Source organism: Mastigoproctus giganteus, chromosome 5 (assembly GCF_048544385.1).
Source record: "Mastigoproctus giganteus isolate SK-2022 chromosome 5, ASM4854438v1, whole genome shotgun sequence".
Lineage (NCBI taxonomy): Eukaryota > Metazoa > Arthropoda > Arachnida > Uropygi > Thelyphonidae > Mastigoproctus > Mastigoproctus giganteus.
In genome coordinates, this window is record NC_143579.1 from 79905155 (window position 1) to 80963509 (window position 1058355).

Below are 1058355 nucleotides of genomic sequence, written 5' to 3' on the forward strand. Positions count from 1 at the left end.
TAGATTGAAGGTATGCAAATGTCTCTCCTATTTGCTTGGTTTTGTTTCGGTTTTTTTGGCACACAAGCTTCTAAGGCTATAACGCAGCAAGTCCATCTCCTATTCACAGAGGGGGGTGGGATCAAAGGGCAAAGTGAGCAATTATAGCACAAGGTACAGCTTGACCTCTGTATCTTGGGAAAAGAATGAAATCAGTGGTTAAAGTAGTACTGCAGGGTTATCTTGAAAGGAATGCAGTTATATGGAAATCACAAAATGGATTTGTTAAGGAATAATCTCATCTGACCAATCTGATTAGCATAAGGGGATATAAATTTAAGTTAAAAATGGATCTATAATGTGCAAAAATTTGTGTTCTGCCAGAGAGTAACTGGTTACTAGAGCAAACTTAAATCTGGCATTGAGGAAGTGTTAATTTGAATAAATTTAAGGAAGAATTAGACAGATTCTTAGAGGGGAGAGAAAGAAAAGGCAGGGTTATGTTTTTTTTGGGGAGGATCTGTAATCTTTACAGAAACATGGCTTGAAACAGCACAAGAAGTGTGTGTGTGTGTGTGTGTGTGTGTGCGTGCGTGCGTGCGTGCGTGCGTGCGTGTGTGTGTGTGCGCACGCGCGCACCACCTCGTAGAGTACAGGGTCTTTTTCATATCTTGTTCATGCTCAAGGGGAAGAAGTGCAACTAGGCTTATAAAAGATGTAAAAGCATAAGTTGTGCATTCCAGCTTCTAGCCAGACCTGTGCTATTTCAAGTCTTAAAAAAAAAAAAAAAAAAAAAAAAAAAAGTCAATTGCAGCCATTATCAACCCACTGCAGGACGGAAGCCTCCTCAACAATTCATGTTGAGAGAAATGGACCATAATCTGCCATGCTGGTCCAGTGCGGGTTAGCAGATCGACCATATTTGGCAGTCAGGGGCTTGAACCCCGGTCTACTCAAGGAGCGTATGGTACTGCACTCCCACTCCTGACCACTCAGCTACGGAGACCTAGTTTTCAAGCCTTACTTGTCACAATTAAGATCAATATCTCATTAATTGATTTAGAAGTAATTTTCATTCCATCTAGTCCAGAAGAAGAAAATCAACTCTGCAACAGGATGACTGATGAATTGGCTGCATAGGTCAGTCTACCATATAATTTGTTTGTGGCATGACTAAATAAATTTCTGGAAGTTATGCTCAGAATGATTGCCAATACTAGCCTAAAATTAATAAATAATCAACCAACCAGAGGACAGAATAGACTAGACCTAATCTTTACCTCCACTGATTGTAACTTAGACCCTAAGCCTGAGACTGCATTCATGTTAGACTACAAGCCAACTGTTTTCTTTTTTACTGGTACCAGCACTAAATTTCAACATCACAGATGCAAAAAGAGTTTGCTCTCCAAAATTCCTCAACACTGAAAATATCTCCCAGAAGCACACAGCATCCCATTAAATATGCTTGAAAATTATCTAGTAAATTTTGTGGTGGATTTCATAGCAAAATAGCTAAACACTTTTGCATTATTTGCAGTATCAAGAAACTTCAACATTACACCTAGTCCAAGGAATGGTGGATCCCAAAACTGAAGGCCTGAATTGCCCAAAAACAAACCCCTCTACAAACTATGGAACCAATCAGGCTCAATAGAAGACAGGTATCACACTCAAGAGCATGGATAGCCTTCAATAGGCACTAATTGGCAGCTACAAAGTAACGTATGAAACACGATACTAATGAAAGAGTAAAAAACATATGTGAACAACTCTCAAAATTTACCTACAAATTTATACCTAGAAAAGATGATGAATTTCATTGATAGATATTCTGCAGACCCAGATGGAATTAACAATTTTATCCTGTCACAGAACCAAACCAACTTTGTCAAACTCAACACAATCCAATTTCACATACAGCATATATAATCTTTGCCACAAATTCCATTCACCAATGGATCTGCAGGAATACACAGGATAGGAAGGGAGGAGGGGTTATGCTATCAGATAAGAAACATATTTTATTGTGAAATGCCTGAGGTCATACACAGTCAACTCACTGGTAAGCATTTTCAATGCAATTCATCATCCATTAGACATCAATATTAACAGTATATTAATAGATTAACAGTAGCCGCATGCAGAGGTGAAAGTAATTCTCGCAGTGGTTCTGTTAGAATGAGCAGCAACCTGGAAAGCGAAGTGCTGGGTATTTCGAGGACTGCTGGGAGTCATCATGGAATAAGTAATTACATGGGCTGTGTTAGGGTAACTAAGAGTAAGAACAGGTGCATGTATAATTGCATGTACACCAATGCTAGAAGTATAGTTAATAAATTTGATGAATTTTAAGTGTGGTCAAGACATCAAACGTTGATATTGTTTGGATATCAGAGACGTAGTGTCACACAGATATAAAGAACACAGAATTGGAATTTGGGGAGAACAATGTGTACAGAAAGGAGAAACAGGATAGGAAGGGAGGAGGGGTTATGCTGTTAGATAAGAAACACTCAAAATCTAAGGAAGCGCATCCAGTTGACACGGGTGGACATTGCAATGTTGAGTCAGTTTGGTGTGACATAAGCATTGGGAAAGCAACAATGAGAGTAGGAGTGTGTTATAGGCCTAATGACTCTGATCAGTACAATCAGCACAGACAAATAGAGTAGGCCAGTAAATAAAAATGTAAATAAAAATGTAAAAATGTAAATAAAAATGTATTAATCACAAAGGAGATTAGGCAAGCGAGGGCAGATTATGAGAAATCTTTGGCAAAGGAGGCAAAGAAAAACAGTAAAGACTTCTTTACTTATGTAAACTCTGGAAGGAGGAGGATGAGATTGGTACAATTGATATCAATGGTTCAACTGTCGATGACCCTCCTCAGGTAGCTGACACTGTGAATGAGTATTTTGCATCTACATTCAAATGAGAAATTCTATAAGAAGGTGAAGACCAGAAGCTAATCAAACTCTAACAGGAAGCTAAATGATTTTGGAATAACTGAGAGCAAAATGGAGGAGAAATTGTTGAAGTTAAACGTAAGAAAGGAAACCAGGGGTAGATGGGATTTATCCAGTTATATTACAGGAGGCAGCAAAAGAAGTAAGCAAACCCTTAGCCATAATTATGGGAGCATCCTTGGACATGGGTGAGGCATCCACGGACAGGAGATATGTAAATGTATCCCCAATTCACAAAGGAAGGATCAAAGGGTGATGAGTAATTACAGACCTGTTAATTTAACTTCAGTTCTAAGGAAAATAATGGAGTCACTAGTTAAAGAAGCATTGCAGGATCATCTAGACAAGACTGAAGTTATAATTCAGACACAGCATGGGTCTCTTAAGGGGGAAGTCTTATCTGATACCATGATAGAAGACTACAGTACAAATTGGAGCAGTATGGAATTAAGGGCAATTTGCTGCTATGGATAAAGGGATGGTTAATTGAAAGAAGACAGAGTTGTCATCAATGAGCACTGCTCTTTGTGGACTAATGTTATTAGTGGAGTACCCAAGGTTCAGTGCTCAGTCCATTGTTGTTTTCAATATTTATCAATGACATTGATGAAGGTATATCAGGCTTAATGTCTAAATCTGCAGATGATACAAAGGTTGACGCCTTGAATGATGTTCTGTTCAAACAATACAAAGATGCTGGAATAAATTGTGGCCAGAAATATATTCAACTGATATAGAATCCATTCCAAAAGAAACTGAAATTTTGCAATTATGTTTAAATGTTCCTGGTTTTAAAAATATTTCGATGGAGAAAGTAAATGATTGGCTGGATATGGACAAAATGGACATCAGATGCAATATTTTAGACGACAATGAAATTGTGCAAAGAGTGATGACAAGTTTGGAAGATTCTGAAACTGAAGAAGAAGAAAAGGCTGCTGCTGATGAAAGAGCAAACATAATCACCACCATGAAGCTGAAACTATGTTGTCAAAGCGCATTGAGTAGTTTGAAATACAAGAAGAAGCAGATGCTACGCATATTTCTTTTGCATACAATTCGTAACATTGTCTCCCAAAAGACTCGTGGGGTAACGAAACAAAAGAAATTGATTGACTTTTTTTAGAAAAGAAATTTAATTATGTAATATTGCTTTCTTTTAAATTTCTTTAATGACATTAGAACAATGTTGAAAAGAAATTTAATTATGTAATATTGCTTTCTTTTAAATTTCTTTAATGACATTAGAACAATGTTGAATGTATGTAATCTTGTTTTCTTTTAAATTTCTTTAATGGCATTAGAACAATGTTGTATGTATGTATGCAATATTGTTTTCTTTTAAATTTTTTTATGATATTACTAGACCAATGTAAGTCAAAATATTAAAAATAGGTATGTATGTACGATTTTTTGATGACCCGATAATAATTAAAGTATAATTAAATTTTATTAGGTTATGTATTACGTAATAAAATAAACAAGTTAGTTGATCCGGTCTATTGTATGTACTGTATAATGTTTTTAATGTACATATTCTATTATTCGTCTGGTCTCAGTCCTGTACCCTGACAGATAATTGAAGTTCTACTATACCTACAATGTAGCACCACATCAGGTAAGGCCCATACCTATATCAGCAGGAAAATGCTGATATAGGTTCCTGTTCTGTCTGTAGTGCGACAGACTGGTTTGAGGATATGAGCATGCATCGCAAAGTTGGACTGGCTAATCCCAAAAAACAGTTCTGGTTGCCACTTTGAAGACCACTTTTTTTTTACAGAAAACATCAGAGGTCATTTACAAAACACTGGCAGAGAGTGTTCCACCGAGACTAGAGGCTGTCAAAAAGGCTAAAGGTTTCAGAACACATTATTAGTTTTCCACATATAAATAAAAGTTATTTATAGATATGCAGGCATCCAGATATCAAAGGTAGGGAAGTGTGTGTGCGCGCGTGCGTGCGTGTGCGTGTGTGCGTACAGGGTGTTTCAATTAAAATACACTGTCTTTCTTATTTTTAGGTTTAGGCTATTTGTTGTCTGGACCTTCTTTGCCATATTTGGGCTGAAATTTTTGAATTTAATGTTAAAATTGGCCTAAGTATTACTATTTAGATTTTACAATTTCTAAATTTAAATTTAGTCTAATCAACTGTCTTTTTCTCAATAGGAAATTTGTCCCCCATCCTCATTTATGTCTAAAAACATGATCGGTGTGCTTCTCAAGGAACATGAATCGATTTTATTTGAACAAAAAACAAACATGAAGGTATATAATGGTTGCTGTTTGATTGGCACATTTAGATGGGTCAAATGAATAGCTGTATAATGGGAGTTATGTGTCATATCTCCTCTACCAAATAATGACAAAGAAATAATTCAAAATAATTATTTTAAAATAAATAAATAAAATCTGTGATGGAAAGTAGCAATTTCATACAAGAGAAACTGAAGGAAGAAAACAAACACATAACAATAAATTCAATTTTAGGAAATTAAAAAAAAAAGGATAAATAAAACAGGACTGGATATTTTGGAGCTAAACTTTGCAATTTTGGTCATTTTTTTAAATCAAATATTTGTTATCGGTAATGTAGAACAATAGTGTATGGCTGCTGCTATTACTTCCACAAACAAAAGGAAACATGTAATAACAATAGCAGATTCAAATAATTTTAATCTTATAACAAACAAATAATTTACAACACATTGTTTATAGAAAAGAATGGCACATCAAGTAATAATTTATATGATAGAGCCAGTACAGTTTTTTTTGATTTAAATGAGAGTTGTCAGTTTCAACGTCCCAAGAATTTCCACTTTTTTGGTAGTCACTAGTGACAAATACTTTATAATACAGAATTTAGGCAAATATGGATACAAATTGACCCTCGGTTGGCACAGCAAAATCCCGAATATGCGCTAGCAAATGTTGGAAGCATGAAATTTACATAACAACAGTGTTTGTTGAGCTACATACACTGAATGAGTACCACAGCAAAATTCATTACAACTTCTTTGTTTATTCACATGTACATTTGTAAAATCATGCAAAAAGCATGTTATCCTAAAATAATTTAAGCAAGATAGTATTTTTTTTTTTTTTTTTTATGAAAACCTCACACACGAGAGGAATAAGACTTACTGTGCATGGGTTGGAGGTTGAGAGGACGAAAGAAGATATTTGTTGACTTGAACTTCTGTAGACTGTAATTTTCAGGAAATACATATGAAGGAAGGTTGTTCCAGAAAACGGCAGTTGAATGAATAAATGAAGAAGATGAAAAGTTGGTTCTATGAGTTTGAAGATGACAGTAAATGGACGTTGGCTGGTGGCAGCATGTGTTCAGACTGTTTTGAAAGAGAGAGAGAGAGAGAGAGCAGGAATTATAGAAGCCAATTCAGAAGAACAGTGCCCATGGAAGTATCTGTAGAAAAGGCATGCAGCAGAAACAGTATGTCTATGAGACAGAGAGAGATGAGTCATTAATTAACCTAACTGCCCTCTTCTGAATGGAATCTAGAAGCCTGAGAGAGGTTTTGGGAGCATCGCCCCCAGATGTGGGAACAATATTCCATGGTAGGGTGGATTTGCAATTTGTACATAGTGAACAGCTGTTTGGAAGAAAAGTAACAACAAGAGTGAAAGAGAAAACCACTTTTTTAGATGCAGATGAAGCAATATTTGCAATGTGTTTGCGCCAAGAGAGATTAGAAGTCAGGGTAATCCCCAAAAGAAATATATTAACTTGCCTAGAAATCACATACAACACCAGCAGGACGAGGATGCCAAAATGGATGAATGTGGAGCTGGCCGGTCAAATAGAGCAGAAAAAGACAGCATGGGATAGTTATAGAGTGATGTACTGAAGCCTACAAAAGCTACAAGTTGATTTGTAATAGCACCATAGATAAGGTTAGAGAGGCCAAGGCTGTGTATGAGAAAGAACTGGCTAAGAGAGCAAATAATGGGGACAAGGATTTTTCATGTATGTGAATACAAGGAAGAAAAAAATCTAATCAGATTGGACTCTTATTCACTGGGTGTGGGAGTCTTAGACAGCCCAGCTGATGTTGTCGATGAAAAATATTGATACTTTTCATCTGTCTTTACTGAGAAAAGACCCTTCGTGCTGAGACGAGGTTGTGCAAATGAGGTTGAGTCATATGAAATTAGTGATTTTGTAATTACAGATGACTGTTTATTTGAAAAACTTTTGAGCATACAGTCAAGTAAAGTTCCTGGAATTGATGGCATATACCAGTAATTTTGAGGTAGATCGCTATGGAGTGTATTGAATCACTGAAGTTAATTATATGGGCATCTCTGGACTTAGGAGCGATTCCTTTGGATCGGAGAAGTGCCAATGTATCACCAATACATAAAAGCAGTTCTAAGAGCAAAGTTAATAACTACAGACTGGTTAGTCTGACTTCAGTGGTAAGGAAAATCTAAGAGGCAATGATTAAAAGTGCAATCCAGGTTTAAATAGATATGGCATTCTAAATAGCACACAACATGGTTTTGTTAAGGGAAAATCATGTTTAACTAAACTGATAAGCTATTTTGACCCAGTTAACTCGTGCTGTATGTAGCGAACAATCATGACATGGTTTATTTGGATTTTAGAAAGGCATTTCACTCAGTCCCTCATGAGAGATTACTGTATAAGTTGGAACACGGGATTACTGGAAAAATTCTAAAATGGATTGCTGGGTGGCTGCAGGACAGAAGGCAGAGGGTTGTTATTAATTGATATTCTTCAGATTGGTGTAAAGTCCGAAGTGGGGTTGGCCCGCCAAGGGTCAATTCTTGGGGAAAAACCCCATCCTTGAGTTGTTGTCCAAGGACTGAACTGATCAGAATGAATTGAACAGACTGCAAGAAGAGCCAGAAAAGTGACAACTTTTCTGACTCTTTTTGCATTTTGCTGCATTAAAACTGTTTTAATGCATAAAAAGGTCTTAAACTTGTGAATGGTATTGAATTGAATTGTTGAATTAAAACCAGCCGAGGAAGAAATGGATCTGAGGGTTATAATAGAGGCAGATATGAAGTTTTCTGGGCAGTGTAAACAGGAAGCCAGAAAAGCCCATAGTGTCCTATCGATGATTTATCAAACACTATCCTACAGGGCAGGGGTCGGCAACCTGCGGCTCTTTAACTTTTAGCCCATATGGAGCACAATTGGAAATGGAGTTAGAGGACTTAAAAATCAAGGACATGAGGAGTGCAAGACTAAAATGCCTTAAAACTGAAATTGAGGATTTGGAGAGGCAAAAGGCTGCCCTTGCAATTCTACACAAATGGACAATGAGAGATGAGTTGAAAAAGCAAGACCAAATTGTGTTCGATGCGTGGAGTGTATTGAATATACTTACCAGACACGTATATAAATTTGAAAATATTTGCGTTTGGACTTCTCTCAGATTTTGGTTTGATGAATTTCTGGGGGCAAATATTTTTGAACATGAACTATATTAAAAATAAATCAATAAACTGTCTGAACAATGCGAGTGTCTCAGCATGTTTAAAGATGAAAATTACGGCATACTTGCCTGATGTTGAGAGACTCGCTCAAGAAGTTCAGCAGCAAAAGTCACATTAATCTGTACCTTGTTGGATGATGTTTGTTACGTTTTTTCAATATTAATAAATTATTTATTTATTTTTTTTTTTTAAATAAAACACCTTCCCACTCTTCCATTTTTTAAAAAACTCCCCCCACCCCTTCCTCTCCTCCCAGCTTGAGCTGAGGTGCAGCTCTTCGGATTGTCATTTTTTTTTAATTAGATCAAAAATACTCAAAAAATGCCAAATCCTGCTGTAGGGATATGCAGGTCATAGTCCGACCATATAAAGCAATTGTAAGACCCCCATTTGGAATACTGTGTTCAAGTATGGAGACTTCATCTGAAAAAAGACTTCCATTTTACCTTGAAAGAGTCCAAAGACGGGCAAGTTGCATAGTGAGATTGGCAAAAGGGTGATAACACAAGGAAAGAATGATTTTGTGTGCTGCAGAGCTTGACAACTAAGCACCTCAGAGGTGACCCGATTGAGGTTTACAAGGCTCTCAGAGAGAGAGGTAGCAAAATGAATGAAGGAGGAATTTTCACTGTTATAGAGAATTCTGGAACTTGAGGTATAAATTCAAATGACAGGGGAAGAGGTTTAGACTAGATTATAGGAAGTTTTCTTTTAGCCAATGAGCCATTGATTGCTGAAGCAGGTTGCCTTCACAAGTAGTTGAAGCTGACAGTTTGAATAAATTCAAAGGTCAACTGAATAGTTACCTATGTAAGGAGAGAAGCAAATAATTCGTATTTTCTTATCTACTTTTTTCTTTTTTTTTTGGCAAGTGCAGCAAAAGCCTGGCTTCCATGCACTATATGGCTATTACTATTACATGTGTTGTGAATTGCTTTATGCTAATTGGAATTGTGATGCAAAAAAAGAATACAAATGTGTGCAGAATCTGGAAGTTGTTCATGAAGAAACTGTTGTGGCCTTTTTCCTGTCACATCCAACTAGTAGTGTCCGGGACATTTCTTCTACACATGGGATCAAGCATGTGTAGATTTGGAGGATCCTTCAAAAAAACAAACTGTGTTCCTATCATTTGCTTTTGCAGCAAGGTTTACATGAAGATGATAATACAAAATGCTTAGAGTTTTGTAATTTTCTATTAATCAAGGTGGAAGAAAATCCCAGTTTGCTCAGCAATAACCCTGTGGACTCAAAAAAGGCCACATTCACTCAACATTGCTTCACAACAAGCACAACCCTGCTATTGGTCTCCTATCCATCAAAGCGAAAACAGTTGCAGAAGCACCTGCCATCAGATGAAATGGTCTGTTAGATTGTGGTGTGGAATATGGGAGGATGAATTTGTCAGCCCAGTTTTTCATGATGGCACACTGACTGGGGCAAAATATTATGAATTACTTTGCATTAATGTATCTGACTGGTTAAAAAGTTCCATAAACTTCAAAGCCCAACAACATCTTTGGTTCCAGCATGATAACATCCAACCACACAAAACTAGAGCAGTACAACAGTAGGTACAATTAGGGCTTACAATACCGGGATCCTGGTCATTTTTTTCTGGTATTGAAATACTGGTTTTTCAGTACTAATTTAAAAAAATAATTGTTTATAATTTAATCACATAAAGGTTATAAAATCACCTTTATGTGATTATGATGTCGTTATCTCTACTAGCAAATGTTCGATAAATCAATAGGACACCATGCAACATTGCAACCTGTCCACAATTCTTGGACAACATCGTGTCTGACCGTATCGTAACTCCCAAGTCCCATTCCTCCACTACTGACTTTAGTTCAACTCCACCAAATGAATAAGTCATTTTGGGGTTGCTGTTCCCCAGGTGTAAGACCTTGCATTTTGCTGAATTAAAGCATAGCTGACACTTTTCTGACCATCCCAGAAGTCCATCTCGGTCACTCTGAAGAAGCTCTGCTTGGCGGCGATCATTAACTACTCTACTGATCTTTACATCATCTGCAAGTTTAGACCACATGCCCTATATCCCTTCATAGATGTCATTTAAGATAATCAAAAACAACAGTGGTCCCAATACTGATCCTTGGGGAACCCCACTACTTACATTAACCCAATCTGAGGAATAACCGTTTATCACAACCCTCTGCCTGGTGCCCTCAAGCCAACGTGCTATCCATCTAAGGATTTTCCCTATGATTCCAGCCTGCTCCAATTCCAGCCTGCTCCAACTCATGTGGGACTGGGTCAAATGCTTTGCTGAAATCCAAATAAACAATGTCGAAATTATTCCCTAAATCCAGCTCATGAGTGACCTGTCAAAACGGCTAACCAGATTTGTTAAACATGATTTTCCCTTTACAAAACCATGCTGTGTATCCTACAGAATTCCATTTCCATCTAAATGATCCTGAATTCCACCCTTGATCATTGCCTCCATGAATTTCCCTACTACTGAAGTTAGATTGGCCAGTCGGAAATTTCCTGCTACACTCCTAGAACCTTTATGTTCCAATTTACACCAATCCAACGGAATTTCTCCTGTCTAGTGATGCTCTCATAACTAGCCTTAATGGTTCTTGCCACCTCCTTTAAGATTATAGGGTATATGCCATCAACCACAGGAGCCTTACTTGCGTGTAGGTGCAAAAGTTCTCATTAAATAATCATTTGAAATTTCAACAACATTAATTACATTTTTTTCAACTTCACTTCCATAAAATCTCATTGACACAAAGGGTTTTTTTAATGTAAATATCAATGCACAGTAACTGTTGAGTTCATCTGCAACTTCAGCTATGTTATCTAATACTATCCCAAGTCCATTACATAAGGGTCCAATCTGATTTGTCCTTCTGTTCTTTGCATTTATATATGTGAAGAATTCCTTAACTGCACTCTTTGCCCTCTTCTTTATTCCTTATCCCCACTCTTTGTTTTCTCTCTCTCAGACTCAGTAAAGATACTATTGTGAAAATTACACTTCGCTTAATAAAACATCTTTCTCCTTCAGAAAATGATGAACATAATTCAACCATGAAAGACCAACTTCTTTCCAAAATGAGAAATTTACCGACTCCAGTGAGATTTTAAAAGATGACCTTGAGTCAGAAATTAATGAAATACTTTTAACAATTTTTGCTAAAAAGTTCAAAGTCCATTCAAAAATATGGACTGAGATCATCTACGATTATCTCAGTACAATAGTACCAGAATAGAATCCGAAAGGGCGTTTACTGCCGCTAATCAAATACTGATGCACCAAAATTAGATCCATTTTAAACAATCATACTATTGATTGCTTATGTTTCTTAAGAGTTCACTTTATTTGGTCAGGTAGTGTGGATGCTTAAACATAACTAAACTTTGCAGTAACAATATGTATTTCTTTGTTTTTAGAATAACTGTATTTTAATGACTTTTTTCAAAATATTTATTATTGCAATAAAAGTTTATTTAAAACATGAATTCAAGTAATTACAGTACTTGTTTTTTTTCCTTACTTTATTGCACCTAATTGTCATCAAAATTTATTGAGAAAAACATTTGTTTTTGGAACACAGCTATTAATACCAGTATCCTGGTTTCATAAATTAAAAATACCGAAATACCGGTATTAAGATTTTGACTGGTATTGAGCCCTAGGTACAATGTATATTTAAAGATCAGGGAATAGGATATGGGAATGATGTGTCTTAACCACCACATTCTTCCAAGTTTCACCCATTTAGACTTTTTCCTTCAGGGTTTTGTTAAAGAAAAAGTGTATGAAACACCACTGACAATTCAGACAATCTCAAATGAAAAATATGTAATGCATGCGCTGAAATTAACAGTATTATTCTTTAGAATAACACTGTTAATTTCAGTTAAGACTAAAGAATGTTTGTTTTAATTTATTATGTAAGTTACTGTAGAAGAAGGAGGCCACATCAAGTTTATGAATAACATTTAAAGCACATTTACTCTCTTTTGAAACTACATCTTTCTATAGTCTCTTCTATAAACAATGTTGAATGTTGTAAATTATTAGTGTGAAGTGTATCTGCTGTTCTGTTATAAGATTAAATTTATTTGAATCTGCTGCTGCTGTTGTTATTAGTTACATTGTTACCTTTCATTTGTGGAAATAATAGCAGCAGTTACAGAATCTTGTTTAAAGTAAATGATAACTGATGTCCGATTTAAAAAAAAAAAAACTGTCACAATCACAAAATTAAGCACTGAAGTATCCATTCCCTTTTCAGTTATCCTTTTTTTTTTCCTGACAATTTATTATGCACATTGTTTTTTTAATTAAACTTCTATTTCACAAAATTCCTACTTTCCCACCACACATTTTTTTTTTTAATAATTCTTTTAAATGTTATTTCTTTTGTCAAGAGATGTGATACAAGAGGAACTGCCCTTGTACAGCTATCTGTTCGACACAGCTGAACATGCTCACTGAAAATCAACTAACACATACAACTGCCATGTTTGTTTGTTTGTTTATTCTCCAAATAAAATTGATTTATGCTGTTTTTAGATTAAACTGAGGATGGAAACAACTTTCCCACTGAGAAAAGAACTGACAGAAAAATTTAAAAATTTAAATTTAGAAATCATAAAACTCAAAAATTTTGGCCCTGATTTGACAAAAAAAAAAAAAAGCCCAGATAAACCTAAAATAAATGAGAGAGACTCTGGTGCATTTTAATTGAAACACCCTCTATATGAGGTTCAAGCCAAAAGGTTCTGGACTGAGGCAATAAAATTAATTAAGACTTACATTAGTTATACCTTGCTATTGTTTCCTTCAAAGTAGTTCCCACCAAAGTTTATATATTGATCCCAGCACTTCTCACATTGTCTGAAGCATCTCCAAAACCCTGTTCGTAATGTTATCCAACACTTTCTATGATTCAGCTTCATTCTTTGTCCTTTTAATTGGTTTTTCATTTTGGGGAACAGGAAGAAGTTACAGGAAGCCAGGTAAAAAGAATAGGGAGGGCGTGGGTCCATTGCCATTTTGTTCTTGGCTAAAAATTGCTGAACTGACAAAACTATGTTGACTGGTGCATTGCAGCGATGCAGAAGCCAATCCTGAGTGCACCATTTGTCTGCATTTTCTTCTGACATCCTCCCTCAAACATCTTAGAACCCCAATGTAGATGTGGTGCTTTACAGTTTGGCCTAACAGAACGAATTGCTGATGAACAATTCCCCCACTGACAAAGAAAACAATTAGCATGCCCTTAAAATTTCATCTGACATGCCCTGCCTATTTTGGATGCAGAGGTGGACTTTTCACTGCATGGACTGCTGCTTTGTTTCTGGGTCATAACCATAAACCCAGTTTTCATTCCCTGTTATGACTTTGAAAAGGAAGCTTCTGTCTTTTCTAGCTTGTGCTCACAGGTCACTGCACATAGAAATCCAGTTCTGTTCTGTTCAAGTTTCCCAACAAATGGGACACAACTTTTGCAGCAATCTGTCTTGTGTTTAAAAATTTCATTTAAAATGTGTCAGCACGTGCCATATAAGTCCAGATTCAATACGCCTAGAATGTCCTATTGAAATATCGTAAATATCGTTAATTGTACACCATCTATTCTTATGGCAACTTGATGCACTCTCTCAACATTTTCAACAGTCCAACTTGACATTGGATAATCTGAGCACTCAAAATCCTCAACTGAAGTTTGGCCATCTTGAAAATCGAATACTATTCAAAAGTTAGTGTTCTATCCAGAGTTTGTTTTTTGTAGGCTTTATGGTGCAAGGCCATAATGCGCCTACCTATTGTGATCTTAAATACATAGTTATATCTGTATATGTTATTCAAGTTTATACTGCATTGTACAGTTTTATTTATTTGAGGAAACTAAAAATTTTGGTCACGTGGCATTTCAGAAATTCTGAAAGAGATATTCGTTGTGGAAAATGAGGTAAACATAGCTTTTTGCTCAGTATCATATTTGGGATAATCAATAAGTAGATGTTGGACAGTGAGCTGACTGTTGCACTTTGTGCACTGCAGTGGAACAGTGGCCACAAGCAGATAAAGATGTGTCAGGTGTGTGTGTGTGGATTATCTATAATCGGACTAATATGGCTTTATGTCGGTTCTACTATATGCTAGATCTCCAAGGTTTTAGATCTTTTTTTTTATACTGAGTAGCTTATTGTTGCCTTGGCTCTGCCAGATGTGTTGCCATTGTTCAAGACATCGTTTCCTTATAATGTACTTGTAGTCAGATGCAGGTGTAGTAAATGATTGGTCTATAGGATCAGTAGCAGTTTTGGCAGCTAGGTTGGCCTGTTCGTTTCCAGAAATTCCAGCGTGACCAGTGATCCAACAAAAGAGAACTTGTTGCTTCTTCTGGTTTAACTTAGTCAGAGTATTCCAAATCTGTATGAGTAAGGGGTTAACATGATTTTTATTCCGCTGTATATCTTGGATGGCACTAATGGAGTCAGTGTATATAACGCTGTGCAATATGGCTGTTGAGAGTATGCAATTTAAGACTATGCGGATAGCACAGAGATCTGCTACATTCAGTGGGGAACTTCTTGGATATGACAATGTTGGGAAATAATGCTTCTGCACCAACATGATTGTCAGTTTTAGACCCACCACACCAATACACACCAATCTACACAGACTGGCCATGTTGGGTTCTCAGTGTGGTATGTATTTGTAGTATATTCTGTTGGGACATGGTGTGTTTTCCCCCAGGCTGTGAATGAAAGTTCACACAGCGGTATATGATATATCCAAGGTGGGATTGTATGAGAGGCAGTAAGCTGTATCTTACTAAGGTCAATTTGTCATTCAGTCTGTAGTGAGCAAAGACATATACCAGTTGATGGGTAAGCTCTATAAAGGTTTTCCCATTTAGGAGAGAAAAGTCCATTCCAAGTGGGGTAAATTTGGATGCCCTTTGAGTTTTGCTGCATAATTTAATAAAAGCATTTGTCTGCGTAGCTGCAAGGGCATTTCATGCGCTTCAGTGTATAGGCTCTGAACCGGTGATGTGCAGTATGACAAAGAGCAATGTGGTGTACATGATCAAGCCAATGTAAGGCGCTTGGTCTGGCAGAGCTATAGACTACAGAACTGTAGTACAGACATGACTGTATTAATGTATGGTACAGATGTATTAGTGTGTAACAGTCATGTTGTGCCAGATGGAACTCTTAAGATGTTATGCTTTTTAAGACAGGAAATCCAGAGGGATTTTATATGTCCAAGGAAGGTGAGTTTTTGGTTAAATATCACACCAAGAAAGAGGACACTGGGGACAACTGGTATGACTTGATTTGCTAGTTGAAGTTCTGGATGTGGATGTAGGTTACGCTTCCTACAGAAGTGTATCCCAATCGTTTTTTGGTGCGAGAGATGAAAGCCATTGTTTTGGGACCATTTAGCTATTTTGTTGATGGCACATTGCAACTGTCTTTCTATCATTTACATATTAGGCAAATGGCAGGCAATACTGAAGTCATCAGCATACAGGGTAGTAGATACTGTTTGTGGTAGGTCATGTGTTATTGAATTCATTATTATATTAAAGAATTCGGCACTTAGCACTGATCCTTGTGGTACTCCTTCTTCCTGGATAAATTTTGAAGATAACTGGTTGTGAACTCTAACTTGAAATGAGCGGTGGTGTAGGAAATTTCTGATAAACTGTAGTAAGTATCCGGGTAATCCCAGATCATATAGATTTTGCATTATACCATATCTCCAAGCAGTGTCAAAGTCATTTTCAAGAAGACCATGGCAAGGTGTTTTTTCTTTGTGCACCAGTGATGAAGGCGTCACAGATGTTTATTTCTATCTTAATCAAAAGGTCAAGAGTGGATCTACCTTCACAGAAGCCACACTGCACTGGATTTATAAGGTCATTTCGAGCTAGAAACTAGGATAGTTGGGCATTGCCCACTTTTCCATGACCTTACACAAACAGCTGGTGAGTGCGATAGGTCGATAATATTGAGGAATTGTAGAATCTTTTCCTGGTTTTGGAAATGCCAAAGTGTAAGCAGGCCACCAGTTGTCAGGGTTTGTTTGTTTGTTATTTGGTTTTTAGGAGAATTAGCAACTAAGGCCATATTGCTCCGGGATATGCGGTGGTCATTCCCTGACCTTTCCGCATCCTCCGTATTTGGTGGTGAAGGGCTCGAACCCCGGTCTAATCAAGAAGCGTGTGCTACGCACTGCTGCTCCTTCCCACCTGGCTACGGAGGCGCCTCAGTTGTCAGGGAAAGTGTTTTCTTTGAATATTCTGTTGTAGAGCAATAACTTGAGGGGTGGTTCAGTAAGTTTTGCTATCATGATGTAATGTATTCCATCTGGCACTGAGATTAGTGGATGCTAGCACATTGTGAAGGGGAGATTGTACACAGCACTAGATGCTGATTCAAAATTGATTAAGTGTTTATCAGCTTGTGCTTTGTGTGATTGGAAATGTGGTGAATATGATGGCACAGCTGAGGTTTCCATGAATGATCTACCTAGAGTGTCTACAGGCGTTTACTGTATATTTTACATGGTTAGCATGGAGTGCTAACCATGTAAAACCATGTCGCATAGCAGTACACCATTATATGCAACTGAACTAATTCACTGCAAGTTAGTGTGGCGAGTTTCATGCCAATAGGACATTCTGCTTTTGTGCAGTTGGTGTTTAAGAGTGTTTCTGTTAAATGTGTCTTGTGATTTTTGTAATCAAGTAAGATTTCATTAAGAAACACAAATTTACATAAAATTTTGTTATAAACTTGGGAAAATAGCTGTAGACTTACAAAATGCTTAAAAAAATGTTTAGTGATAATGCTCTTGATAGAGGCTCCAGGTGCCAAGCGATTTTGTGATCAAGTGTCTTTGCCAGTGAATTGGGGGGGGGGGTCCCCATGGACTGGAGATGTGCAAATGTGTCCCCAATTCGCAAAGGGGGATCTAACTTCTGTTTCAGGGAAAATAATGGAGTCACTAGTTAAAGAAGCATTGCAGAATCTTCAAGACAAGACTCCAGTTATAGTTCAGACTCAGCATAGGTTTGTTAAGCAGAAGTCTTGTCTGACCAATTTAATTGGATACTACGATGTGATCACAAAGGAACTGGAAGGAACAGAAAAGCTTTTGATGCTGTTGCATGTGAAAGACTGCTGTAGAAATTGGAGCAGTATGGCATTGGAGCAGTATGGTATTAAGGGGCTTAGAGGGGAACAGGTATCCTGTATGTTATCAGACATTCATCTTAAAACACTGATGGATACAATATCTCTCTATTACAGAAGATTTAGGAGAAGTCCGGTTGGCCTGCCTCCCTAAAATCCACTCATGCACACCTTCTCGATGGTAAGCCCTGTTACGTCACTTAGGTGGCAACGAACGTGTAGAGTGGTTCTCTTCAAGACGCCTGGTCAGCGTGAAGAGGAAAAGACCAAACCCTCCAGCATATAACAGCACAACAAAACAAATGGCTCTCAGTCCCCAGCAGCTTTCACTCCCCCTCTTACGACAGCGAGAGGATCAGAGTGCAAGCAGAGGGTGCTAAGAATCTCTGGGTACGACCAGGCTGCCATGCATGGAAACTGAACTTGGCCTGTTATAACGTAAGATCACACCTGTTATAACGTAAGAAGACAGGATATTAGAGCTGGAAAAGGAATTAGAAAATGTGAATTGGAATATCATCGGTTTGGCTGAAACAAGAAGAAGAAATGAATCACTTATAAGTTTATCAAGTGGAAATCTGCTGTACACCAGTGGAAACAGTGAAAGGATTGAAGGTGGAGTTGGGTTTATGGTCCATATAGATTTTAAAAACAACATTTTGGAATTCAAAAGTACGTCACCAAGGGTGTCAAGACTAATATTCAAGATTTCTAAGAGGTACAAGCTAAAGGTTATAATGATTTATGCACCAACATCGAGCCATGATGATGAAGAGGTTGAAGAAATGTACACCGAAATTGAGAGTCTTCTAGATGAGCAGAAAACCCACTACACTATTATTATGGGGACTTCAATGCTAAGGTTGGAAAAAGACAAACCAACGCAGAAAGGGGAGCTATAGGAAATTTTGGAATTGGTGAAAGAAATGAAAGAGGCGAAAGCCTTGTGGAATTTGCAGAATCTCAAGGACTGTCACCCAAGAAAACGGTGAACAGAAAGTGGACATGGAAGAGTCCAAATGGATTAACAACTAATGAAATCGACTTCATCCTCACTAACAGAAGATATATTGTGAATGATGTTACCGTCCTGAATAAGGTAAATGTTGGAAGTAATCACAGAATGGTAAGATGTACACGTGATATAGATGTAGGAAAGGAAAGGAAAAAACTGACTCGAGTAAATAATACAAAGGTCTTTGAGATAACAGAAGAGGAGAAAAAGCAGTATGTACTGGAACTTAAGAACAAGTTTGAGCTTCTGCAGACTACTCAAGGACCAAGATATCGACGAGGAATATTACAACTTTCTGAAAGTGATAAAGCCCAAGTAACCTATAGGGAAAAAGAAATCTAAAGAAGAAAAAATTAGTCAAGAAACACTTGTCATGATGAACCAAAGACGACAAATGAAGAGCAGGAAAAACACTGACAGGGAGAAAATTGAGTATACTGAGTTATGCAAAGCCATTAGAAAGAGACTCAGAGAGGACATAAGAAGATTTAACACAAGAAAAGTAGAACAAGCATTAAGGGAAAACAAAGGATTTAAATCAGCAGCCATGAGCAGTAATACAGAAAGACAAATGATACTGAAACTGAAGAATAGCGATGGTGTACTTATAAACAGCAGAGAAGGCATAATTCAAATAGCAGAAGACTACTATACAGAATTATACAAGAATGATGCCAGCAGTGGAGAAGATGGATTGCAAAGTAACAACACATACGACATACTCGATATTCTTTCTGATGAGGTAGAACATGCATTGAAGAAAATGAAGAATCAGAAAGCCCCGGGGGAAGATGAAGTTACTGTAGAGTTGTTAAAATTGGGAGGAAGAGACATAACACAAAAACTGACAAGGCTCTTCACAAAATGCATTAGAAAAGGTGTGACACCTAAGGAGTGGAATAATGCAATCATAGTTTTGCTGCATAAAAAAGGATATAAATCAGAAATTATAGACCAATTAGCTTGTTTTCCCACATCTACAAATTGTTCAGAAGGGTCATTACTAACAAATTAGAAAGAATACTTGATGAGAATCAACCGAAAGAGCAAGCTGGCTTTAGTACTGGATTCTCAACTATGGATCACCTTCATGCAATATCACAGCTAACAGAAAAAGCAAATGAATATAAAACACCATTATGCCTGGCATTTGTGGATTATGAAAAGGCATTTGACTCCATACAGCATAAGGCAAAGTTTCGGGCACTGGAAAGACAAGGCATAGATACCCCATATATTATGATTTTGAAGAAAATATACGAGAGTGCTACCGCCTTTATTAGACTAGACAAAGACAGCAGCAAATTTAAAATCGAGAAAGGAGTTCGACAAGGAGACACTATCTCCGAAGCTGTTTACTGCTGCCCTTGAGGAAGCTTTCAGAAGACTAGACTGGTTGCAGAAAGGAGTCAATGTGAACGGAGAGTACCTAAACCATTTACGATTTGCAGATGACATTGTGGTCATGAGCCACGATCCCAAAGAATTAGAGGAAAATCTTAATCAGTTATGCACAGTTAGTAAGGATTTTGGACTAAAGATGAATATGGCTAAAACAAAAGTAATGATGAACAAGTATGCCACTGAAAGGGAAATAATGATTGAAGGAGCAGTAATTGAAAAGGTGGAGTCATATACTTATCTGGGACAAGTCATTAACTGTAATAATGATAAATGGCTGGAAGTCAAGAGAAGAATAAATTTTGGATGGATAGCATTCAGGAAATATAGTCACACAGTGAAGAGCAATATCCCAGTTTGTCTGAAATGTAAAATAATGAACCAATGTATACTCTCCACCATGACTTATGGAAGTGAAACTTGGGCACTCACCAAAAGAATGGAAGAGAAGCTGAGAACTACACAGCGAAAAATGGAACGAATTATATTGGGAATCAGACTGTTAGATAAGAAGAGAAACACATGGATCAGGCAGCAAACTCAAGTAAAGGACATTCTTATCAAAACTAAAGAACTGACATTCTTATCAAAACTAAAGAACTTGGGCAGGACACATAGCTCGAAGACATGATGACAGATGGACTAAGAAAATAACAGAATGGTACCGAAGAGGAGCTAGAAGAAAACCTGGAAGACAAAGGCGGAGATGGATAGATGAAATTCATGAGTTTGTGGGTAGTAAATGGATGGCCAGTGCTCAAAACAGAAGGAACTGGAAAGTTGCTGGAGAGGCCTTCATCCTGCAGTGGATTGAAAATGGCTGATGATGATGATGATGGCATTAAGAGCAAGTTGCTGCAATGGATAAAGGGACGGTTGAGTTAGAGAAGAGAGAGAGTGGTAATCAATGGACACTGCTAATCACGGACTAATGTTATTAGAGCAGTCCCCCAGGATTTGGTGTTGGGCACACTGTTCATTTCTGTATTCATCAATGATAACGATGAAGGTATATCAGGCTTAATGTCCATGTTTGCAGATGATATGAAGGTTAGCTGAGTTGTTAATGACAGTAAGCTACTGCAATAGGATCTAGAAAAGTTGAACAGCTTCTCTGTTCAACTTTTCTAGAAGTTGAACAGCAAAGAAATGGCAACTGAAGTTTAACATTGACAAATGCAAAGTACTGCATATGGTTAGCAGTAACTTTCATCCATGGGTCTTGTCAATGATATACAGGAATTTTGCTAGCAGTGATAAGGAGGTGATCATCCCTTTGTATAAGGCAATGCTCAGGCCACACCTTTAGTAATACATACAGGTCTGGAGGTTTCATTTTAGGAAGAATGCAGAGCTGCTGGAACGAGTACAGAGAAGGGCAACAAGATTGGTGAGGAGAACGAAGGGGTGGTCTTACCAAGGAAGGCTTAAATTCTGTAAATTGCGACATCTTGAGACTAGGCACCTGTGAGGTGATTTGATTGAGGTGTATAAGGCTTTCAATAGTTTGAGCAAGTTCAAGGCTGATGAGATTCTTCCTCTTGTTCAGATTATGTACATGAGGGGACATAAATTCAAATTGAGGAAAGAATTATAGAATAGATGGGTGGAAATTTGCCTTTATCCAGGCAAATTACCACATGATGAGGGTAGTTGATTGCTGGAACAAAATTCCATGTCATTGTGGAAGTTGATAGCTTAAATAAATCATTCTGGAAGCTGATAGCTTAAATAAATTCAAGGAAGAACAGGAAAAACGTTTGGAGCAAATGGATGGGTGAAATGGGAAGGGTGTTTTTTTTTTTTTTTTTTGGTTGATACTGTATGAGCTTGCTTTCTTGCATCACATACTTCTACTAATGCTAATGTTAAAAGGAATTCTCTGCCTGCTCCTATGCTTATATTTGATGACACTCTAATTTCTAGGCAAATCATATATCTCTGTTGGGGATTACCCTCACTTCTAATCTCTCTCTTGACATAAGCACATTACAAATATTGCTTCATCTGCATCTAAAAAAGTGGGTTTCTCTTTTGCTCTTGGTGTTACTTTTCTTCCAAACAGCTGTTCATTCTGCACAAATTGCAAATCCACCCTACCGCAGAATATTGTTCTAACATCTTGCGCAGTGCCCCCAAAACCTCTCTCAGGCTTCTAGATTCCATTCAAAAGAGGGCAGTTAGGATTAATTAATAACTCGTGTCTAACAGAGTCTCTCAACTCTCTGTCTTATAGACATTCTGTTTCTGCTGCATGCCTTTTCTATAGATACTTCTATGGGCCCTGTTCTTCTGAATTGGCTTCTATAATTCCTGCTCTCTCTTTCTTCCAAAGTAGTCCGAAAAAGTACCACAACCAGTCAACATCCTTTTATTGTCCAATTTCAAACTCACAAAACCAACTTTTCTTCTTCATTTATTCACTCAACTTCCATTTTCTGGAACAACCTTCCATCTTTGTATTTCCTGACAATTACAGAAATTCAAGTCTAATGCCAACAAGTATCTTCTTTCATATTCCAACCTTCAGTCCATGCATGGTACTAAGTGCCATAGGTTCTAATACCTCTTGTGTTTGGAGTTTTCATAAAAAAAAAACAAAAAAAAAACACAAGCTATAGAGTTTGATAAGTAGGCACATGGGGGGGGGGGAGCATCATTGAGGTCTACAAGGCTGAGAGGAGACAACAAGATGAACAGAAGCAAAATTTTCAAAATTATAAATGATGCTAGAACTGCTGCAGGAAGTTTTGTTTAGCTACTAAGTTGTAAGTCACTGGAATAAGTTACCCCTGAGAACAGTTGCAACTGATATTTTTGGAAAATTCAAAGGTCAGCTGGATCAGCGCCTACATGATGAGCAGAATACATAAGAAGATTTTTATTTATTATTTCTTATTGATTTTTTATTTTATTTTATTCTGCTGGTGCAGCAAAAGCCTAAGTGTTTTTTTTTTTTTTTTTTAGCAGCTATAATAACTGCATGTTTCATATGCCCTTCAACATACATATGAAAAACTGATAATATAAATAATATTGATACTGGAAAAAATAAAAAGATACAAAAAAATACCAAAAATCATATCATGTAATTGCAAGTAAGAACAGTTGAATGGCAAATAAAGTCCACCCTGTGGACTTTTATCTGCCATTCAAAAATATTTGGATATGTTACACAATGCTAATACTGTAAATTCAAAATGGTTAATTAATAGTGAAATATACAATGTGACCATTTTATTAGGACCATCAAGGTTTGGGCTATATGCAACAATCTCTCCAAAAATATAAATCAAAGAGGTTACACGGTGTGTGATATGCAGGAAAGTGCTAGAAAGCCACACCACCTGACTAGTGCCCAAATCAGTTCACCAGCAATGAGGAATGGACAGGATTTCTGAGACTAGCAAAGAGATATAATTGCCAGTGTGCAAGTTAGCATAGAGAGAACCTGCACTTGCTGGGTGTTAAAAGACTAGTGTCACTTGAATTTTTACAAAATGGAAAAATGTCTGAAAAACATATGTGAAGAAATGGAATTGTAGGAAAAGGTGTAGCGTGACGGGGCAAGTTGATCAACAGCTGGAGTAGGCATAGCTGCTAACACTTTTGATTTTCAAAAATCTGGAGATCATGCATTTTTAAGTAGAAGGGAAAATAGCAGATTTTTGGAACAAAACAGGCAAAGTATTTTGCAAAGAGGCAGTAGTGATTCCCAAAAAACAGGATGCAAACAGATTTCTTTGGAAAAAACAGGATGGTTTTCTTTAAAATCCACACTTCAATAGAAATTAAATTTCACTGACAAACATACACATTTTATATTAAAATATAAACATAAGATTGTTTACCAGAACAATATGCATTCAAACATAAGCTCAACTAGGACTTCGAATCTTGATTTCTTCAAGAAAAATAGCTACTACCAGACATAGGCCTCTTCAGAAATGTTGAGTCAAAGTTTTATTCATAGCAATAGCCTTGCTGTCAAGACTTGGTTGTCAAGAGCATTTCCAAAGTTTCATCATAAAGAAAATATTTTAGTATTAAATCAGCTCACACCAACCATAAGAATAAGTATTTACTGTAACTAGAATATTTATTTACATATTAAAATAAAATAAATATTTACAAAAACTGCTATTATATTAAATATACATGTAAAAACATTAAAACTGTGATAAAATCCTTGAGATAAAATACACTAAAATAAACCGGATTAAAAGCGATAAAAATCTCTGGAGCTTTCGGAAGCTTGCGCTCCCTTCCTCAGCAGTAACAAAACTTCCTGCAGCACGTCCATATATAACAGGCTCACGGTACCTATACACGTGGTGCAGTCGGCTGATTCAACTACTGTTCATCTCAGATACCCAAATTATTCGCTGTATGATTCCTTTCGGTGGTACTTGTGCATATGTCCGTTCTGATATTCCCTGTCAGAGACTTGGCAATTTGGAATCTCCTCTCTTTGATCTTCTCTGGCTTAAAATCTCTCTACCTCATTGTGTCAAATTCATCTGTTGTCTCTACCGTTCTCCCAACTCCACTAATCACTTGGAGCTCTTTGACTTCCTCTCGTTGCAACTTGACTTTCTCCAGTCCAACTTTCCTAACAGTGAGGTAATTTTCCTTGGTGATTTTAATGTTCACAACTCCAGCTGGCTTCCGTTTTCTAGTCACACCGACCCAGCAGGTCGAGATGCTGAGGCTTTTGCAATTACTAATGACCTAGCACAGATTGTTCATTTACCTACAAGAATACCGGACAATCCTAATCATACAGCCAATACGCTTGATCTTTTTCTCACAAACAACCCTTCTAAGTACACGGTCGAAGTGAGAGGTCCTTTAGGCACTTCAGATCACAACTTGGTGATTGTCTCTTCTCCAATGGAACCTTTATCTCATGGCTATTCCCAACCTCGTGTTGTTTGGCATTACAAGAATGCAAAATGGGATGACCTGCGAGACTTCTTTTCTTCTTTTCCTTGGTCGGATTACTGTTTCAAAACTCCTGATGTCAACGTTTGCTCAGATCGTGTCAGTGAAATTATTCTTGCAGGAATGGAATCCTTTATCCCACACTCCACTTTAAAATCTCGTCCTTTATCTAAACCTTGGTTTTCCAATAAATGTGCTAAGGCTGTTCAAGAGAAGAATGTTGCATATCGTAATTGGCTTGTTTCTAATTCTTCAGTTTCATTTTCTGCCTACACCAAAGCTCGCAACAATTGTAAAGCAGTTATTAATCAGTCCAAACTAGAGTTTGAACAGGCTAAGAGTAGAAAACTTGCTTCTTGCCCTAATGGTAGCCGAGCATTCTGGTCTCTTGCCAAAGCTATTGGCCACAACTTTTGCCCATCTCTGCTTCCACCTCTGACCAAACCAGATGGTTCTGTTGTCACTTCAGCCAAGGATAAAGCTGACCTGCTAGCATCCCATTTTTCTTCCAGCTCATGTATTAATGAACTTGGTAAAACACCTCCCACCATTCCCAACACGCTCCATTCAATGCCTCCTGTGGTCTTCCGTCAAAAGGATATCAGAAGGATTTTGATGAATCTTGATGCTAAGAAAGCTCCAGGTCCTGATGGTATTTCTCCACTTGTTCTCAAAATCTGTGCTCCTGAACTTACTCCTATTCTTTGCCGCCTTTTTTCATTTTCTTATTCCAAAGGTGTTTTTCCTTCTGCTTGGAAATTTGCTCATATCCAGCCAGTTCCTAAAAAGGGTGACAAATCCCTCCCATCCAATTATCGTCCCATTGCAATTACTTCTACTCTTTCTAAAGTAATGGAGAAATCAATTAACCGCCAACTCTTAAACTACCTAGAAACCTTCCGTCTGATCAACGATCGCCAGTATGGATTCCGTCGGTGTCGATCCACTGGTGATATTCTGGCTTATGTTACCCATTTATGGACTACTTCAATGGAAAGGTTCGGTGAAACACAAGCAGTTGCTCTTGACATCTCAAAGGCTTTCGATCGTGTTTGGCATAAAGGTCTTCTAAACAAGCTTCCATCTTATGGTTTGCCAACTGTTTTTAGTAATTGGTTATCCAGTTTTCTCTCTGATCGCTCACTGAGGGTGATGGTAGATGGCTCTCTGTCTTCTAACTTCTCCACTAATGCCGGTGTCCCCCAAGGTTCAGTTCTTTCCCCCACTCTTTTCCTCTTGTATATCAATGACCTTCTTCCATTGACTGGAAATCCTATCCATAGTTTTGCCGATGATAGCACATTGCATTCAACTTTCCATTTTGAGAAACCTTGCCCTGCTCAATCAGCTTCAACTTCTCGAAAATCTGCTACCAATTCCTTAAATGCCGATCTTCAGGTAATTCTCCAGTGGGGCAAAGACAACTTAGTTGATTTCAACCCTTCTAAAACTCAGTCTTGTCTTATATCTCGCAAAAAGGATTCTTCTGCTCCTATGCTTATCTTTAGTGACACTCCAATTTCTAGGCAAAAGGATATATCTCTTTTGGGGATTACCTTGACTTCTAATCTCTCTTGGCACAAGCACATTACAAATATTGCTTCCTCTGCATCTAAAAAACTTGGTTTTCTCTTTCACTCTCGGCGTTACTTTTCTTCCAAACAGCTGCTCACTCTGTATAAATCGCAAATCCGCCCTGCCATGGAATATTGTTCCCACATTTGGGGTGGTGCCCCCAAAACCTCTCTCAGGCTTCTTGATTCCATTCAGAAGAGGGCAGTTAGGTTAATTAATGATTCATCTCTAACAGAGTCTCTCCACTCGCTTTCTCATAGACGTACTGTTTCTGCTGCATGCCTCTTCTACAGATATTTCCATGGGCACTGTTCTTCTGAATTGGCTTCTATAATTCCCGCTCTCTCTTTCAAAACAGTCCGAACACGTGCCGCCACCAGCCAACATCCATTTACTGTCCAACTTCAAACCCACAGAACCAACTTTTCATCTTCCTCATTTATTCATTCAACTGCCGTTTTCTGGAACAACCTTCCTTCATACGTATTTCCTGAAAATTACAATCTACAGAAGTTCAAGTCCAATGTCAACAAATATCTTCTTTCGTCTTCTCAACCTCCAACCCAAGCACGGTACTAAGTACTATAGGTTCAATACCTCTCGTGTTTGGGGTTCACATAAAAAAAAAAAAAAAAAAAGTCGGCGCATGGTCTGAACTGGAAGCGGAAATAGCTCGGGAACGTGTTAAGCAAAACCGTTCATCCGTACTTAATTACTATCCGTAAACCGTTCATCCGTACTTAATTACTATCCGTAAACCGTTCATCCGTACTTAATTACTATCCGTAAACCGTTCATCCGTACTTAATTACTATCCGTACTTAAGTACGGATGAACGGTTTTGCTTAACACGTTCCCGAGCTATTTCCGCTTCCAGTTCAGACCATGCGCCGACTGCACCACGTGTATAGGTACCGTGAGCCTGTTATATATGGACGTGCTGCAGGAAGTTTTGTTACTGCTGAGGAAGGGAGCGCAAGCTTCCGAAAGCTCCAGAGATTTTTATCGTTTTTATCGCTTTTAATCCGGTTTATTTTAGTGTATTTTATCTCAAGGATTTTATCACAGTTTTAATGTTTTTACATGTATATTTAATATAATAGCAGTTTTTGTAAATATTTATTTTATTTTAATATGTAAATAAATATTCTAGTTACAGTAAATACTTATTCTTATGGTTGGTGTGAGCTGATTTAATACTAAAATATGAATTTTCCCAACCTCAGAGGCCTTTTTCAGGATAAAGAAAATATCTGAACTCAGAGTTTGTTTATCTTACCTGGATAAACATTATCTCACACTCAGCATTGCTATGTGGAATTGTTAAAATGCGAATATAACAAATTATCAACTTATGATAATTTGTTATATTTCCAAGATCCCTTGTGTACTTTTTAGTTTTCACCAAGGACCAATACACGTCAATTATTTTTTCTTTCATAATAGCATCTGGTAGGTTCTCGCAATGAAAGTGAGAGAACTAATGCTGCAAAATGTCTACTGTTTCATCTATTTCTTTATCTTTAAAAACACCAAAAAGTAAAAAACCTATCCACAAAAAATTTCAAATTTGAAAATTATGCATTGCTAGCTGTTGAAATTTGTGCTACATCAGCATTTATAAGAACATCACTTTTTAATCAGAAATTGTGAACCATGCTGTAATATTCACCAACAAATATTCATATTCACTACCAACTTCCTCATTGAACTACAGAAGAACAGAATCTTTTCCAGTTACTAAATGGCATGACGTGGACAGGAGTGTCAGGCAATACAATTCTTCGCACTGCATCAGTACCCATAAAACTGGTTTTTAAAATCATTTGTTTCCCTGTCCCATTCTATATCTTCCATCCAGTATGGAATGGAAAAATTTATCTTTTAGTTTGACTTTTGTCCATATTTAAAAACAATTATATAAAACTGACCTTTGGCTGTTTCTTTATGTAATCTTCAATGGCATCAACAGCTTCTCGAAACCCCGATGACTTGTTTTTCTTTATCTGGTCTTCTTTATTTTCTTCATAATGCTTAATGAACTCCTCCTGTATCCAGGCACTAAAACATTATGTTTCAATCAAAAGAGTAATATGAAAATAACAAATGCACATATTCATATATATACAATAGATTTATTATTGCTGAATATTATAACATTCAAGAAATTAAAAAAGACTTGCTAATATTTTAGCAAGAAGTGAAAGAAATGACATGGAAATGAACAATTAAAATTAAATGAATACCAGGTAACACATTTTGGGAGTGACAATTTACCCTATAAAGATGAGAAACCCTATAGTAAGAACTGTGTAATGAACTACTATTTATTAGGCACATTAGCATAAAGTGCATATTGTCTTCACCACATCTGGCCCACACGTAATAACTGGAATCCCGGTGGATGGATTTTGGTAAAGTTTTATATTTTCACTCCCTTCAAAAGATTTGTCAAGCCATTCCAAATTATTTCTTTGCCCACTGTCCAAATGCAACAACTCAATTTTCAGCGGATGAAATTTCATTAAATTTTATATTTGGCTCTTTTGACATGATTTATTTATAGTCTTCTCAAATTTCATAAAAATTGTACCATGAGAAATCCATCAATTATTTATTTATTATTATTTTTTAATACATATTACACAAGTTATTCACACAACATATACTGTACCAGGCACACTAGATATTATGCTTTTTGCCTTGTGGTAATTAAAGGAATGAACAGGCAATATGGCAGAAATTAAATGTTCTTGATTCACTGAAAAAAATCTGCATTTTTGCTCTTTTTTTTTTACTTCTTTTCTTTTCTTTTTTTTTTTTTTTTTTTGTAAATCATGAAAGATTACTACTTGCTAATGTGCCTGAAATATAATACAGTGCACACATTAACTTGTTTATTATTTTGGAAACATTTTGAAATTATGTTCAATTATAGAGAGATAAATTAAAAGAAAAGACATTACTAAATTTTGAACTGTGATTGTAATTTTTTTTTTTTTTTTATGGCAACCCCAAACACAAAAGGTGTAAGAACCTACAATACTTTATAGTAATTATTTATTAGTAATTTCTGTGTATGGCCTGAATGTTGACATCCAAGATGAATTTCTGTAAACCGCAATTTTCAGAAATACCTGTGAAGCTGGGCTATTCCAATGAGCAGAAATAGAAGGGATAAAGGAGGGCAAGTTAGTTCTGTGGGTTTGGTATTGGACAATGAATAGATGATTACTAGCTGAGGCACTTATCTGGACCAGTTTAGAAGAGTGGTGTAATTATAGACGAGAATTCAAAAAGAACATAGAAATATGCCAATGGAAATATCTATAGAAAAGGAATTCTGCAGATAAGGCTGTTCTATTAATTCAAGCATTCATGATGCATTTATGTTAATGAGGTAAAAATGCATTATGAACTAATGAAATTTTTGGATGTGCTATACATCCAGCAAGAACATACCCACAACAGTGGCCCCATTCACATTTTACAGAATTTCTCCAGCCATGGACTGGTAGAGCAGAGGCAGTAAGGTTTATAAATTAACTGATCCGGAGGATATCTGTAGCTCTAGAAGGATACGTTATCTTCCTAGAGATACAAATAGGCTATCTAGCAGCCAGCCTGCAGAAACATGCATAAATTTTAAAACTATACACTCAAAAGCTAAGAAATACTGAATCTCACCATGATGCATGTCATATTCTCAAAAGACATGATCTACACTGCATAGCAGAAGAGAGATGGAGAAATGCCAGAACAACATTATATGAGGGGTTTCCGAAAAGTAAGGTAACACATTATTTTTTCTCTCAATGATGTTTAATAATACAAAGTTGAAATTACACATCAAGAAATAAGTAAACAACCATTACTTCTCCACAAAGTCTCCAGTTTTATTGATGCACTTGTCCCAATGATGGATCAGTTTATCAATACCAGTACTGAAGAAGACCCTGCCCACATGCAGTAAACATCGCACCGTCTGATGAACTTCCTCATCCGTAGTGAAATGCTTTCCTAAAAGGTGTTTTTTCAGAGGGCTGAACAAATGGAAGTCTGAAGGCACTAAGTCTGGGCTGTAAGGGAAGGATGTGACAGAGTTTCCCAACAATTATGGCGCAACCACTCACGAGTGGTGTGGAGTTGCGTTGTGCAACAAAATAACACTGCTTGTCAGGAGTCCTGGTCGTTTGCATCGAATGTTGGCTTTCAGTTTTTCCAACATTGCACAGTAAAGCTGTGCATTGATTGTTCCTCCCGTCGGCAAGAAATCCACCAACAGAACACTGTGGCCATGACTTTTCGGAAACTGGAAACAGTTTTGAATTTTTTGCACACAGGAGATTGTGGATGTTTCCAGGTCATGGAGCCTTGTTTGCTCTCCAGGGTAAAGCAATGAACCCACATTTCGTCTGCTGTGACTATGTGAGTGAGAAAATCCTCTCCTTTGTCGCTGTATTGCAACAGGTTCTCCAGACACATCCCCATGTGTTTTGCTTTGTCCTCCTCTGACAATTGTTGTGGCACCCAGTGACAGCACATCTTTCAAAAGCCAAGGACATTGTGAACAACAACATGAACAGTCGACTTACTCATGTTCACTATTTGTGCAATTTCGCGCAGTTTCACTTGCCTGTTTTCAATGCCCTTAATGTGCGAAACATTGTCTTCTGTCTTGCTCAATGAAGGCCTGCCCACCCGATGTCGATCTTCAATGTCAACAAGGCCCGCTATAAATTCATTGCACCAAAAACACACCTACTTCTTTGTCATCACCTTTTCGCCATATACAGCAACCAGTTCATGGTGAATGTCACTTGGTGAAGACCCTTTTGCTTGCAAAAAGCGAATAACTTCGCGAACACCTGTTTTGGACCACACTCGCACAGTAGCCACCATTTTGCAACTGTAATCTGCTGTGAGGTGACAGTACCGCAACACTGCACTGGCGGTCTTTTTGAACATTATTAATGGGTCTATCTGTCCACCGTGTTTCATCTCATTCCCTTTCACCATTATGAAAGGAAAAAATGTGTTACCTTACCCCTCGTGGACACTTTGCCCATACAGTCGAGTAAATTAGTGCTCTGTTATTTGAGTTAAATTGAGTTAATTATTTTGCATTTCTCGGATTAAATTCTGGTATACTACAATCCATATGAGAAGGTGAGTCTTTTGGTGTGTCTTTTTCATGCTGAACTTCTAAGGCGTTGAACAGAAATGGAGATTTTAAAATTTTCGCATCATGTCGTTTTTCTCTACGACGTGCACTATGGCGACGCCCTATAGGTTCGGTCGTTGCTCTTCAGATTCTAATTAAGTATAAATTAGAGTTGCTTCAGAGGAAATAACTATAACCATTTTAAATCTTCTAATAGAACTGCAATGCCTTTTTAAATTATGTATCCTGTGAGTTTATCATTGTGTACTCGTCCAGTTTTTTTTTTTTCCCCCGGGAGCTGCTAACTGCTTAGAAAATACAACCACGTGGAGGTGGCCATTCCTTCTTCCCTAGTTGAAGAACAAAGGGGTTAGTCTGCGGTGCTTCTTTCACGTAACTCAGTTCCCATTGGCTGACAGTTCGGAGGTTGAAGTAGCGTTGGATAAATTATTTTAGTAATCAAACTGAACCCAATCTAATGATGATATCACGATATGGAATTAATAGTTGATTTTTATTAATATTGTATTATTGGCATCTATTAATAATGATTTTTGATCTTTAATCGGGTGCTAATTAGTGCTAGTTTGTACTGACGTCATACTCCACTGAACTCGTATTACAGTGACGTGTCTTCTAACAGAATACTGAATTAACTATGGTAGATTATGACGTCCCCTTCTGAAAGTAATTGGAACTAATAAATACCAGAAGTAAATCTTTAGCCTAAAATAAATTATCTGGAAACCGACACTAAAATTGGTAGACTGCGCTACCTTATCGGATTTTCATCCAAACCAGCACAAACATAACGTATGAGTTCTCGAGAAGAGTCCAGCTCCTCAGCTCCAGAGGATGTTCCTCAGGATGCGGGGGATGAGGCTGAGGCTTCGGGCCCCCTCCTCCCTAGGGCACCAGTAAGAACTGCTTCCAGGAAGAAGAAAAAGAAAACTAAAAAGAAATCCAAGTACTGGGAGCCTCGCTCTCCCCCCCTCCGCTTCCCCTTGATGATAACAGTAAGTCTCATTGTGCCGAGCCCCCAGATTCTGACCCAGACCCGCTGATGTCATCAAAATTAGAATTTAGCATGTCAACACCAGTTGCCAATTCAACTACTAAAAATCCAGCTTCAGATTCTTCTCATCCACAAGCCTCCCCACCACTTCTGAAACTGGCCACTAAGGCTTCTTCTGCATCTCCAGCAGCCTTCCAACTTGCTGCAGTTCAACCGATATTGCCAACCCCAAAAGCAGCTTCCGCATTACTCTTAGCAAGCGATGCTACCCCAGTTCCTGCAGTAACTAGCAATACAGCCTCTACTGCCCAACCAAGCTATTCAGCTGCAGCCACTCATGCTACTCTAACTGCGGCTGCTCTGACACAATCGGCCCTTGATCAAACTATAATGGCTGGAATTCAAACCTCCAGCAAGCTGGCAATTCCATCTACATTAGTCCCAACTCTGACTGTCAACACTGATAATACTTCATCTCTATCCCTGCATCAGGTAGTAGCAATGCTACACAAAAAACTGGTTGCGTTCCTTAACCAAGACTCCAATAGGATTACAAAGTCAGCTAGCAATATGGTACAAAAGCTTTGGAATAATTTGGAGACTATCTCCACAGCTCTCCTAATAGATAATGAGAAACTAAAAGCAGTTAATGCTGAACTCAAGTCCAAAATCCAGCTATTAGAAAAAGTGGTTGATACAGTCTCCAAGTTCTCACCAAATCTCTCAGAGAGTTCTGAACAAGACATGAGCCCTCCTTTGGAAATTCCGCTGGCACGCACCTATGCTGCTGCAGTGAAAACACAGCCCTCCGGAACCAGACCAGAACCAACCTCCAACCTACGGATAAATAGATCAGAAATGCAGAGCCCACAACATGTCCTACTCTGAGAGCCATTGAAGATTCTGAGTTAAAAACAAGTAGCGCAGTAAAGGACCTTGTTCAAAACACCTTGAAGAATGAATTTAAATCAATCAAAGTCAAGTCACTGCGCCCTGTAAGAAACAGAGGAGTTATTATTGAAACTGCCTCAAAACAGGACATGGAAAACATCTCTACAGCGAGTTCATTTCAAACTGCTGGGGTTACAGCTGGTCCTCCAAAGATGAGTAACCCATCAGTGATCATCTATACTATCCCCAATTCAATGACCAACGACGAGTTGGCAGAAGAGTACCACAAAAACCTGGTGGACTATGGAGTCACCTTGGATGAAATAAAGAAAGGAGTAACATTCAGATTCTCCACAAGTGCGAAAGGCAGCTCTACTGCCCATAGAGTCATAACACTAGACCCCTATCTTTACAAAAAAGTTATATCACTCAACAGAATTTTTCTGGGCTGTAGTTCCCACAAGTTCAGGCCATTCACTGTGGTAACCAAGTGCTTCCTTTGCCTGGGCTATGGACACACTTCTGTCCACTGCACCCACACTTCTCCAACGTGCAGACACTGTGCCCGAAGCGGACACGTTCATGCTGAATGTCCGTACCGAGACGAACTTCCAAGCTGCATCAACTGCAAATGGAGAAAGAAAGACCATCAACACTCAGTTAGAGAGGTAAATTGCCCAGAGTATCAACGAGCTCTAGAAACTGCACGGCAAAGGACCACTAATGGATAAGAACCTAATTTCTCAACAACAGCTCACCAGACCTGCCCCGGCAGCATCATCCTCAGCAGCCAGTAATAGTCAGAACTCCAGCCAAATTAAATTACGCATCATGCAGATAAACGCTCACCATTCCCGCACAGTTGCGGATGAAATAAGACAGGCAGCCGAGACTCACCAAATCTACATAATTGCAATATAGGAGCCATACACCATCAAAGTCCCAGCAGAAAACACACACAAGATAGTGGGCTATTCAATGCAGACAAGACTCATACAGCCAGCTAGCACTGACCCTAAGACCTGCATAGTTGTACTCAATAAGCAAATTGATATCCTTATAATTCACGGGCTCTGCACAAAGTTTGCTACTTGCATCCAGGTTAGGTTCTTTTCAATCACACTATATATCATCTCCCTCTACTGTCCACCTTCCAGGGATATAGATGACTTCCTAAGATATATTGAGTTTGCCACTGACCTTCTTAACTCTAACAGTATACTAATAACAGCAGACGTTAATGCCAAATCCCCATTGTGGTTCTCAACTTCCTTGGATGCACGTGGGCGACTTCTAGAGGAATTAATTCTGAACGGAAATTTAACCATCCATAACCTACCCAACAATCTTCCGACATATTGTAGCACCACTGGACAATCTAATATTGATGTCACACTAACCACCAATGACTTACGGACATGCGTCTGGGATTGGGTCACAATACCGGACTGGACGATAAGTGACCATCGGGTCATCTATTTTCACATTGGGACCAGGCGCCTGCCGACAACTACTAAGGAAAGAGTGACAGAATTAGTAAGGTTTTCCCTAAGAACAGTCGACTGGGATGCCTTCGACTTCTCCATCAATAGAGACTTTCCAACACATGACCCTCTCCAATATGAAGAAGCAACACCAGAAGAATACAATGAAGTAATACAAACAGCAATTACCAGAGCTTCGTATAGAGCAACAAGGAAGAAAGTCCCATGCAACAGACCTTGTACATAGTGGAACACGGAACTTATGACACTAAGGAGGGAAGTCCACCGCGCACGAAAGCAGTATCAGAACTGACGAAACTGGCCAGCAGCAGACGTCGAAAGGCTACACAGGGAATACTTGAATAAAAGAATACATACACCAAGGCAATAGCAACTAGAAAGCGAGAAACCTGGGCTACATTCGTCCTAGAATCTGGAAATTCAAACCCCTGGGGGTTACTGTATAAAATCACACAGGGAAAAACCTTCACAACAGATATCTCTGGCACTGTCCAGGCTGATCAAAATGAAACCACCAACTGGACTGACTCTGTCAGTGCCATCATAAATAAGCTCTTCCCGCACGACAACCCTCAGAATGACTTGCCGGAACACAAAAGTATCCGGAAGAAGAATGCCGAATATATAACACAGACCCAAGCTGAACCCTTCACCGGTCTGGAATTGAATCAGGTCCTCAAAAAAGTAAATACGAAAAAGTGCCTGGGACTGGATTTAATTGAATATGCCTTCATCATTAGATTTCACAAATTAAAGCCAGAACATCTTCTATTATTGTACAATAAATGCCTCCAAAAATCAAAGTTACCCCAGCCCTGGAAGGTTGCACTTCTCCGCCTAATACCAAAACCAAATAAATCAATAACAAACCCTCGTTCATACAGACCAATTGCCCTGCTGGCAAACCTGGGCAAGACCTTGGAAAGACTAATGGCCATCCGAATCACGAATCTCTTTCTCTCCAAAGGTATGATTTCACCAACTCAATATGGATTCATCCAGGGCAGATCATGTGAAGATGCCCTCTCTGATTTGATCCTGCATCTGGAAACTTCGCAATCCAAATATGAACTCGCTCTGTTTATTGACTTCGAGGAGGCCTTCGATAATGTATGGTGGGAAAGTGCATTGGAACGTCTTCGCACAGCAGAATGTCCAAACAATCTTTACTGGCTGTTCAGAAGCTACTTCTCACAACGTACAATAGTAGTTAAGTCAAAATATCGCCAAGTCCTTAAACCCATCCACCACGGGTGTCCCCAGGGCTCTGTCCTGGGGCCCTTGGTGTGGAATATGGTGCTCCAGAGTTGGCTCAGTAACAGTTTTGAAAAAACGAAAATCATAGCATTCGCCGACGACCTCACCACCATGGTCGCTGGTCATTCAAGAGCAGCCCTCGAATCCACAGCACAGCGAGTACTCAACCATCTCTCTCTCTACCTGGACAACAATCAACAAACTGCAAATCAACCCTGCCAAAACTAAGATGATGGTGTTTAAAAACCGACTCGACTTACGAAGGCCTCCCCAGGTCAAAATCAACGGAACCCAGCTAACCTTCATAGAACACACAAAAGTCCTGGGAGTAGTAATAGACAACCGCCTGTCTTTCTTCCCCCATCTACAGCATCTGAGTTCCAAGATCAAAAGGTTCTCCGCCGCAATTATATGGATCTCAAGAAATGAGTGGGGACTATCAAAACGAACCCTTCTTCTTTATTATAAAGCTGTCTTTCTCCCAATAGTAACCTATGCTGCCGGGGTCTGGTTTCACAGAGTTCCAATCATTAAGATGAAAGAAAAACTAAACTCTATTCAAAGAGCTATGTTACTGGCGACCCATCGAATCTGCCATATAGTCTCTACAGCAGCTCTCCAAGTTATAGCAGGCACCCTCCCTCTCGACCTTTACACAATCTACAAGGGGCTCTGCTATCGAATTAAAAAAGGTATTCCAGCAACGATCCTGGATATAGAACTCTCACTAACTACGGATATAAAGCAGGAGAAATCTCGATATCTCAAACTCTTCAATGTATGGCAGACCAGATGGGATTCTTCTACTGTAGGGGTTGTAACTCGGAGTTTTCTTCCGGAGGTAACTTTTGCAACCACTAAAAATAACGCCCGATGGTTCTCCCTCAGCCTCGAATCTTCCTTTCTCATTACCGGACACGGTTCTCTAAATGAGAAACTGCATACACTGGGACTCATCGACACTCCCTACTGCTTTTGCGGACAAAGTGAAAGTTGGAAACACTTGCTTCTGGAGTGTGTACATCACAACGATATCAGAAACCGTCTCCAGAATAAGATCCAGGACTTCCCACCAGCAGATCTGCATCAACTGATATGTACCCAGAACAACCTCGAAGCCTTCCAGACCTTTGCAGCTGAGGTATTTGCTGATCGCCAATCACCGACGTGGAAATGCCGATCATTAATAATTCCACTGCCAACTGAAAGTCACCCCTTCTACTGACTATTTTTTTTTTTTCTCTAACCTCCATTCTGCATTGTTTCCGGGTCCTGCCCTGGAACTAGGAGCAGCTATGGCTCACCTTTCTTCTTTCTCACTCTGTGCAAGATAGATAACCACTCTCCCATTTTTTTTTTTTTTTTCATTCTCTCTCTGCTGGCACCCGATTTACATCTTTCTCTTCACTGTAGCCAGGGTGTGGGATTAAAATTATTTATTTATTCTTTAATTATTTTTATTTTTATTTATTTTTATTATTTTTTTTTTTATTTATTTATTTTTTTTTCATTTACTTAGCTACATTTCCCCCCCCCCCTCTAACCTGCGTTCTGCACTGGTTCCGGGTCCTGGAACTAGGAGCAGCCTTGGCTCACCTTTTCTTTTTTCTCACTCTGTGCAGGATAGATAACCACTCTTACATTTTTATTTTTTATTTTTTTTTTTCTTACTCTCTCTCTGCTGGCACCCCGACTTACATCTTCCTCTTCACTGTGGGATTAAAATTATTTAATTATTCTGTAATTATTATTTATTTTTTTTTTTTTCATTTACTTAGTTTCATTTTTTTTTTTTTTTTTTTTTACTCATGCTCTATTCTGACACCTGGGATGTGGACTTATCATTGGTGCCAGACAGCTCTCCTTTTTTTTTTTTTTATCACAGGGAATTTATTTTATTTTATTTTTCTTATTTTATTTATTTATTTATTTTATTTTATTTTTTTTTTGTTTTATTTATTTATTCATTATTATTTTTTATCATTATTTTATTTATTTAATATATTTTCTTTTTCACCACGGGGAATTATTATAATTATTTATTTGTTTATTATTATTATTTTATTTTATTTATTTATTTTTTTTTTTTTGCACCACGGGAAATATATTTTGTTTTTGTTTTTAGTTTATTTAATTTTTATTTATTATTTTTTATTTATTTTTTTTTTTTCCCCTCTCTGGAGTGGCCCCCAGAGAAATCTGGCCTACCTTTTGGCAACATCAGGTGGTTCAGAGTCTCGTATCGAGACAGTACGTGCTCCATTGGGACTGGCCCACCTTCCCGTGGTGTGGATGAGTACCCAGAATCATCTGTCCAGGTGACTGATGCTTCTGGGTAGCCAAGAGGCCAGAACAGAACAACAGAACACACACACACAATACACACAAACCGATGTCACACACATCTGGCCCATTTGTAGTAATACTGTTCTTCACAGAGATACGAGGCAGAGTTGAACTAACGTTCTAGGAGCCGCCCTTTACAAAAACACATGTCCATGTTACCTTACTTTTTGGAAACCTCTCATACTATTAAGTAAATTTAACAGCATAAAGTTGATTCCAAACTACTTGAATAGTAGACTTAAAACTATCAACTGGTTCCATTGAAGAGAATTTTAAAAAGGTATAAGGTCACTGTAATCACTTCTGCAAAAGTAAAATTCCTTCCTTTTGCTTGGCATTTGTTTTCTTTGAATAACTTCTGCATTAATACACCATGACCACTGCCAACCTAGCAGTTCATTTACCAGAAGATTCTTAATATAATGTGAAAGCAGTCACCCATAAAATCCCTAAAGTTTCTGTTATTTAGTGAGCAACCAATCCATAACTTCCATTTACCAGAGCCAAACATAGCCAAATGACTGTACTGGGTAATTGTGCAGTCAGATATGAAGGTTACTGAGCAGTGCAACAGGCTGCAAGAGTAGCTCATGGGGTCTTGTCAAAGATATACAAGAATTTTGCTAGCAGGGATAAGGAGCTGATTATCCCCTTGTATAAGGCAATGGTCAGGCCATGCCTTCAGTACTGTATACAGGTCTGGAAGCCTCATTTTAGGAAAAATGAAGAGCTGCTGGAATGAATACAGAGAAGGGCAATAAGATTAATGAGTGGAACAATGGTTGCAGTTACCAAGAAAGCATTGGCATTACTATTAGCATAGGCATATGATGTAAGAAAGAAAACTTATACAGCATCAGCAAAAAAAAAAAAAAAAAATCCCATTTCACACATCCATTTGCTCTAAAATGTTTGTCCAGCTCTTCCATGAATTTATTTAAGCTATCAACTCGCTGGCTAAAGGCAAATTTCTGCACATCTACAACTGTCTTCCTTCAATTTAGATTTATGCCCCCTCAGGTGTAGAATCTGAGCAAGAGAAAGAATCCTATCAGCATCGAGCATGCTCAAACCATTCAAGGCCTTATACACCTCAATCAGATCACCTCGCAGTTGCCTAGTTCCCAGTTAGTGCAATTTTCAGAATTTAAGCCTGAAATAAGACCAGCACTTCCATGTGCAACAGTATCGAAAGCTTTCCTGAAATACAAGTATATGATATCATAATTATATTTTGCATCCTGTTCCTTTGTGACCACATCATAGTATCCAATCAAATTTGTCAGACAAGATTTCCCCTTAACAAACCCAAGCTGTGTCTGAACTATAATTGCAGTCTTCTCTAGATCAGTGCTGCCCAACCTTTTTCGTGCCATGGCATACTTGGGAACTTATAATTTTCGTACGGCACACAGAAATAAACTCGAGCAGATTTTGCGGTGTCCATAAGGACTTTTTGAAAAAATGTATTACATTTGCACATTATATTATATGTAATTATGATAAGAAAAGTAAAATACAAAACTACGGAAGATATTAAATATTTAATACTAAATTCATACAAAACTTCAAAATAAAATGTTTTCAAATACTGTGAACATAACATTTTTATATCAGGTTTTATTCTTGAAATGGCTATACGTAACTCCTGATCCAGACTTTTTAATGATGATCTCTTCGAATTCTTGATAGTCACCATCAGAAACTTTATTTGCACAAATAGGTGGTAGCAAAGGAAGAAGAGTGTCAATTGCTTTTTCTCCGATTGAAGGAAACTCCTTTCTTGCCATTAACCAAATTTCGAATAATTTGATTTCTTTAATTTTTACTTGAAGGGTGTGATCATTTCTTAAATCTAACAGCTCTTCTTTTTCTTTCATTGATAAATGTAATGCTGGAATTTCTAGGGATAATGCGAATGGATTTCGAATGCAATCAAATTTTTTTACATCAAGTATTTCAAAATAGTGATGAAGTTTATCCTCAAGCAAACAACACAAATGTTTTACTAATCCCAGTAATTATTCTCTAAGATTTAAATTATAACACTCTGACATCCATTTATTCCAAAACCTTGACAGTATTTCTTAGTTAGTATGAATAGCCCAGTAGCTTCCAAGATTAATTCCTTGAAGGCTTCCCATTTAGAATTTGCTGTTCTTAACATCATCAGTTGATCCCACTGTACAGAATTTAAAAACTATCTGAGACCACCACAGTCACCTTTAAGAAAACAAAAACCCTTCCCTTTACTCTTCATGGTAGTTACATCTTTAAATAAATCCCGCATCAGTACACTTTGATTACTGTCAACCTAGTGGTTCCTTTATCTGCAAATTCTTAATGCATGAATAATCACTGCTGATAATGAGATCAACAGTATTAAATAAATAAATAAATTTTCTGTTTATACTCCGGGATGACCAAACGGTCAGAGGAGTTTACAAGATACACAGAATACAAGAAGCACCACTGTATTCTGCAGTCACGGGCTTGAACCCCGGTCACTCAAGGCACGTGTACTTATGCACCCGCGTGCCTGACCACTAGGCTACGGCGGCCCTATTGCTCCCTCTGGTTGTCCCTTGAACATGTTGCTGGAGAAAACAATCCTCCAATAACTCCAGAAAAGTCTTGCTACCGTGTGAGTGACCAACCCACAAGTTCCCGTCAATATCTGGAAAATTAAAATCCCCCATTACAAGACATTCTGATTTACTGGCCTACTCTATTTCTCTATACAATTATACTCGTCATAGTCACTAGGCCTATAACACACACACTCCTACTCTCATTTTTGCTTTCCCATTGCTTATGCACTCCAAACCGATTCAACATTACACTGTTCATCTATATCAATTGGAAGCACTTCATTAGATTTTATGTGTTTCTTAACTTCTTAAAAAGGTTTAAGTTCTGCAAATTGCAGAGACTGGAGCCTATGCACCAGCAAGGTCAGGCCTGGCCAACCAGTGGCACACCACATTATTTTTTGCAGCCTGAAAGATCATTTGCATACTACTAACAACATCAGTGGGAAATCATTCACTAGCTGCACTAAGCACGATAAATAACGAGAAATAATACTAGACCAACTGTACTTCCCTGAATCCCCACCACTCATTCCCTTCTTTGAACTGGAAACTCTGCAGATGGAAGTAATTGATTTACAGTGCAACAATGAATTAAAACACATTCACGCCATGACATCAAAAATCAACTTTGACAACACATATGTGACAGTGGAAAAGTATCCCAAATTAAGATTTTTTGCACAAAAAATTGTGAGCACCTTCGGATCCACATATGTTTGTGAAACTTTCTTTTCAAACATGAAATATATTAAAAGTAAATCTTGAGTTTCAATAACAAATCAATTAAGATGTGCAACTACCAATATTGAAGTAGATTTTTAAAAAAATTGAGTGATCGCAAAGAAAAGCAAATATCTCTCATTGATATAGATATAAAATAATAATGAATAAATAAAATAAATTTTTATGGCATTTGATTTTTTATTTATAAAGGATTGTTTAATTTTATAAGTGGCCTGTGAAAATTTTGTAGTTTGTCAAAGTGGCCTGTGAAAAATTTGTAGTTTGTCAAGGTGGCCTGCAGAATGATTTGGGTTGGCCAGGCCTTGAAGGCCTCTCATTTTTGTTTCATACAGAGCTTATAAGGACTTGAAGCTCACATTCTGCACCTGAGGGGGCATAAATTCAAATTGAGGATAGACAGTTATAGAATACATGTGCAGAAATTTGCCTTTAGCCAGCAGGTGGTTGATTGCTGGAACCAACTTCCATCGTTCATTGTGGAAATTGACAACTTAAATAAATTCAAGGCTAAACTATACAAACTTTTGGAGTGAATGGATGGGTGAAACAGGAACTACTAATGCTAATACTATCACACTCCACACACAGAGCTTATACGTCACACCAGACTGATTCAAATATTATACTGACAACTCTTGTTCTACTGGATGCACTGTTTAAGAATTCAAAACAATTCTACTCATCATATTTATGGCGAGTACAATTATTTCTGATGTCTGTTATGTCAGCATTTGATGACTTAAAAAAAAAAAAAAAAAAAAGACTTCAAATTCATCAAATTTAGCCACTAAGCCCCTAGCATTAGTGTATAACTAAGTACATATTTGTCTATTTGTATGCTTAGTAAAACCACACAAATAACTGCATGTCCTATGTTCCCAGTAGGTCTTGTAATCCCCCAACCTTTCATATTATTGTATACTGCCACTAAATTATTAGTCTATGTATTTATGTATTTCCCTATCCTACAGATATGCAGTTTCTGAACTACCTTTCAGTGTCTCAATAGCATTGTTCTTTCACTTCACCTATTCAAAGTATTGTGTGTCTATAAACACAATCTCCTGTGTGAAGTAATTTAAACCGCACTGATAAAAATTATACAACAAACACACCTTGCACTATATATCTAGACCTGAAGTGATTGACAAGATCCTTATCATTGATGCCCTCCACCACATCTGGACAAAATTCCAAATGTTTTTAAATTTATCCCGTATTCATGGCTTTTCAGATTGTTGTTGTTGTTGTTGGTTTGAAATTTTACTGGTGCATTAGCAACAGTGGCTATTATGTGCCAAGAAAAAGGTAAAAATAGATTCTGGTAACTTTGAAAGAGGTTACTTGGTCAAAAGATTAGGTGTAAGTTTAAAAGGTGGTTCTAAAAATATAAAGCTTATTTTATATACACGTATATAAATTAGTAAGCTGTAAAAAATAAAAAAAGGTGACACCCTGTCATCCTCAGATAAATCTGACTGAGTGTATAAGGTTCAGTCACACAGTTAAAAGCGGTAAAGCGCATATTATTAAAATCTGGGCACTCAATTAAAATATGTTTCGGGGATAAAACTGTATCACAGGACTCATACATAGGAGGGTCATCAGCCCCCAGTAAGAAAGAATGTAGTAGTAGTAGTAGTAGTGGCATGTGATGCAACAAAGCAAATGTATGAGTTTATGCAGCATCAGCCAAAAAAAAAAAATAATAAATAAAAATCGCACCATTCCCTCCAAATGCCTGTCCAGTTCCTCCTTAAATTTATTCAACCTATCAACTTCCGCAACGACAGATGGAAGTTTGTTCCAGCAATTAACCACCCGCTGGCTAAAGGCAAATTTCCGCACATCTATTCTACATCTGTCCTTTCTTAATTTGAATTTATGCCCCCTTAGGTTCGTAATCTGAACAAGTGGAAGCATCCCATCAGAATTCAGCGTGCTGAACCCATTCAAGGCCTTATACACCTCAATCAGATCACCGCGCAGATGCCTAGTCTCCAGCCACTGCAATTTGCAGAACTTAAGCCTCTCTTGATAAGAGGATCCCTTCATTCCCCTCACCAATCTTGTTGGCCTTCTCTGTACACGCTCAAGTAAATCTGCATCCTTCCTGAAATGAGGCCTCCAGACTTGTACGCAGTACTCAAGGCATGGCCTGACCATTGCCTTATACAGAGGGATAATCACCTCCTTTTCTCTGCTAGTAAAATTCCTATATATCATTGACAAAACCCCATGACCTGCCCTGGCAGCCTGTCTGCATTGCTCAGAAAACTTCATATCTGACTGCACAATTACTCCCAGGTCTTTTTCATTTTCTACCACCTTAAGTGTAGTACCACACAGTTGGTACGTTTCTCTGGGGTTACTTCGACCCATATGCAGTACTTTGCATTTGTCAAGGTTAAACTTCAGTTGCCACTTCTTAGCCCATCTGCCCAAATTATCTAGATCCTGTTGCAGTAGCACACTGCTATTACTGTCATTAACAACCAGCCAACTTTGTATCATCTGCAAACTTCGACACTAAGCCTGATATACCTTCATCAATATCATTGATAAATATACAAAACAACAGTGGACCCAACACCGAACCCTGTGGGACTCCACTAATAACATTAGTCCAAGAAGAGCAGCACCCATTGATTACCACCCTCTGTCTTCTCGCACTTAACCATCCTTTTAACCATTGTAGCAACTTACCCTTAATACCATTCTGCTCCAATTTGCACAATAGTCTTCCATGCACAACAGTGTCAAAAGCTTTCCTGAAATCCAAATATATGATATCAAAATTATTTTTTGCATCCAGTTCCTTTGTAACCACATCATAATATCCTATCAAATTTGTCAGACAAGACTTTCCCTTAACAAACCCATGCTGTGTCTAAATTATTGCTGCAGTCTTGTCTAGATGATCCTGCAATGCATCTTTAACCAACGACTCCATTATTTTACCCGGAACAGAAGTTAAACTAACTGGTCTGTAATTACTCGTGTCACCCTTCGAACCCCCTTTGTGAATTGGGGATACATTTGTACATCTCTAGTCCGTGGGAACCTCCCCTGAGTCCAAGGATGCTCTCATAATTATGGCTAAGGGTTTGCTTAGTTGCTTTGCCGCCTCCTTTAATATAACTGGATAGATCCCATCCACCCCAGGTGCTTTTCTTATGTTTAACTTCAACAGTTTCTCTTACACTTTGCTCTCAGTTATTACAAAATCATTAAGTATCCTGCTACAATTTGATAACCTTCTGCAATTTTCGAACCTTAATAATTCCTCATGTGTGAATGTAGATGCAAAATACTCATTCAGTTTGTTTGCTACCTGAGCAGGATCATCAACAGTCGAACCTCGATGTCAAGTGGACCAATCAGATTCATCCCCTTCCTTTTAGAGTTTATATAAGTAAAGAAATCCTTGCTGTTTTTCTTAGCATCTTTTGCCAAGGATTTCTCGTAATCTGCCTTCGCCTGCCGAACCTCCTTTGTTACCTGATTACAGATTAACTTATATCTGCCATAGGCTTCTGAGTCACTTGATAATTTATATGCATCCCATGCATTTTTCTTCTCTGTTACGAGTCTCATTAGTTCATTTGACAACCATTTAGGCCTAAACCTTGAACAATATTTCTTAATAGGTATGAAACTTTTAGTAACATCCACGATTAATTCCTTGAATGCTTCCCACTTAGAATTTACTGTTGGTAACATCGTCAGTTGATCCCACTGTACAGAATTTAAAAACTGTCGGAGACCACTGTACTCACCTTTACGGAAGCAAAAACCCTTTCCTTTAGCCCCGATGGTAATCAAATCTTTAAGTAAATCCCACGTCAGTACACTGTGATCACTGCCACCTAGTGGTTCTTTTATCTGCAAATTCCTAATACATGAATGATCACTGCTGATAACCAGATCAAGAGTATTACTTTCTCTGGTTGCCTCTCGAACATGCTGCTGCAGAAAACAATCATCCAATAAATCCACAAAAGTCTGACTAGTGTGTGAGTACTCAACCCACAAGTTCCAGTCAATATCTGGGAAGTTAAAATCCCCCATTATAAGACATTCCGATTTACTAGCCCACTCTATTTCTCTGTACAATTGTTCATTGTACTCATTCGAGTCATTAGGCCTATAACACACTCCTACTCTTATTTTTGCTTTTGCAGTGCTTATGTCACACCAAACTAACTCAACAGTGCACTGTTCATCTATATCAACTGGATGCACTTCTTTTGATTTTATGTTTTTCTTAATTAACAGCATAACACCTCCTCCCTTCCTATCCTGTCTATCCTTTCTGTACACATTGTACTCCCCAAATTCCAGTTCGGCATTCCTTATATCAGTGTGACACCATGTCTCTGATATCCCAACAATATCCGCCTTTGATGTCTTGACCAACACTTCAAATTCATCAAATTTATTTACTATACTTCTAGCATTGGTATACATGCAAGTATACATGCTCCTACTCCTATTCCTAGTTACCCTAACACATCCCATATACCCACCTGTTTCACGATGACTGCCACCCGTCCCTGAAACCCTCAACACCCCTCGCTCTAGGTCGCTACTTATTCTAATAGAAGTTGTGCAAGAATCACCTTCACCTCTGCCTACAGCTACTGTTAAACTATTAGTCCTTGTATCCCCCCAAGCTATCAGTTTTCTGACCCACCCAACACTGCCTCGATAGCATCAGCAAATATTCTTGCACCCTTTCTATTTAAGTGTATCCCATCCCTGTAGAAGCAGTCTCTCCTGTTAACAAGTACAGTCCAGGCTGAAAAAAATTCTATCCCTTGAGCCTTGCAATCTTTCCAGGGCCGAATTGATCGACAAGGCTCTCATCATATACTCCCTCCTATCGTGTCTGGGCAGAATTGCAGACACTTTCAAATTCAACCCTAATTCTCGGCTTTTTTTCATCAGTGACCTGTACTTGTTAAGTAATTCTGCCGGTCTCCTCTCTTGATATCATTAGTGCCAACGTGTACAACTATATCACCTTTTGTGCCCTTAAAAGATGATATCCATTCTACAACGTCATCAACCTTTGTCCCTGGCAGACATACTCTGGTCCTGTTCCACCTATCCTTTTTACAAAGGATGTTTCCTGTTTCCCTGACAATAGAGTCACCAAGAACTACTAGTTCCTGAGGGACCAGCGCATTCTGCCTTGGGGGTTACCGCTGTGTTGCGTGATGACCAAGTGCAAGCTCTGGCGTTGATGTGGGCAGCTGAGAGCCTGATGGGCCCCTTAATTTAGATCTTTCAAGGGCATCCACCCTGTCCTTCAAACTCTCATATAGGCCCATAACAACGCTGAGTTGTCGCCTGATTTCCTTACACTCCTTACATCGCGCACACACACAAAGACATCCCCCATGGCAATATCATGTTCCGTTCCAGATAGCTCGGCAAACATTTCACAAGTTGCACATTTTTTTAGGCTGTGATGCGTTGGAGAATCGTCCCCCCTCAGTTCTCCCCCGAGTCACAGCACTCCTGCCACTTTGTGCCCTTTGCTTTGCTGCTCTAGTTTGGGGCATGATACTTTAAATTAATAAATCAATAAATTAAATTAATTTATTGATTAATTTATCTATGTGTCAGATGACTGTGTCCTATGTGGGTCCGTGCTAAAACAACTTCCTCCTTACGATTTCTGCACAGACTAGACTGCAACGGTTCAATTACAGGCTTTATCTGATGTAATTTATTGGTTGTCTGTCTATTCCATGTATCTTGCCACAAGGTGTGAATCTTTTTGTGTATTACTTGCCTGTAGTCTGTATAGGGGACTGACAGGCAACAATTATTAGAAGGAATTGCTGATTTGGCTGCGATGTCAGCCAAATCTTTCCCCTAATCCCAATGTGGCTTTTTCAGAAGATTGCCTAATAACTCTGAAGCAGAGCCTCAATTTATTAACATCTACTCCTATGATTAACATCTGTACTGCTCACATGTATATTGTATTGCAATATTAACCGTCGCACAGTGAATTGCCATTGTGCCTGTACAATGTGCTGCATCCTTTGCTCATCATGCATATCCACCTTGCGTAATCTTTATAGTTCTGAAAGTGGAAGGTGGTTTTAACTGTTTAACAACATTCTTTGCACACAACAACCACTGTGGTTAAAGTGTACAAAACCTACAAGAGCAACTGACAGGACGGGATGATATAGAAGCACCTGATGCATGAGCTCCCACAACAATGCCTTTTTAAAACTCTGTGATATTTTTAATATGTCCCATAACTGCTACTTTATCACTTTGATTTGCACAACAAGATGAAAATTACCACTATTATAGCATACAAAGCCGTTTGGCTTTTATACTGTGAGCTACGTGACATAGTCTTTTACAGATGGGGTGGTCACAATTCAGAGTTCACTGAGTGTATATACAGGTAACCCTCGTATAACATGGTAGTTAAGTTCCTATAAAATCTTGTGTAGTGCGAAACCGTGTTATATGGGACTAAGAAGCAATATAAAAATGGGGGTTATGTTCCAAAAGGTAACAAAAATATACCATTTTTTTATAACTATAGGAAACTTAATTTTTATTAAAAATAGTAATAACTGAAGAAACGTCTTACGAACTGTGATACATATATATATGCCAAACTTACGTTCATTTAATTTTCTTTCTCATCATCACTGCTATGCACAGTCAAATGAAAACATTTTCTCTGTTTCAGAATATCTTCAACTTCTGAACTTCCTTCTGCAGCATCTAGATTTCATGTATATTCTGCACTCTTTAAAAAATCAGTAATCAGCGTTTGTTTGCTTTTGCTTGATAGATCTTTGTAAATTTCATGGTATAGAGCTAAGCATTTTTGAAGCTACCTTTTGAACTTTGTGCTCCTTCTAGTCAAAGGATCTGCATTAAAAAAATAAGATTCTAATTGCTCAGCTAAGTTTAAGACTTCCCGTATGCTTTTTAGTGTAAAATTTGGAACTTCAGAATTTTCATATGCACTATCATCCTCTGAATTGATTTGGTTTGCCTTCCATGCCATTTCCACCAAATCTGCTTCACCAGCCTCTTTTTCTACCATTAATTCTTTAATGTCTTCAGTAGTCATATCATCAAAACCTTCCCCTCCTACCGACTTAGCAAGTTCTACAACCGCACCGATTTCATTTTCTGCCAGTTCGACCATATTTTCTGAATGAACTGACTCTAGCCATACATTTTTCCAACACGCATTTAATGTTGATGGTTTTACTTCTTTGAACAATAAAGCTATGATTCCGATACAGTCCATCACTTCAATAGATTCGGAATCAATTTTTTCCAAAATCCATTGTAACAATTTTCTGATGTAATGAGTTTTAAAGGTAGATATAATGCCTTGATCTAATGGCTGAATTAAAGAAGTTGTATTAGGTGGCAGAAACATTATAACAACATTCGGATGACTTAAATCTGTTGGATGGCCAGGCACATTATGCAATAGTAATAAAACTTTGAAATCTAGATTTTTCTGCTTTAAATAGTTTTCCACAGCTAGCACAAAAAAATTTCAGAAACCATCTTTAAATAAATTGGCAGTTATCCATGCTTTTTTATTTGCTTTCCAATATACAGGTAACCCTTTTTTATTTACACCTTTCATTGCACAAGGATTAGAGGATCTATAAACTAGCATAGGTTTTATCATGTAATCTCCTGATGCGTTACTGCACATAAGTAATATTACACGATCTTTTGATGCCTTAAAACCTGGTGCAGTTTTCTCTTTTTTTGAAATAAACATTCTGACGGGCATTTTTGTCCACCAAAGACCAGACTCATTTGCATTGAAAACTTGTGGTATGTATCTGTGCTCTTCAATAATTTTTTGAAATTCCTCTGCATACTTCTTTGCAGCTTCATTATCAGCTGATGCACTTTTTCCTTTAATTCTTATGTTATGTAATGAGAAGTGGTTGTTAAATTGCTCAAACCAACTGGCAACAAACTACAGGTTTACTGGCAACAAACTACAGGTTAACAGAAGATTCTCCATTTTCTTTTAAATGATTATAAATTTTTAGTGCCTTTTGTTTAATTACATTGCCATCTAATGGGATCCATTTTTTACTGCTACTGTCAATCCAAACACAGGTTGACTGTCACTAATCCAGTAGTGTTGGGACCTGTGGAGTGCTGGATTAGCGAGTTTGAAATACCGGTGGTTAGATTAGCACATACAGTTTACCCAACAGCTAACCACCTCATCCTACCTTGACGTCAAGCTAGTTTAAGAAAAAAATTCCCCCAGGGGCCAAAAAATATTTAGCAAATAATTTGATTAGTAATTCTAAAATAAATATTGTAATGTCAGTGTTGTCGTTTTTTCGCTTAAAATATCAAAAAAAAAAAAAAAGTATTTTTTTGTGCAATGGGCCACATCAGCCATTGCGCACACAGTGAGCACTGCGATAAAACTAATTTTCCTGGGGGGGGATGAACACAAATTTCGATGTGGGCTCTTTCCTCAAGGCCTTTGTCCACCAGCCAATGTGAAGCCCCTGGCATTCCTGCTGTGAAGGATACATTGTATACATCCTTTGTACACAATAAAGATTATATATATATATATAAAATAAACAATAAACTCTCAAACGGCACAACAAGTTTGTCAATATTGTTAGATTTTGTGAAAACAAGTTTGTTAGCGCACTGCATTATCCATCATATTGTGTTGTGTTTTTCCGCAAGCTTGTACAACTGTGTTGTAAAAAAAATCTAAAAAGGAATGTCTAAAAGAAAAAATTACTGAAATAAGAGAAACTGAGAAAAATTGCTGGAATTTATAACTAAGCAGAGTTGAACTTTTCACAGACACACCGCTATAGAGTTTTTTCAGAAGTTAAACTTTATCTGTTATGGACAAAGTATGGTGTTTGTGCTTTACACCATGATTGTTATTATTGTTATTTGGTTTTTTTTTAGGAGCATTAGCAACTAAGGCCATATTGCTCCGGGAATATGCGGTGGTCATTCCCTGACCTTTCCGCATCCTCCGTATTTGGTGGTGACGGGCTCGAACCCCGGTCTAATCAAGAAGCGTGTGCTATGCACTGCTGCTCCTTCCCACCTGGCTACGGAGGCGCAATAAAATGGCTTTTACACCATGAGAAGCACTTCCTTTATGCATTGGAACCACGGCAGGGGTTAAATGTGAGCAGGTTATAATAATAAATTCAGAAAAACAAGCAGGAATGGCTTGCCAGTGTTTACGACTTTGTGCCAACTGCTGATGCTGCAACCAACGACACCAAAACAGTAGCAGTACGTCGGTGTGCCAACCAGGGAAATTTGAAATTACGTTCGGGGAAATTATGTCCGAATTAGCAGTGGAACCAGATTACCGGTGGCCGGATTAGTGATGGTCGACCTGTACTGAATTCATTTTCCATTTTCTCAATTACTGGGGCTCAGGGATCAACTGTCATATTTGTGGAAATGAAAGATCCTGCAGCAACAGCAGTTTTAATTTTCTGTTCAATTTTCTTTATGGATTTTATTTCACATTCCAGATTGTTGCTTCATTTAAATTTAAACTTTTTGCAATGTATGGCCTTTTCCCCTTTTTAAGATGATCCAAAATTTGTATCTTTGATTCTAGAGAAATAAAGTTTCTTTTGAGCTGTGCTTTTTTACTTTCCTTATGCATAATTTAGAGCTGGAATTTAATCCACAACAAAGAAATTATCCCAATTCGGTTCTTAAGAACAAAGTTTACTAATACATACTGGGAAAAATTTATAAACAAAAAATAAAAACCAAAATAAGCTTACAGAAACCATAAAAGTCATGAACTGCACACTTTGAAGTCAATTTTTTATGGTCTCATACAAGCACAAGTTCAATAGCACAGACCCTAACGCTGCGACTTCCCAACAAAATAAAATACAGGGATTTCCCAATAATTTTTTTTTTTTTTGCATAACAACTAGTGAGTCAATGGTGGGATTCACAAAAAAGAATGGAAATGTTGAAAATTTACATCCAACATAATAGCAGGGTTCCCCTGCAAAAGGTCAAAAATATTGTGTTATGAGGGGTTTGCCGTCATAGAGCAAAACCATGTTACCACGTTGTGCGAGGATTACCCTAAAAACAGAGTTGCTAAGAATAACTACCTCCTGTGGGACCAGTGCCTGGTGCTCTTAGTTATACCATCATACTGCGAGATGCACAAGGGTTAGGCTTTAGAATTAAGGCAGCCCCCGATTTAATTCCTTCAAGGGCATTAACATTTTCTTCAAGTACTTGATTTTGCTCATCATTTTTATCGGTTACGTGATACAATAACTAATCATTATTATTATTATTATTATTAGAAAATACATACTTTTGCACCATGGAGACGTTGGGAGGAACACACACAAGATACAGTCAGTCCTCGTATAACACATGTTTACACTACACGAATTCGATCATACACGATTTATAAATATGGGAACGATATCGTATATAACACAAACCGAATTCGCTTATGCACGATTCGCCTTTGTGTTTATAAAAAATGGCAGTCGAATGCGGAATCACCCCAACTGAACACAACACGATAGGAACGAAGAGAAGATTCTGAAAATGTATTTATGTTTTTTATATCAGTGAAGGGGAAACACATTTCACCATAATAGCGTAAAAACCCATTTTCTCAATTACTGCTGATGAAACCCATTTTCTCAATTACTGCTCAATTACACACAATTCCAGCTATCGGTATTATCGCAAATGCAATTAGATCGAGTTTATAACAGATTCTACTAGCAGAAAAGCAGCTGGAAATTGTTTTTATCATTTTATGGTAGTAACCCTCAGAAATGTGCTTTAGTAAAATGTGAGCTAGTGAGGTGTTCATAGTGTGTCTCTGCCTTCGGTGTTGTTTATTCAGTTGCTACACGTGCGCAGCTTTGTGTATGTGTATCACACATGCCTCCTCATTTTGTAATTGTGCTTTATTTCCTAAAAATGGGTAAAATACTTAAAAGGTGTGAAAAGGAAGTGTCCTGGTGAAGACACTACAGATTCAGAGAGAAAAAGAAAAGCAATATTGATAAACAGAGGCGGACTGGATCAAAAATTCTTACCCGGGAAAATTTGTAGCGGCCTCATACTAGCGTTTATGGCCAAAATCACACCGGCCTCCGGCCCACCTGGGTTTCCCTGATAAGGCTTATGGCCAGTCCACCTCTGTCAATAGAGGAAAAATATGAAATTGTGAAATGCTTTGAGTGAAATGAAAGACCATGTGGTACTGCACGTGCTACAGGCCTAAATGAGGCAACAGCGAGAATTACAAAGAATGCAGAGAAAATGAAAACAACTTTCATGGCAGGAACAACTCAAAGTGTAATTAAAATCCATTAGATTAAGACAAAAGAATTGGAAGAGATGGAACGGCTGTCATCTGTTTGGATAGAAAATCAAACAAAAACAAGTTTACTTACGATAGAAGCAAAAGCAGTAGCAATATTTTATTACGTAATAAAATACGTATTTTATTATGATTATTTATTATATTTGGCAATGTTTTCATTACAAATATGGTCAGCACCTAACCCCATTTTTCCCATAGGGCCTGTTGTTTATATTGCACGATTTTGTATTGCACGGGGGTTTCTAGAAACACAACTATCGTGCTATAAGAGGACCAACTGTATTTTGCATGTATGAAAATATTCTCTTGAGTTGGCTCTGATCATCAGCAATGTCTTACAGATTGAAGCTATACTGGTGTTGACGCGATTAAATTATTTAAGGAAATTGAAATAACTGTTTTGTAATTAGACAATATATTTACTTCTTTAGTTGTTGAAGCATTATTAAATTAAATGTACTCTTTCAAATTAGTGCAGTTGATTTAACAATACTTTTAACTTTGCTAGTCTCTGCAGAAATGAGAGAAGCACAATTCAGGTTTCAGGATGGCTATTATACTGATAAAATATAAATTTTCAATAAATTATATCTTGCTACTTTAAATTCAATATCATGTTCAAATAAAAAGTAATTCTGCCAATAGTATCATAAAAATAGAGTGCAGAGTATTAGTATTGACAAAATAATGAAAGGAAGCAGAATTTACACAGCAACAGCCATAATCTACCAAACACTTTCTAGTTCATTTCACAAATATATGTAGTCTCAATTCTAATCTCAACAATGTCCATTTCCACATGCAGTCTGCCAAACCCCCATGTTTTTTTTTTCTGACAGAATCTCCGTTAGCGGTTGATTCAACTACTGCTCATCTCAATTGCCCAAATTATTCACTACATGATTCCTTTTGCCTCAAAGGTGGTACTTGTGCATATTTCCGTTCCGATACTCCCTATCAGAAACTTGGTAATTTGGAATCTACTCTTTTCGATCTTCTCTGGCTTAAAATCTCTCTACCTCATTCTGTCAAATTCATCTGTTGTCTCTACTGTTCTCCCAACTCCACTAATCACTTGGAGCTCTTTGACTTCCTCTCTTTGCAACTTGACTTTCTCCAGTCCAACTTTTCTAACAGTGAGGTAAGTTTCCTTGGTGATTTTAATGTTCACAACTCCGGCTGGCTTCCGTTTTCTAGTCACACCGACCCAGCTGGTCGAGATGCTGAGGCTTTTGCAATTACTAATGACCTTGCACAGATTGTTCATTTACCTACAAGAATACTGGACAATCCTAACCACAGAGCCAACACGCTTGATCTTTTTCTCACAAACAACCCTTCTAAATACCCAGTTGAAGTGAGTGGTCCTTTAGGCACCTTAGATCACAACTTGGCGATTGTCTCTTCTCCAACGGAGCCTTTATCTCATGGCTATTCCCAACCTTGTTTTGTTTGGCATTACAAGAATGTAAAATGGGATGAACTGAGGGATTTTTTTCTTTTTTTCCTTGGTTGGATCTCACTCAAACCATCCCTTTCAGGGCCGTGCCAAGTCATTTTAGAATGTGAGGCAAGAATGAAAAATTCTGCCTTATCCTAAAATATTTTAAAAAAATGACTTATTTAAAATACATTTCAGGTAAAAGTTTTAATAAAAAATAAAAACTGAGGTAATAAAAATGATGAGCGGAGCAAAAACCACAGTGGCACCCTAGATAGTGCTGGCATGCAGAGCTCAGTATCTATACAGTGGTGTGACAAAGATTTTTATCTTGCAATAGCAAGATGATAAACAGATTGAAATAATCAAAACATAATATCAAAAACATTGGCAATTATTTAATCTTTCTTTTGGCGCCCCTTTCAGCTTTTAACCTGAGGCAAGAGCCTCACTCGCCTCACCCTAGGCTCAGCTCTGATCCCTTTATCCATAGCAGCAACTTGCCTTTAATGCCATACTGCTCCAACTTGTACAGTAGTTTTCCTAACCACAAAAAAAGCTTTTGATGCAACAGCATCAAAAGCTTTCCTGAAAGCCAAGTATATGACATAAAAATTATTTTTTGCATCCAGTTCCTTTGTGACCTCATTGTAGTTATCCAATCAAATTGGTCATACAAGACTTCCCCTTAACAAACCCATGCTCTGTCTGAACTATAACTGCAGTCTTGTCTAGATGATCCTGTACACCTTTAACCAGTGCCTTCATTTATTTCCCCAGAACAGAAGTTACACTAACAGGTCTGTAACTACTTGTATCACCCTTTTATCCCTCCCCCTTTGTGAATTGGGGTCACATTTGCACATCTCCAGTCCATGGAGACCTCCCCTGAGTCCAAGGAAACTCTCATAATTATGGGTAAGGGTTTGCTTACTTCCTTTGCTGCCTCCTTTAACATAACTGGATAGATCCCATCCACCGCAGGTGCCTTTCCTATATTTAACTTTAACAATTTCTCCTCCACTTTGCTCTAAGTTATTACAAAATCATTTAGCTCCCTGCCATTGTTTAACAAACGTCTGGCATTCCTCTCCCCAAATAACTCCTCGTGTGAATGTAGATGCAAAATACACATTCAGTTTGTCAGCTACCTGAGCATGGTCCTCAACAGTCGAACCATCGATATCATGTGAACCAATCTGATCCATAAAGTAAAGAAGTCTTTACTGTTTTTCTTATCATCCTTTGCCAAAGATTTTTCGTGCTCTGCCTTTGCTTGCCTAATCCCTCCTTTGTGACTTTATTACAGACTATCTCATGTATCTCCTGATAATTTAAATGCATCCCATTCATTTTTCTTCTGTGCCACAAGTTTCATTAGTTCATCTGACATCCATTTATGCCTAAACCTTGAATAGTATTTCTTAGTTGGTATGAAAAGCTTAGTAGCCTCCAAGATTAATTCCTTGAATGCTTCCCATTTAGAATTTGCTATTGGTAACATCTTCAGTCGTTCCCACTGTATAAACTTTAAAAACTGTCTGAGATGATTGTAATCACCTTTATGAAAGCAAAAACCTTTCCCTTTACCCCAAAAGGTAGTTACATCTTTGAGTAAATCCCACATCAGCACACCGATGTGGGATTTACTCTACAGATTCTAAATGCATGAAGAATCACCTGATAATCAGATCAAGAGTATTACTTGATCTGATTATCAACCAGAGTATTCTGGTTGCCTCTCGAACAGGCTTCTGCTGCTGCAGTAAACAATAGAGCAATAAATTCAAAAAAGGCTTGCTAATATGCAAGTGAACAACCCAGAAGTCCCAGTCAATATCTGGGAAGTTAAATTCCCCCATTAAAAGGCAATACATGCTCCTATCCGATTCCCAGAAATGGAAGGCTAAGTTAACCTTCCACTCCGGTTCCTTCCGGAAATGGAAGGTTAAGTTAACCTTCCAGTCCGCATGTTAGCGTTTCCTGCTCTTGATATCGACTTGATGTCTGTGGATTCTTTCGAACCAGTAATGTCTCTATGTCGATTGTTAAGCTTTAGTTTTAGTATTATAATTCTCCTGTGAGAATTATAATTCTCACAGGAGAATTATTATACTTTTTCTAGTTTTCTCAGGATTTGGAAAAACATAAATTTCCTGAGAAATGCCAGGAAGGAATTCCCACATGGAAACACTAAATATAATATACTTTAATTTGACTGTCCACTATTTCTTCATCAATAAAAGTCATCAATAAAAATGAAACTGTCATGTTTCTGGAAATCCATACAAACCATTAAAAAAAAAAAAAAAAATTAAAGTCCAGAATTAAAAAAGGGATAATTATCTACAACAAAACAGTCAGATTGGTAGGTGTCAAAATAGAGTACTTTCTTCCACAAATTTACAACACCAACAACCGTAAAAACTGTACAAAAGTAACACAATAAGCAGCGTACACTGTACGAAAAAAAAATAACAGCAAAAATTTAAGTTACTACTTAACTCCTAACTTGGACTTGTTATAATCCACAGGAGCATGAATTTATTGATAAGCATTGTTTATTGATGTAGAGTGGAAATGTGTACATAAAAAGGTGGAAATGGATAGAAAGACAACAATAAAATCAAGCAATATAATGCCGACCGGGCTAGCCGGGTGGGTAAAGCACCTGCCTAGCAACCCAAAGGTCGCGGGTTCGAATCCCGCCTCGGGCTTGGATCAAAGTACTGCAAAAACCTTGGGAGGTGCATTATGGCCACAGAAACCAATGCGCCAACAACTACCGGAAAAAAAAAAAAAAAAAAAAAGCAATATAATATACTTTAATTTGCCTGTCTTCTATTTCTTCAGCAATAAGAGTCATCAATAAAAATGAAATTGTCATAATGTTTCTTGAGATCCATACAAACCATTAAAAAATATATACATTGTAAAAAATAAAGGGAAGCTATTCGATTTAAAATCGACATTGTAAAAAATAAAGGGTAGCATTGTATTGAACGCAAGTAGTATGTGTTAAGTTTTTTCATTTTTTTTCTGTGGTTAACCGCGGGTAACTGAATCAGCAGATATGGGAACATACTGTACATGTAATTATCTTTTGGTGGCCTGGCTGTCTTCTATATCTGACATTGCTGATGATTCCTCCATCCTAGTACATAGTAACTCTGGTTCCCAATTGGAACACATTAACTCCTACTCAATAACTTACTGGATTAGACTCTGAAAAATAAATTAAGGATTTCACCATCTAAAACTAAGATGATGATATTTCATGGAAAACTTTATCATAGTAAACCTTCGGTTGTCAGGTTTAATGGCATATCTTCGCCACTTGTCACCATCCACCAATAAGCACTTGGTATTATATTCAATGAAAAATTGTCATTCTTACCACACATCCAAAACCTTTCAAAAATGTTAAAACTTTTACAGTAATATTGTTCAGAAACTCTCAGCAGTATTAGGGTTTAAAAAGGGTCCTCTTAGAATTCTATATCACACAGTTTTAATCCCAATCGTCACATATGCCACTAGCATATGATTTCATAGAACAAAACTTATCAGAGTTCAAACCAAACCAGCTCTTCTGAGACCTTGCAATAACAGTTTCAACTGCATCTTTACAAGTTCTTGCAGCCTTATTACCTCAGAATCTCTATCTTATACAAAGGTTTTGCTTATTATACTTGTAAAAGATATCCTCAAACTTTTTCTGATTTGTCCTATGATCCCACTGCCAATCCAATCCAATCCAAAGAATGAAAAAGCAAAATATTGGACTGCAGATAGAATTCTTCAACCAAAGGAGCAGTAATAAAGTGTTTTATACCTGACATTAAATCCACTACCTCAAAAAATAATCGGCTTTACTTTTACCACAAGCCTTCTTACAGCATATATTTTAAATGGCCACGGTTCTTTGAGGACCTGTCTTCTTAAAATTCAAGCTAGTCATGTCAGATGCTTGTTTTTGTGGTGGCCCTGAAGGTTGGAGCCATGTCTTATACTTTTGCATGGTTTACCAAGGTTTAAGACAAATACTATATAGTACAGTACACAATTTTTCACCAGCAAATAAAAAATACCTTATTGTAAATCCAAATACCTTCTCAGCCCTACAAGAATTTGTAACACAGATTTTTAATAAATGGCATGGATTACTTGACACCACCTCTTCTGAAACACTATCAAATTATAATTTTGACATATATCCTTTTACTGATATTTAATTTGCCTGAACTTATCAGATTGATTCTGCTAAATATAACTAATAACTGGGACAGAAATCACTGACTTCTAATCTACATACAATGACCTGACATACACTTACTTTTGGGCTACCCTGTTCAATTGTGATTGAACTGACTTCTGGACTCACTACTTTGACGACCTGACTTGAAGTACAGTTTTATTTACTTGGGCATAATTTACTTCCTTAGAGCAGCTTTAACTTTATATTATAATTTTGTTTTTTGTAATTTTATTTTATGCTAGTCCCTTTGGGGACAAGAGGTTTTTTTTTTAATGCTAGACCCTTCAGGGCAGGATTTGCTATCTCTAGTTTGCTAGAAATGAGATTATTCACCTGCTGGTACCAAGACTTGGCTTTCTAGGTACAGGAGCTGCTGGCATCCACTGGTTTGAAGCATCACATCCCTCTCATAGAAGATTACTGGCACCAATAGGACTTGTTGGATATAGCCTATTTAGAATGGTCAGTATTAGTAGTTGTGGCCTAGCTTCTCATGTTATGGATAGGTATTGGGAAGCAGCCTTCGTGATCGTAGCTTCCTGGTAGGAAAGTGACCAGAAACAACTAAATGACATAAACTACACAAGTAAAAGTAAAAAAGGCATACGTGCTCTGGATTCATTACGAAAATTTTATTTTGTTTCTCAGAGCAAACTAAACTAGAATTACAATTAATAAGCTTTCGGCTGGGAGGCAGCCTTCTTCAGATTGAATACATGAATGGAAGTGGAATAGAGATGTGCACTGCCAGGATGGTGCGTGAGGCGCGTGGTTAATTGTTTGTTGATGTTTGTGGCTGTGACATATGGTGGTGACGTGGCCAGCGTTTGTCCATGGATAGAATTACTGCCTCTGTGATGGGGTTAACTTGGCAACCACTGTTCCTGTTCCTGTTCAAAGAGGCATCCGAGCATTTTATATTTAACGATTCCAACCAGGTGCGCTTTAGGTAATGGTGGGACCTGTCCACAACCACGACATCGCGGTGTGGGTCGATGTCGTGGCGGGTTGTCCAGACATGCTCGGCGATAGCTGAGTGTTCTACATCTGCCAAACGGATCACCCTTTTATGTTCTGAGAGGCCACCACGCGGGGCCACCTCCTCTCCACTGCCCGAACCTTGCTAACTCGCGCCTGGACACACTCCAGCTCCGCAGATGAGAGACGCAAAGAGATCACAAGAGTCAAAGTAGACCTTACGAAGTGTGGCTATCCCATCGACGTCCTTGACAGGTGTGATCTACAGGCACGCGACAACGTGATGACCAACAGCAACGCCAACAGTGACGAGTCATCCACGGGGGCATTTATCCCATACTACCCCAACCTGTCACAACAGATCGGTAGAATCCTAAAATCATATGGGATAAAATGCATCCAACTCCCAGGCAAGAAACTGCGTTCTCTTATCTCCAACGTAAAACCACCCGTCCCCACTTTTCTACACAGCGGTTTGGTCTATCGCATCTCTTGCCGTGACTGCACCAGCTGCTACTTTGGAGAGACTGGATGTCGACTCGAGAAACGTCTCTCAGAACATAAAAGGGTGATCCGTTTGGCAGATGTAGAACACTCAGCTATCGCTGAGCATGTCTGGACAACCTGCCACGACATCGACCCACACCGCGATGTCGTGGTTGTGGACAGGTCCTACCATTACCTAAAGGGCACCTGGTTGGAATCGTTAAATATAAAATGCTCGGATGCCTCTTTGAACAGGAACAGTGGTTGCCAAGTTAACACCATCACAGAGGCAGTAATTCTATCCATAGACAAACGCTGGCCACGTCACCACCATATGTCACAGCCACAAACATCAACAAACAATTAACCACGCGCCTCACGCACCATCCTGGCAGTGCATATCTCTATTCCAACTGCCATTCATGTATTCAATCTGAAGAAGGCTGCCTCCCAGCCGAAAGCTTATTAATTGTAATTCTAGTTTAGTTTGCTCTGAGAAACAAAATAAAATTTTCGTAATACACTACACAAACACAGCACTATACCCATTTCTGGCCATTGTATAGAGTTTTGTATATCATCACACAGAACCAATGTTTAGGAACCACACTACATAACACATATCCACATATTATATGCAGAAAAGATAATGATAAGAATATTGAATAGAATCGATAACAAGGATGGAGGAAAACATGGGAGGGCAGTTTGGTTTCAAGAATAGGTGTGATGAGAATGCTGACTGAAAGACATCTGGAAGTGAACAAAAGTGTATGCAAAAGTATTTGCCATATAGTGCAAGGATGACACAGGCATTTGCTGCACTGGCAAAAAAAAAAAAAAACAAGTAGATAAGAAAACACAAATCACATGCTTCCCTCCTCCCACAGGTAACTATCCAGTGGACAGTTGCCAGAAACATGGTGCAATGCAGAAATTGGTAGTGATGAGTTTCACTCAGTATGTATAATATTTAGGAAAGATAGGGAAGATAGAAAGGGTGGAGGGTCATGCTTCTTATCAAAAGCAGACTGAGCATGAAAACAGCTTCTGCTGAGTCTGAAGTTACATCTGCCAGCATAGAAACTGTGTGGTGTGAATTAGTTAGAAGCAAAGGAACAATGAGAGTGGGAGTAATCTACAGACCAGAAGATTGTGAAGAATATGACGAGAGTCTTTAAATGCATATGGAATGGGAAAGCATGCATGAATTTCTTATTACAGGTGACTTTAATCTTTAATCTGACCCAGATTGATTGGAATAAGTGGGAGGGAAACTTAAGGTGGAGAAAAACCTTTTTTTAAATAAACTAGATTTTTTAAATAAACTAGTGGGAGGGAAACTTAAGATGGAGAAAAACTTTTTTTAAATAAACTAGATGATTATTATTTGTACCAGCATGTTAGAGAAAGTACTAGGGGCGAGAATATTCTTGACCTCGTCATTACTAACAAATTAGATGACATCACAACACTTAAAGTACAGGAACCATTGTAAGGAACTGATCATGCAATCATCAGTTGGAAGATGAAAAAATATGCTGCAGTAGTTAAAGGCAAAGGTAGGCGCCTCCGTAGCCAGGTGGGAAGGAGCAGCAGTGCGTAGCACACGCTTCTTGATTAGACCGGGGTTCGAGCCTGTCACCACCAAATACGGAGCATGCGGAAAGGTCAGGGAATGACCACCGCACCAGAGCAATATGGCCTTAGTTGCTAATGCTCCTAAAAAAAAAAAATCAAACCAAACCTTAAAGGCAAAGGCATGGGTTTTAACTTCAGAAGAGGGAACTTTGACAGTTTAATGCGTTATATGGCATCTGTGAACTGCGCAGATTGCCAAGGGATGGCAAATACACTTGAATTATGGAATACTTTTAAAGCAAAAACAACAGAGGCCATGAACACATACATATCTTTAAGAAAATATTACAGGAGGAGGATGCCGAAATGGACAACAGTTTTTCTACTGTATTTGATCAGCTAGCTGATCAAATACAGTGAGAGGCCAAGGCTGCATATGAGAAATAACTGGCTAAGAGTTGTTGTTATTTGGTTTTTAGGAACATTAGCAACTAAGGCCATATTGCTCCGGGGATATGCGGTGGTCATCACCTGACCTTTCCGCATCCTCCAAATTTGGTGGTTACGGGCTTGAACCCCAGTCAAGAAGCATGTGCTACGCACTGCTGCTCCTGCCCACCTGGCTAAGAGAGAAAATAATGGGGACAAGGAATTTTTCATGTATGTGAATACAAGGAAGAAGAAAAAAGCAAATCAGATTGGACACCTATGCACTGTGTGTGGAAAAGTCGCAGACAACCCAGCTGATGTTGCAGATGAATTAAACAGGTACTTTGGATCTGTCTTTACTGATGAAAGATCCTTCATGAGATGAAGCAGTGCAAGTGAGGTAGAGCCATATGAAATTAGTGCTGTTGTAATTACAGATGATTGTTTATTAGAAAAACTTTTGAGCATAAAGGCAATTAACGTCCATGGCATATACCCTGTTTTGAGGGAGAGTGCTGAACCATTGAGATTTATTATGAGGGCATCTTGGACTCAGGAGAGATTCCTTTGGCTGTTGTTGTTGTTGAAGTAGAATTTATTGGCGCAAGGGCTGCTATGGCCAAAATGCATCTATAACTTAAAATTGTTGGTCAATATATGAAAGGAATTGTTCTAGAAGTGACTGTATAGGTTTATCATTTTTAGATATTTAAACAGCTCTGATAGATTGGCATCATCTCCAAGTATATGAGCTAGTTGCAAGGGTTTTTGTGAGTCGATTAAAGATCTGAAACATTCAATTCTAGCTGAATCATAGTGTGCACATTCAATAATAATATGTTTTACTGTAAGAATGGAACTGCAATGCGAGCAGAGAGGAGGCTCATCTCCTAGCAGTAAAAAAAGATGCGTTAGGTGCGTATGGCCAATTCGTACTCTTGCAAGCACGACCTCTTCGTGCCTGCTTAATCGGGAACTAGATCTCCATAGCTGTGGGTTTTGTTTTATTTCAAGGAGTTTGTTTGATATCTGATTATGCCACTTTTCAGTCCACACCTCTGTACATATCCACCGTATGATTGGCTTGTAATCAGAAAAAGGAACTGGGATGGGATCGAAGCAAGCAGGGTGTTTTGCTGCTTCGTCTGCACACTCGTTTCCTGGAATTCCAACGTGACTGGGTATCCAGCAGAACGTGACAGTCAGCTTATTTTTATTGAGGTGACATAACTGTGATCTGATTTGTGTGAGAAGTGGGTGGGAATTTTGTGGTTTTTCCTGTAGGGCACTCATTGCACTTAAAGAGTCTGTGTATATTATGACCTGGGTATTTAGAAGATCATTAAGGAGATTTAGAGCCATTTTGGTTGCATATAATTCGGCAGTAAATACACTGCATTCACATGGTAATTGTACAGAAGGAGTGGATGTAGGAGTGATTACTGCAGCTCCCACGGATATATCGGTTTTGGATCCGTCTGTGTATATCTGAAGATTGTGAGTATTGGTCAATGCATGATCCGCATGTAACTGTCTAAGATTGTGATTTGATAGGGAATGTTTTCCCCACTGTAGAAAATAGTTATCGCAAAGAGGTATATACATTGCCCATGGTGCTTGTACTACATCTGCAGCTTGAGAGATGTTTCCCAGAGAGATGTTCCAATGTTTGGTTAGCTCTTGTAGCCGGATGCCAGCAGGTTTGTTTTCATTGGGTTTATTTTTATACAAATTTTCCCACTGAGGTTCAAACAGATATGTCCAGATGGGGTGAGAAGGGAGGCTATGTAATTTGGCTGCATAGTTAAAGAGCAATACTTTTCTCCTAAGATGTAGTGGAGGTTCATTGGCATCTATATACAAACTTTGCACTGGTGATGTCTTAAAGGCTCCTAAAGCAATCCTGAGAGCACTATGCTGGACTGGATTGAGCCGGGCTAGTACTGTCTTATGTGCAGAGTCATAAACTGGGGCTCCATAATCTAGACGAGATCTTATTAAAGTACGATATAAGTGTAAGAGTGTGAAGCGATCGGCTCCCCATGTCATAGAAGAGATAACTTTGAGAATATTCATCTTTCTCATGCACTGAGTTCTCATTTGCATTATATGGGCCTGAAAGTTAAGTTTAGTGTCCAGTACTAAACCCAAGAACCGGATATTGTTGCAAAGTGGTATTGGTTGGGCTCCTAACGTTAGCTCAGGATCTGGATGAAGTTGTCGCTTTTTACAAAAGTGAATAGCAGTTGTTTTTGTTCTGGAGAGGCGGTAGCCATTGTGGGATGCCCATGACTCTATTTTGTTTATTGAGAGTTGCAGTTGGCGTTCAATGGAGCGCATATTAGTGAATGGCAGGATATTGTAAGGTCGTCTGCATATAGATAAGTGTCGACATTAGGCGGAATATTATCTGTTGTATTGTTCAGCCTAACTGCAAAGAGCGTTGAACTAAGAACTGATCCTTGTGGGACTCCTTCTTCCTGAACAACTTTTTGAGACAGCGTATTGCAGTAACGCACCTGAAATGTTCTATTTTGGAGAAAGCTCTGTATGATTAGTGGTAGCTGGCCCCGAAGTCTTGTGGCATAGAGATTTTGAAGAATGCCATAGCACCAGGTTGTATCAAAGGCTTTTTCAATGTCCAGGCAGACCATGACGAGATGTTCTCTACGGATAAAAGCATTCCGTATGTTGGATTCTGCCTTGATCATAAGGTCTAGAGTTGACCGATTTTTCCTAAAGCCGTACTGATTCTTGTCCATCACTGAATAAGATTCTAGAAACCAGACTAATCGAGCATGAATCATTTTTTCCATTACCTTACCAAGGCAACTGCTGAGACATATTGGTCGATAATTTTGTGGATCTGACTGATCCTTTCCAGGTTTAGGAAAGGCTAAGACTATTGAGTGGTGCCAAGAACGAGGGAAGTAACCTTCTGAGAATAGCCGGTTGAAATATGCCAGTAGTGAATTCAGAGCTTGATTGTTTAGATGTTTAAGCATCATGTAGTATATTCCATCAGGCCCTGGTGCAGAATTCGCTGACCGATTTAGGGAGCTCTCTAGTTCCAGTAAGGCGCCTCCGTAGCCAGGTGGGAAGGAGCAGCAGTGCGTAGCACACGCTTCTTGATTAGACCGGGGTTCGAGCCCGTCACCACCAAATACGGAGGATGCGGAAAGGTTAAGGAATGACCACCGCATATCCTGGAGCAATATGGCCTTAGTTGCTAATGCTCCTAAAAACCAAACAACAACAACAACAACAACAGTTCCAGTAATGTAAAAGGTTGGTTATATGAGAGAGATGCCGTTGTATGGAAATTCAGTTTATACTTTTCTGCGTTGGCTTTATGCTGTTTGAAGGCAGGTTCATATGCTGATGTGGCTGATATTTGAGAAAAGCATTCTGCCAGGGCATTTGCAATATCCACTGAAGAGGAAAACTCTTTACCCTTCCAGCTTAGAATAGGCATTAGTTCTGGGAGGTATTTTCCATTTAGCTTCTTTATTTTATTCCATATTTTTCTGCTCTCAGCATTTTTAGTGATGGCAGAAGCAAACCGGATCCAAGAGTCTTTTTTTTTGCTTTTTTTTTTCTGCACGTAACGTGCCTTGGCTTTGCGTTTCTTAAAATTAATTAGGTTGTCGGTTGTTGGGTGCTTGCGAAAAAGATTCCATGCCTTATTCCGTTCTTTTTTAGCATCACAGCAATCACCATTCCACCAAATATTGGCATATCTATGTGACCCGATTGTGACTTTGGGTATGGCACTGGTTGCAGCTGTTATTATTTGTGTAGTAATATGGTCGGTAATATCATCAATAGGCTGGTTTTTAACGACTTGATCATCAAAGGAAATTGCATTGGTGAACGTGTTCCAATCAGCTTTGGAGAATTTCCATTTTATGGGACTGATTATATGTGAGGTTCTGTTTGTTTGCAATTTGCAAATAATCGGGTAATGGTCGCTGTTCGGTGGGTTATTTGTGACTGACCACTGAATGATTGGGAACAATTTTGGGGAACATATTGATAGGTCTATGGCAGTAGATACTCCGGTGGGAAAGTGGATATAGGTGTCAGCACCAGTATTTAATAATGTGAGATTCTGGTTATCAATAACTGTTTCAATGAGTTTTCCTCTTTTGTCTATTTGGGAAGATCCCCACATAGGGTGGTGCCCATTGAAATCTCCTAGCAGAATAAAAGGAGATGGAAACTGCTTTATAAATTCCTCCAGCTCTTTCACAGTGAATTCTTTGTTTGGGGAAAGGTACAGTGAGATTACGGTTAACATAACACTCAGATCAATTCGTACTACTACAGCCTCTAATGTGGTCAGCAGCGGGATCTGTTTTGTTGGAACCTTGATGTCGACAATTATGGCTACGCCTCCTCTTGTTGAATTAGTATTGTTTCTGTCCTGTTGATAGATACTACAATTTTTGATCACTGGAGTCACTTGTGGGGTTAGATTGGTTTCTTGCAGGCATAGGATAACTGGACTATATTGTTTGATTAGTTCATAAATATCAAAAATATTGCTTCTTAGACCTCTACAGTTCCATTGTATAATGTTGTGCATTATTTAATTTTAGAAGTTGTGTATGGTTCTGTCTGTTTTTTATATCCTGCCTGTTTGCCTCGGTCTAGTTTCATCTTTTCTTTTTTTGGAAAAGTGGGGCGTCCAATTTCCATATCATCTTCTGCATGTAGATCTAGTATTGGCTCATTCTGTAGGGTACCAGAATCAATATCCATATTTGCTGAGCATGGTTGGTCTGAACTGTTTGTGGGTGATGCTTTTAATTTGGCAGTTCCTTGTAGGGTATCAGAAGCAGTTGGAGGGACTGTTAGCGGGGTATTGCTAGCAGAAGTTACTTTACATTGTTCTGTAGGTGACTGCTGTGGGATTGATAGCACTGATCGAGCCCAATCAGCAATTGAAATAGATGGTGGTACTGTTACTGCCGTTTGTGTTGCTGTTGACTGTTATTTTTGGGTTGCTGCAGCATAGGTGATTTTTGGCATACTGAGCATAACTTGCTTCCTAGCTTCCTGATAGGTGACCTTTTCTTCGACTTTATACTTCTGGATCTGTTTGCCTACTTTCCAGAGTTTGCAATTTTTTGAATACGCTGGATGCTGGCCTTTGCAATTTGGGCATTGTGGCTTTTCTGCAGTGCAGTCAGTTTGTGCATGATCTTTGGAGCCGCAGTTCGGGCATGTAGTGTCCCCTCGACATACTGTTTGCGAGTGTCCAAATTTCTGACACCTAAAACATCTGATTGGGTTGGTAATGTACGGACATACTCGGCAATTTAGGTATCCGGCTTTCACACATGATGGTAAGGTAGGTGTACCGAATGTTAGAATAATGTTTCTAGTTGGAACAAGTTCACTATCCTTTTTAATCATTATTCATTTTGCCTGGACGACTTTTTGCTCTTTTAGTTCTTCGACTATCTAATTTTCAGCAACATTCATCAGGTCCCACTCAGCTATTACCCCTGTGGAACTATTTAGTGTAGCATGAGGGGTGACCTGTATAGGAATTCCTCCAAAATTTGATAATTTTAGTAGAGCCTGAGAATACTGATATTTCGCTGTTTCAATTAACAGATCTCCGGATCGGAGTCTTTTCACCATTTTCGGTGAACCAGCCACGCTTTCTAAACATTTCTGAATTAGAAATGGTGAAAGGGCACTCATAGGCTTGGATGAGAGAGAGTGGAATATAAGGAATGTTGGGAATTCCTGCTGATTCTCATTTCTATGTTGTCTTTTGGTTTGTGATACGTCATGTTCGGGTTCAATCAGGTCATGAGTTGCGCGTTTAGGCTCAAGTGCGGGATAATTGTCAAAATCCATGGTTGCTCCTTTTCGCCCTGGAGGATAACTTTTTCCCCAGGTTACCGGCCCCGCCACGTGGAGGCAGGAGCGGTGCCACCAGTGACCAAGCGATCAGAGGTTAGTGGTTAGTGTGTTATATAAATTAGTTCAATATACAAGAAGAAAGGTACCTTTCCTTTCTTTTTTGAAGAGCTAGCTTCTTTATTCAGAAGAGCAGAAATTAAATAATTTTGGAAATAAAGACTTAAATTCTCAGTAATCTGCTGATTCTGGAGAAGTCGCTGTGAAGTTCACTTTTTAAATTCGCTTTGATCACTCGCTTGGCACTCGGGGCCGATTCCTTTGGCTTGGAGAAGTGGCAGTGTATCGCCAGTACATAAAAGTGGTTATAGGAGTGAAGTTGGTAACTACAGACCAGTTAGTCTGACTTTAGTGGTAGAAAAATCTTAGAGGCAATGATTAAGAGTGCAATCCAGGAACATTTACATAAATACAGCATTCTGAAGGACACACAATGTGGCTTTGTTAGGGACAAATCATGCTTAACTAACTTAGTAGGCTATCTTGACACAATTAATCATGAGATAGATTTAAGGAACAATTTCAACATAGTTTATTTGAATTTTAGCAAAGCATTTGACCCAGTCCTTGATGAGAAATTACTGTATACGCTTGAACAGGTTGGGATTACTAGTAAGATTCTAAAATGGATTGCTGCAGGGAAGGCAGAGGGTTGTGATTAATGGATATTCTTCAGATTGATGTAATGTCAGGAGTGGGGTCCCTCAAGAACCGGTTCTAAGACCACTGTAATTTCTCATTTTCATAAATGAGATTGACGAAGAGACAAAAGGCATGATGTCAAAATTTGTAGATGACATAAAGATTGGCACTGACTAACATATAGGTTAGTGCGAAAGCATCATTTTAACGTAGCCATCTACCAAAGTAGTTAGTTCACAGTATACTTCATAACTGGGTTGACACTATTGCAACACCAGGGTATCTGCCCACCCACCAAGGAGAAGCCAACAAGCTTTGAAACGGTGCCATCTGGGTGGTGGTATCTGCTGAGAATAAGTAATGGTAGTCTTCTCCACTGGTGAAGTGTTACTTATTCGAGGTAGTACAATACCATGGCAACTCGTTGTGGAGGCATTCACAATATGAGATATAACCAAAACGATGCAAACTTAATTAATTAATTTAACTACTTTGGCATATGGCTACATTAAAATGATGCTTTCGCACTAACCTGTATGTTAATCATTCTAGCTCGTAGCATGAGGCCTTTACCCTTAAATATTTTATAGATTGGCAGAGTTGTTAACGATCAGTAACAAGCATCGCTACTTCGTGTTGACTTGAACAGACTTCAAAGATGGTCAGAGAAGTGGCGGAAATGTTTTAATGCTACTAAATGCAAGGTCTTACACTTGGGGAATAACAACCAACAAATAAATTATACACTTGGTGGTGATGAATTAAAAATGGTGGAAGAGGAAAGGGATCTGGGAGTTACAGTACGGGTAGTTATGAACTTTTCTGAACAGTGTAAATAGGCAGTCAGGAAGGCCACGGTGTCCTTTCAATGATTTATCGAATATTACCCTGTAGGATTATGCAGATCATAATCCCACTGTATAAGGCAATTGTAGGACCACATTTGGAATACTGTGTTCAAGTATGGAGATCTCAAATGAAAAAAGATGTGCGTCTTAAAAGTGTTCAAAAATGGGCAACTCAAATGGTGAGATCGACAGAAGGATGGCCGTATGAGGAAAGACTCCAATTATGTGGGCTACAGAGCCTGGCAATCAGGCACTTCAGTGGTGGTCTGATTGAGGTTTATAAGGCTCTGAGAGGGATTAGTAAATGAATGAACATGGAATTCTCACTGTTATAAAATATTCCAGAACTGGGAGTCATAAATTCAAATTACAGGCCTTGAAGTTTAGATTACATTGTAGGAAGTTTTCTTTTAGCCAGCGAGCTGATGCTGGACAAGTTGTCTTTACAGGTAGTTGTGTTTTTTTTTGTTTTTTTTTTGCCAGTGCAGCAAAAGCATTTGGCTTCCTTGCACTACATAGCAAATACAAAAACAAGATGCAGGATATTTCAGAGACTGCTGGAAGTCATTGCGGTACAAGTAAACACATGGGTTGTGTTAGGGTAGCTAAGAAAAAGAACAGGTGCATTTATACTTGCGTGTACACCAATGCTAGGAGTTTGGTAAATAAATTTGATGAATTTGAGGTATTGCTCAAAGCATCAAAGGCGGATATTGTTGGGATATCAGAGACATGGTGTCACACAGATATAAGGAATGCAGAACTGGAAATTGTGGAGTACAACGTCTACAGAAAGGATAGACAGTATAGGAAGAGAGGAGGGTTATGCTATTAGTTAAGAAACACATAAAATACAAGGAAGTGACGCCAGTCGACATAGCTGGACAGTGCAGTGTCGAGTCAGTTTGGTGTGACAAGCAATGGGAGATCAAAATTGAGAGTAGGAGTGTGCTATAGGCCTAATGACTCTGATTAGTATAATAAGGAACTGCACAGGGAAATAGAGTGGGCCAGTAAATCAGAGAGTCTTATAATGGCGAATTTTAATTTCCGAGATATTGACTGGAATTTGTGGGTTGGTCACTCACACACTAGCAAGGCTTTTGGGGATTTATTGGATGATTGTTTTCTACATCAGCATGTTCGGGAGGCAATTAGAGGGAGTAATACTCTTGATTTGATTATCAGTAGTGATTCTTCATGCATTAAGAATCTGCAGAGAGAGGAACCACTAGGTGGCAGTGGTCACAGTGTGCTGAAATAGGATTTACTTAAAGAGGTAACTACCATCAGGGGTAAAGAGAAGGGTTATTGCTTTCGTAAAGGATTACAATGGTCTGAGACAGTATTTAAATTCTATACAGTGGGACCAACTGATGATGTTACCAACAGCAAATTCAAAATGGGAAGCATTCAAAGAACTTATCTTGGAAGCTACTAGGCTTTACATACCAACTAAGAAATATTGTTCAAAGTTTAGGCCTAAATCGATGTCAGATGAACTAATGAGACATATGGCAGAGAAGAAAAATGTATGGGATACATATAAATTAACACGTGACACAGAAGCCTATGATAGATATAAGCTGGTCTGTAACCAAGTTACAAAGTAGGTTGGGCAGGCGAAGGCAGATTACGAGAAATCTTTGGCAAGGGATGCAAAGAAAAACAGCAAAGATTTCTTTACTTATGTAAACTCTAGAAGGAAGGGGATGAATCAGATAGGTCCACCTGATATCGATGGTTCAACTGTTGATGATCCTGCTCAGTTAGCTAACAAACTAAATGAATATTTTGCATCGACATTCACACATGAGGAGTTACTCAGCAAGGGTATTGCCAGAGGTGTATTCAACCCTGGCAGTAAGCTAGAGAATCTTGTAATAACTGAGAGTAAAGTGGAGGAGAAATTGTTGAAGATAAACACAAGAAAGGCATCTGGGGTGGATGGGATCTATCCAGTTATATTAAAGGAGGCAACAAAGGAAGTAAACAAACCCTTAGCCATAATTATGAGTGCTTCGTTGGACTCTGGGGAAGTACCCATAGACTGGAGATGTGCAAATGTGACCCCAATTCAAAAATGAGGATCAAAGACTGACACAAGTAATTATAGACCTGTGAGTCTAACTTCTGTTCCAGGAAAATTAATGGAGGTACTAGTTAAAGAAGCACTGCAGGATCATCTAGACAAGACTTCAGTTATAGCTCAGACACAGCATGGTTTTGTTAAGGGGAAGTCTTGTCTGACCAATTTGATTGGATACTATGATGCAGTCAAGAAAGAACTGGATGCAGGGAATAACTTTGATATTATATACTTGGATTTTAGAAAGGCTTTTGATACTGTTACACATGGAAGACTGCTGCACAAATTGGAGCAGTGTGGCATTGGAGGCAAATTGCTGCTATGGATAAAGGGGTGGTTAAAAAGGGAGGGTGACAAGACAGAGAGTGGTAATCAATGGACACTGCTCATCGTGGACTAATGTTATTAGTGGAGTCCCTCAGGTTTCAGTGTTGGGTCCATTATTGTTTTCTGTATTTATAAATGATATTGATGATGGTATATCAAGCTTAATGTCCAAGTTTGCAGATGATACAAAGGTAGGCAGGGTTGTCAAGGACACTACTGACGCTATGCTGCTGCAACAGGATCTGAAAAGGTTGAGCAGATGGGCTGAGAGGTGGCAAATGAAGTTTAACATTGACAAATGTAAAGTACTACATATGGGAAACAGCAACCCCAGAGCAACGTATCAAATCTGCGGTACTACACTGAGAGTGGTAGAGAATGAAAGGGATCTGGGGTGGTTGTGCAGGCAGATATGAAGTTCTCTGAGCAGTGCGGATGGGCTGCAAGAGTAGCTCATGGTGTCTTATCAATGATATACAGGAATTTTTCTAGCAGGGATAAGGAGGTGATTAATCCATTGTATAAGGCAATGGTCAGGCCACACCTTGAGTACCGTATACAGGTCTGGAGGCCTCATTTCAAGAAGGATGTAGAGCTGCTGGAACAAGTACAGAGAAGGGCAACAAGGTTAGTGAACGGAACGAAGGGTTGCTCTTACGAAGAAAGGCTTAAGTTTTGAAAATTACAGTGTCTGGAGACTAGGCACCGGCGAGGTGATCTGATAGAGGTGTACAAAGCCTTGAATGGTTTGAGCATGCTCAATGCTGATGGGATACTGCCTCTTGCTCAGAATAATCACCTGAGAGGGCATAAATTCAAATTGTGGAAAGACAGATTTAGGATTGATGTGCAGAAATTTGCCTTTAGCCAGCGGGTAGTTGGTTGGTGGAACAGACTTCCATCCCTTGTTGTGGAAGTTGATAGCCTAAATAAATTTAAGGCTCAGCTCGACAAGTATTTCGAATGAATGGAGGGGTGAAGTGGAAGTTTTTTTTTTTTTTTTTTGGCTGATGCTGCATAAGCTTGCTTTCTTGCATCATATGCCTCTACTAATGCTAATGCTAATACTATTATATCAGCATTAGTTAGCATTAGTAGCATTAGCATTAGTAGAGGCATATGATGCAAGAAAGCAAGCTTATTCAGCATCAGCCAAAAAAAAAAAAAAAAAAAACACACCACTCCCATTTCACCTCTCCGTTCGCTCGAAATACCTGTCCAGTTGAGCCTTAAATTTGTTTAGGCTATCAACTTCAACAACAAGTGATGGAAGTTCGGTTCCACCAACCAACCACCCGCTGGCCAAATGCAAATTTCCGCACATCTATCCGACATCCGTCCTTCCTCAATTTGAATTTATGCCCTCTGAGCTGATTATTCTGAGCAAGATGAAGAATCCCATTGGCATTGAGCATGCTCAAACCATTCAAAGCCTTATACACCTCTATCAGATCACCTCGCCGGTGCCTAGTCTCCAGACTCTGTAATTTGCAAAACTTAAGCCTTTCTTCATAAGAGCAACCCTAATCAGGAGTCAAATTCAGCCATTTTATTGACAACACTTCTAACATTACTGTAAACACAGTGGGGAGTATATAATCTTCTGTGGTTTACTACCTTGAAACACTCTTTGAAATTATTTTGGTTTGTATCCCAAGCTTTATCTTCCCTCTCATTTGAAACAATACTACCCTCAAAACATATTAAGTGTTATTATTAGTAGTAATAGAGGCATGTGATGTAAGAAAGCAAGCATATCGGCTTATGTAGCAGCAGCCAAAAAAAAAAAACAATTTCACATATCCATTCCCTCTAAACATTTGTCCAGTTTCTCCTTGAACTTATTTAAGCTATCATCTTCCACAACGACAAATGGAAGTTTGTTCCTGCAATTAACCACATTCTGGCTAAATGCAAATTTCAACTCATCTATTCTACAACTGTCTTTCCTTAATTTCAATTTATGGCCCATCAGGTTCGAATTTGAGCAAGCAAATGAATCCCATTAGAACTCAGCAGCCTCCGTAGCCGAGTGGGCAGGAGCGGGAGTGCAGTAGCACACGCTCTTTGAGTAGACTGGGGTTCAAACCCCTAACTGCTGAATACGGTTGATCTGCCAACCCGCACTGGACCAGCGTGGTAGATTATGGTCCATTTCCCTCAACATGAATTGTTGAGGAGGCTTCCATCCTGCAGTGGGTTGATAATGGCTGCACTTTACTTTTTTTTATGCTCAACCCATTCAAGTCCTTATACACCTCAATCAGATCACCTCGCAGGTGCCTAGTCTCCAGATGCTGCAATTTGCAGAATGTAAGCCTTTCTTGGTAAAAATAGGATCCCTTCATTCCCCTCCTCTGTACATGTTCAAGCAACTCTACATCCTTCCTAAAATGAGGTCTCCAGACGTATGCAGTACTAAAGGCAATTGACAATACCCCATGACCTGCTTTGGCCACCTGTCTGCACTGCTCAGAAAACTTAATATATGACTGCTCAGAAAACTTAATATATGACTGCTCAGAAAACTTAATATATGACTGCACAATTACTTCCAGATCCTTTTCATTTTCTACCACCCTAAGTGTAGTATCACACAGTTCATACATTTCTCGAGGGTTACTTCTACCCATATATACAGTACTTTGCATTTGTCAATGTTAAACTTCAGTTGCCACTTCTCAGCCCATCTGCCCAAATTTTCTAGATCCTGTTGCAGTAGTATAGTCATTAATGTAATTAACAACCCTGCCAATCTTTGTATTGTCTGTAAACTTTGACAATAAGCCTGATATACCTTCATCAATATCATTAATAAATACAGAAAACAACAATGGACCCAACACTGAACCCTGGGGGACTCCACTAATAACATTAGTCCACAAAAAGCAGCGTCCATTGATTACCACTCTCTGTCTTCTCCCACTCAACTTTTATTTATTGTGGCAACTTGTCCTTAATGCCATACTGCTCCGATTTGTATAGTAGTCTTCCAGGTGCAACAGTGTCAAAAGCTTTCCTAAAATCCAAGTATATATCAAAATTATTTTTTGCACCCACTTCCTTTGTAACCACATCATAGCATCCAATCAAATTTGTCAGACAAGACTTTCCCTTAACAAACCCATGCTGTGTCTGAATTATTACTGCAGTCTTGTCTTGATGATCCTGCAATGCATCTTTAACCAGTGACTCCATTATTTTCCCAGGAACAGAAGTTAAACTAACTGGTCTGTAATTACTCATGTCACCCTTAGATCCCCTTTGTGAATTGGGGATACATTTGCACATATCTCCAGTCCATGAGGACTTTCCCCTGAGTCCAAGGATGCGTTCATAATTATTGCTAAGAGTTTGCTTACTTCCTTTGCTGCCTCTCTCAATATAACTGTATAGATCCCATCCACCCCATTCTTGTGTCTGTTGTGGCAATAAACAAGAATTCATGAGGTGATTGCAAGCAATACTTTGACCCATTTCATCATATATCATATAAACATAGATGCAAATTACTCTTCTCATCCCTAACTAGCAGTTTCCCTGAACCCTTAGTGTATCCTCCACGATACTAGCAAAAATCCCTGCACCACCTTTGTTCAAATGAAGACCATCTGTACAAAATAAATTCCTTGATCCTTTCCCTAGTTGTCTGCCAAGTCACATTCCAACAATTTGCTTTACAGTGAGCCAGGTTTTCATTACCTTGTGTTTTTGCAGTTTGCTAGAAATATGTCAGACAAAAGAATCAAACAACGAATCAACTTCCAATTTTTTAATAAAATTAAACAAAGCACCAAATGAAAGTTATGAGTAGTTACGTCAAGTTTAATGAGGAAGATACTATGTCAAAGGCTTGCATGTTTGAACAGCATAAAAGATTTTTAGATAGAAGGAAGAGAAAGAATATGGAAGACGATGATGACTAGGCCATCCAGTACCCATGAAACTAATGAAAATGTGGACCAGGCAAGGACAATAATTAGAAGTGATCATTGTTTAAGAATTACAACAGTACCATCAGAACTCAGTATGGATAAAGAAACAGTTACACAAATTTTAACTGAAATTTTAGACACGAGAAAAGTAAGTGCCAACTGGGTGCCAAAAATTTTGAATAGAGATCAAAGAATGAGAAGATTCGAAATTTGTGAAGATGTTTTGAAAAATACTGAAGAAGATGCACACTTTCTGAGTATTGTAATCATTTGAGATGAAAGTGGGCTGCCCCAGAAACTAAAACACAGTCAATGCAATGGAAGACAAAACAATCCCCTAAACCAAAAAAACCAAGAATATCAAAAATGAAAACCATACGTCTTGTTTTCTTCACTATTGAAGGAATTATTATGGCTGAATATGTACCACCAAATTAGACAGTCAATCAAACACACTACTTTGAAGTTCTGACAAGGCTGCATGAAAACATTCAAAGAGACCTGAATTGTGGATGGATGGTTGGAGGCTCCATCAAGACAATGCTCCAGCACAATATAAGCAATAGCATTAGCACAGGCTTATGATGCAAGAAAGCAAGCTTACAGCATAAGCCAAAAAAACCCCCTTCCCATTTCACCCATCCATTAGTTCAAAATGTTTGTCTAGTTCTTGAATTTATTTAAGCTGTCAACTTCTACAACAGATAGAAGTTTGTTCCAGCCACCTGCTGGCTAAAGGCAAATTTCCACACATCTATTCTACGACTGTCTTTCCTCAATTTGAATTAATTGTCGTCTCAGGCAATTAATCTGGGCAAGAAGAAGAATCCCATCAGCACTGATGGGATTCTTCTAGAAACTAGGAGCAGGTGCCTAGTCTCTAGAAACTATAATTTGCAAAATTCAAGCCTTTCTCCGTACGAGAAATCCTTTGTTCCATTCACTAATCTTGTTGCCCTTCTCTGTACTCATTCAAACAGCTCTACATCCTTCCTAAAATGAGGCCTCCAGACCTGTATACAGTACTCATGGAGTGGCCTGATCATTGCCATATACAAAGGAATAATCACCTCCTTATCCCTGCTAGAAAAATTCCTGTATATCATTGACAAGATACCATGAGCTACTCTTGTAGACCATCTGCACTGCGCAGAATACTTTATATCTGACTGCATACTTACCCCCAGGTACGTTTCATTCTCTACCACCCTGAGTGTAGAACCACACAGCTGAAACGTTACCTTGGGGTTACAGCTACCCTGCAGTACTTTACATGTGTCAATGTTAAACTTCACTTGCCACTTTTCAGCCCATCTGATCAACCGTTCTAGATCCTGTTGCAGTAGTGTATTGTCATTAATGTAATTAACAACCCTGCCAACCTTTGTATTGTCCGCAAACTACACATTAAGCCTGATATATCTTCATCAATATCATTAATAAATACAGAAAATACAACGGACCCAACACCGAACTCAGAGGGACTCCACTAATAACATTAATCCATCAAGAGTATGGTCCACTGATTATCACACTCTGTCTTCTCCTACTCAACCAACCCTTTATCCATAGAAGCAATATGCCCTTAATGGCATACTGTTCCAATTTGTACAGTAGTCTTCCATGTAGAACAGTATATGATACCAAAATTATTTTTTGCATCCAGTTCCTTTGTGACCACATCATAGTATCCAATCAAATCTGCCTGACAAGACTTCCCCTTAACAAACCCATTCTGTGTCCGAACTATAAATGACGTCTTGCCTAGATGATCCTGCAGTGCATCTTTAACCAGTGCCTCCATTAATTTCCCCAGAACAGAAATTAAACTAACAGATCTGTAATTAATTGCATCACTCTTTGATCCTCCTTTGTGAATTGGAGTGACAGTTGTATATCTTCAGTCCATGGGTCCCACCCCTGATTCCAAAGAAGCTGTCATAATTAGGGCTAAGGGTGACTTCCTTTGCTGCCTCCTTTAATATAACTGGAGAGATCCCATCCACCCTGGGTGCCTTTCTTATGTTTATCTTCAACAATTTCTGCTCCACTTTGCTCTCAGTTATCACAAAATCATTCAGCTCTTTGCCAGAGTTTAATACAACTCTGGCATTCCCCTCCCTGAATTACTCCTCGTGTGTAAATGTAGATGCAAAATATACATTCAGTTTGTTAGCTACCTGAGCAGGATCATCAACAGTTGAACCATCGATATCAAGTAGACCAATCTGATTCGTCCTCTTCCTTCTAGAGTTTACATAAGTAAAGAAATCTTTGCTGTTTTTCTTTGCATCCTTTGCCAAAGATTTCTTGTAACCTGCCTTTGCCTGCCTAACCTCCTTTGTGACTTGATTACAGACCAGCTTATATCTACCATAGGCTTTGGTGTCGCCTGTTAATTTTTATGTATCCCATCTACATTTTTCTTCTCTGCTACGAGTCTCATTAGTTCATCTGACATCCATTTAGGGTTAAACCTTCAACAATATTTCTTGGTATGAAAAGCCTAGAAGTTTCCTAAATTAATTCTTTGAATGCTTCCCATTTAGAATTTGCTGTTGGTAACATCATCAGTTGGTCCCACTGTAGAGAATTTAAAAACTGTCTCAGATGACCACAGTCACCTTTACAAAAACCCTTCCTTTTACCCCTGATTGTACCTCTGAGTAAATCCCACATCAGCACACTGATCACTGCCACCTAGTGGTTCCTTTATCTGCAGATTCTTAATGCATGAAGAATCACTACTGATAATCACATCAAGAGTATTACTCCCTCTGCTCGCCTCCCGAACATGCTGCTTTTGAAAACAATCATCCAATAAATTCGCAAAAGCCTTGCAAGTTTGCAAGTGACCAACCCACAAGTTCCAGTCAGTATCTGGGAAATTAAAATCCCCCATTATATGACAATCTCATTTAATGGCTCACTCTATTTCTCGGTACAGCTGTTCATTATACTTATATGCTCTCTGTTTGGCAGTTTCTGGCCAAAAAAACAAAATCCCTGGGTGCATCCTACTTACCAGATCTAGCCCCTTGATTTTTTTCTCTTCCCTACATAGAAAAGTGTACTTAAGGGAACCCATTTTCAGAAAAAAACAGACAGTGTTTGATCAGCTTACAGAAGATGTCTTCCAAAAAAATTTCCTGTGCTTTAAAGAGAACATATGGAACGTGTGCAAACCCAAGGCAATTATGTTGAAGGGGATAACTTTTAAGGTACAAAATATTTCATTATAATTATTTCATTGCAACATTCTTATTTAATAGCCACATTTTGTACATAGCATCAATAAAGTACTCCCAAAGATTTCAGATAGTAGTAGTAGAGATATGTGATGCAAGAAAGCAAGCTTATGTAACATTAGCCAAAAAAACCATTTCAAACATTCATTCCCTCTAAACGTTTGTCCAGTTCCTCCTTGAATTTTCCACAACAACATGTGGAAGTTTGTTCCAGCAACCAATTGACCACTAGCTAAAGGCAAATTTCTGCACATCTATTCAACAACTGCCTTTCTCAATTTGAATTTATGCCCCAGGTTCCTAATCTGAGCAAGAGGAAAAATCCCATCAGATATGAGCCTTCTCAACCCATTCAAGGCCCTATACACCTCAATCAGATCACCTCACAGGTGTCTAGTCTCCAGACGCTGCAAATCAATTTGCAGAACTTAAGCCTTTCATGGTAAGAGGACCCCGTTTGTTCCCCTCACCAATCCTGTAGCCCTTCCCTACACTCACTCAAGCAACTCTACATCCTTCCTAAAATGATGCTTCCCAACCTGTACGCAGTACTCAAGAAGTTGGTTGACCATTGCCTTATACAAAGGGATAATCACCTCCTTTTTCTACTAGCAAAATTCCTGCATATCATTGACAATACCCCATGACCTGCTCTGGCAGTCTGTCTGCACTGCTCAGAAAACTTCATATCTGACTGCACAATTACTCCCAGGTCTTTTCCATTTTCTACCATCCTAAGTGTAGTACTACACAGTTAGTATGTTTCTCTGGGATTACTTATACCCATATTTAGTACTTTGCATTTGTCAATGTTAAACTTCAGTTGCCACTTCTCAGCCCATCTGCCCAACTTTTCTAGATCCAATTGCAGCAGCGCACCACCATTATTGTCATTAACAACCCTGCCAACATTAGTATCATGTGCAAACTTGGATATTAAGTCTGATATGCCTTCATTAATATCATTGTTAAATATACAAAACAACAGTGGGCTCAACGCTGAACCCTGGGAAACTCCACTAATAACATTAGTCCACGAAGAGCAGTGCCCATTGATTACCACTCTCTGTCTTCTCCCACTCAACCACCCTTTTATCCATTGTAGTAACTTGCCCTTAATACCATACTGCTCCAATTTGTACAGTAGTCTTCCATGCGCAACAGTGTCAAAAGCTTTCCTGAAATCCAAGTATGTATCAAAATTATTTTTTTTTTTTGCATCCAGTTCTTTTGTAACCACATCACAGTATCCAATCAAATTTGTCAGACAAGACTTTTCCTTAACAAACCCATGCTGCTTCTGAATTATTACTGCAGTCCTGTCTAGATGATCCTGCAATACTTCTTTAACCAGTGACTGCATGATTTCACCTGGAACAGAACTTAAACTAACAGGTCTGTAATTACTCGTGTGACCCTTTGATCTCCCCCTTTGGGAATTGGGGATACATTTGCACATCTCCAGTCCGTGGGGACTTCTCCTGAATCAAAGGATGCTCTCATAATTATGGATAAGGGTTTGCTTACTTCCTTTGCCACCTCCTTCAATATAACTGGATAGATCCCATCCACCCTAGGTATCTTTCTTATGTTTAACTTCAACAATTTCTGCTCCACTTTACTCTCAGTTATTACAAACTCATTAAGCTTCCTGTTAGAGTTTAATAAGCTTCTATCTTCCACTTCCCTACAGAATTCCTCATGTGTAAATGTAGATCCAAAATACGGATTCAGTTTGTCAGCTATCTGAGCAGAATGATAAACATTCGAACCATAGATATCAGGTGGACCAAACTGATTCATCACCTTCCTTCTAGAGCTTATATAAGTAAGGAAGTCCTTGCTGTTTTTCTTAGCATCCTTTGTCAAAGATATCTCATAATCTGCCTTCGTCAGCCTAACCTCCTTTTTGAGTTGATTACAGACTAGCTTATATCTACCACAGGCTTCATTGTCACCTGACAATTTATATGCATCCCATGCATTTTTCTTCTCTGCCACAAATCTCATTAGTTCATCTGACATCCAGTATCTGATAGATGCTGTATTACAAATATATAATATATAACTCTGTAATATGTGGCTGAAGGTAAAATCAAGGTATACCAAGAGGGTTACTACAAAATACAGCAAGCTAGATATTTATAGTTGAATTAATTTGTAGTAGTAGTAGTAGTAGTAGTGGCATGTGATGCAAGAAAGCAAGTGTATGAGCTTATACAGCATCAGCCAAAAAAAAAAAAAAAAAAATCACACCATTCCCTGCAAATGCCTGTCCAGTTCCTCCTTAAATTTATTCAACTTATCAACTTCCACAACGACAGATGGAAGTTTGTTCCAGCAATTAACCACCCGCTGGCTAAAGGCAAATTTCCACACATCTATTCTACATCTGTTTTTTCTTAATTTAAATTTATGTCCCCTTAGGTTACTAATCTGAACAAGTGGAAGGATCCCATCAGAATTCAGCGTGCTCAACCCAATCAAGGCCTTATACACCTCAATCAGATCACCACGCAGGTGCCTAGTCTCCAGCCACTGCAATTTGCAGAACTTAAGCCTCTCTTGGTAAGAGGATCCCTTCATTACCCTCAACAATCTTGTTGTCCTTCTCTGTACATGCTCAAGCAAATCGACATCCTTCCTAAAATGAGGCCTCCAGACCTGCATGCAGTACTCAAGTCGTGGCCTGACCTTTGCCTTATACAGAGAGACAATCTCCACCTTCTCCCTGCTAGTAAAATTCCTATATATCATTGACAAAACCCCATGACCTACCCTGGCAGCCTGTCTGCATTGCTCAGAAAACTTCATATCTGACTGCACAATTACTCCCAGGTCTTTTTCATTTTGTACCACCGTAAGTGTAGTACCACACAGTTGGTACGTTTCTCTGGGGTTACTTCTACCCATATGTAGTACTTTGCATTTGTCAAGGTTAAACTTCAGTTGCCACTTCTTAGCCCATCTGCCCAAATTATCTAGATCCTGTTGCAGTAGCACACTGCCATTATTGTCATTAACAACCCTGCCAACTTTGTATCATCTGCAAACTTCGACACTAAGCTTGACATACCTTCATCAATATCATGGATAAATATACAAAACAACAGTGGACCCAACACCGAATCCCATGGGACTCCACTAATAACATTAGTCCACGAAGAGCAGCACCGATTGATTACCACCCTCTGTCTTCTCTTGTCTATAACATCCATTAGCATTGCCAGAGAAACTTCATGGACACTGCAAAAGATTACTTAAATGCAACTGCAAGGCAAAACCTCTATTTGTGTTCTCAATATTTATATAACTATATTTTTAAGACATTACTTATTCAGAAGAATTTTTTGGCATTATTTGTAGACAAATAATAATAGAAATACCCAAAACCTGTCAAATCAATTACAGACAACACCTGTATAACATGGTACTTCTACAACATGGTTTCGATCTAACAAGACTGATAAGTTGCAGAAATCCTCACACAACATGGTACTTATATAACACGGTTTCACTCTAACACAGTTAAAGAATTTCGGCAAACTTCACATAACAGAGTATTTTTGAGCTTATGTTAGATGTAATTTTTCAACATTTCCATTGCACCCCCACTGTTGACGTGCTAGTCAAAAAAAAATTATTGAGAATTCCCTGTCTTTTATTTTGTTGCGAAATCCCAGTGTTATGTTCTGTGCTATTGAACTCGTGGAAAAATTTGGATTTCAAAGTTTTATTACTATTGGATAGCACGCCAGACCATCCAAAAGATTTAAGTCATCCAAACGTTGAAGTTGTTTCTACCACCACAGTTGTACTAGGTTAATATAACTTCTTTCATTCAGCCATTAGACCAAGGCATTATATCCACCTTTAAAACTCATTACATCACAAAATCATTAAAATGGATTGTGAAAAAAATTGATTCCAAATCTATTGAAGTAATGGAGGCATGGAAACATTTCTCAATTTTGGACTGTTTCAGAATCATAGCTTTATCGCTCAAAGAAGTAAAACTGTCGACGTTAAATGCGTGTGGAAAAATGTTCATTCAGAAAATATGGTCAAACCAGCAGAAAATGGAATCGGTGTGATAGTAGAACTTGCCATGTCAAGGGGAGGGGAAGGTTTTGATGATATGACTACTGAAGCCCTTGTGGGTAGCACAGTTGAGAGAACTGCCGTCCTCCTCAGACTGGGTGGAAAAGACCTGCGTTCAAATCTCGTTAAGACGAGAGGAATTTTTATGGGTCTTTTTCACAAAGTGGCTGAGTTAGTCAGGCTCAGGCAGCACTGTTTTTCCCCCGAAACTTGTGTTTTTCATCCAGCAAAACAGAAAATCGACCTCAGGACACACGCAATTTATAGACAATATATGCAAAGTAACACAGCCTTAGTTGCCGATGCTCCTAAAACAATAAAAAAACAATAAAAAAATATATGATTACTAAAGACGTTCAAAAATTACCGATAGAAAAAGAGGCCGGCAAAGCAGATTTGGTGGAAATGGCATCGGAGGCAAATCAAATCAATTCAGATGATGACAGCACAGACGAACATTCTAAACTTCCAAATTTTACACTAAAAAGCATACGGGAAGGCATAAAGTTAGCCAAGCAATTAGAATCTTATGTTTTAAATGCAAATTTCTGAATGAAAGAAGCCCAATGTTCAAAAGGGAGCTGCAAAAATTATTAGTTCCATACGATGAAATTCACAAAGATTTATCAAGCAAAAGATAACAAAACCAGATTACTGATTTTTTAAAGAGAGCAGAAGATATACAAAATCTAGAATGGTGTATTTTTGTTAGTTTTGTTAACATTTTGTTAACTAAATAGTGTATTTCTGTTACTTAATTTTTTAAGTTAGTTTTTGGAACTTAATCTCCCTTTTTGTACTTTTTATTAGTCCCGTATAACACGGTTTCGCACAACATGACATTTTAGTGGAACCTTACTACCATCTTATACGAGGGTTACCTGTATTGGAAAATGCAATCCTAATTTATACCATTCTGTTAATTTCATCCCAATATAAAATAAAGCTTCTGTTTACTCTAATATAGCCATGTGCTAAAAACAGTATTAAAAACTTGGTATTATGGCAGCCAGACACAATACTATAAGACAACATGCAATTTTCCTGGTAGCAAGATTATTAAACGTACAATGAGCATACCTGCAAAAAAAGAAACTAAAACATCACATTTTCAAGAAACAAATTAGTAACATTATTCAACATTGGCTTCTATTACAATTTCAAAATCATTTATCTAAATTATAACATGTAAAATGTGATGACTGAACACAATAAAATTACAAATTATTGACTACAAATACAAAATTTATAAGCATATATTTGATCATCCAAGTTTCTTGTGATGACCAACTAACTGGTTAAAACAAATTTATTAAAATAAATAAATGATATATATACATAAGATAAAACAGAGATAAAATAAGTATCTTATGTATATATCATTTATTTATTTTAATAAATTTATTTTAACCAGTTAGTCAGTCGTCGTAAGAAACTTGGATGATATGCAACCCAACGCGCAAGGCCTGTTAACAGTTCTAATATGTTTGATCTACAATTTCGTAGCAACTGCATGAAATCATAAAAAAAAAAAAAATACTGCCACTTTGAGGATCATTTTGACCCAATTAAATAAATTTTTTAGATTTTTAATAGAGAATTTCACCTGAAAAAACTAATCTTAAAAAATATGGAGAGTTATTCCCAAGCAAATAAAACTGTTTCAAGTGCAAAAGAGAAAATAAAAAAGAGTGAGTCAAAATGATCACATCTGACCAAAAATGGGTTAAAAAAAATTTATAAATGCTGAAATACTTACTAATTATCTGATCCAAAAAAGAAGACATACTGCATTGGTTTCTTAAGAGCTGGTCGTTTAACTTCTTTTTTAGCTTCAACAATCTTGAGAATGGGGGGGGGAAAGAATACTATAAACAGGGACTGAATCTGACAACAGCCTTTAATCTAAACATTTTTTTAAAAAAAGACAATTTAAATGCACTCACTTCTAATGCCATTATATTTCAATACAGGAATCAGTTATAATCTGTGCACTTATTTCTTAAGGAAAATATGTGTACATAGTCCTTTGCATTCACATCTCTAACTCCATGAACAAATTTAAAGGCTCATTCTTCTCAATCAAATATCTACATGCTAATGAAATTTGTTATTCAATTGGTTTCCACCATTCTAAAGTTTTAGGCCTACCAAGTTTATCTTTATGTTAAGAAATAAGCACTGACTAATAAAAAAATTACTATCCCACCTTGTTTTACTCCTTATTGTTTGCTATTTGCTGCATGTGAGTGTCTCTTCCACAGTGAATTTTCAATAGCTGCAGTCTCTGTGCAGTATGTTTTTTGTTTTGGGGAGTTTTGAAATTTTGCAAAAACATGTGCTTAAAGCTTTTTGTAATTTATGAGATTGGCAGTTGTTGGATTCTTTCCAAACTTTCCATTCTTTCCATGCCTTTTCTTTTCTCTCTTGGCAGCATTACATACAGAATTTCACCGGTAGTTGATTTGTTTGTGTATTTGATTTGAGGTTTTCAGTAGCAGCAGCTGCTAATATCTGTTTTGTAGTGTGCTCAAAAGCATCATCTATTTCGATGTTGAATGATATGATAATTTAGTGTAATGCTGAATGCATATTTATTCCAGTCTGCTATAGATAATTTACAATTTGCTTGACTTCTTACTGATAAATTTCGCTATTCACAGAGCTTACAGATAATAAGGAAATGGTCACTATTTAATGGTTTGTCTAAAACTATCCAATCAAAGTCTGAAAATAATGTGGAGGAGCCCATCGATGGGTCTATAGCAGAAGTTGAGCCTTGTGGAAAATAGACATGTGTGAGAGCCTGTGTTTAGCAGCATGAAGTTATTGTTTTCAAGAAAGGGCTCTATTATACATCCTCAGTTATCTATCCGTACTGATCCCATAATTGGTGATGCACATTAAAATCACCCAACACAGAGAAATTCGTTGATAATTGTAGGATAAGATCATCTAGTCCAATCGATGAGCATATCTGATTTGAGGAGATATGCACTGGTGTTCAAAGAAAGTGAATCACCCCTTAAAATTGTAACTGTTGTCCGAAGAACATAAGTATATGGCAATATTTCTTAGAGACTGCATAAGATAAGACTGATGCATAGGTGATGATGTAATATTGCATCAGCTGTTACTTTCAGCTATATAAGCAGGCTCTGCAAGAGTTGCAGTCATTCCTTGCTTGTGTGAGGATGGCGAGTTATGTGCAGTTGATGCCATGAAGAAAGAGTGCTATTGTTGCTTTACGAGAGGAAGGATGTTCTTCACATTATATTGCTTATAGAGTGTCTTGAAATCAGTTGGCATTGAGTTGATTTCTTTCCAAACTCGAGAATACTGGTTCTGCTGATAGGAAAAAAGGCACCAGACGTAAAAGAGTCTATGCCAAAACAGGACTGCATTTTGAAGCGCTTAGGACTTAAAAACTGTAAAGCTTCTTTGTGTGAGCTGAAAAGAGAATGGTAAGAATATATAGGAGCAGTAACAATCAGAAGACGCCTCTTCAAAAATGGACTTGTAGCCCATCATCCTAAGAGGCCCCTACTCACACAAAAAATGAAAAAGGCTCAATCAATTTGGTGTAAGGAGCATGTCAAATGGACCCCCGAACAGTGGAAGTCAGTTATTGTCTTGGACGAAAAGAAATTCAACCTGCATGGCTCTGATGGGAGACAAATGATTCACCATAGAAGAGGTGAATCCAGACCGTACGGTGTCTACGGTGAAATTTCCTACCAGCCAAATATGTGGGTGCATTTCGTATCGCAGAGTAGGTCATCTGCCGTTTATAAAGGGTTCTGTAAATGCTAATGGAAACCTGGCTATATATTGGAAGGCAAATTGTTGCCAACCATTAGAAACCATTTCAACCTGCCAAGTAACTACATCTTTCAGGATGACTCTGCTCCTTGTCATCGGGCGAAAAGTGTAAGTAGGCACTTCTGTAGTTACTTTAGCTTCATTTCTGCATTAGAGGTTCGACAGTAATGTGTTTACATTTGTTACAGGTGAAAAAATGGTTGCAAGACCGGTCCATTACAACTCTTAGCTGGCCAGGAAACAGCCCAGACCTGAATCCTATAGAGAACTGTTGGCATCGTGTGGAATCTGCAGTTGCCAGAAAGAAACCAAAGACCCTTCGTGAACTTCAGGAAGCCATAATTCCTGTTAACCATGAACTATCAGTTTATTATCTTCAGAAATTTATCTTGTCAACGTCTCAACGGTGTGCTGCTGTCATCAGGGTCAGTTCAACTAAATATTATATTCATTTGCACTTGGTGAACTTTTCATTTTGTTTTCCATTTAAAATGATAAATTGAAGCAAATTGAGGGCTTCTAATATATCCTATCCTATCCTATCCTATCATAATTTCAGCCATAATTGTCGTGTTTACCAAAACTGTTGTATAAAGGTTGCAAATGCTCATTTTGGAATATTTTGAGAGCACCTCTAATATTACTTACCTTTGCCTTAACTATTAATAAATATCTTTTGTTTATATTTCTATTTGTGATGCTAGTCATTAAGGTAACATACCATCGCGAAAAAGGGAATGGAAATGTGAAATTCTTACGTGATGCACTTTCTTTGAACACCGGTGTATATGAACACAAGAGTAATAGTTATTTCAAGCATAACTACTCCTAAAGAGATTTGTATAGGAATATGTGTGGAAGGAATTTTAGAAAAAATGGTTGCAAGTACAATCCAATATAGATACACCACCATGTGAATTACGGTAGTGATCCTATCATGCCTGTACAGTGTAGTTTCTAAGAGACATTTGTGGAGAAAGATTCATTTCTTGTAGACACATTCCTAATGGATGACACTGATTTATCAAGTCATAGATATTGTCAATATTGCTACACAGACCTTTACAGTTCCATCGAATGAACTAGTCCATTGGAAGAATGGTTTTGTCAAGGTTGGTGGTGCCATCAATTTCCATGTCTATGGTTTAATTCTGACCAATTTGATTGGATACTATGATATGGTCACAAAGGAACTGGATGCAAAAACTAATTTTGATATCATATACTTGGACTTCAGGAGAGCTTTTGATATTGTTGCACATGGAAGACTACTGTACAAATTGGAGCAGCATGCCATTAACAACAAGTTGCTACAATGGATAAAAGGATGGTTGAGTGGGAGAAGAAGAGTGTGGTAATAAATGGACACTACTCTTCGTGGACTAATCTTATCAATGGAGTCCCCCAACAAGGTTCAATGTTGGGCCCATTGTTGTTTTGTATATTTATCAATGATATTGATGAAAGCATATCAGGCTTAATGTTGAAGTTTGCAGATGATACAAAGGTTGGCAGGGTTGTTAATGACAGTATGCTACTGCAACAGGATCTAAAAAAGTTGGGCAGATGGGCTGAGAAACTTAACTGAAGCTGGCAACTGAAGTTTAACGTTGACAAATGCAAAGTACTGCATATGGGCAGTGGTAACCCCAGAGCAATGGAAGACTACTGTGTGGTACTACACTCAGGGTAATGGAGAATGAAAAAGACCTGGGAGTAATTGAGCAGTTAGATATGAAGTTTTCTGAAAAGTGCAGACAGGCTGCCTGAGCAGGTAATGGGGTCTTGTCAATGATATACAGGAATTTTGCTACCAGGGATAAGGAAATGATTATCCCCTTGTATAAGGCCAGGGCTGTAGTGGAGAGTATACACAGTATACCCTCTGGATTTTTTTTAGGTGAATAGTGTATACACCTTCTGGTTTTTGAAAGACTTTTAAAAAACAAATATTATTAAAATATTTACTGAAAATTAAAAAATAAATTATATTAGAAATTGATTCTTAGGCAATACTTATAGTTTTATTATTTTTAATAAATGTGCCATATATATAAGTAAATAAATATGTTGTGCGTGCGTGTGTGTTACCTAAGTCGAGTTTTACGTAACTAAATGACTTGGAAATGACTAATAAAATATTGCTATTATATCCCTGATATGCCAAAGTTACAAAAACCACATAATATCCTCTGAAGAATGAAGAAAAATAGTTATATATTTTTGATTAGTTCAATTAAAACCTTTATCTGGGGATGGTGAAGTAGCCAAAGTAGCACATAAGAAAAGAAAACATAAAAGGAAGAAACAAACGTATGTTATTGTACTGTAAAAACTGATTTGTATTTCATAGCCTTGGTTATTATAGTTAACTTCATTGGTGCCAATCACTTCAACACTTCTTGTATTGTTTTTCTACTTTATTATTGTGTTCACCATTGCAACTGACAAATCTGAATTCTGCGCGATACTTGTTAATGTTTGGCCTTTTTCATACATCCTTATTATTTTAATTTTCTAATCCAAATCGATCGCTTTCCTTTTCTTGGTAGATTTACTAGTAGCACTGTCACTTCTTCTCTTAGTCGGCACCATGATAACAGTCAAAATTAAATTTTCTAAAAAGAACTTCACTCGATTAAGGCGAAAACTCACTATTATCACTTCATGCAAGCTCGCATTTTACTAAAGCACATTTCTGGAGGTCACTGCCATAAAACAATAAAAACAATTTGCACTTTCCGGGTTACTGGGCTTTTCTGTTAGCGTAATCTATTATAAATGGGTAGTAAACTCGATTTTATTCATTTGCAATAATACCAACAGCTGTAATTCTGTGGGTTTTTATGTCATTATGGTGAAATCTGTCCCCTTCACTGAAATCTTCAGTCATATAACAAAAATATAAATAGCGTAACATAAGTCGGGGACTAACTGTATCGAAAAATGTTCAGCAACCTACGTAAAAAGTATAACGAAAGATAAAAAACGAAAAAACTTACCACACACTACTCATGTGTCCAATATGTCAGTATTGTGTATCGGACAAGCATTTATTTTTTACGATGTTGATTTTAAATCTAATGGCTTCTCTCTATTTTTTACAATGTTGCGTATAGTTTGGTCACCAACGTTATAATGGTTCATTAGAGATTTAACAGATGCACCATTTTAAAACTTTTGAATAATTTCAAGTTTTTGTTTAATTGAAGGCACAACTGTTGCATTTGCCCATCATTTTTGCGATTTCTAAACAAGAAAAAAAAAAAAAATTCCAATATCCTTGACATAAATAATGAAACAAAATTTGTCCTTTAGCATTGTGACAAAACACAACAATTGACGCAACGCACTAAAAGAAACTAAACTTTTTTTTCTTTCTTTTTTTTTTTTTTTGAGCTGGTGGTGTGTGAAGACAGCGGGGTAATAATAATCTCCCAATGACAGCTTATAATGCCGCTTCTTGTCACTTATTTACGACTTGCAAAACATCTGTTTATACCTATTCTAGTTATTAGTTGAATTTTATGATTTCTGGTTGATTTTTTTTTAAATTTGAATTTGAACTGTCCCAGTTAATCCGATCTCGGTAAATCAAGAGTCTGCTACATATATAATTACTATATGTAAGGGAATAATAGGTACTATATATGTACTCAAAGTGTATTAAAACATAGGCATAAAAGTATACAGCCGGCCGCAAGGCCAAGAGAACCTATAAAGACTAAGATAGCCTGTATTGCTCTACACTGCCATACCCTATAAATAAACATAATTAGCAATAATATAAATATATAATATAGAATACAATGATTATGTTTTTTTTTTTTTTTTTTTGTTAGTTGTTGGCACATCGGCTTCTGTGGCCATAATGCACCTCCCAAAGTTTTTGCATTTTCTACTCTAATCCAAGCCTGAGGCGGGATTCAAACCCGCAAGCTTTGGGTTGCCGGGCAGGCACTTTACCCACTCGGCTAGCCCGGTCTGCAACGATTATGTAGCTATATCCGAATATCAATAATTAGCAATACAACGATATAGGTACATACATAGTACCTATTATTCCCTTACTATAGTAATTAGATTACAGACATGTAATGTTCAATCCACTACTAATGGCATTAATCTGATCTGACATAACTTTTACATTTATCCCAATTTTTCATAATAGATTAAATACAGTACACCCCCGCTATTCGCGGGGGTTATGTTCCTGAGAAATTCCGCGAATACCGAAAACGCGAATACTGAGTTATGGCTCCCATGGTAATAAAGGGATTCTGTTCCAAAGTATGAAATATATAAGAAAAACTAGTCTAAAATTTTGTCTCTGTTTGTATTTTATGTACCTTCATAATATGACTATGTACATAGACAGTACATAGTGAAATGCAAGCATATGGCATCGAAATGAAAATAAGGAACAATTTAATATTAAATGTAATATTTATTAGAAATTTTAAACCAGCGTCTTTGCTAACTAAAAAACTTATCCCGTCAGTGCTATCACCAGTTTCGCTAAAGTGTTGATAAAGGTGTTTTGCCTTTTCACGAATAATGAGTGAACTTAACGGAATTTTATTTTGAGTTCGGTCTTCTATCCACAGATTTAAAGCATTTTCCATTTTTTCTAATTTAACATCACTAGTTACAGAGCAAATTTTTGAAGCAATTAGCGCGTTTTCACAGACACTACAGCAGATTTTTTTTTCCAATTTTTTGATTGATCGTACCGTTGACTCCTTGATTTTATAATATTTTGCCACTGAGGAGACACTTTCACCATTAGAAATTTTATCTAATAACTCAATTTTATTCGCTAATGTCATCACCTTTGATCTTTTCACATTTCCCTTGTTATTCGTAACCATATTTTTGAAGGGATTAGAAAGAAGTTGTCCAAATAAAGTCACTTTCTTCCGTTAACACACTCGGAAAAGTCTGTTTTACACTGCAAAACAGGAGATTTATCACTTTTGTAAGCATATCAATTTATAAATTGATAAATTTATTCAATTTATAAGCATATAAATTAAAAGCAAATGACGAAACCTTCCATGACAAGCGCATAACACATAACTGAACAAGGATTAGCAAGAAACATCCACGCTCGCGATTTTGTCACCCCTCTCTCCCCCGCCACTCACTGAGCGCTGTTTTGACCGGGAAAGATAATTTTAGCCACGCCCATGTTTTTTTATGGCGGAAAATGTTCACGGCGCTTTAAAATTCACATTTTTTCAGGTTTTATTTTATGTTAAATCAGCGACCGCGAATACGCGAATACAGATACCACGAATAGTGAGGGTTTACTGTACATATATAATTATATATACCAGGATTATAAAATAGGTTTTCCTATTCAGGAGACCCTAGTGTCAAAACGGTTAGAGTTAGAATTGTGAAAATCAGTGGATATGTCATATAGGGTATCGGGAAGTGATTTGTAGAAGAAACAAATTTAGTTCGATTTTCCGCCACCAGGGGGAAAATGGCAATGCGCATACATAAAACTTGTCATTTACTTCCAGACACACTGCTTACACAAATGACACCCTGTTAGATAAAAGGAGAACGGCCAATGCCACCATCAATAACCATTATGCTCTTACAAAAAAAAGAGAACGTACTCTTTTAGTAAAATTGTTCTACCAGAATAATAGTAATGCTAATGCAGCACTACATGAATATCGGAAACTTAAAGGTTTGCGTAAAGGACCTTTGATGTTGGTGGGGCTTTGAAAACTAATAAAGAAATTTGAAGCAACTAGGGAGTTAGGAATAATTCCAGGCAGGGGACAACCACATATCGGAACGGAGGTAGTGGAGGTTGCAATGGCCACCAGGTCAGAATGCAAAACACTATCAGTCAGTAGTGCTAGAGGTGTGTCAAGAAACTTGAACATTCCTTGGTCTACTGTATGTAAAGTGCTTCGAATAATTTTGTTGTTGTTGTTATTTAGTTTTTAGGAGCATTAGCAACTAAGGCCATACTGTTCCGGGAACATGCGGTGGTCATTCCCTGACCTTGCCGCATCCTCTGTATTTGGTGGTCAAGGGCTCGAACTCCAGTCTAATCAAGAAGCATGTGCTACGCACTGCTGCTCCTGCCCACCTGACTACGGAGGTGCCTCGAATAATTTTACGCAGTTTCCCGTACAAGATTCATGTAGTGCAAGAACTAAAGTCTTGTGATCAGCAACAATGAATAGACTTTGCTCTGTGATTTCTAGCTCATATGGAACTTTACGATACATGGGATCAAATGATCTTGTGGTCTGATGATGCACATTTCATTCTTCATGAGGCTGTAAATACACAAAATTACTAAATATGGGGAACTTCTCGTCCATCTGCTGTGCATGAAAGACCACTACAAAGTCTATATGTTACAGTATGGTGTGGATTCATAGCAGAGTTTATAATCGGACCATTTTTCTTTGAAGAGCCTACACCTCGTGGCCCTGTAAGGTGTACAGTAACTAGCGCACGGTACTGAGCTCTTCTAAGAGATTCCCACTCTGCAAGAAAGGCAATGTTTGGAGACCATAGTGTTCATGCAAGTTGGTACCCCTCCCCACATTGGTCGACAAGTGAAGGAACTGCTCTGTTCAACATTCAGAAATGATCGCATCATTTCTAGAGACTTTCTGCAGTTCTGGCCAGCCCGATCACAGATCTCAATCCCTGTGATTTCTGGCTATAGGATACCTGAAAGACAGTTTACCATGATGGCATACAGATGCTTCTCGATTTGAAAGCAAGCATTAAACAGCATGTAGCCATCATCCCCAATGAGATGCTACACGAAACTGTGTCGCACGCAGTCCTCCGTTTTCAAAATGTCATCTCAAGTGAAGGAAAGCACATAGAACAATATCTGTATATTTCTAAGTTCTGATATTAAAATATAATCCTAAGTTAAGTATTCCATCTCATGTTTACAGTGCTAATTTCTCCACTGGTGGCAGAAATTTGAACAAATTTTTTTTTCTTCTACAAATCACTTCCCCATACCCTAAATGACATACCCACTGATTTTCACAGTGCTATCTCTAACTGTTTTGACACTAGGGTCTCCTGAATAGGAAAACTTATTTTATAACCACCCAGTATATACACAGGTGTTCAAAGAAAGTGCATCACCCCTTAAAATTGTAATTTACATCCAAATAACGTAAGTATATGGCAATATTTCTTATAAATTGCATCAGATAAGATTGACATGTGTGGGCGATGATGTAATATTGCATCAGCTGTTACTTTCAGCTATATAAGCACGCTCTGCAAGATTGACTGTGTCGGGATGGCAAGTTGCATGCAGTTGATGCCATGAAGAGAGTTTTTTTTTTTTTTTTTTTTTTATGAAAACCCCAAACACGAAAGGTATCAAAACCTATAGTACTTAGTACCATGCATGGGTTGAAGGAGAAGTATGGTGGGAGGGGGATGCTGGAAACTTTGCTCTAGAGACTAAACATGGGTTTCACCACTTCAAGCCTCCAATAAGCAAAGTGGTGGTATTTCACCGGTTGATGAAAGTCATCTACCACCTGCACTACTGTTGCTTTACGTGAGGATGTTCTTCCGTCATATTGCTTATAGAGTGTCGTGTAATCAGTCAACAGTGAGTAGATTTCTTTCCAAACTCAAGAATACTGGGTCTGTTGATAGAAAAAAAGGAACCAGACGCAAACGATTCTACGCCAAAATAGGACCACATTTTGAAGCGCTTAGGCCTTAAAAACTGTAAATATTCTTTGTGTGAGCTGAAAAGAGAATGGAAAGAACATATAGGAGTGGTAGCAAATGCAGTAACAGTCAGAAGACACCTCTTCAAAAATGGACTTGCAGGGCATCATCCTAAGAAGCCCCTCCTCACATAAAAAATGAAAAGGGCTCAATCGATTTGGTGTAAGGAGCATGTCAAATGGACCCCCGAACAGTGGAAGTCAGTTATTTTCTCGGATGAGAAAAAATTCAACCTGCATGGCTCTGATGGGAGACAAACGATTTGCTGTAGACGTGGTGAAGAATACCATCCAGACTGTATGGTGTCTACACTGAAATTTGCTACCAGCCAAATGATATGGGGGTGCATTTTGTATCACGGAGTAAGTCATCTACAGTTTATAAAAGGTTTCGCAAATACCAATGGATACCTGGCTATATTGGAAGGAAAATTGCTGCCAACCATTCGGGACCATTTCAACCTGCCAAGTAACTGCATCTTTCAGGATGACTTTGCTCCTTGTCATCGGGCGAAAAGTGTAAGTAGGCACTTCTATAGTTACTTTTTGCTTCATTTCGACATTAGAGGTTTGACAGTAATGTGTTTACATTTGTTACAGGTGAAAAAATGGTTGTAATAATGGTCTATTAGAACTGTTAGATGGCCAGGAAACAGCCAGATCTGAATCCTATAGAGAACTGTTGGCATTGTGTGGAATCGGCAGTTACCAGAAAGAAACCAAAGACCCTTTGTGAACTTCAGGAAGCCATAATTCCTTTTTGTAACCATGAACTATCAGTTGATTATGTCAATGCCTCGACTGTGTGCTGCTGTCATCAAGGCCAGAGGCGGTTCAACTAAATATTATATTCGTTTGCACCTGGTGAACTTTTCATTTTGTTTTCCATTTAAAATGTTAAACTGAAGCAAACTGAGGGCTTCTGATAACATTTAAGCCACAATTGTTGTGTTTACCAAAACTGTTGTATGAAGGTTGCAAGTGCTATATATACACAGTGTATATATACACCGGGTATACGGCATATATATATATGCCGTATACCTTCTGGTATTCGATTAATAAGCAGAGTACACTCTCTGCATACGTAACATTCACAGAGTATACCGTCTGCTAATTTTACAACTTTTTTTTTTTTTTTAGGAGCATTAGCAGCTAAGGCCATATTGCTCCGGAATATGCGGTGGTCATTCCCTAACCTTTCCGCATCCTCCGTATTTGGTGGTGACGGGCTCGAACTCCGGTCTAATCAAGAAGCGTGTGCTACGCACTGCTGCTCCTTCCCACCTGGCTACTGAGGCGCCTTAATTTTACAACTACAGCACTGCACAAGACAATGGTCAGGCCCATCTTAAGTAGTGTGTAGAGGTCTGGAGCCTCATTTCAGGATGTAGGGTTGCTAGAACGAGTACAGAGAAGGGCAACAAAACTGGTGAGGGAAACAAAAGGGTCCTCTTACCAAGAAAGGCTTAAATTCTGAAAATTGCAGCATCTGGAGACTAGGCACCTGCGAGGTGATCTGATTGAAGTGTACAAGACCTCGAATGGGTTGAGAAGGCTCAATGCTGATGGGATTTTTCCTCTTTCTCAGATAACGAACCTGAGTGGGCATAAATTCAAATTGAGGAAAGACAGTTATAGAATAGATGTGGGAAAATTTGCCTTTAGCCAGCAGGTGGTTGATTGTGTTTTCCATTTAAAATAATAAACTGAAGCAAATTGAAGATTTCTGATAACATTTCAGCCACAATTGTTGTGTTTACAAAAACTGTTGTAGGAAGGCAGCAAGTGCTCATTTTGGAATATTTTGGCAGCACTTGTCATTTATTACTTAGCTTTGCCTTAACTATTAATAAATATCTTTTGTTTATATTTATATTTGTGATGCTAGTCATTAAGGTAACATACCATCACGAAAAAGGGTTAGAAATGTGAAATTCCTAGGTGATGTACTTTCTTTGAACACCAGTGTATATATACACCGGGTATACGGCATATATATATTTGCCATATACCTTCTGGTATTCGATTAATAAGCAGAGTACACTCTCTGCATACGTAACGTTCACAGAGTATACCGTCTGCTAATTTTACAACTACAGCACAGTACAAGGCATTGGTCAGGCCCCACCTTAAGTACTGTGTAGAGGTCTGGAGCCTCATTTCAGGATGTAGAGTTGCTAGAACGAGTACAGAGAAGTGCAACAAGACTGGTGAAGGGAACAAAGGGGTCCTCTTACAAAGAAAGGCTTAAATTCAGAAAATTGCAGCATCTGGAGACTAGGCACCTGCAAGGTGATCTGATTGAGGTGTACAAGACCTTGAATGGGTTGAGAAGGCTCAATGCTGATGGGATTTTTCCTCTTTCTCAGGTTACGAACCTGAATGGGCATAAATTCAAACTGAGGAAAGACAGTTGTAGAATAGATGTGGGGAAATTTGCCTTTAGCCAGCGGGTGGTTGATTGGTGGAACAAATTTCCATCTGTCGTTGTAGAAGTTGATAGCTTGAATAAATTCAAAGGAGAACTGGACACACTTTTAAAGCAAATGGATGGGTGACATGGGAATTTTTTTTTTTTTTGGCTGATGCTGTATAAGCTTGCTTTGCTTTCTTGCATCATATGCCCTGTTATGCTAACTCTTTCATGAGTTAGAGTTTTTCAATCTCTCAGTATCTGAAAGGGTTGGAATAGTAATTGGTGATAGTGACTGTGGAATTATTTGCTTGATCTTTGACATGTTTTTTAAGGGACTGCTGCAAAGTTTCTAACACAGTCCAAGCCCAATCAGAGATGGATGTGGATGGTGGCACAGATACTTCAGTTTGGGTTCTTCTGATATGTATTTTTACATTGCAGTTGCATGTGAATATTTGGAGACACTGAGTAAAACTTGTTTCCTTGCTTCTTAGTAACTCACTTTATGTCCTATTTTATACTTTTGTATTTTCTTTCCTGTTTTCCAGGTTTCACAGACTTTCAAATAAGCTGGATGGTTACCCTTACAGTTTGGACATACAGGTGTTTGTGCTGTGTGATCCAACAAGTGTTTGTTGGATCACCAATTTTTGGTGATCCAACAGCATTCTCAAGATATTTCTGAATAAGAAATGGAGAAAGTGCACCAACAGATTGGCTTGTTTGAGAATGTATTATTAGGAACAGAGGCAATTCCTTTTAGAATACTTCTATTTTTTGTCTCTTAGGATGGGATGTGTCAAAGCATGTTTGGTATACACTTAGAGAAGTTCAGCCCAGAGATGACGGATAATTTTTTGTAATCCACATGAGCTCCTTTCAGCCTTGGCATATTAACTTTTCTGCCAAGGTTTAGAGCCCTGCCAACAGGGAGGCAGGAGCAATGCCTGGTGTGACCAAGCGAAATTTAGTAGGTGTTAGTAATCAAACTATGAAAAATAAAGGAAGATGACTTTCCTTCCTTGCTCTCTACCAGTACTTTTGAAACATTTGTTAAATAGACTTAGTACAATATTAGGAAATTTAGAGTGTAGTTTAAAAATGAATTCATTCTCGGTGAGGTCAGCACGAGACAACGATTAAGCTTTATTTTTGCAGTAGCTGCAGAAAGTTCATCAAGGGTGAATGGAGGAGCAAGCAACTGAGATATTAAAATATTCCTCATTAGCCCTTCTAGTAGCTTTGTGGATAGGCATACCAGTTCTGTTTTTGTCAGGAAGAAAAAGAGCATTTAAAATTGTTTTAACTGTGAAAGTCTAAGAGGTAAATTGAATAGAATCAGAGATAACAAAACTATAGATGGTAGGAGAATTAAGATCTCTCAAGCAATCTTATATAAAACACCCCACGAATCCTTACTACTAGTGCCAAAGACAAAATTTCTTTAAGTTTCTGTTTTATGTTTAATTATTAACTTCACATATTGTTATACCAAATGAATAATTCTCTCAACCCATTGGAATATGCAGCAAGCCAAAATTGCTAATATCACTGACAGGCCTTTCTAGCAAGAGATACCTCTCTGCGAGCTGTTGTTATTGTTGTTATTTGGTTTTTATGAGCATTAGCAACTATGGCCATATTGCTCCGGGATATGCTGTGGTCATTCCTTGACCTTTCCGTATACTCCGTATTTGGTGGTGACGGGCTCGAACCCCGGTCTAATCAAGAAGCGTGTGCTACGCACTGCTGCTCCTTCCCACCTGGCTACGGAGGCGCCGCCTCTCTGCGAGCAGTAGAGAGTTTAGCCAACCAACAAAGGTTAATATTTTTGACAAATATTCTTTTTCTTAGTAGTGCTTTTATAAACTGCCTTCAAAACAGATTTTTGGACATAAAGAACACGATGTTAAGGGGACATTTCAGCAAAAGAGATTTCAAAATTGGAAAACTCAGTGATTAAGACATTAAAAAGTAGTCCCATTTTATTTTCTGTAATGAAAATCAGATGAAGGCATAACTGTATCTGGATTAGGGGAAGATATGTAAAAACAATGGCTCGGTGACCTGAAAGAGTTCAGTTTTCACAAATACCCCATGAGTTGATAAAAGAGACCACTGAAGAAGAGTTAGATCAATATGATCAATTCCTGCACTCCTGACCAGTAGTGCAGGAATAAGTAAAAAGAATGATAGGTTGATTAATAATGGAAAGCTGATGTTGCAAAATGAAGTTACCAACAGAACATCCACATGATCAGTTATTATACTATGCCGAGATGAAGATTTAGCATCAATCTGCACAAATAAGAAAGTTAGGAAAATCAAGTAGTCTAAAGCAGTGTTCCGGTGTGCTGCCACAAGATGACAGGTGTGCCGAAAACTTTGCTCAAGCTGTATACCTATAAATGGGCTTGCTTTCTTGCATCGTGTGTGCTCCTGCTAATGCTACTTATTATTGGCAACTTTAACCTACTTCTTATCAATTGCAAATCGTGAACTAGTAGAGTATCATATGGAAACAGTTTTTTGAACCATTGGGATGATTGTTATTTATTCCACATCAGAAAAAGTACAAATGGCTCAAATATCCTTGAGCAGGTTCTCACTAAGGAGCCAAACTAGATCCAAAATATTCTGTTTGTTTCAGTGGAGAAGCTTTGCAAAAGAAAGATGCCAAAATGGATGACAAGAGAAATTAGGAGTTTGGGCAAAATTAAAAAGCATGGGATAGTTACAGACTATTCTGAGATGCTGATTTTTATGAATACTTTAAATGTATATGTAACAAACTACTGATGAGGCAAAATAAAGGAGAGTGAGAGAATTGTGTTTTTTGAATGAGCAACTTGTGTCTGGGAATGGGGAAAAACATGCATCTTTCTTCTAAATGCGCCTTTCACTTGTACGTAGAAGGAATTTGTTTTGTAGAGACGGGATACACTTAAACAAAGGTGGTGCAAAGGTTTTTGTCAGTATTATTGAGGATACCTTAAAGGTTCAGGGAAACTGCTAGCTAGTGGGGGATGTGGGTAATACTGACACGTGTTTATCTGATAATATTGATCAAAGTAACTCTTGCACATACCTCAAGAGTTCTTATCTGTTACCCCAACTGGACATATTATCTAGATGTTCTGGGGGCAGAAAAGTTTCAAGTGAGCGGGTAGCTAATCAAGTGAGTAATCAAGTAAGTAGCTTTCAAGTGAGTTTCAGTACGGCTTGTACTGAATACATTAGTATTTAGGAAGGGTAGGGTAGATAGAAGGATAGTGGGGTAAGGCTTCTTATCAGAAGCAGCCTGAGTGCGACGATAGCTTTCCCGGATGGCACGTTTTCGGACTGTTTTGAAAGAGAGAGAATGAGAATTATAGAAGCCAATTCAGAAGAACAGTGCCCGTCGAAGTATCTGCAGAAAAGGCATGCAGCAGAAACAGTATGTCTATGAAACAGCTAGTGAAGAGACTCTGTTAGAGAGGAGTCATTAATTAACCTAACTGACCTCTTCTGAATGGAATCTAGAAGCCTGAGAGAGGTTTTTGGGGTACCACCCCAGATGTGGAAACAATATTCCATGGTAGGGCGGATTTGCGATTTGTACAGAGTGAACAGCTGTTTGGAAGAAAAGTAACGCCAAGAGCGAAAGAGAAAACCAAGTTTTTAGAGGCAGAGGAAGTAATATTTGTAATGTGCTTGTGCCAAGAGAGATTAGAAGTCAGGGTAATCCCCAAAAGAGATATATCATTTAGCCTAGAAATCAGAGTGTCACTAAAGATAAGCATAGGAGCAGAAGAATCCTTTTTGCGAGATATAAGACAAGACTGAGTTTTAGAAGGGTTGAAATCAACTAATTTGTCTTTGCCCCACTGGAGAATTACCTGAAGATGGGCATTTAAGGAAATGGTAGCAGATTTTCGAGATGTTGAAGCTGATTGAGCAGGACAAGGTTTCTCAAGATGGAAAGTGAAATGCAATGTGTTATCATCGGCAAAACTATGGATAGGATTTCCAGTCAATGGAAGAAGGTCATTAATATACAAGAGGAAAAGAGCAGGGGAAAGACCTGAACCTTGGGGGACACAGGCATTAGTGGAGAAGTTAGAAGACAGAGAGCCATCTACCATCACCCTCAGTGAGCAATCAGAGAGAAAACTGGATAACCAATTACTAAAAACAGTTGGCAAACCATAAGATGGAAGCTTGTTTAGAAGACCTATATGCCAAACATGATCGAAAGCCTTTAAGATGTAAAGAGCAACTACTTGTGTTTCCCCGAACCTTTCCATTGAATTAGTCCATAAAGGGGTAACATAAGCAAGAATATCACCAGTGGATCGACACTGACAGAATCCATACTGGCGATCGTTGATGAAACGGAAGGTTTCTAGGTAGTTTAAGAGTTGGCAGTTAATTGATTTCTCCATTACTTTAGAAAGAGTAGACGTAATTGCAATGAGACGATTTATTTATTTCGTATGATGTGATCAATACATGAAGGAACCAGTTTTTTCTTGCTTCCTTCGTGTATCGTGGCCGGGATATCCAACCAACCGGTTGGTTCGGCACCATTGTGATATCCAGCCCAAGGCGGGAATCGAACCCGCGACCTTTGGATTGCCAGGTGGGAACATTACCTACCCGGTTAGCCCGGTCTGCAATGGGACGATAATTGGGTGGGAGGGATTTGTCACCCTTTTTAGGAAATGGCTGGATATGAGCAAATTTCCAAGCAGAAGGAAAAACACCTTTGGAATAAGAAAGTGAAAAAAGGTGGCAAAGAATAACAAGTTCAGGAGCACAGGTTTTGAGAACAAGTGGAGAAATACCATCGGACCTGGAGCTTTCTTAGCATCAAGATTCATCAAAATCCTTCTGACATCCTTTTGATGGAAGATCACAGGAGGCACTGAATGGAGCGAGTTGGGAATGGTCAGAGGTGTTTTACCAAGATCATTAATACATGAGTTGGAAGAAAAATGGGATGCTAGCAGGTCAGCTTTATCCTTGGCTGAAGTGACAACAGAACCATCTGGTTTGGCAAGAGACCAGAATGCTCGGCTACCATTAGGGCAAGAAGCAAGTTTTCTACTCTTAGCCTGTTCAAACTCTAGTTTGGACTGATTAATAACTGCTTTACAATTGTTGCGAGCTTTGGTGTAGGCAGAAAATGAAACTGGAGAATTAGAAACAAGCCAATTAGGATACGCAACATTCTTCTCTTGAACAGCCTTAGCACATTTATTGGAAAACCAAGGTTTAGATAAAGGACGAGATTTTAAAGTGGAGTGTGGGATAAAGGATTCCATTCCTTCAAAAATAATTTCACTGACACGATCTGAGCAAACGTTGACCTCAGAAGTTTTGAAACAGTAATCCGACCAAGGAAAAGAAGAAGAGAAGTCTCGCAGATCATCCTATTTTGCATTCTTGTAATGCCAAACAACACGAGGTTGGGAATAGCTATGAGATAAAGGTTCCATTGGAGAAGAGACAATCACCAAGTTGTGATCTGAAGTGCCTAAAGAACCTCTCACTTCGATCGTGTACTTAGAAGGGTTGTTTGTGAGAAAAAGATCAAGCATATTGGCTGTATGATTAGGATTATCCGGTATTCTTGTAGGTAAATGAACAATCTGTGCAAGGTCATTAGTAATTGCAAAAGCCTCGGCATGTCGACCAGCTGGGTCGGTGTGACTAGAAAATGGAAGCCAGCTGGAGTTGTGAACATTAAAATCACTAAGGAAATTTACCTCACTGTTAGGAAAGTTGGACTGGAGAAAGTCAAGTTGCAAAGAGAGGAAGTCAAAGAGCTCCAAGTGATTAGTGGAATTGGGAGAACAGCAGAGACAACAGATAAATCTGACACAATGAGGTAGAGAGATTTTAAGCCAGAGAAGATCAAAGAGAGGAGATTCCAAATTGTCAAGTCTCTGACAGGGAATATCAAAACGGACATATGCACAAGTACCACCTTTGAGGCGAAAGGAATCATACAGCGAATAATTTGGGCATCTGAGATGAGCAGTAGTTGAATCAACCGATAACTGAGATTCTGTCAGAAAAAGTATATGGGGTTTGGCAGACTGCAAGTGGAAATGGATATCGTTGAGATTAGAACTGAGACCACGTATATTTGTGAAATGAATTAGGAAGTGCTTGGGAGATTTAGATCTTTTTGCAGATAAGCTAGCTCTCTTAGTTTGACAATTCATGGTGTATTCAATAGTACGAAAAAGTGGGTGGGACATGCTGTATGAAGTAATGACATTTTTGGATAGGGCGTACATATGGTAAGAACACACCCAGATCCTTGACATAACGTGGCCTCGACAATGCTCCCCGCATACACACTACTCGGACTCCTTCCAGTCACTATCTGGCAGAGTAGAGGTAGCAAAATCCTAGCTGATCCAGAAGCCTCCTAGAGAGTTACCAATAGGTTTGGTCCGGTGTACTAACTAGCGGCAGGCCTGCGAACACCGTTTTAGAGCTGTACCCTTGAAATGTAAGGAATATTGGATCTTGCCACGATGTTCATCATAATTTCAAGTCATCAATCATACAGCATGATGGAAGAGATAGGGAATGGTTTACCGGAACTTAGCTCTAGAGACTAAACATGGGTTCCACCACTTCAAGCCTCCAATAAGCAAAGTGGTGGTATTGCACCAGTTGATGAGAGTCATCTACCACATAGTACGGCCTGGTAAAATAGAGGGGCGGCGTTCCTCCATGTGGTGTGGGTGCCACACTTCGAGCCCTGCTTACGTTGGTTCACACCTGGGTGGTCACCCACCATGTACTTGTGCATGGAGGTTATTCCCAGAATTACAAACAGTTCCACCATCGTGAAGGTGCAAGCAGAGGATCTGGCTATCACAGACCGTCCGGACTTCGCCAAAATTGGGTTTGTTTTTTTGTTTGTTATTTGGTTTTTAGGAGCATTAGCAACTAAGGCCATATTGCTCCGGGGATATGCGGTGGTCATTCCCTGAACTTTACGCATCCTCCGTATTTGGTGGTGACGGGCTCGAATCCCGGTCTAATCAAGAAACATGTGCTACGCACTGATGCTCCTGCCCACCTGGCTACGGAGGCGCCCCAAAATTGGGTCCACTTGACTTGTGTGTCACCTGAACATCAGTTCCATCAGCGTTTTAGACTCCCAGGTATCAAGTACAGCTTGTCTGGCACATCTAAGAGAATGTCTGTGACAACCTCAAGGACCAAATTGTTATGGGTGATTTCAATTATGGTGATTTCAATTTGTCTCTAATTGATTGGAGTAAATGGGAAGGAAACTCGACATGGGGAACAAAATTTTTATATCAACTAATGACTGCTATTTGTATCAACATATCAGGGAAAGTACTAGAGAAAATAATATCCTAGACCTCATCATCACCCATGAATCAGATGACATAACAGGGCTGACAGTAGAGGAAGCAGTAGCAGGAAGTGATCACGGAGTTCTACGGTGGATGATGATGAGAGAGGTAGCAGTAGTAAAAGGCAAAGGAATGGGTTTTAATTTCAGAAAAGGAAATTATGATGCCTTAAGGTACTACATGGCCCCTATTAACTGGGTAGATATCACACAGAGAATGAATACAACTGAACTGTGGTATGCTTTTAAAACATTAATGACAGATGCCTTGAATGCGTATTTACCATTAAAAAAATACTTCACGAGGAGGGTTCCAAGTTGGATGAATAGTGAAGTTGCCACATTACTTGAGCAGAAAAAGGTGGCATGGAAAGGTTACAGAGCAATAAAAAGTACTGAAGCCTACAACAGCTACAAGATGATCTGTAATAAATGAAAAAACTTTCAAGCCTACAGGCCAGTAAGGCTCCTGGAGTTGATGAAATATACCCTATAATCTTAAGGGAGGCAGCAAGTGAGTGCATTGAACCATTGAGGCTAATTATGCAAGCATCACTAGACTCTGGGGAGATTCCCTTGGATTGGAAAAGTGCCAATGTATCTCCCATACATAAGGGTGGCTCTAAGAGTGAAGTAGGAAATTATCGACCTGTCATTCTGACTTCAGTGGTAGGGAAAATCATGGAGGTAATGATCAAGGGTGGAATTCAGGATCATTTGGATCGAATTGAAATTCTCAAGGATGCTCAGCATGGTTTTGTAAAGGAAAAATCATGTTTAACAAATCTGGTTCGCTATTTTGAAAGGGTCACTCACAAGCTGGATTTAGGGAATAATTTCGACACTATTTATTTAGATTTCAGCAAAGCTTTTGCTTCAGTCCCACATGAGCGGTTGCTTTATAAGCTGGAACAGGTTGGAATCACTGGGAAAATCCTTAGATGGATAGCAGGATGGCTTCAGGGCAGGAGGCAGAGGATCGTGATAAATGGCTATTCCTCAGATTGGGTTGATGTAAGAAGTGGGGTTCCCCAAGGATCAGTATTAGGACCACTGTTGTTTTTAATTTTCATAAACGACATCGATGAAGGGATAGAGGGCGTGATGTCTAAATTTGCAGATGATGTTAAAATTGGTAGAGTAGTTAATGATCACTGTCAAGCTGAGCTTCTTCAGAGAGACCTAGATAGACTTCAAGAATAGTCAGAAAAATGGCAGCTATGCTTTAATCCAACAAAATGTAAGGTATTACACCTGGGAAACATTACTCCCAAAATAACTTATTCACTTGGTGGAGTTCAACTAAACCCAGTACTGGAGGAAAGGGACTTGGGCATTACGATACAGTCAGACATGAAATTCTCTGAGCATTGTAAACAGGTTGCAAGGAAGGCCCATGGTGTCCTATCGATGATCTATCGAACTTTTGCAAGTAGAGATAGGGACGTGATAATCCCATTATATAAGGCTTTTTTTAGACCGCACTTGGAATACTGTGTTCAAATATGGAGACCGCACCTAAAGAAAGACATCGAGCTTCTTGAAAGGGTGCAAAGACAGGTAACTTGCCTGGTGAGATCGGCAAAAGGGCGTCCTTATGAAGAAAGACTTTGAATATGTGGGTTGGAGAGTTTGGAAACTAGACACCTTAGAGGAGATTTGATTGAAGTGTTTAAGGCTCTGAGAGGAATCAGTAAAATGAATAAGGACAAAATTTTCAAGATTATAAATGATGCTAGAACTAGGGGACATAAATTCAAGTTACAGGGGTAAATGTTTAGATTGGACTGCAGGTAGTTTTATTTTTGCCAGCGAGTTATAAATTACTGGAATAAGTTGCCTACATGGGTGGTAGAGCTGACAGTTTGGGGAAATTCAAAGGTCATCTGGATAGTACCTTCGGGTGAGGGAAGCGCATAGGATGATAGGTTTAATTTCCTTTTCTTTTATTAATTATTATTATTTATTTTTAATCATTGTTTTATTCGGGGTTTTTTTTTTTTTTTTTTTTTTTTTTGCTGGTGTAGCATAAGCCATAGGCTTTCTTGCACCATGCGGCCATTTCTAATACTAATACTAAATAATACTATACGTATTATGATTAGACAACTGAGAACTTTTTCCTACTGTAAGAAATTAACTGTACATTATTTACTCCCAATTATAGTTTTTATATATACACTGGTGTGCAAAACTTAAGAACAAGTCAGGTTTTCACCTATAGCTTATCATAGGAGTGGCCTGGATTTGGGAAAAGCATACCAAAGGAACCTCGTGAGGTACAGAAATGATGAAGGAAACAACACCGACACAAACACAACAACGGAAACAAAAACAGCACAGAGTGACTTTATTCAAAAATGGCAAAATGGCATAGCACTGACTGCCATGATACAGATGCATCACTGCCAAAGATGGAACAAAGGGAAGAGGTGGTCCTCAGTAGGAGATACGATCATCCTCCCTAATGTTGATGCAGGCTTTGCACCACCTGTCCATACTTAGAACAATGTTGCTGATAAGTTCTTGCAGTAACATTGTCCATTCCTCTGTCAGTGCCATCTTCAGCTGGTGAACATTTTCTGGTGGGTGTGTATGTGCCGCTAGGCATCTCCCCAGAGCATCCATATGTGTTTGATGGGATTTAGATCAGCGGAACAGGCAGGCCAATCCATACGAACAATGTCCTCACTTTCCAAAAGCATATCAACAGCTGCAGTGTGATGGGGTGTGGCGTTATCATTCATAAACATGAACTCGAGGCCAATGGCACCTTGGAACAGACGTACATGGGGAAGGATTACCTCAATACAGTAGCATGCACCAGTTACAGTACCGCCTTCCAGTATCTGGAGTTGTGTACATCCATCCAAGATAACGCGTCCCCAGACGAGAACACCTTGACGGCCATATCGATCCCTTTCAGTGATGTTTGCGGGGTGATACTGTGTGCCAACCTCTAGCCAGATTAGCTAATGTCCAGAATCGCTGCTGAGATTGAATTTACTCTCATCAGTAAAGAGTATACTTTACTCCACTGCACTGTTGTCCAGTCCTTTGTTCAATGCACCACTGTAAACAGTGTCTCTGATGGGCAGGTGTGTTGTTGTGGAAGCTGATAGCTTAAATAAATTTAAGGCTGAAGTAGACAAACATTTGGAGTGATCGAATAGGTGAAATGGGAAGGGTTCCCCCCCCCCCTTTGGCTGATGCTCTATAAGCTTGCTTTCTTGCATCATATGCCTCAACTAATGTTAATGCTAAATGATAGTAGAGCATCTGCATAGTGTATAATATTAGTAATTGCTGGGGCTTATAATAGCATTGTTTCTTTCACATTTTTCCAATACTAAGTGTACATATATGCACCTTATGTGTGGTTGTAACAGAAATTTACTTGAAGCAAGATAACTGTACCATGAAGAGAGTCATAACAGAAAACTGCCAAACTATTGTTCCACCTTTTTCTCAAATAGCCACGTTTGAGGCTATTGATTGGCATTTGAGGAAGAGTGGCACAATCTGTCATACTGCAGGGCTTCCAGGGCAATCACAAACCCACCATCAAGAGGCTAAAAATAAAATTTATGACATGCTACAAGATCCACAGACAAGTAGCTAACAAATTGTACTACTCTATAGGTTCTGCATAGGTCAGTTTGGTAATACATTCTTCAGAAACTGCAACTGTACCCATTCCATCTGCAGCAAGTGCAACCACTGCCACCAGCATACTACCCCTCAAAGACAACAGCTCTGTCAATGGCTCCTCCAGTGTCATGAACAAGACTATGGTTTTGTGAGTTGGATACTGTTTATCAATGAAAGCTTTGTGATAAACTTTGTAATAAAGATGGAGTCAGCAGTTCACACAACTTGGACAAATGGGAGGAAGAATATCAACGTGGTGTAAAACTAAAGTGGCATCAAGAGTAATTTTCTTATTAATATCTTGTGCAGTATTTTTAGTTAACAGTTAATCATGTAATAGATTTTCCCACTGTGACCAATAACCATGCTTACCAAAGCTTTTTGAAAGGTATCTTGCCAGTATTACTTGAACGTACTCCTTTCCAGATAAGACGTTACATGTAGTTCATGTATAATGGCATTGTCACCCAATTCAGCCAACAAGCTAGGATTCACCTCAATGCTATCTACAGACAGACAGACAGGTAAGGAAGGCAGAGTGTTATAATATTTTAATTCTATTCAAATATTATAACACTACACATTCTTCTGACCAAATAGAAAGTTGTGACAGTTATCTTGATCAAAACAAAAAAATCTGTGTTACTGTCATGTTTTTGTAATGATGCAACTGCAAGATTACAATCTCTAAAACAAAGAATAAAATATCCATTAATTGTATGATCTGCAGACTATATTAACAATAAACAGACTGTAAAAAGACATTTGAAATGCTTTCCATTTAAGTATCTAGAAGCTCTATTGCTTGATAAGCACATTAAGTTGGCCTGTTCACCACCTTGACTACTTCCTGTGGATTCATTTATAGTTTGGTACAAGTTATAAGAACTAAAGCAACTAATTGGTAGTTGCTTTAGTTGTAAAACTTCAACTTACTGGTAGAAAACTTCTAGCTAAATTGGAAGAGTTGGCCCATATGCATCTAGAGTTACAACAGTTGAAAGTTGTGCATTTACTGTGTCAGAATTGGAGAGGAATGACTGCAGTTGTATGATAACAGATATACTCTCATTTTTTCAAATCTCTATGTATATGTAATTGTCATATAAGTGAAATTTATTATTCTATTCCAGGAATGCAATACAGATAAAACAATGACTCAAGTGAAAGAGAAGAAACTGTTGCTTGGTAATTTAGGTTATCTTACTTACTTTTAATGATATCACTCACAGTGAAAATTATTATTTATATTTGAAGATGTTCCTTTCCAGATAAGATGTTACACATACAGTTGGACCTCTCTTGAATGAACTTTCACATAGCAAATTTTTCTATGTAGCAAACTTTTTTGATTTCCCCTTGGTCATCACATTGAAAATAGTTTCCATATAACGAAAAAAATTTCCATATAAATAACTGATTTCGAGAGACCTGGGTACACATTGTTTGCACCTCTGGCCTTTAGGCAATAAAGCTGATGCTGCAGAAAGCATGAATTAAGAGCTAAAAGGATTAAGAATTAATCCCTTTAGCTCTTAGATGCTAAAGGGAGTTAAAACTAAACATCCACGAATTAAGAGCTAAAACATTCTACAATTTAGTGATGCCAATAAAACCCTGCAGGAGAAAACTTGCCAACCAAGGTGTGGGACAGAAAAATATGGAAGGTTTTGGGCAAGGGCTTTGCCCAGCAGCGGATCAGCAACGGTTAAAAAGAAGAAGAAAAACGTATACACTACTGTACCAAGAAGTTGTGCTGGTTAACTGCTATCTATGTATCCACAGCCATTGTCTACTATAAGCATTGGCAAAGATTAGGGCATATTCTGGGAATATGCCCCAGGCTTTGGTCAACCTGTTTTCTACTGTAAGCATCTCATTAGAAAATTAGGAGAGTGTGATTTTCCTTTATTCCAGAAATTCATCTGTTGTTTCGAAGAAATGAGTCATCCACACTTTCACTAAATTTCCCCTGTCTCTGTTTACATGGTAGGTAGAAGTGGTCCCTAAATCAGTTTTGTTTTAGGTGCTGTTCAAGTAACCTTACAGTGTCTGAGAGGAAATCCTTGAGTGTAGTGGAAAAGGTGTAAGTTCTTAATAGTGTATAACGAGGCATAAAAAAAAAAGAAATTCTTTTAAAATTTGGTATTCCTGCCAGTAGTGTGTTGACCATTCTGAAAAACTGTTTCGTTTTCAAACTGTTTAAGAAAACAGGACCCAGTTGGAGGCATGCGAAATTATACCTGTGTAAAGATGTAGATGAAGCAGTTTTTAAGTGGATGAAGTTGATTTGAGATCAAAATGTGCCAATATCAGGGCCATTAATAAAAGAAAAAACTATGGAGTATGCATCTTTTCTGGGGCATTAAACATACCAAGCCAGTTCTGGTTGGCTGGACAAATTTAAAATCAGCATGGCTTACTCGAAAAAGTTATTTCTTATGAAAGTGGAGTTGCAATTGAAGGAGACTATATCCATTGGAAAGAAACAGTTTTGAAAAAAATTATGGAGAACTACGAACACAAAGACATATTCAATGTTGATTAAACAGGTCTATTTTTTAAATGTTTGCCGAACTGACTTTTAAAGGTAATAAATGTTTAGGTGGTAAAAACAGAGGAGGGAATTACAGTCTTGGTTGGTGCAAATATGGCTGGTAATGAAAAACAAGCATTTGGTAATAGGAAATAGTAAACAATCCTGATGTTTCAAAGGAGTCAAGTCATTAGAGTTGAACTACAGCAAAAATCTTGGATGACAAGTGAAATTTTTGAGAAGTGGACTTTAAATTTCGATAGAACACAAAAATCGCGTTGATTGTCGACAACTGCACTGCCCAACATCACTCAGTAATTTCTAAACTTACATGTGTGAAGCTTGTTTTCTTTCCTGCGAATACCTCTTCTAAATTGCAGCCAATGAGACAAGGATTTGAAAATGCACTACCGAAAGTGCATACTGAAAAAAATTATACTGAGAATAGAAACCAACCAACCTATAGATTCTGTTATAGATTTGCGGATGTGCAAATCAGAGTTCACAAAAGTGTGGAATCAAGATGTGAGTGAAACGATGATTAGGAATTGTTTTGCTAAAACTCCAATTAACAGTGATGAACAGGATGTACTACTACAAGACATTGACTAATCTTGGGAAGAGTTCCAAGCGAGGTTTGATCAGTGGAGAAATTGTTCTTAACAAATTCTTAGGAGTTGATAATGATGTCATAGTAGCTGAATATCCAAGCGATTCCAACATTTTGGAGCATATTTAAAGAACTAGTGACAATATCGACGATGAGTTGGATGAAAATGAGGGCAAGGTTCTTCCAAACAAGAAATGTTGGCAAAATTTGAAACTTTGCATTTCAAGGAATGCAATACAGATAAAAACAAAGACTCAAGTGAAAGAGAAGTAACTGTTGCTTTGTAATTATCTTACTTTTTATGATATTACTCACAGTGAAAATTATTATTATTTATACTTGAAGGTGTTCCTTTCCAGAATCGGACCTTCAGTGAGAAGAAAATGTAACAGAAAATATATTGGAGTGTTTAAACAAATGCAAACATTTTTATGAACAATGTACAGTAGAATCCAGTGTACAACAAAAAATAACCAAATATTTTATGACGTAATTCTTAAAAGTGTACTAATACATTGTGTGCATCATGTAAGTAGTCATCTCTTAATATGTGTGTATTGATAAATTAATAATTAATTTATTCATTCCCACTTATTTCTGATTTATTTCCCATCTTTCACTATATTTCTGAATTTTCAGTATTTTTCATTGTTGAAAAGATCACATTTCTTTATAACAAAATTTCTGTTTAACCAATTTTTTGAAGGGAACTATCGATTTTGTTATATAGAGGTCTGACTGTACTTTCCACCGTAATGTCCTCCTTTATTTAAAATTATGAACCAGTACACGGCATACCCACTCACTAAATTTTTGATATGCCTGGTTTGAGGCTAAATAGTAAATTTATGATTCTGGAAGTACTGAATAAAACTTATATTTATAAATTCCACTTTGTTTACATAAAAATATAATTTGTTAGTAACAGGCACTAACAATAAGAATGAAGAGCTCAATTTTATTAGAACAAAGGTAGTGCATATCAAAAACTGTCAAAGATTTGAACAGATTTAGCCCTAATTCATGATTACTATATCTTTTGATGTTGAGCATTCTATTCATTATGATAAAAATTCTCATTTTAACCTTATTTTTATCAAATGGATTAAAATAATTTCTCTTTTTGTTGACCTACCTATTAACCCTGCCTCACTGGTCATCCCCACAGAGGGACAAATCAATCAGGTGGCACTATATTATATTGTATTTTTATTAATTTAAGAATTCAATTTTAGCTTTCCTCTTGGACTGAAAACATTATTTTTAGTAATTAAGACTGATAACATAATTTATCCCGCTTTTTATTGTTTGAAATTGTTTGTGTTCTGTGCAATTTTTTACTCATCTCCCCTCAATTCCTGGCCATCAGTACAGATACATTACCGTAGCTGAAAACACATTCTATCACATGGCATCTGTCTGACACCAACAAACAGTTAACTTAGCATTAACTCAAACAAACTGAAACGAAAACAGCAAATACTATTTCGCAATTTAGACAAAATTTGTGAGGAAATATTGGAGAATACGATCTTATTCCCAAATTTAAAAAAAAATTAAAAATTAAAAACTGATGTCTGTCAGATGCCAAGCAACCAACAAGAGTTAAAAGAGGTTGTTGAATCACAATGATAAAACTGAAATCAGCAGATCTGATTTAAAAAATGTGGCTCTAAAATTTTCCTTTTAAGACTTGCGACCTGTTAGGATTTGTGTACTATTCTTCACCATAAACAATAGTGCATTACTCTTTTAGAAGAAAAATCCCATAATCCAATGTTTCAAACAAATTTTACCACAGTGTCTAAAAGAAACTACTCAAATGGAATTACCATATCTTCAAAATAAATAGCGGTTATTCATTTATTTACAGATAATTAAAAAAAAATTAAAACTTGGTTCTCCACAAAATAATGTTTTTTTTTTCTTTACATACATGTGTGTGTGTGTGTGTGTGTATATATATACATATATATATATATATACACACAAAAAAAAACTTAAGCACCATAAGAGATAAAATATATATAATTAAAATATAAGCATATATATATATATATATATATATATACACACACACACAAAGTTTATGCTCACCCTGGCAGGCCACGGTGAAAATCCTTTCATTTTGGCCCTGAAACAAGAAAATATTTAATTATAATACAGCAAAAATGTCACTTGTGATATTTTTTTTGATAGAATAACAACATATATACGCATTCTCATGCTTAGATTACACCATACCAAACCAAGTCCCCTGTTTCGAACTTCATCCCTGCCGCCATCTTTCAACAACGCTTGGATTTTAAACTCAAGCGGGCAGCTGCCTTTTCATTTCATAGATGGCAACAGTATTCTATCCTTGTGACTGAACAAAAATATCGTAGATATTTTGGCCAAAAATATGACAGTTCTTAAACGTTTCAAATATTTAGTTAAGTAGCACAAGATCACTATAAAAAAAATATTTTTAGCTGAATTTCATTGCCGGTTTCCAACATATATATATATATATATATGAAATTTTGTGGTAACAGGGTTTTAGGAGCATCAGTGACTAAAGCCATAATTCTCCGTATATAATGCCTGTAAATTGCTTGTGTTCTTTAGTCGATTTTCTATACAAAAAACCCAAGGCTACGGGAGCAAAAACCAAGCTACCGAAAAAAACATCGCCTGAGACTAACTCAACCACGTTGTGAAAAAGTCCATTAAAAAATCCTCACGTCATCGATGGTACTAGAACTCAAGTCTTTTCCACACGGTGTGGGGAGAAAGGCGATTCTACCAACTGTGCTACCCACGAGGGCATATATTGGAAATGGATGTTGGTTGCAGGTGAGAGCCTATTGATGTATACAGCCGATAATTTAGCATTATTAACTTTCCTATCTCTTTCTCTATATGTTTATTTGATCTTCTTTCGCTTATTCATTTGATTATATTTCTTTTTCACTACATTTTGATAAAATTTTGCAGCCAGCTTTGTAAAGTGGCATGATTTTAGACACTGGTTGATGGCAGAGAGAGAGAGAGAGAGAGAGAGAGAGAGAGAGAGAGAGAGAGAGAGAGAGAGAGAGAGAGAGAGAGAGAGAGAATGTAGGTACGTTACGAATATAAATTAAATTAAGAGAGAATGGTTAAGAAAATGCTGAAAAACTACGACTTGCGAATGGAAGGAAAAGCAGTAGTATACAAAGAGGAGACAAGGGAAGAGGGGAATCTCACTGTTTCTATATATTTTATTGTATTAGCAAATCGCAGGGCTTTCCAATTCTGCTAACTAACGCTGAATTTAATTTCCATTTGTAATGCACTGCAACGCCAGTACTTGTCTATCATTATTTTTTATTCTTCAGTATCTCTTCAATTAAAATTAATTTCGATCCATCAACCTACCAAATAGTGAGTAGGCCTATCTTCAGCACTCAGAACACATCAGCTTCACTATAGCATGGACTCAACAAGTTGTCGAAAATGTGCCAGTAACTCTGGCCCGCGTTAATTCAACTGTTTTGACAATTTTTGCAATGGGATGGTTGTGAATATCACAATGAAGATGTTATTTTGAAATTTCTCAATTGGGAAACCGCCGCAATAGTATTACAATTAGTATTAATATTGTAAAACGACATGAGAAAGGAAGCATATATAAATTATTTCATTTGAGTAACCCGAATACGTCGCGTTTTAGGGCAAAAGCCTCAAGTTGCATAGTGAATTCACATGCTTACAATTTAGTGCAAATGCATCAGATCTGCTCCAGCCTACTAAATAGTTATAAGTTATAGCCAATCTTATAACTATTTACTACTACATAGTTATAAGATTGGCATAATTATGTATAACACATATTGTGAGTACCTTCACAACGAGTTGCCATGATATTGCACTACCTCCAATAAGTAACTCTTCACCATAGGAGAAGACTATTGTTACTTATTCTAAGCAGATGCCAGTACCCAGGCGTCCCCCTTGGAAATATTGTATGTAATGAAGATCTCTATTATCCTCATACTGTCCCTATTAGACTCAGGAAAGCAAAAAGGATGTAGGAAGGTGATACTAGAAGAGGAAGGGGAAGAAATGCCGTCGAAGGAAGAGTTACTCCTTCAACTCACACCACATAAAAGCTCCTGGAATAGACAACGCTTCCCCGGTATAGAAGATTGCTGTTACCTATTCTCGAAAACTCCATGGCCATCATGCCCCCAGACGGCACTGTTTCAAAGCTTGTTGATTTCTTTTCGGTGAGTGGTCAGGTACCCTGGTGTTGCAATGATGGCAAGGCAGTTGCGAAGTATAACTGCACAATATGAGCGATGCCTGATGGTGTGTAGTAATTTGAATTACGTCGAGTTTTAGGGCAAAAGCCTCAAGTTGCGTAGTGAGTTAACATGCTTACAAGTTAGTGCAAATGCATCAGATCTGCTCGTAGCTAAATAGTTATAAGTTTTGCATCATTTTTGTATATATCTCATATTGTGAATACTTTCACAATATGAGATATACAAAATAGTTGCCATGATATTGCACTACCTCGAATAAATAACTCTTCACCATAGGAGCACACTATTCTCAGTGGGCGGATGCCACTACCCAGACGGCACCGTTTCAGAGCTGATTGACTCCTCTTCGGTGTGTGGGCACGGTGCTTGGTTAGATTCGGTGGGTGCCTGACCACCCACCGAAGAGGAGCCAATCAGCTACAAAACGGTTCCGTCTGGGTGGTGGAATCTGCTGAGAATAAGAAACAATAGTTTTCTCCTATGGTGAAGAGTTACTTATTCGAGGTGGTGCAATATCATGGCAACTCGTTGTCAGGGTATTCACAATATGAGATATACATAATCATACCAATTTTATAACTATTTAGTAAAGTGTAAAGTATATAGGGTGTAACAGCACTAGGGGTTTCCCCATCTCCGCGTTGTATGCTGTTCCACAGGCTTTTCTGTTACAGTGTGTTCTTGCCAAACAACATTCTCTGTGAACCACTCGGCTTCCGTCAAGATCAGACACTAATATTTGCATCCAGAAAACCTGGGTTTCATATGATCGTCTAGCAATTTATATTAGGACAATAAATCCTGTGCCCTCAAGACTCACTCAGATTGACACTGAGAGCCAGCTCACAGCATCGAAGATTTGAGTTGTGTCTATACTTTGGGCTCCTTTCTATGTTATTGGGCTCCAAAGTACCGCATAACTATGGTTCCTTTTCAACATTTTGTTCAGTGGATTATGTGTAACTAGAGAGAATAGTCAAGACGCAAAAAGATAGGCAAACGAAACAAGATTTATTAAACATAAACACATATTACACTAAATGAATATAAGGAATTAGCATTAGCATTAGCATTAGTAGAGGCATTTGATGCAAGAAAGCAAGCTTATGCAGCATCAGCCAAAAAAAAAAAAAAAAAAAACCCACTTCCACTTCACCCCTCTGTTCGTTCAAAATACCTGTCCAGCTGAGCATTAAACTTATTTAGGCTATCAACCTCCACCACAAGGGATGGCAGTCTGTTACACCAACCAACCACCCGCTGGCTAAAGGCAAATTTCCGCACGTCTATCCTACATCTGTCTTTCCTCAATTTGAATTTATGCCCTCTCAGGTGATTTTTCTGAGCTAGACGAAGAATCCCATCAGCATCGAGCATGCTTAAACCATTCAAGGCTTTATACACCTCTATCAGATCACCTCGCTGGTGCCTAGTCTCCAGACACTGTAATTTGCAAAACTTAAGCCTTTCTTCGTAAGAGCACCCCTTTGTTCCATTCACTAATCTTGTTGCCCTTCTCTGTACTCGTTCCAGCAGCTCTACATCCTTCTTGAAATGAGGCCTCCAGACCTGTATACAGTACTCTAGGTGTGGCCTGACCATTGCCTTATACAAGGGAATAATCACCTCCTTATCCCTGCTGGAAAAATTCCTGTATATCATTGACAAAACTCCATGAGCTACTCTTGCAGCCCGTCTGCACTGCTCAGAGAACTTCATATCTGCCTCCACAATCACCCCCAAGTCCCTTTCATTCTCTACCACTGTCAGTGTAGTACCACAGAGTTAATACGTTGCTCTGGGGTTGCTGTTTCCCATGTGTAGTACTTTACATTTGTCAATGTTAAACTTCATTTGCCACCTCTCAGCCCATCTGCTCAACCTTTCCAGATCCTGTTGCAGCGGCATAGTGTCAGTAGTGTCCTTGACAACCCTGCCAACCTTTGTATCATCTCCAAACTTGGACATTAAGCTTGATATACCATCATCAATATCATTTATAAATACAGAAAACAATAATGGACCCAACACTGAGCCCTGAGGGACTCCACTAATAACATTAGTCCACGATGAGCAGTGTCCATTGATTACCACTCTCTGTCTTGTCACCCTCCCTTTTTAACCACCCCTTTATCCATAGCAGCAATTTGCCTCCAATGCCACACTGCTCCAATTTGTGCAGCAGTCTTCCATGTGTAACAGTATCAAAAGCCTTTCTAAGATCCAAGTATATAATATCAAAGTTATTCCCTGCATCCAGTTCTTTCTTGACTGCATCAGAGTATCCAATCAAATTGGTCAGACAAGACTTCCCCTTAACAAAACCATGCTGTGTCTGAGCTATAACTGAAGTCTTGTCTAGATGATCCTGCAGTGCTTCTTTAACTAGTACCTCCATTAATTTTCCGGGAACAGAAGTTAGACTCACAGGTCTATAATTACTTGTGTCAGTCTTTGATCCTCATTTTTGAATTGGGGTCACATTTGCACATTTCCAGTCTATGGGTACCTCCCCTGAGTCCAAGGAAGCTCTCATAATTATGGCTAAGGGTTTGCTTACTTCCCTTGCTGCCTCCTTTAATATAACTGGATAGATCCCATCCACCCCGGGTGCCTTTCTTGTGTTTATCTTCAACAGTTTCTCCTCCACTTTACTCCCAGTTATTTCAAGATTCTGTAGCTTACTGCTAGAGTTGAATACACCTCTGGCATTCCCCTTGCTGAATAACTCCTCATGTGTGAATGTCGATGCAAAATATTCATTTAGTTTGTTAGCTACCTGAGCAGGATCATCAACAGTTGAACCATCGATATCAGGTGGACCAATCTGATTCATTCCCTTCCTTCTAGAGTTTACATAAGTAAAGAACTCTTTGCTGTTTTTCTTTGCATCCCTTGCCAAGGATTTCTCGTAATCTGCCTTCGCCTGCCTAACCTCCTTTGTAACTTGGTTGCATATCAACTTGTATCTATCATAGGCTTCTGTGTCATGTGTTAATTTGTAAGTGTCCCATGCATTTTTCTTCTCTGCCATATGCCTCATTAGTTCATCTGACATCCATTTTGGCCTAAACCTTGAACAATATTTCTTAGTTGGTATGTAAAGCCTAGTAGCTTCCAAGATAAGTTCTTTGAATGCTTCCCATTTTGAATTTGCTGTTGGTAACATCATCAGTTGGTCCCACTGTATAGAATTTAAATACTGTCTCAGTCCATCGTAGTCGCCTTTACGGAAGCAATAACCCTTCCCTTTACCCCTAATGGTAGTTACCTCTTTCAGTAAATCCCACTTCAGCACACTGTGATCACTGCCACCTAGTGGTTCATTTATCTGCAGATTCTTAATGCATGAAGAATCACTGCTGATAATCAAATCAAGAGTATTACTCCCTCTAGTTGCCTCCCGAACATGCTGATGTAGAAAACAATCATCCAATAAATCCACAAAAGCCCTGCTAGTGTGTGAGTAACCAGCCCCCAAATTCCAGTCAATATCTGGGAAATTAAAATCTCCCATTATGAGACACTCTGATTTACTGGCCCACTCTATTTCCCTGTACAGTTCCTTATTATACTCATCAGAGTCATTAGGCCTATAGCACAATCCTACTCTCAATTTTGATTTCCCAATGCTTATGTCACACCAAACTGACTCAACACTGCACTGTCCAGCGATGTCGACTGGCTTCACTTCCTTGGTTTTTATGTATTTCTTAACTAATAGCCTAACCCCTCCCCCCTTCCTATCCTGTCTATCCTTTCTGTAGACGTTGTACTCCCCAAATTGCAGTTCTGCTTCCCTTATATCTGTGTGACACCACGTCTCTGATATCCCAACAATATATGCCTTTGATGTTTTGAGCAATACCTCAAATTCATCAAATTTATTTACTAAACTCCTAGCATTGGTGTACACGCAAGTATACCTGCACCTGTTTCTATTCTTAGCTACCCTAACACAACCCATGTGTTTACTTGTACCGCAATGGCTCCCAGCATTCTCTGAAATACCATGCATCTTGTTTTTCAGGCTTCTGCTCATTCTAATAGAAGCAGTGCAAGAATCTCTTTCACCTCTGCCAGTGGCTACTGTCAATCTATTGGTCTTTGTCTCCCCCCAAGCTAGCAGTTTTCCGACCCACCTAACACTGCCTCGATAGCATCAGCAAATATTCTTGCACCCTTTCTATTTAAGTGTATCCCATCCCTGTAGAAGCAATCTCTCCTGTTAACAAGTACAGTCCAGGCTGAAAAAAATTCTACCCCTTGAGCCTTGCACAATCTTTCCAGGGCCGAATTGATCGACAAGGCTCTCGTCATATACTCCCTCCTATCGTGTCTGGGCAGAATTGCAGACACTTTCAAATTCAACCCTAATTCTCGGCTTTTGTTGAACAGTGACCTGTACTTGTTAAGTAATTCTGCCGGTCTCCTACTCTTAATATTATTAGTGCCAATGTGTACAACTATATCACCTTTTGTGCCCTTAAAAGATGATATTCGCTCTACAACGTCATCAACCTTTGCCCATCAACCTCTATACCTTTGTCACTATATACTGAAAGTTACACAATGTACTGAGGGTTAAAATATAAATGGTACATGTATATCAATTGGTTTGCATTCTTAGTGTGACATTTGTAAACAGCCACTGCTCGTACTCTCAGGAACTGACAAACATCTTGCTGTTCAAGTTTTTGGGCGGTGCTAGTGTCTAATTAACATGTGAGTTCAACAATGATTAACAATATTACATTTAATAATGGGTCGAATTAATAATACTTTTTAAGGTTCAAGTGCTATAAAACTCAACATTCGTCATAGTGTATACCTAGGAGGAGAAATGTCTGTTAGGGGCTTAATATTTAAGTAAAGTGTAGGACTTGATGTTGGTCAATTTAGTTTGGTATATGCGATCAGGCAACGGGGGATGACTCACCGGAAAGTCTTTACCTCATTTCAGAGATTTCAGGTTCCTCACAACGATCCATCGGATATTCCCCTTCTTCCTTCATACACTACGCCTTTCTCTCCCTAAAAACTTCGCAACCGCTTTCCACAACCGCTTTCCACAACCGCTCTAAGACATCAAAAAAAAAAAAAAAAAAAATGCAACCAATCACCTCCCTTTCTTTGTCTTTCCTCAATATATATATAGGTCCCCCCTTTTCTAATTTTGAATCCTCGTATTGGTCAAAAGGCTAATTCCGTGGGGAAAAGCAATTCCCAGAGACTACTGTGCTGGAAATCTGACGCAATCAAAGTGGAATTCATGAGGGGCAAAGGGGAACTTCATATTTTTATCAGGTTGCTTCTCTACATTGTCCAGCGGTAATCACGAGATCTAAGGTCGTATCAGTTCTACTTATTTTCAGACAACAATCACAAATAACGGCTTCTCGCTACTAACTAGCGGACACGTAATGGTGGTGTAATGTTTCACAACTCTTTCTCTGGTGCGGTATCAATTGAAAACGAAAGTGAAACACAGCCTTCTCCCGATCGTTTTACACATACAGCCAGTGACACAAGTATGGGGCGTCTGCTCTCACTCTAAAGATGAACCAAACTAGGTAAAATAAAGACATTTTCACAATGCATTGTTTGTGAAACAGTAATCTGTGGAGGCCCGAGATTTAAAAAGTATATGGGTATTGTCACTGGAGGCTCGTGACTGTGATGTTTGAGGGTGCTGCTTCTTAAAGTTACATTAAATTGCCTTGGTTATAAGACATGTAGATATACACAGTAGTAATAATAATAAGTGAGTTAAAAATACTGCAAAACATTAACTAGACATTTACCATTAACAGACTTGAACTTTTATTTAAAAACAAAATCCATTCTTCGGTTTTTTTTGTTGAAAATAGATTAAATTTTTCATTCAAATTTGGTGCACTGTTGACCAAGCTTTTCTCTATTGAAAGCATTGCTTGAGCATTTAGCCTTTCCTGATTCATAGTGCTCCTCAAAAATGTTTTTATTCTTTTTAATGTCGAATGGCAGCATTTGGGCTCCGAAGTAGTCATCGCAATGGTCAACAGAACTTTTATGAGTTTTGTAAGTTCACCAAGAACTTCAGCTAGATTATTTTCTGAGATAAATTTCAGCAAGTCAGTTAATTTGCAATAAATGTGTAGATCATGTCTGCTATAGAAAACTTGTAATTCCGTTAAGAAGCTTTCCTCTTTCAATTATGGGATATGCCTCATGGTGTCCCATTCCTCTTCCATGGGCATTTTCATACGAAAAATAACAAAGTTCTCCTTGTTAAACAATTTAGCAGCAATTAATTGCTTTGTAAAAGAATATCTCTCACTTATATCAACTTTTATATAATCGCATACTTCCTTCGCTTCAATCATGAGTGTTTTTGAACGATTTTCACAGTACATTGAATTCCTGATTTTTAGAATGGCATTCTTAACTTTTGCTATATGTTGATGTATTTTAACTGCCTCAATTTCTCGAGATTGAATTTGATTATAAATAACTTCCACGTGAGTCATTATCTGATGGAAAAGTTCTAATCAGAACTTGAATTTTTCATTACTCAAGACGTACAAAATTCCAGTTGCTTCTGAAATCGTCTTATCTGCGTTTGCTGTCGCTTGTAGTTCCTCCATGCACTTTTTTTAAGGATTCAAAATTTTCATAAACGCTGTTCACGGTGCTTATTCTGAAGTACCATCTTGCAGGTAGGGAAAGGTCGGACAACACAGCTTTCTGAGAATAGAGAGACGCTGTGGTGATCTCGAGTAAAATGTTGGTATCGAGATGAGGTTCGAAAAGAATTTTCTTGAATCTCGGGTACTACTTGCTGCATTCCTCATCATCAGATTCAGTTGGTGTGCATAGCAGTGAATAAAGTATGTATTTTTGTACACTTCTTTTATTTTAGCCTGAATTCCCCCTTTAGCATTAGCATTAGCATTAGCATTAGCATTAGTAGAGGCATATGATGCAAGAAAGCAAGCTTATTCAGCATCAGCCAAGAAAAAAAAAAAAAAAACCCTCTCCATTTCACCCCTCCGTTTGTTCGAAATACCTGTCCAGTTGAGCTTTAAATTTGTTTAGGCTATCAACTTCAACAACAAGTGATGGAAGTCGGTTCCACCAACCAACCACCCGCTGGCCAAAGGCAAATTTCCGCACATCTATCCGACATCCGTCCTTCCTCAATTTGAATTTATGCCCTCTGAGGTGATTATTCTGAGAAAGATGAAGAATCCCATTGGCATTGAGCATGCTCAAACCATTCAAAGCCTTATACACCTCTATCAGATCACCTCGCCGGTGCCTAGTCTCCAGACTCTGTAATTTGCAAAACTTAAGCCTTTCTTCGTAAGAGCAACCCTTTGTTCCATTTACTAATCTTGTTGCCCTTCTCTGTACCCGTTCCAGCAGCTCTACATCCTTCTTGAAATGAGGCCTCCAGACCTGTATACAATACTCAAGATGTGGCCTAACCATTGCCTTATACAAGGGAATAATCACCTCCTTATCCCTGCTAGAAAAATTCCTGTATATCATTGACAAGACACCATGAGCTACTCTTGCAGCTCGTCTGCACTGCTCAGAGAACTTCATATCTGCCTGCACAATTACCCCCAGGTCCTTTTCATTCTCCACCACTGTCAGTGTAGTACCGCAGAGTTGATACATTGCTCTGGGGTTACTGTTACCCATGTGTAGTACTTTACATTTGTCAATGTTAAACTTCATTTGCCACCTCTCAGCCCATCTGTTCAACCTTTCCAGATCCTGTTGCAGCAGCATAGCGTCAGTAGTGTCCTTAACGACCCTGCCAACCTTTGTATCATCTGCAAACTTAGACATTAAACTTGATATCCCATCATCAATATCATTCATAAACACCGAAAACAACAATGGACCCAACACTGAACCTTGAGGAACTCCACTAATAACATTAGTCCACGTTGAGCAGTGTCCATTGATTACCACTCTCTGTCTTCTGCCACTCAACCATCCCCTTATCCATAGCAGCAATTTGCCTCCAATGCCACACTGCTCCAATTTGTGCAGCAGTCTTCCATGGGCAACAGTATCAAAAGCCTTTCTAAGATCCAAATATATAATATCAAAGTTATTCCCTGCATCCAGTTCTTTTGTGACTACATCATAGTATCCAATCAAATTGGTCAGGCAAGACCTGCCCTTAACAAAACCATGCTGCGTCTGAGCTATAACTGAATTCTTGTCTAGATGATCCTGCAGTGCTTCTTTAACCAGTGCCTCCATTAATTTACCTGGAACAGAAGTTAAACTAACAGGTCTATAATTACTTGTGTCAGCCATTGATCCTCCTTTGTGAATTGGGGTTACATTTGCACATCTCCAGTCTATGGGTACCTCCCCTGAGTCCAAAGAAGCTCTCATAATTATGGCTAGGGGTTTGCATACTTCCTTTGCTGCCTCCTTTAATATAACTGGATAGATCCCATCCACCCCAGGTGCCTTTTTTATGTTTATCCTCAACAATCTCTCCTCCACTTTCCTCTCAGTTATTACAAAATCATCCAGCTCACTGCCAATGTTCACTTTACCTACATCATTCTCCTTCCTGAATAACTCCTCATGCGTGAATGTAGATGCAAAATACTCGTTTAGATTGTTAGCCACCTGAGCAGGATCCTCAACTGTTGAACCATCAATATCCAGTGCACCAATCTGATTCATCCCTTTCCTTCTCGAGTTCAAGTATGTAAAGAACTCCTTTCTGTTTTTCTTTGCATCCTTTGCCAAGGATTTTTCGTAGTCTGCCTTTGCCTGCCTAATCTCCTTTGTGACTTGGTTACAGACCAACTTATATCTACCATAGGCTTCCATGTCACCCATTAATTTGTATGTATCCCATGCATTTTTCTTCTCTGCCACATGTCTCATTAGTCCATCTGACAACCATTTAGGCCTAAACCTTGAACAATATTTCTTAGTTGGTATGTAAACCTGGTAGCCACCAAGATTAGTTCCTTGAATGCTTCCCATTTTGAGCTTGCTGTTGGTAACATCATCAGTTGGTCCCACTGTATAGAATTTAAATACTGTCTCAGACCATCATAGTCGCCTTTACGAAAACAAAAACCCTTCCCTTTACCTCTGATGGTAGTTACCTTCTTGAGTAAATCCCACTTCAACACACTGTGATCACTGCCACCTAGTGGTTCATTTATCTGCAGGTTCTTAATGCATGAAGAATCACTACTGATAATCAGATCAAGAGTATTGCTCCCTCTTGTTGCCTCACGAACATGCTGATGTAGAAAACAATCATCCAATAAATCCACAAAAGCCTTACTAGTGTGCGAGTGACCAACCCACAAATTCCAGTCAATATCTGGGAAATTAAAATCCCCCATTATAAGACTCTCTGATTTACTGGCCCACTCTATTTCCCTGTACAATATATTATTATACTCATCAGAGTCATTAGGCCTATAGCACACTCCTACTCTCAATTTTGATTTCCCTATGCTTAAGTCACACCAAACTGACTCGACACTGCCCTGTCCATCGATGTCAACTGGCTTCACTTCCTTTGACTTTATGTGTTTCTTAATTAATAGCATAACCCCTCCTCCCCTCCTGTCCTGTCTATCCTTTCTATATACATTGTATTCCCCAAATTCCAGTTCCGCATTACTTATATCTGTGTGACACCACGTCTCTGATATCCCAACAATATCTGCCGTTGATGTTTTGAGCAATACCTCAAATTCATCAAATTTATTTACCAAACTCCTAGCATTGGTGTACACGCAGGTATACATGCACCTGTTTCTATTCTTAGCTACCCTAACACAACCCATGTGTTTACTTGTAACGCAATGACTACCAGCAGTCTCTGAAATATCCTGCATCTTGTTTTTCAGACTTCTGCTCATTTGAATAGAAGCAGTGCAAGAATCACTTCCACCTCTGCCAGTGGCTACTGTTAATCTATTAGTCCTTGTATCCCCCCCAACTAGCAGTTTTCCGACCCACCTAACACTGCCTCGACAGCATCAGCAAAAATTCTTGCACCCTTTCTATTTAAGTGTATCCCATCCCTGTAGAAGCAATCTCTCCTGTTAACAAGTACAGTCCAGGCTGAAAAAAATTCTACCCCTTGAGCCTTGCACAATCCCTCCAGGGCCGAATTGATCGACAAGGCTCTCATCATATACTCCCTCCTATCGTGTCTGGGCAGAATTGCAGACACTTTCAAGTTCAACCCTAATTCACGGCTTTTTTTCAACAGTGACCTGTACTTGCTAAGTAATTCCGCCGGTCTCCTACTCTTAATATCATTAGTGCCAACGTGTACAACTATATCACCTTTTGTGCCCTTAAAAGATGATATCCGCTCTACAACGTCATCAACCTTTGCCCCTGGCAGACATACCCTGGTCCTATTCCACCTATCCTTTTTACAAAGCATGTTCCCCGTTTCCCTGACAATAGAGTCACCAACAACTACTAGTTCCTGTGGGACCAGCGCATTCTGCCTAGGGGGCTGCCCCTGTGTTGCCTGATGACCAAGTGCCAGCTCTGGCGTTGATGTGGGCAGCTGAGAGCTTGATGGGCCCCTCAATTTATTTCCTTCGAGGGCATCCACCCTGTCCTTCAAGGTCTCATAAAGGCCCATAACAACGCTGAGTTGTCGCCTGATTTCCTTGCACTCCTTACATCGTGCACACACAAAGACATCCCCCTTGGCAGTATCATGTCCCGTACCCGACCGTACCCGCAAACATCAAGCAAACAGTGCATTTTAATAGACTGTGATTCAGAGGGCAACTGCCCCCCTCAGTTCTCCCCTGAACCACAGCACTCCCATTAGCTTGAGCCTTTTGCTTTGCTGCTCTGGTCAGAGTCATGATTCCAATTTAATTCAATAAAATTTAAAACAAAAATTAAATCCTTAAGTTATATCCCAAAACAGTTAAGTTATATATATATATATATATATTTTTTTTTTTTTTTTTTTTTCGGTATCTAGTGTTCCCTTTATACAACTTCCGTATCACGTGTACCACTATAGTTATGTATTAATTATTTGTTACGATTAAGTCGTTATATATATTTATAGAGTTAAAAATACAATTTAATTGACAATAAAGTTTATCAAGATTAATAGATTTACTGATTAATTGACAATATTATATTATGCAGTATACTACACTAAGCTTATGCTATCGTGTAAAAATGGCGGGAATTCACGAACGGTATTTCTACGGACTCGTAAGTATTGATTAGCTTCGAAATCTCGCTATCTCAATTTAGAATAAACTAAGGATCCTGACTAGGTCTATAATCTACTTATAGAAGATAATTTGATATAACAATTGGTTAATAAATCGACTAAATTTGGTTAAAAGACCTCTCGTTCAATTTGTGACACGTGGATTTGATACCGTTACCGATACTAAGTAATATCTACGAAATCTCTGTCTAAGTTAAACTTTAAACTAAGTATCGTAACTAGGAATATAAAGCTACTCTAGAAAATAAGTTAATATGACAATTTAAACTAATAAAGCTGAAAATAAATCAGGAAAAACTTCTCTGTTTGAAGAGCTTTAAGGAGCATGGTCTGCACAGGCTAACCTCGCACCCAGTCTTCAAGTCTTTCTTCCCTTCCCAGTCTTTCTTTCTTCCCAGTCTTTCTTCCCTTTCTTCACACTTGCACCATCAAATGTCTGAGCAAAGAGTTTTTAAGTATTTCCTTCGAAGATTATGTCTAACTGACTAGAATGCACTTCGATATTCCATCTGCCGTTTTGTTTTCCGGAATGAAAAACCCCTATAAACGCTCAAAAATGTCTCAATTCAGTTCATATCTCAGAAGAATTACCATTGTATAGGTTTTGAAACTGTTGTGTCATCAGCCATGACAGCTACGAATGAAACTTCTTTAATTTCTCTTTTAATTTCATCGCGGCATATTTGCAGAAAACAGTCAAGAATATCATTGTGAATAGTTTTTGAAATGCCTTTAAACTGCATTACTTTCTAAATGGTTCTTTATGGAATCTAATGTACAGGCGAAATTTATTAATCCTCTCGATACTCCTGAATTTTTAGAATCATCTTTTTCGTCATGTCCACGTGAAGAATTTCAAACTGTCCACAAAATTTAATGCACTCTATTATTTTAGATAATTCCTCAAGATTCTTGGTAACTTTTCTGTTATGTTTGCAGATCGAAAGTCTGCAGGCCTCACTAAGCGGTTCTTTAATATTTACGCTTCCTAAAAGCGATAGTAAAATCACATTATCAATATGTTTCTTCGAACTCTCATGTTTTAGATTTTTTTCTTTCATTCTGTTTATGTTTGTAAACAGAATGAAAGAAAGAATTGTTATATTTTTGTTTTATGTTTTCTTATTATTACTTATTCCCCGCTGAGAAATTTGAATCTTTGGTATGGGACGGGCCTGCCTTTTTAATTGCCTTTTTTTCTTGGAGAGATAATTGTGAAAATCTAAGTTGCTGAAGTTTATTCACTGTCACACGATTTACTTCATGGGGAAGCATGGAGACCATGATCGAATCAAATTTCACAAAATCGTGTGTGTCGTAGAAATAATGTTTTACTTACACATCACCTCATAATATAACTTCAACTTACCAAATTCAAGTTCAATTCGCAATTAAGCTGAAATCCATAATTATGCTGTTGAATGTTGAGTATTGACTTAACACTGATATTATTTAGTTACTTAGTGGAAATCGGGGCGTATAACAAAATACACCGATATTGTGGCTACACACCTATCATGGTCACAATGAAATCTACACTGCGCGCTTTACAGTGACTTTGATTCGTTTCACATATAAAAAATGCATATTGGCTAGTTGCCAATGGCAAACAGCTACCAGATATTCACTGGAATCCAAATTTGTCTTACTGCCTGGCGCACACTGAGGCCTACGGTTAATTAAACTTCAAAGTTGGAAACGATTTCGTGTTTTCATTCGTTTATTATTGAAATGATTACTGGAAATAGAGGATGCGTATACTATATGCCGGTCCTGTTAATAAAAATATTCATTGCGTTGCATTGTTCACAAAATTTCATATAACTCCGTTCACTGTATATCTAGATTTAAATAGCTGGGGGAGCTGCAGTGCCTATGGAAAGCCGCCCCTGGGTATTGTTCTGTAGTGTAAAGTCGTGGTGCGTTGTATCTTCTGACCATTTAACCGTTGGGTCCCTAATGGAATCCACCGTTGCTCACACTGTTCCACGAGGAGGCAGGTCAGATACCCAGTAAATTATATTTCGTAGTCTGGCAGGCCTTTTTGCCACCTAGTTTCCGTAGATTTCATTGGCAAGGGCCTATCGTAAAAAAAATATATAAATAAAACGCTAGAGTTTGATTGGGCGGAATTGGTTTAATAAGAGTGAGGTTTGAATTTCAATGATAGTAATTTGGTAATTTGGTAGTGTTAATGCTTCGTTTTATTTAGAGTAGGAGAAGACTGAAAACTCGTGGAGACAGACAGAAATATGGGGACTATAGAGAAGGCGACCTCAGACAGATCAGTTGGGACATGCCCCGCCAGGAGCACGCCCCACCAGGGGAAGAAGGGGCGAACGTGAGGGGAGGAAACAGAGTCCACCCACTGCCCAGGGGGAGGAATAAAGGTACCAAGCAAGTGAGTCGGTACGAATCGCCAGAATAGCGCTCGCAGCAAAACAGCAGACGTCATAGTTAAATCAAGTAGGCCAAGTCCGGTTACAGTTCCTGGGACTGTGCGGTCACATCCAAGAGTTGTCACGTTGGTTTTTGGTCATGCATAGGAATATTGTCCCGTCCATGAAGTCCATTTTTGTGGTATTGCTGAGTCTCCAGGCCATTGTGCTACCCCTACATTGGGCAGTGTAATGTTTGGAATCGGAGTAGTCCAGTGTTGAGTCCTCTTTGGTCAATCAAATAAACCCGGCGGTTTTTAACAGGAGTTACCAATTTGCCACTACGAGGGCTTTTCTTCGTGCGAATAGCGCTTGCGCAAACTTCGTAAAGGCTTTATATTCATCCTCCATGTCTGCGCGGTAGCACAGTGGTATCGTCACCGTCCTGCCTACACCGGCTGAAAAAGGCCTGGGTTCGAATCCCGTTGATGACGCGAGGAACTTTAATTGGCTTTTTCCACTTCGCGAATGAGTTAGTCGGTCTCAGGCGTAGATAGCAAGGTTTTTCTCCCCAGTAACTGGGGTTTTTTCGTCCAGCGAAACAGGCAAATCGACTATAGAACATACGCTATTTACAGACACAAATACGGGTTAATATATTTAATTACGGACAACCCTAAAATAATAATTTGATTTTTTTTTTTTTTATTCATCCTCCGTGTCCAGTATGTGCGATTCCATGTTTTGTGGCATGTATGTTATTTTTGTGATGAGACTGCATTTGATGTCTTTGTAGAGTTCGCAGTGAAACACGTGGCAAAGTCCAGGCAATGGTGGGCCCCTAATGAGACCAACCGTTGCCCACACTTTGCCATGTGGAGGCAGGTCGGGCACCCAGTAGATTTTTAAGTACTCTGGCAGGACCTGCTACCTAGCTTCAGAAGATTTTAGTGGCAAAGACCTATAGAAAAAAAAGGGGGAGCATTGCAGTGAATTTACAGCCAAATTGGGGTATAGGTTTGAGTGAGAGGGGTTAAATTTTTCACTAGTTCAATTAAGTTACTTTGTGGGCATACTCGGTAAGATAAGTTTGAGTAGGGGGAGAGACTCAAGGCTGGGAGAACAGAGAGAGATAAGGGCACAACTGGGAAGACGTCCTCCTGAAGATCAGTGGGGAAAGGCCCCACCAGGAGAAGCGGGGGAGACGAGAATCGTTCACTCCTCCCTGCCTGGGGATGGGGATTTAAATAAACCAGGTTAAAGCACCCGGTTTAGATCACCAAATGGCAGAAGGTTTGATTCAGGATGTGGTTCTTCTTAATTAGTTGGTATTTGTCATACTTCAGTTGTATTTCCAGTTCTTCCATTTGCTAGTTTCAGTTTTGGTGGGAAAACTTGTAATATTACTTGCCGCATTATGGGTGGTCAGTTCTGTTCCATCAGAAATTAGGCTCATTTGGGACATGTCTATCATCAGTGCCGTGTCGCCGTAGGCATCCTCCTCTTTGTTCATTGCCTTCTCTATTTAGTAGCGTCAAGTTTAGGTGTCATTTCTGGGTGTTCAGTCAGTAAGGATTTGTTGATAGGGGCACCATTCCCTTACTTAGGTTTATCGCTTCTCTTTTCTTCCTCATTTGGTGCGGCCCTATGGTCTGCTTTGTTAATCTCCTGCGTTGCTATACAGGGCAATCAATATCCTCCTCCTTGTGAAAAGAACCTGCGCGAACTTACTGAACGCTTTGTATTCTTCTTCCGTGTCCAGTAAAAGGTGTTTCCAGTTACGAGGAAGGTATGTAGTCTTGGTTATCAGGATCCTTCGAAGATCCTCATAATATTCACATTCATACGTTGTGTGTTGCCAAGTCTCTATCTCTCTGCCTCCACAATTTGGGTCGTCTACAATTCTCATATTATTTAGCTTGGAATTTATGGCACCATGGCCGGTCAATAGGTATGTAGTGTGTAATCCTGGGAAGAACCAATGTGTGGTTCTGAGGTAGACTCTACTGATTTCAGGTATAAATTTTCTTGTGGTTTCTCCTTTACAGGATTTGAACCATCTCTCTTGCCATACCTGCCGCAGGTGCAGTACCAGCCGGGTTTTTCCCTGTTTCCGATTATTCGCCGTATCTGTTGTGTACCCTATGAACGTCGTTTGGATTCCTCTAGAGAGCATATCCCCGTTCTGATTACTCGATCTCCCGCTTCGAGCGGGAGAGCCCCCGCCATGCCTGTAGAGCGTGGGTGCTTATTGTGCGGCAGGCGCGGGTGACGGTAAGTAGAACGATTCTTTGGATTGTATCCAGAAGGGGTTTGTTGAAGAGGTTCCAGAAAGCCACTACTGTAGGTGGCTTTGTGCAACCAACCTGCAGAGGCATCAGTGATACCAAAATATGATATTAGGGTTCTCCGTAAAAGATTACATCTATCCATATATATATATATATATATATATATATATATTTTTTTTTTTTTTTTTTTTTTTTTTTTTGTCAGTAAATGGTGTGTGTCGATTTTCCTGTTTGCTGAACGAAAAAACCCCAATTTCTGGAGGGAAAAAAAACCTTGATATCTCTGCGTGAGACCGACTAACTCAGCCTCGTAGTGAAAAAATCCCACTAGAGTTTCTCGCGTCATCGACGGGATTCGTACCCGGGCCTTTTCCACCCGGTATGGGGAAAACGGTGAGGATACCACTGTGCTACGCGCGCAGACAGGCGTAAGTTATTTATTATTTTTATTAAAAAATAAAGGCTGCACCCAGAACATAAGTTCAAATCCACCTAACAACTCTCAACTGTGTATCTTACAACTTTTATAAAATAAATAAATACAACACTGTAAAAACATATAATATATAAATTAATTAAAACAAAAAAAAAACACATAAAATTTGCACTAGCAACTCATCCATATCTTCTTGGTGAAACGAATCTTATTGTGCATTTATCTTCAGACTTGATTGATCTGGGGCAGAACCGGGTTCGCCCACAGAATAAGCCTCTTCCCTTGAGCAAAAACTTCTTTTGCATGGGCCTGCAGTGCTGCAAGATTACTTGCTGTTTGAATTAGCTGTTCCACTGCTGTTGAGGAGAATACCTGGACGTTATTTCTCAGCTTTTCTCTGGATTCATTATACATGTATATTGAAGAAGAATAAGAAGAACTCTTTATTATATACAGAAAGCACATTGTTGTATACAACTCCCTTCACTTCTACAAGCCAGGGGTTTACATAAAAGAAATCACACAACATAATAAAAAGTAAAAAGAAAAAAAAACCATTATGACTCGTGAAAGGTTTGAACACTGGGATGATGGATTCAATGCAGTGATGAATAGGTCTTCGGGAGCAGGTTCTACTGTCCTCTGACGTGGTCCTGGGAAGGAAGTCGACCGAGTACTTTCTGTCTATATTCCTTGTTGACTGCGAATTTGTAGAGGTCGCCGTCCAAGAACTGTATGTCTTGCAGGATTTGCACGGGTAGGAACCGATCAGTTAGCTTTGGTTTGGAATGGCCTGTAGGATTGGATTAGCCCTAAGGCTTGGGACCGGGATCCTCCATCCGCAGTTAGCCCAGAAATCTGGTACTGATATAATGCAGACCTCATTTTGATGGCAAAGACGAGTCTTCTCTTGTGAATGATGGCAGGAAGACGTCTGATGTCGAGAGCTGCCGCCATCTTGGTGGTCCTTGGTGCAGGGGGAAGCCGAAATTTCCATATGGCCCACTTCAGTAGCCAGAATTCCCCAGCGAAAATCTGTCAAGATGGGTCGTAGCAGTTGAAGTCCAGACTTCTGCACCATAAAGTATTACCGGATAAACACATGTCTTAATATACATGTATCTGCACCCAACAGCCTGATCATGGACGTGCATTAATTGTTGTTTAATCATCCACTGGAGTTCGACAGAACTTTATTTGCAAGTGGTCTAAGTGCGGTAGAAAGGAGAGCTTTTGATCAAAAATAACGCTCAGATCTGTATGTTATTGGACGGTAGAAATCGCGCATCCTCTTAAAATGGGTTGTATTATTGTTGGGCTCCGTTTGAGAGAGAAAGTCAACTGTTTTGACTTCTCAGAATGGATTTGTAGTCCTAAACCGGAGAAGAAGGCCTCAAGGTTCTGGATTTTCTGAAGGATTAAGGTATTGATGTATTCAACCGTGTCTTCAGGGCTGATGGGAGTAAACAGTTTTATGTCATCGGCAAAGGTGAGGATATCAGTTCGGCCTGTCACAAATGGCACGAGAATAGCTGAGAACAAGATTCTGGACAAGACCCCCCCCCCACCTTGTGGGACTCCAGCTGTAATAGTCCTGGTATAGCGCAGATTGCCATCGCGAACAATAATGGTCCTGTTCTCCAGCATTGTCTGAATAAACCAGAGCACGTCTCCACCAATGAGGTAATACTCACTTAGTAGCCTTGTCAACGCTTGAACAGATACGGAATCAAATGCTGCCTGGACGTCGATATACGTAACGGTGATTTCCGAACGGTGCTCAAATGCCTCAAGGGATCTTGGTAGCGGTGGTGACTAGATTTGTAGCAGTGGATCTTGACTGGGTAACATAGTGGATCTGCGGTATACTGTTGTGGCATAATATGGATGGTTAATGTTCTTAGAAGAGATTTATCAAAGAGGTTTAATAGGCATGATGCAGAGGAAATTGGACGGAAGTGACTGGACTGAGATGTAGAGCGTGTTTTCGGCAGCATTCTTACTAGATAGGCATGCTACATAGGAGGAAAAAATTTTTGATTAAGGATCTTGTTAAATAACGACAGGATAGGATCAATAACAAATATAATGAGGCATTTCAGCATAAACTGAGGAATTCCGTCGGCATCTGATGCGGTCGTAGGTGCTAAGCTATTCATTGCGTCGATCAGCTGGTGTTTGGTGAGGTGAACTGAATTTAAGGGGTCTGTCGAAATCAGATTGATTGGGAAGTCCATTGGCGTAGTGGATTCTGGCTGAGCAGCGAACCTAGATATATGGTCGAGCCAGCTGCTCATATTGAGTGAGTCAGTGGTGTCCTCTGATTGGATTCTATGGAAGGGCTTCCCTTATTTATGGTATCCTCTAGGTGATGTTTTATCGCCTCCCTCTTGTTCCGAATGAAAAACGCCCAAGCTCGTTAATAGGCAGTTCTGTTCGAGGGTGAGCCGGAGTTTTTCCACTTTTTTGTGCAAATTCTGTTTAACATGGAAACTTTCAGAGACTTTTGGATTCCACCAGGCCTTTGAATGCTCTGTGATGGTTAGTTTCTTCGTTGCAGCATAAAGAGAAACAGTGGCTATCCATCTTGTCATCAAGTCAATCCCGAGTTCGGGATCGCATTCCTCAAGGACACCCCATGGGATTGCTTGAGCCGCATAAACACACTTTTCAGGATTATGGTATTTGGGCGCTGTAATTGTTTTGGTTGTGACTTTCCTTCTTCCAGAAGTAATGGATATTTCTATTTGCTACGAGAGAATGATGGGGTTACGATCAGACTGTATGTTGCTTGTAGGGTTTTGATTAGCCACACAATTTGCTGATACGAACGCAAGGTCTAATGTGCTTTCGCCCCACGTGGGTGGTGTGCTTACCAGTTTGAGACCTAATATACCTAGACGCTGACTCAGTCTCCTCTTGAGGTTTCCCTGAGTATTCCGGAGACTGAAATCCACACACACGACCTGTTTCAGTGATGAATGGAGATGGTTAGGCAGCCAATTGAGGAGTTCATCAACTACTTGTGCGTCTGGAACCGGTGGGATACACACTGCGACAATGTCGAGAGAATTGTTCTGGCTGTTATTGTTTTTAGGTTTTATCGTAACTAGAACTGCCTCGAAAGAATCAGACTGGCTCGATACTGAGTGGAGGATAAAAAATACCTGCTCATTGAAAAAATTGCAATTCCTCTTCCCTCCTGTTTTCTCTAAACGTGCACACCATCTGATACCTTGCAGGCCAAGTAGAGGAAAGTGTTTCTTCATTGGAGTCAAGCCAGGTTTCTCCGAAGCTAACCACGTCTATTGAACGGGACAACAAGAGCTCCTCAAATTCATTCAGTTTATATAAACTCTGGAGAATTTTCTCCCTTTAAAAATTGAGTCCTGAGAGACCCAAAAGAGGAGAAAGGATAACTGAAAAGTTCAATAGAGCCGAGACAGGAGAGTGGAGAGTGTCGGGAGATGTCATCGAAGCAGTTTTTGATCATTGTGCGCGAAAAATGTCGTGATTGTATTTCTTTGTGGTATGGTGTCTGTGTCGTCGCCGAGGAGAAGGCCACCGCCCAGTTCCTCCGGATGAAGTTGCCTATGAGAGGACAGCAAGGGAGCAAGAGGAGAATGGGGTAAGTGAGAATCCCTCTTTAAGAGTGAAAGGATTGTGAGGAAATGATAATTGAACAGAAAATATTCATGTTAATTCTTACCCATAAGGAACGATGATTTCTTCCTAAAAATATATTTCTTCTCAATGTTATGCCTAGTATATTTTGTGTTTCTTAGTATTCTGACAACTTAATAGATATGGCTAATGAATTGATATTTCCAATAACGCGTTTTCATTGTAAAGCAATAACAATGGATACTTATTTGAAATTACTATTATACGGGCTCAAACGAGTGACCACTATAACTAATTATTATGTTGACTTATTCTCATAAATGTAGCATATGTTATATTACAATGCTTGTCTTTAACCTTCTTGGATGGAAGTTGCGATGTATGTTTGTTTATTAATTTGTTATATTAAATGTTTTGTTTGAAATAATTGTCTCTCTGCTAACTGTTCATTTACACCAGTAAAAAACCAGTTGTAGAATCAAGAAAGGTTTTTGTGGCGGTAGAGATTTTAAGCTAATTTGCATAACTGATGTCTGTAATGTAATACAAAAGAGCCATTTTCCAGACCTTGGGAAAGAAACCTTCCTGGAGGCATTTATTGTACAACAGGAGGAGGTATAGCGGTCTTAGTTTAAACAGACGCTGTCTAAGTCTGTTTAAACTAAGACCGCTTAAACTAAGGTCTATATAAATGATATCGATGATGGTGTAGTAAGCCTATCTGACAAACCCACTCACCCAAAAAGGACTTTTCTACAATAGACACAAGAACTCCAAGCAATCCTCGAGCCTCATGAATCCATGTGCCTCTTCTCATCCCCTAAGAGAAGATTATCCCAGTCCTCTACCCTGTGGGACACTGCTCATTCCCTAAAAGTCACCCTTGGATGAAGAAGATTAAATTGCTGACACTGGGCCCCTTGCCCAATGTGGGACCCACTCACTTGCTGGCACCTCTTCTCTTCAAGTTGTAGGACAATATCTGATTTTCCTACTTGTGTAGGAACTCATAAATACTCCTCTGGGAGTGGGACTGGCATTTGACATCAAATGCAGGGTCATGCTATTAGGCAATCTGATTTCGTGGGTCACTTGACCTCACAATCTTTTCTCTTCTTCCTGAGGTAGGGTGAGCTCCCCTTTGGGGTGGCCCACCCTACCTCGCCCTCTTTCTTCTGCTTACCTTCTTTCTTCACCTCAATCTCTCACCCCTTCTCCTATTTCAAAAAAAAAAAAAAAAATCAGGCGAAGAAAGGGAAAGGAATGGGGTAAAAAATGACTGTACAAGGGGGCACAGATATGATCGCCATTTGGCGCCTCTGTCATTGACATTGGGTGATGTCCAGTCCAGGGGTTTAATTCATTCTATGGTAGCTTTCAAACTCCAATCGTCGGATAGTTGTCCGTTTGATGGTGTGGCAGTCAAGTTCATGACTGTGTAGTCTTGATGAAAGTCCATAATGGTCTCAGATCGTGTGTTGTCTTCTTTGTGATCGTTGTGGTGCCGGTACAGGAACTGTAGATAAGGATTTCCTTTGGCTGAAGAGCTCTTGTGCGAAACGCGTAAAAGCTGTATATTCCTCCCTACTATCAAGCAGGTGTGTTTCTTGGTCTTTGGGTATGTAGGTCAAGGAAGTGATGAAGGTGCAGTGGAGATCCTCATACAGGGGGCAGTCGTACATAAGGTGTGACCAACTCTCAGTCCCACCACAGGTGCAAGTGGGATCATCGATGATTCCCGGGGCTGTGTTTGCCTTTTAATGATCCATGGCCAGTTAACAGGTATGTAGCATAAAGGCCAGGTGAAAACCAAGGGGGAAGCCTGGGGAACACCCTGTTAATGTAAGGAAGAACTTTCTAGTGATTTCGCCTTTGTTGGAAGTAGTCCATCTCACTTGCCACGCCTGCTGTAGATGTATGAGGAGACGCTTCTTTTCTGTTGTTCTGTCGTTTGCGGGGTCTGTTGTGAAGTCGAGGATTGTCTTGGAATTTGCTTTGGAGAGGTGCAAGAGTAGTCCACAGCGGATCACCTCCAGGTCCAGTGGCATGGCGCCTGCCAGTGCAGAGCATAGGTACTGACAGTGCAGCAGGCACGGGTAGTAGCAAGCAGGATGTTTCTTTGCAGAGAGTCAAGGATTCTTCTACCACTGACAGTGATTGCTTTCGGGTACCAGATGCCTGCTGCGTACGTTATAATTTCGGTAAATATCACTTTATAGAATAAGGACAGAGTGTGTCTATTGAGTCCCGTGACAAGGGCGGTGTAATTGCGTATCTTTCTTCTTAGGTGTTTAAGATGTGGCTGGAAATTTCGTTTGCTGTCAAGTATAACTCCTAGATACTTAAGTTGAGTGGAGAATTATATGGTCCTGTTGTCGATTTTTATCTGTGGCGGTCTGGCTTCATTGAGACTTCCTTTGAGAAGAATGGAATCTGTTTTGGTGGGAGAGATGGTGAGGTTATGGTGTTTAGCTCAGTCCTGTAGCTTCTGTAGTGCATTATTCACCAAAGTCTCCAGTCGTGCCCTAGAATCGCCGGTAACGGTGATAATAAGATTATCTGCATAGGCCTGAGAGGTGACCTCTCCCAAGTCCATGCCACGGAATTAATCAAGGACAAGATTCCACAAGAATGGGCCCAGAACCGAGCCCTGTGGGCATCCTCTGTAGACCTGTCTGGTGATTTTCATATATGGAGCATTGACAGTGATTGACCTGTTGGAAAGGTAACTTTTGATTGATTTATATAGGTTTACTGGAAGCTTTGATTGGCGCAGTCTGCCTACGACGCTCGGCCACCAAAATGAGTCGAATGCCCTAGCCAAGTCGACAGCGATGACCAGAAAGTATTTCTTTTGGGTAATTCCTAATGCTTCAAGGAGAATGCGGAGTGCATCCACAGTGGAGTTCCCCGTTTTGAATCCAAATTGTTTGTGAGAAGCCATGTTTGCATTGTTGTAGTGTTTGAGAAGTCTGTAGTAGAGTAGCCTTTCATAGTGATGGGACGGTAGGAGTTCGGGAGTTCAGGTGGTTTCGTCGGGTTCATCAGGATTAGTTTTACGTTGGCCGACTTCCAATCTGTTGGATAGTGATCATCACGTAGACAGGTATTGAATAGATGAAGTATTAATTCGGGGGAACACTCCACTGTTTTCTTTATAATCTCCGGCTCCAGCAGGTCCGGTCCTGGACATTTTCTATCTTTGATTAGGGCCGCAGCAGTTTGTAGTTCTCCTAAGTCAAAGGGAGATTCCTGCTCTTCAGTTTGAGGAGGGGTGACAGGGAAGGGAGGGGAGGAGACGGAAAACCGTCACCCCCGATGGGGAGGAGGGTATAAAGTAAATCGAGACAGGGAGCTCGATTTAGATCGCCAATAAGGCGCTTTGCAGCAGAGCTGCACTGTCAAGTCCAGTGGTATCCGTCTAGCCTCCACAGAGATCTGATCAGGTAGTTGTCGTTCATGAGATTCAGGTCCCGTCCATTCTGTCTTGATTATAGTCTTTGCAAATGGTAGTCAAGTCCAGTGTTTGTCACGTTTTCACTACTCTTGTCCGGGAAGTGGAGTTTACTTGCCAGTCATCCAGTAGCCGTGTTTTAGTTAGTCACATTTCATGATGACTTGCTGGGGTAGTGGAGTTCTCTCCAGGCTTCGTTGCATTCTGTGGTCAGTCGCCTCCAAATTTGAATCACATCCGGGGATGGGTATGTCTTAATCTGGTTTGCTTCGTGAGGGCATCATCTAAGTTATAGATAGTGTAGAATGTAGAGTGTGTTTAGTGTCAAACGGCACTGGGGGTTCCCCCATCTCCGCGTAGTATACATTGTCGTTGTGAAACAGAACACTGTCAATGGCAGAGGTTTAAAAGTGTATGGATTATGTATATTTGTAGTGTCGTGTACCATTGTTCCTCTGGTCATTTAGCCGCTGGGCCCCCCAATGGGACCCAATGTTATCGACAATCTGCCTCGTGGAGGCAGACCAGGTACCCAGTAGTTTAGATATTATTTACTCTGGCAGGCCCTGCCACCTAGTTTCCTGAGATTTCAGTGGCTAGGACATTAAAAAAATAATAAATAAAATTAAATTAAAATAAATAATAATAAAAAATGATTAAATAAAATAAAATAATAGGAATAAGGGTGGCGTTGTTTTAAAGTGACAGGGTTCGCCTGTTGAGGCTCGAGTCCCTTCTGGAGACTCTAGCGACCATCGCCGACTATTTCCGAATCGTGTATCTGATGTACATTTGATGTGGTCGGAAAGGGAGATGGGTTTGTTTGTTTGTTTTGGAATTTTTTCGGCGAATCGGCGTCTATGGCCATAGTGCGCCAAGGGAGATGGGACTCCAAGGTAGCCCCCCAGGTATTTAATTTGTGTGGACAATTTAATAGTTTTACCTTAAATTTTAATCTGTGGTGACCTATGGGGGTCAAGGGTTCCTTTGAGCAGCACTGATGAAGTATTTTTATGTGACATCCTGAGGAAATGGGTCGCAGCCCAAGTTTGCAACAAGTCGTGTGCCCTACTTGGCATTATCTCCAGCTGGACTTGGGAGTTCGCCTCAATGGTAAGAATGAGGTCGTCTGCAAAAAAAAAAAAAGCTTGGGATCTCATTTCTCCCAGGTCCAGCGCCAGGAATTCGTCTAGGGTGAGGTTCAAAAGGAGTGGGAGAACCCCCCAGGACAAAGCCCTGGGGGGGTTCTCCCTGAAGACCTATCTGGTGAGCTTTCTGTAGGGAGCGTTTACTTCTATATTCCTGTTGGATAAATTTTGATGGCATTACACAGGTTGATTGACACGCATGCTTTTCCGTCTGGCAAGGACACTCGGCCACCATATGGTGTCGAATGCCCCTGCGAAGTCAATTGATATGACCAGAAAGTACTTCTTGTAGGAGCTTGTAGCCACATTTATAAGCATCTGAAGGGTGTCAATGGTAGAGAGGCCTGGTTTGAAGCCAAATTGTTTTGGCGGTGAGAGATTCACTTCATTATAGTGTCGTTGAATTCTGACGTGCAACATCCTTTCTAATAGTTTTATAGCAACCTGGAGCAAGGCAATCGGACGATAGAAGTCTAGATTGGCAGGTGGTTTGGTTGGGTTCTTCAAAATCAATTTTAGGTCCTTGTAGAGGTCCCAATTTGCTTTGCTGGTGGTAAATCTGTTTAGCTGTTGCTTTATTATTGGCGTTCTAGTTAGGGATCGGAGTATTTGAAAGGTAAGCACTGTAATCAGACGTGGTCCAGGTATTTGGAACCGTCCATTCGGAGATGTAACCAGTGATGTTTCTTGTAGAAAGGGTGACGTCAATGTTCGCTTCCCACAAAGTGTTACAATAGGTAGAGAGTTGATTTGGCGTGGTAAACACAGTCAATAGAGAGCTTCCTAGGTACTGCTGAAGGAACTGGCCATTTCTAGTTCCTCGCAAATACGGGCTGGTGCTGTGCCATATGGGTGACCGACAATTGACATCCGCCCTAACAATAATTCTCTGGTTTGGGAGTGCATCCATGAGACTCTAGGTAACTGATAGCAAACATAATTTCGTCACTTGGTCGGGAGTACAAGGCAACAACATAAAATGTTTCCAGCGTGCTGATGATATGGGCACATGCAGCCCAGGCCGTATAGAAGTTTGGTTTAGTCTAGTTACTGTGCGACTAGGATTACGCACGACAACAGCCGCCCATGGGATGTCATCATCCACTTGAATGACTTTATAAGTCGTGGGATAGCCTCTGACCTGTTTAGTGTGGGTATAGGACTCTTGCAGGATGTCTACATTTTCCTCCTCTGCTTTCTTTCAGAGTTATTCTGCCACTGCTCTTGCCGTCTATGCGTTTTGTTAGAAGAGTTTTAGCATGGTGGAGTTGTAGTTTTTAAGGCGTATCCCCATAATCTATTCTTTTTTTGGTGGAAGCGCTTTTTCTTGCTGTACGTAGGGAATTTCAGGTCCTTAATTGAGTGGACGTGGTCTGGTCAATCTTCAGGGATTTGCAATTTGCACAGGTTTTCTCTTTTGTCTTATTCGGGCAGTTGGTGAAATCGTGCCCCTTCTCAGAGCAGTGACCGCAAGTGAAGGTGACCTGTGTGCATGTGTGGGAAGTGTGGCCGAATTTGCAGCAGCGATAACATTTAAGAACGGCCACATTTTCCTGAAGCGGTAACTTCCCCATTCGATGTAGATCCTGGACTGCTGTTTAAGTACTTGCCAGGCAGGTGCTGTTAATTCCACAATCCAGTTTTTGTTTGTACCGGCAATTGTCTTGGTGGAATATTTTGGTTGAACTAGGCTTTTTTGCGTTCCCTGTAGGATAATGCCTTGGAGGTTCCGTTGAAAGATTTCCTCGGGCAGTTGTTGCAGTGAGAGGTCTTTGTCGACATCAAATATTAATATGGAGGGACCTTTCCTTTTCGGTGGTTCTGCAGTGAGTCCCAGGGAAGGAATTTTTGGATTTGCAATTATGATGTCTATGTCAGCTTTCATCTCAGTTTCAATTATTGTTCCTACGTTTCTAGTTTTCCTGATCGCCCTGATTTTAGTAGTTTCAAAATCATTTTTGAGGTTGGTCATAACTTTAGCGTTTATCTCTTCACTCGTATCAGTTTCGTCGTTCTCATTGGTCTGAGGATGACCATGTTTGAAATTCTAAGCAAAGGCGCTTTTCTTGGTTGTTGTCCTTTAGGCACTGTCGTCCTGTTATTTTGGTTCCTGAGCGCTTCTTCTTACGAAAGGGCGCACTGTGTCATTTGTTTTGCCCTTCCTTCCAGAAAGGCTTCAAGTTTGGCTTGCGCCTTCTCCTGCATAAGGTATTCATTGACAAGTAGTGTCTCCATCTTGTTCCAGATAGTAATTACCTCGCCATGAAGTCCTGTCGTTATCCTGCTGGCAGGTTTAGCCATTAGCTGTTCGAGCTGCATACACAGAGTAAGCATTTTCCCTCAAGTTGTTCCATCCGGGAGGGTTGGATCAATCGGGGGGGGGGGGGGCTGCGGGTTGTTTGGCCCCTTCCTCCAAGCAATTTGGCGGGGCACAACTAGTGTCACTGGGATCCTTAGGTTCAGTCGCACTTCTTGTGCGACTGAACCTAACTTCTCCCGGTCACTCTTGGAAACTATAATCTTGTTGCACTTTTTATATGCTTGCTCTGGCTTACTATCATTAGTGTTACATCAATCGCCTCTGCAATCTGTTCTTGTAGTTCTTAAGAAACACGATTTCAGGGTAGGCCATTTTTCAGAAAATCGAGGGTTTCAGGAATATTGAGGTTAAACGTTACGACTAGGAAGAAGTTTGCAAATGGAGTTGTTTGGTACTAACCACAAGTCTGTAGCACAATTTAGAGCTGAACAGTCCTTCAGTAAAGTTTTGAGCTAACCACTACAGGCTACGTGGGAGGAAACGCCCAAGTGAAGAAAAGCCCCTAGGAGAACGGGACTACTTTCTTCCAATGTTTTCTGTGGCGATGAACACAGTGGTGATCCTTATTTTACTGTTAGAAAAGCAGAAATAAAGTTGGTCCATCCCCAAGCAAAGTTTATGAAGGAGGGGGAACGAAGAAGAGATGATTAAGTTCAGTAAATAGCACGTTTCAAGTCGCAAAATAGTTGGGCACTCTTGCAGCAAGTCCACACACAGGGGGAAATCCTCCCTAGTCAATAGAAACCTTGCATGTGGATTGAAGAGTTATAACTTCACCCTCTTCAGTGGCGGTGTAATGACCCGACCGTGCTGGTCTATGGCGGTGTAGTGACCCCACCCATAGACAAAGCCTCCAGATAAGTAACGTACAAGATATCGAAAAAATCTCCAAAATAAAATCAAAAAATCTCACCACTGATGAAACTGTAACTTTTAAGACACAGTTTAACGGAGCGACGAGCAACGTGGCCGTTTACGAAGGCAGCTATATTTGCGATCCCAGCAGATAAGTGTAAAGTGTAAAGTATTTGAGGTCTAACGGCACCAGGGGTTCTCCCATCTCTGTGTGTATGCATTGTAGCTGTAACACAGAAGTCTGTGAAAGCGAGAGATTTACAAAAAGTATATAGGCAGTGTCCTGTAGTGTAATGTCAACGATATGTTGTATCTCTGACCATTTAGCCATTGGGCCCATAGTGGAACCCCCGTTGCCCACACTTTCCCTCTGGAGGCAGATCAGGGTACCCAGTAGATTAATATCAGCACTCTGGCAGGTCCTGCCACCTAATTTCCATGGATTTCAGTGGCAATGATCTAAATAAAAAAATTGAATGATTTTCGCTTGAGGAGAACTAGGCCGAGAGGTTTAAGACTGATTAGATTTTGAATTCAATTAACTTTAGACTGTGGGCAAGACGAACATGGTGCAAAGAAAGAGTGGGGAGGAAGACTGAAGAGGGGAGGGTAATAGGTAGAAGTATGGAGACAAGAGGGAGGTGTCCCCAGGTTGAGCAGTGGGTGGCCCCACCAGGAGAGTAAGGGTTAGTGAGGAGGGGTGACAAGTCGTTTCCTCCTTCTCTCAGGGGTTGGGAAGGAAAGTGAGCCAGCTAGGGTGCTAGGCTCAGATCACCAATAGGTGGGAGGTCTATTGGTGATCAGGGATATTAGGTGTATTTGTACAAATGTCTAGGGGCCACCAAAGACAATAATAATAAATAAATAAATAGGCGGGAGGCCAAAGCCTCAGTAGTAGTTCCAATGCTGGGACTAGGTTCTTCAACTGTCATTTTGGTTAAGATTTGGTCTGTCTTTAGGCGGCTTCTCCTTGTTTCTTATGGCAGTTGTGGTTGATTGAGTCGTTGTTGTGTCATCAGGCTGAGCCTTCTCTTGTAGAGGTTTTCTGCAAACTTGGAGAAGGTTATGTATTCATGCTGGCTGTCAAGGAGATGATTTACTCGGTCTCTACGCAGAAAGGTGATGCTGGTAATAAGCTGGCAGTGGAGGTCGCCATAGAGCAAGCATTCATGCATAAGGTGGTGCCAGCTCTTTATGACTCCACAACTTTCTGAGCCAAACTCACTGAGTCTGGCTCAGAAAGCTCCATGCCCGGTGAACAAGAAGGTTGTATGTAGTCCTGGTGCGAATCATGGCGGCCTTTTCGAGTATAGCTTGTCCACGTTTTGGAGGAATTTTTTGGAATTTCACCTTTGATGGTGCCGTCCCTTCTGGATTGCCAGATTTGTGTGAGATGGGCGGTAAGTCTCTTCTTTTCGTTCAGACGACCAGTGGCAGGGTCCGCATTGAATCCCATGAAAGAACAAGTATTCCCTTTGGACAGTTCATAAAGGATTCCCCATCTGGCCACTTCGAGGTCGAGTGGAAGTGCTCCGGCCAGTACCTGCAGTGCATGGGAACTCACTGTGTTGCAGACCAGGGTAATAGGTAGTAACATAGCTCTATGGATGGAGTCAAGATTCTCTGGTTGGTTGCCAGGGTAACTTTTGGATACCATGCTCCTGATGTGTATGTTGCTATTGGGATGAATGCGGCTTTGTAAAAGAGCTTGAGTCTTTTACAGTTCAGTCCCCAGTCTTTTCTTGCGACCGTGGTGATGAGGGCGGTGTAGGATCTGATTTTTTTCCTGATGTAATTAAGGTGCACCTTGAAGGAGAGCTTGGTGTCAAGCATTACCCCCAGGTACTTGAGCTCATTAGACAGTCGGAGTGTGGTTATGTCGATCTTGATTTGACGGGGTATTCTGAAATCAAGGGTTCCCCGTAGGAGGATGGAGTCGGTTTTGGTTTCAGAAATCGTGAGGTGGTGGGTCTTGGTCCAGTTTTGCACAATTTGGAGGGCGTAGTTTGCCTTCTCTTCCAGTTGCGTTCTACTGTTTGCAGCGACCATAAGAATAAGGCCGTCTACAAAGGCTTGTGAGGTAACTTCGCCGATATCAGCGCTGAGGAACTTGTCCATGACTATGATTCCCTGTGTTGCAACGATGCTTAGAGTGTTCCCATGAAATACGGTTTCTACTTTGGATTATCAATTCCCTGGACTGTGACGACCATTTCAGTGGATGCAGCATAGCTTACCCTACCTGCAGGTAAAATTTTATCATTTTATTTAATGTGAGAAGGCCATTTTACAAGGAAGTGAATATATCGTTGTATCTTCCCTATGGAAACCCACGTGGTCGCCGTAGCGAAAGTGACACTGAGACAGTGAAACCTGTAAACTGTGAAATTGACTGGGAGCGGAGTTCTCCCAGCAAACTTTTAAACTGGTCACCTCACATACAACGTCTTTATTTTAAATTCTAGCAGTTCATTTTACCTTTTACCATGTTTATTGCCAGTCTCCTTTGTTCGCCACCATATTTCACTTAGCGAACCTACGTTTTTCGAGTTGGCACTAAGACGCTTCCTGCTAATTGGCTATAAATTCTAGCTGTTTTGAACAACTTAAAAAAAATAATAATAATAAATAAATAAATAAGGTAATAATGGTAGTAATAATGAATAAATAAATAATAATAAATAAAATAGTAATAATAAACAACAATAAAATATGTCAAAAATTGAATCTCAAACGGGAAACAGTACTCCCGTAGTTGTGCTATTGCGCCCTTCATGAAGAGAACGGCACACCTCGAGCAACGAGGAATTACTTTAAAACACTTGCCCAAACTCAGCTCTGATTAAACGGCTGAACAACAAACCAGCTAAGTTTAGGCACTTATATTTCCTCGCAACGGGATTCAAATAATAGTAATATTATTGTTGATGAGGAGGTCGCGAGTGTGGACACCAACACGAACAACTCCACCCCTCCAGCTGAGGGAAAACGGCTAAAAACCAAAAAAAAGTCAAGAAATCCACTAAAACCTGTTCTCCTTCAGCTGCTCTCTGGGAGAACCTAGAAGAAGAACTGAACATGCAGTTCTCACTAGATAACGATTGCTCTCACTTGGAGAAAATTATGATCCTCAGGTCCATGATGGAATGCTGCCATCGCTTTGAAGGAAGTAGAGTAATCAAGCGAGCTGCCCAAAAAGTTACAGGCTGCTGGAGTACCCTCGAGAAAATGTTACATGACTTAATACTACAGAATGAGCAATCAATGAACAACTGAGGGAAACAAATTATACCTTGACAAAGGCCCTCAGCAGTCCAGCTCGGACCAGCCATAGCACTCAGAACTCTTTCCTCCCAGATCTGACAGCACAATCAAACCGCCAGACTCGGCCAGCACTTCTCCCTACACCTATCTCAGAATCAACTTATGATGCTATGGTACAGCGGCCAAAAATTAATGCCCATCCTCCCAATCACACTGCCTTACCACCAGCCAATATTGGCTGCCACCTTATGGACAGTGCACCGAATATCACGGTTAATGATTATCACCAGAAAAAGAACCGGGAACCAAGTGAAATGCCACAGCGCCCCCGGTCCTATTCAGATGCGCTGAGGATCCAACCAATGGCAGATAAGCTATTTGCCCCTCCCAATACCAGACAGAATAGAGAACAAAACCTAGTCATCCTTCGCGCGACCCAGGAAGGTTGCTTCACTTCAAGCGAGGCTGTCAAGGAGGTTGTTACTACCAACCTGAAACCTCAAATGAAAACCATAAAAATTAAAAGCCTCAGGAAAATCCGTAATTCTGGGATCATCATTGAGACTGCCTCCAAAAAAGATGGAGAAAACATTATCCAAATCCCACAGATAAATGAACTTGGTCTTAGTGCTGAGATACCCAACCCGAAAGGCGGATCTATTGTAATCTTCGATGTCGAAAAAGGAATTTTCAAAGATGACCTCCTGGAGGAAATATATGACAGGAACCTTGCTGATCATATCGCTAGACATGAAATTCAAAGTGAATTTAAAGTCAAGTACTTGACCAAATCCAGATCGGGTACTTGTTGCAATTGGGTAGTCGAACTCTCCCCGAAGATACGGAAAATATTATCCCAACAACAACGAATATTTATTGGCTGCAGCTCTTGCCGGTTCAAGGAGCACATACCTAACATCAAGTGCTTTAAATGCCTCCGATTCGGACACACATCCCATGTCTGTGCCCGACAAGACTTCACCTGTGGCCACTGTGCCGAACGCGCACACACCTACAACAATTGTCCAAAAAAAATCGAGCCCCTAACTGTGCCAACTGCAAAGAAGCAAAAATGGATCCGAATCACTCCGTCCGGGATGTCAAATGTCCAATCAATTTAAGGGTATTGAGAACCATCCAGAACAAAACCGACTATGGCTGCACACCATAATCGCCATTCAACCAACGTCCTCAAGGTTCTCCAACTGAATGCCCAAAGAGCCAGAAATGTAATCGAACAAATTAGAATGAAAATGGATGAAGAAGAAATTGATATCCTCTGTGCTCAGGAGCCCTACACCCACAAGGGACGGGTACAGGGCTGCCCTCGAGCATATAGGATCATTGAGACAACCACAAATACTCCATGGGCAGCCATCATTATTAGGAATACTACAATTACAGTCACAAAGATCGACTCCTTATGCACCCCCTTTGGTGTTTGTGCACACATTATCTGCCAACAAGGCTCTCTGCATGTAGTCTCGTTGTACTGCCGACCACGAACTGATATTTCACCATATATTGAATATCTCCAGTCAGTCATAACTCTCTTACCTTCCAGCAATATCCTAGTAACTATGGATGCCAATTGTAGATCTCGCTTGTGGCATAGCCGGGTGGATGGCCACGTAGTTTCCCAGAATGGACAGCGAATAGAAGATTTCCTTTCATCTTCTACATTTGAGGTCCTTAACCAACAACATCACCTTTCTACCTTCAGCAATACCCTGTGGGAAAGCAACATTGACGTTACCCTCGCCACACGGTCCATAGCACAAAAGTTCTCATCATGGATGGTTCATGAGGCTTGGACCACCTCAGACCACAGGGCCATCTCCCACCTATCTAGACAACTTGATAGTACTCCTCTCATATACCACGATATCATCAGATACTCCACCAAAACAGCTGATTGGAACGCCTTCAAGGACAATATAAATTCAAAACTACAAATGGATACATCCCAACTAAACCATCTTGATCCACAGGAGCACCTCTCCCTCTTAACAACCACAATCCAACAAGCATGTGAGAAAACTATGAAAAAACGTCAGAAGCACCTAAAAGCAGTCCCTTGGTGGTGCAGGGAACTAGAAAACATAAGGCGCCAAGTCCACACTGCCCGAAAAGCCTTCCAGAGAGCGAGGCACTCCTGGCCTCCTGCTGAGGTCTAGGCTCTACGGGAAATATATAGAAGATATCGTAACGAATACACAAGCCTCATTCGGCAGAAAAAGAAAGTGTCTTGGCAGAACCTTGTGACAACTACTGGTAACACAGATCCTTGGGGGGTTGTTTATCGCATTGTTATGAACAAGCTGCCCAGGGGAGAGATGTTAAATGCAACCCTGACTCCCAATGGCAATCCAACACAAAAATGGCTGAATCCATGAATAATATTCTGAATGCCCTACTTCAGACTGATGAGAGTCCTGTCAATAATGAACAAAAGCAAATTAAACAAGACAACCAGGCCTTCTCCAACAATAAAATAGAACCTCCTTTCTCCTCTGAGGAAATGAACAAAGCACTTGACAGAACAAAAATAAATAAATGCCCTGGTCATGATAATATTGAGGCTGAGGTCATCAAGAAAGCAGCAACACATTTCCCGAACCACCTATTAACACTGTTCAACAAATGCCTTGCAAAAGGAATTTTCCCTGATTCCTGGAAACAGGCGGTGCTTCAACTCATCCTAAAAGGTCCAGATAAAGATCCTACTCAACCCAAATCTTACCACCCCATTGCTCTTCTCCCGGTCTTGGGAAAGGTAATGGAGGGGCTGCTTCAATCCAGATTATCCACCTACTACCAGACAGCCAACTTAGACTCTCCAAAGCAGTATGGCTTTAAGCCAGGATGCTCCACTGAAGACGCTATGAACAATCTCCTCAACACAGCAAACTCAACCACAGAAAAATATCTACTGGCTATCTCCATTGACTTTGCTGGTGCCTTCGATTCCATCTGGTGGCCCAGCATTGTCAGGAGATTACTTCGACTCAAAATTCCACTCAACCTCTACCGCTGTCTCCAGAACTACCTCTTCAACCGCTCAGTAACCGTTCAAACAAATTTTCAGAAAAACCTCCCGACCAGTTGTTAGAGGGTGTCCACAGGGCTCAGTTCTTGGGCCCTACTTCTGGAACTTAATACTAGATGAATTTCTTCTTATGGATCTGGTGGCCCAGCATTGTCAGGAGATTACTTCCACTCAAAATTCCACTCAACCTCTACCGCTGTCTCCAGAACTACCTCTTCAACCGCTCAGTAACCGTTCAAACAAATTTTCAGAAAAACCTCCCGACCAGTTGTTAGAAGGTGTCCACAGGGCTCAGTTCTTGGGCCCTACTTCTGGAACTTAATACTAGATGAATTTCTTCTTATGGATCTAGGTCCTGTGGACTGAATGGCCTATGCAGATGACGTCATCCTCATTATCAAAGCCGATTCTAGAACTCAGCTTGAGCAAATTGCCTCCCCTTACTTAACGATCCTCCAAAATTGGGCAAACAACCACAAGTTAGTCATCTCTGGGGAAAAAACGAAGACTATCCTCCTCAAAGGATCCTTGGACATAAGAAGACCGCCACAAATTAAAATCTCTGGGCAGACATTGCAACTCAAAACAGAACTAAAATATCTAGGAGTAACCTTCGACTCTCGATTAACATTCTTACCTCATCTTAATTACCTCTCCAACAAAATACGTCGTTATACTGCCATGATCGTAAGAATTAGCAGAGCAGACTGGGGTTTGAAGAGGAGGACTCACATGCTACTTTACAAAACCATCTTCTTACCAGCTGTGTGCTATGGTGCAGCCGTATGGTTCCCTAATGCCATCATTGCACGTAATAAAGCAAAGCTGCATTCAATTCAACGCAATATCCTACTCACCGTGACTAGAGCTTGCCGCACAGTCAGTAATCCTGCCCTGCAGGTCTTAGCAGGTACTTTTCCTCTGGACCTGGAGGTTATTCGTCGCGGCCTTGCATACCGCATAAAGAGAGGAATTCCCAACACCATTCTGGATATAACACTTGATCTAGCTAATGAAATGAAACAGATTTACTCTAAGCTCTTCCAGCATTGGCAAAGATCTTTGGAGCAAACAACCAAAGGTGAAACAACTAAAGATTTCTTCCACAAGTTATGATAACTGCACCAAAACCTCCTCCGTGGTTCTCACCAGGCCTTCACGTCTCGTTCTTTCACACTGGTCATGGATCGTTTCGCGCCAAGCTGCATGCCCTGGGTCTCACCGATTCTCCTCTCTGCACATGTGGTGACAATGAAGACTGGATTCACCTCATGTATAATTGCCCTCTTTATGATTTACCCAGAAGTCTCCTAATTACCAGAACTGGAAATATACCCAGTGGGCAGGAACATCTCTACATAATTCACGAAACCAACTACAAAGCCTTCAATACTTTTGCCCAGACTGTATTTGAAATGCGTCAAATTCACCTACAGCAAACTGTTCAGCGCACCCCCAACTTATAATGAACCCAAAAACTCAATTCACAGAACATATCCTGAATGGAATCAAAGAAAACACCAACAGGATATTGATCTTTATCCTGTCCTAACAGGAATCTCTCGACGTTCACAAAGGAAGCTATCTGACAAACCCACCAACCCAAAAAAGGACTTTTCTACAGTAGACACAAGAACTCCAAGCAATCCTTGAGCTTCATGAATCCATTTTCCCCCTCTCATCCCCTAAGAGAAGATTATCCAAGTCCTCTACCCAGTGTGGGACATGGCTCATTGCCTACAAGTCACCCTTGACTGAAGAAGATTAAATTGCTGACACTGGGCTCTTGCCCAATGTGGGATCCACTCACTTGCTGGCCCCACTTCTCTTCGAGGTGTAGGACAATACTGATTTTCCTACTTGTGTAGGAACTCACATAAATACTCCTCTGGCATTTGACTTATCAAATGCAGGGTCATGCTATTAGGCAACCTGACTTTGTGGGTCACTTGACCTCACAATCTTTTCTCTTCTTCCTGAGGTAGGGTGGGCTCCCCTTTGGGTTGGCCCACCCTACCTCGCCCTCTTTCTTCTGCTTACTTTCTTTCTTCTCCTCAATCTCTCACCCCTTCTCCTATTTCAAAAAAAAAAAAAAAAAAAAAAAAAAATATATATATATATATATTTTTTTTTTTTTTTAATTAATTTATTTTTTTTTATTATTTTTTATTTTTTTATTTTTTATTTTATTTATTTATTTATTATTATTATTTATTTATTTTATTTTTTATTTTATTTATTTTTATTTATTTACTTTTTTTTGACCCTCCCTGGGAAGCTCAGGCTAATCCCAGGATCGGCCAGCCAGAGTTCTCTTCCCACTTACCTGGTCCAGCTCCCAGTGCCAGTGACGGTAACGAGCAGTCTGTGGTGTTCCCCAGACCCTAGGCTAAGCGGCCAGATGAACAACATAACCTGCACTAAGCAAACATGAACATACACTAACATATGCTATCTGGCCTTGACAGTACTGTCTTACTTCACAACAGATTCAAATGCGGAGTTGTGCGAAAGCACCGGTGCCGCCTGTCAAAAAACGCTATGTCACTATGTCACTATGTCCATGACTATGTTCCACAGCGTCGGTCCCAGCACAGAACCCTGTGGGCAGCCTCTCTGTGGAATCGCCTCAAGAGCCCTCTAAACGGGGTATTTATCTTGATGCATCTGTCTGATAGATAGCTTTTCACTGTGTTGTATAGGTTGGCCGGCATGACAGTCCTCCGAAGTCGGGCCGGGACCTTCGACCACCAAAAGGCGCCGAACACCCCGGCAAAGTCGACAGAAATGGCCAGGAAGTATGTTTGATCAACGGCTCCAGCCTGTGTCAGGAGATTTCGGAGAGCGTTGACCGTTGCCATTCCCTGTAGAAAACCATATTGTTTTTGCAACGCCACGTTGGCTTGGAGATAGTGGTTTTAGATTCTGTTTAAAAGGAGCCTTTTTAAGAGTTTGCTGAATACTGATAGCAGGACCATCGGCCTGTAGGAGTTTGGTTTTTCTGGGGGCTTATTTGGACTTTTAATGATTAGCTTAACGTTGGCTGTCTTCCCTTCTCTGGTGAAGGTTCCGTATCCCGTTGATGAGGGATGCAGCCGCTTGGAGTACCTCCAGTGCAAAGGCTCGCTCCCTGGTGACTGTCCGGTAGTTGTGGTTCTCTTGGCATATCAAGATTTGTTCTGGCGTTTGTGGGTTAGTATGTCGGTGGAATGTGATATCCAATATATTGTTAATTGATTCCTCCCAAGAGTTTGTGTGTTCCCCCAGCGGGTTCTTGGTAGTTGCCGTCACTTCCCCTCTGGGGAGCATTGGTCACCTTATAGACCACTCCCCAGGGGTCAGAATTTCCGGTGATTTGGACCAGGTTCTCCCAAAGTTGCTGCTTATTTCGGTGGATAAGTAGGGTCTATGCATTCCTTGATTCCTTGCAAATTTCATGGAGATGATCCACTTCTGGAGCAGGCCACGAGTGTCTGACTCACTCGAAGGCCTTCCTTTTGCTTTGTATTTCTTTCCGAAGCCGTTGAAGCTCTGAGTGCACCAAGGGATGGCGCCAGGGCAGATTTTTTTCTCTTAATTGCGGGGTTCGCTGCTTTGGTAATGATTGTAGTAACTGTTTGTTACAGTTTATCCAGGTCTTGGGTTGTTTCGAAGTCTGGTTTGTGGGCATATGTTTCGGTGTTTATGATGTCTTGGAACAGGTTCCAGTCATCCTCCATATTTGGTGGTTACGGGTTATCAGAGAAGAGCAACACGATTGGTGAGGGGAATGAAGGGATTCTCTTACCAAGAGAGGATTAAGTTCTGCAAATTGCAGTGGCTGGAGACTAGGCATCTGCACAGTGATCTGATTGAGGTCTTTAAGGCCTTGAATGGGTTGAGCACGCTGAATTCTGATGGGATCCTTCCACTTGTTCAGATTACCAACCTACGGGGACATAAGTTCAAATTAAGAAAGGACAGATGTAGAATAGATGTGCGGAAATTTGCCTTTAGCCAGCGGGTGGTTAATTGCTGGAACAAACTTCCATCTGTCGTTGTGGAAGTTGATAGGTTAAATAAATTTAAGGAGGAACTGGACAGGCATTTGGAGGGAATGGTGTGATTTTTTTTTTTGGCTGATGCTGCATAAGCTCCTACATTTGCTTTCTTGCATCATGTGCCACTACTACTACTACTACTACTACCTCATCGAAGAACAGAAACAATGATTGCTAACCTGAAAGATTATTTCTAGAAAAAAACAACAACACTCCACCAGGCCATAAGGAAGATAGAGTTATTTAATACATCATTCTAAAGATATTTAATATATGCCTCCAAGCAGGCACTTTCCCGGATGACTAGAAATCCGCAAATTTAAAGCTTATACTCAAGAACCCGAAGAAACCACCAGATCTCCCAGAGTCTTACCAGGCAATCGCCCTGTTGCCAGTACTAAGTAACTTTTCGAATGGTTGCTGCATAACAGAATAACCCAGCACTAGGAGATCACTGGCCATCACCAACCTAATTCAGCGTTAGACCTGGCTGCTCCACTGTGGATGCACTACAGAAACTACTCTCTATGGTGGGATATACGGACAAGAAATACTATCTTTTACTTGCTATTGATTTTGCCCGGGCGTTCGACTCACTCTCGTGGTTCAGCATTCTAAGCAGACTCCATAAAGCCCTGGTTTTCTGAAATCTCTACGAAACCATATAGACTTAACTTTCCAAAAGAAGGGTTGTGGTGAGCGCACCATACCAAAGAGTGACCAGAAATTTCTTTCGTGGCTGCCCGCAGGGGTCGGTTCTGGGCTCTCTCTATTAGGAACGCCATTGTGGATGAGTTTCTCTTCATGGACCTGGAGGAAGCTAATTCTCAGGTATATGCGGATGATTTAATTATTACCGTGGCTGCTAATACCCGTGCCCCGCCGGAGTTCCTGGCTAACCAACCATGCACTTTCCATCCTACAGTCCTGGCAACCAAACACAGCTTGCTAATCTCCAAGACCAACTCATTACTTCTGAAAGGAAAACTGGACATTAAACTACCTCCCCAAATCAAAATACAAGGTATTACAGTAAAATTCCCCACAGAGCTTAATTCCTTGAGCGTAATCCTGGATTGCAAATCTCTCCTTTAAACCACACCTCCAATGCTTGAAAACTAAGATCAGGAACTACCCCGCTTTGATTGCCAGGGTCTCTCGTCGCAAGTGGGATTTGAACAGAAGAACGTTATGCATCTATTTCAAAGCCGTTTTCCTCCTATGTCTTGGGAGTTTGGTTTCCCAAAGTCACCGGTCACTAACGGGAAGGTCTTAGACACAATCTAGCGCTCAAACGTGCTTATTTACACCCGTGCCTGCTGCACGGTGAGTACTCCTACTTTGTAGGTCCTGACTGTAGCCCTCCCTCTAGACCTGGAGATTGTGTTTTATCCTAATATTTTTGTAATACTTTCTAGAAAGCTGTATATAGCACTTTAGAAAGATGAATTTAAATATAAAACTTTAAATTAATTCGTATCGAATTTCTTTCTTTGTTTTTTATTTTCAACGGAATTACAAGTTTGGTTACTTGAGTATTCACCGCTAGATACCACTTATTCCTGTTCTTAGCATGGAAAAGTTGAGCATGTTTAGTATTGACGAATTTAGAATTGTCTTGAGCTTGTATTTTCCGGCTTATTGAAGATGTTTTTTCAGTGATGGTGAGCACGAACGTGATGCGCCATATATTCTTTTTAGGTAGGAGCATTCATTTGAATTTGTATATTTGTACTATCAGCTTTTCCGTTGTGCATTGAATTTAGTGTGCAGGGACGGGACGGGATAGGACAGGTATCTGAAAATGCCGGCATTTGATTCTAACAAGGCGCCTCCACCCGCGGATAAAGAGCTAGAGGAATTCTTTTTGGTGGAACAGCAAAAAGCCCAGTTTCAAGCACAGGTAAGTCTTGTTTAAGACATTGCCGCAACGTCATAATAGTAATCCATAGTTTTTTTCCAGTACTTGTCGGTTATTTGCAGATGGGTTTATTTCTACGTAACATGTAATGCATATGATGAAATGAAGCAAAGCATATGTAGCATCTATATATGATCAACGAAAAAAAAAAAAAAAAAACCCGCAAAAACGATGAACCGTTTAACCTGCGGGCCGATGATTACTTAGAGAATCATTTAATCTTGTATTAAAATTAGTTTAATTTTATTGAGGTGTTTGTGGATTTGAATGAATTAAGCAAGCCCAATGCTGTTGGGATTCTCCCTCTCTGTTACTCAGACTATGCATGTGATATGAGGGGGGCACAAATTCAAATTGAGGAAGGAAGGTTACAGAATAAATGTGCAGAAGTTTGCATTTAGCCAGCAGTTAGTTGTTGAAACAAATTTCCATCTGTTGTTGTAGAAGTTGATAGCTTAAATAAATTCAAGGAAGAACTAAACAAACTACTGTATTGGAGGGAATGGATAGGTGAAATGGGAATTTTTTTTAATTTTTATTTGTAATGCTGTAAGCTTGCTTCCTTGCATCATTTGTCACTATTAATGCTATTTATTCATAGATTCTGTAATTTTTTCATTACAAAAATAAGTCATTTGGAAGGTTAAATAAGTCATTAGGTTTAAGTCAATAAGTCATTAGGTTTTTATCTAAGCTTCCAAAAGCACTTACAGGGGCAACATGGACAACTAAACGTGAGACTACGTGACTTACCTTTAGCGATGACAAGATGTGATGCCAACATTGATTGGCAGAAACAAGCCACATCCCACACATAAAACCAGATTCGAAGCTGTGGCTCTCCAGCTTTCAGAAAAGCAGACAAGAAGAAGTAATTCTAGGAAGGCCAAGAATTGGGCATACCTGACACACACCTCCATCAATTAACGAATGACAGTGCTCCTCAATGCATATCATGTCATGTACAACTGACTATTCGTCATTTATTAATGGACTGTCCTCAACTTCTCAATCTCTGCTCAAACAGCTTTAAATCATGTGCCAATGCAGTCTTCATTAACATTATTGCAGATTCTTGGAGATGACCCTGATAAAACAGTTTATAATTTTTTTTTATTTAATTAATCGTATTTTTTTTAAATTTTTTATGAAAACCCCAAACACGAGAAGTGTTAGAACCTATAGTATAGTACCGTGCATGGGTTGGAGGTTGAGAAGACGAAAGAAGATATTTGTTGACATTAGACTTTAACTTTTGTAGACTGTAATTTTCAGGAAATATGTATGAAGGAAGGTTGTTCCAGAAAATGGCAGTTGAATGAACAAACAAGGAAGATGAAAAGTTGGTTCTGTGAGTTTGAAGTTGGACAGTAAATGGATGTTGGCTGCTGACGACACGTGTTCGGAATGTTTTGAAAAAGAGAGAGAGAGCAAGAATTATAGAAGCCGATTCAGAAGAACAGTGCCCATGGAAATATCTGTAGAAAAGGCATGCAGCAGACACAGTATGTCTATGAGACAGAGATGTGGAGAGAGACTTTTTTTTTTTTTTTTTTTATGAGAACCCCAAACACGAGAGGTATTATAATCTATAGTACTTAGTACCGTGCTTGGGTTGGAGGTTGAGAACACGAAAGAAGATATTTGTTGATATTGGACTTGAACTTCTGTAGATTGTAATTTTCAGGAAATACGTATGAAGGAAGGTTGTTCCAGCAAACGGCAGTTGAATGAATAAATGAGGAAGATGAAAAGTTGGTTCTGTGGGTTTGAAGTTCGACAGTAAATGGATGTTGGCTGGTGGCGGCACGTGTTCGGACTGTTTTGAAAGAGAGAGAACGAGAATTATAGAAGCCAATTCAGAAGAACAGTGCCCATGGAAGTATCTGTAGAAGAGGCATGCAGCAGAAACAGTGCGTCTATGAGAAAGCGAGTGGAGAGACTCTGTTAGAGATGAATCATTAATTAACCTAACTGCCCTCTTCTGAATGGAATCAAGAAGCCTGAGAGAGGTTTTGGGGACACCACCCCAGATGTGGGAACAATATTCCATGGCAGGGCAGATTTGCGATTTATACAGTGTGAGCAGCTGTTTGGGAGAAAAGTAACGCCTAGAGCGAAAGAGAAAACCAAGTTTTTTAGATGCAGAGGAAGCAATATTTGTAATGTGCTTGTGCCAAGAGAGATTAGAAGTCAGGGTAATCCCCAAAAGAGATATATCATTTTGCCTAGAAATCGGAGTGTCACTAAAGATAAGCATAGGAGCAGAAGAATCCTTTTTGCGAGATATAAGACAAGATTGAGTTTTAGAAGGGTTGAAATCAACTAAGTTGTCTTTGCCCCACTGGAGAATTACCTGAAGATCGGCATTTAAGGAATTGGCAGCAGATTTTCGAGAACTTGAAGCTGATTGAGCTGGACAAGGTTTCTCAAAATGGAAAGTTGAATGCAATGTGCTATCATCGGCAAAACTATGGATAGGATTTCCAGTCAATTGAAGAAGGTCATTGATATACAAGAGGAAAAGAGTGGGGGAAAGAACTGAACCTTGGGGGACACCAGCATTAGTGGAGAAGTTAGAAGACAGAGAGCCATCTACCATCGCCCTCAGTGAGCGATCAGAGAGAAAACTGGATAACCAATTACTAAAAACAGTTGGCAAACCATAAGATGGAAGCTTGTTTAGAAGACCTTTATGCCAAACACGATCAAAAGCCTTTGAGATGTCAAGAGCAACTACTTGGTTTCACCGAACCTTTCCATTGAATTAGTCCATAAATGGGTAACATAAGCCAGAATATCACCAGTGGATCGACACTGACGGAATCCATACTGGCGATCGTTGATCAGACGGAAGGTTTCTAAGTAGTTTAAGAGTTGGCGGTTAATTGATTTCTCCATTACTTTAGAAAGAGTAGAAGTAATTGCAATGGGACGATAATTGGATGGGAGGGATTTGTCACCCTTTTTTAGGAACTGGCTGGATATGAGCAAATTTCCAAGCAGAAGGAAAAACACCTTTGGAATAAGAAAGTGAAAAAAGGTGGCAAAGAATAGGAGTAAGTTCAGGAGCACAGGTTTTGAGAACAAGTGGAGAAATACCATCAGGACCTGGAGCTTTCTTAGCATCAAGATTCATCAAAATCCTTCTGATATCCTTTTGACGGAAGACCACAGGAGGCATTGAATGGAGTGTGTTAGGAATGGTGGGAGGTGTTTTACCAAGATCATTAATACATGAGCTCAAAGAAAAATGGGATGCTAGCAGGTCAGCTTTATCCTTGGCTGAAGTGACAACAGAACCATCTGGTTTGGACAGAGGTGGGAGCAGAGATGGGAAAAAGTTGCGGCCAATAGCTTTGGCAAGAGACCAGAATGCTCGGCTACCATTAGGCCAAGAAGCAAGTTTTCTACTCTTAGCCTGTTCAAACTCTAGTTTGGACTGATTAATAACTGCTTTACAATTGTTGCGAGCTTTGGTGTAGGCAGAAAATGAAACTGAAGAATTAGAAACAAGCCAATTACGATATGCAACGTTCTTCTCTTGGACAGCCTTAGCACATTTATTGGAGAACCAAGGTTTAGATAAAGGACGAGATTTTAAAGTGGAGTGTGGGATAAAGGATTCCATTCTTGCAAGAATAATTTCACTGACACAATCTGAGCAAACGTTGACATCAGAAGTTTTGAAACAGTAATCAGACCAAGGAAAAGAAGAAAAGAAGTCTCGCAGGTCATCCCATATTGCATTCTTGTAATGCCAAACAACACGAGGTTGGGAATAGCCATGAGATAAAGGTTCCATTGGAGAAGAGGCAATCACCAAGTTGTGATCTGAAGTGCCTAAAGGACCTCTCACTTCAACCTTGTACTTAGAAGGGTTGTTTGTGAGAAAAAGATCAAGCGTATTGGCTGTATGATTAGGATTGTCTGGTATTCTTGTAGGTAAATGAACAATCTATTCTAGGTCATTAGTAATTGCAAAAGCCTCAGCATCTCGACCTGCTGGGTCGGTGTGACTAGAAAACGGAAGCCAGCTGGAGTTGTGAACGTTAAAATCACCAAGGAAAATTACCTCACTGTTAGGAAAGTTGGACTGGAGAAAGTCAAGTTGCAAAGAGAGGAAGTCAAAGAGCTCCAAGTGATTGGTGGAGTTGGGAGAACGGTAGAGACAACAGATGAATTTTACACAATGAGGTAGAGAGATTTTAGAGATGAGTTAGAGATTTTAGAGATTTAGAGAGACTCTCTAAGACTCTTAGAGATTTTAGAGTCTCTCTAGAGATTTTAGAGAGTTAGACTGTTAGAGATGAGTCATCAATTAACCTAACTGCCCTCTTTTGAATGGAATTTAGAAGCCTGAGAGAGGTTTTGGGGGCACTGCCCCAGACGTGGGAACAATATTCCATGGTTAGGTGTATTTGTGATTTGTACAGAGTGAACAGCTGTTTGGAAGAAAAGTAATGTCGAGAGTGAAAGAAAAATCCAAGTTTTCTAGATGCAGAGGAAGCAATATTTGTTATGTGCTTGTGCCAAGAGAGATTAGAAGTCAGGGTAATCCCCAAAAGAGATATATCATCTTGCCTAGAAATTGGAGTGTCACCAAAGATAAGCATAGGAGCAGAAGAATCCTTTTTTGTGAGATATAACACAGGAAGTTTTAGAAGGATTGAGATCAACTGAATTGTCTTTGCCCCAGTGGAGAATTACCTGGAGATAGGCATTTAAGGAATTGGTAGCGGATATTTGAGAAGTTGAAGCTGATTGTGCAGGGCAGGGTTTCTCAAACTGGAAAGTGGAATGCAATGTGCTATCATCGGCAAAACTATGGATAGGATTTCCAGTCAAAGGAAGAAGGTCATTAATAATAAAGAAGAGGAAAAAGGGTGAGAGAAAGAACTGAATCTTAGGGGAACACCAGCATTAAAAAGTGGAGAAGTTAGAAAACAGAGAGCCATATACAATCACATGCAGTAAGCAGTCAGAGAGAAAACTGGATACCCAATTACCAAACACATACCATAAGATGGACGCTTATTTAGAATTCCTTTGTGCCAAACATGATCAGAAGCCACCGAAATGTCAAGAACAACTTTGAATTTCACCAAACTTTTCCATTGAATCTGTCCTTAGATGGGTAACGTAAGCCAGGATATCACCTGTGGATCAACACTGACAGAATATATACTGGCAATTGTTGATCAAAAAGGTTTCTAAATAGTTTAAGAGTTAGAAGTTAATTGATTTCTCCATTACTTTAGAAAGAGTAGAAGTAATTGCAATGGGACGATAATTGGATGGGAGCGATTTGTCACCCTTTTTAGGAACTGGCTGGATATAAACAAATTTCCAAGCAGAAGGAAACAACTTTGCAATAAGAAAGTGAAAAAAGGTGACACAGAAGAACAGGAGTAAGTTCAGGAGCACAGATTTTGAGAACAAATAGAGAAATACCATCAGGACCTGGACCTTTCTGAGCATCAAGTTTCATCAAAATCCTTCTGACGTCCTTTTGATGGAAGACCACAGGAGGCATTGAGTGGAGTGCTCTAGGAAAGGTGAGAGAGGTGGTTTACCAAGATCATTAATACATGAGTTGGAAGAAAAATGGGATGCTAGCAGATCAACTTTACCTTGACTGAAGTGACAATAGAGTCATCTGGTTTTGACAGAGGTGGGAGCAGAGAAAGGCAAAAGTTGCAGCCAATAACATTTTTGACAAGACACCAGAATGGTTAGCTACCGTTAGGGCAAGAAGCAAGTTTTCTACTCTTAGCCTGTTCAAAATCTAGTTTGGACTAATTAATAACTGCTTTACATTTGTTGTGAGCTTTGGTGTAGGCAGAAAATGAAACTGAAGATTTGGAAACAAGCCAATTACAATATGAAACATTCTTCTCTTCAACAGCCTTACCACATTTATTTTAAAACCATGGTTTAGATAAAGGAGGAGATTTTAAAGTGGAGTTTGGAATAAAGGATTCCATTCCTACAAAGAATAATTTCACTGACACAATATGAGCAAAGGTTGACATCAGAAGTTTTTGAAACAGTAATCCGACCAAGGAAAAGAAGAAAAGAAATCTCGCAGGTCATTCCATTTTGCTTTCTTGTAATGCCAAAAAACACAAAATTGGGAATAGCCATGAGATAAAGGCTCCATTGGAGAAGAGACAATCACCAAGTTGTGATCTGAGGTGCCTAAAGCACCACACACTTCGACTGTGTACTTAGAAGGGTTGTTTGTGAGAAAAAGATAAGCGGATTGGCTGTATGGTTAGGATTGTCCGGTATTCTTGTAGGTAAATGAACAATCTGTGCAAGGTCATTGGTAATTGCAAAAGCCTTGGCATCTCGACCAGCTGGAGTTGTGAGCATTAAAATCACCAAGAAAAATTACCTCACTGTTAGTAAAGTTGGACTGGAGAAAATCAGAGTTCCAAATGATTAGCGGAGTTGGGAGAACAGTAGAGAGAACAGATGGATTTGACAGAATGAGGTAGAGAGATTTTAAGCCAGAGAAGATCGATAAGAGGAGATTCCAAATTACCAAGTCTCTGACAGGGAATATTGGAACGGACATATGCACAAGTACCACCTTTGAGGCAAAAGGAATCATACAGTGAATAATTTGGGCAACTGATATCAGCAGTCATTGAATCAAGCTATAACTGTTATTCTGTCAGAAAAAGTAAATGGGTTTTGGCAGACTGTAGGTGGAAATGGGTATCACTGAGATTAGAGCTGAGACCACGTATATTTGTAAAATGAACTAGGAAGTTTTTGGGAGGTTTAGACCTTTTCACATATAAGTTTGCTCTATTAGTTTGACTATTCGTGGTGTATTCAATAGTAAGAAAAAGTTGGGGGAGGAAAAGCTGTATGACATAATGAAATTTTTGGATATGGCATACACATGGTAAGAATATACCCAGATCCTTGACATAAAGTGGCCTTGACAATATGCCCCGCATACACGCTACTCGGGCTCCCTCCACTCACTATCCGAATGAGTCGAGGTGGCATGATTATACACTAGCTGATTCGGAAGCCTCCTAGAGAGTTACCAATAGTTTCGGTTAGGTGTACTAACTAGCGGCCGGCCTGCGATCACCGCTTTAGAGCTGTAATCTCGAAATGTAAGGAAGTTTGGATCTCGCCATGCTGATCACCATAACCTCAAAGGACATCAGTCATAGTGCATGTTGAAAGAGATGGTGGAAGGGTTGACCGCAACTAATAAATCTTCAGTTCGATTATCCTGAAAAATTTGACTATCCGGAAGATGTCTGACCTCAGTTATTCCAGATGACTGATGCTCTACTGTATTGCCAAGAAAGTGAGAAACTATGCCAGAATGATAACAAGAATGAGCTGCCTAAAGAGGAAGACACTTGTTCTTATTTGTGTGTCTTTCTCCCAGTCATTACTTACACTGTAGGCATATGGTTTTACAGAGCTATCTTGGATAAAAATAAAAGGAAGCTGGACTATACAACGGATTATACTACTAATTATCACAAGACCTGTAGGTCCTGGCAGAAACACCAGTGTTCTCCCCAGGAACTATCGAATGGGCTCACTGCCCAGTGAATTTAACTGACCGCCCAGCTGAAATTTAAGTGATTCTCATGGTACCATATGGTATTGCTTAGCGATCTCGATCAATATTAATATTAACATACTATGCGATCGGGATCAATGTGACAGGAGCATATAATGTTAAATTATGAAATTAATTTTTACTCTGGATCACTTAAGTCACATTTTTAAATAACAGAAAATTTTTTAATATTGCAAATTTCACTTCCCCACCCAGCTGGCAAAATTTTCTGGGGAGAATACTGAGCACTGTCACTAGATCTAGTAATGAGAGGCCTCAATTATAGAATTAAGAGACAAATCCTAACTAATATTCTTAGGGATTACATTAGATCTTGAAGCTGGTTTCAGAAAAGAAAAGAATAACGACCACACTCTACTGGCAATGGCAACACAAGGTAAGAGTCAACTAAAGGAGAAGTCTAGGTGGTTCCCACCTCAGGTAACCCTAGTTTCCTCCAAACAATCCCCCTGGTTTGCCCCAGGACTATATGCTACCTATTTGCTTACAGGGCATGGTTTCTTAAGTGCAAAGTTATGCCAACTGGATCTTACCCAGGATCCCAAATGTACCTGTGGAACTGATGAGGATTGGGCTCATATCCTAATGACTTCCCCAATTACTATCCCCACAGATGTAGACTTATGGCCTAAATTGGACCCATAAATCGTAGGAGTGTCTGTCTGAGGAGGGGGAGATGAGCAACTGCTCATCTCCCCCTCCTTAGACAGACACTCCTACCTAATTGTGACATTTACTGGTAGTGACAAACCCAAATGTGGCTGGCCTGTTAAAATGTGTTTCTCACCAGCAAAAATGTTCATGTTAGAAATTGTATTATTTTGTGTTTGACCTCTATGCATAACTTCATGTGCATATTTCCATAAATATATACAGCAGGCCCTCGTTATAACGCAGTTCGCTTTATGCTTCCCATGCCGACTTGAGAAATTTTCCCACACTCAACTAAATTTTCTCGCATGCTAATTTAATTGCAGTACAGTGACTTGTTACGTAGTTCCAAGATCAACATTTCAAAAAATGATCAAGTATATTGCTTGTAATATTTGCATTATATGCATTTATCCGAAGTCTAATCATCACTCAGTACAGTATTAGACATAGTGCATAACAAACATTGTATCATAATTAATACAACTAACACAGTTACATTTTGGAAGAGTTAATAATGGTGGATAAGAATGAAAAAGCAACAATGTTTGGATGTAGTACAAATGTATGAAAAAGACTGAATTCGAAAATTAATTAGACGTTTTGAAGCGAATCGATTCTGGTCAACCGCAAGCAAATGTGTGCCATAATTTAGGACTTGCAGGTTTAATTGTAAGAACAATTATAAAAATAAAGAATTAATTTGAGCAGCGAGAAAGACAACTTCCACTGCAAGCAACTAGGGCTAGGCCGGCTATTACGATTGAAATGGAGAAACCTTAACTAATTTTATTGAAGATAATATCTGACGCAGAATTCAGTTAAGTTAAATATTATTAAAAAAAAAAAAAAGAGATTAGCCTATATGGTGATCTGAAAGAAAGTTCACCTAAAAAAAAAAAAATGTGAAACCATTTAAAACTAGTAAGGGTGGTTGAATAGGTTTAAAATCCAGGGAGAAGTCGCAAGTGCAGATCAAAGAGTCGAAACTTTCAAAAAAGAACTTGTTAAAGTTATTGAAGAGGGATGCTATACTTCTCAACAAGTTTTTAACATAGATGAAGCAGGAGTTTTTCAGAAATGAATGCCTAATTGAAAGAAGAAAAAACATACCAGGTTTCAAAACGGAGAAGGATCAGTTGGCTTTATTGTTGGATGTTAACACTGCGGGGGATTTTAAATTAAAACTCCTTTTAGTTTACCACGAGAGGGCCAAAGTACAACCCAAAATCAAAACATTTTTCATGATTAAATTCATGAATTAAATTAAATCAATTTAGATCAATTAAATTCATGATTTTAATTGGAATTTTAAGTTTAATTTTGATACATAAGTAGTTATCGCATAATTATATACGTATGTAATGCAGAATATTTTATATGTACAAATATTTGAATATTAAATATTTTGACCGACATTTGTGCATCATTTTACTACTGTTTATTACTGATTAGAAAATATGCTATGGCACTGACCGCAACTCACAAATACATATGTTACCTAATGGGAATGTGGTGCTCGCTTAGCGCGGATTCACTTAGTGCTCTGTTTTTCTGGAATGAATTTTCAGCATTAAGCAGGGGTTACCTGTATGTTGTATGTTTTTATAACTAATTCAGGTGTTATATTAACCATATAAATGTTATGGATTCATAGTGCTTAGTTCATTTGCTATTAGTGCACTTATTTTTGAGAGCATAATTATGTGTGCATGGCTGTTTTGCTTGATTGGGGGTGTCTGTCGCATCTGCATTGCTGGAAGCGACAGAGCATGTGTATGAGTAATGAGCAGTGGTGAGCTATAGTGGACTCGCAAGAGCCCATTGTTATTTTGCTTGAAAATATGCGAGCCCATTGTTGACATGATCATTTATTTTACAAATGAAATCCTGAATGCAGTTATTGAGTATTCAGAGCCGAAGCTACAGTGGGCAATCGGGCGACTTCTCCAGCATTTTAATGGTGCAATTGATCAGTTATGTATTTTAAAATTGCTTCATTTTTGATTTAATGGCAGTTGGACTTCTGCTTAACCAACTTCTTTATAGCATTTTTTTTTTTTGAATAATTAATTGCATTTAATTGGTAATTACATTTAAAATAGTTTTTGTTGAACGAAGAAAATTTCCATATAACAAATGGATTACGAGAGACAACTTAGTATGCATTGTTCTCACCTCTGGCCTTTAGGCAGTTTAGGTAATTAGAAAGCATGAATTAAGGGTGAAAGGAATTATCTTTTCACAATGGTAATAGTGTCTGTAAAACCTATGCTGTCGCATACCGAGAAGTTGCACTAGTCAATATGCTTTCCATAGCCAGTCAGAAGATTAAGGAGGTAGGAGGTTCCCAACACGGATAATAGCCTCTTGTCAACGCGTGTTGTGGTTCCCCTTTACTCCGTCAAACAGGTATGTTTTTCGGAGAAGTGAGTGATTCATGCCTTCCAGTAAATTTCTCCTGTCTACGTTTACATGGTCATAGTAGCTGAATATCCCTGTGATTCCGACATTTTGCACAGTATTCAAAGAACTAGTGACAGCAACATAGGGGGGGATTGAGGCAACTAAGATGTTATATAAACTTGACGAAGATGAAATGTTGGCAGATTTTGAAACTTCGTTGAGGCTTTCACTGTGTAGAAAATGTTCTGAAATATAATGGCATACAGGGAATAATTAAAAAACAAAACAAAAACAACTGTATGCATTATATCAATAATCTCCAAAAAACTAGCACAGATTAAGGATGATTGCGTTCAGGTCATGGTGAGCAGCTTGTAGCTTGCAGATGGCAATTGTGGGTTGGAGGAATTATCCTGCTTTGCGCAAACATTTTGAATCAGAAGTTAAATATTTCGGATTATTAAATCGACTTTTAAATCTGGAATTTCTTAACTATTTAGCACTAATAATCGACATCCTGCAGAAAGCTCTCTTACCTTTCAGAAGCTTTACAAAATCACTATGGTAAAAGCAGATAAATTAATTATTCGAACTATCAGTGCTATTGTTAATTTGAAAAGTTTGAACGAAATTATAAATCTAAAATTGATAGCAGGTTGAAATGGAAAGAATTTGAAGGAATCAAAATCAAAAGTAAGAACACATTTAAAAAATTACCTTGTGACAAGTTATTAATGCAGCTGAGTGATTTTAAATTAAATAAAGAAAATAATGATACCATTGACGACGAGGAATTGAAAGAAATTTTTAACATGTTACCCGAAATCGTGGAATATGAAAGAACTTTCATCTTGGTGGCAAGACGGTGAAAACCGAATAAGAAATTTAAGTTTTCTGATAAAATATGAAATAAAAATTGATTTTAGAGATTTTGTCAAACACAGTTTATCTTTAAAATCAAGTGAAATTCCCTTTTCAATTAAGAAAGCCAAAAATATTTTTGAAACCATTGCAATTAGCAGTGCTGAAGCTGAGCGAGCTTTCAGCGTAATGAATAATGTTGACAGTTAAACACGTTGCAGATTATGGTAACCATACACCTAAATGGAACGCCATTGCTTCAATTTAATCTGGATCGTTGCATCAAATTATTTCTATGTAATCATTGCTCAGCTATTGAGATCGACAAAAAATATTAATAAAGAAGTAAATTGTATATGGAAACTTTTAGAATAAATTTTCTTGAATATTTGTAATTTTTTTTCATGTAATCTGTGATTTTTGTGTACTTTTTCTAGAATAGTTTGTGTTTTATGTAATATTTATTTTTATATTGTGGAATGTTTTGTGATAGTTTTAATGTTATTTGTGATATGAGAAATATTTCATGTTATTTGCAATATTAAAATATTATCATGAAAAAAAAAAAACAAACATAGGTGTGCCCAGCATGTGTGGTAGATGGTTTATGAGAAACATTCTTCATGTTTCTTTTAGGTATTTTGATTTGTATATATTGATTACGAAATAAGAGCTTTTTTATTGTAAATATTTTATTGATCATTCACAAATTTTCATAATTTCTGGAAGACAAGATACAACAGATTTATGATAACTAAAGTAAGAGATGTATACTTGCAATTGCTATTGCAATATATCTAAATGTCTTTGGAAAACAGCATCGATTGAAGTACCGATCCTTAATTGAAGCGACATATGCAGCTGTTATGGTCACCTAACAATGAAATGTAACGAAAATGCGAGACGAAAAAAAGGGATTGTTGACAAATATTTGTATTATTGCAGTCATATGACTTGTATTGTTGTAATCATACTTACCGCAGTAGTAACTTCAGGAAGTATGATTGTGACATCATACTATTCAAAAATTCTAAAAAGTTAGAACTCTAGACACTATTGTATCCAGTATCATTGTAAGGGAGGCATGACGACCAGGTTTTTAAGTTTTTTTTTTTTTTTTTTAGATAGACCTAGGAGCATGGTTGAGGGGGTAATAAGTCCCATCTGTCTACCCCTGACTCGAAATATCATACCGGTCATGAAAAATGCATCACATGCTCTAATCACACCACTAATAGTGAGAGTGCGGGAGGTGCTTCTGGTGGAAGCCGCGGATGATGTCACTTCTGTGACCAATCAAATTTACTTGGTAGAAAGTCGAAAAAACTGCGAACCCATGGTTAAAATATTCACAGCTCACCACTGGTAATGAAGGAAAATGTGTGTGGCAGTGTGCGCTTGCTAATGGCTCTCAGGCGCACCGTGCTGCCGGACGTGACGAAGAGCTGTAGTCTGTTTTTGTATCTTGGAGTGTGTATGAGTAGTGACTGAGTAAAAATGTGTATGATAGCGTGTGTTTGCTAATAGCGCTCTGTTGCATCTGCATTGCCGGACATGATGGAGATCTGTAGTCTGTATATCTACATCTTGGTGTATGTGTGGAGTAGTGAGCAAAAAACATGTATGGCAGTGTGGGCTTACTGGCAGCTCTCAATCACAGCTGTGTTGTTGCAGTTGATTGTTATGAATTTGCCAAAATATATTCCATTTCCCCTAATGCATCGAAACAAATGCATGTTTTCTTTAAAAGTAAATATTGTGGATTAAATGTAAAAATTAATCATGTAAACAAAGTGATAGTCTAAGTATGTGTGGGTGATTGACTGTCTATCTGTGATTATATGTGTGTGAGAAAGTATGGGAGACTGATGGTTTTACTTGTGTGTTTGTGATTGTACATATGTGTATAAGTCAATAAGTATCATATTTCCCCATGTATAAGATGCACCTTAATTTTGGGGCCCGAAATTTGAAAAAAAAATGTATTACATGATATACCTTCATCAATATCATTGATGAAGGTATATACAAAACAACAATGGGCCCAACACTGAACCCTGGGGAACTCCACTAATAACATTTGTCCACGAAGAGCAGTGTCCATTGATTACCACTCTCTGTCGTATCCCACTCAACTATCCCTTTATCTGTTGTAGCAACTTACCTTTAATGCCATACCTCACCAATTTGTACAGCAGTCTTCTGTGTGCAACAGTATCAAAAGCTTTCCTGAAATCCAAGTATATGATATCAAAATTATTTTTGGCATTCAGTTCCTTTGATACTATGACCACATCATAGTATCCAATCAAATTGGTTGGACAAGACCGACCTTTAACAAACCTATGCTGTGTCTTAACTCTTACAGCAATCTTGTCTAGATGAAAGTTTTATTCATCATAAAATTCATGCAACTCTTCATCACTGTCAAAACTCCCATCCATTAGTTGTCCTCATATGTGTCTGATGACGAATCACTGTCTTCATATATTGCCTCGTCCTCAGTTCCATCTATGGCATTTGAAATGTCACACTTCTTAAATGACTTGACAACGATCTCAATCTTGATATTATCCCAGGATCTTTTCACCCAGACTTCTCCTATAGTTGGTTTCTTCACTCTTCCTGCTAGTGTCAAATGGCTTAGGTATCTGAGGTTCACCATGAGAATTATTTTAGTGATGATGGCTAAGGCCCTAACACTTAAGTTTAAAATATGTTATAGGTGACCAGCCAAGCTCAAACCACGTGTTGACGTGTGGCATGCATATCCCAAAAAAAAAGAGGTATGATCAAGCCTCTGTGCAAGACATACTAGGAAACACATCACTCATTGCAATACCATCACTTTGTTTATTAGAGGCTTAAAGTCATCAAAATAATTTGGCCCCCAGAACAAAGCTTTGACCTCTTTCCATTGAGATCAGTAAGGGTTTTCTTTTGATGTTGTGATGGGCATCATAGTGAGACTGAACTTCCTTACATTTTGAGTGTACTGCTTTAAACTTCAAATATTTTAGAAATCCTGAATTAAAACGATGCATTAAAACAACTTTGGGTTGTATAAATGATGTGTGTATGATATGTATGTGGGTAGTATATATGATTAACCCATGCATACATGAACTGCTTCATATCTGAGGCTTTAGCCAACAAATGTCTTTTAGACTAAACCATTGTGCACCATCAGGCATCTCTCATATTGTGGAGTTATACTTCATAACTGGGTTGTCACTATTGCAACACAAGGATACCTGCCCACCCACCAATGAGAAGCCAATAACCTTCGAAATAGTGCCGTCTGGGTGGTGGTATCCGCCGAGAATAAGTAACAATAGTCTTCTCCATAAGTGAAGCGTTACTTATTCAAGGTAGTGCAATGCCACGTCAACTCGTTGTGAAGGTATTCACGATATGAGATATAATTAAAACTACCTTGGTGGTATAAATGATGTGTGTACATTAACTCATTCATAAGTAAACTCCTTCATACTCTGTGGCTTTATCCAACAAATGTCTTTTAGAATATTTCTACATGTTCTTAACACATGATACAAACTTAACCTATATTTTGTGTTGCCTTTTCTGCCTGCATGGTCTTATATTCAATCAATTCCTGAAAATAGTAACAAACCCCACCTATCTAATTATTGTCCAATTATGCTTACTTCAGCCACTACTTATACTTACTTTGGCTGTTTCTTAAGTATTGGGAAAATTCACAACCACTTTGTATACTATCTTAATGTGATTAATACTTGCCAATATGGATTGTGTATTTTTTTGATACACTGTGATATTTTCGAATTAATACTCACACTTAACACTTAAGCAGTTGCCTCAACATCTCTAAGCAAACTTTGTTTATCTCTTTGGTTGCTATGGTCTGCCTTCTGATATTTTCATTTGGGCAGACAGTTTTTAATCTGCCATGCCCTGTGTGATGGGTAAATGGTGTAATCTCTCTCATTTCCAAACTAATGCTAAAGATTCCCAAGTTTTTTTTTTTTTTTTTTTTGTCCATTCTCCTCTGTTCTTGCTGGTTTTGGTGTATTATAGCCTTAGTTGCTATTGTTATTTGGTTTTTTTTAGGAGCATTAGCAACTAAAGCTATATTGCTCCGGGAATATGCGGTGGTCATTCCCTGACCTTTCCGCATCCTCCGTATTTGGTGGTGACGGGCTCGAACCCCGGTCTAATCAAGAAGAGTGTGCTAAAACCAAAACCAGCCAACCAGCTTCCGCCGCATATCAATTACTCTGTTTGCCATCTTTCATCAATAGGTGGTAGACAACTCTCATCAACCGGTGCAATACCACCACTTTGCTTATTGGAGGCTTGAAGTATTGGAATCCATGTTTAGTCTCCAGAACTAAGTTCCAGTCAACCCTTCCCCATCTCTTCCATCATTCAGTATGACTGATTTTTGAGGTTATGATGGATATCATGGCGAGATCCTTTCTTCCTTACATTTCGAGGTATAGCTCTAAAACGGTCGGCCGTTTTACATTTCGCAGGCTGGCCACTAGTTAGTACACCGGAGAGAACCTATTGGTAACTCTATAGGAGGCTTCCAGATCAGCTAGTATAATCTTGCTACCTCTACTCTGCCAGATAGTGACTGGAGGGAGTCTGAGTAGTATGTATGCAGGGGACATTGTTGAGACCACTTTGTGTTAAGGATCTGGGTATATTCTTACCATGTGTACACCATATCCAAAAATTTCATTACTTCATATAGTACCCTTCACTTTTTCTTACTATTGAATACACCATGAATTGTCAAACTAATACAGTAATCTTATCTGCAAAAAGATCTAACTAAACACATCTTAGTTCATTTCACAAATATACGTGGTCTCAGTTCTAATCTCAACGATGTCCATTTCCACTTGCAGTCTTCCAAACCCCATATACTTTTTCTGACAGAATCTCAGTTATTGGTTGATCCAACTACAGCTCATCTCAGTTGCCCAAATTATTCGCTATATGATTCCTTTCACCTCAAAGGTGGTACTTGTGCATAGGTCCATTCCAATATTCCCTGTCAGAGACTTGGTAATTTGGAATCTCCTCTTTTCGATCTTCTCTGGCTTAAAATCCTCTTTACTTCGTTCCGTGAAATTCATCTATTCTCTCTGCTGATCTCCCACCTCCACTAATCACTTGGAACTCTTCCTCTCTTTCTCTCTTCCTCTCTTTGCAACTTTACCTTCTCCAGTCCAACTTTCCTAACAGTGAGGTAATTTTCCTTGGTGATTTTAATGTTCACAACTCCAGCTGGCTTCTGTTTTCTAGTCACACCGACCCAGCTGGTCGAGATGCTGAGGCTTTTGCAATTACTAATGACTTTGCACAGATTGTTCATTGACCTACCAGAATACCGGACAATCCTAACCATACTGCCAAAATGCTTGATCTTTTTCTCACAAATAACCCCTCTAAATACACGGTCGAAGTGAGTGGTCCTTTAGGCACTCAGATCACAACTTAGTGATTATCTCTTCTTCAATGGAGCCTTTATCTGATGGCTATTCCCATCCTCACGTTGTTCGGCATTACAAGAATGCAAAATGGGATGACCTGCGAGATTTCTTTTCCTTGGTCAGATTACTGTTTCAAAACTTCTGATGTCATTGTTTGCTCAGATCATGTCGGTGAAATTATTCTTGTAGGAATGGAATCCTTTATACCACACTCCACTTTAAAATCTTCTCCTTTATCTAAACCTTGGTTTTTCAATAAATGTGCTAAGGCTGTAAAAGAGAAGAATGTTGCATATCATAATTGGCTGGTTTTTAATTCTTCAGTTTCATTTTCTGCCTACACCAAAGCTCACAACAATTGTAAAGCAGTTATTAATCAGTCCAAACTAGATTTTGAACAGGCTAAGTGTAGAAAACTTGCTTCTTGCCCTAATGGTAGCTGAGCATTCTGGTCTCTTGTCAAAGCTATTGGCTGCAACTTTTGTCCATCTCTGTCAAAATGAGATGGTTCTGTTGTCACTTCAGCCAAGGATAAAGCTGACCTTCTGCCATCCCATATTTCTTCCAACTCATGTATTAATGAACTTGGTAAAACACCTCCCACCGTTCCCAACACACTCCATTCGATGCCTCCTGTTTTCTTCCGTCAGAAGGATTTTGACGAAACTTGGTGCTCAGAAAGTTTCATGTCCTGATGCTATTTTTCCACTTGTTCTCAAAACCTGTGGTCAAGGACTTACACCTGTTCTTTGCTGCCTGTTTTCACTTTTTTATTCCAAAGGTGTTTTTCCTTCTACTTGGAAATTTGCTCATATCTAGCCAGTTCCTAAAAAAGGTGACATCGCTCCCATCTAATTAGCATCCCATTGCAATTACTTCTACTCTTTGTAAAGTAACGGAGAAATCAATTAACCACCACCTAGAAACCTTCCGTCTCATCAAAGATTGCCGGTATGGATTCCATCAGTGTTGATCCACTGGTGATATTCTGGTTTATCTTACCCATCTATGGACAAATGCAATGATAAAGTATGTTGAAACTCAAGCAGTTGTTCTTGATATTTCAGTGGCTTTTGATCATGTTTGGCATAAAGGTCTTCCAAACAAGCTTCCATCTTATGGTTTGCCAACTGTTTTTTTATAATTGGTTATCCAGTTTTCTCTCTGATTGCTCACTGAGGGTGATGGTAGATGTCTCTCTTGTTTTAACTTCAACTATAACTGGAGTCCCTCAAGGTTCAGTTCTTTCCTCCACTCTTTTTCTCTTGTATTTTAATGACCATGACCTTCTTACTAATAGTCTAACAATCATGTTTTGGAATTGTTTTCGCCTCCACTTCAGCGATTTTAATCCTGTAGTTGCACTGCCCTAAAAACACGAAGGGACTATATTGACATACTTTTGCAGCATAATATTTCTTATTACATTTTGTTAGTTTGGTTTTGTGGCAGTCAACTGCAGGATTGCACTCGCTGAAGAAGCAGAGGATAAAATTATTGTTAGTTTTACTCAAAACCACCAGTTTAGTGGTTTCATTTCTAGTGACTTGAATAAGTAAAGTTCCATACAAGAACAATTACTAGCATTAACTTTGGCATGAGCATTTTACAAAAAAAATTGCTTCTTCTGTATTAAAAAAAGTTGGCTTTTTTCTTTTCTCCTAAACAGCTGCTAACATTATACAGGGTGTTTCATAAAGGATGCAACTGTATTAAAGGAATTTTAAAAATCACACAAAAGGAAATAAATTACACATACTTTTACCTTTACAACAAAAAGAAATAATACTTCTACAACAAGTGTTTGAAATGGTTTCCACTCGGCTGGATGCAGGTTCGTACCCTTTTCATGACATTTACAGCCACCTTATGTAATGTTTGCAATCTCTCTTTCAATTTAGCCTTCAATTCGTCAAGAGTATGAGAATTGTCCCCAAAGAAAAAAATCTGGTGGAGTAAGATCTGGAGATCTTGGGGGCCAAATTTTTTTGAGATCAAATGACCTCCGAAAAATTCGGAGGTTGCTTGATCTGTAACATGGCCATCGTTTCAATTGCTGTATGGCAGGTCCTACCATCTTGTTGAAACCAACATTCTCGTTCATTCACCTCCAACAATGCATTAACTGTTGGATTATGTTACGATAAACTTCTCCATCCACAGTTTTGTCAAAAAATATAGGCCCTGTAACAGGATGGCACGAGATGGCACACCAAACCCCAATTTTCAGGGTATGTAATGATCGTTTGTGATATGCATGTGGGTTTTCACTGCTCCATATTCAGCTGTTCTGACTATTCACATAACCATCCAAGTGGAACCAATCCTTGTCACTAAAATAAACACGATCCAATTCCATTTTCATCAACAAATGAACAAAATCAACGACAATACTGTACATATTTTTCATGGTCAGGTTCTTTCAGTTCCTGAACGACACCAATACGGTAAGCATGCAATTTTAACCTCTTTGTGGCCCTGAAAACAGTAGTCGGTGACAGTCCGGTTTGAGAAGATAACTTCCTAAGCAATTTTCTTGGTGAGTGGGTTAAATGTTCATTTAGACTATCCAGAATGTTCTCAGTTAACAGTGGTGGCTGACATGGGCTCTTTTTGTCCTCCACACTCCCAGTCTCACGAAATTTTGCAATTATATCAATATTATTGACTTGTTGGGGACAAACGACCGAGCAACTTTCATCTGAAACTCTTCTTGCACACATTTATAAGATTTATACGTGAAGTAAGACTCCACAATAAACACACACTTTCTTGGAAAACGACATGGCCGACACAAGAGAACAAACTGGATGTCTGACTGAGACTAATGCATGTCATGGTCATTCACCTGCTTACCTCAGGTAAACTTGGGTGCACTTACATTTCAAACTTGACATAACATTTGCCTGCCCGTAAGTTATACCTTCTTCATTTTAGGGTTGTGTCCTTTATGAAACACCCTGTACAAATTGCAAATATGTCATATTGAAATGTGATGTTTGTGGAGCAGTCAGGAATGGGACATGATATTGCCAAGGGGGATGTCTTTGTGCGCGATGTAAGGAGTGCGAGGAAATCAGGCGCCAACTCGGCATTGTTATGAGCTTATATGAGAGCTTGAAGGACAGGGTGGATGTCCTTGAAGGATTTAAATTGAGGAGCCAATCAAGCTCTCAGCTGCCCACATCAATGCCAGAGCTTGCACTTGAACATCACACAACACAGCGGCAACCCCCAAGGCAGAATGCGTTGTATGTGACTCTATTGTCAAGGAAATGGGGAACATATTGTGCAAAAAGAATAGAAGGAACAGGACCAGGGTATGTCTGCCGAGGGCAAAGGTTGATGACATTGTAGGGCAGATATCATCCTTTAAGGGCACAAAGGGTGATATTGTTTTTTAGGGTTTAATGATATTAAGAGTAGGAGACCGGCAGAATTACTTAACAAGTACAAGACAATGCTAAAAAAAAGCTGTGAGTTAGGGTTGAATTTGAAAGTGTCTGCAATTCAGCCCAGACACGATAAGAGGGAGTATATGATGAGAGCCTTGTCAATCAGTTCTGCCCTGGAGAGATTGTGCAAGGCTCAAGTGGTAGAATTTTTCTCAGCCTGGTCTGTGCTTGTTAACAGGAGAGACTGCTTCTACAGGGATGGGATACACTTAACTAGAAAGGGTGCAAGAATATTTGCTGATGCTATCGAGGCGGAGTTAGGAAGGTCGGAAGACTGCTAGCTTGGGGGGATACGTGGACTAATAGATAACAGTTGCTGCTGGCAGAGGTAAAAGTGATTCTTGCACTACTTCTGTTGAAATGCAATTGAGTAGCAACCTGGAAAGCAAGGCAATAGGAATTTCCAGGACTGCTGGGAGTCATAGTGGAACAAGCATATACATGGGCTGTGTTAGGATAACTAAGAGTAGGAACAGCTGCATGTATACTTGCATGTACACCAATGCTATTAGTATATTTAATAACTTCAGTGAGCTTGAAGTGCTAGTCAAGACATCAAAGTTAGATATTGTTGGGATATCAGAGACATGGTGTCACACAGATATAAGCAGTGCAGAACTGGAATTTGGGGAGTACAATGTGTAGGAAGGGAGGAGGGGTTATGCTGTTAGTTAAGAAACATAAAATCTAAGGAAGTGCATCCAATTGATGTGGGTGGACAATGCAATGTTGACTGTTTGGTGTGACATAAGCACTGGGAAAGCAACAATGAGAGTAGGTGTGTGTTATAGGCCTAATGAGTATAATGAGCAATTGTGATAATGACTCAACAATTCACTACATCTAGATGCACTATCTTAGATTTTATGTATTTCTTAAATAAATAAATTTTCTGTTTATACTCCAGCACAACAACCAAGTCAGTAGAGTTTACAATAAATCGTCAATATTTAGTATATTTAGTAGTTACGGGCTTGAACCCCGGTCCACTCAAAGAATGCGTGCTATGCACTCTCGCTCCTGACCACTGGGCTATGTCAGGTCTTAATTAAGAGCATAACCTGCTCCCCCCATCTCTGTTCTTTCTGTATTCGTCGTACTCCCCATATTCAAATTCTGCATCGTTTATATCTGAATAACACCACATCTCTGATATTCTCACAATGCCTGCATTTGATGACTTGACCAGCACTTTGCATTCATCAAATTTATTTACTATGCTCTTAGCATTGGTGTACATGCACCTGTTCTTAACTCTTAGTTACCCTAACACAGCCCTTATTCCTTGAAAACTCACTGCAGGCCTTGAATTCCCTGTACCTTGCTTTCCTGGCTGCTGTATAGAAATAGTGCAAAAATCACTTTTATCTCTGCCTGCTGCTGCTGTAGTTAATCTATTAGTATATGTATTCTCCCCAAGCTATCAACTTTCCAACCTGCCTTACTGCTTCAATAGCACCATTAAATTTCTTGCACATTTTCTATTTAAGTGTATCCCATCCCTGTAAAAAACAGTCTGTCCTGTTAACAAGCACAGACCACACTGAGAAATATTAAACCGCATGTGTCTTTCCAGGGAATGATTGATAAGAATCTCATCACTGAAATGATTGATAAGAATCTCATCATGTACTCCCTCCTGTCATGTCTGGGCCAGAATTGTAGACACTTTCAAGTTTAATCCTAACTCAGTACTTGTTAAGGAAGTCTTCAGATCTACTCTTAATGTCATTAGTGCAAACATGTATCTACCACAAATAAACCTTTTATGCCCTTAAAAGATGGCAACTTTCCTAACAGTGAGGTAATTTTCCTTGGTGATTTTATAACTTCATTAACTTTTGCCCTTGGCAGGCATTCCCTGGTGCTATTCCACCTATCCTTTTTACACATTATATTTCTCATTTTCCTGACAATAGTCACTGACAGTAGTTGCCTCCTGCCTTGGAAGTTCTGCCATTGCCTGATGTGCAAGCTCTGGTGTTGAGGTGGGAAACTGAGAGCTTGATGAACCCACTATTTAATTCCTTTGAGGGCATCCACCCTTTTCTTCAAGCTGTCATAAATGCCAATTAGAATGATGACTTGACCCCTAATATTCTCACTGTCTTTCCATTGAATACACATAAAGACATCCTTCTCTTTATCATGTCCCATTCTAGATCAATCCACAGACATCAAACAAGTAGTACATTTCATAAGGCTGTTGGCCTTGGACCACATTAAATCTCACAAGTACCAAAGATGTATGGTTTTTACTGACTCTCTCTAAGTATATGGCAGGCTTTATCAGGAGCGAGGTATAACCCTCATCCATTCCTGACCCAGATCCAGCAGATGTTACACTCACTTTCTGAGTGCTCTTTTGGCCTTCGTTTCTGCTGAATCCTAGCCCACTTTGGGATTGGGGGTAATGAACTGGCAGATGCTGCGGCCAGATCACCAGAACCCCACAACACTCTTTGCCTGTTAGTCTCCTATACAAACTACAGGCAGCTAATACGTGATAAATTATTCTCCCAATGGCAAAAATCTTGGCATGAGCAGGTCACAAACAAGCTGTATCAGATAAAGCCTGTAGTCCAACATTGGCAGTCTAGTCTGTGCAGGAACCACAGAGAGGAAATTGTTTTAGCTCGCCTCCGCATAGGACACAGTCATCTTACGTATGCATTTCTGCTGAGGGCAGATGACTCTTCACTGTGTGAGAATTGACACCTTTTTAACTGTTCAGCATATTTCAACTGTGTTCAGTCTAAATCACGTTTTAGACTGAACGTGATTTATATTTTACCACTCTTTTAGTCAACTGGCTGTGCCTTATACATTCAGCCAGATATTGTCTGACAATGACCATGTGTCTGCTATTTTTAGCTATTTAAAATCAGTAAACATTTTTTACTCGCATTTAAAAATTTACCTTTTTATCATTACTTCTTTATTGATCTATGTCTTATACGTTTTATACCTGTTTTATTATTATTATAATATATTATATTATATTATATGGCACTAATGATATTAAGAGTAGGAGACCGGCGGAATTACTTAACAAGTACAGGTGACTGTTGAAAAAAAGCCGTGAATTAGGGTTGAATTTGAAAGTGTCTACAATTCTGCCCAGACACGATAGGAGGGAGTATATGATGAGAGCCCTGTCGATCAATTCGGCACTGGAAAGATTGTGCAAGGCTCAAGGGATAGAATTTTTTTTAGTCTGGTCTGTACGTGTTAACAGGAGAGACTGCTTCTACAGGGATGGGATACACTTAACTAGAAAGGGTGCAAGAATATTTGCTGATGCCATCGAGGCAGTGTTAGGTGGGTCGGAAAACTGCTAGCTTGGGGGGAGACAAAGACTAATAGATTAACAGTAGCCACTGGCAGAGGTGAAAGATATTCTTGCACTGCTTCTATTGGAATGAGCAGAAGCCTGAAAAACAAGATGCAGGATATTTCAGAGACTGCTGGAAGTCATTGTGGTACAAGTAAACACATGGGTTGTGTTAGGGTAGCTAAGAAAAAGAACAGGTGCATGCATACTTGCGCGTACACCAATGCTAGGAGTTTGGTAAATAAATTTGAATTTGAGGTATTGCTCAAAGCATCAAAGATGGATATTGTTGGGATATCAGAGACGCGGTGTCACACAGATATAAGTAATGCAGAACCGGAATTTGGGGAGTACAACGTCTACAGAAAGGATAGACAGGATAGGAAAGGAGGAGGGGTTATGCTATTAGTTAAGAAACACATAAAATACAAGGAAGTGAAGCCAGTCGACATCGCTGGACAGTGCAGTGTCGAGTCAGTTTGGTGTGACATAAGCATTGGGAGATCAAAATTGAGAGTAGGAGTGTGCTATAGGCCTAATGACTCTGATGAGTATAATAAGAAACTGTACAGGGAAATAGAATGGGCCAGTAAATCAGAGTCTTATAATGGGGGATTTTAATTTCCTAGATATTGACTGGAATTTGTGAGTTGGTCACTCACACACTAGCAAGGCTTTTCTGGATTTATTGGATGATTGTTTTCTAAATCAGCATGTTCAGGAGGCAACTAGAGGGAGCAATACTCTTGATTTGATTATCAGTAGTGATTCTTCATGCATTAAGAATCTACAGATACAGGAACCACTAGGTGGCAGTGATCACAGGGTGCTGAAATGGGATTTACTCAAGGAGGTAAATGCTATCATGGGTAAAGGGAAGGGTTATTGCTTTCGTAAAGGCGACTATGATGGTCTGAGACAGTATTTAAATCCTATACAGTGGGACCAACTGATGAAGTTACCAACAGCAAATTCACAATGGGAAGCATTCAAAGAATTAATCTTGGAAGCTACTAGGCTTTACATACCAACTAAGAAATATTGTTCAAGGTTCAGGCCTAAATGGATGTCAGATGAACTAATGAGACATAGGGCAGAGAAGAAAAATGCATGGGATACATATGAATTAACATGTGACACAGAAGCCTATGATAGATATAAGTTGATCTGTAACCAAGTTACAAAGGAGGTTAGGCAGGCGAAGGCGGATTATGAGAAATTTTTGGCAAGGGATTCAAAGAAAAACAGCATGGAGTTCTTTACTTATGTAAACTCTAGAAGGAAGGGGATGAATCAGATTGGTCCACTTGATATTGATGGTTCAACTGTTCATGATCTTGCTCAGGTAGCTAACAAACTAAATCAATATTTTGCATCTACATTCACACATGAGGAGTTATTCAGGAAGGGGAATGCCATAGATGAAATAAACACTGGCAGTGAGCTAGATTATGTTGTAATAATTGAGAGTAAAGTGGAGGAGAAATTGTTGAAGATAAACACAAGAAAGGCACCTGGGGTGGATGGGATCTATCCAGTTATATTAAAGGAGGCAGTAAAGGAAGTAAGCAAACCTTTAGCCATAATTATGAGAGCTTCCTTGGACTCAGGGGAGGTACCCACCGACTGGAGATGTGAAAATGTAACCCCAATTCACAAAGGAGGATCAAAGGCTGACACAAGTAATTATAGACCTGTGAGTTTAACTTCTGTTCCAGGAAAATTAATGGAAGCACTGGTTAAAGAAGCACTGCAGGATCATCTTGATAAGAATTCAGTTATAGCTCAGACACAGCATGGTTTTGTGAAGGGAAGGTCTTGCCTGACCAATTTCATTGGATACTGTGATGTAGTCACAAAAGAATTGGATGCAGGGAATAACTTTGATATTATATATTTGGATCTTAGAAAGGCTTTTGATAATGTTGCACATGGAAGACTGCTGCACAAATTGGAGCAATATGGCATTGGTGGCAAATTGTTGCTATGGATAAAGGGATAGTTGAGTTGCAGAAGACAGAGAGTGGTAATTAATGGACACTGCTCATCGTGGACTAATGTTATTAGTGGAGTCCCTCAGGGTTCAGTGTTGGGTCCATTGTTGTTTTCTGTATTTATAAATAATATTGATGATGGTATATCAAGCTTAATGTCCAAGTTTGCAGACGATACAAAGGTTGGCAGGGTTGTTAAGGACGCTACTGACGCTATGCTGCTGCAACAGGATCTGGAAGGGTTGAGCAGATGGGCTGAGAGGTGGCAAATGAATTTTAACATTGACAAATGTAAAGTACTACATATGGGAAACAGCAACCCCAGAGTACGTATCAACTCTGTTGTACTACACTGACAGTGGTAGAGAATGAGAAGGACCTGGGGGTAATTGTGCAGGCAGATATGAAGTTCTCTGAGCAGTGCAGACGGGCTGCAAGAGTAGCTCATGGTGTCTTATCAATGATATACATGAATTTTTCTAGCAGGGATAGGGAGGTGATTATTCCCTTGTATAAGGCAATGGTCCGGCCGCACCTTGAGTACTGTATACAGGTCTGGAGGCCTCATTTCAAGAAGGATGTTGAGCTGCTGGAACGAGTACAGAGAAGGGCAACAAGGGTAGTGAATGGAATGAAGGGTTGCTCTTACCAAGAAAGGCTTAAGTTTTGCAAATTACAGTGTCTGGAGACTAGGCACCGGCGAGGTGTACCAAGCCTTGAATGGTTTGAGCATGCTCAATGCTGATGGGATACTGCCTCTTGCTCAGAATAATCACCTGAGAGGACATAAATTCATATTGAGGAAAGACAGATGTAGGATAGATGTTCGGAAATTTGCCTTTAGCCAGTGGGTAGTTGGTTGGTGGAACAGACTTCCATCCCTTGTTGTCGAAGTTGATAGCCTAAATAAATTTAAGGCTCAGCTGGACAGGTATTTCGAACGAACAGAGGGGGTGAAGTGGAAGGGTTTTTTTTTTTTTTTTTTGGCTGTTGCTGCACAAGCTTGCTTTCTTGCATCATATGCCTCTACTAATGCTAATATCTTGATTTAGTTACCTAATCCATTAGGTCTCTGAACGTTTCACTTTTATGATCTGGTTTTGGCGCATTATAGCCTTAGTTGCTGATGTGCCAATAAAACCCAAACAAACATAAAGCCGTGATCCAGAGGACAACTGCCTCCCTTGGTTCTTTCCCAAGCTGCAGTACTCCTTCAATTTTGTACATTTTGCTCTTCTGCTCTGGACTAAGGCATGATTTCTGTCAGCTTCAATTTAATCGAGAATATTACGCTAAACCAGAGGTTCCCAAACTTTCTCAGTTCATTAGTGTCCAAATAATTTTTTTCACGGCACTCCTAGGCCAAAAGAAATACCTAACACAGTGGTTTTTGACATTTTAATAATCCGATTCCCTCTGTGTGTATATATAATATTTTTAAAAAAATGTTATATGATAGTTATTATAATAATTTTATTCTTTATGCTCCTCCGTAGCCAGGTGGGCAGGAGCAGTAGTGCATAGCAAACGCTTCTTGATTAGACCTGGGTTCGAGCCCGTACCTACCAAATACGGAGGATGCGGCAGGTCAGGGAATGACCACCGCATATTCCCACCCCGGATAAAGGGTGTGGGTTGGCGTCAGGAAGGGCATCCGGCCGTAAAAATTGTGTGCCAAAACAATAAAAACAATTACCCCATATAATAATGGGAAAAGGTGAGGACAAAAAAAAAAAAAAAAAAAAATTCTTTATGTAGTGGTACTAAATTTTTGCAGATGATACAAAGGTTGGCAGGGTCGTTAAGGACACTACTGACGCTATGCTGCTGCAACAGGATCTGGAAAGGTTGAACAGATGGGCTGAGAGGTGGCAAATGAAGTTTAACATTGACAAATGTAAAGTACTACATATGGGTAACAGTAACCCCAGAGCAATGTATCAACTCTGCGGTACTACACTGACAGTGGTGGAGAATGAAAAGGACCTGGGGGTAATTGTGCAGGCAGATATGAAGTTCTCTGAGCAGTGCAGACGAGCTGCAAGAGTAGCTCATGGTGTCTTGTCAATGATATACAGGAATTTTTCTAGCAGGGATAAGGAGGTGATTATTCCCTTGTATAAGGCAATAGTTAGGCCACATCTTGAGTACTGTATACAGGTCTGGAGGCCTCATTTCAAGAAGGATGTAGAGCTGCTGGAACGGGTACAGAGAAGGGCAACAAGATTAGTAAATGGAACAAAGGGTTGCTCTTACGAAGAAAGGCTTAAGTTTTGCAAATTACAGAGTCTGGAGACTAGGCACCGGCGAGGTGATCTGATAGAGGTGTATAAGGCTTTGAATGGTTTGAGCATGCTCAATGCCAATGGGATTCTTCATCTTTCTCAGAATAATCACCTCAGAGGGCATAAATTCAAATTGAGGAAGGACGGATGTCGGATAGATGTGCGGAAATTTGCCTTTGGCCAGCGGGTGGTTGGTTGGTGGAACCGACTTCCATCACTTGTTGTTGAAGTTGATAGCCTAAACAAATTTAAAGCTCAACTGGACAGGTATTTCGAACGAACGGAGGGGTGAAATGGGAGAGGGTTTTTTTTTTTTTTTTTGGCTGATGCTGAATAAGCTTGCTTTCTTGCATCATATGCCTCTACTAATGCTAAAAATGCTAAAAACTCCAGGATCCTTACTTGTCTTTATGCTTAAAAGCTTTTCTAATAAACAATCATTTGTAATTATGACATTACTAATTTCATATGGCTCAGTCTCATTCGCACAGCCTCTTCTCAGCATGAAAGTTCTTTTGTTTGTAAAGACAGATGCAAAGTACCTGTTTAATTCATCTGCAGCACCAGTTGAGACCTTCCCACACCCATTGCCCAAGAGTGATCTGATTTTCTTTTTTCTTCCTTGTATTTGCTTACATGAAAAATTCCTTGTCCCCATTTTTTGCTCTCTGAGCCAATGCTTTCTCATATGCAGCAGGCCTTGGCCTCCCTAATCTTATTTGTGGTACTATTACATATCATCTTGTACCTGCTGTAGGCTTCAGTACTAGGCGCCTCCGTAGCCAGGTGGGCAGGAGCAGCAGTGAGTAGCACACACTTCTTGATTAGACTGGGGTTCGAGCCCATGCCCACCAAATACAGATGATGCGGAAAGGTCAGGGAATGACCACTACATATCTCCCGAGCAATATGGCCTTAGTTGCTAATGCTCCTAAAAAAAATAACAAATAATAACAATAGCTTCAGTACTTTTTATGCTGTGTTTGACCAGCCAGTGCCGTAGCCATCCATTTCGGCTTCCTCTTCCTGCAATATTTTCTTAAAGGTATGTATGTATTCATGGCTTCTGTGATTTTTGCTTTTAAAGTATTCCATAATTCAAATGTGTTTGCTATCTCTCGGTAATCTGTCCAGTTCACAGGTGCATATAGTGCCGTAAAATATCAGAGGCTCCTCTACGGAAGTTAAAACCCGTGCTTTTACCTTTAACTACTGCAACATATTTCTTCATGTTCCAACCGAGGAAGTTAATTGTAATAGTTAATAAAATTATCTGTTAATGCCAACTTACATGATTCGAACTTTCAAAGATACCTATTTATCACAATTAAAATACTAGAATTCCCCTACCATGCACTACAGTACAAGTTACAAGATGTGATATTTGCTCCAAATCACCGATATAAAGGTTTTACCAATATTAAGTCATAACATAAAATCTCTAGCTAAATTGGAAATAAACTGTTTATAGAATATCATGTAATATGCTATTTAGGTAAATACAACATCAAAATTTTTTAAAAACATCCATTCCCATTCCATTCCTTCCAAACATCTATTTCTTTTGCCTCAAAGGTGGTACTCATGCATATGTCCATTCCTATATTCCCTGTTAGAGACTTGGTAATTTGGAATCTCCTCTCTTCGATCTTCTCTGGCTTAAAATCTCTCTACCTCATTGTGTCAAATTCATCTGTTTCTACCTTCTCACAAGTCCACTAATCACTTGGAGCTCTTTGACTTCCTCTCTTTGCAATTTGACTTTCTCCAGTCCAACTTTCCTAACAGTGAGGTAACTTTCCTTGGTGATTTTAATGTTCACAACTCCAGCTGGCTTTCGTTTTCTAGTCACACCGACCCAGCTGGTTGAGATGCTGAGGCTTTTGCAATTACTAATGACCTTGCACAGATTGTTCATTTACCTACAAGAATACCAGACAATCCTAATCATACAGGCAACATGCTTGATCTTTTTCTCACAAACAACCTAAGTACACTGTTGAAGTGAGTGGTCCTTAAGCACCTCAGATCACAACTTGGTGATTGTCTCTTCTCCAATGGAGATTTTATCTCATGGCTATTCCCAACCTCATGTTGTTTGGCATTACAAGAATGCAAAATGGGATGACCTGCGAGATTTCTTTTCGTTGGTTGGATTACTGTTTCAAAACTTCTGATATCAACATTTGCTCAGATCACGTGAGTGAAATTAGTCTTGTAGGAACGGAATCGTTTATCCCACACTCCACTCCAAAATCTTGTCCTTTATGTAAACCTTGGTTTTCCAATAAATGTGCTAAGGCTGTTCAAGGGAAGAACGCTGCATATCGTAATTGGCTTGTTTCCAATTCTTCAGTTTCATTTTCTGTCTACACCAAAGCTCGCAACAATTGTAAAGCAGTTATTAATCAGTCCCAACTAGATTTTGAACAGGCTAAGAGTAAAAAACTTGCTTCTTGCCCTAATGGTAGCTGAGCATTATGGTCTCTTGCCAAAGCTGTTGGCTGCAACTTTTGCCCACCTCTGTCAAAACCAGATGGTTCTGTTGTCACTTCAGCCAAGGATAATGCTGACCTGCTAGCATCCCATTTCTCTTCCAACTCTGGTATTAATGATCTTGGTAAACCCCCCCCCCACCACCATTCCTAGAACGCTCCATTCAATGCTGCCTGTGGTCTTCCGTCAAAAGGATGACAGAAGGATTTTAACAAATCTTGATGCTAAGAAAGCTCCAGGTCCTGATGGTATTTCTCCACTTGTTCTCATAACCTGTGTTCCTGAACTTACTCCCGTTCTTTGCCACTTTTTTTTTTCCCAAGAAGAAGGAAAAAGGTGTTTTTCCTTCTTGGAAATTTGTTCATATCCAGCAAGTTCCTAAAGAGGGTGACAAATCCCTCCCATACAATTATCGCCCCTTTGTAATTACCTCTATGCTTTCTAAAGTAATGGAGAAATCAATTAACCGCCAACTCTTAAACTACCTAGAAACCTTCCATCTCATCAACGATCGCCAGTATGGATTCCGTCAGTGTCGATCCACTGGTGATATTCTTGCTTATGTTACCCCTTTATGGACTAATTCAATGGAAAGGTTTGGTGAAACACAAGCAGTTGCTCTTGACATCTCAAAGGCTTTTGATCATGATTGGCATAAAGGTCTTCTAAACAAGCTTCCATCTTATGGTTTATCAACTGTTTTTTGTAATTAGTTATCAGTTTTCTCTCGGATCGCTCACCGAGGGTGATGGTAGATGGCTCTATCTTCTAAGTTCTCCACTAATGCTGGTGTCCCCAAAGGTTTAGTTCTTTCCCCCACTCTTTTCCTCTTGTATATTAATGACTTTCTTCCATTGACTGGAAATCCTATCCACAGTTTTGCTGATGATGGCACATTGCATTCCACTTTCCATTTTGAGAAACCTTGCCCTGCTCAATCAGCTTCAACTTCTAAAATATCTGCTACCAATTCCTTAAATGCCGATCTCCAGGTAATTCTTCAGTGGGGCAAAGACAACTTACTTGATTTCAATCCTTCTAAAACTCAATCTTGTCTTATGTCTTGCAAAAAGAATTCTTCTGCTCGTATGCTTATCTTTGGTGACACTCTGATTTCTAGGCAAAATGATATACAGTGGTACCTCGGGTCATGAACTTAATTTGTTCTTTGACTCCGTTCACGAACCGAAACAATTTTTCCCATTGAAATTAATGCAAATCCAATTAATCTGTTCGCCCGCCCCAGAAACATATTGTTTTTTGACTTTTTTATGGATTTATGTGTGGCAAAAATATATAATATAAAATATACAGTATAACTTTACCTTTGTTGTTGATAGTTGCTGGCATAGGTAGATGGTAGAGGAGGAGGACTACTCCTTTGAAGGAGAGTTCCATTCCATAATAATGTCGGGCATTTCTGGCATTTTTTCTCTTGTTTGTATCCTGGGAAGTGGTTCAATTGCTGGCTTGGTGGGTGGTGTTTTCACAAGATAATGATCCAGAGACATTTGTCTTTTTCTTTGTTGGATAATTTTCCGAAAATGGGACATCACATTGTCATTTAAAATGTCCACTGCTCTGCTGGTCACAGTTTTGTTAGGGTGATGCTTCTCAATGAAACCTGCACTTCACTCCACTTGCTACAAATTTCTTTGATCTCAGCACTTGAAACATGTACCACCTCTTCCTCCTCCTCTCCTGAGTGCTCCTCCTGCATAACTTTCATCTGTTCATGTTGCAACTGAACAAGGTCTTCTGTGTTGAGTTCTTGTCTGTGGTCCTCCACCAGCTCCACCACATCCTCCTCGTTGACCTCCAAGCCCAAACTCTTGCCAATGGTCACAATCTCATTTACTAGAGTTACATCTGTCTCCTCGAAGTCTCTATCAGGCACACAACCTGGCCAAAGTTTCCTCCAGGCAGATTGAAACTGCGGTTAGAGACATTATTCCATGCCTTGTCAATGAGGTTTATGCAGTGGAGGATATGGAAGTGATCCTTCCAAAAATCACGCAGGGTCAAATCCGTGTTGTTGGTCACCTGGAAAAAAAGAGCCTTTGTATATAACTTCTTGAAGTTGGGAATTACTTGCTGGTCCATGGGCTGGATGAGAGGAGTGGTGTTAGGAGGCAGAAATCTGACTTTTATGAAGTTGTATTCAACATTAAGGTCTTCTTCCATACTTGGAGGATGGGCAGGAGTGTTGTCCATAACCAGCAGACACTTAAGGGGCAAATTATTTTCCTCAAGGTATTTCTTGACAGTTGGCGTAAAAACTTCAGTCAACTACTCCATAAAAAGTAATCTTGTTACCCAAGCCTTGCTATTCGCTCTCCACAATGCCAGAAGTTTACCCTTTAGCACTTTATTGCGTTTAAAAGCGTGCGGATTTTCAGAGTGGTAAACTAAAAGAGGCTTAATCTTACAATCCCCACTTGCAATTGCGCACAATAAAAGTGTAAGCCTGTCCTTCATTGGTTTGTGGCCAGGCAGTGACTTTTCCTCTTGGGTTATGTAGGTCCTTCTTAGCATTCTTTTCCAAAAATTCCGTTTCATCGCAATTAAAAACTTGATGCGGTACGTAACCTTCAGAGTTGATAAAGTTTGCAAATTCCTCCACATAGGCATCTGCTGCTTTTTTGTCTGAACTAGCTGCCTCTCCAAGCCTGACAGCACTATGAATTCCAGTTCGTCGACGAAACTTCTCGAACCAGCCTCTACTTGCTTTAAATTCGTCAACGCTAGCATCACTTGTATTCGGCGTTTTCGCCACTAAATCACTGTGCAAAAGTAAAGCCTTCTCTCATATTAGGGCCTCGCTAACACTATCTCCAGCAAGCTGCTTTTCATTAATCCAAACTAACAATAATTTTTCTATTTCTTCTAACACTTGAGACCTTTGCTTCGTTAACATAGTCACTCCTTTAGCCACATCAGCCGTCTTTAGCGCATGTTTGTTCTTTAAGATAGTACAGATCGTGATTTAGCCATGTCATACTGTTTGGCGAGATCGGAAACACGAACACCATTCTCGTGTTTAGTTATTATTTCCTTCTTCGTTTCTTCTGTAATACGCTTAGGCTTCTTTACACCACTGTCATTAACACTTTTCACTTTCTTGGGAGCCATAATGAGGGTTAATTTAATGCAAAAGGCAAAAAAAAATTGTATCAAGAACAACGCAACGACAAACAATGTTCACAGCGCGCAAACCTGAGTACAACTGATGCTGTTCGTGAGCCGAAAACATGGCTTTGGCGCCATGTTTGTTCCTGCACCGTGTTTGTGTGTTCCTGTTCAGGCATTGTTCGCGGGTTGAGTCAAAATTTGTTGGGAAATTGTGTTCTTAGGCCGATTTGTTCATGACTAGAGGCATTCATGACCTGGCTATTACCCTGACTTCTAATCTCTCTTGGCAAAGCACATTACAAATATTGCTTCCTCTGCATCTAGAAACCTTGGTTTAACTTTCGCCCTTGGCGTTACTTTCCTTCCAAACAGCTGTTCACTCTGTACAAATCGCAAATCCACCCTACCATGAAATATTGTTCCCACGTCTGGGGCGGCGCCCCCAAAACCTCTCTGAGGCTTCTAGATTCCATTCTGGAGAGGGCAGTTAGGTTAATTAGTGACTCCTCTCTAACAGAGTCTCTCCACTCGCTGTCTCATAGATGTACTGTTTCTGCTGCATACCTTTTTTTACAGATACTTCCATGGACACTGTTCTTCCGAATTGGCTTCTATAATTCCTGCTTTCTTTTTCAAAACAGTCCAAACACATGCTGCCAGCAGCCAACATCATTTACTCTCCAACTTCAAACTCACAGAACCAACCTTTCATCTTCCTCGTTTATTCATTCAACTGCTGTTTTCTGGAACAACCTTCATACGTATTTCCTGAAAATTACAGTCTACAGAAGTTCAAGTCTAATATCAAAAAATTCCCAGGAGCTCAAAATTCTTCGAATTCACAGTTCATTCTCTAGACTCAAGATGTATTCAGGGGGACTGTATCAGAAGCAATGTGTGCCTTTACAAAGTATGGAAAAATAAAATATAATATGATGAATTATGGCAGAAAATTGAAGATGACTGAGAGACCACTGAAAAAAAATTGAAACCCAAACACACAAAACTACTGCCTGAAAAATAACTACTGAATTAATATCTGTCTCAGCAGTCCAGTTTCTGGAAAACAGTTTGGCAGGAACTTCATAAAGTGGAATGACAGAGTTGCTATTGCCAAACCACTTATTACTGATGGTAATGCTGGAAAGAGGATGCAGTGGTCTAAGGTTTACAAAAACTGAACACTTGATGATTGGAAACATGTCATATTTTCAGACAAATCGTCATTCACACTTTTTCCAACATCTGGGAGCATTTACATTTGGAAACTGTCAAAGTGCAGGTGTCTCTGTAGCCAGGTGGGCAGGAGCAACAGTGCATAGCACACACTTCTTGATTAGACCGGGGTTCGAGCCCGTGACCACCAAATACAGAGGATGCGGAAAGGTCAGGGAATGACCACTGCATATCCCCAGAGCAATATGGCCTTAGTTGCTAATGCTCCTAAAAAAAAACAAATAATAATAACTGTCAAAGTGCATCATCCTGTCTTGTGCCAACTGTCAAACATGGAGAGAATTAACAATGGTTTGGGTAGCAATATCTTGGTAGTCTTTAGGTCAAGTCATCACCCTGAACAGGCAAATTGCTGCCACTGATTACTTTGATATTTTGGGTGACCGGCTTCATCCTATGGTGTTAACGTTGTTTCCCACAAATGATGCCATGTTTCAAGATGATAATGCTCCGATACATACAGCTAGATATATCCAATCTTGGTTTGAGGATCATAAAGCCGAGGCAAACAATTCCCATGGCCTGCACAATCACCAGACTTAAATGTTATTGAGCCACTGTGGGCATATTTGGAGAGGAGAGTGAAAAGCAGATTTCCAACACCTTCACTCATGGAGCTTTAAACATTCCTCTGTGAAAAGTGGTCCAATATTCCTCTTAAGACATTTCAAGATTTATTTGAATCTATTCCGTGTAAAATGCAATCTGTTTTAAAAGAAAAGGGTGAATCATCATCATATTAATGCATGCTAATAATGCTTATCACAGCTGTTTCCATTATTTTATCCACTGTGTATGTCTGAAGTCCCATGTAATAAGATATTCTAATTTAATTACCCACTCCATCTATTTACAGGTTTAGTTGATTATCTTATTTAGTGATTTTTGCACTGACACTAGTTTTGAAACACACTGTATATCCTTTGATGTTGGGGGGGGGACTGTTCAATTCCCCCCATAAGTTCTGAAATAAAAATATATCTGGTTATTTGCAGTAAATCTGTGTTTCATTACTGTTAAAGTAGTTTTGAATAATTCACACTATTTAAGATTTTGTGCATCCACATGCAGTAAACTCTTTAAAATCTGATAGACTTGGGGGTTGAGAGTTGCTGCATTTTAAAATTTTCTGTATACGAGAGATGTATATCCAGTGTTTGAGCAGTTGTAGAGGAGCACATTTCAATAAATAATGACAAACAACTGAACTTATTTACATCTGTGAACATTTATAATGACTAGCTTGTTATTTTATCCGCTTTTGCAACCAGCGTGATTTAAAACTGCGGTAATGCAATAGTCTTAATTCTCACATTGGAACAGATTTGCCTTATAGCAGGTTGGCCTGGTATTGCACCACTTTCAACAGCTTTAGCTGTATTACAGTATTGAACACTGATTTTGTATACTGCATGGAAGCTTTAACAACTTCTTTGCAACTGTTGTGTGTGCTGTCACTAGAGACCACCTGCTACCTAATGAGAGACCAGGTAATCCCAAAAAAGCAGTCTCATCTTCAAAATCTCTTAAAAATCTTCATCCTAAAATAGCCAGTCTCATCTTATAAACCGAGCCTGGCCAAGCCAAATTGTTCTGCAGGCCACCTTGAACTACAATTTTCCGTAGGCCACACAAAATAAAACAGTCATTTTAAAAATAAAAAATCAAATGCCATAAAAATTTCTTTCATTCATTCATTTTTATTTTATACCATGTACCGTACTTAGCAGCAATAAAGAAGTTTATTTATCTACATCAGTGAGATATTTGCTTTTCTTTGCGATCACTTAATTTTTTAAAATCTACTTTTATATTGGTAGTTGCACTTAATTGATTTTTCAGATTTTCATCTGTTATTGAAGCTTGATTTACTTTTAACAAATTTTATTTTTGAAAATAAAGTTTCACAAATATATGTGGATCCAAAGGTGCTCAATTTTTGTGCAAAAAAATCTTAATTTGGGATACTTTTCCACTGTCACATGTTATAAAAGTTGATTTTTGATGTTGTGACGTGAATATGTTTTAATTCGTAAATCAATTACTTCCATCTGCAGAGTTTCTGGTTCGAAGAAGGGGAGGAGCAGTGGGGATTTGGAGAAGTACAGCTGGTCTACTATTATATTTCTCATTATTTATTATGCCTAGTGCAGCTAGTGAATGATTTCCCACTGATGTAGTCAATAGTATAAAAATCATTTGGTGAGCTGCAAAAAATAATGTGGTGGGCCGCGGGTTGGCCAGCCCTGTTATAAACAAATGGCTTTTAGAGAGGTCATCTGCTGTTTGAAAGTACTGCAATACCAGGGCAACTCCTTGCAAAGGCAAGTTTATTCTGTGAGAATTAAGACCATTATATTATCTATGCAGTTTAAATTCTACTGGCTGCAAAAACAGAGGAAAGAGCCTGCAAGCATCTTAAAAGAAAGAAAATGTCACTATTTTACATAGATTCTTAATTAAAGACAAATGTGATTTTTGATGCGAATGCCTGATTGCTTTTTTTTTTTTTTTTAATATTTAGGGATGGTAAATTGCTGATTTTTATTATTATTATTTTTTTCCTTTAAAATGTACCAGATTTTGAGGAGTTTACTGTAATTGTATATCCTGCCTGTATTATAACTTGTTTGGTAATCTTATTTTATTTATATGCTTAATTTTATAGGTACATCATCTTAACGATATATGTTGGGATAAATGTGTAGACAAACCTGGATCAAAGCTAGACAGTCGGACTCAGACATGTATTACTAACTGTGTGGAAAGATTTATAGATGCTTCTTTAGCCATTACCAATAGATTTGCTCAGCTGTTACAACACTCAGCAAATAGAATGTAGCTTCTTTGAAACTATTAATAAATTATGTTTGCTTTCATGAAATCCTGTTTGCAAAGCAGGCTAAGTACAAGGGAATACTTATCCCAAGCACTTGTCTGTTGTATTTTTGTTGTTAGTCACAAGTTTTGTTTTTCGTGCATGTTGAAAGTTACTACACTGTATTATAATTATTGAATAGTTTAATTATAAAATTCTTGTAGAGTTTTATAAACTAGTAGATGAAAAATTCCAGTGATATACATGGTTTAATTTCACTCTGAACTCTTGTATTTTTATATAATCTTAGTTACCTAAGATTTTAAGTAACTTAGTTAGATAAAATTTTATATAATCTGGTTAAAATAACTCCCTTATTGTTCTTCAACATTTTCAATGTATTTCATCACTGTTTAATTCTTTCCATAAAAATATCAGATATCATTGCATTAAAAAGAAATTAATTTACTAGGCATTCAGTACTGTGACCTTTTAGACCTGTTACACTGAGGTTAGTAATACTGCCACTGTTAAAAGCATTTCTGAAGCTACTGGTTTGATCTCCTTTAAAATAGACTGCAATTTGTTTATGTATCTTTAGAATATGAACTCTCCACCTCTTCAATACAAATTGTAGGTTTGAAATCAAAAGAAAATGATCTGAAGAATACAGCGAGCAAGGACCACAACCATGTTCCCCTTGGCCAGAAATTGTTTCGTGTTGAGGCTGTTGTTGAAATAGTCAGGTTGAATGTCAGGTGCAAGTTGATCATGTTTTTAGATATCAGTGGGATTGTGTGTAAAGCATATGTTCTACTGAGCCAAACTGCAAATTAGCACTGTTACATTGACTAACGTTCTGGGGAACTTTTTGCAAAAAACGTCTTAAAAGCTGATCTCGTTACAAAAATGCCTGAATGTGTTACTGTAGCCTAGAGTACTTCGATGTGTGATCCCTTGCATTCACTAGATCTAGCTCAGTGTAAATTTTTCTCATTTCCGAAACTAAACTTCTGTTCTCGAAGGATGGCAATTTCATTGTACTGTATTTCAGGAACTTTTGAAAAATCATCAGTCAGATTTTAGTGGTATGCCTAAATTTGCATGAAAATCACTATCAAGTCTGATTTAGAATCATTTTCTAAATCAGACTTGAAACACCAATTTTTGATTGGTGTTTGATACTTACAAACAGTGACTTCTGCTCTGGATTTAATATAGCTTCAAAGAATATTCCACGTGAAATCACCTAGGTTAGGTTGGGTTGGGTTGGGTTGCTTAACCATTTTATTTATTATTTTTTTTTTATATATTGTCACCATAGTTAATACTACTGTTAAGTAGACCAAACCAATTTATTTTTTTCTGCCTCAGCAAGCAAAAATAAGTGTTTGTAAGGGTCCTTGGAAAAGGTTGTTATTACTTAAGTATTTAAGATAACTTATTCCCACTTTTATTTCCTGAAAGTGAATATTTTGGACAAATGGGTTTAAATTCAGCTAATGTGTAGGGAGCAAAGTTGCTATTTTCAGACAGCCATAAAGCAGAATGGGTTTAAAACAAACTGGATTTTTTTTTTTTATTTTTTTATTATTAACTATGCATAAGTAAGTTTTAGCCTGTGAAGAAGAAACTTAATTTTTTTCAAGCCCTCCCTGCTTTTTTTTTTTTTTTTTTTTTTTTAACCCTGAAGTTATGAAATTAAAAAAAAAAAAAAAAAAAAAGCATATTTTAAGGTCAGATATCTTAAAAAGGGTAATGGCTGAAAATTCCAAATTCTGTGTATGAGATTACCTAGTGGTGCTCTACAAATAAGTTTCATTTTGTGGTTCAGTCTGGTTCCAGAATTATGAGGATTGCATTTAATTTAAAATTAGCATTCTGCAATAAAATAAATAAATTTTCTGTTTATACTCCAGAACGACCAAACGGTCAGAGGAGTTCACAAGATAGATAGAATACAAGAAACAGCACTGTATTCAGCAGTCACGGGCTTGAACACTGGTCACTCAAGGCACGTGTACTTATGCACCCGCGCGCCTGACCACTAGGCTATGGCGGCCTGTAATACTTATAAAACAATGCTTTTATTTCTAAAAAATAATAATTATAGTGAAAAATGAATCTAAAATATAATATTTATGCTTCCGTTATGGTTTGGTCAACTTTAAAAATTAATACTTAATTTAAAAAAATTAAGTGAAAACCATTACACTAAAATTAAACAGGAAGGAAGGAAAATCGTTTTGAATATTTTCGTTTGATTCTTTTAATTGCGTTAATTTGATTTTTAATTGTTTTATATTGATTTGAATTGTGTTAAATTGTTTATTTAATTATTTATATTTTACTCTAATGTACCGGTAAGTTGTCGATTTTTTTCGTTTTTTCCATTTTAATTTCTGGAGGTTATCATACGGAAGTGTTCTACGCACTATATTGAGGTAAACTCCCCTTATTATTTTACTAAAATTAAACAATATAGATTACATAAAAACACAAATTTATTTCAATAAACTAGTTTTTCATTTCAATTTATTTTGAAAAACATTTACAAAGTACTTTGCTTACTAACAACAGCAATTTTAATTCTGCTTAACCCTCCTTTAGCCAAATGACATGACAGGCTAAAAGTGCAACATTTTCTACATGATTTTTTATTTTTTAAGTGGCTCAATAACTTTAAAGAATTCAGTATTTTTCCATGTGAGATGCAAGTCCTTCCTGTAATAGTTTTAAACTCAAGTGATGTTAGAGTGTCTAAGATATTTCTCATTGGAACCCAAAATTTATCACTTTTATCTAAACTGGAAGTTGTGGCAGGGCCAATTGGATGATAAAACATAACCCTGACATCATCACCTTCTTTTGAAATTTCCATGACACTTCCATTTTTCACCATAAACACACAATATTATCCTTTTCATTGATATTCTTCACACCCAACACACAAGAATCAAAGATCTTAAATTCAAAGTGTTTGTCACTAGCAGAACCTGAAGTTCTGCTGATTTGCAAATTGGAGTCATCTCTGGGAAGTAAACATTGATTTTTTCCTTGTGTTCGGTACATGTTTAGTTTCCAAGAACCTTTCTATAAAATTTGCCTCTTCCTTTTCAATATCTTCTTGGTACTCTGTGTAAAAACATATTCCTGTTAAGTTTTTACACAATTCTCATATATCTTAACTGTAAGAATATGGTCTTTAATTGTCTTTTGCATACTTGCCATTGCAACAAGCCTTTTGGCAGTACCCCTGATTTCATCGCAGGAACCTTTCCCATTTTTTGTGGCAAAGAAGTGCCACTCTGCATCCACTCTCAAACCTGCCTTGTGTTTGCACAATTTAGAAAATTTTTTTATATTTTTTGTATTGGGCTTCTGTCCCATCCGAAAAGTTTTTTCTGAATTTTTTTTAAGCTTTCCTTTTGAGATAGTATAAAAGGGATCTGCTTTTCTTTCTTTTTTTTTTTTTTTTTTTGGGAACTGTATACAGCAGTTGTGTTGCATGTTAAACAATCACTTAAAAAGCACAAGCTTTTATTGCACAGCAGTTCTACTCTCTCTTTTTTTGTTATAAATACAAAATGGATGTATTCTTGCTTGCAAATTCATCCAGTGGTAACTATATTTTGTCCTGGATGATGAAAGTAAAATTTCCAGAGAAATCTCCAATCACGATACATTCATCACTTTTAAATATTCCTTTCTCATTTTTAAAAACTTTGATTGGCTTTTTGAAATGAAGTGGTGGCTTTCCAATTCCTGAAGTTAACAAAAAAAGTTCTCTTTAAAGTCTGAGTAAGGTCAATAAGTGTTACAAGGTTGTGCAAGTTTGTTGCCACCCTTTGCTGATATGTTATCATCTCTTCATCATGATCAGGATTGAATTACTTCAATTCCTGGGCACTTTGAACAATTTCCAAACATGCAGTCTTCATTATCAATGTCACATTCTGTTTTTGAAATAGGGTTTTTGCAATCATCTACCTTTGCTGCATTGGCCACCATCAATTTTGTGTTCCGGTGAATTGAGCAGACCCACAGTGGGTGCCACTGGCTCCAGCAAGTATACACCATTTAGGGCAAAACTTGGAAAATCCTATTTTGAGCCCTGGATGTTCTTATTAAAATATTTTGTAGAGTTCCTTTAAGTTACAAAGTATCAATTGTTTCTGTTTCATTTCTTTTTATCCATCTTCAAGATGAACTGATTTGGTATCTTTCTTTCCAGGACACATTCTGTGCTTATTTCATCACTTTGATAAAAATTTATAACTAAGTTCTGTAATTTCTTTTATTAGTTTTTTTTCCCAGGTTTCCCAAAATTTATTTCTGGTATAATTCCAGATTTCTCCACTAATGCTTGTGATTTTTTGACTAGATACTTACATCAAACTCTTCTGTTGTTTTCTTTCTTGACCAGCTATATGGAGCTATACTAATACTTTATTTTTTTCAACATTTGTGAATTGGAGGATTCACAAATGTTGAAAGAATCTGATAGTTTTTTCTTAACAGCACTAGATTTTTTTTTACTATTCTCTTTACTCCTGTTTCTTTTTATCACTCAGTTTCAATATTTTCATTGGTGATGTGCCTAAAGGACAACCAGCATCATTAAGAGATCCTAAAACAATTTTAGGTGCAGTGAAAGGCACTTCATCTTCTTCAGTATTTTAATCTTCAACTGACACACAAAGTTTTATTTATTTATTTATTTTTTTTTTTGTGTGTGTGGCAAGTACAACAAACAGATTTGCCTGATATAAGTGACAGTGAGGGCCACTTTTCATTTAATTCTATTGTTACTTCTCTCAACTATTTTTTAATTACTTTTTTGTGATATGAAAAAAGACCACAATATGCAGTCCCAAATAAATATCTATATTTATCAACATATTTTTTGAAATGATATGTACAGAGTAATTATTTCATCACACTTAACTCTTTTTTTTTTTTTATGAAGACAATATCAAATTCTTGGAATTCTTCTACTTGTTGGATTTTTGAAATTTCATAAATTATTTTCATAGTATTCTTTAAAAAAGTACCCACAGAACATGTTCCTGCATTTTTCTGTGCAGTCATTTACTTATAGGTGTAATACTCACTCTGAAAAAAAAAAAGAAAACACTTAAATTACAAAACAAACATAAAATAGTAATTTTATGCCTTACTATTATGTAGAATAACACTTATTTAAATAATGTCACTCATAGGCAGTTCAATGAACTCATGTGAACACTGTGGTGCTTGATTATAGACTAATAGATGTTTGCCTTTGTTGTTTGACAGACAGGTAGAGACTTGTTGAAACATGTCTATGCAAGAAACAGCCTGTCCTCTTACATTCATGTGGCAACTGTAAGTCACCTAGTTTGCTCTTCTAGGTACTTGCAGTTCCCACAATGTAAACAAACATATATCCGGGGCCTATCATTGGATTGTTTGGGTCCTAAGCAAAATATTTTCCAAGGGGTCTTTACACCCTACTTTAATAATTAAAAAAAATTAACACTATAATCCGAAAATCCGACATTACAGTCAGTAAAGCAAATAAATTTGCATATATTTCTAAGGAAATGTTGCAAATCTGAACTTATTACCGGCACACGCCTTTTGACCAGAAGCCACAACATTGCAATTTGAAAGTGTATTTGATTTGCAAATTTTTTAAGGAACTGAATGTGCATGCTCATCATTATGCTACTGGATATCATTGATTTTGGTTGTGTCCATTGCCATTTATAGGCCCCTGTGCACATGCTGAGTTTGCATGTGCATAACCCCCCCCCATGCCGCACGTATACCATACACTGGGATTAACCAAATAAATAACTCTTAGTTAATTTTTTTATTTGTTACGTACATGACTTATGAAAGGAAATTTCAAGTACAAAAAAAAGACTAGAAAACAAATTACAAAATGAAATTTAATGGCAGAAAAAATACAGCAAAAGAGTAAAATTTTATTTATGATTTTGGTTTTTTCCAAATTTTTTGTATTTTTGCTACAAGGCTATTAATTTTTAAAGTGGACTGAACCATAAAAGAAGCATAAATATTACATTTTTGTTTAATTTTTCACTATACAGTAGAGCATCGATAATCCGAACTAATTGGGATGGGGGTAGTTTGGATTTTCGAACTTATCAAAAATACCATTCTGGAGGGGGGGAAAAGATTTAGTGAGTTTAGAAATAAAAACAATAAGTACTTATGTATTTTTATTCATAGGTAACAAAACAAATAGGAACTCTTAGCCACAATGACACATGTATAGGCCTTTAATGAAAATAATTACTTGTTTTTTGCTGCACCATTTTTGAACTTTTTCTTTGCTGCCAAATCTATCTTTTCAGCAAGAGTAGTTGAGAGTTGGGTAGCATTCGATTTGTTGATTGTTTGTCGATTTAATTTGTTTGTCAATTTTCACGTATCATTTTCATATCTTCATTTTTATAGCCTGTGGATAATATTCCTCTGATTTTTACTTATTCGAATTGCCATTTAATAGAATCAAAATTCAATTCGCAAACGTGGTCACAATAACCAGTGCTTACAGTAATTATTTTATGGCACCAGCATAAAAAATAAATAAATGCTGCTTGTTCGGATTATCAGCTTTTCAAATTTTTGACATTCGGATTTTCGACGCTCTGCTGTAATTACTATTTTTTAGAAATAAAGGCATTGTTTTATAAGTATCGCAAAATGCTAATTTTCCATTGAATACAATTCTCATAATTCTGAAACCAGATTTGAACCACAAAATTAAACTTATATCATTTGTAGAGTATCACTGGATAATCTCCTATGCAAAATTTGGAATTTTTGGAAGTTACCCCTTTTGAGATATTTGATGTTAAAACATGCTGTTTTTCAAATTACACAACTTCAGGGTTAAAAAACAAAAGTATAAAGGGCTTGAAAACATGAAGTTTTTGATTCACAGACTAAAATCTACATATGTATAGTTAATAATAAAAAAAATTCCAGTTTTGTGGTTTTAAGCCCTTCCTGCTTTGCAGCTGTCTGAAAATAGCAATTTTGCTTATTGCATTAGCTGAATTTAAGTCCATTTGCATCTTTGTTGACCAAAGAGCTATATATGACTCAAGTTTTCTAAAAATAAAATATGAAAATATAATTTATTATTTAATAAGTTATATTAAATAATTAAGTAATAACATCCTTTTCCGAGAACCCTTGCAAACACAAATTTTTTCCTGCTGAAGCAGATAACAATAAGTCCAGATTCAAAATGGCAGCAGGTAAAAAAATAACAATAAATAATAATAATAAATAAATTGCTTTGGTCTACTTACTAATGGTACTAACTGTGGTGAGAATATAAAAAAGTAATAAAATTATCAAGCAACTATTTATTTTCAAACTGGGTGATATTTCAAAAAATCTTTGAAAAATCATTTATCAGGTTTTAGTGGTATTCCTAACTTTGCATGGAAATCAAACTATCAAATCTGTATTTAGAAACATTTTATCTTTGGTTGGTGTTTGATACTTACAAACAGTGACTTTTACTTGGGATTTAATATAGTTTAAAAGAATATGCACTTCTGAAGAAAAGTTATTCAATATTTTGTGTATATAATTTACAATTGCTAAAGATTCAAATTTGTGCATAGTCATGTATGAAATTTACAAGCATAAAATAGAGGAATGTGTGAATTTCCCTGGAGAGAGAGAGAGAGAGAGAGAGAGAGAGAGAGAGAGAGAGAGAGAGAGAGAGAGAGAGAGAGAGTGAGTGATTCAGCTGTTCTTTTTGATTTGGTGCTTTGTAATATCTTTACACAAATACAGCAATACCCCGCTTTGCACTGATAATTGATACCGAAACTGTTCCGTGTTATGTGAAACCGTGCTGATTGAGGTATAATTGTAATCGGTTTTAATTGAATGCATACCAGAGAAACAGTCTATAAACAAATTATAATAAATTTATAAACAATTTGAGCTTGATAGCCAATTAAAAGGATTTGAAATAAAAAATATTGCAAAAATGTTATTAATGAAATGGTAACATCATGAAAGATGAGGAAAAAAAGCTTTATTGTTTATTTTGGTATTTCAGTAATTAATGAAGTCTGAAGTCATCTCTTCTTTTTCCTGGTGTACAAGTGTTTGTAGCATCGAACCCCATCTTGTAAAATTTGACTTATTTTGATGCTACATTCAACATTCGGATCTCCATTCATAATCACCTCGCAGGCATGTCAACACCCCCCTGAAAAACTTTCTACAAAATTCTTTTGGTGCCACATCAGAATTGTTTTCCTCTTCTTCATATGCAGTTTTCTCGTCAATTTCAAGGAGAGTTGCGTTATCTAAGTCATTTCCATGTGATTCAGTGCAGCCACATACATTAGCAGTGTCCAAAGTTTTCAATCCCAAGTCTTTTCCGATCTTCACAATGTCATCGAGATTTGCCTGAACTTGCGATTTAAAACCAGTGAAATCATTTGCCAGATGGGATGAAACATGCTGCCAAACAGAACGCATGTTGTTGGCAGTGATTTCTAGCCAAAATGCAGATTTATTTTCGATCTTATTTAAAGGGATAAAAAATAAATTGTGAAATGAACTGTTTGAAAAGCTATCACGGCAGGATGGAATTCAGAATACTGAACAGTGTTGTTGCATGTTGCCACCGACTGCCTGAGGGGAGCTTTTGGCACATGTGCATATGAGACATATGTGTCTAGGCTGTTGAATGAGTTTTAATATGTACAGTAAATTTTCGGCTTAAACTTAATTGAAAACCGTGTTATAGTGAAACCCGTGCTAAGTGAGGTATTGCTTTATCTGCAAGAATCTAATTGCTAATGGAGAATTTCTTACAAGAACTCTGATGGCATATAACATTTAGAAAGCCACTGCATAATATATTGTGCAGCCCAGCATGAATGATATCAGAAAATGCTGTAATTGTTCATAATTTTAGCTCTTCAGAAGCAATTATTAGTGCAGATGAGGCAATTTCGAAGGATGAAACCGGAGTTTGTTGCAGATATACTTCCAGTGATGACACCTAAGGCTGCTACTTTGATCTAAACACTGATGTTCAGGTTCCACTTGTGAGTTAAGTGGACGGAAATTTGTGTAAGTCCAATCATTCTGACAGAATCCTCTACTGGCATCTTCATGATGGTGAAACTTAGTAACTCTAGGTGTATCTTCACATACAAAGTCTAAAAATGTTCCAGCTTGTATAATGGAAATGACCATCCATTTGTGAAATTGGCAGCTTTAAAATGTTTTACACAGGGCATCCACTTAGTAGTCCACTAGACCAAACCAGTGGACTATCTAGGAAGCACCTGGATTAGCTAGTGTATTGTAGATATGCATGTTCCGTCAAGTCATGTTTCAAGCAACAATACAGAACAACAAAGTAAAGAAAAAAATCAAAGTATATTGGGAAATAGAGGAACATTCACAAGTTCCAGTAACATATTTGAACAATTGATCCATATCCAAAAATTGTGTAAATAACTTAAATATTGAGCAGTGTGTCTTGCATTTTCATGTGGAAATCAGCAGTGAATTGAGTGGCCTTACTTTGGGAAACTAATATGTTCCTCTCCTTTTTGATGTATATCAAAAGGAAGCTCCGTAGCCGAGTGGTCAAGAGCGGGAGTGCAGTAGCACACGCTCTTTGAGTAGACCGGGGTTCAAGCCCCCTGACTGCTGAATATGGTCGATCTGCCAACCTGCACCGGACCAGCGTGGCAGATTATGGTCCATTTTCCCTCAGCATGAATTGTTGAGGAGGCTTCCATCCTGCAGTGGGTTGATAATGGCTGTACTTTACCTTTTTACTTTGAGAAACTAATATGTTCCCCTCCTTTTTGATGTATATCAACATAACTATCCTAGTCGTAGTAAAACATGCAACTATCTTTAGCATTATGGTTATGTTGTTCCATTTAATGGACAGTGCTACTGTGTGTGACAAGTACTTCAACTATATGGAAAATAGACATACAAATTAAGGCTACTTACTTTTTGTGTCTTACTTGTAAAAAAAAAAAAAAGAAGGAAAACTCATAACTGTGAAGACAAATTAAATTTACTTTTCCCAAGCAGTTATACTAGTATTAACAATTTTTACTTTCACTGCTTCTTTATATTTCTAAACAATTGACTTTCTCTTCTCTTACTCTAGCACCACGTGACATTCAGTTTCAAGTCTGTGGAAAATAATGTACAAAGCAGTGTGTGCCAGACACGTTACAATAATGTGTTACCAGCTATTGGAGTTTGGAAAGTTATTTGAAGTAAAATTAGTCATACAACTAAATACATATGAAAGCTAATATAATGCAAGCACAATAATCTGTCTTCATGTCAAACAGATAATTTATAGTTTATAAATTATTTGTTTATAAACTTATAGTTTAAAAACTTTCTTCGGGCTCTACAAAAATATAATTGGCAAAACTAGGTAAATAGATTAATCATTCTATAGTATACTCTTGCTGCCTCTACGCTAACTGATGACTGGAGAGAGTTCAAGCATGTATTCTGGTGGGGAATACTGGAATCATGTTATATCAAAGAGCTGGGTATATTCTTACTATTTCATGCCATATCCTAAAATTTCACCAATTCATTAATTGAAAACACTTGAATACATTATTCCAAGTGTTGTCTAACAATAGCCTTATATAATGGGATTATGACATACTTATCTCTACTATAAAACGTTCGATAAATCATCGATAGGATGCCATGGGCCTTCCTTTCAACCTGTATACTATGCTCAGAGAACTTCATGTCTGACTATATTGTAACTCTCAAGTCCCTTTTTTCCATAGGCAGATTCAGGATAGGAGCACCGGAGAATGCCCCCCCCCCACCCCACCCCCATGCGCATCCTTTTTTGGAGCATATGCACCAATCAATTAAATTACCTTTTAGCTTACAAAAAAAATTTTTTTTTTTTTTTTTTTTATTGTTAACATAGGATTTTATCAATTTTTGCATTGTGGCTCAGCTATTTTCAAATGACTACAGTTGACAACACTGATGCTGATGTGATTGCCATTCTAGTTCGAGGCATCACGCAGTTTGGTCGTGCGTAATGTTTACTTCGAAGTAATTCAGACTTTAGCTGTGTGCCTGTGTCTGCCAGTCAAATTGTTTGAGTGTCATATTTGTTTTGTTCTGTGCATTATTTTGTGCATTGTGCACAAAATGGTGCCTCTCCTGTCATTTTTTTCTGGATCTGCCACTGCTTTCTTCCACTACTGACTTTAGTTCAACTCCACGAAGTGTACAAGTTATTTTGGAGTTGCTATTCCCCAGGTGTAAGACCTTGCATTTTGCTGAATTAAAGCATAGCTGCCACGTCTCTGACCATCCCTGAAGTCTATATAGGTCACTCTGAAGAAGTGGCCTAGATAGACCACTTGATGGTGGTGATCATTAATTACTCTACTGATCTTTACATCATCTGCAAATTTAGACATCACGTCCTCTATCCCTTCATCATTGACATTTAAGAAAATCAAAAACAATTGTGGTCCCATTACTGATCCTTGAGGAACCCCACTTGTTATATTAACCCAATCTGAGGAATAACCATTTATCACAACCCTCTGCCTCCTGCCCTGAAGCCATCCTGCTATCCAGCTAAGGATTTTCCATATGATTCCAACCTGTTCCAGCTTATAAATTAACTGCTCATGTGGGACTGAGTCAAATGCTTTGCTGAAATCTAAATAAATAATAAATAATTTATATAAATTATTTATAATTTATAATATAAATAATAAATAAACAATCTAAATAAATAATGTTGAAATTATCCCTAAATCCAGCTAATGATTGACCCTGTCAAAGTAAGCCAACCAGATCTGTTAAACATGATTTTCCCTTTACAAAACCATGCTGTGTGTCCTTCAGAATTCCATTTCTACCTAAATTATCCTCAATTCTACCCTTGATCATTGCATCCATGATTTTTCCTACTACTGAAGTTGGACTGGCCGGTTGGTAATTTCCCACTACACTCTTAGAGCTGCCTTTATGTATTGGCAATGCATAGGCACTTTTCCAATCCAATGGAATCTCTCCCGAGTCCAGTGATGCTCATAATTAGCCTTAAGGGTTCAATGCACTTGTAAAATTATAGGGTGTATGTCATCAAGCACAGGAGCCTTACTTTCATGTAGGCTCGAAAGTTTTTTTTCATTAAATAAGCATGTGACATTTCAGTATCATTAATTACATATTCTCATTGACATAAAGGGTTTTTCTATTGTAAATATCACTGCAAAGTAACTGTTGAGTTCATCAGCTGGGGGTATCTAATACTATCTCATGTCCATTACATAAAAGTCTGATCTTTATCCTCACACTTGCTCTCTTTACCCACAATTTCTCATAATCTGCCTTTGCGAACCTAATATTTTCTGTGGCACTATTACAGGTCAATTTGTAGCTGTTATAGGCTTTGGTACTTTTTATTGCCCTGTAACTTTTCCATGCTGTCTTTTTCTGCCCAAGTAATCTGGCAACTTTGTTATTCATCCAACTTCGAATCTTCCTCGTGGAGTATTTTATTTAATGGTATATACGCACTGAAGGCTTCTGTGATTAATGTTTTAAAGGTATACCATAATTCAATTGTATTTGCTCTCTGTGCGATATCTACCCAGTTAATAAAGGCCGTGTAGCACCTTAAGCCGTCATAATTTCCTTTCCTGAAATTATAAACCATTCCTTTGCCTTTAACTACTGTTACCTCTCTCATCATCATCCACCGTAGAACTCTTTGATCACTTCCTGCTGCTGGTTCCTGTACTGTTAGCCTTATTATGTCATCTGGTTCATGGATGATGATCAGGTCTAGAATATTCTTTTCCGTAGTACTTTTTCTGACATGTTGATACAAATAGAAATCGTATAGTTGATTTAAAACTTTTGCCCTCCATATAGTTTCCTTCCCATTTGCTTCAATTAGTTAAAGGCAGTTAAAATCATCCATAATAAGACATTCCTGCTTACTTGCCCATTCCATTTGCATGTAGAGGCTCTCATCATAGTCTTCACAATCACCTGGCCTGTAGATTACTCCCACTCTCATTATACCTTTGCTTCCAACTATCTCACACCATACAGATTCTATACTAGCATGCAAAACATCTAAATCCGGGAAAGCCTTCATCTCATTCAGGCTGCTTTTGATAAGAAGCATGACCCAATCACCCCTTCTATCTGCCCTCTCCTTCCTAAATACATTGTATACACCATACCGAAACTCGTTATCTCCTGTTTCCGGGTGGCACCAAATTTCCGTATGTCCTATTATGTCACCGTTACTTGTCCCATCCAGAAATTCAAATTCGTTCAGTTTTTTGACGATACTTCTGACATTATTGTATAAACAATTAAGACTTGGTGTTCTTGTATAGTTAACTACCATGACACATCCCTTGAAGTTAAGCTGCCCTCAGAACATCTTGCTAATATGATCTGTTTTGGTAACAAACAAGGACTCTTGAGTTATATCAAGTGTGTTCTTGTATAGTTAACTACTATGACACATCCCTTGAAGTTAAGCTGCCCTCAGAACATCTTGCTATTATGATCTGTTTTGGTAACAGACAAGGACTCTTGAGGTATATCAAGTGTTACTTTGACCAATATCATCAGATAAATGTGTATCTATTACCCTTGTCCCCTCAGACTAGCAGTTCCCTTGTACCCTTAAAGTACCCTCAGTAATACTGGCAAAAACCCTTACACCACCTTTGTTTAAATGTATCCCATCTCTACAAACATTCTTTATACTTACAAGTAAGGGCTAAGCTGATAATTTCTCCCCAAAAGCCGTGCAGAGTCCTTCACATTTTGAGTTAATCCACAAGGCTTTCAGTATATAATCCCTCCTATCGTTCCTGGGCAGAATTGCAGATACAGACATTCTGACCTATCTCATGATATTTCTTCAGCATGGTCCTATATTTGTCTTACAAATTTTCAGATCATGTGTACTTAATGTCATTAGTTCCCACAAGAATAATATTCTCTTTACTCCCTTAAACTCTGGCAATCTGTTGGTGACATCATTAATTGTTGCTCCTGGCAGACATACCCCTGTTGTAGGGTATGCCACCCAGTAGTGTTTTCGGGCCGGAATGCACCAGAACAATGTTCCGGTACTTTTTCTAAATGTCATAATAGAAAATCATTAAATTTATACACCTAATATTATGAAACAATGGCATAATCAAAGGGGAGGGAGAAATATCTATTTTACCCATTGCTACTAAAAATAAATATTAATAGATGCCTTTAAAAATTTATTTAAAAACAAAAATATAAATTTCATAATGAAACTTGAACGTTTCTTACTAAAGTACAATGTGTTAGATAAAGAAATCCAACAAATGAGATATACTGTGATGCATGCGAAGCTACATTTTGATTCATCGTGAGCTGAATGCTAGAACTAGTTGTTCTATGAACCATGAATCTGAAGTCTGATTCAGTTACTGTACAGTCAATGTGACGTTATCATATAGTCTTCTGGAGAACGAGCGTTCCTGTACTATTTTTTTTTAGCAATACACCTCTGATGCCACCTATCCTTATTACAAACTACAGTCTGACCTCTATATAATGAAATCGATCGTTAACGATATAACAAAAAAATTCGTTATAAAGAAGTATGGCCTTTTCAACAATTAAAAATACTGTAAATTCAGAAATATAATAAAAGATGGGAAAGAAGTGGGAATGAATAAATTTTCTAATATTTTAAAACAATTTATTAATACACTTTTAAGAATTATTTCTAAAATATTTGGTTATTTTTTTGTTGTACACTGGATTCTACTGTACACCGTTCATAAAAATGTTTGCATTGGTTTAAACTTTAAACACTCAGATATATTTTCTGTTACATTTTCTTCCCACTAAAGGACTCGATGCAAAGTTTCAAATGCTGCCAACATTTGTTGGAAAGGTTTAATATGGCCCTCATTTTCATCCAACTCATTGTCGATATTGTCACTCATTCTTTAAATACGCTCCAAAATGTTGGACTCACTCGGATATTCAGCTATTATGACATCATTATCAACTCCTAAAAATTCGTCAAGAACAATTTCTCGACTGATCAGAACTTCGCTTGTAACTCTTCCCAAGATTGCTCAATGGCTTCTAGTTCATCCCTCTCATTTCTGTTAATTAGCATTTTAGCAAAACCTGCTTTTGCGAAACAATTCTTAATCATTGTTTCCATCGCATCTTGACTCCACACTCTCGCCAAGTCTGATATGCACATCCACAAATCTATAACAGAATCCACAATTTTTTTCAGTATGCACCTTCGGTAGTGCATTTTCAAATTCTTGATAATGCCTTGGTCCATTGGCTGCAGTTAAGACGAATTATTCAGAAGGAAGAAAACAAACTTCACACTTGTAAGTTTCGAAATTACCGAGTGATAGTGGGCAGTTGGTTGTCGACCTTCAACTTGATTTTTCTGTTTTCTTTCATCTTTATATTGAAATTTAAAATCCACTGCTCAAAAATTTCGCTTGTCATTCAAGGTTTTTTGTTGTAGTTGTAATCCGACTCTAATGACTTTACTCCTTTGAAACATCAGGGTTGTTTATTTTTGACTATTACCAAAAGCTGCAGTTTTTCATTACAAGCCATATATGCAACCAAGAGTGTAATTCTCTCATTATTTTTACCACCTAAACATTTATCTCTTGTTAGGCAAACATTTAAAAAATAGACATGTTTCGTCAATGTTGAATCAATGTTTCATAAGTGTCTTTGGACTCGTAGTCCTCCATAATTTTTTTCAAAACTTTCTTTCCAATGGGTATAGTCTTCTTTGATTGCAGCTCCACTTTCATCCATCAGAAATAACTTTTTCAAGTGAGCCATGATGCTCTTTAAATTTGTCCAGCCAAACAGAACTGGCTTGGAATGTTTTGTGCCCCAGAAAATATATGCGTACTCCATAGCCTTTTCTTTTATTAACACCCCTGATATCAGCATGTTTTAGTCTCGAATCAACTTCATCCACTTAAAAACTACTTCATTTACATCTTCTCAAAGGCATAAATTCACACGCTTCCGACTGGGTCCCGTTTCCTCAAACAGCTTGAGAATCGAAACAGGATTTTTCAGAATGGTTGACACACAAATTTTAAAGCGATTTCTTTTTTTTTTTTTTTTAACGCCGCTATTTACACTATTAAGCACTTCCACTTTTTCACACTACACTCAGGGATTTCCTCTTAAGACACAGTAAAGTTACTTTCACTGCAGTTAAAACTAAGCTGAAATTATGTACCACTTGTAGCTACCACGTAAACAGAGACAGGTGAAATTTAGTGAAAGTGTGGATGATTCATTTCTTCAAAACGACAGATGAATTTCCAAGATAAAGAAAAAATCATTCTCTCCTAATTCTCTAATAGGATGCTTACGGTAGAAAATAGGTTGACTAGAGCCAATGCCCGCGTCGGGAATATGCCTTAATATTTTCTAGGCTGTGGACAGGAGACCAGCGGGACTTCTCGGCATGTTACTCTATAAGTGGTATAGGTTTTACGTCTTTTCAGCCATTGCTGACCCACTGCTGGGCAAAGGCTTCTCCCAAACTTCCATCTTTTTCTATCCCATGCCATGGTTGGCCAGTTTCCTCTTGCAAGGTTTTACAGGCACCATTAAATTATAAAATGTTTTAGCTCTTAATTCGTGCTTTCTAAAGCTTCAGCTCTTATGCCTAAAGGTCAGAGGTGCAAACAATGCATACTCAGGTCTCTCAAAATGAGTTCGTTATATGGAAATTTTCCTTGTTGTAGGGAAACTATTTTCAATGTAATGACCAAGGTGAAATAAAAAAAGTTTGCTACATAGAAAATTTTGCTATATGGAAGTTCGTTAAAGAGAGGTCCGACTGTATTTCCTGTTTCCCAACGGAGTTCTCTTAATAGAACTAATCCCTTTTCAACCAGAGCAGTTTTTGTACTTGATTATTCTATACTAGGGCCCCAATCAGGAGTGCATCACTTGATAGATTACTAGTCTTGAGTCCCTGACTAGCTCCAAGTCACATTTTTTTCGAGGGCAAGTGACTCAAATTCTTCTAGCAGTACTCCAAATTTTAACTTTAAATCAGTGCACTCCATACAATGGTGACAGTGTTTATCATGATATGATAGCCTCTGACCTTTTGGTGATTGTGTGGGAACAAAAGATAAATGCTGATATCCACCCTAACATTTATTTAAATTCTGTGCTCCCTATAATGTTTCTGTTCTTTGCTCCAAAAGGATAGTGTTCCATACCACTGGTGCTGTTCAAGAATTGTTCATAGATATGAATGTACACGTGTTGGACCTTTTTTTTTTTTTTTTTTTTTATGAAAACCCCAAACACGAGAGGTATTAGAACCTATAGTACTTAGTACCATGCTTGGGTTGGAGGTTGAGAAGACGAAAGAAGATATCTGTTGACATTAGACTTGAACTTCTGTAGACTGTAATTTTCAGGAAATACTTATGAAGGAAGGTTGTTCCAGAAAACGGCAGTTGAATGAATAAACGAGGATGATGAAAAGTTGGTTCTGTGAGTTTGAAGTTGAACAGTAAATGGATGTTGGCTGCTGACAGCACGTGTTCGGACTGTTTTGAAAGAGAGAGAACGAGAATTATAGAAGCCAATTCAGAAGAACAGTGCCCATGGAAGTATCTGTAGAAAAGGCATGCAGCAGAAACAGTATGTCTATGAGACAGCTAGTGAAGAGACTCTGTTAGAGAGGAGTCATTAATTAACCTAACTGCCCTCTTCTGAATGGAATCTAGAAGCCTGAGAGAGGTTTTGAGGGTATCACCCCAGATGTGGGAACAATATTCCATGGTAGGGCGGATTTGCGATCTGTACAGAGTGAACAGCTGTTTGGAAGAAAAGTAACGCCAAGAGCGAAAGAGAAAACCAAGTTTTTTAGAGGCAGAGGAAGTAATATTTGTAATCTGCTTGTGCCAAGAGAGAGAGATTAGAAGTCAGGGTAATCCCCAAAAGATATATATCAACTTGCCTAGAAATCAGAGTGTCACCAAAGATAAGCATAGGAACAGAAGAATCCTTTTTGCGAGATATAAGACAAGATTGAGTTTTAGAAGGATTGAAATCAACTAAATTTTCTTTGTCCCACTGGAGAATTACCTGGGGATCGGCATTTAAGGAATTGGTAGCGGATATTCGAGAAGTTGAAGCAGATTGAGCGGGGCAAGGTTTCTCAAAATGGAAAGTGGAATGCAATGTGCTATCATCGGCAAAACTATGGATAGGATTTCCAGTCAATGGAAGAAGGTTTTTTTTTTTTTGGTTTTTTTTTTTTTTTTTTTAGGAGCATTAGCAACTAAGGCCATATTGCTCCGGGATATGCGGTGGTCATTCCCTGACCTTTCCGCATCCTCCGTATTTGGTGGTGACGGGCTCGAACCCCGGTTTAATCAAGAAGCGTGTGCTACACATTGCTGCTCCTTCCCACCTGGCTACGGAGGCGCCCGGAAGAAGGTCATTAATATACAAGAGGAAAAGAGTGGGGGAAAGAACTGAACCTTGGATGACACTAGCATTAGTGGAGAAGTTAGAAGACAGAGAGACATCTACCCTCACCCTCAGTGGGCGATCAGAGAGAAAACTGGATAACCAATTACAAAAAACAGTTGGCAAAACATAAGATGGAAGCTTGTTTAGAAGACCTTTATGCCAAACACGATCAAAAGCCTTTCAGATGTCAAGAGCAACTGCTTGTGTTTCACTGAACTTTTCCATTGAATTTGTCCAAAAATGGGTAACATAAGCCAGAATATCACCAGTGGATAGACGCTGACGGAATCCATACTGACGATCATTGATCAGATGGAAGGTTTCTAGGTAGTTTAAGAGTTGGCGCATATATTTGTGAAATGAACTAGGAAGTGTTTGGGAGGTTCAGATCTTTTCGCAGATAAGTTTACTCTATTATTTTGACAATTCATTGTGTATTCAATAGTGAGAAAGTGTATGGGACATGCTGGTCATTCCCTGACCTTTCCGCATCCTCCGTATTTGGTGGTGACGGGCTCGAACCCCGGTTTAATCAAGAAGCGTGTGCTACACATTGCTGCTCCTTCCCACCTGGCTACGGAGGCGCCCGGAAGAAGGTCATTAATATACAAGAGGAAAAGAGTGGGGGAAAGAACTGAACCTTGGATGACACTAGCATTAGTGGAGAAGTTAGAAGACAGAGAGACATCTACCCTCACCCTCAGTGGGCGATCAGAGAGAAAACTGGATAACCAATTACAAAAAACAGTTGGCAAAACATAAGATGGAAGCTTGTTTAGAAGACCTTTATGCCAAACACGATCAAAAGCCTTTCAGATGTCAAGAGCAACTGCTTGTGTTTCACTGAACTTTTCCATTGAATTTGTCCAAAAATGGGTAACATAAGCCAGAATATCACCAGTGGATAGACGCTGACGGAATCCATACTGACGATCATTGATCAGATGGAAGGTTTCTAGGTAGTTTAAGAGTTGGCGCATATATTTGTGAAATGAACTAGGAAGTGTTTGGGAGGTTCAGATCTTTTCGCAGATAAGTTTACTCTATTATTTTGACAATTCATTGTGTATTCAATAGTGAGAAAGTGTATGGGACATGCTGTATTAAGTAATGAAATTTTTGGATATGATGTACACGATAAGAATATACCCAGAATCTTGAAATAACATCACCTTAACAATGCCACCCGCATACACACTACTCGGACTCCCTCCAGTCACACTCAGGCAGAGTAGAGGTAGCGAGATTATACGCTAGCTGATCCGGAAGCCTCTTAAAGAATTAAAAGAATTACCAATAGGTTCGGTCCAGTGTACTAACTAGTTGCCAGCTTGCGAACACCGTTTTAGAGCTGTACCCTCGAAATGTAAGGAAGATTGGATCTCGCCACGATGTTCATCACAACCTCAAAAGTCATTGGTTATACTACATGATGGGGACGGGTTGACTGGAACTTGGCCCTGGAGACTAAACATGGGTTCCACCACTTCAAGCCTCCAGTAAACAAAGTGGTGGTATTGCACCGGTTGATAAGAGTCATCTACCACCTAGTACTGCCTGGTAAAACAATTGGCGGCATTCCTCCATATGGTGTGGCCATCACACCTTGACCCCTGCTTACGTTGGTTCACACCTGGGTGCTCGCTCACCCACTGTGTGCTTATACATGGAGGTTATACCCAGGATTACTAACAGAATTTAAAATCAACTTCTCATTCAAGACAGTCCGGACTTTGCCGAAATTGGATCCACTTGACTTTAATGTCACCTGAATATCAGTTCCATCAGCGTTTTAGACTCCATGGCTGATATCTGGTGGACTGGCTGATGTCTGGATTGTTGGGTGTGTCGGGTGAAGGTCAGGCCAACACATCCCACATTACTGGATCAACTGGTTTTTAGGAAGAATGAAGGACTGTGCGGGCTGTAGTCTATTGTTTGTTAGTAAAAAAATATACTGAGAAGAATAGAGTCTGCTGTAGCAGCAAAAGGGGGGGGCCTGAAGTGCTACGCAGTGAGTAGCACAGACATCAGTGTGACTGGATGGGGTAGTCTTTGGACAAAGTCAATTGAAAAGTCTGCTGAAACTTGAGCATAAGACTATATTGTTAATGGAATCCGAACCATATAGGCACCTCCGTAGCCAGGTGGGAAGGAGCAGCAGTGCGTAGCACACACTTCTTGATTAGACTGGGGTTCGAGCCCGTCACCACCAAATACGGAGGATGTGGAAAGGTCAGAGAATGACCACCGCATATCCCGGAGCAATATGGCCTTAGTTGCTAATGCTCCTAAAAACCAAATAACAAACAAACCGAACCATATACTTTTATATCATATTTGGTTTAAAGTTCTTCTAAATAGGCTCGTATTTTTGGTTTGACTTCTGTTTTGTCGCAGTTAGATAGCCAGCTCTCTCTCTCTCTCTCTCTCTCTCTCTGACTAAGTACTGTCTTTTGACCTCTTAGCTAATGCTGATATTCCAAAGGTTCGTAGGAGAAAGAACTAAAGAAATTCAGAGATCCACAGCCTGAGTTGAGCTCTGAATTAAGTTCCTTTATTCTAGTCAAAAGAGGACAGTCAGGTTAATTTGCATCTCTTGCAGGCCCTCTCTGCTGTCTGGTATATACATTGGTGTTCAAAGAAAGTGCATCACTTAGGAATTCCACATTTCTAACCCTCTTTCGCGATGGTATGTTACATTAATGACTAGCATCAGAAATATAAATATAAACAAAAGATATTTATTAATAATTAAGGCAAAGCTAAGTGATATTTGACAGGTGCTCTCAAAATATTCCAAAATCAGCATTTGCAACCTTTATACAACAGGTTTGGTAAACACGACAATTATGGCTGAAATGTTATTAGAAGCCCTCAGTTTGCTTCAGTTTATCATTTTAAATGGAAAACAAAATGAAAAGTTCACCAGGTGCAAACGAATATAATATTTAGTTGAACCGCCTCTGGCCCTGATGGCAGCAGCACACTGTCGAGGCGCCTCTGTAGCCATGTGGGAAGGAGCAGCAGTGCGTAGCACACGCTTCTTGATTAGACAGGGGTTTGAGCCCGTCACCACCAAATATGGAGGATGCGGAAAGGTCAGGGAATGACCACCGCATATCCCAGAGCAATATGGTCTTAGTTGCTAATGCTCCTAAAAACCAAACAACAACACCGTCGAGGCATTGGCAAGATCAATTTCTGAAGATAATCAACGGATAGTTTGTGGTTCCAAACATGAATTATGGCTTCCTGAAGTTTACGAAAGGTCATGTTTTTTTCTGGCAACTGCAGATCCCACACTATGCCAAAAGTTCTCTATAGAATTCAGGTCCTTGCTGTTTCCTGGCCAGCTAAGAGTTGTAATGGACCGTTCTTCCAACCATTTTTTCACCTGTAACAAATGTGTTTACGTTTGTTACACCTGTTGAACACATTTGTTACATCTGTTGAACCTGTAATGCAGAAATGAAGCTAAAGTAACTACAGAAGTGCCTACTTACACTTTTTGCCTGATGACAGGGAGCAGAGTCATCCTGAAAGATGCAGTTACTTGGCGGGTTGAAATGGTCTCTAATGGTTGGCAACAATTTGCCTTCCAATATAGCCAGGTTTCCATTAGCATTTACAGAACCTTTTATAAACGGCAGATGACCTACTCTGCAATACGAAATGCACCCATATATCATTTGGCTGGTAGGGAATTTCACTGTAGACACCATACCTTGGTCCTTGGGGTTGTCACAGACATTCTCTCAGATATGCCAGACTAGCTGTTCTTGCTACCTGGGAGTCTAAAACGCTGATGGAACTGATATTCGGGTGACACTTAAGTCAAGTGGACCCAATTTCGGCGAAGTCCGGACGGTCTATGACAGCCAAATCCTCTGCTTGCACCTTCACGATGGTGGGACTGTTAGTAATCCTGGGTATAACCTCCATGTACAAGTACATGGTGGGTGACCACCCAGGTGTGAACCAACGTAAGCAGGGGTCGAGGTGAGGCGCCCACACCACATGGAGAACGCAGCCCCTCTATGTTACCAGGCAGTACAGTACTAGGTGGTAGATTACTCTCATCAACCGGTGAAATACCACCACTTTGCTTATTGGAGGCTTGAAGTGGTGCAACCCATGTTTAGTCTCTAGAGCTAAGTTCAGGCCAACCCTTCCCTATCTCTTCCATCATGCAGAATGAGTGATGATTTTTGAGGTTATGATGAATGTCGTGGCGAGATCCAATATTCCTTACATTTCGAGGGTACAGCTCTAAAACGGTGTTCGCAGGCCGTCCGGTAGATAGTACACCAGACCAAACCTACTGGTAACTCTCTAGGAGGCTTCCGGATCAGCTAGTGTATAATCTTGCTACCTCTACTCTGCCAGATAGTGACTGGAGGGAGTCCGAGTAGTGTGTATGCGGGGAGCATTGTCGAGGCCACGTTATGTCAAGGATCTCGGTATATTCTTACCACATGTACGCCATATCCAAAAATTACATTACTTCATACAGCATGTCCCACCCACTTTTTCTTACTATTGAATACACCATGAATTGTCAAAATAATAGAGCAAGCTTATCTGCGAAAAGATCTACACCTCCCAAGGACTTCCTAATTCATTTCACAAATATACGTGGTCTCAATTCCAATCTCAACGATGTCCATTTCCACTTGCAGTCTTCCAAACCCCATGTACTTTTTCTGACTGAATCTCAGTTATCAGTTGATTCAACTACTGCTCATCTCAGATGTCCAAATTATTTGCTGTATGATTCCTTTCACCTCAAAGGTGGTACTTGTGCATATGTCTGTTCTGATATTCCCTGTCAGAGACTTGGCAATTTGGAATCTCCTCTCTTTGATCTTCTCTGGCTTAAAATCTCTCTACCTCATTGTGTCAAATTCATCTGTTGTCTTTACTGTTCTCCCAACTGCACTAATCACTTGGAGCTCTTTGACTTCCTCTCTTTGCAACTTGATTTTCTCCAGTCCAACTTTCCTAACAGTGAGGTAATTTTCTTGGTGATTTTAATGTTCACAACTCCAGCTGGCTTCCGTTTTCTAGTTACACCGACCCAGCAGGTCGAGATGCTGAGGCATTTTGCAATTACTAATGACCTAGCACAGACTGTTCATTTACCTACAAGAATACCAGACAATCCTAATCATACAGCCAATATGCTTGATCTTTTTCTCACAAACAACCCTTCTAAGTACAAGGTCGAAGTGAGAGGTCCTTTAGGCACTTCAGATCACAACTTGGTGATTGTCTCTTCTCCAATGGAACCTTTAGCTCATGGCTATTCCCAACCTCGTATTGTTTGGCATTACAAGAATGCAAAATGGGATGACCTGCGAAACTTCTTTTCTTCTTTTCCTTGGTCTGATTACTGTTTCAAAACTTCTGATGTCAACGTTTGCTCAGATCGTGTCAGTGAAATTATTCTTGCAGGAATGGAATCCTTTATCCCACACTCCACTTTAAAATCTCGTCCCTTATCTAAACCTTGGTTCTCCAACAAATGTACTAAGGCTGTCCAAGAAAAGAATGTTGCATATCGTAATTGGCTTGTTTCTAATTCTTCAGTTTCATTTTCTGCCTACACCAAAGCTCGCAACAATTGTAAAGCAGTTATTAATCAGTCCAAACTAGAGTTTGAACGGGCTAAGAGTAGAAAACTTGCTCCTTGCCCTAATGGTAGCCGAGCATTCTGGTCTCTTGCCAAAGCTATTGGCCGCAACTTTTGCCCATCTCTGCTCCCACCTCTGTCCAAGCCAGATGGTTCTGTTGTCACTTCAGCCAAGGATAAAGCTGACCTGCTAGCATCCCATTTTTCTTCCAGCTCATGTATTAATGATCTTGGTAAAACACCTCCCACCATTCCTAACACGCTCCATTCAATGCCTTCTGTGGTCTTCCGTCAAAAGGATATCAGAAGGATTTTGATGAATCTTGATGCTAAGAAAGCTCCAGGTCCTGATGGTATTTCTCCACTTGTTCTCAAAACCTGTGCTCCTGAACTTACTCCCATTCTTTGTCGCCTTTTTTCACTTTCTTATTCCAAAGGTGTTTTTCCTTCTGCTTGGAAATTTGCTCATATCCAGCCAGTTCCTAAAAAGGGTTACAAATCCCTCCCATCCAATTATCATCCCATTGCAATAACTTTTACTCTTTCTAAAGTAATGGAGAAATCAAGTAACCGGCAACTCTTAAACTACCTAGAAACCTTCCGTCTGATCAACGATCGCCAGTATGGATTCCGTCAGTGTCAATCCACTGGTGATATTCTGGCTTATGTTACCCATTTATGGACTAATGCAATGGAAAAGTTCGGTGAAACACAGGTAGTTGCTCTTGACATCTCAAAGGCTTTTGATCGTGTTTGGCATAAAGGTCTTCTAAACAAGCTTCCATCTTATGGTTTGCCAACTGTTTTTAGTAATTGGTTATCCAGTTTTCTCTCTGATGGTAGATGGCTCTCTGTCTTCTAACTTCTCCACTAATGCCGGTGTCCCCCAAGGTTCAGTTCTTTCCCCCACTCTTTTCCTCTTGTATATCAATGACCTTCTTCCATTGACTGGAAATCCTATCCATAGTTTTGTCGATGATAGCACATTGCATTCAACTTTCCATTTTGAGAAACCTTGTCCTGCTCAATCAGCTTCAAGTTCTCGAAAATCTGCTGCCAATTCCTTAAATGCCAATCTTCAGGTAATTCTCCAGTGGGGCAAAGACAACTTAGTTGATTTCAACCCTTCTAAAACTCAGTTTTGTCTTATATCTCGCAAAAAGGATTCTTCTGCTCCTATGCTTATCTTTAGTGACACTCCGATTTCTAGGCAAAATGATATATCTCTTTTGGGGATTACCCTGACTTCTAATCTCTCTTGGCACAAGCACATTACAAATATTGCTTCCTCTGCATCTAGAAAACTTGGTTTTCTCTTTCGCTCTCGGCGTTACTTTTCTTCCAAACATCTGCTCACTCTGTATAAATCGCAAATCCGCCCTACCATGGAATATTGTTCCCACATCTGGGGTGGTGCCCCCAAATCCTGTCTCAGGCTTCTTGATTCCTTTCAGAAGAGGGCAATTAGGTTAATTAATGATTCATCTCTAACAGAGTCTCTCCACTCGCTTTCTCATAGACGTACTGTTTCTGCTGCATGCCTCTTCTACAGATACTTCCATGGGCACTGTTCTTCTGAATTGGCTTCTATAATTCTCGCTCTCTCTTTCAAAACAGTTCGAACACGTGCCGCCACCAGCCAACATCCATTTACTGTCCAACTTCAAACCCACAGAACCAACTTTTCATCTTCCTCATTTATTCATTCAACTGCCGTTTTCTGGAACAACCTTCCTTCATACATATTTCCTGAAAATTACAATCTACAGAAGTTCAAGTCCAATGTCAACAAATATCTTCTTTTGTCTTCTCAACCTCCAACCTAAGCACGGTACTAAGTACTATATAGGTTCTAATACCTCTCGTGTTTGGGGTTCTTATTAAAAAAAAAATAAATAAAAAAAATACAGTCTGGATGGTATTCTTCACCACGTCTACAGTGAATTGTTTGTCTCCCGTCAGAGCCATGCAAGTTGAATTTCTTCTCATCCTAGAAAATAACTGACTTCCATTGCTTGGGGTCCATTTGATATGCTCATTACACTGGATTTATCGGGCCTTTTTAATTTTTTGTGTGAAGAGGGGGCTTCTTCTTAGGATGACGTGCTGTGAATCCATCTTTGAAGAGGTGCCTTCCGACTGTTACTGCACTTGCTTCCACTCCTGTATGTTCTTTCCATTTTCTTTTCAGCTCAGACGAAGAAACTTTATGGTTTTTAAGGCCTAAGCGGTTCAAAAAGCGGTCCTGTTTTGGCATAGAGACTTGTTTGCATCTGGTTCCTTTTTTCCTATCAGCAGGACCAGTATTCTTGAGTTTGGAAAGAAATCTGCTCACTGTCGACTGATTACAAGACACTCTATAAGCAATATGATGGGATGAACATCCTTCCTCACGTAAAGCAACAATAGCACTCTTTCTTTGTGGATTGACACAAGCAAGGAATGACTGCAACTCTTGTAGAGTACTTACCTACGCATGTCAATCTTATCTGATGCAGTCTGTAAGAAATATTGCGATATGCTTGCGTTATTCGGACAACAATTACAATTTTATGGGGTGATGCACTTTCTTGAACACCAGTGTAATTGTGAACATGTCTTGCATGCAAGACATGAACAATTATTTACATGCCTTTCCTATTCATATTTCCATAGGGTTTATTCTTCTGAATTGGCATCTGTATTCCCACCTTGCTTTATCCCTTTTAATTTTCTTCTTTAAACAACTTTCTTTCATTTATTTCCTGAAAATTATAGTCTACAGAAATTCAAGTGTTCACTCTTAAATCAATATAGGTACTAAATTAATATAGGTTCTAATACCTTTTGTGGTTGAGGTTGCCATACTCAAATACAAACACACACGCGCACGCACACACACACACACACGCACGCACACACACACATGAAAGTTAAAAAATGGATTTCACAAGTTTTTGGAGAATTGCAACGATATTGAGATTGATGCATTATATCACTTTGGGACTATAGTATAGTATACCTGTCTGATAATATCACTTTGGTACTATTTTCATAAGTACCCTCAAAATTTGAATATATATTTGAATAAACAAATGATTAAAAAAAAATTATGACCATTTTTTTTTAATAGCAATTAAAAAAAAATATATATATATATATAGTTAACCAGATACTCTTTTTCCAGGGTGAGATACACTGCAATAGAAAGAGTGCAAGAATATCTGTTGATGCTATCAAAGCAGTGTTAAGTTGGTCAGAAAACTGCTAGCTTGGGGAGGGGATAACAGACTAAATTTATTTATGCCACCTTAATCAGAAATTAAAGTTATTCTTGCAGTACTTTTGTTGACACATGCAGCAGCCTGAAAGAAAGATGTCTGAGATTACAAAGGCCTGCTGAGGGTTTTCATGGGACAAACAAATACGTGGGCTGTGTTAGATTACTAAAAGCAAAAAGCAGGTTCATGTATATTTGCATCATACACTAATGATAGGATACTGGAAACAATGCCATTCAGATGTAATTTGGAATATGAATATGGTGAGTACAACGTATACAGAAAGAATAATCAGGACATCAGGAAGGGAGGGAGGAAGGAAGGTAAGAAAGAAAGAAAGAATAATGCTCTTGGTTAAGAAGCACATGGAATCCAAGGCAGCACACCCAGATATGGATGGTCAGTGCCATGTTGAGTCAGTTTGGTGTGACATCAACACTAAGAAAGCTAAAACAAGAGTAGGAATCTGCTATAGGCCAAATGATTGTGATGAGTATAATGAACAGCTACACAGACAGGTAGAGTGGACCGGTAGATCAGAATGTGTTATAATTTGGGACCTTAAATTTCCAGATATTGACTGAAACTTGTGTTGGTTACTTGCACAGTAGCAGAAATTTTCTGAATTTATTGGATGACTGTTTACTTCAGTGGTTTTCGACCCTTTTTTTAATAACGGCACCCCTAAGTAATTTATTTTATTTTGCAGCACCCCTGTTCAATTTTCAGCCTCTTAGGTCCAATTCTCTCTCTCTGTATACTGTACTAATATTACTATGTCTAATATTTTTAAAAAATGTTATATGGTAGTTATTACAATAATATAACTATAAACAAAATTACAATTCATAATATAAATTATATATATATAATAATTTTCTTCTTTATATAGAGGTACTAAGTAAACATCAATTATAGATCACCACAAAATTAAAAAGATACTATACACCTTTTCATAATGAAATAAATATATAAATTTAAAACTAATAAGTTTAAGTAACTTAAACCCAAATTACATGGCACCCCTGGAATGTTATTGCAGCACCCTAAGGTGCCACGACACCCCGTTTGAAAACCACTGGTTTACTACATCAGCATGTTAGAGAGGCAACAAGAGAAAGCAGTACTCTTGATCTGATTATCAGCATTAACTCTTCATGCATTATGAATGTCTAGATAAAGGAACAACTAGGTGACAACGATTATAATATATTAATGTGGGATCTACTTAGATTTAACTACTGTAAGGGTAAAGAGCAGAAATTTTTTCTTGTAAAGGCAACTACTGTGGCCTTAGATATTTTTTAAATTCTTTTCAGTGTGACTAACTGATGATGTTACTGTAAATTCAAAATGGGAGACATTTAGGCAAGTAATCATGGAAGCTACTTAACTTTTTATACCAACTGAATGATATTGTTCAAGGTTTATTTTAACTGGCAAGGATTGTTTTTCTACATAGCTTAGAATTCTGACAGCTTCTGGCAACCGGTAAGGAAGCTTGTTATGACCTAAATGGATATCAGATGAGCTGATAAGACTAGAGGCAGAGAAGAAAAATATGTGGTATGATTATAAATTTGCTGGGCACATGGAATCCTCAGAAAGTGCAAGCTAGTCTGCAAGCAGGCTACTGGGTTGGGGGGGTAAGCAAGCTAAGGCAGATTATAAGTAAGTAGTCCTAAGCTAAAAATGCAAAAAAAAAGTAGAAAATAATTCTTTGCTTATGTTAAAACTAGAAAGAAAGATGACTAAAGTTGGCCCACTAAATATAAACAATATAACTATTGATGATGTTTGGATTGCTGACAAATGGAATAAATATTTTACATTTACATTCATGTCTGGAAAAAGTTTTAGTGACAAGCATACCAGAAGCATACGAACTGCTAATTGGGAGGTAAATGATTTAGTGATAACTGAGAGGAAAGCGAAAGAGAAATTGTTGAGGCTAAAAGTAAATTAGGCAGCTGTGGCCTATCCAATCATATTATATGAAGTGCCAAAAGAGGTAACAAACATTTAGCCATAATTAATTATAGCATACTTGGATTCAGGGGAGGTTCCTATAAATTGGAAGTATGCAAATGGCTCTCCTATTCACAAAGGTGAATGAAAGGGTAGGGTGAGCAATTATAGATCTGTAAACTTGATTTCTGTTCCAGGGAGAATAAAGAAGTACTGCAGAATCATATGAACAGGAATGGAATTATAGGGAAATCGCAGCATGAATTTGTTAGTTTAGCTACTGTGATGCAGTAACAAAGGAATTGGATGCAAAAAATAATTTTGACACCCTATATCAGTATTTAGGTTTCAGTAAAGCTTTTGACACTTTCACATGAAAAATTGCTGTACAAATTGTAGCAGGTGCATTAAGGGCAAGTTACCATTACAGTTAAAGGGATGGTTGAGTGCCAGAAGGCAGAGGGTGGTTTTAAATATGCACTACTCTTCTTGGAATGTTATTAGTGGATTCCCTCAGGATTCAGTGCTGGATTCCTTACTGTTTATATTGTTTATTATAAACAACACTGATGAAGGTATATCAAAATTGGTAAGTTTGCAGATGATACTAAAGTTGGCAGGATAGGGAATCAAGGCATACTACTGCAGGAAGACCTAAAAAAAATTAGCAGATGTGCTGAGAAGTGGCAGTTGAGGTTTAGCATTGGTAAACAAAGGGTACTGCATATGGCCAGTGGTAATCCCAGAACCTCACTCAGGTTGGTAGAGAATGAAACCTAGGAGTAATTGGACAGTTTGATATGAAGTTCTCTGAGCAGTGCAGAGAACTTCATGTCAGTTTTAACAGCTCTGTCAGTGATATATCAGAACATTGCAGCAGGGACAAGGAGGTAATTATCCTACTGTATAAAAGCAATGAATAGCACCTTGAGTACTATATACAGTTCTGGAGGCCTCTTTTTAAGAAAGATATGAATCCCTTGAAATGGATGCAGAGAACAGCCAGCTTAGTCAAGAACACAAAGGGGTACTCTTCTCACAAAAGATTTTGGTTCTGCAAATTGCAATGCTGAGAAACTGGGCATTTGTGAGGAGACATGATTTAGGTGTTTTTAGTCTTTAAATGGATTGAGTAAACTTAATGATGATTGGTATTCCTACTCTTTCTCAAGCAACAGACACAAGGGGACAAACTGAAATTTTAAACAGATGGCTGCAGGACAGAAACAATATGAAATATTGAAAAAATAATGAAAAAATTTACTTTCAGCCAGAGAGTGATTGTTGGAACACGCTACCATCTGGTGTGAAAATGGGTAGCTTGAATGAATTTTAGGAAGAATTAGAGGTGACGGAGAGATAAAGTGGGTAGAGATTGTTTCCCCATCATCTGGTTATGCTGTATAAGTTTGCTTCCTTGCATCAGTTGCCACTACTACTACTAACACACACACACTGTATATATATAATTGAAACACGTTGAACCCTAGAAAACAGGCCTTGAGCGTCGGGCTGCATCACTATTTAATTTCTATTAACGACCGACAAATGCAATAATGTGTTGAACAAATAGTTCAAGAAATAAAGCAAAGCCATATAAATGAAAAAAATCTTCATTATACTTGTGGGAGTTTGTCTGAGTTGTAACTTGTCTGCCAGGATTTTTCATATTTCGTTATTCGATTATTGATGTATATTTCTTTTTATGCTGGGCAGTGTCTTTTTTGGTACCGTTTGCTGCTGCTTTTTTTTTTTTTTTGTGCGTGTGCATATGGCTATTACTTTATGAAATGGCCTTAATTTATTTAATGCTATTTTTAAGATTTTGATTTGTTTGTTCCTTGCTTTCATATCATTACAAGTAATTAAAAATAATTTTTTTTTTTCTTTGAGCAGACATACATCCAAAAATTTTATATGACTGAGTGATGCAGTGGTTACCATTACAAAAAATAACATTTTAATTGTTAATGCAGTTTTCACTTTTAGCAAGTTATAAGAATCATGCAAGCACACTCTTCCAAGCACATAAGCTATTTGACAGCACTTGGCTTCAAATATTCTATACAAAGACTTTATCAAGTTGTTCCATTACTAACAACTTTTGCAAGTTGTTAGTAATGGAACAGTATATGTTTTATGTGGCAGAAAAATAAATTATAATAAAGTTATAAACTAAAAAAGAGGACACCTTTTCAGATAACTTGTGCAATTTTTATTCTATCCTAATAAAAGCTGAATCCTTTATAAAGCTGTAATTTTTAATCATTCATGTAACATGCTGTAATAGAATGCCCTGGTTGTTTAAAGTATCACAAAAGATGAGACATCAGATGAGGCACCAATTTCAAAATATTTCATATGTGAATACAGAAAAACTTTGTGCAATATTGCAGAAAATAAAAATAGTTCTCGCATGTCATTCAGTTTTCATTGTGGCACTGTAAATTGTCCTTTGTTAATCATCTAGCAACCATATTGGTGTCTTCCAGTAACCATGAATCCTGGAATGTTTCCTTTATGGGTAGTTGAGGCTGACAGCTTGGGGAAATTCAATGATGAGCTGGAAAATCACCTGTTCTGGGGAGTACATGAGTAGGTTATATGTGCAGTAAATCTCCAGGTTCAGATGTTGAAACCCCGAAACTTCATGTGATGATTTAAAGTGCAAAAACAAACTTTCACCCATCTGCTGTTTCTTTTTTTTAACTGTTTATTTGGTCAACTTGTCCTTAAACTTTGAAGATGAGGTCTTAGAAATGCACCTCCACCCCATCATCACTACCAATAAAACTCTTTGCAGCATGGAGAACAATCGGCCTATTTCTGTTACCAAATAGGAATTATCCGGGAAACTGATCAAGGGGTTAGATTAAATGGTTAGCCTACTTGTGTAATGTTTTGGCATGCATGCAAATATGCAAACCTCATATTGTTAATTATATATAAAACCGTACTCTCTGGTGAATTTTCATGGAATTTTATTTATATTTGAATCTTTTGGGAATTTCTCCACAATTTTGTTAAAATTGCATCAGGAAATCTTGGGATATGTATATTTATTTATTTTATTGTTGTGTTTTTTTTTTTTTTTTTTTAATTTCAAGTTTTCTTCACAACTTGATAAAATGTAATTGCCATACATAACATGATTTCATTTATTTGTATGGGCAGGACGTTTTGATTAAAATGCATCGAGATCTTCTCACCCGTTTTTAGATTTAGGCTATTTGTCATCTGGGCCTTCTTTTGTTGTATTTAGGTTGGAAGTTTTGAATTTCATGTTTAAACTGGGCTAAGTGTTTTTCATTTAGATTTTAGGATTTCTAAATTAAAATTCTGCCCAATCATCCACTTTTTCCTCTGTTTAGTTTTAAAACTTCATTGATGTATTTCTGTAATGAACATAAACTGATTTTATGTGAAGAAAAAGAAATTAACACAATGGTTGTATGTGATGGTTGGTTTTTGTAAGGTTATCTTTGTATTTTTGTAAGGTTGGTTTTTGTAGTAGCCACTCTATATTTTAGAGAGGAAGGACTAAAATGGCAAGAGATTTGACATATGGCCTTAAGCCAAAGCGTGTGAAGAACCCCAAAATATTTAATTGCATACAGATTTTAGTTCTCACAGATGGAACTGTAATCACCCCCCCCCCCCCAATAGCAATGCCCAAGCCATTGCTCATTTGTTTTATGCATCTGTCTCGCACTGATGCCAGTTCTGAAAAATGCAGTAATTCAAATATAATAAAGAATTGATATTTTGAATTGATAAGAAAATTGAACTCAGATAACAGAATTTTTTGAAATTCATAAGTCTAAATATTCATATTGTAAATCATATAATGACTTTTACATTGAAAAAATAATAGTGCTGATTCAGTTTTTGCCCTTGTAAAAACCTTTGTCAACAGATTACTGCCTTTTTGGTTTATATAATGAAGGAAACAAAAGAGGATTTCATCTAGAGCAACCTTATTATCTATTACTTTCATGTAATTGCATGGTTAAATCATACTTGGTTACCTCAGCCACCTACTACTACAACTATATGATACGTTGCACAATCAGATGCACTTATTATCTCATAGATGTTGGAATGAACAAACTGAACTGGTAGGTAGTTTTCAAGCCATCAAACTGCAAAGGGCGAGGCCTGACTGTTTGGTCTCGTGTTAAATCCCAGTAGGCAGTGCCAAATTTGGGTAGTCTGAGATTCTGGTACACATTTTTAAAATATCCTAAAGTAAGTTGGGGGACCCTAAATAACAGAGATTATTGCACGTTCCAGGGACACATGGTTTCTCCAGGATCATCAATTTGTGATCCTGGAGCAAACATGCCACTGCATCCCATAAAGTCAGCCTTGTTAGTGGGTAACACTGTGGTTACTGTCATTTATGTTGTACAAATGGCTTCAATTATAATCCCTTCAAGCTGAGAGGAATTATTATAAGATTTTTCCCACCACATAGTCAAGTTTATTATTATTATTAGCCATATAGTGCAAGGAAGCCTGAGGCTTATGCTGCACCAGCCAAAAAAAATTTCTGAGTTACCCTGTGTGTGTGTGTGAGAGAGAGAGAGAGAGAGAGAGAGAGTAGAAGGAAATCACCAAGAAAGAGAAGAATGATAATATCCAGCTCAGGACCCAGGGTGTGCCAAGCCCGTACTCACCAGTGAGACCCTGGGGTTACGTTAGTTGGTCTCAGGCCAAGGCTGCATGATTTCATACCCTAGGAATGCAAAGTAAATGTGCAGATCATCCAAGCAATATAGTAAATCTTTCACAGAATACATGAAGTTTACAGACATATACTCTATGAGCTGATCTCCTTGGTTGCTTTGGTGCAAAAAAAAAAAGTTATAGTGCATTTTCTGTTGCCATCCTAGTCACACATAAAAATATTCTCCTTGATAAATTATCAAATGCCTGGATGAGAGGGGTTGCTGATTGAAGATAAACATACATATGCATTCTGTTTTTTGTCTACTTGCATATTCTTTGGGTTCAATGAATGCCCACAGATTAATTCATTTAAGATGCAATGAAACTAGTGCTTGTTGGTATATTTGAAATAAATGTTTAATTCAAAGAGAAATGTGTGCCACCAAGATCATTAGACAGTTTATTAATGAAACCTTGAGCAACCTTAAGCTAGAATTTTATTAGAGATGCCTTAATTAGGAAGTGCATTACATTACCAGCTGAAATTTATGTTGTTGATTATGTGAAAATATCTACGTTGTATGGGATTTACTTCTGAGTATAGGTGCAAAGTGTTTGACCAGAAATGTTTGGGGGGGGGGGGGATATAAGCAATCCGAACAGTTTTGCATAAAATATACATTTTTAGATTAATTTCTAACCAAAAATAATTAATTTGCTAAATAAAAAATGTTATTTTTTAGGAAAAATTGTTAAAAGGCCTTTTGTGATAACTGTTTACTGTAGATTTCTAATTTCCAGTTTAGGAACTTAATACAATATTTTAAAACAATGGTTGGCAAATGGTGAATTGCATTTCCTAGAGATAAAAATATAGAATTTTCAGGAGAACATCAATGCCATCTCATTAATTACTTACCCATTAGTGTTAAGTTCACTTCAAATTTTTGTGTGGCTGTATACCTAATGTTTTATATATATATATATAATAATAAAAAAACACTTGTGACATCAATCTTGTGACCTTGTTTATTTTCAAAGTAGCCAGTATGGTTGGAAAGGCTGCTGCCCCCCTCAGTTAAAGCAGTGTGGTATATGACTCAAGACTTAAATAGTGTCCTAAGTATATATTCTAAAAAAATAATAACACAATAATATCACTTTCACCTTAAAATGCAATGAAAATTTTAATTTTTCTCTATCACAGAAATTACAAGAAAATCCAGAGTTGGTAACTCCACTTCTGGGCAACCAAAATGCCCACCTTGTCGATCTGGCATAAAAAGAAGGAAAAAAAATAGTGATTACTTAATTTTCAGCATGATAAATAAACATCAGTTTATGCTTCTGATATATACACTGAGTGAGCACTGAATTATGACCACCCCTATGAAAACTGAATGCGACCCGTTGACCACGTGAGGTAGAGTATGCAGTTAGTCAACCTACATAGCATAGATAAGGTGTCAGTGGTTCAGTAGTTAGTAAAATTCTGAGTGTGCTGGGTAAAAGGAAGGATTTATCGAACTTTGATAAAGGAGAGATTGTGAGTACTCAACGAGCTGGTGCCTTGATTTTCCAAACGGCTGAACTGGTGGGGTGTTTGAGAGCCTCCATAGATAAAGTGTACCAGGACTGGCATCAAAACAGTCAACAATGACCCGACAACAAATCTTCTAGAGTCAGCGAAAGGTTAATGTTAGAGGTGAGCGCTCGGTACGACAACTTGTACAGGCAAAAAGGCACAGCACTGTTGAAGAGTTGACTACCCAATACAACATGGGCCAACCCGGAACATTATCTGGCATGACCATGTGTCACACGTATGGGCTATACCAACAGAACCCCTAAAGCATCCTCTCCTAACCAAAGTTCATCAGCATAAAAGACTCGCTTGGTGCAAAGAGCATGCAAGTTAAAAGACTGGAAGAAGGTGTGTGTGCTAGTCGGATGAGTCATTATTCACTCCACACCATGGATGGTGTACAGATTTGGCGACAACAACGTGAGGCTCTTCATCCCTCCTGCACGGTATCAAAAGCAGAGGCAGTTGTATGGTGTGGGGCATGTTTCACTGGCAGGAACTTGGAACCCCCGGTGCATGTGGAACAATGTATCAGTGGTCGCCTCTATTGTCAACTGCTTGCTGACACTGTACACCCCGCTATGTTACACTTTTTCTCAAATGGCAATGGTCTAAGGTGACAATGTGTCAAGCTGTCAGCCACTTGATGCGCAGGAATGGTTTGAGAAACAGTTCTGACTTCCAGCATATCGATTGGCCTCTAAACTCTACCAATATCAATCCCATAGAGCACTTGTGGGACAATATGGAAAGGTATATCAGTCATCTGGATACACCAATCACCTCCATACCTGCACTGCTGACCGCATTACACACAGTTTGGTTGGCCATACCTCCCAAACGCTTCCGACATCTTGTTGAATCAATACCACATTGGATAGCTGCTGTACTGAGCGCAAAAGGAGAACTTACTAAGTAATCAGTAGGTGGTCATAATTCAGTGATCACTTAGTGTATATATACCAAAGTCAATTGGAGCATTCCATCACATTTACTAATATGTAATCTGTATAGCAAGCTTATATATAAAAGGTCAGCGAGAATTAGGTCATCCTATGATGCAGCTGCACCAAGGCTTGGGGGGGGGGGATGTTCAAAAGGAATAAGAGAAAGATGCACAAAATAAATTGGTCAACTACTGAGTGCCAAATGGTAGTTAGTGTTTCTCAAATAGAGCTTAAAAAAGTTTCTAGTACTCCGGCTTGGCCTAAAACTGAGGAACTAACGAAAATGTCTATTTGAGTCTTTCCAGTTGTGAATGACAAGAGTAGGGGAAGAACTATTTAGCAACCTTTTTGTTACTAAAAGGAGAGTTACTTAGTACAAAGAAGCACACTATTGAAGTTCAATATATTTTTTTTTTTTAACACAAAAAGTAAATGATAGGTTTCAATCAGAATAGTTTTCCCTCGATAAGCATCGAATAATGCATAGAGAGTACACAGTGTCGGGAGAAAGGCGCCTCTGGTAGTTTCCCACATCTGTGCCATGTAAATTCTGTGGCGACAGTATCACTGTGAAAGCCAGAAAGTGATATGTTGTAAATGAAGTATTGTGCTTGGTTCTGTTGGGTGTCCTGGCTTTTGGCCACAGGGCCCCTGGTGAGACACCATGTATTACCTGCACACACCATTAAGAGGTAGCCAGGCTGCCCATAATTTTCAAGTGACCTGAATGTCAAGTCCAGTGGGTAGAAGTGGTTACAATCTAGGTGAAGATGTTCACAGTCAGGTTAAGACAGTCAAATATGAGGTGGTGATGTTCAGTATATGAGAAAAGGGTATCTATCAATGACGTGTATTAGTTCCAGGGTGCTGTACCAGTGATCGGGTGAAGAGATCACTAGCGAAGGCAGAGAAAGCGTGGTTCTGGTCTTCCTCACTGATAAGAAAATGTTCATTTCTTCGAGGCAAGGCATATATATTTTTGTTATGAGCAACGTTCACGTAGAGTGGGAAAACATAGAATAGGTGATCCCGGTCTTCGTTTTCACCACAAAAACAGCGAGGGTCATCCACGATGTTCATAGAGGCAAGTTTGTGATTTATGGATCCATGGCCTGTAATCAGGAAAGTGGTGTATAAGCCAGGGCTGTACTATACTGGAGCTTTAAGGTTAGATCTGGGCTATTTGAGGTAAGAATTTTTTAGTGATGTAGCCTTTGGGGGTGGTATTCCCTCTTTTGCCAAGTGTTAAGAAGGTAGACTGCAAGTCTACCTTCTTAACACTTGGCAAAAGAGGGAATCACATTATAAGAAGGTAGACTGCAAGTCTACCTTCTTATAATGTGATTTTTAAATTTTTAGCTCCATTAGCAACGGGAATAGGGGTGGTGGGAGACAATTACATTTTCCTGTCTGGCGCCGCCATTTTTAATTTAAAAAATATTTTAAAATTATAGTTTAAGCCTACTCGTTGAGCTCTTTCCAATGGTGTATAACAAGCTATAGGCTGTCGACGATGTTTTTGTCCCCCCCCCCATTTCTCACAACTTTTTGTTAACAATGATCATTATGGTGTTATGTTGGCCCACATGATGTATAAACTCATGCAAAACTTCAAGTCAATAGGTTGAGTGGTTCCAGAGATACAATGCTGTGACAGACAGTGGAGTGATATAAAGGTCCTTCGTTAGACCACTGTGCATAGAGGTGTAATCTATCCATCTTTATTTCTTGCATTCTTGTTGAGAATAATTACAGATGGATAATGTGTGCATGTGAGCATATAATTTGTAATTTCTTCTCTTGGTTTTTTTTTTTTTTTTTTTTTGCCAGTGCAGCAAAAGCCTGTGGCTTTCCTTCACTATATGGTGAATACTATTAATAGTAGTGGCAAATGATACGAGAGCATCGCCAAAAAAAAGAAAACTACACATTCGCCCATCCTTACCCTCCAAGAATGTGTCTAGTTTTTCCTTGAATTTATTCAAACAACAACAAAAGGTGGAAGTTTATTCCAACCAACAACCATCTGCTGGCTGAAGGCAAACTTTCGAATATCTGTCCTGCGACCATTCTCAATTTGAACATATGCCTCCTCATAAGTAGGATTTTCAGAACTGAAGCCTTCCATGGTAAGTGTTCTTTTGTTACCTTCACCCAGGGGTATGTTCAGGGATATATGCCCACCCTTAACCAAAAATTTGAAATTAAAGAAACAGCGCAGTTGTTCTAAAAAAAACCCTCAAAAGTCTGGTCGCCATTTCCCCCTTACGATGCTACCTGGATACACCACTGCCTTCAATCTAGTTGCACTTCTCTGCACCCATTGCAGCTGATCTACATCCTAAAGTGATGCCTCAAGACCTGTATACAGTACTTGAGATGCAGCCTAACCATGGCCTTGTACAAAGGATAATCACCTCGTTATCTCTGATAGCAAAGTTGCTGTATATCATTGACAAAATCTAATGGCCTCTCCTAGCAGCCTCTGCACTTCCCAGAGAACGTTTCTGACTGCACAGTTAGTACCCAGCACTTTCATTTTCCACTATCCTGAGGGTAGTAGCACAGTATTTTAATTTGGAATTACTGCTACCCATATTAATTTGGAATTACTGCTACCCATCAACTGTCATTTCTAAGCTCATCGACATTTTTCTTAATGTTGCACTCACACACCCTGATTATGATTATTGTCATTCACTGCCAATCTGTATTGTCTGTAAATATAGACATTAAGCCTGGTATATCTTCATCGATATCATTTTGAAAATAATGGCCCAGCGTGAAAACCATGGGGATTCCGCTAATAACAGTCCATGAAGGGCAATGCCCATTGATATCCAATCTGTCTTCTACCACTCAACCAGTAATACCACATTGCTCCAGGTTGAACAGCAGTCATTTAGGTGCAGTAGTATCAAAAGCCTTCCTGAAATCCAAGTACATCACATCAAAATTATTTTTTGTATCTAGTTCCTTGGTCACTGCCTAATAGTATTCAACCAGATTGGTCAAGCAAGACCATTAACAAGTCCATGCTGTGACTGCAGTGAAAGTGCATTCCTGCATAGGTCCTGCATTTTTAACTCATGACTTGATTATATTCGTTGTTAGAGAAGTTAACAGATAACTAATGACTCGTTTCACTTTTTGAACCCTGCCCTCTGAATTGGAGATGCATTTGCACATCTCCATTCCATATAGACCTTCCTTGAATCCAATTATGCTCTCATAATTATGGCTAATGGTTAGCGTTAGCTTACTCTGTTTTCTGACTCCCTTAATATATAATTGAATGAATTCCTCCTGGCACCCTTTTATAATTAGATCCAACAACTACTCTTCCCCTTTTCTCTCATCGAAATCATGTAGCTTCCCATTAGATTTTGTTATACCCCTTGCATCACATTCCCTTGATTGATTGATTCCTACATTGGCTGACATGCCTATTGCAGCTCTTCATAGCAAAAACAAAAGTAAAGATAAGCGGGGACTAGAGCAAGATTAATGAAGTAGAGCAGTTTCAAAGGCCATTTAGAATATTGTAAAGTTTGTTTTCATAAGTTTTTTTTCTGTAATAGTTTGATTTTTTTTAATATAATATAATTTTTTGAAAGTTTCTTTTATTAATTAGTAATTTATAATGGTTATTACCAGATCCGCCTTGAACACTTTGTCAGAGGGTACCAAGACTCGTACGGAAATAGCCGACGGCGATTCCCGGATGAGTCATGATTTTATCCTTTGCAGAACCTGTGGCATTTATTCCAAGATCGACCTAGTGTATAATCCTACCTCACGTAGAGATACTTTTCTTTGTCACCGTTGTAAGGAGTGCACCGATCTTAAGTTAAAATTTGGTGAATTGCTAGAACAATTTGAGTCACTGAAAAAAACAGGTGCTTTCACTCGAGAATAATATATCTGGAAGCTCATAAAGGAATCGAGACTCTTGTGACCCACAAGTGATGCACTGTCGATTCGCACTCCAGAACCAAGTGCAAACCAATCTGGTTCAAAAGGACTTAGTTTTATTAGGAGACTCCATTGTCGGGGAAATGGAAAATATTTTTTGTAATAAATATAGGTGGATTACAACCAGAGTAAGTCTGCCGGGAGAAACTATTAATGATGTCACCAACAGACTGTCAGATTTTAAAGGGCGGTAAAGAGAATATTTAGTATTCATGTGGGTACTAATGACATTAAGCAAACACGAGCTGACAATTTGTTAGACAAATATAGGACATAGTTACCAGACAATACTAGTTGGTAGATGACTCTCATCAACCGGTGCAATACTTTGCTTATTGGAGGCTTGAAGTGGTGGAACCCATGTTTAGCCTCCAGATCTAAGTTCCGGTCAACCCTTCCCCATTTCTTCCATCATGCAGTATGACTGATGACTTTTGAGGTTATGAACAACATCATGGTGAGATCCAATCTTCCTTACATTTCGAGGGTACAGCTCTAAAACGGTATTCGCAGGACGGCCGCCAGTTAGTACACCGGACCGAACTTATTGGTAAGTCTTTAGGAGGCTTCCAGATCAGCTAGTGCATAATCTTGCTACCTCTACTCTGCCAGATAGTGACTGAAGGGAGTACGAGTAGAGTGTATGCGGGGAGCATTGTCGAGGCAACGTTATGTCATGGATCTGGGTATATTCTTACCACGTGTACGCCATATCCAAAAATTTCATTACTTCATACAGCATGTCCCATCCACTTTTTCTTACTATTGAATACATCATGAATTATCAAACTAATAGAGTAAGCTTATCTGCAAAAAGATCTAAACCTCCCAAACACTTCCTAGTTCATTTCACAAATATACGTGGTCCCAATTCTGATCTCAACGATGTCCATTTCCGCTTGCAGTCTGCCAAACCCCATGTACGTTTTCTGACTGAATCTCAGTTATCGGTTGATTCAACCACTGCTCATCTCAGTTGCCCAAATTATTCACAGTACGATTCCTTTCGCTTCAGAGGTGGTTCTTGTGCATATGTCTGTTCCGATAATCCCTGTCAGAGACTTGGTAATTTGGAATCTCATCTTTTCGATCTTCTCTGGCTTACCTCATTCTGTCAAATTCATCTGTTTTCTCTACCGTTCTTCCAACTCCACTAATCACGTGGAACTCTTTGACTTCCTCTGTTTGCAACTTGACTTTCTCCAGTCCAACTTTCCTAACAGTGAGGGGATTTTAATGTTCACAATTCCAAATCTCTTCTGTTTTCTAGTCACACCGACCCTGCTGGTTGAGATGCTGAGGCTTTTGCAATTACTAATGACCTTCCAAAGAATGTCCATTTACCTACCAGAATACCGGACAAACCTAACCATGCAGCCAACACACTTGATCTTTTTCTCACAAACAACCATTCTAAGTACATGGTCGATGTGAGTGGTCCTTTAGGCACTTCAGTTTACAACTTGGTAATTGTCTCTTCTCCAATGGAGCCTTTATCTCATGGCTATCCCCTACCCCCTACTGTTTGGCATTACAAGAATGCAAAATTGGATGACCTGATTTCTTTTCTTCTTTTCCTTGATCGGATTGCTGTTTCAAAACATCTGATGCCAACGTTTGCTCAGATCATGTCAGTGAAATTATTCTTTGTAGGAATGGAATCCTTTATTCCACACTCCACTTTAAAATCTCGTCCTTTATCTAAACCTTGGTTTTTCAAAAAAATTGCTAAGGCTGTTCAAGAGAAGAACGTTCCATATCGTAATTGGCTTCTTTCCAAATCTTCAGTTTTATTTTCTGCCTACACCAAAGCTCGCAACCATTGTGAAGCAGTTATTAATCAGCCGAAACTAGATTTTGAACAGGCTAAGAGTAGAAAACTTGCTTCTTACCCTAATGGTAGCCAAGCATTCTGGTCTCTTGCCAAAGCTGTGGCGTCTCCGTAGCCAGGTGGGAAGGAGCAGCAGTGCTTAGCACATGATTAGGCCGGGGTTCGAACCCGTCACCACCAAATACAGTATGCGGAAAGGTTACGAGAATGACCACCGCATATTGCCGGAGCAATATGGCCTTAGTTGCTAATGCTCCTAAAAGCCAAATAAACAAGCCAAAAGTGTAGGCCGCAACTTTTGCTCATCTCTGCTCCCACCTCTGTCAAAACCAATTGGTTCTGTTGTCACTTCAGCCAAGGATAAAGCTGACCTGCTAGCAACCCATTTTTTCTTTCAACTCCTATATTAATGATCTTGGTAAAACACCTCCCACCAATCCCAACACGCTCCATTCAATGCCTCCTGTGGTCTTCCGTCAGAAGGATTTTTACGAATCTTGGTGCTCAGAAAACTCCAGTTTCTTATTGTATTTCTCTACCTCTGCTCTTGAACTTGCTCCTGTTTTTTGCCGCCTTTTTCACTCCCTTATTCCAGAGGTGTTTTTTTTTTCTGCTCATATCCAGCCAGTTCCTATAAAGGGTGACAAATCCCTCCCATACAATTATCGTCCCATTGAAATTACTTCTACACTTTCTAAAGTAATGGAGAAATCAATTAACCGCCAACTCTTAAATTACGTAGAAACATTCCATCTGATCAATGTTCGCCAGTATGGTTCTGTCAGTGATATTCTGGCTTATGTAACCCATTTATGGACAAATTCAATGAAAACGTTCGGCGAAACATTAGCAGTTGCTCTTGACATCTCAAAGGGTTTCGATCGTGTTTGGTATAAAGGTCTCCTAAACAAGCTTCCATCTTATGGTTTGCGAACTGTTTTTTGTAATTGGTTATTCAGTTTTCTCTCTATCCTCTTACTTTTACACTAATGCTGGTGTTCCCCCAAGGTTCAGTTCTTTCCACCACTCTTTTCCTCTTGTATATTAATGACTTTCTTTCTTTGACTGGAAATCCTATTCATAGTTTTGCCGATGATAGCACATTGCATTCCACTTTCCATTTTGAGAATCCTTGCCCTGCTCAATCAGCTTCAACTTCTCGAATATCACTACCAATTCCTTAAATGCCGATCTCCAGGTAATTCTCCAGTGGGGCAAAGACAACTTAGTTGATTTCAATCATTCTAAAAATCAGTCTTGTCTTATATATCAAAAAATGCTTCTTCTGCTTCTAGACAAAATGATATACATGTATCTCTTTTGTCGATTACCCTGACTTCTGATCTCTCTTAGCACAAGCACATTACAAATATTGTTTCCTCTGCCTCTAAAAAACTTGGTTTTCTCTTTCGCTCTCGGCGTTACTTTTCTTCCAAACAGCTGTTCACTCTGTACAAATCGCAAATCCGCTCTACCATGGAATATTGTTCCCACATCTAGGGGTGGTGCCCCCAAAACCTCTCTCAGGCTTCTAGTTCCATGAATTTAGGTTAATTAATGACTCCTCTCTAACAGAGTCTCTTCACTCGCTGTCTCAAGGACATACTGTTTCTGCTGCATGCCTTTTCCACAGATACTTCCATGGGCACTGTTCTTCTGAATTGGCTTCTTTAATTCCTGCTCTCTCTTTGAAAACAGCCTGAACACATGCCATCAGCCAACATCCATTTCCTGTCCAACTTCAAACTCACAGAACCAACTGATCATCTTCCTTGTTTATTCATTCAGCTGCTGTTTTCTGGAACAACCTTCCTTCGTACGTATTTCCTGAAAATTAGTCTGCAGAAGTTCGAGTCAAATGTCAACTAATATCTTCTTTCGTCTTCTCAGCCTGCATCCCAAGCACGGTACTAAGTACTATAGGTTCTAATACCTCTCGTGTTTGGGGTTTTCATAAAAAAAAAAAAAAAAAAAAAAACAGTAGCAGGAAGTGATTACGGATTTCTACGGTGGACGATGCAGGGATAGGTAGCAGTTGTTAAAGAAAAATACGATGGCTTAAGATGCGGCATGGTCTCTTTTAACTGGGTTACAGTAATATCACAGAAAGCGAATACAATTGAATTATGGTATATTTAAAACATTAATCACAGAAGTCTTGAATGCTTATATACCATTAAAAAAAGAAAATACTGCATGAGAAGGATTCCAAGTTGAATGAATAATGAAGTTGCCAGATTATTTGAGCACAAAACGACGGCATGGAAAAGTTAGAGCAATAAAAAAAGCTGAAGCCTATAACAACTACAAATTGATTTCTAATTGTGCCACAGAAAGAGTTAGGCTGGCAAAGGACAAGCCAGATCGGACCCTTTATGTAATGGCGTGGATTACTATTATATACCCCAGCTGAACTTGCAGATGAACTCAACAGTTATTACTTTGCATCGATAATTACAGAAGAAAAACCCTTTACGTCAATGAGAAATTATGGAATTGAAGTTGAAATAAATGTAATTAATGATGTTAAAATTCCCATGTTTATTTAATGAAAAAACTTATTCTGATTATAGGGTATATGCCATCACCCCAGGAGCCTTACCGGCCACAGGCCGGTAAGGCTCCTGGGGTGATGGCATATACCCTATAATCTTAATGGAGGTAGCAAGGGAGAGCATTGAACCATTGAGGCTAATTATGAGAGCCTCCGTAGCCGAGTGGGCAGGAGCGGGAGTGCAATAGCACACGCTCTTTGAGTAGACCGGGGTTCAAGCCCCGGACTGCTGAATACGGTCGATCTGCCAACCCGCTCTGAACCAGCGTGAGAGATTATGGTCCATTTCCCTCAGCATGAATTGTTCAGGAGGCTTCCATCCTGCAGTGGGTTGATAATGGCTGCACTTTACTTTTACTTTATGAGAGCATCAATGGACTCGGGTGTGAATCCCTTTGGTTGGAAACGTGCCAATGTATTTCTAATACATAAGGGCGGTTTTAAGAGTGAAGTGGGAAATTACCGGCCGGTTAGACTAACTTTAGTAGGGAAAATTATGGAGACAATGATCAAGGGTGGAATTCAGGATCATTTAGATAGAAACGTAATTCTGAAGGATACTCAGCATGGATTTTTAAAGGGAAAATCATGTTTAACTAATCTGATTAGCTATTTTGACAGGGTCACTCAAGAGCTTGAATTTGGGAATAATTTCGATATTGTTTATTCAGATTTCAGCAAAGTATTTGACTCATTCCCACATGAGCGGTTACGTTTTATAAGTTGGAACAGGTTGGAATCGCAGGGAAATCCTTTGGAGCCTGGATGGCTTCGGGGCAGATGGCAAATGGTTGTGATAAACGGTTATTCCTCAGATTGGGTTGACGTTAGCAAGTTCCTCCAGATCAGTATTAGGACCATTGTTGTTTTTGATTTTCATAAATGACATCGATGAAGGGATAGAGGGCGTGATATCTAAATTTGCAGCTGGTGTAAAGATCGGTAGAGTAATTAATGATCACCGCCAAGCAGAGTTTGTTCAGAGTGAACTAGATAGACTTCAGGAATGGTCAGAAAAAATGGCAGCTATGCTTTAATCCAGCAAAGTGTAAGGTATTGCACCTGGGGAACAGTAACCCCATAATAACATACACTTGGCAGAGTTGAACTAAAGTCGGTAATGGAGGAAAGGGACTTGGATATTACGATACGTCAGACATGAAATTCTCCAAGCAGTGTAGACTGGTTGTAAGGAAGGCCCGTGGTGTCCTTTCAATGATTTGTCGAACAATTGCGAGTAGTGATAAGGACGTCATAATCCCATTATATAAGGCGTTTGTTAGACCACACTTGGAATACTGTGTTCAAGTATGGAGACCGCATCTAAAGAAGACATTGTGCTTCTTGAAAGGGTTATAAGACGGGTAACTCGAGTAGTTAGATCGGCAAAAGGGCGTCCATATGAGGAAAGACTTCGAAAAAGTGTCTGCAATTCTGCCCAGTCACAATAGGAGGGAGTATATGATGAAAGCCTTGTCAATCAATTCGTCCCTGGAGAAATTGTGCAAGGTTCACGAGTTAGAATTTTTTTTCAGCATGGTCTGTGCTTGCTAACAGGAGAGACTGCTTCTACAGGGATGGGATACACTTAAATAGAAAATATGCAAGAATATTTGCTGATGCTATCGGAGCAGTGTTAGGTGGGTCGGAAAACTGCTAGTTTGAGAGGGATTCACAGACAAAAAGAGAAACAGTAGCTGCAGAATGAGGCGAAAGTAATTCTTGCATTGCTGCTATTGTAATGAGCAGCAGCCTAGAGAGCAAGTTGCTGAGGATTTCAAGAGCTGCTGGGAGTCATCACGGAACAAGAAAATGCGTGGGCTGTGTTAGGGTAACTAAGAATAAGAATGGGTGGATGTATACTTACATGTACATCACTGCTAGAAGTATATAGTAAATAAATTTGATGAATTTGAATGCTGATCAAGGCATCAAAGGCAGATATTGTTGGGATATCAGAGACATGGTGTCACACAGATATAAGCAGTGCAGAATTGAAATTTTAGGAATACAATATGTACAGAAAGGATAGACAGTAGAGTAAGGTAGAGGGGTGGGGTTATGCTGTTAGTTGAGAAACATAAAATCTGAGGAAATGCATCCAGCTGACATGGGTGGATAGTGCTATAGGTTCTAATACCTCTCGTGTTTGGTGTTCACATAAAAAAAAAAAAAATATTGAGTCAGTTTGGTATGACATAAGCACTGGGAGAGTGAGATTGGGAGTAGGAGTGTGTTGTAGGTCAAATGACTGATGATTACAACGAACAGTTGTGCAGAATAATAGTGGGCCAGTAAATCAGAATGACTTGTAATGGGGGATTTTAACTTTCCAGATATTGACTGGAACTTGTGGGTTGGTCACTTGCACGCTAGCAAGCCTTTTGTGGATTTATTGGAGGATTGTTTTCTACAGCAACATGTGAGAGGGGCAACTAGGGGGGTGGTAATACTCTTGATCTGATTATCAGCAGTGATTATTCATGCATTAAGAATTTGCAGATAAAGGAACCACTAGGTGACAGTAACCGCAGTGTACAGATGTGAGATTTACTTAAAGATGTAACTACCATCCAGGGTAAAGGGAAGGGTTTTTGCTTTCATAAAGTTGACTACAGTGGTCTCAGACAATTTTTAAATTCTATACAGTGGGACCAACAGTGAATTCTAAAAGCCCATTTAGTAATTTTATTCCTAATAAATAACATTGAACAAATTATTTTTTTAGTTAGAAAGCTATCTGAAAAACGGGTCTTTTATAGGACAAGCTCTTAGGATTGCTTTCATTACCTAGTTGCGGACTGTCTCAGGCGATCGGGTAACTATAAAAAAAATCTGTAATAGTAGAACCACCCGAGAATTACCTCATTTATCTGTGTATATTATGTTTGTAAATTACGTGTGTTGTCTAATCTGTTTGCTTGTTTTGTTGGAACGCAACGCAAACAGGATTTTGTAGAGGGGGTGAAAAACCTTCCTATCCTCACCTGAGGAGTGAAAAAGAGGAGCGACAAAAGCCCACAAAGGTTTCTTGCATCATTGACGGGATTGAATGCCGGGCCTTTTTTACCTGGTGTGAAGAAGACGGTGATTATAACCATTGTGTTACTCTCGAAGCCTTACTGGGTGGCGATACTAATACCAGATTCGGGCTCTCAACTAATAGCCATGATATTAGTGATTCAGAATTTGTGGATAACAGTGTTGCCGGTTCTATTACATTCACATATCACACTTTCAGAGAAGTCGAGTTGCTATCTCACTCAGTCTATGTGCATATCAAAGCTCTCTCTCTCTCTCTCTGGTTATAAATAATCTGGTCATTAATGAGACTTAGCTAATAAAACCTTTCTCCAGTCAACTTAAAAATCCTGTGAAAGTATACACAAAATATAAAGAACGTAAAAAATCATGACATTTCACAGAGAGTTACCGACTTGCGTAAGGTTCCAGACCTCGATCCTGTACTTCGAGGTTCATGTAAAAAATATAAATAGACATTGAGCGGTTTCAGAAATTTTAATTAAAAACAGATGCTAATAAACTAATTTCAAAGCTGTTCATTTAAGACTGAAATTAGAAAGATTTTCATGGATATCTCTAGTTGTTTATACTTCACTCCTCCCCACCAATACGATTGCTGATATCTGCTGAGAATTTTTTTACTTGGAATTTAAGATATGAAATAAAATCTGATTATTTTTTTCTTGCGCTTATAAGATGCCTGATTCTACTTCGAAAGTTTAAAATTCTTTCGTTTTTCATCAATTTGACTCGGTGGCTTTAAACTCATTATTTTTCTCCTATAATGCCAACATCCTAAAACCAAATTCACAAATAAATATTTCCCTTTTTATTCATAGGTGACCACGTATAAGCTCAGAGTAGTTCAAAGATAGATAGATGTTAGTAGGCGGCCGATTAAATCTATTGAATTATATTACATAAATTATAAATATGGAAGAAATAAAATATTGGTATAAATCATAAAATAAAATTTTGCAATTGAATTTAGTTTTAATACTGATATAATCAGATACAGCAGTGCTAACGTTAGTTGTGGCTGTGACATTGATTATTTCCATTGCAGAGAAGAGCAACAAAATTGGTAAGGGGAGCAAAAAAGAGTTTTCTTACCAAGAAAGGCTTCGGTTTTGCAAGTTGCAGCATCTGGAGACTAGGCACCTGTGAGTGGATCTGATTGAAGTGTTTAAGGCCTTGAATGAATTGCTTAAGCTCAGTGCTGATGGAATCATTCCTCTTATTCAGACAATACACATGAAGGAGTATACATTCAAATTGAGGAAAGATGATTGGAGGATAGATGTGTGGAAGTTTTCCGTCAACCAGTGGGTGGTTGATTGTTAGAACAAACTTCTGTATGGTGTTGCGAGAGTGGGTTGTTCCAATAAATTCAAGGAAGAACTAGAAAACTATTGGAGAGGATGGAAACGTGATTAATAAATTCTCAGAAATGCACAGAAATAAATTACACGTAATAATTCCTCCTTATCCTCTCATCAGAATTAAAATAATAACATAATTAATTATTGTATTTCTATTTTTTTTTAAATCTATTTTCATTTGAAATATTTTTAAAGCTTGATTTTTTTTTTCCCTTCCAATTTGCCACCCTGACGACCGCCAAAATTTGCCTATGTGCAATTCCGGAGTTAGATAATGTGGCAACCTGGTGCACACAGATCTAGAGGCCTTAAAAATGAAGTCGCAGAAGACCCTGAGCCAATAGTAATTGCATTTTTTCCTGTGATCCGGAACAACTGCGCCACTGCACCTCGGTAATTCTGATCAATAAATAGTGAATAGCCTAGCTTATATGTACATGCTCCCTCAAAATTGTCGCCTATGGACGAGTCGCCCCTGCATAGAAAGCGCTAGCAGTATGAATCGGATCACTTAGCACTTATAAGCAATTTAAAGCTATTTTCTTATTTTTGTAAAATGATCCATTTATCCTCCAGGTCGGGATAAATGAATCATCGGAATTTTATTTAGAGCAATCACATTAAATTGGTAAATTACGAATCCCTAGACAAATAAGACCGTTGTCTAGGACTCATAATTGAAAACGTCCAGCCCATGTTCTGTTGAATTAGATTTTCGTCTGAAATTAGGCGAGCCATTGCTTTAGCCCACACGAAAAATGACATGTAGCAAAGCCACATGATATAATAGGCCTGGCTAGATACTCCTCCACTCGCGTAATGACAACGAGATCGAACTCAACATAGCAGCTCCATTTTATATGTATCTTAGAATCAATCAAACTACACGCACTGGTAAAAAAATAAATAAATAAATACGAATCTTTATTCGGTATCGAATCGGATCCCCCCTTTGTTTCGAATAACAGCGTGCGTTATTGGTGTTTTATTGCGTTTTTGTCTAATTGTAACCATTCTTCCAGCAAAATATTGCGCAGTTGCGACAAAGTTGAAGGACTTCGTTGTCGAATAGATCTCACCAGCATATGCCACACATTCATGATGTAAAGGTCAGGTACACTCTGAATGACGTTCGACCTTCCACCGATATCAACGGACCCAGTCCGTGCCAACAAAACATTCCCTATTCCATGAGACTACCTCAGATGTTTGGGTTGTTTTAACAAGGCAAGCAGGTTCCATCGCTTCGTGAGGTTCTCGCCACACTCTTTGCTTACCATGAGCGAAAAACCAAGTGCATCGTGATTAGTCTGACCACATGACTTTCTTCCATTGTTCCACTGTCCAATCACGACGTTCTCGGCACCACTGCAAGCGTATTTTTCTGTTTTTCTCTGAAACAACTGGCTTCCAAACAAGCAGGCGACTGTAAATACATAGTTTCTTCAATTCCATGCGCATGGTACTAGTTTAAATAGCGCACTTCTGGTCTTGGTTGAATTTTTTGCACACTGCATGGCCTATTTTTTTGTACAGTCCTCCTTTGAGTACGAAGGATTCGGGCTTGAAATATTGCTTTGCTGCCACAATTACGCCATTGAAATGTGGAAGAACCGCTTGCTTTCCAGTCATTAAAACCTTTGAGATGAGCGCTTTGGAGAAACCAGTTATGTCTTCATTTAAATTCCACCTTTATTTATTTAAATGCAGTAGATACGAAAGGGATGCAAAATAAATACGAAGAGACCGGGCCTCAGATATAGAGGGAGAGGGTAAAGTGTTTGTTTAGTAATAACGATGCAGGAGCCCCAAAACCAACTATGCAGCAGAACCCAAAATATGATTGCATGTAATGAGTGGGCAAGACGGAACATAGTGATATAAAAATAGATCTAAATCCTTGCGGAAAGTTCTACGATACCCAAGAGTAAAGTCGAACCAGGCATCATCCAGTGGCATAGTGGAAGGTCTCTTATCTGGAGGAGGTGGGTGACAGTAGTTTTATAAATACTATAGAAATAAAATATTTAAAACTTTTCATGTAATTTTATTGAAATGTGAAATGCAGTAAGTTCTGCTTAAAGCTAAGAATATTTTAACACATAAGTTGAACATGGTTCTAGCTGATGTGCAAATTATTAGTTGTAAAATTCTTCTGGCTATTTTATTAAATAAGCATGGCAGGGTGCTCCCTTGGCTTTTTTTTTTTTTTTTTTTTTTTTTTTTTCAGCAGGTAACGTAGTTGGTTAAGCCCCGCAACGCCAACATGTTTTATACAAAAAACTTGAAAGTTTTATAAGCCATAAAGCAATATACATGTTCACATAGCTACTAATGTCTCAAAGAGGTATCACCAGGCCCCGAGCGAAAAAAGCACTTCTGCCTGGGCCATATAATTGTTAATAGACACAGACCCTATGAGTGGGAGGATTAGAGATATACAGTACCTGGATCCGAATTCAAGGAGCTTGGCCGAGACCTCTTTTCGCGATTGCATCACTACTACATAATAACATCCATTATTACAGGGACTCACATCTGTTGAGTATGGGCTTGGCACACCCAGGGTTGTCAGCTGGATATCATCATTCTTCTCTTTCTTGATGATTCCCTTCTACTTCTGACTTTTGTTTTCTCTCTCTCTCTCTCTCTCTCTCTCTCTCTCTCTCTCTCTCTCTCTCTCTCTCTCTCTCTCTCTCTCAGGGTAATTCAGATTTTTTTTTTTTTTTTTTTTTTTTTCGGCTGGTGGTGCAGCATAAGCCTCAGACTTCCTTGCACCATATAGCTAATAATAATAATAATTACTGTCCTTTAAGTTAAAACCGAAGTTTGTACATTAGGCATCATTATTATAATATCTTATATTGTGAACTCCTTCAAAACGAGTTGCCTTTCTCTTATACTTAGAAAAAGTAACGCTTTCCGATTAGAAAAGTCTACTTGTACTTATTTTAGTTCAGTTTTGATTTTTAAACAAAAATAACTCCCAAAGCATAGAAGGATTCAGATAGACAGCAGACGAAAATACAAAGTTCATAGAAAGGAAAGATAGACAGACAGATACGAGACATGAAAAAGCCGTCCGAAACAGAAAAAGCCACACAATTCGCACTCGTGCAATTAGCAAGCATAGCTCACACACTGGGTCTTAATGCCCAGTCTGATATCAACGCCTATCACTCCGTGGAAAGCTCGGCTCGAGAACTGCACAGAATCAGCAGCCTGTTGTAGGCCTGCCCTGTCCCAATTCACGAACCCTACACCTCTTTCACTCTTTAAACCTTTCATAGAGTTAGGTTAATGCGGAACATCGCAAGGCAGCAGTACCAGCACCAAGCGAAGAGGAACAAAGAGCACGCTACGCTAGTAGGAGACTCTTACGGAAGCCACTGATCTCGGACATCAATCGGAAAATGTAGGTACATTAGTACCAAGAATGCAAAGGAAGGACGCAGGAACATTTAAGTCATATAATGTGGTCCAATGAGTCCCGATTTATGCTTTACTGATAATACCCACTGGAGGATACTATGAACGTTGAGCTTTACACCCTGCAAAATTGCACATTTATCTCTAGAGACAATTATACTTTCAAGATGACAATACAACCATCCACCATGCCAAATGTGTGGAAGAGATTTAAGGACCACTGGGAAGACTTCGAGCATCTGCTCTGGCTTGCCCAATCAATGGATCTCAATCCGCTTGAGTATCAGTATGATAAGCTATAAAGGTCTGTTCGTCAGCACAGTTCTCTGCCCACATTACTCCTGGAATTGAGGATAGTTTTTTTTACATAGTTAATTCACAGAAGCTCTTTTACAGCATTTTGTTTACTCCATGCCACATGGTGTCAGAGCAGTGAATCGGGCTAAAGGTAGCACGCTGTTCATTCTTTTTCTTAATAAAGTGTTCACAACAATAGTATATATACATTATTTGTCGTTGCGTGCGACAACATGTGTTTTAACCTTACAAAGTCAACTGTAGCTGATGTAGTGAAAAGATGTAAGAACCAGGGCGCCGCAGGTGTGTGTGTGTGTGTGTGTGTGTGTGTGTGTGTGTGTGTGTGTGTGTGTGTGTGTGTGTGTGTGTGTGTGTGTGTGTGTGTGTGTGTGTGTGTGCGCGCGCGCGCGCGCAGATGTAACGTTAGCCAAAAATCTGTCAGATAGCAATCATTAACCCCAAAGGAAACTTTAAAAGCGAACGAAGTGAACAGTGGCCGTATGCTATAGTCTAATCCACTTCGGAAGGAAGGCAAGGGTAGTGACCCAAATGCAACAAGCACTGGGAAATTTCTTAATTTAATAAGAAGTTTTTAAAAGGTGGTGTGGAGAAGCGAGGGTGGCACCCTGTGAGCTATTGTACGGACCTGCTCAGCATTGGTTTCTTATGTCAGATCTACTGCTCCTAAGTTCCACGTCACACCAAGCAAACGTTAAGTATCGTTTGCTTGGTGTGTAGCTTACTGGTCTTGGAACACGGAACCGGGAAACGGCGCTATGGAGAGAAGAAATCGATTACACAATTTTCAAATCAGGTGTTCGAGGGGTATCATCTACCGAAGTTTATTGTGCTCAAAAAAATAAAAAAAAAAATTTAAGGAGTCAGAATCATGATGCGGGACTGCTTCTCGTGGTTCGCACTCAGACCGCTAGTAGAAAAACTGTCAAGGCCGAGTCACACTAGCATCTTGAACAGTTTATGGTGCCCATATTCTGACAGTTCTGTGGAATGGGCCCCCATGTTCCAGAGTGGCAATGCTCTTTTGCTTACAGTGAACACCGTAAAAATCTGGTTTGAGGAAAAGTAAGTCCATTAACTTGCCTGGTAGGTCCAGAATCCAGGCCTGAATCGAATTTAACACCTTTGGGATGATCTGGAACGGGTGATCAGGTCTCGTCAGTTCTCTTACTGCTGGACTGGCGATGGCACTCAAGGAGAAACAAGTTAGGTTAGGTGTGTGTTAAGTGCCAAAGCAGCTAAGGCTATAAGTCGTCTGTAATTCTTTGTTTGGTTTGCTTTGACAAAAAACCTTTCCGTTTTTTTCCGCGATTAAAAACTGTATAACCCTCGCCTAAGACAGACTCACTCAGCCACATTATGAACGTGCATAAAAATTCTTCGCGTCATTGATGGCATTCGAATTCTTTTCGAGAGTCTGCGCGGGTAGCATAATGATATCGTCACCGTCCTCCCCATACCGGGTGGAAAAAGCCCAGGTTCGGATCCCGTCGATGACGCGAGGAACTTTAATGGGTTTTTTTTCACTCAGTGGCTGAGTTAGTCGGCCTCAGGTGAGGACAGCAAGGCTCCCCCCCCTTCCCTTCCCAGAAACTGGTTTTTTTTTTTTTTTTTTTTGTCTAGTAAACAGGCAAACCGACCGGAGAACAGCCGCCATTGATGGACATAACGCTCATTTGCAAAATGGGATTATCCTCGGGTGGCCCTAACATGGCAGTTTTATCCTTTTCATGTTTGTCCTAGCGGTTAGTACAGTGGTTATAATCACTCTTCTCTCCAACCAAGTGGAAAGGGCCTGGGTTTGAATCCCATCAATGATGCGAGGAACCTTTTTGGATTTTTTTGCTCCATGGCTGAGTTAGTTGGTACCCAGTAGCGAGTAGAAAGGGTTTTTTCTATTGGAAATTAGACCAACTGTGTGGTCCAGGAAAACTGGTAAATCGACCAGAGAGCAGACGCAGTTTATGACATAATGCACATGGATGGACGAGGTCCTTCTTGGGTAATCTTAATATGACAATTTTTACCCTTTTCATGAAATGGAGAGTTCCTTCAGTAACAGCATCAGGTGTTCGTATTATCCAATTAAAGCATTTCAGGATATATTGAGGATGCTGTGTGGGTGTACACAATTCTGTGTAACAATGAGCAAGACGAATTATTTAAATGACTTTGAACGCCGCATGGTAGTCAGTACCAGACGCGCAGATATCAGTATCTGGGAAACTGCAACTCTGGTGGGATTATTGTGTACGGCTGTTTCGAGATTGCTACATAACGAATCTAGCCAACAGCAATTGTGTTTTGGAAAACAACTGTTGATGCGAAAGGACAACTGGGTAATTGTGTTTTGGAAAGCAGCTGTTGATGCCAGAGGACAACTGGGTAATTGTATTTTCGAAAGCAGCTGTCGATGCCAGAGGACAACAGAGGCTGACAGCAATTGTGTAGGGTAACAGGGAACGGCTATTAGTACTAGTATTAATAGTGGCAAATGATTCAAGAAACAAAGCTTATACAGCATAAGCCAAAAAAAAAAAAAAAAAATCCCATTTCACCTATTCATCCCCTCCAAAGTTTGTCCAGTTCTTTCTTTAATTTACTCAATCACCTCTTGTATGAAAACAAACTTCTGCACATCTGTTCTGCAACCCTCCTTCCTTTGAATTTATGTCATGTACATAGTTTAGGCAAGAGGAAGGATCCCGTCAGCATTAAGTTTGCTCAAGCCATTCAAAGCCTTAAACACCTCATTCACATCATCTCGCAGGTGTCTAGTCTCCAGACGCTGTAATTTTTAGAACTGAATCCTTTCTTGGTAAGAGCACCTCTTTGTTCTTCTGACCAATCTCGTTACCTTCTCTGTGCCAGTTCCAGCAATCATATATATTCTTCCTAAAGCGAGGCCTATAGACACCTGACCATTGCCTTTTGCAATGGGACAATCACCTTCTTATCTCTGCTAGAAAAATTCCTTTATATATCATTGCCAAAACTGCTGAACATCCTGGCAGTCTGTCTGCATTGCTCAGAGAACTTCATACCAGATTGCACAATTTCCCCGAGTTTTTTTCATTTTCTACTACCCTGAGTGTAGAACCACACAGTACATACGTTACTCTGCGATCTGTTACCCATATGCAGCAACTTGCATTTGTCAATGTTAAACTTCAATTGCCATTTCTCCGCCCATCCGCTTAATTTTTCTAGATCTTGTTACAGTAGCATACTTTGATCAAGATGGTATATCAAGCCTGATATACCATCATCAGTATTATTAACTCAATGTCTGTGAAAATAAATCTAAAAATCCACCAATTTAGTCGGGTGGAATTTTGCACTTTACGGACATTACAGGCCTCTTCTACAAGAAGAATAACAGTTATAACCACTGTGATAGCCAGAAAGGCCTGTCTTGAAAGAGGAATATATGTAAAGCTCTGGTGACTGATATAATTTACATTAAGCCCTGATAAAACAGCTTTCTGGTTTAACCATACGTTTGTACTGTATCAAGAAATGCTTGCTGAAGTGGCAACTTCTTAGAAAAGAGATTGATCATAATTGTAATTAAAATATTAAGATTTAATTTAATGTTAATGTTTTAGATTATAATTCTAAAATTAATTAACTAATAATCATAAGCCATTATATAATGGATATAGAAAACGTTTAAACTATTAGAACATTTCCAATTAAAGCTACTAATATTATTTCTAAATCTAAACTGGGGTTTTCGTGTATTAACTGAAACTGAAGATTGAATACGGCCTATCCCTTTTATAATTAAAAAAAAAGAGTTCAAGATGAATCGATTTTCACCGAATAAATTTTATTATATTATCTAGAAATTATAATATTTCTAAATAATTTAAGAAAATTATTTAAAAATTAAAATCATTATACTGAACTTCAGTTTATAAACACAATTAGAAAAGTATTCTTCTCTTTCTTGGTGATTCCTCTCTCTCTCTCTCAGGGTAATTCAGAAATTTTTTTTGGCTGGTGCAGCATAAGCCTCAGACTTCCTTGCACCATATGGCTAATAATAAGTACAATAAAGGATTTTCACCTTTAAAGGAAAGGAAAGGAAACTAATTCACTCGATTAGTTGAATAAATATATTTTATTTATTTTATTATTATTTTTTTTAATGTGGGATTGTTTTATTCCTAATAATTGTGGTGCAAGCAAGATATGCCAAGGGTAAGGATATAAATATAACTGTGTGTATCGTATAAAGTAATCATATAATGAAATTCATTATCTACACAATACAGTCAACGGGAATAAATTAAAAAGGCTTTGTAAATAATAAATTACTAAGGGGGAAAAAAATTGTTTGCATATTATTTGCTGATAATAGGACTTTAGCTATTTATATTATCTGTTTCGAGGGTTTGTATTTTTAAAATATAAATTGATTTGAAGAATATTAAAAATCAGCGAAGTAATTAAAAATCAAATAAAATTATTTCAATAAACTCGACTTGACAAAGGACGGAACGAAACAACTTACGTTAGGTATTTATTTTAACAAGTGTAGATCGAAGTTGTATCTTCTAATCATTTTCTCATCCAAAGTACGTTTCATTTATAATTTATTGAAATTAAATATCGATTTAATGACATCATTTGAAGTAAAATACTTAGAATATTCCCAAATTATTATGTCGAAGCGGATGCAATTTTTAAAGAAATTACAATTTTATTTATAATTTACACTGTTTTTATATTTCATATTTCTCACATTCATATTTAGTGTCATATTACTCACACTTAGCATTTACATTAAATGTGAGTAATATGACATTCATTAAAACTGTAGCTAGCATCAGATAAGGGTGGGTAAATTTGGCTATAAATCAAAAAGGGGAAAGTAAATATACAAATAAATCTGATATCAGCAAAATAAAAGTTGATACATGATCAGGTATTTCATATATCAAAGGTCTTTAGATCTTCGCTTTATGCGACTTTATAACTAGAATGCACATTAATAACTAACTACCTATAAACATCTCAATGCATACCTTCAACTATATATTAACATCCAGGTACATATATCTTTTAACTATCTACAAACATCCTCATGTATATATTTATATACATACACACCTTTTAACTACCTATATACATCCACATGTAATCAGTAGTGCGTAAATGCATTAAGTATAACAGTGTACAGATTAATAAGCAGTTTAGAAATACAAATGGTGCCTTTTGTTTCTCACAGGGGAAGGTCGAACCTCTCTTGAAGGCATGCAGTTTCACCGATAATTTGAGTTTTTCACTTATTTAGAATCCCGATTTTGGTTTCGTCTGCTTAAAAGTTTTCTTCATAGATTTTTGATCTATTTTTATGACTACGTTATTTATTTTAGTATGCTTTTTTCTTTCTTTCTTTTCTTTTTTTTTTTTTTTTTTTTTGCCATAGAGGCTTTGTCAACTGTAACGTAATCAGTAATATAAAGTTCTTAATTTAATTTATCTTGTTATTTGTTTTAGAAATATTATAACCGTATGTTTACGATTCCCATTATATGCGACCCAGACTATCGTATGTTGTAAGCAGATAAATGAAATAAATAGATGTTTAAATATCTATAAATGTAGCAGAATTTCCTTTTCGTTTTCTCCCCTCTTCATTCATTCATTACTGCAGAATTAATACACAGATTGTCAATGTGCTTTTTAAAGCCATTAGTTTTCGTAGAATCATTAAATTATATTTTATATTAAGCATTCAATGCAAATAGACAACCACGTATCATCGAATTCATGCTGATAATGAACACATTTTTTTAATAATGTAAAACAACAACTGCTTTTATTAATTAATTAATAAAAGCAGTACTTACTAGTACTACTGTTAAAGAACTGTACAAGTATCGAATTAGTTGCTACGAAGCATTACGAAAGACTAACTACAGACAACTTACCTTTATTGCTCTATATTGTTTCCGATGCTACCTGTATCGACCGGCCTGTTGGAGTGGTATGAATGAGTGCTAGAGTTCAAGGCATTTACTGCTGCCTCCCGCAACTTGTCGAAGAGATGGCGGGGAGCACAACAAGAGGTTCGTTCAGGTTTCAACGACAACGAACATCCTACATATTAAAGTGTTCGCACGTCGTAAAACCTGGACGATACCTCCTTAATCCTGCATCATATATCCAGTCTGAATAGCTCGTAAATACATTAATACTGTCTTGATACTGTACCATATGTTATCCATTGTCTATTTCTCTAGCATCTTACCTTATTCTTTCACTGCAGTTCACAGAGACTCTTCTTTTTTTCACTCGAGAAACTTAGCCTTAAGAAGGAGCTATATGATTTATAATTATCGATATTTTCTAATTTCAAAGAGCGTAAGTACAAATTCTTCGTATAATCCCCTGAAAATCCGTTTTCATTATCCAGCAGTATTGTTATGAGGGACTGCTCGCCTATGGTTGTTATGAGGTCGCCATATCTTGCCGGTCGAAACCCCCTACATCCCTTCTCTGTGATGTCAGAAGAAGCATAGAATCAGACGCAGCCTCACGCACGCGCTTGTGATACGCCACCGCGTAACGTCGGGGAAGGCGTGGGGGTGACAGAGAGCAAGAGAGACAGAAAGAGATGACCGAATATCCTAAATAAGCAAGAGATGGATACTGGAAGAGGAATATGCTGAAGATCATCAGGTTTACAACCAGCTGGTCTCTTATTGAGGATCACCTCTAGTGACGCTAAAGCGCGAAACTATCCTACCGTTCTGAACGAGAGTAGCAACCTGTGGCGCGGTGGCACGTGCATTGTGACGTCATTCGGTTAAAGTAATTTAGTCAGTGACAGCTTCCTTATGATGAGATCTATTACTGAAGGTTCCTTTCCATACCTGTCTATCTTAGCTTAGCTGTCATTGCTGAGAAGTGAATAACAGCAAAGACACCAAGGATAGAAATCATTCTATTTCACCTGATTTTTTTCAATTATTATTACAGTACAACAGAAATGTACGTAAATGAAATTTAAGAATTTGAAGCTTTTATCAACAAGCTTATCATTAAACAAAATTATCACGCTGTTACACTAAATTAATCCCTTCTCCCAAAAATTTACAGGAAAAATATGATCACAATAAGTGATCTCACACTAATACTGGAACTCCTATGTTCCTGTATTAGTGTGTAAATATCTTCTCATATAAGTTAATATGAGAGTAAGTAAAGGAATTTCTTATTGAAAAGTTAACAAGAGATGGTAAATTATTAATTATGTAATTAATAATTAATAATTGCAACTTCTGTTGCAATTCTTGTATATACAACATTGAAACAAATTACAGGTTCTTTAGATTATGATCCATACTGTTGTTTTCTCCTACGGGACTCTTTATTATATATCAAGGGTTTTATTAACTATATTAAATCTTAACTGTGTGCTTTTTAGATTTTCAACAAGTTGTTTAAAGATCACCGTTCTTATTTGGTTTCTTTAGCCCATGAAAGATAGTTTTTATAGGATAGTAGAATCTTCTATTCTTCTCGAAAACCTAATTTGAAGTAGATAGTAGAAATAAAGCTAAGGTGAAGACCCAGTTCACCTTAGATATCTTTTTGCTATCGGCTTCTAGTTTTTCACCTCCTGAACTATTCGGTTTATGAACGGAAATTTATGCTTTCTTGTATGACATAGTGCATACTAAATCCTCTGGTGCTGCTGGACTCTCTACCCGATGAACCTCCATAGGAATTCTTTACTATGAAATTACTCTTTTAGCATAAAAATCACTTCTAGCCTATCAAATTATGATATCTACATTCAGCATTCAGTGACAGCTGCAGATGTACGAACTGGTGTGGCATTTACTCATACATATATATATATATATATATATATATATATATATATATATTTTTTTTTTTTTTTTTTTTTTTTAATAAATATAAGTATAATGATGGAAGTTTAAGTTACACAGGATGCTAAAAGGAAAAGGATAAAGATAAGTAATTAAAATGTGACCTGTAATATAAAAAATAAAGGCAACGGTAGCTAGCATCAGATAAGGGTGGGTAAATTTGGCTATAAATCAAAAAGGGGAAAGTAAATATACAAATAAATCTGATATCAGCAAAATAAAAGTTGATACATGATCAGGTATTTCATATATCAAAGGTCTTTAGATCTTCGCTTTATGCGACTTTCTCAGCTTTTACTTCCGAGTTTTCATTATTTTGTTACAATTTTTTTTAACGTAGATCTTTACCTTGTTCTATTTTAATTTTAATTTAGCTTGATTTTCATTATAATCACTTATTTTTTTAAATTTTCTCTCCAATAGTTATGGACAAGTATAGAAACGCAGTCCTTTCATGCATGATCAGATGTAGTTCCCTAATGAAATACCTGATCATGTATCAACTCTTATTTTGCTGATATCAGATTTATTTGCATCCCCCCCCTTTTGATTTATAGCCAAATTTACCCACCCTTATCTGATGCTAGTTACCATTACCTTTATTTTTTATATTACATGTCACTTTTTAATTACTTATCTCTATCCTTTTCCTTTTAGCATTCTGTGTAACTTACACTTTCATCATTATATTTATATTTATTTAAAAATAAAAAATATATATATATGTACATTTACATTCTTTACTGATGCTTTGCGCACTTTTGTCATATCCAGTTTATTTATTTTTATTTCCTCAGCTTTCCTGGTTTTAACTCATTATTGTATTAATACATCGTATTGATTAACACATTGTATGGACTGCGTGATAGGCATTTTGTATATTATGTTCTTATTTATACCCCGGCACGATCACCAGATCCTTCCTTTTGCAATAAATATTGAGTTTGCAATAAATCAATCAATACAAACGTTAATTGCATTTAGCAGTCGCGGGCTTGATCCCCGGTCCACTCAAGAGCGTGTTCTGCTACATTTGCGCTCCTGACCACTCGGTTATGTCAGGCCTAGTTTCTTATGTACATTTTAACATTAAGGATTTTCATAAGTTGTATGGCTAACCAGGTATTCTCTACTCTTCACTGGTGCTAATATATATACTCTAACATATTACACTATAGGTTTCTTCATGGTGTTAGTGTAATTCGTGATTTTTAATATATAAACACACACACACACATATAAATTTTTAAGAGATGTAAATTTAAAGAAAACTACGTAAATGTATGCTATCATGCGTTCGCAACGACTGTCATGTTCACGGATACACCGTGCAAACTTTGTTATCTCTATAAACTCAAACTAGAGTCAAGCTAAGATTATTTTGTGAATCTCTCCAAACCAGTTAAGTTTAGCAGTTAATTTTGAAGTTTATTCTGTAACACTTCTTATCCTTAAAACCGAATAGTAAGAATTCTTTGCTAATGTTAACACAAGAAGGAAAGTGAGATGAAAATTACCAAAGCTGTGACTTTAGTAATTTTTTTTTAAATGGTAGTAGCAAGTTCAAGTTGAAAATAATACGGAGGGCCTAAGAAATCAACCTTTGATGTTCCGACACATATCCTGCACTTTTGAACTTTTGCTGTTTGCCGCCTTTTGAATTTCTTCAAACTTCAAAAGGCAGCAGTCTGCATTCCATACACTCTTGCGTTGTTAAGAAACATATCGGTTTTCAAAATTAGAGAAAAACAAAGATCGTATTTTGACGTTACAATTTTGAAAGTTTTTTTCAGTTTAAACACAACAACAAGCATTAAACCAAATTCAAAAAGATGAAAACGTTTGCACAGATATTGGCAATCCCCAACTCCTTCTCGACTATAGAGCAGTGGTTCCCAAACTACTGAGATCTACGGACCCTTTCAAAAATCAAAAAATGGTTTGCGGACCCCTATATACAACATGCATATGTTATATGCACATATATAGGTGTATATATATATATGGTCAACCACCGTTTCGCGGATCCCCTGGAACTGGTATACGTACTGTGGGGGGTGGAAAACAAGGATGATGATTTATATATTTAGTTATTGTTTTATTGTTCTTATTTTTATTTCGTTTTTTGTTTTGTTCCCTATTATGTGTTTGTCCACTTTATTCTTATTTCCCCCACTTACGCATCTGACTTTGCTTTACTAGAAGAATTCCAGATTCGTGGGAACTTTTCAATTATGTATAATTCCCTTCGGAAAGGCTGAGTGTTCAGGAATAACAAACTCACAAATTAATAAACAACAAAGTTTATTTACATATATATATATACAACATAATATACAATTGAATAAAAAACATGTAATATGCATACAAGGTTAAGTCAAGGATACCTTGCATATATTATTCTTATATTAACAATCAATATGCTATTTTCATCATTATACTCTGTGTTCTCGCCATTCTGTTACAATACACTGAAGACCAATCTTAAATTTCCTAAAGTCTCTGTTTGTTATTAGTCTTTCAGTTGGACCAACAATTCTTCATTAATACAAACACTATGTTCAATTACCTATCCTTAAAACATAATCAAAACTTCTCATAGGATTCAATTATCTGTCCTTAAAACATTCAAAGTTTTTTTATATAGTTCAATTATCTTTCTAACATATTATAATCATCTGAACAACAATTTAATCTATTACTTATCTTTCGTTTCTCTTGCATTTTACAATAACCCTTTTGAATTAATTAAACTCTGTTAGTATATATATAATTTACTTAAGAGATAATTTATCTATCAAGTTACTTCTAGTGCTATCTCTGTTTTTCATTAATTAATCACTATACTGTTTCACTAACAGTCCTTGTTAACTTATAGTACTTAATAATATCTCGCCTACTTCTATCTTTTTTCTTTCCTTTCCGGGGAGATTCCAAGCTTTCCTGGCTCTCGGGATACCTTCTGGGGATCTCTTTCATCAGCTACACCTGAATTTGCTACAGATAATTTTTTTAGGAACTCTTTGCTGCACTGGGACTAGCGTTCTTTCTCCACCTTATTCGGGCTACCATCCATTCGCTGCTTCCTTCCTACTCATAGAGCTACTAATTTCGCATTTTCGCTCCTTTCTCTCGAGCTACTGATTCTGCGGATTTCGCTCCCTTTCTCTCCACCTTCTTAAAACCTATCACAAGGAAAACTCATAGGGCATCTCACACTAACCCCTTCTCCACTCCACTTTATTAAAACTTATCACAAGGAAAAACTCATAGGGTGCTACCCTCGTTTTTCCGCTCCACCTATTAAAATTTTTTTTTTAAGAAGAAAACTTCCCAGGGCGCTCCCTTCTCTTTTCCCACCATGACCAAACACTCAACTGTTAACTGACACATATTTCTTATCACAACAGAATTTTACTTATCTCGACGAAAATCTCGACTGCTGTGTCCGCTGACTATTTCATTTTCCCTAGCACCAACAAAAACTCAACTTAGAATCCCACTAACCCATTTTCCTAAACACCCACATAACTCAACTCGGGGATCTGTCACTAACTCATCTTCGCAAAACACTCCCAAATTCTCAACTCTGTGTCCCCTCTCTCCCTGTTCACTCACTTTTTGTTCATCTCCTCTGTACCGCCTACATATGTCAAAGTCGCCCTAGTTTTCTGTTTTTTTTTTTTTTTTTTTTATGAAAACCCCAAACACGAAAGGTATCAAAACCTATAGTACTTAGTACCGTGCATGGGTGGAAGGAGAAGTATGGGGGAGGGGAGGGGGGTGCCGGAAACTTTGCTCTAGAGACTAAACATGGGTTTCACCACTTCAAGCCTCCAATAAGCAAAGTGGTGGTATTTCACCGGTTGATGAAAGTCATCTACCAAGTCTGCATGGCTTGTCGCGCAGTATGATGATGCACTACAGATGTTAGCAGGTGTGGCCCTAGTTTTCAAGTCGATGCACTTTTTACTTGCAAAAAGGAAGAGGGGCTGCCAATTGCAGCGCTTGTGTTTAACCAATCTTACTCATTTTATCAACTTTCTCTCTCTTCTTATTTGCCCATTTTATTTTCTCAAGCTGATTCCTTGTTGCTCGATCTAACTTCTTATTTTAAGAAATTTGTAAACTTTCTCAGGTTGTCTGAACCTTTGAAGTCAGCCGCTTATAGTTATACTGTAGCAGGCTAATTTCCCACGATCTAAAAACTTGCCATCACCGACAGTCAGACAGACTTAAATCTAATTCCCAGTATTTGTTCCGTTTTTACCACCTTATTATCCTCTTCAGGTGTCACCGATTAAAGAAATGTCCCGACAACACATGGTCCACCGCGCTATTGTTTACCAGAGTTGACCCTTCTACTAATAGCAGTTGCTACTAGTTTCTATTGTTTGGTTTGTTTGTGTGAGCTGAGAGTCGAGTGTCCCTAGGTTGCTAATAGCTTTTCAGTTACCGCTCCCCTTGTATAGACGTTGTCTAATTTAATCCCTTGGCTTGTAAGGTTCGCTCCCTCATATTGCCATATTATAAGTTTTACTAGAAAAGAATAGCGAAAGCTTAAAAAGTTTTTAAGTTTTACTTTAAATAAATCTCACTTTTCTATAAAATAATATATTTGTAAGATTTTACATCTTACAGTACCCCAGTTTGGGAAACGCTGCTATAGAGATTAAGAGTCCAAGACACCTCTTCTAACCTGTGAATGTGCAATTCTAACTTTTATTCTTGTGTTGAGAGTCAAAATGTCTAACTTAACGCTGGTAATTTATACTCTAACATCTTGTGTTAACAACTAAAACCACAAAATTAGAGAGAGAGAGAGAGAGAGAGAGAGAGAGAGAGAATCAGAGAGAGAGAGAGAGAATCGGATAGCTCGAACTATGTGTGTTATGTGTTTTAATCGTAATGCAATTTCATAATGTCGCAAAAAATTTCTTTCATAGTGAGAAAAAACACATTTTGTTCTTTTTCTGTGATTTTAAGAAAACCGAACAATTTTAAATAACCATTTTATTCCTATATTTTGTTGATTTTTACAAGTTCGTGAAATGAAAAATTAGTCAAATTTAAATAAAATGTACCGAATTATAGCCCGCGCTTTAATTCTTTTAATTCGGAAAATTTTATTGCAAAAGTTATAAACAGTAAAGGAAAATTTTATAAATATTAACACGAAGAAATGTTTTACATAATTGCTTGCAATACACATTCAATAAACTTGATTTATTTTATCAAAAAGAAAATATTTACCTAGCCATACTTTTTATTTGAGCGAATTTTCTTTAAAGTTTTTCATTTTTTAGTACATAATACGTAAAATTCTTTGCATGACATATTGTGATTGGTTTTCTGCAACAGTTCTCCAACATTATTTAGGGCTGATTTATTTCTATCCTTTTTCCACGCGTTTAACATTGAGCTAAATACTCGCTCACTCATTGCATTTGAGTGAATCAAAGCAAAAACAAAATTAATATTTTTTTCTGTATTACGTACTTCGTTACGCATTTAATTTTTTTATTGAAACATCGGAGGTATTTTTGAAGTCTTTTGTCTCAATACAGTATTTCTACGGAATGATTTCAACAGAACATATTCTTCATACAGCAAATCGATACTGATATTGGGAATTTTAAATTAAAAAAAAAAGTTTGTTGCCTGAGCCTTAAACCATTACAAAGAAGTCAAGTAGAGTGTTTGTTTGTTTGTTATTTGGGAGCATTAGCAACTAAGGCCATATTGCTCCTGGACATGCAGTGGTCATTCCCTGACCTTTCCTCCGTATTTGGTGTGCTACGCACTGCTGCACCTTCCCACCTGGCTACGGAGGCGCCCAAGTAGAGTGTAAAAGGGTACAAAGTAAGCATAATATAAATATTCTGTAACCCCTTTGTAAATAGGATAAAACGTTGTTTTTTGATTCTTTAAGGGCGCATTTCAATAACTTTATCGTCAGTTAATTCTTTCTTCCTAAATAATCATCTCAACAGGTTGTTTTATGATTTCTGCTTTTTTCAAATTCCCCATTTCAAACGTTAAAAAGGGGGCATCTTGGAAATTTGATTATAATTCCAAAAGGGTATTTCTGGCAACCTGTAACGTTGTATATGTGTCATTCTCTTCGAGGAAAGCTGAAGCGAAATGAATTGCCACAGTTCATCCTCCTCTTCAGATTTCGAAGAAGGTTTAGAAAATGCATGCGCTTTTCTTATAGCCGAGAAAACAAAAGCGAGTACGCAATGGATACACGACATCAACTGGAAGAGAACAGAAAAGGGCGAATTCCATCATTTACTGTAGGACTTAGAAGGAGATGAAAATCGTCTCAAGATGTACTTACGGATGGATAAAGAAGAATTTAATTTCCTATATAATCCAATTAAGGATGACATTCATTGGCAAAATACGCAATTTCGAAATTCAATCAGTGCTAAGGAAAAATTAGTTGTATGTTTAAGTAAAGTTGAAATACTGCAAGTTTAATTTTGAATAAGGATGTATTCTGTCAAAATACGAAACAAAATTTTTTAATGAAATTTAATTATAACGAAAAACTTCTTCTCAACCCCAAAAATTGAACTTGTAAGAAATTGTTATGTATGAGTTGTTCAAATTGAAATGATCGACTTGTTCGTCTTCTCAATTTGTTAATTGGAATTCTTTTGATCTATTTTCCTCCTTTGGCCAATTTTGAGTGTCCCCGTGACTGGACATTTGCGGTAAGTATGCCGAGTAGCTGGTCGATCGAAGAGGTGCTTCGGAATAGGCACAAGTGCAATGTCCTTGATGTTGTTGTTATTTGATTTCGGATATTCTTACTTGTGCGCTCAAAACAGATTATTTGCTTCAAGTTTAATTTTCTATTAGCATTTGCTCCATTTTCCTCTTGTCACGCGGTCACGCCTAACGAAATTTCTGTTTGAACAGAAAAATCTGACTCCCTGACAATGTCATGCGGCCTTTAAGCCAGACGTGTTATCTTGTGAATTCAGCCAATCATAATGGTGCTCTCCACCGTTGTGATTAGCACTACACTAATTGTTAAATATAGCTCCCCCACATTTGACTCTAGACATGTATACAAGTAAAGGCACGTGAAGTGGTAATATTTCTATGGAATTAATCCTTCAGGGACCCTTTATTTGTCCTGCCTTAGCACAGTGTCTGTAGTGCCTAATGGAAAAGGTGGCCACGTGTCCCTGGGATGCTTTGACAACCCCTCCCCACGCATATTTTTGTCGTTCAAAATGTCGAACTATAGTTCCCCAATTGCCGAGTTGTCTGGTAAACAGATCTTTTCTGAAGTTCCGGACACAAGTTTCAAGGAACCGCTAGTTATGTTGGAGAAAAACCTGGAAGACAAATTTTCCCCTGTTCAACGACGTTTAAACTCTACTTATAATGATTCCCAAGACTCTGAACAAACTGGTAGTGCAGCTGTTCTTGACTATCTGTTTGGATTAAAAGCAAATATGCTAAATGCTTTTATAGAGGGCTCCACTGTGACACTTCTTATATGTCCAAAAATTGGAACAATATGGAAAGGTTAGTGTTAGATCTAACTATAGAGAATAAAAAGTTAGGACAAAATTAAATGATCTTAATGTTGAGAGGAAACAACAAAATATCTTGCCAACCGTTTTGAAATATGGTATGGGATAAAGATATCAGCTATCCTCAATATCCGTATAAGACTGAGCAAAGAAAAAAAGAGGTAGGAAAGTGATAGTAAGAGAGTGAGAGGAAAAGATGCCGTAGAAGAATGAAAGGGATAATTAGTTATAATTCGTACCAACTCAGAGCTCCATGCCCAGGCTGGGCAATGCGTCCCCCTGACGGGGACTGTTATTACCCAGTCAGAGTCCTGCAAAGATGATTAAGATCTTCCTCTGGTGCCGTTTCTGGCTCTTTAGCCTTCACCAGTGGGTAGATAGGCGTACTGGTTAGACCAGACGTGCTTTCCAGTTTCCGGATATTTCTATGGAATTAATCCTTCAGGGACCCTTTATTTGTCCTGCTTTGGGACTATCTAGTGGCCTGTATGGCTTAAAAAAAAAAAAAAAAAAAAAACCGAAAAGGGACAGCGCCCTTATTCACTCATCTCTATATGACTCAACCCAATTGGGCTGCTCACTCGTCCACTGATACACTCCAAGGAAGGCCCAGTCCATGTGACCACCAAGTTGGCGGCTGCCTGGAGTAGGCTTGCCTTACATGGGTTCTAGGGTCATCCCCCTCTTACACACTCCTTTTACCACCTGCAGGTTTCAAATCTTAGCCACCGTACATACAGGAGAGAGACCAAATGCCAAATGACTTCGTCCCTATCCCTAATAACTAAGCTAATCTGGTTGGTATGTAACACCCCTAGCCTAGACTGATCATTACCATCTAAGCTGCACATATATGTTATTATCTATTAGTCGACATAGAGGTGTGGGGAAGCACCATAACTGTAAAAATCTTTGCCTTCCGAGTTGCAGTAACTCTAGTACCAAGAATCTTCTTATTGCAGCATCCATCATTCGAAGGGCGCATTTTGACACCTCCGCTGCAGAGCCTTCTTCTTTTCTTTTTCTGATTTTCCAAGCTTGATATTTACCTTCATTTAGGAGGTATATCAGGATGCTCGTTGCTCTGGAAATCGGGGCTGGAAACTGTAGAAATAGTACTTGTTCCATATCTTGCCAACCGTTTCGGCTCCCACCTATGCGAATGTGGTTGCCTTAGGCGCAGGCAAACAATCTCAGAATCATATTAACTTACCGGATGTTCAAACAAAGGAGGTGTACGTACTTATAATTAAAGCAAATGCAGTTAGTAATTGTAAAATTAGTGAGGAAGTTAAAGCTGAAATTTCTAAACACCTTAAACCTGAATTTAAAAAATTAATATTAAATCAATGAGAAAAATATGAGATAAGGGAATTTTAATTGAAACTGATAACGTAAGGATCTTAATAAACTTAAATCATGCCCCAAGTTCAAGGATTGTCGGCGCAAATTGTTGGCTTAAGAAGAGGAATGCAGACCATTCCTTCAAGGATGTTAAGTGTCCTGAATTTGTGAAAGCCCAAGAGCTAACAAAAATTCGACCGACTTTACTTAACTCTGAAGTGTCTTGTGTTTATACTTTGCATTTAAACTGTCAACGATCTGTATCGGTTCTGAACGACCTTTCTAAGTTAATGGTCCAACACAAACTTCAACTTTTAGGGTTACAAGAATTATATCCTATAAGGGTGTGGACAAAGGCCTCCCTCTCAGCCGTAGCCTAGTGGTCAGGCGTGCTGGTGCAGAAGTACAGGTGGCTTGAGTGACCGGGGTTCAAGCCCGTGACTACTCAATACGGTGCTGTTTCTTGTATTCTATATATCTTGTAAACTCCTCTGACCGTTTGGTAGGCCCGGAGTATAAACAGAAAATTTATTTATTATTATTTCCTCAAACCCTGTTACGGTCGATGAACGGGGGAACGCGACTACCAGAGTCTGGGCTGCCCTAGTGGTTGCTGACCCCCCCCTCATTACTGTAACAAAAAAATCGAGTCTTTGCTCCGCATGTGCACGCTTGGAAGGCTGTTTCGGAAAAAATTATGTGATCTCATTGTATGCGCAATGCAGTCAGGCCGGACAGGCCATTGAGCCATTTCTAAATTATATGGAAGACGTTCTGATCCATTTGTCTGGTTTTCCTTTAAAATTTATGATGGATGCTAATGCCCACTCTCGGCTTTGGAATAGACATGTATAGTATCGTATGTAAGGCGGCTCCCAAACTCTAGTTCAGCTCCACCGTGGTACACTGTGATGTTGTAAAAACTCTGCAGAAAGGCCAGAAATGTGTAATGCTATGTTTGTGCCGTTTTTATGTTTGTTATGTTGTTTGGTTGTTTCTGGCCGCTTTGCTATTAGGAAGGAACAAGCACCAAGGTGGTGAATCCTGATACCCGTCTACGCCTCGAGGAGGCGGACCACAACTGAGCGCGAACCGCAGCAAACCTCGAGTGTCGCGTACTGAATGTTGAAATCATTCAAAATATGAGCAAATAAAATCAAATTTAACAGTAAATTAATAAAAATCAGAAAAATTAAAGATAAAAGATTAAAGATTAAAGATAAAAATAAGTAAATGAAATAAAAAAATCAGAAAAAATAAAGATAAAAATAAGTTAATAAAATGGGGGAAAATAATAATAAAAAAAATTAAAATAAAATAAAAAATAATTTTAAAAAATCATCCCACACCAGTGTAAGGTGGTGCCAGCAGATGACCCCGCCTCACGACCAGCCTGAGGTTAGCAGGAAATAGAAGTCAAGAAGATACAGCAATGTCACTCGGCATCATACAAGTTTGTTGACCAACTGTCCAAGTCAAACATGGTGGTGAAGATGGTATTTGAGATAAAAAAAAAAATGGTGGTAGTGACGATGGCGGTGGTGTAAAGTGTAAAGTGTATTGATGTCTAACGGCACCAGGGGGTTTCCCCCATCTCCGCGTTGCTTTCATTGTAGGTGAACCAGTTCACTGGGAAGGCCAGAGATTTAAAAGTGTGTGGATTTTGTATATGTGTAGTGTTGTGTATCGTTCATCTGGCCGTTTAGCCGCTGGACCCCTACTGAGGTCCAACGTTGTCTACACTTGGCCTCGTGGAGGCAGACCAGGTACACTGAATGAAGTTTTACTCTGGCAGGCCCTGCCACCTAGTTTCCTGAGATTTCAGTGATTAGGGCCTAAAAAAAAAAAAAAAAGCTCGGTAGGTGTGAGCGCTGGAATTAGAAAAGCCAATTGAGGTGTATGCGGTTTAATTTGGACGAAGTTAAGTTTTTGCAGTTTGTGTGGGGTTATACGCTAGCGTATTAGGCAGAGTAGGGGGGAGACTGAAGGCTGGGGGAAAAGACATTGTAAATAGCCTTTATGTATCATTATCATTGTCAATAGCCTTTATGTATCATTATTATTGTATATAGTTGCTTTAAATTGTACACAATGTATACTGTTACCTTTTAGCGGCGAATAGGAGAAACCCTGGAGCCGGCAAAAAATTAATAAAATACTCTGACTACTTTGGATACTTTGCTTATCATGAGTTAGGGAGTGTTTTACTGAAAATGCGATTAATGACTTAGTTAATTTTAGTATGCATTCTTGGAATTCAACAATGGAATTCAGTTTTGAAATTCAAAAGTACATCACCAAGGGTGTCAAAAATAATACTCAAGATTTCTAAGAGGTACAAGCTATAACGATTTATGCACCAACGTCGAGCCATGATGATGAAGAGGTTGAAGAAATGTACACCGAAATTGAGAGTTTTCTAGATGAGCAGAAAACCCACTACATTATTATTATGGGGGACTTCAAAGCTAAGGTTGGAAAAAGACAAAACACGCAGAAAGGGGAACTATAGGAAATTTTGGAATTGGTGAAAGAAATGAAAGAGGCGAAAGACCTGCGGAATTTGCAGAATCTCAAGGATTGTCAGTAATGAACACTTTTTTCAAGAAAAGGGTGAACAGAAAGTGGACTTGGAAGAGTCCAAATAGATTAACAATTAATGAAATCGACTTCATCCTCACTAACAGAAGATATATCACGAATGATGTTACTGAGAAAAATCTGAGTATTTTCAGTTATTACAAGACTTTGTAAAAAGAGTTTTTCGGTAAAGGAGGCAATTAGCTATTTTTGTAAATTCTGATTAGTTTAACCTTGTGTCAGTTGCTACTGTACATTTTTATTTATATATTATTATTTTATTTTATATATATATATATATTTTTTTTTTTTAACCTTTCCTCCCCCAGGCTTTTTTTTTTTTTTTTTTTTGGCTAGCATCAGATAATTTACTGATGCGGGATTATGTCTAGGGTTTGTGGGGGTTGGGGATTAGGTTTTTCTTTTTTTGAGAGGGTTTTTATTGCTTGAGTGGTTTTTTTTTTTTTTTTTTTTTTTTTTTGCATCAGAGAGTTGGCTGATGCTGGATTAGTCCCTCTTTGCGAGAAATGAGGGAATTTTTATTTTTATTTTTTTCTTATTTTTATTTATTTATTTATACTATTTTTTTAAAATTAATTAATTTATTTATTTTTTTAAATTATTTTTATTTTATTTAAATATACATTTATTTATTTAGTATTATTATTTTTATTTTATTTATTTAAATATACATTTATTTATTTATTATTATTATTTTTATTTATTTTATTATTATTATTTTTTTCTCTCCTGGTGTGGGCAGCCAGGGGATGGTGGTGGTGGCTCCCAATGGTATTACACTCCATCCATTGGGAGCAGAGTTGGTGCTTGATGCACAGTTAGTAAAGTAGTAATGTTTGCTGCCTGGTGCACCGTCCTTGGGCTCTAATAAGCCTGGAGATGGGGTATCAAGTGGCAAAAATCGCCTGTGGGTGGTTTCCCCCTGGTGGCAGAGTGGTTTGTTTGTTTTTTGTTTTTTTTTAGATTTCATTTAATACAGAATATATGGTGGAGATGGACACTTATCTAGTTGCCACCATAGGCAATTACAAATACAACAATGTTTGCTTCTGATGAATATTTGCGTGCGTAGTACAGTGGTATCAACTCCGTCCTCCCCACACCGGGTGGAAAAGGCCCGGGTTCGAATCCCGTCGATGACGCAAGAAACTTTAACGGTTTTTTTTTTTTTTTTTTTTTTTACACTCCGTGGCTGTGTTAGTCGGTCTCAGGCGTAGATAGCAACGTTTTTTTTTTTTTTTTTTCCGGAAACAGGTTGTTTCGTCCAGCTAAACAGGCAAATCGACCAGAGAACACACGCAGTTTACAGACAAAATACATATATGCGCAAATGTATTAAATTATCGGGTCACCCGATAATTGTTTGGCTTTGGCTTTTTTGCTTCCCATGAGTACAAATGGCGCAGTTGTGGGAAACCCAGTCACGTACGCTTCTCCGGACGTGACTGAGAGCTTATATCCGTGTACATAGTTGATGAATAATGAAAATTCCCCACCCTACCACGGAATGTGTTTCTCCATTCCAAAGTGTAACTGAAAGTCCAAATCTGAAAATGAGGGCAAGAATGTGTAAACGTATCTGTTCCCCCTTTTATGTACATGTGAAAGACTGACTATAAATGTATTTGTGCGAGTGTAGGTATGTTTTACGTGAGTGAATGTGTGTAAGTATATATGTCAACATGCGTATGCCTGTTTGCACTGGATGACAAATGTGTCACCTTGACCAGCAACAACAACAAAAAAAAAAAATAATAATAATAATAAAATTGGTTTTGCCAGCCTATTTATGGTACTGTACTGAGTGTGATAAGTGTGTGAAAATGAAGAGTGCATTAGAGTGTCCATTAAGAATCAACTGTTTTCAAATTGTACCCATAATTTATACAGGGTGATTCAAAAGGAATATTAAATGTTTTGGGATGTTATAGTATCGATTATTCTGAGTAAAAAAGTTCATATGTCCAATTCTCGACGGATACAGAGATACAGAGATACTTCTAATAGAATAAGAAGCGACCTGGAGCGAGGGGTGTTGGGGGTTTCAGGGACGGATGGCAGTCATCATGGAATAGTTGGGTATATGGGATGTGTTAGGGTAACAAGGAATAGGCATAGGAGCATGTATGCTTGCATGTATACCAATGCTGGAAGTATAGAAAATAAATTTGATGAATTTGAAGTGTTGGTCAAGACATCAAAGGCGGATATTGTTGGGATAGCAGAGACGTGGTGTCACAAAGATATAAGGAATGCAGAACTGGAATTTGGGGAGTACAATGTGTACAGAAAGGATAGACAGGACAGAAAGGGAGGGCGCAGGGAGGGTGTTATGCTGTTAATTAAGAAAAACATAAAATCAAAGGAAGTGCACCCAGTTAATATAGATGAACAGTGCTCTGTTGAGTCAGTTTGGTGTGAGATAAGCACTGCGAAAGGAAAAATAAGAGTAGGAGTGTGTTATAGGCCTAATGAATTGAATGAGTACAATGAACAATTGTACAGAGAAATAGAGTGGGCCAGTAAATCAGAATGTCTTATAATGGGGGATTTTAACTTCCCAGATATTGACTGGAACTTGTGGGTTGGTCACTCACACACTAGTCAGACTTTTGTGGATTTATTGGATGATTGTTTTCTGCAGCAGCATGTTCGAGAGGCAACCAAAGAAAGTAACACTCTTGATCTGGTTATCAGCAGTGATCATTCGTGTATTAAGAATTTGCAGATAAAGGAACCACTAGGTGGCAGTGATCACAGTGTGCTGAAGTGGGATTTACTCAAAGAGGTAACTACCGTCAGGGGTAAAGGAAAGGGTTTTTGCTTCCGTAAAGGGGAGTACAGTGGTCTCAGACAGTTTTTAAATTCTGTACAGTGGGATCAACTGACGATGTTACAAGCAGTAAATTCTAAGTGGGAAGCATTCAAGGAATTAATCGTGGAAGCTACTAGACTTTATATACCGATTAAGAAATATCGTTCGAGGTTTAGGCCTAAATGGTTATCAAATGAACTAATGAGACTCGTGACAGAGAAGAAAAATGCATGGGATGCATATAAATTATCAGGTGACGCAGAAGCCTGTGGCAGATATAAGCTAGTCTGTAATCAGGTCACAAAGGAGGTTCGGCAGGCGAAGGCGGATTACGAGAAATCTTTGGCAAAAGATGCTAAGAAAAACAGCAAGGATTTCTTTACTTATATAAACTCTAAAAGGAAGGGGCTGAATATGATTGGTCCACTTGACATCGATGGTTCGACTGTTGATGATCCTGCTCAGATAGCAAACAAACTGAATGAGTATTTTGCATCTACATTCACACGTGAGGAATTATTACAGTTTGAAAATGGAAGAAGGTTATCAAATTGTAGCAGTGTGCTTAATGATTTTGTAATAACTGAGAGCAAAGTGGAGGAGAAATTGTTGAAGTTAAACATAAGAAAGGCACCTGGGGTGGATGGGATCTATCCAGTTATTTTAAAGGAGACGGCAAAGCAACTAAGCAAACCCTTAGCCATAATTACGAGAGCATCCTTGGACTCAGGGGAGGTTCCCACGGACTGGAGATGTGCAAATGTGTCCCCAATTCACAAAGGTGGATCGAAGGGTGACACGAGTAATTACAGACCAGTTAGTTTAACTTCTGTTCCAGGTAAAATAATGGAGTCACTGGTTAAAGATGCATTGCAGGATCATCTAGACAAGACTGCAGCAATAATTCAAACACAGCATGGGTTTGTTAAGGGAAAGTCTTGTCTGACTAATTTGATTGGTTATTATGATGTGGTCACAAAGGAACTGGATGCAAAAAATAATTTTGATATCATATACTTGGATTTCAGGAAACCTTTTGACACTGTTGCGCATGGAAGACTACTGTACAAATTGGAGCAGAATGGTATTAAGGGTAAGTTGCTACAATGGATAAAAGGATGGTTAAGTGGGAGAAGACAGAGGGTGGTAATCAATGGGTGCTGCTCTTCGTGGACTAATGTTATTAGTGGAGTCCCACAGGGTTCGGTGTTGGGTCCACTGTTGTTTTGTGTATTTATCAATGATATTGATGAAGGTATATCAGGCTTAATGTCGAAGTTTGCAGATGACACAAAGGTTGGCAGGGTTGTTAATGACAGTAATGGCAGTGTGCTACTGCAACAGGATCTAGATAATTTGGGCAGATGGGCTAAGAAGTGGCAACTGAAGTTCAACCTTGACAAATGCAAAGTACTGCATATGGGTAGAAGTAACCCCAGAGAAACGTACCAACTGTGTGGTACTACACTTAAGGTGGTAGAAAATGAAAAAGACCTGGGAGTAATTGTGCAGTCAGATATGAAGTTTTCTGACAGTGCAGACAGGCTGCTAGGGCGGGTCATGGGGTTTTGTCAATGATATATAGGAATTTTGCTAGCAGGGAAAAGGAGGTGATTGTCCCTCTGTATAAGGCAATGGTCAGGCCACGCCTTGAGTACTGCGTACAGGTCTGGAGGCCTCATTTTAGGAAGGATGTAGATTTGCTTGAGCGTGTACAGAGAAGAGCAACACGATTGGTGAGGGGAATGAAGGGATTCTCTTACCAAGAGAGGCTTAAGTTCTGCAAATTGCAGTGGCTGGAGACTAGGCACCTGCGCGGTGATCTGATTGAGGTCTATAAGGCCTTGAATGGGTTGAGCACGCTGAATTCTGATGGGATCCTTCCACTTGTTCAGATTACCAACCTACGGGGACATAAGTTCAAATTAAGAAAGGACAGATGTAGAATAGATGTGCGGAAATTTGCCTTTAGCCAGCGGGTGGTTAATTGCTGGAACAAACTTCCATCTGTCGTTGTGGAAGTTGATAGGTTAAATAAATTTAAGGAGGAACTGGACAGGCATTTGGAGGGAATGGTGTGATTTTTTTTTTTTTTTTGGCTGATGCTGCATAAGCTCCTACACTTGTTTTCTTGCATCATGTGCCACTACTACTACTACTACTACTACGCTGTTTGAAACTAGTACGCACAGCTCCCTGAATCAGATGTGACCAAGAAGCAGTTATAACTTGAAGCTGTTTGGTGTTAGAAGTGTTGTTATGAATGCCGCACATCTTCACACATGCTGAATATGCCGATATGGTGTTTTTCTACGGTTTTTGTGGTGGAAGTATTTCTGCTGCTTGAGAGAATACCGTCGACGGTTCCTAACCGCAGAATACCGGATTCAAGAGCGTTTACACAAAACTGCGTGAGACTGCTACAGTTCCCAGAGCTCATATTTCTTCTGAACGTGCAAATGAACGAAATGTGAATGAAATAAAACACATTCTTCAGTCGGTAGACCGTGGTCATATTATTAGCACATGAAGAATTTCTATCGGTGTTCCACAAACAGAGTATAGCGAACATTCCGTGAGCAGGGCTTGTATCCATTTCACATACAAAGAGTGCAACACCTTCGACCAGGAGACGACGTCCAGCGATTGGAATTTTGTCCAGTGGTGGGTAATTGCTAATCGCCGATTAATTCTATTAATACTGTTGAGCGATTAAGCTACTTTCACCCGTGATGGTATCAACAAACCCGTATCTCATAGCTGGCTAATAGAGACCCTGAAGATCTACAAGGTCAATCCGATAGTGACAAACTTCCTAGGAGCAACAATGGCGAAATGGAGTACTACCATTAAGGTCGAGAACATCACAACCAGGCCAATCGCCATTAGAAGAGGAATCTTCTGTCTAGCACTCAACCCACTATCCATCTTGCTTAACGGCAGCAAGTATGGATATAACCTCAAGGAAGGAAGAAAGAACCTGTACACCCTCACCCACCTGATGTAAATGGACGACATAAAGGTCTACGCGGCAACCGAGAAGCAACTCCAGCAACTACTCCGGATCACCGAAGAATTCAGCAAGGACATCAGGATGGAATTTGGTCTAGAAAAATGCAAGAACCACACACTGCACAAGGGAAAATTAGTTGGCCGAAACTACCAGCTGCAGACTGGTAAAGAGATCGAAGCTATGACAGAAGGAGAGACCTACAAATACCTAGGGAAGATGCAGGCTGAGCAGTTGGAACACAAGGATATCAAGAAGTGCCTGACGAAAAATATTATTAGAGACTCAGAAGCCTGCTGAAAGCAAAATTGAACAGAGTGAACGCAGTTAAAGCTTTAAACACCTATGCAGCTCCAGTACTAACATACACCTTGGGAGTAATAGATTGGACTAACACCGAGCTAGAAGATATCATGTGAAAGACAAGGACAATGATAACCAAGAGCCGCCAACACCACCCGAAGTCAGCAGTGGAGAGACTAACAATAGCTCGGAAAGAGGGAGGAAGGGGCCTGATAGAGAAACACAAAACAGCGATAGTTTTGAAGGATTACTTCGAGAACAACACAACACCACTCCACTCCACAGGCCATAAGGAATAGATAAGTGGTATACCCCACTTAACCTAAGGGGTCTGGCGGCTAAATGACCAGATGAACAACGGTACAAGGCATCAAATATATACAAAGTCTATACACTTTTAAATCTCTGGCTTTTCCAGTCAACTGGTTCACCCACAATGTAAACTACGCGGAGATGGGGGAAACCCCTGGTGCCGCTTGACCCTAAACACACTTTACACTTAACCTAAACAAGGACCCCTCTCGCCCAGACGGCACAAGAAACGAAGTTAGAAAGATGGTCAAAGAAGACACTCTATGACAGACCCTACAATGACCTCCATCAAGATCGCATCGATAACATTGCTTCCAATGCATGGCTCACAAGTGGGACGTTCTTCCCCGAGACTGAAGGATTCATGCTGGCCATCCAAGAACCAGATAACACCAGAAACTATAGAAAATACAACATCGGAAAGGAGCTCGGAATGTAAGATGACACATGTCTACGATGCTTCTGAACCCAGAAATGATCCAACGCATCACCACGGGGTGCAAGGTGATTACCAAGAACGAGTACACTCATAGACCTGACCAGGTAGACAGAATAATACATCAGAAGCTAGCGAGGAAATACCAGTTGACCAAAGAAAATGTACCCTACTAAAAGTACGAACCCCAGGCAGTACTAGACACCTGAACCCACAAGATGTACTGGAACCGCGCTATAATAACGGATAAGACCATCCCGCACAACAGACCGGACATAACCCTTGTGGACAAGATGGAAAAGGCTATCTACCTGATTGTCATAGCGGTGCCCAACACTAGCAATTTCCAGAAAACCCATGAGGAAAAAATTAGGAAGTACACGAACCTGAGACATATGGTCAAGGAGATGTGGCATATGCAAGAAGTATCGACCATCCCGATCATCGTGTCAACCACCGGTATGGTGCCAAAGATTCTACATGGCAGCCTAGCAGCAATAGGGCTCCCAGAAACACCTAAAAGTAACTCCAGAAAGTCGCAGTTCTGAAAAACTGTAGGATTGTCAAAGAATTCCTCAACCAACAGTAATATCAGATATAACAACAACCACCCTGTGTACTTGGTAGCAATATCCATCACAAGGTGGAACCCCCCTCCCAATCAGGGAGAAATAATATAAGAGCAACAATAATAATAATAATAATAATAATAATAACAAAAACATCGCGAAAGTTACCCCATTGGACTTACCCTCCCCAAGGTCGACGCGACGTCTGAGAAGAAAGTGGCGCCATCTGGTGTCACTCACGAGAACTAAATAAATAAAAAACCACTGGACATAAGCTGAAGCTAAACAAGGCCACTTCTATAGATGGATGATGTCACAGATAAATATTATTCATATTGCATCGAGTGTGGCGCAGGATAAAGTCACCGTGTTCAGGCCTTAGGCAGAGGGGTCGGTTTGAAAAATTGGACACAGTCTCCCCAGGAAGGCAGTGGTGCAAGTGGCGCTGTCCCCCATAAGGCTACCACAAGAGAATGGCAAGACCATCCAGCCCCACCAACTGGAAGTGTTTCCTGCACAACTGCGCTAGTGACCACCCAGGAAGGAAGAAAACGCCAATGCATAAAGTAGAGCATTGAAATGAATACATACATCATGTGAGCATACTATGAAATAACCACGCTAGAGACCGATATGACAATGTACAGATCACGACTACATACCAAGTGGTTAGAACGATACCCGGATATTCAGGTCACTGAACAGCGATTAGGAGACCAGAGAAGAACCATCGTCACGAAAAACCTAATGGCTCCTGCCATCTTGGAAAACATCAGGCAGGATGTCAGCGATCTGCTACAAAGCACAGAGAATATGGGCAATATGGAACCAGAGGAGGAACAGCATACCATGGAAACGGAGGAGGAACAGCAAGAAGAAATACAATCCAGAGTAGCTGAAGTGGAATGAGACGAAGTAATGCGATCCAGAATAGAAGACGAGTGGAAGAAGGCCCTAACAAAATTCAAAGGAATGGACCCAACAAGAACCCATGTGATACCTAAGCAGAGGCCAAATAAAATCCTGTGGAGAGTAACAAACCACCTCAATTGGCAAATAATGCTACCTTACCTTGACAAAAATGGTGCAACGCTGGTATCTACTGTGCTGTCATAGCAGCCACTAGGATTAATGGAAAAGAAACGAGAGACCAGCAGCAGAAGAACCAAAAACAGAAGGAACCGCCAGCTTGGGAAAGAAGACTTCAGCAGAAGAAAGAAGACTTACTAGTCAAGATAGGTCAGTTGGCCCAGTACCAACAGGGTAATAGAAGTAAGAGATTGATTGGAAAGGTGAAGAGCATCCTCAAGAGAGACAGCGCCCACAGCAAACACGAGACCAGAAATCAGAGAATAGGAGAATACTTAGACACACTGAAACAGGACCTCCTCGCACTCAGCAAGAGACTACACCGATACAAAGAGAGCTCCCAGAGGAAAATAAACAACCGAATCTTCGATGAGGACCAAAGAGCCTTCTACAGAAAGCTGGGTGAAGATGAGAAAGGAGAAAACGGACCATCTGAAAGAAATCAATCGAATGGTTCTGGGGAAATATCTGGAGCAGTGAAGCAAGACATAACAGCAGAGCCCCTGGATAGAAGTAGAACCGAAGAAAACCAAGGACATACAAGAGATGAGAGAGTGGGAGATTCGAGAAGAAGTGAAACAGTCGATTAGGAATACCCACAACAGGCGAACCCCAGGACTTGACAACATCCACAACTACTGGTACAGAAGCTCACCTGCACAAGCACACACACACGTGCACACACACGTGCACACACGCACACACACACAATCACCTAGCAGAGCAGTTCACTCGAATGATAAGGCACCCGGAGACAATCGCGAAGTTTCTCACTGAAGAAGTCGCATATCTGAAACTTAAAGATGAAGGCAAAATACAGGACAATCACATGTCTCCCAACGATGTACAAGATCCTGACCAGCTGCGGAACTAAGAAGATATCAGACCACTTAGAGAGTCAGAACATAATGGCGAACAGCAGAAAGGATGCAAGGAGAAATTAACCATAGATGCTGCAATTATGGAGCAAGCCTTCAAGAAGCACCGCAACCTATACACGGCCTATATCGAATACCGCAAGGCCTTCGACTCCGTACCTCATAGCTGGCTAATAGAGACCCTGAAGATCTACAAGGTCAATCCGATAGTGACCAACTTCCTAGGAGCAAGAATGGCGAAATGGAGTACCGCCATTAAGGTCGAGAACATCACAACCAGGCCAATCCCCATTAGAAGAGAAATCTATCAGGGAGATGCTCTGGGTCCACTATGTTTCTGTCTAGCACTCAACCCGCTGTCCACTATGCTCAACGGCAGACTTGGCGCACAATAGCCTTAGATGCTGATGCGCCATAAAAATCCTAATAACCAACCAACCGTGCTCAACCGCAGCAAGTATGGATATAACCTGTACACCTTCCCCACCTGATGTAAATGGATGACATCAAGCTCTACGCGGCAACCAAGAAACAACTCCAGCAACTGCTCCGGATCACCGAAGAATTCAGCAAGGACATCAGGATGGAATTTGGTCTAAAAAAATGCAAGACCCATACACTGCACCAGGGAAAATTAGTTGGTCGAAACTACTAGCTGCTGACTGGTAAAGAGATCAAAGCTATGACAGACCTACAAATACCTAGGGAAGATGCAGGCTGAGCAGTTGGAACACAAGGAAATCAAGAAGTGCCTGACCGAAAAATATCATCAGAGACTCAGAAGCCTGCTGAAAGTAAAAATTGAACGGAGGGAACGCTTCTTGAAGGGTGCAAAGACGGGTAACTCGCCTGGTGAGATGGGCAAAAGGGCGTCCTTATGAAGAAAGACTTCGAATATGTGGGCTGCAGAGTTTGGAAACTAGGCACCTTAGAGGAGATTTGATTGAGGTGTTTAAGGCTCTGGGAGGCATCAGTAAAATGAATGAGGTCGAAATTTTCAAGATTATAAATGGGACATAAATTCAAGTTACGGGGGGGGGGAGATGTTTAGATTGGACTGTAGGAAGTTTTATTTTAGCCAGCGAGTTATAAATTACTGGAATAAGTTGCCTACATGGCTGAGTAGTAGAGGCTGACATCTGGATAGTACCTTCGGGTGAGGGAAACGCATAGGATGATAGGTTTCATTTCTTTTTCTTTTATTAATTATTAGTTTTTTTTTATCATTGTTTTATTCGTTTTTTTTTTTTTTTTTTTTTTTTTTTGGGCTGGCGCAGCATGCCATTACTAATACTAATACTAACAGTTAAAGCCATAAACACCTATGCAGCTCTAGTAATAACATACACTTTCTGGGTCATAGATTGGACTAACACTGAACTAGAAGTTATCACGCGAAAGACAAGGACAATGATGACCAAGAGTCGCCAACACCACCCGAAGTCAGCAGTGGAGAGAAGAACAATTCCTCGGAAAGAGAGAGGAAGGGGCATGATAGACCTGACAGAACAACAGAAAACAGCGATAGTTATCCTGAAGGATTACTTCGAGGACAACACAGCATCACTCCAACAGGCTATAAGGAAGATAGATAAATGGTATACCCCATTCAACCTAAGCAAGGAAACCCCTCTCGCCCAAAGGGTAGAAGAAACGAAGATAGAAAGATGGGCAAAGAAGACACTCCATGGCAGACACTACAATGACCTCCATCAAGAACACATCGATAACATTGCTTCCAATGCATGGCTCACAAGCGGGACGCTCTTCCCCGAGACTGAAGGATTCATGCTGGCCATCCAAGACCAGGTAACCAACATGAGAAACTATAGAATATACATCGCAAAGGAGCCCGGAATGTCAGATGCCACCTGGCCTCGGAAACGATCCAACTCATCACCGCGGGGTGCAAGGTGATCACCCAGACTGAGTGCACTCATAGACAAGACCAGGTAGACAGGATAATACATCAGAAGCTAGCGAGGAAATAACAGTTGACCAAAGCAAGTGTGCCATATTACAAGTATGAACCCCAGGCAGTACTAGAGACCCCACCCTACAAGCTGTACTGGGACCGCGCCATAATAACGGATAGGACAATCACGCACAACACACCGGACATAACCCTTGTGGACAAGAAGGAAAAGACTACCTATCTGATTGACATAGCGGTACCCAACATTGGCAACCTGCAGAAAACCCAGGGGGAAAAAAATCAGGAAGTACACGAATTTGAGACATGAGATCAAGGAGATATGGCATATGCAAGAAGTATCAACCATCCCAATCATCGTTTCAACAACCGGTATGGTACCAAAGACTCTACGTAGCAGCCTAACAGCAATAGGGCTCCCAGAGAACACCTACAAGGAACTCCAGAAAGTCGCAATCCTGAACACCTGTAGGATTGTCGGAGATTTCCTCGACCAACAGGAACATCAGATATAACAACAACCACGTTGTGTTCTTGGTAGCAGTATCCATCACCGAGTGTAATTCCCCAATCAGGGAGAAATAACATAAGGGCAACAACAATAATAATAATAAATCCTCTGGCTGACTTGACGTGGAGTGAAATACAGTAGCACACAGAGGTCTATTTCTTAAAGGAAGTATCCATTAATTGCATCCTCCTTGTCAAACTGCTGCTCTCTCACTTGCTGAGGAGGAAGGACAGTGATATAATTATTTAGTATCTTTAAACTAGACTTATACGAGGATCTAAGCAATGGTTCTTAATCGGAGACGCTCGTGTCTCTAGGAAAGGTTAAGCTGGTGTAGAGGTTGCACGGGCTAAAATGGCTGAATAATTTTAACCTACCAGTCTGACGACTGCTTGAGCCAATCCGACCAGAGACTGAAGGTACAATTCAAATATGTTCAAATATAGTCATTTAATGACACGAAATGACATTAAATAGTCATTGATTGACTACAGTGGTTAGTGTCACTTAAAACCCCGGGGTTCACATCCGGTGAGTATGGGCTTGGCAAACCCTGGGTCCTGAGCTGGATATCATCATTCTTCTCTTTCTTGGTGATGCCTTTCTACTTTTCTCTCTCTCTCTCACACACACACACACACACACACACACAGGGGGTAACTCCGGGATTTTTTTTTTTTTTTTTCGGCTGGTGCAGCATAAGCCTCAGGCTTCCTTGTACCCTATATCTAATAATAATAATAATAATAATAATAAAAATTATTGTTGCTGCTTTTTGAATGCGACAGAGGGCGCTGATTTCTTTAATTTACAACACAAACATTATGGACGTGAGTGAGTGTGGTAAGTACCGATGAATTTAGTTTTCAAGGCGGTGAAAGTAGGATGTGTTGTTTAAGGGTCTCCTATGAAATAATTTTTTCGCAGTTGTTTAACGGTACATGCAGTGGGCACAATTTTTTTTTTTTTTTTTGTGGAGGTATGAGGCGAAATTTTTTTGGCGGAGTGGGATTCTTGCTTGGCACTAAGTTAGTTTCGTGTCGGCTGTCGACAGTAACCAATTCGAACTGGTTATTTTAGTTCCTAATTTTATTTTTTTTTAAGGAAAAATATAAATATTTGTTATTAAGCTACGTAATTTTTTAATTTAATTAGATAAAAATTCACTACAACAATGATGATAATTTTAATCAGATGAATTTTCATGATAAACACGTAAAGCGAATGAAAAACAAAATTTGTAGACCAATTTGAATGTTACAAGCTGTCTACCTGCTTTTAAAGTCATTTGAATATCTTAAAAATTGTAGGATAGGCCTGATTTCAGCAGACATGAATTCACTATTGATAATGTTTGATAAGAGCATAAAGATGGAAAAATTTACGATCCAATTTTAAAGCATTTTATAAAACAAAATTCAGGTTGTTAAAACACAGGTTTGGGATGATCATAAAGGATAGAAATTAATTTCAATTTCTGTGCAATCCGTATTATGCCAATGAAATGAGTTGAAGATCTTGTTGCTGTGTAACAACAGTATGAATTTAGAAATTCAACATCTCTGGTATTGATATATATGATATTAGCAGTAGCATTAGTTGAGGCATATGATGCAAGAAAGCAAATACAGCATCAGCCAAAAAAAAAAAAAAAAAAAAAAAAAAAGGTACCCAATTCACCCATCCAGTCACTCCACATATTTGTCTAGTTCAGCCTTAAATTTATTTAAGCTATCAACCTCCACAACAACAGATGAATGTCTTATCCAGCAATCAAATACCAGCTGGCTAAAGGCAAATTTCTGCATATATATATTCTACAACTGCCTTTCCTCAGTTTGAATCTTTGCCCCCTCAGGTTTGCAATCTGAGCAAGCAGAAGAAAGCCATCAGAATTGAACCTGCTCAAACCATTCAAGGCCTTAAACACCTCATACAGATCACTTTGCAGGTGCCTAGTGTCCAGACACTGCAACTTGCAGAACTTAAGCCTTTCTTGGTACGAGCACCCCTTTGTTCCTCTCACCAATCTTGTTGCTATTCTTTGTACTCGTTCTAGCAACTCTACATCCTTCCTAAAATGAGGCTTCCAGACCTGTACGCAGTACTCAAGGTGTGGCCTGACAACTGCTTTATACAATGGGATAATTAGCTCCTTGTCTCTTCTAGCAAAATTCCTATATATCATTGACAAGACTCCATGACCTGCTCTGACAGCCCATCTGCACTGTTCAGAGCACTTCATATCTGACTGCACAATTACCCCTAGGGCTTTTTCATTCTCCACGTCGCTGAGTGCAGTACCACACAGTTATGTTTTTCTTGGGTTACTACTACCCATATGCAATACTTCGTATTTGTCAATATTAAACTTCAGTTGCCACTTCTCATCCCATCTGCCTAACTTTTCTAGATCCTGTTGCAGTAGCATACTGTCTTTACTGTCATTAACAACCCTGCCAACCTTTGTATCATCTGCAGACTTGGACATTAAGCTTGATATTCTTTCATTGATATCATTGATAAATACACAAGACAACAGTGGGCCCAGCATAAAACCATAGGGGACTCCACTAATAACATTAATTCACAAAGCGTAGTGTGCATTGATTACCACTCTCTGTCATCTCCCACTCAACTATCCCTTTATCCATTGTAGCAACTTGCCCTGCCCTAAATGCCATACCACTCCAATTTGTACATCAGTCTTCCATGTGCAACAGTATCAAATGCTTTCCTGAAATCCAAATAAATGATATCAAAATTATTTTTTGCATCCAGTTCTTTTGTGACCACATGTAAAAGTGACCACATCCAGTCTAACTGGTCAGAGAAGACTTCTCCTTAACAAACTCACGTTGTGTCTGACCTATTACTGCAGTCTTGTCTAGATGATCCTGCAGTGCTTCTTTAACCAGTGACTCCATTATTTTCCCCAGAACAGAAGTTAAACTAACAGATCTATTATTATTTCTGTCACCCTTTGAACTCCCTTTGTGAATAATTGGGGATACATTTGCACATCTCCCTGAATCAAAGGATGCTCTCATAATTATGGCTAAGAGTTTGCTTGCTGCCTTCTTCTATATAACCGGGTAGATTCCATCCACCCTAGGTGCCTTTTTTATGTTTAACTTCAACAATTTCTCCTCCACTTTACTCTCCATTTTTACAAAATCATTAGCTCCCTGTTAGTTTAGTAAACTGCTGTCCTCCCTGGCACCTCCATGGCCAGGTGGGAGGAGCAGCAGTGAGTAGCACATGCTTCTTGATTAGACCGGGGTTCGAGCCCGTGAGCCACCAAATACGGAGGATGCGGAAAGGTCAGGGAATGACCACCACATATCCCCAGAGCAATATGGCCTTAGTTGCTAATGCTCCTAAAAACCACAACAGCTATCCTCCCTTTCCTTACAGAATTCCTCATATTTGGATGTAGTTAAAAAATACTCATTGGCGGCTCCTTGGGCAGGAGCAGCAGTGCGTAGAACACGCTTCTTGATTAGACCGGGGTTCGAGCCTGTGACCACCAAATACGGAGGATGCGGAAAGGTCAGGGAATGACCACCGCATATCTGCGGAGCAATATGGCCTTAGTTGCTAAAGCTCCTAGAAACCAAATAACAACAACAGCAGGTGACTACTATCAAGATGTAACTACAATCAAGGGTAAAGGGAGGGGTTTTTGCTTTTTTAAAAGTGACTACAGTGGTCTGAGACAATTTTAAATACTATATAGTGGGACCATCTGAGGATGTCCTCAGATTTTTATACCAACTAAAAAATACTCTTCAAGGTATAAGCCTAAATGGATGTCACCTGAACTGATGAAACTCATATCAGAGAACAAAAGTATGTGGGATGTATATAAATTATTGGGGGACACAGAAGCCTACGGTAGATATAAGCTAGTCTGTAATCAAGTCACAAAGGGGATTAGGCTGCCAAAGGCAGATTATGAGAAAGCTCTAACAGGGAGCTAAATGATTTTGTAATAACTGAGAGGAAATTGAAAGAGAATTTGTTAAAGTTAAACATAAGAAAGGCACCTGGGGTGGTTGGGATCTATCCAGTTATATTAAGGGATGTGGCAAAGTAAGTAAGGAAACCCTTAGCCATAATTATGAGTGCATCTTTGTATTCATGGGAGGTCCTTACGGACTGGAGATGCAAATTTATCCCCAATTCGCAAAGGGGGATCAAAGGGTGACATGAGTAATTATAGACATGTTAGTTTAACTTCTGTTCCATGGAAATTATAATGGAGTCACTAGTAAAAGAAGTAATGCAGTATCATCTAGACAAGGCCACAGTTATACTTTAAAAAAGCATGCATCTGTTAAGGGGAAATCTAGTGTGACTAATTTGAGGGGTTACTCAGTCCAGTTAAGGCTTTAAACTTCTCAGTCCAATCTCCCGCACATGCCTGGTCTTGAGATGCTGAAATTTGGAGAAGTGAAGCCTTTCTAGGTAAGAGCACCCTTTTGTTCCCAATCTGATTGCCCTTCTCTGCACCTGTTCCAGCGGATCTACATCCTGCAGTGAGGCCTCCAGACCTGTACACAGTACTAAAGATGTGTGGCCTTATATAAATTGATAATTATTTCTTTAACCCTTCTAGCAAAGTTTCTGTACATCATTGACAATACCCCATGAGCTGTCCTGGGAGCATATCTGCACTACTTTAAGAATATCATGTCTAACTGCACACTTATCCCCAAGTCTTTTTCCCCGATTGTAATACTACACAATTAATGGGTTATTGCTACCCATGTATTGGACCTTGCATTTGTCAATGTTAAACTTTAACTGCAATTTCTTAACTTATTGACCCAATTTTCTTGGTCCTTATTGCGGTATCTCAGCCTTCATAGGTAGCACAGTTGGTGGGATCGCTATCCTCCCCACACTGGGTGGAAAAGACCTGAGTTCAAATCCCTTTAATGGAAGGAATTTTTATGGGTCTTTTTCACATCATAGCTGAGTTTCTCAGAAGAGGTTAGCATGGTTTATCTCTCCCGAAAACTTGGGTTTTCCATCCAGTAATCAGAAAATCGACCAACACACGCACTTTACAGACAATATACATGGACCTAGTCACTAATGCTCCTAAAATCCTACAACAAGAACAGCAGCAGTAGCTCACCCTAATGTCTGTTGTTAACCATTCTGCCAACCTTTGTATTATCTGCAAGCTTAAACCTTAAGCCTGTTATACCTTCATCAATATTATTGATAAATATTGAAAAAAACAATGGACCCAGCACTGAATGCCAGTAATAGCACCGAGGAACTCCATTAATAATATTAGTCCACGAAGAGCAGTGCCCATTAATAATCACTCTGTCTTCTTCCACTTAATCATTACTTTATGAACAGCAGTAGCTTGTTCTTAATGCCACATTGCTCCAGCAATATTTTGTGTGCAACAGTATCAAAAGCCTTCCTGAAATCTTAGTATATGATGTCAAAATTATTTTTTGCATCCACCTCCTTGGTCACTGCATAATAGTAACCTATCAGATTGGTTAGACGAGACTGTCTATTGACAGAATGAGAATTTGTTGTGATTGCAGTATAATTGCATGCCTGTCAGTCCTGCATTATTTCTTTAACCCATGTTTCTATTATTTTCTCTCTAACCTTAGATCCCCCTTTGTGAATTGGGGATACATTTGCACATCTCCAGTGCATGAGGACCACCCCTAAAACCAAGGCTGCTCTTATAATTATGGCTAAGGGTTTGCTTATCTCCTTTGTTACTTCCCTTAATATAATTGGATAGATTCTATCCACCCTAGGTGCCTTTTTTATGTCCATCTTAAACAATTTCTCCTCCAATTTCCTTTCAGTTATCACAAAGTTATTTAGCTCCTTGTTAGAGTTTGATAAACTTCTGGCATCCTCTACCCTAAAGAATACCTCATTTGGAATGTAGATGCAAAATACCTATTCAATTTGTCCACAGCAGGGGCATCAACAATTAACCTATAGACATCAAGCAGCCCAATGTGATTCAACCCATTGCTTCTACTGTTAATATAAGCATAGAAGACTGCTGTTATTCTTTGCTAGAGACGTCTCACAATCTGCTTAGGCTCACTTAACCTCCTTTGTGACTTTATTACAGACTAATTTATCTACCATAGGCTTTTGTATTTCCTGATAATTTATATGCATCCAATGCAATTTTCTTCTGTGCCACATGTCCCAATAGTTCATCTGACCTCCAATTAGGTCTAAGCCTTGAACAGCATTTCTTAGTTTGTATGAATGAAAATCTTAGTACAGAGGTTTCAAACTTTCTCCGTTCATGGCACCCTTAGTGTATCAGTAATTTTTTCACGGTACCCCTAGGCCAACAGAGATACCTGGCAGTTCTGTTTATTAAGTAGTTAGGTCCAAACAACTTAATAAGTAATGTTGAAACTGTGAACTACCTCAAGCTTGTAGTTCGAGCAGTGTCTTACAGATGTCGAGTATTGCTGTGTTACCCTCAAAAATTTAAAATATCCAGGACCATTGCAGTCACCTTTTCACAAAGGACAGTTTTTAAATTCTATGCATTGGGACCAACTGATGATGTTACCAACAGCAAATTATAAATGGGAAGCATTGAAGGAATTAATCATAGAAGCCTGCTAGACTTTATTTACCAACTAAGAACTACTGTTTGAGGTTTAGGCCTAAAGTGAGTTCGCTTGCTGGTGCGTGAGTGACTAACCCACAAATTCCATTCAACACCTGGCGTGCCATGGCACACAGTTTCCAAACCGTTGGCTTAGTGGGTTTTTGATTACTTACCTGAATACGTTCCATTTAGAATTTGCTGTTGGTAACACATCATTTGGTCCCTCTGCACATAATTTAAAAAATTGTCTGAGACCTCAGTAGTCACCATATATGAAAGCAAAAGCCTTTCCCTTTACCCTTGACAGTAATTATGTCACTGTGATCACTGTGGATTCTTAATGCATGAAGAATCACTGCTGATAACAAGATCAAGAGTATTGCGTCTTCTTGTTGCCTCTCATGCATGCTACTGTAGAAAACAGTCATCCAAGAAATCCACAAGCCTTGCTAGTGTGTGTGAGTGATTAACCCACAAATTCCAGCCAACAACTGGAAAGTTAAAATCCCCAATTACGAGACATTCTGAGTTTCTGGCCTACTCATTTTCCCTGTGTAGCTGTTTGGTGTATTCATCACAGTCATTAGGCCTATAAGACTGAAGGAACCACTAGGTAGCAGTGATCACAGTGTACTGATGTGGGAACTACTTAGAGATGTCACTACCATCAGCGGTAAAGGAAAGGGTTTTTGCTTTCACAAAGATGACTGCAATGGTCTCAGACAGTTTTTAAATTCTATGCATTGGGACCAACTGATGATGTTACCAACAGCAAATTCTAAATGGGAAGCATTGAAGGAATTAATCTTAGAAGCCTACTAGGCTTTATTTACCAAGAACTACTTTCAAGGTTTAGGCCTAAATGGATGTCAGTTGAATTCATGAGACTCATGGCAGAGAAGAAAAATGTGTGGGATGCATATAAATTATCAGGTGACACAGTAGCCTATGGTAGATATAAGCTGGTCTGTAATCAAGTCACAAAGGAGGTTAGGCTAGTGAAGGCATATTATGAGAAATCTTTGGCAAAGGATGCAAAGAAAAAACAGCAAAGATTTCTTTACATATATAAACTCTAGAAGGAAGGGAATGAATCAAGTTGGTCCACATGATATTGATTGTTTGACTGCTGATGATCCTGCTCAGATAGCTGAAAAACTGAATGAGTATTTTGCATCTACACTGAAAAGACAATTCATGGGATACCTGGTTCCTGGGCAACTGGTCTGTAACCAAGTCACAAAGTAGGTTAGGCAGGCAAAGGCAGATTACGAGAAATCTTTGGCAAAGGATGCAAAGAAAAACAGCAAAGAGTTCTTTACTTATGTAAACTCTATTATTATTATTATTATTGCTGCTCTTATATTATTTCTCCCTGATTGGGGGTTCCACCTTATGACGGGTATTGCTACCAAGTACACAGGGTGGTTGTTGTTATATCTGATGTTACTGTTGGTCAAGGAACTCTCAGACACACCTACAGGTGTTCAGGATTGCGACTTTCTGGAGTTCGTTGTCGGTGTTCGCTTGGAGACCTATTGCTGCTAGGCTGTTTGTGGGGTCTTTGGCACCATACCTGTGGTTGACACGATGATCGGGATGGTTGTTACTTGTTGCATATGCCACATCTCTTTGATCTCCTGTCTTAGGTTCGTGTACTTCCTGATTTTTTCCCCATGGGTTTTCTGCAGGTTGCCAGTGTTGGGTACCGCTATGTCAATCAGATAGGTAGTCTTTTCCTTCTTGTCCACAAGGGTTATGTCCGGTGTGTTGTGCGTGATTGTCCTATCCGTTGTTATGGCGCAGTCCCAGTACAGCTTGTAGGTTGGGGTCTCTAGTACTGCCTGGGGTTCATACTTGTAATATGGCACACTTACTTTGGTCAACTGTTATTTCCTCGCTAGCTTCTGATGTATTATCCTGGCTACCTGGTCGTGTCTGTGAGTGTACTCAGTCTGGGTGATCACCTTACATCCCATGGTAATGTGTTGGATCGTTTCTGAGGCCAGGTGACATTGTTGACATGTGTCATCTAACACTCCGGGCTCCTTGGCGATGTATTTTCAACACCAGGAACTATTGATTACCTGGTCTTGGATGGCAAGCATGAATCCTTCAGTCTCAGGGAAGAGTGTCCCGCTCGTGAACCATGCATTGGAAGCAATTTTATCTGTGTGACCCTGATGGAGATCATTGTAGTGTCTGCCATGGAGTGTCTTCTCTGCCCAGCTTTCTAGCTTCGTTTGTACCTCCTGGTTGGGGGGGGGGGGGCTCCTCGCTTAAGTTGAGTGGGGTATAGTGCTTGTCTATCTTCCTTATGGCCTGGTGGAGTGCTGCTGTGTGTTTCTGGAAGTAATCCTTCAGGTTAACTATTGCTGTCTTCTGTTGCGCAGTGAGGTCTATCAGGCCCCTTTCTCCTTCCTGAGCAATTGTCAGTCTCTCCACGTCAGCTCTCGGGTGGTGTTGGTGGCTCTTGGTCATCATTGTCCTTGCTAGCTTCTGATTATTACTATTAGCCTTATGGTGCAAGGAAGCCTGAGGCTTATGCTGCACCAGCCAAAAAAATTCCCAAGTTAACCTGAGAGAGAAGTAGAAAAGAATCACCAAGAAATAGGAGAATGGTGATATCCAGCCCAGGATCCTGGGTGTGCCAAACCCATACTCACCAGATGTGAGCCCTTTGGGTTGCTAGAAGGAAGGGGATGAATCAGCTTGGTCCACTTGATGTTGATGATCCTGCACAGGTAGCTAACAAACTAAATGAATATTTTGCATCTACATTCACACATGAGGAGTTATTCAGGGAGGGGAATGCCAGAGGTGTATTAAACTCTGACAGTAAGCTAGATAATCTTGTAATAGCCGAGAGTAAAGTGGAGGAGAAATTGTTGAAAATAAACATAAGAAAGGCACCTGGGTTGGATGGAATCTATCCAGTGATATTAATGGAGACAGCAAAGGAAGTAGGCAGACTCTTAGCCATAATTATGAGAGCTTCCTTGGACTCAGGAGAGGTACCCATGGACTAGAAATGTGTGAATGTTGACCCCAATCCACAAAGGAGGATCAAAGGGAGACACAGGTAATTACAGACCTATTAGTTTAACTTCTGTTCCAGGAAAATTAATGGAGGCACTGGTTAAAGAAGCATTGCAGGATCATCTAGACAAGACTTCAGTTATAGCTCGGACACAGCATGGGTTTGTTAGGGAAAAGTCTTGTCTGACCAATTTTATTGGATACTATGATGTAGTCACAAAGGAACTGGATGCAATGAATAGTTTTGATATCATATATTTGGATCTTAGAAAGGCTTTTGATACTGTTGCACATGTAAGACTGCTGCACAAATTGGAGCAGTGTGGCATTAGAGGCAAATTGCTGCTATGGATAAAGGCATGGTCGAGTGGAAGAAGACAGAGTGGTAATCAATTGACACTGCTCTTCGTGGTATAATGTTATTAGTGGAGTCCCTCAGGGTTCAGTGTTGGGTCCATTGTTGTTTTCTGTATTCATTAATGATATTGATGATGGTATAACAGGCTTAATGTCTAAGTTTGCAGACGATACGAAGGTCGGCAGTGTCAAAGACACTAGTGACAGTGCGCTGCTGCAACAGGATCTAGAAAAGTTGAGCAGATGGGCTGAGAGGTGGCAACTGAAGTTTAACATTGACAAATTTAAAGTACTGCGTATGGGAAGCAGTAACCCAGAGTAACGTATCAACTGTGTGGTACTACACTGACAGTGGTAGAGAGTGAAAAGACCCTGGCGGTAATTGTGCAGGCAGATATGAAGTTTTGTGAGCAGTGCAGATGGTCTGCAAGAGTAGCTTATGGTGTCTTGTCAATGATATATAGGAATTTTTCTAGCAGGAATAAGGAGGTGATTATCCCCTTGAATAAGGCAATGGTCAGGCCACACCTTGAGTACTGTATACAGGTCTGGAGGCCTCATTTTAAGAAGGATGTAAAACTGTTGGAACGAGTACAGAGAAGGTCAACAAGATTAATGAATTGAACAAAGGGTTAATCTTACAAAGAAATGCTTAAGTTTTGCAAATTAACGTGTTTGGAGACTAGTCACCTGCAAGGTGATCTGATAGAGGTGTACAAAGCCTTGAATGGTTTGAGCATGCTCAATGCTGATGGGATTCTTCCTCTTGCTCAGAATAATCGCCTGAGAGGGCATAAATTCAAATTGAGGAAAGACAGTTCTAGGATTGATGTGGAAGTTTGCCTTTAGCCAGCGGGTGGTTGATTGCTGGAACAAAGTTTCATGTGTCATTGTAGAAGTTGATAGCTTAAACAGATTCAAGGCAGAACTACACAAACATTTGGAGCGAGTGAATGGGTGAATTTTTTTTTTTTTTTTTTTTGGCTGATGCTATATAAGCTTGATTTCTTGCATCATGTGCCCTTGCTAATGCTAATTGTACGACGTCACCCCTCTCACTAGTGGATGAACCCACCGGTTGGCACATATATAGGTACATTGCATCACTGCATTCACATAGACGGTAATTTAAAGTCGGTTTGGATAAACGTCATGAGTTAACCAACTTGGAAAGAGGGATGATAGTTGGTGCCCAACACATGGGTCACTTTATCATGGAGGTGGTACAGATATTGCACATCTCCATTTGACAGTATCAAGAGTATATCAGGAATATGCCATTTCTGGAATAACATATTTTGGACAGCGCTGTTGGTGGAGAAAGGTGGTGGATGAATGTGGGTATCTGGCAGAAACCGCACAAAGCTATGCACCTGTCATATTAACAAGGAACTGTTCAGGCAGACGCATGATCGGTAATGGTCTGGGGCGTGTTCAACTGGCACACTTTGGGACTTCTGGTACGTCTAGATGCATCAGTGAATGTTCTAGGTTACGTGTCCATCCTTGCAGAGCATCTGCATCTCTTCATGGTCATCATGCAACCACAGGGGTGGACTCTTCCAGCAGGACGATGCGCCTCCCCACACAGGTGTGGTGACTAGAACATGGTTTGAAGAACATTCCATAGATTTTGCCATCATGGAATGGCCTCCCCATTCACCTGATATGAACCTTGTGGAGCATCTTGGGATGATGTGGAAAGACCTGTTTGAGCTTTGGATCCTCCACCCACGAATGTTGCGGAATTACAGATAGTGGTATAGCAAGCATGGATGGAAATACCTCTGGAATGCTTTCGTGGACTAGTGGACTCAATGCCTTGCCGTGTGACTGCCCTTATCTGGGTGAAAGGTGGCCTACCCATTACTAGGCAGTTATCCCATGATTTCTGTCCACTCAGTGTACATATTCACACATGAGGAATTCTGTATGGAAGTGGAGGACAGAAGCTTATTAAACTATAAACAGGGAGCTAAATGATTTTGTAATAACTGGGTGCAAAGTGGAGGAGATTTTGTTGAAGTTAAACATAAAGGAACATGGGGTGGATGTGATCTAACCAGTTTATATTAAAGGAGACAGCGGCAAAGGATGTAAGCAAACCCTTAGCCATAATTATGAGAGCATCCTTGGACTCAGGGGCAGGGGAGTTCCTAGGGTATGTGGTGCCGAGGTGCAAATCACAATTTGGCATCCCCTTTAAAATTTTCTTCTTATGTGTACGTAAGTTTCAAGTTTTTAGACAAACCTTGAACGTTGTCATCCAGGTGAAGTGCACCCTTGGTATCCTAGATGTCTCCTGCCCCTGCTCAGGGGAGGTCCCCACAAAATGGAGATGTGGAAATATATCCCAAGTTCACAAAGGGGGATCAAAGGTTAACACGAGTAATTACAAACCTGTTAGTTTAACTCTTGTTCCGGGGAAAATAATGGAGTCACCGGTTAAAAAGGCATTGCAAGATCATTTAGACGAGATGGCAGTAATACTTCAGACACAGCATGGGTTTGTTAAGGGGATCCTTGTCTGACTAATTTGATTGGATACTATAATATGGTCACAAAGGAACTGGATGTAAAAAACAATTTTGATATTATATACTTGAATATCAGGTAAAACTTTTGATACAAATTGGAGTAGTATGGCATTAAGGGCAAGTTGCTGCAATGGATAAAGGGATGGTTAAGTGGCAGATTGCAGAGAGCAGTAATAAATGGATACTTCTCTATGTGCGGACTAACATTATAAGTGGAGTCCCCCAGGGTTCGATGCTGGGCTCATTATTGTTTTGTGTATTTATCGATGGAGGTATATCAGACTTAATGTCCAAGTTTGTAGATGATATAAAGGTTGGCATAGTTGTTAATGACTAAAGAGAGTATGCTACTGCAACAGGATCTAGAAAAGTTAGGCAGATGGGCTGAGAAATGATAACTGAAGTTTAATGTCGACAAATGCAAAGAACTGCATACGGGTAGCAGTAACCCAAGAGAAATGTACCGACTGTGTGGTACTACACTTTAGAGGATTGGAGAATGAAAAAGACCTGAGGTAATTGTGCAGTCGGTTATGAAGTTCTCTGAACAGGGCAGATGGGCTGCCAGAGCAGGTCATGGAGTTTTGTCAATGATATATAAGAATTTTGCAAGCAGATACAAGGAGGTTTGTTTGTTTGTTTGTTTGGTTTTTAGGAGCATTAGCAACTAAGGCCATATTGCTCCGGAATATGCGGTGGTCATTCCTTGACCTTTCCGCATCCTCCGTATTTGGTGGTGACGGGCTCGAACCCCGGTCTAATCAAGAAGCGTGTGCTACGCACTGCTGCTCCTTCCCACCTGGCTACGGAGGCGCCTACAAGGAGGTGATTATCTCTTTGTATAAGGCAACGGTCAGGCCACACCTTAAGTACTGTGTACAGGTCTGGAGACCTCATTTTTGGAAGGATATAGAGTTACTACAACGAGTACAGAGAAGGGCAACAAGATTGGTGAGGGGAACGAAGGGATTCTCTTACCAATAAAGGCCTAAGTTCTGCAAATTGCAGCATTTGGAGACTAGGCACATGCAAGGTGATCTGATTAAGGTGTATAAGGCCTTGAATGGTTTGAGCAGGCTGAATGCTGATGGGATTCTTCCTCTTGCTCCGAGGGGGCATAAATTCAGATCGAGGAAAGGAAGACAGTTGCAGAATAGATGTGCAGAAATTTGCCTGTAGCCAGCGGGTAGTTGATCGCTGGAACAAATTTCCATCTGTTGTTGTGGAAGTTGATAGTTTAAATAAATTCGAGGAAGAACTAGACAGAATTTTGGAGCAAATGGATGGGTGAAATGGGAAGATTTTTTTGCCTGATCCTGTGTAAGGTTGCTTTCTTGCATCATATGCCTCTACTAATGTCAGTGCTAATGCTAACACATTTCTACTCCCAATTTTGTTTTCTCAGTGCTTATAGCACACCAAACTGACTCAACATTTCTCACATACCAAGTCAAATGGATGCACTGCCTTAGGTTTAATATTCTTCTTAACTAAGTGTAACCCCTTCACCTCTTCTGTCTGCCCTTCCTGTGTGCATTATATGCCCCATATTCAAATCCAGCATCACTTATGTCTGAGTGACACTACGTCTCCGCTATTCCTACAATGTCTGTATGTGATGAATTAATCAGTACTTCAAATTCATCAAATTCGTTTACAATGTTCCTAGCTTTAATGTCCATGAAAGTATATGTGCACTATTCTTAGTTACCAAAGTACAGCTCATGGTCCGTGGAACATCATGGAACGTTTGTTCCATGATGACCCACAGCATGGCCTGAAACCCCAACACTGTTGCATGTACAAATAGTAGCAATGCAAGAATCACTTTCACTTCTGCCTATGGCTCTAGTTTAAACTATTAAGTCTGTATCCCCCTCAATCTAGCAGTTTTCCACCGTACCTATCACTGGTTTGATAGCATCAGCAAATATTCTTTGATTAACAAGGCTCTCAACATATACTCACTCGTATCGTGTGTGTGGGCAGAATTGCAGCCAAATTCAAATTCAGTCCTAACTCACAACATTTTGTGAACATTGCCCAGTACATGTTAAGTAAGTTCTCAGATCTGTTACACTTAATATCATTAGTGCTAGCGTGTACAACATTATCACGTTTTGTGCCATTAAAAGATATCTGCTTTACAACATCATCTACTTTTGCCTCTGGCAGGCATACCCTGGTCCTATTCCACATATCCTTCTTGCACAACCTAATTTTAAAATGCTGTTGATTTAGCCGTTTACCTGTAATTCATATTCCCACCAACCTGAATGGTGGGTATGTGTGTGTGGGGGGGGGGGTACAACAAATTATAGTTGAGGGTAAGCAGTATTTGTACTCTGCTACTGATTTCAAGAAAGATAAATGCATTCATTTGTGTGGCATGTGTTAGATGCCAAACTAGATCATACGGGTTATAATATAAGAACATGCCAAACTAGATCTTACAGTATATCATGTTAAATAAATATGTTTTCCCTACTAAATTTTTTTTCATTCTCAACGTTATTCATTGTTATGTATAGGTACTTTTTTTTTTTTTTCGTTATAACGCTGTTCTTATATTATAACCCGTATCTGACTATAACGCTGTCACAGATCACTATAACGCTCTTTTACAGATTGCATTTTTGGCATATTTATTGAAATTGCTTAATTTGATGGAGTTGATAGCTTGAAAATGAATACCAAAACAGCATTAAAACGTTTCCCACGCCAGCTTAAGAAATTTTCCCACGCTCAGTGAAATTTTCTCACACGCTAATTTAATTGCAGCACGGTGGACTTGTTACGTAGTTCTGAGATCAACATTTTAAAAAATGATCAAGTATATTGCTTGTAATATTTGCGTTATATGCATTTATCTGAAGTCTAATCATCACTCAGTACCGTATTAGACATCGTGCGAAACAGACAGTTTACTTAAACATTGTATCATAATTAATGCAACCAACGCAGCTACATTTTCGAAGAGTTAATAATGGCCGATAAGAATGAAAAAGCAACAACGTCTGAGCGCAGTACGAAGACTATAAATGTAAGAAAAAGACTGAATTTGAAAATTAAATTAGACATTTTGAAGCGAATCGATTCCGGTCAAAGACAAGCGGATGTGTGCCATAATTTAGGACTTGCAAGTTTAACTGTAAGAACAATTATTAAAAAAAAAATAAAGAATTAATTTTAGCAGCGTGAAAGATAGCTGTTCCACTGCAAGCAACTAGGGCTAGGCCGGCTATTAGGATTGAAATGGAAAGACTTTTAACTAATTGAAGATAATATCCAATGCAGAATTCAGTTAAGTTAAATATTATAAAAAAAAAAAAAAAAAAAGAGAGATTAGCCAATATGATGATCTGAAGAAAACTCACCTAAAAAAAAAAAAGAAAAAAAAAAGTGGAACCATTTAAAACTAGTGAGGGCTGGTTGAATAGATTTAAAATCCAGGGAGAAGCAGCAAGTGCAGATTAAGGAGCCGAAACTTTCAAAAAAGGCCAGGTTTCAAAGCGGCGAAGGATCGGTTGACTTTATTGTTGGGTGGTAACGCTGCGGGGGGATTTAAAATTAATACCCCTTTTAGTTTATTTGGAAGAGGGCTAAAGTTCAACCCAAAATCGACACATTTTTCATGATTAAATTAAATCAATTAAACTCATGATTTTAATTGGAATTTTAAGTTTAATTTTGATACGTAAGTAGTTACTACATAATTATATACGTATGTAATGCAGAATATTTTATATGTACAAATATTTGAATGTTAAATATTTTGACCGATATTTGTGCATCTTTTCACTACCGTTTATTATTGATTAGGAAATATCCTATGGCACCGACTGCAACTCACAAATACATATGTTACCTTATGGATATTCGGCGCTCGCTTAGCGCGGATTCACTTAATGCTCTGTTTTTACGGAACGAATTATCAGCGTTAAGCGGAGGTCACCTGTAATCCGCTTGGTTTGATGAAACAGGTACATAGTAGTAGTAACCCACTATAGTTAACTGAGGATGGTTTCGAAAGTTGCTCGTGCGTGGCTATTAGCTTTTATCTCACTTTTATTTTATTTTAATACATGATTTTAATAAGACAACTATAGAACGGAATGTGCACTTTCTTTTCTTAGGCAAATTTTAACACTTTTTAAAGCTCATAATTTAGTAAATTTAAAAATTTTTTTAAAATTCATAATTACTTTAAATTACGAATAGCTACTAATCGGAATTTAAAAGTTTTATAACTATTATATACCTGTTATAAGTTTCATCAAATCAAGCAGATTACTATGAGGTGAATGCTGGTAATTAAGCAACACCAGCGGTTCCCAACTGGTGGTTCGTGAACCCCCTGGGGGTTCACGAAAGTGTTCCAGGGGGTTCGCAATAAAAATTCTGTAATGGTGTTTGCTTAGATTTACATAGGTATATTTTTGTAAACTATAAAATATAACAAATAATAAACGATAAAGTAAAATAAATTAAATAAAAAGTAAAGAATTTCCAAGGAAAGAAACCACATCTCCCACAATTCCTTATAATTAGTTTACTATCTTACAGTATATCATGTTAAATAAATATGTTTTCCCTACTAAATTTTTTTTCATTCTCAACGTTATTCATTGTTATGTATAGGTCCTTTTTTTTTTTAGAGCCAAGAGTACTTAGTAGTGTGCATGGGTTGAAGTTTGGAAAGGTGAAAGAAGATACTTTGAACTTCTGTACATTGTAATTTTCAGGAAATACATATGAAGGAAGGTTGTTCAAATCAAGAGAAGTTGAATGAATAAATGAGGAAGAAGAAAAGTTTGTTTGTGAGTTTGAACTTGGACAGTAAAAGGATGTTGACTGATTTTGGCACATGTTCGGACTGCTTTGAAAGAGAGAGTGGGAATTATAGAAGCCAATTCAGAAGAACAGTGCCCATACAAGTGCCTACAGAAAAGGCAATACAGCAGAAAAAGTCTGTGAGACAGAGTGGAGAGACTCTGTTAGAGATGAGATGTTAATTAACCTAACTGCCCTCTTTTGAATGGAATATAGAAACCTGAGAGAGGTTTTTGGGGCACCGTCCCAGGTGTGGGAACAATATTCTATGGTAGGCCAGATTTGCGATGTCTACAGAGTCAAAAACTGTTTGGAAGAAAAGTAACGCCAAGAGCGAAAGAGAAAACCCAGTTTTTTAGATGCAGAGGAAGCAATATTTGTAATGAGCTTTATCCCAAGAGAGAGATTAGAAGTCGGGGTAATCCCCAAGGTCTTGCTTAGAAATTAGTGTCATCGAAGATAAGCATAGGAGCAGAAGAATCCTTTTTGTGATATATAAAACAGGACTGAGTTTTAGAAGGATTGAAATCCACCAAGTTGTCTTTGCCCCAGTGAGAATTACCTGGAGATCAGCATTTAAGGATTTGGCAGTGGATACTTGAGAGGTTGAAGCTGTTTCACATAGGACAAGGTTTCTCAAACTGGATGGTGGAATGCAATGTGCTATCCTCAGCAAAATTATGGATAGGATTTCCAGTCAATGGAAGAAAGTCAATCATATACAAGAGGAAAAGAGTGGGAGAAAGAACTGAATCTTGGGGAACACCACAATTAGTGGAGAAGTTAGAAGACAGAGAGCCGTCTACCATCACCAGCAATGAGCTGTCAGAGAGAAAACTGGATACCCAATTACATTCGCCAAGTTATCCATGAATGCAAATTTACAGATTTGTAAAATCTTCAGGTATCTAAAAGATCTCAATCTTGACTGTAAATGCAAGCAAATCTGCTCAAGTTACTCATTCTCTTCACATAGAAATAAAAATTGCAGATTTCCAAAATGTCTATGCCCACAAAGACCTTGGAGTTGTTTTTGATAAAAATCTCTCCTTTAGTGCCAACTATTTAAATGTTTCTCAGAAAATTCTAAAAGCAAAAAGGTTAATCAAACAAGAAACAGCAGCGATTCAAGACAAAAACAAAGTTGTTAAGCATGTTCAGAGATTTTCATTCCCATTCTGTCCTATGCTTCCAAAATCTGGTCTGGTGCTCCTCAAGTAACCGTCAAGAAATTCCTTGCCCTAGAATATTTGGTTCTTAGATGGTTTAATGATAAGCTTCGTTTTCCCCATACAATAGCCAGTCAACAGCTTTATGAAAGCTTAAAAACAAAACCTCTGCAACAGATGATCAATGACTCTGGAGTAATGCTTCTTGCAAAGTTAATTACTTCTGCATGCGATTCACAAACCTAGCAAATATAATAGCTGCTCCCAACAGAGAAAATTCAAGAAACCAACAATTCAAATCCAACCTCAAATGGACAGAATGTTCCCCAATGCATTCCTTTACCTCCTAAATCATAACAACATTGATTGCAAAAGGTAACTCAACTCTAAAGCCTACAGGAGTCAGATATTCGATAAACGAAGAGAAATAAAACAACAGCCTGCCTTCACCCCAGTAACTGCAACTGAAAGCCAAATTTGCTGTTCTGCAAAATTTTTATTAATTCATAAGTATAATTCCTATTCATTGTTAATGTTTATATCAAATCTGCTATGTATTCGATTATTTTATTTCCTTTGTATCGTATCATCTGCCCTTAGCCATGTGCTGTGATGGGCTTGCTGTATTTGCAATAAATGAATATTTATTTAATTATTTATTTATTTATTAAAGAACAGCTGGCAAACCATAGGATGGAAGCTTATTTAGAAGACCTTTATGCCAAACACGATCAAAATGAGTAAGCCAACAAGCTTTGTAATGGTGCCATCTGGGTGGTGGTATCCGCCAAGAATAAGTAACATTAGTCTTCTCCACTGGTGAAGTTACTCATTCAAAGCTGTTCAATACCTCGGCAACTCATTGTGAAGGTATTCACAATATGAGATGTAATCAAATGATGTATACATACTAACTCGCTATTAGAAATGATGGAAGCACATTACCCATGCCTAAACAACCTTTTTTTTTTAATAAATATGTTTTCCATACTAATTTTTTTTTCATTCTCAAGGATCATTGTTATGTATAGGTCCTTTTTTTTTAGAACCTATAGTACTTAGTAGCGTGCATGGGTTGAAGATTGAAAAGATGAAAGAAGGTACTTGTTGACATTAGACTTGAACTTATGTAGATTGTAATTTTCAGGAAATACGTACGAAGGAAGGTTGTTCCAGAAGTTGAATTAATAAATAAGGAAGAAGAAAAGATGGTTCTGTGGAATTGAACTTCGACAGTAAAAGGATGTTGACTGGTTGCGGCATGTGTTTGGGACTGCTTTGAAAGAGAGAGTGGGAATTATAGAAACCAATTCAGAAGAACAGTCCCTTGCAAGTAACTACAGAAAAGGCATACAGCAGAAACAGCATCTATGAGACAGAGTGGAGAGACTGTTACAGATAAGACATTAATTAACCAAACTGCCCTCTTCTGAATGGAATCTAGAAATCTGTGAGAGGTTTTGAGGACACTACCCCAGATGTGAACAATATTCCATGGTAGACCAGATTTGCGATTTCTACAGAGTAAGCAACTGTTTGGATGAAAAGAAACACCGAGAGCTAAAGAGAAAACCCAGTTTTTTAGATACAGAGGAGGCAATAGTTGTAATGTGCTTTTTGCCAAGAGAGATTAGAAGTCGGGGTAATCCCCAAGATCTTGCCTAGAAATCGGAGTGTCATCGAAGATAAGCATAGGAGCAGAAGAATCCTTTTTGCGAGATATGATAGGACTGAATTTTAGAAGGATTGAAATCCACTAAGTTGTCTTTGCCCCAATGGAGAATTACCTGGAGATCAGCATTTATGGAATTGGTAGTGGATGTTCAATAAGTTGAAGCTGATTGAGCAGGGCGATTTCAGTGGTTTCTCAAACTGGAAAGTCAAATGCAACGTGCTATCGACTTTCCAGTTTGAGCAAAACTATGGACAGGATTTCCAGTCAATGGAAGAATGCTATTAATATACCAAAGGAAAAGAGTGGGAGAAAGAACTGAACCTTGGGGAATTCCAGCATTAGTGGAGAAGTCAGAAGACAGCAAGCCATCTACCATCACCCGCAGTGAGCGGTCAGAGAGAAAACTGGATAACCAATTACAAAGAACAGCTGGCAAACCATAGGATGGAAGCTTATTTAGAAGACCTTTATGCCAAACCCAATCAAAAGCCTTTGAAATGTCAAGAGCAATGGCTTCAGTTTCACCAAACTTTCCTATTTATTTTGTCCATAGATGGAGAATATGAGCCAGAATATCACCAGTGGGACGACACTGACGGAATCCATACTGGCGATTGTTGATCAGATGAAAGATTTCCAGATAGTTTTTAAGAGTTTGCAGTTATTTAATTTCTCTATTACTTTGGAAAGAGTAGAAGTAATTGCAATGGATGGAAGGGAAATGTAACCCTTTTTAGGAACTGGCTGGATATGAGCAAATTTCCAAGCAGAAGGAAAAAAAAACCTTTGGAATAAGAAATCGAAACAAAACAGGAGAATTTCAGGGGCACAGGTTTTGAGAACAAGTGGAGAAATACCATCAGAAATACCTAAAAAGCTCCAGGATCTGGAGCTTTCGTAGCATCAGATTCATCAAAACGATCAACATCCTTTTGACAGAAAACCACAGGATTCATTGAATGGAGTGTACTGGAAACGGTTTGTGGTGATTTACCAAAATGATCAATACATGAGTTGGAAGAAAAATAGGATGCTAGCAGATTAGCTTTATCTTTGGCTGATGTGACAACAGAACCATCTGGTTTTGACAGAGGTGGGCAAAATTTGTGGCCAATAGCTTTGGCAAGAGAGCAGAATGCTCGGCTACCATTTGGATAAGAAGCAAGTTTTCTACTCCCTGCCTGTTTGAAATCTAGTTTGGACTGATTAATAACTGCATTACAAAGTATAAATAATACTTAATAATAATTTTTATTATTGCAGAATGTTGCTTATAAAAACGTAGTACTGGAAATATTTTACAATAAAAATTCAGAACTATTATACAATTTCAGAGAATATAGGCTTAGGGGTTCACGATAAAAATATTACGTTGAAAGGGGTTCGCGAGTCAAAAAAGTTTGGAACCGCTGAGCTACCCTATACCTACGATCTAGTTGTTACATCACAGCATATAAGGATTCCTTAATATATCATCAGTTAGATGCCAAAGAACATTTAATCCTACTAAATTGAAGCAAAAATAATTCATTATAATTTTACTCTAAATGATAATGGAGTATTTTATGCATTATCATTTAGAGAAAATTGGTAGGAAAAGTATATGGTAAATGATTTATTTCCAAATGAAAAAAAAAAGTGTGGCACCAGACTGTGTGACTAATGGTTAAATTGAAATTTTTTAGGACTAAGGCATAGTTTATATACTGTTCATGCAGGACTGTACAAAATATTCCTGTTATTTATCATTAATTTTTATGGCTTACAAGGCGTAGTAAACACATGAAATAAACATTATTTTGGCATTCTTTTGTGCATTACATTCATTTCTGTTATCTTGAAATCACGTGAAGTTTGTATAAGGACTCCCCTCAACCCAGCCTATGTTATCCTCAAATCCAGCCTATGTTCAAATTTTTGCTAGCACATATTGTAGTCAAGAAATCTCTACAAAGCTCTTGTAGATACTAGATATTAATTTAAATTTTTAATCTGGTTTAATTTGTGTCTACTTCTAGAAATATATTGCATTACAAAAATGTAGTTTCTCAGTGAAAAGATTTCCCTTTGAAATACTTTAGGTAGATATTCATTCTATCTTTGCATGGCTTGAACACATAGGCAGGTTTGATGACCTCCCAACTTCTTAATCTGTTTGTTTTTCCCCCTGTAATCCATCCTGAGGGAGTTTTATATCGAATTCTCCTGACACTCTCTAATGCCACCAGCCCTGATAATATCGCCAACTTAGTTATAAAACTTGCTGGTACTTGTATTTTAGAATTATTAGTCACTCTGTTTAACCAGTGTTTAATAGAAAAAATTTTCCCTCCATCGTGGTATGATTTATCCTTACCAAAGTCCCTAACCTTAAACTATTAAAAGACTGGTGGCTTATCGCTATATCCACCGCACTGTTAAAATTATTTCGAAGATCCATTCTGCCTCTTCTAACCTTACAAATTCTATTTCCTACTTTCTCTTACATTCATGGTGGGGAAAAGGATGTTTCTACTAATCTTTTAGAAAGTATCTTTTTTTGCATCTGATGTAATGAATTGCAAGGATCAGCTTGATCTAGTTTACCTTGGTATGTCCTTTGCATTTAACACTGTTTGCTCATCAGTATTTCTTTACTTATTGGAAACATTTTCTGGAATACAAGGTAATTTGCTATTTTTCATAGAGGAATCCTTTGTCCATAGAACCCTTCTTTTTTATAGTTAAATGATTCCTTTCTTATTAAAATGTATTTATTAAAGGTGCTTGCTCACTGCAAGCACCTTTACAAGGAATATCATTTTTTATGCTGATGAAATCAAAATTTGTGCCCATGTTTCTTTTTTCAAGGAAATCTTGACACTTTAATCTTATTCCTTTCATTTAAACTCAGCGTGCTAAATTGGTTTCTGTCCTTTAGAGATCTAGGGTTATTGCATTATTTGATACTAAATTTCCCAACAACTTTTTTAATGATGGAGTACCAGCTTGCTATGCAAAATTGCCTATGAATTGTTAGACAAAAGTCCCTGGGTCAGTGGGTTGGAATGTGGAGTTCCATTGAATGGCCACCATGCTTCCACAAAAAGTAATCACCCTGAAATTACTTTTTGTGGAGATTCTTAAAGGATTAAGTATTTAATAATAAGCAAAGGTCTCTTCTAATCTTCAGCAGTCAAGAATTAGAGAATTTAAGAAAGAATGTTCTGAGGACTTTTTTCATGTTGTGTATTGCTCTGTAACCAAAAGATTACAATTTGTAAAGATGTAATAGATGTAAATATTTTTGTTGAATAGATGTAAATCTTTTTTTACATCTGATTTTTTCAGAGTATGTATGCCCTTTATATTCTGCTAGTGTTAATTAAAATATCTAGTTAACATCTTATTGTTTTCAGTCATGTAAATGATATAGTTGTTATTCAACTAAATTTGAACTGAAATCATGCATCAAACCAGAGCAACAAAGCAAAGGGCTAAAAGTAGTGGGTGTTGTGGCTTTGGGGAAGAATGGGGGGCAATCATCCTCTAAATCGCAGCTTTATGAAATGTTATAAAGTCAGTCCTCATATAACATGGTAGTTGTGTTTCTAGAAACCCTCGTACAATGCAAAATCGTGCAATATAAATAACAAGCCTTATGGGAAAAGTAGGGTTAAGCGTCAACCACCCAAGGTTGAACACACATTTGTAACCAAAACATTACCAAATGCAATAAATAATCATAACAAAATACGTAAGTATTAATTATAATAAAATACATAAGTATTTTATTACGATTTTTATGTAATAAAACATTGCTTTTGCTTTTATTGTAAGCAAATTTGTTCCCGATCTCTTCTTTGATCTTCTATCCAAACAGATAACAGACGTTCCATCTCTTCCAATTCTTTGTGTCTTTATCTAATGTCTTTTTTTTTACACTTTGAGTTGTTCCTGCTATAACAGTTGCTTTTATTTTCTTGCATTCTCTCTAATTGTTCTCAGTGGTTAGGTTATGTTATTTCATAACCTAACCTTAAATGTTAAGTTAGAAAATAAGGTTTCCTAACTTCGTCTTTCATGCCGACATGTCAATAAATATATCATTCTCGACTTCTAATGCCACTACTGATAACACGCACTGTCTATTTACCGAGAATGCAGGGAAAACTGCGGTAGTGGCAAACCAGTTTGTCTGGCAAGTTTCCTGTAGTTTGCCATGGTTCTCGTGTTGGCTTTCTTTACCTTAGCTGCTTTTCTTTTTCTCTCTGAACCTGCAATGTCTTCACCGTCAAGCTTCCTTTTCACACCATTTTCAGGTGCCTCCGTAGCCAGGTGAGCAAGAGCAGCAGTGCATAGCACACGTTTCTTGATTAGACCAGGGTTTTTGCCCATGACCACCAAATACGAAGGATGCGGAAAGGTCAGGGAATGACCACCGCATATCCCGGAGCAATATGGTCTTAGTTGCTAATGCTCCTAAAAACCAAATAACAAACAAGAAACACCGTTTTCAAGTATTTCACTCATTTTTAGGGAATAAAGCACAATCACAGTATAAAAAGAACAAAAATGAGGAGGCATGTTTGATACACACAAACAAAGCAGTGCACGTGTAGCAGCTTAGTAAAACAATGCAGTAAGTATTGCATTTAGCTGTTGATTCCACAACGTTCAACAGCGATTTCTTGTTAACACAAAGCCAAATCGTGCATAAGCTAATTCGGTTTATGTTATATATGACATCGTTCCCCTATTTATAAATCGTGTATTATTGAATTTGTGTAGTGTAAATGCATGTTATAAGAGGACTGACTGTACTTGTTTCAAGTTTGCAGGTCTATCTGAGTTCGATATAAGGGGTATGAGGATATTAGGTGTCATCTTGGCATTGTGATGGGCATTCATATGACAGCTTGAAGAACGGAGCAGATGCTCTCAAAGGAATTAAATTGGGGGCCCATCACGCTCTCAGCTGCCCTCTCAACACCAGAGCTTGCATTTGCACATCAGGCAACACAGTGGCAACCCAAAGGCAGAATGCACCAGTCTCACAGGAGGTAGATGTTGTTAGTGACTCTGTTGTCAGGGAAATGGGAAATATATTATGCAAAAAGGATAGATAGAATAGGACCAGGATTTGTCTGCCAGGGACAAAAGTTGAGGATGTTGTAGAACAGATATCTTGTTAGGGCATAAAAGGTGATATTGTTGTTCATGTTGGCACTAATGACATTAAGAGTAGGAGATATGGAATTACTCAACAAATACAGGGCAAAGTTGAAAAAAGTTCCGAGTTTGGGTTAAATTTGGCGTGTGTACAATTCTGCCCAGATATGATAGGAGTGAGTGTATGACGAGATCCTTGTCAATCAATTCAGCTCTGGAGAGATTGTGCAAGGTTCGTGGAGTAGAATTTTTCTCATTGTGGCCTGTGCTTGTTAACAGGAGAGGCTGCTTCTACAGGGATGGGATACACTTAAATAGAAAGGGTGCAAGAATATTTGCTGATGTTATCAAGGCAGTGTTCGGTGGGTCAGAAAACTGCTAGCTTGCTTCGGGGGATGCATAGGCTAATAGATTAAGAGTAGCTACAGGCAGAGATGAAAGTGATTCTTGCACTGCTTCTATTGGAACATGCAGCAACCTGGAAGCCAAAGTGCTGGGGATTTCAAGGCCTGCTGTGAGTCATCATGGAACAAGTAAATACATGGGCTGTGTTAGGGTAACCAAGAGTAAGAACTGGTGCATGTATACTTGCATGCACGAGTATAGTAAATAAATTACAAGCATAGTAAATAAATTTGATGACTTTGTTTGAAGTGCTGGTCAAGTCATCAAATGTAGACATCGTTGGGATATCAGGGAAGTGGTGTCACTCAGATATAAACGATGCAGAATTATGCTACTTAGTTAAGAAGCACATTAAATCTAAGGCGGTGCATCTGGTTAATATGGGTGGCCAGTGCAATGTTGCATCAGTGTAGTATAGCATAAGAACTGGGAAAACAAAAATGAGTGAGGGGATGTTATAGGTTGATGACTATGATTAATATAACAAACAGCTATACAGAAAAATGGAGTGGGTCAGTAAATCACAATGTCTATAATGGAGATTTAACTTTCCAGATATTCACTGGAATTTGTAGGTTGGTCACTCACAAAGTAGCAAGACTTTTGTAGGTTTAATCGATGACTGTTTTCTACAGCAGCACGTTAGTTAAGCAACAAGAGGAATCATTACATTTGATCTGATTATCAGCAGTGATAGCAATCAGTTCATGTGCAGTTTGCTTAAAGATGTAAATACTATCAAAGGCTAGGGAAAAGGGCTTTTGCTTTTGTAAAGGTGATTATACAGATAGTTTTTAAATTCTATCCAATGGGAAAACTGATGAAGTTATCACAAATTCTAAATAGAAACATTCAGGGAAATAATCATAGAAACTATAGCAACTAAGAAATACTGCTGAAGGCTTAGACCTAAACGAATGTCACATGATCTTATCAGACATATGGAAGAGAAGAAAAATGCATGTGATGCATATAAATTATTAGGTAATACAGGAGCCTATGGTAGACATAAACTAGTCCGCAATCAAGTTGCAAAGGAGGTTAGGCAAGCCAAACAGATTATGAGAAGTCTCCAGAAAAGAATGCAAGGAAAAGCAGCAAAGAATTCTTTCCTTATATTAAGAGTAAAATGAAGGGGTTGGATTACATTTGGTCCCTTTGATGTCGGTGGTCTAATTGTTGATGATCCTGCACAGGTTGCTGACCAACTGAGTAGGTATTTTTCTTCTACATTCACACATGAAGAATTCTCTAGGGAAGTGGATGCCAGAAGTTTATCATACTATATCTGGGAGCTAAATGATTTTGTAATAACAGAGGAAAGCAGAAGAGAAATTGTTGGAGATAAATATAAAAAGTTTCCAGGCAGGATGGAATCTATCCAATTATAAGGGAGGCAGAAAACAAAGTAAGCTAACTCTTAGCCATAATTATTGAACACATGCTCTGACTGAAGTATAACTACTTTCCTGTCTGAATAGTCCTGAATTACTTTGTTAACCAGTGACTCCATTATTTTCCCTGGAACAGAAGTTAAGCTAACAGGTCTGTAATTACTCATGTTACTTTTTGATCCTGTGTGAGTGACCTATCTAGAAATTCCAGTGAATATTTGGAAAGTTAAACCTCCATTATAGACATTCTGATTTATTGATCCTTTGTGAACTGGGGATACATTTTCACAAAGGATCAATAAATCAGAATGTCTATAATGGAGGTTTAGCTTAACTTCTGATAACTCTTGATATCATATACTTGGATTTCAGGAAAGCTTTTGATACTGTTGCACCCAAATGATTGCTGTACAAACTGGAGCAGTGTGCCATTAAGTGAAAGTTACTGCTATAGTTACAAAATTGAAAAGCGGACAATATATTTTAGTAGAAAGAAAGCATGCTAAAAGTGATATATGGAAAAAAATTTAAAGAAGTACAAGGTGCATCTATGAATGAAAAAATTGGTGCTGTTCAGTGCATAAAATGCCAATCAATTTTAAGTTATTCTGCGACAGATATGGGAAGTTCCCACTTAAGTTTCCATTCTTGCAAATTTCCAGTTAGTGTTGGCCAAAGTTCTATCGAGAAACATTTGCATCCACAGCAGTCATTTCCACACATATCTCAAAAAATAAAAGAAGAGGTAACTATATCTTGTGTTTTATTGTGTTGCATGGATGTCAGACCGTTTGACATTGTAAGTGGTACAGGTTGCGTAAACTGTTCTCAGACTTGAATAAAAATAGGAGTTCTCCACGGAAATTTAAATGTTTAGCATTTATTTCCACATCCCACTACTGTTTCTTGCAATTTGCACTAGGAAGCGGAAAAGTTACGAACAGCACTCATTCACATCATTCAGCCTTTAATTAATTCACAAAATGTGCATCTATGGACATGTGGACAGATAAATATAAACATTTATTGTAGATGACAATGACATGGCACTGTATCGAACAAAATTGGAAGCTTTGTTCTAAAGTATTATTTTCGTGTGAATTTCCTGATGATAAGAAAACTGCTAACAACATCAGAAAAGAACTGAATCACAGTCTTGTAAAATTAGGAATAAAGCCAGATGTTCTCTTTAAATTAACTTTTATCACTGGTCAAGGAACTAATATTGTTTGTGCTCTTCAGCAGTCTGTCAGAGTGAATTGCAGTTGTCACATGATAAACACAATGCTACGAAATACTTTCAAAGAAAATTACCAGTAAGAAATTCTGCTGCTCATTAAATTACTTAAAGTTAAAGACATTATGACCGAGGCGAGATTCGAACCCTCGACCTTTGGGTTGCCAGGCAAGCACTTTACCCACCCGGCTAGCCTGGTTGGCAGTCTTGCCAACTGGGACTTGTCACCTAAAAACCACCATTCATCAAGAGTGTGAAACTCGCTGGAATAGTAGAATTGACATTTTATGAATCTTTTTAATGTCAACTATGATGACATTACAAATATTCTCATTGAATGTCAGGAACAAGAGAGAATGGTCCATGTCAAACAAGACAGCCTTAAAATGCTGATTAGTTTCCTGAACCTATTTAAAGAAGCTTCAATGCAAATTGAAGTGATGCATGTCCAATGTTGCATCTTGTTTTGCCAAACCAATAAGATTTAGCCTGTTGAATCACCTGACAATTTCGGTTTCTGACCCTAATGATCTGATTAAACTAAAGAAATAAAGCTTGTCAACTTTTTGAAAAATTTAAAAAGTTGAAAAATGAAAAATTTACCATACACAAATTACATAGAACCACATCACGTCACTTCTATGACCAAATTTCTGCCAGTTAAAGATGTCAGATCAAGAAAAATGAGAAACAAGAGGACTTACGAGATTTAATAGAAGGATATAAACATGACAAAGAGTCACTATCCTCGATTATAACAATGCCAAAAAAAGAACACCAGTACATTTTGATGAGTGTAGCAATGACATTTTAGGAAGGATGTAGATTTACTTGAGCGTGTACAGAGAAGGGCAACAAGATTGGTGAGGGGAATGAAGGGATCCTCTTATCAAGAGAGGCTTAAGTTCTGCAAATTGCAGTGGCTGGAGACTAGGCACCTGCGCGGTGATCTGATTGAGGTGTATAAGGCCTTGAATGGGTTCAGCACGCTGAATTCTGATGGGATCCTTCCACTTGTTCAGATTACGAACCTAAGGGGGCATAAATTCAAATTAAGAAGGACAGATGTAGAATAGATGTGCGGAAATTTGTCTTTAGCCAGCGGGTGGTTAATTGCTGGAACAAACTTCTATCTGTCGTTGTGGAAGTTGATAGGTTAAATAAATTTAAGAAGGAACTGGACAGGCATTTGGAGGGAATGGTGTGATTTTTTTTTTTTTTTTTGGCTGATGCTGCATAAGCTCATACATTTGCTTTCTTGCATCACATGCCACTACTACTGATACTACTACTACAACAAGGAACCTGTTAAAAAGAAAGCAAAATACTAGTCTTTTACTGCTGAAGCGACGATAAGTGAAGATGACGAAGTTGATAAATATATGTATTTTGATGTCATGTGCCATGTTCAGCCCAACGACCTATTGGAGTGGTGGAAAAATCATGAAGGGGAATTCAGATATTTGTCCAATGTGGCTAACCATGTACTTGTGTTCCTGCCAGCAATGCAAGCTCCGAAAGAAATTTTAGTGCAGCCAGATTAGCAGTGCAAATGCATTGAACCAGTTTAAGTAGTGACAATGTTGACTTTATTTTATTTCTGCACAAAAATTTGCAATAAAAAGCATGTGAAGAGAAGGTGGCTGGTAGAGGTGGATATCAATATTCGTTTTGGAATTACAGTGGACCCCCGCTTTACGATATTAATTCATTCCATCGTATTGTGAAAATATCATGTGAACCCAATAACACACTGCTTTTTGATAATTCGTTCCAAGTCATCAGAAGTTGAAATTTTTGATATATAACTAAGCTATTTATCTCTGTAAAAGGTGATTTTTATAACAGAAATTGTATTAGTTTTATATAGAATACTGTATTTTCCAGTGTATACCACACACATTTTATCTAAAAATAACTTGCCCTAAGGTCAGGGAATGACCACCGCATATCCCCGGAGCAATATGGCCTTAGTTGCTAATGCTTCTAAAAACCAAATAACAACAACAACAAATGCTTTCTCAGACAACATTCATAAGAGGGCATAAATTTAAAAAGGATAGATGTGAGAAAATTTACTTTCAGCCAGAATAATTGATTGTGATTGTTAGAACAAACTTCCATCTGGAATTGTGGAAGTGGGTATTTTGAATAAATTTAAGGAAGAATTAGAAAATTATTAGAGAAGATGAACAGAATCTTGATTGATGAACAGAATTTTTGGTTGATGCTGTATAAGTTTATTTCCTTGTATCATTTGCCACTACTACTAATAATACTAAATTTAATAGCTTTTCCATGCATTTTTACTTTCTTTTACTTCATTCTGACTTGCAGCCCAGTTATAATTAGTACATTTTTTGTTATAATTTTTAATACTGGTCACTGTTTTTCTTCCAATTTTTTCCTCACTACCAGAACCACCCAAAAAACTGGATGCTCTTTGGTTGTTTCCTTTGATAGAAATGTTTACAGCTGATTTATTTATTTATTTATTTGGTTTAGAGAATGCTAATGTAAAATTATAATGGTAATATTTTTGACATAATGTGATGTATTAAATACATTTGGAATGACTGCCAATCTTGTAACAGTTGTAAACTTTTTTCAAGAACCCATTCTGCAAGTTACACTTGAGGCATCGATAACAACATCTATGGAGTTATATCGTTATTGTATCTCCTACATGTATGCCGTTTTGCAATAAAAAAAAAATCTAATTGTATTATAATAACATGTTTTAAAGACCTGTGCAGTAAATAGTGTTCTTTTATTTATAATCTTGTTTTAGTTATGGATCAAGTATTTTACTCTCTTTTACTTCATTCCGACTTGCAGCCCAGTTATAATTAGCACATTTTTTGTTATAATTTTTAATATTGGCTACTGTCTTTCTTCCACTTTTTTCCTCACTACCAGAATCAGCAAAAAAACTGGACATCTTTTGGTTGTTTCCTTTGATAGAAATGTTTACAGCTGAATTTGCATCCCTTATCCATAGTTTGGATTTAAGGCTGTTGTATTAGGAAGTAAGAAAGGGAGCTTAATATTGCAAGGCCTGATGTAGCCGAGTGGTCAGGAACATGAGTGCAGTATCATGCACTCTTTGAGTGGACTGGGGTTTAAGCCTGTTCAAGTGACTGCTAAATAAGATTAACATTCCACTGACCTGCTGGTCGTGCCGGAGTATAAACAAGAACATATTTTATCTGGAACCAGGAATTGCCAGTTATTATTAATTAACAAGTTAAATAATGTATACGTACATTGATTTGATTAAGCTTTTATGGCACATGGGAAACTAAAGCCATAATATGCCTGTTGTGTACAGCAGGCAGTTAATTTCCTTAGTTACATGAATAAATGACAGTTCTATATATGTTACACTATAAAATGTAATAGAATGGTTTGCTATAATTCAATATTTACTTGTGTATTTTTTTAGGTACTCAGTCAGTGGAGCTACTGAACTCTATTCCTATACCAATACTTAAGGATGTGGTAAATATATAATTATTTTTTTGTTTGTTTTAGAAGTGTGATGGTTATTTGTTAACTTCAATAAAAGATTTTACTGCTTTCACCTGGAAACTTTAACTTGTGGAGGTTGTAATATTGATGCCTTTGATCAAACCAACCATTGTTAGCTGTGAAATCCTCTGCACTTCCAGAATTAATTTCATGTTTTGCATTTTGTCACAGATGCTCTTGCTTTTTACTTTGATGGTGTTAGCATCCAATCTGGCATGCTTCTGGTTTATGAAACATTTTGGTGAATTTCTTGTATAGTGGGACCTAGTAGGGGTTGCTTGTTTGATCGATTGTCTTATTCCATCCTTATTTATGTTTATAATGTGTGCAGTTGATTCATTGATGCCAGTGAACATGTGCAATAAATAATGCACTTTACCTCTTTCAAGACTGTTATTTCAAACTTAACTTCCAGGCTGAGCATTTTCTTTTTTCTTTGGTTTGAGTTTTCTTCTAGGAGAACTTATGCTTTTTACTGGACATCATTATATGTGCTCTGTATAACAATCTGCGTATTCAGGGGTGGGCAGAAGGGGCATATGCCCCCCTTAACCAAAATTTTGAAATTTAAGAAAAAGAAGGCAAGAGGCAATCTAAAAAAAAAAAAAAAAATCAAAACCCTGGTCAACATACCCCCCCACGATGATACATGGACCTGGTCACCATGCCCCCCTTACGATGACACCTGGATAAGCCACTGATCACAATTATTAGCATTAGCATTAGTAGAGGCATTTGATGCAAGAAAGCAAGCTTATGCAGCATCAGCCAAAAAAAAAAAATAAAGTAAAATAAATAAATAAAAAATAACCACTTCCACTTCACCCCTCTGTTCGTTTGAAATACCTGTCCAGCTGAGCCTTAAACTTATTTAGGCTATCAACTTCCACGACAAGGGATGGAAGTCTGTTCCACCTACACTTTTTATGTTTGATTTTGCACATTATGTGCAAAATCAAACATAAAAATCCAACCCAAATTTGTGTTTCTCTGTAGCATTAGTAGAGGCATATGATGCAAGAAAGCAAGCAAGCTTATTCAGCATCAGCCAAAAAAAAAAAAAAAAAAACCCACTACTCCCATTTCACCCCTCCATTCGTTCGAAATACCTGTCCAGCTGAGCCTTAAATTTGTTTAGGCTATCAACTAAAACAACAAGCGTTGGAAGTCTATTCCACAAACCAACTGCCCGCTGGCTAAAGGCAAATTTCCGCACATCTATCCGACATCCGTCCTTCCTCAATTTGAATTTATGCCCTCTCAGGTGATTATTCTGAGCAAGAGGAAGAATCCCATCGGCATTGAGCATGCTCAAGCCATTCAAAGCCTTATACACCTCTATCAGATCACCTCGCCGATGCCTAGTCTCCAGGCTCTGTAATTTGCAAAACTTAAGCCTTTCTTCATAAGAGCAACCCTTTGTTCCATTCACTAATCTTGTTGCCCTTCTCTGTACTCGTTCCAGCAGCTCTACATCCTTCTTGAAATGAGGCCTCCAGACCTGTATACAGTACTCAAGGTGTGGCCTGACCAATGCCTTATACAAGGGAATAATCACATCCCTGTCCCTGCTAGAAAAATTCCTGTATATCATTGACAAGACACCATGAGCTACTCTTGCAGCTCGTCTGCACTGCTCAGAGAACTTCATATCTGCCTGCACAATTACCCCCAGGTCCTTTTCATTCTCTACCACTGTCAGCGTAGTACCACAGAGTTGATACGTTGATCTGGGGTTACTGTTTCCCATATGTAGTACTTTACATTTGTCAATGTTAAACTTCATTTGCCACCTCTCAGCCCATCTGCTCAACCTTTCCAGATCCTGTTGCAGCAGCATAGTATCAGTAGTGTCCTTAACAACCCTGCCAACCTTTGTATCGTCTGCAAACTTGGACATTAAGCCTGATACACCATCATCAATATCATTTATAAATACAGAAAACAACAATGGACCCAACACTGAACCCTGAGGAACTCCACTAATAACATTAGTCCACGTTGAGCAGTGTCCATTGATTACCACTCTCTGTCTTCTGCCACTCAACCATCCCTTTATCCATAGCAGCAATTTGCCTCCAATGCCACACTTCTCCAATTTGTGCAGCAGTCTTCCATGTGCAACAGTATCAAAAGCCTTTCTAAGATCCAAATATATAATATCAAAGTTATTCCCTGCATCCAGTTCTTTTGTGACTACATCATAGTATCCAATCAAATTGGTCAGACAAGACCTGCCCTTAACAAACCCATGCTGTGTCTGAGCTATAACTGAATTCTTGTCCAGATGATCCTGCAGTGCTTCTTTAACCAATGCCTCCATTAATTTTCCTGGAACCGAAGTTAAACTAACAGGTCTATAATTACTTGTGTCAGCCTTTGATCCTCCTTTGTGAATTGGGGTTACATTTGCACATCTCCAGTCCATGGGTACCTCCCCTGAGTCCAAAGAAGCTCTCATAATTATTCCTAGGGGTTTGCTTACTTCCTTTGCTGCCTCCTTTAATATAACTGGATAGATCCCATCCACCCCGGGTGCCTTTTTTATGTTTATCCTCAACAATTTCTCCTCCACTTTCCTCTCAGTTATTAGAAAATCATCTAGCTCACTGCCAATGTTTCTTCACCTACGACATTCCCCTTCCTGAATAACTCCTCATGTGTGAATGTAGATGCAAAATACTCGTTTAGATTGTTAGCCACCTGAGCTGGATCCTCAACTGTTGAACCATCAACATCCAGTGGACCAATCTGATTCATCCCTTTCCTTCTTGAGTTTAAATAGGTAAAGAACTCTTTTCTGTTTTTCTTTGCATCCTTTGCCAAGGATTTCTCATAATCTGCCTTTGCCTGCCTAATCTCCTTTGTGACTTGGTTACAGACCAACTTATATCTATCATAGGCTTTCATCTCACCCATTAATTTGTATGTATCCCATGCATTTTTCTTCTCTGCCATATGTCTCATTAGTTCATCTGACAACCATTTAGGCCTGAACCTTGAACAATATTTCTTGGTTGGTATGTAAAGCCTGGTAGCTTCCAAGATTAGTTCCTTGAATGCTTCCCATTTTGAATTTGCTGTTGGTAACATCATCAGTTGGTCCCACTGTATAGAATTTAAATACTGTCTTTGGAATCGTAAAGGCGACTATGATGGTCGCCTTAGTTTTTCAATCTGGGTTTTTTTCAAACAGGGTTTTTCAATCTGTGTTCTGTGAATCTTTGAATTCTCCAAAAGGATCTACCCAAGGTATCTGGAAATATTTTATTGTTGATTTTTTATTTAGTCCGGCAGTGGTTGCACCCCAAAAAAACACAGTTGCACATCACAGGTACCCAAGTTTCTTTTTTATTTCTGGAAAAAATATTTTTGATTTTTTTAATTATACGTGTAGTATACAAGTATTTTTCCTTTCTTAATGGATTGCATTACTTATTGTGTGTAATTTATTTTAATTTCTAATACAAATTTTAAATATAGTAAGCGCCAGTTATAGTGATCGCGTTTGCAAATTGAATTTTGATTCTAATAAATGGCAATTCTAATAAGTGAAAATTGGCAAATATTATCTAGAGGTTATAAAAATAAAGATATAAAGCACAGATTTACATTTTATTACCAATGAAAAGATACGTAAAAATTGGATTATTCTTCAGATTTTTACGTTCCGAACAAAATAAAAATAAATTTATCCAGTTTAGCAAAATATAAATAAATTTATATTTACGTACATAGCTTAATTAATATACATATTAATTAAACATAACACTTTGTAATATGATTATAATTTAAAATAGTCACTTATTTTAGAGTGCTTTAAATTACCACTACAAAGTCTATTTATAGATTTTTCAATATTGTATAACAGTCTATATTCACGATCACTGCACCAGTTTCTTCCAACACTCTCCTCAGGACGGCCCCGAGTGCCAAGCAAGTGACTAAAGCGATTCTTCAGTGATTTGAAAGCGATTTTCTAAAAAGAGTGATTGATTGTAGTTGAACGTTATTTTCTATTTTCCAATGGTATATAATTTTGCTCTTCTAAAGTAAAGAAGTCAGCTTACGCAGCAGAAAGGAAAGTCACCTTTCTTCTTGTATATAAGACTAATCTACTAACGCACTAACACTAACAACCTTATCGCTTGGTCACTGGTGGCACCGCTCCTGCCTCCACGTGGCGGGCCTGGAAGCCTGGGAGAAGAAATCCACTCTCCCGGGACTAAAAGGAGCAACTATGGACAACACAAAACAGTCCTACTATGGATCTCTTGATCCGGATTCAAGTAGACATGACGACCATGATAATTTGAATAAATCCCATGCTAAGAGACAAAAAAAAAGAAGGGACAGATTTTTCTGCTCCTCTCTTCTTAATATTGCATTCCTCCACAGACCAGCCATTGAGTAAGCTCTCCCCATTTTTGATTCAGAAATGTCTCGAAAATGTGGCTGGGCCTCCAAAAATGGTTCGGCGACTAAGATCAGGAGACCTGTTAGTGGAGATGAGTATCCCATGCTGAAATGCTGAAAAACTCTTGAAAATATCTACCTTTGGTGGAATTCCCACAAAGGTTACCCCCACATGCTACCTTGAACTCCTCTAAAGGGGTAATATCTGAATGGGATCTTCTAAATGTATCAGAGGATGAACTTGTCGCTGAATTAAGCAACCAAAATGTAGTCCAGGCAAAAAGAATTGTCATCAAAAAAGATGGAGAGCCTGTCCCTACACGAACAGTCATATTGACATTTAAGTCACCAAATCTCCCCGCAACTATAAAAGCTGGGTATCTCAGATGCCATGTTCGACCGTACATTCCCAACCCGGTTCGGTGCTTTAAGTGCCAGAAATTTGGTCATTCACAAACTGTGTGCAGAGGTATAGTCACTTGTGCTTCTTGTGGTTCAAAAGAACACACACATACGGACTGTAATAATGAAACCCAAAACTGTCCTAACTGCCAGGGAAATCATTCTGCGTTTTCTTTTCAATGGAAAAGAGAGAAGAACATTCAGAAATATAAAATAGAGAACAAAGTGTCATATCAAGAGGCAAAGAAACACTTTGCAATCCCTACTAAATCATCTACATACGCATCAGTTACTCAACAGCTACGCACAATATCAACTCAGACTGACTGCACCGTCCCTCCAAATATATCTATATCTGGTTGGGCGAAATCATTACTTACTTCATTAAAAGAACAATCTCCCTCCAAATATGCAACCCAAGAAGTAAATACACCGGTAACAATACCTCCAGATAAGAATCCCAATTAGCAATAGAAAGTACAAACTAAGAGCTCTGAAAGAACTGACACACACACATTCAGATCTGATACCATGGACACTGATGAAAAAGCAGATGAAGATGACACATTTCTTGAAATTCATCCAGAAAGTGACATTGACACAAGCAGACCAGTCTTCTCAAAGAAGGATAAAGGAAAAATAGACAGCCGTAAGCAAACTACCTCACGGAAGTTAGCAGACACTAGCTAAAACCAAACAATGGATACAGTTATTCAATGGAATTGTCGTGGGCTCTGTGCTAACTTTGACGACTTTTACGATCTCCTATCTGAATACAAGCCTGTTGCAGTATGCATTCAAGAAACAAATCTCACAAATGCAATATCTATGAAAATTAAGCATTACAATATGTATAGAAAAGATAGAAACTCATCTAATTTAGCTCAGGAGGAGTAGCACTCATAGTGAATTCTTTGGTGCCCCATAGACCTATCTCCCTGCAAACATCTTTAGAGGCAATTGCTGTCCGTGTCACCTTTGGAATCACAATAACATTAGTTTCATTGTATCTATCACCAAATCATATATACACCTTTGCTGATTTAGATAATTTAGTAATGCAAATACCTGCTCCCTTTTGTATTATGGGTGACTGGAATGGCCATCACCCGCTATGGGGTTCTCAACATCTTGACCTCAGAGGACAGATAATTGAAAAAATTTTAGATAAACATAACCTGACAATTTTAAACACTGGTGCTCACACATACGTGCATTTACCATCTGGCGCAAGCTCTGCTATTGATCTTTCAATATGCTCTCCAGTGATATTTCCTCTCATAGACTGGACCGTTACTAATAACCCTCGCGGTAGCGATCACTTTCCTATCATCTGTACTTTCTGTATAAGTTCTACTCCTCAGAGTAACATTAGGACAACCTGGAAATTTGCTAAGGCTAACTGGATTAAATACCAAGAAATACCTCACTTAGATACTGTCTTCATAGCAACCCACACAATTGACTCTGCAGTAAGCTACATTACAGATAAAATAATGAAAGCATCCGAGACTGCTATACCTAAATCATCACCCAAAATTCGGTTTCATCCAAAAATGTGGTGGAACGAAGCATGCAACAATGCTAAAAAAGAAAGGAACAAATATTGGAATATTTTTCGAAAACATCCAACCACAGCTAACCTCCTACAGTTTAAGAGAGTCAGAGCTAAAGCTCGTCATATAAGACGGGAGAGTAAAAAAGAAGCATGGGCGCATTATGCCTCCACCATAAACAGATCCACAGATACTTCTACAATTTGGAAAAAAATCAAAAGAATTAATGGTAAATACTCGCAGACAACTTCTCCTATTCTACTTGTAAAAGGGAAAGAAATCTCTGAATCTACAGAAATTGCCAATGCCTTAGGTACTACGTTTGAAGTGCTTTCAGCTGTTGCCATATATGAACCAACATTTCAATTGCTAAAATCCCAGACAGAAAAATACAAACTAAATTTTAATACCGTCATCCTTCATTCTTATAATCTGCCTCTGACCATGAATGAATTGCGTAATGCACTTGCACGAGTGAAAAACAGTGCTCCAGGTCCCGACGGGATTTATTACACCATGATCTCTCATTTAAGTGAGGAATCATTAGCTGTACTCTTACAACTGTATAACAGAATTTTCTTGGAGGAGTATTACCCTGCTAGCTGGTGTCATTCTTATGTGCTAGCGTTCCCGAAACCAGGGAAAGGCCACACAGATCCCAAAAATGACCGTCCTATTTCTCTAACCAGTTGTCTGGGAAAAACATTGGAAAAAATAATTAACGCCAGACTGACATGGTTTTTAGAGACTCAAAACATTCTAAGCCCAAGTCAGTATGGTTTCCAGAGAAAAAGATGTACGCTTGATCTCATTATCAAGGCCGAAACAAATATCCGGAACGCGTTCCTGAGAAATGAACATCTAGTCATGGTATGTGTTGACATTGAAAAAGCCTTTGATACAACTTGGTGATATGGTATTCTTCAGGACTTGCATAAATTTGGACTTCGGGGTCATCTCCCAAAATTTATTAAGAACTTTCTAGGCAATAGATCCTTTCAGGTCCGATTCCATTCTTCATTATCTCGAGCATATGTACAAGAAGAGGGAGTTCCCCAAGGATCAGTGTTGAGTGCCACACTCTTTGCCATTAAGATTGATTCTATTACCAAGTGCATACCTAACACAGTTGACGCATACTTGTATGCTGACGATCTTGCCATGTCATGTCATTCTCAAAATATGAGACTTATTGAAAGACAATTACAAGGCACCATTAACAAAATAGTCTCTTGGGCCAAAAATAATGGATATCGGCTTTCTAAACCAAAAACGACTGCTGTGCACTTCTGTTGCAAACATTCTTTACATCCGGATCCAGACCTTCAGTTGGATTCTCATTGTATTGCTTTCCAACCTAGTATTAGATTTCTTGGTGTGATATTTGATAAAAAATTAAACTTCCTGGAACATATAAACATATTCGTACAAGTTGTCTTAGAAAACTAAATCTTCTCAGAGTAATTTCTTCTATGTAATGGGGTGCAGATCGTTACGTGCTGTTACATCTATACCGCTCACTGATCAGATCCCGGTTAGACTATGGGTCTCCTGCATATGACTCAGCCAGGCCAAGTGTATTGAAATGGCTCGATCCTGTACATCACAGTGCATTAAGAGTTGCACTGGGGACTTTTCGCACATCACCAATCTTAAGCCTCTATACCGAAGCCTATGAACCACCATTACACCTTAGGCGAGAAACTCTACTACTAAATTATGCAGCCAAAATTAGCAGTTTCCCACATCATCCCATGTGGCAATGCCTCTTCATACCAAAATGGAGAGAAATCTATCAAACTAAATGGTGTTACAACAAACCATCTGGCATTAGGCTTCAGGCTTTGATCACAAGCTGGGGCCTGAAGTTTTCTAACACTCTCCAGGATACTAGCATGGAAACCCAGCCATGGCTTTCCATGGCTCCAGTACATATTGATAGACTTTTTCAGCAATGGGGAAAGAATAACTTCCCCGATATCAACACTAGACAAATACATATGGCTCACTCCACCGAGTTTAGTAGCTTCATTCAGCTATACACAGATGGATCCAAAACTGATAATAAAGTTGGAACAGCTGTAGTACTACCAAATGCCACCATCTCCAGACAGCTCCCACCAGAATGCAGTACTTATACCTCAGAGTTATATGGTATTCTACTAGCCCTAGAGAATATAAAAGAAGCCTCATACGCTAAATCCATCATATATACAGACTCGTTGAGTGCTGTTAATGCTCTACAGTGTAAATCCTTCCCTAGTCGTCCTCTGGTACAGAAAATCTTTGCACAGTTATTAGCACTTCATGGACGTGGACAACTCGTAATACTTTGCTGGATCCCTGGACACGTTGGAATCCTTGGAAACGAGCAGGCAGATTTAGCTGCTAAAATTGCTACAAATGTGATGCCCTCTAATTTCAGGACTCCTTATAGTGATCATAAGTCCTTTATCAAACAGACATATAAAGAAGTATGGACACGCATGTGGAAAGATCAGACAAATAATAAACTTTTTGAAATCAAGAAAGAACCTAAACAGTGGCAATCCAGCCTGAGACGAAACAGAAAGGAAGAAACTATTCTAGCCAGATTACGCATTGGTCATACTTTCCTCACCCATAGCTATCTACTAACAAACAGTGACCCTCCACAATGCAGTAATTGTTTATGCCCACTAACAGTAAAGCATATCATCATAGAATGCCCGCAATATCAAAAAGATCGGAAAACAGCTTTTTTTTCTCTAATTTTCATAATTACAATCATTTAACACTACAGTGTGTCCTAGGAGATCGAGAGAACATGGATGACATTTTTCTTTTTCTAAAATTTATTAATAAATATCACCTTATCTGAACCCCTATCTCCTGTAAGAAAAACGAAGTAAATATCAGACAGTAATTAGTGCATTATAGCCTGAGTTGCTGATGCACCAATAAATCTAACAAACAACAACAACATCTCCTCAGGACGGCTATAGCTTCACGAGTTTGCCATTTTGTAACTGAAATTCGTTCAGGTTCATCTTCATTTCCCTCCTCCTCGACGAAATTATCAGTAAGAGACTGGGCAATTTCTTCATCTGTTAAAGCTGTAGTAACTTGTAGATCACCATCTATGTCCACCCAATCATTAAACTCCTGTTGACCCATGTATTTAGGCTTTTCAACGTGATCAGTATTGTGACTTAATTGCCCATCATGAATAATTAATCCACATTTTTTGAAACAGTTGCTAATGCAGGTTTTGGAAACTTCATTCCAGGCATTCATTGTCATATCAAGTGCATCTAGAACAGTTATCTGCTTTTTTCAGCAAAATCAGCTAATGATTTTGCTGAAAAACTACACGAACAGTTTAAGGCGACGGATGGATGGCTGACAAGATGGAAGGAGAGGCATGATATTGTTTTGCAGCTGACACTTGGTTGAAATAATCCTGAAGACATTTTTAATAGAGATGAAACAGGGTTGTACTACAGGGCTACTCCCCAGGCCACTGCATGATTTTTAAAAATTCCTCTGCATCTGCAGGAAAGATCAAGGACAGAATTACAGTTCTTTTAACAATGCAATGTGAAGGGAACAATCATGATGAAGCCATTAGTTATCAGCAAGAGTAAATTGCCTAGATGTTTTAAAGGAGTAAAACAGCTGCCTGTTGAATATGCCAATAATACCAATGCTTGGATGATAGCTTCTTTATTTGAAGATTATCTTCGTAAATGGGATTTGAAATTGGATAAGAAAAACAAAAAAATTGCATTGGTTTTGAACAGCTGCCCAGCTCATCCAAAGTTGACTTTCAGAAACACTGAATTAGATTTTCTACCTTCAAATACCACATCACTGATTCAACCTCTCGACCAGGGAATAATAATAAAAACCTTTAAGACCTTTTATAGATCGGATATGAGGCGAAGAATCATCCAGTCTATAGATGGTTTGAACCAAACGAACAGAGCTTCATCTACTGTTTGGCATTTTCCTTCACCCTTCCTTTTTCTGGTTTCACTAATCACATTAGTGTTTAATGTGTGGTGTGAGTTTAACAGTTTTGATTAAGATGACTGAGGCACTCCTAATTTTACTACCACTTCCCTTTGAGACATATTGCCTAAGTTTAATTTATCATACGTTTCTATAATTCATAACTTCTCTTTTACACTCAAATTCACTGTCTCTCTGTTCACTGACATTTTTTTTTTGGTAGTAAAATTTAAAACACTGTAAAAATGATAAGTGCCAATCAATAACAAAGCACATGCCGCACACAAATTGGAACTAATACAACACACGCAAGCAAGACGAAGTTTAGATATAGAAATGAAGAGCAGATTTCAGTGAAGGGGAAACACATTTCACCATAATAATGTGAAAACACAGAATTCCAGCTATCGTTATTATCACAAATGAATAAGATTGAGTTTACTACCTGTTTATTGCACTAACAAAATTGCAATAACAGAAAAGCCCAATAAACCGGAAACTGCAAATTGTTTTTATTGTTTTATGGTTGTGACCCTCAGAAATGTGCTTTAGAAAAATATCACAGAGGCATTCAAAATTGATTCTTATAACTGAAAAGGTGATTTTAGTGAACGATGAAAGTATGGTGCATTTTATTGAATTGGATCGGTTCTTTGAAATTTGATTCTATTGAGCAGCTGATTCTAATAACCAGTGATCACTATAACCGGCGCTTATTGTATTTAAAAATGCTGTGTTTTTACAGATGTTAATTTTAAAACCAAACATTTATTCTGCTGAAAATGAAATAAATCAGTCAACTACTGAGTGCCATGCACTCACGATGAAGGGTCCGTAGTTGACTGATTTATTTCATATCTCAAATAGAGAGCTTTATGATAACTGAAAAAAGTTTCTATTACCCCGGCTTGCCCTAAAACTGAGGAACTAATGAAAACTTTGTCTATGTAAGTCTTCCAGTTGTTGTGAAATGACAAGGGTGGGAGAAGCGACTCTGACTTCTTCCTGGAGAAGCGATTAAAATCTTGGGAGAGAAGTGACTGGCAGGTGAGGGCTGTGCAAAACTCTGCACAGGCACCTCTCCACCACTGCCGACTCAACACTGGCTCTCCGAGTACCTTCTTGCCGGGATAACTCCAGCTTTGAAAATTGTTAAAAAATACTTCTCGTCACAAAATTTATAAATGACCTTTATAGAATTATTAACTAACTATTTAGCAACCTTTTTGTCACCAAAAGTGGAATCTCATTACAAAGTTCAAGGGACCTAAATTTTCACATTTTGTAATAACAAGGTTTGTAGTAATGAGGTTCCCCAAAGTGTCAGAATTTTACTGGTTTTTTTTTTTGGTACATACTGTATATCTAAGAATGAGAAATAATGATAATATCAAAAATAAATTAATAAAATAAAATTATAAAACTAAAATAAAATAAAAACAAAAGCCTTGTCTAACAATACAGTAATAGGAATAACATATTAACATATTTTTTAAAGATTTTATTTTATTTGTTAGAAAAACAATAATAATAGCAATAAGAGCTTAATTGACGGTATTCACCTCAACTGATCTGCATAGTTACATGGTATTGAAGTGGAAATGAAGTTTAAAATAAGTTAAAATAAATAAAGATGGAATTGTTAAAAACCTGTAATTAAAATTTGCTTAAGGAAGAAGTGCGCTACCTCGTCACTGGTTGTCATTTAAAATGTTAATATAAGAACAAGGTGAAGCCAATAGTCACAACGAGTGACTTTCGTGAAAAACGTCTTTGGTTGGCAATGATAGGAGAAAAGGAATTATGTATTTAAAGAATTCCTATGTTACCATAATGCATTTCGAGATGTGGGAACTTTACGTGCATGAGATTCCAGGCCGGTGAAAGGTTGGTTGGAAGTTTTTTATTATTATTATTAAGTTGATTACATAATGGGACATTAAGAAGCTCTATAAATCAGCTAAGAGAAAAGCAATATTAGCAGAAATTAAAATATTGTACAGTATATATTTTGATATATACAATATTTAAGTATCACAGTAAAAAGAATTGCAATCTTAATATAAAAGGAGACAAACAGACCATTAACTTTTTAATAAATTAATCTAATTTAAAGAAAGAATCCAATGTTGTTTGCACAGTTTTTGTCCTATATGCACTTTTAACTACAGCACAGCCGTTATCAAATGCAATAGTTGTTTCTTTATCAACGTTACTGCAGGCCAACACATTCTCTATTATGTTCAATGCATTTTGGGCATCTTTTTTAGATGGTAGTGTTTTGTGCTTCTTCACTTTCGCTGTCGCTGTTAACAAAAACATCATCGTTTTGTTTGGTACCCAGCAGCTCTTTTGGTGTTGCAGTGGTAGCAACTTCATCATCCACCTTCACAAACTTTTAAATTTGCCAACAAAATCCATATGCTCCTTCAAATTCCTCCATTCCTCACTGTTGCTATCACATTCGTCTGCTGGACCATGTTTTTCGATGATGTTCTCTCCAAAGCCACTCTTTCTGAAACAGTTGATAATTACACTTGACGTAACTCTAACAAGCAATAACAAGGTTACGGATAGCATCCAGGACATTCCAATATTGTCCTCCCTTATGGTCAAAGTTGAGAAAAACATCTGGAATGCCTTCATTAAAAATGAACATCTGCCAATGGTATGTCTCGATATTCAAAGGGCATTTGACACCACTTGGCTTTTGGTGTCCTTCGAGATCTATGCATACTTGGCTTACGGGGACATTTGCCACTTCCTACAAACCTATACTTTTCAGGGGTTTATTATCAAAATGCCCTCTCACAATCTTTTTAACCAAAGTGGAGTCATCCCACAGGGCTCTGTTCTCAGTTCCACACTTTTTGCCATCAGAATAAACCAAATGACAAAAGTCATTTCTGCTACTGTTGAAACATACGTGTATGCTGATGACCCTTACTATCTCATGCTAGTCCCAAAACATGAACTGTATTTTCAAATGACAATTCCAATGTGTAATCAATAAAATAGAAGGATGTCCTGGAATGGCTATTGCCACTCTGAACAGAAAACTATTGCAGGTCATTTTTGAAAAATGCAAGTTACATCCTGAACCTGAATTATGACTGAGAACTCATCCTGTAATGCTCTGACAATGTCTGTTTCTTAGGTCGAACTCTAGACTGTAATCTCAACTTTCTGAAACATGGAATGAAGATTCAAATTATCTGCCAGAAAAAAGATGAATACCCTACTTCACTTGTACTATACACGTATTAGATAGATTTTGACTAGACTATGATGTGCCTGTATATGATTCTGCAAGAGTGGCCTTGCTCAATTCATCATTATGCCTTTTGGATAGCCGTTGGAGATAGCCCTTTCTGAGGTTTATTTTATTATTATTATTTTTTCAATTTGTGAATGTTTTCCAGGTTTTTAAATAGGTGTATGTATACTTGCATGTATACCAATGCTAGAAGTATAGTAAATAAATTTCATGAATTTGAAATTCTTGCTGGTCAAAATATCAAAGGCAGGTATTGTTGGGATATCAGAGAGAGAGAGAGAGACAGTGTCACACAGATATAAGCAGTGCAGAATTGGAATTTGGGGAGTATATTGTGTACAGAAAGGACAGACAGGGAAGGAGGGGTTATGCTGTTAGTCAAGAAACACAAAATCTAAGGAAGTGCATCAAGTTGACATGGCTGGACAGTGCAACATTGAGTCAGTTTGGTGTGACATAAGCACTGGGAGAGCCTAATGATTGTAATCCCAATGTTATAGGCCTAATGATTCTAATGAGTACAACAAACATTTGTACAGAGTAATGGAGTGGGCCAGTAAATCAGATGGTTTTATAATGAGGGATTTTAACTTCCCAGATATTGACTGGAACTTGTGGGAGGGTCACTCGCACACTATCAAGACTTTTGTGGATTTATTGGATGATTGTTTTCTGCAGCAACATATTCGAGAGGCAACCAGAGTGTGTAATACTCTTGACCTGGTTATCAGCAGTGATTATTTGTGCATTAAGAATCCCCTGTTACAAGACAATTTGATTTACTGACTCAATCTATTTCTCTGCAGTTGTTCATTGTATTCATCAGATTCATTAGGCCAATAACACACTCCTACTCTTAATTTTGCTTATCCCAGTGCTTATGTCACAAGAAACTGACTCAGCATGTCCACCCATGTCAGCTGGATGCACTTCCTTAAATTTTTTTTTTTATGTGTTTCTTAACTAACAGCATGAACCCTCTTTCTATTCTGTCTATCCTTTCTGTACACATTGTACTCCCCAAATTCCAATTCTGCATTCCTTATCTCTGTGTGATGCCATGTCTCTGATATTCCAACAATATCTGCCTTTGATGTGTTGACCAGCATCTCAAATTCATCAAATTTATTTACTATACTCCTAGGATTGGTGTACATGCAACTATTCTTACTCTTAGTTATCCTAACACAGCCCATGTATTTACTTGTTCCATGATAACTCCCAGCAGTCCTGGAAATCCCCAGCACCTTGCTTTCCAGACTGCTGCTCACTCCAATAGAAGCAGTGCAAGAATCACTTTCACCTCTGCCTACTGTTAATCTATTATTAATAGATTAGTCTATGAATCCCCCTAATCTATCAGTTTTCTGACCCACCTTGCCTCGATAGCATCAAGGCAGTGTAAGATGGAAACAGTCTCTCCTTATGAAGTTCTTTCACAGATAGGAAGATTATTGCATTATATAAGGCAACGGTTAGGCCACATATTGAGTACTGCATACAGATCTGGGGGGGTATCATTTTAGGACGGATGTAGAGCAGTTGGATAGGTACAGAGAAGGGCAATGAGATATGAGATTAGTAAGGGTTACAGAAAGGTGCTCTTATTTAGAAAGGTTTCAGTAATGCACATTGCAGCATCTGGAGACTAGGTACCTGCAAGGTAATCTGATTGAGGTGTTTTTGAATGCATTGAGCAAAGCTCAATGCTGATTGGATTCTTCCTCTTGCTCAGACTATGCATAAGAGGGGGTATAACTTCAAATTGAAGAAGGATGGTTGCAGAATAGTTTGAAGTTTGCCTTTAGCCAGTGGGTGGTTGATTGTTGGAACAAACGTCTATCTGTTGTTGTGGAAGTGGTTAGTTTAAATGAATCCAAGGAAGAACTAGAGAGACTATTGAAGGGAATAGGTGAAATGGGAGGTGGTTTTTTTTTTTTTTTTTTTTTTGCTGATTCTGTATAAGCTTGCTATTTTGTATCATTTGACACTACTAATATGAATACTAATATTCTTTACAATCAACAAAGTTACCAGTGAGTGATTTATCCTTGTTTATAGGCATATTTTTTAATTGTAAATGGATAAGGAAATGCAGAATTGATGAAGCTTGTTCTCTTTACCTACCAATTTATGTTCTTATGGTAATAAAGACTAGAAACAGCATGTGCTGTAGTGATGCTTGCTTTATGATGACCTCAGGTATCCTTATGCTTACTGTTGTTTCCATCAAAACCTAAAAATAATTAAAGTGAAATAATTATAAAGATGATGGGGGAGCGGGAAAGTAGAATTTCAGCATTGCCTTCAGAAGGAATTTAGAAGGTTGCTTTGTCCAGGAACATTCTTCCATGTAACTTGTGATGACAGTGATGTCCTGTTATCCCCCCACCCCGTCATCTTTTTTATTCTTACTTTGGTATGAGTGAGTGTGGTATTTTTTTGGTGTTTCTGAATATGGTGAGTGTGTTTGTTATTATTTCTTTTTAACTTGACAGATAACAGTACAGCCTTAAAGAATGCAAGGGTTAGGTTCCTGCTACCCCTGTGTAAGTGAGAGTTTGCATTAATTTCAGGTTCTCCTTATAGAAAACTATTGTACTGAGGTAAAACTAGGTGAACTTACTTAGCAGAGCTGATAATCCATGAACTCCTGTAATCCATGTATGTGTGTGTCTAAACCTTATTTGTGTACATTGAATGTACATAAATCTTAAATAAAATTGTCAGTTTTATGATTAACACATTATCATCCATATGGTATCATCTAGATCAGTGCTTTTCAATGTTTTATCATTCACAGACCACTTCAAGCATTCTTTACTTACCTGACAATGAATTTTCCTGACAAATTTGTAGTTTTTTATTTTATTATCAGCTCTGCTAAGTAATGAATCGGTGGTAATAACATACGAATGGTAAGGGAAATTTTAAAAGAAAGAAAAATTTGTCATATTTTTTATTGAAAAAATAGAAATAAAAAAGGCTTTAAAAATTTTAATGTGATGGTTGTGCCTGCTTTCTTTTACAAAGTAAATAGTTGATTGCCAATTTTAATTTTATTTGTGATTATATTTTATACTTACAATAAAATTTACCTTCCCACGGACCACCTACAACCAACTCACGGACCACTGGTGGTCTGCAGACCACAGATTGAGAAACACTGATCTGGATTAAGTACTGAAACCTTACTAAAGCTTATACTCTGCATCTATTTTGACATCAACCTTTCCGTTCTCTCTCCCCCCTTTCATGAGTTGCCAACTGCTAACATAAAACGGACAAGCAATAACAGCAAATCATGAACACAAGAATGAATCAAAGAGGTGGGTACATTTGAGCAGGGTTACATACTTTGAGACCCTACTGGACTGTTTTAACATAAATATACTGTGGTTTTTATAAATATACTGTGGCCTTTGTTATCCATAATTAGCGTTACGAGTACCGTAATGTTAGCACGTTACCTTTCACGACTACTAACTTATATATATATATATATATATATATATATAAGTTACTACTACTAACTTATATATATATATACACACACACACACACACACAGTGCTTTTTTTGGGACGGTATGCAACAGTATGTTGTACCGGCGCCTTTATTAACAGTGATGTGTGACATTTGGATGCAGTGCACTTCGAAATTTGCAAAATTCCGTAAATTTTTTTCACATATTTATTTATTTAAATAAGCTTAAAATTATATAACTAAATTTGCATTTTTAATGTCTATTTTTAAGATATTTTCTATATAAAACTGTATAAACATTTTTATAATTCAAAATTTAATTTCCCTTGGAAATTACATTTAAAATAGTTTCCGTTGAGCGAAGAAAATTTTCATATTCGCATTTCTGTTCGCATTTCTGACCTGCAGGCAATTAGTGCTACTGCGTGAATTAAGAGAGCTAAAGCATTCTACAACTTAGCGGTACCCGGTAAAACTTATTCAACCGCCTGTCCCACATACGGAGGAGTTGCGCTAGTCAAGAGTGAGCAGATCAAGGTGTATTCCCAGTGGGCTCTGGTCCACCTTCTACTGCAGTGGTGTCCAACCTTTTCCCATACAGGGGCCATATTCAAAAAATTCAAAGTTAGATTTCTTTAGTGTGTTACATTTTTCATATCTTGTTGTATGTAAAAGTAAAATTGAAAATATTTGAAAATTTTATTAAGTACAATACACAATTACATTAACTGAACAAAACATTTAATGAGAAAATGTTTTTGATAATTACCAAAATTTAAAATGCTGTTTTAGTTCACTTTTCTCATGGACCGTAGGCTGCACACCTTTGTGAATCAACCGTAAGCGCCCCTTTCAAGAATTAGAAAAATGATTTTCTTTTATCCTGACAAATAATCATCTGTTGTTTCGCAGAAATGCGTTATCCACATTTTTCCGTATCTCTGTTTACTGGGTCACAGTACCTGAATATCCAAATTACACCGACATTTTGGACAGTTTCAAAAAAAGAAAAGAAAAAATTCACATTTAAGAACTAGTGACAATACTGATGACGAGAGAAGGAAAATGAGGACAATGAAGGTATAAATCCTTCTAAACATGAATTGTTGGCATATAGTGAAAGTGAAGTTAGAAAATTGTCAATTAGGTTACACTTAAATGAAAGAGATGCAATTTGTGGATTTTGGGGATACCTAATTGATAAGAAGGTTTCAGAAGAATTGAAGCATTTGATGAACACTGAGTACAATACCAATTTCATCGAGTGAATGTGAACGAGGATTTTCACAAATGAATCTGATCGCCAGCCCAACCAGCACTTTGTTGATGACAAAAACAGTTTCTTTTCTACTGTTTCTTAAAATTGTAAGGCCCACTGCTGACCTGCTTCGATCCAGCAAAATATGTTGATTCGTAGCTGCTTCGGAAACATCATTCAGCAACCGACACACAAAGAGGAAGTCAAGAAGTCAGCAACCTGCGGCTCACGAGCCACATGCAGCTCTTTTAACATGTAACTGCGGCTCTTTAACTTTACAGCTCACATGAAGCATAATTTGAAATGGAGTTAGAGGACTTAAAAATCGAGGACACATGGAGTGCAAGACTAAAATGCCTTAAAACAGAAATTGAGAATTTGGAGAGGCAAAAGGCCGCCCTTACAATTCTGCACAAATGGATGGCGATAAAGGACTTTAAAATGCAGCCCAAATTATGTTTGATGCACGGAGTAGCTTACCGGACCCATATATAAATTTGAAAATATTTGCATTTGGACTTCTCACAGTTTTTGGTTCGACATATTTCTGGAGCAAATATTTTTGAACACGAACTATATTAAAAATAAATCAACAAACCGTCGTCTGAAAATTGCAAGCATGTTTAATTACGACATACTCGCATGGTGTTGAGAGATACTTGCTCAAGAAGTCCATCAGCAAAAGTCACATTAATTTGTACCTAATTGGATATTTGTTATGTTTTTTCAGTACTGTATTAATAAATAATATTTCAAAAAATATATATATTTTTTTAATAAATACCTTCCCACTCTATTATTCCATTTCTTAAAAAACTCTCTCTCCCCCCTCCCAGCTTGAGCTCAGGCTCTTCGGATTCTCTCTTTTTTTTTTAATTAGATCAAAAATGGCTCTTCACTCAAAAAAAGATTGCCAACCCCTGGCATAGGGGGTCAGATGAGAACTTAATAAAAATTTGGAATATTCTACAAAAACTTTATTATGAAATTATTTTTACTTATGTTATTATTTTTTACTTATTTTACTCACATTTTACTTTTTTTATATACTTGAATAATAAATTTATGCTTAGTAAACTGTGTGTTAATACACTTAATTTGTTGTTTTTATTCTAAAAACATTACTACTAAAGTCAGGAAAAAAAAAAAAAATTCAGAGTACTTTTCATATCCTTTTAATTTTCCTGATAGCAAAAAATGAGTACCGGCACCTATTTTTTTATACAAATAAAAGCACTGTATACAGTGGATTCCGGTTATTTGGGGCACAGGTTAATCGGGGCAGCCGTTTATATGGGGCAAATCTTAAAAAACAAAAACCAATCAAGAAAATAGCCAGGGTTTACTTCGCTTATTTGGGACAAAATGCCATTTAATCGGGGCAGGAGACCTCGGCACTGGAGATTACCCTACGATTGTCTCCGACCGTACCACGTAATTCGGTCGGATTTCTGGAGGTCACAACCATAAAAACAATTAGCAGTCACCTGTTTATTGGGCTTTTCTGTTAGTGCAATCTATCATAAACGGACAGTAAACTCGATCTTATTGAATTTGCGGTAATACCGACAGCTGGAATTCTGTGGGTTATTATGGTAAAATGTGTTTACACTTCCATGGAATCTTCAATCATACAAAAAAAATAATTTTCAGAATCTTCTCTTCATTCCTATTTTTCAAGCTTCGTAATTTGTTACTCCGTTCTCACTTGCGCGTGTTGTGTTACTTGCAATTTGTGTGTGCCGTGTTCTTTGTTATTGATTGCTTATCTTTTTACTGTTTTAAATTTTAACCCCCACCCACAAATGTCAGTGAACAGAAATATCAACTAGTTAGTATGTACATATTACAGTACGTATTAATTATTCCGATTATCACGTATATTCTTCCGATTTTCACGTATCATTTAATTTTTTAATTAGTAAGGTAATAAAGAGTAAATTTGTGCTTAATATATCTTTACTTTTATAGATTGTGAATAATATTCCTCCTATTTTCGCTAATTAGAATCGCTGTTTAATAGATTACTACACATCGTATAGTGAACGGTATTTTACTGTGGTGAGTTCGTTGTAACTTGATTTGATTGTACAGTGAACTAATTGTAAAGGGGGGGGGATAAATTGTATTTTTAACTATTTACGTGAAACTTCGGATAATTGGGGCAGCCGCTTAATCGGGCCAAAATGTACTAGTCCCGATGTGTCCCAAATAACCGTAATCGACTGTATATATATATATATATATATGGAATGCAGTAATTTTACTCTTATCCCTCAATATGCTATATTCTGCGATCACCTTGTATTACTACAATGTATTATTAAAATAATTTTAATATATTTTTTATTTTTAATAATAAATTAAAAATTTATTATTAAAAAATTATCCTTCTAATTATTCTAAAAAATTAATTAAACATTATTCTTTTTGTAGGTCCTGGAAGTTTTGTTGTATCTTCAGCACAAAAAATCATATATTGATAATGAAATGTTATGGAAGGTAATGATGTTTTTTGATTTTTAGTACAGTGTGGAAACACAGTAGCATTTCTTTGACTATACATTTGTCTGTGTGTGTATGTGTAACATTATCCTTCCAGATAAATGGAATTTTCTGAAATTTGATACGGGTACAGTGGTTGAAAATGGCTGCCTCAGTCCCTTCAGAGTGCTAGATTTTAGATTTTTTTTTTTTCAGTTTTTAGACAGATATAACCAAGCTGGAATTGTCAAAATAAATATCAAAATCCAAGTACAGATCAAATGAGAATGCATCAACATCTCTGATTTTATTCCAATTTCTTTATGTGATTAACTTTAACTTAATTAATTTTATTAACTATATCATTTTATTTTATTTTTTTATCCTTTTGGCTGCTGAAATCTGGAAATGACAAACATAGGCACAATGAAGTTACTGAAATAATTGACGCCTCCATAGCCAGGTGGGAAGGAGCAGCAGTGCGTAGTACACACTTCTTGATTAGACCGGGGTTCGAGCCTGTCACCACCAAATACGGAGGATGCGGAAAGGTCAGGGAATGACCACTGCATATCCCGGAGCAATATGGCCTTAGTTGCTAATGCTCCTAAAAAAAGCCAAATAACAATAACAAAACTTAAATAATCTTATACAAAATTGCTTCAGTAATGTTTCCTTTAAAAAAAAAAATAAGGAAAAAAAGATAAATGCAGATACTGCACAGGATATTTTCACCAGTGACCAAGAGAATCCTCTGGACACTGGATTTACTGAGAATGTGGAATCTGGGTCAGTCACTTGGAATTACAGTCTGTCAAATAATTTATACAAAAAGTTTGACAAACTAGTTTTCTGAATAGTACATATACCTTCTGTATGTATCATTGACTGACTGTGTGTGTGTGTGTGTGTGTGTGTGTGTGTGTGTGTGTGTGTGTGTGTGTGTGTGTGTGTGTGTGTGTGTGTGAGAGCTGGCTGAATATTTGCATCTGTGCGCATGTGCCTGAATGGGTGAATATCAGAATTGTGAAAAATGAGTTGTGAGGTCCAGCCAGTAAAAGAAATGTACACAAGGAAGTATGGAAGTTGAATGTGTGTAAGTATGGTTGAATGTGTGTGCGTCGGTGATAATTTCTGTAGGTTTGATGTGCTAGATGGGTGAATGTGTGTGTGTATGTATGTGGGTGAGTAATTGAGTGTCTTTATTTGTGTTTTGAAAGTGGACACGGAAGAGTCCAAATGGATTAACTACTAATGAAATCGACTTCATCCTCACTAACAGAAGATATATTGTGAATGATGTTACCGTCCTGAATAAGGTAAATGTTGGAAGTGATCACAGAATGGTAAGATGTACATTTGATATAGATGTAGGAAAGGAAAGGAAAGGAAAGGAAAAAAGTGACTCGAGTAAATAATACAAAGGCCTTTCAGATAACAGAAGAGGAGAAAAAGCGGTATGTACCGGAACTTAAGAACAAGTTTGAGCTTCTGCAGACTGCTCAGGACCAAGATATCGACGAGGAATATTACAACTTTCTGAAAGTGATAAAGCCCAAGAAACGTATAGGGAAAAAGAAATCCAAAGAAGAAAAAATTAGTCAAGAAACACTTGTCATGATGAACCGAAGACGACAAATGAAAAGCAATAAAAACACTGACAGGGAGAAAATTGAGTATATTGAGTTATGCAAAGCCATTAGAAAGAGACTCAGAGAGGACATAAGAAGATTTAAAACAAGAAAAGTAGAACAAGCATTAAGGGAAAACAAAGGATTTAAATCAGCAGACATGAGCAGTAATACAGAAAGACAAATGATACTGAAACTGAAGAATAGCGATGGTGTACTTATAAACAGCAGAGAAGGCATAATTCAAATAGCAGAAGACTACTATAGAGAATTATAGGAGCAGGGGAATGATGCCAGCAGTGTGGAAGATGGATTGCAAAGTGATAGCAACACATACGACATACCCGATATTCTTCCTGATGAGGTAGAACATGCATTGAAGAAAATGAAGAAGCAGAAAGCCCCGGGGGAAGATGAAGTTACTGTAGAGTTGTTAAAATTGGGAGGAAGAGACATAACACAAAAACTGGCAAGGTTCTTCACAAAGTGCATTAGAAAAGGTGTGACGCCTAAACAGTGGAATAATGCAATCATAGTTTTGCTGCATAAGAAAGGAGATAAATCAGAAATTGGAAATTATAGACCAATTAGCTTGTTATCCCACATCTACAAGTTGTTCACAAGGGTCATTACTAACAGATTAGAAAGAATACTTGATGAGAATCAACCGAAAGAGTAAGCTGGCTTTAGGACAGGATTCTCAACTATGGATCACCTTCACGTAATATCACAGCTAATGGAGAAAGCAAATGAATAAAAAACACCATTATGCCTGGCATTTGTGGATTATAAAAAGGCATTTGACTCCATACAGCATAAGGCAATGTTTTGGGCACTGCAAAGACAAGGCATAGATACCCTATATATTATGGTTTTGAAGAAAATATATGAGAGTGCTACCTCCTTTATTAGACTAGACAAAGACAGTAGGAAATTTAAAATTGAGAGAGGAGTTCGACAAGGAGACACAGTATCTCCAAAGCTGTTTACTGCTGCCCTTGAGGAAGCTTTCAGAAGATTAGACTGGTCCCAGAAAGGAGTCAATGTGAACGGATAGCACCTAAACCATTTACGATTTGCAGATGACATTGTGGTCATAAGCCACGATCCCAAAGAATTAGAGGAAAATCTTAATCAGTTATGCACAGTTAGTAAGGATTTTTGACTAAAGATGAATATGGCTAAAACAAAAGTAATGATGAACAAGTATGCCACAGAAAGAGAAATAATGATTGAAGGAGCAGTAATTGAAAAGGTGGAGTCATATACTTATCTGGGACAAGTTATTAGCTGTAATAATAATAAATGGCTGGAAGTCAAGAGAATAAATTTTGGATGGATAGCATTCAGGAAATATAGTCACATACTGAAGAGCAATATCCCACTTTGTCTGAAACATAAAATAATGAACCAATTTATACTCCCCACCATACTTATGGAAGTGAAACTTGGGCACTCACCAAAAGAATGGAAGAAAAGCTGAGAACTACACAGCAAAGAATGGAACGAATTATATTGGGAATCAGACTGTTAGATAAGAAGAGAAACACATGGATTAGGCAGCAAACTGAAGTAAAGGACATTCTGATCAAAACTAAAGAACTAAAATGGTCTTGGGCAGGACACATAGCTCGAAGACATGATGACAGATGGACTAAGAAAATAACAGAATGGTATCCAAGAGGAGCTAGAAGAAAACCTGGAAGACAAAGGCGGAGATGGATAGATGAAATTCATGAGTTTGTGGGTAGTAAATGGATGGCCAGTGCTCAAAACAGAAGGAACTGGAAAGTTGCTGGAGTTGCTTTCAATCCTGCAGTGGATTGAAAATGGCTGATGATGATTTGTGTTTTTGTAAAGTGGTGGTATGACTGGATGGATGGAACTTTGTGTTGGTATGAATGTTTCCATTTATGAAATGTAAATGTGCCAAACCCTGCCATGGGCAGATTCTGGGGCAACTAAATTTCAGTCTAATCTAAAAAAATTCCCAATCCAAAATACCTCTTCTTGGACCCCTGGACTTGGGAGGATTAAATTTCTAAACATAAGAATCAAAATTGCCTAGAAGGGGTAACAGGCCATGACAAACATGATGGTGCTTCTCAAAGGCTTGTAGTTTGATTTTTGAAAGAGTTGTGTTTGTAGGCGGTAACATTTACTCTGGCTAATACTTCCAGATGCTCCTCTCCGCTTCAATTACCGGGGGTCAAAGTCCTACCTTAAGGGTTGGATTAAGCAATTGTACTTTATATACTAGACCCAACCTCACCAGTTAGCTGAGTGCTAGACGCGATTCCCTTCGTTAAGTATGTAATTGAGTAGAGGAACAATAATTCACAAATACTAATCTATACTAATCTGTACAAATTCTTTAATGAGACATTTTAAAACAATATATACAAGGTTTGACAATACTTATCAAAATTCTCTTCCTCACACGTAATCTTCAGATACAGTCCAGCATTTTGCAATAAACAACGTCAACCCACCTTTTTTTTTATTATAAAGTATTCTGTTTCTGATCAACATATTATAACAGACAAAAATAAAAGCTAGTATCCTGTACTTATTCTCGCTGACAGGATTTGGGTGCTAGGCTTACTTCAGTCTTCTTGTATTGTCCCGTATATTACTATAAACACCTTAATTGTTACTCACACTGATTCAGTACTGTATGTCTCAGTTTACAATTTACTTAACTCTAGTTCTACCACTAATAAACAATCAAGTATTGTGTGACACAGGCAGTTTGCTGTTATGCTATTAACCGCCCCCCCCCCTTTTTTATTACGAAGGGAGAGAAAATATGCCTTGGGGAAACAGCATTTATTCCGGTGACCGTGGTGGCCAGTACAGGTATTTTAGATTTAAAAGTTAATCAGGTACTCACAAATCTTTAGAGTTTTCGTTACATTCCCTGGAATCCATCATCTGTACTTCTGACCACTTCTTCGGCATCGGATTGGTGGTCCCCTTTGTTCTTTGAAATCTGGTGTCTCAGCAAGCTTTTCATAATACCTTTTTCCTTTCCCCTTTTTCTTTTTTTTTTACCGCTGCAACTCTTTCACCAAAAAACCATCCTTAGCGCAGTATTCACAACACATAGACTTCCCCACTACTTCGGCAACCTCCGTTCCGTGCCAACCTCCTTTTCACCACCACTACAGTTCACTCCCCGTGCAAGACTGCTGCTCTACCCAGAAAACCCACCAAAATTTTTCAAATCACTAGCTCCCTCTATTAATTTTCCAATTCATTTCTTTTTCCTCTCTTACACTTTCAAGGTTTCCATTTTGGTTCTACCCACTAGAAAGTTCCTAATATCGGCCTTGCCAAGGATAATGACAACCCTTGACCTTTGTTAATTAAGCTGTGCACCGCATTCCATACAAGATTACTCAAGTTAGTAAGCCAAAGGCATATATGTTCAAAAGTAACTTGCTAATATCTCCCATAGATTTAACATGAGGAGGGGAAACCCTTTTTTGGCCTAAAATGCTGGAGAGGGATAACTCACTGATTAAGATGGAATCATCAAAATTATAGTATAACCTTCCTATCTTAACAGGTGAGACTGCTTCTACAGGAATGGAATATACTTAAATAGAAGGGATGCAGGAGTGTTTGCTGATGCTATCGAGGCAGCATTAGGTGCATTGGGAAACTGCTAGTCGGGGGGGATTCACAGACTAAAAGGTTAATGGTAGGTACTGGTAGAGGTGAAAATGATTCTTGCACTGCTTCTATTAGAATGAGCGGTGGCCTGGAGGGCAGGGTGCTGGGGGTTTAGGGACTGGTGGGAGTCATCATGAAACAAATAAATACATGGGATGTGTTAGGGTAACTAAGAATAAGAATAGGCGCATGTACACAAATGCTAGAAGTATAGGTGTGGGCAGGAGCAGCAGTGCATAGCACACGCTTCTTGATTAGACTGGGGTTCAATCCCGTGACCACCAAATATGGAGGATGTGGAAAGGTCAGGGAATGACCACTGCATATCCCGGAGCAATATGGCCTTAGTTGATAATGCTTCTAATAACAAACAAACAAGCTAGAAGTATAGCAAATAAATTTCATGAATTTGAAGGGCTGGTCAAGACATCAAAGGCAGATATTGTTGGGATATCAGAGACATGGTGTTGAACAGATATAAGCAGTGCAGAATTGGAATTTGGGAAATACAATGTATACAGAAAGGACAGACAGGGGAGGGGGGCGAGGTTATGCTGTTAGTCAAGAAACACAAAATTTAAGGAAGTGCATCCTGTTGACATGGCTGAACAGTGCAATGTTGAGTCAGTTTGGTGTGACATAAGCACTGGGAGAGCAAAAATGAAAGTGGGAGTGTGTTATAGGCCTAATGACTAATGAGTACAATGAACAGTTGTATTGTACAGAGAAATAGTGTGTGCCAGTAAATCAGATTGTTTTATAATGGGGGATTTTAACTTCCCAGATATTGACTGGATTGGTCGTGATATTGACTGGATAGTGGGTTGGTCACTCGCACACTATCAAGACTTTTGTGGATTTATTAGATGATTGTTTTCTGCAGCAACATATGATTGTTTTCTGCAGCTTTGTGGCATATGAACCCATTTGATCAGACAGATCAGTGCCTGCTTTTCTTTTATTATATGCTAAAATAGGAAGTGGTTTTAATTTGGCTTCTTTTCGTTGTTACTGTTGGAGGGTTCGTCAACCATTTCTGGGGCATGCTTTGTTGACAATAAAATGTTTATTTTAGAATTACTGATCAAATTATTTAGTAAATATTTTTTGGCTCCGAGGGTAATTATTTCTTAAACTAGCTTGGCAGTCAACATGTTATAAGGTACAGTAAGCACGATAGTGATGGCATTTGAAAATTGAATTTTGATTCTAATAAGGGAAAATTGTGAAAGTTATCCACAGGCTATAAAAATAAAGATATAAAGCACAAATTTACACTTTATTACCAAAAGTGTATTACCAATTAAATGATAAATGGAAATTGTAAGAATATTATCCACAGGTTAGAAAAATAAAAGTAAATTTATACTTACATACACAGCTTAATTAAACATAACCCTTTGTAATATGATTATAATTTAAGATAGTCTGTTATTGTAGATTGCTTTAAATTATCACTACAAAGTCTAGTTATAGATTTTTCAATATTGTATAACAGTCTGTATTTGTGATCACTTGCACCAGTTTCTTCCAATTCTCTCTTCAGGATGGCTATACAAAGGGTACTAGGAAAGTTTTGCAATACAGCTCCAGGTGCCTCCGTAGCCAGGTGGGAAGGAGCAGCAATGCATAGCACGCTCTTCTTGATTAGACCGGGGTTCAAGCCCGTCACCACCAAATACGGAGGATGCGGAAAGTTCAGGGAATGACCACCGCATATCCCTGGAGCAATATGGCCTTAGTTGCTAATGCTCCCAAAACCAAGTAACTTGCAATACAGCTTTGTTTGTTTAATTTTTTCAAAGTAATTTCCTCTACATTCAGTACACCTCTCCATCCTCCGAAACCAATCTTTAAACCAGTTCTGCCAAGTTTCACTAGGGAGTAAAGCACACTTGTTGTCCCAAGCCCGTAGAAGGTCCTCATCACTGGAAAACCGCCTCCCTTTTAGCTTCATTTTCACATGCGGGAACAGTGCAAAGTCGCAGGGAGCAAGGTCTGGACTGTAGGGAGGGTGCTCGAGAAGTTTCAGTCCTGTTGTGGTCAAATATTCGGTGCAGGCTTTGGCGCGGTGAGCTTTAGCATTATCGTGATGGAGGTACCAGGTGTCCATTCTTGACTTTGGCCGCAGGTTCTTCATAGATCCAATGACTTTAGGCAGGCATTGTTCAGTATACCACTTAGCTGTGACTGTCTTCTGCGTGTCCAAAACGACACGTTCCACAATTCCACTCGATTTGAAAAATACAGCTATCATTTTCTTTTTTACAGATCGGGATTTTCTGACAATTACGGGTGTGTCGTCATCATCAAAGACCCAAACTTTGTTTTGAGCCTTGGTCGGCAGATCGTAATAGTACAGCCAAGTCTCATCACCTGTCACGATGTTGTTCACATACCGAGATTGTCCCTTATCAAACTTTTTTAACATCTCCCGGCACCAAGTCACACGTCGTGTCATCTGCTCTTCAGTCAGTTAATGCGGCACCCAGAGAGAACAAAGTTTCTTCACGTGCAAATGATCTTGCAGAATCGAACGAATTGCTGGTGCATTTAGGCCCAAAGTATCCTCTATCTGTTGGTAGGTCACTCGCCTGTTTTCGTCAAGCATTTTCCTCACAGCAGTAACGTTTTCCTCCGTAACTGACGTTCGTGGCCTTCCCGGCCTCTCAGAATCCTCCAGAGTGAAATTTCCCCTTTGGAATTCTCTATACCACCTGAATATCGTTGTACGATGTGGACAATCATCATCTAGTGCAAGAGTCATTTCTTCTAAGCACTGGTCTATGGTTAAACCATGCACGAAATTATACCACAAAACTGTCCTTATCTCATTTCGTGACCACGATGCCATCGCAAGCACTTTACACTCTCACTACTAATGAATAACTGAGCCCATCAACTTGGCGCGGTGGCTACTATGCACATATGAATATGTCTCAAAATGCAGCAACAAGCAGCTTCCTGTGATTCATTGTTGCGTCATATTGCAAAACTTTCCTAGTACCCTTTGTATCTTCACGAGTTTGCTGTTTTGTAACTGGAATTCATTCAGTTTATTTTCCTCCTCCTGGCAGAATTATCAGTAACAGACTGGCCAATTTCTTTATCTGTTAAAGCACTAGTAACTTGTAGATCACATCTATGTCCACCCAATCATTAAACTCCTGTTCACACATGTCTTCAGGCTTTTCAATGTGATCAGTATTGTGATTTAAAAAAAGTTACCCTGAGAGAGAGAGAGAGAGAGAGAGAGAGAGGAATCACCAAGAAAGACAAAAATGATGATATCCAGCTCAGGAACCTGGGTTTGCCAAGCCCATGCTCACCAGATGTAAGCCCCTGGGGTAATTATGATAATTCATCCACATTTTTTGAAACAGTTGCTAATGTAGATTTTGGAAACCTCATTCCAGGCACTCATTGTCATATGAAGTGCATCTAGAACAGTTATTTGCTTTGCGACATTGGATGATGTTCCCAAACCATCATACAGACTGGATGATTTTTTGCCTCATATCTGATCTATAAAAGGTCTTAAAGGTTTTTATTATTCCACGATCAAGAGGTGGAATCAGTGATGGGTATTCAAAGATAGAAAAACTAATTCAATGTTTTTGAAAGTCAGCTTTGAATCAGCTGGGCAGTTATCCAAAACCAATGTAATTTTTTTGTTTTCTTATCCAATTGCAACTCCCATTTTCAAATATCATCTTCAAATAAAGAAGCTGTCACCCAAGCGTTGGCATTATCGGCATATTCAGGCAGCTGTTTTACTCCTTTAAAACATCTAGGTGATTTACTCTTGCCTATAACTAATGGTTTATCTTGATTGTTCCCATCATGTTGCTTGTTAAAAAAAAGTGTAATCCTGCCTTTGATCTTTCCTGCAGATGCACAGGAATTTTTAAATATCATGCAGTAGTCTGGGGTAGCCCTATAGTACAACCCTGTTTCATCTGTATTAAAGATGCCTAAACGATTGTGAGTGCTTAACACAGTTTGTCAAGAGGTTTTCAACCAGGTGTTATCTGCAGAACCATTGGAATCCTGTTTTTCTTTTTCTTAAAAATTTTTTGTAAACAATATCATGCCCTGCCTTCCATCTTGTCAACTGTCCGTTGCCTTAAACTGTTCGTGTAGTTTTTCAGCAAAACCATTAGCTTTTTGAAGAAGAATGCTACAGTTGATTGGTGCATTACATGAGATGGCCTGTTTGAACTAAACGAACAGAGCTTCATCTACTGTTTGATATTTCCCTTCATGCTTCCTTATTCTTATATTGTGAGTATACTGATGTGATTTTAATAATTTTGATAAAGATGACTGAGGCATTCCTAATTTTACTGCTGCTTCCCTTTGAGACATAATGCTTAAGTTTAATTTTTTGTATGTTTCTGTAATTTGTAACTTATCTTTTACACTCATTCGCTCTTTCTGTTCACTGACTTTTTTTGGTAGTAAAATTTAAAACACAGTAAAAAAGATAAGCGTCAATCGATAACAAAGCATGTGGCACACACAAATTGGAACTAACATGACACGTGCAAGTGAGATATAGAGTAAAACATTTACAAAGTTAGATATAGGAATGAAGAGCAGATTCTGAAAATTTATTTACAGTACTCTGTTTTTTATATGATTAAAGATTTCAATGAAGGGGAAACACATTTCACTATAATTACATAAAAACACACAAAATTCTAGCTATCGGCATTATCGCAAATGCAATAAGACCAAGTTTACTACCCATTTATAACATGTTGTACAAACAAAAAAAGCCCAGTAAACCAAAAACTGCAAATTATTTTTTTATGGTTGTGACTTCTAGAAACGTCGCTTCCAGAAATGCGCTTCAGAAAAATATCACAGAGGCATTCAAAATTGACTCTTATAACCGAAAATGTGATTCCAAATGATGAAAGTGTAGTGCATTTTATTAATTTGGATTGGTTCTTTGAAATTTGATTCTATAAAGTGGCTGATTCTAATAACCAGTGATCACTATAACTAGCACTTACTGTATATTTAGTTCTGTTTTTAATTAACAATATATGTCCCTTTATTTAATTATTACATTTATAAATGTAATAATTAAATTAGCTTCCTCCTATGTAAGATCTTTTTCTTTTTGTGGGAAAAAAAAAAAAGATAATGTAGATTATCTATAGCCAAAATTAATTAGTTTCCTAAGATTTTTAAAAGTTATGCCTTTAGTTAAAAATTTTCAGAATTATAGATACCCATGTGCAAACATTCTTAATTGGAATTTTACCTTTTTTTCTTTTTATCAGCTTATCTTGAGAATGGAATCCCAGAGCATATCCAAAATGTTGACAGTTGAAATTTTATTTACTTAATTGACTGTAGCTTTGTGTAGGAAATCCTTTCCACTTCTGGTTCACAATCAGTAAATCTTTTAATTTTGCAAATATATGTGGGTTCTGTGCTTTTTTACCTTTTTAAATTTAATTTATTATTTCCATATAATGGAAATAATTAATTAAATTTAGTTCTCTGTATTAAGTTCTGAATTAATTAAATTTACTTTATAACTGAATTAAGTTCTTTTTCAAAGAACTTAATTCAGAAATATTTGTATCAAAGCTGATAATTTTGAATTACAGAGGAAAAAAAGATCAACTTCAATGTATTTTTATATAGTTGTCTATTTTGCCTTTGAAATTTTTGAAAACTGGTCCAGTCTGTTAAACATTTGTATATACGTACCCTAAACTTACTTGTTTATTTTAGCTTCATATGAAGTTATTAATAATGTAGTGAATTGATTTGTTGCTTAAATTTTGAATTTTGGTGCATAATTCAATTGTTTATGATGAAAAAAATATGTTGCTTTTTATAGAAGATGGAAACCTCATATGACAGCTTAAGCAGAGAAAAGCTAAAGGCTATTATCACTGTTCTCCTTGCTATTTTAAGGTATGTAAAATAATGGTTTTGGAATTCTTTATTATTTATTCTCAACCTTGTGCTGCTTGTATAGCTGTCAACCGTGGATTTATGAGGGAGAATCCATCTATTCTTTACTTTATTTGATGTCTTCTTCACCTCTCCTTCATAATATAGTTGGTGATGAAGAGTACAGTCAGACCTCTATATAACAAAATCGATCGTTCTCTTGAAAAAAATTGTTATACAGAAATTTCGTTATGGAGAAATGAAAATTACTATAAATTTCAACAATAAAAAATACCTGTAAATTCAGGAATATAGTAAAAGATGGGAAAGAAGTTGGAATGAATAAATTTTCTAACATTTTAAAACAATTTATTAATACATACATATTAAGAAATGACTACTTACGTGATGTCCGCAATTTATTAGTACACTTTTAAGAATTATTTCCTAAAATATTTGGTTATTTTTTGTTGTACACTGAATTCTGTACACCCTTCATAAAAATTTTTGCATTTGTTTAAACTTGAAACACCTCAGATATATTTTCTGTTACATTTTCTTCCCACCAAAAGCCTTGATGCAAAGTTTCAAATGCTACCAACATTTGTTTGGAAGGTTTAATATTGCCTTCATTTTCATCCAACTCATCATCAATATTGTCACTAGTTCTTTAAATACGCTCCAAAATGTTGGAGTCACTCGGATATTCAGCTACTATGACATCATTATCAACTCCTAAAAGTTCATCAAGAACAATTTCTCCACTGATCAAACCTTGCTTGGAACTTTTCCCAAGATTGCTCAATGTCTTCAAGTAGTTCATCCCTCTCATCTCTGTTAATTAGCATTTTAGCAAAACCTGCTTTTGCGAAACAGTTCTTAATCGTTGTTTCCATCACGTCTTGACTCCACACTTTCACCAGCTCTGATATGCACATTCACAAATCTATAGGTTGGTTGGTTTCTATTCTTAGTATAATTTTTTTAAGTATGTGCCTTCGGTAGTGCATTTTAAAATTCTGGATAATGCCTTGGTCCATTGGCTGCAGTTAAGACGAATTATTCAGAAGGTAGAAAACAAGTTTCATACTTGTAAGTTTCAAAATTACTGAGTGAAGGTGGGCAGGGCAGTTGTCGACAATCAATGCGATTTTTCTGTTTCTTTCATCATCGAACTATTGAAATTTAAAATCCACTGCTCAAAAATTTCACTTGTCATTCAAGGTTTTTTGTTTTAGTTGTAATCCAACTCTAAAGACTATTCCTCTGAAACATTTGGGTTATTTACTTTTGCCTATTACCAAAACCTTCAGTTTTTCATTACCAGCCATATTTGCAACCAAGAGTGTAATTCTCTCCATACTATTTTTACCACCTAAACATTTATCATCTTTAAAAGTCAGTGTCTTGTTCGGCAAACATTTAACAAATAGACATGTTTCATCAACGTTGAATATGTCTTTGAACTTGTAGTCCTGCATAATTTTTTTCAAAACCGTTTCTTTCCAATGAGTATAATCTTCGATTGCAACCCTACTTTCATCAGATATAACTTTTTCGAGTAAGCTATGATGCTCTTGAAATTTGTCCAGCCAACCAGAACAGCCTTGGAATATTTTGTGCCCAAGAAAAGGTGCATACTACATAGCCTTTTCTTTTATTAATAGCCCTGATATCAGCATGTTTTGGTCTCAAATTAACTTCATCCACTTAAAAACTGCTTCATCTTCCCAAAGGCATAATTTTGTACACTTCTGACTGGGTCCCGTTTCCTCAAATAGTTTGAGAATTGAAACAGGGTTTTTCAGAATGGTTGACACACTACTGTCAGGGATATCAAATTTTAAAGCAATTTCTTTTTTTTTAACGCAGCGATCTACACTATTAAGCACTTCCTAACTTTTTCACACTACACTCAAGGATTTCCTCTTAGACGCTGTATGATTACTTGCCCAGCAGTTAAAACAAAGCTGAAATTAGGGACCACTTGTAGCTACCATGTAAACAGAGATAGGTGAAATTTAGTGCAAGTGTGAATGGCTCATTTCTTCGAAACAAGAGATGAATTTCTGAGATAAAGAAAAATCACTTTCTCCTAATTCTCTAATAGGATTCTTACGGTAGAAAATAGGTCAACCAGAGCCAATGCCTGCATCAAGAATATGCTTTAATCTTTGCCAATGGCTGTGGACAGCTGACCAGCAGGACTTCTCGGCACAGTAATGTATAAGTTGTATAGGTTTTACTTCTTTTTAGCCATTGCCAACCCACTGCTGGGCAAAGGCCTCTCCCAAATTTCCATCTGCAGGAGGAAACTGGCCAACCATGCCATGGTTGGCCAGTTTCCTGCAGGGTTTTACAGGCACCATTAAATATTAAAATGTAAAATGTAAAATTTAGCTTTTAATTCATGGAATTGAAGCCTTTAGTTATTAAAAGCTAAAGGGATTAATGCTTAATCCTTTTAGCTCTTAATTCGTGCTTTCTATAGCATCAGCTTTATTGCCTAAAGGCCAGAGGTGCAAACAATGCGCACCCAGGTCTCTCAAAATCAGTTCATTATATGGAAATTTTAAAGGCCAGAGGTGCGAACAATACGCACCCAGGTCTCTCGATATCAGTTCGTTATATGGAAATTTCTTCGTTATACAGAAACTATTTTCAGTATAATGACTAGGGGGAAATCAAAAAAGTTCGCTACGTAGAAAATTTCGCTATAGTTTGTTAAAGAGAGCTCCGACTGTATTTCCATCTTTTTGCAAAAAACTTAATTTTTCTGTGTTTTTCATAAAAAATGGTAAAACCTACATAAAAACTGGAATAATTCTAAAAAAAAATTGAATTTTTTTTTTTTTTTTGTTTTTTGTTAACAAATTAGCTGTCAAGTGTACTATAAAGGACGAGATTTTAAGGTGGAAAGTGGAGTAAAGGATTTTATGCCTACAAGAATAATATCACTGAGATGGTCGGAGCAAATATTAACATCAGAAGATTTAAACAGTGATACAGCCAAGGAAAATAAGAAAAATTGTGCAGATCATACCATTTTTATTTCTTTTAATTCCACAAAACACGAGGTTAAGAATAGCCACAAGAGAAAGGCTCCATTGGTGGAAGAGACCATCACAAGTGATGATCTGAGTAGCCTAGTGGACTATGCATCTCGACCCTGTACTTAGAAAGGTTGTCTGTGAGAAAAAGATCAAGCGTGTTGGCTGTGTGGTTAGGATTGTCTGGTATTCTGGTAGATAAATGACAATCAGTGTGCAGTCATTAGTAATTGCTAAGGCCTTAGCATCTTAACCAGATGGGTCCATATGACTAGAAAACAGAAGCTGGCTGCAGTTGTGAACATTAAAATCACCAAGGAAAATTACTTCACTGTTAGGAAAGCTGGATTGAAGAAAGTCAAGTTTCAAAGAGAGGAAGCCAGAGTTCCAAGTGATTAGTGGAGTTTGGAGAACGATAGAGGCAACAGATGAATTTGTCAGAATGTGGTAGAGAGATTTTAATGCAAAGATGATTAAAAAGAGAAGATTCTAAATTACAGGCAACCTCTGTATAACATGATACTTCTACAACACGGTTCAGGAAATATGGTTGAACCGGCAGAAAACGGAATCTGTGCGATGGTAGAACTTGCTACGTCAGTAGGAAGGGAAGGTTTTGACGATATGACTACCGAAGCCCTCGTGGGTAGCACAGTTGATAGAATTGCTGTCCTCCCCACACTGGGTGGAAAAGACCTGAGTTCGAATCCAGTCAATGACGGGAGGAATTTTTATGGGTCTTTTTTCACAATGTGGCTGAGTTAATCGGGTGAGGGTAGCATGATTTTTTCTTCCAGAAACTCTGGTTTTTCGTCCAGCAAAACAGAAACTCGACCACAGAACACATGCAATTTATAGACAATATACACAGAGTAACATGGCCTTAGTCACTGATGCTTCTAAAAAAATAAAAAAAGATATGATTACTGAAGACATTCAAGAATTACTTGTAGAAAACGAGGCTGGCAAAGCGCATTTGGTGGAAATGGCATTAGAGGTAAAACCAAATCAATTCAGAGGATGATAGATGAAAATTCTAAACTTCCAAATTTTACACTAAAAAGCATATGGGAAGGCATAAAGTTAGCCGATCAATTAGAATCTTATTTTTTGAATGCAGATTCTTGAATGAAAGGAGCCCAAAGTTCAAAAGGGAGCTTCAAAAATGCTTAGTTCCATATGATGAAATTCACAAAGATTTATCAAGCAAAAGCAAACACACTCAGATTACTGATTTTTTAAAGAGAGCAGAAGATACACAAAATCTAGATTGATGTATTTTTGTTAGCTTTTGGAACATACCCCCCCCCCCTTTTTGTAATTTTTCTTAGTTCCTTATAACACGGTTTTGCATAACACGACATTTTATAGGAACCCAACTACTGTGTTATACAAGGGTTACCTGTACTAAGTTTCTGACAGGAAATATCAGAACGAACATATGCACAAGTAACCTTTGAAGCGAATGTAATCATACAGTGAATAATTCAGACAACTGAGATAAGCAGTTGTTGAATCAACCGATAACTGAGATTCTGTGAGAAAAAGTACATGGGGTTTCAGACTGTACGTGGAAATGGACATCATTGAGATTAGAACCGAGACCATGTATATTTATGAAATGAATGAGGAAGTGTTTGGAAGGTTTAGATTTTTTCACCAATACGTTTGCTCTATTAGTTTGGCAATTCATGGTATATTCAGTAGTAGAAAACTGTACTTGAAAAAAAAAGTAGTAGAAAACGTGTGACTAGAAAACTGTAGCCAGCTGGATTTGTGACTGGACTTTCTTTGAAAGTCAAGTTTCAAAGAAAGGAAGTCAGAGAGTTTCAAGGGATTAGTGGAATTGAGAGATCCATACAGCCAACAGATGAATTTGGCAGAATGAGGTAGAGAGATTGTAAGCCAGAGAAGATCGAAAAGAGGAGATTCCAAATTACTGACTCTTTGACAGGAAATATCAGAATGGACATATGCACAAATACTATCTTTGAAGCAAAAGGAGTTATTCAGTGAATAATTAGGACAAAATGCATCGGGCAACACAGTCACAATCTCCAAGGTAGAATGTGCTGGTCCCAAAGGAGGTGGTTACTGTCAAGTGACCACCTTGCATATTTCCTATTTCACTATTGTTAGAGAAATAGGAAATATGAAGGATAGATGGAATAGGACCCGAGTATGTATGCCAGAAGCAAAAGTAAATGACTTTGTAGAGCAGATATCATTTTTTAAGGGCACAAAAGGTGATATTGTTGTTCACATTAGTGCCATTATATTAAGAGTAAGAGATTTCAGGACTTACTTAACTAGTATGGAACAATGTTGGGAAAAAGTTGAGTTAGGATTGAATTTGAATGTGTCTGCAATCCTGCCCAGACAAAAGATAGTAGGGAGTTCATGTTGAGAGTCTTGCCAATCAATTTGGTCCTGGAGAGAATGTGCAAGGCTCATAGGGTAGAATTTTTCTCAGCTTGGTCTGTGCTTGTTAACAGGAGAGACTGTGTTTACAGGGATGAGATACACTTGAATAGAAGGGGTGCATGAATATTTGCAGTTGCTATTGAGGCAATGATAAGTAGGTTGGAAAACTGCAAGCTTGGGGGAGGAAACACAAGAGTAATAGCTTAACTAGAACTGCAAGCAGAGGTGAAAGCAATTCTTGCACTGCTACTATTGATACATGCAGCAGCCTGAAAAGCAAGGTGCCTGGGACTTCAGGCAATTCTGTGGGTCATCATGGAACAAATAAATATATGAGGCGTGTTAGGGTAACTAAGGGTAAAAATATGTGCATATATAGTTGCATACACACTAATGCCTAGGAGCACTGTAAATAAATTTGATGAATTTGAAGTACTCATTAAGTCATCAAATGCAGACATTGTAGGAATAGTGGAAACATGGCGTCACTCAGACGTATATATTCAGATTATATGTATATATTGTACCCAGGAAGGATAGACAGGAGAGGTGGAGGGATTATGCTCTTAGTTAAGACGCATATTAAATCCAAGGCAATGCATCCAGTTGACATGGGTGATGAGTGCAATGATATGAGCACTGGAAACACAAAATCAAGAGTAGGGGTGTGTTATAGGCCTAATGGCTGTGATGAGTATACCAAACAACTATACAGAGAAATAGAATGGACTAGCAAATCAGAATATCTCATAATGGGGATTTTAACCTTCCAGATGTTGACTGGAACTTGTGGGTTGGTTACTCACAGACTAGCAAGACTTTTCTGAGTTTCATGGATGTTTTCTACAGCAGCATCTTGTTGAGGAAACAAGATGAAGCAATACTCTTCGGCTTATCAGCAGTGATTCTTCATGCATTAAGAATCTCCAGGTAAAAGACCCACTGGGTGGCAGCAATCACAGTGTACTAATGTGGAATTTAATTAAAGACATAACTACTGTCAAGGGTAAAGGCTTTAGATTTTATAAGGATGACAGAGGTTTCTTGGACAGTTTTTAAATACTCTGCAGCGGGACCAATTGATGATATTACTAACAGCAAATTTTAAATGGGAAGTGTTCAGGGAAATAATTAAAGGCACTACTAGGCTTTTCATACCAACAAAGAAATACTGTTCAAAGTTTAGACCTAAATGGATGTCAGATGAACTATTGAGACGTGGCTGGGAAGAAAAGTGCATGGCATGCATATAAATTATTAAGTGATACAGAAGCCTATGGTAGAAGTAGTATTAGCATTAGTAGAGGCATATGATGCAAGAAAGCAGACTTATACAGCAGCAGCAAAAAAAAAAAATTCCCCATTTCACACAACCATTCACTTTCAAAGTTTGTCCAATTCTTCCTTGAATTTTTTAAGCTATCTCAACTTCCACAATGACAGATGGAAGTTTGTTCCAGCAAGAAACTACCCACTAGCTAAAGCCAAATTTCCAAACATCTGTTCTACAACTGTCCTTCCTGAATAAATTTTAATTTATTTCCACTCAGGTTTGTAATCTGAGGAAGAGGAAGAATCCCATCAGCATTGAGCCTCCTCAAAGAATTCAAAGCCTTATACACCTCAATCAGATCACCTCGCAGGTGCCTAGTCTACAAACACTACAATTTGCAGAATTTAAAGCCTTTCTTGGTAAGAACATCCCTTCATATCCCTGACTAATCTTGTTGCCCTGATATTCCTTCTAGCAACTCTACATATTTCCTGAAATGAGGCCTCCAGACCTGTACGCAGTACTCAAGGTGTGGCCTGACCATTGTCTTAAACAAAGGAATAATCAATTCTTTCTCTCTACTAGCAAAATTCTTGCATATCATTGACAAGACCCCATGACTTGCTCTGGCAGCCTGATTGCACTGTTCAAAAAACTTCATATCTGACTGCCCAATACCGACAGGTCCTTTTCCTTCTCTACTATCCTGAGTGTAGTACCACTCAGTTGTGGTACATTTCTCTTGGGTTACTTCTGCCCATATGCAGTACTCTGCATTTGTCAATGTTAAATTTCAGTTGCCACTTCTCAGCCCATCTACCCAACTTTTCTAGATCCTTGACTGGTGTTTGTCTTTAATTATTGCAGTTTCTAGATCCTGTTGCAGTAGAATACTGCCATTACTGATATTAACAATCCTGCGAACCTTTCTATCATCTGGAAACTTGGACATTAAGCCTGATATAACTTCATCAATATCATTGATACATATACAAAACAATGAGCCATCGCCGAACCCTAGGGAACACTGTTAATAACATTGGTCCATGAAGAACAGTGTCCATTGATTATCACTCTGTCTTCTCCCACTCAACCACCCTTTTATCCATTGTAACATCTTGTCCTTAATGCCATTAGTCCAGTATTCTTCCATGTGCAGCAGTATTAGAAGTTTTCCTGAAATCCAAGTATGCAATATAAAAATTATTTTTTGCATCCAATTCCCTTGTAACCACATCATAAAACCAGTTAAATTGGTCAGACAAGACTTCCTCTTAACAAACCCATGCTGTGTCTGAATTATTGCTGCAGCCTTGTCTAGATAATCCTGCAATGCTTCTTTAACTAGTGACTCCATTATTTTCTCCAGAACAGAAGTTAAACTCAGAGGTCTGTAATGGGGATACATTTGACATCTCCAGTCCGTGGAGACCTCCCCTGAGTCCAAGGAACTCTCATAATTATGGCTTAGGGTTTACTTACTTCCTTTTTCTGCCTCCTTTAATATAACTGGATAGATCCCATCCCATCCACCACAGGTGCCTTTCTTTTGTTTAACTTCAATTTTTTTCTGCATTTTGCTCCATTGTTATGAAATCATTAAGCTCCATATTAGAGTTTAATAAGCTTCTGTCCTCCACTTCCCTAGAGAATTCCTCATGTGTGAATGTAGATGCAAATTACTCATTTAGTCATCTGAGCAGGATCATCAACAGTCGAACCATTGATATCAAGTGGCCCAACTGATTCATCCCCTTCTAGAGTTTATATAAGGAAAGAAGTTTCTGATGTTTTTCTTTGCATCCTTTGTCAGAGCTTTCTCTTAATATGCCATCGCTTGCCTAACCTCCTTTGTGATTTGATTAAAAACTAGCTTATATCTACCATAGACTTCTGTGTTACCTGATAATTTATATGCATCCCATGCATTCTTCTTCTCTGCAATGAGTCTCATTAGTTCATGTGACATCCATTTAGGCCCTTGAACCTTGAGTTTTTCTTAGTTGGTATGAAAAGCACCTAGTAGCTTCCAAGATTAATTACTTGAATGCTTCCCATTTGGAATTTGCTTTGGTAACATCATCAGTTGGTTCCACTGTATGGAATTTAAAAACTGTCTGAGACCACTGTAGTCATCTTTACGAAAGCAAAAAGCCTTCCCTTTACCCCTGATGGTAGTTACATTTGCCTTTAGCCAGTGGGTGGTTAATTGCTGGAACAAACTGCCATCTGTTGTTGTGGAAGTTGATAGGTTAAATAAATTTAAGGAGGAACTGGACAGACATTTAGAGGGAATTGTTTTGTAATTTTTTTTTTTTTTTTGGCTGATGCTACATGAGCTCATATGCTTGCTTTCCGGCATCACATGCTACTACTACTACAATATCTTTAAGTAAATCCTACATGAGCACATTGTCATAACTTCCACCTAGTGTTCCTTTATCTGCAAATTCTTAATGCATGAAAAATCACTTCTTATAATCAGGTTAAAAGTATTACTCCCTCTGGTTGCATCTCGAACATGCTACTGTAGAAAACAATCATCCATAAATCCGGAAAAGTCTTGCTAGTGTGCGAGTGACCAACCTCAACTTCCACAAGTTTGAAATTAAAATCCCCCATTATTTTAGACATTTTGATTTACAGACCCACTCTATTTCTCTGTACAATTGAATTCATATACTCATTAGGCCATAACACACTCCTGCTCTCATCTTTGACTCAACATTGCATTGTCCATCTACATCAACTGGATGCACTTCTCCAGATTTTGTGTTTCTCTTAATAAGGGCTTAGAGGGGAACAGGTATCCTGTGTGTTATCAGACACTCAGCCTAAAACACTGATGGATCCAATATCTCTCTATTACAGAAGATTTAGGAGAAGTCCGGTTGGCCTGCCTCCCTAAAATCCACTCATGCACACCTTCTCGATGGTAAGCCCTGTTACGTCACTTAGGTGGCAACGAACGTGTAGAGTGGTTCTCTTCAAGATGCCTGGTCAGCGTGAAGAGGAAAAGACCAAACCCTCCAGCAATGAGAGCACAACAATACAAATGGCCCTCAGTCCCCAGCAGCTTTCACTTTCCCTCTTACGGCAGCGAGAGGATCAGAGTGGAAGCAGAGGGTGCTAAGAATCTCTGGGTACGACCAGGCTGCCATGCACGGAAATTGAACTTGGCCTGTTATAACGTACGATCACTCATCGGTGAAGACAGGATATTAGAGCTGGAAAAGGAATTAGAAAATGTGAATTGGAATATCATCGGTTTGGCTGAAACAAGAAGAAGAAATGAATCACTTATAAGTTTATCAAGTGGAAATCTGCTGTACACCAATGGAAACAGTGAAAGGAGTGAAGGTGGAGTTGGGTTTCTGGTCCATAAAGATTTTAAAAACAACATTTTGGAATTCAAAAGTACATCACCAAGGGTGTCAAGACTAATACTCAAGATTTCTAAGAGGTACAAGCTAAAGATTATAATGATTTATGCACCAACATCGAGCCATGATGATGAAGAGGTTGAAGAAATGTACACTGAAATTGAGAGTCTTCTAGATGAGCAGAAAACCCACTACACTATTATTATGGGGGACTTCAATGCTAAGGTTGGAAAAGGGCAAAACAGTGCAGAAAGAGGAACTATAGGAAATTTTGGAATTGGTGAAAGAAATAAAAGAGGTGAAAGACTTGTGGAATTTGCAGAATCCCAAGGAATGTCGGTAATGAACACTTTTTTCAAGAAAAGGGTGAACAGAAAGTGGACATGGAAGAGTCCAAATGGATTAACAACTAATGAAATCGACTTCATCCTCACTAACAGAAGATATATTGTGAATGATGTTACCGTCCTGAATAAGGTAAATGTTGGAAGTGATCACAGAATGGTAAGATGTACACTTGATATAGATGTAGGAAAGGAAAGGAAAAAAGTGACTCGAGTAAATAATACAAAGGTCTTTGAAATAACAGAGGAGGAGAAAAAGCAGTATGTACTGGAACTTAAGAACAAGTTTGAGCTTCTGCAGACTGCTCAGGACCAAGATATCGACGAGGAATATTACAACTTTCTGAAAGTGATAAAGCCCAAGAAACCTATAGGGAAACAGAAATCCAAAGAAGAAAAAATTAGTCAAGAAACACTTGTCATGATGAACCAAAGACGACAAATGAAGAGCAAGAAAAACACTGACAGGGAGAAAATTGAGTATACTGAGTTATGCAAAGCCATTAGAAAGAGACTCAGAGAGGACATAAGAAGATTTAACACAAGAAAAGTAGAACAAGCATTAAGGGAAAACAAAGGATTTAAATCAGCAGCCATGAGCAGTAATACAGAAAGACAAATGATACTGAAACTGAAGAATAGTGATGGTGTACTTATAAACACCAGAGAAGGCATAATTCAAATAGCAGAAGACTACTATAGAGAATTATACAAGGAGCGAGGGAATGATACCAGCAGTGGGGAAGATGGATTGCAAAGTAGCAACACATACGACATACCCGATATTCTTCCTGATGAGGTAGAACATGCATTGAAGAAAATGAAGAATCGGAAAGCCCCGGGAGAAGATGAAGTTACTGTAGAGTTGTTAAAATTGGGAGGAAGAGACATAACACAAAAACTGGCAAGGCTCTTCACAAAGTGCATTAGAAAAGGTGTGATGCCTAAGCAGTGGAATAATGCAATCATAGTTTTGCTGCATAAGAAAGGAGATAAATCAGAAATTGGAAATTATAGACCAATTAGCTTGTTATCCCATATCTACAAGTTGTTCACAAGGGTCATTACTAACAGATTAGAAAGAATACTTGATGAGAATCAACCGAAAGAGCAAGCTGGCTTTAGGACAGGATTCTCAACTATGGATCACCTTCACGTAATATCACAGCTAATGGAGAAAGCAAATGAATATAAAACACCATTATGCCTGGCATTTGTGGATTATGAAAAGGCATTTGACTCCATACAGCATAAGGCAATGTTTCGGGCACTGGAAAGACAAGGCATAGATACTCCATATATTATGATTTTGAAGAAAATATATGAGAGTGCTACATCCTTTATTAGACTAGACAAAGACAGTAGCAAATTTAAAATCGAGAAAGGAGTTCGACAAGGAGACACAATATCTCCGAAACTGTTTACTGCTGCCCTTGAGGAAGCTTTCAGAAGATTAGACTGGTTGCAGAAAGGAGTCAATGTGAACGGAGAGTACCTAAACCATTTACGATTTGCAGATGACATTGTGGTCATAAGCCACGATCCCAAAGAATTAGAGGAAAATCTTAATCAGTTATGCACAGTTAGTAAGGATTTTGGACTAAAGATGAATATGGCTAAAACAAAAGTAATGATGAACAAGTATGCAACGGAAAGGGAAATAATGATTGAAGGAGCAGTAATTGAAAAGGTGGAGTCATATACTTATCTGGGACAAGTTATTAGCTGTAATAATGATAAATGGCTGGAAGTCAAGAGAAGAATAAATTTTGGATGGATAGCATTCAGGAAATATAGTTACATACTGAAGAGCAATATCCCAGTTTGTCTGAAACGTAAAATAATGAATCAATGTATACTCCCCACCATGACTTATGGAAGTGAAACTTGGGCACTCACCAAAAGAATGGAAGAGAAGCTAAGAACTACACAGCGAAGAATGGAACGAATTATATTGGGAAACAGACTGTTAGATAAGAAGAGAAACACATGGATTAGGGAGCAAACTCAAGTAAAGGACATTCTTATCAAAACTAAAGAACTAAAATGGTCTTGGGCAGGACACATAGCTCGAAGACATGATGACAGATGGACTAAGAAAATAACAGAATGGTACCCAAGAGGAGCTAGAAGAAAACCTGGAAGACAAAGGCGGAGATGGATAGATGAAATTCATGAGTTTTTGAGTAGTAAATGGATGGCCAGTGCTCAAAACAGAAGGAACTGGAAAGTTGCTGGAGAGGCCTTCATCCTGCAGTGGATTGAAAATGGCTGATGATGATGATGATGAACAGCATAACCCTTCCTATCCTGTCTATCTTTTCTGTACACATTGTACTTCCCATATTCCAATTCTGCACTTCTTATATCTGTGTGACACCATATCTCTGATATCCCAAAAATATCTGCCTTTGATAGCCAGACCAGCACTTCAAATTCATCAAATTTATTTACTATACTCCTAGCATTGGTATACATGCACCTGTTCTTACTCTTAGTTACCCTAACACAGCCCACGTATTTACTTCTTCCATGATGATTCCCACCAGTTTCCAGGCTGCTGTTCATTCCAATAGAAGCAGGGCAAGAATCACTTTCACCTCTGTCTACGGCTGCTGTTAATCTATTAGTTTGTGAATCCCCCCCCAAGCTAGCAGTTTTCTTACCCATATAACATTGCTTCGATAGCATCAGCAAATATTCTTGCATCCTTTCTATTTAAGTGTATCCCATCCCTGTAGAAGCAGTCTCTCCTGTTAACAAGTACAGTCCAGGCTAAAAAAAATTCTACCCCTTGAGCCTTGCACATTCTTTCCAGGGCCGAATTGATCGACAAGGCTCTCATCATATACTCCCTTCTATCGTGTCTGGGCAGAATTGCAGACACTTTCAAATTCAATCCTAATTCTTGGCTTTTGTTCAACAGTGACCTGTACTTGTTTAGTAAATCTGCAGATGCCTATTCTTAATGTCATTAGTGCCAAAGTATTCACCCTTTATGCCATTAAAAGATGATATCTGCTCTACAGTGTCATCAACATTTGCCACTGGAGACATACTCTTGTCCTATTTGCACAACATATTACCTGTCTCCCTGATAATAGAGTCACCGACAATAACTAACTCCTTTGGGACCAGTGCATTCTGCCTTGATGATTGCCGCTGTGTTGCCTGATTCACAAGAGTGAGCTCTGTCGTTGAGTTGGATAACTGAGAAGCTTGATGAGTCTGCCACTTTAATACCTTTGAGGGCATCTGCCTGACCCTTCAAACTCCCATAGATGCCAATCAGAATGCTTAGTTGGCACCTAATTTCTCAAAACTCTGCAACTAATACACACAAAGACATCCTCCTTGGCCAGATCATGTTCTGTTCCAGACAGGTCCGGAAACATTTTACAAGTTGCACATTTTTTTAGGCTTTGACTGGAGAATCTTACCACTCTGTTCTCCCTTGAGCCACAGCACTCATGTTATTTTGTTCCTGTTGCTTCTCTGCTCTAGTCTAGGGCAAGATTTCTGTTTAAATACAATTGATTAATAATGAAAATTAGTAAGCTTAATAAATTTCATTAATTCATTGTCAATACTACACTAATCCAATAGATTCCTAAATGCAATGATACGTATTACGTTATCTAGTTTTATGTTATACCTTGCACTAATAAGTTCCGAATATACGTTACGCTATACTGTAACGACCATGAGTAATCATGTCACAAAGGAGGTTAGGCAAACTAAGATAGATTATGAGAATTATCTCGCAAGAAATGCAAAAAAAAAAACAGCCAAGACTTCTATGCTTAAATTAACAGAAGGAAGGGATTGAATTGTGCCACTTGATGTCTATGGGTTAATTGTTGATGACCCTGCTGTGGACAAATTGTGTAGGTATTTTGCATCTGCATTCCAAATGTGGTATTCTTTAGGATAAGGAATGCCAAAAGTTTGTAAATGATTACAAAGGTTGGCAGGGTGGTTAACGACAGTCACCTTGAGCTATTGCAACAAGATCTAGAAAAATTGGATTGATGGGCTGAGAATTAGAAGTTGAAGTATAATGTTGACAAATGCATAGTACTGCATATGGTAGCATTAATCCCAGAGTAACTTATCGACTGTGTGGTACTACACTCAGGGTAGTGGAGAAAAAAAAAAAACCTGGGGTAATTGTGCAGTCAAACATGAAATTCTCTGAGCAGTGCAGACATGCTGCCAGGACATCTCATATGGTTTTGTCAATGATATACAGAAACTTTGCTAGCAGATAAGTAGGTGTTTATCTCTTTGTATAAGCCCATGGTTAGGCCTCACATTGAGTATCATATACAGGTCTGCAGGCCTTACTTTAGGAAGGATTTAGATCTACTGGAATGAGTGTAGAGAAGGACAACCAGATTGGTGACAAGAACAAAAGGGTGCTGTTACCTAGAAAGGCTTCAGTTCTGTGAACTGCAGCATCTTGACATCAGGCACCTGTGGAGAGATCTGATCAAGGTGTTTAAAGCCTTCAATGAAATGAGTAAGCTGAATGTTAACCGCATTCTTCTACTTACTGAAACTCTACATGTGAGGGGGCATAAATTCAAGTTGAGGAAGGATGGTTGCAGGATAGATTTGCTGAAGTTTGCCTTTAGCCAGCAGGTGGTTGATTGTTGGAACAGGCTTTCATCTGTTGCTGTGGAAGTCAATGGGTTGAATGAATTCAAAGAACTAGACAGATTTTTGTAGGGTACGAATGGGTGAAATGTGTAGGTTTTTTTGGCTGATGGTATATAAGCTTGCTATCTTGCACCGTTTGCCATTACTACTACTATTATTAAATAAAACTAATGGCGCCTTTACCGTTTAAAACTTTTATCCCATGTCATCCACTGACAGCAGAATAGTAACACTGAAAAATAAAATTTTTCAGTGTTACTATTCTGTCTTTTCATGGATGTTCATGTCTCTGATGCACATACAAAGTAGAGGATATTCATAGTAATACTTTTTTTGTGATGCCACCAAAAAAAAGATGAGGATAGCTTTCATGTGTTCTTCATCAGGATAATACCTCCACACACAAATCCCACCTTGCATTGGATACAATTTCACATGCATCATTTGAATCAGAACCTCATCCAACCCCCCCCCCCCATTCATCAGGTTTAGCCCTCAGTGACTTTTATCTGTTCTCATCTCAAAATTAAAGAAATGCCTTTGGGGTAGGAAATTTGCAGATAATTCTGCTATTATTGAGCCAACCACAAGAATATATATATATTTTTTGGCAGAAATTAAAGCCTTGGACATTGGGAAAAGTGTATTATTGTTGCAGGAGACTATATTGAAAAATAAAAATACTTTTATTGTTGTGATTCTGTGGGGTAGAGCAACTTGATACACAACTTGAATGTGTATGTATATATTTATTTTAACTATCTTTCCAACTCTACTACAATATATGCATGAATTTCACTCTTAATGTTACAGCCAGCAACTGACACTCTGCTCATTGCTATGCGCTGTCTATTATGTAAAGACATAGAGAGTATGGATTAACATATTACAACAATAGCTATGTTTTTATATAGCAAAAGAAAACATTACGCTTAAACTTCAATTACTACCTGTCTTTCCAGTCTGTTTCAGCAAACAAACAGCAAGTCCAAATTTCATAGTTGATTGAAGAAATTTACAACAAATTATACAGAAAAATAAAACATTCTCATTTACCTGTGTCTATTTTTCATAGATATAATGGTTGGAGGGCTAAATAAGTTTGTAATACACTACCAGCGGTGTTATCCCCCCCCTCCAGTCTATATTTATTTCACGCTGACTGAGTGAAAATCACCTTTTAAGTTGTTGAGCTGTAACTTAATGTAGCTTTACACTTTCACTGTAAAATGTATAATTTGGCAAATTCGTTAACATTGGCATAAGACGCCAATGCTGATACATTCCCAAATACATATCAGTATTGTATGATACATATCAGCATCATAATGCTGTATCACTTTGGACAGTGTCAGTGGATCAATAGCAAGAATCTGCTGGCTAGTGTTTAGCAGTGTTGGACTGGAAAGAAAAGACTCTCTGTTCTGAGAAAAAAAAATTAGCATTTTTGTTTGAATCTGTAGGTAAATATATTAAAGATTTTAACAATCTCATAAAAGATTTTCTTCTGTGTCTTTCTGTTTCAGTTAAAACCCAATTGCACATAGTAAGAAACTTGCAACCATCAGTTGCAAGTGTTGGCAAATTAGTAGCTATTTAGAGCTGGAAACAAAGTCCCAGAAGGAAAGGTGTTTTTTGTGTTAATAAAAGTATTAGCATGGTAAGTTTCCATGTTTCGTTGGTAAGTTTCTATGATATGGAAACTTATTGATCCAAGTCTTATTTTTTTTTAAATTCATCTTTCTATGTGAATTGTGAATAAATGCTAGCATAAATTTTTTCCCCCCCATTAGGCTCTCAGTGAAAACCAATATGACTGCAGAAAATTTTAATATATTGCTAGTGAAAAAGTTTGCACTTAATGAAGAAGTTGTTAAAACTATAAATAGTGTCTGGAGTGAAAAGGTACCTCTTTGTTTTGTTTTTTTTTTTTTTTTGTTTTTAAACATTTTAATAAGGATATGGTTGTTTATGAAAAATTAATATCGAGTAACAGTGGCATTAATTAAACCTCGTGAAATGTGTAAAGTGAATTTTATTGTTGAATTTTGTCTAAATTTCTCCCATATACATACTTAGAAAATTATGATAGTTTTTCTCCCCTGTTCCTCACATTGTTTCGGCTTTCATTCTTTCTTCATTAGGCCCAATGACAGATTCAACCAGAATTTAGAAACAACCAATTGTTAAAAAGTTGTATTTTGTAGGAGTTTTAGCTTACTAACTATAAACAGTAATCCTCTGTACACAACAAAATTCACTTTATAAACAATTCACATAGTGTTATTCATGCTTCACAATGAATTTATTATTATTATTTTTTTAGTCATGCTAGCATATATGCATAAAGTGCCTGTTGTCTTCACCATAATATGTGTCTGCAAATAACTCAACTTCCAGTGGATGTATTTTCATGAAATTTTGCATTTGGGCCTTTGAAAAACATTTGTCAAGGCCATTCAAAATTTCACTGAAATCAGACCAACAGAAATCTGGCAGTTAGTTCTTATTTATTTATTTATTTTTTGTCCTAAAGTAATAACTCCAAGTGAATGAATTTTCATTGGAGTGTTTTTAAAGATTTGTAGAGCTATCCCAAATTTCATTAACTGCTCAGTAGTCACATAATCTTTCATGCCACTTTTAGTTGGGCGGATGACTATTGTCTCCCAGCTTAAAATTCATTTTTAAACTTGTGGATTTTTTGTCCTTTTGTAATTTCATAATAGGTGCTCTTATTGTTCAGAGACATTACAAACTCGTTTTAGGTTTCTCGAAGAAAAAGGTGGCTATAAAATGATCATCTGACATTCAACAGCGACGGAAAATTTGTATTGAGCATCGATGGTGATTATTCTATCAATCAGTAGATTATTTTTAGAATGTTTCATTATGGAATAATCTGATGTTCAATGCTAATAGAATATTTTTTAGTATTTTATGTGCTACACAGGGTACAGATATTGGTTTCCATTATATGTGTACTGTACATTTTGAAGAAATCTTTTGAGAAATATTTTATTACTTAAATATTTACTATATATATATATATACTTATTTATCCACTGTAACAATGTGTGGCACTAAAATCACCTACTCTAATTCTTTTAGAACACAAGATGACAAAATCTATTTACACAAATAAAATAAGAGCAAATCAGGACACTGCACAATAATCCCTAAATTAAAACTGAAGCCATAACAAGGACAGAATAAAATAACTGTGGGAATCAACAGTGAACCAGAATGCAGCAGTGTGAAATGGAGAATAGAATTGTAATGTGATTAGTCATGTGGAAGATTATTGTGCTCCAGACCATTTTGTGTGCAAATTACTCAGAAAACTATCCACCAGCTGACATTGATTCACACAAAAACAAGAAATTAGCTAAAAGTAGGAAGGTACTGATAGATGCAATTGCAATTACCATTTATTGGCACCACTTTAAAATTCTAGTGATGATTATTTCTGTTGAAAAAAAGCCTTGAATTAGGGTTGAATTTGAAAGTGTCTGCAATTCTGCCAGACACGTATTAGGAGGGAGTATATGATGAGAGCCTTGTCAATCAATTCGGCCCTGTAGAGTTTGTGCAAGGCTCAAGGAGTAGAATTTTTTTCAGCCTGGTCTGTACTTGTTAACAGGAGAGACTGCTTCTACAGGGATGGGATACACTTAAATAGAAAGGGTGCAAGAATATTTGCTAATGCTATCGAGGCAGTGTTAGGTGGGTTGGAAAAATGCTAGACTGTGGGGGGGGGATACAAGGACTAATAGATTAACAGTAGCCACTGGCAGAGGTGAAAGTGATTCTTGCACTGCTTCTATTGGAATGAACAGAAGCCTGGAAAACAAGATGCAGGATATTTCAGAGACTGCTGGAAGTCATTGCGGTACAAGTAAACACATGGGTTGTGTTAGGGTAACTAAGAATAGGAACAGGTGCATGTATACTTGTGTGTACACCAATGCTAGGAGTTTGATAAATAAATTTGATGAATTTGAGGTATTGCTAAAAAACATCAAAGGCAGATATTGTTGGGATATCAGAGACGTGGTGTAACACAGATATAAGGAATGCAGAACTGGAATTTGGGGAGAACAATGTGTACAGAAAGGATAGGAAGGGAGGAGGGGTTATGCTATTAGTTAAGAAACACATAAAATCCAAGGAAGTGAAGCCAGTCGACATCGCTGGACAGTGCAGTGTCGAGTCAGTTTGGTGTGACATAATCATTGGGAGATCAAAATTGAGAGTAAGAGTGTGCTATAGGCCTAATGACTCTGATGAGTATAATAAGAAACTGTTCAGGGAAATAGAGTGGGCCAGTAAATCAGAGAGTCTTGTAATGGGGGATTTTAATTTCGCAGATATTGACTGGAATTTGTAGGTTGGTCACTAGCAAGGCTTTTGTGGATTTATTGGATGATTGTTTTCTACATCAGCATGTTCGGGAGGCAACTAGAGGGAGTAATACTCTTGATCTGATTATCAGTTGTTGTTATTTGGTTTTTAGGAGCATTAGCAACTAAGGCCATATTGCTCCGGTGCAGTCATTCCCTCACCTTTCCGCATCCTCCGTATTTGGTGGTGACGGGCTCGAACCCCAGTCTAATCAAGAAGCGTGTGCTATGCACTGCTGCTCCTTCCCACCTGGCTACCTGATTATCAGTAGTGATTCTCCATGCATTAAGAATCTGCAGATAAAGGAACCACTAGGTGGCAGTGATCACAGTGTGCTTAAGTGGGATTTACTCAAAGAGGTAACTACCATCAGGGGAAAAGGGAAGGGTTTTTGCTTTCGTAAAGGCGACTAAGATGGTCTGAGACAGTATTTAAATTCTATACAGTGGGACCAACTGATGATTTTACCAACAGCAAATTCAAAATGGGAAGCATTCAAAGAACTTATCTTGGAAGCTGCTAGACTTTACATACCAACTAAGAAATATTGTTCAAGGTTTAGGCCTAAATGGATGTCAGATGAACTAATGAGACATATGGCAGAGAAGAAAAATGCATGGGATACATATAAATTAATGGGTGACATGGAAGCCTATGATAGATATAAGCTGGTCTGTAACAGGTCAAAGGAGATTAGGCAGGCAAAGGCAGATTATGAGAAATACTTGGCAATGGATGCAAAGAAAAACAGAAAAGATTCTTTACCTATGTAAACTCTAGAAGGAAAGGGATGAATCAGATTAGTCCACTGGATATTGATGGTTCAACAGTTGAGGATCCTGCTCAGGTGGCTAACAAACTAAACGAGTATTTTGCATCTACATTCACACATGAGGAGTTATTCAGGAAGGGGAATGCCAGAGGTGAAGTAAACTCTGGCAGTGAGCTAGATGATTTTGTAATAACTGAGAGGAAAGTGGAGGAGAAATTGTTGAGAATAAACATAAAAAAGGCACCCAGGGTGGATGGGATCTATCCAGTTATATTAAAGGAGGCAGCAAAGTTAGTAAGCAAACCCTTAGCCATAATTATGAGAGCTTCTTTGGACTCAGGGGAGGTACCCATAGACTGGAGCTGTGCAAATGGACCCCAATTCACAAAGGAGGATCAAAGGCTGACACAAGTAATTATAGACCTGGGAGTTTAACTTCTGTTCCAGGAAAATTAATGGAGGCACTGGTTAAAGAAGCACTACAGGATCATCTAGACAAGACTTCCGTTATAGCTCGGACACAGCATGGTTTTGTTAAGGGAAAGTCTTACCTGACCAATTTGATTGGATACTATGATGCAGTCACAAAAGAACTGGATGCAGGGAATAGCTTTGATATTATATATTTGGATCTTAGAAAGGCTTTTGATACTGTTGCACATGGTTTAAATACATTTGGAGCACAAATTGGAGCAGTGTGGCATTGGAGGCAAATTGATGCTATGGATAAAGGGATGGTTGAGGGGGAGAAGACAGAGTGGTAATCAATGGACACTGCTCATTGTGGACTAATGTTATTAGTGGAGCCCCTCAGCGTTTAGTATTGGGTCCATTATTGTTTTTTGTATTTATAAATGATATTGATGATGGTATATCAAGCTTAATGTCCAAGTTTGCAGACTATACAAAGGTTGGCAGGGTTGTTAAGGACACTACCGATGCTATGCTGCTGCAACAGGATCTGGAAAGGTTGAGCAGATGGGCTGAGAGGTAGTAGTAGTGGCATATGATGCAAGAAAGCAAATGTATGAGCTTATGCAGCATCAGCCAAAAAAAAAAAAAAAAAAAAATCACACCATTCCCTCCAAATGCCTGTCCAGTTCCTCCTTAAATTTATTCAACCTATCAACTTCCACAACGACAGATGGAAGTTTGTTCCAGCAATTAACCACCCGCTGGCTAAACGCAAATTTCCGCATATCTATTCTACATCTGTCCTTTCGTAATTTGAATTTATGCCCTCTTAGGTTCGTAATCTGAACAAGTGGAAGGATCCCATCAGAATTCAGCATGCTCAACCCATTCAAGGCCTTATACACCTCAATCAGATCACCTCACAGGTGCCTAGTCTCCAGCCACTGCAATTTGCAGAACTTAAGCCTCTCTTGATAAGAGGATTCCTTCATTCTCCTCACCAATCTTGTTGCCCTTCTCTGTATACGCTCAAGTAAATCTACATCCTTTCTAAAATGAGGCCTCCAGACCTGTACGCAGTACTCAAGGCGTGGCCTGACCATTGCCTTATACAGAGGGATAATCATCTCCTTTTCCCTGATATCAAAATTCCTATATATCATTGACAAAACCCCATGACCTGCCCTGGCAGCCTGTCTGCATTGCTCAGAAAACTTCATATCTGCCTGCACAATTACTCCCAGGTCTTTTTCATTTACTACCACCTTAAGTGTAGTACCACACAGTTGGTATGTTTCTCTGGGGTTACTTCTTCCCATATGCAGTACTTTGCATTTGTCAAGGTTCAACTTCAGTTGCCACTTCTTAGCCCATCTGCCCAAATTATCTAGATCCTGTTGCAGTAGCACATTGCCATTACTGTCATTAGCAACCCTGCCAACCTTTGTATCATCTGCAAACTTCGACATTAAGCCTGATATACCTTCATCAATATCATTGATAAATATACAAAACAACAGTGGACCTAACACCGAACCCTGTGGGACTCCACTAATAACATTAGTCCAAGAAGAGCAGCACCCATTGATTACCACCCTCTGTCTTCTCGCACTTAACCATCCTTTTATCCATTGTAGCAACTTAATACCATTCTGCTCCAATTTGTACAGTAGTCTTCCATGCACAATAGTGTGAAAAGCTTTCCTGAAATCCAAAGATATGATATCAAAATTATTTTTTGCATCCAGTTCCTTTGTAACCGCATCATAATATCCTATCAAATTTGTCAGCCAAGACTTTCCCTTAACAAACCCATGCTGTGTCTGAATTATTGCTGCAGTCCTGTCTAGATGATCCTGCAATGCATCTTTAACCAGCGACTCCATTATTTTACCTGGAACAGAAGTTAAACTAACTGGTCTGTAATTAGTCGTGTCACCCTTCGATCCCCCTTTGTGAATTGGGGATAGCATTAGCATTAGCATTAGTAGAGGCATTTGATGCAAGAAAGCAAGCTTATGCAGCATCAGCCAAAAAAAAAAAACCCACTTCCACTTCACCCCTCTGTTCGTTCAAAATACCTGTCCAGCTGAGCCTTAAACTTATTTAGGCTGTCAACCTCCACCACAAGGCATGGAAGTCTGTTCCACCAACCAACCACCCGCTGGCTAAAGGCAAATTTCCGCACGTCTATCCTACATCTGTCTTTCCTCAATTTGAATTTATTCCCTCTCAGGTGATTTTTCTGAGCTAGAGGAAAAATCCCATCAGCATTGAGCATGCTTAAACCATTCAAGGCTTTATACACCTCTATCAGATCACCTCGCTGGTGCCTAGTCTCCAGACACTGTAATTTGCAAAACTTAAGCCTTTCTTCGTAAGAGCACCCCTTTGTTCCATTCACTAATCTTGTTGCCCTTCTCTGTACTCGTTCCAGCAGCTCTACATCCTTCTTGAAATGAGGCCTCCACAAATGTATACAGTACTGTAGGTGTGGCCTGACCATCGCCTTATACAATGGAATAATCACCTCCTTATCCCTGCTGGAAAAAGTCCTGTATATCATTGACAATACTCCATGAGCTACTCTTGCAGCCCGTCTGCACTGCTCAGAGAACTTCATATCTGCCTGCACAACCACCCCCAAGTCCCTTTCATTCTCTACCACTGTCAGTGTAGTACCACAGAGTTGATACGTTGCTCTGGGGTTGCTGTTTTCCATGTGTAGTACTTTACATTTGTCAATGTTAAACTTCATTTGCCACCTCTCAGCCCATCTGCTCAACCTTTCCAGATCCTGTTGCAGCAGCATAGTGTCAGTAGTGTCCTTGACAACCCTGCCAACCTTTGTATCGTCGGCAAACTTGGACAATAAGCCCGATATACCATCATCAATATCATTTATAAATACAGAAAACAATAATGGACCCAACACTGAGCCCTGAGGGACTCCACTAATAACATCAGTCCACGATGAGCAGTGTCCATTGATTACCACTCTCTGTCTTCTCCCCCTCAACCACCCCTTTATCCATAGCAGCAATTTGCCTCCAATGTCACACTGCTCCAATTTGTGTAGCAGTCTTCCATGTGCAACAGTATCAAAAGCCTTTCTAAGATCCAAGTATATAATATCAAAGTTATTCCCTGCATCCAGTTCTTTTGTGACTGCATCATAGTATCCAATTAAGTTGGTCAGGCAAGACTTCCCCTTAACAAAACCATGCTGTGTCCGAGCTATAACTGAAGTCTTGTCTAAATGATCCTCCAGTGCTTTTTTAACCAGTGCCTCCATTAATTTTCCTGGAACAGAAGTTAAGCTCACAGGTCTATAATTACTTGTGTCAGCCTTTGATCCTCCTTTGTGAATTGGGGTCACATTTGCACATTTCCAGTCTATGGGTACCTCCCCTGAGTCCAAGGAAGCTCTCATAATTATGGCTAAGGGTTTGCTTACTTCCTTTGCTGCCTCCTTTAATATAACTGGATAGATCCCATCCACCCCGGGTGCCTTTCTTGTGTTTATCTTCAACAGTTTCTCCTCCACTTTACTCCCAGTTATTTCAAGATTCTGTAGCTTACTGCTAGAGTTGAATACACCTCTGGCATTCCCCTCGCTGAATAACTCCTCATGTTTGAATGTCGATGCAAAATATTCATTTAGTTTGTTAGCTACCTGAGCAGGATCATCAACACTTGACCCATCAATATCAAGTGGACCAATCTGATTCATCCCCTTCCTTCTAGAGTTTACATAAGTAAAGAACTCTTTGCTGTTTTTCTTTGCATCCCTTGCCAAGGATTTCTCGTAATCTGCCTTTGCCTGCCTAACCTCCTTTGTAACTTGGTTGCATATCAACTTGTATCTATCATAGGCTTCTGTGTCATGTGTTAATTTGTATGTATCCCATGCATTTTTCTTCTCTGCCATATGCCTGATTAGTTCATCTGACATCCATTTTGGCCTAAACCTTGAACAATATTTCTTAGTTGGTATGTAAAGCCTAGTAGCTGCCAAGATAAGTTCTTTGAATGCTTCCCATTTTGAATTTGCTGTTGGTAACATCATCAGTTGGTCCCACTGTATAGAATTTAAATACTGTCTCAGTCCATCGTAGTCGCCTTTACGGAAGCAATAACCCTTCCCTTTACCCCTAATGGTAGTTACCTCTTTGAGTAAATACCACTTCAGCACACTGTGATCACTGCCACCTAGTGGTTCATTTATCTGCAGATTCTTAATGCATGAAGAATCACTGCTGATAATCAAATCAAGAGTATTACTCCCTCTAGTTGCCTCCCGAACATGCTGATATAGAAAACAATCATCCAATAAATCCACAGAAGCCCTGCTAGTGTGTGAGTAACCAGCCCCCAAATTCCAGTCAGTATCTGGGAAATTAAAATCTCCCATTATAAGACACTCTGATTTACTGGCCCACTCTATTTCCCTGTATAGTTCCTTATTATACTCATCAGAGTCATTAGGCCTATAGCACACTCCTACTCTCAATTTTGATCTCCCAATGTTTATGTCACACCAAACTGACTCCACACTGCACTGTCCAGCGATGTCGACTGGCTTCACTCCCTTGGTTTTTATGTGTTTCTTAACTAATAGCATAACCCCTCCCCCCTTCCTATCCTGTCTATCCTTTCTGTAGACGTTGTACTCCCCAAATTGCAGTTCTGCATCCCTTATATCTGTGTGACACCACGTCTCTGATATCCCAACAATATCTGCCTTCAATGTTTTGAGCAATACCTCAAATTCATCAAATTTATTTACTAAACTCCTAGCATTGGTGTACACGCAAGTATACCTGCACCTGTTTCTATTCTTAGCTACTCTAACACAACCCATGTGTTTACTTGTACCGCAATGGCTCCCAGCAGTCTCTGAAATACCATGTATCTTGTTTTTCAGGCTTCTGCTCATTCTAATAGAAGCAATGCAAGAATCTCTTTCACCTCTGCCAGTGGCTACTGTCAATCTATTGGTCTTTGTCTCCCCCCAAGCTAGCAGTTTTCCGACCCACCTAACACTGCCTCGATAGCATCAGCAAATATTCTTGCACCCTTTCTATTTAAGTGTATCCCATCCCTGTAGAAGCAATCTCTCCTGTTAACAAGTACAGTCCAGGCTGAAAAAAATTCTACCCCTTGAGCCTTGCACAATCTTTCCAGGGCCGAATTGATCGACAAGGCTCTCGTCATATACTCCCTCCTATCGTGTCTGGGCAGAATTGCAGACACTTTCAAATTCAACCCTAATTCTCGGCTTTTGTTCAACAGTGACCTGTACTTGTTAAGTAATTCTGCCGGTCTCCTACTCTTAATATTATTAGTGCCAATGTGTACAACTATATCACCTTTTGTGCCCTTAAAAGGTCCTTAGATACATTTGCACATCTCCCGTCCGTGGGGACCTCCTCAAGAATGCTCTCATAATTATGGCTAAGGGTTTGCTTAGTTGCTTTGCCGCCTCCTTTAATATAACTGGATAGATCCCATCCACCCCAGGTGCTTTTCTTACGTTTAACTTCAACAATTTCTCTTCCATTTGCTCTCAGTTATTACAAAATCATTAAGTATCCTGCTACAATTTGATAACCTTCTGCCATTTTCAAACCTTAATAATTCCTCACGTGTGAATGTAGATGCAAAATACTCATTCAGTTTGTTTGCTATCTGAGCAGGATCATCAACAGTCGAACCATCGATGTCAAGTGGACCAATCAGATTCATCCCCTTCCTTTTAGAGTTTATATAAGTAAAGAAATCCTTGCTGTTTTTCTTAGCATCTTTTGCCAAGGATTTCTCGTAATCTGCCTTCACCTGCCGAACCTCCTTTGTGACCTGATTACAGATTAACTTATATCTGCCATAGTCTTCTAAGTCGCTTGATAATTTATATGCATCCCATGCATTTTTCTTCTCTGTTACAAGTCTCATTAGTTCATTTGAAGGTGGCAAATAACATTGTAAAGTACTACATATGGAAAACAGTAACCCCAGAGCAACGTATCAACTCTGTGGTACTACACTGACAGTGGTAGAGAATGAAAAGGACCTGGGGGTAATTGTGCAGGGAGATATGAAGTTCTTCGAGCAGTGCAGATGGGCTGCAAGAGTAGCTCATGGCGTCTTGTCAATGATATACAGGAATTTTTCTAGCAGGGATAAGGTGATTTTAGTGCCGCACATTGTTACAGTGGAACAGTACTCTATACAGGTCTGGAGGCCTCATTTCAAGAAGGATGTAGAGCTGCTGGAACGAGTACAGAGAAGGGCAACAAGATTAGTGAATGGAACAAAGGGTTGCTCTTACGAAGAAAGGCTTAAGTTTTGCATATTACAGTGTATGGAGACTAGGCACCAGCGAGGTGATCTAATAGAGGTGTATAAAGCCTTGAATGGTTTGAGCATGCTCAATGCTGATGAGATTCTTGCTCAGAATAATCACCGGAGAGGGCATAAATTCAAATTGAGGAAAGACAGATGTAGGATAGATGTGCGGAAAAAAAATTTGCCTTTAGCCAGTGGGTAGTTTGTTGGTGGAACAGACTTCCGTCCCTTGTGGAAGTTGATAGCCTAAATAAATTTAAGGCTCAGCTGGACAAGTATTTCGAACGAACGGAGGGGTAAAATTGGAGTGGTTTTTTTTTGCCTGATGCTGCATAAGCTTGCTTTCTTGCATCATATGCCTCTACTAATGCTAAATTGTCATCCACTATTGATGGGTTAAAATTGGACCTGTAGAAAATTGGCAATTATTATTTCTTTGTCTGTCCATCCACCTGCATGTAATAACTGAACTCCTAGTTAATAAAATTTCATGACATTTTATATTTTAGATCTTTCAGAAAGATTTGTTGAGGTTTTTCTAAATTTCATTAACATCTGACCAATAGAAATCTGTAATTATTCTTTTTTCATACATATCATGTATGAAATGTTTGTTGCCATGCTCTAGTTGGAGGAATGAATGGGCAATGTGCTGGATGTGCAGAAACAAACTGAGTGGTGGAGAGGAGAGTATATTAGAAACAGTACTCCCTCAATGAAATAAAGTATCTTATGGTTTTACTGTTACTAGTCTAATACAGTATTAGAACTGTGTACTAGTCTGACACGGAATATTAGACTAGTAACTGTAGTATTTATTTAAGCAGCACATAATAGCAGTATTTATTTAAGTCATAAACATGAAATATATGCCTATACTAAGCAACATTACTTAATTTTGTACACGAAATGCTAGTAGGGTTTTAGAGGTCTAGTTCGAGTTCTACTGTAGTGATGACCATTGCAGTATATCCATGTGCATCAGTATTAAGAGTATGCAAGGAAATTTCTCATTTAAGAAAATAACCAAGAAAATTTCATGAAACTTGGAAGGAAATAAGTGGTGGAAACTTGGGTGAAAATACACTGTCTATACAGTCATGCAGGTTGGTCATGATTGTGTAGACATACAATGGTTTGTGTTGATTTATGATTTTATAGACATACAGATGGTCAATACTGACCTAAATAATATATCAGTACATCTGCAAGTTATGAAAACAGTTGTCCTAATATTATCTCTCTATACATTAAAAAAGTTTTCCTCCTAGCGATATTCAAGCGAATGGGAGAAGAGAGCGAGGCAATTACATCACTATAAATGAAATTAATTATTGACTAAATGACTAACCTATTTTGCTATGTGTAAAATAGTTTAGTCATTTGTAAATATTTTAAATATTTGTATAGTTTGTAAATATTTTAGCCCTACTCTTTTGGATTCAACAATATTCCTCATGCATTATGGGAACCCGAAGCAAAAGGCATTTTCTTATGTGAACGCAGGTAAACAATTACATAGGTAATTTCCTGTTTAGATATTGATCACCGTGACCACGGTTTTTTTGTCTGGTGGCACCAGAGGTCACCATGTTTTTACTATGTGTAGAATACAATACTCTGCATAAGGCCAGGGTGTGTGTGTTTTGTCAAGTATTAGTGCAAGTTGTGTTGTTCCTCTGGCCACTTAGCCTGGGGGGGGGGGGGGGGTAGAGAGCCAATAACAACCCCAGTTTCCATCACCGCTACGGGAAGGCGGACCAGGACACATTAGGGGAGAAGAAAGCTCTGGCGGGGTGTACCCTGGGGTAGCCTAGGCATCCAAGAAGAGCCGGGGGGGGGGGGGGGGTAGAGAATGGAGGGGAAGTGTTGAGGCACTTGCCTGATTTAAAAGGGGGGGACTGTAAGGGGGACCTGTGGGGTGCCGGATTAGTGAGTTTGCCGGATCACCAGTGGTTATTTTAGCACATACATTTTACCCAACAGCTAACCACCTCCTTCTACCTTTAACACGTTGACTACCAAGCTAGTTTCAAAAAAAAATTCCCCAGGGGCAAAAAAATATTTAGCAAATTATTTGATTAGTAATTCTAAAATAAATATTGTAATGTCAGTATTGTCGTTTCTTTGCTAAAAAAACAAGGGGGGGGGTTGGTAGAGCAGGTAATGATCAGTGTCAAGCAGTAGAATGATTAGACAGACTTTGAGGATGACTGGCTATGTTTTAATGCAGCAAAATGCAAGGTCTGACACTTGCAGTATGGCAACGTGTTAAAGGAGAAGGAGACAACCACCCCAGGTGGCAGGAATAAAAGAACAGGGAAAGAGATTCCTATGGTGGAGCCTGCTTTTTGCATCTCTGCCCCACACTGGTCTGGGGGGTTACCCTAATGGCTAGTGTCAGCATCCCACACCATGCCAGCTAGGAAAAGCTATAGCATGGTGTCAGTTTGTCATGAGAGGCCCCTGAGGGCCTGCATAGCCATCAGTCTGTCTGGTGAAGAGGCTAAGATTGAACATGCAATTAATAATAACTTTCATTCACTCAACATTCACACAATTTTACTTTTTATAGTTTTTTCTTACACTTTATTTTCTTTTATATATTAGATATCGATCAGTGCATAAAAGACAGGTGTGTCTTTTATGTAGAAAAGATTTGACTTGCTCCGCCATACCTCTACATATTACATAGAAAAGCATGTTAGAAAGCAGAGCCCCCTAGTTATTATTAGTCATATGGTGCAAGAAAGCCTGAGGCTTATGCTGCACAAGCAAAAAAAAAATTCTGAGTTACCCTGAGAGAAAGAGAGAGACAGACAGACAGACAGACAGACAGACAGACAGACAGACAGACAGAGAGGAGAAGAGTCAGAAATAGAAGGGAATTACTAAGAAAAAGAAGAATGATGACCAAGCTGAGGACCCTGGGTGTGCCAAGCACATACTCAGATGTGAGCCCCTGGGGTCACATCTGGTGAGTACGGGCATTTGGTCATATCCAGTCCAGGAAAAATTGGCAAAGATTCCTGTTGCATCCTGTCATATTGTGGATGCATACCATTACTGTTATGGTAATGTGCAGTTAATGGCAATGGGCCAAGAAGCATTAGAATGAAAATAGAGAGGGAAAAGGATTTCATCCAACGAATCCTGATTTAAATCATGCAGATGCCAGAACTAAAGTATTAGTATTAGCATTATGGTGCAAGGAAGCCCTAGGCATTTGCTGTAACAGCCAAAAAATTTATTTAAAAAAATAAAATAAAATAAATTACCTGTTTGACTTCCTTCCTCATGTAGGCATCTGTCTGGCTGATCTCTGAATTTCAATGCTGCCAGTCTGAGCCAACCATGGAGATAACTTATTCCAGAAATTCACTCACTGGCTGAAAGAATACTTCCTACAGTCCAGTCTAAACTTCCCTCTGTAATTTGTTTTGTTAAAAACAGAATTAAAAGCATCAGCTGAAGTGTCTTCATAACTTTTCAGTTTCAAGTATTTTTGTTCCTGTTTCTGATTCTTGGAGCTGAATTATTTGTTACTGAAATTGTAACATATCCTTATTGCCTGGTCAAGTCCATTGAGGTTTATGTGCTACAGTATCTGTTTTTTTTTTTTTTTTTTTGTGTTTTTGTTGTAGAGATAGAACTCATTTGGGTGTTACTTTACAGTAGTTAGAAGTGGATTTCTCAATTTTTTTTAATTTAATTTTCTTCAAATTTTTTTCAAGTCTGTGTAAGGAGTACATTGGTCCACAAAAATGGCCACGACACGATATACACTGAAGTGCATAGTCTGCTTGGTTGTTGCAAATAACACAGGTAAGCAATTAAGCTATAAAAAAAATGGGGTTTGGGAGTAAAGGTCCTAGAGGTGTAAAAGCATGAGACAGAAGAAAACCAAACCCAGTTAATGTAGGCAAGCAGACACAAATTGTTAACTGTAACCAGCCAGTGTAATAGTGGAGATACTCTGTTCATAGCACTAAACTTATGAAAGTAATTTCTGATCTGAACAACAGGGTATTCCATTCATCAGAATAACAAAATAAGGTGTCATTTTTTTAGGAAAATGTATGGCACAGATATTTTTCTGTGTAGCAAATTACTTAACATTCAAAACAATCACATCTGAAGAACTGAATAAGATAGTGAATCTTCAGTATGGTTCCATATGAGACTAAGCAGACCAAATGAGATAAATTATGGGCTAAAACCTTATCACTGTGATAGAACAACTGAAATGCATGCTAGCCGGGAATTTGCAGATCCAACAGGTGGCCCTGCTGTTGCATGTCAGGAAACCAGAATATAGGCTAAATACAAGTTGTGGCTATTAAATAATGAGACTGCACATGCAGCCACTACACGCCAAGTGCTACATGAAACAAAGGCATATCAGTCGACCTTGAACCATTCTCTAATTGCCTGCCAAGTTGCATTCCAACGCACTCATTTGCTTTGGTTTTTGCACTTTGCTGGAAAAATGGCAGACAAAAGAATCAAACAACAAATCAACTTCATATTTTTAACAAAACAAATGAAAGCACCAAGTGAATGTTTATGAGTTATGTCAAGTTTATGGGGAAGATGCACACATGCATCCTACTTGCCAGAACTAGCCCTGTGTGATTTTTTTTCTCTTCCCTAAACTGAAAAGGGAACCCATTTCAGTCCATTTAAGAAATTCAGAAAAAAAACAACTGAAGTGTTAAAAGGGATTACAGAAGATGACTTCCAGAAATGTTTCTATGGAATAGTGTGTGTGTAAGCCCAAGGCAATTATTTTGAAGGGTGTTATGGATAAAGGGGTGGTTGAGGGGGAGAAGACAGAGAGTAGTAATCAACGGACACTGCTCATTGTGGACTAATGTTATTAGTGGAGTCCCTCAGGGTTCAGTGTTGGGTCCATTATTGTTTTCTGTATTTATAAATAATATTGATGATGGTATATCAAGCTTAATATCCAAGTTTGCAGACGATACAAAAGTTGGCCGGGTTGTTAAGGACACTACTGATGCTATGCTGCTGCAACAGGATCTGGAAAGGTTAAGCAGATGGACTGAGAGGTGGCAAATGAATTTTAACATTGACAAATGTAAAGTACTACATATGGGAAACAGCAACCCCAGAGCAACGTATCAACTCTGTGGTACTACACTGACAGTTGTAAAGAATAAAAAGGACCTGGGGGTGATTGTGCAAGCACATATGAAGTTCTCTGAGCAGTGCAGACGGGCTGCAAGAGTAGCTCGTGGTGTCTTATCAATGATATATAGGAATTTTTCTAGCAGGGATAAGGAGGTGATTATTCCCTTGTATAAGGCAATGGTCAGGCCACACCTTGAGTACTGTATACAGGTCTGGAGGCCTCATTTCAAGAAGGATGTAGAGATGCTGGAACGAGTACAGAGAAGGGCAACAAGATTAGTGAATGGAACAAAGGGGTGCTCTAACGAAGAAAGGCTTAAGTTTTGCAAATTACAGTGTCTGGAGACTAGGCACCGGCGAGGTGATCTGATAGAGGTGTATAAAGCCTTGAATGGTTTGAGCATACTCAATGCTGATGGGATTCTGCCTCTTGCTCAGAATAATCACCTGAGAGGGCATAAATTCAAAATGAGGAAAGACAGATGTAGGATAGATGTCCGGAAATTTGTCTTTAGCCAGCGGGTAGTTGGTTGGTGGAACAGACTTCCATCCCTTGTTTTGTGGAAGTTGATAGCCTAAATAAATTTAAGGCTCAGCTGGACAGGTATTTCGAATGAAGGGATGGGTGAAATTGGAGTGGTTTTTTTTTTTTTTTTTTTCTCCCTGGGCGATGCTGCATAAGCTTGCTTTCTTGCATCATATGCCTCTACTAATGCTAATGAATACAGGTTAGCTGCATCTATAATAATTATGAATTCACTTATAATTAGTTAGGCCTTAGGATCCTGCTGTATGGACAACTTCAGCATACACTATGGTGTTTAGTTTATCACAATGATCACCCTTACACAAACAGCTGGAAGTGTCAACACCCTGACATAATGGAGCATTAGTAGAGGCATGCGATGCAAGAAAGCACCCTTATGCAGCATCAGCCAAAAAAAAAAAAAAAAAACCCACCCATTTCACCCCTCCATTCATTCCAAATGCCTGTCCAGCTCAGCCTTAAATTTATTTAAGCTATTAGCTTCTACAACAAAAGATAGAACCTTGTTCCACCAATCAACTACCTGCTGGCTAAAGACAAATTTCTGCCCCTCTTTTCGACAACTATCTTTCCTCAATTTGAAACTGTGCCCCCTCGGGTTCTTAGCCTGTGCAAGAGGAAGAATCTCATCAGCATTCAGCTTGCTCAAGCCATTCAAGGCTTTATACACCTCAATCAGATCACCTTGCAGTTGCCTACTTTCCAGGTGCAGCAGTTTGCAGAACTTAAGCCTTTCTTGGTGAGCACTCTTTGTTCCCCTCACCAATCTTGTTGCCCTTCTTTGTACTCGTTCTAGCAACTCTACATCCTACCTAAAATAAGGCCTCCAGACCTGTACACAGTACTCTAGGTGTGGGCTGACCATTGCCTTGTATAATGGAATAATCACCTCCCTGTCCCTGCTACCAAAATTCCTATATATCACTGACCTGCCCTGGCAGCCCATCTGCACTGCTGAGCGAACTTCATATTTGACTGCACAATTACCCCCAGGTCTTTTTCACTTTCCACCTCCCTGAGTGTAGTACCACACAGTTGGTACATTTCTATTCTGTTTATGCTACCCATATGCAGTACTTTGCATTTGTCAATGTTAAACTTCAGTTGCCACTTCTCAGCCCATTTTCCCAATTTATCTAGATCCAGCTGGAGTAGCTGTTATTTGTTATTTGTTTTTTTTTAGGAGCATTAGCAACTAAGGCCATATTACTCCGTGGATATGCGGTGGTCATTCCCTGACCTTTCCGCATCTTCCGTATTTGGTGGTGATGGGCTCGAACCCCGGTCTAATCAAGAAGCGTGTGCTATGCACTGCTGCTCCTTCCCACCTGGCTACGGAGGCTCCAGCTGGAGTAGCATACTGTCTTTACTGTCGTTAACAACCCTGCCAACCTTTGTATCATCTGCAAACTTGGACAGACATTAAACCCGATATACCTTCATCAGTATCATTGATAAATATACAAAACAACAATGGGCCCAACACCGAACCCTGGAGAACTCCACTAATAACATTTGTCCACGAAGAGCAGTGTCCACTGATTACCACTGTCATCTCCCACTCAACCATCCCTTTATCCATTGTAGCAACTTACCCTTAATGTCATACCTCTTCAATTTGTAGAGCAGTCTTCCATGTGCAACAGTATCAAAAGCTTTCCTGAAATCCAAGTATATTATATTCAAATTATTTTTGGCATTCAGTTCCTTTGTGACCACATCATAGTATCCAATCAAATTGGTCAGACAAGACCTCCCTTTAACAGACCCATGCTGTGTCTTAACTATTACTGCAGTCTTGTCTAGATGATAGTGCAATGCTTCTTTAACCAGTGATTCCATTATTTTCCCCTGAGAAGTGGCAACTGAAGTTTAACCTTCACAAATGCAAAGTACTGCATGTGGATAGCAATAACCGAAGAGAAACGTACCAACTGTGTGTATACTTATGGAGGTGGAAAGTAAAAAATACCTAGGGGTAATTGTGCAGTCAAATATGAAGTTTGCTGAGCAGTGCAGATGGGCTGTCAACGATATATAGGAATTTTGCTAGCAGGGGCAGGGAGGTGATTATCCTGTTATAAAAGGCAATGGTTAGGCCACACCTAGAGTAGTGTGTACAGGCCTGGAGGCCTCGTTTTAGGAAGGATGTAGAGTTGCTAGAACGAGTACAAAGAAGGGCAACAAGATTGGTGAGGGGAACAAAGGGGTGCTCTTACCAAGAAAGGCTTAGGTTCTGCAAATTGTAGTGCCTGGAGAGTAGGCACCTGCGAGGTGATCTGATTGAGGTGTATAAGGACTTGAATGGGTTGAGCAAGCTGAATGCTGATGGGATTCTTCCTCTTGCTCAAATTAAGAACCTGAGCGAGCACAGTTTCAAATTGAGGAAAGACAGTTATAGAATAAATGTGTGGAAATTTGCATTTAGCCAGCAGGTAGTTGATTGGTGGAACAGACTTGTATCTTTTGTTGTGCAAGTTGATAGCCTAAATAAATATAAGGTGAGATGGACAGGCAATGATATAAGTAATTGGAATGAATGGAGGTGTGAAATGGGAGATAATTTTTTTTTTTTTTTTTTTGGCTTAATGCTGCATAAGCTTGCTTTCTTGCATTATATGCCTCTACTAATGCTCCATTATGCCAAGGTGTTGACACTTCAAGCTGGTGGTGTATAAGGGTGATCATTGGGATAAACTAAATGCCACAGCGTATGCTGAAGTTGTTGCCAACCAAATATATCCTTTCATGTCTTCAGCTTGTCCGTCTGATAATGGCTACTTCCAGGAGGAAGTAGCCATTATCAGACGGGATAAATAATGCACCATGTCACAAGGCATAGATCAAATGAGAATGGTTCTGGGAATATGTGGGTGACATCACTGACTTGCTCAGTCATTGGAGCTTGACCCAATTGAACATATGTAGGATGAGGTGGAACAAGCTGTTCACAGAAGGCCTTCCATCTGGTGTAAGATTATTGTGGAATGCTGTTGGCACCTTACGGAGACCATGACTCTGGCATTATCAGGATAAACTGGCCATTCGGTTTATAAGACCAATCCTTGCTAACTATTTATATTTGTGCATTAATTTTCTGTATAATGAATATTGTTTTTTTGAGTTGTAACATATCTCATCAGTGATTAAAAAAAAAAAAAAAAAAGAAACTAGTAAGTTTGTCCATTTACATTAGTTTTGGTTAACTCATACACAAACTATCTTTACATATAATGTAGCACATTAGTATCATTTTTTTTACATAGCTAACTTATTTAAAGCAAAATGAAGTTTGCATCATTACAGTACATGTCACATTGTGAAATCCTTCACAGTGATACCTATTTTCAGTTGAGTGCTGCCAACTAGTGCAACCACCCAATGAATGGATGGTGGCAATTCTTTTGGCTTCAGGGAATAGCTTTAGTATAATGTTTTGTGCATTCTATGATGGTATAGTGTTTTCACCACATTATCTCTTGGAAAAGTTGTACTTCAGTTTTCATTTCAGACCAATTCTTTATGAAGCCTTTTTTTTGCTTGGGAGAATAGTTAGGTTCAAGTGTAAAGGCAAACAGGTTTATTCTTCTTCCAATTAGTTATACAATTCAAGGAATCTCCCTAGATTTTTGCTGATGCAGCAAAGAAAAAAATTTGGAAGGCTTACAAGAAACCTTTGCCTATATAAAAAAAATCTGTTTATGAATAGGTTTTTTTTTTGATGGGTATATAACTTTAGTTTGTCTCAGTGCTTACTTTACACCAACAAACCCATGTAGAACATTGTGAGTGTGTGAACCATAACTTGACTGTTTCATTTATCTTGAAATCATAGATACTTCAGTATATAAAATATAGATTGATATTGTTGTAAATTCAGTATGGGAGTTTTCAACTATTTGTGCTTTCAGCTTGTGCGGATCACTTGGAACACTTTGTACTTTATTAAATCCCTATGTAGGATTAGCCATTATAGCTGCGACTAGTTTGGATGCAGGAGGTTTCTATTATATCATGGAAACTCTTATTTTGTTTTAAGACTTAGACAAGACTTAAAATGAAACAGTTACTAACATTTAGTAGTAACTGAAAACTTTCAAGTAATTTCAAGTAAAGTAAAATTAACATAATGTTGGTATTGCAGTATTATTATTTAAAGAGAAATAACATAGGAAAATTTAACTTGAATATCTGATATTTAGTTTAACCAAGAAATTATTTCATTTTATTTGTTTGTAATTTTTAAAGGAAAAGAACATGCCACTGCCTGCAGAAATTTTAGGCATAGGACAGGTAAGTGCATTTATTAATTTCTTTACTTATAGCAACTTATGAGTTACTGAAGGGTCTGAGACTATCTAGTCACAGGGAGATATCCCCCCCCCCCACATCAAATCACCTAAGCTAGGATTTTTGGAAACTAAACAGGACTGGGTTCCTGACAGTCTGCTGTTCACCTTTTTGTAATGTAACCTGTAATCCAGTTATACAGCTATTAAATAAATGTAGCCTTATCACCATTGAGATTCATACTGGCTGGAATGTTGACCAGGTCAACAAGATCCCTGCTGTACTTGTCAAGGAACTGAGACACACAGTGTTAAATATGCTATTGAAACAACCATCAAGACAACAACTCTCAACCTTAGAAGCTCAAAGGTAGTGCAGTTGCAGATGAGCTAGATTGATATATCAGAAAAGCAGGTATCACAGAAACCAAGGTGAACAAAGATGTGGAGTTATTAAGATGAAACATAGGCTGATTAAATTTTTCTGTACATATGGTCCAGCCAAGTTGAAGCCTCAAAAGAAAAGATTAAATATAAGAGTTTTTTGATATCTTAGAAAGAGCAATAGAAACTAATAAAAAAAAAAGAGAGAAAGAATAATATTGTTCAGACATTTAAATAGCTGAGTAAGAAATAGCAAAAAAATATGCAGATAGTAAAGCAAAATTTAGGGAGAAAAATAAATCAAACAGTAATGTTAAACAGTGTGTTAAAATTTTGCTAAATCATGCACTCTTAATTAAAAACAGTATTTATTATATTTATAGTATTATAAACAATTAGTATCTCTTTATTGCAAATAAAAATATGTAGAAGAAGACAGATAATTTTCCTTCTACAAGTTTATGTTGAGGGAAATTACTAGAAACAAGAAAAGCATAATTGATTATATCATTTTAGTAAAAGATCTTAAACAACTAATTAAAGATATAAAGGTATATATAGGATTTGAGGTGGAAGTGATCATCATCTTGTATAATGAAAATAAAAAAATGACTAGTGTGAAAATTAAGAGGCTTAAAAAAAGTGTTGATGTCAAAAACCAGAAAGATCTCAGATTTACAACCATTAAATACAGAAATATTTTGCTCAAAACTTAAATGGTATTCCAGTATTAATACAGTGAAACCTTTCTATAACGGATATCACTGGGACAAAAGAAAGTCTGCTATTCAGTAGTGTTTCAGTAATTCAGAAAGATGAAATTCACCATAACTGGTTATTTAACACGGACTCTTCTATTGCTTATCATTATACATTTGTATTTCAGTTAACTTTTAATAAATAATCTATAATTAATTTTTAATAAATAACACTTTTGTGTTATTTGTTATAAAACTAACTTCTAGTAAAAAAATTAATGTAAATTGCTTTTTTTAGAGTATTTCATTTTCATTATGGATAATTAGTTTGTTTACTAAGTTTTATTCCATACTCATCGTTTTTGATCACACAGAATTTTTTTAACATGTTTAGGTAATCTAATACATCAGCATATTTTTTTAGTTTGGGGTCATGCTGCTGTTCATTCTTTTCAGCTTCTTTATCTTCCTCTGTAAGTTCTTCATTGTTCATAAATTCTATTACAATATCCTTTACTTCAGTATTTATGCCTTCCACCACTACATTAGAGTCTACAGAAACATATTCATCACTGCTCAGTGAAGACTTTCCTAGTGTCCATAGCAAGCCATTAAATACAGATGCATCAACTGCATCTGAAAAGTCACCATCACACTGACTAACACTCAAATCAAATCATGCTTTGTGGAAGCAATTTTTAATTGTAGAGTGGCTCCTTGTATTCCATGTTGCACTTATCCAGATTATAGCTTGAAGTACATCTATACTTTTGCAAAGTTTTGAACAACTTTTTTCTTCATGAAGTTTGAAATCAGGTGTTTAAGAACCATATGTCGATATTTCACCTTAAAATTTGCAATTATTTCTTGATCTAGTGGTTGGATGTGATATTGGGAGGAAAAAACAGTTTCATCATTATTCAGTTTAATGTATGGGTGAGATGTGGCATTATCAAAAAATAAAGTAACTTTTTTATTCTGGCTAATTATTCTTTTATCCAACTGATCAGTTATTCTGTCATTATCTCCCTAATCATCCCAGCCTTATTGTTTGATTTCCAATGTACATGGGTTTGCTTAAATCCAAACCTTTAAAACACTTTGGTTTCATAGATTTGCTTCTAGCAAGAGGTATTTCACAAATGCCCATCATGCTTGTACACAAAAGTACAGTTACATTACTTTACCACTTTACCTCCAGCACATGTTCCCCCGCTCTAAAGCACATTTTTTATGCAGACCTGTGCAAAACTCCACAAAATTGCTTTGAAGGAAATAGTGTGATGTCTATTGAACTTATATAAACAGCCATTAGACACTTTAAAGTCAACGGTGCCAATTTCTTTAGCAGTTTCTATAGCTTTGATGTGAATTATAGGCCCAGAGATGGGAATGTTTTTACTGCATACCTAACAAAATCACTTAAATGTCAATTTATCCACGAAAGCATCTTTGCCATGAAAAAATGTATGGTACTGCTTTCAATTTCCATTTTCCTGTCACTTTTAACAAAGTTTCTTGATTTTTAATAATTGCTTCTGCTGAAGCCTTTCCAATTTTAAATGATCAGCTAACTTATGAACTACACACTTTTCTTTTCTAGAATATTCTATTACTTCTACTTTTTTCTTTCAAAGTTTGCCACTTTTGAGACACACTGTAGCATAGTATGAGTATGTAAATGTAAATTCTTACCTGCACCTGGAACTCTACAGAGAATTTCACAATTGTCCAGGATCTGTCCACTTGAAATTTACTACGATACTAAAACTGAGCTTTACAGAATAGATAGATGTAAGCACTAGATATGTAAGCAGGTTTTTTTACACTTTGAATATCTAGACATACCATATGTTTATTGGTGATAGACTACAGACCAGTTTCAATCAAAGCGTCTGATTAAGTTTGACTGACAGTTTTATTAATGTAGCAGTCATTTGTAGAGGACTCTAATGTGAATGCATTATAGTCATAATGCATTATGCGTTGTGGTAAATTTTTTTTTTAAAGAAACTCATTTGTATAGTACTGTATTACAAATGTAGTCTCGCATCCACACTAAAACTCTCCCCTTTCTCTCTCAGCAACAGTCTCTCAGGTTTTCACTTTTGTCTTGTTAAGCAATGAACACCAGTGTGCATCACTTCAGACATTCAAAATGAAGTTTGTAAATTCTATATCAGCAGTGATGAGCATATTAATAACATATTACATATTCTGCAATCTACTCACTCTGTAAGTAATCTGTGGCTATCAGAAGTCACTGTTGCTGTGATGACCTTGATGTTCACTTTCCTCCATAGCTAATTGAAGACCTATGAAAATGCTTGCCTGTAGTGTGTGTGTGTGACACTTGACAAAATCTAAATGTCTATTTATCAGTTTAATACAGGATTTTCACCCCTGGACAGCAATTTTGCTAGAAGGGTGTTCATTCTCTAACAATTTTTCAGTTATGCAATATGTTATTTAAATAATGTCCAAAATAACATAATATAGTATCAATACATAGGCAATTTATATTCAGATTGTTAGATAAATGTCTGTTCAAATATTAACAGTTCAGAGGAGATAATTTGGAGACACTAAGAGAGAAAGATTATTCTAGCAAACAAGCTCCTAAGTTATAACTGGGAGAGTCGCTGGAAATAATCATTGGGAAGTTTAGAGTTGGAGAAAGTGATATATTTCCTGCAGCATTGACGTCCTGTATCATCTGTGAAAACAAAAATTCCTGGGATCAGTTTGAAGAGAATTACAGTATTCAACTATGTTGTTGGGGATAATATATTTAAATATTTAACATTTGTAAGTCTGCTTCTGAACCGATTTCTCTCTCTTCTTGTTGGATAAGACAGTGTTAACTGCAGGTGCGTCGATCTGTTGGGAAATTAGTTGCAGCAATATGTTTATGTTCCCCGAGACTAGGATGTATTTCCATGGTGACACAGCAAGTGTGTTTTAGAGGACTGATTTTGATATCATGGAAGGATTGCTAAAACACCAATTCAAACTTCTTATTGTCCAGTACTGCAATGCATAAACATGGTTTTGGTATGTAGGAGGTGCAGATGACTGATGCATAAAGGAGACAGGGTAAACACGCAATAGGAGGTATTATACTAGTAGCTTTTGGTTTGTGATCCTTGTTAATTCTTGTTTAAGGTTCCAGGGTATAGCATAAAATTTGATTTTTATGTCATTGAAGTGATAAATTAATCTGAGATCCATGTCCCACGTTATGCCCAGATCTTTATGCAGAAATACTTTGTGGATTTGTGCCAGGTCATTGAACATACAAAAAAAATTAGGATTTTCTGACAAGAATGGTTGAAGTGCTGCTGCAAAGTGTTGAGGACAAAACTCCACCCTACAGAAGACCTGTAGTTATTTTAAAAGCTAGACACCCACTGTTGTGGTAAACCAGCAGTACCTTATTGGTTAAGATTCCAAGCAAGACCTGAAGGTTTCAGGTAATAATGCAGTATGTTTAAGAGAGTGTTTACTGATAGGTTATTATATGCAGCCTTTATGTTGAGGAAGATAATATCCAATTGACTTTTATTGTGGAATGCCTTTTATATTTCAAGGAGAGTTTGGAGCAGGTTAGTGATGTTAGAGTGCCCACTGATGACATTATGAAAATATGCAGATCTATGGCTGAAACAGTGATCAACTATTCTTGTATGGATCGCTTTTTAGAAAACTTTCAGAAGCGAAAACCCAATCAAGATTGGTCTGTAATTCTTCAGACATGTAAATGCTATAAATTTTCAGTATGAAACAGGAAAATCCATCCGAACTGATCACAGCTTTATTAGGAAGTTAGCTGACCATCTTTATTATTGATTCTTTAGAAATGTGAATAGTTGCAAGGTTGGGTATTGTGATTTTATTAATATTCAAATTGCATATACATTAGACTCTCCGTTAATCGGAATTCAAGCAACCGGCAAAAAATCTTGGAAATAGTAGATAGTTGAAAAATTAAAATGATACATATTAATTTCTAGATAAAATGAATCAAACTTGGCGTACCACTTTGTGTTGTGAGTTTTTGCAAACACGCGTCCCTCATCACATGTTTTGTTTCTCACTCCCGACAATTCACTGTGTAAATATACTGGTCGATTTATTGTTATTCAAATTCTGTGTTCTCTTTCAACCTTAGTATGCCGAAACAGGTAGCAAGTAAGCGTAAATGTGTAGTGCTTACCCTCAAGCAGAAGATGGAAATATGCAAGAGGCTTGAGAAAGGTGAAAGTCGTTCAGTGCTCATGGAAGAATTTAATGTTGGCTCATCAATGATCTATGACATTAAGGCTCAGTCTCAGAAAATAAAGGAGTTTTATGCCAAGTCGGAGAGTGACAAGAGTGTAGAGAAGCGTCATACTCTTCATACACCGAGAATGGAAGTGCTTGACCAGGCCCTGTATGAGTGGTTTTCGCTGAAAAGATCCGAGGGTGGTTGCATTTCTGAACCCATGTTGCAAGAAAAAGCTAAAGAATTTCATGAGAAAATGAAAATTAAAGAAAATAAAAATTCATTTTCAAGTGGCTGGCTTACTCGATTCAAGGTTCAGAAATCGGCTGATTTTCAGGCTGCAGCTTCATTTCGTGAGGTGTTTAGTGAAATAGTGGAAAAAAATTACTTGCCCCAGAACAGATTTATAATGCAGATGAGACAGGACTAATGTGGAAGTGTCTGCCTAATTCTACTTTGTCTGGTGGTAATGAGAAGGTAGCTCAGGGGTTTAAGCAAAATAAAGAGCGTGTAACTGTGCTTGTTTGTGTAAATGCATCAAGAAATCATAAGGTAAAGCTGTGTGTGTGTGTGTGTGTGTGTGTGTGTGTGTGTGTGTGTGTGTGTGTGGTTGGCAAATTTGCTAAACCAAGGTGCTTTAAAGGCGTAAGTAACCTTCCCGTAGATTATCATGCACAAAGTAACAGTTGGATGGACGCAGGAATCTTTACCAAGTGATTTCATTATTCGTTTGTCCCTAGTGTTAAAGAAAATTTACGAGAGAAAGGATTACCAGAGAATAGTAGTTTTGTTCCTCTTGGATAACTGTCATGCACATCCTCCTGCTGAAGCGCTAGTTAATGGCAACATTTTCGTGTGTTATCTTCCAGCTAACGTCACAAGTCTGATCCAACCAATGGATCAGGGGGTGATGCAAAACATAAAACTATTTTACAGGCACGACTTCATGCAGAAAATGACTAATTTTGACAGGACAATTCTGGATTTTCAGAAGAAATATAACCTCAAAGATGCTATCTACACTATCAGTTGTGCTTGGGACTCTGTCAGAAATGAAACATTACGGAAATGTTGGAGAAAGTTGTGGCCAGCTGTGATATTTGAGAAGTCCTCCTCCGTCAAATTTGAGGAGTTTCCAGGCAATAGTACAGCTGTCAATAGCACTGTTTATGATGAAATCTGTGAGTTAGTTGACGAAATGAATTTGCCTCAAGATGAAGTCGATGACTGGCTTGTTGTGGATGAAGATATACTAGTAAAACTGTTATGAATCATGGAAAAATGAAAGTTGCAGAGGAGGAAGAAATCGATGACGATGTAGTAGTAGCATGTGATGCAAGAAAGCAAGTGTATGAGCTTATGCAGCATCAGCCAAAAAAAAAAAAAAAATTTTAATAGCTTTTGCAGAACAGCAACCCTTCTTCACTTCTCAGCATCTTATGCAGCTCCATCATGAATAATTTGACTTTGTCTGAGAGACATAAGACCTCAAAGCAAGGTGATATTCATTCATTTTTGAAGAATGCTGAAAGCAAATTTGGCAGCAGAACATCATCTACTGATGCAGATCCAAAACCATCTACAGACCCTCCTGATCCTGTCCCAGCTACATCAGCAGATCCTGACTATCCTCATGCGATGTCTACCTAATAAACTCTTTACCTACTACAACAGTTTTGAATGTGTTTTTTTGTAAGTTACTGTATTCAAAAAGCAGTTTCTATAATAAAACTCAGTTTCTTTAGTAAAATTTGTCAATGTTTGTCTTAATTTTCTAAGTATAATAGTGAAGTATTTTTTTAATACTAACTCTCAAGCAACTAGAAACTACAGTTATCCGGCATTTACCAATCCTCATGGGTGCCGGTTAACTGGTAGTCTATCTTTAAGTTGTCTGAAGTTTGATTCACCCCATGCATTAAATGCGGATTGACTCAGAATACACTTCTCCACATTCTTGCAGTAAACCTGCATATTTTCTTTGTCTATCTTGGTCTTAGTTGGACCTTGTTCTTTTCCATTTTTGGAATGCTTTTTGCTTTTTAAGGGAGGCACTTTTTTAACTCAGAAGAAAACTAGTGGTTGGTTCTGAGAAAAATACAGATAACTTTAGAAGCACCTAGATCTGCAATTCTTGAGAGATTGGCAGAGAGTTGGTTAACTGATTTCTGAAATTGGAGGTTACAAATGTCTTCCCAGTTATAAAATCCTAGAAGGGTGAGAATTTTTTCAGCATTTTATAGCCTTGGAGAATTATGTATAGGAAGGTCCAACGTCTGACTTGCCCTTGTGGGTTTAGTGTGCTCGTGTGTTAATCCAAAGGTGCAGAAAAGGGCATCTAGGTCAGCCTTTGCCTTTTTTTTTTTTTTTTGACTCAGAAGAGGCATGTTGAAATCTTTCATTGCAAGAGTTGGAGAAGCTGGTTGCAAGTTCTGTGATATTCACATGTGGAGATCCATCCTAATATCAGGGGTGTGATCTGCTGGGTGGTGTCCAATTGCAGGGAGGTTGAAAAATCATAAAGGGCACCGACTGGGCTAGCCAGGTGGGTAAAGTGTCTGCCTGGCAACCCAAAGGTCACAGGTTTAAATCCTGGCTCGGGCTTGGATCACAGTAAAATGCAAAAACTTTGGGAGGTGCATTATGGCCACAGAAGCTGATGTGCCAACAACTAACAAAAAAAAAAAAAAAATAATAATCAAAAAGGGCAGCTGTCAAAATGTCCATTTCCATATTAGAGAGTACAGTCTGTCCTCGTATAGCACGATAGTTGTGTTCCTAGAAATCCTCGTGCAATATAAACAACAGGCCCTATGGGAAAAGTGGGGTTAGGTGCCGACCGAAGATTGAACACACATTTGGAACCAAAACATTACCAAACACAATAAATAATCGGGTAATTTTAATCGTTATAAAATACGTAAATATTTTATAACGGTTAAAATACGTAATAAAAAAATATAATATATTTTTTATTATAATATAATAAATAATAAAAAATAAATATTTTTTATTATTTATTATATTATAAGAAAGTATTTTTAAATACTAAAAAAGTATTTTTTACGAATAAAATACGTATTTTATAATAGTATAAATTATAATACGTAAGTCGTAATGAAATGCTTACGTATTTTATTACGACTATTACGTAATAAAATATTGCTAATGCTTTTGCTTCTATCGTAAGCAAACTTGTTTTTTGTTTGATTTTCTATCCAAACAGATGACAGCCGTTCCATCTCTTCCAATTCTTGTGTCTTAATCTAATGGATTTTAATTACACTTTGAGTTGTTCCCGCTATCAAAGTTGTTTTTATTTTCTCCGCGTTCTTTGTAATTCTCGGCGTTGCCTCATTTAGGTCTGTAGCACGTGCAATATTACATGGTCTTTTATTTCGCTCAAAGCGTTTCACAATTTCATATTTTTTTCTCTATCGACAGAGACGAACTGGCCATAAGCCTTACCCGGGAAATCCCGGTGGGCCGGAGGCCGGTGTGATTTTGGCCATAAACCGTAGTATGAGGCCACTATAAATTTTCCCGGGTAAGAATTTTTGACCCAGTCCGCCTCTGTTTATCGATATTGCTTTTTTTTTTTTCTCTCTCTCTCTGAATCTGCAGTGTCTTCGCCAGGACGCTTCCTTTTCACACCTTTTAAGTATTTTACTAATTTTTAGGGAATAAAGCGCAATTACAAAACGAGGAGGCACGCTTAATACACATAAACAAAACTGCTCGTGTATAGCAACTGAATAAACAAAACCGTAAAGGCCGAGATACACTATTAACACCCCACATTTTACTAAAGCACATTTCTGGGGGTTACTACCATAAAACAATAAAAACAATTTCCAGTTTCGTTTCTGCTAGTGGAATCTGTTATAAACTGGTAGTAAACTCGATCTAATTGCATTTGCGATTATACCGATTGCTGGAATTGTGTTGGTTTTTACGTTATTATGGTGAAATGTGTTTCGCCTTCACTGATATAAAACACATAAATACATTTTCAGAATCTTCTTCTTCTTCCTTCCTATCGTGTTGCGTTTGGTTGGGGGTGATTCCGCGTTCGACTGCCATTTCTTGTAAACACAAAGGTGAATCGTGCATAAGCGAATTCGGTTCGTGTTATATAAGATAACGTTCCCCTATTTATAAATCGTGTATGATCGAATTCGTGTAATGTAAACACGTGTTATACGAGGACCGACTGTATCTGCTTTGGAGAAGTTGCTTAACATCTAATTTCAAATATTTGTGGCCAGGACTCAAGCCTGAGTGTCCAAAACAAGAGATGCCTGTTAAAGGAGGTTTCACTTTATAACTTTAGAAAAAAAAAAGTATGTGCAAAAGAGTTATATGGGGAAAAGGTGTGTAAAGAAAGAAAGTTAACATCAAGGTGGACCCAAGAAGTTAGAGAAAATCAATAATATAAGAACTTTTTGGCAGATAAAGTTAATAGCTCCTTTTTGGAATTGTAAAAGTCCAAGTGGGCACTGGTGTAAAAGAGGTTAAATCAAAATCATGGTAAGAATTTTGGAAAGATGGAAGACAAGTATCAGAAAGGTGGGGAAACATTTTGGGGTCTGAAAAAAAAAAAAAAAAAAAAAAAAGGAGAGAAATAAAGATAAATCTAAGAGTAATGGTAAAACTGTATTAGAATTTTAGAATTAACTAAAGTAATCAAAAATGATAATGATGAAACTTAAACAGAAGAAAAGGATATGTTAGAAGTATGGAGTAAATACTTTAAGATTTGCTAAGTAATTGAGTTGAAGGTATCACCAAAGAGGAAAAGATTAGAATGTGGAAATTTTGAACACTTATTTTTGGCAGAAAGTACCATAGGAAAATACCAATTATGGAGAGGCAATATTTGTAGATGAAAATAGACCTTTATATGCTGAAAGTTGGAGTGAAAATATTGTCATACTGTTTCCATCACCTTGTTTAGAGGCTGTTCTTGAAGCACAAATTTAGAAGCTTGGAGTAAGGCATTAATTGTACAGTCAGTCCTCGTATAGCACGATAGTCGTGTTCCTAGAAACCCTCGTGCAGTATAAATAACAGGCCCTACAAGAAAAATAGGGTTAGGTGCCAACCACCCAAGATTGAACACACATTTGTAGCCAAAACATTACCAAACACAATAAATAATCGTAATAAAATACATACGTATTTTATTAGGTAATAAAATATTGATAATGCTTTTGCTTCTATTGTAAGCAAACTTGTTCTTTGTTTGAGCTTCTATCCAAACAGACGTTCCATCTCTTCCAATTCTTTGTGTCTTGATCTAATGCATTTTGTTACACTTTGAGTATCAAATAATTATAGAAATTTCTTAAGGTACCGAATTGATTTGACTCAAATTTAATAGCAATGCTTAATTTAGCGGTACTCACCTTGGTAAGATCTGCAATTGATGCTTGGGGTTGGGGTAATGAATTGAAAATCGGAATTAAAATAAGCTCAAGGAAGTAGGAGTGCACAACTTCGTCTTTGGTTGTCATTAATGAAATAGTTGATAAATTAATTAAGGGAGGAATTTAAACTGGGTAGGACAATAGTCATAACGAGTTGACTTTCGTTTGTAACGTCTTCAGTTGGCAATGATGAAGTAGGGAGAGAATGTGTATATTTAAAGGAGTTCTAAGTTCCCATGATGCTCTTTGAAAAATGTGGGAATCTCAGGTGCGTGAGATTCCAGACCGGGGAAAGATTGTAGGATAGTTTTGCGTTTATGACGTCGAGTTTGGAGTGACGGCGAAACCATTGTATGATGAGGGCTTTGTACTTCATCACTGCCAACTTCTCTCCCTACTTCATCATTGACAACTGAAGATGTTAACAAACGAAAGTCAACTCATTATGACTTTTGGCCTACCCAGTTTAAATTCCTCCCTTAATTAATTTATCAACTATTTCATTAATGACAACCAAGGACGAAGTTGTGCACTCCTACTTCCTTGAGCTTATTTTAATTCTGATTTTCAATTCATTACCCCAACCCCAACTTATTTAATTCCCTTCCTCAAGCATCAATTGCAGGTCATACTAAGGTGAGTACCGCTAAATTAAGCATTGCTATTAAATTTGAGTTACACTTTGAATTGTTCCTGCTATGAAAGTTGTTTTTATTTTCTCTGATTCTTTCTGATTCTTGGCATTGCCTCATTTAGGCCTGTAGCATGTGCAAATATAACATGGTCTTTCATTTCGCTCAAAGCGTTTCACAATTTCATATTTTTTCTCTATCGACAGAGGTGGACTGGCCGTAAGCCTTACTGGGGAAACACCAGTGGGCCGGAGGCCAGAAGACGATGGAGGCCGGTGTGATTTTGGCCATAAACGCTACTGTTAGGCCGCTACAAATTTTACCAGGTAAGAAATTTTTGACCCAGTCTATCGATATTGCTTTTCTTTTTCTCTCTGAATCTGTAGTGTCTTCACCAGGACGCTTCCTTTTCACACCTTTTAAATATTTTTTTACTCATTTTTAGGAAATAAAGCAAAATTACAAAATGAGAAGGCATGCTTGATACACATAAACAAAGCTGCGTGCGTGTAGCAACTGAATAAACAACACCATAAAGGCAGAGACACTATTAACACCTCACTAGCTCACATTTTACTAAAGCACATTTCTGAGGGTTACTACCATAAAACAATTTCCAGTTACGTTTCTGCTAGTGGAATCTATTATAAACTGGTAGTAAATTTGATCTAATTGCATTTGTGATAATACCGATAGCTGGAATTGTGTGGGCTTTACGTTATTATGGTGAAATGTGTTTTCCCCTTCACTGATATAAAAAACATAAATACGTTTTCAGAATCTTCTCTTCATTCCTATCGTGTTGTGTTCGGTTGGGGTGATTCCACGTTCAACTGCCATTTCTTGTAAACATAAAGGAGAATCGGCACCTCCGTAGCCAGGTGGGAAGGAGCAGCAGCAGTGCGTAGCACACGCTTCTTGATTAGACCAGGGTTCGAGCCCGTCACCACCAAATATGGAGGATGCGGAAAGGTCAGGGAATGACCACCACATATCCCAGAGCAATATGGCCTTAGTTGCTAATGCTGCTAAAAACCAAAATAACAATAACAAAGGAGAATCGTGCATAAGCGAATTCGGTTCGTGTTATATACGATATCGTTCCCCTATTTATAAATCGTGTATGATCGAATTCGTGTAATGTAAACACGTGTTATACGAGGACTGTATTAATATATAAAAAAGAAAAAAGGAAAGAAAGCAGAAGGTAAAGTTCACTCCTTATTCTCTAAGATACTTGCAGTTATGCATATACCTTAGAGAAGAGTGTTAGAAGTATTGTTGAATGTAACTTTTGTGAAAGAATAATCAGATTTTTATGCCAAACGGGGGGGATGCCTGATGAAATACTTGCACTAAAACAAATGATAGAAAAGTAATGAGAATATAACAAGATATAACATAACAACCTGTTATAATTTTGTAATTATAACAGCCTATTTAATAAAAGAATTTAAATTAGTGAAAAAAAGTGCAGTGCAGTGATGTAAAAATTGGATCATAAGATCTTCAGAAATCTCTGAATAAATTAGGTAATGGTTGTAGAGAATTTGACGTGGGAATCACTTATAAAAAAACAAGTGAAGAGAAAGAAAATTTAGATTGTGGTACTTAAAAAATTGGAACAAGTTAGTAATTTTGTATCTTTAATGAAGACAGAATATTAGACAAGGTAATTAAAAACAGAATAAACAAAGCAGGAAGTGTAAGAACTTGTTTAAACATTCATTTGGTATAAAATATAAAATTAGCTGTTTATAAAGCAATTTTTAAACCTAATTAAGTTATGCAGCTGAGACTTGGTTAAGAAATAAAGGAATTAATATATAGCATGGAAGCAGTGGCAAGATTGTATTGTAAATATTAAATAAAGAATCTTGGGGTAATAAATATTGCATGAAAGGTAAATGAAGTAACTGAAGATGATACGGGCATATAGAAAGGATGAGAGAAAGAGATTAAGCATACATTGAAGCAAAAATGAATGGTAATAGACCTTAAGGCAGAAAAATGGGAAGATGGATTGGTGATATCAATCAGGTCAAGTACTAGAGGAAAGAAAGCTTAACTCTCTAGGGTTAAAGATTTAAATTGTGGCTGGCACAGTAACCTCTAGGAATAAGGGTTTCCTTGCATTATCTTGGGGAGCGGTGTCCCTGCCTTTGTTTCTATTCATAACCATTTTACTTCATATATGTTCTCTATCCCATTGTCATATCATTACTTATACTATTGCTTTATTTACACTAATGTATCATGAATAGTCAAACTAATGGAACAAACTTAAAAGAGCTACACTTTCCAAAAAGTTCCTAATTAATTTCACATATATATAGTCTTATTTAGTTCAGGCCAAACTATTGCCTATCAGATTTAGATAACTTTCCCAATGACTGGGAAAGTTATCTAAATTGTAGGCATGTCAAAATTAATAAGGGTCAATAACACCACATAGCATTCACCTTTTGGGCATTTATTCTCTTTTGCGTTGGGAAGTTCTGTAACTAGATGGAGGTCAGTCATGTAACAAATTAAGACTACTCTGGAAAGTGTAAAAAGGATAGGTGGAACAAGACCAGGGTATGTCTGCCAGGGGCAAAGGTTGATGACGTTGTAGAGCGGATATTATCTTTTAAGGGCACAAAAGGTGATATACTTGTACACGTTGGCACTAATGATATTAAGAGTAGGAGACCGGCAGAATTACTTAACAAGTACAGGTCATTGTTGAAAAAAAGCCGTGAATTAGGGTTGAATTTGAAAGTGTCTGCAATTCTGCCCAGACACGATAGGAGGGAGTATATGATGAGAGCCCTGTCGATCAATTCGGCCCTGGAAAGATTGTGCAAGGCTCAAGGGGTAGAATTTTTTTCAGCCTGGTCTGTACTTGTTAACAGGAGAGACTGCTTCTACAGGGATGGGATACACTTAAATAGAAAGGGTGCAAGAATGTTTGCTGATGCTATCGAGGCAGTATTAGGTAGGTCGGAAAACTGCTAGATTGGGGGGGATACAAGGACTAATAGATTAACAGTAGCCACTAGCAGAGGTGAAAGTGATTCTTGCACTGCTTCCATTGGAATGAGCCGCAGCCTGGAAAATAAGATGCAGGATAGTTCAGAGACTGCTGGGTATCATTGGGGTACAAATAAACACATAGGTTGTGTTAGGGTAGCTAAGAAAAAGAACAGGTGCATGTATACTTGCGTGTACACCAATGCTAGGAGTTTAGTAAATAAATTTGATGAATTTGAGGTATTGCTCAAAACATCAAAGGCAGATATTGTGGGGATTTCAGAGACGTGGTGTCACACAGATATAAGGAATGCAGAACTGGAATTTGGGGAGTACAATGTCTACAGAAAGGATAGGAAGGGAGGAGGCGTAATGCTATTAGTTAAGAAATACATAAAATCCAAGGAAGTGAAGCCAGTCGACATTGCTGGACAGTGCAGTGTCGAGTCAGTTTGGTGTGACATAAGCATTGGAAGATCAAAATTGAGAGTAGGAGTGTGCTATAGGCCTAATGACTCTGATGAGTATAATAAGAAACTGTATGGGGAAATAGAGTGGGCCAGTAAATCAGAGAGTCTTATAATGGGGGATTTTAATTTCCCAGATATTGACTGGAATTTGGGGGCTGGTCACTCACACACTAGCAAGGCTTTTGTGGATTTATTGGATGATTGTTTTCTACATCAGCATGTTCGGGAGGCAACTAGAGGGAGTAATACTCTTGATTTGATTATCAGTAGTGATTCTTCATGCATTAAGAATCTGCAGGTAAATGAACCACTAGGTGGCAGTGATCACAGTGTGCTGAAGTGGGATTTACACAAAGAGGTAACTATACGGTGGAACCAACTGATGATGTTACCAACAGCAAATTCAAAATGGGAAGCATTCAAAGAACTTACCTTGGAAGCTACTAGGCTTTACATACCAACTAAGAAATTGTTCAAAGTTTAGGCCTACGTGGATGTCAGATGAACTAATGAGACATATGGCAGAGAAGAAAAATGCTTGGGATACATACAAATTAACACGTGGCACAGAAGCCTATGATAGATACAAGTTGATCTGAAACCAAGTTACAACGGAGGTTAGGCAGGCGAAGGCAGATTACGAGAAATCTTTGGCAAGGGATGCAAAGAAAAACAGCAAAGAGTTCTTTACTTATGTAAACTCTAGAAGGGATGGGATGAATCAGATTGGTCCACTTGATATCGGTGGGTCAACTGTTGATGATGCTGCACAGGTAGCTAACAAACTGAATGAATATTTTGCATCGACATTCACACATGAGGAGTTATTCAGCGAGGGGAATGCCAGAGGTGTATTCAACTCTGGCAGTAAGCCAGACAATCTTGTAATAACTGAGAGTAAAGTGGAGGAGAAATTGTTGAAGATAAATACAAGAAAGGCACCTGGGGTGGATAGGATATATCCAGTTATATTAAAGGAGGTAGCAAAGGAAGTAAGCAAACCCTTAGCCATAATTATGAGAGCTTCCTTGGACTCAGGGGAAGTACCCATGGACTGGAGATGTGCAAATGTGACCCCAATTCACAAAGGAGGATCAAAGGGCGACACAAGTAATTATAGACCTGTTAGTTTAACTTCTGTTCCTGGAAAATTAATGGAGGCTCTGGTTAAAGAAGCACTGCAGGATCATCTAGACAAGACTTCAGTTATAGCTCAGACACAGCATGGTTTTGTTAAGGGGAAGTCTTGCCTGACCAATTTCATTGGATACTATGATGCAGTCACAAAAGAACTGGATGCAGGGAATAACTTTGATATTATATACTTGGATCTTAGAAAGCCTTTTGATACTGTTGCACATGGAAGACTGCTGCACAAATTGGAGCAGTGTGGCATTGGAGGCAAATTGTTGCTATGGATAAAGGTGTGGTTGAGGGGGAGAAGACAGAGAGTGGTAATCAATGGACACTGCTCATCGTGGACACTGCTGACTAATGTTATTAGTGGAGTCCCTCAGGGTTCAGTATTGGGTTCATTATTGTTTTCTGTATTTATAAATGATATTGATGATGGTATATCCAGCTTAATATCCAAGTTTGTAGACGATACAAAGGTTGGCAGGGTTGTCAAGGACACTACTGACACTATGCTACTGCAACAGGATCTGGAAAGGTTGAGCAGATGGACTGAGAGGTGGCAAATGAAGTTTAACATTGACAAATGTAAAGTACTACATATGGGAAACAGCAACCCCAGAGCAACGTATCAACTCTGTGGTACTACACTGACAGTGGTAGAGAATGAAAGGGACCTGGGGGTGGTTGTGCAGGCAGATATGAAGTTTTCTGAGCAGTGCAGACGGGCTGCAAGAGTAGCTCATGGTGTATTGTCGATGATATATAGGAATTTTTCTAGCAGGGATAAGGAGGTGATTATTCCCTTATATAAGGCAGTGGTCAGGCCACACCTTGAGTACTGTATACAGGTCTGGAGGCCTCATTTCAAGAAGGATGTAGAGATGCTGGAACGAGTACAGAGAAGGGCAACAAGATTAGTGAATGGAACAAAGGGGTGCTCTAACAAAGAAAGGCTTAAGTTTTGCAAATTACAGTGTCTGGGGACTAGGCACCAGCAAGGGGATCTGATAGAGGTGTATAAAGACTTGAATTGTTTGAGCTTGCTCAGTGCTGATGGGATTCTTCCTCTTGCTCAGAATAATCACCTGAGAGGGCATAAATTCAAATTGAGAAAAGACAGATGGTAGGATAGACGTGAGGAAATTTGCCTTTAGCCAGCGGGTGGTTGGTTGGTGGAATAGACTTCCATCCCTTGTCGTGGAAGTTGGTAATCTAAATAAGTTTAAGGCTCAGCCGGACAGGTATTTCAAACAAACCGAGGGGTGAAGTGGTTATTTTTTATTTATTATTATTATTTTTTTTTTTTTTTTTTTTGGCTGATGCTGCATAAGCTTGCTTTCTTGTATCAAATGCCTATGCTAATGCTAATAAGTGCTGCAAAAATACTAGATATTTTTGTAGTGAGTTTCATGCAGTTTATGAGAGACACACACACACACACAAGGAAACTTAGAAGCTATCCTTATACAAATTGGTAATGAACTGAAGAACAGAAACAGATTCTTCTCTGAAGAGGCAAGCATTGGTTGGCTGAAAAATTTTAAACTGAGACATGATATACGTGAACTAGACATTCAAGGTGAGAAACTTTCTGCAGACAAATCGGTAGTGGTATCCGTTAAAAGTAAGTTTGCTTCAGTTAAGCAAATTACGAGAAAGAAAATGTTTAGAATGTTGATGGGCTGGGCTTATTATGGAAAGCAAGACCAAGAAAAACCCTAGCCACTAAAATAGAAATGCCTGCACCGAGTTTTAAGATGAGAAAATAGCAAGTTACAATTGCTGTGTGTGCAAATGTCACTGGGATGCACAAATTGTCTTTGCTTGTTATCGGCAAGTCAAAAAAACTGAGAGCATTTAAAAATCTTTCTAATTTTCGTGTTTTGTATAAAAATCATAAAAATGCGTGGATGGATGTTTCTTTGTTCTGAAATTAGTTTATATATTTTTTATTTAATTAATCTTAATTATTTAATTTTAATCATAAGGTAAGATTAAATTTATTTAAATCTTACTATTAAATTATCCGGAAAATTTTCTAGTTCGATTATCCGAAAAATTTGGCTATCTGGAAGAGGTCTGACATCAATTATTCTGGATAACTGATGCTCCACTATATTCATTTAAAAGGTATACAGATATTATTTTAAAATTTATTTTGCAAATGCTTAGTCAAAGCCAAAAATTTTTTTTTACTCTTATTTGATTGAATCTTGCAGTTGGTAGATATGAAATGGAAGGTGGGCTTGGCTGTTAGCTCTGATAAAAATAAGCAACTAAATTATCCATTTGTAATTTTAAACTTTTCTCTGGTTATGCCAGGAGGTGATATAAGTAGGAGAAGTATTGAGATGTCTCTTGTGGAATTTCAGGTGAGTGAGATTCTTTCTGTGTATGTTATTTTCTAAATATAGATATGTAGAGTATCTGTTAAAATCTTTTGGTATCTAACAATCCACTAATCAATCATTGTTTCCTTGTTTATCTAAAGCTGTTTCCAATTACAGGTTGAATATACTTACTTGTTAGTAAATATTCTAAGCAATATTCTAATATTCTAACATACTAATAAGTAAATCTATTCATCCTATATAGATGCTGTTCTGTGCAGTGAACAGACCAAAGCAAACTGTGGTCATGTTTCTTAACCTTAGTCTGCTGTAGATTAAAATTAAAAATAACATAGCTATTGTATATTATAGCTTTTCTTGTAAACATCAGTATTTCTTAAATAAATCTAGCCAACAAAAATAATTTTTTGTCATACCTCTGCAATCAAAATATGTGACTCTGGAAGAAATAAATGTGCTGATTCTGAAAATCACAGTCTCTATCACGTCTACATCAAAAGATGTACCAATGTTAAAATAAAGGGATATATACATATAATACAAGTGTAAAAAAATATTAAAATCTCTATAACTCATTTAACTTCGGAAAAAATATCATAAATCATAGCAAAATAATTATATTTTAATAATATATAATCAGCATATCTGTAATTGTCCTTAAAAATGTTCTCGAGGGGCTGTTTATGTTTGGAGGATAGATTTACAACCCTGAGAACATGTCACGATCAGTTAATAGTTGGAAAAACCTACTCAGCCTACAAAAATGCAAAGTGTGCTCTCTTTAAATTGTAAATTGTTGCATCAGAATTTGAACCCAGGAACCATAGGTAAAAGTCTGATTATGTTTATCACAAGAAAACTGAGAGGCCAGAATCAATTGCTAAAATTAAGAGAATTAGCTTATATCTGTTAAAATAAATCAATATGTCTTACATTACTGGTTGGACTATGCGAAATCGGCAGATTTTGGTAAAACCTAACTCCCTCTATATTTAATAACTGTGATGTGAAACTGTCATAGTGATTTTCGAAATCTATGCATAAAAATCGATTAAAAACAGCATTTAAGTTTTTGGAGGTAAAAATCATGTTGGCTAGTGTAATTAATTGGCATACTCTAATACTATAATAATACTATAATAATGGGTATAAATTAGCTATTCATTCTGACTGGATATCAGTCTTTCAAAAGCCCTGACGACTAATGGAATGATGTACAAATAGGATGAATAGATTTACTTTTTAGTTAATATTTTAATTAGTACATTTTTCAGCTGTAAGCCTTAGGTTTTGTGATACTATTAATCTCTCCTAACTCAGCCAAAGCTTATATTTTAACAAAACTCAGGATTTGGGGTGATTCAGAGAGGCAAGCTTTGGCTAAATTGGGATAGAATATTTTACCTTAAAATTTTTATTAACCTGTAAATAAACAGACACATTAAGCTTAAAAACTTCACCATAAGCAAATTGATCAATTATTAACATTCACAATTAAATTCAATGACGTTTTATCTGCTACAGATATTCTAGAAATTAGCTGGCTACTTTAACAATACTAGTGAGTTGGTGTGTGTATTATATATAAAATACACAAACATGTATCTAGTGTAAATAAATATTTGCTGCTTATTCTTATTTATTATTTTTTTATATATTTTTCCATTCAAACTAGTGGTGGACAAAAAACTTCACCTTAAAAAGGTAATATTTGTAGTGAGACATATAAGATATTGTTTGATTACAGTCATTTTGTTTGTTGCAAAGCAAAGGTAATCAGATAATAATTGCAATGTATTGCATTAGCCGTTTATAAATATGGCATTGGAAGGGTATACATGCCCTTTAGTATCCTGTTTTGCAGAGGTGTAAGCACAGCTCCATATGTTCAGTTGACACCAATTAAAAAAAAATGTAGCTGTTGCTCTGTCCCAGGAAGGGCTTTCTATGCATGCTATCGCTGATAAAATAGACTGCCATCAACAGTATCCCAGGTGCTGAAATTAAAGCACGAAACTGGTAGTGTGAAGACAAGACCTGGATTAGACCTTAAGAGTGACTATGCCTTCCCAAGATCGATATTTGAAACAGCTATGCCTTCGTAATCGCCATGCTAGTGCTCCTGATCTAAAACTGGACTTGGAGATGGCCTCTGGTGTTGAAACAATTGCACGAACTATCCAAATATGACTTTTGGAATGTGGTCTGCATGCCTCTTGGCCAAGAAGAAGCCTTTGTTGACCCAACATATGAAGAAGCGACTTGCTTGGGCTAAAACGCATGTTTCATGGACAAAGGAGCAGTTGGACACCATCATCTTTTCTGACAAATCGAAATTCAACCTGCATGGCTTGGATGGAAAGCAATATGTCAGAAGACAAAAATCGGAGGCATACCATTGTGACTGCATAACACAGACTGTAAAGTTCCCCGCTGGTCAGATGGTCTGGGGATGCATAATAAGCAAAGGGGTGGGGTGAATTAAGTTTATTAATGTAACGGTGAATGCAGAAACCTACACTGCTATCTTGTAAGAGTGCCTGAAACCCGTTATTAGGGATCACCACACATGTCCAAAACTGCATTTTTCAACAGGACTCAGCACCTTGCAACACAGCAAAATTGGTACATTTTATGCTATTTAGATTTAATGATGAGTTTGTCTTCTTGTCTCACAAGGCTTAAAACATACTTACACCAATGTTTTCCCTTGTTTTTCTCCCTTAAGGTGTAGTCATACCTCAGAAATGCTGGCATTACAGTGTTGGACTAGCCCGGCAAGAGTTTAGATTTGAACCCTATTGAAAACTGCTGGTACATAATGTTGTCTAAGATTGCTCAGAAGAAGCCAACAAGTAAGATTCAGCTGCAGGTGAACATTGTAAGGGCATGGTATCATAAAATTGGGCAACCGGATATCCAGAAGTTGAATAACTATGCCACATCGTTGCAAGGCTGTAATTGCAGCTCGAGGAGGAACAACAAAATATTGAGGACTTATCCTGCTGATTTACAGTACATAATACTATTACGTTAACTTTTCATTTCAGTTTGTACACTTAAATGCAATAAAATGTATGTTTGATTGTCATTTGCATTTCTCATATTTCCATTAATTATGCATTTTACCCTTTGGGAAGATATTTATGGCAATTAGGTATATTAGGCAGAGTATTTTTATTGCATTTCATTCACAGAGATATGTATATCCTATCTAACAAATGCATTTTGAATATTTTTGAAACCTACAATGCAGCGCAAAACACATTATTTGCAAAATTCGCAAATGCAGTTTTTTTGTATGCTGCTGTAGATAGCTCCATAACATTCAGAAATGAATGCTCTCTTATATCACTTTATCCCCCCCCACGTTTTGGACCTTAGAATATGTCCCAGAATTTTTTGCACACACACACTCCTGTCTTAAAGTTAGGAATCGCAGTGTACGACAATTTTTTTTGAAATTAGCTATGACAATGGTAAGGTTTAATATAAAAAAAAAAAAAAAAAACCAATATACTACAAAGTATTTTAAGATTTTTTTATTAAGCATTGAAAAATTTTTAGCATGCAATGATCAAAATTAACAACTATACTAATTTTTCATCAAAATATTCTCCGAGATTTTATCACTGCCTTACACAGATGTGGGGCTGCCTCCGTAGCCAGGTGGGCAGGAGCAACAGTGCGTAGCACACGCTTTTCTTGATTAGAACGGGGTTCTAATTGATTAGCAGGCATAGATTTGTGACATTTTCAGGTGATCTTTTTACTTAAATTTATAATATATCACAGAATTTAACAAAATATCGCAGAAATTAAACCGTTGACAAAACCTAAATCATTAAAGAAGTTAAAATTAAGCTACCGAACGAAAGTTAAAAATTTTCCCCTAAAATATTGATAACAATGGGTTTCTGAATATTAAGTTGTAGCTTTCCAAATACTTTACAAATTTAAACTTATAATATATTACAGAAATTATACTGCTGACAAAACTTTTAACCACTAGTGAAATTAAATTTAAGCTACTCAAAGAAAGTTAGTTTTCACCAAAATATTGATAGCTAATTCTATCTGAATATTAAGCTGTAGCTTTCCAAATACTTTTCTAAATACAAAAATAAACTAATCTACGTGACTATAGGAATTCAAACTATATATTAACTGGTTCAGTATATTAAAATAAGAAAAAAAAACTAAAAATTATTTCAAAAACTAACTTGCCATTAAGATGTAACTTCCATCAAGGGTTATTGTTTTTGTAACGGTGACTACAGTAGTCTCAGACAGTTTTTAAATTCTATACAGTGGGACCAACGGTGAATTCTAAATGGGAAGACTTCGGGGACTTAATCTTGGAGGCTACTAGGCTTTTCTTACCAACTAAGAAATACCATTCAAGGTTCAGGCTTAAATGGATGTCAGATGAATTAATGAGGCCCGTGGCAGAGAATAAAAATGCATGGGATGCATATAAATTATCAGGTGATACAGAAGCCTATAGCAGATATAAGCTAGTCTGTAATCAAGTCACAAAAGGAAATTAGGCAAGCGAAGGCAGATTATGAGAAATCTTTGGCACAGGATGCTAAAAAAAACAGCCAGGACTTCTTTACTTATATAAACTCCAAAAGGAAGGGGATGAATCAGTTTGGTCCACTTGATATCGATGGTTTGACCGTTGATGATCCTGCTCAAGTAGCTGACAAACTGAATGAGAGTATTTTGCATCTGCATTAATACAGGAAGGGAGGAAAATGCCAGAAGTTTTACAAACTGTAACAGGTTGCTTAATGATTTTGTAATAATTGAAATATGCATTCTTCAGAAATATGCAGTCACACAAGTATGTGATGTCAAAATTGTTTTTGCATCCAGTTCCTTTGCTACTGTGTCATAGTAACGAGTCATATTGGTCAGATGATTGCCCCTTAAAATTCGATGCTGTTGCTGCAGTATAACTGCATTCCTGTGTAAATGATCCTGCATTACTTCTTGAACCACTTTTGTATGCTTTACAGTTTGGTTCATTTAACTCTTGTTAATGGTAAAACCTTGTTAATTCAAAAGCAGAGTGAGTTGTAGGAAATTCAAATTTTTAATTGTTGTAAATAGGTAGCTGTAATGTAAAAGTAGATAGCATAATACACATCACTGCATTTAGGAATCTATTGGATTAGTGTAGTATTGATGCACTGAAGCAATGGGCACAAAGTAGCAGGAGTGCTGTGACTTGGGGGAACCCCCCCATTTCTTCCCCCAAGTTTGTGAAACTTTCTGGAACAGGACATGACCTAGCCAAGGATGATGTGCTAGTTGCAAATAGTGTCAAGAAATTAGGCACCAACTCAGCATTCTCGTGAAACTGAGTTTGAAGAGAGTCAGGTAAATACCCTTGAAGCTATTAAAGTGGGGAACCCATCAAAGCTGCCGAACTCAACGCCAGAGCTCACTCTTATGCATCAGGCAACACAGCGGCAATTTCCAAGGAAGAATGCACTGTCCAATAGGAGCTAGTTATTGTCGGTGACTCCATTGTCAGGGAGACGGTAATATATTGTGCAAAAAGGATATCTGGAATAGGACCAGGGTATGTCTGCCAGGAATAAAAGTTGATGATGTAGAGCAAATATCTTTTAAGGGCACAAAAGGTGATATTGTTGGCACTAATGACCTTAAGAGTGAGAGATCTGCAGATTTACTTAACAAGTACAGGTCAATGTTGAAAAAAAAAAAAAAAGTCGTGTGTTAGGGTTAAATTTGAAAGTGTGTGCAAATCTGCGCAGATACAATAGAGGAGTACATGATGAGAGCCTTGTCAGTCAATTCAGCCATGGAGAGATTGTGCAGGGCTCATGGGGTAGAATTTTTCTCAGTGTGGTCTATGATTGTTAACAAAAGAGACTGCTTCTACAGGGATAGGATACACTTAACTAGAAGGGTAAATAAATTTGATAAATTTTAAGTGCTGGTTAAGACCTCAAAGATGGATAATGTTGGGATATCAGACATGTGGTGTCACACAGATAGAAGCAGTGCAGAATTGGAATTTGGGGAATACAATGTGTACAGAAAAGATAGGAAGGGTTATGCTCTTGGTTAAGAAACACAAATCTAAAGAAGTTCATCCAGTTGACATAGGGACAGTGCAAAGTTGAGTCAGTTTGGTGTGACATAAGCACTGGCAAAGCAAAAATGAGAGTAGGAATGTGTTATAGGCCTAATGACTCTAATGAGTACAATGAACAATTGTACAGAGAAATAGTGGGCCAGTAAATCAGAATGTCTTATAATGGGTGATTTTAACTCTCCAGATATTGACTGGAACTTGTGGGTTGGTCACCGTGAAGCAACCAGAGAGAGAGAGAGAGAGAGAGAGAGAGAGAGAAAGCGTGATACTCTTGATCTCGTTATCAGCACTGATTGTTCATGCATTAAGAATTTGCAGATAAAGGAACCACTAGGTGGCAGTGATCAAAGTGATGTGGGATTTACTTAAAGATATAACTACCATTAAAGGAAAGGGTTTTTGCCTTCACAAAGGTGACTACAGTATTCTCAGACAGTTTTTAAATTCAATATAGTCGTACCAATTGATGATGTTACCAACAGCAAATTTTAAATGGGAAGCATTCAAGGAAATAATCTTGGAAGCTACTAGGCTTTTCATACCAATTAAGAAATACTGTTCAAGGTTTGGGCCTAAATAGATGTCATGAACTAATGAGACTTGTGACAGAGAAAAAAAATGCATGGGATGCATATAAATTATCAGAATATAAGCTAGTCTGTAATCAAGTCACAAAGGAGTTTAGGCAAGTGAAGGTAGATTACAAGAAATCTTTGGCAAAGGATTCTAAGAAAAATAGCAAGAACTTCTTTTCTGATATAAACTCTAGAAGGAAGAGGATGAATCAGATTAGTCCACTTGATATCGACTGTTGATGATCCTACTCAGAATGAGTATTTTAAATCTATATTCACATGTGAGGAATTCTGTAGGGAACTGGAAGACAGAAGCTTATTAAACTCTAAGAGAGAGCTTAATGATTTTGTAATAACTGAGTGCAAAGTGCAGGAGAAATTGTTGACGTTAAACATAAGGAAGGAATTTGGGGTGGATGGCATCTATCCAGTTATATTAAAGGAGTTTGGCAGAGGAAGTAAGCAAACCCTTAACCATAATTATGAGAGCATCCTTGGACTCAGGGGAAGTCTCCCATGGGCTGGAGATGTGCAAACATATCCCCAATTCACAAAGGGGGATCAAAGGGTGATACAAGTAATTACAGACCTGTTTAACTTCTGTTCCAGGGAAAAAACAGAGTCACTGGTTAAAGAAGCATTGTAGGATGATCTAGACAAGACTGCAGTAATGATTCAGACACATGTTTGTTAAGTGAAAGTCTTGTCTGACAAATTTGATTGGATACTATGATGTAGTTAAAGGAACTGGATGCAAAAAATAATTTTGATATCATATACTTAGATTTCAGGAAAGCTTTTGATACTGTTGTGCATGGAAGACTACGGTACAAATTGGAGCAGTATGGTATTAAGGGCAAGTTGCTACAATGGATAAAAGGGTGGTTGAGTGGGAGAAGACAGAGAGTAGTAATCATTGGATACTGTTCTTTGTGGACTAATTATTGAATTGTCCCAGGGTTTGGTGTTGGCCCACTTGCTTTGTATATTTATCAATGATATTGATGAAGCTATATCATGCTTAATGTCCAAGTATGCAAATGAAACAAAGGCAGGATTGTTAATGGCAGTGTGTTACTGCAACAGGATCTAGAAAAGTTGGACAGATGGTACTGAGAAGTGGCAACTGAAATTTAATATTGACAAATGTAAAGTTCTGCATATGGGTAGAAGTAACCCCAGAGAAACATAATATGTGTGGTGGTAGAAAGTGAAAAAGACCTGGGAGTAATTGTGCAATCAGGTAAGAAATTTTCTGAGAAGTGCAGACGGGCTGCTAGAGCTGCTCGAAGTTTCCTGACAGTGATATACAGGAATTTTGCTAGGAGGGAAAAGGAGACTATTACCCCTTTGTATAAGGCAAGGGTTATGCCATGCCTTGAGTACTGCGTACGTGTCTGGTGGTCTCATTTTAGGAATGATGTAGAGTTGCTTGAGTGAGTACAAAGAAGGGCAACAAGATTGGTGAGGGGAATGAAGGGGTCCTCTTATCAAGAAAGGCTTAATTCTGCAGATTGCAGTGTCTGGAGACTAGGCACCTGCGAGGTGATATGATTGAGGTTATGAGGCCTTGAATAAGTTGAGTGGGCTCAATTCTGATGGGATTCTTCCTCAGGTTACAACCTGAGGGGCATGAATTCAAATTGAGGAAAGACAGTTGTAGAATATATGTTTGAAAATTTGCCTTAAGCCAGTGGGTAGTTTATCGCTGGAACAAACTTTCATCTGTTGTTGTTGTTGTGGAAGTTGATAGCTTAAATAAATTCAAGGAGGAACTGGACAAACATTTAGAGGGAATGGATGTGTGAAATGTTTTTTTTTTTTTTTTTTTTGGCTGACGCTACATAAGCTTGCTTTCTTGCCTCTACTACTACAAGGTAATGTTGTCAGCCTTCTGGGACTCCAAAGAAAGGCAACAGCATCACTAGAGTACTATAGACACATGGAAAAGTTAAGACTATCAAGTTGAAGAGCTTATATAAATTCAAGGAAGAATTGGAACAAATGGATAGGTGAAATTTTTTCTGCTAATGCTAAGAGATACAGAAAGTCATTGACCTCCTATCTAACAATGATAGGAGCTAGACTGTTCTCATAGTGCACTTTCAGTTACAGCTGGCTTTCAAAATCTGAATTATCCACCTTATTCTCCTAACCTCTCACTATTAGACTTTTTTTCCTCTTCCCTAAATTGAAGAGATTATTATAATAAGAAAGATGACAATAAAGTGGAAGCCTGGAGTTCTACTCAATGCCTGAAAGTGCTTATCATAGATGGAAAAAACATGTAGCTCTAGAAGGTGCTTATCCATAGAGGGAAAAAATATTAGCCATGTAGAGAAGGATAGAATTACCAGCCAAATTAGCCTCAGTTATGTTTTTTTATCAGTCCATAAGAACAATGTTAGGTTTCTGTGGACTATCCATAATGTTTCATTTATTTTATAATTATTATTGTCAGACTAAAAATGTGGTTTTTTTTTGTTACTGCCAAAAATAGCAGTCACAAAGAACCACACTTTTAATTATTATACAGCCAACTCACTAATGACATTTTATTGAAACCTATGAACAAAAGTTCTCAACTACTGCATCTGTGGCATGAATATGAATCTATTTATGTTTTATTGATTGTTAACATTAACAGTGGTCACCCAATGTATTATTCACACAGTATTACATTATTTTGCTATTGGATACATATAATCTAGAAGTAGAAAACGGTTTGTCTCATTTGTCATCAAAATTCCCATCCGAGGGCAATCTTTTCTCTTAGTCCATAAGGCCCGCAGAGACTTTTGTATTGGACCACATGTTAATTTGTAATATGTATTTTTGTGGAAACTGATTTCTTCTTACATTGCATGAATGAACCTGAACTTTGTTTTTTTTTTTTTTTTTTTTTTGTAATGTATACACAAATGTAGGGTTTTTATGAGCAGTTGAAAGAAATGGCCTCTGTGTTATCAACAGTATGAGAAGAATCACTCACAAAGGACTGACACCCTCCTAAAATAATTTAAAAGAATAGATTTATTAATCACTACATAAATTAAGAGAATATTAATTCAATTTTTAATTTCAAGTCAATTACCATTAACTGCCACGTTTCTGGCAAAGCTCTTGTAGAATATAGAAGAATGGTTACTTCTAAAGCTAATTGAATTGTAAGTTGGTATTCAGATGAGCTGTACTTGGAAATATTATATTGAAAAATAAATATTTTTGTGTTTTTTTTAAAATAATTTTTCAGAAATATAAAAATTGTTGCTAAAATGATTGGTATCCCAAACATCCTCCAAATTATTAGGTTATCATCAACCTGTAAAAATGCATTAAAAATGATTTTTATGTATTTTTTTTTTAGATACCTTAACGGACCCCAGATATTGTATTTAGATTATGTAAGAATAAAACACTGCTCTCAAAACTTGCCAAATTCATTTCATACTCTCTACTAAATCAGGTTTTTTTTTTTTTTTTGTCTGGTTTGACTTAACAGTATCCCAAAGTAGATACAGACATAAATTTTAACTTTGTGGTAGTAGTAGGTCACCTGACATGTAGCTCTCAAAAATAACATTTCTGTATTAACTGTTAATGATTAAAAATCTAAAATTTTTTCTATCTTCCTAAATAAACTTTTACTGCAGTAGTTTTGAATTTCTTTTTTCATACAGAAATTGTGTGCAAGAATCTGTCAGGTGACCTGCCTTTGCAACTATTTAGGTTTTTTTGCCTGAAGAGTGGTGTGTTACTGACAAACACTAATGCTGTGTTCGTTTATAGTTTTAAATTACAGTTTTGCTTCTCCAACTAGTTTATTAAACATCTATAGCCTTCCCTAGTTGTTTTTGAAGAGTATTATTTTCACAGTCAAGATACAAGAAAATGAAATCTGATATTCTCTCAAGATGGCTGCTATACTGCAGGAAGCAAGATACATAGTTTCAAATTTCATGTACTATGAAATGCACCATATTTAAAATAAATTTTGAAACAAGACTGAAAATAGAACTAATAGTATTGAATATATGTTTTTAAATTTTTTAATATTATTTATATAATAATAAGTAATAATGTGCACTAAACTATGTTTTTAAGTGGAAAATGGAAGATCAATGTTATTTTACAATTTTCAGGAGGGTTTTTTTTTTTTTTTTTTTCCCCAATAAAAGCTGTAAAATACATATCCATAAGTTTTAAAATTTTTAATTTTTTTAAAATTTAGAAGTACATGCAATAAATACTGTAATCCATTAAGAAAATATGAAATATTGGCATTCTTTAAGCACAATTCAAGATATCAAGCGACCTACCCCTATTTTTGGCTGCAACCACCAGGTTAAGTAAGCTAGTTTGTTATATTCAGCATTTGGCTGTAAGGAAGAACATATTTCCACCAATTACATACCAGTAAAATAATTTGCTTATTTTACTTAAAATTAAATTCTCATAATTCCTTTCATCCAGTGCAGAATAGCTGTGTTATGTTATACAAGTCACAACTGAATGCTTGAGAGTGACTAAACTTAACTTTTAGAAATGCCTTCTGATAATATTACATCATTAGAAGACTCTCTTAAGGATTTTCAAAAGTTCATATTATAATTTTTTTTTTTTTTTTTTTTTTTTTACTTCAACTAGTCATATTAAATGAAATCAGTGCTCAAATCTGTACTAGGAGTTTCTATTGGTAGTAGAGTGGAGACAACCCACTACAATGGCTGCATCTGCCCAAATGCTGAGTGCTTTTTTTACTGTATTCCAAATTTCATTCTTTTAATAGTGGAGCCAAAAATACCCATAAATCTGCAGAAAGAGCAAATTATGTGATTTACCCAGACATGTTCCTTTAATTGGTAGAACTTCAGCTGCTATAGCAAGAGCAGAATGGACAGCATGTTGTATGTTCAAATCTAATCGATGCCACAAAAATACAGTAAGATCGTGTTAATACCCTCCTGAGTATAAGCATATATTTTAAAAGCTTCTCTGTTTACAGACAAGCATAACACAAGGAGCCAGGATTAAGGATGTTGCTAGATATTGCCCCATATTTACAGTATTTCATTATCAGTAACATTCAATGCTGAAAAGTATATCTGAAATCACTATGAAGCTAAGTTGTATAGGAGGTGTATGCTTTGACATAGCATGTCCAGGCTCAGGTTAGCTTTGCCTCAAGTAAAAAGACCCAAAGTTTTAAGACCCTTCTCTGAGAAGGGTCTTAAAAATGATCTAGACACAGTTGTGAAAATGATTAAATATATAAAAAGTAAGCCTCTTAAATCACATCTTTTTGCCAAGCTTTGTGAAGAAGTTGGGGCAAAATATGTTAATCTTCTCCTTCATATGGAAGCAAGATGGTATTTTAGAGGCAAAGTACTTGAACTGAAGGATAAGATCCATTCTTTCTTTGTCATTGAAAAGCAAGAAGAATTTTATATGTTACTTTCAGATGTAATTGGCATGCCAAATCGTCGTATTTAGTTTATAACTTTGAAACTTTAAACAAGGTTAATTCCAGCATGCAAGGCAAAATTGAAAATATCATCTTCAACTGACAGAATCAAAGTTACGAGAAATAAGCTAAGCTTGTGAGTCACCATGGTGAAGGGAAGCAACGTGGATATGTTTCCACATGTTGCTACAACTAAGGATAAAGAAATAATACCATTGATTTCTGAGCTTCTTGTAGCAGTGGAAAAAAAAAACACTCAGTACTATTTTCCAAACTTACATACTGAAGACTATGGTTGAGAAACCCATTTACTGCATCAATTTCAAGCCGTACTATTTTACAAACTTACATACTGAGGACTATGGTTGAGAAACCCATTTATTGCATCAGTTGTTTGTTTGTTATTTGGTTTTTAGGAGCATTAGCAACTAAGGCCATATCCAGGGATATGCGATGGTCATTCTCTGACCTTTCCGCATCCTCTGTATTTGGTGGGCACGGGCTCAAACCCCGGTCTAATCAAGAAGCATGTCTAAGCTCAGTGTCATAGATCAGGAGGAATTAATGAAAATATGTAATGATGGCAGTTTGAAATTAACACAGAGAAGTATCTATTGACAAATTCTGGATAGAGATGGAGAATGAATATCCTCATATTGCAAAAAAAAAAAAAAAAAAAAAATCTGGTAATTCTGTTTAAATTTTCTACATCCTACCTATTTGAGTTAGGATTTTTAATGCTTACAACTATAAAAACTAACAAGAGGGAAAGACTACAAACGATTGAGGAAGAAATGAGAGTACAGTCAGTCGTCGTATAACGTGTTTACACTACACGAATTCGATCATACACGATTTATGAACAGGAGAACAATATCGTATATAAACATGAACCGAATTCGCTTATGCACGATTTGCCTTTGTGTTTACAAGAAATGGCAGTTGGATGCAGAATAACCCCAACTGAATGCAACATGATAGGAATGAAGAGAAGATTCTGAAAATGTATTTATGTTTTTTATATCAGTGAAGAGGAAACACATTTCACCGTAATAACGTAAAATTCCAGCTATCGGTATTATTGCAAATGAAATTAGATCGAGTTTACTACCAGTTTATAACAGATTCCAGCCGACTGGGCTAGCCGGGTGGATAAAGTGCCTACCTGGCAACCCAAACAAAGGTCGATTCCCGCCTCGGGCTTGGATCAAAGTACTGCAAAAACCTTGGAAGGTGCATTATGGCCACAGAAGCCTATGCGCCAACAACTACCAAAAAAAAATAAAATAATAAAATAAAATAACAGATTCCACTAGCAGGAACGCAACTGGAAATTGTTTTTATTGTTTTATGGTAGTAACCCCAGAAATGTGCTTTAGTAAAATGTGAGCTAGTGAGGTGTTAACAGAGTTGCCTTTATGGTGTTATTTATTCAGTTGCCACACGTGCACAGCTTTGTTTATATGTATCAAGTGTGCCTCCTCATTTTGTAATTGTGCTTTATTCCCTAAAAATGAGTAAAATACTTAAAAGGTGTGAAAAGCGTCCTTGTGAAGACATTACAGATTCAGAGAGAAAAGGAAAAGCAATATAGATAAACAGAGGTGGACTGGGTCAAAATTCTTACCCGGGAAAATTTGTAGTGGCCTCATACTAGCGTTTATGGCCAAAATCACACCGACCTCCGACCCACCGTGGTTTCCCTGGTAAGGCTTATGGCCAGTCCGCCTCTGTCGATAGAGAAAGAAATAAATATGAAATTGTGAAACACTTTGAGCTAAATGGAAGACCACGTGATATTGCACGTGCTACAGGCCTAAATGAGGCAACGCCGAGAATTACAAAGAATGCAGAGAAAATAAAAACTTTCATAGCAGGAACAATTCAAAGTGTAATTAAAATCCATTAGATTAAGACACAAAGAACTGGAAGAGATGGAATGGCTGTCATCTGTTTGGATAGAAAATCAAACAAAAAACAAGTTTGCTTACGATAGAAGCAAAAGCATTAGCAATATTTTTTATTACATAATAGTTGTAATAAAATACTTCTGTATTTTATTACAACTATTAATCGTAATAAAATACTTATGTATTTTATTACGATTATTTATTGTGCTTGGTAATGTTTTGGTTACAAATGTGTGTTCAATTTTGGGTGGCCGGTACCTAATCCTATTTTTCCCATGGAGCCTGTTGTTTATATTGCACCATTTTGCATTGCACAAGGGTTTCTAGGAACACAACTATCGTGATATACTGAGAACTAACTGTATGTCTCTCCAATATTCCCCATAATATCAAAAAGATCTGCAAATCAACCAGGCACAAATATCTCATCGAAAACCAAGTGTTGAAATACCTTCCATCGTACAGTATATTTTTAATTTTCTGATGATCTTTATTTATGCAAAGAATAAAATTATATATGTGTATATAATTTGTATTATGAATTGTAATTTTTGTTTATAATTATATTATAATAACAATATAACATTTTTTTAAATAATACTAGATATATATATACATACACACACAAGAACTCCCCGACTTACATAAGGGTTGCGTTCCTCGGAATGCTATGTGAGTCTGAATTCCCCATGCTTGTGCAGCACTTGCAACTGTGCTTCCTGAACTGGTTGAATCAAAAAAGAAATGTTGAACATGTAAATAGAATTATTTATTGTACTTATTCAATTTTTTATCTCATGCGCAGGAAAAATTACAAAAAAAGAGACGAGACAGGTATAACGTCAGTAAGTTTTACCTCGCGAGCATCAGTGCCAGAATCGACATCTTCAGCTGATAAGTATGCAGCTGTGGAGATTTAGAAGGGGTCAGCCACTCAACCTTATGAAAGAACATATTAATGGATGACTGGATGGTGGCTTTTTCTTTTCATCGTGGATTTCTTTGTAGCAAGCAAGCATATCATTCACCACCCTGTTAACTTTCAAGAATCGTTTGTTTTCAGGATCCATCTTCTCAAACCTCGCCATCGCCAATGCAATTTCACGAAATGCCATTCCATCTCCCTGGTGTTGAAGCATCTCGGCTCCTCATTTGGTTCATCTTCAGCTTCGTCAGTCTGCAAGTCAATAAGTTCTTCGTTAGATAATTCCTTCTCTTCTTCCTCTTAACTCCTCCACGTCTTTGTCATCAACCTCCAACTGAATTAGTTCTGCAACCTTTACAATCTTATCTGTAACCTCTTCGTATGATTCATCTTTTTCACATCCTTCGAAGCCTTTTACGTGCCTTGGGCATATTTTCTTCCATATGCCATTTAAACAACTTTTAGTAATTTCCACCCAGGCATTATTATTGTAAGATTTTCAAAAGTCTCTTTTAACGTAAAATTTTTTTCATCGTCTGCTGCAGACATGCCTGAGCAAATATTGTGTGTAAATAGTATGCTTTTAAATTTGAAATAACACCCTGATCCATAGGTCGGATGAGTGAAGTCGTGTTTGGCGATAGAATTATGACTCTCATGTTCAAATTGAAATAACCTAGATGCGTAGGATGTTCGGGAGCATTATCTAATAGAAGCAAAATCTTGAAAGGAATGTCATTGTCTTTACAATATTTTACAACCTCGGGAATGAAGCAGCATTTAAACCAATCCTCAAAGATAGATATTGTTATCCATGCTCTCTGGTTCGATCGGAAATGCACAGGTAGGGTGGCTTTATTGATGCCCTTAAGTGCCCAAGGATTTCCAGAATGGTACAAAAGCAGTAGCTTTAATCTGTAATCTCCCCCTTATTAGCCCCAAGCAAGAGCGTGGCCCTATCTTTTTCTCTTTGGCAATGTATGTTCGATCTGTAATTTTTTTCCAATACAGAGCAGTCTCGCCAACATTAAAAATTTGTTGCTTTGAATAGCCACCCGCCTTCATCAATAATTTTTTTCAACGCATCACAAAATTTCTCTGCAGCTGCAGAATCGGCACTGGCGACTTCACCGCATACTTTAACATTGTGGAAACCAGTGCAATGCTTGAATCTATTAAACCACCCATTGCTTGCCACGAACTTGGTTGGGGTTTGCCCCAGTTATCCTTAATATCTTTATAAATACTTGTTGCTTTTATGCTTGAATGGTCATTAGACTCACGAGCATTCACTTCTGGATCTGATTTTCCATCCATATTATTAACAGCTGTTCCATCTTCGATATAGCACCTCAACGTTGTTTTGTGATCACTGTTGATCTTAAGTGCGTTGATCGTTTAACATGGTCTTTTATGCACACATACTGTCCTTGATATAGAATTCACTGTTGAATCAGTGAGACCTAATTCCCTTGAAATAGATGGCAAACTGTCCTACTTTGTAATCATTTATAAATCAATTTTCTTTCATTTCCTGGCACTACCACCACTTGCACTTTTTGTTGGTCGCTTTCCCTTCATCACTGTAATACATAAATAGGAATATCTATATAATATTGGTGTAGATACACCATAGATAACTCTTAAGCAACTACGATGGTAGTTAGTGTGGGAGGCATTATTTGCTCTGTATCTCATATTGTGCTCTTCCTTCACTACAAGTTTCCGTGATATTGCACTACCTCGAATAAGTAACGCTTCACTAATAGAGAAGATTATTGTTACCTATTCTCAGTGAGTATCACCACCTACACACAATATGAGATACAGAGCAAATAATGCCTCCCACAGTAACTACCATCATAGTTTCTTAAGGATTATCTATGGTGTATCTACACCGATATTATATAGGTATTAAACTCTTAAAGTATTATGCCTTGCGCATTTAGTTATTTGTAAATAGGAATGAAGAGAAGTTTCTGAAAATGTTTTTTATATGATTGAAGATTTCAGTGAAGGTTATTTGTTATTGTTATTTGGTTTTTAGGAGCATTAGCAACTAAGGCCATATTACTCCGGGGATATGGCGGTGGTCATTCCATGACCTTTCCGCATCCTCCGTATTTGGTGGTCACGGTCAGTGAAGGTGAACACATTTCACCGTAATAGCGTAAAAACCCACACAACTACAGTTATCGGTATTATCACAAATGCAATAAGATTGAGTTTACCACTTGCTTATAATTAGATGCACTAACAGAAAAGACCAATAAACCAGAAAGTGCAAATTGTTTTATGGTCGTAACCTCCAGAAACATGCTTTAGAAAAATATCACAAAGGCATTCCTTTTAGAGAAATAAATAGCCTAGTAATATAGCGAAATTTTCAATTTCCAAGGATTTGGAACGAATTATAAAAAACAATGTGTTATTGGGTTCACATTACAATATTTTCATACCTTTATTTATTCTTACGGGATGCGAAATACGTTCCCATGATTTTTTTAAGTTTGCACCGGCCGGCAAAAACTTACATAAAGTCGAATTTCCGTAATTCGGGGAGTTCCTGTATATGGAGAGAGAGAGAGAATCGGATCTAAGAGGCAGTAAATTGAGTAGGGGTGCCATAAAATAAATTACAAAATTATCACAGGTATATATGAAGTTCATGTTGTTCCCCAAGCATACTTATTTATGTTGATATTTTAACGTTTTACCTTGAGAACTATTATAAGCTGTGGAAAGGATCTGGACTGACCTTTCCGAAGTGAAACTCTATAACCTCACATCACAGGTCATATTTTTACAATCTAAATATTTTGCTACATTATTATTAATTAGTACACTGTTTTCTTTGCATGTCATTAAAAGAAAGTGCTTCAAAGAGATTTTTAATAAAAAAAATTTTAATACTTCATAAAGTGAAGATGATGTGAATTACAGTGAATGTAATAAAAGGATCCATATAATTTATATGCATTCTGTACAATGAAAGAGTTTATACATTACGTATTTTGTTTGCATAAACAAAATAAGTGTATATCACCTGATGTCTGCAAAAGACAGTAACCAGAAATATCGAAGTTCTTTCAGCCCTCTTGCTTAATAACTGTACAAAGTCTGCATTAAAGAATGGTAAACGTTTTTATATGCTTCAATTCCTTTGAGTGGCCTGGAATAAGGAACAAATTAAAATACAGTTATATCTAATAAAGATGTGTCAAAAGTCTTGTGATGTGTAAAAAATAAGTTGTACCTTTTATGTTACTGTCATATAAAAATATAAAATACTCCCAAGCTAGAATATAATCAATTAAAAGATTTACTTAATCTAACAAAGTTACAATACGCACATATACCTATAAATCTGTGAAAACAATGTAAAATAATTTTTATATTAACACTTTTCTTAATTTTCATAGATTTAAATGTGAATGGTGTAAATGTTATTAAGTTAAGTAAATATTTTAATTTATTTCATTTCAGTTTGAATGTATTTTATATTTCCACACCACAGTAATGTCAAACAAAGGTATAAGAATTAATTTATGATGGTTAGAATAATCGGCATCTAACGCCTCTTTTCTAATCTATAAAAAAAAGTTAAGATTATCTGCATAAATTATACTAAAACACCAACCATGCAGACTCCCAATGGCACAGTGGTGATTTTTCTCAGTTTACTATATCTGGATTATCAGCTGTTTAGTCTTGGGAATGTTCACAATGAAAATACTCCATCTGGTATCTGCTATAATATCAGCATGAACCTCTTGAACAAACTAAATTTACCCAGTGCACGACATGATATTTTTAACGCTGCACAATTTGGTACATTAACCTTTTCTTAATATTATGAGAGAATCATATTGAAACAATAACTGGTACTTTATATTTCAGAGAAATCATCACTACAGTTCAGGGGTTAATCTTTAAAAGTTGGTACATCAGGTTTAGTTGAGGGAGGAGGCATACGTCACTGCAGTGATCGGCAACTTTCACTGCTCTCCCACTGCCTATGTTTGGTTTCCGTCACATGACCCATTTCTCCCCCCCCCCCAACTGCACCGAAGCAAGCATCAGTTAAGAACGAGTACCAGTTTTTACGATTGAAGATAGCACGGGGACTGCTGCCATGCTGAGTCGAGCGTCAGTTGTCACGTGATCGATTTCCCAAGCATCTTTGCAGCAGGCAATGATGGCGAAGTAGTGTGGAAGCTAATGCCATCCCACCACAGACTGCGTGTCGGCGTATCAGTTTCCAAATTTGCGTTGATCGCAGGACAATTGCCAATGCTTCGGCACGGCGGCAGTTGTCATGTGATCGAATTCGTGGTGGAGAAGCTGGAGTACCAATTACTATGGATGCAATGCAATGATCGCAGGAGAACTATGTCATACATGTGGGAAAACGATCAGTTATTCATTTAAAATTTATGTACTGTAATTTCTTTTAAAAAATTGTTAGGAGACACTAGTAGGTGAATTTACTCGTGTGTAAACAGCAGGTAAATGGGCAAAAGTTGCACAGGCTCGCTAGCTTCACTAGGCCTAGTATAAAAATTCCTCTTGAAGAAATCAATTTATTAATTGTCTTCATGACTGAAGTGTTTTACACTGATCAATTTATGTAAAAAAAATTTAACTTCGAATTCAGCAACACAGCACTCTACGCTTCAACTGGATGAAAGAACATTGGCGCTGGACTTTGGATGATTGGAGACGGGTCTTCTGGTCCAATTAGTCCCGTTTCCAGTTATTTCGAGTGAACAAGAGGATGCATATGTTGTAACTGCACAAAGCTGTGCACCCGTTATGTCAACAAGGATCTGTTCAGGCAGGTTGACAGTCAGTAATGGTCTGGTGCGTGTTCAACTGGCAAACTTGGGAATCTCTGGTACGTCTAGACGCATCTCTGAACGGTCCAGGTTATGTGTCTATTCTTGTAGCCCATCTGCATTCCTTCATGATCACCGTGCACCCACATGGCAATCGACCCTGACCAAATGCGTAAAGTAATTAGAAATTTCATATTGTAGTTGACAAGATTTAAGTTGCATTCCAATTCTTCTGTTTCATTTTCTGCCTACACTAAAGCTCGCAACAATTGTAAAGCAGTTATTAATCAGTCTAAAATAGATTTTGAACAGGCTAAGAGTAGAAAACTTGCCTCTTGCCCGAATGGTAGCTGAACACTATGGTCTCTTGCCAAAGCTATTGGCTGCAACTTTTGCCCATCTCTGCTCTCACCTCTCTCAAAACCAGATGGTTCTATTGCCACTTCAACCAAGGATAAAGCTGACCTGCTAGCATCCTATTTTTCTACCAACTCATGTATTAATGATCTTAGTAAAACTCCCAACACGCTCCATTCAATGCCTCCTGTGGTCTTCCGTCAAAAGGATTTTAATGAACCTGGATGCTACGAAAGCTCCAGGTCCTGATGGCATTTCTCCACTTGTTCTCAAAACCTCTGCTCCTGAACTTGCTCTTTTTCTATGCCGCCTTTTTTAACTTTCTAATTCCAAAGGTGTTTTTCCTTCTGCCTGAAAATTTGCACATATCCAGCCTGTTCCTAAGTAATGGAGAAATCAACTAACTGCCAACTGAGATTGTTTAGAAACCTTCCATGTGATCAACGATTGCTAGTTGGTTTTCATAAGTGTTGACCTACTGGTCGACACTTATGAAATGTTCTGGCTTATGTTACCCACCCACCCATGGAAAAAATTTAATGGAAGATTTTGGTGCAACTATTGACCTTTCAAAGGATTTTGATCGTGTTTGGCATGGAGGACTTCTAATTGTATAATTATAAATACTTCAATCATGGTATACCTTTAAAACATTAATCACAGAAGCCTTGAATGCTTACATAACATTAAAAAATACTGCATAAAGAAGATTCTAAGTCGGATGAAAAAGGAAGTTGCCAGATTACTTGAGCAGAAAAAACACAGCATGGAAAAGTTAGAGTGATAAAAAGTACTGTAACCTATAAGCTACAAATTGATCTATAATAGTGCCACCAAAAAGATTAGGCTCGCAAAGGCAGATTATGAGAAAATGCTGGCAAAGGGAGGCTTCACATATATAAATGCAAAGAAGAGAAGGACAAACCAGGTCAGACCCTTATGTAATGGGCGTGAGGCAGTATTAGATACTCCAGCCGAACTTGCAGATGAACTCAACAGTTACTTTGCATCGATATTTACAGAAGAAAAACCCTTTCCGTCATTGAGAAATTATGGGAGTGAAGTTGATGCTGAAATTTTACATTTATTTTATGAAAAAACTTTCGAGCCTACAGGCCAGTAAAGCTCCTGGGGTTGATGCCATATACCCTATAGAGGCGGCAAGTGAGTGCACTGAACCATTGAGGCTAATTATGAGAGCATCACTGGACTCGGGTTGATTCCGTTGGATTGGGAAAGGGCCCATGTATTTCCAATACATAAGGGCGGTTCTAAGAGTGAAATGGGAAATTACCGGCTGGTCAGCCTAACTTTAGTAGGGAAAATCATGCAGACAATGACTAGGGTGGAATTCGGGACCATTTAAACAGCAATGGAATTCTGAAGAATACTCAGCATGGCTTTGTAAAGGGAAAATCATGTTAAACTAAAAACGGGGTTAATCGTGTTAAATGATGAACGGGGAGGCCATTCCATGGTGGTAAAATCTGCAGAATACTCTTTGAACCATGATCTTGTTGCCACATCTCTGTGGGAGGCGCACTGTCCTTCTAGAAGAGTCGATTGCTGTGTGGGTGCACGATGACCATGAAGGGATGCAGATGGGCTGCAAGGATGGACACAACCTGAACCATTCAGAGATGCATCTAGACACACCAAAGATCCCAACGTGTGCCAGTTGAACATGCCCCAGACCATTACTGACCGTCAACCTGCCTGAACAGTTCCTTGTTGACATAACAGGTGACAGGGTCGTGTGGTTACAACATATACACACCCTCCTGTCCGCTCGAAATAACTGGAAACGGGACTAATTGGACGAGAAGACTTGTCTCCAATCATCCAAGGTCCAGTGCTGATGTTCTTTCGTCCAGTTGAGGCATAGAGTGCTGTGTCGTTGAATTCGAAGTTAAATTTTTTTTACATAAATTGATCTGTGTAAAACACACTTCAGTCATGAAGGCAATTAATAAATTGCAATTTCTTCAAGATAGAGGAATTTTTATAAAAGGCCTATTGAAGTTAGCGAGCCTGTGCAACTTTTTTTCATTTACCTGCTGTTTACACGTGAGTAAATTCACCGACTAGTGTCACCTAACAATTTTTAAAAAGAAATTACAGTACATAAATTTTAAACGGATAACCGATCGTTTTCCCACATGTATGACATAGTTCTCCTGCAATCATCGCATTGCATTGCATTCGTAGAAATTGGTACTCCAGCTTCTCTGCTACTTCATGAATTCGATCACGTGACAACTGACGCTGTGCCGAAACGTCGGCAGTTGTCCTGTGATCAACGCAAATTTGGAAACTGGTACGCCGAAACGCAGTCTGTGGTGGGACGGCATTAGCTTCCATGCTACTTCACCATCATTGCTTGCTGCAAAGATGCTTGGGAAATCAGTCACGCGACAACTGATGCTTGCTTCAGCATGGCGGCAGTCCCCATGCTATCTTCAATCATAGAAACTGGTAAAAGGTAAACTGCAGCCATTATCAACCCACTGCAAGATGGAAGCCTCCTCAACAATTCATGCTGAGGGAAGTGACATAATCTGCCACTCTGGTCCAGTGCAGGTTGGTAGATCGACTGTATTTAGCAGTCAGGCTTGAACCCCGGTCTATGCAAAGAGCGTGTGCTACTGCACTCCCACTCCTGACCACTCGGCTATGGAGGTCTGTAGAAACTGGTACTCATTCTTAACCGACGCTCACTTCGGCACGGTTGGGGGGGGGGATGGGTCATGTGACAGAAACTGAATATGGGCTGTGGGAGGAATGAAAGTTGTCCATCACTGCAGTGATGTACTCCTCCTCCTGCCTCAACTAAACCGGATATACCAGTTTTTAAAGATTAACCCAATTCATGCACTTATCCTATAAGCAACACCAGATTTTTTTATGCCCTGCTCATAAGTCTTTGTTACTGTTCACACCATTGTTTTAACAGCTTTCTTCACTTAATTATCTGTGTGGAATTGATGTCCTACTGATCATCATTAAGTCTTTCAAAAAATATGAAAATTTCAAGATGACAAGCCCAAGTTGTATGATTATGCATTATCATGTAACAAAATAACACCATCTTCAAATGTCTCAATCTTGTTTTTGATGGCATGTTACAGATAGCCTTTGAGAATTCACGTATAATTTTGTAAGTTGACTGTTTAATCTCAAAGTGAAATAGCGCAATCTCTGTGAGTTAAAAGAACAGCATAAACATTATCTTCCCAGTGCTTCTGAAAGTCTTAAATAACTTTGGCCCTGATAATGACTAATGTTTCCACTTGTTCTTTTGTTCAGAGTGCTTGCACCACATATTACCCATCACTATGTGACCCTAAAAGTGATATCTTAGTGAATTTATGCTGGAGAGATTCCCTTCACTATAAAAATTTGCATAAAATAGCATTGCATTAGCTTGGAAACAAATGTCACTGTGAATGTCATACCATCTCTACTGTTAGATTCACCACCTGTACATACAGAGTAGGCCAATCACAATATTGTTCTGCCCAATATGGTAAGGACTGATACTAAAGCTTTTGTAATAATACCAACTGCTTGTTCCACATGTGGTTCTGCTGGGCCTTTGTGTTTAGCTGTCTGTTTTTCAAAGAATTGGGAAATTTATGTTCACTATATCACCTATAAAGTTATGCACATGCAACATGAACATTGCTTATACCAGGAAAATTATCATTATTTATATATCACAGGATTTTAGGAATACCTTCTTTATAGTTATTGAACATATAAACAATTGTTTTCATTAGAGCATTAAAAGCAAACACAAGGGCTGTTCAATAAAGAATGATCATAATTTTTCCCCCCACAACATACCTTTATTAATCATCCATATTTTTATGGTCCCTTTCAAAGTAGTTCCCATTGAATGAAATGTACTTACTCCATCATTTCTGCCATTCTTTGACATGAGTTTGAGAATCAACTCTGATGTCTTTACAGCTTCTGACAACTGGAAACATTTTCCTTGCAGCCCCTTCTTTAACTTTGGAAATAAATAAAATTACAGCGTTAGGGCTGTGGAGCAGATGAGGAACACATCTGATATTAATGCTGGCTAAGCATCCCATGACAGTATGAGCAATGTTAGGTCTCGCATTGTTGTGATGCAGCATCCACCTACCTACATACAGTTGTAGTTGTTTGCAACAAATGGATCCCACAAAGTGTGCAGTACAGTTCTGTAGTAAAGTCCCATAGCAGTCATATGACATGGCACAACAGCTTGTAAACCATTCCTTGAATGTCAAAAAAAGAGATACCATAACTTTTCCTGCAGAAGCCACAACTTTTACTTTTTTCAGTGTTGGCTATGACGTAGACTTCCAAACAGAGCTTTGTTGCTTACCCTCTGGTCAAAATGATGAAGCCATGTCTCATCCACCATTATCACATAGGCAAAACTAAACTGATAAACTTGACTGCCAAAGTCACACCATGTTCATGATTCAACTGTGCAGCTTGGTTTGGTCTTAAATTCTGCAACTCAGCTAGAAATATGGTCATTCTTTATTGAACAGTGCTTTTTTTTTTTTTTTTTTTTTTTTTGGTAAATAGAAAAAAAAAAGTTTGTCTGTAATGGCAGTAATCACTATACCTTGATGCCTCTACTATGAATAAGACACCTCTCTTTGGAAAAGTATTATTTTATTTGTAGTGCAATACCAAGGCAACTTTAAATTCTCAGTGTCAATTTTGCTTGCTCTCTGTAAATTGACATGCATCCACTCTTCAATATGATTTTATTTAAGGAACTTCTAAATTCTCCTTGCTGTCAACAACATGGAAATTCTGCTGCTAGATGGCGATAATGTATACCTCTGAATAATTCTTGAGTGCACAGTAGCAACTAAAAGTCTCCCAAAAACATCAGTGCAGGCATTCAACACCATCTGCATCATCATTTAATTGGACCAATGCCTGGCCATTCAGGAAACTGCTCGTGAAACATCTCTTTCATTTGGTTTGGCTCAGGTAATTTTAACAGGATATTGGCATGAGGCAAATGAGCACCATATTTGCTTTTGTGGGACTGTTGGTCACAAGGTGGCCATATTTTGAAAATTAGTAAGTGGGACAACTTGAAACAAAATGTGTAGTATAGTATTTTTTCCTTCAAAAAGTAAAAGAAAAATATAAAATTACAATTAAAATACATTTTTATCAATCAATCAATCATAGTATTCATAACAGTTATTTTAAAAATGGCAAGGAAAACTACTTTATATATTTTTCTTTAGACTTCGTTAGTTTTTAAATTTCTTCTCCTTCCGAAGATTTTAAAAAGCTTTTAATTTCTGAACAGGGCATGTTATAGTATTCTTTCACCATAAGTTTGGCTTCTAAATTTTCTAATAAAAGAGGTTTCTCTCTTTCCGCCAAGAAGTTTTCATTAAGTTGAAATCTTTCTGATGAAACATTTGAATGTGGAATGCTTAATATGGGGCTTACAATTTGAGACAAATTATTTGCCCCTGGAAATTGAGAAAGATTGCACCCATTTTTTATCGGTGCATAGGACCGATAAAAAATGATGCATTTAGGGTTTTTATTTAGGATAAAAAGATGCATTTAGGGTTACACACAGCCATGAGCTTCTGAAGGAGTACATTTTGTCTAAGAAATCCATATCAATTTAAAGATAAAATGAATTCAATAAAAGTAAAAAATAATAGTAAATAGTAATCCAAAAAAACTGAATTGCAAGAACTTTGAAATGTTTTTAAAAATTATAAAATTGAAATCAAAAGTACTTACTTTAAATTATAAACCAAAAATGTATAAAACTTTATAAAAAATAACCATATCTTAATAAAATCAGAGGTTATTCACTGTACTTTACAATATCTTAAATGATTATTACTGCTTTTTTTATTTAATTTTCAAAATGACTTCACTTTAACAATTCAAAAAAGGAAAATTCATTTGAAAATTATTACTAAAATAATGTATGGCATAGATAAATTAATACATTATACATGTAATTTAAAACAACAAAGAGAAAAAAGATTTCTCAATTCTCATTTTTCTCTTGTTTTAGAATTAATTTTTTAACACATCCGTTAAATTCCAATAAGAATTAATTAAAAATACGTAAAATCAATATTAACATTTTACTCTCTTATCGGGACCGATTGACTGTATTATTGGGAAGCGGGACTTGAAGTTCGAAATTTCTTCTTCAGCTACATATGAAATAGGTCTATCTACTTGTCTTGCTATGTTAATATCTCTGGCATGTCTGGATAGGGATGGATGCTCACTCCCTCACATGTTACATTGGCATGTCACCAGGGTTACACACAGCCATGAGCTTCTGAAGGAGTACATTTTGTCTAAGAGAATGGATTACTGTTTACGCCTCTGTTGGCATACACAAAATCAGTATGGTCAACATGTTCTGATTATTGGTGCAGTGATGCATGGACCAATCTGTGTGATTGCCAATACATACAAATTGTATAGTTGTATGCTGCCTACTGGCAGGACTATATTAATGAATTCACAAGTTATATATTGTGTTCTACGTGCAACCAATCTCAGCATGTTACAACAAACATCTAAATTCACTTTTGCATAGTTACAGTTTCTTTGTATTGTGTTTCTATGTTGTGATAATCAGAGGAGACAACTTAAATGCTTGAAACATCCATTTTCTTAATACAGAATATGTGATCCTATGTCAGGCTGCAGTAACACAGCACATTAGCATTAGTAGAGGCATTTGATGCAAGAAAGCAAGCTTATGCAGCATCAGCCAAAAATAAAAAAAAAAAAACCACTTCCACTTCACCCCTCTGTTCGTTCAAAGTACCTGTCCAGCTGAGCCTTAAACTTATTTAGGCTATCAACCTCCACGACAAGGGATGGAAGTCTGTTCCACCAACCAACCACCCGCTAGCTAAAGGCAAATTTCCGCACGTCTATCCTACATCTGTCTTTCCTCAATTTGAATTTATGCCCTCTCAGGTGATTATTCTGAGCTAGAGGAAGAATCCCATAAGCATTGAGCATGCTCAAACCATTCAAGGCTTTATACACCTCTATCAGATCACCTCGCTGGTGCCTAGTCTCCAGACACTGTAATTTGCAAAACTTAAGCCTTTCTTAACAAAGGGGTGCTCTTAGTTCCATTCACTAATCTTCTTGCCCTTCTCTGTACTCGTTCCAGCAGCTCTACATCCTTCTTGAAATGAGGCCTCTAGACCTGTATACAGTAACGCTAGGTGTGGCCTGACCATTGCCTTATAAAAGGGAATAATCACCTCTTTATCCCTGCTGGAAAAATTCCTGTATATCATTGACAATACTCCATGAGCTACTCTTGCAGCCCATCTGCACTGCTCAGAGAACTTCATATCTGCCTGCACAACCACCCCCAAGTCCCTTTCATTCTCTACCACTGTCAGTGTAGTACCACAGAGTTGATACGTTGCTCTGGGGTTGCTGTTTCCCATGTGTAGTACTTTACATTTGTCAATGTTAAACTTCATTTGCCACCTCTCAGCCCATCGGCTCAACCTTTCCAGATCCTGTTGCAGCAGCATAGTGTCAGTAGTGTCCTTGACAACCCTGCCAACCTTTGTATCGTCTGCAAACTAGGACATTAAGCTTGATATACCATCATCAATATCATTTATAAATACAGAAAACAATAATGGACCCAACACTGAGCCCTGGGGACTCCACTAATATTAGTCCATGATCAGCAGTGTCCATTGATTACCACTCTCTGTCTTCTCCCCCTCAACCACCCCTTTATCCATAGCAGCAATTTGCCTCCAATGTCACTGCTCCAATTTGTGTAGCAGTCTTCCATGTGCAACAGTATCAAAAGCCTTTCTAAGATCCAAGTATATAATATCAAAGCTATTCCCTGCATCCAGTTCTTTTGTAACTGCATCATAGTATCCAATCAAATTGGTCAGGCAAGACTTCCCCTTAACAAAACCATGCTGTGTCCGAGCTATAACTGAAGTCTTGTCTAAATGATCCTGCAGTGCTTCTTTAACCAGTGCCTCCATTAATTTTCCTGCAACAGAAGTTAAGCTCACAGGTCTATAATTACTTGTGTCAGCCTTTGTTCCTCCTTTGTGAATTGGGGTCACATTTGCACATTTCCAGTCTATGGGTACCTCCCCTGAGTCCAAGGAAGCAGCTCTCATAATTATGGCTAAGGGTTTGCTTACTTCCTTTGCTGCCTCCTTTAATATAACTGGATAGATCCCATCCACCCCGGGTGCCTTTCTTGTGTTTATCTTCAACAATTTCTCCTCCACTTTACTCCCAGTTATTTCAAGATTCTGTAGCTTACTGCTAGAGTTGAATACACCTCTGGCATTCCCCTCGCTGAATAACTCCTCATGTGTGAATGTCGATGCAAAATATTCATTTAGTTTGTTAGCTACCTGAGCAGGATCATCAACAGTTGACCCATCAATATCAAGTGGACCAATCTGATTCATCCCCTTCCTTCTAGAGTTTACATAAGTAAAGAACTCTTTGCTGTTTTTCTTTGCATCCCTTGCCAAGAATTTCTTGTAATCTGCCTAACCTCCTTTGTAACTTGGTTGCATATCAACTTGTATCTATCATAGGCTTCTGTGTCATGTGTTAATTTGTAAGTATCCCATGCATTTTTCTTCTCTGCCACATGCCTCATTAGTTCATCTGACATCCATTTTGGCCTAAACCTTGAACAATATTTCTTAGTTGGTATGTAAAGCCTAGTAGCTTCCAAGATAAGTTCTTTGAATGCTTCCCATTTTGAATTTGCTGTTGGTAACATCATCAGTTGGTCCCACTGTATAGAATTTAAATACTGTCTCTATCCATCGTAGTCGCCTTTACGGAAGCAATAACCCTTCCCTTTACCCCTAATGGTAGTTACCTCTTTGAGTAAATCCCACTTCAGCACACTGTGATTGCTGCCACCTAGTGGTTCATTTATCTGCAGATTCTTAATGCATGAAGAATCACTGCTGATAATCAAATCAAGAGTATTACTCCCTCTAGTTGCCTCCCGAACATGCTGATGTAGAAAACAATCATCCAATAAATCCACAAAAGCCCTGCTAGTGTGTGAGTGACCAGCCCCCAAATTCCAGTCAATATCTGGGAACACTCCAGATATCTGGAATGTGCTATGCAAGCTACACATTCCAACAATCTAGTGATATAGTTTCACTCTCTTCATATTTGCTGTTTCCCTTCAATATGTTTCATGTTGCTTATGAAATACATCAGATAACTATAAACTTTTACTCAGTTCTGAAATGATATTCATAATACTAAGTAAAAAAAACGTCTATATTTGAGAGAGAAGAAATTTTAAAAACTAAAAATAATCAACATAAGAGTATATTAATAAATAAGGCACGATTAAAAATGCATAGACCCATTTTACAATTAATAGGATGACTTGCAAAAAAATTGCAAAATGCTTATCTCTCAAATTTCCATACTTATACTGTAAGTTGTCTTGGTTAAAATGCAAACACTTTTGGCGAAGGTAAAGAAGAAAGCCCACACGAGAAGCATGCAAAAGTTCAATGAAATTTACCGGTAAAAGTACTTTGCTGTAAGGGCATTTGTATTGTTGCTCGCTCAGTAAATATACAGTGGGTGTTATCGGTCAGGAGTAGAAATTGAATCCCATGGGAGATTGAAATCCTCCCGAAGTGGAGGGGTAACCTGACCTTTTTTCTTTAGAATCACTGGCAGACTAGTGGATAAATTGTTTATTAAGAAAAGAAAAAGGCAAAGGAAGTCCACATGAGAAAGAACGGCAAACTTCGAAAAAGTTTACCGGTGAAACTATGTTATGAACATTTCATTTTTTACGATGCCAGAATTTCCAATGACTCTGTTCATGATTCAATTAGTTAATTTAATTGGTGATTCTAAAGAAAAAAGGTCAGGTTACCCCCCTCCACTTCGGGTGGGTTTCAAGCTTCCGTGGGATTCAACTTCTACTCCAGACTGATAACACCCACCGTCTGTTTACTGAGCGAGCAACGATACAAATGCCGTTACAGCAAAGTACTTTTACCGGTAAATTTCACTGAACTTTTGCATGCTTCTCGTGTGGGCTTTCTTTACCTTAGCCACAATTTTTATTGAAAGATTTTTATTTCTGAAATTTCTATTAATTCTTGACATTGCTTATTTTATGATTTAGAGTGTGAGGTGGGCAAGAAGCTTACTTTAAAGCCAATGAAACCACAGTTGTAATTCATTTCTAGGAACATCATGACTTAGACGATACTACTCTACTGTATATTAAATCTGTTCAAGTGCATGTTCTTGGACCAATTTGCACATTGTGCCGACTGAAAAAACCTGGAATAAATTGGGGGAGGGGACTCTACAACCAATGCAGCCCATATTGAAGAGACCTTTAGAAATTCTGCCAATCACTGAAAGAATTCAAACCCAGGCCTCTCCAAATGAGTGCAAATGGAAAAACCATTTGCCACTCATTTGGGGATAAAAAATTGTCCAATAAAAAAATAGCATTATTGGACAATTCTGTTTGTTATCCAGGAAAGCCCTGTTAATCTGTTACTGCTTAAAAACCCTGGGCATATATGAATAATAAATCGAAATAGGTTTAGTATAGTCACCTGAAGCACTTGCCATTAACAAAGTTAGCCTGTTGTTTATAGGCACTTCTCCCAAAAGATACTAATCTCATCACAATTAAACATCTTTCGTTGAAGTCAGCAAATTCAGACAAACTTTGCTGCACCCTTCAGATTTTACACCTTTCCTTTGTCTAATCACATTACGAATTCCAGTCCTTGTCTTAAAGTCAACTTCAATAGATGAATCAGGGGCCTTATGTTTGAGATCATAAATGTTTGGCTCTGTCATGCACAAAATTCAGCTATGCTTGTCTGAATTTGAACTCCCGGTTAGGATAACTAATGCTGATATAATAGGGCTAACAGAGACATGGTGCCACCCAGAAATTACTGATAATGAGTTCCACTATGGTATGTATAATGTATTTAGGAAAGATACAAGGGGTGTAGGGATCATGCTTCTTATCAAAAGCAGCCCGAGCGTGAAAAGAGCTTTTTACCGAGTCTGAAGTTACTTCTGCCAGCATAGAATCTGTGTGGTGTCAGTTAGCTGGGAGCAAAACAACAATGAGAGTAATCTACGGACCAGAAAATTGTGAAAAATATGACGAGAGTCTTTACATGCAGATGGAACAGAAAAGCAAGCGTGAATGTCTTATTAATGACTTTAATCTGCCCCAGATTGATTGGAATAAGTGGGAGGGAAACTCAAGATGGGGAAAAACTTTTTTAAATAAACTAAATGATTATTATTTGTACCAGCATGTTAGAGAAAGTCCTAGGGGCAACAATATTCTTCACCGCATCATTACTAATGAATCAGATGACATTACAAGGCTCAAAGTACAGGAACCATTATCAGAAAGTGATCATGCAATTGTCAGTTGCAGTAGTTAAAGGTATGGGTTTTAACTTTAGAAGAGTGGACTTTGACAGTTAAAGGCACTATATGACATCTGTGAACTGGGCAGATTGCCAAGAGATGGCAAACACATTTGAATTATGGAATACTTTTATAGCAAAAATCACAGATGCATACATACCTTTAAGAAAATATTGCAGCAGGAGGAGGAGGAGGAGGAGGATGTCGAAATGGATGACTTGACTGTGGAGCTGGGCGGTCAAACAGAGCAGAAAAAGATAGTATGGGACAGTTACAGAGTGATGGAAAGTACTGAATCCTACAACAGGTACAAGTTGATCTGTAACAGTAACACCAAGGAGGCCAAGGCTGTGTATGAGAAGGCATTTGCTAAAAGAGCAAAGAATAGGAACAAGGAATTTTTCATGTATGTGAATACAACAAAGAAGAAAGCTAATCAGATCGGACCCTTGTGTACTGGATGTGGGAAAATCTTAAGACAACCTAGCTGATGTTGCAGATGAATTGAATAGGTCTTTGCATCGGTTTTTATTGATGAAAGACCCTTCGTGCTGAGAAGAGGCTGTGTGATTGAGGCTGAGCTATATGAAATTAGTGATGCTGTAATTATGGATGATTGTTTATTAGAAAAACTTTTGAGCATAAAGACAAATAAGACTCTCAGGGTTGATGGCATATAACCCTGTAGTTTTTAGGAAGAATGTGAGGGAGTGTATTGAACCATTGAGGTTAATTATGAGGGTATCTATGGACTCAGGGGTGATTCCATTGGATTGGAGAAGTGCCAACGTATCGCCAATACATTAAAGCAGTTCTAAGAGTGAAGTTGGTAACTATAGACCAGTTAGTCTGACTTCAGTGATATGGGAAATCTTAGAGGCAATGATTAGGAGTGCAATCCAGAGACATTTAGATAGATATGGCATTCTGAAGGACATACAACATGGCTTTATTAAGAGAAAATCATGTTTAATTACTTTAGTAACACAGTTACTTATAAGCTGGATTTAGGGCACAATTTGGATTTTAGCAAAGCATGTGACTTGGTTCCCCATGCAGTTACTGTATAAGCTTGAACACATTGAGATTACTGGTAAGAGTCTAAGGTGGGTGGCTGCAGGGCAGAAAGTTGTTTTTCTTTTTTCATAAGTGAGATTGACGAAACCATGATGTCAAAATTTGCAGATGACGTAAAGATTTGCAGAGTCATTAATAATCAGTGCCAAGCAGCACTCCTTCAAGATGACTTGAACATATTTCAAAGATGGTCAGAGAAGTGGCACTTTGTTTTAATGATGCTAAAGCAGGGTCTTAAACTTGGGGATTGGCAACCCACAAATAAATTTTACACTTGGTCTGGTTGAAGTAAAAACAGTGGAGGAGGAAAGGGATCTGGGAGTTAAAATACAAGCAAATATGAAGTTTTCTGAACAGTGTAAACAGGCAGCCAGGAAAGCCCACAGTGTTCTTTCGATGATTTATCGAACATTATCCTGTAGAGAGATAGGGAGGTCATAATCCCACTGTACAAAGCAATTGTAAAACCACATTTGGAATACTGTGTCATCTCATCTGAAAAAAGACATTCAGATTCTTGAAAAGGTCCATAGATGGGCAATTTCAATGGTGAGACAACTGTATGAGGAAAGACACTTTTTTTTTGTCCAGTGCAGCAAAAGCCTGTGGCTTCCTTGCACTATTTACCATATAGTGGTAAATAGTGCAAGTGTGGATCGCTTTGATCCACAACAATATTTCCATCTCCATTGTTAGTTCCCCTTCTTTTATCACCCCTTTGGAAACATCTAATCCTCTCTCAGGCTGTACTCCTTTTTCAAGTTCATTTGTTTTGCTACCCTTGACATACTTTTCAATAATTTCTAATTTAGTTTTAAGTTATATTTTTTCACATTTCTTTTCCATTTTAGGAGTCAATTACCACAATTTAGTATAAAGGATTTAAAAATTTATGACGATAAAAATAAGACAGGCACAGAGCTCTGGACACATCAAAACACAAATTTGTTTTCAATGTATTCAAACAATGAAAACAAAGTCTGATACATTGCCGAATGGCCAAAATTGGCAGCTGCATGCCCAGTGTGTAAATTGGGTGCTATGCAAGGTTGTGGCTGTTGTGCAAACACATGGGAGCCTAGCCACTGTGCAAAATCATGCTGCACTGAGCGAGCACAAGCATGCACACACACACACACACACACACACACACACACACACACACACACACACACACACACACACACCATGCAAATGATAATCTTTAAATAAGGTTAAAGTTTTTTAAAGATATTTATGAAAAGGATGATTTTATTTCAATTGTTGGCACAAACATTTTGTTTCAAAAGAAATCTTATGGAAAAGCTACCTTACCTAGAGAGAAAAAGTTGTAACACATTTTTTGTAGAATGGCTGAAATAACTTTGCTGTACAGCATGCTGAAGCAGAATCAGGGGACCACATAAATCTGATGCTGGTTTAAAGCTTTTGTCTTCACTCTATATTTAATTTACACAGTATGATTTGTAAGCCACAGTCTTCTAATATTTTCAGATACCAGATAAGCTATCAAACATTTTGGTTATATTTTAACAATAATATCTTATGAATTCTGCTAAGAGAAAAAATTTCTGTTGATAAGATTATATGTTGATATTTTAAAATGCAGCTTTGTGCATTTTAAGACATAAACAGTCATCATGTAACAGTTTTGGGCATAAACGATAACACAAATTTCCTCCCCTTTTAATTAATTTCCTTATTTTTAATTGCATTAAATTGATTTTTAATTATTTGTTACTCTAATGTAAGTTTTTCATTTTAATTTCTGGAGGGTATCATAAGGAAGTGTTCTACATACTATATTGAGGTAAACTTCTCTTATTATTTTACAAAAATACAAACAATTTTACTATAATCAACATGAAATAGAAAATAATTCCACTTTTACTTGCAGCTATCTTAGCCCTGCTTCCACAATTAAAAAGCTAATAGCTTTACATAGAAAACTGCACACTAAATTACAGAACTCAACCCTACCCTTTCTGTATATGATTGCCAAATTCCATAAACAGCCTGTAGGCTCCAGATTCATTACTAGTTCCAAAAGTAGTGGCTGCTAACTCCCAGGTAAACAATTTTTCAAATTACTCAATACTATTTTTAACGATCTTACATCTACTTGGATCATAAACTATAACCAAGCTGTCATCAACACCTTCAAATCCGATATCACTATAACCAGCATAGAAACTTGATTTCACCAACCTCTTCACTTCAATCCCACATAACTAATGGTCTGTTTACTTGATAACTATATCTTCAACGGAAAACTTACTCATAAACAAACCATTGGTGTGCCCATGGGTTCCCAAATTTCCTGTTTAGTACCCAACCTATTTTTACACTATTATGAAGAATTATACACCACAAACAACCCTAATCATAACATTTTAGCATTCAGATATGTAGATTAGATGACATCCTGATTTTAAATACAAACTTTGAACCATTAGCCAAAGCAATTTACCCCAATGAACTTAAACTGAATAAAGAAAACTACTAATCACACAGCCAACTTCCTTGACCTCCATATTAATTACTCTTAGCAATGCTTCCCTTCCATATAATATTGACATATATGATAAAAGAAATAACTTCAACTTTGATGTCATCTACTTTACTAATTGGTACTTCAATATTTCCAACAAAATACTTAAAAATATAATTTGTACTCAAACTATTAGACTGGCTAACACATGCAGTAACCATTTACTGTTCACCAAAGCTCTTAAACTTCTTTACAATAAGCTAATTAATGATAACATTCCTATTTATTTTATAAAATACTGTTTCAATATAGTTTCCCTTTTGATCAAGAATAAATTCAGTTATAATTTACTATGAACTGGTCAGTTCTATTTGTACAGTTTATTTGGTGGAATTTCCACTAATTCATGAGTAATAACTATATATGATTTCCTATAGAATTATTTTCATTGGAATGATTACTTTATTTCTTTACTCACTAAGTTTCAACTTTTTAAGTATTCACTTCTTTCATGTATTCATTTGATATATGTTTTAACAATCCTTTATGAAATTTAGATCTTGGATCTTTCAAGTATTAAAGCTACTTTAAGGTATCCAAAAAGTTTTGATCCTTTCAACTCTACCTTTGAATATCCACCTTTGGATTTATTTGCACTAGATGTATACAATTTTCATTCACTATTGTGCATATTCATTACTATTGAAATTTTATGCAGTACTTGTTCATTTTTGGATTCTTCTATTCTATGGATCTTGGTGACTATTTATATTACAATTTTTTTTTTATTTTCTACAGTCTCCTTAGGATTTTATGCCTAATTACACCACCATTGGATTCACATCTGAAACTACCTTTGGATTTTGGCGATATATTTTACATATAACAATAGATTTATTTATTTTTACAGAAATGATTACTGATATTACTTCAGTTTTGTTTCACTCCATTTTGGACTACAGGTTAAGTCTTAATCTGGCCTCTACATCTCAGGATTTTATGTTGTTCTTTACATATTTCCTGCTATTTATGTTTACATATGTAATTACTAATTTCCTGGATATTAAAAAAATTATGTGTAAGCTATACCCCACCTAACTGGTATAATTTCAATTTATATACTAGGATTATATAACATTCTTTTTTGCTAAGTATATAGTAGCCATATCACTTGGTATACTTTCTATTCATTTTATTACGGCTATGTTCAATACTTTTTATTTATCTATGAACTGTTTTATTTTTATATATCTTTTGACTTTATATCGGTAAAGTCCTTTTATTCCAACCACATTTCTAAGTTATAGATATATTCTCTCTTTTCTAAAGCTAACTCTTATGTATCTCTATGCTCTTATTTGTTCAAAATATGACTATAGAGGTCACTATTTCCATATCTATTTCCACTTCTTCACAGCTCTATCAAGTCCAGTAAGCTGCTATAAATTGTTTTATCCTGTAGTCACTAATATACTTTTGTTTTAGATGCATTCATCTACTTTACTAAATATGTGCGCTTTATTTTCCTGCCGTCTTCCTTCCGCTATGTACTTGAAAACTCCAGGTATTGTTTTCTTTCTTATTATAGTTTCAGTTCATTTCTAGGTCTTTTTTGACTTTCATATTTTTTCACCTGCTTTTTCCCTTCAGTACAAGCATTTAGTATTCATCTCCTTTTTATACTAACTCTTACAAAGCCAGAGCCTTTACTAAAACATACCCGAGCCAGCTCAGTATGTTTTAATAACTTTTTCTATACTTTTTACCTTTCTACTTTCTAATTCTACCTTTCTTCCCATTCATAGAGCTATTAGTGCAACAGGAGAGTGATACGAACATTCCAACTATCCTCATTCTATCGCTATTTTTGTCTTTATTTAACTACGCCTTTATCCCTTCCCCATTCTCAATTTAATATCTCTCCCTATAACCATGTGCTTGTTACTATTTATTTTAATTCTTCTAATCTCCACAAAATTCCAACACTAAAATATTTTTCCAAATTTACTCAAAAATCTATATATATTTCAAAACCTTTTTCCCACTGAAAACACTTAATTATATATTTTTTAGCCTTATCCTTATTTTTAATTTAATAATTTTCATTTCATTCATACTGCATTGGGACTACCTTGTCCATACTGTAAAAGAATGTGCTATTTTTTTTTTCTTTTTGCATTTTGGCTTTAACGTTTCTTCTACTGTTATGGACAAGTACAGTAATGCAGTTCCCGATACATCGTTAGGTGTAGTCCCCGATGAATTACTTAACCATGTATCAATTTTTACTTCTACTGACATCAGACTTTGCATTTTTGCCTTCCCTGTATTCAACCTATAACTAAATTTGCCCACCCAAATCTGATGACAGTTTTACACCTTTATTTTATTTTACTTTATTTTGTTTAATCATTTGGTATTAATAATTTTACTTTACAGTTCCTTCACATCCAAATTGGCTTTGCAATTCAGCCCATAATTTTTTTTTAATTCATCATAACTTTTAGGATATTAACATTCTTTTGCCTTTTTCAAATCTACATTATTTCTTTTTTCTACTATCCTTACCACTCTGTGTAATTTTCACCTCCATCTATGCAAACTTTATCAGACTTATCTATTCTTACATGTTTATAATATATATTATTGGAATATTTATTGTTTTTCTCCTAACCCTTATTTTATATGGGACCTTATAACCCATGGTACTTTTTTAGGGTTGCAGCCCACATGGGAAGGTAAGGGATTCCTATCATTAATTTTTTACCACTTAAATACTAATCAATTAACTAATAATGTATATAAAAGTAATTGTTTTCAATTTCACTGTATATCCCTCATAATGTAATATTTACTCCATGTAGTGGAATATTGTAATTATTTCTTCTTGGATTTTAATGAAAACTGAAATACAACATTTATTTTATGAACCTTCCGTGGTATAATAAAATAAACAGCACAAATACCTCAATGTTATATGTATGCAGTCAACATTTCTGTAATATATATTTACTTATTTCTTTCTGGATTTTAAAGAAAAATTCAAATTAGACATGTACCTCCTGGCAATTCTATGATTAACATAATAAAATAATAGTATATTTTGTATTTATATATTTAGCCAATTGATAACAAAAATTCAGTCCATCAATATGTCCAGTACTTAAATAGAGAATTTTTATTTTTTATATCTTCTGTTCCCATTCATTCCTGTAATCATCACCTGCCACAAACAATGTCCAGTGCTTTAGCTACAGTACATGAATAATATATGTGATATACAGGGTGATTCACTACCAGTGCGACAGACTTGCAGGAGGTGTAGGGGGCACAAAGACGAATCGGAATCACATAGCATTGCAGGGTCCGAAATGCCTTTGTCATGCGGTAGAGGACGTTGAACGGGAGGTCGCGTGAACAGCGATCCCGCTGGACGTCAGCATTTGCGAACCATTTCTGTTGAAGAAACCAAGTAGCAAAAGTCGTCCGGAGTGGATAATCCACAGGCTCCAATGATTGGACGCGTTGCAGATGGTATGAACTCATTTGGTTTGCTGACAGTATCCTCCATACAGTGGATTAGGAAATACCCAATCTTTGGCCTATCGCTCGAGTACTCGTACTCGGATTGCCTTCTGCAAGACGTAGGACATTCTCCTCATTGTCTGGCGTCCTCGTCGTTCGCTCTCGATTCATGGTACCTCTTGTGAAACAACCAGTCTCACGTAACCTTCTGTGCACACGTGCGAAAATCGTATGATGAGGAGCACGCCTGTGCGGGAAATGTTCCTAGTACAAGCGCAGAGCGGCGCGGCCGTTACAGTCTGCAACTCCATATGCGAGGTGCATGTCGGCCAGTTCAACGTTTGAATACTCGTCCATCCTACTGCCTCGGGAACTGGTTCGCAAATGCTGACTTCCAGTGGGATCGCTGTTCGCGCGACCTCCCGTTCAACGTCCTCTACCGCATGACGAAGGCATTTCGAACCCTGCAATGCTATGTGATTCCGATTCGTCTTTGTGCCCCCTACACCTCCTGCAAGTTTGTCGCACTGGTAGTGAATCACCCTGTATATGGAGGAAAAAAAAGCAGTCAACTTTTTTTTTTAAAGTCCAGCACCCTCAAGGATTGGGAAGTGCTGGATTTTAAATTTCTTCAGATTTTAGAAAGTTGTTACAGAGTGGTTGAATGGTTTTAAAGGAGCATTATTTCAGTAAATATTAAGTACAAACAGATGAACTTATTTACACCCGTAAAAATTTATAATGATTATCTTGGCCCTTTATCTGTTTTTGTGGCCAGCAGAATTTACAATACATGGATAACACAATGGTCTTAATTTCCATAACAGAACAAACCTTACCTTTGTAATGAGCTGCCCTGATATTGCACTACTTTTGGCAGATAACTTTAGCTATATTACAACTTTGAAAACTGATTTCTTATAGCATGGAATTCACATCAAACAACGTTGATGTGAATATTTTTTCAACGTTTGTCAATGTTAAAAAAAAAAGTTGCAAGCTAGGGTTAAATTCGAAAGTGTCTCCAATTCTGCCCAAGGCACAATAGGAGGGAGTATATGATGAGAGTTTTGTCAATCAATTCGGTCCTGGAGTGATTGTGCAAGACTCATGGTCTAGAATTTTTCACAGTGTGGTCTGTGCTTGTTAAAAAGAGAGACTGCTTCTACAGGGATGGGATACACTTCAGGCAGAGGTGAAAGTGAATCTTGCACTGCTTCTATTGGAATGAGCAGCAGCCTGGAAAGCAAGGTGCTGGGGATTTCAAGAACTGCTGGGAGTCAACATGGAACAAGTAAACTAAGGTAACTAAGAGTAAGAACAAGTCAAGTGTATGTACACCAATGCTAGGAGTATAGTAAATAAATTTGAAGTGCTCGTCAAAGATGGATATTGTTGGGATATCAGAGACAGGATGTCACACAGATATAAGGAATCATGCCCAATTTGAATTTTGGGGTACAGAAAGGACAGACAGGAAGGAAGAGTTATGCTGTTAGTTAAGAAACACATAAAATCTAGGGAAATGCATCCAGTTGAAATAGATGAAGAGTGCAATATTGAGTCAGTCTGATGTGACATAAGCACTGGGAAAGCAAAAATGAAAGTAGGAGTGTGTTGTAGGCTTAATGACTCTGATGAGTACAATGGACAACTGTACAGATATGTACAGTTGTACTAGTTTTGTGGATGTGTTCTTACTGAAAGCTCATGCTCTTTAACAAGAGCACACTGGCAAAAAAAAAAAAAAAAAAAAAACATTCCTGTTATGAAATTTCAGTTACTTGTAATTTATCTTTAAACATTTAATATTTAAATTTAAGATAAATATTTAATATTTATCTTAAATATTAAACATCTAAGTATGTTGCAGATATCATGGTTTTAGGTATCACCACCAATACACCAATCCTGAATATGCTGAAATAGCCCCATACCTCAAGACCACCTATACCAGGGGTGGGCAACTTTTATAAATGGCAGGCAAAATACAATGTCTGTGAGGTATGTGCTTGCCAATTTTTTTTTTTAGCCACGATTTTTAGGATTGTTAAAATGGATTATCATAAACAGTTTTATGTTATTTATTATACATACATGTACATATAATTAATTTTATTAATAAGAAAAATGAAATACAAATTCAAGATAAAATTACAAAATTACAATTATAGTAACAAAATACAAATACAATTCCAGTAACAAAATTTGCAATATTTAATTTTTATATTTAATGAGATTTGATATTCTATTTTTATCAGTGAATCGATATTTGTCATAGCAATGTACAGAGTATTTTCTAAATTTATGTCAGAAATTCCATTAATTCAAAAATATATATAATAAACGGTGGGCAGTTTATTGTATACAGCAATACCTCACTTAGCATGGATTCAAACAGCATGGGTTTCACTATAACATGGTTTTCAATTAAGTTTAAGTCGAAAATTTACTGTACACATTAAAACTCATTCAATAGCCTAGACATGTATTCTACATATATGCTGCGCTGTTGTAGCCTAGGAACGCATACATATATGCTGCAGTGCCAGCTGTATTGTCTCACATGCATATGTGCCAATAGCTCCACTCAGACAGTCAGCAGCAACATGCAATAATGTTCAGTATTCTTAATTCCATCCTGACAAGATGACATGATAGCTTTCAAACTTTTCATTTCACAATTTATTTTTTACCCATTTAAAATACGATCGAAAATATATTTGCATCTTGGCTAGAAATCACTGCCAACAACATGAGTTCTGTTTGGCAGCATGTTTTGCCCCATTTTGCAAATGATTTCACTGGTTTTGAATCGCAAATTCAGACAATTGCCGAAGACATTGTGAAAATCAGAAAAGGCTTGGTATTCGAAATTTTGAACACTGTCAATGTAAGTGACTGCATTCACTCACATGCAACTCTCCTTGAAACTGACAAGCAAACTGCATATGAAGAAGAGGAAAACAATTCTGAAGTGAATAACACTGAAGTATTATGAATGGAGATCCAGATATTGAATGTAGCATCAAGATACGGCAAATTTTACAAGATGGGATCTGATGCTACAAAAACTTGTACGCCAAGAAAAGAAGACTTCTTCTCCAGACTTTATCATTGAAATAAATAAATAAACAATAGCTTTTTTCTCATTTCTCATGATGTTACCTTTTTATTTATAAATTTTTGCAATATTTTTTAATTTAAAATCCTATTAATTGGCTATCAAGCAGAAATTGTTTATAGATTTATTATAATTTGTTTATAGACTATTTTCATGGTATGCATTCAATTAAAACCCATTATAATTATAGCTCAATCAGCACAGTTTCGCATAACACTACAGTTTCAGTACCAATTATCATTGCTGTACATATTTTGAGTATTGCTGTACATATTTTGGAAACGACTGCGGGTCAGATCATGTTTGTGGGCCTCCGGCCCAAAAACATGCATGATCTGACCCATACCTTATCTATACCAAACTTCAGGGTCGTGAGGATAATCTGACAGAAAACACTCCTTGGTAAACCCTATACTCAAACATGTCCATCAAAATAAAATATGTACGGAAAATTTATCACTCCATATTACTTTCTGCCACCACACTTCGAGAGTCCATGAATGTCAATAATGCTATTCTGAATACTGTTTCATACCAGTGACCTTGATACTGGACTTATGTGCAGCTACCCTGTCATTAGGTCCATGTCATTTCAGTGTATGATGATTTCATTGTATGCAGTGATGTACATGACACTCTGGTGTACAAGACAATTTGGTGCGTGAAATTTCACTGTATTTTCGTTTCTTACACTGAAAGGACAGAATTCATGGGATACCTGGTTCCTGCGAAGCTGTCACCCCTCTCATTAGTGGACGAACCCACCACTTTGCGGGTATTTAAGTACACTGCATTCAAATAGACGGTAATTCAATGTCAGTATGGATAAACATCGTGAGTTAACTGACTTTGAAAGAGGGATAATAGTGGGTGCCCAAAGCATGGGTCATTCTAATATCGTGGAGGTGGTACAGAAATTGCACTGTCTCCGTTCGACAATATCAAGAGTGTATCAGGAATATGCCATTTCCAGAATAACATCTCATTGTAGACAGCGCTGTGGGCGGAGAAAGGTGGTGGATGAATGTGGCCATTGACGTCTGCCTCGCATCGTTTCAGCCCCAACCGGAGGGTGACAGTGGCACAAATCACTGCCAACTTCAATGAGGGGGGGGGGGTGCCAGAAATGTCTGGAGATCATTAGCCACAACAGGTTATGGGAGCCGCCAACCCACCAGAGTCCCATTGCTAACACCACGACACAGGATTCTATGCTTCAACTGGACAAAAGAACATTGGCTCTGGACCTTGATGATTGGAGACAAGTCGTCTAGTCTGATGAGTCCCATTTACAGTTATTTCGAGTGGACAGAAGGGTATGTATCTGGCAGAAACTGCACGAAGCTATGCACCCATCATGTCAACAAGGAACTGTTCAGGCTGGTGGACTGTTGGTAATGGTCCGGGGCATGTTCACCTGGCACACATTGGAACCTCTGGTACATCTAGAATGGTCCAGGTTATGTGTCCATCTTTGCAGACCATCTGCATCTCTTCATGGCCATCGTGCACCCACAGGGTAATGGACTGTTCCAGCAGGACAATGCACCTCCCCACAGAGCCGTGGTGATGAGAATATAGTTCGAAGAGCATTCCACGGATTTTACCACCGGACGTGAACCCTGTGGAGCATCTTTTGGGATGCTGTAGAAAGGTCTGTTCGAGTTTTGGATCCTCCACCTAGGAATGCGACAGAATTGTGTACAGCGGTGCAGCAAGCATGGATGGATGGAAGTATCTGTGGAACGGTTTTGTCAACTAGAGAACTCAATGCCTCACTGTGTGACTGTCCTCATCCAGGTGAAAGGTAAGCCTACCCGTTACTAGGTAGATATCCCATGATTTCTGTCCACTCAGTGTTCAAGGTATACAACAATTTAATGAAAGATAACTTGGGGCTATGACAAAGCAAGACCGAAAAAGCAAACTTTTAACATGCTGTGCTGTGCTGTGATGAATGGTTCATATTTTTGATAAGAGTGCAATACCACTTTTGTTTTCAAGCATGTCAGCATAAATGCATAAAGTGTGTGGCAAGAGAGGAAAAGTAAAGGTGCTCATTGTCTTTACCATGTCCATCTGTCTGTCTGTCTGTCCATCCATAGTTATGTAATAAATTGACCCCTAGTGGATGGATTTTCATAAAATTTTGTATTCATGATATACAAAATGGGGACCATGCATCCGGGTTCCCAGATACTCTTACACAGTCCTGGAATAGCAAACATGGATTGGTTGAGTATGCACATATTATCTTACAAATGAAACAATTTTCATAAATTTTTATATTTGGCTTTTGCCAGATCTTCAGCATGACTGAGTCCATACTGTAAAGTTGTTACAATATGAATGGACTGTCATGTTGAAAATAACAGGCCATACCTACATTTCTATCTGTTTATGAGTAGGACAGGGTTGAATACTTTTAATAATTGATACATTTATTAAAAAAATATTCTTTTCTCTATTAATTTTTGAATTTCTGCATTTCTCCTGGTTCTAAGTGACTCAAATCTCTTACTTTCCCAAACCTTTTATTTCATTGGTTTTCTTAATTTCTGATCTGTATGTGACACACCAAATTGTCATACTAACCTGAATTGTTGCAGCCACTGTCTTTTGCCAGACTGTCACATATAGTGAAATGTCCTGCACTAAACTGTAATACAACAAACTGCCATACACCCAAATGATGTAATTCCCATGCCATTAAACCAATGGCTGTTCCTGTGGCTCCTGCTCTTTGATATTTTCTGCAGACAAGCGTTTGAGATAAAAAAAAAAACTACCCTCTTTACAGTTTGTCAAATACATTCTGTAAGTTTGTGAGGCTGTCCACAGCTTTTTTTAGGTTCATTAGCACATAAAGCATTTATTCTCTTCTGCATGTCTATTTATCTGACTTCCACTGGATGGATTTCATAAAATTTTATATTTCACTCTTTTATATCACATTTTAGAAAGATTTGTCATTAAAACTGGACAAATATGCCAATTTTTTGTCCATCCATCCACACTTAATAACTCCCAGTAGATGGATTTTCATGTAAGTTTATATTTGCCTCATCTAGAATTTGGGATGGTTCAACAAATCTTTCTAGATTTGTTGAACCATCTAATGCACCATGTATGTTAACTAACTTGTTTTTTTTATTGAGGTATGAAATTTAAAAAGATTACTAATGTGGCATCTAACCAGCATCCACATTGAAAGTCTGTAAGGTCTAATCCATGATTAATGCCGACTTTTGCTGCTGCACAGACAGACCCATGAGATTTATATTATTATGTCTGAGTCAGATGCATGGGGGAATTCTGATAAAATATTTCACAAAGAAGAATGTCTGAACACTTTTAGAATGTGTGTATGTTATAAAGATGTTTCAAATAAGTAGCTAAACTGGTCCCACAGAAGTTAGTTATTGTCGGTGACTCTGTCAGGGAGATGGGTAATATATTGTGTGAAAAGGATAGGTGGAATAGGACTAAGGTATGTCAGCCAGGGGCAAAAGTTGATGATGTTGTAGAGCAGATATCACTTTTTAAGGGCACAAAGGATGATATTGTTGTACACCTTGGCACTAATGACATTAGGAGTAGGAGATCTGCAGATTTACTTAACAAGTAAATGTTGAAAAAAAAAGTCACGAGTTAGGGTTAAATTTGAAAGTGTCTATAATTCTGCCTAAACACGATTCAGCCCTGTGCAAGGCTCGTGGGGTAGAATTTTTATCAGCATGGTCTGTGCTTGTTAACATGAGAGACTGTTTCTACTGGGATGGGATATACTTAAAGAGAAGGAGTGCAAGAGTGTTTGCTGATGCTATCGAGGCAGCGTTAAATGAGTCGGAAAACTGCTAGCTTGGGAGGATTCACAGACTAAAAGGTTAGAAGTAGCCACAGCCTGAGATGAAAGTGATTCTTGCACTGCTTCTATTAGAATGAGCAGCAGCCTGGAGGGTGGGGTGGTGGGGGTTTCAGGAACTGGTAGGAGTCATCATGAAACAAATAAATATGTGGGCTGTGTTAGGGTAACTAAGAATAAGAATAGTCGCATGTATGCTTACATGTACACCAATGCTAGGAGTATAGTAAATAAATTTGATGAATTTGAAGGGCCGGATATCAGAGATGGTGTCACACAGATATAAGGAATGCAGAATTGGAATTTGGGGAGTACAATGTGTACAGAAAGGACAGGAAGTGGTGAGGGGTTATGCTGTTAATTAAGAAACACATAAAATCTAGAAAATGCATCCAGTTGACAGTCAGGGGTGGCAAACCTCTTTAAGGGTGCATGCCAAAATTGGCTAAATCTTTTAAAAAAACTACCCTCAGGTGCTGCTCGGAATTTTGCAAAGTACAGTAGAACATAATTATCCGAACTGCCAATTATCCAAACCACCGTCACCCCCCCCTTTATTGATGCCATTACAGTATCTAGTTTTAGTGCACAGGTTCTTATGCTGAAATATTACTCCTGCCACTTAATGCATTTGAAGGCGCACTCACGCGGAGGCCTTCACTGTGCTAGAAACTGCAATAACAGTCTGAATGGAGTTCTGTGGAGATACTGCTATTAAACAGGATGAGAGATCTTGCTGTGAAAAAAAGACAATCTCGCATGGTTCAAAGAAAAATTGAAGGTTACATATTTTATAAAATATACCTTCCCAAGATTCATTATACTCTTATTTGTGTGCAATTACTCGTGTTTATTTCCGTTTATGTAAAAAAAAAAAAAAAAAAAGTGTGGTAAGTTCAAAATATATATAATATACATTGTACAAATATAACATACATTGTTTCTTCAAAACATTTATTATTTACAAACCATTTCCTAAATCACTTATTTTTTATAATACTTCATATTTCAAAATATGAGTACTAATAACCTTGCATACAATAATTTAATTGTAGGGCATTGTTATTTTTCTCTCACACATTTTATTTGACAAAAGTGTAACAAAAAAAAAAAAAAAAACAGAAATAAAAGACATTTCAAAGATGCTTTGATAAAGGTATTAAAATAAAATCCTTCATAACAAAAATGTAACTTCTAGCTTACACAACAAATTTAATATAAAATGATAAACCTCTTATATTATAAATATAAAACATCAGTTAGACTTCTGTTGCTGCACCAGGCTTTATACTTTTACTAGGCTTTTCACCAGGCTTTTACTAGTTTCATCCGTAAGACTGCTCCTATGACTAGACTTAACAAAGTTCATCATTAAGAACAATGACTCTTATAAGAATATGTTGATGAGAAAATTTTTAGTAATGCTGTCGCCAGATTTTTTAAACAGACAAAAGTTTCCGGAATGGAATTCCAAAGTTTTAATGCCTCATTTTCTGCAGTTTTCTTTGCTAATTCCGTCACTAATCGTTCTCTTTCAATATTTTATAAATCAGCTCTGAGGTGGATACATTTTTGCCTCCAAACTCATCTAAAGATCATCCAGGTTGATACACTGAAACATTTTCAGGTTCAGTTTGGCTAGTTTTACTCTATCTGCAAACTTATGAATTTTGCAGTTTCTTCCAATTCTCTGAACATGACAAATCTTGAAGAGAACTGTTCAATAGTTGACTCAATTTTTTGGGATGCTCTAAATTCCACATGCCCAAATAATTTGTATGCGTGCCCCTTCAGGCTCATGTGCCATAGGTGCGCCACCGCTGACATAGATGGAGAGTGCAATGTTGAGTCAGTTTGGTGTGACATAAGCACTGGGAAAGAAAAAAATTAGAGTAGGAGTGTGTTATAGGCATAACGACTCTAATGAGTAAAACAAACAATTGTACAGAGAAATAGAATGGGCCAGTAAATCAGACTGTATTATAATGGAGGATTTTAACTTCCCAGATATTGACAGGAACTTATAAATTGGTCACACGTACACTAGCAGGACTTTTGTGAATTTATTGGATGACTGTTTTCTGCAGCAGCATGTTCGAGAAGCAACCAGAGAGGATAATACAGCAACTCCCTGATTAATGTAAAGGTTGCGTTCCACGGATCTCTATGTAAGTCGGAATTTTCCCCGTGCCTGTGCAGCATTCGCAACTATACTAGCTGAATTGATTGAATCAAAAAAGAAATGTTCGTCGAAATGTAAATAGAATTATTTATTGTATTTATTAAATTTTTTATTTCATGTGCATGAAAAATTACAAAAAAAAAGAGGTAAGTTTTACTTCTCGAGCATCATTGCCAGAATCGACATCTTCAGCTGATAAGTACGCTGCTGCGGAGGTTGAGGGCTGTCGAGATTTATAAGGGGTCGGCCACTCAACCTTATGAAAGAACATATTAATGGCTCACTGGACGGGCGTTTTTTTCCTTTTTCATCATAGATTTCTTTGTAGCAAGCAAGCATATCATTCACCCCCCTCTGTTAACGTTTAACAATCATTCGCTGTCAGGATCTATCTTCTCAAACCTTGCCATTGCCGATGCAATTTCACGAAATGCCATTGCCATCTCTCTGGTGATAAAGCATCTCGGCTCCTTATTTAGTGCATCTTGAGCTTCGTCAGCATTTTCCTCTCTCACTATTGCTGCTTGCAAGTCAATAAGTTCTTTGTTAAATAATTCCTTCTCTTCTTCCTCTGTTAGCTCCACGTCTTTGGCATCAACCTCCAACTGAAGTAGCTCTGCAATCTTTACAATCTTATCTGTAACCTCTTCATATGATTTGTCTTTTTTCAAATCCTTTGAAGCCTTTTACATGCCGTGTGCATATTTTCTTCAATGCACCATTTAAACAACTTTTAGTAATTTCCGCCCAGGCATTATTAATGTTTAAGATGCCATGGTAAATATTGTAAGATTTTCTAGTCTCTTAACAAAATTTTTCTCATCGTCTACTGCAGACAAGCCTGAGCTAATGTTGTGAGTAAATAGTATGCTTTTAAATTCAAAATAACACCCTGATCCATAGGTTGAATAAATGAAGTCGTGTTTGGCAGTAGAAATATGGCTCTCACATTCGAATTGAAATTATCTAGATGTGTTGGATGTTCAGGAGCATTATCTAATAGAAGAAAAATCTTGAAAGGAACACCGTTGTTTTCTCAATATTTTTCAACCTCGGGAATGAAGCAGCATTTAAACCAATCCTATCCAATAAGTGTTATCCGTGCTCTCTGGTTTGATCAGAAATGCACGGGTAGGGTTTGTTTGTTTGTTATTTGGTTTTTTAGGAGCATTAGCAACTAAGGCCATATTGCTCCGGGATATGCGGTGGTCATTCCCTGACCTTTCCGCATCCTCCTTATTTGGTGGTGACGGGCTCGAACCCCGGTCTAATCAAGAAGCGTGTGCTATGTACTGCTGCCCCTTCCTACCTGGCTATGGAGTTGCCCGCACGGGTAGGGTGGCTTTATTGATGCCATTAAATGCGTCAATGGTGATTCCCTTTTACTTCTGACTCTCTCTCTCTCTCTCTCTCTCTCTCTCTCTCTCTCTCTCTCTCTCTCAGAGTAATTCAGAAATTTTTTTTGGCTGGTGCAGCATAAGTAGGTGGTAGATGACTTTCATCAACCGGTGAAATACCACCACTTTGCTTATTGGAGGCTTGAAGTGGCGAAACCCATGTTTAGTCTCTAGAGCAAAGTTTCCGGCATCCCCCTCCCCCCATACTTCTCCTTCAACCCATGCACGGTACTAAGTACTATAGGTTTTGATACCTTTCGTGTTTGGGGTTTTCATAAAAAAAAAAAAAGCTTCAGGCTTCCTTGAACCATATGCCTAATAATAATAATAAATTCGAGGAGGAACTTGACAAACTTTTAGACAGAATGGATGTGTGAAATTGTTTTGTGTTCTTTCTTTTTTTTTTTTTTTTTTTTTTTTTGGCTGATCGTACATACTTTCTTCCATCACATGCCTCTACTACTACTACTACATGATTTATGGACTAGGGCACTGCCAAGGCAAACTCCATGTACATAATGAATATAAGTTGGATATGTACACACTCATAATAAACCTAAACTGTATATGACGAAAACTTTATAAAAATAAAATACAGTAACAGCTGTAGAGTTCAAAGCGATAAAAATATAGAATTAAAATATACATTAAATATATTACAAATTAAAAGTGATAAAAGCAATAAAAAACACCACCATAACTTTCAAAAGTGACCACCTCCTTTATCAACAGTGGAACTTTACTGTCACAGTACATCCTGTCATCACTGAATGTTCATAGGTATTGGAACCAAAAATGGCTCATGAGCTTGCAGATTTGTTTTTTGGAACATAATACCATCAATAAAGATAAGGAGTCCCACCCCTTTGAAACATAATTCTTCGACTGGATAAATGGTTCTGCCTGGCATGCTCCCGAGCCATTTTCGATCTCCATGCATGTGTGGTGCCTCCGTAGCCAGGTGGGCAGGAGCAGCAGTGCATAACACACACTTCTTGATTAGACTGGGGTTCGAGCCCGTGACTACCAAATACGGAGGATGCAGAAAGGTCAGGTGATGACCACCGCATATCCCTGGAGCAATATGGCCTTAGTTGCTAATGCTCCTAAAAACCAAATAACAACAACAGCACGTGTAGAGGATAATTCCCATGCTCCTACAGTAATACGTGCTATGATCCTGCTCGTGTTATTTAAGGATGTGCCGTGACAGTAAATTTCCACTGTCGTTAAAGAAAGCAACTGCCTTTGAACACTACTGCTTTCAAAGGCAACTGCCTTTGAAAGCAGTAATGTTCTTTAATAGGTAGAATTAAATGTATTTTAATTCTACCTATATTTTTATCACTTTTAACTCAATGGCTGTCATTGTATTTTATTTTTAAATCAAATTTTATCCTATTTTATTTTAATTTATTTTTATAAAGTTTTGGTCACATATTAGGTGGCGCATTCCATTGCAGTTATCATGAGACATAACTTTCTCAACCCCAGAGGTTTATTTGAAGAATGGTTATGTAAACAGGTTGGAATTCCATCTGAATGAAAAAGAAAAAGTTATGTGGCAGTGAGAATATCCTAGTGAATCTACGGAGTAGACAAAACAAAAATAAAAAAAAACAAAAATCCAGGAACTGACTACATACAAGGCATTGTTATATATCACCCAATTTCAAGGTTTAGCTACCAAAATAAGAAAGACAGAACATGTAGGGCCTCTGTGTCTGTAGAAAACCATAAAATATTAATGCAAGCAATAATAATAAATAGAGATTTTTTTTTATTTCTTTTTTTTTCCAGTGTTACTTTTCAGCCCGAGCTCTTGCTTGTATTCATTCTCTTGGAACACAAAGGAGTATGGCACCTCTGTAGCCAGGTGAGCAGGAGCAGCAGTGCGTAGCACACGCTTCTTGATTATACCGGGGTTTGAGCCCATGACCACCAAATACAGTGGATGCGGAAAGATCAGGTGATGACCACCGCATATCACCAGAGCAATATGGTCTTAGTTGCTAACTCCTAAAAACCAAATAACAAACAACAAACAAGGGAGTACAGCTGAACAATAATTATAAATTAATTTATTGGAGGTAAGATACATTGCAAAGAAGTTGTAGCAATTTTTAAAAATAATTTGCAAGAAAGTTTAATTGACAGAAGTATCATCCAGTGGATTTGTGTAAAAAAGTCAGTGCATCAGCTAATCTGTAATCAAGTCACAAAGGAGGTTAGGCAAATGAAGGCGAATTATGAGAAATCCTTGGCAAAGGATACAAAGATTTCTTTACTTATGTAAACTCTAGAAGGAAGGAGATGAATCATATTGGTCCACTTAACGTTGGTGGCTTGACTGTTGATGATCCTGCTCAGACAGCTTACAAACTGAATGAGTATTTTGCATCTACATTCACACATGAGGAATTCTGTAAGGAACGAGAGGACAGAAGTTTACTAAACTCTAACAGGGAGCTAAATGATTTTGTAATAATGGAGAGTCAAGTGTAGGAGAAATTGTTCAAGTTAAACATAAAAAAAAGCACCTGGGGCAGATGGAATCTAACAGGTTATATTCTAGGAGGTAGCGAGAGAAGTTAGCAAACCCTTAGCCCCAATTATGAGAGCATCCTCAGATTCAGGGGAGGTCCCCATGGACTGGAAATGTGCAAATGTATCCCCAATTCACAAAGGGGTTCAAAGGGTGACACAAATAATTATAGACCTGTTAGTTTAACTTCTGTTCTGGGGAAAATAATGGAGTCACTGGTTAAAGAAGTGATGCAGGATTACCTAGACAAGACTGCAGTAATAGTTTAGACACAGCATGGGTTTGTTAAGGAGAAGTCTTGTCCGACCAATTTGATTGGGTACTACGATGTGGTCACAAAGGAACTGGATGCAAAAAATAATTTTGATATCATATACGTACTTGGATTTCAGGTAAGCTTTTGATACTGTTGCACATGGAAGACTGCTTTACAAATTGGAGCAGTATGGCATTAAGGGCAACTTGCTACAATGTATAAAAGGACGGCTGAGTGGGAGACGACAGAGTGGTAATCAATGGATGCTGCTCTTCGTGGACAAATGTTATCACTGGAGTCCCCCAGGATTCATTGTTGGGCCCGCTGTTGTTTTGTATATTTATCAATGATATTGATGAAGGTTTATATCAGGCTTAATGTCCAAGTATGCAGATGATACAAAGGTTGCAGGATTATTAATGACAGTAACGGCAGTGTGCTACTGCAATAAGATCTAGAAAAGTTGGGCAGATCTGCTAAGAAATAGCAACTAAAGTTTAATAATGACAAATGTAAAGTACTGCATATGGGTAGCAGTAACCCAAGAGAAACATACCAACTATGTGGTACTACACTCAGAGAGGTGGAGAATGAAAAAGACCTGGAGTTAATTGTGCAGTCAGATATGAAGTTCTCTAAGCAGTGCAGATGGGCGGCCAGAGCAGGTCATGGAGTTTTGTCAATGATATATAATAATTTTCCTACAAGAGACAAGGAGGTGATTATCCCCTTGTATAAGGCACTGGTCAGGCCACACCTTGAGTACTGCATACAGGTCTGGAGGCCTCATTTTAGGAAGGATGTAGAGTTGCTAGAACGAGTACAGAGAGGGGCAACAAGATTGGTGAGAGGAACAAATGGGTACTCTTACCAAGAGAGGCGTAAGTTCTGCAAGTTGCAGCATCTGGAGACTAGGCACCTGAAAGATGATCTGATTGAGGTGTATTAGGCCTCGAATGGTTTGAGCAGGCTCAATGCTGATGGGACACTTCTGCTTGCCCAGATTAAGAACCTGATTAAGATTTATTATACTATTTCATTATTCAAACCAAGTTTTTATGAAAAAATGTCTGTCAACTCCCATTTTTGCATCACACTTGGGGGAAGATCATATGCCTAGTTGATGCTCTTGTTCTGGGAGATTTTATCTGTTCACTGGCTACTTTCATAATACTGTGCTGATTTTTATATTACTTGATCTTTTTATCATGTATTATGTCTATAAAGGTGTGTATTTGAGGGCCCACTTTACGTATTGTGTGGGCTGAAAAAATCCAGAATAACTCAAGTGGAAAAGCTCTACTCTATCTGCCCAATATCAGCTAACTATAGCCTCAATTGGAGATGCTTTTAAGAATTTCCCAGACCTGTATAACTGAGTGAAAAATTACAAATTTACTATACTGTGATGTTTAACTATTTTTCTGAAATGCATTAGTTAAATACAAGGATGTACTTATTTATTACTGGATAGATGAACGAATGAAATCAGAGTTCTTAAATTCATCATAATTCCTGTGAAATTATTTCCTGAAATGGTGAGTAGAAGGAATATGATATCCTAATACAATGCACAACTCTTTACACCTGTAGAATGCGTTAAAAGTTCTTTTTTAGAAAAAACAAGGAGTTACCTTTTATTCGGTCAGCAGGATTTCTTCTTTACCAAATCTCCTTATGCGAATAAATTATGAAATGATATGTTGAAACAAATTACATAATTTAAAAACTCATAATGTGTTCCTCACTATTGATACATGGACAGTCCAACACCCCAGGTTCACAGCAGGGAACAGTGAGCTTCGTACTGTTAATGCTAACCGTGTTATTGTTTAATAAACCCCAAATTACATCCAGCATTAACAGTACGAAGTTTTCCAAAAAAAGAGATATTTGAGCTAATTAAGTTACTCGTTGAAGCTAATTATATTTTATTTGAAAGTAAGATTTATAGACAGATTTTTGGTTTGCCTATGGGTTTAAACTTGAGCAGCCTAATATCAGAGTTGTATTTAGATAGATTAGAAAATATACATGTAACACAGTTTTTACCAAAAATCACATTTTATGGAAGATACCTCGACAACATCCTCATTATAACGGATTATGAAGCTATAAACAAAGTTTTGCAAACTTTTAATAATATGCACATTAGGTTAAAATTTACACTGGAGAAAGAACAAGAAGAAACAAAGTTCATAAAGCTTTTAAACTTTACACTTAAGAGGGGGGGGAAATATTAAGTTTAATATTTATCGTAAGCCCATGAATACGGGGATGTTCCTACACTATAGTAGCTACCATCCATACTCATATAAAAGATCAATCGTGCAAAACCAGTTCTTATATGCATTCAAATACTCTTCCACACAACTTGCCCTACAGGTAGAAATAGAAGAACTGACGAATAGGTTCCTAAATAGAGGATACCCAATTACCTCTATCAACAGCATTAAATTAGAAGCTAAAGACAAAATAATTAATAACAAACAATGACAGGATTAATAAAAAATATTTTATTTCAATACCATATGTTGAACACTGGTATAGACAAATTTAAAACCTTTTTAGAGGTACAGAAATGCAAATAGTAGCAAAACCGGTCTGTAAGTTATAAGCAACACTCAAAAATCACACGGTGCTATCGACTTCGAAACAAACTCATGACCTCGTCTACCACATTTCTTGTAAGGATTGTGATTCTTCTTATATTGGATCTACCAGATGTATTTGAAACTCGAGGGTTAAGCAACATGAAGCATCAGTCTATGCATCACATGCGGATGCATCAGAACTAGCATTCCATGCGATAAATGAAAACGACACATTCCTGTTTAATGAAGCCAAAATTTTAAATATTCAACATAATTATACTAAGTTATTGATTTCCAAAACTTTAGAAATGAAAATACAAAGAAACTCCAATAACATTCGTCATCCTTTTCTCATATCTGAGTCGTGGTCATTCGAACGCATGCGTTCCAAAGACTAATCTCCTATTTATAAGATTCCGTACACACACACACATTTCGTTAGTTTCATTTCACTCTGTGAACATAACACTTGTTGAAAAGTTTTAGTCCACTTAAGGGAGGAATTCTTTAATTTCATTATTTTATCGTACTTTTATTGCATTTTAATTGTATTTTATTCGTATTACGGGGGGGGGATTTTTTAATTTCATTGTTTTATTGTTCTTTTATCTCATTTTAATAGTATTCTCGTACTTTTATTTCATTTTAATAGTAATTTTAATTTTATTTATATTCTCAATTTGTGTTTATGACAAAATGTCTTCCTTCACTAGAGGTTGCATGAGGGGTTTTGATATTTCTGGGATGGGGTTGGAGCTCACCGCTGTGATCCTGGGGTGTAGGACTGTCCGTGTGTCAATAGTGAGGATCACATTATGGGTTTTTAAATTATGTAATTTGTTTCAACGTATCATTTCGTAATTTATTCGCATAAGGAGATTTGGTAAAGAAATCCTACTGACTGAATAAAAGGTAACTCCTTGTTTTTTCTAAAATATTAATAGAATGTAGGAAAAATTGAGCATATGTAAGCTCATTTATGTAGTTAAAAAGTTCTGTAGACTCTCTTTCTCTCTCACTTTGTTATTTCTCAAACTGTACGTGAGCTGCATTTCTAAAATGCATAAAGGACCAGTCTAATTAGAAAAATGTTAACCTTTACCATCAACTAGACAGCAGCGGCCACTGTGATACCATTTTCCAGTCTGATGTTGCAATGGCTGTGACATTCAGATTTGTTGACAATGAGATTCATTCTCCAAGATTTCCAACTGCTGTGACATCCCATGATAGTTTCATAAAAACAAAATTAAACAATATGTTGAAGTTCGGAGAGTAAATTTGATTCTCAACAGCAGATGGCAAATTTTTTTTTTTTTTTTGCTTTCTTTAAGAAGGAAAGTAGCAAGAAATTTCATAAAAGCTATTCATGATTCTGAATTTAAATTACTTTGTCAGTGATAAATGTTGTTTTCTAACAAAGCAATGTTTCTAGCAGTAATGAAATGTCCCCCCCCCCCCCGTCTCCAATTTCTTGCTTCAAGACTGTACAGGAAATTAAAGAAAGAAAAAAAAATGCCCCCCCCCCTTTTTTTTCTTTTTTCCTTTAATTTACTACTGCAAAATCTATTTCATAGATTTTGGAATAAATGGGGGGGGGGGGGGGAAGAGCCATTTTTCTGGCTTATTTTTTAAAGATGTTTTGCAGTAGTATATTTTAATTAATGTGAAACCAAGGATAAACAATACATAAAATATTGAATTTTGTGTTGCAGCTTTTTTATTTATTTATTTATTTATTATTATTATTATTATTATTTTGTTTTCACAACTAGACCACATTAAATCTGTAGGTTTAATGGACTACAAAGCGTTAAAAAAAACTAGATGACCCTCAATGCACCCATGAAGCAAAATGAGAAAATATACCACATTTTCACACTTAATTCACTAAGAAAATTCTAATAGATGACTTAGAAAAATAAAATCACAACCTCCATAAAAATTATAACATGTAAAAGTAGATTTTATATTTTACAAACCTTGATCAAACCTAAATAAACCAATAATATATTTGTCAGGAGGGATATAGAATCGCTTTCTTCTGCTGCTTTATATGCGGCTGATAACAAGACATCTAATAAACAGAATATTTAAGTGAGTCAACTTACAATTCAGCTGTTATTTATGTAAAGTTAGGCAAAACACTTAAAAACAAATGATCTTCCACTAAATTTAGAAATATTATGTAATGTGTAAAACAAATAATAATTTCCAATGTTAATGAAAATTCCAAATGAAAAGTAACTTACAACAATAACAACTTGTAAATAACTATCACATACTATATATATTTTAATTAATCAATATATTTGATGTTCATCAAGTACATTATTCAACCACCATAACTTTAGAAAACACACTTAACAATCTCTTACAATGTTTCTTGCTCTTACCACTTGAAAAATGAATAAACAAATACTAAATAGAGAGAACAATTACAGTTAACCACTAATCAGTTTGTAACTGTAATCAAACAAAAACTGATACCAGTTATCAGAACAATACTTGTACTATACTGTTGGCCAACTGAACTCTGGAACATCTGTGGAAAGCAACATTGGGAACAAAGTTTTCATAAATGTGTTCAGATACTTTTAGTAAAGTATACATTTTCCTGTTGTCCCCCTTGAAATAGTTTTGTCACTCGTTTGGAGAAATCTGGGTTCAAGTCTGGCAGGACTCCAACAATTGAAGGAATTCCTAAAAGCCTCTACAATCAGAGCTATAGTTAGCCAATGTTGCGCAGATGGACTAGTGTTTCCCCATTAGTTATTTTGGTTTTCAGCTTGCACAACATGAAAATCAGCCACTGATGTTGTTATATGTATTGTTAACAACACGATGCCTGAAAGGGCCAAACTATCTACTCTATTTATCTAATGGTTAGAATAAAAAGGGAACTTTATAAATAACAATAAAAAAATGTGGAATATTCCAATCCAGGTAAATAAAAAGCTCTTTCATATTAGCATTCATCTCCAAGGAGGTGAGGTAATGACAGTGATAGTCTTCTTAGATGAAGTAAGGTGTGCTGATCAGCACCTCATGACATGGAGGATACAGATCAGAGTATATTTAATTTCTTCAAACAGATGTCACATGAGCTTGAAAGTTCATGAATTTTCCTATATTACACCATGTCTTTGATATCCCAACAATATCCACCTTTGATCTCTTGACTAGCACAGCAAATTCATCAAATTTATTTACTATACTCCTAGCATTGGTGTACATGCAAGTATACATGCATCTGTTTCTACTCTTAGTTGTCTGTATAAAGTTATAAGTAGTTATTTGACCAACCGGCAAAAAGAAATTTCCTATACAGTATCAAGCCTAGAAAACAAACAGCGAGGACAAGTGAAATTGGTACAGTTCAGAATCAGAATGGAGTGAACGTGGTTTGCAAAAATGAATGGTGATGGTGGATTTCTGTTCAGCTAGTTGATAGCCAATGTGTCAAGTCCAGGATTCTATTTTGGCTATAACAACTCGGAGCTGTCTCTCAATAGTACTCATGCTCTGTGACTAATGGGAGAGGGGCTAGATCATCTATACACATGTAAACTTAAATGGTTTTTGGAAGGTCTTATGTCATGCTGTTGACCTGGATTGCAAATAGGATTAAACTCATTATTGATGCCTATTTTTTGACATAGTCCTCCCTTAAGTCAACATACTTTCTGTCACATTCCACTAGCTTTCATAACCTGTGCAAATAAAATTCAGAAGATTTTAACTCAAACCAGTTGTTGGCTGCAGCCATCACAGCATTGTCACTGTTGAATTTCTGTCCTTTTTGAGATTTGGAAATAAAAAAGTTCAATGGAGCCAAATCTGGTGAGCAGGGTGGATGCTGTAATAGCTAAAACCCACAGCCTACAGTGTTTGTCCAATTCACAAATGTTGTGTATGTGTGTGCGCACCGATGCACGATGACTCTTTTGGCCAATTTCCTGCACCCTTTGCACTTCAATTTCTCGTGGAAATGTTTCAGTAGGTTAGAAAAATATTCAGCATTGATAGAGGCACCTCTTTCCAGGAAATCAACCGTAATCACGCTTTCCACATCCCAGAAGATGGATGCCATGACTTTTCAGGCAATTTCTGCACTCGAAACATTTTAGGAGGGAGAGAAGAGAGAGAGATGCTTCCACTATTTCAATTGTTATTTTGTTTCAGAGTCAAAGTGGTGCACCCATGTTTTGTTCGTAGTGACATAATGGCCCCAAAACTGAGTTTCAAAATGCTGCACAGTCTCACGACAAAATCTTACTCTTCCCCACTTCTGACCTGCATTCAGTGCTTTAGGAACCCACCTTAAAAAATCCTTCATTCCTAAAACATTCACCACAATATTGTGAGTCAACTCATGGGAGAAGTTAAATGTCTCGATGTTATTCAGTGGCCTTGCATGATCAGGTCACAAATGGCATCCACATTTGCAGGTGTCAACACAGTAACAGGCTTCCCTCTGTGAAGTATCTTCAACACTGTCTCATCTACACTTGAAACAGCAACCAAGCAAGAGGCTCACTCTATCATCACCAATCCAACAGTCAGTACCCTAGATCTCACAGCAGAAATCCCTAAAAAGAGAGGCCGATCCATACATATATTTAATGTGGGCAAGGATATCACTCCAGAGAACAACACAGATGAACTCTTCAACAGAAACATCCAAGAATTAACTGACATAAGTAATGCCAATGAACACATCAAATCAAAATATCACACTAACTCCAAGTCTCCCCAGCTATACAATTGGATGGTGGAGCTCTCTCCACAGGCATGGAACATCCTCAAACTACAGGACAGAGTCTTTATGGGTTGGAGCAATCGCCGCTTCAAGGAGCAAGTGCCTGTTCCAAAGTGCTTCCGATGCTGCCATTTTGTGTACACTACCCACATGTGCATGCAAACCGTGTCTACCTGTGGGCAATGTGCTCAAAAAGGGCATGACCATAATTCTTGCCCAAACAGGTCCACAGATGCAGTTTATTCAAACTGCAAAGCTTGATGCAGCACATTCTCTTGGGGACAGTGAGTGCCCCGTTTATCTAAAAGTTAAGAGGAATCAATAAATAAAGACCGATTATGGCAGCATGGCCTAAATCATTCAACAGCAACATCATAAAGTTTATCCAACTAAGTGACCAGTGAGCCCATGCAGTAAATGTCCAGACCAGGGCATTGCAGAGAAGATGCACTGCAAAGGATCATCTCTGCAGTCTCAACTTCTACCTTCTAATACTACCTACCAATAGCAATAGATTTTGCTGGCGCCTTTGACAGGCTCTGGTGGGCAAGTATTCTTCGCAGACTTCGGCAAGCAAATATTCCATTAAATTTATACAAATGCATCCAAAACTACTTATCAAATAGGAAAATTACAATCTTCTCAACGTACCGAAGAATCACCAGATCTATCTACAGAGGTTGCACCCAGGGTTCAGTCCTTGGTCCTTTTCTGTGGAACATTGTCCTGGATGAGCTCCTTGGATTGGACCTAGGTCCTGTAGCTATACAAGCCTTTGCTAATGATGTCATCATCTCCATTGAGGCTGACAGCAGAGCTTCTCTAGAAGCCAGAGGAAACCAGGCACTTCAAATCCTTCAGAACTGGGCATCCCTACACAAGCTAAGACTCTCACCCCAAAAGACACAATCCATTCTCCTGAAGGAATCACTGCAGCCTACTAGAAACCATACTATCAAACTTCAAGGCCAAACCATCAAGCTAGTTTCCATGTTAGCATTAGCATTAGTAGAGGCATTTGATGCAAGAAAGCAAGCTTATGCAGCATCAGCCAAAAAAAAAAAAAAAAAAAAACCACTTCCACTTCACCCCTCTGTTCGTTCAAAATACCTGTCCAGCTGAGCCTTAAACTTATTTAGGCTATCAACCTCCACCACACGGGATGGAAGTCTGTTCCACCAACCAACCACCCGCTGGCTAAAGGCAAATTTCCGCACGTCTATCCTACATCTGTCTTTCCTCAATTTGAATTTATGCCCTCTCAGGTGATTTTTCTGAGCTAGAGGAAGAATCCCATCAGCATTGAGCATGCTTAAACCATTCAAGGCTTTATACACCTCTATCAGATCACCTCGCTGGTGCCTAGTCTCCAGACACTGTAATTTGCAAAACTTAAGCCTTTCTTCGTAAGAGCACCCCTTTGTTCCATTCACTAATCGTGTTGCCCTTCTCTGTACTCGTTCCAGCAGCTCTACATCCTTCTTGAAATGAGGCCTCCAGACCTGTATACAGTACTCAAGGTGTGGCCTGACCATCGCCTTATACAATGGAATAATCACCTCCTTATCCCTGCTGGAAAAATTCCTGTATATCATTGACAATACTCCATGAGCTACTCTTGCAGCCCGTCTGCACTGCTCAGAGAACTTCATATCTGCCTGCACAACCACCCACAAGTCCTTTTCATTCTCTACCACTGTCAGTGTTGTACCACAGAGTTGATATGTTGCTCTGGGGTTGCTGTTTCCCATGTGTAGTACTTTACATTTGTCAATGTTAAACTTCATTTGCCACCTCTCAGCCCATCTGCTCAACCTTTCCAGATCCTGTTGCAGCAGCATAGTGTCAGTAGTGTCCTTGACAACCCTGCCAACCTTTGTATCGTCTGCAAACTTGGACATTAAGCCCGATATACCATCATCAATATCATTTATAAATACAGAAAACAATAATGGACCCAACACTGAGCACTGAGGGACTCCACTAATAACATCAGTCCACGATGAGCAGTGTCCATTGATTACCACTCTCTGTCTTCTCCCCCTCAACCACCCCTTTATCCATAGCAGCAATTTGCCTCCAATGTCACACTGCTCCAATTTGTGTAGCAGTCTTCCATGTGCAACAGTATCAAAAGCCTTTCTAAGATCCAAGTATATAATATCAAAGTTATTCCCTGCATCCAGTTCTTTTGTGACTGCATCATAGTATCCAATCAAGTTGGTCAGTCAAGACTTCCCCTTATCAAAACCATGCTGTGTCTGAGCTATAACTGAAGTCTTGTCTAAATGATCCTGCAGTGCTTCTTTAACCAGTGCCTCCATTAATTTTCCTGGAACAGAAGTTAAGCTCACAGGTCTATAATTACTTGTGTCAGCCTTTGATCCTCCTTTGTGAATTGGGGTCACATTTGCACATTTCCAGTCTATGGGTACCTCCCCTGAGTCCAAGGAAGCTCTCATAATTATGGCTAAGGGTTTGCTTACTTCCTTTGCTGCCTCCTTTAATATAACTGGATAGATCCCATCCACCCCGGGTGCCTTTCTTGTGTTTATCTTCAACAGTTTCTCCTCCACTTTACTCCCAGTTATTTCAAGATTCTGCAGCTTACTGCTAGAGTTGAATACACCTCTGGCATTCCCCTCGCTGAATAACTCCTCATGTGTGAATGTCGATGCCAAATATTCATTTAGTTTGTTAGCTACCTGAGCAGGATCATCAACACCTGACCCATCAATATCAAGTGGACCAATCTGATTCATCCCCTTCCTTCTAGAGTTTACATAAGTAAAGAACTCTTTGCTGTTTTTCTTTGCATCCCTTGCCAAGGATTTCTCGTAATCTGCCTTCACCTGCCTAACCTCCTTTGTAACTTGGTTGCATATCAACTTGTTTGCATATCAATGTTAAAACTACTGGGAATAGTACTTGACCCTAAGCTCACTTTCTTTCCACATCTTCACACGAAAGTGAGAAACTACACTGCTCTCATTGCACGGGTGAGTTGTCATGATCGGGGATTGAATCAACGCACCCTTAAGGTTCTGTACAAATCAATCTTCCTTCCCTTCATAACATATGGATCTGAGGTCTGGTTTTGCAAGGCAACTCTTTACAACAACAAACAAACTGGGAACCATCCGGCACACCCTCCTTCTTATTATTACAAGGGCATGCTGCACAGTTAGCAACCCAGCCTTTCAGGTCCTTGCAGGCGTCCTTCCGCTCGATCTTTTATTATTAATTATTAATGGCCATGTGGTACAAGGAAGCCTAAGGCTTATTCTGCACCAGCCAAAAAAAAAAAAAAAAAAAAAAAAAAAATTCCCAAGTTACCCCCTGAGAGGGAGAGAGAGAAGTAGAAAGGAATCACCAAGAAAGAGAAGAATGATGATATCCAGCTCAGGACCCTGGGTTTGCCAAGCCCATACTCACCAGATGTGAGCCCCCTGGAGGTTATTCGAAGGGACCTCCACTACTGTCTATCCAGGGGCATACCAGCAACTATCCTTGGACACTACAGCAATAACCTGAATGAAATCAGGCAGGAAAAGTAACAAATTGCCATCCTACTACTTCAGACTTAGCAGGACAGATGGACTGTTACTGACAAGGGCCCAATCACCAAGAAATTTATACCTTATGTGAATGCCATATTTCCCAAGTCTCCAAATTGGTTCTCTCCTGGTCTTTATACCACCTACCTCATTACCAGACACGGATCAATAAACCATAAACTAACATCCATGGGAATCACTGACAACCCCTACTGTGCATGTAGTGAAATAGAAGACGGGAACCATCTAGTATATACCTATCAACAATATATGTGGACCTTCACAGCATCCTACTTACTCGTATACAAGATAACCCTCAAGGAAATGAACACTTATTCATCACAGAAGAAAACTACTACTATGAGTTTACCAAGTTTGCATAAGCCCTCTTCACAAGACGGAGCACCCTATTGCCAATGCAAAATAGGAACACCCCAAACATCTGATCCTTACCTAACTGGTCAACTGATCTTAACCTGGATAGGATCAACTGGCCTATAGGCCATCTGATTCGTCAGTGGCAACTTACATGCAGCTCTCTTGCTGTGTCTTATTTATCCTCCTCCCTGGGTTACCCTTTCACCTGATGGCACTTATTGCTCCATTGATAACCTGGAGGATGCCTTCACCTACATCCTCCATATTTCTAGCTATACCCTCCTTTCTTGCATATATACTCTGTACTTCCCTGACTCTACCTTTTTTTTTTTTTTTTTTGTCTCCGTCCAGGAAGTTCTGGCAACCCTGGCAGAGAAGAGAAGCCAGAGAATAATGGGCAGCCTGGCTACCTCCTAGTGGTGTATGCAGTCAACGTGGAGTCCCACCAGTGGCCCTGCGACCAAATGCCAGGACACACAACAGGACCTAACGCAATATGTCATATACAACACACAACACTTTTCTGGCATTTACAGTAGTACCGTATTTCTTCACAGCGTACATATGGCACAGATGTGGGAAACCACAGGTGGTGCCTGACCCCAATACTATGTGCACTGTGTCTCATCTACACTCTGCAACCCAATTTTTGACCATGGTGCATGGAGGACAAGATTTCCTTAATGTTTGTGCATGTTTTCATGAATTCCTTTTTTTTGGTGACATTCCCATTAAATAAAGGTACTCAGTGACTGCACAGTGCTTGATTCTCTTAAAAGTCACCATCTTCATTCACCTTCCACACCTTCTGTAAAGGAGAACAGTTATAACCCTGAAATTTTCTGTGGACACACAAGAAGTCACAGCACAGATTGGCAATATTGTCTTTCTCAAAAACCTTTGCGATCTGTATTGAACTAAAAACTTTTCAACCTCTCTTCGTACATCTCGAGTAGACCTGTTTTTAAGGAAGCCACACTGATGATCAGAAGATTTTGAATATAGAATCAATGTAAGCCTCTTATGGACCATCTTTTCGAAAATTTTATCCAGTTTATCAATGATACTGAAGTTCTGAACTAGAGAAGAATCTTGGTTTTGCTATGGCACAAATAAAAGAGTAATGTTAGAATAGAGGATAGGTGTTTTCCGAAAAGATCTGGCTGTAAAAAAGCAATAAGATGCAAAAATCAGCTTCACACTGATTCCCAATCATAACTGTAGTAGGAGAATACTATCTGATCCTTCTGCACCATTTGGAGATATGATTTTTTTAGCTCTGCCAGAGTAAAGGGGTAGTTGCATAGAAATGACAGATTTGCTGAAAAATTAACTTTATAATGCTCCTCATCAGTTTTAATACATTGAAAGTAGAAAACATATGAGGAAGAAGTGATTCTGCTAAAGCATTTACAATTTCAGAAGATGAGCATAGATCTTCCCATTCATTGTACTTTTGGCAATTGCAGTGGCAGAAATTTTCTGTTCAGAGCTTGCATTTTTTTTTTTTTTTTTTTTTTTTTTTGACTTTTGAAAAGCTGGAGATCATGTATCATTTTTTAAGCTAAAGGAAATCAGGAGGTTTTTTTGCAAAATGCAAGTGCAATTCCCAAAAAACAGATTTTTAGAAGAAAAAAAAAGCAAGAAATTTTTTTTAAAGTCCACATTGTACTAGAAATTAAAATACATTTATATTAAATATTAAAATACAGCCATTTGATTGTTTACTAGTATAATATGCTTTTAAACATTACCTAAATATACACTATTTTTTGTCTGAGAGTTTGGGATTTTGAAATTTTATTTGACACCAACTGATTTTCATTTTTTTCAAGAAATTATACTGTTGCAAACTTTGCCCTCTTTGGAAATGTTGGTCAAAGTTTTGTTCATACCAATGGTCCTGCCATCTAGACTTGGCTGCAGGAGCATTTCAAAGATTCACCAGAAAGATATGATCTGAATTCAATTTTTGTTTTTCTAACTTGACTAAATATTCTCACATTCAGCAATACTATGAGGAATTGTTAAAATGCCAGGTATGACTTCAGATAATTTATTATACAGCTACTCCCCAACTTACGTAAATTTGACTTCATGTAAATATTTTCCGGACGGAAAATATTTACTTAAAAAAAGTGCCTTAAAAAAGTCATACAGCATTCATTGTGTTTATATTGTAATTCATCTGTTTAAAATGAAGTGCTGAATAAGCTCCATATGATGCTTCCGTCCCTGCTCACCCATACAATCATAGTCGCCCGATCATCTGCTGTCGTAAGATAAATATGCCCACAGCACATAAAAGGATTCAAAGGATTTGAAAAAGACGAATCACATGAAGAGGTTACAGAAAAGATTATAAAGCTTGCACAGCTACTTCAGTTGGCAGTTGATGCCATCAACGTGGAGGAGTTAACAGAGGAAGAAGAGAAGGAATTATTTAACAAAGAACTTATTGACTTGCAAGCAGCAATAATGAGAGAAGAAAATGCTGATGAGACTCAAGATGAACCAAATGAAGAGCCTTGATGCTTCATCACCAGAGGCAATGGCATTTTGTGAAATTGCATTGGCAAGGTTTGAGAAGATGGATCCTGACAGCGAACAATTCTTAAAAGTAGCAGGCTTGCCTGCTACAAAGAAAAGAAAAAGGCCATGGTTCAGTCATCCATTAATATGTTCATTCATAGGGTTGAACAGTCGACCTCTTCTAAATCTGCACAGCTCTTAACCTCTAATTTGAAATTAGTGAGGTATCTCGACTATTAACGTTGCCAATACAGCTACGACTGGTGGTCAACATCGCCAGCCGCTACAGTTCCACACCCCCTATGCCTTGATCAACGCTCTGCCAATGGCATTATGCCATCTATCTTGCACTTCTCATATTATATTTGATTATAAGGCGTTTACACTGGCACTTATCTTAATCTTTTTTTTGTACATTTCGAAACACACTCTTGTAATTTTTCCTGCGCGCGAGATAAAAAAATTTAATAAATAATTCTGTTTACATTTCGAACATTTCTTTTTTGCTTCAATCAAATTCAGCATGCATAAGTGCTAAGCATTTACGGAAATTCTGACTTACATAAAATTCAACTTGTGTGTAAAGTTCTGTGGAATGCAACCCTTCCATGTCGGGGAGTGACTGTATTCCAAACTTCCTTTTGTAACTGTCAGTTCCCCAATGACCACATAAATTCTTTCTTCTTTTATAAAAGCATCTGGTAGGTACTCACACTAAAACTGACTAAACCAATGCTGCAAAGCTATTGATTCATCTATTTCTCTTATACTGGAAAGTTCCAAGAAATTCATCTATTTCTCTTATACTGGAAAGTTCCAAGAAATTCATCTATTTCTCTTATACTGGACAACTTTCCAAGTACTTGGAAAGTTGTCGACAAAAAATTTCAAATTTCAAAATGATGCACTGCCAAATAAAGAAATTTGTGCTACCTCAGCATTTATATGGACATCACTTTTCAATGGGAACTTCTGGGCGACGTAGTAACATGCAGACATAAAGTGGAGCAAAAGAAAGAACAAAATTTTTTTCCAATTATTTTAGACTTTCCATGACCTTAGCAGTGTAAATGCCTATGACTAAGTCAAAATCATCCATCTGGTTTATTCTGCTGTGGAGATCAATTTCCAAAATGGAAGTGGAAGATTTGACAACTTTTGGTAAATTAAATTTGAACATAAAATTCTTCAACAAATCCTTTCCCTCGTGGCCATTCTCAACCTCGTGCTGTTTGGAATTACAAGAAAGCAAAATGGGATGACCGGCACAATTTCTATTCTTCTTTACCTTAGTACATGGTGTGGTACAATAGATTGAAGGGCTGTATTTGGATACTCAAATGTTGGCATAACATTTAAAAGATACTAGAAAATTGCTTTGTTCAAGCTAGAAAAGAGAAGCATTGACAAGCTTTCTGTATTATTGAGGATATTGGCTTTTCTAACCTGTTCTTTTAATAGACCAGTCCTTGAGTTTTGTTTTTGTTATTTGGTTTTTAGGAGCATTAGCAACTAAGGTCATATTGCTCCGGGAATATGCGGTGGTCATTCCCTTGACCTTTCCGCATCCTCCGTATTTGGTGGTGACGGGCTCGAACCCTGGTCTAATCAAGAAGCGTGTGCTACGCACTGCTGCTCCCCAGTCCTTGAGGCTGTCACAGACATTTTCTCAGGTATATCAAGCTAGGCTTGCTACCTGGAAGTCTAAAACATTGATGGAACTGATATTTAGGTGACAAGTCAAATAGACCAAATATCAGTGAAGTCCAGTCCTGTGACAACCAAATCCACGGCATGCACTTTGGGACTGTTAGAATGATTGATGGCTTTTGGGGTTATGATGGATATCACAGTGAGATCCAATCTTCCTTGCATTGCAAGTTACAGCTCGAAAATGGTGTTTGCAAGCCGGCTGTCCACGGGCTATATAGCCTATGGACTGAATTTATTGGTAACTCTCCAGGAGACTTCTGGATCAGCTAGTGTATAATCGCACTGCCTCTACTCTGTTAGATAGTCACTGGCTTAAAATATCTCTAAGCCCATTCTGTCAAATTCATCTGTTGCCTCTAGTGATTAGTGTAGTTGGGAGTCGTTCTCCTAACTCTACTAATCACTTGGAACACTTTGACTTCCTCTCTTTGAAATTTGCCTTTCTCCATTCCAACTTTCCCAACAGTGAGGTTAATTTTCCTTGTTGATTTTAATGTTCATAACTCCAGGTGGCTTCTGTTTTCTAGTCACATGGACCCAGCTGGTCAAGATACTGAGGCATTTGCAATTACTAATGACCTTGCAGAGAGTGTTCATTTACCTACTAGAATACTAAACAATCTTCACCAAACAGCCAACACCCTTGATCTTTTTCTCACAAACAACCATTCTAAGGACACAGTTGAGGTGAGCGGCCCTTTGGCAACTTAGATCACAAATTGGTGATGGTCTCTTCTCCAATGGAGCCTTTCCCTCGTGGCCATTCTCAACCTCATGCTGTTTGGAATTACAAGAAAGCAAAATGGGATGACCGGCACAATTTCTATTCTTCTTTACCTTGGTTGGATTACAATGTTGGTTCAGATCATGTCAGTGAAATTATTCTTGTAGGGATGAAATCCTTTATTCGACATTCCACCTTAAAATTTTATATTTCATCTAAACATTGGTTTTCCAGTAAATGTGCTGTTCAAGATAAGAATGTTGCATATTGGAATTGGCTTGCAACCAAATCTCCAGGTTCATTTTCTGCCTACACCAAAGCTCACAATTATAAAGCAGTTATTAATCAGTCCAAACTTGATTTTGAACAGGTTAAGAGTAGAAAATTTGCTTCCTGTTCAAATGGTAGTCGAGTATTCTAGTCTCTTGCCAAAGTTATTGGCTGGAACTTTTCTCCATCTCTATCAAAACCAGAAGGTTCCATTGCCAACTTAGTGAAAGATAAAGCTTACCTGTTAGCATTCTACTTTTCTTCTAACTCGTGTATTGATGATCTTGGTAAACCACCTCCTACCATTCTAAGTACATTCCATTCAATGCCTCCTGTGGTCTTCTGTCAAAGGGATTTTTTTTTTTTTTTTTTTTTTATGTAAACCCCAAACACGAGCGGTATTAGAACACGGTACTTAGTACCGTGCTTGGGTTGGAGGTTGAGAAGACGAAAGAAGATATTTGTTGACATTAGACTTGAACTTCTGTAGACTGTAATTTTCAGGAAATACGTATGAAGGAAGGTTGTTCCAGAACACGGCAGTTGAATTATTAAACGAAGAGGATGAAAAGTTGATTCTGTGAGTTTGAAGTTGAACAGTAAATGGATGTTGGCTGGTGATGGCACGTGTTCGGACTGTTTTTAAAGAGAGAGCGGAAATTATATAAGCCAATTCAGAAGAACAGTGCCCATGGAAGTATCTGTAGAAGAGGCATGCAGCAGAAACAGTACGTCTATAAGACAGTGAGTGGAGAGACTCTGTTAGAGATGAATCATTAATTAACCTAACCGCCCTCTTCTGAATGGAATCAAGAAGCCTGAGAGAGGTTTTGGGGGCAACACCCCCAAGATGTGGGAACAATATTCCATGGCAGGGCGGATTTGCGATTTATACAGAGTGAGCAGCTGTTTCGAAGAAAAGTAACGCTGAGAGCGAAAGAGAAAACCAAGTTTTTTAGATGTAGAGAAAGCAATATTTGTAATGTGCTTGTGCCAAGAGAGATTACAAGTCAGGGTAATCCCCAAAAGAGATATATCATTTTGCCTAGAAATCGGAGTGTCATTAAAGATAAGCATAGGTGCAGAAGAAGCCTTTTTGCGAGATATAAGACAAGACTGAGTTTTGAAGGGTTGAAATCAACTAAGTTGTCTTTGCCCCACTGGAGAATTACCTGAAGATCGGCATTTAAGAAACTGGTAGCAGATTTTCGAGAAGTTGAAGCTGATTGAGCAGGGCAAGGTTTCTCAAAATGGAAAGTAGAATGCAATGTGCTATCATCGGCAAAACTATGCATAGGATTTCCAGTCAATGGAAGAAGGTCATTAATATACAAGAGGAAAAGAGTGGGGGAAAGAACTGAACCTTGGGGGACACCGGCATTAGTGGAGAAGTCAGAAGATAGAGAGCCATCTACCATCACCCTCAATGAGCGATCAGAGAGAAAACTGGATAACCAATTAATAAAAACAGTTGGCAAACCATAAGATGGAAGCTTGTTTAGAAGACCTTTATGACAAACATGATCGAAAGCCTTTGGGATGTCAAGAGCAACTACTTGTGTTTCACCAAACCTTTCCATTGAATTAGTCCATAAATGGGTAACATAAGCCAGAATATCACCAGTGGATCGACACTGACAGAATCCATACTGGCAATCGTTGATCAGATGGAAGGTTTCTAGGTAATTTAAGAGTTGGCAGTTAATTCATTTCTCCATTACTTTAGAAAGAGTAGAAGTGATTGCAATGGGACGATAATTGGATGGGAGGGATTTGTCACCCTTTTTAGGAACTGGCTGGACATGAGCAAATTTCCAAGCAGAAGGAAAAACACCTTTGGAATAAGAAAGTGAAAAAGGCGGCAAAGAAGAGGAGTAAGTTCAGAAGCACAGGTTTTAAGAACAAGTTTCTTAGCTTAAAGATTCGTCAAAATCCTTCTGACATCCTTTTGACGGAAGACCACAGGAGGCATTGAATGGAGCGTGTTGGAAATGGTGGGAGATGTTTTACCAAGATCATTAATACATGAGTTGGAAGAAAAATGGGATGCTAGCAGGTCAGCTTTATCCTTGGCTGAAGTGACAACCGAACCATCTGGTTTGGACACAGGTGGGAGCAGAGATGGGCAAAAGTTGCGGCCAATAGTTTTGGCAAGAGACCAGAATGCTCAGCTACCATTAGGGCAAGAAGCAAGTTTTCTACTCTTAGCCTGTTCAAACTCGAGTTTGGACTGATTAATAATTGCTTTACAATTGTTGCGAGCTTTGGTGTAGGCAGAAAATGAAACCGAAGAATTAGAAACAAGCCAATTACAATATGCAACATTCTTCTCTTGAACAGCCTTAGCACATTTATTAGAAAACCAAGGTTTAGATAAAGGACAAGATTTTAAAGTGAAGTGTGGGATAAAGGATTCCATTCCTGCAAGAATAATTTCACTGACACGATATGAACAAACGTTGACATCAGAAGTTTTGAAACAGTAATCCAACCAAGGAAAAGAAGAAAAGAAATCTCGCAGATCATCCCATTTTGCATTCTTGTAATGCCAAACAACACGAGGTTGGGAATAACCATGAGATAAAATCTCCATTGGAGAAGAGACAATCACCAAGTTGTGATCTGAAGTGCCTAAAGGACCTCTCACTTTAACCGTGTACTTAGAAGGGTTGTTTGTGAGAAAAAGATCAAGCGTGTTGGCTGTATGATTGTCCTGTATTCTTGTAGGTAAATGAACAATCTGTGCAAGGTCATTAGTAATTGCAAAAGCCTCAGCAGTTTTGTCCTGTATTCTTGTAGGTAAATGAACAATCTGTGCAAGGTCATTAGTAATCGCAAAAGCCTCAGCAGTTTTGTCCTGTATTCTTGTAGGTAAATGAACAATCTGTGCAAGGCCATTAGTAATTGCAAAAGCCTCAGCAGTTTTCTAGTCACACCGACCAGCTGGGTCGGTGTGACTAGAAAACGGAAGCCAGCTATAGTTGTGAACATTAAAATCACTAAGGAAAATTACCTCACTGTTAGGAAAGTTGGACTGGAGAAAGTCAAAGAGCTCCAAGAGATTAATGGAGTTGGGAGAACGGTAGAGACAACAGATGAATTTGACACAATGAGGTAGAGAGATTTTAAGCCATTGAAGATCAAAGAGAGGAGATTCCAAATTGCCAAGTCTCTGACAGGGAATATCAGAATGGACATATGCACAAGTACCACCTTTGAGACGAAAGGAATCATACAGCGAACAATTTGGGCATCTGAGATGAGCAGTAGTTTAATCAACCGATAACTGCAATTCTGTTAGAAAAAGTACATGGGGTTTGGCAGACTGCAAGTGGAAATGGACATCGTTGAGATTAGAATTGAGACCATGTATATTTGTGAAATGAATTAGGAAGTGCTTGGAGGTTTAGATCTTTTTGCAGATAGCTTGCTCTATTAGTTTGACAATTCATGGTGTATTCAATAGTAAGAAAAAGTGGGTGGGACATGCTGATGAAGTAATGAAATTTTTGGATATGGCATACATATGGTAAGAATATACCCAGATCCTTGACAATGCTCCCTGCATGCACGCTACTCGGACTCCCTCCAGTCATTATCTGGCAGGAGTAGAGGTAGCAAGATTATACATTAGCTGATCCGGAAACCTCCTAGAGAGTTACCAATAGGTTCGGTCCAGTGTACTAACTAGTGGCTGGCCTGCGAAAACCGTTTTAGAGCTGTACCCTTGAAATGTAAGGAATATTGGATCTCGCCACGACGTTCATCATAACCCAAAAAGTCATCCATCATACTGCATGATGGAAGAGATGGGGGAGGATTGACCAGAACTTAGCTCTAGAGACTAAACATGGGTTTGAGTATTTCAAGCCTCCAATAAGCAAAGTGGCGGTATTGCACCAGTTGATGAGTCATCTACCACCTAGTACTGCCTGGTAACATAGAGGGGCGGCATTCCTCCGTATGGTGCGGGTACCACACCTCGACCCCTGCTTACGTTGGTTCTCACCTGGGTGGTCACCCACCATGTATTTGTGCATGGAGGTTATACCCAGGATTACTAACAGTCCCACCATCGTGAAGGTGCAAGCAGAGGATTTGGCTGTCACAGACCATCCGGACTTTGCCGAAATTGGGTCCACTTGGCTTGAGTGTCACCCGAATATCAGTTCTACCAGCGTTTTAGACTCCCAGGTAGCAAGTACAGCTTGTCTGGCATATCTGAGCGAATGTCCGTGACAACCTCAAGGATATCAGAAGTTTGAACAGTCTTTGATGCCAAGAAAGTGCCACATCCTGATGGTATTTCTCCACTTTTTCTCAAACTCTGTGCTCCTCAGCTTACTCCTGGATCTTGTTCTTCGTTGCCCTTTTACACTTTCTTATTCTATTGGTGTTACCCCTTCTGCTTGGAAATTTGCTCATATCAGCCAGTTCCTAAAAGGGTGACAAATCCCTCCCATCCAATTATCATCCCATTGCACTTACTTCTTTTCTTTATAAAGTAATGGAGAAATCTCTTTTTTCTAGCTTGGCTTTGGAAAAATCTGCATTTCACCAAAGAAGAGATTTCTAGGAGGAAAATTTCTACTGCAGATAATATACAACTAGTAATGTAATTAGTTAAGTTGTCAGTGTGCTCTTGCTGTACATACTGGCTGTAGAGTAAGATGCAAGTTAAGTTGTTATTCTAGTCTGCTTTGTTAAAATTACAGGTAGCACTGTCCTATCAGGTATGAGATGACTTTATGATCTTTTTCGGGGTTAACTTTAAATCATGGCCAAGTATTCCATTATAAACTAATTTATATTAAAAGCATAATGAACAGATACTGGTTCCCAAATCAATGGCAAGAATAACTAAATACAGTTACAAGGAATCTTCATTCTACACATTTCAACTGTGATAATGTCATCTGAACCAGGAACCCAACAAGTGATCATACTTCTTGTAGAATATTATGTTATAATAATAAGTGTAATTTCCTAACAGTTACATTGTCTTTACAAAAACATTGACCATAAATTTTGCATATCTCTGCCTAAATTTCTATGTAATGTTGCACTGTTGAATTTTCCTATATACATAGCCTTTAATTATTCCTTTTCCCAGTCTCCTCTATTTTTAAGATAGTTTTTTTTAAATTTATGATCATTTGCATATTCCACTATTTTTGTCCTTCAACTTGCAACATAAAATCATGTTGCAAGTTGGCCTTTGATTTATGGATATCAGAAACATTGTTTTTTATTTTGTTCAGAAACATTTTGTTCAGTAGCACAAACACGTGCTACAGTAGCACAAACACGTGCGCCTTGTTCTAATTTTTCAATTAGCTCTAATTTCTGTGCCACATTTAAATTCACAAGCTTTCTTTTAACTCCTCTATAACTTGATGCTATTTTAAACTGTAAGGATTGCAAAATTATTTAATAAATAAAGTCACAATTCAGAAATCACAGAAACACTCTGTGTACAACCTGACTGCACAACAGTTTGAGGCAGAGTGGAACCAAAACAAAGCAAGTTGGTAGACCTGCAGTTTAGTGTCCCGAGTCACGTTCAGCTCACACGTCACCGCCTTCTCTTATCTGTTATCTGTAATCTGGGAAAACAGCTATTTGAACATGTTTTTAGAAAGCATAAAAAACAATTTACTGTGATTATAAAAATAAAAGTAGGTAATTATCAAAACAATAATGGAAATAGGTTATTATTAATTTTTAATTAATAATAACACTGAAGTTTTGTACAAACGCTCGTACACCCGAAACTTATTGGCAAACCTATCCCAGTTGTTGGGACGCATAGAGATGTGGGAGTAACATTTGATACGAAACTTACGTTCAAGTCGCATATTGATCCGATTGTAAAGAAAATGAACTACTTATGTTTGGCAACAAAACAGCACCTCTTGCACTTGAAACAAACTACAACACGGTAATCTAAGGGCGCCTCCGTAGCCAGGTGGGAAGGAGCAGCAGTGCGTAGCATACGCTTCTTGATTAGACAAAGGTTCGAGCCCGTCACCACCAAATACAGAGAATACGGAAAGGGCAGGGAATGACCACCGCATATTCCCAGAGCAATATGGCCTTAGTTGCTAATGCTCCTAAAACCAAACAACAACAACAAAAAAAAAATAATATGGTCGAGATTAATGTACATTACTGTATTATTATTTGTCTGGTAAATCGATATAGGGTTTACTGTATATATCAAAATTATTTTTTGCATCTAATTCCTTTGTGACCACATCATAGTATCCAATCAAATTGATCAGACAAGACTTCCCCTTCATAAACCCATTCTGTGTCTCAATTATTACTGCAGTCTTGTCTAGATGATCCTGCAATGCTTCTTTAACCAGTTTCTCCATTATATTCCTAGGACCAGAAGTTAAACTAACAGGTCTGTAATTACTCATGTCACCCTCTGATCCCCCATTGTGAATAGTAGAAATACATTTGCATATCTCCAGTCCGTAGGGACCTCCCCTGAGTCCAATGATGCTCTCATAATTAGGCTAAGGGTTATCTCACTTCCTTTGGATGGATCCCATCCACCCCAGGTGCCTTTATTATGTTTAACTTCAACAATTTCTCCTTTACTTTGCTCTCAGTTATTACAAATTCATTTAACTCCCTGTTAGTGTAATAAGCTTCTATTCTCCACTTCACTACAGAATTCCTCGTGTGTGAATGTAGATGCAAAATACTCATTCAGTTTGTCAGCTACTGAGCAGGATTATCAACAGTCAAACCATCAATATCAAGTGGACCAATCTGATTCATTCCCTTCGATCTTTGCTGGTTTTCTTTCCAACTTTTGCCAAAGATTTCTCGTAATCTGTCTTTGCTTGCATAACCTCCTTTGTGACTTGATTACAGATTAGCTTATATCTATCATAGGTTTCTTTGTTGCCTGATAATTTATATGCATCCCGTGCATTTTTCTTCTCTGCCACGAGTCCCATTGCCAACTGGGCTAAGGTTGCGGGTTCAAATCCCACCTTGGGCTTGGATCACAGTAAAATGCAAAAACCTTGGGAGGTGCATTATGGCCACAGAAGATGATGTGCCAACAACTAACAAAAAAAAATAAAATAAAAAATGAGTCCCATTAGTTCAACTGACATCTATTTAGGCCTAAACATTGAACAATACATCTTAGTTGGTATGAAAAGCCTGGTAGCTTCTAAGATTAAGTCCTTCAATGCTTTCCAGTTAGAATTTGCTTTTGGTGACATCATAAGTTGGTCCCACTCTATAGAATTTAAAAAAAAATCTCTGAGACCACCATAGTCACCTTTATGAAAGCAAAAACGCTTCCCTCTACCCCTGATGGTAGTTACATAAATCCCAAATCAGTACATTGTGATCACTGCCAATAACCAGATCAAGAGTATTACTCTCTCTGGTTGCCTGTCAAACATGCTGCTCTAGAAAACAATCATCCAGTAAATCCACAAAAGTCCTGCTAGTGGGAGATTGACCAATCCACAAGTTCCAGTCAATATCTGGAAAGTTAAAATCCCCCATTATAAGACATTCTGATTTACTGGCCTACTCTATTTCACTGTATAGTTGTTCATTGTACTCACAAGAGTCAATTGTCCTATAACACACTCCTACCCTAATTTTTACTTTCCCGGTGCTTATTTCACAAAAAACTGACTTAAAATTGCACTGTCCACCAATGTCAACTGGATGCAATGTTTTAGATTTTATACATTTCTTAACTAACAGCATAACCCCTCCTCCCTTTCTATTCTTTCTGTACACATTATACTCTCCAAATTCCAATTCTGCATTCCTTATATCTGTGATTTTGAGTGGACACCATGTCTCTGATATTTCAACAATATCCACCTTTGATGTCTTGACCAGCACTTCAAATTCATCAAATTTATTTACTAATATATTTCATTAATGTACAGTAGAATGTTAGAAATTCGAGTTTCAATAATCCGAACAAGCCAGCATTTCATTTTTTTTTTAATGCTTGCACCATAAAATAATTACAGCAAGCACTGGTTATTTTGACCATGTTAACAAATTGAATATTGATTCTATTAAAGGGCAATTCTAATAAGTGAAAATCAGAGAAATATAGTATTAGTGACATGTGATGCAAGAAAGCAAGTGTATGAGCTTATGTAGCATCAGCCAAAAAAAAAAAAGAACACAGCATGCAAAAATAGCAACTAACGTGATACATGCAAGTCAGATACGTGTAAGCAGGTCTTCGTTAGCAAAATTTTACAAGGTTCCAAAGTAACCATAACAGATATTAAAAACAATAAGGAAAAAATTTTAAAGTTTGCATCAAAACTTGAGTCAGATGGCACAAAAAAAAAAAAAAACCCCACTATGAGAACAGCTAATAACCCAGCCATGCTATTTATTTATGGTTCACACAGAGACGAAGTTTAGGAGAACCTATATCTGGCCCTTTGTTGTGTGAAAATGCACTGGATATAATAAAAAATTAGGCAGTTCCTCAGATTTTGAAGCTAGTGTTTTTAATTTCTAAACTTACTGAACTTTTGCAGTAAGTAATTTGATAAGTTCAAAAATCTGAACATATTGGAAGTCTGAACTACCCCAAGTCTCAATTAGTTCAGATTATCAAAGCTCTATTGCATTTCAAAAATAAGGGTATTTTGTGACATTGTGCTCATAAAGTCAAAATATTACTCATTTTAAGTGGTAGAAAGAATGCAGAAAAGTGGAACTTTGCTTTTGAATGAATCCAACATGGTTTGTTGTTGTTGTTATTTGGTTTTTAGGAGCATTAGCAACTAAATATTGCTCCAGGGATATGCGGTGGTCATTCCCTGACCTTTCCACATCCTCCGTATTTGGTGGTCACGGGCTCGAACCTCGGTCTAATCAAAAAGCGTGTGCTGCGCACTGCTGCTCCTGCCCACCTGGCTACGGAGGCGCCCCAACATGGTTTAGGCAACTTCAGGGCTTCAGAGAAAAGTTAGTTGTATTCATAAGCAGTATCTGGCACACTTTGATCCTTGCCTATGTTGATTTACACACACGAGAAGCCTTTTCTAGTATTCTACACATTAACATTTCTTTGATAATACCTTTTATATGAGGAAAGTAAGGTATACTCCGAGTTACTAACAGGCCCACCAGCATGAATATTTAAATAGAAGTCCTGGTTTCAGAGAATGACTACACTTTTCCTATATTCTGTATACATAGCTCATACATGTGAATATCAGCTCTACCACTGTTCTGGACTTCTAAGGTGCTCCCTAGGTTGGCACTGATATGCACAGTCATCCATGGCTCTCATCTATAGAAGAATATCCATGAGCAGCCTATGGAATATGGACATGATTTAAACACAGAGTTGACGTGCACGCATCATCAATAAATGGCTACAAAAAAATATATTCAACTGCCAATTATTAAATTTGTGAATTTGTAAATTTAATTTGTAAATTTAAGTTTTTTAAGTGAAATGTTTGATGATGGTTTGATGATTTCTATTCCTCAATATTCATATACACACTAACACAATGATATTCTCTGTTGTAAAAGTGACAAACTTAAAAATGCTAACTTAAGTTTAAATACTTATGTTTAACAGACTTATGTTCTAGTTTTTTCAAAATTAAGACCACTGCATTTATTGTCAAGCCTGCCAACCAGAAACATATAAGAGATGATGAGAAAGTGCTCTTCTTACATGAAGAAACTGAATATAGTTTAAGAACAAGAATAGAAGAACATCAAGAAGCTCTTCTTACATGAAGAAACAGAATATAGTTTAGGAACAAGAATAGAAGAACACTGCAAGAGAATACATTGAAAAAAGATGACACAAAAAAATTCAGAATTAGCAAAACATGCAATAGAAGTAATAAACTGTTTAACACCAAGAATTTTAGGGGAGACTTCATTGAAATAAAAATAAAAAGAAGCTATACTTATCAGAAAATTTAATAAGGTTATGATTAACAGAAATATGGGTGGAAGCAGAGAAAATATCTGAATAGAATTACTTGAAAATAAATAAAAATTTCAGTACTTATGTCTTATATTTATATTTCACATTTATAACACAGTTATGATTGAAGTTCCCGTAAATGATACATATTAGTTTGTGATACCAAGTTAGCAGTAGTCTTGGAATGAAGTCATCGAAAATAATTTGTATACACTGTATATTGGTGCAACTGGACTTATGTACATAAAGAATGCATGTGATTATCACAATGTAAATTGTGTTTAGTAATTTTTAGTCTAGCTGGATATAACCCATGAAGACAATCAATCAATCATCTGAAATTATGATTAAGGAAAGTCTTCCTACTTATCACAATTTTGAAAACAGCATTAACTATTTTATAATATAAAGTTCTAAATGGTAGCTACTGCAAGGCAGCTTATATCAAACATTTTCAGCACTGTCTTATCTTTTAAATAAATGGCACAAATCTTTTGGCAATGCCATTTGTTTAAAGTAGTTCAATACTAGGGCAAATCATGGTAAAAGTTCATTCCTATTGTAAGCATTAAAACCCCAGGATTTATCAAGAAATTCAAATCCTGCTAGCCAAAATACTAAAGAGTGGACAATAAAGTCCTCTTACTTTTCATAATTTTGCACCAATGTTATTTATGAGAAATATTTCACAATTAAGAATGTAATACATACCAGCACATTCAAAAGCTGCAGTATTTACTTCTGAATTATCAGGTTTAGCAACTTTTGCTATCTATAAAGGGGAAAAAATATTGTTTAACATAATAAGAATATGAAGAAAGGATAAATCAGGTAATGCTTTTCTGAGCTTAAGGAAAATAAATTCAGTACACAATTTTTTTAAAATTTTACATACAGAATTATTTTTACATTTTATCTATACTATTTTTACATTTTACCTATACTAAATGACAATAAAACAATTCAGAAACACACACAAGTAATTGCAAAAAAGAGCATTTAACTCAAAAAGTTAATATTTAATGGGGAAAATTTTGGCCTGTCAGTAGAAAGTATAAGAATATACACCCAGGAGCTGTATAAAAACTCCTGAGCATACTTTCTACAAACTTCTGGTAGATTTCTGACAAAATTCACCTTCATTCTTCCTGCAAAGCCATTTAGGAAAAAGGCTATTTTGCCCCATGCAATGTGGTGCTTTAACTGGTCCACAAGTGTTCAGGGGTTGAGGTCCAGGCTCTGAGCCAGCCAATGCAATTTTTTAAGTCATTATCTAAAAACCAGTCCTGTATGGCTTTTGCTGTATAACATGGAGCACAGACAAAATGGTAATTAATAGCAATCCATACTACTGCCAAATTGCATGTAGTGCACAGCTGTCCAATATGTTCAAGTAGGTAAATTACATGGTTTTGGGCACCACCAGCAGATCAATTCAACTGAAACAGCCTCTAAACCAAACAACATAGTTGAGACGATGTACTCTGAAGGGGAAGCACTCTCTTGTCAAACTCCATACGCAAACATGCCCATCAGGACAAAACATCATGAAGAGAGGTTCAACACTCTACAACACCTGCAACTTCTGTAGAGTTCATACTACTGACTGCCAAATTGCATGTAGTGCACAGCTGTCCAAAATGCTCAAGTAGGTCATATACGTGATTTTGGGAACCACCAAAATATAAAATCAACTGAAACAGTCTCAAAACCAAACCATTGGGAATGACCAATCTTTCACTATATAATTTCTAGTAACAACCAACAGACTGGTTTAAGTTAAACTTTATTAAATTGAATAAATAAATAAATAGATATATGCATAAATAAAGTATTAAAACATATAAAATAAAAGCGTTAATATATATATATTTTAACGAAATATATATATATATATATTTCGTTAAATATATAAAAAAGAAGACGAAAGAAGATATTTGTTGACATTGGACTTCAACTTCTGTAGACCGTAATTTTCAGGAAATGCATATGAAGGAAGGTTGTTCCAGAAAATGGCAGTTGAATGAATAAATGAGGAAGATGAAAACTTGGTTCTGTGGGTTTGAAGTTGGTTTTTTTTTTTTTTTTTTTTGATTTGGTAGTTGTTGGCGCATCGGCTTCTGTGGCCATATTGCACCTCCCAAGGTTTTTGCAGAACTTTGATCCAAGCCCGAGGCGGGAATCGAACCCGCGACCTTTGGGTTGCCGGGCAGGTACTTTACCCACTCGGCTAGCCCGGTCGGCTTTGAAGTTGGACAGTAAATGAATGTTGGCTGGTGGCAGCATGTGTTCGGACTGTTTTGAAAGAGAGAGCAGGAATTATAGAAGCCAATTCAGAAGAACAGTGCCCATGGAAGTATCTGTAGAAGAAGCATGCAGCAGAAACAGTACGTCTATGAGAAAGCGAGTGGAGAGACTCTGTTAGAGATGAATCATTAATTAACCTAACTGCCCTCTTCTGAATGGAATCAAGAAGCCTCAGAGAGGTTTTGGGGGCAACACCCCCAAGATGTGGGAACAATATTCCATGGCAGGGCGGATTTGCGATTTATACAGAGTGAGCAGCTGTTTCGAAGAAAAGTAACGCTGAGAGCGAAAGAGAAAACCAAGTTTTTTAGATGTAGAGAAAGCAATATTTGTAATGTGCTTGTGCCAAGAGAGATTACAAGTCAGGGTAATCCCCAAAAGAGATATATCATTTTGCCTAGAAATCGGAGTGTCATTAAAGATAAGCATAGGTGCAGAAGAAGCCTTTTTGCGAGATATAAGACAAGACTGAGTTTTGAAGGGTTGAAATCAACTAAGTTGTCTTTGCCCCACTGGAGAATTACCTGAAGATCGGCATTTAAGAAACTGGTAGCAGATTTTCGAGAAGTTGAAGCTGATTGAGCAGGGCAAGGTTTCTCAAAATGGAAAGTAGAATGCAATGTGCTATCATCGGCAAAACTATGCATAGGATTTCCAGTCAATGGAAGAAGGTCATTAATATACAAGAGGAAAAGAGTGGGGGAAAGAACTGAACCTTGGGGGACACCGGCATTAGTGGAGAAGTCAGAAGACAGAGAGCCATCTACCATCACCCTCAGTGAGCGATCAGAGAGAAAACTGGATAACCAATTACTAAAAACAGTTGGCAAACCATAAGATGGAAGAAGACCTTGTTTAGAAGACCTTTATGCCAAACACGATCAAAAGCCTTTGAGATGTTAAGAGCAACTACTTGTGTTTCACCAAACCTTTCCATTGAATTAGTCCATAAATGGGTAACATAAGCCAGAATATCACCAGTGGATCGACACTGACAGAATCCATACTGGCGATCGTTGATCAGACGGAAGGTTTCTAGATAGTTTAAGAGTTGGCGGTTAATTAATTTCTCCATTACGTTAGAAAGAGCAGAAGTAATTGCAATGGGACGATAATTGGATGGGAGGAATTTGTCACCCTTTTTAGGAACTGGCTGGACATGAGCAAATTTCCAAGCAGAAGGAAAAACACCTTTGGAATAAGAAAGTGAAAAAGGCGACAAAGAAGAGGAGTAAGTTCAGAAGCACAGGTTTTAAGAACAAGTTTCTTAGCTTAAAGATTCGTCAAAATCCTTCTGACATCCTTTTGACAGAAGACCACAGGAGGCATTGAATGGAGCATGTTGGGAATGGTGGGAGATGTTTTACCAAGATCATTAATACATGAGTTGGAAGAAAAATGGGATGCTAGCAGGTCAGCTTTATCCTTGGCTGAAGTGACAACCAAACCATCTGGTTTGGACAGAGGTGGGAGCAGAGATGGGCAAAAGTTGCGGCCAATAGCTTTGGCAAGAGACCAGAATGCTCGGCTACCATTAGGGCAAGAAGCAAGTTTTCTACTCTTAGCCTGTTCAAACTCTAGTTTGAACTGATTAATAACAGCTTTACAACTGTTGCGAGCTTTGGTGTAGGCAGAAAATGAAACTGAAGAATTAGAAACAAGCCAATTACGATATGCAATGTTCTTCTCTTGGACAGCCTTAGCACATTTATTGGAAAACCAAGGTTTAGATAAAGGACAAGATTTTAAAGTGGAGTGTGGGATAAAGGATTCCATTCCTGCAAGAATAATTTCACTGACACGATCTGAGCAAATGTTGACATCAGAAGTTTTGAAACAGTAATCCAACCAAGGAAAAGAAGAAAAGAAATCTCGCAGGTCATCCCATTTTGCATTCTTGTAATGCCAAACGACACGAGGTTGAGAATAACCATGAGATAAAGGTTCCATTGGAGAAGAGACAATCACCAAGTTGTGATTTGAAGTGCCTAAAGGACCTCTCACTTCGACCGTGTACTTAGAAGGGTTGTTTGTGAGAAAAATATCAAGCGTATTGGCTGTATGATTAGGATTGCCCGGTATTCTTGTAGGTAAATGAACAATCTGTGCAAGGTCATTAGTAATTGCAAAAGCTTCAGCATCTCGACCTGCTGGGTCGGTGTGACTAGAAAACGGAAGCCAGCTGGAGTTGTGAACATTAAAATCACCAAGGAAAATTACCTCACTGTTAGGAAAGTTGGACTGGAGAAAGTCAAGTTGCAAAGAGCTCCAAGTGATTAGTGGAATTGGAAGAACGGTAGAGACAACAGATGAATTTGACACAATGAGGTAGAGAGATTTTAAGCCAGAGAAGATCAAAGAGAGGAGATTCCAAATTGCCAAGTCTCTGACAGGGAACATCAGAAGGGACATATGCACAAGTACCACCTTTGAGGCGAAAGGAATCATACAGCAAATAATTTGGGCATCTGAGATGAACAGTAGTTGAATCAACTGATAACTGAAATTCTGTCAGAAAAAGTACATGGGGTTTGGTAGACTGCAAGTGGAAATGGACATCATTGAGATTAGAATTGAGACCACGTATATTTGTGAAATGAATTAGGAAGTGCTTGGGAGGTTTAGATCTTTTCGCAGATAAACTTGCTCTACTAGTTTGACAATTCATGGTGTATTCAATAGTAAGAAAAAGTGGGTGGGACATGCTCTAAGAAGTAATGAAATTTTTGGTTATGGCGTACACGTGGTAAGAATATACCCAGATCCCTGACATAACGTTGCCTCGACAATGCTCCCCCGCATACACACTACTCGGACTCCCTCCAGTCACTATCTGGCAGAGTAGAGGTAGCAAGATTATACACTAGCTGATCCGGAAGCCTCCTAGAGAGTTACCAATAGGTTCAGTCCAGTGTGTAGGCAGAAAATGCGAACACGGTTTTAGAGCTGTACCTTCGAAATGTAAGGAATATTGGATCTCGCCACGATGTTCATCATAAGCTCAAAAGTCATCAATCATACTGAATGATGGAAGAGATAGGGAAGGGTTGACCGGAACTTAGCTCTACAGACTAAACATGGGTTTCACCACTTCAAGCCTCCAATAAGCAAAGTGGTGGTATTTCACCAGTTGATGAAAGTCATCTACCACCTAGTACTGCCTGGTAACATAGAGGGGGCGGCGTTCCTCCATGTGGTGTGGGCGCCACACCTCGACCCCTGCTTACGTTGGTTCACACCTGGGTGGTCACCCACCAGGTACTTGTGCATGGAGGTTATACTCAGGATTACTAACAGTATATAAATAAATAAATATAAATAAAAAGCAATAAAATAGAAGCGTTTGAGGCTAGGTGTCCCTTCATCATCTAGTCGGTGTATGGTGTACTAAGTATATACAGGGTGTTTCAGTTAAACGTTTCAGAACTTCTAAGAGGGGTAGGGTACATCCTGACAACTCGAAATCATATAGCAATGTGGGGTCGGAAATGCTTTCCTGAAGCGGTGTTGTACACAGAAGCGCCATAAAGAAAAGAGACCGTAAGTGAGAAATCGTTTTAATAATACATGAAAAGAAGCAAAAGGTACATGGATTAAAGTAAGTGTTCGAAGTTTCTTCCACGGGCTACAATGCACGCCTCACATCTCCGACGCATGGACATCCGAACATTCTGGAATACTCCAGGCGAATTTCGAATTTCTTCGGCAGCTACTGCGATTCTTGCAACCAGCTCCTCAGCATTGTCAACAGGGGTGTCATAAACTAGCGATTTCATATGACCCCAGAAATAAAAATCAAGACATGATAGGTCGGGTGACAGAGCAGGCCAACGCACAGGACCACCACGTCCGATCCACTGTTGACCAAATGTGACATCCAGGTAGTTACGAACATCTCCGCTATAATGGGCAGGGGCTCCGTCGTGTTGGAACCACATTGTCTGTTGCGTCGATGCAGAAATCTGTTCATCTCTCAAAAGTTGTGGCAATACTTGCTGCAGAAAGATCAAGTAGATAGGTCCGGTTAGACGACACGGTAACAGGTAAGGTCCGATGAGGTGATCTCGCAGGCCAACGCACGGGACGTGGTGGTCCCGTGCGTTGGCCTGCTCGGTCACCCGACCTATCATGTCTTGATTTTTGAGGCCATCCAGACACTTTTTTTTCTCTCATTCAGATGTCACATATAGTTCTCCATCTTTGAATAGCATTTACCCAGCACAGCGTATTCTGTGAAGTTCAGACAAGTTTCAGTTGTACATACAGCAAAGCTGCTGATACAGCATCAAACCACCATCGAATGACCATAAATTCCAATCCACAATCCATACTGACTTCTGAAATACATACTGCTGCTCAGTGGCATATCCAGGTATTATCATATAAGAGAGGGCATGAGCATGGTGACCAGGTCCAGGTATCATCATAAGGGGGAGAGCATAGTGACCAGGTTTTCGAGTTTTTTTTTTTTTAGAATGCCTCCTGCATTCTTTTTATTTAATTTCAAATTTTTGGTTAAGGGGGCATATGCCCCCTCTGCCCACCCCCTAAATACACCCCTGCTGCTGCTGCTCCACAGGCAGGTCCGCAAGGTTTAAGTTGGTATGTCTGAGTCAATACACAAGGACAAGGGAAACTTCTGGCAGAATGAACAATAGTTGTGAGTTATTAATTAATTTTAAATTAACACATTTGCTCTGCATTTAACAAATATGTATATCTTCCCTGCATGATGCCATTCAATATCTCATAAGCAGCCACCTTGAAAGAGGTGCAGCTTCTCTGCACTTGTTCCAAGACTTAGTGCTTTGCCAGTTTTCCCAAAAGAAATACAGTAAAACCCGCTTCATGCCAAAAGTTTCCCAATGTAATATGTTAAAATTTTTCTTCGTGTAATACTGTCCATGAAGTAGATATCCTTTCTCTTTTAAAAGATTCCCAAGTGGCAAGATTTCCTGAATAAAATGTTCAAGCTTTTCTGATATTTTACCACATCTCATTGCTGTTCAATTATTGACAACTCAAAATTAATTTTCTCTCCTGCCTATTATTAATGTTTTGCATCACTAATGAATTTAGTTAAAGGTATAACTACTAAATTTAGCATAAAGGCTTAATTGTCAGTACTCACCTCAACTGATCTGCACTGTTACATGATGTTAAGGTGGAATAGGATTAAAACTAATTTAGGATATAGATTACAAATTAAAAAAATTTAAAAATAATAAATAAAGACGAAAATATAAGATCCGTGGTTAAGATTTGCCCAGGGAAGAAGAAGTGCACCATATCTTATTCCAGGTTGTCATATATGTGATATTAACGTTAAAGCTAAATGAGGCCAATAGTCGTAACGAGAGACTCATATAAACATCTTTGGTTGGCAATGATGGGTAAAAGGAGAATTAGGCATTTAAAAGGCCCTGATTTCCCTTGATGCATTTCGAAACACATAGGAACCTCGCGTGTATCAGGTTCCAGATGGGTGAAAGGTAAACAAAAGTTGGGACTTTTGTATTCAAAACATTAAGATTAGTATTGTGGCAACACCATTCTATAAGGAGTGCCTCTTATTGAAAAATTTTGTAACTGGATTTTAAATATGAGGCACTCGTTACAGAATGGTGTCGCCATAATACTAATCTTAATGTTTTGAATACGAACCTCCCGACAAATCTTTCACTGGTCTGGAACCTGACACAAGCGAGATTCCCACGTGTTTCACAATGCATAAAGCGAGATCGAGACTCTTTAAATGCATAGTTCTTTTACCCACATTGCAAACAGAAGACATTTATATGAAAGTATCTCGTAAATTGAGGTGAGTACCGGCAATTAAGCCTTTATGCTATCAACCCCATTTAGTCTAATTCATATATGGTACTTTAAGACGTTCTGTTAATCATCTAAGGTATAACTACTGTCAAAGGTAAAGGAATTTGTTTTCATTAAGCAATTACAATAGTCTAAGACAGTTTTTAAACCTGATGTCATTAACAAACATAAATGCTAAATAGCGTGTTCAGGGAAGTAACTGAAGATGCTGCTAAAGTCTTTATATCAATTAAGAGATACTGTTCAAGGTTTAGAACTAAATGGGTGTCAAATGAACTGATGGAATTACAGAGAGAGAAACAGAGAAAAAAAATGAAACAGATGAATGATTAAAAGTTATCAGGGAACATAAGTAAGTATAAATTAGTCTGCAGCCAAGTTACTAAGGAGGTTAGTCACACTAAGGCAGATTACAAAAATCTTTTGTTAAGAAAGAAAAACAGCAAAGGATTATTTGCTTATAGTAAGGAATGAACCACACTGGTGTACTAGATAAGAATGGCATGACTATTAATGATCCTGTACAGGTCACTAACAAAATGAATAAATATTCTGTAACCACGTTCACACATGAAGTTTTTAGTGATGGGGATACCAGAAGTGAAATGGAGTGTAACTACATTAAAAATTTTATGATAATGAGAGGAAACTGAAAGAGAAATTGCTGAAACTAAAAGTAAATAAGGAAACTGGGACTGATGGAATCAATACAATTATATTAACAGATGCAGCAAAAGAGGTAAGCAAACCTTTACCCATAACTGAACCTTGGATTCAGGATTAATACTTTGCTGTAGATTCCAATTAAGAGATACTGGTGCCTAGTTTCCAGACCCTGCCAGAGAAAATAATGCAGTCAGTGGTTTAAGAAATAATTAATGCAAGGTTTTCTTGATAGGAATGTAGTTACATGACAATAAGAGAGTGGATTTGTTAAGAGGAGAGCTTACCTGACTAGTATTAGTATTGGCAAAAGATGCAAAAAGGCAAGCTTATGCAGCATCAGAAAAAAAAAAAAAAAACACCCTTAATTTTTCTAATTCTTCCTTAAAATTAATCCAACTACTCACCTCCACAACACCAGATGAAAGTTTGTCCAACAGTCAACTACTCATTGGCTGAAAGCAAATTTCTGTATATCTATCCTGCCCCAACCTTCCTCAATTTAAGTTTGTGCTTCCTTCCATGCATTATCTGAGCTGTAAGGTTGTCATCAACATTTAGCTTACTCAATCCATTCAGAGCCTTAAACACCTCACTCAGATTTCCATGCAAGTGCCTAGTTTCCAGACCCTGAAATTTACAGAATTCTTTTTTAGTAATAGTATCATTTTATTACCTCATTAATCTTGCTGCTATTCTCTGCACCTGTTCCAAAAGATCCACATTCTTCCTAAAATGAAGATTTTAAACCTTCATTATTTCAAAGGAGCTAAGTATATCATTGATAAAGCCCTGTAAGCTCTCCTAGAAGACTGTCTGCCCGCTCAGAGAATCTCAATGCTTGCAAAATCACTCCTAGGTCTTTCATTCTCTACTACCTTCAATATTGGTACTACTCAGTTGATACATTAATCTGGAATTATTGCTATCCATATGCAACATCTTGCATTTGTCAATGCTAAACTTCAGTTGCCACTTATCAGCCCATACAACAATGGGCCCAGCACTGCACTAATATTAGTCCAAGAGTAGTATCCATTGAATAACTACTCTGTCTTCTCCCACTCAACCATCCCTATAAAGGGAGAGATGGTTGAGTGTGATATTAGGGGCAATTTACTGCTACAACAACAATGTAACAGTAACTTGCCCCTAATACCACACTGCTTCGATTTTTACAAGTCTTCATGTGAAAAACTGCTGTAAAAATTTATATCAAAAGCTTTCCTGAAATCTAAGCACATGATGTCAAAAACAGTATATTTGAATCCAGTTTTTTCCTAATGCATCATATGTATACAATCAAATTGGACAAGATCACGTCTTAATAGGTGCATTATGGCCTTGCTTCTTTTGCACTGTAAAGCCCATAAACAAACATCACCTCTTAAAAAATCCATGCTGTGACTGCCATATAACTACATTCCTGTCTAAATGATCCTACATTACTTCTTTAAACAGTGACTATTATTTTCCCAGAACAGAACTAATTTGATTACCTACTATGAGATCACAAAGAAACTGAATCTAAGTAAATGTTATAAAAAATTTACTCAGATCATTTACTCAGATTTTTTAAAGCTTTTAACACATGAATAAAAGCTGTACAAACTGGAGCCATGTGGCATTAGGGGAAACTTACTGCTATAGATAAAGGGATAGTTGCAGAGGGAAAAGGCAGAGAGTAGTTATCAATGGGTACTACTCTTCTTAGACTAACATTGTTAGTACATATTACATCTGAATGATGCCTCCTGACTGACTCCTTACAGCAAAGTTTGAAGGCTGGTCCCTTGCATAATGGGAACTTAAGCTGTCCATCCCCATCATCCACTCTGTTCATCTAAAAGGGACATAGCATAAAGAGAAGACACTACTCAAAGCAGTATAGTACTGGCCTCACAATGAAATATATGTGGTAACCTTAAAGTTACTGGTATGTTAATGGGCATGCAAGGAGTTCAAAATATAACTGTTGTTTAATGGAAATTAAATAGAATTATTTAATGGAAATTAAATGGAATTAAAAGCATGGCAGGCTTTTAAATAGTTTTGTAGAAGCTTTTCTGTATAATCACAGGTCTTCTGTATACAAAGATAAAGTTCAGAAACTGTTCAATGTATATAAAGAAATGGAATGTTGAGGTTACTGAAACTTCATTTCTTGCATTCACATTTAGAATTATTTCCTAAAAACTGTGAGTGATGAGCAGAGGGAACAATTCCATCAAGGCATTAATCAGCAGAAAATCACTACCAAGGTTTCTGGATGAATGATTGTCGGCAGACTACTGGTGGATGTTGTGCCACAACATCCTGGACAAAGTGTATCAAAGGAGGTCATCTGCACATTTTTAAATTGTATATATATATCTTTATCACAATAATGCCATATTATTTTAACTATGTGTGTAAAGAGTATAGATTTAAACTACAAAAGTGATAAAAATGTAACTGTAACTAATTGTGTTTTATAATGAAATCCTCCTAATTAACTAATTTGTATTTATGCTATCAGCAGTGGAATTATAAAAACTCCACGTTCTAGGAAAAAACTAAGAAATATTTTAAATCAGTACGCAAAACTAGTTTAGAAAAGTGAGTTTACATCTTTGATGGAGAGGGGAAAAAAAAAAAAAAAAAAAAACATTAGCTGCAACGCTCTATCAGGCTGGTTTGAGAACATACTAAAAAACTAAATGCTAAAAAACTAAGGAGGGGAGGGGATTTCCAGCACAAGACATTTTTTTAAACAGTATAATTCGGTATTAATATACTTTATACACACTGACTCACTATTAATTTTAATAGATTAAAACTACTAAAAAACTAAGGAGGGGAGGGGATTTCCAGCACAAGACATTTTTTTTAAACAGTATAATTCGGTATTAATATACTTTATACACACTGACTCTATTAATTTTAATAGATACAGGTCATCTAACTATAGGTCAATTTTTATATTCATAAGGGTATTTTACAGAAGTACATTACCAATTTGGAAAAGCCATATTGCTCTCTTCACATGCAATAGATTCAGAACCTGAAAACACAAAACACTCAACTCTGGGCAGTCACCAACCCAAAGCCAACACAAGGTAGAGAGTTTCATCACCCTTCTACCTGTACCACATGATAACAGTGGTTCCAGTTAGTCAGGCATACTGGTGGTTAAGAACTGCATGACATCAGACTATGCCAATCAGACAAGTGATCATGTGTGACTAGTAGGTCTTAGCAATAAAACCAACAACTAACAAGAACAATCAGGCTCAGAATGATCTAGGATAGTGGTGTCCAACCTACGGCACATAAATAATTTTTATAAGGCCCATGCGGAAAGTGAACTAAAACAGCATCGATCGCCACTGCACGTACAGGCATGCAAGCATCCAGCTCGACTGTATCAAACAAGTACATGTGGTTCAGTGCAGTCATATGTACACTAAATACAGTTATGTATTTTGATATAGCTTGTTCATTGCATTGAATTAATTATTAATTTGTATTGAATTTAAAAAAAATCATTCTTAAAAATGTTCCAAAAAGGGAAAATCGATTTGGAGTGTTGTTTTTGATCCAAGGTGGACCGAAGACTATGTCTTCATTGATTACCACGAAAAAGCAATGTGTTTAGTGTGTCAGGAGACTGTCAGTTTTTAAAGAATATAATTTAAAATGACACTGATTCCAATCATAAATCATGTGATCAACATAAAGGAGTGCTGCAAAAAGAAGTGTTCAAATTTACAAAACGAATTAAGGAAAAAAAGTGAACTAAAGTATTTTAGATAGTCTTGACACTCATGTACAAGCATGCAAGCAAGCATTGAGTTGGAGGGTATTAAACGTGTACCTGTTGTCAGTCACATGTACATGTTTGATACATTCCTGGTTGTACACGAGTGACATGACTATCTAAAATATACGGCTTAATACAGTTATGTATGTATCAATCGTTTCATATTTTGAAATTCTACTATTTAAGTGTGTTTGGTGTGTAAGGAGATAATGTGAGTTTTAAAGAACATAATTTAAAACGACACTATGATTCCAAGCATAAATCTTATGACCAATATAAAGGAGTGTTGCGAAAAGAAAGGTGTTCAAAATTACAGAATGAATTAAGAGATCAACAAAACACACTGAAAAACCTATCAGTCAAGAAATATATCTGCTGTAAGTGCTAGTTAACAAACTGCACATTTGAAAGTAAACCGTTCTGCAATGGTGAATTTGTTAAACGTTGTTTGTTAAAAGTTGTGGAAGAAATCTGTTTTGAGAAACGAACAATGATACAAGACGTTGTAATAGGATGTTAGGAGCATCAGCAGCTAAGGCCATATTGTTCTGTATTTATTGTCTGTAGTGTCTTGATTTCAGAACACACAATTTCTCTTTTTTAGAAATTGTGTGTTCTGAGGTCGATTTTCTATTTGCTGTATGAAAAACCCGTTTCCAGGTGAAAAAAACCTTGCCTGAGACAAACTCAGCCACATTGTGAAAAAGGCTCATAAAAATTCCTCACAACACTGATGGGACTCAAACTCACATCTTTTCCACCTGATGTGGGGAGGATGGCGATTCTACCAACTGTGCTACACATTAGGGCATACAAGACATTAGTTTGTCTCAACAAACAATTATGCAAAGAGTAGAAGATGTTGGAGAGAATTTGTTTGAACAATTTTTGGAAAACATAAAACAAATGAAATATTTTAGTGTGGCACTGGATGACAGTAATTATGTAAATGACAGAGCCCAACTCCTTATCTTCATACATGAATTTAATGATAATTTTGTACCAGTTGAAGATTTAGCTGATGTACAGTGTATGCATGGAACAACTACAGGTGAAAATCTTTATCTTTTTTAAAATTTTTGCCAATCTATTGAAAAGTTAGGATTAAATATTAAAAACCTGGTAGGAGTCACAACTGATGGTGCAAAAAATATGATTGATATAAACATTGGGCTTATGGGTAGAATAACCAAGAAAATTAGATATCAGAGCCGAACCTCCAATTGGAATTCACTGCATTGTGCATCAAGAAGCTCTCTGTGGGAAAGTATTAGTTCTCCAACACATTATGAATATGGTTATTTCATCTGTAAATTTTATAAGATCACATGGTCTTAATCACCATATGTTCCCCAGTCTCTTTTTTAGAAAGTGAAGCTGAATATGAAGATATATTTTTTCATAGTGCAGTGAGATGGCTTAGTCGTTGATTTCAACTGTGTTATGAAACTGATATTTTTATGACAGAAAAAAGGAAACCAATAAAACAACTATCAAATATGGAGCGGCAGCGGCTGTTTGATCTTGCAATTCTTACAGACATTTCTAGTCATTTAAATGATCATAATTTAAAACTACAAGGGAAAGGAAAATTGGTCTCTGATTTGTATGGTGACATCAAATCATTTCAGAATAAGTTATTATTTAAATCCCATATTGAGCAAGATAATTTAGTTCACTGAAGGTTGTACAGAGCTAAAAGAGAAACATTTTTCCAAAGAATCATTGCCTCTCGTTAATACAATTACTTTTTGATGAGTTTGAAAGTTGATTTGTTGATATAAGATACATGAAAAAGACAAGCTTGTTTGAGAATCCATTTACTTCTATGGCTAAAAACTACAATCCCAGCTTGCAACTTGAAATTATTGATCTTTAAGCCAAAACATGGTTCATAAATTAGTATAGGGACTACAAAATTAAACTACTTGAATTTTACAAGGCTTTACCATCTGAAGATTTTCCGCTAATAAAAGAAAATGCTACGAAAATGACTACTCTGTTCGAATCAATGTATGTTTGTGAGCAAATTTTTTCATGCATAAAATCAAATAAATATTTAAAAAGAAAGAGAATAACAGATGAGCATCTTCATTCTGAATTGAGAACTGGTGTCACAAATTTTCAACCAAATTTTGAACATTCAGCCTCAATCATCTCATTAAATGTTAAGTTTTATTCAGTAAATGTTATTGTGTATTTATTAATAAAATTTTTGAATATTTTCAATTTTAGGAATATCATTATATTTATTTATTCCCCTTAATATTGAAAAGCAGTGATCCTTTACAGGTTGTAAATTTTCTAAAGTGAGCATTTAAAAGTAAAACGTAAAGTATTTTTTAAAAAACAAAAGTAAGTCATACTTTTATAATTTTAATGAAATTTAAAAAAGAAATCACTGACAGATTTGTTGCACATAAGTGTTGGGAACTTGCATTTTTTTATATATAACCTGAAACTTGATAGTATGAATCAGAGCTCTGATAGTATATTGAGGTATACTCCTCTTATTATTTTACTAATATAACCTGAAACTAAAAAATGGTAACAAGAAAAATAGAAACTTCCTTTTACATGTAACAAGATATATGGAAAATGTAACACTAATTTTTCTCGAATCACTCAGTGCGACCCACAAAACAAATCTAACTTTGAATATTTTTCCTGTACGGGAAAAGGTTGGACCCCACTGCTGTAAAGGATTAACTTTTGAGAGATGGGACATGTTTAACAACCAGATTCTGCTTTTAACAAACAAGTAAAAATTATTTTAAAATGTTCATACAACATTTCAAAACTGGCACAATATCATTTGGGACAAATAATGATGTTATTCATAAAGTCAAGGCATGGTCAGAGGACAAAGACAGTGGACTCTACATAAGGATTTTTTTTTGGAAAAAGTTATTTTTATTTACATAACATATTTGCAAAAGAATAAGAGAAGTTTACCTCAATACGATATGTCGAACACTTCCGTATGATACTCTCCAGAAATTAAAACAAATATAACATAACATTTAATCGAAAATATTACATTACAGTAAAAAATAAATTGAAAACAATTTGTTTTCAATTTTTTTTATTTTTGTAATATTTTCGATTTTTTAGTTGTTTTCAATTTAATTTTTACCTTAATGTTATATTAGCTTTAATTTCTCCAGAGTATCATACAAAAGTGTTCTATGTATCATGTTGAGGTAAACTCTCTTATTCTTTTACAAATATTGAAATCAATGTAGAACGTACTGAGCACCACAGCTCTGGTTTATACTATCAAATAACATATTTGCCTCTAAGGCCATATTGTCCTGCGTGTGTGTATCATGTGTATACAATTGTGTGTTCACAGGCCAATTGGCATATTGCATAGCTTTGCATATTGCATAGACTCACAGGGAAAAGCCTACTCCTTCTGTCCAAAATCAGTTAATTACACCCTGATTGAAGAATTTCTTGTCTCCAATGGGATTCAAACCTAGACTTCTCCAAATGAGTGACGTGGCAAAACCACTGCAATGTCACAGAGGAGATCTAGAAAAGATGATGGAACGGAATGTTGCATCAAACATGTACCCCACAGACATTACTATGATAAATAAAAGTTGTACAGATGCATCATTTCCAGACTGCTTCACTCTTTCTTATGGTAGGCCAGAAACTTTTGTATATCAATTAAAAAATTTATAATCTTAGTAGAATTTGAAATTAGTTTTTAAAATTTTTTAAAGTAAAAAAATTAAAAGTTACCTTAAAGAAGACATCTATATACTGTTCTAAAGATGGTTTTTCCTAATAAAAGAGAAAGATAATTGTTGTATGTTATATACACAGAGAAAATTATATATTATACTTGCCATTGCATTTTTCCCCCCCTCTAAATTGCAATATAACAATTTTTATTAGATATGTAACTACTCATAGCTTAATTGATTTTTTAAAAATTATTATGTATGAACAGGATGTTCAACAAATTTTAAACTTCAATCCTTGACTTTCCCTGCAGATTTTGTATCATTTTTCTGCCACATGCAAGAAGGGAGCCAGGTGGATTTTTTCCATAACTGATTCTTCTTATTAAAGCATATTAGCTGCTTTCATATGTATATTATTTTATGAAAAGTAAAAAAACAGCAATATGTATTTTGTACAAATGATTTCTTTCACCTTTCTTGGATGTCAGTTGAAATTGTTTAAATCTATCTTTCCTTTTGGCACTTTATTTTAGATAGTAGTAAATTTCTGCCAAATATTCACCTGCTGTCAACAGAAAAGCATGCAGCTCTTTTCAGCACACAAATTAATAAGACGACAAGACAGCCTATTAACATCTCCTCTTTTAATACCCTTGCTACTTCAGTTTTCAGGCTTACCATACTGATGAATTATCAATACTAAGTGCCTGACAGTTTTTTGAAGGAATCGTACACGGTTTTAGGTTGTTCAATGTTGTACCCTAATAAAGCCAGCTTCCAGTGCTGGCATTGAGAGCAAGCAGCTTTTGATTTGATGATTTTTTTTTTTTTATTATTATAAAATGTCACAACTGGATATAGCATGGAATTACTTTGATTACAGCCATCTGTAACAATTGAAAATGGCCCATTTTTCAGAGCCATCACTACCATTTCTTTTCTTGCCTGTGCAATTTCATTAACAAAGCCTTTTGCTTTTGTTTTTCACAAATGTATTTTTTTTATATTTTATTTTATTTTTTTTTGGCATTTTGCCATTTGAAAACATATTTCTGAAACCTGCATGAGTAACAAAACTCAGAAGAATATGTTCTATGACAAAAGATGAATAAACATTCAGCATGTATGACGTAGTCACTATGAAATTCTACATATATTTTTCCATTTCTTTTTATGCACTATACTGTAGTGTAGTGCCTTATGCATATGCTTCCATGTTTACAAACGCTTGATTACAACGCACTGCCTGCCACTTGATTTTGATAAATTACATCTACATATGGTACGCAGGGCAAACACATTTAATATTTTACAATACATAGAATTTCTTGTGTAGAGAAAAAATACTACTTAAAATTTCTTGAAATTTTAAGTAGTATTTTTTGACATCTCACTTAAAGGCACTGTTACATTAGCTTCACACTACTCAAGTGCTAGGATATTACTGAACATAAACAAAGAAAAACAATATTATGATGTGTTTCTATTTTGCGATATAGACTACCATAGCATACCTAATGGTCAATTTTTTAATGAAAATAAACAGAAACATGGAAAATTAAAAAAAAAAAAAAAAAGTTATCTTTATCACCAACTTTATTACACTGTTGAGATGGAGAGAGAAGGGTCAAATCAAGTAAAAGTGATGAATTCTGCATTGTAAATGTGGACAATGGCAGCTATGGAAATAATCATACACCTTATATTTTTCTACATCTCCGTTCTTAAAGTTTTTCCTGTGGTCCATTAGATCTAATATTTTGCTTGTCATCCACTGCTGTTTGGCTTTCCTCTGGGCTTGTCAAAAAATTGCATTTTCAGCATCTATCATTATCTTCTTGAACAAGGTCCACTCAGATTCTGGATCTCTATCTAGTAGTGAAAATTACTATCCTCCATTTGTTCTTCAGTTGTACTTGTGAAATGTCTCCTACATACAAGCTGGCTAAGTTTTTCTTTGTCCCAGCCTCTCTTCAGTTCCTTACTCTTGATTTTTTAAAATTTTTTAATCAGATTCCCTATTAGTGGACAGTGGTCTAAGCCAATATCAGCTCGAGGATAGGTTTTGATGCTTTTAATTATATTAGCATATAATGCAAGAAAGCAAGCTTATATAGCATAAGAAGTAAAAAAAAAACCTTCCCATTTCATCCATAGTCACTCCAAATGTTTTCTAATTCAGCCTTAAATTTATTTAAGCTATCAACTTCCACAACAGATGGAAGTCTGTTCCGACAATCAACTAGCTGCTGGCTAAAGGAAAATTCCACACACCCATTCTACAACTGTCTTTCCTCAATTTGAATCTATTTTAATCTATTTTCCCTGGAACAGAAAAGTTAAACAGGTCTATAATTATTTGTATCACCATTTGAATCCCCTTTATGAATTGGGGATACATTTGCACTTTTCCAGTCCATGTGGACCACCCCTGAATATAAGGATGCTCTCATAATTATTGCTAAGGGTTTGCTAACTTCCCTCACTGCTTCCTTCAATATAACTGGATAGATTCCATCCACCTCAGGTTCCTTTTTTTTTTATGTTTAACTTCAACAATTTTTCCTCCACTTTGCTCTCAGTTATTACAAAATCACTTAGCTCCCTGTTAGAGTTTGATAAACTTCTGGCATTCCCCTCCTTGAATAACTCCTCATGTGTGAATGTAGATGCAAAATAGTCATTCAGTTTATCAGCTACTTGAGCAGGAACATCAATAGTTGAACTATCTATGTTAAGTGTACCAATCTGATTCATCCCCTTCCTTCTAGAGTTTACATAAGTAAAGAACTCTTTTGCTGTTTTTCTTTGCATCCTTTGCCAATGATATCTCTTAATCTGCCTTTGCCTGCCTAACCTCCTTTGTGACTTGATTACAGACTAGCTTATATCTGCCATAGGTTTCTGTGTCACCTGATAATTTATATGCATCCCACATTTTTCTTCTCTGCCACATGCCTTATTAGTTCATCTGACATCCATTTAGGCCTGAACCTTGAGCAGTATTTCTTAGTTGGTATGAAGAGCCTAGCAGCCTCCAAGACTAAGTCCCTGAAGGCTTCCTTGATCCCACTGTATAGAATTTAAAAACTGTCTGAGACCACTGTAGTCACCTTTATGAAAGCAAAAACTGTTCCCTTTACCCTTGATGGTAGTTACATCTTTAAGTAAATCCCACATCAGTACACTATGATTGCTGTCACCCAGTGGTTCTTTTATTTGCAAATACTTAATGCATGAATAATCACTACTGATAATCAGATCAAGAGTATTACTCCCTTTGACTGCCCCTCAAACATGTTGCTGTAGAAAACAATACTCCAATAAATCCACAAAAGTCTTGCTAGTGTGCAAGTGACCAACCCACAAGTTCCAGTCAATATCTGGAAAGTTAAAATCCCCCATTACAAGACATTCTGATTTACTGGCCCACTATTTCTCTGAACAACCGTTCGCTGTACTCATCAGAGTCATTACGCCTATAACACATGCCTACTCTCATTTTCCCTTACCCAGTGTTTATGTTATACCAAAAAGACTCAACATTGCACTGTCCACCCATGTCAACTGGATGCACTTCCTTAGATTTTATGTGTTTCTTAACTACAGCATAACCCCTCCTCCCTTCCTAGGTACCTCCGTAGCCAGGTGGGCAGGAGCAGCAGTGCATAGCATGCTTCTTGATTAGACCGGGGTTCGAGCCTGTGGAAAGGTCAAGGAATGACCACCACATATCCCTGGAGCAATATAGCAACTAATCTAATGCTCCTAAAAAAAAAAAAAAATAAATAATAATAACAATAACCTCCCTTCCTATCCTGTCTATCCTTTTTGTACACATTATACTCCCCAAATTCCAATTCTACATTGCTTATATCTGTGTGACACCATGTCTCTGATATCCCAATAATATCTGCCTTTGATGGCTTGATCAGCACTTCAAATTCATCAAATTTATTTACTATACTTCTAGCATTGGTGTTCATGCAAGTATACATGCACCTGTTCTTACTCTTAGTTACCCTAACACAGCCCATGTATTTACTTGTTCCATGATGACTTCCAGCAGCTCTTGAAACACCCAGCTACTTGCTCTCTAGGCTGCTGCTCATTGCAATAGAAGCAGTGCAAGAATCATTTTCACCTCTACCTGCTGTTAATCTGTTAGTCTTAACATTTGTTAAAGTTGCATTGGAAGGATGTTTTGCAGCATGATCAGCACATTCATTTCACAGAATTCCAGTGTGAGCTTGGATCGAGCAGAAGATAACCATTTGCTGATTCTCTTGGAGATATATCAGCTCATGTCTTATATGTTTTAGTAAATAATTGTTTGGTGAGTGGTTATTTTTCAAAGCTAGGATAGCACTCTGTGAGTCAGTATATATTATGCTTTTGTTGACTGACAGGCATGAAATATTTTCTAAGGCAATCTTAATGGCATGTAACTCAGCAGTATAACTGCTGCACTCAGAAACAGTAAAGTGAAACAGAAACAGTTGTATGAGAGAAAACAGCAGCTGTGCCCACTTCATTACCAGACCTTAAACCATCAGTATAGGTCTTAGTAAAGTCGGAATATTTTCCTGTGTGAGCAAGATGTATTTGTTGGGTGTTGACGTTTGCTAGAGCATCTTTGTCCCATTGCTGAAAGTAATCGTCACAAGGAAGTGTGATGGTAATCCATGGGGCATCCAAGTTAGTGAGGTCTCTGAGGATGTTATGGAGGTGAATATCCCAGCATTGTCTACAGTTCTGTAGTCTGATGCCTGTAGGCTGATTTGATCTAGGTTTGTTTCTGTAATGGATTGACCACTGTGGATCTTGTAGTAGTGGCCAAATAGAATGGGTGGGAAGATTTCAATTTTATCTGCATAGTTAAACAGTAACTTCTTTCTTTTGATACTGATTGGAGGATCATGCAGCTTAACATACAGACTTTGAACTGGAGACATTCTGTTTGCACCTAGGGCAATTCTAAGCAAAGAACTTTGAATAACGGTGAGATGTGCCAAAGCACTCTCCCTCCCTAGTAGAATCATAAATAGGTGCTCAGTCTAGACAAGATCTAATTAGGGACCTATAAGTGGAGTGGGGTATAACGATCTGTTCCATTATACACTAGTATGTTTATAAATGTTGTGCAATTATCAAGTATAAACCCCCATAAAACTCCCACTTATATATAGGCTTCAATAAAATCTATCCTGCTTTTAATTCTACTTTCTTCTGTTCCATGGTCAATCCTATGAGGTACCATGCATTTTTTCTTTCTTAGCAGGTACTTCTCATACTCAGCCTCTGCCAACGTATCCTTTTCTGTGGTGCTATTACAAATTAACCTGTCGTTTTTGTAGGCTTCAGTACGTTTCGACATTCAGTAACTTTCTCATGCCATCTTCTTCAGCACTATTAGACTGGCCATTTCTGTAATCATCCATCTCGGCATCCCCCTCATGCTTTATCTTTTTTGTAATAATATATATCATTCATAGTAACGATTAAAAATAATTTAAAGTGGTTAGAGTGGAATGATCACAAATAAATAAAAAATTCATAGTATCACATAATAACAACATGAAAATAATAATAAAAAAAATGAAAGAACAAAATAGTACAGGTATAACAGATGCACGGTGCCAGTCAATATGGCCTTCCCAAATCTTGTTGGCAGTTTTGTAAAATCATATACAAGATATTACCACTTTCAGGGTCATTTTGGCCAATTCAGTAGAAAAATTCATAAATAAAATCCATAACTGCATTTGATTTCTATCGCAAAGAGATTTTCTACTCTCACTGAAGATGAGGATTGAGTACTGGACCTTGTGCCTATATTCAGATTAAGAGACAAATACCATTATCCATATCCATGGTTCTGCTTAACTGTAGTTGCTAACATCTTTTTAAATTGTATAGAGAATGCACGGGCAACCTTTCCTAGTTTGGAGGCCAAATTATCATTCTGTCTCCAAGTCAAGGGCGGACCAAATTATTAAATAAAATAAATTAATATTAAATGAATTAAAACAAGTTGCTACTTCATATTTCATTTATTTATAATTAGATAGTATGAATCAGAGCTGTACTACTCAATATGTTCTACGTTGATAATAATATTAGTAAAATAATAAGAGGAGTTTACCTCAATATAGTGCATAGAACACTTCCGTATGATACCCTCCAGAAATTAAAACGGAAAAAACGAAAAAATCGACAACTTTCCGATACATTAGAGTAAAAAATAAATAATTAAATAATCAATTTAACACAATTCAAATCAATTTAAAACAAATAAAAATCAAATTAACGCAATTAAAAGAATCTAACGAAAATATTCAAAAACGATTTTTCTTCCTTATTTTTTCGTTAGATTCTTTTAATTGCGTTAATTTGATTTTTATTTGTTTTAAATTGATTTGAATTGTGTTAAATTGATTATTTAATTATTTATTTTTTACTCTAATGTACCGGTAAGTTGTCGATTTTTTCGTTTTTTCCGTTTTAATTTCCGGAGGGTATCATACGGAAGTGTTCTACGCACTATATTGAGGTAAACTCCTCTTATTATTTTACTAATTTATTTATAATATAATGCTTTGGTATAAAGCTCTACATAAATTTTATAATATAATGAACGACATAACAATTTAATGTGAAGATTGGCCTTGTACTTGAACTACAAGACTATCAATATTGACATTAATATTACTTAAGGATAATCACACAGAATTAGAGGTTTTTGTCTGTTATTCTTGTCCGAATTTTTGATTTATTGTATTTCTTCGTCGAAAAAAAAAAAAAAAAAAAAACTGTTCACACGTATATGTGCTGCCAAAAAGACAAATGATTTTTCTTGAAAAGGCGTGTAAATTTATATATTTTTCTTCCACCAAATAAAATTTATAAAAATCCGTCAAAGCAATATTGTTAAATTGTGATTTTAGCACTAAATCCACCTGAAGCTCAATAAGTTCCATCTGTAAGTTTTCTGGCACATTATTTACATCAGCCTCAATCGGAAGCAAATATAGCGAATGTGGAGTCTTTGTTTTGGAAGTCGGCAAACCTTGTATCAAATTGCTCTATTAGTGCCTTCAGTTCTTCTCCATAACAATTTATAAGGGATATTTTTATGAGTTGCTAGAGTAGGAAAATGATAACAACTTTTAGCTCTTATCTGACTTTCCAACAATCTTAGTTTATTACAAAAAGCTTTGACATGTCCATGCAGTTCATGAAACAATTGTTCTTGTTTTTGCAATTTGAGATTCAGTTCGTTTAGGTATCCGGTGACACCTACAAGAAATGCTAAATCACACACCCACTCATCATCTTTTACTTGGTTAATTGTGTTTCCTTTTATGTCCATAAAACCTGCAATGTCTTGTCTCAGATCATAAAATCGTTTTAACATTTTACCTTTACTCAACCACCTCACTTCACAATAATAAGACACATCTTCATAATCCGAAAATGGGTCTGCCAAATACTCCTTAAATTGGCGGTGATTAAGTGCACATGACTTAATAAAGTTAATACTGGCTACTACAACTTCCATAACACTTGTGAATTTAATCGATTTTGCACACAGATTTTGTTGGTGGATAATGCAGTGAAAATTTGTTAAATTTTCCTGATGGATCTGTAGTTCTATTGCTCTTTCCTGAACTATTCCAATAAATCCCTTCCGTTCATCAACCATTGCAGGGGCTCCATCAATGCATATGCCAGATAGCGAACTCCATTTAAGCCTAAATCTCTAGAAGACTGTGTTGACTGTTTCAAATATATCTTCACCGGTAGTTATTCCTTTTAATGGCCGAAGTGCCAATAATTCTTCCGTGATGTTGAAATCCGCATCAACTCCTCGAAGAGATATTGCTAGTTGTATCGGAGGCATCGGTGCTGTCATCCAAAGCAATTGAAAATGCCTTCAATCTAGCAATCTTCTCTTTTAAACTTTTTTTGATATCATCAGCCATAATTTCTATCCGTCGGACAACAGTACATCTCGACAAACGAATATTCTCAAAGTCTTTTTTCTTTTCAGGACATATTATACTTACAACATCCAGCAGACATTCTTTGATAAATTCTCCTTCACCAAATGACTTAAAATGCTTAGCGATTTTTTTGCTTACCACAAAGCTGGCTTTGACAATGCTGTGGTGCTGCATTCTTTGCTTGTTGAACATTTGTTGCTGGGTATCCAAGTTCTTCTTCAACTTCTGTATTTCATCTTTTCGTAGTTGTCCATCAATTTTTTGGTGATCCACATGTCTCGAAGTAAAGTGTCTCTTCAAGTTGTATTCTTTGTTGACAGATACGGATTGCTTGCACAGCAAACATTCAGGAAATCCTTCATTCAGAATAAAATAATAATCCTCCGTCCAGTTGTCTTGAAATTGACGATTCTCTGCATCTACTTTTCTTTTTTTTGATATAACCCCTGACATTGTCCCAAATTTATAAGCGATATTCAGAACTGTCAAACAAACTGTCTTCTACACCACAGGCACTGAACAGAACACAACATCAATGCAGGCACCGAACTGACACGTTGTAACACATTAACACACGCCGCTAGTCAAAGTGAGAAAGAAACCTTGGTGGGAGAAAACATGGTGTGTTTTGCACCAGTCATATGATATCAGCTTAATGTGAGTTCGTAGAACATACCATGTTTTCTCCCACCATGAATCAGACACACTTTGCTGAAATAGATTAGGGCCGGATCAAAAGAAGTAGAGGGCTGGATACGGCCCACGGGCTGACCATATGTGGTATAGAGCATCAGTTATACATTAAAAATCTGTGACACAGTCAGGACAGCTGTTTCAAAACTTGCTGGTTTCTTATCTGCTGGCCGATGGCTCTATTTGTCTAAGTGAACTGCTAAATTTCATTAACATTATTTTTTATTTTCATTAAAAAAAAATGTTATGTGCTTTACCTGTGTTCAATTTCCAGCACAGAGACTTTATGATCTCACTGAAGACCAAGGCAATCGCTCCATGAGAGAAATTGAAAATAAATAAAGCATAAGAATATTATTTAATTTAAGCTACTGCACAGTAAAAAAAAAAAAAAAAAAAAAAAAAAAAGCCCATGCCCATTCCAGAAGCTAAAGGTTTGCATGACAGTCATGTTTTTAAACTGAAATTTTACTTCTATTCACTACTTGGCTGTTCATTTAGACAAGTACATTATTCACAGCACAGCACGCCATATGTGTGCTAATACAGATCAACTGCCAGCTGATGAGAAGCCAGTAAGATTACAAACAGCTATAAATGTATAGTGGATTTATCTTTTCTGGTGATTCCATACAATTTAAAAATAACTTATGCAAAAGGTCTCGTCATCTTATTACAATTCAAAATCAAATGCAGGAAAAGCATACAAAATGATGATGTATGAATATGCTCTGGAGGAGCATATTCATACATCAGTATTTTGTGAAATATATACACTAAAAGAAAATAAGAAAACTTACACCTAATTCTGCCAGCAGAAGTGAGGCTCTATTATTGTCAAGTTGGAGAAAATTGTTAGGTGATGGATTTGACAGGAAGTCAGATACAGAAATCTAGAAGAAAACAGATTTTGCAGTTAGTATCACAAAATATTTACTGCAGAAACAAACTATCCAATCTGCATCCATTTGTTTATATTTAAACTAAATAATAATTTTTCGAATTTTTATTCTCCATCAATACAAATGTTGTTCAATTAATAGCATTAGCAGGGCAAGATTTTTATTTTAAGCACTGCTCACAGGATTACACTTATTTATTATTATTATTACTAGCCATATAGAGCAAGGAAGCCTGAGGCTTATGCTGCACCAGCTAAAAAAAAATTTCCGAGTTACCATGAGCGAGAGAGAGAGAGAGAGAGAGAAGTAAAAGGAAATCACCAAGAAAGAGAAGAATGATGATATCCAGCTCAGGACCCTGGGTGCTAAGCCCATACTCACCAGATATGAGCCCTTGGGGTATTTTGATGGGATTACAATAAATATTAGGAGAGGTGCAACAAATAAAAAATTACATCATGCCTTCTGTACCAGAATTAATGGAAATTAATTAATTAAATTTGCAAGACAGCAAATTAATAAATAAATATGTAAATTAAATTAATAAGTAATTAACCAAAAAAATTTATACCACTGAGAAAAATAAGTTACTACCATTTCACAATAAAAATCATTAGTTGATTAAATCCATATCATGCCTACCTTGAAATCTTTTGTTTATATATTGTGAAATCGGTGGTGAGATCTCTCAACACTTCAGTAGTTGCGTGACTTTTCATGACATCATTAGTTACATGGATGACAGTATTAATTTTTGCACTTGCAGATTTTTTTTTCTCTTTAAAAGATCATAATTGGTGTTTTTGGTAATCAATTTAATTCTATGCAGCATTTAAATTTCTGGAAGAAAAGACACTTAATGTTGATTAAGGAAAAAGGTATTTACTTCTAGCATATGCCTATTAGTCTATACATTTTGAAAAAAATGTTTCTTGAGAAAAAATTCTATTTTGATTTACCTATGCACTATGATGCTAAAAGAACAACTTAAAGTTTAGAACAACTAAGTTGTTCTTTAAACATCACAGTGCATTGGTAAATCGAAACAGAATTTTTCAAAAGAAACTTTTTTTTTCAAAATGTATAGACCAATAGGCATATGCTAGAAATTGATACCTTTTTTCCTTATTCAACATTAAGTAAATTGTGAAAATCTAAGCACTTCAGGTTGAGTAGAGTGAAAGCTAATTTTTTGAAGGAATACAGATAATTTTTAGACATTATTAGACATCCTGTCTTACTTCTTCAGTGAATAGATTGCCATTCTTATTACACTTCAACACCGCACACACATTCACTAAAAAAAGACAGAAATCAAGTCACTGAAGACATACAGAAAGTACCACAAAACAACTGAAAATTATTTATACTCCTTCTAAAAATTAAAGCCAAATTTTCTATGCAGGTTGAAGTCTAGATTTTCTCCAAAATAATTGCACTGCCTTTTATTACATAAAAATACAGAAACAGTATTTGTAAGTTACAAATACTGTTTCTTAGTATTTTTATTAATTACTAAGTTTACTGTTTTAAACAGTAAATTTAGTAAGATGTTATTTTTTATTCAAATGCTACATTATGAAATATTATTCTTATAGCCCATTTACAACAGTAGAGACATAACCACGAATGGCATTAGCATTAGTAGTGACAAATGATGCAAGAAAGGAAGCTTATACAACATCAACAAAAAAAATAAAATAAATAAATAAATAAACAAATAATTCCCATTTCACTATCCATTCCCTCCAATAGTTTGTCTAATTTGTCCATGAACTTATTTAAGCTATAAACTTCCACAACAGATGGAAGAGTGTTCCAACAATCATCCGCTGGCTAAAGGCAAACTTCTGTACATCTATTCTATGACAATCCTTCCTCAATTTGAATTTGTGCCCCTCATATACATAGTCTGATGATGCTGCAATTTGCCGAACTGAAGCATTTCTTGGTAAGAGCACCACTTTGTTCCACTCACCAATCTCACTGCCCTTTCGTTGTACTCATTCCAGCATCTCTACATCCTTCCTAAAATGGGGCTTCCAGACCTGAATGTAGTACTCAAGGTATGGCTGACCATTGCCTTAGACAATGGGATAATCACCTCCGTATCCTTGCTAGAAAATTTCCTGTATGTCATTGGCAAAACCCCATGAGCTGTCCTGACAGCCTGTCAGCACTGATGAGAGAAAGTCACATCCAACTGCATAATTACCCCAAGGTCTTTTTTCATTTTCCACTATCCTGAGTGCAGTACCACAGAGTTAGTACGTTACCCTAGGGTTACTGCCCATATGCAGTACTATGTATTTATCAATGTTAAACTTCAACTGCCATTTCTCAGCCCATCGGCCTAATTTGTTCAGATCCTGTTGCAATAGCATACCATCATTACTGCCATTAACCATCCTGCCAACTTTGTATCATCTGCAAACTTGGCCATTAAGACTGATATTCCTTAACAATATCATTGGTAAATGAAATTGTTAAGGAATATCTATTATTTTTTGCATCCAGTTCCTTGGTGACCACAATCAAACTGGCAGACAAGATTTCTCCTTAACAAACCCATGCTGTGTCTGAAGTATAATTGGAGCCTTATCTACATGATCCTTGCATTACTTCTTTAACCAGTGACTTCATTATTTTCCCTGGAACAGAAGTTAAACTAATAGGTCTGTAATTACTCAATTCACCCTTTGATCCCCTTTTTGAATTGGTGATACAGGTAGGATCTTTCAATTAAATTTTATTGATCAGTGAGGTAGAGGGATTAACAACCATGGTTCTGCTTGGTTCATTCCAGTGGTGCCAAAGGTAGCACTGGCCATAGGTCAGTGCTACCTTTGGCACCACTGCAATTAGACAGTAAACAGGAATGTTGGACTCCAAAATCAAAACTGATATCAAAATAAAATTTGAATAAAATAACTTCAAGAAGAATGCCACACTCTGAAACTAGAATTGCAACAAAAGTGCCAACAAAAGTAACTATTGCCATCCTGTGCAATTTGTGCACAGGATGGCAGCAATAGTTACTTTGTGACCACTTCTGTTGCAATTCTAGTTCAAAATCATATTTGATCCCCATAAGTGATCTCAGATCACTATAAACTATAAATTAGGGTAAGATGGGAAGATTTTGAAAATTTCATCTCTACAGGTGCAAGTAACAATTATGGGCAACAGTTTACCAGCTGAAATTTAGCACTGAAAGTGCCAATAATTGCTTTGAACTATTTCTGCAATGTGCTTGTGATGGTCACATCACAAGCACAATATTTTCTGTTTTTACTTGAAAATTATAGTAAAAAAATAAGAATTAATGAGCCTGATGTTTTTTCAATAAACAAATTCTCTCATGTTAATTATATAAGTTACTCCTTTTTACTGTACAATAATAGATAATATTGATGTTATACCTTATAAGGACCATGCTACGTCTGCCAGGGGCAAAAATTGAAGCTATTGCAGAACAGTTATCTTCTTTTGAGGGAATGAAAGGTGATATTGCTGCGCATGTTGGTGCAAACGATGTTAAGTACAGGGCAACCAAAGTTTTTAAAAGGATTGAGAAAAAGTTGCAAGTTAGGGCTGAATTTAAAAGTACCTGCAATTTTGCAACATATGTTAGGAGTGTTGTTATTTGGATTTTTTAGGAGCATTAGCAACTAAGGCCATATTGCTCCGGGATATGCGGTGGTCATTCCCTGATCTTTCCGCATCCTCCGTATTTGGTGGTGACGGGCTCGAACCCCGGTCTAATCAAGAAGCATGTGCTACGCACTGCTGCTCCTTCCCACCTGGCTACGGAGGCACCCTGTTAGGAGTGATCTGGAATGAGCCTTGTCACTGAACTTAATCTTGGAGTGATACGGTAAGGCTTACTGGGTAGTATATTTCTCCTCAGGACCAATGCCTATTAAAAGAAGGGTGCCCAAATATTTGCTGATACTATCAAGGCAATATTGGGTGTGGCAGAAAACTTTGTTTGTGTGATACACAGACTAACAGTTAATTATAGCCATAGGAGAGAGAATTGAATACTGCATTGCTTCTATTCAGACAAGAACTGTCCTGGACAGCATGGAAGGTTGGGGCTACACATAAGATTTGAAATGTGTTATTAAAACACAAACAGCACACATTTACTTGCTTATACATCAATACTAGGAGAACACTAAACAAATTTGAAAATTTTTTAGTATCGGTTAAGTCAGCAAATGGTGACCTTTAGGCAAATGAGAAATATGTGCAAAAAGGAAAGGAGGAATAGGACCACGTTATATCTGCTAAGGATTAAAGCTAACGATGTAAAACAGTTATCTTTTAAGAGCATAAAAGTAATACTGTTATACATATTGGTGCCAATGATATTAAGAATTGGGAATATGAGGTTTGTTTGTTATTTGGCATTTAGAAGCATTAGCAACTAAGGCCATATCGCTCCGGGGATATGCGGTGGTCATTCCCTGACCTTTCCGCATCCTCCGTATTTGGTGGGCACGGGCTCGAACCCCGGTGTAATTAAGAAGCGTGTGCTATGCACTGCTGCTCCTGCCCACCTGGCTACGGAGGTGCCCGGGAATATGAGGATCAATTAAACAAGTATTGAGCAGTGTTGAGAAAAAGTAGACACTTAAGATTAAAATCGAAAACGTTTGGAATTTTGCAGTCCTAACAGAGGGTACATGATAAGAACCTTGTCAGTCAAATGGCCAAGGTTTGTGGGACAGAATTTTTCTCAGAATGTCTGTGCTTGTTAACATGCATGCCATCCTTGTAAACAAGGATGGCATACACTTAAATAAAAGGAATGCAAGGATGCTTGCTATTGCTATCAAGGCAGTATTAGGTGGGTTGGAAAACTGCTATTTTAGAGGAGATACACAGACTAATAGTTTAACATTTGACCGTTAAGCTTCAGCAGTCAAATAGTAACAGAACTTTAAAACATTTAGCATTAGTAGAGGCATTTGATGCAAGAAAGCAAGCTTATGCAGAATCAGCCAAAAAAAAAAAAAAAAACCCCACTTCCACTTCACCCCTCTGTTCGTTCAAAATACCCGTCCAGCTGAGCCTTAAACTTATTTAGGCTATCAACCTCCACCACAAGGGATGGAAGTCTGTTCCACCAACCAACCACCCGCTGGCTAAAGGCAAATTTCCGCACGTCTATCCTACATCTGTCTTTCCTCAATTTGAATTTATGCCCTCTCAGGTGATTTTTCTGAGCTAGAGGAAGAATCCCATCAGCATTGAGCATGCTTAAACCATTCAAGGCTTTATACACCTCTATCAGATCACCTCGCTGGTGCCTAGTCTCCAGACACTGTAATTTGCAAAACTTAAGCCTTTCTTCGTAAGAGCACCCCTTTGTTCCATTCACTAATCTTGTTGCCCTTCTCTGTACTCGTTCCAGCAGCTCTACATCCTTCTTGAAATGAGGCCTCCAGACCTGTATACAGTACTCTAGGTGTGGCCTGACCATTGCCTTATACAATGGAATAATCACCTCCTTATCCCTGCTGGAAAAATTCCTGTATATCATTGACAACACTCCATGAGCTACTCTTGCAGCCCGTCTGCACTGCTCAGAGAACTTCATATCTGCCTGCACAACCACCCCCAAATCCCTTTCATTCTCTACCACTGTCAGTGTAGTACCACAGAGTTGATACGTTGCTCTGGGGTTGCTGTTTCCCATGTGTAGTACTTTACATTTGTCAATGTTAAACTTCATTTGCCACCTCTCAGCCCATCTGCTCAACCTTTCCAGATCCTGTTGCAGCAGCATAGTGTCAGTAGTGTCCTTGACAACCATGCCAACCTTTCTATCGTCTGCAAACTTGGACATTAAGCTTGATATACCATCATCAATATCATTTATAAATACAGAAAACAATAATGGACCCAACACTGAGCCCTGAGGGACTCCACTAATAACATTAGTCCACGATGAGCAGTGTCCATTGATTACCACTCTCTGTCTTCTCCCCCTCAACCACCCCTTTATCCATAGCAGCAATTTGCCTCCAATGTCAACACTGCTCTAATTTGTGTAGCAGTCTTCCATGTGCAACAGTATCAACAGCCTTTCTAAGATCCAAGTATATAATATCAAAGTTATTCCCTGCATCCAGTTCTTTTGTGACTGCATCATAGTATCCAATCAAGTTGGTCAGGCAAGACTTCCCCTTAACAAAACCATGCTGTGTCTGAGCTATAACTGAAGTCTTGTCTAAATGATCCTGCAGTGCTTCTTTAACCAGTGCCTCCATTAATTTTCCGGGAACAGAAGTCAAACTAACAGGTCTATAATTACTTGTGTCAGCCTTTGATCCTCCTTTGTGAATTGGGGTCACATTTGCACATTTCCAATCTATGGGTACCTCCCCTGAGTCCAAGGAAGCTCTCATAATTATGGCTAAGGGTTTGCTTACTTCCTTTGCTGCCTCCTTTAATATAACTGGATAGATCCCATCCACCCCGGGTGCCTTTCTTGTGTTTATCTTCAACAGTTTCTCCTCCACTTTACTCCCAGTTATTTCAAGATTCTGTAGCTTACTGCTAGAGTTGAATACACCTCTGGCATTCCCCTTGCTGAATAACTCCTCATGTGTGAATGTCGACGCAAAATATTCATTTAGTTTGTTAGCTACCTGAGCAGGATCATCAACAGTTGACCCATCGATATCAAGTGGACCAATCTGATTCATCCCCTTCCTTCTAGAGTTTACATAAATAAAGAACTCTTTGCTGTTTATCTTTGCATCCCTTGCCAAAGATTTCTCGTAGTCTGCCTTCGCCTGCCTAACCTCCTTTGTAACTTGGTTACAGATCAACTTGTATCTATCATAGGCTTCTGTGTCACGTGTTAATTTGTATGTATCCCATGCATTTTTCTTCTCTGCCATATGTCTCATTAGTTCATCTGACATCCACTTAGGCCTAAATCTTGAACAATATTTCATAGTTGGTATGTAAAGCCTAGTAGCTTCCAAGATAAAAGTTCTTTGAATGCTTCCGATTTTGAATTTGCTGTTGGTAACATCATCAGTTGGTCCCACTGTATAGAATTTAAATACTGTCTCAGTCCATCGTAGTCGCCTTTACGAAAGCAATAACCCTTCACTTTACTCCTAATGGTAGTTACCTCTTTGAGTAAATCCCACTTCAGCACACTGTGATCACTGCCACCTAGTGGTTTATTTACCTGCAGATTCTTAATGCATGAAGAATCACTACTGATAATCAAATTAAGAGTATTACTCCCTCTAGTTGCCTCCCGAACATGCTGATGTAGAAAACAATCATCCAATAAATACACAAAAGCCTTGCTAGTGTGTGAGTGACCAGCCCCCAAATTCCAGTCAATATCTGGGAAATTAAAATCCCCCATTATAAGACTCTCTGATTTACTGGTCCACTCTATTTCCCTGTACAGTTTATTATATTCATCAGAGTCATTAGGCCTATAGCACACTCCTACTCTCAATTTTGATCTGCCAATGCTTATGTCACACCAAACTGACTCGACACTGCACTGTCCAGCAATGTCGACTTGTTTCACTTCCTTGGATTTTATGCATTTCTTAACTAATAGCATAACCCTTCCTACCCTGTCTATCCTTTCTGTAGACATTGTACTCCCCAAATTCCAGTTCTTCATTCCTTATATCTGTGTGACACCACGACACTGAAATTCCCACAATATCTGCCTTTGATGTTTTGAGCAATACCTCAAATTCATCAAATTTATTTACTAAACTCCTAGCATTGGTGTACACGCAAGTATACATGCACCTGTTCTTTTTCTTAGCTACCCTAACACAACCTATGTGTTTATTTGTACCCCAATGATACCTAGCAGTCTCTGAACTATCCTGCATCTTATTTTCCAGGCTGCGGCTCATTCCAATGGAAGCAGTGCAAGAATCACTTTCACCTCTGCTAGTGGCTACTGTTAATCTATTAGTCCTTGTATCCCCCCCAATCTAGCAGTTTTCCGACCTACCTAACATTGCCTCGATAGCATCAGCAAACATTCTTGCACCCTTTCTATTTAAGTGTATCCCATTGCTGTAGAAGCAGTCTCTCCTGTTAACAAGTACAGACCAGGCTGAAAAAAATTCTACCCCTTGAGCCTTGCACAATCCTTCCAGGGCCGAATTGATCGACAGGGCTCTCATCATATACTCCCTCCTATCGTGTCTTGACAGAATTGCAGACACTTTCAAATTCAACCTTAATTCACAGCTTCTTTTCAACAGTGACCTGTACTTGTTAAGTAATTCTGCTGGTCTCCTACTCTTAATATCATTAGTGCCAACGTATACAACTATATCACCTTTTGTGCCCTTCAAAGATGATATCTGCTCTACAACGTCATCAACCTCTGCCCCTGGCAGACATACTCTGGTCCTGTTCCACCTATCCTTTTTACAAAGCATGTTTCCCTTTTCCCTGACAATAGAGTCACCAACAACTACTAGTTCCTTTGGGACCAGCGCATTCTGCCTTGGGGGCTGCCGCTGTGTTGCGCGATGACCAAGTGCAAGCTCTGGCATTGGTGTGGGCAGCTGAGAGCTTGATGGGCCCTCACTTTTAATGTTTCGAGGGCATCCACCCTGTCCTTCAAGCTCTCATATAGGCCCATAACAATGCTGAGTTGTTGCCTGAGTTCCTTACTCTCCTTGCATCGCGCACACATAAAGACATCCCCCATGGCAGTATCATGTCCCATACCTGACTGTTCCACAAACATCAAGCAATTAGTGCATTTTAATAGGCTGTGATTCAGAGGGCAACTGCCCCCCTCAGTTCTCCCCTGAGCCACAGCACTCCCATTAGCTTGAGCCTTTTGCTTTGCTGCTCTGGTCAGAGTCATGATTTCGATTTAATTTCGATAAAATTTCAATTTCAGTACAAAATGCACGGGATGCATATAAATTATCAAGCGACTCAGAAGCCTATGGCAGATATAAGCTAGTCTGCAATCAGGTCACAAAGGAGGTTCGGCAGGCGAAGGCAGATTACGAGAAATCCTTGGCAAAAGATGCTAAGAAAAACAGCAAGGATTTCTTTACTTATATAAACTATAAAAGGAAGGGGATGAATCTGATTGGTCCACTTGACATCGATGGTTCGACTGTTGATGATCCTGCTCAGATAGCAAACAAACTGAATGAGTATTTTGCATCTACATTCATACATAAGAAATTATTAAGGTTTGAAAATGGCAGAAGGTTATCAAATTGTAGCAGGGTACTTAATGATTCTGTAATAACTGAGAGCAAAGTGGAGGAGAAATTGTTGAAGTTAAACATAAGAAAAGCACCTGGGGCAGATGGGATCTATCCAGTTATATTAAAGGAGGTGGCAAAGCAACTAAGCAACCCCTTAGCCATAATTATGAGAGCATCCTTGGACTCAGAGGAGGTTCCCACGAACTGGAGATGTGCAAATGTATTCCCAATTCACAAAGGAGGATCGAAGGGTGAAAATTACAGATCAGTTAGTTTAACTTCTGTTCAGGGTAAAATAATGGAGTCACTGGTTAAAGATGCATTGCAGGATCATCTAGACAAGACTGCAGCAATAATTCAAACACAGCATGGGTTTGTTAAGGGGAAAGTCGTCTGACAAATTTGATAGGATATTATGATGTGGTTACAAAGGAACTGGATGCAAAAAATAATTTTGATATCATATATTTAGATTTCAGGAAAGCTTTTGACACTGTTTGGAGAGTTACAACAGACGCTTGAAGGTTCCACCATGATACGTGATGCATGCGTGGCACCGACGCAGCATGGATTGGCGGACACGGTCGAACACACCTGGGGTTTCTTTGACAGTAGCAGCAGCGCAGACAAGTCTCGCCATGAGATCCATTTCCGTCTTCACAGGCAATTCATACACGAAAGATTTGAGGGCCCCACAGAAAGAAATCAAGGCTCCATAAATCAATTGAGCGTGGTGGCCAGGCAACGGGTTCACTGCGGCCAATCCATCGAAGCCCAAAATGCCTGTTCAAATGGTCACAAACACACCTTCCATAATGGGCAGGTGCCCCATCATGTTGATACCAAATGTTGCATCTCACATTTGCTGGAATATCGTCAAGTATCGCTGGTAGAACTTGTTCAAGAAAGATCTGATATTTAGCAGAGTTTTTGTGGGATGGTAACAGGTATGGGCCGACTAAGCAGTCACCGACCATACCTGCCCACACATTTATTGCAAAGCGATGTTGTGCCGCATGGGGGCGCACACCGTGTGGGCTCTCTGCTAATCCATACACTAGGTGCATGTCTGCCAGCTCACAGTTCGTATATCGATGCATGCTCTTCGTGCGGCTACTACTGCTTCTACTGCTTGAATGAGCAAACCAGAAATTCTCCCTCTCGCGAACTGATGAACAGCGCTGTGTACAGACTTACGTTTCCAGTTATGGGTTCCTATGCGATTCACATTCCTTTAGATATAACCTACCTCCCCTAAACGTTTGTACCAATATTTTTGAGACACCCTGTATAGGCAGTCATTCTTAAGAGGTTAAGATATGAGTGGCATAAAAGTTGAAATGAAATGAATCACTTGATTCTGTTGGCAGACTAATTAAAATCTGGGCTATTAGCATTGATTCATTTTGTTATAGCTTGATCCACATTTTTATTTATTTATTTTATTTTATTTTTTTTTGCTTGTGTTAAGGTTAGTTTATGAACATCAACACAGAATTTTGAGATTTGATTTAACAGCTCAACTCAAAAGTAAGTTTTCCCTCCGAACCATTATTTATGAATTTTTGGAATGTTATTTCTCAACGTTCTGAAAATTATGGCAGATTAATGTGCTCTCTCACATACAGGTTACAGCAAACATGTTAATAGCTAATATAGAATGTTTGGGTATGAGATTACTAACCATTTGTTTGTTGATCTCTTATCCTATTAAAAAAACAGAGGACAAATTTAGTTTTTAAGCTTCCCCATGCCTCCCCTTACTCTTCAGACACTTGGTCCACCTAACAGTAACTGAATACTCTTAAAAATTCAACAACTCACATTGAATGAAATCAAATTGAGCCTCACTTGTACCTATGAGTTTTCACATACATTTTATGAAGAAAATAAAAAAAGAGAGAAAAATATAAGGATTTAAAAAAAATATGGTAGAAATTTAAAAAAATGAACCCGTTGTTTCAAGCTTTGGGTACTTCCAAAATTTTAAAAAATGTGTTGAACTGCATAATATGAGAGTAGTGGGGCAGCTTCAAGTGGGGATTCTATAATTGTGATTAATATATATTCCCTACAAATTCTGGCATGCAACAATTAAAAGAGGAATCTTGTATTCTCATTCAGTTAAACATTAACTGTTTTTTCTACCCAATCTTCAACTACAGATAAGGCAGTACGTTAACAGCCATATCTGTTCCAAAAATAATTCTGAATATTTGTTAGAGAAGCCCAATTTTCAACATTAATGTTATAACTACGAAAAAAATTCATATTGATTAATGCTGTTTTCTTTATTGCATAGCTGCGGCATGAAACAAAGCTTTCTTATAACATTGAAATACAAATACAGGCATTTTGATTAATACTACAGGACTTTGTAAAGCTTCTTCACAATAGCAGCACATAGTTGTTGAGTTAGTGATAGAAAAACTACTAAAATCATATTGCACCCATTAAAAGCATGCAAGAAACAAATTTTACTTTTAAGATCTTCTGATCCTAAATGCAATTATACTAATGTATTAATTTAAGAAAGTGATTTCTTCAATGTTTCGTCCGACTTCTAACATGAATTTTAATGAACGAATAACAGACATGCTGTTATTCACTCATTAGAATATACCAAAGAGCCTATATTTAAACGGTGTACTGCAAGCTGGTATTGGCGGTATGACAGAGATGACCCTAATGCAGGGGTCGGCAACCTGTGGCTCGCGAGCTGCTTTCGGCTCTTTCAACATGTAACTGTGGCTCTAACTTTTAGTCCGCAAGAAGCACAAGTTAAAATGGAGTCAGAGGACTTAAAAAATATCAAGGACATGTGGAGTGCAAGGCTAAAATGCCTTAAAAATTAGATTGAAAATTGTAAAGGCAAAAGGCTGCCCTTGCAATTCTACACAAATGGACGGCGATAGATGAGTTGAAAAAGCAAGGTGAAATTGTGTTCGATGCTTGGAGTAGCTTACCAGACAAGTATATAAATTTGAAAATATTTGCTTTTGGACTTCTCTCAGTTTTTTTTGTTCAGCACATTTCTTCAGGCAAAATTTTCGAACATGAACTATATTAAAAATAAATGAAGAAACTGTCTGAACAATGCAAGTCTCTCAGCATCTTTAAAGGTGAACATTGCGACATACTCTCCTGATGTTGAGACTTGTTCAAGAAGTTCAGCAGCAAAAGTCACATTAATTCATACCTAATTGGATGTTTGTTACATTTTTTTCAGTATTAATAAATAATATTTCAAAATATATATATTTTTAATAAAACACCTTCCCACTCTATTCCATTTCTTAAAAAAACTCCCCCCAGCTTGAGCTGAGGCTCTTTGGATTCTTTCTTTTTTTTAAAATTAGATCAAATTGGCTCTTCACTGAAAAAAGGTTGCCACCCCCTGCCCTAATGAATAGTAGGGGTTCATCTCTGGTAAGCACATTTCAATGAATTAAGTGGCTGTTATTCTTTCTCATGTATTGTGCTGCCCAACACACACACACACACACACACACACACACACACACACACACACACACACACACACACACACACAGGCAAGAAAAGTGTCTTCCTTCAGTTTGTGAATAGACAAGGTGTTATTGCTTAGGAACAGGTTTTATATAAAATAATTTATTTACTTGTTCTTGCAAGATTTTTTGTCATTGCTGTCTATTTGTTTAATGAAAAGTTCATAATTTATATATGGTATACAGAAGAGCAAAGTGAAATTCATTGCATTTTTGGCTGCAGAATCCTAGTATCCTGGAATCCAGCAAAATCTGACTTTCTGCTGTTCCCCAAATGAATTGTGCTAACAAACTTAAGGTTTTTTTTTTTTTTTTTTTTTATTTATGAGGGGTTTGTGTTGAAACTTGGCACTTAGTGAATAAGTATATATTAAGCTTCATGGAAGTAGCAAAGGCTCGATATTTTCCAATGCTAAGAGAATAACATATAATTCTGCATTCCAGTGGATGCTCTTGCAAAAAGATGGAACCTGAAAGGACTGCTGCTGAACCTACTTTAATGTCTATCTTTGAAGCATCAGTATACACTTAAGTGGAATAAGAGAACTAAGCTGAGTGAGCCACATTTAACCCAATGAGCTCAGTTCACTTAGATGAATGGGCTGCATGCAGCCATACAATGCTCTCACTGGGAGGGCATTATTTTCCAATTATTTAAAATATTTATCTGTCTGTAATAAATGTTTTCTATGGTGCATTTACCAAGTTGTCAGCATATTGACTAAGTTTGGCTTAAATGCCAACAGGTCTATTTCGTTAATGTTTACCCATTTTGATTTTGATCCATGCAGATGTTCCCCATATTGGGTAACTTGGGAGGTTTCCTATCTTTGCAGAATAACCGAACAAAACTTCTCAGTGACGAGTGAGTGGAGATTTAAAGGCCTCTGTCCATAATCTGTGAACTGGTGATATGTGATAGGCTCTTAATGAAATTCTTATACCATTATGGATTAAATAAAATCATTTGAGAACAGTGGGTTTAGGCACAGATAGGAGCATCATAGTCCAGTTTTCAATTAATTAGAGCTCAATATAGATGCAGAAAGGTGAAATAACTAGCTCCCCATGACATGGCATATGAAAATAAATATCCTAAGAGCCATGACATGGCTTGTAGGATATTTATTTGCTTTAGTAAAACTGTACAAAGGCATTTTATACACCCCAGAAAATTTAATAGTGTGCTTTATGGGAATTCTTTGAGAGATCAGGGCAAGATTTGGATCATGATGCATTTTATGTTTTCTACAAAAATGAATTGCAGTAGTTTTTTGAACAGAGATGTGATAACTATGATTTTTCATCAATACAAAGGGTACTAGGAAAGTTTTGCAATATGGCGCAAGAATGAATCACAGGAAGCTGCTTGTTGCTGCATGTTGAGACATGTTCATAAGTGCATAGTAGCCACCGCGCCAAGTCGATGGGCTCAGTTATTCATTAGTAGTGAGAGTGTAAAGTGCTTGCGATGGCATCGTGGTCACGAAATGAGATAAGGACAGTTTTGCGGTATAATTTCGTGCGTGGTTTAACCATAGACCAGTGCTTAGAAGAAATGACTCTTGCACTAGATAATGATTGTCCACATCGTACAACGATATTCAGGTGGTATAGAGAATTCCAAAGGGGAAATTTCACTCTGGAGGATTCGGAGAGGCCGGGAAGGCCACGAACGTCAGTTACGGAGGAAAACGTTACTGCTGTGACGAAAATGCTTGACGAAAACAGGCGAGCGACCTACCAACAGATAGAGGATACTTTGGGCCTAAATGCACCAGCAATTCGTTCGATTCTGCAAGATCATTTGCACGTGAAGAAACTTTGTTCTCTCTGGGTGCCGCATCAACTGACTGAAGAGCAGATGACACGACGTGTGACTTGGTGCTGGGGGATGTTAAAAAAGTTTGATAAGGGACAATCTCGGTATGTGAACAACATCATGACAGGTGACGAGACTTGGCTGTACTATTACGATCTGCCGACCAAGGCTCAAAACAAAGTTTGGGTCTTTGATGATGACGACACACGCGTAATTGTCAGAAAATCCCGATCTGTAAAGAAGAAAATGATAGCTGTATTTTTCAAATCGAGTGGAATTGTGGAACGTGTCGTTTTGGACATGCAGAAGACAGTCACAGCTAAGTGGTATACTGAACAATGCCTGCCTAAAGTCATTGGATCTATGAAGAACCTGCGGCCAAAGTCAAGAATGGACACCTGGTACCTCCATCACGAAAATGCTCCAGCTCTTCGCGCCAAAGCCTGCACCGAATATTTGACCACGACAGGACTGAAACTTCTCGAGCACCCTCCCTACAGTCCGGACCTTGCTCCCTGCGACTTTGCACTGTTCCCGCATGTGAAAATGAAGCTAAAAGGGAGGCGGTTTTCCAGTGATGAGGACCTTCTACGGGCTTGGGACTACGAGTGTGCTTTACTCCTAGTGAAACTTGGCAGAACTGGTTTAAAGATTGGTTTCGGAGGATGGAGAGGTGTATTGAATGTAGAGGAAATTACTTTGAAAAAATTAAATAAACAAAGCTGTACTGCAAAACTTTCCTAGTACCCTTTGTATGTCTATTTTAATTATTGTACTCTGTAACCACTTTTTCTAAGGTGCACATATTTTGTGAATGATACGAAATGAAAAGATCACCCAGCATTAGTAAGGCACACAATGCAAGAAAGCAAGCTTATGCAGCATCAGTCAAAAAAAAAAAAAAAAAGCTCCGATTTCATCCCTCCATTCGTTCCAAATACCTGTCCAGCTCAGCCTTAAATTTATTTAGGCTATCAACTTCCACAACAAAAGATGGAAGTCTGTTCCACCAATCAACTGCCCGCTGGCGGAAGAAGCAACCCTTTGTTCCATTCACTAATCTTGCTGCCCTTCTCTGTACTCATTCCAACAGCTCCACATCCCTCTTAAAATGATGCCTCCAGACCTGTATACAGTACTCAAGGTGTGGCCTGACCATTGCCCTGCACAAGGGGATAATCACCTCCTTATCCCTGCTAGAAAAATTCCTGTATATCATTGACAAGACACCATGAGCTACTCTTGCAGACCGTCTGCACTGCTCAGAAAACTTCATATCTGCCTGTACAATTACCCCCCCCCCCACAGGTCCTTTTCATTCTCTACCACTGTCAGTGTAATACCACAGTTGATACCTTACTATGGGGTTACTGCTTCCCATATGTAGTACTTTACATTTGTCAATGTTAAACTTCATTTGCCACCTCTCAACCCATCTGCTCAACTTTTCTAGATCCTGTTGCAACAGCATACTGTCTTTAGTGTCATTAAAAATTCTGCCAACCTTCGTATCGTCTTCAAATTTGGACATTAAGCCTGAAAATATCTATCAACAGCAAGGGGATATACAATTAGTCAAAATTTATTTGAACTGCAAAGACTGTAGTGCAAAGGACTGGCCCGAAGAAACTCCCTCTGCCTGGACAAACGTTTGGGTAAAGGTATCACAAATGCAAATTTGAAAAGTTCAGTTGCTTTAAGAAAGTTTCAATAAATTTTGGCAGATGGCCTCAAAACAAATTCACACAGATTATACAGTATACCATATCTCTAGATTACATAAAATATTTTCATTGTGTCATCAAGGGATACCATAAAAGAAGTGCTGTTTTTTAAGGAAGGCATTAAGAATATTTGTTTCGGCTTTTACCATCAAGTCTAGTGAGGATTCTGATTTTCAAAAACCATACTGATGCAGACCTGGGAAATTACTGGATTCCAGAAACCAAGTCTGTCTGATGTTAATAATTTTTCAAGCATCTGCCTAAGCACTCAGGAAGAGCAGTAAGCCTATAACTGAAAGTACTCAAGGACATTACCAAGCAGCAACAATGAAAGGACAGTGGAATGTCTCCATTTATATGCAGCATAGATGTCTTCCATTTATGTATATATTCTGCTATACAATTGTAGGAGAACTTTAAGGGAGTCTTTACTTGTTCATTAAGTACAAAATACCATCAAGAAATGGTGCAATATTTTTTGAGATTACAGTATTACATAGCTCAACCGGTTAGCATTTAATTGTAAGATGGCTAGTTGAGGTTTAAATTTATCTTGTATTTTTCAGCTTGTTCTTTTTTAAAGTAAGACTCATATAACAATGCTGCTGACTCTGAAGTTTTACCAAGGACATTATAAGTATCGTAGGGCCTAAGCAATATACTGTCCATACCAGTATATAAAATGGTGTAGTTAGAGAAGCTTTAAAACTGATTTGGCTGATGATTTTATTCCAAATAAATTGAATGTATACGGCTCTGGTAAAGGTTGATGCAAAGAGGACCCATGCTTCTTTTTCGCTCTACATTCTTACAGAGCAGGCCATTGCTCTTTCATTTTTTTCTTCTACTATATCCTTGCAATAATTTCCATGCTTTCTTTTAGCAACACTGAAGTCTGCATTCCACCACATTTTTGGATAGCTACATATTCTAGATAATTTCAGTATAGCAATTTCAGCTGCACTCAGGTTTCTCTGCTCTGTAACATTACACACTGTAGAGTCTATTTAATGATGCTGAATGTCAATTTTCACCAAGCACTTCATGATTCTGATAAGGAAGTGCTTGATGATCAGAATGCAGTGGACATTCTTGAACATTTTTTTCAATTTGTGGAGGTGTATTAGTTAAAAACTTGTAGATAATCAGATAGTGATCACTATTTGTGGGATCATCCAAAGCTGCTAAATCAAAGAGGCACAAATTTGGGAAGCAGATTGGTAGATCCAGTACTGAGCGTGTACCTGTGGAAAGGTATACATAAATATAGGCTGCGATGCTTAAGATCATTAAATTCTGCCCATAAAGCTGTCCTTTCTATCTAGTTGTAGTGCACCCCATAAGAGATGATACCCATAACCCATTAAGGAGGCACCACTGGTATTGCACTATTTCTGGTAGGTGCAGATTTGTGCATTACAGCACTCACAGAGAATAGTAGACCCTGACCTGGCTCCTCAAGGTGCAGCCAACACCTTGCCACCAGGTGATGGCTGCACCCTGGTGGCCTGACCCTAACTACAAACACACAAATACTTTTATTAGGCCCATTTTGCAGAGATCCTGCACCATCACAGATGAACTAGCTGGAGATGGGCTTATTGCCTTGGAGCCACATGATACAAGGCCACACACAAAATAAAAAACCCATTAAGGTCACCTAGAATACATAATGGTAGAGGAAGATGCTCACAATGAAACTGACAGAACTGGTGCTGCAAAAAACATCAATTTCCTTATCTATTTATCTTTAATGCCAAGAAGTATTTAGAAACTTCTCTACAAAAATTTCAAATTTGGTAGTGAATAATTTTCAAATCAAAAAATGATGCACTGCCAATTTATGAAATTTGTGCCCCATGTACCTATGCAACACTTCCTCACTGAGCAAAAGAACAGAATCTTTTTCTCTTGTTTTAAACTCTCCATGGCCTTGGCAGATGAAACAACTATGACTAGAGTCAGAATCACTGATCCAGGTACACTGGATCAAAGAGCTATGTCTGGATTTTCAAACATTAGCATAACATTTAAGATAAACAAGAAAATTACTTTAACATATAAGTTAGTGCTAGAGCATCGTGTCTACACGTAGAAAACTACTAAGTAGTTGAAATTGTCAAAATTTAAGTACATCTCATATTGTGAATACCTTCATGAGTTACAATGATATCGCACTACCTCGAATAAGTAACGCTTCACCAATGGGGAAGACTACTGTTACTTATTCTCGGCGGATACCACCACCCAGACAGCACTGTTTCGGAGCTTGTTGGCTCCTCATCAGTGGGTGGGCAGGCAGGTACCCTGGGTTGTAATGATGGCAACCCAGTAGTGAAGTATAACTTCACAATATGAGAGATGCCTGTTAGTGTACAGTAATTTAGATTACATAATACATTTAGGGCAACAGCCTTGGGTTATGTAGAAGTTAACTAGCGTATAAGTTAGTGCTCATCACTGCATCACCAGGGTACCTGCCAACCCACCAACAAGGAGCCAACTAGGTGCGAAACGGTGTCACCTGAGTGGTGGTCCACTGGGAATAAGTAACAGTAGTCTTCTCTATTGGTGAAGCGTTACTTATTCGAAGTAGTGCAATATCATGGGAAATCGTGAAGGTATTCACAATATGAGATATACTTAAACGATGTCAATTTCAACTACATAGTAACGTACTGGCTACGTATAGGCATGATGCTCTACCACGAAACTGGAGCTATTGCCCTAAATGTATTGTGTAATCTAAATTACTGTTCACCAGCATTTTCCAAATGGGGTTCCGTGAGGTAAAATTAAGGGTCGTTCCATGAAAAAATAAAAAATTTTACACATCAAAAGTTAAAAATATTGTAATTACGTTTATATCTGGCAGACAAGACAATATTTGGGTTAGGTCGCTTTTACTGCACAGCTTGTGTACTAAACTACCTTTGTAATCGTAATCCAGAACAGGATTACAATCCTGTACAGTAATACCCCGCAGTTACGCGATAGTTGGGTCCAACGAAAATCGCTCAAGTCGAATTGGCGTAAGTTGGGGTACAACTTTGCAAATAAATTCATATAAATTTTGTTTAATTGGGACCAAGGACTAAAAAAATACTAGTTAAAAAGAAAAATATTTAATAAAATTGCAGTTATTTATACATATTAATACAAATTATGTATTAAAAAAATAAATGAGTTACATAAAAGTTATTTCGATGGCTTCATAAAATCTAACAAATTCGTCTGACGACACAGCGCCTTCTTTTTTTCACGCAGAATTTCTTCGTAGCAAGCTAATAATTTTTTATTCCTTGCTTTGTAGCTATAACGCGTTCTTCGTTGGAGTCTATGTTTTTCTAAAATTTTTAAGCCCTTTTCAATTGAGCTGAGACCTTCTGTCAAGCTTGCAATTGTCATGTGCTTTTCTGGTGGAACTGGGTCTGAAGTGTCGGATAATTCAGTGACGTTTTGCTCACGCATCTCTATGAGCTCATTCATTGTCAGCTCCTCACTATGTGAATCCAACAGCTCTTTGACATCATCACCATTGACTTCCAAATCTAATTGCCTGGCAAGATTAACAACTTCTTCTATCGTATGAGCAACATGATCAGTTTCTGGCGTTGTTTTCATCTCGTTTTTGAAAAAAAAATGGACAAAGTTTCTTCCAGACACCATTCAATGTTTTTTTGTGAATTTCTTCAATGATTCTTACGGCACCTAAAACATTGAATTGTTCCCAAAAGTTTTTAACAGATATCTCACTATTTTGTCTCATAGCTTCATTCAGACGTGCAAACGAACACCTTGTGTAGTAAGCCTTGAATGTTTTGATGACTCCCTGGTCCATCAGTTGAAGCAAGCTGGTTGTGTTTGGAGGCAAAAACAACTTTCACGCGTCGGTCAAAATTAATTAGGGTGGCAAGAGGTTGTTTGTTTGTTATTTGGTTTTTTAGGAGCATTAGCAACTAAGGCCATATTGCTCCGGGATATGCGGTGATCATTCCCCGACCTTTCCGCATCTTCCGTATTTGGTGGTGACGGGCTCGAACCCCGGTGTAATCAAAAAGCGTGTGCTACGCACTGCTGCTCCTTCCACCTGGCTAAGGAGGTGCCTGGTGGCAGGAGGGTGACCGGGTGCATTGTTAATAAGAAGGATCAATTTAAATGGAATTTGTTTTGACTTGCAATAACGTTCGACTTCGGGTATGAAGTGGTGACCAAACCAGTCCTCAAAAACGGAAGCTGTCACCCAAGCTTTATGATTTGACTTGCAAATCACTGGTAAGCTAATTTTAGATATATTTTTTAAAACTCTTGGGTTTTCGGAGCGATAAATTAAGAAAGGTTTTAACTTACAGTCACCAGCTGCATTCCCGCCGACCATCATTGTCATTTGGTCTTTGGAAACCTTAAAGCCGGGAAAGTTTTTTTTTCCTCGTGAAAACGATGTAATTTCCGACAAAGGTTGAGCACGAATTCGAACACACACACACACACACACACACATAAATATGACAGTTGGAATGCAAATTCTTGTATGTGTGCAGCTCATGCGGCAGCAAAGTTGAATTTTGTTCATCTTTCGCTTTCACTCTCCACCGTCGCACCGTATATCGATAGCATATGAAAACCGACCTTGAATTTAGTGGGCGGCAGTGCTGCCAAACGAAAAAATCAAGAACCGCGTAACTCCGAGTTTGCGTAAGTTGGGGTATTACTGTACTACAATACTACCGCACCTACCTACCTAAATACTAGGAAACGATGCACAACCGGCTGTTATTGGTTATGCTCCATGTTTGGATCCGTATTTCGCATGGTGGGAAACTGTTGTCAGTGTCAGTAAACGTAGTAGTCGCAATGTGGTTACACGCGCTGTACGCACACTTGTATAAACCTGTTTGATATTTTTTATCAATCTGTGCATTTCAATCATCTGCTTTGTAAAAAAGTTCAACATTATACACAAACTTTCAATTTTAAATTATTGACATTTAAATTCACCATGAATTTGGACTGTTGGTTAAAAGAAGGAACTTTAAAGAAAAAAATTATTACTTCTTCAAATTGTTCAGCATTTACAGCAACTGAGAAAGAAGATACAATAAATCAAGAAAACAGGTCCGAAGCAGGTGAATCTCCTGTTCTCAAATTTGCAGAGAAAAGGGAAAAGTTGAAGAAAAAGAGAGAAGCACCCGGGTTCTACCCAGTCTTCTTCTAAAACTAAGAAATGAAAATATGATGACAGCTATTTGTCATTTGGATTTGCAAGCATCAGAAATTAATGTTGTCCTGAAGCACAATGTCTACTTTGCAATAAAATTTTGTACTCCAAATGGTTTTTCTAAAAACCACTTGGAGTACAACCACAAAGATAAAGACATTGCCTATTTTAAGCAAAAGCTTGAGGAACATGACAAGGCTAAATGATTCATGACAAAAAAAAATTTAACTGAAAACAAAAATGCTACAGAGGCCTCTTACGCAGTGAGTTATCACATAGCACTTGCCAGAGAAGCGCACACAATTGGGGAAATCGCTAATAAAACCATGTGCAAAAGATATAGCATCGTGTATGTTAAGGGAGGCGACTTGTAAAAAAAATTGAAGCTGTGCCACTTTCCAAAAACACAGTTTCACGTCATATTCATGATCTTGCTGATGACATCCAGACAGAACTAATTTCTCGGCTGCACCAATGTGATGGATACTCACTGCAATTAGACGAATCCACTGATGTTGCAGGTCGTGCAATTTTGTTGGTTTTTGTAAGGTATAATCTTGACAAAGGGATTGAAGAAGACTTGCTTCTATGCAAAAGTTTACAAACTCATACCACTGGTGAGAACATCTTTAACCATATCCATAATTTTATTATATAGTATCAGTGTAAATACACCATAGTTAACCCATAAATTTGAACTACGTAAGTAGTGTAGAGGGCATCGTTTTAATTGTATCTTATATTGTGGTTGCCTTCACAACAAGATAGCAGTATTGCACTACTTCAAATAAATAACACTTCTCTAGTAGAGAAGACTAATGTTATTTATTTTCAGAGGATACCACCACCCAGACGATCGTTCGAGGCTATTGGGCTTCATCATCAGTGGGCGAGCAGGTACCCTGGTAATACAACATGCCATCACGGTTGCGAAGTTATATGTCCACAATATGAGAGATGCCAAAGGGTGTTGGCAAAAATTTAATTTGAAAATGAAATGCACAAGGCATAATTCTTATGGGTTTTGGGTAATTGACTATATAGTATCGGTGTAAATACACCATAGTTAGGCACCTCCATAGCAAGGTGGGCAGGAGCAGCAGTGTGTAGCACATGCTTCTTGATTAGACTGGGGTTCAAGCCCATGACCACCGCATATTCCCGGAGCAATATGGCCTTAGTTACTAATGCTCCTAAAAAAAAATAAATAAATAAATAAATAACACCATAGTTAACCCATTAATGTAGAGGGCATCGTTTTAATTGTAACTCATATTGTGGTTGCCTTCACGAGATAGTGGTATTGCACTAATTCAAATAATCCTTCACCACCATCTGGGTGGTGGCATCCTCTGAAAATAAATAACAGTAGTCTTCTCTACTAGAGAAGTGTTATTTATTTGAAATAGTGCAATAACGCTATCTCGTTGTGAAGGTAACCACAATGTGAGATACAATTAAAACGATGCCCTCTACATTACTTACGTAGTTCAAATTTATGGGTTAACTATGGTATTTTTACACCGATACTATATAGTTAATTACCAAAACCCACAAGCATTTCATTTTCAAATTAATATAATTTTATGAACACACACAGAATAAGTTGGGACAAATGTGTAGATGTGTGCAGTGATGGCGTCAAAGCAATGGTCGGAAAAGTGGCAGGCACTGTGGCACGAATAAAAAATGTAGCAAAAAACTGCACCAATAGTCACTGTGTTCTTCACAGACATTCATTGGTAGCTAAAAATATATCAATCACACTTAAAACTGTGCTAGACAAAGCAGTCCAGATTATTATTTTATTAAAATTCAACCATTAGTCATGATTATTTAAAATTATATGTGAAGACATGGGTAATCACCACTCGGCCCTGCTTTTGCGTTCAGAAGTCCGGCAGCTATCACGAGGTAAGTCCTCGTTAGAATTTGAATTGGGGCAAGCGTTGTTGGCATATTTTCTGGATATAATAAAATATTACACTCTGCTCATTAAAATGTATGTTGACGTTTTTCGTATTTTTTTGTATACTAATAATAACAAAGAATCTGATACCATAATTATCATTTAATTAAGAGTAAAAGCATACCATTTTTTTTCCCTGACAGGCACGAATATGTTGCATTTATTTATGGGACATGAAAGAGGACAAAACATGTAGTTGCTTTCCCCCTGGAAAAATGTAACTTTCAATTCAAAGGTATTTGACCTTGAACCAAGAAAAATTTTCCCCTGCGGCATATTTGTTTATTTTTTTATATGCTACGCTAAAAATATATATTTTTTTTATGTGAACCCCACAAACACGAGAGGTATTAAAACCTATAGTACTTAGTACTGTGCTTGGGTTGGAGGTTGAGAAGACGAAAGAAGATATTTGTTGACATTGGACTTGAACTTCTGTAGATTGTAATTTTCAGGAAATACATATGAAGGAAGGTTGTTCCAGAAAACGGCAGTTGAATGAATAAATGAGGAAGATGAAAAGTTGATTCTGTGGGTATTGAAGTTGGACAGTAAATGGATGTTGGCTGGTGGCGGCATGTGTTCGGACTGTTTTGAAAGAGAGAGCGGGAATTATAGAAACCAATTCAGAAGAACAGTGCCGATGAAAGTAACAGTGCCGATGAAAGTATCTGTAGAAGAGGCATGAAGCAGAAACAGTACGTCTATGAGAAAGCGAGTGGAGAGACTCTGTTAGAGATGAATCTTTAATTAACTTAACTGCCCTCTTCTGAATGGAATCTAGAAGCCTGAGAGAGGTTTTGGGGGCACCACCCCAGATGTGGGAACAATATTCGATGGCACGGCGAATTTGCGATTTATACAGAGTGAGCAGCTGTTTGGAAGAAAAGTAACGCCATTAACGAAAGAAAAAACCAAGTTTTTTAGATGCAGAGGAAGCAATATTTGTAATGTGCTTGTGCCAAGAGAGATTAGAAGTCAGGGTAATAACCAAAAGAAATATATCATTTTGCCTAGAAATCGGAGTGTCACTAAAGATAAGCATAGGAGCAGAAAAATCCTTTTTGCGAGATATAAGACAAGACTGAGTTTTAGAAGGGTTGAAATCAACTAAGTTGTCTTTGCCCCACTGGAGAATTACCTGAAGATTGGCATTTAAGGAATTGGTAGCAGATTTTCGAGAAGTTGAAGCTGATTGAGCAGGACAAGGTTTCTCAAAATGGAAAGTGGAATGCAATGTGCTGTCATCGGCAAAACTATGGTTAGGACTGCCAGTCAACGGAAGAAGATCATTAATATACAAGAGGAAAAGAGTGGGGGAAAGAAATGAACCTTGGGGGCCACCGGCATTAGTGGAGAAGTTAGAAGACAGAGAGCCATCTACCATCACCCTCAGTGAGCAATCAGAGAGAAAACTGGATAACCAATTACTAAAAACAGTTGGCAAACCATAAGATGGAAGCTTGTTTAGAAGACCTTTATGCCAAACACGATCAAAAGCCTTTGAGATGTCAAGAGCAACTACTTGTGTTTCACCGAACTTTTCCATTGAATTAGTCCATAAATGGGTAACATAAGCCAGAATATCACCAGTGGATCGACACTGATGGAATCCATACTGGCAATCGTTGATCAGACAGAAGGTTTCTAGGTAGTTTAAGAGTTTGCGGTTAATTGATTTCTCATTTCTTTAAAAAGAGTAGAAGTAATTGCAATGAGACGATAATTGGATGGGAGGGATTTGTCACCCTTTTTAGGAACTGGCTGGATATGAGCAAATTTCCAAGCAGAAGGAAAAACACGTTTGGAATAAGAAAGTGAAAAGAGGCGGCAAAGAATGGGAGTAAGTTCAGGAGCACAGGTTTTGAGAAGAAGTGGAGAAATACCATCAGGACCTGGAGCTTTCTTAGCATCAAGATTCATCAAAATCATTCTGATATCCTTTTGACGGAAGACCACAGGAGGCATTGAATGGAGCGTGTTGGGAATGGTGGGAGGTGTTTTTCCAAGATTTTTTACCAATAGGTGTTTTACCAATTCTGCCCAGACACGATAGGAGGGAGTATATGATGAGAGCCTTGTCGATCAATTCGGCCCTGGAGGGATTGTGCAAGGCTCAAGGGGTAGAATTTTTTTCAGCCTGGACTGTACTTGTTAACAGGAGAGATTGCTTCTACAGGGATGGGATACACTTAAATAGAAAGGGTGCAAGAATTTTTGCTGATGCTGTCGAGGCAGTGTTAGGTGAGTCGGAAAACTGCTAGTTGGGGGAGATACAAGGACTAATAGATTAACAGTAGCCACTGGCAGAGGTGGAAGTGATTCTTGCACTGCTTCCATTGAAATGAGCAGAAGCCTGAAAAACAATATGCAGGATATTTCAGAGACTGCTGGAGTCATTGCGGTCCAAGTAAACACATGGGTTGTGTTAGGGTAGCTAAGAATAGAAACAGGTGCATGTATACCTGCGTGTACACCAATGCTAGGAGTTTGGTAAATAAATTTGATGAATTTGAGGTATTGCTCAAAACATCAAAGGCAGATATTGTTGGGATATCAGAGACGTGGTGTCACACAGATATAAGTAATGCGGAACTGGAATTTGGGGAATACAATGTGTATAGAAAGGACAGACAGGACAGGAGGGGAGGGGAGGAGGGGTTATGCTATTAGTTAAGAAACACAAAGTCCAAGGAAGTGAAGCCAGTCGAAATCGATGGACAGCGCAGTGTCGAGTCAGTTTGGTGTGATATAAGCATAGGGAAATCAAAATTGAGAGTAGGAGTGTGCTATAGGCCTAATGACTCTGATGAGTATAATAAGATATTGTACAGGGAAATAGAGTGGGCCAGTAAATCAGAGAGTCTTATAATGGGGGATTTTAATTTCCCAGAGACTGGAATTTGTGGGTTGGTCACTCGCACACTAGCAAGGCTTTTGTGGATTTATTGGATGATTGTTTTCTACATCAGCATGTTCGTGAGGCAACAAGAGGGAGCAATACTCTTGATCTGATTATCAGTAGTGATTCTTCATGCATTAAGAATCTGCAGATATATGATCCACTTGGTGGCAGTGATCACAGTGTGTTGAAGTGGGATTTACTCAAGGAGGTAACTACCATCAGAGGTAAAGGGAAGGGTTTTTGTTTTCGTAAAGGCGACTATGATGGTCTGAGACAGTTTTTAAATTCTATACAGTGGGACCAACTGATGATGTTACCAACAGCAAACGCAAAATGGGCAGCATTCAAGGAACTAATCTTGGAGGCTACCAGGCTTTACATACCAACTAAGAAATATTGTTCAAGGTTTAGGCCTAAATGGTTGTCAGATGAATTAATGAGACATGTGGCAGAGAAGAAAAATGCATGGGATACATACAAATTAATGGGTGACATGGAAGCCTATATAATAGATTTAAGTTGGTCTGTAACCAAGTCACAAAGGAGGTTAGGCAGGCAAAGGCAGACTACGAAAAATCCTTGGCAAAGGATGCAAAGAAAAACAGAAAAGAGTTCTTTACATATTTAAACTCAAGAAGGAAAGGGATGAATCAGATTGGTCCAATGGATATTAATGGTTCAACAGTTGAGGATCCTGCTCAGGTGGTTAACAATCTAAACGAGTATTTTGCATCTACATTCACGCATGAGGAGTTATTCAGGAAGGAGAATGATGTAGGTAAAGTAAACATTGGCAGTGAGATGGATGATTTTGTAATAACTGAGAGGAAAGTGGAGGAGAGATTGTTGAGGATAAACATAAAAAAGGCACCTGGGGTGGATGGGATCTATCCAGTTATATTAAAGGAGGCAGCAAAGGAAGTAAGCAAACCCCCTAGCCATAATTATGAGAGCTTCTTTGGACTCAGGGGAGGTACCCATAGACTGGAGATGTGCAAATGTAACCCCAATTCACAAAGGAGGATCAAAGGCTGACACAAGTAATTATAGACCTGTTAGTTTAACTTCTGTTCCACGTAAATTAATGGAGGCACTGGTTAAAGAAGCACTGCAGGATCATCTAGACAAGAATTCAGTTATAGCTCAGACGCAGCATGGTTTTGTTAAGGGCAGGTCTTGCCTGACCAATTTGATTGGATACTATGATGCAGTCACAAAAGAACTGGACGCAGGGAATAACTTTGATATTATATATTTGGATCTTAGAAAGGCTTTTGATACTGTTGCACATGGAAGACTGCTGCACAAATTGGAGCAGTGTGGCATTGGAGGCAAATTGCTGCTATGGATAAGGGGATGGTTGAGTGGCAGAAGACAGAGAGTGGTAATCAATGGACACTGCTCAACGTGGACTAATGTTATTAGTGGAGTTCCTCAGGGTTCAGTGTTGGGTCCGTTGTTGTTTTCGGTGTTTATGAATGATATTGATGATGGGATATCAAGTTTAATGTCCAAGTTTGCAGATGATACAAAGGTTGGCAGGGTTGTTAATGACACTACTGACACTATGGTGCTGCAACAGGATCTGGAAAGGTTGAACAGATGGGCTGAGAGGTGGCAAATGAAGTTTAACATTGACAAATGTAAAGTACTACATATGGGAAACAGTAACCCCAGAGCAACGTATCAACTCTGCGGTACTACACTGACAGTGGTGGAGAATGAAAAGGACCTGGGGGTAATTGTGCAGGCAGATATGAAGTTCTCTGAGCAGTGCAGACAAGTTGCAAGAGTAGCTCATGGTGTCTTGTCAATGATATACAGAAATTTTTCTAGCAGGGATAAGGAGGTGATTATTCCCTTGTATAAGGCAATGGTTAGGCCACATCTTGAGTACTGTATACAGGTCTGGAGGCCTCATTTCAAGAAGGATGTAGAGCTGGTGGAACAGGTACAGAGAAGGGCAACAAGATTAGTGAATGGAACAAAGGGTTGCTCTTACGAAGAAAGGCTTAAGTTTTGCAAATTACAGAGTCTGGAGACTAGGCACCGGCGAGGTGATCTGATAGAGGTGTACAAGGCTTTGAATGGTTTGAGCATGCTCAATGCCAATGGGATTCTTCATCTTGCTCAGAATAATCACCTCAGAGGGCATAAATTCAAATTGAGGAAGGACGGATGTCGGATAGATGTGCGGAAATTTGCCTTTGGCCAGCGGGTGGTTGGTTGGTGGAACCGACTTCCATCACTTGTTGTTGAAGTTGATAGCCTAAACAAATTTAAAGCTCAACTGGACAGGTATTTCGAACGAACGGAGGGGTGAAATGGGAGTGGTGTGTGTTTTTTTTTTTTGGCCGATGCTGAATAAGCTTGCTTTCTTGCATCATATGCCTCTACTAATGCTAATGATCATTAATACATGAGCTGGAAGAAAAATGGGATGCTAGCAGGTCAGCTTTATCCTTGGCTGAAGTGACAACAGAACCATCTAGTTTGGACAGAGGTGGGAGCAGAGATGGGCAAAAGTCGCAGCCAATCACTTTGGCAAGAGACCAGAATGCTCGGCTACCATTAGGGCAAGAAGCAAGTTTTCTACTCCTAGCCTGTTCAAACTCTAGTTTGGACTGATAAATAACTGAAGAATTAGAAACAACCCAATTACGATATGCAACATTCTTCTCTTGAACAGCCTTAGCACATTTATTGGAAAACCAAGGTTTAGATAAAGGACGAGATTTTAAAGTGGAGTGTGGGATAAAGGATTCCATTCCAGCAAGAATAATTTCACTGACCGATCTGAGCAAACGTAGACATCAGAAGTTTTGAAACAGTAATCTGACCAAGGAAAAGAAAGAAAGAAGTCTCACAGGTCATCCCATTTTGCATTCTTGTAATGCCAAACAATACGAGGTTGGGAATAGCCACGAGATAAAGGTTCCATTGGAGAAGAGACAATAACCAGGTTGTGATCTGAAGTGCCTAAAGGACCTCTCACTTCGACCGTATACTTAGAAGGGTTGTTTGTTAGAAAAAGATCAAGCATGTTGGCTGTATGATTAGGATTGTCCGGTATGCTTGTAGGTAAATGAACAATCTGTGCTAGGTCATTAGTAATTGCAAAAGCCTCAGCATATCGACCTGCTGGGTTGGTGTGACTAGAAAACGGAAGCCAACTGGAGTTGTGAACATTAAAATCACCAAGGAAAATTACCTCACTGTTAGGAAAGTTGGACTGGGAGAGGAAGTTGCATAGAGAGGAAGTCAAAGAGCTCCAAGTGGTTAGTGCAGTTGGGAGAATGGCAGAGACAACAGATGAATTTGACACAATGAGGTAGAGAGATTTTAAGCCAGAGAAGATCAAAGAGAGGAGATTCCAAATTGCCAAGTCTCTGACAGGGAATATCAGAACGGACATATGCACAAGTACCACCTTTGAGGCGAAAGCTATCATACAGCGAATAATTTGGGCATCTGAGATGAGCAGTAGTTGAATCAACCGATAACTGAGATTCTATCAGAAAAGGTACATGGGGTTTGGCAGACTGTAGGTGGAAATGGACATCGCTGAGATTAGAATTGAGACTACGTATATTTGTGAAATGAATTAGGAAGTGCTTGGGAGGTTTAGATCTTTTCGGAGATAAGCTTGCTCTATTAGTTTGACAATTCATGGTGTATTCAATAGTAAGAAAAAGTGAGTGGGACATGCTGTATGAAGTAATGAAATTTTTGGATATGGCGTACACGTGGTAAGAATATACCCAGATCCTTGACATAACGTTGCCTCGACAATGCTCCCCGCATACACACACTACTCGGACTCCCTCCAGTCACTATCTGGCAGAGTAGAGGTAGCAAGATTATACACTAGCTGATCCGGAAGCCTCCTAGAGAGTTACCAATAAGTTCGGTCCGGGGTACTAACTAGCGGCCAGCCTGCTAACACCGTTTTAGAGGTGTACCCTTGAAATGTAAGGAATACTGGATCTGGCCACGACGTTCATCATAACCTCAAGTCATCAATCATACTGCATGATGGAAGAGAAAGGGAAGGGTGTAGTTGCTTTCCCCCTGGAAAAATGTAACTTTCAATTTAAAGGTATTTGACCTTGAACCAAGAAAAATTTTCCCCTGCGGCATATTTGTTTATTTTTTTATGTGCTACGCTAAAATATTTAAGGGGTTCCGTCATGTTGTTCAAAACATAAAAGGGTTCCGTGACTAAATTTAATTGGGAAACGCTGCTGTACACTAACAGGCATCTCTCATATTGAGAAGTTATACTTTGCAACTGGGTTGTCATCATTGCAACACCAGAGTACCTGCCCACCCACTGATGAGGAGCCAACAACTGTGAAACGGTGCGTCTGGGTGATGGTATCTAGCGAGAATAAGTAACAGTAGTAGTCTCCATTGGTGAAGCATTACTTATTTGAGGTAGTGCAATATCATGGTAAGTCTTTGTGAAAGCATTCACAATTTGAGATATATTTAAATACCAATTTCAACTCCTTAGTAGTTGGCTATGTATAGATATGATGTTCTAGCACTAACTTATACGCTAGTTAATTTCTATGTAAACTGAGGCTATTAACCTAAATGTCTTATGCAAATTACTTTAGTCAGCCAGAAGACAGAAACATTCTATATGAATAAACAAACTTTCTATACGAGTGGGCATTATCATTACTTGGCCTGTTTAGGATTGCTTTTAGCAAAAGTTTGAAATTCAGAAGTTATTTTCTTGAGTTCATCAATTTGTTTCTTTCAAAACTTTTGGATTTATTAGCGATTGTGCTAGAGAATTCTCGAGAAATTCATTTTATTTCAAATTCTCATTTCTCTTAAAAAAAAAATATTTAAGAGAAATTTTTTTTCTTCCCACCCACAAGGATACATGCGGTATGCCTCCCAGCATGATCCCTGGTCATAAAAGAGTATCCATGGAGAAATCGGCAATTGTTTTGGTCTTTTCTAATTGTTCTGTATTTGCCTCTTCTCTGTTTATCCCAGCCTTTCACCCTCCCTCTCCTTGTAGTACTGAGGCAAAGAAGGACAAGTGGACCTCCTGTGGTTTCTTTTAACTTTATATGTGCACCCAAAATTTTTGGTGTATTGGTAGCCGCTCCTTTTTCTTGGTATATTGGTAGCAGCGTGAATGCAGCAGTAGCACACGCTTGTTGAGTGGACTGAGGTTCAAGCCTGTGACTGCTAAATACAATTAATGTTTGTATTAATAATTTACTGTAAACTCTACTGACCTGGTGGTTGTGCTGGGGTATAAAGAAGAACATTTTTTTGTTTTTTTTTATTGCCAACCTTTAAGCTGCTTTGAGAGCAGAAAACATGTCCCCACCTAACTACGGTGGCCATTTGAAGGTTAGCAGCAACACACTGTTGTTAAATGAACAAAATGCTCTATTGCTGAGTCTTTGAAGTCCTTCAATAAAATATTCTGCCTTATTACAGACATGTTGCCACACCTCTTGTAAAGATTGCTGATGCCATCAGCAGTATCTGCTTCTATATATAAGCAATCATCCGCCCTATAGCCACTCTGCATTTCGCTCACAAGCAACTTGGATTTTTATCAAACAATGTTGCTTGAACTTAGTGAACACTGCTAAGGTGGTATAACATGACACTTCGTACGAGTGTGAAACCAATTAATGGTTGTTGTAGAAATACAAAAACAAGACTAATGAATTTAACAAAGTTGTCTCATGTACACAAACAATTTCATGTAAATTCTGTGGTACAGCACCACACTGTTACATTGTTGCCATTAATTTATTGAATGGCCCTCGCATTTTCATGTCATCTCTTTCTCTCGCATTTTGCATCAGTGACAAATTTGTCACTTCAGGTCCAATTTGTCTAGTGTTATGAAAACATTAGCAGAGTGATTTGTGCCCTTCATTGCCTAAAGAGTGTTTTCACCAGTTTTAACAGGTTAGCTTTCCTTGGGAGTAATTGATTTATTCTTACCTTTACTCAAGAGTTGGTACAAAATTTAATATAAATATTATTTGTTTTTAGTGATAAAAGGAAGTTTTTTAAGCTGAGTTTCCAAGTCCACAATCAAGGAAATTCATTAACTCAGAAAGTATGTATATATTTTTTCAAATTGATTCATTTGCCATATTGTACTTTGCTAAGAGCAGTTATAACGTGACACTTCTTTGTACAAGTGTGAAACCAATTAATGGCTGTTGTAGAAATACAAAAACAAGATTAATGAATTTAACAAAGTCGTCTCGTGTACACAAACAATTTCATGTAAATTCTGCAGTAAAGCACCACACTGCTACAATGCCATTAATGTTACCTACCTCATTCTGTCTGGTAACATTCTTTTTTAATTGTATTCAAAAATTTTGTAGTGATTGCAATTTTTTAAGTACCAAACCAAATAACTAAATAGTACAGTGTAGTACAGGAGTGGATTTAGGAACTTCTCAAGGGAGATTTCAAATTTCAAAATGATTTTAAAGCCTCTGATATTTTAAATTTCAGAAAACTAATGAGTGCATTCAATGGCCAGTTGGGTGGTTGCATGTTGCATCTGCAGTTACAGAACTTTTGTCTGTGAGATCTGCAGCTATCAGATCCCTGTGGAAGCTAACACGACAAGCTGTAACCATATGACTTCTTCTAAATTAAAGGGTAAGAATATATGTATCAATAACTTTCATGCATAAAGAGCTATTCGCAGCAACCCTTTTCTGGCTTTGGGTACACTTCCTGAATGTCTCGACTCATAAATGCTTGTTTAGAACAATTTTTGTTCCACCTAAATGAAATAAAGATAAGTGATTTGAAGAGAAATATATCATATAATAATTTTCTGCACGTTTGTTTTCTGGTAATTTATTATGGACCATAAAAGATGAGAGGATATAACGATGAACAGAAATATTTTAAGAGAAAGTGACAAGAAAGCACAGTGCAATCTGTGTAAAAAAAAATACCAGATGTAAAGCATCAACAACAAACTTACATAGGCACTTGGTGCTGTGCATGCTATGAAACAAATTCAGAAAGAAGACTTTGTTCTTTGCACTACCAAAGATGTTAAAATAATTGATAATTTTTTTATGATTAGCAATAACAGTCCTACACGTTAAAATATTGTTTCAGAGCTGGCTGCTAAAGACAGAATTCTAATATCTGCAGAAATGAATTTATTCAGAATAGCTTAAGAACTCGAGGCTTTACATTGCCAAAACAACCTCCCAATGTAATGAAATTGATACACAAGTTTTATGAAATTGCAAAACAAAAGTTTCAAAAATCTGCAAAATGAAAGCAGAAAACAAAAAAATTAGTCATTCCACAAATGAGTGGATTAGTTTTCAAACTTTCCGATACATGAATTTACAAATAGTCTAACTTGGTTATAATGAGCACCAAGGGACCGACAAAATTTGTTATAACCATTACTCACTATACCAGTGATGAGTCAAATCTAACATTTTTTTAAAAATTCTCAATAACTTGATAAAAATAATTTTCCAAAAACAAAATAAATATTAGAGAGAAAAAAATAATATTAGTATATAGCTAGATATTAATTGTATTAATATGCTTGTATTCAGTTTTTAAATCAATTCAGCCAACCGTTATTACATACAAAATCACCGTGTCCAAATTGTTTAGCAAATTTTTCCACTTGAGCCTTTAAAATCGGACCCTCTATTGAAAAACCAGCACTTTTTGTGTAGTGAACCATTGAAGCAATGCTTTATCGACGTTTGTAACCTTGCACTTTCTAATTTTATTTATTTTATTATTTTTTCGGTTATGTTCTTTTCCAGTGCCGATATGTAAACATTTATTCTTCCACAATGGCGATACTGTTGAAGAGGACAAAGAAAACTTTATACGCACTTCAACATTTTTTGCACCTCATCCTAACTCACAAATAATTTTGACTTTTTCGCGAATCCAGAGACACTTTCTTTTGTTAGCAGACATGTTTCCGAAGGAAACGGTCATTTCTAACAAAAAAATTAGTCATTCCACAAATGAGTGGATTAGTTTTCAAACTTTCCGATACATGAATTTACAAATAGTCTAACTTGGTTATAATGAGCACCAAGGGACCGACAAAATTTGTTATAACCATTACTCACTATACCAGTGATGAGTCAAATCTAACATTTTTTTAAAAATTCTCAATAACTTGATAAAAATAATTTTCCAAAAACAAAATAAATATTAGAGAGAAAAAAATAATATTAGTATATAGCTAGATATTAATTGTATTAATATGCTTGTATTCAGTTTTTAAATCAATTCAGCCAACCGTTATTACATACAAAATCACCGTGTCCAAATTGTTTAGCAAATTTTTCCACTTGAGCCTTTAAAATCGGACCCTCTATTGAAAAACCAGCACTTTTTGTGTAGTGAACCATTGAAGCAATGCTTTATCGACGTTTGTAACCTTGCACTTTCTAATTTTATTTATTTTATTATTTTTTCGGTTATGTTCTTTTCCAGTGCCGATATGTAAACATTTATTCTTCCACAATGGCGATACTGTTGAAGAGGACAAAGAAAACTTTATACGCACTTCAACATTTTTTGCACCTCATCCTAACTCACAAATAATTTTGACTTTTTCGCGAATCCAGAGACACTTTCTTTTGTTAGCAGACATGTTTCCGAAGGAAACGGTCATTTCTAACTGATTTTACTTTAAAATGACAGTAAAGTGATCAGCAGTCTTCTTAGAAGTCCGGAAATAAATTTATGGTTCAGTGAATAAAAGACAATCTGAAAATAGGGTAATGCGACAAGCAGAACATTAATGTACTATTGTATAGCCCCAGTCCACGAAAGGACAAGGCCATAAACCGGCTGCTAATCAAATGCAGGTGGTCATAATAGCTAAACTGCCCTTTTCATTTTTGTCTATTCAAAGAATTGGGTTTTTAAAACTACCCGAGCAATTAAGAATGTTTGCATAGTTACCAAAATTTGTACAGTATATCTGTGTAGTATGCTCATTATAACAGTGGGCGATTGCATGGGAATATGCATAAATTAAAATCATTATGGCTTTTTGCTCATTACAGCTGTGATCTCGTTATTTCTGTGTTTGTTATAACCAAGTTCAACTACATATAATAATGGAGACTGAAAATTTGGGTTTAATGCAAATACAGGGTTCTTGTTCTGCTGAAAAGATGATCAAACTTATCAATTCAAAACTAAAAAAACAATCAGAATTAGCTTTGAATGAGATATGGTTTCCACAAGTGATAGTGCAAGTTTTCCAAATTTTACCATGGCATAAAATTTGGAAAAACTGGCCAAACTCACTAGCAATTGTGTTATAATCATGACATTCACTTAGCAGTTATAGAGGATTTTTATTCAACAAATCAAGAAGCAAGCGACGATTCAAATGATGATAACTCAAGAAACAGAACATCAAGTTGATGATGAATTCATTTTGGAAAACGAAAGTGAATATACCACAGATGATCCATTTATAGATGCAAGTATATTCAAAACTGTACAGAAAATGCATAAAATTGTGAGACTATTCAGAAAATCACCAGTTCGAAATACTGTACTACAAAGTTATATAAATTCTCTGGGAGGGGGGAAATAGCAGCTTTTATTGGATTGCAAAATATTATATGTTCCAATGGAGTACAATGGAACATATGATAGAAACATTTCTTAGAGTTAAATCTCCTGCTCAAAGGATCTAAATCTAAGCCATTTGTGGATATCAGAGGCTGATGAGGAAACAGCATCAAAATATACAAAAACTGGTCAGAACAGCAATTGAATTACATTTTTGTGACAATTTTATTTAAGGCTTTAGGTGAGAACACTTCAGAAATAACTGTGAAACTCCTCATTGCATTAAAAAAAATAAATTACTAAACAGAGAGAGGTGTCATTAATTTCATTAATAAAATTTCTTCAAGATTCACTTACCTTAAGACAGGTGAAAAGGATGATTACTTTGCCATTAGTTCGGAAGGTGAAATTACCATAAAATCAAAAACAATCATGAAAAGACTCAATTATTCAAATAACAAGAATACTCCTCAAGAACCAGGCGAAGAAATCTTCGGAATAGATTAAGACAGTAGTATGGTCTGAATCAGCAATAGAAAGAATCAATCCGTAAAAGCCAGATGCCACATCAATTAATTGACGGTGACTTCCGATCATTATCCACAGAGATTAATGAATATGATGCAATGGGATGGATAACAAACAATCTAGAAGAACTAGAAAATGCCTTAAGTACAATTAAACCAAAGTCAACTCAAAATGAAAGGAATTTCATTCCTTTCACATTTTTAGTTTCATTTTGGTCCTTGAGGTTGTTGCAGACATTCTCTCAGATATGCCAGACAAGCAGTACTTGCTACCGGGGAGTCTAAAACATTTATGGAACTGATATTCGGGTGACACTCAAGTCAAGTGGACCCAATTTCAGCGAAGACCGGACGGTCTGTGACAGCCAAATGCTCTGCTTGCACATTCACGATGGTGGCACTGTTAGCAATACTGGGTATAACCCCCATGCACAAGCACACTGTGGGTGACCACACGGGTGCGAACCAACGTAAGCAGGGGTTGAGGTGTGACACCCACAAAACATGGAGGAATGCCGCCCTCTGTGTTACAAAGCAATGTTAGGTGGTAGATGACTCTCATCAACCGGTACAATACCACCACTTTGCTTATTGGTGGATTGAAGTAGTGGAACCCATGTTTAGTCTCCAGAAGCTAAGTTCCAGTCAACCCTTCCCATCTCTTCATCGTGAAGTAAGATTGATGACATTTGAGGCCAAGATGGACAACATGGCGATCTCCAATCTTCCCTACATTTTGAGGGTACAGTTCTAAAACAGTGTTCGCAGGCCGGCCGCTAGTTAGTACACTGGACCGAACCTATTGGCAACTCTCTAGGAGGCTTCTGGAACAGCTAGTGTATAATCTTGCTACCTCTACTCTGCCAGATAGTGACTGGAGGGTTTGTTATTTGATTTTTAGGAGCATTAGCAACTAAGGCCATATTGCTCTGGGGATATGCGGTGGTCATTTCCTGATCAACGATCGCCAGTATGTATTCCGTCAGTGTCGATCCACTGGTGATATTCTGGCTTATGTTACACATTTACGGACTAATTCAATGGAAAGGTTCGGTGAAACACAAGTAGTTGCTCTTGACATCTCAAAGGCTTTGATCGTGTTTGGCATAAAGGTCTTCTTAACAAGCTTCCATCTTATGGTTTGCCAATTGTTCTTTGTAATTGGTTATCCAGTTTTCTCTCTGACCACTCACTGAGGGTGATGGTAGATGGCTCTCTGTCTTCTAACTTCTCCACTAATGCTGGTGTTTCCCAAAGTTCAGTCCTTTCCCCCACTCTTTTCCTTTTGTATATTAATGACTTTCTTCCATTGACTGGAAATCCTATCCATAGTTTTGCCAATGATAGCACATTGCATTCCACTTTTCAGTTTGAGATATCTTGCCCTGCTCAATCAGCTTCAACTACTCGAATATCTGCTACCAATTCCTTAAATGCCAATCTCGAGGTAAATCTCCAGTGGGGCAAAGACAACTTTGTTAATTTCAATCCTTCTAAAACTAAGTCTTGTCTTATATCTTGCAAAAAGGATTCTTCTGCTCCTATGCTTATCTTTGGTGACCCTCCGATTTCTAGGCAAAACGATATATCTCTTTTGGGGATTTCCCTGACTTCTAATCTCTCTTGGCACAAGCACATTACACATATTGCTTCCTCTGCACCTAAAAAACTTGGTTTTCTCTTTCGCTCTCGGTGTTACTTTTCTTCCAAACAGCTGTTCACTCTGTACAAATCTCAAATCTGTCCCACCATGGAATATTGTTCCCACATCTGGGGTGGTGCCCCCAAAACCTCTCTCAGGCTTCTAGATTCCATTCAGAAGAGGGCAGTTAGGTTAATTACTGCTCTCTAAAAGAGTCTCTCCATTCGCTGTCTCATAGACGTACTGTTTTTGCTGCATGCATTTTCTACAGATACTTCCATGGGCAATGTTCTTCTGAATTGGCTTCTATAATAGTCCATATTTGCTCCTTTTGGTTCATTGTAGTTACTTTTCCCTCCCAGCCCCATCACAGGAATGCAGGAGCAGTGCCACAAAATGACTAAGGCTGGTTAGTATAATTTCTAATACAGTCTTAGCTCTTTATAGTTAACCCCTCCCCCCCGAAGGAACAAGAAGAAAATGCTTGTTATATTGAAAGGATGTTATGCCACTAGTTTATAAAATCAGCAAAAAAACAAAGAAAAGTTTAATTAGAGTATACTATATTGAATTAGTAGAGTTGTAACTCTACTAATTCAATATAGTATAATCTAATTCAGAATATTACAGTAATAAATGAAAATGAAGACTGTACATTTCGCACTGATTATGCAGTGTAATAAGATAAATTTTTAAATTACATATGTGCAGTAATTACTGTATATGTGTACATACTTAGATACATATCAAAAACCTAACCATAGGCAGGAGAACTGGCTTTAGACTTTAAAATAATCTGTCAAAATGTGCTGTTTCAGTGGCAGAGCATGTTTTTAAAGAGAATTATGAAGGCACATGATAGTAGTTAATTCAGTTATGCAATCAGGCTGCACTTGAATAAGAAGAAGAAGAGGGGGGGAAAGTTCAAGTTTTAATCCTTGAGTATCCTTCAACAAAACTTTTTGTTCTACTGGACTGTTCTTTGCAATTAATAGTGAAAAAACAACAAATCCAGTTTCAAATTGTTTAAAGAAGTTTACTTTTCTATAAACCTCATCCCATGCTGAAATGCATAAATATTTTGCCTACAGCATATTAATTTGGTATTATGTTTTGGTTTTGAAACACAGCACAATTTTGTTTAATAGTGTTCATTTGGTCCTTGAGGTTGGTCACAGACATTCTCTCAGATATGCCAGACAAGCTGTTCTTGCTACCTGGGAGTCTAAAACGCTGATGGAACTGATATTCGGGTGACACTCAAGTCAAAGTGGACCCAATTTCGGCGAAGTCCGGACGGTCTATGACAGCCAAATCCTCTGCTTGCACCTTCACGATGGTGGGACTGTTAGTAATCCTGGGTATAACCTTCATGCACAAGTACATGGTGGGTGACCACCCAGGTGTGAACCAACGTAAGCAGGGGTCGAGGTGTGGCGCCCACACCACATGGAGGAACGCCGCCCCTCTATGTTACCAGGCAGTACTAGGTGGTAGATGACTCTCATCAACCGGTGAAATACCACCACTTTGCTTATTGGAGGCTTGAAGTGGTGGAACCCATGTTAGTCTCTAGAGCTAAGTTCCGGCCAACCCTTCCCTATCTCTTCCATCATGCAGTATGATTGATGATTTTTGAGGTTATGATGAATGTCGTGGCGAGATCCAATATTCCTTACATTTCGAGGGTACAGCTCTAAAACGGTGTTCGCAGGCCGGCCGCTAGTTAGTACACCGGACTGAACCTATTGGTAACTCTCTAGGAAGCTTCCGGATCAGCTAGTGTATAATCTTGCTACCTCTACTCTGCCAGATAGTGACTGGAGGGAGTCCGAGTAGTGTGTATGCGGGGAGCATTGTCGAGGCCACGTTATGTCAAGGATCTGGGTATATTCTTACCACATGTACGCCATATCCAAAAATTTCATTACTTCATACAGCATGTCCCACTCACTTTTTCTTACTATTGAATACACCATGAATTGTCAAAATAATAGAGCAAGCTTATCTGCGAAAAGATCTAAACCTCCAAAGGACTTCCTAATTCATTTCACAAATATACGTGGTCTCAATTCTAATCTCAACGATGTCCATTTCCACTTGCAGTCTTCCAAACCCCATGTACTTTTTCTGACTGAATCTCAGTTATCAGTTGATTCAACTACTGCTCATCTCAGATGTCCAAATTATTTGCTGTATGATCGCTTTCGCCTCAAAGGTGGTACTTGTGCATATGTCCGTTCTGATATTCCCTGTCAGAGACTTGGCAATTTGGAATCTGCTCTCTTTGATCTTCTCTGGCTTAAAATCTCTTTACCTCATTGTGTAAAATTCATCTGTTGTCTCTACCGTTCTCCCAACTCCACTAATCACTTGGAGCTCTTTGACTTCCTCTCTTTGCAACTTGACTTTCTCCAGTCCAACTTTCCTAACAGTGAGGTAATTTTCCTTGGTGATTTTAACGTTCACAACTCCAGCTGGCTTCCATTTTCTAGTCACACCGACCCAGCAGGTCGAGATGCTGAGGCTTTTGCAATTACTAATGACCTAGCACAGATTGTTCATTTACCTACAAGAATACCGGACAATCCTAATCATACAGCCAATACGCTTGATCTTTTTCTCACAAACAACCCTTCTAAGTACAAGGTTGAAGTGAGAGGTCCTTTAGGCACTTCAGATCACAACTTGGTGATTGTCTCTTCTCCAATGGAACCTTTATCTCATGGCTATTCCGAACCTCGTATTGTTTGGCATTACAAGAATGCAAAATGGGATGACCTGCAAGACTTCTTTTCTTCTTTTCCTTGGTCGGATTACTGTTTCAAAAGTTCTGATGTCAACGTTTGCTCAGATCGTGTCAGTGAAATTATTCTTGCAGGAATGGAATCCTTTATCCCACACTCCACTTTAAAATCTCGTCCTTTATCTAAACCTTGGTTTTCCAATAAATGTGCTAAGGCTGTCCAAGAGAAGAACGCTGCATATCGTAATTGGCTTGTTTCTAATTCTTCAGTTTCATTTTCTGCCTACACCAAAGCTCGCAACAATTGTAAAGCAGTTATTAATCAGTCCAAACTAGAGTTTGAACAGGCTAAGAGTAGAAAACTTGCTTCTTGCCCTAATGGTAGCCGAGCATTCTGGTCTCTTGCCAAAGCTATTGGCCGCAACTTTTGCCCATCTCTGCTCCCACCTCTGTCCAAACCAGATGGTTCTGTTGTCACTTCAGCCAAGGATAAAGCTGACCTGCTAGCATCCCATTTTTCTTCGAGCTCATGTATTAATGATCTTGGTAAAACACCTCCCACCATTCCTAACACGCTCCATTCAATGCCTCCTGTGGTCTTCCGTCAAAAGGATATCAGAAGGATTTTGATGAATCTTGATGCTAAGAAAGCTCCAGGTCCTGATGGTATTTCTCCACTTGTTCTCAAAACCTGTGCTCCTGAACTTACTCCTATTCTTTGCCGCCTTTTTTCACTTTCTTATTCCAAAGGTGTTTTTCCTTCTGCTTGGAAATTTGCTCATATCCAGCCAGTTCCTAAAAAGGGTGACAAATCCCTCCCATCCAATTATCGTCCCATTGCAATTACTTCTACTCTTTCTAAAGTAATGGAGAAATCAATTAACCGCCAACTCTTAAACTACCTAGAAACCTTCCGTCTGATCAACGATCGCCAGTATGGATTCCGTCAGTGTCGATCCACTGGTGATATTCTGGCTTATGTTACCCATTTATGGACTAATTCAATGGAAAGGTTCGGTGAAACACAAGTAGTTGCTCTTGACATCTCAAAGGCTTTTGATCGTGTTTGGCATAAAGGTCTTCTAAACAAGCTTCCATCTTATGGTTTGCCAACTGTTTTTAGTAATTGGTTATCCAGTTTTCTCTCTGATCGCTCACTGAGGGTGATGGTAGATGGCTCTCTGTCTTCTAACTTCTCCACTAATGCCGGTGTCCCCCAAGGTTCAGTTCTTTCCCCCACTCTTTTCCTCTTGTATATCAATGACCTTCTTCCATTGACTGGAAATCCTATCCATAGTTTTGCCGATGATAGCACATTGCATTCAACTTTCCATTTTGAGAAACCTTGTCCAACTCAATCAGCTTCAAGTTCTCGAAAATCTGCTGCCAATTCCTTAAATGCCGATCTTCAGGTAATTCTCCAGTGGGGCAAAGACAACTTAGTTGATTTCAACCCTTCTAAAACTCAATCTTGTCTTATATCTCGCAAAAAGGATTCTTCTGCTCCTATGCTTATCTTTAGTGACACTCCGATTTCTAGGCAAAATGATATATCTCTTTTGGGGATTACCCTGACTTCTAATCTCTCTTGGCACAAGCACATTACAAATATTGCTTCCTCTGCATCTAAAAAACTTGGTTTTCTCTTTCGCTCTCGGCGTTACTTTTCTCCCAAACAGCTGCTCACTCTGTATAAATCGCAAATCCGCCCTGCAATGGAATATTGTTCCCACATCTGGGGTGGTGCCCCCAAAACCTCTCTCAGGCTTCTTGATTCCATTCAGAAGAGGGCAGTTAGGTTAATTAATGATTCATCTCTAACAGAGTCTCTCCACTCGCTTTCTCATAGACGCACTGTTTCTGCTGCATGCCTCTTCTACAGATACTTCCATGGGCACTGTTATTCTGAATTGGCTTCTATAATTCCCGCTCTCTCTTTCAAAACAGTCCGAACACGTGCCGCCACCAGCCAACATCCATTTACTGTCCAACTTCAAACCCACAGAACCAAATTTTCATCTTCCTCATTTATTCATTCAACTGCCATTTTCTGGAACAACCTTCCTTCATACGTATTTCCTGAAAATTACAATCTACAGAAGTTCAAGTCCAATATCAACAAATATCTTCTTTCGTCTTCTCAACCTCCAACCCAAGCACGGTACTAAGTACTATAGGTTATAATACCTCTCGTGTTTGGGGTTCTCATAAAAAAAAAAAAAAAAAAAAAACATTTAACGATTTTTATTAAATCGTTAAATTCATCAAAGGACTAGATACCTTGGTGAAGTGGCTGAAGAACTGAAGCCATATTAGATGGTATGTACTCAACAGTGATTGCATGTAAACTATTCACTTGGTAGTGAGGGGTATAGTTATCTGAAAATGGCAAACTTTTTCTATTCTCCATGTCCATTTTGAGATCCAAGTCTATGATCCATTCTTTGTAGATTTTTGTTGACATCCAAGCCTTTTGGTTTGTTTGATAAATAGACAGCAACATCTTCAAACCTTTAAAACATTGGAGCTTCTGGGCTTTCTCAATGAATAAGAGAGGAAGCTTCTTTATGCCAGACATGTTAGCCACTAGGAGAATAGTAATCGATTGTTTTGCCTTTTTCTGTCACTACATTTCTTACCCTTAAATGCAGAGCATTCAACCTTTTTTGACTAGGGACCAAAACAGATAAAATTCTGAAGGTTGTAATCTGCAAGGATTGTTGTGGAAAGAGAGCTGCCAGCCACTAGACCAGTTCCTTTCCTCTAATTATGCATTTTTCAAAACAGAATTTAAATTTTGCTATCTACATTTGTATTTAGGGTTTTTTTTTTTTTACGTTCAGTTAATAGTTTTGAAATTCTACCAATTATTATATAATACTAATAACATTCCTATTATGTGATTATAATAATACCGATAAATTCTGAGGAAGTCAAAAATACGAGAAGGCAATGTGGAAAAATCAAATATTAAAAATTTCAAAAGTCAATGTGAAACTATATTTTATAACACACATTAGTTTTAAACTTGGCAGACACAACTTGAAAGCTGAATATTTAGAGAGGGTTGAATACTACATTTATATATTCAACTGTTTAAATTACACCTTTATGACGTGGCTGAAGTACTGATTTCATATTAGGTGGCAGATACCCAGTAACTGCATGTTGACAATGAGGGTTCAGTTATCCACAAACAGCAATCTAAGTCTCTGATCCATTCTTCACAGATTTTTGATGTCATCCAAGTCTTTTAGTTTGCTCGATACATAGTCGGCAATGTCTTTAAACCTTTAAAATATCAAGCCATGTTTGCTGCTAGAAGAGTGGCAATTCATTGTTTTGCCTTTTTTTTACAAGTAACTTTTCTTGCCTTTTAAATGTAAGCATATCATCCAGTAGAAACAAAACAAAAAAAAAAAAAAAATAGTCCAATTTCTTCAAACATTGAAGACATCATTCTGGTCACATGTCAACAAAACATTTTTAGGCAATTCTCCTTCTATTCTTTTTGTAGCTTCAGTGTCAACAGCTACTCTTTTACTATACACTTTTTTTTTTTTTTTTTTTAATGCAGCTCGTGATAGTCTTAAATTTCTGGAACCACCCACTGGAAAACTGAAACCTTCAATATTCATTTGATGTTGCAAAGATTTCTATGGGAATTTTTTTTGCATGCATCATCATTAGTCATTCCAAGAGAACCTTTTCAAGATCCAGATACTTCACCTTTCATGCTCTGATTCTACCCAGTGCAGTAGATTTCTCTACGCTTTCAATCTTTCTGAATAGTGCAATGTGTACTCTTAGGAATGCCGAAATGTTTAGTAGTATCAGTGTTAGAATGTGACATTATCTACAGCTTGTAAAATCTTAATTCTGAATGACTGGCAAAGCTACCTACTTCATAGGAGCCATAGCAATAAATATACAGTCTATACATACTAAATAATGAAACCAACTTCTAGCTGAAGTTCAATTTCATTATACCAATGAGTGATTTCTCAGGTTAGCCTGCAAGGTTGTCATTTGCTTTGATAAATTAACATTCTTTCATTTTGATATTCAAATATTGTAATAAAAAAGTTAAAAACAGGGTGGTATGAATATTTAGGTTGTTATAGAGAATTCAATCATCTTTCAAGGTTGTTATAATGAATGTAAAATAGCATTAGGTTTATGGGAAATCATCCAGGAAATATACCACACATTGTTATAATGTGTTGGAACATTAAAAAGAGAGTTACTTTAAAAGCTTCGATTGCAGTACTAACTATTATTAGTACTATTAGAAAAAGAAACAGAAATGTGGATTTTGACAATGTAGGCCCTGTGAAGTGCACTATCATCCCAGAAGGCAACACAGATATATCAACCCAGATAGGCAAAAATGCTGCAGAATGGGATGCACATGATTGTTCAGGATGACGATACAGCCTGTGCCACAGAGATGGAGGTTTCAGTCATGACAGGTAAAAGTCCTTACCAAATCTCATGATCCCGGATGCAGACACTGGAGCATATAGTTCCTTTGGCTATTGCTACTAGTATGTCCTTTAGACACAAAAAGGGTGAAGAATACCTGATCCACCAAAAATCACATTTTGCCACTATTAAGCAGTCCATGGCACATACTCCTGGTGCTACTTGATACACAGACAGACACTGACAAATGTTATGGACAGTTAGTGCACAATGATTAGGCCATGGTATCCAAAGTTGTGCAACTTCCTTTACTAGCTATGTATGTCCCCACAACCCACACTGAATTTACAAACACTTGTTTTGATATTGATCACCTGTTTTGCTTCACAACTGAGACCAGACATCCCTGGTCTCCATTTTTATGATCAAATAACCCTGCTGCAGTGTGTTCTGTTGACTGCTGTTATATATTGATGACATTTCTCCCAATTAACATACTTTACCTTCAAGATTGTTCCCTCTCACAAATTAGTTATTTGTTATTTATTTTTATTTTTTTTTAGGAGCATTAGCAACTAAGGCCATATTGCTCCGGGGATAGGCGGTGGTCATTCCCTGACCTTTCTGCATCCTCCATATTTGGTGGTCACGGGCTCGAACCCCGGTCTAATCAAGAAGCGTGTGCTATGCACTGCTGCTCCTGCCCACCTGGCTACGGAGGTGCCCACCACACAAATTAGTGATATCCATTATCTTTGTTATAGAGGGATGCAGAACTGGAATTTGGGGAATTTCTGTAGAATGTGTACAGAAAGGATAGGAAGGGAGGGGCGGTTATGCTGGTAGTTATGAAACACATAAAATCTAAGGAAGTGCATCCAGTTGACATAGATGGACAGTGCAATATTGAGTAAGTTTGGTGTGACATAAGCACTGGGAAAGGAAAAAAATCAGGGTAGGAGTTTGCTACAGGCCTAATGACTCTGATGAGTACAATGAACAATTATACAGAGAAATATCCTAGCCTTTACACTATCGAGGATAGCCTCAAACCCATATTTCAGCCTTTTCTACTTTAGTTATAAGCAACTTTGACAATATAATAACTGTTGTGGAAAGTGAGAAACTGTTAAAAGCGTGTGAAACTTAAATAAAATTATATAAGAAATATGACAAAACCAAAATTAACTGCAATCTGAGCAGCTTGGCATGTACAGAAACTGTTCGAAATAAAGGTAATTTGATTGGTTAAACATCTATACATATAGTGTGCTGTTATAATTTTGATATTCACACTATAAACACAAATTCCAATAGTGATGATCTTACCAAAACACTGAAACATGCATAATCCATCCTTGGGCAGAATAAGCATCCTCTAAAATTTCTTGAGAAAATGACAAATTCAAGTTCTGGGATCCCCACCTCAAAATTTCTGTCACAACACATCATTATATAATGTAGTCCACGTTTCAGTGACACATTTCATTTGCTCCTCATCAAACAAACGATAAAACCTCCTCTGAGTGACACTGATACGATGAGGGGTCTCACCTATCAAGCTGCATATACAATCAATCATATTTTGGATAAAAACATCACTACATGCATTTCAGGAGACAACTTTGACTCAAATATATTGGATTTAAATATAACTCAGCTGATCCAAGGTTCACAAAAAATGTAATTTAGAGGATTACAAAATACTTTCAGGAAACCAGCATATCAAATGCATGAAACTTTATGGAAGCATTTCATAAAATGCTACTGATTTTACTGGATTGCAGCCATCTAGCTATCCCTCAGAATACCAAGTCCACATGTCTGCTACAACAAAGCCTTTTTATTTTGTGTTTTATGTTTAATCTATTCCTCTGTGACTGTTAGATGCCTTAAACTCCAGTGAAGATTCAAAGGTTGACTAGAAAAAGGAATACTGGATAATGCAGAACAAGATGCCTCGCAGTCTTCATCCCACTGCAGCATAACTAATCTTCAGACTTTGAGTTGTAAAGCAACCAATACTGATACCAAAGTTAATGTAGTCCAGTAACTTTGGTAGGAGCGGCCATTCGGCTACTTCTTTTTACATCAACATCAGAGCCCCTGCAGTTATCATTCAAAGTCTTTCTCTTTCATGCTATATGTTTAATTAGTTACCCCGTGATTTGTCTGATGCTTCATGTTCAGCTGAAAACAAGCATATATAATATCCAAATGAAATACATGGATTTGCTTATATCTTCTTGCTATAAATACAATATAATTTGCATTTAATAGCATGAATATTAAAGTTACGTTGAACACATAATTCAGTATATGCATAATGATTTCACTTAATATAATTCTCTGAGGTATGTCCTACAAACCATATATTAAAGTTAATTTGGATGCAGTAGAATGTTATCATTTTGTTATTTAAAGAATTCTGTAAGACTAAGATATAATGACCAGATGGAAATATGTCTGGAAATAAATGAAACAGAAACTAAGAGTTAATAGTACCCTTAGGTCATAATCACATACCTCTCTCATACTGATTAACTTTTCTCCAATATCAGGTGGAGAAAGGTAAAATTCGATACTTATAAAAACTGTGTATTAACTGTGTATTAATAGGTGTAAATAATTTAAAAGGAATATCTGAAACAATTAAGGTGGGATGTTTATTTTCTTTATTTTAAACATTGTGCTCAGTATAAAACAAAATTAAGGAACTAAATAATCAGTTTATTCAGGTGAGGAAGAATGTTATCTACTGATTCCACATCCTGAAAAAAATAAAAAATAAATAAAAAATAGAGAAATAATAAAATTCTTTGATATACTAATTTTTCAGTCAATTGAATTAATTTTCTCATAACTGGAATAGTTATATCTTAAACATGTTACATTTTAAAGACTATCTTTTTGTATCTGTTTTGTGATCTATTTTGTATATCATATATTGAACAGAATGAAAATGAGTATTTTGTATTAGAAATTTGAAAAAAAGAAAGCAGCAGTATTAACAGCTTATGTTTCTTTATGATAAAAAACTTTAGATATTCATTCAAAACAATAAAAATATCTGATTTACAAATGAAGGATTGTATGGTTTAAAAGTACAACAGCAGTATTAATTTCTATGTATAGCATGAAACTATAAAAAAAAAACTTGAAAATTAGTTATGGTAAAATGAAAAGCTCATTCAAGTTCATGAATTATGTACAATGGCTGATTGTACATAATTCATGAACTTGGTCACATTATTCATGAATTAGGTCTCAAACTACATATCATCAAAAAAAAAAAAAAAACAGGGGGACAGTTAGTCATGCTGAAGCTTTTATTACTTTTTATGAAGTCTATGCATTAGTTTTCTAATTAGAAGTCCTGCCCATAAAAACTGAATGCAGAGCAAGTGAGTGGCAAAAGTACTAAGTGTTACTAGATTTAATTTGGCAGATCTTCACTGATCTCAACTATTTATTATCAAAAAATGAAGTGGCCAGAAAATCTAAGAACTCTCTTATGAGGAGATAAACTGATTATCTCTAGATAGAGATGAAAAGAAAGTGAATGGGATAATGTTATTCTATAATGAATGCATACACACATGCATGAGCACATGACTACCAAAAATAATGAGCTGAATTGCTTAATTGTTTTGCTTTTTTTTTTTTTTTTTTTAATTTATTTATTACAAATGATTTAACTGAGTGGTAAACTGAGACTGGTTTTCAGTACCCTAATCAAGCAGGGTTACATGTAGTTTTTCCACAGCTACATGTCAATTTACATATTGTGTATACTGGTAAATGCAGAATAATTCACAGTGAAAAGTCCAACCACCTCTGCTTAAGAATGGTAAATACAACTCTAACCGAAGAGGCATTTACAAATTCTCCCATTCTATGACATATGGCTATAACTACGTGGTTATAGCCATGCATTAGCCAGACCTCCCTAAATGTGAGACAAGTGGCAAAATAGAAACCATGGCTCAGCATCTGGAGAGGTCTGGATTAAAATCCAAACCGAATGACAGCATAGTGTGAAACCACTATATTGTCACTCATATGGAGAATAATTGATATTTACATTAAACAACCAGGTGCTTTCATGGAATATTCCAATGAATACACAGTCATATATTCCATCATTACATAATATTTAAAAGCAAGTATAACAATATGAGGAGGAAGGAAAAATCATCTGGTCTTTCAATATGTATACATTTAAAGGCATTTACCAATATTTAATAAATGAATTAACACCAGAGAAATGTGAAGTGATTAATATGACAAAAACAGGGAGGACTGATAACCATGAGAATGACTGAACAACACTACGGATGATTAAACTGATTTTCTAAGCAAAATCATCAACAACTGGTTTATGGTGTCTGCAGTGTTGATCCACCATACCTCTCCTATTCAGCACTGCACCTACAACAAAGAATTTTGTAATCCAAAATGTTTAAGATTTTGTTAATTGGTGCTTCTTTTCCAAAACTATAAAATTATTTATAATTTTGGAAACACTTTTTCTTATGTGTCCCCATTTGTGCATCCATGCACTCACCAAAATGCTCTCAACTGAAAACAAGTTTATGTGGGATGCCATACAAAGCACTCATTAACTGTGAAGCAACAACGTGAAATGTGGTGTGCCACTGTTTGCAGTTGCAGAATATTATATGCACAGTGATATCTGTTATGTTAATTGATAATACCAAAATTTAGTGTTACTTAGCATAATGAGAACTCATTTTCAATATCTATTTTCTATGAGCAGTTGTAAATCACCCTGTAAATAGCTTTGTAAGGCAGGTTATAATGCCTGTAGGTCTAAAAAAAAGCCTGCAACTAGGAAATTTTGGTATCACTGCTTTGCTGAATGATATTCTTTCCATTACCAACTTGTAGAATAATAATATTTATCCATGAAAGCTGTTTTTCAGTAGTCAGATGCCCTTCTGTTTGATGCATAAATGGTAAAGCCATGAAAGAACCCAGAAACATTGTCAGTCAGTCATGATATGAGGCTGCATGTCTATAGCATATAGAAGGGGTTTTTTTTTTGTTTTTTTTTCAGTTTAAAACTGCAATCAATGCTTTCTAAAGTTAAGCCAACAATCGCTTTATTACATTGTGCCAACGTGGTTTACCGTATTATGCATAGGGTGCGTTACATCAGGAAAATGACACAGACTCTGTGATTGTATCTTTGGCACATGAGAGAGCTATCCAAGACTTACTAGCTCACTTACTTACTTACTTACTTACTTACTACACTTACTAGCTCAGCCAGTGCAGAGCACTTTTGGAATGAACATCTTAATTATAACCCACATTCCAATGTTGAGGTGTTAGACTGCATTCACAACTCCTGCCATCTCATGTGGATGGAAGCCCTCCATATAGCTGCAGCAGGTTCCACCATTAATCATAGTGGTGGAACTTGCAAACATCCTATTATGGCGGCTGTTATTTTACAGTGTGATGAGAAATGGCAGCCTAATCACATCACCAAGTCCCGCTGCATTGGGTTTGCAAGGTCTGGCGAGTAATGTCACCTCCTCTTTCACATCCCACCACCCCTTTCCATTTCTCACTACCCCACCCCTCACACACACCAACCACAATCAGCACCAGAAGGTGTCTGTGCATGTGCAGGCTATGCTTCTGACAACATAGCAACCTACTGTCATATTTCTTATTTTGAGTTGACAAAGAGACACAATGCCTTGAAAGCTTCTCATGTTTATACTGGTTTTGTATATTTTATGTTAGTTCATTGTATACAGTTTTTTTGCTGTTTTATTTATACAATTCTCAGTTTCTAATTTTTTTTAGATGTATATGTAATTAAATTCTCAGATTAAAGTTATTTATATTTTAAATAGTTTGCTGGTAGGCACAATATTATTTCATTATTTTCAGTTTAAATTCATTTTTGTTCAGTTAACTTTCTAGAGAATAGAGAGTTGTAGAACTGGCAATGGTATGATATAATCTTATTGTAGAACTTCGAGAGTTAGCCACGCTGAAGAATTTTTTTGACTGTGGTTGGTTCTTTGTACATGAGTTGTGGACTGAGTGACTAGACTCATTAGTTTGACTTCTGTGGCAGGCAATATTAAGGTGTTTTCAGTTAAGTATGTAATACAGGATCATCGGCAGAGGAATTGAATTATAAGAAAATGACAGCATGGCTTTATTAAGGAGAGATCACGATCAACTAATCTGATTTGTTACTTGTATACACTGGAACAACATAACACTGGGGAAAGTTACTACTATAGCTAAAGGGATACTTAAGTAGCAGGAGACAGAGAGCTGTTAAACTGACTCGCTGCTCTTAATGGACTAATGTCATGAGAAAATCCCATGAGGTTCTGTGCTGGGCTGTTTCTTATACAGCAGAGGCTCTCTTAATTGAGTTATTGAATTAACCGATGCTGACCCCTTGCCTCTTTAAAACATACTGTCATACTGACTGACAATCATGGTGCACTGCAGTATGTGTGAGTATTAGACAGTATGAATTAGGTGTGGGTGAAACAACTACAAAAGACTGCAGAAAAGAATCATAAATAACCTTAATGGAATTATTGTTTCACAATAATAGTTAAGTTCCTTGCTCCACTTTAAAGAAACTAATAGGGATAGTACATAATGCATTATGCCTGTAGTTTATGCATGAAAGACAACATGAAACTCTAATCAGTGGACCCATAAAACAAACATCAAAGAAAAGACCTTGGTCTTCCATAAAATGAATCATAGCATTCTGTGAAACGATATACTTGATCTTTGCCAGTGAAGGTGACTATTCCGTTATATAACGCAGTGAATGGGCCAAATCATAAAAACTGCATAGTCTTGGAAACCCCATTTTAGGAAAGATGGAGACATATTATTAAGTGTACAGAGAAGAGCAACAAGAATGGCTAAAGAGTTCTGTAAGTCAGTGTTTGGAAACCAAGTTGTGTAAATCTTTACACTTAGTCAGGTGACTGACACACACACTTAAATTGAGAGGGAATAACTGAAGGATTTTTCCCCTCAAAAGAATGACTGATTTATGGAGTTAGATGTCTTCAAAATTTAAAGATGGGTTTTAACTTAAACAGGGATTTTTTAGAGAAATAACTGAAGGAAACAGAAAAATCAAATGAGGGAAGATGACACTAGTTACATTCATCCTCTTTTCTTTTCTTTCTTGCTGAAAACAGTAATACTGAAAATATGTAAGGCACTCAGTTTCCTCTTTGATTCCAGCTGACCCCGAAAGGGTGATATATTGTATAAAATATATATGGCAATACCTCACTTAGCACGAGTTTCACTATAACACAGTTTTCAATTAAGTTTAAGTTGAAATTTACTGTATATATTAAAACTCATTCAACAGCTTAGACACGTACACTAGATATACGTTGTGTTATCGTAGACTAGGTATGCATACATATATGCTCCGGTGAAAACTCTGTTGTCTCATATGCACATATATGCTAACAGCTCCCCCCAAGCAGTCAGCGGCAATGTGCAACCGTGTTCAGTATTCTTAATTCCATCCTGACGTGATAGCTTTTCACTTCACAATTTATTTTTTATCTCTTTAAATACGATCGAAAATATATCTGCATCTTGGCTAGAAATCACTGCCAACAACATGAATTCTGTTTAGCAGCAGGTTTTGCCCCATTTGGCAAATGATTTCACTGGTTTCAATCACAAGTTCAGACAACTGCCAAAGACATTGTGAATATCGAAAAAGACTTGGGATTCGAAACTTTGTGCACGCACGCACACACACACACACACACACTGCCAATGTACGTGACTGCAGTGACACACATGCAAATGACTTAGAGACTGCAACTCTCTTGAAATTGACAAGCAAACAGCATATGAAGAAGAGGGAAAACAATTTTGAAGTGGATAACACTGAAGTGGCATCAAAAGCGATTATGAATAGAAATCCGAATGTTGAACGTAGCATCAAGATACGGCAAATTTTACAAGCCAGGATTTGATGCTACAAAGGCTTGTATGTCGAGAAAAAGAAGAGATGACTTCATTATTGAAATACCAAAATAAACAATAAAACTTTTTCTCATCTTTTCATGATGTTACCTTAATTTTTGCAACATTTTTTTTTTTTTTTTTTTTCAAATCTTTCTAAATTGGCTATCAAGTGCAAATTGTTCATATATTTATTACAATTTGTTTATAGACTGTTTCTCTGGTACACATTCAGTTAAAACCCATTATACCTCAATCGGCACGGTTTCACATAACACTGAACAATTTCAGTACCAATTATCAGTGCTATGCTGGGTATTGCTGTATTGTATAAAATATTATAGATTTCTAATGACATGACATTATTACCACACAGCCACAAGCCACTTCTTTTCACGGTTATCTCCCATTTCATTCCCCTTCCTATATTGGATGACCAATGGCATATACCTAATGAAGTAGTTGTGTTTTGGCTGTACAAAATGCATGCTCACAGGCAGACCTGCATTTTTGCTTGGGTCGAAAATGCACTGAGATTGGTTAACTACAACCTAGATTTAAGAGCACTAAATGTAGAATTCCTCCAATCATATACAGAACTTGAAACTTATACCTCTCTGAATTAGCACTGAGGCTAAGCTGGCAAGAAGGACACGTTGCTATTGCTTAATATCGGAGATCTATCTCTCATCGATCGAGCATATACATTCGACACCTTTTCGAGTGTTGAGAGAGAGAGAGAGAGAGAGAGACAGAGAGAGAGAGAAGAATAGTCTGTATAAATCCTATCTACAAATAATGAAGACACAAGACTTAACTGTAATTAATTTTCTAATAAAAAGTCCGATTTATTCCCAACTAACTATGATATATTGTACTATAGAAGTTAACTTGTACCTTATTATTTGATTTTTGTTATCAGTACAAGTTATTTGGCATTAGCAAGGGCACATGATGCAAGAAAGCAAGCTTATATAGCATTAGCCAAAAGAATTTAAAAAAACACACACCCTTCTCATTTCACCCATCCACTCGCTCCAAATGTTTGTCTAGTTCTACCATGAATCTGTTTAAGCTATCAACTTCTACAACGACAGATGGAAGTTTGTTCCAGCAATCAACCACCCACTGGCTAAAGGCAAACTTCCGCACATCTATCTTACAACTGTCTTTCCTCAATTTGAATTTATGCCCTGAGCAAGAGGAAGAATCCCATCAGCATTGATCATGCTCAAACCATTCAACGCTTTACACCTCAATTAGATCACCTCGCAGGTGCCTAGTCTCCAGACACTGTAGTTTGCAAAACTTAACCCTTTCTTCGTAAGAGCAACCTTTGTTCCATTCACTAATCTTGTTGCCCTTCTCTGTACTTGTTTCAACAGCTCTACATCCTTCTTAATGAGGCCTCCAGACATACAGTACTCAAGGTGTGGCCTGACCATTGCCTTATAGACGGGGGATAATCACCTCATTGTCCCTGCTAGAAAAATTCCTGTATATCATTGACAAGACACCATGAGCTACTCTTGCAGACCATCTGCACTGCTCAGAAAACTTCATATCTGCCTGCACAATTACCTTCAGGTCCTTTTCACTCTCTACCACTGTCAGTGTAGTACCACACAGTTGATACGTTACTCTGGGGTTACTGCTTCCCATATGCAGTACTTTACATTTGTCAATGTTAAACTTCGGTTGCCACCTCTCAGCCCATCTGCTCAACTTTTCTAGATTGTGTTGCAGCAACGTACCATTATTTGTGTCATTAACAACCCTGCCGACCTTCGTATCATCCATTAACTTGGACATCAAACCTGATATACCATCATCAATATCATTAATGAATACAGAAAACAACAATGGACCCAACTGAACCCCATGGGACTCCACTTATAACATTAGTCCACAAAGAGCAGTGTCCACTGATTACCACTCTCTTTCTTCTCCCACTCAACCATCCCTTTACCCATAGCAGCAATTTGCCTCCAATGGCACACTGCTCCAATTTGTACAGCAGTCTTCCATGTGCAACAGTATTAAAAGCCTTTTTAAGATCCAAATATATGATATCAAAATTATTCTTTGCATCCAGTTCCTTTGTGACTACATCATAGTATCCAATCAAATTGGTCAGACAAGACTTTCCCTTAACAAACCCATGCTGTGTCTGAGCTATAACTGAAGTCTTGTCTAAATGATCCTGCAATGCTTCTTTAACCAGTGCCTCCATTAATTTCCCTGGAACAAGTTAACAAGTCTGTAATTACCTGTGTCTCCCTTTTTCTCCTTTGTGGATTGGGGTCACATTTGCATATTTACAGTCCAGGTACCTCCCCTGAGTCCAAGGAAGCTCTTATAATTATGGCTAAATCCTTAAATTAATTCCTTATAATTATGGCTAAATCCTTAAATTAATTCCTTTAATTATTTAAATTCTTATGTTTACTATTTTGAAAGTTGTATGGATTTTTGAATTCAATTTCTGCCTAGGAGCACTAATTATGAAGCTATTTACATTAAACTGATATTACCAATTCAGGTCAACTCGTATATAATAGAACCATCGCTAATGTAAACTGAATGCAAAAATGCATGCAATTTTTGAATTATTTCAACATCTGCATTGAATATACCCCCACAACCTTTATTACAATACACTATTTTGTTTTTAACAGGCATATAAAATATTGTTTTATATAAAAATTTACATAATGGGATGGATATAAAATGATTTAAAATGGACTATAAAATTCAATACTAATATACCTAAATTTAAAAAAAAAAAAAAAATTTAAGCTTGCTGTCCTCAATTACAAAATATATAGTAATTGCCTTTTGTTTCTATACATGCCATTAGAAAAGATACAGCCTCAGCACATTTTGGCTACTGATGAAACCACTTTGTGATAGTCTCCTTAAAGTCACTCTTAGAATAAAACAGTGACTTCAAGGGTTTGAATTTGTGATAATCAAGAATATGTATGGTTTCTTGTCATTGTGGAGCAATGACAAGAAATGTAATATATGATAATAAATATATATATTATCATTATTTGTTTTTGTATTTTGTTTAATTTACAATCAAATTTCAATTTTTTTTTAATAACATCTAAATAATTGAATTACAGAGCACAATAAGTAGTCTGTTAAAATAAATATGGTGAAATACTATGGTGTATGTCTTTACCAACTAACGCTATTAAAAAAAAAAAAAAAACCGTGAACTGCAAATGATTGCTGATTTCTCAAGGGTTGACTCCCAGCTACAAATTTAAATAGTGAAACTACCAATATATAGCAGAGGTTCCCAACAGGTGAAACGCAAAGAACTGGGAGGAGTAATGCAAAAAATTTGTAACAGGTTCACAGATAATATTTTGAATATGAATTCTGAATTAAATTCAAATATTTTATTTTTATTTGTGGTAGATGGAATTATGTAGTATGCTGAACATACCATCTTCTTCCAATTTAAATTTATGCCTTTCCATATATTTCATCTGCAAAAGAGTAAAGATGCCATCAGTTTACTTGACTTTTTAAAACCTTATACACTTCAAATGTCATCACACAGATGCCTAGTTTCTAGAGAATGCAATTTACAGAAATTCAGCATTTCTTGGTAATATTCTTTTGTATCCTAACTTATCTTGTTGTTTTCTATACTCTCTCCCACAGATCAATGTTCTTCCATAAACTGAAGTTTCCAAACCTGCATACAGAATTCCAGATATGGCTTAACAAAGCCTTACACAATTGGGTTAATCACCTCTTTGTCCCTACTGGAAAAAAGATTCTATATAACAGACAGAACCACATGAGCTGTTCTAGCAACTTGTTTGCATTGTTTGGATCTAGCATAAATGAATCTAGCAATCGATGAATTAGAAAAATGCTGAGAAAATTAAAAGTTCAGCTATCTGTTCTACATCACTGGAGGGAAAAAGCACTACAAAAGTGAGAAATCCATTAATACAGAAAACTGAAAAGTTTCTTTCTGGATAGAAGATCTTATTCAAAAGAGAATGGCTCTTAGTCTTTATCTTTAAGTAAATCCCACATCACTATATATTATGAAGAGACACATCTGATAACCAAATAAAGAACACTGCTTTCTTCTGTTACTTCTCTAACATGTTGATATAGAAAGCAATCATCCAGAAAATCAAGAAGTGTTCTGTTACGGAATGAGCTGCCAATCCAATGAATTCCAACAGCTATCTGTAAAGTGAAACTCCTCCACAATTAAGACATTCTAATTTTCTGGCTCATTCTATTTGTCTGTATAGCAGTTCATTATACTCATCACAGTCATTTGACTATAACAAACTCCAACTCATTTTAATTTTTTCCATCGTTTATATCACACCAGAATGACTCAATGTCATAGTGACATCCTGCATCTATTTGTTGTGCTGTTGCCCTGTTTTATAGTCTATTTGCTTCTTAACCAAAAGCACCACTTGTTGTTGTACTGTTGCCCTGTTTTATAGTCTATTTGCTTCTTAACCAAAATCCCCCCCCCCCAATACAGAGTGACACTACATTCCTGATATATTCGTCATATCGGCATTTGATGAACTAACCAATACTTTAAACTCACTAAATTTATACTCCAAACCTCAGTGTATAAGCAAGTAAATGTGTGCTTGTTTATATTTAATTTTTTAAAGTAATTCTTACACAGTCCATGTAATTGCTAGTTGCTTGTGGACTCTCATCAGGCTTTGAAATAATTCTCTCTCCTCTCCTCTCCTACTTTTCAGACTACTGTATGTAAAAATAGAAGCAATGCAGGGAATCAATTGCATGTTCTTATAGATATTATTAAATTATTAGTCTGTGTTATCCTCCCTCTCCTACAAACTAAAATTCCTGACTAGCCGAACACTGCCTTGTTTGCATCAGAAAATAATCTTGTACCCCTTCCATTTAAGCATATCCTATCCAGGTAAAACAGTCTCATCTATTAAGAAGTACTGGCTGTGAGGAGGAAAATTCGCCTCATGAGCCTTGCACAATCTCTCCAGGGCCAAATAGTTATGTGTGGAAATAGCTGCATGTGACAAGTGAGTGTGTGTGTGTTTAGATGAGAACTGTTACTTTAGAAGAAAACAGAGGAATTAAACATGTTAATTTGGAAGAATAATCTCCCACCCCGGATATTATCTATAGAAAATGCAAGCTGATAAACAACATAATTATATGAAAGGCGAATATGCAAAACAAGTTAAGCACTCGTAATTAGACTTTTGTAGGATAGGATTAAGGATGAAATAGGCCCCCCGGCCATATTTAAATACAAGGCCACTTTAATATGTATATAAAAACTATTATTATTATTAATTTTTAGCACTATTTTAGAAAATATTTACACTAAAAATGAGACCCTCTTCGGGTGTGGCTGTAATAAAATTATTTCATTTAATAATATTGCAATAATATAACAATGGTGTTTTCATAGAGGCAAAATCATTTTTATTTAAAATTGTTTGTCGCTGCTACAAATAAGTACTCGGCAATCCGGTTCAATGTCCATTTGGCTGAAGTCATCATGTGGTTTGTAATCCCCTGCAATAAGATGTTCTGACAATAGAAGCTCAATGCAAAATCAAAATTTTGGATCCTCAATGAAATTCAAATCAATCAGTCATCCAACGATTTGCATGTTTTTTCATTTCGTGATTTCACTTGCTTGGTCAGTTATTTCTACCAAAATTTTAGATTTTAGCGAGTTTCGCTACCTGTGCAATTATTGTTTACAAAGCTTCAAAAATAGTAATGAAGAGTAGATTTTGAAAATTTATTATGTTTTTTACATGATTGAAGATTTTATTGAAGGAGAAATATATTTCGCCATAATAACGTAAATTACCACAGAATTCCAGCTGTCGGTATTATTGCAAATGCAATAAGATCGAGTTTACGACCCATTTATAATTAGATTGCACTAACAGAAAAGCCCAATAAACTGGAAAGTGCAAATTGTGTTGTGACCTCCAGAAATGTGCTTTAGAAAAATATCACAAAAGCATTCAAAACTTACTCTTATAACCAAACATAACAATAAATGGTGGTGTGTTTGTCTGGTTATTTTTGAAACAACTTCCTCATTTGGGAATCCCCCTTCATCAGTTATCCTATATCAGCTGTTCAGACAGAATCTTTTTCTAGTTCACACAACATAAAGTGTTTTAATCGGCAAGCAATGCTTTTGCTGATTTATTATTTGTCTATATAAAGCGTGTTTAATTAGTGCCTAAAATGAAGAAAGTAACAACAAAACAAATTTTAAATTTAGAGGAAAAATTAAAAGTCATTAAGGAGTTAGAAAATGGCAAAAAGGCTGTGACATTGGCCAAGAAATACAGCATAAATGAATCTAGCAATCGATGAATTAGAAAAATGCTGAGAAAATTAAAAGTTCAGCTATCTACATCACTGGATGGAAAAAGCACTACAAAAGTGAGAAATCCATTAATACAGAAAACTGAAAAGTTTCTTTCTGGATAGAAGATCTTATTCAAAAGAGAATGGCTCTTAGTTCAGATATTATTCATGCCCAAGCTCTGCAAATTTTTAATCGCTTACAAGAAGAAGCTGTCCTGTCCAATGCAGACATCTTTCAGGCCAGTAAGGGTTGGTTGAAAAATGTAAAAAAAAAAAAAAAAAAACGTCAAAGTCTTCACAATCTAAAATTAATGAGCGAAGCAGCCAGTTTTTTTTTTTTTTTTTTTGTAGTTGTTGGCGTATAGGCTTCTGTGGCCATAATGCACCTCCCAAGGTTTTTGCAGTACTTTGATCCAAGCCTGAGGAGGAAATCGAACCCGCGACCTTTGGGTTGCCAGGCAGGCACTTTACCCACCCGGCTAGCCCGGTCGGCTCGACGCAGCCAGTGCAGATACAGAAGCTGCTTCTTTGTATCCAAAAACTTTCAAGGATGTCATTGCCACTGAGGGCTATCTAGCAAGGCAAGTGTTTAATGCTGATGAGACCAGCTTATTTTGGAAGTGTATGCCAAGCTGAACATTCATTTCAAAAGAAGAGAAAACCACCCCAGGTTTCAAAGCTGCAAAAGATAGGTTAGCACTTTTGTTATATGGCAATGCAGAGGGTGACTTTAAGTGTAAACCACTACTAATTTATATGTCAGAAAATCCTTGTGCTTTTAAAGGAATATCAAAAAGCTCCTTACCAGTTCATTGGAAATTGATGACAACTAAAATCTTCAAGGATTGGGTTTTTAAATTGCATTTGTGTCAAAAAAAAATATATATATATATATTACCTGAAGAAGAACATAGCATTCGAAATCTTGCTCATTCTTGACAATGCACCCAGTCATCCTGCACAGTTGTCTGATATGCGCCAAAATGTGAAAGTTACCTTTCTTCCAGCAAATACAAGTTTGTTAATTCAGCCGATGGACCAGGGTGTTATAGCTTCCTTTAAAGTTTATTACCTAAGAAGATTTTTTTTTTTTTTACAATTGGTAGAAGCTACTCATGGCATAGGCAGTCTTTCAATTCAAGATTATTGGCAGAATTAAAACATTCTTGATGCTGGAAAAAATATTGAATTTGTATGGGGTAAAGTTAAGAATTCAACAATGAATGCAGTGTGGAAAAAGCTGTTGCCACAAAGCTGCACTAAAGAAGCCACAGTCGAAATTCCGGAGATAGTTGAGATTGTGAGAATAGGCAAAATGATTAGTGGAGAGGGATTTGAAGAACTGGAACCAGCAGATATCACAGAAGTCCTTGAATTTCTGTTTATACTCCGGCATGACAACCAAGTCAGTAGAGTTTACAATAAATCTTCAATACAAATATTTATCGTTTTTAGTATTCACGGCTTGAACCCCGGTCCACTCAAGGAATGCATGCTATGCACTCTCGCTCCTGACCACTCGGCTACGTCAGGCCTAAAAATTTCTGTTTATACTCCAGCACGACAACCAAGTCAGTAGAGTTTACAATAAATCGTCAATACAAATATTTATCGTATTTAGTAGTCACGGGCTTGAACCCTGGTCTACTCAAGGAATGTGTGCTGTGCACTCTCGCTCCTGACCACTGGGCTACATCAGGCCTATATCTCACAGAGAACAATTATCAGTGGACGATATTTTTTTGCAAATGTGAAGAAGATAACAAAAATGAGAAAATTATAAAAACGAAGAAAATGCATACAAAAATTTGACTGCGAAGAGACTAGCTGAGTTTTTAAGACTTGCAAATCAGCTTAGCCAAGAAGCTCTGGATGTGGAGCCTAATTTGGTGAGGAGTTTAAATTTTCACAGAACTTTATCATTAGCTTAGTTTCTTATGAAGAAATTTGTAGAGAAAAACAGTGTGCTTCTAAGCAAACAATTTTAACTAATTTTTTCAAAAAGTACCGGATACTGTTGCAAGTTTATTACAAGAAAATAGCGACAAAGAAGCAATGAATTTGGATTAAAAATTTAAAGGTAAATATTAGTGAGATTAATTTTATGGACATGTCTCTAATTTTTTTCTAACCTGAAGACAATTTTTTTTTTTTTTTTCAATTTAATTTTTTTTTTTTTTTTTTTGTGTACAGGTACAGAAACCTCATTATGTCATATAAACAATGTTTCGCATTATGCAGATTTGGACTACGTGTTTTCCCGGAAGGAATGTAACCCCGGTGTAAATCGGAGATGACTGTACTTTTAACAACAGGTTGTCTTTCATTTTTAAATCTGAAAGGAATTGTGAGGTTGATGTAGTTGGTAGCCCTCGACTGTTGTATGTTAAACTTTGTGTATTACTGTAATTTTTGTTACCATAATACTGTCAACACATATGGATCCCTGTGTTGAGATCTCTTGAGTGTGAGCAAACCTATATTAGGTCTGTTCACACTAACTACTGTTTCACCAGAATGCTGTATCATGCATGAATCAACTATTACTGATTTATAAAACACAAATTGACATGCCTTGTTTTTGAAAAAAATTCCAATTTTTGCTAAATCGTCCAACTCAGGATTATCTCATTCCGAACTACACAAAGCAACACTTCTCGATGGTCTACATCAATAATTATATTGTCCAACATCTCATTCTGTACCTTTCCGGGTCGAATTTATAATAACAAAAGAGACATACCTGTGTTGTTTAATGGTATACTAATACCTTTTTTATAGTTTTATGGCCCTGAGGATTGGCCGCTCTAAGTTATATTGCTATAATCCTTATTATGCGGTAGTACGTTTGGACTCTACTGTATTTCTGGAAGCTAGGCACTTCTGTGAAAGACAGCTAGCCCATAAATGTACAACTTAGGGGTTAATTTTAAAATGTAAGATCTAGTGATAGGTTGTAGTGTTTAGAAGTTCCGGTTTGGTCTTGTGAAAACTCATGAAATGGGGCGAAAATGCCGTGCATGCATCTGAACTATGTTTGTGGACAATTTACAGTGAAGTTGCAACATCGATCAATCACAGACAAGGTGAAACAAGCTTATTATTTTTATTTTTGTTGTCATGTGGGTGATCAGGATAAAAGGTGGGCACTGCATATGTTATGTATAACGTGCTAGGTAAATCTGACTGAATGGATGAAGAGGAACAATTCTAAAATGCCTTTTGTTTTCCGATTATCAGACGAGAACCAACAAGTCACTTCGAAGATTGTTATTTCTGCCTCACAAATACTAAGGGGTTTTCGAGGAAAAATACAGTTAAAATAAAATACCCCAACCTTCCATCAGCAATAAGACCAGTGCAACACACACACACTGGAACTCCACCTAGTTGTGAAGAAATCACTGTTCCTGAAGAGCAAGAGTCACTAGTGCCCATATCAGCCTCCTCAACATCTGCCGAACCTAGTTACAATCCTGAAAATGACAAACCCCACACTTAACTGAGCAAAGCGAACTTAACAATTTGGTTAAGGATTTTAAATCTTTCAAAGCAACAGGCTGAGCTATTAGGATCCAGGTTGCAATAGTGGAATTTGCTGGAAAAAAAACCACAAGGTTTTTTTCCAGCAAATTCAGAAGGCCTTTTAAGAAGGTTCTGTAATATACAGATGCTTCAAAAATGTTTTTTTGTTTTTCTATGGCCAGTGTTAATAGCCTCTTTTCAAGACGCCAATTATCCGCATCAGTACATAAAATTAGTGTTTTGTGAAGTCCTTTTAGAAACCGAAATGAAGTTTGTGGGTTATTATCAAATGGAAGGTTCTCTTTGTGTCTGCAAAGATGTAAATGGATTGATGGATGAACTAGGGTTTGAACACAATCTTGAAGAATGTAGATTATTCATCGATTCTTCTAAACTCAGTTTAAAAGCAATTTTGTTACATAATGGTAATATCAAACCATTGGTCCTAGTGGCTCATTCAGTGGATATGAAACAAACTTATGATAGTATGTCAATTCTATTAAATGCCTTAAACTATAAGAAATATTGTTGGAAAATTTGTGATTACTTAAAAGTATTCGCTTTTGTTGCTTGGACCACAGGGTGATTTTACTAAGTATTGTTGTTTCGTGTGTTTATGCGATAGGCGAGTAGTAGAACATTATATTGGGAAGAATTGGCCCATCAGAGAAGAATATGTTCCTGGGAAACTCAACATCAAATGCATGCCTTTAGTGAAATCTGAAATGGTGCTTCTCCAGCCTTTGCACATTAAGTTGGGTCTCATGAATTTTGTAAAAGCTCTGGACAAAAATATTGAAGTTTTCGAGTACTTAAAAAGCCAGTTTCCAAAAATAAGTATTTAAAAGTTGGAGGGCATGTTGGTAGGCTCACAAATCAGGCAGCTTTTAAAGAATGAAATCTCTGAAACTAAACTTAATGCCACTGAATTAGCCGCATGGAAATCCTTCAGAGCTGTTAGCAGTTTTTAGGGAATAAAAAACGTAGAGAACTATAAAGAGTTGATAAAAGAATTGTTGCATAACTATCAAAAGTTAGAATTCCGAATGTTGCTGAAGATACACTTCCTACATTTGCTACTGAACTTCTTTTTGGACAATTTGGGATCTGCCAGTGACGAGCAGGGGGGGAAATGAATCCACCAAGGTATCCACACTAAGGAGCAGAGGTATCAAGGATGATGGGATCCAGCAGATAGGTGACTATTGCTGGTTTCTGATAAGGGAGGACCATTCTGCTCATAAGAGGAAAATATAACTGTAAGTAATATGATTTCCTATTTTTGACTCCACTTTTGTGGGTTAATTGCTTACTTAAATCCAAATAGGTGTTTATAAAGTTTAAATATGTTATTTTTTTATTTTTGGAATGTTTACTGGTTCTCATTTCTATTTCAAGCAATTAATTTAGAAGAAAAGTAAAGTATATTTAGATAAGTAAAAATTCACAATTTTTGGAAAAAAGGAGCATGAACCCATAACATAAAAACGTGATGTGCTATGAACTTTCTACTGTTGTTTTCTTTTTCAGCACATTAATTTAGTCAGAATCAGTTGATTTTGTTTAAAATTGTTTAAAAAGTTTAAAATTGTTGGCTAGTGTAATTGGTTTCCACATTGTCTAAATTGCATTAGAATGGATTTAGCCTGTTTTGTGTATTCTTTCTTTTTTCTTGTGCTTTCCTGTATCTACATCAGCTTCACTCACAGTACCCAACATAGAGGGTAGAAGGAGAGAGGGGAGAGAGCGAAAAAGAGAAAGATCAAAAATCCATAAATAGAGAATAATCTGACTACTGTATGTTAAACGAAGAACAAGATTTTTAGAGAAGTTATGTCAGAAAACGGAAAGAGTCTTCTATGCACCAGTCCAGATATGAAAACAATATTTTATAGCAGGGGGAGGGAAAACTGAGAAACATACAGGCTCAATATCTGCTTAGAGAGAAATAATGCTGGAATTAACAGGAAAGTTTGTCTTTAGCCAGCGGGTGGTTGATTGCTGGAACAAACTTACATCTGTAGTAGAAGTTGATAGCTTAAACAGATTCAAGGCAGAACTGGACAAACATTTGGAGCAAGTGAATGGATGAAATGAGAACGGGGGGGGGGGGTGTTTGGATGATGCTATACAGTAAACCCCCACTATTCGCGGTATCTGTATTCGCGGTCATTGATTTAATATAAACTGAAACCTAAAAAAATGTGAATTTTAAAGCGCAGTGAACATTTTCCGCCATAAAAAAGTGGGCGTGGCTAAAATTATCTTTCCCGGTCAAAACAGTGCTCGGGGGGGGGGGGGTGACAAAATTGCAAGCGTGGATGTTTCTCGCTAATCCTTGTTCAGTATGTGTTATCCGCTTGTCATGGAAGGTTTCATCGTTTGCTTTTAATTTATATGCTTATAAATTGATATGCTTACAAAAGTGATAAATCTACCATTTTGCAGTGTAAAACAGACTTTTTCGAGTGTGTTAACGGCAGAAAGTGACTTATTGTGGACAAGTTCTTTCTAACCCGTACAAAAATATGGCTAAGAATAACAAGGGAAATGTGAAAAGATTAAAGGCGGCGATGACAATAGCGAATAAAATTGAGTTATTAGACAAAATTTCTAATGGTGAAAGTGTCTCCTCAGTGGCAAAACATTATAAAATCAATGAGTCAACGGTACGATCGATCAAAAAATCGGAAGAAAAAATTCACCGTAGTGTCCGTGAAAACGTGCTAATTGCTTCAAAAATTTGCTCTGTAACTTGTGATGTTAAATTAGAAAAAATGGAAAAAGCTTTAAATCTGTGGATAGAAGACCCAACTCAAAATAAAATTCCGTTAAGTTCACTCATCATTCGTTAAAGGCAAAACACCTTTATCAACACTTTAGCGAAACTGGTGATAGCACTGGCGGGATAAGCTTTTTAGTTTGAAAGATTTATTTGAAATTTCTAATAAATATCACATTTAATATTAAATTGTTTCTTATTTTCATTTCGATGCCATATGCTTGAATTTTACTATGTACTGTCTATATACGTAGTCATATTATAAAGGTACATATAATACATACATAGACAAAATTTCAGACTAGTTTTTCTTATATATTTCATAGTTTGGAACGGAACCCCTTTATTACTATGGGAGCCATAACTCAGTATTTGCGTTTTCAGTATTCGCGGCATTTCTCAGGAACGTAACTCCCGCGAATAGTGAGGGTTTACTGTATAAGTTTGCTTTCTTGCATCATGTGCCCTTGCTAATGCTAAAGTTTAAAAGGAAAAAAATGTCTTTCTGATACAGCAGGATTTACAGTTAAACAAGAAGGGGTTTTAGAACAAAAGGTATCCAATTTGATAACTCAGATTTTGGAAACTAATCAATTAATTAAAAAATTTCTGGGACAATTTTTTGTGGTCTCTGAGACACTGAGTAGTAGAAGCTTTGAAGATTAATAAATCTGGGACATGGCAGTTAGTTAAGTGTCTAATACTATGCTAAGTGATATTATAAATTGATGATGATGTTACTAAATGGTTGTTACTTCAGAAATACCATACCACTTTAACATAAATCATCCAAAAAAGTGGTATGCCCTGGCACACTGTCCAGAATCAACAAGGTCATGCTTACCAATTTTTTTTAAACAATATTTTTTCATACTATGCACAAATAGTATGAAAGATTTTATTAAATTCACAGTGGATTTCGATGTACACAATAGCCATTCATAGTGAATTTATGGGAATAAGGAATAAGTTTCAATTCCTCTTGACTCAGAATGTAAATCGTTATTAAAGTCACCTTTAATGAACTACTGAAAATGGCACTTACAGCTACAGTGAGGAAACCACACAGTCCAGAATCAGCACTTCTGAATTGACTTAGCCAGTGATACTAAACTGGGTTTTATCTACAAGGAGTCAGTTTGTTCTCAAAATTTTGAACATTCATAAAAATTAAAACATATATGCTTTTAAGCATTAATTTGTTATTTCAAATTGGTTGCCCAATGTTAGATTGAAATTATTTCAAAAAAAAAAAAAAAAAAAAAAAAAAATCAGAAAAAAACTAAAGCAAATCATAAAAATACAAAAGTATAAAAAATCACAATTCAAAAATTTCATAAAAAAAACTTGTCGGTATTTCTTTTTTTGTTGTAATAATGGCTTCTTCTACATCCATTTATGTATCACTCAATTCAATGTCAACTTTTAAATCTCAATTCCTATGCTAAAAATAGATAACATTGGCTGACAGATCAATTTTAAAATCTACTTTTATGCCACCTTCTATCACACTTACAAATCTTCTAGTAAGTGCTGCCGTCTTGAAAAACATATATACTCCTCATGGCCCACAACTGAAAATCATACATGTACAAACTCTAGTAAAGGTTTGAATATTTAAAGAAATGGTCATCTTTACATTTATGAAGAAACCATGCCAAAAATTGATTCTAAAAACAAATATTTTTTGTTCTAATTGATGATATCTCTTGTGCTTTCTCAGACAAACATTACTTCTGTAGAAAAATATTTCAGTGAATAAGAATATGGTTATGAGATGAGGCATATCTGAGCTGAAATTTCTCATTTCCTGTTAGAATTTGAAAACACACACACACACACACACACACACACACACACACACACACACACACACACACACACACACACACACACACACACACACACACACACACACAATTTCAACCTGTGCCGCTACATTGTATTATGTTAATCAATAGAAAAAAATATTTTTTCGCATAATATGTACTTACTCTTGCAGCAGGAATGGTTACAAATGAATTTGAATTCCTGTTTTCTTTATTCTCCTCTTCAACACAATTTAAGCTTTCTTTATTCTCCTCTTCAACACAATTTAAGCTTTCTTTATTCACAACTTCCAGATGTTCATATTTTTCTTCACTATCTTCTACATCATCTTCTTCCTCCTCCTCCTCCTCCTCTTCCACTTCTTCATCTTCCACTTCCTCCTCATCATCTACTCCTTCATCATCACTAAGTTTAAGCAAAAATTGTGACTGAAGAGTTTGAACAAACATTTCAAAACATGATATAAAACATAAATGTACAATTACCCATTTGTGATTAAGTAATAACCCAACAATGCACCTATACAGAGCATTTAATTAATTCAACTGAAATCATGTGGTATACAAAAATCTCTTAGAGTGTGAACCAGAGCGATAATGCTCAATACGTTCTACGTTGATATCAATATTTGTAAGAATAAGAGAAGTTTACCTCAATATGATACGTAGAACACTTCCATATGATACTCTCCAGAAATTAAAACTAAAACAATCTAAAATCTTACATTATGCATTATGATAGACAGAATGAGGGTACAGGCTAAGAATAGAATACAAAAAAATACACCAACCAACAATAGTAATATCAAAAAATACTTTATTTCTGTTCCATATGTTGAACAGTGGCACAAGCAACTTAACAGATTCTTTAAAGATACTGAATTTAAAACTGTAGCCAGGCCAGTACGGAAATTACACACTATACTGAACAATCGCTCAGTTACTTCCTCGTTTGCAGCACAAATAAATGACCTAGTATACATTTCTTGCGGTGATTGTGACTCATTTTATCAGGGTTCTACGCAGTTTCCTCTGAATTTTTGTGTTAATTAACACGCGGCCTCAGTTCGTGCTTCTCCTTCAGCAACATCAGATTAGCTTTCCATGCCGTTAATGAAAAACATACTTTTTTTTATTTAATGAGCCCAAAATACTTAGCATCCAACGTAATTATATGAGACTATTAATTGCAGAAACCGCCAAAATTAAATGACACGAGAATTCTGTTAATGTTCGCCGGCCATATCTAACCTCTAACTCGTGGTCTTTTACACGCATGCGTGAAGACAAATAATCCCTATTTAAGTTCTGTACTCACCCCTATTCAGTAATTTTCATTCCTGTGATCACGACATACGGTCGAAAAGCATTGTCAGCTTCAGGAAGAAAAATCGTTTTGCAATTTTTTTGTTAAATTAATTTTTTACTTAATTTTTAATTGTGTTCATTTGATTTTTAATTATTTCTGTAATGTAAGATTTTCGAATTTTTAATTGTTTTTGTTTTAATTTCTGGAGAGTATCATACGGAAATGTTCTACTTATCATATTGAGGTAAACTTCTGTTATTCTTTTACAAATAAAAATCTCTATGTTATTATATTCATTGATGCATATCTAAAATTAGCAAGTGTATCTGTAAGCTTTGTGATGTGATTTTTATACAAGTGCCAGTCAAATAAAAGTGAGCCAAAACCTTGGATGCATAAATTAATGTGTATAATTCTGTACATATATATACACAATAAATGAAGTTCTTTATACTCACCTATTAAAATTTAATCCTTCACAGTCATAGCTTAATGTATATCACATATATCACAGTACCACCAATGGATAATTATCTATAACCTCTATAACAACAGAAGTCAACTCATGGCTATGGGTTTAAGACTATTACAAAACAAAACATGTGATAAATTAAAAATTATTGGAGCCAAGCATATGATATAGTGCCTGTTTCTAATAATAAAAAGATAGATTAGTGAAGGACACGGCACCATAGAAGATGAAGTAACTAGGCACTCCATACTGTGTTCTGCCATTGCACACTAGATTATGTCTGAAGTGGATGTTTTAGTCAAGGATAACTGATGTGTGTACATTGATCAGTTGGATAATAGAGTCTGTATGTCAGTGGCTTGTGCAAAACATTTCTCCAAAAAACAGAAAACTAACCTCAACACAAGAAATAACAAATTAAAATGTATACCGAGCTATAGACAAAAATGAAGCATTGCTGCTAATAGCGCAGAGTTCAACTAATGTGCCAAATGAATTGAGCAGTTAATTTTTCGAACCTTTACTTTTACCACTCACATATTGTTAGCTTAAGAAAGACAGCCTATATGTGTTACAGCATCAACACATATAGGCACCATTTTTGAACACATATATATGGTAAAAGCATACCACTTGTAGTAACATTTGATGCTTATATATACAAGGGGCATTCAAAAAATAAGTTACACCTTCCATCATCTCTTGGTATAATTGCACAAGTGTGGTGCCTGCACAGAATGGAGTTCATATCATGTTCCCCTGGTAGGTGAGCTTCGTTGACGTAAATGGTAGCAGTTGTGTAGGAGCAAGCGTTCATAATGGCACTTCAGCAAGAATGTTACTCTGTTCAAGGTACGTGGAATAGTATGATTTTTGTGAGCAAAATGTCTGAATTGTTCCGAGATTCATTGTGAAATAACGGTGGTGTATGGGGAAAATGCAATGTCGTGTCCAGCCATAGTGAAGTGGTGCCAGCAGTTTGAAAGTGGTCGCACAGAACTGACAGATGCTGATCGAAAAGGAAGACCATCAATGTCAACCACTGCAGACGTGTTGCAGGTTGATGAAATGATTCGCAATAATCGAAAACTGACAGTCGCAGAAATGGCAAAAGAGTTGGATATTTATCGGTAGTGTTCATTCCATCATCCATGATCTTGACTATTGCAAATTTTGTGCACGATGGGTTCCTCGTTCACTGACAGATGAACACAAAGGTCAACTTTTTTTTTTGTCTTCTCTAGCCTTCCTTCAATACTATTCTGTGGAAGGCCATGACTTCTTACGCTGCTTCATCACTGGCAATGAAACATGGGTGCACCATTTCATCCCAGAAACGAAGGGAACATCTATGGAATGGAGACACGCAACACTGCCTGTGCAGAAGATATTCAAAGTTGCACCATCAGCAGGAAAGGTCATGGCCACTGTGTTTTGACTGTGAAGGAGTTGTTTACATGGAATTTATGGCAAAAGGCAAAACAATTAATGCTGCCTCATACTGTGAAACATTACGGTCTTTGCGAACAGCCATGAAAAACAAGAGGCCTGGAAAGTTAAGCAAAGGTGTTGTTCTCATTCAGGACAATGCCCGCACAATGCACGCACAACACAACACTTGCTCCAAAGTTTTGGATGGGAGGTATGGCAACATCAGCTGTAAGTCCCAATCTTTTGCTTGTGACTATCACATCTTCGGCAAGCTGAAACATCTAGGGAGACAACAATTTGCAAATGATGAGCGGGTGCAAACAGCAGTTCAACGGTGGCTGAATGACCAAGGAGTGGATTTCTATCATCAGGGAATCAAATGATTATTCAGACGTTTCGAGAAGTATTTATACCAATTCGTTGATTATGTGGAAAAGTAGTGCAAGGTATGTGTTTTCTATTGCATAATGTTACATATCTCAATAAATGTCTCTTGGGCTACAATGGTCAAGTGTAACTTATTTTTTTAATTACCCTTGTACAACAGATACAGGGAATACGTTAAGCAGAACTTGACAGTTGGTTCTCACTCAACTGTAGCAGAATATTTCTGTACTTACAAAATTATCACTTCTTGTATCAACATTAGAAATGACACAATATAAAATAATATACTTGATCTGGTTATCAAAGATTAATCAGATATTAGGTATCTTCGAATAAAATAACCACCAGCAAGCAATGATCATAGTGTATTAATGTGGGATTTATACATAAGAAATAACTTGTGTATAGGATTTCATTTTCACAAAGAAATTACTAAGTTTTTGCATAACAACAACAAAAAAAGGTACTACATATAGGCTAATACGCAAGCCAAAAAGCCAGCTTTAGTGGCAGAGAAGAAAAATGCTTGGTAGACTAAAAATTATCTTGAAACCCTGAATCTTAGGGTAGGTGTGAAGTAGTTTTTCCAAATATGGGGATAAGAAATCCAAATGCAGGTTATTTGGATTTCTTAATAATTTAAACATCACTGCATTAAATGAAGTTTAATTAGCATTAGTAGAGGCATTTGAGGCAAGAAAGCAAGCTTATGCAGCATCAGCCACAAAAAAAAAAAATAAATAAATAAAAAATAACCACTTCCACTTCACCCCTCTGTTCATTCGAAATACCTGTCCAGCTGAGCCTTAAACTTATTTAGGCTATCAACTTCCACGACAAGGGATGGAAGTCTGTTCCACCTGCTGGCTAAAGGCAAATTTCCGCACGTCTATCCTACATCAGTCTTTAATCAATTTGAATTTATGCCCTCTCAGGTGATTATTCTGAGCAAGAGGAAGAATCCCATCAGCATTGAGCATGCTCAAACCATTCAAGGCTTTATACACCTCTATCAAATCACCTTGCTGGTGCCTAGTCTCCAGACACTGTAATTTGCAAAATTTAAGCCTTTCTTCGTAAGAGCACCTACTTTGTTCCATTCACTAATCTTGTTGCCCTTCTCTGTACTCGTTCCAGCAGCTCTACATCCTTCTTGAAATGAGGCCTCCAGACCTGTATACAGTACTCTAGATGTGGCCTGACCATTGCCTTATACAATGGGATAATCACCTCCTTATCCCTGCTAGAAAAATTTCTATATATCATTGACAATACACCATAAGCTACTCTTGCAGCCCATCTGCACTGCTCAGAGAACTTCATATCTGCCTGCACAGCCACCCCAGGTCCCTTTCATTCTTTACCACTATCAGTGTAGTACCGCAGAGTTGATACGTTGCTCTGGGGTTGCTGTTTCCCATATGTAGTACTTTACATTTGTCAATGTTAAACTTCATTTGCCACCTCGAAGCCCATCTGCTCAATCTTTCCAGATCCTGTTGCAGCAGCATAGTGTCAGTAGTGTCCTTGACAACCCTGCCAACCTTCGTAGCGTCTGCAAACTTGGACATTAAGCTTGATATACCATCATCAATATCATTTATAAATACAGGAAACAATAATGGACCCAATACTGAACCCTGAGGGACTAGTCCACGATGAGCAGTGTCCATTGATTACCACTCTCTGTCTTCTCCCCCTCAACCACCCCTTTATCCATAGCAGCAATTTGCCTCCAATGCCACACTGCTCCAATTTGTGCAGCAGTCTTCCATGTGCAACAGTATCAAAAGCCGTTCTAAGGTCCAAGTATATAATATCAAAGTTATTCCCTGCATCCAGTTCTTTTGTGACTGCATCATAGTATCCAATCAAATTGGTCAGGCAAGACTTCCCCTTAACAAAACCATGCTGTGTCCGAGCTATAACTGAAGTGTTGTCTAGATGATCCTGCAGTGCTTCTTTAACAAGTGCCTCCATTAATTTTCTAGGAACAGAAGTTAAACTCACAGGTCTATAATTACTTGTGTCAGCCTTTGATCCTCCTTTGTGAATTGGAGTCACATTTCCACATCTCCAGTCCATGGGTACCTCTCCTGAGTCCAAGGAAGCTCTCATAATTATGGCTAAGGGTTTGCTTACTTCCTTTGCTGCCTCCTTTAATATAACTGGATAGATCCCATCCACCCCAGGTGTTTTTCTTGTGTTTATCTTCAACAATTTCTCCTCCACTTTACTCCCAGTTATTAGAAGATTCTCTAGCTTACTACCAGAGTTGAATACACCTCTGGCATTCCCCTCGCTGAATAACTCCTCATGTGTGAATGTCGATGCAAAATATTCATTTAGTTTTTTAGCTACCTGAGCAGGATCATCAACAGTTGACCCATCGATATCAAGTGGACCAATCTGATTCATCCCCTTCCTTCTAGAGTTTACATAAGTAAAGAACTCTTTGCTGTTTTTCTTTGCATCCCTTGCCAAAGATTTCTCGTAATCTGCCTTCACCTGCCTAACCTCCTTTGTAACTTGGTTACAGATCAACTTGTATCTATCATAGGCTTCTGTGTCACGTGTTAATTTGTATGTATCCCATGCATTTTTCTTCTCTGCCATATGTCTCATTAGTTCATCTGACATCCATTTAGGCCTAAACCTTGAACAATATTTCTTAGTTGGTATATAAAGCCTAGTAGCTTCCAAGATAAGTTCTTTGAATGCTTCCCATTTTGAATTTGCTGTTGGTAACGTCAGTTGGTCCCACTGTATAGAATTTAAATACTGTCTCAGTCCATCGTAGTCGCCTTTACGAAAGCAATAACCCTTCCCTTTACTCCTAATGGTAGTTACTTTGAGTAAATCCTACTTCAGCCCACTGTGATCACTACCACCTAGTGGTTCATTTATCTGCAGATTCTTAATGCATGAAGAATCACTACTGATAATCAAATTAAGAGTATTACTCCCTCTAGCTGCCTCCCAAACATGCTGATATAGAAAACAATCATCCAATAAATCCACAAAAGCCTTGCTAGTGTGTGAGTGACCAGCCCCCAAATTCCAGTCAATATCTGGGAAATTAAAATCCCCCATTATAAGACTCTCTGATTTACTGGACCACTCTATTTCCCTGTACAGTTTCTTATTATACTCATCAGAGTCATTAGGCCTATAGCACATCCTACTCTCAATTTTGATCTCCCAATGCTTATGTCACACCAAACTGACTCGACACTACACTGTCTAGCGATGTCGACTGGCTTCACTTCCTTGGATTTTATGTATTTCTTAACTAATAGCATAACCCCTCCTCCCTTCCTATCCTTTTTGTAGACATTGTACTCCCCAAATTCCAGTTCTGCACTCCTTATATCTGTGTGACACATCTCTGAAATCCCAACAATATCTGCCTTTGATGTTTTGAGCAATACCTCAAATTCATCAAATTTATTTACTAAACTCCTAGCATTGGTGTACACGCAAGTATACATGCACCTGTTCTTTTTCTTAGCTACCCTAACACAACCCATGTGTTTACTTGTACCCCCAATGATTCCCAGCAGTCTCTGAAATATCCTGCATCTTATTTTCCAGGATGCTGCTCATTCCATTATAACCAAACCTTCATACACCCTCCATCTCTGGGTAGGGGGGGTTTCTAGAGTTGACATTGATTTATGACTTGACTTTATATTAAAATGGAAGAATTTAAACATTTAAGGAATATATAGGAAACAAACAACAAACACTGCATGGCTGTTAAGTGTTCTGAATGAAATTCAGAACTAAAATTTCATTGGAAATATTGGTTAAACTGATGACCCTGGAGAACAATGGAGATTTCATCAGATAGGCAATTATCACATGCAGATCAGTGTGGGAAGGGATTATGAGGGTTAATTACTCTCCTCTCCCCAAAAAAATTACCCCAAAAGCATGTTTTTGCATGCTCTTTTTTGATAAACAAAACAAGTTTCCTATGCTGTTATCTCTCCACCACCACCCCCACATGGGTTGGATACACCTTGGCAATCAACCAGTTCTAATCTTAAGACTGACCTGATTATGGCATTAACACTTTGGCACTTTATAGTAATTAAGAAATTTAAATATTCATTCTTTAACTCACAACACTGACACTATTACTCTAGTGTACTGTCCAAGAAATGATGATTTTTAGCAAAGTTGAGCTGAAAGAAAGCAATAATTTAAAATTGTATACTCAAAAGCATAGGTTACACAATGAGACAAATGTTAAATAAATTGATAAAACCGCTGCAGAAATCCTGCCATTTTTTTTCAATGGAACATCAATATCCCACTTTGCTGGTGCTTAAACTTAAAATAGAACTTTCACTAGCTGCTAAATAGATATAATTTTCCTGCATTCAGTAAAATAATTATACAGGGTGTTTCAGTTAAACGTTTCAGAACTTCTAAGAGGGGTAGGGTACATCCTGACAACTCGAAATCATATAGCAATGTGGGGTCGGAAATGCTTTCCTGAAGCGGTGTTGTACACAGAAGCGCCATAAAGAAAAGAGACCGTAAGTGAGAAATCGTTTTAATAATACATGAAAAGAAGCAAAAGGTACATGGATTAAAGTAAGTGTTCGAAGTTTCTTCCACGGGCTACAATGCACGCCTCACATCTCCGACGCATGGACATCTGAAGATTCTGGAATACTCCAGGCGAATTTCGAATTTCTTCGGCAGCTACTGCGATTCTTGCAACCAGCTCCTCAGCATTGTCAACAGGGGTGTCATAAACTAGCGATTTCATATGACCCCAGAAATAAAAATCAAGACATGATAGGTCGGGTGACATCCAGGTAGTTACGAACATCTCCGCTATAATGGGCAGGGGCTCCGTCGTGTTGGAACCACATTGTCTGTTGCGTCGATGCAGAAATCTGTTCATCTCTCAAAAGTTGTGGCAATACTTGCTGCAGAAAGATCAAGTAGATAGGTCCGGTTAGACGACACGGTAACAGGTAAGGTCAGATGAGGTGATCTCCCATAATACCGGCCCATACATTGACCGAAAATCGAATCTGTGCTGCACGACGACTTCTGTGTACAATACCGCTTCAGGAAAGCATTTCCGACCCCACATTGCTATATGATTTCGAGTTGTCAGGATGTACCCTACCCCTCTTAGAAGTTCTGAAACGTTTAACTGAAACACCCTGTATAACAAAAACAGAAAAAATAGGACCCATGCATGGCTGTTTTACCTGGAATCCTAAAATATATAAACAGATGGGGGGGGGGAGTAAATTTTCAAATGAAATAAAAATATTAAATGCTTTTACTTAATAAATTAAGTTCATTTTTTTACTTATTACAATGTATTCTTTGTAATAATCTATTCTTGTAATTTCATTTTATGAAGATCGCTTCTAAAAATGAAATAAAAACTAAACAATGCGATTTTTTGAAAATACTGCAGTGGTTCAGTTCCATCAAGCTAACCTATAATGGCTTTGATATGCTTGTCTACATCCACATACTTTCACTGTTTGTAATACTGTTCATATTATCTCACTAATAGCTTTTCCACTTGCTTATAAAAAAGCAAAATTAATTTAAAACTGAACTGAATTTTTAACACTGTAATTGAATTTTAACACTGTAATTGAATTTTTCCACTTGCTTATAAAAAAGCAAAATTCATTTAAAACTGAACTGAATTTTTAACACTGTAATTGAATTTTTCATAAGTGCCTTGATAATAAATCTCTTTATGGGCATAAGTTAGCACCAATATTTGACACATCAAATGCAGTTGAATTAAGTAATAAGAATAGCATTATACGTATCATGTAAATCTGCCTGTGTTGTTCGGGCAGCAGCTATATTGCACGTTTTCAAATATAATATATAATAATCCAAAATTCAATGGAGTGTTGCAAAGCTAATTCACTTATGATAAATTAAGGCATGTGGTTACAAGCATTTTCACATATTCACAAAATGAGGCAAGAAGTGAAAGCTGATTTCACAAAACTGCAACAATGCTTTGTAATTAAAGAACAAAACAAAAACACAATAACATACTTCAAAGCATGCAATCTTGCTCATATAATTTACAAGACAAGCAAGCTTTCAGCCTTGTAAATTATATGAGCTGTCAGTGTATCAGTAGCTTTCAATACCTTAAGTAGTATCTGTTCTGAGGTTCCTTTATCTATATTATTTACCTCCGCATTTGTAGCCATTGGATATTTTTTTTATTTTTTATTTTTTATGAAAACCCCAAACACAACAGGTATCAGAACCTAAGATGAAAGAAGATATTTTTCTGAATGATGACTTTTATACAGCTTTGTTTTCAATGCCAAAGGCATTCTGAATTATCTTTATTATTATTTTTTTTAATTATGTAGTTATATATACAGATAATAATATAGATATATACAGTTTGCACCCATTTTATTATATGTTATGTGAAAATATCATACAGGTAAAGTGGCATACATGCATATCAGTGTGGTGTTGGGTAATGTTGTTCATGTTGTCTGACTGGTCACTTAGCCTAGATGGCTGCAGAAACTGCAGTCTTCATTAGTAATTTCAACTTATGCAGAATTCTGATGCTCAATAACTCCCTGATGTTTTTCAACTGATATACGAGGACAGTAATGGTGTACCACTAAGTCATCTATTGCTTTAGCTAGGTGATAAAATGTTCAATACACTATATTCGTGGATGCTCACCAATGTGTCAGTGATTGCACTGAGCTGTTACTTCTCTCTTGGTGGTACCTCTGTTAGTGCACACAATCTTGGCAGTCCTCCCCATATATTCAGCAATGGCACTCAGGTACAGTTAGTAAGACAGCTGGCTGCATTTATAGCCATTCCTTGTATAATAAATAAATTTACATTTATTCTCTAAATAGCCAAGGCCAGAAGAGTTCACAAATTCACTGTGACTGAATACACTTAACAACTAAGGGCAGCTGGATTATCAGTTACAATCATAATGGGCCATGCATTTTTTTGTGGCAGCATACAAGTTTGAAACTGCAACTTTCCTAATTGTGACTGTGCACATTAACAGCCCCGGAGGCGACGCAGGGCAATACAGATTTTCTTACTGATTGTAAGTGTGCCATACTTGTGCAGGACACAGGTTTACTGTATTTTGTCTAAGGCGGAAAGCTAGGTGTCCGGGCTCGCACCTCCTCGTGGTCCGGGGCAGGCAGGTAGGGGTGAACCCCTGCCTCGCAAAGTTGAGCCGATAAAAGGGGACGAGGCGTTTTTTGTTAACTGTTCAAACTCAAGAGGAGGTGCTCAAATTTTCTCCTCTTGAGGTATTATTGAGCATTTCCATGGCTTTCTTTTAGGGTTAAATTTTTGAGCATTTTTGTGCCCTTCTTTTAGAGTTAATAACAGTGAGCATTTTCGTGCCCTCAGGCACTTAGTTTGCCTTGGTAAGGCACTAACATTAAGCCTCTGGGACCTCCTCCCGTTAAACTTGGGAGGAGTAGTTTTAGAGAGCATAAAGGATAGCTTTTCTTGTGCATTTTAAAATTCTATTTTGGCTAAATTGATTAAAAGGCTACACCATACCAAGACCTATTCATCCTAAAATAGTGATATCTGATGTAGAGCAAGAAGTGGAGAAGGAAGAACTATTACAGCAATTGTGGTACAAAAACTTCAAAGACAGTGATATTAGTGAAAAGAAGTTTGAAGAGTATGCTGAAATACTAACTGTAAATAAAAACAGGAACACTCAGTTGAATAATTGGATATTGCAGTTGGCTCCAGTATTGTGGCAAAATGTAAAAGAAAAGTCAAGATTATATGTAAGATGGATGGCATATAAATTTAAGGAAATTTATTCGATAACGCAGTGTTATGAATGCTTAGCCTATGACCACATCGCGAAGTATTGTAAGAGAGAGATGCGATGTGGTCACTGTTCTAAAGGACATTCCTTTAAGGACTGCCCAGATAGAAGAAAGGAACCAGAGTGTTGTAATTGTAAAGGAAAATATGATAGTACTGCACATGTTGCCATGGATAAGAAATGTCCCGAATATATAAAAGCCCTAGAAATTTATAAAAGAAAGATTAATTATGGGTAAGCAATTAAAATGCTAAGGCGGTAGCACTGCAAATAAATCAGATAATGGAGCAGTAGGAAATCTCGGTGGCTCTCCTACAGGAGCCATATACGATAAAAGGAAAAGTTATAGGGTATCCATGTAGATATAGAGTGGTAACATGTGGTGATAATCCAAAGACAGCCATAATTATAAAGGATATGGACATAGTTGTAACCAAAGTGACATCTTTATGTAATGAAAATTACTTATGTTGTGAAATGTTAGGTAACTTTGGAAAGCTTTATGTTGTAACTATATATTGTCAACCTTCTGTTGGAATAGAGCAATATGTGGAATACCTAGATAGAATGTAGAATAAGATTGGTTCCTGTGGGGGTTGTAGTCGCCTTGGATTCGAATGCCTGCTCTCCACTCTGGGGTAGTGAGAATTCCGATGACAGAGATGTATTGCTGGAGGAGTTCATAGCTACTTCCGGGATGGAAGTGCTGAACATGCCAGGACATGCACCAACTTATTCTACGGTACATGGGCAATCATATATAGATTTTACTCTGGCAACTTATTCTATAATAGATAAAATAAAGAAGTGGAAAGTAGAGGAAAGTTATACAACCAGTGACCACAATAGTATCTCTTTTATTTTTACAACAGATGATTCTGTGCGAATATATTACGATACCGAAAGATATAGGGATAAAAGTGCGATGTGGCCTAGGTTTGAAAGCATATTTTTGAATAGTATTAGTGTGATAGATTGGATAAGCCTGACATCAAACAATTTTGTTGCACAGCTAACTAGAATATTAAATAAAGCATGTCTTAAAAGCATGAAGAAAAGGTATAGTGTTAGCAGACCTGTTTTCTGGTGGAGTAATGAATTATCGGACAAAAGGAAACAAACTTTTAAAATTAGAAGGAAATTTCAGCATGCTAGGAGAAATGATTTGGAGCTATGTACCTTATATAGAGAAATGTACAGAGTTAAACGTAAAGATTATGTTAAGGCTGTCAGCAAGGCAAAACAAGTAATGTGGAAGAAATATGTGAGTGAACAAGGATCCCGAGATCCATGGAATTCTGTATTTAAAATCTTAACTAATAAAAAGAATCTATCGGATATAATGTGCACCATACGTGATGAGTGTGTGCAGACTTTAACTTGGGGTGAGTCAGTGAACATGATATTGGATGATCTCGTTCCAGAAGATAATAATCAGGAAAGTTCACTAGAACAGGAAGATCAGCATCATTTTGTGACACCAGAAAAACAATTTAACTTAAATGAGGTGGAAATGGCCATAGACCAGGCAAAGGATGGTAGGTCCCCGGGCCTTGATAAAACAGAAGTCTCTGTTTTGAAAAGATAATTTCAGTTGGCACCTGAATTATATGTAAAGATGTATAATAAGTGTCTGGAGGAGGGTGCCTTCCCGATGGATTGGAAAAGTGCCAACATTAAATTATTAGTAAAAGAAGTTGATCGTATGATGAACAAAACAGGTTCGTACCGGCCAATAGCTCTCCTGTCTGTTTTAGGTAAGACATATGAAAGGTTATGCGTAAGTCATCTGATGATGATGAAATACAATCTTAAAAATATGTCATCAGAAAACCAGTATGGGTTTAAAAAAGGTGTATCGACTGAAGATGCCATATATAAATTGATACAAACAGTGGAGGAGAGTGAAGAGCGGTATACTTTAGGAATATTCGTTCGTTTCAAAGGAGCCTTTGACCATCTAAGTTGGGGCGGCATCAAGTCCAGGATAAAGGAGGTGTGTACGACAGTATTATATAAGGTATTTAAAGATTATTTTTCAAACAGAGAAGTAATTGTAAGAACAAAATATTCTCGAATTGTAAAAAGTATTTATATAAAGGATGTCCACAGGGTTCAGTGATTGGCCCCTTTGCCTGGAATATGGTTTTTGATGAATACTTGAATATGAATATGCCTGATGTCACAAAAATAGCGTATACAGATGATCTAGTATTATTAATCCAAGGGAATACAAGATCTTATATTGAAAGTAAAGCTGAAGAATCTTTAAGATCCCTTGAGGAGTGGACTATTAAACATGGGCTGCAGATATCAAAGAACAAAACGGTTCAGATGTTATTAAAAGGCAAGCTAAGCATGAACAGGGCTCCCACAGTGAAGCTGATGGGGAGCGCTGTCCGATATGCAAGAGCGACCAAATATTTAGGAATAATGTTAGAAGAACACTTATTTTTCACTGGGCACGTGAAGTATATTAAACATAAAATAAGAACCTTGTACGCCAAGCTCCGAAGGGTCATCAGAAAAGACTGGGGCATTAAAGGAAGAGCCCTTAATCTATTATATGATTGTCATTTTACTCCAATAGTTTGTTATGGAGCAGGAGCTTGGGTACATAGAATTGGAAATGTTATCATCAAAAAACATCTAACTCAAACACAAAGATTTGCTTTGTTAGGGATCACTTGGGCATGTCGGACGGTGTCCTCAGAAGCTTTACAGGTGGTATCTGGTAAATTACCAGTGCAATATGAGATATTAATATCTGGAATGGCTTATCTTACAAGAAGAAATATTAGGAAGACAATTGTGGGAATAAAGCTCATGTCCAGAAATAGGAAAAATTTATACCAAAGTTGATGTTAAGAATGAAAAGAAAAGAATACTGGAAGAAGTTGAAATTAGATGGCAAGCAGAGTGGGAAAATAATGAAAAAGGGTGCCAGACTTATATGTTCATTCCTAGAATAGACATAATTAATACAAAAAAGAAAGTCTGGCTCCAATTTGGCTTGCATGCCATGTTAACTGGTCATGGATTGGCCTTATGGCTTCATCAACTAGGGTAAAAAGATAATGGATTGTGCATGTGCGGTGAGCCTGAAACATCAGACCACATAATGTTGAACTGCAGCCAATATGTAGATTTTAGGATGGAATTAGAACTATCAGTTTGTATTCTGGAGAAGGAGAGACTCTATATCATGTTCACTGATAAAAGGTTATTTGTATATTTTAATAAATTTGTGATCGGAGTTTTTAAAAGGAGAATAAGAATGATGGATAGTAGAGGCACGCCTCCCCATGGCAGGGACGTCATCTGGTCCAATTAAGATTGGCAGAATAAAATCTCAAAGCCAATTCTTCTTGCACGAGGCTAAGTGGCCAAGCGATAGGTAATTAATTTGTTTTATTAATTGTTATTTATTTTAACTAACAAAATTTTAGAATTTCAAGAGATTTAGACACAGATAGGCTAAGGCCTAGGGAGTGCATTCTTAAATGGAGGTCAAAATGTGCACATTAACAAATGGACCATTGGCAACTCTCTATCCCTGCACACTCCACATTTCAGTGATTCTAGAAACAGGCACTTAAGAAGATTTTTCTTTATTTATTGATGCACCACGAGAGAGAGAGAGAGAGAGAGAGAGAGAGAGAGAGAGAGAGAGAGAGAATAAACACGTCGAACTGTTTAATATGTCTTCTTCACAACTACTCTGGAAGGAGAAGTCATGTGTTGATCACAATGTATTGTGATCCATTTGCATGCAAGATTGTGCAGGCAGATATGAAGTTTTCTGAGCAGTGCAGATGGTCTGCAAGAGTAGCTCATGGTGTCTTGTCAATGATATACAGGACTTTTTCTAGCAGGGATAGGGAGGTGATTATTCCCTTGTATAAGGCAAGGGTCAGGCCACACCTTGAGTACTGTATACAGGTCTGGAAGTCTCATTTCAAGAAGGATGTAGAGCTGCTGGAACGAATACAGAGAAGGGCAACAAGTTTAACGAAGGGAACAAAGGCTTGCTCTTATGAAAAAAAAAGGCTTAAGTTTTGCAAATTACAGTGTCTGGAGACAAGGCAACTGCAAGGTGATCTGATTGAGGTGTATAAAGCTTTGAATGCTTTGAGCATGCTCAATGCTGATGGAATTCTTCCTCTTGCTCAGAATAATCGCCTGAGAGGGCATAAATTCAAATTGAGGAAAGACGGTTGTAGGGTAGATGTGCGGAAGTTTGCCTTTAGCCAGCGGGTGGTTGATTGCTGGAACAAACTTCCATCTGTCATTGTAGAAGTTGATAGCTTAAATAGATTCAAGGCAGAACTAGACAAATATTTGGAGCGAGTGGATGGGTGAAATGAGAAGGCTTTTTCGCTGATGCTATATAAGATAGCTTTATTGCATCATGTGCCTTTACTAATCTAATCCTTTCTAATCACTATTCTCTCCTTGCACTTTAGAAATGCATCTGCTCATTTAGAATGCCAAGCTACAAATTATTCACTGATTCAGGTGATTTGTCATTTGCCACAGTATTCTGTTGCATCTCTGCCTCAGTATGGTGTGAGTCTTTGTGTGGTCTATTTCCTCATTCTGCTACAGCCTTCTTATACTCTTTTTATTCTGAATATCATGACCTCGTAAGTTTTTACTTCTGTTGCTTTGGTTTGTAGCTATCGTACTAATTGTTCCTCTTCCAATTCTGGTTTGATTCTGTCTGTATTCTTTGTGCTGTGTAGTTGGTTGCTCACACGCTGCTTTATTTTTTCCTAGATTGCAAGAGCTATCAGGTTCTTCATAACAATGATTGATCTTATTATGATGGAGTAATAATTCAGACACAGCATGAGTTTGTTAAGGGGGAAAGCCGTGTCTGACCAATTTGATTGGATACTATGATGTGGTCACAAAGGAACTGAATGCAAAAAATAATTTTGATATTATATACTAGGATTTCAAGAAAGCTTTTGATACCATTGCACATGGAAGGCTGCTGTACGCATTGGAACAGTAAGGCATTAAGGGCAAGTTGGTACAATGGATGAAAGGGTGGTTGAATGGGAGACAACAGAGAGTGGTAATCAACGAACACTTCATGGACTAATGTTATTAGTGGAGTCCTACAGGGTTCGGTATTGGGCCCATTGTTGTTTTGTATATTTATCAATGATATTATGAAGTATATCAAGCTTCTTAATGTTCAAGTTTGCAGATGATACAAAGGTTAGCAGGGTTGTTAATGACAGTAATGACAATATGCTACTGCAACAGGATCTAGAAAATTTGGGCAGATGGGCTGAGAAGTGGGAACTGAAGTTTAATATTGACAAATGCAAAGTACTGCATATGGATAGAAGTAACCCCAGAGAAATGTACCAACTGTGGTACTACACTTAGGGTGGTAGAAAATGAAAAAGATCTGGGAGTAATTGTAGTCAGAGTTTTCTGAGCAATGCAGGCAGGCTGCCAGAGCAGGTCATGGGGTATTGTGTCAATGATACACAGGAATTTTGCTAGTAGGGATAAGTAAGTGATTATCCCTTTGTATAAGGCAATGGTCAGGCCATGCCTTGAGTACTGCATGCTGGTCTGGAGGCCTCATTTGAGGAAATGACAGAGGTACTGGAACGAGTAAAGAGAAATGTAAAGAGGTTAGTTAGTGGAACGAAGGGTTGCTGTTACCAAGAAAGGCGTAAATTCTGCAAATTGCAGTGTCCGGAGATTAGGCACCTACGAGGTGATCTGATTGAGGTGTATAAGGCCTTGAATGGTTTTAGCAAGCTCAATGCTGATGGGATTCTTCCTGTTCCTTAGATTACAAACCTGAGGGGGCATAGATTCAAACTGAGGATAGACAGTTATAGAAAAGATGCATGGAAATTTGCCTTTAGCCAGTGGGTAGTTGATTGCTGGAACAAACTTCCATCTGCTGTTGTGGAAGTTGATAGCTTAAATAAATTAATTAAATAAATTCCAGTGCATTTTTAATATGCAATTTAAATTCTTATTTTCTAATTAATTTCTTAAATTCTATTAAATTTAAATCCTTGTGTTTTTTGTGGCAGGTAGACCACAAAAACTGGACAAACTTTTAGAGCAAATGGGTGTGTGAAATGGGACTCTTTTTTTTTTTTTTTTTTTTTTTTTTTGGCTAATGCTGTATAAGCTTGCTTTCTTGCATTATATGCCTTTGCTAATGCTAATCTCTGGTCTGCTATTCGTTGTTTATTGGCATCAACAGTCTTGAACCGTTTTTACTACTTGCTGTGTAGTCGCGTCCTGTACATTGTCATGTCAGCCTCTAGCTTCATTACTTTGTAGTATGCTTGCAATGCTATTGCTAATGCTAATCTCTGGTCTGCTATTCGTTGTTTATTGGCATCAACAGTCTTGAACCGTTTTTACTACTTGCTGTGTAGTCGCGTCCTGTACATTGTCATGTCAGCCTCTAGCTTCATTACTTTGTAGTATGCTTGCAATGCTAAAAGATTCTGGTGTAGCTAATAAAGTGGGCACTGAGTGTAAATATGTATTATTCTTATATATGCAGCAGTTCTGCTCTTCCAATATGCCAATAACTTCAACTTATATTCAAGTCAAAATGTTTTTAAGCATTACTTAAACATAAAAGCTCAGATCTACTTATTCCACTATTGATGACATTATGTCATTAACTTTCTACATACTTACATTAGGGGGCCAATTTTGTCTCCCTTTCCCATGGTTTTCAATGTTGTTTCAATTATTTTGCAACCTTCATTCCCAAACTGGTTACCTATAAAACAGTAAGAGCATCATTGTTTTCACCCTGCTGTTAAATGGTACACTGTCCTAAAAAACGTAATTAATCTTTGAAATTTTCATGGAATTCTACTGAATATAAGTTCTCAAACATTTATGTAAAATATAACTTTAAAAAAAAGTGAAACAGAAATTTTCAGAGAACTCTCGCAGAGACCACCTGCTATCTGATGGGGGTGCGGGATGAGGAGATCCAATAAGTCCCAATAAAAGCTGTCATAGCAGTGTCCTGTCTTAAATGTAGCTTAACTTTCCAGCAATGCATTTTTGAGTACTACAATACCAATGCAGCTTGTATCAGAACTGAAGTTAATTCTACAGTAAGTATTAAAACAAGTGCATTTTTCCAATGCAATTTAAATTGTTATTTTCTTATTAATTTCTTAAATTCTATTAAATTTAAATCCTTGTGTTTTTTGTGGCAGGTAGACCACAAAAACACAAAAAGAATTTATATACTTTTCATAATTTTATAAGCTATTTTTATAATTCAGAAATTCTAACTTCATCTACTGCATGGCAGTTGACATTTGATGTCAGCTGCCATGCATAAAATTTCATCTTTTAGCTTAATAAAATACATTAAAACTTTTTAAACTGGAAATGCTAGAACTTCAGGTTTTCCAAGTTTTGAAACCTAGTACTGCACAGTTCCACAGCTGGTAAAGTGCACAGACAGAACATTACCAACTGCAGAAGTATTATGCCACAGTCCAACAAAAAGCAAAGCTAAGATGCCACTTTGTAGTAATAATAGCATATCTTCAAGTATGGAAAACTTTCCTCAGCATCAACATCCTAGGCTTTAAGTAAAAAAAAAAAAAAAAGTAGTGACATTTCTATTAGTAAAATTAACACAATTCATCTCTTTATAGTATTAAATAGGTTTGGATATTAAATAGGTTTAGTAGCATTCGTTACCTTCTTATTTTGAATTTAACCAGTGATTTTTGAAATTTGACTCCCGGTGTTGGCGCCAATATTGCTGAACTAGCCGCCATATTGTAGTCGATAAGAAATAGCTTAACGTGTATATATATATATATATATATATATATATATATATCTCAAACTAAAAGCATAAGGTATAAAGTTAAACTAGATAGTGTAATATGAAGCACTGTATTAGGACTCTGTTAGCTTATTATAATTAATCAATTAATATTATTAACCTTATTAAATTTCATTGTTAATTAAATTGTATTTAAAAGGAAATCATGACCCAGACTAGAGCTGCGAAGCAAAGATCACAGACTAGCGAGAGTTCTGTGGCTTGGGGGAGAAACGAAGGGGCAATTCTCCAGCGCAACACAGTCTCAAAAAATGTGCGAAGTGTAAAATGTTTGCCGACCTTTCTAAAACAGGACATAATCTAGCCAACAATGATACTTTTGTGTGTGCTAGGAATCTAGAGTGTCAAAAAATTAGGCGCCAACTCAGCATTCTGATGGGCGTCTATGAGAGCTTGAGGTGTAGGGTAAATGTCCCCCGAAGAAATTAATATGAAGGGCCCATCAGGCTCTCAGCTGCCCAGCTCAATGACAGAGCTCACTCCTGTGCATCAGGCAACAGAGAGGCAATCTCCAAGGCAGAATGTGCTGGTCCCAAAGGAACTTGTTATTGTTAGTGACTATTGTCAGGGAGACAGGGAATATACTATTTAAGAAGGATAGGTGGAACAGGACCAGGATATGTTTGCCAGGGGCAAAAGTTGATGAGAGCAGATATCATCTTTTCAGGGCACAAAAGGTGATACTGTTGCACACTGGAACTAATGACATAGAGTAAGAGATCTGCAGATTTACTCAACAAGTACAGGTCAATGTTGAAAAAAAAGTTGCGAGTTAGTATTGAATGTGAAAGTGTCTGCAATTCTGCACAGACACGATAGGAGGGAGTATATGATGAGAGCCTTGTCAATTTTTTTGGCCCTGGAGAGATTGTGCAAGGCTCAAGGAGTAGAATTTTTTTTTTTTTTTTCAGCCTGGTCTGTGCTTGTTGACAGGAGAGACTGCTTCTACAGGGATGGCATACAGTTAAATAGAAATGGTGCAAGAATATTTGCTGATGCTATCGAGGCAGTGTTAGGTAGGTTGGAAAACTGCTAACGTGGGGGGATACACAGACTAAAAAGTTTTAACAGTGGCCGCAGGCAGAGGCAAAAGTTATTCTTGCACTGCGTCTATTACAATGGGCAGCAGACTGGAAAGCAAGGTAATGGAGATTTCCAGGACTGCTGAGAATCATAGTGGAACAAGTAAATACATGGGCTGTGTTAGAGTGGCTAGGAGCAGGAACAGGTGCATGTATACTTGCATGTACACCAATGCTAGGAGTAAAGTTAATAAATTTGATGAGCTTGAAGTGCTAGTCAAGACATCAAAGGCAGATATTGTTGGGATATCACAGACATGGTGTTACACAGATATAGGCAGTGCAGAGTTGGAATTTGGGGAGCACAGTGTGTATAGGCACCTCCGTAGCCAGGTGGGCAGGAGTGGCGGTGTGTAGCACACGCTTCTTGATTAGACCAGGGTTCGAGCCTGTGACCACCAAATACGGAGGATGTGGAAAGGTTAGGGAATGACCACCGCATATCCCCGGAGCAATATGGCCTTGGTTGCTAATGCTAAAAACCAAATAACAAACAAACAATGTGTATAGGAAGGGAGGAGGGGTTATGCTGTTAGTTAAGAAACACACAAAATCTAAGGAAGTGCATCCAATCTAAGGATGTTGGTAGACAATGCAGTGTTGAGTCTGTTTGGTGTGAAATAAGCACTGGGAAAGGAAAAATGAGAGTAGGTGTGTGTTATAGGCCTAATGAATCTGATGAGTATAATAGCAATTGTGCAGAGAAATAGTGGGCCAGTAAATCAGAATGTCTTATGATGGGAGATTTTAACTTTCCAGCTATTGACAGAAACTTGGGGGTTGGTCACTCACACATTAGCAAGACTTTTGTGGATTTATTGGATGACTGTTTTCTACAGCAACAAGTTCGAGAGGCAACCGGAGGGTGTAATACTCTTGATCTGATTATCAGTAGTGATTCTTCATGCATTAAGAATTTGCAGATAAAGGAACCACTGGGCGACAGTGATCACAATGTATTGATGTAAGAATTATTTCAAGATGTAACTACCATCAAGGCTAAAGGGAAGGGCTTTTGCTTTCGTAAAGGTGACTACAGAGGTCTCGGACAGTTTTTAAATTCTGTACAGTGGGATCAACTGATGATGTTACCAAGAGTGAATTCTAAATGGGAAGCCTTCAGGGACTTAATTTTGGAGGCTACTAGGCTTTTCATTCCAACTAAGAAATACTGTTCAAGGTTTAGGCCTAAATGGATGTCAGATGAATCAATGAGGATAGTGGCAGAGAAGAAGAATGTATGGGATGCATATAAAGTATCAGGCGATACAGAAGCCTATGGAAGGTATAAACTAGTCTGTAATCAAGTCACAAAGGAAGTTAGGCAGGCGAAGGCAGATTATGAGAAATCTTTGGCAAAGAATGTAAAGAAAAACAGCAAGGAGTTCTTTACTTATGTAAACTCTAGAAGGAAAGGGATGAATCAGATAGGACCACTTAACATAGATAGGTTGACTATTGATGATCATGCTCAGGTAGCTGATAAACTGAATGAGTATTTTGCATCTACATTCACACATGAGGAGTTATTCAATGAGGGAAGTGCCAGAAGTTTATCAAATGCTAACAGGGAGCTAAGTGATTTTGTAATAACTGAAAGCAAAGTGGAGGAGAAATTGTTGAAGTTAAACATAAGGAAGGCACCTGAGGTGGATGGGATCTATCCAGTTATATTTAAGGAGACAGCAAAGGAAGTAAGCAAACCATTAGCCATAATTATGAGAGCTTCCTTAGACTGAGGGGAAGTCCCCATAGACTGGAGGTGTGCAATTATATCACCAATTCACAAAGGAGGTTCAAAAGGTGACACAAGTAACTACAGACCTGTTAGTTTAACTTGTGTTCCACGGAAAATAATAGAATCACTGGTTAAAGAAGCATTGCAGGATCATCTAGACAAGACTGCAGTATTTTAGTATTAAATCAGCTCACACCAACCATAAGAATAAGCATTTACTGTAACTAGAATATTTATTTACATATTAAAATAAAATAAATATTTACAAAAAACTGCTATTATATTAAATATACATGTAAAAACATTAAAACTGTGATAAAATCCTTGAGATAAAATACACTAAAATAAACCGGATTAAAAGCGATAAAAACGATAAAAATCTCTGGAGCTTTCGGAAGCTTGCGCTCCCTTCCTCAGCAGTAACAAAACTTCCTGCAGCACGTCCATATATAACAGGCTCACGGTACCTATACACGTGGTGCAGTCGGCGCATGGTCTGGACTGGAAGCGGAAATAGCTCGGGAACGTGTTAAGCAAAACCGTTCATCCGTACTTAGGATAATAGTTTCAAACAGAGGATGCATACGCATACCTCTGTCCCTATTCATAATATTGTGGTCGGATGAACAGATTCGTAGGCTCTCGAGCCATTTACGGTTCCAGAACCCATGCGCTCGATCCATGATAACCGCATCCTCTGGGGAAATTTGATGCTGTTATCATGGATCGAGCGCATGGGTTCTGGAACCGTAAATGGCTCGAGAGCCTACGAATCTGTTCATCCGACCACAATATTATGAATAGGGACAGAGGTATGCGTATGCATCCTCTGTTTGAAACTATTATCCTAAGTACGGATGAACAGTTTTGCTTAACACGTTCCCGAGCTATTTCCGCTTCCAGTCCAGACCATGCGCCGACTGCACCACGTGTATAGGTACCGTGAGCCTGTTATATATGGACGTGCTGCAGGAAGTTTTGTTACTGCTGAGGAAGGGAGCGCAAGCTTCCGAAAGCTCCAGAGATTTTTATCGTTTTTATCGCTTTTAATCCGGTTTATTTTAGTGTATTTTATCTCAAGGATTTTATCACAGTTTTAATGTTTTTACATGTATATTTAATATAATAGCAGTTTTTTGTAAATATTTATTTTATTTTAATATGTAAATAAATATTCTAGTTACAGTAAATGCTTATTCTTATGGTTGGTGTGAGCTGATTTAATACTAAAATATGAATTTTCCCAACCTCAGAGGCCTTTTTCAGGATAAGACTGCAGTAATAGTTAAGACACAGCATGGGTTTGCCAAAGGGAGGTCTTGTCTGACCAATTTGATTGCTTACTATGATGTGGTCACAAAGGAACTGAATACTAAAAATAATTTTGATATCATATACTTGGATTTCAGGAAAGATTTTGATACTGTTGCACTTGAAAGACTGCTGTACAAATTGGAGAGATATGGCATCAAGGGTAAGATGCTACAATGGATAAAGGGATGGTTGAGTGGGAGACGACAGAGTGGTAATCAATGGACACTGCTCTTCACAGACAAATGTTATTAATGGAGTTCCCCAGGGTTTGGTGCCGGGCCCATTGTTGTTTTGTGTATTGATGAAGGAATATCAGGGCTGAATGTCGAAGTTTGCTGATGATACAAAGGTTGGCAGGGTTGTTAATGACAGTAAAGACAGTATGCTACTCCAACTGGATCTAGATAAGTTGGGCAAATGGGCTGAGAAGTGGCAACTGAAGTTTAACATTGACAAATGCAAAGTACTGCATATGGGTAGCAATAACCGAAGATAAATGTACCAACTGGGTGGTACTACACTCAGGGAAGTGGAAAGTGAAAAAGACCTGGAGGTAATTATGTAGCCAAATATGAAGTTCGCTGAGCAGTGCAGATGGGATGCCAGGGCAGGTCATGCAGTCTTGTCAATGATATACGTATAGGAATTTTGCTAGCAGGGACAGGGAGGTGATAATCCCGTTATACAAGACAATGGTCAGGCCACACCTAGAGTACTGTGTACAGGTCTGGAGGCCTCATTTTAGGAAGGATGTGACATTACATTGGCACGAGGTACAAAGGAGGGCAACACGATTGATGAGGGGAACAAAGGGGTGCTCTTACCAAGAAAGGCTTAAGTTATGCAAACTGCAGAACCTGGTGAGTAGGCACCTGCCAGGTGATCTGATTGAGGTGTAAAAGGCCTTGAATGGGTTGAGCAAGCTGAATGCTGATGGGATTCTTCATCTTGCTGATGGGGCACAGTTTCAAATTGACAAAAGATAGTTGTAGAATAGTTGCGGAAATTTGCTTTTGGCCAGCAGGTAGTTGATTGGTGGTCCATCTCTTGTTGTGGAAGCTAATAGCCTAAATAAATTTAACGCTGAGCTGGACAGGCATTTGAAAAGAATGGAGGGATGAAATGGGAGGGGGTTTTTTTGGCTGATGCTGCTTAAGCTTGCTTTCTTGCATCATATGCCTCTACTAATGCTAATAATACAAATGAGTGCTAAGTATGACCACAAAACTTCCCGAAGTTGGAGTAACTCATGCTCTGATCAGGTAATCTGACAATATCAGATTTCTGAAACCTAATACTATACTGGTACTATAATGTACTTTCTGATACAAAAAAGGACCAATGGAGTGCCAATGTAATGTCACTTCAGCAAACATATTTTAATAATGAGGATAAACAAATTCCTCCATGAACTAGAAAATATAATGCTTGGGTGAGGAAATTATCTGACATGATGAATATACTAAATTGCCAAGCTCTCAAAAAACTGTTGCATGACCAAAGTGATTTCTGGTATCAAATTCTAAATATAAAAAAATAATAAAAAACCTCAACTTTGCTTTTCATTTTTATATGAGTTGGCAGCTGAATGATGATATATCATAGTTTATATATTAATATCACATTTATATTGAGTTGAACAGTGGAGATCTTTTCTGGTTCTAAGTTCCCCAACTCAATGGCAGAATGCACTGTTCCCAAAGGAGGTAGTAATTTTCAGTGACTATTGTCAGGGAAACGGCAAATATGCTTGCAAAAAAAAAATAGGCGGAATAGAACCATTATATTCTGCCAGGGGAAAAAATAGATGACATTGGAACAGATATCACCTTTTAAGGGCATGAAAGGTGATACTTTTGAACACATGATCCCAGTGATATTAACAATACGAGATCTGAGGATTTAATTAACAAGTAAATTTGAGACAATGTTGAGAAAATGTCGCAAGTTGGGATGAAATTTGAAAGTGCCTACAAATAGGAGGAAATATGTTGTGCAAGAAGAATAAGTGGAATAGGCAGAGTATGTCTACCAGGGGCAAAAGTAGATGTTGTAAAGCAGGTCATCTTTTAAGGGCACAAAAGGTGATACTGTTGTATACATTGACACTGATGATATTATGAATAGGAGATCTGAGGACTTAACAAGTCTAGAGAAATGTTTGGGAAAAGTTGAGAGTTAGGACTGAATTTGAAAGTGTCAGCAATCCTGACCAGACATGATAGGATATGACATGCTGAGTGCCTTGTATCCATGTATTTACACTAGTAAATACATGGATACTTACATGTACACTAATTGTAATAAATTTATAAAAACGTTTATTACATTGTAAATAAATTTGATGAATTTGAAGTACTGGTCAAAATATCAAATGCAAACATTATGGAGATATCTCGAGATATGATGTCACTCAAACATAACAGATGCAGAATTGAATACAGGGTGTACAAAGTGTATAGAAAGGACACAGAAGAAAGAATGGGGGCATACTCTTAGTTAAGAAGCATATTAAATCTAAAGTGATGCATCCAGTCAACATGGATGGCCAGTGCAATGTTTAGTCAATCTGATGAGACATAAGCGCTAGGAAAACAAAAGTGAAAGTAGGAGTGTGTTATAGGCCTAATTACAGTGATGATAATAACAAACAGCTATACAAAGAAATTGTGGGCCAGTAAATCAGAATGTCTTACAATGGGGATTGTAACTTTCCAGATATTGACTGGAACGTGTGGGTTTGTCACTCACACATTAGCAAGATTTTTGTGGATGTATCGGATGACTGTTTTCTACAGTAGCTGGAATCAATATATTGTCCGACCAATCCTCAAAACACAAGGAGCGACATCAATTTCACAATTCAGGCCAATAATGAAAGCCTCATGTCTCCTCAAAGTCATGGAGAAGTGCCTTCTTCCCATCCTAACCAACCAGGTTCTGCCATGTGAATCACCATACATTCACTATGCCTTGAAACGCAGGTCCACCATTACAAACCTATTGCAAACCACCAATACCATTCTGGGGGCTCTACAAGATAGGACTGAGATGGCAATTGTTTATCTGGATATCCAGTCTGCATTCGACAGCATAGACATCCAGCCCCTCCTGCAACTTTGTGAGGATGGATACCAGATAAATGGCAATATACTGGAATTCTTGAAGTTGCTACTTACGACCAGGGTCCTTCATTTGACTGTGAATAAAAAATCTTTCATAAGGAAGGTTTGTGTAGGTGTACCCCAGGGTGGAGTTCTCTAGGGGCTCCTCTTTACGGCTGCCATCCGCCCATTCCTGTGTCAGCAAACAGAATTTATCAGTTATACAGACGACTTGAAGCTCCTCTATTGGATCAACGGGACCGCCCGACCTGATTCTGTTTCTGGAAACATTATCAACAGCCTCAAGAATCTGATTACATACTTGGCACAGTTCTCTCTTAAGATAAATCCAAAAAAACTGCACAAATGGTATTTTCCCTCAAATCAAACCCAACGCAACTAAACCTGGAAATCCACGGAACCCCCATCACCCCAGTCATCAAGCACAAAGATCTCGGCGTTATATTCGACCCTAAACTCCGTTTCAAACACCATGTTGCAGACATTCACAACAAGGTCTGCAGAGCAAGGTGGCTTGCCAAACAACACCTCCTTCATGTCACAGAGCCTGAGTACACGCTCCAATACATATACCGGTTTCTGCAGCCAGCCATCACCTACGGGTGATGGCTGGCTGCAGAAACCGGTTGCCCTCCGCTTGCTTGTGTCAGAAATCTTGGTGTCGGCAATGAAAACCACGCTAAAAACCATTGCATCTGATGAGTACTGGTTTCTTCGGTGGGTCCTCTTCAAGCATAAACTGCCACCACTCATACATACTTCAGATATCACCCAACTTCTAAATTACAGAAAAGTCTCCAAATGGATATTTGCCCTCCGCTTGCTTGTGTCAATTAAAATGATAGCGGGTGAAGTCAATACGCCAAATTTTTGGCAGATGTGCAATTGGAGGATCCCCCCAAAACTCTTAAGAGCCCTCCCCTCTCTGCAGTCTGTGGCGTGGAGGCTCAGAATAGGGGATAGATTCCTGCCCATGGAGATGCTCCACAACGTCCATGAGATAGATGTGGACTACAAAAAGTTCATAGAGGACAAATCGTACAGAAGACGCATCATCAGGGACCAGCTTTCGTCTTCAACCGAGTGACTGTCATAGTCTTTTCATGTGTCTTCATTTCACATGTTAATATTAATTTTATATGTAAAATATGTAATTATACGTTTTATGTCCTAATTTATGTATTAAGTAATTCTTCTTGTATAAGTTATTTAATGTTAACCCCCTAGCATTGTCGCTGTTGTGGGTATTATTGCATCAGGCAATCATGTAACCAATCACTGCCTGCAATAAAGATATTTAAATTAGGGATATTTAAAGATATTTAAATCAGAACAAGAGTATCTGATTATCAGCAGCAACTCTTCATCATTAAGAATCTGCAGGTAATGGCTCTCTGGGTGGCACTGAACACAGTGCTGATGTGGGACTTAAGAGGAAAGACATAACTACTGTCAAGGGTAAAAGGAAGGGCTTTTGCTTCTGTAAGGGTTACTACAGTGGTCTCAGACAGTTTTTGAATTCTACACAGTGGGACCATCTGATGATGTTACCAAAAGAAAATGATAAATGGAAAGAAGCATTCAGGGAATCAATTGTAGACACTACTAGGCTTTTCATACCAACTAAGAATTACCAATCTAGGCTTAGATCTAAATGGATGTCAGATGAACTGCTGAGACTTGTAACAGGGAAGAAGAAGAAAAATGCATGGGATGCATGTAAATTATCCAGTGATACAGAAGCCTACAGTAAATATAAACTAGTTGTAATCAAACCACAAAGGAGATTAGGCAACCTAAGGCAGATTACAAGATGTCTATTGCAGAGAATGTCAGGATATGCAGCAAAGACTCTTTACTCATATTAATAGTAGAAGGAAGAGGTTGAATCATATTGGCCCACTTGAAGATGGTTGAACTGCTGATGATGCTGTCCAGGTTGCTGACAAACTGAGTAGATATTTTGAATCTCTATTCATGCATGAGGAGTTCTTTACTGAGGAGAACTTCAGAAGTTAATCAGAATCCAACAGGAAGCTAAATGACTTTGTGATAACTGAGAGGAAAGTGGAGGAGAAATTGTTGACGATGGACATAAAAAAGGCACCTGGGTTGGATAGAATCTAGCCAATCATAATAAGGGAGCCCATTTATCTACGGTCAGTCATTAGGTGTTTTATGTGCTTCATTACATTTTAAGATGAGTGATTTTACTGAGTAGCACTTTGTATCAAATTGTTTAAAATTAGGGAGAAGTGAAACAGAAACCTACAAAATGTTAAAAATAGCTTTCAGAAAAGATATTACATGTCAGTCAGATTTTTCAGTGGCTCACAAGGTTTAAAAATGGCTGCTGGTCTCTCAAAGAGGATTCTCACTATGGCTGCCTTTCAACTTAAAAAAAAAAAAAAGTTGTTTTTGTTCAGTGAATTGTTTAATTGCTTGGATATGAACAATTAAATCAACTAAGCATGAGTTAACTATTAAATCAACAGTTAACTATCCATGAAATTGCTAGTAAAACTAGTATTTCTTATAGAACATGTCATTTTATGCCTTGCATCCTCAGTGATAATCAAAGACAGCAGTGAGTTCATACATTTTAGGATCTGTCAAGCACTGCTACTGACCAATATTTTTTTCTTTCATCATTTAAGGTGACGAATTTTGGGTGTATAGCTATGATGCATAAACAAAGGCCCAGTCCTCTCAGTGGAAGACCCCATCTTCTCTAAAGCCCAAAAAAGCAAGACAAACTGAAATCAAACATTAAGACCATGCTTAACATATTTTCTGACTTGAGGGAATTGATCATTATGAATCCATTCTACACAGTCAAATAGTCAAACAAGAATTCTGAAAAACAGTTTTAAATGATTTTGTGATGTTATTTGGAGAAAAGAATGGGGTTAAGGGAATCAATTCTGGCATCAGACAACGCCCCTACACATTCAGCACTTTCCATTCAAAAATTTCTTGTAAAGCACTCCATCACTGTGGTCCTTTATCTGCCATAGCCTCTGTATCTGTTAGCAATTCATAACTATCAAGTCCAGCATTTCACAAATGTTTCACACTGGTATCAAATATTACTATCCTTGCACTCATACCTATTTTAGTATTTAAATATACTACAAGGATAACTTGATTGCTATGCCTCTCCATACAGCTACCTTCCATACCAAGCGGTGAAACTTAAAAGTTTCACTTTATAAGACATCCATTGACAGAGTGATTCATACTGTACTCTTTTTTTTATTTTTATTTTTTTTGCTTTGTTCTTTCTCAATATTAGTATTAGTATTAGTAACGGCCGCATGGTGCAAGAAAGCCTATGGCTTATGCTGCACCAGCCAAAAAAAAAAAAAAAAAAATCCGAACAAAACAATGATAAAAAAAAAAATAATAAAAATAAATAAATAAATAAATAACTAAATAATAATAATTAATAAATAAAAAAAAATAAAATAAAAAATAAATAAAAAGGAAATTAAACCTATCATCCTATGTGCTTCCCTTACCCGAAAGTACTATCCAGATGCCCTTTGAATTTCCCCAAACTGTCGGCCTCTACCACCCATGAAGGCAACTTATTCCAGTAATTTATAACTCGCTGGCTAAAATAGAACTTCCTGCAATCCAATCTAAACATTTCCCCCCGTAACTTGAATTTATGTCCCCTAGTTCTAGCATCATTTATAATCTTGAAAATTTTGTCCTCATTCATTTTACTGATGCCTCTCAGAGCCTTAAACACCTCAATCAAATCTCCTCTAAGGTGTCTAGTTTCCAAACTCTGCAACCCACATATTCGAAGTCTTTCTTCATAAGGACGCCCTTTTGCCGATCTCACCAGGCGAGTTACCCTTCTTCTTTGCACCCTTTCAAGAAGCTCGATGTCTTTCTTCAGGTGCGGTCTCCATACTTGAACACAGTATTCCAAGTGTGGTCTAACATAGGCCTTATATAATGGGATTATCACGTCCCTATCTCTACTTGCAAAAGTTCGATAGATCATCGATAGGACACCATGGGCCTTCCTTGCAACCTGTTTACAATGCTCAGAGAATTTCATGTCTGACCGTATCGTAACACCCAAGTCCCTTTCCTCCAGTACTGGCTTTAGTTGAACTCCACCAAGTGAATAAGTTTTTTTGGGATTACTGTTTCCCAGGTGTAATACCTTACACTTTGTTGGATTAAAGCACAGCTGCCATTTTTCTGACCATTCCTGAAGTCTATCTAGGTCTCTCTGAAGAAGCTCAGCTTGACAGTGATCATTAACTACTCTCCCAATTTTAACATCATCTGCAAATTTAGACATCACGCCCTCTATCCCTTCATCAATGTCGTTTATGAAAATTAAAAACAACAGTGGTCCTAATACTGATCCTTGGGGAACCCCACTTCTTACATCAACCCAATCTGAGGAATAGCCATTTATCACAACCCTCTGCCTCCTGCCCTGAAGCCATCCTTCTATCCATCTAAGGATTTTCCCAGTGATTCCAACCTGTTCCAGCTTATAAAGCAACCGCTCATGTGAGACTGAGTCAAAAGCTTTGCTGAAATCTAAATAAACAATGTCGAAATTATTCCCTAAATCCAGCTCGTGAGTGACCCTTTCGAAATAGCGAACCAGATTTGTTAAACATGATTTTCCCTTTACGAAACCATGCTGAGTATCCTTGAGAATTTCAATTCGATCCAAATGATCCTGAATTCCACCCTTGATCATTGCCTCCATGATTTTCCCTACTACTGAAGTCAGACTGACAGGTCGATAATTTCCAACTTCACTTTTAGAGCCACCCTTATGTATGGGAGATACATTTGCACTTTTCCAATCCAAGGGAATCTCCCCAGTGTCTAATGAGGCTCGCATAATTAGCCTCAATGGTTCAATGCACTCGCTTGCCGCCTCTCTTAAGATTATAGGGTATATTCCATCAACTCCAGGAGCCTTACTGGTCTGTAGGCTCGAAAGTTTTTTCATTAAATAATCTTGCGAAATTTCAATATCATTAATTACATATTTTTTAACTTCGCTCCCACAATTTCCCTTTGCCACAAAAGGCTTTTCATTTGTAAATATCGATGCAAAATAACTGTTGAGTTCATCTGCAACGGCAGCTGGTGTATTTATTACTATCCCCTTTCCCTTACATAAAGGTCCGATCTGGTTTGTCCTGCTCTTCTTGGCATTTATATATGTGAAGAATTCTTTATCCCCCCTCTTTGCTCTGTTTGCTAGTGATTTCTCATAAACTGCCTTTGCCTGTCGAACCTTTTCTGTGGCTCTATTACACATCACCTTGTAGCTGTTATAGGCTTCAGTACTTTTTATTGTTCTGTAACCTTTCCATGCCACCTTTTTCTGCTCAAGTAATGCGGCAACTTCACTAGTCATCCAACTTGGAACCCTCCTCGTGGAGTATTTTTTTAATGGTATATACGCATTCAAGGCATCTGTGATTAATGTTTTAAAAGCGTACCACAGTTCAATTGTATTCATTCTCTGCGCGATATCTACCCAGTTAATAGAGGCCATGTAGTACCTTAAGGCATCGTAATTTCCTTTTCTGAAATTAAAGCCCATTCCTTTGCCTTTTACTTCTGCTACCTCTCTCGTCATCATCCACCGTAGAACTCTGTGATCACTTCCTGCTACTGGTTCCTCTACTGTCAGCCCTGTTATGTCATCTGATTCATGTGTGATGATGAGGTCTAGGATATTCTTTTCTCTAGTATTTTCCCTGACATGTTGATACAAATAACAGTCATCTAGTTGATTTAAAAATTTTGTTCCCCATGTCGAGTTTCCTTCCCATTTACAACAATCAATTAGAGGCAGATTGAAATCACCCATAATATGGCATTGACGCTTACTTGCCCATTCCATTTGCATGTAGAGGCTTTTGTCATAATCTTCACAATCACCTGGTCTGTAGATTACTCCTACTCGCATTATACCTTTGTTTCCAACTATCTCACACCATACAGACTCTATGCTAGCATGTGAAACGTCTGAATCCGGGAAAGCTATCGTCGCACTCAGGCTGCTTCTGATAAGAAGCATTACCCCACCACCCCTTCTATCTAACCTATCCTTCCTAAATACATTATACAAGCCGTACTGAAACTCATCATCCCCAATTTCCGGGTGGCACCACGTCTCTGTAAGCCCTATTATGTCCGCGTTACTTGTTTTAACCAGCAGTTCGAATTCGCTCATTTTATTGACGACACTTCTAACGTTACTGTATAAACAATTAAGATTTACTGTTCTTGTATATTTAACAACCCTAACACAACCCTTGAAGTTTTTTAGGCTCTCTTCCCTGGCATTAGCTACCCGCCCACGTGAAACGTTTGTGCCCCCAGAACATCTAGATAATACGTCCAGTTGGGGTAACAGATAAGAACTCTTGAGGTATGTGCAAGAGTTACTTTGACCAATATTATCAGATAAACGCGTGTCAGTATTACCCACATCCCCCCTAACTAGCAGTTTCCCTGAACCTTTAAGGTATCCTCAATAATACTGGCAAAAACTTTTGCACCACCTTTGTTTAAGTGTATCCCGTCTCTACAAAACAAATTCCTTCTACCTACAAGTGTGGGCCATGCTGATAGAAATTTACCCCCTAAAGCCTTGCAGATTCCTTCAAGTCTTGAGTTAATCCACAAGGCTCTTAACATATAATCCCTCCTATCGTGTCTGGGCAGAATTGCAGACACATAGACATTATGGCCTAGCTCGCGACATTTCCTCAGCATGGTCCTGTATTTTTCCAACAAATCGTCAGATCGTGTACGTTTAATATCATTTGTCCCCACATGAATAATAATATTTTCTTTACCCCCTTTAAAATCTGACAGTCTGTTGGTGACATCATCAATAGTTGCTCCCGGCAGACATACCCTGGTTCTCCTCCACCTATCTTTATTTCAAAAAATATTCCCCGTTTCCCTGACAATGGAGTCTCCTAATAATATAATGTCCTTTTTAACCAGAGTAGTTTGCACTTGGTTTTTCTGTTTTGAGGCTCGAATCGGGTGTGCATCACTTGGTAGATTGCTGGAGTTTTGAGTCCCTGACGAGCTCCCAGATGCATTATTTTCGAGGGCAAGCACTCGTTTTTTCAGGGACTCAAATTGTTCCCTCAGTGCACCAAATTGTAATTTAAGATCGGTGCACTCCTTACATCGATCACAAAGAAAAGAATCCCCAGGTGAGGTAGGATTAGTCACCAGGTCGACCTTGGAAAACATTCCACAGGTTCCACAACGGATTAAATCATGACTCACCCGTAAATCGCCATCTGCTATTTCCGTGTGAGTCACGATACCCTGTGACGTGTTTAAGGCAGATCTCGTAACTACCATTATAAAATTAAATAATTATCAATGAAAGTAACTTTAAAAAATTATATCTATAATATTATTAAAATCAAACAGTTACAGGAAAACCTATAACAAAATAATCCAACAATATCTAAATAAATCAAATATTTAAAAGCACTATCCAAAAGTAAACCACTTAACTGAGGAGCCCTGTCTAAGCGCGTCCGCTCACCTCGAATGCCAACCTCGAGATCCTAACAAGTGAACAAGTGAAGGGCTAGATATTCATCTAGCCCTTCACTTGTTCTTTGTTTTAAGCATTTCCTTACTGAAATATTGGTACAGAATTTAACTTACCAGTCAGACTTATCTAAAAAACAGACTTCTGCACAAAGATCAATGTGAGAGATAAGTAACTTGTATGGCTTAAATATCATACCCTTTATGTTTTGGGAAATATTTCTTAGCGAACAAAAATGTGTATGTCAAATGCTCTGTATACATTTCATTTTTTTTTTTTTTTTTTTTTTTTAGCAAAAATATAATCCTGGCATCCTTACATTTTAATGTTTTTGTAGCTGGTAACTTTCCATGCTGAAAGTAACCACTTCAATATGCCAAGATCAAAAATTACTTCCTTTGAATTTTTTTCACTGTCATTGTTTGATTAAATTAAAATGCATTCAAAGGTAACTTCACAAAATGTTCACATTAGCATTATTAGAGGTATGATGCAGAAAAGCAAGCTTATATAGCACGTCAGTCAAAAAAAAAATCCCATTCACTCCAATTGATTGTCGAGTTCTGCCTTGAACTTATTTTAGTTGTTGACATCCACTACAACAGATGGAAGTTTGTTCCAACTATCAAGCACCTGCTGCCTAAAAGCAAATTAATGTACATCTATTTTACAAGTGTCTTTCCTCAATTTGAATTTATGCCCTCTCAGGTGAGTAATCTCAGCAAAAGGAAGAATCCCCTAAGCATTGAGCTAGCTCAAGCTATTCAAGACCTTATACGCATCAGCTGACTCACCTCACAGGTGCCTAGAGTACTGTGTACAGGCCACCAGACCTGTAAGCAGTACTCTAGGTGGGGCTTCACCATTGCCTTGTACAATGGGATAATTACCTCCCTGTCCCTGCTAGCAAAATTCCTATATATCATTGACAAGACTACATGACCTGCCCTGGCATCCCGTCTGCACTGCTCAGCAAACTTTATATTTCACTGCACAACTATCCCCACGTCTTTTTCACTTTCCATTTCCATGAGTGTAGTACCACACAGCTGGTACGTTTCTCTTGGGTTAATGCTACCCATATGCAGTACTTTGCATTTGTCAATGTTAAACTTCAGTTGACACTTCTCAGCCCATTTGCCCAACTTATCTAGATCCAGTTGGAGTAGCATACTGTCTTTACTGTCATTAACAACCCTGCCAACCTTTGTATCATCAGCAAACTTCGACATTCAGCCCTGATATACCTTCATCAATACACAAAACAACAATGGGCCTGGCACCAAACCCTGGGGAACTTCATTAATAACATTTGTCCGTGAAGAGCAGTGTCCATTGATTACCACTCTGTCGTCTCCCACTCAACCATCCCTTTATCCATTGTAGCAACTTACTCTTAATGCCATACCTCTCTAATTTGTACAGCAGTCTTCCATGTGCAATAGTATCAAAAGCTTTCCTGAAATCCAAGTATATGATATCAAAATTATTTTTGGCATTCAGTTCCTTTGTGAACACATCATAGTATCCAAGCAAATTGGTCAGACAAGACATCCCTTTAACAAATCCATACTGTGTCTTAACTATTACTGCAGTCTTGTCTAGATCCTGCAATGCCTCTTTAACCAGTGACTCCATTATTTTCCCAGAACACAAGTTAAACTAACAGGTCTATAGTTACTTGTCACTTTTTGAACCCCCCCTTTGTGAATTGGTGACACATTTGAACACCTCCAGGCCATGGGGACCTCCCTTGAGTCCAAGGAAACCCTCATGTACTCAAGATGTGGTTTGACCATTGACTTATACAAGGGAACAAACATCTTATCCCTGCTAGTAAAATTGCATGTGCCACAGTATCAAAAGCTTTCTAAAATTCAAGTGTATGATATCAGAATTATTTTTTACATTCAGTTCCTTTGTGACCACACCATAGTATCCAATCAAATTAGTCGACAAGGCTGCAGTCATGTCTAGTTGATCCTGCATTGCTTCGTTAACCAGTGCTTCCATTAATTTTCCTGGAACAGAAGTTAACTAACAGGTCTGTAATTACTCTTGTCACCCTTTGATCCCCCTTTATGAATTGGGAACACATTCGCACATCTCCAGTCCATGGGGACCTCCCCAAAGCCCAAGGAAGCTTCCATAATTATGGCTAAGGATTTGCTGCTTCCTTTAATATAACCGGCTAGATCCCACCCACTCCAAGTGCCCCTTTCTTAAGCTCAAATTCAATAATTTCTCCTAGACTTTGCTCTCAGTTATTACAAAATCATTTAACTCCATGCCAGAGTTTGATAAAACTTCTGGCATTCACCTCGCTGAATAACTCCTCATGTGTGAACGTAGATGCAAAATACTCATTCATTTTGTCAGCTACCTCAGCAAGTCCATCAACAACAGTTCAACCATCGATGTCAAGTAGACCAATGTGATACAACCCCTCTTTACTGTTTTTCTTTGCCTCGTTTGCCAAAGATTTCTTATAATCTGACTTTGCTTGCTGACATCCTTTGTGACTTGATTATAGACTATCTTATATCTGCCATAGGCATCTGTATCTGTCTTTTGATAATTTATATGCATCCCATGCATTTTTTTTCTTCACCACGAGTCTCACTAGGTGAACTGACATCCATTTAGGCCTCAACCTTGAATAGTATTTCTTAATTGGAATGATACGCCTAGTAGCTTCCAAGATTAATTCTTTGAATGACTCCCATTTAGAATTTGCTGTATAGAATTTAAAAAAAATCTGAGACCACTGTAGTCACCTTTACGAAAACAAAACCTCTTCCCTTTACCCCTGATGGTAGTTACATCCTCCACATCAGTACACTGTGATCATTGCCATCTAGCAGTTCCATTATCTGCAGATTCTTAATGCTTGAAGAATCACTGCTGATAATCAGATCAAGAGTATTACTCCCTCTCACTGTCTCTCGAACATGCTGCTGTTGAAAACAATTATCCAATAAATTCACAAAAGTCTTGCTAGTGTGAGTGACCAACTCACAAGGTCCAGTCTGTATTTGGGGAAGTTAAAATCCCCCGTTATAAGACAATCTGATATTTCTGGCCCACTATTTCTCTATACAGTTGTTCGTTGTGCTCAGAGTCATTAGGCCAATAATACACTCCTACCTTCAACTTGGTTTTCCCAGTGCTTATGTCACACCAAACTGACAACACTGCACTGTCCAGCCATGTCAACACGATGCACTTCTGTAGATTTTGTGTGTTTCTTAACTAACAGCATCACTTCTCCCTGTCCATCCTTTCTGTACAAATTGAATTTCCCAAATTCCAATTCTGCATTCCTTATCTCTGTGTGACACCATGCATGTGATATATCCCAGCAATATCAGCCTGTGATGTCTTCACTAGAATCTCAAATTCATCAAATTTATTTACTATATTCCTAGTATTGGTGTACATGCAAGTATACATGCACCTGTTCTTACTCTTAGTTACTCTTACAAAACCCATGTATTTACTTGTTCCATGATGACTCTCAGCAGCCCTTGAAATCCCCAGTACCTCGCTTTCCAGGCTGCTGCTCATTCCAATAGAAGCAGGGCAAGAATCATTTTCACCTCTGCCTGAGGCTACCATTAATCTATTAGACTGTGAATCCCCCACTACCCAATCTAGCCTGCTGGACACTATCCAAAGAAACATACTTCTAACTATAACTAGGGCGTGCAAAACGGTGAGCACTCACGCTCTGCAGGTCCTGGCAGGAGCTCTTCCGCTGGACCTCAAGGTGACTAGATGTGGACTCATGTATTTACTGTCCAAGGATATACCTGCCTCCATCTATGACTTTACCTTGGACCCAACCAACATCCGGATGGTAGAGAAACAACGAATAGTGGCTCACATGTTGAAGATTTGGCAGCACAGATGGGAGATGTCGCCAAAGGGTCAAGTTACAAGATGCTTCATACCGATAGTCGCAAAAATGTACCCAAAAGCCCCCTAGTGGTTCTATCCTGGGCTAAATACAACCTTCCTCCTGACGGGCCACGGCCCATTTAAAGCAAAACTGAACGCACTCGGAATAATAGAAGAGTCCACATGCACCTGTGGAGAACCTGAAACCTGGCAGCATATTATGCAAGACTGTGAATGCTACGAAGAACACAGAAGTAGACTTATAACTGAGATTCAATACTTGCCGAAAAATCAAGAGTACCATCTACTGGATTCAGAAGATGAATACAAAGCCCTCAGTCGATTTGCACTTGACGTGTTCAATAGACGACGAACAGAAATAGCCATCCACAACGAATAGATTACCACAAATAACAAATAAAGGCAAACTGATAAAACATCAACACAGAGGAAAGGATAGCAAAATACTAAGGACAATAAATGAAACAGTATCGAACTAGGAACCAGTGGGAGTGGCTCCAGCCAGGATGTCGTCGCACCCAACAAGAACCCACACACCTAGAAAAGGACCAAGCCCCACCAACGAGTCATCATCAGACTGCACTTGCTGGAGGGCACTGCAAATTGCCGCTATGGCGAACTGGGCAGGGCTCCCTTGCCCAGCCCTTTTCTCCCTATCCCTGGTGGGGTGAGGGGAAGTACTTTCTGCCCCCTCCCCACCCCACCCCCCTCATTTCCCTCTGGTGGGGCAAGGGCATGCCCCACTGATATACCTGGGGTCGCCTTCCCTATTGACCCCATACTTCTGTCTTTTCCCCCAGCCTTCCATCTCTCCCCTACTCTACCTATATCGCCAGCGAAAAGCGAATGCCCCACACAACATAAAAATTTTAAATGCCAAACTCGACACACTTGCAACCTCTTTCGGCCTAATTAAATTCAAGCGTTTATCCTCCCCCCCCTTTTTTATATAGGTCCTAGCCACTGAAATCTCAGGAAATTGGGTGGCAGGATCAGACTGCACTTGCTGGAGGGCACTGCAAATTGCCGCTATGGCGAACTGGGCAGGGCTCCCTTGCCCAGCCCTTTTCTCCCTATCCCTGGTGGAGTGAGGGGAAGTACTTTCTGCCCCCTCCCCACCCCACCCCCCTCATTTCCCTCTGGTGGGGCAAGGGCATACCCCACTGATATACCTGGGGTCGCCTTCCCTATTGACCCCATACTTTGTCTTTTCCCCCAGCCTTCCATCTCTCCCCTACTCTACCTATATCGCCAGCGAAAAGCGAATGCCCCACACAACGTAAAAATTTTAAATGCCAAACTCGACACACTTGCAACCTCTTTCGGCCTAATTAAATTCAAGCGTTTATCCTCCCCCCCCCCTTTTTATATAGGTCCTAGCCACTGAAATCTCAGGAAATTGGGTGGCAGGATCAGACTGCACTTGCTGGAGGGCACTGCAAATTGCCGCTATGGCGAACTGGGCAGGGCTCCCTTGCCCAGCCCTTTTCTCCCTATCCTTGGTGGGGTGAGGGGAAGTACTTTCTGCCCCCTCCCCACCCCCCTCATTTCCCTCTGGTGGGGCAAGGGCATGCCCCACTGATATACCTGGGGTCGCCTTCCCTATTGACCCCATACTTCTGTCTTTTCCCCCAGCCTTCCATCTCTCCCCTACTCTACCTATATCGCCAGCGAAAAGCGAATGCCCCACACAACGTAAAAATTTTAAATGCCAAACTCGACACACTTGCAACCTCTTTCGGCCTAATTAAATTCAAGCGTTTATCCTCCCGCCCCATTTTTTATATAGGTCCTAGCCACTGAAATCTCAGGAAATTGGGTGGCAGGACCTGAAGTACTTAACTAAAAATACTGGTGTACCTGGTCTGCCTCCACGGGGCTAAGTGTGGGCAACGTTGGGCCTCAGTAGGGGTCCAGCGGCTAAATGGCCAGATGAACAACGGTACAGAACACAACACATGAACAATTCCCACACACTTAAATCTCTGGCCTTCCCAGTGAACTGGTACACCCACAATGAAAGCAACGCGGAGATGGGGGAAACCCCTGGTGCCGTTCGACACTAAATGCACTTTACACTTTTACGCAATCTAGCAGTTTTCCCAACCCACTGTCTTCAGTATGTAAGTTGATGGTGCCAAGTGAGCTGGATGTTAATCATGTGTTTGCCTACACTAATATTTAAGGAATGATGAATTTTGCCAACTTTGAATGGATCTCCTTCACAGTAATTTCTTTGGTACTGGATGCACTTTTTTTTTTTTTTTTTTTCTTCAATGAAATCCCAAAACACGAGAGGTATTAGAACCTATGGTACTTAGTACCGTGCTTTACCGTGCTTGGGTTGGAGGTTCAGAAGGTGAAAGAAGATATTTGTTGACATTAGACTTGAACTTCTGTAGACTAATTTTCAGGAAATACATATGAAGGAAGATTGTTCCAGAAAACAGCAGGTGAATGAATAAACAAGGAAGATGAAAAGTTGGTTCTGTGAGTTGGAAGTTGGACAGTAAATGGATATTGGCTGGTGGCAGCACGTTTTCTGACTGTTCTAAAAGAGAGAGCGAGAATAATAGAAGCCAATTCAGAAGAACAGTGCCCATGGAAGTATCTATAGAAAAAGCATGCAGCAGAAACAGTACGTCTATGAGGCAGTGAGTGGAGAGACTCTGTTAGAGAGGAGTCATTAATTAACGTAACTGCCCTCTTCTGAATGGAATCCAGAAGCTTGAGAGAGGTTTGGGGGACAATATTCCATGGCAGATGTGGGAACAATATTCCATGGTAGGACGGATTTGCGATTTGTACAGAGTAAACAGCTGTTTGGAAGAAAACTAATACCGAGAGCAAAAACCATGTTTTTTAGATGCAGAGGAAGCAATATTTGTAATGTGCTTGTGCCAAGAGAGATCAGAAGTCAGGGTAATCCCCAAAAGAGATATATCAACTTTGCTAGAAATCGGAGTGTCATCAAAGGCAAGCATAGGAGCAGAAGAATCCTTTTTTGTGAGATATAAGACAAGACTGAGATTTAGAAGGATTGAAATCAACTTGGTTGTCTTTGGCCCACTGGAGAATTACCTGGAGATCAGCATTTAAGGAACTGGTAGCAGACATTTGAGAAGTTGAAGTTGATTGAGCAGGGCAAGGTTTCTCAAAATGGAAAGTGGAATGCAATGTGCTATCATCAGCAAAACTATGGATAGGATTTCCGATCAATGGAAGGTCATTAATATACAAGAGGAAAAGAGTGGGGAAAAAGAACTGAACCTTGGGGAACACGAGGATTAGTGGAGAAGTTAGAAGACAGAGAGCCATCTACCATCACCCTCAGTGAATGATCAGAGAGAAAACTGGATAACCAATTACAAAAAACAATTGGCAAACCATAAGATGGAAGCTTGTTTAGAAGACCTTTATGCCAAACACAATCAAAAGCCTTTGAGATGTTAAGAGCAACTGCTTGTGTTTCACCAAACTTTTTCATTGAATTTGTCCATAAACAGGTAACATAAGCCAGAATATCACCAGTGGATCGACACCGACAGAAGCCATATTGGCGATCGTTGATCAGACGGAAGATTTCTAGGTAATTTAAGAGTTGGCGGTTAATTGATTTCTCCATTACTTTAGAAAGCATAGAAGCAATTGCAATGGGATGATAATTGTATGTGAGGGATTTGTCACCCTTTTTAGGAACTTGCTGGATATGAGCAAATTTCCAAGAAGAAGGAAAAACACCTTTGGAATAAGAAAGTGAAAAAAAGGTGGCAAAGAACAGAAATAAGTTCAGGAGCACAGGTTTTGAGAACAAGTGGAGAAATACTCTATAAGAATCTGGAGCTTTCTTAGCATCAAGATTTGTTAAAATCCTTCTGACATCATTTTGACAGAAGACCACAGGAGGCATTGAATGGAGCGTTCTAGGAATGGTGGTGGGTGTTTTACCAAGATCATTAATACACGAGTTGGAATAGAAATGGGATGCTAGCAGGTCAGCTTTATCCTTGGTTGAAGTGACAACAGAACCATCTGGTTTTGACATGGTGGGAGCAGAGATTGGCAAAAGTTTCAGCAAACAGCTCTGGCAAGAGACCAGAATGCTCGGCTACCATTAGTGCAAGAAGCAAGTTTTCTACTCTTAGCCTGTTCAAAATCTAGTTGGGACTGATTAATAACTGCATTACAATTGTTGCGAGCTTTGGGGTAGGCAGAAAATGAAACTGAAGTATTGGAAACAAGCCAATTACGATATGCAATATTCTGCTCTTGAACAGCCTTAGCACATTTATTGGAAACCCAAGGTTTAGATAAAGGATGAGATTTTAAAGTGGAGTGTGGAATAAAGGATTCGATTCCTACAAGAATAATTTCACTGACACAATCTGAGCAAACGTTGACATCAGAAGTTTTGAAACAGTAATCCAACAAGGAAAAGAAGAAAAGAGATCTCGCAGGTCTACCCATTTTGCATTCTTGTAATGCCAAACAACATGAGGTTGGGAATAGCCATGAGATAAAAGCTCCATTGGAGAAGAGACAATCACAAGTTGTGATCTGAGGTGCCTAAAGGACCACTCATTTCGACCATGTAATTAGAAGGGTTGTTTGTGAGAAAAAGATCAAGTGTGTATGGTTAGGTTTCTCCGGTATTCTTGTAGGTAAATGAACAATCTATGGAAGGTCATTAGTAATTGCAAAAGCTTCAGCATATCGACCAGCTGAGTAGAAAATGGAAGCCAGCTGGAGTTGTGAACATTAAAATCATCAAGGAAAATTACCTCACTGTTAGGAAAGTTGGACTGGAGAAAGTCAAGTTGCAAAGAGAGGAAGACAAAGAGCTCCAAGTGATTAGTGGAGTTCAGAGAACAGTAGAGACAACAGATGAATTCGAAACAATGAGGTAGAGAGATTTTAAGCCGGAGGAGATTCCAAATTACCAAGTCCCTGACAGGGAATATCGAAATGAACATATGCACCAGTACCACATTGGAGGCAAAAGGAATCATACAGCGAATAATTTGGGCAACTGAGATGAGCAGTAGTTGAATCAACCAATAACTGAGATTCTGTCAGAAAATGTACGTGGGGCGTGGCAGACTGCAAGTGGAAATGGACATTGTTGAGATTAGAATTGAGACCATGTATATTTTTTGAAATGAACTAGAAATGTTTGGGAGGTTTAAATCTTTTTGCAGATAAGCTTACTCTATTAGTTTGACAATTCATGGTGTATTCAATAGTAAGAAAAAGTGTGGGGGGCACATGCTGTATGAAGTAATGAAATTTTTGAATATGGCGTACACATGGTAAGAATATACCCAGATCCTTAACATATCGTGGCCGCGACAATGCCCCCCGCATACGTGGACTCCCTCCAGTCACTATCTGGCAGAGCAGAGGTAGCACTGATATTATTCCTTCTTCAACTTCTGAAGGGATTCCTGATAGGCTTCTTTTGGAATTGTTAATAATTCATGTGTCACATTCTAAATAATTTCTTCAGTTGTTACAAATTTGTGACCTTTCAATGAAGATTAAAGCTTTTGGAGTAGGGAGAATCACAGGAAGCTAATTCTCATGACTGATATATCTATTCTCAGTACTGCAAAGCATACAGTGGGAGTCATATAACAAACATCTACTGCCAACCGTCAATTTTCTGAAATTCACTATGCTAGATACATTAGCATATTCATATGATGCAAGAAAGCAAGCTTATACAGAATCAGCTAAAATAAAAAAACCCTTCCCATTTCCCCCATCCATTTGCTCCAAAACTTTGTCCAGTTTTTTCTTGAATTTATTTAAGCTATCAACTTCCACAATGACCGATGATGGAAGTTTTTAACAGTTGTCAACCACATGCTGGCTAAAGGCAAATTTCTACACATCTATTCTACAACTACCTTTCCTCAATTTGAATTTATGCCCCCTCAGGTGTGGAATCTGAGAAAGGAAGAATGCCACCAGCATTGAGCTTGCCAAAACCATTCAAGGCCTTATATACCTCAATCAGATCACCTCGCAGGTGCCTAGTCTCCAGATGCTGCAATTTGCAGAACTTAAACATTTTTTGGTAAGAGCAACCTGTTGCTGTCCTCACCAATCTCGTTGCCCTTCTCTGCACTCATTCCAGTAGCTCTACATCCTTCCTAAAATGAGGCCTCCATACCTTTATGCAGTACTCAAGGTGTGGGCTGACAACTGCATTATACAAAGGGATAATCACCTCCATATGCCTGCTAGCAAAATGCCTGTATATCATTGACACGACCCGATGACCTGCTCTGACAGCCTGTCCACACTGCTCAGAAAACTTCATACCTGACTGCACAAATACACCCAGGCTCTTTTCATTCTTCACTACCCTCAGCGTAATACCACACAGTTAGTAGGTTACTCTCGGGTTACTCTACCCATATGCAGTACATATGCATTTTTCAATGTTAAACTTCAGTTTCAACTCTCGGCCCATCTGCCCAACCTGTCTAGATCCTGTTGCAGTGGTGTACTCTCATTACTATCATTAACAACCCTGTGAACTATCATATCATCTGTGCAGACTTAATGTGTAAACTTGGACATTAAGCCTAGTATACCTTCATCAATATCTTTGATAAAGATATAAAACAACAATGAACTCAACACCAAATCCTGTGGGACTTCATTAATAACATTAGCCCACGAAGAGTAGTGTCCAATGATTACCACTCTGTCTTCTCCCACTCAACCATCCTTTTATTCATAGCAACAACTTTCCGTTAATGCCATACTACAATTTGTACAGCTGCCTTCTATGCGCAACAGTATGAAAAGCTTTCCTGAAATCCAAGTATATGATATTAAAATTATTTTTTGCATCCAGTTCCTTTGTGACCACATCATAGTATCCTATCAAATTAGTCAGACAGACTTCCCCTTAAAAAACCCATGATGTGTCTGAACTATAACTGCAGTCTTGTCTAGATGATCCTGCAATACCATCTTTAACCAGTGATTCCATAATTTTCTCCAGAACAGAAGTTAAAACTAACAGGTCTGTAATTACTTGTGTCACCTTTTGAACCCCCCATTGTGAATAAGGGATCCATTTGCACATCTCCAGTCTGTGAGGACCTCCCCTGAATCCAAAGATACTCTTATAATTATGGCTAAGGGTTTACTTACTTCTTTTGCTGCCTCCTTTATTATAACAGGATAGATCCCATCCACCCTAGGCCACACCTAAGGTGGATGCGATCTATCCTGTTTTTCTTATGTTTAACTTCAACAATTTCTCCTCCACTTTGCTCTCAGTTATTACAAAATCCTTTAGCTCCCTGTTAGAGTTTGGTAAACTTTTGGCATTCCCCTCCCTAAATAACTCATGTGTGAATACAGATGTATTCACACATGAGTTTTTCAGTTATTCACTCATTCAGTTTGTCAGCTACCTGAGCAGAATCATCAACAGTTTAACATTCGATATCAAGTGAACCAATCTAATTCATCCCGTTCCTTCTAGAGTTTATATAAGTAAAGAAGTCTTTTCTTTGTGCTGTTTTTCTTTGTATCTTTTGCCAGAGCTTTCTCATAATCTGCCTTTGCTTCCCTAACCACCTTTGTGACTTGATTACAGACTATCTTATATCTACCATAAGCTTGTGTTACCTAATACTTTATATGCATCCTATACATTTTTCTCTTCTGCTGTTGTTGTTTTGTTGTTGTTGTTGTTTGGTTTTTTTAGGAGCATTAGCAACTAAGGCCATATTGCTCCGGAATATGCGGTGGTCATTCCTTGACCTTTCTGCATCCTCCATATTTGGTGGTGACGGGCTCGAACCCCGGTCTAATCAAGAAGCGTGTGGTACGCACTGCTGCTCCTTCCCACCTGGCTACGGAGGCGCCCTCTCTTCTGCCATGAGCTTCATTAGTTCGTGTGACATCCATTTAGGCCTAATCCCTGAATCAAGAATTAGTCATCAACCCAGAATTCCTTGGAAGAAGGAATTCCAGAGATTAAGCCAGCAACTTGTTTCAAGAAATTGCTGGCTTAAACTCTACCGCAGACAGCCAACTGAAAAACTGAAGGTGAAATAACTTGTGAAGAATGGAGAGTACTACTGGATTTTGGAAAGATCTTGCAAGAAGTAGAAAATCATACAAGCTTTTACGAAGTTAAAAGGAAGGAAACCCAATAATTTGCCAAAGGTAGATTGGAAGGGATTTTTTTGTTGCTAAATAAACACTGTAATTTATATACTTTGATAATTTCAAACACCAATTATCAAAATATTTAGAAAATTGTATATTAATGTAAAGTCTACAAACAGTACACAAGACAAACATGTTACCTTTTCCAGATTTTGCTATTCGGCACATGCTGCTATAAAATGTCACATTATAATGCATGGCAAGTTATTTATTTGTTGGAAGTTATGAACCCTACCCACACTGCTATGTTACATTCCTTCTCACTAGCATTATCTGAGTTCATGGTTGTCTGTGAGCGCTTGTCATGTACTTTGATTTTTCATATATTTTGTGTGTAAAAATTTATATATAGTTCCTATATATACATTCTTATAACTATCCTTACTGTAAACCATGAGAGTAAAAAAAGACAATAGTATCTCAATAAAACACTTGGAAATGGAAAGCATGAAATATTGAAATAAAAATGGAAGTTTAAGATTTTGGTCTAAGTGGTTTCCAACATGGATCTGGATATCGAAAGCTGTACATCCAAAAGAAACTGGATGCTCTGATAAGTGGTTTTATATATATATACACACAGTGGACCCCGTTTTATGACTGGGACACTGTAGGATCAAATCACTTTACAATGGACTCTCCATAATAAAATACTGTTTGCTATACAAAATGTAGTAAGGGCCACTCACTGTGCTCACATTTGCAAACTGAATTTTAATTCTATTAAATAGCGATTCTAATAAGTGAAAATAGGAGGAATATTATCCAGAGGCTATAAAAGTAAAGATATAAAGCACAAATTTACTGTTTATTACCTTACCAATTAAATGATACATGAAAATCGGAAGAATATTTTCCAAGGGTTACCAAAATAAAAATAAATTTACACTTACGTACATAGCTTAATTAATACTGTAATATATACATACTAACTAATTGATATTTCTGGTCATTGACATTTTTTTTTTTTTGGGTTGTAACATTTAAAACAGTAAAAAAAGATAAGCAATCAATAGAAAAGAAAATGGCATGCACAAATTTCAACTAACATTAGATGAGCAAGTGAGACATGGAGTAACAAATTTACAAAGCTTAAAAAATAGGAATAAAGAGATGATTCTGAAAATTTATTTATGTATTTTATATGATTGACGATTTCATGGAAGGGAAAACACACTTCACCATAATAACGTAATAACCCAAATAATTACAGATATCAGTATTATCACAAATGGAATAAGATCGAGTTGACTACCTGTTTATAACAGATTGCATTAACAGAAAAGTTCAATAAACCAGAAACTGCAAATTGTTTTCATTGTTTTATAGCAGTGACCTTCAGAAATGCCCTTTAGAAAAATATCACAGGCATTCAAAATTGATTCTTTTAACCAAACATATGATAACGATGAAAGCATAGTACATTTTAATGATAAGAATTGGTTTTTTGAAATTTGATTCTATAAAGTGGCTGACTATACTAAGCAGTACCTACTTATTCCGCTTTACGATGGGCTAACAACTGTCTCTGACCTGACCACATGGTCCTTCCTCTAAGCCAATAGCAGCATTTATAAAGGTGTTGGTTGTGTGTTTTGTTTTTGCATCCTTTAGTCAAAATGATTTTTTGTGTTGTGCTTATTTGACATAATTTACTGTACTGAATTTGTGTATGTACAACATTGTTTAAACTGATAATATGGCCCTAAAGAGCACAGTAAGAAGAAAATTTCAATTAAAATTAAATAACAAATAGTGAAAAAACATGGTGATAAAATTAGTTCATTGGTGAGTGAATATAGTTTTACCCAGTGAACCATTTTTACCATAGTGAAACAAAATGAAATCCTTAAAAAAATTAAAGTAAGTGATGAATCTAACATAGTCAAAAAAGGCAGAACTGATTGTAGAAATGGAAAGGCTTTTGTTGCTGTGGAGAAAAGAAAAACAAACTCTGCATGTTTGCAGACTAGATGTCTGCAAACATGCAGAGCAGATTTTTGATGACTAAAAAAGGCTAAAACACCTTCAACTAGTGATACGCGATGTGGGGACTTTAAAGCCAGCAAAGGTTGATTTGACCGTTTTAGGAAAAGGACCAATATTAGGTGTCATAAGGCATGGAGAGGCTTGCAGTGCTGATCAGGAAGCAGCTGAAAACTTTAAGGTGGAGTTTCAAGAGCTCGTTGAGAAGGAGGGTTATCTTCCTCAACAAGTCTTTAATACAGAAAAAACATGCATCTTTTGGAAAAGAATCCACAGGCGAATATACATCACAAAAGAAGACACCTTGTTGCCTGAGAATAAGCCTATGAAGGATTGGCTTACTCTGTTATTGGGTCCAATTCCTGTGGAGATTTTAAACTTAAGCTAATGTTGGTTTACCAATCAAACTACATGAGTGTTTTAAATGGCAAAAGGTCATCAAAGGTGGGTTTGGGTGTCTTCTGTAACAAGGTCTGGATGACAAGACACCTCTTCAATGAATGAGTATTTGAAATGATCTGTCCTTCAGTCAAAAGTTACTTAGAAAAGGAAGAACAAACCTCCTTTAAAGGCACTGTTACTTTTGGATAATGCTCCAGGCCATGATCCTGAACTTACCTGATCTCTGGATGAGCAATTTAGCTTTGTTAATATGACAAAAAACATCTGAACATCAATGATTTTTTTTTGTCATGCAGAAATAACAATCGTAAAACTGGTTTAGCAATTCTCACCACACAAATGGCAAAACTCACTCTTAATTTTCCTAGTTAGCCACATCTACAGATTTGTGGTGTAGGTAATACAGCACATATGTGGAGCCAATGTTTTGTCCTGATGACCAATCTTGCAACCAAAGTACAAAGAATATACACGTTTAATAATAATACTACAGAATTTCTTCCTCTGAATTTTTGTTCTAAGCTGTCCACACACATAGCAGAAACTGTCAGGGTAATTTAAACATTGTAACAATACAGTGTACAGCAAAACACAGAAGAAACAAACAGTATGCAAAAGATAAGCATATAAACTTTACACATAAATAAATAAATTTTCTGTTTATACTCCGGGACAACCATACAGTCAGAAGGGTCTTGTGTTCGTTCACAAGACTGAAAGAATACAAACAGTGCCATATTTAGCAGTCACGGGCTGTCACTCAAAGCACATGTAGCTATGCTTCTCAAGCCACAACTTTTTATTACTAAAAGAGATGGGGTCGGGGAAGGCATACAAACAAGGTTTAACATGTTAACTCTCCCCAATATTATTGCCATCTATGAGCATACGTAAACATTATTATTTGCAGGTAATAACAACAGATCAATGTCATATCTACTTACCTAAATTGTAGATAAGTATTATGGGTAAACACAAAAACATATAGGGAGAAATTGTGACAATGTGAAATTTTAAGAATTATTTTCAAAACCTATACATAAAATTTGACTGAAGATAGCTGATATATTACTGAAGATAAAAATTATGCTGGCTAGTGTACTTATTATGTTAGATTAGGTATACATCAAGATGAAGAATAGCAATTAGAGAAACAACTATAATTGTTATCTTGTCATTGACATCAAAGAGGAGCACAGAAACATGCAAAAAAAGGAATAAATGAAAATAAAGAAAACAAATGTTATTAGGGGGAAAAAAAAAAAAAAATTTATTACACTCATTTCTTATATATAAATTAATTAGTCTATTTATACCATTCAAATCTAGGCTCTTTAAATGCTGCTTTTGTTCCATTGCTTTGGCAATAGCAATTCCTCCATCTTTACCTATTTCATTATACCCCAAGTGTAGTTTCTAAATGAAAATAGAAAATAGAGATGGCATTTTACCTTGAACCAAATCTTGTATAAAAAAGTTCACACATTCTGCAATAAGTAAAAAGCTTTAACAAATAAACTGATAAAAAGACAGAGGGATATTTTATCTGCACTTACATAATATGGGAATATATGATACTGTTTGACTGATTTATCTGGACAATTCCAACATTCACAAAGGGATGGTCATGTATCTTTTGTTGATTTTGAACATAAAACTCAGATTATATTTCCTACAAATATATATAAAACTTCAAGAATTTACAACATGTTACCCAACGTTTAAGTTTTAAATATATGTTAGTAACTATTTGTTGTATGTAATGCTACAAAACATATAGCACATTTTGATAATTTTGTGTTCTGCGTAAGATCTTTCATTGTTTAGAAACATTTTAATATTATTTTAAATAAAATTTTAATCTTATCAAAATGTTACATGAATTGTTATTATTTCTTCAAATTTGCCGTAGCAGATGCAAAAACAACCAAATTTGAAAATCATTTATACACTTAATGTTGCATACAAAACTTTGAAAATGTTTATTCAAAGTTCAATAACAGCAATAGTTCTTACAGAGTAGAGTACCAGCATATTAACTAATACTAATAATGCACTATAATATAATATAAAAATATATTTATAATATATACAAGGGTGGTTCAAGTTTGACCTATTTCAGGTGACATTTGTTTCTGTGAGACAGCAATGTCAAGATACAATGTTTGCAATAGAAGAAAAAAAAACAGTCTTTGAATAGATGGTGGTGTGGAAATAATACAGCTCTCACTTCCTGACTCATAGCCACATCCACCATTCATGAATTAGAAGTAGCACAATTCCACAGCCTATCATTCCAGGTGCAGAACAGAACAGAATAGTGCTGGGCAGTACTACAAAATTACTAGTAAAGAGAACGTGAAACTGACAAATTCTATTCAAGTTATGCCCATGACATGGGAAAGAAACCCCATCAAATGCAAGTGTAAGTGTGTGTGTGTGACTGATGCCATGCCACAAGTTTTCTAAGGGATGTAAAGAAGTTACTAACCCACTGCATGCTCATGTGCAGCCTAAAGCAGTCAATTGCAAACATCTGTTACATCAAGGAGCTTATTTTTGAAAACAAATGATGTACAGTGCATGAATACAACAAAAGCATTATAGCAACTTGCTTTTTAATGTCATTAGTATTACTAGTAGCAAATGATGCAGGAAAGCAAGCTTACACAGCATCAGCAAAAAAAAAAAAAAAAAAAACCATTTCACCTATTCACCTCCAATAGTTTGTTCAGTTTATTGAATTCATTTAAGCCATCAAACTTCCACAACAACAGATGGAAGTTTGTTTGGGCAATCAACTACCTGCTAACTAAAGACAAACCTCTGCACATCTATTCTGCAATCGTCTTTCCTCAATTTCAATTTCTACCCCAGTCTGAACAAGAGGAAGAATCCTTTCACCATTGTCTTGCTCGATCAGATCATCTTGCAGGTACCTACTTTCCAGACACTGCAATTTGCAGAACTGAAACCTTTCTTGGAAAGGGCATCCCTTTGTTCCCCTCACCAATCTTGTTGCCCTTCTCTGTACTTGTTCCAGCAGCTCTACATCCTTCCTTAAAATGAATCCTCCAGCGATGTATGCAGTATTCAAGATGCAATATAAACATTGCCTTGTACAATGGAATAACCACCTCCTTATCCTTGTTAGCAAATTTCCTGTATAACAATGACAAAACCCATGAGCTGTCTGGCAACCTGTCTGCACTGCTCAAAGAACTTCATAACTGACTGCACAATTATCCCCAGGTCTTTTTCATTTTTCACCAAGCTGAGTGTAGAACCACACAGTTGGTATGTTACTCTTGGCTTACTGCTACCCATATGCAGTCTTTTGCATTTGTCAATGTTAAACTTCAATTGCCATTTCTCAGACCATCTGCCTAACTTTTTTAGATCCTGCTGCAGTAGCATACAATCATTTCCATCATTAATCACCCTGTCAATCTTTGTATCATCTGCAAACTTGGACACTAAGCAGGATATAACTTCATCAATATCACTGAAAAATAAAAAATACAACAATGAGCCCACACAAAACCAAGGTGAACTCCAGTAATAACATTAGTCCACAAAGAACAGTGTCCACTGATTACCACTCTTTGCCTTCTCCCACTCAACCATCCCTTCCTTCATTCATAGCAGCAACTTGCCTTTAATGCCATCCAATTTGTACAGTAGTCTTATGTGCAACAATATCAAAAACTTCTGTGAAATCCAAGTATATGATATCAAAATTATTTTTTGCATCCAGTTCCCTTGTGATTACATTGTATTATCCAATCAAGTTGGCCCAAAAAGATTCCCCCCATTAGCAAACCCATGCTGTGTCTGAAGTATAATTGCAGCCTTATTTTTACTTCTTTTACCAGTGACTCCATTATTTTCCCTGGAACAGAAGTTAAACTAAAAGGCCTGCAATTACTCGTGTCGCTCTGTGTGATTTGGAGATACATCTGCGCAACTACAGTCCACAGGGACCTCCCCTGAATCCAAAGATACTCTCATAATTATTAAGGGTTTGCTTACCTCCTTTGCTGCCTCCCTTAATATAATTGGATAGATTCCATCCACCACAGATGCCTTTCTTATATTTAAGTTCAATAATTTCTCTTCCACTTTGCTCTCATTTATTACAAAATCATTTAGCTCTCCATTAGAGTTTGATAAACTTCTGGCATCCCCTTCACTACAGAATTCCTTGTGTGATTGTAGATGCAAAATACTCATTCGGTTTGTCAGCAACCTGAGCAGGATCATCAACAGTCGAACCATCGATATCAGGTGGACCAATTTGATTCATCCTTTTCCTTCTACTGTTTACATAAGTAAAGAAGGCTTTGCTGTTTCTCTCTGAATCCTTCACTAAAGGTTCTCATAATTTGCCTTCACTTGCCTAACCTCCTTTGTCACTTGATTACAAACTGGTTTATATTTACCATAGGCTTCTGTGTTGCCTGATAATTTATAGGCATCCCATGCATTATGTGAAATGTGTTTCACATAATGCATGGGAGTATTATCGCAAATGTACAGTAATTAGATCGACTTTTACTACCCCCCAACAAACAGGAAACTGCAAATTGTTTTTATTTTATGGTAGTGACCTCCAGAAATGTGCTAAGCATGTAATATGTGAGAATAGTGTTTCTGCCTTTACTGCATTGTTTATTCAGTTGCTACTTGTTCGCTGTGCGTTTATGTATATCAAGCTTGCCTCCTCATTTTTGTTCTCTATTCTCAAAAAAATGAGTAAAATACTTGAAAAAAAGTGTGAAAAGAAAGCGTTCTGGTGAAAATACTTCAGAGAGAAAAAGAAAAGCAATATTGATAGAAGAAAAATATGAAATTGAAACGCTTTGAGCAGAATGAAAGAACACGCAATATTGTACGTGCTACAGGTCTAAATGAGGGAACGCTGAGAATAATTAGAAAGAATGCAGAAAAAATAAAAGCAACTTTCATAGCAGGAACAACACAAACTGTAACAAAATCAATTAGATCGAGATACAAAGAATTGGAAGAGATGGAATGTATTTTATCTGTTTGGATAGATCAAACAAAGAAGAGATCAGGAACAAGTTTGCTTATGATAAAAGCAAAGGCATTGGTAATATTTGAAGACCTCAGAAATAAAGCTGAAAACCCTCAAGAAGGCCTCCCTTTACTGCCAGTAGTGGCTGGTTCAATAATTTCAGGAAACGTCGTGCTTTCCATAATGTGAAATTATCAGATGAAGCTGCCAGTGCAGATGAAGTAGCAGCAAAGGCATTTCCCACAATACTGAAAAAACTAATTGAGGAAAAGGGCTATACACTGGACCAAATTTTTAACTTTGATGAAACCGGACTGTATTGGGAAAAAATGCCATCACGAACATATATCTCAAGAGAGGAAGCACGAGCTCAAGGCTTCAAGGCTGCTAAGGAGAGATTGACTGTTATGCTAGGAGCAAATGGCTACTTGAAACTGAAGCCTGTTGTTGTTTATCATGCAGCCAATCCACGAGCATTAAAGGGATCATAAGGACTTCCCTTGGTGTTTACTTTAGGAACAGCAGAAGAGGGTGGATGACAGGGCAGATCTTCACTGACCTTCTACTAGAAGTGTTTGAGGATGTGTTTCGAAACTACTGCAAAAAGAAAAATTTGGATTTTAAGATTTTAATTATTTTGGACAATGCACCAAGTCACCCTCCAACCCTTGCTGAACTGTCACCAAACATCGAAATTCCGTTTTTACCACATAACACAACATCTCTTATCCAGCCACTTGAACAAGGAGTAATTGCTGCTTTTAAGCACTATTACACAAGACGCACATTTAAGATGCTGATATCAGAAACAGAAGGCGAAAATGCACCAACAGTTAAAGACTCCTGGAAGCGATTCAACATAAAGAATGCAATTTACATAATTGTGGAGGCTTGGAATGAAGTGACAAAAGAATGCTTACATGATGTTTGGTGGCCTCTTTTACCAAATTTTATTAATGATTTTAAAGGCTTTGGTCTTGTAAACGAGCTTCCTAAATTAAAAGCACATTGTGTTTCCCTCGCAAAGCAGGTTGGCTTTGAGGAACTGGAGGAAGAAGATTTAAAAGAGTTGCTTCAGTCTCGTGAAGAAGAACTTTCAACTGAAGAACTGCAACACTTGTTACTGGAGGACAGGTGGAAGATGAGGAAGACGCGAAGTTGAATGCCTGAACGCTACCATAAAACAGCTTTCTACTTCAGAGTTATCTTCAGTTTTAAATTCATTTGAGAAAGTATGCAATGGCTAGAAGATGATGATTATAATGCAGAAAGAAGCAGAAGAGCACTTCATACTATTCGATCTGCTTCGGAGCCATATAAGCAGCTGCTTTGTGAAAGAAGGAAGAGCATCAAACAACAGAAACTAAATGTCTTTTTTATGAAAACACTCAAGAAAGAGACTAAAAATGAACCACAGCCCTGTAGTTCTGGATCAACCAGAACTACAGGGCTGTGGCTGCTTCAACCCTTTCTCAAGTCCTTTCCCTCAAACTGTCTTCATTTATTTTTAAGGTGAGAATCTAAATTTAAATGATTAAACTATTAATTTTACATTTTTTAACTGTGTAAGTGTTTTATTACAATTATTTATTGTGTTTGGTAATGTTCTGGTTACAAATGTGTATCCAATCTTAGGTGGTCGGCACTTAACCCTATTTTTCCCATAGGGCCTGTTGTTTATATTGCAAGATGTTGAGCAATACTACAGAAATCTCCTGGGAAAGTTAAGAGAGGCTAGCTGACATTGCACGAGGGTTTCTGGGTACACAACTATCAAGTTATACGAGGATTGACCGTATTCATATAGCAGTTTACAAGAAAAGAATTGGGAGATTGTCAAAGGGAATCATTCTGCTGCATCAAATTTCTGTTAAAAGAGAAAGTAAAACTAGCTAAAATCTTATACAGGTCACATATATGATATAAGGGGAAGAGAACTACTCAACAACATCAACAGGCTTGTGCTGGGAAATCATTCTCTTTGCAGTCCAGATCTGGTCATCCCCAGTAATTATCATTTGTTCAAGGCACTACAGAACCTGGGGAACAAAAAGACAAGAGATAGCTGATAAACTAGAGTATGATGTGCCGAATTTGCTATGCAGACATGCTCCACACAATTGTTAAAGCTTTGCAGAGAATGTTGATAATTTTTTTACTGAACTGTGACGATGGATGAATGCTTGATAATCACTATGAACCAGAAATAAAACAGATAAGTAAACAATAGATACAATCACCTTCACCAGCCCCTCAAAAAACAGAGCCAAGGTTCAATCATCTGCCAACAAGGGATTCTAAAGGTATCACATCCTTTAGAATCCTCTCAGAAGGCAACAGCATTGTTGAGCAGTACTACAAAAATCTCCTGGGAAAGTTAAGAGAGGCTAGCTGACAATGCTTCTACTCACAATTCTGCTCTCAGAATGAACTTTGCAATCAGGTCTGGTTTTAAAAATCTGCAGCACCCTTATTCTCCTAAACTCTCACCTTCAGACTTCTTCTTCTTCTGCTTCCCTAAAATGAAGAACCATTACAGGACCTCAGATTTCAAACTGAGGAGGAGGAGGAGGTAATTAATGAAGTGGAAAACCTGGTTTTTTGCTCAAAAGGAGGAGTTCTACTCAAGAGGCCTGAAAAAAAAAAAAAAGGTTATCTACAGATGGGGAAAATGTGTAGCTCTAGAAGGTAATTATGTACAGAAGGATGAAATTGCCAGGAAAGTTTCAAACTCCCATCTCAAATATTTTTAGGTGAGAGTAAATACTTATTGTTTGCCCCTTGTAATTAAAAGTGGAAGCCTGGTTTTTTGCTCAAAAGGAGTTCTACTCAAGAGGCCTGAAAGAAGTTATCTACAGATGGGGAAAATGTGTAGCTCTAGAAGGTAATTATGTACAGAAGGATGAAATTGCAAGGCAAGTTTCAAACTCCCATCTCAAATATCTTTAGGTGAGAGTAAATATTGTGAGAGTAAATACTTATTGTTTACCCCTTGTAATTTAACCTTTTCTTTTTTACTTTCTTATTCTTTACTTCATCTCTAGGTTTCTCCCAGAAATTGCTCTGTTATTTCTTCTTCCATTACCACATGATACCCAGCCTCATCTGGTCATGATTTTACGTCTCCTAAATTAATATCTTTTCATCACTGTTGTGCAAAACAGTGAACCCCCCATCTTTGATTCCAGCTAGGTCAATAAGAACATTATCATTTAATAACTTTTTTTCATGCATTTTACCAGTGCATTCTGCTTTACTTCATTCTAATTTTCAGCCTGGTTGTAAACAGCACTTTTTATGTTGCAATTTTTAATAATGACCAATGTTTTTTTATTTCCTCACCTAATGTGAGAAAAAAAAAAAATGCCTTACAGTTTTAATCTGTAATTATTTTTTCCTTTCGAATGATTTTACTTCTTTTACAAAGTGATTGCAAAACTATACTGAAAAACTTGGAAATGTATTAGTAAATTAAATTCCTATTTATGAAAACTATCTATTCTGCATAAATAACATACACATATAAAAAAAACAGAAGGTAGGTAATTTGAAGAATATATATAACCCAATTAGAGAGGTTTTGCTATAAATAAAATTTTTTCAATAAGTCTATTTTATTTTTAACATTATTATGTTAATGGAGGAAAGGTAGATCAAAATATTTCTTAATATTTTCCCACAAGCCACTAAAAAAAAAGTTGGATATCCCTGATTAATAACCATGGGGTGTGCTCAGAAATAAGCCAAAGTGCAAAGAGCTTTACAAAAGATAGTGTGAGTAAGAAAAGATAAAAGAACATTAGCTCACAGAAAAAAGAAGAAAAGGAATGAAACTTGGCCATGGTATCTTATCTCTTCAGGGGAGTAAAACACCACAAAGAAATAATCATAATTTCCAATATCCATAGTTTTAGTATCAATCTATTTAAGACAGGAAGCGATGATGCCTTGTACAACAAAGCTCATCAATGAAATATCTATTATGTACCATTAATCACCAGTGTAGGATTAAAAAGCTGTTTGTCTCTCTACCAAAATATACAAGCACTCCTATACTTGAGTAATTTTTCAAGTCACAAATTGTTTAACCAGAGTAATTAAACGAAACCATGCTTACAGATGAGATATTACAGCTTGTGTTACAATTTTTGTCATCTGTTTTGTATACACTACTATTGCTGTTCTCATTGGATGGATGATACTACTGCTATGGTAAGCTGGACACCATTTATTCTATGTAAAAATTATTAAAAAAAATTGGTTTCATGTCTCATTTGTTATTATTTGATTTATTTGAAATATATTAGTATGAGCACATGCATAATTTTGATGCTTTGCATGTTAATGGCTTTATAAACTTGAAACTGGAAAGTGACTAATAGTTTCACACTCACACACAATGTTTATAATGATTTTTAAACCTTACAGTGGTTGGACCCAGCAAAAATTTAAAGGCTTTATTTTCTCAGAGTTGGCATTAAGCTGCAGCACACTACAGTCAATAAAGTGTTTGCCTGTAATTATAACTTGATTTGGTTCTTGAGTGCGAGTTAAACATTTAAATATTTAAAACCGTTAAACATTTAAAACCCAAACATTCAATTATCTACAAGACACCTATGCGTTATAAGACAGAATATCTCAGAGATGATAGCATAGTGAAATACAGTCGAACCTAGTTATAAAGAGCATCAAGGGACTGACAAAATTTCCTCATTATAACCATTACTCGCTATATCAGTGATAACGGAGATGGGGAAACCCCTGGGGCCATTAAACAATGGACACTTTATATCAGTGATGAGTTAAATCTACCTCCTATTTTTTTTTTTAAATTCTCAATAAATCGATAAAAAAGATAGATACAAAAAACAAAAGAAATATTAGAGAGAAAACAATAATATAAGTATATAACTACGTATTACTTGTATCAATATGCTGATATAAACTACAATACACTTAACATTAAACACAATTCATTTATCTGTAATTTTAAAACCATACACTTAATACTAAACAAAATTTATTTTTCTATAATTAAAAAAAATTCTTTAATAATAAACATGATTTCAATTAGTCTTTATTTATGAATCTTAAAATTGATGTTTGTTTTAAAGATTTCACTTTGATACAGGTGACCCCTGCTTAACGCTGATGTTGTTGTTTGTTATTTGGTTTATAGGAGCATTAGCAACCAAGGCCATATTGCTCCGGGAATATGCGGTGGTCATTTCCTGACCTTTCCGCATCCTCTGTATTTGGTGGTGACGGGCTCGAACCCCGGTCTAATCAAGAAGCATGTACTACGCACTGCTGCTCCTTCCCACCTGGCTACGGAGGCGCCAAATTAACGCTGATAATTCGTTCCGGAAAAACAGAACGCTAAGTGAATCCACGCTAAGCGAGCACTGCATTCCCATAAGGTTACATGTGTATTTGTGAGTTGCAGTCTGTGCAATAGGATATTTCCTAATCAATAATGAACAGTAGTGAAAAGATGCACAAATGTTGGTCAAAATATTTAATATTCAAATATTTGTACATGTAAAATATTCTGTATCAAAATTAAACTTACGTATCAAAATTAAACCTTAAAATTCCAATTAAAATCATGAGTTTAATTGATCTAAATTGATTTAATTTAATTGATGAATTTAATGATGGAAAATGTGTCAATTTTGGGTTGTACTTTGGCCCTCTTCCTGGTAAACTAAAAGGGGGTTTTAATTTTAAATCCCCTGCAGTGTTACCACCCAACAATAAAGTCAACCGATCCTTCACCGCTTTGAAACCGGGCACGTTTTTTTTTTCTTCTTTCAATATGAAACTTCTTTTAGGAATTCGTTTCTAAAAAAGTCCTGCTTCATCTATGTTAAAAACATGTTGAGAAGTATAACACATAATAGCCCACTTCAATAATTTTAACAAGTTCTTTTTTGAAAGTTTCAGCTCCTTGATCTGCACTTTCGGCTTCTCCCTGGATTTTAAATCTATTCAACCAGCCCTTACTAATTTTAAACGGTTCCACTTTTTTTTTTAGGTGAGTTTTCTTCAGATCATCATATAGGCTAATCTCTCTCTCTCTCTCTCTCTCTCTCTCTCTCTTTTTTTTTTATAATATTTAACTTAACGAAATTCTGTATTGGATATTATCTTCAATAAAATTAGTTAAAGTCTCTCCATTTCAATAGCCAGCCTAGCCCTAGTTGCTTGCAATGAAACAACTGTCTTTTCCACTGCTAAAATTAATTCTTTATTTTTTTTTTTTTTTATAATTGTTCTTACAGTTAAACTTGCCAGTCCTAAATTATGGCACACATCCACTTATCGTTGACTGGAATCGATTCGCTTCAAAACACCTAATTTAATTTTCAAATTCAGTCTTTTTCTTACATTTATAGTCTTCATATTGAGTCCAGACGTTGCTTTTTCATTCTTATCCGCCATTATTAACTCTTCGAAAATGTAACTGCATTGATTGTATTAATTATGATACAATGTTCGAGTAAACTGTCCGTTACGCAACAATGTCTAATGCTGTACTGAGTGATTACTAGACTTCGGATAAATGCATATAATTCAAATATTACAAGCAATATATTTGATCATTTTTTAAAATGTTGATCTTGGAATATGTAACAAGTCACTGTACTGCAATTAAATAAGCATGCGAGAAAATTTCACTGAGCGCGGGAAAATTTCTCAAGTTGGCAGAGGAAACGTTTTAATGCTGTTTTGCTATTCATTTTCAAGCTGTCAACTCCATCAAATGAAACGATTTTGTTAAATATGCCAAAAATGCAATCAGTAAAAGAGCGTTATAGTGATTTGTGACAGCGTTATAGTCAGATACAGGTTATAATATAAGAACAGCTTCATAGCGAATCAGAGTAAAGCGAACCACATTATAACGAGGGCATGCTGTATTTCTTATGTTACCCCTTAAAACATTTGCCACATTAAAAGTCTCATTATTTGCATCAGTTCCTTCAAAAAAATTGACTGTGTCCACAGAACCTTGAGCTTGTGAGATTGTTGGCATTGATTTTGATTCACTTTCAATTGTAATCATATCACCATCACAATCATCATCTTTACCATCGTCATTATCATCTTTGTTGAGCACAGCAACTACAATGTCACTCTCTGTAGGAAGACCATTAGTTAACAAGTTGTCATTGACTCGTACAAATTCATTGACGTTATCTGTATTAAAACCTACAATGTTGTTACATAGCAACCGTTCAGATAATGGTAAGTAGTTTTCTTTGTTTCCATCTTATTCATCTACAATTGAAATTTCATTTGAATTGTAATTTTAATTTTTGAAGCAATTCGATATGGTTGTTGGAGTAACATTCCATGCATCATTCAATAAATTTATAGCATCCAATATCAATATAGACTTGGTAAGTTTCTGTTCTCGTTGGGTGATCAGATATTAGCATTAGCAGAAATGCCTCTGCTAATGCTAATGCTAGATGTAGAACTAGAAATCTTTTATAAAATCCTTTCGAACTCTTGATTACACCCATGTTCATTGGTTGTAAAATTGAAGTCGCATTGGGAGGCAGAAATAGTAACTTAATGTTGGATAAATTTTGAATCTGGGGATGTGCAGGACAATTATAAACTAACAATAAACAATTTTTCTTGTTTGAATAGCTCCTTATTCCAATTATCTACCTATTCCTGAAAAATATCTGAAGTCATCCAAGCTTTCTTGTTTGCAGTGTAATCCACAGGAAGTTTCCTTATGTTTTTGAAACACCGAGGTTTTAACCATTTTCCGATAATATACAGTGTTTTTTTTTTTTTTAATCATTTCCTAGTATATTTGCACATACGAGCAACATCAAGCAAACCTTTGATTTTTTCCACCAACACATTTTTCCCCTTTGAATTTAAATGTATTGTCAAGTGTCAAATTACAAAAAAAAAAATCCTGTTTGGTCGGCATTGTAGTAGTAGTAATAGGTTATGAAAGAAAGCAAGCATATGAGCTTATGTAGCATCAGCCAAAAAAAAATAATAAAAAAATTTCGCACAACCATTCTCTCTGAAAGTTTCTCCAGTTCCTCCTCAAATTTATTTAAGCTATCAACTTCCAACAACGACAGATGGAAGTTTGTTCCAGCAATTAACCACATGCTGGCTAAAGGAAAATTTCCGCACATCTATTCTACAACTGTCTTTCCTCAATTTGAATTTATGCCCCCTCAGGTTCGTAATCTGAGCAAGCGGAAGAATCCCATCAGAATTCAGCATGCTCAACCCATTCAAGACCTTATACACCTCAATCAGATCACCTTGCTGGTGCCTAGTCTCCAGCTGCTGCAATTTGCAGAACTTAAGACTTTCTTGGTAAGAGGACCCCTTCGTTCCCCTCACCAATCTTGTTGGCCTTCTCTGTACACGCTCAAGGAACTCTACTTCCTTCCTAAAATGAGGCCTCCAGACCTGTATGCAGGACTCAAGGCATGGCCTGACCATTGCCTTATACAAAGGGATAATTACCTCCTTTGGTGATTAAAGAATTGGGTTTGTTCGACTACCCGAGCAATTAAGTATGTTTGCATAGTTACCAAAATTTGTTCGGTACATCCGTGTAGTACGCTCATTATAACAGTGAGTGATTGTATGGGAATATGTGTAAATTAAAATCATTATGACGTTTTGCTTATTACATCCGTGATCTTGTTATTTCGACGTTATAAGTTTGACTGTACAATCCATAACTTGCAAACATTTTAAATCCTTATTAACTAACCTAATAACATGGGGAAATAAAAACACACAAAATTAGGATCAATTTTGCCTGTATAATCATTGTTTATAACTGTACAGATAACAAAACAAAGATATATACTTAATTCACAAATAAATAACAGTTTTGACCAAATTGGACAAAATATTTATCCAAGCCTGACACATACCTAAACTCAGAGGTCATTCTCCAAGTCAAGTGAATTAATACAAATTGACCAAATAACATTATTGTTTACAAAATACATCAGAAATTTAGCTTTAAATTAAATTTAATAAAACAAACACAAATCAATAAGAATACACAATTTCAATATACTCTTTCCAAGTCCTATTTTCTGCATTGTATATTAGAGCAGATCTTCTCTTGAAGACCTGATCAAAGTCGGTAAGGCTATAAAGTTTTGCGCATTTCATAACAAAATGTGCACATTATCATTGATCGACTGAGTTCAGTGTTATAATTGCAGCCTTCGGTATTGATATGCTGGACAAAACAGTAACACATTTCCAATCTTCCATTTCCCCACAAGTGCAGTAGGATTGGACTAGAGTCTGAAAGAACAAACTTTTTCTTTAAACGACCCATGTCCAGTCAATAGGATGTGGTCACTGAGGGGTAAAACCGTTTCCTGATGTCTTTGTTGGCAACAAAAGTAGTAGCCTGTATATATAGAATGGTAGTATTGCTAGTGTCACTTAGCTGCCGTCCATTCCTCCATACTGTTAAGAATTTTGACCATACAGATATGGTCACATATCTGTATGGTCAAAATGTTTAAGAAACAGCAAAGGATTGCTTTCAATATTCAAGATTTTAACTGATTAGCCCTTTTTTTTTTAGGTATGAAACTATTCCTCTAAATTCCACATACAGATTGAGAGGAATACAGCCTGATATAACCTATATTTCATTTGTCGAGGCTGTCTTGCAGCATCTGTGTGTGGCTAAAATCATGGTTCTCTGTACAGACAATTTGGCCCTAATCTTCACGAGTGGCACTCTCAGGAACCATGCAATAGTTGCATAGAAAATAATGGGCATAAAAATTTCCTCGTAGTATAACGCCAATGGATAATGTTTAATATCCCAGTCATGTTGTGATAAATGAATCGTGCTAGCAGTAAATTTTTTGATTTTCTCCACTAGGTTCTTAACGTGAGAAATAAAGGAAACCTGTCATCAAGTAAAACCCCCAGATATTTATTCTAGATGTACAGTATCTGAGCATTATTAATTTTGATTGATGGTGGCCGATTATAATCTGTTTTGGAAGATCATAATCTTTGTTTTTAACTCTGATATTTCAAATTTACTGTTTTAAGTCCAAAATTGTAGATCCTCCAAAATCTCCTTTCTTCTGTTGGGATATCAGAGACGAGTTTTTAAACACAGATATAAGGAATGGTGAATTGGACTATCGTAGGTACAATGTGCACAGAAAGGATAAATGGGATAGGAAAGGGGTGTGGGGGGGGTTTATGCTCTAAATTAGGAAACAAAGTATAAGGTAGTGAATCCAGCTGACATAAATGGACAGTGCTTTTTGGTGTGACATAAGCAATGCAAAAGCAAAAATGAGACCAGGAGTCTTATAGGCCTAATGACTCTAATCAATATGACAAACAATTGTACAGAAAATAGAATGGACCAGAAAATCAGATTGTATTATAATGGGGGATTTTAACTTCCCAGATATTGACTGGAACTTGTGGATTGGTCACTCGCACATTAGTCAGACTTTTGTGGATTTATTCGATGATTGTTTTCTGCAGCAGCATGTTCGAGAGGCAACCAGAGAGGGTAATACTCTGGAACTGGTTATCAGCAGTGACTATTCGTGTATAAAGAATTTACAGATAAAGGAACCACTATGTGGCAGTCACCACAGTGTACTAATGTGGGATTTACTTAAAGATATAATTACCATAAGGGGAAAAGGGAAGGGTTTTTGCTTTCGTAAAGGTAACTACAGTGGTCTCAGAAAGTTTTTATATTCTGTACAGTGCGACCAACTAATGATGTTACCAACAGCAAATTCTAAATGGGAAGCATTCAAGAAATTAATTGTGGAAGCTACTAGGCTTTTCATACCAATTAAGAAATACTGTTCAAGATTTAAGCCTAAATGGATGTTAGATGAACTAATAAGATTCGGGGAAGAGAAGAAAAATGCATGGAATACATATAAATTATCAGGCAACACAGAAGTCTACGGTAGATATAAGCTAGTCTGTAATCAAGTCACAAAGGAGATTAGGCAAGCGATGGAAGATTACAAGAAATCTTTGGCAAAGGATGCAAAGAAGAAAAACAGCAAAGATTTCTTTACTTTTTTAAACTCTAAAAGGAAGGGGATAAATCAGGTTGGTCCGCTTGATATTTATGGTTCAACTGTTGATGATCCTCCTCAGATAGCTGACAAACTGAATGAGTATTTTGCATCTACATTCACCCATGAGGAATTCTTTAGCAAGGTGAAGGACAGAAACTTATTAAATTCTAACAAGGAGCTTAATGATTTTGTAATAACTGAGAGCAAAGGTGAGGATAATTTGTTGAAGTTAAACATAAGAAAGGCATCTGGGATGGATCGATTCTATCCAATTATATTAAAGGAGGCGGAAAAGGAAGTAAGCAAACCTTTAGCCATAATTATGAGAGCATCCTTGGACTCGGGGAAAGTTCCTAAGGACTGGAGATGTGCAAATATATCCCCAATTCACAAAGGGGGATCAAAAGTAATTACAGACCTGTTAGTTTAACTTCTGTTCTGGGGAAAAATGGAGTCACTAGTTAAACAATTACAGGATCATCTAGACAAGGCTGCAGTAATAATTCAGACACAGCAAGGGTTTGTTAAGGGAAAGTCTTGTCTGACAAATTTGATTGGATACTATGATGTGGTCACAAAGGAACTGGATGCAAAAAATAATTTTGATATCATATACTTGGATTTCTGAAAAGCTTTTGTTACTGTTGCACATGAAAGGCTATTATACAAATTGGAGCAGTATGGTATTAAGGGCAAGTTTCTGCAATAGATAAAAAGGGTGGTTGAGTGGGAGATGACAGAGAGTGGTAATCAATGGACGCTGCTCTTCGTGGACTAGTGTGCGTAGCATACGTTTCTTGATCAGACCGGGGTTCGAGCCCGTGACCACCAAATACGGAGAATGCGGAAAGATCAGGAAATGACCACCGCATATGCCCCGGAGCAATATGGCCTTAGTTGCTAATGCTCCTAAAAAAAAAAAATCAAATAACAAATAAAATCGTGGACTAGTGTTATTAGTGGAGTTCTCCAGGGTTCGGTTTCGGTGTTGTTTTGTATATTTATCAATGACATTGATGAAGGCATATCGGACTTAATGCCCAAGTATGCAGATGATACAAAGGTTGGCAGGGTTGTTAATGACAGTAATGGCAGTGAGCTACTGCAACAGGATCTCGAAAATTTGGGCAGATGGGATGAGAAGCGGGTGATCTGATTGAGGTGTATAAGGTCTTGAATGGGTTGAGCATGCTGAATTCTGATGGGATTCTTCCACTTGCTCAGATTACAAACCTGAGGGGGGGGTATAAATTAAAATTGAGGAAAGTCAGTTGCATAATAGATGTGCGGAAATTTGCCTTTAGCCCATGGGTAGTAGATTGCTGGAACAAACTTCCATTTGTTGTGGAAGCTGATAGCTTAAATAAGGGGACATGTGCTACAGATGTTCCTAATATCTCCAGAGTAGGCCTTCCTTCACTCAACTTTCCTCTGAGCAGCACCATTTTAGTCTTATTAGTAGATATCTCCATCTTATGCATTATTACCCATCTTTCTAATTGCCTCCATAGCTTTCTTTGACATCCTAAATTTCTTTTCTTGAATTACCTCTCACCATTATTAATAGGTCATCCGCATAAGCCACCAGTTCACAACGTTCCCACTCCTGAACCAGTAGCTCATCCATCACCATGTTCTAGCTGTACAGGCCAATAATTGACACCTGTGGGGCTCTATCCACTTCTTGGAAGACTCTACCATAATGTGTAGCTACAGTTACAATCCTCTGATTAAAATATACCTCTAAGAGCCCAGAACACTTATTTTTCTCAACCTTGCCAAAAAAATACTGGCACCACATTCTTTCAAATGCCCACTTAAAGTCAATAAATATACAAAGTTCATACTTTCCAGGAGCCTCGTGTACATATGCCAACATTTTATAAATGGCATCTTCAGTAGATTTCCCCCTTCTAAAGTCATACTGCCTAGAGCTACTCAATCCACTTTTTTCATAATACTCCTCCAATCGGTTCATCAACAATCTCTTCAACAATTTTGCATTTACTGGTAATAAAGCCATTGGATGACATGAGCTTGGGTCCGTTACTATCTTATCTCAATTTTTCAACAATATCTTTATATGAGTCTCCTTCCATCTCTTTGTAAAAACCTTTCCTTTTAAACATTTATTAAATAATCTATAAATTCATTTCCTCATTTCTCTCCAAACTTCTAAACTGTTTTTTTGATTGGACCAGGGTTCGAGCCCGTCACCACCAAATACGGAGCAAGCGGAAAGGTCAGGAAATGACCACCGCACCGGAGCAATATGGCCTTAGTTGCTAATGCTCTTAAAAACCAAACAACAACAACAACAACTTCTTTATATATCTCTTCCATGTTTCTCTTTTTTCATACTGTATTTTAACAGTATATGCCTTTCTATACTGCAAGTATTGTCTTTTAAAAAACTACTTCTTCCAATATACCACACCTTGCTCTTTGATAACTCCTCCTTGATCTGTTTACCCTCCTCTTGATATCCATCAGAACTGTACTCCACCAAGGTTCCACTCTATTTAACTTTACTCTCTTACTCATAGACCCCAGCAACCCTCATAAATTATTTTACTTATAATCTCACAACTTCTATCAGCCAGGCTGCAATCTAAATTATTTCTTTCTTCATTTAATCTTCTATTTACAATTTCTTCAAACCTTTGCCAGTGCACAGAATTTGCTGTAAATCCCTCCTTGAATTCATTCCTTCTTTCTATCTTAATATCCTGGATTTCAGCAAATGCATCTATAATCACTTGTTGACCAACCCTCTTTAACCCTCCAATTCCTAACCCTTCCCAGTATTGCATTAGATACTATAGTCAAATCAATATTTGACTCTCCTTGTGTATTATGGAAAGTAGAAGGCTGTCCTAACTCATTTACTATATTCAATCCCATAGTAAACATTCAATCCTATCAACACCTCCTCTAATTGTTCTCCTCTAGCATCTGACTCCATGCTCCCCCATGTTACTGAAGTTGCAGAGTCAATGCCTATCACTATTTTTTTTCCTCTCAACACATTCATAACTCTCTCTATATAATTCAAGTAGGTCGCAGTTCCTCCCAAAACTGGCAATATATACTTACAAAGTACATCTTTCCATTTCACTTACAATTTCAACAAATATACCATGAGTAAAACATAACTCTTCTATCTGTGTCACCACAAGGTTTTTATTCCTTACTACAATAGAAAGTTAAATTGTATTATCTTATCATCTACTTTATATCCTTTCACAAGGTTACCAACCACATATGTCTCCTGAAGGAGAAGGACATCACAACTCTCCTCATCCATTTTTTGACTTAGCTGTAAAGCCACTCTATATGCTCCCTGTCCATTCGCTTCCATTGCCTTAACCCTTCCATGTTCATTATTCCTTCTATCCATAATCAATTCTGTTTTTTAAATTTTTTTTATATTCACTACAATTTCGGCTTCTTATTGAATGACAGTAGTCGTTATTCTTCCATTTGCAATTTATACAGACCAGATCCTCACTTTTCTTTTTACAATCCTTATATACATGTCCTTCTCCCCCACATTGTCCATCATGTGGTCTTCCCCATACATTGATAGGCAACATGTCCATATGACAAGCACTTAAAGCATTTAGGAATGAAAACAAAGTCCCTCACATGAAACGAAGTCTACTGGCAATATACTTTATTTTTTCGATTCTAAGACGCATTGTTTCCTCCCCTATAAACGTCTCTAAAAACGGGGTGCATCTTAGAATCACTGGCGTCTTACAATCGCAGTTTTTTTTCTAATTTTCCTGCGTTTTGCACAGCACCACACGTTTTGTTTTTAAATGGAAACCTCGCCTCCACGTTTGACTGTTATCGCAATCTCCAATTCCATTGGAGAATAAAGTGGCGTGGGTGATTTCACGTGCTTTCAAAATGTGAAGCCACCATTATTTCATTATAGTGGGTCTCACTCAGTGAAAACTAGGAAGTTTTGTTTATATCTTCGAAAGTACATAAGGAGTGGAGTTATCGTATTTTGTTAAGTTTGATCCCTTATTGCACATTAAAATGTCAAAAAGATTGCACTACAAAGCAGCATTGAAATGAAAAGTTATTGTGTATGCAAAAGAACATGGAAATATCATCCATGATATTTCCATGTCCATCATTCATCATCCATAGCCAGTATATCCTTTGAATTGTTATGTACCAACAATTTTCAATAGGATTCCAATCTGGACTGTTGCCGGGCCAATCCAACACTGTAATGCCAGCGTTTGTGAGGTATGACTGCGCCTTAAGGGAGAAAAACGAGGGAAAACATTGGTGTAAATATGTTTTAAGCCTTGTGAGAAAGGAAGACAAACTCATCATTAAATCTACATAGCATAAAACTTACCAATTTTGCTGTGTGGCAAAGTGCTGAGTCCTGTTGAAAAATGCAGTTTTGTATGCCTGTGTGGACATCAATGGCTAATGAGGAATGGCTATTTTTGATCATTTCCAACCAAGTACATGCGTTCACAATGACATAGTAATCAGACAACTGAGGCATCAACAAGATTTTTTTTTTTTCAACAAGAAAATATGCCTTGCCACATGAAAATATGCTAACTAGTTTCAGGTACATGGCAATGAATTTTCTATCCTTCCATGGCCACCCAACTCACCCAATCTCAATCCAACTGGGTATGTTTCGGACCTATTGGAAAACGACATGATGCCACAACCATCCACCGAACAATGTGTAAGCATTACTAGAAACACTGTGCAATGCACGAGTGGCACTAGCATAGGACACTCTGCAACATCTTGAAGAGTCCACAACAAGACATGTACAAGCTGTATTATGGGTAAAAGGTGTCCCATGATGCATTCAGTAGGTGATGCTAATGCAATGCCAACTCAGCACACATGTTTTAAGTTTTTATTATCTTCTTTATGCAAATTACAAGCCAAACAGTTTACATTAGAGTGTACTCTTAATCCTTTTCTTATTAAAATCAGTCCATGTGATCATTCTAGTTTCTTTTCCCCACCCGCCTGATATCAATTCTTTTTTATATAAATATAAAAAAGAATTGATATCAATTCTTTTTTATATTTATTTCACAAAGTATCAAAGCCACTGCCAATCGATTCAGCAACAATGAAATTGTCATTTACAAGACTTTTTTGGGAACAGAAATTTAAAATTAAAGGGTTGTAGCATTAAATGTTTGATAAAATACTTTTTTGGTGTACTGCACAAAACTGTTTGGCCATGAAAATACTTTGTGCTTCCATAAACTATTGCATGCTTTAGTTTTTTGAAAAGATACAATGTGTCTTGAGCTTTATTACACAATTTGTCATAGGTATTTTTAAACATATAGCCCTGCTGGATTTAGATATTCAGTGGTTGGAGTAGGGTAAATATATGAATTATAATATAGTAACAGAACTAAATTCTATGACATATATACTACAGAGGTGTATATATAGATACATATACAATGACCAGATGCATTAACAGGTAATGCCTACTTAATAGTGAGCAGGTCTCTTACTTTCACCCTCAGAATAATTGCATTCATCACAGAATAGACTCAACGAGATATAAAATGTAAGTTACAGGGACATGCAGACACAACTGTTTCCCAAAGCTGTTGCAAATTGGATGGCTACTGATCGCAACTCATCCCATTTCATTCCACAAGCACCCAACTGGACTGAGATATGGTGACTACGGAGAACACTGCAGTGGGCAGAATTCACTCTTGTGTTCCTGGAATCAGTTCTGTACAAATCTGGCCTTTTGACAAAGCACAAGGGGAGTACAATGTGCACAAAGGATAGACAAGATAGGAAGGGAGAAGGGGTTATGCTGTTAATTAAGAAAAGCATAAAATAAAAGGAAGTGCATCCAGTTGACATAGATGAACAGTGCAATGCTAAGTCAGTTTGGTGTGACATAAGCACTAGGAAAGCAAAAATTAGAGTAGGAGTGTGTTATAGGCCAAATGACTCTGAGTACAATAAACAATTGTAAGGAGAGAAATACAGTGGCAGACAAAAACACTGCATCACCTTAAAAAAAGTAACATTTATAGTGAAATGTATATGATATTGTTTGATTACAGTCATTTTGTTTGTCGCAAAGCAAAAGTATTGCACCAGGTAATGCTTCTATTGCATCAGACAGTAACTGCAAGGTATTGCATCACCCGTTTCTATAAATAAGTCATTGGAACAGTACACATGCTCATTAGCATCCTGTTTTGCAGAAGTGTAAGCATAGCTCCATATGTTCACTTGACACCAAGAAAAAAAAGTGTAGCTATTGCTCAGTCCCAGGAAGGGCTTTCTATGTGTACAATCACTGATAAAATAGGCTGCCACCAATCAACAGTATCTTGGGTGCTGAAGATGGCGCGTGAAACCAGTGATGTAAAGAGAATTCCTGGATCAGGCCATAACAGAGCGACTATGCCTTCCCAAGATCGATATTAGAAACGGCTATGCTTTTATAATCGCCCTGCTAGGGCTCCTGATTTAAAACTGGACTTTAAGATGGCCTCTGGTGTTGAAACAAATGCACGAACTATCCAAAAACGACTTTCGGAATATGGTATGCATGCCTATCAGCCCCAAGAAGAAGCCTTTGTTGACCCAACAAATAAGGAAGAAGTGACGTGCTTGGGATAAAACGCATGTTTTCATGGGCAAAAGAGCAATTGGACACCGTCATCTTTTCTGACAAATCGAAATTCAACCTGCATGGTTTGGATGGAGAGCGATATGTAAGAAGACGAAAATCAGAATCATACCATCCTGACTGCAAAACTAACTGTAAAGTTCCCCACTGGTCAGATGGTTTGGGGATGCATAACAAGCAAAGGGGTGGAGAGAATTAAGTTTATTAACGGAACGGTCAATACAGAAACCTACACTGGAGGAGTGCTTGAAACCTATTATTAGAGATCAACTGCACAGATATCCAAAACTGCATTTTTCAACAGGCCTCAGCACCTTGCCACACAGCAAAATTGGTAAGTTATATGCTATTTAGATTTAATGATGAGTTTGTCTTATTTTCTCACAAGGCTTAAAACATTTACACCAATGTTTCCCCTTGTTTTTCTCCTTTAAGGTGGTCTTACCTCAGAAATTCTTGCACTGCTTCTACTGGAATGAGCAGCAGCTTGGAAAATAAGATGCAGGATATTTCAGAGACTGCTGGGAGTCATTGGGGTACAAGTAAACACATGGGTTGTGTTAGGGTAGCTAAGAAAAAGAACAGGTGCATGTACACCAATGCTAGGAGTTTGGTAAATAAATTTTATGAATTTGAGGTATTGCTCAAAGCATCAAAGATGGATATTGTTGGGATATCAGAGATGTGGTGTCACACAGATATAAGTAATGCAGAACTGGAATTTGGGGAATACAACATCTACAGAAAGCGTAGACAAGATAGGAAGGGAGGAGGGGTTCTGCTATTAGTTAAGAAACAAATAAAATCCAAGGAAGTGACGCCAGTCGACATCGCTGGACAGTGCAGTGTCGAGTCAGTTTGGTGTGACATAAGCATTGGGAGATCAAATTTGAGAGTAGGAGTGTGCTATAGGCCTAATGACTCTGATGAGTATAATAAGAAACTGTACAGGGAAATAGAGTGGGCCAGTAAATTAGAGAGTCTTATAATGGGGGATTTTAATTTCTCAGATATTGACTGAAATTTGGGGGCTGGTCACTCACACACTAGCAAGGCTTTTGTGGATTTATTGGATGATTGTTTTCGAAATCAGCATGTTCGGGAGGCAACTAGAGGAAGCAATACTCTTGATTTGATTATCAGTAGTGATTCTTCATGCATTAAGAATCTGCAGATACAGGAACCACTAGGTGGTAGTGATCACAGTGTGCTGAAGTGGGATTTACTCAAGGAGTGAACTACCATCAGGGGTAAAGGGAAGGGTTATTGCTTTCGTAAAGGCAACTACGATGGTCTGAGACAGTATTTAAATTCTATACAGTAGGCCAACTGATCATGTTACCAACAGCAAACTCAAAATGGGAAGCATTCAAAGAACTTATCTTGGAAGCTACTAGGCTTGACATACCAACTAAGAAATAATTTTTAAGGTTCAGGCCTACATGGATATCAGATGAACTAATGAGACATATGGCAGAGAAGAAAAATGCATGGGATACATATAAATTAACTTGTGACACAGAAGCCTATGATAGATATAAGTTGATCTGTAACCAAGTTACAAAGGAGATTAGGCAGGCAAAGGGAGATTACGGGAAATCTTTGGCAACGGATGCAAAGAAAAACAGCAAGGTGTTCTTTACTTATGTAAACTCTAGAAGGAAAGGGATGAATCAGATTGGTCCACTTGATATCGATGGTTCAACTGTTCATGATCCTGCTCAGGTAGCTAACAAACTAAATGAACATTTTGCATCTACATTCACACATGAGGAGTTATTCAGGAAGGGGAATGCCATAGATGAAATAAACACTGGCAGTGAGCTAGATGATCTTGTAATAATTGGGAGTAAAGTGGAGTAGAAATTGTTGAAGATAAATACAAGAAAGGCACCTGGGGTGGATGGGATCTATCCAGTTATATTAAAGGAGGCAGCAAAGGAAGTAAGCAATCTGTTAGCCATAATTATAAGCTTCCTTGAACTCAGGGGAGGTACCCACAGACTGGAGATGTGCAAATATAACCCCAATTCACAAAGGAGGATCAAAGGCTGACACAAGTAATTATAGACCTGTGAGTTTAACTTCTGTTCCAGGAAAATTAATGGAAGCACTGGTTAAGGAAGCACTGCAGGATCATCTTGACAAGAATTCAGTTATAGCTCAGACATAGCATGGTTTTGTTAAGGGAAGGTCTTGCCTGACCAATTTGATTGGATACTATGATATAGTCACAAAAGAATTGGATGCAGGGAATAACTTTGATATTATATATTTGGATCTTAGAAAGGCTTTTGATACTTGCACATGGTAGACTGCTGCACAAATTGGAGCAGTGTGGCATTGGTGGCAAATTGTTGCTATGGATAAAGGGATGGTTGAGTGGCAAAAGACAGAGTGGTAATTAATGGACACAGCTCATCGTGGACTAATGTTATTAGTGGAGTCCCTCAGGGTTCAGTGTTGGGTCCATTGTTGTTTTCTGTATTTATAAATAATATTGATGATGGTATATCAAGCTTAATGTCCAAGTTTGCAGACGATACAAAGGTTGGCAGGGTTGTTAAGAATGCTATTGACGCTATGCTGCTGCAACAGGATCTGGAAAGGTTGAGCAGATGGGCTGAGAGGTGGCAAATGAAGTTTAACATTGACAAATGTAAAGTACTGCATATGGGAAACAGCAACCCCAGAGCAATATCAACTCTGTGGTAGAGTTGATATATTGTGGTAGAGTTGATATATACACTGACAGTGGTAGAGAATGAAAAGGACCTGGGGGTAATTGTGCAGGACCTGGGGGATATGAAGTTCTCTGAGCAGTGAAGACGGGCTGCAAGAGTATCCCATTGTGTCTTATCAATGATATACAGGGATTTTTCTAGCAGGGATAGGGAGGTGATTATTCCCTTGTATAAGGCAATGGTCAGGCCACACCTTGAGTACTGTATACAAGTCTGGAAGTCTCATTTCAAGAAGGATGTAGAGCTGCTGGAACGAGTACAGAGAAGGGCAACAAGGTTAGTGAACGGAACGAAGGGTTGCTCTTACGAAGAAAGGCTTAAGTTTTGCAAATTACAGTGTCTGGAGACTAGGCACCAGCGAGGTGATCTAATAGAGGTGTACAAAGAATGGTTTGAGCATGCTCAATGCTGATGGGATACTGCCTCTTGCTCAGAATAATCACCTGAGAGGGTATAAATTCAAATTGAGGAAAGACGGATTTAGGATAGATGTGTGGAAATTTGCCTTTAGCCAGCGGGTAGTTGGTTGGTGGAACAGACTTCCATCCCTTGTTGTGGAAGTTGATAGCCTAATAAATTTAAGGCTCAGCTGGACAGGTATTTCAAACAAACTGAGGGGTGAAGTGGAAGGGTGTTTTTTTTTTTTTTTCGGCTGATGCTGCATAAGCTTGCTTTCTTGCATCATATGCCTCTACTAATGCTAAATGCTGGCATTTCTGAAGTAGTGTTATAGTGTTGGACTGACCCAGCAACAGTACAGATTTCAACCCTGTTGAAACTGCTGGTACTTATCAGTCTAAAATTGCTCAGACGAAGCCAACAAGTAAGATTCAGCTGCAGGAGAGCATTGCGAGGGTGTAGTAGCACGAAATTGGGCAAACGTATATCAAGAAGTTGTTTAGCTCTATGCCAGATCTTTGCAAGGCTGTAAAATTGCAGCTCAAGGAGGAAGAACAAAATATTAAGGACTTATTTTGCTAATTCACAGTACATAGTACTATTATGTTAACTTGTCATTTCAGTTTGTACACTTAAAAACAATAAAATATATGTTGGTCATGATTGCCATTTGCATGATTTGTCATAGTTTCATTAATTATGCATTTTACCCTTTCGGAAGTATTTATGGCAATTAGGTATATCTCCCGTCTAACTAATATATATCCCGTCTAACTAATGCATTTCAAACATTTCTGTAACCCACAATGCAGCGCAAAACACATTATTTGCAAAATTCACAGTGATGCAGTTTATTTGTCCGCCACCGTATAATGGGCCAGTAAATCAGATTGTATTATAATGGGGGATTTTAACTACCCAGATATAGACTGGAACTTGTGGGTTGGTCACTACCACACTAGCAAGACATTTGTGGATTTACTGGATGATTGTTTTCTGCAGCAGCATGTTCGAGAGGCAACCAGAGAGAGTAATACTGTTGATCTGGTTATCAGCAGTGATTATTTGTGCATTAAGAATTTGCAGATAAAGGATAATATGAGATTTACTTAAAGATATAATTACCATCAGGGGTAAAGGGAGGAGTTTTTGCTTTCATAAAGGTGACTAAAGTGGTCTGAGACAATTTTTAAATTCTGTACAGTGGGACCAACTGATGATATTACCAACAGCAAATTCTAAGTGGAAAGCATTCAAGGAATTAATCGTGGAAACTACTACGTTTTTCATACCAATTAAGAAATACTGTTCAAGGTTTAGGCCTAAATGGATGTCAGATGAACTAATGAGACACGTGGCAGAGAAGAAAAATGCTGTTGTTGTTTGTTATTTGGTTTTTAGAAGCATTAGCAACTAAGTCCATATTGCTCCAGGGATATGCGGTGGTTATTCCCTGACCTTTCCACATCCTCCATATTTGGTGAGCATGGGCTCGAACCCCAGTCTAATCAAGAAGCGTGTGCTACGCACTGCTGCTCCTGCCTACCTGGTTACAGAGGCGCCAAAGAAAAATGCATGGGATGAATAAAAATTATCAGGTGACACAGAAGCCTATGGCAGATATAAGCTAGTCTGTAATCAAATCAAAAAAGAGATTAGGCAAGCAAAGGAAGATTACAAGAAATCTTTGGCAATGGATGCTAAGAAAAACAGAAAGGACTTCTTTACTTATATAAACTCTATATGGAAGGAGTTGAATCAGATTGGTCCACTTGATATCAACGGTTCGACTGTTGGTGATCCTGCTCAGATAGCTGATAATCTGAATGAGTATTTTGCATCTACATTCACACATGAGGAGTTAGTCAAGGAGGAGATGACCAGATGTTTATCTAACTCTAACAGGGAGTTAATGATTTTGTAATACTAAGAGCAAAATGGAAGAGAAATTATTGAATTTAAACATAAGTTGTTGTTATTTGGTTTTTAGGAGCATTAGCCACTAAGGCCATATTGCTCCAATTTAAACATAAAAAAGGCACCTGGGGTGGATGGGATCTGTTCAGGTATATTAAAGGAGGCAGCAAAGGAAGTAAGCAAACCCATAGCCATAATTATGAGAGAATCCTTGGACTCAGGGGAAGTCACCAAAGACTGGAGATGTGCAAATGTATCTCCAATTTACAAAGGGGGATTCAAAGGCGGATGATTAATATATCAAAGGGTGACACAAGTAATTACAGACCTATTAGTTTGATTTCTGTTCCAGGGAAAATAATGGCATCACTGGTTAAAGAAGCACTGCAGGATCATTTAGAGACGACTGCAGCAATAATTCAGACACAGCATGGGTTTGTCAAGGGGGAAGTCTTGTCTGACCAATTTGATTGGATACTATGAATGGTCACAAAGGAACTGGATGCAAAAAACAATTTTGATATCATATACTTGGATTTCAGGAAAGCTTTTGATACTGCTGCACATGGATGACTACTGTACAAACTGGAGCAGTATGGGATTAATGGCAAGTTGCTATAATGTATAAAAGGATAGTTGAGTGGGGGAAGACAGAGAGTGGTTGTCATTGGGTACTACTCTATGTGAACTAATGTTATTAGTGGAGTCCCACAGGGTTCGTTGTTAGGCCCCACTGTTGTTTTGTATATTCATCAATGATATTGATAAAAATATATCAGGCTTACCGTCAAATTTTGCAGATGATAGATATAAAGATTGGGAAGGTTGTTAATGACAGTAATGGCAGTGTGATACTGCAACAGGATCTAGAAAGTTTTGGCCGATGGTCTGAGAAGCAGGGCCATTTTAAGAACTCTCAGCCCCCCCCCCAGTGAATTTACAAATGTGGCCCCTATTCAGTTTAAATTTTTTTTCTGGGTCTCTCTTAGTCGCATTCCTAACCTGTATTAAAAGAACTACTGGAAACTATGCTCCCTCACATCACCACATCAAGGTGGAACCAGTCGATGGAGTTTTTTTTTTTTTTTCTTTCTTTCTTTTTTCTTATTTAAATTCCTTTTCTTGTTTTTCTTTTTAAAATTTTTATAATATATATAATATATAATTATATATATATATTATTAATTTATAATCATAAGTGAGAATTAAAGTTGCTAATTATTTTTCTAAATATTAATATTTTTGGCACTTTAAATTATTTAAAGAAAGCCAAAACATTATTCGTATATCATTATGTTCCGTGTTTGCGGTGCTTTTGACCGCAACGTAACATATGGGAGAGGGTCTCTTAAAAAATTATTCAAGGTCAACAAGTGAGGCCCGCAGTAGGCTGAGGCACACGCATTTTAACGCCCATGCATTAAAATGGCCCAGCTGAGAAGTGGCAACTGAAGTTTAACATTGCATTTGTCAAAGTACTGCATATGGACAAAAGTAACCCCATAGGAACATACCAACTGTGTGGTACTAATCTTAGGATGGTACTAAATGAAAAACACCTGGGAGTAATTAATTGTGCAGTCAGATATGAAGTTTTCTGAGTGATGCAGACAGGCTGCCAGAGCAGGTATGAGGTATTGTCAATGATATACAGGAATTTTGCTAGCAGGGAAAAGGAGGTGATTATTTCTTTGTATAAGGCAATGGTCAGGCCATGCCTTGAGTACTGCGTACATGTCTGGAAGCCTCATTTTTGGAAGGATGTAGAGTTGCTTGAGTGTGTACATAGAAGGGCAACAAGATTGGTGAGGGGAACAAAGGGGTCCTCTTAACAAGAAAGGCTTAAGTTCTGCAAATTGCAGCGTCTGGAATCTAGGCACCTGTGAGGTGATCTGACTGAGGTGTATAAGGCCTTGAATGGGCTAAGCAAGCTGAATTCTGATGAGATTCTTCTGCTTGCACAGATTATGAATCTAAGGGGAGCATAAATTCAAATTGAGGAAAAACAGCTGTAGAATAGATGTACGGAAATTTGCCTTTAGCCAGTGGGTGGTTAATTGCTGGAACAAACTTCCATCTGTTATTGTGGAAGTTGATAGCTTAAATAAATTCAAGGAGGAACTGGACAAACTTTTAACGGGAATGGTTTTGTGAATTTTTTTTTTTTGGCTGATGCTACATAAGCTCATGTGCTTGCTTTCTTGCACCACATGCCTCTATTATTACTACTACTACTACATTATACTGTTTTAAGAACCCATTTGCAGACAGGTGCACTGCATCCAAGAAGGGATGTGCCTGATCATAAACAATTTACTGGTATTATAGGGGCAAATGTGTGGCACAAATACTCTCCACACCATAATAACACCACCACCACCACCACCACCCTACAATGTTGCTACCTTGAAGGATGGATATTCCTGATCTGATGTAGTTTCTGCATCAGCCCAATAGATCTATTTTGATCCTCATATCAGTATGAAGTAGCAGGAATTGGGATTTGTCAGATTTCATAACTATCACAGCTATAGTTCTCATAACTATCAATATTCTGTGCATACTTTAATTAGCATCGGAACATTTTTCTAGGTATTGTTTTGCCAATCCTTCACTGTCCAGAAATGATGCTCCTGAGCTCAGTGTAACCGAACTTTGTTGTTTTTCGCTGACAAGAATGGAACTTGGTTTGGATGTCAGTGGTGATACCCCATCTGTGACAAGGTACAACAAAGAGTTGCATATTCTGAAATAACTCTTTGGTTACCACCATTTTACTGGGTTGTTATCTGATTGGATGTAGCCTTGCTGTTACCTGCACAAATCTTGTCAGTCAATAGAGGCTGATAAGGACTTAGAAACAGCTCACATCAATAAAATTATTTGGTTATTGGACCAAATTCAATACACCCAAGACAGTTACACATGAAAACCTCAAAACACATCTGGCACTAAATACCATGCCACATTCAGTCATTTAAATCTTTCATCTTACCCATTTTGGCAATGAGGTACATGCACCATACACGCACACACACACAGCAACCCTAAGTATGAGTTCAACTGCTTTATATCACATGATATGAACACATGATGCCATTACTGAAGAACTCCATTTCATGTAAACCGTAAGTCTAGCTATTAAAGTGAACATTCAAGGTATACAAGTAGTGGCAAATGATGCAAGAAAGCAAGCCTATAAAAAAAAAAAAAATCACCACTTCCCATATCATCTGTACATTCTCTCTGCATTAATGGTTTAAAAGAAAGTTCAAGCTTAAGCAATTGAAAATGATCAGTTAATGAAACAATGATACAATCAAAAGTAAGACCAAATATGATAAAAAAGATACAATTAACTCTGACTGCAACTGGATTTTTTTAATAGATATGTTTATGATAGATTGACACATTCATTTTCACAGCTATTATATGTTTTATGCTCCAATTAGCAGTGGAACTTATCAAGAAACAGACGAGAGGGTAACATATGTTACTTTGTATACAGAACTGGAAGTAAAGTGTATCAGCAGAAATTCTATGAGTGAATCTGACTGCCACATGTACAACATGGTTGACAATTCATTTCTGATGTAAATGCAGATTAACTTAAATAAAACTGAATGCCAAAGACTGCAGTTTGATTTAGTGATTTTATTTACTTTAATGTTTCATTTGATGTATTTTAAAAATGTGGAAAATTAAGATGTGACTTAAATAATAATTGCTAAAAATAAAAGTAGCATTTAACCACTCACTTTAATTAGTGGACATGATTCTTTGAAAGCAGCTGCAAGAGCAACAGCACCCCCAGTCCTCAGTAGGCAATCTCCAAAATTGATAACTTGTAATTTTTTAAGAGAAGGCAAATGCTGAAAGTCATAAAATAATCATGTTACCTATAATAAGATAATTAATCTTAATGAAAAATTATCTTAACAATTCACATGAAAATGCTAAAACTAAACTAAAAAATTTTTAATTCTGAAACAAGAATGAGTCAGTAAAGCCAAATGATGCAAAAAAGTGGAGTTGTTTTCCATTTCATACTGCCCACTGCCCACAAGCTTTACAATAAATCTAATCTTCTGTTATTTCATGGAATTTTTTAAATATTTGTACTAAGAATGCACTGATTAATCAGTACACAATCGGTAATCAGCTCCTTGGCCAATTAATTGCTGATTGGTTTTTTGTCACTTAATCGGTTTTATTAATCGACCATTTCCTGCTAAATTTAAGAAAGTTAATCACTACCAAGAGATTCATCAGATAGCTTTAATAAACTGAAATAGATTAAGTAAACATTTTCTGCTAATCTTCCAATCATCTGCAAATTTGACATTGTATTCTATCAATTTATAAATCTTATTTAAGAGACTGTTCCACAATCCATAAAATCTTTAAAATCCAGGATTTTTTTTTTTTTTTTTTTTTTTTTTTCAGACCATGTTACTGTTACTGGGTTTTACAAAGCATCGGTATCTCAGGTCACAGACACTTAACATAACATAGACATAACAGACACTTCTGTTATGTCTACAGAAGTGTCTCCACAGGCTAATTTGCATGTTGTGTAGGTTGAAATATCCTCCTTCCTCCTAAGATATTTAATTACACCCCCAAAAGAGGCCTTTAAGAATTCCTCCAGTCTCCAATACGATTTAAACACCTCTCTAAATGAGTGACAACTGACAAAACCACTATACTGTCACAAAGGACTTATGATATACCTTTCATCTGAGAAGTTGCTAATTGAATTGAAGTTAATTCCACAATATGAGAGATGCCAAATGATAATGATAATGTGTTGAAGACATTATCATTAGGCATAATACGTTATGGATAGAAATTAACTATATAATATCGGTGTAAATACACCATAGTTTACCATAAGTTTAACTATATAAGTAGTGTAACAGCATCATTTGATTTTATCTCATATTGTGGCTACCTTCACAACGAGATACCAGGTATTGCACTACTTCAAATAAATAATGCTTCTCTAGTAGAGGAGACTACTGTTATTTATTCTCAGTGGGCACCACCACTGTGCATTTAGTCTTCAACATATTATCGTTATCTTCACCATTTGGCATCTCTCATATTGGGGAATTAACTTCGCAACCATGATGGCATGTCTGCATTATCAGGACACTTGCCCGCCAATCGATGAGTGAGCCAACAAGCTCCGAAACGCATCTGGGTGGTAATGCCCACTGAGAATAAATAACAGTAGTCTCTCTACTAGAGAAGCATTATTTATTCAAAGTAGTGCAATACCTGGTATCTCGCTGTGAAGGTAGCCACAATATGAGATAAAATCAAACAATGCCGTTACACTACTTATGTAGTTAAACTTATGGGTAAACTACGGTGTAATTCACACCGATATTATATAGTTCATTTCTACCTATAACATACTATGCCTTGTGCATTTAATTTTCAACTGGTTTTTAATATACTATAAAACTTATAAACATAATAATCAGCAGTTATGACAGAGATGCCAGGTGCAATACCAACATATCATTGTATCATCTGGCAAGTAAAACAGTAACTGCTTAAAAAACTTGTAATCAATAGATGATTTTTTGAATTTCACGCACATACAAAACAGTAAACAGACACCAGAAATTGACTGATTAAAATGTCTATCTTATTTTTTTTTTTATTTTTTTTATGTCATGAATTAATAAACATTAATATTGAATCCAAGCATTTAACAGATCTTAGCAAACTAATTGTAGACCTTCAGATCAGGGGAAAATAAAGGATATTTTCTTAAAGAAAAGATTTATTTATTGTATTTATTTATTTATTTTATTTTATTTATTTTTTTTTTTTTTATCTTTTCCCATCTTTTTGTTCTACTTATACCCATTTAAATTACAATCATATTTTAATGCTTCTAAAATTTTAGAGGAGTGAATTACCTGGGCAAATGCTTGTGCTCCCTTCTCTGTAAAAGTATTATCCTCAAGATTTACCTCTCTCAGTGATGGGTTGGATGCAAAGGCTTCACCTAAGGCAGAAATTCCTTCATGGTTAATGCCATTTTGAGGCATTGCAACTACTTCTAAAGTGCCAAGTGCCTAAAAATAAATAAAGCACACATTTCTAATAATTTTGAGATTACAAAAAAAATTATTTGATTTCGGGATTATAGTTCATTACAAGGCATGTGGCAACAAATCCTTTCATTCCACTTTTAATGGAGCAAGTCCATACATTTTTACTGATTTAAAGTATTCATTTTTACAAAAATTAACTAGTATTGAGCATTACAGCTCTGGTTCATACTATATAATATATTATTCAAGAATATTTGTAAAATAATAAGAGGAGTTTACCTCAATATAGTACATAGAACACTTCCGAACAAATCCCCCATAATTGTGCGTATCAATAGGTTACACCTATTGATACACACAATTATGGGGGATATTTTTGAATGGCTTGGTGAAAAATTACATTAAATCAACACTAAGATACTCGGCCCAAAGTTACCATATTTCTTTTCTAAAATATTGCCTTCAAAACAACATCGTTCCGAAGTTTGCCAGGGTTAATTTAAATCAAAAAATTTCAGGCATAAAACATCCAACACTGACCACATTGTGTAATATTGTTAAGCTTGCCTTAAAATCTCGATATTCGAATAAACAAAAATACCTTTCCCAGGTTAGGAAACTTCACGATAAATTAAAAAATTATCTGCATCCTAACGATTGGTCTGTATTGAAGACCTCCATAGATTTGCGACGAGAAGCATAGACCTCAGAAATAAAAAACAGACACATTAATAAATTGCAAACATTATTGGACAGGCCAAAACACATTCATGCAAATTCTAACACATTGTCGCGGGCTTGCGATCAAGTACAAAGAGTTGGTGGAACCCCCCAAAGTTCGATGTGATTTTCTCTGAATATTTGTGTAAACCAACATGAAGCCACAGTTCGTGCTTCTCGTTCAACAGAGTCAGAATTAGCCTTTCATGTCATTAACGAAAAACATACTTTTTTATTTAACGAGGCCAAAATACTTAATGTTCAATGTAATTATACATGACTATTAATTGCAGAAACCGTAGAAATTCAAATTACATGAAAATTCTGTTAATTTTTGGCGGCCATATTTGATCTCCGATGCGCGGACCTTTACGCACATGTGCGAAGACAAATAACCACTATTTAAGTTTTAGGTTCAGCCCTATTCGGTAATTTTTATTCCTGTGATAATGACATATGGTCGAAAAGCATTGTCAGCTTCAAACAGAAGTGTTCTACATACTATATTGAGGTAAACTCCTCTTATTATTTTACAAATATTAATATCAATGTAGAACGTATTGAGTATGACAGCTCTGATTCATACTATCTATATTATTCAAGAATAAAAACTGCATATTTAAACATGGCAAAATATTTATCTCCGTTTAACACCAATAATGTAACATCTGGAAAGCAAGTAAGGTGACATATTTAAATAGGACTGGGGTATGTCTGCAAGGAGCAAAAGTTGGTGATGTTGTAGAACAAATATCATCTTTTAAGGGCACAAAATGCGATACTGTTCTACATATTGGCACTAATGACATTAAGTGTAGGATATTACGGATTTACTTAGCAAGTACGGGTCAATGATTAAAAAATACAATAGGAGGGAGTATATGGAGAGCCTTGTCAATCAATTTGGCCCTGGAGAGATTGTGCGAGGCTCATGGGGAAGAATTTTTCTCAGCAGGGATGGGATACACTTAAATGGAAAGAGTGCAAGAATATTTGCTGATGCTACCGAGGCAATGTTAGATGGGTCAGAAAACTTCTAGCTAGGGTAGGTTCACAGACTAATAGATTAACGGTAGCCACAGGCAGAGGTGAAAGTGATTCTTGCATTGCTTCAATTGGAATGAGCAGCAGCCCGAAAAGGAAGTTGCTGGGGATTTCAAGAACATGGGAGTCATCATGGAACAACTAAATACATGGGCTGTGTTAGGGTAACTATAAGTAAGAACAGGTGCATGTATACTTGCATGTTCATCAATGCTAGAAGTATAGTAAATAAATTTGATGAATTTGGAGTACTGGCGAAGACATTAAAGGTGGATATTATTGGGATATCAGAGACATGTTGTCACACAGATATAAGGAATGCAGAATTGGAATTTAGGGAGTACAATGTGTACAGAAAGGATAGAAAGGGAGGAGGGGTTATGCTATTAGTTAAGAAAAACAAAATCTAAGGAATTGCATCCAGTTGACATAGATGGACAATACAATGTTGAGTCAGTTTGGTGTGACATAAGCACTGGGAAAGCAAAAATGAGGATAGGAGTTAGTTACAGGCCTAATGACTGTCATGAGTACAATGAACAAATATAAGAGAAATAGTGGGCCAGTAAATCAGAATGTCTTATAATGGGGGATTTTAACTTCACAGATATTGACTGGAATTTGTGAGTTGGTCACTCGCACACTAGCAAGACTTTTGTGGATTTATTGGATGACTTTTCTACAGCAGCATGTTCGAGAGGCAACCAGAGGGAGTAATACTCTTGATCTGATTATCAGCAGTGATTATTCATGCATTAAGAATTTACAGAAAACGGAACTGAATGGCAGTGATCAGGGTTTGTTTGTTTGTTATTTGGTTTTTAGGAGCATTAGCAACTAAAGCCATATTGCTCTAAGGATATGCGGTGGTCATTCCCTCACCTCTCCGCATCCTCCGTATTTGGTGGTGACGGGCTCGAACCCCGGTCTAATCAAGAAGCGTGTCCTATGCACTGCTGCTCCTTCCCACCTGGCTACAAAGATGCCCCAGTGATCAGTGTACTGATGTGGGATTTACTTAAAGATTTAACTATCATCAGGGTAAAGGGAAAGGTTTTTACTTTAGTAAAGGTTACTACAGTGGTCTCAGAGATTTTTTAAATTCTATGCAGTGGGACCAACATGATGTTACCAACAGAAAATGCTAAGCGGGAAGCATTCAAGAAAATAATCTTGGAAGCGACTAGCGTTTTCAGAACTAAGAAATACTGTTCAATGTTTAGACCCAAATAGATGTCGGATGAATTAATGAGACCTGGCAGAGAAGAAAAATACATGTGATGCATATAAATTATCAGGCGATACAGAAGACCAAGGTAAACACAAAACTCTAAAAGGAAGTGGATTAGTCGGTTTGGTCCACTTGATTTTGATGGCTTGACTATAGATCACCCTGCTCAAATAGCTGCCAAACTGAATGAATATTTTGCATTTACATTCTCACATGAGGAATTCTATAGGTAAGTAGAGAACAGAAGCTTGTTAAACTCTAACAGGGAGCTTAATGATTTTGTAATAACTGAGAGCAAAGTGGAGAAGAAATTATTGAAGTTAAACATAAGAAAAGCACCTGGGGTAGATGGGCTCTATCCAGTTATATTAAAGGAGGTGACATTGAAAGTAAGCAAACCCTTATTTCCCCTGTTCCGGGGAAATAAGAGGTCACTGGTTAAAGAAGCATTGCAAGATCATCTAGACAAGACTGTAGTAATACTTCAGACACAGCATGGGTTTGTTAAGGGGAAGTCTTGTCTGATAAATATAAATGGATAGTATGAAGTGGTCACAAAGGAACTGGATGCTAAGTAGTGATTAATGCAAGTTTGAATAATGCGCTATTCGATTGAGTGGGAATTGTATAATGATACCAGGTCGCTTTTTTTTTTTTTTTTTTTTTTTTTTTTTTACAATTATGTAAACCCAATTTCAGTTAATGCAAGGCTAGCTGTGCTAGCCTCACATTAGACAATTAGCCTCAATTAGTCTCACATTAGACGCTGCTACAATTATTTGTCTTCACATGTGCATGTGCTACTGCCTGTCCTAATATACGTTAGTTTTCGTAATTTGTTTTAATCGTTTTAAGAAGTGTCCTTAACAAAATGGACGAGAGAAAGATTCCTTCAGATAAAAACACTCTAACCGCAAAAAAGAAGAGGCTCGTTATTAGATTAGAGCGAAAAATTGATGTGATTGAACGACATGAACAAGGTCACAGCAACTCTAAAATAGTAAGAGATGTTAGAATGCCTGAATCTATGGTAGAGAATATTTTAAAACACGCAGTGGAAATAAAGTAAAATTGCATCAGCTTTTTGTGGTTTGCAAACATCTACAAGGAATAGAAGTATTACTATGATAGAAATGGAACATCTTTTAACTGTATGGATTGAGGATAGCAATCAAAAATGCAATCCCCTTAGCAGAGCAGCCATTCAGACAAAAGCTTTAAATTTGTTTTTAAGAGAGTGAAAGAAAAACAATGAAGTAGAAGAAATGTTTAGTGCAAGTGTTGGTTGGTTTCATCGATTTAAAAATTAAGTTCTGCTGCATAATATTAAAATTACTGGTGAGGCGGCCAGTGAAGTTAAGAATGCAGCATCTAAATACCCTGATGTTTAAAAAAAATAATCGAAGATGGTGGATACACTGATCAACAAATATTTAACGTGGATGAAACTGGTTTATTCTGGAAAAGGATGCCTTCCAGAACTAACATTTCTAAGAAAGAAAAAACTCAACCTGGATTTAAAGTGTCTAAAGATTGCCTAACACTTTTATTGGAGGGCAATGCTGAAGGCGATTTTAAATTGAAACTGATGCTTGTTTATGGTTTCCAAATCCTCACGCTCGAAAAGGCTACAAACCATAGATCACTTCCAGTTATCTGACCATCAAATAAGATGGCACGGGTGACCCAAGCTGTATTCACTGACTGGTTTCCAAGCTATTTTTGCCCAGTTGTCAAAAAATATTGCAAGGAAAGCAACATTGCATTTAAAGTACTACTAATTTTAGATAATGCTCCAGGTCATACAACTACATTTAGTTCATTATGTGAAAATTTTAAAATCATTTTTTTGCTGCCAAACACAACATCTTTGTTGCAGCACAGGGTCACGTAACGTTTAAAGCCTACTACATAAAAAAACATTTGAACACACAAATTGCTAAAACTACAAGAGATGATGCAATTTCCTTAACAGAGTTCTGGAAAAATTATAACATCAGACATGCAAGAGAAAATATTCAGCATGCTTGGCAACAAATAACTGAAAACAACATGTGTGGAGTCTGGAAGTGCATTTTGCTTCATTGTGCAAATAGTAGTGGTTTCGAAGAAAAAACTGTTATAGAAGAAATAACAAATATTGGAAGAGAACTTGGATTTGATGAACTAGAAAATGACGATGTTCGAGAACTACTCAATTCATGCTCGGAAAAATTGACTGATGATGATCCCCTACTTTTAGTTCAACAGAGAGCATTTTAAGAAGCCAACAATGATGCTGAAGAACGAGATAATGTGCAAGTGAAGGAGTTCACTCTCAAGGAATTTGAAGATATCTTTTGAGCTATACAATCGTGAAGCAAAAAATTATGGATGCTGACCATAACCACGACTGAAGCATGTAAATTCGCCGAATGTGGATAAAGCACTCTGCATCTACCAGCAAATGTACAAAGATTTAAAGAAAGAGAAAACAGTTCAGTCTACGCTGCTAAAATATTTCAAAAGACAATAAAGATGTTTTCGTCAGTGTAAGGTTACCTTCTGGAAAGATATTTAGAATTTTTTTTTTTTTTTATCTTGCTTTCTATAATTACAGTAATCTATGACTTTGTTAATAATAAATTTAAATTATAAGTATATTCTTTTTATCCTTTACCGTAATATTTCGTTAATAAACATATAAAAACTTATGTTTAAAATTTTTCATTACCAATTTCCTTTGAAATTTCCTTTTAACTGTATGGATTGAGGATAGCAATCAAAAATGCAATCCCCTTAGCAGAGCAGCCATTCAGACAAAAGCTTTAAATTTGAGCTGGAACCAATTACCATATTTTACACATAATTATAACTTTGAATAGTGTAAATTCGAATAATGCAACTACTTCATCTGATTTATTCGTCTCACTAATTGCAACATAGCTGTACTCGGATTTCAGGAAAGCTTTTGATACTGCTACACATGGAAGACTGCTGTACAAATTGGAGCAGTATGGCATTAAGGGCAAGTTACTACAGTGAATAAAAGGATGGTTGAGTGAGAGAAGACAGAGAGTGGTAATCAATGGACACTGATCTTTGTGGACTAATGTTTTTAGTGGAGTCCCCCAGGGTTTGTTGTTAGCATTAGTTGAGGCATATGATGCAAGAAAGTAAGCTTATATAGCATCAGCCAAAAAAAAAAAACCTTCCAATTTTGCCCATCCGGTTACTCCAAATGTTTGTCTAGTTCAGCCTTAAATTTATTTACACTGTCAGCTTCCACAACAACAGATAGAGGTCTGTTCCAGCAATCATTACCTACTGGCTAAAGACAAACTTCTGCACATCTATCTTTCCTCAGTTTCAATCTATGCCCCCTCAGGTCCTTAGTCTGAGCAAGCGGAAGTATCCCGTCAGCATTGAGCCTGCTCAAACCATTCAAGACCTTGTACACCTCAATCAGATCAAATCGCAGGTACCTAGTCTCCAGATGCTGCAACTTCCAGAACTTAAGCCTATCTTCATAAGCGCACACCTTTGTTCCTCTCACCAATCTTGTTGCCCTTCTCTGTACTCGTTCTAGCAACTCTACATCCTTCCTAAAACGAGGCTTCCAGACCTGTATGCAGTACTCAAGGTGTGGCCTGACCACTGCCCAATACAATGGCATAATAATCACCTGCTCACAAAATTCCTGTATATCATTGACAAGACCCCAATGACCTACTCTGGCAGCCTGTCTGCACTGCTCAGAAAACTTCATATCTGACCGCACAATTACCCCTAAGTCTCTTTCATTCTCCACTACCCTGAGTGTAACACCACCCTGTTGGTACATTTTTCTGGGGTTACTGCTACCCATATGTAGTAATTTTCATTTGTCAATGTTAAACTTCAGTTGCCACTTCTCAGCCCATCTACCCAACTTTTCCAGATCCTGTTGAAGCAGCAGCATACTGTCATTACTGTTATTAACAATCCTCCCAATGTATGTATCACCTGCAAACCTCAACATTAAGCTTGATATACTTTCATTAATATCATTGATAAATATACAAAACAATAATGGGCCCAATAACAGACTCCTACCCTCGTTTTTGTTTTCCCAGTGCTTCTGTCACACCAAATTGACTCAACATTGCACTGTCCATCTATGTCAACTGGATGCACTTTCTAAGATTGTGTTTCTTAATTAACAACATAACCCCTCCTCCCTTCCTATTCTGTCTATCCTTTCTGTATACACTATACTCCACAAATTCCAATTCTGCATTCCTTATATCTGTGCTACACCACATCTGATATCTCAACAATATCTGCCTTTGATCTCTTGACTTTGATGTGTTGGGTCCATTGTTGTTCTGTACGTTTATCAATGATATTGATGAAAGTAAATCAGGTTTAATGTCAAAGTTCATAGGTGATAACGTAGGTTTTGGAGGATTGTTAATGACAGTAATGACAGTATGCTACTGGAACAGGATCTAGAAAAGCTGGGCATATGAGCTGAGAAGGGCAAATGAAGTTTAACATTGACAAATACAAAGTACTGCATATGGGTAGCAGTAACCCAAGAGAAATTTACCAACTGTCTGTGTTACAGTCAGGGTAGTGGAGAAAGAAAGAAACCTGGAGGTAATTGTGCAGTCAGATATGAAGTTTCTGAGCAGTGCAGACAGGCTGCAAGAGTAGCTCAGGGGTTTTGTCAATGATATACAGGAATTTTGCTAGTAGGGATAAGGAGATAATTATCTCATTGCATAAGACAATGGTCAGGCCACACCTTGATTACTGTGTACCGGTCTGGAAGTCTCATTTTAGGAAAGATGTAGAGTTGCTAGAATGAGTGCAGAGAAGGACAACAAGACTGGTGAAGGGAACAGGGGTGCTCTTATGAGAAAGGCTTAAGTTCTGCATAATGCAGTGTCTGGAGACTAGGCACCTTCGAGGTGATCTGATTGAGATGTATAAGGCCTTCAATGGAGTAACTAAACGTTAATGCTGATGGGATCCTTCTTCTTGCTCAGATTACAAACCTGGAAGACATAAACTGAAATTGAAGAAAGACACTTGTCAAACAGACATGTGGAAATTTGCCTTTAGCCAGCAAGTAGTTGATTGCTGGAACAAACTTCCACCTGTCGTTGTGGAAGTTGATAGTTTAAATAAATTCAAGGAGGTTGACAAATGTTTCGAAGCAGATGGCTGGGTAAAATAGTAAGGGGTTTTTTTTTTTTTTTTTTTGGCTGATGCTGTTTAAGCTTGCTCTCTTGCATCATATGTAAAAATGTTAACATTTTTATCCCTTTTGCTTGCTTTTAAGAAGCATTTATTCCTCAAAGTGCCCTATACTTTTTCCGCGGCCTGTATAACTAAAATAGCGTCAGTCCATCAGGAATTAGTTGCGTTTCACTTTCGTTTTCGGACGCCCCGGGGATTTCAATGTGGTCATTGAAACATTACCTCCGTTGGGTGTCCAGTCAATTAGTGACGTCAGGCCCCTCTCCCAATAGTAGGCAGACGGGCAGCGAAACGTAATTGCTCCAAGAATGACAAGGGGAGAACGCGGCTGTGTCGGAGAAAGGTGATTAAGCAGAACAAGAGGCATGTCTTATGCAATCGAGTCTGATAAACATTGACTGTAATTTCAAAATTCCATATGTAATAGTGTATCGATTTATGTTCGATGACCGCAATTGTGAAACAAAAGCAACTGCCCTACACAGATGTGAGATTTCCCTTCTACATATAACATCATTTTTAGTAGTGTCAAATCTCAAAAGTTGACAGTCCCCAAGTGCAATTCTTTGCCCCACATAATTAACCCATGAAATCAGAACAGGTCATGGGAAACTTAGGAAGGGGGAGGCAGGGATATATATATATATATATGAAAAGGGGATAGAAAACGGGCGTCTTTGGATAGATTTTGGAGGATTCGGAGTTGTAAGGGAGTCTGTGGCTAGATTTTGAAGCGTTGAGAGCTGTGAGAGGAGATTCGAAAGTCAGTGGATGAGATTCAGAGTTCAGAGAGTTGAAGAGTTTTCTACAAGCAGAGTGTAGTCAACAGAGCCTCAAAGAGCATCGCATAAAGAAAACAGAGAAAGACTGCAGGTAGTGTCAACTGAACAGGTATCCCCAAAACTGTATTTATGGAACGAAGAGCTGTAGCCAGAAGTGTAGAAAGAGTACAACGATTTGTTGGTAAGTTGATTAGCCTTTTTTAGAACAAACCAAACCCAACTACTCAAAGTTAATCCTACTTTCCCCAATTCCTGTAATTTATCCATAACCACTGACCTCTCTTCTCATAGATACATTCTGACAATAGTTCATCTGCTTTTAATAATTTGAATTTAACAGGTAATGAGACTTAATGACCTAGTTGTCAAAAATACTAATTGTAATTGTTTAACTGACATACTTCCCTATTCTAGCAGTAGAATAATTGTACACCAGCCATTGTGAATACCCGTGAGAGTAATGGTGGAAGTGCCAACACGAAGAACACTGTAAAAATAGCTAGTTTCCAAACTAACTGAATAGTTAGTTTGGAAACTAACTATTCAGTTAGTTTCCAAACAATCAATTGCCAACTATACTAAAACGTTGAATGGTTCTTTTGTAACTATTTGTATGACTTATATGTGTTAGTAAACCTTGTTTTGTTGATCATTTTGCCTAGTGACATTTCTCTGCTACATATAACTCACTGAACAAAGTGATGAAGAAGAACCATAGTTAACGGTGCTTTGGAGCCCAATCACATAGAAAGGAGCCCAAAGTATAGATACAATGCAAATCTTCGATGCTGCGAGCTTGTCTGAGTGTCAATCCGAGTGAGTCTTGAGGGTGTAAAATTTTGTCCTAATCCAAACTACTGGACTGTCATATAAAACCCAGGTTTTCTGGATACACATATTAGTGTGCATTCTTACCGGCAGTTGTATAATTCACAGAGAGCTTCGATACCATATGATGACGGCAAGATTGAACCAATATCATATACCATATGATGACGGCAAGATTGAACCAACAGTACATGGGTAAGCTCACACGCTATAACAGAAAAAGCCTGCAGAACACTCTACTAACTAATGCTAAATAGTTGTATATGCCTGACTACAGAAGTCTGTGAGCTGCAACATTATACTACTATAGTGAATGTTCACATCTCTGGTTACTAACTAAAGTTGCCAATAATTCAAGGCTGTGCCAGTAATATTCTATCTTTAATTGTTTTTGCTGAATAATAATCCATGTTTGTTAAGCACGGTGTTGGGTAAATTTATTCTGATTAACAAATAATGATTACAAATTAAATTCAATTACAAATCATTCAGATTAATCATGACTAATAACTACAATTTTAATTGTAGCTGATATATTTGCCAGAGGGACTAATCAAATACAGATTAGCCATAACCAATGTAGTCGTGAATGATGACTAAATGTTAATTTGTGTAGTCATTATTTGTGACTACATATTAGTCGTTAATTCAGTGGTTTTCAACCGGGGTGCCACGGCATTTTTAGGTGCTGCAACTACATTCCATGGGTGCCACGTAATTTGGATTTAAGTTACTTAAACTTATTGCTTTTTAATTTATATGTTTATTTCATTATAAAAAGGTGTACAGTACCTTTTTAATTTTGTGGTGATCTATAATTGATGCTTACTTAGTACCTCTATATAAAGAATAAAATTATATACTGTATATATATAATTTGTATTATGAAATGTAATTTTTATAATTATATTATTGTAATAAATATCATATACCATACGATATCATATATACAGGGTGTCTCAAAAATATTGGTACAAACGTTTAGGGTAGGTAGGTAACATCTAAAGGAATGTGAATCACATAGGAACCAATAAGCGTAAATGTTACCGTAAGTCGGTACACGGCGCTATTCATCAGTTTGCGAGAGGGAAAATTTCTGGTTTATTCATTCAAAGCAGTAGTCGCCGCACGAAGCGCATGCATCAATATACGAACTGTGAGCTGGCAGACATACACCTAGTATGAATTAGCAGAGGGCAATGGATGAGCCACTCGACAAATTTATGGAGACCGCTTCCCAGACAGACATGTACCGGACCACCGTTTGTTTGAGCGTGTGCATCAAAATTTGTGCAATTATGGGTCATTTAGAGGTAACAGGAGTAGTGCAGGCAGACCACATTCGATGCGAACTCCCGCCATGGAAGAAAATGTGTTTAATGCCGTCCAGAATAATCCCACTACCAGCAAACGTGGCGTTGCCTCTGCCTTAGGAGTGTCTCGTTGCAGTGAACAGCATGTCTGGCACAACGATTCCTTACACCCCTTTCATCTCCAGAGTGTTCAGTTACTGCTCCCCCAAGATCGTCCTGCACGTGTGGCTTTTGCGCAGTGGTTTCTCCAAGAAAGTGTTCAAGATTTGAATTTTCCAGCCTACGTTTTGGTCATGGATGAGGCTTGTTTCACTCGAGAAAGCTTATTCAATCAGCACAATGCTCATGTGTGGGTTCACGACAACCCACACGGTGTGCACCCCCATCGCTTCGCAATAAATGTGTGGGCAGATATGGTCGGTGACTGCTTAGTCAGCCAATACCTGTTACCATCCCACACGAACTCCGCTAAATATCGGATCTTTCTTGAACAAGTTCTACAAGAGTTACTTGACAATGTTCCAGCAAATGTGAGACGCAACATTTGGTTTTAACATGATGGGGCGCCTGCCCATTATGGAAGGTGTTTTCATGACCATTTGAACAGGCGTTTTGAGCATCGATGGATTGGCCACGGTGGACCCATTGCCTGGCCCCCACGCTCACCTGATTTATCGAGCCTTGATTTCTTTCTGTGGGGGCCCTCAAATCTATCGTGTATGAATCGCCTGTGGAGAAGGAAATGGATCTCGTGGCGAGACTCGTCTGCGCTGCTGCTACTGTCAAAGAAACTCTAGTGTCTGCCAATCCATGCTGCGTCAGTGTCACGCATGCATCGCGTCTCATGGTGGAACCTTCGAGCATCTGTTGTAACATCATGAAATGCATCCATCTCGTACTCCATTGTTAATATTATGTGAAATAAACGTTTGCCACTAATTACTGTCTTGTGTCATTTCTGCTTCTTGTGCCTCTGCTACTACTTTCCCGTGACGTTTCCGGTTATGGGTTCCTTTGCAATTCACATTCCTTTAGATGTTACCTACCTCCCCTAAACGTTTGTACCAATATTTAGACAGTATTTAAATTCTATACAGTGGGACCAACTGATGATGTTACCAACAGCAAACTCAAAATGGGAAGCATTCAAGGAACTAATCTTGGAGGCTACCAGGCTTTACATACCAACTAAGAAATATTGTTCAAGGTTTAGGCCTAAATGGTTGTCAGATGAACTAATGAGACATGTGGCAGAGAAGAAAAATGCATGGGATACATACAAATTAATGGGTGACATGGAAGCCTATGATAGATATAAGTTGGTCTGTAACCAAGTCACAAAGGAGATTAGGCAGGCAAAGGCAGACTATGAAAAATCCTTGGCAAAGGATGCAAAGAAAAACAGAAAAGAGTTTTTTACATACTTGAACTCGAAAAGGAAAGGGATGAATCAGATTGGTCCACTGGATATTGATGGTTCAACAGTTGAGGATCCTGCTCAGGTGGCTAACAATCTAAACGAGTATTTTGCATCTACATTCACGCATGAGGAGTTATTCAGGAAGGAGAATGATGTAGGTAAAGTAAACATTGGCAGTGAGCTGGATGATTTTGTAATAACTGAGAGGAAAGTGGAGGAGAGATTGTTGAGGATAAACATAAAAAAGGCACCTGGGGTGGATGGGATCTATCCAGTTATATTAAAGGAGGCAGCAAAGGAAGTATGCAAACCCCTAGCCATAATTATGAGAGCTTCTTTGGACTCAGGGGAGGTGCCCATAGACTGGAGATGTGCAAATGTAACCCCAATTCACAAAGGAGGATCAAAGGCTGACACAAGTAATTATAGACCTGTTAGTTTAACTTCTGTTCCAGGTAAATTAATGGAGGCACTGGTTAAAGAAGCACTGCAGGATCATCTAGACAAGAATTCAGTTATAGCTCAGACGCAGCATGGTTTTGTTAAGGGCAGGTCTTGCCTGACCAATTTGATTGGATACTATGATGTAGTCACAAAAGAACTGGATGCAGGGAATAACTTTGATATTATATATTTGGATCTTAGAAAGGCTTTTGATACTGTTGCACATGGAAGACTGCTGCACAAATTGGAGCAGTGTGGCATTGGAGGCAAATTGCTGCTATGGATAAGGGGATGGTTGAGTGGCAGAAGACAGAGAGTGGTAATCAATGGACACTGCTCAACGTGGACTAATGTTATTAGTGGAGTTCCTCAAGGTTCAGTGTTGGGTCCGTTGTTGTTTTCGGTGTTTATGAATGATATTGATGATGGGATATCAAGTTTAATGTCCAAGTTTGCAGATGATACAAAGGTTGGCAGGGTCGTTAAGGACAATACTGACGCTATGCTGCTGCAACAGGATCTGGAAAGGTTGAACAGATGGGCTGAGAGGTGGCAAATGAGGTTTAACATCGACAAATGTAAAGTGCTGCATATGGGAAACAGTAACCCCAGAGCAACGTATCAACTCTGCGGTACTACACTGACAGTGGTGGAGAATGAAAAGGACCTGGGGGTAATTGTGCAGGCAGATATGAAGTTCTCTGAGCAGTGCAGACGAGCTGCAAGAGTAGCGCATGGTGTCTTGTCAATGATATACAGGAATTTTTCTAGCAGGGATAAGGAGGTGATTATTCCCTTGTATAAGGCAATGGTAAGGCCACATCTTGAGTACTGTATACAGGTCTGGAGGCCTCATTTCAAGAAGGATGTAGAGCTGCTGGAACGGGTACAGAGAAGGGCAACAAGATTAGTAAATGGAACAAAGGGTTGCTCTTACGAAGAAAGGCTTAAGTTTTGCAAATTACAGAGTCTGGAGACTAGGCACCGGCGAGGTGATCTGATAGAGGTGTATAAGGCTTTGAATGGTTTGAGCATGCTCAATGCCAATGGGATTCTTCATCTTTCTCAGAATAATCACCTCAGAGGGCATAAATTCAAATTGAGGAAGGACGGATGTCGGATAGATGTGCGGAAATTTGCCTTTGGCCAGCGGGTGGTTGGTTGGTGGAACCGACTTCCATCACTTGTTGTTGAAGTTGATAGCCTAAACAAATTTAAAGCTCAACTGGACAGGTATTTCGAACGAACGGAGGGGTGAAATGGGAGTGGTGTGTTTTTTTTTTTTTTTTTTTTTTTTTTGGCTGATGCTGAATAAGCTTGCTTTCTTGCATCATATGCCTCTGCTAATGCTAATGCTAATGCTAATGCTTCATAAATTATGCTGGTTGTAAGATCACATATTTTTTTGCAGGAAGAAAATTATGCATTTATCGAAACCATTCTTGGCACCTGGGATAGATGAGATCTATCCAGTTCTGTTCAGGAGGTGGCAAAGGAAGTAAGCAAACCCTTAGACATAATTATGAGAGCATCCTTGGACTTGGGGGGGGGGAATCCCCATGGACTGGAGATGTGAAAATGTATCTCCAATTCATAAAGGGGAATCAAAAGGTGACACGAGTAATTACAGACCTGTTAGTTTGACTTCTGTTCCAGGGAAAATAATGGAGTCGTGGGTTAAAGAAGCATTGCAGGATCATCTAGACAAGGCAGCAGTAATAATTCAGACACAGCATGGGTTTGTCAAAGAGAAGTCTTGTCTGACCAATTTGATTGGATACTATGATGTGGTCACAAAGAAACTGGATGTAAAAAATAATTTTGATATCATATACTTGGATTTCAGGAAAGCTTTTGATACTGTTGCACATGGAAAACTACTGTACAAATTGGAGCAGTGTGGCATTGAGGGCAAGTTGCTACAATGAATAAAAGGATGATTGAGTGGGAGAAGACAGAGAGTGGTAGTCAATGGGTACTGCTCTACATGGACTAATGTTATTAGTGGAGTCCCTCAGGGTTCAGTGTTGGGGGCAGATTGTTGTTTTATATATTAATCAATGATATTGATGAAGTAATATCAAGCTTAATGTCAAAGTTTGCAGATGATACAAAGGTTGGCAGGGTTGTTAATAACAGTAATGACAGTATGCTGCTGCAACAGGATCTGGTAAAGTTGGGTAGATAGGCTGATAAGTAGCAACTGAAGTTTAACATTGACAAATGCAAAGTACTGCATGTGGGTTGCAGTAACCCCAGAGAAATGTACCAACCATATGGTGTTGTACTCAGGGTAGTGGAGAATGAAAGAGACCTCGGGGTAATTGTGCAGACAGGCTGCCAGAGTAGATCCTGGGGGGTCTTGTCAATGATATACAGGAATTTCGCAAGTAGGGATAAGGAGGTGATTATCCCCTTGTATACGGCAATGATCAGGCCACACCTTGAGTACTGTGTACAGGTCTGGAAGCCTCATTTTAGGAAAGATGTAGAGTTGCTAGAATGAGTACAGAGAAGGGCAACAAGACTGATGAAGGGAGCACCCCTTTGTTCCCTTGAAGAAAGGCTTAAATTCTGCAAATTGCAGCTTTTGGAGACTAGGCACCTGTGAGGTGATCTGATTGAGGTGTATAAGGCCTTGAATGGATTGAGCAGGCTCAATGCTGATGGGATTCTTCCTCTTGCTCAGATTACAAACCTGAGGGGGCATAGATTCAAACTGAGGAAAGACAGTTGTAGAATAGATGTATGGAAGTTTTCCTTTAGCCAGCGGGTAGTTGATTGTTGGAAAAAACTTCCATCTGTTGTTGTGGAAGTTGATAGTTTAAATAAATTCAAGGCAGAACTAGACAAACATTTGGAATGAATGGATCAGTGAAATGGGAAGAGGTTTTTTTTTTTTTTTTTTTGGCTGATGCTGAATAAGCTTGCTTTCTTGCATCATGTGCCTCTACTAATGCTAATGCTAATGCTAATGCTAATATTTTTGAGACACCCTGTATATTACACAGAGAGAGAGAGAGAGAGAAAATCGGATCTAACAGGCAGGGCGCCTCCGTAGCCAGATGGGTAGGAGCAGCAGTGTGTAACACACACTTCTTGATTAGACCGGGGTTTGAGCCCGTGACCACCAAATACGGAGGATGCAGAAAGGTCGGGGAATGACCACTGCATATACCCGGAGCAATATGGCCTTAGTTGCTAATGCTCCTAAAAACCGAATAACAAACAAACAATCTAACAGGCAGAAAATTGAGTAGGGGTGCCATTATTAAAAAAAGGTTGAAAACCACTGCCTTAAGATATCCTAAGTGATACTGGCAAAAATAGTTGCACCACCTCTATTCAAATGAATATCATCTTACTTTTTCACTCCGTGAATGAGTTAAGTTGGTCTGAGGCATAGATAACAAGGTTCCCTCACCCCCGAAACTCGCGTTTTTCATCCAGCAAAACAAGAAAAGCGACCGGAGAACACATGCAATTCACGAACATAAATTCACTTGGGCAGATGAATTGATATTCCGGTGGTCCTAATGTGTCATTTGTTTTTATTTATTCCTTTCTTGAGGAGCGGGAATATAATGATGCAGGGGCTTCTTTGCTGCTCTCTCTCTCTCTGCCCTCATGAGTAATACAGTTGGTAGAATTGCCATCTTCCCCACACCGGATAGAAAAACCCTAAGTTCGAGGTGAAGAATTTTATGGGCCTTTTTCTCAACGTGGCTGAGTTCTTAAATTTAAATTTTTCAACAGAATAGCTGCATTGTTAAATGAAAATAAAATTGATATTTTTATTAATAAAACTAGTGTTAAAAGAACATCACTTGGAAGAACATCACAGAGCAAGTCCGAAACCCTGCGGCACCTACAGCAGCATACTGGTTGCGGGGCCAACCGCCTCCCCCAGCTGCCAGCTAAGGACCGAAGAAGTGTTAAAAATGAATATCACAAACTGTTGTTTTAGCCCATTCGTGTTTTGTACTAATTCTCTATATTTTAACTTTATTGAAGTTTATTTGTATTACTTTTATATTTATATGTTATTATTATATTTCAAACTGTTTTTCAAAACGTAAGGCTTTTTGCTGTTTTTTGTGATTAATAAAAAAAAAAAAAAAAAAACAAGTTAGTTGATCTCAGGTGAGAGTAGCATGGTTTTTCTCCCGGAAACACAGGTTTTTCGTCCAGCGAACAGAAAATCGACCACAGAACACACACCATTACAGTTATAATAATACTGTGCTGCCACTTTATTAGGCAAACCATCTGTGAGCACCTGCTGTGCTCACAAATGGTTGGTCCCACAACGTTGCAAGTCACATGACCACAGTTGTGGATATACATTCAGCAGAACAACCTTTCTAGTATCAGTTAAGCGTACAAACTGTAGCAAGAATGGGGAAAAGGAATGATCTAACAGATTTTGAACGTGACATGGTCATAGGTGCAAAACATGCTGGACAAAGCATCTCTGAAACGGCAGTTCTCCTGAACTTTTCACGCACCACAGTTTCAAGGAAGTATCGAGAATGGCGCAATGAACAGAAAACATCCTCTCAATGGCACTCCTGCGCACCAAGGTTGTATTCCGACGTGATGTGTGACAATGTCACACATCACGTCAGAATACAACCTTGGTGCACAGAACAAAATATTGCAACAGACCGCTAGTCGCATTTTGTCGCAAATGGGCTATAACAGTTGACGGCCACATCACATACCTCTGTAATCAATGAAGAACAAGAGAGTGTGCCTCCTGTGGGCACAGCAATATCAGCATGGACTATCCAGGATTGGAAAACAGTTGCTTGGTCTGACGAGTCAAAGTTCCCGGTGCATCATGTTGACAGAAAGTTCAGAATTTGGCAAAAACAACATGAATCCATCGACCCATCATGTCTGATCACTACTGTGCAAGGTGGTGGGGATGTGTTATGGTGTGGAGAATGTTTTCTTGGCACATGTTGGGTCCACTAATACCCAGATTCACATTTGAATGCCACATCGTACCTAAACATCGTTGCTGATCAAGTGCATCTGTTCATGTTGACAGTTTATCCTCAGTCGGATGGTTACTTCCAGCAGGATAATGTGCCGGTGCACAAAGCCTGAATCACTGTGGAATGGTTCCAGGAACATGACAATGACTTTTCTTTGCTTTAGTGGCCTGCTCAGTTCTTCAGATCTCAATCCTATTGAACATCTTTGGGATGAGCTGGAAAGGGCTGTTCGCTGCAGGTGTACACCTCCGTTGAATCTCAAGGAACTGCGTGACACACTCATGTATGCATGGTACTCCATTCCTGCACATTTTCATCATCTTATTCAATCCATGCCTAGACAAATTCAGGCTGTTTTGAAGGCTAAAGGAGGCACAACATGCTACTAGGTAGGTGTACCTAATAAAGTGGCAGCACAGCGTGTATGGCGCATTATGACCTAAGTTGCTGATGTGCATAAAACCCTACAACAAGTTGGATGGCTACAGAAAAACATCCTTCCAGAATATTACTTCAAATAGTGGGATGATTTCAGAAAAATCAACTTAAACATTACTTCAGTGGGATGGTTTCAGAAACATCAGCTTATTTCGAGATTTACCACAATCATCTTATCTTTTATGAAAATGACAATCTGGGCACTGAAGGGTGTCGTTGAACCTGGAACTATCGCCATCCAGGAATGTGCCAAATAATGCCCTCGAGGAGTACCAATGTTTAGGGAAGACTGCCCATAGGGCCTGTTAATGGCTCGAAGATGCAGTACAAAATAGCCCAGAATCTATACACTAATTCAATTTATCATTGGAAACAGAAGGCATGGCATCACCTAATTCATACTGAGTGAAACACTGACTCTTGTGGTGGGGTGGGGGAAGGTTGCAGATTTGATCATTTGGAAAAGACTGGGAAAACCAGACATCATTAATTCTGCAATCACCAACAGCACTTTAGAAACAACCACTTGGAGCAACCCAATGCAAAAATCCTGGACATTCTTGTTCATTGATGATCCAGCTGCAGGTACAGATGAACAACAGAAGTTTCTCATTGATACTGCCAGTTACCAACCTGACCACTTACATCAGTGGTTTTCAACCGGGGTGCCGCAACAACATTCCAGGGGTGCCACTTAATTTGGGTTTAAGTTACTTAAACTTATTATTATTATTTTTTTTTAGTTTATATGTTTATTTCATTATAAAACAGTGTACGATATCTTTTTAATTTTGTGGTGATCTATAATTGATGTTTACTTAGTACCTCTATATATAAAGAATAAAATTATTTATACACTGTATATATATAATTTGTATTATGAAATGTAATTTTTATAATTATATTATTGTAATAACTATCGTATAACATATATTTTTTAATATTATACACACACACACACACACACACACACACACACACACACACACACACACACACACAGAGAGAGAGAGAGAGAGAGAGAGAGAGAGAGAGAGAGAGAGAGAGAGAGAGAGAGAGAATCGGATCTAACAGGCAAAAAATTGAATAGATTGAGTAGGGGTGCCGCAAAATAAAATTAATTACTTAAGGGGTGCCTTTATTAAAAAAAGGTTGAAAACCACTGCGTTAATTGTTTTGTACTAATGATTAATAATTCTCTGCTGTGGATCACTATCATGAGTTAACTCATGAAAAATGAAAATCTGATTTTGCAGCTAATTCAACTAATTTGATTGAACTAATTCAACAATGAACAGAGCAAAAGGTTGTTTTCAGTTAAAAATTACTGCATAAACATTAATCATGGAAAATGTTTTATTGAAAACTGTACAAAAAATATTCAACCATCTGGAGACAGCAAAAGAAAAAAAAAATCTTCAAAGCAGTATCAGTCACACACCAATTTGGGAAAAAAAAAAAAAAAAAAAAATTTCCATCCATGAACACTTTTCATGTAACACAACAGGATGAAAAAAAAAAAAAAAAAAACTGCAATGGTTAAATGACTAATCACTTTGCAGTTAAAGAGATAGGCATACTTGTGAGCAGAATTCATCAAATATTGAGAATTGTCAAAAAAGTCAATGAGAGAGAGCCATTTGCTGATCTGACAATTCTGTTCAGTGGACTGAACTTTATAAACTCCTGTTGGCAGGGTCAAAGCGAAAGAGCATGAGATTCCTGACCTTGCCTAGGAGGAGCATGGAAGTTGATTTTGCATAGGATATCAGTTGCTTCGTTGGTTCCAATGATTACTTTGGCAAGAACGCTGATGTCAGTAATAATTCTTCTGGTGTAGATGTCAGATGAAAGTAAACACACACAGCAATTCATAGTATACTTGAGTGATAAATATGGAACTGCAGACAATTTTTTGGACTGCTTCTATTTTGTTAAGTAAGCTCTTAGTATGAGGATTCCTGATGGTTGAGCTGAATTCAAGCATTCACAGTACTATGGTTTTGTATAAGATAACAGCTATCTACAGTTTTTGAACTTGTAGGTGTTGATAAAATCCAGTGTTTTGAATGCTTTGGACTATAGGGCATCAAATTTGGCAATACTAAAGAGGAGTATCCCCAAGTTGCTGTTGATTAGACCTTTCTATGATCACAGTTAAGAGTGTATTCCATGTTTATTAGTTACAAGGATAGCCACAGAGGCAATTTACTGAGGATGCATTGAAGCTCCTGAGAATCAGATATCTCCTTCACGGCAAAATAGATCTGGAGGTCATTGGCATAGAGAGCAACTTGAACATCTAAAGCAGAGGCTCCCAAACTTTCTCAGTTCATGGCGCCCTTAGTGTCCCAGTAATTTTTTCATGGCACCCCTAGGCCAAAAGAAATACCTAACACAGTGGTTTTCGACCTTTTAATATATACCTATATAATAATGTTAATCTTTATATAGAGGTACTAAATAAAGATCAATTATAGATCACCACAAAATTAAAAAGATATGGTACATTTCTTTGTATAGGCCTATTCATATGTTTTCCCATAAAGAAATTATAATGAAAATATTTTTGTTATTACACACATAAGAGATTGTAGGGAAAAAAGGTGTGGAAGTGGTCTGGCTCTAAATAAGCAGAAGGCCGATGTGGACTCAAAAAACACGTTTTATGTTCCGCTGCTTTTGTGTAAAACACCTTATATGTCTTTTCCCTGTCTCTCTGTCCACATGCAACAACTCAACTCCTACTTGATGGATTATCTTGAAATTTTATATTTGGATCTTTCAGAAATATTTGTGTGGTCATTCCAAATTCACTAAAACCAGCCCAATAAGAACCTTGTCAGTTCTTTTAATTAAAATTTCAAGTTACCTCGTAAATAAATGGATGTGTGTTTCTGCTGTTCAGGCATTACTCAATAAGCAAGAAATCAGATAGTCACTTTCAGCTTACATTCTGTTAGTCCCTGACAAGGGTTAAAAAACTGGTCAAGGTTTATTAAACCCTTTCTGCATACTGTGTGTATGAATAGTTTAAAAAATTTAAAAATATATGTACAGGTGACCCCAAGCAAGTGCGGGGGTTATGTTCTGACCAACTTCCATGCACGGCAATTTTGCGTTCGGCAGGGTACTGTTGTTATGGAAAAATGGGGGTTAGGTTCTGAAACTTTTCATGTAGGAAATTAAAACCATAATATGTGTTACAACGGTAGAATTTATTTTTAAAAGAAATTAACAATTTCACTTTATAATTTAAAATGTATTCCAACTAAAAACATCATGAAAAATATGGAAGTACAGTAATATTTTTCTATGCTAATTTTTGCTGGAATGGGGGTTTCAAAAATGAATGGCGAGACTGATTTCTCCATAATTTCTCATCTCTCATTCCATTGATTCAATTGAGTGACAGCAAGTTCACGCCCTTAACGTAAATGTAAAGGGCCCCTATATTAACAGAAAACACAATGAAAGAAAACTAAACCCCAAAAAAAATCAAAACTAAATTATGGAAACAACAGAAACTTAATCGGTAATACGCTTCTATTATGTAAGAATATCGAATTACTTAATCGGTAATACGATATTCTTCTAATCGAAATAAATTCCAACATAAATTTAAAATAAAACTGCATGCTAGCTAAAAAAGTAAAACAATGGAATAAAACTTTTAATTGCCCATGACTTACCAACACATATGAAGAAACATTCAATTGCTGAAACTGCTAGAAGGTGAACATGCTTTTGAAGTTGACTTACTTACAAAATTTGTAATTTTTGTCTATCACTGTTTTATCATGATCTTTCTCATGACAACATAAGAAACCATAATATCGTCAATGCCTCTCTTAATTTTTGTACTTCTAAGAAAGTTGGGATCTTCCTGCATAATCTTCTCCTTCAAGAACTCGGCTGCTTTTAGAATCTCTGATATACGTGTTTGTTAGTTCAGGTTTCTTCTGCTCTTCATTTTTTTCTTCTTCTTCACAAACATCTTTATTGGAGTCCAGTCCAGTAATTCTTCTAACTCCTCATTTTTTAATTCCTCCCGATGGGAATGAATATGTTATAAAATTTCTTCCTTCCCTATATCAATAAATCCCTAACCTCCAATAATGTTTGATAGTTTAATAATTTTCTCAACTTCTGTCTGAATAATATTGAGGTCTTGTAAGTCGATTCCTGTTTCAGGGAGTAGCTTCCAACAGTTCTTCAATGTTGACTTCATTTCAGTCCACAACCTTCAATTATTTCAATACCTTTTAGAATTGTGAATTTGGCCCAACATTGGAACACATTTTTAACTGGAAATTTTTCAATTTTTTCAACAAGATTTAAAAGTCAAAATGATCCCTTGGTCCAGGGGCTGTAAAATTTATGTGGTGTTCAGAGGAAGAAACAAGTTTTACATTTGGATTTCAATCGAGAAGTGACACTGGGTAACTTGGAACATTGTCTAAGATAGTGTTTCCCAAACTTTAGTCTCAGGACACTTTTCATCTCACAATATATTGACGGACACTTTTCATCTCACAATATATTTACAAAACACTTATATATTTACGAACACTTATGAAACACAAGTTTAGCAGGAACAAAAGAACTGTTTGTAATATTTTATTACATACAACGCACTGTGCATCAAGAGCATCTTTATTTCCAACACATGTAAAGCCGAAATTCAAATAACTGTCATCATACTTTCGTTTTGGTCTTTTATTAGTTGGTTCCTGTTTTTTCACTTCAGATTTTTTTGGAGAACAAAAGGCTGTGATTGTTCATCCTCACTTTGAAGTGTAACAATATTGTGTTTATTTTCATCGACCACAGTTGCACTACTAGAAGTACTTTATGATTAAAAAGGCCTGTGCACTCTGGATTCAATTATTATTGTGGATTATTGTGTGATACAGAGTGAAACGGAAGACAGAATAAATAATGACAGGTTTAATTCTAATTGTAAAACACATATATATTAAATGCATACAGTATAAAAGCTTTCAGTTATTATGGTAACCTTCATCAGTCAAACTGACAGTTAAGCGTGTGGAACGTGAGGAAGTGTACTGCGAATCATGTATATGAAACTGCGTGATGGTTAATTGTTTGATGTTGAAGCCAATGGCTGTGACATACGTGAACGTTGCCTATGTTTATCATTCATCAAAATGGTTGCTTCAATAATAGGGTGGACACTACATCCACTGCTTCTGTTGACTGAGGTATTAGGGCATGTGATGTTCAGCGACTCCAACCAGGTGCTTTGCCAGTAGTGGAGGGACTGATCTGCAATCACGACATCACGGTGCAGGTCAATGTCATGGCGGGTTGATCAGAAGTGTTCAGCAATGGCCGAGTGTTCTATGTCCGCTAAGCGGATGGCTCTTTCCTGCTCCGAAAGATGTTTGCTGAGCCATCTCCCAGTTTCCATTAGCAGCTAGTGCAGTCACAGCAAAAGATGCAGTAGACTAGACCACTTTGTAGTAAGGTGGGAACCAGTGTTTTCACTCTAGAGATGAGGGATCGCAACTTTCTGCCTGAGAGCTGTACGCACTTTATCCCCTGTGATTTTAGGACCCTAGAAAACCTGTTGGGATAGGTTTGGGTAGTATGGGATAAAGGTGCTCGTGGTTGAGTCATTACCTTGGATGTTCCTGTTGGTCGCTGCGTGGTCATGTGTCTGTAGGTCACATCTGTCAAGGGTACTGGTGGTATGACCACACCTCGCAAGATCCACCTTGATTTTAACAATCTCGGTGCACCTCTCATCTACAGAACTAGAGTGGGTCCAGGCATGGGTTAACAAGGTCCGTGCAGTGCCATGAAGATGGTTGTGTGTGTGTACTGACCAAAAGTTGGTAAATTGGCCAGCACACATTGGCTTACGGTAGACAGTTGTCTTCAAGCACATGCCCTGGCTTCCATTTCGCGTCGGACAAGGGTGTCTAAGTATGGTAGGGTATTGTCCGATTCTAGATCGATGGTGAATTTTATGAAAGGCAACAGAGAGTTGAGGTGGTCTAAGAGCCGATCACCCAAATCTCAGGGGATAACCACAAACACATCATCCACGTAGTGACACCAAAAAGTGATGGGATCTGGTACATTAGTAAATGCACGACCCTCTAATTCTTCCATCATGACAAACTTTGGCAACATTCACGTCATCACAGCCACAGGCTTCAACATTGAACAATTAACCATCACGCAGTTTCATATACATGACTGGCAGTACACACCCTCATGTTCCACACTCTTAACTGTCGGTTTGACTGATGAAGGTTACCATAATAACTGAAAGCTTTTATGCTGTATGTATTTAATGTGTGTGTGTGTGTGTGTGTGTGTGTGTGTGTTTTACAATTAGCATTAAACCTGTCATTATTTATTCTGTCTTCCGTTTCGCTCTGTGTCACACAATAATCCACAATAATAGAAGTACTTTGCTTCTTGTTTTAAAGTTCATTTTTTCAACCACAAATCCACGGTCATTTATTTTAATAATAGTATTTCAAAATACTGATAATTATCAAAAAATTAAACACGGAAGTGAGTATAGTTATGATATCGGTTTGCTTCCCCCTCTCTTTCAACCTTCCTCCAGGCTAAATTGCATACGAATGGCATATTAGATCACTACATTGCTACATTTTCATAGATGTCATTACCGCTATGCATACTTCTCTATGCAAAAGCATGCCAAAATAAAGTGTTCCGCGGTCATTTGATTATTAGTCTATACCAGTATATTAATAACCAAAAAATAATAATAATGTTAAAAATTAGAATGAAACAAAAGTGGTGTCCTCTACAAATATGAAAAATTTATTTATTTATTTTTATTATTTTTTTAATTATTAATTAAGATTTTTTGCGGAACACTTTTTCACATTTCACGGAACACAGTTTGAGAAACACTAATCTAAGATAAGGAGCACATTGAATGATAAATTCTTATTTTTCAGGTATCCTTCAATTTCAGGTATGAAACAATGCTCTAACCAGTTACTAAACAGTGGGCCAGTCATCCATGCTTTTCTATTCAATTGCCAGTAAACGGGAAGAGAGGTTTTACTTTTTCCTTTCAAATCCCTTGCATTTTCTGAATGATACACTAATAAAGGCTTGCATTTATAATCAGAGTAGCGTTACTGCAAAATAGGAGAGTGATTCTGTCCTTTGACACTTTGAATCCAGGTGCAACTCGTTCTTCTTTGGATAAATATGTCCTACCAGGCCAAGGGTCTTTGTGTGAGCATGATATAAGGAGTGAGAGGAAATCAGGCGACAACTCAGCGTTGTTATGGGCCTATATGAGAGCTTGAAGGACAGGGTGGATGCCTGCGAAGGATCTAAATTGAGGGGCCCATCAAGCTCTCAACTACCCACATCAATGCCAGAGTTTGCACTTGTTCATCACGCAACACAGCAGCAACCCCCAAGGCAGAATGTGCTGGTTCCACAGGAACTAGTAGTTGTCGGTGACTCTATTGTCAGGGAAACGAGGAACATGGTATCGAGGAAATAAACTCATACACCGACCATTTGAACAAAATTTTACTGTAACTAAAATTTTACAAATAGTATAAAAATAATATAAAATCGAAAACAAATTATTTACAATAAACTAATGATCGTATATTGCGGAATACTAAAAACTGTAATAAAAGATCATTTACAATAAAATAAGCTAAAATATAAAATTAAAAGCGCTAAAAACCTGGAGCTTTCGAGAGCATCAGCTCTCTTCTTCAACAGTAACATGACTTCCTGCAACATCTCCTTAAATAGCAGGTTCACGGTACCTCCACACGTGGTATTTCTCCACATGGTTCAATCGGCACATGGTCAAAACCGGAAGCGGAAATGTCTCGGGTACGTGGCAAAGAGAATCGTTCATCCGAACTTAATACAATTGTTTCAAAAATAGGATGAATACGCATGCCTCTATCTCTATTCATGGTATTCTTACTGGATGAACCAATCCGTAAACCCTCGAGCCATTTACGTGACAAGATTAATTTCTTTCTCTTTATCTATTAATTTCTTTCTCTTTATCTTACTCTGTCAAATAAAGCTTTTGCTACACTATTCTTGTATTGTCCAGCTTGTGCTGAATTATAGTGGGTGTATTACCGTTATTATTTGGTATTTAGGAGCATTAGCAACTAAGGCCATAATTGCTCCGGGGATAAGCGGTGGTCATTCCCTGACCTTTCCGCATCCTCCGTATTTGGTAGTGGGTGTATTGACCTCTACACATGGGTTTTTTAAAAACTGACGTCTTAAGCCTAGAACCCACTCTAGAGACCAATACATCAAAAACGACAGAGTACAAACACCCACTAAAAACCCTACTTTCCAACTCCTCCATTGGCCATGGGGGAGTTGGAAAGTAGGGTTTTTAGTGGGTGTTTGTTTCCTATCATGAATTGGAGAAGATACGTTGATGATACCTTTGCCTTGGTCCAGAAGGGGAGGTAGGATGATGCCGTTTGCTGGCTTAATAGCTTCTCCCAATTTATACAATTCACCTCAGAGGTGGAAACGGGCGGTACTCGGTCGTTTTTGGATGTATTGGTCTCTAGAGTGGGTTCTAGGCTTAAGACGTCAGTTTTTAAAAACCCATGTGTAGAGGTCAATACACCCACTATAATTCAGCACAAGCTGGACAATACAAGAATAGTGTAGCAAAAGCTTTATTTGACAGAGTAAGATCACACTGTACCACTTCTGAGGATAAAGAGAAAGAAATTAATCATGTCACGGCAGAACTTAGAAAGTGCGGATACCCCCAGAGGATCCTGGATAGATATAGTAGAGGGGTGTCCGAGTGTAGGGAGTCGTTCGTTCCGGTAGCCACCGCATACATCCCCTACTATCCGGGCCTTACTGAGCATCTGGCAAGAATTTTACGGGGTTATAAGACACGCTGTGTACAGCTTCCTGGGCGGAGGCTGTGCACAGCTGTGTCTCAGGTCAAAGACCGTATACCAAAAGATCTCAGTAGCGGAGTTATTTATAGAATAGAATGCCCAGATTGTGGGGAGTGTTATGTGGGGGAAACAAAACGACGGCTTAGGGATCGTCTGGGGGAACATTTAAATGCCATAAGAACCGCTGATTACAGTAAGTCCCCCATGGCCAAACATTTTTGGGAGATGCAGCATCAAATCTCCCGGTAGGGCGCTATTATTTTGGATCGTGCAAAGGGATACAGGGAGCGTAAATGGCTCGAGGGTTTACGGATTGGTTCATCCAGTAAGAATACCATGAATAGAGATAGAGGCATGCGTATTCATCCTATTTTTGAAACAATTGTATTAAGTTCGGATGAACGATTCTCTTTGCCACGTACCAGATACATTTCCGCTTCCGGTTTTGATCATGTGCCGACTGAACCATGTGGAGAAATACCACATGTGGAGGTACCGTGAACCTGCTATTTAAGGAGATGTTGCAGGAAGTCATATTACTGTTGAAGAAGAGAGCTGACGCTCTCGAAAGCTCCAGGTTTTTAGCGCTTTTAATTTTATATTTTAGCTTATTTTATTGTAAACGATCTTTTATTACAGTTTTTAGTATTCCACAATATACAATCATTAGTTTATTGTAAATAATTTGTTTTTGATTTCATATTATTTTTATACTATTTGTAAAATTTTAGTTACAGTAAAATTTTGTTCAATGGTCGGTGTATGAGTTTATTTCCTAGATATGAGTTTTCCCGACCTCAGAGGCCTCTTTCAGGATATGAGGAACATAGTATGTAAAAAGGAAGGTGGAACATGACCAGGGTATGTCTGCCGGGGAGAAAGTTTGATGATGTTGTAGAGCAGATATCATCTTTTAAGGGCACAAAAGGTGATAATGTTGTACACACTGGCACTAATGATATTAAGAGTAGGAGACCGACGGAGTTACTTAACAAGTACGGGTCACTGTTGAAAAAAAGCCATGAATTATGGTTGAATGTGAAAGTTTTTTGCAATTCTGCCCAGACACGATAGGAGGGAGTATATGATGAGAGCCTTATCAATCAATTTGGCACTGGAAAGATTGTGGAAGGCTCAAGGGGTAGAATTTTTTTCAGCCTGGTCTGTGCTTGTTGACAGGAGAGACAGCTTCTACAGGGATGGGATACACTTAAATAGAAAGGGTACAAGAATATTTGTTGATGCTATCGAGGCAGTGTTAGGTGGGTCGGAAAACTACTCGCTCGAGGGATACAAGGACATATAGATTAACAGCAGCCGCTGGCAGAGGTGAAAGTGATTCTTGCACTGCTCCTATTGGAATGAGCAGCAGCCTGGAAAACAAGATGCAGGGTACTTCAGAGACTGCTGGGAGTCATTGCGGTACAAGTAAACACATAGGTTGTGTTAAGAATAGGAACAAGTGCATGTATATTAAAGGAGGCGGCAAAGCAACTAAGCAAACCCTTGGCAATAATTATGAGAGCATCCTTGGACTCAGGGGAGGTTCCCACAGACTGGAGATGTGCAAATGTATCCTCAATTCACAAAGGGGGATCCAAGGGTGACACGATTAATTACAGACCACTTAGTTTAACTTCTGTTCCGGGTAAAATAATGGAGTCACTGGTTAAAGATGCATTGCAGGATCATCTAGACAAGACTGCAGCAATAATTCAGGCACAGCATGAGTTTGTTAAGGGAAAGTCTTGTCTGACAAATCTGACAGGATATTATGATGTGGTTACAAAGGAACTGGATGCAAAAAAATAATTTTGATATCATATATTTGGATTTCAGGAAAGCTTTTGACACTGTTGTGCATGGAAGACTATTGTACAAATTGGAGAGGATTGGTATTAAGGGTAAGTTGCTACAATGGATAAAAGGATGTTTGAGTGGGAGAAGACAGAGGGTGGTAATCAATGGGTGCTGCTCTTCGTGGACTAATGTTATTAGTGGAGTCCCACAGAATTCGGTGTTGGGTCCACTGTTGTTTTGTATATTTATCAATGATATTGATGAACGTATATCAGGCTTAAGTGTTGAAGTTTGCAGGTTTGTTAATGACAGTAATGGCAGTGTGCTACTGGCACAGGATCTAGAAAATTTGGGAAGATGGACTAAGAAGTGGCAACTGAAGTTTAACCTTGACAAATGCAAAGTACACCCAATTCTGTTTTTGCACGAACTTTTTTTACACGAATTTGGTTTAACACGAATTCAAAATAAATATTTCATTCTCTTTTTACGCGAGTCATTTTGATTTAACACGATTTCTATGAATTTTTTTTTGCCTAAATTCTAAGAAATTTTTTTTTATTTGTGGCATATTAGTATCATTTCTATATTACACGCATCAATAGATTGGATAACAGCTAGTATTTGCGTTTTGAAATGCGTGCTTTTGCTTACCAATGTTTACGTCTAGGTATCTATGAATCATCAACGTTTTTATTAATTTTGTGCACATCTACGGTATTCGTGCATTGTATCTTCAGCAGACATGTAGTAGTAAGCTCTATTTCAAAGTGAAAGAATCTTTAGTGAAATTTGTGCACATATAAATTTATTAATTTTGCCGATAGTCAATAAATGGTAAGTTTACAAAATTTTCATACCTTTTTTTTATTAATTATAACTGAGATATTTTTCGGTAGCCCTTATATAATGTTGAATAATTCGCCTATTACCAAAATGAAAAGGAAAGCGATTTCTTTGGAACTTAAAATTCAAATTTTAGATCGTCTTGCAACTGGACAAGGGGCTACGTCTGTAGGAAGGCATTTTGGTGTACATGAAGCTACCGTAAGAACTATTAAGAAAAATGAAGCTGCAATTAGGAAGTCGGTATGTTCTGGAACAAAAGTAAGTGTTAATTCATCATCATATACAAGAGATATTGTCAAGGAAAAAATGGAAAAGGCCCTGGTAATGTGGATAGAAGATCAGTCACAAAAAAGAGTACCAGTAGATGGAAATGCCATCAAGCAAACAGCACTAAGAATTTACAGACAGATTAAAGAAAAGGAGCCAAGCACTTCATCTCAGTTAAACAGAAAGTATGAATTTTCTGCGAGTACAGGTTGGATGACAGGGTTTCTTAAAAGGAATGCTCTTCATAATATAAAAATTAAAGGTGAAACTGCAACTGCAGATGAATCGGCTGCTAAAGTATTCCCGCAGGAACTTGCAAAAATTATTGAACATGGAGGATACACTCCTGATCAAGTGTGGAATGCAGATGAAACTGGTTTCTTCTGGAAACGAATGCCGAACAGAACGTATGTAGCCAAATCGCAGAAAACTGCTGGTGGTTTTAAGGTAGCTAAGGATCGTGTGACCTTATTATTTTCCTCCAACGCTTCAGGAGATCGTATGTTGAAACCACTGCTGGTAAATCGAGCCCTAAACCCACGTTCAATGAAAGGTGTAGATATCAATAAATTGCCTGTTCACTGGATGGCAAACAAGAAGGCCTGGGTGACCACTACTATTTTTACAGAATGGTTCAACAAATGTTTCGTCCCAGAAGTCAGACGTTATATGAATTTGAAAGGTCTCGAATTTAAAGTTCTTCTGATTCTTGACAATGCACCCGGCCATCCTGTCTTGGAACACCCAAACGTACAAATTTTATTTCTGCCACCTAATACTACATCTTTGATACAACCGCTAGACCAAGGTATAATTGCGACAATTAAAACATACTACGTAAAACGAACATTCCAACACAGTTTTGGACAAACTGAATGATGAAACACTAACAGTCATTGATGTGTGGAAGAAATTCTCAATTATGGATTGTATCAATCAAGTTGGATTAGCGTTAACTGAATTAAAACCAGCAACTTTAAATGCGTGTTGGAAAGCGGTTTGGCCACAATGTGTAAAAAGCAAAGATCCCATCATCCCTAATACGACCGAATTTCCCAACATCATTACAATGGCACACAAAATTGGTGGAGAAGGATTCGATGATCTATCGTTTGAAGATATTGATGAATTGTTAACCGACAAAGCCCTAAGCGAAGATGAAATATTAGAGGTTGTCCTTGGGACTCCTTATCCCACAGAACGTAGTGATAATGAAGAAAATGATCCTGTTCTAAATGCAGATTTAATAAAAGAAGGTCTGGAACTGGCTAGAAAATTAGGTAATCATTTTGTCAAACATGACCCTAATGAGGAACGCGCTGGGAAGTTTCAACGCGAACTGAAGTTGTTGACAGCCTCTTACAGAGAATTATATAACGGACTAACCAAAACATGAACACAACGATTAATAACTGAATTCGTTCGTAAAACCGGTGAAACATCAGCACCAGAGGAGATTCGTGCTGATTTTGCTGAAGAGATCACAGAAAGAATTTCATTAATAGAGGAAGAAGACGATGTCCACAACATTTCTAGTGATGGCAGTGATATTCCAGTCGTACGCAAACGCATGCGCCGTTTATTATCAGAAAGTGGAAAATGAATAAAATCTTGTTATATGTAAAACAGATTTTTTTTTGTTTATGAAGAATTTTTTTTTCATTTCATATGCATACAAATTTATTTTAGTACATTTTAATTACATATTATTACATGTGTATTTTGTTGAAATAAAATAATAAGCCTATGTATATAAAGTGCTTAGCATCATAATACACAGCCATTTCTGAATAAACAGAAAATTTTTAAGGTGGCATCGTTTTAGGTTATATCTCATATTGTGAATACCTTCACAACGAGTTGCCATGATATTGCACTACTTCGAATAAGTAACGCTTCACCTAAGGAGAAGACTAGTGTTACTTATTCTCAGATAGGTACCACCACCCAGACAGCACTGTTTCAGGGCTATTTGGCCCTTCGTCAGTGAGTGGGTAGGTACCCAAGTGATGCAATGATGGCAAAAACAGTTATGAAGTATAACTCCACAATATGAGAGATGCCTGATGGTGTATGATGTATTTAGACTAAGGTGCATTTAGGGCTAGAGCCTCAAGCTAAAAAATTTTCTGTTTATTCAGAAATGGCTGTGTATTATGATGCTAAGCACTTTATATACATAGTCTAAATTTGTTCGCAGCTTGAGGCTCTAGCCCTAAATGCGCCTTAGTCTAAATACATCATACACCATCAGGCATCTCTCATATTGTGGAGTTATACTTCATAACTGTTTTTGCCATCATTGCATCACTTGGGTACCTACCCACTCACTGACGAAGGGCCAAATAGCCCTGAAACAGTGCTGTCTGGGTGGTGGTACCTATCTGAGAATAAGTAACACTAGTCTTCTCCTTAGGTGAAGCATTACTTATTCGAAGTAGTGCAATATCATGGCAACTCGTTGTGAAGGTATTCACAATATGAGATATAACCTAAAACGATGCCACCTTAAAAATTTTCTGTTTATTCAGAAATGGCTGTGTATTATGATGCTAAGCACTTTATATACATAGTCTAAATTTGTTCGCAGCTTGAGGCTCTAGCCCTAAATGCGCCTTAGTCTAAAATAATAAGCTTAAAACGAATATTTTATGTGTTTTTTTTTTAATTATTTTTACTGATTTTTTTAGATCCGGAACCAATCTTCTTTTCTTCCATAAATACAATGTCTTTTTTTACACGAATTTTTTTTACACGTATTTTTCAGGAACGTATCTATCGTGTAAAAACAGAATTAGGTGTACTGTATATGGGTAGAAGTAACCCCAGAGAAACGTACCAACTGTGTGGTACTACACTTAAGGTGGTAGAAAATGAAAAAGATCTGGGAATAATTGTGCAGTCAGATATGAAGTTTCCTGAGCAATGCAGACAGGCTGCCAGGGCAGGTTATGGGGTTTTGTCAATGATATATAGGAATTTTGCTAGCAGGGAAAAGGACGTCATTGTCCCTCTGTATAAGGCAATGGTCAGGCCACGCCTTGTGTACTGCATACACGTCTGGAAGCCTCATTTTAGGAAGGATGTAGATTTTCTTGAGCATGTACAGAGAAGGGCAACAAGATTGGTGAGTGGAATGAAGGGATCCTCTTACCAAGAGAGGCTTAAGTTCTGCAAAGTGCAGTGGCTGGAGACTAGGCACTGCACGGTGATCTAATTAAGGTGTATAAGGCCTTGAATGGGTTGAACACGTTGAATTCTGATGGGATCCTTCCACTTATTCAGATTACGAACCTGAGGGGGCATAAATTCAAATTAAGAATAGACAGATGTAGAATAGATGTGCAGAAATTTGCCTTTAGCCAGCGGGTGGTTAATTGCTGGAACAAACTTCCATCTGTCGTTGTGGAAGTTGATAGGTTAAATAAATTTAAGGAGAAACTGCACAGTCATTTGGAGGAAATGGTGTGATTTTTTTTTTTTTTTTTTTTTTGGCTGATGCTGCATTAGCTCATATACTTGCTTTCTTGCATCACATGCCACTACTACTACTCACTCCAGAAAAGATGAAAATCCAAACCCGCGCACGCGCTTGAAGTCCCATCCAGTCCATCTGCAATGACTGCCACCTCTCAAACCTCTGTACATGCTGAAGTGCAAAATCCATTTAAAAGCAAAATCCAAGATTAAACAGATGTTAAAAGGCCACCACCTGCTCTTGAAAAGCTCAAAACCAAACCCATGTGCCTCCTGAAGCACCATCAAGCCTATCTGCAATCTGGCTCCCCCTCTCCAACCTCTGCACATGTCGATATGCAAAACCTATTCAAGATTCAAAACCAAGCAGCTGCTCAACGTTCAAAAGGCCATTCCTCTCTCCAATACCAAAGAATCAACACAGACACAAACAACACCTGCAAAAAAAAGCACAACCTTTACAGGGGCTACCAACAGACAAACTTCAAAGAAGACACCAGTAAGCATACAAATCATTCTCCCAACCAGCAACAGAATGTGAAACTCATGCCCACAAACACAACAGTCACTCACATATTCTTCTTCACAGACCACAGCCTTTGGTTTTCCTCTGACTCCAGTTGAACGGGAAAGCAACACATTTGCAAGAACAACTGGACTCAACTCTCCCATCACGCCCACAACAGCCCGGCAGACGTCACAGCAGTTGAACTTCGAATGCCCCCCCCCCACATTCAGCCACATTCATCGCAACAGAAGGACCCGCTGTGCATACATAGCGCTCATAAACAGGCAAAAATGTTATCTCGAATGAGCCAGGAAAATATTCAGATCCCAGCCGCTCATGCACCAAACAAGGTCCTCCACCGCTGTCTGCTCCACCAGATGGAAAAATGGCCCCTCCGACTCCAACAACTGCAAGAAACCATCGATATATGCAGCCCTAATGCATAACACTTCCAGTTCAAATGAAAAGAGCCAACCGAACCCAGATTCCCCATCAGCTGCTGTTGCTGTTATTTGGTTTTTAAGAGCATTAGCAACTAAGGCCATATTGCTCCGGGGATGTGCGGTGGTCATTCCCTGACCTTTCCGCATCCGTATTTGGTGGTCACGGGCTCAAACCCCAGTCTAATCAAGAAGCGTGTGCTACGCACTGCTGCTTCTGCCCACCTGGCTACAGAGGCACCCCCATGGCTGCCCTGGAACCACCTGCCTTAATCGCCAACCCACGGAGATTCAAAGCCTCCTCTGCCCCTCCACGTAGGAGCACAACAAGTTCACATATTTCTGACCTCATCCCCAGCCATTGGACCCTGGACAGTCTCACTGAGCCACTAACACCCTCGAACAAGAGAGACGGCCGGAAATCAAAAAAACAAAACTCGAATTGCCAAGTGCGCACCCAAACATCTACAGAAAACAACACTTCTCTCTTCTAAGATGGACGCATCGCACCCACACGCTCAACGGAAACAAGCCCAGACCTGCTCCCCCCAGCTGTGAGTCATATCCCGCTGAGCTGCCCGACGTCACACATCTCTCCAGCTGCCTCCTTTCAAACTAGCAAACCCTCCGCAGCACCCACCTATCCACAAAGACTCTACGATCCCCGATTGGTAGAAAATACAACCCGATATCTACCTCCCATCCTCGGAACGAAACCTATACATATATCCCCCCCTCCCACTGTTTGCAGCCATCCTCCCAAAAATCCAAAATCACCAAACACCGCCAGCCCCACTCTTGCCACTCACACTGGGAAAAACAGACGCCAGTGCCGGGTCCACTTTGAATTTACAATGACATACCCCGCTCTTCAATTCACTCCAAAAACGGTCAATCTCGAAAACACACAAAACCAATCCCACTCGAAGACAGCGTACAGGCTCAGTGCAGAGCGGACACTAGGCGGCAAAAATCAAAGCGACATCCTCTGCCCCACAAACACACTTGCAAAATGACAAAACCCACCTCTTCCCTCCAGAATCCAACGGATATACACTTCTCTCTGAAACCAAATTGACACCTTCTCACTGGAAAAACTATACAGAATCCCTCTTCCCCACATCTGCAGCTGCCTCCAAAAAATCTATACCTCCAAAGATCGAATCAAAACCTACGCATTCCCACAGGAAAACAGCACAGTACGTGTATCCACCCTCCAATATACACCCCTATCCACCTGCGCCCCATTCATAAACCCCGTCAACAACACGACACAGAAAAACAAAAATGAATTGGTGCTCCACACCATCTCCAAACTGAAACCCCAAGTGAATAATCTGTTTTGAGGCGCAAAAGACAGAAAGCAATCACATACACATCCCAATACCACACAAATCAGCCAAAAATACAGAGACATGACCCCTCCAAAACCCAACAAACCACCTGGGCACTACTGGAACCAGCTGCCCGGAGCCGCAACTGTGGAACCGAGTCCTGTCGAAACCAATGTGGAACCTATATCACGCTGCAGCCACCAATCCGGAAACCATTAAAAACCTCCACTTACACCTCCCAAAATTACACTGTCCACACCCACCGCGGCATCCCGCCTGTGTGTGGGATGGAAAACCCTGCGGGACGAAAAAACCTTCCCCCTTCCTGAAAGACAAAATAAAAACTCTGCGCTGCCTCCATCTGTTGCTGAGATCTGAAAACAAAAACTCCTTGCTGCTTCCATCTGCCACTGAGACCCAAAAACAAAACCATCTGTATTCCCAAAGCCTCCCTTGACCAAAGCTCCACCCGCTCCCAAAAAGTTGAAAAACTAAACCTGTGGCTTCCAGGAGATCATCAACCCCATCCACAATGGTGATGTGCAAAATCCATTCCAAAGCAAAACCAAGCAGATGCTAAAAGGCCACCACCTGTTCCTGAAAAGCTGAAAACCAAACCTGTGTGCGCACGTGCCCGAAGCCCTATCCAGTCCATCTGCAATGACTGCCAACCTACCAAACCTCTGCACATACCCAACATGCAAAACCCATCCAAGATTCAAAATCAAGCAGTGCCCAACACTCAAAAGGCCACTCTTCTCTCCAACATCAAAAAATCAACACAGACACAGACATTTGCAAAAAAAAAAAAAAAACAATTTCCATTGGGCAAATACAACTGTCACTCACATATCCCCCACATGGAGCAGCACACCCTCTGTCCCTTCCTCTATCCAGTCAGGAAGCACCACATTTTGAGGGCTGTGATGAGAGAGCCCTCCAGCTCTCTCATTACAGCACCAACAGTCCGGCAGACCGCAGCACATGAAACTCAGATGCCCATCCTCTCTCCCACATTTAGCCAAAAACCCTTGCACCATAATAAAATGCCCTGCTGCACGTAGACAGTGCTCACAACCAGACAAAAACAGCACCCCGAACAAACCGGGAAAACACTCAGATCCCAGTCGCTCATGCACCCAATCAAGATCCTCCAACACTGCCAGCTCCACCAGATGGAACAATGGCCCCTCTGACCCCAACTGCTGCAAGAAACTATCAATGAAGGCAACCTCAAGAGACAAAATTTTCAACTCCAATATATCAAGAGCCAATTGCACCTCAGCCCCACTAATATCAGTGAGCCACTCCACAACTGCATGAGCACCACCTATTTCGATCACCAGCCTGCGAAGATGCAAGGTTCCTCCAGCCCCCTCCACACATGAGAAGCAAAACTTCACCAAGCTCCCTCCCCCAGAGTGATAATGGTTCAAATTCAGTGACAGAATTGGCCAATAAGAATCCAATTTTGGGAGATGTTATATACGAGGGTGTAAAAGTTCTTCAGATAAATGGTCAGTACTCAAGAGTGGCAACAGATGAAATTAGAATAACAGCATTTGAAAATAACTTTGACATTATTTGCACATAGGAATCCTTCCATTCTTTGCAGGTGGGACCATAAAATAATGAGTTTTCCGACTTCAGCAAGAATTATTCATTCGCTTCATAAACCTCCAAAAAGTGCAATGGTTGTTTTAAATAATGATCTGGTGGTTACCAACATTACAGGTCTGTACGGACACTGTGACCTGTTTAATGATTTATACACCTTTCATAAGTTTTTATATAATATTGGTGTTTAAAAACACCGTAGACAACTCTTAAAAAAACTACAAAGTAGTTGTTGTGGGCATCATTTGCTATTTCTCATATTGTGCTCTGCCTTCACGAAGAGTTGCCATGATATTGCACTACCTCAAATAAGAAACGCTTCACTAATAGAGAAGACTATTGTTACTTATTCTCAGTGGGTGGGCAGGTACCCTAGTATTGCAGACATGACGACCCAGTTGTGAAGTTAATCACACAATATGAGAGATGCCAAAAGGTGTATAAGATAATATTTAAAATAATTAAATGCACAAGGCATAATACTTTAAGAGTTTAATATCTATATAATATTGGTGTTTAAATACACCATAGACAACTCTTAAAAAAACTAAAGTAGTTGTTGTGGGCATCATTTGCTATTTCTCATATTGTGCTCTGCCTTCACGACGAGTTGCCATGATATTGCACTACCTCAAATAAATAACGCTTCACTAATAGAGAAGACTGATGATAGGCCAATAGCCTTGAAACATGTCTGGGTGGTGGTACTCACTGAGAATAAGTAACAATAGTCTTCTCTATTAGTGAAGCGTTACTTATTTGAGGTAGTGCAATATCATGGCAACTTGTCGTGAAGGCGGAGCACAATATGAGAAATAGCAAATGATGCCCACAACAACTACTTTGTAGTTTTTTTAAGAGTTGTCTATGGTGTATTTAAACACCAATATTATATAGATATTAAACTCAAAGTATTATGCCTTGTGCATTTAATTATTTTAAAATAAGTTTTTATATTGAGTCTGTTTACTGTCTGCCAACTGAGGACATACAATTGACTCTATCGTTTGGTCAATATATGTACTAATTTTGCTTCTAAATATCTTATAATAACAGCGGATCTAAATGCCAAATCCAACTTCTGGCACAGCGGTTTTACTGACCATAGAGGATTAGCCCTCGAGGATTTAAATTTAGTCCCACAACTTGAGCGTGCAAAACTTGCCTGAAAAAACGCTCACATTCTCCACCGTGAATGGCGTACCCAACATAGATGTCACTCTTACCACGGTTAAAATATATGAAATTCTAACTGACTGGGATGTTATTCCAAGCAAATAGCGATCACCGCACTATTGTATTTGGTTTGAAGCCATGACAGCAATATAATGATTCACAGCCACAAGATCTTACACATTTCTCATTGAATACCATTAAATGGAACAAATTCAAAGATTACCTTCTCACCATTTTCACTGCGGATGTTGTGGACAGTTTAAAGGTCATGACGACAATGGAATTTAAAAATTTTGTCCATACCTACTTGTATTTGGCAATGGAGTATTCAGCCTTAAGTAACCTATGAAAGAAAGTACAACAGGCAAGAAAAGAATTCCAGTGACATAGGCACCTTTCTGCTGAGGATGTTCGGAACTACAGGGAAGCTTATTGTACCCTAAGGAAAAACTATCAAAAAGCAATTGTCAACTCCAAAGAAAGATGTTGGCAGAATTTTGTTACGGATATTGGAAACAAGGAACCGTGGGGGTTTGATTTACTGGATATCTAGGAACAAAATGGCTTGCAGGGATGTTTATAACACAATTAAATAAAATAAATTTTCTGTTTATACTTCGGCACGACAACCAAGTCAGTAGAGTTTACAATAAATCGTCGATACAAATATTTATCGTATTTAGTAGTCACTGGCTTGAACCCTGGTCCACTCAAGGAATGCGTGCTATGCACTTTTGCTCCTGACCACTGGGCTACGTCAGGCCTACAGTCAAGAGACTCAAGACTGGATGTCTACGGTGGATTCCATAATTAACAACCTATTCCCCAAAGATATATCGGATCTAGATTCACCAGAACAAATGTAAATATGTTAGGATAATGAACTTTATGATGGACCATCAGGCAATGAATCCTTTAACTCTGGACTTTGGCTCTGCAGTGGCAAAGCTCAATGGTAAGAAATACCCAAGTATTGTATTGACCTGATTGAGTCAGTTAAATTTTTCCACACATTCTTTTAAATTTGAAGAATAAGTGTTTACTGGAAGGAATATTCCCTTGCCATTGGAAAATAGCTCTACTAAAGGTACTGCACAAGCCTGGGAGATCAATATCAGATCCAAGGGCTACAGACTTATTTCACTTTTAGACAACCTGGGGAAGTTGTTTAGGCGAATGTTAGCCGCCAGATTCCAAAAAATGCTAGAAGAACATCAGTTATGTTCAGAGGCACAATACGGCTTCAAGACACCATTAATTTTCTGATCAACTATGTGCCCAACTCACCTGCTAAATACATACTTGCTGTGTTTGTGGACTTTCAGGGCACTAACACTTTATGGTGGGAAAGTGCCCTCAAGAGCTTGAGATCGGCAGACTGTGATGCATGCATCTATAGTGTTATGTGATCATACTTCAGTGAAATATATTAAGGTTGTGGCGAAACATCTTATGTACTGGGCTCAAGTTTCCAGGGGATGCCCCCAAGTATCAGTGTTGGGGCCTCTGCTCTGGAACACTGTGCTGGATCAGTGATAAAGGAATAAGGGTATCAGTAAGATAGCTTATGTGGATGACTTGGTGATTGTTGCTGATGAAAGCACAAGGAGAACTGAAGAAAAAATACAGCGTATCTTGGATGATTTGATGGCATGGACTACAGTCAATAAACTGAAAATATCCCCGTAAAATCAGTTTTATGACTTTTAAGAATCATTTTAGTCACAATAGACCGCCAAGAATCCGACTAAATAATACCCAAATCTCCTATGTATCCCATACTAAGTATTTGGGTATCACCTTAGATGACAAACTCAGTTTTCTGCCTCGTGTGAGGCAGAAACTCAGAGACAAAATCCTTTTTTTCACAGCTTCTGTCATCAGAGTTTCACAGCTTCTGTCATCAGGAAAGAGTGGGGATTATCAAAGAAAACCTTGATCCTTTACTATAAAATCGTATACGCAGCAAGTGTTTGGTACCAAAAAGTAAAAAAAGGTAAAAAAGTGAAACAAACATCTCCATGCAAAGATCAGTTCTTCTGACTATCAATAATATTCCGAGAACTATTTCAAATAACGCCCTCCAAGTACTTGGAGAGCGTTATTTGACGGTATGATTTATATATTGCTTTCCAAGTTTTGATTTACTACCTAACAAAAGGACAGTCTAAGACATTATTTGGAATTACAACTGACCCGGCCAGCAACTTTAAAAGGGAGAAGAAAAGAATTTGGAAAGAATTGACTGTTGTATGGCAAAAAAAAATGGGATAAGAGCGAATTTGGACTAGTAACAAGACAGTATATTGTGCAAGTGGAATTCTTAACCACCCCTACAGTTATTGTGTGGTTTAGGCCTTCTATGACAACTTCTTATCTGCTAACAGGGCATGGGTCCCTCTGGCTAAGTTATTTGAGCGTGGTCTGGAGTCTGACCCACACTATATGTGGAGAATATGAAACATGGATTCATGTACTTTTGAACTGTCCATTGTACTCTCAACGTAGAGTGTATTTAATGTCTGTGGTTCCAAACCTATTGGAGACAAATATAAATATCCTAGTTGAAGGTCGTGATAACTTTACAGCTCTGCAAACCTTCTCGAGAACTGTCTTTACATTGAGGACTCGGCTAAGAACTTCAGCTTCTCCTGGGAATTAACTTCACAAAAAGACAAAAGGTTAATGTGGAAACAGAAGATTTATGTGAATTGTTATTGTGTTGATTTTTGTCAATTGTTATTGTGTTGATTTATGTTAATCGATGATTTAATGGTGATTTAGGTCGATTGCTATTGAGAAGATGTCAGCAGGTTTGGAAGTTCTAGCAGAAAGATTAGATAGTGCTGTTAATTGAATGTGGAGGTGGTCTTTCTTTGAAGAGTACTTCTGTAGTTAAACTTAGTCCATTATATGTAAACTAATTATATATTGTTTTCCAGATTCTCAGGAATTCTGAGACTCTGAGCACATTTAAAACAAGTGTTGTATATGTCTGTTTATATAATATTTACTGTTTCTTAGTGGTACTGAGGATAATTTGTGGCATTTTCTCCACTAGTGATTCACTTTTCATTAATTTCTTATTTCATTTTATTTAATTATCCGCTCGCTCGCTCGCTCCAAGGTCAGGGTAATCTGGAAGCAAGATAAGTACCCACCAGTATTGCACTACCTCCGATGGGTGCGGGACTTGTGCATTCAGCACAAACAGATAATGCAAACCAAACCCAGACCTAGAGAAGGGCACCAGGTAGCAGCTGCCTTGTATTGGTGGTGGTATAATACCGCACATGTTTTTAGGCCAACTTCATAGAGGTTCTACGGCTGTACAGATGAACTAGGTGGAGTTGGACTTTTGCCTAGGAACCACCCTTGATTCTAGGATACACATATGCAATGCACCAGGAGGTCATATATAATATAGTATTTTATATACAGGGTTATTCAAAATGAAGTCCGGGGTTTCAAACAATTCCTGTACACACATGAGCAGACATTGGAAGAAAGAAATATTTCCAGAATGTAAATATAGTAATGAAGTTTTTTTACATACCTCATAAATGGTCAACATGAGAGCCTTTAGTGATCCGGCAGACATCAACTCGGAAAAGGAATTCTTCCCACACACGGCTTAGTAAGTCAGGAGTGATGCTGTCAATGGTTTTGGTGATCCGATCTTTCAGTTCTGGTATAGGCGCAGGTAATCCTTTACGAAACCTCACAGGAAGAAATCACATGGCATTAGGTCGGGAGACCGAGGCGGCCAGGATTCGATCTGCTGATCTGCAGCACTCCCACGTCCGATCCATCGCTGCGGTGAGTGGTGGTTTAAAAAAATCCGGACTATGTGATGGAAGTGACATGGGGCACCATCTTGCTGTAGGATGAAGTTTGCACTATCATCCTGTAGTTGGGGTAGAAGCCATAAGCGTTATAAATCCAGATAAATCTCCCCAGTTACAATCTTTTTACAAAAGAAAAATGGACCGTAAACTTTCCTTTGAGATATGGCATAAAAGACATTTACTTTTGGAGAGTCCCGCTCGTGTTCCACACGTGTATGCGGATTTGATGTCCCCCAAAATCGCACATTCTGCTTATTCACTTTCCCCGACAAATGGAAGGTCGATTCATCAGAAAAAAATCACTCTGTCAGCAAATGTGTCATCTTGTTCCATGCGGCTTTGCAGTGCAGTGCAGTGCAGAAGTTACTCCTCGCACATAGATCATCTGGTTTCAAAGACCGCAGGGTTAGATGATATGGTTTCATTAGTAATCGCTTCCGTAAAACATGCCAAACTGTAGTGTGTGGGATGTGAAGTTCTTTGCTTGCCCTCGTAGTGGATTTCCTTGGGCGCTCCTTAGAAAAGTTTCCCTAATGCGTTCCACATTAGCATCTGATACGGGTGAGCAACGGGGATTTTTTCCCTTGCACAGATCCTGTCTCCTTAAACTGCGCATACCATCATTTAATTGACTTGTCCGTCGACGGATCTTTCTTAAATTTTGTCTGAAAGTGGCATTGCACAACGGTAACAGATTTACTTACATGAAACTCCAACACAGTAAAAGCTTTCTCATTACATTCCGAAACCATGTCGCAACAGAGCAGAACTGGCGTCACAGGCAAACGAACAACTGCACAGCAGTATGCATCCAATGCCATCTTGTGGTTAGCTGTGCAGCATACCGAACATCGCGAGCGTGGGAACGAAACTTGAGATATTATGCATTCTTTCGAGATGGCAACAAATGATTATGACACATGCGCTTTCCCAAAAAAAAAATTCTGAAACCCCGGATTTCATTTTGAATAATCCTGTATGTATAACGAGAATGTTAATGTATATAAAATTGTATATATATTTTGTAAGTTTCGTATACAAATGTAATAATTGTGTGTACAAATAAATGGAAATGGAATGGAATATACAATATACATTGTTTTGTACTGTAGTATAACATGTTTGTTTGTTTTTTTCTTTTCAGTGAATTACTGAAGTCAAATAAAATTGAAATGTCATTTAAATACTAGATATGATCAACTTAACATTTTAATTATATGCATTTTTTTTCCTCTGACATAAATACCAATGGCAGTAAAAATTACCTGAATATTTTTATGACTTTTAGAGGCAATTAGAGTTAATGGGTAGGTGGGAGGGAGTCACAGTATCTCCGAGGTTAGCAGATTATTTATTCCCTGTTTTTAAGCTTTTTCAAGCAGAAAAAAAACTTAAAAACGAAGAGAATTTTTCATTAACTAAAATTACACATTAAATTCTTTTATTTAAATTTCTGATTTAAAAAAAAGCAATTCAACAATTCATCTTAATAAAAAAAATAACTTAAAATAAAACAGTCAACCACCTGCTTTAGAAATCTGCTCTTACATCAAAAGTGGCTTGGGATTAATTTTAAAAATCAAATACTTCATTTTTAATCAGAAAAGAAGACTTGAGAGGAAATTTTTATTGACTTACACACACCATTTTTTATCATTTAAAATGGAATGTTGCTGTAGAATGTGGGTCCTCATGATACTGTGCTGTGATTCTATGGGACAGATTATGGATACGGCTAACCACATGCAGCCATTGCCTACCAGCAATGCATTTTAAGTGTTGTTTTTGCTATATCTTTTTTTTATAACTTTTCAGCGATAGTTTGTCTTTTTGGATGAATTAAAAGCTGTTTAATGGTGGGAGGGAGTCACAGTATCTCCGAGGTTAGCAGATTATTTATTCCCTGTTTTTAAGCAGAAAAAAACTTAAAAACCAAGAGATGTTTCGTGAACTAAAATTACACATTAAATTCTTTTATTTAAATTTCTGATTTAAAAAAAAAAAAGCAATTCAACAATTCATCTTAATAAAAAAAAATAACTTTTAAAATAAAACAGTCAACCACCTGCTTTAGAAATCTGCCTCAAAACAAGGGATGGTAATGGTGTAAGAGATGATGTAGTTCTTTTTCCTGATAAGAAAGTCAGGAGGGTTTTTATTTATTTTTTTTTTCTAATTATTGAAGGCAAAAATAATTGCAGCTAGTGAACAGTCTATCACACAGAAATTGTTGCAAATTTAACCTTCCTCATATGAGCGTTCGTAATAAAAGAATGTGAAAATCACAAGTGGCAAGGAAAACGGATTCTATTTTAAGTTGGAATCCACTTTATGCTGTGAGCTTGAAATGGCTAGTACAAAATGAGGAATTGCCTGTATAATTATTCCCACTATATAATAATAAATATTAACAATTTATATCTACACCAGGATTCAAATTTCAAATTTTAATGAATTTATGTTAAAAAATAAAGTTACACTGTGTCATTATTCTAAAAAGTTACCTTGAAAAATTGAGCCAGTGCCTTTGCTCCTTCATTTTCCAAACGATTTCTCCCACATACAAATTTCTTCAGTGATAACGGAGAGCCATTTATTCTACTTTTCGACATACAATCAGTTAACGTTTCAGCAAGCATCTGTATATTGATAAAATATAAGAAATTGAATGGGATTAATAAATAAAACAGCTGGAAAGTCAACATGTTCCAAATCAATAGTTTTTAAACCCTTTTTTATTTCAGCACACACTTTGAAAGATTTTATGGCCCACATATTTCCAAATATATTTCAAATTTGACAAACATACAATGTCCATTTTAAAAAAATATATTTTGGCAAAAATTTTATGGTAATGATTTTTTAAACCTCTATTTATCAAACAGCTTGCTTCTTGATGATTCATAAAGGACAGGCTTTTTCCAACTTTCCATTTTGTGAATGAGTGGATAGCTGCCACTGATTTATTCTAGACAGAAAGAAATTGCTGCAGTACAGAACTGTAAAACTAAGCATATTAAATCTAAAATATACACAAAACATAATGAAATACACTAGAATCCTGGTCATCAGAAACAACTGGAACTGGAGGTCATTTGAACAGTTGATATTTTCAGATAATCAATTTTAAATACAATCCATATATGGTATTAATGAGAGGAATTTACAACCATTAGCATTTATAATTTAAATATTATGTACTGTAAATACCAACATATACAGTACATATTATGTACTGTATATGGTTGGTACATATAACTTTCGATAGTATGAACCCGAGCTATAATGCTCAATACGTTCTACGTTGATATCAATATTTGTTAAAGAATAAGAGAAGTTTACCTCAATATGATAATCTCCAGAAATTAAAATGAAAACAATTAAAACATTGAAAATCGTACATTATAGTAAGAAATAATTAACAATAATTAAAAATCATATGAACACAATTAAAAATCAATTTAATGCAATTAAAAATTCAGTCAAAAATTAATTTAATGAAAAATTGCAAAACGATTTTCCTTCCTGAAGCTGACAATGCATTTCAACCTATGTCGTGAACACAGGAAATAATTTAAAAAAAAAAAAAAAAAAAAAAAAGTTATCAGCTTCAGGAAGGAAAATCGTTTTGCAATTTTTTATTTAAATTAATTTTTAATTGTGTTCATTTCATTTTTAATTATTGTTAATTATTTCTTGCTGTAATGTAAGATTTTCAATTTTTTAATTGTTTTCATTTTAACTTCTGGAGTGTATCATATGGAAATGTTCTATGTGTCATCATATTAACGTAAACTTCTCATTCTTTTACAAACACAACTTTCAAATAATTGCTAACATTTCCTGCTTCAAAGTGTATATTCTTCAATCACACTTGTTTGCTTTATTTTTTTTTTTTTTTTGCAATAATTATTTTTATGAGTTAGACAGTCTTGTGTTGATCTGAAGGGCATTAAATGTTTCACTAGTTCTTGTTACATATAAACTCATTGCAATTTCCTCTTTCACTTTCATGTTCTGATTCAGATTAGTATTCGATGATGAAAACATTTTGTCATCTGTCAAAATGTGATAACTGAATGTCTGACCTAGGTTCAACCACAATCTTTTAGTTATACAAATTGAATATTACACAATTTTTTTTTATTTGCAGTAATATATGTCATGGGAATTTTTAGCTTGTTTTTTCACAATGAAGTTTTTATACATTATATCAGTGTGGATAGTTACAGGGATGAAATTTACTCTTCTTCGCTTCATTCATAATGTTTTATAAGAGTGGAAGTTTGATTTTATATTCATGTTATAGTTTTCTTGCAATTAAATATGTCAATTTTTCCAAGTGAAATTATATGAAAAATAAAATTGAAAAAAATTTTTGATTAATTGAAATTTCAATTAAACAACTTCAACTGTAAATTATATTTCAAAAATTATGGGAAACCCATTAGAAGACAAATTGGTAGTAAATAAAATAAGCAAAATGGACACCCCGGTATCCATTTTACTACGATCTGTATGACTAGTTGCACTAGAAATTAGATTTTGCTGTGGCCACACATCTATATTGAGGAATTTACAACCATTAGCATTTATAATTTACATATTATGTACTGTAAATACTAAACATATACAGTACATATTACGTACTGTGTATGTTTGAAGAGAAGTTTTCTTTACGGATGATAATAACCATTAGGAAATAAACTATTTCCTAATGGTTATTATCATTAGGGAATACTTTACAGTGTTATAGTAGTTTTAGTAGTGTAGTGTTATAGTAGTTTTAGTAGTGTAGTGTTATAGTAGTTTTAGTAGTGTTATAATAGTTTTAGTAGTTATAGTAGTGTTATAATAGTTTTAGTAGTTATAGTAGTGTTATAATAGTTTTAGTAGTTATAGTAGTGTTATAATAGCTTTAGTAGTTATAGTAGTGTTATAATAGCTTTAGTAGTTATAGTAGTGTTATAATAGCTTTAGTAGTTATAGTAGTGTTATAATAGTTTTAGTAGTGTTATAATAGTTTTAGTAGTTATAGTAGTGTAGTGTTATAGTAGTTTATAGTGTTATAATAGTTTATTTCTTGATACTATCACTGCTGACATACATATCTACATTTAGCACATATGCTTACAATAAGTGTTTATTTAGTATTAGTATTAGCAAATGATGCAAAAAAGCAAGCTTATGTCTAGGAAATAAACTCATACGCCGACCATTAAATAAAATTTTTTGTAACTAAAGTTTTTTACAAATAATATAAAATCAAAAACAAATTATTTACAATAAACTGACGGTTGTATATTACGGAATGCTAAAAACTGTAATAAAAGATCATTTACTATAAAATATGCTAAAATATAAAACTTAAAAGCGCTAAAAACCGTTAAAAACCTGAAGCTTTTGAGAGCGTCAGCTCCCTTCTTCAACAGTAATATGACTTCCTACAACATCTCTTTATATAGCAGGCTCATGGTACCTCCATACGTGGTATTTCTCCACGTGGTTCCATCGACCCACGTATCAAACTTAAAAATGCTTATGCTTCACTGAACAACTGCACATATGAATTTTAAAAAAGCCATTGTGTCTTCTTTGTATGGTGTGTATAACTTATCAGTGAACAGGATTAATTTCATTAATTTATTGTTATGACAGTATTAAGTAAAATTTAGAGAAGAAAAATGTTTCCTTTTCTTGATTTGTTAAAAATTGTGTGTTAAAAAAAAAAAAAAGTTTGTCATTTTGAAATCAACATAGCAAACTTAAGAAGGATTACACATTGGAACAGAAATTCCATTCAACAATTTTCAATTTGAAGGTCTATAGGGAGAACAACCTATCCTCTAAGTCCACTTGTCTATTTAAAAAAAATGCGTATAGTTGCTGTTGCTAGAATTCAAAGTACAGCACATTTTCACACTTTTTAACATGAAAAATACTTTATGCCATTAGCATAAAAAAAAGGTACACCACTGTGCAGAATTAATACATTTAAAGGAATTCATAACTTTACATGACAACCATCTATCTTAGTGGGTTGTCATGTAAAGTTCTAAGTTCCTTGTTTCACTTTTCAGAAAGAAATTTGTTTACAAAGAAATTTGAAAGAAATTAGTTATTTATAAATTTTACATATCCAAATGGTAATATTTTAACATGTTTGCAGAAGAAAATAAAAGGTTGAAAACTCAGTGATAAGGAAATATGTCAACACCATCTAGGAAACGATGTAAACAGGTTCTTTAGAACCTCGAAAAAGAATGCTGTTGGTGAGGGGGAGTCTCTAGGATAATCTATGAAAACCAGTGTGGATTGGGGCCTAAGCACTGTCACTCTGTCACTCCTTGCAGAGGTTTTCAGGATGATTTCAAGTTAGCCACACTATCTTCTCCCCCCCCCCACACACACAGAGAGAGAGAGAGAGAGAGAGAGAGAGAGAGAGAGAGAGAGAGAGAGAGAGATATGGTGCAGGTATATCAATAAAGTACAGTGTATGTGTATCTGTCAGCGGTACCAGTAGTCTCTCACAAAACCACATAAGTACAGTGTTTCTTATCTAGCAGCACCAGGGCTTTCCATACAAACCACAAGGCAAACATTGTGATGCAATGCAAACTCTGTAAATGCCAGAGAATGTAAGTGTGTTAGTTTGCGTACTGTAATGTTAGGTTATGCTGGTCTGTTGTTCCTCCGGCATTTAGCTGCCAGGGCTTCTAGGGAAACCATGTTTGCATCCACCACCTCAGGGAGGCAGCCAGGTATAGTAGAAGAGAGACTCTGGCAGGAGCAAATCCTGGACTGGACCCGGGCTGGCCAGGGTGGGGCCCAGTATTAAAAAAATAATAATAATAAATAAATAATAAAAATAAAAACCAACTCTGGAAGGAGAAGACATGAAAAGGGGGTGCCAGGGAAGAAGTTATGGTGGATGATAGGAAAGCTGTCTACCTAGAAATAGGTGGTCAAGGAATAGGAGAAGGAGCCCATCCTCCATGGGAGGGGGGTGTAGATTGCACTGCAGACAGTAGTTCTCTGTGCTTAATCCCACACTGGCCAGACCAGCTATAGACATTGTCAGTTTTCAGCATCCCACACCATGTAACAATGAATGGGCATGATGTCAGCAAGGTGAGGGGGGGGATCCAAATAGGTTGCCCCACTGCAATCCAGTTTTGGGCACCTGCTAGAACAACACACTAATCATTTAGCAATTACACAAAAGTCACAGTTTTATATACAGGCAACTCCCGTAAAACACGGTACTTCTACAACACGGTTTGCTCTAACAAGATTGATAAATTGAGGCAATCCCCGCACAACATGATACTTATATAACACGGTTTTGCTCTAACATGGTTAGAGAATTTCGGTAAACTTTGCATAACAGGGTATTTTTGAACTTTTGTGCGGGGAAAACCCTGCTATTATTTTGAATGTAATTTTTCAACATCTCCACTCTTTTTGAATCCCCACTGTTGACTAGATAGTCAAAAAAAATTGATCTTGTATTTTATTTTGTTGGGAAATCCCCATGTTACGTTCTGTGCTATAGAACTTGTGGAAAAATCTAGATTTCAAAGTTTTATTGCTATTGGATAGCAATAAAGGATAGTAATTGGATAGCAAACCAGGCCATCCAAAAGATTAAAGTCATCCAAATGTTGAAATTATGTTCCTACCACCACAGTTGTACTAGATTAATACAACTTCTTTCTTTCAGCCTTTAGATCAAACTCATTACATCAGAAAATTGTTACAATGGATTTTGGAAAAAAATTATTCCGAATCTATTGAAGTAATGGAGACATGAAAACATTTCTCGATTGTGGACTGTATCAGAATCATAGCTTTATTGCTGAAAGAAGTAAAACCATCGACATTAAATGCATCGTGGAAAATGTATGGCCAGAGTCAGTTCATTCAGGAAATATGGTTGAACTGGCAGAAAATGGAATCAGTGTGATAGCAGAACTTTGCTACGTGGGTAGGAGGGGAAGGTTTTGATGATATGACTACTGAAGCCCTTGTGGGTAGCACAGTTGACAGAATCGCCCTCCTCCCCACACCGGGTGGAAAAGACCAGAGTTTGAATCACATCGATGATGGGAGGAATTTTTATTGATCTTTTTTCACAATGTGGCTGAGTTGGTTGGGCTCCGGCAAGGGTAGTATGGTTTTTTCTCCCAGAAACTTCGGGTTTTCGTCCAACAAAACAGAAAATCGACCACACGCAATTTATAGACAATATACACAGAGTAATGTGGCCTTAGTCGCCGATGCTCCTAAAAAAAATTTTAAAAAGATATGATTACTGAAGATGTTCAAGAATTACTGGTAGAAAAAGAGGCTAGCAAAGCAGATTTGATGGAAATGGCATCGGAGGTAATAAGGGAAGGCAAAAACGTTAGGCTAGTAATTAGAATCTTATTTTTTGAATGCAGATTCTTGAATGAATGGAGCCCAAAGTTCAAGAGCTCCAAAAATGCCTAGTTCCATACGATGATATTTACAAAGATTTATCAAGCAGAAGCAAACAAACACAGATTACTGATTTTTTAAAGAGAGCAGAAGATACACGAAATCTAGAATGTTGTATTTTTGTTAACGAAATAGTGTATTTTTGTTAGCTTTTGTAACCCACCTTTTTGTACTTTTTGTTAGTCCCGTATAACTCATTTTTGCACAACACGACATTTTATAGGAACCTAACTACCGTGTTATATGAGGGTTACTTGTGTGTGTGTGTGTGTGTGTGTGTGTGTGTGTGTGTGTGTGTGTGTGTGTGTGTGTGTGTGTGTGTGTATAATATATAAAACCAACACTCATTCATTTACCATGTTTCATCCATTATCACACACACTCAGACAGAATGCAGGTGTCACTTAAATTGGGATAGTTATATTTATTTAGAAACACACTATACTCTTTTTAAAAAACAAAAAAGAACAATCCACATTCCATTTACCTGGATGCCATATAGTTTACACAGGTGACCAATCCATTCATTGACAATGGAACTGCTTAACCAGAAGGTAATATATAATTTTTTTTTTTTTTAATATTAGACATTTAATAATTGAAATTCTCATTCAATCTTTATTTGTGCATATCTCATTCATAGTAGTATCCCGAAAGGGACTAACATGCACACTTAATGATTTTTTCTCCCCAGGTTAAGTGGGTGCTTTTCCCACCCAGCAATTTACATATTAGGATTTCATATAGTTACACATTTATACTCATACAAGGCTGATACACATTTATTCCCTCAAGCACACATGCACCCATTCACTTACACTATCATATACACAGAAGAAAAAAAAAAGTGAAAAAATTCACACACATTTGCATCCACTGTCACATACAATTTCAGCCTTGCAGTATTTCATTGTGCAGTTGTCCAATAAACCATTCACTATACTGCTTCAATGGTTCAACTAGACACATTTATGGCTTAAAGGCATTTTAAGCCACAGTTATGCCATTAACGTAAACAGTACCAATTATTTTTTGATTCTAACTTTATCATTGTTGCTCTAAAAGCAAGTACATTCAGAGAAACAATGAAATATACAACCAAGAAAAAAAACAAAGCAATAACCAAATGTGATAAAGAATATTAAAATATATTGATTATGTTAGTATGCCAGAATGCATCCCTTCTGCACTTATGCTGTTTCTTATGAGAAATTCAAAGTCCAACTAACACTATTTGACCAACACAAAATTTTTCTAGAAAGCATCTATCAAGTTAGTTGGAGACTGGTTATATTAACATAAAAAATACACAGGGACCTACATGGATGTATATAAACATTATACAAAATTATGTGGCTATTTGCAAAAAATAGCCATGTGATGGAGAAAAATGTATATCTTTGAAATCAGTATACAATACTATGATTTTTAGCGTTTCTCACCAACCATTGAAGTAAAAACGAAAACCAAAATCTTAACATTTTATTTGTATAATCACATTTATTTTGTTTGATCTACTGTAAATTTATTGTAAATTTAAATATAAAGCTTTTTAAGATTTTGGTTTTCGTTTTTACTTCAATGGTCGGTGAGAAACGCTAAAAATCATAGTATGAATATACCCAACCCCAGAGGCCTATTTGAAGTATACAATAATTAAAAAAAAAAAAAAAAAAATGAATATAAGAATAAAAACAAAGCCACTGCATAGAAGTTGCTCAAAAAAACATTAAATGGTTATAATTTATGCCATCAGCAAATTAACTCTTACAATTTTCATCATTTCTTAATAAAAATTTATGAAAGTTAATATTTGTAGAAAACTTACCTTCCCACCCATAATGCCAAGTCCATTATTGTTAAGATAAAGTTCAGTAAGGCTGTAACATGATGAAGATCTCAAGAGCATCACAATACCCCGTATTCCCCTGGGACCAAAAGCATTGTCACTCAGATCAAGTTCCGAAAGTTTAGCTTTTGAAAGCATTATACCAGTGCTCAAATAAGTCTGAAAATTTACATTTAGAGGAATTTTAGAAAATTAAGCTGCTTTTAAGCATTTTATAGAATGAAAAAAAAATTAAATGTAAATCTTAAGACTATATCATAATACTGTAATAAAGAGATATAACCACAAAACCTTGACACTTCTGAAATTATCCCATTCCTGACATTACATTTCTATAGTATAACCAAGAATTAAATAAATTACATTCGCACAGCTTCACACAGTATACCACAAAGAATAAAAATAAAAAAATAAGTCTTATTTACTCAACAAAATCAATTTTGCTTTACTATTTACAAAGCAGAAATCAGCACTAAGCCCTTTTACAATTACAAAAAGGAAAGACTGAACTATTTGTTAACAACTCTTATGAGCTGTAAACAGAAATATAGTACCAAGAAGGTTCAAAAAGTCCCAAAAGGGAATCTCATTTAAGCAAATTTAATATTTATATAAAATTACACTTGTATACAAATAAAATTTTTCTTCTGCTTTCTTAATGCAAATAGGTGAACTTGCACAACTTTTAGATGCTAAATCCATATCTGTTTGTTTGTTATTTGGTTTTTAGGAGCATTAGCAACTAAGGCCATATTGCTCCGGGATATGTGGTGGTCATTCCCTGACCTTTCCGTATCCTCCGTATTTGGTGGTGACGGGCTTGAACCCCGGTCTAATCAAGAAGCGTGTGGTATGCACTGCTGCTCCTTCCCACCTGGCTACGGAGACGCCTCTATATCTGTAATTAATTCTGCTGTCATGTCAATCTTTTTTGTTCAAAATGAAAAATAGGTAATAATTTTCATTTTGGACAAAATATTCAGCAGACAGATTTCAGTACAGAATATTAGCAAAAAAAGGCCTCTTTGAAAAAAATACCTATTTCTTTTATTGCATTTATATAATTTTATTTTAAATATACAGTTATATTAAATACTGGCTTAGTTTTGTGTAAATTTTATGTTTTATAATCCTTATCACAGCAGTAATAAGAAGGATCACAAAATACAAAATTTAAACAAAACTATACCAGTATTTAATATATTTCATCTACTTGGGCAATTGATGCAATTTTCAGTACAAACTATTAAAAACAAATGGCAAAATACATGGGTACTCAGTTATCTCACTAAGTCAATACTTTATTTAGTGATGTGGCATATTTTTTCAAACACGGATGAATATGTGCTTCGTTTGAAACTCTTTAGTACTCATCACAAGAACCCCATTTCAAATGCCAATAGTAGTCTAATATCACTGATTCCTTCCATTTACCCTAGAACCTTTTATCCACAGTCAATGACATCCTGCTTTTCACTCGGTGCATGAAGGTCCTATAAAAAGTATTCAAGGTGACTGTATTAAAGAAAATGAACCTTCACGATAATATTGCAAACTGGTTTTCTGAAAGTAGTAAGCATATTGTTAACAATCTGGTCAGCTGAAAAATCAGTATGGAGTTTGCATCACTGACCTCAGGAATATTTGAAATGATGTAACAAAAACAGCCTCACTCTTTTCTATGGCCTTAAACTGTTACCATTAGTAGAGGTATATGATGCAAGAAAGCAAGCTTATACAGCATTAGCAAAAAGAAAAAATCTTCCCATTTGACCAAACCTATCCATTCGGTCCAAAAGTTTGTCCAGTTCTTCACTGAATTTATTTAAGCTATCAACTTTCACAATGACAGATGGAAGTTTGTTCCATCAATCAAACACCTGCTGCCTAAGACAAATTTCCACACATCTATTCTACAAATGTCTTTCCTCAATTTGAATTTATGCCACCTCAAGTGTGTAATCTGAGCAAGAAGAAAAATCCCAACAGCATTGAGCTTGCTCAAACCATTCAAGACATTTTATATACCTCAATCAGATCACCTCGTGCCCATACTCCAGATGCTGAAATATACAGAACTTAAGCCTTTCTTGGTAAGATCAACGCTTCATTCGCATCACCAATCCTGTTGCCATTGTCTATACTCCTTCCAGCAGCTCTACAATCTTCTAAAACGAGGCCTCCAGACCTGTATGCAGTACTCAAGGTGTGGCCTGACCACTGCCTGATACAAATCACCTCCTTATTCCTGCTAGCAAAATTCCTATATATATATATATCACTGAAAATACCCCATGACCTCTTGCAGCCTGTCTGCACTGCTCAGAAAACTTGATATCTGACTACAAATTACTCCAGGTCTTTTTCATTCTCCACTACCCTGAGTGTAGTACTGCACAGTTGGTACGTTACTCTGGGATTACTGCTACCATATGCAGCACTTTGCATTTGTAAATGTTAAACTTCAGTTGCCACTTCTCAGGCCATCTATCCAAGTTTTCCAGATCCTGTTGCAGTAGCGTACTAACATTAACAACAATGCCAACCTTTGTATCGTCTGCAAACTTGGACAATAAGCCTGATATATCTTCATCAATATCATTGATAAATACAGAAAACAATAATGACCCAACACCGAACCCTGAGGGACTCCACTAATAACATCAGTCCACAAACAGCAGTGTCCATTGATTACCACTCTCTTGTCTTCTCCCACTAAACCATCCCTTTATCTACAGCAGCCTTTATACACCAATGCTCTGATATGTATACCATCATCTTTTATGTGCAACAGTTTCAAAAGCTTTCCTGAAATCCAATTATATGATATCAAAATTTTTCTCTGCATCCAGTTCCTTTGTAACCATGTCGTAGTATCCAATCAAATTGGCCAGAGAAGACTTCCCCTTAACAAACTGTGTCTGAACTATAACTGCATTCTTGTCTATATTATCCTGCAATTCTTCTTTAACCAGTCACTCCATTATTTTCCCCAGAACAGAAATTAAACTAACAAGTCTATAATTACTCATGTCACCCTTTGATCCTCCTTTGTGAGTTGGAGATACATTTGCACATCTCCAGTCTGTTGGGACTTCCACTGAATCAAAATGATGCTCTCATAATTATGGCTATGGGTTTGCTTAGTTCCTTTGCCACCTTTTTTTTTTTTTTTTAATATAACTGGATAGATCCCATTCATCCTAGGTGCCTTTCTTATGTTTAACCTCAATTTCTCTCCACTTTGCTCTCAGTTATTACAAAATCATTTAGTTCCCTGTTAAAGTTTAATAAACTTTCTTTTATTCCTTTTCTGTTTGATTAGTCCTATTTTATATTTGGCAGTGGCAGAAGCATTTTACTTGGAGAGCCAAGTGGCTCATTAATGATACTTTTTCTTCTAAGTATGAGATTAGTACTTATTATAGTCACATATTTCTATCCAGATATCAGCTATAGGCATTTAGCCATGCTATCCCATTTGCAAAGAATGGAAATTTTGTGTAACATGAATATTTCACCTATTCTAACAAGAATTTCAGATGGCTGCAAAGTTTCCTTTAAGACTTACCTCTGAGGTTAACAGGTACCTTGTAGCAGAATTCCTTTTAGGATATTCATCAATCTGTAAATGAAGCATTTCCATTCCAACCAATGGATCACACATAACACCCAGTAAATTAGTTAAACCAACCATTTACATCAGTACGGAACGCAAGGGAACAAATATGTGGTTACTGGAAAGAATTGCAGTCATTGATGGCCCTGTTGATGCTCGTCGATAATAAAAAAATGAATAATTTTTAATTAACTAAAGCTTTATTCTGCCGAAGCAATTCCAACAGGCAAACATTAAGAATATTCTCAATAAAATATTGATGTTGGGAAAAACTTCTTTTAGATCACATTCAGCAAGGTATTTCCATTTGGTACATATCTTCTTTAATGTCAAATTTTATAAAATGTTGTTTTAATGACCTTAACTCAAGATGTAGCTCTGTGAAATCAACATCATCAGAATAAGATTCACATAAGATCTTACATAATATCATCATCATTTGAATGCAGTAATAACTTCTTAGATAAAATTTGGAATTTTTTATAAATTTCATTCATTACAATAAAGTTGCCCTTTAGTTCACATTTGAAGTTGGTACAACATTTTGTAATTTCATTCTTTAATGACTCTTCATATGATTTATGTTCTATTCATCTTGGTTGAAATATTTAAATCTTGACAGATTCCTTTAGCTGTTTGAAATTGTTCATCAATATTTTTCTCAATGCTTTGATCTCAGATTCTAAATCCAACTAAGGTGTCAATGCCTTCTGAAAATTACAATTTTCATACTGCAGCATCTTTGTTGTCTAGTTAATTATTGAAAACATAAGTCCCAGACAACTGAGTAAAAAATGAATTCCAAATCAATAATAGAGATGTGATTTTCTGCAGCTGCATCATTTTTACTAATTTTGTTCGAGACTTCCAAAATTTCTTTGAGCTGGTGTCTAATAGCTTCCACAGTACTAGCTTGAGAGCTCCATCTTATCAAGCTTCTTCTTCTTCTTCGGTCCTTAGCTGGCAGCTGGGGGAGGCGGTTGGCCACGCAACCAGTATGCTGCTGTAGGTGCCGCAGGGTTTCGGACTTGCTCTGTGATGTTCTTCCATACCTTACGATCCATGGCGTCAGTCCTAGCCTGGTTAAGGTCGAGACGTCGGCTCTTCAAGTCATTTTCCACTTGCTTGGCCCACGTTTTCCTAGGCGCGGTCCGTTGGATGCTCCATTGGGTGGGTCGTTGTCTCCAAAGGAGTGTGGATGGTATTCTATTCGTGCCCATTCTACATACGTGGCCAAACCATCTAAGCCTTCGCTTCTGGATTTGGTCGGCAATGGTTGGTTGCTGTTGGCATCTGGCACGGATGGTATCATTAGTGATGCGGTCGCGAAGAGAGATGCCCAAGATCTGCCGCAGGCATCGCATTTGGAATACCTCAAGTTTGTTCAAATCACCTTATCAAGCAATGTTGTTTAACTGAAATTTTCGTATTTTTAGTCATTTCATCCCACCTAGATGTTGATCCTGATTAATAAGTATAAAACATATCAACTTTGATGTAATATGAATAGAATTTTTTTTTTTTTTACTGGTTTTTCAAAAGCATAAATACTCAAATTTAAACTGTTTACAATATGGTATATAGTGAGCCTATTTAGACAACAAGGGGTCCATTCTTGACTGGACCCCTGTTGCATCCACTCATATATTTACTGTTGTCATATAATTGAGCATGCATCAGTGATATCCAAATCACCTTTCTCTAACTTAATCAAAATTTCCTTAGTGATACAGTCTCCAGTTCTTCCGCTAATATTATTGAAATCTACAAATGATTCTTCAGTGCATATGCATTTATTTTCTTTATCAACCTTAACAACCTCATTAATTCCACAATTTGTTCTTTATGTGCACAATCCAATGTACCATCTAGCAATAGTCCAAAATAGTTTGCCTCTTTTACTTTCTTGATTTTTATCATTCAAACTTCATTAACCATCAAGTTGAGTATCTCATTTTAGATAAGAGGTAAAAAATAAGTTTTCTGTTCCCATTTCTGCTCGGATTTATGATGTTTCAATAATAAGTCATTCACTAAAAAGTTCTATTGTCAATACAAAGACACTGTTAGATCTTTTGCCAAGATTTTCAATGCTTCCTCTTAAGGGTAAATTGTTTTTCGTGCAATATAATATAGTTTTCATAGAAGCCTTCAACATGTCTCCACTTTTTGTTTTCCTTTTATTCTCGTTCAAAAAATGATCATCGAGGATGTTTTTTCAAATGATGTTAGATACTTCAGTTTTCCACTGAATAAAAAAACTCTAAATACTGATTATTACATTTGTGTTCATTGATTCTCTCATGTAGATTTCCCCAATTATTAAATCCTATATGGAATTCAACTTGTGAATGCTGCATCAGAGACACTAATGTCATAGTGCATGTGCACGTTGAGAGATATCAAACGTCAACAATGCAACAAATGCACAAATTCGAGAACACCAACATGACGTTGTGGAGTGTGTGTGTTGTGTTGTTTGGTTTTTAGGAGCATTAGCAACTAAGGCCATATTGCTCCGGGATATGCGGTGGTCATTCCCTGACCTTTCCGCATCCTCCATATTTGGTGGTGACGGGCTCGAACCCCGGTCTAATCAAGAAGCGTGTGCTATGCACTGCTGCTCCTTCCCACCTGGCTACGGAGTCACCGACGTTGTGGAGCCCACTCAATCAATGCCCTAGGTATTTGCCTAGGTTGCCTACCTTATCACTACAGCTCTGCCTACACTTTTTTCACTATTAGAAAGTACAATCTAGTATGTATTCTATCTGTCAATTGTATATGTAGTATGTATGTATTCTATCTGTCAACTGTGTATGCATTATGTATGTAATCTATCTGTCAACTGTATGTACTAGTATGCATTCTATCTGTCAAATGTTTCCCATAGTGTCACTATGGCAAACGTTATAACCCATTTTTTGAAAACTCTGACAAACAGGACAAAAACTGGCAGTGGTTTTTGATAATTCCATCTGTAAGAAATAAAACTACTCTCAGTCTTAGGTCGGCAAAAATCATGTATGCCAATATAATCTTTTAAGAGGAATGAAAAGTTCGTAAAAAAATGGCATTAATGATGATTAAAGAATATACTGTAAAATGGTTTACGGTAAAATCTGGAATGTGGGATGGCTACACCATTTTCCACTTTTTATAATTTTCATGATCCATTTAACAGCAGAATGTAACCTCATGACAAAGGTTCAGTGTGTGATACGTAAAAATTGGAGCATTATTATATTCAGATGATATCGTGCTATGAAACAATAGCCTGCAAGGTTGCAAGAATCTTTTTAATAAAACAAATGAGTGTTGTAAAAAATATAGCATGAAAATTAGTCACACAAAAACAAAAGTTGGGAAAATTTACAGTGTAGATAAATAACTAAATTAATTAAGACTACAGTATAGTTTAGGGCTAAAGCCTCAGGTTACGTAAATAGTTTAACTAATGTACAAGTTAGTGCATTTGCATCATTTTTGTACATAGCCAACTACATAAGTAGTTATAAATTGGCATCATTAAGTATATCTCATATTGTGAATACCTTCACAACTAGTTGCCATGGTATTGTGCTACCTCGCATAAGTAACGCTTCACCATAGGAGAAGACTATTGTTACTTAGGTATCCACTAAGAATAATAAACAAGTCTTCTCCTATGGGGAAGCATTACTTATTCGAGGTAGTGCAATACCATGGCAACTCATTTGTGAAGGTATTCACAATATGAGATATATATGAGATATACAATATATGAAAAATTTAAGGGGGAACAACAACTATTCTACTGCAGACAGTAAAAGAAACCAGACATGTTTTAAGTTAGCACTGGTGGATTAACTGACGGGGATTCACAACAGGTGTCTTCCATACAAGTGCTACACAACAGTGTTGTCCATGGACTGGTGCCAGTCGCGAAGAATTGGAAATTCATTGTGGACATTATTAGTCTGCGACGATTGTATTTTCCAAAAGTACTGGTCTGCAACGGACTGCAAATAAAAGGAACTGGTCCTTCACCGCAGATAGTTTGAGAAGCACTGTTCCAAACAAAATTGTTTAAAATTTTTAAATTAAATACCTGTAATTTTTAAATCTTATTTCACTAATTTTGTGAAATTAATTGCTACAATATTTTGTAAATCTAATTTGTAACTTTCCTAAAACATCTTCTGCTAAATAAAATTCTTTTCACTAACTATGGTGGCTGCACTAGTGGACAAAGTTTTTCTAACAGTTTACATTCTGTAATACTTAAATTTAGTAATCTTTATCATCCAAGGGACATTGTGACTTACATGGAAATGCATCAGCATTTCTAGCGTGTCATGAGTTTGGCACTCGTATAGTGTGTATTTTATGGCATGTATTCTACGGTAGGTCTAACAAACACACCAAGCTCAAATGATTCTTTTCTTTGAACCTAATGCAAGGAGTGTACCAATCTCAAATTAAAACTTGGTGCATTAGAAACATTTGAGTCAATGAAGAAACAGGTGCTTGCCCTAAAATCAAATGTTACTGGGAGCTTGTCAGGCAATCGAGTAGCATTAGCATAGGCACATGATGCAAGAAAGCAAGCTTATATAGCAACAGACAAAAAAAAAAAACCTTATTTCACCCATCCACTCGCTCCAGATGTTTCTCGAGCACTGCCTTCAACTTCTACAACAACAGATGGAAGTTTGTTCCAGCAATCATCCACCCGCAGGCTAAAGGCAAACTTCCGCACATCTATCCTACAACAGTTTTTCCTCAATTTGAATTTATGAATGCCAATTATTCTGAGCAAGAGGAAGAATCCCATCTGCATTGAGCATGCTCAAACCATTCAAGGCTTTATACACCTCACTCAGATCACCTCGCAGGTGCCTCCAGACACAGTAATTTGCAAAACTTAAGCCTTTCTTCGTAAGACCAACCCTTTGCTCCATTCACTAATCTTGTTGCCCTTCTCTGTACTAGTTCCAACAGCTCGACATCCTTCTTAAAATGAGGCCTCCAGACCTGTATACAGTACTCAAGGTGTGGCCTGACCATTGCCTTATACAAGGGGATAATCACCTCCATATCCCTGCTAGAAAAATTCCTGTATATCATTGACAAGACACCATGAGCTACTCTTGCAGACCATCTGCACTGCTCAGAAAACTTCATACGCGCCTGCACAATTACCCCCAGGTCCTTTTCATTCTCTACCACTGTCAGTGTGGTACCACAGAGTTGATACATTACTCTGGGATTACTGCTTCCCATATGTAGTACTTTACATTTCTCAATGTTAAACTTCATTTGACACCTCTCAGCCCATCTGCTCAACTTTTCTAGATCCTGTTGCAGCAGTGTACTGTCATTAGTGTCATTAACAATCCTGCCAACCTTCATATCGTCTGCAAACTTGGACATTAAGCCTGATATACCATCATCAATATCATTTATAAATACAGAAAACAATAATGGACCCAACACTGAACCCTGAGGGACTCCACTAATAACATTAGTCCACGAAGAGCAGTGTCCATTGATAAACACTGTCTTCTCCCACTCAACCATCCCTTTATCCATAGCAGCAATTTGCCTCCAGTGCCACACTGCTCCAACCTGTGCAGCAGTTTTCCATGTGCAACAGTATCAAAGGCCTTTCTAAGATCCAAATATATGATATCAAAGTTATTCTTTGCATCCAGTTCCTTTGTGACTACATATAGTATCCAATCAAATTTGACAGACAAGACTTCCCCTTAACAAATCCATGCCGTGTCCGAGATATAACTGAAGTCTTGGCTAGATGGTCCTGCAATGCTTCTTTAACCAGTGCCTCCATTAATTTCCCTGGAACAGAAGTTAAACTAACAGATCTGTAATTACCTGTGTCTCCTTTGTGGATTGGGCTCACATTTGCACATCTCCAGTCCATGGGTACCTCCCCTGAGTCCAAAGAAGCTCTCATAATTATAGCTAAGGGTTTGCTTACTTCCTTTGCCACCTCTAATATAACTGGATAGATTCCACCCACCCCAGGTGCCTTTCTTTTGTTTATCTTCAACAGTTTCTCCTCCACTTTACTCTCAGTTATTACAAGATTATCTAGCTTACTGCCAGAGTTGAATACACCTCTGGCATTCCCCTCCCTGAATAATTCCTCATGTGTGAATGTAGAGGCAAAATATTCATTTAATTTGTTAGCTACCTGAGCAGGATCATCAACAGTTGACCCATCGATATCAAGTGGACCAATCTGATTCATCTCCTTCCTTTCACAGTTTACATAAGTAAAGAACTCTTTGCTGTTCTGTTTTTCTTTGCATCCTTCGCCAAAGATTTTCCGTAATCTGCTTTCGCCTGCCTAACCTCCTTTGTAAGTTGGTTACAGACCAGCTTATATCTATCATAGGCTTCTGTGTCACATGTTAATTTATATGTATCCCATGCATTTTTCTTCTCTGTCACAAGTCCAATTAGTTCATTTGACATCCATTTAGGCCTGAATCTTGAACAATATTTCTTTGTTGGTATGAAAAGCCTAGTAGCTTCCAAGATTAATTCTTTGAATGCTGCCCATTTTGAATTTGTTGTTGTTAACATCATCAGTTGGTCCCACCGTATAGAATTTAAATACTGTCTCAGGCCACCGTAGTCACCTTTACAAAAGCAAAAACTCTTCCCTTTACCCTTGATGGTAGTTACCTCTTTGAGTAAATCCCACTTCAGCACACTGTGATCACTGCCACCTAGTGGTTCCTTTACCTGCAGATTCGTAATGCATGAAGAATCACTACTGATAATCAGATCAAGAGTATTACTCCCTCTAGTTGCCTCCCGAACATGCTACTGTAGAAAACAATCATCTAATAAATCCACAAAAGCCTTGCTAGTGTGTGAGTGACCAACCCACAAATTCCAGTCAATATCCGGGAAATTAAAATCCCCCATTATAAGAGACTAATTTACTGGCCCACTCTATTTCTCTGCACAATTGCTCATTATACTCAGCAGATTCATTAGGCCTATAACACACACCTATTCTCATTTTTCCTTTCCCAGTGCTTATGTCACACCAAACAGACTCAACATTGCATTGTCCACCCACATCAATTGCATGCATTTCCTTAGATTTTATGTGTTTCTTTTAAACTAAAAGCATAACCCCTCCTCCCTTCCTGCCCTGTCTATCCTTTCTGTACACATTGTACTTCCCAAATTCCAGTTCTGCACTGCTTATGTCTGTGTGACACCATGTCTCTGATATCCCAACAATATCTGCCTTTGATGTCTTGACTAGCACTTCAAGCTCATTGAATTTATTAACTATACTCCTAGCATTGGTGTACATGCAAGTATACATACACCTGTTTCTACTCTTTACCTTAACACATCCCATGTATTTACTTGTTCCATTATGACTCCCAGAAGTCCTGGAAATTCCCATTGCCTTGCCTTTCCAGGCTGCTGCTAAATTGCATTTCAATAGAAGTAGTGCAAGAATAACTTTTACCTCTGCCAGCGGCTACTGTTAATCTATTAGTCCGTGTATCCCCCCCCAAGCTAGCAGTTTTCCGACTCACCTAACTCTGCCTCGATAGCATCAGCAAATATTCTTGCACACTTTCTATTTAAGTGTATTCCATCCCTGTAGAAGCAGTCTCTCCTGTTAACAAGCACAGACCAGGCTGAGAAAAATTCTACCCCTTGGGCCTTGCACAATCACTCCAGGGCCGAATTGGACACAAGTATCTTGTGATATGCCACATGATGCACCCAATGAACGACTCAGACCCTGGAACAGAAAAGTGAAGTGCATACTGCTCTGGCTGAAGGAGATTTAGTTTCAGTGGGAGACTATTTTCAGCAAAACTGGTAACATTTTTTGTAATAACAACAGAATGACCAAAACAAGGTGCAATGAACCAAAAGAAACAACTGATGGAGTTAGCAGTGGATTGTCAGATTTTAACAGGGACAAAGAGAATGTTATTATTCATGTGGTGACTAACAATATTAAATGAACATGGGCTAACAAGTTGTTGGATAAATATATATGACCATGCTGAAAAAATGTAGTGAGTTAAGTCAGAATTTGTATGTGTCTGCTGTTCTGCGTAGACTCAATAAAAGATAATATGCTGAAAGCCTTGTGGATTAACTCAAGACTTAAGGGACTCTGGCACTCTGCAAGGCTTTAGGGAGGAAATTTTTAACAGCACAGCCTGCACTTGTAGGTAGAAGGAACTATTATGTAGAGATAGGATTCATTTGAACAAAGGGGGAGTGCAAGAGTTTTGCCAGAATCATTGAGGATACCTTAAAGCTTCGTGGAAACTACTAGTTAGAGGAGACATAGGTAATACAGATATGTATTTATCTGATGATATGGGTCAAAGTAATGCTTGCACTATGTAAACAGTTTTCGTTTGTTGGTGTAACAGGCAAGGCTGGATTTATTGAGGTTGGCAACGATTAAAATGAGCAGGAAGATAAAGCTAGGGAAACAGGCTTAAATAACTTCAAGGGTTGTGTCAGGGTGTAAACTATACAAGAATACTTAGTCCTAACTAAGTCTATGGTAATGTCAGAATTGTAGTCAATAAAAGTCAGGTCTGATTAAGGAACAATATGAGCATAATGCAATTTTCATGTTGGCGTTCACCTGGAGTTATTCGCAATTTCATCTGCGAGTAACTCCAGGTGAACGCAAAACCCGACACCAAGCTGAACTTAGCGACCTGCGCAGCAATACAAAGAAGTTTACGAAGCTTAAAAAAATGTCAAATACACGAGAGCTATAGTTCCCATTTACTGTAGTTGTATTGGTCAGAGACACACTGTTGGCATTCATCATATTCACAAGATAACATATGATATTGTAGGCCGACTCACGTTTTCAGGAGTTCACAGTTTCCTGTTCAAACAGAAATTGAGGCGGGATAGCATGAGCAGAGGAGCGCATTTCTGTAGGTTACTACCATAAAACAATAAAAACAATTTGTAGTTCCAGGTTTATTTCACTTTTCTGTTAGTGCAACTAATTATAAATGGGTAGTAAACTCGATCTTGTTACATTTGAAATAATACCGACAGCTGGAATTCTGTGGGGTTTTATGTTATGGTGAAACGTGTTTTCCCTTCCATAAAATCTTCAATCATATAAAAACAAATACATTTTCAGAATATTCTCTTCATTCCTATTTTATAAGCTTTGTACTTTTTACTCCATATCTCATTTGTGCAATTTGTACGTGCCATGTTTGTTGTTATCAATTGCTTATCTTTTTTGCTGTATAAAATTTTACAATAAAAAAAAAAAGTCACTGAACAGAAATAGCAATTAGTATGTATATATTACAGTGCTATATTGACTGTAATATTTATTTATATGCTAGAAATTTAAGATGTTTAAACCTGTGTCAGCAATTTTATTGGGTTTCTAACTTTTTTTTAGTGTTTTACTTACCAAGACTGAACATTTTAATTGAGTGCTCTGCCCATATCCATATCTTTCTTATAAGCCCTGTTGTTTTAACGTGCGAAATAACACAACACGGAGATTCTTAGGAACACATGTACCGATTTATACAGAACTGACTGTAATCACAAAAGCCTTGAATGCATAAATACCATTAAGAAAACATAGCGTGATGAGTAGGATGACAAGATGGATGAATACAGAGCTAGCCAGTCTAATAGAGCAGAAAAAGTAGGCATGGGAAAGTAACAAAGCAATGAATAGTAATGGCTTCTATACAACAGATAAAAGTTGATCTGTAACAGTACCACAAATAGATAAGGGAGGCCTCGACCACTGTAACCTATTTGTGATCCTATTACAGATCAGCAAGTTACTCTAGGTGTGGCCTGACCATTGTCTTGTATAACGGAATAATCACCTCTCTTGTACCTGCTAGCAAAATTCCTATATATCATTAATAAGACTCCAGGACCTTCACTGGCAACCCATCTGCACAGCTCAGCGAGCTTCATATTTGACTGCACAATTACCCCCAAATCTTTTTCACTTACCACTTTCCTGAGTGTAGTACCATACAGTTGGTACGTTTCTCTTCCGTTATTGCTACCCATATGCAGTACTTTGCATTTGTCAATGTTAAACTTCAGTTGCCATTTCGCAGCCAATTTTCCCAACTTATCTAGATCCATTTGGAGTAGCATACTGTCTTTACTGTCGTTAACAATCCTGCCAACCTTTGTACCATCTGCAAACTTGGACATTAAACCTGATATACCTTTATCAATATCAATGATAAATATACAAAACAATAATGGACCCAACACTGAACTCTGGGGAACTGCACTAATGACATTTGTCCACAAAGAGCAGTGTCCATTGATTACCACTCTGTCTCCCACTCAACCATCCCTTTATCCATTGTTGCAACTTATCCTTAATGCCATACCTCTCCAATTTGTACAGCGGTCTTCCATGTGCAACAGTATCAAAATCTTTCCTGAAATCCAAGTATATGATATCAAAATTATTTTTGGCATTGAGTTCCTTTTTGACCACATCATAGTATCCAATCACATTGGTCAGACAAGATCGCCCTTTAACAAACCCATGCTGTGTCTTAACTATTACTGCAGTCTTGTCTAGATGATCCTGCAATGCTTCTTTAACCAGTGATTCCATTATTTTCCAGAACACAAGTTAAACTAACAGGTCTGTAGTTACTTGTGTCACCTTTTGAACCTCCTTTGTGAATTGGTGATACATTTGCACATCTCCAGTCTGTGGGAACTTCCCCTGAATCAAAAGGATGCTCTCATAATTATGGGTTTGTTTAGTTCCTTTGTGGATCCTTTAATATAACTGGATAGATATTTGAAGGTGGTAGATGACTTTCATCAACCGGTGAAATACCACCACTTTGCTTATTGGAGGCTTGAAGTGGTGAAACCCATGTTTAGTCTCTAGAGCAAAGTTTCCGGCACCCCCCTCCCCTATACTTCTCCTTCAACCCATGCACGGTACTAAGTACTATAGGTTTTGATACCTTTCGTGTTTGGGGGTTCATAAAAAAAAAAAAAAAAAAAAAAAAATCCTCCCCAGTTGCCTCCTTAAGTTTAACTTCAGCAATTTCTCCTCCACTTTGCTCTCAGTTACTACAAAATCACTTCGCTCCCTATTAGCGTTTAATAAACTTCTGGCACTCCCCCTCACTGAATGACTCCACATGTGTGAAGTAGATGCAAAATACTCATTCAGTTTATCAGCTACCTCAGCATGATCATCAATAGTCAACCCATCTATGTTAAGTGGTCCAATCTGATTCAACCCTTTTCTTCTAGAGTTTACATAAGTAAAGAACTCTTTGCTGTTTTTCTTTGCATCCTTTGCCAAAGATTTCTCATAATCTGCATTCGCCTGCCTAACCTCCTTTGTGACTTGATTACAGACTAGTTTATACCTGACATAGGCTTGTGTCACCTGATACTTTATATGCATCTCATACATTCTTCTTCTCTGCCACGAGCCTCATTAATTCATCTGACATCCATTTAGACCTAAACCTTGAACAGTATTTCTTAGTTGGAATGAAAAGCCTAGTAGCCTCCAAAATGAAGTCTCTGAAGGCTTCCCATTTAGAATTCAACATTGGTAACATCATCAGTTGATCCTACTGTACAGAATTTAAAAACTGTCCTCTCTAGTCACCTTTACGAAAGCAAAAGCCGTTCTCTTTAGCCTTGATGGTAGTTACATCTTTAAGTAATTCCCACATCAGTATATTGGGATCACTGTCACTCAGTGGTTCCTTTATCTGCAAATTCCTAATGCATGAATAATCACTTCTGATAATCAGATCAAGAGTATTACTCTCTCTGGTTGCCTCTTGAACATGTTGCTGTAGAAAACATGTTATCCAATAAATCGACAAAAGCTTTGCTAGGGTCAGAGTGACCAACCCACAAATTCCAGTCAAATCTCTGGGAAATTAAAATCCCCCATTATAAGACACTCTGATTTACTGGCCCACTCTATTTCCCTGCACAACTGTTCATTATACTAATCAGATTCATTAGGCCTATAACACACACCTACCTGATTTTTCCCTTCCCCGTGCTTATGTCACACCAAACAGAATCAACGTTGCATTGTCCACCAACATCAATTGGTTGTTATTGTTGTTTTGTTTTTAGGAGCATTAGCAACTAAGGCCATATTGCTCCGGGATATGCGGTGGTCATTCCCTGACCTTTCCGCATCCTCTGTATTTGGTGCCACCAATTGGATGCACTTCATTAGATTTTATGTGTTTCTTTTAAACAAAAGCATAACCCCTTCTCCCTTCCTGTCCTGTCTATCCTTTCTGTACACATTGTACTCACAAAATTCCAATTCTGCACTGCTTGTGTCTCTGTGATACCACATCTCTAATATCCCAACAATATCTGTCTTTGATGTCTTGACTAGCACTTCAAGCTCATCAAGTTTATTAACTATACTCCCAGCATTGGTGTACATGCAAGTATACGTGCACCTGTTCCTATTCTTAATTACCCTAACAGAACCAATATATTCACTTGTTCACTATGGTCCCCAGCAGTCCTGGCATTTGAGGTGAGCAGACACGCTTCATCAGGGCTCCTCAGTTAAGTGGATTGCATTACTGTTGATTAGTGCTTTTAAATATTTGATTTATTTAGATATTGTTGAATTATTTTGTTATAGGTTTTCCTGTAAGAGTTTGATTTTAATAATATTATAGATATAATTTTTTAAAGTTAATTTTCATTGATATTTAGCTAATTTTATAATGTTAGTTACGAGATCTGTGTGTGTGTGTGTGTGTGTGTGGTATGGGTGTTTAATGGCGCACAAGCTGCTGTGGCTATATTGCACCTATTCATAGGTATGTTGAAAAGATAAAATAAATAATTAATGTGAAGACGGTTTAATCTCATTTCATGTCAGAAACTAATCAGAGTCGCTTATATATTCCTATTTGTTTCAAATAACAGAAAAGTTCATTAATATTGGCATTTTCACCAATGATATCATTTAATGTTATCCGTTCACGGAAATTAGCCAGAGAATGAAATATTGAAGTTCGATGTTGTTGATAATGTGGACAGTCAATCAAAATATGTTTGACTGTTAGATGCTCAGAGCACTGTGAACAAAGAGGAGGATCATCGCCTGTGAGTAGATGGAGGTGAGTCAGATGAGTATGACCTATTCTAATCCGCGCGAGTACCACTTCTTCTCGCCGAACTGTCTGAATGCATGAGGGCCAAAATTTTGGGTCCTGTTTTAACTGGAACAGTTTGTTATTTGTTTGTTTATGCCATAGCTCTGTCCATTTTGCATGAAATGCTGTTTGAATTATAATATTATAATCAGAAACTGGAATAAAGGCAGAGGTTAAGTCTACTGTTGATGGATTTTTAGCCGAAATATCAGCCAACTCGTTCCCTTTGATGCCTGAATGTGCTGGAATCCAGCAAAAGTTCACTCGTTGCTGGCGATCTTCGATTTTCAACAGCAAATACTTGATTTGATTTAGTATAGGGTGATCCTTATAAGAGAAATTCTGCATTGCTTTAATTGAGCTGAGAGAGTCGGTGTAAATTAAATATTTTGCAGATGGGTGAAGAGTCAGATTTTCTAGAGCTAATTGAATTGCATATAATTCCGCTGAAAAGCTGCTGTACTCAGGTGGAAGAGAGGCTGATATGATAGCAGAGGGAAACACTGCTGCTGCTCCAACAGTTGAATGAGATTTGGAACCATCAGTATATATCGGTAAGAAGTCAAAACAGTTTTGAATATGGCTAGCATGGATTTGCTGCACATTCAGAGTTGGTAGACGATTCTTTCCCCATTGAAGAAAATAATTATCACAGGCTGGTTGAGGAAATGGGGTCCATGGTGGGCAAGAATAATTCTTTCTGTGCTGCCTACTCTGGAGAGGAACATTCCAATTTTGTGCTATTTCAAGGAGCCGTAGGCCTGCTGGGCGTATTTTATTTGGTTTATTTCTATAGAGATTGTGAAATGATGGATTAAAGAGATATGGTTGGATGGGGTGCGGAGAACAGTTTCGTATTCTGACTGCATATTTAAGTAGTAACATTTTTCTGCGGAGGTAAAGAGGGGGCTCATGGGCTTCAATATATAGACTATAGGTTGGTGATGTTCTATAAGCACCAAGAGCAATCCTCAGTGCATTGTGTTGTACAGGATCGAGCCAGCGTAATACACTCTTTCGAGCAGAATCATAAACTGGGGCACTGTAATCTAACCGAGATCTAATCAGTGCTCTGTATAAGAGCAGCAAAGTTGTACGATCTGCTCCCCAAGACTGGGCAGATAGAGCTCTAAGCATGTTCAGCTTTTTCAGACAGGTAGTACATATTACTTTAATGTGCTCAAGGAAATTTAACTTGCTGTCTAATATTAATCCCAAGAATCTAATATTGTTGGTAATCGGGATGCTGGAATTTGATATCCGGAGTTCAGGGTCTATATGTAATTTGCGTTGGTTACAAAAGTGGATAGCAACTGTTTTCTGATGGGAAAGCCGATATCCATTGAACTCAGCCCATTTTTGAATTTTATTGAGGGACATTTGCAATTGCCGTTCTATAGATCTCATGTTCTGAGAGTGGCAAGAAATGGAGAGATTGTCAGCATAAAGATAGGCTTCTACAGTATTTGGAAGTTCTTTGGAAATGGAATCAATTCTAAGGGCAAATAGGGTTGCGCTCAAAACCGACCCCTGTGGTACTCCTTCTTCCTGCAAGAATGTAGAAGAAAGCGAGTTTTGGTATTGAACCTGGAAAGAGCGGATCTGGAGGAAGTTCCTAATGAATATAGGCAGGTTGCCTCGTAGACCAAGATTATGTAGGTCACTGAGAATGCCATACCGCCAGGTAGTATCGAATGCCTTTTCTATATCAATGGAGACCATGACAAGGTGTTCGTTTTTCACAAAGGCATTGCGAATTTCAGATTCGGCCTTGTCATCAGATCTAGAGAGGACCTATTTTTGCGAAAGCCATGTTGACAATTACTCAATAGTTGTTCAGTTTCAATGATCCAGCTGAGTCGACTGTGGATCATTTTTTCAAGAATTTTACCAAGGCAACTTGACGGAGAGATTGGCCTGTAACTATTAGGACTAGAAGGATCTTTTCCAGGTTTCAAAAAGGGCAAAACTGTAGCATGGTGCCAAGATGTTGGATAAATATTTTCCAGGAAGATCCGGTTAAAGAAAACTAGTAGCATTTGTAAGTTTTGCTCATCGAGATGCTGCAGCATGACATAATATATGCCATCTGGCCCAGCTGCACTGTTTCTCGTTGTTTTTATGGCTTGTAAAAGTTCACAATATTCAAGGGTTCTGTTCGGTGGAGGTCTTAATTTTTTGGAATTTCTGAGTGTAATTTGATACAGCAGAGACTTCGGCAAAGGTTTTACCCAAGGCATTCGCTATATCTAGAGGACCAGAGAGTTCTTGTCCATTGTATGAAAGAATTGGGGAAGGGATGATTGGAAACTTCCCAGAAAGCTTTCTAATTTTCTTCCATATTAATCTGGAGTCGGTATTTCTGTTGATAGTACATGCAAACCGAGTCCAAGAATCTTTCTTGGCTTGCCTGTGAATGAACCGCGCTTTTGCCCTTAGCTTCTTGTAGCTAATTAAATTAGCTGTTGTCGGAAATCGACGGAATAAATTGAATGCTTTATTTTTTTTCCTTCTTTGCTTTCGTGCACTCTTCGTTCCACCAGTAGTTGAAGTGCCGTCGGGTTGGGGGGTTTGATAATGGAATTGAGTATTTTGCTGCAACTAAAAGACTGGATGTGATATAATCGGTTACTTTATCTATAGGTTGTAGCTGAATAGTTTCTTTGTCCAGAATGATTGCTGATTGAAATTTGGCCCATTTGGCTTTAGAAAATTTCCATTTTCTGCAGGGTTGGTCTAATGGTAGTTGTGTAGTGAGCAGGTTACAGACAATTGGAAAATGGTCACTTCCCATTGGATCATCCATAGCGGACCACTGAATGACTGGAAACAGTATCGGAGAACAAATCGAGAGGTCAATTGCAGAGGTCTGTCCAGTAGGTAACTGTATATGGGTGTGTGTACCAGTATTAAGAATGGTAAGGTTTTGTTTATCTAGTAGAGTTTCAATCAGTCGGCCCTGTCTATCTAATTTAGAGGATCCCCATAAAGGGTGGTGGCCATTGAAATCCCCTAGCAAGCAGACTGGTGAGGGTAGCTGTACTAAAAGTTCTTCAATATCTTTGAAAGAGTAGGTATTGTTTGGTGGGAGATAGACTGAGACTAGTGTAAATGCAATCTCAGCAAACAGACGCACAGCAACGGCTTCAATTTTGGTTTGAAGAATGATTTGACTAGCAGGGATCTTTGAGTTAATCAAAATAGCTACACCACCACGAGCAGAGTCGGATGTATTCCGATCTCTTCGGTAGACTGAGTAGTTTTTTATAGAAACAGAAATTTTAGCAGTTAAATAGGTTTCCTGCAGACAGAAACCCACTGGAGAGTAGCGTCTAATTAAGTACTGAATGTCATCAATGTTGCCTCTAAAGCCTCTACAATTCCACTGTAAAATATAAGGCATTATTTGAGTTTAGAAGAAGCTGTACCTGACGTGGCTGTCTTGTGGCGTTCTGGCTTTGGTTTATTTCTTTTTGGAAAGGTGGGGCAACCTGTGTCCATATCTTCTTCTTCTTCTGCAAATATTTCAAGAATCGGATCTTCCTGTTTAGATGGGTACTCTTGATCCATTGATTTTCCTGAATACTCTGTTTTGAAGTTGAACTGGGATTATTTGGTGTAGTAGCAATCATTGGCGAATGAGGAGATTTTGCTGGAATCGTAAGAGGCGTATTACTTGCTTGATCTGAGTGCTTCTGGATATTGGACTGTTGCTGAGAAAGAACAGCTCGAGCCCAGTCGGAGATTGATATGTTGGATGGAACAGTAACATCAGTTTGCGTGGCTATTGTTTGATATTTTTTTGCAATACTGGCATAGCTGCGGTTAGATATACTGGGTGCAATTAATTTTCTTGGTTCCTGATAAGTAACTTTGTTTTCGACTTTATATTTTACAATTTTTTTCTCCATTTTCCACTTCTCACATGTTTTAGAGTAAGCAGGATGGTTACCCTTGCAATTAGGACAAGTCATTTCTTTTGCCGAACAGTCGTTTTGACTGTGATCAGAAGATCCACAAGTTCCAGTAATCAACTTTTACCCTTCGAAGATATACCCTGGTTCTATTCCATCTATCCTTTTTAAACAATTTATTACCCATCTCCCTGACAATACAGTCACCGACAATAACTAACTCCTGTGGGACCAGAGCATTCCGCCTTGGAGATTGCCGCTGTGTTGCCTGATGCAAAAGAGTGAGCTCTGGCATTAAGTTGGGCAGCTGAGTTTCATGGGCCCTCCATTTTAATACCTTCAAAGCATCTACAAACTCTCGTAAGTGCCCATCAGAACAGCGAGTTGGCACCTAATTTCTTGACACTCTCTGCACCTAGCACACACACAAAGACATCCTCCTTGGATAGATCATGTTCTGTTCCGGAAAGAGTCCAGCAAACATTTCACAAGTTGCACATTTTTTTAGGCTCTGATGCATTGGAGAATCGCCCCCCCCCCCCAGCTCTACCCGAAGTCACAGCTCTCCTGCCACTTTGTGCCCGTTGCTTTGCTGCTCTATTCGGGGGCACGATATTGAAAATTAATAAGATCAATAAATTTGATTAATTAATTATCTATACTACACTACCTAATAGAATCCTAAATGCAGTGATATGTACAAAGGGTACTAGGAAAGTTTTGCAATACAGCTTTGTTTATTTAATTTTTTCAAAGTAATTTCCTCTACATTCAATACACCTCTCCATCCTCCGAAACCAATCTTTAAACCAGTTCTGCCAAGTTTCACTAGGGAGTAAAGCACACTCGTTGTCCCAAGCCCGTAGAAGGTCCTCATCACTGGAAAACCACCTCCCTTTTAGCTTCATTTTCACATGCGGGAACAGTGCAAAGTCGCAGGGAGCAAGGTCTGGACTGTAGGGAGGGTGCTCGAGAAGTTTCAGTCCTGTCGTGGTCAAATATTCGGTGCAGACTTTGGCGCGGTGAGCTGCAGCATTATCGTGATGGAGGTACCAGGTGTCCATTCTTGACTTTGGCCGCAGGTTCTTCATAGATCCAATGACTTTAGGCAGGCATTGTTCAGTATACCACTTAGCTGTGACCGTCTTCTGCGTGTCCAAAATGAAACGTTCCACAATTCCACTCGATTTGAAAAATACAGCTATCATTTTCTTCTTTACAGATCGGGATTTTCTGACAATTACGGGTGTGTCGTCATCATCAAAGACCCAAATTTTGTTTTGAGCCTTGGTCGGCAGATCGTAATAGTACAGCCAAGTCTCATCACCTGTCACGATGTTGTTCACATACCGAGATTGTCCCTTATCAAACTTTTTTAACATCTCCCGGCACCAAGTCACAAGTTTCTTCACGTGCAAATGATCTTGCAGAATCGAACGGATTGCTGGTGCATTTAGGCCCAAAGTATCCTCTATCTGTTGGTAGGTCACTCGCCTGTTTTCGTCCAGCATTTTCCTCACAGCACTAACGTTTTCCTCCGTAACTGACGTTCGTGGCCTTCCCGGCCTCTCCGAATCCTCCAGAGTGAAATTTCCCCTTTAGAATTCTCTATACCACCTGAATATCGTTGTACGATGTGGACAATCATCATCTAGTGCAAGAGTCATTTCTTCTAAGCACTGGTCTATGGTTAAACCATGCACGAAATTATACCGCAAAACTGTCCTTATCTCATTTCGTGACCACGATGCCATCGCAAGCACTTTACACTCTTACTACTAATGAATAACTGAGCCCATCGACTTGGCACGGCGGCTACTATGCACGTATGAACATGTCTCAACATGCAGCAACAAGCAGCTTTCTGTGATTCATTGTTGCGTCATATTGCAAAACTTTCCTAGTACCCTTTGTATTATGCTATCTAATTTTACGTTACAGTTACCTATTTACCACAATTAAAAGTTTGAATTCCCTATGACTCTATATGAAAATAATGACTGCAAGATTCGAACGAAACAACGGTTTTATGTATATTAAGTAGTAACCTACAAAAACTCTTATCTAATTCAAAATAAAAATAACCAACATAGCAATTATAAGGGTACTTATAAAGTACAATATAACATAACAATTAAGTAAATAAAATGGCAAACATTTATCACTTTTTTGGAGGCTGTAATTCACAGCTGTAATTTTTAAAGAGAGTCAGTGCCCTCTCTGTATCCAATCAACCTGTTCAAACAAGACGTCCCCTTAACAAACTCGTGTTTGAAGTATAATTGCAGCCTTTTCTAGATAATCCTGAAGTACTTCTTTTATCAGTGACTTCATTATTTTCCATTTGAACAAAAGTTTATCTAATGGGTCTGTAATTACTAATGTCACCCTTTGATCCCCCTTTGTGAATTGGGGATATATTTGCACATCTCAAGTCTGCATCGACCTCCCCTGAATTCAAGGATGCTCTCATAATTATGGTTAAGGATTTGCTTACTTCGCTGCTTCCATTAATATAACAAGATAGATCCCATCCAACCTAGGTGCCTTTCTTATGTTTAACTTCAACAATTTCTCTTCCACTTTCCTCTCAGTTATTACAAAATCATTTAGCTCCCTATTAGTTTGATAAGCCTCTGGCATCCCCTTCTCTAAAGAATTCCTCATATGTGAATGTAGATGCATAATACTCATCCAGTTTGTTAGCAACCTGAGCAGGTTCACCATCAATAGTGGGTCAACATGGTCAGTCAAACCATCGATAGGGTGGACCAATTTGACCCTCCTTCCTTCTAGTATTTACATAAGTAAAAACGCCTTTTCTGTTTTTCTTTGCATCCTTTGCTAAAGATCTCTTGTAATCTGCCTTTTCTTGCATAACCTCCTTTGTAACTTTATTACAGACTAGTTTATATCTACTGTGGGCGTCTGCATTGCCCAAAAAATTATATGCATCTGATCGCACTTTTCTTCACTGCCACGAGTTTTATCAGTTCATCTGACATCCATTTAGGCCTATACCTTGAATAGTATTTCTTAGTTGGTATGAAAAGCCTAGCAGCTTCTATGATTAATTCCTTGACCGCTTCTCATTTAGAATTTGCTGATTGCAACTTCATCAGTTGGTGGTCTCACTGTACAGAATTTAAAAACTGTCTCAGACTACCATAATGAGCTTTACGAAAGCAAAACTGGTAGTTACATCTTTGAGTAAATCGCAAATTAATACACTGTGACCACTGCTACCTGATGGTTCTCTTATATTTTAAAAGAGTGAACTGTATGACAGTTTAGAAAAATACAGCAATGCAAATATAGGCAGTTCCCTCTTTACGAGCAGAAGCAGACTGGGTCAAAAATTCTTACCTGGGAAAACAAATAGAATGTTTAGGAAGTCAGAGTGTAATACTGTAAATCACAACAGCCTCCATCGGCCTCTGGCCCACCGGGGTTTCCCTGGTAAGTGTTATGGCCAGTCTGTCTCTGTTTATGAGTTTTCGCTTTACAAGTTCCCGGGTTGTTTTCCCAAGTTGTTTTTTTTCAAGTATCAACAAAATTGACAACGTGAACATTAATTGCAATAAATAAATGCTGTTAAACATTCATAAATACGGCATTTCAAACCACATGTGTAGCCTGAACAAACAAACATGAACAGCAGTATTGTATGGCTACATATGCGGTAAAAATAAATAAAAAAACAAAGCAACAGGCAAAAAAATAAATAAAAATCTTTCCATTTGTCACATGAATGTTTAAATACACATCATAATAATTGCAAAAAAAAAAAAAAAAAAAAAAAAAACAATTAACTTGATCAAATAATACAATAAAAAAAAATTAAGAAATCAATAGTTACCAGGGCCTCAGGAATTTCTTTCTCTGTTCGTTGTGTAAACATATCTTTCCAAAGTGCTCTCTGTTATAAATAATAACAATCATTTTTAATATGCACAATGAACAAAAAATAACTGAATTATACCTACGAAACTAAATATTGTTAGTGATAAAAACAAGTAATTCTTACAAAATGAATAACACACCCTCAGTGGTGAGTACCCCTAAACTGTTATAAAAAGGATTAATACTGCTGCTGTCAGTGTGCAGATAATTTATTTATGAGATGTAAAATAGTGAAAAAATATTATTAATTTACTAATAAAACATTAAATTACATTTAACCCTTTCTGGATTACATACATATACAGTAAACCCCTGCTATTCGCGGTATCTGTATTCGCGGTTTCGCGTATTTGCACTCGCTGATTTAATATAAAATGAAACCTAAAAAAATGTGAATTTTAAAGTGCCGTGAACATTTTCCGCCATAAAAAACATGGGTGTGGCTAAAATTATCTTCCCCAGTCAAAACAGCGCTCAGTGGGTGGAGGGGGTGACAAAATCGCGAGCGTGGATGTTTCTCGCTAATCCTTGTTCAGTATGTGTTATGCGCTTGCCATGGGAAGTTTTGTCGTTTGTTTTTAATTTATATGCTTATAAATTGAATAAATTTATTAATTGATATGCTTAAAAAAGGTAAATCTACCTAAACACTGGTAAATCTACCGTTTTGCAGTGTAAAACAGACTTTTTCGAGCGTGTTAACCCGTACAAAAATATGGCTAGGAATAACAAGGGAAATGTGAAAAGATCAAAGAAGGTGATGACATTAGCAAATAAAATTGAGTTATTATATAAGATTTCTAATGGTGAAAATGTCTCCTCAGTGCCAAAACATTATAAAATCAATGCGTCAATGGTACGATCAATCAAGAAATCGGAAGAAAAAATCCACCGAAGTGTCCATAAAAATGCGTTAATTGCTTCAAAAATTTGCTCTGTAACTCGTGATGTTAAATTAGAAAAAATGGAAAAGGCTTTAAATCTGTGGATAGAAGACCGAACTCAAAATAAAATTCCGTTAAGTTCACTCATCATTCGTGAAAATGCAAACTCCTTTATTTAACGAAACTTGATAGCACTGGTGGGATAAGTTTTTAGCTAGCAAAGGCGCTGGTTTGAAATTTCTAATAAATATTACATTAAATTGTTTCTTATTTTCATTTCGATTTTTCACTATATACTGTCTATGTACATAGTCATATTATGAAGGTACATATAATACATACATTGACAAAATTTTAGACTAGTTTTTTTTATGTTTCACACTTTGGAACCGAACCCCTTTATTACTATGGGAGTCAACTCAGTATTCGTGTTTTCGGTATTCGGGGCATTTCTCAGGAACGTAACCCCTGCGAATAGCGGGGGTTTACTGTACATACATTTTGTGTTCCTGATGTACAAGTATATATATGTTGTTTTGTGTGTAGGCTCTGAGGATTATATATTTACGGAGGGGGGGGACATCTATGGCTTGAGTATTAAAATGAAACTAATGCTAATGGGCATAATATTTTAAGATTATCTATATAATATCGGTGTAGATACACCATAGACAACTCTTAAAAAAAAAACTACGATAGTAGTGTAAAGAAGATCATTTCATCTGTATCTCATATTGTGCTCATCCTTCACAACAAGTTATCATGTATTGCACAACCTCGAATAAGTAATACTTCATTAATAGAGAAGACTATTGTTACTTATTCTTGGTGGACACCACACTTATGGGTGGTGGTGGGCATAATGCAGTGGAATAATGCAATCATAATTTTGCTGCATAAGAAAGGAGATAAATCAGAAATCGGAAATTATAGACCAACTAGCTTGTTGTTTCACATCTACAAGTTGTTTACAAGGGTCATTATTAACAGATTAGAAAGAACACTTGATGAGAATCAACTGAAAGAGCAAAGTGCCCTTAGGACAGATTCTCAACTATGGATCACCTTCACGTAATATCACAGCTAATGGAGAAAGCAAATGAATATAAAACACCATTATGCCTGGCATTTGTGGATTATAAAAAGGCATTTGATTCCATACAGCATAAGGAAATGTTTCGGGCACCGGAAAGACAAGGCATAGACACCCCTTCAAACATTATGATTTTGCAAAAAATATATGAGAATGCTACCTCCTTTATTAGACCAGACCAGTGCTTCTCAAACTTTTTTGGATCACCGCCCCCCCTTGGTTGGATCACTGGCCCCCCAAAAAAACCCTCTCCAAGGCTTTTTTTTTTAGCCCACCAATATAAAGTAAAGCTAAATAACTGAAATGAATATTTGTCTGTTTGCCTCCAAAAACATAAATGCAGCCCTGCACGTATGTGTATGAATTATAAAGAAAACTATTGACTGCGCTTTATTCCTTCTTTGTAAAAAATTACAACTACATAAATAAAGTCAGTTACAGTCACTTAAATTAAGTCATAAAAATTAAAGTTAATTACATAAATAAGTCACGATATTAATGGAAATAGTTAATTATATTTTAATATTTAATGCGATGGATGAGCTTGGTGGAGATTTATTAGCTTATCAATATTAGGTTTAATATCTGTAAGTAGAAGCGTAAATCGCCACGTTTAACAACATCCAGACAATTTCTTTGTTTTGTCAGCAATTGAGATACAGCACTGAAACCGGTTTCGACTAGATATGATGTTGGAAAAGAAATAAGTAATTTTTTTACAATTCCCCACAATGCAGGATAATGGTCAGGGATTTTCTTTTGTAACCAAAATTCCTAATATGAATTTTGAAATTTTGGCTTCTGTTCAACTTCACTTTGTAACTCAATCAATTCTTCTTCTACAAAACATTCACCATCGTCATTATTTAAAAAAGGATTTATAATCCAATCTGGAATTTTTAAATTAAGGAGATCTTCAAACCTTTCCTGCATATCTCTGTGCAACATTTCTAGATGATTACAAAAAGTTAGTAGAGTTTCATCAGCTATTTTTCTTTTTTCTCTATTTCCAACAGATTTGGAAATTGATACAATTCACGTTGTCCTACATTGCACATAAAAAGCTTTAATTTTGAAATAAATGCTGAAATTTGAGATTTCGCCTTAATAACAGTTACATCTTGTCCTTGTAAATGTAAGTTCATTGAGTTGAATCTAGTAAATAAATCTGCAAGATAAGCAATATCAGTTTTCATTTTCTTGAGGTCATTACTAAGGTCGTTGTTCCTATCTTCAAAACACTGGACAACAGTATCAAATAGTTCATAAAATCTGTTGAGACAGTTGCCTTTTGACACCCACCGAACCTCGGAGTGAAGTAGCAATCGTTCAAAATCTTCACGGTTTTGATCACAAAGCTTTCGAAATATACGATCATTCAAAGAATGTGCTTTAATTTTGTTTATAGCGGTAATAATTGTGCAGTTGATCACCAAGTTTTTTCGCAACTAAATGCTGACAGTGAATGACACAATGAACAGTAATAATATTTGGCACAGCATTTTTTAAATAAGCCATAAAACCCTTGTAACGGCCAATCACTGATGGTGCTCCATCCACCCCCCTGTCGCCCCTTTTCATGCCTAACGCCCTTATGGATAATTCAAATGCCCCACCAGGGGGCGATATCGCCCACTTTGGGAAGCACTAGACTAGACAAAGACAGTAGAAAATTTAAAATTGAGAAAGGAGTTCGACAAGGAGACACAATATCTCCGAAGTTGTTTACTGCTGCTCTTTGGGGAAGTTTTCAAAAGATTAGACTGTTTTTTTGGTTTTTAGGAGCATTAGCAACTAAGGCCATATTGCTCCAGGGATATGCGGTGGTCATTCCCTGACCTTTCCGTATCCTCCGTATTTGGTGGGCACAGGCTCGAACCCCAGTCTAATCAAGAAGCGTGTGCTACGCACTGCTGCTCCTGCCCCCCTGGCTACGGAGATTAGACTAGTCGCAGAAAGGAGCCAATGTGAATGAAGAGTACATAAACCATTTACAATTTGCAGATGACATTGTGATCATAAGCCATGATCCCAAAGAATTATAGGAAAATTAATCAGTTATGCAGAGTTAGTAAGGATTTCAGACTAAAGATGAATATAATAGAAACAAAAGTAATGATGAATAAGTATGCCACAGAAAAGGATACAATCATTGAAGGAGTAGAAATTGAAAAGGTGGATTCATATACTTATCTTGGACAAGTCGTTAGCTGTAATAATGATAAATGGCTGGAAGTCAAGAGAAGAATAAATTTCGGATGGATAGCATTCAGGAAATATAGTCACATACTGAAGAGCAATATCCCAATTTGTCTGAAACATAAAATACCAAACCAATGTATACTCTCCACCATGACTTATGGAAATGAAACTTGGGCACTCACCAAAAGAATGGAAGAGAAGATGAAAACTACACAGCAAAGAATAGAACAAATTATATTAGGAATCAGGTTTCATAAGAAGGGAAACACATAGATTAGGCAACAAACTCAAGTAAAGGACATTCTTATCAAAACTATAGAAATGAAATGGACTTGGGCAGGGCACATAACTGGACTAAGAAAATAACAAATGGTACTCAAGAGGAGCTAAAAAAAGAACATGGAAGACAACAATGGAAATGGACAAATGAAATTCAAGAGTTCATGGGCAGTAAATGGATGGCCATTGCACAAAACAGAAGGGACTGTAAAGTTGTGAGGGAGGCCTTCATCTTGCAGTGGATTGAAAATGGCTGATGATAATGAAAGGATAGCACGGTTTAAATAACAGACTTCCATCCCTTGTGGTGGAGGTTGATAGCCTAAATAAGTTTAAGGCTCAGCTGGACAGGTATTTTGAACGAACAGAGGGGTGAAGTGGAAGTGGGTTTTTTTTTTTTTTTTTTTGGCTGATGCTGCATAAGCTTGTTTTCTTGCATCAAATGCCTCTACTAATGCTAATGCTAATGTTAAATTCATATTTAGTAATGAAATAATAAAGTAAACTTAACACTTACCTTGAAAAAATTTAAAAATAACTTGATGGGGGAGGAAGAAGATTTTGAGGTTTCTGAGTTATGAAGACAGGGGCTGAGGGTCATCATCATAATCACCACTTTCGGGTGCAGTTGTGGCTGGGTTAGAAAGAAAAATAATTAAGAAGTGGATGGCTGTGGTTCACTGTCTTCTGACTGTTTTGGTGTGAGGGTTGGCTTAAAAAAAAGACAGTTTTTGTTGCTTTGCCATTTTTATTCTTTCATAAAGAAGCTGTTCACAGGGTACCAAATAAGAGCTTATTCCCCTAACATCTATCCTGCTGCATTCTGCATTGTAATCATTGTCTTCTAAGGGCAGCAAATGCTTCTCAACTACCCTCAGGAAAGAAAACAAAGAGAAGTGGAAAGCTTTCAAGGTGCTACATCCTGGACTTCATATTCTTGATCTCTCGCTTTCACTTCCCCCTCAGCAACTAGTTGTTGTAGATCAGCTGTATAGAGGTCTTCACAATGGGACTCAAGGAGCTCTTCAACATCCTTACTCTCCACTTCTTGAAATCCAACTTGCTTTGCAAGAGCAATACAGTTGCTTTGATTCTTGGAAGCTCCTCTGACAGTTTTAAAATTATGAATAAAATCTGGAAGCTTCTCCCCAGAGAAGCTTCCACCAAGCTGCATGTAAGCAGTCACGATTTACATCGCCTCAGACCTCCACACAATGATGTCAGCAGCTCCAAATAAACTTCTTAAATGTGCACCTTAAATAATAAAAAGCTGCTATCACACTTTGATCCACAGACTGAAGGAGTGAGGTTGTGTTTGGAGGTAGAAATAGGACTTTGATGTTTTCAGAAAGCTCAGAAAATGGTGCAAAGATGGCTTGGTACATAATCCAAAATTAGGAGAATCTTGAAATCCGATTTTTGTTTTTCTTGCATTAATTTTTAAAAACACATTCAAAAAATCAACAGTAAGATCAAAAAAAATTTGTCCCATCATCCAACCCCTTTTGCTTGACCTAAAGTAGATGCCTAAGGTATTACTTAACCAGCGGAATTACTTAACAAGTACAGGTCACTGTTGAAAAAAATCCGTGAAGTAGGGTTGAATTTGAAAGTGTCTGCAATTCTGCCCAGACACGATAGGAGGGGGTATATGATGAGAGCCTTGTCGATCAATTCGGCCCTGGAAAGATTGTGCAAGGCTCAAGGGGTAGAATTTTTTTCAGCCTGGAATGTACTTGTTAACAGGAGAGATTGCTTCTACAGGGATGGGATACACTTAAATAGAAAGGGTGCAAGAATATTTGCTGATGCTATCGAGGCAGTGTTAGGTGGGTCGGAAAACTGCTAGCTTGGGGGGAGACAAAGACTAATGGATTAACAGTAGACTGGCAGAGGTGAAAGAGATTCTTGCACTGCCTCTATTGGAATGAGCAGAAGCCTGAAAAACAAGATGCAGGATATTTCAGAGACTGCTGGAAGTCATTGCGGTACAAGTAAACACATGGGTTGTGTTAGGGTAGCTAAGAATATAAACAGGTGCATGTATACTTGCGTGTACACCAATGCTAGGAGTTTAGTAAATAAATTTGATGAATTTGAGGTATTACTCAAAACATCAAAGGCAGATATTGTTGGGATATAGAGACGTGGTGTCACACAGATATAAGGAATGCAGAACTGGAATTTGGGGAGTACAACGTCTACAGAAAGGATAGACAGGATAGGAAGGGAGGAGGGGTTATGCTATTAGTTAAAAAACACATAAAATCCAAGGAAGTGAAGCCAGTCGACATCGATGGACAGGGCAGTGTCGAGTCAGTTTGGTGTGACATAAGCATAGGTAGATCAAAATTGAGAGTAGGAGTGTGCTATAGGCCTAATGACTCTGGTGAGTATAATAAGATACTGTACAGGGAAATAGAATGGGCCAGTAAATCAGAGAGTCTTATAATGGGGGATTTTAATTTCCCAGATATTGACTGGAATTTGTGGGTTGGTCACTCACACACTAGCAAGGCTTTTGTGGATTTATTGGATGATTGTTTTCTACACCAGCATGTTCGGGAGGCAACTAGAGGGAGTAATACTCTTGATCTGATTATCAGTAGTGATTCTTCATGCATTAGGAATCTGCAGATAAAGGAACCACTGGGTGGCAGTGATCACAGTGTGCTGAAGTGGGATTTACTCAAGGAGGTAACTACCATCAGAGGTAAAGGGAAGGGTTTTTGCTTTCGTAAAGGCGACTATGATGGTCTGAGACAGTACTTAAATTCTATACAGTGGGACCAACTGATGATGTTACCAACAGCAAATTCAAAATGGGAAGCATTCAAGGAACTAATCTTGGAAGCTACCAGGCTTTACATACCAACCAAGAAATATTGTTCAAGGTTCAGGCCTAAATGGTTGTCAGATGAACTAATGAGACATATGGCAGAGAAGAAAAATGCATGGGATACATACAAATTAATGGGTGAGATGAAAGCCTATGATAGATATAAGTTGGTCTGTAACCAAGTCACAAAGGAGATTAGGCAGGCAAAGGCAGATTATGAGAAATCCTTGGCAAAGGATGCAAAGAAAAACAGAAAAGAGTTCTTTACCTATTTAAACTCAAGAAGGAAAGGGATGAATCAGATTGGGCCACTGGATGTTGATGGTTCAACAGTTGAGGATCCAGCTCAGGTGGCTAACAATCTAAACGAGTATTTTGCATCTACATTCACACATGAGGAGTTATTCCGGAAGGGGAATGTCGTAGGTGAAGTAAACATTGGCAGTGAGCTAGATGATTTTCTAACAACTGAGAGGAAAGTGGAGGAGAAATTGTTGAGGATAAACATAAAAAAGGCACCCAGGGTGGATGGGATCTATCCAGTTATATTAAAGGAGGCAGCAAAGGAAGTAAGCAAACCCCTAGCCATAATTATGAGAGCTTCTTTGGACTTCTTTTTAATGCTAATGCTAATGACTCAGGGGAGGTACCCATGGACTGGAGATGTGCAAATGTAACCCCAATTCACAAAGGAGGATCAAAGGCTGACACAAGTAATTATAGACCTGTTAGTTTAACTTCGGTTCCAGGAAAATTAATGGAGGCACTGGTTAAAGAAGCACTGCAGGATCATCTGGATAAGAATTCAGTTATAGCTCAGACACAGCATGGGTTTGTTAAGGGCAGGTCTTGTCTGACCAATTTGATTGGCTACTATGATGTAGTCACAAAAGAACTGGATGCAGGGAATAACTTTGATATTATATATTTGGATCTTAGAAAGGCTTTTGATACTGTTGCGCATGGAAGACTGCTGCACAAATTGGAGAAGTGTGGCATTGGAGGCAAATTGCTGCTATGGATAAAGGGATGGTTGAGTGGCAGAAGACAGAGAGTGGTAATCAATGGACACTGCTCAACGTGGACTAATGTTATTAGTGGAGTTCCTCAGGGTTCAGTGTTGGGTCCATTGTTGCTTTCTGTATTTATAAATGATATTGATGATGGTGTATCAGGCTTAATGTCCAAGTTTGCAGACGATACAAAGGTTGGCAGGGTTGTTAAGGACACTACTGATACTATGCTGCTGCTGCAACAGGATCTGGAAAGGTTGAGCAGATGGGCTGAGAGGTGGCAAATGAAGTTTAACATTGACAAATGTAAAGTACTGCATATGGGAAACAGTAACCCCAGATCAACGTATCAACTCTGTGGTACTACGCTGACAGTGGTAGAGAATGAAAAGGACCTGGGGGTAATTGTGCAGGCAGATATGAAGTTCTCTGAGCAGTGCAGACGAGCTGCAAGAGTAGCTCATGGTGTCTTGTCAATGATATACAGGAATTTTTCTAGCAGGGACAGGGATGTGATTATTCCCTTGTATAAGGCATTGGTCAGGCCACACCTTGAGTACTGTGTACAGGTCTGGAGGCCTCATTTCAAGAAGGATGTAGAGCTGCTGGAACGAGTACAGAGAAGGGCAACAAGATTAGTGAATGGAACAAAGGGTTGCTCTTACAAAGAAAGGCTTAAGTTTTGCAAATTACAGAGCCTGGAGACTAGGCATCAGCGAGGTGATCTGATAGAGGTGTATAAGGCTTTGAATGGCTTGAGCATGCTCAATGCCGATGGGATTCTTCCTCTTGCTCAGAATAATCACCTGAGAGGGCATAAATTCAAATTGAGAAAGGACGGATGTCGGATAGATGTGCGGAAATTTGCCTTTAGCCAGCGGGCAGTTGGTTTGTGGAATAGACTTCCATCGCTTGTTGTTGAAGTTGATAGCCTAAACAAATTTAAGGCTCAGTTGGACAGGTATTTCGAACGAATGGAGGGGTGAAATGGGAGTAGTGGTTGTTTTTTTTTTTTTTTTTTTGGCTGATGCTGAATAAGCTTGCTTTCTTGCATCATATGCCTCTACTAATGCTAATGCTAAAGTAGATGCCTAAGGTAGCCTTGAAGTATTCTTTCATGGCTCACAGGTTCGCAGCACCAGCATAGGATTAAGCTTTACTCTCCACCAGTATTGGCAACATCAGTCATAGAATCCTTTGAAGCTTAAAACCTAGAGGTCATGTTTGTGCTTCATTCTTAGAAATGCAGGTTCTTAATGGCACTCACTTCCAGTACAAACCAGTTTCATCGATTGAAAATTTGATCTAAGGTGTAGTCTTCTTGCTACACCTTAGATCATAATAACATTATAGAAAGCATAGCAGTTCTTAAAACCAGCCACTAATAGCACTGAAGGAAGGCACATCTCCAGGATTTATCTTTTTTCCTTAAGTCTTCATAAATTGATAAGGTTTTTCTTTTATGGTGAGAAAGCTTGTCCCAGATCGCACTTTTCTTTGATCTTCTTTCCATCTGCTCAATTTCCTTTGACCATGATCTCACAGATTTGCTAGCACTCGGGATTGTTCCAGCAATAAAGCTTGCTTTAATTGTTTTAGCAATGTTTCTAAGTGTGTGTGACACAGACTCCTTTATTCCTTTTGCACAAGCAATATCACATATTCTTTCATTATATTCAAAATGCTTTACACTGAATGGACAGAATTCATGGGATACCTGTTTCCTGGGCAACACAACACTGCCATCCCTCTCGCTAGTGGATAAACCCACCACCGCAGATATTTAGGTACACGGCATCACTGCATTCACACAGATGGTAATTTGATGTCAGTATGGATAAATGTCATGGGTTAACAGACTTTGAAAGAGGGATGATAGTGGGTGCCCGACACGTGTCCCTCTATCACGGATGTGGTACAGAAATTGCACTATCCCCATTCAACAGTATCAAGAGTGTACTGGGAATATGCCATTTCCAGAATAACATCTCATCGTTGACAGCACTGTGGGTGGAGAAAGGTGGTGGACGAACATGGTCGTTGACGGCTGTTTCACATTGTTTCAGCCAACTGGAGAGCAACAGTGGCACAAATCATCACCGACTTCAATGAGGGAGGTGCCAGAAATGTCTCCTCCAAGATGATCAGGTGATCATTAGCCACAATAGGTTACAAGAGCCGCCGACCCACCCATTGCTAACACCACGACACAGGGCACTATGCCTCAAGACAGCAAAAGCACATCGTCACTGGACCTTAGATGATTGGGTCTCCTGGTCCGATGAGTCCTGTTTCCAGTTATTTTGGGAAGTGGGTATCTGGTGGAAACCACACCTATGCACCTGTTAGGATACCTGCTTCTAAGCCAGAAGCAGGTATCCCAATGGGCACAGCCCATTCCTTCACATTGTATGGCCTGTGACTACATACATTCCCCACAGCACAGGCAGACATAAGCGTTGTGCATCTCCCCTAGTTAAACTAGTGGAGTCACAAAATAGTTTCGTATTGACTTTAAAATATCATGGTTTTAGTATTATTTGATTTTTCTATATTGCTTTATTATAATGTTTTATGTATCTTCTTCAGTATTTAACAATATTATTAAGAACATATACTGAAAATTATTAGTGTTATGTAATAATTGTTGAATTTTTGTGTTTATTAAATGTAAAAAAAAATTAAATTGTATACAGGGTGTTTCAAAAACAGCTTTACAACTTTGAATGTGTATATAAATTTATTTAGAGGACACACACACACACACACACACACACAATATTTTGAAATGTCAGAATGTAGCAAAACACTTCAAGTTTTATCTGGAATAGTTATGATTCAATGTGATTTCCATTTTTAATGCGGCAGACATAACAGCTATAGTCAATTTCTTGCCATGTGGGGTAGCATCTCTGGCATCACTTCTGCAAATGCGGCGGTAATTAGAGTTCAGAGCTAAGTGACATTTGTAGGTAAGGGTGGCACATACACTATATCTTTAACAAATCCTCATAAGAAAAAAATCCAGGGAACGAGGTGGCCATGCTATCGGCGCCCCTCAACCGATCCACCGACCTGGGAAATGGGTGTTGAGGTGCTCACGCACAAGTTAATGAGGATTGCACTGTCTTGCTGGAATATTTATTTTATTTTATTTTTTATTTATTTTTTTTTATTTTATTATATTTTTATTATTATTATTTATTTATTTATTTTATTTTTTTTTTTTAGGCCCTTGCCACTGAAATCTTAGGAAATTAGGTGGCAGGGCCTGCCAGAGTAATTACTTCTAATGCGATCCCTCTATGCCTGACCTGCCTCCTCGGGGTTAAGTGTGGGCAACGGGGGTCCCACTAGGGGCCCAACTGCTAAAAGGTCAGAGGAACAACACAACATGACACTGCACAACATAAACATGTACCTTACACTTTTTAAAATCTCTGGCCTTCACAGTGTTCTGTGTTTCACAAACAGGGTACACAACACGGAGATGGGGGAAACCCCTTGGGCCGTTAGACAATGAACACTTTACACTTGTCTTGCTGGAAGTAAGACAGCGCAACCTTCTTGGTCATCTTCATCAATTTGTGGAATGAGGAACTGTTGGAGCACGTCTAGATTCTACTGTTGGCATTCAAGGCGAGCAGACGTACCTATTACAGCTCTTCATAGCGACATTAAAGAAGTATAGATAAGAGGGGATTAAAGCAGGATTAGTGAAGTAGAGCAGGATTTCAAGTGAAATAGAGCATGATTTCAAAGGTTATTTAGTATATTGTAAAGTTTATTTTAATAAGTTTTTTTTCCTGTAATAGTTTGATTTTATTTTTCTATTATAAATATAATTTTTTGAAAGTTTCTTTTATTAATAATTAGTAAATTTCATAATGGTTATTAAAAGATCTGCCTTGAACACTTCATCAGAGGGTACCATGACTCATACAGAAATAGCTGATGCCAATTTCCAGTTGAGTCATGATTTTATGCTTTGCAGAACCAGTGTTATGTATTCCAAGGCTGACCTAGTGGATAATCCTAGCTCACTTGGAGATTATTTTCTTTGTCACCATTGTAAGGAGTGAATCGATCTTAATTAAGTTACAATTTGGTGCATTGCTAAAATAATTTGAGTCACTGAAAAAAACGGGTGCTTGCCTCGAGAACAATGTAACTGGGAGCTTGTCAGGGACTCAACCTATCAAGTGATGCACTCCAGATTTGGGACCCAAAACAGAATAACCAAGTGCAAACTACTTTGGTTCAAAAGGACTTAGTTTTATTAGGAGGCTCCATTATCAGGGAAACAGGAAATATTTTTGTAATAAGGATAGGCGGACCACAACACCAAGGCATGTCTGCCGGAAGAAACTATTAATGATGTCACCAACAGACTGTCAGATTTTAAGGGGGGTAAAGGGAATATTATTATTCATGTGGGCACTAATGACATTAAGTATTCACGATCTAACAAAGGTGGTGCAAGAGTTTTTGCTAGTATTATTGAGGATACCTTAAAGGTTCGGGGGAACTGCTAGTTTGGGGGGAGGGGGTAATACAGATACATGTTATCTGATAGTACTGGTCAAATTAACGCTTGCACATACCTGAAGAGTATTTGTTTGTTACCACAACAAAACATAGCAGCAAGATGTTCTGAGGGCAGAAACGTTTCAAATGAGCAGGGAGAAAATGACAGGGAAGTGGGCTTAAATAACCTTAAGGGGTGTGTCAGGGTAGTTAACTATACAAGAACACCAAGTCTTAATTTTTTATATAGTAATGTCAGAAGCGTCATCAATAAAATGAGTGAATTCAAACTGCTGGTTAAGACAAGTAATGCTGATATAATAGGGCTTACAGAAATGTGGTGCCACCAGGAGATAGCAGATGATGAGTTTCAGTATGGTATGTATAATGTATTTAGGAAGGATAGGGAAGATAGAAGGGGTGGTGGGGTCATGCTTCTTATCAAAAGTAACATGAGCATGACGAAAGCTTTCCCGGATTCAGACGTTTCGCATGCTAGTATCGAATCTGTATAGTATGAGATAGTTGGAAGCACAGGTATAATGAGAGTGGGAGTAATCTACAGGCCTGGTGATTGTGAAGATTATGATGAGGGCCTCTACATACAAACAGAATGGGCAAGTAAGAATGAATGTCTTATTATGGGTGATTGTTTGTTATTTAGTTTTTAGGAGCATTAGCAACTAAGGCCATATTGCTCCGGGATATGCGGTGGTCATTCCCTGACCTTTTCACATCTTCTGCATTTGGTGGTGACGGGCTCGAACCCTGGTCTAATCAAGAAGTGTGTGCTACGCACTGCTCCTCCTTCCCACCTGGCTATGGAGGAGCCCATTATGGGTGAGTTCAATTTGCCTCTAATTGATCGGAGCAAATGGGAAGGAAACTCTACATGGGGGACAACATTTTTAAATCAACTATATGATTGTTATTTGTATCAACATGTCAGGGAAAGTACTAGGGAAAAGAATACTCTAGACCTCATCGTCACCCATGAACCAGATGGCATAATAGGGCTGAAAGTACAGGAACCAGTAACAGGAAGTGTTCACAGATTTCTACATTGGATGATGGAGAGAGAGAGAGAGAGAGAGAGAGAGAGAGAGAGAGAGAGAGAGGGAGGGAGGGAGGGAGGGAGGGGGGGGAGGGGGGTAGCTTTGTTAAAGGCAAAGGAATGGATTATAATTTCAGGAAAGAAATTACGATGCCTTAAGGTGCTACATGGCCTCTATTAACTGGGAAGTTATCTCACAGAGAGTGAATACAATTGAATTATGGTATACCTTTAAAACATTAATCACAGAAGACTTGAATACTTATCACTCAATACATTAAAAAAGTTTTCCTCCTAATGATATTTATTCGAGCCAATGGGAGAAGACAGTGAGACAATTACATCACTACAAATGCAATTAATTACTGACAACTGCCTCCATAGTATTCACCACCTCATTCACATGCTTCACTATCTAACTGGCATTGAATGATGCCATGGCATTAAACGTTCCATTGTAACGTTTTTTGTACATTAATGAATATTGCATATTTGTAAATATTTTAAATATTTGTATAGTTTTATAAATATTTGAGTTAAATATTTTAGTCCTGCTCTTTCGGATGCAACAATATTCCTGATGAATTATGGAATCCGAAAGGCCTATTTCTAAGTGACCTATGTAAATGCAGGTAAATAATAACTAGGTAAATAAGATATATGGTATAAATAATAAGGTAAATAATTACATAGTGATATTTATTTGACCTTGAGAATGCCGCACACTACAAATGCACAGGTAAATAATTACATAGGTCATTTCCTGATTAGATATCGATCATAGTGACAGTGTTTTTTGCCAGGTGGCACTAAGAGTCTCCCTCAACTCTGCATTTTTACTCTGTGTGGAATACAATACACTGCATAAGGCCAGAGCGTGTGTGTGTTAGTTGTTGTTGTTCCTCTGGCCACTTAGCCAGTCTGGGGGCTTGTGGAGAGCCACTAACACCCCCAGTTTCTGTCACTGCCACGGGGAGGCAGGCCAGGACACATTAGAAGAGAAGAAAGCTCTGGCAGGGCAAACCCTGGGGAAGCCTAGGTATTCAAGGAGAGCCCAAAAAAAAAAAAAAAAAAAAAAAAAAAAAAAATTTTTTTTGGCTGAACTCCAGTACAGGGAACACCGATGAAAACGAGGAAAGACAGCGGTGATTGATGGGTGAAAGTACCTCCCACTCAGTGCTGTGGTTGCACTCACTCAGTGGGCGTAGACCGGAGTAATTATACGGTCGAGTTCTGTGATTGGGTGATTATTGTGGAGGCGTTTTCTTTCTGATTGTTTTGCATCATCGAGAAGGGGGTGCTTAGCTTGGGTGTAGGGTGTTTACCCCCCCATTCCACTGTTTCTGAATCGGAAAATGAGTTCACGATCTAAAAACAGCAGAAAGTGGAGGAGTGAAAACATCCTAGGCCTATCAACCTAGGAGGACAGTGGGCAGAGTCACAACTTGTCAATCACTGTTTTGCTGGAGTTTATTTCATCTGGAGTTTTATTAAATTTTTATTGGAAAGGAGATAATGGGGGATAGGAAGAGGGTGGGATAAAAGGGTAGAAACCAGAGGGGGCAGTAGTTGAGGTACCTGCCTGATTTGAAAGGGGAAACAGTAAAGGTACTCCTGGTACAGGATGCCCATCCTGGTCCAGAAGGTGGGAGTTGAAAGTGGTTAGTGGGGTGAGTCATTAGGCAAAAGGGGGCACCCAGAGTGGGGAAAGGGTATTTATCAGAAGGAGACTCAACAACCCCAGGTGGTAGGAATAAAAGAACATAGGGAAAGTGATCCCTGTGGTGGAGCGTGCTTTTTGCAGCTCTGTCCCACGCTGACCTTGGGAGTAACCCAAATGGCCAGTGTCAGCATCCCAGCTAGGAAAAGCTATAGCTTGAATAACCATGAGGTGCCTGAGGGCATGCATAGTCATCAGTCTGTGCAGTCAAGAGGCTAAGATAGAACATGCAATTAATAATAACTTTCATTCACTCAACATTCACACAATTTTACAGGTTTTTCTTATACTTCCTATTTTCTTTTATACAGGGTGTCTCAAAAATACACAGCATAACTTCAGGAATGAGTTCCTCATATGTAGACAATAAAAATATTTTATAAGAAGAAGAAGAACTCTTTATTGCATACAAACGCACATGCCGTACACAATACCCTTCACGGCTAAAAGCCAGGGGTTATATCAACATAGTTCCAGAAATGGTTGGTTGGTTGGTTGCCGAGTTTGGAAGGTCTGTCTATGACACTTAACTGTTCACATTAACCTTATAAATTAAAAAAATATATTAAACATGTATTTAATTTTTTATTCCGGGATACATGCTAGTCCTTTTAAGTAAAATAAGGGTGCGCAACCAAAAAATTATGGAGACTACTGCACTAGAAGTCAAGTTATTACATGCCGACAGACAGACAGACATGGCAAAAACAATGTGCTTTTTGCATATATGCTAATACCTAAAAATCATGTCCATGTGTAGCTTGATTTTTTTTAATAGAAATTGTATTGATTTAGCATAGTGCCTTTTCTTAAATACAAATTAGAAATAAAAATACTTTATTAACTCCTTGACTGTTTGGTTTAATTTTTGTTTTTTTTATGGTGCAGAAACTCCTTGACTGTTAGAAACATACTTATGCATTTGAATTTTCCAAACTGTAGATCACAGCTGAGTGATAAATGGAGTTGCAGAGCTCTCAAAAGACTTGAAAATGGAAAACAGTAATAGTGTCATATTAGCATTAGCATTAGTAGAGGCATTTGATGCAAGAAAGCAAGCTTATGCAACATCAGCCAAAAAAAAAAAAAACCGCTTCCACTCACCCCTCTGTTCGTTCAAAATACCTGTCCAGCTGAGCCTTAAACTTATTTAGGCTATCAACCTCCACTACTAGGGATGGAAGTCTGTTCCACCAACCAACCACCTGCTGGCTAAAGGCAAATTTCCGCACATCTATCCTACATCTGTCTTTCCTCAATTTGAATTTATGCCCTCTCAGGTGATTATTCTGAGCTAGAGGAAGAATCCCATCAGCATTGAGCATGCTCAAACCATTCAAGACTTTATACACCTCTATCAGATCACCTCGCTGGTGCCTAGTCTCCAGACACTGTAATTTGCAAAACTTAAGCCTTTCTTCGTAAGAGCACCCCTTTGTTCCATTCACTAATCTTGTTGCCCTTCTCTGTACTCGTTCCAGCAGCTCTACATCCTTCTTGAAATTAGGCCTCCAGACCTGTATACAGTACTCTAGGTGTGGCCTGACCATTGCCTTATACAAGGGAATAATCACCTCCTTATCCCTGCTGGAAAAATTCCTGTATATCATTGACAATACTCCATGAGCTACTCTTGCAGCCCGTCTGCACTGCTCAGAGAACTTCATATCTGCCTGCAAAACAACCTCCAAGTCCCTTTCATTCTCTATCACTGTCAGTGTAGTACCACAGAGCTGATACGTTGCTCTGGGGTTGCTGTTTCCCATGTGTAGTACTTTACATTTGTCAATGTTAAACTTCATTTGCCACCTCTCAGCCCATCTGCTCAAACTTTCCAGATCCTGTTGCAGCAGCATAGTGTCAGTAGTGTACTTGACAACCCTGCCAACCTTTGTATCGTCTGCAAACTTGGACATTAAGCTTGATATACCATCATCAATATCATTTATAAATACAGAAAACAATAATGGACCCAACACTGAGCCCTGAGGGACTCCACTAATAACATTAGTCCACGATGAGCAGTGTCCACTGATTACCACTCTCTGTCTTCTCCCCCTCAACCACCCCTTTATCCATAGAAGCAATTTGCCTCCAATGTCACACTGCTCCAATTTGTGCAGCAGTCTTCCATGTGCAACAGTATCAAAAGCCTTTCTAAGATCCAAGTATATAATATCAAAGCTATTCCGTGCATCCAGTTCTTTTGTGACTGCATCATAGTATCCAATCAAATTGGTCAGGCAAGACTTCCACTTAACAAAAAACTGAAGTCTTGTCTAAATGATCCTGCAGTGCTTCTTTAACCAGTGTCTCCATAAATTTTCCTGGAACAGAAGTTAAGCTCACAGGTCTATAATTACTTGTGTCAGCCTTTGATCCTCCTTTGTGAATTGGGGTCACATTTGCACATTTCCAGTCTATGGGTACCTCCCCTGAGTCCAAGGAAGCTCTCATAATTATGGCTAAGGGTTTGCTTACTTCCTTTGCTGCCTCCTTTAATATAACTGGATAGATCCCATCCACCCCGGGTGCCTTTCTTGTGTTTATCTTCAACAGTTTCTCCTCCACTTTACTCCCAGTTATTTCAAGATTCTGTAGCTTACTGCAAGAATTGAATACACCTCTGGCATTCCCCTCGCTGAATAACTCCTCATGTGTGAATGTCGATGCAAAATATTCATTTAGTTTGTTAGCTACCTAAGCAGGATCATCAACAGTTGACCCATAAATATCAAGTGGACCAATCTGATTCATCCCCTTCCTTCTAGAGTTTACATAAGTAAAGAACTCTTTGCTGTTTTTCTTTGCATCCCTTGCCAAGGATTTCTCGTAATCTGCCTTCACCTGCCTAACCTCCTTTGTAACTTGGTTGCATATCAACTTGTATCTATCATAGGCTTCTGTGTCATGTGTTAATTTGTAAGTATCCCATGCATTTTTCTTCTCTGCCATATGCCTCATTAGTTCATCTGACATCCATTTTGGCCTAAACCTTGAACAATATTTCTTAGTTGGTATGTAAAGCCTAGTAGCTTCCAAGATAAGTTCTTTGAATGCTTCCCATTTTGAATTTGCTGTTGGTAACATCATCAGTTGGTCCCACTGTATAGAATTTAAATACTGTCTCAGTCCATCGTAGTCGCCTTTACGGAAGCAATAACCCTTCCCTTTACCCCTAATGATAGTTACCTCTTTGAGTAAATCCCTCTTCAGCACACTGTGATCACTGCCACCTAGTGGTTCATTTATCTGCAGATTCTTAATGCATGAAGAATCACTGCTGATAATCAAATCAAGAGTATTACTCCCTCTAGTTGCCTCCCGAACATGCTGATGTAGAAAACAATCATCCGATAAATCCACAGAAGCCCTGCTAGTGTGTGAGTGACCAGCCCCCAAATTCCAGTCAATATCTGGGAAATTAAAATCTCCCATTATAAGACTCTCTGATTTACTGGCCCACTATTTCCCTGTACAGTTTCTTATTATACTCATCAGAGTCATTAGGCCTATAGCACACTCCTACTCTCAATTTTGATCTCCCAATGCGTATGTCACACCAAACTGACTCAACACTGCACTGTCCAGCGATGTCGACTGGCTTCACTTCCTTGGTTTTTATGTGTTTCTTAACTAATAGCATAACCCCTCCCCCCTTCCTATCCTGTCTATCCTTTCTGTAGACATTGTACTCCCCAAATTGCAGTTCTGCATCCCTTATATCTGTGTGACACCACATCTCTGATATCCCAACAATATCTGCCTTTGATGTTTTGAACAATACCTCAAATTCATCAAATTTATTTACTAAACTCCTAGCATTGGTGTACACGCAAGTATATATGCACCTGTTTCTATTCTTAGCTACCCTAACACAACCCATGTGTTTACTTGTACCGCAATGGCTCCCAGCAGTCTCTGAAATATCATGCATCTTGTTTTTCAGGCTTCTGCTCATTCTAATAGAAGCAGTGCAAGAATCTGTTTCACCTCTGCCAGTGGCTACTGTCAATCTATTGGTCTTTGTCTCCCCCCCAAGCTAGCAGTTTTCCGACCCACCTAACACTGCCTCGATAGCATCAGCAAATATTCTTGCACCCTTTCTATTTAAGTGTATCCCATCCCTGTAGAAGCAATCTCTCCTGTTAACAAGTACAGTCCAGGCTGAAAAAAATTCTACCCCTTGAGCCTTGCACAATCTTTCCAGGGCCGAATTGATCGACAAGGCTCTCATCATATACTCCCTACTATCGTGTCTGGGCAGAATTGCAGACACTTTTAAATTCAACCCTAATTCATGGCTTTTTTTTCAACAGTGATCTGTACTTGTTAAGTAATTCTGCCGGTCTCCTACTCTTAATATCATTAGTGCCAACGTGTACAACTATATCACCTTTTGTGCCCTTAAAAGATAATATTCGCTCTACAACGTCATCAACCTTTGCCCCTGGCAGACATACCCTGGTCCTGTTCCACCTATCCTTTTTACAAAGCATGTTCCCCGTTTCCCTGACAATAGAGTCACCAACAACTACTAGTTCCTTCGGGACCAGCGCATTCTGCCTTAGGGGTTGCCTCTGTGTCACGTGATGCCCAAGTGCAATATTTATATGTTATGTTTATGTTTGTTCCCTGAAGATTAATAAAATTTTTGTTTCGTTGAAAATAAATGTGTAAAAAACATGGCATTTTCAAATTTTTGGAAGTTTCATTAAACAATTAAAAATTTCATTTAATAAGTATTTCAGTCTGTTAATAAAAGGTTGGGTACTGGTATACAGCAAAAGGAGGAAAAAATCTGTCAGATATGCCAGGATTGTTAAGTTATACAAGTGCAAATACAATACAATAAGAAGGAATCTGTTTTATCTGTGTAATAATAAAATTATAACCACTTCCCAATTACCACAGAATCACGTACTGCTTTCTAATGAAAACATAATTAAATTACAGGAATCGTGTGCAAAATATTAGAAAAAAAAAAGGTTTTACACAATGCTAAATGGTTACAATTAAGAACTTCTGTTTTATAATGACTAATACTTAAGCTCACCATAAAATTGCCATACCTTAATCTTTGGCTGACTCTCTAGAGTTTTTGCTATTGCCTTGGCAGCATCAACTCCTAATGTATTCCCTTCAAGTCTCAAACAAGTCATATCTGGACAAGACTTGATAGCCTTCACAACTTCTTCAGCTTAAAAATAAATATATATGAATATAAATATGTGTATTTATGTATACAGTGTGTGCGTGCGTACACACACACACACACAGCTCAAGTCATGGGAAACTTGCAGTTATAAACAAAACATGTATTTATTTAAAGAAATTACTAGCACACTGGCTCACCTTTGACCATAATTATGTCTCAATGTGGCATGGAAACTTTCCATTAATTTGTGCTAGAAAGCTGGTGGTACTGTGCTCCACTAATAAAGAGAAGCATCTTGGCCTTGCCACACATTCCAATTCATTCCAAAGATGTTCAATTTAGCTGAGGTAAGAGCTCTGTACTATCCAATAAAAACAAATTTGTACTATCCAATACAACGTTATAACATTACTCTCTATAAGCCATGGGGATTGCTGTATCAGAGAAAGTAAGTGCTAATTCCATAAAACTTCCACAATGCAGAGCATACAGAATTGTCCAGAAAATAAAAGTAAGACAACATCATTAATGGTTCCATGCACTGAGACCAGTGGACCTGGCTCATGGCCATTAGGCTAGAAGAATGTGTGTAACTCATTACCCCACAAAACTGATTTTCAATGTAAAATGCACACTGTCAATGCTAACTGACAGTGCACATTTCTTATCAAAGGCTTGCGGGCTGCAGCTCCTCCACAAAAATTTATGACATGCAGCTCTCTAAACACATTGTGAAAACACTCAGCCACCTATACAACCTTGAGAATCTGTTTGTAGCTTATAGCTCCAAACTTGGATTCTCTAAAATCTCATGGTGAGATAACACTGGTCAACTTGTAAAATGTTACGAAAACAAAAATACCCAACTTGATTAATTTTATGCTGCTGAACATGAAAATCACATTAAAATTTGTTGATTGGCTCTTGTTTTCGAATTACAGTTAGTCTCATATTAGCAAGTTACTCTACATTATCAACTACGGCTCTCAGCAAAAAACATGGCAACACTGTAGTTTCAGTACCACCATGCTTTTATCACATGATCGGCAATTGTAGCCACGACAACTCAGTGAGTTGTCGTGGCCTCAAATGTGCCTTCGACTCTGTTGTAGTAATCCTCGAATACGGAGGTACTGGGTGATTTGTTCTCAGTTAACAGTTATTCTCTGTGAGATTATTTCTACTTTTTGCACAGTAATTGTGTCATGTAAGATTAATATAGTAGTAGTAGCATGTGATGCAAGAAAGCAAGCGTATGAGCTTATGCAGCAATAGCAAAAAAAAAAAAAAAAAAAAATTTACAAAACAATCCCCTCTAAATATTTGTCCAGTTCCTCCTTAAATTTATTTAACCTCTCAATTTTCACAACGATAGATGGAAGTTTGTTCCAGCAATTAACCACCCACTGGCTAAAGGCAAATTTCCGCACATTTATTCTACATCTGTCCTTCCTCAATTTCAATTTATGCCCCTTAGGTTCGTAATCTGAACAAGTGGAAGAATACCATCAGAATTCAGCATGCTCAACCCATTCAAGGCCTTATACACCTCAATCAGATCATCTCGCAGGTGCCTAGTCTCCAGCTGCTGCAATTTGCAGAACTTAAGCCACTCCTGGTAAGAGGATCCCTTCATTCCCCTCACCAAACTTGCTGCCCTTCTCTGTACACGCTCAAGCAAATCTGCATCCTTCCTAAAATGAGGCCTCCAGACCTGCATGCAGTATTCAAGGCGTGGCCTGACCACTGCCTTATACAGAGGGACAATCACCTCCTTTTCCCTGCTAACAAAATTCCTGTATATCATTAACAACACCCCATGACCTGCCCTGGCAGCCTGTCTGTATTGCTCAGAAAACTTCATACCTGACTGCACAATTACTCCCAGGTCTTTTTCATTTTCTACCTCCTTAAGTGTAGTACCACATAGTTGATACGTTTCTCTGGAGTTACTTCTATCCATATGCAGTACTTTGCATTTGTCAATGTTAAACTTCAGCTGCCACTTCTCAGCCCATCTGCCCAAATTTTCTAGATCTGTTGCAGTGACACACTGCCATTACTGTCATTAACAACCCTGCCAACCTTAGTATCATCTGCAAACTTCGATACTAAGCCTGATATACCTTCATCAATATCATTGATAAATATACAAAACAACAGTGGATCCAACACCGAATCCTGTGGGACTCCACTAATAACATTAGTCCACGAAGAGCAGCACCCATTGATTACCACCCTCTGTCTTCTCCCACTCAACCAATCTTTTATCCATTGTAGCAACTTACCCTTAATACCATTCTGCTCCAATTTGTACAGTAGTCTTCCATTTGCAACAGTGTCAAAAGCACTGAAATCCAAGTATATGATATCAAAATTATTTTTTGCATCCAGTTCCTTTTTAACCACATCATGGTGGTCACAATATGCCGCATAATTGTGTGAATAGTTTGGATGGCTTCTACTAAGTATGTGGAGAAGTCATGTTAGCTTCAAGAAAGCGTCCCTTGACTGAAGCCATAAAAAAAGCCTACTTCTAGTACTTGGGGTGTAAAGTAGGTGACCAGGAAAAGAACTGGGCTCCACACATATGCAGTACTACCTGTTCATCAAAATTCAATGCATGGGTGAATCAAAGGGACATTTTATGCCTTTCACAGTGCCTATGATATGGAGGGAGCCAACAAATCACATCATAGACTGACTTCTGTATGGTACCGCCTATTAGCAAAGGGATGACAATGGAAAAAAGCGGACAGTGACATGCCCAAATACACTGCGTGGATAGAAATCATAGGATACCTACCTAGTAACAGGTCGGCCCACCTTTCACCCGGATAAGAGCAGTCACACGGTGAAGTATTGAGTCCACTAGTTCACAAAAGCGTTCCACGGGTATTTCCATCTATGCTTACTGCACTGCTGTCCATAATTCCGCCGCATTCCTGGGTAGAGGATCCAAAGACTTACTTTCTCCAAAGATTTACTTACAGAAATTTACTTAGGGTGTTTATTCCCCCTTCCTGTGTTTTAAAAAGGCAACTTTTCAAAGACAAACAGTTTGAATGTGTCCTTAGTGATAGCAAGAAATCAGCGTGGAAAGCCTTTCTAAATGTTTCGACTGGTTTTCTAGGAAATGTTAAAGTCGGCAACTACAGGCAGCTTGTGGAAAATCTCATTACTTCTTACGAAAAACTAGGGTCCATGTCATTAAAAATGAATTTCTTGCACTCACACCTGGATTCCTTCCCACCCAACTGTGGTGTCGTCAGTGACAAACATGGTGAGGGTTCCATCAAGACATTGCAGTGATGGAACAAAGATACAAAAACTAATGGAATGTCACCGTGTTAGCTGATTATTGTTGGATGGTGAAAAGGGATGATCCAGAAGCTGAATACAAGTGAAAGGGGAAAAAGTCCCATGTTTAATACTGGTATGTTTGTAGCTACATCTTACTGCCATATAAATTAAAAATACTGGCTAAGGTAAAGAAAGCCAACATGAGAACCACGGCAAACTTCAGGAAACTTACTGGACAAAATGGTTTCCCGCTACCGCAGTTTATCCCTGCATTCTCGGTAAACAGATGGTGCAAGTTATCAGTAGTGGCAGTAGAAGTCGATAACGATGTATTGATTAGTTTTTTCTCATTATTAAAACAGATTAATGGAGTTCATGAGTGTTTTCGTGGCTGAAATTTACTTACGGGTACACCCTCCAGACTGCTTCAAGTCTTAGGGTGTTTATCCCTCCTTCCCGCTGTTTTAAAATAGGAAAACGAATTCTACTGCCACTACCAATAACACACACCATCTGTAAAAGTCGTTTTCCTATTTTAAAACAGCTGGAAAGGGGGATAAACACCCTAAGACTGAGGCAGTCTGGAGGGTGTACCCGTAAGTAAATTTCAACCATGAAAACACTGATAACTCCAATAACCTGCTTTTAATAATGAGAAAAAACTAATCAATACATCGTTATGGACAGACTTCTACTGCCACTACCGATAACACACACCATCTGTTTACCGAGAATGCAGGGAGAAACTGCTGTAGCTGGAAACCATTTTGTCCAGTAAGTTTCCCGAAGTTTGCCGTAGTTCTCATGTTGGCTTTCTTTACCTTAGCTGGCCGGAAATTTTTATGATCGATTTTAAATTCTATGCATAAAACTTGACCAGAAACAACCATTGATTTGCTGGAGGTAAAAATCATGGGTAGTGTTATTATTGATCAGGTATTAATTATTTTCACGTTGACAATTGGTACTGATCCAAAAAAAAATGCCTTGATATTGCTGGTTACACAGAACAACAAATTTTGGGACATATCTTGTTACGGGCATGAAAGTAAGTTTACTTTATAGATTTTTGGATGCTAAACATGGAAATAGTGCTTAAAATGGCAGATGGGCTCTTACTTTCAAAAAAAGTAGTTTTTTATATTTTATACAAAGTATTTTGGTGAAGGTAAATAAAGCCAACATGAGAACCATGGAAAACTTCGGTAAACTTACTAGACAAACTGTTTCCAAGACAAAAATACAAAAGCAAATGGAGTGTCGTTGTGTTAGCCTATTATTGTTGGATGGTGAAAAGGGATGCTCTGGAAGCTGAAAACAAGTGAAAGGGGAAAGGTCCCATGTTTAATACTGGTATGTTCATAGCTACATCTTACTGCCATATAAATAAAAAATACCAATAAATATAAAATACGGAGACACTCCATTTGCTTTTGTATTTTTGTCTTGGAAACAGTTTGTCCGGTAAGTGTCCCGAAGTTTGTCATGGTTCTCATGTTGGCTTTCTTTACCTTTGCCAAATTTCCTATCACGTCTCAGTTTTAAGATATAGATAGATATCATTATTGTTTGAAATACAATTTTTAAACTTATTAATTTTTAGTTGGTTTTGTTTATTGGGCTAAAAGTTAAGCAAGTACATCATTACTCTTCTGGCAATATAGTATATTTTGATTTTGATGCACTTTTCCAGACAAGTCAGTATTTTTATTAATTTTATTACACCATTCAACTGTTCAATATATAGTGTATGATAAACTACGCTACAAGAATTCACCTTCTGTTCAAATTTATCAATTGCTTTTACTGTTTTTAGGTTAATGGATTGTTAAAAAGGAGAAGACAAGGCACAGAACTTGTGTCAATCACCCAAACAACTTCTGCTATGTTTGTGGACACTTAATCCGAAAAACTCAGAGGAAGAAAATATGCAATGTCACAAAAGTTGCATATTCATTGTACTTCAGCTGCAAGTTTGGTGACCAAGAAAAAAATTGGGCTCCACATATCTGTTGTATTACTTGTACTACGAACTTAAGGCTGTGGTTACATGGCAAGCTGAGAACATTACCTTTTGCCATCGCTATGGTGTGGCACAAGCCCAAGAATCATTTCAACGAATGCTATTTCTGCATAACAAAAATAAAAAGTATTTCCGAAAAGAGCAAGCACTGCATCAAATATCCATATATCCCATCAGCAATTAGGCCAGTGCCACACAGTAAAGAACTGCTGGTACCTGTGCCACCAAAATCTTGGGGTATTGGAAGTAGTGATGAAGGTACAGAAGAAATCGTTTTACCAGATGTCACTGAACCATGTACTTCACATGATTTGGACTACGAGCCAGAAAAAAAAAAGGCCCCACACTATACTGAACAACAAAAATTAAGCGAATTGTTCAGAGACTTGGGCTTACCCAAAGAGAAGGCTGAATTACTCAGATCCAAACTACAACAGTGGAACTTACTTGCCAAAGGTACAAACATTACAACATACCATAAGCGAATGAAGAGTTTTCAAGATATTTTGCAATGGAAAACAACATGTGTGTCTGCAAAGACGTCGCTGGTCTTATCCACGAACTGAACATTGATCACAATACCTCTGAATTGCTTTTGTTCATTGACGCATCAAAGCTAAGTTTGAAAGCAGTATTGCTTCATAATGGAAATCTTTACCATCAATTCCTCTTGTTCATGCTGTTGGCCTGAAAGAAACTTACAATAGCATGTCCCAGATTCTTGCTGCTATATGTTACAATAACTATGGTTGGAATATTTGTGGCGATCTCAAAGTGATTGGACTGCTTGTTGGGTTGCAAGGTAGTTTAACTAAATACTGTTGTTTCCTGTGTTTGTGGGATAGTCGTTCAACAGTCAAACACTACGTCGTACAACACTGGGACAAGAGAGATGAATATATTCCCGGCAAAAGCAATTTATAGTATGTTCTACTGGTTGATCCACAAAAGGTTTTTCTTCCCCCTTTACACATCAAGCTTGGACTGATTAAGAATTTTGCTACGGCACTGAATAAAGAAAGCAGAGTATTTGCATATTTACTGAAAACGTTTCCAAATTTATCTCATGCAAAGCTGAAGGAAAGAATTTTCATAGATCCTCAAATAAGAAAGCTCCTAAAAGATGAAGAATTTCAAAGAAACCTGAATGATGTTGAACTGGCTGCATGGAGATCTTTCGAGGCTGTGGTACACTGATTCCTCGGAAAGAGAAAAGAAGAGAACTATGAGCAACTGGTGACAAGCTTGCTGAAATGTTACAAGAACATGGGGTGCCGAATGTCATTGAAAATGCATTTCCTTCATTCCCATCTGGATTGCTTTCCTGAAAACTTAGCAGATGTCAGTGATGAACAAGGAGAATGCTTCCACCAGGACGTACCTGCAATGGAAAAATGATACCAAGGTCGCTGGGACTCTGCCATGATGGGAGATTGCTGTTGGTTCCTTAAACAGGAGTGCAATCTGGAGTATAAAAGGGCAGGAAACATGTCTAATTAACATATATTGTGTGTAATAATTACAACAATGTATGCTGATACTGTATAAAAGCAAAGAATTTATATTTTCATTATCAGGATATTAACCAGAATAACCAACTTTCGTCCCAGAGGACAAAAAAAATATATAATTTTGTTGGGAAGTGTAATCATTTTCCCCATGTCATGCAACCATTATTTCACTCTGAAACTCTTAGCACTTTCCATGTACTCTTTATCTGGCACACATGTTTGAATTGAATTCTGGACAAACTCCTCAGTGGCAGTATAAGTCGAACAAAGCAGTAAAACCTTTATATCTGTATATTTCATAGTCATCATTTCCTGAAATCAGGAAGGAATCCATGATTTGTGGTATGCATGTGTGTGTGTAAAATAAAGAAAATAAAAATCAAATACAGTAAGTGACATATTCCAGGACTTCATGCATAAGTCGAGTTTTACATAACTCAGGAATGACTAATAAAATATTGCTACTATATCCCTGATATGCCAAAATTACAAAAACCACATATCCTCAAAAGAATGAAGAAAATAGTTATATACTGTATTTTTCAATTAATTAGTTATATATTTTGCATATATTAGTTATATATTTTACATATATTAGTTATATATTTTTAATTAGTTCAATTAAAAACTTTTTCTGGGGACAGTGAAGTAGCCGGAGTGGCATATAAGAAAAGAAAATATAAAAGGAAGAAAGAATGCATGTTATTGTACTTAAAAACTGATATGTATTTCGCAGCCTTGGTTATTATAGTTTGCCAATCCCTTCACCGCTTCTCGTATTGTCTTTGCCCTTTATTATTGTGTTCACTGTTTACACTGACAAATCTAAATTCCGTGCAATACTAGTTAATGGTTGACCATTTTCATATATCCTTATTATTTTAATTTTCTGATCGAAATCGATTTCTTTCTTTTTCTTGGTAATTTTACTAGTACCGCTGTCACTATTCTCTTAGTCGGCACCATGATAACGGTCAAAATGAAATTTTTTTTTTTAACTTCACAGGGTTAAGGTGGAAACACCATTATCACCTTGCACAAGCTCACATATTACTAAAGCACATTTCTGGAAGTCACTACCATAAAACAAAAACAATTTGCAATTTCCGGTTTATTGGGATTTTCTGTTAGTGCAATCGATTATAAACAGGTGGTAAACTCGATCTTAATGCATTTGCAATAATACCTATTGCCAGAATTCTGTGGATTATTATGGTGAAATGTGTGTCCCCTTTACTGAAATCTCCAGTCATATAAAAAACAAATTTTCAGAATCTTCTCTTCATTGCTATTTTTTAAGCTTCGTAAATTTGTTACTCCATATCTCACTTGTGCAATTTCTGCATACCATGTTCGTCGTTATTGATTGCTTATTTTTTTTTTTACTGTTTTCGATTTTACAATCCTAAAGGGAAAAAAAAAAAATTTAGGTAAGTTCGAATTTATGTAACTCGGGCTTTCATAAGTCGGGGACTCACTGTACATACTGCTTCTATTGAAATGAGCAGAAGCCTGAAAAACAAGATGCAGGATATTTCAGAGACTGCTGGGAGTCATTGCGGTACAAGTAAACACATGGGTTGTGTTAGGGTAGCTAGGAATAGAAACGGGTGCATGTATACCTGCGTGTACACCAATGCTAGGAGTTTGGTAAATAAATTTGATGAATTTGAGGTATTGCTCAAAACATCAAAGGCAAATATTGTTGGGATATCAGAGACGTGGTGTCACACAGATATAAGGAATGCGGAACTGGAATTTGGGGAATACAATGTGTATAGAAAGGATAAACAGGACAGGAGGGGAGGAGGGATTATGCCATTAGTTAAGAAACACATAAAATCCAAGGAAGTGAAGCCAGTCGACATCGATGGACAGGGCAGTGTCGAGTCAGTCTGGTGTGACATAAGCATAGGGAAATCAAAATTGAGAGTAGGAGTGTGCTATAGGCCTAATGACTCTGATGAGTATAATAAGATATTGTACAGGGAAATAGAGTGGACCAGTAAATCAGAAAGTATTATAATGGGGAATTATAATTTCCCAGATATTGACTGGAATTTGTGGGTTGGTCACTCACACACTAGCAAGGCTTTTGTGGATTTATTGGATGATTGTTTTCTACATCAGCATGTTCATGCGGCAACAAGAGGGAGCAATACTCTTGATCTGATTATCAGTAGTGATTCTTCATGCATTAAGAATCAACAGATAAATGAACCGCTAGGTGGCAGTGATCACAGTGTGTTGAAGTGGGATTTACTCAAGGAGGTAACTACCATCAGAGGTAAAGGGAAGGGTTTTTGTTTTCGTAAAGGAGACTATGATGGTCTGAGACAGTATTTAAATTCTATACAGTGGGACCAACTGATGATGTTACCAACAGCAAACTCAAAATGGGAAGCATTCAAGGAACTAATCTTGGAAGCTACCAGGCTTTACATACCAACTAAGAAATATTGTTCAAGGTTTAGGCCTAAATGGTTGTCAGATGAACTAACGAGACATGTGGCAGAGAAGAAAAATGCATGGAATACATACAAATTAACGGGTGACATGGAAGCCTATGATAGATATAAGTTGGTCTGTAACCAAGTCACAAAGGAGATTAGGCAGGCAAAGGCAGACTACAGAAAATCCTTGGCAAAGGATGCAAAGAAAAACAGAAAAGAGTTCTTTACCTATTTAAACTCAAGAAAGAAAGGGATGAATCAGATTGGTCCAATGGATATTGATGGTTCAACAGTTGAGGATCCTGCTCAGGTGGCTAACAATCTAAACGAGTATTTTGCATCTACATTCACGCATGAGGAGTTATTCAGGAAGGAGAATGACGTAGGTAAAGTAAACATTGGCAGTGAGCTAGATGATTTTGTAATAACTGAGAGGAAAGTGGAGGAGAGATTGTTGAGGATAAACATAAAAAAGGCACCTGGGGTGGATGGGATCTATTCAGTTATATTAAAGGAGGCAGCAAAGAAAGTAAGCAAACCCCTAGCCATAATTATGAGAGCTTCTTTGGACTCAGGGGAGGTACCCATAGACTGGAGATGTGCAAATGTAACCCCAATTCACAAAGGAGGATCAAAGGCTGACACAAGTAATTATAGACCTGTTAGTTTAACTTCTGTTCCAGGTAAATTAATGGAGGCACTGGTTAAAGAAGCACTGCAGGATCATCTAGACAAGAATTCAGTTATAGCTCAGATGCAGCATGGTTTTGTTAAGGGCAGGTCTTGCCTAACCAATTTGATTGGATACTATGATGTAGTCACAAAACAACTGGATGCAGGGAATAACTTTGATATTATATATTTGGATCTTAGAAAGGCTTTTGATACTGTTGCACATGGAAGACTGCTGCACAAATTGGAGCAGTGTGGCATTGGAGGCAAATGGTATGGATAAGGGGATGGTTGAGTGGCAGAAGACAGAGAGTGGTAATCAATGAACACTGCTCAACGTGGACTAATGTTATTAGTGGAGTTCCTCAGGGTTCAGTGCTGGGTCCGTTGTTGTTTTCGGTGTTTATGAATGATATTGATGATGGTATATCAAGTTTAATGTCCAAGTTTGCAGATGATACAAAGGTTGGCAGGGTTGTTAAGGACACTAATGACGCTATGCTGCTGCAACAGGATCTGGAAAGGTTGAACAGATGAGCTGAGAGGTGGCAAATGAAGTTTAACATTGACAAATGTAAAGTACTACATATGGGAAACAGTAACCACAGAGCAACATATCAACTCTGCGGTACTACACTGACAGTGGTGGAGAATGAAAAGGACCTGGGGGTAATTGTGCAGGCAGATATGAAGTTCTCTGAGCAGTGCAGACGAGCTGCAAGAGTAGCTCATGGTGTCTTGTCAATGATATACAGGAAATTTTTCTAGCAGGGATAAGGAGGTGATTATTCCCTTGTATAAGGCAATGGTTAGGCCACATCTTGAGTACTGTATACAGGTCTGGAGGACTCATTTCAAGAAGGATGTAGAGCTGCTGGAACGGGTACAGAGAAGGGCAACAAGATTAGTGAATGGAACAAAGGGTTGCTCTTACGAAGAAAGGCTTAAGTTTTGCAAATTACAGAGTCTGGAGACTAGGCACCGGCGAGGTGATCTGATAGAGGTGTATAAGGCTTTGAATGGTTTGAGCATGCTCAATGCCAATGGGATTCTTCATCTTGCTCAGAATAATCACCTCAGAGGGCATAAATTCAAATTGAGGAAGAACGGATGCCGGATAGATGTGCGGAAATTTGCCTTTGGCCAGCGGGTGGTTGGTTGGTGGAACCGACTTCCATCACTTGTTGAAGTTGATAGCCTAAACAAATTTAAGGCTCAACTGGACAGGTATTTCGAACAAACGGAGGGGTGAAATGGGAGTGGTGTGTTTTTTTTTTTTTTTTGGCTGATGCTGAATAAGCTTGCTTTCTTGCATCATATGCCTCTACTAATGCTAATAATGCTAATGCTAAGTGAAATGGTATAAAGTTTATACCATTTCACTTGTATGTATTTCATTTTTAGTTTATATTATTATAAACTATACTTGGAACAAAGTTAACCTGAAATTGAAAAGTCCACAGCATTCCTTCATACTGCAGCTTTCGGGATGCTGAAGGTTACTATAACAATGGCAGTGTACATTCATTAGTTCTCAAAGATTGGAAGAGATGGCTCATCTTGACCGTTTCTTCTGATGGTAAAAATTATTCTCTTTTTCTATATACCAACTTTCGAGACCCGATAGGTGGACGAATGTGAACGGTTGTATGTACCTGTGCTCCGTATTATTTTTAGTTTTGTTTATTAAGGAAGCAGAATTTAGTTACCTTTCAGTACTACTACTTCAAGGACTCGTACAAATGCCAGATGCACCATGTCGTTTTAAGAATGTACAAAAGATAAGTACTGTTTAAATTTCTGCATGCTCTTTGCTGTAATTGCTTTACCAGTGTGTTCGGCCATTGTCCATTTGTTGCAACAGTTCTCTCCACGCATGTCCTAGAACAAGCTGTGTGACCTTGACTGGACGTCCACAGTCTGCTAAAGCGTCCCATTTATCATCCCCCCCCCGTACATCGTAGGATAATAGCAAGCGAACCTTGAGTTAGCCTTTTGTCTGACATTCATGCTACGAAAATAAATAAATGAGGTTGACAGATTTCCTTGTCTAATCCCATACTGTGTGATCACTACACCAAACTGTCACCTTTACTGTACCGTTACATAGTTTCTTTTCTCAGGACAGCATATCCGAGTTTAATATTGAATTTGTGTTGGATAGCATGGAATAGGGAATCAGTATGGATGGAAATAATACTGGTGTCAGAAAACTTACAGATATGTCTGAGGGAGGAAACGACAGCATCCCCTTATTGCTTCCCAAAATGCCACAATCGTCTCCTGAGAAAGATATTGCTGGTAGTTTATCTACTGATCAAAAAGCTGGGACAACCGCAAATTCTGAAGATAACAAAAAAACTAAAGAATTAGATATTACTCAGGACACATCTTCAGTCTATGAGGTTATTTCAAAAATGTGTAAAGATATGAGGAGCTTTGTTTTGGGAGAGACCAATAAAGTAACTAAAAAGGCAGGAGATGCTATTATGGACAAATGGTCCAAACTTGAGAAAGTAACAACAGCCCTCCTGATAGAAAATGAAATACTGAAGGCCACTAATCATGAAATAAATATGAGGGCTAATCTTCTAGACAAAATAATACAAACCTTTTCCACAATGACTCCAAATAAAACAGATTATGAAAAAGAGCCAGAAGTTCAGGCCCCTGCTGATAGGAAAGTGGAACATGAGGACCTGTTACAGGGATCCCCTTCTGTTAGATCTTATGCTGATGTAGCCCGAAATAGATCCAAACTGAAGGAACAAATAGCTAAACCTAGTGAGAATGTAATGGTACTTACATTACATTACATTACATTAGAGAACAGAAATTTTAAAACCAGCGCTGATGTAAAAACCTTGGTAACCAATACTTTGAAGACAGAATTTAAAACAGTCAAAATAAAATCAATCAAATTAGCACGCAACAAAAGCGTAATTTTGGAAAAGGCCTCTAAGTCGGATTTAATTAGTATCTCAACATCTGATTCTTTGTCCTCTGCAGGAATCTCTACATGAGTTCCTAAAAAAAAGTAACCCTTCCATAAATATCTATGACGTGGCCAAGGATCTAAGTAAGGAGGACATAATAGAAGAACTATATAATAAAAATCTAGCTGACTATGACTTTACAATGGAGGAGATTAAGAAAGAAAGCTCACTCACAACTAAGTCAAGGTCCTTGTCATTGGTACACTGGGTAATCAGTTTCTCCCCAAAAAAATTTACAGGTGTATTTCGTCAATAGACAGAATATTTCTTGCTTGTAGCTCACATAGGCCATTTACAATAGTTATTAAGTGCTTTTTGTGCTTGGGATATGGGCACACAACACAATACTGTACCCATAACTCCCCATCCTGTGGACATTGCGCCTCTAGTGGTCATGTGCATGAAGAATGCCCTCATAAGGATGAGCCTGCCTGCTGCATAAATTGCAAGAGGCATAAAAGAGACTTTCGGCATTCCATCCGCAATCCTAACTGCCATGAATATAAAACAGTTCTAGAGATTGCACGATTAAGGACCGCTGATAAATGAGTCAATTCGTGACTCCAAATGCCCAGAACTTTTGCATATCATAGATCTTGTAAGACAACAGACCAACTATGGATACATTGTCTTTTACCGCTGATGGTCCAAAAGTTCTTCATCTGCAGATGAATCAGTCTCTGAACTTAGCCTGCTTCAACTGAATGCTCAGCGGTCATGATTGGTGCCCGATGAAGTCCGAAAGGTAACCGACGAAATTAAATACGATATTATAGCCTTACAAGAACCATATCATTTCCGCGGTAAAATAACCGGATACCCTATCTCTTTTAGGGTTATTCAGCCGGAATATGCTGAACCACGTACAGCCTTCGTCGTAGTCAATCCTAAATTGGATGTAGTCAAGATAATTAGTCTTACTAATCAACACACTGTCTGCTCCTCGTGGCTCTTACTTTCTAGTTTCACTATACTGCCCACCAATTTCCGACATTACACTTCATCTTGCCTACCTCGATCAAGTTATTTCTTTGGTAGGTACTGCCAAACTTATTATAATGTCAGGTGTTAATGCCAAATCCAGTCTATGGCACTCCGACCATACTGATAACAAGGGTTCACTCATAGAAGACTTTCTCCTTTCACATGAGCTGACGGTTCTAAATAAACCTGGCTCACCTTATACCTTCGGCTCTCTAAATGGCGAATCAAATATAGACATCACTGCTACTTCTTATACCGTTTCTTCAAACATTAATGACTGGACAGTAAATACTAACATTTGCTCAAGTGACCATCGTACGATCACCTTCTCCATGACTTGCTCTACACGATCATATAATCCTCCACTACAGGACCTTAGAAGATTTTCTTTGCGATGCATCATGTGGAACCGGTTTAATGACTCAATCAACACTAATTTCCCAATTGAAACCATAAACTTCATCCATCACTTTATAGTTTCTGAATTAGCTTCCTATGTTAATGATGCTCTTAGCCACGCCTGTTATAAAGCAGCCAAAAAGAAAATTCAGTCTTCCCATCCCACTCCATGGTGGAACCGAGAACTTACTCTGCTTCATCAGCAAGTGCATCGGGCTAGGCGTACTTACCAATGACATTGCAGGAGCTGGCCACCTCCCGACGTCGAAAGTCTTAAAATAGAATATCAGGTTCTCAAAAGATACGTCAAAACCATCACTACCTGTAAAATAAAATCTTGGCAGAACTTGGTTACTTCTACTGGCAATCGGGACCCATGGGGTCTTGTTTATCGCCTTACCAGGAACAAATCCTATTCCCCTACTGTTTATTGGTCGGTACCACAAACGGCACCAAAACTCTCACCTGGAAGGACACCATCAACACTATCTTGGAAAATCTGCTTTCTTCTGATCACCCAGAGGATGACTTGACTACTCATCAACAAATAAGACAGTTCAATAACTCCTACACTACTACTTCTGAATCTCAGCCATTTACGCAGCTGGAGGTGGACACAAGCTGTCCTAAAAATTAACAACTCTGATTGTCCAGTCCTCGACCTTCATGAGGGCATCTTTATCAAACAATTCCACAAGCTACATCCAACGGTTCTTCCGACTCTATTCAACAAATGTCTGAATGAAAGCACATTCCCTGTTATCTGGAAGACGGCTCTTCTTAAACTAATTCCTAAACCTTTAAACACCCAAAGTGCAAGTCCTTCCGTCCTATTGCTCTGTTATCGCATTTGGCCAAAACACTTGAAAGGCTGATTGCTATAAGACTCACTTCACTGTTCACAAACACCTCTCTTGTGTCAGACGATCAATATGGTTTCCGAACTGGATGAGGAACTGAAGAAGCAGTCGTTGAATTCCTTTCTTGAGTTAACTCTGCAAATTCTAAATACGTTCTTGCTATTTTTGTTAATTTTTCTGCGGCGTTTGATCTGTTATGGTGGTCTAGTTTGTTTGCTCGCTTACGTGCTGCCGATTGTCCTCTTCCTCTCTATAACCTTTTAAGAAGTTATTTTGAAAACCGTACAGTTTCTGTTATTTCTGGATCTAACCCCGTCTTCCGCTCTGTCACTAGGGGCTGCTCCCAGGGCTCTGTTCTTGGACCACTCGTCTGGAACATCGTTCTTGACAAATAGCTCCTTAAAACTATTCCTTATACTTCCAAATTAGCTTATGTAGACCATCTCACCCTGCTGATCCAGGGCAATTCCCGTGCCTTCCTTGAAAGTACTGCCAACTTAGTCATGTCAGATCTCTCTCAATGGTCCGCACATAAATAAATTATCCATATCCTCCATGAAAACTAAAATGATGCTGGTTAAGGGTTTGCTTAATATTTCATGGCCACCTGTTGTAAAACTTCAAAACAAATCACTTTCCATGGTTTCTTCTCTAAAATTTCTTGGTCTGATCATTGATAGTAAACTTACATTTACTAAACACTTGGAAGATCTCTCATAGAAAGTCAAAAACTTACCTTCTCACTTCTGTGTCTCTCTAAACAATCTTGGGGTCTTAATTTTCATTCTCTATGGTTATATTACATAGCTGTGTTTCTACCAATTTGTTCCTATGGCACAGCCGCCTGGTTCTGGCATGTTAAGGTTTCAGTACAGACTAAACTTCACAGCATTCAACGTAAAATGCTTTTAGCAATGTGCAGGGCCTGTAGGACTGTGTCTACTCCTGCTTTGCAGGTCCTACTAATGCTAAAGCTAATATTCTTGTGGTGACCCAGAAGACTGGGAACATACCACTGGGAACATATTTAATACCACTGCCATCAATACCTAGATCTTCGACAGAACCTTCTCCCCACCAGTATCACTGTCCCCCAGAAATGAGCCGGGCTTCCTGAGCACCAGAGAAAATTTCCAGTCCCTGCAAGAATTTGCTTGTCATGCTTTTTATCGCGGGAGACGCCTTTTCACTCAACTACGGAATACTTCCTAGCCTTCCTAGTGGAGACCCCTGGTCTCCACCAGGAAAGCTAAGAGGGATCAGATATATATATTTTTACCCCTCTTTTTTCTCTTTTTATTTTTTTTAATTTTATATTTTACAGTAAACCCCCGCTATTCGCGGGGGTTACGTTCCTGAGAAATGCCACGAATACCAAAAACGCGAATACTGAGTTAGCTCCCATAGTAATAAAGTGGTTCCGTTCCAAAGTATGAAATATATAAGAAAAACTAGTCTAAAATTTTGTCTATGTATATATTATAGGTACCTTCATAATATGACTATGTACATAGACAGTACATAGTGAAATGCAAGCATATGACATCGAAATGAAAATAAGAAACAATTTAATATTAAATGTAATATTTATTAGAAATTTCAAACAAATCTTTCAAACCAGCGCCTTTGCTAGCTAAAAAACTTATCCCGCCAGTGCTATCACCAGTTTTGCTAAAGTGTTGATAAAGCAGTTTTGCCTTTTCACGAATAATGAGTGAACTTAACGGAATTTTATTTTGAGTTCGGTCTTCTATCCACAGATTTAAACCTTTTCCATTTTTTCTAATTTAACATGACGAGTTACAGAGCAAATTTTTGAAGCAATTAGCGCATTTTCACGGACACTACGGCAGATTTTTTCTTCCGATTTCTTGATTAATCGTACCGTTGACTCATTGATTTTATAATGTTTTGCCACTGAGAAGACACACCATTAGAAATTTTGTCTAATAAATCAATTTTATTCGCCAATGTCATCACCTTCTTTGATAATTTCACATTTCCCTTGTTATTCGTAGCCATATTTTTGTACGGGTTAGAAAGAACTTGTCCAAATAAAGTCACTTTCTTCCGTTAACACACTCGAAAAAAAAGTGTTTTACACTGCAAAATGGTATATTTATCAATTTTGTAAGCATATCAATTTATAAATTGATACTGATATTTATAAATATCAATTTATAAATTTATTCAATTTTAAAAGCATATAAATTAAAAACAAACAACGAAACCTTCCATGGCAAGTGCAAAACACATACCGAACAAGGATTAGCGAGAAACATCCACGCTCGCGATTCTGTCACCCCTCTCCCCCCACCTACTGAGCGCTGTTTTAACTGGGAAAGATAATTTTAGCCACACCAATGTTTTTTTATGACGGAAAATGTTCATGGCACTTTAAAATTCACATTTTTTTAGGTTTCATTTTATGTTAAATCAGCAACCGCGAATAGCGGGGGTTTACTGTATTTATATTTATTTTTTTTTCTAATTTTTTATTTATTTATTTTATCACTGTTTTATTTATTTTATTTTATTTTTTATTTATTATTTTTTTTTTTTCATTATTTTTTTTATTTTTCTTTTCTTCTTCACTTTTTATTTACTTATTTTTCCTAGTTCCCTGGGTTTGGGCTGCCCAATGGATAGGATTTTATTATCTAGTTTTTATTATTTTCTTACATATATATATATATTTTTTTTATTTATTTTTTTTTTTTTTGCTCTGATATTAGGGCAGTAAGAGCTGGTAAACCAGAGCGTTTGGAGGGCGGTCGCGATACATGCGTAGTTGTGGCCTATCTCACCGTGGTGTAGACGGACACTGGGCAGGCTTTCCAAGTGATCGCCTGCCTGGTGACAAAACGGCCAGAAACAACACAACAAAACACACACTGCACGAATATAATATTACACACACCTCTGGCCTTTGACAGTGCTTTCTGTAATCATCAGTGTACAAAGGCGGAGATGAACTGACTTTCAGGTGCCATCCTACATAAGATACTATAAAAAAAAATATATATATATATACAGTATATACCAACTTTCGTTCTTTTAATACTAGAAGCAGAAACACTTGTTAAATCTTCGTCTATAACAATTTCATTATGCAATTTATTGCACAATTTTCCTTTAATTTACAGAATACATTCCAAACAATTAACTTGGCAATGCTTTGTAAGCAACATTAGCCTAATAGTTATATTCAAAGCATACAGCTATGCTTGCTGTTTGTTCAAATCTACATGATGCAACAAACTCCTAACAAACTTTTGCAGTGAATGGATGAGTGAAATGGCAAGTTTTTTTTTTTTTTTTTGACTGATGCTGTATAAGCTTGCTTTCTTGCATCATATACCTCTACTAATGCTAAAGCTAATATGGCAAAATGCTTGAAAACAGCAATAGTTGCACCCCCCTGTGCAGCTATAGTAAATAAATATTTTATTTAATTTAGGATTGCCAGTTAAAACCTGTTGCTGGTAAGATGAAGCAGTGTCGACAATACTAAAAAGGCCACTCACTTAATTGGTAGATACTGGTGCAGAATATTAAAAACATATACAGGAATTCCCCGACTTATGTAATACTTGACTTACGGAAATCTGACTTTACGTAAGTTTTTGCCGGCTGGTACAAACTTAAAAAAATCGTGGAAATGTATTTTGCATCCCAGTGGAATAAATGGAAGCATCGTGGAAATATCATAATGTGAACCCAATAACACGTGGTGTTTTTTTTTTTTTTTTTTTTTGTAATTCGTTCCAAGTCCTTGGAAGTTGAAAATTTCACTATATTACTAAGCTATTTATCTCTCTAAAAGGTCATATTTATAATGGAAATTGCACTACCCTTTCATCGTTATCATATGTTCCCATTATAAAAATCAATATTGAATGCCTTTGTGATATTTTTCTAAAGCACGTTTCTGGAGGTCATGACCAAAAAACAATAAAAACAATTTGCACTTTGAGGTTTATTGGGCTTTTCTGTTAGTGCATCTAATTATAAACGGGTAGTAAATTTGAGAATCCCGATAACTGGAATTCTGTGGGTTTTTACGTTACGGTATTATGGTAAAATGTGTACTTCTCTGAAATCTTCAATCATATAAAAAACAAATTTTCAGAAACTTCTCTTCGTTCCTATTTACATATTACAATGATAAAGGGAAAGCGACCAACGAAAAGTGCAAGTGGTGGTAGTGCCAGGAAACGAAACAAAATTGATTTAAAAATGAAGATGAAAATGATTAAAAAGTACAAAGCAGGCCAAAGTTTGTCATCTATTGCAAGGGAAATTAGGTCTCACTGCTTCAACAGTGAATACCATTTTAAGGGACGGTGCATGTATAAAAGGACATGTCAAAGGATCAATGCACTTAAAATCAACAGTGATCACAAAACAGCATTCAGGTGCTATATCGAAGATGGAACAGCTGTTAATAATATGGATGGAAAATCAGATTCAGAAGCGAGAGCCCTTGAGTCTGATGACCATTCAAGCAAAAGCAACAAGTATTTATAAAGATATTAAGGATAAGTATGGCGACCCCCCAAACCAAGTTCGTGGAAAGCAACAGATGGTTTAATAGGTTCAATCATTGCGGTGGTTTCCACAACGTTAAAGTACGCAATGAAGTCGCCAGCACTGATTCTGCAGCTGCAGAGAAATTTTGTGATGTGCTGGAAAAAATTATTGGTGAAGGTGAATCTGATATTCAACGCAGCGAATTTTTAACATTGACAAGACTGCTCTGTACTGGAAAAAAATGCCGGATCGAACATACATTGCCAAAGAGGAAAAGACAATGCCAGGTTTCAAGGCTTCAAAAGATAGGGCCATGCTCTTACTTAGGGCTAATGCAGTGGGAGATTACAGATTAAAACAACTGCTTGTGTACCATTCTGAAAATCCTCGTGCATTTAAGGGCATCAATAAAGCAACCCTACCCATGCATTTCAAACCAGAGAGCATGGATAACAATATCTTTCTTTGAGGATTGGTTTAAATACTGCTTCATTCCCAAGGTTGAAAAATATTGTGAAAACAATGACATTCCTTTCAAGATTTTGCTTCTATTAGATAATGCTCCTGGACATCCTACGCAGCTAAATAATTTAAATTCGAATGTGAGAGGCATATTTCTACCACCAAACATGACTTCACTCATCCAACCTATGGATCAGGGTGTTATTTCAAATTTAAAAGCATACTATTTATGCACAACATTTGCTCAGGAATTGTCTGCAGTAGATGAGAAAAATTTTACTTCAAGAGACTTTTGGAAATATTACAATATTTACCATGCCATCTTAAATATTAATAAGGCCTGGGCAGAAATTACTAAAAGTTGTTTAAATGGTGAATGGAAGAAAATGTGCCCACGGCACGTAAAAGGCTTCGAAGGATTTGAAAAAGATGAATCATACGAAGAGGTTACAGATAAGATTGTAAAGGTTGCAGAGCTACTTCAGTTGGAGGTTTATGCCAAAGACGTGGAGGAGTAAACTGAGGAAGAAGAAAAGGAATTATCTAACAAAGAACTTATTGACTTGCATGCAGCGATAGTGAAAAAAGAAAATGCTGATGAAGCTCAAAACGAGCCAAATGAGAAGCTGAGATGCTTCATCACCAGAGAGATGGCAGTAGCATCTCTCATGAAATTGCATTGGCAAGGTTTCAGAAGATGGATCCTGACAACGAATGATTCTTAAAAGTTAACAGAGGGGTGGAATGATATGCTTGCTTGCTATGAAGAAATCTATGATGAAAAGAAAAAAGCCACCATCCAGTCATCCATTAATATATTGTTTCGTAAGGTTGATTGGCCGACCCCTTCTAAAGCTCCAGCCCTCAACCTCCAAAGCCGCATACTTATCAGCTGAAGACGTCGATTCAGGCAATGATGCTCAAGAGGTAAAACTTACTGACATTATGGCTGCCTCCTCTCTTTTTTGTAATTTTATAATTTTGAAATTTTTTTAAATTGCACGCTTTTGTAATTTTTCCTGCATATGAGATAAAAAATTGAATAAATACAAAAAATAATTCTATTCACATGTTCGTCGAAAATTTCTTTTTTGATTCAATCAATTCAACGAGCACAGTTGCGAATGCTGCACAAAAATGGGGGAAATTCCGACTTAACGTAAAATCTGACTTCAGTAGCGTTCCATAACCCTTACATAAGTAGGGGAGTTCCTGTACATTATATGTTTATGTAATAAAAGAGCTGCTAAAGATATTCGCATCCAATATTTACAAAACAAAATCTTTATGAAAATAAATCATATAGGAACTACTGTCATTTGCAGAGGGCCTTGCCAGACTTCCAAGACGAGGTAAGATTTGCCTCAAATATAGCACTAGTGCAGAAAATCACTTCAATGATTTTAAGGTTATATTCATCATACAGTAGAATCTGATATACGGTAAACTCTTGATAAATCAAACATTCAGAAATCAAATTGCTCAAAAACTCAAATTTCTCAATGAAATCTCCATAAGGAATAATGCTTTAAAATTCTTTTTAACTGAAACTGTTCTTAATAACTTTGCATTTTTATTAATTAGTTCTCTAAAAGTGAGGGTTAAATCCAAGCAGAAGTGAGCAGAGCACGTGTCAGTAGCATGTTCGCTTTTTCGACTGATTGGACATTCGTGGGCTCGTGCTCACTCTCACCAAATCACTTTGAGAAAACTGTTATTTTCTGTTAAGATCTGGCATGCCACTTATAGTTGCAGTAATTCTGCTCATTCAGAATAAGCTATTTCAGCAGTTTCCAAGAGTTAGGTAAAAATCAAAGTTACAGTACTGTACATAATATAGTTGCAAGTCACATGAAATGACACAATAACTACTGCTGGCACATTTTCTGTTTAGTCTATTTAGGTTTCAACATCGTTTTTAGAATAGAGACATACACTTTAGTGGTACATGTACCATCCTGCAGTGTACTAAGACAAAGTCTCAGTAGTCTTCAGGATGGCATCAAAGACAAAACTAAAGACATAATGCATAAAAAATTGGTCATTCAGACTAGAAATGGGAGAAAGTTAACACAGAAATATGAATAATAAAAGGCTATATTAAAAAAAAATTACTGTGTTTAAGATGCCATTTCAATAATATTAGTACTAGTACTGTCAAACTAATGAAAAGCATCAGCCAAATAAAAAAAAAAAAAAAAACTGCACCCTTCCATCCAAAACCTCTAAGAATTTATCTAGTTCTTCCTTGAATTTTTTCGAACCATCTACTTCCACAGCAATAGATTTGTTCTGACAATCAACCACCAGCTGACTGAAGGCAAACTTCCATACATCTATCCTGCAACCATCATCCTTCCTCAACTTGAATTTATGCCCCTTTATGTGTGTAGTCTCAGAAAGAGGAAGAATCCCATCAACATTACTTAATTCACTCAAGGCCTTAAAATGCCTCAATCAAATCTCCCCACAAGTGTCTAGCCTACAGATGCTGAGTTTGCAGAACTGAAACCATTCTTGGTAAAAGCACCCTTTTGTTCCTTTCACCAATCTGTGTGCCATTCTCTGTATCCATTCTAGCAGATCTATATCCTTCCAAAAATGAAGCTTCCAGACCTTTACGTAGTACTTAAAGGATTAGCCCGACCATCGCCTTATACAAAGGGATAATCACCCCCTTATCCGTGCTAGCAAAGTTTCTATATATCATTGATAAAACCCCATGCACTATCCTGGCAGCCTGTTCGCACTGCTCACAGAATTTCATAACTAACTGCATAAATTATCGAAGGTCTTTTTCATTTTCCACTACACTGAGTATATTACCACACAGTCTGTATGTTAATCTGGGATTAGGGATTACTGCTACATAACAAGCAGTACATGGCATTTGTTAATTTGAACTTCAACTGCCATTCCTCAACCCATCTGCTTAATTTTACTAAACCTTGTTGCAACAAGGTCTAGTAACCCTGATTACTGTCATTAACCACCCTGCCAACCTCTGTACCATCTGCAAACTTAGACATTAAGCCTGATATCCATTCATCAATATCATTAATAAATATTGAAAACCCCATCAACAACAGCAACAACCCGCAGGGTTATTGCTGTTGTTGATGGGGTTTTAAGTGTAATGGCTACTTAGGCCATATTGCCCCTATGAAAAATGATTCATACTGCCTGTGTTGGTTGAAGTAGAAGCAGTCAGAAACAGTTATATAATCCTATTCATTTTAGGAAGGAGAAAAATTCTGTGAAATTTGATTTTTCGCCTATGATATGGCTAAGCAACAACGGTTCCTTTAAGCTTGCCAAAGAACTGAATGACACTAGTCGAGCATTATTATACAGAGTACATTCCAGAAGTATATGTTTGACTGTGAGTGGTGTGTGGCAGTGATTACACTGAGGAGATTCATTCCCCGACAAAAGGAACAGATGAGTTAAGAGTTAAATGAGTATGGCCAATTCTGGCTCTGGCTAGAATTACTCCTTGTCTGTAATGAGGCTGGAAGCCCATAATTTTGGTACAGGTTTAATCTGAAGTAGCTTATTATGGATTTATATGTGCCATTGAAGAGTCCATCAACCTTTACGTATATTTCAAATATTCAATTTATAATCTGTGAATGGTACTAGAAAATTTGTTGGGCTGTGCTCGATGGATGTTTTGCAGCATCATCTGTGATTTCATTTTCTGGTATTCCACTATGGCCTGGGATCCTGCAGAAGACAATCTTTCACTGATGTTCTCTGAGATAAATCAATTCTGTTCTGATGAGCTTTATTAACAGACGAGTAGTTGGGGAAGTGTTTTGCGTGGCTAATAAGGAACTTTGCGAGTCTGTGTATGTTATGCTCTTTTAGACTGACAGATGGAAAATATTTTCCATGGCAAGTTTTACAGCATATAATTCAGTCGTGTAACTGCTACATTCTGTGGGAAGAGATAAAGAAATGGTAGTATCCAGGAGTACCACTGCTGCACCTAATCTACTCTCAGACTTCGATCCATCAGTATATATTTTAGTGAAGTTGGAATAACTTTGAGTATGTTAAATGTGTAGCTGTTGGATGTTTATGTCTGATAGAGTGTTTTTCGCATTGGTGGAAATAACTGTCACAAGACAGCAGCATGATCACAGACCATGAAAGATTGGGATCTATAGGATCCTGCATGATTTTATTGAAGGGTATATTCCAATCTTCTGCTAGTTCCTTTACCTCAACACCAGCAGGCCGAACTGTCTGTGGTTTGTTTTTATAAAAGATAGTAAACTGTGGATCAAAAAGTATTGACCAATTATGATGGGTCACTTGGTTTTGGATCTTGGTTGCGCAGTTCAGCAGCAACATCTTTCTCCTGATATTTAGAGGAGGTTCATAGGCTTCAACATACAAACTTTGCACTGGAGATGTTCTGAACACGCCTAGAGCTGTCTTAAGAGTAGAATGTTGAATAGGGTTGAGGCGAGATAAAGCACTCTCAAGCAGAATCAAAGACAGGCACACCATAGTCCAGGCATGATCTGATTATGGATCTATATAAATGAAGTAGGCTGTAACGATCTGTTCCCCATATTGTGGCTGATAAGACTGAGTATGTTCAGTTTTTTTTGACAAGCAGTCAGGAGATGTTCAATGTGCTTTTGATAGTTTAGCTTACTGTCAAAAACGAAGCCTAGTAGACGAATACTATTAGCTATGGGAAGAGGACGGTTATTTAAGCGGAGCTCGGGTTCAGGATGCATTTTATGTCTAGTACAGAAGTGAATGGCAGTAGATTTCTGGCTGGATAGTCTATAACCATTTTGTGTCATTCATGTCTGGGTGCAATTGATTGATATTTGCAGTTGGCACTCAATGTTATTCATATTTTGAAAATGACAGAAAATTGTGAAATCATCAGCAAAAAGGTATGAATCCACAGTATTCAGGATGAGTTCAATTATATGATTCATTCTCATTGCGAACAAAGAGGCACTGAGAATATACCCTTCGAAATTCCTTCTTCTTGGATAAAGTTTTTAGAGGAGATTCCCTGATAACAAACTTGAAAAGATCTTTGTTGTAGGAAATTTTGGATAAAATACAGTAAATTGCCTCTCAAGCCAAGGGAATGTAGATCCTTTAAAATGCCGGAACACCACGCAGTGTCAAAGGCTATCTCAACATCAAGACGGACCATGACAAGATGTTCCTTTTTGATTAAAGCATTTCTGATGTTTGCCTCGACTTTGATGACGAGATACAATGAAGATCGGTTTTCCCAGAATCCAAAATGTTTATTTTTAATCAAGGTTTGGGACTTGAGGAACCAAGTGAGATGTCGATGTATCATTTTCTCAAGGGTTTTGCTCAGAAAGCTGGTAAGAGATATCGACCTGTAATTCTGAGGAACAGAATGATCTTTACCGTATTTTGCAATTGCCGGTACATAACCAGCAATTGCAAAATCCACAGCAATTGGTCCTTGAGGTTGCCACAGACATTCTCTCAGATATGCCAGACAAGCTGTAATTGCTACCTGGGAGTCTAAAACGCTGATGGAACTGATATTCGGGTGACACTCAAGTCAAGTGGACCCAATTTTGGCAAAGTCCGGACAGTCTGTGACAGCCAAATCCTCTGCTTCCACCTTCAGGATGGTGGGAACTGTTAGTAATCCCGGGTTTAACCTCCATGCACAAGTACATGGTGGGTGACCACCCAGGTGTGAACCAACGTAAGCAGGGGTCGAGTTGTGGCGCCCACACCACATGGAGTAATGCCGCCCCTCTATGTTACCAGGCAGTACTAGGTGGTAGATGACTCTCATCAACCGGTGAAATACCACCATTTTGCTTACTGGAGGCTTGAAGTGGTGAAACCCATGTTTAGTCTCTAGAGCTAAGTTCCGGCCAACCCTTCCCTATCTCTTCCATCATGCAGTATGATTGATGATTTTTGAGGTTATGATGAACGTCGTGGCGAGATCCAATATTCCTTACATTTCGAGGGTACAGCTCTAAAACGGTGTTCGCAGGCCGGCCGCTAGATAGCACACCGGACCAAACCTATTGGTAACTCTCTAGGAGGCTTCCGGATCAGCTAGTGTATAATCTTACTACCTCTACTCTGCCAGATAGTGACTGGAGGGAGTCCGAGTAGTGTGTATGCGGGGAGCATTGTCGAGGCCACGTTATGTCAAGGATCTGGGTATATTCTTACCACATGTACGCCATATCCAAAAATTTCATTACTTCATACAGCATGTCCCACCCACTTTTTCTTACTATTGAATACACCATGAATTGTCAAAATAATAGAGCAAGCTTATCTGCGAAAAGATCTAAACCTCCCAAGGACTTCCTGATTCATTTCACAAATATACGTGGTCTCAATTCCAATCTCAACGATGTCCATTTCCACTTGCAGTCTTCCAAACCCCATGTACTTTTTCTGACTGAATCTCAGTTATCAGTTGATTCAACTACTTCTCATCTCAGATGTCAGAATTATTTGCTGTATGATTCCTTTCGCCTCAAAGGTGGTACTTGTGCATATGTCCGTTCTGATATTCCCTATTAGAGCCTTGGCAATTTGGAATCTCCTCTCTTTGATCTTCTCTGGCTTTAAATCTCTCTACCTAATTGGTCAAATTCATTTGTTGTCTCTACAGTTTTCCCAACTGCACTAATCACTTGGAGCTCTTTGACTTCCTCTCTTTGCAACTGGACTTCCTCCAGTCCAACTTTCCTAACAGTGAGGTAATTTTCCTTGGTGATTTTAATGTTCACAACTCCAGCTAGCTTCCATTTTCTAGTCACACCGACCCAGCTGGTCGAGATGCTGAGGCTTTTGCAATTACTAATGATCTTGCCCAGATTGTTCATTTACCTACAAGAATATCGGACAATCCTAATCATACAGCCAACACGCTTGATCTTTTTCTCACAAACAACCCTTCTAAGTACACGGTCAAAGTGATAGATCCTTTAGGCACTTCAGATCACAACTTGGTAATTGTCTCTTCTCCAATGGAGCCTTTATCTCATGGCTATTCCCAACGTCATGTTGTTTGGCATTACAAGAATGCAAAATAGGATGGCCTGCGAGATTTCTTTTCTTCTTTTCCTTGGTCGGATTACTGTTTCAAAACTTCAGATGTCAACGTTTGCTGGGATCGTGTCAGTGAAATTATTCTTGCAGGAATGGAATCCTTCATCCCATCTCTACCTAATTGGTCAAATTCATTTGTTGTCTCTACAGTTTAAAATCTCGTCCTTTATCTAAACCTTGGTTTTCCAATAAATGTGCTAAGGCTGTTCAAGAGAAGAATGTTGCATATCGTAATTGGCTTGTTTCTAATTCTTCAGTTTCATTTTCTGCTTACACCAAAGCTCTCAACAATTGTAAAGCAGTTATTAATCAGTCCAAACTAGAGTTTCAACAGGCTAAGAGTAGAAAACTTGCTTCTTGACCTAATGGTAGCCGAGCATTCTGGTCTCTTGCCAAAGCTATTGGCCGCAACTTTTGCCCATCTCTGCTCCCACCTGTCAAAACCAGATGGTTCTGTTTTCATTTCAGCCAAGGATAAAGCTGACCTGCTAGCATCCCATTTTTCTTCCAACTCATGTATTAATGATCTTGGTAAAACACCTTCCACCATTCCCAACACGCTCCATTCAATACCTCCTGTGATCTTCCATCAAAAGGATGTCAGAAGGATTTTGACGAATCTTGATGCTAAGAAAGCTCCAGGTCCCGATGGTATTTCTCCACTTGTTCCCAAAACCTGTGTTCCCGAACTTACTCATGTTCTATGTCGCCTTTTTTCGTTTTCTTATTCCAAAGGTGTTTTTCCTTCTGCTTGGAAATTTGCTCATATCCAACCAGTTCCCAAAAAGGTGACAAATCCCTCCCATCCAATTATCGTCCCATTGCAATTACTTCTACTCTTTCTAAAGTAATGGAGAAATCAATTAACTGCCAACTCTTAAACTACTTAGAAACCTTCCAACTGATCAACGATAGCCAGTATGGATTCTGTCAGTGTTGATACACTGGTGATATTCTGGCTTATGTTACCCATTTATGGATTAATTCAATGGAAAGGTTCAGTGAAACACAAGTAGTTGCTCTTGACATCTCAAAGACTTTCGATCGTGTTTGGCATAAAGGTCTTCTAAACAAGCTTCCATCTTATGGTTTGCCAACTGTTTTTTGTAATTGGTTATCCAGTTTTCTCTCTGATCATTCAGTGAGGGTGATGGTAGATGGCTCTCTGTCTTTAACTTCTTCACTAATGCCGGTGTCCCCCAAGGTTCAGTTCTTTCCCCCACTCTTTTCCTCTTGTATGTTAATGACCTTCTTCCATTGACTGGAAATCCTATCCATAGTTTTGCCAATGATAGCACATTGCATTCCACTTTCCATTTTGAGAAACCTTGCCCTGCTCAATCAGCTTCAACTTCTCGAAAATCTGCTACCAATTCCTTAAATGCCGATCTTCAGGTATTTCTCCAGTGGGGCAAAGACAACTTAGTTCATTTCAACCCTTCTAAAACTCAGTCTTCTCTTATATCTCGCAAAAAGGATTCTTCTGCTCCCATGCTTATCTTTGGTGACACTCCAATTTCTAGGAAAATGATATATCTCTTTTGGGGATTACCCTGACTTCTAATCTCTCTTGGCACAAGCACATTACAAATATTGCTTCCTCTGCATCTAAAAAACTTGGTTTTCTCTTTTGCTCTCAGTGTTACTCTTCTTCCAAAGAGCTGCTCACTCTGTATAAATCGCAAATCCGCCCTACCATGGAATATTGTTCCCACATCTAGGATGGTGTCCCCAAAACCTTTCTCAGGCTTCTTGATTCCATTCAGAAGAGGGCAGTTAGATTAATTAATGATTCATCTCTAACAGAGTCTCTCCACTCTCTGTCTCATAGACATACCGTTTCTGCTGCATGCCTTTTCTACAGATACTTCTATGGGCACTGTTCTTCTGAATTGGTTTCTATAATTTGGTCTGGATTTCTCTGTAACTGTTTTAATTTTTGAAATGATTAATCATAAGCAATAGAAGAGGGCAACTGAGAAAATATGATTTCCAGTGCATTTGTTATTTCTGTAGGAGTAGAGAGTTCCTACCCATTCCAGTTCAGTAGTGGGGTTGATAAAGGAAGAAATTTACTGTTTAAACATTTTATTTTTCTCCAGATTAATCTGATGTCGGTATTTTTATTTACTGAAGAGGCAAATTTAATCCAACTGTTTTTTTTTTTTTTTTGCTTTATATCTGATATAACAAGTTTTTGCTCTAAGATGTTTATAATTAATAAGATTGGAGGTAGTTGGATGTTTGCAGAAAAGGTTCCATGCTTTTTCTCTTTTTTTGCATTGTTACAATCTTCATTCCACCAGAAATTTATTTTTCATCTATTTCTTACTTGAATTGGGAAATGGCAACGGATGTGGCTGTCAGAATGTGATTTGTGATGTGCTCAGTAACACTGATGATGGAACAGGACTGAATGGTACAGTTGTCAAATGATATGTGCATTCTGTATTTTGTACAGGAAGCCCTTGAAAATTTCCATTTAATTGGATATTCTGTTGGGAAGGAATAGGATATTTGAATTTTGAAAATTAACGGTAATGGTCGCTGCAATAAGGATTACTCAGAGTTACCCAATCTATACTTTGAAAGAAGATTGGGGAACAAATGGAAAAGTCTATTGCAGATGTTGAACCTGTAGGGAGATAGATATACATAGGAGAGCCAGTATTTAGTAAGGTTAAATTCTGCCTGTCAATCAACATTTCGATAAGCTTTCCTCGTCTGTCTGAGGTAGAGGAACCCCATAATGGCTGGTGAGCATTAAAGTTTCCTAGTAAACAAAATGGAGATGGTAACTGCAAAACAAGATCTTCGATTTCCTGTATAGCATATTGATGATTTGCAGAAGACAGATTGAAAGAGAGTAATACCATTTACAATGCACGTGGCAATGGCTTCTAAGGCGGTTTGTAAAGGGATGTGTCTGGAAGGGATGCTTGAATCCACAAATATTGCTACTCCTCTGTGAGTGCTGTTGGTGTCAGCTCTGTTTGTCTGAATATATATAGTGAGGCCTCAACTTACGATGACATCGACATTCGATATTCTCGGGAACCGATACACCCCCTATACGATCTTTTATTTTAAGAACCGATATTTGCAGGTACTAATGGCTTTCCGATATAGCTGCAAAGATACACGCGTGGAAATTTTCGGATGTGTGGTGCGCGGAACATCACTTGTACGATTGTTCTCAACCAATTAGCATATTTGTTATTGTTCAATAAACATTCCCATGTGTTACAGTACTTTGGAGAGTTTCTTTATGTTCTGTTTGATGTGCTTGTTCAGTGTGTAAGCAGTGTCTTCAATGAATGGGCGCTTGAAGTTTTCTGTCCTTCAGTGAAGAGTTATCTTGAGAAAAATAAGCTTCCTGTGAAGGCACTGCTGCTGCTGGATAATGCCCCAGGCCATGATCCCAAATTTGTTCAATCTCTTGAGGCATATTTTGACTTTGTTCAAGTCAAATTTTTGCCACCCAACGCCACTCTTCTTCTTCAACCAATGGACCAGCAAGTGATAGCAAACTTCAAAAAAATCTACACCAAGAAAATGTTCACAAGTTGCTTTTCAGCGACCTCTGGTGAAAATTCTGTCACCCTCAACAATTTTTGGAGGTCAAAGTTCAACATCCTAGACCGTGTGAGGCTGATTGTAAGTTCTTGGAATGATGTTTTTCCACCAGGTGCTTAAATTCAGCCTGGAAAAATATCTGGCCTTTAATTACTCATAATGTTGACAGATTTGAAGATGATGGTGCTTTGACAAATGATATTGTCACTCTTGGTAAATCAATGTGTCTGGAGGTTGACGAAGAGGATGTGGAGAACCTTACTGATGCTCATGGGTGTGAGCTAACAACAGAGGAGCTACAAGAGTTAGAGAAAATTACGGAGAGTGACACTGGAAAGGAAGAGGAAGAAGATGACACCCAAAAAGTGTCGGCTGAAGACTGTCATTTCTTGTTGGGAGCGTTTACGAGAAGTGATAAAAAAACACCCCAACACTGAAAACACTGAACTCACAATGTGCAAAATGGAAGACTGTCATTTCTTACTTCAGGAAGCTACAAAAAAGTAGTCAAAAACATTCCACTTTGGACAGTTTCTTGGCCAGTAGCAGCAAAAGACTGAAAAGACACCTGATATAGTCCCGCCACCACTATGCTGCCACTGATTTCATCAGCTCTGCAATTCAAGTCTAAAGTAAATGCTAATTTGTTTGTTCGTTTTTCATTTTAAGATGTTTTATAACTATTTATTTCATAATCTTTATAAAATGCTTATTTTTAATGTAAAAATGAAGTATAACATGTAAGAAATATCTATTTTATGTGTTGTTGGGGGTCGCCTGTCAAGAGTTTGGAGCAAATTACAGGATATCAATGTATTATTTGTTTCAACTTTTGATGTGAAAATCAATTATTAACAAAGATTGATGTGAAATCGATTATTAACAAAGTGTTTCAACATTATCATGTTTTCACTATTAGAGTTGAGGCACAAGATTAGAGTTGAGAAGGCTGAAATCCTTCAGCAATTCTGTTGAATTGAAATATAAGCAACTTTTAGAAAGTGTGAAGATGCTACCTGCAGTAGAAAGAATGATCGAAATTTTTGATGGTCTCAAGTCATATTTTTTATCACAAGTTAAAAGCCCCAAACTCTTGAGGGATTTTTTTTTTAATAATCCACAGTCGTTTCTCTGGTTCAAGTTCATTCACAGCCAACTTAAAATGTGTAATAACACTATCAAAAAGATTGAACAAGAGGATATTTGTGGCACAAGAACTGACTGGCCTGAAAGAACAAATGTTCAACAGAACGGAGCAATATTTTTTTGCATCTGCTGTCCTGGACTTCAAAAACCAACTGATAGAGGAGGGTGTCACCAGAGACGTTGAATTTACTGAAACCGTCATAACTTCTATGATACTTTCCTAAAATATGTGGAAAACTGGACCAAGCCTTTTGCAGAGCTATGTTACTTTAAATAGGTTTTGTTAAACCTATTTAAAGTAACATATCCCCTTCATCTTAGTGTCTAAAATATATCCAAAATTGACACCAACATACTAAAAAAATAGATGAAGATGTACTATTCAATAAAGAAAATCATGTGAAGAATATATGTGAATCTAAGATTTATCACTTGAAGAAATGTAGTGTGACAACTAGTCAAAGGTGGACTGAGACAATTCAGACAAAGAAAAATGAAGACGTTAGTTTGGGGAACATAATACACATTGTGAGTTTTGTGTTAGGAATGCCAGGCAAAAATGCATCATTAGAGAGGGTGTTTCTTTAATGAATGCATTTACTAATGAAAGTACCCAGTTGTCTGTTGAAACTGTACAAGGCAATATTAATAACAAAAAATCATTTCAAAGACATTTCTTGTATGGGCTTTTACAATATCATAAAGGAACAGCCAAACATTTTGGAAGAAATTCGGTCATCTAAAAAAATATGAAAGATATTAGCAGTGTATGTCCTGGACCATCTGCTCAATAATGATTTGTGCAATTTGGCTATGTTAATGTGAGACTAAGACAGCGATAAATACAGGGTTGTTAAAATTAAAGTATCCCTATGTAGCGGGCTCTGGAGCGAGTTCTAAGGCTTGTACTGAAGAGAAATTTGGACAACAGGAACAATAAAGAATGCGCTCACCATTTATTGGGGAAAAAAAATTAGTTACTAAATTTGTCATTATATGGTGCTGTGGCAATACAAATCACTTGAACGGTGCTACAATTGTTCAATGTGTCCTCCATTTTGGTCAACAGCAGTTTCCATTCGAAGAACAGCATTTTCTACAGCAGAACGTAACATGTCAACTGGAATAGCCAGCACGTGACATTTAATGCTGTCCATCAGATCTGCCAGAGTTTGACATCCTTCCCGATACACCTGGTTCTACAGAAAACCCCACAACCAGAAATCGCATGGGGTGAGGTCCAGTGATCGGGGTGGCCAAGATGTCTGGAAACAACGGCTGATGACCCATTTGTCTAAGTTTGCCTTAGCAATCTTTGGACACAATGGTGGATATGGGGTGGCACACCATCTTGCATGAATATGGTATCCTGAAGGCCCCACGTTGTTGCAGCTCTGATATTGCAAAATTTGCCAACATTTCATAATATTGCTGTCCAGTGACGGAACATGTGCGGGGTCCAGTCAGTGTTACCTGTTCAAAAAAATATGGCCTAATCATGAATGTAGCCGTAAATCCACACCACACTGTCACTTTTGGGGAATGCAACGGGACCTCTTAGATAACTCGAGGATTTTCTGTTGCCCAAATGCGACAGTTGTGCGTATTCACTTGTCCATTTAAGCAGAAGTGGGCTTCATCACTCCAAAGGATGTTCCATGGCCAAGTGATATCCACTGACATTTGGACCAGAAACTGAAGTGCGTATGTGAAACGAATATCTGCATCACCATGCTTTAACTGCTGTAGCATGTGCATCTTGTAAGGATAGTACCGCAACACCTGACACATTACTAGCCTTACAGTGGAATATGGCATGTCCACTTCATGAGAAACACTTGCGCTACCACATGGAGATTGACTTGATAAATCCACGACAGCCATAGCCACATCTTCAACACAAGAGGAGTCCAATCGTTTTCGACCTCTACCTGCTTGAATACTAAGATGTCCTGTCGCTTCAAATTTCGCAATCATTTTGCAGACAGCACAAACAGTCATAGGTCCACGCCTTATGCGTTTCTGATGCGGAATTCTCTGATAGCCGCAGCTAAATTGTTGCTGTTCTGATAGTACAGCTTCACTAATAACGCCTTTTCCTGCAATGTTGTTGGCATTGCTGCTGTAGTGCAAGCAAACATCTGTATGATTTTGAAGAGACTGCTTTGCTTTTATACAGTACAGTAGAGCTGAGTAGTGGTGCAGTGGCAATAACTTATGATTATGCAAATAACTTACGTTATTTGCATAATTGTAACTAAGATAGTTACGAGCCAAACAGTGACACAGCACCATACAGTGATAAATTTTGTAACTAATTTTTTTTTCCAATAAATGGCGAGTGCATTCTTTATTGTACCCAGTGGTGAGCTGTGAATATTTTAACATGATGTGAAACATCCTTTTGAAACATCACATAAAACCATCTACCGCTCGTGCTCGGCAGACGCCGGACTTTTTTATTCTTTTTTTTACAACTAAGGAAATATAATGGATACATTTTTTTCATGATAAAATTTTAATATTATGAATAAAAAATAAGAAAAATATTTCCCATATTACAAATAACAAATTATCACAAAACATTCTAGAATATAAAAACAAATATTACATAAAAAACACACTGTTCTAGAAAAGGTACACAAAAATCACAGATTACATGAAAAAAATATTGCACAAATATTCAAGAAAATTTTCTTTTAAAAATTGCCATATGAAATTTACTTCTTTATTAATATATACATAACAATCCGGATAAAATTGAAGCAATGGTTTTCCATTTAGATGTATGGTCATCATAATCTGCAACGTGTTTAATTTTCAACATTATTCATTCATTTATTCACGCGATATTGTTCGTTACGCTGAAAGCTCACTCAGTTTAAGCACTGCTAATCGCAATGGTTACAAAATTTGTGGCTTTCTTAATTGTAAAGGGAATTTCACTTGATTTTATAGATAAACTGTCTTTGACAAAATCTTTAAAATCATTAATTTTTATTTCATATTTTATCAGAAAACAAATTTCTTATTCGGTTTTCACAGTCTTGCCACCGAGACGAAAGTTCTTCCACGATTTCCGGTAGAATATGTTTAAAATTTCTTTCAATGGTATGATTATTTTCTTTATTTAATTTAAAATCACCCTGTTGCATTAATAACTTATCCTGGATAAAACAATGCATTTAATAACTTGTCACGAGGTAATTTTACTGTTCTTACTTTTGATTCCTTCAAATTCTTTCCACTTCAACATGCTCTCAATTTTAGCTTCATATTTTCCTTCAGAATTTTTCAAATTCGCAATAGCATTGATAGTTTGAATAATTAATTTATCTGCTTTTGCCATAGTGAATCTGTAAAGCTTCTGAAATGTAAGAGAGCTCCTGCAGGATGTCAATCATTAGTGCTAAATGGTTAAGAAATTCCAGATTTAAAAGTCGCTTTAACAATCCCAAATAAAAATAAATTTTCTGTTTATACTCTAGGCCGACCACACAGTCAGAGTTCACAAGGTAGAGAGAATACAAGAAACAGCACCGTATTCAGCAGTCACGGTACTTGAACCCGGGTCACTCAAGACACATATATTTATGTACTCGCGTGCCTGACCACTGGGCTACGGCGGCCTCTGATTCAAAATGTTTGCACAATGCAGGATAATTCCCTTAACTTGCAATTACCATTCGCAAGTTACAAGCTGCTCTTCGTAGCCCGAACAAACGACGGATCTTTATAGTTTCCACATCAGGTTCTTTAACAATCATCCCTAATTCGCGCTAGTTTTTTGGAGATTGGTAATACAGTTTTTTTTTTTTTAAATTGTTGCCTGTATGCCATTATATTTTAGAACATTTTCTACGCAGTGAAAGGCTCGACAAAGTTTCAAAATCTGTCAACATTTCATCTTCGTAAAGTTTATATAATATCTTAGTTTCCTCAATCCCTCCCCCCTCCCATACGTTGCTACTGTCACTAATTCTTTGAATACTGCAAAATATCGGAATCACTCAGATATTCAGGTACTGTGACCAGGTAAACATAGACAGGAGAAATTTACTGGAAGGCATGGATCACTCACTTCTCCGAAATGGGGAACCACAACACAGGTTGACCAGAGGCTATTATCCATGTCAGGAATCTTAATGCTCTGACTGGCTATGGAAAGCATATTGACTAGCGCGACTTCTCGGAATGTGGCTGCATAAGTTTTACGGACGCCACTAACGTTGTGGAATGGTAATCCCTTCCACCCTTAATTCGCTCTTTCTAATTACCTAAAGGCCAGAGGTGAGAACAATGCACACAAAGTTGTCTCTCCTAATCTGTTCATTTCATGGAAATAATTTTAGTTCTACGGAAACTACTGTATTTTAAATGTAATTACCAAGGGGAATTTTAAAAAATTCGGTATAAAAAAGTTGGTTAAACAGAGGTCCAATAGTAATTAAATCAAAAATGAAGCAATTTTAAAATACATAACTGATCGATTGCACCATTAAAATGCTGGGAATGGGGCCCCGTTCGTCCCACCGTAGTTTCGGCTCTGGATACGCAATAATTACGCATTTAGGATTTCATTGGTAAAAAAATGATCGTCTCAACAATGGGCTTGCAAAATTTCAAAAAAAATAACAATGGGCTCTCGCGAGCCCACTATAGCTCACCACTGATTGTACCTGTTGTCCAAATTTCTCTTCAGTACGAGCCTTAGAACTCGCTCCAGAGCCCTCTACATAGGAACCCTGTATTTAAGTAACCTATGTTAATTTTAATCATGCTAAACAGTTATGGCTAGTTGGCATGAAACAAGTACAAGAGGATCATTTTAACTAGTATAGCAGTCAAATCATGTCAACTCAGCATGAGTGTCCTGTTTTTTTGTTTTTTAAATCTGGTCACCCTAGCTATAACTCCTCTCAATTTTGCTTTCCCAGTGACTGAGAGTCACACCAAACTGACTCCACATTGCACTGGCTATCCATGTCAACTGGATGCACTGCCTTAGACTTTATGTGCTTCTTAACTAAGAGCATTGTTAACTTCTTAATTAAGAGCTTCTTAACTCCACTTCTGTCTGAATGCATCCACAGGTATAGCACTACCTCCTGTGGATGCAGGATTTTGTGAATTGCACACAAACAGTGGAAAAGGTCCGATATTCAGGACTGTGCAACCTGAGTATGAGGTTAATGCATCCAATGGTTCTGCACTACCTCCAGTGGATGCAATAAAATACAGGAAACAGGTCTGGCTCCACGTGCCAAGGACAGGCACTGGGCAGCAGTTGTCCAAAGGATGGCTGCTTCCTGGTGGCAAAGAGGCCTGACACTCAACACATACTAGAGAACATTCACTAACACTACATATAAATTCATTGACCACACATCAGGCCTGTTTTACAGTTTCTGTATTTCATTACGGTGACACTAGGTGGAGATGGACATTAGTCTGGGGGCCACCATAGACAGGGTACACATACATGTCCTTTTTGAATATAGCGAGTACACATTGTACTCCCTATATTCAAATTGTGTATCCCTTATAACTAAGAGACACTACATCTCTGATATCCTGCCACATGATGTCTGTTTGATGACTTGAACAGTACTTCAAATTCATCAAGTTTATTTACTGGCATACATCCACCTGTTCTTACACTTAGTTACCCTAATGTAGCCCATATTTTTACCTATTCCATGATATTGTTGTGTATGTTGGCACAAATGACATTAAGGGTGGGATATTTAAGGATTTACTTAACAAGTAATATTAGGAAATATTGAGAAAAAAGTTGCTACTTAGGATTAAATTTCAAACTCTCTGCAATTCTAACCACACGATAGAAAGGATTAAACAATGAGAACCTTTTTTATCACTTCGGCCATGAGAGACTGCACAGCTCATGAAGTAGAATTTTTCTCAACTTGGTCATTATTAACAGACGAGACGAGACCGACTGTTTTTACATTGGCATTAGTAGAGGCATATGATGCAAGAAACCAAGCTTATGCAGTATCAGCCAAAAAAAAAAAAAAAAAAAAACCATTTCACACATCTATTTCCCTCTAAACGTTTATCCATTTCCACCAATTTATTTAAGCTATCAACTTCCACAATGACAGATGCAAGTTTGTTCCACCAATCAACAACCCACTGCCTGAAGGCAAATTTCAGCACATCTATTCTACAACTATCTTCCCTTGATTTGAATTTATGGCCCCTCAGGTTTGTAATCACAGCAAGAGGAAGGATTCTACCAAAATTGAGCCTGCTAAACCCATTCAAGGCCTTATACACGTCAATCAGATCACCTCGCAGGTGCCTAGTCTTTAGATGCTGCAATTTGCAGAACTTAGCCTTTCTAGTTAAGGGGAAACCCTTCATTCCCCTAACAAATTTTGTTGCCCTTCTCTGTACTCATTCTAGCAACTCTGTATCCTCCAAAAATGAAGCTTTCAGACCTGTATGCAATACTGAAGGATTAGCCTGACCATCGCCTTACACAAACGGATAATCACCTCCTTTTCCCCGATAGTAAAATTCCTGTATATCATTGACAATACCCTATGACCTGCTCTTGCAGCCTGGCTGCACTGCTCAGAAAACTTCAAATCTGACTGCACAATTACTCCCGGGTCTTTTTCATTTTTTACCACCCAAGTATAGTACCACACAGTTGGTATGTTATTCTGGGGTTACTTCTACCCATATACAGTACTTTGCATTTGCCAATGTTAAACTTCAGTTGCCACTTCTCAGCCCATCTGCCCAACAATTCTCGATCCTGTTGCAGTAGCACACTGCCATTACTGTCATTAACAACCCTGCCAACCTCTGTATCATCTGCAAACTTCAACATTAAGCCTGATATACCTTCCTCAATACTATTCATAAATATACAAAACCACAGTGGGCCCAACACCGAACCCAACACCAACAGGGCAGTCCACTAACATTAGTCCTTAATCCCATTCTGCTCCAATTTGTACAGAAGTCTTCCAATGTGCAATAATGTCAAAAGCTTTCCTGAAATCCAAGTATATGATATCAAAATTATTTTTTGCATCCAGTCCCTTTGTAACCACATCATAGTATCCAATCAAATTTGTCAGACAAGACTTCCCCTTAACAAACCCAAGCTGTGTCTGAATTTTTACTGCAGTCTTGTCTAGATGATTTGTGCAATGCTTCTTTAACCAATCTCCATTATTTCCCGGAACAGAAGTTAAACTGTTCTTTAATCATTCGTGTCACCCTTAGATTCCCCTTTGTGAATTGGCGATACATTTGCACATCTCTAGTCCGTGGGGACTTCCCCTGAGTCCAAGGATGCTCTCATAATTATGGCTAAAAGTTTGCTTACTTCTTTTGCTGCTTCCTTTAATATAAATGGATTGATACCATCCATCCCAGGTGCGTTTCTTAAGTTTAACTTCAACAATTTCTCCTCCACTTTGCTCTCAGTTATTACAAAATCATTAAGCTCCCTGTTAGAGTTTAATAAGCTTCTATCCTTCACTTCCCTAACAAATTCCTGGTGTGTGAATGTAGATGCAAAATACTCATTCAATTTGGCAGCTATCTGAGCAGGATCATCAACTGTCGAACCATTGATATAAAGTGGACCAATGTGATTCATCCCCTGCCTTCTAGCATTTATACAAATATGTTTATATTTTTTATACAATGTTATTGCTGTTTTTCTTAGCATCCTTTGCCAAAGATTTCTTGTAATCTGCCTTCGCTTGCCTAATCTCATTTGGGATTTGATTACAGACTAGCTTATATGTGCCATAAGCTTCTGGGTCGCCTGATAATTTATATACATCCCATGCATTTTTCTTCTCTCTCACGAGTCTCATTAGTTCATCTGGCATCCATTTTTTTTTTTTTTTTTTTTATGAGAACCCCAAACACGAGAGGTATTAGAACCTATAGTACTTAGTACCGTGCTTGGGTTAAATTTTTAGGGCTAAACCTTGAACAATATTTCTTAATCGATACAAAAAGCCTAGTAGCTTCCACGATTACTTCCTTGAATGCTTTCCATTTAGAATTTGCTGTTGGTAACATCATCAGTTGGTCCCACTATGCAGAATTTAAAAAAAACTCTGAGACCACTGTACTCACCTTTATGGAACCAAAAATCCTTTCCTTTACACCTGATGATAATTATATCTTTAAGTAAATCCCACATCAGTACACTGTGATCACTGCCACCTAGTGGTTCCTTTATCTGCAAATTCTAAATAAACAAATGATCACTGCTGATAACCAGATCAAAAGTATTACCCTCTCTGGTAATACATGCTGCTACAAAAAACATTCATCTAATAAATTCACAAAACTCTTGCTAGTGTTCGAGTGACCAACCCACAAGTTCCAGTCAATATCTGGGAAATTAAAATTCCCCATTATAAGACATTCTGATTTACTAGCCCACTCTATTTCTCTGTACAATTATTTGCTATACTCATTCAAGTCATCAGGCCTATACCACCCTCCTACTCTTATTTTTACTTTCCCAGTGCTTATATCACACCATACTGACTCAATTGCACTGTCCATCTATGTTAACTGGATGCACTTCCTTTGATTTTATGTTTTTCTTAATTAATAGCATAAACCCTCCTCCCTTCCTATCCTGTCTATCCTTTCTGTACACATTGTATTCCCCAAATTCCAATTCTGCATTCCTAACATCTGTGTGACACATCTCTCATATCCCAACAATATCTGCCTTTGATGTCTTGACCAACACTTCAAATTCATCAAATTTATTTACTATTTATTTGTTTCATGATAACTGCCATCGGTCCCTGAAACCCCCAGCACTCCTCGCTCCAAGCAGCGCTCATTCTAATAGAAGTATTATTATTATTATAATTAGCCATATTTTACTTCACCTTTGTTTGTTAATATGGTGCAAGGAAGCCTGAGGTTTCTGCTGCACCAAACAAAAAAAAAAAAAAAAAATTCTGAGTTACCCCAGTGAGAGAGAGAGAGAGAGGGGGGGGGGATCAGATATAGAAGGGAATCACCAAGAAAGAGAAGAATGATATCCAGCTCAGGACCCTGGGTGTGCCAAGCCCATACTCACCAGATGTGAGCCCCTGGGGGGCACTGCAAGAATCCTTTACATCTGCCTGTGGCTACTTTTAATCTTTTAGGCTGTGAATTCCCCAAAGCTAGCAGTTTTCTGACCCACCTAATGCTGCCTTGATAGCATCGGCAAACACTCTTGTCACACTTTCTATTTAAGTGTATCCCTATAGAAGCAGTCTCTCCTGTTAACAAGCACAGACCAGGCTGAAAAAATTTCTACTGCATGAGCCTTGCACAATCCCTCCAGGGCCAAATTGATTGACAAGGCCCTAATCATACACTCCCTCCTATCGTGTCTGGGCAGAATTGCAGACACTTTCAAATTTAACCCTAGTTCACGATTTTATTTCATTTCACCTTTGGTGAAATAAAACGAAATTTTACTTCACCTTTGTTATTTAAAAATCACTATTAACGAAAAGTGGAATAAACTGGAGAGGGAAAAAAAAAACAATATTTCATTTCAGCAGGTTAAAAACAACTCACCATCACTCTCTGTGTTCAATTTCAAGCCTTTCCCGGCAAAAGAAACTTCACGTTGTTCATCATCTACTTTTGTTTCTGCCAACTTTTCAGCCACTGAATCAACAGATCCATCCGTCATTGTGCATCAAATACAATATAGAGCTTATTTATACACAACTATGTTAAAGGTATCCGAATAAATTATATACTTTCATTAAAAAAACGAATTGGTAAAATACAAATAATACTCTCCGCAACACCAGTAATAAGAAGGAAACGCTGATTCCGGTAATCACGCCCTCTACAAAACCGAACACATGTACTTAGTGGTATATGTCTTCTATCCAATCGCTTAGAGAGTAACAGAAGCTGCAGTTTATTTGTGTACGCTCTCTCGTAGACACTTCTGTTGTTGTTGATATTGAAGGTTTTGACATAAAAGCTACCATATTGTGCCTTTCAAGTTATTAAGATTAAATGTTCAAGTTTGTAAGTTTTTAGGGATGAGAGAGACCATTCTTAACTTCTTTAGGAAGAAGTAGAAGAATTAATCCAGATATCCTTCATTTCCCAAGAGGAGGTTACCATATAGGTTGGAACATGTTGAGATTGCTGGAAATATTCTAAGGTGGATTGCTGGTTGACTGCAAGGAAGGACAGGGGCGTGTTCAAGGAGATCAGAGGGGACATATGGCCCTTAACCAAAATTCGAAATTAAAGAAAAAGAAAATGCTCCGTGTGTTCTATTACCAAATATTTGGAAAAAATATATTATTGTTATTTTTTTTGTAGTTAATACGTATAATTTCACATACTTTTTTAATATTGGGTGATGATGTTCACCATCATGTTCACCATGATGCTCATATCTGGTATGATGCCCAGGTATGAACCAATGTAAGCAGGGGTCGAGGTGTGGTGCCCACACCATATGGAGAAATGTCGCCCCTCTGTGTTACCAGGGAAAACTAGGTAGTAGATGACCCGCATCAACCGGTGTAATACCACCACTTTGCTTATTGGAGGCTTCAAGTGGTTGAACCCATGTTTAGTCTCCAGAGCTAAGTTCCAGTCAACCATCCCCATCTCTTCTATCATGCAGAATGATTTTTGAGGTTAGGATGAACATCATGGCGAGATACAATCTTCCTTACATTTCAAAAGTACACTCTAAAACGGTATTCGCAAGCCGGCTGTTAGACGTATACCGGACCGAACCTATTGGTAACTCTTCAGGAGGCTTCCAGATCAGCTAGTGTATAATCTTTCTACCGCTACTCTGCCAGATAGTGACTGGAGAGAGTCTGAGTATTGTGTATGTGGGACGGCATTGTCGAGGCCACGTTATGTCAAGGATCTTGGTATATTCTTACAATGTGTACGCTATATCCACAAATTTCATTACTTCATACAGCATATCCCTCCCCCCATTTTTCTTACTATTGAATACACCATGAATTATCAAACTAATATAGCAAGCTTATCTGCAAAAAGATCTAAACCTCCCAAACACTTCCTAATTCATTTCACAAATATATGTGGTCGCAATTCTAATCTCAACTATGTCCATTTCCACTTGCAGTCTGCTAAACCCCATGTACTTTTTCTGACAGAATCTCAGTTATCGGTTGATTCAACTACTGCTCATCTCAGTTGCCCAAATTATTCGCTGTATGATTCCTGTCGCCTAAAAGTTGGTACTTGTGCATTGTTCGTTCCGATATTCCCTGTCAGAGACTTGGTAATCTGGAATCTCCTCTTTACGAACTTCTCTGGCTTAAAATATCTCTCTACCTCATTCTGTCAAATTCATCTGTTGTCTCTACCGTTCTCCCAACAAAATGAGAGGACGAGATTAGCCTTGTGCAGGCGAAGTTTTACTACTCCTGGAATAGAGAAGTTTTTTCTGTTTTATTAGCTTAAATTGGCATATTAACTTATTTTCTAGAGTAGCTTTATATTCCTAGTTACGATACATAGTTTAAAGTTTAACTTAGATAGAGATTTTGTAGGTATTACATAGTATCAGTAAGGGTATCGATTCCACGTGTTAAAAGTTGCAGCTCCGCTGAACGAGACGTTTTTAGCCATATTTAGTCATTTATTGACGAATTGTTATATTAAATTATTTTCTATAAGTAGCTTATAGATCTAGTCAGGATCCTTAGTTTATACTGAATTGAGACAGCGAGACTTGGAAGTTAACCCCGGGGGCTCACCAGCTTATGGGCTTGGCACACCTGAGCTGGATATCATCATTCTTCTCTTTCTTGCTGATTCCTTTCTATTTTGACTCTCTCTCTGTCTCTCTTGGGGTAACTCAGCATATTTTTTTTTGCTGGTGCATCATAAGCTTCAGGCTTCCTTGCACCATATGGCTAATAATAACAATCATAATAATAATCAATAATCAAGTTAATTAATACTTAAGTGACCGTAGATTTACCGTTCGTAACTTGCCGCCATCGTTATAGATACAACGTTATATCGCGTTAGCTTAGTAAAGTATAGTATATAACATAATATTGTCAATTAATCAGTAAAATCTATTAATCTTGTTAAACTTCATTGTCAATTAAATTGTATACTTTTTAACTAAATACATATAACGACTTAGATTTTACGAACGTAACATAATTAATTAATACATAACTTTGCACAGAAGTTATATTAACGGAACTCGTAGACAATACACGATACTGAAAAATATATATAGCGTTATAATTGTATTGGGATACAAGTTTAGGGTTATAATTTTATACTGAAATTGAAAGTTTATTGAAATTAAATCGAAATCATGACTCAGACCAGAGTAGCAAAGCAAAAGGCTCAAGCTAATGGAAGTGCTGTGGCTCAGGGGAGAACTCGGGGGAGGGGGGGAGTTGCCCTCTGAGTCACAGCCTTTTAAAATGCGCTGCTTGTTTGCTTGATGTTTGTGGACCAATCGGTTATGGGTCATAATATTGCCATGGAGGATGTCTTTGTGTGTGTGTGTGTGTGTGTGTGTGTGTGTGTGTGTGTGTGTGTGTGTGTGTGTGTGTGTGTGTGTGTGTGTGTGTGTGTGTGTGTGTGTGTGTGTGTGTGTGTGTGTGTGTGTGTGCGCGCGCGATGTAAGGAGTGTAAGGAAATCAGTCAACAACTCAGCATTGTTATGGGCCTATATGAGAGCTTGAAGGACAGGGTGCATGCCCCGGAAGGATCTAAGTTGAGGGGCCCATCAAGCTCTCAGCTGCCCACATCAACCCCAGAGCTTACACTTGGTCATCATGCAACACAGCAGCAACCCCCAAGGCAGAATGCACTGGTCCCAAAGGAACTAGTAGTTGTTGGTGACTCTATTGTCAGGGAAACGGGGAACATGCTGTGTAAAAAGGATAGGTGGAACAGGACCAGGGTATGTCTGCCAGGGGCAAAGGTTGACGTTGTAGAGCAGATATCATCTTTTAAAGGCACAAAAGGTGATTTAGTTGTACTCGTTGGCACTAATGATATTAAGAGTAGGAGACCAGCGGAATTACTTAACAAGTACAGATCACTGTTGAAAAAAAAGCCATGAATTAGGGTTGAATTTGAAAGTGTCTGCAATTCTGCCCAGACACGATAGGAGGGAGTATATATTTAGAAGGGGATAAATATTTGTTAGTAGTGGTAGATTACTTCACAAGATATGCAGAAGTGATACCACTGAAGACACAAAAGGCTGAAGAAGTGGTAACTGCCTTTGTTCATTTCCCTGTGGCAAGACCTCTTCAGTTAACTTCCAAATACAACGCATCTACCAGCCTAGAGACAAACAATTGGTTCATGTTGATAGGCTAACCAAAGTGGTAGACCCTAGACCATTTCCAAAACTGCACCTGGAAGCTGACACAACCCCATAACCAACCTTGGAATATACTAAGCCGAAAGAGATATGAGGAAACAGAAGCTGAAGAGAAGCAATGGGATGAATCAATTGATACTTCATTTACGATCCCGAGTCTCCCTGTCTCCATACCATTAAAATATTTGCCTAACAGGGGACAGGAATTGCAGTCAGAAGTAAAACCGGATGAGCAGATAGTTTCACAGGAAGAAATAAAAAAGAGAGATAGTTCACAGACAACACATCACTATAACTTGTGTAGCCGATGCCGGGAGCTGCATATGTCCCAATTGGCAGTTGCTTTAAATGCTCCAGAGCTTACACCAGTGGTTTTCAACCTTTTTTTAAAAACGGCACACCTAAGTAATTTATTTTATTTTGCGGCAACCCTACTCAATTTTCTGCCTGTTAGATCTGATTCTCTCCCTCTGTGTGTGTTTGTGTGTGTGTGTGTATATATATATATATATACTCATATTATATTATGTGTATTTTATTGCAATTGCATCATTTATATACAGCTAAATATAGATTTGCAATAGCGGCATCGTTCAAGTTACATATCTTATTGCGAATACCTTCACGATGAGTTGCCATGACATTGCACTACTTCGAATAAGTAACGCATCTCTCATATTGTGAAGATATACTTCACAACTGTTTTGCCATCATTACATCACTTGGGTACCTACCTACCCACCCACCGAAGAAGGGCCAAATAGCCCTGAAACGGTGCTGTCTGGGTGGTGGTATCCACTGAGAATAAGTAACAACAGTCTTCTCCTTCGGGTGAAGCATTACTTATTCGAAGTAGTGCAATGTCATGGCAACTCGTCGTGAAGGTATTCACAATATGAGATGTAACTTAAATGATGCCGCTATTGCAAATTTGCTGATCTATATTTAGCTGTGTATAAATGATGCAATTGCACTAAAATACACATAGTCTAATCTCTTTCGCAGCTTGAGGCTTTAAGCCCTAATGCATTAGAGTCTTAACTCATATTATCTAATATTAAAATATAAATGTTATATGATAGTTATTACAATAATGTAATTATAAAAATTAAATTTCATAATACAAATTACATATATATACAGTATATAATAATTTTATTCTTTAATAAAATAGAGGTACTAAGTAAACATCAATTATAGATCACCACAAAATTAAAAAAATACTGTACACCTTTTTATAATGAAATAAACATATAAAATTTTAAAATAATAATAAGTTTATGTAACTTAAACCCAATTTACGTGGCACACCGGGATTGTTGTTGCGGCACCCTATGGTGCCGTGGAAAACCACTTTTCCACGCAACCGTGTGCAACCTCTGCCCGGGAAGCTGCAACAGCGTATTTTAAAACCCCATAAAATTCTGGTTAACAGCTCAGTAAGGCCCGGATAGTGAGGAATGTATGCGGTAGCCACAGGAACAAATGGTTCTCTACAGTTGGACACTATTCCTTTGCTGTATTTGTCCATGATCCTCTGGGGATGTCCGCATTTTCTAAGGTCTGCTGTGACACATTTGATTTCACATTCTTTATCCTCAGAAGTGGTACAGAATGTGACCCATTTGATTTCACATTCTTTATCCTCAGAAGTGGTACAGTGTGACTTTGCTCTATCTAATAGAGCTTTTACCACGCTACTCTTATGTTGTCCAGCTTGTGCTGAACTGTAGTGGGTGTATTGACTTCTACACATAGGTTTTTTTAAAAACCGAAGTCTCTATACTAGGGCCCATCCTAGAGATCAATACATCCAAAAATGCAAGGGTGCCACCTGTCTCCACCTCTGAGGTAAACTGTATAAATCGGGAGAAGCTATTAAGCCAATGAAGTGCATCCTCCTCTCTCCCCTTTTGGACCACGGTGAAAGTATCATCAACGTACCTCTTCCATTTCTTCATAGGAAACTGGAACTCATCAAAAACTCTATTTTCTAACTCTCCCATGACCAAGTTGGCCACGATGGCACTAATGGGAGAACCTACGGCTGTACCGTGAACCTCTTTGTACATACTCCTTCAAACATCATAGTGGTGCTGGCCAGACAAAGTTCCACACCTGAACAAATCTCCTCTATACTTAATAAAAATATATAATATATATAATAAAAATAAATAAATTTTCTGTTTATACTCTGGGACAACTAAACAGTCAGAGGAGTTCGCAAGATAGACAGATTACAAGAAACAGCACCATATCCAGTAGTCAAGGGTTGAAACCCCGGTCACTCGAGGCACATGCCTGACCACTAGGCTACGGTGGCCTGTACTGAAACTACCATACCGCCAAGGATCATCATTGAGAGAACTCCTAGGAGTCAGGGCCATTGACTGGTGAATCCCGGTAAAATATCCCATTTTTATTATAATAAGATTATTTAAGTAGGTAAAACTCCAGATCAGTGATTGACAGGTGACTGCTTTCCCAGCTCACTGTCCTCCTATGTTGATATGCCTAGGATGTTTTCATCCCACTTGACGCCGTTTTAAATCGCAAACTCGTTTACCGATTTAAAACAGAGATAGGGGGGAAAATATCCTACCTCAACAAAGAACCCCCACCCTCGATGACACAAATCAATCAGAAAGAAAACGCCTTCACCTGTATCATAGTTTAAAAGTTCACAAATTTCGACCGTACAATCAATCTGTTCTACGACAACGCACACTGCACGGAGACAAGTGTTACCCAAATAATGGAGTTTAGCCTTTAAGTATTATTATTAAGATTATTTAAGTATATTAAGATTATTATAATATTTAAACGTTTGATTATAATTTATATGATTTTTTTTCCAAATTTTTATTTGTGATTTTGATATAATTAAACTGTGATTACTGTCAGTAATGTGGTGTTTGTGAAACAATTGTATACAGTCATTATTTTAGAATTAAAAAATAAATATTTCCTTTTGTTTCCTATTTTGTTTTCTCATATTGTCTTATTACAGTGAAAGATATTATGGATAGTGACGGAGGATCTAGCAGGAAGAAGACGATGTTGAAACCTGAAAATGCCGTTTTAGAGAGTGCACTTTATTCATGGTTTCTTCAGAAAATTATCCAAATCCGCTTAAACAGTTTATCTTTCCCTTTGTTAGACTTAATAATTTCCATATTAAATGGAATAAAATTTAAAAGGTTGGAGTAACACAAAATAAAAGTCCTTCTTCGGTTGTAAATGTTATTACAAACGTATAAAGTGTTGTGTTCAGCTATGGTGGTCATGCGAGTGAAAAACCGCGTGATACAGGTGCAGGCAACAATTAGTTGTTGGAAGCAGGCTTATTTTAATTAGAAAATTGGATATTTTTTCCGGGGCATACTTTTACCGGGATATTTTTACTGGAGATATTTTACCGGTTACCACGACTGGTACCGTATGGCAGTTAATGATTTTGTGGGACCCTTACCTCCGACAACTTTATAGGTCTCTGAGAAGAATCCTACGAACAATACACCGCTGAACTAGCGATTGATTTCGAACACCAACTGGAAAACATGATCAGCGTTGGTAAAAGGAATGCAAAGTTTGGACGACGTAAGAGAACAGGAGGCAATCCATATGGTCCTGTGAATCTTGATTTATGCTTTTCGCATCACTGTAGATGAACAACATAACCCACACTAAGCAAACACGAAGGTACACTAACATACACTATCTGGCCTTGACAGAATACTGTTTTGCTCCACAAGAGATCCAAATGCGGAGTTGTGGGTAACCACCGGTGCTGCTTATCACATAACCTTATATCACTATGTTCACTGGAAGCTTAAACATACGGAAGAATCAACATAAGGCATAAAAGCCATCCTGATGTCTATCAACAGTATAGACTACTGAAAAAGGGTAATGATGTGGGGCATATTTCTGTGAAATATTCTTGGCTCTCTGGTCCCACCGGTGGTCACTGTGAACAGAAGGGCATATCTGAATATTGTTGTGGATCAGTTATACCCAGTACGCTACATCGTTTCCCCCTATGGACAGAAGTACTTCGAAGATAATCGTGCAAACAATCACTGTTCCTAACGTTTTAAACAGAGTGGTTTTAGAAAGATTTCAAACATACTTCTGCCTTGGCCAGCTCTATTCTAGGATTTCAGTGTCATTGAACAACTCTCAATTCGTCAGCACGATCCTCTGCTCACATCACTCCAGGAATTGAGGATATTTTTGTCATGAATGGTTCAATTTTCCTAGTGTCACAGTTCACCACCATGTTGACACTGTGCTACATTGCATCAGTGCAATGATTCTCACTACAGCATTCCCAATGGTGTACTTTTGTACACCATTGTACAAAATGTCATAATAGAAAATCATTAAATTTATACACCTAATGTTATGAAACAATGGCATAATCAAAGTGAGGGAGGAATACATGTTTTACCCATTGTTACTAAAAATATATATTAATAGTAATCCTTAAAATTAACAGATTTCTTTAAATATTTATTTAAAAAGCAAAAATATAAATTTCGCAATGAAACTTGAACGTTTGTTACTAAAATACATGTGTTAGATAAAGAGATCCAACGAATGAGATATACTGTGATGTGTGCGAACGCTACATTTTGATTCGCCATGAGCTGAACTGGTTGTTCTATGAACCATGAGTCTGAAGTCTGATTGAGTTACAGTCGATGCGGCGTTATCATATAGTCTTCTGGAGAACGAGCATCCCGGTACTATTTTACACCTCTATTAGCTCATAATACACTATGGAACCCTTTATTCGGAATTTCCAAATGCCGGCTATTGAGAGGTAATATTGTATATTTAATCTCTGGTCTGCTCGTGTAGCACAATGGTATCGTCACCATTCTTCCAGCACTAGGTGGAAAAGGCCTGAGCTCGAATCCCGACGATGACGCGAAGAATTGTAATGGGTTTTTGTTCACTCTCTGGCTAAGTTAGTCGGTCTCACGTGTAGAAAGCAAGGTTTTCCCCCAAAAACTGGAATTTTTTTTTTTTTTTCCCTCCAGCAAATCAGGCAAATCGACCAGAGAACACCTGAAATTTACAGACACAAATACAGCTTTATGTAATGAATTATGGGTGACAGTTTAATAGTATAATAATTTGATTTGATATTTAGCCTCTTCCGTACGACTGTGAAAATTTTAGAGCGTAGCGCAAAACAATTTTTACTTGACTACCAAAAAAATCATTATTTTTTGTTTGTACAAGCATATTCATAAACATATTACTAAAATAAAATGTCGTAATTTTAAAATATTTGAATATATCACCACCTATAAAATCAACTTGTTATCATTTCATCCAATTACGCATTCATATTTTATAAAAGTTTCTGTTTGTGTAATAAAAACGACGTTAAATGTTGTGAAAATTTCTAATTGGTCCATTTTGTTTATGATGTCGAATGTTTAACATCATTTTAGTATCTTTTTCAGGAGTCCTGATCTCCCTAATACGCCATAGTCATCATGTTAAAAAAAAATCTGCAGGACACCCTGTTGGTGCAAGACTGCCAAAACGAAACGTGTATCTCTTAGTATTAAAACGGAAGCAGAGTTACTAAAACGGTTAGACTCTAGACAAAGTTGCATCGGTGAAGTTATTATGCAATGAGTGTGGTGTGGGTACATCTGCTATCTATGATTTGAAAAAACAAAAAGATAAACTGTTAAAGTTTTATGGTGACAGTAATTTACCCAAGTTAATGGCCACATGAAGACATTATACGGAAGGAAGAACATAGAAACAGAAAAGGTGTTAACGGAACGAATACGACAGCGTCGAAGGGAGAGCAGAGGAGGGCTGGGTTTAATAAAATTCTTAGCAGGAAAAACAAATAGAATGTATTGAAGCTCGGAGTGTAATATCGAAAATCGCACCGGCTCCATCGACCTCCGTCCACCGGAGTTTCTCCGATGTCTTATGGCCAGACCTCCCCCCCTGAGGGAGGGAGGGACACTACTTACTCACTCTCTTACCATGGCCTAAAGAAATTTTTTTTCATAATCAATTAGGCATAACAACACTATGTGAGTATACATCAACTTGGTATGAAAAATTTAAAAAAGGTAATGGTCTTTGTACCTTGGCAGTTGCCGGTGAAAAAGCATTATCTAGTTATGAAACGTCAGAAGCATATATGGGTGAATTTTCAAAATTAATTGATGAGGCAAAGTTTACTCTAGAGCAGGTGTATAATGCTAATGAAACTTCTTTATATTCGAGGTATATTCCTAGAAATCTGTTGTTGCACCAAAAGAATCAGCATCCAGTGGATTCGAGAAATCCAAAGACAGGTTAACAGTGCAAGCGTGTTCAAATGCTTCAGGTTCACATAAAACTATCGCATATGCTTTTATTGGCAAAAACAAAAATCCAATATCTTTCAAAGGAATTAAAGGGAAGCAATCACTGTTCCTAACGTTTGAAACAGAGTGGTTTTAGGAAGATTTCAAACATACTTCTGCCTTGGCCAGGTCTATTCCAGGATTTTGGGACAGCAAGATAATGTTAATTCCTGATAATGTTTCAGCACCCGGCTGCTGACCTCCTTATCAAAGATAACGTATTTGCCACCTAACTATACGAGTCTGATCACTCAATGGATCAAGGAGTACTGAGGTCTTTCAAATGCATCCATAAGGATAAATTCTTAATTAATTTGTTTGATGTAATAAAGGTGTTGGAATAATGAAATTTCAAACAGATTTCAGCATCAAGGATGCAATTCTGATTGCTGCAAAAGCCTGGAACAAGGTTACTAAAGACACTTTGAAATATGGTTGGTCTCATCTGTGGACAGCATCAATGTTCTTTGATAAAGATTATGAAGAAGAAGCTAATTTTCCTGGATTTAGAATATTTAAAGAGAAGAAAATTGTTGCTGGCTTGATGAATTATAGTATACATTTGTCATGCCCTGAAGATGCAGTGGAGGTGTCTCCATAACGATGATCATGCTCCAGTTCCTCTTCAGCTAACAGGCAGTAAATTCTCCGATATGTTAATGAACGAAAATGAAAATAATGACAGTGATGGTGATAATCAGAATGATGCTACTGTTGAATAAAGAATCTCTATTGATAGAATGATAAGCTTTAGAGAAGACAAAGCTAAAATATGGACGTTCATAAATTTCTAAAGCAAAGCTTAATTATGGACGTTCATAAATTTCAGCTTGACCACGTTGTCACACCGTACGTTCATAATTGCTCCGCCGTATAGGTTCAGCCATTCTTGCTAGTTGAAGGATTTCTTATAAAATTTAAATAGTGAATTTGCTTTAATTGCTGCTTAAAGGAATATATCTAAACAAGGGTCAACTACTAAAAATATTTATTTATTGATATGTCTTGGATTAAGGTTATTTTGGGGGTCAAGTGTTTGCTCACGGATAAATTCAATGGGTACTGGCCAGCCACTGCTTCTTCTAGGTGCCAAACAAAAGCCTTCGTACAAAGAACAACTTTGTCACGTAACTCAGAGGAGGACACGCTATTCATTGAGACTAAGCACCAGGAAAAGACTAGGACTTGACTGATTACTATACATACTAATATCCTTATTATGACGCCTCCGTAGCCAGGTGGGCAGGAGCAGCAAAGCGTAGCACCCGCTTCTTGATTAGACCCGGGTTCGAACCGGTGCCCACCAAATACGGAGGATGCGGAAAGGTCCGGGAATGACCACCGCATATCCCTGGAGTAATATGGCCTTAGTTGCTATGCTCCTAAAAACCAAATAACAATCCTTATTATGCCATTTAACTATTTTAAACATATTGATATTTAACTATTTTAAACATATTGATATTAAGCATTTTTATCCCAACTCAATACTCATTTTTACCTAAACTAATTTTATCTAAATATATTACACTGCGTTGGGACTACCTTGTCCGTACTATATTAAAAAATGTAATATTAGCATTAGCATAATGCTAATGCTAATATTATACTGCGTCGTCAATATTACACCTTGTCCATACTGTATTAAAAAGTGTAATTTCATTCATTTTTGGCCTTTCACTTTTCTACTACCATGGACAAGTATAGAAACGCAGTTCCTGTTATATGGTCAGGTGTAGCCCCCTGATGATATACCTGCTGACATCAGATCAAGCATTTTTTGCCTTACCTATATTACACCCTTTACTAAAATTGTTTCCCCCCATATCTGATGATAGCTATACCATTTTCATTTTTATTACCATTTTCATTGTCAATTTTATTTTTATTTTCATTCGCATTTTATTAATATTTGGTTGTACTAATTTTACTTTGCAGTTCCCCCAGCCCATAATTTACTTAATAATGGGCTGAATTGGTTGAATGGGCTGAATTCATCATAACCTCTAAAATACTGTATTAATAATCTACTACTCTTCTTTTTCTACTTTCTTCGGGCGCCTCTGTAGCCAGGTGGGCAGGAGCAGCAGTGCGTAGCATACGCTTCTTGATTAGACCGGGGTTCGAGCCCGTGATCACCAAATACGGAGGATGCGGAAAGATCAGGGAATGACCACCGCATATCCCCGGAGCAATATGGCCTTAGTTGCTAATGCTCCTATAACCAAATAACAATAACAACAACAACTACTTTCCTCACCCTTATAGTTACTGGCACCTTGTGTAACTTTCACATCCATTTATACTTATTTAATTTAATATTAATACAAATTACATATACTCTTGCATCCTTTAATGCTGCTTTGTGCTTTTAGGTGCATCTGAAGTAGGACAGTAGGAACGTTTGTTTCACCCTCGTATTGCAGTAATAGTTTAACGAACGGGAAGAAATCTAGAATTAGACAGCAGAAAAGTAAAAAAACATAGAGAAAATTATTAAATAACACAAAGCTTGCTGGGGTTGTGAAACCCAGCCTTGTACTAAGAGCTCTGCCATTTGTAAGCGTTAGTATAAAAGGGCACTAATACCAAATGCTTGTATTGAAAGGAACAATATGTGTCGAGACACGCGGAGAAACGAATCTAAAACTTAAACCGAAATTATGATAAGACAGCGAAAGTGTACGATACCTGGAGTATTTCAAGAAATGCGAGGAGAAAATGAGCTGACAGGGAAAAATAAAGGCGGAGAACTGGGAAGCACAAATTCAGTAGCGTATTATATATATATACCTATCAGATTTTTATAATATATTCTAATAAGTTTTTAATAATAATTTAATAAGTTTTTTAATAATAATTTAATAAGTTTTTTAATAATAATTTAATAAGTTTTTTAAATAATAATTGGATACAATATATATGATATAATAAGCAAAAATAGATTGTTGAAAGAAGAAAGTCTGGTTGGAACAGTAAAAATTTTATATAACCTCATCTTCGAACCAATGGGGCAAAACAATCTAACTAATTTTGGTTAAACAGTTTGGGTCAGTTCAGTCGTGATTCATCTCGAGCTGGGACCTGGCGCAATCTAATTTATTATTTTTTTTTATGTTTATTTTCATGTAACACTCTCGGTTTTCTCTTTCTATTTTGCCCCATTGAGTTAATTGCCTTAGTACAGTTACACCATAAAATGATACCCTACTGAGTCAGTTGCAACATTGGAATCACCTGCTAAGAATGATATTCTCTTAAAAGATTTGCAGTGAATAATTGCATTAATCATTTGATAAAATAGCTCGAGTAGTTAAAGAAACATGCAGAACCAGGTAAAAAAACATTTATATTAGCTGACAACCATCGAAGTTGGCATGAGCTGAACATTGCACGAGTAATGGTTATCGGTTCAGTTCATAGTTTTGTTTTGTTTGTTTTTTTTGTCTGTGAATAAAGAAAGAAAATTCGCCTTCTCTCATGGACATTCTAATTGTTATCGACAACAAAATCGCTAACAATAGGTAATTCTTTCTACGGATTATCGTTAATTTGATTTCCCAGGAATATAATTGTTGTCAGCTGTTTTAACTAAATTTTTACATATGCAAACATTTAGTTATACCGTTACCCTTCTTGATTTTTAGGTATTTCAAAATTGTTTTTTTTTTTTATTATTTAAAAGGGAACGTCTGTTTTGCAAGAGGACCTTAACTGGGTGAGCAAGAGCAGCTATGAAGAAGTGATATTTACTTATATGTGACTTCTCTCCTATCCCTTCCCTCAACAACGCCCATCTGTTTAAAAATTCAAAATTGTTTCGTCAGTTTTCGATTATAGTAGTCCAGGTAAAATTAAGAAATTCAATTTTTATCGAGTAGTTTATATTATAGCAAACAGCAAGGATTTCTTTACTTATATAAACTCTAAAAGGAAGGGGATGAGTCTGATTGGACAACTTGATATCGATGGTTCCACTGTTGATGATCCTGCTCAGATGGCAAACAAACTGAATGAGTATTTTGCATCTACATTCACGCATGAGGAGTTATTAAGGTTTGAAAATGGCAGAAGGTTATCAAATTGTAGCAGGGTGCATAATGATTTTGTAATAACAGAGAGCAAAGTGGAGGAGAAATTGTTGAAGTTAAACATAAAAAAGGCACCTGGGGTGGATGGGATCTATCCAGTTATATTAAAGGAGGCGGCAAAGCAACTAAGCAAACCCTTAGCCATAATTATGAGAGCATCCTTGGACTCAGGGAAGGTCCCCCACGGACTGGAGATGTGCAAATATATTCTCAATTCACAAAAGGGGATCGAGTAATTACAGACCAGTTAGTTTACCTTCTGTTCCGGGTAAAATAATGGAGTCACTGGTTAAAGATGCATTGCAGGATCATCTAGACAAGACTGCAGCAATAATTCAGACACAGCATGGGTTTGTTAAGGGCAAGTCTTGTCTGACAATTTTGATAGGATATTATGATGTGGTTACAAAGGAATTGGATGCAAAAAATTAATTTTGATATCATATATTTGGATTTCAGGAAAACTTTTGAAGTGGAGCAGATCGGTATTAAGGGTAAGTTGCCACAATGGATAAAAGGATATTTGAGTGGGAGAAGACAGAGGGTGGTAATTAATGGGTGCTGCTCTTCGTGGACTAATGATATTAGTGGAGTCCCACAGGGTTCGGTATTGGGGCCTCTGTTGTTTTGTATATTTATCAATGATATTGATGAAGGTATATCAGACTTAGTGTCGAAGTTTTCACATGATACAAAGGTTGGCAGGGTTGTTAATGACAGTAATGACAATTGAAGTTTAACATTGAAAAATGCAAAGTACTGCATATGGATGAAGTAACCCCAGAGAAATGTACCAACTGTGTGGTATTACACTTAAGAAAATGGAATGGTAGAAAATGAAAAAGACCTGGGAGTAATTGTGCAGTCAGATATGAAGTTTTCTGAGCAATGCAGACAGGATGCCAGGGCAGGTCATGGGGTTTTGTCAATAATATATAGGAATTTTGCTAGCAGGGAAAAGGAGGTGATTGTCCCTCTGTATAAGGCAATGGTCAGGCCACGCCTTGAGTACTGCGTACAGGTCTGGAGGCCTCATTTTAGGAAGGATGTAGATTTACTTGAGCGTGTACAGAGAAAGGCAACAAGATTGGTGAGGGACATGAAGGGATCCTCTTACCAAGAGAGGCTTAAGTTCTGCAAATTGCAGTGGCTGGAGACTAGGCACTAGCGCGGTGATCTGATTGAGGTGTATAAGACCTTGAATGGGTTGAGCCCGCTGAATTCTGATGGGATCCGTCCACTTGTTCAGATTACGAATCTAAGGGGGCATAAATTCAAAATAAGAAAAGACAGATGTAGAATAGATATGCGGAAATTTGCCTTTAGCCAGCGGGTGGTTAATTGCTGGAACAAACTTCTATCTGTCGTGGAAGTTGATAGGTTAAATAAATTTAAGGAGGAATTGGACAGGCATTTGGAGGGAATGGTGTGATTTTTTTTTTTTTTTTTTTTTTTGGCTGATGCTGCATAAGCTCATACACTTGCTTTCTTGCATCACATGCCACTACTACTACTACTACTGTATATTTTTTTTTTCATATTATAGGCTGCTACTACCAATCTGAAAGTTATTCGTGGAACAGCATATTATATAGATTATCTAAAAGTCCCTATTCAGCAAGAACATTAAAAGAAGTTCGAAGAACAATATCCTGAAATAATATTCATTTAAAATATACAGGGTTTTATAAAAAGTTGCAACAGTTCTATATGCACTTATTTATTAAGAGAATAGTGCGTACTGAAAATTATTTTTTTATATATATATTTCTTTTTCACACGATGTGTTCTCAAACGGTTTGCATAGATTAGATTATGTTATTTTAGGTGTGCGTTAAATGGCAAAACAACTAAGCAAATAGGTCTGTGAAACATCAGTATATTGTGACTGTAATTGGAGGATCCTTCAGTTGGTTTCCTGTTTTCTCGAAAAAAAAATCCCGGGTTTTCAGGAGAAATAACCATGGAATTCTCGCCTAAGGCTGCCTAACCCGGACACGTGAAAAAATCCTGTAAAAATTCCTTACTTATTGAGAATTCAAATACAAGCTTTTCTTGTTCGAAGTTGGTCTCCGAAGCACTTGTCCTCATCCCACTTGTACAAATCTGTGAGGTGAGCCTTTTCCTCCAAAATGATGAGCTTCGGGAACAAGATTCCCACTCTACTGAGTCTACTTGTTAATGACAATTACAGTTTTATTGCAATCGCAGGGAAGAAGCTTACTTCCGAATGTGACTAGGTACTCTAGCTGTGAATTTTAATTTATTTTATGATTCGTCTCGTGAGAATCAACGGGTGGTGGCTTTTGTCTGTCCCCCTCCATGGCTTACTCTATTATCTCCCATTATCAATATCAGATTCCACATTAGGAAGAAGTGACCATTCGCATCCACATCTGTGGCACGCCTGTTTCGCTGTTTTTGTTGTGGTTTACTGTATCCCTCCAGTGTCAGTTGACGATATGACGACCTCAGATCCTGATTAATCTCCACTTCAAACCATCTGACACCCAAAATTCGCCCTCACGGGTAACCCAATTGGTATGATCACAAAGTCTGTTGTATGTTGAAGTAACACACCCTGATAACTGCCATAACCTTGCCCATGTTTGTAACATTTGCAACTTATATATTAAATTTGAAAGGCATTGTCCGTCATTGATATTGCACCACCAGAAAAATGGACAGATTATTGCAGTTTCATCTACAGTATAGTGAAGCCGTTTATAATGTAATGATAGCAAAATTTAGTTAACGAAAAGTTGTTCTTTTATGTTAGTACTTTTAAAAGAACGGTAACGTTCACATTTTATTTGTATGTTAAATATTTTCACGAAAACGCATTGGAAAAATTTCCTCCACGTGTGGGTCAATTGTAACAGATATAAAAGTGATGGGAAAATTAAGATAGCATGGAGATTTTAATAGCATAACTTTTTATTGTTCAAAGAATTATGCAACTTTTCCAGCAGAATCATGTCAGTATAAATTTTCTTGAATATCACTAAACGATTCTAGTGCTTCCGGTTCAGATGTGTTTCCTACCTCCATTTTATTCTTCTAACCAGTTTGTTTAACTTGGTTTTCGTAGTACAGTACTTGTAATCTCTTCCTTTATAACCACTCTCACATAATTACAATTTTCAAAAAAATTGAGGTACAATATTTTCGCCAAAATTATTGAAATGTTAATTTTCAAATACACAATGATTTGTTTATTCATTATACCATGTTATTCGTCTGAAAAACGTAAAATATTGTTTAGAAACAGAAATTAAAGGCTGAATTATATTTAGCGTTGTTGGGAAATTCGTGTCACAATATTTACAATAAATAAATATTCTGTTTATACTCCGGGACGACCAAACGGTCAGAGCAGTTCACAAGATAGACAGAATACAAGAAACAGCACCGTATTCAGCAGTCACGGGCTTGAACCCCAGTCACTCAAGGCAATGTCCTCCACGTTTATCGTGCGTCGAATTCGGAGCGTGAAATTGTAAAGAACGCGCTCTAACGTTTTCTGCGACACAGAAAAAATTGTCTTGGATTGTTTCGCGGATTCTTCAAAAACTCTCTGTGGTTGAAGTAACCTCAGAGGTAAAAATCACATGGGTTTGTATCCTGTGATATTAGAGGTTATGCAGCCGTTCAGCGTGGACACGTTATTTCCAGCTCCTGATTTTGTGTCTATATATGTGGTTTAAGTGCTTTCTGTTTCAGGCAAAGTGTATCAAGTGTTAAAGAAACATTAGCGGATGCCCTAGGTGAGACTATTTTTACATCTACTGGGTTATTTAGCCGAATACAAGTGTTTTTTACTTGTTCCCTTTGTTGGCAGACAGGTCACCATGCCGATGACAACAAGGAAATAGGGAGGGTGACCAAATATTCCCGGTCAACACGTTTGGATCCTGCATTTCACTTGAGTGACTTTGGACCGTGATACTGTCCCAACATTTTGAGACTGAATGTGATAAAAAATTGATTGTTTTGAACTATTTTGCCAAAAAAAATCATGACTATCGAGTTCCCCCCCCCCTCTGCCATAGACTTACAATAGACAAGCTACTGTACTGACCCGTACTGTGGAATGTGTAGTATTCCCCTCAGGCGCAGAGATTAGTCATCTGACATTTATTAGCTGTGACCTTGAAGCGAATGTCCACGGGCATTGTACAGAAAGTAACAGTATCCTTCTGGGAAGATCTTGGAACAACCTTTCCCCCCACTATTTTTGGAGGGGACAATCCAAAAACTTATTGCTCTGCTGCATGGCTAATAATTGCACTACAAACACCTAGCTAGTGTCATTCGACGTCCCTTTCATTCCTCTCTTGAATGAAAACAATACGTACTCGGTTATCCGAAGTGAACCCGATAATACGAAAATGATGGAAAAGGAAGAGATATCAGGAAATTCTGGAGCGCCTATTTCGCAGACAGCTCACAGTGATGACCCGGTCATTGTGGACTGCTACGAGGACTCTGAATCCAAGCAATCTGGAGCTTCCGCCTCCAAGCGGAAGTACAAGAAATATGTTGTACCGAACATTGATAGGAAGACTCGCTCCCAAAGTGAAAACAAGGAATCCACAGAGCAAACTACCACCCAAAATGACAAAGCCTCAGGAAAGCCATGGGACAAACTACAAGAGACCCCTATGGACCCAGCTCTCCCGGAAGGAACCATCCTGGAGCAGTCCCTTGCTTTGCGAACTGCCCTGGAGAGTCTCTTTAAGGAGCCAACCAACAGCTGTTCTCCGCGCAGAGATCGTCTCCATTTGGATGAAAATGGAGACCATCCTGGTACAAACTCAGCTAGAGAAGGAAATTGCCACAGCAAAATTGGAGGGCCTCCAAAACAGTGGGGCAAACCACATGATACAGCGCGCTCCCACTTATTCACAGGCGCTGAGGAACAACATCAACGCTACAAATGGAAATCGTCCTGCACGTCAGGCTGGAATAGCCTCCAAGAAAACCCCGATCACCAAACCAAACCTAGTAATATTGAAACCGATGTCAAACGAAGTCCACAAAACGATTGAGGAAGTGAAACAAACAGTAATCGAAAAGCTTAAGGATAAGTTCAAACACAAGAGGATTAGATCTGTCAGAAAGACAAGACACGTTGGAGTTATAATACAGACTGACACAGAGGAAGATCTATGGGGAATACTACAAAATCCTAAAATACCCTCCTTAGGCCTCATAGCTGAACCTCCTAAAGAGAAAGGGCCAAGCATACTAATATTAGGCATCGACAAAGACGTGACCCCAGAAGAACTTGTTCAGGAGATTTATACCAAAAATTGCCGTCAGCTACCCACAGGCGATGAGCCACGACAACATATCATACCAAGGTATAAAACAAAGCCCAGAAATGGAAATTCTGCTAACTGGATCGTTGAACTGTCTCCTGCCACTTCGAGAATCCTGAGCCAACAGTCCAGAATCTATGTAAACTGGGGCAGCCACCGTTTCAGACAGCATGTGGCTGTTCCCAAATGCTTCCGGTGTTGTCGTTTTGGACACACGACTCACACCTGCAAGCAGTCGCAACCCACTTGTGGTCATTGTGTCAACACTGGGCATGAATATAACAATTGCCCCAAAAAAGCAGAAATCCCGGTTTGTGCAAACTGTAGGACCATGAAGTTACCATCGGATCATTCCATCAGGGACAGTAAATGCCCTGTTTACATTAAAGCAAAGGGTGCGCAACAATTGAGAATCAATTGTGGAGAGTAATAACAACTACTATAACATGTCAAAGGTGAAGATAGCACAACACAATGCGCAACGCTCCAAGGCTGTCGTAGCACAGCTAGTTAAGAAAGCTAAAGAAGAGAAGCTAGACCTACTTCTTCTACAAGAGCCCTATACACATAAATATCAAGTTAGAGGGTACCCACTACAGTTTAAAATTGTCCAAGTGGATGGTGAAACTCCTTGGGCTGCCATCGCTGTTTGTAATCCTGACCTCACTGTAACTAAGATAACAGACCTGTGCACAAACTGGGCAGTCTGCACCCATATAGCATCATCCCTAGGGGAATATTACGTGGTGTCCATCTATGCCCGACCATACTCCCTACAATACAATATCTTCAGAATCTGCAGCAACAACTACCAAACGCCAAACTTACATTAGGCCTTGATGCAAACTGCAGATCACCTGCCTGGCACAGTGAGACACCAGAACGGAGAGGAATAAACAAAGGCCAGTGCCTAGAGGAGTACATATCAAGCAGTGACCTATCCTTTCTAAACAGACCAAACCAGCCCCACACCTTCTGGAACACTATGTGGGAAGCTAATATCGACCTAACCCTTTCAAGTCATTCCATAGCAGGACACCTGTCTCCTTGGGAGGTACAACAACAACACTGGACCACTTCAGATCACAGATTGTTAACTCACAACCTCCACCGATCACTCCAACCGCAACATGTCACACGACTTTTATTACCAAGATACGCCATATCAAAAGCGGATTGGAAACTTTTTAAGCAGCTGCTGACTGAGAAAGCAGAAAACTTTCACCCCAATGAATTCAACCTAGACCGGCATCAGCGAGAGGTAACAAAAATAATCACAGAAGCGGCAGATATAGCCATCAAGAAGAAGATGCCCTCCCTCAAAGCCGTTCCTTGGTGGTCGCCAGAGCTCACAGATCTCCGGAAAAGGGTAAATAGTGCCCGCAAGGCATTTCAGAGGGCGCATAGATCCTGGCCACAGGCAGAGGTCGATGTACTAGGGCAAGAGTACCGTGAGGTCAGAAATGACTACACAGCTAAAATAAAGAAAAGAAAGAAAGCCTCATGGGAGAACCTAGTAAATACAGAAGGAAATGCTAACCCCTGGGGAATGGTGTATCGGGTCACCACAAACAAACTCCCCAGAGGGGAAGTCGTAACGGCAACCGAGACAGCTCAGGGAACCTATACCAGAACATGGAAATCCTCTATAGAGAATATCTTGGACCATATCTTCCTTCCTGCAATCGAGCCTCAAACCCAGGAACAAATAAAACTATGTGAGAACAATAACACATACACAACCACAGCTGTTGAACCTGCCTTCTCACCAATGGAACTCAGCATAGCGGCAGCGAGAATGAAAAATAGAAAGACCCCTGGTATAGATCAAATTGAGCCCGAGATGCTCAAGGTGGTGGTAGAAACTATACCGAACACAATATTGGGACTCCTCAACCGATGTCTCTCGGTGGGCCACTTCCCGGCCTCATGGAAAACGGCACGAATAAAACTCATTTTAAAAAACCCGACGAAACCACAAAGAATGCCAGGGTGGGTCGTATAGACCAATCGCCTTGCTGTCAATCTTCAGCAAGCTCTTCGAGCGCCTTCTCTACCAAAGAATCGAGAACCACTTCCAAGAATCAAACCTCATGTCGCCTAATCAATATGGCTTTAGGAGGGGGCGCTCGGCTGTAGAGGCTCTGGAAAATATTATTGAAACAGCTAAAAACTGCAACACAAAATACTTCCTCCTAATATCGATTGACTTCGCAGGGGCCTTTGATTCTCTCTGGTGGCCTGCTGTTCTGGCCAGGCTCCGGAAGGCTCATGTCACAGGAGACTTATATCGATGCCTCAAATCCTATCTTGCAAACAGGCGAATCACTGTTAACACTCCATACGCCTCTGTTTCTAGGCCGGTCCACAGGGGCTGACCTCAGGGTTCTGTCCTGGGGCCGTTCTTGTGGAACCTGGTCCTAGACGAGTTCCTTAATTTGTATGTTCCAAATGTTAAAACCCAGGCATATGCGGACGACCTGGTTCTGATGCTGCAGGCTGACAGCCGGGCACGACTGGAGACCATAGCAAACCGGGCCACTAACGACTTGCAAAATTGGCCTAGTACAAATCTCCTTACTATCTCCTCAGAAAAAACAAGTTCAATACTTCTCAAAGGATTCCTTGACCCTAGAAGTCCACCGCAGATTAAGATAAACGAGAAAACCATAAAGTTGCTAACAGAAATAAAATACCTCGCAGTGATACTTGACAGAAACCTTAGCTTCACACCACATCTCTGCTACCTGAGAACAAAAATAAGAAGATATGCGAGCCTACTGGCCAGAGTCACTAGGAAAGATTGGGGCCTGAAGAAGAGGGCCCTTGGCGTCCTCTATAAGGCATTCTTTATCCCAGCACTAGCCTATGCAGCTGGGGCCTGGTACACAAAGACTAGCACAGCTGTCAACAAGAAAAAACTAGAGATGACACACCGATCGATATTACTCATAATGACAAGAGCTTGCTGCACTGTGAGCACCCACGTGCTCCAGGTCCTGGCGGGATGCCTTCCCCTGGACTTGGAGTTTGCGTGCTGGGGGTTGCTGTACCAACATTCCAAAGTAAAAATAGTCTCTCATATAGGATTCACCACAGACCCAACAAACTCCAAAACCGTGGAGAACAGATGGATTTTGCAACACGTGAAATCACTATGGCAAAAACGCTGGAACCTCACTGACAATGGCTCCATTACTAAGAAGTTTATACCGGATATAGGACAAGTTTATCCACTCTCAGCCTGGTTTTCGCCCGGAATCAAAACTACCTACCTATTGATCGGACATGGCTCATTTAGAAAGAGGCTATATGACTTTGGAATCTCAGCTACTCCGCAATGCTCCTGTGGAGAGGAGTCCTGGGAGCACCTGGTATACGAGTGTGACCAATACGAGGACCTCAGATGTCAACTATACACCAAGATTCACTCGCTTCTTCGAAACCAGGAGGGCATCGTTCTACAAGAGGAAGAGACCTACAAAGCATTCACACTTTTTGCGCAAAATCTGTTCACAAGACAACAGACCCTACCCTCCCCTTGAGTGGAGGTATTCCAAAAGTTCACAAATCACGAGACAACAGCCATCCCTCAATGGCCCAGAGTAATGGAAACACAACTAAGACTCTGACTCAACTTGTTCAAAGACACCATAGAAGACCAGAAGAACCCCATCTTGCCCTGTTGGGCACCTGGCTAAAGGACATCCAAGGTTGTCATACGACTCAACATACACTGTTTCTTGAATGGTGCTTGCTTTCTTTCCCTTCCCGTGGGGAGAGGGGGCTTTGTCCCCACTCCTTCCCTTCCCCAAATCTCTTCCCTCTGGTGGAGTATGGGCCTGCTCCACTGCAATCGCGGGACCATCCTCTCTATCGGCCCCTTACTTCCTTTTCTTCCCTCCAGCCTTCACACCCCCTTTACTGTTGACTTTCACAGCATTTTCAGCCCTACGCGTCCAAATTTAACTATATCAAAATTTCCTGCCCGACCCATTTAGGCATATAGAAAATATTATTTCAGCGTATAGTCCCTCGCAAGCATCGAAATTATTCTAACAAATGCTAATAACTAACCGCGAACAGCATTTTTTTTTTTTTTTTTTATAGGTTCTAGCCACTGAAATCCCAGGAAAGTAGGTGGCAGGACCCGCCAGAGCACTATATAGGTAACACCCGGCCGGCCTCCCCGTGGCGAGGTATGGTAACGTTGGGTCCCATTAGGGGCCCAGCGGCTAACAGGCCGGATGAACAAGGGACAACATGCTAAATACCACATGACCCATATACTTTTAAATCCCTGGCTTGTCCGATACAGTGTATATATGCGGAGATGGGAGAAATTTCAGGAGCCGTTAGACCCAAATATACCTATACCTATAAGTCCTTTGCCATACGCCTCGGGACAGGGCCGTGCAAATGAGGGATTGCATTGGATGCGCCACACCAGGAATCCCAATCGAGGAAATCCCAATATAAATAAACGAGGTCTCTTATCCCCTTTTGCATCTAGGCCCCCAAGTACCTTTGCACGGCCCTGCCTCAGGGTAACAGAACCCACCCTGCTGTCAATAATTTCATCCAAGAACTCCAGGACAATTCCTGCAGTATTCAATATTGCCAACTAAATCTCTAAACTTTTCTTTACAGAGTGATGACGTTGTTGGTAAGAAAAACGTGGTTTGCCACCTGCAAAGAAAAGAAATGGTATCATGAATAAAAAAATCACCTTGTACTTTGGTATTTCCCTTCATCCTTTTATTAAATCACCAATAAGCGTTTCTTCCTAAAAATCTACTCTCTTGTTGTGCAAACTTTTTTCTGCAAACTTGCTATATTTATCCATTTTATGAGTACAAATCTTAAACAAATAATTCACCTCTTCTTCGTATATTACATTCATTTAATTCTGTTTAACTCGATCTTTCCTATTTACACTTTCTGCTTATGATATAGATTTCTCTTCATGCTGTTGCTCGGTAATCGTCATTTATCACTTGTCATTGAAGATATGACTTCAGTTCCTTTTAATGTATCATACAATGTCCCACAAGGATCTTCTTTAGGCCCTCTTCTGAGCATACAACATTTCAACGATCTTCGTTCGTTTTCCAGTTTATGCTGACATGGAATTACAAAAGTTATTAATTCCGTCTCTGACAGTGTAGTAAGAGAGACAGAAAGAGTTTATTTGTAGGGGTTAGGCTCATCAGAAACTTAGTCCATATTTCCCCGCATATAATATATCTGTAAATTGCATGTGTTCTCTGGTCGATTTTCCGTTTGCTAGATGTAAAACCCGAGTTTCGGGAGAGGAAAAAAAAACATGTACCCTCGCCTGAGACCGACTAACTCAGTCATGTTGTGAAAAATGTGAAAAAGGCCCATAAAAATTTCTCGCGTCACATGAGATTCGAACTCAGGTATTTTTCATTGAGTGTGGAAAGGAACATGATTACACCAATTGTGCTACCGCGAAGGCTACACAAAGAGGATGATATACACTGAGTGATCACTGAATTATGACCACCTACCTAATACTTCGTAGGTCCTCCTTTTGCCCTCAGTACAGCAACTATCCGATGTGGCATTAATTCAACAATATGTCGGAAGCGTTCGGGAGGTATGGCCAACCAAGCTGTGTGTAATGCGGTCAGCAATGCAGGTATGGAGGTGATTGGTGTATCCAGACGCCTGATATGCCTTTCCATATTGTCCCACAAGTGCTCTATGGGATTGATATCGGGGGAAGTTCGGAGGCCAATCGATATAGTGTGTGTGTGTTTGGGGTCAAACGGCACCAGGGATTTCCCCCATCTCCGCTGGCCAATCAATATAAAGTGTAAAGTGTAAAGTGTGTTTAGGGTCGGCCAATCGATATGCTGGAAGTCAGAACTGTGTACCTCAAACCATTCCTGCACAAGTGCCTGATGCCTCGGTGCATTGTCATCTTGGAAGACACCATCGCCATTCGGGACGGACAAAGTGTACCCTAGCGGGATGTACACAGTCATCAAGCAGGTGACGATTGCGGAGACCACTGATACGTTATTCCACATGCACCAGGGGTCCACGTTCCTGCCAGTGTAACATGCTCCACACCATACAACCACCTCCGCTGGTCTGCACTTTTGATACCATGCATGATGGATGAAGAGCCGCATGTTGTTGACGGCAAATCCGCACACGACCATCCACGGTGTGGAGTAAATAACGTGAATCATCCGACCAGCACACCTTCCAGTCTTCTAACGTCCAACTTGCATGCTCTTTGCACAAGGCGAGTCTTTTACGCCGATGAACCTTGGTTAGGAGAAGATGCTGTAGGGGTCATCTGCTGGTATAGCCCATATGCGCGAGCGTGCGACGCATGGTCATGCCAGATATTGTTCCGGGTTGGCCCATGTTGTATTGGGTAGTCAACTCTTCAACAGTGCTGCGCCTGTTCGCCTGTACGAGTCGTCGGACCCGGCACTCAACTCCATCAACCTTTTTCTGAAATTTGCAGTTTTGCCGTCGGGTCGTTGTTTGACCATTTTGACGCCAGTCCTGGTACACCTCACCAGTTCAGCCGTTTGGGAAATCGAGGCACCAACTCGTCGAGCACCCACAATCTATCCTTTATCGAAGTCCGATAAATCCTTCCTTTTACCCATCACGCTCAGAATTTTACTACCTCCTGACCCACTGACACCTTATCTATGCTATAGGTCGACTAACTGCGCACTTCGTACTTCACGTGGCCAACGGGTCGCATTCAGTTTTCATAGGGGTGGTCATAATTTAGTGATCACTCAGTGTATAACAGAAACGTTTCCGTAGGCGTAACGTTTTACAACTGTCTCCAACTGATAAGTTAATTACACTACTATCTCCTTACTTCGATTACTCACAAACTAGTTCATCACATTAGAACCACAGAATAAAACCATCTTCAGTTACTAACTATTAAAAGATGAATAATTCAACATGCTTAATATAATGGTAACATACTAGACTGTTATCGGCAACACAGCAATAAAAAAGTCAAAGAAAAAATATTACTTTGTTTTTGGCAAAATATTATATTATATCATAAAACTCTCAAATGAAAAAAAAAAAAAAAAAAATCCTTCCCTTCTGCAGTTCATATGACGGTGCATTAATCAGACATCTCTCAGTCGCAATAGCAAGTAAAGTAGGCGTGAAATTTGAAATAATGCAATTAATGAAATTAATTCTTAGATCTTCAGTAATTATATTTGCAATGTTTCCCATAACCATAATCCTTCCTCCAAAAGCAAAACTGCCTAAATTTTCAGCACAAAATTAAAATTTCAGATCAAATGTGCACGTTTAGAAGATAAAAAAAACAAAAGAACGGCCAATCAATGACATTCTATCGAGCTCGGATTTCAGAAAAAGAGGATGATTCTTGGGTTACTTCCCCTCTACAGCTGCGATTTTCCGAAGGATTGATTGCCAACCCTAGTACATATTCTCCTGAAGTGTTTCAGAAAGCTGCAGCACTGTATGATGCACTAAGAGGCGTAAGACAACAAGATGAAGTTTCCATTGAAAAATATCGCCAGCAGTTTTTAGAAGACTCCAGTTTTCCATTTGTAGATCAGCTGGAAAAGCGAAACACCTTAACGCTTGCATTGGAAACTTTAAAATGTAAGTTAGCTGAATTCTTATTAATAGAAACGTTCTCAAAGTTAGCTTTTATAAAATACGTTTTCAGTTGACTTAGGTACCATTATTTTAAGAAATAAAAGTTTAATTAATCATTGATCGTACGTGCACTTTTGAGTAGTGATATGAAGGAGTGAATGTAATATTTTCTAAAAAACCTCTGGTGGTACAAGAAAATTATGAAGATTACTGTAACGAACAACAGATGAAATGCAAGCAACATGAGTACAATTTCATGCAGAAAAAATTATAAAAAAAAAAAGAAGTTTTGAATACATTGGTTCCAGGACCATACTTAAACTTCTTGGGGCACGAGGCGCTAAGCTCTTGCCGGGGCCCCCTTTAAAGATGCCAAAATCCAAAAAAAAAACCTACTTGCATATATAAATATAATCAGAAAAAAAAACAATTATTTTTACCTATCTGTTTTGTTTTCGAATTTGGCTCGTTGCCTCTTTCGTTTTTAGATGCTCCAGATTCATATTTTCGCTGCATTATTAACTGCTAAATTAAACTAAATTTCACAGTTTTCGGATCTCAGCTTATATAGTTTCTGATATCTATGGGTGGTCCAATTAAAATAGTTTCCGTAGAACGAATAAAATTTCCATATAACGAACGGATTTCTAGATACCTGGGTACGCATTGTTCGCACCTCTGGCCTTTAGATAATAGAGCTGCTGCTGTAGAATGCACGAATTAAGAACTAAAGGAAATTCCACAATTTAGTGGAGTCCGTAACACATTTACAACCGACTCCCGTATACTGTACCGAGAAGTCGCGCTGGTACTGCTTTCGTGTATTCATAGCCAGTGGAAAAGATTAAGGAATATTCCCGACGCGGAAAATACGCCGTGGTCAGCCTGTGTTCTCTGTTACACCATATTAGAGAATTAGGAAAGAGTGATTCTTGCACGGTACTACAATTTTATAACATATGCTGACGATGTAAAATTCTTCATCACTTCCAAAGACCATGAATCAGCAGAAGGTATTTGCCAGATGGCAAATAGCACAATCCGAGAATTTGAGAGCTACCTGGATTGCATCGGGCTCCGTATTAATGCACAGATGTCTGCCCAAATGACCATAACTTACAAGCAGAATAAAAATGACATCTCGATCACTGTGAACGGGTCTAGTGTGGAAAAAGTGCACTCTCACCTGGACCTGGGTTTTAAGTGGGATGACAGACTCACCTTTGCTTAACACTTCGCCCATATGAAGACAAAAATATTCGCCGCTTTATGGGCTACTAGACAGGAACTGGTAGGAATTAGGGATCCTCAGCTAGCGACCAAGTACATTTTAATGTGTGTCCTGCCAATTGCAATGTATGCCTCGCAAATCTGGTCTTCAGCTCCAGATTCACACTATAAGTCCGTCCTTGGGATCGAGTACTGGTTCTTGCGATGGCTTAACAGAGTTGCTGGCCACCCTTTTACTATCTCAAGAGCCATTCTCTACTCAAACCTTAACATCACACCCTGGATGCAGCGGACAATTAACAGGAACATACACACTCTCGCAGAAATGCTCACAGGCAGAGTGGATGCTCCAGTCCTGGATAATATTCTAGTCAAACCGCGTGCCACTGCTAGACGTTGCGGAGAAGTAAATAATCCATTGCGTTCAGTCCTGAACAATCTTAGTAGCCTGCAAAGATTCTTCCCATCAAATGCAGCGAAAATGTTTAACTCACTACACATAGATGCCGAAAAACTCTGTGAGGATGCAGCATACCGGAAAGAGATCTTTCAGAATTCATACAGACTTACCGAAATATGAATCGGCTGCAAAGTACCAAAGAATTGTGAATAAAAGTGAAACTTTCTGCTTTAAGAACAATAATAATTTGTTGACTGGAAAAATATACCTTCTGTAACAGTTATGTAAATATGTAAGTTATAGATGGAATTATTAGTGAATTGTAAATATATGAGTTGTAGAATGTTTGTACAGAATGATTAATGTGTAAATACTGTATATATTAAACATAAAATGTGTATATAATATTTCGGGACGAGACTACGTGTTCAGTATATGTAACACACTGCACGTAGTATCTCGTACCCTGATATGTACTTAGCATCCTCCTGACACCTTGCCGTCCCGGGGTGGTTTACTTATGGAAATAAACAGATAATAATAATAATAATAATAATAATAATAATAATAATAATAATTTTCCTTTATTCTGGAAATTAATCTGTTCTTTCTCAGAAATAAGTTATACCCACCTTCAGTAAAATTCACCTATCTCTGTTTACATGGTAGGTACAAGTGGGTCTCAGTTTAGATCAGGGCGTTTTTAACGCCCTGATCTAAACTGAGACCCACTTGTACCTGATCAAGGCCAGCGCCTCATATGACTGTTTATAAGTACGGCCCTGATTATATTATTATAATGAAAGTTTCGAGACTGCTTCGCGATTGTCTTCGTTATACATATTTCACAATTATGAGACAGAAAAATCCTGTTGGATATCGGAACTCGCTTGATATTATATTTAGTACTTCACTTACATAACAGTATCAGTTATATACATGAACGACTTTTTTTATGCAATGGCATATGGGGAAATACTACTCCCCCCCATAAAATAGTCATTTTAACAATGAGATAATATGAGACGAGTACTATTCCCCTCCCCCTGTTTTTCCCTTATATAAAAGTCGTGAATTAGAACTCGTCCCATATCTCACTGAAAATGAATATTTTATAGTGGAGGGGCTAAAATTTCCCCCAAATGATGTTTTATAAAATTCGGGAACTATGTTCTCTTGCCTAACTGATACTGTTATGAAAGTGAAGTACTAAATAAAATATCAAGCGAGTACCCGATACCTGACGATCGCCATTGGCGCCTCCGTAGCCAGGTGGGCAGGAGCAGCAGTGCGTAGCACACGCGTCTTGATTAGACCTGGGTTCGAGCCCGTGAGCCACAAAATATGGAGGATGCGGAAAGGTCAGGGAACGACCACCGCATATCCCTGAGCAATATGGCCTTAGTTGCTAATGCTCCTAAAAAAACCAAATAACAATAATGATCGCCATATATACAATACGAGAATGTTTAAAAAAACAATAGGACGACAGTACACGAAAAATCATATTTTCCAATGAGTTTTACCAAGTGAAGTAAACGCGTAATCGTGTGTTTCTTCATACAACCAGTAAATTGCATAATATGAGGGTTGTATCGTCGCTTCATCAGTTGTAAGATGGTTGAATTACTCGAAAAGGGGTCACACAATGAGGTAGTGCACAGTGTTTTTAACGTTTTAGCGGCAACGGCGGTTTCTTACAACAACACCGTCACTTCTGTTGTGTTGAATACAGCACGCTGTAAATGCCAGGTGGTGTGGTTTATGTAGTGTAGTGTATTCATTTCCTCCCGGCAACTGGGGTTTTTCGTTCAGCAGAACAGGCAAATCACCATAGAACACACGCAATTTACGGCCATAACACAATGCATGGCAGATGAATTTAATTATTCGGGTGGCCTAAAAAACATATATATATATAGTGTATTCATTTGTTATTCTTTTTGGCCTCTTAGCCCCTAGGCTAAGAAGCCAAATGAATAACATAACACCACACCCTACTTACCGTACCAGATGCAGGGAGCCGGGCCAGATAAGGATTAAGTTCTCTGGCTTTGCCTGAGCTTACCAGGGCAGTCCAATATAAAAAATAGAAATTTTTATTGGAAGGAGGTGTGGGGTTGATAGTTTGAGTTTTGAGTTGATAGTCATGGATGATAGGTGAAAGCGAAGATGGTCGATGACAGTAAGGCTTCCGGCAAAAGTTAGTAGTTAAGGGAATAGAGGGACACCCCTGTGGAGGCAACCTACTTTCCGCAAGGTAGACTGTTAAGAGCAGCATAAAGTTGTAGGTTGGTAGGGCCCACCAGGAGAAAGTTTGAGGAGGGGAATTAAAATCATAGGTTCAGAGTGACCAACATGTGTAAGGGCGGAGTTCATTGTCAGGCTATCGGTACTTAATCTCTCACTGGCCAGACCAATTGAACCCAAATGTCAGAATCTCATGCTATGCTCTCGAAGGGGGTCACCATGATATGAGCAGGGTTGGTAGATTTCCTGGGCAAGTTACTCCACTGCATTCAAATCCATCCACGAAGACAACACATATATGTCTGCCTATACACTATCAAGCCTACATTGCACACAATACGCTTATATATACAGGGTGTTTCAGTTAAACGTTTCAGAACTTCTAAGAGGGGTAGGGTACATCCTGACAACTCGAAATCATATAGCAATGTGGGGTCGGAAATGCTTTCCTGAAGCGGTGTTGTACACAGAAGCACCATAAAGAAAAGAGACCGTAAGTGAGAAATCGTTTTAATAATACATGAAAAGAAGCAAAAGGTACATGGATTAAAGTAAGTGTTCGAAGTTTCTTCCACGGGCTACAATGCACGCCTCACATCTCCGACGCATGGACATCCGAACATTCTGGAATACTCCAGGCGAATTTCGAATTTCTTAAACAAGAACGCCAAGTTAGTAGGATGGATGATTACACGAACGCAGAGTTAGCCGATATGCATTTGGCGTACGGGGCTGCAAATTGTAGTGGGCCAGCCGCACAGCGTTTGTACGCGGAACGATATCCGACGAGGCGTATTCCCAGTCATAATTTCTTTGCAAGACTGCACCAGAGGTTAGCTGAGAGAGGTTCATTTGAAAGAGCTGACAGGGCCAGGATAAGAACAGCACGGACTCCAGCCGTCGAACAGAATGTGCTGCAGCATGTACAGGGGAATCCAAGAACGAGTAAACGAAGTCTAGCAAACGTAGTCGGGGTTTCCCATTGCAGCGTCTGGAGGATTCTCCGAGAACAAGACATGCATCCGTTTCACGTGCAGCGTGTCCAGACACAGCAACCGGAGGATTATGCACCTCGTATTGCTTTCGCACAGTGGTACCTTGGAAAATGTGCTACAAATCCCCTTTTTCCTGTTGAAGTGTTGTTTTCCGATGAGGCATCCTTCACAAGGGAAGGAATTTTCAACACGCATAACGACCATAACTGGGCGGTCGAGAACCCGCATGCAATACGACGTCGTGCAGCACAGATTCGATTTTCGGTCAATGTATGGGCCGGTATTATGGGAGATCACCTCATCGGACCTTACCTGTTACCGTGTCGTCTAACCGGACCTATCTACTTGATCTTTCTGCAGCAAGTATTGCCACAACTTTTGAGAGATGAACAGATTTCTGCATCGACGCAACAGACAATGTGGTTCCAACACGATGGAGCCCCTGCCCATTATAGCGGAGATGTTCGTAACTACCTGGATGTCACATTTGGTCAACAGTGGATCGGACGTGGTGGTCCTGTGCGTTGGCCTGCTCGGTCACCCGACCTATCATGTCTTGATTTTTATTTCTGGGGTCATATGAAATCGCTAGTTTATAACACCCCTGTTGACAATACTGAGGAGCTGGTTGCAAGAATCGCAGTAGCTGCCGAAGAAATTCGAAATTCGCCTGGAGTATTCCAGAATGTTCGGATGTCCATGCGTCGGAGATGTGAGGCGTGCATTGTAGCCCGTGGAAGAAACTTCGAACACTTTGTAATCCATGTACCTTTTGCTTCTTTTCATGTATTATTATGAAAACGATTTCTCACTTACGGTCTCTTTTCTTTATGGTGCTTCTGTGTACAACACCGCTTCAGGAAAGCATTTCCGACCCCACATTGCTATATGATTTCGAGTTGTCAGGATGTACCCTACCCCTCTTAGAAGTTCTGAAACGTTTAACTGAAACACCCTGTATATATATATATATATATATATAGGGTGAATCACTACCAGTGCGACAAACTTTCAGGAGGTGCAGGGGGCACAAAGACGAGCGGAATCACATAGCATTGCAGGGTCCGAAATGCCTTCGTCATGCGGTAGAGGACGTTGAACGGGGTCGCGTGAACAGCGATCCCGCTGGAAGTCAGCATTTGCGAACCGTTTCTGTTGAAGAAACCAAGTAGCAAAAGTCCTCCGGAGTGGATAATCTGCAGGCTCCAATGATTGGACGCGTTGCAGATGGTATGAACTCATTTGGTTTGTTGACAGTATCCTCCATACAGTGGATTGGGAAATACCCAATCGTTGGCCTATCGCTCGAGTACTCGTACTCGGATTGCCTTCTGCAAGACGTAGGACAATCTCATTGTCTGGCGTCCACGTCATTTGCTCTCGGTTCGTATTACCTCTCGTGAAACAACCAGTCTCACGTAACCTTCTGTGCACATGTGCAAAAATCGTATGATGAGGAGCACGCCTGTGCGGGAAACGTTCCTGGTACAAGCGCAGAGCGGCGCGTCCGTTACAGTCTGCAGCTCCATACGCGAGGTGCATGTCGGCCAGTTCAACGTTTGAATACTCGTCCATCCTATTGCCTCGGGAACCGGTTCACAAATGCTGACTTCCAGCGGGATCGCTGTTCACGCGACCTCCCATTCAACGTCCTCTACCACATGACGAAGGCATTTCGGACCCTTCAATGCTATGTGATTCCGATTCGTCTTTGTGCCCCCTACACCTCTTGCAAGTTTGTCGCACTGGTAGTGAATGACCCTGTATAAAGGGTTATTCAAAATGAAGTCCAGGGTTATTCAAAATTAAGTCCGAACATCGCGAGCGTGGGAACGAAACTTGAGATATATATATATATAAGTGTCATCGATGAAAGTATGTGTGTATATATATATATATATATATATATATACACATACTTAATCTTACTATACGCCACTGTGTATATATACACACACACACATACAGTGGCATTCATTCATTTTTTCATTCATTTATTTACACACCCAAATATTATGTACAATTTCAAGAAACGTAAACAATAATCTATATACAATTTTATGTACATTTTCATTCTCATATATATAATTACCCTAGCATATATATATATTTTGTTCACAATGCAGTTGAGGAAACACAGTACAAAACACGTGTGTGTGTGTGTCCTGGTATTAAGGGTGGCCCCTAGGCATAGCCCATCTCCACCTAGTGGATCTGTATTGAATGTAGGACCTCTGCAAAGGAGCAGCCAACTCCTGTGCAGCTGCGGTCTGGTGCCTGTCCCCAGGCGCGAGTAGCCAGTTTTTTTTTTTTGAACCTTTTACATGCCAAAGTGCACGAAATCCAGCACCCACTGGAAATAGTGCAATACCAGTGGGTGACATACAGTGGCAGCCAAAAGAACTGCATCACCTTAAAAAAGTAAATTTGTAGTGAAACGTATAAGGTATTGTATGATTACAGTCATTCTGTTTGTCGCAAAGTGAAGGAATTGCATCAGACAGTAATTTCAAGGTATTGCATCAGTTGTTTCTATAAGTACGGCGTTGGAAGGGTGTACATGCTCATTAGTGTCCTGTTTTGCAGAGGTGTAAGCATGGCTCCATATGTTCAGTTGACACCAGAAAAAAAGAGTATAGCTGTTGCTCTGTCCCAGGTAGCACTTTCCACGCGTTCTATCGCTGATAAAATAGGCTGCCACCAGTCAACAGTATCCTGGGTGCTGTAATTAAAGCGTGAAACCGGTGATATGAAAAGACCTGGAGCAGGCCATAAGAGAGTGACTATGCCTTCCCAAAATCGATATTTAAAACGGCTATGCCTTCGTAATTGCCATGCTAGTGCTCCTGAGTAGTAATGGAAGAGTACTTGAACCGATTTCGTTGGGGACGGGCCCCCCAGGAGGATGTGGATCCTGACAATATGAACCAATTTTGCGGGGATGGAAGAGGGTCGCGATTTGGCAGGAAATAGTGTTTGAGAATAAAAAGGTTTGGTTTTCTCTCGGTAGATGGTGCTAGTCCTGATTTCAGAATTTAATTTTCAATTTATTTTTACCTTTGGGCTCTGGCACGAACTGGCATTGTTGTGTACAGTGGGCTTCGACGTTTTCTCATGACTGTGTGGGTTCCCCCCGGTATTGGAAGGTTAGATATAGGTTTTGAATGTATCAGTTGTGATGTCATAGTGAATTTTTGTGAATATTTTTAACATTAATTATGTGGCATTGTATTGTGGGTCTTAATTGGGAAGGTCTATTATGGGGTGGTTATGTTATGGGAGAAGGTCGTCCCATATTCTGGGAAGACATTGGAGTGTTTATGCTGTGGGCTGCCGCCCGCATTGCAGATGTGGCACCTTGTGTGCAGGATGGAAAACCTTGCGGGAAGAAAAACAATGCTACACGAAACAATACCATATACTTTTAAATCACTGGCCTTTACAGTGTTCTGTATCACAAGACAATACATACCACACGGAGGTGGTGGAAACCCCTGGTGCTGTTTGACCCCTAAACACAGTTTACACTTTAGTTCATAATAAATGTGTGTGTGTGTGTGTGTGTGTGTGTGTGTGTGTGTGTGTGTGTGTGTGTGTGTGTGTGTGCGCAGTGGCAGACAAAAAAACTGCATCACTTGTGAATTTTGCAAATAATGTGTTTTGTGTTGCATTGTGGGTTGCAGAAATTTTCGAAAAGCATTTGTTAGATGGGTTATATATCTCTGTAAATGAAATCCAATAAAAAGTCTCCACCTGATAAACCTAATTGCCATAAATATCTTCCCAAAAGAAAAAGCGTAATTAGTGGAAAATGAGAAATCGTGTGAATGGCAATCATGACAACCAAACAAACATTTTATTGCTTTTACGTGTACAAACTGAAATAGCAAGTTAACGTAATAGTATTATGTACTGTAAATCAGCAAAATAAGTCCTAAAATATTTTGTTGTTCTTCCTCGAGCCGCAATTACAGCCTTGCAACGATCTGGCATGGCATAGAGTTTAACTTCTGTATATACCTTTGCCCCTACAATGCTCTGCTGTAGCTGAATCTTACTTGTTGGCTTCTTCTGAGCAATTTTCAATAGGGTTCAAATCCGCACTGTTGATGAGCCAGTCCAACACTCTAACCAGCATTTCTGAGGTATAACTGCATCGTAATGGAGAAAAACAAGGGAAAACATTGGTGTAAGTGTTTTAAGCCTTGTGCGACATGAAGACAAACTCGTCATTAAATTTAAATACATAAAACTTACCAATTTTGCTGTGTGGCGAGATGCTGAGTACTGTTGAAAAATGCAGTTTTGGACATCTGTGTGGTGATTCCTAATAACAGGTTTCAGGCACTGCTTCAAGATAGCAGTGTAGGTTTCTGAATTCACCGTTCCGTTAATAAACTTAATTCGCACCACCCCTTTGCTTGTTATGCATCCTCAGACCATCTGACCGTCGGGGAACTTTACATTCAGTGTTATGCAGTCAGGATGGTATGCCTCCGATTTTTGGCTTCTGACATATCGCTTCCCATACGAGCCATGCAGGCTCGTATGGGAAGCGATATGTCAATTTGTCAAAAAAGATGCTGGTGTCCCATTGCTCTTTTATCTGTGAAACATGCGTTTTAGCCCAAGCAATTCACTCCTTCCTCATTCGTTGGATCAACAAAGGCCACTTCTTTGGCCGATAGGCATGCAGACCACATTCAAAAAGCTGTCTTTGGACAGTTCGTGCACTTGTTTCAACACCAGAGGCCATCTCAAAGTCCAGTTTTAGATCAGGTGAGTAGTAATGAAGGAGTATTTGAACCGATTTCACAGGGACGGGTTTCCAGGAGGATGCGGTTCCCAATTTGGCGGGAAATGGTGTTTGAGAATAAAAAGGTTTGTTTTCTTTCTCAGTAGGTGTTAGTTGTGATTTCAGAATTCAATTTTCAATATATTTTTATCTTTCGGCCGAGGCGCGAACTGGCGTTGTTGTATACAGTGGGCTTCGACGTTTCGTCGCAACTGTCTGGGTTCCTCGATATTGGAGGGTTAGATATAGGTTTTGAATGTATTAGTTGTGATGTCATAGTGAATTTTTGGGAATATTTTAACTTAATTATGTGTCATTGCATTGTGGGTCTTAATTGGGAACTTGTATTTTGGGGGTGGTTATGTTGGGGAGAGTCGTCCGCGTTTTCTGGGAAGTTTATTTTGGGGTGTTTATGCTGTGGGCCACAGGCGACCCGGCCCGCGCGGATGCAGCACCTTGTGTGCATGATGAAAAACCTTGATGGATTAAAAACTTCCACCCCCCCCTTAAAGATAGAAATTCTTTCCTGTTTCCATCTGCTGCCGCTTGAGACCTAAAAATAAATTTGTATGCATTCAGTCAAGTTTTTCTTGACTGAAGTTCCACCTGTTCTTCAAAAGCTGAAAATTAAAACTGTGTGCTTGAAGTGTTATCAAGTTTATCTGCAATGATTTTTTATTTTTTTTAAACCTCTGTGTTTATCCCGGGGTTCACATCTGGTGTATTATGAGCTGGCAAACCCAGTGTCCTGAGCTGGATATCATTATCATTCTTCTCTTTCTCTCTCTCTCTCTCTCTCTCTCTCTCTCTCTCTCTCTCTCTCTCTTTGGGTAATGCAGGAATTTTTTTTTGGCTAGTGCAGCATAAGCCTCAGGCTTCCTTGTGCCATATGGCTAATAATAATAATACTTGATGTGAAAAATATTTCCAAAATTAAAATTTTAAATTAAGCAGTTGTTAAAAAGGTTATTACCTGTTCTTGAAAAGCTGAAAATTAATCCTGTGTGGTTGTTTGAAGTCTTATCAAGTTTATCTGCAATGGTTGTTATTTTCTCAAAAAATTGTAATTTGTGAATATCGAGAACCAGACAATTTGATTTTATTCTGGTTATATTGTTCTTCTTTGGAAATTAAAATGGATATTTTCCCCTTGAAAAACCTATACAGAATATATATTTTTTCTTTTGTCAACAGTTTATTTTTATACCAATATCATATTCAGTCCTTTTTTTGCACTTGCCTGATGGGGAAATTTGCAAAACACACTCGGAATTCCATATTCCTAAATCCTAAATCCTAAACACACATACACACACACGCACACATGAAAATCACATAGCGAATTATTCTCCTTCATGCTGTGGGCTTGTTTTATTGTGGTTTTAGTATTCTTGTTTTAGTCCTTTTTCAGTTGTTTGAATGTAAATGAGTTTACTTACATATTGCCAGCAGAACACGAATTCAATCTGCCCGGAAATACAATTTTGCTTATATTCGAAAACTACAGCTGAATAGTTGTTCGAATCAGCCCCTTTTGATTCCAACTCAGTTGAAAAGAACATAGCAACAATTTTGAATCTGTTCTCATTGTTGAGTGGAAATTAACTTCAAGCGTAATGAAAGTGGTTGTTTACACTTTTTTTCCAGAAAAAAGAACACAAAAACCTATACAGAATATATATTTTTTCTTTCATCAACAGTTTATTTTTACACCTATATCATATTCAGCCCTTTTTTTGCACTTGCCTGATGGGGAAATTTGCAAAATACACTCGAAATTCCATATTCTAAATCCGAAACACACACACACACACACACACAAAGATTATTTTCATTTTAACAGAATACAAATTTACATCTATCGTCAAAAGAGATAATTTCAGTTATCAGAGCAGAAAATTTATTGGAAACATGAGCCATTTACATAATTGAAGCGATATAATGCAAAATCTTTATTCTTGTTAATTTTCACTGGTTATTTTTGAATGTCATCTTCACAAAACACAACTGTACATGCCACTACTATTTAACTGAGCTGATCATTTCCGCTTGGAAAGAGAAGTACCTAACATCCCTTTTGGGAGATACCAATCCATTCGGGGGAGGGGGACCTTTCCTGTTTGAAGTGAACAAAGACACTTGTTTTATGCAAGACATGAATACGATTTCTGATGGATCCAAATCGGATAAAAAGTTTTAAAAGTACAAAGCCTTTGTGTGTGTGTAAAAACATTTTAATGTCTCATCCACTGTATCTGTAAACGATTTCTGATTGTTTGAAAATATAACTTGATATTTATTTCTCCTTCTTCCAAATGAAATATATATGTATATTTTTTCCCATTGTCTGTAGCTACCTTTTTGAAAATCTAAAATCATCAAACGCCGTTAGCTTTGCTCTTGTTATTCACATGGGAAAAACAGACTCAGGTGTTCGGTTTATTTTGAATTTACAATGATATTTTTTCTTCCATTTATTTTGAAAAGGCTAATTTCGAAACCACATAAAGCTATTCCCCTTCTAACGGAGCATATGGGTTCAGCGTTCACAACCGGATATTAGCAACGAAAATCAAAGTGATAATGTCCCCTTTATAACAGCATAGTATTAATTAACAGCGACATACATGTGAAAACAATAAAATATGCCTCTTCTTTTGGGATTTAATGGATATATATTTTTCTTTGAAATTAAATAGATATTTTCAGACTGGAAAAAAGTATACAAAATTTTTTTCGTTAATATCTGTAGTTGTGTTTGAGAATCTAAAAATCACCATCGTTGTCTGTATTTTCAAAGGCTGAATCAAAACCATCATATTCTGACGGTAAAAAGTACAACGTGTATGTTTATTTTCAAATATACATTATCATCTGTTTGCCTTTTACACATATTGTTGTTGTTGTTGTTATTTTGGTTTTTAGGAGCATTAGCAACTAAGGCCATATTGCTCCAGAATATGCGGCGGTCATTCCTTGACCTTTCCGCATCCTCCGTATTTGGTGGTGACGGGCTCGAACCCCGGTCTAATCAAGAAGCGTGTGCTACGCAGTGCTGCTCCTTCCCACCTGGCCTTTTACACATAAAGTTCGTTAACAACACGATAGAGAAAAAATGAATCGGTGTTCCAAAAAACCTTCAAACTCGAATTTTAAGTGAATAATTTGTTTTGAGGCGCAAAAGACAGAAAGTAATCACATTAAAATTCTTCTTTGAAGATGGGAACACCGATTCATATTTTCTCAATCGTGTATAGAGAGATACGACCTTTTAAAACCCCATATATCGCTTAGTCATTTCTTGAACTAATTCCACGGAGCTGTGACTTTGGTACTGAAACTTGTCGAAACTCAGAACTACTATCATGCTGTAGCTATCACTCTGGAAATTATGAAAAATCTCTAATTTTAAGAGGCAAAATTTTAATGCTGATGGTTTGTTTATCTGTATAACAAATAGACAGAGTACTTATGCCTTTCTAAACATTATTAACTTAATGTTTGAACACAAACAACTTGATTTTCATGAACAAGCTGTATTTCCATCCTGAAAAAAAAAACCCAGCTTTGTTTTTGTTCCTGACAGCTTTTTTGAAAATTTACTTCGTTTGAAAATTCAAACTAAATCTTTCCCGACTATAGGGATTACGAGTCAAAGAAAAGGTTTGTGGATTTTGTCTGCATGCACAAATCATACCCAAGAATACAATGTATATCAATAAATAAGTATGATTTCTGAAGCTTAAAAAATTTCCAAAGTTTGAAAAAGAGACTGTTTTTTATTTTCGGAAACAAGAGACCTTATTCGAGTTTTAATTAAACCTGATGTTTGGAAGTACACAGTGTGAGAAAAAAAAATGCATGAAATATCGTAAATGTTACAAATCTTTGAATGAGCTAGTTTCCTATGCATTATTCCGTAGAAAGAAAATACTGTATATATACAGGGAAAAAACGGATTGAAACAACAGTTGCAAGTAACCAATCAGAACCGAAAAAAGGGTTCTGGGGACAGGCAATGGGTTCCTAGAATGGGTACACACTAGCCAATAAGATTGTTCTTTAGGAACACAAAATGTGATGCATGTCAGGACAGGAAATGACCTAAAAAGTCATACGTCCATCTGTTACCACCAAACTCTAGGTGGGGAGGGGTTGGGGGACAGAAACATGTGTACCTGTTTAATTTAAGTATTCTTTCAAAAAAAACTTAATTTCATCTTTTTTAAGCTGTCAGGAATAAAAGCAAAGCTGTTGTTTTTATTTCCAGAAGGAAATAAGGCCTGTTCACGAAAATCGAGTTTTTTGTGTTCAAACATTAAGTTAATAATGTTTAAAAAGCCAGAACTACTTTGTCTATTCATTACACAGACTAAACGAACCATCAGCATTGAAATTTTACCTCTTAAAATTAGAGATTTTTTCACAATTTTTAGAGTAATAGCTACAGAGTGATAGCAGTTCCCAGTTTTGACAAGAATCAGTTCCAAAGTTAGGGCTCCGGAGTATTGGTTCCAGGTATGACCAAGCAATATATGGGGTTTTAAAAGGCCATATCTCCATATTTTTGGCCGATTTGTATGGAATTAAGAAGTAAATGTGATTACTTTCTGTCTTTTGTGCTTCAAACGGATTATTCATTTAAAATTCGAGTTTGAAGATTGTTTGGAACGCCGATTCATTTTTTCTCTATCATGTTGTTAACGAAGTTTATGTATAAAAGGCGCACAGCTGATAAAAATGTGGATTTTTAGATTTTCAAAATCAGCTAGAGATATATAAGAAAAAAATTCTGTATAATTTTTTACAGTATGAAAATATCTATTTAATTTCAAAGAAAAATATATATCCATTAAATTCTAAAAGAAGAGGCATATTTTATCGTTTTCACATGTAGGTCGGTGTTAATGCTATGCTGTTGAAAGCAGAAATTATCACTTTGATTTTTGGCGTTAAAATCCAGTTGTGGACATTGAACCTGTACCTACGCTCCCTTGAAAGGGGAGTAGCTTTATGTTGTTTCGAAATTAGTCTTTTCAAAATAAATGGAAGAAAAAAATATCATCATAAATTCAAAATAAGCCCAACACTCGCGTCTGTTTTTCCAGTGTGAATAACAAGAACAAAGCTAACAGTGTTTGATGATTTTAGATTTTCAAAAAAATAGCTACAGACAATGGGAAAAAAATATACATATATATTTCATTCAGAAGAAGGGAAATAAATATCAGGTTATATTTTCAACCAATTAGAAATTGTTTACAGATACAGTGGAATCAGACATTAAAATGTTTTTCAGTCACACAGACACAAAGGCTTTGTACTTTTAAAACGTTTTCCCAATTTGGATTCATTAGAAATCGTATTCACATCTTGAACATAAAACGAGTGTTTATGTTCACTTCAAACAGGAAATGTTCCCCTCCCCTTAATGCATTGGTACCTCCAAAAAGCAATGTTCGGTACTTCTCTTTCCAAGCAGAAATGATCAGCTTAGTTAACTGCAGTTAGTGGCATGTACTGCCGTGTTTTGTGAAGATGAAACTCATGAAATTCAATTCTTTTTTCTTGCTAATTTTCACTGGTTATTACCAGTGAAAATTAATTTGCATGTATCGTTTCAATATGTAAACGGCTTGTGTTTCCCATAAATTTTCTGCTCTGCTAACTACAGTTTACTCTTGTGATGATGTAAATTTGTATTCTGTTAAAATGAAAATAATTTTTGTGTGATTCTTTCTGGAAAAAAGTGTAAACAGCTACTTTCCACTTGAGAAGTTCATTTCCACTCAACAATGCGCATAGGACCGAAATCTTGGAATGTTGCTATATTCTTTTCAACTCAGTTAGAATCAAATGAGGCTGATTCGTACAACTCGTCAGCTGAAGTTTTCGAATGTAGGCAAAAGTTTATTTCTGGGCAGGTTGAATTTGTGTTCTGCTGTTAATATGTAAGTAAACTCATTTACATTCAATCAACAGAAAAAGGACTAAAATCTAGCCATTAAGGAGATTAATTTGCCATGTGATTTTCATGTGTGTGTGTGTGTGTGTGTGTGTGTCTGTGGGTGGGTGGCTGTGTGTGTGTGTTTAGGGTTGAGAATATGGAATTCTCAACCCTAAACACACATCTGTATTTTCCAAATTTCCTCATCAGGTAAGTGCAAAAAAAGGGCTGAATGTGAGTAAAGTTAATTTTGCTTTTGAAATTTTATCAGTCCTTATGATTCCTAAACATAATTACTGTGGATAGAGATATAGGTGTAAAAATAAACTGTTGATGAGAGAAAAAAATATTCTGTATAGGTTTTTCAAGGGGGAAAATATCCATTTTAATTCCAAAGAAGAACAATATAACCAGAATAATGTCGCGAATTGTCTAGTTCTCGATATTCACAAATTACAGTTTTTGGGAAAATAACAATCATTGCAGATAAACTTGATTCAAACAACCACGCAGGTTTAATTTTCAGCTTTTCAAGAAGGTAATAACCTTTTTAACAACTACTTAAATTTAAATTTTACTTTTGGAAAATATTTTTCACATCAAGTATACAGAGGTTAAAAAAAATAACAATCATTGCCGATAAACTTGATAAGATTTCAAGTACACAGGTTTAATTTTCAGCTTTTCAAGAACAGGTGGAACTTCAGTCAAGAAAACCTTTAAGAATGCATACAATTTTATTTTCAGGTCTCAGCAACAGATGGAAACAGCAAGGAATTTATATCTTTTATGGAAAAAAAAAAGGTTTCCATCCCGCACACAAGGTGGCACATCAGCGCCATGGGGTGGTCGGGCGACAGCCCACAGTATAGCTACTCCAAAATAAACTTCCCAGAAGACGGGGACAAACCTCTCCCACAACATAACCACCCCCAAAATAGACCTTCCCAATTAAGACCCACAATGCAACGCCATATAATTAATGTTAAAAATATTCACAAAAATGAAGTGAGGAAACATCGAAGCCCACTGTACACAACAATTCCAGTTCGTGCCCAAAGGTAAATATAAATTGAAAATTAAATTCTGAAATCACAACTAATGCCATATACCGAGAGAAAAACAAACCTTTTTATTCCCAAACACCATTTCCTGCCAAATCGGTACCCTCTTCCGTCCCCGAAAAATCGGTTCATATTGTCGGGACCACATTCTCCTGGGGACCCGTCCCCTCGAAATCAGTTCAAATACTTCTCCAGTACTACTCAGGAGCACTAGCATGGCGATTACAAAGGCATAGCCATTTCAAATATCGAAATTTCAGAAGGCATAGTCACTCTTTTATCAGTGATAGCATGCATAGAAAGCCCTTCCTCGGACAGAGCAAAAGCTATACTTTTTTTCCTTGGTGTGAACTGAACATATGGAGCCGTGCTTACACCACTGCAAAACAAGATACTAATGAGCGTGTATACCCTTCCAATGCTGTATTTATAGAAACGGCTGATGCAATAGAAGCGTTATCCGATGCAATACCTTCAGTTTGCGATAAACAAAATGACTGCAATCAAACAATATCTTATGTATTTCACTACAGTTACTTTTTTGAAGGTGATGCAGTTTTTTTGTCCTCCCCTATATGCATATACAGTACTGTATTTATATATACAGTGGTGTATTGTGAGATTAAGTGTATATACAGGGTTATTCAAAACGAAGTCCGGGGTTTCAGAATTTTTTTTGGGAAAGCGCATGTATCATAATCATTTGTAGCCATCTCGAAAGAACACATAACATCTCATGTTTCGTTCCCACCCTCGCAATATTCGGTATGCTGCATGGCTAACCACCAGATGGTGTTGAACGCATACCGCTGTGCAGTCGTTCGTTTGCCTGTGATGGTAGTTCTGCTCTGTTGCGACATGGCTTCGGAATGTAATGAGAGTAAATCTCATGTAAGTAAATCGGTTACCATTGTGCAATGCCAGTTTCAGACAAAATTTAAGAAAGATCCGCCGACGGACAAGACAATTAAACGACGGTATACGCAGTTTAAGGAGACAGGATGTCTGTGCAAGGGACAAAGTCCCCGTCGCTCGCCTGTATCAGATGCTTAAGTGGAACGCATTAGGGAAACTTTCCTAAGGAGCCCAAGGAAATCCACTACGAGGGCAAGCAAAGAACTTCCCATCCCACAAACTACAGTTTGGCGTGTTTTGCGGAAGCGATTACTAATGAAACCATATTGTCTAACCCTGTTGCAGTGTTTGAAACCAGATGATCTGTGCGCGAGGAGTAACTTCTGCACTGCACTGCAGAGCCGCATGGAACAAGATGACACGTTTGCTGACAGAGTGATTTTTTCTGATGAATCGACCTTCCATTTGTCAGGGAAAGTGAATAAGCAGAATGTGCGATTTTGGGGGACATCAACCGCATACACATGTGGGACATGAGTGGGACTCTCCAAAAGTAAATGTCTTTTGCGGCATGTCTCAAAGGAAAGTTTACAGTCCATTTTTCTTTTGTGAAAAGATTGTAACTGGGGAGATTTATCTGGATTTTTAACGCTTATGGCTTCTACCCCAACTACAGGACGATAATGCAAACTTCATCCTACAGCAAGATGGTGCCCCATGTCACTCTCATCACATAGTCCAGAATTTTTTAAACCGCCATTTACTGCAGCGATGGATCGGACGTGGGAGTGCTGCAGATCAGCAGATCGAATCCTGGCCGCTTCGGTCTCCCGACCTAACGATTTCTTCCTGTGGGGTTTCGTAAATGATAACATTTTTGTGCCTCCCTTACCTGCGACTATATCAGAACTGAAAGATCAGATCACCAAATCAGACTATATCAGAACTGAAAGATCGGATCAGGAGTGACAGCATCACTCCTGACTTATTAAGCCGTGTGTGGGAGGAATTCCTTTTCCGAGTTGATGTCTGCTGGATCACTAAAGGCTCTCATATTGAACATTTATCAGTTATGTAAAAAAACTTCATTACTATACTTGCATTCTGGAAATATTTCTCTTTTCCTGTCTGCTCACGTGTGTACAGGATATTTTTGAAGCCCCGGACTTCATTTTGAATAACCCTGTATATATATATATATATATATTGGGTTATACTTCATTTTGAATAACCCTGTATATATATATATATATATATTTGTATATATATATATACACACAGGGTTATTCAAAATGAAGTCCGGGGTTTCAAAAAAAAAAAAAAAAATATATATATATATATATATATACTCAATAGACTCAAAAAATATTCCCAGAGAATCGATTTTTTTTTAATCCAAAAATACAGCAAGTCCACGATGTATGTTCCAAGACTTCTACGTAAGTCGAGTTTTACGTAACTCTGGAATGACTAATAAAATATTGCTACTTATATCCTTGATATGCAAAAATTACAAAAACCTCATAATATTATCAGAAGAATGAAGAAAAATAGTTATATATTTTTAAATAGTTCAATTAAAAACTATCTGGGGATAGTGGTAAAGTAGCTGAAGTGCACATAAGAAAACACATTCTTTTCATGGATAATGCTGCATCTCACCCGCACATTGAATTGTCCAACATTCAAATTGTTTTTCAAACACATCTGCAGAGTGTCAGCCCTTGGATCAAGGGATAATAAAAAATTTTAAACTTCACTACAGAAAACGTGTTTTAAAACATCTCATTGCAAACATGAACGATGTAACATGTGCGAGTGACCTTGCAAAGAAAATCAGCATCCTAGATGCGATTCAATGGATTTCCTCTTCAGTAAACGCAATTAGAAAACAAACTGTCGTGAACTGTTTTGTAAAGTCTGGCTTCTGAAAGCAAAAATTGAAGTTGTGGAGCACCAAGAAGAACAAGAACTTCAATATCTATTGATAATGTGCGATACTTCAGCTACAAGTGACCCTGGCTACAAAGATATAGACTCGAACCTCACTACAGAAGATGGTGCTATAGATATCAACGACATTATCATCGATAATTTTCAAGAAGTTCCTCATGAGGATGAAGAAATGGAAGGAAGTCATTCTGTCGAAGAACATATTAACGACGAACCAACGATGAAAATAGAAGAAGCGTTTATACAAATCAATCGTTTAAAAATGTTTTTCGCCGCTTAAGAACATACTGAAGGACTTTCGATGGTTTCTTCACTCCAAACAAATGTTGAAAACAAAATTATCAGCCGGAAGAAGGTGCAGAAGAAAATAAGTGATTACTATATGTATTTTTCTTAAGATAAAGTTATAATATGCATAGCACAATTGTATATAATATATTATTTACAAAAATATTGTGCAAAATCTGTATATAATTTAATTTAATTTTACGTTAAACGTTTAACGATTTTTCTTTCTTTCTTTTTTTTTTTCTCCATCAGACTTCTTGTTAGCGGACACTTCTCTCTAACGGACACATTTTCGTTCCCCATGGATGTCCGTTAAAGGGAAGTTTCACTGTATATATATATATATAAGCGTATTGTGTGCAATGTAGGCTTGATAGTGTATAGGCAGACAAATATGTATTGTCTTCGTGGATGGATTTTAATGCAGTGGAGTAACCTTCCCAGAAAACCCACCTACCGCTGCTCATATCATGGTGAACCCCTTCGAGAGCATAGCATGAGATTCTGACATTTGGGTTCAATTGGTCTGGCCAGTGAGAGATTAAGTACCGATAGCCTGACAATGAACTCCACCCTTACACATATTGTTCACTCTGAACGTATGATTTTAATTCCCCTCCTCAAACTTTCTCCTGGTGGGCCCTACCAACCTACAACTTTAAACTTTATGCTGCTCTTAACAGTCTACCCTGCGGAAAGTAGGTTGCCTCCACAGGGGTGTCACTCTTTTCCCTTAATTTCTAACTCCTGGCAGAAGTCTTCCTGCCATCGACCATCTTCGCTTTCACCTATCATCCATAACTCAAACTATCAACCCCACGCTTCCTTCCAATAAAAACTTCTATTTTTATTTATTTTTTTTCCTATATTGGACTGCCCTAGTAAGCTCAGGCGAAGCTAGGGTTCGCCCAGCCAGAGAACTTAATCCCTATTACCTGGCAAGGCTCCCCGCACCTGGTACGTTAGGTAGGGGGCTGTGGTGTTATGTTATTCATTTGGCCTCTTAGCTCCTAGGCTAAGAAGCCAAATGAATAACAAATGAATACATTATATATATTATTTTTAGTTTATATTATTTTGTAATAGTCGCAGCTGTACAAAATGTGGGACCATGTTTCTGTCTCTCCACATGTGCAGAGGAGGATCTCTCCGTTATTCGAAAATAAGTTAATTTGGTGCTGAAGGCACCATGGCCCGTCAGGAGAAACGTTTTAAATAGACCTGGGTGGAACGGACGTATATTCAAATGCTCAACAATGGCACAGCGACGTCTAGCATTCACCCATCATTTGTCGAACAGTGTCTCTCTTGCACGCCAACCAGACAAAGCACCAGAATATAAACACTGCACACTTTTCTTTTTTAATACTCACATCTGGTGAGTATGGGCTTGGCACACCCAGGGTCCTGACTGAGCTGGATATCCTCATTCTTCTCTTGCTTGGTGATTCCGTTCTACTTCTCTTTATCTCTCTCAGGGTAACCCCGGAATTTTTTTTTTTGGCTAGTGCAGCATAAGCCTCAGCCGTCCTTGCACCATATGTCTAATAATAATAGTAACCTAGCATTCAGCCTGCCACCGCATAGCCTATGCGCATGGCTGTTCGCTCTTTGTTTTAGCCGACTGTAGTTTAATTTTTTGTTAAACAGATTCAAAGAGAATATTTATACATCAACTTTTAATGGGACATTCATGCACTCACCATTTATTTTCACTTGTAACAGCCTTCTAGTTATGGCACAAACATTATTTTATTTTATTTATTTATTATAATTATTATTATTATTTTATTTTTTTTTTTGTGCCGGCTAAATATGCGTTCGCACTGCTGTGGCTGTTGACGATCGGAAAGGCCACGCGGCAATGCGAAACTAGCGGGGACGTGCAAGTCGGCTTTCGCCACGTGGTGTGAAATGCCGACCAGTTTACCGACAGCAGTCGGTAAACTTTGATGTTTAAACTTTGATGTTTACCGACAGCAGTCGGTAAACATCAAAAGTAGCCAAGCTGAATTGGGCAGTGGGGACACGTAGTTGTTGACCGCAATCAGTATTTCATGTCTTTTAGTGTTTTTAGTTTACTTGTTGAGAGCAAATTATGCATGTTCCGGCATCAAGATAATCTAAAGTAACCAGATCTTTAGTATTCCAATGCGGAACATTGGGAGGGGGAGAATTTTACAACCCCCATAGAAACAATATACACACTTTTTTTTTTGGTTGAGATTCAGTTGCGGGTACAGCCAATGAGAATGAAGAGAATGAAGGCAGACGGCTCCACCCAGTGGGCGGAGTCAATTACGTCCTCAAGATCACAACTGACACCGGTGCCACGAAGTGCGTGTCACAGTGCGTGGCACGCGATATTGATATCACGTTTTGATGTCACGTGGTTGCGGTTTAATCATCGTAATTAATCACGTGGTTTAATCATCGTTATTAAAAAGAAAAAATTAAAAAAAAAAATACTTAAACGGCTGAATAATCTCGGGGGTGTGGGGGCTGGAGCCCCCACATTGACGGGGGTCTGGGGGCAGAGCCCCCAGAAAAAAAAAAATTAAATTTAATTCGAAATACGAAAAAATTAAATTTAATTCGAAATACTTAATCGGCTGAATAATCCCGGGGGTGTGGGGGCTGAGCCCCCACATTGACGGGGGTCTGGGGGCAGAGCCCCCAGAAAAAAAAAAATTAAATTTAATTTGAAATGTCGGCTGATGAAAGTGACGTGGCCACTTTCCTCCTCTTCTGAGCCTTCTAATTGGCTGATTAGTAATTCCTAATTCCCCCCATTTCTGTGGTTCCTCGTGATTTTATTTCTAGTTCAGCCACGTTGGGTGCAGCTGTGATTTGTAGTTCAGCCACGTTGGGTGCAGCTGTGATTTGTAGTGTTGCCACGTTGAGTGCAGGTGTGAATTCCTTTGTTTTAGGTATGTATTAGGTATGTTTTAGGTATGTTTTTTGAAAGCTGTTTCTGTGTTATACAAGCCCGCCACTCAGGATTGAAAGAAGCATTTTCACCGATCAGGTGAGTGGTTTTCTTTGTTTTTTTAGCTTTTCTGATGATGTGCATCCCAAATTTTCATTGTTAATGCTGGTGAAATCGGATAGTAAACAACCTTTTTTTTGAAAAAAATGTTCATGAAAATCTTCAAATTTTCATTGTTAATGCTGGTGAAATCGGATAGTAAACAACCTTTTTTTTAAAAAAAATCATCATAACCATTTCTGTTGTTCACGTGCATCCGCAATTCTCGTTGTTAATTAATGCTCGCGAAATACTCTTTTTTGCAATTCCCTGGCGAATTTTACGTTGTGCTGTATTACCTGCGGTCGAGAAAACGGTTAGTTTTCTGAAATTCAAATGTCACGCGACATTTCGCGAACTCGTAGAAACGTGTATTTTTGTATGTGGATTTTTCTGATTTTCGCTTTTATCCTTTGTTTTCAGCTTTCACTTTCGTTGCTGTGCCACGTGCCATCTGCGTGTCACTTCGCCTCCGCCGGGCGAGGAGAGGAGGGGGAACGCAGTGAGTGGGTGGAGTCAAAACCCGTCAATCACTGCTTTTCCCCTTCCTTTCCTCGTCGCCATTTTGGTTGGCCGTACCCTATATTGAATCTTTACCCTAAACTTATAAAATAAAATATCACACTTCTTAAAAAAACAAAAAAAAAAAACAAATATAGCCTATATATATATATATATTATTATTATTAGTATGCATAATAGGTTAGATTTTAGCTTATAGTTTAATGAATACTTATGTGCAACGTTAATGCCATTGTATATCAAAGCGCCATTAAAAAGGAAAAAAAAACAAAAAAACACATACACTCACATACATATATATATATATATTTTTTTTTTTTTTGCACAGAAAGGCTGAAGTTCTGTATTGGAACCCCTCATGTTGAACAGACAACTTGTGTGGTCGAGACCCGTTAATATTCGTAAAATCTGACAAATGCTAACTCATCGTGATTGTCTCTTGTGGAGAAGCTGTCTTCATTTTGAATTTAAAACGATGTTTCGAATTTAGACCAAATAAAAAATAGGATAATAAATATAATGTATAGGATATTAAGAAACATTAAAATTTTGAAATATTATATTTTAAGTCAGAAAAAGTACCCCTCATGTTACGCTACATGACGAACAGCATGAAGGACATGTGTGTGGGGGGGGGGGTTATTTTTATTTATTCTTTATTTATTTATTGTTATTTTTTTACTTATTATTTAAATAATTTCTCTTATAAATATCCTCTTTTTATTCAACCTGTTCCACAATGCTATAAGGGCTTATTTAATTCTTCCCTGTGCTCTAACGTGCCCCCCGTTTAGTCCCCTCCCACTTTACACCTGACTTGTTTGTCTCTCAGAAGATTCTAGACTCTAAGGGGGTCTCAATACTTTTTTTTTCCTCTGGATTGGCTGAAGTTCAAAATGACTGACTGACTCTTAAGTACCAAAACATAATAATATTTATTGACAATATATATACATTTCCAATCAATAGCTACGATTGATTATGAACTTTAATATGTGTAGCTTTGTTAGGCTGTTAGGCTTTATCTGTGTATATCTTTGTAATTCAAACTACAGAGTTTTCATACATATACATATATACATATCATTATTTTCTTCGTGTCTCATCCTTGGGTTCTAACGGATCTAAGAGTCATTACATCTTATGATCCTTACATGAGTTTTCCGACAAATCAACTGTCCTAGTAGGTTTACAAGTGGCTTCCAGCATGGCAATAAACAATTTTAAGTAGCTATATATATATATACATATTTATATCCCTTTCCAAAATCACCACGTATACATACATATATATAAATATACCTCAATTAGCAAATCCTTTCCTCAACTACAGACCTGTTCATCATTCATAATCAACAATAGTAATTAACTGTTTTCCCGTATCTAATCCTATAATCCTTTAACTAGCAAGGCACTCAATCAGTGTTTTATCCGTTTAAAACAATTACTATCACTCTGTGTTATACTCTCTATAAATCCATATTCGCTATAATTTCATAATCAACTACAATCCTTTGTTGCCTACTTAGTCATTCCCTCAAAATTAACTATTATCTCAAAGTATCCTTTCTACCCATTTATAAACCTTTATCTTAAAAACCTACACTTAATTTCACTACAGTTCTGTGGGCATGGTTACAATTACATTTAACTTTCTCTTATAGATTAGGTATTTGTCCTAGAGTCCTTCCTTTATAAACTTAAGTTTTGTTTCTTACTGAACTATCACTTACTCAGTTTCCAAGTGATTTTCCTATTCAGGGCTGCCATAACCATCAGCGTAACGGCGTAGACTAGGAGGCGGGCGGTTGCTCATCCTTGGGCACTCTTCTTCCTTCGCTATAAATTTTATCGGCTTCTCACACTGCTGTAGTATACATTGGCTATGCAGAATATTCTTTCTTCCACATGGACACTTTTCCTTTCCCAACTTTAGGCTTACGAAATTTCTCACAAAGAAAATTTCCTTCCCATTCTTAAACCATCTCCCCCAAACTCAGCAACGACTCTGCCCCACGACTGTCTTCCTCTACGCACTTCCAAAGACTACTTCACCAACTCTCCCAAAACTCAGCAACGGCTCTCCCCACGACTGTCTTCCTCTACCCACTTCCAAAGACTACTTTAAAAAAAACTTATTCTTCTCCTCACTCTGAATTTCAAAATTTCCTGCGCTTTTTCGTTCAGACCAATTGCTGACCAGTACATCCCTTCCCCTGTGATTCCCATTCGTCTCCAATACTCTTCGAGGGCGTGTCTTCCATCCTTTTTAGAGAGGGCTACTTGCTTCCAGCAATTCCTAGAATTTTTTAGAAAGGCAACTGGAAATTCCTGTAATTTTGGAGTTTCTAGATCGTCTTTGTGTTTGCCCATCTACACCCTGTATTGGCCTTGATACACCTGTCGGTAATAGCCCCCGTGAAATTTTAAAGTGTGCACTTAAATATCATGAATACCTCCATTACTGAGCTCCATCTATCTCTTATTTATTTTTGTTTCAGCTCATTGTTCTTTAGGGCGAAATGTTAACTCTGATCTGAGCTCATTAACTACGGTCTGCTCCATCAGTGTTTCCCATTGTATCGCGTGTTCGAAACGCTTCCCCCCCGTTGCTACGTTAATCTTCCTCTACTTAAAGGTAATAAGCATAACGAGCACAATTAAACCTTGACTTATCTGAATTATCCTATACAATTTCAGTTATTAGTTTTTGACCATATATATTTCAAATTGGTTGTCTGTGTTAATATTCCTTAATAATTTTATTCAATATCAATAACCCTCATTTTTTTTAACAGTTGTAAGGACAGGTCCTTACACATGAACTGAGAAAAATAGTTATTAGAAGCTAAAAAAAAACGCTTATTAGAGGGGTTATGTTTTTAATCGACTTTCATTTCTGTTTAGTGAAGAAAGGTTATGTTTTTTTTCTGTGAAATAATACTAATAATAAAAATGCATACTTCTTTTAACAATAAAAACAAGAGAAATTAAATAATATAATTAAATATATTTTTACGCTGAGTGAATTTTTCAGTATTTTGTAGTATTGCTTTCAGCGTTTTTATGGATATATATATATATTTTTCTTTTTTTATGTTGGCGTTCACAACTTATTTGCTACCGAAGAAACTCTTTCCGTTGTACCATTTGTTCCCGGCAAGCGTAATGCAAAGCAAATGATTCGTATTATGTTTGCCATTAAGTATGGAAGCTACATGTCCAATCAGGGACGGTTTGCAATGAGCGGCAAACGACTGAAATCCGGGACGTCTGGTCACTTTAAGATAACCGAATGGACAATTGAGAAGGTGACTGAATTAATACAAATGTGTCGTGATCTCCAGCCCAATGGGATTGTAATTACAAGGACCGTAATAAGAGCCACTACAGATTAATGGAAATAGCGGTTTCCTTTAGTGAGCCCAGAGAGGAAATCAAAAGAAAAATTAAAAACCTCTTGAGCCATTTTTCAAGAGAATTAAAAAAAAGAAGACGCATCTTTAAAATCTATTAACAGTAGTGATAGTGTTTACGAAAATAAATAGTTTGTCTTCCAAAGCTTTGAGGGACAAGAATAAACACGAAAAACGTTTAATACCGAAAATAAGGTACGTAATTATTGACAACTGGGCTGAAATTTAATATCTGGTACCCCACCCAGGGCGTTGCAGACCAGATATTAAAACATTAGAACAGTCGAAGTGAAGTATGTAATTGCTAGCCACTGTGCGTGGCCTACGAACTGAAAGACGTGATTGCTCCTCGCTTACATGACGACTGATACGTGACAAGTTACAGAAAAAGACTATGTGAAGGGCGTGAACTGAGAATGAGAATAATAGTTGCAATTAGAAGGAAAAAACACTTATAGGTAGGATCATGTTTTTAATTGAATTTCATTTTTGTTTAGTGAAATAAGGTTGTTTTTACGCGACTTCGGCGGATTGGGTAAAAAATTCCTACTCGGGAAAACAAATAGAATGTAACGGAGGCCAGAGTGTAATATTGAAAATCACATCGACCTCTGGCCCACCGGGGTTTCCCCTGTAAGTCTTATGGACAGTCTGCCTATGCTTCGGGATGGATTCAAGCAAAAGAAGCAGCACGTTATTCATTTCCACCGTTCGTTGGCCATGGCCAGGAGTACCGAAAATATAGACAAAGCCAACTGTTTTCACGTGTTTACAACTTGTTCTTTTCTTTTTTTTTTCCCTGTTTTGAGCACCCCTAGCATTTTTGCTAGGGGTTTAACACAGAAAAATTTGTTAAGACAGTTTCTTTTAATTCCTCCCTCCAGGAATAACATCTCCGGTGTCCGAACATTCACTGTCATGCCGATTTAATTGGAATGTACCAAAAATATAGACAAATTCGATCAGCAGCGTTCGGCTCTACCAATTGTAAAGCCCACACAGTGGGGACACGCCTTAAGGTTACAGTACCCAGGCAGACATAGGGTTTCTGCCTGGGGCGAGGCCCTTACCCATCCCAAGCAAAAGCTCAACCACATACGTGCTTACTACCTGACAGTTTCACAGCTAGCGTGCAAAGGGCACTACCAGCCAGTACGGGCCGAAACAGTAGTTTGCTTTAAGGAAGCGGGGGGCTAATTTTGAATTTGGAGGTAAGTAGCGGAGGCTGGTTTTCTTACAAATTAATAGCCATGACTAGTTCGTTTCCGGTCCCTAATGGTTCGTGTTACACGGCCCTTGGGCCTGTGTACCACGAACGATGTCGGACGCAGATCGGGTACAAATAATCGTAATGAATTGTTATCTTAAACATTTCATGCTATTTCTTACATATATTTTTTTTTATATATTTAAAATCTTAAAGTTTTTTTTGGATAAAATGTGTATTATTTGTCTATTGACACTTTTAATTGACCAGTAAGGCGCACTTCGCTAACGTCTCCAAAATTCATCGAAATTTGTACACTTTCTTGGAAATAACCCGCTAGCATGCAAACTCCGAAAGAAATTTTAGTGCCGCCAGATTAGCAGTGTAAGGGTACTCACACGTAGAACGCAGGTGACCGCTTACTTGGAACCAGCAGCGATACGCAGCTAAAGCTTCTCACTGGGTATGAACACATAGAAAGCAGTGATCGGTGCAACTTCTCACTGGGGTAGGTTTTACGGGCGCTACTGTATTGCGGAACGTTAATCCCTTTAGCTCTCGGGTAAAACCACTACCGTAAAATTTTCGATTATCTCTTCCTGCAATTCAGTGGGTGTCCCGTAATTTTCAGGTGAAAACTTATCAAAAGATAAATAATTAGGGGAAAAGAGAGGGAGTGGGTTGTTTACTAATGCCCATTGCAGGACATTCGATTAAATATTCGTTGGATGAGCGCTGAAATAATTGAAAGAGGAGGGGAATAATGTTGCTGCAGGGGAAGAATTAAAAATTTATCGAAGAGGAAAAAAAAAAAACGCTAAAGTTGCAAAGTGTTCAGAAGTTACTACACATAAATACGCGTTATGTATTAATAACAGTTGAGGAGAATGAAAAAAAAAAAAAAAAAAAACTGGAAAGATGAGAGGAGGTAGCATAGCTACAAATCGAAAAATGAATAATTTTATTCTCTTCCCTCCCTGTTGGTTTGATCATTATGTATAATAATTTCACAATTTTCGCTCTTCTGTCTTGCCATGCCATTTTTTTTATCATTATTCTCATTTAAGTTTATATCTCAAGCTGTCATGTAGAGGAAAATGCTTTTTGCTGCCTCTGATGTATGTGTTACCCTTTTTTATGTAAGATTCAGTTTCTAATTATTTCAAACATTGTTCAATTGTAAGTGTATATATATATTGAAATGAAATGTATATTTATTTTCTTGCCCAATTATCATCTTTTTTTCTGAAAAATTCCTTAAAATTCATAATCTGGTCATATAATCTAATATCATCGATTTTCGATTATACAGTCCACACAAAATATTTATAAACCCCCCCCCCCAAAAAAAACAGCGTAATACAAATATTAACCCGGTTATATACTTCTGTACCTCATACCATATATATTTAACATAAAATAGATTTCATATATATATATATCAAAGTATTAAAGATATTTTACTGGATTTATAGGTTATCGTTATTTATATATATATATAAATAAATTTTCTGTTTATACTCCGGGATGACCGAACAGTCAGAGGAGTTTACAAGATACACAGAATACAAGAAACAGCACCGTATTCAACAGTAGTTTTCCGAATGTAGTTTTTCAGTTTTATCCCATACTGGTCGTTGAAGATAAACTTTGGAAATAAGAGCTTCAATGTCCATGTTGCAATGAATGTGTGGTGTCGACAACCAGCGAGCTTAAATAAAAATTCATTTAAACAAGCAGGTGGGTCAGCACAACCAGCACTAACCAATTCCCATACGTTTTTGCGGGCCCCCACTGTCTAGCGTGACTTGGTGGACAGGGGGATGAATCACATTTTCCATTAACGGATTAAATTTGGATGATTATCAGCGATTTTTAGGTATAGCTTAGTAATGTAAATCATACAACATACATTTTTCATATTAATTAATTTTCATTTAATGTTAACTGCAGAAGGAAAACCGAGATTAATTAGAAGGGAGGAAATATGAACCGACGGGTGTTATCAGTTACTGTCTTCATTTAAAATATAATGCATATTTTACTCACACCATGCAGGCTGCAATTTGTTGTACAAAGCAAAACAATAAGAAACTTTTTTTAAAAAAGTTTCTTATTGTTTTCAATGATAATAAAATTTAATGTGATGTTTTTAGAAACAATAAGTATAAATCTAGAAAGTGAAGTAATGAAAAGTTCAATTTAGATGTTCCAAAACTATTTCTTCATTGTCATAACGATTATTTATTTAATTTTTTTTTTCAAGATTGAAAACAATAAGGAACTGATGGGCATACCCAATGTCTGTACATTACAGTAGGCAAAATTTTGAATATCATAATTTATGTAACGAATTGGAAGTTTCTAAATATTTAGAATGAATAGAGAAAGGCTGTTTCCATTTCAAATAATAAAAACACTGACTGACCGACTATTTCTACATACAGTATTTATTAGTACTTTATAAATAAATATAAGAAGAAAAGAAAGAACTGTTGTTGTTACTTTGAGAAAATAAAAAAATATAATGGTATTTTTTTTATTATTTTATATATATATTTTTTTATTTTGTTTTTTGTCAGCATTTCTTTTCTCCATGGTATTTAATGCAGTTTGACACTTTTATCCCATATTGCACGTTTAACATAAATCCATAAAAGTCAGTCTGAAATCAAAATTTCAGTATCCATGTTTAAAACTTTTGGATTACAAGTTTTCTCTACATTTCCGTGAATTCGTGCTTTCTACAGCAACAGCAGTTCTAAAAATTGCCTGAAGGCCAGATTAATATCAGAGGTGTGAACAACGCATACCCAGTTGAGTGACATCTGTACTTCCCTGAGACCATTAAGCTTTAATTGTTGAGGTAAGCTGGGGGATTAAAACAAGAAGCGATGCCGCTGTCCACACGCTCTTATTGTATGCACTCCCATTGACTTACATTGTTCATTTAGGCTGCTGTTTCCAAGTAAGCGGTCACCTGTGTTCTATGTGTGAGCACCCTAAGGGTGTGGAACCAATTTAAGTAGCGACAGTGTTGACTATTTTATTTCTGCACAACAATTTTAAATAAAAAGCTTGTGAAGAGAAGGTGGCTGGTAGAGGAGGATATCGATATTCGTTTTGGAATTATATTAAATATGGTAAATTGAAAATTTATTACATATCCTGTTTTTTTTATAATTAATATGGATAATTATTTTGGATTATCATTCTTGTTATATAATTATTAATATTGAATCTGAAAGTTTATTTTTTTTATTATTGCCAAACTTCAGAAATTAGCACACTAGCATTAGTAGAGGCATATGATGCAAGAAAGCAACCTTATATAGCATCTGCCAAAAAAAACCCCTTCCCATTTCATGCATCCATTCACTCGAAACGTTTGTCAAGTTCTGCCTTTAATGTGGTCCTTCAGGTGTCACAGACATTCTCTCAGATATGCCAGACAAGCTGTACTTGCTACCTGGTAGTATAAAACGCTGATGGAACTGATATTCGGGTGACACTCAAGTCAAGTGGACCCAATTTCAGCAAAGTCCGGATGGTCTGTGACAGCCAAATCCTCTGTTTGCACCTTCACGATGGTGGGACTTAGTAATCCTGGGTATAATCTCCATGCACAAGTACATGGTGAGTAACCACCCAGGTGCAATCCAATGTAAGCAGGGGTCGAGATGTGGCACCCACACCACATGGAGGAATGCCGCCCCCCTCTATGTTACCAGGCAGTACTAGGTAGTAGATGACTCTCATCAACCGGTGCAATACCACCACTTTGCTTATTGGAAGCTTGAAGTGGTGGAACTGGAGACTAGGCACCAGCGAGGTGATCTGATAGAGGTGTATAAAGCATTGAATGGTTTGAGCATGTTCAATGCTGATGGGATTCTTCCTCTCGCTCAGAATAATCACCTGAGAGGGCATAAATTCAAATTGAGGAAAGACAGATGTAGGATAGACGTGCGGAAATTTGCCTTTAGCCAGCGAGTGGTTGGTTGGTGGAACAGACTTCCATCCCTTGTCGTGGAAGTTGATAGCCTAAATAAGTTTAAGGCTCAGCTGGACAGGTATTTTGAACGAACAGAGGGGTGAAGTGGGAGTGGTTTTTTTTTTTTTTTTTGGCTGATGATGCATAAGCTTGCTTTCTTGCATCAAATGCCTCTACTAATGCTAATGCTAATGCTAACCCATGTTTAGTCTCCAGAGCTAAGTTCTGGTCAACCCGTCTCTTCCATCATGCAGTATGGCTGATGACGTTTGAGGTTATGATGAACATCGTGGCGAGATCCAATCTTCCTTACAATTGGAGGATACAGCTCGAAAACGGTGTTCGCAGTCCGGCCACTAGTTAGTACACCAGACCGAACCTATTGGTAACTCTCTAGGAGGGTACTGGATCAGCTAGTGTATAATCTTGCTACGTCTACTCTGCCAGATAGTGACTGGAGGGAGTCCGAGTAGTGTGTATGCGGGGGGGAGGGGGCATTGAGGCCATGTTATGTCAAGGATCTGGGTATATTCTTACCATGTGTACGCCATATCCAAAAATTTCATTACTTCATACAGCATGTCCCACCCACTTTTTCTTACTGTTGAATACACCATGAATTGTCAAACAAATAGAGCAAGCTAATTTGCGAAAAGATCTAAACCTCCCAAACACTTCCTAATTCATTTCACAAATATACGTGGTCGCAATACTAATCTCAACGATCCATTTTCACTTGCAGTCTGCCAAACCTCATGTACTTTTTCTGACAAAATATCAGTTATCGATTGATTCAACTATTGCTCATCTCAGTTGCCCAAATTATTCGCTGTATGATTCCTTTCGCCTCAAAGGTGGTACTTGTGCATATATCCATTCCGATATTCCCCGTCAGAGACTTGGTAATTTGGAATCTCCTCTTTTCAATCTTGTCTGGCTTAAAATCTCTCTATCTCATTGTGTCAAAGTTATCTCTACTGTTCTCCCAACTCCACTAATCACTTGGAGTTCTTTGACTTCCTCTCTTTGCAACTTCACTTTCTCCAGTCCAACTTTCCGAACAGTGAGGTAATTTTCCTTGGTGACTTTAACGTTCACAACTCAAGATGGCTTGCGTTTTCTAGTTACACTGACCCAGCCGGACGAGATGCTGAGGCTTTTGCAATTACTAATGACCTTGCATAGACTGTTCATTTACCTACAAGAATACCAGGCAAACCTAATCATACAGCCAACACGCTTGATCTTTTTCTCACAAACAACCCATCTAAGTACATGGTTGAAGTGAGAGGTCCTTTAGGCACTTCAGATCACAACTTGGTGATTGTCTCTTCTCCAATGGAGCCTTTATCTCATGGCTATTCCCAACTTTGTGTTTGGCATTATGCATTTGGCATTAAGAATGAAAGTGGGATGACCTGCGAGATTTCTTTTGTTCTTTTCCTTGGTCGGATTACTGTCTCAAAACTTCTGATGTCAACATTTGCTCAGAAATCATCGTGTAAGTGAAATTATTCTTGCAGGAATGGAATCCTTTATACCACACTCCACTTTAAAATCTCGTCCTTTATCTAAACCTTGGTTTTCGAATAAATGTGCTAAGGCTGTTCAAGAGAAGAATGTTGTATATTGTAATTGGCTTGTTTCTAATTCTTCAGTTTCATTTTCTGCCTACACGAAAGCTTGCATCAATTGTAAAGCAGTTATTAATGAGTCTAAACTAGAGTTTGAACAGGCTAAGAGTAGAAAACTTGCTTCTTGCTCTAATGGTAGCCAAGCATTCTGGTCTCTTGCCAAAGCTATTGGCCACAACTTTTGCCCATCTCTACTCCCACTTCTGTCCAAAGACGGTTCTGTTGTCACTTCAGCCAAGGATAAAGCTGACCTGCTGCATCCCATTTTTCTTCCAACTTATGTATTAATGATCTTGGTAAAACATCTCCCACCATTACCAACATGCTCCATTCAATGCCTCCTGTGGTCTTCCATCAAACGGATGTCAGAAGGATTTTGACGAATCTTGATGCTAAGAATGCTCCAGGTTCTGATGGTATTTCTCCACTTGCGTTCCCAAAACCTGTGCTCCTGAACTTACTCGTATTCTTTGCTTCCTTTTTTCACTTTCTTATTCCAAAGGTATTTTTTCTTCTGCTTGGAAATTTGCTCATATCCAGCCAGTTCCTAAAAAGGGTGACAAATCCCTCCCATCCAATTATCGTTCCATTGCAATTACTTCTACTCTTTCTAAAGTAATGGAGAAATCAATTAACTGCCAACTCTTAAGTTACCTAGAAACCTTCCGTCTGATCAATGATCGCCAGTATGGATTCCGTCAGTGTCGATCCACTGGTGATATTCTGGCTTATGTTACCCATTTATGGACTAATTCGATGAAAAGGATCGGTGAAACAGAAGTAGTTGCTCTTGACATATCAAAGGCTTTCGATCGTTTTTGGCATAAAGGTCTTCTAAACAAGTTTCCACTTATGCTTTGCCAACTGTTTTTTGTAATTGGTTATCCAGTTTTCTCTCTGATCACTCAGTGAGGGTGATGGTAGATGGCTCTCTGTCTTCTAACTTCTCCACTAATGCTGGTGTTCCCCAAGGTTCAGTTCTTTCCCCCACTCTTTTCCTCTTGTATGTTAATGACCTTCTTCCATTGACTGGAAATCTTATCCATAGTTTTGCCGATGATACCACATTGCATTCCACTTTCCATTTTGAGAAACCTTGCCCTGCTCAATCAGCTTCAACTTCTCAAAAATCTGCTACCAATTCCTTAAATGCCGATCTTCGGGTAATCCTCCAGTGGGGCAAAGACAACTTAGTTGATTTCAACCCTTCTAAAACTCAGTGTTGTCTTATATCTCCCAAAAGGATGCTTCTGCTCCTCTGCTTATCTTTGGTGACACTCCGATTTCTAGGCAAAATGATATAGCTCTTTTGGGGGTTACCCTGACTTCTAATCTCTCTTGGCACAAGCACATTACAAATACTGCTTCCTCTGCAACTAAAAAGCTTGGTTTTCTCTTTCACTCATGGCGTTACTTTTCTTCCAAACGGCTGCTCACTCTGTATAAATCAAAAATCCGCCCTATCATAGAATATTGTTCCCACAATTGAGGTGGTGCCCCCAAAACCTCGCTCAGGCTTCTTGATTCCATTCAGAAGAGGGCAGTTAGGTTAATTAATGATTCATCTCTAACAGAGTCTCTTCACTCGCTGTCTCATAGACGTATTGTTTTTGCTGCATGCCTCTTCTACAGATACTTCCATTGGCACTGTTCTTTTGAATTGGCTTCAATAATTCACGCTCTCTCTTTCAAAACAGTCCGAACACCTGCAGCCACCAGCCAAAATCGATTTACTATCCAAGGCGTAGACCAGCGTACACACAGGGGTTGAGTGGGAGAAGACAGAGGGTGGTAATTAATGGGTGCTGCTTTTCATGGACTAATGTTATTAGTGGAGTCCCACAGGGTTCGGTGTTGGGTCCTCTGTTGTTTTGTATATTTATCAATGATATTGATGAAGGTATATCAGGCTTAGTGTCGAAGTTGGCAGATGATACAAAGGTTGGCAGGGTTGTTAATGACAGCAATGGCAGTATGCTACTGCAACAGGATCTAGATAATTTGGCCAGATGGGCTAAGAAGTGGCAACTGAAGTTTAATCTTGACAAATGCAAAGTACTGCATATGGGTAGAAGTAACGTACCAACTGTGTGGTACTACACTTAAGGTGGTAGAAAATGAAAAAGACCTGGGAGTAATTGTTCAGTCAGATATGAAGTTTTCTGAGCAATGCAGACAGGTTGCCAGGGCAGGTCATGGGGTTTTGTCAATGATATATAGGAATTTTGCTAGCAGAGAAAAGGAGGTGATTGTCCCTCTTCATAAGGCAATGGTCAGGCCATGCCTTGAGTACTGCGTATGTCTGGAGACCTCATTTTAGGAAGTATGTAGATTTGCTTGAGCATGTACAGAGAAGGGCAACAAGATTGGTGAGGGGAATGAAGGGGTCCTCTTACCAAGAGAGGCTTAAGTTCTGCAAATTGCAGTGGCTGGAGACTAGGCACTTGTGCGGTGATCTGATTGAGGTGTATAAGGCCTTGAATGGGTTGAACACGCTGAATTCTGATGGGATCCTTCCACTTGTTCAGATTACGAACCTGAGGGGGCATAAATTGAAATTGAGGAAGGACAGATGTAGAATAGATGTGTGAAAATTTGCCTTTAGCCAGCAGGTGGTTAATTGCTGGAACAAACTTCCATCTGTCGTTGTGGAAGTTGATAGGTTAAATAAATTCAAGGAGGAACTGGACAGGCATTTGGAGGGAATGGTGTGATTTTTTTTTTTTTTTGGCTGATGCTGCATAAGCTCATACACTTGCTTTCTTGCATCACATGCCACTACTGCTATTACTAACTTCAAACTCACAGAACCAACTTTTCATCTTCCTCGTTTATTCTTTCAACTGCCATTTTCTGGAACAACCTTCCTCCATATGGATTTCCTGAAAATTACAGTCTACAGAAGTTTAAATCCAATATCAACAAATATCTTCTTTCGTCTTCTCAACCTCCAACCCAAGCATGGTACTAAGTACTATAGGTTGTAATACTTCTCGTGTTTGGGGTTTACATAAAAAAAAAAAAAAAAAAAAATTATTTTAGTTGTCAACTCAACGTCCACAACAACAGATAGAAGTTTGTTCCAGCAATCAACCACCCGCTGGCTAAATTCAAATTTCCGCACATATATTCCCCAACTGTCTTTTCTCAATTTGAATTTATACCCCCTTAGGTGTGTACTCTGAGCAAGAGGAAGAATCCCATCAGTAATGAGCTTGCTCAAACCATTCAAGGCTTTATGCACACCTCAATCAGGTCACGTTGCAGGTGTCTAGTCTTCAGATGCTGAAATTTGCAGATCCTAAGCCTTTCTTGGTAAGAGGAAACTCTGTTCCCCTTACCAATCTCATTGCCTTTCTCTGTACTCGTTCCAGCAACTCTACATCCTTCCTAAAATGGGGCCTCCAGACTTTTATGCAACTTGTGGCCTGACTAATGCTAGCGATTTTATTTATATAAAATGTTTCAGTCGGGTTGGGATAAAAATCATTTCTTGTGGGCCAGGTATGGGTAATCAATTTGAAAAACAAATTTGGGTTTCTCGTCGGGTAAAAATAAAAAATGTAGTTCCATGCAGACCTCTAGGAAGCCGTCCGGTATAACCATAGACTTGTATGGAATGGGAGGCAAGTTGCTGGGGATGGAAGTATAACTCGAGGCCTAACTGTATAGCCACATTGAGATGTGCAGCATGATTCGATTTCGGCATGTTATGTGCTCCTCCTAATTTAGGAGTTCAACGGATGATTTGGTATGGTTTTAGATGTTGGTTGTTATGCAACCATCAGTAACGTGAAACATGCCGTCGTTTCCTGACCAAAGATGCCTGACACCAATTTCCTTTACACTGATATAACCTTATGCAGTTGCTTTTCCAGCTAAAGGGGCTGTAGCTGATCAAAAAATGTGGATTTTTTACTGCTACATGATGATTAAAGCGTAATGATTTTCCGCACACAGCTTTAGTCCCCCCTTTTCTGCACTACTGTTTAAAAAATAATGTAATTGTTTTTTGAAGTGGGGTCCAGCATACACACAGTATCATTCGGATATAATTATGCAGCAAAGTGCGAATCTGATGGAGAAACAATGTGAAAGGATACAGATTTTAATATGTTTATTTACCTAAAATTTGCCTTATTTATTTTTTTATATATTCCCATTCTGTTGTATAACTTTTTTTTTTTTTTTTTTTTTTGTCTTTTGAACACGAATTATGTATTCATGTAGGTTTGAAGCTTTTAGAACCTTTCTGTTTTTTCTTAATTATGGTAGGCAGTTTTATACCTTCAAGGTTATTGACGTTTCAGTTGTCTTGAATCGCTCCTGAATCAGGTCGAGATATGTTTTGCACACTGCAACGTGCAAAACATATCTTGACAACAGTGGAACTTTATAACAGTGGAATTCTATATAATGACCCCCCACCCCTAGGGAATCAGAAAACTAGTCGTTATATCAAGTGTTCATAAAATAGCATTAGATTAATGAGAAATAAGGCTGGGACCCTTAGGACATAGGATGTTATAACGCATAGGACATTAAAAAGACTGTTGTTATAAAGAGCTTCGACTGTAATTCAGTAGCAAAAGTCTGTGATAATCACTTGCTTCATAAAAGCTTTGCTTACCTGATAAAATACCATAGAAGTGTTGCGGTTTAATTAGTATTGATTGCACAATAGAAGCTTTTGAGCTATAACTTCAACAGCATTTGAAAATTTCACTTTATCAATTGAAAAGAAAAGTGCTTTCTAAGAACTGGGGTTTCACTGTTAAGTGGGTAGCTTACAGAATAAAGTTTCTTTTCAGATGAGAAGATATATACTGAAGTTCTGGATCATACGTCATTCTTCTACAAAGAGCCAAAGGTAATGTCAATTTAGACGTTTTAGTATCTTATGCAGTATATGAAAGTAATATCTTTTTCAAAAATTAAAGCTCTTAATTAAGCCAACTACATACCAAGAGTGCATATTCAAAGTATTCTCAGAAGTATTTGGACACGTGCCAGGAATAGGTATAAAAACAACTCACATTCATGCCAGAAGTAAGCAGACCACAAAATAAGAGTAGATGCTTTGAGCTTAGTGACTTCCAACGGGAAGTTTTCAGTGGATTCCATATTAGCAATCAATCTGTTCCTGCCATTGCACCACCCTTGTTGCCGAAAGTACAAAAGTAGATTTTTATTCCTACAGGTACGTTACCAGTTTTTTTCAATACAGCCTCACAATAATGTTTTCGCAATTGCGGGGACATTTATTTTTAAATGTGGTATATATATATATATATATATATATATATATATAAATCACGGTTCAATAACCATAAATACATTTAAAAAATATTCTTTAAAAAGCTCTGTCTAGCAGTATATTTTATTGGAAACAAATAGAAACATTTTTACAGCTACGCCATACTACCTTACCGTATTGAACACCTTAAATCAAATGGAGTGGAATGGAACCATCATGGTGCTACTACAGCCCAGAAACATTCGGGCACGTTGCAAAAATTGCTAGAAAGAAACCAGAGAATTATATGTAGATCCTGTCAGTCCTCATTGAATACTGTCAACCAGGAGTTCAGGGAGGCTCCATGAACTAATATTAATCTCGTATTAATATTAATATGAGAAGGATAAGCAGAGAGCTGTTTAGCACTGGATTTTATGGAAGAGTTACATCAGCATTGCCTTATTGGTGCATAACTCATCCTGGGATGTTGGAAAGCTTGAAGTGCCAAATCATGGTACGTGGTTTTTTGCTATCTGAAGTTTGTGTTTGGTAGTTGACCGGGGAACGCTATTTACCAGAATGTGACATCCCAACTGTGTAGTTTGGAGGAGATGCTGTAGCCATTTTGCGATGTTTCTCGTGGTTTGAGCCTAGACTACCGGTTGTTGTTTCTGATTCAATAGATGGCATGCGATACATTGACATTCTGGACAATTCTCTTCTTTCAGTGGCAGCAAGTATGGGGAAGGCTGTTTTCTGTTTAAGCGTGACCGTGCACCAAGTGACTACATGATCGTCACCAACCTACGCTACATGTATAATTTGCTACCTGAGCAACAGCTCATCCAAGTGGCTACAATCTATGCAGTTTGGTATTTTTGTCCTTCTACAACACAGTCATCATTGCGTGTTAAGCCACGCCTCTTTGCTTTTGCTTTTGGTCTCGCCAACAAGTGTTGCCCAAAGCTGACGCAATCAGTACCTGGATTGATGGCTGTGTTTTTTATATTATTAAATTTCAGTTAGATGTTTTTTGCATTCATTTATGAGATAAGTTGCAAGTACAATGCCATGACTAATGAAAAAAAAGGAAACACTAAGCCAGGTTACAAACCAAAGTTAATCTTAAAAAGTGCAAATTCCTGCTCCTTTTTAAGGCAAAACTGCACCTCAAGTAAGGTGCAGTTTTTGCCTGTGTACCAAGTCAATCTAAAAATAAAATGAAATAAAATAAGGAAGACAAAACAAAGCAACATTCACCTCCAGCAGCACCAATGCAATCCCCCCAACACCACCACCAAAAAATGTTGAAGGAGGAATGGGTCAAAATACAATCATCCTGTTATCAAAATTGGTTTGGAGTCTGCCGACGAGAATACAGTGTGAAATTAAGGCCAAAAGAGGGCCGATACTTAATTATTATTATTATTAGCTACACGGTGCAAGGAAGCCTGAGTCTTATGCTGCACCAGCCAAAAAAAAAAAAAAATTCCTGAGTTACCCTGAGAGAGTCAAAAGTAGAAGGAAATCACCAAGAAAGAGAAGAATAATGATATCCAGCTCAGAATCCTGGGTGTGCCAAGCCCATACTCACCAGATGTGTGAGTCCCTGGGGTTAAATTAAATGTTGTGTCAAAAAAGTTCTTTGAAACATGCCATTACTTTTGGGAATGAAGCTGATTTTTATAGGTTTGCACAAAATTAACAAATCACAAACAATTTTAAAATTTTTAACTAAAAACATTTAAAACTGTGGAATCAGAATATAATTAGCATGATGAAGCAGTCAGAGCCGTAGCTAGTAGTAGTGGCATGTGATGCAAGAAAGCAAGTGTATGAGCTTATGCAGCATCAGCCTAGGGAGAGACAAGTAGGTCACTTTCCCTGCTGCACCAAAACCAGAAAAATGTTACATTTAAAATTTGTATATATATATATATATATATATATATATATTTGTTTGTTTTGTTACTTTCTAAACTTTGATTTATATTTATTTTTCATTACTTTTTAACTTTGAAATATAGTACTTGAAACTAGTGAGCATGACATGCATTTTCCATTGTTCATTATTTATTCATTGTTAATTGTATAATCACTGCCCAGATAATAGAAGCCCTCTGGTGATTTATGCATTGACGTGATATGCTTTTAAAATGTCAGTTGACACCAAAAACTATAAAGAGTACGAGTTTTCTTATATGTAACAACTTATCATACACTTACCCCCAACTGATTGACCTCTCTGGCAAGTTTGTCTGTATATATGGAGGAGGTGTGATAAAATAGTGTAGAAATTATTGTCAACTGACCACTACAGCAAGGCACAGTATAGAGTCTATATATATATAGACTCTATACTATAGACCAAACTGAGTACCAAAAAACTAAAATATGACAGATCTTGTATACCGAGAGTGCTGCGAAAAAAATGGGCCGCACATTCGAACTCTGAGTTAAAAATACACCAAGCGCATATTTATATTTGAACGTTTTTTTTTGTTCAGTGTAATAAAAGTAATAATGAAATATTTGAACTTAACAATAACTTACTCGAATAAGAACATTTTATGTATTAGCCATGTTGAAGTTTTAGTGTTTAGCATTTAATAAGGCCAAAGGATTCAAGGAACAACTTTTTCTGCATCAGTTAATATAAATAAAATTAAAAAATAATAATAATAAACAGAATGTTCATACTGTTCTCATACCCACAAAGTAACCATCCAATTTTACTTTGAACTTAGCCAGGTCTGCTGTATCTGGTCCATGTGGTTAGCAGACACATTTGGTATAATCATCATCCTCTCCACACCGGTTGGAAAAGACATGACTTTGAATCCCATTGGTGATGTGAGAAATTTTTATCGGCTTTTTTTCCCAACATGGCTGAGTTAGTCAGTCCCAGGAGAGGGTAGCATGGTTTTCCACTCCTGAAGCTCGGTTTTTTTGTGTATTTATGGGTAACATGTTTTTTTGGGTGGCACCTAGATGCAAGTTAAACTCCTTGAAAATCTGTGTTGGATACAGTAAAACTGTCTAAAGGCCTGAGTTGTGTTTGTTTGCATTTGTGTAAGTGTATGTTCACGTTGTTATGTTGTTTCAGGCATCTTTGCCATCCAGGTGTGGCCAACGCTTGAACAGTTACTTTGATGCCCATCGCCAGGCACGTGGAGCCGGGCCTGGTTCTGCTATCTAGTGCTTATAGGCACCAAGTTTGCATCCATTGGAGGTAGTGCAATACCAATGGATGCACTCTTTCCCACAGGCTGCCCTGTTTGGGGGGGGAGAGAAAAAAAAGGATTTTTCGTCTAGCAAACATCATATCAATCACTGAACACATGAAATTTAAAAATATATATATGGCCCACCTTCGTGGGTACAGTTGGTAGAATTGCCGTTCTCCCACACTGGGTGGGAAAGACCTGAGTTCGAGTCCCGTCTATGACAGGAGGTATTTTTATGGGCCTTTTCACAATGTGGCTGAGTTAGTTGGTCTCGGGCGAGAGTAGCATGCTTTTTTTCTCTCCCGGAAACCTGGATTTTTCTTCCAGCAATCAAGAAATTGACCGTAGAACACACGCGATTTACAGACAGTATACACCAAGCAATATGGCCTTAGATGCTGATGCTCCTAACCACCACAACAACAACAACAGGGTGCAATATGGCCTAAGTAGCTCTTGCGCCAGAAAACACCACCACACCACAACAACAACAAACGGCACAGTATGGCCTGAGTTGCCGATACCCTTAACCCTACAACAACTAGCCAATCAATCAACCACTTCATCTACCATGTTGAGCAGCAATTTTGCTAAGTCATGCAATCCAATCTTCTGTTATTTTCTATATTTTATATTTATGGCTCCTAGATTAACATAAAAGAGATAACACACCTTCCTCCTACATTTTACCCAAACTTTTCTGCACCTTGTGGATCTCTATCAAACTTTTCCTTAGATGTCTAATTGCCAGACTGAGTATAAGTATCAAATTGCACTCATCACGCATCTGGTCTCGTCCTTTGAAACTTCTCCAAAAGATCTGTGTCTTGTTTTAAGTTTGGTCTCCAGACCTGAGTCCCCGGGGTTAAATTAAATGTTGTGTCAAAAAAGTTCTTTGAAACATGCCATTACTTTTGGTAATGAAGCTGATTTTAAAATAAAATATTCCAAATGCAGTCTAACCATCGTCTTGTATAGAAGAATAATAATGCCCATCTCCCTACTAGGAAAGGTTCTATGTATCATGCTTGTTAACTGCATGAAAAATTTCATGTCAGATTGGATCGCATCAGCTAAGAATTTTTCATCATGAACCATTTGCAGCTCCTCTGCCCTCTACCTTGCTCTCGTGGGTAGCTCAGTTGGTAAAATTGCCGTCCTTCCCACACTGGGTGAAAAAGACCTGGGTTCGGGTCACATAGGTGACAAGAGGAAATTTTATTGGTATTTTTCATAATGTGGTCATTCTGAGTTAGTCGATGTCAGGCAAGGGGAGCATGGTTTTTTCTTCCAGCAAACAGAAAATTGAGCAGAGAACAAGCAATTTACAGACAGTATATATGGACCAATATGGCCTTAGTCACTAATGCTCCTAAAACCCAGTAACAAAACAATAACAATCCCTACATTATAGGCTACCAGGATCTTTGTTGACCAGATACATAACTTTATATTTAGAAGCATTAAACTTTAGTTGCCTTATTTTGGACCCTATATGCAACCAATTAAAGTATTTTTGAAGAAAGTTAAACGGTGACAGATTCCCTTGGATACCATCATCACAAATATCATTTATGTAAATTACAAATAGGACAGAATCTAATATTCAGCCAAGTGGGACCATACTTATTACATGAGGCCAGCCTGAATATTGACCATTTATAACAACCCTCTGTTTTCTACCTTTTAGCGAGCTTGAATCCACTGTAAAATTTAACTAGTAACTTCAATTTCTTGCAGTTTATATAGGCGCTGTCTACATGGAACCACTAGCGTAACTACCCTTTTTTGGGCCCGGAGGCAAAGAACATGTTCGGGCCCCCTACTTAATTAATGAAAATTGCAAAAACAGGAGACAGCCAAAGAAGCCTAGCCCCTAAAGGGCCCAGGCACTGAGGCAATTGCCTTCCCTGCCTACAGGTAGCTACGCCACTGCATGGAAAGTATCAAAAGATTTACTGAAGTAGATATATAATGCCAAATGTTACCTGCACATACCTATTTAATAATTACGCCATAGTAGTTTACCAGATTGGTTCGGCATGACCTCTTAACGAGCCCATGCTCGGATCTTTTCAAAATGACATTCTTTTAAGAAGAAGAGGAGGAAGAACTATTTATTGTATACACAAGGTACATGTCATGCACAACACGCTTCATGGTTATAACCAAGGGTTTACATGGAGGATGAGGAAGGAAGGATATCCATGTCACAATGATCCTGAATTGCATCTTTAACCATAGGCCTTTGTGGGTAGCACAGTTGGTATAGTCACTGTCCTCCCTACACCAGGTGGAAAAGACCTGAATTCAAATACTGTTGATCACATGAGAAATTTTTATAGGCCTTTTTCACAACATGGCTGAGTTAGTCAGTCCCAGCCGATGGCAGCATGGTCCTTCTCCCCAAAACTGAGATATTTTGTACAGCAAAAGAACAAATTGACCCAAAAACACACGCAGCTTTACAGACATATATGGCGCAATATGGATGATTGTTTTCTACATCAGCATGTTCAGGAGGCAACTAGAGGGAGCAATACTCTTGATCTGATTATCAGTAGTGATTCTTCATGCATTAAGAATCTGCAGATACAGGAACCACTAGGTGGCAGTGATCACAGTGTGCTGAAGTGGGATTTACTTAAGGAGGTAACTACCATCAGAGGCAAAGGGAAGGGTTTTTGCTTTCGTAAAGGCGACTATGATGGTCTGAGACAGTAAAATTCTATGCGGCGGGACCAACTGATGATGTTACCAACAGCAAATTCAAAATGGGAAGCATTCAAAGAACTAATCTTGGAAGCTACCAGGCTTTACATACCAACTAAGAAATATTGTTTAAGGTTCAGGACTAAATGGATGTCAGATGAACTAATGAGACATATGGCAGAGAAGAAAAATGCATGGGATATATACACATTAATGGGTGACATGGAAGCCTATGATAGATATAAGTTGGTATGTAACCAAGTCACAAAGGAGATTAGGCAGGCAAAGGCAGATTATAAGAAATCCTTGGCAAAGGATGCAAAGAAAAACAGAAAAGAGTTCTTTACCTATTTAAACTCAAGAAGGAAAGGGATAAATCAGATTGGTCCACTGGATATTGATGGTTCAACAGTTGAGGATCCTCAGGTGGATAACAAACTAAACGAGTATTTTGCATCTACATTCACACATGAGGAGTTATTTAGGAAGGGGAATGTCGTAGGTGAAGTGAACATTGGCAGTGAGCTGGATGATTTTGTAATAACTGAGAGGAAAGTGGAGGAGAAATTGTTGAGGATAAACATAAAAAAAGGCTCCTGGGGTGGATGGGATCTATCCAGTTATATTAAACGAGGCAGAAAAGGAAGTAAGCAAACCTTTAGCCATAATTATGAGAGCTTCTTTGGACTCAGAGGAGGTACCCATACACTGGAGATGTGCAAATGTGACCCCAATTCACAAAGGAGGATCAAAGGCTGAAACTAGTAATTATAGACCTGTTAGTTTAACTTCTGTTCCAGGAAAATTAATGGAGGCACTGGTTAAAGAAGCACTGCAGGATCATCTAGACAAGAATTCAGTTATAGCTCAGACACAGCATGGTTTTGTTAAGGGAAGGTCTTGCCTGACCAATTTGATTTGATACTATGATGTAGTCACAAAAGAACTGGATGCAGGGAATAACTTTGATATTATATATTTGGATCTTAGAAAGGCTTTTGATACTGTTGCACATGGAAGACTGCTGCACAAATTGGAGTAGTGTGGCATTGGAGGCAAATTGCTGCTATGGATAAAGGGATGGTTGAGTGGCAGAAGACAGAGAGTGGTAATCAATGGACACTGCTCAACGTGTGTTATTAGTGGAGTTCCTCAGGGTTCAGTGTTGGGTCCGTTGTTGTTTTCTGTATTTATAAATGATATTGATGATGGTATATCAAGCTTAATGTCCAAGTTTGCAGACGATACAAAGGTTGGCAGGGTTGTTAAGGACACTACTGATGCTATGCTGCTGCAACAGGATTTGGAAAGGTTGAGCAGATGGGCTGAGAGGTGGTAAATGAAGTTTAACATTGACAAATGTAAAGTACTACATATGGGAAACAGTACCCCAGAGCAACGTATCAACTCTGCAGTACTACACTGACAGTGGTAGAGAATGTAAAGGACCTGGGGGTAATTGTGCAGGGAGATATGAAGTTCTCTGAGCAGTGCAGACGAGCTGCAAGAGTAGGTCACGGTGTCTTGTCAGTGATATACAGGAATTTTTCTACAAGGGATAGGGAGGTGATTATTCCCTTGTATAAGGCAATGGTCAGGCCACACCTTGAGTACTGTATACAGGTCTGGAGGCCTCATTTCAAAAAGCATGTAGAGCTGCTGGAATGAGTACAGAGAAGGGCAACAAGATTAGTGAATGGAACAAAGGGTTGCTCTTACGAAGAAAGGCTTAAGTTTTGCAAATTACAGAGCCTTGGGACTAGGCACTGGCGAGGTGATCTTATAGAGGTGTATAAGGCCTTGAATGGTTGGGCATGCTGAATGCTGATGGGATTCTTCCTCTTGCTCAGAATAATCACCTGAGAGGGCATAAATTCAAATTGAGGAAAGACAATTTTAGAATGGATGTGCGGAAATTTGCCTTTAGCCAGTGGGTAGTTGGTTGATGGAACAGACTTCCATCACTTGTTGTTGAAGTTGATAGCCTGAACAAATTTAATGCTCAGCTGGACAGGTATTTCGAACGAATGGAGGGGTGAAATGGGAGTGTTTTTTTTTGGCTGATGCTTTGTATAAGCTTGCTTTCTTGCATCATATGCCTCTGCTAATGATAGTCACTATTCTCCCTACAGCAGGTGGAAAAGATCTGAATTCAAATCCTGTTGATCACATGAGAAATATTTAGGCCTTTTTCACCACATGGCTGAGTTAGTCAGTCTCAGCCCGATGGCAGCATGGTCCTTCTCCCCAAAACTGAGATATTTTATCCAGGAAAAGAACAAATTGACCCAAAAATGCACGCAGTTTTACAGACTTATATGGCGCAATGTGGCCTAAGTTGCTGATGTACTTAAAACCTTAAAATAACAACCTGAACTGCAGACTCCATTATCTTCTCTACCACAAAAGGTAAACTCACTGGCCTATTGTTAACCAATTCCTTTTTACTACTACCTTTCTGTATTGGAGGAGACATTAGCACCCTGTCCGTTCCAAAGGGATCTTCCTGCAGTCAAAGGATGCTCTCATCAGCATTCACAATGGTTTGTTATGGTTACATGCAGCCTTTTTAATTATAACAATATATATTATCCTGCCGTGGGGTCTTGCCCTCCCCCTTTAGCCTGAAAGTAGTTCTAACAAATGCATTTCTGAAATCACTTATTTTACAGCAGTCTGACTCCTTCACCTTTCCCTAGCGACCTTGCTTTTAACTGTAAATACCATTGAAAAATATCTATTCAATCCACCTGCCATTTTTTCTCGGCTTTCCATGGGTCTTCCACTTCAACTGGTTAAAAGATGTTTGGTTTACTCTTTTTGTATTCACATAAGAGAAGTTCCACTTCCTGTTCTTAGAAATCTTTGCTTCACTCTTTTTCAGCACTTTTTTTTTTTTTTTTTTTTTGCTAAGTTAGACTGTTAACCTCATTTGTCCATCCATTTTAGAATTGTATGTTTATGGAACTTGACAACTTGTATGAACATATATATCTTCGAGGATAAATCCTTTGAATATTTCCTATAGCATATTGTGTTCATCGGCACACAGTAGTTTCCCCAGTTAATCCAGTCCAAAAAATACATTTGTATCTCATTCTATTATAGTCTCCTCTCTCTTGAAGCTCTGACCATTGACCAGATAGATTCAGATACAATAATTTTCCTGATGTTGTTATGGTCTTTAGTAAGGACCAGATCTAGAATATAAGATTCCTTGTATACTCTCTTGGATATGGTAGGATAAGTAGCAATTATGCTTCTGCAAGTTCCTCGTAGATAGCGCCGTAGTTATAATCGCATTCTTCCCACACCCAGTTTCAAAATCTCGAATTTCAATACGATTGATGCAAGGAAATTTTGGGGGATTTTCTTTTTTTTTTTTTTTTATCTCTCCCAGACACTGGTTTTTCTTAACATCAGACAACAAACTAATCGAAGAAATAAATGCAATTACTTGATTGGAGTCAGTATATTTTTCCAATATAGTAATAGTTCAGAGCCCTCGATTTGCTTTTTTACCTAACACAAATACAGGTTGTTGAGTGGGTAGTTGAGTGTGAGAAGACAAAGTGGGTAATCAGTGGGTAATTGCTCTTCGTGGACTAATGTTATTAGTGTAGTCCCCCACGGTTCGGTGTTGAACCAGCTGTTGTTTGGTATATTTATCAATGATATTGATAAAGGTATATCAGGATTAGTGTCTATGTTTGCAGATGACACAAAGGTTGGTAGGGTTGTTAATGACAGTAATGGCAGTGTGCTATTGCAACAGGATCTAGAATAGTTGGGCAGATGGGCTGAGAAGTGGCAACTGAAGTTTAACATTGACAAATGTAAAGTACTGCATATGGGTAGAAGTATCCCCAGAGGAATGTACCAACTATGTAGTACAACATTTAGGGTGGTAGAAAATGAAAAAGACCTGGGAGTAATTGTACAGTCAGATATGAAGTTTTCTAAGCAGTGCAGACAGGCTGCAAGAGCAGGTCATGTGGTTTTGTCAATGATATACAGGAATTTTTCTAGCAGGGAAAAGCAGGTGATCCCTTTGTATAAGGCAATGGTCAGGCCACGCCATGAGTACTGCATACAGGTCTGGAGGCTTCATTTTAGGAAGGATGTAGATTTGCTTGAGCGTGTACAGAGAAGGACAACAAGATTGGTGAGGGGGAATGAAGAGATCCTCTTACCAAGAGAGGCCTAAGTTCTGGAAATTGCAGCAGCTGGAGATTAGGCACCTGCGAGGTGATCTGATTAAGGTGTATAAGGCCCTACTCCCGATACTACTGTATCGGGAGTCGTACTAACCGATTTTACCCAGAATCCTTTGCGAAGGAGCAGGAGGTACATATGGGGGTGGGAAAAATCGGTTATATTTTTCTGGCATTGGTTTGTTTTTCTCTCAATAGATGGCGTTAGTGGTAATTTCAGAATTATAATTTTCGATTTATTTTTCGGGGCTCAACCATGACTTGTTATGTTTAGTGAGCGGGCATCTTACCTCGCGGCTGTGTGGTAACATTCACACTCTACATTCACACATGAGGAGTTGTTCAATGAGCAGAATACCAGACGTTTATCAGTCTGTAACAGGGAGTTAAGTGATTTTGTAATAACTGAGAGCAAAGTGGAGGAGAAATTGTTGAAGTTAAACGTAAGGAAGGCAGCTGGGTTGGACTCGATCTATCCAGCTATATTAAAGGAGGCAGCAAAGGAAGTAAGAAACACTCAGCCATAATTATGAGAGCTTCCTTGGACTCGGGGGAGGTCTCCATAGAGGCTGGAGGTGTGCAAATGTGTTACCAATTCACAAAGGGGGTTCAAAATGTGACACAAGTAACTGTAGACATGTTAGTTTAACTTGTTGTTGTTATTTCGTTTTTAGGAGTATTAGTAACTAAGGCCATGTTGCCACGGGGATATGTGGTGGCATTCCCTGACCTTTCCGCATCCTCTGTATTTGGTGGTCACAGGCTCGAACCTCGGTCTAATCAAGAAGCGTGTGCTAAGCACTGCTGCTCCTGCCCACTGAGTCGCCCCCAGTTTAAGTTGTGTTCCGGGGAAAATAATGAAGTCACTGGTTAAAGAAGCATTGCAGGATCATCTAGACCAGTGTTTCACAAACTTTTTTAGTCACGGAACACTTACGAAACACAAGTTTAGCAGGAGAGAGTCAAAGAACTGTTTGCTAATATTTTGTTACATATGCATGACTCACTGTGCATCAGGAGCATCTCTATTTCCAATACATGTAAAGCTGAAATTCAAATAACTGTCATTATACTTTCGTTTTAGTCTTTTATTAGTTGGTTCCTGTTTTTTCACTTCATATATATTTTCGGGGAACAAAAGGCTGCGATTGTTCATCCTCACTTTGAAGTGTGAAAATATTGTGTTCGTTTTCATTGACCACAGTTGCACTACTAAAATTGAGGTGTATAAGGCCTTGAGAAATGTACCAACTGAGTGTAATACCTGTGTGGTATTACACTCAGTGAAGTGGAAAGTGAAAAAGACCTGTGGCTAATTGTGCAGTCAAATATGAAGTTTTCTGAGTAGTGCAGATGGGCTGCCAGATCAGGTCATGGAGTCTTGTCAATGAAATATAGGAATTTTGCTAGCAGGGACAGGGAGGTGATTATCCCATTGTACAAGGCAAAGGTGAGGCCACACCTAGAGTACTGTGTACAGGTCTGGAGGCCTCATTTTAGGAAGGATATAGAGTTGCTAGAACAAGTACAAATAAGGGGGAAACAAGATTGGTGAGGGAAACAAAGGGGTACTCTTACCAAGAAAGGCTAAAGTTCTGCAAATTGCAGCACCTGGAGAGTATGCACATGTGAGGTGATCTGATTGAGGTGTATAAGGCCTTGACGGGATTCTTCCTCTTGCTCAGATTAAGAACCTGAGGGGGCATAGATTCAAACTGAGGAAAGACAATTTTAGAATGGATGTGCAGAAGTTTGCCTTTAGCCAGAGGGTGGTTGATTGGTGGAACAAACTTCCATCTCTTGTTGTGGAAGTTGATAGCCTAAATAAATTTAAGGCTGAGCTGGAGAGGCATTTGGAACGAATGGAGAGGTGAAATGGGAGGGTTTTTCTTTCTTTCTTTTTTTTTTTTTTATTTTGGCTGATGCTGCATAAGCTTGCTTTCTTGTATTGTATGCTTCTGTGAAGGCTAATGCTAAAGATGGAATTCTGTTCCAATAATCAAATTTCTGCTTATCTATTCTACAACTGTGTTTCTTCAATTTGAATCTATGCCTCCGTCAGGTTCTTAATCTGAACAAGAGGAAGAATCAGGGCCTTATACATCTCAATCAGATCACCTTGCATGTGTCTTCTCTCCAGATGCTGCAATTTGCAGAACTTAAACTTTTCTTGGTAAGAGCACCCCTTTGTTCTCCTCGCCAATCTTGTTGCCCTTCTTTATACTTGTTCTAGCAACTCTGCATCCTTCCTAAAATGAGGCCAACCAGACCTGTAGACAGTACTAAAGGTTTGGCCTGACCATTGCCTTATACAATGGGATACTCCCCTCCCTGGCCCTGCTAGCAAAATTCTTATGTATCATTGACAAAACTCCATGACTTATCCTGGCAGCTTGTCTGCACTGTCAGTGAACTTCATATTTGAGCACAATTATCCCCAGGTCTTTTTCACTTTCTATTTCCCTAAGTGTAGTACCACACAGTTGGTATTCTTTAGTAGACACTTCTCAGCCCATTTGCCCAACTTATCTAGATCCAGTTAGAGTAGCATACTATCAACCTTTGTATCATCTGTAACCTGCCAACCTTTGTATCATCTGTAAACTTGGACATTAAACCTGATATACCTTCATCAATATCATTGATGAATACACAAAATAACAATGGGCCCAGCACCGAACCCTGGGTAACTCCACTAATAATATTCATCCATGGAGAGCAGTGTCCATTGATTATCACTCTTTGTCGTCACCTATTAATTATCATCCTTTATCCATTGTAGCAACTTACCCTTAATGCCATACTGCTCCAGTTGGTACAGCAGTTTTCAATGTGCAACAGTATCAAAAACTTTCCTGAAATCCAAGTATACGATATCAAAATTATTTTTTGCATCCAGTTCCTTTGTGACCACATCATAGTATCCAATCAAATTGGTCAGACAAGACCTCCCTTTAATAAACCCATGCTGTGTCTTAACTATTACTGCAGTCTTGTCTAGATTATTCTGCAATGCTTCATTAACTAGTGACTGCATTATTTTCCCTGGGACACAAGTTAAACTAATAAACTAACAGGTCTATAGTTATTTGTGTTACCTCTTGAGCCCTCTTTGTGAATTGGTGACACATTTGCACACTTCCAGTTCATGGGGACCTCCCCTGAGTCCAAGGAAGCTCTCATAATTATTGCTAAGAGTTTGCTTACTTCCTTTGCTGCCTCCTTTAATATAACTGGATAGTTCCCATCCACCCCAGGTGCCTTCCTTATGTTTAATTTCAACAATTTCTCCTCCACTTTGCTCTCAGTTATTACAAAATCACTTAGCCCCTGTTAGAGTTTGATAAACTTCTGCTATTTCCCTCCTTGAATAACTCCATGTGTGAATGTAGATGCAAAATACTCACTCAGGTTCCCAGCTACCCAAGCATGATCATCAATAGTCAACCCATTTATGTTAAGTGGTCCAATCTGATTAATACTTTTTCTTCTATAGTCCACATAAGTATAGAACTCTTGGCTGTTTTTCTTTGCCTCCCTTGCCAAGGATATCTCGTAATCTGCATTCGCATGCCCAACCTCCTTTGTGACTTGATTACAGACATATTTTATATGTGCCATAGGCTTCTGTGTCAACTGATAATTTATATGCATCCCATACATTTTTCTTCTCTGCCATGAGCCTCATTAATTCATAATAAATGACATCCATTTAGGCTTAAACCTTGAACAGTATTTCTTAGTTGGAATGAAAAGCCTTGTAGCCTCCAAGATTAAGTCCCTGAAGGCTTCCCATTTAGAATTCAACATTGGGAACATCATCAGTTGATCCTACTGCATAGAATTTAAAAACTGTCTGAGACCCCTATAGTCACCTTTACGAAAGCAAAAGCCCTTCCCTTTATTCTGGATGGTAGTTACAACTTTAAGTAAATCCTACATCAGTATATTGTGATCACTCACCCAGTGGTGCCTTTATCTGCCAATTCTTAATGCATGAATAATCACTGCTTATTATCAGATGAAGAATATTACTCCTTCTGGTTGCCTCCCGAACATGTTGCAGAAGAAAACAGTTATCCAATAAATCCACAAAAGTCTTGCTAGTGTGTGAGTGACCAACCCACAAATTCCAGTCAATATCTGGAAAGTTAAAATTCCCCATTATAAGACCATTCCGATTTACTGGCCCATTCTATTTCTCTACACAATTGCTGATTATACTCATCAGATTCATTAGGCCTATAACACACACCTACTCTCATTTTCCCTTTCCCAGTGCTTATGTCACACCAAACTGACTCAACATTGCATAGCCCACCAACGTCAATTGGATGTACTTTCTTAGATTTTGTGTTTCTTAACTAACAGCATAACCCTTCCTGTCCTATCTATCCTTTCTGTACACATTTTACTCTCCAAATTCCAATTCTGCACTGCTTTTGTCTGTGTGACACCACATCTCTGATATCCCAACAATATTTTCCTTTGATGCCTTGACTAGCACTTCAAACTCATCAAGTTTATTAACTATACTCCTAGCACTAGTGTACATGCAAGTATATATGCACCTGTTCCTACTCTTAGTTACCCTAACACAGCCCATGTATTCACATCTTCATTATGGTTTCCCAGCAGTCTTGGAAATTTCCATTACCTTGCTTTCCAAGCTGCTGCTCATTCCAATAGAAGTAGTGCAAGAATCACTTTTGCCTCTGCCTGCGGCCACTGTTAACCTTTTAGTCTGTGTATCCCTCTCAAGTTAGCAGTTTTCCAACCCACCTAACACTGCCTCAATAGCATCAGCAAATATTCTTGCACCCTTTCTATTTAAGTGTATCCCATCCCTGTAGAAGCAGTCTCTCCTGTCAACAAGCCCTGACCTCATTGAAAAAAATTCTTCCCTATGAGTTTTTCACAATCTCTCCTGGGCCAAATTGATTGACAAAGCTCTCGTCATATTCTCCCTCCTGTCATGTCTGGGCTGAATTGTAGACACTTTCACATTCAACCCTAACTCATGACTTTTTTTGAACATTGACCTGTATTTGTTGAGTAAATCTGCAGATCTCTTACTCTTAATGTCATTAATTGCAATGTGTAGAACAATATCACCTTTTGTGCCCTTAAAAGATGATATCTGCTCTACACCGTCATCAACTTTTGCTCCTGGCAGACATACCCTGGTCCCGTTCCACCTATCCTTCTTGCAAAGTATATTCCCTGTCTTCCTGACAATAGAGTCGCCAACAATAAGTATTTCCTGTGGGACCAAATGCATTCTGACTTGGAGATTGCCTCTGTGTTGCCTGATGCACAGGAGAAAACTGCCATTGCACTGTGCAGCTGAGAGCTTGATAGGCCCTCATAATAATTTCTTTGAAGGACCCTACACCTCAAGCTCTCATAGATGCCCATCAAAATGCTGAGTTGGCACCTAATTCTTGACACTCTAGGCATCTAGCATACACAAAGACATCCTCCTTGGCTAGATCACGTTCTGTTTTTGAAAAGGTCACAAACATTTCACATTTTCTCTTTTTTGGTGAGTCCCTTCTGATTCTTGTTTTCTTTCTCTCTCTCTCTCTCTCTCTCTCAGGGTTAATTCAAAAATTTTTTTTAGCTCATTCAGCATAAGTCTCAGGCTTCCTTGCATCATATGCTTCACAGCTATGGGGTCTGGAACAAATTTGCAACTTTCCAACCAGAGAAAATGCCTACCTCGACCTAATATTTTCCTCTACTCATATAGATGTTCACACCGACAACCCCATATTTCACTCGGATCATTCACCAATTACTTTTGACATCACAGTGACTTCTCATAACTTCAAATGCAGCTCTCGTACTCCTCGATTCAATTTCAGAAAGGCTGACTGGCCTCTGCTCAAACTAGCTCTAAGAAACGTAGACAAGCAGCTCGCTGACGCTATGGATGACATCGATGTGCTCACCAACAACCTGATTAACTGTGTCCATTCAGTTATATCTGACATTGTTCCTCAATCCCATCTTACCGCACGCTCTACCTACCCGCACTGGTATAATAGTGAACTAATACGTAAAATTAAATCCAAAGAATTCTACAGAAACAAGTATAAGCAAACAGGTGACAGTCAATACTATGAAATATTCAGCCAACTCCGCAAAGAAGTGAAAACTCTCATATTAAACTCCTACAACATGTATACAGAGTCAGTTCAGGATAGTCTGCTTACTCACAGAGATATCAAACCATTCTGGAATTTCATGAAGCATAAGAACATAACCAGTAGAAAGTTACAACTCCGTAACGCAGATGGAATTCTCTTATCTGACGAATTCAGTATTGCTCAAGAGTTTGCCAAACACTTTTCTAGAATTCAAACAAATGATACATTGAGACCTGCCTCATTTCCTGACTTCACACCTGTTAAAGATGATATCCTCATTAATCTCTTTATCACTGATGAAGATTTAAATTCGGCATTAAAAAGCATGAAAAATGACTATACTAGAGGCCCAGATGACATTCCAGGCTTATTTTGGAAAAGGACTGTCACTACATTGAAACCCCTCATACTGCGGATCTTCAACCTGTCTCTCAGGCTGGGGAAGTATCCTAAGCACTTTAAGCAGGTCAATATAGTTCCTATTTTCAAAAAAGGTGATAAAAATGACGTATGCGATTACAGACCCATAACCTTGCCAAACAGCCTGGCTAAACTCTTCGACACAGCAGTGCACAAACATCTCTTCGAATTCTTCAAGCCTTTTATCGATCAGAATCAACATGGTTTCTGCAGTGGCAAGTCAGTAGTCACAAATTTACTTCCTTTCTGGCAATACACCTCTGAAGCTCTTGATAACCACCTACAAGTTGATGCAGTCTACACAGACATATCTAAGGCATTTGATAAAGTCCCGCACGAACAACTTCTGGAAAAACCTTAAGCTATATGGTATCCGTGACCCTTTGCTCTCATGGCTACGCAGCTATATTACGCATCGTTCCTTGAGCGTTATCATCGATCAAGTGAACTCAGACTGTTTTTATACCACTAAGCGGAGTACCACAAGGCTCTCCCTTAGGTCCTCTTCTCTTCATTGTTTTCGTAAATGATCTTCCTTCTTTCATCTACACCTCCAATGTTCAAGTTGCTCTCTATGCAGATGATCTTAAGATCTACTCAGCAGTGAAGGAGACTGCCGATTCTCAACAACTTCAATGTGCTCTCAATAAATTCTCTCTGTGGCTATCTCTGAATGGCTTGTCTGCTAACCCCTCGAAGTGCAAAGTAATCTCTTTCTCATCTTGCAGATCTCCACAACTAATGAATACGGAGTATAGTATTAACTCTGTGATCATCGAAAGGTGTGACCAAGTTAACGACTTAGGGATTCTCTTTTCCAGCAGTGCTAAATTCGATGCCCATGTCCTTAAAATCACCAGCAAAGCATTCAAAACACCAGGATTCATCAAACGGAACACATACAAGTTCAAAAACTACAGATATGCGGTTATCCTTTATAAAACTATTGTTCTGCCAATCCTTGAATTCAGTTCACCCATCTGGAATCCTCACACAAAGACTTTAACTAACAAAATTGAAGCAGTCCAAAAAAACTTTATCCATTACCTTACGTACCGCAATCCTCTATTCTATCACTCAGTGTATTATGAATCGCTGTGTGATTACTTTCATCTGAGGCCTCTGTACGCTAGAAGAGTTACTGCTGACATCGCCCTTCTAGCCAAAGTAATCACTGGAATTTACGAAGCATCTGATATCCTAAGTAAAATAAACTTCAATGCTCCTTGTAGACAAGTCAGGAACCTTACACCGTTTCGCCTTGACTCTGCCAACACGGACTTAATGAAGTTCAGTCCACTGAACAGAATCAGCAAATCAGCAAATGACTCTCGCATTGACTTCTTTGACAACTCCCAATCACTGATGAACTCCATCCACAAGTTTGCCTCTTCACTTAAACTGCAAAGTGACTAGCTCACATCTAATTATTGTAGCTTTTTATTTGTTATATTATTTTTCTATTCTCTAACGGATTAATTATTACTTGTTTTACCGGTAACTTAACTTAATACAATCCTCTTTTGTACATATGCTTTTATTGTTTGAATCTATATCAATGTTTATCGTCCTGTAGGATTTCACATTATTGTTATTATGTTTATTGATCTGATCTCAGATACACTGTTAATGGTTACCTGTTGTGTATCTTGTTATTAATAAAATAAAAATAAAAATAAAAAATAAAATAAAAATATGCTAATAATAATAATAATTTTGCACATTTTTTGAGACTGTCATGCATTGGAGAATTGCCCCCTTCGTTTCTCTACCGAGCCACAGCACTCTAGGCATTCTGTGAACGTTGCTTCGCAGCCCTAGTCTGGGTCATGATTTCCGTTTAAATACAATTTAATTAACAATGAAATTTAATAAGGTTAATAAATATCTTTGATTAATTGATAATACTAAACTAATCTAAATTACAGTGTCTGGAGACAAGGCACCTCCTAGGTGATCTTATTTGAGGTGTATAAGGCCTCGAATGGTTTGAGCAAGCTCAGTGTTGATGGAATTCTTCCTCTTGCACAGATTAGTCGTCTGAGGGGGACATAAATTCAAATTGAGGAAAGACAGTTATAGAATAGATGTGCAGAAATCTGCCCTTAGGCAGCGGGTTGTTGATTGCTGAAACAAAGTTCCATCTGTCGTAAAAGTCACACCTTAAACTTAAAGAGTTTAGTAGGGCTGTAGTGTCAGCCTACATAAAGATTTCACTTAACGAAAAGGTTAGTGCAATTGCATCATGTTTTTTCTGTGAATTACCAAATTGGTAAAATGGCATAGTTTTTATCATATGATAAAAACTTGTTTTTATACTTTCTTATCATATGTTTCTATATCATATGATAAAAACAATTGCAATTACACTAATGTTTTTGTAAGTGAATTACCAAATTGGTAAAATGGCATCATTTTTATCATATGATGAAAACTTATGTTTTTATTTGTTTTTATTTTATGTTTCTGTATCATATGAAATGATGCCATTTTACCAGTTTGGTAATTCACTTACGAAGAAACATGATGCAATTGCACTAACCTTTTCTTTATATGAAATCTTTGCATAGGTTGAGGCTACAGCCATACCATACCAAACTCTTTCAGTTTAAACTGTTATACATCATCTAGCGTCTCTCTCTCGTATTGTAGAGTAATACTTCATAATTGGGTTGACCTTATTATAACACCCTTATTATTTGCTTGCATGATTGCTTCTTGCATTATTATAACACTTACCCACACACCGATGATAGGCCAAATAGCCTTGAAAGCCATCTGGGTGGTGGTATCCACCAAGAATAAGGTAACAATAATCTTCTCCATTGGTGAACTGTTACTTATTCAAGGTAGCGTGATACCAGGCAACTCGTTGCGAAGGTATTCACAATATAAGATATGATAAAAACGATATCATTTTACAAGTTTTGTAATTCACTTACGAACAAACATGTTGTAATTGCACTAACCTTTTTGAGAGTTAACAGCTTAAGCAAATTCAAGGCAAAACTAGGCAAACAGTTGGAGTGAATGGATAGGTGAAATGGGAAGTTTTTTTTTTTTTTTTTTTGGCTGATGCTGTATAAGCTTGATCTCTTGCATCATATGCCTCTACTAATGCTAATGCTAAATATTAATTGTTTTCTAAAGCAAGAAATGAAACAAGGCCACTTTGTCATGTTAATTTTTTCTCACTTCTGAAAATCTAGAATTTTATTTTTACAACTTTAGTATTGCCGCTTAAAATTTCTAATTTTCCTTAGGAAAGGTATTGACTGACTATAAATTACATATTGGTGCCCTCTTAATGACAGTTGTGATTAGAAATTTAAAATTTTAATAATTTTCAGAAAGCACTGATGCCTTTAAAATAAGACTTTTTGTGTGCGTTGATTACACAGTTAAATCTCACAGACAGTCTATAATACCCCTGTTAAAGCAAGCATATGAACTTTATTTTGGCTTCAGAGTAAGCAATCAGTACCAGAGTGAGCTCTTCATATATACTGCACTAATTGTATTAGTATTGGTAGTGGCAAATGATGCAAGAAAGCAAGCTTATATGGCATCAGGAAAAAAATTATAAATAAAAATTTTCCAGTTTGTTTATCCATCCCTCCAATAGTTTGTTTAGTTGTTCCTTGAATTTGTTCAAACTATCTGCTTCCACAGCAACAGATGGAAGCTTTTTCCAGCAATCAAACTACCCGTTGGCTGAAGGCAAACTTCTGCACATCTGTTCTGCAGACATCCTATCTCAGTTTGAATTTATGCTGCTTCACGGGCATAGTATGAGCAAGAGGACAAATCCCAAATCCCCTCAGCATTGAGTTTACTCAAGCCATTGAAAGCCTAAAACACTTCAATCAGATCACCTTGCAGGTGCCTAGTCTCCAGATTTTGCAATTTGCAGAATTTAAGCCTTTCTTTGTAAGAGCAACAGTCTGTTCCCCTCATTGATCTTGTTGCTCTTTTCTGTACCTGTTCCAGCAGCTCTCCATCGTTGCTAAAATGAGGCCTCCAGACCTGTATGCAATACTCAAAGATGTGGCCCTGAACATTGCTTTATAATATAAGATAATCGCCTCCTTATCCCTGATATGGTTTGACAAGGTGCATGGTCATGCTGAAATAGAAAAGGTTCTTCCATACTGCTGCCAAGTGTAGGAAGAACAGAATTGCCCAGATGTCAATGAATTGCATAGCATTCATTGTTCCAGCAATGTTGACCAATTGCTCAAGCCAAAAACCATGATCAACAACTCCAGATGGTGACAGCACCTCTGTCAAACTTCTTTTTTGGGATGACATACTCTGTTAAATGATGTCCTTTGAGTATCAGCCACAATATAGCCATCTGATCAGAAAACTATGTACCATAATTTTTTGAATCCATTATACAGATTTCCGATGTTTCAAGGACTTTAATGATTGTGCACCAGGATTGTCTAGTGTCAGGCTCATCTGTAAAATCTGAAGCTATGCAGCCCCCTATGTACTAATCTTTGTACTAATATCAGTTCCTGTGGTCTCTCTGAACTCATAGTTGACGGGATCTATGTACCACTTTTCTGGGTGTCCCCTAGTCTCTTACTCAGTTTCTGTGGCCTATCTGAATGTTTCCCAGCTGTTGTGGCACTATTACTTTTCCATATGGTGACTGTTGATTTTTATTGTTGCAAGCTGGAACAGATTGACCCATCTACTATATTTTTTTGATATGCTTACTTCTACCATGAATACTTTGGTAAATGATGTCCTTTTAGTATCAGCTATAACATAGCCATTTGGTAATACTTCTAGCAGTTGTGATTTTTTTTTTTCCCCTTTTTCTGTTTTTTATTTTTGTTTTTGCCAGTACAGCAAAAACCTGTGGCTTCCTTGCCCTATATGGTAAATACTATTACTATAAAACATAGTTACTTTTATATCTATTCCTGATATGTGGATGGTGGGCATGGTTCATTTTTCCTAAATCCTAGGGAGACTATTACAGTATATTGCCAAATTAACTATTACACTACATTACCAAAAATATCATATACTTTTGGCAATAATTATACAAGATCATCATGAAAAGGCACAACAGTTTTGCATATCTATATTTTTTGTTATATTGCACTGCCATTGACAACTTTAGTGTCATTAAACACTTAAGTCATGGGAGTTTTATTCAACCAAACGCATTTTATAACCAAAGATGCATGATGCTTCTGCATCCAAGATCATCCACAGATGTCATTTAAAGTTCGCCATAACTACAGCCAGTGTTTCTTCAGAAATGACCTCTATAGCAGTTGTGATTTGACCGTTCAGTTCTTCAATTCCTGTAGACATTCTTCTTCAGGAATCCCCATAGGAAATAATTAAAGGAGATCCATGAGTACAGTGGCTGAGACCATTCAGGAAGACTAACCTGATAATTCTATCTAGTGGAATTACACACCACACATTTTCAGAATGCAAAGGCTTCATAACTTCATGTGGTTTCTCGCCACAGTGGTAACTGGGGTGGAGCAGGTAGGGCACTTTCCTCCTGATATATGAAATCTAGGGATGCAGAAATATAGGATTTAAAAATAATATAATATGTTAATTATAAAAGATTAATTTAATGATTTAAATCTTAAGTATTGAGTATGCACAACTAATTAAGATTAAAGCATCAATTCCGTGTGAGTACTGTAAAGATCATGGTTATTCTATTCTTTATTAGTTATATTAATTATCATAGCCTTTTGAACTTTGAAGTACTGAAAAATGAGTGACTGCAGTACACATTTTGCACTACATCATTATTTATATATTCATTATGAATTTCTAATTGTTATTTATGGGGATAGGGAGGGCAAAATTTTTATTTTACCCCAGGCACAGGAATATCTGATTATGACTCTAGGTCTTGGCTACTATGTGCCTGAGTGGTCAGGAATGAGAGTGTAGTAGCACAAGCTGTTTGAGTAGACAGTGGTTCATGCCCTTGACTGCTAAATATGATTAATGACTGTATTAATGATTTATTGTAAACTCCTGTGACTTGGTGGTTGGGCTGGAGTATTAACAAGAAGAACATATTGTTTTATTGATGTAGCTGCTAAGGTGAAAATGCACCTCTCCAGTGAACCATTTGTGATAAATAATTCTTGCATTTTTCATATATTAACAAAATAAATCACAGAAGGTGAATCACCTTTCTTTGTCAACATCAGAGTTTGCTGCATCTACATTTGAAAGGAAATAGTTTTAAGTGTCACTGAACAATGCTTAAAGTGGACATTTGTTTTAAACACTGCTATTGTGACAATCATGCAGTATTCTTAGGCATCAGTACAGACTTCTTTTTGCCATCAGTGAGCTTCTTCAGAACCAGACTGTTCAAATTTTACTGGCCCCAAAATCGTTGCTCTTTCCAGACAATTTTTGCAACCAAATCTTTTTTGAACTTCCACTGCACTGTAACAAAACTGCAAATTTTATAAAACTGTTTCACATGTAAAAAATGTGCTCCTTACTAGTGTACTGCATTTTGCTTACAGGATTTTCCAGCTAGCTACCATGTATCGTCAACTGATAAAAGAAATTCCCATGCCTTGCCTGTTTGCCGGACACCAAATTCATGAATGCGAACCTTTTTTTTTTTTTTTTTTTTTTTATTGATGAACCTCTTCATGACTTAAGACTTAAAACTATTTCCTTTCAAATGCAGATGCAGCAAACTCTGATGTTGACAAAGAAAGGTGATTCACCTTCTGTGATCAATTTTGTCAATATATGGAAAATAATGCACATCCCACATATACGGTACTATTAAATGAGATTATTAATTTTGTATTTTATTTTGTTAGTTTCAGAGTCTCGAGACACTGGTGAAGGTTGTTCTTCATGACATTCGTACTAGAAAATTTCTTCCTGGAATACAGACAACAGAAAATATAGTTAGCAGTATCGAGAAGGTAATTTTAAAAATGAGGATTAAGATATGTGCAAGTTTTGCACGTTTAAGAATTCAACAGAATGCAAAAAGCCTGGATGAACTAGCCGAATTTGATATTTGTAGCTGTAACCAGTCATCTGCAGTTGTCTGGGGTTGGGTGAATCAGATAAAGAGTAGGTAAGAGAAGTCTCATAAAATTACAAATATGGTATATAATGGATCTCTAATATACACAGATATATTAGAGATCCATTTTATCATTATGGATTTCTTAAATTCCATATCTTATGTTACTAATTCTGCGTGAGATGGAAAATATTTGCTCACTGTACTTGGGTAACACAAGACTGGTTGCCAATAACTGGCATGCTAGGCAAACCATGAAATGCACCCTTTCCTTTCAAATTCCTAGGGCAGATAATATTGGCAGAGATTTTTTACTAAAGGATTATCTGTCTTTTCAATAAATAAAATATTGGCAATATTCGTAAATTCTCAGAAATGAATTTGGTCATATTCCCTCCGTAAGCACAAGACAATTGAAATATAATTTTTTTAAACTGGGTTTTTTTCCCTTTAATTTCATTCCCCTAGGTGACTGGCAGTTTACCTAAATGGAATGATGCCACTCTTGAACTTTGTGCCTTGGACGATTGCCTACGTCACCTAGGACCACCTCTGAGTATACTTGTATAATAAATTCAGAATTTATTCTTGCTTTGATAAGTAGAATTCCCCTTTTGGCAGAGAGACCTCACATCACATGGTGTTGTGGTATTATGGTACCGGCTTTAATATATTTTGCAAGCAAAATGGGTGATCAAAGAATCTACATGACTGGCCAAGTTTTGAATGTTGTAGTTAAGCCACTTGTAAATGAACTAGAATTTTAATTTTTAATATTAATTTTTTAGGATAAAATAAAAACACATGAAAAAATAACTTGTTTACTTATGTAAACACTAGAAGTGGATAAATCACATTAGTCCACAAGATATGAATGGTTTAACTGTTGATAATCCTGCTTGGTTTGCTGATACACTGAATGGGTATTTTAAATTTGCATTCACATATAAGGAATTTTTTAGCAAAAGAAGACAAAAGTGGTTGTCAGAAGTGTATCAAATTTTAACAGGGAGCTAAATGATTTTGTGATAACTGAGAGGAAAGTGGATGAGAAATTGACAAAGCTAAATGGAAAAAAGCACCAGAAGTGGATGGAATCCATCTAGTTGTGTTAACAGAGGCAGTAAGAGAGGTAAGAAATCTTTAGCCATTCTCATGAGAGCATCCTTGGATTCATAGGAGGTCCCTGTAGACTGGAAGTGTGAGATTATATTCCCAATTCACATAGGGGGATCAAAAGGTGAGTAATTACAGACCTGTTAGCTGAACTTCTGTTCCAAGGAAAATAATGAAGTTGCTGGTTAAAGAAGTAATGCAAGTTATACTGTACTTGCAGCATTGGTTTTTTTTAATGAGAGATCTTGTTTTACCAATCTGATTGGATAGTGTGATGCAATAACAGAGGAACTGGATACAAAACATAATTTTGATATCATATACTTGGATTTCAGAAAAGCTTTTGATACTGTTTGAACATAAAAGACTGCTGACAAATTCAAGCAGTGTAGCATTAAGGGCACATTACTGCGATATATAAAGGGATGGTTGAGTGGGAGAAGACAAAGAGTGGTTGTCAATTGGCACTGCTCTTCTTGGATTAATGTTATTAGTGGAGTTCTCCAAGGTTCAGTGCTGGGCCCGTTGTTGTTTTCTGTGTTTATTAATGATATTAATAAAGGTATATCAGGCTTAATGTTTAAGTTGGCAGATTAACCCCAGGGGCTTACATCTGGTGAGTATGGGCTTGGCACACCTAGGGTCCCGAGATATCATCATTCTTTTCTTTCTTGGTGATTCCCTTCTGCTTCTGACTTTTGTTTTCTCTCTCTCTCTCAGGGATAACTCAGAAATTTTTTTTTTGGCTGGCGCAGCGAAAGCCTCAGGCTTCTTTGCACCACATGGCTAATAATAATAATAACTAGGGGGTTCTGCCCCCTGCTCGCTTTGCTCGACAACCCCTGCACATGCTTTTCTACTTAAAATGTAGAGGTATGGTGGAGTAAATCAAATCTTTTTTACATAAGAGCACCTGTCGAAATGCACTGACCTGTGTAATTATTTATCTGTGCATTTGTGGTGACTTAATTGCATGCTCACTTGTACCATGTGACCTGCATCTCTCTTCTCCCATTTGCTACCACAGCACACAGTATTCTCAAAGTTGAATAAATATCACTATGTAATTATTTACCTCCATTTACATAGTTCATTTAGGAAAAGGCCTTTTGATTTGGGTTCCATAATGCATGAGGAATATTGTTGCATCTGAAAGGGCAGGACAAAATATTTATAAACTATAAAAATATTTAAAATATTTACAAAATACTAAACTATTTACAAATATGCAAACTATATCGGGATGATGGGTCCCTTCATCAGCTGACATTAATATACAAAAAATGTTACAATGGAACATCAAATGATGCCGGCCATGATCATGTATTAGACAGTGAAGCACGTGCACAAGGTTGGTGAACGTTATGGAGGCATTTGTCTTGCAATGCGTCGCTCGTTGGCATGTGTCCCACATACATGCTCTACATTGTCAACAACAAGCATCTGATTCTGCCCAATAACCCATTTTTGTGCCTTCCATTTAACACTAACCTTGTGCACGTGCTTCACTGACTGATACATGACCATGTCCGGCATCATTTGATGTTCCATTGTAATGTTTATTTCTATGTTAATGTCAGCTGATGAAGGGACCATTGTCCCGATATACAAAGGGTACTAGGAAAGTTTTGCAATATGACGCAACAATGAATCACAGGAAGCTGCTTGTTGCTGCATGTTGAGACATGTTCATACGTGCATAGTAGCCGCCGCGCCAAGTTGATGGGCTAAGTTATTCATTAGTAGTGAGAGTGTAAAGTGCTTGCGATGGCATCGTGGTCACGAAATGAGATAAGGACAGTTTTGCGGTATAATTTCGTGCGTGGTTTAACCATAGACCAGTGCTTAGAAGAAATGACTCTTGCACTAGATCATGATTGTCCACATCGTACAACGATATTCAGGTGGTATAGAGAATTCCAAAGGGGAAATTTCACTCTGGAGGATTCTGAGAGGCCGGGAAGGCCACGAACGTCAGTTACGGAGGAAAACGTTACTGCTGTGAGGAAAATGCTTGACGAAAACAGGCGAGTGACCTACCAACAGATAGAGGATACTATGGGCCTAAATGCACCAGCAATTCGTTCGATTCTGCAAGATCATTTGCACGTGAAGAAACTTTGTTCTCTCTGGGTGCCGCATCAACTGACTGAAGAGCAGATGACACGACGTGTGACTTGGTGCCGGGAGATGTTAAAAAAGTTTGATAAGGGACAATCTCGGTATGTGAACAACATCGTGACAGGTGACGAGACTTGGCTGTACTATTACGATCTGCCGACCAAGGCTCAAAACAAAGTTTGGGTCTTTGATGATGACGACACACCCGTAATTGTCAGAAAATCCCGATCTGTAAAGAAGAAAATGATAGCTGTATTTTTCAAATCGAGTGGAATTGTGGAACGTGTCGTTTTGTACACGGAGAAGACAGTCACAGCTAAGTGGTATACTGAACAATGCCTGCCTAAAGTCATTGGATCTATGAAGAACCTGCGGCCAAAGTCAAGAATGGACACCTGGGTACCTCCATCACGATAATGCTGCAGCTCACCGCGCCAAAGCCTGCACCGAATATTTGACCACGACAGGACTGAAACTTCTCGAGCACCCTCCCTACAGTCCAGACCTTGCTCCCTGCGACTTTGCACTGTTCCCGCATGTGAAAATGAAGCTAAAAGGGAGGCAGTTTTCCAGTGATGAGGACCTTCTACGGGCTTGGGACAACGAGTGTGCTTTACTCCCTAGTGAAACTTGGCAGAACTGGTTTAAAGATTGGTTTCGGAGGATGGAGAGGTGTATTGAATGTAGAGGAAATTACTTTGAAAAAATTAAATAAACAAAGCTGTATTGCAAAACTTTCCTAGTACCCTTTGTAGTAGAGGTATGATTGTAAATATTTGTATAGTTTTGTATTGTATAATGTTATTATTTGTATAATAATAACATTATACTAATTGGTCCTTGAGGTTGTCGCGGACATTCTCTCAGATATGTCAGACAAGCTGTACTTGCTACCTGAGAGTCTAAAATGCTGATGGAACTGATATTCGGGCAACACTCAAGTCAAGTGGACCCAATTTCAGCCAAGTCAAGATGGTGTGTTACAGCCAAATCTGCTTGCACCTTCATGATGGTGGGACTGTTAGTAATCCTGCGTAAAACCCCCAGGTGTGAACCAACTTAAGGAGGGGTCAAGATGTAGCACCCACACCACATGGAGGAAGGCCGCCCTTCTATGTTACCAGGCAATACTAGGTGGTAGATGACTCTCATTAACCTGTGCAATACCATCACTTCGCTTATTGGAGGCTTGAAGTGGTGGAACCCATATTTAGTCTCCAGAGCTAAGTTCTGGTCAGCCTTTTCCCATCTCTTCCATCATGCAGTACGACTGATGACTTTTGAGATTATGATGGAAATCATGGCACGACCCAATCTTCCTTACATTTCAAGGGTACAGCTCTAAAACGTTCGCAGGCCAGCTGCTAGTTAGTTCACTGGACAAAAACCTATTGGTAACTCTTTAGGAGGCTTCTGGATCATCTAGTGTATATAATCTTGCTATCTCGACTCTGCCAGATAGTGACTGGAGGGAGTCTGAGTAGTGTGTATGCGAGGGGGGGGGGGACATTAACGAGGTCACGTTACATCAAAGATCTGGGTATATTCTTACCATGGGTATGCCCTATCCAAAAATTTCATTACTTCATACAGCATGGTCCCCCACTTTTTCTTTCTATTGAATACACCACGAATTGTCAAACTAATAGAGTAAGCTTATCTGCGAAAAGATCTAAACCTCCAAAACACTTCCTAGTTCATTTCACAAATATTAGCATTAGCAAGGGCACATGATACAAGAAAGCAAGCTTATATAGCATCAGCCAGAAAAAAAAAAAATCCCTCATTTCACCAATCCCCTCGCTCCAGATGTTTGTCAGGTTCTGCCTTGAATCTATTTAAGCTATCAACTTCAACGACAGATGGAAGCTTGTTCCAATAATCAACCACGCACTGGCTAAAGGCGAACTTCCGCACATCTATTCTACAACCGTCTTTCCTCAATTTGAATTTATGCCCTCTCAGGTAATTATTCTGAGTAAGAGGAAGAATCCCATCAGCATTGAGCATGCTCAAACCATTCAAGGCTTTATACACATCAATCAGATCACCTCGCAGGTGCCTAGTCTCCAGACACTGTAATTTGCAAAACTTAAGCCTTTCTTTGTAAGAGCAACCCTTTGTTCTGTTCACTAATCTTGTTGCCCTTCTCTGCACTTGTTCCAACAGCTCTACATCCTTCTTAAAATGAGGCTTTGAGACCTATATACAGTACTGAAGGTGTGGCCTGACCATTGCCTTATACAATGGGATAATCACCTCCTTATCCCTGCTAGAAAAATTCCTGTATATCATTGACAAGACACCATGAGCTACTCTTAAAGACCATCTGCATAGCTCAGAAAACTTGATTTCTGCCTCACATTACCCCCAGGTCCTTTTCATTCTCTACCACTGTCAGTGTGGTACCACAGAGTTGATACGTTACTCTGGGATTACTGCTTCCCATATGTAGTACTTTACATTTGTCAATGTTAAACTTCATTTGCCACCTCTCAGTCCATCTGCTCAGCTTTTCTAGATCCCATTGCAGCAGTGTATTGTCATTAGTGTCATTTACAACCCTGTCAACCTTTGTATCATCTGCAAACTTGAACATTAAGCCTGATATACCACCATCAATATCATTTATAAATACAGAAAACAACAATGGACCCAACACTGAACCTTATCCATAGCAGCAATTTGCCTCCAATGCCACACTTCTCCAATTTGTGCAGCAGTTTTCCATGTGCAACAGTATCAAAGGCCTTTCTAAGATCCAAATATATGATATCAACGTTATTCTTTGCATCCAGTTCCTTTGTGACTACATCATAGTATCCAATCAAATAGTCAGACAAGACTTCCCCTTAACAAACCCATGCTGTGTCCGAGCTATAACTGAAGTCATGTCTAGATGATCCTGCAATGCTTCTTTATCCAGTGCGTCCATTAATTTCTCTGGAACAGAAGTTAAACTAACAGGGCTGTAATTACCCGTGTCTCCCTTTGATCCTTCTTTGTGGATTGGGCTCACATTTGCACATCTCCAGTGCTGCCTCCTTTGCCGCCTCCTGTAATATAACTGGATAGATTCCATCCACCCCAGGTGCCTTTCTTATGTTTATCCTCAACAATTTCTCCTCCACTTTGCTCTCAGTTATTACAAGATTATCTAACTTACTGTCAGAGTTTAATACACCTCTGGCATTCCCCTCCCTGAATAACCCGTCATGTGTGAATGTAGATGCAAAATATTCATTTAGTTTGTTAGCTACCTGAGCAGGATCATCAACAGTTGAACCATCGATATCAAGTGGACCAATCTGATTCATCCCCTTCCTTCTAGAGTTTACATAAGTAAAGAACTCTCTGCTGTTTTTCTTTGCATCCTTTGCCAAAGATTTCTCGTAATCTGCCTTTGCCTGCATAACTTCCTTTGTAACTTGGTTACAGACCAGCTTATATTTCTCATAGGCTTCTGTGTCGCATGTTAATATATATGTATCCCATGCATTTTCCTTCTCTGTCACGTCTAATTAATTCATCTGACATCCATTTAGGCCTAAATCTTGAACAATAATACTTTGTTGGTGTGAAAAGCCTAGTTGCTTCCAAGATTAATTCTTTGAATGCTTCCCATTTTGAATTTACTGTTGGTAACATCATCAACTGGTCCCACCATATAGAATTTAAATACTATCTCAGACCCCGTAGTCACCTTTACGAAAGCAAAAACCCTTTCCTTTACCCTTGATGGTAGTTACCTCTTTGAGTAAATCCCACTTCAGCACACTGTGATCACTGCCACCTAGTGGTTCCTTTATCTGCAGATTCTTGATGCATGAAGAATCACTACTGATAATCATATCAAGAGTATTACTCCCTTTAGTTGCCTCCTGAACATGCTGCTGTAGAAAACAATCATCCACAAAAGCCTTGCTAGTGTGTGAGTGACCAACCTACAAATTCCAGTCAGTCTCTGGGAAATTAAAATCCCCCATTATAAGACACTCTGATTTACTAGCCCACTCTATTTCTCTACACAATTACTCTTTATACTCATCAGATTCATTTGACCTATAACACACTCCTACTCTCATTTTACCTTTCCCAGTGCTTATGTCACAGCAAACAGACTCAACATTGCATTGTCCACCAACATCAATTGGATGCACTTCCTTAGATTTTACGTGTTTCTTAACTAACAGCATAACTCCTCCTCCCTTTCTGTCCTGTCTATCCTTTCTGTACACATTGTACTCCCCAAATTCCAGTTTTGCATTGCTTATGTCGGAGTGACACCATATCTCTGATATCCCAACAGTATCTGCCTTTGATGTCTTGACTAGCACTTCAATATACTTGGTCTCAGTTCTAATCTTAGTGTTGTCCATTTCCACTTGGAGTCTGCCAAACCCCATGTACTTTTTCTGACAGTATCTCGGTTATCGATTGATTCAACTATCTCAAATTATTTGCCGTATGATTCTTTTCGCCTGAAAGGTGGTACTTGTGCATATGTCCATTCTGATATTCCCTGTCAGAGACTTGGTAATGTGGAATCTCCTCTTTTTGATCTTCTCTGGCTTAAAATTCATCTGTTGTCTCTAACATTCTACCAACTCCACTAATCACTTGGAGCTCTTTGACGTCCTCTCTTTGCAACTTGACTTTCTCTAGTCCAACTTTCCTAACAGTGAGGTAATTTTTCTTGGTGATTTTAATGTTCACAACTGCAGCTGGGTTCCGTTTTGTAGTCACACTGACCCAGCTGGTCCACATGCTGAGGCTTTTGGAATTACTAATGACTTCGCACAGATTGTTCATTTACCTACCAGAATACCAGACAATCCTAATTATACAGCCAACATACTTGATCTTATTCTCACAAACAACCCTTCTAAGTACATGGTCCTTTAGGCATCTCAGATCACAACTTGGTGATTATCTCTTCCCCAATGGAGCCTTTATCGCATGACTATTCCCAACCTCGTGTTGTTTGGCATTACAAGAATGCAAAATGGGATGTCATGTGAGATTTCTCTTCTTTTCCTTGGTTGGATTACTGTTTCAAAACTTCTGATGTCAACATTTGCTCAGATCGTGTCAGTGAAATTATTCTTGTAGGTATGAAATACTTTGTTCTACACTCCAATTTAAAATCTTCTCCTTTACTGGAAAACCAAGGTTTTCCAGTAAAGGAGAAGATTTTAAATTGGAGCACATTTACTGGAAAACCTTGGTTTTCCAGTAAATGCGCTAAGGCTGCTCAATATAAGAAGTTTCCTATTGTAACTGGCTTGTATTCGAATCTCCAGGTTCATTTTCTGCCTACACCAAAGCTCACAGCATTTGTAAAGCAGTTATTAATCAGTCCAAACTAGACTTCAAACATGCTAAGAGTAGAACACTTGCCTCTTGTTTAAATGGTAGTCAAGCATTCTGGTCTCTTGCCAATGCTATTGACCTCAACTTTTGCCCATCTCTATTTCCACTTCTGTCAAAACCAGATGGTTCTGTTGTCACTTCAGCCAAGGATAAAGCTGACCTGCTAGCATCCCATTTTTCTTCCAACTCATGTATTAATGATCTTGGTAAAACACCTTCCACCATTCCCAACACGCTCCATTCAATACCTCCTGTGGCCTTCTGTCAAAAGGATATAAGAAGGATTTTGACGAAACTTGAGGCTCAGAAAGCTCCAGGTCCTGATGGTATTTCTCCACTTGTTCTCAAAACCTGTGCTCTTGAACTTACTCCTGTTCTTTGCCGCCTTTTTTTCACTTTCTTATTCCAAAGGTGTTTTTCCTTCTGCTTGGAAATTTACTCATATCCAGCCAGTTCCTAAAATGGGTGACAAATTTCTTCCATCCAATTATTGTCCCATTGGAATTACTTCTACTCTTTCTAAAGTAATGGAGAAATAAATTAACCGCCCTCTTAAACTACCTGGAAACCTTCCATCTGATCAATGATTGCAAGTATGGATTCTGTCAGTGTCGATCCACTAGTGATATTCTGGGTTATGTTACCTATTTATGGACAAATTCAATGGAAAAGTTTGGTGAAACCCCAGCAGTTGCTCTTGACATCTGAAAATGTTCGATCGTGTTTGTCATAAAGGTCTTCTGAATAAGCTTCCGTCTTATTGTTTTCTAACTGTTTTTTTGTAATTGGTTATCCAGTTTTTTCTCTGATTGCTCACTGAGGGTGATAGTAGATGGCTCTCTGTCTTCTAACTTCTCCACTAATGCTTGTGTCTCCCAAGGTTCAGTGCTTTCCCCCAATCTTTTCCTCTTGTATATTAATGACGTTCTTCCACTGATTGGAAATCCTATCCATAGTTTTGCTGATCATAGCACATTGCATCCCACTTTCCAGTTTGAGAAACCTTGCCCTACTCAACAGCTTCAACTTCTTTAATATCCGCTACCAATTCCTTAAATGCTGATCTCCAGGTAATTCTCCAGTGGGGCAAAGACAGCTTGGTCGATTTCAACCCTTCTAAAACTCAGTATTGTCATATATCTCACAAAAAGGATTCTTCTGCTTCTATGCTTATCTTTGGGGACACTCCGATTTCTAGGCAAGATGATATATTTATTTTGGGAATTCCCCTGACTTCTAATCTCTCTTGGCACAAGCACATTACAAATATTGCTTCCTCTGCATCTAAAAAACTTGGTTTTCTCTTTTGCTCTCAGCGTTACTTTTCTTCCAAGCAGCTGTTCACTCTGTACAAATCACAAATCTGCCCTAGCATAGAATATTGTTCCTCCATCTGGGGTGGTGCTCCCAAAATGTTTCTCAGGATTCTAGATTCCATTCAGAAGAGGGCAGTTAGTTTAATTAATGACTCATCTCTAACAGAGTCTCTCCACTCACTGTCTCATAGACGTATTGTTTTTGCTGCGTGTCTTTTCTATAGATATGTCCATGGGCACTGTTCTTCTGAATTGAATTCTATAATTCCCACTATCTCTTTCAAAACAGTCCAAGCACATGCTGCCATCAGCCAACATCCATTTACTGTCCAACTTCAAACTCACAGAACCAACTTTTTATCTTCCTCATTTATTCACTCACTGTCTCATAGATGTATCGTTTCTGCTGTGTCTTTTCTATAGATATGTCCATGGGCACTGTTCTTCCGAATTGACTTCTATAATTCCCACTGTCTCTTTCAAAACAGTCGAAACACATGTTGCCACCAACCAACATCCATTTACTGTCCAATTTCAAACTCACGGAACCAACTTTTTATCTTCCTCATTTATTCACTCAACTGCCATTTTCTGGAATAACCTTCCCTTCCTTTATACATATTTCCTGAAAATTACAGTCTACAGAAGTTCAAGTCTAATGTTAACAAATATCTTCTTTCGTATTCTCAACCTCTAGCCCAAGCATGGTACTAAGTACTATAGGTTCTAATACCTCTCATGTTTCGGGTTTTCAAAAAAAAAAAAAAAAAAAAAAAAACTAACATTATAGTGCACTGATCGAAATCTAATCAAGAAATGACCTATGTAATTATTTACTTGCTTATTTGTAGTGACGTAATTGCCCCGCCCTCTACTCCTATTGGTTCGAATAAATATCAGGAAGAAAACTTTCTTAATGTATAGAGAGATAATATTAATAATAATAAATTGGCATGATGACCCAGTTGTTAAGACACTGGAATACCTGCTGATGGACCTGGGCTCGAGTCCTGCCTTGTCAGAAGCGAACAAAGCTCCTTCACACTGGGAGACCGATGTAATAATTATAGTAATAAATTCAAATTAAAAAAAATAATAAAAATAATTAATAATAATAAAATAAAGTTAAAAAATCACGAAAGTTGCTCCAACAGACCTACCTTCCCCAAGATCAGAGTGACGGCTAAGGCAAATAGTGGCACCATCTGGTGTCAGTCCAAGAATTAATGCTACCACTGGATGGAAGCCAAAGCTAAACAGGTCAACACCACCCAAAAAAACTAAACAGGCCAACACCACTTGAATGGGGCCTGATAGACCTCATTGAACAACAGAAAACAGCGATAGCTAACCTGAAGGATTACTTCCAGAAAAACACAGCAGCACTCCACCAGGCAGGCCATAAGGAAGGTAGACAAGCCATATAACCCACTCAACCTAAGTGAGGAGTCCTCTCCCACCCAGACAGCACAAACGAAGCCAAAAAGTTGGGGAGAGAAGACACTCCATGGTAGCCATTACAGTGACCTCCATCAAGATCATATAGATAAAATTGCTTCCAATGCATGGCTCATGGGTGGGGCACTCTTCCCCGAGACTGAAGGATTCATGTTTGCCATCCGAGACCAGGTAATCAACACCAGAAACTATAGAAAATACATTGCTAAACAGCCCGGAGTGTCAGATGACACATGTTGACGATGCCACCTGGCCTCAGAAACGATCCAACACCTCATTGTGGGATGCAAGGTAATCATTAGCGGCAGCTCGTTGGTAGGCACTGCAGAACTGCAACACCCCCAGCTTTTTAAATCCAAATATACAGTCAACGGAGTTATATGAAATTTTGGTGCACTGTTCAAATCAGCACTGATTTGAACAGTGCACGAAACTTGAAAGAAAAAGTTATTAATCTATTTTCCACAAATAAAGAGCAAAGAATGGATTTTATTTTTAAATAAAATTTCGAGATTACCCAATGGTAAGTGTCCAGTTAATGTTTTGTAGTATTTTTAACCTGCTTATTATTATTATTATTATTATTATTAACATCTATGTCTACATGTCTTATAACCAAGGAAATTTAATGTAACTTTAAGAAGCAGCACCTGCCATACTTCAGAGTCAAGAGCCGCCACTGCTGATCATCCAGACTGAGTACACTTGTAGACACGACCGGGTAGCCAGGATAATACATCAGAAGCTAGCAAGGAAATATCAGTTGATCAAAGAAAGTGTACTGTACTACAAGTGCGAACCCCAAGCAGTACTAGAGACCCCAACCCACAAACTGTACCGGGACTGTGCCATAATAACGGACAAGACAATCTACACAACAGACTAGACATAACCATTGTGGACAAAAAGGGAAAGGCTACCCATCTGATTGACATAGTGGTGCCCAATGTTGGCAACATCCAGAAAACCCATGAGGAGAAAATCAAGAAGTACACGAACCTAAGACAGGAGATCAAAGAGATGTGGCATATGTAACAAATAATGACCATCCCAATCATCATTTCAACCACTGATATGGCACCAAAGACCCTACATAACAGCCTAGCAGCAATAGGTCTCCCAGCAAATACCTACAACAAACTCCAGAAAGTTGCAATCATGAACACCTGTATGATAGTCAGAGTGTTCCTCAACCAATAGTAATACCAGACATAACAACAACCACCCTGCATACTTGGTAGCAATACCCATCACGAGGGGGAACCCCCAGTCAGGGAGAAATAATATAAGAGCAATAATAATAATCCACAACTACTGGTACAAGAACCTAGCAGAGCAGTTCACTCGAATGATAAGGCACCTGGAGACAATCTCGAAGTTGCTCACTGAAGGAGTCACATATCTGACGCCTAAAGATGAAGATACAAGAAACCTGGCGAAATAAAGAACAATCACCTTCCTCCCAACGGTGTACAAGATCCTGACCAGCTGCATAACCAAGAAAATATCAGACCACTTAGAGAGTCAGAACATAATGGGCCGAACAGCAGAAAGGATGCAAGCGGAGGAGCAAAGTATGCAAGGAGCAATTAACCATAGATGCCGCAGTTATGGAGCAAGCCTACAAGCAGCACCGCAATATATACCCGACCTACATCGATTACTGCAAGGTCTTTGACTCTGTACCTCATAGCTGGCTAATAGAGACCCTGAAGATCTACAAGGTCAATCCGATAGGGACAAACTTCCTAGGAGCAACAATGGCAAAATGGAGTACTTGCCATTAAGGTCGAGAACATGACAACCAGGCCAATCCCCATTTGAGAGGAATCTTTCAGGGAGATGCTCTGAGCCCACTGTGGGTCTGTCTAGCACTCAACCCGCTATCCACCATGCTTAATGGTAGCAAGCTAGATATAACCTCAAAGAAGGAAGAGAGAACCTATACACCCTTACCCACCTGATGTACATGGATGACATCAAGCTCTACGCGGCAACCGAGAAGCAACTTCAGCAATTACTCCGGATCACCGAAGAATTTAGCAAGGACATCAGGATGGAATTTGGTCTAGACAAATGCAAGACCTACACACTGCACCAGAGAAAATTAGTTGGCCGAAACTACCAGCTGCTGACTGATAAAGAGATCAAAGCTATGACAGAAGGAGAGAAATACAAATACCTAGGGATGAAGAAGGCTCAGCAGTTAGAGCACAAGGAAATCAAGAAGTGCCTGACTGAAAAATATCATCAGAGACTCAGAAGCCTGCTGAAAGCAAAATTGAATGGAGGGAACGCAGTTAAAGCCATAAACACCTATGCAGCTCCAGTACTAACATACATCTTTGGGGTCATAGATTGGACTAACTCTGATTAGAAGATATCATGCGAAAGACAAGGATGATGGTGACCAAGACCCACCACCTGGTCAGCAGCAGAGAAACTAATGGTAGCTCGGAAAGAGGGAGGAAGGGACCTGATAGAGCAACAGAAAACAGTGATAGTTAACCTGAAGGATTACTTTGAGAACAACACAGCGCTACTCCACCAGGCCATAAGGAAGATAGTTAAGTGGTATACCCCACTCAACCTAAGTGAGGAACCCCCTCCCACCCCGATTGCAAAAGAAACACGGTTAGAAAGATGAGCAACTTTCTAACACTCCATGGCAGACACTGCAATGACCTCCATCAAGATCACATCGATAACATTGCTTCCAATGCATGGCTCACAAGAGGGACGCTCTTCCCCGAGACTGAAGGATTTATGCTGGCCATCCAAGACCAGGTAATCAATACCAGAAACTATAGAAAATACATCGCAAAGGAGCCCGGAATGTCAGATGACACATGTTGACGATGCCACCTGGCCTCAGAAACGATCCAATACATCACCCGGTGTGCAAGGTGATCACCCAGACGTAGTACACTCATAGACACGACCAGGTAGCCAGGATAATACATCAGAAGCTAGCGAGGAAATACGTTGGTCAAAGAAAGTGTACCATACTACAAGTACAAACTGCAGGCAGTACTAGAGACCTGAACCCACAAGCTGTACTGGGACCGCGCCATAATAACGGATAGAGCCATCCCGCACAACAGATCGGACATAACCCTTGTGGACAAGATGGAAAAGGCTACCTACCTGATTGACATAGCGGTACCCAACACTAGCAAAGTCCAGAAAACCCATGAGGAAAAAATTAGGAAGTACACGAACCTGAGACACGAGGTCAAGGAGATGTGGCATATGCAAGAAGTATCAACCATCCCAATCATTGTGTCAACCACGGTATGGTGCCAAAAACTCTACATAGCAGCCTAGCAGCAATATGTCTCCCAGACCACACCTACAAGGAACTACAGAAAGTCACAATCCATTTCCTTGACCAACAGTAACACCGGACATGACAACCACCCTGTGTACTTGGTAGCAGTACCCGTCACGGAGTGGAATCCCCCAATCAGTGAGAAATAATAGAGGAGCAGCAGCAGCAGCAACAACAACAACAACAACAATAATAATAATACAAAGACTGGCAGGTGGTTAATGACAGTAGTGAAGGTATGATACTACAACAAGATCTAGAAAAATTAGGCACATGGGCTGAGAAATGGCAGTTGAAGTTCAATTTTGACAAATGAAAAGTACTGCATATGGGCTAGTAGTAATCCAAAATTAACATACCACCTGTTTGGGACTACATTCATAGTGGTGCAGAATGAAATTACTTGGGGATAATTTTTCAGTCAGATATAAAGTTCTCTTAGCAATACAGGCAGGGTGCCAGGTCAGCCCATTGGATTTTGTCAGTAATATACAGGTATTTTGCTAGCAGTGATAAGGAGGCAGTTAACTCATTGCATAAGGCAATGATTATGCCACATCTTGATTGTTGTATACAGGTATGGAGGCTCCAGTTAGGAAGGATGTAGAGCTGCTGGAATTGGTGCAGAGAAGGACAGTGAGATTTATTATTATTATTATTAATATCCATATGATGCAAGGAAGCCCGGGGTTTATGCTGCACCAGGGAAAAAAAAAAAGTTCCTGAGTAACCCTGAGAGAGAGAGAGAGAGAGAGAGAGAGAGAGAGAGAGAGAGAGAGAGAGAGAGAGGGGGGGGGGAATCACCAAGAAAGAGAAGAATGATGATATCCAGCTCAGGACCCTGGGTGTGCCAAGCCCATAATCACCAGATGTGAGCCCCTGTGAAGGGAACAAAAGAATGAGCTCACCAAGGAAGGCTTCAATTTTGGAAATTGCAGTGTCTGGTGACTAGGCAGCTGTGAGGTGATCTGATTTAAGGCTTTGAATGGATTGAGTAAGCCTGACACTGTTGGCATCCTTCCTCTTGCACAGACTACATACGTGATGAGGACATAAATTCAAAATGAGGAAGAATGGTTGCAGGATGGATGTGTGGAGGTTTGCCTTCAGCCAGCAGGTGGTTGATTTCTTGAGCAGACTTCCATCTGTTGTTGTGGAAGCCAGTAGTTTGAATAAATTCAAGAACTAGAGAAATTATTGGAGGGAATGGACAGGTGATGTGGGAGGTTTTTATTTTGTTTTGGCTAATGCTTTATAAGCTTGCTTTATTGCATCATGTTTCCCTACTTCTACTACTACTAATATCTATGCTTCACAAATATGTACATCCATTCAGTTCAGTTTGTACCCAATTACCTCCTTTATTCAGTTTTAATAATAAGATTTATTTTTGTAATTATTCTTGCATACAACATTTATTTTCAATTCATTCTACTCTATATACAGGGTTATTCAAAATGAAGTCCGGGGTTTCAAACAATTCCTGTACACACATGAGCAGACATAGGAAGACAGAAATGTTTCCAGAATGCAAGTATAGTAATGAAGTTTTTTTACATATCTCATAAATGTTCAATATGAGAGCCTTTAGTGATCTGGCAGACATCAACTCGGAAAAGGAATTCTTCCCACACACGGCTTAGTAAGTCAGGAGTGATGCTGTCAATGGTTTTGGTGATCCGATCTTTCAGTTCTGGTATAGTCGCAGGTAAGGGAGGCACAAAATGTTATCCTTTACGAAACCCCACAAGAAGAAATCGCATGTCGTTAGATTGGGAGACCGAGGCGGCCAGGATTCAATCTGCTGATCTGCAGCACTCCCATGTCCAATCCATCACTGCGGTAAATGGCGGTTTAAAAAATTCCAGACTATGTGATGGAAGTGACATGGGGCACCATCTTGCTGTAGGATGAAGATCGCACTATCATCCTGTAGTTGGGGTAGAAGCCATAAGCGTAATAAACCCAGATAAATCTCCCCAGTTACATTCTTTTCACAAAAGAAAAATGGACCGTAAACTTTCCTTTGCGATATGGCGCAAAAGACATTTATTTTTGGAGAGTCCCCCCCGTGTTCCACATGTGTATGCGGATTTGATGTCCCCCAAAATCGCACATTCTGCTTATTCACTTTCCCTGACAAATGGAAGGTCGATTCATCAGAAAAAAATCACTCTGTCAGAAAACGTGTCATCTTGTTCCATGCTGAGGGCTGATGACCCTCCTATGTGTGAGTCCTGTGGCACAATTTTATCAATGAGACACATTTTAATTGACTGTCCAGATTTTAGCAATATCTCTTTTACCCCTTTTAATCATCTGACTGAGCAGTATACACTCAGTCAGATTTTATCCGACAATGACAATGTGTCTGCTGTTTTTAGCTATTTTAAATCAATAAATATTTTTACTTGTATTTAAAATTTACATGTTATTATTATTTCTTTATTGATTTATCTTTTTTACATCTTATACCTTGTTATTTTATATCTTCACATGGTGACCTAAGTAATTAGGTCAGTGAAATTAAAATTTTTATATATCACCTAGTTTTGGCGCATTATAGCCTTAGTTGCTAATGAGCCAATAAAACCCAACAACCAACCAGCCTGTTCCATGCGGCTCTGCAGTGCAGTGCAGAAGTTACTCCTCGCGCACAGATCATCTGGTTTCAAAGATTGCAACAGGGTTAGACGATATGGTTTTATTAGTAATCGCTTCTGCAAAACATGCCAAACTGTAGTTTGTGGGATGTGAAGTTCTTTGCTTGTCCTCGTAGTGGATTTCTTTGGGCTCCTTAGAAAAGTTTCCCTAATGCGTTCGACATTAGCATCTGATATGGGTGAGCGATGGGGACTTTTTCCCTTGCACAGACATCCTGTCTCCTTAAACTGCGTGTACCATCGTTTAATTGTTTTGTCCGTCGGCGGATCTTTCTTAAATTTTGTCTGAAAGCGGCGTTGCACAACGGTAACAGATTTACTTACACGAAACTCCAACACAGTAAAAGCTTTCTCATTATATTCCGAAGCCATGTTGCAACAGAGCAGAACTGGCATCACAGGCAAACGAACGACTGCACAGCAGTATGCGTCCAATGCCATTTGGTGGTTAGCCGTGCAGCATACCGAACATCGCGAGCGTGGGAACGAAACTTGAGATATTATGCGTTCTTTCGAGATGGCTACAAATGATTATGACACATGCGTTTTCCCAAAAAAAAATTCTGAAACCCCAGACTTCATTTTAAATAACCCTATATTTATTTTACCTTCACTATAGCAGTTACTTTAAGTCTCTCATTTGTCTTATGCTTTCTATTGAGTTACACTATCTCTTATAAATATTTATTTTTTCACAACCATAATACTAATTTGAACTATTCTTTATCATTACCAATATATATTTGCCCTGTTAATTGCAGTCTTATCCAGCTGACCAATACACTCTACCTTCAAATACAGATATATACAGTTATACCCAGTTATTTATTAACAAATAAAGTACAAATAAAAGTAAAAGTACAAAACCAGTAGCTTTCAGAACGCGTGTCCCTTTATCAACTGATAAGTTAATATAAAATTTGAATACATTACAAGCAAATGTGGCACGTTAATCATGCGTCATTGTTGTAGCACGGATGTGTGCTGCTTTACGCCAGTGATCATCCATCAATAAAACAGTTGTTTCTAGGATGGGATGTAGACGCATGCCTTTCTGGCGATTTAATGCCTTAGGATTGTTTAGTGACTCTAGCCATAGGCAGTGGCGAAAGTGTCGCGCGTGGTCCACTATCTCAAAGTCGCGCTTGGGGTCAAGATCGTGGTTGGTAGCCCAAAAATGTTCTGCGACCGCGGACTGGTCAGTTTCGGCAAGCCGGATTGCTCTGTCGTGTTCCGTGAGGCGATCCTGGAGACGTCCCGATGTCTCACCTACGTAGCAACTGTTACAGGCCCTACAGGTGATACGGTACACTACATTGCTGCGTAAGACAGGTGTGATAGGGGTCTTCACGCTGGAGACAAGTGAACGTAGGTTCCTACCGGGTAATTGCACACATTTGATGGTGTAACTTCTAAGGACCTTCGAGATACGTCCTGACACTCCTGGATAGTACGGAATGTAGGCGGACGATATGCCGACTTGTTTCGGAGGTCTTGGGTTGGATGTAAGTTCTTCTGCCTGTAACAGGCATCTGTTTAGTACATGGGATGGATAACTGCATCTGGTTAGGTCCGCCTTCACACGGGAGATCTCGTTACGTCTAATTGTGTCGGTGCTGGAATGGCTCCAGGCCCTGGAGAATAGGGTGCGGGCAGTGCTATTGAGATGGCTCGGAGCATGGCCGGACCTGTAGTTGGTGAATTGACCGCACCACATGGGTTTGCGGTATACTGAGGTCTCTAGACGTGGGCCTATGCGATGCACTAGCACGTCCAGAAACGGGAGCGAACCGTTCACCTCTGTTTCTACGGTAAACTTGATGAAATTGGATAGGGAGTTGAGGTGTTCTAGTAGTACCGTTTCAGAACCACGTGGTATTATGGTGAAAATATCGTCGATGTATCTACACCACGTTGTAATAGGTGTAGGTGGGTTCTGGTGTATCTGCTCCTCCAGATCTTCCATGGCGATGTTAGCTACTACAGAACTGACAGGGGCACCCATAGCAGTGCCATGTACTTGTTTGTAGAGTGAGTCTTCAAAGGTGAAGATGCTGCTAGAGAGGCATAGGTTGAGGGCGGTACAGATGTCATCAGTGGATAGTGACGTCCTGGATTGGAGGCTTAAGTCGCTCTCAAGGAGCCTTCTGGCGCAGTGCACGGCCTGTTGGACGGGAATCGAGGTGAATAAAGAAACCACGTCAAATGATGCCATGACAGAGTTGTCAGGGATCGAGAGGTTCTTGATGAGGTTAATGAATTCACTGCTGTTTTTAACGGTGTGAGATGTATTACCTATAAGAGGCGAGAGGAGGCTCGCGATATGTTTGGACAGTTCATACGTTGGGGCACTGCAGCAAGACACTATAGGTCTGAGAGGAATACCCGGTTTGTGGATCTTTGGTAATCCGTAGAATTGCGGTAGTTGGCAGCCAGTAGCACGTAGAAGATGCTGAGTCGTGGTCGGGATCTTCTTATCTTTAAGCCATGCGTGGACAAGTTTATTAACTTTTGCTTCCAGACGTTTCAAGACTTTAACGGGAGGATCAGGTAGAGGTTCATATACGTTAGGATCGAGTAATAGGGTCAAGGCTTTCTCTCGGTAGGCTGGTCGGTCCAACACAACAGTCCGGCGCCCTTTATCCGCAGGAAGTACAACGATGGAGTTGTCTTTTCTTATAGATGACAGGGCGGCACGCTGGCGGTGGTTGAGGTTTGAGCACGTTTTTCGAGTGTTGCGGAGGATTGCGGCAGTCTTGAATCGGATCTCGTTGGCAGTTTCTTCGGGAAGGTTGGTAATACTGGCTTCTATACCCATAGCGAGCTGTGTGATGGGAGGTTTCGATGGTATAACGGCAAATTTCATACCGTTTTTGATAAAACATTCAGCTGCTCGTTGGACAGTTGTTTGTTACTTAGATTCAAGACGAAAGAAGTCGTGTCGTTTGAACGAGTGTTCGCCTTTAAGGAGTTAGCTTCTATGCTTAAGTTTATGAACTTGTGCTGTTGTCGTAAACGGTAGGTATCCGAGGTCTGACTAGCCCGATGGCAGATGGTATGTATAAGGTTTGTAAATACGATAGGCGAGACCTTACCTTGTAGATGTTGTAACAGTCTGGACTTGTTGTAGTCAGCGTTCCTGATTTCACGGTGGAGATGGGATATCCACAAATTTAATGTGCGTAGGCTGAAGTTAAAGCAGGCATGATCCATGTGAGAATTGTGGAATGGGGGCTTTGTATCGGAACCCTTTAGGTATGATTCGATTGCTTTTGCATCTGTGTGCGAAGCGTAAATGTTGCCTGTTGCGGGCTATTGAGAGGAAGGACTTTTGTAACTGCACACAATCGTTGTAGGTATTATGGCCATAAAGTGATCGAATAGTAATGAATGGGCCTGGAGTACTGGGGTCCATAGTTCAAATACAGATATATACAGTTATACCCAGTTATTTATTAACAAATAAAGTACAAATAAAAGTAAAAGTACAAAACCAGTAGCTTTCGGAACGCGTGTCCCTTTATCAACTGATAAGTTAATATAAGCCATTCCAGCACTGACACAATTAGACGTAACGAGATCTCCCGTGTGAAGGCGGACCTAACCAGATGCGGTTATCCATCCCATGTACTAAACAGATGCCTGTTACAGGCAGAAGAACTTACATCCAACCCAAGACCTCCGAAACAAGTCGGCATATCGTCCGCCTACATTCCGTACTATCCAGGAGTGTCAGGACGTATCTCGAAGGTCCTTAGAAGTTACAACATCAAATGTGTGCAATTACCCGGTAGGAACCTACGTTCACTTGTCTCCAGCGTGAAGACCCCTATCACACCTGTCTTACGCAGCAATGTAGTGTACCGTATCACCTGTAGGGCCTGTAACAGTTGCTACGTAGGTGAGACATCGGGACGTCTCCAGGATCGCCTCACGGAACACGACAGAGCAATCCGGCTTGCCGAAACTGACCAGTCCGCGGTCGCAGAACATTTTTGGGCTACCAACCACGATCTTGACCCCAAGCGCGACTTTGAGATAGTGGACCACGCGCGACACTTTCGCCACCGCCTATGGCTAGAGTCACTAAACAATCCTAAGGCATTAAATCGCCAGAAAGGCATGCGTCTACATCCCATCCTAGAAACAACTGTTTTATTGATGGATGATCACTGGCGTAAAGCAGCACACATCCGTGCTACAACAATGACGCATGATTAACGTGCCACATTTGCTTGTAATGTATTCAAATTTTATATTAACTTATCAGTTGATAAAGGGACACGCGTTCCGAAAGCTACTGGTTTTGTACTTTTACTTTTATTTGTACTTTATTTGTTAATAAATAACTGGGTATAACTGTATATATCTGTATTTGAACTATGGACCCCAGTACTCCAGGCCCATTCGTTACTACACTCTACCTTAATATGCACTTTAAAATATATTAAAACCATACTTATGCATTAGCCCTCTTCTCTACAAAAAATGTCAGTTTTTGCACAACTATTTAATGTTTATTGACAGTTCTCATGGACCACTTACAATTTTTATCATGGTGCTTTAATGGGGCTGAAGCCCCTGCTCAAGAACATTTTTATATTACATACTTTTACTTTCTCCAATTCACAAATTGAATTTGTGAATTTGAGAGCTGCTTGCAAACCTCCAATTTTCATGGAGTTCACTTAAGCCCAGTGATAATCCTATTATAGTGATACAGAGTGGGTCTTCAATTATTCAAGGTGTATCATAACATGTGGGACTGACTTCAGGGACGGATTTAGGACATTAAAAAAAAGTTCATGTAAACATAGGTCTGATTTCACCTTGTATCCAAGTTACAACCATTTTTGTGTTTCAGCATCGATCTGCATACGTTTCATGGATGGCTACAGGAAATGCTCAAAATGACCATTGTTGCACCTGAATACAAGCCTGCAAATACCTCATCATAGATTTCCTCACTAGCTCAAAAGTTCCAGTGTCTGTCGGATTTTCTGGCATCCTTATTCCAACGTGCAGAGCATTTCAATGCTAACAGTTATTGTGGAATAAACAGTGGCTTTCAAATGACCCCAAAGTAAAAATCAAGTGGATTCAGATCTGCGGAGCATACAGGCCAGGCAGTGGGCCCTGCATGACCTATTTATTTATTAGGGAATCACTCATTCAAAAGGTTTCTAGTGACATGGCTAAAATGAGGTGGAGCACTGTCCTGCATGTACCACATGTGATGAATGACATCAAGTGTTACTTCTTCCAACAATTTATTTAAATGTTCTCTTAAAAAAGTACAGTAGGATGCTCTTGTTAATTTCCCGGGCAAAACAATAAGCCCGATTAAATTGTCATTCACGAATTGTTGCTGGTGTCTTGATTGAGCAATGGCATGGGGTTTTTCTTCAGCCATCCATGAGTGTTGTGAAAATTGACCACACCATCCCTAGCAAATCCAGCTTCATCAGTAAAAAATATAGCAGATAAAAAATGCTGATCACAAGCACACATATGCAGAAACCAAGTACAAAAAGCTTCTCATAGCAGAAAGTCAGCTTCAGCAAGTCCTTGTACCCTCTGAAGCTGATATGGATAAAGCTGTTGGTCCTGTAAAACACTCCACACAGTTATATGTCCTATGTTCTCTGCTGTTGCAATCCTTCTGGTGCTCTTACCATCTTCTTCAATATGATTGAGGATCCTAATCGTCATGTACCAAATCAACAGTTCTAGTGCTGATGTATCTACCACTATCTGAAACTCATTTTCTAAATTACCAGTTTCTGCAAGGCATTCATGTATTCTCCGAAAGGTTTTGTTATTTGGTACGTGATGATTAGGGAAGTTTTCTCCATAGAGATGTTTTGCCTTGGCTACATTGCATCTAGCAAGTCTATACATGAGATGCATGTCTGCCATCTCTCAATTTGAAGAAGCCTCTATTATCACAGAAATACATAGTATCAAAATGTTAATAACAAGCTCCAAATATAGTGCCCTTGTCAGGAGAACTAACTGAAATCACTCAAAGAACACTATGGGATATTATTTACATAACTACAGCAAGGCCCTCTCTGAGATATCGAGCATTGTTTGTAAACAGTTGAATGGAGCCAGCTGTGCTAACTCAGTTTGTGGAAAGAATTGCTTGGAACACAAGAATGGCTGTACTTTATAAACAAGGTGAAATCAGGCCTATATTTACATGAACCTTTTTAGACCATAAATTCGTCCCCGAAGTGGGTCCCGCATGTTATGATACATCTTGTATTATAAACTGATTTTATAATAAAATTAAATACAAGCTGCAAGAGTTTGTGGTACATGAACATATGTAGGTTAGTGCAAATGCATCATTTTAACATAGCTATCTACCAAAGTAGTTAAATTAATTAATTAAATTGGTATCGTTTTAGTTATATCTCATATTGTCACTGCCTTCACGAGTTGCCATGGTATTGTACTACCTCGAATAAATAACACTTCACCAGTGGAGAAGACTATTGTTATTTATTCTCAGTGGATAACACCACCCAGACGTGACTGTTTCAAAGCTTGTTGGCTTCTCTTCGGTGGGTGGGATGAGGCCTTTGCCCTTAAATACTTTATAGTGGTACACAAACTAAATACAATTTTGCAGCTCAGTGTTGCTTGTTGAATTGACCTGCTAGCGATGTCATTATTAATCAGAATTCAATGTTTGCGTTGCACTAGAACACTGTCCATTGTGACAGCTAGTGTTTCTCTGCACCTTTATCAAACTTTATTAGACCTATCATTTACCACACACACACAGATATAGAAATAATGGGAGATCCTAGTGCAAGATTTTCCTGACCTTTTCAAACTAAAATTTTTATCTCTTGGCAGCTTTCTTGTGGGAGGAATTTTCGGGCTTCATTTGAGTTGCACGTATTGCTACAGATTAACCTAGTGTTGTAATTCAAGTCTGACAACTTTTCCTTCATCCATACATGTGTACATACATATATTGAAACACCTCCTTCTCTCCTGTAATTTCTTAACAAGGTCTGTGTGGGTATAACTCTCTCTCTCTCTCTCTCTCTCTCTCTAATTTGTGTTCAATAAATGTAATGAACCATATTTGAAATAGTTACAAAATTTTAGTTATTTTGGGCAAATCTGAAGTATCTATTGTGATTAAAATTCCATTTGTCTTCAGCATGTTTATTTTTTATAAGAAATTGAGGTTAATGCAAAACTTATCAGCACTTCATATTGCAGGATGACTCATGGGTCATCATCACTAGCAGATCCAGCACCCATGTTTTATGGGAGAGATAACACCATAGGAAAATTGTTTGTTTAACAGATAATGCAGAACCATAACATGTTTTGAAATAATCCTAGTTAAGTAATTAACCCCCTCTCCCCTCATCATCCTTACTTTCTCTGGAGATTTGATTCTCTCTCTCTCTCACTCTCAACATTCCTTTGCTATTTCATTTAGAACAGGAGTAACTTTTTTCAGTTTATTTTTCATGCTATGGCTGAATTTGTGTCTTGAGCAAGGGTTGCCTGGCTTTTCTTCTGGAAACTTGGTTTTTCACCAGGGCTGCTAATTAATGAGACAGTGTATTGGTTTTTTTAAACTGCATATACTTTGTGTGTCTACTTTATAAGTTACACCTATATCTTTCACAAAGTCAACCTTTAGAAGCACCGTGTTGATTGTACTATATGATATAGAGCAGGTGGGCAGATACCTGAAGATGCTCTATGTATTCAGTTCCATGTGAGAATAGACAAGATTTAACTGACTTGAAACATGGCATGGTAGTTGGTGCAGATACATCAGCTTGAGTACCTTAGAAACTGTAATCCTGCCAGGGTTTTCAGACATGATTCTGTCTTGGGTAAGTCAAGATTTGTCCAGTAGTCCTGTCGTTGGAAAGTGTGTTGATTCAAGAAGACAACAAAGGCTGATAAGACTTGTACAGGGTAACAGAAAGGTTGCAGTCAGTCAAATAACAACCCAGTACAACAACAGATGTAATCAGAGAAGTTCAGAATGCAAAACTCCTTGTATTTTGTCACATAGATGGAATATCATAATTAATGACTGAACTGGGTTCATCTCCTGTTACAAAACAGCATTGGTAGAACATCAATGCTGAAAGTGGAGGACTGGAAAAATGTTGCATGGTCTGATGAATCCTGGTTTCTGCTGTTTCATGCTATTTTTGTCATATTCTGGTCATCCAGAATATGGCAAAAATTTAAATAAAAATATTTAAAAAATGTATTTACTCATCAATAAATTACTTGGAACAGAAAAGTAAATATATGTCCAGAATTTTTTTTTCTTTATTAATTCACACTTGATAATGACATATTTACTGTAGAATTTGAATTCCCATTTTTACCCTTTCACAAAGTTTTCATTCTGACTTTTGTAATTTCATATTATGTATTTTCGTAATATCAAATGTTAGATATTTATTTCCAGAAGTATAACTAGGAATTTTAATGCCTGTGACTAAATATCAGAAATGTACCTTTGTTCTCATAAATTTATAGAATATTATTAATTAATTAACTTTTAATAATTATAGTATTAAGTAAATTATCAAAAAGAATTATTTTTAAATGTTTATCCAAAGATGGCACTTTTATATAAAGGCAACAGACTTTCATAATAATTGGTTTAGGTAGATAACAATTATCATATTTTAAAATAAATTCAGTTTATTCTAAGTCTTTAACTCTCTTCAGGGCATACGATAAATTGGCACCAATGGCCAGCGCCACATTCACCATACCCTAGTTATTCCTCTGTTTATTTCATGAGTTATACCAAAAGAAATTCAAATGATCCTGTAATTACAACTTATACTATACATTTTACCGATAGTACAAAATTATATTTATTTTTTTTTCAGTGTTCCAGATATCATTAATGTGTTGAAAAGAGAAGGCTTTCGTGTTAGTGAATATAAGGATTGTGATACAACTTTGTCATGTAATGTTGAACTGCCTGATGTGTTATGTTTCCATCAGCAGGATCTTTCCCGTTTGGTGCAGCATCCAGTCACTAAAGAGCACAGGCTGATTATTCAGGTAATGATATTCTCTAAGGTTGAAAGTGGAAGTGATGATGTTATTTATTATGCATTTTGAGACATGTTGCTCTGCTGTCCAACTTTTTTCGCCATCGGAACTCCTTTTAATGCTTCAGTAGTCATGTGACCTTTTGTAACATCATTACTCATGTTGATCACTATTATTGTTATCCAATTTAATAATTCATTTTTGCACTTGAATGTTTTTTTTTTTTTTTTTTTTGATGTTTTTGGTAATTTATTCAGGAGATGTGATATGCAGTTTTTAATTTTCGTAGAAGAAAAAGAGCTTCCTTAAATAGTAATCTCATGCTCAATATTGAAAAAAAAAAAAAAAAAAAAAAAAATTTTAGTATTTCACTTATGCTGAACAAGGAATAAAGATGTTGATTTCCGGCATATTCCTATTAGGCTGTAGATTTAAAAAAAAAAAACATTTGAAAAATAGTAACTGTTGTTCTTTTAGCGGCATAGTGTTTGAGTAAATCAAAATGGAAAATCCATCCATCCTTCCATGTGTAACAACTGGACTCCTAGTGGGTGTATTTTTGTGAAATTTTTTTTTAAAAACATATTACAAAAACATCATATTTCATTCAAAAATAGAAATAGAATATCGTATATTATTTCTATATTTGAATGGAATTTACAGAAATATTGTATTGTTTATTATTATAAGATTGGTGATATGGTTTGCTGATTTTTCTAGTGTGATTTTGAACAAATAACTTTTCAGAATTGCATATTCACAGTGCAAGATGCTGTTAGTACATAAATTCACAGTAGACTGCTAGAAAGTATAATTTTTGGTACTGTTTCAGTTTTTACAAGGCAGTCCAAGTAAAACCATGTTTATTTATGAGCTTGTAAGATTCATAGTACAGTATGGCAACAAGAGGCTGTGTAAAAAAATCACAGGGCCAAATTTATTCATAGATAAGTTAGACAATTGTGCAGAGCCTGTAATTTGTCACAGTTATGACAACTCCTGCCCCAGGTTAGTTGTGGGCCAGGATTATCTTTAGAAATTAGGTGTATGTAAAAGTGGCAAGTAGTTTTTTGAAACATAGCTATAGCCATTATATAATAAATTAAATTTCTTGGTGATTCCTTTCTACTTTCTCTCTAAATCTAAACCTGACTGACACATTATGATATAATTGTGGTAATGTTTTATAAAAAAAAAAAAAGCAAAGGGGAAAACATTCAGAATTTGTCAAAAAGGTGTGATGTATGTAAAGATAAACTTTGCTTTGAGCCCTTGGTTTATCACACTTGCAGTAAACAGTTAAGGAAAAAAAAAAGATCTCTTTGCTATATATCTGGTGTGAATTAAGAAACTGTGGACACAATTGCTATAATGTGCATGCATGGCTATAACACTAAAAATAGACATTTTGCATTCAAGCCCATCATCTGCTGTAAAATTTGTCACACATGGACCAGTTCTGCCTATGTATCTTCTCCACCAGAAACTCTCAATACAATTTCATCATCAGATTCTGAATGTAATGTACATTTTCCTCCAGCATTTACTGGGACACCTCATCCCTGAGAAGCAATTGTTAAAAGTAGGATATAAAAAGCATGTATACTCCATGACAGCTAGATGGAACAGAATGGGATGAAAAGAGGGCATATCCATTCACTAGAAAGCAGAAAGAGTATAACAAACAAAATCAGTTTTTGGAAACAACTGATTTTGTCAGTTGTTTCCAAAAACTGGTATGTCTAATGTTACTATTCATTCCAAGTCAGTTAAGCTGCCATTAATGACCTTCTCCACACACACAGCTACAGTGACCAGTAGCAATATCCTGCATCTAATTTGCATGAGACGTAGGATACTTCATTATAATGTAGCTTCAAAGTACAAATTTGTAATGGAGTCAACATAGTAAGTAAATCATGATACCTGTAAAGAAATAAAAATGTGGAAAATTATAAATTTTTTGCTATTTCCACTATGATCATGTTGTTTCAGTAATATGAATGGTGAAGGTAAAGAAAGCCTGCATGAGAAGCATGCAAAAGTTTGATGAAATTTACCGGTAAAGGTACTTTGCCGTAATGGCATTTGTATTGTTGCTCACTCGGTAAACAGACGGTGGGTGTTATCGATCAGGAGTAGAAATTGAATCCCATGGGAGATTGAAACCCTCCCGAAGTGGAGGGGATAACCTGACCTTTTTTCTTTAGAATCACTGGTGGACTAGTGGATAAATTGTTTATTAAGAAAAAAAAAAGGCAAAGGAAGCCCACACGAGAAGCACGGCAAACTTTGAAAAAGTTTACCAGTGAAACTACGTTACGAACAATTTTTACTATGCCAGAACTTCCAATATGACTCTGTTCGTGATTCAATTAGTTAATTCAATTATTGATTCTAAAGAAAAAAGGTCAGGTCCCCTCTACTTCAGTAGGGTTTCAAGCTCCCGTGGGATTCAACTCATACTCCAGACCGATAACACCCACCGTCTGTTTACCAATGGTGGGTGTTATCGCAACAATACAAATGCCGTTATGGCAAAGTACTTTTACCGGTAAAATTCAACGAACTTTTGCATGCTTCTCGTGCAGGCTTTCTTTACCTTAGCCATACAAATTTTATTCACCATTAAAAAAAAGTTCAGTAACTGTGTTATAGTGTATATCCAATAAAGCACTGATCCTAAACGTTTGTCTAGGAGTGGTATAACTGTGAAGACATATGCAATTGACAGTACTCAAAAAAATCAATCTCAAACTTAGCTTGAGTTTTTCATGAATTTTTAACCTTACGTTGCTAATGTTGCATTTCAATAGATGCTATTTTTTAAAATTTTTCTGTTTTTTTTTTAAATTTTCACATGAAATCAGATCCTCCTGTGTACCTTTGCCTACCAGTATTCTCTAACTCATTATATGGTATTTTCTGTTTTCATTTCTATATACTATGAATTACAAAGAATTAATTTTTTGTTTGACGTTTAACAGATGCCAGGCACGAAAAAGTGTCTATCTTTCTTATAGGCAACTCCTATTCCTGTGACATCTGTAAGACACCAGCACAAACTATCTAATCTTCTTCTAGAGCTTTGTTTTCACTGGATAAATATGATCAGCTGACAAAGATACAGATGTTCATATGCCCGATGGTATGAGAGTGTCTGTATTTCAATTCAGGGGATGAGTGACCTTAAATTTTTAAAAAATGTGATAAAAACCTTATTTATTATTATTGATTTCTCTCTCTCATTTATTTTTGTTTGATATTCTGTAACTGAGTTTAGAAAATCATAATTCATAGACCACCATTTTCAATTCAGTAAAAAAACTAAAAAGAAGATATATATATATATATATATATTCTTTTATATATAATTAAAATAAAATACTTTCTCACAGATTCCATGTGAGTATTTGTTCCATTTATGGGCACAAGTAATGAAGGATTAAGCAGCTTTTATATAATATACATACAACATGAATAGTTACCATACAACAACTTAATATATCATAAAACATGCAATATTTGTTTTTCTGGTTTGCCCAGCCTCTTGTGATGGATGGGTGGTTAGAGAGAACAAGAATCTATTTTTTTTATTTTATCTGCCAATGTATAAAATATATAATAAATGTATGGCATACATATAAAATAAATACACTGCATATATTAAAAATAAATAGAAACATATCTCTTCCTATGGACCAGTGCTTTTTATTTGAAGTATATAGAGTGCAATATTGATGCAACTTGTGGTGAAGCACAATATGAAATCAATGTATTTTGAAGCAAATTTGGTGGCTAAGGTAAAGAAAGCCAACAGGAGAACGACGAGAAACGTTGGATAACTTATTCGGAAAATTAGTTTCCTGACACCAGACTCTAGCGCTGCTCGCTCAGTAAACAGACAGTAGGTGTTATCGGTCTGGAGCCGAAATCGAGAAGGATATATTGATTGACAGGTTTTTTTTTTTTTTTTATTTTTATATAAACCCCAAACACGAGAGGTATTAGAACCTATAGTACTTAGTACCATGCTTGGGTTGGAGGTTGAGAAGACAAAAGAAGATATTTGTTGATATAGGACTTGAACTTTTGTAGACTATAATTTACAGGAAATATGTATGAAGGAAGGTTGTTCCAGAAAATGGCAGTTGAATGAATAAACAAGGAAGATGAAAAGTTGGTTCTGTGAGTTTGACATTGGACAGTAAATGGATGTTGGCTGGTGGTGGCACGTATTCAGACTGTTTTGAAAGAGAGAGCAGGAATTATAGAAGTCAATTCAGAAGAACAGTGCCCATGGAAATATCTGTAGAAGAGGCATGCAGCAGAAACAGTACATCTATGAGAAGCGAGTGGAGAGACTCTGTTAGAGATGAATCATTAATTAACTTAACTGCTCTCTTCTGAACGGAATCAAGAAGCCTGAGAGAGGTTTTGGGGGCACCACACCAGATGTGGGAACAGTATTCCATAGTAGGGTGGATTTGCGATTTGTACAGAGTGAACAGCTGTTTGGAAGAAATGTAACGCCATGAGCAAAAGAGAAAACCAAGTTTTTTAGATGCAGAGGAAGCAATATTTGTAATGTGCTTGTGACAAGAGAGATTAGAAGTTAGGGTAATCCCCAAAAGAGATATATCATTTTGCCTAGAAATCGGAGTGTCACTAAAGATAAGCATAGGAGCAGAAAAATCCTTTTTGTGAGATATAAGACAAGACAGTTTTATAAGGGTTGAAATCAACTAAGTTGTCTTTGCCCTTTGCCCCACTGGAGAATTACCTGTAGATCGGCATTTAAGGAATTGGTAGCAGATTTTCGAGAAGTTGAAGCTGATTGAGCAGGGCAAGGTTTCTCAAAATGGAAAGTGGAATGCAATGTGCTATCATCGGCAAAACTATGGATAGGATTTCCAGTCAATGGAAGAAGGTCATTAATATACAAGAGGAAAAGAGTGGGGGAAAGAACTGAACCTTGGGGGACACCGGCATTAGTGAAGAAGTTAGACAGAGAGCCATCTACCATCACCTTCAGTGGGTGATCAGAGAGAAAACTGGATAACCAATTACAAAAAACTGTTGATAGACCATAAGATGGAAGGTTGTTTAGAAGACCTTTATGCCAAACACGATCAAAAGCCTTTGAGATGTCAAGAGCAACTGCTTGTGTTTCACCGAACTTTTCCATTGAATTAGTCCATAAATGGGTAACAAAAGCCAGAATCACCAGTGGATCGACACTGGCAATACTGGTAATCGTTGAACAGATGGAAGGTTTCTAGGTAGTTTAAGAGTTGGCGGTTAATTGATTTCTCCATTACTTTAGAAAGAGTAGAAGTAATTGCAATGGGACGATAATTGGATGGGAGCGATTTGTCACCCTTTTTAGGAACTGGTTGGATATGAGTAAATTTTCAAGCAGAAGGAAAAACACCTTTGGAATAAGAAAGTGAAAAAAGGTGGCAAAGAATAGGAGTCAGTTCAGGAGCACAGGTTTTGAGGATAAGTGGAGAAATACCATCAGTACCTGGAGCTTTCTTAGCATCAAGATTTGTAAAAATCCTGACATCCTTTTGACGGAAGACCACAGGAGGCATTGAATGGAGCATTTTGGGAATGGTGGTAGGTGTTTTACCGAGATCATTAATACATGAGTTGGAAGAAAAATGGGATGCTAGCAGGTCAGCTTTATTCTGTTGTCACCTTGGCTGAAGTGACAACAGAACCATCTGGTTTGGACAGAGGTGGGAGCAGAGATGGGAAAAAGTTGTGGCCAATAGCTTTGGCAAGAGTCCAGAATGCTCAGCTACCATTAGGGCAAGAAGCAAGTTTTCTACTCTTAGCCTGTTCAAACTCTAGTTTGGACTGATTAATAACTGCTTTACAATTGTTGCGAGCTTTGGTGTAGGCAGAAAATGAAACTGAAGAATTAGAAACAAGCCAATTACGATATGCAACATTCTTCTCTTGAACAGCCTTAGTACATTTATTGGAAAACCAAGGTTTAGATAAAGGACGAGATTTTAAAGTGGAATGTGGGATAAAGGATTCCATTCCTGAAAGAATAATTTCACTGACACGATCTGAGCAAACATTGACATCAGAAGTTTTGAAACAGTAATCTGACCAAGGAAAAGAAATCTTGAAAGTCATCCCATTTTGCATTCTTGTAATGCCAAACAATACGAGGTTGGAAATAGCCATGAGATAAAGGCTCCATAGGAGAAGAGAGAATCACCAAGTTGTGATCTGAGGTGCCTAAAGGAACTCTCACTTCAACAGTGTACTTAGAATGGTTGTTTGTGAGAAAAAGATTAAGCGTGTTGGCTGTATGGTTAGGATTGTCTGGTATTCTTGTAGGTAAATGAGCAATCTGTGCAAGGTCATTAGTAATTGCAAAAGCCTCAGCATCTTGACCAGCTGGGTCAGTGTGACTAGAAAACAGAAGCCAGCTGAAGTTGTGAACATTAAAATCACCAAGGAAAATTACCTCACTGTTAGGAAAGTTGGACTGGAGAAAGTCAAGTTGTAAAGAGAGGAAGTCAAAGAGCTCCAAGTGATTGTTAGAGACAACAGACAACAGGGAGAATGTTAGAGACAACAGATGAATTTGACACAATGAGGTAGAGAGATTTTAAGCCAGAAAAGATTGAAAAGAGGAGATTCCACATTACCAAGTCTCTGACAGGGAATATCGGAACAAATATATGCAGATGTTGGCAGTGTTGTTAGGAGCATTAGCAACTAACGCCATATTGCTGCGGGGATATGCAATGATCATTCTCTGACCTTTCCGCATCCTCTGTGTTTGGTGGGTATATGCAAAAGTACCATCTTTGAGGCGAAAGGAATCATACAGCGAATAATTTGGGCAACTGAGATGAGCAGTAGTTGAATCAACCGATAACTGAGATTCTGTCAGAAAAAGTACATGGGGTTTGGCAGACTGCAAGTGGAAATGGACATTGTTAAGATTAGAATTGAGACCACATATATTTGTGAAATGAATTAGGAAATGTTTGGGAGGTTTAGATCTTTTCGCAGATAAGCTTATTCTATTAGTTTGGCAATTCATGGTGTATTCAATAGTAAGAAAAAGTGGGTCATTAATCATACTGCATGATGGAAGAGATGTGGAAGGGTTGACCGGAACTTAGCTCTGTAGACTAAACATGGGTTCCACCACTTCAAGCTTCCAATAAGCAAAGTGGTGGTATTGCACCGGTTGATGAGAGTCATCTATCACTTAGTACTGCCTGGTAACATAGAGGGGCGGCATTCCTCCATATGGTGTGGGCACCACATATCGACCCTTGCTTACGTTGGTTCACACCTGTGTGGCCACCCACCATGTACTTGTGCATGGAGGTTATACCCAAGATTACTAACAGTCCCACCATCGTGAAGGTGCAAGCAGAGGATTTGGCTGTCACAGACCATCCGGACTTCGCCGAAATTGGATCCACTTGACTTGAGTGTTACCCGAATATCAGTTCCATCAGCGTTTTAGACTCCCAGGTAGCAAGTACAGCTTGTCTGGCATATCTGAGGGAATGTCTATGACAACTCCAAGGACCTAAGGAATTGGTAGCAGATATTCGAGAAGGTAGGCATGGCAAACAATGAAATGATTGGTGGTGGGCGCGACAGACGACAAGCTACTGTGTAGTCATTGGTTGGCATTATAATGTGTATTTATGAGTAAAGAATGGTGCATAATAGTTTTGTGATGAACGGTAAACAGGTAATAGTAGTGATGAATCTTATTAAAGATGGAAGAAATTTGTCAGGAAAATAAAATGTGCTAAAGTACCGTATCGGGAAAATAAGTTTCCGTGTAAGTTATCCAATGTTTCTTGTCGTTCTCATGTTGGCTTTCTTTACCTTCGCCGAAAATTGTTCTGTTTACAATTTTTAGAGGGTAATTAATGCCAGAAATTATTCCAAAAGCATATGCTTTTGGAATAATTTCTGGCATTAATAACCCTCTCACCCAACCTACCCTAGCATGCCCTGGCCTGAATGCTGATGCTTATTATGATCTTACAATTCAATGGCAATGAATACAGATTTGGTGTGCTATTGAACAGAAACTTTATGTGTACAAAAAAAAAAAAAAAATTAATAAGGAAATATAATAATAAATAAATAAGATTGGTTGATTGCTTATTTGAATAGTAAAAATTTCAAGAAGCTGTAACTAAGCAAAAAATTATTTTTGCAGTTGTGTTCATAATTTTTATTTATTTTTTCATTATTTTGGCAAGAGAGTTTTGAATTATGCATGTATGTGTGTGTGTGTGTGTGTGTGTGTACACACAGTAATGAGTTATATATATTAAAATTCTGATTTTGATTGTTTAATTTCTTTTAATGTAAAAATTTCCTATGACTTGACACCTATATGTTGAAAATTCTAAAGTATCTAGGAATCCAGATTATCAGGTTTCTAAATAACAGGGCCAGCCCCAATATTTGTGGGATTCTAGTCAAGAATTACTTGTGGGCCCCTGTTTGTTTTTTCCTTACCTTCAGAAGTTAAAAACAATACAGATATTATTGAAAGACTGAGTATAACATAAAAATTCCATTTTTAAATAATGTTCTTATGTTCAATATCAAATGAAACACACAATGAGAATGAAGTATACTCTCTAGTTCTAGCAATTTTCAAGTTGACTTGCGCAAGTGCTCTTGAAGTGACAATAATGTGGGTAACTAGACCATTAAGATGGTAGGCTCGTTGATAGAAATGCAGAAAAGACACGGATTTATATTATTATTTAGACCATTTGAGCTCAGGGCCCCATTTGACAGAACCGGTTGAACATGCTTGCGGCCGGCCCTGCTAAATAATATGAATTTTTTTTTAACCAGTTTGATTTTAATAAAATTTTAGTTAATTAAACTGCTTTATGAACATATGATTTAGACTGATCTCCCCCCCCCAAAAAAGGATTAAGAAAGTGACATTATTTTATTGTAATTTCAATCAATAACTTTAAGAATGTAATAAGTTTCATTTTGTAATCTATAATATCACAAAAAAATTACAATCACATATAATTACAAAATCAAATATAATGCATCTGATGATTTTTCATTCAAAATGATAATTAGGGACAAATTACCAAATTATTAATAATACAAGTACAAAGGAAATAAACCAATTAAGCAAATAATAAATATTTCAATAACAACATATTTTTATTTTCAAGAAAAATGGTACTTTATGAATATTAACTAGAAATAATAATTGTAATCGAAATAAGATAGTATATTGTATATATAAAATAATTATTTTTCTTTTGAGAAGAAACTTTCAAAAATATGAGGGCATTGACAGATTCAACCAAAAGTCCCTTGAATTTTTACAATAAAATTACTTGAGGATACCCTTTCATTTTCAGTAAATGTTGGTTTCAATGAAAGTAATGCCTTATGCAATAAATTCAAATACATTGTTTGTTCCAGTTGCTTACAAGATTTGGAATTTTTTAATTTTTTCAAGTTTTTTTTTTTTTTATCATTCCTTGCAAAATATTGCAAATTCTTGATATGGAATTGTTAAATTCATCCTCAATTATCATTGAAGTTTTATCATTCTTTTTTGTTTTTTGAACATCTTTGCATTCAGAATCAGCAGAATATCTTATAACTGAGGGAAAAAGTCAAATACTTATTATCTTTGATTCTGGGTTTTGCAAATGCTTCGACAAGCAAATGAGATGCTTGTCTCTGCACTCCAATCCTTGTTAAAAGAGCTTCATACATTTCTTTTGCTAATTCAGTATCTCTTTAATTGTTTTTAATAGAAAATTAATAATCACTTTGGTGGTCATGTTAATTGCATCTCTACAGCTGTTTAACATTTCCAGTTACAAGTTTTAAGGGAGTAAGAACTAAAATATTTTCCAAGACCGCAGTATTTGATTCATTCCATTTATTGACCATACCAAGGTCAGTCCTCCTACCAGAGCTGGGCATGAATAGCTATAAACCTCTGAATTGCATATTTCTTTGCCACGATGACACAATTCCATGGCAATGAATACAGATTTGGTGTGCTATTGAAGAGAAACTTAAAATAGTCAAAAAAGTTGTCCCTTCTGCTTTAAAAGGTTTGACATCTTTTGTCTACCAGGGTGGATTAAAGATTCGGAATGTGCAGAAACTCAACTTACCTTTGACATGCAAACTGCAGTGAATAGATATGTGTGTATCAACTGATGGGATTGAACATTGGTCCAATCAAATTGCGAGTGCTTCTTCACCTTTTTACTTGACCACTTGGTCAGCAACTTCCAATAAAAAACAATCAAATAAATTTTGCTACACACGAACAGATTCACATTTAAGATTTTGTACCAGTATGCTTTTAAAAATTGATCCCTTATAAGTAGCATGACCTTTTGTTAGAGCAAAATGGAAAACACTGTAGCAGATATTTTAGTTTTTTTTTTATATAGCTGTATCTGCTCATTTGGGAACTGTTTTCAAAGCCTAATGATGCAAACAAACATCATGCAGATAATCATAAAAAAGTAACATTTAGCATTAATAGAGGCATATAATGCAAGAAAGCAAGCTTATACAGCATCAGCCAAAAAAAAAAAAAAAAAAAAAATTTTCCTTTTCACTCATCAATTCACTCGAAACGTTTGTCTACTTCTGCCTTGAATTTATTTAAGCTGTCAACTTCCACAACTACAGATGGAAGTTTGTTCCAGCAATCAACCACTAAAGGCAAATTTCTGCACATCTATTCTGCAACTATCTTTCCTCAACTTGAATTTATGCCCCCTAGGGTTCGCAGTCTGAGCAAGGGGAAGAATCCCATCAGCATTGAGCCTGCTCAAACTGTTCACGCCCTTATACACCTCAATCAGATTATCTCACAGGTGTCTGGTTTCCAGGTGGTGCAATTTGTAAAACTTAAGCCGTTCCTGGTAAGAGCAGCCCTTTGTTCTCCTGACCAGTCTTGTTGCCCTTCTCTGTACTCATTCCAGCAGCTCCACGTCCTTCCTAATATTAGGCCTCCAGACCTGTATACAGTACTCGAGGTGTGGCGGCCTGACTATGGCCGTATACAAGGGGATAATTATCTCCTTCTCCCTACTAGCAAAATTCCTGTATATCATTGACAATACCCGATGAGCTGCTATGGCAACTTGTCTGCATTGCTCACAAAACTTGAAAACTTCATATCTGACTGTACAATTACCCCATGTCCTTTTCATTCTCCACTACCCTGAGTGTAGTACCACACAGTTTGTAGGTTACTCTGGGGTTATCTCTACCCATATGTAGCGATATTTGCATTTGTCAACATTAAACTTCAGTTGCCACCTCTCAGCCCATCTATCCAACTTTTGTAGATCCTGTTACAGTAGTGTACTGTCATTAATAACCCTGCCAACCTTTGTATCGTCTACAAACTTGAATATTAAGCCTAATATACCTTCATCAGTATCATTGATAAATATAGAAAACAACAATGGCCCATCACCGAACCCTGAGGGATTCCAATAACCTTAGTCCACAAAGAGCAGTGTCCATTGATTACTAATACATACATATTAAGAAATGACTATTTACATGATGCATACAATGTATTAGTACACTTTTAAGAATTATGTCGTAAAATATTTGGTTATTTCTTGTTGTACACTGGATTTTACTGTATATCATTCATAAAAATATTCACACTCAAATATATGTTCCGTTTCATTTTCTTTCCACTGAAGGCATTGATGCAAAGTTTCAAATGCTGCCAACATTTCTTGTTTGGAAGGTTTAAAATTGCCCTCATTTTCATTCAACTGATCGTCAGTATTGTCACTAATTCTTTAAATACTCTCCAAAATGTTCTTTAAATACTCTCCAGTAGTCACTCGGATATTTAGCTGCTCTCGCATCAATGTCAACTCCTAAAATTCGTCAAGAAAAATTTTTCCACTGATCAAACCTCGCTTGGAACTCCTCCCAAGATTGCTCAATGTCTTCTAGTAGTTCATCCCTCTCATCACTGTTAATTTGCATTTTAGCAAAATACTAAAATGCTACTTAACAGCAATGAATGCCTGCTTTTGCAAACCAATTCTTAATTGTTGTTTCCATCACATATTTACTCCACAATTTCGCCAACTCTGATATGCATATCCACAAATCTATAACAGAATCTATAGGTTTGTCGGTTTCTATTCTCAGTATAATTTTTTTCAGCATGCGTCTTTGGTAATGCATTTTCAAATTCTTGGCCCATTGGCTGCAGTTTAGACAAGGTATTTGGAGGGAAGAAAACAAGCTTCACACTTGTAAGTTTAGAAATTACCGAGTGAAGGCGGGCATGGCAGTTGTCGACAATCAATGCAATTTTTTTGTTTTCTTTTGTCACCTTTCCATCGAAATTTAAAATCCACTGTTTAAAAATTTCACTTGTCATCCAAGCTTTTTTTTGTTGTAGTTGTAGTTCAACTCTAGCGACTTTACTCCTTTGAAACATTGGGGTTGTTTACTTTTGTCTATTACCAAAAGCTTCAGTTTTTCATTACCAGCCATATTTGCACCAACCAAGACTGTAATTCTTTCCTTACTATTTTTACCACCTAAACATTTATAACTTTTAAAAGTCAGTGTCTTGTTTGGCAAACATTTAAAAAATAGATATGTTTCATCAATGTTGAATATGTCTTTGGGCTTTTAGTCTTCCATAATTTATTTCAAAACTGTTTCTTTCCAATGGGTATAGTCTTCTTTGATTGCAAATCCACTTTCATCAGAAATAACTTTTTTGAGTAATCCATGGTGCTCTTTAAATTTCTCCAGCCAACGTAACTGGCTTGGAATGTTTTATGCTCCAGAAAAGATGTGTACTCTATAGCCTTTTCTTTTATTAATGGCCCTGATATCAGCACATTTTGGTCTTGAATCAACTTCATCCACTTAAAAACTGCTTCATCTACATCTTTACAAAGACATAATTTTGCAGTTTGAAAAATTGAAACACAGTTTTTCAGAATGGTTAACACACTATTGGCAGGAATACCAAATTTTAAAGTAATTTCCTTTTCTTTTTTTTTTTTTTACAGTAGAAAACAGGTTGACCATATCCAACGTCTGCATCAGGAATCTGCCCCAATCTTTGCCAATGGCTGTGGACACATAGATAGCAGTTGACCAGCGCGACTTCTCAGTACTTTTGCCTATTAGCAAAAGTGTAGAGGTTGTGTTTTACCTCCGGTGGGCAAAGGCCTCTACCAAAACCTTCCATCTTTTTTTTTCTATCCCACTCCATAGTTGGCCAGTTTCCTCCTGCAGGGTTTTACGGGAACCACTAAATTGTAGAATGCTCTTAATCCCTTTAGCTCTTAAAAGCTAAAGGGACTAATTCTTAATCCTTTCAGCTCTTAATTCATGCTTTCTACAGAATCAGCTTTATTGTTTAAAGGCCAGAGGTGCAAACAGTGCATACCCAGGTCGCTCAAAATCAGTTCATTATATGGAAAGTTTCTTTGTTATATGGAAACTATTTTCAATGTAATGACCAAGGAAAAGTCAACAAAGTTTGCAGCATCGAAAAATTTTCTCTATGGAAGTTCGTTAAAGAGAGGTCCAACTGCAGTGATATCAAAGTTATTTTTTCCATCCAGTTCCTTTGTGACCACATCGTAGTATCCAATAAAATTAGTCAGACAAGACTTCCCCTTAACAAACCCATGCTGTGTGTGACCTATAACTGCAGTCTTGTCTAGATGATCCTGCAATGCTTCTTTAACTTGTGACTCCATAATTTTCCCCTAACAGAAGTTAAGCTAATAGGTCTGTAATTACTCGTGTTGCCCTTTGAACCCGCTTTGTGAATAGGTGATACATTTGTATATCTCTAGTCTCAGGAGACCTCCCCTGAATCCAAGGAAGCTCTCATAATTATGTCTAAGAGTTTGCTTCCTTCTTTTGCTGCCTCCTTTAGATAGATCCCATGCATCCCAGGTACCTTTCTTATGTTTAACTTCAACAATTTCTCCTCCACTTTGCTCTCAGTTATTAAAAAATCTTTGCTGTTAGAGTTTATTAAACTCTAACAGCAAAGATTTTGCTCATAAAGTTCCCTGTTAGAGTTTGATAAACTTTTGGCATTCCCCTCCCCAAATAACTCCTCGTGTGTGAATGTAGATGCAAAATACTCAATTCAGTTTGTCAACTACCTGAGCAGGATCATCAACAGTCGAGCCATCGATATCAAGTGGACCAATCTGATTCATCCCCTTCCTTTTAGAGTTTACATAAGTAAAGAAGTCTTTGCATCCTTTGCCAAATATTTTTCATAATCTTCCTTTGTTTGCCTAACCTCTTTTTGACTTCATTACGGACTAAGTTGTAGCTACCTTAAGCTTCTGTGCCACTTGATTCTTTCAATGTATCCCATGCATTTTTATTCTCTGCCACGAGTCTCATTAATTCATCTGACATCCATTTAGGCCTAAACAGTATTTCTCAGTATTACTCGGTTTAAGTGAAAAGCCTAGTAGCTTCCAAGATTAATTCCTCGAATGCTTCCCATTTAGAATTTGCTGTTGGTAGCATCATCAGTTGGTCCCACTGTATAGGTTTTAAAAACTGTTTGAGACCACTGTAGTCACCTTAGTGACCACTGTGGCCTACCACTGTAATCACAATATGAGATACAATTAAATCAATGCCACTCATACTACTGGTGTAGTTCACTACTACGAACGAAGTAATTAAAAATAACACTGATAGTTCTGTAGTGAATTTCCAATTCGTAGTTTATTACGCCTTGTGCATTTATTTTTCTTAGTATTTTACTACTGAACACATCATGAACAGTCAAACTAATAAAACAAAGTTATCTGTGAAAAGGTCCAAATTTCCTGGTCACTTCCTCATTCATTTCACAAATATATGTGGTCTCAGTTCTAGTCTCAATGATGTCCATTACTGTTTGTAGTCTGCCAAGCCCTGATTAGTTTTTCTGACAATCCCAATTATCGGTTGCCTCAACCACTGCTCATCTCAGTTGCCCTAATTATTTACTGTAAGATTCTTTTCACTTCAATAGTGGTACTTGTGCATATGTGTGCTCTGATATTCCCTGTCAAAGACTTAATTGGGAATATCCTCTTTGATTTTCTCTGGCTTAAAATTTTTTTACCCCATTCTGTCAAATTCATCTGCTGCCTCTATCGTTCTCCCAACTACACTAATCACTTGGAACTGTTTGGCTTCTTTTCTTTGCAACTCGACTTTTTCCAGCCCAACTTTCTTTACTATGAGGTAACCCTTGGTGATTTTAATGTTGAAAACCTCAGCTGACTTCAGTTTTCTAGACACAGACCTAACTGGTTGAGATGCTGAGGCTTTTATAATTACTAATGACCTCACGCAGGTTGTTCATTTACACACCAGAGTACCAGACAATCCTAACCACACACCCATCACTCCTGATCTTTTTCTCAGAAATAACGCTACAAATTACACATAGAGGTGAGTGGTCCTCTAGGCACTTCAGATCACAACTTAATGATGGTCTCTTCTTCAATGGAGTGTTTCTCCTGAGGCTGTTCTCAGCCTTGTGTTGTTTGGCATTACAAGAGCGTGAAATGGAATAACCTACTAGAGATTTCTGTTCTTCCTTTCCTTGGTTGGATTATTGTTTTAAATGTTCTGATAGCAATGTTTGCTCAGATCATGTCAGTGAAATTATTCTTGTAGGGATGAAATCTTTTATTTCACACTCCACTTTAAAATCTTATCCTTTATCCGAACTTTACCCAGTACACTCTACTCAGTGTCTTCTGTGGTCTTCCATCAAACAGATGTCAGGAGAATTTTGAACGATCTTGATGCCAAGAGAGAGCTCCAAGTCCCGATGGTATTTCTTCACCTATTCTCAAAACATGTGCTCCTGAGCTTATTCCTGTTCTGTCACCTTTTTATGCTTTCCTATTCCACTTGTATTTTTCTTTCTGCTTGGAAATTTGCTCATATCCAGCTAGAAATTTGCTCATATCCTGCTTGGAAATTTGCTCATATCCTGCTTGGAAATTTGCTCATATCCTGCTTGGAAATTTGCTCATATCCTGCTTGGAAATTTGCTCATATCCTAAAAAGGGTGAACAATAACTCTCATCCAATCATTGTCTCCATGCATTTCCTCTACTCTTTCCAAAGTAATGGAAAGAGTAGAGGTAGTAGAGGAAATTCAATGGAAAAGTTTGGTGAAACTCGAGCAGTTGTACTTGATATTTCTAAGTCTTTATATCATGTTTGGCATAAATGTCTTCTTAACACACTTCCATCTAATGGATTGATTGCTGTATTTTTACAATTGGGTATCCAGTTTTCTCTCTTACTGCTCTCTGAAAGTTACTGTAAGCTCTGTCTTTTAACTGAAGGCTCTGTCTTTTAACTTCTCCACTAATGCTGGTGTTCCCCAAGGTTTACTTCTTTCTCCCTTTCTTTTCCTCTTGTGTACCAGTGACCTTCTTCCACTGCTGGAAATCCTATCCATAGTTTTGTTGATGTCACATTGCATTTCATCTTTCAGTTTGAGAAACCATGCTCTGCACAAACAGCTTCAACTTCTCAATATCCACTACCAGTGGTGAGCTATAGTGGGCTCGTGAGAGCCCAATGTTATTTTTTTTGAAAATTTACAAGCCCATTGGTGAGACGGTCATTTATATTACAAATGAAATCCTGAATGCAATTATTGAGTATCCAGAGTGGAAACAACTATGGTCGGGCGAGCAGGGCCCCATTCCCAGCATTTTAATGGCACAGTCGATCGGTTATGTATTTTAAAATTGCTTCATTTTTGATTTAATTACAGTCGGATCTCTGTTTAATAAACTTCTTTATAGAGAATTTTTTTGATTCCCCTTGGAAATTACATTTAAAATAGTTTCCGAATGAAGAAAATTTCCATGTAAAGAACGGATTAGGAGAGACAAATTTGTATGCATTGTTCTCACCTCTGGCCTTTAGGCAATTTAGGTAATTAGAAAGTGCGAATTAAGGGTGAAAGGGATTACTGTTTCACAGTATTAGTGGTGTCTGTAAACCTATGCAATCACATACCAAGAAGGTGTGCTAGTCAATATGCTTTCCTTAGCCAGTCAGAGGATTAAGAAGATTCCCGACATGGATAATAGCATCCGGTCAAGCTGTGTTGTGGTTCCCGTTTACTCCAACAAACCGGCGTATGTTTTTCGGAGAAGTGAGTGATCCATGCCTTCCAGTAAATTTCTCCTGTCTGTGTTTACATGGTCACAGTAGCAGAATATCCGTGTGAGTTAGTTAGTTAGTTATTTGGTTTTTAGGAGCATTAGCAACTAAGGCCATATTGCTCCAGGATATGCGGTGGTCATTCCCTGACCTTTCCGCATCCTCCGTATTTGGTGGTGACGGGCTCGAACCCCGGTCTAATCAAGAAGCGTGTGCTACGCACTGCTGCTCCTTCCCACCTGGCTACTGAGGCGCCCATATCCGTGTGATTCTGACATTTTGCACTGTATTCAAAGAACCAGCAACAGTAGCAACGTAGAGAGGAGTAGGGGGTTTGAGGCAACTAAGATATTATATAAACTTTACGAAGGTGAAATGTTGGCAGATTTTGAAACTTTGTCGAGCCTTTCACTGTGTAGAAAATATAATGACATATACACAATAATAATTAAAAAACTGTATCACCAATTTCCAAAAAACTACAGCGAAATTAAGGATGATTGCTAAAGAACTTGATGTGGAAACTATAAAGATCGGTCGTGTATTCGCACGATAAGCAGCTTTTAGCTTTCAGACGGCAATTGCGGGGTTGGAGGAATTATCCCGCTTTGTGCAAACATTTTGAATCAGAAGTTAAATATTCCGGATTATTAAATCGACTTTTAAATTTGGAATTTCTTAACCATTTAGCACTAATGATCGATATTCTGCAGGAGCTCTCTTACCTTTCAGAAGCTTTACAGAATTATAATGGTAAAAGCATATAAATTAATAATTCTAACTATCAATGCTATTGATAATTTGGAAATTATGAAGCTAAAAACGAGAGCATGTTGAAGTGGAAAGAATTTGAAGGAATCAAATTCGAAAGTAAAAAAATTACCTCGTGACAAGTTATTAAATGCATTGTTTAATCCTTAAAGGATAAGTTATTAATGCAACAGGGTGATTTTCAATTAAATAAAGAAAATGACGATACCATTTAAAAAAATTTTAAACATGCACCACCTGAAATCGTGGAATGTGAAAGAACTTTCATCTCGGTGGCAAGATGGTGAAAACCGAATAAGAAATTTAAGTTTTCGGATTAAATATGAAATAAAAGTTAATGATTTTGTCGAAGACAGTTTATTTTTAAAATCGAGTGAAATTACCTTTTCAATTAAGAAAGCTAGAAAATATCTTTGAAACCATTGCGATTAGCAGTGCTGAAGCTGAGCGAGCTTTCAGTGTAATGAATAATACAGGAACTCCCCGACTTATGTAATACTCGACTTACGGAATTCGACTTTACACAAGTTTTTGCCGGCCAGTGCAAACCTAAAAAATTCATGGAAACATATTCTGAATTCTGTAGGAATAAATGGAGGTATCGTGAAAATATCATAATGTGAACCCAATAACAGTTCTATTTTTTTTTTTTTTTTTTATATTTCGTTCCAAGACTAAGCTATTTATCTCTCTAAAAGGTCATTTTTATAATGGAAATTGCACTACCCTTTCATCATTATCATATGTTCCTGTTTTAAGAATCAGTTTTGAATGTCTTTGTGATATTTTTCTGAAGCATGTTTCTGGAGATCACAACCAAAAAACAATAAAAACAGTTTGCACTTTCCGGTTTATTGGGCTTTTCTGTTAGTGCATCTAATTATAAACGGGTAGTAAACTAGATCTTATTACATTTGCGATAATACCGATAACTGGAATTCTGTGGGTTTTTACGTTACGATATTATAGTGAAATGAGTTCCCCTTCGCTGAAATCTTCCATCATATGATAAACAAATTTTCAGAAACATTCCTATTTACTTATTACAATGGTGAAGGGAAAGGGACCAACGGAAAGTGCAAGTGCTGGCAGTGCTAAGAAAAGAAACAAGATTCATTTAGAAATGAAGATGATTAATTAAAAATTAAAGCAGGACAAAGTTTGTCATCTATTGCAAGGGCCTTGCTGCTTCAATGGTGAATACTATTTTAAAGGACAATGCACATATAAAAGAACATGTCAAAGGATCAACGCACTTAAGAACAACAGTGATCACAAAACAGCGTTCAGGTGCTATATCGAAGATGGAACAGCTGTTAATAATGTGGATGGAAAATCAGATTCAGAAGCTAGTGCCCCTGAGTCGAATGACCATTCAAGCAAAAGCAACAAATATTTATAAAGACAAGCTAAGCATGGCGAACCCCAACCCAAGTTCTTGGCAAGCAACGGGTGGTTTAACAGGCTCAAGCATCGCGCTGGTTTCCACAACACTAAAGTATGCGGTGAAATCGCCAGTGCCGATTCTGCATCTGCAGAGAAATTTTGTGATGTGTTGCAAAAAATTATCGATGAAGGCGGCTATTCAATGCGGCAAATTTTTAAAGTTGACGAGCCTGTTCTATATTGGAAAAAAATGCTGAATCGAACATACATTGCCAAAGAGAAAAATACAATGCCAGGTTTTAAGGCGTCAAAAGATAGGGCCATGCTCTTGCTTGGGGCTAATGTGGCGAGAGATTATAGATTAAAACCACTGCTTTGAGTACCATTCTGGAAATCCTCGTGCATTTAAGGGCATCAATAAAGCCACCCTACCTGTGAATTTCTGATTGAACCAGAGAGCATGGATAACAATATTTCTTTGAGGATTTGTTTAAATGCTGTTTCATTCCCAAGGTTGAAAAATATTGTAAACACAACTACATTCCTTTCACAATTTTGCTTCTATTAGATAATGTTCCTGGACATCATATGCATCTAGATGATTTCAATTCAAATGTAAGAGTCATATTTCTGCCACCAAACACTACTTCACTCATCCAATGTATGGATCAGGGTGTTATTTCGAATTTAAAAGCATACTATTTACGCACAAATCTGCAGTAGACAATGAGAAAAATTTTATGTTAAGAGACTTTTGGAAATCTTTCAATATTTACCACGCCACACACCATCTTAAACATTAATAAGGCCTGGGTGGAAATTAATAAAAGTTGTTTAAATGGCACATGGAAGAAAATATATGCCCATGGCACGTAAAAGACTTCGAAGGGTTTGAAAGAGACGAATCATATGAAGAGGTTACAGATAAGATTGTAAAGGTTGCAGAGCTACTTCAGTTAGAGGTTGATGCCAAAGACGGGGAGGAGTTAATTGAGGAAGAGAGGAGGAATTACCTAACGAATAACATATTGACTGCAGGCAGCAATAATGAAAGAAGAAAATTCTGACGAAGCTCAAGATGAACCAAATGTGAGGAGCCCAGAAACTTCATCACAAGAGAGATGGCAATGGCATTTCATGAAATTGCATTGGCAATGGCGAGTTTTGAGAAGATGGATCCTGATAGCGAATGATTCTTAAAAGTTAACAGAGGGGTGAATGATATGCTTGCTTGCTACAAAGAAATCTACGATGAAAAGAAAAAAGCCACCGTCCAGTCATCCATTAATATGTTCTTTCATAAGGTTGAGCAGCCGACCCCTTCTAAATCTCCACAGCCCTCAATATCCGCAGTGGTGTACTTATCAGCTGAAGATGTCGATTCTGGCAACGATGCTCGAGAGGTAAAATGTACTGATGTTATGCCTGTCTCCTCCCTTTTTTTGTAATTTTATAATTTTTAAATTTTTTAAATTGCACCCTTTTGTAATTTTTCCTGCGTATGAGATAAAAAATTGAATAAATACAAAAAAAAATTCTATTTACATGTTCGTCGAACATTTCGTTTTTGATTCAATCAATTCAGCGAACACAGTTGCGAGTGTTGCACAAGCATAGGGAAAATTCCCCGACTTACGTAACGTTCCATGAAATGCAACCCTTACGTAAGTCGGGGAGTTCCTGTATTGTGACAATTAAACATGTTGCAGATTATGATGACCATACATATAAATGGAAAACCATTGCTTCAATTTAATCTAGATCGTTACGTCAAATCATTCCTCTGTAATCATCGCTCAGCTATTGAGAAAAGCAAGATCAACAACAAATATTAATAATGAAGTAAATTCTATATAGACTATAAAATATTTAAGGGTAAAGGCTTCATGCTACGAAGTAGAATGACTAACATGTAGGTTACTGCAAAAGCATCATTTTAACGTCAAAGTAGTTAAATTAATTAATTAAATTGGCATAATTTTGGTTATATCTTATTTAACCTTAATTTATTTTAACTTCTTTGGTAGATGGCTACGTTAAAATGATGCTTTTGCACCAACCTACCTGTAAATTCTATATGGCAATTGTTAGAATAAATTTTTCTTTAATATTTGTGAAATAATTTTTTTTCATGTAATCTGTAATTATTTTGTGTACTTTTTCTAGAAAGTTTGTTTTTTAAGTAATATTTGTTTTTATATTGTGGACTGTTTTGTGAGAGTTTGTTATTTGTGATATGGGAAATATTTCATTTTATTTTTTATCCGCAATATTAAAATTTTATCATAAAAAAATGTATCCTTCATATTTCCCTAGTTGTTAAAAAAAAAAGAAGAAAAAAAAAGTTGCGCGTGTTCCGAGCATGTGCAGTAGATGGTTTATACGAAACATTCTTCGCGTTTCTTTTAGGTACTTTGATTTGTATATATCGATTATGAAATAAAAGAGATTTTTTATTGTAAATATTTTATTGATCATTCGCAGATTTTCATAATTTCTGGAAGACAAGATACAATGGATTTATGATAACTAAAGTAAGAAATGTATACTTGCGATTCAACGTATCTAAATATCTCTGTAAAATAGCACCGATTGATGTACCGATCTTGTAGTTGAAGCGGCATACGCAGCTGTTACGGGAACCTGACAATGGAATATAATAAAAATGAGAGAAAAAAAAATAAATTGTTGACAAATATTTGTATTGTTGCAATCATACTTACTGCAGTAGTAACTTCAGGAAGCATGATTGCGACGTCATACTATTCAAAAATTCTAAAAAGTTAGAACTCCAGACACTGTCGTATCCAGTTATCATCATAAGGCGTGGCATGACGACCAGGTTTTTAAGTTTTTTTTTTAGATAGACCTAGGAACGTTTTACACATTCACTTATACGCATGGTTAAGGGTGTAATAAGCCGCATCTGTCCCCCCCGACTCGAGATATCATACCGGTCACGAAAAATGCGTCACATGCTCTAATCACACTACTAGTAGTAGTGTGAGTGTGGGAAGCACCTCTAGTGGAAGCCGCGGATGATGTCATTTCCGTGACCAATCAGATTTACTCCGTAGAAAGTCACAAAAACTGCGAGCCCATTGTTAAAGTATTCACAGCCCACCACTGTCCACTACCAATTCCTTAAATGCTGATCTCGAGTGTGCAAAGATAGATTAGCTAATTTTAATCCTTGTAAAACTCAGTCCTGTCTTATAAAAAATCCAAAAGGAGCCTACAGCTCCTATGCTTATTTTTGATGATATTCAGATTTATAGAAAAGATCACATATCTCTATTAGGGATTACTCTGATTTCTAATCTTTCTGGGCATAATCACATCACAAATATTGTGTCCAATGCATCTAACAAATCGTGTTTTCTCTTTCACTTCCATCATTACTTCCCTCTTGAACAACTGCTCATCCTGTACAAGTCTTACGATCAAACCTGCCCTACGATGGAATATTGTTCTCACATCTGGGATGGTGCGCCAAAACCTCTCTCATGCTTCTGGACTCCATTCAAAAGAGAGCAGGCAGGTTAATTAATGACCTGTCTCTTACAAGGTCTTTGCACTCTCTGTCTCATAGACTTTGTTTCTGTGCATGCCTTTTCTATAGGTTCTTCCATGGGCACTGTTCTTCTGAATTGGCTTTGGTAATTCCTCCTCTGTTTCTTCCAAAGCAGTCTGAACATCTGCTGCAATCAATCAACATCCATTTAGAAAAAAGGATGTCTAACTTAAAACTCACAAAACCAACTTTTCTTCTTCTTCATTTATTCCTTTAACTTTCTGGAACGACCTTCATGTGTATTTCCCGGCAATTACAATCTACAGAAATTCAAGTCTAATGTCACCAATTATATTCTGTCTTCCCAACCTTCAACCCAAGCACGGTACTAAGTACTATAGGTTCTAAAACCTTATGTGTTTAGGGTTTTCATAAAAAAAAAGAAGCAAGTGGAACGGATCAGTATCCAATCCTGTTTATAATCTACCTTAATGACTCTGATGAGGAGTTCGAGGGAACTTGTCAAAATTTTTGCTGATGATTTTAAGGTAGGAAGTGTGGTTACTGAAATCAGGCCATTTTGTTTCAAAATGACTTCTTAAATTGGTTGCACACATGGGCTGAAAAAATGGTAATTGAAGTTTAATACTTCTAAATGTAAGTTTTGTACTTGGAGAACAGAAATCCATAAAATGGTTCAGGATGAAAAAGATTTAAGGGGTTATTATGATACAATAAAATATGAAAGTTACTGTGCAGTGTAAACAAGTGACTAGGAAGTCACATAGTGTCCTGTATGTGATACGTAGCACTTATAAAAGTAGGGCAAAGGATGTCATCGTCCCTTTGTAGAAGATAATGGTGAAATCATATTTAGAATATTGTGTGCAAGTCTGGAGGCTACACCTGATTGAAGACAGAACATATAGAAAGGATTCAAAGAAGAGCATCCAGATTGGTGATTCAATGTTTATATGAAGAACAGCTCAGAAGGATGGACTTGCAAAGCTTGGCTACATATTCTTTTTTACTCATCAAGCTTGAGCTTCACTCAGTAAAAAAGAATGTGTGTATATTATTCTATTCTTGCATCAGTGGAACAGATGCAAAAATAGAATAAAATAAAAAATCAGAACTGAAGAAATAATTGAAAGAGTGAGGATAGCAGTCCTTCATATCTCAAAGAAGTTGGTGAGAAAGAAACCTCAAGAGCTGTGAAATAACAGTATAACTCCTTATAAATTGCAAAGAAGGATCTTTAGTTTATATCTCTATATAACAGAAGTAACATGATAGTTTAAATAAAAACCATGAAAGCTGCCTGGCAATGTGAAACACTATCATGGAACTCTTTCAGTTGTTTCTTTCATCTGCTGTAGCACCTGTCGTCCAGTGGATTTTAACATAGTAAATTACAAAATTCCTTGTGGGTCATTTCTGCAAACCAAACTTTGAAATGATCTCCGAGCAGTTATTACTATTATTATCCTCAACATCGCCTGAAAAAAAAAAATTAATATAACAAACTGTTCATTATTAAAGTGTTCATAAATTATCCATTGCTATGTATATGATGATTGTTTTACCATGCACAGTTTTAGTATTTATTCTGAAAACAGTGTTTCAGGATAATTGCTGAAATGCTATGGATGGAGTAGTTTCATCAAATTTCTAATAGTAATTTACAAATTAATAAAATTACTCTGTTTTGATGCTAGGATATAAGCAGCTGTATTGGACCTCACTGCCTCAAAAATGTTTTACTGCAGAAAATTAGAGCCAATTTAGGCATCCACTGGGTAAGTCCAAATGATCGTATTATTGCTAGACTTCTTGGATGGGTTTGTCCACCAGAAATCCCTTCAATAGGTCATACGGATATAGCAGTGACCGAAGTTAGTTCTGGCTGGACTATTGGACATATTGCCAGTCTTCTGAAAGAATCTTCTTTTTCTGGAAGAATACTAGCTTTTGGAGCAACTACTGATAATCAGCAGAAAAAAATCCAGAATGAATTGGAACTGTTGGAAGTTCAAGGTAAGCTAAAACTAGTTACAGGACTTCATATTTATGGTAAATATAATGTACAGTATCTTTCCAGGAGCAAGACCCAAATAATACCAACATGCTTGCAAATCCTCGAAGTTACTATTAGTATTGGCAAATGATACAAGGAAGCAAGCTTATATAGCATCGGCCACACACGAAAAAAAAAAAAAAAACTCCCCACCACATTTGTCTCTATTCCCTTTAATAATTTATCTAATTCTTCCTTAAATTTATTCCAACTACTCACCTCCACAACACCAGATGGTAGTTTGTTCCAATGATCATTCACTCTCTGGCTGAAAGTAAATTTTTTTGCATCTATCCTACAGCCATCCTTTTTCAATTTAAATTTATGTCCCGTGATGTGTGTCATCCAAGCAAGAGTTAGGATGCCATCTGTATTTAATTTACTCAATCCATTTGAGGCCTTAAACACTTCAATCAGGTTTCCTCACAGGTGCCTAGTTTCCAGATGCTGTAGTTTGCAGAACTGAAGTACTTTTGCAGTAAAAGTACTGTTGTGTATCTGTGAATAATCATGTTGCTCTCTTCTAACTCATTCCAACAGATCTACATACTTCTTAAAATGAGGCTACTAAATCTGTGTGCACTACTCAAGATGTAGTCTATCTATTGCCTTACAATGAGATAATCACTTCCTTGCCTGCTGGTGAAATTCCTGTATATCATTGATAAAACTCCATGTCTTGGCAGCTTATTTACACTGCTTAGAAAATGTCATGTCAGACTACAATTACCACCAGGTATTTTTCTTTCTCCAGTACCTTGAGTGAAGTACCACCCAGTTGGTATATTATTCTGGGATTATTGCTTCCCATAATGCAGTACCTTGCAATTTTCAATGTTAAGTCTCAATTACCACTTCTCACTCTCTGGCTAATTTTTCTCAGTCTAGGATTTCATCTGTTTGTAGAATTAGTATTTTGTATTTTTATTTTCATTTCGTAGGATGTATACTCTCCACAGGCTTCTAGCTAATATTTGGAATTATCCTAATCTAGTCTAAAAGATGAGAATTGATGGATTAATTTTCTTAGCCACATCAGTCTTGCTGATGTGGCTAACAAAATCCATTCTTCGGTTTTTATTTGTTGAAAATAGATTAATAACTTTTTCATTCAAGTTTGGTGCACTGTTGACCAAGCTTTACTCTATTGAAAGCATTGCTTGAGCATTTAGCCTTTCCTGATTCATAGCGCTCCTTAAAAATGTTTTTATTCTTTTTAATGTCGAATGGCAGTGTTCAGGCTCTGAAGTAGTCATTGGAATGGTCAAAAGAACTTTTATGAATTTTGTAAGTTCACTAAGAACTTACTTCAGCTAGATTATTTTCTGAGATAAATTTCAGCAAGTCAGTTAATTTGCAATAATTGTGTAGATCATGTCTGCTATAGAAAACTTGTAATTCCATAAGAAGTTTTTCTCTTTCAATCATGGGATATGCCTCAGTAGTCTCCCATACCTCTTCCATGGGCATTTTCGTATGAAAAATAACAAAATTCTCCTTGTTAAACAATTTAGCAGCAATTAATTGCTTTGTAAAAGAATATCTCTCACCTATGTCAACACTTATACAGTCACATACTTCCTTCGCTTCAATTATGAGTGTTTTGAAGGATTTTCACAGTACATTGAATTCCTGATTTTCAGAATGGCATTCTTAAAGTTTCCTATATATTCATGTATTTTAACTGCCTCAATTTCTCAAATTTTTCATTACTCAAGATGTGCAAAATTCCAGTTGCTTCTGAAATCGTCTTATCTGCATTTGCAATTCCTTTGTAGTTCCTCTGTGCACTTTTTTAAGGATTCAAAATTTTCATAAATGCTGTTCATGGTGCATATATTGAAGTTCCATCTTGTAGGGGAAGGGCGGGCAACATGGCTGTCCATATGCTTTCTGAGAACAGAGAGACAATGTGGTGGTCTCTAGAAAAATGTTGGTATCGACATGAGGTTCGAAAAGAATATTCTTGAATTTCTTGAATCTGTTCTTTAATATTTATGCTTCCTAAAAGCGATAGTGAAATCACATTATCAATATGTTTCTTCGAGCTCTTATGTTTTAGAGTTTTTTCTTTCATTCTGTTTATGTTTGTAAAGCCACTTTTTGTCCACGTTAAGTCACCTCGGAACAGTAAACATGGAAAACAAAACAATGCATTTTTATCCTCACAGCCACAAAGCCAACTTTTCCTCTGGTACCATTCAGTTTTAAAACTGTGAATATATTTCTTATTATTAGTGGGGAATAAGTAATTATCCCCCGCTGAGAAATTTGAATCTTTGGTGTGGAGTGGCCTTCTTTTTTAATTGCATTTTTTTCTTGGAGAGATAATTGTGAAAAACTAAGTTGCTGAAGTTTATTCACTGTCATCCGATTTACTTCATGGGGAAGCACAGAGGCTGTGATCAAATCAAATTTCACAAAATCGTGTGTCGTAGAAATAATGTTTTACTTGCACATTACCTCATAATATAACTTCAACTTAACAAGTTCAAGCTCAATTTGCAATTAAGCTTTAATCACATAATTACACTGTTGAATGTTGAGTATTGACTTAACACTGGTATTATTTAGTTACTTAATGGGAATTTGGGCGAATAACAAAAAGACGCTGACATTGTGGCTACACACCCATCACGGTCAACAATGAAATCTGCACGGTGCGCTTTAAAGTGACTTTGATTTGTTTCACCTATAAAAATGTATATTGGCCAATATGCTGGTTGCCGATGGCAACCAATTACCAGATATTCACTGGAATGCAAAATTTGTCACTGCCTGGCGCACAGTAAGGCCTACGGTTAATTAAACTTCAAAGTTGGAAACGATTTTGTGTTTTTATTCATTTATTATTGAAATGATTACCGAAAATAGAGGAAGTGCATACTATATGCGGGTCCTGTTAATAAAAATATTTATTGTGTTGCATTGTTCTTCACAAAATTTCATATAACTCTGTTCAATGTATATCTAGGGGTGCTACAGTGCCTATGGACAAGCCTCCCCTCCCCTGGAACTAACAAAGAGATTTCTTAATAGATTTCTTAAACAAACATAGACAAAGCATTTTATTACAGTACCATAAGTGGAGCATTGGTTTAACAAGCTGAATGACTTGTGTAAAGGTACAGACACGAGAGTAATAGCTAAACCTATAAATAAATTGCATACATTATTAAGAAACCGGTCAACAAATTCTTCCTTGCAACAGACACGACTTGGTTTATATCATATATGTTGTAAAGACTGTGACTCATTGTATGTGGGTTCTATGCGGGGGGGGGGGGGATTGAATTTTTGCATTCAACAGCAAGATGCTTCAGTTCGAGGGTCAAGAGCAAGCGCTTTGGAATTAGCATTTCATGCTATGAATGAAGTGCACTCGTTTCTTTTTAATGAAGCAAAAGTAATCAACATTCAATACAATTATAGTAAATTACTTATTGCCGAAATGCTTGAAATAAAATTACGTAAAAATTCTATTTTATTCGCAGACCTTTTCTAATATCGGATAATTGGTCCTATGAACGCATGCACGATGAGGATTAAAATTCTTTTAAATAAAGATGCACTGGTGCATTTTTTAGTTTCATTCCATCCTGTGAACACGTATGATCGAAAATTTTCCATCCAACTTAAGAAGGAAGAAATATGCCATCACGTATTTGTTAATTGTTTTTAAACCATTTTAAATTTTGACATGATGTTTTCCGATGCCGATGGTTGCGTGGCAGTTGATGGTTTTGGGGTTGGGTTGGAGCCTAGCGTTGATCCTGAGCTATTGATGTGCATTCATACTGATAGTATGGAACACATTAAGATGAAGTTTACCAATTTTTTATAATTATTTTATGTGTTAGATCTGGAGAGTTGGATAAGAAGCCTTCCCTATAAAAGAAATCAAGGGTAATCCCTTTATAATTATCTAGTAGTATGTATACGTGTGTGTGTGTGTGTGTGTGTGTGTGTGTGTGTGTGTGTGTGTGTGTGTGTGTGTGTGTCCCATACTCACCAAATGTGAGCCCTTGCTTCACCTACTTATGTGGTTCGTGAAGCCACAAGGTTCTGTGGGGGTCTCTGTTTTGGTATGGTGTGGGTCTTTGTGGGATCCATTCCCTCAAATTCTGCAAGGGTTTTCTTCCACTGTTCTATTCTGGATATCGCGATCTTGTTTGTTTCAACTACAGTTGTTCTGTCTTATAGTTCTTGTACCTTCTGTTCCTCTTCAAGTTCTGGTTCCATTGTGTTCATATTCATTGTTGTTTGTAGTTGGTTGCTCACAACTTGCTTGATTTTTTTTTTTTTCCAAGTTATCAGGTTCTTCCAGACTATCAGGTTATCCAGGCTACCTATCTTTTTCCAGGCTATCAGGTTCTTCTTGATGATTGTCCATCTGGTCAGCTATTTGCTGTTCAGTGATCTGAATGATCAGGAGTTTTTCTAACCACTGTGTGTAGTTTCATCCTGTACATTGTCATGTATTTCTCTCTCTCTCGAGCTTTGTTACTTCATAGTATGCTTGCATGATGAATGTATTCATTTTGATGCTCCACTTCATGCATTGGCTTCTTCTTCCTTCCTTCCTGGGTGGTCAGCACAGCTGGGCAGGAAGCACTTCCAAGTGGTTGGGCTGGATGGTCTTGCATTTCACGTGTGGTAGCCACATGGGAGACAGTTCTACTGTCGTTTGTGGGAAACCATCTCTGAATTTTTGAACCAACCCCATGCTCAAGACCTGAACATGAATCTTTATCCTGCACCACATTCGATGCAGTATGTTCAATATTTCTACTTCTCATCTTCATCCAGCTATGGAGGTGGACCTGTTTTAAGCTTTGGCTTTTGTATCGAGTGGTTGGTGGTAATTATGGGAGTGACACTAGATGGTGCCACTCTGCCTCAGCCATGACTTCAATTTTGGAGAAGGTAGGTCCAATGAAGCAACTTTTGCTTCCCATCCCACCCTTTGCAGTGGGATTCAAGCCCAGGTCCATGACATTGGTGGCCTAGCATCATAACCACTGATCTATCTAATCACGCCCCTTTATTATTATCTCTTTAAACATTAAAAAAGTTTTTCTCCTAGTGATATTTATTCGAGACAATGGGAGAAGGGGGCAAGGCAGTTATGTCACTTGTTCGAGTGAATGGGATAAGAGGGCAGGGAAATTGCGTCACTACAAATGCGCAAGTAAATAATTACATAGGGCATTTCCTGATTATATATCGATCAGTGCTTTTCGACAGGTGTGTCTTTTATGTAGAAAAGATTTGACTTACTCTGTCATTCCTCTATATTTTACATAGAAAAGTGTGTACAGGGGGTTCGCAAGCAAAGCGAGCAGGGGTAGAGCCCCTAGTTAATATTATCATTGGCATGTGATGCAAGGAAGCAAGATTATAAAGCATCAGCCAAAAAAAAAAAAAAAATCCCCTCCAACGTCACTTGTCCACTGCTCCAATATTTTATCTAGTTCTGCCTTGAATTTATTCAAATTACCCACCGCCACAACACCGATGGAAGTTTGTATATTTCAACGGTCAATCAGTTACTGGCTGAAGACAAATCTCCTTGCATCTGTTCTGCAACACCATCCATCCTCAGTTTGAATTTATGCCTCGTCATGTGTGTAGTCTGAATAAGAGAGAATGGGGAATGCCATCAGCATCGAACTTGCTCAATTCATTCAAAACCTTAAAAACCTTGATCAGATCACCTCTCAGGTGCCTAGTCTCAAGACGCTGCAATTTGCAGAACAGAATCCTATCTCGGTATCACCACATATCAACTTAAAATTACATCCTACTTAAAATGAGGCCTCCAGATCCTTATGTAGTATTCAAGATGTGGCTTAATCAATGGGATGGTCACTTTCTTGTCCCTGCTATCAAAGTTCCTGTATATCATAGACAATACTTCATGAGCTGAACTGGCAGCATGTCTGCATTGCTCAGAGAACTTGCACAAAAATACAACAACAACAATGCCCCATGACTTGCTCTGACAGCCTGTCTGCATTGCTCAAAAAACTTCATATATGACTGCACAATTATTCCCAGACCTTTTTCATTTTCTTCCTCCCTAAGTGCAGTACCACACATTTGGTATGTTACTCTGAGGTTACTTCTACTTGTATGCAGTACTTTGCATTTGTCAATGTTAAACTTCAGTTGCCACTTCTCAGCCCATCTCCCCAAATTTTCTAGATCCTGTCACACTAGCACACTGTCATTAACAACTCTGCCAACCTTTGTAGCATTTGCAGACTTCGACATTAAGCCTGATATATACCCTCATCATTATCATTGATAAATATACAAAACAATAGTGGGCCCAACACCGAACCCTGGGGGACTCCACTAATAACATTAGTCCACGAAGAGCAGCATCCATTGATTACCACTCTCTGTCTTCTCCCACTCAACCACCCTTTTACCCATTGTAGAAATTTACCCTTAATACCATACTGCTACAGTTTGTACAGTAGTCTTCCATGCGCAACAGTGTCAAAAGCTTTCCTGAAATCCAAGTATATGGATTTCATATACTTGACATATTTCATATACTGAAATCCTGGTATATGATATCAACATTATTTTTTTGCATCCAGTTCCTTTGTAACCACATCATAGTATCCAATCAGATTTGTCGGACAAGGCTTTCCCTTAACAAGTCCATGCTGTGTCTGAATTATTACTGCAGTCTTGTCTAGATGATCCTGCAATGCATCTTTAACCAGTTACTCCATTATTTTCCCTGGAACAGAAATTAAACTAACTGGTCTGTAATTACTTGTGTCACCCTTAGATCCCCCTTTTTCAACTAGGGATACATTTTCACAGTCTGTGGGGCAGTAGCACTGCGTTCCTGTTCCTATATGCTGCCAGTAAACAAAATAAAATTTACTGCCCTAAATGTTGAATTCTGATAAGCATTAACCAATCAGAAAACAATATTGAAAAAAATTTCGGCACCCTCTTAAACTGCCGCCCATAAGCAACGCATACCTTGCTTACCCACTTGTGGCGGGCCTGCCATGGGAACTTCCCATGAGTCCAAGGATGCTCATAATTATAGCTAAGGTTTGCTTACTTCCTTTGCTGCCTCCTTTAATATAGATTCCATCCACCCCTGGTGCCTTTCTTATGTGTAACTTCAACAATTTCTCCTCCACTTTGATCTCAGTTATTGCAAAATCATTAAGCACCCTGTTACAGTTTGATAAACCACTAGCATTTTCCTTCCTTAATAACTCTTCGTGTTGATGTAGATGCAAAATACTCATTCAGATTGTCAGCTATCTGAACAGGATCATCAACAGTCGAACCATCGATATCAAGTGGACCAATCTGATTCATCCCCTTTCTTCTAGAGCAGGGGTTCTTAACCTTTTTATGATTACAAACCCCCAGCAGATTGCCAAATATGTCCCCATACTCCCTTCGACAGATTGTCGAAATAATCATCACCAGTCCAATAAGGTACCAGTACGACTTCAAAAGATGTCGATTGGTTGGTTTTACTTTTCATGTGGATAGCTAGGAACAGAACAGCTGAAAGAAAATCATAAAGATTTTATCATTTTTATATATAAAAATGGCAAATCACAAATACACAAGCTAGCTACAACTAATGAGATTTTTGCTGTCATTTTTGTGAAATCAAAACATGGAATCGAAGTACATTTACTGACAATGTTACTCGTATGTCTTCTGACACATCAAGTCAATTTGTCCGCTTTGATTTCAGGTTCAATAATGCAGAGAAACCTGTTTCACAGAGATAAGAGAACCAAAACATTCATTGTCCTCATTGGCATGCTAGGGTAAGCTGCGATCTGCTCACACCAAAACTGCTTGATGTCCAGCGCAGCCTTTTCGAAATTAGCTTTCTTTCTTGGGCCTTCTTGGAAATCATTAAGATCACCTTTGCTGAATCGTTGTCACTCATTGTAGATACATCAAATGAGAAAGTGTTCATGATTCAAACAGATTCCATGCTAAGATCATTATTATCTGAGCAGTAACCCTCAAAATTTGTACTTAGGACTTCCAAATGGTTCTTGACTTCTCTAAATATTTCCGCAGGCAATGTTTTACCATCTCCACTAAGGATATTGTCAAGGATTGAAAAGTTTGCCAGGTTTCTGCTTTCAACACGCCGACTCCAAATAGTTAATTTCCTTGTAAATCCGCAAGCTTTCTCCTGGCTTGAATAATATCCGCATCCCTTCCCTGCATCGACATGTTCAAATCATTGAAAATATCAGCCAAATATCCCAGGCTAACAATAAAATGTTCATCTTCAAAATGATTTGCAAGAGGGGACTGTTGATGCTTGAGAAATTTAAATATTTCATCCAAAAGTTCTACTATACAATTGTACATGTGAAAAGATGGCCATGACTTAGCCAGTGTACCTCTGTGTGGTACAGTAAAACACTATGTTCCACTCCAATCTCATCACAGAATGTTTGAAATAGCCGATGATTTAATGCACTTCCATGAATACAGTTGACTGTTTGCACAACTATTCCCATCACTTCTTTAAGTTTCTTTGAACACAGTGTGTGATCAATGCATGTGGAGCTTTTTCCCTGACCAGAGCAAAGAATCCAGAGTTCTTGCCAATCATCATGGTGGAGCTTCATCCGTACAAATAGACCCAATCAAATCCCATGCTAACTCATGGCAATCAAAAGACTCATGGCAATCAATTGGATCAACTTGAAGACATCAATTTCTTTGTTCATTGTTTCCAGTCAGATTTGCAACATTCTGTGAAAAGTTTTGCAACATTCTGTGAAAAAATAATAAAAAAAAATGTAAAATGCAAAATGGAAATTTAAATTTCATAAAAAAATATCTGAAAAATATTATTTCGAAATAGACACTCACTTGTAACAAAAAGGAAAGTGTATGTAAGGGGTGGACAGCGGCAGCAATCTAACTGTCAACATATCAACTGGCAATACTAGGAAGTGGGAAGACGTCCATGTTGAGTGATCTTATCACTGATTGGTTAGCAGCCTCGGTGCCTCAATCCATATTGATAATGATGATAGTTAATAATCTAATCTAACAACAATTTTTTTTTTAAATTGTTCAGAGATTGAGTCCCTTATCCTCATCATTTGGTTCCCATACCCCCAAGAAATATGGATGCCCCCAGTTAAGAATTGCTATTCTTGAGTTTATATAACTAAAGTCCTTGCAGTTTTTCTTAGCATCCTTTGCCAAGCATTTCTCGTAATCTTCCTTTGCTTACCTAACTTCCTTTGTGACTTGATTACAGACTAGCTTATATCTATCATACGAGTCTGTGTTGCCTGATAATTGCCTGATGACTCAAAATGGGAAGCATTCAAGGAACTAATCTTGGAAGCTACCAGGCTTTACATACCAACTAAGAAATATTGTTCAAGGTTTAGGCCTAAATGGTTGTCAGATGAACTAATGAGACATGTGGCAGAGAAGAAAAATGCATGGAATACATACAAATTAATGGGCGACATGGAAGCCTATGATAGATATAAGTTGGTCTGTAACCAAGTCACAAAGGAGATTAGGCAGGTAAAGGCAGACTACGAAAAATCTTTGGCAAAGGATGCAAAGAAAAACAGAAAAGAGTTCTTTACCTATTTAAACTCAAGAAGGAAAGGGATGAATCAGATTGGTACACTGGATATTGATGGTTCAACAGTTCAGGATCCTGCTCAGGTGGCTAACAATCTAAACGAGTATTTTGCATCTACATTCACGCATGAGGAGTTATTCAGGAAGGAGAATGACGTAGGTAAAGTAGACATTGGCAGTGAGCTAGATGATTTTGTAATAACTGAGAGGAAAGTGGAGGAGAGATTGTTGAGGATAAACATAAAAAAGGCACCTGGGGTGGATGGGATCTATCCAGTTATATTAAAGGAAGCAGAAAAGGAAGTAAGCAAACCTTTAGCCATAATTATGAGAGCTTCTTTGGACTCAGAGGGAGGTACCCATAGACTGGAGATGTGCAAATGTGACCCCAATTCACAAAGGAAGATCAAAAGCTGACACAAGTAATGATAGACCTGTGAGTTTAACTTCTGTTCCAGGAAAAATTAATGGAGGCACTGGTTAAAGAAGCATTGCAGTATCATCTGGACAAGACTTCAGTTATAGCTCGGACACAGCATGGTTTTATTAAGGGAAAGTCTTGCCTAACCAATTTGATTGGATACTATGATTTAGTCACAAAAGAACTGGATGCAGGGATTAACTTTGATATTATATATTTGAATCTTAGTAAAGCTTTTGATACTGTTGCACATGGAAGACTGCAGCACAAATTGCAGCAGTGTGGCATTGGAGGCAAATTGGTGCTATGGATAAAGGAATGGTTGAGGGGAGAAGACAGAGAGTGGTAATTAATGGACCAACGTGGACTAATGTTATTAGTGGAGTCCCTTAGGGTTCAATGTTGGGTCCATTGTTGTTTTCTGTGTTTATGTATGATATTGATGATGGTATATCAAGTTTAATGTCCAAGTTTGCAGACGATACAAAGGTTGGCAGGGTTGTTAAGGACACTACTGACACTATGCTGCTGCAACAGGATCTGGAAAGGTTGAGCAGATGGGCTGAGAGGTGGCAAATGAAGTTTAACATTGACAAATGTAAAGTACTACATATGGGAAACAGCAACCCCAGAGCAACGTATCAACTCTGCGGTACTACACTGACAGTGGTGGAGAATGAAAAGGACCTGGGGGTAATTGTGCAGGCAGATATGAAGTTCTCTGAGCAGTGCAGATGAGCTGCAAGAGTAGCTCATGGTGTCTTGTCAATGATATACAGGAATTTTTCTAGCAGAGATAAGGAGGTGATTATTCCCTTGTATAAGGCAATGGTTAGGCCACATCTTGAGTACTGTATACAGGTCTGGAAGCCTCATTTCAAGAAGGATGTAGAGCTGCTGGAACGGGTACAGAGAAGGGCAACAAGATTAGTGAATGGAACAAAGGGTTGCTCTTACGAAAAAAGGCTTAAGTTTTGCAAATTACAGAGTCTGGAGACTAGGTACTGGCGAGGTGATCTGATAGAGGTGTATAAGGCCTTGAATGGTTTGAGCATGCTCAATGCCAATGGGATTTTTCCTCTTGCTCAGAATAATCACCTCAGAGGGCATAAATTAAAATTGAGTAAGGACGGATGTTGGATAGATGTGCGGAAATTTGCCTTTGGCCAGCGGGTGGTTGGTTGGTGGAGCCGACTTCCATCATTTGTTGTTGAAGTTGATAGCCTAAACAAATTTAAGGCTCAACTGGACAGGTATTTCGAACGAACGGAGGGGTGAAATGGGAGTGGTATGTTTTTTTTTTTTTTTTTTGGCTGATGCTGAATAAGCTTGCTTTCTTGCATCATATGCCTCTACTAATGCTAATGCTAATTTATATGCATCTCATGCAATTTTCTTCTCTGCCACGAGTTTTATTAGTTCATGATATCCATTTAGGCCTAAACCTTGAACAGTATTTTGTAATCAGTATAAAAAGCCTAGTAGTTCCATGATTACTTCCTCAAATGCTTCCCATTAGAATTTGCTGTTGGTAACATCATCACTTGGTTCCACTGTATAGAACCTAAAAATTCTCTGAGACCACGTAGTTGCCCTTACAGAAGCAAAGGTTTTTAATTTTTCATAGATTGCATTCTGGTGTTCCCTTTACCCCTGATGGTAGTAATATCTTTAAGTGAATTCCACATCAGTACACAGTGATCACTGCCACTCAGTGGTTCCTTTATTTGCAAATTCTTATTGCACGAATAATTACTGCTGATAACCAGATTAAGAGTATTAGTCTCTCTGATTGCCTCTCTAATGTGTTGCAGTAGAAACTAATCATCCAGTAAATCTACAAAAGTCTTGCTAGTGTGTGTGAGTGACCAATCCACAAGTTCCAGTCAATTTACTGGCCCACTCTATTTCTGTGTACTGTTGTTTGTTGTACTCAGAGTCATTAGGCCTATAACACACTCCTACTATCATTTTTGCTTTCCCTGTGCTTATGTCAACTGGATGCACTTCCTTAGATTTTATGTGTTTCTTAACTAACAGCAGAATCCCTCCTTCCTTTCTGTACACATTGTACTCCCCAAGTTCCAATTCTGCATTGCTTATATCAGTGTGACACTTTCTCTGATATCCAAACAATATCCACCTTTGATGTCTTGACCAGCACTTCAAGTTCATCAAATTTATTTACTATACTCCTTAGCATTGGTGTACATGCAAGTATACATGTGCCTGTTCTTATTCTTAGTAACCGTAACACAGCCCATGTATTTATTTGTTCCGTGATGACTCCCACCAGTCCCTGAAACCCCAGCACCCTGCTCTCCAATCTAATAGAAGCAGTGCATGAATCACTTGCAGTTCTGCCTGCAGCTACTGTTAATCTTTTAGTCTGTGAATCCCCCTAAGCTAGCAGTTTTACGACCCACCTAACACTGTCTCAATGGCATCAGCAAATATCCTTGCACCTCCTTCTATTTAAGAGTATCCCATCCCTTTAAAAGCAGTCTCTCCTGTTAACAGACCACACTAAGAAAAATTCTACCCCATGAGACTTGCACAATCTCTCCAGGGCATTCAGACTAACGAAAGAAATAAAGACTCAACAATAACGAAGAGTCTTTGAAGATATAGTAATAACTTACTTAGCTCACTGGAAATCATAAAAAATACTGGTGATCACTTTAGCTCTATTCAACAGCAATTTCTTTAATTTTTAAGCGAAGAATTTTTGAACTGTTTTTTCAAAAAGTTACCTTTGAAAAAACAGTTCAAGTTCTTGTAAGTTCAGAATGGCTTAGAGGAACATTTCATTCAAGCTGCACTGCTTGCTTATTTTATCAGCACTGAATTTATATCCAGATTGTGGTCCTAGACTTATCAATGACTCATTTGGCAGAGTCCACAACTTATAGTTCAGGCTTAGGTGTAACTGGTTTCTTAAGAAAACAGTATGTGCTCTCTACCCCATTATACCTTTTTTTTTTTTTTTTTAAATAAAAGACAGTCTCAAATTCGTATTCCAAGCATCATTATTTGAAAAATTTTTCCTGAGTTCTCTCAACAAGGGCCCATAGATAGATATTTTGTCTAGGGCTCTTAAATTTGTAAAAGTGTCCCTGCATTTTATATTTTAATTTCACCACAAATTACTGTTGGAGATATTTTAAACATAGTGATGGATATGCATGTAAACTTCTTGGTATATGGAATGATGAATTTAATTTCTTGATGGGGGGAGGGCAGTATAGAGCCTTCATAAATTGTCATCTTGGTGTATATGAAACAAAAACCCTCTGTGGTAGCTCACAGCATTTCATTTTATTAAATGAATAAAACTGGTCTGTTTTCATTATAGGAGCTTTAATAATGAAAGAAAACTTTATCAATGTTGAACCTGATGATGATCTTGTTAGCAACATAAGAGCTGTATTTGTTAATCCACGGTGTACATGCTCTGCTATAAGTGATCCTGTAAGTCATATGTGTTCTGAAGGCAATGGTAAGTTGAGTAGAATTATTGAAAATCATTATGTTATTTACACATGTCTAAAAATATTAGGTTTTTTAGTCTTCTTGAATAAGTATAAAAATATTCTTTGTTAAAAAATTGTGCAGTTTCTTGGAAAAGTTAATTTATTTTTTGTAATTAGGTTCATTGACGTTACTTATTACAAAATTTCATAAAATTCACTTTCACATTACATGTGAGTTTATGGATTTTTTGTTCCCCCTTGTTATTAAAATAGGGAGGCAATTCATATACAGCTATTTTAGCATTCTGTTAATTTTCCATACACATGCTAAGTTAAGAAAGCTTTTTACGGAAAAATGGGTTCATTTATTTGGTTGACCTTTTTCCTGTTCCCAAAATTTTCTACTCTGCATGTGGATTTTTCAGAAAAATCTAGGAAATCTGTCTGATCTTTCCTTTTTGTTATTTTCTGAACTGTAAGTATGCTTTGTAAAAGACACCAAATTCAAACAACCATGGGGGACCTAAGAGTTCAAAAGAGTTAGTTAGTTAGTTAGTTATTTGGTTTTTAGGAGCATTAGCAACTAAGGCCATATTGCTCCGGGATATGCGGTGGTCATTCCCTGACCTTTCCACATCCTCCGTATTTGGTGGTGACGGGCTCGAACCCTGGTTTATTCAAGAAGCGTGTGCTGTGCACTGCTGCTCCTTCCCACCTGGCTACGGAGGCGCCGTTCAAAAGACAATTGGATAAAATAAAAAATTAAACTGAAAACATGTGCTTAACCCAGCAGTGGTTGGACTCATGATTGTAACAAACATTGTTGTATATCACTTGTTAGTTTTTTTTTTTTTTTTTTTTTTGAATTCTGCTTGATGTACACCAATGCCTGATCTTTTACTAATGGATTTCAATACTTTTGTAATGTGACTTTTTATTGTTTTAATAAAAAAATGAAAATGTATTTTGTATATATTATTTTAAAGGAAACAAAACTTTTATTAATTCTGCTGAAAATTAAAGAAAAATGATGTAGTTAAAATATAAACATCGCACTAATAGTGACTTCCATTTTTCTGTTCAGAAGCCATTAAGAGCTCAAATTCAAACTTACACATGTATTAATACTTTTTGTCAAATAAATACAGGAACAACAGATGAATAATAATAATCAAAACAAGAAACCATTTTAGATCAATGAAAATCGAGACAAAAAAAACCCAGATTTTCTGTAATAATTAAACAAAACAAAGAGCAGCTAATTTCTGTAGCAAAATATTGTTTATATTAAGCTAAAACTAAAAACAGTATGTTGAAGTGGCAAGCAAAAATAGGATATAGTCATGCAGGACCTGACAGGCCTTTTATATTTATAATTCCAAGTAAATATGTAACTCCAAAACTGCTCAAATAAAAGTATGTCAATATTTCAACTATTAGTATTGAATCAATGAGTAATGTGCAATAGTTATATTGGAGAGGGCCCTGTCAGATCCTGCGTGACTGCTGCCAGGTTAAATATGGTTATCACCCTCAATGGTTACCCTACCCTTGTTTACCTTATTAATTTTTTCATTTGTCTGTTTTTGGTTATTTAAATAGAGTTGTAATTTTATTATTTTAATATGTCTTATTTTAGTATTAATTGGTAAAAATTTATTTTCGATATTTGCATTATATGTCCATTGTTATCTGGCTTTATTGTTTGTATTGGGCTATCCATGTTGAGTTTGCTGATAATAATCATGTCATGACAGAAATGCAATCATTAGCAATTCATGATGGCACATCTGGTTAACAACAGTGATCATTCGTGTATTAAGAATTTGCAGATAAAGGAACCACTAGGTGGCAGTGATCACAGTGTACTGATTATTATTATTATTATTATTAGCCTTATGGTGCAAGGAAGCCTGAGGCTTATACTGCACCAGGCAAAAAAAAAAAAAAAAAAAAATTCTGAATTACCCTGAGAGGGAGGGGGGGGGGAGAGAGAGAGAAGGGAATCGCCAAGAAAGAGAAGAATGATGATATCGAGCTCAAGACCCTGGGTGTGCCAAGCCCATACTCACCACATGTGAGCCTCGGAGGTTATTGATGTGGGATTTACTTAAAGATATAATTACCATCAGGGGTAAAGGAAAGGGTTTTTGCTTCTGTAAAAGTGATTACACTGGTCTCAGACAGTTTTTAAATTCTGTACAGTGGAATCAACTGATGATGTTACCAACAGCAAAGTCTAAGTGGGAAGCATTCAAGCAATTAATCGTAGAAGTTACTAAACGCTTCATACCTATTAAGAAATATTGTTCAAGGTTTAGGCCTAAATGGTTGTCAAATGAACTAATGAGACTCGTGGCAGAGAATAAAAATGCATGGGATGCATATAAATTATCGGGCGACACAGAAGCCTATGGCAGATATAGCTAGACTGTAATCAAGTCACAAAGGAGGTTAGGCAGGCGAAGGCAGATTACGAGAAATCTTTGGCAAAGGATGCTAAGAAAAACAGCAAGGATTTCTTTATTTATATAAACTCTAAAAGAAAGGGGATGAATCTGATTGGTCCACTTGATATCGATGGTTCAACTGTTGATGATCCTGCTCAGATAGCAAACAAACTGAATGAGTATTTTGCATCTACATTCACACATGGGGAGTTAAGGTTTGAAAATGCCAGAAGGTTATCAAATTGTAGCATGGTGCTTAATGATTTTGTAATAACTGAAAGCAAAGTGGAGGAGAAATTGTTGAAGTTAAACATAAGAAAGGCACCTGGGGTGCCTTTCTTATGTTTAACTTCAACAATTTCTTATGTTTAACTTCTTAAATTTCTTATGTTTAACTCCAACAAAACATGTTTAAACATCTTCAACAATTTCTTATGTTTAACTCCAACAAAACATGTTTAACTTCAACAGGTGCATGGGATCTATCCAGTTATATTAAAGGAGGTGGCAAAGGAAGTAAGCAAACCCTTAGCCATAATTATGAGCGCATCCTTGAGGAGGTCCCCACGGACCAGAGATGTGCAAATGTATCCCCAATTCACAAAGGGGGATCGAAGGGTGACACGAGTAATTACAGACCAGTTGGTTTAACTTCTGTTCCGGATAAAATAATGGAGTCACTAGTTAAAGATGCATTGCAGGATCATCTAGACAAGACTGCAGCAATAATTCAGTCATCACAGCATGGGTTTTTGTTAAGGGAAAGTCTTGTCTGACAAATTTGATAGGATATTATGATGTGGTTACAAAGGAACTGGATGCAAAAAATAATTTTGATATCATATATTTGGATTTCAGGAAAACTTTTGACACTGTTGTGCATTGAAGACTATTCTACAAATTGGAGCAGAATGGTATTAAGGGTAAGTTGCTACAATGTATAAAAGGATGGTTGAGTGGGAGAAGACAGAGGGTGGTAATCAACAGGTGCTGCTCTTCATGGACTAATGTTATTAGTGGAGTCCCACAGGGTTCGGTGTTGGGTCCACTGTTGTTTTGTATATTTATCAATGATATTGATGAAGGTATATCAGGCTTAGTGTCGAAGTTTGCAGATGATACAAAGGTTGGCAGGGTTGTTAATGACAGTAATGGCAGTGTGCTACTGCAACAGGATCTAGAAAATTTGGGCAGATGGGCTGAGAAGTGGCAACTGAAGTTTAACAATGACAAATGCAAAGTACTGCATATGGGTAGAAGAAACATACCAACTGTGTGGTACTACACTTAAGGTGGTAGAAAATGAAAAAACCTGGGAGTAATTGTGCAGTCAGATATAAAGTTTTCTGAGTAATGCAGACAGGCTGCCAGGGCAGGCCATGGGGTTTTGTCAATGATATATAGGAATTTTGCTAGTAGGGAAAAGGATGTGATTGTCCCTCTGTATATGGCAATGGTCATGCCATGCTTTGAGTACTGCGTACAGGTCTGGAGGCGTCATTTTAGGAAGGATGTAGATTTGCTTGAGACTGTACAGAGAAGGGCAACAAGATTGGTGAGGGGAATGAAGGGATCCTCTTACCAAGAGAGGCTTAAGTTCTGCAAATTGCAGCAGCTGGAGACTAGGCACCTGTGAGGTGATCTGATTGAGGTGTATAAGGGCTTGAACGGGTTGAACACACTGAATTCTGATGGGATTTTTCCACTTATTCAGATTACAAACCTAAGGGGGCATAAATTCAAATTGAGGGAAGACAGGTGTAGAATAGATGTGCAGAAATTTGCTTCAGCCAGTGGGTGTTTAATTGCTGGAATGAACTTTCATCTGTCATTGTGGAAGTAGATAGGTTAAATAAATTTAAGGAAGAACTGGACAAACATTTAGAGGGGATTGTTTTGGAAATTTTTTTTTTTTTTTTTGGCTGATGCTGCATAAGCTCATACACTTGCTACTATTACTACTATTTCTCCATAATGACATTGTTACATTTGTTCTCCAAAACTTACCTTTTTTTTCTTAATTTTTTCCCTCTCACAGTGGGTGTTAGTTAGTGCATGGGTAAAATTTCTCAGCATTATTCTAGGCAGCAGCAGCTGCACCTAATTTTTAAATATTCTCTGCTTCTGTGGCTCTTTTCTTAACATTTAACAATTTCTTAAATTAACAAGAAAGAGTTTCGGCTCTTTCTTGTTAATTTGATTTTCAATTTTTTCATTTTATTGTTACCATAATTTGGTTTATTTAATAATTGTTTGAATGTAGGTAATATTAGCATCCCACTAATTTCAGTTGTGTTTATTCCTTATATGGTAAAAAGTGTTTAATCTTGTAAATCCAAGTTGATTACATCCTGTTTAATTCATATTTTGCTATAATGCATAAGTTTTTCATCATTCTGCATATGTTCTTTGAATGTTAACCAAATCCACTTCTTTTTGGAGTCAGTCGAAATGTTGGGAAATTATCATTTGCAACATCTCTCTACTTTATGGTCTGTTGAAAACACCAGCATGGAATTTAGAATCACTTATGTCTGTAAATTTTGAAATTGTACAGCAAAAACAGCCCCCTTTTTTTCCGTGGCCTTAAATTGTTTTTTATATTTGATAGATGCTAAATGAGCTTGATTCCTTGCATCATTTTGCCAATACTAGAAATAATAATAGTGCAATAATTTCACAGACAATTTAATAAAAGCCTTTCATTTTTGCTCCTATATGTGGCTTTTCTCTTGGGCCATTAGTGACGTACCTGATCAGAAATGAAAAGTTTCTCATTCTGGACAGACTGCATGCCAGATATTTGACTAACAGCCCAAGAGAATACCACACATTTAGGAACAGTAATTAAGGCTTTTACATGATTAACTTCTGTTGCTGTATGGGAGCGATCTTTGGGCTGTTGGTGGTGGTGGTTGTTTTTTTTTTAGGAGCATTAGCAACTAAGACCATATTGCTCCGGGATATACGGTGGGAATTCCCTGACCTTTCCGCATCCTCCGTATTTGGTGGTGACGGGCTCGAACCTCGGTCTAATCAAGAAGCGTGTGCTATGCACTGCTGCTCCTTCCCACCTGGCTATGGAGGTGCCTGGGCTGTTGGTAAAAAATTTACTATTCAGTGGAGCAGAAACAAAAAAAAAAAAAAAAAAATGCATGCACATAAAAGGTGTCCTTTGGCTAATAGGACCATGTACTGTCCATCTGAATTTCCAGTGTGGTTGTTAAAGGGCCTACTGATGAATGGAAGTATAAATCCAAGATAAAGAGAGTTACTTCGTGCATTCTAATATTCTTTTAAATTTGGATTAATTTACAATTAAATTAAATGAAATGTGTGTTTGGTTTTTTACTAGTTGGCAAAGGAACTGCTTCACTGCATTTGTTATGAAATCTTCATAACAAAATTGAATTATAGATAAATAATATTTTAAATTTAGATTTTTGGAATTAAATTTGATTGTTATTTATCTATAATCCATTTAAAATTTTTTTTTTTTTTTTCCGTTTTTTTTGTCATTCAAATTTAGTGTTTCCTTTGCCAGTTATCTTGATCCTGCATACAAACACTGCCTTTTAATGAACACTTTATGATCTCTTTCTGTCCCCATTTTCAGTATTTGTAGACCTAAACTATTTATAATACTTATGAAAATGACTTACAAATAAATGAATAAATTTTCTGTTTAATATTCTGGGAACACATAACATCAGAGGAATTCTCAAGATAGAGAGAATACAAGAAAATAACTATTTACTAGTCATGTGAGCTTGAACCATGGTCACTAAAACACATGTACTTCTGTACTCTCATACTTCATCACTTGACCAGAGCAGTTACACTCTACTCTGTTATATATCAGTGAGTTTGATTATCACTTGCAACAGTATCAAACGTTTTACTGAAATCCAAGTATATGATATCAAAATTATTTTTTTCATTGTTCCTTTGTGACAACGTCGTGATTGGATACTACGATGTGGTCAGAAAGGTACAATGCAAAAAATAATTTTGATATCTTATACTTGGATTTCAGGAAAGCTTTTGATACTGTTACACATGAAAGACTCTTGTACAAATTAGAGTGGTATAGCTCTGGTATAGCTTAAAGGGATGGTTGAGAGGGAGACTGCAGAGAGTAATAATAAATGGACACTGCTCTACGTGGACTAATGCTATTAATGTAGCCCCCAGGGTTCGGTGCTGGGCCTATTGTTGTTTTGTGTATTTATCAATGATATCGATGAAGGTATATCAGGCTTAATGTCCAAGTTTGCAGATGATACAAAGGTTGGCAGGGTTGTTAATGACAGTTAAGACATCAGCACATCTGCCTAACTTTTCTAGATCCTGTTGCAGTAGCAACAGGATCTAGAAAAGTTAGGCAGATGTGCTGAGAAGTGGCAACTGAAGTTTAACATTGACAAATACAAAGTACTGTGTATGGGTAGCAGTAACCCAAGAGAAATGTACCAACTGTATGTTACTACATTCAGGGAAGTGGAGAATGAAAAAGACCTGAGGTAATTGTGCAGTCAGATATGAAGTTCTCTGAGCAGTGCAGACGGGCTGCCAGAGCAGGTCATGGAGTCTTGTCAATAATATATAGGAATTTTGCTAGCAGGGATAAGGAGGTGATTATCCCTTTGTATAAAGCAATGGTCAGGCCACTCCTTGAGTACTGCATACAGATCTGGAAGCTTCATTTTAGGAAGGATGTAGAGTTGCTAGAATGAGTACAGAGAAGAGCAACAAAATTGCTGAGAGGAACAAAGGGGTGCTCTTATGAAGAAAGGCTTAAGTTCTGCAAATTGCAGCATTTGGAGACTAAGCACCTGCAAGGTGATCTGATTGAGGTGTATAAGGCCTTGAATGGTTTGAGCAGGCTCAACACTGATGGGATTCTTCTGCTTGCTCATATTAAGAACCTGAGGGGACATAGATTCAAATTGAGAAAAGACAGTTGTAGAATAAATGTGCAGAAGTTTCCTTAGCCAGTGGGTAGTTGATTGCTGGAACAGACTTCTATCTGTCATTGTGGAAGTTGATAGCTTAAATAAATTTTTTTAAGGCTGAACTAGACAAACAATTGGAGTGATCAGATGGGGTGAAATGGGAATGTTTTTTTTTTTTTTTTTTTGCTGATGTTGCATAAGCTTGCTTTCTTGCATTGTATGCCTCAACTAATTTAATGCTAATACTAACAGACCATCCAGTTATATTGTAGCATAAGTTTGACTGATATGGGTGCCTGCAGTTAGCAGTTGTTACTTGTTATTTTCATAAGTATGAATATTTTGTTAACAATACAATTCTGCTTTACTGATTATCAAAACAGTATGCACCAAAGTTGAATTCATCTCTGCAACATATATCTAAATGCAGAACTTATGTGAGCCTAATTCTTGCTGAAGAATATAGAAGCGATTAATGAAGTAGATAAAGAAAAAAAAAAGTGCAAGTTATAGTAGCACGTGATACAAGAAATCAAGTATGAGCTGATGTAGCATCAGCCAAAAAAATTCACACAACCATTCCCTCTAAATGTTTGTCCAGTTTCTCCTTAAATTTATTTAACCTACTAACTTCCACCACGACAGATGGAAGTTTGTTCCAGCAATTAACCACCCGCTGGCTAAAGGCAAATTTCTGCACATCTATTCTACAGCTGTCTTTCCTCAACTTGAATTTATGCCCCCTTTGGTTCTTAATCTGAGCAAGCGGAAGAATCTCATCAGAACTCAGCATTCTCAACCCATTCAAGGCCTTATACACCTCAATCAGATCACCTCGCAGATGCCTAGTCTCCAGCCACTGCAATTTGCAGAACTTAAGCCTCTCTTGGTAAGAAGATCCCTTCATTCCCCTCACTGATCTTGTTGCCCTTCTCTGTAAATGCTCAAGCAAATCTACATCCTTCCTAAAATGAGGCTCCAGACCTGTGTGCAGTTCTCAAGGTGTGGCTCGACCATTGCCTTATACAGAGGGACAATCACATATTTTTCCCTTATAGCAGAATTCCTGTATATCATTGACAAAACCCCATGACCTGCTCTGGCAGCCTGTCTGCATTGCTCAGAAAACTTCATATTTAACTGCACAATTACTCCCAGGTCTTTTTCATTTTCTACCACCCTAAGTGTAGTACTACACAGTTGGTACATTCCTCTGGGGGTTACTTCTACCCATATGCAGTACTTTGCATTTGTCAATTTTAAACATTGGTTAAGCATTTGTCAATGTCGAAGGTGGGAATGAGAGTAGCCTTGTTCAGGCGAAGTTTTTACTGCTCCTGGAAATAGAGAAGTTTTTTCTGTTTTATTAGCTTAAATTGGCATATTAACTTATTTTCTAGAGTAGCTCTATATTCCTAGTTACGATACTTAGTTTAAAGTTTAACTTAGACTAGAGATTTTGTAGATATTACTTAGTATCGGTAACGGTATCAAATCCACGTGGTATTCAATCCACGTGTTACAAGTTTTGCAGCTCCGCTGAATGAGATGATTTTTAGCCTTATTTATCCGCTTTATGGACTAATTGTTATATTGAATTATTTTCTATAAGTAGCTTATAGACCTAGTCAAGATCCTTGGTTTATTCTGAGTTGAGACAGCGAGATTTTGGAAGTTAATTAATACTTAAATGTCCGTAGATTTACCTTTCATAACTTGCCGTCATTTTTATACGATACAATGTTATATCCCGAACTAGATAGTGTTAGGTTAGTATAGTATAGTATATTATATAATATTGTCAATTAATCAGCAAAATCTACTAATCTTGTTAAACTTCATTGTCAATTAAATTGTATTTTTTAATTAAATACATATAACGACTTAGATTTTACAAATGTAACATAATTAATTAATACATAACTTGATACAGAAGTTATATAAATGGAACTCGTAGATAATACTCGATACCGAAAAATATATATAGATATATAGTGTTATAACTGTGTTGGGATACAAGTTTAGGGTTATAATTTTATACTGAAATTGAAATTTTATTGAAATTAAATCGAAATCATATTGAAATTAAATCGAAATCATAACTCAGACCAGAGCAGCAAAGCAAAAGACCCAAGCTAATGGGAGTGCTGCTGAGGGGGGCAATTGCCCTCAGAATCACAGCCTTTTAAAATGCACTGCTTGCTTGATGTCTGTCGAGCAATCGGGTACGGACATGATATTGCCATGGGGGATGTCTTCGTCTTTGTGTGTGTGCATGTGTGTGTGTGTGTGTGCACGTGCGCGCGCAGTAAGGAGTGTAAGGAAATCAGGCGACAACTCAGTGTTGTTATGGGCCTATATGAGAAGCTTGAAGCACAGGGGGCTTGAAGCTTGAGGGACCCATCAAGCTCTTAGCTGCCCACATCAACACCAGAGCTTGCACTTGGTCATCACGCAACACAGCAGCAACCCCCAAGGCAGAATGTGCTGGTCCCACAGGAACTAGTAGTTGTTGGTGACTCTATTCTCAGGGAAACTGGGAACATGGTATGTAAAAAGGATAGGTGGAACAGGACCAGGGTATGTCTGCCAGGGGCAAAGGTTGATGATGTAGAGCGGATATCATCTTTTAAGGGCACAAAAGGTGATATTGTTGTACACGTTGGCACTAATGACATTAAGAGTAGGAGACCGGTGGAATTACTTAACAAGTACAGGTCACTGTTGAAAAAAATCCGTGAATTAGGGTTGAATTTGAAAGTGTCTGCAATTCTGCCCAGACTTGATACATGCAGCCAAATGCCATATGGAGACCTGAAGAGGGCACCTAGCCCCCTTCACTGGGGGGAAGGGAGGGGATGGGTTCCCCCCTCATCTCCTCCCCTCCTCGCCACCCCCAACTTTTCCTCTCTAGTGTTGCATGGGCCTGCCCTACTGAAACCTGGGGCCACCTTCTCTATTGGCCCCATACCTCTGCCTTTCTCCCCCCCCCATTCTCCACTCTCCCTCCCCTCTCTAGCTATACGCTAGCGAAAACCCCACACACCTAAATTTAAGCATATCAAATCACCTTTCACCCATATTTTGGCCTTTTCAAATTCAAGCGACACCATTATCGCGCAATCAATTAGTTAAATTTATTTTTTTTTTATAGGTCCTAGCCGCCGAAATCTCAGGAAACTACACAGCAGAACCTGCCAGAGTAAATGAGTCTACTGGGTTCCTAGTCTTCCTCCACGGGGCGAAAGTGGGGCAACGTTTGGCCTCAGCAGGAGTCCAGCGGCTAAACGACCAGACGAACAACAGTACACGCCATCACACAGATACAAAGCCCACACACTTTTAAATCTCTGGCATTTCCCAGTGAACAGGTACACCCACAATGAAAGCAATGCGGAGATGGGGGAATACCCTGGTGACGTTAGACATCAATACACTTTCACTTTCACACGATAGGAGGGAGTATATGATGAGAGCGTTGTCTATCAGTTCGGCCCGGGAAAGATTGTGCAGGGCTCAAGGGATAGAATTTTTTTCAGTGTGGTCTGTACTTGGTAACAGAAGAGACGGCTTCTACAGGGATGGGATACACTTAAATAGAAAGGGTGCAAGAATATTTGCTGATGCTATCGTGGCAGTGTTAGGTGGGTCGGAAAACTGCTAGCTTGGGGGGGGGGGGATATGAAGACTTAATAGATTAACAGTAGCCACTGGCAGAGGTGAAAGTGATTCTTGCACTGCTTCTAATGGAATGACCAGCAGCCTGGAAAACAAGATGCAGGGTATTTCAGAGACAGCTGGAAGTCATTGCGGTACAAGTAAACACATGGGTAGCTAAGAATAGGAACAAGTTCATGTATACTTGCGTGTACACCAATGCTAGGAGTTTGGTAAATAAATTTGAGGTATTGCTCAAAACATCAAAGGCAGATATTGTTGGGATATCAGAGACGTGATGTTACACAGATATAAGGAATGCAGAACTGGAATTTGGGGAGTACAATGTATACAGAAAGGATAGGAAGGGAGGAGGGGTTATGCTATTAGTTAAGAAACACATAAAATCCAAGGAAGTGAAGCCAGTCGACATCACTGGACAGTGAGTTCCGAGTTGTTTTGTGTGACATAAGCATTGGGAGATCAAAATTGAGAGTAGGAGTGTGCTATAGGCCTAATGACTCTGATGAGTATAATAAGAAACTGTACTGGGAAATAGAGTGGGCCAGTAAATCAGAGAGTCTTATAATGGGGGATTTTAATTCCCCAGATATTGACTGTAGTTGTGGGTTGGTCACTCACACATTAGCAAGGCTTTTGTGGATTTATTGGATGATTGTTTTCTACATCAGCATGTTCAGGAGGCAACTAGAGGGAGTAATACTCTTGATCTGATTATCAGTAGTGATTCTTTATGCATTAAGAATCTGCAGATAAAGGAAACACTAGGTGACAGAGATCACAGTGTGCTGAAGTTGGAGTTACTCAAAGAGGTAACTATCATCAGGGGTAAAGGGAAGAGTTTTTGCTTTCATAAAGGCGATTACGATGGTCTCAGACAGTATTTAAATTCTATATGGTGGGACCAACTGATGATGTTACCAACAGCAAATTCAAAATGGGAAGCATTCAAAGAACTTATCTTGGAAGCTACTAGGCTTTACATACCAACTAAGAAATATTGTTCAAAGTTTAGGCCTAAATGGATGTCAAATGAACTAATGAGACATATAGCAGAGAAGAAAACTGCATGGGATATGTATAAATTAATGGGTGACATGGAAGCCTATGATAGATATAAGCTGGTCTTATAAGCTGATAGATATAAGCTGGTCTTATAAGCTGATAGATATAAGCTTCTTAATACATGAATGATCACCATGTCACAAAGGAGATTAGGCAGGCAAAGGCAGATTATGAGAAATCCTTGGCAAAGGATGCAAAGAAAAACAGCAAAGAGTTCTTTACTTATCTAAATTCTAGAAGGAAGGGGATGAATCAGATTTATCCACTTGATATCGATGGGTCAACTGTTGATGATCCTGCTCAGGTGGCCAACACACTAAATGAGTATTTTGCATCTACATTCACACAAGGGGATATATTCAGGAAGGGTGCCAGAGGTGAAGTAAACTCTGGCAGTGAGCTAGATGATTTTTTAATAATTGAGAGAAAAGTGGAGGAGAAATTGTTGAGGATAAACATAAAAAAAGGCACCCAGAGTGAATGGGATCATTCCAGTTATATTAAAGGAGGAAGCAAAGGAAGTAAGCAAACCTTTAGCCATAATTATGAGAGCTTCTTTGGACTCAGAGGAGGTACCCATAGACTGGAGATGTGCAAATGTGACCCCAATTCACAAAGGAAGATCGAAGGCTGACACAAGTAATGATAGACCTGTGAGTTTAACTTCTGTTCCAGGAAAAATTAATGGAGGCACTGGTTAAAGAAGCATTGCAGTATCATCTAGACAAGACTTCAGTTATAGCTCGGACACAGCATGGTTTTATTAAGGGAAAGTCTTGCCTAACCAATTTGATTGGATACTATGATGTAGTCACAAAAGAACTGGATGCAGGGATTAACTTTGATATTATATATTTGAATCTTAGTAAAGCTTTTGATACTGTTGCACATGGAAGACTGCTGCACAAATTGCAGCAGTATGGCATTGGAGGCAAATTGGTGCTATGGATAAAGGAATGGTTGAGGGGAGAAGACAGAGAGTGGTAATTAATGGACCAACGTGGACTAATGTTATTAGTGGAGTCCTTTAGGGTTCAATGTTGGGTCCATTGTTGTTTTCTGTATATATAAATGATATTGATGATGGTATATCAAGCTTAATGTCCATGTTTGCAGACGATACAAAGGTTGGCAGGGTTGTTAAGGACACTACTGACAGTATGCTGCTGCAACAGGATCTGGAAAGGTTGAGCAGATGGGCTCAGATGTGCCAAATGAAGTTTAACATTGACAAATGTAAAGTACTAAATATGGTAAACAGTAACCCCAGAGTAACATATCAACTCTGTGGTACTACACTGACAGTGGTAGAGAATGAAAAGGACCTGTGGGTAATTATGCAGGCAGATATGAAGTTTTCTGAGCAGTGCAGACGGGCTGCAAGACTGTATTGTTATAGTGGTGTCTTGTCATGGTGTCTTGTCAATGATATACAGGAATTTTTCTAGCAGGGATAAGGAGGTGATTATTCCCTTGTATAAGGCAATGGTCAGGCCACACCTTGAATACTGCATACAGGTCTGGAGGCCTCATTTCAAGAAGGATGTAGAGTTGCTGGAACGAGTACAGAGAAGGGCAACAAGATTAGTGAATGGAACAAAGGGTTGCTCTTACGAAGAAAGGCTTAAGTTTCGCAAATTACAGTGTCTGGAGACAGGCACGGGCGAGGTGATCTGATAGAGGTGTATAAAGTCTTGATTGGTTTGAGCATGCTCAATGAGGATGGGATTCTTCCTCTTGCTCAGAATAATCACCTCAGAGGGCATAAATTCAAATTGAGGAAAGACAGATGAAGGATAGATGTGCGGAAATTTGCCTTTAGCCAGTGGGTAGATGGTTGGTGGAACAGACTTCCATCCCTTGTTGGTGGAAGTTGATAGCCTAAATAAATTTAATGCTTAGCTGGACAGGTATTTAGAACGAACGGAGGGGTGAAATGGGAGTGGTGTTTTTTTTTTTTTTTGGCTGATGCTGCATAAGCTTGCTTTCTTGCATCATATGCCTCTACTAATGCTAAACTTCAGTTGCCACTTCTCAGCCCATCTTCCCAAATTTTATAGATCCTGTTGCAATAGCACAGTGCCATTACTGTCATTAACAATGCTGCCAACCTTTGTCTCATCTGGAAACTTCGACACTAAGCTTGATATACCTTCATCAACGTCATTGATAAATATACAAAACAACAGTGGACACAACACCGAACCCTGTGGGACTCCACTAATAACATTAGTCCACGAAGAGGAGTGCTTCTTGATTACCACCCTTTGTCTTCTCCCACTCAAACATCCTTTTATCGATTGTAGCAACTTCCCCTTAATACCATTCTTCTCCAATTTGTACAGTAGTCTTCTATGTGCAACAGTGTCAAAAGCTTTCCTGAAATCCAAGTACATGATATCAAACCTATTTTTTGCATCCGGTTCCTTTGTAACCACATCATAATATCCTATCCTATCAAATTTGTCAGACAAGACTTTCCATTAACAAACCCATGCTGTGTCTGAATTATTGCTGCAGTCTTGTCTAGATGATCCTACAATGAATCTTTAATCAGTGACTCCATTATTTTACCCGGAACAGAAGTTAAACTAACTGGTCTGTAATTACCTGTGTCACCCTTTGATCGCCCTTTGTGAATTGGGGATACATTTGCTCATCTCCAGTCAGTGGGGACTGGAGATGAGCAACCTTCTGGCATTTTCAATCCTTAATAACTCCTCATATGTAAATGTAGATGCAAAATACTCATTTAGTTTGTTTTCAATCTGAGCAGGATCATCAACAGTCGAACGATTGATATCAAATGGACCAATCTGATTCATCCCCTTCCTTTTAGAGTTTATATAAGTAAAGAAATCCTTGCTGTTTTTCTTAGCATTGTTTGCCAATGATTTGTCGTAATCTGCCTTCGCCTGCCTAACCTCTTTTGTGACTTGATTACAGAAAAGCTTATATCTGCCATAGGCTTCTGTGTCTGTCATAGGCATCCCATGCATTTTTATTCTCTGCCACGAGTCTCATTAGTTCATTTGGCAACCATTTAGGTCTAAACTTTCAACAATATTTCTTGATAGGTATGAAGCGTTTAGTAACTTCCACTATTTTACCCGGCAGAGAGCAGAGAAGTCTAAGTGGGAAGCATTCAAGCAATTAATTGCTTGAATGCTTCCCACTTAGACTTCTCTGCTGTTTGTAACATCATCAGTTGATCCCACTGTACAGAATTTAAAAACTGTCTGAGACCACTGTACTCACCTTTACAGAAGCAAAAACCCTTTCCTTTACCCCTGATAGTAATTATATCTTTAAGTAAATCCAACATCAGTACACTGTGATCACTGCCACCTAGTGGTTCCTTTATCTGCAAATTCTTAATACATGAATGATCACTGCCAATAACCAGATCGAGAATATTACCCTCTCTGGTTGCCTCTTGAACATGCTGCTGCAGAAAACAATCATCCAATAAATCCACAAAACTCTTGCTAGTGTGTGAATGACCAACCCAAAAGTTCCAGTCAATATCTGGGAAGTTAAAATCCCCCATTATAAGACATTCTGATTTACTAGCCCACTCTATTTCTCTGTACAATTGTTCATTGTACTCATTCGAGTCAGTAGGCCTATAACACACTCCTACTCTTATTTTTGCTTTCGCAGTGTTTATGTCACACCAAACTGACTCAACAGTTCACTGTTTATCTGTATCAACTGGATGCACTTCTTTTGATTTTATATTTTTCTTAATTAACAGCATGACACCCACCTCCCTTCCTATCCTGTCTATCCTCTCTGTACACGTTGTACTCCTCAAATTCCAATTCTGCATTCCTGATATCAGTGTGACACCACGTCTCTGATATCCCAACAATATCTGCCTTTGATGTCCTGACCAACACTTCAAATTCATCAAATTTATTTACTATACTTCCAACATTGGTATACATGCAAGCATACATGCACCTATTCCTAGTTACCCTGACACATCCCATATACCCACCTGTTTCACGATGACTGCCATCAGTCCCTGAAACCCCCAGCACCCCTCGCTCCAGGTCGCTACTTATTCTAATAGAAGTTGTGTGCAAGAATCACCTTCACCTCTGCCTGTGGCTACTTTTAACCTTTTAGTCTGTGAATCCCCCAAGCTACCAGTTTTCCGACCCACCTAACACTGCCTTGATAGCATCAGCAAATATTCTTGCACCCTTTCTATTTAAGTGTATCCCATCCCTGTAGAAGCATCTCTTCTGTTAACAAGCACAGACCACGCTGAAAAAAATTCTACCCTTGAGCCTTGCACATTCCCTCCAGGGCCGAATTGATTGACAACGCTCTCATCATGTACTCCCTCCTATCGTGTCTGGGCAGAATTGCAGACACTTTCATGCAGTGATAACAGGAGTTTTCACTGCATGAAACGTGAAGCCTGTGCATAAACAGCTTGATTCCAGATATGCATCAGTGTCACGAAGCCAGCTAGTGAGCATTACCAATTGGAAGAAAGTGTGCAGTAGTAAAGGAAACTTACTATCAATAACTCTTCGTGACATGTGTCAATCAACACATCATGAATAATTTTGTGGTAATGCTAGTGAGCATTCTTCCAATTGGTAATGCTAGTGAGCATTACCAATTGGAAGAAAGTGTGCAGTAGTAAAGGAAACTTACTATCAATAACTCTTCGTGACATGTGTCAATCAACACATCATGAATAATTTTGTGGTAATTAACAGACATTTCAGGAATTTTCTGCAGAGAATTGAAAGAAAAAAATTTCAACAGCTGATATTTGGAGTTTCAGCTATATGATCAGAGTATATGAAGCACAAATTGCTGAAATATTGTCAAAGTTAAGAAAATATATAAATATAGGATAAAATAAAGAAATAATACAGACAAAATCAACCTCCTTTTCAAGTCCATTATATATTTGGACTGAGGATCAGCCTTCATTATTTCAGGCTGAACTTCTACTGCAATGGGACATTTAGAATGGTTTGCAGCAGTGTCTTATAGTTGGTGCAAACAATTTATGAACTTACCAGTCACAGTTCATGGTTAACAATTCCTCTGGTTTAAATTGGCAGGTTACCAATATTAAATTCTAAAAATGTGATAGAAAATTATAAAACGCTGCTGGAATATTGAAATATTGTGTTATCATTTTTTGATATACATTCTTTCTTGTCACCATAGTGTCCAGATTGAACACTATGGTGACAAGATTGAACACTATGGTGACATTTTCTGGGATGTGTGTGCGTGCACGCGCGTGCATTGTACTACATAGAACTACAAATCATTATTGTCATGAAAATGTCGATTATGCTGATCAACATAATTTTTACCTTGACAGCTGTTTGCAGTCAATTTTTAATGCACAGAGTTCAAAAATAATTCTTTAAATTTTACATCCTGTCACATATATGAGTTCTGTGTTTAAGTGATCAACTTAGGGAAGTAGACATGACACCAATCTTTCGTGTTTGACCTAAAAATCTCTTTTGTCTTACCTAAAAATGTAATAAATTTGTATGTGCTAATAGATGGCAGTAATGTTGGGGAGAGTTAACATGCTTAACCTTGGCTGTCTACCTTCCATCTCTCTCTCTCCCCCTCTCTCTCTCTCTTTTAGAAAGACAGTTGTGATGTGAGTATGTGTACAGTTTATCTGTTGCTTCTGTGTTTTGCTTAGCACTGTATTGTTAAACGGTTTAAGCAGAAGAAAAGGAAGTTTCCGAATAACCCTGACAATTTTGTGTGTGTGTGGATAGGTTACTACAAACTCAGAGGAAGAAAACCTACAGTATTATTAAATATGTATATTCTTTCTACATGTGATAAAAGATGTAGAAAGCAAGTGCTTTCCATGCAATGGCATCAGTTGGACAGCTTTTTTTTTTTTTTAAATTTATTTTCACTTTGTGTGTCTTGGCATTGTTAACCACTGGCTTGCGTGCCATGATGGGTCGGTTGCAACGTTCAGTTTTCTATAGCCAACTTTTTCTTAAGTTGCGATAAAGATTCTCTCTCTCTTCACTCTATTATGCCCAAGAATATCAAACCAAACATAAAAGGGAAAAAAAAAAGTATGTTGATAATGAGTACTGACAATCATATTTGTGGTTTCTTTGGGCTGGACATGAGTATTTTGAGCACTGAGAATTCCATTTCTTGTAAAACATGATGCATCAGAAACATGGCTGAGATATTGAGTGATATGCATACATCACTGCAAAATGAACAAATGACAAAAGTTTCTGCATTTATTAATATCTTGTGGAAATAGTTTTTGTATAGGAGTGACATGAAATGGATACATAGTCATGTGCAGAAGAATGCACTTATAAGTGGACTGTGCTTCAAGCCTGCATGACTGCTAAAATATGGTCAATGATTGTATTATTCATTGTAAACATATTTGGTCATGCTGGAGTATAAACAGGATATTTTTAACCAAACTTAGTCAAGTGCAATAATGCACATGGATTTTGGTGGACTATGGTCAAAGCCAATATGACTGCTCAGTACAGTTAATGATTGTATTCATTTTTAAAATAATTAATTATAAATTCTACAGACCTCGTGGTTGTGCCAGAGTATAAACAAGAACAATTGCTGTTCATGTATGTTCTCCATATGCCCGTAGATGAAACATTTAAGTAATTTGACTGCCTTCTGTTACTCGTATATCATGAAGTATTTGCAGTTATTCAGTCTCTCTCTCTTTCTCTCAGCATTTACTTGCAGTGGTTTTAGTGTTTCTGTTTCTTTAAGTCATCTCTCCACATCAGCAAATGTTTTAGGATTTGGTACTTGAGTTGGAATTTTTCTATGTATCTGTGAACATAGTCACACACTAGTCAGACTTTTGTGGATTTATTGGATGATTGTTTTCTGCAGCAGCATGTTCGAGAGGCAACCAGAGAGAATAATACTCTTGATCTGGTTATCAGCAGTGATCATTCGTGTATTAAGAATTTGCAGATAAAGGAACCACTAGGTGGCAGTGATCACAGTGCACCGATGTGGGATTTACTTAAAGATTTAATTACCATCAGGGGTAAAGGAAAGGGTTTTTGCTTCCATAAAGGTGAGTACAGTGGTCTCAGAAAGTTTTTAAATTCTGTACAGTGGGATCAACTGACGATGTTACCAACAGTAAATTCTAATTGGAAAGCATTCAAGGAATTAATCGTGGATGCTACTAAAAGTTTCATACCTATTAAGAAATATTGTTCAAGGTTTAGGCCTAAATGGTTATCTAATGAGACTTGTAACAGGGAAGAAAAATGCATGGGATGCATATAAATTATCAAGCGACTCAGAAGCCTATGGCAGATATAAGCTAGTCTGTAATCAGGTCACAAAGGAGGTTAGGCAGGCGAAGGCAGATTACGAGAAATCCTTGGCAAAAGATGCTAAGAAAAACATCAAGGATTTCTTTACTTATATAAACTCTAATAGGAAGGGGATGAATATGATTGGTCCACTTGACATCGATGGTTCGACTGTTGATGATCCTGCTCAGACAGCAAACAAACTGAATGAGTATTTTGCATCTACATTCACACGTGAGGAATTATTAAGGTTTGAAAATGGCAGAAGGTTATCAAATTGTAGCAGGATACTTAATGATTTTGTAATAACTGAGAGCAAAGTGGAGGAGAAATTGTTGAAGTTAAACATAAGAAAAGCACCTGAGGTGGATGGGATCTATCCAGTTATATTAAAGAAGGTGGCAAAGCAACTAAGCAAACCTTTAGCCATAATTATGAGAGCATCCTTGGACTTGGGGGAGGTTCCCACGGACTGGAGATGTGCAAATGTATCCCCAATTCACAAAGGGGGATTGAAGGGTGACACGAGTAATTATAGACCAGTTAGTTTAACTTCTGTTCCGGGTAAAATAATGGAGTCACTGGTTAAAGATGCATTGCAGGATCATCTAGACAAGACTGCAGCAATAATTCAGACACAGCATGGGTTTGTTAAGGGAAAGTCTTGTCTGACAAATTTGATAGGATATTATGATGTGGTTATAAAGGAACTGGATGCAAAAAATAATTTTGATATCATATATTTGGATTTCAGGAAAGCTTTTGACACCGTTACACATGAAAGACTATTGTACAAATTGGAGCAGAATATGGTATTAAGGGTAATTTGCTAGAATGGATAAAAGGATGGTTAAGTGCGAGAAGACAGAGGGTGGTAATCAATGGGTGCTGCTCTTCGTGGACTAATGTTGTTAGTCGAGTCCCACAGGGTTCAGTGTTGGGTCCACTGTTGTTTTTTCATATTTATCAGTGATATTGATGAAGGTATATCAGGCTTAATGTCGAAGTTTGCAGATGATACAAAGGTCGGCAGGGTTGTTAATGACAATATGCTACTCCAACAGGATCTAGATAATTTGGGCAGATGGGCTAAGAAGTGGCAACTGACAAATGCAAAGTACTGCATATGGATAGAAGTAACCCCAGAGAAATGTACCAACTGTGTGGTACTACACTTAAGGTGGTAGAAAATGAAAAAGACCTGGGAGTAATTGTGCAGTCAGATATGAAGTTTTCTCAGCAATGCAGACAGGCTGCCAGGGCAGGTCATGGGGTTTTGTCAATGAAAAATAGGAATTTTGCTAGCAGCGAAAAGGAGGTGATTATCTCTCTGTATAAGGCAATGGTCATTGCCACGCCTTGAGTACTGTGTACAGGTCTGGAGGCCTCATTTTAGGAAGGATGTAGATTTACTTGAGCGTGTACGAGAAGGGCAACAAGATTGGTGAGGAGAATGAAGGGATCCCCTTACCAAGAGAGGCTTAAGTTCTGCAAATTTCAGTGGCTGGAGACTAGGCACCTGCGCGGTGATCTGATTGAGGTGTATAAGGCCTTGAATGGGTTGAGCACGCTGAATTCTGATGGGATCCTTCCATGTTCAGATTATGAACCTAAGGCGGCTTAAATTCAAATTAAGAAAGGACAGATATAGAATAGATGTGCGGAAATTTGCTTTTAGCCAGTGGGTGGTTAATTGCTGGAACAAACTTCCATCTGTCGTTGTGGAAGTTGATAGGTTGAATAAATTTAAGGAGGAACTGGACAGGCATTTGGAGGGAATGGTGTGATTTTTTTTTTTTTTTTTTGCTGATGCTGCATAAGCTCATACACTTGCTTTCTTGCATCACATGCCACTACTACTACAACAGCTACAGAATTCTCTACAACTTCACCCTAAATTAAAATCATATCAGTTAACTCGGCAAAAGTAAACATATGTATTTGTCCCCCATAATATCAGTTTAACAAACACTGTGCTATAAACAGTGAGGCAGTTGTGGAACCTGAAACTCAAGTAAAAGACACACTGACACTGCTAGTATGTATTCTGTTACATTAGTTACTTCCAATGAGTAAGCATTATTTATGTAGTAGAACAACACTATTATGTTCGTGTGACATATTTTTTGCTGTTTTAGTATGTTGTTTAAATCATAAATTACAATGTGCTGCTTTACATGATTAGTCTTGTTAAAATCATAAATTACAATGTTTTTGTAATTTGTGACTAATGTTTAATATCTCAGAAAGAAACACTTCTGAGACGTGTGTTTACAGGAACTTTATTTTTTTTAGCCGCAGAATATACGCCTAAATTTGTTGCATACAATTTTGAAATGTGGCATATATTGTCATGAAGGACCAAAAGTCATTATATAGTTTTAAGCAAAAATATCATTTAAAGTAATGGACAGAGTTATATTGAAAAAGCTTCAGTATGAAGATCATTTAAAAACTAATTTGTCCCAATTTTTCTTTGGATACCACTGCAGGTATGCCGATTTAAACTGTATATTGTGTACTTCAAGGCTTTAAAGTACGTACATTTATTTTTGCACAATTTTTTTCATTTTTTATTGAGAGGGAGATATGGGCTAGGTTCAGCAGAACCCAGTCCATATCTCCCTCTCATAAAAGTAGGGAGAGTAGACTATCGTCCAGCAGCTGAAAAAATGACTGTTCCTAACCTACAATAGCTATTTCTAAATGAACATAATGACATCATTGTCAAAGTGTTCTTCACAAAGGCCATCCTTCGTAGGGACATACAGGCGAAAGTCTGATATGGTCCAGAGTTGGGACTGTGTAGTGGAAGAATGTGCCAGAACAGAACATCTGATTTCCGTAATGACCTCCCTTGTCAGGATGCTATTATGAGGTCTGGTATTGTGCTGAAGACCTCACTTTTACAATTTATTTCTTCAATGTCTCTACATAGTGAGGAGAATTCAATTGTGTCCCTCCCTGTTACAGGAAATCAATAAGTGTAAACCCTCTTTGTCCCTAAAAAAAAAAACAGAAAATTATTTTTCTAAGACATGGATGAGCTTTGAATTTCTTCTTTATTGGTGAAGAAAGTAAGGAATTAATAAGGAAATAATAAACATTTCAAAAAAATAATAATTAGAAGTTATAATTTTTTTGTGTTGAAGCTAAAGGTATTGTAGTTAATTCAGTCCAATGGATATTTTACACAAATAAAAGAACTAATTCCCATCAAACTTAATGTTTCTAGATTTTAAATTCTATTCAGTGGGACCAACATGATATTACTAACGGAAAATTCTAAATAGGAAGCCCAAATGGAAAGTAATCATAGAAGCTACTAGGCCTTTCATGCCTACTAAAAAATACTATTCAAAACTTTGACCTAAATGGATGTCAGATGAACTAGCGAGATGTGGCAGAGAAGAAAAGTGCATGGGATGCATATAAATTATTAGGTGATACAGAAAGATATAGTAGATATAAATTAGTCTGTAATCAAAGTCACAAAGGAGATTAGGTAAGCTAAGACAGATTATGAGGTCTCTAACAAAGAATGCAAAGAAAAACAGCAAAGACTTCTATGCTTATATTAACAGTAGAAGGAAGGGATCGAAACATATGCAGCCACTTGATGTCAGTGGGTTGATTGTTGATAACCCTGCTCAGGATGCTGGCAAATTGAATAGGTATTTTGCATCTACATTCACAAATGAGGAATTTTTTTGGGTAGGGATGCCAGAAGTTTATCAAACTCAAACGGAGAGCTAAATGACTTTTACGATAACTGAAAGAAAAGTAGAAGAGAAATTGTTGAAGCCAAATATAAAAAAGGCACCTACAGCGGATGCAATATATCTAATCATATTAAGAGAGGCAGCAAAGGAGGTAAGGAAGTCTATAGCCATAATTATGAGAGCATCTTTGGATTCAGGGGAGGTCCCTCTGGACTGGAGATGTGTGAATGTATCCCCAATTCATAAAGGGGAATCAAAAGGTGACATGAGTAATTACAGACACGTTAGCTTAATGTCTGTTCTAAGGAAAATAATGGAGTCACTCGTTAAAGAAGTAATGCAGGACCATCTGGACAGGAATGCATTTATACCACACTCACCGCGTGGATTTGTTAAGGGGCAGTCTTGTCTAACCAGTTTAATAGGTTACTGTGCTGCAGTGACCAAGGAACTGGATTCAAAAATAATTTTGTTATCATATACAGTCAGTCCTCATATAACACGTGTTTACACCACACGAATTTGATCATACACGATTTATAAATAGGGGAATGATATTGTATATAACACAAACCGAATTCGCTTATGCACGATTCACCTTTGTGTTTACAAGAAATGGCAGTCGAACACGGAATCATCCCAACTGAACACAACACAACACGATAGGAATGAAGAGAAGATTCGGAAAATGTATTTTTGTTTTTTATATCAGTAAAGGGGAAACACATTTCACCATAACAGCATAAAAACCCACACAATTCCAGCTATCGGTATTATTGCAAATGCAATTAGATCGAGTTTACTACCAGTTAATAACAGATTCCACTAGCAGAAACACAACTGGAAGGCACCTCCATAGCCAGGTCGGAAGGAGTAGCAGTGCGTAGCACACGCTTCTTGATTAGACCGGGGTTCGAGCCTGTCATCACCAAATACGGAGGATGCGGAAAGGTCAGGGAATGACCACTGCATATTCCCGGAGCAATATGGCCTTAGTTGCTAATGCTCCTAAAAACCAAAATAAACAAACAAATAAACAACAAACACAACTGGAAATTGTTTTTATTGTTTTATGGTAGTAACCCTCAGAAATGTGCTTTAGTAAAATGTGAGCTAGTGAGGTGTTCATAGTGTGTTGTTTATTCAGTTGCTACATGTGCGCAGCTTTGTTTATGTCTATCAAGCGTGCCTCCTCATTTTGTAATTGTTCTTTATTTCCTAAAAATGGGTAAAATACTTAAAAGGTGTGAAAAGGATACATCCTGGTGAAGTGAAGACACTACAGATTCAGAGCGAAAAAGAAAAGCAATATCGATAAACAGAGGGGGACTGGGTCAAAAATTCTTACCCGGGAAAATTTGTAGTGGCCTCATACTAGCGTTTATGGCCAAAATCACCTCCGGCCCACGGGGTTTCCCCGGTGAGGCTTATGGCCAGTCCACCTCTGTCGATGAGAGAGAAAATATGAAATTGTGAAACACTTTGAGCGAAATGAAAGACCATGTGATATTGCACGTGCTACAGGCCTAAATGAGGCAACGCTGAGAATTACAAAGAATGCAGAGAAAATAAAAACAACTTTCATAGTAGGAACAACTCAAAGTGTAATTAAAATCCATTAGATTAAAACACAAAGAATTGGAAGAGATGGAATGGCTGTCATCTGTTTGGATAGAAAATCAAACAAAAAACAAGTTTGCTTACGATAGAGGCAAAAGCAGTAGCAATATTTTATTACGTAATAAAATACGTAAGTATTTTATTGCGATTATTTATTGTGTTTGGTAATGTTTTGGTTGCAAATGCGTGTTCAATCGTGGGTGGTCAGCACCTAACTCCACTTTCCCCACAGGGCCTGTTGTTTATATTTCACGATTTTGCATTGCACAAGGGTTTCTAGGAACACAACTATCATGCTATATGAGGACTGACTGTACTTTGATTTCAGGGAGGCTTTTGATACCGTTGCATATAAAAGACTGCCGTACAAAGTGGAGCAATGTGGCATTAAGGATAAGTTACTGCTGTGGATAAAGGGATGGTTAAGTGGAAGACAGAGAGAGTGGTTATCAATAGGCACTAACCTTTGTGGACTAATGTTATTAGTGGAGTTCCCTCAGAGTTCATTGCTGAGTCCATTGTTGATACTGATGAAGGAAAGGTAAACTGCAGCTATTATCAACCCACTGCAGGATGGAAGCCTCCTCAGGAATTCATGTTGAGGGAAATGGACCATAATCTGCCATGCTGGTCCAGTGCGGGTTGGCAGATCAACTGTATTTAGCAGTCAGGGGCTTGAACCCCAGTCTACTCAAGGAGCGTGTGCTACTGCACTCCCGCTCCTGACCACTCGGCTACGGAGGCCCTTGATGAAGATACATTAGGCTTAATGTTTAAGTTTGCAAATGACACAAATGTTGGCAGTTTGGTTAACATCAGTAATCAGGATGAGCTATTGCAACAAGGTCTACGAAAAATTGGGTCAATGGGGTCAGAAATAGCAGTTGAAGTTTAACGTTGACAAATGCAAAGTGCTGTATATGGGTAGCAGTAATCCCAGTGTAACTTATCAACTGAGTGGCGCTACACTCAGGGTAGTGGAAAATGAAAAAGACCTGGGGTCTTTTTCATTTTCCACATGTATTCAGATATGAAATTCTCTGTGCAGTTCAGATATACTGCCAGAACATCCCTTCTAGCAAAGAGTCTGATATACAGAAACTTTGCTAGAAGGGATAAGGAGGTGATTATCCCTTTGTACAAGGCCATGGTTAGGCTGCATCTTGAGTATTGTATACAGGTCTGGAGGCCTCACTTTAGGAATGATGTAGAGCTGCTGGAACAGGTGCAGAGAAGGGCAAACAGATTGGTGAAAGAAAAAAGAGGGCTCTTACCTATAAAGGCTTTAGTTTTGGAAATTGCAGCTTCTTGTGACTATGCACCTGCAGGAAGATCTGATTGAGGTATTTAAGGCCTTGAATGGATTGAGTAAGGTAAATATTAATGGCATTCTTCCTCTTGCCGAGACTACACAGGGGAATATAAATTCAAGTTGAGGAAGGATTGTTGCAGGATAGATGTGTGGAAGTTTGCCTTCAGCCTGTGGGTGCTGCTTGTTGGAACAGGCTTATTGTGGAAATGGATGGGTTTTTTTGGCTGATGCTATATAAGCTTTTTCTTGCATCACTTGCCACTACTACTATATCCTCTAGAACAGGGGTGGTGAACCTCTTTAAGCGTGCGTGCTAAAATTGGCTAAATCTTTTAAAATAAAAATTATGTAATTATGTACCAGGTACATAATGAGTTGCTGCCACTCTACTCTCAGACTGATAGTGTCACTGATATGTCACGGCGGCAGCCATTAAAAACGTCTTTACTGCAGGAACTCATTATGAAACTAAAATTATGTGTAAAGTTACCATTTCACATATATGTTCATGAAGATATGCTGTATTATAATTCTGATACCGAATTATTTTAGGAAATTGTCTTTTCACCCATCCACCATTTCCTTTTCAATAATGAGCAGTAAATTGTGCAAGAGTTATCTTTTAATGTTTCATCCTGTTTTTCATATTTATCAAAAATACTATCTTTTCATATATCCAAAGGCTCGCTACAACTTATTGTTCATCCAGTTCAGCTTTTGATTTATGTAATTTCTGCCACTCATGTGGCCATACCGTTGGCATGTATCCAATTGCTCTTGAAGACACGGACATTGGATATCATAAAAAATACCAAGCTGCCTCTTGTGAACTAATTTCCACAGAATTCAATACATCTACACTTAATGCTCGTGTTAGATCAGTTATATCCATATCAGGATATTCTTCTTGTAGCTCTATAATTTTCCTTTGCAGGTTGCTTATTCCTCTGTTAGTTTTATTCACATATTCAACTACATATGCTGCACATGAATGCTTCTATGATAAATTGTAAATTCGAATTAGACTTGAGCACCCCCTAAAATCCAAGGATTGTAATTATTCATAAATTTCTCTTCTATCTTGCATTTAAGAAATACACGTGGTCGTTTGATACCAGCCTTCAAAATATTTAGATATTCTTCTTCTGATTGGCATTGATTTGATTTAAGGAATTCTTCAAAATTAACATGATTATCCAATTCTAATGAGTCTTGCATTTTACGATATTTTTTGCGATAAGCTAATCTTTGATTGTCATCTATGGCCATCAATATCAATATACGAGTTTGTGACAGTGGCAAAAAAGGTGCTTCAAATCGACATTCGCGTCGGTTTACATTATTATTTTTATAACAGGTTATTCAAATTTATTCAGATTATTCAAATTGCTGTAAATTGGAATAATCTGAAGTTTTCTCTATAGAACATAATGCATCTATCATTTGGATTGCTTCTTCCATCCCACGTTCTTTTTCTTCTAATGGTGCAGAGGGTGCATTGTTCATCCATAATAATATATGTGCATGTGGATTTCCTCGATGTTGAAATTCAATGCGTTTAAAGAAATTCACAACATAATATTTCCCAAAAGGACTATAGATTTTCGATTTTAAAATTTTGAGTATACTCTCAACAATTTTATTAAAGTATATGGCACACGTTCGTGGTCTTCATTTATTAATGTAGCCCTTTCAATGTAAGGTAGATCCATAACTTCATTAGTTGTAATTTCTCATTTATATCTGAATTTGTAAGTACATAGTAATACGGGCCATGTTAGTTCTCGTGCACTCAACGTGAAGAACAACAACATTGTAGGTTTTATTAATTGACGAATCATGGCAAACACATCTCGTTTACGTTGACTCCAATGATATGCTGAATTGGGAATTGATTTTAGAAATTCCAAGTTAGACTCTAATGACTTGTTTATAAATTCTTTCAATTCCAACATAGAACGAGTAATGTTAGCTGTTATTCCTACTGATTTAAATGCAATTTGCACATTTTCTGTGGTACACATTCACATAATTTTCATTGCCATATATAGCAAATGTTGGGGAGTTACTCCACAGTGATTAGATCTACAAATTTCACTCAATGTCATCATAAAGAGAGTAATTTTTAATCCATTTTTAAATTTTCATGCATGTCCTAAATATATAGCTGGAAAAGAAAGTTCTTCTGCATGTATATCAAATATGAAACTTGTTGGAGATGATTTCTGACCCGGTGCTATACATAAATACAGTGGATTCCGGTTATTTGGGCCACTGGTTAATCAGAGCAGCCGTTTATTTGGAGCAAATCTTAAAAAACAGAAACCAATCGAGAAAATAGCCAGGGTTTACTTTGCTTAATTGGGACAGCATGCCGTTTAATCGGGGCAGGAGACTGCAGCACTGGAGATTACCCTACGATTGACTCCATTAGTACCACGTGGTTCGGTCGAAATTCTGGAGGTCACAACCATAAAACAATTAGCAGTCACCTGTTTATTGGGCTTTTCTGTTACCGACAGCTGGAATTCTGTGGGTTGTTATGGTGAAACGTGTTTACACTTCCATGAAATCTTCAATCTTATAAAAAAAATTAATTTTCAGATCTTCTCTTCATTCGTATTTTTAAAGCTTTGTAACTCGTTACTCCGTTCTCACTTGAACGTATCATGTTACTTGCACAATTTGTGTGTGCCGCAAATGTCAGTGAACAGAAATGTCAACTAGTTCGTATGTACATATTACACAATGTATTAATTATTCCGATTATCATGTATATTCTTCTAATTTTCACGTATCATTTAATTTTTTAATTGGTAAGATAATAAAGGGTAAATTTCTGCTTAATATATTTTTGCTTTTATAGCCTGTGGATAATATTCCTCCTATTTTCCCTAATTAGAATCGCTGTTTAATAGAATTAAAATTCAATTCACAAACGTGATCACAACGACGGCGCTTACTGCACATCGTATAGTGAACGGTACTTTACTATGGTGACTCCATCGTAACGTGATTTGATTGTACAGTGAACTAATTGTAAAGGGGGGGTACATTGTATTTTTAACTATTTACATGAAACTTCAGATAATTGGGACAGCCGCTTAATCGGGCCAAAATGCACTAGTCCCGATGTGTCCCAAATAACTGGAATGGACTGTACTTATCTTCAGACCATAATAATGTTTGTTATTGAATTATCAATAGTTCATCATCATTGTTGACAGGTTCCACAGTTTCATCTGAATGTTCCTGTTCACTATCATCATTTGTCCCCAAGAAATCGTCACTAGCTTTTATGCCATAGAATTTATACAAAGGTGAATTTCTCAAATACTGTAACCATATTTTCACTATTTTCTTCTGCCCACATCCTTGTAGATATGATGATTTATGTATGAGTCTTCATTTTATATGTACATTAATGGCATAATCATCATCTAATTCTCTAGGTAATTGATGAACCATCGTATTTACATTAACTGGTACATTTATTAGTTGTCCAGTGATCCCATATTGTCCGTGTTCATAACGTAAAAGACGAATTTGCATAAAGGGTAACCATGGTCATATTAAACGTTCAGTTATAACATCCAGTGGAGGCAAATGAGTAGTAGAATATGTTGGATATATAAATCCATTTGACGTGGCCATAATTGTTTTCCGTCCCTCTTTTAATGAAGTATGACATGTATTACACATCGTGAAAATATTCACTTCTTGTAAATGAAATTCATTTTGAAATAATTCATTTGAAGTTGTCGGAAATGGTTTCAAATCTAATTGAAACCATAAACAATCATAAACATTACAACTAAATCCAAATGAGTTTTTGTACACTAGTTTTCAAACTCACTGTCAGCTCGTGTAGACACTATAGGGATGTAATCAGGAATCTCCTTATTAGCCATTTCTAATTTCGTTTTTTTTCGTGCATGATAGTCCTTCATTCATTCTGCTGGAGTTTTATATTGCTGATAAGTATCAGCCATAGTAGAACTCTGTGGTTGACAAGTATCAGGCATGGTAGAACTCTGTTGTTGAATTTCATTATGATTCGGAATAGTTTGAATTGCTAATTTCCTTTTCTTCTGTTCACAATATTCCTTCATTATTTCAGCTCGAGTTTTTTTGGGTACGGTTTGAGAACTCCCAGGCATAACGAAACACCCTTGTTGAATTTCATCTGGATTCACATTTTTGTACAACTGCCCTTTCTTTCTTTCATGATATTCCTTCGAACGCTGGGCTGTAGATTTTGGCACAGTCACTCGAGTATTAATCATTATGCTGATATAACAGTACAACGTAGCGCGACACTGCTCAATTGTACTTTTTGTGTCACTGCACTTGTGTACAATTGAGTTTTCTTGGGTGCATTGGGTTTTGTGACGATTTCTAGGTAATGTTATGATTTTTTCCAAATAACACCGGTAAAAAAGTTTTTGATGTCAAAACTACCCTCATGTACCACTTGGAATTTTTTGCATGTCCCTTGGAAGGCGATATTCAAGACATTTAATCACACAATTTTTTCACAATTTCTTAAGTACATCTCACCACTCAGACTTCAAACAGGCATGAATACAGCTATTTACTGAATGGTAGGATGTCACTATATGCCTGGCAGGTAGAATAGGCATGCGCAGGTCACAACTCAAGGTGGATTCCTGGAGTGATGTTGTTTTGAAGTGCATAGTGTTAGGGTTAGGTTTGGGAAACCTGTGGTTTCCCACACCATGCCGTATGTACTCTGTGAAGAAATACAGTACTACTGTAAATTCCGGGAAAGTGTTATGTGTTGAATGTGTAGTAATATGTTGGGTTCTGTTGTTATGTCCTGGCATTTGGTGGCAGGGCCTGTGGTGGGACCCCCACGTTGCTGGCATACACCACTAGCCAGGCAGTTCATTATTCTCTGGCTTATCTCTGCCTGGGTCACCTGAGCTCCCCAGACGGTGACAAAAATAAAAATTAAAAAAATAATAATAAATAAATAAAATAAAATAAATGAATAAAAATAAATAATAAATGAATAAAAATGAATAAAATAAAATAATAAATATATAAAAAATAAATAAAATAAAATAAATAAACAATAATAATAAGGCTGAACGATGGATATCAAACTGGATATCATCATTCTTCTCTTTCTTGGTGAATCCCTTCTCTGTCTCTCTCTCTCTCTCTCTCAGGGTAATTCAGAATTTTTTTTTTTTGCCTGGTGCAGCATAAGCCTTAGGCTTCCTTACACCATAAAGCTAATAATAATAATAAAAATGTCAAGGCTCAGAAGTTTTGAGGATGCAGATAGAGGCATTCTCAAAGAAACAATGGAAATGAATCCATCAGAAGGTCAGTGGTCTCTCATGGTGAGATGAGGATTTCCCTTGAAGGTAGTTGCCCAGGTCTTGATGTTTCCAAAGTCCAAATCAATTGATGTCATAATCCAAATTGTCGCTTCTCAACTCAGATACTGGTTTTAGGTGTCAATCTGTGTCATGTTTCCCATGTAAGGGAGGTCAGGTCCTTCAGTGTCAGTCTAAATCAGGTAATGTCACAATCCGATTGATTGATCTTGCCTGCGAATTTAGTTGTAGATATCAGCCTGATGGAACTTGGATGCCAGAAGTGAATCTCAGTTCAGTTGAGCTTCATTGAGGTCGGTGGCTGATGCTACAGGGGAGCAGTGCCCAGAATCTGTCTGAAGTTATTTTTCTTGGTGGTTTAACAGGCTCCTTACTGTTCTTAGTCTATTGAAGACGTCCTGTGCAAAAGTGCTTAAGTATTTATAATTGATATTAGTATGAATTAGTATGTGTTCTTGGTTCTTTGGCAAATTAGTAATCTTTGTGACCAAAATGGATTTCATGTCTTCGTAGTCATGTTTCGAAGTTTGAAAATTTTTTTTGGACTTTCTGAACTCCGAGTGCCCAAAATATTTATATGCGTGCCACGAGTTCGCCATCCCTGCTCTAGAACAGTGTTTTTCAACTGGTGTTCCATGAGCATTTCCTGTGTTACGTGAAATGTATTGCCATAAATAAGCACTTATTATACTTACTTAATCTCAAATGCATTCTGTTGCTGCTTCCCTCAAAATTGCTGGGTATATGTTCAATTCCAGGAGCCTTACTTGCCTTTTGGCACAAAATTTTATCTTAAGAAATTTAATTATCGCTAATTTTGTGCTTTCCAGCTTCATTTACACATTTTATTCTCACCACAATGTATCTTTCTTCTGTAAATATAGTGGTGTTCAATTCATCTGCAACAGCAATAGGGTTATTATTATTATTTATTATTAGCCATATGGTGCAAGGAAGCCTGAGGCTTATGCTGCACCAGCCAAAAATATTTGAGTACCATGACAGAGAGAGAGAGAGAGAGAGAGAGAGAGAGAGAGAGAGAGAGAGAGAGAGAGAGAGAGAGAGAGAGAGTGTGTGTGTGTAAGAGGGAATCACCAAAAGAGAGAAGAATGATGATATCCAGCTCTCTCTCTTCCCCCCCTTCATATAAATTAGAACTTCACGATCACTCACTGCTGGTTAATGGTCCTTGTATTGTCAGCCCTACAATGTAACATCTGGTTTGAGGAAATGATCAGGTGTAGAATATTTTTCCCCTAGTACTTCTTCGAACATGATGTTACAAGTAACATTCATCTAATCCAATCAGTTAGGGGCAAATTGAAACCTTCCATAATGAAACTTTCACACTTGTTCACCCATTCTATTTTCATGTAGTCTCTCTCATCATAATCTTTTTGATCTCATCTGTAGATTACTCCTACTGTCATTATGTTTTTGCTTTCAGCTAATTCGCACCACACTGCTTTTGCCATGCTCAGGCTGCTTTTAATGAGAAACATGGTCCCACCACCCCTTTCATCTTTCTTATCCTTCCTAAGTATATTGTACACACCACAAGGCTATTTCTGGATGGCACCATGTTTCTGTTAGCCCTATTATATCAGCATTCACCCATTTTGTTGACAGCACTACTGACATTACTGTAATATATCAGTAAGCAATCTACAGACAATCATTATTCCAAAAATTTATGCAGCTTATGAGTTTTGGCCGGACTGAGTAAACAAAGCTGTGCCTAACCCAGGGGCTCACATCTGGTGAGTATGGGCTTGGCACACCCAGGGTCCTGAGCTGGATATCATCATTCTTCTCTTTCTTGGTGATTCCCTTTTACTTCTCTCTCTCTCTCTCTCTGGATAACTCAGGGAATTTTTTTTTTTGGCTGGTGCAGCATAAGTCTCATTCTTTCTTGCACTATATAGCTAATAATAATAATAATAGAATTTTAAAAAAAAATTACAACTTGATCTATCTAAGGAAAGATTGCGATCTTTTTCTCAGATCAGTTGTGTTACACACACACACACACGATGTTTTGTAGCTTGTGTGAGGTAATTTCAGGATTGATTCAGGACCCCAAAACAAAAAAAAGTTTATATAAATGTGTCCACTTCTGAATGGTTATGGAGCTATTGCTGTTTGAATTAAAAAAAAAAAAAAAAAAAAATGGCCATGGCATTTTCAGTGATAAAAATAATAAATAAGAATAAGCAGATACTTACCTATTACAATATTTATGCATACTAGGTATTATTATTAGCCACATAATGCAAGGAAGCCTGAGGCTTATGCTACACCAGCCAAAAAAATTTCCGAATTACCCTGAGTGAGAGAGAGAGAATCACCAAGAAAAAGAATGATGATATCCAGCTCAGGACCCTGGGTGTGTCAAGCCCATACTCACCAGATTATTATTATTATTAGCCATATGGTGCAAGGAAGCCTGAGGCTTATGCTACACCAGCCAAAAAAATTTCCGAATTACTCTGAGTGTGAGAGAGAGAGAGAATCACCAAGAAAAAGAATGATGATATCCAGCTCAGGACCCTGGGTGTGTCAAGCCCATACTCACCAGATTATTATTATTATTATTAGCCATATGGTGCAAGGAAGCCTGAGGCTTATGCTACACCAGCCAAAAAAATTTCCGAATTACCCTGAGTGAGAGAGAGAGAATCACCAAGAAAAAGAATGATGATATCCAGCTCAGGACCCTGGGTGTGTCAAGCCCATACTCACCAGATTATTATTATTATTATTAGCCATATGGTGCAAGGAAGCCTGAGGCTTATGCTGCACCAGTCAAAAAAAAAAAAAAAAATTCCTATATTACCCTGAGAGAGAGAGAGAGAGAGAGTCAGAAATAGAAGGGAATCACCAAGAAAGAGAAGAATGATGATATCCAGCCCAGGACCCTGGGTTTGCCAAGCCCATACTCACCAGATGTGAGCCTCTATGTTTGATTATACTTTTTTTTATATATTCTTTTTTTCATTGAAAACTCCACAGCTTGTTTTTTTAAACAATGCTTATATCTTTTGAGGAACAAGCATTTAAACTACATAATTCATGATTAATAACTTTTATCTGATTCCTCTACATTTTTTTTTATTAAACAAAATAAAAATATTAAAATAAAGATTTTAATTGATTTAAAAGTCAGCATAGTCATTTTTTTTGTTTCAAATACTTTAAAAGAAACAGTGTAAAATATCTCAATTTTTTTTGAGAAAATACTGATTATGTCATATGTTGTTAGGTCTTGAATTTCTCTATCACCTAATCTCCAAAAATGAAGGTCTAGAGGACTTAATTAATCATCAGAAAGATGAACTCCAGCATGCTTTTAGATGTGAGTAATATATAAAATTCTTTGCAAGAATTATTTCATAATGCAGTACTATCAGAATCATTAAGGATTCTATACTGTTCAAAATCAAATTTTCAGATATAAAAAAAATTATAACGCAGTGAAGGAAACTGTAGTTTCATATATTTGCAATGTGCAGAATTTATCAACTTTATGCCCTCTTTATGACTAAAACAAATTTTTAAATTTTCTACATACCTTGTTAAGAACGTTGTTTACTTATTATCTTAGATCCTGGATAACTGAGACTATTATATATATTTTGCAAGAAATCCAAAAGGAAGACAGTAAAATTGATTGCCGGCCTTAACTATGCAGATCAGTTGCAAATGTTTTATTTTGTTTGATTTTACCATCTTCATTATTTGTGTATTCTATTTCTAATACGAGTACCCATGTAGGTTCAAATTCACTGCTGAAAAAAATTGTATCGCAATGGGATCATTTTGTCAATCACTGCTGAAAAAAACTGTATCGCAATGGGATCATTTTGTCAGTCACGTATTGTATCACGGTAGAGGTCAGTATAACATTGTATCACAGCAGTGATGAATATATCATAGTAGAGATCAATTTATCATTGCCAATAAGTGTATAAAAAAAGGGGAAACTTTGGACCTTCATTAAAAAAGGTTAATAATTATGTCATTAACTTTACCATTATGCAATCAGAAACAGGGTATCTTTACCTTTTCTGAGATGAAACATAAGGGGGCATTAATTTGAGTGCAGATATTCAAATTGAGCTAAAGAGTAATTAATTGTGGGAATAAACTTTTACCTAATACTGTGGAGGTGGATGGTTTGAATAAATTGAAGGGTAGTTTGGACAAATTATTGGAAGGAATGGGGAAGCAAATTTTTTTTTTCTTTTTTTTGGCTGGTGTCATGTGCTGTATAAGCTTTGCTTACTCACAAAAAAACCAAAAATTTTTCCAGAAATAAAAACAAAGTTGGGCACCTGTTAGGTCCTGTGCTTACTCACATCATGTTACCAATGCTAATACTAACTTGGCAGCAGTTGTGCTTGTGTTTATAACAAACATGGTCGCACAGCACCTGACAGGTGCCCAACTTTGTTTTTATTCCTGGAAAAATTTTTGGTTTTTTTTGAATCTTGTTTGAAGTACACCAATGTTTACTCTTTTAATAATGGATTGTAATATGGTAGAAGCCCTCTTGTCCAATGTGATTAGGACCGGTAGTTGGTTGTTTAATTGAAAAAGTCACTTAAAGTGGGGAATGATAAAAAATATACGTATGTACCTAAAATTTTATTTTCATTTAAATCATCTATATATTTAATATGGAAGCCCATTTTCTTTACTCTGTCAGTGTGAACGATAGGCTTAACTGATTGGGCTGGAAGTGGTCTCAAACTGAAGATATTTCTTCCTAGGTGTGCACAAAGTTGTTAAAATTTAAAAATTCTGAATAGTTTCATTTTACGGGATGGGCCAGTTTTGTACTGCAAACAAGAATAGTTCAATGTTCACTTCATAGATGGAGCCACAGGAAGATGTTAAATGTTAAACAAACAGTTGTCTAAGTGCCCACGTTATGCATGTGAGTTCATACACTCATTGCCATTCGTTACGTTTAATATTTTAGAACTCATCATTTTATCATTATCAACTTTGAGTTTATTTGTTTTGGGGTAAGTAATTTAAGGATTTATAAGTATGTCACAGTCAGAACACAGAAATTGTTTTCGTCCCAAAATGCTACTCTGACCGGTCGTGTTGAATGTACCTTGCAGCAAAGAAGAAACACGCCTTTTCGTGTTTCTGCAAATGTATTCAGGATCGTTTTGAAAGACTGATCCTGAATACATTTACACGTATTTCTTTATTTCTATAGAGAAAAACTCTGCTACCAATTGTGAAATTTTCGCAATGGGTACAGCTAGCTGTAGCCATTGTGCACGATAAGCCTAACCAATATGGTCTCGAATTGAAGATATTTCTACCGAGGTGTGCAGAAACTTGAGAAAATATAAAAATTTCGAATAGTAAAAAACTAAATAGTTTTATTTTACAGAATTGGCCAATTTTCTCTACTAGTGCTGCCTACCTTAAAAGAAAGAATAGTTTTCGCAATGGGTACAGCTAGCTGCAGCCATTGCATACGATAGGCCTAACCCATCTGGTCTCAATTTGAAGATGTGCAGAAACATGGGAAAATATAAAAATTCTGAATAGTAAAAATCCGAATAGGTTTATTTTACAGAACGGGCCAATTTTCTCTATTAGCGCTGCCTACCTTAAAAGTACACTAAAGAATAGTTTTATTTTTCAGAAATAAGAAAGGATTCAATGCATACTGGCTTATCTGCTCACAATCAAACATGGACTACTTTCCTTTAGGACAGCCAGAAAAAAATTCTGCTACCAACTGCAAAATTTTCATAATGGTTACTGCTAATATAAATTCATTTACATAAAATCAGTAACATTCATCTGTTTACACGAAATGTAACTTGGGCAGTATAGTCCCTCTATTTTTTTTTAAACATCGCATTGTTGACTCTTGAATCAGGCTTTAGTGTTGTTCAGTGTAATGTAAGCTGTATTTAGGGTGTTTTAGGCTGCTGTATTGGGAAATAATTTTTGGCTCTGAATTTGATACAGTTTCATGTCTTCTATTTTTAGCAAAATTTTTTTTTCAAACTTTTGCTTATGTTGTCTGTTTAGACATTCTAGAACCCGTTGATACATAGGTGTTTTCATAAATATGTGAAAAAAAACATTCATTGAATAATGCAGAGTCCATCCATGTTGATTTTTGTGAGTGGCAGTAAACTGGTAAAGAAGAACAATTTACATTTTTAAAAGATCTATGATTAGTTATTTTACCAACAACAAAAATGTGGCTATTGTTATTTGGTTTTTTTTTAGGAGCATTAGCAACTAAGGCCATATTGCTCCGGGGATATGCGGTGGTCATTCTCTGACCTTTCCGCATCCTCCGTATTTGGTGGGCCCGGGCTCGAACCCCGGTCTAATCAAGAAGCGTGTTCTATGCACTGCTGCTCCTGCCCACCTGGCTACGGAGGCACCGAAAAAGAAAAAAAAAACGTGGCAGTTGAGTTCTAGTTGCATTGATGTGGGCAGCTACTGTGGTTCTTTCTGTGGGTTTTATCATAGTTTTTTTTTTTTTTTTGCATTCTAGTACTATAGGCTCCTCTTTTTTGCTGTTGTTTTTGTAGACCTGTTTCATCCATACTGTAGAATTGTTCTCGAGTCAGTTTTTCTCTGTTGATCTTAAATATTCTGTAAATTTTTGAACAGCAGGCTCATCAGCGAATAATCTCTTCCCATCAATATATTACTCAATACACAAATACCATAACATTGTTTTTCTAACATCCAAGCCATCCATCCTTTTGCTATGAAACGTTCTGCACCATCAATATTTTGATAGAAGGCCAACACCATTTCTTTGCTGCTTTTATGGGTCTGTTGATTGAAGTTCCATGTTAGCATTTTAGCATTAGCAGAGGCATATGGTACAAGAAAGCAAGGTTATGCAGCATCAGCCAAAAAAAAAAAAAACGAAAAAAACCCACTCCCATTTCACCCCTCCGTTTGTTCAAAATACCTGTCCAGCTGAGCCTTAAATTTATTTAGGCTATCAACGTCCACAACAAGGGATGGAATTCTGTTCCACCAACCAACTACCCGCGGGCTAAAGGCAAATTTCCCCACATCTATCCTACATCTGTCTTTCCTCAAATTGAACTTATGCCCTCTCAGGTGATTATTCTGAGCAGAGGAAGAATCCCATCGGCATTGAGCATGCTCAAACCATTCAAGACTTTATACACCCCTATCAGATCTCACCGGTGCCTAGTCTCCAGACACTATTATTTGCAAAACTTAAGCCTTTCTTCGTAAGAGCAACCCTTTGTTCCATTCACTAATCTTGTTGCCCTTCTCTGTACTTGTTCCAGCAACTCTACATCCTTCTTGAAATGCGGCCTCCAGTCCTGTATACAGTACTCAAGGTGTGGCCTGACCATTGCCTTATACAAGGGAATAATCACCTCCTTATCCCTGCTAGAAAAATTCCTGTATATCATTGACAAGACACCATGAGCTACTGTTGCAGCCCGTCTGCACTGCTCAGAAAACTTCATATCTGCCTGCACAATTACTCCCAGTTCCTTTTCATTCTATACCACTGTCAGTGTAGTAAAACAGAGTTGATAGTTGCTCTGGGGTTACTATTTCCCATATGTAGTACTTTACATTTGTCAATGTTAAACTTCATTTGCCACCTGTCAGCCCATCTGCTCAACCTTTCCAGATCCTGTTACAGCAGCATAACGTCAGTAGTGTCCTTAACAACCCAGCCAGCCTTTCTATCGTCTGAAAACTTGGACATTAAGCTTGATATACCATCATCAATATCATTTATAAATACAGAAAACAACAATGGACCCAACACTGAACCCCGAGGGAGTCCATGATGAGCAGTGTCCATTGATTACCACTCTCTGTCTTCTGCCCCTCAACCATCCCTTTATCCATAGCAGCAATTTGCCTCCAATGCCACACTGCTGCAATTTGTGCAGCAGTCTTCCCGTGCAGCAACAGTATCAAAAGCCTTTCTAAGATCCAAATATATAATATCAAAGTTATTCCCTGCATCCAGTTCTTTTGTGACTGCATCATAGTATCCAACCAAATTGGTCAGGCAAGACTTTCCCTTAACAAAACCATGTTGTGTCCAAGCTATAACTGAAGTCTTGTCTAGATGATCCTGCAGTGCTTCTTTAACCAGTGCCTCCATTAAATTTCCTAGAACAGAAGTTAAACTCACAGGTCTATAATTACTTGTGTCAACCTTTGATCCTCCTTTGTGAATTGGGGTTACATTTGCACATCTCCAGTCTGTGGGTACCTCCCCTGAGTTCAAGGAAGCTTATAATTATGGCTAACGGATTGCTTACTTCCTTCGCTGCCTCCTTTAATATAACTGGATAGATTCCATCCACCCCAGGTGCCTTTCTTATGTTTATCCTCAACAATTTCTCCTCCACTTTACTCTCAGTTATTACAAGATTATCTAACTTACTGTCAGAGTTTTATACACAAATGTTTTATACACATTTCCCTCCCTGAATAACTCCTCATGTGTGAATGTAGATGCAATACTCGTTTAGTTTGTTAGCCAACTGAGCAGGATCCTCAACTGTTGAACCATCAACATCCAGTGGACCAATCTGATTCATCCCTTTCCTTCTAGAGTTTACATAGGTAAAGAACTCTTTTCTGTGTTTCTTTGCATCCTTTGCCAAGGATTTCTCATAATCTGCCTTTGCCTGCCTAATCTCCTTTGTGACTTGGTTACAGACCAGCTTATATCTATCATAGGCTTCCATGTCAGCCATTAATTTATACGTATCCCATGCAGTTTTCTTCTCTGCTATATGTCTCATTAGTTCATTTAATAACCATTTAGGCCTAAACCTTGAACAATATTTCTTAGTTGGTATGTAAAGCCTAGTAGCTTCCAAGATAAATTCTTTGAATGCTTCCTATTTTGAATTTGCTGTTGGTAACATCATCAGTTGGTCCCACTGTATAGAATTTAAATACTGTCTCAGACCATCGTAGTGACCTTTACAAAAGCAAAAATCCTTCCCTTTACCTCTGATGGTAGTTACCTCTTTCAGTAAATCCCACTTCAGCACACTGTGATCACTGCCACCTAGTGGTTCCTTTATCTGCACATTCTTAATGCATAAAGAATCTCTACTGATAATCAGACCTTTTATTATTACTCCCTCTAGTTGCCTCCCGAACATGCTGATGTAGAAAACAATCATCCAATAAATCCACAAAAGCCTTGCTAGTGTGTGAGTGACCAACCCACAACTCCAGTCAATATCTGGGTAATTAAAATCCCCCATTATAAGACTCTCTGATTTACTGGCCCACTCTATTTCCCTGTACAGTTTCTTATTATACTCATCAGAGTCATTAGGCCTAAAGCACACTCCTACTCTCAATTTTGATCTCCCAATGCTTATGTCACACCAAACATCGAAACTGATCCTGCACTGTCCAGCAATGTCGACTGGCTTCACTTCCTTGGATTTTATGTGTTTCTGAACTAATAGCATAACCCCTCCTCTCTTCCTATCGTTTCTGTATGCATTGTACTCCCCAAATTCCAGTTCTGCATTCCTTATATCTGTGTGACACCACGTCTCTGATATCCCAACAATATCTGCCTTTAACGTTTTGAGAAATAGCTCAAATTCATCAAATTTATTTACCAAACGCCTAGCATTGGTGTACACGCAAGTATACTTGCTCCTGTTCCTATTCTTAGCTACCCTAACACAACCCATGTGTTTACTTGTACCGCAATGACTCCCAGCAGTCTCTGAAATACCCTGCATCTTGTTTTGCCTTTCTTGTATAAAGCATGCCATAATGCATGGTTTGTTATCTATAATTTTTATTTCTTTAAAGTGGAGTGAAAAGTTGAATGCCTCTTGTGACACAAACTGAGTTCACAAGAGGCATTCAACTTTTCATTCATCGTAGGTTTTTATGAATTTTTTTCCAGTCTTTTATAATAGTTTTACACACACCCAATATAAGAGTAACCTTTTTAAAGATTCACCTTTATTGAGTCTTTTCAGAGCATCCAACTTAATTTACTATTAGTATTACCAGTGTAAAATTATGCAAGAAAGCAAGCTTATACAGCAGCTCCCCCCCTCCCCCAGAATACATTTCACCTATCCATTGCCTTCCTCCAGTAGTTTGTCTAACAAACTATCCACTTCCACAATAATGGATTAAACCTGTTCTCAATCAGTGAATATTGGGTGAAGACAGACTTCCACACACATATATTCTGCAAACATCCTTCCTCAATTTGAATTTAGCATTAGCATTAGTAGAGGCATATGATGCAAGAAAGCAAGCTTATGCAGTATCAGCCAAAAAAAAAAAAAAAAAAAATCCACTTCCACTTCACCCCTCCGTTCGTTCGAAATACTTGTCCAGCTGAGCCTTAAATTTATTTAGGCTATCAACTTCCACAACAAGTAATGGAAGTCTCTTCCACCAACCAACTACCCACTCTCTAAAGTGAAATTTCCACACGTCTATCCTATATCTGTCTTTCCTCAAATTGAATTTATGCCCTCTCAGGTGATTATTTTGAGCAGGAGGAAGAATCTCATCAGCATTGAGCATGCTTAAACCATTTAAGGCTTTATACACCTCTATCAGATCACCTCACTGGTGCCTAGTCTGCAGACACTTTAATTTGCAAAACTTAACCCTTTCTTTGTAAGAGTACCCCTTTGTTCCATTCACTAATCTTGTTGCCCTTCTCTGTACTTGTTCCAGCAGCTCTACATCCTTCTTGAAATGAGGCCTCCAGACCTGTATACAGTACTCAAGGTGTGGCCTGACCATTGCCTTATACAAGGGAATAATCACATCCTTATCCCTGCTAGAAAAATTCCTGTATATCATTGACAAGACACCATGAGCTACTCTTGCAGCGCGTCTGCACTGCTCAGAGAACTTCATATCTGCCTGCACAATTACCCCCAGGTCCTTTTCATTCTCTACCACTGTCAGTGTAGTACCACAGAGTTGATACGTTGCTCTGGGGTTGCTGTTTCCCATGTGTAGTACTTTACATTTGTCAATGTTAAACTTCATTTGCCACCTCTCAGCCCATCTGCTCAACCTTTCCAGATCCTGTTGCAGCAGCATAGTGTCAGTAGTGTCCTTGACAACCCTGCCAACCTTTGTATCGTCTGCAAACTTGGACATTAAGCTTGATATACCATCATCAATATCAGAAAAGAATAATGGACCCAACACTGAACCCTGAGGGACTCCACTACTAACATTAGTCCACGATGAGCAGTGTCCATTGATTACCACTCTCTGTCTTCTCCACCTCAACCACCCCTTTATCAATAGCAGCAATTTGCCTCCAATGCCATACTGCTCCAATTTGTGCAGCAGTCTTCCATGTGGAACAGTATCAAAAGCCTTTCTAAGATCCAAGTATATAATATCAAAGTTATTTCCTGCATCCAGTTGTTTTGTGACTGCATCATAGTATCCAATCAAATTGGTCAGGCAAGACTTCCCCTTAACAAAACCATGCTGTGTCCGAGCTATAACTGAAGTCTTGTGTAGATGATCCTGCAGTGCTTCTTTAACCAGTGCCTCCGTTAATTTTCCTGGAACAGAAGTTAAACTCACAGGTCTGTAATTACTTGTGTTGGCCTTTGATCCTCCTTTGTGAATTGGGGTCACATTTGCACATTTCCAGTCTGTGGGTACCTCCCCTGAGTTCAAGGAAGCTCTCATAATTATGACTAAGGGTTTGCTTACTTCCTTTGCTGCCTCCTTCATTATAACTGGATAGATCCCATCCACTCCAGGTGCCTTCCTTGTGTTTATCTTTAACAATTTCTCCTCCACTTTACTCTCAGTTATTATAAGATTCTCTAGCTTTCTGCCAGAGTTGAATGCACCTCTGGCATTCCCCTCGCTGAATAACTCCTCATGTGAATGTCGATGCAAAATATTCATTTAGTTTATTAGCTACCTGAGCAGGATCATCAACAGTTGACCCATCGATATCAAGTGGACCAATCTGATTCATCCCCTTCCTTCTAGAATTTAGATAAGTAAAGAACTCTTTGCTGTTTTTCTTTGCATCTCTTGCCAAAGATTTTTCATAATCTGCCTTTGCCTGCCTAACCTCCTTCGTAACTTGGTTACAGATCAACTTGTATCTATCATAGGCTTCTGTGTCACGTGTTAATTTATATGTATCTCATGCATTTTTCTTCTCTGTCATATGTCTCATTAGTTCATCTGTTTTACATTCTGTTTAGGCCTAAATGGTACATCCATTTAGGCCTAAACCTTGAACAATATTTCTTAGTTGGTATGTAAAGCCTAGTAGCTTCCAAGATAAATTCTTTGAATGCTTCCCATTTTGAATTTGCTGTTCGTAACATCTTCAGTTGGTCCCACTGTATAGAATTTAAATACTGTCTCAGACCATCATAGTCGCCTTTACGAAAGCAATAATCCTTCCCTTTACCCCTGATGGTAGTTACCTCTTTGAGTAAATCCCACTTCAGCACACTGTGATCACTGCCACCTAGTGGTTCCTTTATCTGCAGATTCTTAATGCATGAAGAATCACTACTGATAATCAAATCAAGAGTATTACTCCCTCTAGTTGCCTACCGAACATGCTGATGTAGAAAACAATCATCCAATAAATCCAGAAAAGCCTTGCTAGTGTGTGAGTGACCAACCCATAAATTCCAGTAAATATCTGGGAAATTAAAATCCCCCATTATAAGACTCTCTGATGTACTGTCCCACTCTATTTTCCTGTACAGTTTCTTATTATACTCATCAGAGTCATTAGGCCTATAGCACACTCCTACTCTGAATTTTGATCTCCCAATGCTTATGTCACACCAGATTTCTGTCCCCTCATGTGCATATTCTGAGCAAGAAGAAGAATCCCATCAGCACTGAGTTTGCTTAAGTCATTCAAAGCCACAAACACCTCAATCAAATAATCTTGCAGGTGCCTAGTCTCCAGGTGCTGCAATTTGCAGAACTGAAGCCATTCTTGGTAGAACTTAACCATAAGTTCTAAGAGTCTTTCTTAGAACTTATGGTTAATGAATTTACAAAACATTTACGCAAAAAAACACAAAATCACATGAAAATTCACAGAGAGTTATAGCGCGGGCTGTTCACTGAATGGTAGAAAGTGTCGTACTGAATTTTTTTTCCCTTCACCAGTCTCATTGCGGCCTGGTGAAAATGAGGCCTCCAGACCTGCATGCAGTACTCAAGATGTGGCCTGACCATTGCCTTATACAATGGGATAATCTATTTCTTATCCCTCCTAGCAAAATTCCAGATAAAACCTCACAAGCTGTCCTGGTAGACGGTTTGTCCTGGCAGACGGTTTGCACTTCCTAGAGAACTTCATAATCAGACTGCACAATTGCCCCAGGTCCTTTTCATTTTCTATTAGCCTGACTATAGTACCACACAGCTAGTACATTACTCTGGGATTACTGCTACCCAAATGCAATACCTTGTACTTGTCAATGTTAAACTTCAATTGCCATTTTTAAGCCCATCTACCCAACTTTTCCTGATCCTGTTGCAGTAGCATACTGTCATTAACAACACTGCCAATCCATTGGCAGGGTTGTTAATGACAACCTTTGTATCATCTGCAAACTTAGACATTAAGCCTGATATACCTTCATCAGTATCATTAATATATACAGAAAACAACAATGGGCCCAGCACTGAACCCTATGTTACTTCACCAATAGTATTAATCCACAAAGAGCAGTATCCTTTGGTAACCATGCTCTGTGTTCTCCCACACAGCCATCACTTTATCCAGATCAGTAACATGTCCTTAATACCACACTGATCACATTGTTAATGATTGCATACATTAGATTTAATGAAAATGTGTTATTTTATTTGTTTATGGTCAAACGTCTTCATTAGCAAAACAAATTAACGACTGAGATTGAAAGGAATTGCAATAACTGAGGAATATTAAAATTGAAATTGATTCATCTCATAGATAATTTTTTTACTTACATTAAATGGCATTAAATAGCACTTGGGTCAGCTGCACTAACTCCAGGTTTAAAGTCATAATGTAACACTTTGGGTGATACTGCGTACAAATTTTATGTGGAGACTGGAATATTATTCCAATCCTCCTGTATTTTATTTTACAAATGAAAATTCACTTATCAAAAATAACTTTTACTTTCCTGGCAAAAACACAAGGCAACTTTTTTAAACATAGTTTGATGTATCCCAACTAACTAGGGATTATTTAGTTTGCATTGATTTTGAGGGTTTTTTTTTTTTTTTTTGTTTTAATGCATATATATAGATAATTTAATATCCTGCAACACTGGTTATGACTATAATAGCATCAAATATTTTTTACTTTAAAAGAATTTTTTTTTGTTTTTACCCTGTTTTTATCAGGCACCAGACATATGAGGGTGGTTCAATAAAGAATCGTCCTGACCTAGCTGCAGAGGTGCTAGCCTGTTGATTCTTGGCACAGGTTTTAGTCCTTCTCTACATAGCCACTGTGCAGATTTACACATTTTCCCCATAAATGGATGAGGCTACAGATACCATTTTTGTAGAAGTGGTGAGGCTGGTCTTTGAACCATGACTCTGTTGCAGAAATGAGTGTCTCATCATCATGGAAGTGTGTCCCCCAAAGAAATTATTTGAGGGAAGGAAACAAGAAGTCCGATGTTGCAAGATTAGTTGAGTAGGCTGGATGGGACAGTATTTCATATCCACAGGTGGCACTTGTGTTGTTCCAATTTCAGAAATGTGAACTGGGGCAGTGTCTTGAAGCATTCTCACACCTTTGGACAGCATGCCACGCCTCTATGTTTTGATTTTCTCCTGTAATTTTGTGAGTAAGTTGGCATAATAGGCACCTGGAATTGTTCTACCTTTTGGCAGGTAATCAGTCATTATTACGCCTTTCTCATCCCAAAACACTGTCAGCAAGACCTTTCCTGCTGACGCTTGGACCCTTGCCTTCTTGGGGGGGGGTGTACATGATGTTGCCATTCCATGGACTGCTGTTTACTTTCAGGGTCGATATGGTGTATCCAACTTTCATCCTGAGTGATTAGACAAGAGAAAAAAAGTCTTCCTCAATTTTTTGGCACGGGGCTAACAACTCTTGTGATTTCTGTTGTCGATCAGTCTTCTGGAAACCAGTCAATAATCGGGGAATCCATCTTGAACTCAATTTCCGTAAATGGAGTTAGTCGTGAAGAACTGTTTCAACAGAGCCGACACTAATCTTCACCTCCTGGGACAATTTACGCACAGATATCCAGTGATCTTCCATGATTAATGACTCCACTTTTCTGATCGTGCTGTCATCAATGGCTGAATGGGGACAACCTTGAATGGGCTCAGATTCTACCGATGTCCGACCAGACCTAAATTGTCTATGCCTGTGCTTCACAATGCCATGGGATGGGGCTTCATCCTTATATACGGCAGTCATCTCCTCGTGGATTTCTTTAGGAGATTTCCCCTTCAAGGACAGATACCGGATTACAGCTCTGGCTTCAACTTTGTCCATGATGCTACTTCGTCACATGTTCAGCTCTGTAAGAGAAAAACAAATTAAGACACAGGGCTGAAATTTTACACCTTTAGTACAGAGATATGTATGATGCTACACACAAAACACCATGACTCTGCGTTATGTAGAAGTGGCTGAGGGTGATTCTTTATTGAACCACCCTCGTAATTCTGTGGTTTCCTTCAGAATTAAATTATTATTAAAGCAATGTAAGAACATAATTTTATTAAAATACAATAAAATAAATTATGTTTATTTCTCAGTGTGGGGTATCTTCTGCAGCCATTTGTCACAATATGCTGTTGTCTCTTATGGGCATCTTGTTTCAAAATTTTAAATCCAAAATGATGCTCCTCACATATTCTTAAAGTGAAACTTTTAATCTGATATATGAGGCTTTCCCTTGTACCATAAGTTAATTAGGAAATGAGAAATCTCATATTCAAACAAATACATACATTTACTGGCATTGTATCCGACACATTACCAGCTTCACATTATAACAAAAGGAAATAAATAAGACTGCTAATTGCTTACTTTTCAAATTTATATAATATAATTTCAATGCCAGAAGTTGTTGCAAAGAAGCAAACAATGTGAATTGGCCTAAATCTATAAGATTTCAAATTAATGTGATCTGTAAAATACTGGTAGTTTTACACAAAGTGGTCACTTTTTCTGTGCAAAACCATTATATTGCAAAGCAGTTACAAAAAGTAAAACCTTAAATATAAACATAAAATGCAGCAGAGCAGTGTAGTGACTGACATACTTAAAAAAGAATTAAATGTAATCACAATAAAAGGACTAATGCAACCATGAGTCAACATAGAATGGACCTGATTGTACTGTATTATATTGGTAAGTAAAGCAGAATAATCAACCAGCTAATGGGATTTTTTTGGAACTGCAAAATCTACATTGAACATATTCAAATAAAAACAGTTGGAGCTGTACAAATATTTTTTAAATTACATATTTATATAAGACTGCATAATAAAAAAAGCTTTTCCCCTGTATCTGCCCATGTTCAGGTATCATTGAATTTTTCCATTATGGATTGTGCATAGGCACGCACCATAATTTTATTCTTGATTTAGGATTAGTTACCACTGTATGTGTATTATACAGGGTGTTTCAAAAATGATGGTCAATAATTTAAAGGTGAAAAGTACAAACTAAAATAAGCAAAAAAGTCCCAGTGAACACCGGGTCGCAAATGAACCGTTTTCGAAATAATACACATTTTCTGTTAAGATCCACCGCTAACTATGGAACCACCCTGGGAGGGTAGTCTGTATTGCTGAGACCTTGTACACGATGGATATGGTAGGGGTACAGTAATTGCGATGTAAAATTCACCACACACTGCTATGACTCAGTACACACTCTTGCAGAGCAACCCTTCTTGTCGAAATTCCTGCATTTTGTTCTGTTCTTTCTAACACCCTTTCCTCAACATCAGGTGTTATGCTTCTGGGCTTACCTGCTCGTACTCCATGTGCGAAGTGCCCACGTACCCTGATGAATGTGCGCCTGTTGGGCTGCCTTCGGTGGGGAAATGCTTCTTGGTACAAACATGCAGCCTCGAGAGCACTGCCTTTGACTTTACCATACATGCATGTCCGCATACTCTTCATTGCTGTAACATCTTTCCATGTTAACTATCCTTTGACAAGTACCGGTATGCTTGCTACATCTCAGAGCATTGAGAAAGGGGAAAGGGAGCGAATGAGCATAACTTAACCTAAACAAATAAGTCAGTGGTGGATCCCAACTCTGTACAGTTCATCCCAACTGTGTTCATCCCAAATCAGTGGATGCCAACTAGGAATGTGCAATATCTTGAAAACAATTCACTTAAGGACCCATGTTTATTATGCTTTTTTTGCAAATTGTAGTCAGTACAGTTCACCTTTAAATTACTGACCATCACTTTTAAAACACCCTGTATACTGTAGATAAATAACACATTAAATGATTTTGTATTACTTGTTGTACCAAAATTAAAATGATTATAAAATATTAATATGAAGAAGTACATACATCTGTGAAAAAAAAAAAATCCAGTAGGCTGATCCAGATTAAAGCTCAGCCTTGTTACGTTATTTTCTATGGGGAAAGTAATTTCCAAGATACAGTGGTACCTCAGTATACGTCCTTAATCCGTTCCAGATCCTTGGACTTATACCAAACAGGACGTATACCAAACGAATTTTTCCTATAAGAAATAAAGGGAAAATGATTAATCCGTTCCCATGAAAAAAAATCCTATTGTTATTGGCATATTATACAATGTCCCTGATCTTTGTTTGGTAATCGATTTCACCCCCCCTTTGCAACGCTAGCAGATTTAATAACGTCTTTGTTTTTCATAATCATAGATACCGTCGTTCTCAGCATATGGTATGCAGCAGCCAAGTCCCGGATACGCATGCCACCTTCATACTTATCAACAATCTCTTTTTTCACCTCCGTGGTGATCCTGCCCCATTTTCTTCATTACTTGGCTCTTCTCATTAACTTTCTTAGAACTTATGGTTAATGAATTTACAAAACATTTACACAAAAAAACACAAAATCACATGAAAATTCACAGAGAGTTATAGCGTGGGCTGTTCGCTGAATGGTAGAAACTGTCGTACTGACGCTTGTGGGCAGTCGTGGCAGAGATGCTAGATCTACCCCCTCTCCAAAAACCGAATTCAGTCGATCGAGGACGTAAGAGCGTACCGTGCGCACATACGTCCTTGGTCGGTTTTATTTGGAAAGCTGAGTGAGGATGGGCGCGAGCGCATACTTTGCTAGCGTCCGTCCTTGGTCGGCTTTTATTCGGTTTTTGGAGAGGGGGTAAGATCTGGCATCTGAGTCGTGGCTTTGTCTTGAGAGAGGTAAACAAGGGTAGCGCGCGGTGTCGTGACTCATTTTGAAGCACGCGAGTCGTATTCCAAACAAAATTTTTCGTGTCCAAACAGGACGTATATCAAGCTGGACTTATTCCAAAGCAGACGTATACCGAGGTGCCACTGTACTTGTTTTTGCCTTGTATGTAATGACTTTCAGCAACTCATTACTCACATAACTTGAGGCTACCTGTATTTTACAAAGTGTTCTTAAGAATACAATTAACTTATGCACATGAAAATATGTACTTCAAACTCATGGGAAAACTTATAGTGAATAATTATCCTCAATGTGGCCATAGTATGTGGGAAATAGTGGGTATCATTTAGTTATGAATTCAGGAGAAAAAAAAAAAAAAAACTGTTAAATGTTAATTTATAATTACATATTGCTTTACAACAGGGTAATAATACAGAAAATCAACAATTTTTCAACATCTCTGAATGTCTGTGAATATTGCATGGTTAAATAAATAAAAACATTTTAAGAATACAATTCACTTATACACATGACAGTATGTACCTCAAACTCGGGGGGAAATATTCTCTGTTATTGATATTAGAGGAAAAAGCTTACACATCAGTATTTCTCAAGATAATGAACAAGGTGTAAAATAAATAACAAATAAGTAACACTCAACAAAAAAAATTATTCATCACTAGAAAAAAATTTGAAATTAAGGAATGTTCAAAAAGCTGGAGTTGTATACCAACTTGTATCCTGTATGAATGCTCTAAGAATTGTTACTTCTACTTTTTCTTTTTTGTTTCCTGTTCCTCTTTCCCTTCTTGTTTCTTACTTCATTAGCAAAATCTTAGTTGATTTTTGTCTAATTTGTGGTGTTGCCATTTCCTGTGTTTGCAAAATATGTCCAAATCATGATGACAAGACAGAGGTGGAACCATAAATTTTGGTCACTGCTAGATTGTTAAGCAGTCCCCAATGTGATCTTAAACAGCCATACAAAATCAGCCATCAAGTAATAGGCTGATATGAGGGCTGTTCATTAAAGAACATTATCATAATTTTTTTTTTTAAATATACCTTTATTATTCATCCATATTTTGAGGGTCCTTTTCAAAGTAGTCCTCATTTCACAAAAATGTTAATGTTTCTGCCATTCTTAAAAAAAAGTAGAATCTGTTTTTTGATATACATTTGAGAATTTCCTCCGATATCTTTACAACTTCTAACAACTGGAAATGTTTTCCTTGCAACTCCTTCTTTAACTTTGGGGGGGGGGGATGCAGAGTTCAAAGTCGGGGCTGTAGGAACACATTTGACATAAATGTTGGCTAAGTACTTGATGACAATATGACCAATGTGAAGTCTCACATTGTCATGATTCCGCATCTGGCCACCTCCGTGCAGTTGTATCGTTTGTGACAAATGTAATCCCACAAAGTGTGCAGTACAGTTCTATAGTAAGGCTCTGTAACAGTTGTATGATGTAATAAAACATGCTGATAAACCATTCCTTGAATGTCAAAAAAAGAGAAGACCATACGGATGAGCTTCCCATGGAAGCCACAACTTTTGCTTTTTTCAGTGGTGATGATATAGACATGTAAACAAAGCATTGTTGCTTACTCTCTAGGTTGAAATGATGAAGCCATGTCATATCTGCTGTTATCATAATAGATGTACAGTTCTTATACATCTATTTCTCTTCTTTTTGCATTCTTTTTTCCTCCCATTCCTTTTCCCTTTATTTCATTATCAAAATCTCAGTTGATTTTTGTGAGATTTGTAGTGTTGCCATTTCCTGTGTTTACACAATCATAGTTGGCAAGATAAAGGCAAAAATATAAATTTTGGTCCTCTGCTGGATTTTCATACAGTCCCCATGCGATCTTTAACAACCATACCAATACCAGTGGACAGATCAAGGCATATTCCACATTTGGAGAAGAGGCTCTCATTAACCTTCTACTGCAAGCACCCTCTTAGAGGTTTAGGAGAGAGTGGTGTTCCTTTACCTCGACAAATGATCATCTGTTGCTTTGCAGAAGTGATTCATCCACAATTTTCCGTAAAATTTCCCTATTTCTGTTTACATAGTCACAGGAGTTGAATATCTGAGTAACTCCAACATTTTGGACAGTTTCAAAAAAAAAAAAAATAAATAAAAAATAATAATAATTCAAATTTAAGAGCTAGTTTAAAGAACTAGTGACAATATTGATGACAAAGAGGAAGAAAATGAGGGCAACGAAGATAATAAACCTTCTAAACATGAAATGTTGGCAGCTTTTGAAACTTTGTTGAGGCCCTCAGTGTGAAGAAAACGTTCCTGAACATACAGTAAACCCTCGTTAATCCAGAGTAAAGGTCATCCATATTAGTGAAGCAAAAGATAGCCCTCAGCCCACTTTTATGCATGTGTTTTGTGTTGCACAACAGCCAACAGCAAAATATCGTCCGTTCTATAAATCACTGGGAACAAATGGATCATTTTATGTTCTGTTATTGGTTTGCATTACCATCGCGTTCTGAAAGACATGATGTAGTGTCCTGCAGAACGCCAGCGGCAAAAAGTCACACGAATTTTCTAAGTACACGGTGTGTAATTGGTCCTTTTATGCAAACGTGCCACTTGTCTGTCATGCCCTGTCTAGACATCAGTGCTGCCAGATGGAGGATTTAGATGCTGAACGTTTTCATCATCATCGGAGTACAAAAACAGAAATCTAAAGAAAAGTCAATGGATAGAAGTGTGTACTATATTTCACCCCGACTTCGAAGGATTGGACGTCCAGCAGAAAGTGAATATTGGTAAGTTTAAACTGTTATTATTATTGTTCTTTATTAATATTATTTATGGTCTAGTTATATATGGAGTCTCACGACTGTTCGATAAACAGTGAGACATAATTTTTCATGTTTTAAAACATGGAACGTTTGTATTCAAATCTCGACCTTTCAGACGTTACTTTGTGTGCTTAAATGTAAAATGTTTGAATTCTTCTCACATTCACTTGAAATTAAAAGACATGTAAAAACAAATCAGCCTAATCCATAAAGTTCAAACTACACCCAAAGCATGTTCTTGCTGTCTTGCCAGGAAACTGAACCTTCAGGGCTGCAAAAAAAGTTTGCAAAACCATCTCTGTAAGCATATGCTGATTTTCTGCCTCGTTCCAAAGTACGGTCTTTCTTTTCATCATGTTCGTATAATCCAATAATCTCTAAAGTTTCCTGGAAGCGGACACCGTCCCTCACACGAACGTAGTTATGCAATGCACAGGAAGCTTTGATCACAGCCACACATTTGGGATGTGTCAAGTTTATTGGCCTATGGAATATCCTCCACTTGTTGGTGAGGATTCCAAAGGCATATTCAACAAATCTTCGAGCTGTAGACAGTCGATAATTGAATATCCTTTGTTTTCTTGTCAAGTGATTCCCCGGGTATAGCCGCATCATGTTGACAGAAATCCCAAAAGCCTTGTCTCTTCTGTCACTTTTTCCGGTTTTGGAATATTCAAAGAACCTTCTTCCAAAGCTTGGCAAAAAAGTTGTTTTGGAATATTGTAGAGTCCGAATCCTTTCCAAATGACCCGACGTCAATGTACAGAAACCTGTAGTTACTATCTGCTGCAGCCAACAAAACAACAGAAAAGAAGTTTTTGTAGTTGTAACTCAGTGATCATGAATGTTCTGGCTTGATAATTCGTACATGTTTTCCGTTGATGGCTCCCATACAATGAGGAAAGTGGGCTGATTTCTCGAAACCTCTGGCAGTTTGACACCAAAATTCCTCAGAAAACTGTGGGAAGACGTCATTGTATAGAGCAATCCACAAAACACGGCAAGTGTTTGGAACAATCAAGCTTGCTGTAGTTACTCCAATCCTGAACGTGTAATGTAAATCTGTGTAGGTACAGCCAGATCCCAAGTACCTGAAACATAAAGAAACATCTAAGTTTAGATAGATATACTGTGCAAAAAATTTGGAAATAACTTTCAAAGTTTTTAAACATTTGGAACGGAGGTAACTATAATAAGATATAAGAATTGACGAAAGTTATGAAAAGAAGATATCAATTATAAAAACTTTCAAAATACTCAAATTTTTGCCTCTTGGCTTCCTCAGGAGTGAAAAAGAGATTGCAATAAATAGATTTACAAAGTAGTATATTTAAAAAATTATATTTGGGTATTTTGTATGTTTGATAATTAATATCTCCTTTTCAAATTTTTTCGTCAATCTCCTTTTCAGATATTTCATATTTTTTAAACCTTTTATAGTATTTTTTTTTATTCATTTTTTTTCAAGCTACAGGAAAAATGAAGACATATTCAAGATTCCTATGTTCGCTACCTCCGAAACAAGAAAACAAGGTCGAAACCGGGCTAGGCCGAAAAGCTGTGAAAATGTACATTTATGCACAACATCTTGAATTCTTGAAGGCAATAACAATGCCACATCTGACAGAGTCTTCTTTTTAACCAGAAGTGGCTGGAAAGATGATAAAGATAATGATGGTGATGCTTCATCTGTTGGAAACAGAGATGACAACGAAAGGACTGAAGTAGAGCAGAATCAAAAGTATTCTACTAGTACATTGCACAAGAGGAGGAGAAAACTGGAACAGAAGATTGAGAACTACATTGACAGTTACCAACAAAAGAAAATTGCCAGGACAGAGGAGCCCAGCTGTGACATATATTTTTTCATTCCTTACTTCCACTTATAAAACCTCTTCCATTGTACCAGAGGATGAAGTTCAGAATGGATATCATGAAAATGGCTCTGGATATTACTCTGAAAAATACTGTGCACCAATGATGGTACCCCCAGCTTACTCCTTCCAACCTCCTCTACCTCTGCAACCCTCACAATTTTACAACCCAGTTTCACCTGTTCAGCATTTTCCACAGCAGTCTTTTGCTCTGCTTCATTCCCATTGTTGTCATCTCTGTTTCCAACAGATGAAGCGCCACCATCACCATCATTACTTTATCATCTTCCCCATCTTTGTTGTTCTCAGCCACTGCTGGTTGAAAAGAAGACTCTGTCAGATGTGGCATTGTTATTGCCTTCAAGATGTTGTGCATAAACATACATTTTCCATACCAACAACCTTTTCTTGGAACTCAACCCAACACTCCGCCCATTCAATCACCAACCAATCATCCTAATAATCGTCAAAGTTCTCAAGAGCGTGAAGATGGTCAAGATCAACCAAAACACAGAACTCCACATGGGTGGTTTCTTCTGTTGGAGTCCCAGCAGCCAGAAGAGGGAAGGCGTAGCCAAGTCATGAGTCCTGATGGATATTCTCAGTCTTCTACTCAAAGTCATGCTTCGTTCGTGTCTGATAATTCTGAACCGATTTTTTATGTGCAAGACTTTGTGCAATCATAGTTAGTGACTTTTGTGTTACTTTGCAAGATATTGATTAGTCCTGACTTTAGTCTTGAAAAACATTTTTTTTTTTTTTTTTTTTTGGTCAAACATAAGATGACATAAATTGTGGAATGATAACTTTTTTGAACATTTTCTCACTCAATTTTTTGTTTATTTTTCTTCATTTTAAAGCAAATTGCTTGAATGAAAGAACGAAAATAACTGTAAAAAATACTTATAACTAAATAAATATTCATTAAACTTAGTGATTTTTTGGTAATCCTGCACTTTAGTGTCGTGAGTCACCACCAGCTCCAACCTGGCATGAATCACAGAGAAGTAAGATATACACAGATAGAGATGTATTTTGAAAACAAAATGCACAAGGCATAATCCTTATGTGTTTTGATAACTAACTATATAGTATCGGTGTAAATACACCATAGTTAACCCATAAATTTGAGCTACGTATGCAGCGTAGAGGACATAGTCTTAATTGTATCTCATATTGTGGTTGCCTTCACGAGATAGCAGCTATTGCATTACTTCAAATAAATAACGCTTCTCTAGTAGAGAAGTGTTCTTTATTTGTCTCTAGTAGAGAAGTATTATTTATTTAGCAGCTATCTCGTTGTGAAGGCAACCACAATATGAGATACAGTTAAAATGATGTCCTCTACGCTACATACGTAGCTCAAGTTTATGGGTTAACTATGGTGTATTTACACCGATACTATACAGATAGTATCGCTGTTAGAAATGTCATGTGGTGTTAATATTTGATTAGCCGATTATTTAATTTTATCGATGCGTAATTAAAAAAAAAAACCCAAAAAGGCTGAATGATACGTATATCGGGTGTGTGGGAGCAGAATTTGGTTTTGGAAAAGGCTGAAAAAAATAAAATAATAATCCCCCTATTTGCGTATTCGATTGTTAGTGACTTACCTTTTTGGTTTCCCTTGGTTGAGACGGATGGCTGTTGTATTGGGTGATTTTTTTTTTTCCTGCAAAATATTAGTTCGAAAATGTTGGGTTGTTTAGAAAATATAATTCGATTGATGAGGTGAGTGGTTTTCTGTCGTTTTAGCATTTCTGTTGACGGGCATCGGAAATTTTCAGCGTGAAATCGTGTAGTTATCAGTTATCACCAATCTTGTTACCCTTCTCTGTACACGCTCAAGATGTAGATTTGCTTGAGCCTGTTCAGAGAAGGGCAACAAGATTGGTGAGGGCGAATGAAGGGATCCTCTTACCAAGAGAGGCTTAAGTTCTGCATATTGCAGTGGCTGGAGACTAAGCACCTGCACGGTGATCCGATTGAGGTGTATAAGGCCTTGAATGGGATGAGCACGCTGAATTCTGATAGGATCCTTCCAATTGTTCAGATTACGAACATAAGGGGGCATAAATTCAAATTATGAAAAGACAGATGTAGAATAGATGTGTGGAAATTGCCTTTAGCCAGCTTGTGGTTAATTGCTGGAACAAACTTTCATCTGTCGTTGTGGAAGTTGATAGGTTGAATAAATTTAAGGAGGAACTGGACAGGCATTTGGAGGGAATGGCGTGATTTTTTTTTTTTTTTTTTTTGGCTTATGCTGCATAAGCTCATACACTTGCTTTCTTGCATCACATGCCACTACTACTACTAGTAGTAACATAGTTACCACTCTTTGGCGTGAATCATATTCTCACGGGCAGTTTCGACTTGACTGAGAATGCGCGACACTGACTATGTACTACTGTACGTATGTGCAATATATATATATATTTTATTTTTTTCGTTTTCAGAAAGAATAAAAAACAATTTCCTGACTATATAAGAATTTGATTATAAAAATAAAAGTAGATAGTTATAAAACTGATAATGGAAATAGGTAATTATTATTTTTAGGTAATATATTTTGTATTGCCCAAAAATAATGAGTACACAGTATTTTGTGATTATTTGTATATATTTATAATAATTTGTGAATTATTACATTTGTGAAAAGGTGAATTAAATAAAAATACATATATACTTAATGCTATAGATCTAATGATTTTAACTTTCTATCTATATACATGTATCTTCCACAATTGATTCAGGGGTATTCTGTTATCGAAACTTACCAAACACAGAAAAAAGCGTTTACGAATTTTTTTTTACCCTGCATGTAATAGTAGCTTTTTGTGAAAGGTCCTCGAGTAAACTCAAATTAATTAAAAATCACCTTTTAAATAGAAAGGGTGCAAGAATTTTTGCTGATGCTGTCGAGGCGGTGTTAGGTGGGTCGGAAAACTGCTAGTTGGGGGGGGGGGGGATACAAGGACTAATAGATTAACAGTAGCCACTGGCAGAGGTGGAAGTGATTCTTGCACTGCTTCTATTGAAATGAGCAGAAGCCTGAAAAAAAAGACGCAGGATATTTCAGAGACTGCTGGGAGTCATTGCGGTACAAGTAAACACATGGGTTGTGTTAGGGTAGCTAAGAATAGAAACAGGTGCATGTATACCTGCGTGTACACCAATGCTAGGAGTTTGGTAAATAAATTTGATGAATTTGAGGTATTGCTCAAAACATCAAAGGCAGATATTGTTGGGATATCAGAGACGTGGTGTCACACAGATATAAGGAATGCGGAACTGGAATTTGGGGAATACAATGCGTATAGAAAGGATAGACAGGACAGGAGGGGAGGAGGGGTTATGCTATTAGTTAAGAAACACAAAGTCCAAAGAAGTGAAGCCAGTCGACATCGATGGACAGGGCAGTGTCGAGTCAGTTTGGTGTGACATAAGCATAGGGAAATCAAAATTGAGAGTAGGAGTGTGCTATAGGCCTAATGACTCTGATGAGTATAATAAGATATTGTACAGGGAAATAGAGTGGGCCAGTAAATCAGAGAGTCTTATAATGGGGGATTTTAATTTCCCAGATATTGACTGGAATTTGTGGATTGGTCACTCGCACACTAGCAAGGCTTTTGTGGATTTATTGGATGATTGTTTTCTACATCAGCATGTTCATGAGGCAACAAGAGGGAGCAATACTCTTGATCTGATTATCAGTAGTGATTCTTCATGCATTAAGAATCTGCGGATAAATGAACCACTAGGTGGCAGTAATCACAGTGTGTTGAAGTTGTTGTTGTTGTTATTTGGTTTTTAGGAGCATTAGCAACTAAGGCCATATTGCTCCCGGGATATGCGGTGGTCATTCCCTGACCTTCCCGCATCCTCCGTATTTGGTGGTGACGGGCTCAAACCCCGGTCTAATCAAGAAGCGTGTGCTACGCACTGCTGCTCCTTCCCACCTGGCTACGGAGACGCCGTGTGTTGAAGTGGGATTTACTCAAGGAGGTAACTACCATCAGAGGTAAAGGGAAGGGTTTTTGTTTTCGTAAAGGCGACTATGATGGTCTGAGTATTTAAATTGTATACAGTGGGACCAACTGATGATGTTACCAACAGCAAACTCAAAATGGGAAGCATTGAAGGAACTAATCGTGGAGGCTACCAGGCTTTACATACCAACTAAGTAATATTGTTCAAGGTTTAGGCCTAAATGGTTGTCAGATGAACTAATGAGACATGTGGCAGAGAAGAAAGATGCATGGGATACATACAAATTAATGGGTGACATGGAAGCCTATGATAGATATAAGTTGGTCTGTAACCAAGTCACAAAGGAGATTAGGCAGGCAAAGGCAGACTACGAAAAATCCTTGGCAAAGGATGCAAAGAAAAACAGAAAAGAGTTCTTTACCTATTTAAACTCAAGAAGGAAAGGGATGAATCAGATTGGTCCACTGGATATTGATGGTTCAACAGTTGAGGATCCTGCTCAGGTGGCTAACGATCTAAACAAGTATTTTGCATCTACATTCACGCATGAGGAGTTATTCAGGAAGGAGAATGATGTAGGTGAAATAAACATTGGCAGTGAGCTGGATGATTTTGTAATAACTGAGAGGAAAGTGGAGGAGAGATTGTTGAGGATAAACATAAAAAAGGCACCTGGGGTGGATGGGATCTATCCAGTTATATTAAAGGAGGCAGCAAAGGAAGTAAGCAAACCCCTAGCCATAATTATGAGAGCTTCTTTGGACTCAGGGGAGGTACCCATAGACTGGAGATGTGCAAATATAACCCAATTCACAAAGGAGGATCAAAGGCTGACACAAGTAATTATAGACCTGTTAGTTTAACTTCTGTTCCAGGTAAATTAATGGAGGCACTGGTTAAAGAAGCACTACAGGATCATCTAGACAAGAATTCAGTTATAGCTCAGATGCAGCATGGTTTTGTTAAGGGCAGGTCTTGCCTGACCAATTTGATTGGATACTATGATGTAGTCACAAAAGAACTGGATGCAGGGAATAACTTTGATATTATATATTTGGATCTTAGAAAGGCTTTTGATACTGTTGCACATGGAAGACTGCTGCACAAATTGGAGCAGTGTGGCATTGGAGGCAAATTGCTGCTATGGATAAGGGGATGGTTGAGTGGCAGAAGACAGAGAGTGGTAATCAATGGACACTGCTCAACGTGAACTAATGTTATTTGTGGAGTTCCTCAGGGTTCAGTGTTGGGTCCGTTGTTGTTTCGGTGTTTATGAATGATATTGATGATGGGATATCAAGTTTAATGTCCAAGTTGGCAGGGTTGTTAAGGACACTACTGACGCTATGCTGCTGCAACAGAATCTGGAAAGGTTGAACAGATGGGCTGAGAGGTGGCAAATGAAGTTTAACATTGACAAATGTAAAGTACTACATATGGGAAACAGTAACCCCAGAGCAACATATCAACTCTGCGGTACTACACTGACAGTGGTGGAGAATGAAAAGGACCTGGGGGTAATTGTGCAGGCAGATATGAAGTTCTCTGAGCAGTGCAGACGAGCTGCAAGAGTAGCTCATGGTGTCTTGTCAATGATATACAGGAATTTTTCTAGCAGGGATAAGGAGGTGATTATTCCCTTGTATAAGGCAATGGTTAGGCCACATCTTGAGTACTGTATACAGGTCTGGAGGCCTCATTTCAAGAAGGATGTAGAGCTGCTGGAACGGGTACAGAGAAGGGCAACAAGATTAGTGAATGGAACAAAGGGTTGCTCTTACGAAGAAAGGCTTAAGTTTTGCAAATTACAGAGTCTGGAGACTAGGCACCAGCGAGGTGATCTGATAGAGGTGTATAATGCTTTGAATGGTTTGAGCATGCTCAGTGCCAATGGGATTCTTCATCTTGCTCAAAATAATCACCTCAGAGGGCATAAATTCAAATTGAGGAAGGACGGATGTCGGATAGATGTGCGGAAATTTGCCTTTGGCCAGCGGGTGGTTGGTTGGTGGAACTGACGTCCGTCACTTGTTGTTGAAGTTGATAGCCTAAACAAATTTAAGGCTCAACTGGACAGGTATTTCGAACGAACGGAGGGGTGAAATGGGAGTGGTGTTTTTTTTTTTTTTTTTTTTTTTTTGGCTGATGCTGAATAAGCTTTCTTGCATCATATGCCTCTACTAATGCTAATGCTAGATCAACAAGTGGACAAGAACGACTAACCAATATATGAATTGTATCCATTGAAACTGACATTGCAGGAAACATAAATTAGAATAAAATTATTGATTTATCCATCAGCAAAAGGGAGGAAGATTCAATTAAAATAATACATCTAATCATTAAAATAATAATACTAATGGGAGTGGTGTTTTTTTTTTTTTTTTGGCTGATGCTGAATAAGCTTGCTTTCTTGCATCATATGCCTCTACTAATGCTAATGCTAATGCCAGATCAACAAGTGGACAAGAACGACTAACCAATATATGAATTGTATCCATTGAAACTGACATTGCACGAAACATAAATTAGGATAAAATTATTGATTTATCCATCAAGAAAAGGGAGGAAGATTCAATTAAAATAATACATCTTCATTGCACATGTTCAGTTTATTTTCACTTGAAATGGTTTTTAAGAAATGCACTACCATACTTTTTAATGCTATATATATATAGTAACGGATAATGGTACTAAGAAGCTAATTAATATAGAGGGAAGTGCCTGTACGAAAAAGATAATAATAGTAATATAGCTTATGGATATATCTAATAACTTTGTATACGACGGTAAAACAGTATATCAGCAAACTAACGGAACACCCATGGGAAGTCCTGCTTCATGCTAACCTTTATCTATACTGGTCTGAAAACTCATTTCCACAGAACCTTAACTTATACAGATATATAGATGCCCTCATAGTTATTAACTGCCCTAATTTCATCACAGATTATGGACACTTATACCCCAATGAACTCGTACTAGAAAAAACAAACAACAATGATACTACAGCCCATTTCCTAGATCTAGATATTACATTAATAAACAACAAAGCTGCCATCAACCTATCAACAAACGTGATGCCTTCAACTTTAATATAGTCAACCTCACACAGTGGAACTCCAATATTTCTAGAGGAGTACATGCCAACGTTATACTAACCCAAAACATCAGATTAGCTACCATTCGCAGCAACAAGGAAACAACTATCGATAACATCCAGATACTATACCATAAACTAATTAACAACCATTTTCCTAAATCATATCTTCGCTACCACTTCAGTAAAGCCCTTAACATCTTAAAATATAAAAAACTATGGGACATTAAATTAAACAGCATAATCTTTAATTAATAACTAAACCCATACACACCAAGTATGCATATAGTGTATATACAATACACTAGGCCTCTGTGGTGTTTTACAGTCTAGAAAACTTGTACCCACCAATTGGCCTAATACAGTGTATTAAACATGTATATATTGTAAACATATTTAATTTTAATTTTACCTTATTTCATATCATTCCTATCTATACAAACAGCATAAATTTTTTTTTTTTTATCCCCCACACCTAACGCTAAGAGCCGCTAGCGTTCCGTCACATAAATATACCGGCACCCCGCCATATTGTTCTTTTGGTCAGTCTTACAAAGTAACGGTAAGTCCCTTTCTTCCGACTTATACTGATATTCCTTATTATAGTTTATCCAGTTTTTCAATTCTTTTCACTTGCTTCTGTAAGGTCATCCATGATCTGTATGCAGTATGTATTATAACCACTTTTATTGGCACATCCTTTATAAACTTATTAATGCAAAATTCATATCTAAATTTACCTTCACAGCATGTGGCAACTACACGTGCACAATAGCATACAGATCATGTCGGAAACAGAAGCAAGAACATTGCTGTCTTTTTCATAATTTCGGTGGATGACCTCTGATGATGACACTGAAATTGTGAGAGACACTGTAATGTTATTCCATTTTAGTCGCTTTTCCACTTCTTATTTTAATCTCCAGTCCATTTCTTCCTCTTTTTCATTCCATATATCGCTCCCAGTGTATACCGTATTTTCATTAGACTTAAACCAATTAAATCTAATCTATGCATTCTATTTACAATATTATATATATATGGACACCTCCGTAGCCATATATATATATATATATGGACACCTCCGTAGCCAGGTGGGCAGGAGCAGCACACGCTTCTTGATTAGACCGGGGTTCAAGCCCGTGACCACCAAATACGGAGGATGCGGAAAGGTCAGGGAATGACCACTGCATATCCCGGAGCAATATGGCCTTAGTTGCTAATGCTCCTAAAAACCAAATAACAAACAAACATATATAGATAGATAGATAGATATAAAGAAAGTTAAAATCACTGGATCTATAGCATTAAGTACTACAGTATACTGTATGTATTTTTATTTAATTCACCTTTTCACAAGTGTAATAATTCACAAATTATTATTAATATATACAAATAATAAAATATTATTATTAACCCCAGGGGCTCACATCTGATGAGTATGGGCTTGGAACACCCAGGGTCCTGAGCTGGATATCATCATTCTTCTCTTTCTTGGTGACTCTCTAAGGGTAAGTCGGGAATTTTTTTTTTTTGGTTGGTGCAGCATAAGCCTCAGGCTTCCTTGCACCATATAGCTAATAATAATAATATAATTTTCAGGCAATACAAAATATATTACCTGAAAATTATAATTACCTATTACCATTGTCGTTTTTATAACTAACTACGGTAATCCTGCACTTTAGTGTTGTGAGTCACGGTCAGCCTGCCAGTCACTGCAGCTTGGAAATGTTGTGAATCGTATTCTGACCGGCAGTTCCAACTTGACTGAGCATGTGCAACACTCACTCTATCTGCCGGCTGCCGCTGTATCTGCCAGTCTGTGCTGAGAATTGTCACGAAGCATGCACGACATTCTCTGTATCTGTCGGTCAGTATGTTCTGACGGAGAAGTTCCGACTCCACTGAGCATGCGTGACTTAGTAATGGCTATATGGTGCAAGGAAGCCTAAAGCTTATGCAGCATAAGCCTTAGGCTTCCTTGCACCAGCCAAAAAAAAAAAAAAAAATTCTGAGTCTTCCTCAGAGAGAGAGAGAGAGAGAGAGAGAGAGAGAGAGAGAGAGAGAGAGAGAGAGAGAGAGAGAGAGAGAGAGAGAGATTGTCAGAAATAGAAGGGAATCACCGAGAAAGAAGAAGAATGATGATATCCAGCTCAGAACCCTGGGTGTGTCAAGCCCATACTCACCAGTTGTGAGCCCCTGGGGTCAAATATGTGCTGTGAAATGTCACTGAGCATGCACGACACTCACTATACACTAGCAATGTACTATGTACACACAGTAATTTTTTTTTTTTTTTTGTTTTCAGAAAGAATAAAAAACAATTTTCTGACTACATAAAAGAATTTTATTAGAAAAATAAAAGTAGAGAGTGATAAAAGTAGTAATAGACAAACCTATGTACTTTTTTTTTTCGTTTCCAGAAAGAATAAAAAATCAATTTTCTGACTACATAAGAAATTGATTTTAAAAAGGAAAGTAGACAGTTATAAAACAGTTATTATTGTTAATTAGACAGTTATTATTGTTAATTTTTAATTGTGATGAATACAGAACTTCTGTAAAAGCCAGAAAACTGTTGTGTGTAGTTTTGTGTCGGGTTCTGATATGGCTTCTTGGCCGCAGAGCCCCTAGTGCGGGGGTCACCAAACTTCTTTGACCGTTGACCCCTTCAAGAGTTTGACTTTTTATCGACCCCCTCTATTTTACTATTACGTAATTATACATAAGAATTATACGTATAAGAAGGGGACTCAGAAGAGGTAGAAGCCGACTCGAGGGGCATTAGTGAAGTGATAGAAGCATGTATAGCTACCGAGGGGGACACGGAACTGATGGGGGAGGAAAGGGAAATAAGGAAGGCTCAGAAGATAGATGCGGAATGCAGTGGCATTATGCTAGGCCTAAAGAAGAGATCTGAAGCCAACCAAGCTCACAGAAGGGAGTATGCATTGAATAATAAGGGGATCTTAGTGTGGGAAAACAGAGATGAAAGGTGGGGCAAGGACCAGGAGAAGGTGGTCTTACCAAAGGAAATGCGCCCTGAGATATTAAAAGCCTTTCATGCTAGCAGAATAGCTGGGCACATGGGGATCAAGAAAACGTTGAAGAGGATCAGAGAGCGGTATACATGGAAAGGGATGAGTAAGGACATAGAATGGTTTTGTAAGACCCGCCATGAATGCCACACGAGGGCCACTCATCTAGGTAAAGCCCCTATGCAACAACACCTAGATCCAGGACGACCTTTTGAGGCGATTGCACTAGACATTGTAGGCCCCTTACCAACAACACCAAGGGGAAACAGCTATATCCTATCTGTGATAGACATGTTTACTAGATACCCTGAGGCCTTCCCTTTAAAGGACCAATCGGCTTCAGCTATAGCAAAAGCCTATCTGAAAAGAGTGGTATGTAGGTACGGATACAGCAAGTATATGTTGACAGACAACGGTGCGAACTTCCAGTCCGAGTTAATGATGCAGATATGTGAGATGCTGCAGGTAAAAAAACTCAACACTGTACCATCATCATCAGCCATTTTCAATCCACTGCAGGATGAAGGCCTCTCCAGCAACTTTCCAGTTCCTTCTGTTTTGAGCACTGGCCATCCATTTACTACCCAAAAACTCATGATCTATCCATCTCCGCCTTTGTCTTCCAGGTTTTCTTCTAGCTCCTCTTGGGTATCATTCTGTTATTTTCTTAGTCCATTTGTCATCATGTCTTCGAGCAATATGTCCTGCCCAAGACCATTTTAGTTCTTTAGTTTTGATAAGAATGTCCTTTACTTGAGTTTGCTGCCTAATCCATGTGTTTCTCTTCTTATCTAACAGTCTGATTCCCAATATAATTCATTCCATTCTTCGCTGTGTAGTTCTCAGCTTCTCTTCCATTCTTTTGGTGAGTGCCCAAGTTTCACTTCCATAAGTCATGGTGGGGAGTACACATTGATTCATTATTTTACGTTTCAGAAAAACTGAGATATTGCTCTTCAGTATGTGACTATATTTCCTGAATGCTATCTATCCAAAATTTATTCTTCTCTTGACTTCCAGCGATTTATCATTATTACAGCTAATAACTTGTCCCAGAAAAGTATATGACTCCACCTTTTCAATTACTGCTCCTTCAATCATTATTTCCCTTTCCATGGCATACTTGTTCATATTACTTTTGTTTTAGCCATATTCATCTTTAGTCCAAAATCCTTACTAACTGTGCATAACTGATTAAGACTTTCCTCAAATTCTTTGGGATCGGTGCTTATGACCACAATGTCATCTGCAAATCGTAAATGGTTTAGGTACTCTCCGTTCACATTGACTCCTTTCTGCGACCAGTCTAATCTTCTGAAAGCTTCCTCAAGGGCAGCAGTAAACAGCTTAGGAGATATTGTGTCTCCTTGTCGAACTCCTTTCTTGATTTTAAATTTGCTACTGTCTTTGTCTAGTCTAATAAAGGAGGTAGCACTCTCATATATTTTCTTCAAAATCATAATATATGGGGTATCTATGCCTTGTCTTTCCAGTGCCCAAAACATTGCCTTATGCTGTATGGAGTCAAATGGAGTCAGGCATAATGGTGTTTTATATTCATTTGCTTTCTCCATTAGCTGTGATATTATGTGAAGGTGATCCATAGTTGAGAATCCTGTCCTAAAACCAGCTTGCTCTTTCGGTTGATTCTCATCAAGTATTCTTTCTAATCTGCACTTTGTGAAGAGCCTTGCCAGTTTTTGTGTTATGTCTCTTCCTCCCAATTTTAACAACTCTACAGTAACTTCATGTTCCCCCGGGGTTTTCCGATTCTTCATTTTCTTCAATGCATGTTCTGCCTCATCAGGAAGAATATTGGGTATGTCGTATGTGTTGCTACTTTGCAATCCATCTTCCCCACTGCTGGTATCATTCCCTCGCTCCTTGTATAATTCTCTATAGTAGTCTTCTGCTATTTGAATTATGCCTTCTCTGCTGTTTATAAGTACACCATCGCAATTCTTCAGTTTCAGTATCATTTGTCTTTCTGTATTACTGCTCATGGCTGCTGATTTAAATCCTTTGTTTTTCCCTTAATGCTTGTTCTACTTTTCTTGTGTTAAATCTTCTTATGTCCTCTCTGAGTCTCTTTCTAATGGCTTTGCATAACTCAGTATACTCAATTTTCTCCCTGTCAGTGTTTTTATTGCTCTTCATTTGTCGTCTTCGGTTCATCATGACAAGTGTTTCTTGACTAATTTTTTCTTCTTTGGATTTCTGTTTCCCTATAGGCTTCTTGGGCTTTATCACTTTCAGAAAGTTGTAATATTCCTCGTCGATATCTTGGTCCTGAACAGTCTGCAGAAGCTCAAACTTGTTCTTAAGTTCCAGTACATACTGCTTTTTCTCCTCCTCTGTTATCTCAAAGACCTTTGTATTATTTACTCGAGTCAGTTTTTTCCTTTCCTACATCTATATCAAGTGTACATCTTACCATTCTGTGATCACTTCCAACATTTACCTTATTCAGGATGGTAACATCATTCACAATATATCTTCTGATAGTGAGGATGAAGTCGATTTCATTAGTTATTAATCCATTTGGACTCTTCCATGTCCACTTTCTGTTCACCCTTTTCTTGAAAAAAGTGTTCATTACTGACAGTCCTTGAGATTCTGCAAATTCCACAAGTCTTTCACCTCTTTTATTTCTTTCACCAATTCCAAAATTTCCTATAGTTCCTCTTGAAGTCCCCCATAATAATAGTGTAGTGGGTTTTCTGCTCATCTAGAAGACTCTCAATTTCGGTGTACATTTCTTCAACCTCTTCATCATCATGGCTCGATGTTGGTGCATAAATCATTATAATCTTTAGCTTGTACCTCTTAGAAATCTTGAGTTTTAGTCTTGACACCCTTGGTGATGTACTTTTGAATTCCAAAATGTTGTTTTTAAAATCTTTATGGACCAGAAACCCAACTCCACCTTCACTCCTTTCACTGTTTCCATTGGTGTACAGCAGATTTCCACTTGATAAACTTATAAGTGATTCATTTCTTCTTCTGGTTTCAGCCAAACTGATGATATTCCAATTTACATTTTCTAATTCCTTTTCCAGCTCTAATATCCTGTCTTCACTGATGAGTGATCGTACGTTATAACAGGCCAAGTGCACTGTACTATACAGACCTGAATCAAATGGGCTATGTGAGTGGTTTAACTGGACATTGAAGGGTGTGCTCTCTCACATTTTGGACTATTCCGCTAAGGATTGGGACGAGAAATTGCCCTACGCCTTGTATGCGATACGGATCTGCGTCCATAAGAGTATAAAGGGCACTCCGGTCTACCTGTTGATGGGTTTTAACCCAAAGTTTCCGACTGATTTATGCCTCAAGGGTAATAGGGAGGAGTTCCCTGATATCACGGAATATAAGGAGAAGATCATTAGTAATTTTGAGGAAGCACGCTTAGACGCGAGGAAGGCGAGTTTGGAGGCAAGCAAAAAGAACAAGGCACGTCTAAATATGGGCAGGAAATACAAGACGCTGGAAGTAGGAGATTGGGTAGTGCGGAAGAACCACGGAAAAAGGAGGAGAAAATAGAATAACCTATCCATAGGGCCCTTCTGGATAACGGAAAAACTGTCCCCTGTTAATTATAGGATAAAGCTAACTCGACCACCGTACACAGTTAAAGTGGAGCATCAGAACCATCTGAGACAATACCACCTAAGGGGAAGAGAATACACGCATGACCTGCCACCCAAGGATCTGAGAATGGGGAAGACGCAGGCAACACCCCGTCACGCCAGAGATGAGAGCAGTGGTGAGACTCACACGAGTCATGGAGAGATGCTGAGAAAAAGAAAAAGAGTGGATTACCAAGGACTACATAGAGGTAAATATTGCGTAAGGGGCGAGTAAGGAAGTCAGAGGGTGCTTAGAGACAGATCAAAAAGGGGAGGTAGGGTGTTGTTAAAAGTAGGCCAGGGCAGTAGGCTCTCTATCAAGAACCTGTAGAAAATTCATATACGGGATATGAATTTTAAAAGGGGCAGTAAGGATTGTAAGGATCTGTCCTTACAACTGTTATTAATAATGAGTGTTATTGATATTGGAAAATTATTAGTGATTTTTAAGACAGTCAACCTTTAGAAATATATATCAGGTCAAAACTAAAGAAAAGAATTTGAATAGGATAGTCCCAGGTTTAATTGTGCTCGTTTCGCCTATTGCCTTTAAGTAAGAGGAAGATTAACGTAGCAGGGGGGGGGAAGCGTTTCGAACACGCGATACAATAGAAGCACCGATGGAGCAGTCCGTAGTTAATGAGCACAGATCAGAGTCAACATTTTGCCTCTAAAGAACAATGGGCCGAAACAAAAACACAATTAAGATAGAGGTGGAGCTCAGTAATTGAGGTACTCAAGAAATTGAGTGCACTCTTTAAAATTTCATGGGGGCGATTAACGACAGGTGAAGCAAGACAAATACAGGGCGTAGATGGGCGATCACAAAGAAGATCTAGAAACTTCTAGACTTCCGGTCACCTTTCTAGAAAGTTCCAGAAATTGCTGGAAACCGGAAGCCCTCTCTAAAAACGTTGGAGGACACGCCCACGGAAGAGTAAAGGAGACAAATGGGAATACAGGGGAAGATGATGTACAGGTCAGCGATTGGTCAGAGAGAAAAGTAGGAAATTTTGAAATTCAGAGTAAAGAGAGAAAAAGGGAGTTTTTTTAGTTTGTGGAGAGTGTGTGTAGGAAGACAGTCGTGTGGCAGAGTCATTGTTGAGTTTGGGTGGTGGTTAAAAGTTTTGGAGAGGAGGCCGTAGTAATGGGAAGGAAATTTTCCTTGTGAGTAATTTATGTAAGTCTAAAGTTGGAGAAAGAATGTGTCCACGTAGAAGAATGAAGATAAGCAGTAGCCAATGAATACAGAACAGTGAGAGAAGCGTATGCAGTCGTAGTGAAGGAAAGGGAAGAACGCCCAATGAGAATTCTAGAGGCAGGGTACTCAACTGAGCAGTGATGAGTGACCGGCCGACCCTATAATTTTCTCAGTGCCAGAGCGGTACACAGATGCAGCGCTGACCGATGATGCGAGAAAGGATCCTTATTCAACTCAGCAGAGCAGTGCTTACGGGAGAGCGAATCTCAGGTAGATTGATATATTCCAAGGATGAACAACTGCCCGCCTTCTAGACTACGCCGTTATGCAGATGGTTATGGCAGCCCAGAATAGAGAGAACACTCGGAAAACTGAGTAAGTGATAGTTAAGTACGGAAAAATCTTAAGTTAGTGAAGGAAGGACTCTAGAGGAAATACTTAATCTAAGGGAGAAAGCTAAACATAATTGCACCCATGTACACAGAGTTGTAGAGAAATTAGGAGTAGGACCTTATGGTAAAGTTAATTAGTGGATAGAAGGGATACTCTGATATTAATAGTAGATTTTGGGGGAATGACTAATTAGGTAATAAAGGATTGTAGCTGAATGTTAAATTACAGTGAATTTGGCTTTATTAAGAGTATAATTTAGTGTGATAGTAATTGTTTAAAACGGATAAAACACTGATTGAGTGTCTAGCTAATTAAAGAATTATTGGATTAGATATACGGGAAGATGGTTAATTACGTTAGTTGATTATGAATGATGAACAGATCTGTAGTTGAGGAAAGGATTTTCTAACTGAGATATGTATGTGTACGTAATAATTTTGGAAAGGGGATATATATAGCTACTTGTAATTGTTTATTCTCATACTGAAAGCTACCTGTAGACCTACTAGGACAGTTAAGTAGTAGGAAAGCTGATGTAAGGATTATGAAGTGTAATGAACTCCTGGATCTGTTAGAACCAAAGATGAGGCACACTGAGAACATGATTTTATATAAATTTTATACATATATATATATATATATATGTATAAAATTTAGTAGGTTGGATTACAAGGATATTTACACAGATAAGGCCTAGCAGTCTAACAAAGCCACACATAATAAAGTTCGGAGTTAATTGTAGCTATTGATTGAAATGTATATAATGTCAATAAATATTGCTATGTTTTGTACTCGTGTATCTGTCAGTCATTTTGAATTTCAGCCAGTCCAGAGGAGGAATACAAAAAAATATTGAGACCCCCCTAGATTCTTGAATCTTCTGAGAGATTAACAAGTCAGGTGTAAAGTGGGAGGGGACAAAAGGGGCCATAGTAGAGTACAGGGAATAATTAAATAAGTCTTATAGCATTGGGAAAAAAAAAATAATAATAAATAGATGTTATATATATATATAATATCGAAAAATAAAGAAATATATATATATATAAAATATATAAAGACAATTAAACATCACTCATTTCCCCCGCACTTCGTTACTCTTGGCAAGATTAGCAATGTTGGGTTCAAAATAAGTAGGTTTCAGCCTTAAATTGCCACAGAATTCTATATCTAGCTTATTTCTTTGTTTTGTTAAAATGGAATTAACATGGCTGAAACCAGCTTCAACCATGTACGAGCTTGGAAATGCAAGCGAAAAGGGAAGTACCACTTGAGAAAGTTTTGGATATTTTTCTACAACATTTATATTCGTCCAAAAGTAATTTAAAGTCCTATTTTTAAAAAGCATCTTAGCTTCAAGATCATCTGACAATTCAATAAGTTCATCTTGTAAGTTACATTCGATATTTTCAATATGCAGAAAATGGCGTGATAATCCAATCTGGAATGTGCATGTTTTCAAAATCTGCAAAGCGCAATTTAAAATCATCGCTCAAATTTTGAAGATGTTTTGTGTATATTTCTAAGTCTTCATCTTTTACTTCCAATTGCCGTAGATTAGAAAAGTTCTGAAAATCTTTTCATAACCATGTTGATTTAAATAAGGCTAATTTAGCTTGGAAGCCTAAAAGAATCGTCCGAGCTTGAATAATTGTGACATCTTTACCTTGTAGACGGGTCTGTACGTAATTAAAATTTGAAAATAAGTCCGCCAAGTAGAAAATATGATTCTTATTTCTCTTCAGTTCATCACTCAAAAACAAATTAACATCTGTAAGAAACTCTAGGGTTGAGTCGAACAACTCAACAAATCTTTATAGACTTGCGCCTCTAGACAACCATCTTGCTTCAGTATGCAAGAGTAATTGGTTTGATACTTCATCATTTTTTTTCACAAAGTTTGGCAAACAATCGTGATTTAAGAGGATGGGCTCTAATTTGATTAATAGATTCAATACACTCTTCACGGGCTCACATCTGGTGAGTATGGGCTTGGCAAACCCAGGGTCCTGAGCTGGATATCATCATTCTTCTATTTCTTGCTTTCTTGGTGATTCCCTTTTACTTCTCTCTCTCTCTCAGGGTAACACAGGAATTTTTTTTTTTTTGGCTGGTGCAGCATAAACCTCAGGCTTTCTTGCACCATATGGCTAATAAGAATAAGAATATCATGCAGTTCGTCACTGAGAGTTTTTGCCACCAAATGGTTTCGGTGCAACACACAGTGAATAATACGTACACTGCACACTTTGAACTTTTTCTTTCAGAAAGGCATCGAAACTCGATAACGGCCCACCACTGCAGGTGCTCCATCTGTGGCTACTGCTGTTATATTAGTAAATGGAATATCATACTTATTTAAATATTCCTCCAATCGCTGAAAAATTGTCAACCCCATTCCATTACTTTCAAGATATTTTGCAAATAAAAATTCGTCAATAATTCGATGTTTCGTTTTACTATAATATCTTACATATGCCATAAGAATAGAACTATCGAATGTAGATTCATCAAGTTGGATGGAGAACTTACTATTTTTGAGTTCTGATACTAGTTTTTTCTACATCTTCAGCCATTTCACCAATACGCCTTTTCATGGTATTCACACTCATTTGTATTTTTAAAAAAGGCCAGAATCTTTTTTCATTATGGTTTAAATTACTTCTTTGATTGCCGATATAACAACGTCCTCTGCAATTGTATATGGTTTTCCTTTTTTTGCTATATTAAAAGAAATATTGTAGGAGGCTGTTAATCCTTGTTTATTGTCAGCTTCGGCAGGTGCTTTCATAAATGATTTTATAGTTGGTCGATGTGTGTATTTCTCTTTCAGTTCTTTAAAAAAGTCAAGATCTTTATCTTTCTTATTGGGATGGAATCTTTGAAGATAATCTTTCATTTTTGCATCGTTACTAAAAGTTTTTTCCCAAAGAAGACACATAGGCCTCGTTTCGTTTGTTAATGAAGCAATAAACCCAAGTTTCAAATATTCTAACGAATATTGTCTGCATTTCTTTTTAGAATCTGAAGCTGCCATTGTGGTTACTGGGGTTGTAACAAAATAATTAAAATTGAAGTCAGTAAGCAAAAGTAATAAGTTTAAATAATATATCTACTCACGTGTTTCTATAGGATGTACAAAACTACCAACCCTGTTCAACTCTTCAACATAGAGAAGTTTAGTTCGTGAATGAATAACGATTGAATTATAATATGTATGTTGATGAATTTCAGAACATTAACGCTCACTTGTATGTCGATTTGCAAAAATGAGACTGGGATCGAATACGTATAAATAAGCAAATATTTACTTATTTACTTAATAAGTAAATAAAGCAAAAAGTAAATAAGCAACCGCGCACGTGTTGCAATCTCGCTCCAGCCTCGCCGACCGGGTGGGAACCACCGACATCCGTTTATTGATAAATACGTCATTTTGGCCTACTTGATTGGCCTCTGTAACTATTTTCATGGCCTTGCTCCATCTTACAGGCTCTATTCATGTCACTGTTCTCACGATTCACTCTTAATTGCGTTGTCATTCAGGATGGAGATAATCCAAGTTAATCGAATTAAATATTACCCGTAGAATGATGTCTTATATTTTTCTATCGACCTCTGGGAGGTCGATATCGGCCACTTTGGAGACCACTGCCCTAGTGGAACTCCTGGTTGTCCGCCACCCCCGTTGGAGGTGAGCTAGGCTGTCCACGGTACTCTGGCTACTCTCCGTCAGTGATCGCCTTAGCTTCCTGATGGAGAACAGAAAAAAAAAAAAGAGCATTAGTGAGGGAAATAGCTGAAAGATGGGGGTAAAAATGGAGGAAGAGGAAAAAAGCGTCAACTGCGAACACTGTATTTTCTTCGCTTTAAACGTTTGAATTAATGAAATGCTGTTTTTCCCTAGGCTAGTGGAGAAAAGAAAAGAATAAAGATACCTTCTTTGCCTTCATTGATTTAGAAAGGGCTCCGTTCCAAGAAAGGAATAATGCAAAGTCTTTCAAAATGTCAGTTGATCCGGAGCTTGTGGAACTGATTAGGGCAGCGTTTCCCAAACTTTTTTAGTCACGGAACACTTTTCATCTCGCTTTTATTTTTTCTTTTTCATCTCACTTTCATTTCTTTTTTCTATTTACGGAACATTTACGAAACAAGTTTTTTTTTAGTGGAAGCCAAAGAAAACTCCAGGGGCTCCCATCTGATGAGTGCTTGGCAGACCCAGGGTCCTGAGCTGGATATCATCATTCCTTTATTTTTTGCTTTGTTGGTGATTTCTCTCTCTCTCTCTCTCTCTCTCTCTCTCTCAGGGGAAAAGGGGGATCCCCAGCATAAGCCCCAGGCTTCCATGTGGCTAATAATTTGTAATAATAAACTGTTGGCTGACAATTTTTTTTTGTCATACGACGCACTGGTCATCCAGAAAGAGCATCTTTATTTCCAACACTTGTAAAGCCGAAATTCAAATAAAAATGTTCTTGTTTATACTCTGGCATGACATCAGAAAAATACTTTTGGAAATATGTTTGCCAAGAAAAGTAAATAAAATGTAAAAAAAAAAAAATGCTCCTGACGACCAGTGCGTCGTATGTAAAAAAATATTAGCAAACAGTTCTTTCGCTTCCACTAAACTTGTTTCTTAAGTGTTCCATTAATATATTGTGAGATGAAAAGTGTTCTGTGACTAAAAAAGTTTGGGAAACGCTGCCCTAATCAGTTTCACAAGATCTGGATCAACTGACATATTTTGAAGGGCTTTGCATAATTCCTTTCTTGGAATGAAGTCTTTTCTAAATCGATGAAGGCAAAGAAGGTATCTTTATTCTTTGCTTTTCTTTTCTCCACTAGCCTAGAGAATAACAGCATTTCGTTAATTCAAACGTTTAAAGCGAAGAAAATGCAGTTGAAGCCTTTTTCCTCTTCCTCCTTCTTACCCCCATCTTTCAGCTATCTCCCTCACTAATGCTCTCTTTTTTTTTTGTTCTCCGTCAGGAAGCTTAGGTGATTAGCCTAGCCTGATCACCTTCCATGATAAGCTTCATGGACAGCCTAGCCTGACTCAACTCCCAGTGGTGGTGGCAGACAACGTGGAGTTCTACTAGGGATTCTGAAAATAATATTTAAAAATTAATAATTACTTATTTCCCTTATTGTTTTATAACTGTCTACTTTAATTTTCAAAAACAATTTCTTATGTAGTCAGAAATTTGTTTTTTTATATTTTTCGAAAACGAAAAAAAAGTATATAGGTTTGTCCATTATTGTTTTTATCACTCTCTACTTTTATATTTCTGAATAAAATTTTTTTTTTTATTCTTTCAGAAAACGAAAAAAAAAAATATATATATATATTACTGCGCGTACGTAGTATATTGCAAGTGTATAGTGAGTGTCGCGCATGCTCAGTGAAGTCGGAACTTCTCCATCAGAATACATGACGGCATATATTCTAACGGAGAAGAGTATATGCACAGCATGTACGGAGAGTGTCGCGCATGCTCCGTGACAATTCCCAGCACAGACTGGCAGATACAGCGGCAGCCGGCAGATAGAGTAAGTGTGGCGCATGCTCAGCAAGTCGGAACTGCCCGTCAGAATACCACAGAGAAGTAAGATATGCTACTTTGTGCAGAATACGATTCAAGCCAATTGATTTGTTGGAGCTGGCGGTGACTTACAGGCTGACCGTGACTCACGACACTAAAGTATAGGATTACCGATTTTTTTTCCACTGCCTGTACTTATTTAAACTAATCTTATTTTTATAGACTTACCTGAGAGTTATTGCCAACATTTCCTGTGGAGAAAATGACAAGCCTTGCACCAAATCTTGCCTAGCTTGAATCGTTCCTTGGAATTTGACCACCAGCTCATCAAACGATGCTACAGACATTCTAAAATAATTAAAAAACTTGTCCCTGTTGTCCCTTAATTTTCGGTAGAGGTTACGAAATTCCCCATCTACAAATCTAGCACTGTTGATGGGATGAACAGCCCATCTTCTTTTCCGTCTTTTCACTGCAATGAGCCGATATGCTAAATAGATCACGCACGGATCCATCTTCCACTCTCCAATGCGAAAAGGCACTGGCAGCACTGATACGATTTGTCCACCCCCACTTTTTTTTTTGACTGACGACAAATGTTGCGTGCATAAAATAAACCTAGAAAACTCGCGGCAGACTGCCGTCGGCTGTTGCACAACACAAAACGCATGCATAAAAGCGGGCTAAAAGACAAGACAAAAAAAAAAAAAAAAAAAAATTAGAACACAAATAAATGTAAATTTTAAGGATATAGGTAGCGCTGATGAAAGTAAATAAAACAAAATGACTGTAGAGCCTTTATTTAAAGACTATAAAACAGAAAATAGTTTTTACGTTATTAATTGCCTTTTTATACATTTATCAGGTGGCGCTGGCATCGCGCACCAACACAACTTGATCTTTGCAGTGAATACCACTTAAATACAGCTTCTTCCACTTAAATACACTTCTTTTGGCTTTTTTTAATGTCTCTCTATTTCATACACTGCTCTTATCACTCCCCACATTGAATTTTAAAGGAGGAATTGTCTTTATAGATTATTTGTTTTTTAATAACTGGCACAGCCTGTTCGCCAATACCAAATTCTTCAGCATTTTTTTTTTTTTTTTTTCCCCAGGAACACCATTTTCAAGTTAATGATAGTTAAAGTAAAGTGTTTTCTTTTTATTTCAATTTTTAATTATTTAGAACCCATAATTATATAAAATATATTAAAAATAGATGGTAAAAGAATATTTCCGGATAATCGATTTCCTGGTAACTTGGTTAATCCAAAAATACAGCAAAACCCCGACGTATGTTCCAGGACTTCTTACGTAAGTCGTGTTTTACCTAACTCGGGAATGACTAATAAAATATTGCTACTATATCCTTGATATGCCAAAATTACAAAACCTTATAATATCCTCAGAAGAATGAAGAAAAAGTTATATATTTTTCAATTATTATTATTAACAGCCATATGGTGCAGGGAAGCCTGAGGCTTATGCTGCACCATGAAAAAAAAAAGTTCCTGAGTTACCCTGGGAGAGAGAGAGAGAGAGAGAGAGAGAGAGAGAGAGAGAGAGAGAGAGAGAGTCAAAAGTAGAAGGGAATCACCATGAAAGAGAAGAATGGTGATATCCAACTCAGGACCCTGGGTGTGCCAAGCCCATACTCACCAGATGTGAGCCCCCAGGGTTATAAAATTAGTTATATATTTTTTTATATATTAGTTATAAATACAGGGTGTTTCAGTTAAACGTTTCAGAACTTCTAAGAGGGGTAGGGTACATCCTGACAACTCGAAATCATATAGCAATGTGGGGTCGGAAATGCTTTCCTGAAGCGGTGTTGTACACAGAAGCACCATAAAGAAAAAAGACCGTAAGTGAGAAATCGTTTTAATAATACATGAAAAGAAGCAAAAGGTACATGGATTAAAGTAAGTGTTCGAAGTTTCTTCCACGGGCTACAATGCACGCCTCACATCTCCGACACATGGACATCCGAACATTCTGGAATACTCCAGGCGAATTTCTTCGGCAGCCACTGCGATTCTTGCAACAAGCTCCTCAGCATTGTCAACAGGGGTGTCATAAACTAGCGATTTCATATGACCCCAGAAATAAAAATCAAGACATGATAGGTCGGGTGACCTAGCAGGCCAACGCACGGGACCACCACGTCCGATCCACTGTTGACCAAATGTGACATCCAGGTAGTTACGAACATCTCCGCTATAATGGGCAGGGGCTTCATCGTGTTGGAACCACATTGTGTGTTGCGTCGATGCAGAAATCTGTTCATCTCTCAAAAGTTGTGGCAATACTTGCTGCAGAAAGATCAAGTAGATAGGTCCGGTTAGACGACACGGTAACAGGTAACCGATGAGGTGATCTCCCATAATACCGTCCCATACATTGACCGAAAATCGAATCTGTGCTGCACGACGTCGTATTGCATGCGGGTTCTCGACCGCCCAGATATGGTCGTTATGCGTGTTGAAAATTCCTTCCCTTGTGAAGGATGCCTCATCGGAAAACAACACTTCAGCAGGAAAAAGGGGATTTGTAGCACATTTTTCAAGGTACCACTGTGCGAAAGCAAAACGAGGTGCATAATCCTCCGGTTGCTGTGTCTGGACACGCTGCCTGGAGTATTCCAGAATGTTCGGATGTCCATGCGTCGGAGATGTGAGGCGTGCATTGTAGCCCGTGGAAGAAACTTCGAACACTTACTTTAATCCATGTACCTTTTGCTTCTTTTCATGTATTATTAAAACGATTTCTCACTTACGGTCTCTTTTCTTTATGGTGCTTCTGTGTACAACACCGCTTCAGGAAAGCATTTCCGACCCCACATTGCTATATGATTTCGAGTTGTCAGGATGTACCCTACCCCTCTTAGAAGTTCTGAAATGTTTAACTGAAACACCCTGTATAGAAAAATAGTTATATTTTTAATTAGCTCAATTAAAAGCTATCTGGGGACAGCGGTGAAGTGGCCGGGGTGGCACATAAAAGAAAACATAAAAGTAAGAAAACACGCATGTTATTGTACTGTAAAAACTCGTATGTATTTTGTAGCCTTGATTATTATAGTTTACCTTTATTAGTACTGACCGCTTCTTGTATTCTGTCTTTTTCCTTTATTGTGTTCACCATTGCCACTGACAAATATGACTTTCATCAACCGGTGAAATACCACCACTTTGCTTATTGGAGGCTTGAAGTGGTGAAAGCCATGTTTAGTCTCTAGAGCAAAGTTTCCGGCATCCCCCTCTCCCCATACTTTTCCTTCAACCCATGCACGGTACTAAGTACTATAGGTTTTGATACCTTTCGTGTTTGGGGTTCTCATAAAAAAAAAAAAAAAAAATTGCAGCAGCTGGAGACTAGGCACCTGCGAGGTGATCTGATTGAGGTGTATAAGGCCTTGAATGGGTTGAGCACGCTGAATTCTGATGGGATTCTTCCACTTGTTCAGATTACGAACCTAAGGGGGCATAAATTGAGGAAGGACAGATATAGAATAGATGTGCGGAAATTTTCCTTTAGCCAGCAGGTGGTTAATTGCTGGAACAAACTTCCATCTGTTTTTGTGGAAGTTGATAGGTTAAATAAATTTAAGGAGGAACTGGACAAACATTTAGAGGTGATTGTTTTGTATTTTATTGTTTTTTTTTTTTTTGGCTGATGCTGCATAAGCTCATATGCTTGCTTGCTTTCTTGCATCACATGCCACTACTACTACCTTTTCTCATCTGTTGTGGGTTGAAAGTGCGAACATTTTTGTTCTTTCATTTAGACCCTGTTTTTAATATCACAGCACATTATAACAACAACCTAAGTCATAGCACCTGATCAATTTCTCGTAAACCTAATTCTACTCTGTTTCTTATAATGATGCTGAAAGATGAACAAATTCTTTGTAATGACTCAAAAATTTCTTACCACTCTATCTTTTTTTTTACTTTTTTTATTATAGTATTTGCATTTCAAAATGAAAAAAAAATGCTTATTTATCGAAGTTAATGATGAGCTTGTACAGACTGACCATGAGAAATAGCTCATTGGTGATCCTACTCTCATTAGCAATTCTCACTTCAACTTGAAGCTCATTTCATTATACAGTATGTATAGATTGTATGTCTATTGATATGGCAATCATAAACAAAAATTAAGATTTTACAAGTTGTGTATAATGGCTTGCATTTTAAGATCAACATTGCTAGGCATTCCTAAAAGTACATTGTTCAACATTCTAAAAAATTGAAAGCTTAGAAACATCTGCTGTACCAGGTAGGATCAGAAAACGAAAGGCAAAGTATCTGGATCTTGAAAGCGTACTCTTGGAATGGCTAATGATGTGAGCAGTAAACATTCCAGCAGATGGAAATCTATATCTTCAAACAGGCCTATGGGGCTGGGAATTTCCATACTATAATAATTAATGATACACACCAGCCAAGAAATTAAACTGAAAATTTACTATAAAATAAATGAAATAATATACAATGAAATGTGATGAAAGTAAAATAAAATACAATGATTAAATTACAGTTACAATATAGTTAAAATATGATTAAAAGCAGTAAAATTATCTAAAATGAACTGGGTTAAAAGCGATAAAATAATAAACCTGGAGCTTTCGAAGACTGCCGTCTCCTTCTTCAACAGCATACTACTAGTGCTAAGACACATCCTTAAGTAGCAGGTCCATGGCACTCATGCACGTGGTTATCAGACACATGATCTACATTCTCCATGCGCGTGTCGGAAATGGAAGTGGCTCGGGAGCGTGTCATACCGAACCGGTCATCCCTTCTGAGGACAACTGCCTCAAACAGGGGGTGTAAACGGATCCCCCTGTCCCTATTAATAGTATTGTGACTGGATGAACCGATTCGCAAGCTCTCGAGCCACTTGCGTTCCCAAAATCCATGGGCGCGGTCAGTTAATGACTGCGTCTTCAGGGGAGATCCGGTGCTGCTTTTTCCAGAAATGCTCTGCCACAGCAGACCTCGCATAGTTAGCAGTCTTGATAGCGGTCGTGTGTTCCCCCAGACGGTCCTTTAAACGTCGCCCCGTTTCCCCCACATAACACTCCTCACAATCTGGGCACTTAATCTCGTAGACCACATTGCTAGTATGGTCCTGGGCTACAGGATCTTTAACTTGGGATATCACTGTGTGCAACCTCCGACCCGGAAGTTGCACACAGCGAGTCTGGCACTCCCGCAATGCCCGTACAATGCGTTCTGAAAGGCCCGGATAGTAAGGAATGTATGCAGTAGCCACAGGGGTAGGCGACTCCCTACAATTGGACTCAGCCCTATGAATATATTTGTCCAAGACCCTCTGGGGGTATCCACATTTCCTGAGGTCTGCCGTGACTCTGCAAATTTCCATTTCCTTTTCTTCAGGGGTACTACAGTGGGTCCCCACCCTATTCAACAATGCCCTGGCTACACTGTTCTTATGATGATAAGCCTGTGCTGAACTATAGTGGACAAATTGGCCACGGCACATAGGCTTTCTATAGATCGTTGTTTTTAATTTAGATCCATCTCTGCTAACCAAGACATCGAGAAACGGGAGGGACCCAGCTTCTTCCACCTCCGAGGTAAATTGAATAAATGTGGAAAAGCTATTGAGTAAATTGAGCACCTCATCTTCCTTTCCCTTTTTTAAAATGGTGAAGGTATCGTCCACATATCTCCTCCACTCGCGCATGGGGAAATCCAACTGATGGAAAACCCTATTTTCCAATTCCTCCATTGCCAAATTGGCCACAATGGCACTGATGGGGGAACCCATGGCCGTGCCATGGACCTGCTTATACATAACTTTTTGAAACACCATGGTGGTGCTTGCAAGGCAAAATTCAACACCTTTACAAATATCATCAATGCTTAGTGAAGATCTAGCACTCAAGCAATCATCTCGTTCCAAGGCCGATTTTACACAATGCACCCCATGTTCAATGGGGATACATGTGAACAAGGATATCACGTCAAATGAAATCATGAGTTCGTCTTCACCTATAGATTGGCTTCTAATAAAGTTCACAAATTCTTTACTGTTCCTGATTACTAAACTGGAGCGTCCCACTATAGGAGAAATAACTCCAGCTAAAAATCCAGATAAAGCATAAGTGGGACTACCCACAAATGATACTATAGGTCTCAACGGAATGCCCACCTTGTGCGTCTTTGGGAGGCCATAAAACCGGGGTAATCGACAACCTGAGGCATGAAGAGACCAATAAACTTCTTTGGTTATTTTATCAGCCTTATGCCATCCCTGTATGATGTTGACTTGTCTCTCCAAACCAGCTAACGGATTTCGATGGGTAACTTTATATATGTTGCTATCCTGTAAAAGATCCAGAGCTTTTGCACAATAATCATCCTTATTGAGTACCACTGTGGATCTGCCTTTGTCGGCAGGTAACATTATGATATCCTCAGCTTTTCTAAGTTGTCTTAATGCTCTTTCATGTTTATGACAGATTAGAATGTGCTGTCCTGGTCTGACTCAAAATAGCCGCAACCCTAACCCGTATCTCATCAGCTTGGGTAACAGGTAGCTTGTTGATGGCTTTTTCCACTCCCATAGCTATCTCTGCAATGGGAGGTCTGGCAGGAACTAAAGCAAACTTTGGACCTAGGCTCAATACTTCCTCCTGTTCTCTGGTAAATTGTTTGCCATTCCGACACGCGCATGGAGAATGTAGATCATGTGTCTGATAACCACGTGCATGAGTGCCATGGACCTGCTACTTAAGGATGTGTCTTAGCACTAGTAGTATGCTGTTGAAGAAGGAGACGGCAGTCTTTGAAAGCTCCAGGTTTATTATTTTATCGCTTTTAACCCAGTTCATTTTAGATAATTTTACTGCTTTTAATCATATTTTAACTATATTGTAACTGTAATTTAATCATTGTATTTTATTTTACTTTCATCACATTTCATTGTATTTTATTTTACTTTCATCACATTTCATTGTATATTATTTCCTTTATTTTATAGTAAATTTTCAGTTTAATTTCTTGGCTGGTGTGTATCATTAATTATTATAGTATGGAAATTCCCAGCCCCATAGGCCTGTTTGAAGATATAGTGAATAATTATGGCCATTGGATGCTTCGACACATCCGCGAGTACCAGAAAATAAGCATAGCTGAAGCTAAACAGAAGCAACATTTGAGATTTGCTCACAGGTGTAAAACGCATGAGCTGGTTCCACGCGGCTTTCGGGTGAGAATGCCTTTTAATGATGACCATCTGGGGAGAGTTACTAAACTCTATCAAAGGAAAGTTCTAAGTATTTGGATTTCTAAATTACATAATGATCTGAGAGATATTAGAAGTCGTATTGGACTGATGTTGGAATACATTAATACCAATTTAACCCCAGTGCATGGTGCGTTGGTCTTGAGAGTAGTGGCAGATAAAGCAACTAGGGTTGCTGACGTTTATAAGCGCAGGCAAATCAACAAATTCAATAGATTGTTAGAAGAATCCGTGGTGGTGCGTAATAGGGATACTGGCAACTTTATTCATAATCTTAGTGGCAAACAATTTACCAGAGAACAGGAGGAAGTATTGAGCCTAGGTCCAAAGTTTGCTTTAGTTCCTGCCAGACCTCCCATTGCAGAGATAGCTATGGGAGTGGAAAAAGCCATCAACAAGCTACCTGTTACCCAAGCTGATGAGATACGGGTTAGGGTTGCGGCTATTTTGAGTCAGACCAGGACAGCACATTCTAATCTCAGTCATAAACATGAAAGAGCATTAAGACAACTTAGAAAAGCTGAGGATATCATAATGTTACCTGCCGACAAAGGCAGATCCACAGTGGTACTCAATAAGGATGATTATTGTGCAAAAGCTCTGGATCTTTTACAGGATAGCAACATATATAAAGTTACCCATCGAAATCCGTTAGCTGGTTTGGAGAGACAAGTCAACAACATCATACAGGGATGGCATAAGGCTGATAAAATAACCAAAGAAGTTTATTGGTCTCTTCATGCCTCAGGTTGTCGATTACCCCGGTTTTATGGCCTCCCAAAGACGCACAAGGTGGGCATTCCGTTGAGACCTATAGTATCATTTGTGGGTAGTCCCACTTATGCTTTATCTGGATTTTTAGCTGGAGTTATTTCTCCTATAGTGGGACGCTCCAGTTTAGTAATCAGGAACAGTAAAGAATTTGTGAACTTTATTAGAAGCCAATCTATAGGTGAAGACGAACTCATGATTTCATTTGACGTGATATCCTTGTTCACATGTATCCCCATTGAACATGGGGTGCATTGTGTAAAATCGGCCTTGGAACGAGATGATTGCTTGAGTGCTAGATCTTCACTAAGCATTGATGATATTTGTAAAGGTGTTGAATTTTGCCTTGCAAGCACCACCATGGTGTTTCAAAAAGTTATGTATAAGCAGGTCCATGGCACGGCCATGGGTTCCCCCATCAGTGCCATTGTGGCCAATTTGGCAATGGAGGAATTGGAAAATAGGGTTTTCCATCAGTTGGATTTCCCCATGCGCGAGTGGAGGAGATATGTGGACGATACCTTTACCATTTTAAAAAAGGGAAAGGAAGATGAGGTGCTCAATTTACTCAATAGCTTTTCCACATTTATTCAATTTACCTCGGAGGTGGAAGAAGCTGGGTCCCTCCCGTTTCTCGATGTCTTGGTTAGCAGAGATGGATCTAAATTAAAAACAACGATCTATAGAAAGCCTATGTGCCGTGGCCAATTTGTCCACTATAGTTCAGCACAGGCTTATCATCATAAGAACAGTGTAGCCAGGGCATTGTTGAATAGGGTGGGGACCCACTGTAGTACCCCTGAAGAAAAGGAAATGGAAATTTGCAGAGTCACGGCAGACCTCAGGAAATGTGGATACCCCCAGAGGGTCTTGGACAAATATATTCATAGGGCTGAGTCCAATTGTAGGGAGTCGCCTACCCCTGTGGCTACTGCATACATTCCTTACTATCCGGGCCTTTCAGAACGCATTGTACGGGCATTGCGGGAGTGCCAGACTCGCTGTGTGCAACTTCCGGGTCGGAGGTTGCACACAGTGATATCCCAAGTTAAAGATCCTGTAGCCCAGGACCATACTAGCAATGTGGTCTACGAGATTAAGTGCCCGGATTGTGAGGAGTGTTATGTGGGGGAAACGGGGCGACGTTTAAAGGACCGTCTGGGGGAACACACGACCGCTATCAAGACTGCTAACTATGCGAGGTCTGCTGTGGCAGAGCATTTCTGGAAAAAGCAGCACCGGATCTCCCCTGAAGACGCAGTCATTACTGACCGCGCCCATGGATTTTGGGAACGCAAGTGGCTCGAGAGCTTGCGAATCGGTTCATCCAGTCACAATACTATTAATAGGGACAGGGGGATCCGTTTACACCCCCTGTTTGAGGCAGTTGTCCTCAGAAGGGATGACCGGTTCGGTATGACACGCTCCCGAGCCACTTCCATTTCCGACACGCGCATGGAGAATGTAGATCATGTGTCTGATAACCACGTGCATGAGTGCCATGGACCTGCTACTTAAGGATGTGTCTTAGCACTAGTAGTATGCTGTTGAAGAAGGAGACGGCAGTCTTCGAAAGCTCCAGGTTTATTATTTTATCGCTTTTAACCCAGTTCATTTTAGATAATTTTACTGCTTTTAATCATATTTTAACTATATTGTAACTGTAATTTAATCATTGTATTTTATTTTACTTTCATCACATTTCATTGTATATTATTTCATTTATTTTATAGTAAATTTTCAGTTTAATTTCTTGGCTGGTGTGTATCATTAATTATTATAAGATGGAAATCTTTCAAAAACTAAAGATGAATCATTTACACTTTAGATGGATATTGAATATTTCACGTTCTGATGGATGATTCCATTAATTATGAAGGAATGAAAGGTGAATTATTTAAAAAATGTTGACATATGACCAGGATGACATCTTATATGCCAATGAAACTGGACTTCTTTTTAAGTTGCTACCAAATAAAATGCTTGCAATTAAAAGCCAAAACATGGGATTTCCATTCTTCTAGTAGTAAACATGTTTGGAATAGAGAAGCTTCCTCTCTAATCATTAGGAAAGCCTGGACATCCCAATGCTTTAAAGATGTTGCCAACTTTCTATTGAGAAACCAAAAATGCTCTTATATGTTGTCAAAAATCTATAAAGAATGGATCAGAGACAGATCACAGGATGAGCAGGGAAAATAGAAAAATTTTGTTGTCTGTAGAAAATTGCACCCCTTATTACCAAGCAAATGACCTAAATGCAAACCTGCCACCTAATATGAGCGCCCCCAATAGCCAGGTGGGAAGGAACAGCAGTAGTGCGTAGCACACGCTTCTTGATTAGACCGGGGTTCGAGCCTGTCACCACCAAATACGGAGGATGCGGAATGGCCTTAGTTGCTAATGCTCCTAAAAACCAAATAACAAACATAACAACAACAACCTAATAATGACATTGGTTCTTCAGCTACCTGTTCTGTTCTCTTCAGTGTTTCTATATTTATATACTGGTTTTTGTTGTATTTACTTCTTGCAGGACTTATCCATTCCATTGACCTATTTTAATATATATATATAATGAATAAATTTTGAATACACACACACACACATATATTCATAATTTCAAAATAACCATATGGGCCAGTATAATTTGATGAGAAACTATATAATATTTCTTTTAGTTCCAGGTGTAGAGCTTGTGATTTACTTTACTCACTCCAATAAAACAGAAGAAAATGAAGAAGTAATCAGCCAGTCACTTAGTATGGCCAGTCTTCTCGTTCAAGGTGATGAATTTAATTTTCATCTGACAGCCATTCCACAGAACACCGAAGGCCTCAAACCATACGAAAAAGAGAGAATGTCAATTTTAAACACATATTCACAATCCATAAATGGGTGTTTTGTTGCAGCATTTGTAAGAAAGGTAAGCCAGCAGTAAACATTACATTAAACGAAAAATTTTGGAGATCCCCAAGAGTGTCCTTACTAGGACACCATCACAATGATCTCCGATATTAGTCCTGTCAAGACTTTTAAGCATCGATGGAAACAGAAAAAAATCCTCTGTTCCCTACAATGCAGAGATCCCCCTTTCAATAAACACTTCATTTTTCCCCCTTCAGTAATGCTGTATTTGTTTTGCTTCTGAGAACTGTCACTTGAGGTTGTCACTTCTGTGTTTCCATGTTAACACAATCCTACCTGATATTGCTGGTTTTTTTTTTGGTAAAAGTATAGCTTATAACTTGGACTAATCTTGCAAAATCTTGTGAGGGACTTGAAAAATAAAAACACTCAAGGACTTCTAGACTTAAGAAAACAGGAGTGTAACTTTCTTGCTGATGAAACTAAAATCAGTTTTTTGAATTCTAATTTATTGCCTTACCTCAAAAAAAATATAAGGATGCTTATGTTATGGTAGTGGCATTAATGGCCAATGCTGATTCTAGACATTGAGTGAAAACCAGCAGAATGCACTTTTATTGACTCCTCTGAGTTAAGCCCCCCCCCCCAAGAAATTTTATTACACAATGATATAAATTTTCATTGTGTAAATTATATTTACACAATGAAAATGTTCATCCTTTTCTGTGAACTGGATATTCCACGCATGTTAAAGAGATGTATAAATACCAATAATCTAATGACATAAATCAGCTATGCACTGTATAGCTAGCATATCTGTGGCAATCTGGGATTTACAAAATACAGTAAATCCCATTTAAAAGAAATACTGTTTTAACAAAAATTTCACTGTAATGAAATTATTTCCAAATCCTGGGCAAATTCTCTTATTACACTAGCCAACACAATTTTTACCTCCAAGAACTTAAATACTGTTTTTAACCAATTTTTATGCATATATTTCGAAAATCACCAGGATAGTTTCACATCACGTCAGTTAGTAAATATAGAGGGAGTTATGGTTCACCAAAATATGCCAATTTTGCATAATCCATCCAGTAATGTATGACATTCTGATTTATTTTAACAGATATATGCTAATTCTTTTAATTTTAGCAATCGATTCTGGCCTCAGTTTTCTTGTGGTAAACATAATCAGACTTCTACCTGTGGTTCTTAGGTTCAAATTCCAATGTAACAATTTACAGTTTGAAGAGAGCATACTTAAGAGTTTTTAGTGAGGATTCTTGTAGGCTGTGTCAATGTTTTTCAAGTATTAACTGATCATTGCATGTTCTCAGGGTTTAAATGATATCTTCTTTTTTTCAAAAGAAGCAAAGAATTAGAATCAACAGCCCAGAAAAAATCTGGACTTCATAACAAACTCCACAGTTAAGTTTGAAACAACACTGTTAGAGCAAAATTGACATTGGTTGAGTACAGAACCTTCTTCATTTACTCATTAATCGTATTATAAATTGCTTTATATTTCCAAAAATATGATTATCCCTTTGTATAAGGCAATAGTTAGGCCACATGTTGAATACTGCATAAGGTCTGAAAGCTTCATTGTAGGAAGGCCGTGGATCTGTTGGAACAGGTGCTCTTACCAGGAAAGCCTTCAATTTTGCCTTAGAATTAGAATCAACAGCCGAGGAACTCTGAGCGTTGCAACATTTCTCCAACTCATGATGTCTACACCAAAAGTAAAAACCTTCCACTGAAAAGTACTTTCAGGAAACAATTATTTAGTTGATTTAGATTTAAGGTGTTTGGAAAAAAATTCATTGTGACACCAAACTAATAAAATTGTATACAGCTTAAATTTCCTTCCTAGTAAAAAGACATTTCCACATAGTTATATAATTCCATTATAACAGTATAAATCCTTACAAAATAGTTATTCTGAGATTATATTTATTATAAAAAAATTAAAATTTAATCTTATCTTGAAAAAAGCATTTGCTCTATCTTGCAAAACTAGTGGTTAATTAAGTGTTCTGAGTTAAATTAACAGTGCAAGGATTGTGTATGTTACTTAAAAGTGGACAAATGTGATTGGAGAGATTTAATAACCTCAAACTCCCATCCTTTTCCCATCCAATTACTGTGTACTGCTTTACGACTTTGAAATTCCACTGCTTTATTGCAGTGGAATTTCAAAGTCTTAGAAACTGAATACCTTTTTGCATTCTTCTGTTTTCTTGTTCAAGTGGTAGTATGATTCACCAAATGTATACTTGATTGCACTGGCAGTCAAAGTTATATATTTGACTTCTGAGTTTGTTTCTGTTGTGCTGTATAATATTCTTGACAGACACTGAACCTGCATAATATGTAGAAAATATTGAATTGCTTTTGCTGTTCTGGCTATTTTAATATAATTATTAGAGTACAAGGTATGGTGATAGTCACTTTGTTTCTTTTAACAGTATGTTTTGATCTTAAGGGCTTCATTTATGATTTTGGAAATCATGTAGTAAGGGTAGCTATTTTTTTTTTTTTTTTTACAATGGATCTCATAATTTTCAGTTGGCTTAGTCCTTACAACATTTTAACTCTAAAACATAACTTTTGATAACCCTACTTTTGTGAAATTTAGGTGATATGATTTGAAGTTTAAGAGAGTACCAGTATCTATATGTTTCCTTATATATGTTGGTAACAACATTGAAATCCTTTTCCCACTTTTAAGTAACTTAACATGTTACAAATACACAATTCTAATAGAGTACAATTTAGTATCACATTTTTTTTTTTTTACTTTCAAAAAGCTCTAAATCGAATCAGCTAACTACTTTCATGAGGTACTCTTCCGTAAAATGTCTCCACTCCCGATACAAGCATCCTGAGGACAAACATTACACAACTCAAAATTCCCAGCTCTAAAGCTTCACTTCTCTTTTTCCTCACAGACATAATAAAGAAGTCCAAAGTTCAATTCATTATCAAGTCTGAAACACTGCACTTTAGGATTGGAATTAGCACTGCTGAGGCAAATGATGCAAGAAAGAACTAGACTAAGCTATCAACTTCCACAACAATAGATCTAAGTTTGTTTTAGCAATCAACCACCCACTAGCTAAAGGCAAACTTTCGCACATCTATTCTGCAACTGTCCTTTCTCAATTTGAATTTATATTTCCTGATGGGTGTAGTCTGAGCAAGAGAAAGGATATGATATCATATTTGATATCAAAGAATATGATTCCAAGTATATGATATCAAAATTATTTTTTGCATCCAGTTCCTTTGTAACCACATCATAGTATCCAGTCAAATTTGTCAGACAAGACTTTCCCTTAACAAACCCCGTGCTGTGTCTGAATTGTTACCGCAGTTTTGTCTAGATAATCCTGCAATGCTTCTTAGTGGCTGCATTATTTTCCCCAGAACAGAAGTTAAACTGACAGGTCTGTAATTACTCGAATACTTTGTGAATTGGCGATACATTTGCACATCTCTAGTCCGTGGGTATTTCCCCCTGAGTCTTGAGGGTGCTCTTATAATTATAGCTAAGGGTTTGCTTACTTCCTTTACACCTCCGTTAATATAACTGGATAGAACCCATCCATCCCAGTTGCCTTTCTTATGTTTAACTTCAATAATTTCTCCTCCACTTTCCTAAAGAATTCCTCATGTGTGTATGCAGATGCAAAAATACTTATTCAGTTTGTCAACTACCTGAGCAGGATCATCAACAGTCGAAACATCGATATTAAGTGGACCAATCTGATTCATTTCATTCCCTTCTTTCTAGAGTTTATACATGTAAAGAAGTTGTTGCTGTTTTTCTTAGCATTCTTTCCCAAAGCTTTCTCATAATCTGCCTTCGCTTGCTTAACCTCCTTTGTGACTTGATTACAGACTAGCTTATATCTATCATAGGCTTCTGTGCCGCCTGATAATTTATATGCATCCCATGCATTTTTCTTCTCTGCCACTAGTTTCATTAGTTCATCTGACATCCATTTCGGCCTAAACTCTGAACAGTATTTCTTAGTTGGTAGGAAAATTCTAGTAGCTTCCAAGATTAATTCATTGTATGCTTCTCATTTAGAATTTGCTGTTGGTAACATCATCAGTTGGTCCCACTTTATAGAATTTAGACACTGTCTGAGACCACTGTAGTCACCTTTACAAAAGCAAAACCTTTCCCTTTACCCATGATGGTAGTTACATTAGCATTAGTAGAGGCATATGATGCAAGAAAGCAAGCTTATGCAGAAAAAAAAAAAAAAACTCCCATTTCACATTTCCGTTCGTTCGAAATACCTGTCCAGCTGAGCCTTAAATTTATTTAGGCTATCAACTTCCACAACAAGGGATGGAAGTCTGTTCCACCAACCAACTATCCGCTGGCTAAAGGCAAATTTCCGCACGTCTATCCTACATCTGTCTTTCCTCAATTTGAATTTATGCCCTCTCAGGTGATTATTCTGAGCAAGAGGAAGAATCCCATCAGCATTGAGCATGCTCAAACCATTGAAGGCTTTATACACCTCTATCAGATCACCTCGCCGGTGCCTAGTCCAGACACAGTAATTTGCAAAACTTAAGCCTTTCTTCGTAAGCGCAACCCTTTGTTCCATTCACTAATCTTGTTCCCTTCTCTGTACGCGTTCCAGCAGCTCTACATCCGTCTTGAAATGAGGCCTCCAGACCTGTATACAGTACTCAAGGTGTGGTCTGACCATTGCCTTCTATAAGGGGATAATCACCTCATTATCCCTGCTAGAAAAATTCCTGTGTATCATTGACATATAGATACTCTATATGTTAATGAGATACTCTTGCAGCCGTCTGCACTGCTCAGAAAACTTCATATCTGCCTGCGCAATTACCCCCAGGTCTTTTTTAATCTCTACCATTGTCATTGTAGTACCACAAAGTTGATACATTACTCTGGGGTTACTGTTTACCATATGTAGTGCTTTACATTTGTCAATGTTAAACTTCATTTGCCACCTCTCAGCCCATCTGCTCAACCTTTCCAAATCCTGTTGCAGCAGAAGCATACACTCAGCAGTGTCCTTAACAGCCCTGCAAACTTGGACATTAAGCTTGATACACCATCATTAATATCATTTATAAATACAGAAAACAACAATGGATCCAACACTGAACCCTGAGGGACTCCACTAATAACATTAGTCCATGATGAGCAGTGTCCATTGATTACCACTCTCTGTCTTCTCCCCCCTCAACCATCCCTTTATCCATAGCACCAATTTGCCTCCAATGCCACTGCTCCAATTTGTGCAGCAGTCTTCCATGTGGAACAGTATCAAAGGCTTTTCTAAGATCCAAATATATAATATCAAAATTATTCTTTGCATCCAGTTCCTTTGTGACTACATCATAGTATCCAATCAAATTAGTCAGACAAGACTTCTCCTTAACAAACCCATGCTGTGTCCGACCTATAACTGAAGTCTTGTCTAGATGATCCTGCAGTGCTTCTTTAACCAGTGCCTCCATTAATTTTCCTGGAACAGAAGTTAAACTCACTGGTCTATAATTACTTGTGTCAGCCTTTAATCCTCCTTTGTGAATTGGGGTCACATTTGCACATCTCCAGTCTATGGGTACCTCCCCTGAGTCCAAAGAAGCTCTCATAATTATGACTAAGCGTTTGCTGACTCCTTTAATAAAACTGGATAGATCCCATCCACCCTGGGTGCCTTTTTTATGTTTATCCTCAACAATTTCTCCTCCACTTTCCTCTTAGTTATTTCAAAATAATCTAGCTCACTTACAGAGTTTACTTGACATCTGGCATTCCCTTTCCTGAATAACTCCTCATGTGTGAATGTAGAGGCAAAATACTCGTTTAGTTTGTTAGCCACGTGAGCAGGATCATCAACAGTTGAAACATCAATATCCAGTGGACCAATATGATTCATCCCTTTCCTTCTAGAGTTTACATAGGTAAAGAACTGTTTTCTGTTTTTCTTTGCCAAGGATTTTTCATAATCTGCCTAATCTCCTTTGTGACTTGGTTACAGACCAGCTTATATCTATCATAGGCTTCCATGTCACTCATTAATTTATATGTATCCCATGCATTTTTCTTCTCTGCCATATGTCTCATTAGTTCATCTGACATCCATTTAGGCCTAAACCTTGAAATATATTTCTTAGTTGGTATGTAAAGCCTAGTAGCTTCCAAGATAAATTCTCTGAATGCTTCCCATTTTGAATTTGCTGTTGGTAACATCATCAGTTGGTCCCACTGTATAGAATTTAAATACTGTCTCAGACCATTGTAGTCACCTTTACAAAAGCAAAAATCCTTCCCTTTACCTCTGATGGTAGTTACCTCTTTGAGTAAATCCCACTTCAGCACACTGTCATCACTGCCACCTAGTGGTTCCTTTATCTGCAGATTCTTAATGCATAAAGAATCTCTACTGATAATCAGACCTTTTATTATTACTCCCTCTAGTTGTCTCTCGAACATGCTGATGTAGAAAACAATCATCCAATAAATCCACAAAACCCTTGTTAGTGTGTGAGTGACCAACCCACAACCATATCCGCCATTATAAGACTCTCTGATTTACTGGTCTACTCTATTTCCCTGTACAGTTTCTTATTATACTCATCAGAGTCATTAGGCCTATAGCACACTCCTACTCTCAATTTTGATCTCCCAATGATTATGTCACACCAAACTGACTCGACACTGCACTGTCTAGCGATGTCGACTGGCTTCACTTCCTTGGATTTTATGTGTTTCTTAACTAATATCATAACCACTCCTCCCTTCCTATCCTTTCTGTTCTCATTGTACTCCCCAAATTCCAGTTCTGCATTCCTTATATCTGTGTGACACCATGTCTCTGATATCCGAACAATATCTGCCTTTGATGTTTTCAGCAGTACCTCAAATTCATCAAATTTATTTACCATTTCTAAGCTCTTACCATTGGTGTACACACTAGTATACATGCACCTGTTCCTATTCTTAGCTACGCCTAAAATAGGAACAGGTGCATGTATTTGTACAAGTAAACACATGGGTGCACACACAGGTGCACCCATGTGTTTACTTGTACCGCAATGACTTCCAGCAGTCTCTGAAATACCCTGCATCTTGTTTTCCAGGCTGCTGCTCATTCCAATAGAAGCAGTGCAAGAATCATTAAATAAATTAACATCTTTAAGTAAATCCCACATTAGTACGCTGTGATCACTGCCTCTTAGTGGTTCTTCTGAAAATTCTTAATGCACCAATAATCACTGCTGATAACCAGATCAAGAGTATTACTCTCTGGTTGCCTCTCAGACAAGTGAATGCAGAAAGCAATCATCCAATAAATCCCCAAAAGTCTTGCTAGTGTGCGAATGACCAATCCACAAATTCTAGTCGATATCTGGAAAGTTAAAATTCTCCATTATAATACAATCTGATTTACTGGCCCACTCTAATTCTCTGTACAATTGTTCATCATACTCATTAGAGTCATTAGGCCGTAACACACTCCTACTCTCATTTTTGCTTTCCCAGTGTTTATGTCACACCTAACTAACTCAACATTTCACTGTCCATCTATGTCAACTGGATGCACTTCCTCAGATTTTATGCAGAATTCCAATTCTGCATTCCTTATATCTGTGTGACACCACACCTCTGATATTCCAACAATACTGCCCTTGATTTCTTGACCAGCATTTATCAAATTTATTTACTATACTACTAGCATTGCTGTACTTGCACTTATTTTTACCCTAACACAGCCCATACATTTGTTTCAGGATGACTCCTACCAGTCCCTGTGGAAATACCTCTTGTTCTGATTATCAGCAGTGATTCTTCATGTATTAAGGATCTCCAAATTTAGGAATACCTGGGTGGCAGTGATCATAATATACTAATGTGAGGTTTACTTTAACGATATAACTACTGTCAATGTAAAAGAATATAAAAACTTACAACAGTTTTTATATTCTTTTCAGTGGGACTAAATGAAAACATTCATGGAATATAATTATCATTCAACCTGCTGACCTTTTTAGCATTAGAATTAGCATTAGTAGAGGCATATGATGCAAGAAAGCAAGCTTATTCAGCATCAGCCAAAAAAAACAAAAAAACACAACCATCCCATCACCCTTCCGTTCGTTCGAAATACCTGTCCAGCTGAGCCTTAAATTTGTTTAGGCTATCAACTTCAACAACAAGTGATGGAAGTCTATTCCACAAACCAACTGCCCGCTGGCTAAAGGCAAATTTCCGCACATCTATCCGACATCCGTCCTTCCTCAATTTGAATTTATGCCCTCTCAGGTGATTATTCTGAGCAAGAGGAAGAATCCCATCGGCATTGAGCATGCTCAAGCCATTCAAAGCCTTATACACCTCTATCAGATCACCTTGCCGATGCCTAGTCTCCAGACTCTGTAATTTGCAAAACTTAAGCCTTTCTTCGTAAGAGCAACCCTTTGTTCCATTTACTAATCTTGTTGCCCTTCTCTGTATTCGTTCCAGCAGCTCTACATCCTTCTTGAAATGAGGCCTCCAGACCTGTATACAGTACTCAAGGTGTGGCCTGACCAATGCCTTATACAAGGGAATAATCACATCCCTGCTAGAAAAATTCCTGTATATCACTGACAAGACACCATGAGCTACCCTTGCAGCTCGTCTGCACTGCTCAGAGAACTTCATATCTGCCTGCACAATTACCCCCAGGTCCTTTTCATTCTCTACCACTGTCAGCATAGTACCACAGAGTTGATACGTTGATCTGGGGTTACTGTTTCCCATATGTAGTACTTTACATTTGTCAATGTTAAACTTCATTTGCCACCTCTCAGCCCATCTGCTCAACCTTTCCAGATCCTGTTGCAGCAGCATAGTGTCAGTAGTGTCCTTAACAACCCTGCCAACCTTTGTATCGTCTGGAAACTTGGACATTAAGCTTGATATACCATCATCAATATCATTTATAAATACAGAAAACAACAATGGACCCAACTCTGAACCCTGAGGAACTCCACTAATAACATTAGTCCATGTTGAGCAGTGTCCATTGATTACCATTCTGTCTTCTGCCACTCAACCATCCCTTTATCTATAGCAGCAATTTGCCTCCAATGCCACACTGCTCCAATTTGTGCAGCAGTCTTCCATGCGCAACAGTATCAAAAGCCTTTCTAAGATCCAAATATATAATATCAAAGTTATTCCCTGCATCCAGTTCTTTTGTGACTACATCATAGTATCCAATCAAATTGGTCAGGCAAGACCTGCCCTTAACAAAACCATGCTGCGTCTGAGCTATAACTGAATTCTTGTCCAGATGATCCTGCAGTGCTTCTTTAACCAGTGCCTCCATTAATTTTCCTGGAACCGAAGTTAAACTAACAGGTCTATAATTACTTGTGTCAGCTTTTGATCCTCCTTTGTGAATTGGTTTTACATTTGCACATCTCCAGTCTATGGGTACCTCCCCTGAGTCCAAAGAAGCTCTCATAATTATGGCTAGGGGTTTGCTTAGTTCCTTTGCTGCCTCCTTTAATATAACTGGATAGATCCCATCCACCCCGGGTGCCTTTTTTATGTTTATCCTCAACAATTTCTCCTCCACTTTCCTCTCAGTTATTAGAAAATCATCTAGCTCACTGCAAACCAATATTTACTTCACCTACAACATTCCCCTTCCTGAATAACTCCTCATGTGTGAATGTAGATGCAAAATACTCGTTTAGATTGTTAGCCACCTGAGCAGGATCCTCAACTGTTGAACCGTCAACATCCAGTGCACCAATCTGATTCATCCCTTTCCTTCTTGAGTTTAAATAGGTAAAGAACTCTTTTCTGTTTTGCCAAGGATTTCTCATAATCTGCCTTTGCCTGCCTAATCTCCTTTGTGACTTGGTTACAGACCAACTTATATCTATCATAGGCTTCCATGTCACCCATTAATTTGTATGTATCCCATGCATTTTTCTTCTCTGCCATATGTCTCATTAGTTCATCTGACAACCATTTAGGCCTGAACCTTGAACAATATTTCTTGGTTGGTATGTAAAGCCTGGTAGCTTCCAAGATTAGTTCCTTGAATGCTTCCCATTTTGAATTTGCTGTTGGTAACATCATCAGTTGGTCCCACTGTATAGAATTTAAATACTGTCTCAGACCATTGTAGTCGCCTTTACGAAAGCAAAAATCCTTCCCTTTACCTCTGATGGTAGTTACCTCCTTGAATAAATCCCACTTCAGCACACTGTGATCACTGCCACCTAGTGGTTCCATTATCTGCAGATTCTTAATGCATGAAGAATCACTACTGATAATCATATCAAGAGTATTACTCCCTCTAGTTGCCTCCCGAACATGCTGGTGTAGAAAACAATCATCCAATAAATCCACAAAAGCCTTGCTAGTGTGTGAGTGACCAACCCACAAATTCCAGTCAATATCTGGGAAATTAAAATCCCCCATTATAAGACTCTCTGATTTACTGACCCATTCTATTTCCCTGTACAGTATCTTATTATACTCATCAGAGTCATTAGGCCTATAGCACACTCCTACTCTCAATTTTGATTTACCTATGCTTATGTCACACCAAACTGACTCGACACTACCCTGTCCATCGATGTCGACTGGCTTCACTTCGTTGGATTTTATGTGTTTTTTAACTAATAGCATAACCCCTCCTCCCTTCCTATCCTGTCTATCCTTTCTGTAGAGGTTGTACTCCCCAAATTCCAGTTCTGCATTCCTTATATCTGTGTGACACCACATCTCTCATATCCCAACAATATCCAACTTTGATGCTTTGAGCAATACCTCAAATCCATCAAATTTATTTACTAAACTCCTAGCATTGGTGTACACGCAAGTATATATGCACCTGTTTCTATTCTTAGCTACCCTAACACAACCCATGTGTTTACTTGTACCGCAATGACTTCCAGCAGTCTCTGAAATATCCTGCCTCTTGTTTGTCAGGCTTCTGCTCATTCCAATAGAAGCAGTGCAAGAATCTCTTTCACCTCTGCCAGTGGCTACTGTTAATCTATTAGTCTTTGTCTCCCCCCAAGCTAGCAGTTTTCCGACCCACCTAACACTGCCTCGTAGCATCAGCAAATATTCTTGCACCCTTTCTATTTAAGTGTATCCCATCCCTGTAGAAGCAATCTCTTCTGTTAACAAGTACAGTCCAGGCTGAAAAAAATTCTACCCCTTGAGCCTTGCACAATCTTTCCAGGGCCGAATTGATCGACAAGGCTCTCATCATATACTCTCTCTCCTATCGTGTCTGGGCCGAATTGCAGACACTTTCAAATTCAACCCTACTTCACGGCTTTTTTTCAACAGTGACCTGTACTTGTTAAGTAATTCCGCTGGTCTCCTACTCTTAATATCATTAGTGCCACGAATACAACTATATCACCTTTTGTGCCCTTAAAAGATGATATCCGCTCTACAACGTCATCAGCCTTTGCCCCTGGCAGACATACCCTGGTCCTGTTCCACCTATCCTGTTTACAAAGCATGTTCCCCGTTTCCCTGACAATAGAGTCACTAAGAACTACTAGTTCCTGTGGGACCAGCGCATTCTGCCTTGGGGGCTGCCTCTGTGTTGCAAGATGACCAAGTGCAAGCTCTGGCGTTGATGTGGGGAGCTCAGAGCTTGATGGGCTCCTCAATTTATTTCCTTCGAGGGCATCCACCCTGTCCTTCAAGGTCTCATATAGGCCCATAACAACGCTCAGTTGTCGCCTAATTTCCTTGCACTCCTTGCATCGTGCACACACAAAGACACCCCCCATGGCAGTATCATGTCCCGTACCCGATGCTCCGCAAACATCAAGCAAACAGTGCATCTTAAAAGGCTGTGATTCAGAGGGCAACTGCCCCCCCTCAGTTCTCCCCTGAGCCACAGCACTCCCATTAGCTTGAGCCTTTTGCTTTGCTGCTCTGGTCTGAGTCATGATTTCGATTTAATGTCAATAAAATTACAATTTCAGAACAAAATTAAAACCTTAAACTTGTATCCTAACAAAGTTATAACGCTATATTTATTTTTCAGTATCGAGTGTTATCTACGAGTTCCCTTTATTTAACTTCCGTATCAAGTTATGTATTAATTATTTGTTACGTTTGTACTCTAAGTCGTTATATATATATAGTTAAAAGTACAATTTAATTGACAATGAAGTTTAACAAGATTAATAGATTTACTGATTAATTGACAATATTATATTATGCACTATACTATACAAAGCTAATGCTATCGAATTCCGGATATGCTGTATCATGTTACAATGGCGGTAATTACGAACGGTACTTCTACGGACTCTTAAGTATTGATTAATTTCCAAATCTCGCTGTCTCAATTTAGAATAAACTAAGGATCCTGACTAGGTCTATAGCTACTTATAGATAATAATTTGATATAACAATTGGTTAATAAATCGGCTAAATACGGTTAAAAACCTCTCGTTCAACGGAGCTGCAATTTGTAACACGTGGATTTGATACCGTTACCAAGTAAAATCTCTATCAAGTTAAACTTTAAACTAAGTATCGTAACTAGGAATATAAAACTACTCTAGAAAATAAGTAAATATGCCAATTTAAGCTAATAAAACAGAAAATAAATCATAAAAAACTTCTCTTCTCCAGGAGCTGCAAAATAGCTGCGGCCGCACAGGCTACTCTCAAACCCATATTTTATATGCAAGCAGCTAAGAGATTAGCCATTAGTAGAGGCGTTATTATTATTAATAGCCATATGGAGCAAGGAAGCCTGAGGCTTATGCTGTAGCAGCTAAAAAAAAAAAAAAAAAAAAAAATTCCTGAGTTACCCTGAGAGAGAAGTAGAAAGGAATCACCAAGAAAGAGAAGAATGATGCTATCCAGCTCAGGACCCTGGGTGTTCCAAGCCCATACTCCAGATGTGAGTCTCTGGCATACGATGCAAGAAAGCAAGTTTATGCAGCATCAGCCAACTAGCCCACTATTTCTCTGCACAATTGCTTATTGCACTCATCAGATTCATTAGGCCTATAACACACACCTACTCTCATTTTTCCTTTCACAGTGCTTATGTTACACCAAAAAACAGACTTAACATTGCATTATCCACCAACATCAATTGGATCCACTTCCTTAGATTTTATGTGTTTCTTAACTAACAGCATAACCCCTCCTCTCTTCTTGTCCTGTCTATCCTTTCTGTTCACAATTTACTCCCCAAATTCCAATTCTGTACTGCTTAAGTCTATGTGACACCACATCTCTGATATCCCAACAATATCTGCCTTTGATATCTTGATTAGCACTTCAAGCTCGTCAAATTTATTAACTACTATACTCCTAGCATTGGTGTACATACAAGTATCCATGCACATGTTTCTACTCTTAGTTACCCTAACACAGCCCATGTATTTACTTGTTCCACTATGACTCCCAGTAGTCCTGAAAATCTCCACTGCCTTGCTTTCCAGGCTGCTGCTCATTCTAATAGAACCAGTGCAAGAATCACTTTTTCCTCTGCCTGAGGCCACTGTTAATCTCTGTTTGTGTATTCGCCCAAGTTAGCAGTTTTCTGACCCACTTAACACTGCCTCGATAGCATCAGCAAATATTCTTGCACCCTTTCTATTTAAGTGTATCCCATCTCTGTAGAAACAGTCTCGCCTGTCAAAAAGCAGATATTGTTCAAGGTTTGAACCTAAACAGATGTTAGACGAACTGACAAGACTAGTAGCAGGAAATTAATATTTTTAGGATGATTTTAAATTATAGACTGACAGACACCTACTAGTCTGTAATCAAGTCATTAAGAGGGTTGGGCAAGTTAATGCAGATTATGAGAATTCTTTGGTTATGTTAACATGATAGAAGGAAAGGGGTGAACCACATTAATCCACTATATATGAATAGCATAACTATTGATGAGTCTGTTTCAGCTGCTGACAAATAGTATATAGAAATACCAAATATGACACCTGCTAATAAACTAGTTAGATCAGGCTTTGACAGGATGACTGTTGACCATCATGTGAACAAAACTGCCACTCTTCACATTGGCTGTTTAATGCTTTGTCACTTCATCATTGAAGAGCTAAGTGTAACAGAAATACCTAAAATAATGACTGTGTTATAATGTTTATTGTGTGTGTGGATTTTTTATGTTTTGGCTTTGATAACATGTTTTAATTCTATTTCTTCTTTTGTGAAAAGGAACCACAATAGACATTCAAACAAAATAACTATCTTGGGGAACTTCTTTTTCTCTATGCTCCCTTTTTAACTCTCTTAAGAAAGAAAACGTATTTGTTTTATTGAAATTGCCCGTCCTTTTAATGAGGATCATTTCTGTTGAGTGTGCACAGATTTTGGAATCTTGGTGTTCTAAGAAACTTATTTTCTTACAAGAGTGTGTCATGAAAATTAATCACAGAAACCACTCTTAGAAAATAAAAAATATATATTCTTTGACAATTCACTCACAATATAAAAGTTAAAAATATATTTTGAATAACTATAATCCTTTATTCTTTTTTCTTGTTATAAAACAGGTTAAATATATTTCTATTTAAATATATTTAGTTCAGATTTTTATAAAACAATTTTTTCTAGCACTCTCAAGAACAAAAACAAAGTATGGTGCCTCCATGTACTGATACTATGGAAGTGTTATCTTACACCAGTGATTCTCAATCCAATGAAAATCTTTCATATAAAGATATAGGACAAGACTTGAATCTGGCACCAGAACAGAAAGCAGTGTGCAGCTCCTTGAGCAGTGAAATGGAAAGAACAAAAAAGTTAAAACAAGTTAAAGCAAAACCAGCAAGACTAAACCTTGCAAAATTAAGATTTAAAACAGAGTCAACAAAATTGAACAAAAGTTTCACAAAGCAGAAATGTAACTCCAGTAAGATATGGAAGGATGGAATTTCCTGTAATCCATTATATCATAAAAATTTAATGGACAAACCAAGAAAAGATTCTGATATAAGGTTAAAGTTAGTGGAATGCTCTGTAGTAAATGAAATGGAAGACCACACTGTATACAAATCACCAAAATGTCTGAACCATGAAAAGTTACAATTTGAAACAGAATCTACAAAAAAGAACACAGCTTTAATAAAAGGAAAGAACTCCAGTATGGCACACACAGACAGCAAGGCTAAACTTTCAACCAAATTATTTTATAAAAATTGCAGAAAACTGGGGAAAGATTCTGATGAAAGTGCAGAGCTGGTGGAATAAATAAAATGGAAAACCCAGTTGTAAGTGAATAGTATAGGGAATTATTCTGTGACAATCCTACTGAACAAGAAAAAAATGCAAATTTACAAAAGATACATATAACCAAAAAAAATATATATAATCTGTGTGCAGTTTCTGGTAAGAATGAGAAGTAGTCACATTGTTTAATTGTTTTGCACTTAACTGTTATGCACTTTAGCATGAATAAATAAATCTGAAGAATTTTTTTTTTTTATCTAATTAATAAAATATTCTTGGAAAAAAAAATGTACTTCTTCATATTAGATATAAGGTGGGAAAAAAAAAAGTAACTATATCGAAAAAAACTTGCAAAATGTCTAAACAACCTTAAATGACTCAAATTTATAATTCTACTTTTATTTAAAAAAAAAAATTATATACAATATATGCATTTCATAATAACTAAAGTATATAAATATTCTCTGTGATATATTTTTTATTATTAGATATTTTTCCTTAACGTGTAAATTCCTTTAACCTTATATGGTTATCTTGGAACATAAACAATTTATTTTTTATAAGTTTTTCTACATTTGGCATTGGCTGCTGCTTAGATCAGATTTTTATGCTGCAATCAATATCTTTGTTCTTTGGATAGTCACTTTTTCCCTATCCATAGATTGTCACTCACTTCCATTTATACCCTGAAATCATATTATTATCATGTGAAATTGTATTGAAAAGTGAAAAAAAATTGAAATATGCTGAAAAATTGCTGTTTTCTCTATACTCAATGAAATTAATTTATTCTACCATCTATCAGAATAATTGTAATTGACTAGTGCCACCTGACATAAACAGCTTAACACGCACACAGGCCAACATCATCAGTCATTAACTAAATACCTATGTTGAAAATTTCACCACATGATGCATAGAAATATTTGGAGTTTTTTATGGCATTAAACTGCTTCAAAAGCATTATTTTGAACTGATCCTACTTTTGCATCACGAATGTTTCATTTGATTTGATTTGGGTTTTATTGGCGCATTAGCAACTAAGGCTATAATGCACCAGATCCAGGCCTAACTAATTAGGTCACTGAAAGTTAAAACATTCAGTGACCTAATTAGTTAGGCCACCATGTTGAGATATAACATAGATATAAAAGGTATAAAAGTAAAAAATATATCCACAAAGGAATAACAATTCAATTTTAAATACGAGTAAAAAGGTTTACTGATTTTAAATAGCTAAAAACAGCAGACACATTATCATTGTCGGATAAAATCTGACTGAGTGTATAAGGCTCAGCCAGATGACTAAAAGTGGTAAAATAAAAATCACGTTCGTGTCTAAAACGTGGACACTCGTTTAAAATGTGACGTATACTTAAATAGGTGTCACAGTTCTCACACATAGGACAGTCATTTGCCCTCAGCAGAAATGCATGTGTAAGATGACTGTGTCCTATGTAGTGGCGAGCTAAAACAACTTTCTCCCTGCGATTCCTGCACAGACTAGACTGCCAATGTCGGATTACAGGCTTTATCTGATAGAGCTTGTTTGTGACTTGCTCATGCCAAGATTGTTGCCATTGGGAGAGTAATTTTGCGTATATTAGATGCCTGTAGTCTGTATAGGGGACTAGCAGACAATAAGTATTGTGGGGTTCTGGTGACCTGGCCGCAGCATCTGCCAGTTCATTTTCCACTATCCCAATGTGGCTTGGAATCCAGCAGAAATGAATGTCAAAAGAAAAATCAGACAGAGAGTGTAGCATCTGCTGAATCCGGGTCACAAATGGATGAGGATTATACCTCATACCAGATAAAGCCTGCAGTGTACTTAGAGAGTCTGTGTGCACCATACACCTTTGATAACTATGGGTTTTAATGTGGTCCAAGGCTAACTCTATAGCATACAACTCAGCTGTATATATGCTGCATTCTTGGGGAATCTTTCCAGATATAGAACGACCTGGAAAGATAGCAGCAGATCCAACAGACAACTCAGACTTCGAGCCATCAGTGAAGACAGGCAAGAAGTCAGAATATTCAGCACGGTGAGCAGCGTAGAGTTGGTGGTAGACAAAAGATGGAGTTATGGACTTACCCCAATTTTTAAGGGAGAAGTCGCATGATAATAAGCGAGCATGCCAGGGTGGAAGTGGTTGCCTTGGTGACAGGGCAACATTGTCTACCATGATATTGAGCTCCCTGAGCGGCTCTTGGACACGGATACCAAAAGGCCAGTTGGCAGTCTGACGAGTGTTATATAGGTTTTCCCATCATGGATTGAAAACGGATGTCCACGTAGGGTTGTCTGGCAGAGATTTTAATTTAAAATTTTAAAGACAATTGCTTTCGTCGAAATGACAGTGGTGGTTCAGTTGCTTCAACATATAAACTCTGGACAGGGGATGTTCTAAATGCTCCGGTAGCAATACAGATGGCTTGGTGGTGAACTGGGTCCAGCCATCTAAGTACACTGTTTCTAGCCGATGCGTACACTTGGGACCCATAGTCTAGTTTATATCTCAGACAAGTGCACGATAGAGGCTGAGTAAAGTGGAGCAGTCTGCTCCCCATTTATTCGAGGAAATAGAGCATAGGAGATTCAACCCTCTTGTGCACTTTGTCCGCAGTTGAAAAATATAAGGTAAAAATGTCAACTTCTTGTTGAAAATGAGCCCCAAGAATTTTGTCTTGAGTGCTACTGGAATGATGTCTTGTCAGAGTTTAAGTTCTGGTTCAGGGTGAAGGTTCCGTTTGCAACAAAAGTGTACGCAGACAGTCTTCTGTGGCGAGAACCTAAAACCATTGGTCACTGCCCAAGAGTTGACATGGTCTATGGCATGCTGCAATTGTCTTTCAATGACCCTCATATTGCACGACTGCAAAAAGATACTAAAGTCATCTACAAAGAGGGCACTGTTTACGGTTGGAGGAAGTTGTTCAGTTATAGAGTTAACTTTGATAGCAAAAAGTGTAACGCTTAAAACTGATCCTTGTGGAACTCCCTCTTATTGGCAGAATGGCCCGGAGAGGGTGGATCCTACACGAACTTGGAAAGACCGGTCTGTAAGGAAGTTTTTAATAAAGAGGGCAATGTGTCCTCTAAGACCAAAATTAAAGATGTCTTTAACCGACACCTGGTGCTCACGTTTCAGGAAAGCATCACATATAGATGTTTCTAAGCGGATTAAATGGTCAAGTGTTGACCTGTTCCTTCGGAAGCCACACTGTATCCTGGAAAGGAGGTCGTTAGCTTCTAAATACCACAAAAGACAAGCATTGACCATTATTTCCAGGATCTTGCACAAGCAGCTTGTCAGAGTGATAGGATGGTAATTTTTTGGTATTTTTGGATCCTTTCCTGGTTTCGGAAAGGGAAGGACGGTTGCCATATGCCATGAGTCTGGAAATGTCTCTTCAATATAGATTCTATTATAGAGACGGAGCAAAAGATCCATGGATTCCGATGAAAGGTGTTTAATCATCTCATAATGGATGTCGTCTGGCCCAACAGCACTCGCCTTGGATAGTGAGAGTGCTGCTTTCAGCTCCCACTGTGTAAAGGGCTGATTGTATTCCTCGCGATTGTTAGAGGACAGCTTCAGGTGATGTTTTTCTGATTTTTGTTTGAATGCGAGGAACTCTGGAGGGGTGCATCACGAATGGAAATACTAACATACTTGCATGTAGTCATCACTAATCCTTTGAAATAATTATAGTAAAGTGCCACTTGTAATATAATGAAATATGTATAAGCATGTAAGAATAGATAAGTCTGATAAAGTTTACATAACTTTGACTTTAAATTACATTTAATATTCAATTTTTTTTTTTCAATTTAATTTATTTCTCTGCCTCTTGTAGTACAACGCTACCTGAGCCTTTGGCTCATTCATGTTACACAGTCCTTATTTGTAAATATACATATACACAAAATCAAACAAACAAAAAAAAAAAAAAAATCATTCACACAGCCCAATGAGCTATATATACAACATTCAGGTAAGGTTATCATGTTCAAAATTTCATCTTAAAAAAAAAAAAAAAATCTCTTAAACAAATATATAAATTCCATAAAATCGTCCCATAAAGCGTTGTGTGCACTGTTTAAAAAAAACCCCAAAATATACACTTATTCACAATCTCCTAAAAGAATACATTCAATTGTAAATCTATACACCTAAAATGTAAATATTCAAAATAAATTAATTAAAACCATATAAACATTTATATACATATACAAAACATATATACAACTTATTTACATATATACAACAATGATATTTGCATATTTACAATCTCTTAAAAGAACATATACAGTAATACCCCAACTTACGTGAACCCGGAGTTACACGGTTCTTGATTTTTTTGTTTGGTGTATATCTAAAATTAGCTTACCAGTGATTTGGAAGTCAAATCATAAAGCTTGGGTGACAGCTTCAGTTTTTGAGGACTGGTTTGGTCACCACTTCATACCCGAAGTCGAACGTTATTGCAAGGTCTAAACAGATTCCATTTAAAGTGATGCTTCTTATTGACAATGCACCCGGTCACCATCCTGCCACCCTAATTAATTTCGACCCACGTGTGAAAGTTGTGTTTTTCCTCCAAATACAACCAGCTTGCTTCAACCGATGGACCAGGGAGTCATCAAAACATTCAAGGCTTACTACACGAGGTGTTCGTTTGCACGTCTGAATGAAGCTGAGACAAAATAGTGAGATATCTGTTAAAGACTTTTGGAAACAATTCAATGTTTTAAATGCCGTAAGAATCATTGAAGAATCTTGGGATGAAATTCACAAAAAAACATTGAATGTTGTCTGGAGGAAACTCTCCATTTTTTTTCAAAAATGAGACGAAAACAACGCCAGAAACTGATCATGTCACTCATGTGATAGAAGAAGTTGTTAATCTTGCCAGGCAATTAGATTTGGAAGTCAATGGTGATGATGTCAACGAGCTGTTGGATTCACATAGTAAGGAGCTGACAATAAATGATCTCATAGAGATGCGTGAGCAAAACGTCACTGAAGTATCCGACACTTCAGACCCAGTTCCACCAGAAAAGCACATGACAATTGCAAGCTTGACAGAAGGTCTCAGCTCAATTGAAAAGGGCTTAAAAATTTTAGAAAACAGACTCCAATGAAGAATGCATTATAGCTACAAAGCAAGGAATAAAAAAAATTATTAGCTTGCTACGAAGAAATTCGGCGTGAAAAAAAGAAGGCGCTGTGTCGTCAGACGAATTTGTTAGATTTTATGAAGCCATCGACATCGAAATAACTTTTTTACGTAACTCATTTATTTTTTTAATACATATTTTGTATTAATATATATAAAGAACTGAATTTTATTAAATATTTTTCTTTAAACTAGTGTTTTTGTTAGTCCTTGGTCCCAATTAAACAAAATTTATATGCAAAGTTGTACCCCGACTTAAGCGATTTTCGTCAGACCCACCTATCGCATAACTTCGGGGTATTACTCTATTCATTTATAAATCTAAAACTTAAAATTCAAGATAAATTAATTAAAACCGTATTATTTAAATTCCATACAATATTTCCACAAAAATATAGTGTACTTTATATAATAAATACACACACTTATACATTACAATTTTTCATAAAAAAATACAAGCTGTATAAACCATATATATTGTAACAAAAATCATAAGATTCTTTTTTTTTTCAAAAACTTCTCTCACAAAAGAACTTAAAAATTTTATAGGAATGAATACTTGCAAATACTTCGCATGGCTGCAGAAACTGCACTTCTAATTCTTCATACATTTTTCTATGGGCTATCTGATATCTACAGTGCCACAGTAGGTGTTCTGAAGTTTCCAATTCCCCACAGAGACATAAGCCAGAAGATACTAATCTCAGTTCACTTAATCTAGCTCTTAGCCCATGATCAGTTACCACCATGGTCTTGTGCAAACCCATATCTGGCCATTCTTTGCATTGTTTCATGGTAGTTACACAATGCAAAAATCCATAGGTAACCCTCCCCTGCTTGGAACTGTTCCGTTGCTTCTGCCATTTAATCTCTAATTCCTTACTAATTCTTCTTCTTTCTGTTTTTAAATCTTTTTACCATATTTTTTCTCTTCAATAGGGCATGACTAAATTCCCATTATTTCTATAGGATAATTCCTGACCATGATTAAATCTGCAGGTTCTTTACCTGAAAGTACCTGCAAAGCAACACTTGAAACAGTCCGGCAGGCTCGGGTTACTGCTAGAAGAGCTTGATGTTAGTTGTTTTTTAATTAAGCTATGCTCTGCTTTGTACTTCTAGGCACCAGCAGTATATATAATAATCGGCACAAAAATGCAGTTGTATAGCAAGTTAAGAGATCTTCCTTTCACGCCTCATTCTACTCAATTCTTATTTTTGAATGTAAAATTCTAATCTTTTCTTTAATATATTTAACGTAGGGCAGAAAAGTTAGTCTCTCATCCATCATTACTCCCACTTAGGCATATTTCAGGGATCCAGCAGGAGTTTTGACCATTGGGGCTCAGCTTCCTCTTCAGCAGCACCATGTGAGACTTTGCCATAGATAATTCTAACTTATTTTTCTCCGTTCATTTACAAATTATATCCATTATTTTTGTAGCCTTTTCTTTCAACTCTTTTCTAGAGTTGCCTCTAATTAAAACAGCAAAATCGTCTGTATAGGCTACTATTTCAGAGTCACCCCAATCTTGATTTAATAATTCATCGATTACTATATTCCATAGATAAGGTTCCACAATTGAGCACTGAGGAGATCCCCTTGTTACCTGCATACATATCTCATCATACATTGTTCTCGCCACTATTTTTCTGTTACTTTTTTTTTTTTTATGAAAACCCCAAACACGAAAGGTATCAAAACCTATAGTACTTAGTATCGTGCATGGGTTGAAAGAGAAGTATGGGGGGAGATGCCGGAAACTTTGCTCTAGAGACTAAACATGGGTTTCACCACTTCAAGCCTGCAATAAGCAAAGTGGTGGTATTGCACCGGTTGATGAGTCATCTACCACCTTAGGTAACTTCTCATAATTTTATATAAATTGCCCAGGTAAGTCCACGATTCTGAGTCTCCTCATGATGTTCTCCCACCAGATCCTGTCAAATGTCCCTTTAAAATCTAAAAACACTTCCAACACATTTTTCTGAACTATATTTTATGCCATTCATTTCCTTTATGGAATCTTCAGAGGACCTTCCTTTCTGGAAACCAAAGTGTCTCGTGGAATATAAACTTTTCTTCATATTGAACCATAATATGCTTAATTATTAATATTTGAAATAATTTGCCAATAATTTGCCAATAATGATATGGGTCTGTACGAGCCAGGCTCTGTAACATCCTTATATGGACTTTTTATTAGTATTTTAGCTAACGCCTCTTTCTATCTGCTCGGGAACACACCCTCTTGTACGCACGAGTTATATAGATCCAAGAGTATCCCCGACCACTTGTTTGCAAATCTGGTTACCACCGCTGCTTCAATCATATCCTGTCCGGGTGCTTTCCTTTTTCTTAATCTGTTTTACTGCTTCATTTAACTCCCTCTCACTAAAATTAATCTGCTGATTACTTCCTACATACATTTCATTCATATGTCTAACTTCTTTTTGATAATCACTTTCATTTTGCTCACAGTCCTGAGGAAACAGATTACTTAATATTCCATGTACACTCTCTTTCCAACCAAAAATACACCCTTTCCCAGATGTCTTTATTGTAAAAAATATTTTGTCCTGTTTTATTTTATCTACTACGATTCTGTAGGGTAATCTCCATGTATCTCTATTACCCACTTCCACAAAATTTTTCCATGCATTTTACTTGCCTCTACATATTAATTGGACATATTCTCTCCTTTGTTAAATATATTCCTTCTTTAATCGCTCTGTTTCGTCTTCTATTCCTGCACGTCTAGCATTCTGAAACTGCCGTCTTAAGCTGAAAACTCTGCTCCTCTTGACTGTGAGCTCTACGTTCCACCATGGCAGCATTGCATTATTACGTATTTTCTTCCTTCTTATAGAGCCATGCGAAGCATTAACAAGCATGTCATTTACAATCTTGGCTTTCTCCTCTTCCCCACTGCCATTCGAAATTGCTTCTTTTTCATCTGTCATCTCTTTATCAGCATTTCAAACTTATCCCACTTCGTTGTTTTCATAGCATACCGATCCAACTGATATGTCATATGTCGACTCTCTCTGTCCACAATCCGAAAGGTGATACAGCGATGATCACTAGTTGTCCACCCACACTGTACCTTCCAATTCCCAATTTTCCTAACCAATGACTGTGTTACCAAGGCCACATCAATATTCAACTCTCCTATTACTGTTGAATATGTGGATGGTTGCCCAATTTCATTAATTACTTGCAGTCTCTATAGTTTCTTCAAATAATTCGCCTCTAGCATCTGTCACAGGGCTACTGCATACAACAGAATTAGAATTAGTGTCCAACG

General features: G+C 37.9%; 4 protein-coding genes across 10 annotated transcripts in view; 2 read left to right on the forward strand and 2 right to left on the reverse strand.

Annotated features, from left to right (window-relative positions):
- Positions 1–114292, reverse strand: part of LOC150085518 (uncharacterized) — a 384896-nt gene extending 270604 nt beyond the window's left edge. For both annotated transcript variants that reach the window (XM_090373310.1, XM_090373309.1), the window contains exons 1-4: positions 114233–114292; positions 114086–114122; positions 85572–85654; positions 28512–28641 (exon numbers count right to left, since the gene is read on the reverse strand). In XM_090373310.1, coding sequence (XP_090229436.1) covers positions 28512–28641; positions 85572–85654; positions 114086–114122; positions 114233–114273 — 291 coding nt within the window. In that variant the 5' untranslated portion in view covers positions 114274–114292. The remainder of the gene's footprint in view (positions 1–28511; positions 28642–85571; positions 85655–114085; positions 114123–114232) is intronic.
- A 41686-nt stretch (positions 114293–155978) lies between these two features.
- Positions 155979–194271, forward strand: Tim8 (translocase of inner membrane 8). Its single transcript, XM_090373311.1, has 2 exons — positions 155979–156305; positions 193952–194271. Exons 1-2 carry the CDS (start codon positions 156207–156209, stop codon positions 194123–194125), a joined length of 273 nt encoding a protein of 90 aa, XP_090229437.1. The 5' UTR covers positions 155979–156206; the 3' UTR covers positions 194126–194271.
- Positions 194272–279375: 85104 nt separating this feature from the next.
- On the forward strand, positions 279376–408103 carry LOC150085521 (COMM domain-containing protein 6-like). 3 transcript variants are annotated; one of them, XM_090374095.1, is made up of 8 exons: positions 279376–279402; positions 310433–310488; positions 331342–331407; positions 342562–342638; positions 359547–359658; positions 379641–379685; positions 398033–398082; positions 407697–408103. In XM_090374095.1, the coding sequence occupies exons 1-7, from the start codon at positions 279384–279386 to the stop codon at positions 398042–398044; spliced, it is 387 nt and encodes a 128-aa protein (XP_090230221.1). In that variant the 5' UTR covers positions 279376–279383; the 3' UTR covers positions 398045–398082; positions 407697–408103. The 3 variants fall into 3 exon arrangements, with proteins under 3 accessions (XP_090230221.1, XP_090230219.1, XP_090230220.1); XM_090374093.1 differs by having other exon boundaries at positions 397930–398082; positions 407697–408100; XM_090374094.1 differs by lacking the exons at positions 398033–398082; positions 407697–408103 and adding exons at positions 391295–391414; positions 397930–397996.
- Positions 408104–409098: 995 nt separating this feature from the next.
- LOC150085522 (ran GTPase-activating protein 1-like) lies at positions 409099–793489 on the reverse strand. 4 transcript variants are annotated; one of them, XM_090374091.1, is made up of 16 exons: positions 793254–793489; positions 751552–751679; positions 730825–730884; positions 706195–706374; positions 698390–698524; positions 653044–653202; positions 650866–650979; positions 620545–620644; positions 588691–588775; positions 570700–570940; positions 502532–502624; positions 493088–493129; positions 477439–477499; positions 454801–454895; positions 432154–432278; positions 409099–409148 (listed from the first exon to the last, which is right to left on the reverse strand). In XM_090374091.1, the coding sequence occupies exons 1-16, from the start codon at positions 793369–793371 to the stop codon at positions 409124–409126; spliced, it is 1761 nt and encodes a 586-aa protein (XP_090230217.1). In that variant the 5' UTR covers positions 793372–793489; the 3' UTR covers positions 409099–409123. The 4 variants fall into 4 exon arrangements, with proteins under 4 accessions (XP_090230217.1, XP_090230214.1, XP_090230215.1 ...); XM_090374088.1 differs by lacking the exon at positions 409099–409148 and adding an exon at positions 416107–416240; XM_090374089.1 differs by lacking the exon at positions 409099–409148 and adding an exon at positions 423162–423406.
- Positions 793490–1058355: the final 264866 nt, after the last annotated feature.

What these genes read in the sequence shown, in the direction of transcription:
- LOC150085522 (XM_090374088.1), bottom strand. Translation starts at nt 793,371, where the DNA reads ATGACGGATGGATCTGTTGATTCAGTGGCTGAAAAGTTGGCAGAAACA. An exon ending in AGAGTCAGCCAAAGATTAAG is followed by an intron (nt 730,885 to 751,551) that starts GTATGGCAATTT and finishes TATTTATAACAG; the next exon opens with AGAGCACTTTGGAAAGATAT. An exon ending in AATCATGTCCACTAATTAAA is followed by an intron (nt 620,645 to 650,865) that starts GTGAGTGGTTAA and finishes ATTTTCATTTAG; the next exon opens with AAACTACACTTGGGGTATAA.
- LOC150085521 (XM_090374093.1), top strand. An exon ending in TACCAATACTTAAGGATGTG is followed by an intron (nt 310,489 to 331,341) that starts GTAAATATATAA and finishes TTCTTTTTGTAG; the next exon opens with GTCCTGGAAGTTTTGTTGTA. An exon ending in ATAGTGTCTGGAGTGAAAAG is followed by an intron (nt 359,659 to 379,640) that starts GTACCTCTTTGT and finishes TAATTTTTAAAG; the next exon opens with GAAAAGAACATGCCACTGCC.
- Tim8 (XM_090373311.1), top strand. Translation starts at nt 156,207, where the DNA reads ATGCCGGCATTTGATTCTAACAAGGCGCCTCCACCCGCGGATAAAGAG. An exon ending in AAGCCCAGTTTCAAGCACAG is followed by an intron (nt 156,306 to 193,951) that starts GTAAGTCTTGTT and finishes TTAATTTTATAG; the next exon opens with GTACATCATCTTAACGATAT.